General features: G+C 34.3%; 10 protein-coding genes and 2 long non-coding RNA genes across 16 annotated transcripts; 7 read left to right on the top strand and 5 right to left on the bottom strand.

Moving 5' to 3' along the window:
• Positions 1-26,977: 26,977 nt before the first annotated feature.
• Positions 26,978-117,305, top strand: LOC118183434 (sodium-coupled monocarboxylate transporter 1-like). Of its 2 annotated transcripts, XM_035352966.2 has the most exons (15): positions 26,980-27,681; positions 50,673-50,738; positions 57,334-57,385; positions 59,221-59,288; positions 63,820-63,974; positions 65,082-65,222; positions 81,649-81,778; positions 87,704-87,792; positions 97,243-97,358; positions 101,200-101,267; positions 102,027-102,113; positions 113,448-113,635; positions 115,554-115,654; positions 115,852-115,943; positions 116,335-117,305. In XM_035352966.2, the coding sequence occupies exons 1-15, from the start codon at positions 27,325-27,327 to the stop codon at positions 116,518-116,520; spliced, it is 1,896 nt and encodes a 631-aa protein (XP_035208857.1). In that variant the 5' UTR covers positions 26,980-27,324; the 3' UTR covers positions 116,521-117,305. The 2 variants fall into 2 exon arrangements, with proteins under 2 accessions (XP_035208858.1, XP_035208857.1); XM_035352967.2 differs by lacking the exon at positions 65,082-65,222 and having other exon boundaries at positions 26,978-27,681.
• Positions 117,306-135,516: 18,211 nt separating this feature from the next.
• LOC118183435 (uncharacterized) lies at positions 135,517-170,169 on the bottom strand. 2 transcript variants are annotated; one of them, XM_035352969.2, is made up of 6 exons: positions 169,785-170,169; positions 164,221-164,306; positions 158,430-158,591; positions 142,348-142,508; positions 137,137-137,293; positions 135,517-135,669 (listed from the first exon to the last, which is right to left on the bottom strand). In XM_035352969.2, exons 1-6 carry the CDS (start codon positions 169,835-169,837, stop codon positions 135,596-135,598), a joined length of 693 nt encoding a protein of 230 aa, XP_035208860.2. In that variant the 5' UTR covers positions 169,838-170,169; the 3' UTR covers positions 135,517-135,595. The 2 variants fall into 2 exon arrangements, with proteins under 2 accessions (XP_035208860.2, XP_035208859.2); XM_035352968.2 differs by lacking the exon at positions 169,785-170,169 and adding an exon at positions 168,876-169,124.
• A 19,820-nt stretch (positions 170,170-189,989) lies between these two features.
• On the top strand, positions 189,990-243,145 carry LOC118195278 (sodium-coupled monocarboxylate transporter 2-like). 3 transcript variants are annotated; one of them, XM_035366559.2, is made up of 16 exons: positions 189,991-190,283; positions 201,929-202,296; positions 208,469-208,534; positions 214,428-214,479; positions 214,574-214,641; positions 216,561-216,715; positions 218,468-218,608; positions 227,312-227,441; positions 227,542-227,630; positions 229,994-230,109; positions 230,308-230,378; positions 232,007-232,093; positions 233,164-233,345; positions 240,427-240,527; positions 241,259-241,341; positions 242,819-243,145. In XM_035366559.2, exons 2-16 carry the CDS (start codon positions 201,937-201,939, stop codon positions 242,978-242,980), a joined length of 1,863 nt encoding a protein of 620 aa, XP_035222450.1. In that variant the 5' UTR covers positions 189,991-190,283; positions 201,929-201,936; the 3' UTR covers positions 242,981-243,145. The 3 variants fall into 3 exon arrangements, with proteins under 3 accessions (XP_035222452.1, XP_035222450.1, XP_035222451.1); XM_035366560.2 differs by lacking the exon at positions 189,991-190,283 and adding an exon at positions 194,438-194,578; XM_035366561.2 differs by lacking the exon at positions 208,469-208,534 and having other exon boundaries at positions 189,990-190,283.
• Positions 243,146-244,869: 1,724 nt separating this feature from the next.
• Positions 244,870-259,078, bottom strand: LOC118195280 (uncharacterized). The gene is made up of 2 exons (XM_035366562.2): positions 258,941-259,078; positions 244,870-248,260 (listed from the first exon to the last, which is right to left on the bottom strand). Exon 2 carries the CDS (start codon positions 248,258-248,260, stop codon positions 247,046-247,048), a length of 1,215 nt encoding a protein of 404 aa, XP_035222453.2. The 5' UTR covers positions 258,941-259,078; the 3' UTR covers positions 244,870-247,045.
• A 30,305-nt stretch (positions 259,079-289,383) lies between these two features.
• Positions 289,384-370,437, bottom strand: LOC118195281 (uncharacterized). The gene is made up of 2 exons (XM_085807233.1): positions 370,298-370,437; positions 289,384-292,886 (listed from the first exon to the last, which is right to left on the bottom strand). Exon 2 carries the CDS (start codon positions 292,884-292,886, stop codon positions 291,672-291,674), a length of 1,215 nt encoding a protein of 404 aa, XP_085663359.1. The 5' UTR covers positions 370,298-370,437; the 3' UTR covers positions 289,384-291,671.
• A 32,872-nt stretch (positions 370,438-403,309) lies between these two features.
• LOC146993334 (uncharacterized) lies at positions 403,310-408,069 on the top strand. The gene is made up of 2 exons (XM_085807638.1): positions 403,310-403,362; positions 406,834-408,069. The coding sequence occupies exon 2, from the start codon at positions 407,009-407,011 to the stop codon at positions 407,420-407,422; it is 414 nt and encodes a 137-aa protein (XP_085663764.1). The 5' UTR covers positions 403,310-403,362; positions 406,834-407,008; the 3' UTR covers positions 407,423-408,069.
• A 12,200-nt stretch (positions 408,070-420,269) lies between these two features.
• LOC118194702 (uncharacterized) lies at positions 420,270-422,348 on the top strand. Its single transcript, XM_035365886.2, has 3 exons — positions 420,270-420,727; positions 420,781-421,420; positions 421,494-422,348. Exons 1-3 carry the CDS (start codon positions 420,270-420,272, stop codon positions 422,145-422,147), a joined length of 1,752 nt encoding a protein of 583 aa, XP_035221777.2. The 3' UTR covers positions 422,148-422,348.
• Positions 422,349-571,494: 149,146 nt separating this feature from the next.
• LOC118179687 (uncharacterized) lies at positions 571,495-572,766 on the bottom strand. The gene is made up of 3 exons (XR_004756499.2): positions 572,659-572,766; positions 571,852-571,889; positions 571,495-571,730 (listed from the first exon to the last, which is right to left on the bottom strand). It is a non-coding gene; the product is annotated as an uncharacterized LOC118179687 (long non-coding RNA).
• Positions 572,767-630,058: 57,292 nt separating this feature from the next.
• LOC118198446 (sodium-dependent dopamine transporter-like) lies at positions 630,059-1,089,076 on the top strand. The gene is made up of 15 exons (XM_085807121.1): positions 630,059-630,376; positions 897,294-897,561; positions 911,743-911,967; positions 935,084-935,215; positions 937,384-937,636; positions 969,727-969,865; positions 975,417-975,551; positions 1,027,624-1,027,727; positions 1,037,819-1,038,056; positions 1,052,223-1,052,363; positions 1,057,789-1,057,888; positions 1,064,102-1,064,202; positions 1,067,614-1,067,784; positions 1,079,437-1,079,508; positions 1,085,641-1,089,076. Exons 2-15 carry the CDS (start codon positions 897,330-897,332, stop codon positions 1,085,662-1,085,664), a joined length of 2,067 nt encoding a protein of 688 aa, XP_085663247.1. The 5' UTR covers positions 630,059-630,376; positions 897,294-897,329; the 3' UTR covers positions 1,085,665-1,089,076.
• LOC146993333 (uncharacterized) lies at positions 892,478-964,607 on the bottom strand. The gene is made up of 3 exons (XR_015038345.1): positions 964,554-964,607; positions 957,411-957,506; positions 892,478-892,798 (listed from the first exon to the last, which is right to left on the bottom strand). It is a non-coding gene; the product is annotated as an uncharacterized LOC146993333 (long non-coding RNA).
• Positions 1,089,077-1,118,897: 29,821 nt separating the features above from the next.
• On the top strand, positions 1,118,898-1,121,254 carry LOC146993332 (uncharacterized). Its single transcript, XM_085806936.1, has 2 exons — positions 1,118,898-1,119,373; positions 1,120,073-1,121,254. Exons 1-2 carry the CDS (start codon positions 1,119,218-1,119,220, stop codon positions 1,121,252-1,121,254), a joined length of 1,338 nt encoding a protein of 445 aa, XP_085663062.1. The 5' UTR covers positions 1,118,898-1,119,217.
• Positions 1,121,255-1,121,279: 25 nt separating this feature from the next.
• On the top strand, positions 1,121,280-1,126,919 carry LOC146993331 (uncharacterized). The gene is made up of 2 exons (XM_085806937.1): positions 1,121,280-1,121,932; positions 1,122,238-1,126,919. The coding sequence occupies exons 1-2, from the start codon at positions 1,121,280-1,121,282 to the stop codon at positions 1,123,046-1,123,048; spliced, it is 1,464 nt and encodes a 487-aa protein (XP_085663063.1). The 3' UTR covers positions 1,123,049-1,126,919.
• The last annotated feature ends 26,514 nt before the right edge of the window (positions 1,126,920-1,153,433 follow it).

Here is a 1,153,433-nt window from a genome sequence, read left to right as displayed (position 1 = left end):
TATTTTGATTTTTACAGGGTTATGGGTGTACGAAGCGAACTCGAAAATCATGGTAAGTGAATATTTGCTTTTGGTAGTGCTTAAATGTATAACATGTTTTTACTTTTTTATGTTATTATATTGTTTGGTTTAAAATGTATTTTATTGAGATTATGTATTTTTTGTTTGCCTGTATTGTAGAATTTGGTGCTCCTTTGACTTTTTAAGTGAAAATAGGTCGACGTGTACATGGATAAAGTTAAAAGAGTGCGCAATGCCATTTTTGTGCAATTCTGGGATTTTTTTTAAGTGAAAAATAGGTGGACGTGTACATGGATAAAGTCAAAGGAGTGCGCAATGCCATTTTTGTGCAATTCGAGGATTTTTTTTAAGTGAAAATAAGTCGATGTGTACATGGATACCGAGTTTGTGCAATTGTTTGTCTTGTTATTTTCTCTTTGTGTAGCCAAAAGTTTGCGCCAAAAATCGCCTTTTCGCAAGCCAAAATAACGAGTCAAAGAATTGCACAAAATCGGTATCCATGTACCGCCAAAAATCGCCAAGTTTCCCCAAGCTGTACCCTAAAATATTCAAAATAAAAATTACACTATTCATGCTTCTGATGAACCTACACATTATGGCTATAATAGTTCAACTATTGCCTTTTTTCTATTCAAAAATCTCAACTATAGTGGCAAATTTCTGCTGTTCTTGCTCTTTCATCGAGTCATAATCCCATATTCCTTGAATCAGCATTATTAGTTTCTTAGCTTCTTTAGGCCGAAGTATTAGTAGCACAGACTGGAAAAATACGCCAAAATTATTTCTGAAACTATTTTCGAAAATCCCAGCATCACCAACAAAGATGATCGTGACTCTGAAATTAACAGATTTACCACCAGTATCCAGCTAGCCACGAGTTCCGCTACTAACTAGTTCATCAGTTCTTAGCCATTTCCGTCTCCTCTTACTGACATCAGACGTAGAGTCAAATACCAAACTTTGTACTAGTAAAAATTGGCAATTACTAAGGGAACCAGGAATCAAAGCGCAGCTGGACGCTCTTCAACGGGATTTCAAGAAAGTTATTAGTGGCTTTAAGACTCTACGCTGGAGTAATTTTTCTCTAATCTCTTGCCACTGAAGACAGTTCTTTGTTTTATATAGCCCGAAAGTTCAAGAAACCCTTTAAATAAATTCCGTCTTTTCATGGAAGAATGGTTTTTCGGATGAAGATAAAACTAATATCTTTGCTGATATTTTAGAAGAGCCGTTTATTCTATTAATACCGCCCCATACGACAATAACCATCTTTCCAAGGTAAACGAAACAGTTGATACCTTATTAAGCATACCTGGTGTTTTACATTTCTCTTTCCTTGCTTCACCGAAGATTGTTTCAGATTTCATCAGCTTCTTAAAACCCAAGAAAGCTTCTGGTTCTGATGGCATTTCGACAAATAACGCTTAAAGATCTTACTAAAATTATCAATTCCCTCACCAAGCTTTTCTCCTTTCCCAATGTATGGAAACGTGGCATTATTGTGGTTTTCCCTAAACCTCATCAAAACTCTGTTTCCACAGAATTATCGTCTTATTTGCTTTCTCAGTCAACGTTCAGAATTTGCGGAAACATTATTTTTATCATTTCAACCAGATCTTTTATCAAAGTTCTGAAGAACATTTAGAATTTAGGCATCTTTACAGCACCAATCACCAGTCGCTACCTGCCATCAACTGCATCATTATAGATTCAATTGCAATTTCACAACCGGAGACATATTCCTTGATAATGCGTTTGGTTTTGGTTTTATTTAATTACGGCAAAGCACACTAGGACTATCTGCCTAAGGGGAAGGGATGCCTTCGTGGAGGACTTTCTAAGGGAAACTGGCTCGTATACGCGTTACACACGGGGAAAACCATGAAAACGCCCATGCAGCCAGCCCGTTCGCGGGATTCGAACCTCGGACCGAACTACCAGTGTTCAGCGACTTTACCGCTCGGCCGTTGGTGGGCCCCTTGATAATGCGAAAGCTTTTGATAGGGCATGTCACTGGAGACTCATCTAGAAGCTAATCAAGCTTAACTTCCCGGATCACTGCATTAAATTAATTGTTTTCTACCTCAACAATAGAATCTTTGCTGTCGAAATCGGGAACATTGTTTCTCTACTACCAGAAATATCTCCGCTGGTGGGCACCAGGGCTGTTCTTCAATCTCCTGGAAAACTGTCTCATGCTTTGGGGGATCGCGGTCAATACTGATAAATCTGAAACAATTAATTTTCATAAAGGACACTCGAACTTCAACTCCACCAAGACAAATACTATTTCATAAAGACATGAAATGAGTTGATAAAGTTAAATAGGTACTTTTCCGTTTTGCCGACGAAGGCGATAAAGTCGCCAATAATGGTACTACTGATGCCTAATGGAACTCGCTGGTAACCTTTTAAGCATCATTTTCAAAACAAATCGCAGCCATTTCTTATCAGATTGATTATTTCTTTCAATACTGGCATACAATTACATAGAATTTTTACCAGATAGTTCAGTTTTATGCCCCAAGGACATTCGCGGTAATTAAGTCAATTAGGATGCAATCACACCGCTCACCCGAAGGTGAAAATATAGAAAAGGGTTAAATTCATCAATTCTAATGAGAATGCACCAGCGAAGTAAAAAGCACTGCGGTTTTATATAACTTCTGAGTAAGCTATTAGTATAAATTGAAATAATTCCTGCATTCCAAATTAAGATTTAACTTGAAATTAATGTAGATAATTACTAAGAGAATTATATTTTTGCAGCGTAGTTTACGCGAGAGGAGATCACTTAGGATCACGTGATATGAACCAGCGAATCAGGATGTTGAACCATGAAAGCACAGTAAATTCTTAATGTCGTTTTACAAATTTATTGTCTTTTTTTTATTGGCTTTTTACAAAATTTTAAACATATTAAAATATTTATACCTTCAAAATAAAAAATTCTTAAAACTAACATTTTTTATGTGCATACTGTATGTTGTCGTCAATAAAGTCTGCTTGGCGAGATTTGCGCCGGCTAAACGGAAAAGTACCGTTAAGGTATCTAGGAGTTGTCCTGGATTTATACAAAAAAATAACTTTTCGCAAACATCTAAGAGAAACTGTTAAAAAATCAAGGAGTCACATGGCTATTGCTTAACTTACCTGGTATTAATATATTCTTCGACTTACTGTACTTTATACTAGCCCAATCTGGGGCTATGCTGCCAAAACCAACGAAAAAAAAAAAAAAATCCAAGTTACGCAAAACTACACGCTTAGAGAAATTATCAACGTTCCATGATTCATCCCCAATTCTTATATTCACAGAGACATTAAAATAGACACTATTTAAAATTAAAACTTCCCAGAAAGTTTTTCTATTCTGTTCTCACACATCCTAATAAATACATCAACTCCACTTGCTGCTCACCATTGCCCAGAGAGAAGCACGAACACCCCTCTAACATTCTAAATCATAAAATGTTTTACTCATATTTGATTCCTCTTATTCATTGTTATTTATCTTCCACCTGAATTTCACTTTTTCCTTTTTTCGTCGACTGATGGCGGCAACTTGAAAGAACGTTTTCGTTTTCGATTTGTACACACTCCTTTTATTTTTCTTATTGATAGTCATTCAACTGACACTGAGTAAAAGAAAGCTTTGCTCCCTGAAACTCTAATGTAACACATGTTCTTAGTAGTAATGAGTTATTGTTCGATCAAAGCACAACCTTGGCTGTGATTCTGCTAGAACACCTCGAATGCTCAAGACGGATGTTAACTAGTAAACCCCTTCGGTGAGGGGCAACAGAGGGATGCAGAAAGTGGTATTACCCTCTCGTGGATCGTACCTGTCCACCTTATTTTATAAATAAATCAATCCAAATGACGCATGCGTATTTACTTTCATGGTCGCTACTCTGGCGACCAGAGAACATATTCTGTTTTATGTTGTATAATTGTTCTCACATTCACTTCTAATGTCACGAAAAAACATACAAAATAAGTGCCGCATAACCTAAATTTGCTATTCAGCAATTTTTAACATCATACATCTTGGGCTCATAAATTCATTTATTTTAAATATTTAAGTTTAAATTAACTAATATTAATTTTAGGTTTCATGGTTAATTGTTGTTATCTTGTCCATATTACATGGAACAATGGTTGCCAGAGCCTACTCCGAAGAGAGGTTGGACTTCTATTTTTCATGGCTAATTTTTAACAGTATATGGGTGATAAACAAATATCCCGTTTAACACAAATCTCAATAAAATACTTTGCCTGCACACATTTTAAACAAAGAATATAATACAAGTAAGGTAAACAACAAAATACGCATAATAAAAGTAAGCGTTAGCTATCAAATGCATTTACCCTGCAATTAATTACCAATCGCAAACCAATCCTTATTGATTTATGAGGATTGTTTTGTTGTTTTAACTTATAGTTTTTTTCATATAATCCAACATATGCCTTCTTACATGCGGCCGCTGCGAGTAAATCAACTTGGGTCTGGTTTATTTTATTATGCATAGTACTCGACGGCTATCTGTCTAAAGGGACAGATGTTTTCGTGTTGGGCTGTCTGAGAGAAACTACCTCGTATTCTGTTTACACATAAAGAAAAACAAGAAAACGCCCATTCAGTTAACCCGTTTGCCGGGATTCGAACACTAGTCGAACTAGCTGCGTTCAACACTCGGCCACGTTTACGCCGATGGCTTTACACTCGGCCACTTATCCGCACGTTAATCGTATGTACATATTACAAAAATATTCGCTTTTATTCTTCGACATCTTCCATTCATACCCTCATTTATGATACATTTTACCGTCAGTAAAAGGATTATATCTATGAGCAGCCAGTTTAGAGTACTTTAACATTTTGAAAATTAATTTATTTCATTCTTTTTACTTTAACAATGTAAATCTGGGAATATTTATCACGAATTCTCTATCCCGTCGTGCAAGTATAAGGAGCTTACAGAAGCAGATAAATAGAAGCAGATGCTTTAAGCGATAAATAATAGCTAAAATAAGATACATGAATTTCGTACCAAAAACAACGTGTAAATGCTGAGAAAATACCCTAGCCGATGACGGAAAAATTTTCTTTTGCTCAGAAAAACGTCTTTTTTTTATTATAGTTACTCGTAAATACGTACCTTTGTTTTAGATGACACAAGATATCTGATAAATCATAATTTAAGTATAAATTCGAGATAAAATTAGCCTTGAACTACGGAAAACTTCAGAAGAGCGATCCTTGCATACAATGCATTCCATCTTTTACTTTTTTGCATCGGGTCTGCACGTCTAGAATATTGAATACTTTTCCATTCATGCGAGAGCTGTATAACATTACAGTTTTCCTCAACAGCATGAAAATTAACTTTGTTATGTTCTAACTTTTAGTTGTGGAAGCGCCTAATAATTGCTCTTATATAGGTATTGTTGGATCAAAGATCATACGAAGTCCATAAAAATGAATACAAATTAGTGACGCTTAACTGCTTAAGACAAGAAGCAAATTTATTGACTGGCAAGCGAAGAGATTAAACCTGGACTTGATATTTGCGAATGAGGAACTAATGACTGCCAACCCTATTTTTCTATTGAAGTTTTATTTTAGTTCCAGTTCTATTTAAGTTTGCCCATAAACCTTGGCCAGAATAAGAACCAACTGCGTTGAGATTAGTCTGATTTAAAATGAGCAATTTGAATATAATTAGTCTTCTGTAAGAAGTAATCAGCTTTCCTATTGTAAATACCATGTCAAACTGTATGCTTTATTACTATACTGGCGAGTTGTGGCCTTTATCTGAGATGTTTTAAATTTTCAAAATACAGTATGGCTTCAATAAATATAAGTTAGGTTATTTTGTCGGTCCTTACGTATTAACGCAACCACCTTGGAGCAATTGGGAGATATTTTACAGATGAAAATATAAAAGTTACTTATCAACAGATAAAAGTTACAAGTTGGAGGTTTCACCTGCGTTTTTTAGTAAGATTTCCAAACTATCAACATTTATCTAAGTCGGTAAACATTATCAACATATGAAAAGAAAATGTACTTTAGCAATTTAAAATACAAATTCGAATAATTAAACACGGATTACGTGATACGTTAAAAAGTAAAACACTTACCTGCTTCTTCAAATTTTTCTGAAATTTTTTGCTATAATCTTCTCCCGAAGTAACACAGCGATCTGATTTCGCATTAAAACACATCAGAGAATTGTGGAGATTCAGCTTCCTGCAATCCTTGGCAATAGAGGCTATAGACAAAACGCATTTCCTCATTATACATTTTAGAAAAATTACAGCAAAATTCTTCTTTTGCAAAATTTTCAACAATATCCTTGGAAACATTTTACCAAAGTTTCTTCCATTGCTAACAAATTTCACAAGCTCATATTTTCAAACTAAGTTTAGGGAGACAAATGTCACGATTTGTTTTAACCGTTGGAACTTGGCATACAACAAAAAACACATTCGAAAATGGCGGAATTGCTTGCCTGAAGGATTGTTATGAGCTTGGTTGCCGGGAGAATGGTTATGTGCATGGTTGTCAGAGTTTGGCATATTCTGAAAATTTGTCGGCTTCTACTAAGATGGTTGCTTTAATACGTAAGTACCATTTTGCCGTTGTGCGGCCATTTGAATTTTTGATCAGGACCTTAGTTTCGGTGACTTAGAATATGTAGTGAAAGACTGAAATTTAGTTAAGTGAAAATCAATCAAACCTTATAAAGTATAATTTTCAAAATACAGTCGAACCCCGCTGTAACCAGCCTCAAGCGACCGAAAACTTGGGCGCTATACCCGGTTGTTCGCTACCCTATTTGAAAGAATTCAATCGACTCATAAAATACACTGGTGTGCAAAAATGAAGGACGAGACGGTTTTTTCAATATAACTTTGTACAAAAGCTTTCCAAATCAACACATTTAATACCGTAAGATCCCCAATACGTAAGGACATGAGTAATGTAAGCAACACTTACTAAAAGAGAAAACAGAGGGATAAAAAGAAGCTTTATTGAAAAAGTAGCATGGAGCGCAATGCGACTGAAGGTCGAAACATCCCTGTGATGGGTGTCCAGCAAGAAACATCCGGTCTTTAATAGGGGATATGATCTCCCCTGACTGCTAGGCAGGTTTCACAGCGTCTGCCCATGCTGAGAATGAGGGTGTCAATGAGTTGTTGAGGCATTGCTGCCCATTCGTCTTGCAGCGCCAATCGAAGCTCCGGAATCGTTACTGGTGGTAAGGTACGAGCTGCCAAGCGTCTGCCTAGAAAATCCCATACATGCTCGATGGGATTGAGATCCGGAGATCGTGCCGGCCAATCCATACGTTCAATATCCTCATTCTCTAAGAGCTGTTCGGCAGCTACTGTGCGATGACATGGTGCATTGTCGTCCATGAAAAGGAACTGCGGACCCATAGCGCCTCTAAAAAGACGCACATATGGAAGAAGAATCTCGTTACAATAACGGGTCCCGTTGACTGAACCTGCGTCGAAGATGTGAAGGTCTGTACGACTACCAAGCATGATGCCTCCCCAAACGAAAACACCGCCACCTCCATACCTGTCCCTTTCATTGATGTTCGAGGGACGATTGCGGCTTCCCCGCTCTCTCCAGATGAGTATGCGATGAGAATCGCTACTCAGACTGAATCTGCTCTCATCTGCAAAGAGTACTCGTCCCCATTCATTGTCTTTCCAATTCCGGTGTTCCCGGCACCACAGAGAACGCCTTCTCCGATGGGCAGGCGTTAGAGGTACACACCGTACAGGGCGTCGTGCAAACAGACCACCACCGTGCAGTCTTCTGGCCCCGGTAAAACGCGATATCGGTCGTCCAGTCGCCCGTGTTGTGTGTCTAGCGATTTCTCCCGCTATCTGCCGCCTGTTTCTTTTGACCTGTAAGGCAATATACCGCTCATCTGCGGGTGTGGTTCGTCGTGGACGACCACTACTAAACCCCCGGATAGCTGTTCCTGTAGTTTGAAATTGTCTCCAAAGTCGTGAAACGATGCTGTGAGCAATTCCGAACTCTGCAGCCACACTTGTCACACTGCAGCCTTCCTCCAACTTCCCAATGATTCGACCTCGGGTAAAAGCATCCAGATGTCGTCTAACAAATTGATTATTCGCCATTTCTCGCTGAGGTAGCAACTCGGTGCGATTTGAACTGCTATACAGCGTGCAATCTCTTTGCCAGAAATACTGATCTTTGAAACTTTGGGGTTATACTGGCTTTCAGCAGGAAATTAAAGTCCTGCTCTTGCCAGTTCCTGATGTGATCCCATGTGGGGCCTGACAGAGTAGAAACCTGAAAGAAATTTTCTCTCGAGGTAGAAGTGTGCTGGAGAGAGAAAAAGAGAAAAAGAAGCACTTTGCTGCTATACTGCTACATCTTGGATGGAATCGCCAAGCAGGGGCCGGAGAAAGAAACTTCGGATGACCTGTGTAGAATAGCCCGAATCCTAACTGTTCATTCGTCGGAGCCAGTCACGTGGGAGGTCACCCTCCCAGAAACTGACCCCGATCGATGCTGCTTGAAAACCAGAAAACTGGAACTTAGAATTCTGAACTCAAGAGGTGGGCTGCAAATGGGCGGAGGTTTTTGTCTTCAGCCAGGATTTCGTAGATAAGAATGTCCGTGAAATTAGCGGGATTCACATTGATAATATTATTAAAAAAGTTGTTGTTTATTCTGCTGAGGTAGTCCTGAATAGTATCTATTTTCAAGTCGGAGTGGAGAGTCCTATTCCGAACATGGTAAGGAGCTTTTGTGATGATTCTTAGCACCTTATTTTGAAGCACTTGGAGTTTGCTAATTTCGTTTGCTTTGTAGTTTGCCCAGGCTGGGGAAGCATACGTGAGAATGGGTCGGATTACAGTTTCATAAATCCTCTTTTTCAGTCTGAGGGTGAGGTTTTCATTCTTTAGGAGAGGGAAAAGCCTGAAAATGATCCCGTGTGCTTTTCCGCTTACTCTAAGCATATGATCCTTCCAATTGTAGTTCTTGTTAAGGGTAACTCCCAGGTAATCAGCTTTATCAACTGTAGGGATGATTTTGCCAAAAAGTTTAACCTCAGTTCTGACCCGTTTCCTCTGTCTGCGATTTCGAATGAGTAGAATCTTGGACTTTTCTGGCTGAATGCACGTTTTCCAGCGACTGCACCACCCCTCAATAGCAGGGATTTTCGCCTGAACTCTTGACAAGGCATACTCTGGGTTTAGAGACTTGGTGGCTATCGCTGTATCATCAGCGTAGCTGGCTGCGAGAACATTTGTATCCTCTGAAAAGCAAGGGAAATCGTTGGTATAGATGATGTAAAAAAGCGGGCCTAAAATTGATCCTTGAGGAATACCTTCGTAAATATTTTTGACACATGAAGTTGCATTTCCAACTCCAACGGTGCAAGTTCTATTTTCAAGGAAGAACTTGATAATGAGTATCAGATTTCTGGGGAAACCGAGATGAATTAGCTTATAGATTAGCCCTGGATGCCAGACGCGGTCAAAAGCCTTTGCCACGTCTAGCATCAGGATAGCAACACTCATTCTGTTGTGCATAGCCGCGCCGATGAACTCCGTGAGCCTGACTAACTGCGTTGTGGTCGAAAGTCCTTTCCGGAAACCGTGCTGGTGATCAACGAGAAAGTCCAAGTTTTCTTGCATTCTGAGATAAATAATACGTTCCAGGATCTTGCTTATGGAGGACAGCAGGCTGATGGATCTAAAGTTTGCCGGGTAATCCTGTGTTTTCCCTGGCTTAAAATACTGATCTTACACCGACAACATGCTTTATACTACTCAGACACTCCCCCATTACGTCTACCTGCATATCTGCGCATGTGCTACCGTACATCACCTTACTTAATCTCCTGATTGATCTTTCTGTCCGCTCTGCCTCTTCGTTCAGCTGATATGCTAATTTTTCGACTTCGTCCTTAATTTTTGCACACCAGTGTAGTATAAAAGCTGACTTTTCAATCACATAAAAAGAACATTGTCCTATCTCCCAAAAGAAATTAATATGATTTTAAAATTTAGAGTTATTATGGGTAAATTATTAGTATTATAATGTTAGAATAACTAAATTTCTTTTTTTTTTCTTTCTGTTTCAGACGACATCAATAATTTTAAACGATAAATGACTTAATTTAATAGTCATGGTTTTTTACCGTCTTTCCAATTACAAAAGCCGTATTAATAATTATGAATAGTAATTTTATTCATAAAAATGTAAAAACACTAAAAATGGATAAAAGAAATTACGAATTTACCTTCAATTTGCATTATTTTCTAAGTATAAAAGTTATCTGTAATGTTACGCTGGCAAGATGCATACTTTAGAGAACTTTTATCTATGTATTTTGTCCAAAAAATTAAAAGGCTTTATTAATTATAGTTCAACAGTTCGTGTGAATAACAATTTATTAATAATACAAATAGTAGCTATCAATGTGTCCGCTTTCCATGCGTTAAATTTCTTCGTCTTTTCATCAACATAGGAGGAAGAATCTTTGACGTCAGCGTTTCTGTCAAATTGTAATGAGAATATCTGTAGCCTTTTGGACGTAATAAAACACTTTGAAACAAAAACTGTTAATATGAAGGGAAGTTATCAACGTAAAGATGATAGCTTCATTTCAGGATAACAGTAATGGTACTTCCTACTAAACAGTAAGCCAAAGGTTACATTAACTACTTTCTGTAATTGATAGAAATTCAATCAAAGTAACTAGTCGTATTATAACAGGCAGCATTACTTAAAAATGAATAATGACCGAAATTTTCAGTCTTCGTTTTGCTAAGTTTTAGTATAAAATAATGACAACATTATCCAATAACAATATTTAATTAATATGAAACGAAGTCAAACCGGGGAAGCTGTAGAAAATATCACTTTCATCAATTTATCATACTTATTTTTGCAGGATTATGAAAATTTTACGCTAACAAGCAATACAAAAAGTGAAAATATATAACTTTCGTGATGTGATTTTTAAATATTTAAAAAGTATTTTGAGATCATTAATTCTACCCTTTTTATTATTTCTAAATCATTCAGTGCGGGAGAAATTTTTTTCCTGGTTGTTTTTAATCCAATTATTATCAAAACTACAAAGGCCTCTTTATAGACTAAAAAAAGTAAATTTCGGTGCTTTCGATAAATTTTTTTTTAATTTTTAATATTGCCATTATGTGAAATAATCCACGAGATTTCATATTCAGCACATGATTGAAGCGTCATTCTAGCTACCGGAAGTATATTAGATAGACAACAGTTCCGGTATGTAAGAATGGTTTGGTTTGTTTGAATACAGCAAAACATGCAAGGGCTACCTGTCTAAGGGGGAAGGATGCCTTCGTGGAAGAATTTCGAAGGGAAATTTTGTCGTATAAACGTTACAGATGGAGAAAACCATGAAAAATCTGATGCAACCAATTCGTTCCCCGGGATTACGTTAAGTAAGAATTTGAGACCATTTTTATATAAAAGTAAATCTACATTGCTTGATGACTTTGAAATTACCAGAATTCTCAGCATAAAACGTGAGAGCGGAAGAACTTTTTGGAACACTTCTCCACAGTTTGCGTTTAATATCGGTAAAAAAGTGTAAATCTAAGAAGGAAAAGCTAAGTTTTGACTCAAAGGCTGTTTGATAATTTTGGAGTAGGGGGGTGGGTAACTATCGAATCAATTTTCAAAATTGCTTTTGTGCACTGATTTTCTACCGGACGTAATCTTTCACTTCAGACTTACTGGACTGTTAAATAAGGGGGAAATAACAAAGCCGCGGTATCATTATTCTGTTAAATATGTAGTAGAAAACAAAAACATACAATTTTAGAATTTCGAACTACATGTTTAATCATTTGGACATAGTGAAACGTGAAAAAAAATAGAGTAAGGACATGTTACTGAGTCACTTTATTGCATCAGATCCGCTATTTTCTGCTAAAGTAACTGTAGATAAAGAGCCGAAATCAAGGTTATTTAATCTTTTATATTTTGTTAACAAGCATCTAAATGCAGCTGTAATTAAGCCTGCTACGCTTAAATTTAAAAAAAGCAGTAACTGTAAAAAAAAAAAAAAAAAAAAAAAAAAAAACAAGAACAGAATTTTGAAAATAAGTTTCAGTTACATTAATCAGATACTCAGCAATTCTGGGTAATGAATTTATGAAGTGAAGGCGTAACGTAAGCCATTCAATGACCAAACAAAGTGCATGTGGCATCTGTGCATTAAAAATAAGCAAATATACGTTTATTTCTATATCTATTTGCAAACACAATGTACTTAATGATCATCTTAGCAAGTTGAAAGAAGGTCTTCAGAGTTGTAATGCAAGACACTAAATCTGCATACATAAGTGTAAATAATGTAAAATGACACCCCAAATACTAATATGATGCGAGATCAATCCGAGTATTGTAAAGTGGAAGAAAGAAAAATGACTTCAATTTTTTCAGTATTATTAATACATAGATCATTTAGTTCTTTCCGAAAATAGTCAGTTCATAAATTAGTTTTATGAAAACACTTAGGAACAAAAAATATTCTTTTGTTTAATGTCTTTTTAAGTCAGTTCTATAAAGACTCGATTAGGATTCATTTAGACTTCAGTTATGACTCCGGAAGGACTTTTTCGTCTGCGAATGGGCATGTTACTGGAATTTGTGCTTAGTTTCTCATTATTTCTGTTCAGATCTGCACTTCAGCGAATTCCTTCTTAAACTGAGCCCACCAGCGGCCGAGCGGTAAAGACGCTGAACACTGGTAGTTCGGTCTGAGGTTCGAATCCCGCGAACGGGCTGGCTGCATGGGCGTTTTCGTGGTTTTCCCCATGTGTAACGTGTATACGAGCCAGTTTCCCTTAGAAAGTCCTCCACGAAAGGCATCCCTCCCTTTAGGCAGATAGCCCTTGTGTGCTTTGCCATAATTAAATACACCACCTTCTTAAACTGCGCACCAGAGGCTGAGCGGTAAAGTCGATGAACACCGATATCTCGGTTCGGGTTGAATGCCGGGAAACAGGCTGGTTGTATGGGCATTTTAGTGATTTTCTTCATTTTAGTGATTTTCTTCATTTCATGTGCAACATGTATACAAACAAGTTTCCCTCAGAAAGCCTCCACGAAAGCCTACTTCTCCGTAGGCAGATAGTCCTCGAGAGCTTTGCGATGATTAAATAAACCAAACCAACTTTCGTTAAACCTAAACTGTGCGTTCATTTTATCGCATCTTGTGAGTCTTCCACAAGGTCATCTGTTATAACTGTTATTTGTTACCGTATAATTTTATAAACCTTGTCAAAGGAACAAAGCGTTAATAAATAAAAAATGCTCAGTATGAATGTTAAGTATTTGATAATATGCTGAGATTTTGTGTGTTTTGTTGACTGAGTTACAATGTAAAATTTATGATAATTATCTGCGCCAAACGCAAGCCCCATTCATAAAGTACTGTTCAGTTAACGACTAAAGTCACGTATTATGGCAAACAGATTCTAATTTTAAATAATTTTTATAATTCAGTTTTCTAAATAATTTTTTATTTTTTCAAGTATTATGAAAACAAAATTAAGCAAATATCGCATAAATTAAAAGAAACTATGTAGTTTGCCTATATTTCCCGAAAATGTGATAACATACAAACCTTTCCTTAATGCTTTTATTTACTAAGATAACAGACTGGATTCTTTTGCCGTTGGCGATTTATAACACATTCGGCGTTTATCAGGGGACAGGGTGATTAAATTTAAACACTTTAGGATTTTCGAATATAGGATTAATAAAGTTTAAACTCATCACTTACAGGTGGGGTGTCCGACTGTTCAACTAATCTTTTAAATTCATTAGCAGTCAAATACAGACTCAGAACTTTTAAAATTAAATTTAAATCAGGGAGGAAAATTTTCTCACAACTGCTTTTGAACACTGGTAATTTGACCCGGATTTGAATCCCGGGATAATGTGTTCGTTGCATAGTCGTTTTCCCAATGAGTAACGTGAATACCGCCCATTTCCAGCAAGGTATCTTTCTACCTAAGCAGGTAGCTCTCGCGTGCTTTGCCATTATCAAATAAACCAAACCAAACCAAACTTCTTTACAGATGCCCTAATAATGGGTGAGTGGTTAAAACGTACTGAAGACTCGCAGATCATTCTGGGTTCGAACACAGATGAATGGGCTGGCTGCATGGTTTTGTTCCCATGTGTAATGTGAATATGAGCCAGTTTCCTTGAGACGACATCCTTTCCCTTAGGCAGGTAATTCTGGTGTGCTTTGCCATATTCAAACAACCAACTTCTTTACAAGGCCGAGCAGAAAAGGAGGTATAAAGGATAACAATATTTGATACTTAATTTTAAAACTAAGCTATAGGCTTAGTTTTTAAAATTTGAAGCGGTAGAAGGCCAACAAGAAAGGTGAACAAAAATAAATAAGTAAAATAATACATACTTCGTGATTAAAATTAAATAAAATTCAAATATATAAAACAAAATTAATAAATTAATTATAAATCCTTAAATAATGTATTAAAATGACCAATCTCCTAATATTTGGGGCTCCAGCTGGAACTTACAATTTCGCTGAAAAATTCTGAAGCTTTGCTCCGGCTGAATGTAAACCTTCAACCAAGTCTTACGGAGTAAGGGCAGATTAAGAATAGGATAAAAGTGCTGAGTTAGATGTACCGGGAATTAAAATTTTATTAAGTCCCTAGACAAAAATTTTGAGGTCAGTAAATAAATAGGAACACTCTTTTATATATATATATAAACTTAAGATTTTATTTGTGAGAGATTTGTTAGGTTACGCACAAAATTTTTAAATGTAGGATAGCCTTTTTTAAATTTTTAAACAGCAGGCGATATTAGCCTAAATTTAAATATTTTTACTAAACATTTCTTGCAGGTATTTATTTTTACATGTGTTGTTGTTTAAAGTAGGTCGCCTAGCGTCTTCTTTATGATAAGCCGGATTAGAGCCATTTTTTGTCTTTTATCCTTGACACTGTATTGAATAGAACTTTTATCTCTTTGTATGTCGTCTGCCATCCGCTGACCCACACAAATAAAAAAATGGATTGCTTCTGCCCTGTTTTAACACGTGACGCTTACATTTCCCCTTACAATGCTGTATTTCAAAATTTGGTATTTTTTAGATTTTGAAGAAAAATATGAAAAATTTCATGATACATTACTTACGTTTTCTTTTTGAACTTAGTTTGTTTAGAACATTGAAATTCATGAAATCTGCGAGTTAATTTCAAATGCTAACATATATCATAACAGAATTCCATAATTTTATTTTGTAACTGTTTATTTATAGTGCTTTGATTTGTTTTTAGGAATTCTGAATTATTAAACTGAATGTTGTCGACTAATGGTGATTACCCTATTCGGTACTATTCCGTTTTGAGGACCGTAAAAAATCGCCAAACTATTGTTGATGCCCGTGCTGCCAAAAATAATTGCAGCAACCCTAACGCAACAAAGGAAGTATAATAGTAAATAACTATTTAAGATTATTGTTTTAATTTAAATGAAAAATTAATTTCATATAATACTTTTTTATTATTATAATTTATATAAAAAGGCTAAACATAACTGAATGGAAGCATAAGAGTAAATAACTATTTCAGATCATTATTATAATTTATATTAACTGAATGGATTCCTGCACCTCTGTTTCGCTACCAAGTTATCGCTGAAGCATGATTTGATCTCGTTGGTTGTTCAAACATAATTTTCTATAATGAATGATACCTATTCTTTAAAAAAATTATATTGCAGACTTTTCGTCACTGGGCAATTCCCAAATTGTTAAATCCATAGCGAATAGTTATCCAAAAATGATTTAAAAATTAAACTAGTATTTCAATGGCATCTTAAGAAATATATAATTATCTAAACTTACGCAATTTGAAATCAGCGCGTACGCTAGATTTGGCGCGCTGTTAAATAAGCACGTTTGCTAGATTTGTCGCTTTTGCGCATACATTTTCGCTGCAGATTTTTTACGGTTTTCGAAACGGAATAGTACCGATTATTCTTTTGTTCCAAGTACTTTTATTTTATCCTACTTCCATTCTTATCTGAATAATCATGTTTGATATGTAGAAATATGTATCTTTAAATTTTTCTCTATGTTTATTATTTCATTGTAAAGGAAACACGTGATTTCTTACGTTTTGTAGCAAATTAATTTGGAAAACTTCATATATTTATTTCGTTTCTCAGCATTTATAAAAATAAAGGAATAAGTAAATAAATTAATTAAATAACCAAAGGTGCTGGAATAGCGCTCGAAGTTTTCGTCTCGTGATCCACGCGTAACATGAATGCAAGTCGGTTTTACTTAAAAATATCCTCCAGGAATGCATGTCTTTACTTAGGCATATAGTCCAGCATAGTTTGCCATAAAATAAAATAAGATAATAATTTTGTCAAGGGATTTTGGCCAAATGGTGATCGTTTCATCAAAATATCTGAGGGGAGGGATGCGTTCGTGGAGGATTTTCTATGTGAAACTGGCTTGTATACACGTTACACATGGGGAAATCCATGAAAGCGCCTATGCAGCCAGCCCGTTCGCTGGGATTCACGCTCAGTATGACTGAAAAACTCAGTTTTTTTTTTTTTTTTTTTTTTTTAAATGAAAAGAGATGGGCTTTTTAATGCGATGATTCTCGTTTCTGTTGAATTTACAGCACAAAACTAAATTTAACCAGTTATTAAAATCCGACGCAATGTTTAACAAATCGGTACTTTTCCGTTTCGCCGGCGCAAATCTTGCCAAGCAGACTTTATTGGCGGCAACATTTTTTATATACACAAATAAAAAATGTTAAAGAATGTTAGTTCTAAGAATTTTTTATTTTGAAGGCATAAACATTTTAATAGCGTTTAAAACTTTGTAGAAAGCCAATAACTACGTTACAAAAATCTAATTCTCTGAATAATTATCTACATTAATTTCAAGTTATAGCTTAATTTGGAATATAAGTTTAAATGCAAGAATTATTTCAATTCGTACGAATAGCTTTAGACGTATAGCTTAGAAATTATGTAAAACCGCAGTCCTTTACTTCGTTAATGCATTCTCATTAGAATTGATGAATTTAACTCTTGACATTGCCTTTTCTATACTTTCGCCTTCGGGTGAGCGGTGTGATTGCATCTTAATTGACTTAATTACTGCGAATGGCCTTAGGGCGTAAAATTCAACTATCTGTTAAAAATTCTATGTAATTGTATGCCAATATTGAAAGAAACAGTCAATCTGATAAGAAATGGCTGCGACTTGTTTTGAAGAAGAGGTGTAAACATAACTGTATGGATTCCTGCACCTCTGTTTCGCTACCAAGTTATCGCTGAAGCATGATTTGATCTCGTTGGTTGTTCAAACATAATTTTCTATAATGAATGATACCTATTCTTTAAAAAAATTATATTGCAGACTTTTCGTCACTGGGCAATTCCCAAATTGTTAAATCCATAGCGAATAGTTATCAAAAAAGGATTTAAAAATTAAACTAGTATTTCAATGGCATCTTAAGAAATATATAATTATCTAAACTTACGCAATTTGAAATCAGCGCGTACGCGTAAAAGATTACCAGCGAGGATATTCTGTTTGCCATCAGTTGCATCATTTTTGGCGACTTTATCGTCTGCGCCGGCAAAATTGAAAAGTACCAACAAATCTTATTAAAATATATATTGTCCCTGAAACGTGTTCAAAATGCGCAGTGTTTTAGCATTGGGACTACTCTGATATGCGCCCTCAAATCGCCAAATATTTTTGGCGAGAAACTTCACGCTGCCATATTACTATCTAAATTTTTTGTTTACATTTTGAACTTTTAGCCTAAAATGTCTCCAAAAACGCGGTTTTCGCACATACAAAAACTACGTTTTGAACACACAATTTAGCTGAAAATCCGAAACAAAAACAAAAAATTTAGATAGCAAAAACGTAAAGTTTCTAACCAAAAATATTTGACAAGAATCCATGTACACAGCGACATGTTTTAACTTAAACGTAAACGTAAGTTAACAACGTAAGCCTCAACTGTATTTTAAAACTTAGACCCAGATAAAGGTAAGAAACGCACTGGATCTAAACAGGAAAAAAGGAAGTCCTGTCAGAAACACTTAATTTTGAGCTAATCTTTAGAATATGGTAACAGGTAGTTTGGCGGCATTTTGGTAAGGCGACAAAGGTTACTAGCTAGGACTTTAGCAATAATCTTAGAAGTACACAGTTCGAATCACAGATTATTTTGTCTTAGAGAAATGAGAGATCATGAAACATGTAATTGGATTTTTGTCAATTTTCTTTGACTTTTTAAGTGAAAATAGATCGATGTGTACATAGATAAAGTCAAGAGTGTGCGCAATGCCATTTTTGTGCAATTCTGGGATGTTTTTTTAAGGGAAAATAGGTCGACGTGTACATGGATACCGTGTATGTGCGATTCTTAAAAACGCGGGAAGCAGTTTGCGATTCTGCACTTTCTCCCAATTTCGCACCTAATCTTGGTCATGATTAAGCATTTTTGTTCCATAAAAGTTGTAGTATAAGCGTAATTCGGCTAGCAGATTGTTGGAAAAAATGTTGAGTAAAAAAAAAAGCCTTTACTTCGTGAAAACAAAATGGCGTCCAAAACAAAACTAGCAGGCTGCTGTAGCAGGGTTGGTCGCCAAATTTTCGCCAAAAAATCGCCAAGTTATCATAATGTAAAGATTCACCCAATTTTGTCCAATTTAATATCATCCTAGACTTGAAAATGAAAATATTTTCTTATTGTTTTCTTAATTAGTTGCGGAAAAGAACACAATGGATGTCTGTTGAAGGGAAGGGCTTTTGAAGCGAAACTGGCTGGCAGGAAATATTTTCTTAATTGTGTTTCATTTAGCAAATCTATGATCTCTAAAGGTTTTGCCTCCTAGCAGTTTACAGCACTGCTATAGAAAATAATATTGCTTGTAATACTTTTGTTTCCACATTGATAATTATTTAACCATGTGCATAAAATGCTGAATTATATGGAAGAAAGCAGCGCGTAAAATTGCGAAAATCAGAATGATTTTGGTATCTTCACAAAAAATAAAAGGAAGCAATGATGATGATATGAATCTAGTTGGCGAGTGAAAATTTTTTCTTTAACAAAAAATTTCCATTATGTCACTTTATATTAAATATTATATTTATATTATTAATAATTAATAAATATTATATTATAATATAATATATATAATATAAAAATATAATATTATAAATATATTATAATATAATATATATAATATAAAAATATAATATTATAAATATATTATAATATAATAAATACTATATTAATAAATATTATATTTATATATTAAATATTTAAGTCTTCATTTTTTGGAGATATTTAAATTGGAAGCTTACGCAAAATGCTATACATTTTAATCCTTGGTTTCACTGGTAGCTAACGCTGTCTAGTTTTTTTACCCGAAGTTTTCTGTGACTATCTGCATAAAAAAGTCCTGCATACAATATTTATTAACTGAAAATCAATTAGCTTAATTAAAAATATTAAAAATTACATATATACAGATTTTGCGTAAATATTTGATTTATAAAAGTATCGAGAATTTTCGAAGTCTCTGACCGGTTGTCATTCATTACACAATTTTCATATCTGATGTAGTGAAAACATCTAATAATGTTTATGTTAAAAGGGCAACATTTTCAAGGCTCTTGCTATCGGTCTTAGCTGTTACACGTGCATAGTCAGTCTTCCAAGAATACTGTAAATATCATCGATAACTACGTTGAAAAAAAATTTTACGGTTCTGATAAATCCTTGCTTGATGAAAAATGCTGCTTGTGCACTTTTCAGCGTGAATGGCATCTCACTGAAAAAGTTTTTTTCATTTTTAACGCTGAAATAAATGTAATCTTATTTTTTTCTTAGACTGGTATCATAGCTAACCTCGAATAAATCTGAAATGTTACATTAAGGTCTCAGCGTGTGTGGGCTTTTTCAGCATAATGACCTGACACTAAATAGGCTTTTAAGATGCCTAGTAAAAATAATTTAACTTCGTAGATTATGTAACCACTGCAGTAAAGATCTTTACTTCTGAACTTTCACACACGTTTCCTGCACCCCGACTGAATTTCGATCATTGACTTAACAAAATAATATTTATCTGCTATTCTTCAAGTTCGTATCATTTATTAAGCCTCTTATTATTTTACTGAAAGTTCTTTTAATGTAATTTAAACTTGTTTTTCTTTAGTTTATCTTTGGTGCGTCTTATTAATATTAATATACTAAACAGCTAGCGTTCAGTAAATTTATGCACTAAAATATCTCTTGTTTATACTTTTAATGATCTAATTAACTTATTGAACAGTATACCATGCCAATGTTTCTACACTAGGAATTTTTTTCTTTCTTTCTTTCTTTCTTTCTTTTTTTTTTTTCTTTTTTTTTTTTTTTTTGTTTATACATTTTATAATGTAATTCATATGAACAGTCGGCCCACCAGCGGCCGAGCGGTAAAGTCGCTGAACACAATGTCTTTCATGTTCATATTACTTTTTTTTTTGTCGTTTCTTCTTCATTTCACAAACATCTCTTGAAACACTATATTTTATCTTTTCCTTCCTTTGCTCGGTTTCTTCTCTTTTTCATCTCTCTCTCTTGTAAATATTTTTCACTATTTAATTCTTCACATAATTTTTACTTAAAACCGACTTCTTACTCCACCACGCCTCACAGCTTCTTACACTGGTCAAAAGAAAGTCCTCACTTCTTTCAAACCAGTTACAAGGACACAGCAATTTAAGTTATGCACCTCATTTCCTTATATCGTCCCAGGAAAGGACTACTAACTAATTTTGGTAAAACTGTTTGCACCTCGGGAAATCCAGTGCAACCGGCAAAAGTGTCTTGAAAAAATAATAGGCCCAGTAAATATACTGTTTGCAATTGATATCTTTATAGAGTCCAAGGTCATTTAAACAACAAAATGGCGCGCTGCTTAACTCTTTCACAGCGAAGTCGCCCGAAACGCCCATGCATTCAGATATCGGCACGTCTCCCGAATGCCTGCGTCTATTTTCCCACATCACGTTAATGCATGGCTCATTGGTTTTAAGAGTTGTTAAATGACACGTAAAGCATTCTTTTGAAACGACTAAACTAGCTTTTTATGTATGCATCGTTTCACTCTCCTTCTGTTTAGCTCAACGTTTAGCTATTGATGCTCGCAGTTACAATCCTGTCCTAAAGAGAAACTGCACACAGTGGGTGAAACCCCATAAAGATTTCAAAGATTTCCGAGAGAGAAGTAATCACTTCACTTAAGTTAACTTAAAATTTACCTCTGCCAAGTAAAATACTACATAGTTAACAATCGAAAGGTGGTTCTAATTCTAAATGAAGTGAAATACTTCAACAATCTACAAAAATAATTATTTTATTTACAAGGCAACTTGGATTGCATCGAAGGTTCACTGCTAACTAACTACGTCGCAAACTAAAATCTAACATTCTTTATCAGAAGCGAAGCGCCCTCTAACGGCGTTATATAAATCATTTGGGGGATTTTTCCACACTCCCCACCTGATAATTTTTGTAAAAATTATCACTATTTCAGCATACAAATAATAAAATATAAGAAAGCAACTTACATATCAAATACATTCAACTGATGTAAATATAAACTGCAAAAGGAAATTCTATAAAATAAACAAATATAGTTAACTGCATCAACTCAAATGTTACTCAATACGTAAATATTAATTCAAATTACAAACAGTAAATTATTAGTAATAACTAAACTAATTATCTAAAATTAATGTTAGTGAATATGAAATACAAGAAGTAAAATTAAAAGGTTACAAATTTAGTTCATCTTCAGTCTGATAGTTCAAGGGGGTAAATCAATTGTACAGGTCTCTTAAGGTCCCCTTTTTTAGTTTTTATCACACATGATCGTACAAGACCATCACGTCCTTTAAAGACTTGAATTACTCGACCCAAATCCCAGAGGAACTTAGATTTAGTTGTTCCTTCAAGTAAAACTATATCACCAATTTTAAGATTTTTCTTGGCTTCTGGTGTACCGAAGAAGTGAGCATTTCTCAACTCAAGAAGATACTGATTTTTCCATTTTTTCCAGAACTGTTTTATAAGTGTTGTCTGATATTCTTTTCGTTTTATTAGACTCTTTCTTGTTGGAGAGTTATTCAGGATCTCAGCAAAGTTGTATGGATATTCATCCTTATGTCCGATCAATAGAAAATCAGCCGGTGCAAGCGGTTCAGGTTCATGTAAATCGTTGTAAACGTAGGTCAAAGGACGTCTATTCACAATATTTTCGACCTCTGTCAACACAGTCATAAATTCTTCAAAATTCAGTTGAGCTCTGCCTAATATCTTTTTCAACGGTTCATTTATGGTTTTCATAAGGCGTTCATAAAAAGTTCCCCACCATGGAGCAAGCTCGACGATAAATTTCCAAGTCAAGCCTTCATTTGCTAGAAAATTTTGAAAGTCTGTACCTTTAATTATGCTGTAAAAATACTGCAAATCTTTGGCAGCATATTTGAAAGTTTTCGCGTTATCTGAATAAAAGGTGCGACAGTTTCCTCTTCAACTACATTGTTAACTATGTAGTATTTTACTTGGCAGAGGGGTGGGAACAAAATCCATTCCAACTGAAAATCGTATGTACTTGGAGTTTCAGATGTTTGAGAGGAAAAGATTTTGGCCTCTATCGATGTGAAAGAGCGAAAGTCAAAATTTTTTCATTCAAAAATTTTTTAGTCAAAATTTTTTTCTACCACTATCTCGCCTGTTACAATGAATATTGTTTATTATATATTTGCCTTTCCTTAATTTTAACTTCTAGACGTTCCAATAATTCGCGCGTAAAAGAAGCTTTTTCTTTCACGGAAACTTCCATTCCTTTGAGAGAATCTCACTCCCCGTTCGGAAATGATTTGATCGATAAGGCAATAAAAAGAATTCCTTCTCTGCTAAGGATACAGGAAAGCGAAAGGTTTCTTTACTCACAACCATTTTATTCATCTATTCGCCGGTGATTGCACCTTATCCACTCATACCTAAAATTACACATCTTTCCTGTTATGAAATCGAACAAACAGTTAGAGCTACCCCTGAAGCCAAATCATTTGAAATATCATTTTTAGTACGAGAATAGAAGTGCTATTTTTCCTATGAGGATAGGAAGTTCGACTTCATCAAACAGAATAGTGTTCGTATCTTTTGAAGAGGATAAAAATTTTACTCATAGATTTGCCACATAAACTTCGTGACTTGAAGTTTATTTAGCTATGTGGAAAATAAGAATATGCGTTATTATCCACGAACTCTTAAATCCTGGAGGAATTCGGAAGGAGGGGAATAATGGTTACTGTAACGATTATTAAACCTCGTTATTAGAAGTATGGGCACATCATAAAAATATAAAGCTCTGCTATGAAAAATGAATATATTCAAACATATTATCTGCAAAATTTCGAAACTTTTCTTTGATATATTTTCCATGACTTTGCCCAACGATTTACAGGATATCAACAAGCAGTGTGCATAATTATTCCTATGAGCTCAAGTCATAATCTTTATTTTAGCATTCAAATAAGCTTTCATTGCTGGTTAGTGTTTCAGTGCTGCGGTAAGTTCAGCTAATATTTGTCGAGATAATGCTGAAGAAATAATAAAGTATAAATTACTTTGCCCTTAGTTCTGGCTGATAATTGCTTTCTTAAATAATCTTGCGCATAACAGTCCTAAATTCTTATCTACATTTTCTGCACCTATGGTTGAGGACAGTGACCTCTGTTATCTTCCCCTATCTTTATCGACGCTTTTCTAATTCTGTAATGACGAACACGATTATTATCTCCATAAATATTTAGAAATGTCTCTTCTTTCTGTGTATTGCTATTCATGTAATAAAATATTGGGGAGTTCCAAAAATTCTGCATTTAGTTTCTTGAAACTCTGCATAATAACATTGCTGTAAAGCTTTAATGTTTCATAGGAACCCATCTCAGATATTAATAACTGCTTAGTTATAAAGCATCAGTTTATAAATTTTAGAAGAGACACAACTAAATTTTTCTTCACTTTCAGACAATACTGTGATAAAAAGCGTTCTTATATTTTTTGTAAAAAACATTTAATTATTCGATGAAAAGCCTTGTGTGTTGAAAAATTGTAGATAGATATATTAAACGTTGCATTTTGAAAAACAGTTGTTTATGTAAGATTTCTGACGTTAATACCTTAAAAAAAGCACTTTTAAAGAAGCTTTTAATGTTGACAAAAAGAAGCTCGGGTTTTTAGAGATGCTAAATTTTTCTAGCATTAAAATAGCGCTATGTTGGACTACAGAATTATCAAGAAGCTGTAATGTTTAAAACTAATGTTTGCTTTTAAACAAATTACAGAGTAACAAAAGCTTTTAGGGATTACTTTTCATGCATCATAACTTTTGAATTTTTGAAAACAAATTATGGACACTTCTCGCTGCCACTACGTTTGTCGTATTAGATTGTTCTACATTACTTTGCGCATAATTTAAATTCTGTAATATAAATTCTGGGGTATTTTCTTTGCCTCTCTTCCTTTATACTTTTAAGACATCTCAGAGCAGAAATGTTTCTTTTGTTTAGTTCCTTTTCAGGTATCTGTAAAAAAATAATACCATGCGACATATTCAGCACCCACAGACAAGAATATTAATTTATTTATATTTATGAATTTAACATTTTCATCCACGATGAACTTCAGAGTATGTTTTTCAGTGTAAAAGTGCAGAATTTTGATGAAAAAGTCCATCTCTCCAGGAGCACATTCTGGGTGTGCTTCAAAAGAAGTTTTGAAAATTGTTTGCATACATAATTTTGAAACGCTTTTAACCCCTAGTGAGATTTAATTACTCACATCTCAACTCACATCCAGACCATAACACTTTTGGGATGGATAACCAAAATTGATGACAAAGCAGACGAGGGCTATCTGATCAAAGGAAAGGATGCATTCACTGTGGATTGTTAAATGAAACTGGCTCGTAGTTAGGTTACACATGGTTGAAAAACACAAACAACAACCATGCAGAGCCAACCCGTTCACCTGGGTTCCAACTGCCAGCATTCTTAGAAACTTCATGTTTTCTCCGAGACAGACTCGTCGATTTGAAAAGGTCTTCAGTCGTCGGTAACGGCATACACTCGTCGGAGCTAAACGTGGCCTGGATCGTTACCGAGAGACACTCGTCGCTTCGTGTTTTCAGCCTTTCAGAATGCAGTGAAAATGAGGTGATTGGTGTTTTAATTGGTCACGCTCCTTTCCACATCAGGGTCATATGAGAATCATAAAAATGTGAGTTCATTTAAAAAGTCGGAAAATAAAAATGCACGTCCAGTATTTCAGTTGGCATTGCAATAGATTATTGCTAATTTTAAAGCTCGATTTTAAGCGATCGTCTTCATTAATTTTCAGATAAGAGACTAGGTGACAAAAATAATTTTTTCTTCTGGGTAGGGAAACAATATTCAACATCCTTGAGTATTACAAGTAGACGAATCTCTAAATAGGTTTTGAAAGCTGGTGAAAGAGGAAAAGAGACATTTCTTAGGCCAGTTTTAAACGCAGAATGTTCATCTTTGGAGAAAAACAAAAAAGCGAATATCTGAGTTTGGTAGGACGGTGAAGTGGTTAACTCCTTGATCGCTGTTGGAAACCTGATAGAATTAAGTCTTGTCTGTTTTGGCTACAACTGGTATACTGAAATACTGATGTTTGGCGATTATGCTGTTAAAGAAGCGAGTTTTTTAAGTATGGCACCAACGAAGAAAAATATGAGATTGGAATTTGCAATATAGGAAACTTTAAAGAAGAATATAAACGTTAAGAATGTAATTTGTTAATTAAATTTAGACGTTATAAGCAAATAATACGGATGTATGCGTCTGTAATTTACCCACAGCTTAAAATAAACCGGAGCCCAATGGTGTCCGGCTGTAGTGTTTCTATGTTTTTAGCGCAATTGCATTCCAGGCGGAGAGCACCGGCGATGTAACATGAGTTCTGGTACTTCATTGAACTGAATCGCAATGTAAGCAAAATATTCTGTTATTAATACAACATATCTTTTAGCATTTAATAATATTGACTTATTATCGTATACATACCCGAACTAGTTATCGGATACATACCTGAACTTTACTTAAGAAAATTTGAGCCTATGAGGTGAAAGTTTCCTCCATTTCGAAATCTTACCCCTTCAGGAATAGCGATGTTTATGAACTCTGCCTATCCGGACAACACGATTTGAAACGAAGTAAAAGTCAAAATAAGCAAGCAATTTTACCTCGCAATCAAGTATACTGTACAAAATCCTTTTACTGTCATAGATGAGCCATTCCTTGTTATCGCTAATTACACTTTGTCTCCTTTTTTATTTTATTTTCAGGATGCTTTAGTTCAATTTACTTTCTTTATTATTAATTTTCAAATGCTTTTATATATTTTTTACATTTTATTTAATTTTAACTAGCATTTATTCGTTTCTTTTCGCCACGTTCGACAGCCTTCCATACGACTCCAGCAATTATAATTTTAGAAATTAAGCCCTGGAGGTAGCGTAATTACTTGAAATATTTATAAATCTGTAGGAAGTCGACATTATTAAATTAATCATTTATGTTTCCATTTTATTGTCTGTTCTATAAATTTTTTGTAAGGCTTTATTTCAAGCCGTATTAACTGGAATAGTGGTGGTTATCTCATCCAGTTCATTTACTTCGCCAAAAAAGATAATATTTCGCCAAATCTAGAATAACAACTGGACAACCTGTTGCTCGTCCAACCGTAGTAATGCATTCACACGGTGAGCACCAAGGCTACTAACTCTGATCACGATATGAACCGCAGTGGAAACGGTTTCGTATCTTCACTGTCTGACATACTTACGCCAGTGTGACCTCACTTTCTCTCACCTCCCCTCCACCACTACCCCTCCCATTTTTACCGGCTTAACTAAGATTATTTTTCATTTAGATAATAAAATCAGTCTGCCTAGTATGAAACCGGCACTTTTCATCAGAAGAGAGCATGGGCATGAACTAACTTGGCACCTACTAGTATCTTAAAATTGTATACAAAGAAAATCGCTCTCTTAAGAGCACTCTGGATATTGCTCCTTACACAGATAGCCAGCGATCTGATCGAACTACAACAATGCACACCACAAGAGAGGAATTGCTATCTAGATTTACCATAGCGGACTATGTCATATTCATAGCCATGCTTGGAGTCTCGGCGGCTATTGGAATTTACTATGCTTGCACGGGAAGCAAGCAGAAAACTACAAAAGACTTTTTCATGGGGGGCAAAGAGATGGGAGTCTTTCCTGTTGCTATGTCTATCTTAGCTAGTTTCATGTCCGCTATTCCAATGCTTGGGATACCAGCAGAAACGTATCTCACTGGGACTCAGTTTTGGATGGTCGTAGCGGCCTACTGTTTCATGTTCCCTACCGTAGCTTATGTCTTCATGCCTGTGTTTTTCAAACTGGGTTTATCCAGCGTTTACGAGGTAAGCTATTTTAGCATTATATCGAACTCAAATATGTCGTCATCTTATATTAGCTAACTACTTTAATATGATTAATGATAATTTTATTTGGGTAGGAAACTACTAAGTATCGAACTTCCTTGATTTGTTATAATGTTAATAGAACACTTAAATGATTGCTGTTTACTTTTAATTTTTTTCTTATAATATTTTAAGACAAAATTAATTTTCCATACTAGCTATTATTTATATCTGAATTTTTTCTAAAAATTTGGCCCTAATATTTTTGTAAACGTTTTAACATTCTGTCATTATACCAATACCGAAAATAAGAAAAATCTTTAAAGAAATCTTTAAACAAGAAATGAATTAAATATTTTAGTAGCAATATTAATGCACATATTTGTGGACCCCTATTTCTTGTAACAACTTGGTTCAGAAAACAGTAATGCAAAAATATTTTTGCTACCAAATTTCAGTCACTAATCCATTTAGTTTTAAAAAATTCATTGCAAAGACTTCATTGCAAAGAATTTGCTTATTTAAGCAGTCTTTTTAATGTGCACTTGACTTCAAAAGAGCTTAAAGGTTCTTCATTAGTGTTTCAAATGCTTATTTCATGCCTATTTTTATTTATTTTGAAAGAAAACGTTTTAATAAAATTAAACAGAAACTAAATAAATTTTTTATACTATCATAAAAATTAAGTTTTATTTTCAATCAAATTTATTTTTGTTAAATTTCTCAAAACATAACCGCGTAATTGGAAGAAAACAATACACAATGAAAATAAAACAAAATGAAAAAGGGTAAATATGAGAGTGCAATTTTTGTACTATCATGAAAAAAGAACTAAAGTAAATTATTTTTGAAGTTAAAAATATGCTTACTATAGAAATAACAAAAATTGATATTTTTAAGTTGAATTTAATTTCTCTAGGAGGAAAATTTAATAATTTCGAAAATTATCATACTTCATAGATACACGCAATTTTTTGTTTTTTTGACGATTGTTAGGAAAATAAAGAGAAGTAAAGAAAAAAAATGGAGTTAAAAACTGTTTTCATTTTGCTTCGTATCAGATATGGCATTGTATGGCTGAGAAGACTTAAGTATGTGTGTGTGTCTGTGTGTGTGTGTGATTATGGCAAAGCCTCGAGGGCTATCTTTCTATGTGGAGGGATGCCTCCGTGGAGGATTTTCTAAGGGAAACTGGCTCGTATACACGTTACTCATGGGGTAAACCACGAAAACGCCCATACAGCCAGCTCGTTCGTGGGATTCGAACCTCGGACCGAACTACCAGCGTTCAGCGTGAGAAGGCTTAAGAAAATGTATGTTTAGGTGAAAGTTTAATGAAGGGAAAGGGAAATTAACTCATGTTTACGTCAGATATTAGAACAACCATAAATATATATACATAGTTAGCTTCTTTAGTCTTCAAGAACTGATGCTTACAAATCTTCGAGAACTGATTTGTATAATGCTAAGAACTGATTCCGAAATCAACTGATTTTGAGAGATCCGTGATTTACGGCTTTAGTCTCTCGGTCATCGTTCGATCATATAAGCGATACATCCCGTCTTGTCATTATGAACTGCTATTTTTTTTACTATGCCCATTTTAGCAAATTGTGCCTCTGATATTTTATAGTTTTCTCAGGCAAAAAGATCTTTACAAGCTTTTACAGTACTTGGCTTTATGTTTATGCATGAGCTATTCTTTAACATTTATGCATTCTTGACATTCAAACAAATGGATTTCCGTTAAAAGAATCTTGAGGATTCTTAAGTTTTTGTTATTTTTCTTGCTCGGAAAATTTCTTAATAAGTACTTTTTATTTATATGACTTTCTTTGAGAAAATATATTCTAAAATTTTCAAATATTCTTAATTTGATATAAAGGGGTTGATTATTGATATGATTAATTGGCTTATTTTTATGTTATGTTCAGATTTTAGGTCCATCTCTATACGTGCGACAAATCAAAGGCTGAGTGGTTTAAAACCTTGGAAGTTAATGCACAAGTTTTCTATCATTGTTAGAAAAACATGACAGGCAACGTACAGCTTAATCTCAAAAGGCTTGAATTTCATGCAGTTCTTCAATCATTATCAAATGTCTCTACCCTTTATTGTCGAAAACTTCTTATTCAGTTCACCGTTAGAGTGGCTAAGGCCCCGAAACACTGGTAAGCTCATCCCTGATTTTATTCCAAACGGCGGAACGAACTCGCAACATCCTGTTTTTCTTATCTTTAAAGCAAGTGAGAATCATTATCTCTTGAAAAGGCAAGACAACTGCTTGAACGTTCATTTCCTTGCGAGGTAGCTCTCACGTGTTTTCCCATAATAACATAGTCCAATATAATTCAATCATTTGCTTATGGAGTGATCTTTCATTAAAGACTCTTTATTACAAGTTAGAAAGTCCTCCACGAAGGCATTCCTTCCCTTAGGCCGATAGCCGTAGAGTGCTTTGACGTAACTATGATGCTATTAAATATGAATGCATGTTATTTGGCCATATAGTGAGTCTAATGACTTGTCTATAAATCCAGTGCCTCACTAGCCCCACCAGTGCCCAAGTGGTTAAAAACGTTGAATGCTGGGAGTTCGACCCTGCTTTGATCCAAGGTAAACGGGTTGGCTGCATGATTGCTTTTCGTGGTTTCTCCGTGTGAAATATGAATGCGAGCCAGTTTCCTTTAAAATTTCTTCGTAGGCAGATATCCTTTTCCATATTCGAATAAGCTAACCAGTGCTTCTACGTGCTTGTCTTAATTATTTTCTTTAAATATTTTTGCTGGCTCTTCTTGATTCGCTGCCTGAAGAATGACACTGTATAATAAAATATTACAGCTTTTATCGTTCTTAGAGTTTTCGGTCCATAGCTCTATTCTATCTTCCCCTATGTTTCCAAACCGTTCAGAATCAGAAATAATTTTGACAAAACTCGATGTTGTTACTTTTTCATTGACAGAATATTCCTAGTTTCAAGATCAAGAATCATTTATTCCTAGCCATGTACTGATATTAAATCTCAAAATTCGTTCTCCCCTTAGCAGAGAGATTCATTGCGTCAGAAGTTCCTCCTCAAAAGCTATCGTTTCTTAAATATCACTGCGAGAATGTTTCTTGAGGATTGATGCACGGGTGATCAGCGCATGATAATTGGATTACAGTTTAAATAAATGTTAGGATGTTGTGAATAGTAAATCCTAATGCACTACCAGAAAGATCTAGTCTTCATCAAATAGAAATAATTTAGAAATGTTTTTCCGATTCGTAAAGCTGTTCAGTCTGGCTCTTAAGAGTACAGCTGATGAACACATTCGTGTGAAACATATCTTTATCAGTGGATAAAATTAAATTGTGCCAGTTAAATGATACTGAATTACGTTAAATGGATCTGCTCCACGCCGTTCTTTCAACGAACTTATTCATATTTATAAACAATATATGTGCACACAAAAAGAAATATGTCTCACTGAAATTCTTCTTAATGCATATAGATCATTGGTAGTATGAAGAATATAAAGAGTAGAGGTGTTTTACTTAATACTTTAGAAAGGTCTAGGAGGAAAACCTCTGCTTATGATATTGTTTATGACATTTGAACTATAAACATGTTAATAATGTCATAACACTGTCACATTCTTCGGTTCTTTCACACTGAGAGCAATGTGAACATTGTTTGCTCGTATAGAACTGCAAGCTTTACTTATATCTCTAATAAAAAAAAATAAATTAGGCGCTTATGGTAAATTAGTCGTTTGTGTAACTCGGAATGAGTTGCGAAGTTTTATTGAGGTTTCGAACTTTATCTGGACTTAAAGCGCGTTTTGGTCAATTGTTAGTACTCACTAGCCTCTGATATTTCAAAGACGTAATCTAGCCATTGTTACGTGAATTCGAAGGGAAAAAAGTTTCTCTTTTGCATTTTTGGGTCAAGCGTCTAATTTACAGTTATCCGGTCGGTGATGGATCTAAGCGTTTCGGCACTCAGACATTGCAAGCAAAACATGATAATCTGACAATACAGCAGGTTTAACAATGCTTACCTGTTATTTTTTTCTGTGTCTTAAGTTGCAAGTGACGCTTGAAAGATTTAAAAACTACAGGAGTTTTTCATTCATTTTAAAGAAACAATTTCAAAATGAGAAATAAAATTGCAGTTCTTGTATCAGGAATTTGCATTTCAATCACAATAAGCTGTACCGAAGCGAACAGAAATTAAAAAAGTTAAAATAATAATTATGAATATTTGAATACATTTAAATGCAGAATTAAGCCGAAGAAGGACTTTCTACTGCATATCTAAAAAGATTTAAGCCGCTCGATGGCCTTTATGTACACTTTCAAAAGTAGAAGGAAAACTTACAATTTTCAGTTTAAGTCTATATGTAAAAGTTCCGGTACTGACTCAGTCAGACAGCCTTCGAGTTGCTTTGTCTTAATCAATTAACCCGACTTAACCAGTCTTAACTTATTAGTCAAAACGATGTTTTAGCAGATACTAACTTAGCTTATGGCGTATCTCTGCGTAATATATATGTTTAAATTCTGCAGTTATAACCTCCGTATAAATTATGAAAATATCAAAATTTATCGTGACTTTCGGTGACCCTTTAGAGTTCCGTTAAAATTAAAGTCCGCACACATACATTTCCCTATAAAATTCATATAAACTGTGGAAATAGTTAAGATTATATAAAGATAATTCAAGTGTTTAATTTGGAAAACACCTATTGTTATTATCAACCTTGCAGTACCTGTAAGGTCTAACCTGAAAATGAAGGCGATTTAACTATTGAGAAATACATATATTCACATGTTGTTAAACACATATTTTACATGCATTATGAAGTAACAAATTATGTGCTTTCTTAAAGCTAAGTATAATAAAAGTGCAGTTTTATTGAATGTTCAAAAAAGATATTAAAGTTTTCGAAGTAATGTTCCAAGTTTCACTTGGGTCTTCATCTACAATCTTTGCATATGTAACAGTAGAAACATCTGCTAGTATAACTAATAAAAAGAACACAATAAGCTAATTATTGCATAACCTTTCTGTAAAGTGTGTTTTTTTTTTCTTTATGCGTGACATAATAATGATTACCGGTATTTTTCATTGCGACATCCACGCAGATGTTCAGTACAATAGCTTAAGAAGTTTTACTTTCCCTCTTACCTGACCTTCTTTCAAGAATCTGCCCACTTTCCATTTAATTTGCCTAGCGCATTCTGGCAACGTCGTTAACTGCCAAAATGAGACCCACTTTGCTACTTAATCTGTGATTTAAAACAAGATGGTTGCCATATTCTTCGGTTTTACTGAATAATCCGCTAAAATCCTTTAATGCGCAATGATACATTTCGTTCCAATTAGATATGGCATTTCGGTTGCTTACTACTCGCATTTTGATGTAAACTTTAGATACGAAAATTATCATAAAGCATGCTTTCCATAAATAAAAGGAGGCAATTTTTTATTTTCTTTTTTTAACGTTTGCATTCCATTTATTTAGTTGCCAACGCAATGTGCATTAATCATCTTTGTCGCACACTTTCCGATGTCCACGTCAATAATAAAACTACTAAGCTTTGAATTTATGTTTCTTCAATACCTTTTATAATATTTGTTGCACAAAAGCACATACAGGTATAGACTACGTTTGATGTTCTCATAGACAAGATTTTTATGAGTCAGCTTGGCTGGCGCGTATACAGATTTTTAAAACAGTTTCATTTCGTTTAAAGATTTGCATGCTTTATATTTGAATTAGATGAATTAGAAACTGGGAATAAATCAGTTAAGCAAATTAAGCACAGAATTTTGAGAATGTGAATCAACAAGTTTCTGCTCGCTTTTGGCTGAGAAGGATCGAGGGAGATAAGATTCAATTTAGTCATTTAATATTCCTAATTTACTATTTATCAGAGTGTAAGTATTCCTCCCACCTTCCTAGCGTGCCTTCGCGGTGTAGTGGTTCTGAACGCTGGGCCGGTATTTCAGAGGTCCGTGGTTCGATTCCCGGCGAAGGCGATTGCTTATTTTTCATCTTGCCTGCTTCCAAAAAATACCTAGCGTCTCTACAAGGATGTCATATAATTTCAGTAAAATTCCCATAATAGTGAATGGATAAGAACACTCATCATTATTGGTGGCTCATCATGCTGGATCAAAAGGATTTCACCGAGCTTGCGCTGTTGTGAAGGTTCTGGCTGTATAGATTTTTTTGTTTATCGGTAGAGCAGGGATTAATTTCTTTTAGTAAGAATTTTCAAGAAACCGTCATTGTATGGCGAACAGCCTTTGTGTAATTTGTCAAAATAAATTACCAAGTCATTCATTTAAAAGAAAATCGGTTATTCCTAACCATTTAACTTTCATATCAATCGATTATTCTCTAGTCGGTAATTCTGAAATATTTTTATGGATAGTGAAACTCCAATTAGAAAGAAATTCTGCTGCTTCCTTAACATTATCTGCATGCTAATAAAGCTTTCGAAAGACGGCCAAAAAAAAAAAAAAAAAAAAATCGGCAGTCTGAGTCGATTCGTTCGTCAATTTTACGCTGCTCTGTGAGCTTAATTTTTTACCCCCTTATAGCCATATGGAATAACTTAGATGAGTTACTAGAATAATTAATCTTACGTCTTTTGTTTTAACTCAGTTCTTAATTCAGGTTAATATCGCTAAAAGTTGCTAAAAGTTAATGACATAAATTATTCAAAAGAAGATTAATTATGGGACTTCTAGAGACATAAATAAGTTAATATATATCTAGTTCATAATGCTAAGACTCTCGACCGAGTCACAGATATAATTTCTTTTCGAATTATTGGGTTTTACAGTAAGCAGTTTTGTGAAATGGTAAAGGCAACTGTTATGAATAAATTCAAAAGTTAATTTAGTTTTCTCTGTGACCTTGTTGAAGAAGAGGACAAGTTTCTTCGAAAACGCGCACAGAAATTTTATGCTGAAATCAAAGTCGGTTAAAATCTTGTTCTATAACTCGCTCTATATAATGCATCTTTTTTACCCTTTTTGATTAAAGCCATGGTTTGTTAAAGAGGCTAATGTTATTTTGCACTCTATGTTTAAATATAAACTTACATGAAAATATTCATAATCTAACAACGCTTTTTTAGCGTTCAATATATATTAACGTCATCATATTGAGTATAATCAGAGTGCTAAAAATATAAAGGGAAAGCCAACAAATTTTTGGTGAAATGTTTTCCATGTTTTCTTTTTGCGACATGATTCAGAGGTCGTCTTTACATCAAGGATTAATAAATTTACATGATTTAATAGAATGGCAAGCACATAACTTCGTGACCATTTCTAAACAACAGCGTGAGTGATTTAGGCGTTTTAAGAGAAAACAATAGGCTGTTTATTCTGTTTAAAACACTGCCCTTGAAATATGACAAAGTGCACTTGCATGGAATACCATGAACTTGTCACTATATCGGTTTTATGCCGTTGCATTCAAGTTTAGACAGCTACTTTAAGCTTAGGTTGACATATCTAGACGCAGATAAATTTGAAATGTTAAATTATTCAAAATTCAGTATCAGATTGACCCTGATTTTATACAAAACTGAGTATTTCGAAGGAGATTGAAACAGTATCTCTTATTCGAGAAACAGGAAAAAGACACAGTATGCAGTACTAGTTCAATTCACTAAATTCAGCTGTAGAGTAGTGTTTGTGATAAGAGAAGTATTATGGCAGTTCTAAAATGTATGACAAATCAAAGGATTTTCTTGAATTAACTTGATTAAAAATACGGATGTTAACATCATTAAGGTTAAAAGATTTACTAACTCTGAAGTCTAAGACTTTCATTTCAAGTTATAGTGACGTTTTAAAATTTAATACAAGAATTAGTATGCAGTAGTCTTTAAAAGTACGTGAGATAATTAAAATAGGATTGCCAAAAATTTTTCATTTGTTAGCAAACAGTAAGTACATTTTTACTTTGATTCCTTGTAGTTACAAGTGCATCACTGTAAAAATATAGCTACATTTATATTATAGTATAAGAAGAAGATACTCGAAAATATATTCCGATACCTGTTATCAACAGTTAATGGGACAAAGGAAAATCTAGATAGTCTACGAATTCATGTATTTATAAGTTAATGGAGAAAGACAATATCTGAAAATAAAAATGCAAAAAGCTGCCTTTGATGATGACATCTTTAATCTTTCATGCATTTGCAATTATAACTCAGAAACTTATCAATCGGTAATTAAAAAATCTTCCTTATTAAAGAGCAGACCTGTTCTAAAAGCATTTCTGCAATGTCAGTTTCAGTCCGTTAAATTATTTGCTGCTGCAGTAGCCTCAACTTCTCAATGCTTTCTTTGTTTCTGAACTATCTAAACCCTTTAATTAATGACTCGCATTACATATTTCAGTGATTTTCCCTTTTTATTTTTTGGAGCACATAATTACTGGATCGTGTTCTTAATAGCAGCTGGTGACTCATTTCTTTACAATTAACTTAGCGCTTTTTCTTTTAGCATGTGGAAATTTTCATCGTGCCTTAGGATATTTAGGGAGAAGTTTTAAAACAAATTAGCTCAGTATGTTCATGCAGAAAATATGAAATAAACAAATATCTCTTAAAATTAACTTGAAGTGAATAATGTAAAATAAAACATAGTTAAATTAAATAAAAACTTTATTAAATAAATCAAAATTAACTTAGGAAGAACAAGTTTAATGTTTCTTCAGCATTCATAATTTACATGAAATTATTTTGCACAACATTTGTTAAGCATTTGAGAATGTAAAATGGACTGCATATTGAATTTCGGAATCATTTTTACGAAATAATATTTTACGGTTTTTTTTAAAAATTTATCTCATTTAAATATCTGAAGATACTAACTTTGCCTGCAGTCAGGCAGTGAGTATGATTGATTGCAATAACTTGAGCATACCGCGATAAAATCATGCTTACTGAGTTTCTAAAAATCCCTGTCGAGATACTCAACCTTGACATTAGTACGCTCAATAACCACGAAGAGTTCTCAAACAGTTAAGCTTCTAAAAATCTTCATCTGCAAAGATTTCGCAATTAGCGTATGCAATTACCTTGAATTGTTCTAAAGCATTAAGTGAAATTTTTAGCGCCAAAGACCCAAAGAAATTGCAACAAGTTACCTACCAGACATAATTGGCAAATTTTTTTACCATGTGATGTTCAGACTCTAACTCCGATTCAGAGACTGCGGAATAAAATAAAGCACTAACATCCGATGCAGTCAGTAGTTACAACGCTTGAATTAAATCTACTCCCATGGCAAATTGATACTTTCGATATAATCTATTCTTACAATTCATAAACTTACAATGCATTTTGTGCGTTTTTTTTACAAAACTATTCTTTTTCATGATTTCCAAAGTTTTAAGAAAGGCTTAAAGCGCCTAATCGCAATCATATGATAAGGGAAGTAGATAAAATGGGTATGAGTAACTGGGTATCTGTTTTTTTATGCATATTTTAGCTTGATAAATATCGGGTAATCATGACAAGGTACTGTAAGAAGTAGTAAATTTAATATCATAAAAATGCAATTTTAAGTCTCATCAAGCCGAAGATTCTTTCGCGAGTTTGCTGGAGATCCATGGACACGTCCCCTGGGATGCTGTGCATCAAAACTGATCCGATTTTGGCAGACTAGTACTTTTGAAATCATCAAGATCTGCGATATAACATAAAATACACTGGTGTGCAAAAATTAAGGACGAAGTCTAAAAATTAGCATATCAGCTGAACGAAGAGGCAGAGCGGACAGAAAGACCAATCAGGAGATTAAGTAAGGTGATGTACTGTTGCACATGCGCAGATATGCAGGTAGACGTAATGGGGGAGTGTCTGAGTAGTATATAGCATGTTGTCGGTGTAAGATCAGTATTTCTGGCAAAGAGATTGCACGCCGTATAGCAGTTAAAATGACACCGATTTGCTGCCTCAGCGAGAAATGGCGAATAATCAATCTGTTAGACGACATGTGGATGCTTTTACCCGAGGTCGAATCATTGGGAAGTTGGAGGAAGGCCGCAGTGTGACAAGTGTGGCTGCAGAGTTCGGAATTGCTCACAGCATCGTTTCACGACTTTGGAGACAATTTCAAACTACAGGAACAGCTATCCGGGGGTTTAGTAGTGGCCGTCCACGAGGAACCACACCCGCAGATAACCGGTATATTGCCTTATAGGCCAGAAGAAACAGGCGGCAGACAGCGGGAGAAATCGCTAGACACACAACACGGGCGACTGGACGACCGATATCGCGTTTTACCGGGGCCAGAAGACTGCACGGTGGTGGTCTGTTTGCACGACGCCCTGTACGGTGTGTACCTCTAACGCCTGCCCATCGGAGAAGGCGTTCTCTGTGGTGCCGGGAACACCGGAATTGGAGACCCAATGAATGGAGACGAGTACTCTTTACAGATGAGAGCAGATTCAGTGTGAGTAGCGATTCTCATCTCATACTCATCTGGAGAGAGCGGGGAAGCCGCAATCATCCCTCGAACATCATTGAAAGGGACAGGTATGGAGGTGGCGGTGTTCTCGTTTGGGGAGGCATCATGCTTGGTAGTCGTACAGACCTTCACACCTTCGACGCAGGTTCAGTCAACGGGACCCGTTATTGTAACGAGATTCTTCTTCCATATGTGCGTCTTTTTAGAGGCGCTATGGGTCCGCAATTCCTTTTCATGGACGACAATGCACCATGTCATCGCACAGTAGCTGCCAAACAGCTCTTAGAGAGTGAGGATATTGAACGTATGGATTGGCCGGCGCGATCTCCGGATCTCAATCCCATCGAGCATGTATGGGATTTTCTAGGCAGACGCTTGGCAGCTCGTACCTTACCACCAGTAACGATTCCGGAGCTTCGATTGGCGCTGCAAGACGAATGGGCAGCAATGCCTCAACAACTCATTGACACCCTCATTCTCAGCATGGGCAGACGCTGTGAAACCTGCCTAGCAGTCAGGGAAGATCATATCCCCTATTAAAGACCGGATGTTTCTTGCTGGACACCCATCACAGGGATGTTTCGGCCTTCAGTCGCATTGCGCTCCATGCTACTTTTTCAATAAAGCTTCTTTTTATCCCTCTGATTTCTCTTTTAGTAAGTGTTGCTTACATTACTCATGTCCTTACGTATTGGGGATCTTACGGTATTAAATGTGTTGATTTGGAAAGCTTTTGTACAAAGTTATATTGAAAAAACCGTCTCGTCCTTAATTTTTGCACACCAGTGTAGTGTCCTCCAAAAACATTGCGGGTGGAAATGTTGCGGAGAAAACAACACAAGGGCGAAACATCGTTGTACAAGTAAATATGACTTACTAAAAGATGACATCATATGTGAAAAGATCACTTTTTGACGTGTGTTTGGTACCTGGAAATATTTATGTACTTTTAACTAACAGCAGAGTTCCGGACGGTCCTACTGTATCCCTAAAGTATATATTAATCACTTTAAAATTGCTGCCCCTTTTCTTTTCTTTGTATTATCCATACATAACGAACTGAGTTTATAACCTTCCCCGCACTAATACTTTCGTAGACGTAACGGGATAGAAATCGACATTTTTCATGGCAGATGATATGTTAGTCTTCTGTACGTTCCTTAAAAAAAGGTTTTGCAAATCGTAACTTTCAATACACTGCCATCAAAAACGACATAATAAAGCCAGCTGCTATAACTTGATATGTTGCTTATTTGATAAATTTGATGCATAAATATTTGAATTCATGCAATAAATTTCCATTGCTATTTACTCCAGAACAACTGCGCAAGTCAATTAGCGAGTGAATAAGACCATTGAACAATCAAGAGAGAAATGCAGAAAACTGAAAAAGAATAGCAGATCGACCCTGGTTCAAGCCTTGAAGAACAATCTTACTGAATGAGCTTCAACATGGCTTTCTCTATATTTGTGATTATGGAGCCAGTTTTCTGACAATCAGATATCCTCGCTTTCTTTTATATAACGGATTAAAAGAAACCAAAGCAGCTGCGAGAAATTTATAAGAGTGTTGAGTAGACTGTTGGAAAGTCACTGTAGATTGTAGGAAAGCCATTTACAGTTACGTTTTCTCCCTCTCATTACACGTTTTGAGATATTTAATTGGTGCGATGGCGATTGGATTACACGCGATGGCTTGTCGAAGAAATGCCAATAGATTAATATTTCTGAAAAGACTAGCTAACTTTTACATCTTCTTTCTGGTCAGGCAAATCGACTTACTTAGTTACGGGATTTATCGTTTTATTTTTACTTTCGATTACACTCCCGTAACTGTTTTTAATGCGTAGAGATCTACTTTGTACATAGTTTTATTAGATTCAAACAAACCAAGTATTTTATGCCATGTGCTAACTGCTTAATTATTTACAATGCCTCCTACTGTGAAGTGTATTTATTTTTGCTAGAGATCTGAAAGAAAATTATTTCAGAATTACAAGGAGCACAGTGAACAAGAATAAAGTGCATGAAGAGACAGAAATATATTTATTGAGGATATCTTTATACGTTTGAACATTCAGAGGTTCCCACCAAAAACATAGAGAATACGGGGAGCGCCGCCCGAAGAGTTGCTCCCAAATAAAGATACTAGATCTTGTAACTTGTTCCAGAATGCTGGAATTTTGTGTCATCTTTCTTGCTCTCTACAGTCGCATTATAGAGAGTATACGTATTATTCTTTGGACATTACTGAACCTACGGCTACCGATTCTATTTTCTGCTGCCCAGTGTGGTAAATCTGCAGTTTTTAAACGAATTATTAAAACAAAGAACAAAAGTCTTCTGGCACTCCTTTTACGTGAAACCTTTTCCCATTTGAAACAAATATCCATCTCATTGTTGCTACAAATTAATTGGCATTAAACTGAGATGCATTTGAGATTCTTCCTGACAAAGGAACCTGAAATTAATTTGAAGAAAGTGTGATAACAGAGGTATAACATGGGACTACTCTATTTAGTTCGCTACTGATTTCAAAAGTTACATTAGGTCTACTTTAATAATACATATATCTGTGGAAAAATCTCAATGCTTGCAAACATCCAAACAATAAGGGGACAACATTAGTTAGATTACCTCTGCAGAAGTTGTTACACTGTGTGCAAAATATATCAGTTTAATAGAGTTAGTTAAGAGAAATAACATGAATCTGTTGTACATAGTTGCATCGAAACGCTGACAATTTATTAGCCGAATCATATGGAAAAGACAGGGAAAATTGTAACAAAACATTCCCATTGCTATACAAATGGCTCATGTTCCAGCAATCTGTGGTAGATTCTGAAATATTTTTTTAAAAAAAATTGTTCATTTAACATGAGTTTTTACTTCATTTCTTCCCTTTACAGAGATTCAGTTTTAATTATCTGCTCATTTCATTTCGGTGTAAATTATTCAACTCCATAAACTTAATTAAATACTGCTGAAAAATTATGCATGATTTCATTTGCTTCGTTTGGAAAAGCGTTAAAATATTTTTCATATGTTCCGTCTAGGCCCACCAGCGGCCGAGAGGTAAAGACGCTGAACACTGGTAGTTCGGTTCGAGGTTCGAATCCCGCGAACAGGCTGGCTGCATGGGCGTTTTCGTGGTTTACCCAATGTTTAACGTGTATACGAGCCAGTCTCCCTTAGAAAGTCCTCCACGAAGGTATCCCTTCCCTTAGGCAGATAGCCCTCGAGGCTTTGCCATAATAACACATACACATATGTTCCGTCTGTCAGATTTTACTCACTCCTTTTAGTAAACGCATTTGAAAAAGAAATTCAAAAACCGTAGTATGGGCTTTGAATATTTTAACTATTAGATCCTTATATTTAATTGAATCATTAATCATGTTGTTGCCTTAATAAGTATGACAGTTACATATTTAAATTTCTTGAAAAGCATATTGATGTCAGGAAGACAGCATTAAGGTTTCCATTTTGAAAAATAAAATGTTATTTTCACAGATGAAATGCAAGATAGATAAGCTAAAAATATAAAAAACAACTTGCAAGGTTTCCTTAGTTTGCATAACAACTTCTTTTAAGTGTGGTACCTTTCCTGAACCTCTCATTTTCTTCTCGCATTTCCTTGCCAGGATGCAAATTTAAAGTCAAGCGAGTATAAAGACAGACGAAACGAGTAGTTTATTCAGAGCGCGATTTCGCTAGCCAGCGCATGCTACTACTTTGTCCTTCCTGTTGTTACGCGGAGTTGCTAATGCGCCTTGTGGTCATTTAATAAGTACATCGCCAGGTAGATTGTTGAGTCGGCCTAGTTAGCCTTAAACTAAATTGTTAGCCCAGCCCTACTATTTGTCTTTAAATTTATTGTTAAATTATTCTTAGGTTCCACCGCAAGTCGTCTGTGTTATTGTAAGCACGGAGTACGTGCATTTGCATTAAGAGTTTAACCAATAATAAATAAACTGTTTATTTTACCCTTCTTCTGTGCTGGTATTATTCACGCCTGTGCAAGAAGTCGCCAGGTTTACTAGTAAAATCATTTAAACTGTATGATAGTGAAGAGAACAAGATCTTACAAACTTTTATTTGCGCTATTAAATAAATTAAAAGGGATCTCGCAAAATAATTATAGCTAAAATTAAGATAAATTAAATAACGACGAACTACTAGCACAGTCACTGAGATAAGTCCTTTAACATACTGTTAATTTATTTATATTCATTTGATCTTCTGATATATCTTCTGTAACCGATTTAGAGTAATTTAAAGGAAGAGAACATAAGTAGAATGTTGTTTGTACAAAACGACAATTGAATGCAATTGACTTTAAAAAAGTACACTTTCAGTTTCTTCTGAAGTCCATTATTGTAAACCACAGTGAAAAGTAAGTGTAAGATAAAACTTGATCTGATAAAGTATGCTCAAATGGTAGGGTAATTTAAAAAAATTAATCATTAAACAATAATCTGAAACAGATGTTGTTCACAATTTAATTTAACTTAAATAAGTAACCATACCACGATTACTGTGGCGCAAGAGAAGAGAAAATTGATCACGGTATTAGCTGATAACGATCATAATTCATGTCCTCAATATTTAGAAAGGCGTAAAATTGCTCACTTTTATCTAGAAAATAATACTATTTCTTGATTATTTTTATAAATGATTCTGAAATTTAATAAATTTAGCCTGTATTTTAGTTTTCATTCTGATCACGTCGCATAAACCTGTAAGCCACTTTTAAACTTAATAAAGATAAAATTTGAGGTCAGAAAGTTGCTGAGTCTAAGCTAAGATCATATCTCCGCACCTAAATTAACTACCTTTAAAAGCATACAAAATATTTTTACAAGTCATATTCAAATGAATAAATTAGTTTTACAAGTTAATGAGCATTCAGTCTTCTGCGCTAGTTAACCTTCTGTCTCCTGCAGTAGTCAGAAATGCTATAAATGATAATCTATAATAAAGTTCCCTATAATAACATTTCTTTTGCTCAATATAAAAATGATGCCAATTCTGTCTGTAGTTAGACAGAGCTCACCATGATATAGTAGTCGTTTCATAAGTGTACATTGTAAACAATAAAACCAAGTTATACCTGAATGGAGCCATACGCTGAAGCATAGTTGGATCTCAGCATCGCAGCCGGGACTAGAGTGAGGCCAATGAGGTGCTTGACTCAAGTGAAGGGACAGCAGGGGACCAAATCAGCTGCGAAAGCTTAGGAAAACATTAAAAAAATAAATAACAGTTGCTAACATTCAGTTTTGAAAGGCATCAAGAAGCCCATTTTAAAATAGTATATTTAAAGTAATACAAAGGGGGAGACATTCTTGAGCATTTGCGTACTTGTTCTTAATCAACAAACTTAACCAAATCAACGACGTAATTAACTATGAATGATTTAATAGTTAAAATGAGGCAGAACAATTATTATCACGTATTTAGCTTTTGTGCAATATGTAGCTCGTTATATTTGCTTTGTAGTAGTATAAATGCATCAAATGATAAATCATTGCAATGAATTGAGACTAATAGCCTCTTCAAGCAGATCGATTGAAAATTGTATGCATTACTTCGTAGAAATTAACACCGGAAGAAACAGAAAAGCTAAGTAAAGCCTTGTAATCAAAAACTTTAATTATACACAAAGCCACACACTTGCTACAGGGTTTTTTAATCAAATATTAATTCCCGGAGAATGGGTCAGCTGAATGGATGTTTTTATGATTTTTACCATGTACAACGTAGATAAGAGAGAGTTTTTCTTAGAACTTGGTCTATGAAAACGTTCCTCTTCTCCAGCAAATATCTCCAGTATGCAAATCCACAAGATTTGTCAGAATTGAAAGATGCCATAAAACGAGAAGTTTTACAGATTCCTACTACGATATTACGTTTGTCAATATTGTCGACAATCTTACGCATGCAATGTGTTTTCATCTACGAAGGTGGGCACATTGAAATATAATTTTAACATTGTAATTCCAACAAAAGTTTTTTCTCTCTCTTCTCTTGTGCTGTCATTGGACTTGCGCTATCAGTTATGACTCTTGTAAAGTCATGTGGCGAAACTGAACAAATTGTTGCTGCTGCAATGTCAAAGCATTCGTCTAACACCTCATAATAGTTTGAAGACTGTGTCTTGTGAGGGGATTGCAAGCACGGATTTCTTACTTTTGTGTGATCTCCGCGAACTCATGCTACAGGCACGTGATCGTTGGTTTCGCCGTATTCAAATAATTAACCAATCAACCAGCGACAAGTACGTTCGATGGGATTCGAACTAACAGGTGCGCTTTCTGAATTTTGTGTTTTTCTTGACTTTTTGTCAAATTCTTATATTTTTACAGATAATTGATGAAATATTTAAAAACGTTTGGGTTTATTGTTATTCGCGTATTATTAACGATATTCTGAATTTGCTTATTAAATTATTAAAACTTTATGACTTTCAAAAGTTCTGAAATATCCAAATCATGTAAAAACGTACTATCAGTTAAATAGAGATAATCAATACATAGACACAAAGAAGTATTCATATTAAAATTAAGTCCAAATTTGCGTTTCTAAGACATCACTTAGCTTGAAAAATCAAGTGTTAAGTAAATGTTTACTGCTATAAAGTTAAATTTACTTTTAAGTGTAAAGTTATCAATTTTAAATTCGTTCCCTAATATATAAAAATTAAATTTTAGTAAAATTTAGGAATAGTTTTTTTTTAATGTAATGTTTTGATATCCTTAACTTAAAATAAAAACATGAAATGTAATGACAAGAGGAAAAAACTGATTGGTATACTGACTTAAACATTTAATTGCTGTTTAAATAATATTACTATTACTGGTGAAATTTGCTTTATCTCATTTTCTATTCTTTACTTCCGACGAAAGAATAGTCTTATTACTGTTTTAAAGATTTTGATATTAATAACCAGACATAATTAATTCATGTTTATCTTTCAAAATTTCGATTATACGAAATTTACAGCAGCAAATTTAAGCAAAATTTCCGAAGCGTGTTTTCATTTACATCTTTCTGGTCGTCACTAATTGTAGGGTTTGGCTTTCTAATACTCGTAATTGCATCTCCAGTTCACTCAGTTTTCCTGCACTTATCTCTTCTTTAAGCTGAGAGATACTAAGCCTAAAGCAAAAGTATTTTACCTTAGCAGATTTCACCTTGGTATCTCCATCTCGCCTCTGCAGTTAAAGAACAGGATAAATCCGGTTTAATGAGCTGAATACGGAAAAAGTTAACTATTTTTGGGACGGAAGTTTGAATAATTTGAATTCTTAGAGCGGAAGTTTGTAAAGTTTGAACTTGAGCAGAATACTGAAAAGGATAATCAGTCGTGGAGCGAAACTCCTCAGTAATAATTAAATATTTTGTCTGAACAGGAATAACGTTAGTACAGAAAGGCAGTCATAGAAGCAAGGTCAGCGCCTCTCAGTCCTTTTATTCTTGTGTAACCCTTATTAATAATAATAATCTTATAAAACTTTTACACAGTAACTAAAAAATAATTATTTATCACTAGTCCTCTTGAAAATCCTAGCAGTTTCTCGCGAAACATTTACAAGTATTTTATTGTTTACAAATATTTTATTTTTATCATCTCAAAATAACATCATAAATCCACTACTTTCTTGTATGTGAAATCCATCACTCATTTTTTCCCAAGCTCCTTACTGGAACTTAGAGTGAATCTAAGGTGATAAAATATTAAAACTGAAGTTTAAAAACTGAAGTTTTTTTTAGTTTGAAAAGCTCTTCTGAGAAATTAGAGATATATCCTAGTATAAGAAAATCATGATAGATTCAACATGATAATCAATCTTAATTTTTAAATGTCACGCATCGTCCTTTTGAATCTAAAATAGGCAACATAGCAAAAACATTTTAACAAATATATCTCATTAAATATGCAGCTAAAATTCGCTTAACAGATGTTGGGAATTTTGGGTGAATAATTGCTTTTTTAAGCATTTTTATCAGACAATATCTAAAATAGTCAAATAATATTAAAAAAATATGTTTTTTGCACACCAGTTACTTTTTGATTCAGACTTTTTTCTTATTAACCTTCTTAATGGCGAATGATTCATCCCATTTTTGTTTCGTAATCATTCGAGAGAATGAACCATGTTTCTAGAATTTCGTTTCTTTGAACTGAACATATAAGATTGTCAAATCTGAAATTTGATATTTGTAATTCATTTACATTCAATTTCAATTAAGTTCAAATCAACAATTATGCAGCTTCCCGTAGCAATATTAAAGTTTTTTTAGAAATGTTAATTTAATGTTTTTAAAATTATGCAAAACTGAAACTGATCGATTTGATATGCCTAATTTTAGTTTTGAACATTCGGAATTTTATATTCGAGTCTCAGAATTTTGTATTTTTGTGCAGCGATTTTTAATTCCTTAATTAAAGGGAAAAACTCGTGCATCAGTTACTTTTAACTTTATTTTTAGTGAGATATTTCCAAACTCGGGTCCTAGTATTTTGTATTTAATGTTAAGAGTTTTTAATTCTGGAGTTAAATGAAAACTCACAAACACTTATTTTCTGTAAAGAAAAAATTTAAACAAAGGTCATTTAAAAGTGTAACATACATTTCATAAAAAACTATTTAAAGGGTAAACAAATGTTACTTTGAATTATGCTGTGAAACATGCTGTTCTTATTATCTATGCTGTGAACATCTGAAATTTCTTCTTGAATGTTACTATATTCTAGAGTAAAATATTATATTGTAATTGAGTCACATATGAAAGAACTTGTTTTATACTCGCAAAATTTCAGATAGTTAATTAAAAGCCAAAACTTATGAGAATTTCATTTATAAAAAAACTCATTTAATAAAAAGAAATATTTAATCTTATATTTTGAAAATCTTTTACTAATTTTAAGTAGCTTCTGCCGATCTAAAATTTTTATGAAAAGAACTTAAAATTTCGAAACAGCTTGTTAAGTAAAACTTATTCTTTTTAATCTCTCAATTTTAAATGCTAAAAATGCTTTAAAAGTAACAAAATTTCTGCTACATTAGAAAACAGCAAAATTTATGTTTTTCCCCGAAATAGAATATGCAATAGAATTATTATTCTTTTTCATTTCCTTTAGGGTATTAAAAACAATTATCGAAATTGCGTGTATTATAAACAAATCGGAAATCATGTCTGGGTCATCTAAATATAAACACTGATTAGTTTTCTGGTGCAAGGTTCTTGCTTTGGCAGACGGATGCTCTTGACACGTTTCAGTATTTGAAAATAACTATAAAAGAATAACAACTGATTCTAAATATTGTCTACCTTGCAAAGCTTAAAATAAAAACAATAGCCTATAAAATAATCAAAATATTAGTTTTTAATTTTCAATTTTTTACTGAAATTGGAAACTAGGCAACGACATTTTTTGCATTGATAGCGACGCATTTTAATATTTTTTTATCATAAAATTCCTTTAATTTTTGGATTATAAATTCAAAGCTCTTAATTACAATTTTCGCATTTGCATCCCTGATAAAAAGTGCTGGATGTTTCTAATGTACGTATTTTAATCGTGTGTTATGATTATTAGATAAGAGACATCTTTTAATTAAATTAAATTAGAAATAAATGTGTTTTTTTAAACCTCTGTCTTCGGAAATAAGAATTTAAGTATATTTACTCCCAGAAAGCTATCCTCACAACTCAAGGGGGAAAAACAGCAGTTATTCTCACAACTGAACTACGAATGAAATAATATTTTTCTGTGCCGTGCATAATTAAATATTTAAGTTTAAAATTTAATTTTAACTAACAAAAGTATTCAGCTTAATTTAGTTTATCTGCATTTCAGAGTAGTATTGCAATATTCATTTGAAATTTTCTATTATCTTGTAAGAATTATTATTTTACAACAGTAGTTGCGCAACATTTGGTTCTCTTCCATCTCTGTATAATTTGTTAATTGAAAGCATATTCAAACTAAATCTGTATTTAATAGCGACACTTCACTGCTCATCGAGCAGCTGTATTTACAGTGTTGACGTGAGTCCGGATGATACGGTCGATTGCCAGTTATTAACTGATAAGTTGATTGACCGCAGCTCTACCACGCTGAACCTCAGGCTAATAGTGAAATTTTCCAAGGTTAATAAAACGTTTAATGATAATTGTTTTCGTAGATGACTATCAACGTAATTTTTTTTCTAAGCAGTACTGTAGAAAAGGATGATCAGTCGTCACCTAAGCATATATACTACCTCTAAAACAGAAATTTCAATTATACAGACGAAAGAATTTTCTAATATTCTAATGTACTAGCAATTCCTATTACACTGCTGGCCACCCAAATTGCAACACCAAGAAAGACAAGAGATATCACAACAAAATTTATTTAGTAGATAACATGTTGACCGAGTATCAAATGATTAAATTTATAGACTTCCGTGGAGTGTGGTTACTTCCAGAATCAGTAGCCAGAATAGCCGCCATTGTTGTAGTTCACCGCTGCCACATGCCTCGGCATTGATTCAAAGGGACTTTGGATGTGTTCTTGGGGTACAGCAGACCAAGAAGCTTCCACACGTTGCCAAAGTTGATTTGGTGTGGCAGCTTGGGATGTAATCTGGGTCAATCGTTCAGCAACCATGGACCACATGTTTTCTATCGTCGAAAGATCCGGACAGCGAGTCAGCCAGGGAAGCAATTCAACGTGGGGATTGACGAAGAACCCTTGTACAATGCGTGCCAGGTGTGGTCGCGCATTATCCTGTTGGAATATGGCTCTGGGCAAGCCCCGGAGGTAAGGAAGGACAACTGGTTCCAACACCTCGGAGATGTAGCGCTGGCTGTTTAAAGTACCGGCAATGCGTACTAGAGGAATGCGACAGTGATATCCATTACCGACCATACCATAATACCCGGTGCAGGACCAACGTGGCGGTTCATAACGCAGTTGTTCAGCATCCTCTCTCCACGGTGTCTCCAGACTCGAATCCGACCACCATGGTGTTGCAGACAGAAGCGTGACTCGTCAGTAAAGACAATTTCATTCCATTTTGCCATCCACATCCTTCTTTCATCGCATCATTGGCAGCGGAGACGTCTGTGGTTTTACGTCAAGGGTAGACGAAGCAATGTATGTCTTGCGGACAGACCACTCTGCTGTAAACGGCGTCGAATGGTACGCGCAGACACTGGATGATGCGTTACAGACTGAATGGGCTGTGCTATGGTTCGTGATGTGACTGAGCGATCCGTCACTGCCATGCGCACAATGTTCCTGTCATCACGTGAAGTGGTGCACTGAGGTGATGCGATCGAACACGTCGGTCCGTCGTACCCTCCTGCATCCAACGGTCACATATCCGCATTACAGTTGTTTGGTTTCGTCGAACACGACTACCGATTTCCCTGAAATCCACACTCTCGGTAAGCCACTATCCTTCCTCTGTCGAACTCGGACACTTGATCAAACGATGATCTCTGTTTACTACGAGGCATAATTGATTTTTTTTTTTTTTGAAAAAACCACAAGAAAAACACAATCGTCGAAAACTCCAAGCCTTAAATAGCGCTTTGAAGTGGCGCCACAGGCGCGCGTGATGTGCGTCTGCGGTGAAATTCTAATCATTTGCGTATCTCACCGACGCTAATGCATGTTGTAAATTTCATGTTATTTGCATGCTTCCTTCAGGGTGTTGCATTTACGGTGGCCAGCAGTGTGTCTTTCGCAGACTACTTCAGAAAAACTTTTCTGTGGCCTTAAGATTATTTATAATGAGAATGTTTCACTCAAAATTTTAAATGCTGATGTTCTTTCTCTCAAAAATTCTTGGTATAATCTTAAAGCAATGAAGGATTTTAAATATAGACAACACACTGGGTAAGTACGTCATTGTAGACTAATAACGTTGTTATATTATTCTTTTTTAGCTGAATATGACAGAACACACTAATATTTACCTAGCTAAAGTGGTGGATACTTTCGTGGAGGCTTTTTAGGTGAAAGTAATCCATATTTGTTTTACATATGGGGAAAACCAGATAAAAGTCCATGCATTTGGGCCGTTATCTGGGATTTGAAGCCAATCTAATTCGAATTGCCAGTGTTTCGAGAACTTATCCACTCGTTACCTGTTTTATTGTGCTTTCTTGTTTCCTTCTTCTCCTTTCTTACATTTGCTACTGTTGTGAATTTAATGAAATACGTTATTAGATACTACTATTACTTATCACGTGATAAGCAGAAGTAATTCAACTACTCTTCCTTCAGACTTTCTTCATACAATGCAATAACAAATATACTTAATTTGAGATATAAGTTACTTGAAAATTTTCTATTTTACGATAGTTTGAAAGTGTTAGTATTTTGTTTTATTACTGTACTTCTCCCAGCATAGTTTATGATTGGGATCTTGATTTCAGTGCAATGCATAGATTACTCGTATTTCTAATTATCTATTTAATTTGGTTATATTTTCAGTACCTGGAGCTTCGATTCAATCGAGCTGTACGAACGATATGCTCAACAATATTTACGCTTCAGATGGTAAGTTTTGACCTCAGTGTCTACTCATACAATGTTTAGCACTTTTAAGATAAGATATTATTATAGCATCAACAGATCTGTTTGATAAAATTAATTTATTTAATAAAATTTTATTTTATCTATTTAGTAAAGTAATGTTAATACAAACTTTGATAATACCCTGCACTTTAAATACACTACCCGACATTGAAAATGCAACACCAAGAAGAAATGGCCAGAAAGTGATGAAACTCAGCAGACAGAAAAAGACAGCAACGAACAATAAATGCTCTTTATTTCGAAATTATATACATAATACTGAGTATAAACAGTATCGGCTCAGTACGGTTATATTTTATATGTTTATATGCCACTGTGCAGGCTCCTGACCGAAGGTACGACCAAGCAGGTAAGAAAGTAGATTGTTATGTTATGTAGCAGTGAGGAGACCACCTAATATTTACCCTAAGTAAGTAGGTATTAACCCCATACACTAACTAGAAAACTAACAACATTCTGGCATCATTCCTCGAGTCGTGATGGAAATTGTGACTCCAGCGGGCACTACAAGTATTGGAACCGCCGGTGGCATCAACGGTACTCCTACCTTTCAGCGTTAAATTAGCTCAAATAAAAGGCATTAAATTATATGATATACATTGCGATATACATAGTTGAGCAGGTGCATTTTTCAAAATGTTATCTATTGTAGTGTGTACAGGCAACATGTTTCAGGACATTATATATTGCATTAGAAACAGGCGTGATGTTCCCACGTTACAAATCATTTTTGTAAACATGATCTGTTTACATCAGTGTTAAGTAAGAACTAAAAAATTGTTTACAAAGCTTACATTTAAGTACTGTTGTAAAGTTGTGCTGAAACTTTAGCAGCTCAATTTTGACGATTCATTATGTGCTGTAACGTATGTTTTTGTGTTAATTAATTTTCATAAATTACATTATTATATACAGTGTAATACGTCTAGGTACAGAGCCAATGAGACTACGGGATGGTATCTGGAGGAATGGCTGTCCATTCCTTGTCAACCATTTGCCACTGTTCGTCTTTTGAACGCGGTAATGGCAGGATCTGCAAATGGCATCCAATCACATCCCAAATGTATTTGATTGGTGAGAGATCAGGAGTTGACGGTGGCCAGGAAAGCATCTGTACACCTTGCAGAACATGTTGGCTGATGCGAGCAGTCTGTGGTCAGGCGTTATCCAGCTGATATAGAGATTCCTTTCTATTTTGGCGGATTTCATAAATTTATTTCTACAGTAATACATTTTAATTCATCATGCGAAAAAGTGAGATACAAAGAAGCTGCTTCAGAAGGAATAAAAAAATGGGTGAAATTTTCAATTTATGTTTATGGGATTTAAGACCATGCAGCTTTGATAAATTTTGCCACACAGTTACATCTAAAATTAAAGCTGAATTTCGTAAAAAAAAAAAAAATAAAATCTAGAGGAAAAGAAGAGGGTAAGAAAAATAACAACAGAGTTAGATAAAAGTCAATTTAAGAAACGTTGAGTTGTATAAAATTTCATTTTTTACATTTTCGAAAGTTTAGCTTTGATTGCCACCTTCTTGCACCAACTACTTTTAATAGAATGGTTTTCGTCATCGATCCACATACTTTTTTCTCTATAATATACAATATACAACATAATCATAAATAGTTGCACAAGAATTATTTAAAGATAGCAATTAGATAAACAGTCTGAACGAAAGATTTGGAAAATTGGTTTATTAGATTTATGTTTGATTATTTTTTGCTTTATTATTATTTTTAATAGTACAAATATAAACAAGTTTTCAAAATTAAAATTCCAGATTCTCTAATTGCACAAAGCCAGAATTTTTTTATTAATGTGATGGTGGCGCTTGAATGTGTTGACGCAGATTATTTTTCTTTGGCTCTTGAGTTTTACTTTTTCATATTTCCCTTATTGAATAAAAAATCCATACATTAAAAAATATTATTCATTTTCAAAATATATTAAATAATTTAGTATATTTTTACCTTACATATATTTTATGATTTTTTTCTCTTACTACCTAATGCAGTTTTATAACTAAACAATTATTAATTTTACTAATAATTTTTCTATCAATTCGATCTTTATTATGCCCATCAGTTATCAATTCATATTCGGCTTTCGACTCCCAGGCGACACCTTAATCACCCCCCCCTTTAAAATTTCATCGATTCCCAATTGGTTAATACCGACCCCGCTTGAGCTCTTTGTTTAACTGAATATGTTGCTGAAAATAAGGGGAACTTTTAGAAAGAGAAAATTCTTCTTCTTGTTGTTTTCTCCATGAATTTCATGGAAGAAGTGTTGCCAGAGCCTCAAGGAGGTTGGACTTCTATTGCTACTTCAATTTTGAGGAAGAGCAATCCGCGGGTGGTCCGAGGGTCCATCCCTCTTCCCTACCACCATTCTACACGAGAGGCCTTTCGGCTCGCCATATATCTTTGAGGCAGAGTGCCCCATGCTGCAAAGACCCTATACATTTATAATCATCCATGCCGTCTCCGAGATTCGAACCCGGGCACTTCGATACCACAGTGCACCTCCCTAAAAACAATATCGTCTGGACGGCAATTATTCTTGTTTTTGCGAAGAGTAAATATATTGCTGAGAGGTCAGCTTTCTTCTCTATCTGAGCAGGTAAAATGGAGCAGCTGTTTTTATATCATATATAGCTTGTGTCTTTTAAAACAGCAACTTAAAATGTAGTTATTCAATTACCTCAAAATTTATTTAGCTTGCTAGTTCTCGTAAGGCTTTCCTGTTTGGTAAAATAAAATTTTTGTAATAAATATTTTAAACTTTTTTTGGTATATTCAGTTTAGAAGACAAAGTGACAAAATTATTAAAATACTGTTTGTCTTTCTTTTGAGTTCATATCCTAATCAGCTTATTAATATCTGCATTACCTCGTTCAGGAACACTACATCTAATAATATAAAGGGATATTACTCTATTGTCTTGTCATGTGAAATTCTTTCTCAAATTTTATTGAAATAAACTGCGGGAATTCAACTTTACAAATTTCGGCTTCAGGATAACTATACAAACGGATAAAGGCAAATTTTTCATTATATTGAAGATAGAAACATATGTTTGAGCAATTTCCTCTGGGAAAAAACTGTGACATACTTCCTTCTCTCTCAAAATGTTTCCTCTTATTCAGTGTCTAAACTATTTGGTTCACACCTTAACGGCTGTACACCTGTGACAGAATGAGGTCAATAATTATTTCTCTAAAGTTATTCATTGTGTGCTTAAAGGTTTTATGAATTTGTGCCGGACATGTGACAATGGAAAAAGAAGCATGGAAGAACATCAAATGAAGCTTCTTTAAATCAAGCGTCCTAATAATTTTTTGAAGAAAGCAAAAACTTACTTTGCACCGTCTAAAGCATGTCTGAAGCTTTAACACGATTATACATCATGTCTGAACACGCAGGTCTTCTAATGTTTTCTTATTATTGTTGGCAAGCTGTTTAACTACTTTGTTAACTTTTATTGAAGAAAATGGAATCATATATTGGTGAAAAACAACAAAACAGTAAATGAGTGACATACAAGTAAATAATTAAATCAAAAAGTATTAAATATTTGCTTCCGAACAAACTATGTATGAATTATAAACTTAAGATCTTGAGTAATTAAAATAAGAACAATAATAAAAATGTGTGAAAATTATATAAGAAGACATGCGAAAATTTTATAGATATTAGATTAAAATTATTTATTTATAAAGAAAACGAATCTAATAATAAATAATATAATTAAAAACCTGGTATATTCTTAACGCATATGAGAGGAACAAAATTGTACATGGGAGTATTATAAAATATGTTATTTAGAAGAACATTTTTATGTATTTGTGTTCAAATGTCGATAATATTCACATTTAGAAAGATTATGCTAGAGAAATTTAGAGAAATCTTAAAATAACAGTAAATAAAATTAAATATTTTTATGTCAGAAATGATAATTATAAAACTTAATGCCCATATGCCTTAGTACCTAAATTTAATGCCCATATGCCTTAGTACTTTTTCTCTGAATAAATTTATTTTCCTCCCTAAAAAACTGCATTTGTCAAGTAATCGCTAAAACTGTTAAATAGTTCCATAATCTCTCTTCGTAATAGTACGTAATTTAGCAAAACCGTGGGATTGAGACTTTTCTGAAACAAAATGCACAAAACATGATTTATGATGGGTCTCTTGGAAGCTTTTCTCTTTTGATTTGCTTATCCTTTATCTGCAAAAGCGGAGATTATCAAATAAAATTGTCTTGAGTCTATTTGTTCTTTATAAAATCCTTCACGAAGGCATTCTTCCTCTTTGGCAAATAGTCCTCGAGTGCTTTGCTATAATTAAATCAAATAAATAAACCAACTCTATCTGAATGCTGAAGGACTAAAATATAACATTATCACTTTAAATTCGAGATATATCCAATAAACTGGTAACTATAAACTAAAAGTATAGTTACTAAACCGGCAACTGTACTACGTTTCATTAAATATGATAACATTCTAAAGAAGTAAATCAGCAACTTCATAATACCCGACCTTATGGGTAGATTTATTAAACGAGTAGTCTAGGCTGAATTCTACATTACCTTCATAGTATTTTCTTGTCATCTGATTTTAAAAAAATAACGAGTTCCCGCTATTTACTGACCTGGCCCATGAAGTTATAATTTTAAAATTCCGTAGAATATTTTTGGTGAAAAAATCCTTATCTGATAACGTTTGCAGTTTTTCGATAGTCAACACCATTTCGTGAATCTTGAGTCATTACGTTAGTGTGCATTATGCTATTTTATGAGACTGTATATACTTCGGAATTTTTTTGCGGTATTTGTAGCGATCTTAATTAATCAATGCCATTATTATAATGACAGAATATAAAAGAATATAAAAAAATATAAATTGAGGGTATTTTTGGCTTCCAGCTTAAACTATCTCTGATATAACTGCAATAAATTTAATAGAAGAGCCAAACTGAACGACATAAAATGATTTCCAGACTTTCAAGTCAAGTGAACAGCTTCCATTATACCCCAGTCACAAGGCATAATAAAATACAGTAGTCCTAAATGTTTACGAAAAAAGATTCTGTCTATGGTTTATTCAAAAATTATCATTGTGTAACATCCCGTATAGTAAAATTTTAGCGTGATGATTCGGCATTAACCTGTTACTCGCATCTTGTTCATAGATTCTCCATTTGGTAACTATATATGCTGAAACCGACGCCACAAAAGACATACAAGAGGAGAATATTGATAATTTAGCTATACAGTTTGTAAGGCATTGTGACATTCCTAGAAGAAACTGACGCTCTTTACTGTATGCTACTGTTCAGAACTGTGGAGCAAACACCCCTCACCCAACTGCCGTAATCTTTCTCTTACGCTCTTCACAGATTACTATAGTGCCAAAGGAATTAGAGCCATCATGGCTACAGTGAACACTTCATAACAAAAGTAGTAGCATAATGTAACAGCAATAGCAATTTTATACAGTTTGATAATAAAAATAGCAATTTTATACAGTTTGAGAGCCTGGCAAAGACGGAGAAGGCAGTGACCTACCAACATGTTCTATTAATTTAGAAATAGCTACTGGCATTTTATCTCATAGAGATAACTTTTTTTATAATCTGCGCCTCTGGGATTCGAGCCCCCCCTCCCCCCTCCGGAGGTGCTGTGTAACTGAATTATGCTGAACTCCCTATGAGAGCTTTGGAAGTCTTCGACTCCTTCCTAAAATGAAGAGTTTAAATTGCGAGCCGTGTAGTGCGGTTTTCAGGAAGATACCCAGAACAAGCATACATAATATTATTTTTATTATTCGCATCATGCCTTTTTGGTATAAAACTCAATACATTCAGCTAGTAACTGGAAAATCCGTGGTTTGATTACAGTACGATTGATTTTTCAAATTTTCTGTTCTGAAAGGCCTAACGAGCTTTATAAATTACCTTCAAATATTGCAAATTTAGTTTTGCTGCACATTGCCCAACAAATTCATTTTTCTTTGCATTACGAAATTGACTCTTAGCATCATAATTCGTTTATTGTTTTGTGTCCTGCCAGATCTCACAGTTAGCAATAATCAGTAAGTTTCTAAACTCAAGTTCAAAGCATTCAAGAAATGTATGTGATAAATAAGGGTTGAAAAGAAAAATTGTATTCATGTGTTTTTCTTAAGCACATTTATTCGTATGAAAGAGCTTGAGTATTTGACAGGTTAATACTTTCGAAACAAATGATGAGAATTACTACATTCTTTTAAGACGCTATTGACATGAACAAACATACGTCGCAAAAGTGTACATACTTTAATATATAGTATAACTTTAAAAGTAAAAGTGAGAATTAAAGATACGCGTATATTAATTTACAATCGTTTTAAATATTTTAAAAATGTCATTTGTACAAAACCCCTTTTAAATTATTAAAATCCATTTTAAGCAAAAAAAGTTGAACAATCCGATTTTTTGTTTTTTAAAACAATTTCTTTTGACAGCTTAGTAAGCTTTAAAAATTTAATCTGCATTTTTATTTCTTTCAGGTTTTATACATGGCCATTGTAATGTATGCTCCTTCGCTTGCTCTTTCTCAAGGTATGTTAATGGTTTTATAATTTTATTCACAGCAGATCGCTAAATTTACTTTTAACAGTTTTTATACATAACTTGCGATGAAAAATTGCTTCTTCATTGACAATTTATTTATTTTTAGTGGCAAAAGCATTTTACCCAACTGTTGATTGTCCTGAGGCATTTTTTGTTGCTCATTTATTTTTAAAAAAATAAATAATATTTGAGCTTTTTCCTTAAGTGCTTCACATTTAATGAAATATTTTCTCGTTTCTAGAAATATATATTCTAATGTAACTAGTTTACATACGAAATTAATTTATTACTCTTGAAATTTGTTTAGTTATAATTATTTTGCTACAAAATGTAGGGTGCATTTATCTGTTGTTTGTTTGTTTGTTTTTAATGGTTTGGTCAGTTTTCGGTAAGGACAGCAGTAATCCAGAACTTGAATTTTTTTTTGATAATTATTTTTCTTTTCTTTAATGTTGTAGCAACGAGCGTATCATAAGGACTATAATTAATTATTCAGCCTTTCTTTTATTCAGGCATCCCGATTTATATTGCGATACTGTTGGAAACTGTACTCAAATTGACTATGCAAAGATTACATTTTGGTTAAAAAATATTCAACTGAAACTTTCAGAACTCTCGTATTTTGTCCTTTTGGGTACTCCTACTCAAAACTGAGATATAGCTTAAGAAAATATCCCTTGTATGCCTTTCTCGTAACTAAATAAACCAATTCTGTTCTTTTTACAACGGTAGAATTTCATGGTATAAAAATCTCAGAAGTATGAATTGCAAGTCCAATTCTTTTATGAGAAATAGCAATTTTATACATTTTGTAAAACCTTCAGATGAATTAAAAAAGAATAAAGGCTAAATCTTCTGACAACGTTTCATAGCTTTTTTTGAAGGTAATTACTTTCAAAGCTCATAATGTTATATTTAATGCTTCCAAAACCATGACATTGTTGGAATTCTATTCAAAAGGAACTATAGATTTCACTTCAAATGAAACTCTATTGATTTCTAGAGCAATCAAACATAGCTCTCTCTATCTCTGTTTCAATAGTAAGGTTTTACTCCTAAGGAACAGAGGGGCCCACCAGCGGCCGAGCGGTAAAGTCGCTGAACACTGGTAGTTCGGTCCGAGGTTCGAATCCCGCGAACGGGCTGGCTGCATGGGCGTTTTCGTGGTTTTCCCCATGTGTAACGTGTATACGAGCCAGTTTCCCTTAGAAAGTCCTCCACGAAAGGCATCCCTCCCCTTAGGCAGATAGCCCTAGTGTGCTTTGCCATAACTGAATACACCACACCTAAGGAACAGAGACCTATGTCGGATCTCCCTTAATATCGATCAAGTTTAATTTAATCTATGCTACCAAATATTTAAAAGACAAAAGGAAATTCTTACGGCATTTAAAGCGTAAGGTCGTTGAAATATTTGGACATATATGAAATAAAGTACTTTTGTTTAAATAATAAGAAAAAAATTAATAGTTTGTGCAGATTTATAACGAGGTAATGAAATTCAATTACATCATCTACATTGCTGCGTTGATAAGAAAGAAATTTTAAATTGAAATCTTAATAATAGGGACATTTATTTTTTAACTTCCATTGTGCACTTTAAATTTATTAAATATTTGGTTTTCTATGTATAATATTATGTATAATATTATACTTATAATATTATACATAGAAATTACATACATTATTATTAAATACATACATTATTAAAATTATTAATATTTATTTGTATAATATTACAAAATAAATTCTGAAAACGTACTTTAAATTTAAATCTTCTTGTTCCATACTAAAATAATTGTTCTTAAACCTTTTCCTTACAGTGACTGGACTAAAAGTTTGGTTTTGCGTTCTATCTATAGGCATTGTTTGCACTTTTTATACTACTATAGTAAGTTTAGCTTTTTATTATATTGTTAGACCATGTGTCATGATTTTGAATTATTATTAAAATTTTACACTTTGCATTTAAAAGGGCTAATCATTAAATTTTTTGGAGTAGGATAATTATTGTTCGCATTCTAGAATGTTTCTAGAATCACTGTGTAAAGACATTTTGAAATTGAACTTGTTTTGAAAAAATCTGTTGCATTTAAATGAATTTGAGGGCAAAATTTTGTCTTATGAGATTAATAAATTACTACAAGCATTCAGATCTTATGATATCCTTTTGGATAGACTTTTAACTTTCACTCTATGAAAAATCAATTTTGCTACGTTGATAAGTATCGAGTTTGCTAATGTCTATATAATCAAGACAAATTTCTTTCCTTTTTCAGTGGCATCTTTGTTAATATTTTCTCATTACAATGAGATGCTAATTTTATTTTCAATGAAAGCAACAGTGATAGGTGAGGATTGCCATTTCTTACTGCTAAAAGAGTTCTGAAGATCTATTGAAAATAACACTGAAGATCTGAAATAAAAATCTACGAACCACTAACATCTTGATGAAACATATCAATACTTTGCACGTCGACCGTGAACGTTGTCACTGAACACTGATAGTTCGGTCCGAGGTTCGAATCCCGCGAACGGGATGGCTGCATGGGCGTTTATGTGGTTTTCCCCATGTGTAACGTATATACGAGCCAATTTCCCTTAGAAAGTCCTCCACGAATGCATCCCTCCCCTTAGGCAGATAGCCCTAATGTGCTTTGCCGTAATTAAATAAAGACCGTGAAAGTTGGCTACCATCAAACTAGGGAAGTTGGTAGAGATCCCACCAAAATTGTACCAATCGTTCATGTAGACTTTTAAGCCGCACTTATGTTTGCAGCTCTTAGAATAAAACGTCATCACGCTCTCTCTGCACAAACTACCAAACAGCTACCTCTGTGGAAGTATTGGACCTGCTTTTTAGTTTTGGGGTTTCGTAAAAGGGCTTTCGTAGATTTCTGTTATTTTCTTCTGAGCTCCGATTTTACCGAAAGTTCTGTTTAAAGCCCTATAAGAACAAACTTCCCCCAAGTTCCAATCCATTATTGTTTTTTTAGGGCACATCTGTTTCGTTTCCCTTTTCAATACATGTTAATTCATTCGACCAGCTGTAAATAAACCAGAGTTCGGTCACAAATGTGATTTTATCTCCCTCGAATTCATTTTGTTTCAAAACGCAAGGAAAAAGTACAGCAATAACAGTTAATTTATATCCTTGTTCATAAAAACAAAAGGTTGCTGGCTTACTGAGAATCAATCCAGGTTATATTAAACTGAAGCTCAGCTGCTGAGTGTTTTGTGACGTTACGCATATCCATAATCGGCGCTCCTTGGCGTCAGTTTCGCGGTCTCAAGATAGTATGTAAGTGCCGAAATTTCTAAAGAAACTGAATAATGAAGCATACATCAGGCATTTATTTAAAAATAATTAACACTCTGCTTTTTTTCACTCCGCAATTGTAAACTATTCTACTGTTATTCTATTCATTAGACGTAAAATATAATCATCATATATAGCTTAGCGGCAATGACGGATTAAAAGCCAAATAAGTATTTAGTGACTTTCATAAGGGGGCTGTATACCTTAGAAACCGAGATTTTGGTCAAAAAACTCCCTTTTTTTGTTCTTACTCTCGATGAAAGTATTATCTCTTATGTTTCCAAAACCGTTTGAATTTTGTTCCTATGTTAATTTAAATCGGAGTTATGATACTTTATTTGACACCTTGTCCTCGAAAAGCATACCGGAAGTGCACAAGACGTAAATATTAAAAAGGCCGAAGTGAATGTGTCAGAGTTGTTTACTTTTATTTTCAGGGCTTAAAATTTTATTTAATTGCATTTTTAAAGGCCAAAAAGTATTTCTATGATAGCAACTAAACAAAGTTCTAGCATATTTTCAAGCTGTGTGTTCACTAACTCACTTTCGCTTGTGTTTTGATTCTGTATTTACATTGCTGATTTATTTTTATTTATTACTGAGTAATATTCATTAATTTTTATAGGATTGCTATTTTTATTTATTACTGAGTAATATTCATTAATTTTTATAGGTATAGATATTGGTTACTACACTACAAACGAGTATGAAAGGTTTGATGTTAACCATATCGACCATGCAAAACAACAATCCCTGATTTGGCTTTAAAAAGCAGAAAAAAATTTTAAAAGCTGCGAGAAAGCAAAAAAATGTAAATTCTGAAAAACAAGAGGGCATTAGTTATAAATGAGTGGAATTTTAAGTTTACAAGCTGATTAAAAGTAGATAATCGAGTGTTTGAATTCTTTAAATACGTTTACCTCGGTTCATTTTTCGTGTTTTAATGCTAACAAGAAACATAATATCTTTAAAAATTATCATTGAAATCTTATGCAATTTGGTATACATGTTTAGAACACTTCAAGTAAGGAGGCAGATTATTTAATAATTGATAAATGCATTTTTTATAAAGTTATTATGCGTTAAACATGCATTTTAATGAGAAATTATGCTTCTTTGTTATATTACACATTCTAGCTTAAAACATTTTTAAATAACTTCCTAGCTTTAAAATAATAGTCTACCTACCTCCTTGAGAATATCATTATGATCAGTTTGCATTTTACAAAATGTGAAAATATATTATATTTTTTTAACACAGTGTTTCTAATTTAATGTAAACATTGCTGTTTTTTTTTTTTTTTTTTTTTTTTTTTGCTTGTTTTCTTACTTTACTCCAAAAATACAAAATTAATGGTCATTAAATAACTCAGCTTCTTCATTTTTTTCATCATTAATTACTTTAGAGCCAAAATTAAATGCACAATCTTAAAAATTAAAAAAAAAAGTGTTCGAAGGTATACAGCCCCCTTAAGAAGCTTAAAGCATTTTTGCTGTATCACATCAGAGGCGGAAAAGAAATTACAGTTATTCGTATATACTGTAATTTAATAGTTACGGTTAAATCATACATCGGAGGACAAAGGAAATTCAAATATAACTTTGAGCTAAGAATGCTTTCCTTGCGTCTATAACAACATTTTAATGTCCTTTTCAAGTAATTAATTATATTGTTGATGAAGTAAAATTATATAAATCAAATTTATTCAGTCTTAGTTTCACCATAGTGAAGAGAAGAAGCTCAAAATAGTTTAACTTGAAAGTATATTTAAATTACATGTAGCATTATTCCTAAGGCCCTGATTATTCAATGACAGTATATTATCGCCAGGATTCAATTAAGAAGAAAAATTATAAAATTCCATAGGAAATATGTTTACCTTCTGTAGAGTTTCTGTCTGCCATATTTTCCCGATTACTTTAGCCCTTCGCACTCGAGAGCTGACTCTCAACCATCATAAGGTTTGACGTGAAAATTCTAGTGGTCATGAGTGTATTCAACAATGTATGTTTACAAAACAACTGGCAGTCTTTAATTTTAAACACATTTTTTAGATTTATTTTTATGTATGTGTCTTTGACGTTAGTTCGAACTCGACAATCGTTACAATTGAAATATTATTTTCAAAGTTACGGAACCCAGGAATCTAATTGTAATATGATGAAGGAATCAGTTCAAGTGAAGACTACTTTGATTTTTCGTTGATGAAGAACGAAATTACGTCTATATGTATAGAGGAAAGCGGTGATAAAGATAGTGATTCCGCAGAAGAGACGAAATATTCAGAATGGATAACGCGCATAGGATCCGAAGAAACACCGCAAAGAATACCATTTGTATCTGGCGAATGAGGCACAGGAAAGTAAGTATCGTCAAACATTAGATTTTTTTAAATTGAGTGAATTAATTTTCAGTTAGCTGTAAGAAACTGATGAAGAAGTAGTATGCATATTCGAATGCAGGGCTTAACTCAGATGTGTGAATATTCGGATGTGGAATATCTTTTAATGTATCACTTCTGTGGCATTATCTTTGAATGGCAGACACAGAGACAATGGCCTCTATATTAGTTTTTCAAAAGAAAATTTTCTTCTGTAACTATATTCTTGCAACTTTCTCATAATTTACTGAAACTGATATAAACTGATATCCAGCGTTAAGGAAAGTTACTAGCAAAAGCTTGTGTTACGAATTTTATATTATTATTTGATATGTTGAAATATTATCTTAACTTTCCAAGACAATAAATTTTTAAAAGACTTCTCTCTCTGTACTGTTACGTACACTAGCGGTCGAGCGGTAAAATAGCTGAACACTAGTAGTTTGTCCGAGGTTCGAACCCCGGCGAACGGGATGACTTCATGGGTGTTTCACAGTTCTCCCCATGCGTAACGTGCAAAAAAGCCAGTTTCTCTTAGAAAATCCTCCATGAAGGCATTCCTTCCCTTAGGCAGATGGCCATCGAATGCTTTACCATAATTAAATAAACCAACCCAAACCAAAACTCTCCGTACCGTTGTAAATTACACAATTTTACATGAATAAGCTGACGCCCTCCCTTGATTGAGAAGTTACATTTATATGAAATTTGTTTCGTTTTAGGGAGGAATGAAAGCCGTTGTTTTAACAGACTTATTCCAAGTTTTTGTCATTTTTGGAGCAATGCTTGTTGTTGTCATTAAGGGATCAATGGATTTAGGAGGTATGAGTTACATATGGAATTTGAATAGAGAAGGGCAAAGGATCGAGTTTTTCAAGTAAGTAATATATTTCATCTTATTAGTTTAATTTAATAAATAATTAATGTATCGCTTCTAGTTCGAATATATGAAGTTAAGAAAATAAGCCATTTGGGACCTTTCCCATTATAGAATAACACGCGACAAACAATTTTTGGTACGTAACCACCCTGGCACAGTATGGGGACTTTTAGAGGACGACTTACAATTGCAAAAAGTTATTTTACTTATATATCTGATATTACCTTTATGTTTTATATTTTAATTAGATATTTATCCCCAAAATCAATCAGTAAACTTGTTTACAAGCGGTTTTTTTTCCTTTTGTCCTGATCAAAATTTGGAGATGATCACTTAAAAACTGATCGAAAATAATACTTCCCTTTAGTGATTTTGCAGCAAAATACTGCATTACTGCAGAAATTTTATTTCAGTTTCTTCCACTGAAGGTAGAAGGTAAAATTTAGTTTAGGACAAAATAATATTACGATTTATCTATCAAAAGAGGGAGAACTTAGCACATGAGAATGGCTATGCTGCTGGCAAAGGTATTATCAAATGTTCATTCATGGTTGCCCGAAAAATTATTATGTGCAAAATTGTCAGGGTTTGGCGCGATTTGAGAATTTGGCAAGTTCTGCTAAAGTAGTTACGGTAATTCTATAATTCTAGAAAGGAATATGCATTATTCAACTTTAAACGAGTAAACACGCTTTCGTCATCAGCTTATTTAGACTGAATTTCTAAACATAAGAGTTATATTATATCTCTTAAGTCAGTTATTTCAATAAAAATAAAAGAACAAAATAGAACGATATATTTTCAAACATTTTCATTGACAACACTTACTTTGAAAACAAGAGCATTGTTGGAAGAGACAAAAATGTTTAATCTTATGGTGGCCCATAGGCAATGTTGGCGCATATATCTTTCTGTTGAAAATTGTTTGGCTCTTGCTCACTTATAACGCAAAAGGTCCGCAAATAAAATTTCTGATAAAGCGGTTAGAAGAAATTTTATTCAAAATGTTTAATTGATATAATATCTAAAATTAATTATTGTATGATAAATTAGTAATAGGTATTTTTGTATCAGATATCATAATATTAATATTTCGTTTCGCAGCTTTGATTTCGACCCTACTGTTCGGCATACTGTTTGGAGTTTAACAATTGGTGGTTTTTTTACTTGGTTATCCATTTACGGAGTCAGTCAGCCAATGGTCCAGAGATACTTGACAGTATCCAGTATGAAAGGCGCAAGAATGTAAGTAAATTTGTTTCTATGCGTTTTCGCTGAAACTCTAGTGTCGTGCCTAGATATTTTTTCACTAGAGACAATTAGGTAAATACGCCTCTCTATATGCCATTTAACTAGCTATATTTGTACATTTTCTAATAAACAAAAACAACTATCTTAAATTAAGATATCATAATTCTTATAACATAATTACACTTTAGTAGTTTATTGTAGCTTTATGAATTTAGAAGAGCAATATGTATAATAATTAAATAGTGAAGCTTTTTAAATGCTTATAATTTAATTTTTCTTGCTTTTAACGAAGCAAAGTCAACAATTATGTTATTACTTAATTTCGGTTCAAAAAAAAAAAAAGTCGTGATAGAAAGTTTTTTTTTAAACCTAGGCAAGATTTTGCATATTTTTTATTAGTTAAGGTTTGCTGAAGATTATTTCACCCTAATAATAATAAAAAATGATAAGTTTAAAACTGTTATTAACGCAATTTTTGAATTTACACACGTTTCAACTATTCTGTAGTTTTGAATCGCAGAAAAAGTCTAATTTATTTATTTTAGTGACTAAAATTATTGCAACAGCGTAGTTTTTAAAACTAGATATTTATGAAGTTGAAGCACTTGCATATTTAAGTGTTGAAGTATAAGATGTTTTATTTTTTCAAACATTTAAATCCAATATCATTTAATTTAAATCATTTACAATTTAAGAACTGAAAGCTAACTAGTTTAGTTCTTCAGATCTGCATTTAAACTGCAAGATTAAAATAACTGTCACTTCTTTTAATTCTGCTACAAAAAGTATTTTTTAAAAAAATAATTTTATCAATTGATTATTGACAGTCTTATTCACTACTTTTTTAATTCTTTTCAAATGCTGCAGATGTATTGATCTTAAAGCTAAATTTTCCCATATCTCAAAAATATTTTCTCTTACTTTCTGTAAGGAATGCAGTAATCATTCTATTATATTTGTTTTAGTATGGCAAAGCATGCCAAGGTTATTTACCTAATGGAAGGCATGTTTTCGTAGAGGAACTTCTAAGGAAAATTTGGTTCGTATTCACGTTAAATGGAAAAAATTCAAGAAAATGTTCATTCACCCACACATTTGCCAGAATGTGAATCGTGTTTGAATTGTCAGTTTTTAGCGGTCAATGGTGGAACAAATAAGTCTTTGATTACAATTATTTCATAAGAACCTTAGTTATTGTAGGGTAATACTGACCTTTTTTGATAACTTTAAAAATAAATTTTTAAAGTTCTGTTTTGACAAAAACGTTTATAAAGAAAAATTCTTATTTTAATTTTTAGTACAGTTACCTCTTCACAACAATGCCTATTACTACTAATATTTACGATATTAGGGGTATTAATTTTTTTTTTGGGGGGGGAGAGGAAAAACTGTCCAGTATTGACAAAAGTTAGTGTTCTGGGTTCTCTAATAATATCAATTATCTTAAATTATCCGGAACGTTTTATGTTACTTCCTTCACAACAAAATTCAAAATACTAAACCCTTTTTTCTTTGATATTAAGCAATACAGGAAAACTCAAGAAAAGATGTATACTTTACTTAGCTCTTTACAATCCAATCTTGTAAATATTAAATTGAGGTATGTATTCGCTTAACCATTTGGTGGTAATTGTGGCAACAGTAAATGAAATCAACTGTGCAGTTCTGAGAGGATTTAAATATAGATATAATAGGCAAAAGAAAATCGAGCTATACATCTAATTTAATGCAAACTTCGTAGACAAAAATGGAAGAGTAAGATGCTAAATATATGGAGCAAGAATCTGGTAAAATGGTATGTTTCATTTTCAGACAACAGCAGCTTCTTATTCCAAGTTCAGTTCTTTTGTTTTCAATTCGTTCGTTTGGTTCCAAGTTCAGTTTGGAAAGCTTGCCGAAATATGGCGAAACTTAACCAATCTAAACTCAAATGGGATTTCTTAGAGTGGAAACTGCAGTTTAAATTACAATTTAAGCTTATGGGAGACAGTAGAAAATCACTTACTGGCGGCAAGGTGTTTTCTGGTCAAGCTCGATGTGTGCATTTCCATTACCATACATGTAAATCAATGTCAAACGCTAGTTCCAACGACAAAGTTTAAAAGCTGTATGTACACTTTTATGAAATCGCTGGTCTTCTAAGAATAAATTATTGTCATGAGTAATTTTGTTAATTCAACTGAATTATTTATAGTAAAAAAATATATATATATATATAAAAAAAAATATTTCTTAACTTCTTTCTTGGAGTTTGGTGGTGTGGTGTATTTAATTATGGCAAAGCACACTAGGGCTATCTGCCTAAGGGGAGATTCTTGGAGTTTGTAAAACCATGAGCTGAAAAGTATGCGTTAGAAAATATTGATTGCAGAAATGTATTATAAAATAAATCAGTTAATTCATATTTAAATAAAATTGCTGCATATTACGTTCACACTAAGGTGTGACAAACGTAAATCCAAAGAAGCCATCCTGATCGGAAAGATAGCTACGAACTATTAATAATGGGAACCAAAAAGCCAAACAATATAAAGCACGGACAATAAAAGAAAAATGGGAAAGTGGTTAGTGACTGCCGTACCGAAGGGCTCGGATATAAATGCAGGAGAAAACATGGATCTAAATTGTCTCTACCTTCATAGGAGGCAACATATTAAGTGCCTCCAAAATAAAGTGACCACCGTTGATGGCCTTAGTGGTGGCCGACGCATACAATTGCTACTGCCTGCCATTGAGGAGGCCAATGAAAGCGCTGTCAAGGATGTAGTGCTTTTAAATTATCAAAATTAGTGCCAACAAAGTTTTGTTATATTAAATATGTTTTGAAATTCTACGTTTAATGTGTTTCAAAGTTAATAATTATAATTCTTATTTTTAAAATGAGTTTTTATCATTCCATAGCTAATTTAGCGCCTCTTCTAGTTGTTCGCCTGAGGCAGGTGCTTCACTTGCCTCATCCTTGTCCTGGCTGTGGTTGATACCCAATGTCAAATATTCATATAGCTAAACAATAATCAGCTGTAATAAATAACAATAGTTACTGTAATACACTGGTAATGCTTGAAAGTTAAGAGGAATAAAGTTCTGCATTAAGAACCTAAGTTCATCTAAGCCATCAGCTCAAATATATACTGTGGGTAAAAAACGTAAAAAACTACATGTTTGTTTGCAATTCATAAAAAGAAGCATTGAGAAATAAAAAATTGTATTGCCAAATCAGAATAAGTTTAATCATCCAAAACAAACAGAAAAATTACAATAATATAAACAACAATGCTTTTTTGTAACAAAATTAAAATATCTCGTATCAAAAAAGTATTTGCACACCTGCATGAATACAAAAGAAATAAAATATATAAGCAAATTTCAAATAACTAATATTTAGTATGCATTCCTTTAGCATCTATTACTGCTTGTAATCTTGCTGGCATTGATTTAATTAAATTTTCTGTAACAGTAGGGTCAGGATTCGACCATTCTTCAATAAGGGCTTGTTTAAGGGCAGATTTTGTTGAAATCTTCCTTTTTCTTATTTTTAAATCCAAAGAATTCCACAAATTTTCCAAAGGAGTTAAGTCTGGTGATTGTGGTGGAGTGGCAAGTTTTCTGGGTACATTATAAAGCAACCACATACGTGTTATACCGGCAGTTTGCTTGGGATCGTTGTCTTGCTGAAAATAGTACGAATTACTGATACCCAATTTTATTGCACTTTGTGGCAAGTTATCTCGCAACACATCAATACAGGTTCGAGCTGTCATATTCCCATCAATGAAACACAAATTACCAACTCCTTTGCTAGCCATGCACCCCGAAATCATAACAGAACCTCCTCCATGTTTAACTGTAGGTAACACATTTTTGGTATGAAAAGCAGTACAAGGTTTTCTCCAAACTAATTTCCTGCCATCTGATTTAAAGATATTGAACTTACTCTCGTCGGAGAATATGACATTTTTCCAGAAATCAATTGGCATATTGATATATTCCTTAGCGAATTCAAGTCTCTTCAGTCTATTTCGTTCAGTTATGAGAGGTTTTTTCCTTGGAGATCTCCCATAAATGTGTGCATCGTTCAGGGCATTTCGAACACTTTGGGCAAAGATTTGAACTCCAGATGCTGAAGCAACATCATTGGCTAAAGTAATTGCACTAACAAATGGATTTTTCGATGCTTCTCTTATGATTTTTCGCTTTATTGGCAGTGAAAGTTTCTTTGGGCGTTCAGAGCGCAAGTTATTTGATGTAGATCCTCTTTCTTTATGACGCTTTATAATATACCGAACAGTAGAGAAGCAAACATTTACTTTTTTACCTATTTTTTGATAACTTAGGCCATTTTCACGTAGAGAAACAATTTTTTCTCGCTACGAAATTGGCAATTCAGATTTCTTAGGGGCCATTACAATTTGAAAACGATAATCAACTGATAACGTTTCGACACCTCCTTTTATAGTCGTCTTACGTATGTTATTTACTGCGGGATGACTGTCAAATAATAGCATAAAAATGCAAATTTGCTAAAGTTGAGTTGAGTGTGCAAATACTTTTTTGACATAAGCTATTTTAATATTGTTGCAAAAAATGTTTTTTATTAATATTATTGTATTTTTTGTAATTAATTTAAATGAATAAGCTTATTCTATTTTTTAAATGCCAATTTTTGTATTTCTTAACGCGTTTTCTTATAAATTGTGAACAAAAATATGTGTGCAAATACTTTTTGTACCCACTGTATTGTATTGTTACATTAAATTAAGCCGCCCAGATGGTATAGTGCGGAAGCCGATGGTATACCCTGTTCGAATCGTGGACTAGGCATGGGTGTTTGTAAATGTACAGTGTCTGCGCGGCATGGTGGGCACTCTAAATATGTAGCGAGCCAAAAGTCCTCTAGAGAGGTTGTTGTAGGGGAAGATGGATGGGGACACTCGGACTCATCCTCCACAGGGTGCTCTTCTTCAAAATTGGGGGCAAAACTGAGCAAAGTCGTACTGTCACCTGTATGGGGCTCAAGTCTCTTGCCAATGACAAGCGCAATCTTGCTCTCCTGCCCCGATGAATTTCGAGGGCTTGTTCTAATGTTAATGTCAGAAAAGTGAGATACTGAGTCACAACAACACATTAAATTAACTTAACTACAGCACTTTTCTGTCATAAATAGGGTAGCTATATACGTATCAAACATTTAGTTCATAAGAAAATTTTTTTTGCTATCGTTGTTTTCTGTTTAGTTTACTTAGAAAAAATTATATCTATTTATTTGATAATATTGCAGTTTATGGTTTTTATATATACACATATTATGGAAACTTATTTATTGGTAATTAGATTAGAAATAGTTATTAGTCTAATACATGTCGCAGAAGAATACAGAACTGAAATTCAAAGCCGATTATGTTCAATCTTGTCTTAGATTGGTCTTAGAGATAAGGTTTGCATATTAGAGTTTTGAAAATATCAAAATTTTTCAAAAAGTCCTCTAAAATCAACGGTCCGTGTATCAGAATGCGATTTGATAGCAAATGCTTATTACAGAGGCGTTTTTCTTTTAGCGTAAAAATTAATTTTAATTCAAATTTTCGTAGATTGATTGTGCTGTTAGTATCATATTATAAAAACAGAATGACAAAAATTAAGCTTATACAGTATTTATTCGTTTGCATTTGTGAATATATTGTTAATAATACAGCAGTCCACGATAAGTTCTCTTTTACATAACTTTTTTTTAAAATTTCCAGTGTACTCTTTTTGGGATAATAACAGTGCAGTGCCATCTAACGGTGAAAATCGGAACTAGAACGTACCGAATGCCAACCTTCCAAAAGAATCCGCCTCTCTAAGATGAGTCTTAGGATGCTAACCTCACTCTGACCCTTCAGTTTCTTGACTTAAAAAATACTTTTAAAGGTGCAGGTTTTTGGGACAGGTTGTATTTATACTGATAAAATATTGCAGATAATTATTTTCCTCATGTTGGAAAGAGAATTTTTTGGTTATTCTGACAGTTTCAGAGCTTTGATACAAAAACTGTCATGTGACATCAGTCTTTAAGTAAAACTAAAGTTTATCTTTCATTTTACTCAAAAAATTATAAAGTAGCAATTTTGGGCGTATGAATTTGAAATTGATTAAAGTTGGTAGATCTTGATCCTTAGGAAAGGCTGCAGAATATTTTTACTTTTAGAAGACATTTTCTCTAAACATAATGTCAAACTAGATCTAAAATTTTTTCCTTGTTTTAAAGCTGGTAATTATTTTGATTGAAATACTGCTGAAAGTTTAAATTTCTTGGGGCGAAATGCTGAAAACATAGAAATTAATTTCAGAAAACTGTAAAAATTACCAGTATCTTTCCCATGGTTAATTTCTAATAAGCATGAGATTAAAAGACCAGTGATCTCCCTCTTCTTCCAGTATGAATGTATAAATTAGGAAGTAATAAAATTTTAAAAAAATGACTCCGAATTCGGTAATTTCGGCTTTCAGTCAAATATGATTCTAAGTCATATACTATTCGAATCCTTGAAATTTGTCTGAAACGCTATTTGAATTGCATTCATTTGCATTTAAAATTTAAAATTTTATTTAGTAGTCATTAACTTGTCTCAATTTTTGAAAATAACAAAAAGTACCATTTGAATAATTCTTCACAACGACAGGCTTTGGATGATTGAAAATTATGAGTCTTATGCTGACAAAGGAGACACATAGATTGACATAAGTGAAGGCATGCTTTGCATTTTCTCAAAGAATTTTTTCAAAGAATGAGAGAAAATTGTAAAATTCGTTACTGTTATCAAAACATATATTATTTATATAATCTTCGGAATATTATAAAAATAAATACAAAATGTTAAATTAAAATTCAAATTAATAAACTTAAAAAAATAAAGAGCGAATCTGAGTGGAAAGTTAAAAACAGTCTGCGTCTACTTTGCCTGCGAGGACGTAAGGGCAGTCGCTAAACAAGCAGGAAACGAAGGACAGCTCAAATAATTTAGTATTCATTTAACGGATACTTACTTGACTTATTTTGGAATTTCTTACACCCATAGGGTATAATAAATAAGTAAATGAAAAAGTTGTTTCCCTCGAGCTTTATGAAAGAGATGTGGTATGCAAGGTTGTAGAAAACAAGCTTTAATATAACCATCTGAAATGAAGATATGGCTCGCTGTCGACCTTTCAACATCAGACCTACAGTTCAGTACCATATTCGTGACTGCATGCTTTAGAAGACAATTTAGCACAAAAAGGAATCTTTAGTGGATTAAAATAAAATTCGAATGCATAACAGTTAAAGGGATTCATAGACTTGTTCTCATTGAAAATTTCAGGTTCTTAGTGACGCAAACACCTTGGCGCAATTTGGCGATATTTTACAGATGAAAAAGAACGATGACACAAGTCATCGTTCAATTCAATTGTGGGAATTTACTTATTTCTAATAGGGTTTACATTTCAGTTAGGTATTTATAACAAAAATCATTCGGTAAACCTATTCACAATATGGTTTTTCTTTCTTTTATTCTTGTGGAAGTTCCATGGCGATCGCCGCTGTCTTATTTAACGATTTTGTAGCAAAATACTTTATCTCTACAGAAATTTTCCCACAGTTTCCTTCAATTGCTGGCAAATTCCACGAGAGCAAAATTTAAAATTTAGTTTAAGGCAAAAAAATATCACGATTTATCTACAAAAATTGTTGGAACTTCAAATAGAATAAAAAGAAGCAAGCGAAAATGGGCACATTGATTGACAGAAAAAATTATGGGTATGATTGGTTGAAGAATTAATATGCACATGGTTGCCAGACTTTGGCACATTCTGAAAATTTAGCAACTTTTAAAATGGTTGCTCTAATACGTAACAAATTTCATTGAAAAGCTTTCATTCAGGCTTTGAGAAGCAGGAAATACGGAAAATCACTTCACCGAGATTTCAAAGACGGATCTTGCACTTGCTTGATGTGCTAAGCCTTTATATTACAATAATACGCACGAGCGGATGCGATACTCCCTTCTTAATTATCGTCTATATTATTCCAAGTGTATTTCTATATTTGGAAAAATTAGTGAAAAAACATTTTCTCAGTTAGTTCATTTACATCTTTTACTGCATGAATTATTGTACAGAATCAACAGAAGTATTTTATTTTTTCCTTTTGAATTAAATTTTTGAGTTTTCTGAAAATAGCCCCCTGACCCAGGATTATCTTGCTTGCATTCCGTTCCATTTTGAACTAAGACGTTTTGACATTCTAAAACAACAGAGTAGTAATAAATTATTTATAATCTATGGTGGTCATTTTCACCTAAAGCATTGACACATAGCATAATTGTTACCCTTTGGTTAATTTTTGGTACTTTTCTGTTATCAGGATTGGATTCAGAAATGCATGTATATATACACTGGTGTGCAAAAATTAAGGACGAGACGGTTTTTTTAATATAACTTTGTACAAAAGCCTTTCAAATCAACACATTTAATACCGTAAGATCCCCAATACGTAAGGACATGATATAATGCAAGCAACATTTACTAAAAGAGAAATCAGAGGGATAAAAAGAAGCTTTATTGAAAAAGTAGCATGGAGCGCAATGCGACTGAAGGCCGAAACATCCCTGTGATGGGTGTCCAGCAAGAAACATCTGGTCTTTAATAGGGGATATGATCTCCCCTGACTGCTAGGCAGGTTTCACACCGTCTGCCCATGCTGAGAATGAGGGTGTCAATAAGTTGTTGAGGCATTGCTGCCCATTCGTCTTGCAGCGCCAATCGAAGCTCCGGAATCGTTACTGGTGGTAAGGTACGAGCTGCCAAGCGTCTGCCTAGAAAATCTCATACATGCTCGATAGGATTGAGATCCGGAGATCGTGCCGGCCAATCCATACGTTCAATATCCTCACTCTCTAAGAGCTGTTCGGCAGCTACAGTGCGATGACATGGTGCATTGTCGTCCATGAAAAGGAACTGCGGACCCATAGCGCCTCTAAAAAGACGCACATATGGAAGAAGAATCTCATTACAATAACGGGTCCCGTTGACTGAACCTGCGTCGAAGATGTGAAGGTCTGTACGACTACCAAGCATGATGCCTCCCCAAACGAGAACACCGCCACCTCCATACCTGTCCCTTTCAATGATGTTCGTGGGATGATTGCGGCTTCCCCGCTCTCTCCAGATGAGTATGCGATGAGAATCGCTACTCAGACTGAATCTGCTCTCATCTGTAAAGAGTACTCGTCCCCATTAATTGTCTCTCCAATTCCGGTGTCCCCGGCACCACAGAGAACGCCTTCTCCGATGGGCAGGCGTTAGAGGTATACACTGTACAGGGCGTCGTGCAAACAGACCACCACCGTACAGTCTTCTGGCCATGGTAAAACGCGATATCGGTCGTCCAGTCGCCTGTGAGTGTCTAGCGATTTCTCGCGCTGTCTGCCGCCTGTTTCTTCTGGCCTGTAAGGCAATATACCGGTCATCTGCGGGTGTAGTTCCTCGTGGACGACCACTACTAAACCCCCGGATAGCTGTTCCTGTAGTTTGAAATTGTCTTCGAAGTCGTGAAACGATGCTGTGAGCAATTCCGAACTCTGCTGCCAGACTTGTCACACTGCGGCCTTCCTCCAACTTCCCAATGATTCGACCTCGGGTAAAAGCATCCAGATGTCGTCTAACAGATTGATTATTCGCCATTTCTCGCTGAGGCAGCAACTCGGTGTGATTTTAACTGCTATACGGTGTGCAATCTCTTTGCCAGAAATACTGATCTTACACCGACAACATGCTTTATACTACTCAGACACTCCCCCATTACGTCTACCTGCATATCTGCGCTTGTACTACCGTACATCACCTTACTTAATCTCCTGATTGGTCTTTCTGTCCGCTCTGCCTCTTCGTTCAGCTGATATGCTAATTTTTCGACTTTGTCCTTAATTTTTGCACACCAGTGTACTTGTGAGCATGTATGTACATATGTGTTTATATGTGTGTATATACACACACATACATATTTTGTACGTAAGTATATATGTATATGCATACATGAATACATTCATCCATTCATACATACGTAAATTTCTAAATCCGGTCCTGATCATAGAAGAGTACCTAATTTTTATTTCAGTGCGAGTTAAACCGTTGAATGTTAGTAATTTAGTTGATTTGATACTATTTGATAATATAACTTTACTTTTTCTACATTTTTATTAGCAATGTTTAATCATATAAAATTATTTCTCTTTCTTAAAAATGTTTTAGATTTCAGTTTTATTGCAACATTCTTTGGATAGACCGCCAGCAGTCCCTTTATTAACGTTTAATTACAATTTTATATTTAATTATTAACCCACTGGAACGTTAGCCCAGAAGGGCTATTTGTCTCGAAACTGCATTTTGCGTCGGAATGAAGAATCTGCATGAATGTATGCATGTTTTCCTCACTGTGAAAAACAACGGTACCTAGAGCCATTAAATTTTGAAGAACGTAGTCCCCTCGATTAAGGACACCTAGAAGCCCAAATCTGGAATTTGTTTTATTGTCTATTTACTATTTCTTAAAACTTTAACGAATTTTCGATTAATAAACTCAACGATTTCAAAGCGAGCAATGGCAATACTGTATAGGAAAAAAATATTTTTTTGTCTCCAGCGCGCGAGATTGTCTATTGGAAATTCTAAGGATTTGCAGTTTTTAACTATTTTTAGCCCAAAGGGACATTAGCCCAAATACTCTCGACACGTGTATGTAAATAAAACAAATGCCTCTTTAATCGTAATATAAAATATGAAGGCTTCGGAATTTTTAAAAAATTGTTTTTTTCTTTTTCGGGCATCTTAATTTGAGGTAAATCACTTAAAATTTACCCAAATCTACATTTATTGAGTTGAACTCTTCGTAAGAAAGCTTAATTGTTATAATCTCAAAAGAAGAAATTAACTGCCCTCGCGCTATTTGAATATTTATCAAACTATTATACTTTGATTACTGCACAAACAGGAAATGGAAAATTAGTACAATAGTTCAGCAATGTAATTAGTCATTCAAAGTAATTATGACATAAATGTCATAAATTATGCTCAGGTCAAATAAGGATAAAATGAATATTTCAGAAATGTATAAAAATTAGTCTTTCGATAAAAAGTACATAACCTATTTGCAGACATATTTCTCAATTTGTATACTACTTGGAAATATTTTTGATTTACTCTGAAATTAAGACACTTGTTTGTAACGAATAAATGCTTTTGGTGATCCCGGTGCAGTTACAGAATGATCTTTTTGTACTAATACCAATGTTTATTTATCACCTCAGAAATACTGGTCACTTTTAGAGGTGACCATCTTCGGAAGGTGCGAAATTTCACTGTATATATTTCTGCTATCGAAGTCTAATTTTAGGACACACTAAAATATTTGCACTTAAAATTATAAGTGTCAGTTTGTTTAAAAGTTGTATGCATTAATGCAATTAACGCACATATATTAATTTTCTTTACCGCTAAACGTTTCTTTCACGAGGAGGATGTTTGTTGTACAGATTTTATTTTGAAATTTCCTCGGTTGTAATGTTAGTTTAATTTAGTTTATCTCTTTCTCTAAAAATTCTCCAGGAAGCCCTTCGTAAGCACACAGTATAGACCAGGAGTTCTCAACCACGGGAGAGTTTCCCCCTGAGGGAAGATTCCATAATTTCAGGGGAGGTGAGGTTAGTCTTTTATTTAGCTGTTAAATATCTAGTTTTAGTTTATAAATATAAAAACCTACTTTTATTCAAGGTTTTGTATTTATCAACATTTTCTACACTTTTTGTTGTTTAATTTACAAAAGACATTAAAAATTCATCTAAAGCTAGATAAATGCGCATATTTATCTTACGAGTTTTGGGGATGGAGGGGGGGATAAACTTTTAGCAAAGGTGAAAGAGGTGCATGAGGCAAAGTTTGAGAACCTCTTGGTATAGACTTATTGTTCCTCATACATTATCATGTAAGCGGCCTTAAGCCTTAATCATACCTATGAGCTTTGTTTTAGATCTCAATATTTCTTTAATTAAATAGCTCCACTAAGCTCTGTTAAGCCTCTAATGGCGGTACAGGAAACTCGACCAGTCATACCTATGAGCTTATCTGTATGGAAATAATGCCCTTGCTGAGATTGAATCGCTGATTAATGTACATCTTTAAATAATGTATCACTAAACAGTACAATATAAATAAGTTCACTAGGTCTTAAACTGAAGTATTTGGAAAGATGAAACGTGCCATAAACTGAAACCTATAAGTAAATACTGCGTACTGTAAAATGTATTATGGCGAAAGGACAAGGGCATTTAAATTTCACGAATTGTAAGCAACTGTTGTACAGTTACGTACTGAGATTGTTTCTAAGGTTTCAACACCGTCATAACGTTCCTTTCTAAGAATCCGTTTTCTTTGGTCTTTGATTTATTTGAAATATCATCTAAATTTTATGTAGTTTCCATATCAAATTTCACTGCTCTAGTAATAAAATATAGTTTCATATTTCAGCACGCAGAACACATTTTTGCTCTAACAAATAACCTGGTTAGAACAAATGCTTTACACGATCTTTGTTTAGACATTCTAATACCTGTTATCAAAACTCTACAGTCAGGAGAGAAACGTGTTTAAGTTCTTTACATTCTAGGTTACCTCTGTTCTCAATCAACGCCTTATTAATAATAAAACCTACTAACCCAGCTTTAATACCAGCGGCAGACAAGCGGTTGATCGACGTACAGTAGGCAAAAAGGAGGTAAATGTACAATGTTTAATTTTCTAAGAATAATATACTGGACTTTATTTAGTCTATACAAACACGGAAATCTGTTTCAGTTCGATGGTAAGTATGGAAGCGGAAACTTTCACAATTTATTGTGATCTCTTGGAAAAACTGCTCATGCATGGAAATTAATATATTTTGCGAAAGGGAAGCTATCGATTCTTTGACATATTACATCGATTAATTTATGCCAAAATATAAAAGTTTTCAATTGTTACTAAAGAAACCTGAGCTTTTTTTTTTTTTTGCTAATAAATTTCAGTGTTGAAATAAATTTCTAAATAAGTAAAATCTCAGCAATAATTTCGGATTGATTTTGTTTAATTTTCTTTTATTTCGAGCATAAGGGCTTAGGACTATGATACTCAGTTTGTCAAATATATATATAAAAAAAAAAGGTTTTTATGCAGGTAATAATTCTCTAATTAATTGATAATTGTTTTATTTAAATGGGAATGTAAAGGTCACTCTAGGAAAGATGCTCGTGGCAATGCTTAGATAAAATAATTAACATTCTAACGATAACAAACCTCTTCCTCCCTGGTATTTAACGAAAGAATATATAAATGCAGTTTTAATGTAAAAATGTAGTTTTTCAGATCAGATCTACATTGTTTTACGCAAGTGATTTATGAAAAACGCTAACAGATTCTCATATGGCTATATCCTATATTTTTTTTGTGTTCCAATATTTCGTCAAAGAGTGACAGGAGTTGTTATTATCATATTATAAATCTGAAATTCTATTGCTGTATATAAAAAAAATAGTGTTCTACGTGCTGCATCTTATAAACTTCATAGTATCCTCATGATTCGTCTAAAATCAGCAAATATTATTAAATGTGACAAAAATTACGTTTTAAATACAACTGATTATAATTTATTTTTTACGTGCTAATAATTTGTACAAAAATATTACTTTCAGTATAAATCTTTAATACCTTAACAGTAGAGACTACTAGACCATTCCGGAAAGAGAAAGGCGAAATATCAACTTTTCCGCCGCCTGGATTCGATATTTCTACTGCTAGCTCTATATGTTAGCCGCTTATGAAAGCACGCACGGGCCAGTACCATAATTCATATACATAATTGTTTCAAACATTTGGACTTTTATCGCATCTTTGCAAACTGGGAATATTCTAACAGATAGCTTTTCAACATATTTCAATACGGTTTGTCTCCATCCGTTAAGTAGAGCTTCTCGTAAATATTTCAGATCTAAAGGATTAAATTGAGGGTTTTCATAAAAACTTAGTAGCGTTTAAGACCGGATGCTGGGAAAGATACCGCATTATTTTAATTTCAAGATCTTCGAAATTTGAAGTTTATTTCAACATAATGGAGAAATATATTTTGAGGCTGTTTTATGTGGGGAATTCAGATTTATGTGGCGATTACTTGCAGTAATATTATCCTCCTACTTTTTTCAATGCGTTATTTCTATTTCAATTACCACCTGCATTGCATTCAAGACTTTCTTACATAAACATGAAATCATCTTCAAGCTCAACAGTGAGGATAGAAAAATCCCAAAGAAATTTTTTCGGCTTTGTTTGTTCTAATTTTCTTTTCCTTTTCGCCTCAAATTTCCCCTTCTACTATCAAGAGTTCTTAAAAATGATATTTCGACAGCTACATATCCTTCCGGTCAATGCTCTTAAAGTCTTCTTTTCCCGTTCTCTGGAGTATACCATATGACGCCGAGATCTGTTCGAGCTTAGAATGTTTAGAAGTTTAAGTAATGTTTAAAAGAGATTGCATTTGCTTGCGATGTTAAATGTTTAATACCTGAAATTATTTTTGGTTAATGAATACTATCTCCCTTCTCTGGTTTCATTAAAGTAGATACACACAATACTCACCAAAATGTTTTATTTTGTGACGTTTTAAAGAAATTTCGTCTTCCTCACTGAGTACTGTTGTGCTGTAGCTGGTAGCATTTTCGATTGGCAGTCGGAAATTTGAATCATGATGAAGGCATAGCTGATTTTACATTTTCCTGGCTCAAAAAATCTTTAAAAGTCTCTACAATGGCACCAAACTAAAAAATACGATAAGTAATAATTCATCAGCACTTTGAATAGACCGACTGGGATTTGTTGCCCCCTCTCCCCAACAGCTCTTTAATTAGGAGAGTACATATGGAATATTAGCCCTTCCTACTGCATGCTATTTCTATATTACCAGTTACATAGTTTGAATGTCCGACTAGCATTGGAAGATGTATGGTTCGAATTCTGGTGAGAGCATAGATGATTTTTATGTTACATATTTTTAAGAAACCTTAATATCTCTGCAGTGGGATATGCTAGATTTCCGTAGAGCTACTCTTGCGGCTTTCATATCTATAATGAATTTTTTATGGACTATCTGAAACAAATAGTGCTAACAGAAAAACCATTCAAAAAAGTAAACATTAAAAAGAAAACTACGATTTTAAACTGCTTTTCTAACTGACACCTTTATGATTTAACCAAGATCACATGCATACCTCTGATTTTTTTAATACTTAACTACATAGCCATTTCGTGTTATGTCATAAATACGCAGAATTCTTGCAGTTTTTGTTTTAGACAAGCACATACACCTCGCTAGAAAAGTAATTTAACATTTTTAGTAGGGAAGATTTAAAAAAACATTAAATCAAGAATGCAAAAATCCTCAATTAAAAAACTGCAGAATAATCTTAAAATTTATTGGAGGTAGTGCTTACAGTTTTTAAATAAAAATTTACAGTTTCGAAAATTTCAAGCTTGTGGTACATGGAATTCCGTCAGTAGACCCTGTACTGAAACAGGGGAAAAAGGCTTGATTTTTAAATCAATGGGAAAGAGTGGTTCTTAAAATTCCAGTCTTTGAAAAGATTCAACTCATCAGAATTCTTTTTTCTCCCATTAACATAAAAAAAAAATTAATAATGTGTCACTATTAGTCATACTGTGAAGGAAACGTTTATTTTAAAATTATATTCATGAAACAATCAAATTCTGTCAATGTTTTTTTATTAACTGCTCTCTTTTTTGATTTGCTATAGACCATTATTAAATTATTAAAAATTATTAAAATTAAACCAAATTTTAGGCTTTCTGCACAAAGTTTTTGGAAGAACATATTAAGTACGTTTTGGCAGTTCTTAGAAAATGGTCTCCCTTTTTTTTAAGCTTTGCATTGAAAGAGAACGGTTCTAATAAACAAAACAGCTTTCTCATCTTCATTTAACATTGTTGATATATGTGTAATTCTTTATCACAACTTGACGAACTTATAAAACTAAGTCTAAGAATTTATAAAACGACAAGATAAAACGTGCGGGACTTCATATTTGGAAATAAGTATTTCTTTACTTTACCAATTTGGTAATTTAATTTAATTACTTAAAAAAATTGAACCAAAGGAAAATAGGCATCTTAGAATTCTTCCAAATGCTTATCATCTTGACGAATATACAGTGTTAAAAATGTTTACAATGAATTTAAGGAATTAATTTATGAATTTAAATGCAGACTTTAATAAGAAACATACGTACTTATGTAATATTTAGTTTGACCATGTAAGTAAACATAATATCATTACATTACATATTTTATAATTTTGTTATTCTAGAGCTATATGGTTAAACCTACCAGGCCTAGGAACAATTGTTACAGTTACTACACTTGCTGGTTTACTAATATATGCTAAGTACCACGACTGCGATCCAATCAAAACAAAGCAAGTCAGTGCTCCCGATCAAGTAAGTATTTCATTTTAAAAATACAATTCAAGAACAATCATTTTGCTCAGTATCTTCTTATGCAATTATTAACCTTTTTGAAATAATAAGCACTTGGAAGGAAAACAAAAGTAGAGATTTTATTCAGGTAAGTTCAGATTCAGTCGCATGAAACCTTTTGCCGGTATGTTTGAAGGGCAGTATCGCAGAAAAATCAGACATAATTCTACACTTGAACTCTGCGTTGGTAAACATTGAGGAATTAAAAAAAAAAAAAAAAAAGAAGTCATCTTTTCTAGCAACTAAAAATTAGATAATTAATTTTTCTAAGAAATGGTATGGTTATATCCAGCGAGCTTCATAGGGGATATAAACTTCTGACTGATAATCTTTGGGATATAAACAACCGACTCTCAGGCTTATAAAACTAATGTCTCTTCAGAAAACGACATTTTAGATATTTCTTCCCGAAACGCAGCTCCAATGCGCCTGATAGAGCTTCGAAATCTAGCCTTTGGTTTTCTGGGAGAGTTTGAAGGATATCCGCTGCGTTTGCTCTCAGAGAAGCGGCGAGATGACAGGCCATAGCTTGTGAATTCCATCCGTTCGCTTCCGTCACTATTGAAAATTTTGAAAATTGTGATAGACACTTGCCCAGAGATCTTCCCATCATATGTGGATAACTTCTGGGAGGGACGAGCAGGCATGGGTAAAAATTTAAAACTATCAGAATTGCTCCCCGTCGTTGCTACGAATTTCTTTAAGGTATCAACTTATTTGGCTACTGCAGAAACCCTGTTCCTCAATTTGTTGTTCCCGGGCAGAAACTCTTTTCTATTTGTTCTTTTACAGAAGAAACGCTTTCTTCTACTTGTTCTGTTACAGAAGAAACTCTTTCTTCAATATGTCCTACTTTATTTTCAACAGCGTCAATTCTGCCTTCCATAGCCTCGAATTTGTTTTCTATTACGCAGATGAGCTTCAATCTTTTCTTGAACAGCCTTCATATCTCCTTTAACAGATTCCTGAACAGCTTTCAGTCTTCTTTAACAGATACTTGACCAGCTTCCATCTTATCCTTAGCGAATTCTTGACTCGCTTTCATTTCCCCTTTAACCGAATATAGCATCTCTTTTCTAAATGCAGCAAAGGTTGCCATGAACTGTCTTAATTGTTCCTCTATAGCTCTTGTCACTGGCATTCAATCCCACTAGTGACATCAGAAAGTATTGCGTCAGTACGGTTTCGTAATAGATTGAATGCAAAAGTAATAAAACTTACTCTTATCAAAAGAAATATAACAGAACGCTGGAATTTTCCTCAGATATATTTGTACAAGTTTTCACAATATCACGTATTAATAATCAGTAGTTATCCTTCAAACTACTAAAATGTTAAATAGAATGCAGTCCCCAGCGCATTTCAAAAGAAAGCTAATCCGGTCAACAATAACAACAGCAGATAACTAAACAACTACTGAGCTGTCTCTCTCCGGCTTTTTAAAGTTTTCAATCGGTCGCGAGAGAGTTCTAGTAATTTCTTTGCTTTTCGAGATTTATGGAAACCAACAAGAGGATGGAATTACGGTTACAGCTAACACAGTAGTCAATTACATTTATTCAATTTCAATACAAATAAAAGAGATATCCATTTATTGAATGTTAAATGCACGCACTCTTATATTTTTACTTTTTCGGCATAGCTTTCTCTTCAAATTCGTTTCGCGCTGCATTGCACGGGGAAATAAAACAATTTTAATTATAATTATACTAACATTCGCTATCTAAATACAAAATTCGTAACAATATATTATTGCATTACCTACAACAATGTTCTTTTCGTTTCTTTCACAAATCAAGTAAAGTCAATAAGTTTTCAAAGTAAATCACATTCTATTCCATTCAGTAACCTAAAAGATGTATTTCTTATGTTTAGAGAAATTTTACCACAGTTATATAATGAGCTGATATTTTTTCGCTGTTAAGTTTGAAATTTGTACCTGTACCTTTTTCAAAAAAAGGTTTTGCATGTGTTGCATTTTACTGGAAACGATATCCAATTTAGTTTCGTTTGAATTGATTATTTACTAAGAGTCCAATACATTTATTACATAACTACCAGTTCAGAATTGCTGCTGTATTTAAAAAATATCATAACCTATATGCATTTTTTATTGCAGTACCTATTTATTTGTTTAATCTTAGTTTAATACCTCTTTTTCAACCATTAAAGACTTGCAATAAAAGACACAAGTTGAATTAAATTATAAAAATTTTGCTTTTGTGCAAAAATTTAATGAAAATCAAACAATTAAATAAATAATCCCGAAACAGTCTTAAAAGTAATTTTTATACTGTTAAACACAGTGGTGAGCTATAGAAGGCTAGAGTGAACCCTTTGTTATATTTGTATTCAATTTGCAAGCTCCTAGTTCTTTGGCCCACAAACGGCCGAGCGGTAACGTCGCTGAACACTGGTAGTTCGGTCCGAGGTTCGAATCCCGCGAACGGGCTGGCTGCATGGGTGTTTTCGTGGTTTTCCCCATGTGTAACGCTTATTCACAAAGCCTACAGACCGTTTGTGCTGCTGTTTGCTCCGATTGGTTAAAACAGGAAACGTAGGGTTACAGAATCTAGTGCTTGGCTGGCGACTTTTGGTTCATCGCCTTTACAATTTGTATTTGAGCGTCGTGTACCAAAAAGTTGGCGTACTCCATCGGAGAAACCGCAGCTCAGCGGTAACGAGCTCGAGAAAAATTCTCAGGATTCTAGATCGCTGGTTCTATCCCCGCTCGTAGCTTTTATAAACTCTGCTTTGCACGGATTTATTTTTATTTTAACTCTATTTAATGACTTTGTCTTTTCGCCTTCGGGTGTGGTGTTAAAAATTAAACGCCTTTATTTTTTCTATTTTTGTTAATTTTAATTTTTCTTATTTTTATTTACTGGTTTGTACTCTTTGTAGTAGGTACCAGTACTAAGATTACTATCTAAGATCCCGAAAAGCATTTCAATAGAAATAGCGCATAATGGAATAAAATATAATTTTAGTTATACTTAGTCATAATTTAGGTAAAAAGAATAGGTATCCGACGCCCTTAAATGTTTACTGAATGTTTTCCTTTGGTTAATTTTTTAATATTCCTTTATTTATATAAATTAATGCGCTATGGAAATTTACACAACAGAAATGACGAAAAAGTGCATATGCTATCTCCCTGTAAACACCTGTTTCTTGTAAAACAATTAGGTACTTCTTAAAGTTTAAATTCAAATACAAATAAACTATTAATAAGATCAGTAGGTTATTTAAAATATATTCCACACAATTCCTCTAAGCTTTCATTCATAAACTAAAAAAATATCAAATGAAATAACGTTTGTTTTGCGTTAATTACCACGACTACAGGGCGATAACTCGCCATTCCAAATATTACCGCCAAGCAGATGTTTCCTCCAATGAGAGCAGCCCGTAGAGAAATAGTCTGTAGGCTTTGTGAATATGCATGTGTAACGTGTATACGAGCCAGTTTCCCTTAAAACGTCCTCCAAGAAGGCATCCCTCCCTTAAGGCAGATAGCCCTCGAGTGCTTTGCCGTAATCTAATAAACCAAACCAAACCACCAACGGCTGAGAGATAAAAGTTCGCTGAACACTAGTAGTGACTAGTCCGGAATTAGAAGGCCAGCGAACAGGCTGGCTGCACGGGCGTTCTCGTCTCTTGTGTCTCGTCTCCATGTGTAACGTGTATACAAGCCAATTATCCCTCTTCTGAGGCAGACAGTCCTCAGATGCCTTGCCTTGTTTAAATTAAACCCAACTCAAACCCCCTTATTCGTTTCCGCTTGTAGCTAGAAAATGCTGCTGCTGAATGCATACGTGCCTGTATAATAAATAATTCGAACTCGCGTGGATCTCCTAAAAACTATTTAAAAATCATTTAATTGAAATTTTTTCTGGAGTGTGATGTTGGGAAGAAAATTGGAAGTTGTAATCAAGCTTCTATTTCTTTTTAACATTTAATTTAGCACACCGCAGGTTATTGTTTTTAATCAACCTTACAATTAGAAAATTCAAAGGAAACATTGATGAAGTAAATCATTTTGAATCATTCATTATCCACCAAATCAGCAGGAATTAAATTACATTTGTAAAGATTTATGTGTCGAAATATTAATAATCAACCATGCCCTTGGACCATGATGGCCGCATGCAATTTACGAATGGCTCTTGCTGTCTAAAAAATGCTTGTTGTCTAAGAAAGCTAATTTACTTTCAGACGCCGCCTGTTCGTTTCTTAAGACCGGGTGTGTGCATCAGTTGCCGGATTAACAAAATTTGTGGAATGATTAACAGTCTGATGCGCCTAATACCCATGCCTGTCTAAGGATGAATATACTCGCCATTCATTAGTCATTATGGTTCATGTCTTTGCCACGTGCTTCTTAATCAGCAGCATCAGAATCGCCGCTCATCCGTTGTCTGCTGTAAATATATTTGGATGCAGCCGATAATCCTTTTGAGATGCACCGCTGCAGGCAAGCATCTGAGTCAGACAATTTCCTTAATTGAATGAAAATAATTTCAACTGTTCATAGTTAAAATATTCAGAAAAGATGGCTAGGAAATCAGACAAAATAATTATAAACAGCCAATGTAATATTTAAAAATCAACAGAATGGTTGCTACGTCCGAGCAAGTGAATCCGTTGGGTTACCAGGTTTGAACTAATATTGTCATTATTGGCCTTATTTACATTTCCAGGTTCTTTACGGAAGTGCTTCCTGTAAAAGTTTAAATTGAATAATAACTCTTACAAATGATTTTATATGCATTGATACTTCTAAATTCCCCATTAGTTTTTAATTACAATCCTTTTGTAATCATTTTCTTTTTTTTTGATAGCACGCGCGTACCTTCATAATTGAAAATTCTTAATTATTCATTTAACTAGAAATTTTATATTTTAGTTTTTCGCGATTAAACAAATTCTTTCAAACATACCAATGAAATGATACGCGATCATACCCAAGTTTTAGGGATTTTTTAGGGAAGGGTTAATTCCCCTTAATAAAGCCAACCTCTCACTAGAAAACAGCAATAATTTACTTGCGTTTTTAGTATCTACTGTTCTACCTTATTTCTATGGATGTGCTATTTTTCGTTTTTAAAAATGTATGATTTTAATGCATACCATTACGAATTTTGAACTTCTTTTCGGTTTTTTACAAGTTGTTAATAGTTTTAAAACAATCATCTGAAGTATTAACTTCTCCTAAATTCAGTTTGCAATAGCTTTACATTTCCTTTTCTAGGATATAATCATAAACAGAAAATTAATAATTAAATTTAAAATTTACACTTTTAGTCTTAGCAGTCCATTTTTAGTCCATTTATACCTTTAATTTATTTTACTGTACTCTTTCAGTTATACATTCTACGCAAAATTTATTCAATAAATGTTTAGAATTCTAATTTTTTATCTCTGTTTAATTTCATATATTTTTGGCAAGGAAAAATATTTACTCAAAATGTTAATATTTTCATACTATATCTCTGAAAACATTTTTATTTTTAACTACATTTGGTTCACCCTGAAACATTTGGTTCACCCTGAAACATTTGGTTCTTAAAGAACTTGCCTTTTATAGTAAGAATACTGTCATTTTAAGTCTAAAAGTCCTACGAAAGTGTTTGTTATGCAATGAAATCAAACAATGATGTAAATTAATACTATCACTTTATTTTATATTTTTTTTTTCAAATCTCAAATCCGTTTTTAAAATATTCTCACTTTTGTAAAATTGAATCATTTTGTTTGGTCTCTATATCGTAAAGTCTTATGCAGCCATTGTAGTTTAAAATCTTAAAAAAAAACTCTAATAATTAATAAATAAAAATGAAATAAAATAATTAAATAAATGTTTCTCATAATTTTCTTTATTAGCTTCTACCTCTTTTCGTGATGGATGCACTGGGAACAATGCCTTGTCTACCTGGTGTTTTTGTCGCTGGCATTTTCAGTGGAGCAATCAGGTAACTGATATAATAATAATAATGATAATAACAACAACCATTATAATAATAACAATAACAATAATAATAAGCATACTGAGAGCAGTAATTAATAATCACTGCTTTCAATACACTTAGCAAGTATTCGGCAATTCAGACGGTTCGTGCGCTGCGTGAGTTGTTATACAAACAATTCAAAATTAACGAAAAGTTGACTGTATATTGCTAATTTATTTTAGAATTATAATCGCATGCGAGCCATCTTTCCTAAGCGATGGCTTACTCATCCCACAATTTTAACAAAAAACTGAGCGAACGTTGCAGGTTTGCTGTAATGACAATACGCGCCATGCAAGGCTCCAAGAAGAGAAAACAAGAAGTAATTTTAAAGCTAAACAGTTCTCACAATTAAACACAGACTAGAAATTCTGTGTTTGAATTAAGAACGTGTTTAGATATTGAACACACGCTTGGTGAGACAATGATTTTATACTCATTTCTATACACTTATTTTAAAGTTATAAACTGCGCCAAAGAATTTAAGTATTTTAACAAAATTGAAATAAAAAGTTCGATTTTGCTAAATATAAATTTGTCTTTTTTATACACTGCTGGGGCCATTAAAATTACAGCACCAGGAAGAAATGATCTGACGAACATCAAACTCACATGAAAGGAAGAAGAAGTTGGGATATGCAAATGATTAGTATTTCACAGTGCTTAAATTGCGCCGGCTCCGGTACTTCTTAATATTTAAGATAAATTACAATTTTAGTCGGAGCGCACCGGAACCCTAAATAAGATGAACTACGGTAATTCTTTTTATAAAACTGAACCACAGTTTAAAGGGGAAAAAATTAGAATTCCTAACGTTTTAGTTTAACAAGCAGACCTTGAAGTACTCTATTTCCCTAGAAATACGAACTCATGAGAAAAGGAGACGTTCAAGTAAAGTCTCATATGCGGAAACCTTTTCCTTTAAGAAGGGCAATAAATTTGTAAAAAATTATAATGTAGGGAGTTTGTTTAGGAACGGTAAATTTCTCGCCATGCCATCGTATCTAGTGTATTGTTATCGATGCTTACAGTTAGTTATCGTCGCAGGAAGGAAAATTTGTGTTCTTAAATGTGCGTTAAGTGACAGCGAGTACAATAAGAGTGAAATACTGAGATAAACTGCTCGAGCATGTCCTATACATCGTCTTCCCACAGTATCCACTAATGGGGGGAGAGCGTAACCAGCAACTTTACATTCATCTTTAGGAGTCATATTCAGGACTCATTTTACCTTTGCCACACATTTGCTTGATGGCTATAATTATATCAACAGAGAGCCCCGGTCAAAGCGAACATTCTCTCTCACCAAGATTTCCCTCATTTTTTTGTTTCCACCCAGTCATACCCTCATTCTGTTTCGCCCTGGAATTTTCATCAGCTATACTTTAAGTATATTTAATTTTTGTGATGATAAAAGAACTTTCCCGGCTACGATCAGAGCTTAAATTGGGCCGGAGTCCACCGGATGTTGGCTCCGGTGCTTCTTAGTTTTTGTAATAAATAATAATTCTAGTCGGAACACACCGGAACTCTGAATCAGAAGGCTGCGGCACTTCTTTTATGTAATTGAATAACAATTTTAATAGAAATTTTATCTCGAAAATTTTATTTTAACAATAAAATTATATTAAAAATCGCTTATTAAATTTCAATTTATCTCTTTACATTTTATTTAATTTTAATTATTTAATTACTTTAATCGTTTCAATAAATAATAATTATCTAATTACCAATTAAATTGTAATTAATTATATAATAATTATTGATTAAATAACAATTAATAAACATTAATTAAATATCTAATCATTAATTTGATAATAATTAACTATTTAATTTTAAAATTATTAATGAGTTTCATAGTCATTTAATTTATTTATTTACTCTTGTTCCTCTTTGCTGACGGTCTTCCATAGGACTCCGGCACTTCTAATCTTAGAAATTAAGCCGTGGTATTTCAACGCATTTAGACGACGAGGAGGGAGAAAAGACATCAGAAGCACTGCATAAAAGAACATTTGTGTAGAGGATTTCTCATTCGGAAAGTGCTTTGTAAGGTTGGAGTTTGCTCAGAATATTGTGTTATGCCTCGAATAAGAAGAGGAAATGCTAACCAAAAAGTTTCGAAATTTGATGGAGGCAGGATCGTTGCCTATCAAAAGTATAGATTATCGTTCCGTGATATTGTCAGTCTCACTGGTCGGATCCAACCACTGTCATGCGAATATGGAATCAATGGATTGCTGAGGGTCGTACTGAGCGGCATGCCCTCCTATGACTGCGCCAAAGAGGACAGACATATTATGAGTCTGTCCCTGAGAAACCTCACGATCACATCATGAACCATTAGTCAGGAGATGGGCATGTTTGCAACACCCCCAAGTATCAGCTCGTAAGGTGCGTCGACGTTTGCAGCGGAGTGGACTTTTTAGCAGGGTGACCATTACTTCGGCTTCCCTTGATGATGCAGCATAGAGAGAAACGGCGACTCTGGTGAGGCAAACGACAAAGCTGGGTATAGGAGTGGCACAATGTTGCCTTTTCAAAGGAGTCCCGGTTCTACGTGAAGTATTCTGATGGTCGTATAGGTGTCTGGAGTGTTCGAACGTCGCCTGCTTGCACTTGATATGGGTATGTGGCACCTGCACCTGGTGTGATGGTTTGGTAAGCCATTGGGTACACGACACGCCCATCTCTAGTTCGGATCCACCGTAATTTGAACGCATCTGAGTACATTTCTGACATCTTACGTCCAGTAGTTGTGCCCTATCTTCGAGACCCCAAACGGCATATTCTAACAAGATAATGCATGTCCACATGTGTTTTGACATTTTCGATACACAGGATATTCAACTGCAACCCTGGCCTGCACGGTCTCCAGATCTGTCACCCATTGAAAATATTTGGTCATCGGTTGCTGAAAGTTCTATTCTTATTCTATTCTTATATTCCTTACCTGTACATTTAGAAATAAATATCCGAAACACTAGATAGTGTTGTTACCACTCGCATAAGAGACTAGTTTAAAATTAATTTTATTTATCTGGACTTCATAAGAAAATTTTTTGACTAATGTTATTTCATAACATAATGGTGATAAATAAAATACGTTGTATCGAAGGGAAATTTTGCTACTCTACTTCATTTGTGCACTGCCGTCTGCGTCCGAAAGAAAATCGAATGATGACAATGAAATTTCGTCGTAGCTCATAGATTACGATCTTCTGTCTATATTTCTTTTCTTAATTTTATCCACATTGTAATACACATTCCTAATCTTCTGATAGTTTTCCGTTTAGTTCAGAAAAGATACAGAAAAAGAAGTGGAGAATTCTGCAAGTGAAATTATGCTTTAGTTGAGTTTTAATTTTATTCAACAGAAAAAAAAAAAAAAACTTAATTTTATTAGTTGGCAACAGTAGCTACTATTTTTATTTACAAAGAGAAAAGAAATTCTTACTGGGTTTCTTTATATTTTTAATATTTTTATATATTTAATTTTTTTCCCTCAGTTTGGTGTTTCAAAACTTAATCTTGCGATTAAAATGCATCTATTTCGGTACCGTTTAAACTGTAGTTCTGTATTGTATTTAATAGCTGCAAAGGCCCTAAATGATGGAAAGGTAAATGTCAAAAAAGCTTAAAAAAGAAACAAACAAACAAAAAGCGAAAAGAAAAGCAAGACTGATGAGAAAAACTGCATTAAGATTTTAATTCGATTTAAATTCAGTTTATGTGCCTGTAACTTTCTTCTATTATTCGGCAAAATTAAAATTTTATGTTTAGTACTAAATCTGCGAAGTAAATTTATGCAAATAACAGTAAAATGCCATTTGGCTCCTGTATCTAAACTACTTATGCTCGCATCATTTATGCGACTTTTGTTAAATAACTCTGAAATGGATCTGAAACACTGAAATGGATAAAAGAAGAGAACTGAAAGTAGTAAAATAACTTTTCCTTTCCTCTATTTCAGACAGACTCTTGAGCATGAGTCTGTTGAATACCTGTTTTACATACTTTTGCTATAAAGCAGAGACAGCTTGGAATTTTAATTATTTTTCAGTTGTGTCTTAACTGTTCTATGACTTGTCTGCATAATTAATTCTACTCTGACTGTAAATCATATGTAATGCTTTCATTACGCAAAATATTGAAACTTCATTTTATAACAACATGTAATTTAATGTGCACCTGGTAACAGCCATTTCTTGTTCGAAGCTTTGAGTGTCAGGTCGGACGTAGTGAACCGACAATGCTGAATGATTAAAAAACCGTGAAACATTAGCTAAGAAAATTTATCAATTTCTTCTGACCTATTCTTTCAAAAGAAACAAAATGCATGTTAATATTTTGTATGATTCATGATTTTTCCTTTTAAATAGAGGAAAGGAAAAGTTACTTTACTACTTTCAGTTCTCTTCTTTTATCTGCGAAGAAGAAAGTAATGGCTTCCTTTTTTACAGGTAAGTGTGGAAAAGAATAGAAAGGAAGAGGAAAATGAAATGCAATTAACTTGAAATGAATGAAATTTTGACTAAAAGATAGCCGACTCTGAAGTCTGATTCGCCAAAATTTAAAAAAATATATATATATATATCAAAATCTCTGTGTGTTTAAACCTGTCTTCAGTGAGAAGAAGGTAATGTACTTGCAGGAAGAAATGAATTAGATAAAATATTGACATCGGGATATTCAGCTTCGTAGAATTTAATTTAAATATGTATATATATATATAATGGGAAGGTCTGAAGGTATTGATAAGAAATTTGGCAATACTGGTTTTGTTTGGTTAAATTGATTATGGCAAAGCACACTAGGGCTATCTGTCTAAGGGGAGGGATGCTTTCGTGGAGGACTTTCTAAAGGAAACTGATTCGTATACGCCTTACACATCGGAAAACCGCGAAAGCACTCACTCAGCCAGTTCATCTGGAATCGAACCCAGATCGGAACTACCAGTGTTCAGTGATCTCACTACACGGTCGCTGATGGGCCCTGGCAGTACTGACTGTTGTATTTTGAAACTATGAGTAATATATGAATAATCGGATTTCGGTTAGAATTATTACGCAGAAAATAAAATTTGAGAGTTGAGAAATTATCAGCAGGAGCTAAATACAACAAGGAAACTAAAACATTCAACATCGTTTATTAGTTTATGGAACAAGGAAAGAATAGAAAGTTTCTGTCTTGAAGAAAAAGAGGGAATAAACTATGCCGCTTTCTTTAATAGTGTAATGCTTGTGGAGAAATTGTAGCATTTCCAAAATTCACAACAGGATTCATAGTGTTGATATTTATATATGAAGTCGCTTTATAGCTTTCCTTACTGCGTTTAAAAGCAAAATGCAGTAGCTGGACTTCGTGAACTTATGCAGAAAATTGATTTTAAGTGTATCGAAAGACTTTGAAATTTGTTTGTGACCCCGCTTACCTTGACTTTCCACCCAATTTTGATTGCCTGATGAACTCAGTTTGTATCAGTACTTACCTTATTCAACAATTAGTAACTGTAGTCACAAAATACGACTCTAATAATTATAACAATTAGAATAGCGAACTACAAATGCAAGAAACAACATTTGATACTAGCTATACATCCACCACTGGCTGGTACTTGCGCAACTAGTTGCGCGTGCATATACCTGCATAGTAGTTTACGTACGTAAATTAGTTCACGTAAGTAGTGCAAAATCTCTCTAATATACTACTATCTCGATTAAATTCAATACATTTGACATGAACTTTTAAACCCTTATCACACACGATATTTGTTGCCGAAACAAAACGTTTGGTGGAACAGTTCTGAGAAAAGCTCTTTGGCGAAATAGGGTTACCATCTTCACTTGGTGAACAGGCTGAGAGCTAAACAAGAATCAGTTATCGCTCAGATTGGCGAAAGTGACGTTTCCTTTCAAGTGACGTTTGCTTCTTCCGTGTTGTTTTGTATCGCTCACACTCTTTTCGATTTAAACTTTATTGTTAGTAGTGGAAGATAATAGAAAGGTGATTGCTATCAAGTTAATCACTTTGATCTCCACTCTGGTACTTCAAGTAACAGATAAACACACTTCTGGTTATAGCAATCAATTACATCAGTAATAGCCAAATTCTGTATACACTAAGAATAGTTTAAAACGTGTGCTGGATATAAGTCTATTTATCAGACATTACTTATGTGTATTTTCTGTTGTCTGCTTTACAATGAAAATTTGATGGCTCACTTGAAAATTTGTGACCTGGTGAAAGCATTCTTGACTTACTTTATGGCTCATAATAACTGTTTTGTCCATTAAAAAAAAAAAAGACCTTTTATGACAAAAATCTATATGGCTCATATTTACATCCTCACAGCCAGCAGATACTATTCAGCAAAATGAAGATCAAATAAAGTATATGAATACGTGAGCAATCAAAACGTGTGCGAGTTGTTTACTGTCCCATAGAACGCTCGGTAATACATTTAAAACACATTAATTATACCAACTCTAGAAATTAGGTGGTGCACATCATGAGTTCTAACCTGAGACAGAACTACCAGTGTTCAACGACGCTTCGGCCACTAGTAGGCCCGCGCACTTAATTGGAAAGTACAATTCATTATTAAACACACATGAAGGTGATAATCAGTTGTGCACTGTTTTAAGTAATCAAATGTTAAAAATGCACAGCTGTTACATTTCTTATTATTTATTAGTCATGTTTATATTACGTAGATCATACATGCGATATAATTATGAATTAACCCAATAACAAAAATGTATGCACTCTTTAGTACTCAAATGCTTATCAATTATTTTTCAACTGATTATTATATATCCATAATAATTTGCAAAGAACTGATGACTACAGTTGCTGCCAATTACATGATCGTTATATGAATTAAAAGTAACTTCAAATAAACTTTTTGGCAATTTTCATTTTTGTATTGATACATATATATACACATCTAATAAGTCATATATTTACATACAGATAGAGAGATGCGATGGTTTAGAAGTTGTTAATATATATTTATTAGTATTAATGCAATGAATAAGATTTATATTAATGAATATATATACAGATGTTTTTCATCATACATAATAATAAATCCATAAATTTCCAATTTTTCAATATGTAGCATTTACAATAAAAGTATAGTTTCTAATGTATTTATAATTCAAAAAGTATTTCATTAATAACATGAAAATAATAGACAAATTTAATGAGTATTCTCATTATTACATAAGCTATGCTTTTCTTTTTTTATGAATCTTTCTTTTATGCTGTTTAAAATGTGTCACTGATTATGCAATAAAAAATTTAAAAAATAAGTAATTAGGAGAAAAGCCGCGCATATACAAACGGATTTAAAAAAAATATTCAACTTAAATTTAAGAAATAAAATGCTATTATATAACAGTGATAATGCACGATCAGCACGAAATACGACAAATTTGGCGACGAACAATTCGTAAGCAAATCAAGAACGTCGTAAAATACTGTCAACTCTGAAATTTCCGCGATTATATATTTAATGAATATATAAACATTTTTAAAATGACTCGGGCAGTTATATTACAACAAAACAGCAATAATTAAATCGGCCTCTATTTCCACCGTCTATGACTTCACAGTGAGAGCCATCGCCATATTGAAAGTTACCCGTGATCCTTCAGAAGCAGAACTTTCGTCTGATTGGTTGAACGTTCGAGGAACACGTCTCCAGCAGGAACATTTTCGGAAAAGTTTTAAAATGTTGCTCGTAGCCGGGACATGTTCCCCCTAGCTAGGCGAAACATTTTTGGAAGCCTCCCCAGAGTCGTAGCTAGGGTTTTCAGCGCCCAGGGACGACTGAAGATTTCGCGCCCCCTACTGCTTGCCAAGGATGGAAAACATTTAATTCTAAAATGTCGTAACATCAGTTTGGTGCCCCTTGGATTCTGCACCCGGGGACAAATGCCCCCCCTTGCCCCCCTCTGGCTACGCCCCTGAGCCTCCCGCTTAAAGCAGTGCTACTACAATCTCGTTTCTCGGAATTGTCCTGCGTAGCCGCGCGCGTCCGTAGAAGTGATAGCCTCTTTACGAGTATCAGTTTTCTATATTATAAAGTATAAACTAAACTCAGAGGCGCAAACAGCCCTAATGGGCCAAGGCCTGCAGTGCCCCGAAATCTGCTTTCTTGACCGTGAGCCCCGGGGTGCGTAAGCATATGCCCTGAACAAGTGGTCAGCTTGGGTCGCAGGACCCCCCTCCCAGTGTTTGGTCCTCAAGCGAACTTGGTACTCATTTTATCGACCCAAGGGATGGAAATCAAGTGATCAAAGGCTGAGTCGAACTTGCCCAGCCCGGGGTTAGAACCCAGGAACCGTGGTGCTGCTGTGCGATGCGCTAGGCACTGAGCCACAGGGCCTCATATTATAAAGTATATATTATATAATAATAAACACATTAATAAATCTCATCCTGCAATGCGAACTTAAAATAAATATACTTTTAATTATTTGAATAATTCATAATTTATCCATTATCGTTAAAAGCAATTTGCTTTAAATTTCGATTTTTTTTTTTTTTTTTTGTTCATTTTGATGGTAACGCAGGGCCCGATTGGACCCAATCGCCCTTTATCCGGCCCTGCCTGAAATTTATTAAACGGATATTGATTCAACTCCATCCGTTATTCGGTAGATGGGGGCCACTGTAGTGATTCGCTTTTAATCGTTCAACAAACTTAACAGGAATTTTTTTTTAAATAGAGGAAATAAAGTGCTTAACATTACTTAAATTGTTTACATGTTATGAATTTGTCATATTTAGGATATAATGACGCAGATTTATTTGTTTTAACTGTAATAAATTTTTGCCCCAGTATCTTTTTACAAGTTTTTTAGCATTAAACTCAGATCTTGAATTCCACTAGAGCCCGGTTCCGGCCCTTCTTAGTTTTTGGGATAAATCATAATTCTTGGCGGAGCGCACCGGAGCCCTAAATAAAAAGGCTCCGGCATTTCTTTTACGTAACTGAACAACAATTTCAGTAGGAATCTGATCACGAAAATTTTATTTTTTGCAATAAAATTGTATTAAAAATCACTTATTAAATTTTTGTTTATCTCTTTACATTTTATTGAATTTTAATCATTTAAATAAATAATTATAAATTAATTTCGTCTAATTAAATAATAATTAATAAATAGTAATTATTAATATTGATTAAATAATAATTGTTTAATTTTAAAATTATTAATAATTTTAATAGTCATTTTATTTATTTATGTACTTTTCTTCCTCATTGCTGACGGCCTTCCATAGGGCTCCGGCACTTCTAATTTTAGAAATTAAGCCCTGATTAAACTGCTAACGTAAAATTAAGAAATCATGTAAAAACTGTGTTTAAATACTGCCTCTAATTATTATTGTTTTTTCCCCCAGCACTGTATCTTCAGGAGTAAATTCTTTAGCTGCTGTTACACTAGAAGATATCGTGAAGTCCTATGTGAAACCAGATATATCTGAAAAGTGGGCAACGAGATTAGCGAAACTTTTAGGTCAGTTGAACTCTGAATGTTTCGGGGGAAAAAAATGAAGAAAAATATATTGTTTTGTGTCTTTTTATATTTCCTTTGGTTTATCTACAGCATTTAGAAATTATAAAAAGTAAATTTTGCTTTCTTTCTTTATTTTTTATTGTAGTGGTTAAATCAAAATGACAATTTATTTTTATTGTCGTATGTATATATGAAAATTTCTAAGTATAATCTTATTTTTATGTTTGTATTCAAGGAGGTTAGAATAAATCTAGAATGTTAGAATCTATTCTCATCTCCCCTTGTTTGTAACATTTTGCAATCTGAAGTGGTGTCGAGGTTACAATATTTTTTTTAGTAGATCAGAATGGCAACCAAAGGTGGAAAAAGGGAAAAGGAAAATTCGAAACATTCTAAACAAAATGTATAATTACTGATGTTTTTTCCCGAGAATGTTTCTTCAATCTTCACTATTGCGCTGCGTCGTTTTACTGGACTCACGCTGTCAACGGTCGATAAAGAAAATCAATACTTGTATAGGCCTTCCTACCTAGGCTCTGGTCTATACAAGTATTGATCTTCTTCCTCGACCGTTGACAGCGTGCAGTAAAATGGCGCGCAATAGGGAAGATTGAAGAAACATTCTCGGAAAAAAAGTTGAATGTTTCTTTTAACTAAATAAGAAGGTGAATAATTATTATTTTTGGAAGGCTGCTACCTGTAGCTATAAAACTGGTGCCCAGCGTAGTTTTATAATGAATGTTTGATAGAGGAAAGAAATAGAAATTCTGTTTTGAAAATGGAAAACTACGATTTAATCCTAGTATACGGCACACACGGGGATTTGAAAGGGTTTTCATCCGCAGAGAAACCGTTGGCGCCGTTGCATTTTTACTCGCCAAGAGGATGAGCCGAGTCGTAAACGTGATATTTTGTAAACGTCAATTTTAGTGCATGTAAATTCAAGTTAGCAGACAATGGTAATAAAAATTCACAGATAATAAGCATGTAGATGTAAAACTAACCGGTTAAACGTGATATACGAAAATAAATTTGTATTAAATTCAACTTAGCACAGAAAACAATATATTAAACATAACGGGAAGTAAAAATTCATTTAAAAAATAAAAATTAGTATTCTTATACTTACGTTTACATTATACTTATATGTATTTTCTTTAATTCATATAGAATACTAATATTTCTATTACAAGTGTCTTTTTTCAATTTTAAGTACTTTACCTGTTGATTGATGTATTTCGTTAAGAGCCATGTAATAAATTAATTAATGAATGCATTACCTTTAGTACATCCATTTTACATAGTTTTCAGTATTTATTTTCCAAGTTACTTGCATACAGCTTAAAGCATTTTATGTTGAAACAAATACCTGTCATAATATATTTCACAATACAAATAACCTTCAACAATAACCAAATTTTCTTTAGTAGCATTGTTAATAAAACTAGAACTTTATACGTTTTATTATTTTTCAAGATTCATTTGAACTGTACTCCTTACACCAGCAGTGGTTTGCTAATTTTGGTGACCATGGGATGCATCAAACTATTCTGTCATCTTAGATAATCTATAATAGTTTTTATTTCAATTTAATCAGCTATTTATGTCACACCTGCCATCCTCTGAAAGGTTATTGTTAGAAAAGCATTAACAATATAGTATCTTGTTAAAATTTTACGCCATAAAAATTGATCTATTCTCATAATTTTAAATGACAATAACCAATAATAAAAATAAAAGCATTCCTTAATTATTTAAATTGCACATTTTTGCGGCCTATGAAAACAAATTATTTTAGGGGTTGGAAACCTCATGGTTCTGCGTGCTTACAGCTGTTAATAATTATGAACACAACGTGAACAGCCGTGTTACAAATTAGCATTCACACCTCCCGCCATATTTTCTTCCTTTCATCCCGAACTGACGAGCTGAGAACCGGCATCATTCGACGAAAACTTCTTTAATTATACGAAAATATTTGTCTATTCGTTGTTAAAAAAATTAGAAAAAAAAAATAATAATAATAAGACAAGAATAATATAAATCTCCAAATGTGAACAACAACCTTCGAACAAGCGAATAGGATGAATCGGCTAGGTTACCAAGTTTGAACTATTATCGCTAAAGTTGGTGATATTTACATTTACCGGGTTCTCTGCGGAAGTGCTTCCATTTGAAGCAGTAAACGCGGTATTTATGATCAGTAGTATTGATCTATGTTGAAAATTATGGGGCGCAATGAATTGGAAGTTCATCTGTCAGCACTATCCTTATCTTCAGGGCAGATGTTTTTATTTTATTTGGCTTATAATTCCTTACTAAATGTAGTATTTCATCTCGATGTACTCAGTCTTTGATATGATTTAAATCAAATTCCTCGTCATTATAATTCGCTTCCGATAGTGAAGAAAGTGACACAGAGGTTATTGAAAACGAAAAAATTTCGATTGACAAATTAGTCTGTATTCTCGACACAGCAATTATAATTATTATCTCCAAATTTAAATTTTAAACCATATCTTCTTCCATATGGCAAAGTTTTATGGTGTAATACTTCAACATGTAATATTAGACTGTACATATCCTAAACTTACCGGATGAAAATAGTCACACAGAATCAACCCTTAAAGAATTTTAAGAAGATTCAGAAGAGTTCATATTGATCTTGTCAGCTCATTACTTGCACTGAATGGCTGTATTTATTACAAGTTAGATGGAAGTTATATTATTGAACAAACATCTTGGCAAACATTGTAGCTAAAGCTTTTTTCAATAATTAGATAACAAGATTCAGAACACCTGCTCAAGTAAACATTGACCGTGGAGCTCAATTTAATTCTGACACTTTTCAAGCCCTTTCTAGAATCTGTGGCATTTGGCTTCAACACACTATAGCCTACTACCCGCAGTGAAAAGACTTCACAGATCGATTAAAACAGCCTTAGAAGCTCATATAATAACATTAGAGCGGAACTTTACCGACAGTGCTTCTGGGTATTCGTATGACAGTACAAGAAGATAGTAACTACACAAGTGCCAAAATGAGTGCAGTGAAAATGTCAAGCTTCCAGATGAGATTTTTGATGAAAATTTCATTCACACCATATCTATACATATAACACAACCTTGCTGAAAATGTCATCCTTACCAACCTTCATGAATAAGGAGCAAAGTCAAATGCAGTCATTCAGACACAAAAATTTAGCATAAATCTACTCAGGAAATATTTGTACATAAGGATTTGCAGTCAATTCTCACGTTTTCCTTCGTATTAGCAGAGTTCGCAAACTGCTTGAACCACCTTATGTAAGTCCTAGGTTATCCACCAATCTGATAAATGCTTTAAAATTCAAATTAGAGGTAAAGAAGTCAGTATATTTATGGATAAGTTAGAACCTGCTTATATTATTTCAGAATGCTACAGGGTTATTTCTGAAACAACAATTAATGATCCATATAAACCAGTAACTACAGGTAACAATTTTGATTTGTCAGCACCAAGAACAACTCAATCCACCACAACTATGCCAGTTGTTGGGCAGTTTCAATCTGGTAGAACTAATAAACTTCTATGATTCAGAGACTGACAGAATTATTAAAAATAGCTTCACTCTATTATTATTTCCTCCCTTGGAAAATTGTCAATTTTTTCCTTACATACATATGCATATTTTTAAGTCTCTCTCTTTTTTTAAAGTTTGTAATACTTTTTTTGTAATTTTAACAGGTGTTGAGATTATTATAATTTTTTTTAGTAACTGAGAATGGCAAAGCGATTATTATTTTTGAAATGAAAATTTTATTTTATGTGATAATATTTAAAGGCTTAATTTTATTTCAGCATTATCATATGGGGTGGCTTGTATTGTGCTGGTTGCGGTTGTGGAACGATTAGGTGCCATACTTCAGGTAATTTTTAAAATAATTTTTTTGTATTGGGAGTCGTCAAGTAAATCTTCTTTAATAACAATAAACAATGATTCCGTCTAAGTGTAATCAGCTTTTTAATGTTAGTTTTTCCTTTTCATTTATAATTTTTTGCTATAACTGAACTGTCACTGCCTTTTGCACATTTCTGTAAACTAATCACCAATTATTTAATCACATTAAAGAACATCAGACTGTATTTTTGGCTGTAATTTTATAAAATCTATTTTAATGCACCTTTTTTACAGAAACTGCTGATTTTTATTTTTCATATGCTTCTTTTTTCAAACCATTCATTATTAATCAAATTAAATAATTTTGGTTGCAGTTAATTTTGTTTAAAGATAGTTCCAATACATTGCAGTTTTCATATATTTGTTGAACTTTTACACTGTAAGAGATTTTCAGATGACTAAAAGACACAAAATAGAACTTGCAAATTGTCTTGTAATACGTTGGGAATTCTTATTAATATTATGAGCATTAAGGCTTATCAATTAATATATAAATAAATTACTATAAGCAAGCATGTAAGAAAAAGTAATAAAATGAATGTCTTTTAAATGAGTCTGTATAGGAAACTTACAATCATATTTTAAAACACAACAAAAATTGCTTCTGAATTACTGGTTATATGTATCTAGCTTCTATAAATAACTAATATTTATGATACTTGAAAACTTAATTATTATTTACATACATTAATGCAGATTTGAATAATGTTAACTGATATAATTCCAGTTATCTTTGAGTGTATTTGGCGTAATTGGCGGACCTGTTCTTGGAGTATTTACTTTGGGTATATTTTTCCCTTGGGCAAATGTTAAGGTAAATTATCTTATGTATAATTATAGCAGACTGTATAATGTGTTTTTATGAATTCATAAGCTATGTTATGGTAATGATTATATACATTTTTACTATTGAAAACTTTCAGAGTATGAATCATTCAAAAGCTTTCACCAAATACTTTTCTTTTATGTTATTTGCATATAAAAATCATGTTTATGGATGATCTAAATTTACAAATTATATTGAAGTTTTAAGATGTATTGTGCATTGAAAGCACAAAAGTTTTGATTGCTCCAATATATATATATATATATATATATATATATATATATATATATATATATATATATATATATAAATTTCTGTTTTGCCTAGGATAAATGTTATAAAGTAATTGTAGGAAAAAATATCACCCGGAATATAAGAAACGGAAAGAAGAGCACTGAAAATTAGGAAACGGAAAATAAGTCACCATTTTTTTGGCAAACCGACAGTTCCATACAAATCGGAAAAGGGACACTTTCGCATGAAAGAAACATTCATAGTGTGATGGATAATAGCAATTTGTATAGTTTAGTGACATTTACGCAAAAATCACATCTTGGTTATTTTTCGATAACTAACAACAGCGATTTTGATTATGAATTTGTTTTATAAAATTATAAGCTGTTGCACTACAAAAATATAGATTTTAAGAAAAATGTTATGCTTAAAGAATGAAAAATACCTTACGGTACATTTAAAGTTGTATACGTCTTTCGGTACCTTTGATAGAGTATTCGCTACTTTTATTTTATGTTCCAAACGTCAAAATGTTTTAAATAAAACAAATTTTTTTCATGTCCATATATTATTGTAACATGTACCTTTTAAAATTTTTTAGAGGAGAGGCTTTACTGCTGCTCATTTTAAACCCATCGTTTTAATTTTATATATCTGAAAAATAATCACTTTGGGCTTACACGTTTTATAAATATAAAATTATGTATGTTAAAATATTTGTAATTAGGCACATAGGTTAGATTAAATTTTTATTAAATAGAGTAACGCATGCAAGGGCTATCTGCCTAAAGAGAGAGATGCCATCGTGGAGGAATTTTGAAAAAAAAACTGACCTTTGAGTGGCTATTAAAAATAATACTTATAATTTTCATTCAAATTATATTCATATATATTTTTTATGTAAAACTTTCGGGTGTATGCTAAATTAGTGTAAATTACTCTACACGAAAAATATAGTGAATGCACAGAAATTAAAGATTTGCACATGCCGGAAATGAAAAATAGGAAATATGTATGGTTATTTATGCATGTGCTTGCAAAAAGCATGTATCTGCCTTTGACAAAATACTTAAATATTCATTAAATTATTTATAAATGTATTTGAAATGAAGAATTTATTCACTTATAAACAACTGTGAAAGTACTGTGAAGAAATCTAATTATTAAATGTATCTAATTTATAATGATTATAAATGTTATCTAAATATATAATAACCTTAATATTGAATTGTAAACATAAATTGAAATCCTGTTGACAAATACGTTATAAAACTATTTAAGCAAGAATTGTTCGTATTGGAAAGCAATCTGTTAAAAGGTATTGTAAAGCAAATGCTATGAGATGCGCACTTAAGAACGTAATAAAGAGTTTTGGAATATGTATTGTTGAAATGAAGGGTAAAAAAAAATCTGATAAGTATAATTAAAAGAATTATTTCCCTTACATTTTATAATAACTCGGTTACAAGTTTTAAATAATACTTAACTTATTTTATTCCCTTTCAGAAATGTTCAGAGAAAGTCAAGTACTATTTAATACCTATTTAATTATTAGGAATTAGCGAAATACTTATTTAAAGTATTTCGCTAATTCCTAGTAATTCTCTAATTTAAAACGAACCAAATAGAGCATTAATTATAAATTGACTTACATTTTTCGATTTAAAAGATGCCTCAGAAGCCAAAAAATCATGTCATATTTAAGAAAGTATTTTAGGAAGAAGCTCTATAAATAGAAAAGAAATAATGCATAATTTTAATATTAATAATACAATAAACTTTGATCTTAATTTTTGTACCTTAACCGAATAAAATCGAATTACCTTAACTTTTTTTTCTAATGTAATTAACGAAAACTTGTGAAAATATTTCATTCAAACTAAACCATTCTGAGAAAACTGTCCTGTGAAAAGTATAGCATTTAATTCGGTTCAGAATGAAATGTTGTTTAAAAATATGTTGTTTTCATATACTTAGGACTCTGAAGTGTTGTAGAAAAAGATACATTTATATGTATATTTACGACGTAATAACAAAATATTTACATCCGAACGCGTCAAATCCCATTGAACTCAATGGTAAATGATCCAATGTTTTGGTCACCACGTAGGGATCGCCGGTGCTTCAGAGCAGGGTACGGGAGAAACTTGTTTAGGGCGACTCCATCTTACTTCCATAACTCCATGGTAAAAATAGAGGGCTGACCAGTCATTATCATTAGTGATTCCTCCCCTCATACCGCATGTAGTTATAGCCTTAAGCTGTGGTTTAAGGGTGAAACTTTGTCACATAATTGAATAAGATTTTATCCGAGCTTTAAAAGCAGTATTATAACAAACCGTTGTAGATGCAATTTAGTGACGTTTGCGATAAGCACATTACTTAATTCTTAGCTAATTAAGTGTCGCATAATTATTTTTTTATGATTTGATTTTAATTAAAAACAATGTATTTGCACTGGAAACAATTACTTAATTTTGCATTTAAGTCTGAATAGGAAAACAAGAAAAGTACAGTTATTAAAAATTAAGAGGTTTATTTCAAAATTATATTAAAAATTTAAAATCTAATTAAAGTGAATCCTATAGACACGAGATTGGGATTTAAACATTTAATATATAATGTGGTTCGTTGTGTATTAAATATTTAACTCCAAATCTTCCAAAAGTGACGAGTATTTCCTAGAGTAGAAATAAACACTTGTACTGAGCATTACATCTGTACGACGACCACCTCCACCGAAGACTAAAATAACTAGAAACGTGGATGATCGCCTTAGAGAGGATTTACTATATTTTACAATGAACCAGTGCGTGATCCACCCAGATCCGGACCATCTAGTAGCCCATACACGGTTAGCGACCACCTTCCTAAGACAACCACTTCCTAAAGTGACTAGCATTTCTAAAAGTGTAAGCAAACAGTTGCACTGAACATCATCTCTCTAAGATGATCCCCTCCACAGAATTCCAAAAATCAACTAGAAATATGGATGGATATCTTAGAAAGGATTTTTACTCATATAATAGTTACATTCATGACAATTATGTGTAAAGCTTAAGGAAAGTTATGAGCGGCTGAACGGTTAAATCGCTGAATACTGTTAGTTATACCGCTGAATATATAGACCTCGGTTCGATTCCGAGAAAATTCCCCATGTGTAACGTGTATACGAGCCAGTTTCCCTTAGAAAGTCCTCCACGAAAGGCATCCCTCCCCTTAGGCAGATAGCCCTAGTGTGCTTTGCCATAATTAAATACACACACACACGATTCCTAGAAAAGAGGCTGGCTGCATGGGCATTTTCATGGTTCTTCCCGCATATAACGTGGTTACGAACCAGTTTTCCTTAGAAAGCTCTCCACGAAGACAGCCCTTCTCTTAGGCAGATAGTCTTCGTGCTCTTTGTAATAATCAAATAAACCAAGCCAAATTAAGGAAACTTATTCATTTTACTCTCTAAATTGAGCTCCAAATAAATCATATGTGAGAGCTTTTCGTATGCAGAACCTAAAACGTATCAGAACGGAAAATTAAATAAATTTAACTATTTAACTTGGTTATGCAGAATTTCAATTTTTAGTTTATCCCTAGTTTCCAAAAATCTGAGCATGAACAATCATGAAATGAAACATAGACATTGAAATTAACTTTGAAATTCAGAGAATAACTTTGATGACCTTCGACCACTAGCAATGGCAGATAATCTTAGGGTACTTTGACATAACCTAAAAAATCTGATTTGATGATCATGCTAATCTACTTTCATACTGAGGCCTGTGTTGCTTTAATTATTGTTTTATTTATCATAAACTGTGTTAACTGCTTTAATTTAACCATTTCAACAACTTTTCTGTTAGATTTTCTTTTTAAAATTTTGACATCATTTCAAAAGCCTAAATATGCCTGATCGTTTTAGTAAGACATATTATTTGTAACTGTTTTACATGTAAGTACAGCGAATCTCATGACGACGAATTCTTAGAAGTGTTTCCTACAACATAAATAAACAGGCTTTTATACATTTGCCTCGCTAATGCATCCATCTATATAAGTGGCTCAAATCGCTTGAAGCCGCAGTGGTCGTATTAAAAAAATGTTGTTATATTTGCATTTTTGTGGCATTTAATGATTTCAGTTTATTTAACATGTCTGCCTCATAAATTATAAGAGGCCCACCAGCGGCCGAGCGGTAAAGTCGCTGAACACTGGTAGTTCGGTCCGAGGTTCGAATCCCACGAACGGGCTGGCTGCATGGGCGTTTTCGTGGTTTTCCCCATGTGTAACGTGTATACGAGTCAGTTTCCCTTAGAAAGTCCTCCACGAAGGCATCCCTCCCCTTAGGCAGATAGCCGTAGTGTGCTTTGCCATAATTAAATACACCACCACCATAAATTATAATATTGATTTTTCAAGATGTATAACAACTTTCAATATAAGTTAGAATAGTAATAATCTTTTATTATTGTATTCGTATGAAAGCGTTGAATCAATTGTTGATCATTATTTTGTACTTACTGCAAAAATCTTCCAATGCCAGTATAACACTTGGATGCATAAGACGATCCACCCGTGCTTCACTCTCGAGTCCGGCTGATTCCTCTCCGCGAATCGCTCCCTGTATCATCTCCTTGTGCAGCCTCTTACATGAAATGTATGTCGGCAAGCTCCACATTGGTGTAACGATACATGATGCTCAAGATGTGTGCGGAAAATGAAGAATCCAACTAGTTGCGCTAGCTTTTATACGCTGCACACATCAGTGCTCTCAACTGGTTCAACGCGGCATTCAGCACACAAATTCCTATAAATCTGTTTATTTAGTTCCCCTCTACCTGCCTTTACATTTTGACATAAAGTTTTGAACCACCCTGCATATCATTGTAGGAAACATTTTTCAGAATAACTCGAAATTTGATTAATTTTTTGATCTTCTACTTATAATTTCTAAGAATCAACATGTATTATTTAATACTTCTTGATTAATAATATTTTTGATTCATGAGCTCACGCGCACTTAGTTGTAAACTGTATCTTTAGTCAAATATTTATCTAATGCTAAAGGTATTTTCTCCCTCCTGCACGCCTTCTTTTTGTAACACGGTAAAACACTCGGCGCGTATTCGAGAGGTCTAGGTTCGAGTCCCGGCGAGAGTATTGCTCATTTTTCATGTCTCTTGCTTCATAAAACCCTAATGACTCTACAAAGAGACACAGTCGTATTTGATTCGCTTTGTATAAGAATGAGGTCAGTGCTACGAAATCTACTTGTTGGGATTTGTTTCAACGATCATTAAGAATTGACACGAATATATAACTGAAAATATTCTACCATAAATGCGTAAAATTTTAAAGCATGAAATATGACTAAACTATTTTTAGCTAAGTTTCGCATCATGAATCCTGACTTACCAGTTGACGTTATTAGTGATGCAATATATGTTATCAATAAAGCATATAATTCAATTATTTCATAGAATAACTAGGTATTTCATGAATTAACTAGTTAAGTCGATTAACGTGTATAATAGATTAATAAGCCACCCAACCGGGATAGTGGTTAGTAAAGCTAACTACCGTATCGAAGAGCCCACGTTCGAATTCCGGGGAAGGCATAGATGTTTGTAAATGTATAATGTCTGTGCGGCATGAGAGCACTTTAAATTTGCGGCAAACCGAAAGGCCTCTTGAGAGGTTGGTTGCAGAGGGGAAGCGGTGGGAGACCATCGGAAATGTCCCCCCTCAGGATGCCCTCCTTCAAAATTTAGGGCGGAACTGAGCAAAGTCGTACTGTCAACAGTATAGAGTGCGCAAGGCTCTTCCCAACGAGAGGCGCAGTCTTTTCGTGGGCTTGCTCTGATGTTACTGTGAGACATGGGAGATAAGTCATGACGAAAACAAAAACAACAACGGATTAATAATTTCACACTTTAGTAATTGTTCTATAAAATACCTAGTTATTCTGTAAATTAACTGAAGATAGATTGCTAAAGTAAAAAATAAACAATTTTGCTTTAAAACAAATACTTTGTTTTATAAAACAACTGATGATGAATCGCTAGTCTCTCAAAAAAAAAAAAAAAAAAAAAAAATACATTTCATACTATGGATAGATTAACTGATAAATAATAAAATAAAAAAGAATACATAAAAAGAAAGTCTGAATGGTTTCAGATTTTAAATTACGTCCAAAGGGGCGTTTTTTTAACATTTTGTGTGTTACCTTTATTTATTAAATATCATGTTCTTCGCACTTAAACCATAAAATTCAGTTCAAGAGCAATAGCGCAAAATAATTTTAAATTGAGCATACCATCAGAATTTCCGATACACAGTCTCACGCGCTGGAGATGATAAAAATGTTTTTTTTTCTGTACAACTTTGTCATTTCTCGCTTTGAAAGCCTTGAGCTTGTTAATCTAAAATTCGCTAAAGTTTTACAAAATATGAAATCGATAATAAAACAAATTCTAAATTTGGGCTTCCAGATGCCCATATTCGCAGTAGGATTACGTCATTCAAAATTGGATGGCTCTAGGTACTATTGTTTTATACATACATACACTTATGCAAATTTTTCAGTATTTAATTTCTTCAAATATAATACAGGACGATAATATTTGGTGGCAACAATTTGAAAAGTGAAACGGACATTCAGAGTGATTCAACGTAAAATCGCAAAACAAAAACAATACTCCCTCGGGAACAAAGTTTCTTTGAACTAATAATAAATATTGTTGCTAGATTAATTAAACAGCAGTATAAAATAACAGCCTTTACTGCACCAATAGTGCAGCTTTCACGTGCCATCTTTGCTAACGATCAGGCATTTTCTAATACAATAACGAAGGTATTTACTAATACTTTTTAACGATTAGGCCATCGTTATTCTATAAAATAACTAGTTATATCGCAGAATTCAATAATTTTATATACTTTAACTGATTCATTAAGGTAATTAATGATATATAGTTTTTTTATGAAACAGCGAATTCCAGGCAACATAAATAAGGGACTAAATCGAGCTGTGAACAAACTATTAGTTTTCAGTCAGGGACAGATGAAATCGTTTAGTTCCACAGACGGTAATCATTAATACATTAAAACAGAAAAATTGTATTCCCTTTCTTTTCTTCCGGGGAACCTACGCTGAAACTTGATCTCTTTCCAGAACGGTCCGAAACAAAACTGTTTTAGAATGAGTAGGGGAGAAATGAGATCTTCCCAGAGGCATCTTGAAAAATTCTCTTTTCGAGATGACCTTGGTAAGGTGCAGCTAGCTCAGCGCCTTACACTTAACAACTCCCTCAACACGACCCGCTATAACCCTCCTGGTTAAATGAGAATTTGGCTGTTTTCCCAAACTCTGTATGGGGATATTATTTGGGGAGATTTTAGAGTTCCTTTTTCCGTTCTTTATTTTCCGGGTGACATTTTTTCCGGTCCTAATTTTCCTGGGACATTCTTTCCGTTTCCCTTTTTTTGGGTGACTTTTTTTCCGCACACCTTATAAAGTTGATAGAGTAGATAGGAATAGATAAAATTTAGAGTTTTAAAAAGGATTGAATGAATAAATGTCTCTTTAACAGTTGATTATAGATTCATGGCTCTAGTTTAAAAAATAAATCAAATAAGGTAGATTTCCCGACGATGGAAATTTTAATTGCTTAACACATTTTGAAAGTTTCAATTAATAGTTTGTTCAGGTCATTCATTTTGCTACTTAAGATTATTTTCAAAAAAAGACCTGCCTCAGTGGTATATCTAGAAACATAAAATAGATATGGTATATATATGTGTGTATGTGTGCCATGTTGCAGACTTGATTGCATAGATATTGGCCTAGTGATCCATAATGAACAGCAAACATGGCAACTGAGGCATAAAGTATTAATTTTTATTGCAGTTGACATTTGCAGCCACTTCGCTAGGCACTCTAATCAAGCCCATTTCAAAACATTTACATTAATAGCTTTGCAGAAGAAGGGAAGCAGCAAGCAGTAACCTAGTTATGCCGAGGGCAGAAAGCAAGTTTTTAGTTATCCAGTAATAAATGAGCATCCAGTAATCCAGTATGAAAGCTTATTAAAAGAAAGGTTTCAGTTTAAAATCTGAAATAGCTACATAATCATCATTATGTAAAAAATCATAGGATAGGATTAATCTAGAAATGACATTGTCTCAAAAAAGATATTACTATTTTTAAAATAGAGTGGGGGAAGTCCTCAAATTAAAATGAGGAATTAAGAGTCTATTTCTAATTTAAATTATAATTTTGATTTATATATTTTTTATCTTACGTATTCCCTTCAAAGAGAAAAAAGTCTGGATGACAGAAAAGCCTGTTTAAGAGATAAATCACTAAAGCATTAACAAGTGATGAAACATAATTTGAAAACAAGTCATAAATTTTAACCAAAGCAATTATTTAAATAATTGAATAATAAAACTTTGATAACAGTTTTAGTCTTGTCAAAGTGTTCAGACTAGAAGTCTCTGTGTTTGAGTCCATGTAATCATATTTGTTCAAGGCAGGCTTTCCAAAACCTTTCACATAATATCATAAGTATAAAAATTTTATGCATCCATTTCTTATTTTGAATAATCACAACAAATTTCCAAACTTCATTAAATAAGTAATTTTCAGTAATATAACTTGCATTTTAATATCATTTGTAATAATAGTACTGAAATTATGTTTATTGTATCTCTAATTTTCTTATTTTACACAAACTGGAAAACCTCACAACTTTCTCCAGGTATAAAAGTTGAGCAAATCTACATTAACTGATATATTAATTCACCAATGGTTAAAGGGATGTTCTGGCAATTGTTTAAAAAAACATAAATAAAAATAATTCTATATTAAAAAATTACATTTTTCCATAAGGTGAGAGCCTTCAAAGTTCATATTGTATGAGGAGAGTAAAAGGATCACTTGTACTGAGGTAAAAACTGGCTTCTGTTTTTGAACCAGTACTCCTTAAACATACTCAATCTTTACATGCAATTATTTATTAATTATATGTTATATAATTATCAATTCATTATAGCATTTACTTATCCATAATATCAAGTTAATTTTACTTTTTAGTTAGATTAGTCATATAAACTATCACAATCCTTTAATTTATTAAATTTACATATTTCCATATTCATTATCAAAATATTAAATAATCTATATTATACTCAAAACTCACTTTATATTATACTCAAACTTTTATATCACTCTATTTATGCATATTCAAATTATTTTCTTCATTTTTCATATTCAGTTTATCCTCAAAATAATTAGAAAATACTTTCTAATTTTTAAAGATTAATCTTATTCTTAAAATAATTTTAAAATTCTTAATAATAAGTTTTTAAACAATAATTCAGAAATATATAATTATTAATACAACTTTAATAACCTTTCATAAATAAAATAATTACATATCTTTGAATTCAGTACTTAATTTTTTTAATATCTAAAAATAAATTACTAATAATGTAAAATTTCAATCAGTATGGTTTTCATAATACATTGCAGCATGTTAAAATTCAATATGACAAGAAAAAGGGCATTACTTACTCAACATTTAAAAATAGTAATGATTATCAATTTCTATATGACTATAATATACAAATTCTAGCTGCACTAATTAAAACCTTACTTTATAACACTTAGTGCAAAATTTTAAAATCCATAGTACTACTTCAGTTTTTTGCTTGCTGGACATATTATTAACGACAAAGAAAGAAAGTGAAAATAAATTTATCAAACAAAAATTTAAAATGCATTCTTGAAACAGAGATTAACAACCTTCAGAAGCACTGAGAATGCACAGTTGAAATGATTTGGAACATTCATGCCCTTAGTCCTTGAAAACACTCATTAAATCACTTTTAATATAAACACTATGCTGGATTAATTTTTGAAGCACTGATTTTTTTCACTTCAGAACATTGAATAAATCAAGAGTGATATTTCGTATGGATGCAGAATAAAATAATCAAATATTCAATAATCCTTTTCATACATTATGTCTAAGACTGAACTTTGTACATTAAGTCAATTATAAATTTCGTTTAGTTTTGCACAGCGATTTATTCTCTCACTTGTCTTAAATTCTGTAAAATGTGACAATGCTGATCAAGATACCTGACCACAAACAAATCAAGAGGGAATTTGCACTGAATCTAATTTTCTAATTAATTACTTCATTGTGTGACAATTTTGATAATGAAAAGTGGGTGTAATAAATAATAGTACTATATACAATTTCATGGTTTATTGCATATAAGGTGTATGAGTTTGTCTAAATTTCCTGTATCATAAGTCATTTATTTAAAATATTGAAACATAGACCTATGTTATATTTTATGGGTTTTCTTCATTCAATATATCAAGCTTACATTGTATGTTATTAGTAGTTATTTCAGTTATTGTAGTATAAATTATGTATGCATAATTGAATTTTTTATATCATGTATCATTATCATGAGATTAATATAGTTATTTTTACATTTGTACATTTTAAGTGAATAGTACTTATGAAATACACAGTGTTGTAATGATGAACTCTAGCTATGGTTATTACTATAATTACATTATAATTCAAGTATTATTGACTATGTTTTCTGAAATAATCAATGTAAATAAAATATAATAAATGTAGTTTCTACCATAAATTTAATATACATGGTAGATAGTTAAGAAAGTATTAATACTTTTCTAAATATCTATCATAAAAGGAAGAGGAGTATTATATAATAATGAAAAATAATTATATAAATTTGTATTAGCTCTAACAATTTCTTCATGTCTCACACCAATACAGAAATATTTAGCAATGGATTGATGTCTCTTTTAATGTGTGATCAGCTGAAATAAATACTACAAATTATAAATGGTATTTCAAAATTATGTTAAAAAATATAACTTAAATCTAACAACTGAATAATGTATGTTATCGAATAAAATCTAATGAATTTATAAAGTATAATGTTAAAAGTAATACTATTGGAGAACAGATTGAGCCATTATGCTTTCTATTCAAAAAATGGACATTTATATTGTATTTTTGAAAAAAACTTTCATTTTAGGGCGCATTAGTAGGCTTAATTACTGGCATCATAGCAGTTCTGTGGATAGCAGTGGGATCATTTCTGAGCAAAAATCCTAAGAATTTTGCTCCATTTTCTGTTGAAGGCTGCACAGATTTATACTTTAATACTACGGGAAACATGTGGAATGAAACTATAACTACAGGCATACAGTATTTTTCCAATAAGTAAGTAAAAACAGTTCAAGTAAAAAAGTAAAAGTTAAGTTCAAGTAAAAAATATTTGTAATAAATATTTTAAATAATTTTAAAACAAATTGCTGATTAATATTCTTTTATCATTGTAGCATTAGAACTTGTTTCATATCGTATGATGCAGAATAAATCATACGTCTTTTTTAGAATACCGATGACTTTATACTTCCTCTTATTTGTCTGTCATAATTCAGATTATTATAAAAGAACTTTTATTATAGTTATGCACATGTAACATAGGGCTCAAATTATTTTTAAGGCTAATTTTATTGATAACATGCTTGCCTAATTTTTAAAATGTAAATGCTTATGGATTTTTATGATTATGTACTGCTGTTTCAAAATTTGTAATTCTCATCATTATGCAGTTTAAGTTAATTAAACTTAAATGTTAATACAGATAAATACTTTACAAAAATTATAAAGTTGTTTTGAAATATAATATTAACTTTGTACCTTAAACTAAACCCCAATGCAAAGTCTTAGCTTCTGCAAGTGTTTGTGCTTTAGAGCAAGTACACAAAGTAGGTAGCCAATCTATCCTAAAATGTCATTGAATAGCCCTCTCTGCTGGGATTATTGTTGAATTTATACTCATATTCTTCTTCATCCACTGGATACTATACAGATTTTAGAGGGAAATTTAGTTTCCTTCTTGAATTGTGTTGCAAGTGATTGCATGAAATTCTAAATGACTAATTATGTAATTACGTTGCTCTTAAACAACAGTCATTACTAACTTTTATTGAGAAAGCTTCCTGTGTTTCAAAAATCAAATACATTCACTTATTTTACTATAGACTGCATTTGTTGAAAGGTACTAGTTATTATGTTTTATTGAATAATTGATTTTAACATGTAGTTAATTAGTTTCATTCACAAGGTTCTCAAAGCTCTCAAAATTGCAAAATATATGTTAGAAAATAGAAATGCTGAGTTTTTTCATGATAAGTTTCCATGAAGTTTTTTTTTATATGTAGTTTAAAAAAAAACTTTTGACCAGATTGGATTATTTAATTATGGCAAATCACCTGGGGCTATCTGCCAACTTAAATGTGTGCTTTGTACAACCAAGAACATAAATGTTATTGAAGCAAAATTTAACTACCCTGAAAAAGAAATAATTTAAAATATTCAGAAATCAACATGCATATTTTCAGATGAACGATTATTGCATGCCCATTTATTATATTTCTTATCTTCATGTCTTCATTAAAAAATTACAGTGAAAAAGCTGATTTCTAATTCTCCTCCTAGAGGAATAAACTTTGAGGCTTGGTTTATTAAAAAAAAAAAAAAAATCGGTGGTCATCAAAGAAAATGTTTTCTATGGTATTATATTATTGATAACTATGGCTAGTCCTATGTACAGCTGTTAAGAGCATCCAAACTACTCACTACTTTTATGGCTTTCTGTCATGAAAAAGCACTTTGCAGAATTTTTATAGGGCAAACTGAATTGCAACAATACGTTATGATGAAATATTATTGATATGTACTTATAAGCATGCAATATAATTGGATATTTTTGGTTTTATATTCACCATATAACTTGTGCCCTAAGACTTCTGCTAAGAACATGCATATACATAGTTGTGTTTTATGTTTGTATTGCAAATTGTGTAATGAAACTTTTATAGTCGAATATTTGTTAGCTACATAAAATGAACTTTGTGAAACTTCTTAATACCATAACAGACAATGTCATATCTGTTTATGTTGTTGAATATACCTGTATGTACTAGCACAATAGCTCATTAAACCCAAATTCTGCCATGTAAAATACCTAAAGCACAAATTAAACTGTGCTTAACTATTAAAAGTTCATTGTAATCTTATAAATTTTTGCTAGCATAACAGTTTACTAATTTATGATACTTATGTGTTGCAGGCAAGACATATTTTTCATCTATCGTTTGTCTTACATGTGGTACAGTGCAATTGGTTGTGCTCTGGTGATAATTATTGGCCTCATCATAAGTTTTCTAACAGGTAATTAACACACTACATGTAAAATTCACTATTACATTAAGTATAATATACTTGTTTGTAATTCAAATATGTATATTTATAGTACTTTCATTATACTTTATCTCTTATGACTGTTTATCAATTTTCTATATAGTCTAACAATGCTCTGTATTCATCTTATTTCATTCATAAAAGTATGTATTTAACTTTTGCTTTAGGTCCTTATGGCAAAGATGATGTGAAACAAGATCTTATTAGTCCTGTCACAAGGAAAGTTGTGGCATTATTTACAAAAGTACAACATAATAAAGTGAGTTGCAATAATAATGTTTCTCTAAATAATCTTTAATTAAATAAGTTAGTTTGTGTTAAATAATAACAGAAACTTTTGTATGATTGTGATTAAGATTATTCTGTTTTAACATTTTAAATTATGATTGAATAGATTTATTCTTAGTTGAGATTTTAAGATAGATTTTATTTGCATCAGATCTAATAACTATTTATATTTTATAATAGTTTACCCCTTTTTTTACTTAGTATTTCCAGATTTTGGTACTTTCACAAGTCATTTCTTTTGTTAAAGTTTCATGTTTAGAAATGTGTTGAAACATTAATGTTTTGTTATTTGCTAAAATTACATAGTAAGTAAATTCTAAAGTTAAGGTACTACACCTAATCATTGTCTCAATTTATTCCAGTCTGTGTTCCCAGTGGAAATGGTACCTAATAGCAACATTCATGATCCCCGTTTCAAGACTTTGAATGGTAACAAAAATATCCCCAATGATGGTGTCACCAATATTGCATACATCAGTGAAACAAATACACCTACACTGACAAAGGCAACAAAAACAGCTCCTAATATATATGCTGCAAGAATGTGAAAAACTAAGTGTTTCATCTTCAGTAATACTGCACAGACTTGGTAAAACTTTCTTAATAACCATGTCATGTTGACTAGTGACAGTTATAAAAAATACTTCATGCTGAAAATCTTTATTGATTTAATACAACATTTGTTCATGATTAATTTGAAAGATTTATTTATTGTACAGAAGTTTTTTTACCCATATATCAAATGCAAAATGTGTATACTGTTTGATGTTTTTATGTCTTGTATTAATTTTCTTCTTTCATTTGAAAGCAGGATATTTATAACGGAAATTTTAAACGAATTTGCATCCAATGAATAGAAAACAAATCTTTCAACTTAATGCTTAAGAGCTGTTGTTAATGGTTGTAGTTATATCACCTAATAGCAGTTATGTAGGCCAACAAAACTCAGAAGTGAGAATATTGAGTTTATAATATTTACAGCTTGATTTTTCCCTTCTTGCTACTTCAGGTCTAATAACCATTGTTTTTTTACTGTTGAGGTAGATATTGTCTTTGTATCTAACACATGGCTGTATTTTTGATATTACTACAATGAATATTCTATGACTAAGAGATTCTGAGCAAAATTTAAAGCTGCCAATTTATGAATTGTACAGTAATCACTTAGCAAGAGTAAAGATTTTATGTAAACTGGAGAAATGTAAAACTTTTGAATTGTTGTTGATGTGACAAGTAAAGAAAACATAATTACTGGACAAAATTGTTTTGCATTGTATTTTATCTATAAAATATTATTTAAAAATCAAAATTTGTAATTAAATATTTAAAAAGCCTTGGTGTTTTAGATTTCTGATTAAGATATATTATTGTATATTTATAAGCCAGGTAGAAATATTTCAATAAAACGAATTCATGAATTTTTAAGGCATTCTTCATGTCAACAGAACAAGAGACAGTTTAAAATATGGATTTAATTCTGATGACATTCTGTATCCTCTGAGTATGATGACAAGAAGTCAAGTATCTGATCAAATGTGGTGGCGATAGTATTAATTTAGAGAAATAGAGTTCTAATTGCATTTTAACTTTTTTAACCCATAGTTTCACACTATTTTATTTTTGATTTCATAAATCTTGCCATTACTGCCTAAATATATTTTCAGACAAATTTAAGTGCTGAGAGGTGTCAACCTCAAAATTTATCAATAATATCAAGAACTGATCATTACCTCAAATAAATAAAAAAATTTATTATAAAGTATGAAAATTGCTGAATATTGGTAGCTCTATCCTGTTTACATCTTGATAAAGGAGATTGCTGTATGAGGATTTTCATGGTTTTCCTTGTGTGCAATATGAACATAAGCAAGCCTTCATTAGAAAGGTCTTCCATGAAGACAACGCTTCACTTTGGCAGATTTCATTTGCTTTGCTGCACTCAAAACCATCTAATAGTATGACTAAAATATGGCTTTGATATGTAATTTGAAATAATTTCTGAATTCAATATATTTTTATACTTCTAACTTTTATATTTGTAGATCTGATTTAGTGAACTTAAATAGTTCATCTGTCCTTTTGTATAAACTCGTTCATTAGCCACAGGACCAATCTTACTTTAAGTATCTTTTTTATTTATTATGTGCTCCACCTATAGGCACTAAACGGAAAGGAGGCATACTCTGCAGAAGACTTTTAAGGGAAACTGGCTCCTATCTACATTATACATGGAGAAAACCACGAAAATGCCTATGCAGCCAGCCTATCGCTGGGATTTGAACTTTGGACTGAACTCCAAAGTTCAGTGGCTTTTACTACTCAGTTGCAGGTAGGCCACAATTAACCCTTAGCGCTCCGCACGTTTCTGTACTACCGCCTACCAGCAACTCCGGCACATTTTCGCAGCGGAACAAGTGTGAAGAAGGAGTCTTAATTTAAGTGTGAAGAAGGAGTCTTAATTTAAGTGAGAAGAAATACATATGCTTGTGAATGTTTTTGATTTTTTTTATTTTATACATATGCACTTTCTTCTTGTAAATGAAAAGTAAATTTTAAGTTTTGTCATTCACCATGGTGTGATATCTTTGGAAACAATCTCCTTTGTGCATTCTGGGTTTACTTGGGCAAGTGTCACAGTATTCACTTGTTTGACGTCTGCCATCCGTTTGTGTCCTTGTAGAGCACACAACACAGTCTCTCTTTGGACCTTTCCTCATTATGTGCAGTTTTCCGTTTAGTCTTATTTCAGAAGTTGATGTAGAAACTCTTGTTCTCTTCTGACGAAAATCTCCTATGAGTTGATCGACTAAAATTTTCCTGTACTTTAAATGCGTCAATGCTTTCTCATTTTTATTATGCTGTGCAGTTTTATACAAGATGTGTGAATTAATTATTGACACCTCCATTCCCCAAAAGAATAGTTTCCACCACCACTTAAGTGACATCCTCAAAAAGCAATAACTGGAGGCGTATTAATCAGCCCGATCAACACCACCCATCGACTTTGTGTACCCGACAACTACACTTGGCTTTTCGATCACTTCATTTGTACCACCTCGAATAAATCTATTAGTGGTTATCATTCCAGCATTATGCCAGTTGCTCAATAACGTTACCATTCTCTTATCCCTCCAAGGTAAGAACATTGTATTTCCTCGTTTGTATGCAACAGTTTTTTTTCTCTTAATTTTGGTTTCTTCAGACTTGTTTCAACACTTTTTCTGTTTATTTGTATGGTACCAGTCAAGTGGCATTTCATTTTTCATAATTCTTCAGCTAAGGTTATACTAGTGTAATACCTGTTGGTATGCATATAATATCCTTCTGCGGTAGGTACCCGATCTAATAATTGTTGGTACAGATGCAGGGTAATTCTGGTGCTGACCAGTAAATCTCGCCTTGGCAGTTTTTCGGAAGTGATACTTCCATAATACGGAAGAATGCTATACACATATCTAGTTTCGGAATCTGCTAAGAATGTATGTTCGAATGCCCCGCTTGGTGGGTTTATTGGGATTGTATGTGAGGAAGCTTATCTTTCCTTTGATTATAACTACAGATTCGTCAATGCATATGTTTTCTCCAGGTATAAAACAGTCTAAAAATCTGGGGTTTATATATTCAAAAAAATTAGATGCTCGTTGAATGCGTGTTCAAATGTCATTTTTTGCAGGATCCGGTGTTTTTAAATGCAGCATCCAGAGTATCTGCATAAATCTCTTTCTTGTAAATATTTTACCAAAGAAAGGGATGTGACTATTCTCCTTAACTGACCAATAATTCTGCATATTCGCCAGGGGTATCGTACCCATATTGATAATGACTCCAATAAAAGCCGGAAACTCATCCTCTTCCACCGCACGCCACATTTTCCAAATAGAATTACTAGATATTTTTTTATTCTTTAAAACATTTTATGCATAATTGTTGGTTTCTTTTATAATTTCATTTACCATTTCGTTTGTGAAAAACAATTTGAAATATTGTGTCGGCTGTACAATATTTGTAGGAATTTGTGGTCCAGTGACCTTTGGCGATACACTAAAATGTATTCTATCCGGAATATCTAATTCTTCCTTGACATCGCGCCATTCATCTAAGTCTTCCGGTGACTCTTCGCTTTCACTTTCAATAAGTACCATTCGTCGTCTCTTTAGTAGTATAATTTCGGAACCACTACTTGAAGTGTCAGAATTATAATCAACATTGTCTTCCACAATATCTTCTAACAATGAAAAATCAAACACATCTTCACTATCACTCAACTCTATATTCTCATTACAATAATTATTTTTCTCCATGTTGCTAACCATAAAATGGGTCAAATAATGTTTCACTCATAACAGTAGCGAGACTGAGCACGTTTTAACTACAGATAACAATTGCAAACGCCGACAATTCTGTAACGTCTTAAGCCTAATCATGCTAAAAACATTGGTCTCCGCAGCGGAGCCTACGGAGTTACGGAGCAAATGACGGACGACTCCGTAGCGGAGCCAACGGAGCGCTAAGGTTTAAGTATAATGGGAATTTTTCTCCAGAGAATTCAGTGGCTTAGCTGTGTTCTTTGGAATGCTATAAATTCTGTTCTTGTACATTTTTAGGCATAAAACTTGTTGATATGTTTAAAAAATTTTAAAACATGTTTTTTATAAGTATTGAGAACTCTGAATCAACTCCAGACGAAGAAAGATTGTGATTTTACCTTTTTTTAATTTACAGGTTTTTGAAGTAATATTTGATTTATTCAGAGCTCAGATAACCATGCTATAGATCAAACTTTGGAATAATTTGAGAAATAATAGAATATGTTTTAAAGTTAATTTCAATCTCTTACCTTAATTTCTTTTCCTACTTTATATAAATACAAGTATTATATTTCATGTATAAAGTGTAACTCTGCTTTTCAAAGTAATTTTGAGCTTTCACAAGTTTATGTCAGCAATCCAGGCAAGACTGTTTAATATCGGCATTGAAAACCCAGTGAACCTACTTTATACTGATAGAGCTGCTGAGGTTGCAAAAGCTGTCTCTGACAGCTTCGGAGCTATATAATTGCACTTTGTCATAGACACGACATCATCATCATTACAAGTTTATGTGTGAAAGGTAAATTTGATGTAACCAGCATTTGACCTGATTCTGTAACTGGGATGTACAAAATGAAATATTGGCGTAGATAACAGCTAACATATTGTATGAAATTAAATGAATTTGGGTTAATGAATCGGTAAAACCCTATATTCACTCTCAAAAGTAATTTTTTAAACATTTAAGCTGTTATACTTGAGGAATTATCTATTTATTTTTAACTAATAGTTAATTTTAAGTTGAAATTACTTTTTTGTCACTCTCTTTTCACCCAAACTTTTCATGCCGGAATGTAAATGAGATATCGAGCATTCATTCAGATTGAAGGGAAAGATGTGTTGTTTAAGTAAAGGTTTCACAAATGAATTTTAGAGCATGTTCTGCCTGTTTCAGGCTACGTTATGCTGTGACTTATTAGTGATTTGATTCAGTGGCATTGAGTGCTTCTAACGATTAAGCTTGTCTGACTGGTTTTCTACAAACCAGAGTCTTTCCTGCGTATTACTTTATCCTGTGAACTATTAGGCTAATTTATTACATTTGATTCAATTCAACATTACATGTTCAAGTTAAGCCAGAAGTGTTGGCTTGTTTGAACTTAAGTTGGATCATTCTTATTCTTTATGTTCAAATAAAAGGGTCTTATACAACCTTCTTCTGACTTTTGCTTTGTTCCCAAAGACTAGAAGAAAGTTCTTCAATAGTCTGCAATAATTTATGCTGTCCAAGAATACGAGACTTTACATATTAATACAAGGAAATTAGAGAAATATGTAGCTGTCTGGGTGATTTTAACAAATTTAGAAGGTAGAAAAATATAATTTATTTCTGAAAATTAAATAACATATTTAAAATAAACACTTGACTAAGCTTTATTATTTCGAATTATTTCTCCTTTTACAATACTAATATAATTTTAAAACTTTATGGTATAAATTTCTCGGATGAAGAAATTAGAACATGAAGTTTATTGCTTTTTACTATAATTCATCACTGATTATAAGCCCAGTGTGTAAGTTAAGGTTAAAATGATGAAATTATTGAAAACGGCATAGCAACAGCATCTTATGATTAATAAAAAGCCAAATTTTCAGACTCATATTTTCTCCAGCTTTTGGTATTTGATAAAAGACACTAAAATATTTCCATCTTTAAGGGAAATTCTACGATTTACATATATATATTTTAAAAATTGTATTCCAGGGAAACAGAGCCAGATTTAGCCTTGATAAGGCCCTAAGCTAGTTGAGATATGGGGCTCTTTATAAGTCTGTTATAATATACTATTTTAATACTATTTATACTATATTTTAATTTTTTGGGAGTCCTAAGCTATAGCTTGTGTAGCTTATACATAAATCTAGCCTTGTAGGGAAACAAGTTTGTAACTGCTATTTGTGGTAGAGAATAGGGTTGAATTAGTCCATCACTAATTATTCTGTTCAACGTGTATTTTACATACATGTAAAACACATGATCATGTATTTTACAAAAATATTTATGTAGAAGTTGAAAATTATGTTTCTGTATTTTTGTAATATTTATAAAAATACATACCTAAAATCATCAGTGAATATTGTATAGTAAATCCAGTCAGAAACATAATTGCTGCCAACATTCATTATTCAAGATCACAACACTTTCATAACACTTCAAAATATCATAAACGTTCCTTCAAAATATCTGAACAAGGAATTATGCATAAAAATGTTGATTAATACAGGAATTTTAACAAGTGATTTCAAAGAATGCTCTGAAATATGTTAGGCAAATAAAATTATACATTCGGATGGAAAACAATGAAGGCAGTCTGTCTGCATTATATTTCATTCACTCATAATCAAAATAAGCAACAGAATACTCTGTACATATTCCTCTAATTAATAACTCTTGTACATGTTAATAATTAATGTGTCTGTTTCGTCGAGAAATGTTTAAGCATATTATGAAATGTTTTCTGATAATATCTGAAAAATATTTTATCACTGAGTAATCAGATATTTTTGTTTAAAATTTAAAGGAATGTGAAAAAAGATCAAGCTTAAAAAACTAAAATTTTATATATTACACAGAAAGGAAACAAATACATTTTTAAGTTTCTCTTGATATTTTCTTTGATCTCCATTTTTCTGAATACTAAGCTTTTTTCAGTCGAACATACTTTTACTTTTTTTTTCCTCTGTACTTGGGGGTAATTTTTGAGTATATGTATTGTTCTTAAAATCCATTTCTGTTAAACAAAATAAAGCCAATACCAGGGAAATTATGTGATGATTAAACATTTCTCGACGAAACAGACACCTTAATTATGAACATGTACAAGAGTTATTAATTAGAGGAATATGTACAGAGTATTATGTTGCTTATTTTGATTATAAGTGAATGAAATATAATGGAGACAGACTGCCTTAATTGTTTTCCATCCGAATGTATACTTTTATTTGCCTAACATATTTCACAGCATTCTTTGAAATCACTTGTTAAAAGTCCTCTATTAATCAAAATTTTGATGCATAATTCCTTGTTCTGATATTTTGAAGGAACGTTTTTAGCAATTTCAACTTATCTTCATTCTCATTTTAGCATTTGGTATTGCTGTGGCCCAATATTATTACAACAGTGAGTAAATTATGAGTGTTTTACTCATCAAAGGCCTAACATGGTTTCAGCTTCATATTTAATAATTTCTGGCCTTTTTCTATATGAATCTGAAAACCTCATTGAGAAGTCGAACTACTTATTTCTCCACCAACTATTTATGTATATTATTGCTTCGCTTTAAAAATATGCTGCTTTCAGATTACTTCCTTGTTTGCGTTAAATAATATTATTATGCTTCTTTAGATTCATATTATATGTTTTATTTCAACAAATTATCCCCATGTATTTTGATAATTCTTTTGGTTAAGAAGTTCAATGATTGGATCAATCTTGTCAGCAATCTTGCAACTGATTGGAAAAGCTTATCTTTTTATACATTTAACTGTAGTGCACTTCTCGATGATATATACACTATTTCTCAGTTTCTGGCATTTCTGAATAATTTTTACACTTTCTGGCATTAAAACTAGTATGCTCTTGCTCTAAAGAAATATGCTGTTTAGAGAACTAATATGTTCTAGAAAGTTGTTGGTTTCTTAAAGGACCGTTTATCTATCTTATACAACCAATTGTAATGCATTTCTTCATGATATATGCACTGTTTGTCTGATTCTCGTATCTTTTAATAATTTATGAATCTTTTACCAATTTTTGGCGTTTTTGTATAGCATAAAACTAGTATGCAATCTCTCGGTTTCTTGAAGCATGGCAAGTATACACCGAAGAGACATTACATTATGACCACCATATTAATAACATGTAGGGCCACCTTTAGCCATCAAAACTGTCAACACCCGGCATGGCACGGACTTCACAAGGTGCTGATATGTAGTCTGAGGTATCTGGTACCAAGTGCTCACCAACTGGTCCCACAATTCCTGCACATTGTGGGTTTTCCAGGTCAGACCACAAATGCTCTGTTGGATTAATGTCAGGTGAATTTGGAGGCCAAGACATGACTTCAAAGTCACTGGAATGTTCCCTGAATTGCTCCCTGACGATCCGATCTTTATGACATGGTACATTATCCTGCTGGTAAACACCATCTCCCTTCTGGAAGTACTGCTGTCATGAATGGGTGAACCTGGTCTGCAATGATGTTCACGTAGCGCACATACTCAGAGATTGTTCTTTGGGGATTATGGATCCTAATGTGCTCCATATAAACATTGCACACACCATAATCTGGCTTGTCTTCGCCCAACTGTGCATCCGGGATCCAGGGTTTCGTTTGGAAATCGGCGTATTAGCACACACCCATCGATGTGATGGATCATAAAACGTTATTTGTCGGATCATGCAACTTTCTTCCATTCTTTTAAGTCCAATTCTGATGTTTCGGAAGTCGAAGCAGTAGCATCTACGCTTACCTCTCCTGAATACGAACTTACTGACTCTACGATTTGTACTTACGCAAGGCTCATGCATTGCTTATCTTTACCATTGCCATAAAGCGACATTCACTGGATCTTCACGAGGAAAATTTTTCCTCAGTCACGAACCCCGCCATGTTATGCCATTTGTACGTGTTCTACACAGGATGTGGCTGTCCCAGCCTAGGAGCCTGCTGAAGTGCCCAGTACCTGAGCCTTCCGATGTTTCTTGGCCCATTGCAGACGCAGCTGGCGATGACGTGCCGTTCAGTACGGGGAAATGCTTCGGCTTCTGGCTGCGTAGACCCATATGCAACAATGTACACTGCACAGTGTGTTGAGAAACATTGTGTGAGTTGCCGCTGTTGTAGCTGGTGGTGATTTCGGCTTTTCGAGCTCTTCGGTCATGGCAAACAATGCGTAGCAATCTCCGCTCTCCTCTGGAATCAATGCTCAGACCACGACACACTGCTGGCTGGCAAATTGCCATTTCACCATCTATACACCACTTTCGATATGTGCTCACAACAACTGCACGTGAACAGCCTACTAAATGCGCAGTTTCTGATATTGATGTTCCCAGTCGCTGAGCCATAACGATTTGACCTTTATCGAAGTCTGATAAATCAGCTGCTTTTACCATTATGTCACTAATCGCACTATGTTTGGAAAGAGAATGCATAGCCGTTTCATATACTCCAACATCAGCCCTGCACGCACAGTGGTTTTGTTCCTGGACGAGCCCATTGTTATAGATGAAGGGTGGTCATAATGTAATGGCTCTTCGGTGTATATGACTTTATCATAAAGATCCTTATTTAGTACAGTGTAGTAAGAAGATATGTAGCATTAGCAGTACAGATATCACCTGCATAAATTTTTGGAATTAATCTCGTAATTTCTTTGACTTTTCATTCTCTTGCATGTAAAACTTCAGTTTGTACCTTCTTGATCTCAATTAAATGTAATATCATGCAACGTTCTGGAAGTATTTCAGATTGAAAAATAGTTTGCCCAGAGGTATAAAGAATCGCAGCTTGCGAGAGAGAGAGAGAAAGTGTGTGTTTGTGTAAAGTTTATTAAGCAACTGCAACTGAGCAAGAAGGCAAAGTATTTTAGGCTGAAACTTTTGGTAGTTTAAATATGAAATAATTTTTTTCTCGAGTGCAAGCAGTAAGATCCAGCAGTAGCGAAAATGATGTGGTTATAAAAAATATTTTTAACAACCACTTCCAGTTTGCAGATTTTGAAACATAACTTTCTATGATTTTTCTATCATAAAAGTGATTTACCATTAGAAAATTATTTAGGAGATAATTTCTGTCCTGCTGGAATAGCTGTTTCATCACATTTGGTCAAAAGTACTTTTTAATCTGTGTGAACAAGATCTTCATATTAATTTCATAATTATTTGAGCAATTAATGCTCAGTATCTTGTGTCAGGCTTTCCTTTGGTCTGGCAAGTATCACATTATCAGCGAAGGAAGCTCTTCATATTTTGGATTAGGATATTTCTTTATGAACTTTCCTGAGTAAATGGCTGCCCGAATCAACGATTGGCTCTAAATGTGGAATTGACAAATACATTACAATAATTGCATTAATAAATTGTTTGCATAAGCTATGTAATGTAGCCATGGATGTATAACTATCCGTTGATAATTTATCAGTATTGATAAGCCTTTATTTTTTGTTGCTTATTTTAATGTCTCTAGTGAATATTTTAAATAACAAATGAATTTACTATGGTAAAAGCTTTTAAATTTTTGATGCATCGCATTTGATTTTGCAGTTTAATCTAAAATGTTTGTAAGAATTTTCAGCCTAAAGAATATTAAATATAAAAATTCAAGTGATTTCATTGCTAGTTAGCTGCTGCTGATTGCATAAATTTAGGCAAATATAATTGCTAAAATTTTGAAAGAATTGGCGAACTTCTTCTCTAACATCAACATGCTGTTATCGAGAAACACATCATGTTTCATATATCATTTCCTCTGCATTTATATATCACACCATCACTATACATTTTGTATTTTCAAATGTTTCATTATTTTCATTAATCTTTTTACTGTTTGCAATCACCTTGTAACTGTTTAAGCAAGCACTTAAGAAGTTTTGTAATTTAAAAATCTGAATTATCACACAGATACAGATCTTTAAATCTTCTTCAGATTTAATAAATGCCTATAATAATAGTATTAAATCATCTTAATTTTTTATGTATACAATATTCATTTCATAGGTATATTATATTAATTCTTTACAGGAAATTAGTAGAAATTTAAAAACTTATTTATGTAAATTTTTTTTTAAAAATCTAGTTATTTAAAACTGAATACTAATTTAAGTACAGCGTGATTGCTTAAACATTGTGATACATCATTTACTTTCATGCAGTGTGCAAGTTGAATTTCATTTGTATGTTTTATATCTTTTGTGCTGTATGCATACTTTACAGTTCCTTGTAATATGTTTCTGTTTATATTTTACAAGAAAAATATGTTTTAACTGTTGTAGAGATAGACAGTGTGCTATAATAGAATATGTTATATAATGTTGCGATTTTGTGTTTTGTTTTTATTAATTGAGTGTAATATGATATATTTACATGTTGGTACAGTTTATATTCTATCTGTTATGAAATATATATGTATTTTATACTGAAGATAAATAAAGTTTCTATAGTTTTTGAACGTTGGTTACATTTTTTATGTACATTTGAATATACAGAACTACTGAATGCCATAACATACATATATGAAAGCTAAACTTGGACTTTTATTTCTTCAAATACGAATAAAGGAAATTAAAAAATAAGTATTATACATGGTAGTTTATAAAGGTTTTATAAGGATAAATATCTCTTGAACGACAGGTTGTAAACTTATGGCTCTGTACTGAAATAATGAATCAAATACTATTGGATTTCAGGTATATAAATTTAGTTAGGTGATAAATTTAGTTGCATGACACCAATTAAAAAAAATATCTATGATACTTAAAAAAAATATGTGGTATTATCATTAATATTTTTCATGCTTGATTAATGAAAAAAGTATTTGAGCATTATATTTTACCTGAAATATTCATAAAATGCTTTGCAGGAAACGTACAAATGTTAATAAAAATACTTTATTAGGTTAAGTTATCATATGTTAATTTGTAAAGAATTTACGTCAAAATAGATTGATACAGAAGCCTGGAATTCTAATCCTCATGTTTTGGGAATAATAAAATTCAAAATTTTTCATCATTTTGTTTCCTAAATTGACGTTTTCATTCTTTGTGTCATGATAAAGTAATTTATCTCATAGTTTTGACAATGACACGAGAATGGCAGGCAACAGGGAATTAATTATTTACTATTCAAAAGTTTAAATTTAGGCCCTAGTGCCTCGCTGTGCTAATTGCATGACTACTGCTTGTAATTCAATCAAAGGAAAACTCGCCAGCGCTTAGAAATGTCATTCACATTAGACAGCAGCAGAGCAGCTATACTAGGGACGGTTGAGATTGCCCTCATTTTCTCTCTAAGTTAGGTTTTTGTTCTTTTATAATAACCCTTGTTCAGTACATATTCTTTGGAGTACATGACATACTAGGAGTATAGGACAGATTTCAATATAAGCTAAAACGTGTTACCTAAAGTAAACGTACAATTTGACACTGATTCCTAATATGGTACTTCATTTTAAGAAAGAAAATAGCTGTATCTCTCTAGTCATCAGAAATAATTCTAAAGACGTTTTGTCTCTTCAAGTTCTTAATACTACTATTCTAATTCAGACGTCAAACAACAAAATTCAGCGTTATATTTTCAAATTTTCACAGGTCTAGTTTCGATGGTTTTACCGAACCACCATCGTCAGCTGCAAAAGCGCATATGATCAGATAAGATAAGAGAGCCTGGACAGAAAATAAGCTAGTGGCGCTATCTGTTGATGAGACCCAGAACTAAAACAAAATTTCCTTAAAGGCCGAAGGCAAAGATGAATTGGAATTAGGATCGTTAACCAGAACAGAAATATTTTTTTTCAATGTGAAATGCCTCTAGAAAATCCAGTTCTCCAATGGAAGACGTTTTTTGAATAATTTTGGCAGCAGAAAAATTGAAAGTGTGATTTTCGGACCAACAATGTTGGGCAACAGAAGACTTCTGTGTTTCCTTTTTTCTGACGTATGCCTCATGTTCCTTGACGCGAAATTTTAAGGCTCTCTTAGTTTGGCCAATGTAAATTAAACCACGCTGGCAAGGAATCCTATAAATACTCCACTAATTCATATCCGGAATGGGGTCCTTGAGTATGGAACTCGGAATTTTATTGATGGGAGAATAAACGACCCGAAAGTTAAATTTCTGCAAAATATGTGTAACTTTATAGCTAATTGATGGAAAGAAGGGAATGACAACAGAATTTTTATGATCTCCTAAAACAAGAGTGTGCCTTTTAGTATGTTGAGATGAGAATTTTTTAACTGCTTGATTAATAATGTTGGGTGAAAATCCCCTGTCAATAGCTACTGCTTTTAAATAATTTAGTTCTTCATCAAGGGCTAGTTTGGAGGAGCAAACTTGAAGAGCACGGAAAACATAGGAATAAAATGAAGCTAACTTTTGTTTAGTCGGATGACATGATTTAAAGTGTTTTGGAAGGCAAACCGATGAAGGTTTACGGTAAACTGTAGTACTGAAGTTGGATGTGTTACGTGTGACCAGAATGTCGAGAAAATGAAGAGAATTGCAAGTTCAAAAGTGAACTGAATAACAGGATCAATAGAATTCATTGTTGAAAGAACTTTATTTAAATCATCTTTATTACTTTCAAACAGGGTAAAAGTATCGTCTACGTAGCGGAACCATACCGGGAAGTTTAAAGTTTCAAACAATTTTGATTCATAATAATGCACGTAGATATCAGCCAGGATGGGACTGAGAGGGCTTCCCATGGCTAATCCCTCAGTTTGCTTGTAATATTTATTTTGCAAAACAAAATGTGTTTGTTTCAAACAGAGTTGAGTGAGAGAAATTAGCTCATCAATTTCGATGCATGAGAAATGAAATTCGCGAAGTCTGGTTTCTAGACATCTTAATACACCCTCCACTGGAACATTGGTGAATAATGATTTTACATCAAAAGAAAGTATGTAAAATTCTAGGAGAAATGTTTTTAACCTTTTTTACAAACTCTATTGAATTTTTTTTTATGGTGTAAATGTCATTGTCTAATAGAGTTGAAAATCTAGAAGCTAAATATTTAGCTAATGGATACGAGGCAGTACCTAAATTTGATACAATAGGGCGGAAAGGAATACCACTGTTATAAATTTTGGGAAGAGCATATAATCTGGCACAATTCGCAACAGATGGGACAAGCGAATGTTTTAAATTGCTTGAAATGATTTGTGAAGATTTGATCGCAGTTTTTATTTTTGACAGGTCCGAAGGTGAAGGATCTTTAGAGATCGGATTATACTATGATCCTTCGTTTAAGAGTTTAGTGACACCATCGATGTAAGTGTTCTTCTCCATGACGACTATCTGGCCACCTTTGTCGGCCTTTGAAATGATAATATCCGGGTTAGAATGAATTTCGCGCATTGTAGCTCTTTCTCTCGCAGTTAGATTTGGTTTCAAAGGTTTATTATTGAATTTCACATTATGAGCGATAAGATGCCTAATCATTTCTTTCTGTAAATCTGAAACTTTACTGAACTTGAAAGCTTTTTCAATAGGAGCCAAAATCTTTGGAATCGAGGGTTTACAGGTTTGTGAGAAGTTAAAATTATATTTTAGAATTCTCTTTTGTTCTTCTGATAAACTAACATTAGAAATATTAACTATTGGCTTAATGTTTACAATGGGAAGATTTTTTGAGCTACTTGAACTGGAAGACTGTCAAAGAAGCTTTTCGAATTTAACTGCAAGGGTGTTTTTATGACGGTTAACTGCATTCTCCGTTCTAGACCAAGACTTTTGTTCAAGGGCAGTGAATTTTGGATATGAATTACCGAGTTCCAGATGAAGCGTATAGAGCTCATGTTCAATTTTGGACCATTGTTGACGTGTATCCCTCATGATGGACCGAAGTAAGGCACGCTTGCAGTTTAACATAATTCTTGAAACGCGACTGGAAGGTTTTTGATTAGATTTGATTTGAATGAAATTGGGTATCAATTTTTTACATTTACACTTAAGTAAAAAGTCAAGATGATTCAGGAATTTTTGCCGTTTCAGGCGTAATTTAGTGAAATGATCAACGGATGAAGGCATCATAAACGATGCAGAAAATCAAACTAAATTAACTAACCAATAATAAAGCAGGCACAAAATAACAGAAAAATCCCACACTGAAACGAACAGAAAACAAAACGTTTGCAACCAAAATGCGTGGATCAGACAAGCAGAGCACAATATCCAAATATACGAAACACAAAAAGAACTTCAAAATTGCAAAAACGTACTTATCGAAACCCATGCAATCACCTTCCACCACACTTTAAATTATGCCATCCGACTAAACAAAAGTTAGCTTCATTTTATTCGTACGTTTTCCGTGCTCTTCAAGTTTGCTCCTTCAAATTATCCCTTGATGAAGAACTAAATTATTTAAAAGCAGTAGCTATTGACAGGGGATTTTCACCCAACATTATTAATCAAGCAGTTAAAAAATTCTCATCTCAACACACTAAAAGGCACACTCTTGTTTTAGGAGATTATAAAAATTCTGTTGTCATTCCCTTCTTTCCATCAATTAGCTATAAAGTTACACATAATTTGCAGAAATTTAACTTTCGGGTCGTTTATTCTCCCATCAATAAAATTCCGAGTTCCATACTCAAGGACCCCATTCCGGATATGAATTAGTGGAGTATTTATAGGATTCCTTGCCAGCGTGGTTTAATTTACATTGGCCAAACTAAGAGAGCCTTAAAATTTCGCGTCAAGGAACATGAGGCATACGTCAGAAAAAAGGAAACACAGAAGTCTTCTGTTGCCCAACATTGTTGGTCCGAAAATCACACTTTCAATTTTTCTGCTTTCAAAATTATTGAAAAAACGTCTTCCTTTGGTCTGGTTAACGTCATTTCTGTTCTGGTTAACGATCCTAATTCCAATCCATCTTTGCCTTCGGCCTTTAAAGAAATTATGTTTTTGTTCTGGTTTCATCAACAGATGGCGCCACTATCTTATTTTCTGTCCAGGCTCTCTTATTTTATATGATCATTATATCTTATCTCGTTCATTTGCGCTTTTGCAGCTGACAATGGTGGCTCGGTAAAACCATCGAAACTAGTCCTGTGAAAATTTGAAAATATAACACTGATTTTTGTTGTTTGACTTCTGAATTAGTATTTGTTCGGCGTGTTATTGTGTGTTAATTACTATTTTTCTGTTGAATTCAAAGCGAATAAGTATTGAATTTTGTCACTTATAAATAAGCTGATTATGGCTGAACAGTGATATTTCTTTTTTTGGCTGCAGCTGCATAGTAAAAATATCATTTGGTTTCCATTGATATAGCAGTCACAATATATGTAAATTTAAATATGGCACAATTAACAAAAAAAGTTTCAAGAAAAAATGTTCACAAAGTATTTCATTTTTTTTTTTTTTTTTTTTTTTTTTTTTTTTTTTTTGTGTGTGTGTGTGTGTGTGTGTGTGTTTACCAAATTTCCTTTCCTTCGAAAAGATGCGAAGTCATTTAAGTGTTGGCAAACGCTTTTTATTAAACAAATTATCAGACTTGTTTTCAAAATAGCAAGTTTTTTAAAAAAAATAAATTAACTTCTTTTCAAATTATAACTTTTAGATAACTATTATGAACTTCATTTCTATCAATCCTACTAGAAGCCTGAAAGATGTCTTCAAAACCGATGCATATCAAACTCACAGAAGGCCACCTCGCATGCTGTATTAATTTGTAATTAGTTTTTCTTTTAATGTACTAATTTTGCTGTAAACATTAATTGGTTACTCTCAAATGTGCCGCGCGTATATTTTATTTTAGCATTTATGAGTTAATAACTTAGTTACCCGTTTATCTGCGAAATTTCAAGCATATAGAAATAAATCATAATGAGTTATACCTGTTAGATATGTTTGACTTTAGGAGAAGATTTGTTTAAAGATGATTTTTTTTTTTCGTACTAATATGTGGTACTTAATGAAGCTATTTTGTTTGATCGCTGATTTTAGTATAATTTGTCTATAAAATTATATCAACCATAATTTTTCTTGTAATAAATGGTTTAGTTTATTTGTTTATGTGTATTTGAGGATTATAAAGTATTTGAGGACTATATGTCTAAGAGGAGGGATGCCTTCGTGGCGAACTTTCTAAGGAAAACTGTCTCGTATCCACATTGCACATTGTAAGAAACGCGAAAGCTCCCATGTAGCCAGCTCTTTCGCCTGGAATCTAACAGATCGAACTACCAGTGTTCAACGACTTTGCTGCTGGTGGGCCTCTTTTAATAACTGATCTTTCTCAACTGATGGTATAGAGTCATCACCATTTATTTCGGAGCGGGAAACGTAGCTCGAACTGAAATGGAAAAGGAGCAATGCCCAAGCTGGGATTCAAACCGCGGACTTGTGGATTGCCAGCCGGATGTGTTTCCAGTTACACAACGAAGGCGCACAGTAAGGTGATAGAAAATTGCAAAACAGGGAAACCGCAACACATTATGTCAAAGAAGACAAATTAGACCTGTAAATATTAGAACAATATTTGAAAATAGTTGAGTAATATGTTAAGTACTCTAACATTAAATGAAACGTTAATGTACATTAGAATTTAATCTGGTTTTCTAAGACTGAAAATTTGAATTCTCGGAGGAAAATTTATGTATTTATTTATATGTCTTCGTTGATAATTAAAACTGAGCTTGAAAAAATCGTTGGAATGCAAGTAAATATTTGTTAGCAATCATTGGAGCCGTTACTGTAAATTAATAAACTTAACTGCTTGGTTTAAAAATAAACCTCTTAGTTTAACCCTCTGCGGAGCACTATGCCAAAAATGTATTTTTTTTAGGAGCGTTTATTTAAATGGGATTCTCCAAACCTACAAACATAATTTACAGCTAAAACAAAATTAAGATTGTAGGGAGATGGAAGGGCAGGTGTCATACCTGGGACTGACACCGCTCATCTAGGTATCATGCTTTGGATCTAATCTGCAAATATTGCGTTTTAAATCATAAAAAAATATGTAATAAACTTGTTTCTTATGTATGTATAATAAATATCTGTTACTTTGCTCCGGATCCGCGTTTTTTAAAATTTATTTATATTAATATTCAAACTTGCAATTTTTTCTAAATAATATAATATATACACATTTATGAATACAATTTCTTTATAATATTCTAATAATAAAAAACATGTAGTATGTTTCTTGACAATCATGGAGACATCACTGGCAAAAAATGCGCAATGTTTTCTTGATTAATACTTTAGATATAGAAATAATATTTCAAAAATCATTTAGAATGAAATACTGCAAAGGAAGTAGTGGGAAACACGCAGTCGTGTGGTGTCAGACTAAGTATGACACCTAAAACCTCCGCTAATTTTGAAAGCATTTTTTGTAAATAAAAACTGTTTTAAAGAAATCGTGATGGACATTAGCCAGAATAAGACCAAAAAATGTGCGCATTTCGACTGTAAAAACGATTGTTTATAGAAATAAATGAAAGATAATTTCCTTCAGAGTAGAATGAACATACGCCCGCCATCAATTTTTTCCTACCAATGCCTCTGAGTTGTTGTGCTGCTATCTGTTGATTCAGGAAAGAGTTACAGAGCAGTAAGAAATTTTATGCAGCTATTTAAAAGCGATTTTTTACTTTAAAAATATTTGTTAAAAGGTGACATATTGACACTGATACCGCCCTTGAAAGGGTTAAGAAGGTACTTAATTATAGACTTTACATTTATCTCTGGCATCTGAAGTTACAAAATATCATTTTATGACATGTAAAACAGAAGCAGAGCATTTACGCTGCCTCAAGTGTCTTGATGTAACTCAAAAGTATCTATAGAAACGGAGCAGCTTGTATAGTTTACATTTAGAGTGAACGTCATACTATTCGATGATTGCGAGAAGTAGCTTACAGGTTTCTGAGATGGTAAAACTAACATTAATGATAAACCGCTTCCGGGAACATCGGGGGGGGGAGGGGGAACTATGAGAGCAAACGAATTATAAAAACATCTTTAATAATGATATGGCTGTAATTCTATATTGACTGTCTATAGCTATAAACGAGTAAGTATTTTTTTTCTGTTATTTAAATAATTGCGTTTAAAAACAATTTTTTCAAGAGCCTATCAAATTTGTGTTTAGACATGAAAGATATAAGAAAGTGCATTTAAATATAAAGTATTAAATTTACTTTGTGACCGATGTGTTGTAATGAATATATGCAAAGATTATGTCTGATAAGATCCATATTAGTATGATGAGATCCTTATTCATATCAGAATAATAGTTTAGTTTCCTGAGCTAAATACAAAATAATAGCTGCTTTCTAATTTCTTCAATCTGTATTACCTTCCACTGCATTTTAAAAACCATAGCTCATTTCTGGAGTCGCTTGGGCTGTGAGGAATGTCATAAATTGCTAAAAGGGAAAAAAGAAATTTATAAAAATGTATCTCACAATGATTATAATTTACTTTCAAAATGAGGAAGTAAAGTTATGCGTATATAATTTTTGATATAAAATTAAACATAGCATTAAAAGTTATTTTGACTAAATTAATCATCAGAATAAAGAAAATTTAAGAGCATTAAGAAATAATAAAAGAAACTAAGAACATGTGTTTGTGAACTTTAAGTTCTCATCATTACAACAAAATGGCATTTTAGTGTATTGAGGTGATTCATTTTGACGCTTTATGGAAAGAAAGAACAATGATTATTAAATTTTAATGTTTCTTCATTAATAACAGAATAAAACAAATTTTGTGTAAGAAAATTCTGTAAATTTTATTTAAAATTGAAATTATATTATTTAGTATTATAAAAAACAGATTTATCTCTTCAAAATGAGTAATTTTTAATTACTCAAACTAGCCACTCGTTTAAAAATTTATAAATCATATCTAATTACGTATCTATATATTTAATAATTTGTAAAAATTATGTGCAAATTATGTTATTGACATTACTATACTATTCACTTAAAACCGTTACTTCTCTAAAAATATATATAAATGTGTGTGGATCTTCATTAGGTAAAATTAGTGAATTTATGTTGCAAAATAATAGTATCACTGAATTGTTTATTTTAGTATAACTGTTGATAGTAAAGTAAATAAAACATTTATAGTAAACTGTTGATAGGAAAAACTCATGTTTGTTGTAGAAAATATGTAATTAGTCAAAATTAATAATACATATGAAGCCTTTAAAATAGAAATTTAAATTATTTCTTTTGCTTATAGAGACAATGAAAGTATACATACCATACAAATGATTTATATCTCAGTGAAAGCAATTAATAAAATTCTAAGCTTTTCTGAAAATAGGTCCTGTAATGGTTGCAGTACATTGGTATTGGAGTAAATAAAATGTTATATGCAGGAATTAAAAATAGTGACTTTACAAAACTGTATTACAGTTTACGCAGACTTTGAAATTTGATAACTGGTTAGGTTAAATTATTCAGCAAGCCAATATATAACTTAAAAAATTCATGAAACATAAATTGTGGCTTCTTATTACAAATATTTTAAGTTTTCAGCAATCAGCAGGTCATAATATGTATTTTAAACATGCAGGAGTTAAAATATCGAAGGTAAGCTTAAGCTATTAAGCAGTATTTTTTTAGAAGTCTCAGAATTTGCCTTATTAAAAGATAAAGTTATCAAATTGTTTGGAAGGAAAATATATATTCATAATTACCAGTGAGCTACCAGGGAATTACCATAATTACCAGTGAATGTGATAATTTATTTATATGAAGGAGACTGAAATATATGTTAATTTAGATAAGTATTATGCATAACATTCCTTATTGTTTGATTAAGTTGTGCATTAAAGTATCAATCGCCATGAAGATATCTATTGAGGAAATGATTCTTACCTACATAAAACTTCATCTTTTTGTAGCATAATCTAAAAGAGTCTAAATTTCTCCTAAATAATTCAATTTCAGTAAGTAACACTTTTTCTATATTTCCTTCAAAAGTATGAACATAAATTTGAGAATTTTCCGGTATCTCCTGAAATTCAGCTAATATCTAAGAAATGGAAAGAAATAAAACATATTTCTTAATTTATAAGGAAAATTATAGTAGGTTGAATATAAAATATATTTAGTTATGTGTTTTCATTAAGTGTGAGGTGCATAATATTTATCAAAAGTTATATGCCATTATTATTCACTATTTAATGCCATTATTATTAAGATACAGCAATGGAACAGCATCGTTCATCATCTCAAATATGGCAAATGCGCATGCAGTCCACTAACTATTGTTAAGGAAAACCTTAAAATTATGCGAAGTGTTGCGGAAGCTCATTTGGTTATCAGAATACACTGGTGAGCAATTAAAAATATTTTGGGAAAATGGTGCTTAACTCTCAGCTGGCGGAGGACAATTTTATAATAGTAAGCGTGCATACCAATCTGAAACTACAAAAAATGAGAACGTATACCTAACCTTCTATTAGTGCACAGAATTTGAGATATGGCACTAGGCATGAATATTAAGGATTTCTAAACGCTGTAAATCTTAGTCGCCGGGGAAGCTAATGTCATCCAGATAATTACGCGCAGTTTTCCAAAAAATAACTGGGATGAATTTTCACCAATTATATAAGTAGTATCATACTTTACACTGCATATTTTAGACCTTTTCCACATTTTTCACACTAGCAATGATGTACCTTTATTATCGTTTCTGCCGTTGCTGGAAATATGGAATTCTTAATACAAAATCAAGACAACCTAAGTATTTTCCTGCACCTGATCCACATCTTTGAGTTGCTGTTCGAAAGCTTTCTTCATCCATAGAAATAAAAACAAATGTGTTAATAAAGAGAAGATCTGATGAGTAGCATGAGTGAGATACAAGCACACTCTTCTTCCCCAAGACTGTTGCATGCATGGATTTTCTTCAGAAAGCAGACGGGTAGTGATACTTTGCACTTTCTGAATATTTTCCTTAATTATGCTCGTCATTACATATCCAAGTCATAGTAGCCTTCATTTGATTTGTCGCCGTTTTTTAACATGGAAAAACACATGTATACTTGTGATTTACTCAAAGCATCGCGAAAGCATCATTAAAGGTTTTCAGGAGCATAAGAACCGGTCTCGGCTGCAGCTTTTCACAGCAACAACAAAAAATTCACGCTCTCTCTTTGTAATATTTGATAGCACATCACGAAAATCCTACAGCGCTTTGAGTAGCACAGATCAGCAGTATGGACGAGCTGTTCTGCTCAGATTCGAAGAACATCGACAATGTTTGCTTGCATTCCTTTTACTTTTAGGTACCTCTACCTATGTATTTATATTGACGAGAAAACTCTGTACACTTTACATCTGACCTAAATAGCCATTGCTACGTGATTAAATACGGCTACTGCAAACCTAAATCTGCAAGAAAGTTGTCTGGATGCAAGGAAAATCGGTCCTATCGTGTGTGTGTATTCCTCTTCTTATTGGAAGTATTTATAATAGTGTCTTCTGTAGTGGCAATGGAATTGCTCGCTTTGAGGAGCTCGCTTTCCTGAAGAACCACGGTTAATTTTAAATACTGGTTCTCAGCATATTTTTGCCTGGGAACATGAATTCAGTGACTTTTTAAGCGAACGTCTGTGAAAAATCCAATTTTCATGAATGTGATTTATTCATCTCAGGAACAATTAAGATACGACGTAATTACACCGGTTTGACCGTTTCCAGCAGAGGTTTTTATAATGGGTAATAGACAAACGAGTGAATTCCTGTGGGTTCATGTAAAGCCTTGTAGGGATCTTTGTCTAGAAAGTTTCTTTTAATATGGTAGTTAATTCTCGAGCTCATCCGTTCTGTCTGGTGGATGAATAACTTGAAGGTATTGCTCGAATGGATTGACCATAACTTAATCATTTTAATATGCTTGTAATGTCTTATGACGTCAGTCTGCAACACCTCATTGTCCTCTCATGAATCTTTAAGAGCTCAGGCTGGTTATTCTAAAAGAGTGGGTATAAATCCTACAGGATTTAATTTATATAATCTAATTAATTTCATAGAAACACATTATAATTATCGTACGCAAATTCGCAACGATTGCGCATCACTTTAACTATTTACAACCAGAATAAAAGATATGCCACGTTTTTATCTCCTTTTACAATGTATACTTTTTCTCCTACAAACTTTAGGAAGTAGTTATGTGTCATGTAAGTATGTTTCTATTGAAGTTTATATACGAATACGGAAAATTCATTTTCATACATCGTAAATAATGTTGAAATTTCAAAACTATTCTTCGTTTGGCTTTTCAAGCGTAATTTAGAACATATTTCGCAGGAAATAAGGTCAAAGAACAACACTTTTGGCTTACAGAAGCTGCAGTTTGCAATTTCAAATGCTAAAACATTTAGAAAACCGAAAATTGATTATAATACTTTTGCTCTTTGGTAATGATATAGCAACCTAAGAATATTCGTATAATAAAATAAAGCAATTTCTTATCGTACCTAATTTTTTGGCTTGATCTAAAGAATTTAATTTTAAGAGTATGATAAGTGAGGTTTTTAATGAAAGGAAAATTTTATATTTTAACAAAAAAACTTTATCTAAATTCACATATTTGGTATTCTTTCGAGCAACATGCAATGAAAGGAACATTGTTTGTAGCGTTTCTCAAACGTTTTCCAAATAAACATCATTTTTATAAATTAGAATATTCTGCGAACTACTTTTATTTTTGTATGTTTTGAAAGTAATTTTTCTGCATATGTTTCTACAAGTATGTTTTAAAAATACAATTAGTTAAAATTTATTTAATTTTGCGTTTATATTAAGTAATTAAGAGAAGAAAATTTATATTCTCTTTTAATAATCGGTATGTAACTGTATCATTTAAGAGTGGTATTAATTCAAAGTCATTAGATAATTTTTCACTAAACATTTTTTAATGTGTATCTTTTGTATCTCTGGACGTATTGAGGTCTCACCGATCGAATGGGTGTATCTCGATCTTTGCGATGTGAAAATTTGCAATATAGGAACTTTCTAAGGCCTTCTTTACTTGCAGAACTTACTTCAACACATCTATGGATTTTTCAACAGGTTTACGTTTTACGTTTGCGTATTTTGTCTTGTCTTTAGGTGCCGTTTCAATTTCGCGGGTGTCACACACAGGTTTGAAAGCACTGCGTAACAAAAACGCACTGAGGTTTTGCCATACCAAGTTAATCATAATAAATCTCGTCATATTTAAGAAAGTACTTTTCTTTGAAATGTTACGAGTACTACTAGATACTTCTTTAATGACACTAGAATCAGTAATATTAGTATCATAACAGCGCACAGATTCTGCATTATTTCAGCATTGCCTAAATGAAGTGCTCATCATTACGTTCTTTCTTTCTTTCCCCCCAAAGGTCCGGTTGGAAGCCAGTTTTTCATCATGTAAGTTAAGTACTATGTGACAGAACTATTAACGTCTGCCACATAAAAAGGATTTCAAACAACTACTAAACAACATGGAGCAAGAAGCATTCAGAGAATTAGCATAACATTTCTTTTAGGTTGTATCTAATTGGCTGCAAAAAACAGAAACAGGAAAATATTCTAATTTAAATTTCTGTAGCTGATTCGCTAGGTTTTTAAAACAGACTGAGTCTAAAATTTCTCCGAGTATCATCTAGGAAAAGGCAAATGAAAAAACTAATACAGGAACATCCGGGATTCTTAACAAGTAAAAGCACAGTTTATTGTATTCGTGACATTTCAGAGGCTTTCCAAAACTATTAAAATAGTAGTAAACACATAAAAAGAACGTCTGATACTTTAGTGCGTTGTGATCACCTGGGATTGTTACCTGCTAGGTTACAAGTACAGTGGCAGATACGTAACGTAAGGATGGCGAGAAGCTCAGTGGAAGATAGTCCTAGTGATACCTCTTTTGTTGCTAAGATTAGAATGGGAAGTCTATAGGTAGAGTAAGCGGCAAATTTTATAAAAAAATGTTAGTCTTAATGTTAGTAAAAGAAGGTAGAAGATTGTTATGTATAATTTCCAAACTCTGATATTTTCAGCTATGATGTGATATACGCATTTAATCTGAATTTTAGTTTTTGTCATTTTGGAAATCTAAGAGGACCATAAGATCAGGCTTAAAGCACTTCACAAATTTAACGCAGGAAATTTGTGAGTTCGAGTTTTATAGTAATCTTTTCAGAAACAGGAAAAACTATAGAAACTATGACATGCCATCATTCAAAATGCAATTACTCTCATAAGAATCCACGAAAAATAGTTTATTTTCATCTATAATCGAAAATAATAATAATATTTGTTTTTCCAATGGCAGATTGTGAACAGTTACAGTGTAACACAGTGCATTAATTTATACAAGGCCAGATCTGATGGTCTCTTTATTATGAAGACACCTAATAGGTGGGCCACCATCGCTTCCTATTAAGGGACGGACAGTTACAACCGTGCTTTCTCCGGGATTCAAACCCAGGCCCTTCGGTATCGCAGTCAGGCTTCCCTAACCACTATATTGTCTGGGCGGCGTAATAAGAATATTGATAATATAAAAGCGTGTGATTTTATTGAAATATTTTCATATTAATTTCCCAGTGAGAGAATGTTAATATAAAAATTATCAGAAAGAGATAATATATAACTTTCGCAATTTAGATTCTGATTTTATTCCTCTAATTATAAAATTAGGTAAGTGTGTAAGAAACTGTAACGCTGGCTTATATTAATATTCATATCCGAAAAATGTAATAATAATTAGCTGACATGCTGTAATCAAAAACGCAGTTATTTTTGTAAAAATGCAAACTAAAGATTTTGCTTTCATCTGGAAATGAGAGTAAAAATGTCAAAATAAAAATAAAGGATTTTATATTATTGCTTTAGTATTTATTTTCAATGATATAATAATATTTTATGGGTATACAGAAATTACCATAAACGTGATACATGAAAATCAATTACCAAACCTTCCTAGTTAAATAGCGTTCTCATTCCTTTAATAATAAATTTTGGCGAGTACAAAACTATTACATTATTGTTATTAAATTTTGCAGAAGTGTGCTAATTTTTTATAATTACCTTTGTTGGTGTCGCTATAATCCCCCAAAAATGAGGTATAAATAAATTTGCACTGTAACTCATCCGACACCAAGGGTTTTTGGATTTTGAACTCGTATGCTGGTCCACTTCGATCAAAAGCGGTTGAGTGTGAACATACATTTGTTCTCTGTTGTTGGCTCCTTAAAATAAACAATGAATCAGACACAATATGATAATTTTGAGTTACATTAATAACTCTTGTTTGATAGAGTAATGAAAACTGTCGAAATTTATTAACAAGTACACTCTTCCAATCAACATTTTAATTAATTCGATATTTTACTCAAATATTTACATTAAGAAATTTATATCAGGAAAAAATTGTATATGAACGCAAATTAAAAGCTAAATGAATATTAAGGAAAGAATTATATTATATTACTTATTCTTTTCTTAATGGTGCTTTACAATAGTGATTATATGAAGTTAAGATTTTGCAATAGTGCAACCACAGAATTAATATTGAAAAACATAAAATCTGTATGTACACTGTGTTAAAAAAAGGGGGGGCAGTTCTATATCTCCCGTTCTACAGGGCCGATTGAAGAAATATTCAACTTGCGTTTTTCATGTCTCTAAAGCGCGACTTAGGATATGTATTAGATTTATACATAGCATTGTTCTAATATAGGTATTTTGACATAAAATAGGACTTTTTCTGAAATGACATGCCAATGTTTTTCCATATTTCAATTCTACAACTCAAATTATGCCAAACTGCCAAGTTTTGTAAAAATCGCAGCAGTAGTTTTTAAAAAATTAGCTCTCAAAATTTTAACTCCTGAATGTTAATTGAATTTTATATATATTTATTAATATCTCTTTTTTATTAAACTTACTTGATTCTGTCTTCCAGAATTCAAAATATAGGCTTAATCCAAATATAATTCGCACATTTTTTATGATTTATTTTTAAAATTTGTATTTTTAAATATTTTTTATAAATTTTTCAAAAAAATTATATTATAACCTATAAAATTTTTAACATCATCTTAAAATACTAGATGTATTTCTAGGCACACCTGCAAAAAAACTAGAGTTTTTTATTCACAATTTCCTAAGATATACGTGAATTTACATATTGGCATGCTTTGAAATTTAGCATATTCGTTACAAGCGATAATAAGGCCAAATGTGGTTCATGCACTATGTTAAAAATTATTTGAAAGTAATTAGCGTGACCTTTTTTTCCGCTCGTTTACAGTGAAAAACAGGAAAATAGATTGCTATAAATTATGAAGTTCGCCGAGTAAATTATTCTTGGCGCAAACTGAAAAAATTTTCTCCAAGATAAATTTTTAAATTTATCCACAAATTTCACAGAAAATTTTACAAAATTTAATATATAGGCATAATGTGAATCGTAGAATCGAAACATGAAAAAAAAAACTGTCATGTCATTTGAAAACAAGGTTCTATTTTGTGTCAAAATACCTATAATAGAACAATGCTATATATAAATCTAACACATATCCTAAGTCGCGTTTTGAGACATGAGACATGAAAAACGTAAGTTGAATTTCGTCAATCGGCACAGTAGAACCGGAGAAATAGAACTATCCCCATTTCCCCCCCCTCCGCAGTGTACATGCATTATTTAAAACCGTAAACAGATATAAAGCCGTACCTTACCAGTTTAAATGAGGCACTTCAAGTAAAATTGGAAAAGCGATGTTAATTATCTGCATAAGCAAAACGGGTCAAAACTTCGAGTTTAATATGACATAGATTACCTTCTGTGGGCAGTAAAATTATATAATTCATGATTACATTATTACATTATCAAAATATAATGAACTAATAGCACGGTTACTATTGTAATATATACATTCGTATTGTAATACAGGATTTCATCTAGAGCGAAAGTAATCACTAAAGATATATTCCATTTCTAAGAAATACCTCAAGGATTGATAAAAAATTTGAGCGAAGTTTTTTAATGATGTTTTGACTAAATGATGTGACTAGCAGACTATTTTAGATGAATTAACTTAAGGTAAGAGCTTAACACAACAGTTGTTATTTGCATTACGATATTATTTAACGGATAGGGAAAATGCCATTTTATTAGTGAAGTATTATTAAAAACAGTCAAGAAAAAGAAAATGCTTGCAAATGATTAATAGGGAGAGATGAAATATGTAACAGAAATTTAGTATAACTAAATGTTATTGAAATATGCGTCACATATAGTGATCAAGCTGGCTAACATTATAACTAAGATAATGAAATAAAAGATTGCAAAATTACATTTACTGAATTCTTCACGAAATTTTTTACTATGCAAATTCTTGTGCCTTGAGGTTTAAAATTACTAGCAGAAGGATAGCGAAGTTTTTAATCTTGTATTTAGAGAAAAGTTCATCTTTTTATTTTGTTCCTTACACATTAGGAAACTACTCTCTAAAGTAGATGCTGAATCACTAAGAAAAACATCCGAGCTAATTTACACATTTCAACTGAAACAGCATATGAAAATATTCTACTGAAAGTCTTAGGGACAATAATAACTAGCATCCTAGAAACATACTAATATTTTTAGAGAAAAAATGGTATGGCATAGTGACAAATGACAAAATAGGACATTAAATATGGCAAAATTATATGATGATAAAAATGGCGTGATCTAGTCATTTTGTCACACACTCATGCTTGGAGAACTTAATTATTAATATGTTACATTTAATCCCGCTTACATCAAATTACGGAATTCTTTCCTAAATATCTACTATATGTTATAACTCGATAAATAATAAGATATTAATAACAAAATATCTATATATATACAAGGTGGTCATAAAAAATTCCTCGATATATGAACTCCTAGCGGCTTATCCTCTCAACAAATCGAAGCGAAATTTTAGAATAATGTTATTTGAAGGTATGTGCTCCAGATTGCGATGATTTAACATAATAAAGCTCTCAAGGTTATGGTTAGGACAAAAACATTGCGAAATTTTCGAATGGCAACACCCACTTTTCCCTGCGTAAATTGATTAGCGTACTGAAAAACCATAAACTGCTTTAAAACGATTCACGTATGACGAAAATTGCTAGTGTGAAACATTTGCAAAGAACAGTATTGCAAAGGACCAGTCACAAAAACTAGAGGAAAGGGGAGGAACTTTTATTGGAATTACAAAGTTTTCAACGTGTACAGCGTTTCATAATAAAATCATATCCCATAATTCTGCAGTTTCGTGGCCACCGCTATTCCCGAACTCAGTTTGAGGGATTTCTGCTACTGGTGTTATCTGAAATCTAAGGCTTACATCAAATCCACAAAATTTGTCAGTAATGAAAGAAAGATACCATAAAGCGTGATGTTATACAGGTTCCTCCTGCAATGTTACGTTCGCCATTGTTCTCAACGTATCCCGTATGCAATGCGTTATCATCTCTGAAGGTGGGCTAATTGGAAACTAATTCCAATAAAAGTCTCTTCATTGCATTGCCATAGGTCCTTTACAATACTCTTCTTTGCAAATGTTTTACGCTGGCAGTTTTCATCCTGCCTGTAGCGTTCCAACGCCGTTTACGGTTTTTTTCATACGCTGATCAATTTGCGCAGGAAAACAGTGGGTGTTGCCATTCGAAAATTTCAAAATGTTTTCACTGTAAACGTAATCATGAGAGCTCTACTGTTTTAAATCCCCCAAACCTGGAGCGCATAACTTCAAATAACAACATCTGAAATTTCATTTCGATTCGTTGAGCAGATAGGCCGCTAGGGGTTCATATATTGGGGAAGATTTTTTTATGACCACCCTTATATATATATATACATATATATATTGTTTCACAAGAAAATAGTAAAGTTAAATTAAATTTAAATAATTCTCTTGCGCCATTGCTGCAAGGAATGAAATTTGAATTTAACAAATATTCTCTATTCGTATAAAGCAAATATAAAATAACCTAGAATTATACAGAATATTTGTTAAATTCATATATATATATATACATATATATTATTACAAAACGTATTCATATACCATCTCCAATAAACGTAAATTCAATTAAAGCCACGAATTATTAAAAGAAAAAAATCAATGAGTTTTTGAATTAGTATTTTAAAAAAGTATTTCCTAGACCTTAAACAGAGCGTATCAGTACAGCGGTGACAAACTTTCAAGAGAGTTAAAGTACAACTAGACGATGGGAAATCAGCAATTGCATGGTTTGAAACGCTTTCCTGTCCCGGTAGTGACGACACAAATTACAAGATAGAAAGGACACGATCAGGGTGAGAAAACATATTTATTATGCTTAGTACAGCAGAAGCCACTAAATAAGAACAAAAACAGACAACAATCATCATCAAAGAAGGTGTTCGAAATTACGACCCCTCACCATGATGCAGGAACCGTATGTCATGCATCTTCCATGCATGGGAGTTGTGATGCATCACAGTTCGGGGTCGTAATTTCGAACACCTTCTTTGATGATGATTGTTGTCTTTTTTCCCCTTATTTCTTGGTTTTTTCTATACTTAGCATAATAAACTTGTTTCCTCACCTTGTTCGTATTCTTCCTTTCTTGTGATATGTGTCGTCACTACCGCGACAAGAAAGCGCTTCCGACCAATCATTGTTATGTGATTTCGCATCGTCTAGTGTACTCGACCTCTCCTGAAAGTTTGTCACCGCTGTACTGATACACCCTGTATATATAATGTAAAATTAATTAAAATAATTACATTTAAAATTCATCCCATATTCAGTTCAAAAGAAGCAATATGCAAAAAACCAGAGGCATAACGACAAAGTGCATTATAGGTGAAACAATGGCAAAACCAAAAATGGAAAGGAAAAAAAGAAATTTAGACCTTTCCCTGCATCTTCGTCAGGGGGTTGGTGGAGCTAAAGAAGTAAATACAGCAGCCTCTTTCTGTACTCACAAAGACACAAACTGAAGTTTAATACTAATTTTCATTTGTTATTTTTTCAAATGTTGGATTGCTTCTGTTTTCATGCCCCCTCCCTTTTTCGACTCTGTTCGCTTTAATAGGAAATAACTTTTATTATATTTTTAAGCCTTATTTACGATTTTTGATGCTATAAATTTGCCGAAGTTTTTTTATTCTGACCTGTATGATTGTTTGAATTTACATGTTTCTTTTTTGGACTCGCTGTGCTCAAAATAAAAAAATAAGCTTTCTTAAGCGCTTTTATGATTTTGATGCTATACTTTTTCAAATTTTTGTACTACTTACTACGGCCTATAAGATTCGGACTGATAAAGACATAGATTACTTTGATTAATTTTCTGAGATTATTTTAAGTATTAAACTTTAATTTTTCTCTCTGTTAGCTTAGAAATAGGCTCATATGTTTACTTCTTTCGTTGCACCAACCACCTGATGATGATGCAGTGAAAGATGTTAAGTTCTTTTTCCTTTTAATTTTTGGGTTTGCTATTTTTTGCACCTATCGCGTAATTTGCCATTCTGCTTTTTTTTTTTTTTTTTTTTTTTTTTTTTTTTTTGCGCATGTTTGTTTGGAACTGAATATGGGAGGATTTTAAAAGTATTTATTTTTATTTATTTTGCATTATTATCATCACTTGTTGCTGCTTTCAGGCACAAATGGATTAGGTTTTGAATTGCTTTTACTTTGTATTTATTCATTTATGCATACAGGGTGTCCCGCAAATGTTGCGACAAACTTCTGAAGGAGATAGGGCACATCATAAGGATTAAGAATTGCATAGGAACCCATGCTCAGAAACGTTATTGTACGCCGCCAGCGGCTGCTTCACAAGAGTGTGCTAATGGGGAGTGAGGATTGCCTCATTCGAGCCGTAAGCACCATACGAAGAGCATGGAACGTTACACAAACAGAGAACTTGCAGAGATGCATTTAGTGTATGGAATAGCTGAGGGTAATGGACGAACCAACTGCAGGCATTTATCGAGGACACTTCTCCGACAGACATCAACCACACCACAGTTTGTTTGCATGTCTGCATCAAAATTTGTGCGACTACGGGTCATTAAGAAGTGGCACGACAAGTGAGGGCAGGCCACTATCAACTCGTTCAGCCGTTAGAGAAGAAAGCGCGTTGGATACGGTGGAGAGTAATCCAAGGACCAGTATATGTGCCATTGCCTCTCAATTAATAATGACTCATACCAGTGTCCAGCGTGTCTTGAACGTCGAGTCCTTCCACTCTTTTCGTCTCCAAAGGGTTCAGTTACTGCTCCCCGATGACCATCCTGAACGTGTGCGTTTCGCACAGTGGTTTCTGCAAGAAAGTGCCCGCGATGTTAATTTCCCAGCTTATGTGTTGTTCACGGATGAGGCCACATTCATTAGGGATGGCGTATTCAATCACCACAATCAACATTTATGGGCTCAAGAAAAACCCCACGGTGTGCGGCACAACAACTCTTTAAAGCTAATGAGTGAGTTTGGTCAGTGACTGCTTAGTTGGGTCGTACCTTTTCCCATATAGGTTGAATGCCGCGAATTATCTGATCTTTCTGGAGCAGGTTCTTTCCGGCTTGCTTGACGATGTTCCAGCAATTGTGAGGCGTAACATGTGGTTCCAACATGATGCCTGCTCATTTTGGATTAGATGTTCGTAGAAATTTGAACAGATCATTCCCACATCGATGGATTGGGCTTGGTGGATCGGATCCCTGGCCGCACGCTCACCGGATTTATCAAACCTTGATTTCTTTTCGTGTGAAACCATCAAAAGTGTCGTGTATCACGATTTTGTTGTGTCTGAAATGGATCTTGTGGCAAGACTCGCCTGCTCAGTTGCTACAATCAAATAAACTCCCGGTGTGTTTGAACATGCCCGGCAGTCAATGGTCCGTAGGTATCAAGCATGTTTGGCGTCTGATAGTGCAGACTTCGAGCATCTGTTATAACATTCAAGCTGTTGTATACCATTTGTATTCGTGTTCAATAAATGTTTCAAATTAATCACTCTCTCGTTTCCTTTCCCATCTTCTACCTCTGCTACCACTTACCCCTGACATTTCTGGGCATGGGTTCCCATGCAATTCTTAATCCTTATGATGTGTCCTTCCTCCCCCAAAAGCTCGTCGCAATATTTACGGGAAACCCTCTATATGTACATTTCATCTTTAACAGAATATAGATAGAAAGTAGAAACATTTTCGAAGACGAATGAATATAATTTAAATTAGACGAAAAAGCAAACTTAATGTGGTTTAGATGTTGAATAATAAGTTTATCAGCTTCCATGGTGATGAGATAAAGGTACCTCATCCTCTAAGGACCAAAAGTGTTGACTGTGTTTTCAGTTCTTACCGCATATTGCATTTTTTTAAAAGTTTTGTTTTATATTTCGTATTTTATCAAAAATTTTAAATGTTTTCTTTTTCTTTAGAGCAGTATCATATATGTTACTTCCAGTGTATATGTTACTTCCGCTGTCAGTAGTGTTTTGAATTCTCATAGCCATTCTTATCTTCCACACTCTTGTCTTCATTTTCTCTTTTTATAATATCAGCGTCAAAACAGAATCGAGTTTCAGCTGAGTCGACAATAATCTAGTCGTAGAAGGATTTCCAGTTACACAGTTTTCAGTGCGTTTTTTCAGTGTTACACGAATACTACAAAATTTCAGTTAAATCACATTTGTGCGAGGTGTTAATTCATTTCAGATTCAATATTTCCATAAAATCCAGAGTGCTGAAAGCATTATTAAATTATACCCTCAGTTATATGTTCTCATGTTTTATTGGTGACACTTATACTGTTAAGTAAACTGATTTTAAGTTTGATAACCAGGCGTAAGTTTACTAGTGTATTATACAACCCGTTTCCGATGCCCACATTTAAACGCATATTTGATTCCATGAGTGTAGAAATGGTACTTGGAGAAAATAAATTCTGTTATTTCCCTATTAGCTGTGCAGAGCAGGTGTCCGAAAGCAAACACATTTTGTGCCTTTTTTTTATTGCAGTGATGAAGCCTGGATTTGAATAATTACCTTGTAATCCAGAAACCTTTCCTAAATGCATCTATGTTTGTCAAAAATAAGCATCGCTTGAATCATCGATGTTATTTATTTTTACTCATCACTAATAAGGATTGCACGCCAACCTTAAACTCGCAATATCTTTGAAGAAATTATACATAAATATGCTCATCGAAAAATACATAACAATAAAAAATTTAGTTGCAAAAACGCTACACATGAGTATATAAAAACAATGAATTTAAAAATATTTGGTAGTGTAATCAAAGGTTAGGCTATGAGCATTTGTTCAAGTTATCTAGAAAGGATATTCTATATCATTTCTTGTAGAAACATTAGGTATTTTTGAAAGCAGGACAGATGAAAAATGAGCAACGCTTTCACCGGGAATCGAACCGCGGACCTCTGGAATACGCGCCCCGCGTGTAGACCACCCAACCACGAAGGCATGCCGGCGGGAGAAATACCTTACATACTCCTCCTTTTAAAGGGCGACTGGGATTAGGGGACACAATCGCCAAATCCTGTTGATGAAGAATCATCATTCACCACCCTTTTAGTTTGGACGTCACTTTAGAGACATTAGGTATTTTTTAAAACAGGAGAGATAAAAAAATGAGCAACACCTTCACCGAGAATCGAGCCTCGGACCTCTGGAATACGCGTCCAGCGTGCAGGCCAACCCACCACGAAGATATGCCAAGAAGGCGGGAGAAATACCTTATATCCTGGAGAATTGGTCTATACGCAGAGATAAGAGGTCGTATGAATTTTGCTCTCACATTTTGCTTCACGGTGAACGGAATATTCAGCCTTACAAGAGATTTTTTTGTATCTGCAGTTACAGCAAAGCACTAGGACTTCAGTAGTGTAAGTTTCATCATTATTCAGTGATTATTTAATTAATTTTCTAAGTATTACTGTTCCGGCTTGTGTTCCTGACCGTTGTTACTTTAACACAGTAAAGCGGTTACCCGACCCTCCTTCCTTCTGCTGATAAGAAAAAGGAACTTTAGCATTCTCCCCTCCTCTCAGTCTCGGACACAGGCAGCGCAGGGGTGCGCTTGTAATCGAATACTACTCTAAATCCACCCCTTCCAAATTCGCTTTTTTTTTTTTTTTTTTTCCTTCAAAACAAGAAGGAAAAGATTGTCAACTGCCATCTTTGGCCACATAAGAGTAGTAATCATCTTACGACTGTCAGTGTATTTGATTTATTTTTTTTTTAGTACTACACATCATTCTTGCCAAGTGCGTGTTTGCATTCAGCTCAAGCAGTATTTTCCTCCATTAGTGCTACAGTGCAATTCCTCATCAAGTTCATATCTGTGAAAGTGTGTACATTGCTTAATGCAATTTCTCATCCAAGTTCATATCTGTGAAAGTGTGTGCATTGCTTATTTTGAAAGAAATTTTAACGCTTACGAAGTATTTACCTCTTACATACCCCAGTCTGAACTAGTGCTATAGCACATACTCAATATATGTAAAGAAGATTTTTGAAATTTCACCATACATCTCCTTATTCATTATTAATACCGGAAGTTTGTGCATCGTGTTCTCGCAGTACGGTACATACTTTATCGGCAGTGTATGCGATTTGATTGTACATCTCCTCATTCAAGTTTAATGCTACGAAGAGCTCCAGTATTAATCATATTATTCAGTGCTTTGATATAGTGCGTGTGAATATTATTCAGTACTTACTTAGTGCAGTGAAAAGTGCGTGTATTGTGCTCAAGTATTCATCTTTTCTTCATCAAGCGCGTAATTTTTATTCAGTGCTTACCGTGAGTGTGTGCATACGTTATTGCTCTTTTTTTTTTTTTTTTTTTTTTTTTAATCTTTTCTTTCATAGTGCTACAGCGCAAACTCAATATTTATGCAAGATAATTTATTTGTGAGATATCTTCATTCATCTCCTAATCAAATTTTCAGTGCTGTGAAAGTATAGTGTTTTTGCAGTTTTCTCATCTTATAGTGCTATAGTGCATACTTTACTGTCAGTTTATGTGATTTGATTGCGCATCTTCTCCTTCGAGTTTAGTCCTAGAAAGTGTGTGCATCGTGTTCTAATAGTCATTTTGTTATTATTCAGTGCTGTGTAATAGTGTGCGTGATTATCAGTCTGTGCTTACTTAGAACTGTTTAGTATATAAGGTTAAAATGTGTGCGTCACATTTTATATAAAACAAATATATATATATATATTTTCCTCTTATAGTGCTACAGCCCATACTCAATATACAAGAAAGTCTATGAGGTTTCATTATTCATTTCATTAGCTTATGAGGTTTCATTATACATCACCTCATCCACTTTAGTGCCGTGAAAGTGCACACATTGTGTTCTCGCAACTATCTAATCTATTATTGCTACGGTACATGCTTAGTACTCTAGCCCAAGTGCATGCGATCTGATCGTGCATCTCCTCATTCAAGTTTAGCGTCGTGAAGTGTGTTCATTGTGTTCCGCTACCTTTCCTTACACTGCTATCGCGTAAACTGAGTATTCCTGGAATATTGCAGGTGCATGTGTATCCATCATTCATCTCATCATTCGTTTTTTTATGCTCTGAAAGCATCTTCATTGTGTTCTCTTACTTACTATGCCTTCGGATACTCCCTCATCACCAGCCGGCACGGAGCATAAAATTCAACATTCTCTCCCTTCTGTTAAAGGTGCTGCTAGCACTACGACACCTAACTCCAGGTTGGAAGCAATCAACCACATCTGTAACCAACTCCAGTTATTCATCTTACAATCAAAGGAATCTCGCAGACTAAACGCTTCTGAAAGAAAGCAATTTACATCTTTTGTGAACACCGTTCGCATAACGTTAACGGAACAAGAGGTTTATCTCGCCCAGCTACAGGGACAAGTCTTGGCTCTGCAACAACAGCAACTCGCACACAGTTTACAGCCATCTCACGAGAATCCTCAACATTCCGAGTCTTTTCAAGCAGTGGAATCCTCAGCCCCAGAAGAACAGTCCACAAAAGAATATTCCTTCACTGAGGTGACACGAAAGAAGCGGAAAACTTCTCCACCTACAAGATCTTCTCCAGTTCAATCGGAGCACGTTCTATTATTAAGGTCAAAGAACTCCACACGGACACCCGAAGGGATTAAAGCTCAACTTTCGGCAGATTTGAAACCCTCCCAGCTAGGGATCACTTTAGTGCAGATTCGGCCGACAAGGTCCAGAGAGCTTCTCATCCGGTGTCGAGAAAAAGCTCACCTGCTACGCCTGAAACAGGCAATCGAGGACAGGCCAGCACTACTAGAGACACTTGAATTTCGGGAGCCCAAGCCAAGAAGGGAAAGTGTAATTATTTTTGGAGTACCTGAGAATCTAGGAAAAGAAGATCTAACAGCAGCACTTGTAGACCAACTGCCCAATTTCAATCCCAGTGCTTTTCAAATACGAGCAAGCCGTTCCGGGCAAAGCGGAAGGAAAAACTGGGTGATAGACATAGACCCTAAGTCAGCAGAACACCTAGTTAAGCTAGGCCGTCTTTTAGTGGGTTTTGAGTCTTGTCCTCTCCGTCCGTACATTAGGATCATACGCTGTTACAACTGCCAGGAGTTCGGTCACTATAGCAGGAACTGTAAAAACGCTCCAGTTTGCGCGAAGTGTGGTAACAGCCACCCGACGCAGGAGTGTAGCTCGGAAAAAGTGAGTTGCACTAATTGCTGCAGTAGTAATTCTGAAAAGGGGACCTCTTTCAGCACAGATCACCCAGCTACTTCAAGTTCCTGCCCAGTGTATGGAGCCCATTTCGAGAGTCTGAGAAGGACCACTGCAAAGAACTAAACCAAGATGACACTAAACAAACATATAGCAGGTCTTCGATTTTTACAGTGTAACTTGCAGAAGTGCTATGCAGCAACCATAAATACGCTGCAAGTAATGACACATACTGCTGCCAATGTCGGAATCTTCCAAGAGCCATACGTTTACAACGGAGTGATTCCTAGTGTTCCAACACACAGCAGAACGTTTCTCTCAAAGAATCAGCTAGCTGCGATTATTTACAGTGGCCCTCTCTCCCCTCTCCTAATGAAAATCACAGAGCATACAGTCTCCATCAGACTAGACACTAGTAATTGCAGCATTAATATTATTGCTGTGTATCTACCCCCGAGCGAAGATATTACCTCTCTATTAGAGGAACTTAATTCTAACCTTCTAACTGGGGCATCACACTGTATCATAGCAGGAGACTTTAACGCCACCAGTCAACTATGGGGTGCTGACTCGGAGAACCGAAGGGGAATTGCGGTACTCGAATTCTTGGACAGTAAGCATTTCATTGTCATCAACGCTCAGGACTCACCGCCTACCTTTGAAACATCTAGAGATCGAGGGTGGCCTGATCTAACAATATCAACTCCCAATACAACTCCGTACATACAAGATTGGACAGTGAGTGACCTGCCGTCACTCAGTGATCACAAAATTATTACTTACAGGCTGGATACTCCTATAGACTACATAATAAAGAAAAGATTCAAAACGGCATTTGGAGGACATTCCGTTTTACGGGAACACATTCGAGCGCACGTAGAGAAATTTATCAAAGATTTCAACAACTGCCAGGACAGAAACTCTTTAGATAATCTCTACGACTTACTAGTCACAAAAATAGTGCAAGCCGCCCACAAAGCATATCGTTTGAAATCTGTAAAGGTAAAACACTCGATATCCTGGTGGTCACCAGAGCTTAACACAGAGAGGAGCAGAGTTCGAGCACTTCGCAGAAAAGCACAATCCACGGTAGATCCATATCTACGGCAACTCAAAATGATAACATACAATAAAGCCAGAGCTTTATATAAAAGAAAAATTAAAGAGGCCAAGTTAATCTCATGGAGAACTTACTGTAGTAATGTCACTAAAGCCTTTGGACCTACTCAAAAGATAACATGTAACAAGGTGTTTCGTCCTACGACCCTTTCGCCTATGGTGAATAGCACTGCCTCATCCAACATCGAAGTAATCAGTGAGATCATAAATGCAGTTTTTCCTGATGATGATGAAAAGGATTTCTTAGAGGAGCAAGAGGAAGCGAGAAAAACCTACAGTATGAAATTTCGCCAAGTTACCAGAAGAGACGAACTCCCTCCTACGCAAATGGAAGTGGATAACATCATACGTACTCTGGCACCCAAAAAAGCTCCAGGTCCGGATGGAATTGATAATATCATCATTAGAGAGATACACCGGGAATTCCCAAAACTATTCCTAGCGGTCATTTCAGCTTGCTGGAAACATCAGTACTTTCCTAAAAATATGAAGTTGGCAGAAGTGGCGTTATTCCTAAAATCAGGCAAAACTCCGGCAGAACCTACATCTTACAGGCCAGTCTGTCTACTGCCAGCGCTCGGTAAGGTATTGGAAAGAGTAATTCTTTACAGATTGGACTTCTTCCTGCAAAGGAACAACGCTCTGCATCCCAACCAATATGGATTCCGAATGGGCAACTCAACTGAACATGCCATAAAAGACTTAATGGCCACTATCAAACAGAACAAGGATAACAATTTGCACTCACTGGCAATAGCCATTGACATCAAGGGAGCCTTTGACTCCCTTTGGTGGCCAGACGTAATAAATTTGCTGCACAACATAGCGTGCCCAACAGCCATTATTACCATCCTTCGCTCGTACCTTCAAGATCGAAGTGTACAAGTAACATCAGACAGCGGCATTTATGTCAAAAATGTCCTTAGAGGATGCCCACAGGGGTCATGCCTTGGACCAACACTGTGGAATATAGTGGCAAACTCGGCATTTCGTCAGTTTGAGAGCGTAGAATACGCTCGAATCATAGCCTATGCGGACGATTTTATGCTAGTTGTGGCAGGAAGGAGTAACCTCGAAATGAGATCTCAATACTGTCTTGATCTGTTCTCCCAATGGGCCAGAGCACATAAGCTTCAGATTTCGGCAGAGAAAACTAAAGCTTTGCTCATAGGACGCAGCAGGCAGCTAAGACGCAACCCAAGCATTAAACTCCATGGGATACCGGTAAAATGTTTCCCCCAATTGAAATATCTTGGGCTATTACTCGACAACAGACTTTCTTGGATGCCACATGTCAGGAATCTTAAGACTCGAATTAGCATCCTAAGCAACAACATGAGACGCATGACTTCACATAAATGGGGTATCTCATCTAAGCTACTAAAAATTTGGCATAGAACCATTACAGAAAGAGTAATAACTTATGGAGCAGCAATCTGGGGTGGCGAACTTACCTCTCATATGAAAAGATCCCTGCTCTCTATTCAGAGACAGCAGCTACTTCAAGTATGCAGGGCCTACCGTACCACGTCAACACTAGCCCTACAACAACTAGCAGGAATTCCTCCCCTAGATTTGATAGTAGAAAGGGAGGCAGCTATCGTAAGGGTTACCAGGCTGGGTCAAACTTCAACACTCTGGGGTCATAGTTATCACCACTCGGACTACGAGGAGCAAAACAACTGCAATAACTTTCATCCAGCAGCTTTTAATCTCTCTGACGGTATCAGTATAAACGACCAACCAATTCAGAGGTACAGTAATAACCTTTTCACAGATGGCTCCAAAACTGAGAACGGCACGGGCAGCGCCTTCTGTAGACTAGAAAATGGAGTTGTAACATTCGAGTGGAAAAGGAAATTAGGCTTGAACAACTCGGTATACCAAGCAGAGCTTCTAACTATCAGTGCTGCAATTAGATATGCGAACACATGTCAACAGGAGAAATTCTCCATACTCAGTGATTCTGCATCAAGTCTAACGGCTATCAAGTCAAAACAGCCGTAGTCCATTGGTATACAGAATTCAGAAACAGCTTCTGACAATGCCTATTTCGCAAAGACCCACTTTAAAATGGGTTCCCGCTCACACAGGGATTCAAGGCAATGAAGCCGCTGACCTACTGGCCAAGCAGGCAGCCAACTGTACGGATATATTAGAAAGACCAACTAAACTTCCTTGGTCTCATATTAAGCGAACAACTTTGACAAGTCTGCTACAAAATTGGCAAAGTAGATGGACAGAGGCAGAGGTAGGACGAAGGACATTTCGCTTACTGCCAAAAGTTAACATGGAAATAAAGACCCACTGTGCTAGCCTAAGACAGTTCTTGACAGGTCATGGACCATTCCCAGTATACCTGAACAGATTCAGACTTAGGGATACTCCTTTCTGCGAATGCGGAGAGGAAGGCGACACGGACCATTATTACTTCCATTGTGTACATACAAGAACCTGGCACTTGAAGAAACCAGCGGACTGTGCCTGGGCAATGTGGACGACTAACACACTCAAAAACAGAATAGCCCCTGATAAAATAGAGAAAATCTCAGAACACTGCCTAAGCAGAAACAACCGTGGATAATATTATAATGTTTCAAAAGTTCAGAACTTAAAGCAGATAACCAGAATAACGCTTAGTGCCTTGCAGTTAACAATATGTAAAAACTGTTATTAGTTTATAATATTCAACCTTGTTACTCTGGAGTCTTCCCCGCCGTGATGGTATATAATTCCGTTTGGTTCATGTCCGTGGTCGGAAGCCATCATAGCGGTGCACTCACTCACTCACTCACCTTATATCCTTTTACAGCATCTTTTCCCACTGGGATTTCCGTTTTTTTAAGGTTACTTTTGTACTAGAATATTGAAATACACTTGGCCCATTCAAAGTGCCTGGGCAATGAAAAAAATCTTAACTTTTTTCAAATTTTCAAATTCGTTCTTTGTAAATTGGTCAAATATAGCTGTTAAATGTAAATCGATGGGAATGCTTTCTGCTTATGCTATTCTGTTACTATTTTCAAGCAAATATTGCAAGTTCGATACACGTAATAGTTTGATATAACACGTAATAGTTTGAGGCATGATTGTAATTGAAATTCCTAAAATCAATCATTTCTATTTTTACAGAAAATTTTGCATTAATTTTTATTTTATTTGCAAGCAAAATAAGCTTAATCGGCGATTGAAATTATTCCATAGTGTAATAAGCAATACTCTGATTTTTTGGGGGGGGGGGAATTGGGTCATCAAGGTAAAGATACTAAGAGCAAAATCTTTGATACAAACCTTTAATGTATTTTTCCGCCCTGTCTATACCGTCTTCCAAAACCGATTTTAAGCTGCAAAGCCGAGGTGCTGTCAGCTTCAGAAATTTTGAAGATCTGTAGGAACGCTGCTGAATGAAATTTGGATGATCTTGAACAACTGAAAATTCAGGGCACGGCATACCTTAAAAAAAGTCAAAAGTTTAACATATGGTACATTTCCTAAATTGCTCTTTTTCTAAATGTATAGTTGTATAATAGTTCTTTCTTTATATGTAAGTTACATAAAAAATTAGTCAACTTATTTAAGGCAATAGGCTTTAGAAATATACAGAGCACGATTAATTATTAATTATTTTATTTTAATTATGGAATAGTATAACAAATCAGAAAACTCTTTGAAAGTTCCTCCATTGCTAAACTATATTTAAAAAGAACTGCTGTTCTTTTAAATGATTTTTGAATCATTGTAAATGAGTAAGATAATTTATTATAACAAAGAATGAAAGAATTTTATTATTAGATGTCCCTAATATCAGCCTACATGTCTTAGAAGTGTAATTTTTGTGGGCAAAAGAAACAGGATTGCATTTTCATCAAACAAAGAGAACACTCTTCTTTACATTTTTGAAAACGATATCGGTAAACAAGACATTTATTGCTGATTTTCACATATCCGAGCATAATACCATTCATGCATGGTGTCCTGAAAAATCATGGTTTGATTAGGTAGTGTACAGATCACTGTCAGGAGGTTTTGAGCAACAGTAGGGTCAGAACAAATTTTTGCCCAATGGCGCCCTAATTTTGAAAATAACGTCTGCGCGCCCATCTAACAGAGAAGAGTTCATTATTTTTCATGCCCAGCGATGAATTTGGTTTGCATTTCAGACGGGTTGTAAAAGGTAACTAATGTACTTCTAGATAAAAAATTTAGGGGCTCTTTAAAGTTGACTACAAATATTTTAGGAAAATTTCGAAGATTTCATCTACTGATTGTTCATGGTTACAAATTAATTATGAGCTTTTAGTTATGAGCCTGTTTTGCTACCTATGGTCTGCTACTCATTGATATCGAAAATCTTAAGTAATACTGATATGAAAGAAACCGTCTCCAAGGTCCTTCCAGTTTCCTGGATGACAATCTTTCTATTTCCTGTCTGCTGCATCCTGGAAATGAAAACCTTATACGAAACTGTTTATTCTGACGATATTCTTGAGAAGTATCAGACAATTTTCTTTCGTTGAAGGAAGCAAAATTAATAAGAAAACCTTTCTTTTGCTGTGTACGAAGCCAACTAGCGGTCGAGTGGTAAAGCCATTAAATACAGACAGTCAACCCAGGTTCAAATCCCGGCAAATGAGCGCATAGGAACTTTCATTGTTTTTTCCTTTGTAACGTGAATAAGAGCCTATTGCCATCAAAAGGTCCTCCACAAAGACATTTTTTTCCTTAGGCAAAAACTGCTCGAGTGTGTTGTCATGATCTACATCAGGGATGGGCCATCTACGGTCCGCGGGCCAACTCCGGACCGAATTTTCCGATCCGAGGCAAATTAAAAGAAATATATATTTATATATTATATATCCATCTCCTTTTCTACTTCATTTAAATATTATTTATTTTCTTTTTTTTTCCAAAGACCTGATGATCTTTTTACTTTATTTTTGTTATACAAAACATAAATAGACGGAAATAGCAAGCACAGGCAGCTTTCAATCGGTAAAGTGTTAAAAGCGGAAGTTCTTTGATAGTTATAGCTATAGATTGGCGCCAACAAGCGTTAACTCTTTCTTGGGGAGCAGACATATGAGAATCCAATATAGGTAAATTAGACCTCATATGTGGCAGACTGCGCATTTTTTAAGTTCCAGCCAGAGGCGTTTTCTTTTGGCGCGAGTTCTAATATTATTGACTGTGTATAGAAAGATTGCGGACGTATAGCATCGTTGTGAATAGTGATGAAATTATTAAAAGTATAGTGTAGCTAGTGTTTGTTTGAGTTATTCGTAAAATATTTCAACCCCAAAATGGCTACTAAGAAACGTAAAGTTAATTCAGAGTGCCGTGCTTTTAATGACGAATGGACTTGGAAATAATTTTTACAGTTGTAAAAATAAACCAGTGTGTCTCATCTGCAATGAAGCTGTAGCAGTCTTCAAAGAATAAAACATTTCACATCTAAGCATAAGAATTCCAATTATGAAGCAATGTCTGAATATGAAAGGAAACAAAATACTGAAAGTTTTTGTAAAAAATTATCAGGCCAACAAAATTTTTTCTAGAAGGTAAACAGTATCCAAGAAGCAGCTACATATGCAAGCTACATTGTAGCATACAATATTGCTAAAAATAATAAAGCTTGCAGTGATGGAGAATTCATTAAACAATGCATGCTCCAAGTTTGTAATGTTTTATGTTCAGACAAGAAAAGCAATGTTGAGACTGTAAGCTTATCTCGAGAAACGGTAACATCTAGAATCGAGGACATCGATAAAAATTTGACGTTAAAGTTAGAATCAAAGATTGGCCTGTATAAATTTTGCTCCATAGCTATGAATGAAAGCACTGACATAAATGATACTTAATATGCCAAGATGCAAGGGAAAAATCAATTTATCGACGATACCTGGGCCCATCTCAAAGCTTTTAAACTAAAACTTAATCTGCTTGCTTGGCAGCTAGCTAGCTAAGAACGACTTGTCTCATTTCCCAAGGTTAAATTCAATACCCCCCAGTAAATGAAGAGAAGTTAAGAATTATGACGATGGCTTGAAAAAAAACTGCATTTTGAGTTCGAACGCAGATTTCAAGATTTCAGTGCCATTCAAACAGAACTGGATATATTTACCATGCCTTTCAACGTAAATTGTGAAGCAGTGAGGTCAGATTTGCAGCTTGAATTAATTGAGTTGCAATCTAACAATCATCTCACGCAGTTGTTTCTAAATATGCCAAAGTTAGAACTTTACAAATCATTACCGAAAGTAAGTTTCCCAAAAAAATCAGTGCTATGTTTGCTTCATCTTATATATGTGAAGAAGTGTTTTCAACTATGAACCTTAGAAAGAATTATTTCAGAAGTATACTTAAAATGGCTGATGGTATACTTAAAATGGCTGATGAGCATTTAGCATCTTTCGTTAGAATCAGTATATCTCATTTCGAACCTCAATAAAAAACACTTTTAAAAACAAAATCGCAATTTCATCTCATTAACATATTTAAATTGTCATACTTATAATGTTTTTAAAATTTTAGAAAAATTTATCTTGGCCCGCCAAACAATTTTTCCTGATTTTTGGCCCGCGACCGAAATGGTTTGCCCATACCTGATCTACATAATCTTCATCTTTGCTGTGTAGGAAAGAGAATGAATGAGAATTTAAACAATAAGGATTTTTAAGTAATGTTCTGTCTTTCATCCTGGGTTCCTGTACTTAAAACTCTGTTAAGACTAGGCTTGTAAAATTTAGTATCGGCTTGAAGCTCATTCATAGGTAACGTCTTTCTTCACCATGGTTTACAACAGAACTTTAATATCTTAGAAAAGCAAAAGTTAATTATTAAATTTAAACACCTACGCAAGATATTATTATTATTGGGGTTAATTATCATAGATTCTTGAACACTGCGGGAATCTTATAAATGAGGAGACGGAAGTTCTGGCGTAGTTAACAGGTATTCTTGTTATTCGATTAAATATGCTTTTGTTGCTTCTTACTATAGCATTTAATAGGGAAAATGTTGTTTTTCATTGAAATAACGAATACCTGACATCAATAAAGGCACGATGAAAATCAGATTTACAATAAATTTTAAAACTAATTCAAGTTTGGGCTTGAGTAAATTAAAGGTAATTTTGAAAGTAACTTAAAGTGTTTTAAGTAATTTGTTTAAGTATTTTATGCCTTATTGAAAGTAAATTAGACTAGCTTCAAATAGTAGCAATTATAAATTGCTTTAATTAAGTTTCTCTAAACAATCTGTAATAGAGTGAAAACAGTGCTTGTCATATTCTTTTCAACCGTATTTGTCATCTTCAGCAGAGAAGATCTTTTAATCCATAAGCGTCTGTCTGCATCTTCATCACACATTTATTCTGACCTTTTAAAACTATTGTAAAATATTTGTTTGTAATTTAAATTATTTTGTCCTATTTTAGTTCTGTTAATAGGGAATTATATTTTTGTTTGCTATCTTAGCGCCGTAAACATTATCTCTGTCTCCTGATACACTACGCACAAGAACTAGAAAGTACAAATTACAGTTTAAAAAAACTGCTTTCTTGTACAAAAACGATAAAAATCATACGGTATTAACATACAGAGAAGAAATGCTTATATGCGCACACTTAAGATTTTTTTAAAGGCTAAGGATTCCAGTCGACTGTAGCTATTTTCACAGAACAATTGCATAGCAAATAAGCTTTACATATTTTATTTTCAAAAGGAAACTGTTGTCCTGAATGTGTTTCTAAATGCTCAAAAATTCTCATTCCGAATAGTATACATTGACAAGAAGATTTCTCTAAAATTTCTAAGGAAATGAAATAGAATTTTAATAATAAAATACTCAATGATAGCTATAATAAATAAAAAAACAAGAAATGAAAATTTACATAAATAATTATGCCTGCTGCATTATAAGAAAACGTTTTCCTTGTAGTATACTTTCAATAAAATAATAAAATTAGTTATAAAATACAATTAAATTTTAAGCGTTATTAAAATTAAGCAAAACGTTATGAGTACACTTTGCTTTTTCTGCGTGCAGGTTTTAATCATCTTATACTGGTTAACAGAGATTACATTATGTTTGTTAGCAATGATATCCTTGCAAACATTTAATTAGAAATGTGCCTTATCAGTAAATGCATGTGTCATCATAAGAGTATGAAAAAAAGACATTAAAAAAAGGCTTCGCGAAGCAAAAAGTATCCTTAACGTTTTCTGCTTTTGAATACTTATCGGACCATCCTTGGAGCTTTCTTTATCTACGTTATTTAGGGCATTAATCATTTCATATAATTCTCTTTTCCGGGTAACCGATGGGAGCTATTTTTGGCAATTACAGGAAGGAATAAATACGGAATATTATAAAGGAAATGTAGATATTACAATGCATTTACACGTCTATATTATTTAACATAAGGAATGGTATTTTTAGCTTTTCTTGGAGGGCTTATGAGCAGCCATGACGAACCACCAGTTTGATAAGAAGTAACTCCACCAATGGTCAAGGTGTTAACGACGACTGAATACTGTTGGTTCGTCCTGGGTTGGGGTATTGGCAAACGGGCTGGCTGCATGGTTGATTTTCATGTAACTTTTAAGGTATGTACAGTAAATACAAGTCAGTTTCCCTTAGAACACCCTCCTCGAAGGCATCTTTCTCCTTAGGCAGATAGCCCTCATGTGCTTTGCCATATTCAAATAACTTACAGTAACCTTAATAAAAAATGTGTAAAAATGATCTCCTCAACAGATTTCATAATTTGGAGCTCTTTTTTTAATATAATATGTAAATAATATTCTTCGTTATAAAATATTTTTATACCTTTAAAGAATGAAATAAAAGTTAATTTGAAAAAGGTAGGTTTCAGACTATTAACCAGAGAAAAATAATTCCAATGATCAATTCAGTGTTACTTTTCATCAGCTCGTGTTTCTGCTAAACGAAGTTCTGCTAAGCAACGGTTTACTATTCATAAGAAATAAAAATTATTGAAATACTGCATGACGGAACTGAATAACATTTATAAAAATGTGCTTAACTTTAACATTCGTTCTTATGTAAAATAATATCAGACCTTCACAGAGTACTTGACTTATAACTTGGAATTCTTGATTTGGCGATAAGTAAAATGTTCTTGGACGCATGCTTGAATATTTAAGCCTAAAGAAATAAAAGAATACAGTTACAAAAATGTCAAAATTTTACATCTCTTTTTGAACTGCATTGTACTATATAATATGTATGACCAAATATTAATCAGCATAGAAATGATTATAATTTCTTAGATTGCATTGAATACATACACATATTTGTTCTTCAATCATTAAATAACAACTTCACTGGAAACAGAATTTCCAGCTATTGATAACTATTGTCCATTATTTATTGTGTCACGATATAAATATTCTCTGTAGGTAGGCGCTGAATATGTACAATAAACTTAATTTCTGAGATTTTTCTAGAAATTATTAAGTAACACATAGATGTGTTTATTAAGTGAATATGAGTAGTAAGAAATATAGTTGGGAAATTATTTCTGTGTGTGCGAGAGGCACAGTTTGGAAACTTATATAAATTACATATAATACGTGAAAAGCAACGGAAGTAATAAATATTTAAACGATCATAAATACATTGCTGGTCACCGTAAATGCAACACCCTGAAGGAAGCATGCAAATAACATGAAATTTACAACATGCATTAGCGGAGGTGAGATGTGCAAATGATTAGAATTTCAGAGCAGACGCACATCACGCGCGCCTGGGGCGCCACTTCAAAGCGCTATTTAAGGCTTGGAGTTTTCGACGATTTAAAGTTCGGCAATTGTGTTTTTCTTGCGATTTTTTTCTTTAAAAAAAAAAAAAAAAAAAGATCAATTATGCCTCGTAGTAAACAGCAATCATCGTTTGATCAAGTATCCGAGTTCGACAGAGGAAGGATAGTGGCCTACCGAGAGTGTGGATTATCTTTCAGGGAAATCGGTAGTCGTGTTGGAAGAAACCAAACAACTGTAATGCGGATAGGTGACCGTTGGATGCAGGAGGGTACGACGGACCGACGTGTTCGATCGCATCCACCTCAGTGCACCACTTCACCTGATGACAGGAACATTGTGCGCATGGCAGTGACGGATCGCTCAGTCACATCACGAACCATAGCACAACACATTCAGTCTGTGACACATCATCCAGTGTCTGCGCGTACCATTTGACGCCGACTACAGCAAAGTAGTCTGTGCGCAAGACATCCATTGCTTCGTCTACCCTTGACGCAGAACCATAGACGTCTCCGCTGCCAATGATGCGATGAAAGAAGGATGTGGACGGAAGAATGGAATGAAATTGTCTTTACTGACGAGTCACGCTTCTGTTTGCAACACCACGGTGGTCGGATTCGAGTCTGGAGACACCGTGGAGAGAGGATGCTGAACAGCTGCGTTATGCACAGCCACACTGGTCCTACACCGGGTATTATGGTATGGAGCGGTATTGGATATCACTCTCGCATTCCTCTAGTACGCTTTGCCGGTACTTTAAACAGCCAGCGCTACACCTCTGAGGTGTCCACTTGTCCTTCCTTACCTTCAGAGCTTTTCCACAGCCATATTTCAACAGGATAATGCGCGACCACACGTGGCACGCATTGTCCAATGGTTCTTCGTCAATCCAGATTGAATTGCTTCCCTGGCTGGCTCGCTGTCCTTATCTTTTGTCGATAGAACACATGTGGTCCATGGTTGCTGACCGATTGACCCAGATTGCATCCCAAGCTGCCACACCAGATCAACTTTGGCAACGTGTGGAAGCTGCTTGGTCTGCTGTACCTCAAGAACACATCCAAAGTCTCTTTGAATGAATGCCGAGGCGTGTGGCAGCGGTGATCTCCAATAATGGCGGCTACTCTGGCTACTGATTATGGAAGGACCCATACTTCGCAGAAGTCTAAAAATTTAATCATTTGATACTTGATCAACATGTTATCTACTAAATAAATTTTGTTGTGATATCTCTTGTCTTTCTTGGTGTTGCAATTTGATTGGCCAGCAGTGTAACTAATTATGACATTTAAACGATGTCGTTTAAGTAAAAATATGTAAGCGATCATAAATAACTAATTATGACATTTCTTTAGAATAGAAACAAAACCTAAAAAAATTACGTTCTATACGTACGTTGGTCGTTTGCAAACCATTTGCTCCTTTGTTTGTTAGTCTACATTACGAATAGTTTCATGATCTGTCGCACGTATTTTTTTAAAAATTAATTTTGACTTACACGATTTGGTCTAATTTTTCTGACGTTATAGGTTTATTGTTTCCGACGCAAGACGGATCTTATAATAATAAACAAATCATAGGAAACTTACATAAATTAAATGTTTGCAAATTTAATTAAAATCTCTGTTTAACTTATATAAGTTACGGTCATAGATTTACTACAAAAACCAAATCAAAAGTCTCCAACTGCATGGAAGTTTTCCTTCTATAATGACGTGGATTAGTCACACAGTTAACCTTCTGTCCTTTGTGCAAATTTTACGATTCATTTTGCTTCCTACTTATGGTTTTAATTATTAAATTTTCTGAAATTCTGATATGGCTCTGAACCAAAAATCTGTTATCCCTATTGTATATTTTAATGATTTACATGGATGTTTTGTTTCTGCCCAGTAGTTATTTGCGAATTTATTTACTTCACTACTTACTGCTTAAATCATTTTCATATCCAAAACTTTCTTCAAATTCTGATATTCTGTTGAGTTTTATTTTATTTTATTTATTTTTTTTTTAATTTTTAGAATTGGAAATACTCTAAGAATTTATCGTACTTCCAAAAGGTTTTTTTCAGTTTTAATTTTAGGACTAGATACCAATATAAACTTGCAAATCTAACCCTTTATTCAGTCACAAAAGCAATTTGTTTTTGGAATTTTATTATTAATTATAAAGCCGCGCAGTATGCTGTGAAATTAATTAAATAATAAAGAGATAATAATTAAATCAATAATGATGCCAAGCTTGTCAATGTGAAGAATATAAACTAAAACAAAAAACAAAACTACATAATAAAATAACATCATATTATAATAATACAATAAAGCAAATTTTTAAAAATCCTTTGACCGTTTTGAAGGAGAAGTTGAATATACGCCATGTATATATATGTATGTGTGTGTGTGTTTAAGAACCAATTTTGAAAACGATCTTGTTTAAATCATCAGCATTCAGCAGGTTATGTTCGTTTATATTTAAAATTTAAAATTCTTAAGAAAACTCAACATGAAATTTTAACTTCATCAAGAATATATGAGCTTTTTATGTTCTCTAAAATTTAAAGAAAAGTTAGTGAAATCTGTTAATCTCATTTATCCGTTAAGTGGACATTATGCATAGAGACTATGGCATGCGTAAAATTTAAGAAAATACGTAGAGATTCTTAAATTATTACGATGGTAGCAACATTTCTTAACATTCAAATGCATTTTCTTAAAACTGGTAGTTTTGTTGAATATAGGCTTTATTAAAAAAATTATATCTTTTCTTTTCAGTATTTTTATGAATAAACCTTTTGTCAATATTTATTCATATTACATTATGCCCACCTAATTTTGGAAAACAATAAAACGGAAAATAAAATATATATTTTTTGCCAAATTTTTATCGTTTTCTTTAAAATTAATAAGCGTGATTCACACTGACTTCTAAACTGATATTAAAATCATGTAAACGTATAGAGAAGTTAAAATTCTTGCCTTTTTCGTGGCAGAGGTGTATAATGTTGTTCATGTTTAAGATTCGCGAATGCTTTTGCAAAAACCAGTAGTATAATAGTAATGATATGCAAAGGTATGAAACCAGATCTGTAAGAAATACTTCACATTTAGAGTTATATAGTTACTAATTAGAAGTCTCGTCAACGGAAATAATTAATGAAATAACAGCCAAAATTCTGATCAACAGTACTTCTCTCTTAAAATGATCTCTTAAAATGGTTTTAAGTTTCTTGAAAAAAAAAAAAAAAAAAACCTTCAAGCACATTACGAACAGCAATTAAAAGGGAATAAATTTAGATAACCATAATGCGAAGACACGTAAAGTAACTAGAAGTACCCATGCCTTAGTAACAAAAAAATCAAAAGTTCTAGATTCAAAAACTTACAATTATGAGGAAATAAAGTATAATAATCGATTTAAATTGCAATTATGAGAAACTGAAACACTGACCCAAATCGCAGATATCAGCAGAAAGTAAAACACAAAGAGAAAAGGAACCTAAAAGATAAAGCGGTGAAAGAACTTTATGTCACTAATAAGTGAACGTTAAGGGTTATATTCGCTAACAGTAAACAAATGAAAATAAAACAATGCATAACAATTATTGCAATAAATAAAATCATTTGAAAATATATATCCTTAAAAATATCCTCATCCTAAAATTAAAGCATCATATTAACTTAATTATTTTAAAAGCAAATAAAATCAAAATGCTAGTAATAACTTCATAGATGTATCACTAAAATAATACATTATAACAACTGATAATATTTAGTGATTTATTTAAAAAAACACTGTTTTTAAAAATATTTTTTTCTTTCAAATTGAATTGCAGCTTCATATTTCTTTTTCAGAGACGCTGTTTATATTTCACTCATGTACACGCAAAAAAGAAAAGAAATTGTAAGGGAAAAAACCAATGAAAAACTATTTAAAAAGTTATATTGGTACCTACTCTTGGAAAAGCACTTCTTGAAGTATAACATTGCTGACTTTCACCAGTAATACTAAAGCCAAAGATAAAAACATTTTACTAGATAGTTGAAAAAATTCAGCGGAAACTTTAAACTTGTAATTCAGAGATTGTTCAGTAACTGCGGTGTGACATGTGATCGCCTTTCATTGTATACTTCTGCTTTCCAAGCGATAACCGCAGTTTCCTCTTTTTCAGGATTTCCCATCGCCTAAACAAATGCGAGATACATTGCATAATTCTTAATGCTTACGTAAATAATTGTATCAATTCACAGACACGATCTGCATTAAAGGTGTATTTCCTTTTTTTTTTTTTTTTTTTTTTTTTTTTTTTGGTGCTCTCGAGTGACGTCAGAGCTTTACCTCGTTCATGGAAATCTCCCATGAATAAATAGTTGTACAAATTATAATGCGCAAGTAATCCAGAAAATAAATGAATCACAAGTAGACATTTAGAGATCATTTGGGGGTTATCCTTTACATGCATGAAGCACCTTCTGAAATTTAAGAAATTCAAGGAAATAAAATGTAATTCATATCTAAAATATGCTCATTTGTACAAACTAAGCTCGCATGTAATGAATATAAAAAACTTAAGTTCACATCCATCTGAATGAGCTGTATCATGTTAAGATGGAACCATTTTAATGAGAAATTTGTTAGCATAATTCGCAGATATTTTAGGCATACATGAACTTATCGAAGAAATACAAGATCACACGTCAGTAAAACAATGTGCAGCTCATTATTGAAATTTTGAATCGAGCTAAAGAATGATGAAAATGCTAAGATAATGTTATGAACTCATTTTTCTTCGCATTCGCTATTATTATTTTTTGTACGACTTGCCCGAAACTCCCCGTGCTCTGCGTGTTAAATAACCACTTACTTCGTTGCACTAATTCCAGCAACAGTTATCGAAAAACTGGTCTCCGCTGACATCTAGACACGCTTGCACAGACTTCTGTACGTCCAAAGGAGATGATGCAGTTGCCAAGTTATTGCATTCAGCGCATAGTGGCTTGGAGAGGAACAGAAACAGACTATACTTATTTCTGTAATAACCTCAGTTCACTGTTTGCATCTTGTTTTAAATATGTTTTTTACGTTTGTTAATGCATTTTTGCTGGTAGGATATCGTTATTATAAATAGTTCTATTTGCTGAGAACCTACTGCAAGCAGCATTAAATGAAGATCAAATCATGACTATCTTCATAATAAACTTGCTTCTTCATAACAAACTTTGCTAGTTAGCTGTTATCAGAAAATGCTCCATACTGCCTTTACAACTACTTATTAGTAGCAAACATTGACGAGGAATATTATTAAAGCGGTTCTCACATCGAATATAAGTGTTCATTTCCAACGCATTTTTGTTCCGGAAGAACAATCTAGGCCGGATACTTAATGTGTCACATGTCATTGACTTATTTAGTCTATTTTCCTTAGTAATTATTGAAAGCTGGTTCATACTTGTTTAACAAATCTTCATCTCTTTTATTCATATAACTGATGAGCTTTTTTTTACGATTCAATACAAAGACTGAGAGCAAAATATAAGCAATGTAAATGAAATAGTTTTACAATGAGAAAAATCATTGCAAAGTGCAGTCTGAACATTGTTCATAATTCAACTGAAGGCCACAAATAAATTTACTCAAGGAAAGAAATATATATTTAAAGTAGTTTGAAAGCTGATTTTTCTTTAAGCGTGAATTTTTAGTTATCGTTTTAGAATAAGAATTAATTCAACTTTCAGTATTTCTATAGAAATTTCGTATAATCATTTCCGAAAATTGTATATTTTCATTTATTTTATTCAATGAAAGCAGAAAATTAGTGGCAATGGATTGCCGTTATATTTGAGTCTTGTTTAAGCCTTAAAGCACAGGTTTTCCACTCAGACTTGATCCGAGCAAGCATAAAAACTACATGCAAGTATTTTAAAATGTAATAATACCATATCAAACATAATACCTGAACTAGATAGCAACAAATATGTAAGGAAAAACATTGAAAAGGAGGAAACGAATCCAAAACTTTCGCGTTTATAAAATAAATTAATTTGATCTTTCAAAATCTAGCAATATTTTGTAACAATAAGAAGTCAAATTTTTCGTCTCTGTAAAGATGCGTGAGGCCTTCAGTAGGCGCCCCATCAAGCCTAGAAAATAGGCTAATGGCCTCATAGTTTCTATACTGGCAACGAAATGAGGTGGCTTCGTGGACGTTTTTCATGATTAAGAAATTTCTTTTTAGACAGATAACAATTGGGTGTTTTTTCCCAATCATTTGCCAAAGCAACTAAGTAACCAAACGTAGAGAGCGAAACTAATTATTTAAAGGGTTCCCAAATTGAGGAATCTTTAGAAAATTACAAATTGCAGTCTCAATATTTGTGATAAAAATCACTCAAGTAAGTAATAGAAATTAAGCATTTATTAAGCAAAATTACACTTATACTTTCTATCAGGAATTCAATCATCTTTTGAGAGTTAAAATGCAAGCTTTATGAACTGAATTTCATGAAATGTTTCATACATTGGAAAAGTGCCCCTGAAAACAAAAAAAAACAAAAAAAAAAAAAAAAAAAAAAAAAAAAATCCCTGCTTTTACCGAACTGAAAGCGAAGCAAGAATTTTCACAGACTAAGAACTGGTAATTTTTCTGTTAAAACATAAGCGAAACCCCTTTGTGACAAAGCTTTCAGTCTCATTTTAAGGAGAAAGTTATAAGGCAGTACTATAAAAATTGGTTAAATGGCTCATTTTATCCCTTCTTTCACTGCGTTGACATACGTACATGCGAAGCTCTGTAATTAAGTATTTAAAGGAACATTTGCCCCCCCTACCCCATTCGCGATAGTGGTTAGAGACTCTGACTGCCGTACCGAAGGGCCCAGTCTCGACTCCCGAAGACATTGATGTTTGTAAATGCATAGTGTTTGTGCGGCATGGGCATGGAATAAATATGCACTGAGCAAAAGTCCTCTCGGGAAACTGAAAGTAGGGGAAGAGGAGTGGGATACTTTCGGACCCGTTCCCCCGGGTTGCTCTTCTTCAAAACTGAGAGCGGAATTGAGCAAAGTCGTACTATCACCTGTATGGTTGGTTCCCAAGGCTCTTGCCAACGACAGGCGCAACCTTGCCTCCTAGCCACGATGAATTTCGTAAGCTTGCTCTAATATCCGACAAGCGAGATCAGTGTCATAATAACAAGAAAAAGCGAGTTTGTTAACGCATTCTGCTAATCCCATCTTAAACGACTCAGTATCTTGTACCGTATAAAAAAACTCATGCACTGAACTCGATATTCAGGATATTCAGCTAGCATGAATAAGTGATGTGATAACTATTTCCCAGTTTAACGCTAATGAATTGTCAGTTAACTTGATTTTCTTGTACGTTGCGTGAAACCTGCTGCAATTTGTAATTGAGAATATACTAATAATTAAGTAACTTAAGGCACAGTAAGATTTTAGTGTGCAGTAAAAAGTAAATTCTTAAAAATGAATGAAACCTTGAAAAAAAAAATTCCCTTTCCTACCACTTCTTTCTCTCGTAACATTATGTCATTTAAACATCCGCGAGAAATTCTATTTATTACCTTTTCGGCCACTGTACCGTTTATTTCACTTCAGCGAGTTCGTTGTCAAATTACCGTGACTAAAACTCTAACATTCTGAGTATTGCCAGACGGAAATTTTTTGTCCTTTCTGTCAGGCGGTTTCATTTCATGGCCAAACAGACATCAGGTTGTTTACTTTTCAATTAAATAACTCTAAAATTTTAAGAGTTCAAGCTTTTCTCTTTGTTTTCGAGTACATCCTACGGATAATGTCTCTGAACCGGAACTTCAGAGACTGGAATTTGTTACAACAACGCACAGTTTCTAATAATTGAGTGAATTTCGTCTATCCATGAAATAGTCATTAAATCCAGATATCATACACAATCGAATTAATTTATAATAAGGTCCCGTCAGTGGCCGAATGGCTACTGACTAATAAATACTGATAGAGTATCTCGAATTCGAACCCAGGCGAACGGTATGGCTGTATGATTGGGTTTCTTGGATTTTCCCCTGTGTAACGTTAATAAGAGCTAGTTTACCTCAATAAGTCCCTTAGTCATTAAATCCAGGTATCATACACAGTCGAATCTGTGTATGATATCTGGTCCGAGAGTATTCCACCCCTCTTCCCTCGCGTGCTTTGCCATATTCAAATAAAATACCCTACTCGATTTAAAACATACTTTATGAAATGCATTAAAGGTCTTTTTTGAAAAGTATTTCTCTTACTAGAAAATTTTTTATTTTTCTGAAGTGTTCAGTTTCGTTACATCTGTTAATTAGAAACTTTTAACCTTAAAAGTTAAAATTTCTTAATTTTATTTTTATATCAGAGTCATATTCTTTTATTTTAATAAATGGAGATGGCACGACTTATAAATTTTTTATTATGAATTATTCTCATGAATTTTAAGATAAATATATACATATATTTAACCTCATCAGCTAGAAAATGTTACTTATTGATCAGTATTGATAAATACTAAACTGTAATTTCAAGTGTTAATTTGTCGTATATCGGAGGGACACTGTTAAAACTAATTTCAGCTAAAATAATGTATGTATGTATGTGTATGTATGTGCAAGATAAAATATGTGTATCTCAAAATTATAATTTAAACTAGACGTAACCCTTTATTCTCCTTTTCGATTCTAAAAATAATAATAACGTTTCTGGACTGAGTCATTTCTAGATCAATCTATGCCACATGGCTTGCATAACGCTGATGACGTAGCTAATTAGGAACCCGAACTCAAAATTTCGACATCTGAAACCTTTCTCCTTATAAGCAACCTAAACCTCCTGCTGGTGAGCCTCCATACTGGATTGTTGCGAACTTTAACATCTACCTTTCTTCCTATGAAGACGCTGTTTCGCTCTGCTCTCTTCCTACTGAAAGAAAATACTACAGTATCAAAAATGTAATATTTGTATATTAATGTAAAAATTTTTTGATACTACAATGTCAAAAGTGTAAATGTCCTTGAATAGGCACGATTGGAGTGCCAAGTGAATTATGGCCACAAATGTCAATTGAAATAAAAATGAAAGTTAATCCATCTCGGCTGCCAAGTTTCCTAGGCATTACGGATTCAACATTTTAGCATTCTACGCAAACAGATTTCTGCCTCTTCTGTCTGGATCTACGTTCTACGCGCAGCATTGTGAAGTTCTTTTTCATTACAATGAGTCTGATAGGATGTCTTAAGTGCGCGTGGAAAATCCATCTATGGAATTATAAAGCGCGTTAAACAAATAAATACTATTTATGCTACAAACCTCAGTGGAAAATATCTACAAAACTCACATAAATATACCTGCTTATCTGCAACTTCGAAAGTGGTAACGTCCAATGAAATGAAGTGCAGCATTACTACTTCAGTATCCAGGAAAAATGTGTGTTTTTAAATCATCGCTAGATTCAGCAGTGGTTAAACAGTGGGTTAAAGTTCGTCGATCTGGTTTTGATGTGCATCAAGTACGTGCAAAGAAAATTACTATTTGTATCTCCGCTTTTATTAATAGCATTATGTCTTTCGAAAACTCAAATTATTATCTTCGTGTGAACTTACTCAGATTCATTTTCCAATGCGACAAAATTATTAAATGTGCTGCGAACTTCATATATTATATCTAAATTTTGTTTAAAGTTTCTGCAATTTGATTGTGCTGTTTTTCAAAATTATGAAATTATTGTTCAAGAGAAGAAAACATCATAATAATTCAATATTTTTAAATGGTTTTAAATGCATGAATTTTGCGAATATTTTTAATGTTATTTCGTAATGTATTTTAAATGCTTTTTAATGTTGTTATAATAATTTACACTAAATATTTTTTTGTTCATGAAATAGATAATTTGATTATTCCTTAATGTAACTAAAAATGTTTTTATGGAATGGTAAACTAATACTAATATTTATTATTATTTCGAGATTTGAATACCTACCTTCTTCTATTGGATTAATTGCACAGCATTATTGAAAGGTTAAAAATTATATGGTATTAGAAACTTGATTTTACAAATTTGGTTTAACGAATTAAAGAGTTTTAAGATTTTTATTTAGGGAAGGTTATTAACTTCATTGATCTATTTTTTATCATTGTTTAAATATCTTTGAATTTATATTTTTAATTATTTTAACGGTGATATTATTCTTTAAACATTTGAATTCTAAGAATTTTCTGATTAAGATTGAAGTGAATATAAACTTCAAAGGCTCCCACTTTACAATTTTTTCCGTATATAATTATTAGTTTTATAATGGAGAGAAGTTTAATTTTTTTATATAACTTGAATGTTTTATTGCAATTCAGAAAGGGCCAGTTGTCTTTAAACGAGGAACCCGCGAGCATCCCTTAGCCATTAGATGAATATACACCAATTTCGTAAATGTGGATTCGCCTAATAGAAAGAAATGTTTGCAGTAAGAGAAAGCTCCAGGGTCTTCATGTTTTGTACAAAAATATGTAAATTAGAAATGTCGATAATAACAGAAAGCATAATTTTAGTAATAATATTTCAAATGATGTTTCGAATGAAAAATTAGTTACATTATAATATTTGAAATTTCTTGTCGTTTTGTGACGTAATTAATAGATGTATTTAAAATTTGTACGATTGAAAAGTTTTAAAAACAACAGATACAATTAGGAAGTTTATTTAGTTTCTTATGTTATAGTCACAAAATTATATGGTTCATATTATTATTGTAGGGCAGTGTCAAATTTTATTTTCAAAATTTAAAGGACCTAAATTGAGCATACATGTTAGTCGCTTTAAATTAAAATTTTGTGTATATGTAATAAAAAAGAGAAAAGGGCATAGCAAATGTTGATGGCGTAGAACGTAGATCCATATTGAAGAGCAAGAAATTTGATTGCTTAAAATACTATCCATAATAAATAGGAAAACTGGTATTCGAGGCAGATTAAATTCCATTTTTATTTAAATTCACATTTATTGCCACATTTTACTTGGCACTCTAATCGTGTCTATATTCCAGAACAATTATATTTTTGAATACTGCAGCGATAGGAAAAGAGCGAAGGAAATAGCGTCTAAGCAGCACAGAAGTTCAAGCTAAAAGTTCGCATTTATTCAATATTGCAATTTGTTAAGATAAAGGTTTTGGTTTAGATTAGAATGGTTTCATTCTCAGAGTTTTAGGGCCCGAAATAACTACGCCATGAGCGTTACGTAAGCTCAGTGCATAGATTAATCTGCAAATGGCGTAGTCCAGAAATGTTATTAATTTTTTTAGAATAAAGAGGAAATACCCAGATTAAAAAAAGAGGAATTAAAAGGCTATTATCAAATTAAATTATAAAGCAGATTTACATATTTTTTATGGTAATTTACCTCCAATTGCTTTCAATTCTAAAAAATTAAGGTCTTACGAGCAAAATTCTGCAATTACTGAACTAGAGTGTTTAGTCATTGTTGATGCCATAGATAAATTCTATTATTATTTACATGGTAATCATTTTACTGTACATACTGATCATGATGCCCTAGTTTGGCTTAAGAACACTAAACATCCTACAGGTAGATTATTCAGATGATCTCTAAAATTAACCTTGTATGACTTTGAAATAAAATATAAGAAAGGTTCTACCAATATTGAAGCTGATATGCTAACTAGAAATCCTATTTGTGAACATTTGAATTTGCAAGTCAATTTATTATCATTAGAAGAATTTAAAGAGTATCAAACTTTGGATAATGTATGTAATGCTAAGTATAAGAATATTAATTGCATTCTAGTAAGGAATACGGAAAGGAGAAGTTAATAGTAAAGACTGAATTCATATTAAACAGCTAATTTGAATTATAAACTTACAAATTGTAGTAATGAATGTTAAAAAAATTTCTAATTAAATATACCTATACACTTATCTACGGCTTTATGAAAGTTGATCTTTTCTTTCCGTGAGCAAATATATTTGTGACTATAAAATTAACTAGTTGTAAGGAAATGCATTTGAATTAATTGCTTATTATTAGACTTATATGCAAATTTAACTAAATACAGTTTAAAATTTGAACTGTATTTAGTTAAATTTGCATATAAGTCTAATAATAAGTTTTGAGTTAAAACTTTGAACAAGTTTTGCGAAAGAAGAACTTATAATTAGTAAGAATGAAATTTAATTAATTCAAGATTCGCGAAGTGTAAACATAATGAAAGTCAGTAACTAGTGGGTATAATTTCAATTTAATTGAAAATGATTTTACTTATATATTTAAATGTTAATTAGAATTTATTTCAACAAATAATAAAGTAACATTCCTGCCGTTATAAACGTTTATTATGGTATATTCCAAATATTCCTTTTAGTCTTACGTGAAATACTTGCAAACTGTGCTACTTTATATTATTTGTAAAGAATATATGAATGAACGACTAAAAACAAAATAGAGAAGCAAATCATTCTGGCGATTGTTCAACACGTAAAGCGGTAGTACCTTCGACGGAAATCTCGAGCTCATATCGTAGCTGAAATGTCACGCATTCCTTTCTGATTCCTTTAGGTTAATCAAGAGACAGAGAACGAAGGAAATTAAAAAAACTGATGAAAAATTATACTTTTATCTAGAGATAGTGTATTTGAATCCTCTGCTTTTACGAATCTTAAAAAGATCGAGATTCGAAAATTCGAAGCTTTCGAAAATTTCAAATCCTAATTTAATATGTTTTAACACAACACTTTGGAAAGATTAAGTTTACTGACGCCTTGATAGCAGCGTGTATTAAAACCAAACACCATTTTTATAATTTAAGTGAACATTGACCATCAATATTACATCCTAGAGTGTGGAAATGCCGCACTATAAATTTTCTGAAGAGAATAAAGTAGTATTTACCTTAATGTTTATCTGCCTTAATTCTGGCAATAATTTTCTTTTCTTTAGACTTGCTTCGATTTAAAAAGGCAGTGATAAAATGTAAAGCATTCGACACAAATGTTTTTTGTTAATTGAGAAAATAAGCTCGACAATCAGGAGATCTGATTCTATGCTTTACTTACTAAATTTCATACCTATCTTTGTATAGTCTAGGTTTGTCGAAGTAGAAGGCGTGAAAAGCGTGCAGTGCCACCGCCAGGATTCGAACTCCGGACCTTCCGATTGCTAGCTGGACGTGCTTTCCAATTACATAACAAAGGCATCTAGCAAGAAGGAAGAAAACTTCTTACGGTCTTCCCCACTTAAAAGGCGACAAGGAAGGAAGGGACCTAATCGCTAAATAATGGCGGTGACGAATTATCTTCCAACTCTTTTTTAGTTCGGAAGCCACTTGTAGAGTCTATTAAGTGTTTTCTATCTTTTATCTGAAGCAGGAAAGATGAGAAACTGAGCAATGTACTCCCCAGAATTTGAAATTTCTTGTCGTTTTGTGACGTAATTAATAGATGTATTTAAAATTTGTACGATTGAAAAGTTTTAAAAACAACAGATACAATTAGGAAGTTTATTTAGTTTCTTATGTTATAGTCACAAAATTATATGGTTCATATTATTATTGTAGGGCAGTGTCAAATTTTATTTTCAAAATTTAAAGGACCTAAATTGAGCATATATGTTAGTCGCTTTAAAGTAAAATTTTGTGTATATGTAATAAAAAAGAGAAAAGGGCATAGCAAATGTTGATGGCGTAGAACGTAGATCCATATTGAAGAGCAAGAAATTTGATTGCTTAAAATACTATCCATAATAAATAGGAAAACTGGCATTCGAGGCAGATTAAATTCCATTTTTATTTAAATTCACATTTATTGGCACATTTTACTTGGCACTCTAATCGTGTCTATATTCCAGAACAATTATATTTTTGAATACTGCAGCGATAGGAAAAGAGCGAAGGAAATAGCGTCTAAGCAGCACAGAAGTTCAAGCTAAAAGTTCGCATTTATTCAATATTGCAATTTGTTAAGATAAAGGTTTTGGTTTAGATTAGAATGATTTCATTCTCAGAATTTTAGGGCCCGAAATAACTACGCCATGAGCGTTACGTAAGCTCAGTGCATAGATTAATCTGCAAATGGCGTAGTCCAGAAATGTTATTAATTTTTTTAGAATAAAGAGGAAATACCCAGATTAAAAAAAGAGGAATTAAAAGGCTATTATCAAATTAAATTATAAAGCAGATTTACATATTTTTTATGGTAATTTACCTCCAATTGCTTTCAATTCTAAAAAATTAAGGTCTTACGAGCAAAATTCTGCAATTACTGAACAAGAGTGTTTAGTCATTGTTGATGCCATACACTGTAAAAAAAAAATCTGTAAGGTTACTAAGAAAACTCATGGAAACTGGGATGCCATGGGTTATTTGAGTAACAGCAACAGGTGTTTTCTTTGTAACTTTACAAGAGTTTTGTCTGTAATGGTTACAGATCTTTTTCTTGTAATATCACAGCATATAGATATGTAAGTAGAACATATTTTTCTCATGTAAAATCCCAAACGATATATCTGTAATGGTTACAGATTATTTGCGTGTAATATTACAGCAAATAATTATGTAAAAAGAACATGTTTTTCTCATGTAAAATCCCAAACGATATATCTGTAATGTTTGCAGATTATTTGCGTGTAATACTACATCAAATACTCGTAATTATGTAAAAAGAACATGTTTTTCTCATGCAAGATCTCAACAGATATATCTGTAACCGTTACAGGTTATTTGCTTGTATTATTACAGCACGTTATTATGTGAGTAGAAGATACTTTTCTTACGTAAAATTCCAATGGTTGTATCTGTAAAGGTTTCAGATTATTTCCTTCTAATATCTCATTAAGTAATTATATGTGTGCAGAATATATTTTTCATAGATGAAATACTAAAGGATATGTCTATAAAAGTAATAGATTTTTGGTCTAAAATAATGCTTATTATAATAAAATGCATATAAAGCAATGATATCTGTAGGTATATATATCATTTTGATTAATAATCGATTTGAGCTTAATTTGATAATTAAGTTCAAATTGATATGCTACTCCTTACATTAAATTACATGTATATCCTTTACATAAAATAATGGAAAGTCATCTGGAATTTATATTTGGCCTGTAAAATAGCTGAAAAAAAAAACAGTATGCTTTATTTGCATGTTTTAGTGTCAATTATTAAGATATGTTCTAGAACTTTCTTTTTAGTAATTTTAGCTAAAATAGACACATGTTCCTTTAGATTTAACTTATATGAGTAAACGTGTTGCATGTTGATATGATCATATTATTACAATAAAAGACATTTTGTGAAATATTTCTATGAAGAACTCAGAACAGCTGTTCTTCATGTTTCAAAAATATTATATTCTCTCCTTCTAAAAAATGACATTTTCAGTAAATTAAAGAATTCAACATAGCAATGAACTTTATTTTGTTACTACAAGGAATTCAAAATTTTGTTCATAAGCTTGAATTTCAACGTCCAACTAACCTTTTTATTCTTATCTGCACTCAGTGTTTGACAACAGTCTGCTATTGTGTGAAGTAATAGATGGCAACTGCATATCGTTTTTACCCTACCTTCAAATAATTTCCTTTGAATTAACAGATAGACGTCTTTCATTAAAAACCTAATATCATGCTTTTTGAATAAGCATAAAACTTCACCAACTGACCTTTATTTTTAAAGCCTTGCTTCCATTAAAATTCTTGATGCTTAATATAATTATGCCTTTAACAAATTTGTTTCAAAAATTAATACTTCAGTTTAGCTTAAAATTTAATGTATTTTAATTTTACCTATAATTTTTTACAAACGTGATATGTAATAAAACTTTAAGCTTAATAATTACCATTTAGAAAATGATACTAAAATGTATTCTTAGTTATTATAAATTTCGAGATTTGCATACAAAATTGTGAAATATACATGTGACAACAGAAAACAAACTTTATGCTCTCTCTATATATATATATTACAGCATGTTAATTAAGAAGTTTATTTAATTTATAATTTTATTGTGAAACATTATGAAGCAAATAATATGCTAATTAAAATACAGAAGTAAAAATAATTTATTACTCAATTCATAAACTTTACATAAAACCTTAAAAAAAGAATTAATTAAAAAATAACACAATATAACATTTCATAAAAATTCGCTTCGACTGCTTGGAAAAAATGAATGGTTTTTTCCCTTCTTTGTAAACCATGTCTCCTAAATAAAGAAAAAAACATTTCTTTTAAAATCATAATCATGCTCTTAAAAAGCTTATAAAAATTATTTTAATAGATGTTTTAAACATGTGCTTATATAACACTTTTAATCATATTTTTTTATAATATCTTAAGTAATCAGGAACAGCTCAAATACTTTAAAAAATTGCATTACAGTGAACCGTCTCATTACTACAAGCTACCTCAGTCAATCACTTTTTAAATTTAACCAGCATTCCTCATAAAATAACTAATTAGTAAACATAACTTCTCTAAGATGCCCAATATCATTAAAGATCAAAATTTTCAGGAATCACGCATAGCTAGCTTAGAGAAGGTTCATTGTACAAAAACAGCCAATATGCAAATCTTTCATAAATGAAGCCACCATAGTTATTAAATATAATATACAGTATATTTATATTCAGAATTCAGAATTCAGAACTTGAATAAATTTCTCGAACTGTTTTAGCACTCGAAAAATATTATATTTATTACTTTAAATTTCTAAAACAATATTACATATTGGTCCAAATGAATCACTGGGACTCGGACAACATTTTCCCCAAGCTTTCTTTTAGCAACAGGATTCTGAAATTGTTTTAATGATTTGGTTTGGTTTTGGTTTTATTAGATTACAGCAAAGCACTCGAGGGCTATCTGCCTTAAGGGAGGGATGCCTTCGTGGAGGACTTTCTAAGGGAAACTGGCTCGTATACACGTTACACATGGGGAAAACCACGAAAACGCCCATGCAGCCAGCCCGTTCGCGGGATTCGAACCTCGGACCGAACTACCAGTGTTCAGCGACGCTACCGCTCGGCCGCTGGTGGGCGTTTTAATGATTTAGGTAATGTTTGTCTTCCTTAAGGCGCTCACAAAACAAGTTACCCTAAATTTTTTCGTCTGCATAGTGGTCGTTTTCATCTTACTAACTGATTTGCTAGTGGATTTTGGTTGCATGGCCTATTATTTATGAAACAATAATAGTGAACAGCTTCAAGAAAATGGGGATATCTAATGCTCTTGATGCTATATTCCCACTTATTTTTACTAATTTTATCTTCCGAAAATTGAGAGGGAAAAATTAAACGAATAATTTAATTTCCAAAGGACACAGTCACAGCAGGAATATAACAAATGAAAAGTAATCATGTATAAACTACTACTATCACAATATTATTTCTTTAAAAGAAACCTCTATTTCAATAAGAATACACATAATTGCAACATCTAATAAGTTATCTCATTTCTTTATAATTTGAATTTCTCTCATTCTCATTGTTGTTCTTGCAATTCCTTAAGCCTCAGATCATACATAAATAATTAGAGAAGATGAATATGCAGCTGATATGGCAAAATTGCACAGTGAATGGCAGTTGGTATTTCCTTTCACTATCATAGATCATTTTTTGTATTAGGCTGACATAATATTCAACAGTTAGAAGAGGAAGATTCAACGGGGCCTTTAGTGTACAAAAGTTTGCCTTTGTTAGTATGACGAAAACAATCAGTATGTCGATAAATCCATTTTAAAATCTTGGGATATTCATTTTCTAAATGCATTAAAAGGGGGAAAATTATGCAAATATTTTTTTTTAATTTTCAAAATCTGGTTCTAAAGCTGGGTGGGATGGAATATGCAACGCAATACGGTAATTCTGAAGATCATTGCTCGTGGTAGTACAAACTGAGTGGTGATTACATGCTGTAGAAGACGGCACAAATTGCAGTTCCAGATGCATTAAATGCTTTGAGGTCTAGGGAATAGCATTGGGCAATAATAAGAATAAAATTCAAGGTATAGGGAAGTAGGAATAAAGATTATTATTATCAGATACTGAAATGTTAATGTTACTAAACATTCTTATTGGAATGTAGGTTTCTTTTATATAATAATACTATGATAATTACCAGTAGTTCATTCATGAATATTTTTGATTGGTTATGGTCTTACTGTAATCACATCCTTCAAAATTAAATTATTGCTTAGTTTCCCCCTTGATTTTCATACTATAATATTAGTAAAAAGGAGGAAAAAAGTCTGCAAGTAAACATAACTCCTCTCTATATATCATTATGTCGATAAATCCATTTTAAAATCTTGGGATATTCATTTCCTAAATGCATTAAAAGGGGGATAATTATGCAAATATTTTTTTGAAAATTTTCGTGGGCAACTAAGCAAAACAAATGTGATTTTTTCTTCTTTAAAAAATTTGTGTTAATAAATAGTATGAGAATTAAGTTCATTTTAAAGACTTATGACACATGAAATATACATGATCAAAATAAATTAGAAAATTAAGTTCAAATAAATTTTAAGCTAAATTACTTGTTTAAGTTGCAATACTTCAGTTTGATCTATAATCCGGACCTCAAAGCTACAAAATTTCTGCGCATGCGTCGCGTTGAGGCATGTGCGTAAGACCTTTACGGCTGCGAATATGCTTGTGCGCATGCGCATAATACGTTTACACATGTGCGTTTAATGTATAACGGACGGTATAAGCTAAGCTAAAATTATCTAATTCAGTTAATGTTACAGATTGCGTTGTTCCTTAATCTTCGAACTGGATCCGGCTTATTATTTTTTGAAGACTGTTAGAGCAATTTTATAAAAGTAAGCTTGAACTTTCAATTATGTCAAATAGAATTTCCGATATATATTTACTAATGTGTAAAGGATCTATAAAGCGAAAGTATGTTTCGAAGTCCATTAAGCAAAAAGTGGAATTGCTGCAAAAAAATGGATAAAGGCATAATCCTTTGTTTATCTAACCATTCAGAAATCTGCTGTTTATCAATTTCACGCTACTCTGCGGCGGGGAGGGGAAATGCCACGGCACGCAATGTATTGGATGTTCATCTGTCAGCAATCCTTATCTTCAGGGCAGATGTTTTTATTTTATTTGGCTTATAATTCCTTACTAAATGTAGTATTTCATCTCGATGTACTCCGTCTTGTTTATGATTTAAATCAAATTCCTCGTCAATATAATTCGCTTCTGATAGTGAAGAAAGTGATACAGAGGTTATTGAAAACGAAAAAATTTCGATTGACAAATTAGTCGGCATTCTCGACACAGCAATTATAGGACTTCAACAGCGGAACTTTGTAACTGAAGAAGAAATTATGGCTGTTTATAGAATTAAAGAGAAAGTATTATCACATAAAACGAAGCAACTTAAACAACTTACATTGAAAGAAATGTTTAATAAAGAAAAGAAATAAATATTAAGCTTTTTTTTTTGATACCCTTTAGATCATAATTGTTCTTTATTTCATAAATTACGGTTTCATATTCAGATTTAAACTGATGATCTGTAATCCGGAAAAATCGATAATTTGGAATCGCCGAAGTCCCGACGAGTCCGGATTAACGACTTTTGACTGTACTAAGAAAACCAAACATCATATTCCCATTCTGCACAGTATAAAAATTCTTCTGCAAAACTGCAAAAATTACCAACACTTTGGCTTATTTGATAACTTTCAAATTCACTTCTTTGTTTGCAATTAGAATTTATATCTTTAATTTTCCACAGAAATTTGTTTTTGATTTTAAAAAATTTCACTGACACAACTTCATTCACTTCAGCATATATTAATAGATGCAGAAGGTTTTTGTACCTTACATAATTTTAAATCTTATGTAACCTAACGTAATTAATAACAAAATCAAAACGTAGATCAGAAACTGCATAAAATTTAATAAATAATTTCTACTAGTGTCACACGAAATGCTATGAAATTAATCAATAAAATGAGATAAAATATATAGAATTAATATTCCACATGTGTGAAGCTGGAAGTTTTACGTTAAATACTTTTTTTTAATTAAGTATTTTTAAAAATGACCCCTTAGAGCATGGGACCTTTCGTAATTAGAACTTGCAAATCCACTTCGCTAGTCTTTCATAACATTGCTTTTCTTTTATTAACAAGAAATATTGCATTCAGTTATTTAATTTAAGATTTCCAAAAATAATGCTACTGAAAGGCATGAATACTTACTTAAATTTGAAATTAATTTAGTTGACTTAAAATAATATTTAAAAAAATAAATCTTCATATTTACTATGTCTAACAATCAGACCTTATTAATTCTCTTTTATTTGAACAATATCTGAATTCTGCATTAGTTTGGACTAGTAAATCATTGGACAATTAAATACCAAGCTATAAGAGAACTAATGTAGTATACAAATGCACTGAATTTTATTTCCTGCATTAACTTTTAAAGAAAGTAAAATTTTCTGCATATTTGCATCATTTGGATTGATAGAATATGACAAAGCATGCAAAGGCTATCAGTCTAAAGGGAAGTATATATTCATGAACGGCTTTGTAAAGAAAAGTAACTTGCATTTCCATTTATTCATGTGTGAGTATATATATATATTTACAATTGTTAATGCTAAAATCAATGCTTCATTAAAAATTTATTATTATTTTATTTTTAATACTAACATACAGATACAGAATTGTTTTAAATTCCAATACACAATCATAATTTATTTTTAAGAAAACTTATTTTATAATTTATATATTATATTACATGAATAAGAGAAACATTTGTCAAGAAATATATTAAACTTGTATTAGCAGATTCATGCTATCCTAGTAACAAGACTATCATACTTCAAAACTGTATTAAAATTGGGCAAAACAAAATCAACATAAATTCTACATTAAATGTTTAAAAACTTATAAGTATGCAATGGTAGTTATATATACAATATAATAAATTTTGTAATTTATAAAATAGTAATGGAATATTTTTGGAAATAATGTACAAAATTTAAGTTTTCTTTTATAACTAGTTTAACGAATTTTTAGAAAAATATTTTAGGTCATTTCCATCTTTTCCCTGTTGATATTGGTATATTAAAATATATGAAATAATTAAGTTGCATCTAGTTAGTAAACCAAAACATTACGAAAAGTATGATGCGACATATTTTTAATCAATATAATTACTTCATTTTGGAATTATAACATATTCGTAAGAAATTAATACCATTGAAAAAATAATATTATTACACTAAAGAATAAACGAGATTCTCGACCGCATTGTTCAAGTTTTTGTAATTTTACTTCATAACACACTCGTATATAAACATATTAGACTGAATTATAAACCAAGTATAATTAATTAGGTAATCCTAGAAAAAGAATAAACTAAACCTAGTAAGCAAAAAATATATACATTACATTCAGAATTCTAAATGTTTACATAAACTTTTGTCGCAAGGCCTGCCGGGAAAACGTTCTTTGGTCAGACGATTGCAAACGAACGCTAACATGATTAATTTTGTTTTCAACAACCACATTACCGTTTCAATTAAATACCACAACAGCGATTAAATTTTGGAATAATTAGTTATAAATAATACGGGCAATTTAAGGCGTAATTTATTGGATGCACAATGACAAAATACTACTATTAGATCTGCATTTGGAATAAATATTCTGCACTCTTTCAACTCATTAGACATTACGAACACTGATATTAATTAATCGCAAAGCTTAAACGTTTAAATACTTACTCACTACATGTAACAGTGCAAAGTGCATGAGAATAATCTGCATAAAATGAACAAAAAATATTTCAAACGTAATTGTAAACATTTTCTTACTTACCTGCGCTATACAACCAACATGCATTCAGCCATGTTTTTTTCTGCAATAGCTTTCAAACACTTTTCTTCTGATTGGCTGATTTCCAGTCAGTCACGTGATTCTTCCGCGCGGCTACTGAAACATTATCTGTAATGTTACAGACAAATTAGCTGTACCAGCCACAGTTTGCTTTCAACCTGTTACCATTACAGGAAATTCTTGTGTAACTTTTTGATTTCTGTAACTTTACAAAACTTTTGCCTGTAAAGAGCGAACTTTTCTTTTACAGTGTAGATAAATTCTATTATTATTTACATGGTAATCATTTTACTGTACATACTGATCATGATGCCCTAGTTTGGCTTAAGAACACTAAACATCCTACAGGTAGATTATTCAGATGTTCTCTAAAATTAACCTTGTATGACTTTGAAATAAAATATAAGAAAGGTTCTACCAATATTGAAGCTGATATGCTAACTAGAAATCCTATTTGTGAACATTTGAATTTGCAAGTCAATTTATTATCATTAGAACAATTTAAAGAGTATCAAACTTTGGATAATGTATGTAATGCTAAGTATAAGAATATTAATTGCATGCTAGTAAGGAATACGGAAAGGAGAAGTTAATAGTAAAGACTGAATTCATATTAAACAGCTAATTTGAATTATAAACTTACAAATTGTAGTAATGAATGTTAAATAAATTTCTAATTAAATATACCTATACACTTATCTACGGCTTTATGAAAGTTGATCTTTTCTTTCCGTGAGCAAATATATTTGTGACTATAAAATTAACTAGTTGTAAGGAAATGCATTTGAATTAATTGCTTATTATTAGACTTATATGCAAATTTAACTAAATACAGTTTAAATTTGAACTGTATTTAGTTAAATTTGCATATAAGTCTAATAATAAGTTTTGAGTTAAAACTTTGAACAAGTTTTGCGAAAGAAGAACTTATAATTAGTAAGAATGAAATTTAATTAATTCAAGATTCGCGAAGTGTAAACATAATGAAAGTCAGTAACTAGTGGGTATAATTTCAATTTAATTGAAAATGATTTTACTTATATATTTAAATGTTAATTAGAATTTATTTCAGCAAATAATAAAGTAACATTCCTGCCGTTATAAACGTTTGTTATGGTATATTCCAAATATTCCTTTTAGTCTTCCGTGAAATACTTGCAAACTCTGCTACTTTATATTATTTGTAAAGAATATATGAATGAACGACTAAAAACAAAATAGAGAAGCAAATCATTCTGGCAATTGTTCAACACGTAAAGCGGTAGTACCTTCGACGGAAATCTCGAGCTCATATCGTAGCTGAAATGTCACGCATTCCTTTCTGATTCCTTTAGGTTAATCAAGAGACAGAGAACGAAGGAAATTAAAAAAACTGATGAAAAATTATACTTTTATCTAGAGATAGTGTATTTGAATCCTCTGCTTTTACGAATCTTAAAAAGATCGAGATTCGAAAATTCGAAGCTTTCGAAAATTTCAAATCCTAATTTAATATGTTTTAACACAACACTTTGGAAAGATTAAGTTTACTGACGCCTTGATAGCAGCGTGTATTAAAACCAAACACCATTTTTATAATTTAAGTGAACATTGACCATCAATATTACATCCTAGAGTGTGGAAATGCCGCACTATAAATTTTCTGAAGAGAATAAAGTAGTATTTACCTTAATGTTTATCTGCCTTAATTCTGGCAATAATTTTCTTTTCTTTAGACTTGCTTCGATTTAAAAAGGCAGTGATAAAATGTAAAGCATTCGACACAAATGTTTTTTGTTAATTGAGAAAATAAGCTCGACAATCAGGAGATCTGATTCTATGCTTTACTTACTAAATTTCATACCTATCTTTGTATAGTCTAGGTTTGTCGAAGTAGAAGGCGTGAAAAGCGTGCAGTGCCACCGCCAGGATTCGAACTCCGGACCTTCCGATTGCTAGCTGGACGTGCTTTCCAATTACATAACAAAGGCATCTAGCAAGAAGGAAGAAAACTTCTTACGGTCTTCCCCACTTAAAAGGCGACAAGGAAGGAAGGGACCTAATCGCTAAATAATGGCGGTGACGAATTATCTTCCAACTCTTTTTTAGTTCGGAAGCCACTTGTAGAGTCTATTAAGTGTTTTCTATCTTTTATCTGAAGCAGGAAAGATGAGAAACTGAGCAATGTACTCCCCAGAATTTGAATTCTGAATCTTCAAATTCTAGCCGGACATCCTTTCCGATTATACCGCGAAGGCATGAGATACGGAGGGGGAAAAGAATGTTAAATCTTGTTTATGACGTAGGTATACTTTTAAAAATCATATTCTGAGATTCGTTTTTCATTAAACGCAAAATTTCAAATTTTGTTTTTGTTAAAAGCTTTATTATTAAATAGAATGTTTTTTCTATTTTTCAATTATTATTCTTATATACGAAATATTTGAGATATTCGAGAGCCTCTCAGGATTCGAGAAAATTTAGGATTCGTCCTATCTCTACTTTAATCAATATTATAATAATTTCGACCTTTTTATAGGAGTCTTCTGAGGGAAATTTTCGAAGTGCCGCAATATTAAATGTTAGTATGAAGGGTACGAATTGAGAAAAGTCCTAATACTTTCATATTTGGATAGCGATCTGTACATCCTTTCCGATTACATTATATTCAAGTTATAAACATTATATTCAAGTTATAAACATTTGTAGTTTTATGAAAAGTCTTTAAATTCAAGACTGTTGGCAGATTTGTAGAAACGTAATTGTTTGAAAAAGATTCTTAAATCGAAGGTCTTAAACTATGGGAATGAGAACTCAGTTGAGACTATTATCGTTTATGATGACAGCTCAAAATAGTGAACTCTGTCATACAAATAAATGGACCGACTATTGATATTATTAAAGCAATTTCGTAAACGTTTATTAAGTACCCGGAAGAAAATCGTATTAAATAATACTTTTGTTTATATTTGGTGCCGAATGAATGGCCCTCGGATATTTACTTTAACTTGTTTGGAATTCGAGTATCATATAAACACTTTTTGTTCACCACAGCCCATTTTTCATTTTATCTGATAGATACTAGGATTCAGGGCACTGACTACAGGTCCAGAAACGCTAATATGTAGACGCTTGAACAACGTCCATGATTATAAAAGAAAGTTAAATATCGCACGCATCTGTGTTATCGCAATACCACGCTTACTTTAAAAACCAGTTGCAGGCGAATGAATAGAGGCCACCGCGAACTACAAAATACGCGGTAGATGGTAGCCAGTGGCAGTGGGTCAAATTTTTACTTGTTTAGGGAGATGACTTTAACCTTTTGAAGTTGCAGTTAGAGCAGCTATACTGTTCTACGCGGAAATGAGTGAAAGTTTTGAAAGCGGATTAAAGATGAGATAAGTGAACAATATCAGCTTTTAAATTTTATCCTTTAAGAGGAACTATTTTTGTATTGAATCCTTTTGTGGCTTTCTTAATTTATGGTAAGTAATTTTGTAAACGTATGTTTTTATTTATCATTTTATTTTCAGTTTCTCTTTATTTCAGCAAAATGCCTGCAGGATGGGAATAGGATTGCACTTATGTTAGGCAATAAAGCTTTTATGAAAGGATTTATAATAATCCATTTGTAAGTGATCAACTCATATGTTTGAATGATTTCGGGAGTAATTAAAGAAAAATTGCGGTTGTTGGATAGAAATTTTTACTCGGAAGATAGTGCACAAAACAAAGAATGAGATGTAATTAATGCAAGCAGAAACAAAAAAAAATTAACCCCATAAGCATTTCATATTTTCCATAAAACTATTTAAAAAGTCATAGGATATTTTTAAAATTTATTGTTTTATTATTCTCAAATTCTGAACTGATTGGTACCTATAGCAACATTTTTTTTTACATTTAGTATTTTTAGCCATATTATCTAAAACTGATATAAAACTACAAATTATCTAAAACTGACACTTTTTTTAGTCCAAAGGGGCTTTATCCCTAAAGTACTATTGTTTTCGTTTTTCGATTTTGCGTTGAATCACTATAAATGTTTGTTTCACTTTTCAAACGGTTACCACCAAATGTTAGAGTCCTGCATTATAGTTGAAGAAATTAAATAATGAAAAATCTGCATAAATGTATGTATATTTCTCGCATTATGATAAAACAACGGTGCATCGAGCCATTGAATTTTGAATGACATAATCCTTCTACGAATATGGGCATGTGGAAGACCAAATTTGGAATTTGTTTTATTATCGATTTCATATTTTGTAAAACTTTAACGAATTTTTGATTAACAAACTCAAGGATTTGAAAGCGAGCAATGGAACACTCTACGGAAAAAAAAAGAAAAAAAAAAAAAAAAACACTTTTTATCTCCAGCGCGCGGAACTGTGTATCATTATATACTAAAGGTATACTCATTTTAAAATTATTTTGCTACATTGCTATTGAACTGAATTTTATGGTTTAGGTGCAAAGAATATGATATTTAATAAATAAAGGTAACACACAAAACGTTAAAAAAAGCCCCTTTAAAAATGTTTAAAATCTGAAACCTGCAGATATATTTTTCCTTATTTGTTTCTTTCTTCACGTACACAAGCGTGGCAAAAAAGCCTTAGTGCATGCATTTAACTTATAAAACTTCGTGTATGGTGTAAATAATTTATACTGTTGCCTTTTAAGATGATAACTTTAATCACACAAAACTACATACTGGCACGTCAATAATTAAGTTTTCAAAATTTAATAATTTTTCTGTATGTGACGAAAAGGAAGCGAAAAATCGCCTTCACAGTACACGTATTTATTTGCCTTGGATGTAAAGTTCAAGAATAAATAACGCTTCGCATAAAATAAAATTTGTCCGACTGGCAGCTGTCATCTATTGACTATAGCTGCAGTTAAAATATTAACAGGCTGACAAAAATGAACAGCGGAATACTTTTGGCCGATTCATTTTGTGGAGAGTAAAGCTCGGAAAATTAATTAGGAAAGACCTCTCGTTTGTGAGCCGGGCGCAAAGAGAACACATAAATAAATGCGTAGTTAAATTCTGACTTTTAAATGTAATTGTACAGGGTTTTACAGTTTTATAGTTTTAACAAAACTAGAAATTCTTTATTAAGCAGGTGTACCTCTTTAAGCTCAGGTTTGCTGGTCTGAATGTAGCAAGAACAGTTTATGAATGATAACGCCGTCTACAGCGAACTCTGGCCATTCAGCGAGTAAAGCACTACTTTTTGTCCCTAAATCCCATTGCAGTTATAAATTTGAAGATGAGTGTAATCTCAGTTTCATATTCAAGATTTAAATGTACCGCTTTCACTTCTGTTGAGTCTAAAGTGAAAATTATTTGGAATATTTTAACTATAAAAAGAGAAGTGCGCCAATAGAGAATTCAAAAGCAGGTAAAATTGAAACTTAGCCTTGATGTTGATTTCATAGAAAACTTCTTTGCATTTTGAAGAAAGTGTTGCGGGGTATTTTTTTTTTTTTTTTTTTTTTTGAAGTAGTAAAATATTCTGCATTTTCCAAATTCAAAGCGGCTTTAAGATGTAGTCTTATTGGAAAGTAAAGGATACTTGACTACTCGTTAAAGATGAGGTCTTCATTTAAATGCATGTAGTTTTCACATAAGAATATCTTTAGTCTAAGCTGAATTTTCATAAATTTTAGATGAAAAAAAATTTTTTTATTATGATTATAATTTTAAGTTAAAGAAATTTGCAAAAAGATGTGGAATTAAAAAAACCGTATTTATTTACTGTCTTATCTTAAAAAATATTATTGCAATTTCGGTCTAGGTTGAACCAAATGTTACAGATTATTTTGTTGACATTTATGGGTTATGCTGGTAAAAGCTTTAAAATAAAAATCTTAATGTTTAAAAGTTTAAAAAGTCACGATCTTTCGAATAGTTTGTATAATAGATATTTATTTCAGACATAAAGAAATGTCTGAAATTCTTAACATGAAAAGCAATATTAATCCGGAAAAAATCTATACTTCTTCATAGGAAACAGAAATATATCTACACAAATTTGTGAATGCAGGCTTTGAACAACTGTATGAGTGCAGACGGAATCGTGCTATGGGACTTCGAAGGGAAAATAGGATTAAGAAACATGCTGTAAGACTAAATGTTCTTGTTCCGAAAAAGACATTATGATTGTCCCATTTCTTCTTAAATACGATTGAATTTTTATGTTTATCTTTTTTATTTCTCTCTTCCCAAATTAGTATTCCCCCAAATTAAAAAATTTGATTACGAGCAGCAAGAATCTACGTCTAGAGAGTTATTTTGAAAGACTATAGTTTCGAAAGAAGGCAATGAATGATAAGAAATATATATATATTTCGTTTAACCTTCGTAATTGTAGTCCTGTAAATTTATTTTCCTTACTTTCATGTTGCTCATTATTAATTTGTTTTATATTCGTTCTTCGCTGTATTCTTTTTTCCTTATTATCGTTTCACAATTTTAATAAAGAGTGAATGTTTTGTAGAGTCATTAGGATATTTGGAAAAAGGAGACGTGGAAAATGTGTCATACCCTCTCCGGGACTCGAACCTGGATCCCTGGAATACGCGCCGAGTGTGCTACCGTTACACCACGAAGGCATGCTGGATGGAGGTATAAAATACCTTGTATACTACTCCTTTCAAAGGGCGACTGGGGAATAGGGGACCCAATCGCCAAATTATGGCGCTGACGAATTATTGTTCACCACCTTTTAATTTGGGCACCACTGTAGAGTCATTAGGTTATTTTGGAATCAGGAGACGTGTAAAATGTATCATACCTTCGTCGGGATTCGAACCGGGACCTCTCCAATACATGTTGGGTATGCTACTATTTACACAACGAAGGCATGCTGGAAGGAGAAAGAAAATGCCTTATAGTTTGACTCGAAATTTATTTTGATTACTCAATACTACTTTTATTGTTGCGTTCGTAAAAGTACATTTATAAGAACAAGGGCCAGCAGAAAATTTCAAGTACAGGAGTCTTTTAGCCATAGTTTGCTTTATCAAATCACCTAGACATAAGCATTTTATTTTTATGCAAAATATGTTATGAAACATACGCAAATTTAGCAAGTGTTTTATATTTAAAATTCAGAATGTTTTAGTCTTATTTGATGTAATTGGAAAGTCTCTTTCTATTTTCTGTGAATAGAATTTAGAAAATTTTACTCAAGATTTTAATTTTGTGCTAGTGAAATAAAAAGAATATTTCATCTCTTGTACTTATATTGGTCTACAACAAAATAATGAACAATTAAATAATTGAATAATTCCACTGCAGTAACATCATAACTTTTGCATTAAAGTGATGAGAGCCATAAGTGAATGAAATCGCAAAGCAAGCAACTGCTCAGTTTTGGAAAATATTTCAAGTGAATGAAATGCGGCTATATTTTTTGATGTTATGTGAAACGAAATGTATCACAGAAGGAATATTTTAAAGCTAAATGCGCGCAATTGATTAACGGGAACCGCTAGGTTGCTTTCTTTTTAATAAGCTGGCACCAATGTCAACAAATTATTACCTCTGCTTGTGAAAATTTTCGCATCGCTGAATTTGATTCATGGAACTGCGCTCGGAAAAGAATCACTGTCATTTGTTTCAGAAGCTAATATTACTAATTGCAGTCACAGCAACAAGTGCTGGAACAGTTCTCTGATCTCTGGTCTGCATTTGCCAAGAGCTATTTGCAAGCCAGTCCACTACTCTGGTTTTGGATTTTAAAGGCAGTTACGTATGACAGTAAAGGTAAGATAATTAGCTACAATTAAAACTGAAAAAGTTAACATTAAATAATTTTTAAAATATACTTTAAAATATCACGATGCTCAGAGAATGAAAACAATTTTTCTATTTCTTTAGTTCTTTCGTATTTTTGTATCATAATTTGTGGCTGATAATTGACATTAAGTGAAGTATAACTTCAGATTAGCATTTCAAATACAGTATCACAGAGTTGATAAATTGCTGTATTGTTATAAATTGCGGCTTACACAACATGCATATTATATTACTTGAGCAATTTATGTTTTTTTGTGCGTGATTGTATTATTAAGGGTTAAATGTCCTCCCATTTAATATTCAAATGTAAATATCATATATCAATGAAAAATATATAATAAATTAGCGAATGCTGACAAAATTTGCTTAGTGCTAATAATTATGAATTGAGTGTTTACCATAACGAATGTATTGTATATAAAATGAACGAAAAATTTAGCCGAATGCCATGATCCAGTTGTAGACTTGAATAAAAAAGACTGACATAAAAGACTGACAGACTTGAATTTATGTACCAGTTTGTAAATTGTGGTTTGAAACTCAAAATAGCTTCCAAGTTATTAAAATATTTTCCAATGTAATAACGTTATTGTAAAATGTTATGCGTGATGTAAATTAAAATGTGTCTAAAATTTTAGGAAGGAAAAAACGTTATTAAACTGAAAGACCTATGCCACAGTTTTATTCATAAGAAAATCTATATCTATCTTTTTCTTCTACTTTTCTCCTTTTTCTTTCTTCTTTTTTGTAGAAGAAGGGTGGTGTCTTCGGAAACACTACGCTTTTCTATCCATTCTTGGCTACAATGCTGTGAAAAATTACTAGGTTAATTGTTAAACATAGATAATGGCATTAATTCGAAGATAATGGCACTAATAGCTAAACTGCTAGTTGCCATTATCTACGAATCTTATGATAACCCATTTTCGTTTTTTTATAAAATCGTAACTAGTACTATACAATAAAATATGAATGAAATATGATTTATTTTAGATACGAATGTTTCACTGATATATTATTTTGAGATAGTTGGGAGTCTCCTCACCGTAATTCTCTAGGCATGTGTTTCCATATCAACAGAGAGAGCTTGATAGGAGCAATGAAACACTTTTCTCAAGTCTAGTTTCCTTTGAAGGCATTCGTTTATTGAATATTTAAATTGATTATACCCTGCGAAAGTTCCTGTACATAGAAAGCATTAAATTTGTGATTACGCAAGTGATAACTCAAATGGAGACTAAAGTAAGGTACTGCTTCAAGGCAAGATACTGTTTCAGTGTTTTGTTTAACACAACGGGCAGCAGTTAGAATGAAACCTTTCCTAATACGTGTCTTTCGCAGTATAAATTTTCAGAGCATTTAGAAACTATAGAAGCTTCACAAGTATAGCTTTGAACATGTCTTTGGGCATGTTCAATATCTAACTGTTTCAGAGTACTCCTTTCTCTGCTTGCGACTTGTGAGCGTGTTTTTTTTTTTTTTTTATAAGTTTTAGGGATATTGCATATCATTCTTCAAAGAACATTGTGTGCAGCTTCGTCTAAACTTTAACCGTGGCAGAAATTGTGTTTAGTTAATCCATTTGAACAAATAATTATTATTTACGGTAGGCATATTTGCTGACATAATTTTCTGCAATAAAAATTTCTTTAACCCTTTTGATTTAAATATAAAAGAGCTAGAGATCTTTCTTTTTCCTATTTAGCACGAGGAGGTATGAAAAGGAAACACACATAAAATTTTTTGTAAAAATAACGCTTTTTCCTTTTGCTATTTTCTAAAATTTAAAAGAACTTGAAATCGGAGATTAATTACATATTTTGACCTAAATTCTAAACGCATTTAAACTTGAATTAATAAAGGCTGATAAGTCACAATTTATCTCAGTTAAATATTGTTTAATATATATACTTTTTAATTTCTATTCCTGAGAATTCTTGATTTTACACAAAATTTGCCATGATTAAATTGTTGTTCAAACATTAATTTTGTATTTTTTCAAATAACATTTTATAATATATTTGGTAAATATGAAAAGTGCCACTAGTTTGAGAAATGATTGTAAGCCTTTGCCAACTCTTAAACATCTCATGATCAAAATTATGTCTTAGAATAAATGTCGAAAGTCATGGTATTTCTGTTGGTTATCCGTCGTGATTCTCTAGAGGGAATTCAAGAGCACTTCGCCTTTAAAAAATCTTTCAAAAATTTATATTTTCCTTTATAAATCTTTTACTTCTCTAGATTTCCCCAAAGTAGAAATTATTTTATTGGTTGCAGCCAACACCATCCGTAGTTACACACGTATAAAAAATGATTTCTGAATATTCTCATTTCTGACTAGTTATTCTGGCTTCGGTGATTCAGCAGTGTCATGCGCTTTTAAAGCTATTACTTGAAATGTTGCATAAGAGTGCGTACTGCTGAAACTTGTTTTTACTCCACACCTTAAAGCAATTGTCCTGTTTCTATACATCCGCCAGCCAGTATAAAATTCGATTTCGCAGAAGAAATTTCATTGTAAAATAACTAAGCCGAAAACAGAATAGAAGAATAAAATACAGCTTTAGAAAGTTATGTTAAATGTATCGTAGCCTGTTATTTACACAAAATGCAACAAATCTTTATTGCCAAGGTATACTACAATTGTTTAAACTGTATCATGTCGTATGTATGGCATAATATTTTCAGTGTAATTTACTGCAAACATTATTACTGTAATCTTCTGTAAACTACTGTATTTTTATCATACTGTACTGTATTTTTATCATCCTATACTGTATTTTTATCATACTGTACTGTATTTTTATCATACTATAATCTCTCTATAATTATATGTTTGACTTGTCTTTATCCTCGCGCTGTATCATGTATTAAGTATAATTATATATCACTTGTTAGAAGTCTTATGCAATAACACATATCACTTCTTAACTACATCGTATTAGGTTAAATGTATCGTAACCTGTTATTTAGACAAATGCACCAATTTTTACTGTGAAGGTATACTACAATCGTTTGTAATCAAGCATTCATTTTCAATTACGTACTCACATATTTGAATTAATGTTGTCTTAAGGGTTCTCCAGATCATGGAGGACGTGGTGCTATACTAAGTAACCGTTCAGTAGAGGCATACTGCCCAGATCCCCCCTTCCATATCCTTATCCTTTAGGAAGTACTATTCGCGCATCAAAGCCATAAAATAACTGTACTTATATATTTGAAATTTAATTTTGTTTCGAGGCAACAATATGTCCATGATTAAACCTCTATGATCATGAACGATAGTGTGGCGGCACCGATTAACAAGTTGTAGAGACATTAGGTTAATTAGAAAAGTCAGAGAGATGAAAAATAGCAAACGCCTTCGCCGGGAATCGAACCACGGAGCTCTGAAATACCGGCTCAGTGTGCTGACCACTACACCACGAAGGCACGCTAGGAAGGTGGGAGAAATACCTTATAAAGTCTTCATGATTTTTCTTGCAGCATATTGATAAAATCCAATGCATGTGATAAAATCTATACATGTGCTATAATTAGAATACAAAATAACATTTATCATGCATAATGAGTGCTATGTCAAATGATTTGTTAATATTTTAGCTACTGTAAAAATAATTATCATCTAAGCATAAAGTTTAGCTTTTAAACTTTTGTTTCTTCGCCTTAGTTTTAGCTTCTAAAAATTAGTTATGATACACGAAATCCAATGAGTTCTGCTAATTTGTAGAGAGAAATAGAGGTCCTGAGATACGGGAAATACTGTGACTGGTATTGTTTTTCTGAAACTGTGGAGGCCATTAGACATTTCACACAAGGAAACATGAAAATCGAGCGTACTTTGATAGTGGGATTTGAACCAGGATCTTCCAATTGCTAGCTGGACAGGTTGCCACGTGAATTAAGAGAGCACGCATGGAGGAAATGGGATACTTCCTTGTAAAACTTCTTCTTAATAGCATATGCCTATTATTCATTGGACTATTAGCTGCTATTACGTATATTATTATAATTACACTATTGTGTTTATTATAAACGTTTATCTCATAATAAAGCATTATTCACGAGCAGCGTTGTTTTAATGGATAAGCTGTTCAGTAAGTTGAAGAATATTTTCTGAGACAAAAATAAACTGCAGGATCAGAATGTCTGAAAAACCCTAGGTTATGAAATTCTTTTTCAGCGTGGGTTTAGCAAACGCTCTTTTTATGCATTTTGATGAAATTTGATTTAAACAAAACATTGCAAAATTTGAAGCTGTTTGTATTCTTTACAGTTTCTCCGAAGTTCTATGCTTCTGCAATTTTGTGAATCAAGCTCTTTTTAAACAACATTCTAGCTGCAGGTATCAGTTGCTTCTAATGGTTAAAATTATAAGTATAGGCCTTGAAATACAGGTGATCACTATAAGTGGTAGATGTCGAATGAATTGTTCAAAGTCCGGAAGTCATCACTGCTTAAGGACAATCTCATGAAAATGACGATAAAATTGATCGTTAGACTTGGGTTTCGGAACCCAGTACAGCTGATTCAAAAGTTTAGATATTGTCAATTGCTTTTGGCAATGAAATTGGAGAAAAGCCAACCTTCAGGGCTATAATGCCCTAATAACTTGAATAACAGTACCCTTGAAATTACCTGTTCGTATATAACCTTCTACAATCATTGATCTGACAAGAAAATTGTGAGCATTTTCGCAAACTGTCAACTCCTGATACGCTGATAAGAATGAATTAAGTCCAATGAAAATTTAACTTTGTTTATTGCAGAAAGGTGGAAAAATTGTTATAATAAACCTTAAGTACAATAACATCCTATCTATACCGAAAATACAAAAAGGGAAGAGAAAAGTCGTGAGACAACAGTAGTGGTAGCAGATGATATTGTAATAATTTAATAACTTAGTTTCTCCATTTATAATGATGTTTATTTTTTCATTATTCACTTTTTTATGGTGTGCCTTGAATGTTTAATTTTTGATATGAGATGAATATATTCTTCGGAATTCTTCTCCTTGAAAATACGGGAGTATACGTAAACTGCTAACAGAATTTTCTGTTAAATATATTATAACTCTTCGATATATTTTGTAAGGGCTCTATGATTAACTGTGAGTTAAAGTTGCACATTGCTTCAATATTATTCCAGTTAACTATATTACAGTACTATTTTTCTATAACTTATATAACTTTACAGAAACAAAATTATTCAGTGAAATATAAATACTGAAATTTATAACAGCTTAACTAATCATTTGTTAATAAATAGCGGCGTGAGTTGTATATGTAATGATTTATGAAATGGTTGTTAAATTTAAATCGCCTCAAACGTTTAGTAATAATAATAATTAGTTCAATATTTAAATTCTGAAATTAGCATATGTCTGTAGTTAAATTTTATATTTTATTAGCATTTTAATATCATATCTGGCCAAAAAAAATTTTTGTTCCATAATTCTTTCTCTGAATCATTTAAAAATATGTTTCCAGCATCTTATTAGAGGGGAAACATTCTAAGGGTTTCGCCCAGTGATTAAAGTATAAAATATTTGTCACACCTTTAAAACTTTTTTAACGTCCTGAAGAAGAGTTACTCGAAATCAATAGTGGTTTATTCAAAATCTATATCAAACTAAGGTTGCTTTTTTGCCTGATTTTAAACTGATGTATAACTGCTTTCAAATCCATTGTATTTCTTCGGGAAAAAAACGCATTCCATCCTTAATTTATTAAAAAGCAATGCTTTACGTGCATTTGAAGATGCCGCTTTATTAAAAAATGATTAAAAGATTATTACGAAAAAAACCTCCAAAAGCTTAATAAGGTTTGGCAGTTCTAATTTAGAATTTGTTTGAATTTATTTTGAAATCTTAGAATTTAAACCAAAGACCAATAACATCTCTTCATGAATTTCTATACTCTTTAAAATAATTTGTTCATATTTTCTACCCGATAAGAAGAGAGGAAGTTTCTTTATGGTACCATTTCATGTTGCTATCTTAAACTTCTTTAAATATAATGTGTTTTGAATCTGTAAATTTCAGTCACGTAGTATTCGGGTGGTTTGGTTTATTTGATTATGGCAAAGCATTCGAGGGCTATCTGCTTAAAGGGAGGGATGCCTTCGTAGAGGACCATCTAAGAGAAACTGGAAAAAGCTATCTTGAAGAAAATAGATTTGCATAGTTTAACAGAAAAAGAAATGAAGAAATTGAGCGAAATAATTATCACAAGCAAAACAAAGGAAATAAAAAATAAAAAAATCTTAAAGCTTTCAGATTTTACATTACGCCCAAAGGGGCGTTTTATTAACGTTTTGTATGTTACCTTTATTTATTAAATATTTCTTCGCACTTAAACCATAAAATTCAGTTCAACAGCAATATCGCAAAATAATTTTAAAATAAGCATAACTTTACAATTTCCTATACACGGTCTCGCGCGCTGGAGATAAAAAAAAAAATTGGTACGGTTTTGTCATTGCTCGCTTTGAAATCGTTGCGTCTGTTAATCAAAAATTGGTTAAAGTTTTACAAAATATGAAATAGATAATAAAACAAATTTCAAATTTGGGCTCCCAGATGTCCATATTCAGGTGGAAATGTACGTTATTCAAAATTTGATGGCTTTAGCCACCGTTGTTTTATCACAATGCGAGAAACATACATACATTCATGTAGATTCTTCATTATTTAATTTCTTTAAGTATAACCCAGGGCTGTAACATTTGGTGGCAACAATTTGAAAAGTAAACCAACAGTTATAGTGAACCAATGCAAAATGCCAAAACGAAATTAATAGCCCTTCTGGGCTAATAAGCAAAGCGCTATCCTCCCCTTTTTTCTTTTACCTCCTACCTTAAATAGGTATTGTGAAAGTAAATAAAATTTCCTTAAATATTTTCGAGATTAAGACATATATGAATATAAAAAACAGATTTTTAGTTTTCTTAAATTGTAAAAAAATAAAGGTTATTAATGTTCTGTATAATCATTATTTTCTAAATATTCTTTAATGTAAATGTCCTTGAATTTTGCTTAAATTGGATCTGTGTCTGGTGTACAAGGAACATCAAGTCTATTAAGCACGGATTTCAGGTTTCTTGTTCACATCCGGGAGAAAACAATGTAATCCAGATTTTTTTTATTGCTTGCGATAACAGAACCAAAGTACTACTTTTGAGTTTTTAATAGTTCTACAAATTTTAATTTAACGTTTGCATTTTGAGCTCTTGAAACAAACTAAGAATTTTAAAATTCAGCTTTGAAGAAATTGAATTCGAATCTTAATTTTTCTGCTTTTTCTCCTATAGATATCATAATGAATATCACTATCCCAAGCGAAATGAGTCGTCGTTTCGACTTAGCTGACTATGCCGTGTGCATAGCCATGCTAGCAATTTCGGCAGGCATTGGCGTGTTCTATGCTGTAACTGGGACAAAACAAAGTACGACGAAAGAGTTTTTATTCGGCGGAAAAACCATGAAAGTCCTACCAGTGGCTATGTCTGTTTTGGCAACATTTTTATCTGCTATTACGCTATTGGGAGTACCTGCTGAATCATATCAATTTGGTATTCAATACTGGATGGTCAATATTGCATACTGCTTCGTCATACCTGTCACAGCCCATATTTATGTACCACTTTTCTATAAACTTCAAGTATCTTCTGTAAATGAGGTAAGTAATAAAATTTAAGCTTTGCATGCACAAAAATTTTCTAACGTAGAGATTAAGTGTTTTATTTATTAAAATATACAAATTAAAATTACAGTCTAGTTTAAAAAAAAAAGAGAAAATGAAGGTGATTTCAACGAAATCTTCATTACTGTTTCGTCCTCACTAAGTTTTGTTAAATTTTGCTCTCTTTTAAATAAGTTAAATATCCTTGTTTAGATTAAGAAAGCTGTTTTTGCATATTTAATACAGCTGCAGTAGCACTAACTACAGTAGAAAGTTGAGAATGAGATAGATTATTTAAAAGTAAGTCGCAGCATCATTAGGTTTTGTTGAAGACATGAAAAATGTGCAGTGTCTTCGCTAGGACTCGAACTGCAGAATTTCCGATTGTTAGTCGGACGTGTTTTCCAGTTACGCTACGAACACTCCTGGTAAGGAAGGAGAAAAACCTTACAGCTTCTCCTACTCAGAGAACGACTGGAAAGGAGAGGAACCAGCCGCCAAATATTTGGTGTTGAAAAATTATCATCCACACCTTTTAGTTCGAACTCTACTTATAGAGTCTTTTAGAAACTCTTTGAAGACGGAAAACGTGAAGAATCTGAGATGCCCTCGCCGGGAGTTAAACTTTGGACCTTCCGACTGCTAGCTAGACGGGCTTTCTAGTTACACCACAAAGGCACGTGGCAAGGAGGAAGAAAAACCTTACAGATATAATTAGTCATTAATGAAGATATGAATAATTCATTGAGATTACTACTTAAATATGTGAAAATCTTAAACCATCTTCAAAGGTACACAAATAAAAACGACATGATATCATGTCCAGTTTCGTTTATGTTAAATATGATCTCAAACATTCAGTTCGGATTTCTAAACTCATTCTGAAATCTAAATATTAAATGGTTTACTACAGTACTAGAAATACAAACATTGATTCAAAATCGAGTAGTAGTAGTATTATATTAATTTAGAACTACTAATAATGCATATAATTTTACTACCGTTGAGAATAAATCTTGACTTGCAATTTATATTGCTTGTGAACTCAATAAAAAGATAATAAAATTTCGCAACCGGTTTGCAGAAATCTCTGATTTCATCTATTAGTGTTCTAGAATATAAGCCCTTTCTAAAGCGCCCAAAACTGGCATACCAATTCGTCCTACAGTTTGGAATTTAGAACTGCCTCCCATTCATTAGCTAAATATTTAATTACAAAATTTTATCCATATCTTCCTTACATCACTAAGTATTCCTTTGAATATGGCAACAAACTCAAGAATATTTACCCACGGCTCTACTCTTATATGCGCCCTTAGATCACCAAATGTGGCGGTATGTGTTCTGCGCTGGTTTTTGGCGCGATTGCGTGTGTTGTATGGCAACCTTTTTGACGATGAATACTCTTTTGCTGGAGTGTTTTAATTGCTCGTTGATTCGTGTGTCGTGCGTGTATTGAAATGGCCTATGTTGCAATGAGAGACGTGGTTGCAAGAGGGTCTGGGAGATTATTTTTAGTGGCTGTGCATGATAGAAGTAAGGAAACGCTGATGCAGTGTATTAAAGAGTGGATTGAGCCTTGTACAACTATTTGTTCGGATGGCTGGAAATCTTACAAGGATTTAGGAAAAGAAGGGGTTGATCTTTACAATATGGTAACTGGTAGTTTGGCGACATTTTGGAGGCGATAAAGGTTACTACCTGGGAATTTGGTAATAATGTGAGCAGTACTCAGTTCCGATTACGCATTATTTTGTGTGAGGGAAATGAGAGATCATGGGATATGTCATGTGATATTAATGGACGAATTACGGTTCTTTAATCGGAAAAGGGGGGAAATCGGGAAAAAATCTGGAAATTTTGTATTTGGCTTTTGAATTTTTGGATCCCATGGCCGTAACTAAAGTGAATTCGAAATGGGTATTTATATATGTATTAATTTAATGTATGTGCTCATTTATATTTTAAGTAATGTTTTTGAATTTAATTATATTTTAATTAAATGGTAGTTATTTTGTGAATTTTATGTTTGTAGGAATTTGGTATACGTTTTAGTTGAAGTAAACGTGCATGGAAATAATTTAAATATCTGACACTAAGTATTTCTAATGGTTGCGGTATGAATTCGTTGGTGACGTGTATAATGTAATAGATGATTTAGAGGTAAAAGTTTTTGGATATTTTATTTATTTTATATGTGGAAATGTTCATATTTGGAAAGGGTAAATACTTTTTCGCGATCAGGTAATTTCATATATGTTCTTTTTACCGGGTTTAAAGATTGAGAAAATTGTCATGTATTTTCGTGAAATTTTTCTAATTTATGAGAAAAAAGCAGTGTACATGGATATAGTGAAGAGTGTGCGCAATGCCATTTTTGTGCAATTCTGGGATGTTTTTTTAAGTAAAAATAAGTCGACGTGTACATGGTTTAGTGATATTTTAATTAAATGATAGTTATTTTGTGAATTTTATGTTTGTAGGAATTTGGTACACGTTTAAGTTGAAGTAAACGTGCATGGAAATAATTTAAATTTTTGATACTAAGTATTTGTAATGCTTGCGGTATGAATTCGTTGGTGACGTGTATAATGTAATAGATGATTTAGAGGTAAAAATTTTTGGATATTTTATTTATTTTATATGTGGAAATGTTCATATTTGGAAAGGGTAAATACTTTTTCGCGATCAGGTAATTTCATATATGTTCTTTTTACCGGGTTTAAAGATTGAGAAAATTGTCATGTATTTTCGTGAAATTTTTCTAATTTATGAGAAAAAAGCAGTGTACATGGATATAGTGAAGAGTGTGCGCAATGCCATTTTTGTGCAATTCTGGAATGTTTTTTTAAGTAAAAATAAGTCGGCGTGTACATGGTTTATGTGTATGTGTTATTTTGAAAAACGCGTAAGGAGTATGGTATTGTGCACTTTTTCCCAATTTTTCAGTGAATATTTGTCATGATTAAGCAGTTTTGTTAGATAAAATTTCTAGCATAAGTGTAATTCGGCTAGTAGATTGTTGGAAGAAGTGTTCAGTAGATAAAAAGAAAAGAAACATGTCTTTACTTCGTGAAGACAAAATGGCGGCGGGAAAAAAAAATAGAGGGTTGCTGTAGGAGAGTTGGTCGCCAAATTTTCGCCAAAAAAACGCCAAGTTACCATAATGTAAAGATCAACCAAAGAAGGTTTTGAACATTCATTTGTGAACCATAGTATGAATTTTCTGGATAGTGTGTCTGGCTGTTATATAAATACGATAGTGATTACGTGGCGGCATGTTAAAGGTGGCATGAAATTGGTATTTCTGCTGTTCGAAAAAGCATTCATTCATGGTAAGTGTATTTTATTTTATTCTTGTTCTTATTTTGTAGAACGTTATGTTCATTGTTTTTTTTTTTTTTTTCGTATGAATTTCTGTCGTCATTGCTGTTTTTTTTTAATTGTTTGAAATTTATTTTAGTTTATTTTGTTGATTAGTGCGTGGTGCCTAGATTGCGCAATTCGGGGATGTTTTTTAAAGTTGAAACAGAGCGCTGTGTACTTGGTATTCTTTGAAATTTATTCCTGTTATGTTAATTTATTAAAGCGAGGTGTGCGTAGTTCGTAGATTCTTTCGCAGCCTAGATTGGGCAATTCGTAGATTTTTTTTAAGTCAAAACATATCGCTGTGTACATGTATTCTTGTCAAATATTTTTGGTTAGAAACTTTACGTTTTCGCTATCTAAATTTTTTTGTTTTCGTTTCGGATTTTTAACTTAAATTGTGTGTTCAAAACGTGGTTTTTGCATGTGCGAAAACAGCGTTTTTGGAGACATTTTAGGCTTAAAGTTCGAAACGTAGACAAAATAGTTAGGTAGTAATATGGCACCGTGGAATTTCTCAGCAAAAATGTTTGGCGAGAAATTTGGCGGCCTGAGGGCGCATATAAGAGTAGTTCCTTACTCCCGAATGCAGCTGTGATTTCATCTGATATTAAATCACTATTTTCAAATATTTATTGTTACGATACTGAGCAAGCCTTGCAATTAAACTTGTTTCCTATTAAAAGTGAAGAATTAATCGATGTTACTAAAGATTAACTAAATTAGATTTAATGTGTTTCCCAAAGAAATTATTGGGTCTAAACTTAAGAATTTCTAATGGGAAACCTTTCTTAGGCCAGTAGCTGTTAATACTTACATCTTCTATTTTGCAACCAAATTGTTTCAAAAAGCTGACTGTTGATCCTACCTTTACGTGGTTGGATGGGAAGAAATTTAATTCAGCTAAAATATGCTTTTGAAATCGGATAAGTTTGGACTGTTGAATCCAGCCACCATGCGGCGAAGATTCACCCACACAAGCACATGTACTACATCTTTTGTCATTGGAAATAGTAGTCATCACATGCTTCCTGTTTAGAGCTGTACTAATGTCCCAAATATTTCTTTGAGAGCTGAGATTTCATAGTATAAAAGTCTAATGAAATGTGCATAATATTCTTCTGCGCAAATGGGTACCTATGTGAGTTTCTTCACATCACAGGGGCAATTAGGCACTTTTTATGACGTTTTAACTCACACTGAATCCATTGAGGTATAATAAATTAAGATGCGTTTTACTGTGATTGCTACGACATGCAGATTTTGTAAATTTAGCTAACCTTCCGGTTAGCAGGTATCCCTTCCTATAACAGTAATTCGTCTCATAATATTTGTTATTTTCGTCTTGAAATGATAAGTTCTAATTAGTATTTTATATGTACTATAAAAATCTGATGGGGGATAATCTGCAGTACAGTTCTTGAGTGATATGAAATAGGAGTATATAATGGTTAGAATTCGATCTCTCTACAGACACAGCAATTATTGCTCTGTTATATTTTTCCTCGCAGATACGTAAGGAAAGGGCCATGACCCTTCTTACGTATCTGCGATATCTGTGTATAGGTTGGTTCACTGATTCGCAAATATCCATGACTTTACCGGGATTCGAACCCAAATACAGCCACATAGAAAGTAGGCAACTTTTCAAATCACCATGCCCTCCAGGATGACCATTTTTGATACAGAATATCTCAAATCTTTTGTTTTTTGTCATTCTGAAAACCCATCATAAAAATGTTGAATCATTAAAGCTTTCTTTTGCGACTAGGTACCTTGAAAAATCAACACTAACCCATTGGGAATCGAAACAAAATCGAGGTTGCCTAGGTTTTAATTCGGGTGCTACTTAGGTCATTAGACTTTTTCGTTGTTGTTGGATGTGTGTATCAATGTCAAAAGGAATTTTAAAAAACGCCGTGTTTAAACGAAAGTTTCTAAACGGATAATTAGATATACTGACTGCACCGTAACTTCATATGAGAACAGTATCTGTGATTCCTTTTACAAACACAATTTAAGTGTTCCAGAATTGATGAGAAATATTTTTTCTGTTTCTTGTTTACCGTGCCATGTCAAAGTTTGGAAATTAGGCAGCAAAAATTCAATAATGCTTTTGAGAAGCATTCTTTTTATTATAAACAGAAGCCTCAAATTCGAAATTCCCAATCATGCATCTCATTTTTCCTCTTATTAGTGATAAAATTGCTCCTCCTTTTTTTAAATTCAATTTCGAGCTTATTTATTTGTTCTTAATGAAATTCATTATTCATCCTTTTATTCTGTAAAGTTAAGGTTTTAATTCCTGGAAAAATTTTAACATTCCTATTCAATTGTTTTTAATGTAAAACAATTTTTTAAAATTTGCTTTAAAGAAAAGGGGCTTATATCATTGGAAAATAATAATAAAAGTTTCATCATTAATCCTTGTTTGCCCTTTAATTGTTCAAATGAAACTACAAGCAGTTAAAATAAAGTTTTAAATGAATTTATTTACTTGCAAATCAAGCTGGGATTATTTTCCATGGAAAATATGACTTAAATAAAAAGTTTTCTCAATTACATTATAACTGAGAAAGGCGTGAGTAGCCGTAGTATATCTAGTCCAGTTCCCGTGAAGTTTAACAGTAGTCAAAATGATTCAGTTTTCCGCTCATTTGTCACGTTGAATACTGCTAGGTTTCAATTATTTAATATTTAATCTACGAAAATAGCTTTCATTTGCTAATTTCTGTACGAATGAGTTGACAGTTTTATATTTCCATTGATATATTCAGACGCATATTTCTTTTTTTTTATCTAGTACTTGGAGAAAAGGTATAGCAAACTCGTGAGGACAACATGCTTCGTTATTTCCACAATAGCTCAAGTAAGTGCTCGTTTATGAAAATAAAAACTAAAAGAGTCTGTAATTAAATTAATATTAAGTGTTGCAGATACCTAAATGATTTACTCGTTAACATATGGCTAAATTTTAATTCCTGAAAAAATATAAAAATATTGATAATTTTACTTGAGTAAATCATAAAGTATTACAGTAGAATCAAGATCTATCATTTCCGAAGCTATCGTTTTCTCACATGTATTGTTCGCTACGCCTGGTCTTGAATGAAGTTCTCGAAAAATAACGTTGTTTAGTCCAGCATCCATTGTTCATTTTACAGCATAAATCATTTCTAAATCACGTTCATGACACAGAATGTTTTCATGGTTCGTTTAAAAAGTATTAATTGGACGTGAAGCATGCGCTTTCGACGGTAAATTTGGCTGTATAATAAGGCAGTAAATAAACTTCAACTCATAATTGTCATTATTAACTATTATACTTCCGTCCACTGCACGTTGCAATATAAATTCATTTCTGATAGTTTTCATTAATTTATTCCTGTTAGTTTCTAGGGTTCAAGATGGCTTTTCAGCTTATGTCAGTATTGAGTATGATAAATGAAGATGAAGGTAAAAATGAGGAAAAGGAAATGATAAGCTTTATCGAGACTTACAAAGCTTTACAAAATTTGAAGCAACTTTCTTATGTGGGAAATGGTAGCTACCTGGAACATCAAAATATCTTAGGTCTCGAAAAGTCGTATTTGCCAATTGAAGGCAAATTTCGGCCAAGGAGCAAACATCTCTATACATGACCTTTTTTCTTTCTGTTAATTAAAAATTAGTTTTTTAATATAGTGTACTAATTAAGACACAATAACACGCCGAATAAATACTAATTCAGAAGTCAAACAACAAGAATCAGCGTTATAATCTTGTTCATTTGCGGTTTTGCAGCTGAGGATGGTGGTTCGGTAAAACCATCGAAACTAGTCCTGTGAAAATAGTGTACTAATGTTGAAGCTCGAAAAGTTATTTATTTGCAATATATTACTTATTCATAATGCGTAATAATTTCTTAGTTTAATCGTTTCTCGAACTGAACGTTTTTAAAAGCGATTAATGAAGCTGTACTAGATTTTAATTTCTCGGCAAACACCTTTTGTTTGTGCCAGTAACATATAGACACACATTTAAATAATATACATATGATACCTATGTATTATATGTACTTATACATATAATATAGTATAAGTACTTATACATTATATGTAAAAGTATATCTTAGTTCATATGTGTTAAGTTTTTAAAATCAAACCTTTTATTTTTCTTGAGCAAAGAAAGTTTTTTTCCTGTGGGACTGCAAAATCTCTCTTGGGACTGTAAGGTCTTGGATTTATGAATATCATATATTTTAGATTTTATTGATTCTTTTTATTTGGTATATTTTTAGCTTCCAAATGTCAAGATTAAATTTTACATTGAATTATCTATAATCTTTTTCATTTATAAGTTCTTTATTCGCATTTTTCACTTTTTTCATCACTTTTATTTGTCAATTGAATTTTCGGGTATCTAAAATCTATTGCAATAAATGCAGGTGACTCAGTAAGAAGCGATCGTAAAGACTTGAGAATTCTGGACCAAGATAAAACTTTGAAAAGAGGGCATTTTGGCCAGATATATATATGACTTTCGTATTACAAACTAGCAGATTTCTTATTTCAGATGGACAGACAGTTATTTTCTATTCTTTCTGTCAAATTACCGTGGAACCGAGACATGTACTATTCAAAAGGAATGTTCCAAACTCGATGTTATAGTCTGTTTAATGGTGAAGAACTACAACAGCCACATGAATGTTATTGACAAGAGTGATATGTTGATATCTTTGTTTAATAGAAATATAAAATCAACAAAATGGTGGCACCCCCTTTTTTTTTAATTTTGGAAGACACTTTTGTCATTTATATACAGTATATTGCGGAATGGTAAAGAAACTGCCATTGTCTCTATACTATTAAAATCTGTGCGCGTCTGTTTGTTTGTTTGTAACCTCATCTTCTCCGAAACGGCTGGGTGTAGAGCTTAGCGGAGAATACCGTTGGATTCAGGACGTCCGTAGCTCGCCATTTTGGCCATTCGCATCTTCGTGCGACTTTAATTAGCAAAGATGGTAATTAGCCCGAAAAATGCACAAAAATTCGGTATCTCCGGAACTTACCGGTCGATTTCTTTGAAATTTTGAATTTTAAACCCGCGAGATGATGAAACGACGGATGGAATTGATTCTGCACTGATTTGCGAATTAGGAGCCTAATTAACAGGGTAATTAAAGACGCCCTAATACCCCTTTTTCTTTCCTTCCAATATCTTTGTGGACAGGCTGGGATTCGAAGGCGACGGGTTTTGAGGGGTTGCAGCTGTATCCGTTTTCCAGCTGGAATCGTCAAGGCCATTAGCGGGGGACGAAATTAACGTAGTGGAGAATTTTTATTCATTATGCTAATTAATATTCTAATTTGCCAATCTCTCTAGAACAAAGAGCATCCTTCATTTGACTATCTATGAGTTGTAAATTTCTAAATTTGGAGCCGATCGCATTATTTGTTCCCAAGATATTAATTCTTCTTAATTAGAGAAATTGAGCCCAAAAATGCACAAAAACTCGGTAAATCTGGAACTTACCGGCCGATTTCTTTGAAATTTTGAATTTTAAACCCGCCAGGGGATAAAACGACTGATGGAATTGATTCCGCACTGATTTGCGAATTAGGAGCCTAATTAACGGGGTAATTAAAAACGCCCTAATACTCCTTTTTCTTTCCTTCCGATATCTTTGTGGACAGGCTGGGATTCGAAGGCGACGGGTTTTGAGGGGTTGCAGCTGTATCCGTTTTCCAGTTGGAATCGTCAAGGCCATTAGCGGGGGACGAAATTAACGTAGTGGAGAATTTTTATTCATTATGCTAATTAATCTTCTAATTTGCCAATCTCTCTGGAATAAAGACCAAACCTCTTTTCAAAATTTGGCAATTATAAGATTGTAAATTATGAGCCGATCGGACTGCCGGTTGCTGAGATACGTGTTTTTTGTGCATTTTTCTTAATTAGAGAAATTCAGCCGGAAAAATGCACAAAAATATGTAACTCTTGAAAGAATTAACCGAATTCGTTCAAATTTTGAATTTTGCACTTCCCGGATGCTCAAATAAAGGTTAGTGTTCGTTGTAAACTGTTTTGCTAATTAGGAGCCTAATTAGAAGATTCGTTAAAAAAGCGCTACTACCTTATCTCCCCTTCCTAACTCTTGGTTGACGGCCTTCGATTCGAAAGCGACGGGTGTCGGAGAGGGGGAGATGGTTTCCGCACGACTTTTGGAATCGTCAAGGCCTTTCGCCAGGGATGAAATTAAAGTAGTGGAGGATTTTTATTCATTATGGCTAATTAATCTTCTAATTTGCCAATCTGTCTGGAACAAAGACCAAACCTCTTTTCAAAATTTGGCAATTATAAGATTGTAAATTACGAGCCGATCGGACTGTCGGTTGCCGAGATACGTATTTTTTGTGCATTTTTCGAATAATTCGTGATTTTTGGATCTGAATAAGAAAAGCAACTTTGAGTAATACAAATTAATATGTCTAATAGCTTAAATCAGCGTGCTCATTTGTGTTACTGAGCTACGTAATCATTCACTGTTTTATATATTATATATTTGCATTAATATAATGTCTCTGTTCGCATAAAGCTAATATTAAATTAAATTTTAATTAAGAAATTTTATTTGCAAAAAAATAATAATTACACTATTTATTTAAATTCTGATTAAATTTTTTTCGTTCAGGGTTTTAAATTGAATTTCTGTTGCTCGGATATGGTATATGGAAAGTTTTCTTATTATAAATAATTATGATTGATTACTTACATTAATATATATATTGATGCACCTTTGTGTGCGATTATGTTAAAGTTTATCAAAAGGAATTTTAATAACGAATCTACTGTTTGAATATAATACCCGAAAATTTTTGCGATTACACTTGGCAAAAAGCCTGAGCTGTAAAATCGCTGAACACTGGTAGTTCAGTCCAATTTTCGAATCTCGGCGAACGGGCTGGCTCCATAGGTGCTTTCGTAATCTTCCGTATGTGTAACGTGTATGCAGTATATTGTGGATGCATACGTAAATAAAGCGGGCGCAGCCCGCGCAAACTGCTAAACACTGGTAGTTCGGTCCAGCTTTCGAATAAAGGCGATCGGGCTGGCTGCATGGGTGTTTTTATGATTTATCATGTATGCAGTATTTTCTGGACGTATACGCGAATAATGGGTGTTTTCGTGATTTTACACATGTGTATCCTGTATGCAGAATCTTCTGGAAGCCTACGTGAATAAAGCGGGCGCAGCCCGAGCAAAAGTGCTGAACTCTGGTAGTTCGATGTAACTTTCGAATACCCGCGAAAGGGCTGGCTGCGTGGGTGTTTTGTGATTTTAGGCATGTGTATTGTGTATGCAGTATCTAATGGACGAATACGTAAATAAAGCGGGCGCAGCCCGCTCAAATCCGCTGAACACTGGTAGTTCGGTCCATGTTTCGAATCCGAGAGAGTGGGCTGCCTGCATGGGTGTTTTCGTGATTTTCCGCATGTGTATCGTGTATGCAGTGTCTTCTGGATGCATATGTGAATAAAGCGGGCGCAGGCAGCACAAAACCGATGAACACTGGTAGTTCGGTCCAACTTTCGATCCCGGCGAACGGGCTGGCTCCATGGGTGTTTTCTTGCGTTTACGCATGTGTATCGTTTATGCAATATCTTCTCCATGCATAGGTGAACAAAGCGGACCAGACCGCTCAAAATTGCTGAACACTGGTAGTTCGGTCCAACTTTCGAATACCGGCGAAATTACAATGGAATCTCATGAACATTGAACAATGAAAAGTGGGCTTCAGCCCGCTCAGCTGGCGGGCTTGCCCGCTAGTTTCAATATAAAAGACGAGTGACACAAGGACTCACTACAGTGTCATCTACTGTTCCCGAGAAACGAGGAAGACCTAGTTCTTCCACTGAACCCTCTGAGATACCATCTGCAACGAAACCAATAACCAGGCGTTTTCGATATCTGGCGATATTAGAGAACAAAATAAAGGAATCGTTGATAGAGTTTTTGTATCCAGAAGCGCTGTGAAATATGTTCATGGAAACAAATTGAATCAAAGCTACATTCTCAGTGTTCCTTATGTAAAATTTTCCTCTGTGTAAATGGAAAAAAGAATTGTTTCTATGACACAATGAATACATTTTTATGTAAAAAGGATTATTCTGTTCTAAGAGATAGTATGTTTCTAATTAAAATTATTAAGTGGGTTAACTTTAAAAATTTTCACTTTTATTAAGCCTGTTCATTACTAGCACCATTTTATATGAATAAAATAATGTCCCAACGGGACTTTTAAATTAAAAAAATTAATTAAAACTTTTTTAAACAGTTTTAAATAAAAAAACGGAAAATTTGCATTATTTTCATAAATTTAATGTCAGAGGTTTCTCATCAATAAAGAAATATTATAAAAATGTTTCAAACACTTTTTCAAAAAATGAAGTAATTTGTGCCTCAAAAGGCCTTATAATTCTTAGATTTACATATAATTTGGGCCTTATAATTTTTAGATTTACATATTTTTTATGTTACATATTAAAATTTCGAATCAGCTACGTCATCAGCGTTATGCAAGTCATACGATAGATCTAGAAATGACGCCATCCAGAAAAAAGCATTACTATTTTTAGAACAGAGACGACGAACTAAGGGTTTAGAGTTAGTTTAAATTATAGTTTTTGAGATTTACATATTTTTTACTTACATATATACATATAATATACATATAAGCATATAATATACGTGTAATAAGTTGTTTCATTTCAATATTGCAGTTGTTGTATACAGCATTTGTAATCTACGCTCCATCACTTGTGCTGTCACAAGGTAAAGAAAAAATCACTGCTATTAATTGTTTGTATTTAATGTGTAAATTAATATTACTTTAATTTACAGCATAACTATTAATTTTCTTTTTTAGTGACTGGACTTCATTTATGGGTTTGCGTTTTGTCTATTGGATTGGTGTGTACATTCTACACAACAATAGTAAGATTATTGTTTTTAATCTTACATTTATTATAAAATTACTTGTTCGTGTTATTAAGTTACTTCATATCTGTATTTAGCCTTCAAGAAGTGCTTTAGCATTTCAGTTCTATGTGAAATGTTAAGTGTTCCACTTGAAATTTTTGAGGTTTCGCTTTTGAAAATATGATTTACTTCCATTTTCATTTAATAAGTTTTTTATTTACTAGTACTTGTTATTTGTATTATTTTAATATAGTATTTTTGGTAGAATATTTATTCATATATATTGCAACAGAGCTATATTCATATAATGATGTTAATCGAAAACGTAGGATCTAGTAATATTCTTTTAGATACTGGATTTTGGTTTAAAATAATTTAATTTGTATTTCTGGTGGAGTTGATCGAAAGTAGAATTGCTGAAAATATTTCATGTAATAAAATAGCTTCTTAATTAAACTAAACCTTGCAGTGTAATATTTATTTGCATACTGTTGAAATCGCATAGCTGTCTCTTAGTAGCAGCAAACGCGATCACGTGATAGTTTTATAACCAGAGTCTGTGAAATGAGGAAATCTGCTTAAAAATGAAATTATTACCAAACAAATAGAACGCTCTTCCATTATGTCAGGATGGTTTTGCAAACAGAACAAAACATACATCAAAATCAGAAATGCTAATGCATTTAGAATAACCCTGTTTTACTCTTATTACAGAAATTAAACACCAGATTTTAGTAAAATTATAAGCTTTTTCTTCCGCCTTCTTCTTAGCATGCCTTCGTGGTGTAGTGGTTATCACGCTCGGCGCGTATTCGAGAGGTCCGTGGTTCGAGTCCCGGCGAAGGCATTGCTCATTATTCATGACTCCTGCTTTGAAATAACATAATGTCTCTACAAAATTACTGAAACTTCTGCGTGATGCAATGGTTTATATAGAGAATAAAATCTTATTTTAGAAACACAGCATGAAGTCTTGAGCATGAAGTCTTATTTTGGATTATCTACCGTTGATAATTTCTCATTACGCAGTTTTATAAGATATAATAAAAGTTACAATATGTTCACAATGAAATTTCACATAACTCCATATTTCAAGTGTGAGTTGTCTGCAAGTGTTTACTGGGAAATTTATATTCCAGTAATGATTATGTTAGCTTGTAAACAACAAATCAGCTACATTTTAATCAATGGTACCTTGATTTTTCTCTAAATTTCCTTGAAACTGGATGGTTGTTCCATATATGACAACAGCAACAAAGAAAATAATTTTCCCAATAAAGATACGGAGCTTAGAGTACTAAATATTTATATTAAAGACCTCAAAACTTGCATCTTACAGCAGGCCTTTATGTAGATAACAGAATAATAAACATCTGTCCTCAAAATTTAATGTGATATTCAAACTGAAATCTTACCCTTTTTTTCTACGATCAAACATCCAATTATTGGTGAATTTAGTTAACAGCTGTTTTTTGAGTTAAACTCTATCCTGTCTTTCTTGGTTCATGTCGCAATTTCCGCTCAGACCAGAAAGCTGTGCAAATTGAAAGTCATGCGTCATAGTTTCAAATTAAATCTTTAAAATCTAAACTGCAGCCTACTGGAGCTTTCGCCGCTTCTTACTGAGAACTTGTTGCGGCTGAATCCATCCACAGAAGGCCAGAAAATAGACAGTATGTGTGCAGTTGGTGAGTCAATGGTTTAGTTGTAGTGCAGACAGAGAGGGTGTTTAGCTTTAAAATAGCACATTGTTTTGTAAATAATTGAAATATTTAAATTCAGCAAGACAAACCTAGGTGTAAATTGGTTACAAACTCATCATAGTTTTAACTGCGTATAAGATTTGAGCTTCGGAGAACTGTTAAAGTTACTATTTTTTATCAGAAAAACTCCATTACTTATGAATAATTTTTTCCCATTTTTATCTCTCTTAGGGAGGTATCAAAGCTGTTGTATGGACTGATGTCTTTCAGACTATAATAATCTTTGGCGCTCTTTTCACGGTAATAATCAAAGGTTCCATGGATGTCGGAGGTCTTCAAGAAGTATGGACTAAAGCCCAGAATTCTGAAAGAACTGGGATTTTAGAGTATGTAGTTCTTACTTTTGTGATGTTACACTGTACGTACTTTTGTTTTTTAGTATGTAATTTTACTCTAAAAACTTAGATTGTTGTAAGAACAAATTTGAAATATTCCAAAACGAAATATGTGATGGAAATTAAGATAATCGATTAAGTAATAATACCTGGATCGATGTTCTCAGTATCTTAGTGCTGAATAAATGAATGTACAACTTTTTGTGTTATGTAACTTTCATATAAGGTAAATTTAAAAAAAAAACATTTTCAAGCATTACATAAAAACATTTTATCTATAAAGACATTATTTTGATTATAATTCGGAATCTATTATTCAGCTCTTTAGTATTATTCATTGCATTCCCCAAGCATAATTCTTCAAAACTACATGAAGGACAGATAAAAATAAACAAATGTACTCAACTAGTATTTTCATAGCTTTGTGGTCATCCCATTTATTTATCACGAGAACTCTGCATTTCTATTGCCATTCTAAGAAATCTTAACTCTGAAATTTAAACAGATGATTTTTAATGTCTAAAATTAAGCACTCGATTTTTTATGCTGACTTTTACATAATTCAGTGTTTATGCAGCGACTCTTTTGATTGAATCGGACAATTCCGTCTATACTCCAGATTTGTCTCTTTGTGATTACATTCTATTATCAAAATTAAAATTGTTTTACGTACAAAAGTGATGTAAAGAATTGTAGTATCTGCTCTTAAAGTAAAACAAGAAACCTATCTCCCCACATATTTCCTTTCGTTATCTAATTTTGCCGCTGTTTGTATTACCGCAAGACAGTATTTAGAAAAATATATCAGTGTAAGTTCTATTATTTAGCTAGTCTAATATGTAGTTCTGTCGCCACTACTCAAGATGGTATACATAAAACTGCTTTTTTTTTCCTTTTCTTCTCTCTCACTCCTTTTTTTACTTTAGAAGTCTTGAATTTATCTTAAGAGCATCGGACATCTACGGCATGCTCACACATTGTCATTCAAAACTTAGTGCAGAAACAATAAATATGTTTTTTTTTTTTTTTTTTTTTTTTTTTTTTTTTTTGTGAAAATAATAAAAATCATCAGATAAAATTCAAAAGAAAACGTATTCTGGCACATATGCATTTGAAGTTACCAAGAAACTTCCATTAATGCTTAGATTTTAATTTGGTAATTTATTCCAATCTCCGAATTCAGTTGTGTAACCTGAAAAGATTCTCTTGTCTCTTAAATAATTGAAACAATCATTACCAATGTAAAAAACAAAAATAAAAAAGATAACACGAGGTTCTGAATAGTGCATTATTTATGATTTAGCCATAAATGGCAATGGGAATGGCAATCACAAATGGTCAACAAAGCCATTTATGATTGCATTCCTCTCTAAACCGACATTATGCCTGTCTTTTGCATTAACACCCACATAATATCAATTTTATGAAAGGTGAATGTCAGATTTTGTTAGATATTAATGCAATAAACAATATATTGCAACATGAATATTAAGGCTAATCTGTGTGACATAGACTTTGATTCCAATTTAAGTTATTATCGCTTAACATAGAAACTAGTTACCGATCTTGGTAACTTATCAATTATTCATAAAATTGTAATTTCTGTTCCATGTAAGCAAATTAGAATAATAAGGCAATCTATTAAAATTATTTATTTATACTAAAACTTTATATAAAATTTACATGAGAACTTTAGTAAAAGTCTTTTATATCAGCTGTATTAATATAAATTATTTCTTTCAGCATCAATCCTGATCCCACCGTTCGGCACACGATCTGGTCACTCACAATTGGTGGTTTCTTCACTTGGCTGAGTATCTACGCCGTAAGCCAAGCAATGATCCAAAGATCTTTAACAATTCCCACTCTTCTGCGTGCAAAGACGTATGTTTAAAATGTGTTTCATTTTGATTTAAAATAACATGCTGAATAATGATAACTGGGGTGGTAAAGCAACAAGAATTAGCATAATATTCATGAAAATTCGTAATATACATGCACCAGTATTGCAAAATGTTTGCACCCTTTCAGCTGAAGAACAGCTTTCTATATTTAAACCTTCGAAACTAAGCCTGCAAATTAAATATTACGTTGATTCTTGTTGCCTTACCACCTCCAATTATTGCAATTACTCTGCTTCATTTCTTTAAGTATTTCAAGCAAATTCCGTACCTTCTGAAAATTATTATGCTTTTATATACACTGCAAAACTATTGTACTGAGGAGGGCACGTAGTTAAAAGAGTTTGCTAAACTTTATAAGCAAAATAATTATCATATATTTTTTAATATAAGTCGATCATTGAATAAGATTGAAAGTAAGATGTGAGTCAAAAATTCCGCTAAAATTCAAAACCTGAGTATAAACTGAATTTAAAATTGCATTTTTATGTCAGCTGCATATATTGCCAAGTAAAAATCGTGCAATTTAATTAGGTCTATCGTACGAAGTAAACGTAAATGTCAAGCTACGTTTCGAAAAATAGGGTAAGGGTATTAGGTAATGATATAGGACATTTCTAGGGCTAATACTGATTGCTTGATTCTCTCAGATTTTGGCTATGAGCGGCCTTTAACGCTTTTGTCTGAGCGTGGCAAATTTTACTCGGCATTGCAGGAAACATCCCGAACAATCACAAATTGTTACCTCTCTCGCTCTTACGAATGAAATACAGTTTTTCATTTCTACCATAGAATGAATATGTCCGGCCGAATAATAAGTGCTATGAACAGTAGTGCGTGTGATATAATTTTCGAGGTGGATAACAACATTTTTAATGGTAAAATAGAAAAATATTTCGTTCAACCGGACTTGCCTCAAGCAGAGAAAGGCAAAGAAAAATTTGCAAATTTCGAGTCGAATCCGATGTAAGAAATATGACTAATGTATGTTAAGATTAATAAAATTAATAATATAATTAATAATATAATTAATAATATATTTTCAGTTATTTAATCTATGATATATTTTTTGTGATCAAATTATTCGTAAATCAAATTGAACATGTATATAAGCTCATCACCAAACTTTTGCTAAAACTTCCCCTTTGCCAAAAGATCTTAATTTACCCTAGGAAATATTCGGCAGTTAACGTTCATAATGAAAGTTTAAGAATTTCTCTCTGCTTCGCATAGTAAGAAACTGTTTAACTGATATTAAGTTTATCAACTGCGCGTGACATTGTGAAAGAAATATATTTAAACTTTTGGTCTGTTGTTCTTGAACACGCAGTACTTCCTGCTTCAGTTTCCTGATTCGCTTTCTTTTGACCTTTAATAACAAGTAAAATGCATTTTAATGCTTTTAGAAATATTAAAAGACTCGAAGAGAAAAGAAAACGAACTTTATTTATAATTCCATAAAATAGCTGAAATGCCATTCTGTATTCAACAAAACGCATTGAAAACCGTAAACTCCAAATTCCGTGATGAAATAGTACAAAGTTATAGTGCACTATTTAATCATAGAATTTAAGTTCATAAGTGTTTGGTTTTTCGTCATGCATTTCGAAGTGGGAATTAAGTTTAACCTTGATTTAAAAATGCACGTTTTTTAATTATCTGATAGACGATTTGTTGCTAGATAAAAATAACAGTTACTGCAATAAATTTTCAGTATTGATTTGTAGTATTTAAATTTACAAAAGCTACTTCTGGAATTACCAAGTGCATTGAATACATCCTGATACGATATTATTTTAATGCAGTGGCCAGACATCTACTTTTTAGGCATTTGTTGGGAATGGCCTCACCCATTGGTCATTTAGCCGGCTTGTCACGGAGAGCCCTGTCCATGGTGCACTATAGAAAGATTTTGCACTCGCGACAGTAGAGTAAAGAGCAATATATGTGTAGCCAAGCTTTACGCTGAAGAAGAACCTACGTTATTTTTGGGCTAGCAGTCAATCTTTACTAACTACTATATTGTCGAGAGCGGTCTTGGTAAGAAATTAAAGGGGTGCTTTTAAAAAATATCACGTCAACTTTATGAATGGAGAATACATAATCAAATAATCATCCTGTAATTAGAGCTTTGATTTTTGGATGATAGCTAATCATCACAAAAGGCGAGGTCCGACGAAAAAGCTAAGTCTGACAAAATCTAAATATGTTTAAGCCAAAAGCTTCCGAATGATGCTATCCTTGTGAAAATGTACATCACAGTGAAGATTAAATCATTTGACGTTTCTCGATAGTCTGACTTTCATGATGCATTCTTTGATCTAGAAGTTTTAAAGCATGAAAGTGTAATGCAGTAATAACACTTTATTCATTTGTCGCAAGTTTCCATACGCACAACTTCTTTGCTGACATGTAAGTCAAACAGGATTTTTCTGGTTTTTAATTTCTACTGACAGTTCTGTGCACGTCATGTTTTCGTAGATAATGCTCATTTTCATTTTACGCTTTGCAGTTGCAGTTTAGTTCACAATGGCAATGATTCAAAACGTATCGAAATTGGAGGAGGTAACTTAGTTTATGTTCGGTTTTAAGTAATTCATTCTAATAAATAGCTGTCTAGAAACATACTTTGACAACTAATGATTCGTAATGTTAAGAATGTAATTGATAGACAGCAGCACTACTTTACATCTGAAATATTCAGTTTCTGTTTTCATACACACACACATATATATACAGATATGACGCAATTTGATGTAATTGTTCTCAATATTGGATCAATTGAAGTACGGAGCACAACTTTGTGTTACGTTCTTGACCTTATAAGGTCTCTAAAATTTTATCTTTATAACCATTTTCTCCAAGGATTCTTCAAGAATACCGTAGAATAGCTTCGCCACTTATCACATTACTAGAATTTCTGCAGCGGAATTTCGTAGAAAGGCATTCCGTAATTGTTACGTCTTCAGAACATTGGTGGCACTCAACTTGCTATCATTTTTATTTATATTATCTTACAGTAGATGCACATGCAAAATATCTGGCGTAGTAGACTGTAAATTTTTCCCTAGCAGGTGATGCATGACACGTTTTGTATTGCTGAAAAGTAATAGTTTTGCTAGTAAGTAAAATCTGCTGGTTTTTTAAACAGCAGATTTTCTCTTGTTCTTTCTATATAATACATGCCTACAAAAAGCAAATAATACATAATCATCCCATGTATAAAAGTATAATAAAATAAAATAAACAAAATTATCCAAAACTAAAACGATATATATTTGTTTAACCTGTACTTCTATTTTTATTTGCACAACTTTCTACTACATATCCTATATTACATTCTATTTTTTGTTTACTCTACCAAATTTTCTTGCTTATTTTACACCTGAAGACATGTTATGAGATATTAACACATCATTTTATTTTTTGAATTCCTTTGCTTATTCTAATCTGCTATTTTTGGATTGAGGATTCATTTTTAACTCCCTCCTCTTCCGCCTTTACCTATCTGAAATTATTTTCTCTGAAAACATCACAAATCATGGTGGAGTGGTTGTTGCCCCCCACCCATCTCTGATACCTGGGCAGCAAGCCTGGTTGACTCTAACCCTTGAGTGTGATAGGTGCTCCCGAACTGCGCTCTCACGTATTGCCAGCGGTCACATTATGAGCCTCTCCTTCAAAGAGAGTTTGAAAATCTTTGCCACACGCACTAAGTGCCGAGAATATCAGGCGTCTGCCGAGCACATGTTAAGCTGCTTGGGCTTCTCTAAAAAAAAAGGGGGAGGATATTTATTCCAATCCCCTCCTTGTACTTTGGATTTCTTACAGTCTTTGGATCTTTCTTACAGGATTTCTTACAGTCTTTGTCTTTTGGATCTCATCTATCTTCGTCAAAAACTGGATCAAGGAAAAGCAACAACAACAAGGATTGAATTTTTTTTTGTGTGTGTGCTTTTTTTTTACTTTGACGTATCATGTTCTAGTTGTTCTGCAAAGATTATATATATGTATATACTGGTGTTATTCCCGTTAAATTTGTTGCAGGTTTTAACACGTTGATGGATTTGTTTGAGATTGTTTCAGTTATTAAATATACATATACATGACGATTAAAAAACTAAAATGAATTATTAATTTCAGATTTTATTGTCAGAATAGTTACAGTTTCCATCAGTAGATGGTACTTATGTTGTGTCAGAAGTTCATACAGTGGCGAAGCACAATTCTCAATGTAGGTAGAATTAAAGTTTTCAGTGTGAGGGCCCTTATTTATAAATATTCCCGACCTCTCTTTTCAAGGGGGAGATATGTAAGATATAACAAAATACAATAGCTGCTTTAAACAATTATTGGCGACCTCAAAATTAACATTCTCAATTTGGTGCTCTTCCTACCTTTCTTTTGAAGGGGAGACATGTAAGATATAACAAAATACAATAGCTGCTTTAAAAAAATAATTGGCGACCTCAAAATTAACATTCTAAATTTAGTGCTGTCTCCCTAAATTCATCTGTTCGCCCCAATTCGAGATCTTTCGACGTTTCGTAACGCTGCTAGAAAAGGATAACCAAAACTAATAACTAACCAATCATAGCTTATTTATAGAATCGCAACTACTCTGGTATAAAAACGCCTGACAGTTAATTATGTCACTTATGCTAGCTCCCACCTTGCTAATATCTCCTCGCTTTGCTTCCCCGTCTAAAGTGCCTGCATCTTAAATTTAAGAATCAATGTAAATAGCAATTTATCATATTTCATTATGACTGAATCACAGAAAAGTATCCGATTTCATTATGATTGGATAAACATCTAAGGAGATAATTTTATATGTGTGAGAATAAAGATTGGAAATTCTTCAAGACAACAAGGGACTAGACATTGTCTAGTTAATCAACTTTGTTTGAAGCTTCAAAACACTTTTCAATTAACAAATTCTGTTTGAAACTTTGTACGAATATCTCTGAGGAAATCTCAGCATTTTGTTTTATTTCTTGAGATAAGAATAAATTTATTAGATAGTAACCAGATGTCGCCCGACACTCTGCATAGCACCGAAGATGGTTCATCTGTCATTCTTGTCACATGATGACGAATAACTTCCTTCAATATGGGCAATAAAGTCGGCCCATCTCGGTACACATGTGAGTTCAAGTACCCGCTCCATAACAAAAAGTCACAAGGTCACGAGTCTGTAGTTATTGGTGGCCGTTTGAGTGGCAAAAAGCACTCGAACGTCGTCAAATATAGATCGCTGCTGGTGCTAAGCAGGACTTATGCGGATATGCTGCATTCTACCCGAATAGTAATTATGAAGCAGTTGTTTTTCTTGCAAAGAGGGAATGCTTTTGCCTTTAAAACGTGCTGCATAACTCTCGCTTGTGAAAGAAACAGTTCGAAATATACCTCTTTGAATCTCCTTAAAGTAAACGGGACTTGTAGTAAATGACACAGTGAACCCACACTATGCTTTTGACTCACGCAAAGGTATTTTTATAATCGAGTATGAGTTCTTTCTCCCTGATGGGGGAGTTGTATGCATTTATACTTCTGTTAAGGGAAACGTGTGCCTTCTCAGTCCAGACAACGCTTGGAAGCCAGTCCGTATTATTTTTCATCTGTTAAAAAGCCCAGTTTGCTCGTTTATGATGTCACTGGAAATCTGCTGGTTTCATTTCCTGCCCTTGCTGGATTTGCTGTAAGGGTGTATCTTGAGAATAACCATACAATACTGTACTGGATTCCAATTCTTGGGACGCATATAAGCAAACTGTGTATTGTTAAGACAACCACTCTCAATTAACCAGTGGAAGTGAAAATAAGCATTACCGTTAACATTGCCTACAATGAAGGTATCACATGGCTGGAAGTTTGTTTACATTCTGCTAATGTTTGAGTGGTTACCGAGATAGTGTTCTTACAATATGCGGTGTGTATCAACCGCATCCATATGCAGTATTCTTTTTTATTCTTCTTTATTATCTTTTCGAAGCTATATTTAATTCTGAATGCGAATCTTAGCTTACGTAGGCTTCGCCTCCAAGCAAAGTGACATCATTTCATGGTGAGCGGGGTTACAGTCTACGTTTACTTTGACTCTCATAGACTAATTTCAAGCGGTTGTCCTAGTAATGTACAATTTGCTTTATGCCTCCTGGGTCATCTTTAATAGAACGCCACCTTCTGGTGAAATAATACTATTCTGGCAATAAACGTTTTCATTAATAAAAAATATATCATGACTTTCTATGCATTTCTCATATATATATGTCAGATATAACAAAATACAACTAGCTGCTTCAAAAAAAATTGGCGACCTCAAAATTAACATTCTAAATTTGGTACTCTCCCGACCTTTCTTTTGAAGGGGAAGATATGTAAGATATAACAAAATACAATAGCTGCTTTAAAAAATTATTGGCGACCTCAAAATTAATATTCTCAATTTGGTGCTCTCCCTACCTTTCTTTTGAAGGGGGATAAGTAAGCTATAACAAAATACAATAGCTTCTTTAAAAAAATAATTGGCGACCTCAAAATTAACATTCTAAATTTAGTGCTGTCTTCCTAAATTCATCTGTTCGCCCAAATTCGAGATCTTTCGACGTTTCGTAACGCTGCTTGAAAAGGGTAACGCAAACTAATAACTAACCAATCATAGCCTATTTCTAGAATCGCAACTACTCTGGTATAAAAACGCCTGACAGTTAATTACGTCACTTATGCTAGCTCCCACCTTACTAATATCTCCTCGCTTTGCTTCCCCGTCTAAAGTGCCTGCATCTTAAATTTAAGAATCAATGTAAATAGCAATTTATCATATTTCATTATGACTGAATCACAGAAAAGTATCGGATTTCATTATGATTGGATAAACATCTAAGGAGATAATTTTATATGTGTGAGAATAAAGATTGGAAATTCTTCAAGACAACAAGGGACTAGACATTGCCTAGTTAATCAACTTTGTTTGAAGCTTCAAAACACTTTTCCCTTAACAAATTCTGTTTGAAACTTTGTACGAATATCTCTGAGGAAATCTCAGCATTTTGTTTTATTTCATGAGATAAGAATAAATTTTATTCACTTTTTATCGACTTATGCATTAAATCCATTAGGAACCCGTACGCACGCAACACTTTTTTGGTGGTTTCGCTCGAGATTGTACGCCCGGGACGTGCAGTCCTTGGGTAGGGGACAGTGTTAAGGTTTTTGTATTTAGTTTTCTGTTTATTTTTTAAGTAGAATTGTTTTTAAATTGTTTCATTTTCACGTGCTATGCTGAGCGAGACAAGTTTGAAGAGAAAGCTATGCCGGAAAATTAAAATACAGGAGCACGCGCATTTTCCATTTTAATAAATAGATGGAATGACAAAAATAACGTTTAACCTATGTTGGAAAGATTTGAAGATAATATTTTAAATACCTACCGATTGATGAGACGCAACAGTCATGACAGTTTTTTAATTTATTAATTCGATATTTAATTCAGTTTTTATGTTTTAAAATTTGCCTGTAATATTAATGCCTGTAGTTTGTAGATTATTAATACTTATTAATGACTTTATTAATAAACATTAATGGCTAAATCGAACTGAGTGGTAAACATTAATGAGTTTATTGATGAAATGCTGAATTTAGTTTGTAAAAATTACTAACATATTTTCCATCCTCAATATGTAAAAGTTTACTCCAGTAATAATATATTTTTCCGTTCTGACATGTATGGTTTTTTATGCTAGAAAAGGGAGAAAATAGCAGGAATTTAAACAGACATACTTTTGTGACATCACTTGCAATATAGAAGCGGTTTTAGTAAGTAATTTCACATAAAACATAGCTTTAAAAAAAAAAAAAAAAAAAAAAAAAAAAAAAAAAAAAAAAAACGCAACTTTTAAATTACATTGGCATGCATTGCATACACAATGTTGAATTTTTGCCGGTCGTTTACCCGGTTGTGAAATCGCAAAAGAGGACGCTGCAGAGTTCAAATAATTCACAAGCAGATTCTCCGCATTTTACTTTTGTTCTTCTAGCTTCCTGGTATTACTTTTGCAATATTTTCTTGGTAGTATTTTAAAAGGTTACCTCATTTTAAGTTGGACATGGTGTTTAAATTAGGTATGACGCTTAGATGTTTTAACTGAAGAAAAGCGATGAGAAAACACATTGCAGTGCGCTGTTTTTCTTTTTATTATGTTTTCAAATGAAAATATCAGTGAAAATCAAAAACATTTCGTTTCAGTTGTTTCTCTCAAATCCAGTTTTGATACTCTTAAATCTTATTTGATCGATTTTAATAAAGATTATCATTTCTTTTAATGGAAGTTTGATAATTTTATTTCCCTTTGGTTTAACATGTAGCTAAGGAAGAGAAGCTTTATAAGTTTCACTTTAATTTGTTACAATTAACATGACTATAACTTCACTAACATAGAAAAATTTATAATACTTTAAATTTACACTGGTGTTATTTTTGTATTTATTTTAGTTAACTAACACACCCAGACGATAATTCTCATAAGGTCTATGACTTCATAAAACTGCTGTCATCTTTTAAACCGAAATTATATAAGTTCACAGCTAGTCATTGCGAATGTAACTCAATAAAGCACATTAATTGTAAATTTATTTTAGTATTGTGCCAACTGGGGCAAAAACTAATGTAAAACATTTTCTTTAGTGTCATTTGGCTGAATCTTCCGGGTAATATCATTACTGTTACTATGACTATTCTAGTTGGTTTAATTATTTACGCTAACTATTCAACGTGTGATCCAATAAAAACCAAACAAGTCAGTTCACCAAATCAGGTATGTAGTTTTCAGATTTTCAAATTTGCAATGTGCGCTTTTTTATTATTTGACTTCATATTTTTTATCCTTACATATTCTTTTCTTACCACACTTCTAGATTTTTCCGTTGTTCGTAATGGATAATCTTGGATTTCTTCCTGGGCTGCCAGGATTATTTGTTTCCGGGATATTCAGTGGAGCATTAAGGTAAATAAAATTTTCATTCTGATAAATTTGTTTTAATTTCGATTAGTTTCAAAAGGAAATTTTATTTACATGTTAGATTCTATTAAGAATTAGAAATAATGTAGCTTAGATCATTTTAAAGATATTACATTTATTAACTTAAAGCATCTCTGTCCGTAAACAGCAGAGGCGGTGTAAATGAGGCCACGAAGTGCTCGAGCATTGGTTTCGGAAGTGAGCTTTTATTGTTTTGCCAATGTGGGATTTAAATAAGAATAAATCTTGCTCGAAAAAACTCCACGTAGCCATCTTTCCCAAGACAGCTAGGTCTTGGGAGCACTTTTACCATGATAAATGCCGTAGTTTATTTTAACCCCCTGAAACAGAATTTGTTACACACAATATATGCTCTCGTTTAGATTAAACAGGCTTATAAATGTTTTCATAACCAATTTTTTCTCCGTTCTTATAGCCATAGTATGATCTTTTGCGCATTTGCATGTTTCCTAATTAATTTTTAATGCTAAGTACATTAAAGTGTATAAGACGACATTAAGATTCATCAGATATGCATGCATAAACGTGCGTTGATTTGCAAGATTAGAATTTTAGTATGTTGGCTAAAACTGCAAGCACAACTCCAAATTAAAAGTTTAGATAATTTAAACTTCTGAAGTTTGATATATAATATAAAATATGACATTTTTTATGGAACTTTTATTTTGGTTTTGTGCGTATTGAAGAATAACTAATTGCATAATCTTGATGTTAAGTATAGTTAATTGAATTATGATAGAACATGAAAAGTACTTCTAGGGTAGATAACAAAATTTTCGATAATGATATATAGAAGGAAACACTCATTTTAACTGTATGTGGAAACGTTTTAAATATTAAATTTGTATTTATGACACTAAACTTTCATACGTTTTTAAATATACCTTTTTGACTTGATATTCCTCATGCGGGTTATATAGAAATTCAGTGTAACTATAATGCGATTTGTTAAAATTTCTAAGGACGTAAAAACAGAGATTCACATCCTAAGCACAGCTTTTTGAACAAATACGGAATACAGAGAAAATAGAGAGGTTTATTTTTGGTTTATGTTTGTTCTCAGTTTTTGAATGGATGGCTCTGTCAGTTTTAGAGTTTAAGGATATTTTTACCCTCATTTATATCATTTTGATTATATTCGTAATCAAAATAATATAAGTAAAATAAAAAAAATATTGTGCTGAGATAAAGAAGCTTTCAACTGTTATATAGAAAAAATACGTGAGACGGATTTTAATTTAAAATCTTGCATTAAATAAACTTAAGTTCTCTTTTACATAGTTAAGTTTATTTCTATACATATTACAGAAAAAACTGCATTATTTGAAAATGATGCATGTTGTATGCTAACAATATCTTTGATAAAGAAAGGGAAAATTAAAATTATGAAAGCATAATTGTTTAAGAGCACAAACAATTATCTAATAAAATGCATGAGCAAGACAATTTATAAGCTGTTGGTATACTTATACTCGTATGGTTTGTGACTCAAAAAATGGAGTTTATGCACATATAAGGACGGACTGCTTAGCATGTATTCTAAATTATTACGCATGCCAGTAATCGTTTCTTCTGGGAATATCTTATACTTTTTTAAGCCTGTTTCTAACTTTTTATATTGAATTGAGCTGAAACATCAGTACATATTTAATATAATATATATATATCTTAATTTCTATAACATTGCATTTCACAATCTATTTAAAAAGTAAATTTAGTGTTAATAGTTAAAACAGCAAAATTTAAATCAAAGAGGAAATTTCAAACAAATTTCCACCATTAAATGGACATGTAAAAGCTTACACTGAGATAAACTTAAGCAACAACAAAAAAGAAAAGAACAGAATACAGTAATTTATGCTTTAGTAAAGGAAAAAGACTTAGCATATATATTTTTCAAAGTTTTTGATTTTAATCATTGATTTTAATTTCAGCCCTTATAATTCATTTTCTTAAAGAGTAAACATTACTTTATTCTTTAAGAAAACTTTTCCATTAAGAGTTAACACTAAGCCTCTTTTGATGAATGACCAGTATTTAAATTTCTTTCGCTGTAATATTTCACATTTTTACTTTATATACAATTATTATACTAATTCTTTTACTTAAATAAATCGATGAAATCTGGTTACTGAATAATACCTTTAATTTTCTTTATATTAAATGTGCAAATGTAGTCAAAAACGATTTGTTAGTAGAGCCGAACTTAATACTGTTAAAATGTATACTAGCATGCAAAATTTGTGAAAAAAGTGAAAAATTATTTATTGGAGGAACTGAAATTAAAATTGATAATTAAAATGCATTAAAATTTTTAATAATTACAGCACTTTGTCTTCATCTTTAAACTCCCTCTCTGCAAACACATTGGAGGATTTAGTAAGGAGTTATATTGCGCCTAATATGACAGAACTGTGGGCAACAAGAACTGCAAAATTACTTGGTAAATAGTTTAGCTCATTTATGTATCTAATATTTCAAATTACAACAAAACGCAATTTTAGTCTTAATTGTGCTTTTAGAGCAAATGCATGGCAACACAAAGCTATTTATTTAAATAGAGTATTAAAGAAAGTTGACTTCTCAAAAGCGGTTTTTGAAACTGTTGTACCTTTCTATACCAAATTTCCTTCTTTTTTAGCTTTACTGTACGGTATCATTTCTATTATTCTTGTGGTTATTGTGGAAAATATGACAGGAACAGTTCTGCAAGTAAGTATTATACATTTGTTTTCATTCACAGTTTTTTTAGATGAAATAAAACAGGGCATTGCATTAAATATATTTTACTTATAAACTGCACATTGACGTCATTCTCAATATCAAACCGCAGCAAACCGTATGTGCTCTATCCTAAATTGAAATTATTCCATGCAAAACAATAGAAAGAATCAGATAAAAAGTGAATCTAATGGAAATGAGGATCAGGCTTACACTTCTTTAAAAGCGAAGGTAACAAATAATTTAAAGGTAGGTAGGTAGGTTACGGAGGAGCAGAACGCCTGGTGTGTAACAGAGGTAAACAGGCATGTGTTCCACGCCCTCCTCTAACTACGGCAAAAGCTTCCTGGAGCCACACGAGGCTGCACCAGGAGATTATTGAGGTTGTCAAAGGGAAGTACATGGCCTTACAAGGGCATTAGTAGGATTGTATTACAGATTGAAGAGGCAAGCTGTGGTGTCACAGATAGTAGGTAGTTAAACTAAAAATACTTGCATAATAAGACGTACGCATAAAAAGACATAAAAATACATAGGCAACAATACGCAAAGCACAATGCGTAAAATGCATAAACAGAGAGCACAAAAAACAGGTACATACACAAAATCCAGAATATTTTTGTCAATACATGCAAAATAACACTTTATTTTTTACATTAAATCTTTCCTTCACATTAAAATTTTCTGCCAGTGCAGCCAGAAAATACGAATTAAACTGGTTTAAATAATGCGAAAGAATCTAACTTAAAAGGCAGAGAGTATTAGCAACTCCATTCAGGAGCATTGCAACTCTCACATTCTTTTTGCCGTAGTGTTGTTCTGACTGCTGGCAGATATTGGCTTTTTGACTTTGTAGCTGTTATACGAGAAGAGACACTGGCATGCATACCGCGTTTCCAGACTTTAATTTTATATATGTTTTTTTTTAAATAAATAGTGCTGCATTACTAGTCTGAAATACGTGGATATTAAGTTTGTGCTGACTCTTTAATTTTGTAACTTTAGGCCAAAGTACAAAGAAATATTTCAGTTGATTTTATGATAACTGTTGTCTTTGTGTTACTGGATTTTAAGTAACAGAAGGGACGAGAGGTCGTCTGACAATCTAGCGAAGGCTATTGCAGTCCCATAATGATTTGCTATATTATCAGTTGTAAGGCATCTAATTATGCACTAATTAGTCGAATGATAGTCGAGGGAAAAATGGTTTTACGACTGGCATGTCTTCCTCCTAAATTTGCTCTAATCCGAGTTTGACTTCTGGTATCGTTAAATTCTTGTGTTAATCATACACCTATTATTTGTGCCTTTTTTTTATTATTATTATTATATTTTGAAAAAGGCCAGAACATGATCTTACAGTAAAGATATCATAAAATATCTTTTGTTTTCACGGAAGGATTTCAAAAGGTAAAAATGGAGTTATAAGTATATAACATACGTACAACATCATATTATGAGATGTAAGTAAAGGCTTCTGTGATGGAATAATTGAATAAGAAAAATTTTATATCTGTTGTAGATATTTATTCTAATTTTCTTCAGTGACATTTAATATTATTCTGGTTCTCTTACTTTTTTTATGCGCTAAATAATTTATAGAATTCATTCTTCTTCAGGCTGCCTTAAGTATCAGCGGTGCACTCGGTGGCCCTATATTGGGAATATATACTCTTGGAATGTTTTTTCCATGGCCGTCTTCATTTGTGAGTATTTTTTCAATTCACTGTTTATGTTTATCTACGAAATGTATAAATTTAGTTATCTAACTTTTAAGAGGTTAATAAACGCATAGTATAATTAAATCAGAAACAGTTCTTAAATGATTTTTCCTATTTTTATTAAGTTCTATCATATTTAGAGAATGAATCCAAGTTCTATAAAATGTTCCTGATTAATTATTAATTTTTTAAAAAAAATTTCAGTTAGCTAATGAATAATGAAGAATAACTGACAATGAAATAATTATTAACTAAAAAGCTAATAAATGTGGAATATTTTTGAAAAAAGAAGTACTTTCTATAAAAAGAGACAAGAAAATAACACAAAAGAAATGATTGATTTATGTAGTCTTAATCTCAGGAATTAGAAGTTATTATACAGATAATGTGCTTCAGATTTATTTTTAGAAAAATCTTGCTTTATATGAAAAATGACTTTTCTTTAGTTTTGTGTGTATGTGATTATGGCAAAGCCTCGAGGGCTATCTGCCTAAGGGGAGGGATGCCTTCGTGGAGGACTTTCTAAGGGAAACCGGCTCGTATACACGTTACACATGGGGAAAATTACGAAAACGCCCATGCAGCCGGCCCGTTCGCGGGATTCGAGCCTTGGGCCGAACTACCAGTGTTCAGCGACTTTACCGCTCGGCCACTGGTGAGTATCTGTAGTTTTGTAAATTTTCTTCTTCAGAAATAAGAAAGAAACCATTTTACTTTTACTTTCTGCATACATTAATATGTCGATAACTGTTGTCTGAGTTGGTGGGGTGTTTATATTAGGAAGTACATTTTCACTTTTCCCCTAATTTTCTTATTTGTAACACTTCATCTGTTATTTACAACTGAGTACGTATTTTAAAACCGATGCAAAATGTATTTATTTGATCATTATGAAGAACTGATGTTCAAGAGCGTATACGCTTATATTTTTTGTAATCATATAAAAATTGTTGATACTTAACTTAACATGCTTTTAAACTATTTTTTATTTCTTTTTTCTTTTTCTTTTTTCTTTTCTTTTTTTTTTTTTTTTTTTTTTTTTTTTTTGTGAACAGGCTGCTTTAGCCGGACTCTTCAGTGGCCTCGGAGTATGCATGTGGATTTGCGTCGGATCTATCATGTTTAAAAGGCCTCACCAAACTGCTCCACTATCCGTAGAAGCTTGTCAAGAGCTTTACTTCAATGTCACACAATCATTTCTAAATATGAATACTACAGCTTCTACTATATCTCCCAGGTAAAAATCAGTAAAGTTTTGGTAAAACTATATATACTTCCTTCTTTCCTGCAACCTCTTAATCCCACGTTATTAGCCATGGATTGATTCGGCATGTAACAATATCGCTTGAGAGTGGTATTAAATGAATGTTCTTAGATAATTTTTCACTAAACATTGTTTTAACTATACCCTTTACGTCTGAAAGTATTAAGGTTTCACATTATAGAATGGGGTGTTTCGCTCTTCACTATGTGAAGACTTGAAATATTAGAAAACTTCTAAGGCCTTTTCCGTGGCTGAACTTATATTAGAAGCATCTTTGATTGCTTCATTTAATTTTTCAAACCGTTGTTGAAAAATTCGACATGTTTACATTTACACTTGCGTGGTTCATCTCCGACTGCTGTTTCAGTTTCGCAGGTTTGATGCACTGGTTCGCAAGCACTTTTTTGTGAAGTGCGTAGATAGTGTAACCCATAATAAATTTCATAAAATATCAGTCTTGGAAAATATAAAGTGACATACGATTGTTATACGCAGCTAAGTTGATTTCTTTTTCCTGTTTTGGAAACCTAAGAGGACCACAAATTGAGAAACGCTGTCTTAAAATAATTTTAATATAATAGAATAATATATAATAGAACAGAAATAGATATTTTTGTTAGATTAAATATCTTCAATGAAGAAAAGAATAAGATTAGTAGTTATTTAAGGAGTGAAAATAGTTAGACTATGTGAAAAAAAATAGCATTAATTACTGTTAATTTAAATTAATATCCTTCATGAAAGTAATTGAAGTAGTTTTATTTAATCTCATTTTTGAGAAAGTCATTTCCCTGAGAAAGTGATACTGCCTTAAAGCCTTAAGGCATTCTTTGCTTAAGGTATAATATCTTTTGATTATTTGGCATTGTAGTTGGTATTTCCCTTTACTTTTGTGGCAGATCTGGAGTTAGCTCTTTCAGCTGCTGTCTCGTGGCGCCATCTATTAGTAAATATAGGAAATAAGACGCTATAGGTGCTGCAGCGCAAATAAGCTTTGCGCTCGACGGAGGCATTTTGTGAAGAAGCCAGACATCGTAACTACCAATGCAAAGGCATACTTGTGGTTTCCTTCCCGATACTTGGAACTATTTTCCGTTGCGATCTGTAATTAGTCTCCGAGATCGCCATACTTTGTTTGAATGATGATATGGAGGTTAAGAACGTATGTATGTTAAAAAGGTAATACTAGGGCAAAGGCTTGCAACGCTTTGTCTGTTGCATAGCTAAGGTATTTGTTAATAGATGCCTGAATGACATTCTCCTTTTCTGAAGATCCAAATTTTTTAGAAACTTTAGATCAGGAAGCATTGATAGCAAATCCGGAATTTAAGCGGACATCATCTATTAACAAGAAAAACAATGGCAAGTGTAATTATTGCCACCAGAGAGGACATTGGGTCAGAACATGCAAGAAATGGATAGCTGATGGAAAACCGCCGAAACCCAGTCCACATATAGGGCCAAACAAGGGAAGTAAAAACAGTGTTGCTGCAAATATGACACTTCTAGCTGTAGATGATACAATATTTTCTGCAGAAACGAATTCTGATTATTGGTTTATTGATAATGCGGCCTCGAAGCATGTCGTCAATAACAGGCACTACTTTATAGACTTCAAAAGATTTAAGCTTCCTCATAGCATCACTGTGGCAAATGGAAAGTCATTACCAGCAATTGGAAAAGGCACCATCAAGGTAATGACCATTGTAAATGGGATGAATCAAATCAAAAATCTTGAAAATGTCTGGTATGTTCCAGAAATAAGCAAAAATCTATTTTCTGTGTTAGCATCTCAAGATAGAAATCAAAACAGTGTGTTTGAATCAACATTTAAGGACTGCTTTTTAAAAATAGATGGTGAAATAGTTCTGCATGGAACAAGAAATGCTGGTGGTGGTCTATTCAAAGCCGTGATGAAGACCTTAGTTCCTGAAACTCACATTGACATCAACATGACTGAGAATAATGAATCAACTCTCCAACTTTATCATGAACGATGGGGTCACCAAGATAAAAAGCATGTAAAGGCCATTGTAGAGAAAGAGTTGAATATTAAGATTAAGTCTGATATGAGATTATGTGAAGCTTGTGTATACGGAAAAATCCCACCGTTTAAAGTTTGGAACCAGGAAAGCGGTTACAAAAGCTGGAGAACTGTTCTCGACAGATATTTGTGGGCCATTTGATCAGTCATTTAGGAAATACCGTTACTTTGCAATTTTCAAAGATGCCTACACCAAATTTCGATACTGTTTTTTCTTAAAGCACAAATCAGAAGTAAAAGATGTGCTTGAAAATTTCATAGATCACGCTAAGAACTTAGGGCATACGGTTAAAGAAATGCTCAGTGACAACGGTGGAGAATTTGACAACCAAGCCGTTCGCAAGATCTTGAACAAGCATGGAATCTCCCAGAGGCTCACAGTTCCATATACACCAGAACAAAATGGCAGTGCTGAACGAGAGAACAGAACAGTCCTAGAAATGGCCAGAACTTTCAAATACTCGAATGAGGAAGTGGGCTTTCCAGCTTTCCTATGGGCAGAGTTCGTCAGTACTTCAATTTATATATTGAATAGAACAGGCAAGTCTTCAGTTCCTAATTCAAGCCCTTATGAATTATGGATGGGAAAGAAACCCAGAATAAAACGCATGCGCATCATTGGATCGACTTGCTGTACTCATATCCCAGTTCAGAAGAGGAGAAAGATGGACAAAAGGGCAACTAAAGGCTATCTCCTTGGGTATGATGGAGATGAAAGGTACCGCATTTACATCAAAGAAACCAGTACAGTAATCTGTTCCCGAGATGTCATATTTGAAGAGAAACCTTCCATGACTGCAAACATTATAACATTGCACCCACAACAAGTTTCTGAAAGAAATTCATCTCAAGATGATGAAATTGAAAATAAAGTAATAGACGAAGGCCCTCAACAGGGAAAGAAGGAGGTGGAAGATATAATAGAAAAGAAGACTCGACCCAGAAGACAAATTTCAGCGCCTAAGTGGACAAAGGATTATATCATGGAAAATTCAGAGTTTTATGAAGAAAATCCTCCAGAAATAAATGGAATTACAAGTGGAATGCAGTGCAGCTGACAATCCGAGAAACAGAAATATGAAGGCTCAACACCCAAGAAAGCTTTCCAGAATGATCCTGAAACTTTAGAAGAGGCATTAACTAGTCCCGATGCAGAAAAATGGAAGTTAGCCATGGAAGAAGAGTTGGAAAATTTAAAACTAAATGGAACTTGGGACATAGTGCCTAGGCCAGAGGGAAGGAAAGTTGTGAAATGTAAGTGGGTCTTCAAGAGAAAACTTAACAAAGATGGACAAGTGGAAAGATATAAAGCTCGTTTAGTTGCTCGTGGCTACACCCAAGTCGAAGGAATTGACTACAAAGAGACGTTTTCTCCTGTAATAAAAACAAAATCAATTAGAACTTTATTAGCATTCTCAGTTGAGCAAGACTGGCAGGTTCATCAACTTGATATTATAGCAGCCTATTTAAATGGAAGACTGAGTGAGACAATTTTCATGGAACAGCCACCCGTGAGTCTGCATGAGAAAACACACAGAAAAGTTTGCTTGCTAAAGAGAAGCCTTTATGGACTTCATCAGTCTGGGAGAGAATAGAATATGTGCCTCGATAAATTTCTGAAATCAACGAGCCTAACAAGATCCAGAGCAGATCTTTGTGTTTACTTCAATAAAGAAAAGGAGTTAATTGTAGGTGTGTATGTGGATGATCTTCTTGTAATGTCCAGCAAAGAATTCATCATTCAGGAATTTAAGGATAATATTGCAGCTACATTTAAAATCAAGGACTTGGGAGAAATACATCACCTTCTTTCAATTAGGATAAGCAGAAGGGAAGATAGCTGTGTGACTCTTGACCAAAGTGTCTATGCTAGTGAACTCTTGGAAACAACCAATATGCAAGATGCTAAAGGAGCATCAACACCATTAGATCCAGGTATGAAATATACAACAGCCACTAAGGATAAGATGTTGAATGCTGAAGGAGCATTAAAATATAGGCAGGCTGTTGGAGGGCTCTTGTACCTAGCAGGAGGAACAAGGTTAGATTTAGCTTTTGCTACTACTTACATGAGCCAATTCAATAATTCCCCAAGCAAGGAACATTGGGCTGGTGTACAACATATCCTTCGTTACCTAAAACAGACCAAGGAATTAAAGCTGACTTTCCAAAAGACAGGAAAGAATTTGGAAGTGTTTTGTGATTCTGATTGGGCTGGTGATAAGATTGACCAGACGATCATTTAGTGGCTATGTGGTGCTACTAGCAGGTGGAGCTGTCTCATGGAGCAGTAAGAAACAACAGACGACTGCATTGCCAACAGTTGAAGCTGAGTACCTCTCAATGTGCCACGCAGCCAAGGAAGTACTGTGGTTCCAAATTTTTTTTAAAGAAATTGTGGGAGAACATTTTTTAAACTTTCCACAAAGCATATTTGTTGATAATCAGGGTGCCATTTCTTTAGCCAAAAACCATGTCACTTCACAGCGTAACAAACATATTGAACTCAGGCATTTTTTCTTGAGAGAAAAGGTTGAAGAGAAGTTGTTAAACTGTACGTATGTGCCTTCCAGTTCAAATGCAGCAGACATGTTCACAAAGAGTGTGCAAAAGAAAGCCTTGTTCAATCAAAGTTTCTGTGTAGGACTGAGGGAAATTTAATCAAGGTGGAGTGCTGCAAATAACTTTTATTTGTGATTATATTTCCCATTTGTATTTTACAACATGTGTGGCAACACTTTTTTTATATTTTTCTCTTGGCAACGTTTTATTTAGTTGTTGTCACTGTTTTACTTTACCATGTAGAATTTACTGTACTTGTGCCATTTTTGTATTTCAATATATGTTAATTTAGATGAATCTCTGCTTATTTATTTGTCTCCATTCCTAACGTTAGAATTCATCAAAAACTATATGAATAACTTTTTGAAGCAAAGTTATTTATTGTAATATGTTTAAATACCCAATTTAAAATAATAAGCGTTCTCTTGAAGTTTTTCTCGCAATGTGAGCAGGTATATCTCGCTGCCTTTTTATCAGCACCACACAGGAAAGTCATCTCTTACAATGAAATCTCATAGTTCATTGTTTTTTAAGTAACATATAACAAAATGACCTGCTTTCATTAAAAAATATGTATCGGCTTTTAAAGAATAAAGCAGTTATAAAAAGTTGATTTAAGAAAACTGAATACTACTGACTTTCGAACTCAATGATTTATTGCTTTTTCCTAACATTTTTGCGATTTTGCCAGGTTTCGGTTAACTGGGATTTGCTGTTACAGAAAATGATGATATTCAACCGTGTTGAACAAAGTTCGTGAATCTTAAAGTGTGCAGTTCCTTTTTTGAATATATTCATGCACGATTAAAAAAATAGCGAGCGAAATCCTATTAAATAACAGAAATAGGTTTTTATGATTTATTTGATTTGAGGTGGTACCTTCTAAATACCTGCTAATCACGTATTTTTAGTTAATGTAGTAAATAACTCTAATAACATGCTTTCGGAGCCTGAATGTAAGGTTTATGTTATTTGTTACATATTCAGACATGCTTTTTCTTACATTGACACTTTCCTCAATTTTTATTATTTCGTTTGTTCCACCAGAATGCATAACTGAAATGAAATTTAAACAAGAGCATAAACCTAAGTTTAAGAGAAGGGCCAGAAAATTTTAGCCTGCAGTGATAAAACTCCTCTGCTAATATAGTATGTCTTAATGTCGTTGCTGCAGGTTGTCGGATAGCTTTGATTGAAATTTAGTTTGCAGTTATATAATAACAGAGCCAAGCTGCTAGGTTGTTGGGCTTTAAACTTTGAATCACTATTAGTCCAGCCCACGAGAGGCGTAAGTTAATTTTATTAATGTTTAGTTCTATAATTTGAAACTGAAATTCAACAAATCCTTTAGTTGTTTTAAGTTGTTGTAATTGTTTAGTGTTCTGTTATTGAAGAGTAAGGAAAGGGTGATAATTTATTTTACAGTCTAAGAATTTATTCTAATATTTAGACTAAACCAAATTAAGTTTAACATTATAACATAATATTATTTGGGATTGCCTAAACAAAATAACTGCGTTATTAATTTTACCTGGCTATATGGACTCCTGATTTTTGTAAAATTCATCACATGGTTAAATTTCGTATAATAAAGTTATTTGCCTGTTATTCAAGTTTTTTAACAAACAGCAAAATTTCGATTACCTATAAATAGGAATAATTTAGTTAAGAACCTTAAGTAGTTAGTTTCCTAATTAACGGTTCAGATGTGAATTCTGGAACTTTCTTTTTAATAAGTCGTTAGTAACACAATTTTAGATCTAAAACTGAAGGTTTTATTGTATATATATATATATATATATATATATATATGATGATAAAGACATAGCAAAGTTGATGACGTAGAACGTAGATCCATATTGAAGAGGAAAATCGACAGCAGAGTAAGATTAAATACCCAGCTTTATTTCAACTGACATTAGCAGCCACAATTTGCTTGGCACTCTAATTGTGCCTATTCAAGAACATTTATTTATATTTTTGATACTGTTGCGATAAGAAGAGAACAGAGCGAAATAGCTTCTTAACAGGAAGTAAGGCGAAGTTAAAAGTGGGCAGTTATCGAGTATGAAGGTTCATCAACAGAAGGTTTGGGTTTAGGTGTCTTATTAAGAACAAGGTTTCAGCCGTTGAAATTTTGAATTCAGTTTCCGAATTAGCTACGTCATCAGAGTTATGCAAGCCATGTGACATAAACTAAAAACTAATCTATAAATGACGCAGTTCAGAAAAGTTATAACTATTTTTAGAATAGAGAGGCACTATCCAAATTAAAAATGAGGAATGAAGAGGCTGTTGCTAAATTAAAGTATAAAGCTGATTTACATATTTTTATCTTACACACAAAAAAGTAAGTATTTATGGCTTATATTCATTATGATTTACTAAGTTAAGAACTGTTTGTGGATGCATATTTTGGAATTAATACTACTTTTTATCTTTTTCTAGCGACGACGTTTTTCCTATATATAGACTCTCCTACCTTTGGTATAGTGGAATAGGATGCATTGTAGTTATAGTCGTAGGACTAATAGTTTCTTTAGTTATTGGTAAGCTTTCATAAAATTTATGTGTTAATTGATGTACATGTCTCATCAAAGGTCAACTTAAAGCTCATCTTTTATTCCTAAAGAGCTCATGATGAAAAGACTAAGAACTTTATTTAAAAATTTAAAATATTATTTTTTTGAATAAAGATATTTAAATTATAATTTCTTGACTTATTATAATATAATATTGCGATAATAATTCTTTTTTAATTGGAAAATAATTTTAATTAAGAGCATCGCTTTGCAACAGTATGATAAGATATATCGATTTAAAAAATCCTCAGTAATTATCGCTCTTTTGTTGGTGGTTTACTACTTTTTCGATTTCCTGTTGATTTCAAAGCACTTTTCTTAGCACATATGCAAGTTAATAGTCCACAGCAAAATTACCTCTTATGATATATTAAAGAATGAATACTTATGAATAAAGTATGTAGAAGTAGTAACGTAAAAATGTAATACGAAAGTAATGCAGAGTAAAAAAGGCATAAGATTTTGGTATTATACAGAAATTAAAGCAAGATGCTGAATTTTAATTATAAACAGCCCAGACTCTTTACTGTTATTGTAAAGACTGTTGTTAGTCATTATAATTTCAGAAACTATTTTTGGTTTTCTAAGTGGATTCTAAATCTGTGCTATTCATTGTATTTTCCCAAAAATCTTATCAATTTAGTATCTAAAATGAAATGCATTTACAACTGAACTTTTTCTATGGTTTTATATTACAGGTAGTAACAAGTATGACATAGAAAAGAATTTGATGACTCCTTTTTTTTATAATCTCTGGAAATGTGACCCAAAGATGAAAATTGTAAGCTATGTATTTTGCATTAATTTTTAATAGTTTGAACGAAATGTAATTTTTATGAAATTATACTTTAAATTCTATTCACTAAATTATTATAGAGAATTATGAACTAAAAAGAGCTAGTGCAGATTAATTTCGATGTTTTAATGCAAGTATGAAGAACATACTTAAAATCTCTAGTTTCCTAGCTTCTGCACGATATTTCAAATATTGAATTTGTATCTCTTCGTGTATAGGTTCCATACTTTTGCAGATTTTTGTTTTCCATAACGTAAGTGGAACGATTATGTGAAAAACACAATAATCGTCATCAGTTTTAAGTAATAGAAATGTACTGTTTTTGCTAAATTTAATATAATATTAAACGGCATACTCCAAAACACATGCAGTTTCTATTCACAAATTTAGTTACGAAATAATAATAAAGGTGTAACTGAAAACTGTGGTCTCATGTAGTGCGCTCAACTATTTTTGTACTGGCTAGTAATCTCGTCTTCTAAAGTATCTTCTTTTTTTATGTCTGTTCCGGCGATAACAACCAGTTATTTCAACTACAAGAGTACTTTAGAAGGTAAAATTTTAATCCAAGGTAACAACGGTATATGAAAGACGTATTGGTTCCATCTTTGGCAGAGAAGTTAGAATGCTCTAGCCTCCTTGAGCCACAAGATACAATTCTGCCTTAATTCTAAACATGTCGCAACATTTATTACTGAGGCTATACGCTGTGTGATATAATTTAAAATGATTTGTTATTATTATTCGTTATCAATACAGAAAGCAATGTAGATCATTTATTGAAAATCTGGAGACACAAAACATTGCAGCATGCTCTTTCCCCAAAAATGTTTGTAAATAATTGCTAATAATTGGTTTAAAATAATTGCTTTCTCCGAATTTTATAAGAAACATAAATGTATGATAAAGTGGCTAAAAATTAAACAAGTTCTCAGCTAGCAGAAGTTTAGAGTGCATATTACATTAAAAGTGTATTCAAACTCGTAAGTATTTTGAAGTTTTGCTTAAATTAGAAATAGCAAACAGCTCTTTTAGCTGAGAATCGTAGTACCATGAAAGTGCTAGTAGTATCAATCATCTAACCGCTGGTGACGTAGTTTTTTTTTTTAAAGGCATCTCTTGTAACTAAATACTTAAAGCATTTACACGCGATTAAACATGGAAACATTTATCGAAAATTACCAAATTAGAACATATGTTATAATTTTCATTATTTTTATCTTCCTCGTGTACTCTTTATCATCAAGTTTCTATTAAAAATCTATAAAAGGATTTTTATGTCTTTATGTCCGATAAAAGTTCGCAGTCCATTAGAAAACACTGAAACTCATAACTGATTACGCTAATAAAAAATTTGCGAATAAAGTAAGCTACATAGCTGCTTACCTAAAATTTTTGCTCAGGTAAAAATGTATTAACAGTAAATTTCATCTTCAATGAATAATTCTTTTATGTATTTCAGACTGAAAGAGAGACCAAAGCATCATCACTGCCACTAGTTAGATTATCGGAAATAAGGAGAAAAAGTGCACCTAGCCTTTTTAATAATAAAGAGAAAAACAATGAACTGTTTTCTACTATATCTTTGGATGGGGTGTATCGCCAAAACGTGAATAACTCTTGATTAAATGAAGGTTTCTTCATTCGGTAAGAAACCGGATATTTTTATTCTGAACCACATAAATTTGTGGGATAATAAAAATATTTAAGTGTATTTAACTGTGTATATAAAAAGCTGTCTGGAGTGAAAAAATGTTTTATAAATAAATGTTTTATTTCTTTAATTTCATCTCTCTGTGTTTTCTGTGATCAATGATTAAATTCAGTACTGGAAATGATGAACCGCACGTAACGTGTATCAAGGGAAAGAAACGTCCTTAAATTTGGAATATGTTTCCACTAAATAAATTGTAGCTTTTTGATTTTACAGGGATGTTATTCAGTGTTTATGCAGGGCTTTATATGTACACACGTACTCATTATGTGCATATATACGGTAAAACAAAAGATTTGTAAAATTCTATTACTAATAACTTTCTTAAGGCGAAGAATTTTTTCTTTTAAGGAATTCGACTTTTATGTGAGAGAATTTTAAATAAACTCAAAAGATGAATAAAGGAAATTATAGATTTTCAAACAAATACTATAAATGTTAAAAACTTTTCTGTAAAAATTCATAGACATCAAATGGCAACAACAACCACGCTAAAAAGGTCGAGGAGTAAAAGATTTGTAACTTGAATTTTAAAATAAGAAAGTAAAGAAGAGCCATGCCATATCAAGTTCAAAGTAATGAAAACGTCTATCGAAAAAAGAAATTTAATGTTGTAGAACTTCAGAATGTAGAACTATACAGCAATCAATAAAACTCAACGAGACTCTGTTTCTGATATTTAGACGTCTTTTTTATTTTTAACATGGTAATTTTCGGGTTTTTTTTATTTTTATTTTTATTTTATTTTATTTTATTTTATTTATATATATATATATATATGTGTGTGTCTGTTCGGAAAAACTTTTTGAACGAAAGCTGAAATTTTTATTCTAAATATCCATAACCGTTTTATTTATCAAAATTTCTAGCTTTGTTTTTCTCATTCTAAGTGTCAGAAAGTCATCTTCCTTAGATTTTAAAGCGGCACATCAGCAACCGAGCGCTGAACACTGGTAGTTTGCTCAGAGGTTCGAATCTTGCGAATGGGCTGGCTGAATGGGGATTTTTGCGGCTTTTCCCTTGTGTAACGTGTATACGAGCTCATTTCCCTTAAAAATCCACTACGAAGGCATCCCGCCCATCTAAGGGTAATCCTTGAGTGCTTTGTCATAATCAAATAAAACAAACCAAACCTTCGATTTTAGTGACTGTTATATAATTTGCTTAACCAAAGCCGAAGCTATTTGACCAATAAAATAACGTTATTTTTCGAGAAAACATTTCATTATTCAAAGCTTTTCTTAGACCTGGTCCCCTTCAGTTTTTTTAACTAGTTCCCTTAACTAGGACAGTACTCTCTTATTTATTTATTTTATTGCAGTTTGTAAATCTTTCTACATAATTACTTCATCATAAATAACACTGCCGAACTTTATGACAAACATTTCCAGTATTTCAGGGAATAGAAACCAAATTTCTCTTCAGCATATTCAGAATATCAGATTTCCTTTGTACACATTTCCTTTGTACACGATTTTTTGTGCAAATTAAAGGCGGATTATGTCAACGGTGTTTGTTTTAGTTATAAATTTCAAACATACGCCATAATAGAAAAGGAAATACGTAAACTCGAATGTGTAAAATGAAGTTTGATGAAAGCCGTATAATTTTGTTTATTTTGAAGGTCTGAGATTGTTCATTTTGAAGAACTGGAAGTAGCTGAGCCTGACTATCTTTTGCAAAAGGGTTTCAGTTCATAATAACAACAGGCTAGGTAGCGTCATAACTCTCAAGACTGACAGAGTAGCTTTTTCAAAGAAATGTTTTTTATGTTAATTTAAATTAAGAGAGGACGAACAAAACTTCAAGTTCTTTTAATTACATGACATATATAGAATTACAAAGCACTATATACACAGTGTGTCAATAAAGTTTTAGAACTAATTTTTAAACAAACACCAGCAAACCCACCAAACGGTAATTGGCAGTATATATTACATCTTAACTTGCTTTTCCTAAAATATTACTAGACTGTTAACAAAATTTGCAAAGGAATTAATCATTTGCTTTGCACCAGGGAAAATCCGTTGTCATATACTCGAAGATGAGAAAAGAAGCAATAACGTTTTGCAGTAAAGAAGAAGAAATGACAACTAATATGTTGAAAATTTTTTGTAAAGTATACGGGATCAAGCATTCACAGAATTCAGTATCTTTTCTTTGGTATGGACAAGAAGATATTGATGATAAACCTGGGAAAATAGCTGCCCTTCGGCATTCCGAAATGATGAGAGCACCAACAGGGTTCGACAACTAGGATAATTGTGGAAAGAAAAGGTTCTTGTTTTGACCCTTGCACAGTGACTGCAGAACAGAAAGAAGATCAAATTTCTACATTTTCTGATTTAATCCAAACGGCAGACATTAATCCTGATTTTTTTTTTTAACAAACTGTGACTGAAAATCAAATTTGGTGCTTTGCACATGAAGCTAAAGTAAAACGGCAATCGTATGAATGGGTTGTTTGGAGAAAGTTTACTACTACCACAAAAACGTCGGTTTTCAGCAATAATCGAGTAAACCCATGTTGATAACTGATGCGATTGGAAAGGAATAATTCCCAAGAAACTTGCTGCCGAGAGCTAGGCGGTGAACTCCATATTTTACGAAGACATAATGTACTGCCAGACAATCTCATTTCGTCAAGCAGTTTCTAGCAATGAAAATAGTGAGCTACCTCGATCAAAACCTTTATTCCCAAGATTTGTCTTTTAAAATCTACTTTACATACCCTAAACACACGCTTATCTCACAGGTCAATATTTCAATAGCACTGCAGAAATTCAGAAAACAGTAATCAGAGAATTACAGTATTATAAAAATGTGAGTTCTACGAGGGAATCAAGTAGTATTGTTCAGACTTGCATGGATTGCATACTGAAATAAAAATGTTTTTTTTCACTAGTCTTTGATTTTGCTCGAATTTTGTCCTAAAACTTTGTAGACGCACTTTGTATTTACATAGAAATCACGTCACTTACCGTATTTGACGGCATATAAGACGCACTGGCACATAAGACGCACTCTTATTTAGACAGCCACACACAAGGAAAAAAAGTTTCAATAACGTGGTTTCTTTTAGTTCTCACGTTTCGTAAAAGCCAAATAAACAATTATTGAATGCAATTACCTTCGCGTTTAAGACTGTGTCCTTCACGTATAAGACGCAGGTAACTTTTTTGAGACCAAATTTAGGAAAAAATGTGCGTCTTATATGCCGCCAAATACAGTATTAGTGAGTTACAGAAAAGTGAATACATAAATATATTTTTGGGAATGATTCCAAATGTATAAACACAATTCACGTACTTAAAATTCTTCCATTTTAAATGAGACTTGAGATATTTTGTTCAGTATCATAAATATAACTTTATTCAATGTCATATACATATCACTCAGTGCGAAAAAAACTTTATTTCAGATACTCTTAACATTAACTTATGAAAGAAAACATTATAGCAGAATATTAAAAATAAACATCGAAGTTATTATATAAGAAAACTGAGTCAATTTTTAACCCATTTCTTGTCCAAAATTCATGGATTTTGCAGTTTGAAAATATTTTCGTTTTTGGATATTTCTGAATCAAGAAACTTTAGACATGAAACGTTTCTGAAGCATCTTACGTAGATATACATATTGAGAGTGAATTTCAGATTTCGTGTAAACCATAAAGATTTATAATTACAGAATTACCACAAAGCTGTAATTTTATACACGTATTTATAAAACACTACCTGCGTGATTTATATGACATTTCAAATATTTTTAACAGTCCTGATATAATCGTACTGAAAATATTAATAAAACACATTTCATCTTAAATACAGACATAGACATATAAGCTCATTGCCTTCGTTAGCAGTAAAAATGGATATTTAGTGATGATAAAAACACTTTTTTACCTGTTTTAAGAGCACAAAAATAAGCACTAAATTTTACACACTTGAAACTTTCTATAAGTTTTAAGGTTATTCACGTTATGAAGTATCTTAGTGAAATAAAGAACAAAAGTAAATGCGTAAATAAATTTGTCACTGACGAGTTCAAGCTAAGTCCCTTTGATTTATAAACTGATGCTTTTTTAGATGGAAATTCTGCCTTATGTTGAACAGACTTTAATTCAAAATCTATGCATTTAATTGAGGTGTCATTAGTGTGAAAGGAAGTAATATCGTTCATAGACATGTCATCAATGCAATTTCTTTGCTGAAGAAGGACATCATCAACTGGAGAATATTCTGAAGACAATATCCAAAAATTAGCACAGTTGCAACACTGAAAACTATTGCAACAATCTTCTACATTTAAGTTCATCGATATGTTGCTTATTACACTCGGCAGAACTGCACAAGCATTTTCCATTTTGATCTTGTTATAAGTGAAAATAAGTTTTTCTGAAACTTCTAAGAATTCAAATGCTCCTCTTTCTAATCTATCTATGGAACAATTCTTAAAAATGAAAGTTTCTGCGTCATTAGTTACAACTGCTGAGTTGGATACGATTCCAAACTCACAGCTTTGAAATTTAATTGTGTTTATGTCAGACAGCGAAAAGCTCATTTGGTTAGTGTTTTTAAAATAGCAGTTTTCAAAAACTACTTCTTCTGAATTTATTATTTTAAAAGTGTTGTTTCTTAGTTCTTGAAATTTAGTATTAATAATTTTAAATGTAGAAACATTTGTGAGAACAAAAGAGAAATTACCCAAATGAGCAAAGCGAGAATTTTCAATGAGGAAATGTTGTATGTTAGATACGAAACCTAAAGAGTACGGCGATAGTTCTGGGGCTGTAATATTATTAAAGATTAGTTCATTGACGTTAAGCAATCCTATAAAACCATGTTCTTTCAAACTAAACTTAGTGACATCTGATATCCTAAAGAAATTAATTGCTTTAACTTCCATAAAAGCGAAGGGGTTAATAACCAGGATTTCGACATCTAAAACTTGAAATGTTTTCAACTGTAGATAATTCAGAGCACCGAATGGAACATCAACTGTGCCACAGCCTTTGACAGTTATATGTCTGATATCGAAGAGCAAGGAGGCGCTTAATGTGAAGCTTTCACGATTGTGGCAGATGCAGTTTAAATTTTCGTCTTCAACTATACACTCCTCGGAAACATCATAAAAAAATGAACAGGCAGCTCCAAACAGGACCATCACACAAAGTAAGAATGCTTTCATCTGTAAGGTTGAAAAACTTCAATTTCAAGCAAAGATTTACAAAAAAAGAAATACGCATGGGAAATAAACAGTAAAATTTATATACTGGGCCAAGACGGAAGAAACAAAATAACGCTTTTTATTTATCTGTTATACATGTGATATATTATAGAAGATTTACTATATCCATAATATAAAATTAAATAGATCAGGGTAATGAAAGAAACATGCTACTTTATGTTAACGTTGAGTCTAGATTGTAAACTTTCTCATCATTAGACTATGATTTAAAAATGCTCTGAGTAACGATATCCCAGGTACTTAAATACATATACCTAGGTTCAAGATCAGCAGACAAACAAGGCAATGCTCCTTCCAACTCTCGAGTCACTTGGAAGGAGAAACGGAAGGAGTGGGGAATAATTGCTTTTCTGCAGACTATAAGTCAATGACGTCACCTGTTCAAAGATTTCTGGTCGGGAAGAGCAGATCTTGTGGCCCCGTAACCTTAATTAATATTATACACGCATTTAATAGCTTGAATCTGCTGCTCTGGAAAACTTAATAAGTGCGTGGCTTAACGTAAAGATCAGAAACTTTAGAGCTGAAAAGTACGTTTTAAAGCCATTAAAGTCAGTAAAGCCATTAAAATGTTAACACCAATATCAAAACTTAAGGTATCCTCTAAAATACAACTAGAAATAAAAGAAATATTTCATACTCATAAGAGCTTTTATAGCTCTAGAAGTACTTTTTTAGTATTATGAACAATACTATACTGCTGATAGTACAATAAAGGTTTGATAATCTGGTAAGTTTCTGACACTAATAATGCCGAATAATCATATATACCGGATACTGCTACATATCAAGATATGTTGATAATCAAGATAATATGTAATTTAACTTATCGTAAGAATGTAAAACTTACAATTAATCTCTGTCTAGAATAACTCTATACAAATACTTTTAATGGCTGAAAGCGTATTAAAGCATAATCTACATACTACGCATAATAAATCATTCTTAACCAATTTATGTTCTGGAATATATTTTATTGCTGTTGCATGATAAGTTTTCATAGTTCGAAAATCTGCCTGTTTGACAAAATATCACTGAACAGACTTTAAAACTCGTAACTTCTTCATTGTTTATCCATTAAGAAAATTTCGTCTTCAAAGCGAATGACTAGAAATGTTTTCGAAGGAAAACTTTGGATTGAGTCCAGTAGTTCAGAGTGTATAATCAAAAGGACTGCCAATATATATATGAATAATATATTGCTTCGTCTTAGCCAGAATTTTGCCTCATAGCCTCATAACACTCAGCAAAATGATGCTACCCTGCATGAAATGGTTATAGGCGAAAACATAGGGAACGCAAACGTCGTAGAGGAAACAACGCAAGGCGAAAACGGCGTCGTATAACACATCGTGGGAGAAAAGAAAGCAAGGAGAAACATGGCAGTTCTAAAATATCGTGGTATAGAACACCGTCGTCAAAAATAAGATTGTTAAAAAATATCTCACTTTAAAACATCGTTGTCCAAAATATCATGATACAAAGTAAAGAACCTACAAATCTGCGCATAACGATAGCATCGCTGACATGTGTTTTTAAGGCCTTAAAATTTTTAAATGTATATTTAAATTTATGAGCGCAAAGGATTTCCTTTCACTGTTATCTGCATATTCTTTTAGTAAAAATTAAATCTTGTTTTATTTTAGTTTATTTGTCTTCTTAAAGGTTCATTAATTATTTTCATGTACAACGTGCAGGAAACCGTTTGAATGTTGATTCGTTAGTTATCACGAAACATGTCAGGTGGTAGCTACATTAGAAGATATGGATTTGTTTAATTATGGCAAAGTACACTAGGGCTGTCTGTTTAAGTGAAGGGATGCATTTTTGGAGCACTTTTTCAAAAACTAACTGGTATCCATATTACACATTAGAAAAACCACAAAAGGACTCATGCAGCTAGCTCGTTCACCGGGTCTAACTACCAGTGTTCAGCGATTTTACCGTTCGGGAACTAGTCAATTATTATTATTTTTTTTACATTAATGTTAGTCCTAAATGTCTAATGACCTAAATGTCCTAAATGTCTGCCGGTTGATCAGTTTTGTTTAATCTGTGCAGAGGTTTTGCATTTTGTCTAATTAATATTCGCATATTTATAGATATTATAATGAACTGAGTTTTATTGTAAAAGTCTCCAAAATTACGCTCATTACACCTGTTTTTGCACTGCATGCAAAATTTTCATTTTTTGCTGAACATAAAAGGTTATAGAATCATGAGTAAATTTCACTTAATTCTAATTCCTATATCGTAAAGATGCTTAATATATTTATAGAGACATTAAGCATTTTGGAAGTAGGAGAGATGAAAAATTAGCAATCGCCTTCGCCGGGAATCGAATCACGAACCTCTGGAATACCGGCCTAGTGTGCAGAACCACTACACGACGAAGACACGCCAAGAAGGTGGGAGAAATACCTTATATACTCCCCCTTTTAAAGGGTGACTGAGGTTTTTAGAGGACCCAATCGCCAAATCCTGGGGGAGGGAGAAATTATCATCCACCACCCTTTTAGTTCGGGCGCCACTGTAAAGACATTAGGAAGCAGGCAAGATGAAAAATTAGCAACGCCTTCTCCAGGAATCGAACCACGGACCTCTGGAAATACCGGCCCAGCGTGCAGAACCACTACACCAGGAAGGCATGCTAGGAAGGTGGGAGGAATACCTTATATATTGATGATATATATTAACAGAGTTAACGTATTTTCAATCTGAAATATGCACTAATACTTCTCAAACTTTTTTCATCCATGACCCATTTTTACAATCGAGTTTTTTTCGCAATCCCAAGTATTAAATACAGAACAAAGATATAAATACAAATATTTTCGCACTATAATTTATTTTTTGGTAAACAATACGCATATGAAAAATAATAGTTTTAGGATTTGTTTCAAGTATACAAAAATTAATGAAAGCAAATCAAGTTTTACTAAGAGAGACGTACTCGTTTTTTGCTGCATAACAAATTAAATCTTGGTGCGATATTTGGCGACGTTGCTTGACGCAAAGCATCATCAACATTTTTCAGCACTGAACGAATTTGGAATTTGATGAACGTTGAAGCTGAATAAGTCGTTTCACAAAAGTGCTGAATCTTTAAATGCTGAATGGCACAAGACCTTTCTTTCTTTTCGCCATCGACGGAACGGCTGGCCCTTTGGGTTAGGTACTTTTCAGCCTGTTGGATCCTGTCGATGGAATTAAATACATAAATAAATATAAATAAAGAGCTTAGTATTGTGTCCTCCGGGAATTGGCCACGCTAAACAAGGAACATTGAATAAGGACCAGAACATGGAAAGAAGGTGCATGGAGGGGACTGCTGAGACTAAGCGGAACACTTTTCACTATTATGGTACATGTTAGGCATAGAGTTATATTAAGGATGTGCTATAATAATCAGGTACAGATGGTGGCACAAGACCTGAAATGATAAATAATGGTCTATAAATGCTGAATGGCACAAGAACATTTAAGGTAATTTTAGAAATTGGGGGAAATTTAGTTCCCACAATCCGGAATTCAGCAAGCTCTCCGATCCAGAATTCAGTGAAGCATTTTGTGGAAACTCAGATTTTAAGTTTGAATCATTCAATAGCTCAGTTCCTTTTGGTCCTAACATGACAGATGATTAATCTCATTAATGTCAATTAGTTTAATTTCTTTAAATATCTCATTGATGTAATTTCTTTAAATTCGCATATCGGAATTAAGTTTATGCGACTCCATAGTTTGAGAAACGCTGCGCTAATATGTAGCAAGCATTAAAATATTTGTGTCACGGGATCACTATATATTCATGAATGTTACTAAAATGAATATATACCTATATACAACTTCTCACATATTCACATAATCGTCACATCTCTTTGCATAAAATTACGCTTAAGCAATAAAACGCTTAAGCAGCAATAAAATGAAGTAAAATTACGCTTAAGCAGCAATAAAATGAAGTAAAAGAAGAAATCTGAGCCCTCCAGTACTCCGAAAATGCATGTGACTCGAGTATATGCAACCATAAATGTATTACATGAACCTATAAGGTATTTTCTCCCTCCTTCCAGCATCACTTCCTGGTGTAACTGTAGCACACTCGGCGCCTATTGGAGAGGTTCAGGTTTGAGTCCCGAGGAGGGCATTGCTCATTTTTCACGTCTCTAGCATCAAAAAACCTAATAAGTAAACAAACCACAATCCAAAATTAATTAAGTCTTGCACGAATATTTATGAGAACACATATCGAAATGTGAAAAATGATATCTTTCATAACATTATAAATTTGTATGCAGTATTTTGTTCCATTTATTACATGCAGATGTGATAAATATTGCAGAATTTTTTTATGACGGGAGAGAGATAGAGAAGCCATTTTTTCCCAATGAAGTATAAGGTGACGAAAATATTTTGCAATGCAATTACTTCTGTGGGATAAAGATATAAGGTTTTTCTCCCGCCTTCTTAACATGCCTTCGGGGTGTAGTGGTCAGCACGCTCGACGCGTATTCAAGAGGTCCGGGGTTCAAGTCCTGGCTAGGGTATTGCTTATTTTTCATGTCTACTGCTTTTAAAAATTACCTAATGCCTCTACAGAGGTGCCTGAACAAAAAGGTGGTGGATGACGATTCTCCACCACCAGGATTTGGCGATTGAGTACCCTTATCCCCAGTCGCCCTTTAAAAGGGGAAATATATAAGGTATTTCTCCCGTCTCCTTAACATGCCTTTGTGGTGTAGTGGTTCGCACGCTCGACACATATTCGAGAGGAGCGTGGTTCTAGTCCCGGCGAGGGCACTGCTTATTTTATCATGTTTCCTACTTCAAAATAACCTAATGACTCTACAAAGGAATCATACAAGCGATCAGTGTTGTTAATAGTGGTGTAGTTTGATAGAAATCGTTTTCTGCCTTAAGTAATAATATAGCTCACAATTATTCACATAAGCGCATCTTTTTGCACTTGTTTATTATTATGAACTAAGAAATTAAAATTCTAGTCAACTACGGATAAAAAATGACAACCGCAGTTTTATAGAAAATTGATTTATTCGTAATTATTAATTACTTGAGTACTGTCTACCCAGAGGGGGATGGCCTTTTTCATAAATATAAGAAATCTAATTAAAGAAAGAAATTACATTGAAATATCTCTAAGACACTACCTACGGTTCCAGATGATTTGGATCACCTCTAGAGTTAGCAATCTTAGAGAGGCGACGTATAATATCGTTGCTTACAGGTGTTTTATATGATATATTTATAAATATGCTGATAATTTTCAGAAGATGCCGCCACAAATAAAAATATTCAAAAAATTAAATGTATTTTCTAAAGTAAGATAAAAACAATACCTAATTGGTAAAGTTAGGTAAAATGATCTAAATACAAAGTTAAATATAAAGAAATCTCTTTAAAGCGACCATTCAAGATTCCATACTGTTTTAATCTTCTGCGAATGTTGTCATTTTACATAAGTAATGCTTAATACCTACGTTTATTTATGTTCTCAGAAACTTTGGTCGTCATAGGGACATAGTCGCCAAGAGAATTCACTGCAATAACATATTATTTCTGAAAAAAATCTGCGTTTAAATTTTATGCACATTATTTTAAATTTGAATCATCACAGTGACTTATATAAAAACAAGCTATTTTCCGTTAATACTACCTACCGAGCGATAAAATTGCTAAACCCTGCTAGTTAGATCCGGTGAACGATCTGGCTGCATGAGATTTTTTTTTGTGGGTTTCCTAAAGTGTAATATGGAATGCGAGCCAATTCCTAGGAAAGGGCTCCAGAAATGCATACATCCCCTTGGGCAGACAGACCTAGTGCGCTTTGACATAACAGAATAAATCCAAATCTCCTACGGAAATATTCTGTAGCAGCTCTGCCATGTTTCGTCATAGCTAACGAATCAACATGTAAGCGGTTAACAGGGAGATGCTAATGACACGTTAAGAAAAAATAAACTGAAACAAAACAAGAGTTAATTTTTGCCAAAACAATATCCGACTAGCTAAGTGAATGAAAATATTTTTACAATTTGTTGATTAATTAAATAGTTTTAATATGGAAAACCTCATGCAATTACGGATCTTCTTCTTCTTCTTTTTTTTTTTTTTTTTTTTTTTCTTTTCTAGATTATATTATTCATGAAAAACTGCCAGTAGAATTTTATGAAAGATTAATTAAATAATGATTTTTAATAGCTAAGTACATAAATTTAAAACTCTGTTAGCTGCTTTACGTAGCATTAAATTCATACTCATTTTCAGTTTTTTAATGCATAAGATTCTTTCTTGCTTTTTTTTAGTAAAAAACTATTAATTAATTCGAAAATATGAAATATAGAGGCAAAAATATCCCTCATACCTTCTTGCGCTCACGAATCATTATGCGAATATACTACATTGGCAGCTTTTAAAGCCTGAACAAATATATCTGCGACGAAGATTTGTAGGTACTTTATTTTTTACCACGATATTCTCGAAGGCGATGTTTTCGGCGTACACCGAATGCGGAGTTTCCGATTACATCAAGATAACGTTGTTAGAAAGTACTTCTGTCGGATATACAAGAGTCTGATTACCTGGCGTGATTAACTAACGTGGATATACAAGAGTCTGATTACCTGGCTACCAAATTATCGGAAATTAACTGTACATTGAGTAATAAAGATTCGCTTGTTAAATTGCAGGGTTTATGATTATTAATGCATTATCTTACTGTTTTTATCTTTAATGTCACTTCTACTTTCGTGGGCTTCCTTTAAGAGAGAGATTAGTTCACAAGTATACAGATTTCTTGAAGATAGAGTAGAGCTTTTATTAGCTACGCTGACCATCTGACAACTATTTTTGCCTAATTTCTAGAATTACTCGAATCGGCTTTAGCCTCTTTTTGACGCGTTTGCTCGAGTGATTTGATGACCTGAGCCAAAAATTATAATATGACTTTGCCTTGCCAATTGCCTATTTGAATTACGAAATTTTGACTTTTATATTCTATTAATCCTGCAAGAAGCGGTAACTTGCTCTGTAATTAAACGAGCCGTATAAGCTGTTAAGTTCTGTTATTCACTAGAAAACTTAAGACGTAGTTGCCCGACTTTCTACAAGGAACCTGAATTTAGCGTTGAAGAAGTTAGGTTCCGCACGAAATATATAATCGCATGCACATTAATAAATATGTTTACTACAGTTATTTTTACTTACTTAACACTGAAGTCTCAGATATGCACTTTATTTCACCAAAAGGTAACCTGACCGGAACTAAAATATCTGTATTTAATAACTTAAGTTTTAAAAACACTTAAGCTTGAAATTTAATATTTCGTTTTGGGAGCTCCAGGAGAAAAACAAAAGATTTATAACTTCGAAAACTTATAAGGCTTATCGCTACAAACGCAAAATTATATTTTCCCATGTACCATTAATGTTGATGTCTATCTGAGATACGCAAAGTAATTTAAATATAATTAAGTAAAAAACAATTTGTGCAAAAATAACACTGTATAGATTATAAGCGTTTTTGAAGTGGGACGTATGAAAATCAATTAGGTTGTTGCTGAGAATCTAACTAGCGATCTTCTAGTTTCCAAATAAATGCAGAGCCCCATTATGACGCTCTAGGTGCAAAGATCCTTTTAGGGACTCCCAACCATAATTTTCCTAGGTTTCACAAGAAAAATCAATGTTAATGAGAAATTAAAGTTTGACTTAGTGGCTCTAAAACTCGAGCCTTGGCCTGGGTCTTATGGGTTTAGGAGATAATTAGACTCTGGCAAGATGTGGTAACCATTACGCCACAAGAGTTTCTTCTAATTTAATAGAGTACTGAATTTATATGCATTGTAAAACTATTTCTACTTAGCATTTTGATATTAAGACAAAAATATGCAAATTTTTGTTTCGTTATCTAGCAGAATTCAGTACAAACACCAAAACTGTATTTTATACCAATTTTTTTTTCGGAATAAAAAGTATCTAAATTAATTATTCTTGATACAGTACTATTGTCCTTGGCGTTTTATTAACTCATATAAAAGTAAGGATTAATGCATTTGATATGAATGTTTTCGGCGTTTTTACAATTATTTTGAATTCATATATATATATATATATATATATATATCTAAAAACTATTAAAGAGTGTAGTTTAAGGAGTGAATCCCTATTCCTAAGAAGTAAAAGCTGTGGTGCAATTTAGAACATGACAGAAAAAACAAAAAAGTGTAAAACAATTTATTTTTATTTTTATTTTTTTAAACCTTTTCAAGCTTTATCAAAGAACTCAAAGAATTTTTGAAACAGAAACTTTTTCAAAGAAATTTAGATTTTGAGCAAATGGAGCATTTATAAAAGTGCACAAGCTTTGTTAGTTGACCTAAGCTTTGTTAGTTAATAACGAGATTTACTATTCCATTCACAAAAATAAAAAGAAGCCACTAACTCAAGGCAACGACACTTTTGTCCCAATACTTTGAACACTTTCAGTTTCACATTCATTCATTATGTATTTATAAACACATGTCTGAAATTAGGAAGCGCTGAACAAGCAGTTGGTCTAAGCATCTGAGCAACACACCATAACTTACCCGACACTGCGTTATTTAACGTAATTTTGAACTGTAATTAGAATACCTACATCCTATTACTTAGTTATTGTTTGGATGAGAATAAGTTTGGATATTTGCTGAAACGTACAGAAATATTTGTGAAAATATTTTTGAATATATTTTTGGAGCTTTGATATTTGAACTAATTAGAACAAGCAGTTTCATTAAATCTAGTTAATGGTAGTTGCTTTGAAGAAATTAAAAGCATTTCTGTCTCGTGGGCTTCTGGTGTAAAAGTTAGCATACTAAGAGAATATTCAAAGGTTCGTGCTCGAATGCAGGCAAAGGTATTGCCTTATTTTCTACTTTCCTTTCCCTTAAAAACTTCTCTTTTCTGCGCAATGTTTAGTAAGCAATTAAATTTCTGATTTCATTTAACTTTGCTGTAAAATTCATTAACATTCTGCAAGCATTTTTATTGCTTCCTCTTACTTGCTATGATGCTTTTGTTCTAATGATGAACTGGAATATTAATACATGATGGCTTATTGCACTTTTTATAAAGGCACTAAATAGATAGATAAAATATTTTCTTGAAATTTGATCTTTACCTTTATTTTACTTGATATTAACTTTCCGTTTTAAAGCGGACTTCTATTTCAATCTAAATTTAAAAGATTACCTCAACGCGTATCAATAATTATCTTAAGATCTGTTTCCTAGGAAGAAACTTACTAAACTTCTCTTTTAACGGTACCAACATAATTGAAATTTTCAAATATACTCTATGTTTCCTGGAAGACTATATTCTGAAAATATTAAACAGGCTGAAAAAACTTAATTATTACATGAAGTTTATACCCTAATAAATATGTATAACAACATAATAAACATAATAAAAGCATTATCATATCAAAGCATAAGTATTTGAAACTCCTAGTACAAAAGACTTGAGAAATACTTACAAATCATAAGAAGAAATAAGCCTTTCTACTAGAATTAGAATTTATATTAAAGTTTTTCGATGATACTTCTTAACTTGATATTTTATTTCGGCGCGAAATTTCATATTATCTTTAATTTCTAAACAATGTGTGGGAACAAACCGATACATATTAACCCTTCATTTCGTGTACATATAGATATATACATATGGTCGGGCTGCGCCCACTACTGATACATATATACATACATATGTATATACATGAAAAATGAAGGATTAATATTTACGACTTTTTTGAGACTTATTTTAAGACTCTTATATATATATCTATAGATCTACATATCAAGTCGTAAAATTTGATCAAACTACTATAATCGTTTTAAAAACTCGCTGTGAAAGCGTTTACCATTTAATTATGTGGGCTACATGCAGCAAATACATTCAATAATTCCGTTGTATTGTAAAGAGCAAATGTGCATTTAAAAACAGTCATGCCAAGCATAAAATTTATACAATTATATGGAAAAAACAGAGGAATTCTTTTCAGTCAACAAGCTTTCAAAATTCTAATTTACGTACGTGTTCCAACTTAACTCTACAATACATAGAATTCAGTTCCGCTTGCGACGTTCAATGACCTGCATGTTGGTATTCTTTAATACTTTCAGGAAATTCTGTCAATTATTTCCAAAAAACATAAAATTAAGAAGCTCGTGTGTTTCAGATTCCCTAAAATCTGTTTTGTTTGTTTTATAATTATTGAGTTTTCACCTTAGACTTGGTTATACTAGCATTATTCAATAAAGCATTAAATCATTTTCAATTTCACTGAAGTACGGCTTTAAAGTAAAAAATTTAACGATTCTACCATTAACTGCTTTTGAATTTGCAAAACATTTAAATATAGATTTATGTAAAAAATAATCATCTTACATTGTTTTAGGTACATAATGCAAAATTGCCAATTGTACGACTTTAAAATAAGCTTGATTAATCAAGCAAAATTATAATTTATATATTTACATCCTCATTTAATCATTCTTCAGCTCAGCTTGACTTTACGAGCAAACGTTAAATACAAGCTTATATTTCACCTTTCATTGAAATTACCTCTCTAGATCCTTGTTACTCATCCACCGGCAAACTATGAGTGATAGAACTGCCACCGCAATGCAAATTATTTGAGTTCCGCAACTGTTCGCGTCTCTCAGCATGACTTTGGTCACGAATGTGAGGTACTGGCATGTATATATGATGTCCGATGACTAGTTTCCATCCGACTTCCTCTCCTCACCATGTTTTCGTCTGCGATTTACAGGAAGTAAACATCCTGATAATGACATTGGAATTTACGTTTTTAGTATGAATCACTGTTTCCGCTCAAATATTAATAAGTCTTTGCGCATACGTAGAGTCGGTCAATAATTGGTATATAGGTAAAAACCTGATGATGGTACGTTAGAGTTAAGAACATTTAACTCTTTCTACTGCTTCTTTTGTGTAGCTGGAGAATTTTCTTGGTCCACCTGATTTGGAGATTCCCCGATCCCATATATTTAAAATGTAAATAAGATATACTGAAATACTGAGTACAATAGTGAATCATCCCCACAAAATTGTTTTGTAAGGTTTTTGTTAACTAATTTATGTATTATCTTCTTATTGGGTCTATGCTATCACTTCAACTTTTCCTCATCTCTCACCAGGATACAAATTATATAGGTGCATATAAGAACAGAACTCTCGAAAGTTTAACAGGGAAGGTTTTGCCGCGAAGCTGACCTTTGCGCTATTTCCTAACCCAGGTTTGTAAGCTAATTTAGGCCGGTGTCAGACTTTGCTGACCGAATTACTCGCGCAATTAGATTAGGTGAGGCAGTACTTGATAGTCTTCTGCTCTGAAAATTTCCAGAGTTCATATACTTTAAACTTTATGTTTCATTTTATGCTACTCGAATTTCGCAAGCTGCGGACAATATTCAGTATGCAAAAGCCGTGCATTTGTTAAGTTCAAAGTTTTAAAACAGAAGTTTGTTTAAATCTTCTTCTTAGTTGATTTAGTAGCCGGAGCGATAAGCGGCTGATATTTTCACTAGAAACCAAGTTTAAATTAATTAATTAAGTGGTACCCTATAATTTTAATTTCCGTTTCATTTAAATAGGCATTAATATACCACTCGTCTCAAAAGTTTAAATACCGAAGAAAAATAAAATTAAAATTTAGCCTGAATCAAAGAAGTAGCATTTTCATAAAATGTTATTCCATAAAATGCTATCATAATCATTGATAAACGGAAAAATATTCATAAAATTTGTCCATTAAGATTTAGCTAAACTTCAGACATAAGTATCTTAAATTCTAGTTTCATGTTTATTTAAAGTGGTATAAACTTAAAATATATTTAGATGAAACAGTAGTGTGAAAGGAAGGCTGTTTTAAGGACATAAGATTTTACATCTAAATAAATAAACAACTTCTTGATAATTCAAAGTCTTTTCGTAACTGATTCATGAGCCCCAAACGTTTCAAGAAATTATTTTTATTTTATTAGGTTTACGATTTATGACAATACAATTTTGCATCGGCATAAGGAATAAACGAAATGAACAAGTATGATTTACTGGAGCTTAATAAATGCATTTAGCTTTGCCCTAAAAAATATTAAAATACAGAATATAGGATGCGACATTCAAAATAACATGTTACATGAAACTATTGAGCAATTTTCTGTCTTTTGTAATTAGATATATTACTACACGAGTTGTGGGGGTTGGTTTAGTCGATCGTGTCTCGGTAAAATAACCCAATAAAAGTATAGTTTTAAGGAGAAAATGACAGAGTCGGTTTGTTTATTTCGGATAGATTAGTTGGTACTCCTCTTACACGGAAACACCACTTTTACCTTTGCATTTAGCAGTACGATAATGCGAAGTTGGTAGAAGCAGCTTTCCGCGTAACAGAAGAGCACTGAAATGTAGAGAAAACAACGTAAGGCGAAAACGTCGTGGTACAAAACATCGTGGGAGAAAAGAAAGCAAAGAGAAAACGTCGCAGTTTTAAAACATTGTGGTACAAAATATCGTAGTCGAAAATAAAGCGGTTCAAAAACTTCGCAGTTTAAAAACATCGTCATAAAAAATAAAGTACCTACAAATGACCGCATGACGACAACATCGCACACATCCGTTTTTTAGGTTTTGAAAGTTCTAAATGCATTTTCGCATAATGATTTGGAAGCGCAAGAAGGAAAGAGGGAAAGAGAGGGAAAATGTTAATGACACTTTAAGAATAAAAGGGAAACAAAATAAGATATAATTTTTTACTAAAGTAATAACAGATTAACAAACGTGAAAGAAAATAATTTGATAATTAAAAAAGCAATTTGTTATATAGGTAACCACAGGCAGTTATTTATCTTCCTTTTTCTAAACACTTTTAGACTGTATTTTTCATGAAAAATTATCAGTAAAATTTTACAACAGCCTTTGTTAATTAACTATGTAAATTCAAAATTAAGTAATATAAGTTGCATTAATTTTCTTTTCATTTTTAATTTTCAATTGCTTAAGTTTCCTTCTTCCTTCTTCAGCTAAATGTTATTAGTTCATTCAAAAATATGAAATATAGAAGTAAAAATATCACTTTTTTCTTCTTGCGCTCCCAAATCATTATGCGAATATGCACTTATTTTTAAAACCTGAAAATCGCATGTGTGCGATGTTATCGTCATGCGATGGGTTGTAGGTACTTTATTTTTTACCATGATATTTTCTACGACGATGTTTTTAAACTGCTTTATTTTCTACCAATAAGGACGATATTTAGAGATGTTTTAGAGCAGCGATGTTTTCTCTTTGCTTTCTTTTCCCCCACGATGTTTTACACTACGATAATTCCTCCTTGCGTTGTTTTCTCCGCGACGTTTTTGTTCAAGATTTTTTGGCCGCGATGTTTTCGGCCGATACCCTAGTCACAGTTATCCAAATTATAAACGAAAGAGTTTGGTTCTTCTTCTATATTGATGCAAATGTCTCTTTTCCTAAGCTTTCAACAGCATAATTTCTTAAAATAAAAGTTTATAAGCCGTTATTTATGAAAGATGAAGTTGCACAACTTCGTAAACTTTCACATTTAAACAATTATATTTTCGAGAAAAGGCAGCAAAACCAGTGACGGCTTATGCTGATAAAGCACTAGTTTTCAATTATTGTTCCTTCAGGAAAGTGAATCACAAAAGAAATATTTCATATCATGTTTCGCCTATTCGGTATCGTTTTTTTTAAAAAAATTTAATCACGAGTTATAATACAGAAGAAAAAAATAACCCTTGTTTATGTTCCTAAATGACCTCCAATACATAACGGGCCTCCAATACATACTTCAATTAAATGTCTTAGACACTTTCATGCTACTGACTTCTCACTGCAAAGAGCACTTACAAATCTTTCGGAACAATATAACCAAATATGAAGGATTAAAGTGGTATCATGTACAGACTTTCGGTACTCGTACTTTCGGTTTATTCTCAGCTTATATTAATCCTCAGATTCAGAAGAATTCAAAATTTTGTTCACTGTCACATTCTGGTCGACATCTAGAGTTATATCAGTTGGGGGTCATAGTCAGAATGTATTGGGCTCTTCTCTGTTTCTTTTGTGCATGATATCTACACTGAAATTTTAAAAACTTTCTTCCACATTCTTCGTCATTTTAAAACATTGTGGTACAAAATATCGTAGTCGAAAATAAAGCGGTTCAAAAACTTCGCAGTTTAAAAACATCGTCATCGAAAATATTATCATCATCTTCCAATCGAAAATATCGTCATCTTACATACTGTGATACTCTTTCTAGAACTTTCTCTATTCTCTTTAGTAACGCTTTAGTCATTTTACTCTTTTCCTTACTATGTGACAAAAGAATTATCTTTATTTCTATCACTCCTTGAAACAGTGCATTATATTGTATATTCAGGGTTTAAATTCAGCTAGAGAACAAGTACAGTATTTCTTAGATTTTGATCGAAACTGCAATTAAGCCGGAGCCATAAATAAGACAAGATCCTGAATTTTACTTAACTGAGAGGCCCGGTGGCGCAGTGGCTAGCGTATAGCGCTGCAGCAGCCAGAGGTACGGGGTTCGATTTCCTGTTTGGGCAAGGTCGACTCAGTCTTAATTTCCATCACTTGGGTCGATGAAAATGAGTACCAAATTCGCTTGAGGACCTAACACTGGGGTCCCTGCGACAAGCCGATCACTTGTTCAGGGCCCCGAGGCCCACGGTCAAGAAAGCAGATTTCGGGCGCTGTAGGCCTTGGCCCATTGGGACTGTTACACCACTGAGCTTTTTTAGTTTAGTTTTATTTAATTACAATAACTTTATTATTTCAACAATTCGTTATTTTATTATTTCAACCATTATTTATTTTATTTATGTGCATTAGTTCCAGTGCTTCTAATTTTTGAAATTAAACCCTGATTCAGCTCTGTGCTTTTTATCCTGCTCAAATTCTGAGTTTTACTTTCAGAGTTTTCTTTCTAATTTTTCTGTGTAACTAAAGAATGGTTTTTTTTTTTTTTTTTTTTTTTTTAATCTTCTGTAATTTAGTTAAAGAAACTATTAAATTACGCTAGTTTGTTGGGTTGTTTTACTTATTTTTTGGCAGAATGTGACAATCATTTTTGCTTAATTTGATTTCAAAAACTCCCCTTTTGTTTTGGGCGTTTGCACTTGAAGTTATAATAGCAATTTACATTATCTTATAACAAAGAGAGCATATAAAAAGAAAAGCACAAATCTGTCACATCCTTATTCGAAGGTAATTGACTTATCTCAAATGGCGCCACATTTTAAAGCAAATTTCAGTGGCGCCATCTATTAGCAAAATGGTGTACGTGTGTAAAGATCCTAAATACGCAACTAAGCTCAGTGGTTCTCAACCTTTTCTTCCCAAACCTTTCACCATTGCTAGATGATCATTATCTTCCTTACTTTCCAAAAATCGGAAAAAAAAAAAAAAAAAAAAAAAAAAAAAAAAACGTGTATATATTTATTCAAATTTAGAATATTTTTTACAAATTAAACAAGGTAAAGTATAGAAAATGTTGAGAAATCACCAAACTTGAATAAAAGCATTATTTTATATCCATAAAATAAAACTAAATCGGTACCAGGCCAAAATTCGCATAAATCTCCAAATTTGGCGACCCTACTTACGGCAACCCTACGTGTTATACGTAGTTTACGTCGAAGAGTGCAATCAACATTTGGGTGTGAGAACCGGAAATTGGTTTAAAGGTAGCCGAATTTCATTTGTGACAGCGGTGCGCTTCATTTATTGTTGGTGTAAAGAGTTAACCTCAATTAAATTTTGTGCAGAAGAGATGGGAATTGCTGACGAAACTGTTATAGATTGTTAAAGCCGTCATCATCTTGACTCATAGCTTATCGAATTTATATGGCACCAAGCTCAAGCTGTTAATGGCGAAGACGGTTTTCAATCAGTGCTAAAAGCAATAGCCAAAAGATTTCAGCCGAAAAAATAATTCTGCAACTTATTCAAATTCGAAACCGGAAGGGTTTAATTACTATTTTATATTTTAAAACAAAATAATATAAAAACTGTATTAAAAATTATCTGTAATTAATAAATGTACATTTTCTTTCTATTCATACTTTTTTACTCAAACTTACAAATCGCGCCAACCTGGTTGCGATAATACGTAAGTACCACTAAATCTTTAATAGGTAAATAAAAGATTTATAAACTGACTTCATTTTCTCCCTGAAACTATGAAATTTTCCTTGGTTGAGAATCCATGCATTAAACCTTTCAAAACTGTTTTCACCCTTCCGATTTGAACACAACAGTCGGTGAAATCTATTGAGAAAATATTTTACTGAAGAAAACTCTAACACATTGTATTATTTTTTTATTAGCAACTAAAAATTGCTTCTCTAAAATATATTTAAGCTTTATTTTATTTCAGATTTTTAGTTCTGCTTTCTAAGTTTAGGATTAAACAGCTTGAAACTAGAAATTTATTACTCTACTACTTTACCTATTTTAATATTTTTACATTTTAAGTGAGACTATGTATGCAAAATCACAGATAAATTGGTTGACATGCATTGTCTCTCAAAACTTCTTTCAAAGCCTAGCATCTAGACTATTTTGCTCCCAGAACTTTTGTTATAATTGTTTTCTTAATATTTAATGCTAGTGATTTCATTACGGACGATACTGATGTTTATGGAACGTTCTCTCCAAAGGAATTTCTTTACTGATAATTCAACTACCTCAAAATTTGATTTCCATTTAAAGGATTGGCACTAAGCTGTTCACTGCTGTCTACCACAGATGATATACACTGGTATGCAAAATTAAGAAACTTTGCAAATTATACCTATTTTTACGAAAAGTACTAAACCAAAGGTACTAATTATGCTTCGAAGAAGTATGCAAATATTCAGAGCCGAACACGTAAGCGTACACGTGCGTGTCTGCTGAACTGTGATTCTTGAGGGGATATAAGCGCACGAGGATTTTCAGCGATTTGTGTGCTGGTACTCCTTCACGTCATTCGCCGTGTTTCTCACAAGACTTGGGTAAATTTTATAGCATGGTAAAATGAGTAGTGTCGAATGTATGGATGATGGAATGAGAGGGAGAACTGAGTTGCATCTGAGCTGTGACAGCAAACGTGAAGGACGTGTTTTTTGGTTACGCATATATTCTATCTGAACTGACTCAGTCCCGTAGGCGGTCAGTGATTAGATAGCCTCGATTCTACTTTCAGATTCATTTCTTTTAACACGAATCTCGATTTTGGCGAGAATTTTATTCTCTGATTTAGTTGCTAGCACATAAAAGGTTGCTTACCGGTCTTAAGTGACCAAAGAGTTGAAAAAGGTCTTAGTGCGTTTTACTGAATATCAAATGTATGGTAAGAAATTTCTTGATTCGGGATGTCGGCACCTTACTTAGGTTAGGGCTAATTTTTCGAAGTTAAGGAGTTATGGATAAAGTAGCAATGTTTTTTGATTTGAAATCAACTGAGAGCACTATTTGTCAGTTAGGAAATGATAAAGATTCTGCACGCGCACTTAAGCAACTGCTAGAGAAAAAGCACGCAAAGCTTTTTGCTATAATTGATAAAGATGAGGATACGATTGCTAGAATAAACGTTTTAGAAATTTCACTGCTTAAAATAAATACGCTGATAGCAAATGATAAGATGGAAAATTTAACTGTAAATTCTGATAAACCGTAAAAGCAAGTCACTAGAACTGCAAGCACTAAATCGCGGGAAAAAAAAATGAAACTGATGAGGAAGGCTATATTTCGCCGAGAATAACGCATAAGCGTACTCGGTCGAACACTGATTATGAAGCCCCAGCGCAAAAGAATAAGTTTGAAAATCTTAATCCATATGATCAAATGGACCAAGACAATGTAAGCACAAGTGATTTTGTTGAACCAAAAAAAAAAAAAAAAAAAAAAAACTGCAGGACATATTCCCCCTATAGAGATTTGATGGTTTGGATGATTTTAATGCAAACTGGGAAAAGCTCAAAGAGGAAATTGAGGCGAAAGGAATTAGAAAAGTTAAAGGTAATATGACCGGAGATACCCTCAAAATTAAAGTGTTCGATTCGGACGACTACAGAGCCGTCACGAAAATGCTAAAAGAATGTGGAATTCCTTTCCACACTTTTCAGATAAACTCCGAAAAGCCCATAAAGGCTCTTATCAGGAAGCTTCCCAGAAATACTAACACGGAATTTGTCCTAAATGAGATAAAGGTTCGAGGGATCCCTATTGAGAAAATTCGACAGCTCAAATGTTATAAAGACGGAAATGTGACTCCGTTTCCACTATTTGTGGCTGAATGCAAGAGAAACTCTCTAGGTAAACAGATTTACCAAATTAAAACTTTGAGAGGACTTGATGTACGTATTGAGACATACAAATCTAGACCGGGGCCCGTGCAGTGCCATAAGTGTCAGCGCTATGGTCACACACGGCCCCTGTGTAATTATAAAGCGCGCTGCTTGAAATGCGCTGAATTTCACGAAACGCATACATGTAAATTAACTAAAGAACAAAAGCCTGCGATTTGTGCCCTTTGCGGTGGACCGCACGTTTCTTCTTATAATGGGTGTTCTCAGCATCCAGAAAATATAAAGAAAAGCATTGAAAATCGTAAAAAAACTGAAGGAAGCTAAAGCGAAAGGTTTCGAGCTCAAAAATGATGAATTTCCCGCGAATGTTCCCCCTAATGCGAAAGTTTCGGTTTGGATCAAACAGTCTGAAGACCCTCCCACTTTTTTTGATAGGATTAAAACGCAAATCCAAAAAGCGAAGGAACTCTTTAATGAATTTAAAAAGACTAAAAATATATTAGCTAAATTGGAAGTAGGCATGAAAGCCTTCGAATATTTTACTAGTCTAGACTATGAATTTTAATACGTCACAAAATATAAGTACAGTGAACGCAGCCAACGCAGGCTTTATGAAAATTGCTTACTTCAATGCTAATGGCATAAAACGTCAACTCCATGAAATTGGAAACTTCCTTGATAAATTTCAAATTGATATTATACTCATCAATGAGACTAAACTCCGAGTTAATGACAAGATCAAACTTCCAGGATATGCTATCGCCAGAAATGAAAGAAGGCACAATAGTGGTGGCGATACCGCTATTTTAATCAGGAATCACATCAAGCATTCAGTTTTCCACCTCCCTGCTACTAGCTTTATTGAACATACAGCTGTTTTAGTGTATAGCACCAAAAATGAGGCCTATCTCTTCATAGCAGTTTACAACCCTCCCAATAGACTTCTTCAGGTACAGGATCTCAATATTTTGACGTCCACGAATCACCCAACGATCATTTCGGGTGATCTGAATGCTAAATTTCATACTTGGAACACTAGGAAGGATAACCCGAATGGAAGAATTCTAAATAATTATCTGCTTAGGAACGATGTGAGACTAGTTGCCCCTCACTTACCTACTCACATCCATAATAATGGAGTGGGAGATATCTTGGACATTGTCTTACTCAAGAACATTAGTACGACTCCACTACTTGAAGTGCACGAAGAATTGTTATCGGACTAGTTCCCGGTCACGTTTGATTTTTATGGAATTTATCCGCCTTTAAAAAAGATCTCCTATGAAGTAAATTGGAACTCCTTCACAGAGCAGCTCAGAGATTACCTCTATAATTGCAGCTTTAATATTAACCATTGTAGTGACATCGAAAATCAAATCTATCTTTTCACTCACAAAATGCAGAATGCCATTAAAAACGCTTCCTTACCGAGGAAATCTGTAAGTCATCTCGCCCTTCCGACAAGAATTAAGGACATTTTTAAGTGGAGAAATCGCATTGGAAAGCAGTGGCAATTACCCCGTAACCCCAGAGATAGAAGACTTGTTAATTATCTTAACAGGGAAATCAAACGCGAAATTCAGGATTTCCGCTCTGAAAAATGGAATTCTTTGCTGGAAAACATTGACTTGCAGCCAGGGACGGTCTGAAGAATCGCACACTCGCTTCGAACCACAAGGACCAATAGCATTACTCCAAATCATCACATGGATAACATACACCATTCTGAGACTGAAATTGCGAACTTAATGGCAGAAGAATTAAGTAAAGTTTTCCAGCCCCACCCAGAAGAGGATACCGAGCATGAAAGAGAAATTCAATACTCCGTTACCTCGCTTAAATGCAGTACTCCATCTGACTACTTCGATCTCACCACCCCCAGAGAATTTCGACAAATTATCAAAAACCTTAAAGTCCGCAAGGCCAGAGGTTTTGACAAAATCAGTAATCACACCCTCAAGGCCCTCCCAAGGAAGTGTATTGTGCTTCTCGTGAAAATCTTTAATGCCTGCATACGACTTAGATATTTTCCTCAGCAATGGAAGCACAGCATATCATTACAATTCCGAAGCCGGGTAAAGACCCGAAATTAATAACTAGTTACAGGCCGAATAGTCTGCTTCCTGCTTTGGGAAAAGTCTTTGAAAGAGTTCTAAAAATCAGACTTACCAATCACCTTGAGAGACTTGACCTCATCGACAGTTCGCAATTTGGATTTCGAAGCGGTCATTCCACTGCGCATCAAATTTTAAATCTGGTTGAATATATTGCAGGCAACTTTCAAAAAAAGAAGGCAGTCGCTGCGTGCTTCCTCGATTTGATTTCGAAAAGGCATTCGATCGAGTGTGGCACGTAGGACTTATCCATAAGCTCAGCCATTTCCTGCTCCCGGTCAGCTTTATTCAACTTATGATCTTGTATCTTTACCGTAGAACATTCCAAGTAAAGTGTGGAAATGCAATTTTTATGAAAAAGATAATTTACAGTGGTGTCCTGCAAGGAGCAGACCTCGCTCCCTGTCTTTTAAATATATTTATAAATGACCTCCCAAATCCCTTGGATTCCAAGATTCTAAAATATGCCGACGACACGGTCGTACTTACGAATTCTGTCAGCCCGCCTCTTTCAATGGAAAAACTGCAATTCAAAGTAAATATCTTTACGAAATGGTGCGAGAATTGGAAAATTAATTTAAATTCTAGTAAATGCTGTGTTGTGCTTTACAGACGCTACAGGCAGAATGTAATTGTTAATACGGATATCAAAATTAAAAACGATACAGTTCCGATGGCTGACTCCTATAAGTATTTAGGAGTTATCCTATAAGATATATCCTCCTATAAGATAGCAAGCTCACCTTTAAATACCATGTTACAGCCGTAGCGGAAAAAGCATGTGTTCTGTGCCTTTAACAGTTTGATTGGCAGGAAGTCTAACTTATCGATAAAAATCAAAAGAACACTGTATCTTTCCTTAATCAGACCGATTATGTTACACGCAGTGCCAGCATGGGCGACAGCCAACAAGACTGAGCGTGCTAAACTAGACATAATACAAAATAAAATACTTAGAGCGATTGTGAACTCACCGGGGTTTGTGAGGAACTCTCAAATTCAGGAGGATCTGAATGTGAAGGCCATGCATGAACAAACTTTGATCACTTCACATAATTTCTTTGAAAGCCTTAGAACCTCTTCCTACGCTTCTATTAGAAGCCTGTGCGATTATGACCCTACTGTTGAATGTATGGTCAAAAGGCCCCGCACCATACATCACAACCCGTCTTGGTAGTTGTATTTATGTAAATAATTTTCAGCTTTTTTCTGTGTTTTATAATTACGACTTTTGTTATTTTTGAATGAAACATTTGTCACCACGGCCAGGAATGCCAGACCCAAGCTCTGAAAGTTTCTACGCCTCCGGGTCACAGATGTACCTAAAGTACATCTCTTTTATTTTACTACCGTGATTGGCCTTTGGCAACTCTTAACTTTTGGTAATAACTCTGTGTAGTTGAAACCACGAAAGCAATTGGAATTGGATGGAGAACTGTCAGTAGATCGGACGCAGGCGAATCACAGGCGCGGGTGGCTACAGAGGTCACTGTAACGTTCAGTGTCCTTTGCAATTTATAGAAACAGTTTCAGAACGCTTGATACTGTATCCAAAACATCTGAACAAAGTCCATCAAGATCCACAACGACGAATGAGGATCATTATTTGGAAACTCCGGCATGGCGACACAGGACTGCTACAGATTGACAGCTCTCGCGTGAGCTGTATGCTGCCACTGGAACCCGTCTTTCACCGTCCACAATTGGCCGAAAACTGTTAAATAGCTGCTGCACCAATGTTCTATTTCTATACTTTGCCGTAAAAATCATGGGCACCAATGCAGTGTTACTACTTCCTCTTAGGGAGGAAACTAATGCAGAAACAGACAGGTGAAACCGTAACTAGCTAAATATCAACTGCGAAACTAAACTCTTAAGAGTTGGCTAATTACCAAACTTTTAGTGATCGTATAAGTGAATTTTTAATGCATTGCGTTGTGAAAATGCATCCGGGACCGCGCCGTGAGAGGATCGAATAAACAACATGTAAAATCAATATACATATAAGAAAAACACATAACAAATATAAAGAACACATAAGTAATAGGTTTCCAGATTAAATATCAGTTTATTCAAATTCCTCACAAAAAAATTAAATCTTATCCTCATCAGAGAGTCTAATTTCTTATTTGTGTTACCTTTTAATTTACTTATTTTAGACACAGGGGAATTCTTCACTTTGTCATTTACTTTTTGTTACATTTAAATTCATGATTTACAAATCTATTACATGACTCTTTTAATTTAACGGGTACCCAATCTATAATTTCTAAGAGGTTAAGGAAAACATATTATTTGCAATTCACATCTGTTCTAAGGAAGATTACACAAACAACTTAAATTATTGCATCCTAATTCATATAAAAACCTTAAGGTTTGTCTCGGTAATTTAGAAGGGGAAAAAGGAAGCAATTCATTTTCAGTAGACTGAATTTAAGATTCAATTTTAGGTAAAGTTCCAATTTCCAAAAGTTCTAAGGAAAATTGATAAAGCACTTATCTGTAATTTTGACGACTTGAAACGCACCCGGAAAGGTATTGGGCTGGCCTTGCATTCTGGGAGAAAATTCAAGGGGTTATAATTCCACCATAATATTTAAAAAATTCATTCCGTAAGGGGAACACAGGCGTCTACGGAGTCTCACGCTTTTCGGTGCCACTGGGGACAATTCCGGATAACCCCGACTCCATTCTTTTTCGGCAACACAATCCGCTCGCACAGCCCTGTAGAAAACAAGCCCTCGAACCAGCACCCGAGCAGAAACTTCAAGCTCGCAGTCAGGATGTCGAGTATAAAATCTCACATTGGCCGGGGTGGAACTTGGCCAATAATTTTGGAAATTAATACTCGCTGGATCATTTTTTTTTTCTTTTCGACAGCAAGGCGACGACCGGAATAGTGTCCGCCGTGATCCGCCTGACTCACCACTTATTCATCCACAGAAACTTAACAAATCCGTCAGCCTTGGAAGTCCGGCAAAAAGTCTTAATCCTGAAAGTCTTAAATCCTTCAACAAAACTAGTCCAAAGTCGGGCAAAAAGTAACGTCCAAAAGTAAGTTCAGCAAGCAAGTACGTCTCGCCAAGTCTTGCACGAGAAGTGTCACACGAAAAAAGTGATTCAAACTCGAATTTTCTTCCTCTCCTTCACAAACGCGGGCTCCCACTATGGCTTCAATTATCGCCCCCTTAATTTTGGCAAAATTTGCGTTTCAAACCCTGAATGTGGAAATAAGGGTGATCGCGCATGCGCGCCCTTCTTTACTTAGCCAACAACCGGACCCTCAATCGCCAAAAACCTGAAAGACTTACAACGAAAGTCAAGTGGCAACCTCTGACCCTTCTGTCACGTATTTCCTATCCTAAGGTCAACTGCACAATGAAATTCCTTCTAGAACTTTCTAAAGGACACAGCGCGCGAAATCATGACTTAGAAAAATTGCCTCCTATTCCCTGCTTCTTTTCACAATGAATCAAACCTTGTACAAAAATTGCAAATAAAAGAAAAATAAATAATATTCTTTTAAACTAATTAATATTCCCAGAAGCATCTGTTTTTCCCCAAAATTAAAGCATTAAAATAAATAATTCAGAATCAAATAAAATTAAGATTTCCATAAATCAGAAAATCATTTACCTAGTTTTTATAACGCTATCAGACAAATTCTCTACACAACAAAACTTCATGAGAACTTCAGTTGTATGTTAGAAGACCCGCTGTTTTCGTGTCGCTCATTGAAGCACACAAAAGAGCCTGTTTAGCAAGATGCAAACAATATGCGCTTTTGACCAGACTTCATAGGAGTACCGTGGTTTTTACAGATGAATCGAGATTCAGCCTGAACACACAGTCTTGACATACCTGTATTTGGAGCAGTATAGCCAGAAATTTTTCAACTAAAGTAGCAGGTCACAAAGTTGTAAATGACGTCAGAGATCTTGTGGCTTTGTGATATCATAGTTACTTATGTTCACACGCCCTCTGATTTCATCAAAAATTCACTTTCTATTCGTTCCGTAAGTTACATACTGTAATTCGATTCTTAGTCATTTTAATTGCATATCTTAGCTTTGACGAAGACTTTTGCTCATATTCCGTTTTTAAAATTGATTCTAATTTAATTTAGGTTATTATTTTTAATTTAATTTGTGAATGTCCATTCTTAATTGATTCTTCACATTTTAGATTGTTAGCGCTTTTGTGCTAACTGTTTTTTGAGTTCTCAGCTTTTTTTTTTAATTCATTGTTTTCATTTAATTGTGAACTGCCAATGTTATTCAGTGAACTTTCCTTTTTGCTTGATGGGCTTCTTTAACTGTATCAGATTCTGATTACTTATGAAAGCTTTGTTCTTTCATTGTTAAATTCCTTTGTATTATTGTTTAGAAAAATCCCATTGCTTTGATTTTTAAGCCCTTTCGATTGTTTAGTTCGTACCAATATTATAATCAGGAGAATCAATTTCATTTCTTTCTCTGTTTGAGCTCCCAATATATGGCGCGCAGGCAATAAATTCTTTTTTTCAATTCGTTACCACCACGGAATAGGGGGGGGACTTCAAAACAAAATTTGTATAACACTAAAATCATCAAAATTAGTATTAAGGTGCATAACATTCTATTTTGCATTTTTTTCAATATTTTTTCTTTTATTGCTACTGTTTATACGGAATTGGCCTATCAACAGTACAATACAATATTTGCTTCATGAGTTCAAGAAACAAATTTGCAAGCTGCAAATTTGCAGCAAATGTTGAACTGTTTTTCGGAATTTTAATAAGAAAAAGGCGTGTAAGGAATGTTGTATTGGAACTTTGTCGATACAATAAGATAATTATACCAATTATAAACAGACATTCATGTCTTAACTCTGCTTTGCTAAAGTTTAACTCTTCTTTGCTTAGACAGTATGTATCAGTTATTTCTTTTTAAAACTAATCAAATAGCAATTCAGAAGTCAAACAACAAAAATCAGCGTTATATTTACAAAATTTTCACAGGACTAGTTTCGATGGTTTTACCGAACCATCATCTTCAGCTGCAAAACCGAAAAAAAAATTTTTTTTTGCGGTTTTGCAGCTGAAGATGATGGTTCGGTAAAACCATCGAAACTAGTCCTGTGAAAATTTTGTAAATATAACGCTGATTTTTGTTGTTTGACTTCTGAATTAGTATTTATTCGGCGTGTTATTGTGTCTTAATTAATCAAATAGCTTTTGAAATAAAATATATTGTAAAACAAAACACATACTGTCTAAAACAACTACTCAGGATTCCAGAAAATTTTGCTTTTCAGGACAGGTAATCATTTCATAGAGCTAATGTTAATTATGTTCTTATAAATACAGATAATTTTCAGTGATTGCCTTGAAAGGATTTACTGTAATCATATTTCTGTGTACTGTGAAGGTATCTTATATAGTGTGAAAAAAATAAATTTTTCACAATGAATTATTCCACTTTGATCTGTATAATTAATATTAAAAAATGTTTCTTCATTTTGAAATAAATCCTCTGGAGCCTGAACTGAAATATAAATATATATATAACAGAACATATTATCATAACATACCTGATTAGTCAATTATTGATCAGAAGGAAAAATTCATATAAAATATGCATTTGTTACTTTATAGTTATTTAAAAGAAAACTGAATTCAGTAGCTCTTCATTGTCCTGTTCATTTTTTTGATCCGTTATCCTCGTTTCTTTCTTTCTTTCTTTCTTTCTTTCTTTTTCTTTTTCTTTTTTTTTTTTTTTTTTTTTTTTGTTTTTGTTTTTTGTAGATATCTGAGGCATAGGTAAGCATGGGTAATGAGGACACAAAGTCAATACATCAGATTTCTTTTTCCTTAAATGACATCTTTATTCGAAGTATGGAATCTAGGAGTTCCAAACACTGTTCCGATGTCTGATTTTGGTCGAATCAACTTTTGAAAATACCTTTTCTACAGTTGCATTTCTTATTGGCAAACTGTAAAATTTTAAAGCTAATGTAGCTATATCTTTTAAAAAGGTTTGCCAAGAGCAGCTTTAATTTTAAAAGCTTTGGTCCCAAATAATGAACCATTATTTGGAATCTCAGAAGGAAAAATAGCATTTTAGTCAATGTTCAGTAGTTGTCTCCACTGACTTTCAATTATATTTAATCTAAATTAATTTGCAAGTTCTATGGGAAGGTTAGAAAACAGAGGACCATTTTGACTGAGGCACTTACTATGTGAAAAGTTCTCAATTGTTTTTAATGCTGAGTAATTTGGGGGAATGTGTTTAAGAAGTTCTCTGCATACACGTTTTAAGAATTCTTTGAGATCTCTTACATATAATATTTCAAGATTCTGTTGAAGTTTCATTAGCTTTACTTACCATACGAGATAAAAAAAAAGAATAAACCTAAATCAACAATTTCTGTTGGTAAATAAATAGATGCATATGTCAAGTCAGCTGCAAGATTTATATGTTCAGATTAAATTATCCTTTTGAGCATAGAAAGTTCTTTAAGTTCTCGGATTAATTTCCAGTGATCAGCATAATCATTTTGAAAAAGTAAACTGACTCTTTCAATGTCTGATAAAATGGGAGCTACGAATGTCAAGTACAAATTGCTCATTTGTTGTATCCTTGTTTATCACATGTTGATGAAAGAACTTAAAATGAAGTTTCAAGGACTCCCACTGAGCAAGAACTCTTTTGATGCACTTGCTCCTTGCTAGCCCTGGCTGTAGTGGATCCTTTCCATCATTTTTTCGCTTTTATAAATCTATATAAGATTCCTTTCTTATAGCAGACCATTGAAAGCAAGTATAAGTTGCTCTAATTGTGTAATCTAGATTAGATGGTAATTCATCGAATGCATGCGAAATAGCCAAGTGCAGAGTTTGGAAGATGCATTTAATTAATACCAAGTTAGGCATAATCTTCCTTCATTAATATAAAAAGTGAATGTTTCATTCCAAAGAGATTAGATGCTTCATCAGTTACAAGGCCGAAACAATTTCTTAAATTAAAGCGAATTTTACGGAAAAAATCTTGCACATGCAAATGCAATGCATTAGCAGTAGTCTCTACAACTTCCACAAGCCCTAAAAACTGTGTTCGCTATTTTATTTTCCTTTTCATTAAAATAACGAACATATAAGCATACTAGCATACTAGATGCTTGCAACATGAAACATTTGTAGACTCATCCAATATAGGAGGAAATGAGGATTTGTTAATTTCCAGTTGCTGGTTCTTTGAGCAATTCAAGTGAAACTGCTTTTTTTATCAATGCTGTGCATTTTTTTCTGTGTAAATGAAAAGTCTCAAATGACGAATTTGATGAAGATTCTTTGTTAAAAATTTCCCTCAAATGGTCTTAGAAACCGTATGGATGCATGGCGAGCAACAAATACAGACAGTTTCAATTCTAACTCATTTATGCTGTTCTCTTTTTTCAAATGCAGCTTTAATACAACTCTGGGGAAGGATTTGTTGAGGGTTTTACTTGCGCTTTAAAGAAGTACCGTGCATCATTAAATCAACTTTGTGCACTCATTTCATATTTACACAACTTGCGAAAACCTTTAGACTTGGGCCGACCAGCGGCCGAGCGGTAAAGACACTGAATACTGGTAGTTCGGTCCGAGGTTCGAATTCCGGGAACGGGCTGGCTGCATGGACGTTTTCGTGGTTTTCCCCATGTGTAACGTGTATACGAGCCAGTTCCCCTTAGAAAGTCCTCCACGAAGGCATCCCTCCCTTTAGGCAGGTAGCCCTCGTGTGCTTTGCCATAATTGAGTAATCCAATCCAATCGTTTAGACTTGTCTGCTTCCATTCTTTCCAGCCAGTTTTTAAACATGGGTATATAAGCCAAGCATTGGAAAGGTGGGGTTGGATTTATCACGTCACTCATAGATCAGACTTTCTTTAGCACAGCAGCTGTAATCAGAGGTAAATTTTTCACGCCTACCCACAGGTCACCAAAAGATTAAACAAAGCAATCAATCAAACACTTGAAAACACCAGCGACCAGCACTGAAAACTGTTTGAAGCTGCTCTGCTTTTTCAGGATTGGCAAATGCCAACTTCTATTTAAGCCTAAATAAATTGTTCTTTTTAATATAATTTTTCTTTTTTAATATATATATATATTTTGATAGGTACATTATTTGAACATACATCCGTTTTACGATATATTGAAGAATATCTTTAAAGTCGCCAAAATTAGCGTGAGGAAATGATGAATTTGCACGAATCTCGCAAAATCGCAGGCACAAAAAGTTTAGTAGCACAGGTTTGTCTACAGCAGCAAATTTATGTAACATCGCACGCTCTGGCAACACTGCTGCAGAGAGTGAAAGAATTAAAAATGTGCCAAAAATATTCCCTTTTAGTAGGTCGTAATCATACACTTAATTTCATTGTGAGTAATCTAAATAAGGAACTCACTGCATCAAAATAAATGAGAATCATTTTGAGTGATCTCGCAGCAATAAATATTAAGGTTCGAAAAACTCATAGGTATGAAAGCTATGCTTTCTATCTATATTGGGTTCTCGTATGTGGGTAACGATTTTTATTTCTAATATAGCCTTAATAAATTAAATTTGAAGCTAGATCTAAGAATGAAAGTTTTAACTGGGTAACCAGATATTATAAGGTATTTCTCCCGCCTTCTTCGCATGCCTTCGTGGAGTAGTGGTCAGCACGCTCGACGCGTATCCTGTTATTCAGGCATAATATTCTTATTGAAAATTTCTGAACTCCGGAATTAAGATTAAAACTTTGATTATAAAAAATTAAAATTTATGTAGTGTCTCATACTCTCCTCCACTCTTACATTTCAGGGAGAAAATGTACTTAGCCAAATATGGCGACTTATAGCCGCAGAGAATCAGTTAAGATCTGGATAACGGACGATAGACTCAGGCGTACACTTACCAGCAACTGATAATGGGCCAAAGCTACTTTACAAAGCAGGAGTGCTCCTTAGTCTCTTAGCATTTCAAAATGTAAAACTCACATATGATATATAATTTTCTATTAGTATTTATGCCAGAATCAATTTATCATTTACGTTAAAATTCTTGTTAAAGTGCCTTGGTCTTCTCAGAATTATCAGAAAAAAAAATTACAATCTCATTTTTATTATTTTTTGAAGACTTTTCTACAGAACAACCTTTTTTTAAATCAGTCACCTAAAGCGTGAGCTGTAGGTGCATTTCGTTTAAAAAATAAAAATATTTCAAAAATAAAGATGTAGAGTCATTAGGTATTTTTCAAAGCAGAAGGGATGAAAACGAGCAATGCCCTAGCCGGGACTCGAACCACGGACCTCTCGAATACGTGCCGAGTGTGCTGACCACTCACCACGAAGGCATGCTAATAAAGTGGAAGAAATACCTTATATAGTCCCGCTTTTATAGGGCGACTGGGGATCAGAGGACCCAATCGCCAAATCCTGATGGTGGAGAAATCATCATCCACCATTTTTTTTTAGTTCGGACGCCACTGTAGAGACATGTGGTATTTTTTATACGGGAGACGCAAAAAATGAGCCCTCGCCAAAACTCAAACCTCGGACCTCTCAAATATGCGTCGAGCGTAGTAACAGCTTAGAGAGACGCAGCCAAAAGGAAAACGCCAAAAGGCTATTCAGAAACTCTGATTCGCTCTATCGAAGTCAGTGGAACTTTGACATAAATACTACTCCTTCTCATTTGCATTTAACGCGATTCTAAAAACTCATTCTAGTAAGGAATTGTAAGCTGAAGCTAGGCGTGATAGGAAAGGTGCATAAAAATAAAAATAACTGTTATAAACTTAGAATAAACCTTACAAAGGATTAAGAAAAATAAAGTGTTGAGAAAGAAAGAAGGAAAAACTTTTTGCATAGGGAGATATTTAATTGATTTACTGCAAACATTATTTATAACACATTTCATCAGACACACCAAGAAAGGAAATAATTAATTCTATTACAATAATTATTCATTTAAAGTTTATTTCCCAGAAATCTATCAAATGAAAATTGAAATTTTCAGTAAAATCTTGTTTGTCTCTGGCAACATTTGGCGCCCCTTACAAGTGCGCCCGGTGCATGATAGACCCCCTTGCCCCACTCTTGCTACGCCACTGCTACATACTAAATCTAGCTCTAATGATAACGAACACTGTCTGCTTGGCGTGCCAGTTAAAAGCAATTTGGAAATTGTTTAACATGAGTCTGCTAGCTTCTTCATCATGATAAAAATATAAACAATTTTGTTAATCATTCCTTTATTAAGAAAATGCAGTCTAAGCAAGCATGTTATTGGTTATTACATCTGAAGAAAGGTCAAATAATTATAAAAGTGAAACATCAACTAAACAAACTCAGGCACGTGTAAATTCTCAATTAAGGAGAAAAGTTGTTGTCCATAAATTTGACGAACACTATGGTATAACGAATTTCATTCTGATATATATCTCATAGGCTCTCCTAGCTAGATAAAACTATTTAATTTAGCCTCCTAAATGCAGTTAATATTGGAGAATGTAAAATAAATGTTATTTTGAAAATACACAGTTAAATATAATTTTTAAATCTTGCTTTATATACATATGATTACCAAAATAAAACGCACCGTTTCACAGAGAGAATGCCATGCCATGAATATATAAACGCTGTAGGATTCCCCACTGTGAAATTCTAAGTTACAGTTGAAAGTGAAGAATCTTAAGAACAAGTAAGCGAATAATCGCTTGAGTTCGTGTACAGGAAACAACAAGTAAGAAAGAAGGGTGAAATAACCCTTTATTATTCCAATTAAATTTTAACAAAACTCCGTACAATAAAGCCGACACTTGGGCTTGAACTTAAGAAACTAAGAATTAAACTAAACTAATCTTAACTAAAGAGATATAGCCGAAGCTATAAAGATTCCAAAAGAGTTGGCCCCTTAACGTTAATTGACTGTGAAGCTATCAAGGGCCTAAAGTACGGCCGAGCGTAATAATAGCTTACGAGAGAGTAGCCTAAAAAGGCGGACGCGTGCAGCCAGAATATCTGGTATCTTTCTCTAAGACTGTAGAACTTCGTGGTTATATACTGCTCTTCCTCATTAGCATTCAGACGTGATTCTAAAACTACGATCTGGCTGGAAGTGGTAAGTTGAAGTAAGAATTGATAGGAAAGGAAGTTTAACTCAAAATGTAACTGTTAATAAAATTAACATAAATCTTACAGCGAGATGCCATAGAATTTCTGTATGAGTCTCGTCATACAAAATGTGCAAACGATTGCATTTACAAGTCAATTAGGAAATTAACATGCGGGATGTAAGAATCCAAAAAACGTTCTAAGCCATTAGTTTTAACGTCTTCAGAGCTAAAATATTGTGAGTTTTTCTACCGTTTTCGATTCTGGTGAACGAATTCATCGTACTTAGTGTTAGCAAACTCACGAGTTCACAAAGAAGTATCAGAATTGGTCCTTTGCGCGCATTGCAGAGGAAACGCAAATTGATGCCACAACTGTTGGTCAATTTTGGCAACAACTGATTCTGGAAGAAAATGTGTAGCGTCATAAAGCGTTACAGAACAAGGAGACAAACGTCAGAGCGCAATAATAGCTGCATACGTCGTTACTCCGTATCTGTCCCGTGGTTCATGTCTGAAGACATTTTGCGAAGTGCAACAGATGTGCACTGTTCCTCTAAGGTGCCGAATAAACAGTGTATATTCAGCAAGGAATCTCTGCATTATAAAGGGGTGATCGGTATGTGTGGAGGTGACGAGACCACCGGGAGGGTACCTGTATTATATTCGAGGTATATGGGATGCCCCGTTCACAGCCGTTCATTTCTAGTACGCAATGCAGGCACATTAAAAGGACACCGCCATGTTGATGACGTTCTGCAACCTCATCTTTTTCTGCCTCTTCAGGATATCTTAAAAGCCATTTTTCAATAAGATAACGCAGAGACCCCTCAACCTTCTGAGGAGACGCACGCGTTTTTTATCGCTCCGCTTCTTGCCTGCTCATCTTGCGGAAATATTGTGCTAAAGCATACAAATTTCGCATTATCGTTAAGAGGAAGATCTAAGGATTACAAAGATACCAGATTTGTGATAGAGAGATTGAAAGAAAATGATTTATGAATTTTCAGATTGTTCAAAACTCTGAAACGGCAAAAGTATTGTAATTACGCAAGCTACAACTTTCCACCGTTCTATATGAGCCGCCGCTCATTGGATCTTTAAGTAACTTTTACCATCGGATGTGTAAGCTTTCCAGGAGCATTTTAAGACCAAGCTCAAGTCGTTCTATTAGTTAGGGAATTTAATATTATTAAATTTGTGATTTTACACACGGTGTGGAATGCTATTGTGAACTCTGACCTTGAGCAAAAGGCCGTTGCACTCGTCTCCCCCTCCCCAACGGAATTCGCTACGGAGTGACCGCAAAGAATGCTTCAAAAATAGAGAAGTGGGCGTTTTTATACACAGTGTTAATAGTAGAACTAATTAGTGTACCAAGAGAGGGTTAGCATCTTTGATCTCTGCTCATCGAGACGGATTCAAGTTTCTTTATCTGATGAAATTCTGACTAGTGGTTCGCAAATTACGACTTTTTTTTTTTTTTTTTTAAAAAGCTTAATTATTCATCTTAGTGTGTTACATCAGTTCTCACAGCGTAGTGTGTATCATGGTGAGTGTGTTGACATCATTTCTTACAGTGTAGTGCTCATTAGTGCGTTATAGTGATCTGTTCTAATTGTGTTGTGCCTTCGCTTTTGGATTACCTAATTCAACAGATGAAATACATAGAAGATAAACGATCAAGGATTTCCCAGCTGAAAAGAGCAATCCACATAGCAGTGTGACGTAGCAGTACGAATCAGGAACAAGACTCAGAATTTGGAAAAGTCCGCCGGATTGTACGTTTTCTATAACTTTTCTCGCTAGTTCCTTAAACTTCGGTTTTCTCAGCTGAAACCAACAATTAACGTAGTAGTGTGAGCTAATTAGTGATACAATGACAGTGTTGTGCGAATACAGTGTTCTACAGCGTGTGTGTGTAGCACTCAGCACTATTAGTGCTTAATAAATATTATTGTGTTTACTTCATAGAGAACAAAGGAAGCGCAGAAGAAGCCCTGCAATCAAGGTAGGATTGTTTTAATTATCCGGTAAACAAAATATCCGATAATCCTACGAGCAATAATTAAGATTGCATTACATTTACACAATAGCAGTCACCTAAATAGCATCAAGGTAATAATAGCTGTTTAAAACTTATGATTTTGTGCGTTCAATTAGGAGCTGGTAAATTAGCTGCGTATTCATTCCTTAATCCTGTATACCACCCTCCTAAATATTAGGAGTTTTGCAAGGATTCCTTTCAGTGATCGTATCTTGTATATTTTCCTGTTTTATACATTTAACTATACTTATATTTGTGAGTGTTTATATATCAGTAAGTGCTAGTATCTGGTGTAATATATTTCTAGCTTAAAAAATAATAATAATAATTAATTAATTAATTAAGTTTTTTTTTCCTTAATGTGCGTTGTATAATTATATACTTATGGCTTACAATAATTTAACTAATTAAGTATTTATGCTGATATTTTGTGTTATATACTTCTAGCTAATAATAATAATTTAATTGATTTAGTTTTTATACAGAGAATAGTTTCAGCGCTTGTATTCTGTGTGATATCATGTTCTATACCTTTATTATGCGGCCCATAGACTTATTCATTGATCTTTACTAATTAAGCAGTGTACAGCGCTACTGCTACTTTATTAATTGAGCAGTGTGTTACCTGTCATATTTGATTGAGCAGAGTATTTGTCATATTTAATTCAGTCATATTTGATTCAGTGATCGTATCTTGTATATTTTCCTGTTTTATACATTTAACCATACTTACATCTGTGAGTGTTTATATATCAGTAAGTGCTAGTATCTTGTGTAATGTATTTCTAGCTTACAAAAATTTAATTAATCAAGTTTTCCCCCTAATGTGTTGTATAATTATATAATTCTGGCTTACAATAATTTAGCTAATTAAGTATTTATGCTGATATTTTGTGTTATATACTTCTAGCTAATAATAATAGTTTGATTGATTTAATTTTTATACAGAGAAAAGTTTCAGTGCCTGTATTCTGTGTGATATGTTCTATACCTTTATTATACGGCTCATAGACTTTTAATTGATCTTTACTAATTAAGAAGTGTACAGCTCTACTGCTACTGTTTTAATTGAGCAGTGTGTTACCTGTCATATTTGATTGAGCAGAGTATTACTTGCATTACTTGTCACTTTCCCAGATTGAGCAGAGTATTCCCACTATCCTGATTGAGCAGTGTATGACCAGTGCTTATGTATATTCATACAACTTACATGCAACTTATCTAGCGGCATTTCTACACTGGTAAATACACCAAAATACCCCTTGATTGCTATACTCAACTTCATCATCACCCATATTCCTTCCAGCACAAACCAGCACTATGCCTGATGCAGAAGCGTCAGTGCGCCTTTGCAAATTCGACGCAGCAACAATCGTAGTAACTGAAAGTCTTAATTACGAACAAAAGATTAATACACTCTACGAGAAAGCCAATGACATTGGCACCAGTACAAAAAGTAACAAGTACCTGTTACCGACAGAGCAAAGAAAGAAACTATTGGCCATTTTAGAGGCCTTCCGGATTCTAGCCACCAGAGGACCTGCTGCCACTCCACCTCCAGCTAAAACCAACACATGTGTTAATACTGATTCAGGACTCTCCTACTCTCCACCTCAACCAACAATACATCCAGCAGCAGCTCCGGTTATCGATCGTTCCTACGCGCAAGTGGCATCACATTCTACGAAACACACACTTCTTATTTACCCAAAAGAAGACTCGAACGCCACAAGGAAAGTACTAAAGGAACACCTGAACGCCAAATTCCCTCTCCCATCACTAGGTGTAAAAATACACTCAGTTAGAAATATCCAGAAGGAGGGGATTGCTGTTGACTGCGCCACCAAAGAGGATCTCACCCACCTCACAAAGACACTAGAAAGCACGCAAGGCAAACAATTTGCCAAAACAAAACTGCCAGCAGTCAGACTACCTAGAGTCACAATCCACGACGTAAAACTAGACGTCACCAAGGAGGACATTGAACGGGCACTAGGCTCTGAATACAACCTTACCAGCAGCACTACAAAAATCTTATACCGGCTAAAAGATAAAGCAAATGGCGTCAAATGGGTGCTGGAATGTCAGCCATCAGCCTTCCACCGCATCATGCAATACCCCAGATTGTATCTTGGCTGGAGAGTGCACCGAATTGCTGAATTCTTGAACATCAGACGATGCTCTCAGTGCCAGGAATTCGGGCACACGCAGCAAGACTGCAAGAACAAAGTCTACTGTGCGTACTGCTCCGGAAGCCACAATGTCAAGAACTGCAAATCCGGGATGGTCACCTGCATCAACTGTGCAGACTATGACTAGAGAAGTAATAACAAAATATCCTGCGCCCACCCCGCCTATGACATCTCCTGTCCCACCTACAGCAGGTACGTTGAAAGAATCAAACGCAGCACAACCTATGAGTAATAGCACTGCGGACATCCATCAATCTATGCCTACAGACCACAACAACCAAGTAACATTTAGCCCCATAAAATGCGTCCAGATTAATCTACAAAGAGCGCAGGCAGCGACATCTCAAGCAGTCACTCATGCAACATCCCACGATGCAGATCTACTCCTGATACAGGAACCTTATTGTAGAGAGGGTCAAGTAGCAAGCCTTCCCATATCGTGGAAAGTCTATCAGCGTAAAGCAGAAACTAACGAACAATCCCCCAGAGCCGCAATAGCATGCACCAACCCATCCTGGTCTCCAATAGTCATCAAGCAAGAACGAGACTTCGTTGCCATCTTACTAGCATTCAATAACGCACAGTACATAATAGCTTCAATTTACCCTTCCCCAACGGACAGTATCACTGGCACCACCTCATACATTCTTGACACCATACAACGATGCCCTTCAACCCCTCTGCTTCTTAGTGGTGATTTAAATGCGCATAACACCATATGGGGATATGCAGATACTACGACGAAGGGACAGGAGCTTGAGGACTTTCTGGCAATAACATTCATCTATTAAATACACCCGATTCCCCACCTACATTTGATAATACCTATCATGTGGACTGGCCAGATCTCACCCTCTGTTCAAGCAGCATCGCAAACCTAGTGCAAGACTGGACCGTGGTCGATGATGAGAGCTGCTCCGATCACAAATACCTTCACTTTCTCATAAACTGTGACACGAAAATCACAGTCCTACGTAGGTACAGGCTTCCAGGCAACAAGATCCGCCCCCTCAGTCGCTCCTTCACACGCATCTTAAGTAATGAGGAAAACAACCTTGCGCTTCACAACAGCCCAGAAGGCATGGAGATTTTCACAGACCGACTACTTGAAAACCTTAAAGCAGCCTGTAGTGAACTACTCCCCACACGCGCAGCGAAGAAAATACAAGGAGTTAAATGGTGGACGAAAGAGCTCAGACAACAACGGCAAAAATGCAGAGCTATCAGACGCCGCATACGTTCCACCACCAATGAAAACAGGAAAATCCAATTATTGACGACATTCCGCAAAGAGCGAGTTTTTTACAAAAACAACATACTAGCGGCCAAAATTACCAGTTGGAGGAAATTTGGCACCGAAAACAGCAATCCGTATGGAATCCTCCACAAGCTAGCCTCAAGTAAAATATATCAGCCAGCTCAAATCTTCATGCAGCCACCAAATACAAGCAACGACAATCCAGTACAAAACACAGCCACCACAATCCTCAAAGAAGTCTTCCCCACAGACAACGCGGAGGAAGACACGCCAGCACAGAAAATTGTTCGCATGAATACCACCATCCCACCGACTCCACATGATATACCATTTAGTGACAAGGAAATCAAGCAAATTTTCCGACACCTACCCCTGAAAAAGGCCCCCGGTCCGGACTGCTTGGACTATAGCATCATCAAAGTTGCCTACAAAGCGCGCCCCTCCTTCTTCTACAAATTCTTTAACCAACTGTTTGACAACCAAATATTCCCGCAGGCATTCAAGAAAGGACAAGTTGTCCTATTCCTGAAAAAGAATAAAAGCCCGCAAGACCCGCGCTCTTTTCGCCCGATATGCCTTTTTCCAACCCTGGGCAAAATTTACGAGAAATTAATTGTTAACAGACTAAAATATCATCTCCATAGCAACAATCATCTCAGCCCCAGGCAGTATGGCTTTCGCACTGGTCTGTCCACTACGCATGCCCTCTGCAAAATTCGTGAAACAATTCAACGCAATAGCACCACAGGTTTCCATACAGCTTTCATATCCATTGACCTCCAGAGTACGTTTGACACACTCTGATGGCCAGCGATAAGACAGGCCCTCCGAGACGCACAGTGTCCATCCAACCTCTTCAGCGTTTTTTAGTAGTTATCTAGAGAATCGTAGTCTTCTCATAGCCATCAACAACGACACTACCTTCAAAGTGCAAGAAAGAGGATGTCCCCAAGGCTCTTGTGCTGGACCGATTCTCTGGAATTTAACATTCAACGCTGTACTGGATGCAAACTGGCCACGACATACAAGTGTCATCGCCTACGCAGACGACGCAGCTCTTCTTGTCAAAGGTCGCACTCGTGCGGAGCTCAAGAAAAACGGCACCGAAGTCTGCTCCCTCCTCGCCAATATCTGCAGCAACTTAAAGTTTACAATCTCTGCCGCAAAGTCATCAGCAATAATAATACCCAAAGCTGGCACGAATCCAACTCGCCGTCCCTGCATCAAACTACAAGGAGCCACCATAAAGATTGTCCAAACGCTAAAATACCTAGGTGTAATCTGGGATAAAAAACTAACCTGGATCCCTCACATCCAAGAACTAAAGAACAAAACATCAGCTATAGCCAGAAAGGCGCGCGCCTTCCAAGGTAAAAACTGGGGTCAGAATCATCATATTCAGAAGATCCTCTACCATGTGGTAGCTGAAAAAATAGTCTTGTATGCTGCTGCCGTATGGGCCCAACCGATGGGAGGACGAAAGATCAAACATCTTACATCTCTTCAACGACCATTCGCCCTGAGTCTCTGTAAAGCGTACCGCACCACAGCCACCAGCTCAGCGACAGTCCTTGCAGGGCTCATTCCACTCCACATACGGGCAGAACAAGAGGCAGTCTACACCACCCTCATATACCTCCGCAAAGATGCAACATTTGGCAACATAACACACAGCCCTCTGCAATTTCAAAGCCCAGGTTCACACTCATCCTGCACGTAAAGGCACAGGAATAAAAATTAACATCCCACGGATACAGCCACTGTCAATGACGCGAGTTTCAAGGGATACGCAAATATACACCGACGGCTCTAGGCAGGAAGACGGAGTAGGCAGCGCCTTTGCACACTATGACAAAGGAAGAATCATCCATGTATGGAAAGGACGCCTTGACTTAAACAACAGTGTGTTCCAGGAGAAGGTGCAAGCAATTATAACCGCGGTAGATTACATTTTCAATAATAATATAGAACGGGCGAAAATTTTCACTGACAGTATGTCAACGCTTCTAGCACTAGATAATCACAACCACACCTCGCCCTTGATCATCAAATTACAACAACTTTTACAGCGCAACCCGCAGAATATCTCTCCTTAACATGGATCAAGGCACATGCAGAAAATGAGGGGAATGAAGCAGCTGATAGCCTGGCCAAGCAAGCAGCCACTGATCCAGAAGCTGAAAAAATTACAATCCCAGCCCCTCCTTCCTACCTGAAAGGGCTATTACGGGGTCAAGGCCTAAATCTTTGGCAGGAAGACTGGACGCACTGCACAACTGGAAGACGTACATACAGCTACCTCCCGAAAGTCAGCACTGAACTCAACATTGCAATAGCTCCTCTTACGGCTTATATTACGGGACACGGCCCATTCCCGATCTACTTCAATAGACATGGCATAACAACCACGGACATATGCGCCTGCGGAGCGGAAGGCTCCCCAGACCACTATGTTTTTGAATGCCATCTGACAGCAGGAAATCACCTCCCTCTTCTCATCAACAATAGTGAAGCTTATCACCGCTTCCTTATGAAGCACAAACCGGCAGTAAATACAATTTGCAAAGTTGTTAACAAGCTCAAGAGAATGGGCCAAGATTTGTGCTCTTCTCATTAACCAAAACTCTCAAGGCATGATACAAGTCAGCATGCAGTTCCACATTCTCAGACACATAAGTCTATTCCTAAAACTTACATAAGTCCCTATTACAGACACCTTTCAAATAATGTACAATCAAATGTATTTAACATTTCCTCTTCTGTATATGCATAATACTTAATTTTTTATTTTTATTTATTTATTTATTTTATTTTATTTTTATTTTTTTTCCCTATGAGCCTGTATTTTGATCCTATTGTTTTGTAACTGTATTTTTGTATCTGTATATTTAATTTGTATTTTTATTAGAATTTTATTGTGAATGTGCAAAGTTACCATAGCAAATTGCAACAACAAATGTCAAAACGGTAAAACGAATGCAATCTGCCCTTGCATGGCCATGTAAATGCTCTTGTTAACATCCTAAAGAGCTCCCGAGGCGGCCTCTTGAGGCCCCAGGGAGTTGTTCCTGGTTAGTGGATGGCGCGGGACACATGCCTGTTTACCTCTGTTAGACATCAGGCGTCCCCGTCCTCCGTTACCAACCAACCAATAAGATAACGCCCGGCCACATATTACTTCTCTCACCTTGAATGCATGCAAGTAGCTCCTGGCCAGTCCTATACCTTCGATCTCTCATAAATAGAGCATTTGTAGAACATGTTTTAACAGCGGTTAAACACCTCTTCGTTTTTACGAAATGAAGACTGAGATCATATCAGTAATACATGGTACACGATACTACAGTACATTAGTCAGACACTCATTGGTTCGATTGAACGACGTGTTCAGGGCCGCAACATCTTACTGATTTCCTGAATATCAAACTGCCTTATCGTTGCATATCTGTAAAAGTTCAATCATTTATTGTCTTGTTGCCTACCTATGTACAAATTTCGGCCCGTTTCGAGTCATTCTTTTATGTTGTGGCATTTCGTTTATAAGGCAGCGTAATTCATTAATAGTTTGCCATTTATAAAAATGTGTTCCTCAATCTAAGTTGCTTAGATTGAAGAACTTATGCTTAATATATTTTTGAACAACTGAAGGTTTATTATCACAAATTTATCGGCAAACATACGTTAGATTTCTGAGTAAAACTTGTGTTTGTTAAGATTATCATAATTAACACGTGCGCTTAAAATTATTCTTTTATAGTATGGATATTAATTTTAAAAGCATACATATAGTTAGGAGGATTAAAAATTTTTCAAAAATAATTAATACTTGAATTTTCAACATCCAAAAGTAATAAAAAACATATGTACACTATTTTATACTCATAGTTTCATTAATAACAAAAATACTCAGTGAAATGGCTTTAACCAAAATGAAATATTTTAATAACAAAAAATGTTACGATAATACAAATAAAGTATACGATTACATATTTATGTATATTACATAAAATACAAAATTAAGCAAGTATATATAATGTATAAAATTAGGCAATAGATATATAAAATTAGACAAAAATCAGTCTAAGGTTAGTATTTAGATTAAGGATTCCAAAGAATAACAAGATACGTTTCTTTCACGGATCAAAAACAGTCTGCTCTTGAAGGAGCAAAGAAATTGGTTCCTCGTTTTTAAGCAGGAAACGTATTTTGATTTCAGGATCACTTTGCTGTTTAAAGAAATTGGAACCACGTTTCCTCAGTCCTCGAAATATGAAGATAGTCTGTGTCAATATGAACAATGATTTAAAGTTGGATCTTGCCTAATTTTACAATCGGCAGTACATGTGCCTCTACCATATGTACATGCGTATGTACAACAAATGGATGAAAGAATTATGTACATGGTGATCAAATATGAAGTTTAGAAATACATATCTTCTTTAAATAAACTTAAAATACTTTTGTTCGTTTCAAACCCGTATCAAATACCGTTTTAAATCCTATGCTATGTATCAGATCATAAAAATTATACGCATTTCGTTCTCTGATACACTGCTCGAAAATATGTATAAGAAAGAAATTTATGTGAAACAGATGAAGTGCAAATGAAATTCAGTTTGAAAATGCTAGGAGAAAAAATTAGTGGAATGGCAGAGTTCTAGTATTTCACTATACGTAGCTTTTTGAATTTATCCTTTCAATGCAGGGGAAAAGTTTATTCTTTCTTGTGCACATATTCAATAACTATTACTATTTAGCAATATATACCGTGTCCATAAATGTCCAGGCTTTAGTTTTGCAAGCCTAAGACGTAGACATATACGTACAGTTACAAAAATTCTTAAAATGAGGCGAGCTTTCATGTTTTATTATTTAAGCAAGTTTAAAAGTATCATTTTTCTAAAAAACTACGAAATCTAACCTTTTTATATGTTTCTTCCGGTTCCTATGCTTATATCTCGGAACGTTTTGCATTCATTATAAAAAATGAAATACAAGAAATGTGATTCCCGAAAATCAACACTTGACCAAGATATTTCATTTTAAATTTGGAGATTATATTCAGGAGCAGTTCACAAAAGGAAAAGCGAAGTGTTTACGTTTGTACGTAGCTAAAAATAAAATATTGGCTTAGAAAAAGTGCCGATGGTAATATATTAAGTGGCGATCATTTCTTCCCAGATTATCGTAAAAGGTATTAAGATAAGGTTTCCGAAAAGGAGATCTTACTAACGAAAGTTTACAGAATTCGCATTGTAGAAAACGCTTGCAGGCTTCAGTATTGACATAAAGCCAGCTAGTAACATTATATGCATAAATTAAAAATAGTGTAGTTTAAAGCTTAATAGCATTAAGTAGAATAAATTGGGTAGTTTAACAAATTTTTGTATGATTATTAACTAGATTATAATTCTAAAGTAATAAACCTTCACGAGAATATTAACAATATTATTTTTAGCATTTGAAAACTTAACAAGTAAATAACATAAAATAATTGTGTGAAAATTCTTTCGGCATAATATTTGAATAAAATTATAAATTAAAGAATGCTACACTTGTAAGTCACGAAAAAAATATTATTGAATGGTATTTAAAACAAAATATGAACCTCGAGTTTTTTCTAATTCATTTGTTAAGCCAAGGCAAGTGGGGAAAAGAACATCAATATCCCCAATTCTGAAATTAAATATTTCGGTAAGTTTCATCGCAAGGTAAACAAATCTTTTGCTTATTTACTTTTTTATAAAGAGTGTAAAATTTTCCTAAATGTAAGGAAAGAGAAAGATTGTAAACAGTTAAATTTCCTAAATTTGCAAAATTGATACCTGAAAATGTGAAAACATAAATATTTGCTTCATTTAAAATAGTTTTTAAACTGGAAATATGTGTCTAGGACCAATGGTTACGAAAATAAAAGCAGGTTAAGGACTTTTGTGAACAAGTGTATACCGGATTAAAATTCTGATTTTACATCATTCCTCTCTTAACTACCTTAAATTATATTCGATCTTTTTTTTTTTTTTTTTTTTTTTGTAAGACATCTGAAATTTGTGATTTATTCTTTATTTCATGATACGGAAAAGCACTCGTATCACGCATACGATACGAAAGGGGATATATTGTGAATATGCATTTGCTAGTTGTATACTATTAAATTTCGAAGTTCAAAATTTCCATCACCTAATAACTATAATTTGTATTATTCATATAACTTCTGCAGCATCATAAGTACTACTCACAAAATGAAAAATCCAGATTATATTCAAGAGCAGCATTCCGATTTGCAAACTCAGGGTTTGCCCTTTTGACTTATAAATTGCAGATTCTTTAGGCAGCTGAGGAGATTTCATTTCAAGCGTCATGCAGTTTCCTGAGGAATCCAGCACAGGGATCAGATCAGTAAGTTTTGTTGATGGATTGCCAATGCAAAAACTCTGATGCGAAAAGGAATCATATGGTCTTGAATCGTAATCTGAAGACAGCATCCAGAAAATGCTGCAATCACATGTAAAACTATTACAGCAGTTTTCTACTTTAAGCGGTTTTGTAAAATTGCTTACAATATTAGGAGTCATGGCATAGGCATCTACAATTTCTATATTGTTATGAGTAAATATAAGTTTTTCTGAAACATCTAAAGAGGCAAATGCATCTTTCTCCAAAGTTTCTATCGTGCAATTTTGCAAAACGAAAGTTTGTAATTCTGAACTTAAGAAAGACGAAGTAGCGAGTAGTCCAAATTTACAACTTTGAAAAGTGATATTATGAATGGAAGAGAGCGAAAAACTGTGTTGGCTGGTTTCCCCAAAGTAGCAGTTTTCAAAAACTATTTCATCAGAGATGTGAACTTCAAAAGAAGTATTTCGAAGTCCATGAAATTTCGTATTAAAAACTTTAAATGTGCTTATATTTGCTAAGAAAAATGCAGCATCCTCCACATGAAGGAAATTCGAATGTTCGATTAGGAAGTATTTTACGTTAGATACAAACCCGAAAGAATTGGTTGATAAATATGTGGCTGATACATTGCTGATGATTAGTCTGCTGACGTTGAATAATCCCACGAAACCGTGCGATTTCACGTTGAATTCAGAAACATTTGCTATTGTTAACGATTCAATTCCTTGAACACCCGCCAGAGCAAATGGTCTAATGTTCAGTTGCCTGATGTCCAAGAAGTCAATTGTTTCTAAACGTAGATGAGTCAGAGCACCAAGAGGCATAGTGACGGTTCCACAGCCTTTTACTAAAACATGCTTGATATCGAAGTCCATGGAAGCGCTTACTGTGATGTTCTCGCGATAGTTGCAGATGCAATTTAAATATTCTTCATCAGCAACGCAGTCTTCGGAATCATTGTAAGAAAAGGAGTAGGCAGTTCCAATCAGGATCAGCTCACATATGAGAAATAGTTTCATCTGCAAGGTGAAGAGCTTTTAGTTGTAAATATTTATTTTGAAAAATAACATTGTAATGCTCAAGAGAGACACTGTAAATGTAATCAATTTACTACGAAAATTTAGGAACATTTTAAAATTCTGCATATTAGATTAAAGTTATTATTTCTTTAAAAAAATAAAGTGTTGAAATAAGAAAAATAACTTTTGAGATTTATTAATGGGATTGTGCTTAACCTATATCTAAATGAAAAAAATAACAATAAGAAATATAAATTTTAAAATAAATTTAAACCATGGGAAGCAAATCAATTAGCTCAGACATTTGTCCCTATAAAAAGAGGATGTCGTGGTAATGCCTTTGGAATGCATTATCACGTCAGTAGTTTCCTTAATTCATGATCACGTCAAATAAATGCTTTCCCATGGGCATACTTACATTCTCATAGGTTTTGAAAGTAAGGCTCGTTATGCCTTCTCGACAGTAAAATTAATTTCTTAAAGAGAACGAATGATTTTCATTGTTTCATGAAAATTGTTAAGACATTTCAAGATTTCTCTGTTAGACAATATCAGGGCTCATGATAAGCCACCGAAACATAATACATTTTGTTGTGTAAATCACACTTTTATCTAATTGATACAGCATATAAAGGGGCTTTCAAAAATTACTATTTCCTGAGCATTAACAGATGTTTACCTTTTCAACGAAGTCTGATCATTCAAGATGATTCCCAGATCATTTATATTTTCCCTTCTATTTCTCAGATAAACCCCCTTTTAACTCGTAAAGACCTTATTTTATACTAATAAATTATTTTGTTATTTTAAGAAACTTTTCTCTCCTTTCTGCTTTCAGCTTCTTGCCAGAATGCAAATTTAAGTGTCGTATATGCAAATCCAAGTGAGTTCGGAAATACTATTTAAGTAGCAGCATTTTGGAGTTTGCGGTAGAAGAGTTATTTACGAGTTTAAGCCACGTGTTTGCAAGTAGCTCTGTTGCTGAATATTTTGTGTTAGCCACTTACTTTAATTCATATAGATATAGACTTGGATTTAGATTGAAGAAGGAGCCAGTAGTGTAGTTAAAATTTAATTCATTCTGACTGTATGTATTATTTTATTTTGCGGTTAGAGACAAGTGGAGGTTAAATTGTGATCACCGAGTGAGTGTTTACTTTAGTTAAAATAAAAATGTTATTATAAACTTTAGTTACTTTAGTTAAAATAACCTTTGTCGTCTGTCATCTGTTTTTTTCAAGACATAGCGAGAATTCCGTACTTCGTCTTCGTCAGGGTCTACATTTTATGCTCCCCAAAAAAACGAGAGTCTGCAAACTTGTTTTTCTAAAATTATTTGAATAATTTGTCTGGTTATGCGGATTATATAAAATCAGTTTTTGTTGTCGGTGAACCATCGAGTATGTTCTAGCTAATCCCATTTCGTATCTCCTTTCTATGCTGCCACTGTAGAAGACATTTGCTATTAGAATGTGTGCCATTTTCTTTAGAATGATACTAAGGTATTCAATGATGAATCATGAACTGTGTCTTTAGATGCATCCTTCTCTTGATTCGAAAAAAAGCAACACCCCTTTTGAAAAAAAGCAATAACCCTTTTAATTAACCTATTGACACTAGTTTAGTACGCGTCTCCCTGAAACGTCACACTCGCAAGTGGCTTTACTGTTCTTTTTTTTTTTTGTTTTTGTTTTATAATTTCCATGAATAATAATATAGATAAGATGTGATACATACCAAGCTTTGATTGTTTTTAGAGCTACGGTATATTTACCAGTGGTCCCATCTTCTAATTTGAACTCGTTTACTCTAAAAACTTTGTGAATTGCACAGAAATAGCCACTTTAACCTGCTAGCGAAAAAATCCCTCTACTTTTTTCTTCCAAAATTTTATTTAGCTTTGACCATTGAGTTATTTGCAATTTTCTACGAGGGCTATTTCTAAGGTCAGGCCCGGTGGCGCTGTGGCTAGCGCATCGCGCAGCAGCACCACAGGTCGGGGGGTTTACTCAGCCTTTCATCCCATGATTTCCATCACTTGGGTCAATAAAATGAGTACCAAGTTTGCTTGCGCACTAAACACTAGGGGTCCTGCACACAGCTGACCACTTGTTCAGGGCATATGCTTATGCACCCTGGGGCCCACGGTCAAGAAAGCAGATTACGGGCACTGTGCAGGCCTTGGCCCACTAGGGCTGTTAGGCCATTAAGTTTTTTTTTTTTTTTTTTTTCCCTAAGGTCACTTTTGCAATAAATTCCTGCAGAGTGATCACATAAAAAGTCTTGCCCAATAATTTCTCTATACTTGACAGCTGGCATCCGCAACTGAACAATTATTAAGATTAATATTTAATAACTTCATGGGCATAAAACACAAATTAAAATGATACGACAGAAATATTTACAAAATTTTAAATCCGAAAGATGAAATACAATAAAAATATCAAATAAATAAATAAATATAAATAAATAAAAGCCTAACCTCAAAGATAAAAGTAAATTGTATAAATTATTTACTCAAATCTAATTATAAATAAAAGCCAGGCCTCAGCGATAAAAGTAAATTGTATAAATTACCTACTCAAATCTAATTATATATCCACATGCAAGTGTTTCACAAATATTTAACTTTTTTTTTATACACTGGGCATCTTTTGAAGAACGTATCATAATTAGTATAATAATCTGTATGAAATGTTTCATTTGAAAATCGGCAACTAATACAACACAGTTTTTCTTCCGTACAGCGATGTTTTTCATATCTTATGCAGCTTTTTAGCAGAACATCTTATGCCTCTTTTTGCAGTATTTTTAGTCTGTCCGAATTTTATACATTTTAAACAGCGCTTGGGCTGAAGAAAAATCCTAACTGGGTAAGATTTAAATATAATGTTCAATGTGTTACTCTCCAAGATTTCCACTTGACAGTTTGCATTAATGTCTAAAACTCTGTGACTAGCATAATTTTCTCTACCTTTATTCGTATAAAATAGAAAATGAACACAATCACCAGAAAAGGTTGCATCCACTCTAAACTTTTCCAAAATTTCTTCATTTTTTATAAAATTAGAAACATTATACATAATAACTTTAGATGGGATAAATATCCTTCTTTTCATGTTATGTAGAGAAATTATCTGATAGCGTTATAAAAAATTAGGTGAATGATTTTATGATTTATGGAAATTTAAATTTTATTTTGATTCTGAATTATTTAATTTAAGGCTTTAATTTTGGGGAGAAACAGATGCTTCGGGAAATATTATTTAGTATAAATGAATATTATTTATTTTCTTTTATTTGCAAATCTTGTACAAACTTTTATTCATTGTGAAAGAAGCAGGGAAAGGGAGGCAATTTTCGCCAAGTCATGATTTCGCGCGCTTTAGAATGTTCGAGAAAGAATTTTCATTGTTAGTTGACCTTAAGAGAGGAAAGTACGTGACGGAAAGGTCAAAGGTTGCTACTTGTCTTTCAATGTAAGTCATTCAGGTTTTTGGCGATTGAGGGTCCGGTTGTTGGCTAAGTGAAGAAGGGCGCGCATGCGCGATCACCCTTATTTCCGCATTCTGGAGTTGAAAACGAAGATTTTGCCATAATTAAGGGGGCGATAAGTGAAGCCATAGTGGGAGCCCGTTTTGTGAAGGAGACGAAGGAAATTCGAGTTGGATACACACTTATTTTTTGGCTGACTCTCTGACTGACTCGCTGATTTTCGGGCTTGCTGGACAAAATGTAATTACGAAGCGGGATTTTTTCCGGCGGGGAGCGGCAAATATGCTCCCCGGCCGCGTTTGGTTAAGAGGCGAGACTCTCTTACACACTTACTCTGGACTCGCTTAGGCACTCACTGCTTGGATTCGCTGACTTTCGGGCTTGACGGACTTGTTGACGGAGACTGAGAAAAAACTTGTGGGTGTTGCGAAGGAGAAAGGAAAAGATTTAGTCGGCATCGAGCAGTGCTTCCGGCGGGGAGCGGCAATTATGCTCCCCGGCCGCGGGTTTTCTCAAAAATGCGAAGAAAAAAAAAACTGTTGAGCGAATAACAAAAAAATTAACAGAGACTTGGGTCTCTATCTGTATCGGCAAAAGTCAGGACGATGTCCTCTGAACTCCGGCTTGAAAACAGAAGGAATTATGTCACCTTAGACAACTGGAAGCCTGCGTTAGCCGTTCTCTAAAATGCCTAGCTTAATTGTCTACGTTTTCCTTGGTGGAGCTGAGAGTCTAGGCAGACAGCCGTGCGGTGTAAGCTGTTCTCTTGCTTCCAATAGGAATAATTTTCTTCTATGGAAACCAGTAGCAGGCGTAAGATTTGACGGTATAGCTGATGTAATTTATTGTCGTGCCGTTCGAGTTTCTGGCTTGCGGATTTGCCAAGTGGCGTAAGGATAGAGCTAAGATATGAGCTCTCCTCCACTTCAAGATGTCCACTCAAGATAAGTATTATTTTTTTTGGTGTGTTGGAACTTTAGGCAAGTTTTTTCAAAAACGTCCTTAGCAGTAAAAAAAAAAAAAAAAAAAAAAACAACGTCGAATCTAAAATTTAACTCTCAGGCCATAAATTGTTCCCTTTCCTTTCTTTTAAATCACCAGACAAACCTTAAGTTTTTTTATGAATTTAAATGAACAGACTCTCAGATGAGGTTAAGATTTTTCTTATTGTGTTGTAATTGAATAAACTGATATGTAATCTGGAACCTCTTACAGTATGTTTTCTTTATATATTTAATATGAACTTTTCCTTTATATCTTGTATATGTTTTATGTTTTCGATCCTCTCACGGCGCGGTCCCGGAATGCATTTTTTTCACAACGCAAAAATGCTGTACGCGTTTCACTATACGGTCACTACCTTTAACGGCAAGTAGTTTCATATTTAACATTTAACGTTATAGGAATTTAAGATATAACATTGGTCAAGATGTCTTTACCAGATAAGAAATTTTTTTTTGGATTGAATTCTCACGGTAATCTATATAACATTGGTACCCTGAAGTAAAGCTATTTAACAATGGTCTCGAAACTTTTTAACATAACATTGGTGCCGTGACCAGGATACCCGTGATTACCCGTGAAGCTTGCTCTTGGGATGAGTATGAACCGGCGAGCCGAAATTTCCTAGCAACAACGTTTCTGACCTGAGGCTGAAAAACCCTCTTCCTTGCGGCGTGCTGGTAAAGAGGCGAAATTTGAACGAGTTACCTGCGTGTTGACATAGGACTTTCAGGACCAAGCGGATAGCCGTCCTGGGCAGCAGTGCTCCTGTTTCTGTTCTACAGTAGTGAAGTGGAGTCTACATTTTTAGAACCAGTGTCAAGATGAGCCCGGCCGACATCAACGCGGGATAAGATAAGAGTCCTCCACTTCAAGATGTCCACCAACCAGATAAGTTATATATATATTTTTTTTTGTGTTTATTCGATCCTCTCACGACGAAACATTCTTCATAACACTGGTGCCGTGACCTCTGCTTAGTGAAGGATCGAATCAGTAATTGATTTTGAATTTACCTATTTTTTAGTAATTTACTGTTTTAATGAAGTTGTTAATACTAGAGGATAAATTTTGAGAATGTGTGTGAATTTCAGGAATTTTGGACTTTAACGTTAGGCAAACAGAATTGAACTTTAAAATTAGGAAAAATATATATTTTAATGTAGCAGAATAGGTACTGTACATTTTTACTGTTGAAAATCCTTGAGTGTTTTCTGGATGTATATTTTTGATTTTCGACGTACTGATTTATGATACAAGATGGAAAATGAATTATTTCACGATAATCCTATGCTATTTGTATATCCTTGTAACAAGTTTCGAGTGCTTGTCTTTAAAAACTGGACTCATTTTTTGAGCACTTCTAAGAGAAAGAGATTAAAGACTCTAATTATTTTACTGGATGAGACAAGCCATAGCTATGCGTAGCTAGAATTTTTTTTTTTTGTGTTTTTGCTACTTATTTAACCTAGAATCTTGTGTAATTGTGAGGGGTAACGCTAGAGAAATTTTGATTTTTTTGAATTAATTGAATAATATTTTGTGAAATGTATGTAATGTTTTCATGATTATCTAGTTTACCAAGTATCTTATTATTTTTTTGATTACATTGTTTTGATATGATTCCAGTATATTGTGTAATGTGTTAGAAAATTTAATTTAGTATTGAGCAATGAATTTTATAAGTTCTGAAGGCATAATGATACAAATGAATGAGTAAAAATTGTAGATTGTTTTTTAATTGCCAAATTCTGTTTTAAGGTTAACATGGGTTAGATTTGAATTTTTGCCTGAGATCAGCAATAGTGATGTTTGCATATTTAATTTTTTTTTGGATTGAATTCTTCAGCTTGAGTGAAGTTCTAATTAGTTAATGAGTCAGAGTAATTGAGATTAGTTATCTTCTGAGTTTAAGTTTGTGAAGAGTTGTCATGTGAGAATTGTTTAAACAGTAGAAATAGAGTTAGTCTTGTGAATTGTAGAAAGTGAATTTTAATGAGAATTTTGTGACAACGGGAATTTGTTTTGTGAAAATGTTTGAAATAAGTTTGAGAAGATTAGTTACTTATGCTCTGTACTCATGTGTGGGAATTTTCTGTTGATTACAAGTAGTTTGTCTTGAATTTGCTAGTGAATCGTAATAGATTTGATCTGAGTTATTGAATTTTCTTTCTTGGTTGGACTTGTTGCGGAATTTGGGGTCAATTCTTGTTTTGGTTTGACTTATTAGTATCAAGATAGTTGTATCAAGTTTGTATGTTGTTTTCTGGTGGTTTCTGCCAAGGTCCGTAAAATGTAAGTTCTCTGATGTTTAGTTTCTGTGGAAGAATTGAGATTTCTGTGGTCTTAGGAAAATAGAAGAATTTGAGTTATGGATTTCATTTGTGTGATTTTTAGGGATTTTTTGAATTATGAGTTATGAGTATTTTTTTTAGTTTAGCACTTTTGAGAACTTTGCATTTGTTGCTTGCAGTTAGGTCTTGCGTGAAGTTGTAATGTCCTGAAAGCTCGTTTTCTTGTAAATACTTGCACTTCATGGTGGCACTTGACCTCTTACACCGGGGGCAAACAGGAACTTGTTATCTGAGAAATCTATTGTTGTATCTCTTTCATTGTGTTGGTTCAGGATTGTAACGTTTCAGTCAGCGCACTTTTCTTTCCGAGATAAGAGATCTTATGTTGTTTTTCAACGTGTCTGGGGGTTTGCTTGATACGTAAAGTTTGAGTCTGTCATTTATAATACAGCGCTTTTCTCAGCTTACATGGACGCGGTAAAGAGTTACTTTGTTTCTTTTGTTTGGGTGGAAGTGTTTCTGAAGGCTGCTACTTAGGTTACTATACAACGTTTTGGAAGTCTGATGCAGAATGGATCTCAGTTTTTGCCTAAATTGGGGGGTTTGTTTTGAACACTTTGTTGATTTGTGATATTTTATTTAGTGTTCTAGTAACGTGCTTCAGTCCAGCTTTGATTGATTTCTTTGACTAGTTGAATTTTTTTTGTGGACTTAAGGGATTTTTTAGAATTACTGAATTTTTTTTTGGTGTTGTCTTACTAAGGGGACTTAAGTTTGGTGTTGTTACTCACTAGTGTTTACTTTGAGGTTTGAAATTTTTAGCGACACTTCACTTTTGCTGGTTGATTTTTTTTGGCTTGATTTGAATTACAGTGAAATATTTTTGACTTAATATGGTTTACTGCTTATGTGTGTATTTGTTTAGGTATTGCAGTTTAAAAATATTTTTTTTAGTATCGCTGATCTCATTGCTCATTTGAATTATGTACGAAATTTTTACAGTTTAATTGTATTTTCATTTTATGTCTATATGTGTATCTTGGTAGTATCTGTTTGTAATTATTGGTCAAACGTCATTTTGTATATACATTAGGTTGTATTATTACTATTATTTTTGTGTGTTTTGGATAAAATTCTAATTGGTATTTGCACAGCGTATTCGTTATGTTCATTCTCGGAATTGATTTTGGTTGGATTGAATTTTTGGACAATCACGTTTTCCTTCTTTCTGATCTTTGTGTGGGGTATTTTCGGCTGGTTCCGAGGTTCCTTGTGTTGTAACGTTCTTTTCTTTTCTAATGCTTGGCCCTGATCAGGCCGCTTCTGTTCTTAGACGTGACTGTTTGGGATTCAATCTTAGAAGTTATTCAATTTCGTAGTACTTAGGGGTCTTTACTCCTTATTTGAATACGTTCATGTGACATATTTTATTTGGAATTGTTTGAATTATTAGTGTGTTTATTTTCTCAGGAATGTATTTTATGTATCTGCGGCGCGTTAATTATCTTATTGATTGATCTTAGACATATTTTGTTTGTGATTAGCGCCTTATTTTTATTTTTATTTTTGTATGTGTTCTGAGTATTTCTAGGTTTAATTAAGTGATTTAATTGATGTTTTTGATTAATTATTTTTGATGATCTTCCTTGAGTATTTTAATTAGTAATTGCTTTGATTAATCTTGTTGTTTTACTTGCACATTTTGGACTTGAAATTTAATGTGTCAGTAACGTCACTGTTACCAAGGAGTCGTGTGAAATATTGTTACATTATGTTATCCTTTAGCCTTATTGCACAGTATGCGTCATGGTATTTCAAGAAGTGTCTGTCTGCTAAATTTTGGTAAACCAAAATTTAATTCCTTAGGGGAAAGGAATGTTATGTAGAGAAATTATCTGATAGCGTTATAAAAAATTAGGTGAATGATTTTATGATTTATGGAAATTTAAATTTTATTTTGATTCTGAATTATTTAATTTAAGGCTTTAATTTTGGGGAGAAACAGATGCTTCGGGAAATATTATTTAGTATAAATGAATATTATTTATTTTCTTTTATTTGCAAATCTTGTACAAACTTTTATTCATTGTGAAAGAAGCAGGGAAAGGGAGGCAATTTTCGCCAAGTCATGATTTCGCGCGCTTTAGAATGTTCGAGAAAGAATTTTCATTGTTAGTTGACCTTAAGAGAGGAAAGTACGTGACGGAAAGGTCAAAGGTTGCTACTTGTCTTTCAATGTAAGTCATTCAGGTTTTTGGCGATTGAGGGTCCGGTTGTTGGCTAAGTGAAGAAGGGCGCGCATGCGCGATCACCCTTATTTCCGCATTCTGGAGTTGAAAACGAAGATTTTGCCATAATTAAGGGGGCGATAAGTGAAGCCATAGTGGGAGCCCGTTTTGTGAAGGAGACGAAGGAAATTCGAGTTGGATACACACTTATTTTTTGGCTGACTCTCTGACTGACTCGCTGATTTTCGGGCTTGCTGGACAAAATGTAATTACGAAGCGGGATTTTTTCCGGCGGGGAGCGGCAAATATGCTCCCCGGCCGCGTTTGGTTAAGAGGCGAGACTCTCTTACACACTTACTCTGGACTCGCTGAGGCACTCACTGCTTGGATTCGCTGACTTTCGGGCTTGACGGACTTGTTGACGGAGACTGAGAAAAAACTTGTGGGTGTTGCGAAGGAGAAAGGAAAAGATTTAGTCGGCATCGAGCAGTGCTTCCGGCGGGGAGCGGCAATTATGCTCCCCGGCCGCGGGTTTTCTCAAAAATGCGAAGAAAAAAAACTGTTGAGCGAATAACAAAAAAATTAACAGAGACTTGGGTCTCTATCTGTATCGGCAAAAGTCAGGACGATGTCCTCTGAACTCCGGCTTGAAAACAGAAGGAATTATGTCACCTTAGACAACTGGAAGCCTGCGTTAGCCGTTCTCTAAAATGCCTAGCTTAATTGTCTACGTTTTCCTCGGTGGAGCTGAGAGTCTAGGCAGACAGCCGTGCGGTGTAAGCTGTTCTCTTGCTTCCAGTGGGAATAATTTTCTTCTATGGAAACCAGTAGCAGGCGTAAGATTTGACGGTATAGCTGATGTAATTTATTGTCGTGCCGTTCGAGTTTCTGGCTTGCGGATTTGCCAAGTGACGTAAGGATAGAGCTAAGATATGAGCTCTCCTCCACTTCAAGATGTCCACTCAAGATAAGTATTATTTTTTTTGGTGTGTTGGAACTTTAGGCAAGTTTTTTCAAAAACAACCTTAGCAGTAAAAAAAAAAAAACAACGTCGAATCTAAAATTTAACTCTCAGGCCATAAATTGTTCCCTTTCGTTTCTTTTAAATCACCAGACAAACCTTAAGTTTTTTTATGAATTTAAATGAACAGACTCTCAGATGAGGTTAAGATTTTTCTTATTGTGTTGTAATTGAATAAACTGATATGTAATCTGGAACCTCTTACAGTATGTTTTCTTTATATATTTAATATGAACTTTTCCTTTATATCTTGTATATGTTTTATGTTTTCGATCCTCTCACGGCGCGGTCCCGGAATGCATTTTTTTCACAACGCAACAATGCTGTACGCGTTTCACTATACGGTCACTACCTTTAACGGCAAGTAGTTTCATATTTAACATTTAACGTTATAGGAATTTAAGATATAACATTGGTCAAGATGTCTTTACCAGATAAGAAATTTTTTTTTTGGATTGAATTCTCACGGTAATCTATATAACATTGGTACCCTGAAGTAAAGCTATTTAACAATGGTCTCGAAACTTTTTAACATAACATACTGTATTGCTCAAACTTTGCTTTTCTTTAATAGCCTTGTAGAGACATTATGTTGTTTCGAATAACATAATGTCTCTACATTTCGAATAACATAATGTCTCTACAACATAATCTCTCTATCCTTATTGTTTCATAAGAATAAATTGAATTTAATTATAAAAAATTAAATTTAAATATAAATTTAATTAAATATTCTTTGCGCCATTGCTGCAAGGAATGAAATTAAATTTAAGCAAATTAAAATTTAATTTTTAACAAACACGTATAAAAGTAAAAAAGCAAATTTAAATCCTAAAAAAAAACTAAAATAATTTTTCAAAAAATTTTAAAAAAATGGGCAAACATATAAAAGATTTAATTCTCGAACTAATCTACAATATCATTTAAATTCAGAAGCATAAGCAAATCAAGTGCAAAATCAATCCATGAAAATAAATTCACTAATTTAGCAAATTAAAATTAAACTAAATAATTTTTTTAAAAATGCATAAGTGAATGACGTTGAGTAGGCAGGAGACAGACTTATCAAGGGGAAGTTGCTTCCAAATCTAACTCTTCAATCATTCAATTCGTGTTTCGTCATTCATGCAGGCAAGGGTAAAAGTCAAAACCAAAAGTAATACCAATAAAGGTGGTACCCTTAGAAATTAACATTTAAGAATTAACATTTAAGAATAAAGTTCTAAAAGGAAAATACTAATGAAGTCTTTTGAAAAACAAGCAAGTAAAGTCAAGAATTAAATTAAACTTTTTTTAAAAAAATTAAATTTTTTTTAAAATTAATTCCCTATAAAAAATCTAGAAACCAATGTATTTTAGAAACCCTTGTCTACAGAAACCTCCCCGAGACGAATATGCATATCAAAAAAAAGAAACTAAAAAAGAACTAGACATAAACCAATAAGAAACAAAAAGAACTAATTCACAATTTTTAAAAAAACAAATATATATTTAAAAATATAATTTCATATTTAGAAAATACTTAAATACTACATAAAAAATTTTAAGAAATACTTAAAGCAAGTAAATAGTAAGTTTTAATTCTAACTTACCTACTATAGGAGTGTTGGGGTCTGCAAAAGTGTTGTAAAAGAGAAGTAAGTGTGTTCTTCAAAATATATAGTTGGCGCTTATGTAGGTAAAGTTGAGTGTCAAGATGCTATCTTTGTTATAGTAAAAATTTTTTTGTAAACATTAATATTAAAAACTAAATTTAAAATTAAAAATCCTAAAGGTAGTAATTAAGTAACTGAGCCAATCAAGAGATGTAAGTTAGCTTGAAGGAAAATAAAGTTAAGTGGTATTGTGAATAAAAAATGTAAGCTGTTTGTAATGTGAAATGTGTGTTCTGTTGAAAAATTGTGTAAAAATTGTAAAAAAATTGTAAAAAACGTAAAGTGAAAAATTTTTTGTGTGAAAATGGCAAATTGAAGTAATTAAGAAAAACTGAAATATTTTAAAATTAAAGTTTTAAAGTAAAATTTCTCAAAATTTTTGAAACGAAGTATTAAAAAAACCTCTAAAAATCTTCAGAAATTTAAAAAATTCCCGAGGAAGATAATTAAAAGTTATATTTAATGAAAGAAAATATGAAAAGTTTAATGAACTTGATTTCAATTGGTATATCAAAACTTAACTAAATACTGGCTAAAGTATGGAAAATTAGAAGAAGAAGATTAAAATCTTACTCAATTCGGGCTATAATTGAGACTTTTGAAAAGATTTGGCCCTTTATTAGTAAAAGGAAAGAATCCAGTATTGATTAAATATACATATTTACAAAATATTTACAATAAAAATTTACAAGATAATTTCTCTACTCTTTTATATCCTTCATTACCCTCCAGCTAAGGTTTAAGGTAATGTTATCATATCCAAAAGAGCGAAAAAATTATAAAGTAAAGTTAAGGTCTGCCTTTTTAATATATAAATTAATAAATTTTGGTGGTACTTGGTTATCAACTTGAACATTAATTAGTTTTATTATTTCTTCTTTAAATCGTCTATTTCAGTAATTATATTTTTTATTCTGATTATTTGGCTATGAAACGTGTTTTCTATTACTTTTCTAGAGATATTAGAGTTCCAATTAATTAGTTTAATAGTATGAAAATGGAAATTCCTTCTTTTATCAAATAATTTAATTTTGCTGTGTTTAAAAATTTGTAGGTCTAGGAATTCAATAGTATATTGATTCCTATTCGTTTTATTAAGTGTTAAACTATTTGGGTAAATTTTGAATTGCTCAAAAGTAGAATTATTATTGAAAGTTATAATATCATCTATGTATCTAAAAGTATGAGCAAATAGCTTTAATTCAATTTTATTTAAACTTAGTTGGAATTTATATTCAAAAGTAAAAAGAAATAGGTTACAAATTTGTGTAGAACTGTTTGCTCCCATAGTAATTCCTCTAACATGCTGAAAGATCTTATTATTGAATTTAATGTATTAATGCACAATTCAGAAAACTATTTAATGTAAATTTCTAATTTAATGTAAATAATGCACAATTCAGATAAGTATTCCATCTTTCAATACAAAGGATGTCAAGTATGCCAGGAAAATGTTGTGGGAGTTGCATTAAACTAGTAAAATTTTCTTCTAATGGTAGAGAAGTATAAAGGTTTTCAAAGTCATAGCAGTTAATGTTCTTGATTGTTAAACTTTTAAAACTGCTGAGAACTGGAGCATTATTATAAATAATCCAACTATAATTGTGTTGTTTGTTAACGAGATGTTGGATTAAATTACAGATTTTTTAAGTATAATTGCAAATATGTAATCTATATTCTTTTTATAATTATTTGTTTCATTAGCAATAAATCTAAATTTGAGCGGTGATTTATGAAATTTTGGGAGAGCATATAGATTTGCTAATCTATTGTAGCTAGATGGTTGTGAAATTTGCAGTTTCTTATGAAATGCTTTTAGCTTTTTTGCAATAACATTTTCTTGAAGATTGGTGAGTTTGTAAGTAATGGTATTATTAAGTTCAGTTTTAATTAATGATACATAAAAAAATTTTCATATTATGCTAAAGTTATTATTATTAAAAGGTACCAAATTTAGACCAGTACTAAAAATTAACAAACATCACAGTTTTAAAAGTTTCGTAAAAAATATAGACGAATTTATAGTTAAAACTAGTTTCAAATTAAATATTCCAAATTCTACCTTTATGGCTTGGAAACATGCAGTATTAGAAGAACTCAAGCAAAAAATTCGAAGAATTGAATTTAATAGCAATTTACAGTGGAATATTCTCATTCCTCTTTTACAGGATTTAAAACAAAAGTTCATAATTACCAAAATTGACAAAGGCAATAGTAACTTTAGCATAATATGAAAATTTTTTGTCTCATTAATTAAAACTGAACTTAGTAATGCCATTACTTACAAACTCACCAATCTTCAAGAAAATGTTATTGCAAAAAAGCTAAAAGCATTTCATAAGAAACTGCAAATTTCACAACCATCTAGCTACAATAGATTAGCAAATCTATATGCTCTCCCAAAATTTCATAAATCACCACTCAAATTTAGATTTATTGCTAATGGTACAAATAATTATAAAAAGAATATAGATTACATATTTGCAATTATACTAAAGAAAATCTGTAATTTAATCCAACATCTCGTTAACAAACAACACAATTATAGTTGGATTATTTATAGTAATGCTCCAGTTCTCAGCAGTTTTAAAAGTTTAACAATCAAGAACATTAACTGCTATGACTTTGAAAACCTTTATACTTCTCTACCATTAGAAGAAATTTTTACTAGTTTAATGCAACTCCCACAACTTTTTCCTGACATACTTGACATCCTTTGTATTGAAAGATGGAATACTTATCTGAATTGTGCATTATTTAATAACTACATTAAATTCAATAATAAGATCTTTCAGCAAGTTAGAGGAATTCCTATGGGAGCAAACAGTTCTACACAAATTTGTAACCTATTTCTTTTTAATTTTGAATATAAATTCCAACTAAGTTTAAATAAAAATGAATTAAAGCTATTTGCTCATACTTTTAGATACATAGATGATATTATAACTTTCAATAATAATTCTAATTTTGAGCAATTCAAAATTTACCCAAATAGTTTAACACTTTTTCATACTATTAAACTAATTAATTGGAACTCTAATATCTCTAGAAAAGTAATAGAAAACACGTTTCATAGCCAAATAATCAGAATAAAAAATATAATTACTGAAATAGACGATTTAAAGGAAGAAATAATAAAACTAATTAATGTTCAAGTTGATAACCAAGTACCACCAAAATTTATTAATTTATATATTAAAAAGGCAGACCTTAACTTTACTTTATAATTTTTTCGCTCTTTTGGATATGATAACATTACCTTAAACCTTAGCTGGAGGGTAATGAAGGATATAAAAGAGTAGAGAAATTATCTTGTAAATTTTTATTGTAAATATTTTGTAAATATGTATATTTAATCAATACTGGATTCTTTCCTTTTACTAATAAAGGGCCAAATCTTTTCAAAAGTCTCAATTATAGCCCGAATTGAGTGAAGATTTTAATCTTCTTCTTCTAATTTTCCATACTTTAGCCAGTATTTAGTTAAGTTTTGTTATACCAATTGAAATCAAGTTCATTAAAATTTTCATATTTTCTTTCATTAAATATAACTTTTAATTATCTTCCTCAAGAATTTTTTAAATTTCTGAAGATTTTTTAGAGGTTTTTTTAATACTTCGTTTCAAAAATTTTGAGAAATGTTACTTTAAAACTTTAATTTTAAAATATTTCAGTTTTTCTTAATTACTTCAATTTGCCATTTTCACACAAAAAAATTTTCACTTTACGTTTTTTACAATTTTTTTACAATTTTTACACAATTTTTCAACAGAACACACATTTCACATTACAAACAGCTTACATTTTTTATTCACAATACCACTTTATTTTCCTTCAAGCAAACTTACATCTCTTGATTGGCTCAGTCACTTAATTACTACCTTTAGGATTTTTAATTTTAAATTTAGTTTTTAATATTAATGTTTACAAAAAAAATTTTTACTGTAACAAAGATAGCAGCTTGACACTCAACTTTACCTACATAAGCGCCAACTATATATTTTGAAGAACACACTTACTTCTCTTTTACAACACTTTTGCAGACCCCAACACTCCTATAGTAGGTAAGTTAGAATTAAAACTTACTATTTACTTGCTTTAAGTATTTATTAAAATTTTTTATGTAGTATTTAAGTATTTTCTAAATATGAAATTATATTTTTAAATATATATTTGTTTTTTAAAAATTGTGAATTAGTTCTTTTTGTTTCTTATTGGTTTATATGGATTATGTCTAGTTCTTTTTTAGTTTCTTTTTATTGATATGCATATTCGTGTCGGGGAGGTTTCTGTAGACAAGGGTTTCTAAAATACATTGGTTTCTAGATTTTTTATGGGGAAATAATTTTTAAAAAAAATTTAATTTTTTAACAAAAAGTTTCATTTAATTCTTGACTTTACTTGCTTGTTTTTCAAAAGACTTCATTAGTATTTTCCTTTTAGAACTTTATTCTTAAATTTAATTCTTAAATGTTAATTCTTAAATGTTAATTTCTAAGGGTACCACCTTTATTGGTATTACTTTTGGTTTTGACTTTTACCCTTGCCTGCATGAATGACGAAACACGAATTGAATGATTGGAGAGTTAGGTTTGGAGGCAACTTCCCCTTGACAAGTCTGTCTCCTGCCTACTCAACGTCATTCACTTATGCATTTTTTAAAAAAATTATTTAGTTTAATTTTAATTTGCTAAATTAGTGAATTTATTTTCATGGATTGATTTTGCACTTGATTTGCTTATGCTTCTGAATTTAAATGCTATTGTAGATTAGTTCGAGAATTAAATCTTTGATATGTTTGCACATTTTTTTAAAATTTTTTGAAAAATTATTTTAGTTTTTTTTTTTAGGATTTAAATTTGCTTTTCTACTTTTATACGTGTTTGTTAAAAATTAAATTTTAATTTGTTTAAATCTCTCTATCCTTATATACATCCCCTTTTTAAGGGGCGAATGTGGTTTAGGGGACCCAACCGCCAAATGCTGACGGTGGAGAATCATCATCCACCACCATTTTTAGTTTGGGCTCCACTGTAGAGATATTAGGTTATTTCGAAGCAGGAGACATGAAAAATAAGCAGTGCCCTCACCAGGACTTGAACCTCGGACTTCTCGAATACGCGCCGAGCGTGCTGACCATTACACCCCGAAGGTATGCTAAGAAGGCGGAGAAATACCTTATAGCCTTACAAAGTTTCTTTCTGTCATTCTTATCCTTAACCCTTATAACAAAATCTGCCTTTTTTATAACTGTTCAAACTTCGATATTCACACCATCTGGTTGTAAACAGGAAGATAATTCGTCAGACACATCAATATCAGTAGAAGTAGTTTTCAAGATCACTTCATTTCCTGTGTTTTCTAAACTATTTTTCTTTTTGTCATTTCTTTTCAAATTTAACATTTTATCTTCCATTTCCTTTATTTTTAAGTAGATCTTCAATTTCAGGCATATCTTTCCAATATTTTTCAGTTCATCATATCTACTTTTAATAATAACAGCTTTAATCATATTTGAGCTATGCATCATTTCAATATCAAAAATCCTATCAAGTGCTGCATTCATTCCATTCGAAATTTTTCTTATCACACCAGTGTTAAGATCGGCTATCCTCTGCACGTAATTATAAAGTGTCTTAACTACAGTCAAAATCCCATCAGAAGAACCAACAGTTTCTATTTTCAAGAGACTCGTTTCCAAGTCATCGTTTTTGCACTATTACATCTCTTTGGGGTATTACCTTATTCAAATCATTTTCATTTTTATATTACTATTAATATTGTTCTCATCCACCACCACTTGAAAAATTTCACCATTTTAGAACCCATTTTTTAATATTATTAACCACTTATTACATAAAATAATTTGTTCACATGGCTTAACAATAAAATCTAGCACATAGACTTTCAAAAACATATACATATCAGCAAAATGTTGACAACTACACAAAATCTATACACAAGTACAAAAATACAAAGTTCAGTGATCACGAGAAGTGTAAATAATTCAAAACACAAAAATTCAAGTCTGGAGTTAAATTTAACTGATTTTTAAAAATTTCACTCTGCGGGCAGATTACGCTGAAAACGCTTTCAAGGGAAAAAGTCAAATGCAAAACTCAATGACTAAATTCCCTTTCACTCCAACTTGCTTAATTGTAAACACTGTCATTATCGTTAACCCTAATTGCAGTTAGAATTTCAAAACTCTCGTACTTTTAAAAGCAGTGCATTCAAATACAAAACATTAATAAAAATACAAACCAGAGCACTTAAGCAACACAATAAATGCATTTAAAGCATGCAGTACAGTCTATTTACTAAAACCTAATTTACGCAATGTAAGCATTATCTGCCTCCCCAGACCCAATCACAGCTAGAAAATTTAAACACTCGTATCTTTAAAACAAAATGCACATAAATGCAAAACATTGATAAAAAATGCAAACCGGTGCAATTAAACAATACGATATGTGCAATTATGACATAAAATACAGTCCATTTAGGAAAATATAAGACTATATAATATAGAGTTTCCTCCAAAACCGATAGACCAAACGAAACACTCTTTCCCTGGTCAATGCACTGCCATACGGGAACTGGGTTCATCAATGCAATTACACGATTCGAGTCTTGTAGAGCAGTTATGCGGACATTTAGATCTAAAAAGATCGTGTATTCTATGTTACCAACATCTATCATCTATGAGATGATAGTTGTGGAAAGAATGCATTAAATTAAATAATGATCATCAAACCTTTGAAAACTGTCTACCTAAGAAGTTGGTTTACTTAGAAGCAATCGTCTAATTTCATGAAGGCACTAAGGCAGCCAACCCGTTTAACTGTAGAGAGTTAAAGATAAGGTTATAGGGTATTTCTCCCACCTTCTTGGCGTGCTTTCGTGGTGTAGTGGTCAGCACACTAAGCCGGCATTTCAGAGGTCCGTGGTTCGATTCCCGAAGAAGGCCGTTGCTAATTTTTCATCTCTCTGGCTTCCAAAAATTCCTAATGTCTCTACAAGGGGAACTGGCAGCCTTATGTTGCACTACTCTTTCAATCACTAATACACTAGTAGCCATACATGTAATTATAGTATGCTACTGAGTTATCGTAACAGTTCTTTGAGGTATTTCCAATAAACATGGAACATAAGTTTGCAAATTTATATATAATTTGGAAAATCGAAATATACATAGACTTTGGTTTTCCAGACGAATTCCAGGCCTTGCAAAAGATAATAATGCCTTTCCTCCCGGAGAAAAAGTGTTCTGCCTGTATAATCGCATATCTCTTAAAATATCCAATAGAGTACTTTTTCAGCAAAACGAAGAGCCATGTTGATCTCTCTCGAAATTATAGAATTTCCTACAAAATCGATAATGGCTAAACAAAACACTTTCCCTGGTCAGTGGATATGTGTTGCACTGCCATACAACAACTGGGTTCATCATTACAATCACACGATTCGAGTCTTGTAGAGCAGTTACGAGAAAAGGCTTTAAGCAAGGATTGCAGCGAAGGCAAAATTGTAAACGCATATTAAACAGACGCATGGAGTGATGTTTGCCCAGAGGAAACTTATTTGACGGTCATACTCATGACAAGGTAAATGAGTGTAAGTTATAAGGCCTAGGGCGGCTATTTTAACTATTAAAAGATAAGTTTACTAGTAAAGAAAAATCCTTCTGCATTTTCACAGTTTACTCAACTTTCACTCGCTCATTTTTACAGTCGTTAGTTATTTTCTGTTGATTATGTTATTATGATAAGTGAATTTCTTATAATGAAGGGTATGATACGGTTGGTTGTTACAGAACCAAAAATAAAACCTTAATTTGGGGGCTTTTGTAATTAAGAAATTTTCAATTACTTTGTATCTTTTAAAGAGACATCACTTTTTTATGTTTTAAAGAAAGCGGCGTAGTGTAGTAGGCCTCCGCGTAGTGCACCCTGGTAAGACTAAGTATGGCTAAATCTAATACTCTTCTAAACGCATCCTGGGTAACGCTAAATCTACAAAAATTCGCAGAGCACAAGCTCCATGGAGAATTCTGTATTATGTGTCCGGTACTGGAATGTAGGCAGCTTAAAAGAGTCTAAGAAAGCTGATCTTGAAATTAGAGTAAATCAGCTTGAAGTATGTCTCTTCATTATTATGCAAGTTCGAGTTTATGAGAAAGACAGTGAGATATTTAATTTTCAAAATTTTACAATGTTTAATCTGGAGAAGAGTATTTTGATTGGAATAAGAAATACGCCTAACTGGAAAATGTTCAGTTGTTTAGAAGATGGAGGAGGGAGGGGAAAAGTCTGAAATAGCAAAAATACAGTCATGTCCAAAATTATGTTTACATGCATAAATTCACGGATTTCTCAGAGACTATGACTTATAATTTAATGAATTTTCGTGGAATCATACATAACATGATGACACATAAATGCAAAAGAAAAAATTGAAGATCACCTCATATGATATAAAATTGTAGCATGAAACAATAAAAATGGTAATAAAGTGTGACAAAGAGAGTTAATTCTTTTTCTGAATCATTCCTTTTTTTCTTAAGTCTTACGAATTTAATATGGAATATGGTCTCCCCTGACTTGTACACACATATCACAACGTGTTTTAAGGCTGGGAATAACGTTGTTAACCACAGTTTGGGGAATTAATCTCCACTCTTCCAGCAATGCCGTCTTCAGAGCATTTACATCTCTAGGAGGAGGATGTATACGTGCAATTGCTCTTCCAAGGTAGTCCCATAAGTTCTCTATTGAGTTAAGGTCAGGAGAGTTTGGTGGCCAAGGTATTCGCTTAATGTCTTCACTTTCAAGGAATTCATCAACGAGGTTTGCTCGAAGTGGACGGGCATTATCATCCATAAATAAAACGTCAGATCCATATGCACCCCTGAAAAGTCTTACATAAGGATCTAAGACCTCATCTCGATATATCTGGCCTGTCACAGATCCGCTGCTGAACACGTGTAGGGGCGTACGTCTATCGATCATTATTCCACCCCATACCATCACACCTCCACTACCGAAACGGTCACGTTCCACAATGTTCGAGAGATCATTTCGTGTTCCTGACTCCCTCCAGATGTAAACACGTTTAGAATCACCAGTTAAACTAAACCGCGACTCATCAGTAAAGAGAACATGGGACCTTTGATGTTCGGTCCAGTTTTGATGTTCTTTACACCAATTAAAGAGATCCCTCTTTTTCTGTGAAGACAGTAAAACACATACCGTTGGCTTTATGGCATAAATGCCTTTTTCAGTAAGCCTTCTGTATATTGTTTGCCGTGATGCAACAGTTCCAGTGGCGGCTGCAAGCTCTGAACTTAACTGGCGAGCAGTAGCCTTTCTGTTAAGACGGGCAGTTAATGCCAGATACCGATCTTCAGAAGCAGTTGTCATTCGTTTCCGACCTTGTCCAGGCCTCCTTACAACACTTCCATCATTTTGAAACACTGTTTCCATAGCTTAGAGACTGTCTGTCTTGAAATATTCAGACATGGGGCTGTTTCCATGATTGACTGCCCTGCTTCTAAACGGCCGATAATTCGCCACCTTACAGATTCTTCCAAATGATACTTCGAAGCCATAACAAACCGCTTTGAGTCCCTACACACTGAAATCAAACGCTATGTTGCAGAAATTCACTCAAATATTCAATTTGCGCAAAGCGCTTGATTCACCCTTGGATGACGTAACGCCTAGATTTGCATATCACAAACCGTTTGATTACTTTTGATTGGATAATGCTAATTAGGCTTGGTTTTCACACATTCCCTGCAAATACGGATCACATTGATTCGATATTTCATTGAATATCATCATTTTTGGGTATGTAAAGATAATTTTGGACATGAGTGTAAATGTCTGGATAGCATTTTCAAGTGCTTTGCATGCACAGCACTCCAAGAAATGAACCTAATTTTGATATATTAGAAATTTCTAAAAAGACTATTCTGATGGGGATTTCAATATCCATTCATTTGAATGGGGGTACCATGATTATAACGTCGCAGGAAGATAAATGGAATATTTTATTAGCGCAAATCAGTTCCAGTTGATATTTAAGAATACAAACATCACCTCGTATCTTCATTAAAATGGTTCCTTTAGAAATCCAGATTTGGCTAAATTATTCATCTGATTTGGTACAAGATACGGAGAAACAAATGATAGAGAATCCAGGTTTCGGGCATCGCATGATTCTTTGCACTATAAATTCAAAAACAGTAAAAATGCTTGTAATCCTTGGAAGTCTAAGAAATCCTGTAAATTTAGAACGGCAAACTGAGGATTTTTTCCAACATGCTTGAAAACAGAGTTAGAAATATTGATCTAGCAAACTCTTCTACTGATGCGAAAATATGGAATTTTGTAATATGTTTTTGAAGGCGGCTAGAAAAACTATTCCAAACAGTAAAATTAAAAATGACAAACCTTTCGAAACGAGAAGTTGAAACTATTGAAGAAAAGACGGGATGCGGCAAGAATAACAGCTGAAATGACAGCTAATATAGAACAGCAGTCGCCAACCGGTGGTCCACGGACCACTGGTTGTCCGTGAAAGCCTTTTGATGGTCCGCAAAGAATTGTATCTAGCGACATTTAAAAGTGAGAGCTGGCATCCATGGATATGCTGCTGTTATCAATAATGGAATTCTCTTTCCTTTTGAAGTACAATCATATGCTATTGTGGTCGTTAATAATACAGTTCTTATCCGTGTCAGTAGGCATCCTGGTGGATTTTTATGAGAACCATCTGCATTCTTGTTTAGAAATGCATCACTGGAAGTTTCCTATTTTGTTTTGTCTAACTGTTGATTGATGGCGCCATTGCTGAGTGATTATTATGTTTACTATAATTAAAAATTGGCGGCATAACACTGTTAGTTTATTGATATTGTTTTGCGTTTGCCGGTTTGTTCTTGCTTTTGTGAAGTTTCTTTTCAGTAATATGGAAATGTGAAGCTTTTTGTACAAGAAGGTAAGATGTTTTGTACTTTTCATGTAATTTTTCAATGTGAACGAAATATGTGTAGTTTAATGATTATTATTGCAAAAATGTATTTACCTTTTTTTAAATTCATATTAGTGGTCCGCCAAATATAAAATTATAACTGTTGTCCCAAGTAGCACACGACGTTACAAACTGGTCCAAAAGGTTGCAAAGTGGTCGTGGTAACTTTTACGACGTCTTTACAACGTTGCGAAGACGCAAAATATTTCCAGTTGAATCTTGGCAATTTGTTGACATCGCTGAAACGTCATGATATGACCGCTTTTAGACGTGGTCGTTTTAGCATTTTTTTCATAGTTCATCAGCGTTACTTTTAGAATGACAAGAGACTAAATCTGCCCTTTTAATAATCTGAAGTCCGCATAAGATTTACTTTGCAATGTTTCATTACTTTATTTCACCTAAATATATTAATCTAAGGTAGATTCATCTAATGAAATATAAATACTTTTGATTTAATAAATTTAATTAGTACTAAAATATGTGGTAAATTATTGTTTAAAATGTTGTTAAAATAATTAATAATTAGAATATTTTTATAAATATTATAGGAAAATATTTAAAAAATGAAACTAATCTATAAAGTAAGTTATTATGTTGCGCATTTTATATGTTTTAAAAAGTCATATTTCCGAAATCAATGTAAATCACATGTTAGCAATTATTTCACTACTGAAACAGGACTTTTTTTATTATTTCTGAAGTAAGGATGAATTTATTTGAATTAATATGGGGACATAGTATGAAACATTTTACCGCATACAGTGCAAAAAGTACAATTTTCGCGAAGATATGATTGTGCGTGAAGATGTATTCACGGATAAAAATGGGGCGATTTTAAGAATTCGGAGAAAATGTCCAATGTTAAAAGACGATACATATCCATGCATATTTAACGGCTGTCCAATATATATGACGGAAAACTCACCGACAGTCAGGAGAAGCAGAACTGAAAAATTAATGGAAAAAGAGAAAGAAATATTAACACTTTTCATGGCAAACTGCAAAATTAATGGATTTGGTAAATTACTAATAAATGTTGACATAAAATTTAGAGAAACTGAGAAAAAAATACGAAATTTATTACCTATAAAAATTCTGATGAACTGTTTACTATGTTTTTACGTTTTTGTCCATCTCCATGTATTCAAAAATGCTTGGTTTTATCCTATACCGCACACTCGGTATTTGGTGACATTGACATTACAAATGTTTTAGCTAGCCCGATAAATATTTTTTTGTAAATATAACCTTAACATTGTTCGTAATTCTATTCAGTTGAAATAATTCTTCTAGACCATTTAAAAAAGATTCTATTAAATTATCAGAAGAACGTTGAAAGGTTTAATGCAGTCGTATAAATCGCTGAAAGTTATACTGCATTGCTCTTCAATCGATGACATTCCATGTACATTATTTACTGGATGCTTATGTAAATGAACATCTCGAGGTTTTGCGCGCTTTGGATAGCTGCCAAATTCGAAGTTGTTAACTGCGCAATTACTTGAGATTTCAGCAGTACTATTTACACTAAATCGGATAGAAATTATAATGAATTTAGAACAAAGACTCTTTTATTTGTGTGTCTCACAGTACGAAACATCTAGGCGTTACTTTTGATAAAAAGTTAACTTAACGAGAACATATAGAAGAGATCACAAGAAATATAAGAAAGAAATCGTGAGTTTTAAAAAAGACTAGCTGGACCTTAGTGGGGTTGTGGTAGAGAAACTCTTAATCTGACATTATGTCTTGACTTAGTGATCTGAAGCACTTATAACTTGTAGTAATAATCTAATGACAGATTTGGAGACTACTCAAAACCATGTTCTAAGATTAATTGCGGGAGTGGTTAAGACGTCCCCAATAAATGATCTACTGTTACTTACAAAGAATAAGCCTTTCGAAAAAGTTATACAGCAGAAAGCTTTGTGTTTATACTAAAAGTTAATCCGATTAATATTAAATTGTTTTTGGAGAAATTATAGTTACAATCAAAACAGAAGACTAAAAGCGCAAGAAGGTTTTATACAAAAAGGCATGAAAATTAAAAATGAAATTGGCATACCAGATAGCCCGGAAATTTTACTTCCCCCAATTATTCCTTTAATTTCCCTTGTGAAGGGTTGAATTGATCTTACTCAAGTGGTGCGGAGCGAAGATGTTCCTGATTCATTTTTAAATCTGTCTCTGTGGAAATTATAAATACCATATATCCTCGGCCTGAATAGCTACATGTGTATACTGACGGATCTCGTTAGACGAAAGGGAAAATGCAGGCGCTGGGATGTTTTCAGAAATGTTTGCATTCTATATAGCCGTATTGTCTTCTCCGTATTACATGGAACAATGATTCTCAGAACCTGCTCCAAAGAGAGCTTGGACTTCTATTTTCCATCCCCAATTTTGAGGGAGAGCATTGAGGAGGGTGGATCCGTGGGTCTCCCACACCTCTTCCCTTTCAACATTCCACACTTTTGACTTGCAGCATATTTAGAGTCCACTATGCCGTACCGACACTATACATTTACAAACATCCATATCTTCTCCGGGATTCAAACCTGGACTTTTCAGTACCGTAGTAGGCTCCCTAATCAGTATATCATCTAGGGGACAGTGGATAACTTCAAATTGCTTTTTTTTTTTTTTTTTTTTTTTTTTTTTTTGGAAATGAGATGACTGACCTTCTTGCAAAGAAAGGCACAGGTATTCGACTGAATCTTCTTGCAAAGAAAGACACAGGTATTCGACTGATCTTGCAAAGAAAGGAACAGGTATTCTGCAATTCACACAAAATGAAATCCCATAATCTTCAATAAATACTAGATTAATCAAAAATACTTTGAATAAGACTAAACTACTAGACAAAATTTTTGAACTTATTAGTGATAAAATTAGGGAAAAGACTCTTATAGAGATTCCGGATTATCCAAGAGGGCATGTTGTTGCTGCCTTCAGGCTAGAAAATGGCATGACTGCCTTGCTGGTTACCTGCACAGATTCGGGATACAGTCTACCCTAAACTGTATCTTATGCAGCAGTGACCATGTGATGGACGCTGAGCATATCGGAGTATGCCCAGCTGTCGCAGGAAATATTTACGATAGATATTGGAAGGCTAGAGAACAGTTACAAGCCTTACAGACTAATTGACTTTGTTATCGATATATTTGTTTGTTTAAGGTAGATTGTTTGATGTTTCTTCTTTCTTTTTGTTATGTTTTTGGTTAGTTGTTTCTCCTTGTGTGTTTGCGCTGAGTGTTTTTACTCTGGCGAATGATGTATAGCAAGTGCTACTGATATACCAGATGTTTTGAAAGTCTCGCATCATTATAGATTTCCCGAAGCATCATCAGCATGAAAAGAAGAATTACATGAGCTTTCCGTATTTCTTTTTACCGAAGGCAGAGCAGCCGATCGACTAGAGCAGTTAACTTATCAGCCATGTGGCCTCGCTGACGGTACTAACTTTGTTATAAAGGTTCCTGGATTGCAAACTCCCTGGGGCCATGTTTTGCGAAAGGGCAAGTAAACTGAGAAAGTCTGCAAAGTATTTATTTAAACTAACCAGTTATTTTATATTACTTAGCTTTACTTCATTTCTCCATTTCCGTTTTCCTGCCCGAAAGGCAAATTCGAGTTCGCGCTTCGTTAAATGAGGTAGCAAGAGATATTATTTAAAGAGAGTTTAATAGAGTTTTTTTAAATGAGACATAGAGAGAGTATTTAAAGGGAGGTTTCAGATTGTTTAGTAACAGCGCGTTCCACCTTCTGAAGGCCGCGTTACTAGTTGCATTTCTGCGTTAGCATTCTGTCTTCCCAGGCGTCGCTGTATTCCCGCCAATAGTGCTTGTCACGTCAGTGTAAGCTTCAGACAACTTGCGCGTTAATTATTTCTGCGTAGCCTTTGGCTAATCTAAGACTTAGCTTTTTGAAATTCTATCTTTTAAATTACGCCATAAATGCTGGCAGATTTTGTAAGTACAAGAAGTGCTTTTCTGTGTGATTGAATAGACATAACGATAATTCGCTGACAATTACAGTCTTGTCTCAATGTATGCTACTTAAAAGAATAAGACGCTACATGTCAAAGCCCACAAAGCACACTTTGGTGTATTTTACGCAATTTACAGTGCTGGAGGTGCAAGACGAATGCAGAACGAGTCAACGGTTGAGGAATGAAAGAAAGGTGGCATTTAGGTGAACAGAACAATTTCAGTTTCCACATGTGCACAACTAGAGATGGATAGATACAATTTAATACTGTTACTTGGCTTCCACAATGTCAACAATTAATCTGTTCTGTAGATAATTACATACAAGTAAAGGTATGACAGAATTACATGTATGTCCTTGGTACAATATGCTATCATTAATTAAATGTGACAATAAACAATTAACAGATTTACTGACACAAAAAGTTTTAAAAAAATACATCAAGTAAGTAAGGCATTATACACAATTATTCATGGTTAAATTAGAGTACGTGACATTAATTTAAAGGTTATATATATATATATATATATATACACATACATTAAATTAAAAAATAAAAATAAAAAGTCATAAAAAAGAAAGAATGCAAAAGACAATAAAAATAAATAGAAAACGTTTACTTAAATTAAATATATTAAACGCAAGTACAGAACATATAGAGGCTGCACTGACTACGAGGATGGCAGCTTAAAGTTATTCTCTTTGATAATATGCGCAATATTGACGCAATCACGCATACGTTTCAAAGCAGAGCGATTTTTCAAAGTAACTTTAGAGCATGCAATGAAATTCTCTGCTGCTAGCTGTCTAAAGTGATGTCCTGCTGTCTCTCTGTAAACTCGTAGTGATACGGACCTGTAGAGTCATTAGGTTATTTTGAAGCAGGAAACATGAAAAATGAGCAGAGTCCTCGTCGGGACTCGAACTTTGGACCTCTCGAATACGCGCTGAGTGTGCTGACCATTACACAACGAAGGCATGCTGAAAAGGCGGGAGAAATACCTTACAGACCTCCTGCCATCCCGCATGAGCACTGGCCTTTTCACCTCATCTGAGTACAGTGAGGCAAGCCACTTCATAGAAGCTCATTTAATTTTGGAAAAAATCTGTAGAGTTTTCTGCCAGTATTCTCTCTTTGCCTCTGATATTGCCATCCCATCAGTAATACACTTTCGATCAGCATCGCATCAGCTTTTAAGAACGAGCATGCGCATTATCAAGTTATAAGGTTTTTTCTCCCTGCTTCCAGCATGCCTTCCGTGACATACTCGACGCACTCGCTATTCAAGAGTTTCAGATTCGAGTCCCAGTGAGAGATATGCACATTTTTCACATGTCCTGCTTCAAAATAAAAATTAAAAAATAAATAAAAAAATAATCTAAGGACTGTACAAAGCGTATGTCGTGGGGATCAGCAGCAGCTCTCTTGGCTGTTGCATCTGCAGTTTCGTTACCCAGTATGGGTTACTCTGGTGTGGGCAGGCTTGCACTGGAGTTTGGGTCTAAGGGTATCTGGTATATTTATTAAGAGTTTTTGCATGATTCTGAAGAGTGAATTTTTAAAGTATGTGTCTTGGAGTGCTTGAAGACTGAGACAGAATCTGTATATATATATAGAAATAATTATTAGCCAATGTAGACAACTGCAGCTTTTAAAGCAAGCAATTCAGCCTGAAAAACTGAGTTGTGCTACCTAAGGTTCCTTTCCCAGGTCTTTATGATCTGGCTTCCATGTAGTATACAATATGCACTGCCGATGCCACATTACCTTTTTGACACATCAGTATAGATTGCAGTGGCTTTGAACCAGGCCGGGGACTTACAGTTGATTGAAATGTTAAATTCCTGCGGATGACAAGTTGGCTAAGGCTCATAAATTAAATAAGCCAGTATATACGTAAATTATATTCCACAAACTTGCCGTCTCTTTGAGTTGAAGCAACTCACTATTGCACTCTACATACATAAACGGTAGTTCTGAAATCACGTTTTGCGCATTAATAGGCGAGGTTTTGTACCTCGGCAAATTCTTTGGACGTGTGGTCTTTGTGCTGAACGTAGTGGATACTCCATTTTAATAGTAACAGTTATGCCCCACATAGAGGCTATATGGAGTGCAATTCGCTCTGTTGTGTACCACCTCCTAAGTATCCTCGAAGAAAATCTCCATGTTGATGTCCGAAGCTTAGAGTGAAAAAAATCTATGAAGTCGTCCTTTGATCTCCTTTAAATGTAGTGTGTCATCAATAATAACCCCAAAATATCTCATGTTTCTGAGTATTTTAATATACTTCCAATAAAGGCATATGCACAGTTTTCGTTGATGGTCCTTACCTGGGCAGATAAGCAAATCTTGGGTTTTTGAGATGGCAATAAATAGTTTTTGGTCATTGGGCCATTTGGCCATTTTACGCGTTGTTCATGTTCAGTTGCCACTGCGCCGCTGATAAACTTGACATTGCCTTGCTCTTTATGGGTCGAAGCTATTCACTCTGGACTTTTTATGAGATGCACAACTGACGCAGTACAGGGTATTTGCTTTGCATTTACCTTGGTTATGAGCTTTATCCACAGCGAGCGCATAGTTAATGATTTAGCCAGATAAAATGAAATTTCTCTAAAAAGTTATTACATTAAAGAAGTTACCTTTCTTAATTAATTTTTAATAATCTTTTTACAAAATTTTATATTGATATTTAAAAATACTTAGCTGATTTTAATATATTTGATTCTCTTATTTTATGTTGTATTCAATGCTTTGTTGAATAACACATTTTTAAAATGCAACAAGGGATTGAGATAGGTGCATATACATTAATAAACAATCTTTTATTAAATTTTAATTAAAAATTTCAATATTTCATTTTGTATCAATGGAAAATCATATATAGCGCTTTAATACTAATGTCATTTTTAAATCAAACAGTTTATATATTTGATATTTATTCAGCATCAAAGCTATAAGTTTCCAAATAAAAAGTTTTTTTTTGCTTCTATTGATATTATAAGGTACTTCTCCCGCCTTCTTGGCATGCCTTCATTTTATGATGGTCTGCACGCTGGGCGCGTATTCCAGAGGTCCGTGGTTCGATTCCCGGCGAAGGCGTTGCTCATTTTTCATCTCGCCTGCTTTGAAATAACCTAATGTCTCTACAATATAACTAGATTGTTTTTTGATCGAAAGGAAATCAACATTTTCTATATTTTAAACAATTTTCATTATTTAAATTAATTTATTATCTTATAATTATTTCTTAATTACGGCACTTAATTATTCAACTAATTATCGAGAAACGCATTTTTTAAATTATAAACAATGTCAGGTTTTAAGTGATGATGAATTAGTTTCCCGCATCGGTCAGAATAATCTTATCCGTCATATATATTTAGAGTAATTTTATGAAATATGATAATCTTTCATCTTTTGGTGAATTAAAAAAAGTAATCTGTCGGACCTGACACGGTCGAACGAAAATTCAGAATTGGGAATGAATATTGATTATTGCGCTTTCAATGCAGTATCTGAAATTCTAGCCTTGCTTGCGAAGAATATAAAAAAAACGTTACTTTTAATAGCGGGTGCTCGCTACTATTATAGAATAACATTGGATCGATTAAAGCGTTTTTAATTAACTCCTATGGTCATAGCAAATTTCTGAAACATAATTTTTACCGTTTATACCGTTTATAGAATTTCAAACAGCTGTGGGGTGTGTGACTGGCTTACTTATATTAAACGGGCTTTCAAAGGTAGATGTAATATTTAAAAACATTAAAGCCTCAAGAAACATCATTACAGATGATATACGCAGAGGCAAGACTTACCTAACGGATAAATATCTCGTTCAATTTCCGCTTTTTATTTTTTTTTTTAATTTTTTTTTTTTATTTAGGGGCCTTTTATAACCAAAGCGCTTTTAAAGTGTCTTACGGGGATTCTTTCCACTCTAAATCATTTCATCTCTTTTGTTCACCATCTTCAGGTAACGAAAATAACTATCGTAATCGGTATACTTACTTTCCTGAAACCTAAGTACCTTTTTATGATTTCCTTAGCTCCAAAATGCAGAATACTTTTTTTCCCACGTACATAATGGAATACATAATGGGATCCTTCCTACTATAAGAGTCATATTCTCGGCTCCTTATTTAAATTTCACCCTCTTTCAGTCGAGATGATATTTGTATTAACTGTGGGTTGCTGCGTCTGATAGAAAATTTTCTTGCAGATGGTCAAGTTTGCTTCTCGAAAAGAAAATTCCTAAACAAAGAAAAGGTGCACTATACTAAACTAAAACGTAACTAATGACTTCCTTGAACGCAAAAGCTAATTAAAGATGGTTCGAGGCTTTCACTTAGAGCGTTCATGTCTTATAATTTATTGCTGGGAATCTCTTTACTATATAAGGTATTTCTCCCGCCTTCTTAGCGTGACATCGTGGTGTAGTGATCTGCACGCTCAGCGCGTAATTGAGAGGTCCGCGGTTCGATTCCCGGCGAAGGCGTTGCCGATTTTTCATTTCTTCTGCTTTCAAAAGTACTTAATGTCACTACAGTGGTGCCCGAACTAAAAGGGTGTTAGATGATGATTCTCCTCATCCAGGATTTGGCGATTGGGTCCTCTAAGAAAACCCCAGTCGCCCTTTAAAAGGGGTGAGTATATAAGGTATTTCTCCTACCTTCTTAGCTTGTTTTCGTGGTTTAGTGGTCTGCACGCTCAGCGAATAATTGAGAGGTCCGCGGTTCGATTCCGGGCGAAAGCGTTGCTAATTTTTCAATTTATTTGCTTTCATAAATTCCTAATGTCTCTACAGCTATAACAATGCAATCAACATAAAACGACTACCACTTGCCTTTAATACGAAATAAGCTGATTCTTCATTTGAAATTTAAAACAATGTGGGCCATCAGTGTGGGCCAGATGACACAAAAGGCGAATGAGAGGCAAAAAATAGGGAGAAAAAGGAAAAATTAGTTATGTAAATTATTCTTCGAATACTTTATACAACTATCTTCATTTGTCGAGTTGTAATATGCAACCAACATGCTTGGACTAAAAGAACAGTGTTTCTTATGGTTGTCAGATTAATGTAGGTTTTATAGAAAACAGTGTATTTCAGGAAATGTCAAACAGTTTCCTTGTTCTTCGTGAAACAAAAATATGCTCTAGAATACTTTTAGAAGTGTATATAGGCAGAATACTATTGAGTCTTGAAGAATGGCTTCAGCATCTCTCGAAATGCGTTGGAACCTAAAGGAGAGAGTATGATTCTTGAATTAGACTAGCGATTACATCTAACTAAATGGCATTTTTTTCCCAGACAGAATGAAACACAATTTTAGACCAATGCGAAGAGTTTTTCCAAGCGTATTTCGGCTACGTTGCAGATTTCCCTAGTCAGATATTGCTAAAGCAATTGAACCAATTGCAGGTATTGCAAGTAGTCTTACCAAATGCTAGTTTTAAAATTAGTTTGGAAAAGGGTAAACTCCATACAATTGCAGAACTCATATTGTAAGGATCTTAAGTTTTACCAACGTTTATTTTATTTTAAATCTTTACTATCACTTCTTATTTTCTACTTCCGGCCAGAATTAAAAGCTTTAACTTATTTACGCAAATTTGTCTTGCGAACGCCAAGTACTTAATTTGTGGCTTTTTGCCAAGCAAGAGAGAGGAAGGAGGTATTAGAAGCAGGCCGCTTGCCATAGTAGTTTTACTCGGTTGCTGGTTGCCTTCAAGGCCAGAGGTTTAATCCTCTTGATAATTTTAAACGTATCGTAGTGTTAGCAGTTCTCTGTACTACATACGGCTTTTTGCTAATATACGGCCAATCTTGGAGTAGGCACTTGTTTGATAAATCCAAAGTTAATTTTAGTTAGAGTTTAGTTAATATTTTTATATTCTTACGTTCAGACCACAAGTGGTTGGTCTCTGTATTCCGAAGTCCGGATATCATTGTAAAGAGAGAAAAATAAAGGGTTTCGTATACCCTTCCTCTGTGTATTGTCTACTTCCCAAATTTATTGAACATAGCTTTAGTAAGCTCCCTGTTCCGAGTCAGGACATTTAATGTTCCCAAAGCAAGTAAGGAGGAACACAGAACCTGATAGTGGCGCCCGAAGAAGAAGAATAACCATGGCCGAGTTTCAAGAAGAACCTGTGCTGCCTGCAGAAGCGGCTCAGAATCCAGAAATGCCAGCTGCCCCCCTGGAAGGATTTGGTTACATCGTCCAGACCATGCGCGCATCGATGAAACCAGAAGCAACATTTAATGGAAACTCACCGGTAACCAGTTTTTTGGAAAAATTGGATAACCACTTCATGCTGTATCCAGTGCATGAGTTCCAGAAAGTCACCTTAGCTGCCATCGCTTTGAGGGGCCAAGCGCTTAATTGGTTCAAATGTATAGGCAGAAGCCTCTTGGGTCCAGCGGGAAGTCCCACCTATACTTACGAAAATTTTAAGACCGCCTTAGTAAAAGCCTTTCCTGTCGTAAGAGATCGTGCAAGATTAGAAACGGAACTTTTCAGCATATATCAGCAACGAATCGAAAATCTTTCCACCTTTATTTTAAGAAAAATTCACGTCTTTAAACTCTTGTATGTAAACCGTCCGGATCCTGAGATAATTCAAGTGATTTTGCCGAGGTTACTTCCCCTAGTACAAGACTTTATTGAATTAAGGAATCCAACTACATTGGAAACGTTATTTGAGCTAGCAATCCAGTTTGAAAGTAGAAGAACGGCGGACATTGAAAGAAGACGCCAGTATGAGCAACGAAGCCAATTTGGTGCGCCAAAACCACAGCAAAGTCAAGAACACGGCTACGCAAGCAAAGCGAATCAGTGGACAAGGAAACCCGAGTAACCAAAACAACCGGCGAACGTCGACAGTTCAATAGTAAGCCACAAAAAAGTCTGAAGGCCAGTGGAAAAAGAAGGAAGGCATGGAAAGGAAGAAACAAGATTTAAACTAAAACGGATTTCTGCTGACGGGAGGGTGTGGAAATCCGAAGGCCAAGAAAAACCCCTCTTCCTTCAAGTTAAATACAGTGATGGTGAAAAATTTGACGCTTCCAAAGATTGAAGTGTTGGTGTATAACATCCAAGCCACCGCACTCCTGGATACAGGCACGCAGTGTTCCTGTTCCTGTGTGGCAGAAGTTTTTTTTAGGAAGTATTTCCGTAAATACCGCATATATAATTCGGATAATACGACAGTGTTACCTGCGCAGGGAGAAAGATGCAAGTGCATAGGTAAATTACTGTTATACGTTCGTATCAAGGACGAGCAAGTAAAGATTATGTTTTTTATCGTAAAGAATTTGCAAGCACATGTTATCTTAGGGATAGACTTTCTTTCAGAGGCAGAAGCAACGCTGGATTTTAACGAAGCGTCCCTTAAGCTGACATTGAAACCAGTTCGAGAAGAAAAAACAGAACCACTAATGTTAAACCTTGACCACCTGCCTACGGAAGAGCAACAAAAAATTCTACAAGTGGTAAGTGAATTTGCTTGGTTATTTAGTGATATTCCAGGATTTACTCAAGTTACTAACCATAGTATCGACACCGGAGATTCACTGCCAGTTCGCCACAAACCATACCAATATGATAAGAATAAAGAAAAAATTATAGAGTGGCACATTAGAGATATGTTACGTAAAAAGATCATAACGCACATCTCAAGTAGTTATGCTAGCCCGGTTGTGTTATGTAAGAAAAATAATGACTATCCGGTAACACATCCAAAAAAGTGGCGTTTTGCAATTGACTATCTTAAATTAAACTCCATGACTAAATATCCGGTATATCCGTTACCTACTATCGAAGAAATTCTAAGGAACATAACTTCTACCAAATACATGACTACTTTAGACTTAACGACTGGTTATTTTCAAATAGGGGTCAGACAGGAAGATGTGCCTAAGACTGCTTTTATAACCAAGTCTGGCACTTATGCATTCCTGCGTATGCCGTTTGGCCTTTCAGGGGCACCGGCAAAATTTCAGCGATGTATGGACATTGTGCTAAGGCCTGTTCTTGGAAAGTCCACATTTATCTATTTAGACGATATCATTATTACTAGTGATAATCTGGACCAACATGTACAGGATTTAAGACAGGTGTTTTCATTATTAAATGAGGCCGGTCTAAAAGTTAATGTCGAAAAGTCAAATTTGTAGCCCCTGAATTAAAATACTTAGGTTACAAAATATCTCAGAAAGGAATCGAGACAGACGAATCAAAAATAATCGCTGTGCAAAAGTATCCTCCGCCAAATACGGCGAAGAAGCTCTCTTCTTTTCTAGGACTTTGTTCATATTATAGGTCCTTTATAAAAAATTTTGTAGCTATTGCTGAACCATTGTTCAAATTAAAAAGGAAAAAGGCAAGATTCTCGTGGACGGCCGAAGCCAATAGTGCTTTCGAAAAATTAAAGCAAGCATTAACGCAAGCCCCTGTTTTGAAATTTCCTGAAAATGATGAGAATTTAGAAATTTCAGCGGATGCTTGGGATTATGCGGTAGAGCGGTACTTTCGCAAAATCAGCAGCCCGTGGCATTTTTTAGTCGAACTTTAAATCAAACACAAAGAAATTATTCCGCGACTGAGAGAGAGGCACTTGCAGTTCTGTTAGCAGTGCAAAAGTTCCGAGTCTATTTTGGAAGGGCGTCAATAACAGTGTATTCTGATCATGCGGCGGTAACTAGATTGTACTCAGGGAAAAACTTATCCCCAAGGTTAATAAGATGGGCACTCAAGTTACAAGAGTATAATCTGGTAATCAAGCACACCCCCGGAAAGGAAAATATCGTAGCAGATGCCCTATCCAGAATAAAAATAGATGAAGAAGGTAATGCTGTAAAGGTGGCAATGCTCACAGCATGTACGAGAAATTCCCGAGAAACTGTAATAACCGAACTGGGTAAGGATCCTGAATTTAAAAACATTTATGAGTATTTAAAGGATCCTGAAAATTTTAGCCACCAAGATATTGTGGCGATAAGAAATAGGGCGGCCCATTACGAACTAATAGATGGTCTATTATTTTATACAAAAACTACAAATTCCAACAACGAATTTTGACCTGTTATCCCAGCTAGTCTTAGATTAAATATCCTGCAGGAGCTCCATGACAGCCCTTTAGCTTCTCATGCTGGTATTCGAAAAACCATCCAACGCGTACGCGAAGCAGTTTATTTTCCTGAACTGCAAAAGTTAACAAGGGCGTATGTCCAGTCCTGCCCAACATGTCAAGCAGTTAATTATATTAATTTCCGCCCGGCCGGGTTTCTAAATAGTATTAAATCCGAATTTCCAAATGAAATAATTGGCATCGATTTATTGGGCCCTTTCCCAAAAAGTCAGTTAAATAAAAGTCGCTATCTCCTTGTTATGGTTGATCATTTTAGTAAGTGGACCGAAATTGTTCCCTTAAAACGAGTCTCCGCGAAATTAGTTACTGATTCTATTTTAAATAAATATATTTTAAAATACGGGGCGCCCCTAAAAGTTATATCAGATAATGGTCCTCAATTTGTAAGTAATATATTTGAAGACATGTGCCAAAAACTGGGCATACGTCATTTAAAAATAGTCCCGTATCGGCCGCAATCAAATATAGCGGAACGGGTCAATAGAAATATAGTGAAAATTATCCGTAGTTATGTTAAAAATTTTCATAAAAGCTGGGATAACTATGTCAATGAATTTGCTTTCGCCCTTAGGACCACAAAACATGATACAACGGGCAAAACTCCTGCTGAGTTATTTTTAGGCAGAAAGATTATAACGCCGTTAGATAAATAATTTTATGTTCAACAAAACCCAGAATTTAAAATGGGCAATATAGAAAAATTAATTAAGGAAGCAAAAAAGAACACTGAAGTAGCACAGAGAAAACAGAAACTTTATTATGATATGAAACGACGGGGAGTAACTTATAAAGTAGGAGATGAAGTGTTAAAAATTAAGCATTCACTTTCTTCAGCACCAGAAGATAAAACTGCCAAATTTTTTCCACGATTTGAAGGACCATATGTCAGAAAAAATAACTCAGACTGTAGTGGTGTTAAAAGCCAGGACTGGTGAGACATGCTCCGCAAACATTGACCAGATAAAACCATTCTATAATCGTAATAAAATGCAAACGATTTGAAGGACCATATGTCATAGAAAAAATAACTCACGCTGTAGTAGTGTTAAAAGATAGAAATGGTGAAACCTGCTCCGCAAACATTGATCAAATCAAACCCTACTATGATCGTAATAAAATGCAAACATTTACAGATCTTTTGCAGGATCCGGCACGGCAGGCACTGCAGGCACAAGGTCCAGAGTTGGCGCAACGACAATCACAAGGGTAAGCCATTAGGAGGCAGGAGCAATTGAAAAGAAAGTTTCCCCGTTGGAAAATTGAAGGTAACAAGAAAAAGAAGCAGTTTCACCGACCAGAAAAGAGGGAGCACGACCACCCCCAGAATGAAGAAGGGAGAAGTACGACGAATGCAAAGAGAGCCAGGAGAAATGACGGCAACTATAACCCGGCTCGAAAGCGGAAGATCTACCCATCGGACAGGAGTCTACGCAGCAAATGTCGACGAATTGATGAAGGAACACCAGCTGCGGAGGCAAAGAAACAAGGAAAATTTGAACAGCCAGCAACGAGATCCAAGCAGGAACGAGAGAGAGTTGTCCCGGTTCCACCAAGACTAGCTGCCATCAAACGGCCGAGACCACAGGCAGAGGCTAAAAAGAAGGTCTTCAAGGGTGACCAAACTGGAAGGAAAAGAAAGCTCATGGAGAAAAAACTGAAGGGCGAACCCGCACAAGAAGGAAGATAAACCAAACCGTAATCTTCGCTACCTTCCAGGACTGGGCAGAAAAAAGGATGTCCCAATATCACAAAGATAAGTAAAACTTTACGTTACTTTGAAACCTTAAGTTAATCTTTCATTTTTACTGCAAGTGGCAGAATTCAAGACGTTTTACCTCATGTGCGGTCTACCTTTATCGCCAAAAAGGCGAGAAATGAGTTGTTACCTATTTTGGTATTATGTTTTTCAATTACTCGCGAGTAAAACTAAAATTAATGTATAATAGGAATGTGTAAATACTTGAATATTGTAAAAGTTATTGTATAAAATTTTATTTAAAAGATTCTGGCAAGAAAGAAGTTTTAGTCTGAAAGACTTTTGAAATGTAGTATTTCAATGTAGAAGAATTGGCACTTGCTTCGAAAAGAATAGAAGTTAACAATGTACTACTAATGTATGTTTTAAAATGCGTAAAATTAACGGCATGTTAATATGTTCTTATATACAATGTGAACTGTTATTTTAAATGTTAAGAAATACTGTGATATGGTAAAAGTGAAAGTAATGCCAAAAATTTGAAACTTATTCGTGTGACTGAAAAAAAAAAAAAAGAGAAAAGTATTGTGAATATGTGTTAAAGGTTGAATGAATGTAGTTAGGCTCTCTGACGCTACACTTCAGAGTTAGCCACTTTCAGAATAGTACCTCAGGGTTTAGAGATGAAGATAGGGTGTGTTACGAGGTCTTGTTATGTTGAATTTTAACACGTTAGTGTTTTGATTGTAGGAGGCAGTGTTGAACACGTATACATAAACACATTCGTGTTTGGTGTTTTCTTTTACAACACATGTCAGAGAGCACGGGGAAAGATAATTAAAATAAAGTCATGAATGAAATAAGAATGTTAAGAGAAATATAAATATTCCTGTTACTTGCCATTTCATTGTGTAACATTTCATTAAACTAGTTTTCCTTCCAGATCTCTGGAAGGAACCAGATTTGAACTAAAAGCTCCTGTTTTAGATGCAGTACAGATGAAAAGTGGTTGTCCATGGAGCTGATAATGTGAAAAACGATTTTTTTTTAAATTTCTAGTTTCTAGTGAGAAATGTTTGTAAAAGATTGGCCTCGCGTTAGATTCTAGAGCTAAAAGCTTTCAACAAGGTCGTTTTAGACCTCAGTTTCAAACTAATTAACTCTGGCGGGAAGTATGTAAGGATCTTAAGTTTTACTAACGTTTATTTTATTTTAAATCTTTACTATCACTTCTTATTTTCTACTTCCGGCCAGAATTAAAAGCTTTAACTTATTTACGCAAATTTGTCTTGCGAACGCCAAGTGCTTAAGTTGTGGCTTTTTGCCAAGCAAGAGAGAGGAAGGAGCTATTAGAAGCAGGCCGCATGCCATAGTAGTTTTAGTCGGTTGCTGGTTGCCTTCAAGGTCAGAGGTTTAATCCTCTTGATAATTTTAAACGTATCGTAGTGTTAGCAGTTCTCTGTACTACATACGGCTTTTTGCTAATATACGGCCAATCTTGGAGTAGGCACTTGTTTGATTAATCCAAAGTTAATTTTAGTTAGAGTTTAGTTAATATTTTTATATTCTTACGTTCAGACCACAAGTGGTTGGTCTCTGTATTCCGAAGTCCGGAAATCATTGTAAAGAGAAAAAAATAAAGGGTTTCGTATACCCTTCCTGTGTGTATTGTCTACTTCCCAAATTTATTGAACATAGCTTTAGTAAGCTCCCTGTTCCGAGTCAGGACATTTAATGTTCCCAAAGCAAGTAAGGAGGAACACAGAACCTGATAATATGTCACTGATATAGTTTCTATTACAGCTCCAGAAAGGGTGTATTGAGTGGGAAATGATATTTTCTAGATCTTATCTAAACTCCGAGAATATAACCAGCCACCGAATCTAAGATTTAAGTGAAAATTCTGACAAAGAGCTGATGGGGAAAAAAAAGGAATCGGAAGGATATGGCCTGTAGTTTTATGAAGTTACTAATAAAAACACGTGCTTATATTGTAGAGACATTAGGTATTTTCGAAGCAGAAGATCTGAAAAATGTGCAATGCCTTCGCCGGGACTCGAACCTGAACATCTCGAATACGCTGAGTGTGCTACCGTTACACCACGAAGGCATGCAGAAAAGAGGAAGAAAATACCTTGTAATGTAATCTGTTGTGTGCGAAGTCTTGATGATTCCACAATGTGGGTGTCCAACGCACATTGTGGAAATATTTATTTTAAAGCTATTGTCACAGAAATGACAAAAATTGCACGAATTTATTAAAAACTGTGGACTACTTTATGCCAACAGGAAAAAAACTGTGCTCATAGTGTTTGTGCGCGTACTGATGGTGCTCATCTAGTGTCAGGATATTATTGCAGCCTAATTTGTGTCAAGTTGTTACCTTGCCTCAATAAAACTGTTGAAAGTGGTTTGAACTCATTGCATTATCCCGTAAGGAAGCGTTAGATTTCCAGAATTTGAGCATCAACTTGAATGAAGTCCTGTAAACTATGGTAAATAACATAAACTTCATTAAAACTTGACATCAGAATGTGTAATTTTTTTTTGCTAATATGTATCAAAGTGTGATATTTCAATACACATCTATATTATACTACGAAAGCACCAGATATCTTTTCCGCGGAAATTAACTGCCTTATCCTTTTGAACTTTTGCAAGATTTATAGTAGTATGATGGCGAAGAAAACCGTACCAGTGTTAAGTGTTGCTTTGGATATACTGGGTCATCCGGAAAGTTCTGCGGTTTTTTTATGATAAATACAAATGAAGCAAATCAAAGCACACAAGAAACTTTCGTTGAAGAACATAAGCAATATTTTGTCTATAACATTTTGTCATCTCCCGATAGATGGAAAATTCCTTTTTTCAAAAAAGTTGTTAGATTTTTATTTCTGAAGAAATTATCAAGGTACTGTTTGACAATCTTTACAGAAGTGACCTCCAAGCCGTTCAAAGACTTTTTAAGTGATCTGTTGTTGTTGTTGTTGTTGTCTTGTCCAAGGCGTCAGTGCAGATGAGTCAAATGTCCAAGGCGTCAGTGCAGATGAATCAAATAGGGCCAGAAGTATCCCGAACGCCCGCAGCAACATCAATAACTTTTAAGTGATCTGATGAGATGAAATCCAACAGGGTCTGCTGAATATGAGAGGAGACACAAAATATTCCAACTAAATAAGTTTTTGTCTGACATTCATCGAAATGTGGGGTCTAACATTGTCATCCTGGATGAGATCACCACGAAAATTGATCAGCTCTGAGGGCTTTGCTGCGAAATATGCCTTTAAAATTGCCATTTGGAAACAGCATTTTTCCAAATTTATTGTCTAATTGGGTGGGAACAATTCTTAGTTTTCAGTTACTTCATACTCCAATCACACTCAATGCTATTTTGGGATACATTCGATTCTCACTGGTACTAAAGAAGAATCTCCTGGCTTACCCCACGATTTTTTCCTTGTAACGTTATTGTATAGTATCCATTTCTCCTCCGGCAACGAGCCGTTTCAAAACAGGAGCTTCTTTATTTTTTTAACGAGGAATCACATACCAAAATTCGAGCAAGCATATTCTGCTCTGTCAAAGTGAGGGGAACCCACATATCGTAGCAGCTTACACACCATATCTTCTTCAAACGATCATGTACTGTCCATTTTGGAATATTTAGTTTGTCTGGTATCTCCTGAACTGCATAACCTAGATTTTCAGCCGTTGCTCCTCTTGCTATGTCCTTGTTTACACTGGATCTCTATCCAGAACGGATATCGTTTTCAAAGCTGAAATTTTCACACTTAAACTTCAGAAACAGCACTTTATCCCATATTTATCGCAAATTTTACAAATAGTGTCATTTTCTCCTTTTTTGAAATAAAAGAGCATAACATCAGGGAAATGTCATTCTTTAGCAATACAGTGGGAAAACAATTAAGCAACAATACATGCAAGAATTATGCAGACCATATTTAAATATCCGCTTCAATGAAGATCACTTGCTATCAGCAGTAACAAAATAATTAGTTATCAAAAACCACGAAACTCTCCAGATAATCCAATAGATTTGAAATCTATTTAAATTTAACTTGAAGTTAAATGCTGCATATCACTACAGTTTGGAACATTAGAGCTTTGACAAAGAGGAACAACTTGCAAATATCAGAGATATGCCAAGTTGCTTGATAGAAATGAAACTCACTTAATTCAACTTACGGACAGTTGCAGTATTCAAAAAAAAATTTCTTCTTTGGAAGAGACAAATAATGAAAATGAAGGAATGGTCTAATTCTACAGGTCTGCAGCAGTTCGTTGTGAATAGTGAAATAAGTTTTACTGCTGATACTACTTCTGTAATTCGAGGACAATTAGGTGAACTCACTGTTTATCTTGGCACGTAATTTCCTCGAAAATATGACATATTTCAAGGGATTCAAAACCCATTCAGATTTCAAGTATTGCAGTTAAAAAGGAATTAAAGGAATTTCATTAAACTTGTAACTAAAAACAATTATCCATGGTATTGTCAAAAGTGTAAAATTCTTTAAATCAAGAATTTCCAAGCTTACGTGATACAAATAAATAATATTAATTTCTTCTGCATCCTTATTCTTGGACTAACCTGAGATTTCAGCAATGGCGCTCATAAAATCAAATACATGTTAAAATTTGAGTTGGGAGAAAGAAATGGAGGTTGGGAAGCTGTGTAATAATAAACAAGTTCAAGTTTCAGGCTAATAAAAGAAGTGCTGAGAGTGAAACTTTACTGTGTTTTATTAATCACCATTGTAGTATATCAATGACAGTTATTTGGACACAAATCTAAGATATTAAGAAAAAGTAATTTACTGCGTTGTTTTCTTTACGGGAAAGGATGTTTAAAAATGCACTTGCTTCCATTTTACCTTGTACGTCATAAATGTTTTACTGTTTCAATTTTTCTTTTTCCTCAATTTAGAAAAACGAGTTGAAAGACAACTATAATTATGTAAAATATTTTCCAGATCTTTAGTGTTAAAAATGCTGAGCAAAACATATAAGTGTGAAAGCAATGCTTTATCAAATATTACAGTGGAAAGTCACGAAAAGACTGTATTTGATCAAAGCAGCTGCGTTTTATTAAACGTTAAAAACGTCTGGTATATATATATTGGAATACATAAGTTTAGCCTACACATACTAAACAAGTTTCTTTTTAGAATTTTTTTTAATTCATATTTTATATATAATGGTCATTGCGTTCAATTCAACACAGTTTCAAAACCTAGTTTCATTAGAGTATTATTTTTGAACACAAGTAATTGCTCAGTATATATTGAAAAAGCATCGATTAATTTTTTAGCATCGAAGCAATATAATGCATTACTCAGAAATTTTGTAATGTATTTCTCAGGTTTATTTTTAAAAAAATTAAACTCGCTTCATCCCTAAAAAAAGTATTTTGTTTCTAAATTTACTGAGACCGAAATTAATAGTTGTTAAATTTCCGTATTTCGCCTCCTCTTTCTCCTCCTTTATTAGCGCCAAGTTCTAAAAATTCTAAAATTTTCCGCTTCCGCAGTGCGTTCAGAAAAAAAGCTCCTCTAAATTTTAAAATAGATTCGTCCACTTAATAAATGATTTCGTTTTACTAATAAAGATAAACCAACACCTTCTTAAACACAAGCCTCCCTATTGAAGGCTCGTAGTTTAGTGACGTCACAAACTGTTGGCCTTCTCAATGGGGTGCGAAAAATCGCCCCTAAACCAAGGCCATCTAGATGGCATTAGCAAGTTAGGGGAAATTCGTCCTTGGTCGTGAGAAAGCGCGTGAACTATGTCGCCTTAATTTGATATTGATATATTTTTTTCGATTTCAATCATGCCTTTAAAGTGCTGTGTGCCGTTATTCCGACAAAATTATTCTGACGGTTCTAAAGTATGAGTATATAGATTTCTCAAGCAACAAGGTGTATTACATAGATGATTAAAATCGATACCGCGAGAAAATTTTACCATTTCGAAGTATTTTCGGGTAAGTTAAGCCTAACTTGAAATTTAAATTTATTAAGGTATTTGCTTCTACATTTAAAAGAATGGATGCGTTAATATTAAGAAATTTCATTTTTATAGAATACATTGTGTATAATATTGTGTAATTACGTATCGATTAGTATAATTATGTATCGAATTGTATGGTTAATAATTATGTATCGAATTGCATGCTAAATATTCACTTACTTTTTAAAATGTCCAATTTTTTACTTTTTGATTAATTTTATAACTTGGAACTTTTAACTTCATACGTATATGGCAGCAAATGAAATTATTTAGCTTAATATTTAATATATTTTGGTTTTAAAAGTTTTTCTAAAGAAACTGTCAAGGCAATAAATATGCTTATGGTTTTTTAAATTGTAATATAAAGCGCACAGTTTTGCGTAAAACAAGAAATAATTTAAATTTCTAATGCATGAAAATTCAAATATTATTAAAACTTATGTCACTAAGAATCCTTCCCCCCCCTTCTCGAGTGGAAGACAAACACACATATGCTTGCTATTACCTGTTTTGTTAAAATATAAATTGCATTACTAGAAATCCTACTTTTATTACTTTAAAATTAGTAATTAGGTAATTACAGTAATCTGAGTGAGCTTTCATCATGTCTAAAAAATGTTAAGATACCTGATGATTTAACAGTTGTGATTAAAGAAAATAGTCTATTTTTTTCTCCAGATAAGTACAGAATTTGCTCCTTTTATATCTGTATCAATCATTATCCATAATGATCTGCCTGTGGAAGCATATTTTAGAGATATTCCATTAACAAAAATTAGTAACCATGAATTCCCTTTAAAAATTAATGATGTGTATAATCTCTGTTCATTGCTTAAAGAAGTTGCAAAAATTAAAGGTGATAATAATGAAAGCAGCTTTAAAATTTTATTATTCGTAACTCAAGGCCTTCGGGAATTAGAATAAAATGCCCCTGAACATAAAAAGAAAGTAGTTCAGTTTATATTTGAGCAGCTGACATTACTCGTTTTGCATAAAAATAATAATAGGTATAATTCTGATCTGTTAATATTATCAAGTTTGATGTTTTCAATTTCTCCACATTGCTAGAAATTTTTAAGAAATAGTGCATATGCTACTTTGCCACATCCTTCTACATTGAAACGATTGTATTCTGAATATAATGTTGATCCTAAAGTGGAGCAAACTCCTGAAAATTTTCTGAATTATGCTAAGGAAAAAATCCGCTTTTTAGACGAAAACGATAATATGTCACTTTAATGGTTGATGAAATTCACATTAAGCCATTCTTAGATTTCAAAGGTGAAAATATAATAGGAATGTAGCAAAATATAATTGTGAAAACGCTGCTAATTCTGCTTGTGTTTTTATGCTGCAGAGTATTAGATCTTCATATAAGGATGTTATAAGTATTGTCCCAGTAAAATCATTATCAGCGCAATTTTTGCATGGATATATTGTGAAAATAATAAAAGGTTTAGAAAATTTAGGTTTATCGTGTAATATGTGTGCTTATAAATCTACCCTGCTAAAATTTAAAAACTTCTAATATCCTTGAAAATATTTTCCACACATCCTTCTTATATATTTTTTATGCAGTTAAGTGACTTGAATATTATTAGTATAGAGGGAGATTCCAACATTACCTTACTGTTACTTACCAAATGTCAACCAGTACCTTAAAGCATCATTTTAACTGTAATATAAGATCATAGAAAAATTAATAATATATAATATGTTTTGTGCAAAGGAAAATGTTTCCAATATTATATCCGCGAATGAATTGAAAATATATATTTTCAATATATATAAAATAAAAAACGAAAAATAATATGTATCTATATCATTAGAAAATACTCTCCTGTTAGTAAAGCTTTAAAAACATATATACTTTAAAGGCAGAGAGTAGGTGACCAACGGCGATTGTCAGCCGCCAGTTTGTGACGTCACGATCTCGTAGTTGGGCTTCTGTTTAAGAAGGTGTTGGATAAACCCTCGCAAATTACATTCGAAGATCGTGCCGAGCCTTTTATTTCTAACGGTTCAACTTTATACACCCTTATACAAAAATAATTATTTATGGATCATTTGAAGGCCAAGAAGTAGAAGAGACAACAATAAGAACGGACGATATTGAAGTTAAAGGGAAGTAGAAATAAAAAAATCCTATTAGACATAAAATTGCAGGCATTATAATATCTTATTGATATTACCATGCAATCTCACTGGAATGTAAGTTTCTTTTAAAGAAATAATATTGTGGTAGCTACTTGTAGTTTATCCATAACTATTTTACATATGTTATGTTTTTACTATAACTGTGCCATTCGCAAATTAAACTATTTGCAAAATTTATAATTTTTAACTAACAAATTAATTTTTAAAAAAGAAATCATGATGCTTCCTGATGGCTTACATTCAAAAGTGCTTTAAAAACAATGCATAAAAGTATTTCCATACTTTTTAATTACAAAGTTTCATATAGAAAAACTTTGTGAATTATAAAATATAGAAATAGTTTTATTTAAATTTTTTAATAAAAAGGCTACTGATATTAATTAATTGCAAAACAAAAAACAACAAAAATTTTGAAAATATTATGCATTTGGACCTTGAACAACATGGATTAGGTTAGGTTAGGTTATTTAATTACGGCAAAGCCTCGAGGGCTATCTGCCTAAGGGGAGGGATGCCTTCGTGGAGGACTTTCTAAGGGAAACTGGCTCATATACACGTTACACATGAGGAAAACCACGAAAACACCCATGCAGTCAGCCCGTTCACGGGATTCGAACCTCGGACCGAACTACCAGTGTTCAGCGACTTTACCGCTCGGCCGCTGGTGGGCCTGAACAACATGGGAGTCGAAGGGCTTCGACTGATTGTGTTATCGAAAATCTTAATTTAACATTTGTCTTCTCAAATACGTGTGATATTAGTAGCCTGTTGTTGATCGGAAGTTGATCGGTTGTTTATAAATTTAAGAGTACATTACATGCATGCTTTGTATGCTATATACATTAGTTTTCTTTTAGAACAAAGTAAGGAATTGGACAGTACTGGAAAGAAAAACGCTTTTATGGAAATCAAATAGAAGAGAAAATACATACGGAACTCTGATGATCCCTATGCTCAGGCGTACAACCACAAGCATAAATACATGAATGCTCATGGGTGAGGCAAATGATCTCTGTCATTAATCATAAGCCTTGAGCGCCTGACTTGGTAACACTGCAACACTGAATAATTCCATTTCAATTTTGATCAACAACACCCTGGCGGACGGAATCCGTAGGTGTTGCAGGCGACTTTGCTTATCATTGACCTCTCCGGGGTACTTTCAACAAATGGATTTTAAATACTTTCCTTCCTCAAAGACATTATATATTTACGAATATCCATAGCTTCTCCAGGATCAGAACCATGGGGTAACGATATAGTAATCACCTCTTCTAACAACCTACAACCTACATGGAGGTACTGTAAATGCATTTATGAATATCTAAATTTACGGCTCCTCTGTTGGCAGTGTGAATCTTCCTCATGTAGTTATACACATCAGTATTGCCCCATATGCTACAAGACTGTTGATAATATTCATGTAGACTAAAACTAGCTATAAAAACGAACACGTTTTGCAAGATCTGTTTTAGGAAGCTTTCTATAGCAATTCTTAAAGTAGTTATTCATACATACATTATGCACATAGTAATATTTATATATATTTTTACATCTCAGGGGCTCACGTTTTACAAGTAGGGTATGATAATCTCGACGTACCTTAGCCCTTCAGGGAACATCTTCTTGTGAGACTGGTTACACGATCTTAGAGTCCCACTGATCTGTCCTCTTTGCTGGCTCCCCTACTCTTAGCTGTATTTTTTTCTTTCCCTTCTCCTTTGTGAGTTTCTTTTTTGGAGCTTGGAGCTTATCATGAGAAACTGGTACAGATCTTATGTCTAGTTTACGAGCGGCAAGAAAACTCTCCACTTGTTTGCCGTGAGTGGAGACCCATGTCGCTGGAAAGGAGGACACCCGTAGTTGAGGGGCGAGGTACTGTCTCCAACATATTGCTTTGGCTTCTGCTTCAGCTAAAGGCACTTAGTTGTCCTCACTAGTGTTAATAGGCTGGACTTAATATCGGCGGCTTGGGGATAAGCTTTCGGGAGTACCTGCTTTCGGAAAAGCCGACTGTGGGACTTCAATTTGCATATAGGTCTAGGTAGCCCTAACACATGTCTCTGTGATCACTTGTTGGGCTCTGTGGTGGGGAGGCGGTTGGACCTGAATTTTATTTATTTCAAATGCGGCTTCCACAAATATCAAAGTTATCACAGTGACAAACAAGCAGCACAACGAAATTCATAAAACAGATACTGAGAATGGCAATTCATGTAATATCAAGAGGATACACATCACTGCGAATGCTAGTGAACCTAACAATAGCTACTTTTTTGTGATATCTAGCTACTTCTCAATTTGCAATAAATAAACATATCCACGCACTGATTGGTGAGTCACGAAGTGTAAAACGCCTCAGTTCTGGAGATTTGCTAATCGATACAAAAAACATAAAACCCTAATTTTTATCAAGGAGTTATCTCGGAAAACAACCTTCTCTTTGCTTTTGAACAAGAGTTCCTTTTTGAGCTTGCCAATCAAAATGTCTTTGCTGCTAGGCGGATCAAGATGCGTAACGAAGGTCAGATGATCGACACAAAACACGTGATCTTCACCTTACACTCGCCTGATTTACCTAAGAATATTGAGGCTGGATATCTTAATTTTCGCGTAACACCATACATTCCAAACCCCATGCTATGCTTTCAGTTCAAGCGTTTTGATCATTCTCAAAACTTTTGCCGTAACAACCTGGCATGTGCGCGATGTTCGGTGTTTGGCCACGATAGTGAACCCTGAAGCCCTAGGTACTGTGTATAACATTTTCCCGCTCATGTCCAAAATAAAAATCAATAAAAGAAGTCCAAACTGCAAAAGTAACTAACAACATCTCATATGCAGAAGCAGAATCATACAGCTTCGACCCAACATCTCTTTTGCCAGTGCCGCAAATCAAGTAAGTCATTTACAACTGAAACTTCAGTCTGTTCCGAAACTCCACCTTCTATACATAAGCAACAACAAAAATGAAAAAACAATGCATTTGATAGAAAAAAAAAGAAATAGTAATTCAAAGCAAACCAAAAGATGTCAAAGATGTAATAAAAATGTAAAAAATGTCACTCAAGAAACTATTAATATAAATAGGAGTCCCAACAATATCTTGTTTGGCGGCATGATTTCTAAATGTAGGTTCTGCATGTAGGTTCAGATAGTATGGAAGTAAATGAGAGCCTGGAAGTTCCTAAATATTTACTTCCACGCAAGACCAAAAAGCTGTATATAAAAAACAAACATCATGCATAATGCGTCGTATAATGGAACTATCACTCTATCCACCGGAATTTGGCTGATATCAAAGGTGTGATCAATGCTCATCTTCTTGAGTACTTGGCAATACAGGAAACAAACCTGACGCTGGAACAACAAGCAAAACTTCGGAGGTTTCCTTTTGTCAGAAAAGATACCTTTGTAGAGAAGCGTGCTAGTGGAAGTGTAGGTCTTCTCACCTCATTGGAATATCCATCAAATGCACTTCCTTTGCCGAAATACCTCAAGTTATCGCTTTACAAGCAAATTTTCATATTGTGGTTTCAGTTGTTTTTTTTTATTTGCTTCCAAATGAGGACATTGATCAACAAGATTTAAATGACCTCATAGAGCAGCTGCCTGAATCCTTTATCACAGCAGAGGATTTTAGCGCCCATAGTCCGCTGTGGGGAAGTAAAGACACAAAGTCCTGAGAAAGACAAATTGAGCAGATAATCGAAGATCATTGCCTTTGCCTCCTAAATGATGGGCAGGACACATACTTCCATGAACCTTGAAGGATATATTTCACATTCTCGAGCTTGCCATCTATTCACGATCTCTGTTGCAGTTTTGAACTTTTAGTCTTGAGAATGATCTTTATAAGAGCATTCATTATTCCATTTTTGCATCTCTCGCACGAAAAAGACGAGATCCCCTCGGTGTATATTTGATAGAGCAGACTAGGAACTTTTCTATTCTGTTGCAGATCTCACAGAAGATGTGGTAGAAGATGTGCGTACAGATGATGCAGTAGAAGCAATTACTAATGCTATTATTCAAGAAGCTACGCTCTTTATTCCTAGAACATCAAGAAAATTTCTAAAATGTTCCAATGTATGGTGGAACAATTATTGTCAGGAAGCACTTAAAAAACAGAGAAAAGCTTCTGGAATTTTTCGTAGGTACCGAACTTTGCGAAACATTATAGCTTGTAAAAGAACCAAAGCAAATGCACGAAAAGTAAGACGGCAGTGCCAAAAGGATTCCTAGATTTCATATGTGTCATCAATAACGTACTTTACGCAAAGTAAGCGGGCTTGGAAGAGAGTTAGAAAAGCATGCTGAATATATAAATTCCACTCGCTTTCCTTTCTGAAAAAGATGGTTGAAAGATTAGCTACATAGAAGAAATTGTGAATGCTATCGGTGAGATAGAATTTGCTGCTATTTCTTTTAGCAAAATTATTCACCGCATTTCTTTCTATGAAGCAGCGCTCTGAGAGAAATATCATTGCATTCAACTCCTCCAACTCTGAGCTTTATAATATAGATTTTACTATGATTGAGTTAAAGAAAGCTTTGTTACCGCACATAGGTCTCGTTCGGGTCTTGATGACGTGAGTTACGAAATGCTGAAGCATCTGTGCTATAAATAACTGACTGACCTTCTCTCTCTTTACAATAATGTTTGGAACGAGATATTTTCCCCAGTGCATGGACGACAGCTGTTGTCGTTCCTATAGCTAAGCCAAGGAAAGACCCGAGGAATCTCTCGAAATATCCGCCAATTTCCCTTACTTTGAAAATTGTTTGAAAAAATGGTAAACAGCTGCCTAATCTGTTTCTTTGAAAAGAATAATAGCATATCACCTTATTAAAGCGGTTTTAGAAAGGAAAGGACAACCGTAGATAACATGCTCTTTTTGGAGATATCTATTCGTAAAGCTTTTGTTAAAAGAAACCATCTTGTCTCTATTTTATTCGGCACTGGGAAAACTTAAAGATAAGGCATGGAAATATGGTATGCTTCGTGATCTTCATGACAATCATTTTTCATTAGAATTTTTTGAATGCTAGAACTTTTCAAGTAAGGACTGGAGCTGTTTTGTCAAATTTCGAAGTCTCAGTGTAACCCTGTTAATCTTAAAAATAAACTCTATATTAAAAGAACTTCCTCCCACAATTTTAGGATCTTTATATGATGGTGATCTACAAATTAACTGTCGAGGAGCAGATATGAAACGTGTAGAGAGGCAATTACAGATTGCTTTGAACAGGATTCAAGAATGGTCAAACAAGCAAGGATTTGCGTTTTTGAAACAGAAGACAGTTTGCATGCACTTTCGTAGAAACCGAGGTCCCCATCCTAAGCTTGAGTTAAATCTTAATGGTTCCTTGTTTCCAGCTGCACCTGAAGTAAAATCTTTAGGGGTAATGTTCGACCGAGAACTGACTTTCCTTTCTCATGTTTAAATCTGAGAAAGAAGTGTATGAAAATACTAAATACGCTGGTTATCATAAATTAAGGAAAAATCACAAAAATAGCGATAACTCCCTCAAAATAAGCCAAACAGTGTAAAATTTGAATATGTTGCCAAGTAAGAGTAGCTGAGTGAAACTGCAATATGCAAATTAGTGTCGCTGCTTTCGGAATACGTCATTTGCTGTGACAGTGACATCAAAATTCTGAGATAGCCAATTCGTAACAATGACCTCCAGGCATCATTTGCCTGCAGAACTGCGATGGAGAACCATTGGGAGACTAGAGGCAGGACAAAGTCAAACAGAAGTGGTCAGATGGCTAAATGTGAGTCCTTCTGTGGTTCATAGACTTTGGAGGCAATTTTAAACCACAGATTCGGCATTTAGGTGGTTAAGCCAAGGACGGCCAACTGCTACGACGAGCGCCGATGACCGATATTTGACATTATGTGCACGCAGGAATAGAACCGCTACTCCGACTCTTCTTAGATCCTCCCTTGCTGCAGCTACCGGAAGGTTCGTGTCAATGTCAACTGTGCGTATAAGGCTTCACGAAGGTGGTCTGTATGAGAGGCGACCATCCATTTGCGTGCCGCTCACGTCACGCCATAGGATGGACCGTTTTCAGTGGGCACGACAACATGTCCAGTGGACGCCTGATCAATGGAGGGCTGTTCTCTTTACGGATGATTCCATGTTTACTCTAGAAAGCGATAGTAAGCGTCATTTGATATGGAGAGAACCTGGAACCCGTTATCATCCGTCAAACATCCGTGAAAGAGATGCATACGGAAGAGTCAGTGTCTGTGTTTGGGGTGGCATCTCTTCGGGTCGACGCACAGACCTCCATGTCGTTCCAAGGGGAACCGTGAATGCTCAGATTTATAGAGATGACATCCTTGATGTTTATGTGCGTCCATATGCCGGGGCAATAGGTGATGCTTTCCTGTTACAGGACGACAGTACAAGACCACACAGGGCTCGCATCGTATATGATTATCTTCAACAGGAGACAATTATGCGCATGGAGTGGCCAGCTCGATCCCCGGACTTGAATCTTATCGAGCACGTTTGGGATGCTTTAGGGAGACGTCTAGCTGCTCTCAATCCGGCCCCTCAGACCCTTGTTGCGCTTCCAACTGCTTTGCAAGAGCAATGGCTCTCGCTTCCTATGAAACTGATAGACCGCATAATTGAAAGTATCAGACATCGGTGAATAATTGAAATTAATATCATCGCATAATTGAAAGTATCACACATGTGCTGTATTGTTTCTAGAAGCGATCATATTCCATATTGAAGGTATTTTTCCTATAGCAAACTAACACCTTCGATTTGTTCATTTTAGACATGTGCTAATTTCTATGCCACCATATTTGTCTTGTAATTTCTTTTTACTTTATTTGATACCTTACTGTGTGTTGTATATTGTGGGTAAGTTTCATTAAATTCTACATGTAACTTTTTCAGTAATCGTGATTTTTCCTTAATTTATGATAACCAGTGTATTTTAAAAGTCTTGACGAACAATTTCTGGGGTGCAGAGCGCTGCTCTATGCTTTTCATTTTCCTTTGTCCTTTCTTGACTGGACTGTGGCTCACTTTTTTATGCATCTGCTCGGTCTTCAGTATTGTTAAAATAAGATCTTTTTTAGCTCTGCGGATTAGTTCTGGAGCTTTCAGGACATCTCCTACCCAGAGGCTTTATGTTGACTTTTATGAACCATCACTCCCTTTGAGGCGTGAGGAATTGTCTCTTTTGCAGTATTTTAATACATTATTTCAACCTGACAATCTTAATAACCTATGTTTGCTTGATAACATGTGTGACATTTTATTTCAAACATGTCCATTCCTGTGTGCCTTCATTTTCTTTAAGAATTCACCCTCTGATTGAGAAACTCTCCCTGCATGATATATCCTCCCAAAGAGTACAGCTTTTTAAATCCCACCTTGAGAAAATGCGGAAATCCATCTTCTTGATGTTTTCCACCACCACGTCAAAGCACACACTAACGAAATCGTCTACAGGCAAATTTTTGCAGAGCACAGACAAAGCTATTACATTTATATTTCCATATATACAGATGGATCCAAGTCAACTGGCCATGTTGGGATGCCATTTGTAATTGGTGACCACATGGCGGGCAGAGTTTGCACCATGCTTCTTCAGTTTTAATATCTGAACTAACTGCTATATATTATGCACTTTTGTACATATCAAACTTTGCCGTACAAATTTCATTGTTTATACAGACTGATAAAGTGCGTTAAAAGCTTCAAAAGCTTTTTCCAACACCCAGAACCCGGAGATAGTTCAGGTTCTCGAGTTAAACATAAACTTAACGAGTCATGGATAGGAACTTCTGTACTGTTGAGGTCCCGAGAATGCAGGATAAAAGGGTAATGAGCTGGCAGAGCGAAATCTGCAGCTCATTAATCTTACATAATATCAGAGCGAAATCTGCTGTTGAACTGTCCAATCGCTTCGTCTGTTTCAGAGACATTAGTAGTGTCATGAAACGGAAGATCCCCCAAAAATAGCAGTGATTTTAGGCCATTCAGCTTCATAGCAAGCTGATAACTGCAAAACCTACGGTAGAACTTCGAGATTCTACTAGAAATCGTAAGGAGGAAGCTCTTTTGACTCGCCTTAGAATTGGTCGAACTAGGGTGACACATAACTATCTTCTGAATGCTGAGAATGAGTTCGTTTGTTCAAATTGAAATGCTTGCAGATAAGCCCGTCACATTTTAATCGAGTGTCCATAATTTAATAGTCTTCATCAGAAGTATTTTAATAGCTGTGAGCTACCTCTTGTCTGTTTAATCTGAAGAGAGGTCAATTGTAATTTAGTTTGTTATTTATGAGAGTCTGGCTTTTATTACCTAATTTAATCTAAATTTATGGTTGTGTATTTTTGTGTTTTTATGCGATTTCTTTGGATTTCGTACATTTTTTCCATCTTCCTTTTTTATTCATCAGTAGTGCATACATCAAACACCAAACATACATAAACATCTTATTATTTATGAAGCATCAAATATCTTATAATTTAAGAAATTACACCATGCTTCCTCGTATTTGGCGCATTATAATCATCTGTGGTTTTGAACCAATAATTTATCTCACTCGTTCATTCACTTACATATCTTAAAATATTCATGATGTGCCAAACGTTTTCTAGTATTCCTTATACTTTTAGGGTAAGCGGGTTTTTCAGACCATTAAAACCTTTCTACCTTATTTATTGAAAAAGAAAGTCCGTCTATAAGTGGAGTCCCACATTTCAAACCCGTGTTGTTCAAAAGTCGTGTAGTACAGTATTTCAAATACATAAAAATATAATTTCTTTGCAACGCATTTACAAGCAGAAAAGTATGTTAAGATAATTATTTTAATTATTTTGTTAAATATATTGAAATTATGTTTAACATAATTTGGCTTGTGCCGTAAATAATTAATTTTGTGCGTAGGAAGCCTGATTAATACTTACTGCTTAATATGGATTCCAGCATCCGCTTCATCAAATCTCAAACCAAAGTCATTTGAATGAGAGAATAATGCTAACCTTTCACATCTGTTGGCTGGAAATAGATTTGAAAACAAGATAGATATGAGAAATTACTAAACTAAACTAAACACGGCGGCACAAACAGCCTCTAGAGAGCCATGGCCGGCAGTGCCCTGATATCTGCTTTCTAGACCGTGGGGTCCGGGGTGCTTGTTATCTTTGCCTGGACAAGAGATCAGCTTGTCGCAGGACCCCCGTTGGTAGTTATTTATCGACCCACTCCAGGGATGAAAGGCTGAGTCAACCTTGCCCAGCCCGGGGATCGAAACCCGGACTTATGTGCTGCTGCGCGATGCGCTAGCCACTGCGCCACCTGGCCTACATAAGAAATTACCAATCGATCAAATTTCTGCATCGGTCAAGAATTACATAGCGGTGTAATGAGAAATACAATTTAACTACTTTAATTAATAGTATTTGGGCTATTGGTAAGTTATGAAACGAAACTGAAAACAAAAACTGAAAACGATGTGTTTAAGTTCCGTTTTCAGAATAAACAAACGAGAGAGTCAAAGAAAAGCTTAAATATGGATAATTTTGTGTTGTAGCGAAGTTGTTTATGTTTAATTGCTAAACCAGATTTGAACCAGATTTCCCCTAGCTTTTCTCTTATTTGAATATGCGAAGCAGTATTGGCTATTTTATATTTTATTTCCTTTGAAGCCCTCTTGGATCCCAACAGCGGCCGAGCGGTAAGCATGCAGACCAATGGCAGTTTGACCTGGGTTCGAATCCCACCGAGTAAGCTGATCTGTAAGAAAATTTCCGTAAGTTTCCCCAGTGTTAAATATTTGCATAAGTCGCCTGTAGTAACGGCAACCGCCGGCAATAAAAGGAGGTGCTTTCCTTAGTGGCACCGCAGTTCCTTTTAGTTCGAGCCAGAAGAGACCTTCCCGGGGAGAAGCCAGGGAATGAGAGATTCCGGTTCCCGCCCTGTTCCGGTTCCCGTCTTGTTGCGGATCCAGTCCTGTTCCGGTTCCCGTCTTGTTCTAGTTCAGTTCCGGTCCTGATCCAGTACTATTCCAGTTCCAGCCTGGCTGTTTAAGTCCAAAACACGTAGGAGCGGATGTCTGAATTCAGCGAAATGGAGATATACGCCGAAAGGGCTAGATGGATTCTGTCTTTTAAGGGAAAGTGTTCTTCACCGTGCCGGCATAGCTGTTACTTTAAAGCACTTTGAAGTTTTTCCACCCAAGATGTTAAGTTTTCGTTTGTGATGTTAAGTTTTCATCAGTGTTGAAGTTCCAGTTAAATAAACCTTTAAGTTTTAGACAAGGTTTTTGTGTTCTTCAGAAAATTTTAGATTCGAAGTCAGATACAACACATAGGATTATTATCGGAAAAATCAACATTTGGCATCAAGCGACAGGATATTGTCTGCAAGGTAAGCGACTTTTTTATTTTTGAATTATGGAAGCTTTAAAATTAGCAAGAACTCAATATAGAAGACTATTCAGTAAAGCTTGTAATGAATTTGACAATGAAGAAACTAAATTTAATCAGGAAGAAAAATTAATTAAAATAAAAGTTATTTCCGAGAAAGCTAAAGTTTTGTTTGATACTGAAATGAAAATACGAGAATTAATGTTTAAAGAAATTACAGATGAGACTTTACTTATTAAGGAAATAGATGAATCTGAATTATATTTTGATAGGTGGAGACTTCTGGAAAGTAAAGTAAAAGATCTTACTTCTGGAACCCCGAATGTAACTTTAATTGATCCGTCCTTTGTTCAGAATAAAATGTTACATTATCCGAAGATTAAATTGCCTATCTTTGACGGCAACGTGAAGAAATGGCTAGGATTTTGGGGGCAATTCCAAAAGATTGATAAAGATCCTACATTAGATAATAATGATAAATTTGCTTATTTAGCACAGGCTATGGAGAAGAATTCTCCTGCAGAGGAAATAGTTAAAAGCTTTCCGCCAACTGGCGATAGTTACAAGAGCGCAATCGAAGCATTGCAGACGCGTTTTGGTAACAAAGAATTACTAACGGAGATTTATATTCGTGATTTGCTAACTCTTGTTATTCAAAAACAAGGTACACATTCTTTGCGGAAACTATACGATGAACTCGAATCTAATCTAAGAGCCTTGGAGATATTGGGAATAAATAGAGGCAAATATTGCGCGATATTATATCCATTGGTAGAATCAGCATTGCCGAATGAAGTCTTAAAAACGTGGGAGAGACTTAGGTTTTCGCGTAAAGGATCAGAAAGTTTAACCGGCGAAAACGCCGAGTTAAGAGAAAGGGAATCTGACCTTGAGCGCCTTTTATGTTTCTTGCGCGGTGAAGTTGAAAGTGAGGAAAGAATTTCTTTAGCAGCTAAATCTTTCAATGTTTTTGATCGATTGGCTCACGGTAATAAGAAAAAGAATTCGGGTTTAAAGATAAGAGAACCTCGCTTAAAACCTACGGCAGCTGAACTGTTTACTTCTTCTAATGAAGCTAGAAAAGGCTGCATATTTTGTTCCAGTATAAATCATGATTCTGCGGAATGTTTTCAGGCGCGTAACTTATCGTTGTCAGAAAGAGAAGTTTTGGTCCAAAGGACACGCTCTTGTTATCTGTGTCTGAAATCTGGACATTCTGTCAGGAGGTGTAGATTAAAAACAGTTTGTTTTACATGCGGCAAAAGGCATCATATTTTTCTATGTAAGGGCCATTCACAATTGAGTGAGACAAGAACGGAACAGCCTCCAAATCAGGCTGAAACACTCGCCAACATTTCTTCAAGGTCTCCTAAAGTTTTGCTGCAAACAATAAGAGTAATAATTAAAGGGGATAAAAAATCTCGTTCGGCTCGAGCTATAATTGATACTGGTTCTCAAAGGTCGTATATTCTGCAAAGCGCAGCTCAAGATATGGGTTATAGGTATACGGTAAAGGAATACCTTAACCACGCATTATTTGGCGGTACAACGACCAGTTTGTGTGAACATAAAGTTTACAAAATTCATTTATCTAATATGTCTGGCTCGTACAGTTGTAATTTTGATGCGTTAAGTCAGCCTGTTATTTGTAATAGTATACCTTCTATTGGACAAGGAATATGGCTTAAAGAGCTTGCTGACTGAGGAATAAGTTTAACAGATCGTTTAGAAGGACCCATAGAAATTTTAATAGGAGCCGATGTTGCAGGACGATTATTAACGGGGAATCATAAACAAATTTCAAACGGTCTTGTAGCTATTGAAACAAAGTTAGGATGGACGGTTTTGGGAAAAACCGGGGAGTTGAATAGTGAAGGTTCAACATTCTTAGTTACTTCAATGTTGAATAAAGAGGCTTGTATTTCTGATTTATGGGCCCTCGACTCGCTTGGTATTACGGACCCATCCGAACAAAAGACTAAATTGGAATTGCATGAGGCTACCAGGCAACATTTTCTTGATACTGTAAAAATAGAAGATGACCGCTTTGTAGTGTCTTTGCCTTGGTTGGAAGGGCACCCTCCCCTGTCGGATAATTTTGAGTTATCGCTTAAAAGGTTGCACGGTACGATTAGGCAACTTGAAATAGATAATCTTCGCCAAGAGTATGAAAATATATTCAAAGAATGGCTCAAAGAGGGCATAATAGAGGAAGTACCCGTAAATGAATTAGATTTACCCCATCATTATTTGCCACATAGACATGTTGTTAAGGAAAATAGTACTACGAAGTTACGGCCAGTATTTGACGCTTCGTCTAAAGTAAAGGGTTCTCCGAGTCTCAACGATTGTCTTGAAAAGGGATTAAACCTTATTTCATTTATTCCTACAATCTTAAATAGATTTCGCCAAGAAAAAATAGGGGTGATTTCTGATATTCGTAAGGCCTTTCTACAAATTGGCCTGAATTCTAGTGACAGAAACTTCCTCCGATTTCTTTGGATAAAGGGTGAAGATGGCTTGAAGCATTTTCGTCATTGTCGAGTCGTATTTGGTGTAACCAGTAGTCCATTTTTACTTGGAGCTGTTATTCAATATCACTTAAATTCAATTTTGGAGAAAAATGATGCAGATGTAAAATATTCTTCCAACATTATTGTTAAATTAACGAATAGTTTCTATGTTGATAACTGTGTAACAAATGTCGGAAGTGAAGATGAATTACAGCGCTTCATGAAAGTAGCTTCAGATGTTATGGCACAACGAAAATTTGAATTACGGGGTTGGGAATATACCGACTGTAGTTTAGAAACAGAAACTATTGCGAATGTATTAGGTTTGTTATGGGAAAGACAAGGCGATACTCTTCAAATAAATGTTGCTAATTTACAAAATCTTTGTTTCGAGAAAGTTACGAAAAGGAGTATTTTGGCAGTAGCCCATAAAGTATTTGATCCCATCGGTATAATATGTCCAGTCCTTATATTACCTAAGATGTTATTACAGCGTACATGGGAAACAAAAGTAAAATGGGACGAAGAAGTTAACACCGAAATTAAAAGTAAATTTTTGAAATGGGTAAAAGACATTTTTCATTTGAAAAACATTAAAATTCCAAGGTGGATACGATATCAGCCAAAACAGTGTTCAATCCATGTTTTTTGTGACGCCAGTCAAGCAGCGTATGCGGCAGTAGTTTTTATTCGTGTAGAAGAACCTGAATCAGTTAAAGTCCACTTGCTTCAGGCTAGGTCTAGAGTTTCCCCTTGTGGTAAAAAGGAAACTACTATTGTAAGATTAGAATTGTTAGCAGCAACTATTGCATCTCGTCTTGCTGCAGACGTTCTAAAAGACTTTGAGGCCAGAAGTATATTTTTCTGGACAGATTCAACTACTGTCCTTAAATGGATAAAAAGGGAAGAACAATGGGGGACATTTGTAGAAAATAGAGTACAGGAAATAAGGCTTTTGACACGTGTGGAGGATTGGAGGCATATACCTGGTCACCTTAACCCTGCAGATCTTCCAAGTAGAGGGTGTTCAGTTCGCCAACTCTCCCGGTCAAAATGATGGGAGGGTCCGAGCTGGCTTTTAAAATCGCAAGAAAATTGGCCGAGTGCCGAATTTATAACTGATGAAGCGGAAATAGCCAGCGAGAAAAAAAAGGCAGTGGTTTCATCTCTAGTGTCTACTGAAAGGTTTAGTTTGAGTGAGCGATTTTCTAGCTATCGAAAAACAGCTAGAGTTGTTTGTTGGATTCAACGATTTTTCTTTAATTGCAGAAATAAGCAAAAAAAGAAAGGTGAACTCACTGTTGATGAAATTGATTTTGCAGAAAAGGTTGTTATTCGCTTGATTCAATCGGAATCGTTTCAGGATATAGAAGACGCACGCTTACGAACTCTTAGTCCATTTTACGATGCGAGAATTCTAAGAATTAAAACTGGTGCGTTTCGAAGAGATGACACGTTAGAATTTAGAACACCTATAATATTACCAGGAGAACATCCATTAGTTAGGAATTTAATTATGGAAGAGCATAAAAAGAAAGGACATGTAGGTGTACAATATATACTGAATACCTTAAGGGAAAGGTTTTGGTTGTTATCTGGCAGAAGAACGGTGCGTTCTGTTTTGAGTAAATGCATTACTTGCAAGAGATATTCTGCTGCACCTGTTGACCACATATCAGCCCCACCGCCAATAGAGCGAGTAAATGATTCAGCAGTATTTCAAGTAACGGGTATAGACCTTTGTGGTCCTTTATTGTTGAGAAACAAAGAAAAGGCATGGATTTGTGTTTTTACATGCGCCGTTTATAGAGCGGTCCATTTGGAGTTGCTGACTTCTCTATCTACAGAAGTGTTTCTTCAGGCTTTTCATCGGTTCGTGTCACGAAGAGGTAAACCCACAACTGTGTACAGTGATAATGGAACTAATTTTGTAGGAGCTTCAAATGCATTTAAATTAATAGATTTTGAACAAATTAATCGGCAGGCAGCCAATGAGCGGATAACATGGAAATTTATTCCCCCTGGTGCTCCATGGTGGGGTGGTTGGTGGGAACGTCTGATCGGAATGATGAAGCAAGTCCTTAAAAAAGTTCTTAAACATGCTTGTTTAAATTATGAAGAAATGTACACGATACTGTGTGACTGTGAAGCGATTCTTAATGACCGACCGTTGACAGTAATTCCTTCCGATCCTGAATTTAAAGCTTTAACTCCTGCCGACTTTTTAAAAGAAATTAGAACTAGTAGTTTGCGGGATATAAAATACGGTATTAAATCAAGTAATTTACAAAGAAGATTTCAGTATATTCAAACTGTACGAGAAGCATTTAAAAATAGATTTCGTAAAGAATATTTGGGAATTCTCAAGGTTTCGCATAAAAGAGCTGAAAGGAAAGTTACTATTAAATTAGATGATATTGTTTTGATCGATAGTAGTGACAAAAGACGTTTTTGGCAACTTGGTCGTGTCATAGAACTACTTCCAGGACCTGATGGAATAAATCGGCTTGCAAGAGTAAAGACCCGAAATGGAATCTTGCTTAGAGCAGTTCGAACTTAACGAAGCGTTCCAGCAGAACGAAGCGAAGTTAGCGCAAAATGATGTACCCGTGAAGCTGCAGAATGAAAAACAAGATTCGTTGTCTGAACTTAAACTCAACTTAGATGATAAATCTGTCAGACCTGTAACACGATCTGGTAGAACTGTAACTCCGCCGGACAGACTGGCATATTAAGGCTCTTTGGCATTGTTTTACTTTGATGTGAAAGTTCACTTTTTTTTTTCTTTTTTTTTTTCCCTTAGGTGGAAGGATGTTAAATATTTGCATAAGTCGCCTGTAGTAACGGCAACCGCCGGCAATAAAAGGAGGTGCTTTCCTTAGTGGCACCGCAGTTCCTTTTAGTTCGAGCCAGAAGAGACCTGCCCGGGGAGAAGCCAGGGAATGAGAGATTCCGGTTCCCGCCCTGTTCCGGTTCCCGTCTTGTTGCGGATCCAGTCCTGTTCCGGTTCCCGTCTTGTTCCAGTTCAGTTCCGGTCCTGATCCAGTACTATTCCAGTTCCAGCCTGGCTGTTTAAGTCCAAAACACGTAGGAGCGGATGTCTGAATTCAGCGAAATGGAGATATACGCCGAAAGGGCTAGATGGATTCTGTCTTTTAAGGGAAAGTGTTCTTCACCGTGCCGGCATAGCTGTTACTTTAAAGCACTTTGAAGTTTTTCCACCCAAGATGTTAAGTTTTCGTTTGTGATGTTAAGTTTTCATCAGTGTTGAAGTTCCAGTTAAATAAACCTTTAAGTTTTAGACAAGGTTTTTGTGTTCTTCAGAAAATTTTAGATTCGAAGTCAGATACAACACATAGGATTATTATCGGAAAAGTCAACACCCAGCATATCGGTGGCTCAACAATTAGAGTGCTGAAAACTGATAATTCGAGCCGGCTTCAAATCTCACAAAACGGGTTCGCTACATAAGTATTTACGCAGATTTCTACATGTGTAACATAAATACGAGCCAATTTCTCTTAGAAAACTCTTTGCGAAGGCATTCTTTTCTTAAACAGATGGTCTTAGTGTGCTTTTTCATACTCAAATTAATACAGATCTTAGATTTTCCTTATGTGTAATTTGAATAAGAGCTAGTTTACTTTAAAATGTCTTCCATGAAGGCATCGGTCCTTTTAGGTGAGAAAAACCTCGTGTGCTTTATAATCTAAATAATAATCCACTGTTCAAGCCCTTGATTATTCTTCGAAAGTTATTACAAGTTAGACCAGAAGAGATTTTCTCGTTCTTTCTTTTGTTCTTAACCGTCAGCTATCAAAAATACAACCACATCCAGGATATTATTATTTCTTGACTCTACCATTTTCATTACAAACAAATTAAATTGGAATGCAAATAATGTGACGGAGAAAGTTCTTTTTAGCATATTCTCCAAAAGAAACGCCAGCAACTAGCTTGCATATATTGTTTCTGAGTGAATTTATACTCCACATTTGTAAATTTGATCTCATTATCTAAAATCAAAGCAACTGTTAATTATGCATTTTATATTTCAAATTTAATTACTCTAACTTTCTGGGGTTTCCGTGACAAAAAGTCTAACAGAAAGTGCTCAGAAATACCTATTCGGACTCTTATGTTATCAATAGTCTTCAAAAACATTTGCTTACTACAGACAGTGATATTTTGTTGTTTCTTTGCAATAAAGAAACAAAAAAAAAAAAAAAAAAAAAAAAAAAAAAAAAAATTAAAAAAAAAATTAAAACATAAAGTAAATTTAAGAAATTACACTTAGTTCATTTAGATGTTATAAATGAATTATTAATAAGAATTCCAAAAATAATTGATTTGTAATGTCAGTTCGACCTGGGTTCTGATCTCACTAATTCATTGTTAAATATTCATGTATTGCTGTATTGAGCTTCTAATGTTTTTCAGTTGTTTAAAAGTTGCTGAGTTAGTAGAAATTTTAGGCGTTTCGAGGTAGAGAACTCAAAAATCCAGCTATACCTTCACCGGAATTTGGACCACGGATCTTTCAGTTGTTAACTGGACGTGCTAACCTCTTACGTCACGTCAACACGCATAGGAGAATGTAAGTAATTATGAGAGTACAAGAATTCTTTACATTTTACTCGCATACTGAATAGCGACTAGCCAAAGGCACGAGACCCAGTAGCCTATATCCAGCCGAACGATTTATCGTCACCACTTTTTTGCTCAAGCGACAATCTACAGATAATAAGCTTTTCGGAGCAGATAAAGAAGAGTTTAGCTGTTTCATAACAGGAATCAACAACCACCAGCATTTCTATAATAGCATAACATTATTTACATAATAGGAATTTATATTTCAATTTATATATCAACATGCTAGCTACTGTCCTCCTGTTTCCGATTTTTATACAATAGTATGTACAATCACAGCATTATGATATTGCAGCAACCATGCAACGAACTTTTAAATTAAATGTTAACTTTGTTTTTTTCTTGTATAGCAGTGCTGCAACTATGTACTTTTCTCTCAAGTGAAGTGAACTGATTTGTTGTAGTTAGTTCTTCCTCGTGCTTGTGCCGTTATCGCTAGCGTGCATATACGCTGCATGATATGTTTTTGTAGAATGTTCTTTTTTTTTTCACTATGTAAATTAAAAATAAATGTGATTGATTGAATAAGTAGCTTATTTGTGAATACACAGAACGCAACCTTGCCGTAATTGGTGACCTATGGACGAAAAATAAGTTACGTTAATTGGTCACATGCTTCGCTAAGCCTTGCTGTGGTAAGCCTATCCCACTGTGGCATCTTCGCTTTCTAGATAATTACAAGTATTCTGTTTCTGCTCTTCGGGACTATTTCCACATACTAGCGATGCCTCCACCCGATCAGCAGAGCCAAGTAGCGAAAGTTGCACTTCGCATTCCACCTTTCTGGAAAGCTAATGTGCGGTTGTGGATCGCACAATGTGACAATGCCTTCATTTACAGCGGAATTACGAGTAATGGAACGAAATTTTCTGCTCTTATAGCGAATATAGATGCGGAAACTCTGTCGCACGTCTCGGATATCGTACTAAACCCTCCGGACTCGGACAAATATAAAAAACTGTCTGAGAGGCTCATCAGTGAATTTGAAGATTCTGAACACCAGAAAATTAAAAACTCCTCACTGAACTCCAGTTGGGGGATGAACGGCCTAGTCATCTCCTACGGAAAATGACAGAGCTTTCTGGGAAACAGCTTAATGATGACTTTTTGCAAAATTTATGGATGCAACGGATGCCAGCCCATATCCAAACATTTCTGTCTGCTTCTTCTGAAACACTTGATCAGCTAGCAATTATAGCTGATAAAGTCGCTGAGGTTGTTCAACCTAGTGCAATCTGTGCTACTTCTGGAGCTGGAACGTCCTTGGATCCCAATGCCATCACAACTGAAACCCTGGCCAGGCAGATCGAAGAACTTACACGCCAAGTTTCTGAACTTTCCCATGCTCGGAGGACAACTAGGTTCCGGAGTCGCTCAACCTCTCGCTCCAGAAAAAGTAATACTTCCAGTAATGTGTGTTTCTATCATAACCGTTTTGGTGATAAGGCACGCAAATGTGCTAAGCCTTGCGCGTACCAGCAGCAAAAAAAAACCTGTAAAGGCCCGCCCACACGAGTACGCTCGAAACGTAGCTGACGAACGCGCTTTTACGTTACCAGCGTTTAAGCGTCCAACCGAGTACGCTTGCGAAGAGTGCGTTTAACCAATAGAATTATTTTGCGCAAAAATCACGTGACGCTGTAATATAGCGTCAACAGAGCTATATCTTATTACTTCGCGTGCTTCTGTATGTTTGCGGCAAGTTGTCCGAATCAGATGATTTTTTTTAGTAGCTGAAATTTTACTATTAAGTGCAATTATTAAGCAGAGGCAAAACCGCAAAAAAATGGCAAGAATGGGTCCGAAAGATTTATTTATGTTCAAAGAGATTTTAGATTTTTTTTTTTTTACTGCCTCGTTTACGAAAGGAATATCCGGAATTATTAAATTCCTACTATTATCTCACACTCTCCCTATATCTTGTTTAAATTTTCAGTACATAAAATGCTTTTTATTCATCAAGTTCAAATACATTTAAACTTGTAGTGATTTAATAATTAATAAATGATAGTGATTTAATAATTAATAATTAGTAGTGATTTAATAATTAATAAATTTAAACTTGTAGTGAATGACACTTGATGTTAACACAGCTTTTTCACATATTAAAATTTTTTAAATTTTTAATTTAAAAAAATTCTGTTTGTATTTTTATTTATTTATTTGTATTTTTTTAATTTTTCTTTGTGGACCTAAGTAGGAATTGACTTATTTTTTTTTTTTAATATTACTTGTTTCTTAATTACTTCAGGATGAGTATCGACCAGCTTGACAGACTTGCAGATTCTATATTGTATGAAAATTAGGATTTATAAAATTGGTTTGGAATACAGTATATAAAGTACTTAATTCTCTTTATATACACCATCCACCATATAATAAAACCAACTTCATATTTTTTTAACTACCCCTCCCTTGGCCTTTTGTTTTTCTTTTTATTTATTTTTGAATTTAGAATGAGGTTCAAACTTTGTACAGTTTATGAGAAATTATGTGCATGATAAAATATGCAATAAAGTAAAAATAAAGAGAATTTATAGATGATATATGATAAAGAGATGCAGATATATTATTATATAAGGATTTCTATTTACAATGCACATTTTTAAACTAAATTAAAAACAATAATAATAATGAATAAAATAAGAAATGAAAACAATAATAATAGGTAAAATAAGAATTTAATGATTCATGATTAAATATGAGAAACACGTTTCAAAATGAGAAAAACTACTGAACCTTTCGCTCCGCAAAGCAGCGCGCTGACCACTCAGCTACCTGTGATAGCAGTACACGTGAACAATAATGTAACAAGTAGAAGTCGCTGCAAAGGTAATTTAATTAAATTTCAATAAATGATTGCTGTATGACACAAGTTGTAACTTTCCTCCAAAATTTCGTAATTGTATTTTATTGAATACTCTTTCACAGTCAACTGTTTTATTTTAGAAGATGTTATATTGCTGAAGTTAGTTTTTGGTGTATTTAATATTGGGATATTTATAGAGTTTTTTATTACACATGATATAGCCAATATTTATAATAATTAAGGATAATTTTGTAAGCCAGAAACTTTGATTTCGTAGAAACTGTAATTTATTTAGGTTCCTATTACTTACGGTGTTATAAATAGGTGAAGCATATACTGGTCGATCATTGCTTTATAAATATACAGTTTTTCCCTTTAATGAGAATTTTAAATTTATACCAATATATACGGTTTGAGAAATCTGAAGAAGGAGTGATTATTTTATTGCTGTATACACTTATGATATTTCTAAGCAAAAACTCATCTCTGTGTGGTTCTGACGCCATATTGAAACGGGTAAGCAAGAAGGTTTTCTGATTATGACACGTGATAAGAACTCGGTCGGCTATTGGACGAACGCGCGCGTCGCGGGCGAAAAAGCTGTACAGGAACGTACTCAGTTTTACGTCTTCTGCGTCATGCGAATTTACGCCGGCGTCAAAAAAGTTGCGTCAACTACGTCGGGAGCGTCCTCGTGTGGACGGGCCTTAACTCCCGTCATAGCTGGGATGACGGAAGTATCCAAAAAGCCCAGTCGATTATTTCTTCAAGACAGGAAGACTGGTCAAAAATTTTTGATCGATTCTGGTAGTGAGATCTCAGTGTTATCTCCTTCTCCTAAAGATAAGAGAAACTGTTGTGAAACATTTGCCCTTTTTGCTGCCAACAATTCTAAAATTCCTGCATATGGATTTGTGCGCAGACAAGTCGACTTGGGTCTCCGGAAGCCCTTCTCATGGACATTTGTGATTGCTGATGTAACTTCTCCTATCATCGGTGCAGATTTTTTGAAATATTTTAATCTTCTTGTTGATTTGAAACGGCAGTGTCTTATAAATCCTGAAACTTCACTGTTTACTTATGGCAATGTTGCTCACAAAAGCCAACCTTCTATTGTCACAGTTTCTGTTAATTCAGATTATGACTCCTTGCTTTCTGAGTTTCCAGATATAACAAATCCTACTCTAATTAAGCAGACTGTTCCTCATAACACAGTGCATCATATCTTGACTCGTGGACCACCTGTGACTTCAAAACCGAGACGACTCCATCCGAAGCTGCACGAAGCAGTGAAATCTGAGTTCGAATTCCTCCTGGATCAAGGGATAATCCGTCCTTCCAAGAGTCCATGGAGTTCACCATTGCATGTCGTCCCTAAGCAGGATTCTACAGTTCGTCCGGTTGGAGATTACCACAAGCTAAATTCTGTGACTGAATTTGATAGTTATCCTATTCCGTACCTTCAAGACTTTGCTCATCCACTCTATGGTAAATCCATTTTCTCAAAAGTAGACATCTTTAAAGCATTTCACCAAATTCCTATTGCAGACGCTGACATTCCTAAAACAGCAGTGACAACCCCATGGGGTCTCTACGAGTATACTCATCTGTGTTTTGGCTTAGTGAATGCACCCCAAACCTTCATGCGCTTTATGCACGAGGTCCTAAGGGGTCTCCCGTTTTGTTATGTTTATCTTGATGATATACTATGTTTTTCAAATGATGCAGTGGAGCATAAGAAGCACTTGCATGCTATATTTCAAAGACTGAGTACTTATGGTCTCAAGTTAAATGTTTCAAAATGTGTGTTTGGTGTCACTGAGTTGGAGTTTCTTGGTCACCATATAAGCCCAGAAGGGGTTAAACCCTTGCAAAATAAAGTCGAAGCAGTCCAAGATTTTAAGTTGCCTGAAACTATTGGTAATTTGCGTAAGTTTCTAGGCCTAATGAATTTCTATCGTAGGTTTTTGCCTCATGCAGCAGATAACCAAGCTTTGTTAAGTGACATCCTAAAGGGTTCTGGTAAGAAGAATTCGAAGAAACCAATTATTTGGACTTCGCTTGCAACAGAGGCTTTCGAAAAATGCAAACAAGCACTAGCTAATGCCACGTTACTTGCTCATCCTTCTCCAACTGCCCCACTTGCCTTGCATATAGATGCATCTGATCATGCTATTGGTGGTGCATTGCATCAGGTTGTGGACTCCAAATTGCAGCCCTTAGGTTTTTTCTCGAGGAAGCTCAGTACAGCAGAAACTCGGTACAGTGCTTATGACAGGGAGCTCCTTGCTGCTTATGCATCCATTCGCCATTTCAGACATATGTTGGAGGCTAGAGACTTTGTCCTCTATACTGATCATAAGCCTCTGATATATGCTTTCCGTCAAAAGAATGACAAGTGCTCTCCACGCCAGGTGAGGCATTTAGATTTCATCTCGCAATTCACAACTAACATACAGCACATTCCAGGGCCTGAGAATATTCCTGCAGATGTCATGTCCCGTATAGCTGCCTTAACTCTTCCTGCAGCAGTTGATTATTCTGAAATAGCTAAAGCACAAACATTGGATGATGAGTTGAAGTCCTTACTGTCATCAGACACATCCCTGCAGTTAAAAAAATTACTCTCCCGGAATCAAACATTGATCTATTCTGTGATGTATCGACTGGCAGAGTTCGTCCCTATGTCCCAACACAGTTTCGCCAGGATGCTTTTGCCTCATTACACAACATGGCTCACCCATGTGTACGCAGAACACAACACATTGTGCGGTCACGATTTGTTTGGCCTAAAATGTTATCGGATATAGCAGAATGGACCAAGTGTTGCATCCCATGTCAAAAGGCTAAAATTCATCGCCATTCAAAAGCACCTTTGGCAAGTTTTAAGGAGCCTTCTCAAAGATTTGACCATGTTCACTTGGAACTTATAGGCCCTCTCCCTCCCTCAAATGGTTATTCTTACTGCTTGACTTTAATTGATCGTTTCTCTCGATGGCCAGAAGCTCAACCACTCAAGGATATCTCTGCTCAAACTGTTGCAGAAGCATTTTTCACATGCTGGGTCTCCAGGTATGGAGTGCCCTCTACTGTGACAACTGACCAAGGACGCCAGTTTGAAGCTTCACTTTTTCGCTCTTTCACTCATCACCTGGGAATTCAGAGATCCAGGACGACTAGTTACCTCCCCCAGTCGAATGGGTTAATAGAGGAATCGCATCGACCTCTTAAGACTGCTATCAAGTGCCATGCCACTGAGCGGTGGACTGAAGTCCTTCCTGTGATTCTTCTTGGTTTTCGAGCTGCTTTGAAAGAAGATTTGGGTTGCACACCAGCAGATTTGGTTTTCGGCATCACCATTCGTCTGCCTGGGGATTTCCTGGTTCCTGTTCAACAACCGGTTGACACCACAGATTTTGTCAGCCACTTACGTGCACATATGCAAACACTTCGCCCCATACCACCCAAGAGACATGGTGATAGCAAAACCTTTATACACCGTGATTTAGCCACAGCTACCCATGTTTTTCTTCGTCATGATATGGTGAGACGCCCACTTCAACCTCCTTATGATGGACCATTTTTAGTTGTTCGTAGAACAGAGAAGATCTTTTACCTAGACATAAATGGCAAAACTGTACCTGTATCCATTGATCGTGTAAAGACAGCTTATGTTCTGAACAGGGATAAACCAATCGCTCCACCACCAACTTCACCTCACCATTTGCAGGGCACTCTGGTACATGATTTGCCACTTAACCCAGATACCCCATCAAATGAGTGTTCATCTGACATTACCACTTCAGCACAGCCTGCAACAAAGGTGCAACCTAAGACTACACGTTATGGGCGTCATGTTCATTTCCCTGTACGATATCCTTGACACTGGGAGGGGAGTATGCAGCAACAATGCAACGAACTTTTAAATTAAATGTTAACTTTGTTTTTTTCTTGTATAGCAGTGCTGCAACTATGTACTTTTCTCTCAAGTGAAGTGAACTGATTTGTTGTAGTTAGTTCTTCCTCGTGCTTGTGCCGTTATCGCTAGCGTGCATATACGCTGCATGATATGTTTTTGTAGAATGTCCTTTTTTTTTTTTTCACTATGTAAATTAAAAATAAATGTGATTGATTGAATAAGTAGCTTATTTGTGAATACACAGAACGCAACCTTGCCGTAATATTATATCACCTATGTAAAGCTGAAACCAGCATTATGTTATTCTATCACCTATGTAAAGCTGAAACCAGCATTATGTTATTCTACACCTATGTAAAGCTGAAACCAGCATTATGTTATTCTATCATCTACCCAGGCAGCACTTCTCCAAAAATATACGTTTAATTTTGGTGAAATAAGGGTATGGTATTTTTTACACGTTACTTTTATGAAATTTATACGAATAAAAGTAGCTGAAGATACTGTTGACTCTTTATCGTTATTTTTCACACGTTATTTTTACGAAAATTATACGAATCCGAATGTACTGAAAAAAACTACCGGCTTTATGGTATATTTCCTTCGTCACTTTTGCGGATATTTTACAAATTATAAAAAGATTGAAAATGAAGTTTATTAATTCAAAATATTTAGTCTATTTCTGGCATTTTACTTTGTTTTCCTTTTCTCACGAACATGGAAAAAAGGGTGTGCGAATATTTTTTTTCCAACAGCATTTTAATGTGCTATCAAAATTATTTTTGCGTTTTAGTCGTCTTTACGTTTAAAATTAATTTTCCTCTGGTTAAAAACTTCTACCGACTTTGAAAAAAATCTTGATATCTTATATAAATTTAAATTGCGTTAATGATTATTCTAACATTCATGTATGAGGCTAAAATTTTTCATTAAATTTTAACATGTGAGCTAAATTTTTGTATATATTTGCAAAAAAAAAAAAATATATTTTCTTGATTTAAAGATCTTCAAAATAACTTCAACATGAAATTTGTTACTTTTTTTCATATCAACATTTGCATTAACTTACACAATTTAATTTCTTTTATGAAAATCCCATTACCCATTTAACTGGAATAAGCTGTATATTAAGTTTGTGAATTTACTGCATTTGGTACAATATTCGCCTCATTTTATTAAGCAAATATTGGCAATTAAATTGGAACAAGACTTCAGCGAATCTTTCATGTCAAGGAATAAAATAATACAGAGCAGAAGATGCTTGAAAATGTTTAACTTCTTGAACAATAGTTTAATGTAGACCAAAGAGATATGCATCGAGATCATTAATCAAAGTTAATACCTGTTAGTTACATATGAAAGTAATCTTTTAACTCGAAGTTCCCACGTACTGTGACCTTGCTAAAAACAGCTTTTATCAAAGGACTCAAAGCTTTTATCAAAGATCTTTGGCTTTTACATTGTGGGGACAAATGCTCGCCTGCGGTCTCTTTGTTTACAACAAAACAAATGTTTCCCTGTCTTTTCCTGGAACCAGGAGAGTTCTTAATCGACTGCTAGCCATGGAGGTAAGAAAGGAAGGAGTGGCCAACCGGCACTAGAAGTGAAGCACTGCTTCGAAGCTTCGGTCACCAGATGGGGTGTTCTTTGTTTACATTCAGAAGCTCGCTTGACAGTGTTCTGATAGTATTTCGACACACGACAGTTCCATACAAATCGGAAAAGGGACACTTTCGCATGAAAGAAACATTCATAGTGTGATGGATAATAGCAATCTGTATAGTTTAGTGACATTTACGCAAAAATCACATCTTGGTTATTTTTCGGTAACTAACAACAGCGATTTTGATTATGAATTATTTTTATAAAATTCTACAAAAATATAAACTAAACTAAAAAAAAAAAAAAAAAAACTACAAAATATAAATTTTAACAAAAATGTTATGCTTAAAGAATGAAAAATACCTTACGGTACCTTTAAAATTGAATACGTCTTTCGATACCCTTCATAGAGAATTCGCTACTTTTATTTTATGCTCCAAACGCCAAAAGGTTTTAAATAAAATAAATTTTTTTCACATCCATATATTATTGTAACATGTACCTTTTAAAATTTTTTAGAGGCGAGGCTTTACTGCTATTCATTTTAAACTCATCATTTTAATTTTATATATCTGAAAAATAATCCCTTTGGGCTTACACGTTTTACTTATTTGGGTTAATTAAAATTAAAATATAGTGAATGCACAGAAATTAAAGATTTGCACATGCCGGAAATGAAAAATATGAAATATGTATGGGTATTTATGCATGTGCTTGCAAAAAGCATGTATCTGCCTTTAACAAATTACGCAAATATTCATTAAATTATTTATAAATGTACTTGAAATGAAGAATTTATTCATTTATAAACAACTGTGAAGAAATCTAATTATTAAATGTATCTAATTTATAATGATTATAAATGTTATATAAATATATAATAACCTTAATATTGAATTGTAAACATAAATTGAAATCCTTTTGACAAATATGTTATAAAACTATTTAAGCAAGGATTGTTCGTACTGAAAGCAATCTGTTAAAAGGCATTGTAAAGCAAATGCTATGAGATGCGCACTTAAGAAAGTAATAAAAAGTTTTGGAATATGTATTGTTGAAATCAATGGTAAAAAAAAATCTGATAAGTATAATTAAAAGAATTATTCCCCTTACATTTTATAATAACTCAGCTACAAGTTTTAAATAATACCTTAAAAAAATCCTTATTTTATTCCCTTTCAGAAATGTTCAGAGAAAGTTAAGTACTATTAAAAGTATTTCGCTAATTTCTAATAATTCTCTAATATAAAATGAGCTGAATAGAGCATTAATTATAAATTGACTTATATTTTTCGATTTAAAAGATGCCTCAGAAGCCAAAAAATCATGTCATATTTAAGAAAGTATTTTAGGAAGAAGCTCTATAAATAGAAAAGAAATAATGCATAATTTTAATATTAATAATACAATAAACTTTGATCTTAATTTTTGTACCTTAACCAAATAAAATCGAATTACTTAAATTTTTTTTTCTAATGTAATTAACGAAAACTTGTGAAAATATTTCATTCAAATTAAACCATTCTGAGAAAACTGTTCTGCGAAAAGTATAGCATTTAATTCTATTCAGAATGAAATGTTGTTTAAAAATATGTTGTTTTCATATACTTAGGACCCTGAAGTGTTGTAGAAAAAGAAAATATATACATTTATACGTATATTTACGACGTAATTACAAAATATTTACATCCGATCGCGTCAAAACCCATTGAACTTAATGGTAAATGACCCAATTTTTTGGTCACCACGTAGGGATCGCCAGTGGTTCAGAGCAGGGTACGGGAGAAACCTGTTTAGGGCTACTCCATCTTACTTCCTACCTCCATGCTGCTAGCAATAAGGTCGTCTAGAGCAAAGAATATCAGTTTCTCATTTTAACAGCGGATTTCATCCGTGCAAGATTTCTGCTGAATTTCAGTTGATCTGAAGTAAATGCACTTTCATACTTTCCTATAATTATACTTATTTAGGCAATTTATTATTATTATTTTTATTATTACATTAGAGCTCCAATTATCTGGATTGTATGAAACTTCACTGTTTTCGTCTAATGGTTGGTATTCGGTTTTAAAGAAAGAAAACTTTACACTTTATGATCTTTTGTGAAATAAAATAAGGATAAAAAAAATTTCTTCACTTACTGAAGAGTAAACGAATTTAGACAACACAAAAATGATTAAAAGCACTATTTGGATTTTGTTATAGTAAGGTTTTTGGCGTTAGTACGAATGCTTGTTCCAGTCTGTCCGAATATTCGGAATTCTAATACAGTTTCGTTAGTTTTTATTAAATAACAGTAAATGCAGTTTTCGAATACGTGTAAAATAAACCTAATTCTTAATTTAATTTCATCTGTATTTCTTTTGCAAGTATTACAGTTCATAAAACCTAAAAACAACTTGAAATTTGATACGTGTTAATTTATGTGGGATATGTTCATATTAATTTTATAATTTAAATAACTCATTGTCATCACATGAGCATAATCCAAAATGCACAAAGTTCACCTCTAAAAAAAAAGAAATGCTTTATCGAGACATTTCTAAAAAGTTCCTTTTTACAATGTAACTGATAATTTCATAAAAAAATTAATAGTTTCATAAAATTATGCAAATTCAAAATTATCTAAATATTTATTTTATCTTATATACAACATGGAATTTAAAAAAGTTAATTTGTTTATTAATAATTTGAAGTTTTTAAATATTTATTAGCATTTGACAATTAATAAAAAAATCAGCTGACTTCTAATTGCTTTCTATTATCCAACTGCATCCTTTTAAATCATTTAATACCATAAAGCTAAGACATGTAAAAAAATGGTATGTCCACATCAACATGTATATTTATAATTTATATGAAAACGTCACATGACATAAATATTTAAAAACTTCAAATTATTCCTAATCAAATTAACTTTTTTAAATTCCATGTTATATATAAGATAAAATAAAGAACATATTTAGATAATTTTGAATTTGCATAATTTTATGAAACTATTAATTTTTTTATGAAATTATCAGTTACATTGTAAAAAGGAACTTTTTAGAAATGTCTCGATAAAGCATTTCTTTTTTAGAGGTGAACTTTTAGCACTGATAAAATATATTTATAAGATTTAAAACTGAGAAAGATAACAATAATAGATTAAAATGCATTGCAAGATTGACCGACAAATGTAAAATGTTTGCATATCATAATTATGTCTGTAACTATATGCCGAAAATGTTTAAAACAAAAGTTACTCAATTAACTTGCAGATAATAATTAGTAATATTTTCTTCCACATGTTTTTGATAGATTTAATATTAACAAATGGAAATATATTTGCTTATTATCTGAAGATATGAATACAGTATTTGGGACATCAAACATTCATCTTCAATGAATGTAAACAAAAAAAATCAAGTTTGTAACTATAGGTAAAGCTAAGTTTTCTACAACATTCCTCCTGGTCTATATTTAACAATTTTAAAATTTAGCATGCTCATTAAAACAATCTAAATGTATGATGTTTCGTTTTGCGTTACAGTCGTTTACTGAATTCGGTAATTAACTGTATTGTAATTTAGTAAATAACTGTTTGCTGCAGTTATTTACTAAAATCAGTTTTTTTTTTTTTTTTTTTTTTTTTTTTTTTTTTTTTTTTTTTAAGCCCACCAGCGGCCGAGCGGTAAAGTCGCTGAACACTGGTAGTTCGGTCCGAGGTTCGAATCCCGCGAACGGGCTGGCTGCATGGGTGTTTTCGTGGTTTTCCCCATGTGTAACGTGTATACGAGCCAGTTTCCCTTAGAAAGTCCTCCACGAAGGCATTCCTCCCCTTAGGCAGATAGCCCTAGTGTGCTTTGCCATAATTAAATACACCAACACCAACCTTAAATCAGTTTTGCAAAATAACACTTTAAATAAATTATTTCTTTTTCCAAAGGACATTTTCTTATGCCATGTAAATGAACGGTAGCATTAATTGATTTAAAATATAGAATTCAAGTTTACGAAATTTACTGCATAATTTGTAGTCACTTTGAAATGTAATAAGAAACATTAAAATACTGTTGTGACACAAGTAAGAATAAAAAGAAAATAAAGGCGAAGGAATTAAAACACACGACATAACACTTTTTTGTCACATAATGATTACTTCCAAGAATATCATGCTTGTATGTACTAATTTAAGAGAAGGAAATGCGTGAGCTTCTGCAGTGATTTGTTTTATTGATATAAATTTTGATGGTGAACATGAGTAAAAATGCACATATTTTATAAATTTATACCCATTATGCATAATTTTCTACAATTCTTGTTTAAATAGGGTTAAAATTAAACCGAAAAATATACTTTTCTACAATTTTTTAAACTGTTAATTTTTTTTATTAATGGATCTTATTTAGTTTTAAATAAAATTAAATATGAAAGATATCATTTATATAAAAGTATTATAATTTATGTGAAACTGTTAAAAGTTGTATAAAACTTTTATAATTTATGTACATCATCATTTACGTAAATCTATTATAATTTATGTACATATAAGTACATGCATTGTTAAGCAAACATTTTTAATTAATTTGATTAATTGGTTATTTAAGTACTTCATATTTTCTAAATTAAAAGCAACATCAAAACTGAAATTACTAATAAATGATATTCAACAGCTTAATAAAAACATAACACCTTAATCATTATTCAGGGAATAATTAATATATCATGAACTCTAATAAGTAAATTGTCATTGTTTGAACAATTAAATAAGTATACAAATTGCCAACATACGCATACAGTAAATTAATGTAAAAGTAATTAACTTGGATTTGAATAGTGAAAAAAACTGACTAAAAATACTCATACATGGATTAACTTGATTTATAGTAAAGCCTTATATTTAATTTATCGCTTGAAAAGAACATAGCCAATACTGTTATTACGTTTTATTTTACACTATCTGTTTAATTCATTTCCCTGAAACATGCTAGCTTAACCAATATCTGAATTAATAAATAATAAACATTATTTTAATTAATGAACTAGTGCAATAATTTGTAACTGCTCTTTTCGGTTGTTTGCTCGATACGAAGATTAATGATATAATGTAAATATATAACCAGCCTTATCCGGAAATTAAACAAGAATTATTCCAGATCATTCATTTAATTCTCAGAAGTATTGATACTTGCAGGCAACATTTCTAGGAAAATAAAGAGGAAATTCTGTCATTATTACCATAACAATCTGCATGTGTATTTCCGATTCAACGAAGTTACATCTACTCTTAAATAAATACCTGTGTACTGAAATACTACACAAGTGTAAAAACAGCCTTCTTTTTAATTGACTCTTTGACAAGTAGATAAAGGAAGTTTGTATAATTTAAACAGTTATAATACCGTAAACAAATATTTTAAGCGATTAAAATTTTATATGTTACAGAATTACATTCGAAATTCTAAAAATACTTATTTTAATCTGAAAACGTTGTTTACCGCATTAAACGTGCTTTAAGTTTTAAGATCAGCGTCTGAACTTTATTGTAATTTCCAAGACAACACAGAGTATACTGGTTTTAATGATTAGTCGTTTTTACAGACAGCATAATAAATAGTAGATGTGTATCATTTGGAAGGGATTGACTTACAATTATGTGCAATAAGGAAAGCTTGTTTTATCACACATTGCGATAAAATTAAGAATCGATATTGCACTTGGTTGTGCTTTAGAAAAAGGTTAATTACCTTTCGTTCATGAGCAGTAATGAGACCAGCCGCTATGTGTGTTTTGCTATTCTTCCATACAACGCTAACTTGCAAAATAAACAGAGGAAGTGCTATTTCAAAGAACTTAGTAGCTGACGGAAATACTAGTGTAGCCTGCTTCCTGCGCTTATCTGGACTTTTAGGGCGTAATATATATATTCCATTTCCGTTCATTTCGCATGTAGCAAATTATCAAGTAAAGTAACTCACCTTATATGTATTATTAAGACCCTTCTTTGCATAATTATGTACAAAGGCGGTTCACTTTCCTGGCAGCCTGAGACAGCCAAATAATATTACACAGCTTCGCCGGGTTAGGTAATTTTAAATTATTGATAGACTGCTGATATAGTAGTAGGGATGAGTATCTTTTTTTAGACTACTTTGAGTTTCTTTCCAAACGCTGAGTTTCCTTTTTTTGTCTTACTTTGACTTTCTTTTCTTTTAATGCAGAAAGCTATTTGCATCACGAGACTAATTATTGAGTTTAACGTTGAATTTTCTTTTCTTGTCTTACTTTGACTTTTCTTTTAATACAGAAAGCTATTTGCATCATGAGGCTAATTATTACAGAAGCAATTGCTGATAATGCTTAAAACAATAAGCTTTGCATTTAACCTTTTCCATTGTAAAAAGCGAATAAATAATATATAGTAATTCCATGTGCATTGTATATTCTGCAGTTTAGCCAGTTAATTTTAATTAATGTAAAAAATATATGTAAAATATTGGAGTTTGAGGAAAGAAACATTAACAAAGCTCGCACAAACTGAGCAATCGTTAAGTTTTGCTGTGTTGTTGTGACTTATCTCACTTGTCTGACAGTAACATCAGAACAAGCACACAAATTCATCGTGGCAATGAGAGTAAGATTGCGCCTGTCATTGGCAAGAACCTTGAGCACCAGACAGCTGAGACAGTACGACTTTGCTCAGTTTCACCGGCCAGAGCATATGTGTTTGGAGACTAGCCCTAGACCTCACTAATTGAATATGTTTTACACTAGACAGCTCATCCTTAAGTCCATCTCAGACGCTCGGTAAATTGCTTAGCTAATTGGTGTATATCTGGCACATTCTACTGTAAGATACTATTCGTGATACGTACCGATTTTCCACATACCGAAATTCAACATATTTAGATGATTATGTCTGTTGCATCTTTTTCCCTCTTCTGCTTCTAGAGTAGAGTCATCAGATAGAAGCGTATTAAACATTTTCTTGTAATTTAAATGTTTGAATTTTGAATTTTGATATGAACCTCTTATAATACGAAGATTGACTATCAATAAATTAGGTTAACTGTTTTTTACTTACCTTCGTTTTCGTAATTTTATGGCAGATTAGTTTCATGTTTTTATTTCACTAAGTGTGAACGGAAAGCAGATTCAGATGCAAATTCATAAAGCAAATGGTCCCAAATGGGCAACTAAGTAGATGAGATGTTTCTGCTAACTTTAAGACACTCATTATTTATGCTTTTGTATAATTAATATAAACTCTTAATAAAATGCTGATTTCATGACTGAGTAAGAAGCTGATTTCATAATTGCTAGAACAAGTTTAGAAATGATAATATAAATTTAGAGTGAAAGGCAAAAATGAAAATTTTTTAATTCTCATTAAAACTAAATCTAAATTTTAACGTTTTGAAGTTTATCACTATTAAATGAACGTACGAATATGAACGAGAATTCTAGACAATGAAGGTAAGTTTGAAGTCGCAAAAAATGCTATAAACACAATATATTAATCCTCTGAGCGGCGTAACTCTTTGGATCTGCTTACCTATATTAAAGCAGCATTTATAATCGAAGTTTGTATAATACATTGTTTTACTCCATATTTTCACAAACTTTCATTTATCAAGATAACATTTAGCTCACTTAAGTAAATAAGAATAAAATAATTTAAACAATAAGGTAATATATTAAATGTCGAAAATTCTCATGACTGGATAATGGCAGCCATACTACTCTGGGAGTGAAGATTACATATGTTGTCTTTTTGCAAGAAGTCTGTGCCCAGTTTTATCCGTTTGAAGGTGTTCATGACCCCAAAGCATTGTTCATGACCCATTTTTGTAATGAAGCTTCTTTTATCATGATGAAATAATATTTTATTCCCTACTGATAGATAATAACTTAAAATAAGTTCAGCTAAAACAAATATTGTTTGTTGCACTTGAATGGATAAAGTGGATAAATTTAAGGAATGAAATAAATATGTATATTGTCATGTTTCCCAGACCAAATTAGATTAAATTTATCAGGAAAATTTCGTCTCATTCAATACTTAATACACATACGAGAAAAGTACAGAATAAATTTCATAGAAAAATAGCTGTCGCAGAGTTGTGAAAACAAAATAAAAAGGAAACTTAATATTTAACACAGAAATGAACGCGGATTGCTCAAACGCACGTGCACGTAGATGCACGTTAAGTGAAACGAGTACTTTTAAATGTATACACACTCAAAAAAGAAATGTGACATCTTTGCATTTTCAGAAATTAACTCTTGAATAAAAAATACCATATTTAGAAACGTTATATTTCATAACTATTCTGAGTACCTCCTGCGTCTTTTAGTAGCAAGACACTCAGTAGCCCCTGAAAATTAATCAAAATATTAAATTGTAAAATGTGAATAGATTTAACAATATTTGTTCCAAATTTATTAAAATTTATTAGCGGTCAATGCTCCTCAAATGAACATCAAGTTTAATGCAAATTATGCCCAAAATTATATATATATATATATATATATATATATAAAGAAACAATATGAGGCTAAAAATTAAAAACAAAATTTTTATACCTGCCCTGCGCTATAGCTTCAGGCTTGAAGTACAATAAACTTAAAACAGTTAAAATTAAAAGTAAATTGGAGTCAAAGCAAGGCAATTCCTCAAAAATATTAATAATTGCAACAGTGTATAAGAGGTTTAACACAATATCTAAACAAATCAAAATTAAAATAGGAATTCATAGTAGTACAATTTCTACAATTTCGATAAATAAAAATGCAAAAGGGAAAAAATGCATAAGATAATACAATTTAAAAATTAATCTCCTTTTACTGATACTCCAATTCAAAACTCATCAGGGAAAAATGAAAGTAATTAATTAAATTAATTAATTAATGAAAGTAATTAATTCATAAAAGTCGATTAATATGGCTCAAAAATATTTTTCGTTCTCCTGGTTCATTTGAGATCAAAAACCGAAAAAAGAATTAATTAAATTTTCGTCCAGAAAATCATCCGTAATCTCAAATGTACCAGGATTTTCCGTACACGCCTTCGATACATAGAGAAAAAAAGTAAAACATAACATTGTGTCAAATTGACTACTCAAAAAACCATAAAACTTTACATTATGTAAAATGACCATTCATAAAAACCAAATCGGTCTAAAATCATTAGATGCAGATCCAAAATTCGAAAGCAAATACAAACAAAGAACAGTACAAATAAACTTTAAACCAAATTGTCATTTAAACAACCCTCAAAAATTGGGTGGTCCTCGTGTATGTTAAACTAAACTTTTAATATATATATATATATAAATATATAAAACGAAAAACTTTTCGAAGATATTCCTTTAAACAATAAAATAAAATCTGAGCCTCAATCAGCTAAAAACGGAAAACCTATTAGAAACCAAAATTGAAATAAAACGCAAACTTACTGAAAGCTTAGGGCGACCTTTGAAATGAAAAATGACTGAAATTTTAGAAGACCAAACTCTGTTCCTAGCAGAATTCAAAGGAGAAGCTCTGCAGAAGCAAAAAATTTTAGTTCTTGGAAAGAGTATGCGATAAGGTTCAAAGCGTCCAATAGCAGAACTAAGTATTTAAAGATGTGTTCAAAATGTCCCACCCTATTAAACTTTGTATGCGGGGGTGCCAAGCGTTGGGTGCGGACTGTTGGGTGTGTACATGCGAGGAGGTTGATCGTGGACTCCAAAATGGCGGCGTAAGAAACTTCTAAAAGATGCTAACTTCTGCAAATTTTTAAAACGCGCAAGCAGTACTAGTTCAAAGTTGAGCAAAAGGAAAAATATATGCTATAAAGGATAATAAGTCTTCACGTAATCGGGGTACAATGCGTCTTTGAAACTAGGACCCCCCTTTTTTAGTAAAAGTAAAAGATTTGCCAGTTATTAAATTTACAAAATAGTAGAAAGATAGTATAAATAATTGAAAAGGAAGGGAAACAAATCTTTTTACATATTTACATCAATAAAAGCTAGAAGATTTGCCAGTTATAAAATTTACAATAGCAGAAAAATAGCATAAATAACTGAAAGGGAAGAGAAACAAATCTTTGTACATATTTACATTAAATATTTATGGACATTGTTGCAAATATTTTTTATTCTAAGGAGTTGAGTATGTGTGGCATTAAGTATTACTCTTTTAGAGATACTGGAATGTCAATGGATGAGTTTTATATTAAGGAAATTAAAATCTCTTCCTTTGTCGTAAATTTTGATATCTTTAAAATTGATAATTTGCAAATCTAAGTAATTAATATTTTCTTGTTGAAAGTTAGTTTTATTGAGTTTCAAACATGAAGGATAAATGTGATCGTACTCTATTTTATTGAAGTTGTCGATTGCAATAATATCATCCATGTATCTGTAAATGTTAGAGTAATGTGAACATTGTACTTGATATAACTGTTGATGGATTGTATTGTGTGTATTGAGAATACGGCAAAGCACACTAGGGCTATCTGCCTGAGGGAAGGGATGCCTTTCGTGGAGGACTTTCTAAGGGAAACTGGCTCGTATACACGTTACACATGGGGAAAACCACGAAAACGCCCATGCAGCCAGCCCGTTCGCGGGATTCGAACCTCGGACCGAACTACCAGTGTTCAGCGATTTTACGATGGTGGGCATCGACTGTTGATGGAAATTAAATTCCTTGGTGAAAAGGTGCAAATTACAGATCGCTGAACTTATGCTAGTTCCCATCCATAGTTTGATTTGTTTTAAAAAAAGCATTATTAAAGGCAATGTCGTTACTTAAAAGAACACTTTTTAAATATAGTTGCCCCTCTTCTTTGAAAATAACAGTAATAATTTGCGGGGGGGGGAAACTGGTAGAGTTAGAAGACTGTCAAAGACTTCTTGTAACGGAAGAGCCTTGCATAAATTCTCAAAGTCGTAACAGGAAATAGTTTTAATCTTTAAAGTGGGAAGCGCTCCTAATATCAGCACGTTATTACTTATAATCCAATATTATTGCCCTGTGTTGTATTTAAAGAAATTGAATTAATGAAGAATCTGCATAAATGCGAGTATCTTTGTCGCGTTGTGATAAAACAACAATACCTAGAGCCATCAAATTCCGAATAACGTAATCCTTCACCGAATATGGGAATCTGGAAGCACTAGTTTGAAATTTGCTTTATTATCGATTTCATATTTTGTAACACTTTAACTAATTTTTCATTAACAATCTCAATGGTTTCAAGGTGAGCAATGGCAAAACTCTACCGGAAAAAAAAAAAAAAAAAAAAAAAAAAAAAAAAAATCTCCATTGCGATATTACTGTTGAATTGAATTTTATGGTTTAAATGCGAAGAAAATGATATTTAATAAGTAAAGGTAACACACAAAATGTATTGGAAACGTCCCTTTGGGCGTAATGTAAAATCTGAAAGCTTTCAGAATTTTTCTTTTCCTTTAGTTGGTTAGTCAGCTTTACTTTGTGTTTCATTCTTTCCCACAGCAATTTTTTTAGGGAATTACATTGGGATCTGGAATTAAAGAATAATTCGTTAAATTATACCAAACTTTGGCACAAGAAAAAGGATCATTTAAAAATTGTACATAAACATGTTTAAAGACATCTTATATTGTCTGTAAGTTACGAGATTGCTGCTTCCGGAAGGAACTTTGGTTACCCCTTTGTACTTGTACACGTTACTACCATAGTATAAACATATGGCTAATAAGCATATTAAAATACATTATTTATTACTGTTTAGTATTTCTTCTTATTCGTTTACTATTAGCACCTCAGAAGGATGTTTCTGGAATTTGTTCCAATAAGGATACGGTTTGTTGGTGTAAGCAAAATCTATCATTAAATTTTTAGTGGGAATTTTGAATCATGCTGCATGCGTAAAACAAAACGTTCTCATGTAAATATGTTTAGCATTTATTGCTATAATATCCGCAATGGAAACTTTCTAAGGTTAAAATAAACTAATTAAAAAATGTCACTCAAAGTTTCAAAGAGTAATTTAATTTTCATAAAATTTAATTGTTTTCTTCATGCGGTAGTAGAAAGCGCAAAGTTCAGTGAAAGTCAAATTACACTGGTAATTATATAAGAATTTTGCTGCCCAAACCTTCCATGTAATCAGTTGCTCCTAAAATTTAAAACCTCTTTAATCTAAGTTGCAAACTGATGAAACAAAACTTATATAATTATGTTAATTTATTTAATTAAAAGAACACATTATTAATTGAAGTGACACCTTTCACTCATTTCATTTGATATTTCTTGGTAATTTTTGAAAAGCATTACAAGTTTTCGTCCGAAGCAAGTATGTAATATACTTACAAAAATCTTTGCAAATAAACTGCGTGACAATTTATAATATTAACCACAGCGAAGATTTGGGGTAAGATGCTTGTATTTTCATTCTTAACCTATATTTTCTAAATAAAATTTCTATTCTTATTTTATAGGAAATTATTAATAATGAACCCTTGAAATTTTAACATAATTCTGTAAATTATCAAGTAATGTAACTGAATACTTTTCTTAAAAATCTGTGAAAAGTACACATATTTCCGGAAATATTACTGATGATGTTTCCTATATGTGCTGCCATCTATTGCCATAAAACATAGTTACATTAGGAATATTGTTACGTTTATTACCTATGACTTTCTTTGGAAAGAAGAATAAACTGTATTAATGGAACTTTTAAAACATTAGTCTAAGTATTTCCTTTGAGCACATCTAATAAATTAAATTATCTACTACGATGCTGTGTGTCACATTTGTTAACTTTTGTCACTTTTATTAAACATTATAAAAGTTAACATTTTTTAACTTTAACCACTGATCAGGAAAACTGCATTTAAAATATGGTGAAAGTGCAAGCCATTATATTAAAACTTGAAAATAAAAACAATTTTTCTTTCTAAGTATCAAAAATTATTTTTAATGATTAAATTTTATTCGAATTAATTATTCAAAATTAATTTTAGTAATTAAATTTTACTCGAATTAATTATTAAAAAATTAATTTTAATAATCACATTTTACTTGAATTAATTTAATATTTTTCTCGCTCATTCATTAAATGAAGTATTGTACTCATTGCATTAAAAGATCGGGGTGGACGAGCTATTATGAAATACTCTTAAAAGTTTCGGATGCAGTTTTGAATTAAGCAGCAAGTTACTAAACAAAAAAAATGATGCAGAATGTAATTACATATTAAACTTATACTAAATAATATTAACATGAAGGTTATTAAGTTATTAGGTTTAACATGAAGTCCCGTAAACTTTTTTTGGAACAGAAGTCAAATTAATTCGGAAATTACGAAAAGGACCGAAAATATAATTTTCTTGTATGAACTTTTTTTCAAAAATTTTTATTCAAATCAAAGAGCAAATTTATGAGCAAAGGTACTTTACTTTTAATTGATTTAAGCCGTGATAGGACCCTAAGGAGACGACTGACGTCGATGAAATCTATAACGTGGGAGCAGTTCTGCCAGAAGAAGATGTCGGAGTTCCAATCATCGAAAACTCAAAGATAAGTTAAAATCTTCTATAATTTTTTTTTTTCTTTTGTTCCGAAATGTTATGCGTAAATACGAAGTTCTATGTTTTGACGGAAGTCAATTTGTCTCGGTTGAGACTTAGTTTTGTTTTACTTTATTTAGCTAAGGCAAAAGTATTATTTTCTTTAAGTATAAAATCTAAGAACAAGCAGTTTCTGTTGGTCGAAAGACTAATTCTGTTATGTTAAAGCCAAAATTTGGCCGAAGATAAAAATAACTTCGTATTCTTGTATTAATAAGAAATTTAGTTTCAGTGCCGCCAGCTTGGCGAAGAATGCGTAAAGTAAAAATTTATTTTTCTCTTATTCATTTTATGGTAAATTGTAAAAATCATATGTATTAGAATTTTGTAAATATACGTAAATACTTGAAAGTTATGTAAAAATAGAATTTAGTCTAGAAGCATAAAATTTTAGATGCTAAAAGTAAATGCTCAAAAGAAATGAATTCAAATTTAAGTATTAAACTGTAGATAAAATCATGCTTTACAGCGAAAGCCTGCATGTCTAAAGATGAATGAGGGGGAATTTAGAATGAATGTGTTTTGTAGGATTCTCCACCTACACTTGAATTTTAAGAATGTTAAAATAGCTCATCGAGTTTTAGAATGTCGAGTAAGGTGTGTCTATTTGGTCGTTGAATTCTAATAAATCATTGTGGTTAAGGGAAGTGTTGCAATACTAAAACTCGAATATTCCCGTTTGACACCGCACATGGTGGAGAGCCAGGGTAAAGTTAAATTCATGTTTGAATACTTGAATGAATGTGAATTAAGCAGTAACTAAGGAAAATAAATCGTTCAAAAACAAAAACTTATTCAGTGTCAAGAAAGTGTAAATTATAATGTATTTAGAAAGATACTGATACTTATTCCTTCCAGATGCTGGAAGGAAGAGAACAGATTGATTGCTGAAGTCCAGGAAAGGTTGCTGTAAGAAGAGAGGGTTAAATAAGTATCTACAGAAATTTATTCTACCTTTTGTGAGAAAACAGTTTTTTTATGTAAACGAGGCTCTTAAACTTTAGTTCAGAATTGTGGAAACTTTTCAACAGGTCGTTTCTAGGACCTGCTTCCAAGTTTACCAAATTCTGGCAGCGGCAAATGTAGGGTTTATATTTATTTTAACTAACATTTATTTTAAGTTTAAACTATCTTTCCTGTCAAGCCTTACTTTCCCCTGGAATTGCCAATGCCAGAGTATGTAAATTTTAGTAGAACGCGCAAAGTATTCAAAATTGTCAGCGGAAGTAATCTGAGTTAAATAGATGGGAAACGAGTTCGAAAGTGTGCTTTCTTGCTTCACGAGCGTGGAGGTGGCTAGTTAGAAACTGAAGAACCACGCGTTTCAGCGTGTGTGCTTGCCTCAGTAGATAGTTAAATCTTTCAACGTAATATTCAGAAGTTTGCTGAATTGTCAGCGGTATCTTAGAACTCGGTTAGGTTAGTTACGTTTTAGAGAGCCTCGTAGTTAGTCACTTGTTATTATTCTTTTTTTAGTTTCTTATTTTTATTTTACCGCCGGGTCGGCGTAGTTTGTGAGCGTCAAGAGCACGCATCTGTAATTTCTAAAAAGGGATTTAAACCCTTCTCAAGACTTTGTATACTTTCCAGTTGCAGTCACCACTATTGTTGCGTGCAGTTGGAAGCGCGCAACATTACATCTTCATCACAATAATCAAAATGAACGAATCTGGGCTTTATATATGTCTGGAATACCCTTTCTGCTGAATTCAAATAGAGAATCAAAGTTTTGCTATCACTCAAGGATGTTTTGCGACACATAATTAATATGATTAATTTATTCATATGAGTATCTGAGAAAGAAAACTATCTAAAAGGTGAAAGTACACGGGTTTATGTTGTACTTGGTCTGAGGAAAGCAGCTATTAAAGAGTAGTCTTGTTAATAAATTTGGGCCAGGGAACGTGATAAATAAATTTATTGTCTCATTAAAATACCGTCTTTAACTTTACTATCGCTTTTTGCTAGGAAATTTGTTTCTTAGGTATGTGAATCACAGCCTGCCCTCATCATAACAAAGGTCTTCGTGAGTCTTTAATTTAATGTGTCTTTGGGACAGAGGTGCCTTTTTATAGTATCCACAAATGCTCTTTTAGTGACATTAAACATTCCTTCATTTAGTGCGGCTCATTTAGATCAGGCGTTTTGTGTGCAGTAATTTCTCCCATCTTTGCTTCCAGCTAAAAGCAAAGTAACTAATAAATGTCTTTACCATAGAAAACATTCCACATAATTTTTGCTCTCTCCATCTTTTATACGGAGATTTTTCGAATTTTCATAGGTTTCTAACACATTAATAGAGTGATATTACGGTAAGTATATTATTACGGTAAGTATGTTAATGTGTAATGTAATTAATGTTAATATTAGTATGTAATGTTAAGTAACTTTCATCCTCTGAAAAGAGTTACAGGTTGATCTGCATTTCCAGTTACTTGGGAATTGGAAATAAAACATAAAATCTTAAACTAAAATATAAGGGGAGCCCACAATTAAAAATAGTTAAAACTTTCCTTGCAATTTCAACTTCTTTATACTTGCACGTGAAATTTGAACTTCTGTATAACCACAAGTTCTTAGGAAGCATCTACTATCTTTCATCTAGGTATGTGAATCACAGCCTGCCCTCATTCCCTGTAACAATTTTTTTGCATAGTGAACAGAAAATCTTTGAATAATATGCATAGTAATATGCTGAATATATTGCCTTCTCTTCGTTAAATATCATACAATCAAATTCTCCTTTTCTTCATTTATCACGAGTTTCTTGCTATCACAAATACGCACACTTGCTGTTTATTCATTAGTACATTAAAATCCACATTACTGAATATCGTCAAACCCAAATTTAATTGAAACATCTCAAGATGTTTGAATGTAGTATACCATTCATCCGCCGCCCAGCCGGTATAGTGGTTAGTCACTATTGCTGACTGCCGTGCCGAAGGGCCCAGGTTCCAATACCAGAGAAGGCATGGATGTTTGTAAATGTATAGTGTCGGTGCGGAATGGCGGCACTCTAAATATGCGGCGAGCCGAACGTCCTCTCGTGTGGTTTGGTGGAAGGAAAGAGGAATGGGAGACCTTCGGACCCAACCCCCCGGGGTGCTCTCCATCAAAATTTGGGATGGTACTGAGCTAAATCGCACTGTTACCTGTATAGTGCTCAAGGATGTTGCCAACGACAGGCGTAATACTACGCTCCTTGTCACGAGGAGATTCATGGGCTTGAGTTGATGTTACTGTCAGACAAGTGAGTATAAGTAACAACAACAACATACCATTCATCTTTCTTTCACTGCTTTTCTTGACTCCCGAGATTTTAGCCGTATATGTTGGACAGCCAGTGAATATGAATAGATATGAATCGTCTTTTAACATCAGCAGTTTTTATGCAATTCACAAAATCTTTTCATCTTTTGAAATCCACATCACCGAATATCATCAAACACAAATTTAATTGGAACGTTTCCTAAGATGTTTGAATGTAGCATACCATTCACTTTTCTGTTCTGCTTTTTCTACTCTGTCTACCGAGATTTTAGCCGTTTATGTTAGACAATCATTGAATGTGTATAGATATGAATCGTCTTTTAACATCGGTCGTTTTCCTGGGATTCACAAAATCTTTTCATTTTTATTCGTGAAGACATGTTTGCGTACAATCATGTTTCGCTAAAATGCTTTTCACAAATAATTTTTCTTTAGGTGGAACGAAATATGTTCGAGAAATCTTTCGGCACCATAACTGATTTTTTTAATCATCCTTTGAAAATCTGTATACATTCAACTAATTGTCTGTTCCAACATAGAGTTACACTTTTGCGCATCAATCATTGCTATCTTATATTCATAAAGTTAACACTAAACAAGAACGTTCTCAGCCCCTCATGTTTAGCTGCAAAACTGTCGAAAAACAATGAACAGAGAAGAGGATTCATCCTTAAGCTGTTTAGCAAGTGTCACAGTCTTCTCCTTTCACGATGGACACAGCTGGAGCCACCAAAAGAATGGTGAAAACGTCTACTGCATGTAGAAAACTTCATCAATCTAATCCGTACGTGAGAAGAGCAACCACTTAGTGCCATTCACTTGGCGTCACGGAATATAAAAATGATTGCTGTCTTCCCAGATGAGTTCAGGTTTAACCTCCAACACGTTAGCAAGTGCTATCTGGTTCAAAGCGGACCTAGAATTAATTATCATTCATCAAACATTCGTGAGAGAGTTGTATACAGATGGGTTTATGTTTGTATTTGAGGGCGTCTCTCTGGACGGACGCACAGACCCCCATGTCTTTCCAAGTGAAAACATGACTGCTGAAGACTAAAAGGACTGTCACTGAAGTAGGTGATAATTTCATCTTACAAGAAGACAGTACTAGACTACAGAAGGTTCGTACCGTGGAAGATTATATTCAGCAGCAAATCATTCAGGTCAGGCAGTGAATAGCTCGATGTCCTAACTTAAATGTGATTAAGCATGCTTGGGATGTTCTATTGGGACCTATTGCTGGTTCAGTTCACATATTCAGACAGCTGACACGCTTACAGATGTTTTACAATACGAAAGACTCCCATTTACTATTGATTTCAAAAGTCTGTATTACTGATAGCATCACTGATCGCTATATGTGCAGTATTCCTGCTCGGAGTGATCATTGCATGTTGAATGTAATTTTCTTGTACCAAACTATGTATTTAATTAGTCAGTCTAATACATGTGCTAATTTCTTACAAATCGAAATTGACTGGTAATTTGTTTTTTATGTTGTTTTACATCTTACTCTACCATGGCTCAGATTCACTAGAATCAACTCTAATTTTTCGAGTTATCACTACGTTTGAGATTTTTCCTTTTGGAAACTAGTGTATAAAATATGGAGTTTCCATATTTTCCTATTATTAAAATACGTAAGATGGATAGGAACATTGTAGGATTGTATTGTATATTCTGATGCTAACCGCGATTTTATTTCTGGGGTGAATGATATAATCTCCAATTTATTGACAGTGATTTTTATTTTTTAGACCATTAGCTTGAAACCTCCTTTTTTGATTAAATGTGTTCCCACAAGTCTTTAATGCTTTAATTATGTTTTAAAGACTTTAATTGAAGTATTTAACTAAATTTTAATTTAATTCTTTAATTAAACATGAAAGGTCCTATAATTAAGTAACTTAATCATCATGCTCCATCATGAATAATTAAACATACCTGCAACCAGCAGCTCAGGTTTTACTTTGAAAGAGTAAGAAGATTCTATTCTTGACTACAATATCCGCTTCTTAATTTTCTGTTGGATTAATTGTGCTTCTAAAGAGGACTACAAACTAGTGGTTTGTGGCCTAAAAATATTGTTTTTTAATCCTGCATTTTAAAATGCATATTTTTAACAAAATATTCCTCAAATACAATTTGTATTTCAGTAGTAGTAGTTCGCAAAAACTGGGGATCGAAAGTGAATGGTTTATTAAATTACGGCAAAGCACACTAGAGCTATCTGCGTAGGGGGAGGGATGCCTTCGTGGAGAACTTTCTAAGCGATATTTGTTGGAAATATGCTAGGTTATTTACAGTTTGGTAGGTAATTGACAGCGAAATATGGTAATTGAAAATGCATGCCATTAAAACTATTAATAGAGAAAACGCCAGAAAAACATGATGCTATGCAATATACATATATTGCTAATGCAGTTTTGATAAATATAAAGAAGTATAATGATTAAATCTGCGAGAATATGTTACTATGGCTTTAAAACCACGGTTTACCCATTAAAATATATGTGAAAATAGAATAGCAGTATATTCTTGTTGGATTGAAATGAAAGAAAACTGGATAACAAGGTGAGGGCATGCACCGAACTTGCTAAATGCAGAGTGGTAGAAAAATACAAGAGTCTTAAAAAAATATTTATATGCAAAATATAAATGAACAGCAAAATACTAATAATCTAAATGAGATAGCATTCACAGAGGTGTCTACAGAAGGTTAATTTTTAGAAAAATTTCGATCAAAAATTAAAAAAAAAAAAAAAAAAAAAAAATCAAATGTTTTGGAATAAAAATTTCTGGCAACAGCTTATTATTCGAAATGAGAAATAATGCCTGCTACTGTGAAATGCATGGTTCCAAAGTTCTGAAGTTCAATAATTCTGTGAAATGCATGGTATTAAAATTTCTAAGCGCAAAATGAACAACATTATTAACGGGAGAAGGCAAACTCGTCAATTATTACTTCTACATATAAAGAAGACTTCGAATGAGTATTCAAAAAGATAGTACAGTTTCTAATGTTTCTAAAGGTAAATCATTGACCACAAGAAAAAATCCGCCGACGCAGAAATCTACTGAAAAATCTTTAAATTTCTCTGTAGCAGCAATAAATAAACTAATAAACCAAGATTTACAAATGTAATGTTCCCCACCTTTTGCCAAGGTATGTGGCTGAACGTAGAACAGTTTGTAGAAGCCTGTTTGAAAACTATTTAGCAAGAGATTGAATGACAATATGTTGTAACCTTTCATAAATAATGGATTTACTTATAAGACTGCAACAAAAAAGGTATATTTATCATAGAAAACGAGGAGGAAAAAGTGTACAAACAAGGATTCTCTTACGATGGAAAATTAAAAATAAGAAGAGAAGAAAAATTTCTAAAATCAACTAAACTTACTATCAAAAGAAAGTTTTACGTCTGATATTTACAGAAGAAATTCTATTTCTTAATCCTAGTGTCTTTCAAGAAGTGAAACTTCATCAAGACCAACCAATAAGCCATAATTCGACAAGTACTATCGTATTCCTTGAAAAAATGAAGACTGATACAGCTGTTGCATGTATGCTTTTTAAACGTATTCCTTTGAAGTTCCCTAACGTTTCATCTGCTGACTACTGTGCTTTTGGTCTCTTGAAAAGATATCTTTCTACAGCCTCGAAATTGTTTAAAAATGTGCAATCACCTCCGTAGTGCATACGTTATGATATTACCGTTTTGGATGCATCCTGAACACATAATGAGGGAAAAATATTACAACGCAGTATATTAAATACTGTGATGAATAAAAATTTAACGAAGGTCGGTGTTCAGAGCCATACATTGATAATGCAGTATTAGATTGTAAATAATTAAATGAAATAAATAATAAAATTTGAGTACAAATTGATTGAGTACAGAATATACATTAGTACAAATGACACAAATTTGGATATATTTATGATATAATGTTCAACAGTAAAGCATAAGTAATAAAAGTTTAAATATATAAAAGAGCTCAGAGAAAACGTTTAGCTCTTATGAACAAAATTTAATTATTAGACCTAGGTAAGAAAATTTAGCTACAAGTAATTATTTAGAACAACACAGGCTAATTCAATCATAAAAAATTAAACGATATTAAAGTAGATAATTATTACATGGTAAACTTACATAAAACAAAATATTAAATAAAATAATATAAATACAGGGCGAACTGCTGACGCCAGCAGTTCGCCCTGTATGTATGAACTAAAATAATATTAGATGTAATGAATAAAAACGAGTATTAGTATCGCTAACATAAAATGAAAAAAGAAAAAATTTAAAGGAACTATACGCCTTTGTTTAAATAATATCTTTGCAAAGAAGAATGGAATCTCATTCCACAAGAAAATCTTCAAGACAATTCGTTGGTCAATTCTTATAGAGACACATTTGAAGTGAAAGAGAAGTAATTTGTCAGGTACTAAATGTTTTCAATATATCAGTCATAAAAGGATTTCATTTTAGAATTTAAAATTATTATAACGCAGCAACTTTGAGTCCAGTAAAACTTCCATATGTTATGCAATTACATCGATTGTGACTAAATATGGATCTCAAAATATTTCTAATTTTGATTTCTCGAAAGATAACGATACAGAAGATTTTCAGAATTTGTTATACTTAGTGTCGATCGTAGTATATCTGATGATCCAATGTAAATACAATTCGGGCGTCATTACATGTTATCTCTATATGCATTTTGCGTTAATAAACAATTTACTCACCGAATAAAATAGTATGACAATTTCAAAATTTAAAGACACCCTACCTCTTAAATAGATTTGAAAATTATAGAAAATGAGCAGCAAATGAAGGCACTTAGGGAACCTATCTCATGGGAAGTATGAATACATGTAAATAAGTAAAATACATACTGTTACGAATTTGGTATTTAAAAAGCTAATGTTAGTTCAATTATAAATTAAATGGTTTTATTTCTCGCGCAGTGCAGCGCATGACGAATATTAAAAGAAAGCTAAGCCGGAAAATTAAAAATACAACAGCGCGTGCGTTAAATAAATAAATATCTCTTTTTGATTTCGAGAAAGTGCTGGAAAATTCTAGCGCGTGATTTTAAAATCTTATAAAAGGAGGAAAACATCTCAGTTTGGAGGAGTTGCTTAGTTTGTTGTTGTTTAGAAAACTGCTCTTGTTGATTGTAGCGAATTCGCGGATTAGCGTTCTTTAGCTGTTTTGAATGACGTTCTATTGGACATTTGAGTAGTTAAAAGATAATACTGTGAGATATTGTAATACTGCATGATAATTTGAGAAAATTTAAGCATTTTTGTTGTGATAATAATAAATTTTTGTTCATTTTTCATCGGACTTGTGCATTCATTTCATAACGAACCCGTACGCACGCAATTTTTGGTGTCAGGAGTGGGGTTTGAATGCCAATAACAAGAGGGATGGAAGAACAATTGAGACAGCTCATTACTGCTTTTACTGCGTTCCAAGAAAAGATGGAAGCTGGCCAATCATCTTTTAAAGAAGAAATTAAGGAGAAAATGGATGCTGGTCAAAAATCCGTACAGGAAAAGATTGAAGCGGGACAGGAAGAAATGAAATTGGGCCAGGAATCCCTTAAGGAAGAAATGAAAACGGCACAGGAACAAATGAAATTGAGCCAAGAATCCGTTAAGGAAGAAATGAAGGCCATTCAAACTGGTCAATTAACTTTTAAAGACGAAATAAAAGTTGTTAAGGAATCTGTTAAAGAAGAAATAAAAGCTGTTCAAGTCAAGATTGAAGAAAGTCAATGCGAAATGAAAAGAGAAATTGCCTGCATAATAGAAACCAAATTCGATGCTATGGAAGGCAGAATAGATGTGGTTGAGAATAAAGTGGGACAAATTGAGGAAAATGTTTCTTCTGTTAAAGAAGAAATAGAAGAAAGAGTTTGTTCCGTTCAGAAACAAATCGAACAACAAATTGATGACCGTGTTTCTGAGGTTGCCAAAGAACTGGAAACTTTAAAGAAATTCGTAGCGACGGCTGGGAGTAAGAGGTGATGATTTTAAATTCTTACCGATGCCTGCTCGTCCATCTCTGAAGCTATCCACATATGATGGGAAGACATCCTGGCAAGTGTATAAGACCCAGTTTTCTATCGTGGCGGATGCGAATGGATGGGATTCCCAAGCTAAGGCCTGTCATCTCGCCGCTTCTCTGAGAGCAGACGCAGCGGATATCCTGCAGACGCTTCCCGAAAACAAAAGGTTAGATTTCGAAGCTCTGTCCGGCGCCTTGGAGTTGCGCTTTGGGGAGAAGTGTTTAAAAGACTACAGCAGACTCCAATTAAAATCTCGTCAACAGAAGCCTACCGAAACACTTCAGGAGCTCGCCGCGGATGTTGAAAGGCTGTCCCATCTCGCCTTTTCGGAATGCCCGACAGAAACAAGGGAAATCCTGTCCTTGCAATACTTTATCGACGGCATCCGAAATACTGAAATACAGAAAGCTCTACGAATGGCGGATGTAAAAGATTTAAAAAGTGCTCTAGTGTACGCCATGAAATTTGAGGCAGTCCAGCAAGCCACTCGTCGAGACCGCCACCCAGTCAGAGCTGCTCAAGTCCAGGAGCCAGGGGATCAAGTCACCGCTCGACTTGACGATTTAACTAGACAACTGAACGCCTTGAGACGGAATATTGGTGAGAAGAAACCGACCGTTAAGTGCTGGAACTGCGGTGCTGAAGGACACATACGACGAAACTGCAAAACACCCCAGGGTACGAAAATTGAGACAATTTCTGAGCAACAACGCAGGAAACAAATTAATGACCATATCAAGGAACGGAGGTTGCCAGATAATGAAAAACCCTGTTTTAAAGCGCTTAAGATCTCTATAGTGAGTGGCAACAATAACGGACTGTCCATCAATGGGAATATAGATGGAGTTCCTTGCAATATGATCATTGATACAGGAGCTAATGTTACCATCATTAGGAAAGATTTAGCTGAACAGTTTAAAGATAAACTTATTTGGACGCCATCCTGTGTTACCCTTCAGACTGCGTCTGGTGACAAGATCGAGATAGCTGGGAAGTTAAACGTGAACATCACGTTTGGAAGTGCCGCCTACCATCACACGGCTTATGTGGCGGATATCACAGATCCATGCATACTCGGATTGGACTTTTTAAGGAAATACAATTTTTCCCTAGACTTGAAAAACAACAAACTGCTTTCAGCATCTGATGGCATGACTATCCATCCTCAAAAGGGATCCTCACCTAGAAATGCCGACGCCTTGTCCGAAAGACCCAGCTCAGGAAGCTGCCGAAATCCTACTAGGGCCAAAAAGAAACGCAAGACTACCAGCTATTCTCCATCCCAGATGCTCTTCGGTCGAGACCTTCGTCTGCCTTGTGACCGCCTGTTTGATCGCCGTACGGATGCTCCTTCATCGCCTGAGGAACACATCCAAGATGTCCAGGCCCGTTTTGAAGTTATGCACCGTTCCGCACGAAAGCGAGTGAACTTGGCGACGGAGAAGGTGAAGACCACATACGACACGAGAGCTACTGGACATAAATTCAAACAAGGAGACAAGGTGTGGTTGTGGAACCCGATTCAACGAAGAGAACGCAGTTCTAAATTACAGTCACCTTCGGATGGTCCATATACAGTCCTGAAGAGACTGAATGACGTCATGATTCGTAACTCTTCGAACTCTAAACCTAAAGTCGTTCATTACGACAGGTTAGCTCATTACTATGGCCATAGTACGTAATGTAAATAATTGTAAATAGTATCAGACCATGGTCCTTTTTGTTTATAAATGTGTATTTGATTTGATTTGTATTTAGTATTTGATTTGCATTTAGTATTTGATTTGTATTTAGTATTTGTTTTGTATTTAGTATTTGATAGCATTTGATTTGTTTAAGTTAGTTATTGCATTTATTGTTTATATTGTTTGATATTGTAATGTAATGTTTATGCCTCAGTTGCATTTATGCCACAGTTGTAAGTTTAGCTTCCTGTCCAGGGATTGTACTGCCCGGGACGTGCAGTCCTTGGGAAGGGGGCAGTGTTACGAATTTGGTATTTAAAAAGCTAATGTTAGTTCAATTATAAATTAAATGGTTTTATTTCTCGCGCAGTGCAGCGCGTGACGAATATTAAAAGAAAGCTAAGCCGGAAAATTAAAAATACAACAGCGCGTGCGTTAAATAAATAAATATCTCTTTTTGATTTCGAGAAAGTGCTGGAAAATTCTAGCGCGTGATTTTAAAATCTTATAAAAGGAGGAAAACATCTCAGTTTGGAGGAGTTGCTTAGTTTGTTGTTGTTTAGAAAACTGCTCTTGTTGATTGTAGCGAATTCGCGGATTAGCGTTCTTTAGCTGTTTTGAATGACGTTCTATTGGACATTTGAGTAGTTAAAAGGTAACTACTGTGAGATATTGTAATACTGCATGATAATTTGTGAAAATTTAAGCATTTTTGTTGTGATAATAATAAATTTTTATTCATTTTTCATCGGACTTGTGCATTCATTTCATAACGAACCCGTACGCACGCAACAATACATTGCTTGATTATAATATGATTGAGTTAGAAAGTCCTCGACGAAGGCATTCATCTCCTTAGGCAGACAATACTAGCGTGTTTTTGTAGTAATCAAATCTATAGGATATAATTCCATGCTTAGCTTTATTTTGTATATTTTGTTTCCCCATTAGTCACTACACGTAAAGGGAAGACTTCCCGTGGAGGAATTTTTAAGGAAACTGGCTCGTACCCACGTTACCATGGGGAAAACCACGAAAACGCTCATGCAGTCAGACCGTTCGCCGGGAACTCGAACACCAGACCAAAATACCACTGCCCATATTAAGGCTTCCTATAGTGACTATAGAACACTTCGCAGACAAAGGAAGGAGAATAAAAGAAAGTACGGATTAGAATACAGTAGGGGTGGAAAACCTGCGGCTCTTTGAAGGATTATTTGTGGCTCTCGATAAATGTACCAGAGTTCCCTTTTCATTTTTGTGTTATTATATTTTAAAAACTTATTATTGTTCCGTATATGTTTCAAAATGTCTTTTAAATTACTGACAACAAATATGAAAGACTAAGGGCAAAGTTGTAACAAATTTCATTTCCGTTTAAGTTAACTCTTTCAAATCTAGAGAGGGCAAAATCGCTTTTCCCCAAACATCGAAAACGCTTGTGTCTACGAATTTCTCCTGGAATACTTTTCCTTCACCCTATGACAAATTGAGTACTACAGCACTAACAATAACCTACTTAGTAAAGCGGGAACTTCTTTCTTGGATGCTTTCACCCTTTGTGAACAGGGACTCTTGGGACAGGATTGCAGCTTCGGGCTAAAAACTAAACATTGACAGTAAACAAAGGAAAGAGAAGGTGCATTAAAATAACAGAACTACTTTAAGTCGCTTCAAAAGAATGATTGACATATCATTTAACAACACCTAAAAGCAATGAGCAATGCAGTAACGTGCATGGAGCTACCTCCATGGTAACGTGATGGGGGAAAGCTCTAGGTAGGGAATTATTCAGGCGTTTGGGGCGTCCAGCCGATGTCTGAATGCGATTCCAGACAGATTTTGAATTTGTAAACCTTCATTGCCACGGACAGCTGACATTGCACTCTGGAGGAAACAATTTGTATCACTCTTGCTACAGATATAATTTGCAGTCTGGAATTTTTGGTAAGTTAACTATAATTTGCTTCGTAGTACGTAACACGTGTTATTATTGTTTTAATAACAAAAAACTTGTATTTTCTAAATTTCTTTATTTATTTCCAGTTCCTTTAAAAATATGACAACAGAGAACGAAAATAAAAAAGAAAATAGAAGTTTTAATAATGAGTGGGAGGAGAAGTCATTTTTTATTTACAATAACGGAAAAGCATTATGTGTTATTTATAATTCTACGGTCAAAAATTATAAAGCTACCAATTTACGTCGACATTATGAAACCAATCATCCTCAGTTTTCTAATCAGTAACCACCAAATTCATAATTAAGATCAGATAAACTTGCTTCTTTAAAATCAAATTTAAATACATAACAGTCAACTTTGATGGCCTTCAGCAATCAAGCTAATACTATGGCTGAAGCCAGTTTCGTTATTGCCTGGAATATTGCTCGTGCAAAACGCTCGTATGGAGAGGGAGAGTTTATTAAAAAAATCTTGGAAGATGTACTTAAAGTTTTAGATCCAAATAATGCTGCATTGCACAAAGTTGTTTCGGCAATGCTGGGTAAAAAATCGGTCTAATTGGGCTTTTAAGAGATGATTCTCAAATGCCACAATTCATACCGATTCACTGTTTAATTCACCGAGAAGATCTCGTTACAAAATATTTAAAATATCCTGATGTTATGAAAAGTGTTACAAATTGTAAATTACTTTCGCACCAATGCAAAAATTCGTCGACATTTCAAAAATTTCCTTGAAGAATTAAAGGATGAAGAACTTCCAAATGACATTAATTTCTTTTGCATTGTTAGATGGTTATCTAGCTACGACGTATTAAATCGATTTGTAGATTTGTTTGATCCGATAACTGCATTTCTAAAAGAAAAGGAAACAACCTATTCAGAATTAGACGATCACGAGTGGTTACAAGACTTGATGTTTTTGACTGATGTCATGAAACATTTTAAAACACTGAATTTACAATTGCGGGGGAAAGATAAAATAATATCTGACCTCTCACAGTGTATATTTAGTTTTCAAACTAAATTACATCTTTTTCAAAAGGACATTAAAAATAAAACATTTTGTCATTTTCCTCGAATTAAAAAAATTTGTTCCAATATTAAACAAAAAAATCTCAATGAGTATGTAAAAAAACTGTAAGGAATATTGACGGAATTCCAAAATAGATTTCAAGACTTGAAATATTTTAAATCGTCTCTTGATTTTTTTCTGAGTCTATTTGTTTGAAAACCTAACCAAGAAGTAAATGACTTCATCATTGGCTGTTCTGCAGATGCAGTATTTTTCGGTTACAAATACTCCTTGAGTTTGTTTCAGAGAACAATTGCATTTATTCTGATTTTAAATCAAACGAAAGTTTCAACAAATCGGAAGGAAAGACCTTGTTCGTAAATAGACTTATCGATAGATTCTCGAGGTAAATACCTAATTGTAATTTAAATGTACATAATTATAATATGAGTGTAATAATGTTTTTAAATTGTACGTTATAGTTTTTCTCTAAACCGTCAAATTGCGCTTACGTGATTGATGCTACTACCTAAGTACCATATTTCGTTATGGTAAATATACTAGAAATAAGTTTCATAACTGAAACGTTCTAGCCAAACAGCCTTTCTACACAACTTAATGGATGAAATTTTGTGTAGGAAGTTCATTTTTCACTCCGTTAGTTTTATTCCAATGTTAATTTCCATTATTTGTCACATTGGCTATCTCCTTATTTTTTGTACTACTTTAAATAATTCACCTTACGTAAAGGTCTTATTATTAGTTTGATTCTTATGGCAGATATGCACTGGTAGAGAGAGTAATTCCAAACATGCAGGAAGGATCATTTTCGATTACTCATATTGAAAGTAATGTGCTCTGCGCTAGAGACAATATAACTCCAAGTGTTTTCTTTTCCGCTATACTTGCCCATTTATATACATGTTACGTAGACTTTGCTACTGTGTATAGTGTATGCATGCGTTTATTTTCCGACTTCATTCGCTTACTACACAACAGAGCGAAAAAAAATCTCGCGAATCTCTCGTATTTTAAAGCCCCAAATAGAGGAACAAAATAAGTGGGATTTTCTTGTGATAATAAACAATAAAATTCTAAATTTACGCATTTTAATAATAACATGGGATCTTAAAGAGCCTGTTTTTGACCAGTCGGAAAATTTTCAAATCCTCATGTAAAAATTAGCACTGAAATAAATATAAAGTCTCTTAGTAAAGAATTTGAAATAAATCTGGTACAAAATCAGCCTAGGGACAAATCCTTCTGGAGTCTTCTGGAGTCCGTTTATTCTTTACTATAATTTGGAAATGTTATTCTTATTTCATATTTGCAGGGATTTCGTATCGTATATAAGCAATATCAGTTTCGTCAAAAACGTTAGTTAAGAAAACTTCATAATTTGGCCACCTGTGTATTTATTCTGCCTTATTATAAACATTCTAATTTACTATATGTTGAGTAATATTATCCCAGGCGGCAATGCTTGTATTATAAGAATTACTTTAACGTAAAGTGAATATAAGTATTTAAATACAAGGTAAATGCCATTTAAGCTTTTATAAATGGTCGCTTTATGGCAGCCTTTCTTGCACACGAGTTTGAATAATTTGATTAACAAAATGCAGTTAATCAAATAACGAAACAGTTGCAATTTCTTTAGAAGTGCGACTTTATCTGCTGTCTGCTATGTCTTTTGATTTCTTGAAAATCCTTTGTTAAGTTCATATTGCATGGGGTTAATTTCCTTTATTTTTAATGAAACAGTTTTTTCGTCATTAAGATCACGAGTTTTGTTTTTAGTTAATTGAGTAGATAACATCGCTGAATGCTTTAGACATGGACGTTTGAAGTCTGGTGGAAGAGTTCGTCGAATAGGCCTTTTCGTGATTTGCAAAGTTAATACAAGCCAGTTAATTGCCTTAGAAAAAAAACACTTCATGAAAATATCCTTCCTGAAAGCAAACGGTCCTCGTGTACTTTGCTATATTTGATTTATTAATCGTATAAATTCAATGACATTTTGAGTTAGCTATGATGAGTAAGCATTTTAATTTGTGAAGTTGATTTACCACTCGCAACAGATTTTACAAAACTTCAGCTATATTACAAACTGAAATTTGGTAACATTTTTGAAAATATTTCTTTGATACTATTTCAGCTGAGAATTTGAAGCTTCTTTAATCTTTACAAAAATTTCGACAGTAAAAACACGAATTTATCCTTTCAACGCTTATAACACTGTGTCGCAATTTGTGGGACCAGGGCAAAAATATAAGTAAATGATGTGAAAGGGTGCTTTATCATACCTAGAGTTTGCGTAAGATTAGTGAATGTGTTCGTCACAATGCAATATTTTTTGCTTTGCAAGAGTCATGTTTTGAAAGCTCTTGTATAACTTCTGAATTTAGTTTTAATACGCTTTTGAAAATCTTTGTTTTTTAACCATTCACATTCAAAGGCGGTGTCCTATGGACGTGTATAAACATTCTTAGTCCACAGCAAAAGAATTTTTTTCGGCGCATATGCACTAATATGCGTATGCACCTTGACTAAGAATGATTTTGCTTAGTTAATATAGAAATTTATCCGGTAAAAGGATATTAATATTGAGGATGACTTTATTCATGGTAACTACTATGGTTTTTGAAAAGTATTGTTTTGGTGATAATTTCTGCATATATAAGAGTTCGCGTTTTGTTTAGTCATAATTGAAAACGCCCTGGAATAATCTTTATTTCAAAATAGTAATTACGGAAGAGACGTGCGAGTGTAAAATGTAAAACTAGTTGTGTTGGCGTAGATTTTGTATAAAATTGTAAATCTTTAAGGTTACTGACATAGCTTCAGAAGCAAAAGGCAAAATATTTTTTCTCTGAAGATGGTATGCGCCGCTCTCGAAATCTAAAGTTCGATCATGGGCAGAATAAATTCACTAGATCTGTTTTTTAAAATATTCTCAAGGACCCATAAAAATGGTCTTAAGGCGTAGATTCCTATTAAGTGAAACACGTCTCTCGGGTAAGAAATAAGAGGCAGTACAAAACTAATATGTAATTACAATTAACGTTAAATAATATCAAAATTTCAGTATTGAGTTTTATCTGTGCAGTTTTGCAATGATGATTAAAATAAACTGTCCGTACTTGAATATTCGAGCTCAATAACAATAAATTTTGACAGTTTAGCTGTGGATCCGCTGATTGTTTCTTATGAGGCCAGGTCTCCTTCATCCAGCCCGGTTACAGCCGAAAACATCGCGGCAAAAACATCGCAGACGAAAACGTCGCAGAGAAAACAACGCAAGGCGAAAACGTCGTGCTACAAAACATCGTGGGAGAAAACATCGCAAAGAGAAAACATCGCAGTTCTAAAACATCGCGGTACAAAATATCGTCGTCGAAAATAAAGCGGTTCAAAAACTTCGCAGTTTAAAAACATCGTCTTCGAAAATATCGTGGTAAAAAATAAAGTATCTACAAATCATCGCATGACGATAACTTCGCAAACATGCTAACTCTAAATGGATATTCCCGTAATGATTTGTGAGCACAAGATGGAAAGAAGGATAATTTGTTGTTCATATTTTATATTAACTATAAATTCTTGCTGAGAAAATAAGAAGAAAACTTAAGCATAGAAAATTAATGCAACTTATAGCACTTAATAGAATTTTAAACCGACGTAGTTAACTAACAAAGACCATTAATAAATCATTTTTTATAAAGTTTTTACAGGTAATTTTTCATAAAAAGTATAATCTATAAGTTGCATTTAATTTTCTTTGCTTAAATTTCCTTCTTAATTTTTCAGCAAAAATTTATTAATTAATAAAAAATGTGAAAGTAAAAATTATCCTTCTTTTCATCTTGCGCTCACAAATTATTATGGGAATATCCATTTACAGTTATTAAAGCCTGAAAAAAGCTTGTCTGCTATGTTATCGTCATGCGATGATTCGTAGATACTTTATTTTTTACCACGATATTTTCGACGACGATGTTTTTAAACTGCGAAGTTTTTGAACCGCTTTATTTTCGACGACGGTATTTTGTACCGCGATGTTTTAGAACTGCGATGTTTTCTCTTTGCGATGTTTTCTCCCACGATGTTTTGTAGCACGACGTTTTCGCCTTGCGTTAGTTTCTCCGCGACGTTTTCGTCCGCGATGTTATCGGCGGACACCATCCAGCCCTACCTTTGTAAGCAAGTCTGTTGGTCCACATCAACACCGTTTAATTCTGAGACTTCGACGGAGTTCGATCCCAGGCAGACAGGCTGGCTGCATGGTTGCTTTTCCCAATACTTATATTGAATATGTTCTAGTTTCTTTTACAACGTCCTCTACGAAAGCATCTCTTTCCTCAAACAGATAGCCTTCCAGCGCTTTGTGATATAAACCGAACCTGATGTCCACAAATGAACCTGTGTTCATTGGTATCTTTATATAAAGTATGCAGCCATAACTTAAATAATTTATTGAATCTAGTGTTATTTCAAACCGTAGGAGCATGCAAGACGCTTCTCATGAAATACGAGCAACTATGAATTGGTTTTATGCCTAAATAACTTTTGCGTAGATTTACCTTAGCGAAAAAATTAATTCTAACTTAAAAAACTATCAGAACACATAAACTTTGAACTTAGTTTGAGTAAGGAATAGCAATAAAATTGAACCCAATCAGTTGCATAAAATTTTCTTTTTGTTTTGTTCATTTGCTAGAAACTTTGTTTGGCCTAGTTAAGATGCATTAAAGAGGACTTTGGAAACATAGGAGTTCTATAATGAAATAGGCATATAGCGTTAAAAATATCTTCTTTTAACTAATGGGTCGCCAAAAGCCTATTTTGTTGATGTAAGCTATGATGGGATTAGTTTGATTATGGCATAGCGCACGAGGGTTATCTGCCTAAAGGAATGAATGCTTTTATAGAGGTTTTGAAAAAACTTAACTCACTCTTATTTGGTATACAAGGGGAAAGCTGCGAAAATTTCCATGCAGCCAACTCATTCGCCAGGATTTGAATCCGAATGACGTAAGTCATAAAGGATGCTGCAATGGCAAATCTCGTACGAAGGAAGTGTGGAAAAATACAATGTATAGAGACATTGAAATTGTCAAAATAACTTTGCGTTTAACGATTTAAATTGCAAAACGATCAAGGGAACATCAAATATTAATATACGAATGTGATAAAGGCGGTACCGAAATCGACAACTTGTCAAGCATACTAGAGAGCATGCATTTGAGGATGACATGTTACCTTAGGTTTCAGGAAGTCTGGGGTGGAGACAGAGTGAAAATCAGTTACATTGTGTACGTCTAAATTTTTTCCAAAGTTCTAGACTACGACATAAAAACTAACCCGCTTTCAATCATCCGCGAACTAGCAATAACATTATCAGTACACAGAATTCAACAGATAGAAGCAGGCGCTTGGATTCATTGCAAAGTTTTATTGGTGAATTCCATGTCACTTACTGTAACGCAAGGGGAGAAGCTAAATGGTACCTCTACTTGCTTTATTCCAAAAATTAATCGTTTTTGGAACGAATGTTAACAGAAAAGGAGTACTGTACCGTAACGTTAAATGTCAAAACTGTATGCGAGTTGCAAGCCCGAACAAAATTTAAGAACAGGTGGTATGCCAAGGCACAGATCTGATGAGATGACGAAACTAAACGATGTGTGGTATCCTGAACTGGTATCCAACATCTGACTTTTGTCAACCATAAAGTCAAAATTTTAATCATAATGGCCTGGCCTCATGCTGCTTTTGAGCATTCCGCAAAAATACCTAACCTTTGAGAAGTGTTATCCCATCCATCGTATTTCCACACCTCTGCAAAATATTGTTTTATTTCAATCATTATACAGCACCTTCGATGTCTAAATATTAAATGATGTACAGGATGTGAAAACATTTCTAGATATTTGTAACTTTAAAACAGGGGTTTTGTGATTGCGTTAAACCTACTGGACATCTGGCGATAGGTCATGCATAGTAAGAGGAATTATGTGAAATCATAAGAATTTTCTGAATAAATAACTATAATTGACACACACCTAATACCAAAAAACTAAATTTTCGTAAAAATGATCAGTTGGATATATTATGAAATAAATGTACGAGTTGTTCCTGTAGTAGAAATTATGTCAGTTGGGTATGTTATTAAACAAGATTTAAGTGTAATTTTATTGCTTTTAAATTGCTCAATTTAAGCAAATTAAGCTGATGAAATTTAAAAGAAACATCGAAGATGGTATGATTTGCTTCATGGTGATTCTCTGGGGAACTGTCTTTTCGAGATTGTGTGAAAAATAAGATCTTAGGTTTTATGCAGTGCCAACACTTATCAATTCACTCGGTTAGTAAAGACATGTTAACGTAAATTTTCAGTCCAGAATATTTGGAAAAATATTCCTTAGGACGTTCCTAATTCAAAAAAGTTCCTTTCATAAAAATTTCAAAAGAAAAAAATTTAGTTTTTTCAAATTAAGTTTTAAAGTCGGTTGCAGATAATTGTTCTAACTTCTTGATAGCGTCTCCAGCTAGACTAAAAAGTTTGCGCATTGTCTGAAAATGTTTGTTTTTGTAAATAATATTGATGCTATGCACAATGAAATGAACTATTGTGAGAAATTTAACAAGATGTTTATTTCAAAACTTGCAAAACACAGCAGGGCAATGGAGAAGTAAAAAATGAGTCATTTTCTAAGATAAGTTGAGAAGAATGGAACATCAAGGAATTAATTCATGTGGTAAAACCCCTCCCTTCCTCGGAATCTCGAATTGGTTCCAAGGTCCTTGATGCACCTTTGCTTTCGCATATCAATTCAATATTCAGTGATAAATAAATGTACATGCTTGAATGACTGTACAAGACGGTCAAATAAGATCGCTTTTCCGTGTTTAAAATGTAAACGAGTTCTTCGTTGCCTTTTCCTTTAATTAAAATGTGTCAGAATAAGCATGTCTTTATAGTCTGTATCAGAATAAGCATGCCTTTACAGTCTGTATCAGAATAAGCATGCCTTTACAGTCTGTATCAGAATAAGCATGCCTTTACAGTCTGTATCAGAATAAAACTAATGTCTTTACAACGAATATTCGTTCATAAATAAGGATTCACATATGGATTTGATTACACTGATGTGCAAAACTTAAGCAACAGCAGGGTTGTTTGCCATAACTCCACGAGAAATCAACTGAGAGACATGAAATGCAGAAATGAAGGAGAGTATTATGTACGTAAAGGATGACGAAAGCATCGGAGCTGAAAAAGGAATATAATGCATACGGTATGGAATCAAACAAACACAAGCTTTATTGAACGCATAGCGTCGACTCATGATTGTCTATCCAAGAGGAAGAAAAACAAGCAGATGTTCCTTACTATGCGATATGCCCTCCCCTCACTGCAATATTTGCTTCGCACCGTCTCCGCATACTAAGAATGAGCTGGTGCAACATTTCTTGCGGTAGGAGTGCCCATTCCTCAATCAGCATCTGTTTGAGTTGTTGGGTGCTCTCCGGAGGATGTAAGAGTGCTGCAATGCGTCTCCCCAAAGCATCCCACACATGTTCGATGGGATTTAAATCTGGGGAGTACGCTGGCCAATCCATTCGAGTGATATCTTCACTTTCCAGTAGCTCCTCAACAGCAAGAGTCCGATGTGTCCGTGCACTTTCATTCATAAAAATTAAGCGTGGGCCAATGGCACCTCGGAACAGACGCACATGGGGAAGGAGTACCTCCTCACAATAGCGATCCCTGGTTACAGACCCTCTGTCGAAAACGTGGAGCTCAGTTCGCCCGTTCAGCATAATGCCTCCCCAGACAAGAACTCCAGGACCACCGTTACGGTGTCTTTCCTTGATGTTACTGTGATAAAACCGGGTCCCGACCTATCTCCAAATCAAAACGCGTTGAGAATCGCTTCTGGTACTGAACCGACTCTGATCCGTAAAGGGGACACGACTCCAGTTTTTGTGCTCTCTGCACCACTGTAAACGGTGGCGTCGTTGGCCAACTTTCAACGGGAGGCAGCGTTCATAGCGGGGGGGGGCGAATAGGCCCCTTTGTGAAGGCGTCTGGCCACAGTAAACCGCGACACTTGTCGCCCCGTTTCTGTACAGAGTTGCTGAACAATGACTCTTGCTGACTGCTGTCGGCCTCTTTTCGCCTGCAGGACGATATGTCTGTCATCCCCTGCAGTTGTCGTCCTCGGGCAGCCACCACCAACCTTTCTAACAGTTGTATCTGTGGTTTGGAAAGCTTTCCAAGCGCGCGAAACGACAGTTTTGTTGATTCCGAACTCTGCAGCTACACTGGTGACAGTACACCCCTCCTCCAGCTTTCCGATCATTTTTCCACGTGTGAAGTCGTCCAGGTGATTTCTTCTAGCCATATTTCACGAACTGACTCACTGGCACTTGCAGCGAATATGTTGAATTGCGTCTCCGTCCTTCCTTTTATTTTACTGTTGAGCTGCGCGCGCCGACATCACGCGTTTTGTGTACGCTCACGTCGCCTCTGACGTTTCGTTCTTGATATTTGCATACGCATGACGTTTCTGACTTACGTGTTCATTGTATTGATCTCCAGACCTCCTTTTCTGCAATTTTATAGATATCTGCTAAATTTTTACATTGTTGCTTATGTTTTGCACACCAGTTTAATAATCACGCTACAATCCTACCAATAGCTGAATGGCTAACTTAAAGCGAACTGGCGGTTCGCTTGAAGTTCTGTAGTAGACTGCATGAGATGTTAGTTATTTGTTTTTTTTTTTTGTGTGTTTCGTGAGTACAAGTCAGTTTTCCAAAGGCACATGTCGTTTGCATTTTACCACTTCAATGTTTATAAGTTTTTAAATATCTTTCCTAAATATAAAGTCTACAATCCAGAGATACTGAGGGAAAATCATTTAGTGAATCTCTGAACAATTATTTTTAATACTGAGCACAACATCATGCACGAAAACCAAACGTTTCAGGCATCAAAGGCCTGTCACCAGAGATCTGTGAAATCGCTGAACATTGGGATTTCGACCAGGATTCGTATCCCGACAAACGGGCCGGCTTCATGGAATTTTTCCTGATTTCTCCATGCGTAACATCAGTACGAGCCAGTTTTACTAAGCTTTTCGAAAACACTCCTTCCCTTACACATATATTCTTCGTGTGCTTTGCTGTATTCAATCTCATCTAACGTTCAACCCATATCACACGACGTTTGTTTCACACGAACAACTGTTTCGGACAATTTTTCTGCCTGGTTTGCTATTGAAAGAAAGACGCGCAACTTTTTCCTTCCTTTCCAAAAAAATTGCAGGTTGTTCGCTTTCAACCAATCAGCTATCAGCTTCGAATGCTATCAGCTTGTTTGTAATGCGGAACCAGTTTCCCCTGCGTTAACCCCAAAGCGATCTGTGGTGATTGGCTATTGTGACAAAGCAGAAAAATTGTTCCAAACAGTTGTTCTTCCGAAACAAACCGACGTGTGATAGCAGCCTAAAACAATTTTGAATTTAATATCGTAAAAGCATTTTAGGTTAATCTTTGGATTATGGTAACTTGACGATTTTTTGCGAAAATTTGGCAACCAACCCTGCTACAGCAACCTTCTACTTTTTTTTTTCGGCGCCATTTTGTGTTCACGAAGTAAAGACAGGTTTCTTTTTTTTTTTTTTTATTTACTCAACATTTTTTACAACAATCTGCTAGCCGAATTACGCTTATGCTAGAAATTTTATGGAACAAAAGTGCTTAATCATGACGAATATTAACTGCAAAATTGGGAGAAAGTGCAGAATCGTAAACTCCTTGCAGCGTTGTTCAGAATGGCACGTACACGGTAACCATGTACACGTCGACCTATTTTTACTTAAAAAAAGTCCCAGAATTGCACAAAAATCGCATTGCGCACACTCTTGACTTTATCCATGTACACTGCTTTTTTCTCATAAATTAGAAAAATTTGCACGAAAATGCAGGAAAATTTTGTGAATCTTTAAAGTCGGTAAAAAGGACATATATGAAATTATCTGATCGCGAAAAAGTATATACCCTTTCCAAGGATGAACATTTGCACGTATAAAATAAATAAAATATCCAAAAACTTTTCCCTCTAAATTATCTATTATAAACGTCAATTGCGATTTTATAACGCAAACATTAAAAATGGTTGCAAATACTTAGTGTCAAATATTTAAATTTCCATGCACGTTTACTTCTACTGAAACGTATTCCAAAATGTACAAACATAATTCACAAAATAACTATCATTTAATTAAAATATAATTAAATTAAAAAACACTACTTAAAATATAAATAAACACATACATTAAATTAATAAAAATTAGCTTATAATCTTAATTACTTTAAACTAATTCATTGCTAATAAAAGTTTTCCAATAATAGCATATTAATTTATTTATTCCTTATATTTAGAACAATGCATAAAAATAATATCCTCAAATGATTAAAAATAGTAACTTATCTAACCTTCTACAGAATCTTGAGTGCATGGCGGATCACAAAATGTCCATTTTCACCAGATTTCTTGCACCGCCATTCAAACTTATCTGTAATATCCTTCCTTTCACACAACCTCATTTCATTCCCACGTGTTGGACATTCATACTTATCCGCAATTAATCCTACACTCATACACCATTCAAGCAATTCTTTTGGATTATCAGATAAACGCAATAAAAATTTCGAATTCACTTTAGATAGGGCCATGGGATCCAAAAATTAAGCAACACTGTTTCACACAACACAGAATGAAGAATACATAATGCTATAAAGTACTGCAGATATTTTTTCCAAATTTCCCCCTTTTCCGATTAAAGAGCTGTTATTCGTCTATAAATGTCACATGACATATCTCATGATCTCTCATTTCTCTCAGACAAAATAATCCGTAATTGGAACTGGGTACTTATCACATTATTGCCAAAGTCCTAGGTAGTAACCTTTATCGCCTACCAAAATGTAGCCAAACTGCCTGTTACCATATTCCAAAGATTAGCCGCAATTTATTTCCATAATTTTATATATGTATATACAATTTTGAGGGGAAAGAAATTATCTTTGATCAAATTATATTTAAATTACAGCTGAACCGAAGAAAGATGCGTCATTTCAAGCCATTAAACAGTGGATTCTTGGTAAGTTTTTTTCTTTTAACCCGTGCTCCCAGTTTTATACCTTGAATGCTTGGACAAAATTTAATTTTTGGTTAGCTTAGGCTTGAAATTTAAATCTTTTCTGTAATTCCTATTGACACAATAGATGATTTGCATGTAGAATATTAACAGTTAAGTTTAATATGCTTCGATGCACCAACTCTCAAAATTAAGCCAGAAACTAAATCTCGAGCAATTACTGAGCGTGAGCAATTTCTGAGCAGTTTCATGCAAAAATTATCCACATTGGACCATCCTTGTTTTAAATATCTAAATAAAGATTAATTTAAATAAAAAAAATCGAAATGCGGATACATGCATGATCTGAGTATTTAAAAAATTCCAGAAATTGATTTCGAGCGCAATATGTTTAAAAGTTGAAAGTCCTTCGAAATGCAAGCCTCGCCTTGGGCAGATATGCGCCTCGCATACTTTCTTGAGACTGTTTAAATAATATTTGGAAGGTGATGTGTCTTGAGTTTATTTCTAACTAATCATTCGTAAAAATTCCGTAACCATTACAATCAATGAGTTTCAGCCGATTTGTCATTTTTCTTGTGAGAGTCAAAGAAAGGACTTTGATTGCCTAATATATCCGATACATCACATTTCGGCTGTGGTTAATCGTCATCCATTATATGATTCAAAGACTGAATATTAACTTGACGTAGCACACCTAGAAGTATACATTTTTACAGAGACATGATTTCCTTTTGTCTATATTGTTTTAATAGCATAGTTCACAAGCCGTAGTAATGTGCTATAACCGCGAAAAGCTAAAGTTGACACCAGGTAATATATCGGATATCAATAATTTAAACTGCCCATTTCGCTCACATTGCAATGTTCCTGTTATTTTTAATGCTAATGATATCGGTTTATATTTTTCTTGTTAAACTTTTGTATGACTCCAGTTATTTAAATTTCGATTTTGATGGAAATGTCAAAATCTACAGTGTTAGACGTTTACAGAACTGAGGGAAGGCAGGGCTTGATTTACAAAACTGGAGGCCTGGGGTAAAACGTCTAATGCAGGCCCATCTTACCACAAATCTCTAATTTCTCAAATAACACTGATGCCAATTTTATGTATTTCGTGAAATAATCGAAATGCTTCATTCCTTCATGAAACGTTGTACAAGAAGTAAATTTCATCTTCGTATATTTTTACGTGATTTGTTTCTGTTGTACGAAATGCAAGCTTGTATGTTTTAAATCGGATTATTTTTTCTCTGTATTAACAAATCTGAAAGGGTTCGGATTTTCACGTTGTATCAGAGGGTTTATTAAAGATTTATTCCCTCTGAGCTTGCAAACTCATCCTTAGCAACTCAACTTTTTTCTGTCTTTATTATTAATCATCGCTTTCTTCGGACTTAACTACATAAAATTTAACTGCAAAGTAAGAATTTTTAAAAGCAGTATATATTTAGATTTCCTGATACAGTGTTATATGGCTCCAAAATTTTAGTCCATAAGAATTTTCACAGTAAGATTAACTTACATAACTTTTTTTACATCTTTGTATTATTAACTTTTAGCCTCTAACTTCATTTACTGAACATTTTTCTTCGGTCTTACGCCACATAAAATTCAATAGCAAAGTCTCTAAGTATCTAAAAACACCATATCTTTAGAATTACTGATAGTGTCAAATATTGCTATGTTTTTTATATTCTTAAAAAATAATAAAAGGCGATAACATATGGTAGCAACATCCTTTTATTTCTGTTGCCACTTTTTATATTTCCTACATTATTCTTTAAGAATAATACATGGTAAAGATATTTGGTGGGAGCATCCGTTTGAAAAGTGATTTGGGTAAAATTTGAGGACTGAGACTAGCATCCTTTGTGTTAAAAACCCCAAAAGGAAGTAAAAAAAAAAAAAAAAAAAAAAAATATTACAGACCTTAATTACTGCAGAGAAAATAATGCAATAGTCAATTTAGCAATAGCCGTAATACAAGGGATTAAGCTTATGATATTCAAAATACCCTCATATTCACGTGACAGAAGCTTCAACTGCAGTGGTTGCACGGCAGCAGAAAGAGGCTGAACAAGTTAGTGCTAGCTTACAAATCGGGGCTTCACTAAGCAATACCGGTTGCTCGTGAGACTGCAAGACAACAGTCCAATGCCTGACTTTTGAACAGACTTAAACTAAAAATGTGAAATCAAAAATTTTGCTCCAGCTTCTAATTTTAAATTTCTGAAACCTAGAATTAAAAATTTATTTAAAATTTATTTTGAATATTATATGATTAGAGGACCCTCTTTAAAAAGTGGAGGTTTATGGCACATTAGTTGCTTACTCTTGCATAAACAAGGCTCTGTAAAAGGGCCCACCAGTGGCCGAGTAGATAAGATGCTCATACTGGTAGTTCGATCTGGAATTGAATTTCAGGAAACTGACTCGCTAGATCGACTTTTATGCTGTTTTCCCTATATGCAGTGCGGCTGATACGGATCAGGTTTTCTTGGAAAATTCTCCGCAAAGGCAACATTCACCTTAAGACCATAGCCCTCTCATGCTTTGCCTTAAACAAACATATCGGAAGATGCTACGCTGTTGGTAATCAGAATGAAACGGCGGATTCTTACGAATTAAAAAAAAAGATCCCCTACCCCCTAAAAAGCATTTCAATTGCAATCAAACTCTGAAGTAATTTTGGAAAGTAAGAATCTCCAAAGTGCACTAAAATAGCTTCGTAATAATACACAAATTTCTTCTGTCATTAGAATCTCGGTTAAATTTACTGATTTTAAAAGCATTTAGAAAAACCTAACTGAACTAATATACCACTGTACTTGGCATTCGCGTGCTTTTCATGATCAATCACTCATATGGCCGAGCAACACTTGCATTCTAAGAGCACAAATTTTAAAGTATTCCAACTCTCACTCGGGCAAGTGGTTAATATTTTTTGTCTTCCCAGTCGTACGTTATATACACAATATCTTAGCTTTTATTCTCATTGTGTCTCGGTAACGTTAATGAATTTTTAGGGAGGAACGCGAACAAATATAAATGGTATTCATAGTAACACTGACTAATCTTCAATTTCTCAAAGAATCGAAGAAAGTCCTCCAGGAAGACTGAAGAAATTTACTCCTTGTCCTTAGGCAGATATCACTCTCGTACTTTACCGAATTCCAAATAATTCAAACATACGCGCTTAAGACTATATGCAAACCTGCGCGTTCTGAAATACCTCGCAATTTCTTTGAAAGTAAAAGCTTGGACCCGTCAGTGAGGTTTTTAAGATATTAAGTTTCACCAGCTCAAAAAAATTACCTTTTGATATTTATTCTAATGCACAAAATGAAGGAAAATTGCTACTCTTTAATGATTGTGTTCATTTTGATTTTTGAATGTAGAAATTTGTCAATATTTTTAGATGATTAGAAATAGTGATATGTTAATTATTACAGACCCTTTTTTCCCTTTCAGAGAATTACTTTGCGGTAGATGAAAACCGAATTACGAGGTCAATGAAAATTGCTGTTATGAAAGCTCTAGAGAATGATACGCTAATAAGACCTGCGACGTCAAAAAACTGTCATGGCGTAGCTGGATCTTTTGCTTTACCTCGTAAACAAAAGATCAAGAATTCAAAACAAACTTGATGAAGAAACGTCTTCCAAAAGTGCATGTCTCTGACCAAGAAATAACCGTTAATAAACCAAGAGCTAAAACAAAACGTTTAAATGTTTCCAATATCAAAATGGAAGTTTCTCTCAGGGTTGTTGAAAAAGCAAAGTTAAAAACTTCTGTGAATGCAAAACCAAAAGTTGTCAAAGCTTCCAAGAAAGATCTTGTTACCCTAACAGACAAGATGGCTGGAAAAACCAAAGCAGTTACGTCTGGTAAAGTAAAAGTGGAGAGTATCAAAGCCCCTAAGAAAGATCGGGCTAATGTGAAAGGCATGATAGTTCAAAAGCTCAAAACAGACAAAGTTGTAAAAGGTACAAAAACTCCTACAAAAAGTCTTGCAAATCTAAAAAGGAAAAGTCTAAAGCAGAAACGTCTGAAAAAGTAAAAATAGATATCAACGCTCCCTAGAAAAGTCCTCATTGCTTCAAATGGAAATCTACTGATGCAAGACTCTATTCTGATGCTAATTAAAAGGCAGTTTCTGGGAAAGTGAATAATATGAAGAAAGCTATGAAAAAACAAGAAATTAATTCCGGAAAGTAGCAACACAAATAAAGCAAAAGCTAAAATTCGAAAAGATATCTCAGATACTGAAATAGACGTAAAACTGAATTCTCGAAAATCTAGTTAGTCTTATTCTTATGATGAAGTAGTAGTGAAGAGAAAGGAGTCTCCTGAACAAAGAAATGTATTTACACAATAAGAATAGCGAAAAAAAAATCAGTACGCTTGCAGCTAGCGTCGATTTAAAAGCTTTCATCATCGAGGGGGGGGACAGTATATTGCTCTCGAGACGGGTAAAATTAATCTTCAGAACTGATAAGCTACCACTGATAATTTAAGATATAGTTTAATAATTTATTAAAATAATTAAACTGTACCTGAAGCCTTTCCTTTTAAAGAGATCTTTTAGCTGTTGTTGAAATATGAAAAAAGTCCTATTTATATTGTTTTAAGTACTTTCAGTTGCAGACTCGCATACAAATTCAAGAGTGTATTTGTGTAAAAGAAATACTGTAAAGAATAAAGAGATTTCAAAAGAATTGGTCAGCTAATTGAACTTTGCGTTACATATTTTAAAATTTGGGTTACTCGTTTTCAAGAGATGAGATTTTAAATTTACATTTCTCAAAATTTCGTTTCAGCTTGAGAGAAACAAATTAAAATGAAATATAACTTTTTAAACTTTCGAAAATCTTAAATTTTTACATTTGAATTTTAATAGCTGAAGCAAAAACTAAACATATATTCTGTGTAAAATCTCTACTTCATAGACATCCCTTTCATTAACTCAGACAGCCTTTACAGTTGTGAAGAATAATCAAACTCTGTATTTTGTAGTACTAAACTCTTTTTGAACATCTTAACTTGAATTTATTAATTTAAGTATTTGGAAATTATTGCGTATGAAATAAGTTATAAAGGGTTACTAACGTAAAAAGCTGTTTTAAGCTTAGCTTTGCTTTGAATGCTTTTATTTCGATATTTGAATTCTTAACCCGTTAAGGACTTCAGTTAATAATTCTTGAGTTGCGAGATCTTTCTATGTTTATATGCAAAGTGATTTAGTGTTCTAATATAAAATACTGCATCGCACATATAAAACATAACATATTAAAGCACTTTCCGTAAAACATTGTACATAACTGCATAAAGTAATCCAATTTTTATCATTTGCTATTGCATGGTACGCAAAACTTTCGTACAAGGAGTTCTGAATATTTATTCAAGTTTTTACTTATATAATTGTTTGCATATGGTTTTTGCTTTTACACTGCGAAGAATTTTATGTTATTCACAAAGCACAGGTAATTTTATTAACATGCGATTCGTTTGAAGACTAGTTATGCATTAAGCACGAGCAAACGAGATTTAGCTACTTACAGTAGTGTATCGTAGAAAGTGTACTAGGGACCGTAGAATAAGTCGAAGAATGGAAAGATCAAGGGAAATGTATACTGATGCATAATCAACAGAGTTAATTTGTGAATCTTGTGTAGTCGCCTACTATTATAGAATTAAAATATTGTCTGTTTTTCTTGAATGCGAATTATCTATATGGGCAGTTTCGGATAATATTTTTGAATATTTCAATACGATACAATATTTCAATATAGTACATGCTTTTAGCAAAGCGAGTTTACATGTGAACGTCGAGAAGATTTCATGCAGGAAACTGGGAAAAGGCTGCTGAACATGGATATTTTGTCCCAGGTTAGTTCCTTGTAAAGTAGCTAACTAGAATGATCATGGAAAACTTCAATGATATATGAACCGCTAGCTGTTTGTCCGCTCAACCAATCGAAATTTCAGATACTGTTTTTTGAATGTATAAGCTTGAGATTATGATTTAAAACGATAGAACTCTCACGGTTACAGTGCAACAACTTCGAAAATTTAGAATGGCAACACCCACGTATTTCTAGCTCATTGAGAAACCATAGATGACGTTGGAGCTATACGCGTATGACAACTGCCGGCGTAAAACGTTTCTAAAGAAAAGCATTATAACTAAGCAATTACAACACGAGAGAGGAGAGGGGGGGGGTCAAAACTTTTATTGGAATTGCCGTAATTTTGCAGTTTCGTGGCCACCGCGATCTCCCGTCCTCCCTCCAATGGATTTCTGGTTCTGGGGTTATCCGAAATCTAAGGTATAGACATCAAGTCCATGAGATTTGTCAGAATTGAAAAATACCATAAGCGAAGTTACAAAACAAAAGTTACAAAGTGCGATAAAACGAAGTTACACAGATTCGTCCTGCAATGTAACGCTCATCATTGTTAACGATCTTCTGCATGCATAGTCTTATCATCTGAGAAGGTGGGCAAGTTGAATATTTGCAATTTCAATATTTTTTTTTTTTTTTTTTTACTTCTCCTTTCTTCTGGTGCCAATGGTTCTTTACAATGCTCTTCTTTGCAGATGTTTCATGCCGGCAATTTTCGTCATAGTTTGTCGTTGCAGCGCCATTTATAGTTTTTCAATGCAATGATGAATTTGGGAAAGAAAAAGAAATGGGTGCTGCCATTCGAAAATTTCGAATATTTTCCACTGTATCTGTAACCGTGACAGCTGTATTGTTTTATCGATGTCCAGTGCATAATTTCAAATAACTATCTGAAATTTCATTGCGATAGGCTGAACGGACAGACCGCTAGGGTTTCTTAAATCGGGGGGGGGGAACTTTTATAACCACATTGAATATTACTATAATCTTGTTTGTCGGTTATGTTTTAAGACAAAATTGCTAATGTATAAGGTTAAGCTCTCAGGAATTAATAGTTTAGATTTAAATTTATTTAGATTTCATAAAGGGATCATAGTTGCGAAATTTTTATCAATGCATAAATCTTTCTGCCTAAAAGAAACAAATTCTTATTTTCACAATTGTCGATTTCTACAGTGATTTACAGCGATAACTTATATAACGGCCATAGTATTGTTCCAATACATGCAGACAGCAGATTCATGTAGAGTAACGATTCGTCTTTGAAGCAGATTATCTAAAATATGAATAAAAATTCTGTGCTTTACTATAAATATAGCATCTTTTTTTATATATATTCATTCTAAAAAGTTTAATTTTAACAATATAGCCTGTAATATCTGTAACAAGAAGAATGTCAATCGACTGTTTGTATAGTCAACAGAAATTCTAATTAAGTGTAATAAACAAATACAGTACGCAGAGTTCAGATTTATTAGCAGCCCTAAACCGAACATGTTTAGAAGATCAGGTACATATTTTCATCTACTACAAAATATTACTTTCATTATCGTTGCTGTTTGAAAGCAATGTTAGTGAAGTATAATTGAAAGAATTTAAAGTCTCTGTGCTTCGGCAACATGTTAATTTTCATTAGATATTTAAGAAAATATTTTGCTATACTTTTCACTCACCTTTACATCAATGAAACGAAATTGTCACTTGTTAACATATTGTAACTAAAATAATACCAGGAACTAATTTTAGACTCCAAGGCAGGGTCAAAATTTATCAACTATAAAATACTTTGAGTATCTTTGCTTTTAGTGTTATGCGTGTTTTTCTATTTTCAGCTCATGCGGACTAATTAGACAAGAATCTGCTGCTTAAAAAATTTCATGAGTTACTGGTCGTAATTTTGTCTTAATTGGCGATCGTAATCGATACATCCGGCTCGAAGAAAGAAATTTCACCAAGTGTAGTTTTAACTTCGGAGATAAGCTATATACCAGTCTTGTTAATTCTTTAAAGTAATTCCTGCCGTGATGAAGGGAATTAAATTTTTGAATATTAGATTCGGCTTGTATTTTTAGGGGATGAATCGTATTACTTACGTGTGTTGCTTATATAATGAATCTAGTTGATCGATTGACCAGAAAGTCACAGATCCATCATCTATTTATTCATAGGACTGACATCAAAATCTGTGATTACTTAGATAGGTCTATGATTGATCACTAAAATTTTTGGTTTAGAATATCAAAAACTACAAGCCTAATATCGCACATTTGAATTTAACAGTCAGTTTCAGACATGACTGGTTTGCGTCCCGTGTTTCCAATACTTTCAATATTTAAATCAAGTACAAATGAAGCTGATATTTTCTGAAGAGTTTGCTTTACAGGCAGAGTAAAAGAACAATTCTCTTTAATTTACAGCGCCCTTTTACAAGGCATTCCTTCCATAAACTGGAAATTTGGACACCATATATCCAAAAGAAGTTAACAAGCTGCTGGATCTAAGCATGTGTTCATAATCTGCTGCCATTCCTTTCTTTTGCACGTATTTTACCAAAATTTAACTTTCGGGTCGTTATTTTCATATCGATAAAATTCAGAGTTCCATACTTAAGAACTCCATTCCAGATATGAACTCCTGGAATATTTATACGATTCCTTGCCAGTGTGGTTTAATTTACTTTGGTCAAACTAAGCCTTACCATTTCGCGTTAAGGAACATGAGGCATATGTTAGGAAAAAGGAAACACAAAAGTCCTCTGTTGCCTAGCATTGTTGGTCTGAAAATCACGCTTTCTATTTTTCTTCAGCCAAAATTATTCGAAACGCATCTTCCATTGGTGAATTAGATTTTCTAGAGGCGTTTCATATTAAAAAAATCCTTCTGTTCTAGTTAACGACCCTAATTCCGATCCATCATTACCTTCAGCCTTTAAAGAAATTATGTTTTAGATTCCTTTTTTTATCAATAGATGGAACCAGTAGCTTAATTCCTGCCTAGCCATTCTTATCTTATCACTATATCTTGTATCATTCATTTGCACTTTAAAACAGCTGCGGAGGATAAAACCATCGAAACTAGACCTGTGAAAATTTGCAAATATAACGCTGATTTTTGTTGTTTGATTTCTAAGTTAATACAGTATCGATAATTTTATGACTAATTACAATGAGCAGTGCATTGATCACAACCAAAATAAGGGAAGTCGAGTGAGAAATAGAGGTAAACTTCCTATCTAGACCTAAAGATAACCTGGCTATCGAGACAAATTTCTTTTTGGTAAAGAATACTAAAGAAATGGCTATATACATGAGTAAATCCTTACAAGCACAAAACAATGTAATTAAATGATAAAAGCTATATAATTCAAAGAAATAACTTAAACACATAGTTGCAAATAAACCAATGCAGATAAATCAAAAGTAGGTTAGAAGTCACTTAATTCATTACAAAGCAATAAGACTCCGAAATTTGAGTTCCAAAATGTAGATTAATTTGAAATATGTCAAAAAGAGACCAATACGAAGTTAAATTCAAAACCCTTTAGATTTTGTTAAAATCCTCTTAATAAATTTTTAAATAAACTCCTCAGCGTTGTTACGACAAAGCACTCGAGGGCTAACTGCCTAATTTCAGAGATGCCTTTATGGAGGACTTTCTAAAAGAAACTGGCTCGTCTACATGTTGCACATGGGGCAAAAGCACGAAAACACCCATGCAACCTGCACGTTCGGCCGGTTTTCGAGCCCGCAAACCGAGCTAACAGTGTTCAGCGACTTTACCGCCCGACCGCTGATGAGCTGCTGACGAACGGACTAGCTGTAAAGGCGTTTTCGTGGTTTTCTCCAAGTATAACGTGAATATGAGACATTTTCCCAATAAGAAAAATCTTTTTACGAAAGCAAGCACTTACGCATATAGCCCTAACGAGCTTTGCCATTATCAAATGAACCAAACCCAGCCAATGGAAGCAGCTCTTCGCCTCTATCCAAACATACAAACGAGAAATAAATTACAGGGAAACATATTTATAGCTAAGCTAAAATTTTGCCAAAATAAAAAAGGAAGGTAAAATTTAAGATGGTAAATATTTCAACCGCAGCGATTGGTAACTATATATTACTATCAGAAAGAGTTGTGGAGGAACGTTTTTGACCACGTGATTCCTACTGTTAACTATAAATTTTGATTTGCAATGAGTAGTAGAAAAACATTTTTTCATATCTAAATTAAAATAAAAAAAAATAAATAAATAAACTGAAAGGTTTCAGATTTTAAATTACGGCCAAAGGGGCGTTTTTTAAACATTTTGTGTTACTAGACTAGAAGAGAAACACGCTAATGTGACAATCAAAATCGTAAAAACAACCTTGGCTAAATACAAGGTTGCTTTTACGATTTTGATTTTGTGTTATTTTTATTTATAAAATATCATGTTCTACGTACTCAAACCATAAAATGCAGTTCAACAACAGTATCGCAAAATAATTTTAAAATGAGCCTATCTTTAGAATTTCCGATACAGAGACTCGTGTGTCTCTTTCGTCTATCAGAAACCTCGTGCGAAATATTCCCGATCGGGATTCGTATTTCAAAATCCGCATTAATAAATTCTGAAAGCGTAAGCATCGGAAACAAATCTATGAAAAAGGATAAAAATGAACTTTACTTTTTCCAGTAAAGCACTACGAGCAAATATCTTTTGCTCATGGTGGATAAACAGCTTTTATTAGTTTGAAGACCCTTTTATTATAACTCATTTATCATCAAGAAAATTGCAATCTCTTTGATAAATGAGCATATTTCCTCTGCCACGGGTACTCTGATAGATAACAGTGAAACTTGTCTTTCATCTACTCGGTCCCCTTCAAACCTTTTATGATATTCCATATGCCCTCAGTTGAGTTTCTGTGAGCACCTGGTTTTGGATCCTTAGAAACAAAACTGCCATGTACGCGGAAGAGTACAAGTCCTTTATGGCTGAAACTATCGTACCACAGTCCGAAATAACAGGTTCTAGCAAAATAATTTCCTTTGTAATTTTTTTAAATCATTTCTCAACCACATGGAAAATGAATTTGCTTAATTCCCTCTCAGTACCCAAACATCCATTTACTTACGGCTATGTGCTTTCCATAATAATATTTACTTCTGGAAACTTACTTTCATCGAAATCGAACACACTTCAATTACGTCATTCGCTCTTAAGCGAAGCCTACCAGCAGCCGAACGGTAAAAATCTCGGAACCCTCGTAGTTTGGACTTGCGTTCGATTCCAGGCAAAGGGTTTGCTGCGTGGATGTTTTTGTGGTTTTCCCCATGTGTAACGTACGTACAAGCCAGTTTCCTTTAGTAAGTCCTTAACGAAAGCATTCGTTCCCTTACGCAAATAGCCCTAGTGTGCTTTGCCACAATCAACTGAAAAACAAAAAGAATTCTTAAGCTTTCTTCACATACATCTCTCTACAAAATATCTTCCAGTCTAGAACAGTGTGATCATTCACATGAAACTTGTTCATAATGAACTGATTTATACTTTTCGAAATTTTATTTTGTATAGCCCGATTTGATACTGAATAAGTAATTACCACTAATTATTTTATTTTGGAATTATATACAGCAGTTGTGAAACACATCTTGTATATTAAGAATTAAGAAAAATGATGCCAAATAAAATACAAGAGTAATAAAAAAAATCTTGTGACATTTTTCTTCCGCTAAATCGCCCTTATCACTGCTTCAAAAGAATTCTTTTAATTTTTTTTTATTTCTGCCTTTAGTATCAGTGAATTAACCAATATCCGCTTAATATATAAACATTCCCTAAACATATAACCAACTCACTTGCTTTTAGAATAGATTTTCAAAATGTATTTACCTGGCCTCTTCAATAACACATAGCATTTCATTTATAAATTTATAGCGTGATCTTTTTGAATTATTTTACTGAAATAAATAAGAATATTGCATCAGATTAGAAGACATAAATAAAATCTAAATGCTGCGATTTCTTTTAACAAGCTAGGTCAATCAAATGCTTTAGGCATTGAAACAGATAGGATCGCTTTTAAAATTTTCTTTGAGCATTTCCGAGACGTGTATTTTTAAGTTCCTACTCTAGAGATTTAATACTTTCAGTTCTCGTTTCCTATCTGATTTCACAAAGTGGTTTCAAGATTAATTGTACATGACTAGTCAGAATTTTTCAGTGCTTCATTGATGCAGAAAATAAAGTAAGCAATCTTTGGCTCACACACACACAAAATGTAGCACTTTACTTTTCTACCTTTGTTCTTCAAAACTGAAGAAGTTTACTAGATTCGGTTTGTGAGAATTTATTCCTGCAGTCATTTGCTTTCCCATACCATTACATTGTTTATTTACAGTAGCAATGTCATCTAAAATTTCGTTTAAGCATTTACTTAATTTGCTTTCCTGTCCTGATTCTTTTAAGTATCAACAGAATTTTCTCTTTACGCTTTAAACACCATATGGATAAAGTCTACATTTAACAACACACTATGCAGACGAAAACTACGTTAACCAGAAATCCATGATCGATAAATACTTCCATATGATCAGATAAATAATGTGGAATTTATGCCGTCCGGAATCCATTTCATATATTGCAAAAATATTCTAAAAAAAAAAAAAAAAAAAAAAAAAAAATCTGCAAGTAAACACTAATGCATCGTAACATCTGGTTGTGGAAAGGACTTCTAAATCCTCTATTTGTATACAATCTAACCTGAGAACACTATATATATTAGAAAGCATAGCGTCTTCGAAAGAATATAATTTCATCGTTTATATAGTAGTATTTTAGAAATTACGCAGTGAAATGGGAATGTTATCGAAAAAAAGTAGCTGAGCAGAAAAAGACTTTTAAGAATAGAATTTAAATTCTAAATTTCTAATTTGAAGAAAATAACGCCAATGTGAATTTTATTTATGGCGCGCACCAGCCATTTTAGGCCTTGGCTACTACTAAGGTCAGAAACGGTAATCATTTTATTATGGAGGCTACTAAGTGGCCACCGTTACCTCGTATGAAAAGACACATAATTTTACATCCATGATTTCACCAGGATTCGTGAAACCAACGTGAAATTTAAAATTATGTAAAAACAACCTCAGTTTTGTATAGATTTTGAATAAAGTTCTGTCGATTCCGAGGACGTTACTCCTGAAGAAGATGGATCTGTGTCAGGGTATCGATGGTTTTATTTAAAATATATTCCAAAGTAATGTTTTTTGCCCTAATTTTAAATTCTAACTTCATATTTTCAAACGTAATTGTTACATGTGAATCCTTTGATGGCCAGTCGGAAGGGATTCCGTTTGTGGCATATTTGATGATCCGAAAATTTCAGCAAATCCAAACCTTCCTCCATTCTTCCACAAAAAAGCAATTCAGTATTAGCGCATACCACCTGAAGAATGGCAAGCATATGTAATTGGGTTCTGCCCAACAGGGAATTACCAACAGCCTAACTGGTCAGGGCCCTAGTAACTGTTAATTAAAAAAAATTAAATATAGAAGTACACTTCCTGAGGAAGATTTACTTATCTTTATTAATATTTAAGTATTTTTTATTATATAGTAGTCCTCTAACTTTGTAATTCACCTTTCATTCCTCTCTCGAAGCAGGAATGCGAACTGTGGCCGGTTATACAGCGGGTAAAAAAAAACAAGTATTGGCAATTGCCTTTAATTGATCATATTAGCTATCAAAGGAAATGCTAGACAATTTTAAATAGACATAACGAACACAGGAGGGAATAAACACACAAATCTAATGAAACTTTCGGTTTAATGTACCTTTTACACAAAATATACAACAAAAACGTAGATTTCCATGTCAAAGTATTGGCAAGCTCATACAGAAAAATGTGGGAATAAAATTTAATACTTTATAATCAAACCTTTTGCATTTATAACAGCTTGCAATTTACACTGCCGTCTGAAAGTTAAGGAACAGCGTGTTTTTTGTGTCTAATTTGAGAACGAATCATTATAGAAACAAGAAATTTACAGGACATGTTCACTAAAGAGTTCTCTAATGAATGCGACAAAGAATGTTTCTAAAGTTCAGCACAAACGTGGATTATAACCAAAAATTGCACTCTTGGCAAAGAATCCAGTTTGGAAGAAACGGTATATCAGTTTTCTGTGAAAAAATGGGGTGGTAACATTACAAAAATGGGTTCTAATAAGGGAGGTTTCCAACCCTAGCAGGAATACATTAACAGGAGCGACGTTCCATGCTGTCAATTAAGTTGTTCATGAGTGAAATGGGAAGCCATGACCAGACACGGAGTAATCCTTTTTCAAGCTCATATAACAACCAAAGAATATCTAAGGAGAAGAAGTAAAGGTTCCCCGAGGCAAATGTGGCTCCGTCAGACCGAAGAGACACATTATGTATATCCCTGAAGCTTATTTTAAAGAGGAAATCCATCCACCCTCCGTACCTCACTGAGCATGTGCGAAATAACATCAGAAGGCAACACAACAGCATGCCGTCGGCCATATTAGCAATCTTTTACCGCGTTGTTCGAAAACTTTATTTGTTGTTGTAGTCAGAGATACTTTGTTCTAGTTATGTGAAATTCTTTAAAAGACTTTTTAAATGTAATGCTGTAAGTGAAATGGTTTTGGCTATTGGGTGCAAACTTTGCTCTTGGTTTTCATAATGGTCATTCCAAATAACTGCCTAAAAGTTTTCATGGTAATTTTTTTTTAAAGTTGTTGTCGGATAATTATAATGTATTTCACTGTTTTCAGTTTATTTAGGGGTGCTTTTAATTGTCTTTAATTATTTTTTCTGTTTCAGTTAGTTATATGCAAATTTTGCTTTTAAAATTTCACTGTAAAATTTTAACTATGGATTCATAAAAATTTATTACGCATTATATGGCATGTGTTTTTCCCCTTTTTAAGTTTACAGAACTATATGTACTCATTTGTTGAATAATTTTGGATTAAATAGATTTTTTTGCAAAATTAAAATTATTAAAAATCCAAGCAATTTTATACATACAGCAATTTTACAATTATTAGTTGTGCAGCGAAGGTGGAAATAGTCATTTTTGTAATTTTTATTTAAAAAAGTTTATTCCTAATTTTATAATTTGAAATAATTTTTGTCCCAATGGCTACAATATTTGTTTGATATAACAATATTTATTTGATTCAGTAAATTATTTACAAAATTTCTTCCCAGGTTATAATAATACCTATAGGTTTGATGTTCAAGTTAAGTATTTAATCTTATATTAATAAATTTAAGAAGTATTGCAAATTTTACGAAAAAAGAATGAAATCAGTTATTTTAATAATTTATGTGGAATTCTTTAAAAGACCTTTAAAGTGTAATTTTGTATTTGTTAATTTAAGTGATATACTTTTGGCTCTTGGCTGCAAACATTGCTCATGGTTTTCATAATGGTCATTCGAAATAATTGTCTAAAAAATTCCTTGGTATTTGTGAAGATGCTTAAAATTATTTTGCATACTATATTCTGAAACTTGAGAAATGTCAATAAATATCATAGTTTACTTAAAATGTGTTATTCTTTATTTTAATATTTAATAATATGCTTGATATGAAAAGAATTACAAAATAGCGTTATTTATGTAATTAGTTGCAGATTTGTTAGAAATTTAACATCACAGCCGTAGTTATTTTTGTTTTCTATTAAGTCTGATGTTAGTTATAAGTTATTACTGGATATTATATCAAATGAAAAACAATTATGTGGATTTACAGAAAGAAGGGTTAAGGGGCAAAAATAAAGCATATAAAAATAATAAAATTTATTAATTTTTTAAAAAAATTCTTTTGCAATTGAACTTTAGGATGTTCCATGCGAAACAATTAAGCTAAGAACATAAAAGATCAACTTCACAATTTATCTAAAACAAAAGTCTCGGAATCCTCTTAAGTATTGCGAAATTTATTTCATTTAAATTTTGTCTTCGTATGGCTCGCTGTTTAAATTGAAAGTAAAAATTGGACAGGATTTCTATAATTCGCCCAAAATTCCAACTAACATCATTTTGCTCATAAAACTCAAGAAATGTATGAAAATAAAACATTTTGTGTTATTTCAAAGTAATAAATTTACTATCTCCTCGAACTGCGCTATTTAAATTCCACCCTGCGCTGGTGTTTCACTGCATAGCCGTGGCTCTTCGGTACAGCAGCGCAGAGGTGAAACAGGTTTACGTTGCGTCTATGGAAGCTTTCATTCTCTTTGTAACAACCTTGGAGGAGGACTTAAGCAGCAACCTGTCTCTCATGGTAGTTCCCAAGATGCTCTATCAGATTAATGTCTGAGCTGGTCATTACATCCGCTCCCTACCGAGACCCTCATGATATCCTTCAGCAACCCGAGCTCGGCGAGGTCGCGCATTGTCCTTCATCAGAAAAAATCCAGGCCCCAATAGCAGCGGCATGTACTGATCAAGGATCTCGTCTCGATATCTCACACCCAAAGGTACTTAAGGGGACCGTGGACTTTGAAAAAGCTAAAAATCGACCAAAATATTGAATTTTTTTTTACTCTCGTTGTATTACATATACTTAACTGCATCGTATGTAAAAAACCGAATTTAAATATTCTAATTTTTAACGAAGTTACAAGCATTTAAAATGTGTAAACAACATAAACTTTGCCCTTTAAATTTTGGCGAAAATGTAAACAAATATGTTTCAACATTTATTTGCTGATATTTATATACTTATATATTTAATTCTTTATAAACCTGGCAATATAACGTTTTAACTGTAACTGCCATTTCACTGTTTACAGTTTAAAAGTGCTTTTCCTCGCTATTTTATTTAGTTCTTTTGCTAAAAGTGTTTTGCTGTGTTTTATACAACTACATTTTGCAGGACTGTTTATAACTGAGTTTCTTGGACTGGAAGAACTGCAGATTAATTTATAACCTCTTGCGTAAGAGTATATATATATATATATATTTATTTATTGTACATTATGCATGCCATAAGTCGTCGTTACCGTAAGCCTAAAGGGCGACCATCGAAGAAAAAACTTGCAGCTGTCAGCAAAATTGAAAAACGATGGGCAGCTCATTCGGAAAATGACGTGACATTGAACAGTGAAGAAGTTTCTTCCAAAAATAAACAAACAAATTTTTCTGAAAGTTCTATAGTTGAAGCGAGTACTTCAATATGTGCCAGTGTAAAGAAACTGAATGAAAGTTTATTACGAACGTCTGACTGTGGTGATAACCGAAATGATGATTCATATATTTTGATAAATCGTAAAATGTGGAATCCATTGCTATGTAATATAAAGTGTGACGAGTGCTCAACCAACTCTTTAGATATTGTTTCGAAAGGAATATATGGATATTCTACAAAACTTGAATTAGTTTGTAAAAACTGTGATAAAATATTTAGTTCAACATTTTCAAGTGAGCAGGTAAAACGGTCAAATACTTTTGATGTGAATACGAAACTTATCGAAGCATTTTTGAAAATAGGCAAAGGCCACGCCGCCTTAGAAGTGTTTCCATGATTATGGGAATTCATGCTATGGACAAAAAGACATTTGCTAAATGTTTACACAGTTTGTCTGAAGAAAAGGGGAAACTAAAAGGTGATTTCCTTCAGTTTTCTCGAAATATTGTTCGAAATAAGCATAAAAAATTAATTAATATAAATAATGATGAGTGTATAGATGTCACAGTGTCGTATGATGGCACATGGCAAAAACGTGGGCATACATCACTGTATGGAATAGATATCGTCGTAGATGTCTTGACTGGGTTAGTTATCGACTACGAAATTCTGTCAAAATATTGTCCTGAATGTGTATGCGCGAAAAGAGATATGGATGCTGACAGTGCGGAATTTCATATATGGTTTGAAAGCCACAAACCAGAGTGTTCCAAAAATTTTTCTGGTTCGTCTAATGCTATGGAAATGAAAGCCGCAGAAATTTTATGGAAACGGTCCATCAGTACATGTAATATGCGATATGTTGGGATACTTTCTGATGGGGATGCGAAAACATATCAACATTTATTAACTCTGAATCTTTATGGTAATGACGTAAAAATTAGTAAAGAAGAATGTATCAATCATGTGGCAAAACGTTTAGGGGCAGGATTGCGCAATAAAGTTAAAGAGTAAAGTTAAAGAGCTGCGTTCCAGAGGTATATGTATCGGTGGACGAAAAGAAGGTAATCTGAAGGAAACTACAATTTTAAAGTTAACAAACTATTACAGAAAGGCCATAAAAGATAACATACCGGATATAGACAAAATGAAATCTGCAATTTATGCAAGCTTACTACACTGTTCATCTACTGATGTCTCACCAAAACATTCGAAATGTCCTGCCGGTACGTTGTCATGGTGTTTTTATCAACGTGCAGTAGCAAATGAAGAGCAGCCGAAAGCACATAAAGCCATGAAAACTAAAGTATCTGAAAGTGTTCTTTCTCAAATATTGCCAATTTATCAAAGGCTAGCTAGCACAGAATTGCTGTCCAGATGCATTTCTGGTAAAACACAAAATGCTAATGAAAGTATCCATAGTTTAATTTGGAACAATTGCCCTAAAGAAGTGTTTATTTCTAAAAAAAGGCTAGAAATGTCAGTATTATCAACAATTAATGAATTTAACTTTGGTTGTGTAAATGCCATAAGCGTAGAACAGGAAGAAGTGAACTCGTTTTCCCTACTCATTGCAAAAAAGCGCGATCAGCGTCGCTTGAACCAAAGTAAAAAGAGAAGTTTACCTGCATGGAAAAAACACAGAAATAGTAAAAAATATTGTAAATCACTAAACGATAATGCAATTGTAGCAAATGAAGGTAAAACATATGGTGCTGGTGATTTTTAAAAATTTCATTGAGTATACGGCATAAATTGTTTTTACCTGTATAACTTCGAATCACTTAGCAATTTGTCATATGTTTATTTTTGTCATATTTAATATTATGAGATTAAAAATAGTTAAATCTTACAAAAATGTTATCGAATGTTTACAAATTTATATTCAAAGTTAATTTGCTGTTTCTCATGACCATGTATTAAAGGTAAGTTTGAAGGAAAACTTTTAAATTCATTTTTCTCAAAACAAATTTTTTCGCAATTTGTGTGTTTTGAAAATGCTCCATGCGTCACATTTTTAGTTAAAAATGGATGATATTTGGAAGAAACTATATTGTTATATGTTACAGTAGATCTGTGTATGCATTTTTAGATATGAGGTTATTAAGAAGTTTAAACTTGTGAAAACCTTTAACAAAAGGTGAAATTTTTTCGAAAATTGGGTTTAAGTTCACAAAAATAGCCTTTAAAAATTTCTTATCCATCATATTCAATAACGGATACACAAATACTTTTACCAAGCCTTTATAAGTAACATAAAGCAAACATTAGGAAAAAATATTAAAAATTGGAGCGCATGGAGCATTTTAAATTTTTAATTAAAATAATTAATTAATTGCTTTAAAAATTTTTAATTTAAAACAAATTGAAATTTTGAGCATATATTTTGTTTACTGATGCTATAAGATGTACATGTATAAAATTTCTTATTGAAAAAATGAAAACTTAAAAAAATAATTTTTAAAGTCCACCGTCCCCTTAATGGAGCACATGCAGGTCACTGTGACCACTGAGAGTGATCCCAGCCGAAACCACTATTCTACCATCTCTGTAACTGTGTGGGATTCGTTGTATCCGGTGCGTTGTTCCCTCCAGATCAGCTGACGATCTGAATCACTATCGTGCAGGCGTCTGCGCACTGTAGTAGCTGAGATTCTTGTTCCTGTTGCCACAAAATGATCTGCCATGAGCTGAAGCACAATAATGTTACACCTCCTTCGGGCCGAAAGAACTAAATAACGGTCTCCCTCAGGTGTTGTAACACTAGGTCTGCCTGAAACATGATTTTAGACACAGAATTCGGGGATTTAAACTAATTCCATAGTCGGTGGACCACACTGTGAGAGACATTGAGACGTCTAGAAGCATTGTGACATCCACATCTCCATCCATCCGATCGCCCGTCACTTCAACGAATCTACCAAACGACTTCTCCTGGATACCTTGTAAGGATCTTAAGTTTTACTAACGTTTATTTTATTTTAAATCTTTACTATCACTTCTTATTTTCTACTTCCGGCCAGAATTATAAGCGTTAATGTATTTATGCAAAGTTTGTCTGGCGAACGCCAAGGATTTAAGTTGTGGCATTTTGCCAAGCAAGAGAGAGGAAGCAGTTAGTCGAAGCAGGCCGCTCACCTTAGAAGTTCTACTCAGTTGCTGGTTGCCTTCCAGGCCAGAGGTTTTAATCCTCTTGATAACTTTAAACGTATTGTAGAGTTCACAGTTCTCTGTACTACATACGGCTTTCTGTTAATATAAGGCCAATCTTCCACGTTTATTATTTTAAAGTCAAACTAGAGTTTAGTTTTATTTTTATATTTTTACGTTTAGACCACAAGTAGTGGGTCTTTGTATTCCGAAGTACGGAAGTTATTGTAAATAGAGAAAAATAAAGGGTTTTGTATACCCTTCTTGTGTATCCTGTCTACTTCCCCAGTTATTGAACATAGCTTTAGTAAGCTCTCTGTTCCAAGTCAGGTCCTTGCATGTTCCCGAAGAAAGTAAGACGGAACATTGAACCTGATAGTGGCGCCCAACGAAGAAGAATAACCATGGCCGAGTTTCAAGAAGAACCTGTGCTGCCTTCAGAAGCGGCTCAGAATCCAGAAATGCCAGCTGCCGCCCTGGAAGGATTTGGTTACATCGTCCAGAACATGCGCGCTTCGATGAAACCAGAAGGAACATTTAATGGAAACTCACCGGTAACCAGTTTTTTGGAAAAATTGGACGACCACTTCATGCTCTACCCCGTGCACGAATTTCAAAAAGTTACCTTAGCTACCAGCGCTTTGAGGGGCCAAGCGCTTAACTGGTTCAAGTGTATAGGCAGAAGTCTCTTGGGTCAAGCAGGAAGTCCCACCTATACTTACGAAAATTTCAAGACTGCCCTACTAAAAGCCTTCCCTGTCGTAAGGGATTGTGGGAAATTAGAAACGGAACTTTTTAGTATATATCAGCAAAGAATCGAAAATCTCTCAAGCTTTATTTTAAGAAAAATTCACGTCTTCAAACTCTTGTATGGAAACCGTCCGGATCCTGAGATAATTCAAGTGATTTTGACGAGGTTACTGCCCCAAGTGCAAGACTTTATTGAATTAAGAAATCCGACTACACTGAAAAAGTTATTTGAGCTAGCAATCCAGTTTGAAAGTAGAAGAACGGCGGACGTTAAAAGAAGACGCCAATATCAACAGCGAAACCAATTTGGTGCGCCAAGACTACAGCAAACTCAAGCACACGGATACGGAAGCAAAGCGAATCAGTGGGCAAGGAAACCCGAGCATTCAAAAACAACCGGCGAACGTCGACAGTTCAATAGCAATCCAGGAAAAAAAGTCTCAAGGCCAGTGGAAAAAGAAGGAAAGCACGGAAATGAAAAATAATTTAAACTAAAACGGATTTCTGCTGACGGGAGGGTGCGGAAATCCGAAGGCCACGAAAACCCCTCTTCCTTCAAGTTAAATACAGTAATGGTGAAAAATTTGACTCTTCCGAAGATTGAAGTGTTGGTGAATAATATCCCAGCCACCGCACTCCTGGATACAGGCGCGCAGTGTTCCTGTGTGGCAGAAGATTTTTTTAGGAAGTATTTTCGGAAATACCGCATATATAATTCGGATAATACGACAGTGTTAGTGGCGCAAGGAGAAAAATGTAAGTGTATAGGTAAATTACCACTGTATGTCCGTATCAAGGACGAACAAGTAAAGGTTATGTTTTTTATAGTAAAGAATCTGCAAGCACATATAATCTTAGGAATAGATTTTCTTTCAGAGGCACAAGCAACGCTGGATTTTAATGAAGCGTCCCTTAAGCTGACAATGAAACCAGTTCGAGAAGAAAAGGCTGAACCGCCGATGTTAAATCTTGACCACCTGCCTAATGACGAGCAAGGAAGTATCCGACAAGTGGTAAGTGAATTTGCTTCGTTATTTAGTGATATTCCAGGATTTACTCAGGTTACTAACCATAGTATTGACACCGAAGATTCAATGCCAGTTCGCCACAAAGCATACCGGTATGATAAGAATAACGAAAAAATTATAGAATGGCATATCACCGATATGCTACGTAAAAAGATCATAACGCCCATCTCAAGTAGTTATGCTAGCCCGGTGGTTTTATGTAAGAAAATAATGACTATCCTTTGACACATCCAAAAAGGTGGAGATTCGCAATTGACTACCGTAAACTAAACTCCATAACTAAATATCCTGTATATCCGTTACCTATTATTGAAGAAATTCTAAGGAACATAACATCCACCAAATATATGACGACTTTAGACTTAACGACTGGTTATTTTCAAATAGGGGTTAGGCCTGAGGACGTGCCTAAGACTGCTTTTATAACCAAGTCTGGCACTTATACATTTTTGCGTATGCCGTTTGGCCTTTCAGGGGCGCCGGCAACATTTCAGCGATGTATGGACATTGTGTTAAGACCTGTTCTTGGAAAGTCCACATTTATCTATTTAGACGATATCATTATTACTAGTGATAATCTCGACCAACATGTACAGGATTTAAAACAGGTGTTTTCTTTATTAAATGAGGCCGGTCTAAAAGTTAATGTCGAAAAGTGCAAATTTGCAGCCCCTTAATTAAAATATTTAGGTTACAAAATATCTCAGAAAGGAATCGAGACAGACGAATCAAAATTAATCGCTGTACAAAAGTATCCGACTCCAAACACGGCGAAGAAGCTCTCTCCTTTTATAGGACTTTGTTCATATTATAGGTCCTTTATAAAAAATTTTGCAGCTATTGCTGAACCATTGTTAAAATTAAAAAGGAAAAAGGCAAGATTCTCGTGGACGGCTGAAGCCTATAGTGCTTTCGAAAAATTAAAACAAGCTTTAACGCAAGCCCCTGTGTTGAAATTTCCTGAAAAGGATGAGAATTTAGAAATTTCAGCGGATGCTTCGGATTATGCGGTAGGAGCGGTACTTTCGCAAAATGAACAGCCCGTGGCATTTTTTAGCCGAACTCTAAATCAAACACAAAGAAACTATTCCGCGACCGAGAGAGAGGCACTTGCAGTTCTGTTAGCAGAGCAAAAGTTCCGAGTCTATTTTGGAAAGGCGCCAATAACAGTGTACTCTGATCATGCGGCGGTAACTAAATTGTACTCAAGGAAAAACTTATCCCCAAGGTTAATAAGATGGGCACTCAAGCTACAAGAATATAATCTGGTAATCAAGCATACCCCCGGAAAGGAAAATATGGTAGCAGATGCCCTATCCAGAATTAAAATAGATGAAGAAGGTAATACCGTAAAGGTGGCAATGCTCACAGCATGCACAATAAATTCCCGAGAAACTGTAATAACCGAACTGGGTAAGGATCCTGAGTTTGGAAGCATTTATGAGTATTTAAAGGATCCTGAAAATTTTAGCCACCAAGATATTGTGGCGATAAGAAATAGGGCGGCCCATTACGAACTAATAGATGGTGTATTATTCTATACAAAAACTACGAATTCCATCAACGAATTTCGACCTGTTATCCCAGCTAGTCTTTGATTAAATATCCTGCAGGAGCTCCATGACAGCCCTTTAGCTTCTCATGCTGGTATTCGAAAAACTATCCAACGCGTACGCGAGGCAGTCTATTTTCCTGAACTGCAAAAGTTAACAAGGGCGTATGTCCAGTCCTGCCGAACATGTCAAGCAGTTAATTATATTAATTTCCGCCCGGCCGGGTTTCTAAATAGTATTAAATCCTAATTTCCAAATGAAATAATTGGCATCGATTTATTGGGCCCTTTCCCAAAAAGTCAGTTAAATAAAAGTCGCTATCTCCTTGTTATGGTTGATCATTTTAGTAGGTGGACCGAAATTGTTCCCTTAAAACGAGCCTCCGCGAAATTAGTTACTGATTCTATTTTAAATAAATATATTTTAAAATACGGGGCGCCCCTAAAAGTTATATCGGATAATGGTCCTCAATTTGTAAGTAATGTATTTGAAGACATGTGCCAAAACCTGGGCATACGTCATTTAAAAATGGTCCCGTATCGGCCGCAATCAAATATAGCGGAACGGGTCAATAGAAATATAGTAAAAATTATCCGTAGTTATGTTAAAAAGTTTCATAAAAGCTGGGATAACTATGTCAATGAATTTGCTTTCGCCCTTAGGACCGCAAAACATGATACAACGTGTAGAACTCCTGCTGAGTTATTTTTAGGCAGAAAGATTATAACGCCGTTAGATAAATTATTTTATGTTCAACAAAGAGCCCCAGAATTTAAAATGGGCGATATAGAAAAATTAATTAAAGAAGCAAAAAAGAACACTGAAATAGCACAAAGAAAACAGAAGTTCTGTTATGACATGAAACGACGGGGAGTAACTTATAAAGTAGAGGATGAAGTATTAAAAATTAAGCATTCACTTTCTTCAGCACCAGAAGATAAAACTGCCAAATTTTTTTCACGATTTGAAGGACCATATGTCATAGAAAATATAACTCACGCTGTAGTAGTGTTAAAAGGTAGAAATGGTGAAACCTGCTCCGCAAACATTGATCAAATCAAACCCTACTATGATCGTAATAAAATGCAAACATTTACAGATCTTTTGCAGGATCCGGCACGGCAGACACCGCAGGCACAAGCTCTAGAGGTGGAACAACGACAAGTACAAGGGCGAGCCATTAAGAGGCAGGAGCAAGTGAAAAGAAATTTTCCCCGCGGGAAAATTGAAGGTAACAAGAAAAAGAAGCCGTTCCACCGTCCAGAAAAGAGAGCTAACGAACAACCCCAGAATGAAGAAGGGAGAAGGACGACGTATGCAAAGAGAGCCAGGAGAAATGACGGCAACTATAACCCGGCTCTAAAACGCAAGATCTACTCATCCGACAGGACTCTCCGCAGCAAATGTCGCCGAACTGCGGAAGGGCCACCAGCGGCGGAGGAAAAGTTACAAGGAAAATTTGAACTGCCAGCAACGAGGTCCAAGCAGGAACACGAAAGAAGTTTCCCGGTTCCGCCAAGACCAGCTGCCATCAAACGGCCAAGACCACAGCCAGAGGCGAAAAAGAAGGTATTCAAGGGTGACCGAACTGGAAAAAAAAGAAAGCTTCTAGAGGAAGGCACTGAAGGGCGAGCCCGTACGAGAAGGAGGATAAATCAAACTACTATCTGCAGTACCTTTAAAGACTGGGCCCAGAAAAGGATGTCCGAATATTACAAAGATAAGTAAAATTTTATGTTACTTTGCAAACTTAAGTTAATCTTTCATTCTTACTGCAAGTGGCAGATTTCAAGAAGTTTTACCTCATGCGAGGTCTACCTTTATCGCCAAAAGTTGTTAGAGAAATGAGTTGTTACCGATTTTGGTATTTTGTTTTTCAATTACTCGCGTGTAAAACTAAAGTTGATGTATAATAGCGATGTGTAAAGACTTAAAGATTGTAAAAGTTATTGTATAAATTTTATTTAAAACATTCTGGCAAGAAAGAAGTTTTTGTCTGAAAGACTTTTGAAATGTATTGTTTCAATGTAGAAGAATTGGCACTTGCTTGGAAAAGAATAGAAGTTAACAATGTACTACTAATGTATGTTTTAAAATGCGTAAAATTAACGGCATGTTAATATGTTCTTATATACAATGTGAACTGTTATTTTAAATGTTAAGAAATACCGTGATATGGTAAAAGTGAAAGTAATGTTAAAATTTTTTTTATTCGTGTGACTGTAAAAAGACTAAATCATGGTGAATATGTGTTAAAGGTTGAATGAACGTAGTTAGGCTCTCTGACGCTACACTTCAGAGTTAGCCACTTTCAGAATAGTACCTCAGGGTTTAGAGTTGAAATTAGGGTGTGTTACGAGGTCTTGGTATGTTGAATTTTAACACGTTAGTGTTTTGATTGTAGGACGAAGTGTTGAACACGTAGACAGAAACACATTCGTGTTTGGTGTTCTTTTACAACACATGTCAGGGAGCACGGGGAGAGATAATTAAAATAGTCATGAATGAAATAAGAATGTTAAGAATAATATAATTATACATGTTACTTGCCATTTCATTGTGTAACATTTCATTAAACTAGTTTTCCTTCCAGATCTCTGGAAGGAACCAGATTTGAATAAAAGCTCCTATTTAGATGCAGTACAGATGAAATAATTGCGTATCCTGGGAGCTGCTATTGTAAAAACAAATTTCTTTCTTTTAAATTTCTAGTTTCTAGCGAAAAATATTTGTAAAAGATTGGCCTCGCGTTAGATTCTAGAGCTAAAAGTTTTCCACAAAGTCGTTTTAGACCTCAGTTTCAAACTAATTAACTCTGGCGGGAAGTATGTAAGGATCTTAAGTTTTACTAACGTTTATTTTATTTTAAATCTTTACTATCACTTCTTATTTTCTACTTCCGGCCAGAATTATAAGCGTTAATGTATTTATGCAAAGTTTGTCTGGCGAACGCCAAGTATTTAAGTTGTGGCTTTTTTCCAAGCGAGAGAGAGGAAGCAGTTAGTCGAAGCAGGCCGCTTACCTTAGAAGTTTTACTCAGTTGCTGGTTGCCTTCCAGGCCAGAGGTTTAATCCTCTTGATAACTTTAAACGTATTGTAGTGTTCACAGTTCTCTGTACTACATACGGCTTCTTGTTAATATAAGGCCAATCTTCCACGTTTATTATTTTAAAGTTAAACTAGAGTTTAGTTTTATTTTTATATTTTTACGTTTAGACCACAAGTAGTGGGTCTTTGTATTCCGAAGTACGGAAGTTATTGTAAATAGAGAAAAATAAAGGGTTTTGTATACCCTTCTTGTGTATCCTGTCTACTTCCCACAGTTATTGAACATAGCTTTAGTAAGCTCTCTGTTCCAAGTCAGGTCCTTGCATGTTCCCGAAGAAAGTAAGACGGAACATTGAACCTGATAACCTCGTATATAAGTATTCGTTTCTATAAAATAAAAGTGGCTTTAATATCACCCCTTTCTTCATCCCCCGTCTCATAAGGAAATAACTCCACCTTCTTGTATTTTGAACATTTATTGCACAAACACAAAACTAATACTAAACTACAATACTAATAACTGAATTATATAAAGTAATACAAGTTAATTTCGGTTTCATTAATGGCTCCCACGAGCCTTCCCTATGACCTCTCTGTCGGTCACCCTCTTGAAAACTAAACTTTTAGCGCCTCTCCGGACTGAGAGCCAGTGCCCTCTATACATCTTGTTGGTTGGCGTCACACATACATCACAGTGGTAGTTATTGTTTTGCATATATTTCCTTAAACTTCGCTACTGTCTTGCATATTAACTGTGAATTTAAACTTTACTGAAATTTTTGTAAAGGTGAGCTTTGAGAAACATGCTGTTCCTTAACTTTTGGAGGGGAATGTATTTCTCAGAGTATTTCAGTGTATTTCTCGTTGGTTGAACTATTGGGAATTTTGTGCCATTATTGTAGGAGTATAATATATTGTAGGAGTATAATTGTAGGAGTATAAGTTGATCTTTACACGAAAATTTTTATTTCCTGACTTCTAGGTTCAATTTGTGCCATAAATGTTTCAATTGGATTTATGTCAGGGGATTGAGATGGTCGAGGAACGTTTTAGAGTAACTGCTCCCGGGTGAGGTTCACTGTATCCTTAATGTCATTGTCCTGTTGAAGCACGAATGATGTTCCTAAGCGAAGGTTTTGGGCACTGAAATTAAAGTTATACCACAGTACGTCAGTGTACGTACGTGCTGTCATAATACCATCAATGAAGCACAGGTTACCAACTCCATTTGCTGCTATACAGCCCAAAACTACGACGCTTCCTCCACCATATTTCACAGTCGGTGTTAAATGTTGCTTTTTCAGTTCGGTGTTTGGTTTCTCCACACATATTGTCGTCCATCACTCCCGAAAATATTAAACTCGATTCGTAGGAGAAATTATCTGTGTTCCAAAATTCGTCTGATAAATGAACATGAGATTTTGCAAAATTTAATCTCTTTCTCCTGTTTATTTCTGAAATGAAAGATTCCGTTCTAGCTGCCCTTCCATAATAACTTCCTTCAGATATGGCATTCTGTATAGTCTGTACACTGAACTTTTTATGCGAAGTATTAGCAACACCGTTGGCTAACTGGAGTACACTTATTTTAGGGTATTTCCAAACCTCTTTGAAAATGCCCGTTTTCCCTCGCAGAAAATATTAAGAAGCCGTCCACTTGTAATGTTATTTTCCGTCAATCCTGTCTCGTTGAATATTTTTACAACGCTTCTAACAGTATATCAACTTATCTGTTGTATTCCTAGAGCACGATAAGTTAAACCCTCTTTTCTGGCAAGTAAAACTTCCCTTCCTTAATATAGGTTTTCCGGAAACCCATATATTTTCTGAAAGCCTATATTACAAGTAGAAAAACTGTAAAGTCTTATGAGCAGAGGGACAAGCGTTTAGAAGCTATAGAACGCATAAAGTATCACTGAATGCATAAAGTATCACTGTATAGATGGACATATTCCGCAATGATTTCTCTATTTCTTGTATGTTCATGCATTGTCTGCTTCCGAAGTACTTGATGGTAAAGTCCCACAAAAGGAACTAGTACCTGAAGGATTTACGGAAAAGATCCATCCTCTGGGTATTCAATTTTTCAGATACTACAACTCTTTTGTTTGTTACATAACAGACAAAATCATTATCGAGACAGAGTATCATGTTAAATGTTCCGCCTTACTTTCTTTGGGAACATGCAGAGAGCTGACTCGGAACAGGGAGCTTACTAAAGCTATGTCCAATAAATGTGGGAAGTAGACAAGATACACAGGAAGGGTATACGAAACCCTTTATTTTTCACTCTTTACAATAATTTCCGTACTTCGGAATACAGAGACCAACTACTTGTGGTCTGAACGTAAGAATATAAAAATATTAACTAAACTCTAACTTAAATTTGGAATAATCAACAAGGGTCTACGTGGAAGATTGGCCGTATATTAACAGGAAGCCGTATGTAGTACAGAGAACTGTTAACACTAGAATACGTTTAAAAATATCAAGAGGATTAAACCTCTGGCATGGAAGGCAACCAGCAATTGAGTAAAACTGCTTAGGCAAGCGGCCTGCTTCGACTAACTCCTTCCTCTCTTCTCGCTTGGCAAAAAGCCACAACTTAAGTACTTGGCGTTCGCCAGACAAATTTGCATAAATAAGTTAAAGCTTTTAATTCTGGCCGGAAGTAGAAAATAAAAAGTGATAGTAAAGATTTAAAATAAAATAAACGTTAGTAAAACTTAAGATCCTTACATACTTCCCGCCAGAGTTAATTAGTTTGAAACTGAGGTCTAAAACGACCTTGTTGAAAACTTTTAGCTCTAGAATCTAACGCGAGGCCAATCTTTCACAAACATTTCTCACTAGAAACTAGAAATTAAAAAAAAAAATTCTTTTTACATTATCAGCTCCATGGACAACCACTTTTCATCTGTACTGCATCTAAAACAGGAGCTCTTAGTTCAAATCTGGTTCCTTCCAGAGATCTGGAAGGAAAACTAGTTTAATGAAATGTTACACAATGAAATGGCAAGTAACAGGAATATTTATATTTCTCTTAACATTCTTATTTCATTCATGACTTTATTTTAATTATCTTTCCCCGTGCTCTCTGACATGTGTCGTAAAAGAAAACACCAAACACGAATGTGTTTATGTATACGTGTTCAACACTGCCTCCTACAATCAAAACACTAACGTGTTAAAATTCAACATAACAAGACCTCGTAACACACCCTATCTTCATCTCTAAACCCTGAGGTACTATTCTGAAAGTGGCTAACTCTGAAGTGTAGCGTCAGAGAGCCTAACTACATTCATTCAACCTTTAACACATATTCACAATACTTTTCTCTTTTTTTTTTCAGTCACACGAATAAGTTTAAAATTTTTGGCATTACTTACACTTTTACCATATCACAGTATTTCTTAACATTTAAAATAACAGTTCACATTGTATATAAGAACATATTAACATGCCGTTAATTTTACGCATTTTAAAACATATATTAGTAGTACATTGTTAACTTCTATTCTTTTCCAAGCAAGTGCCAATTCTTCTACATTGAAACAATACATTTCAAAAGTCTTTCAGACAAAAACTTCTTTCTTGCCAGAATGTTTTAAATAAAATTTATACAATAACTTTTACAATCTTTAAGTCTTTACACATCGCTATTATACATCAACTTTAGTTTTACACGCGAGTAATTGAAAAACAAAATACCAAAATCGGTAACAACTCATTTCTATAACAACTTTTGGCGATAAAGGTAGACCTCGCATGAGGTAAAACTTCTTGAAATCTGCCACTTGCAGTAAGAATGAAAGATTAACTTAAGTTTGCAAAGTAACATAAAATTTTACTTATCTTTGTGATATTAGGACATTCTTTTCTGAGCCCAGTCCTGGAAAGTAGCGTAGATTGTTGTTTGATTTATGCTCCTTCGTGTGCGGGCTCGCCCTTCAGTACCTTCCTCTAGAAGCTTTCTTTTCCCTCCAGTTCGGTCACGCTTGAATACCTTCTTTTTCGCCTCTGTGGTCCTGGCCGTTTGATGGCCGCTGGTCTTGGCGGAACCGGGACACTTCTCTCTCGTTCCTGCTTGGATCTCGTTGCTGGCCGTTCAAATTTTCCTTGTATCTTTTCCTCCGCCGGTGGTGGTCCTTCCGCAATTCGGCGACATTTGCTGCGTAGAGTCCTGTCCGATGAGTAGATCTTCCGTTTGGGAGCCGGGTTATAGTCGCCGTTATTTCTCCTGGCTCTCTTTGCATTCGTCGTACTCCTCCCTTCTTCATTCTGGGGGTGGTCGTGCTCTCTCTTTTCTGGTCGGTGGAACGGCTTCTTTTTCTTGTTACCTTCAATTTTCCAACGGGGAAACTTTCTTTTCAATTGCTCCTGCCTCCTAATGGCTTGTCCTTGTGCTTGACGTTGTTCCACCTCTGGAGCTTGTGCCTGCCGTGCCGGATCCTGCAAAAGATCTGTAAATATTTGCATTTTAATACGGTCATAGTACGGTTGTATTTCGTCAATGTTTGCGGAGCATGTTTCACTATTCCTGGCTTTTAACACCACTACAGCCTGAGTTATTTTTTCTGTGACATATGGTTCTTCAAATCGTGGAAAAAATTTGGCAGTTTTATCTTCTAGTGCTGAAGAAAGTGAATGCTTAATTTTTAATACTTCTTCTCCTACTTTATAAGTTACTCCCCGTCGTTTCATGTCATAATAGAACTTCTTTTTTCTTTGTGCTACTTCAGTGTTCTTTTTTGCTTCTTTAATTAATTTTTCTATATCACCCATTTTAAATTCTGGGGCTCTTTGTTGAACATAAAATAATTTATCTAATAGCGTTATAATCTTTCTGCCTAAAAATAACTCAGCAGGAGTTTTGCCCGTTGTATCATGTTTTGCGGTCCTTAGGGCGAAAGCAAATTCATTGACATAGTTATCCCAGCTTTTATGAAAATTTTTAACATAACTACGGATAATTTTCACTATATTTCTATTGACCCGTTCCGCTATATTTGATTGCGGCCGATACGGGACCATTTTTAAATGACGTATGCCCATGTTTTGGCACATGTCTTCAAATATATTACTTACAAATTGAGGACCATTATCCGGTATAACTTTTAGGGGCGCCCCGTATTTTAAAATATATTTATTTAAAATAGAATCAGTAACTAATTTCGCGGAGGCTCGTTTTAATGGAACAATTTCGGTCCACCTACTAAAATGATCAACCATAACAAGGAGATAACGACTTTTATTTAACTGACTTTTTGGGAAAGGGCCCAATAAATCGATGCCAATTATTTCATTTGGAAATTAGGATTTAATACAATTTAGAAACCCGGCCGGGCGGAAATTAATATAATTAACTGCTTGACATGTTGGGCAGGACTGGACATACGCCCTTCTTAACTTTTGCAGTTCAGGAAAATAGACTGCCTCGCGTACGCGTTGGATAGTTTTTTGAATACCAGCATGAGAAGCTAAAGGGCTGTCGTGTAACTCCTGCAGGATATTTAATCTAAGACTAGCTGGGATAACAGGTCGAAATTCGTTGTTGGAATTTGTAGTTTTTGTATAAAATAATAGACCATCTATTAGTTCGTAATGGGCCGGCCTATTTCTTATCGCCACAATAACTTGGTGGCTAAAATTTTCAGGATCCTTTAAATACTCATAAATGTTTCCAAACTCAGGATCCTTATCCAGTTCGGTTATTACAGTTTTTCGGGAATTTATTGTATATGCTGTGAGCATTGCCACCTTTACAGTATTACCTTCTTCATCTATTTTTATTCTGGTTAGGGCATCTGCTACGATATTTTCCTTTCCGGGGGTATGCTTGATTACCAGATTATATTCTTGTAGCTTGAGTGCCCATCTTATTAACCTTGGGGATAAATTTTTCCCTGAGTACAATCTAGTTACCGCCGCATGATCAGAGTACACTGTTATCGGCGCCTTTCCGAAATAGACTCGAAACTTTTGCACTGCTAACAGAACTGCAAGTGCCTCTCTCTCGGTCGCGGAATAGTTTCTTTGTGTTTGATTTAATGTTCGGCTAAAAAATGCCACGGGCTGCTGATTTTGCGAAAGTACCGCTCCTACCGGATACTCCGAAGCATCCGCTGAAATTTCTAAATTCTCATCCTTTTCAGGAAATTTCAACACAGGGGCTTGCGTTAATGCTTGTTTTAATTTTTCGAAAGCACTATTGGCTTCGGCCGTCCACGAGAATCTTGCCTTTTTCCTTTTTAATTTTAACAATGGTTCAGCAATAGCTGCAAAATCTTTTATAAAGGACCTATAATGTGAACAAAGTCCTAGAAAAGAAGAGAGCTTCTTAGCCGTATTTGGCGGCGGATACTTTTGCACAGCGATTATTTTTGATTCGTCTGTCTCTATTCCTTTCTGAGATATTTTGTAACCTAAATATTTTAATTCAGGGGCTGCAAATTTGCACTTTTCGACATTAACTTTTAGACCGGCCTCATTTAATAATGAAAACACCTGTCTTAAATCCTGTACATGTTGGTCCAGATTATCACTGGTAATGATGATATCGTCTAAATAGATAAATGTGGACTTTCCAAGAACAGGCCTTAACACAGTGTCCATACACCGCTGAAATGTTGCCGGTGCCCCTGAAACGCCAAACGGCATAAGCAGAAATGCATAAGTGCCAGACTTGGTTATAAAAGGAGTCTTAGGCACGTCCTCCGGTCTAACCCCTATTTCAAAATAACCAGTCGTTAAGTCTAAAGTCGTCATATATTTGGTAGACGTTATGTTTCTTAGAATTTCTTCAATAATAGGTAACGGATATACCGGATATTTAGTTATGGAGTTTAATTTACGATAGTCAATCGCGAAACGCCACCTTTTTGGATGTGTTAATGGATAGTCATTGTTTTTCTTACATAAAACCACCGGGCTAGCATAACTTCTTGAGATGGGCGTTATGATCTTTTTACGTAGCATATCGCCAATGTGCCATTCTATAATTTTTTCTTTATTCTTATCATACCGGTATGCTTTGTGGCGAACTGGTATTGAATCTCCGGCGTCAATACTATGGTTACTAACTTGAGTAAATCCTGGAATATCACTAAATAACGAAGCAAATTCACTTAACACTTGTCGGATTCTTTGTTGCTCTTCCTTAGGCAGGTAATCAAGGTTTAACATTGGCGGTTCCGATTTTTCTTCTCGAACTGGATTCATCGTCAGCTTAAGGGACGCTTCATTAAAATCCACCGTTGCTTCTGCCTCTGAAAGAAAATCTATTCCTAAGATAATACGTGCTTGCAGATTCTTTACTATAAAAACATAACCTTTACTTGTTCGTCCTTGATACGGACGTATAGCGGTAATTTACCTATGCAGTTACATCTTTCTCCTTGCGCAGCTAACGCTGTCGTATTATCCGAAATATATATGCGTCGTATTATCCGAATTATATATGCGATATTTACGAAAATACTTCCTAAAAAAATCTTCTGCCACACAGGAACACTGCGCGCCTGTATCCAGGAGTGCGGTGGCTGGGATATTATTCACCAACACTTCAATCTTTGGAAGAGTCAGATTTTTTACCATTACTGTATTTAACTTGTAGGAAGAGGGGTTTTCGTGGCCTTCGGATTTCCGCACCCTCTCGTCAGCAGAAATCCGTTTTAGTTTATATTATTTTTCATTTCCGTTCTTTCCTTCTTTTTCCCCTGGCCTTGAGACTTTTTTCCTGGATTGCTATTGAACTGTCGACGTTCGCCGGCTGTTTTTGGATGCTCGGGTTTCCTTGCCCACTGATTCGCTTTGCTTCCGTAGCCGTGTGCTTGAATTTGCTGTGGTCTTGGCGCACCAAATTGGTTTCGTTTTTCATACTGGCGTCTTCTTTCAATGTCCGCCGTTCTTCTACTTTCAAACTGGATTGCTAGCTCAAATAATTTTTCCAGTGTAGTCGGATTCCTTAATTCAATAAAGTCTTGTACTTGGGAAAGTAACCTCTCAAAATCACTTGAATTATCTCAGGATCCGGACGGTTTCCATACAAGAGTTTGAAGACGTGAATTTTTCTTAAAATAAAGCTTGAGAGATTTTCGATTCTTTGCTGATATATGCTGAAAAGTTCCGTTTCTAATTTCGCACGATCCCTTACGACAGGAAGACTTTTACTAGGGCAGTCTTGAAATTTTCGTAAGTATAGGTGGGACTTCCTGCTTGACCCAAGATACTTCTGCCTATACATTTCAACCAGTTAAGCGCTTGGCCCCTCAAAGCGCTGGTAGCTAAGGTAACTTTCTGGAACTCGTGCACGGGGTAGAGCATGAAGTGGTCATCTAGTTTTTCCAAAAAATTGGTAACCGGTGAGTTTCCATTAAATGTTGCTTCTGCTTTCATCGCTGCGCGCATGGTCTGGACGATGTAACCAAATCCTTCCAGGGCGGCAGCTGGCATTTCTGGATTCTGAGCCGCTTCTGCAGGCAGCACAGGTTCTTCTTGAAACACGGCCATGGTTATTCTTCTTCGTTGGGCGCCACTATCAGGTTCAATGTTCCGCCTTACTTTCTTTGGGAACATGCAGAGACCTGACTCGGAACAGGGAGCTTACTAAAGCTATGTCCAATAAATGTGGGAAGTAGACAAGATACACAGGAAGGGTATACGAAACCCTTTATTTTTCACTCTTTACAATAATTTCCGTACTTCGGAATACAGAGACCAACTACTTGTGGTCTGAACGTAAGAATATAAAAATATTAACTAAACTCTAACTTAAATTTGAATAATCAAGAAGGGTCTACGTGGAAGATTGGCCGTATATTAACAGGAAGCCGTATGTAGTACAGAGAACTGTTAACACTACAATACGTTTAAAGTTATCAAGAGGATTAAACCTCTGGCCTGGAAGGCAACCAGCAACCAAATAAAACTGCTAAGGCAAGCGGCCTGCTTCGACTAACTCCTTCCTCTCTTCTCGCTTGGCAAAAAGCCACAACTTAAGTACTTGGCGTTCGCCAGGCAAATTTGCATAAATAAGTTAAAGCTTTTAATTCTGGCCGGAAGTAGAAAATAAGAAGTGATAGTAAAGATTTAAAATAAAATAAACGTTAGTAAAACTTAAGATCCTTACAAGAGGAGCACAGTTTTCTGGTCCTGCAGTCCTGTTCACTGTATCAGTTCAGCGCTTCTCTTTTTAAGAACTTCATTAAGTATGCTTTTTATAAGGGCAGATACTTGGAAGAGGAACCTGGAATGTGGATCACGCCAATGGAGTACTGCTTCGATTCATTGACATATGATGAGTGTGCAAAGTACGAGGCTATCGCTTTTGTAAAATGTGCCCATTGTGAACTGTCTTTCTGCTCATCTCAGTGTTTACTTGATGAATTGCACATTGATTGTTTCTTATAATAGATTTTGTTTGAGATCAATAACAAGTCACATTTTCAACATCCCAACGTATAACGTTTCTTTTCAGCGAGTTGTTCCTTCCTTTATATCGAGATCCCCACCTTCCTACCACATTATTAGTTCATATACATACGCGAAACGAGCATTTTAGTGACATTGGGTGTCATGTTTCCAACACTTTTCTGATAATTTGCGGGCCCTATAGCTCCAAAACGCTTGTTCCTCTGACCCCAAGATTTCACAGTTTTTTTTTGCTTGTGACATAAACTTTCAGAAAATATATGGGTTCAAAGAAGAGAAGGTTTACTTGTGAACTCAATAATTATGTTCTTAACATTAACATCCAACTCCTTCGAGTTCGAAGCCATTTTATCACAGTTTAACAAAATAAAGTTTTAAAAGTTTTGAAGTAAGTCTGCAATCTTTATATTAATACGGTTTCTTTTCAGTCTAAACACGTGATCTCAACATAACAAAATTTGCATAGCAGTTAGAACTCTGCCAATACTTTTTTGATATGCAACAAAGTTATATTTTTGTTGAATATTTTGTGTAAAAGGCATATTAAAATGAATGTTTCATTAGGATTTGTGTATTTATTATTTCCTGTGTTCTTTATGCCCACCTAAAATTGTCAAGCTTATCCTTTGCTAGCTAATATGATCAATTACAGTGGTGGCCAAAATTGGGGACACTTTTGGAAATTTTTATGTTTTTGAACTTTGTATGCTTATAGAAAATGTTACGTTTCGCAAAATGCAAACTTGTATATATATCATTTTAAAGAGAATTTATTACTGAATTCAATACAAAACACAAAATTCAATTATTTGCAATACAAAAAAAAGTTATATGTACTTTAATATAAATAAAAAACACAGTTATGAAGTGGTTTGTAATGTCTAACTTTCCTGGCCAATCACTGTTCTTGTTCTGAGAACCAATCAAATGTTAGTAACTGCCAGTAGAAGCTGACATCATGTTTAGACTTGAAACAATTCATTATTTTGCTTTGTTCTGTAGAAGGAGGACCTGTTTCTTATACACTGCAATTACAAGTAGGAATTTTTGTAAAAAAATTTAATATTTAGTCAAGAAGCAATGACATCAAATAAAAGAGTAGACTGGACACCTAGAAAGAGATGTAATATTATTGTGTTACGAGAAAGTGGTCTTTCCTAAGCTGAAATTGCAAGACAGGTAGGTGGTTCAGTGACTACATCTGGAGTCCCAAAGCTATGTTTACGAAATCAGGAGACAAATTCAATAAAAAACAAAGAAGTAAAAGGCCGAAAAAGGTGCACCACATCTATTGATGACAGAAGAATAAAAAGACTATGTCTCAAAGATAGAAAAATGTCATCAGCGGCCATCAGAAGTGATCTGAATGATGCTGGTGTTTCTGTCAGTTCAAGAACAATCAGGAGAGGATTAACGGATGTTGGACTGAGAGGTGGAATTCCACGAAAAAAGCCTTATTTTAATTTTCAGCAACGAAATAAAAGACTACAGTGGGCAAAGGAACACATTAATTGGACAGATGATCAGTGGTCACAAGTTATATGGAGTGATGAAACTAAGATATCGTTATTCGGTAGTGATGAGCGATAATATGTAAGATGTAGAATAGGAGAAGAGCTACATCCTGACTGCATTCAAGCAACTGTGAAGAACCCAGTTAGAGTTATGATTTGGTCATGCATGTCAGCAGATGGTATTGGTCGCCTTCATGTCATCGATGGGACACTGAATGCCAGAAAATACATTGACACCATTCTAGAACCCAAACTTCTACCTTCCATCAGAGATCTCTTTTCCAACAATGCTTCGCTTATTTTTCAGCAGGATTCTGCTCCTTGCCACACGTCCAAGATATCGAAAAAGTGGTTTCGTACAAAGAGCATTAAATTGTTTTCATGGCCAGGAAACAGTCCTGACCTCAAACCTATCGAAAATTTGTGGCACCGTTTGAAAGCTCTTGTCTGAATGAGGTGCCCATCAAATAAAAGGGAACTAATTGAGGCTATAATTGTTTCCTGGCATCATGTAATAGCGAAAAACCAAGAAACTTTCCTTACACTCCTTTTGACGTTGTGCTTGGAAGTACCGAATACACGATGCCGCTATTCACACAAATCTATCATATCTCTTATTTCGACTAATTTCATACTATATTTACACTTAGGAAAGCCATGGACATTTAAAATCAACCCTTTCTTCATGCATCTTTCTATGATAAACCTTTCTTCCTTACCCTGCAACTTAATCAGATAAGCAAAATTCACACGTTCAATGCCTATTACGCTGCACACAGAGACATTAACGAGAGATACGGTTATAATAAAATAGATACGATGTAATAAAAAACTTGAGGTTAAATGAAAACTGCAAATAGTCTGGTTACATAGTATAAACAGAAACCCTAAATCTTTGAGAATAGGTTTCGACAAAAAGATGATGTCGCCAGATTTGGCAAATTTACACAGCTTGAGGACGCCGGCACATAATCTGCAGTCAAGTCAATCTGCAATTTTCTAACTTGTCTGTTTGTCTGCATTCCTAATCAACGATCTACTAATTTGAATTTCGCGTTTTTGAATCATTTATAACGCTGTAAAACATGATTCGATTCGAGAGAGCTCTAGTTTGAAAAAGTGAAGGACCTGTATTTCTCTCCGAATCTGAATAAAAGTGTCAATCTAAATTTTTTTCAATCAGTCGTCATATGTCCGCTTTCTTTATACTTAATTTGTTTTACCTCCTTTAGCTCCTGGTACAATTAATATAAAACTTTTCATCAAAATTAGAAAAGCGGCATTTGATACGGTAGAAGCATTTAGATAAATCGTAGTTTTAAAGCATTAAAGAATCGTAGTTTCATTTAAAAAATAATAGCAGAGGCAAAAACCACTATTTTTAAATAAATAATTGAGAATTTACTGATTATGTCTGAACGCTTATATATTAAGATACAAAAAATGTATATTAAAAAAACTGAAACTTACTTTAAAAAGAAGGACTTCATAACAATCGGAAATATTTTTGAATCATGCGGAGGGGAAAATAAAAAGAAAATAATTGCCAAAGCAAAAGCGTGATATCACGTTCGTTTCTTTAAAACAAATTTAAACTGAAAGAAACATTTCTAAATTACATGGATTATTTTATATTCTAAAAGTCCACTAAGTGAGCTTCACTGCATCTGAACTTTAGAGATCCCATTCGAGTCCTGTAATGATGCTCTTAAATAAGGTAGAATATCCTTGAAGGCTAATTTAACTATTACACAAGAATTCGAATGCAGGTGATGCGTGAAGTCGAAATCTAGCAACCACGAAACTTATATTCCGGAAAAAGGAATATTAGAGTGCATTATGCTCAAGTTTCTGCAGCCTTATTTTCTTAGTTCCTCCACTTCCCTGCACATTTTAGTTAATGATGCATTTCAGCCTTGTTTTCAGATAACGACTTAAAATACAAAAATAAGGAGTTATGTTGTTTGTATGGAGATGCAGTGATGGAATGCACCTATCATATGAGAAATATTTCTGAGCTATTTAAATATCTCGAGCAAGAAACTTGTAATTAAATTGAAAAAAAGGTGTAAATGATAATGTCACTGGTAATAAAATGTTAAAAAAATTGGATTTTCTGTTAAGGAAAATGCTAAGAATGTTCAGACTATGAATAAATCATTAACATTATAAATAACACTCGTTATTTGGTAAATCATTGAACTCATAAATTTTTGCAAGTGAAGCCAAATGTAAAGTCTGTGAAGTGTATTTTTATTTTATTTTCTTTCTCCGAAGTCCTAAGGATTTAAAATTGATTTTCTATAATCTTCTCCATTTCCCGAATCTCGTGATTAATCGTACCAAAAATAATTTGAGTACTTTTACACTTTTGTTTATTTTATAAAGACACTGAGTAGAGTTCTTACGCTCCGTTGCATACTTGTTAAACAATTACACAAATTGTACATTTTATTACTAATTTTAAAAGCTATCATATTTTCTTCTGTGAAAAAAATTTGACACATCTGAAATTGCCGAACTTCTTGGAGATCTTGTAGATCTGGATTCATTTAAAAAGATATTTTTCAAGAAATCAGCAGAATATTTTGTTTAATTATTTATGATAAAACACTGGAGGACAATTTGACTAAAGAGATACAATAATGTTCAATATTTCAAATAGTACTTTAAGCCCGAAAGAAATCCCGCATGCAAACGAAATTCGAAAAAAGGATTGAGAAATATACCTGCTTATTTCTTTTTGTTCTTTCTTTTCGCTCATTATTACTTATCTTGAGGGCAATATTACTTAGAATTCCATAAGATGTTAAATAAATGGAAAGTATGGAATTAAAGTTAAAAATGCAGTTTAGTACAAGGCAATTGATTCAAGGATACATACTTAATTGTATGAACTAGCCTTTCATATCAAAGCCGTATAGCTTAATTTAAAAAATGAAACTTCTTTAACGGAACATTAATGCATTAGCATGGAATATCATAAAGATGGAATTTGAACCCTGTGTTTTTATAGAGGCTTTTATTGTCAGCATGTTAGCCTCGGCCCCATTATATTAACTTTTGTAGGCTTTAAAATAATTTTCTTTTCACTTTCTAACACATTCATCATCATAAGTTTCTTCATCGGTAAAATCTTCATACGTTTTTTAGAAAACGCAGAAGACTCATGATACTCACTAAAATTACCGATATTCTTTATTCTGAAATTCATTTGCTACAGCTACCGAACAGATTGTGATCTCTGCGTCATTATAAAGACCTTCGTACGTTTTACGATAATATTGTTTTTACATCCTACTTCTTTCCTCCCCGAGATCTTTAAACACTTTTATAGTACAGCAAGAAATCTCATGCTAATCTGATTAAAATATCTAAGGTTTCTTTTCTCTGAAATTAATTTTCTTTAGCTGTCGAATAAGGGATGAAAAATACACGTTTAAAAAACAATTAAAATCAAAATTATATAGAAATGGTGCGTGAATTTCATCTGGAAGAAAATACAATAATAATGAAATGTTAATGAACATATATATATAATAAAATCCCGTTGATAATTACAATTTAATTGGTAATTATAGATAGATATATGTTATTAATAACACACAGAAGAAAAAGAGCGCTTCAAAGCAATTCGCGGCCCATAAAAATGGTCTCCTGACGCATGTTTCAGGAACCACTGGCTTATAATAAAGAATAGATGAGGGCTTTCTCCGCAGTTTCATTCTAGATTTTATTGAAAGCACCTCTGATAAAACTGTTGAAATAATTACCGTTCCAAAGCAATTAGGGATACTAATTAAGTATGGCAAAATACAAAAAGTTTCCTTGCATGAGAAGTATATTATTAACAGGAGAATTTTATTCACACATATTTTACGAAAACGTTACGAAGGTCTAGCCTTTTAGTCAAAATACAAACTTCAGCGAAACTACCGAAATAGGAAAAAGTTGATTTATTTTTTTATGGCGGGAACTAGCCCTTTTTAGACTTTCGCGACTACAAAGGGCGCAAGTCGTGGTCATTTAACAATGAATTTTGCCAGGCACCTGATAGGCGGCTATCGTTACCTTATCAGGGTCAATTGTTCCTTCTAACCTTCTTCGGGAACATGCAAAGACCTGACTCGGAACAGAGAGCTTACTAAAGCTATGTTCAAAACTGTGGGAAGTAAACAGGATACACAAGAAGGGTATACAAAACCCTTTATTTTTCTCTATTTACAATGACTTCCGTACTTCGGAATACACCGACCCGCTACTTGGGCAAAACGTAAAAGTATAAAAATGAAACTAAGCTCTAATTTAACTTTAGAATAATTTACTATATTTTAACTTTAGAAGATTGGCCTTATATTAACAGGAAGCGTATGTAGTACAGAGAACTGTGAACACTACAATACTTTTAAAATTTATCAAGAGGATTAAAACCTCTGGCCTGGAAGGCAACAAGCAACTGCGTAACTTCTAAGGTAAGCGGCCTGCTTCGACTCACTGCTTCCTCTCTCTCGCTTGGCAAAAAGCCACAACTTAAATACTTGGCGTTCGCGAGACAAACTTTGCATAAAAACCTTAACGCTTATAATTCTGACCGGAAGTAGAAAATAAGAAGTGATAGTAAAGATTTAAAATAAAATAAACGTTAGTAAAACTTAAGATCCTTACAACCTCCTATGAGGGTACAGACAATTAACATCCATGGCTTCTCCGAGATTCGAGCCTAGGCCCTTAGGTATCGCAATCGGCTCCTCTAACCACTATACCGTCTGGGCGGCGAAATTGAGTATAAGGATAAGTGTCGGTTAGTGATTATCGGAATAAGTCAAATAATTCTTGGGCTATTTGCCTAAGGAAAGAGATGGCTTCGGGGAGAAATTTCTAAAAGCAAATGGCTCGTATTCATTGTACACATGGGAAAAACCACGAAGCCAGCTCGTTCTGCTGGGATCGAACCTAGGTCAAATTCCCAATATTAAGTGGTTTTAATTAGTCTTCCACTGGCGAGGCTCCAAGGATAAGTGACAGAGTTTTATAATTTCTACAATTTAATGCAAAAACAGTAAGCCTTGCGATGCATGTGAGATAGGGTTATTTTCCTACGGAAATTAACTGATAACATATTGTTACGAATTTGGTATTTAAAAAGCTAATGTTAGTTCAATTATAAATTAAATGGTTTTATTTCTCGCGCAGTGCAGCGCGTGACGGAATATTAAAAGAAAGCTAAGCCGGAAAATTGAAAATACAAGAGCGCGTGCATTAAATAAATAAATATCTCTTTTTGATTTCGAGAAAGTACTGGAAAATTCTAGCGCGTGATTTTAAAATCTTATAAAAGGAGGAAAACATCTCAGTTTGTAGTAGTTGCTTAGTTTGTTGTTGTTTAGAAAACTACTATTGTTGATTGTAGCGAATTTGCGGATTAGCGTTCTTTAGCTGTTTTGAATTACGTTCTATTGGACATTTGAGTAGTTAAAAGATAACTACTGTGAGATATTGTAATACTGCATGATAATTTGTGAAAATTTAAGCATTTTTGTTGTGATAATAATAAATTTTTGTTCATTTTTCATCGGACTTGTGCATTCATTTCATAACGAACCCGTACGCACGCAACAATCTTTGGTGTCAGAAGTGGGATTTGAATGCCAATAACAAGAGCGATGGAAGAACAATTCAGGCAAATGATGACTGCATTTGCTGCTTTCCAAGAAAAGATGGAAGGGGCCGTCAACTCCGTTAAGGAAGAAATGAAATTGGGCCAGGAATCCGTTAAGGAAGAAATGAAATTGGGCCAGGAATCCGTTAATGAAGAAATGAAATTGGGCCAGGAATCCGTTAAGGAAGAAATGAAATTGGGCCAAGATTCCGTTAAAGGAGAGATGAGATCCGCTAAAAAGGAAATGGAAGCCGTTCACGAAAAGTTGGAAGCTGGTCAAGTAACTTTTAAAGAAGACATAAAAGCTGTACTAGAAAAGATTGAAGGAGGTCAAGACGAAATGAAAAGAGAAATAACCTGCGTAATAGAAAGTAAATTTGAGGCTATGGAAGACAGAATAGGAGCTGTCGAAAATAAAGTCGGGCAAATTGAAGAAAAGGTTTCTTCTGTCAAAGATGAAATAGAAGATAGAGTGTCGGCTGTGGAGCAACGAGTCGAAGGAAGAGTTTCGGCCTTCCAAAAACAAATTGAAGAAAGAGTTTCTGCCGTCGAACAACAAATTGATGATAGGGTTTCTGCTGCCGTCGCCAAAGAAGTTGACAGCCTAAAGAAGTGCATAGCGACGGTAGGAAACAATTCTGAAGGTTTCAAATTTTTATCGATGCCTGCTCGTTCCGTTCTGAAACTATCTACATATGATGGGCAGACCTCCTGGCAGGTGTATAGGACACAATTTTCTGTCGTTGCGGATGCGAATGGATGGGATTCCCAAGCTAAGGCCTGTCATCTCGCCGCTTCTCTGAGAGCAGACGCAGCGGATATCCTGCAGACGCTTCCCGAAAATCAAAGGCTAGATTTCGAAGCTCTATCCGGCGCTTTGGAGCTGCGCTTCGGCGAGAAATGTTTAAAAGACTACAGCAGGCTCCAATTAAAATCTCGTCAACAGAAGCTCAAAGAAACGCTTCAGGAGCTCGCCACGGATGTTGAAAGGCTGTCACATCACGCCTTTTCGGAGTGCCCGACAGAAACAAGGGAAATCCTGTCCCTGCAATATTTCATCGATGGCATCCGGGACCCTGAAATACAGAAAGCACTGCGAATGGCGGATGTTAAAGATCTGAAAAGCGCTTTAGTGTATGCCATGAAATTTGAGGCAGCCCAGCAAGCCACCCGTCGAGACCGCCATCCAGTCAGAGCTGCTCAAGTCCAGGAGCCAGGGGATCAAGTCACTGCTCGTCTAGACGATTTAACTAGACAACTGAACGCCTTGAGACAGAATATTGGTGACAAGAAACCGACCGTAAAGTGCTGGAACTGCGGTGCTGAAGGACACATACGACGAAATTGCAGAACATCCCAGGGCACGGATGCTAAGACCGCTCCTAACAAACAGCAGGGAAACTAATTAGTGGCCATCTCGCGGGGCGGAGGTTGCCAGATCATGAAAAGCCCCAGTTTAAAGCGCTTCAGATTTCTGCAGTGAGAGGCGGCAGTAATGGACTTTTCATAATAGGACATATTAATGGAGTTCCCTGCAATATGACGATAGATACAGGAGCCAACGTTACCATCATCCGAAAAGATTTGGCTCAACAACTGGGAAGCAAACTTATCTGGACGCCGCCCTGCGTTACCCTACAGACTGTGTCCGGTGAGAAGATCAACATCGATGGAAAAGTAAATGCTAACATCACGTTTGGAAGTGCCGCTTACCATCACACGGCATATTTAGCAGAGATCACTGATTCTTGCATACTCGGATTGGACTTTCTAAGGAAATACAATTTTTCCTTGGACTTTAAAAATAACGAATTGCATTCTACATCTGAGGACATAGCGTTATTTGGAGTCAATGATGAAGTTAAATCTGTCCTTAAAGAGTTACATAGCACCCCTACTGGAGGTCACTTTGGAATAACGAAGACCTTGCAGAGAGTTCGTGAGCGCTTTTACTGGAATAATGCAAAGGATGACGTGCAAAAGTGGTGCCGATCTTGCGATGCCTGTGCAGGTCGGAAAGGACCGAGGAGACGCAGCCAAGGCAAGCTGCAACGTTACAACGTAGGGGCGCCTTTTGAACGTATCGCCTTTGACATCCTGGGACCTCTGCCACGAACTGCTGATGGCAACAAATACATACTCGTTGTCATTGATTACTTCACCAAGTGGCCTGAAGCTTATCCTATTCCTGATCAAGAGGCTGTCACAGTAACTGAGGTAATGATACAGCACTGGATTTCCAGGTTAGGAGTGCCTCTTCAGTTACATTCCGATCAGGGAAGGAATTTTGCCTCGGCAGTAATCAAAGAACTATGCAAACTACTCGGCATTGACAAAACTCAAACGACGCCATTGCATCCCCAGTCGGACGGCATGGTAGAGAGGTTCAATCGAACCATCCTTAATAAACTCTCATTAGTGGTTTCCAGAAACCAACAGGACTGGGACAAGAAATTACCACTCTTTTTACTGGCTTACCGCAGTGCTATCCACGAGACTACCGGCTATTCTCCATCACAGATGCTCTTCGGTCGTGACCTTCGTCTGCCTTGTGATCTATTGTTTGGCCGCCCTCCGGATGCTCCTTCATCGTCTGAGGAATATATTCAAGATCTCCAGGCCCGGTTTGAAGTGATGCACAACTTTGCACGAAAGCGAGTCAACTTGGCGACGGAGAAGATGAAGACCCGTTACGACACAAGAGCTACTGAACGTCAGTTCCACGAAGGAGACAAGGTGTGGTTGTGGAATCCGACTCGACGGAAAGGACTTTGTCCGAAATTACAGTCCCTTGGGATGGCCCGTATACAGTCCTAAAAAGACTGAATGACGTCGTGGTTCGGATTCGTAAGTCTTCGAACTCTAAACCTAAAGTCGTTCATTACGACAGGTTAGATTCACGACAGTTCATTACGACTGTTCATTACGACATTACGACAGTTCATTACGACAGGTTAAAGTCGTTCATTACGACAATTATTTACATTACGTACTATGGCCATAGTACGTAATGTAAATAATTGTAAATAGTATCAGACCATGGTCCTTTTTGTTTATAAATGTGTATTTGATTTGATTTGTATTTAGTATTTGATTTGTATTTAGTATTTGATTTGCATTTAGTATTTGTTTTGTATTTAGTATTTGATAGCATTTGATTTGTTTAAGTTAGTTATTGCATTTATTGTTTATATTGTTTGATATTGTAATGTAATGTTTATGCCTCAGTTGCATTTATGCCACAGTTGTAAGTTTAGCTTCCTGTCCAGGGATTGTACTGCCCGGGACGTGCAGTCCTTGGGAAGGGGGCAGTGTTACGAATTTGGTATTTAAAAAGCTAATGTTAGTTCAATTATAAATTAAATGGTTTTATTTCTCGCGCAGTGCAGCGCGTGACGAATATTAAAAGAAAGCTAAGCCGGAAAATTGAAAATACAAGAGCGCGTGCATTAAATAAATAAATATCTCTTTTTGATTTCGAGAAAGTACTGGAAAATTCTAGCGCGTGATTTTAAAATCTTATAAAAGGAGGAAAACATCTCAGTTTGTAGTAGTTGCTTAGTTTGTTGTTGTTTAGAAAACTGCTGTTGTTGATTGTAGCGAATTCGCGGATTAGCGTTCTTTAGCTGTTTTGAATTACGTTCTATTGGACATTTGAGTAGTTAAAAGATAACTACTGTGAGATATTGTAATACTGCATGATAATTTGAGAAAATTTAAGCATTTTTGTTGTGATAATAATACATTTTTGTTCATTTTTCATCGGACTTGTGCATTCATTTCATAACGAACCCGTACGCACGCAACAATATATTTTAATGCTCATACAGTGACCAGTTAGTAGATGAATGACTGAAACCACGTAATTATGGTATTTTTACTCCCAAGTTGAAACTTAATTGAGTGAACAATTAACTCCGTGTATTTCCGTCGTCTGCCTAATATATAAATGAAAACGAAAATATAAGCCAAATTCTCTTAAGACGTCTGACAATAAAGTATCACTATTTAGCCTTTACGGAATTAAGAAATTGCAATTAATGTATTAACGTGCAGTTCTAAATTTATGTCCTTTTATTATAATAGGGGGACCGGAAAGTAATGTCGCTTTCTTACATTAAATTAAAACGAATAAATTTGTAATAAGTTTTTATTTTTAATCAATGATACAATAATCCTCGTTATCAGCAACCTTTTGCCATCTAGTATGCCGATTTCAATCCCAGACCGATAAAAATCAATTGGTTTTTGAGTAAAATATCTCGAAATGGCATTTTGGTCATCATCCAAATTTTCTAATTTTTTGTCACTAAGAAAATGTTGTAGGGATCGGAATAATTGGAAATCTGAGGGTGCGATATCGGGCGAATATGGTGGGTGAGGCAGTACCTCCCACCCCAATTCATTATATTTTTCCAGTGTTCGTCTTGCACAGTGCGGTCTTGCATTGTCATGTTGCAGAATGACGCCTTTTCCGTTGACAATTGCCAGATATTTTTCGATTAAAGATTGGTTCACTAGATCCAATTGTTCACGATAAAGGTCTACATTAACAGTTTTTCCAGGTTTCAGCAATTCAAAATGAACACTTCCGCAAATACTCCTTCAAACACCCAGAAGCGCCTTTTCGGGATATAAACCCTTTGGAACCCTTATTAAAACTGCCTTTCGAGTTTTGAATTATCATGTAGGACTTATTTTTTTTGTCTCCACTAATCAAGCGATCAAAAAACGGTCCTGTAGGGTGCCGTTGAAGCAATACGTTGCATATGATGAATAGATTGGCTTTGTTCTTTTCGGACAGATTATGCGGGGCTCAAACACCTGCTTTGCTTATTTTTCCATTCTGCTTTAAATGTTCTTGGATGGTCGACCAAGGTTGGTTAAGAGTGTTTGACATGGATTTGCTTCCAGTTCTGCTCTTAGCATGTTGTTGTCGACATGCGCAGAAACGAAATTACTTTCCGGTCCCCTATTACATTGAGTCATGACGAAAAATCCCTTTTGAAGATTTCACTCAGTAGATACCTGAAATAATTAATACGATTTTCTAATAGTGAATGAAATCCTTTTAGTTATTACTCCTAAGAAACCGATTTCACCATATGGTAGATGCTTGCTTTGAAGCAAAATTACATAAGGTTATTGATTCCTACTTTTGAAATGTATAATTGCAATTTTGTATTGTTAGTTTAAGTATTGTCTGATTTTCGGATATTAATAATAAATGATTTAACGAAAACGTAGGCTGTTATGTTAAACATTTCGATTAACTAAGAAAGTAAATGATGAAACTAATATTCATTTGGAAATATTTTACGTAAAAGTTTAAATATTAATTAATTTATTTATTTATGTTCTTGAATTATACTTCAAGATCTGTGCAGTTTGAATTAACCAGCTGCTCAAATAACAAAACTCAATCGAGCTGCAGATAATTGAGAGGCAATGAAATTTCCTCGAATTTTCGAAGCATATTGTGAAATCAAAAAATTGGTTATTTAAACAGACGAAGTGTATGGAAATATTTCTATGGCCTGAAATGATTCATTATATTGAGACTGATGACTCAATACTGATAGAATTTTACAGTTTCATTTATAGCATTTGTTTCATTTTATTATGCTATTTTATTAGGCTACAGTGTTTTTGTTTCCTTCTTCAAGTTTCCTGTACCTTCAAGGAAGCAATACTACAAATTTTTAACCTTAGCACAATATGTAACTAAACTGTAGGTTTTTGGTTATGAATCCGTACCCACCATACAGAGTCAACAATCAATCAGCGGCGATGAAATATATTTTACACGTCAGCAGATCTATTAAACATCGCTTTCCGTCAGCACACCAGCGGCTGAGCGGTAAAGTCTTTAAACATTGTTATTTCGACCTGGGTTCAATTCCAGGAGAACGTGCTGATTGCATGGGCCTTTCTGTGATTTTTCCCACGTGGAAAGGGGATCCGATCCATTTTCCTTTAGACAATTCTCGATGAAGATATCTCTTCCCATAGACAGATAGCCCTCGCACGCTTTGCTGTAATCACATAAAACCCAAAATATAAAACAACTTGATTGCTGGCGGATATTGTTCGACAATCGCATCAAACAGATTGTTACTCCGTAGTTTCTCCCTACCTCCATTAGAACTCTGCCAAACAAGAAGACAATTGAATTTCCTAGAATCAGTTCGCAGTTCTTATTTAAATTCTTTGTGTAGATTTTAATATTACATTTCCATCGTAGATCTTTCTTGTCGGACAGGTTCATCGTGTAGGAAATGGAACTTTCTCGGCAATGTTTGGCAAAATAACACATGCTTAAAAATAATGGATTCTGTTTGCTTCATTTGTACGGAAATCCAATAAATACATGATGCAAAATGCAGTAAAAGTTAACAAGTAATGAGTAAATGTTGTGTCGAGAATTTTACGCTGGAAAGGGGTCCACCTATAAATGGCAATACCTTTTATATGTTATTTTATTTTTAGACTTGTCCTAACAAGTCTGAAGTTGACATTAAAATAAAAGAATGTAGCTACCCCCCACTTCATCTTTCTCTAAGAAAAAGGGAGCGCATCTTTCCAGAATTCGGTACAACTTATATAGTTGCCGAAACTCTTGCAAGAAAGCAGTCGTGCGTGTTGCTATTGGCGCTGTATTCGCAGCTATTAGCTAATACCCAAGTACTAAACTATATCTGACTAATTATGCGAACTAAATATGAAAATTAGAAAAATAAGAATTAAAAAATTATAATTACAGTGAAGGAAAAACTGAAGTATTTGCGAATTATGTTGGAAAGAAAGGAATTCAAATTTCAAGCGTCTGCAAGTGGCCGATCGGCACGCCAAGTAGGATAAACACATACCCATCGATTGTTGGTATCTCGTCACGGGTTCAAATCATACTAGTAGCAGAAAAGGCTAATGGAAAATATTTCGCCTTTTTCTCACGAGTACAGGGAGTGTGAACTATTACTGTTTATCTGCGAAAGTGTTCAATGAAATAACCTTCTTAGAGTACAGAATTATCAAGCGCTTTAAACTAATAAGTTAAATTACTTAAGGCGTCATAGAATTTTGCTAAATATCATAAAGTTACAATCTAATTCCTTTTAATGCTTTGCCTGCCGCTTCGCCCGTAATCGGGTGACAGTTCTTTGAGTACTTACGAGGTAAAGTAGGTATTTGAAAAAAAAAAAAAAAATATTGTTGATTGCTGAAAGAAAGACAAGAAAATGGTTTTTTGCCGACAGCTGAATTCCTTCCGTTCTCTAAACTGAATTGTACTTTCTTCGCTACCAACTTTTCTTTCTTCCTAAATAACCAGTTCTTTTAAAATGTGGTCAGTAGTCTACACCATATTTATTATCACTGCATTTATCTGTGTTCGAATCAGAATCTAAAGATGCAATTTTGTTTATAATTTATTACCTTTCTAAAAATTCTCGATTGTTAATTAATGCTACTATTCAAATTTTTGTAAACCTCGCAACAAGTTTCTTCTTCGCTACTGTATGATTCACTTAAATCACATATTGTAGTATATGCATCTAGCTCACTACTTACGCAGTGTCAAAAGGCCAATTTTCGCGTTAATAGTCTCTGTGAAGCATTTAAGTTTAATTCTTATTTAGTTAAGTTAGTTATTAAGTAAATATTTCTTATTTTTTACGTTTTAGACCAAAAGTGTTGGTCTCTGTATCCCGAAGTGCGGTAGCATGTGAAATAAAAGGTACGCTGTGTGAAATAAAAGGTAAAGTTAACCCTTCTTAACTTGTTTGTCTATTCATCGTACACACGTGTTTGTCTATTCATCGTACATAGCTTGAGTAAGCTCCCGGTTCTCACTCAGGATTCTTACTGATGTTTCCCAAGTCAATTAGAAGGAACAGTAGTCCTGACAACTACAAGTTCAAATTTCATCATCACACCAGCCAGAAGCAAACAGGATCATTAGTAAGTGTCCAGGGCGGAGGTTGCCAAAGCTCTTGCTCTAAATTTAGACTCGAATCAGCTACATTTTCTGGTGTAGAAAATAGAAGAGTAGAAGAGAAGGAAAGATTCGCCATAAAATTACTTTAATTAAAATTAATTTTAGATTTTCTTTTTAAATAGTTCTCATGAATTTTTTTACAAGAATAAGAGGAATCTATATTTGTTCTTCCTTTTTTCTTTTGCTTTTACCTTTAGCTTACTAAATGAGGGGAAAAAACACTTCTCAAGGCAATTGTATATTTATTAAAGAATTTTTGAGTCTGAAATTAAAATCGCACTTCCTATATTGCTAATTTCACGGTACACTAGATACAATTTAAAACGTAAGTAAAAATCATTTTCTTTAGCGAGGCATGAAATACATATGGATATAAATAAATAGCGGAAGAATTTTGAGAATTTGAAACCATTTAATGAGCCAATAATTTAACGAGAAATATCAGTTTAAAAGATGCATTTAATTTCTGTAGTTGTTATTCATACCATGGTTGTTAATTTCGTTTCTTACGTTAATCCAGTAAAATGCAAAATATTTTATCACTTGTTTGATTTGTTTTTGGACGAACGGTTCGAAATGAAAATTAAACGATGAGTAATGCTATGAAGTATTTCCAAAACTCTGCTTTTGTAATCAGAAAATACCGGCAGTTCATTTTACGTGCAATGCAAACAAATAAAATTTAACGGGGTAGAAATATTTTTGAAGTATAATTTCAATAATATGGAGACCAAAGATGTGTTTCGATAATGAAAAATGGGAAAACTTTCGTTGGAGTAAAATACTTTCTTATCGAATTTCAGCATAAAATGACGCAACCCAGATTTTTATTCTTAGGTAAAATTTTCTCTAAGCTTTTAAATAATTTACAGTCATTCATTGGAAAATTCTAAATTCAAGACGATGAGCATCAGAACTTCATAACTCTACACATTCTTAAAATCTACAGTTTTCAGAATAAACAACACGTTTACAGAAAAGAATACATTTATGTAAAAATCAAAGATTTGAAAGCTATTTTTAGTATTGTTTGACCGTAAGTTATACTAGATCTTAAAATGAAACACAGGGATCTCTTATTTATGATTATCATTACATTTTATTAGTTATAAACTTATTGATTTGAATTTTTAGTATAATAAAGCATTTTATCTTTCAAAGACATCAGCACTGAATCTTCAGTCTTAACATTTCGATATCGAATTTTCTTTCACTGTTCTTCATCTTTCAACAGATTTAGTGATTAGGGAAAGACTAGGCATTGGCGAGAGAACAAAATTACGTGGAAATTGAATTTCATAGAAATTCAGCTCTTATGTTACTTTTCTCTTATCAATAAAATGCATAATTCTTTTCTCAAAGATGTTGTTTCTGACATGTAGTTCTTGGGAAATTTATCACGTTCTATGCCGTTTGATATATATTGGATAAATAAAATGAGCTTTAAAATTTCGCATCAAGAAACAGGAGTCATGTAAAAAATAATAATAATAATAAAAAAATAACAGATAAATCATTCCCGAGTATTATTGTTTCGCTGCAAACAAAAAATTCAGTTTTGGATCTGCCAAAATCATCGAAGAAACTTCCTCACTTTGTGATTTCCCCAATCATATGCGCTTAAAGCTTTGCATATTAATAATAATCTTTCCACATTAACAAAGACTTAGCTTCGAATCCTTTCTTCCCTCCATTAATCACATCATTTCTGATTTAATGATTTAATAGAGGCACCACTAGAGGGCACCACTTGCTTTGTTTCCTTCCGTTATTTGCCAGCTGTTAACAGGATCTCGAAAATTCTTCAATCCCTCCTTCGATTTGTGGAACTTGTTCCAAAGAATACGTATTACATTACGTCTATGGAGCCTTTCCTTTTTTATATAGACTTTCTTTGCTTGTCCTTCGCATTGTTGCAGCAAGGGCCGGTTTAAGAAATTTCAGGGCCTCCTGTAAGTTGGAATATGTGGGCACCTCCAAGGAATCATCTTTTAAAGTTGTATTTTCTATAGCAGGTTTCTTAGAGCTCTTGGACCCTAGTTATGCCATGCGTTACCAACGAAAAAAAAGTCTGTGCACTCAGTATTATTCTACGATTTACAACAATCTAAGGAAAAAGTAAAAAGTTTTCTTTGAATAACGATGATTTTTGTCAGGGCTGGATTAATTATTAAACAACATAAGCACCTGCTTACAGGGCTCTAAAGCGAAATGTAGCAGGAGATTTTTTTTTTTTTACTGAAAAAATTGTGAAGTCATAATTTCGCCTCCCTTTTCTTTTCTCCCCTCTGCATTTTTAGGTCACAGAAGGAGTAGAAAAGCATAGGGGAATGTAATATTTATTTACCTCACCCACGGTTTGTATAAGCAACAATTAAATAAATATACATCGAAAGGAACACGCAATGTTAAATACAGGGTAAAGAAGAAACATATAAAATATATAACTAAGGTGAGCAACTCTACATTGGCCCAAATTTCATATAAAACTGGAAATCTAAGGTTATTCTTATTATTATTCGTACCTAAAGTATTATTATTATTATTATTAATATTTACTATTTATAAAATGAATAACTGCTGGTCAAGTTACTGAGTAGCTGTCATACAGCGCAATAAGTGAACATACAAAAGGAAATTACGCTACAAATGTACCATGATTGATATAGTTAACAAATATATTAGAACAATACGAATTTTTCAAAAAATATAAATACCAATCCTTCCTATGAGATATATTGATAGCTTTAAAAGATATATTTATATGGGAAGCTTCTCGCCTAGACGGTACAGTGGTTAGGGGAGCCTACTACGATATCGAAGGCCCCGGGTTCGAACCCCGGAAAAGGCATGGATGTTTGTGAATGTATAGTGTCGGTGTGGCATGCAGCACTCCAAACATCATGTGGATTAATAGAAGGGGAGAGGAGTGGGAACCCCTGGATTCCCCCCGGGGTGTTCTCCCTTAAAATGATTGAGGTAGGACGTCTTTTTGGTGTGCTCCCGAAAAAGCGAGTTTTATCGCAGCAATTTTAATCCTACGAATATAATTCTTACATTAAATTGTGCTCGAAGTATCCCTGTACATTTGGATACCTCATATGTGTGTGTGTGTGCGATTTGAATTAGTTGAGTTACTAGTGTTTTTGCGCCATCAAAAACGGAAAACAGACAGCAGCAATTTTACGGTGAGTGTGCCAACCTACTAAGTCGACACTGCGATGGAAGGGTGCCGCGGAGCCACCACGTGGTTATCGTAGTAGGCATAAGAATCTAGTGATTTCCAGCAGTGCCACAAAGTGCTTAAAAGTTTAAAAATCAATATCTTGGAATATAATCATCGCAGGTATCCCATCTAAAGAAGATTAAGGTAGGGTTCTTATAATCTACCTCCTAAATACTTCAATAGCCTCTAACTGTGTAATCTCAAATTTTGATAATATGACATAGAATTCTTCGTTCAATTCAGCGGTAAATCTACCAGTTTTAAAATGTGTAATTCTTAATACATTCATATCTTGTTTAATAATTACAGTAGAATCCTCATCTAAATAAGTTTTACCTTGTTTTATGCTCCATCTGATTATGTGTTTATTTTAATTCTTTTTCATTATTCTGTGTTTTGTTTATTTAGTATACATGCAACGCTAATGCTATTGTTATACTGTATGATACTTTCAAAGTGCTAAAATTGCTTAAATACCTAAACCAATATCTCTGCTTAAAATAATCCTAGAATTTTCTTCTGCACAGATTTTAAATCAGTATCGTATTTTTATGTGTATATTATATATAGTCATATATTTCTTTTATGTGCATCTGTAATAGTTGTATGTCTTAATTCACTACAGTGCACTATCTAGATAAATTCTAAGTCCCCAACAGGACGGCCATATTGCCAACCCTGCCAAAATCTCAGCAGTAGCTGCTCAGGGTCCGTCCATGTAGTTCGGATATAACTTCTGCCTTGTATTTAATTGCTATTAACATTGAACTCTCATTGAAATTTTTTCTTTTATATACTGTGTCTGCCATCATGTGTTGTATAGTTTGCAACAGCATTTACAAAAATTTTTAAGTCCGGAGTCGGACAAATTCTGCATTGCACTTAATTGCTATTAACATTGATCTCACATTGAAATTTTTGCTTTTATATACTGTGTCTGCTATCATGTATTGTATAGTGTGCAACAGCATTTACAAAAATTTCTAAGTCCGGAGTCGGGCAAAGTAAATAGACAACTTTTGTTATAATTATCACCAGAGGTTCCTAAGCCTAAATCTCAACTTTTTACCCTAAGCCCCCTTTTTTAATTATAGTACTAGACACACCAAACTCTAATAAAAGATCCCCCTAATCTTCCCCTTTCAATAATAAATAACTTTCATTGAATCTCTCCTATTAGTTACCCCTCAAAAATACTTTTCATTAGCTTTAATTTCGTTTAATTTCACTTAATTTCTCCTATTTCTCAGCCCCTAACCCCCAGATACTCATCAAACCTAAAATGTCTTAATCCTCTCTTCCTCCTCTTTCCGAAAACCTATCACTCAATTGTTTCAAAATTACAAGCCCTCCCCTCAATTTTTAATATTAAAATCATATTAAATACCTTCCTTCATCTTTAACTCGAGTTCTAACAGACTTAGAAACTTTATTCTTGTTGCTACTCTAATCTCTTATCTAAAGCTTTAATATTACACCACTAAAAAATCTCCCTCTCTCCTTGTGTCATCTTTTTTTTTTATTTTTTTTTAAACCTTTTTATTTTTCGTTTTTCACTTTTTATTTCTCCTATATCTTCTCTCCTAATCCACTTAGTCTTGTAATTCTTTCAGTCTCTCTCTCTCAGCTTGCCCTCAGGTTTTCAACAATATTACACTTTAGAACCTCCCTTCAAATTTATTTTCTCCCTATTTTTAATCACTCCTTATTAGCATTTTATTTCTCTTCCAACTTCCCATCTAATAGTAGTAACTCCACCGTACCACTTCTATTTACCAACACAAACTCCCTACTTCATTCTACCACCATCCCCTCAAATCTATACTAATTAATATATTTTTCAATGAGTTTAATTAACCTCTTGTCTCTCATTTTCACTTCTAATTTCCACTAATCACCACTCGTAACAGTCTCAAAACTACACAACAGAACCCAGCTTTTCTCTTATACCCCTGCGCCCTCCTGACTTACCCTAAAACACATTAACTAATTATTCCGTAGATTCTCCTCCACCTTCCAATCTTAACGTAGGACTTGCGCATCAGTACTCCCCACCCTCATTTCCAAGCCTCTGGCGTATCTCTCGGGAATGTCAAGATATATACTGCTGCTTTTCTGTATTGAATTGATAAATACTGTTGTTATTCTACATTGAATTACCCATTTACCTATTATCATACTTGTAAAATTACATTCCTGCATACATTCAAAGTGCATTTTCTTATTTATTAACTTTGCTATCCTCACCACTTGATGTGTACTGTCCGATTCACTTACTTTAATGTCCTGTGGTATCACAAATTAAGCATATGACTGGTGGTGCCACACTGTGATATTAAGTGCTTACATCACTCATTCTCCCACCTTGCATACCTTAGTGTCCAACATAACAAGGGCCTTTTTAATCAGTGCATTTCAAGAATCAACGTATCCGCTCTGACATGTCGCGTCCCTCGTTTCAACCGACCGACACAGAGAATACCCAGTCACAAGGCATTTTAGATCCTGAAGCTTTATTGACATCGGACTTATCGCACGAAGAACGTGTAGCCGTCCTAACAGGAAACATTCGGCAGATCTCTGCAACGTTTCGAAGAAATAAATCCTATTAACCCAAGATTTAAGGGAGCAATTGGAAAAGTCCTTAGACGTCCTACAAGAATTAGCACTTGCAGGACCAGCATATGCACCAAAGCCAGTAATTGAAGAGACAGGCACTAATACTTCTACCTTTGTGTGCTGTCAAGCAGTTCACGCCTCCACACACCCTGTGCAACAGCCCAATAGCGAACCAGCTCTGACTTCGCAGTCCAATACCTCCATTCCGACGTTCGCTGAGGTATTGCGTAAATCCAGAATACCTAGCATCATAATCAAACCCATCACTAAGAAACCCACTGGAGAGCTAAGGAAAGAACTACAAGCAAATGTTCCCCTTACAAAGATCCCAGTCACAGTGGAAAAGATCCAACCTACGCCACAAGGAGGATTAGAGGTATTCTGCCAGACAGCAGAGGAACTTGACCAACTGCAACAGCATATACAAAAAGCCAACATAGATGTCGACGTCAAGAGACGCCAACGACGACGACCGAGGATTGCCATACACAACGTTCCTGAGAGCACCAAGCCGGAGGAGATCATCTCCGAGCTTAGTACAACAACGGGAACATCGTCTAACCTCTACAAGGCGCTATTCCGACTTAAAGAAAGGCGACCAAAGACAATCAAGTGGATTATCGAATGCGCAGCAGAAGGATTTGCCGCCGCAACCAAAGCCCGACGCATCTTCACTGCATGGCAATCCCATGGCATCTCTGAATTCATTGGCATCAGGCGATGCTATCGCTGCCAGCAGTTCGGGCACAGTCAAGACGCATGCAGGTCAAAGAAGGTCTTCTGCGGCTTCTGCTCCGGCCCGCATCCAACCAGATGTTGTACAGCTGAGCAGCCCTCATGTATTAACTGTGGGGACTCAAACTGTAGATGCACAAGGTACAACTTCTTTCACCCGACTTATGCTACCGAATGCCCAGTCTACCAGCGGGCAGTCGATACAATCCGCAGCAATACGGATTATTAATGACAGACCAGCTTGCACGACCTCGTTAGGTCAAAACAGTAAGCAGATGAAAGATCCATCAACGACAAAGAATGCACTTAACATAATGCAGTCGGAACGGCAATCAGAAACCAGGTGCCTTCAGATCAACCTACAGCATGCACGTGCAGCAACATCGCAGACAGCTCTCTAAGCTGCAGAGGAACGAATAGACCTAATCTTAGGTCAAGAACCATACTGCAGGAATGGTAAAGTAGTCGGCTTCCCCTTACAATGGAGCATTTATCAAAAAGAAGATATCGATCAACCACCAAGGGCATTTATAGCAAACTGCAACTCCAAATGGTCACCGTTAATGATAGCAGCCGAAAGGGACTTTGTAGCAATACTATTAGAGGTACTAAATCTAACAGTGGTTCTGGTTTCAATCTACTCTCCACCAACAGAAGAAGCAGATCCCACATTAGAATGCATACAACGATTGATGAGATCGCACCGTTAGCTAACATTCTATTTGCTGGAGATTTTAACGCACACAGCACCACCTGGGGCTATGCAAGCACAGCTCCTAAAGGCCGCATACTCGAGGACTTTGTTCACAGCAGTAACCTCGTAATTCACAATCGTTCGGATGCACCGCCTACATTCAATAGACTACACTCGCGCGGCTGGCCAGACCTTACCATCACCACCCAACAGATGGCACCCATACTGCAAGACTGGACAGTCGTCGAAAACCTTAGTATCTCCGACCATAATTATATACGGTTTAATCTAGCAAATAGCACAGCCACCTCTATTCTTAAACAGTACAATCTCCCTGGACGAAAAGTTCGAGCATTCACAGCCATCATTAGAGCCCGTCTGGCACCTTTTGCAACCGCAATAAGACAGGCCAACAGCAATGAGGCCCTCCAGAACCTCACCCAAGACATCTTAACCGCAATCCAGAAGGCATGTGATGAAAATCTCCCCCTGCGCACGGCCAAAAGAATCACAACGCTGAATTGGTGGAATGGCTCTTCGAAGTCAACAACAACAGTGTCGTGCTCTACGGCGACGCCTAAAGCAAGAGCTCAGACATAACCTAGAAACTTCCACCCTGCTCATTTACCAACGGGAGCGAGCACTCTATAAGCGAATGATTCTAGAAGCTAAGATAAGCAGCTGGAGAAAATGCTGCACAGAAACTACGACCACCTTTGGTATCCACCACAAAATCGCAGCTGGCAAACTCTTCAAACCGGCAACTCTCTACCTCCAGCCAACGCCAAATACTAATGACCATCTCACGGAGGCTACGTTATCAGAGATCTTAAGGACAGTCTTCACCAAGGACAACCCGACAGAAGACACAGCCTTTCATACCATTGTCCGAAACCAGCCTCTTGAAATAAATACCATGGATGACCTTGATATTACAACTGCAGAAATACTCCAGGTCCTGCGCCAGCTTCCGCAACGTAAAGCACCTGGACCAGATGGCATCGACAACCAGATAATAAAATTAATAGTGCAACATCTTCCAACTGCTAATCTTCCAACTGCTATTTAATCAGCTTCTTCGTACCGGGACATTTCCCAGGTGTTTCAAAATCTGTCATGTAGTTTTGTTCCTGAAGAAGAACAAAGATCCTACGAGACCAGAGTCATTCAGACCGATCTGCTTACTCTCTACCCTGGGTAAGGTTTTCGAAAAGATACTCATGACAAGGCTAAGACACCATCTGCACAGAACCCGGTTCCTGAGTCCAATTCAATTTGGCTTTAGCCCAGGTAAATCAACACTACATGCCCTGATGGAAGTCAAAAACCAAATACTGACTAACAGATCCTCAGGCTACCACACAGCGTTCATTTCAATAGATCTTAAGAGCGCTTTTGATACGCTGTGGTGGCCAGCAATATTACAAGCTCTACGAACCGCTAACTGCCCAAGCAATATTTACAACACCATCGTAAACTATTTAGCGGACCGCCGGCTGATCCTTCCACATAACAGCGGAATTATAGAACAAGATCAGACACAGGGATGCCCGCAAGGCTCATGCGCCGGACCGATCCTATGGAACATAACCTTCAACGGAGTCCTCAACAACCCATGGCCTGACCATACAAGGATCATCGCTTACGCAGACGATACAGCCCTAATCGTCAAAGGAAGGACCAGGAAACAGCTCCAGGCAATGCAATCGAATCCTGCTTCCTTTTTCAGGAAAGATGCACAGCCCTAAAACTTCAAATAGCAGAGGCCAAATCTCAAATTTTGCTCGTCCCAAAAAAAGGCGGATCACTGGCAAGACAGCCAAGGATAACTTTAAACGGACATCGCCTCCGCGTCACTCCAGTGCTGAAATATCTAGGAATCCTCTTCGACACCAAATTAAACTGGATCCCCCGTGTGCTGGAGCTGAAAAAGAAAACTGCAAGATTAGCCCAACAACTAAGATATATGCAGGGCTATAAATGGGGTCTCAATCCCTATATCCAGAAAACGCTTTACACAACAGTAGCCGAGAAGGTTATAAATTATGGAGCGGCTGTTTGGTCAACGCCTATGCAGGGCCGCAAAGTCAAGCATCTACTTAGCATACAAAGGCCTTTTCTCCTGAATGTCATCAAGGCCTTCCGAACATCCCCTACAAATGCGTTATGCGTACTAGCGGGATTGCTACCGCTCCATCTGAGCGTAGAAAAGGAAGCAGCCTATCAGGAGATCACTCAACTTGGCAATCTAACCACCTTCAGAGACGAGCTATACTCACCAGCCGAATTTGAACAAAAGATGATACGCCTTGCCGATCACCCCTCAACGCAGGGACAGGGAGTAAAGATTAGCATCAAGCAAAACACCAATGTAAAGGAAGATGATCTAGTCTATTATACCGACGGGTCAAAACTAGATGAAAATACAGGTTGCGCCTATGTTGCCCTCAGACAGCAAAGCACAATAGCACAATGGAAAGGTCACATGGACACAAACAACAGCGTGTTCCAGAGTGAAGTAATGGCCATCAAACAAGCTCTACTTACGATAATCCAACAGCGGCAAAGAGATAGCTTCATTATAACAGACAGCCTCTCCTCCCTGTATGCAATTGTGAACCCTGTGCACAGCTCCCCACTGATTGCAGAGATTCAGACACATCTACGCGACCACAGCCATTTTAACACCAGGATAGAATGGACCAAGGCCCACGTCGGCAACAGGGGGAACGAGCAAGCAGATCAACTTGCAAAGGAGGCTGCAAGAAACATTAATGCGGAATATATCACCATCCCTTGGCCAATTTCATATTTAAAGAAAAGTCTGAAATACAAGGCAAAATCCGTTTGGCAGGAGGAATGGATACTGGTGAGACAGGACGTCGTGCTCACTATCACGTCCCTACGGTAGACTCAGACCGTCTCATAGTGCATGCACAAATGGTCCGATACATTACCGGACACAGTCCTTTACCCGTGTACTATGAAAAACACGGGATCGCATAAAATGCACATTGTATATGTGGTGAGATGGGCAGCCCAGATCATTATGTTACCCAATGCCCGCTTACAGCAGATCTGCACCTGCCAATTCCAACTACAAACACGCAGGCTTTCTGCAGATTTATGGTTAAAGACAAACGTACTGTTAAAGACAAACGCCATTTACTATGTGCCATGTATCGTGTAAATTAAAAACCATGTCATACAAACTCCATGTATATATAACTATCGGCATGATGTGCTACGAGCAGCTTACAAACTAAAACTGTAAATATTGCAAATGAACTGAGTCAGTAATGAACATTACGCACTGAGGTCAGTTATCGTGCATATAACTATGCACTTTGCAGCGCGTATAACTGCCTTCAACAGAACAGCAATGTGTCAATACTGGCAAATTACGCAATGCAGGACAGTTCATGTACTACGCGTACTAATACCATCACATGCATATACCGCCACCTATTGTAAGGTGCGAAATGTACGTAATGGAGAAATGCACAGATGCAAAATTCTGCAGTAATATGCTAACTTTAAATGCAAAAGTAATCTATGTATATTAGGAATGCTAATGTAATCCATTATATGTTTTTGTACATGGTAAATATGTTAATGTAATGATTAAGCAATGTATTATAAGTGTAAAGAACTTCGATACAGAATAACATTGTAAAGCTTACCGGTTTAATTATAACGAGTAATGTAATATGCACTTTCGTATAAGTTAGTCAGTATAATTTATCCTGCATAATGTTTCACCTGTGCATAACAAATTTCCCTGCGTGTAACTTAACACGCATCATGTATATACCCTCTTCTGTGCATAATGTTTTTCCTACGTATCACTAATTTCCCTGTGTATAATTTAATGCGCATCCTGTGTTGAATGCGCAGGCAGTGCAAAACAACATTATTACAATCTGATGATAATGTATCTGTTACCAGTATACGGTATATTAGGAAAGAAAATTAATGTAATAAGTATTGGGAAGTTAATGTAATGTTAAGGTAAGGCGTTATTTTGTCTTGTCAATCTGATGTGTAGAATATAATGTAATGTGTAAACCATGTATCGCAATATAAAATATGTAGTGTAGTATGTACTGATAAACTATCTTGTTAATTTGATATGTAGTACATTATCTAATACGTAAGCCAAGTATCGTAATATGTAATGTAATCGTGTGTGTGTGTGTGATTATGGCAAAGCCTCGAGGGCTATCTGCCTAAGGGGAAGGATGCCTTCGTGGAGGACTTTCTAAGGGAAACTGGCTCGTATACACATTACACATGGGAAAAACCACGAAAACGCCCATGCAGCCAGCCTGTTCGCGGGATTCGAACCTCAGACCGAACTACCAGTGTTCAGCGACTTTACCGCTCGGCCGCTTGTGGGCTGTAATGTAATCGTAATAGTGTCATATGTATCATAATATATAATGTAATATGTAATGCAATCGTATTAGTGTCATATGTATCATAATAAATAATGTAATATGTAATATAATCGTAATAGTGTCATATGTATCATAATATATAATGTAATATGTAATGTAATCGTAATAGTGTCATATGTATCATAATATATAATGTAATATGTAATGTAATCGTAATATTGTCATATGTATCATACTATATAATGTAATATGTAATGTAGTCGTAATAGTGTTATATGTATCATAATATATAATGTACTATGTAATGTAATCGTAATAATGTGATATGTATCATAATATGCAATGTAATATGTAATGTAGTATGTACTGATTTATGAGCAACATGACACAGAATGAAAAGCCCAACTGAAACAATGTGAATGCAAACTTTATAATAGCATATAATGCATAACGATGTAGGCAGTGTATCGAGAAGCCTATCGTGTGAATAAGTTATCCTGTATAATGCAATACATGTGTATAACTAATTTGCTGTGAATAATCTAACGCGTATCGTGCTTATAACCCCCTATTGCGTATAATGTTCCTATGTATCATTAATTTCCCCGTATATAATGTAATGTGTACCCAGTGTATAATGATAATATAATGCGTATCCTGTGTCTAATGCGAATCCTGTGCAAAATAACCCTTTCATAATGTACCAATATAGGGTTTATTAGAAAAGAATTTTAATGTAATAAGTTGATGTGAAGTTAATGTAATGTTAGGATAAGGTATTAATTTGATATGTAGTATATAATGCAATGTGTAAATCATGTATCGTAATATATAATGTAATATGAAATAAGATAAAGGTGGACGTGGTGCCGTACTGATTAACCCAAATGGTAAAGGGACAGTGCCCACGTCCTCCGTCGCTTATCGCTTATCGCTCCCTCAAAATTGGGGGTGGAAAACTGAAGTCCAACATCTTTCTTTGGAGTAGGCTCTGGCAACCATTGTTCCATGTAATATGGACAAGACAACAACAACATATGGGAATCTTAAACAATAACCTTCAATTTCTATCGGTTTCTATTTCTTTTTTTTTTTCTATTGTCTTTAATATTTTTGATAATTAAAGTAATACTGTTGCTGACTAATGTGGCTGTTGAAACTAATGGCCAAAAATCACCATAAATAAAAAATATCTCCGTTTATTAAAATTTGCTTTCTTATTTCCATTTCTGAGAATTAAATTTTAATTTTTGGACATCTATTTTTTCAGCTTTGTGAAATTTAGTGCACAATAATGGCAAGACCCATTAAAGTTAAATATACTGCAGAACGAAATTAATAAGCATTTTTTATTAAGCTAATTTAGTTTATATACCAGTACTAGCATAACATCTGACGGCGAACAATTAAATTTCCTCAGTTCTAAAAATTCCTAGGTACGCCTTAGGTTTAATTTTAGGGGGGGGGAATTGACTGTACCACTGTTTGTTCTCTTCGTAAGGAGATGGTTTTTCCAAAAAACGTTTCACACAGAGAATTCTCTTTTAAATCAGATTGAGTATAAATTGTCAACTCGTTGGACAGTTTAGTCACGAGATCTGTCGAAGAAGTGAAAATTATTTTACTTTTTTTAAGTATAGTGAAGTGTGCTCGAAAAAGGATTCCACTAACTTATATCCTTGTATATAAACTCCAGATGTAATATGCATCCAGTTAAAAAATTTTCTAAAAAAAAATGTACTTAATTTTATGAAAACAACTTTTGCATAGTGAGTGGGATGGGTTGTGTAAGTAATGAAATATAACTTCTAATATAGCTCCGTTGAGTATAATATCCAGTTAGTAAAACATTTGTTATATTTTAATTAATATTTTCTTATCTTTTTCAGTTTCATAGCTTTACGTGCAAACTTCCCAAACTTAGAATATTACGTCTTATTCACTTAGTGTATCATACTACTGACTTAGAATCGAGAATCCGCCGAATTATTTGGTTTTAGAGGGATTCTTTCACCTTTTAATCACTTCTATTTTATCATCTAATGAGTTCAAATATGAACTTCTGTTTTATTATCTAATGAGTTCAAATATGAACTTCCGTTTTATCATCTAATGAGTTCAAATATAATAAGATAATAATAATAGATTATCCCTACAAGCGGCTTGAAAGGGGAATGAAAGTAGTCATGTTTCATTGTGTTTTGATATGAACCTAGATACTTTTTTAAAGAGGAACTTACATAATTCATGGTATAATAAGTTGGTGTTTTTAAATATATATTTGTTTCGTCAAAACCTTCAGAAACTCTGTAGACCACGAGCAGAGGGGTTGTTCCCTTTTGGCTTTTGCGTAGGGTTTGGTAGAGCTCGGTGATTTAAAGCTTGGTTAAGCTCGAGCTAGAGCTTGATTATTTTTTCGGGCTTTCGAGCATTTGAAGTTGACATACTTACATTATCAAAAGACTTGTAATGGGCTTATAATTAAAGTAATATTTTTTAGAAATTTAAAAGAACTTTTTCTTTACTTATACATTTATTTATGCATTTATATTAATGAAAACATATTTTAAAAACATCAGTGCATGTAGTGATTTATCTGATAGCTTCGACTTAATTTTGGTGCAAAAATTGTTGGCCACGGAAAATGCCCTCTCAGAATCAATCGACGTTGTTTTATACTGTAAATAGCTTCAATTAACCGCTTTAAATTTACTGTCAATTCACCATTACCTTTTGACAAAGTAAATTTTGACTTAATTTTTGAAAGCGATCACCTTCCGGCAGTTTGCTGGTTGGAACTTTTAATAGTACTCTAAGTTGTTCTTCAAGAGAAACACCAACTTTGGTAGTTGTTTCTGCTTCAGTGCTTGAATTTTTATTTGATGAATCTGGTGACGAATTTGGTGACGGAAATAAACGCTTCATCAAAGCAGCTGCTAGTTCTATAGAAGCTTTCGATGGCGTTTTGTTTAAATTGTTTAGTGAATTCATCAAATCTATGATGTTTTTGTTGATCCTGCTATTGATGTAAAAATCGATATTTTCAGAAAGAGAACTACTTATTTCAGATTCTTGTTCAGTTAACTTCTCTCGCATTAAGTTGATAGAAATATATGCTATTCGTAAAGTGGCTTGTTTTTCACCCATAGCGTTAAGTGCTACTTCAATTGGTTTTAACGCCAAAACTGTCGATTTTATTAATTCCAGGTTTAAATTTGTTAAAAGACGTTCAGATCCAAGTTCAATGAGTACATCCTTTGTAACGTCATACAATTTTACAAATGTTTCAAGCATTTTCAGCATTGAATTCCATCTGGTTTTACAATGCAGAGAGAGTTGTTGATCTATCTGTAATTTTTCTCTACATTTAGACTTGAACAAATCTGAACGCACAACAGAATTTTTTAAAAAATTTACGACTTGCCTCACAGTATTTTTGTTTTCCTTGAACGATTCATTCTGTAATTTAGTTTCATTAATGCTCAAACCATTATCAATATCATCAAAATTATCAATCTCTCCTGAATTTTCGTCTATACTTTCTTCTGTCCCTGATTTTGTTTTACAAAAAGTTTTTGTAACAGCCAAATGCAAGGCATGCGTAAGAAATATTTAATAAAAAGCAGGTGATTCTTTTCCGAACTTGGTCATAACACTTGCTTCATCCCCATTAGTGGATACAATATCGTGCTTAAATGATAGACCAAAAGATTCGAGGTGCTCTTCTACGAGATCCTGCATTTTTTTTTTTTTTTTTCATCGCAACTTCCAAAAATTCTTACCAGTCCAAGATTGATGCTTTTTTGACAGGCAGTATGCAGATTTATATTCAGCAATCTCCGGTTACCGATGCTGGTCCATTCATCCATGATAATGGAGAATTTCTTTGATTCGGCAATATCTTTTTTAATATCATTTTTGATTTTTTATTTCACAGTTTCCATATGGTTATGAACAAGAGCCATTACAGATTTTTCGTTGGCTGAAAGCTTCATACCCTTTAAGGCCAATGATTGTCGAATAAACTCTGACTGAGTGATTTGACGAATTGTTAAACCATCTACTGCAGCCATTTTTGCAACAATCTTTTCAATTGATGTTTTGATTACGAAATTATCCAAAGTTTTTGTTTTTTTAGCTGTCGTTTTTGCTTCTGCTTTGTCAACGTCAATGTTATGAACGCTGCTTAGATGACGACGTATTTCCATTTAAAATGAAATTTTTTTTTATTTCATTCATTGCAGCATGCATAATTTTGATCTGCCTTGGCGAAATGACTCCAAACGGTTGATCTTGTGTTTTTCAGCATGATTATTATTCTAGAATATGCTTGTATTCACGGCTGTAACTCCAACCATTTTTACCAAAATATTGCTAAATTTTCGACTAAATTTGTGTTGAGATATTAGTAATCGCACTCTTAGCAGTTAAAAGGAAGTATAGCTTTCTTTCACGTCCGATGCATTTAGCTTTCTATCAGGTCCGACGTATTCCGAAACTTAATCCCATTCTATTTATTTATGATTTGTTAAAACAGGATCTGCTTGTATCTCTGTTTGTATTTCTGCTTGTCTCTTTGCGTGTATTTCTCTGCATATTACTCTGTAATAAATGTTTGTTTTGCGAAACAAGACATTTTCAGTGTTCAACAATTTGTAATTTTTTTTTTTTACTGATACTAAGAAAATCATTATTTAATATTACATACACGTTGCTACTTAAAGTTAAAAGTATATTGTTTCTATCGGTAATGATTAAAATTCCTTGCCTTTCTATGTACTGTACTGTATGTACTGTAGGCGGCAACAATTTCATCTCTTTACCAAAACAAGTTTCTACACTGTTCAGGTAAAAGTACTGGTAAAAGTAAAAGCATTATTTTACTGCATATATTTATAATCCTTTTATTGTTTAACTTTACTTATCCGTAACACAATTGCAAAAGTTTTAGTTTTTATGTACTTAAAAAGGAGAAGTTTTATGGCACCAATAAAATGTCTTCTAGGATTCTTAAATATGTTGAAAAATAAATTAAAAATAACATGCAGAACGAAAAACATTTTGTATATACAGAGCTCGAAAGCCCGTCGAACTTTGATTCGAGTATCGAGTACTCGAAAATGACCAAAAATTATCGAGTATCAAGCTCGAGCCTAAGCTCGTTCCAAACTCTACTCCTGCGCCATGTTTTGTAATAGCCATCAGTGCTATCAAGAGGGTGCGACTCTGATCCTTATTATGGTCCCAATGCCATTACATTAATGAATAAATTTTTATAATTCTTTACAGTCCATTACTTTTTCGACGGATCTCACTCTCTAACAATATTATTATCACAAAAAAATGATTTTAAACTATTTGTCATTTGGTATCTGAAAGAGAATGGAGGGAAAAGTAGTAATAATAAATTACTTGCTTATAAATAAGTATTTGGATTATCTTGGCTTAACTTATGAAAATATAATGTTCTGCGATATATTTCTGTAAACTGCAATGGCAGCAATATTCAAGAGAATTAGTAATCCTTACCCAACTCATTCTTTTCGACCTAACTCAATATTCACAACAACAACAACAACAACAACAAAAGTGACATGTGATAACAGTACAAAATCATTTCCTAAAACTGTGAGTTCTGGGAATTTTATTGAACTACGTATGTAGGGGTACAGATCTCCCAAGCTTTCATTTTTCCACTTTGTCGCGTACTCTCCTCGAGAAATTCAGGAAGTTTTCTCACAATTAGACTGAGCTCCAACTTGTCGCTATTTATCATTAATGACATCATCAGTATTATATTTATGACATAAAAGTGTTCATCTGGTAGGAATCAAAGAAAAGTATGTAGTTTCTTATATTTGATTTCGCTTTCAAATACGATTTTGATGTACGTACATCAAACATTGATACAGCTCTTTCTGCGTATTTCCAAGGACTCACTGTCTGCATTATAAATATCTATTTTTTATAGAAAGCATTTTATTTTTAAAGATTAAGCATGCAAAATGTAGTTAACGGGACACCTAAAGGCCTGTACTCTAGCATACTTCGCATACGCTAATTTACTCTACTCGCAGTAACTTCGGTCCCAGTTTTGCTTTCTTAAAGAAAGACAGTTAATATTTAACGTATTCCATACGACAAGAAAAAACAGTAATTTGTCACTGAACGTCTATTCAACAGCGAATTGATAATAGCCAAGCTGTCATGGTCCTGGAAATTGGCAGTTTTGATTTCGAAAAGTTAAAGTAAATATGTATTGTTTTAGCGAAAAATTGCAGCTTTGTTTATCATTTTTTACTTATGTTTATTATAAAGCGGTCTTCGGCTGGCCATTCAAATGTGTATTGCGTAGATTTGTGGAAAATTCACGAACAATTATGTAGGGCGAAAAATCATGCCGGGCCCTTTCAGTAATGCCCTCTTGCAAATGTGGGTGTTGCAGTGCCCCTAAACCGCCGCTGGTTGCAGGGACGAAGACGAGACTATTGAATCGCTGAACGCTATTCTGTTAAAATAAAATCTCTGCCAATTATCTTTGACTTTGCTGGAATATGATTTAGTGATTATGAATGATCTAATAATAAAGAATCTTAGGGTTAAAATATCCTATTTCATAGAAATTTAGTTACTTCATTAATTGCCTATTAATAAAATAATCTAAACGTAAACAGTCTACAATGTAAACAACAACAGTCTAATTTTAATTTAAAGAATTGACAAGTTTGTACCTTGCATTATTAATAATTAAAAGGTTAAGTCCTTTTCAATAATCAGATAAAGAGAGTGAGGATAATATCAACTTTTACGGAAATACAAAAAAAAAAAAAAAAAAAAAAAAAAAAAAAAAAAAAAAAAGGCCTCAAGAACAGAATTATTTGCTTTTAATGGTGTGAGAGATTTCTATTCTACCTCTTAAAATATTTTCAGACTTTTAATTTGATTGACAATAACTCGAGGTAGCACTTTTACTGATTATATTTATAAACTAATAGTTAAAAAGAATATGCAAAGTCTGCTGTAAAGTAAACGAAACAGTCAAATTTAGACGAAAGTACTGAAATTTTACTACTTATCAGGGAAATGCTTCATAAATCAAAGCTATTGAAATTAATTTGCGTGAGTTCATTCATGAAATTTTCCATTTTAATGCAGTTCGTATTCTTTGGTCCTCCTTGGTGTAAAATAATGCATTGTGCTACCAACTCTAGACTGCAACAACTGTACCCAATGTTAATAATAAATAAAAAGAAGAAAATTGTTATTTCCTCATGTTGGACATGTTTGGTATGTTTGTCCCAGTTTGGGCATGTTGAAAATAAATTATAGCATTTGTGTTTCTTAGGTTTTTAAAGCTGTAGTTCAATACCTTTACTGCACATGTTTTGACTTTTTGTTACATGTTTACGAATTTTTGAGTGGCCGAAAAAAGGAAATATTAGCAGTTTATCCCGAATTCTAAAGGACTAAGTGCATGGTAGTTTGGTGATTTTATCCATGTGTAATTACGAGCTAATTTTGCTCAAAAGATCCGTTAGGAAGTTCTCTTAAACTGTTCTGCTGTGTTGTTCACTTAATTAATTAGTCCAGAACACTTTTGTATCAGTTGGGATAAACCTATATTCTGACTGATGATTTCAGTTGGGTCAGATAATTAATTCAGATTCAGAGTCAGATAATTAAGTCCATTTTAGAAGATTATAGCTAAAGAAATTATAGCTAACAATGCGTTGTATTCTTTTTCATCGAGTGAAAAAGGAACCATCTTTCTCAGATCAAAATACCATGCATGTTAATTTTAAAAATTTGGAGAGGCTATATGCATGTATTACAAAAACAACTTTGCCTATTAAGTTATAGGTCAACGCAGGTCTGTAAAAGATATTATTGTAAAAGAACAACGCTGTAAGTACAATTACAATGTACAATTACGCTGTAAGTAAACTTTAAAAAATCTTTAGTACAGGAGATTATTCCTAAGCGAAATAAAAGAGTTAACATTTCTAATGATAGTTCAGTCACAGTTTGTTCAATTTATGTTCAACTATATGTGTAAAAATGTTAAGATTTAATGAAGTAATTTAGTTTCAATGAATACCTTAAAATTCATATTTGATGTTCCATATTTCCTTTAATAGAATATTTGATTTCTGTCATTCTGGATAAAAGTAAAATTAAAGTTTTCTTTTTAATTTATCGTTGATGACAATTGCATAGGTAATACCTCCAAACAGACTGGTCGTAGACCTTCACTTTAAAATATAAACCAGACAAGATACAGGGGAATAATTTCATTCTACAAAAGTTTTGGTATGTGACACCTTTTTATCAAAATAAAAATACACAAAAATTTAAATTTTAAATGCACTCTCCACAGAAAAAGTTCTAATCCATAAGTTGTTTCTTTTCCTTGTGTTTAACAATATATTCCTGCTGCAGGCGAAATTGGCCCTAAAAACACTGCCATAATTGTATAACTTGAGCCCTTTTCATTTGATGAAAAGAAATGACAGAATAATTATTTCAAAGGACATACAAAAGCTAAATTATACAGGATTTACTTTCGCTTTTCTACAAATGAATAACTGAAACTATGCTTCTGTTTTGATGTTGTTCTGACGTCAATAATATCTTTTACAGACCTGCGTTGACCTATAACTTAATAGGCAAAGTTGTTTTTGTAATACATGCATATAGCCTCTCCAAATTTTTAAAATTAACATGCATGGTATTTTGATCTGAGAAAGATGGTTCCTTTTTCACTCGATGAAAAAGAATACAACGCATTGTTTCCTTATCTATGAAAAGCACTTTTATCATTGTCAGGTTTTATTACGTGAACCGTATCAAACTATTAGTTGTTACGGTATAATTAAAGGATTCACATGACCAAAAGTTCTTACAATCTGAAAGCCCAGATTATGTTTTTCTTAAATTGAAAATTTAAGTCTAGAGCTGGTCAAGAAGGACTTAGTCGAGAAATCTTTTGAAATAATCTGTTTAAATTTATATATATTCCTACGCAGTTTAACGAAATTTAAAAGTATCTGACAAGTAGTGTTTAAGAGGTAAACGTTTCAAACAGTAGAATGCTGAATCACCGATACTTATGCTATAGAATAACATAACGAGATTTCTGAGAGCAGGTCACGTATGAATTTCAAATTAGTAAATAATTATTTGATAAAAAAACAACAAGTTATGCACAATATTCATCCCCTTAAAAGTATCAGAAATTTAATTTAAGCAAACTAGCCATCTCCGCCCCCCCCAAAAAAAAAAGACATGCACATTGAATGATCACATTTTGTTGCCTTAATATACAATATAAACTGCATTAATATACATAAACTGCGGCAGTTTCAAAATACTCAAAAGTGGTGCAAGGCATATTTTGTACACATTCTTACAAAGTAAGAGCATATATTATATTTTAGAGTTTGCTTGAGATATTTTAGTAAGCAATAAATATATACTCAAGTATATTTTATTGCTTACCAAATGTATCTAAATGTTACTCTGTATCCCTTTTTATTACTCAGAGTATAAAAAAAGAAGTTATGCTCAATAGTTATTCCGTTAAAAATAACAGAAATCTAATTTAAGCAGGCTAGCCGACCCTCATTTCCCCCAAAGATATACATGTTAAATAATCATATTTTGATGGTTTCTCGTTCAATACATAATGATTTCTGAAGCAGAAAGTTAATTTTTAAAGTATATGTAACTTCAGCTTATTTTGTTAATTTAGTTCAGCTTATTTTGTTAAGTGTTAAATTTAGTTTATTTTAAACTCTGTAATATTTGCAATTTAAAATCTGTATTATGTACACTTATGTGTTATTATTTAAGAAAATATTAAGATTACTCTTTCGAATATTAGGCATTCGGAATTCTCCAATGTAGTAATATAATATGAAATATTGCGGCAGAGTATTTTCAAAATTTTAGCTTATTTCCAACATTATTTTATAAAATATTCTTAGTCATACAAATAATGCTAAAACTTTATAATGAAAAAATTAAAAAATCTAAAAATAAATCTTTCAGTTTGATTAAGTGCAAATGTCTGCTAGCTGTATTTATACTTTAAAAATAAATATTTTATACCTTTGTATGGCTTGCTTCAGTTATGTTGCACGCTCACGGTTTCGTTATTAAAACATATTAAATCTGTTGCAGTTTTAATCACTTTTTAATTATGTTGCCCTAAAAGATGGTAAAAAAATATTTTGATTTTTAATACATATAGTTAATAATGTATATTTTATAACTCGGGAACTGTTCTATATTGCATATTAAACTTTGAATAATTAACACTTCTACTACATGTAAAGTGTAAATTTCAAGTAACCATTTATTAAATTTAATAATAAATGCAAAATAATTTCTTTCTTTTCAATGATGCTGAAAAATGATGGTGGAGAATTCGTAATGAATATCATAGACTTGTCACTGGTGTATTGATACGAACTTGAAATTAGAGCTTTAAAATCTGAACGTTACTCCTCTTTACGTCAAGAATAATTGCTCTTCTCTTTCTTATAAGGATTATTCGAAGAAAATGAAAGAATGGAATACTTAAAAAACTCTAACCCGTATATATCTCTCTCTCCTTCCCTTTAATTAAACTAAACTTTCCAAAAACTTTAATTAAACCCTTTGAAGAAAAATAATTCCGTCAGGCTTGAATAAGACGAATTCAGAGATAATGGAGAATTTCCATCTAAAGAAAAGTTTAAACTTCCTTCAGAAAATATCAGAAAATAACTTAAGCAATTTTGTTTCAAACGCAATAAGCAAATCTTTCAGGGCTTTGAATTCGTTTCAAGAATGCGATAGTTTTATTTATGTCGATGTATGTTTATTTTCTTTACATTTTTATAGCAAATTTTTGTATAGAAGAAAATGTCAAATGACGTAACCATTTGTTCAGCTTTTGAGATAGATAAAATTTTAAATGATATGATCAGTTACTCAAGTATATATAAGGAAGATAACACATGTGCATTTGTCCGCTTTCGTTCAGTGGGGTTTTATACGGTACCTGTTAATTCAGTATACTTTTAAGATCACCAACGCTTATAACATCTTATACTAGATAGGTATTCCTACTGAATGGCTTTTAAAGTTGTACAGTTTATCTTAAGTTTATAACAGTTATTTTTAAGTTTATGCACATTTCCTATCTCTCCCAGCTTCAGCTAACAATTCCTTACCAGAACGAGTTTTACAACCGCATTTAATGCAAATGAGAAGGCCTAGTATATAAGTCGAAGTTCCACTGACTTCGAGAGAGAGAGATCAGAGTTTCTGAATAGCGTGTGTTTGCCTTTTGGCTACGTGTCTCTAAGCTGTTACTAGGCTCGGCCGTATTACGGGCCCTTGATAGCTTTGCTAGCTAATTTCATATTTAGGACCCAATTAGTTTAGATATGTGTTAGCTTCGGCTAAATCTCTTTAGTTAGTCATTAGTTAGTTCTTGTTTCTTACACTTTAGAGTTTAAGCCCAAGTGAAGGCTTTGCTGTACGCCCTGAGAAAGGGGTCGACTGTCTACCTTTATTTTGAGCAATAAAGGGTAATTAACCCTTTTGGAGTTTAATGAACTATTTCTGAACTTAAGCGATTATTCGCTTAGCTGTTCACTAGGTTCCTGAACACTGAGTTAATGAATAAAAGGGAGGAACACTGCAAAATCCATGAAGTTTAAGGTGTTTTTACAGATTTGGACTCGTATGTCATTTAAATGGAAATTTCAGTTAAAGTACTGAAGACAACTGGAAACCGTTATCTGGATCATCTACGGCACGAGGATTTTACTATGACTCATTATTAGATGGACATGAAGGAGATGACCTAGGTATTTTTAGTAATATATTTTGTTTCTTCTTACCTGTTCGAATAGACACCACTTAGTTTCATGGAGAGATCAAGGCTACTTATACTGCCCTTCAGAGCTGCACATTTGTCAACGTGAATTGACTAAAGCCGTGATCCTTTAAGATTTATCTCTCTTTAGACCATTTTTAATTAGTCTGCTTTTATACCTCAAATTTTGCAATTCAAGACTATCTTAAAGAAATTAACTGGTAAAGTAGTGGAACAGTGGCTCTCTGCCATGTCCGGAAAAATGGCTACCTATCTTCTTTAAAGACCTACGTCCTTTACGTTTTAAGTCCGCCAGCTTTCTTTCACGTAGAAAGACTGAATTCGCATCGAAGGGAATTCTCTCAATCGATTCCAGGTGAACGGGCTGTCTGCATGGACGTTTTTGCTGTTTTCCCTACCTGTAATATGGGTACATGGCAGTTTCCCTTAAAACGTCCTCCCCGATGTCATCTTTCCCCTTAAGCAGATAGCACCTCTATAGCTTTGCCATAAATAAATAACCAAGACCAAAAATGGTATTGTTTTGGACCGTCTTTGTTATGCAGCGGTAGCGTTAGTCTTATGACAGGACATTAATGACATTAATGTCTACCTGCTTAATTAATTTTGCCTCAGTTTAGTTGAATATCTTAGTGTTTTATATACGTCTGGACAAATATTTAATGCGGAACATTTAGACAAATGCATAGCACTTCAATTAAAGGGATATTGTTTTAAGGTATTTGAGAATCCGAGAGCTAATCTCATAATAGTAAAGAGTTTGGAATTTGCAAACCATTTCATAAATAATGTGTTTCGTGCAAAAACTTTAGGGACGCGTTTAGCCCACATTGTCGTTTCACGGACGAATTAAAATTTGATCAAAATTTATCATTTTTTTTAATCAAAATTTTATTTATTATCAGGATATCGATGACGTGAATCATATTTACTGTGTCATGTTAATATTATCTGTCGTTGTTAATCTTAGGTATCACTACAACCGAAAAATTTTCTGAAATTCTACATTTTTGTCTTACGGTTATTCCATATGACAAGATTTACCATATTCAGAGGAACTCTGCATGCTCTTAACTTTTTGTTCCACTGATGAATTAAATTAAAGATGTCATTGTCAATAAAATTGTATCGTCTACTGCATATAACAGAGAACGCCCGCGTGAGACCAAGAATCCTTTCAAGCAACCATCTAAGTAAGCGTTTCCTCAGTAAACAAAAACCACAACTGTTTAAAGGTCCGAAGATGAAATAATTACTTAGTGAAAGATACGAATGCCTTAGGGTAAGAAGCCATCATTTAAGAGCTACCAACCTGTGCTTTACATAGCATAAGGACAAAGATTGTCCTTATTTAAAATCATCAAATTCATTACAACATAAGTAGGCTGCAAATTTTTATAATAAATGAAAACTGCTTTTTTCTGTGATGTCGCAAAATGACATTAGTTATTTATTTTAGTTAATTTTAGAAACTGCAATGGTTTATGAAACTAACAACTTTCCGCAAAATAATGTTGAATAAAAATTTCCTACTATGATATTGTTGTAAATGTATGCAAATATTTATGTTTATTCGATTGAACTTTGGTCATTATTTAAGTTTGTGATGTTATGAATTGTTTTTATTCATTTATTTGGTTATTTGATAAACTTATGTAGTTTTGCGTAATTGAACTTGTGGCTACTTATAATGTTTAATTCGTGTATTATGCTGTTGAATTCATAATTCTGAATGATCGATATTTGAATTACGAAGATATCAAGTTTAGAATATGAGCAGAAGTGATCATGAGTTGGTTACAGTCGGAATTCCGTATCTTTTACTTTCTCAAATCCAGAATTTCTAGATTTGGGAAATATAGACTCAATAAACCTTTAATATAAAAATCATTTTAAAGTTTTGTTTTAGAATAAACATATCAATCAATCAATTATTACATAAACATAAAGCTTTTACATTTTGTAAAATTGAATGATAGAAATTCTTGACTGAGTAAACTAGTTTTGTCTTAAATATAAAAGTTATTTTCGCTGTAAAAAATGATATTGTAAAGATTTAGACCGAAGTGTTTAGAGGAAAATACTATCCAGTGTTGACAAGACTGGTTTAATCTGTTTAACTTACTTCTATGGACCCATTGTTGAATGTTCATTTAATTATATGAGTGATATTATGTCAGAAGCTCAGATGCTGCACAGACTGAAATTTATTCTTATTACCATCTCCAAGATCTCCTAATATGCAGATTGCAAGTTCTAATTTAATATTTAATTAGTAAGATAAAAGCCATAGTCCACATAAAAATATTTTGCTGATCACACTGAATTTCAATAGTTAAGAAAGAAAAATATAAACACAGCAACTTCCGGAGATAAACGTCCATCGCTCCCCAAAAAGCAAGCTGAATTTAGGAATTATTTTTTAAAAAATGTTGAAAAACAAATTGTTAAGCAACTGTGTGAAATGATGTAATGATACATAAACTAATTTTTAAAATTATACTCTTTTCTTTGCTAGTCAAATAGTTTGAAAATGTATGCGTATGCACGAAAGTAAGTGCTTCACTACAGTATTCAGAATTATTTGAAATTAGTTCAGATTTTTACTGCACATTATTTTTCATGATTTTTTAAATGGGATCGCAATCATTTCTGATAAGAGGCATGTGCAGACATGGAGAGACATGAATATGAGGTAAGGCAGTTTTCTGAAGGGCATTGGCCAGGTTTCACAATTTCTCCCCAAATTAGCGACCTTCTTTGAATTTCAGGAAAACACATTTTTTGCCGAAAAAGAGCGATTTTGATCGAAGCTAAGAAAAGTGCTAGGCAACCTTATAAATACGTCTGCTTTGAAGCCAAATGCCAGTTAGGATACTGAGCACAGTGATTCAGTTCAATTGTCCAACTGCAGTTGAGTGTCTTTGCTCTGAGAGAGATTTTGTGGATTTATCACATTCCTCGCCATTTAATGATAAAATTGCCTTGTTTGTGTCTTTCTTCTTGAGTTAGTTACATTTGTTTATTTTGTGTTACTTAATTTAGTAAAATTTAAATTTCTTTTTGCTAGTCTGGATAGTTAGTTATTAGTCAGTTATTAAGGAGATTCCTATGCATCCACAGATCACAACAATTCTGTTGAAAAATAGTTTATATGAACCGCTTTTTGAGGTAATATAAATAAACAATTTGTTTCGATATCATTACATTTTCTTTTTATTCTGTGCAAAAAGAAAAAAGTAATAACACCTATAGCAATGAATCAAAAAGTTCAAAAGGAAAAGCAAATGATTCCAGTTAGTTGGTCTTTTAACTTGTTAGTGCTCATCAGTGTTTTCTACTTTTGTCCCTGGTTTTGCACAAAAAGAAGAATCCTGAAACCTGACTATAAATTGTCTGAATTGGATCTCATATTGTCCCGTATGTCACTGAGTTTCTTCTCCGATGCTCCGAAAACACTGTTTTATGAGCAAAAGCTCCAAAAGAAAAAAAAAATATGAAAGAGACACGTTTGCGTGGACTGAGGAGGTACGAAAATACTCGCAACTCACCGAAGGAATGGTACGATCGAAGAAAATAAAGAGTTGATATAATCCCTTAGTTGCAAAAGCCAGACTTTGAACGCAGCCGTTGAAGCGTAGAGTTCTCAATTTTCTTGAAGGAAAATGCTTGCGAGTCAGTTTTGAACGTTTTACTTACCCGTTTTTCCTCTTTACGGTTTATTTCTGTGAGTAGATATGTCACCAATATTTTTTTTCCTTTATCCCCGCTATTTTTTTTTTCTAGTTTTTGAGTAGTCGAAGAAAATGTTTCACTCTGAGCAATAGGAACTCGAAAGGGGGATTAAGTTATTTGGTGCCATTAAAACTATTTTATACATAGGTAAGGAAGGTAATGTTTTCTTACTGAAAATTCGATAATGAGTTTTCGGTGAATAAGCACAAATTAGGATCATCACAAGACGTTTTTACTCTTTTTTTTAATGATGTCTGTTTGTATGTATGTGACGAATATGTAAAGATAACTCTGACATCAAATTTCCAAAAATACCTATTTTTCGTATTTAAGCGTTCTACATTCATATGAAGAGTTTATATTAGGTTTTTGAGTAAAACTGTACAACCGGAAGTGGCACTTTACTTGAAGCCCATAGCAGTCTTTAATGGACAGTACTTTACTTGAAGTCCATAACAGTTTTTAACGAAAAGTATATTAAAATATAATCCAAAATTTTTCATTTTTAATAGTTAGGACTTTTATATCAAGGGAATAACACATTAGATTTTGATTGATAAACTGCAAATCGTACTTTGCTTCAAGCTCTGAACGGACTTTTGTAAAAAAGTATATCGAGGAAATCCAAGACTTCTCAAATATGGTATTTAAAACAAATATGCGATTGAGAACAACATATTGCATTTTAAAGCATTAAATGTATTCTTGGAATTATGCTAAATGCAAGCAGAACATTATGAAATTTAAAAACTTAATTACAGACATTTAAAAAAAGTACATCTGGTGGTAATCGCTTGGATCTAAAATCGTAACCAGTTTTTATTTAAAAACTAAAGGAATATCCTAAGCGCGAGTATCAGTTTTTTATGAATCCAGTGTCATTTTACATGAAAATGTTTCATTTTATTATTGAATTCAACTAATAGTACGATATTCTAAGCTTGAGCTTTTGTATTAAAGCATCAAATTGATTAGCTTGATTAGGATGTTCTTTTAAAATGTGAGCTCTTCTATTAGATAGAGAAATTTATTATGTTAATATTAAAATATTCTATTTTGAAATTTGAGCTCTTGTACTACAGTGGCAGATTTATTACGCAATATTATAAGATTTCCGTTTGAAATTTGAACTTTTGCAAGTCCCAAATCAAGTTAAAGGCTTGGATTTTTTATTTACTTTAGTACTTTTTTAAGAGCCTGCTTAGCAGATATTTATTGAATGGGAAGCACATATTTTTATTGCATTGAGTGTTTGTTTTAAATACTTTGTGTCATATTTAAATTTCTAATTAAAAAAGTGCTAGATTGAGCAAGTTGATTTGAATTTTCGAATACTGGCTAAAAGCCTTTCAAACCTTTCAAAATTAAGTTTGATACTCTGTCCAAGAGTTTTCTGTTCCAAAAATGTCTTTTCTTGCCGAGAAAAGTAAACAAGATCTAATAGAAGTAGCTGAAGAATAAGAGGAGGAAGTGCCGCTCACAAGCAAGGTCCCAGAAATTAAAAAATAATCAATGGACGTCAATTTTAAAATGAGAAAGAAGTTTAATTAATTCTAAGCCAAGTCTTGAAGAAGGCAACTTGGACACAATATTTTCCCTTGCCAAACACCGAACAGTTAATATAAAAGTGCCATCTGCCAGATATATAACCGTTCTAGATCTCACTTGAGTTACTGACAGATCCCACTAACTAAAAGAGCTCAAACGCTTTCACCTACTGAACAGAAGTACAGTACAATTGAAAGGGAGTCTGCTGGCATTGTCTTTGCAGTATAAAAGTTTAAATTTTATCTAGATGGACCTCATAAGTTCATCATTTAGACTGATTATAACCCTGTAGTGTGGTTGGATAAAAACACTAGGACTAATGCTAGACTATTACAATGGGCTTTGATCTTACAACCGTTTAACTATGAAGTTGTGCATAGAAAAGGGAAGGACCTTCAAAATGTCAACAGTTTAAGTCGTTGTATCCTGACATTTCACAACTAAATATATATATACACCGAAGAGCCATCACATCATGACCACCCTCCATCTATAACAATTGGCACGCCCAGGAACAAAACCATTGTGCATGCACGGCTGATGTTGGAGTACATAAGGCGGCTATGTATTGTTCCAAACATAGCGCGATTAGCAACATAAAGGAAAAACCAGCTGATTTATCAAACTTCAAATAAAGGTCTGATCCTTATGGCTCAGCGACTGGGAAAATCAATAACAGAAACGGCGCATTTAGTGTCCTGTTGACGTGCAGTTGTTGTGAGCACATATCGAAAGTGGTGTATGGATGGTGAAACGACAAGTCGCTCGCCAGCAGTGTGTCGTCGACGGCGCATTGACTCCAGAGGAAAGCGGAGAACGCTACGGATTGTTTGTTGTGACCGAAGAGCTACAACAGCTGAAATCCCGACCAGGTACAACAGTGGCGATCCAGACAGTGTTTCTCAATACGCTGTGCAGCGTACATTGCTGCGCACATTGTTGCGCAGCCGGAGGCCGAAGCATGCCCCTGCACTGACGGCACGTCATCGCCAGCTGCGTCTGCAGTGGGCCAAGAAACATCGGAACTGGACATTAGAAGAATGAAAGAAAGTTGCATGGTCCGTCGAATCACGTTTCCTGGTCCATCACTTCGACAGGTGTGTGCTAATACTTCGATTTCTAAACGGAAACCTGACCTCTCGGATGCACAGTTGGACAGACACAAGCCGGTGGCGGGGGTATTATGGTGTCAGCAATGTTTTCATGGAGCAGATTAGGACCCATATTCCCCATAGAACAATCCCTGATGTCTGTGTGCTAAGTGAACATCGTTACAGACCAGGCTCACTCATTCATGACAACAGTATTTCCGGCGGTGGATGGTGTTTACCAACAGGATAATGCACCATCATAAGGGTCGAATCGTCAGGGAGTGGTTCGAGAAACATTCCAGTGATTTTCAAGTTATGTCTTGGCCTCCAAATTCACCCTACATTAATCCAATAGAGCATTTGTGGTCCCACCTGGAAAACCGAATTCGTGCTGCCACGCTACACCCTCGCAATGTGCAGAAATTGCAGGACCAATTGTGAGTGCTTGGTACTAGATATCTCAAACTACGTATGAGAACCTTGTGGAGTCAATGCTACCCCGGGTGCTGGCAGTTTTGAAGGCTGAAGGTGGTCTTATATGTTATTAACAAGGTGGTCGTAATGCAATGGCTCTTCGGTGTATATACTAGGAAGTTTAAACATCATTGTTTAAAATTTTCTAATATCAGAATATTAAATTTTTTATGTTTATTTAAAATGCTTGCTTGACTCTTATTGTCTGATATCTAGCCGTAATTGTTACAGGTATGCTTGAACATTTTGGTTTTGTAAATAGTTTTAATGTATTTGAACTGAAACTTTTGTCTTGAGAGGTCCACAGAATTGAAAGAAAAGATTTTCTTTGAAAAGTTCCCGTGAGTGAATGAGTTTAAGACTGTAATGTCTTTGCTATGATATTAGCATAATACCCAGTAAGAAATGTAAAGAAATCTCGCGCATTGAATATTCTCGCTTTAAGACGCCCGCGCTTTAAATGTCTTAATTTTTTTTTCTTTTGTAAGTTTGAATAAGAAAAGTTTGTTGTTTGATCAAATAAGTGAAATTTCTTTAAAAACTTCATTTCAATAGATAGCTAAAGACCTGCTTTACCAGCCATGTTTAGTTTGCTCTTTTACATTCCCAGGTAGCTAAGGGAAGGATGTGAAGAGTGAAAGGTTAACACAAACTCTCTCCAGATTGAAAGGAACGGAACTTTGAGTTTCTTGTCCTGATGTTTTCTATATTTAGCAAGCAATAATTTAAATGTGCGTTACTCTAAATATAAAATAGTATTTACGCATTCATTAGCCGAGTTATTTAATTATTCTGAAAAATGTTTGCTAGGAATTTTTTTCCCTGTAGAGGATAATTGTCTTAGAACGTGACAATGCAATTTAGGAAAGCATTGCAGGATAGGTAATACCAGTTTATAAATTGCTTATTAATCAGAACTAGAATGAGGTTAACAGAGGCATTTACAAATGCATTTCACATAAATCTAAATATAAAACTGTGAATTCACTTTCTCCTTTTCATTGTTTTCATCATTTAATTTACTTCTTCAATTTCTAATGTAGTCAACAGTTGTAATCTGAGAACTTCTACTCTTCGTAAAATATTACACCTTAAATTGTGATAAAAGTATGAAATTAAATGGTGTCGATAGATTTTCGGAAGAAGATGAAAACTGACTTCTTTTCCATAAATTATTTTTACATATATTTGATTTATAATCTTGTTTTTAAAACACGTATATTGTTTCCGATTTTTAAAAATACATTATTGTTGCAAACTTGAAAACAAAGTTAATAATGGTTGCTACTAAACGGCTTTGAAATTTAAAAATATAATCTCGGGAAGAACATTAGTTGTTATAATTACTACTAAAAACATTAGTTTGATATTATTCACTTTTATTGCCCCTCCTGTGAAATTATTATTTTTTTTTATGTTTATACACTAAATTGTTTTCTATCAACGAACAGTGGTCTAAACCTGTTTCATCCCATACACTTCTTTCACCATTGCTAGAAAATCATTCCCCTTTCCTTTCCAAACTTGAAAAATACATATATACATTTATTTAGATTTAGATTAATTTTTAATATGTTTTATAAACTAAACAACAAAAAGTATAAGAAATGTTGATAAATACCAATTCTTGAATAAAAGTAGTTGGATTTTTTCCTTCCTAACTGTAACAAACTCAAAAGTATGTCGTATTTTTGAGCTAGCTGTTAGCAAATTAGAACTGTAATGAAAGGATATTTAATTCGAAACTCACTATTTTTGTAAATTTTCATTGGACTAATAAAGATCAATAAATATTTAATAATTACTACTTTGGGGAATTTGCAGTGTGCAGAAAATGCATAAAATAGCTTTTAATTTTCTTCTTTTTATTAGGACTTTTTATGCATATTTTTAATTGCAATCATGTCCATCAAAATATGAAACCTATAACAGAATACGAAACACTTTTTAATAGATGCCGAATGGCACATCCATGAAGACACAGTGTGGCCTTGGAGATCTGACTCGTCGTTTCAAAGGCTACCTAGCAGTAGTACGCGGGCTGCAGTTTACAATAAGCCGTTACCACGCAAACTACGGTGCCATCCCACACCGAGGTGTGATCATCACACCGAGCTACTGTTCCTACTCCGTGACTTATGCCGACACACTCAGGCAGGCCAATAGAGTTAGTCCTGAGGTATCTTCTCCTGGACACGTGGAACCGCAAGTTCATGAATTTTATACCCCGTGGCCGAGACTGCCTATGTACAGATCCTATCCAGTAGCTTCGCAGAGTTCTCTACGTCGACCCCCGGGGGGAGGGAGGCGTTACGTGAAGTCAGATAAAATCTTTCAGCATTACCGTTGACGTTGGATAATCCCTCTGTACCTATGACTTCAGATAGTCCTGTAACTGAAAACGGCAGTGTTTCAGACTCCGAGATCTGGACGACCCTCCATACTGAATGCAAAGTCATATCACTCGATTTCTCTAAACATTGAACATAAATGCTGAAGCAGCATGATATGACGCTCTATGTTGCATAAACGCCACAAATTGGAATGTGTACAATTCTTCCAAAGAAGTAACACTATTCCTCAACAAATCAGAATAATGCGGCCTTTTAATAATTAGCAGCAAATAGTCAAAAGCAGAATCCTGATTCCGCCTTATGATGACGTCCAGTAGACTAAAATGAGTCTAGAAATATATATAACATTGTAAAATTTCAGTAGTTTTAGCTATTTCTGAGCTGGCTACATTACTTTATGATTTCAAATTTATTGGAGTCATATTTTTTTAAATATTTACTAGGTTTTTGTATCACTTTGTATTACAAATTCTTGCCAAAACCAACAAAGTTTGGATTATTAACGCGAATTCATCCTTTTATCTGAATAGTAGGTTAATGTACCTTTAATGCCGACACGTAGAGTAAGCTTAATAAGCAAACATTGTCTAGAAATGGCCTCAAAGGAAACAGAGCGGGCAGTCCAAAGCGGGGGAATATTTCCCATTTCAATGCAGAAATGCCTGAGACGCGAAGTGCTTAATATAGGAAGTAAACAAACCCCTTTACGAAATCGGTAATATACCTTAAGCCTAAACTCGTAAATGCGAAGCCGATCAACTCTGGAAACTACTCAACATATTTTATTGCTGTCCGTTCGCTCATTTATAAACCATAACCGTTTGAGAAATTTCGGACGCTCCGGCGTCAACCGCAATTGACCCGTTTCGGGGGGTGATATCATTCGCGTTAAATGAGTTCCCGAACTTTTTTCCGAAAAATATTAAATTTCTTTGATATACGAAAAAAAAAATAAACATACTAAAAGAGCTTAATACTTCCTCTCCTTTTACTTGTTCCTCCCTTTCCCAGCCTCTCCCGAACTTGGTGTTTTAAAGGCTAGAGCTCTTGATAGCTTTATTTTGCCTTTGATATGACCGTTTTTATAAATAAGGTCTTTCGGTGTGGTTTTCAATTATGCCATCAAGTGAGCAATTAGTTTCATCATTTTTCTTAGCGGAAATTGGCGTGTGAAAGTGATCAAGGAAATAAATTTAGCATAATGGAAGCATTTTCGTTAGCTTCAGCTGTAACTCTTTTTCGGTGTTGGATACGTATCAAATATCATGTAAAATCATTCTGTACGTAAAAAGCTTACATTCTAATTTCACTTAAACTAAACCGGATAACCTGTCTAGAATATATGGAGGAATAAATTTAGAATAATGGAATCATTATCATTAGCTTCCTTCGTAATTCTTTTCCAATGCTGGTACCAATGTACTAAACATTGTAATAATAATATCACGTAACATCATTCTGCACATATAAAGATAAGCTCTAATTATCTTTAAAATAAACCGAGGGACCTCACTAAGCTGTCAGATGACTTTTCATCTCGTCTTTAATTAGAATACTTCAACATATCTGATAACAACTAAAGTAAAAAAAAAATATATATGTATATGTAATCTGAAAGCATTCGTAGTTCATACTACGCCCAACGTAGTACGGGCGTTTTTCTCACTTGCACATACAAACACGTTTTGAGAGCGTTTGGGCTAACGCCATTTTGGACTAAAAATATTTAAAAATAGCATATCTTAAGAATTTCCGATATACAGTCTCGCATGTTGGAGATAAAAATGTTTTTTCTTTTCTTTTTTTATTTTTTTCGTACAGTGGTTCTTTGAAATCACTGAGATTAATAATAAAAATTCGTTAAATTTTTACAAAATATGAAATAGACAATAAAACAAATTTGGGCTTCCACGTGCTCATATTCAAGTGGAGGACTACGCTATTCAGAATTAGAAGGTTGGTTTTTCACAATTCGAGAAACACGCATACATTTATGCAGATTCACTATTTAATTTCTTGAAATATAATACAGGGCGATAATATTTGAGGGCAGCAATTTGAAAAGTGATATAACGCTTTTAGTGATTTAACGCAAAATGCCGTTAGAGTATCAAATTAAACGTCAGCTCTTTGCAGCGTTACTAATGCAGTAGTCGTCGTACAAATCAAAATGTTACAGTTTACAAGCCTGGATCCTGAGATAACATGTTTTTTCCAACAGGTAGTACATCAGCAGAAAGAAAGATTACTGCTTGCTGTGAGTATGTGCTTTCTCTAAACTTAGACTATCACCCGTTATGTAAAGTCACTTAATTTAAATTTTTTTGGCTGAGTAGACGATAAAAAGACGTGAAATAAAGATTCAACATAAAAATAATGTATTAGTTAAAGTAAACCTTATATACATTGTTTTCTTCTAAAAAATCTTATACATCCTACGTTGTCAGCTACTGCACCTTTTAGAAAATTTAGTGAGTGAATTGCCAATAAGTAAAAATTGATTAAGAAATTTAATTTTTAACACAATAAAACTTTATTTTCATAACAGAACCATACACTAAAAAGTTTAATTATCAAGCTCTGCTAGTTTTTCAGAATTAAAATAAAGAAGTTCCCACAAACAATAGCCTGCTTACCGTAAAAAATACAGAAAGGCTGCATAATTTAAAATTTTGTTTCAATATTTTCTAGAAAGGCTGTTCGGAAAATAAATCTTCAGCCAGAAAATATGTAATTAATACAGCAGTTAAATCAAATAATTAATAAAACAAATCGCTAATTAAGAAAAACCGCATGAGTATTGCCAAATATGTTTCCAAAAGTCGTGATGGAAAACAGGATTTCAGCACCCATAAAATAAAATAACAAAATTCACTTTTAATATCAGATTAAATATTAACAGATTCTTGAGACTAAGTTAGCTCAAAGAAATTAATGTAACTTGAAAATATATCGAACATATGCCCGATACCGATTGAGGAAATCGTAAGATTTTAGAAATGTCAAACGTTTCGGCTATTAAAAGTAGAAACAATTAATTGACTAGAGCATAGGTGGGGAACCTGCGGCCTCCACGAGGTTCTTGTGCGGCCCTTTGCCACCTAGTACAAAATGGTAGAGTTCGTTTCAAACAACTATTGTACATCAACGCCATGACAGTTGCGCGAAAAATCCCGCCAAAGACAGTCATATTGTAACATGACGTCAGAATGCTAGTCTGAAACGGACTCTAACACGCATGAGCGAGGCTCTGGCCCATAGCTAGCAGCGCAAACTACCTTGTCTAAGAAGTAAACAAAACTCGGTTTCAGATCTCCCATTTGAGTGTCACACCTTGCTTTGGCTTCTCTGACTCGCATCTCTCAACGCTTCCCTGTTGCGATCTTCAGCTAACTGTAGTTAACAGTGCGTGCTTATAACAGGTACACGGTTTTATTGTATTTCTAGAAAGTACACACTTTGTTAAAGATATTATTTGATATTCGTTTTTTTATCCCTCATGTCAAATAGTAAGAGAAGAAAATTAGGTGATGAAAACAGAACATTTAATGTAGAATGGGAGTTAGATTTTTTCTTTACTGCCGAGAAAGATAAAATGATGTGTTTGTTGTGCAATACAGTTTTAAATACTTTAAAAAAAGCGAATGCAAATAAAAACTATTTGACTCATAAAGAACATAAATATTTCGCTTTAGAAGGTTAATCATGAAAAGCTGCACTTCAAAAGTTGAAAAATGAGAAGCATCATCAGCAGGCATCTTTTAGTGCCTTTGTAAATCAAAATTCCGCTGCAGTTGCTGTTATGTATAAAATAGCACATATACTTGGAAAAAGGAGCAAACTATTTAGTGACATTGAAATAATTAAAGAATGTATTGTTGAAGTAGTGAGTATGTTAGATCCAAGAAATGTCGACAAATACAAACAATTACCTCTTTCAAGAAGAACTGTAACAGATCGACAGCACGAATTAGCACAAAATGTAACAGAGCAACTTCATGCAATTATACAAAATGAAGATGTTTATTTTTCAATTGCTTTAGATGAAAGCACTGATAAAACAGATTCGGCACAAGTTTTATATTTTATTCGTGCTATAACTAAAGATTTTCAATGTTACGAAGAACTACTTGCGTTGGGTACACTAACTGGAAGAACTCGCGGAGCCGATATTTTCGAAAACTTCAAAGAAGTATGTAATAAATTACAATTGAATGTCAGTAATTTAGTCAGTGTCTGCACCTATGGCGCACCTTCCATGAGAGGCAAAAAAGAAGGATTCGTTGCTTTGTTAAAAAAGGAAAACTTAAACTTGAAAAAATTGATATCATTTCACTGCATTTTGCATCAGCAAAATCTTTGCGCAAAATCTACCATTTTGCAAGACACCCTGGATAGAACCATTGCCATTGTCAACTATATTCGCGTAAATAGAATGCGTCATCGTGAATTTCGGCAGATGCTCTCTTTAGATGAGGAAACGTATAGTGTTGACCTGCCATACTACTGCAAGGTTCGCTGGCTATCAACAGGTCAGGTTTTGATAAAAGTTTTGTCTTTACGACGACAAATTTTAAACTTTTATAAAGAACAAGGAAAACAATGTGATCTATCAGATGAAGTATTTCTCAGAAACCTTGCATTTTTGTCTGATATGATGACAAAACAAAACAATTTAAATATTTGCCTGCAAGGTGAAACGAGGTATATTTATGAAATGTGGCAAAAGATCCAAGCGTTTAGAAAAAAAATATCATTTTTCAAAACATTGCTTTGTCGATCGGAAATATCTGCAAACACTTCCCGGAGCTAGCTAAACTGTTAAATGAGCAGAACTGTGAAAATAAAATATTCGATGAATATGTAGGTGTCTTGGATTGTTTAATAGAAGAGTATACTAATAGATTTTCTGATTTTGACGAGCACACTCCTGCTATGAAACTGGCATTTGAACCACATTTAATAGATATATCCGAGGCTCCTGCAGAACTACAAATGGAGTTAATTGATTTAGGGGAAGATAGTATCATCAAATCCCTTTTTAACGCTAAAAAGGATCCCATAGAAATCTGGAAAAATGCTGTTGAATATCCATACCTTCGAGAACATGCTCGCCGTTTACTTTCCTGCTTCGGAAGTACCTACTGTTGCGAGACAACATTTTCTCTCATGTCAAAAATAAAAACAAATTTAAGAACGCAAATTACAGATGCACATTTAGAGGATCAATTAAAGCTGTGTGTTACGAAGCTTGATCCAAATATACAATTACTGTCAAACAAAAAACAAAGCCAAATAAGTCACTAACTTAGTGAATAAAAAAATATTTTTTATTGTATTTTTATAATATTTTTATATTATTTTATATGTATATTATACTTAAAATTTTGTAGTATTATATTTTATTTTTTCTATATAATGCAATAAATTGTTAAATCTATAGAAAAACTATAATAATTTCACAAAAGTCACTTTCTTAGGTCAATCAGCTTATGCGGCCTATCTTATTGCTGCCTAATTTAAATGTGGCCTCTAATGGTAAAAAGGTTCCCCACCTCTGGACTAGAGTATATTCTAAGAAAATAAGGAGAAGGAATATAAAAAAATTTCCTTTTGAAAAATCCATAAAACTGTATCTGGGATAATTGTAAAGTATACAATTTGGAAAACTAGGAGCTAATAGGAAACACATATAATAATGGTAAACCAGAAGTTCAGAACGTTGGAAAATTTTTAATATAAACATAAGGCAGAAAAAGTCTGAGAATGTCATACAGCCATTTAATTTAATTTTTTCCGCTTTTGCCACTGAAGGCTGAATTGTGAAATAATATAATTTAACCAACAAGTTACTTTGGGAAATTTTACGTTGATAATAAAATATAGTAATTATGAATCAATTTAATTTTAAGTAATTAAGTTATATAGAAAATCAATTAATTATAGTATAAATACATTAGAGTTAAAAAATGCCCTCTGCGAGATTTGAACTGAACTGCGGATTTTTCAGATGCTAGCTGGATGCGCTACCAGTTACATCCCGAGAGCACGCCCTGGGAAATGTGATAATTATTTCTATTCTACTCCTTAAAAGGACGACTGGGGAGGGGAATGAAGCTCAGTCGATCAAACCTTAGTGGTGACGAATCCACCAAACTTTAAATCGGATGCCATTGCAGAGGCATTGGATTTCCTGAAACTGAGAAACGTGAGAAACCAGTTATCGCCTACCAAGATTTTCAAGTCTTGCCACCAATTTTCAAGATTTTAAGTCTTGCTAGTTTCAATCTTTCTACCTGGACGTGCTACCACTCTCACTTTGAAAGCACTTTACGGAAGGATTCGAACATTTCTTCTAACCTTGAGTACGACACTTTGATGTTGATCCGCTGATACGATCTACTCTAGTTGAGGTGTATCTACCTTCTTTGCGAGAAGGTTAGATTGATTTATTAAGCTCCATACATAACTTGTATTTCCGCTACATATAAGAGAGGAAAAAAAGAAAAAAAAAAAGGAAAACAGCTCTTTTTATTGATTGAACAGTTCTGAACATCGGCTTTATACATTCGATTACTGGTGGGTCCCAGTAGAAGAAATTAATATGGTAATATATACGGATATTAAAAGTTGGCAGCAATTAAATTTTTTAAAATATATATATATATATATATATATATATATATATTTTTTTTTTGGGTTAGAAATAATCATGGGTGAGCCCCAAAATCAGTCAGAATGATGATAAATTTATTTTGAAAATGTAGATACCTGAGCATGTTGTAACAAATAAGGGTAAGAGAAGACATGGAACTAGTGGAAGCAATTAGCAGAGTATTCGAATGTTTGCCTATCAGGCTACAATATTTGTTTAAAAAAAAAGAGAGGGAAGAAAATCTGAAATGTTTCAGATTTTAAATTACGTCCAAAGGGGCGTTTTTTTTTAACATTTATTTATTAAATATCCCATTCTTCGCCCTTAAACCATAAATAATTTCTGTACAACGTTGTCATTGCTCGCTTTGAAATCCTTGAGTTTCTTTAACAAACATTCGTTAAAGTTTTACAAAATATGAAATCGTTAATAAAAAAATACCAAATTTCAAATTTGGGCTTCCACATGCCCATATTCACAACAGGATTACGTCATTCAAACTTCGATGGCTCTATGTATCGTTGTTTCATCACAATGCGAGAAATATACATACATTTATACAGATTTTTCATTACTCAATTTCTTCAAATATAATGCAGGACTCTAACATTTGGTGGCAATAGTTTCAAAATTGAAACGGACATTTATAGTGAACCAACGCAAAATCGCAAATCGAAAAAAATAGTCCTTCAGGGACAAAGCCCCTTTTGACTAAAAATAGTTTTTTTTTTTTTTTTTTTTTTTTTTTTTTAAATAAACGAGTAGGTATACGTATAACTACTGAAAATGCAAACTATAAAAAAAATAAAAATAATATTTAAAAATTCAATAATCTGTTCCAAGAAGTTTTAGATTTTGCTAATAAGACCTATAACAAAAAAAAAAAGTAGAAATAATGTGAAAAGATAATGCTTTAATTTGAATAACTGGCGAGTAATGAAGATGATACGTTTGTAGAGACATTAGGTTATTTCGAAGCAGGAGAGATGAAAAATCAGCAATGCCCTCGCCGGGACTCGAACCATGGACCTCTCGAATACGCGTCGATTGTGATGACCATTACACCACGAATGCATGCGAAGAAGGCGGGAGAAATACCTTATACGGTTATTTCATTGTTAAGAAATGAATCAACAAGTGTACTTATTTCTTGTGACTTCCTTCATTTCGTAGAAGTGATTTTAATTTTTACGGTTTAGATTTAATTGTTATGGCTTCTGAAGTTTGTTTAGACTTTTTGAAGATACTGAATTTCCATTCGATTTGCTTTATTTAATTATGGAAAAGAATTTATTTAATTAGGCAGATGCCTAAGGGACGGATACCTTCGTGGAGGACGTTTTAAGGGAAACTGGCTCATATATCTGTTACACTTGGGGGAAACCATAAAAATGCCGATGAAAGTAACCCGTTTGCCGGAATTCGAAACTCAGACCAAACTACCAGTGTTCAACGATTTTACAGCTCGGCCGCTAGTGGGCCTAATGCCATTCGGAACAATCTATTTAAGTGAAAAACTTTTGTTAACTTATCTGACCATGAAAACAATGTGTAGAAACAAACTGAATCAGAATATGAAATGCAACTGCAGATAACATCAATAGAGTTAGACTTGGACAACTTGTGTAACAAAAAAGCACAAGCACAGCCATGTCACTTAATGTAATGCAAGGGTAGGCGACACCTGAAGTACAAGTTAATTAATGAGTAAGTTACATTAATTTATGTTAATTTTTTTAATAAAAATTAGGACGCTTTTCTTTAATTGTTTTTACATAAATACCTATAACATATTGATCTACTTTAAATATTATTTTAAGATATATTTTCAAATGGTAAGATGGGGTTCCTCGGGAAAAAAAAAAAAAAAAAAAACTTTATAGTTCTAAGTGTTCCGTGAGTCGACAAAGAACAGTATGATAAATAACATTATTCAAAGAATGAGAAAATGTATTTTCTTCTGATGTAGGAAGTTAAACAATTATCTGTTACGACTTGTTTTATGGTCAAATACAGAAAATTATAACATTTACTAGCATTAAAAATGAAATCAGAGTCAGAAATCTAATTTAGAGCTACGGAAATCCTTTTTATTTGAATGGCTCGATGAATATTAAAACCTGTCGCATTTTCTTTCAGAAAAATTCATAAGTTATCTAGAAAATCCATGTGTTTTTGGCTGGAGACAGAGTCTGATATGGATTCATTTCCAGGTCATTTGATCAATTAATTCATTCAATTATCCATGAAAAAGTTACTCCTAGTATGAATGACTCTAGCCCTTTGAAAGTGCTTCATGGCCATCGGCAATTATCATAACATGCTGCAGACGGCAGTATCTAGGCATAGCACTTTTACAAAAATTTGAATCTACACAAGCTGAATATTATATATAACAAAATTCTAGCACTTATTTTACCAGTTAGGGTGTTATTAATCATTTGTATCCTTCTAAAATACCACAGAGCCTCAATCCATGTTATTTGTAATTGTGGTCCACTAGAAGACGCTGTTTATTTTGAAGGAGTTACATCTTTAGTAAGATTGAAGGATTACATCTGACTGCATGTAAAAAGTATCACAGAAGATCACTTGCAGTCAGTAGTTAAATGCACTATTCATCGCCTTCAACGCAAATTCAGGATAGAAAATGCATAAAGCAAAAATTTTAGAATAACTGCTGTCTGCTAGTGTGGACCTGACTGATGACTGCAAGCATGTGTCAGTTAAATTGTGTTTTCCTAGCTTTTTGTTTTAAAGAGATATTTATTTCTTTGATTTCATTCGAAATGATAATCAATTTTTACAGTACTTTTTGTGGCTTTTGTTATTTATTTAATAAGTTTTTTTTTTTTTTTTTTTTTTTTTGGTATTTTAAGGTATAACTCCAGCCAACTATGGGTTTTTAACTATTCTTTCCTTAAAATTCTCTTTTAGAATGCTGTGAGTAGTGCATGCGTGAATTTTAATGTATCTTTATTAGCTGGTTGCATCTACAAAATACAAATTTTATACTAGCTACTTTGTTTCTCTTCAAATTAGAAATACGCAAATTGATATATAAATACCCAAGAAGTCACAAAAGAAACCTAAAGACCAAAATAAACTACTTTTTCTTTGAAAGTAAAATCAATTTTGAGCAAATTCAATTCATCTTTGATTCGAAAATTTTTCTTGTTAAGTGTATTTATTCTAGTTTTAAAAAAGTGACAATAAATAATAAATATGATCCAGAAAATAAAAAAAATATTTTAATTGAAAATATGTACTGCACTTTGTACATTAATATAAAGTACATATTCGACTTTCTTTTCCCTCGAATAATTACTTCTCTATGCATTCTTAATACATTCTTTTCTAAAAAGTTTCTGAGGATCCTGGGTTAATCAATCGCGTCGTTCAGGATGAAAAAGACTAGACTTTTTTCGAGAATGTTAAAAACGACCTCTTTTCAGTACGGAAACTAAAAAAAAATTATATTGAAGTTAAAGCCAATTAGACATTATTTATTCAGAGCATAAAATTGTGAGAATGCGTGGACTTTTTCTCTAATAAAGCTGTTTTATAATATCTAATTAATATTCCAAAATTGATATTTTCGACTTATTTCCAAACAGCTGTTAATTTTGAACTACAAAATGTTTTCCTAATTCAAATTAAAAGTTTAATAAATATTATAGCAATTAGTTTTAAATCTATCATTAGACGCTAATTTTGGTTATTTAAAGAAACTGAAAACATTTGAAATTAATTTCGATTTTAAGTTATTGCCTTCTAGTCAAAACTTAAGTAATCTTACAAATTACTCTCACATTCTGCAGTTGTACAAAATGTGATCTTGTTAACTTAAGATAAATTGCATTTTCGTTTAATTCTGATTTTTTTGTTTATTTTTATTTTATTTACATACTAATTTACTTATTTTAGAGCTTACATTAATGAGCGATCAAAGCTCGAATTTGAAATGGCCCTTAACTGAGCACGTTTTCCAATGCCTGTATTATAAATACTCATGTTAAAATCGTTAATCTTTCATAGAGTATTTTATGCAACAAAATAATTTTCGGTTTCTAAACAGATGTTTCTATGGTTGTCAACAAAATTCTGCGTGTCAAAGGAATGGATAAAAGAAGATTGTATTTAAGATTAAGATTTCAATGCGTTAAAAATAAAATCTAAAACTCACTTATTTTTAGATGCAATTACTGTGAAAATCTTTGTTGAACATTAGCATTAGAATTACGCGTATTATGCAGATTGCTTTTATGCAAGTAAATTAGCAATAAAATATAAATCATTATTTATTTCATTTACCGCCTTCATTCAGAAAATAATAGATATAATAATGCAAAACTTGGAACAAAAGTGGGAAATGGACTACACAAGTGGTAAAATATTTCAACGAAGTTTATAATTATGAAGAACTGATAATGTTAAATTTTAATGTATATTAATATAAAATGAATATACAGTAAAATCTCTCTTAACCGGCAGCAACCGGACCTCACCGATTTAGGATAAGAGATTTTTTGGGATAATTGAATATATATTTCTAGAACTTATCTGTGCATATTTTAGGATGCCATCTTATATAGTAATTGTAGTCTGTGAAGTCTATTGATTGTACTTTTCTATTTATCGGCCATGATCAAATAAATAATATCGAAAATGGCATAGATTACTTAAAATTAAAACACATGACAAGATTTTGTATTTCAGAAAAGAAAAAAAAAAAAAAAAAAAGAAAGAAAGAAAGAAAGAAGTACCATTTTAAAATTATCATATAAAAGTTATCTGTGTATGCAATGAATCTTCATCAGATTATGTACTGACATAGGTGAACTTTTTTTGGCAAATCCTATGAAAATCTGCAGTTGTTCTTCAGTTTCCTTCCACGTAACTCTCTTATTCTGGGAGTGGCCTCCATCTTCATCCTAATCCTCATCTTTCTCCTTTCACAGAACATGTCTGATTATTTCGTTGTCATCTTGAGAGAACGTGACGGGAACAGAATTGTCTACTTCCATCCAAGCCTGCACCTCCTCTTCACAAACATGAATGTTCTCCTAATATGTAAGTAAATGGAAGATGTCGGACACGGGCGCCGGACATAATTTAAAACCAAGAGAATTATTGTGACTGGACTCGTTATCTACAAACGTGATCATAGGCACCAATTTACATCAACAGCGAAGTAAAGTAACGTTTTTTACATTTTTCCAAGCAACAGCCAAAGTAAATATATAGGATACCTTTCAATATGATTTGCTTCCGAAAGTCATGGATACTATTTTCAAAGTTCCTACATCGACACTTAAGAAAGTTATCGGTAGTTAATTTTTATGTTACGAATAATTCTTTGGTTAAATAAGGCGTGTTACGGTGGACGGCAGAAACATAACACAAATATTTTCTCTATTTAAGACTTCAAATTGTTTTACCATGATATACTTTTTTTTATCTCAAAGACTAAATTTCAAATTTAAATTTAGCCCGTCGTTGTTTTGATATTGCCATTAAACTGGGTGCGTGTTACGAGGGATTTTTCAGTGATTATAATTGTTATTATTATAAATATAAATACGCCTAATTATATTTATTACAGTATATAATAAATATAATTGGGAGTTATATACTTTGTGTTGCAAATCATTTTGAAATTTATGTAGTTAAACTGTTGCTTTTCAATTACTTTTATATTAATTTAGTCCTATCTTTGTAGGATATATTCATCAACTACATAATAACAACAAAAATTCACTTAAATGAAGAAAGAAAGTGAGGGGAAAATATTTGCGTACTTTAATTTAACTTAAAAGGAGTATTAATTGTCTCTTTTTTCTTTATTTCCGATAATCCAAATTGTCACTGAATGTCTAGAAATAAAACAGATAGACCTCATGAGTGGTGGAAGAATATGAATAACATGATGACTTCAGTAACATTTTTAATGAGATCACAACCAAAAACTGTTGTTTAGTTTCTTTGTCATACTGAAAGAAAACAGATGCATGACTTAAAAAAAAAAAAAAAAAAAAAAAAAAAATTCCTGCCAACAGGAGGCTTATTCTAATTTCTTGAGAAGCCGATATTGAGAAATAGAATTTTATGTTCGAATCATCTTCACTCCACTTCAGCTTTGCGTACGTTTATTTGCGTTTAATGCTTGCAATAGAATTCTCTTTCACTATCATATCCGTTAATATCAAACGCGTATTACGTTGACGACTTTTTTCATAGAAGTAGTCAGAGCATCAATTTTTGCTGCAGTTTTCTAACATCCACTGCGATGATTATCACTCATTTTCCAATTTTAGTGATTTTTGTAATAACTTAGCTATAACACTATAGTAGTTTTAGCTGTGTTAAAGGAAAGCTACAAAACTTATCAGCAATAACGTAAGAGAACCTTTCAGCATTTGTAAGGACTATCTTAATACACTGCTGCACTGTCAGTATCATGTTAGAATCTGGAATGAATTCATTTCAGAGTTCATTTCGCTCAAAGCCAAGAAAAAAATCAACAATTTAATTGCATTACCATCTTATGTGAATATTCTAGCTAAACTTTATATAACCATGTGCCCCTTTTCCATGTGAACATTTCACGCGAGATTCAGAATGGCGGTCTTCAAGATGGCTGCCAAGATAATCGTGCTGTCCAACAGCTATATTTTTCTACATAAAATTCACATACAGCATTTAGCTTCGATTCATACAACGCTTAGCAGAACAACAGAACAAACAGAAATATGTTTCTGAACTTTAAAATGAGCAGACAATTTGAGTCATTTGTTTCAAGCAGCATGTTTTCAAATTCTTTATCATTATTGCTTTTAATCTTATGACAAGTTTCAACATCGGGAACCGTTTTATACTAGTTAATATGTATAACATAGCCTTCAATAACAAAACACATATTTTAAACAAGCTTAAAAGTTATTTAGTTTAAAGGTGATGTGCAAATTTTCGCTCCTTGTAATTTAAAAATATTTCCGAAAAATAAATGCAACTTATTTAAAATTAAAAGTTTTGAATAAATAAAAAAGAATGGTTTTATGTTTTACATATTAAACCTAAACTACAGGTTTTTTATGAAAGAAAAGAAGTATTACAAAACATAAATCGAATTTAATCAATATTAGTAAAATAAAATTTCGAATGTATTTTTTAGAAAAATGTATTGTTTTGAAAAGCAATTTTTACAGTATTTAATTTTTTTACACTTTTACAGCAACTTTTTACAGTACCTGGTATTTATGCATACATTTAAATTTAGAATCAAACTATTTTAAAAAATCATCATGTTATAAGGTATTTCTCCCGTGCTTTCTTAGCATGTCTTCGTGGTGTAATGGCCAGCACACTTGGCGCGTATTCGAGAGGTCCGAGATTCGAGTTCCGGCGAGGGCATTGCTCATTTTTCATGTCTCCTACTTCGAAATAACCTAATATCTCTATAGTAGAGTCTGAATTAAAAAAGGTGGTGGATGATGATTTTCCACCACCAGGATTTGGCTACTGGGTCTCCTAATCCCCAATCGCTCTTTAAAAGGGGAGCATATAAAGAATCTGATGAAGATCATGATCCTGAAATCTGCCACTATTTTCCAAAACACGAATGCTATACAAATCTATGAATAAGATATACATTTTGAGAAAACATTGACTACAGTTTGCATATGAATGCTCATCATTTCATCTGTTTATATCAGAAACGTTTTAATAAACTGGTATTTCATTTTCCTTTGCATGCAGTTTACACATTTTATTCTATTTACAAACTCTTCTATTTGGGTACTGCCATTGAATTTAAGAAAGCAACATCTGAAAGTTAAAAATTAAATATCTCGGTCAATTTTTGTTGTATGGAAATAAATTTTTTATTGAGAATTAACATTTGCTAAACATAACTATAGGGATAAATGGATCGTATAAAAAACTAGATTTCATTAATTTTACAAAATAGACTTTTATTTACAATAAAAATGCCAAGATATGAGTCATTTTCGTCACTTAAAATCTTTTTGTAACTGTGCGGTTAAGTATTGTGAATATAAAGGACTCATAAGGACTTAATGGAAAAAGAGTGTACCAGGAACTTAATAATATATAGTCAGCAATACAAGTCGCAACACGCATAGCTCAATTTCGCAATTTTGTAATCTATCTGTGATGAAATTTATAACTTGCATTATTATAACCTTCATTTATCATTAGTCGTCGTAACTTTTGGCTTATAGATACGTACTCGCGCAGGTAATCATACTTTTGAGAAACGCCGAAGAAAGATGGAACTTACCGTAGACTTTGCCGTAAGTTAGAATTCAATTTTGAAACTACCCGGATTTCGTGGCCAACCATGTGTGGGCGAGAGGATGACCCTCTTCAATACCCTCTGATTTTTACCAGTGAGTTTATGCTGTCTCCCACTGCATTGTCTTGTCAGCTGGTGTTTCATCGCCCCCTTTTCTACTTTATGATATTACCATAAATACTCTTTTAATAGACCATGAACTTAAAGAAATCCCATGATTTTGATGTATTAACGTCACTGAGCAATTTTGTGCTATACGAATAAAGTCAGTTTATTTTTAGTCACATTCATTATCATTTCAATGCAAAAGTGAACAAATAAGAAAGCAGTTCACACTATATTGATGGAAACGATTAGAAGTCTCTATTTCTGATGTATAGCTCAATATTTTGTTCAGGTACTATGTGAATGCATACTATGAAGGTATTGCTACTACTATATATAGCAGTTAGTAATTCATACAGTGTCTGGCACAACATTGAGATTATATACTTCATAAGTATTTTTTCTTTAAGGATGTTTTTAGTAAACTGTCTACTACAAAGTATACTTCGAGACAACTGTAAAAATGCTTCAGTTTAGACAGCACTTTCCACTGATATGAGATACCAGTGTTTTGTTACTTTGTTCATTAACCCATTGTAGAATCTTTTCTTAATACCGGTATGCTTGTTTGTCTATCTCTTCCCGTACAAATACTGGATGCGTGAAAGGTTTCAAGAAATTAAAAAAAGAAAATAAAGATGAGAGGAGAATTTGATTTTCTTTAACAGCTTTGTCGGAGGAATACTTTTGATAAGCGGAGAAATTCTCCAAGAGATAACATACAAATGAATTCATTTACTGGATTTTATCAAATTAATTTTAATATTAAAATATCTGACTTAGCTGATGAATATATGACTTCTTTCACTTTGATTCTCCACAAATAGGTATAATACACCAGCTACGTTACCCTTGCCAGATCAACTTTTTCTGATTTGTAAATGGAAACTGTTTTGCGAAAACTGTAAACTGAGAAAAATCTGAAAAGCGGAACAGGACATATCGCTTGTGTCTGCGTATTTGTCTGAAGATTCGAATATATGGATCTTTTTGGAGGGCCCTCAACAAAGCGGAAGTTCATCGTTACTAGAGTCTCATAATTTTGCGGTGAAATCCATATTCTGCGGTGAAATTGCATCTGAAGCTTCAACCGAGAGTAGCAGTTAGCAAAGTTCGTGAAGCTAGAATCATGTCTGCCATTCCAGAAGCATCGGTGAGACGATTTCTTCATGGTATTATACATCTCTTACACAAAATAGCTACTTCTGAGCATTCATAGGCGCATACTGCAGAAAAGGACGCAGCTTTCTGTTGGGCTGTAAGAAAATTCAAACAGGAATCGCGGCGTTTAAGGCCCGTTTCCACTGCTGCGTATGCGTTGCGGTGCGTAGGCATTTCTCCAATCAGCGAGCGAATTCACTTTGATTGACATCTGCAGTCCGGTCGGTGTGCGGTGACGGATGACATACGGATGGAGTTCAACAATGTTCAACTTCTATCCGTATAGTCTGCGGTTGCGTTGGGGTCACGTGGTAAAAAAGGAGCAATAATGTGTACTCACCAAAAATTAATGGCGGTAGAAGAGCGATGAACGCTCGCTTAGGAAAAGAACGTTTTGCTAAAAAATACTTATTTCTGAATTAACATTATAGCGAGAAATCTGCGTGCTGAAAAAGATAGCAATCAGCTGAATTTAGTTAAAAAAAGATAAGAAAAACAAGATAACTGCAACTACAGTACTTGTTCGTTCAAGAAAATCAGCGGCAAAAATTATAATTCCAAGTCCATGAAATAGGAAAATTTTTTCTGATAATCATTTCCTAGTTCTGCATACTCATTTAGCTTTAATGAAAATGAATATCTGACTATATCAAACTGATAGCAAATTAGATATGATTAAAAGATTTGCTATTTTTTTCTTTTGAAACAGGTAAAAACTAAAAACGTTAATTATAAATTAAATTTGATAGCCTTTTAAATACTCCAGTTCATTGAAGAGTACGTTAAATTTGTATTTCCCTTTATAAATATATCTTTTTGGCTAACATATATTTGTAAGCACATGAAATATATTTTTAGCAGCCCGTTTAACTTCAATCGGAACGCCACTTTAAAAGAAAATGTTTTTTGTAAAAAAATGTACTAGAAGCTGAAGAACAAACTCTGGTGAATTTTTCAGATGATAGCACACTGAAATAGGACCAAAAAACTTGAGTTTTAAAAATTGATTTACTTGATGATGTATATAAGCCACAATATACATGAGACTCATGTGAAATCTTAGCTTAGTGGTAAAGCTGATGGTAACAATGCTTACCCTTTTGGAGTCGTGAGTTCGAATCCCATACGCTTTTTGCACCCTGTCTGCAACTTTCTTAGCTTTTTATTCCAATTTGATCTATATTCGTGTTTTATAATTTATTTCTAATATTACATGCATCAAATATATTGTTTTATTTATTTAAATTTTTCCCGCAAAAAAGTTTGAAAATTATATAATACTAATTTAAGGCATATCCTGTACATATATATTTGAATTTAACAAACATTCTCTATTCGTAAAAAGAAAAATTTAAAGTTAATTAAATTTAAATGAAATTTAATGCAAACAAAGAAAGGATTAATTATTGCTGCGAACTAATCTACAATATCATTTAAATTCTGAGAGCATATGTAAATCAAGTGCAAGTGTCAAAATCCATGTATAAATATATAATTCCAAAAATTTATTAATCCTAAAAAATTTATAAAAATGCATAAGTGAATAATGGGATAGATTATTAATCCTAAAAAATTTATAAAAATGCATAAGTGAATAATGGGATGGATTATTAATCCTAAAAAATTTATAAAAATGCATAAGTGAATAATGGGATGGATTATTAATCCTAAAAAAATTATAAAAATGCATAAGTGAATAATAGGATAGATTATTAATCCTAAAAAAATTATAAAAATGCATAAGTGAATAATAGCATAAATAAATTTTTGGAATTATACATTTATTCATGGATTTTGATACTTGCACTTGATTTACATATGCTCTCAGAATTTAAATGTTATTGTATATTAGTTCGCAGCAATAATTAATCAATTATTTGTTTGCATTAAATTTCATTTAGATTTAATTAACTTTAAATTTGCTTTTCACGAATAGAAAATATTTGTTAAATTCAAATTTCATTCCTTGCAGCAATGCGTTAGAGAATTATTTAAATTTAATTTATTTTGAAACCCTGCAGATATATATATATTTTTTCGTTTCAATTTTATGTGGATGTATATACATGTGCTCAGACTTTGGGATGTTTACGACTCTAAACTTTCATTCTAATTAACATGAGACAGTATTAATGCCTTAAAAATTTGTTTATCAAAAAATTACTATAATAATTGCTTTTAAATTCAGCCCTCTCCAGCAGAAGCGCAGGAATGAATTAATTAAATATTTCCATTTTCTTTACCTAATGTGTGTATAGTATATAAAGAGAAAAATCTTATTTTTATAACTTCTTTTATAAAAAGAGATATGAATTAAAAATGTTTAAATTAAAAATATTTTATGGATTATGCATAAAATATAACTGCTCATAGTGCATTTTAAAACAAACGAGATTTCTAATAAATTATCGAGCTATGACCCTGAAGTCAGCGGTATAAAAGCATAGCAAATTTTGTGTAAATATTGTGAACCTTTCTTTACAGTTGCTCTGTACTTTTAAAGTACCAACTATTTTTTAATTCCCTTAACTTTTTTATTTTATTTATTTATTTGTTTACTTTTTCACTAACAGTACATTTTAGTTTTAATAATATATATATTATTTCATAATATTTAAGGCTTCTAGAAACGGAAAAAAAAATTAATTTACTTCAGCTTCTATGGAATTAGTGATGTTCATAATATGCATTATAACCTTACTTTTCTAAAAATTGCTAGCGTACGTTGCTTTCGCAGTTCATAAGCAGAAACAAAAATTTCCAATAACATGGAATTTAGTAAACAAAACTTTTCTGCGTTTTACGTCAGGATCCATATCAAATCTCAAATAAACAATACTCGCTTAAGCGGGAAAAATTCAGATGTTCAGAGTCGTAACTCGCGAACTGCTTGTTTGGCGCCAAAATATTACAGTGACACCTAGCGGCGGAAAATGAAAATATTTTACGGATACGCGGCAGTGGAAACGCTTGTACGGATGCCGCAGGCGTGTCGTCAATTGACGCAACGCGTTCGTACGCAGTAGTGGAAACGAGGCTTTATTTGACATTCGCTGGGCTGATGAAGCTCATTTTTCAGTAGCTGGAGATATGAATAAGTACAATAATAAATACGAGTAATTTTTTACCAACGCGGATAATACTCGACAAAGTCACTTAAGCAAATGTGATAATTTCCTATAGCTTTACAGGTTCTTACATTCTGGGATCAATTTTCTTTTAGGAGCGTTACTCATAAAGCGGTCGTAAAATTTTAATAGTGTATGCGCGGCGATACCTGACACTTTTGAATGAGCACGTCGTGTCTTTTTTATGTAAAAGAGCTGTGCTATTTGATGTAACATTCCTGCAGGCATATGCATTATAAGACATAAACGGGTGTGGTGTGCAGTCCCCTTATCTCAGGAAGAAGTTGAGGTGACTAACTTAACTTTTAGTATGAAAACTTGTAGCGTTTATGTCATAAAACTACCTTTAATGTGGAAAATCAGTTGTTCAACATATCATGGGTATATGAAATTCACAACTTCTACAAATAAGTTTTAATTTGTTATGGATATTCACATATGTGAAATTTTTGTTTTGCACTAATACAGCGGAGAACTTATTTACCATATTTTATAAAATACAGTCTTTTTACAAAATGTAGAAAACAGAGCATTACTGTGCTATGTGCATGAAGATGTTTAGCTTTTTAACATTTTAAGTATAAGAAGAAATCAAAGTGTTTACACCTTCGATTTAAAAAAGTTTTACACCTTTCGACTTTTCCCAATTTATCTATAATAGCGTATTCTAAAAAATTTGAATATTTATGGCAATCTTAAAATAATCGAAAAAATTCAGCGTTTTGTTTGGAATTGATTTTAAATGAAAGTCTTCATGTACCTCTATTTGCAACAAAATGAATCGTTTTTCTCCCACCGAAAATTATGCTGTCTATTATTTGCTCTTGTAAAAAGGAATTTATCTCGACGTTCAAGAATTTTCATTCATGGAACATGACTTAATCAGAAGAAAACGCCTAAAAAATGTTTCAATTCTACCAATCATTTGAATTGATATTCCGTATTTTATTAAAATATGGGTTACATCGATTGCTCTACACAAGAAAGGAAGCTGAGTATTTCCTTAGGGACTTACTATTAGTTTTGAATAAGCATACTTTTTATAAATTACTTAGGAATTTATCTCGACGTTCAAGAATTTTCATTCATGGAACATGACTTAATCAGAAGAAAACGCCTAAAAAATGTTTCAATTCTACCAATCATTTGAATTGATATTCCGTATTTTATTAAAATATGGGTTACATCGATTGCTCTACACAAGAAAGGAAGCTGAGTATTTCCTTAGGGACTTACTATTAGTTTTGAATAAGCATACTTTTTATAAATTACTTTTATATATTTGCAAATCATTTTCTTTCGAATAGATTCTGTACAGTTTCTAAGAATTAGTGTAAATCCTATCAGAGTTTACTACGGCAATTTTTTCAAAAGTATTCCATTAATATTATACACATATATACATATAAACATAACATTAACGAAAACCTTCAACATCAAACCGTTCATTGTATGCATTAAATGTATTAGCTAGTGATTAATTAAATTATATTATACAAAGGTTAGACATACAGATATAATAAATAGTACTTTTTTACACACATTTAAATAAATTTAAATAATTAATAACTTTACTGTTCGTCACTCGAATTGGCTCCATCCAGAATGTTAGCCATATGGAGTTAAGATGCCAAATAGTAGGAAGTAGAAACTAGTTAAATGACAGTAGGACACATTGATTTACAGAAGACCTTAGCACAAGCATCCCTTTGAGCAATCGGGAAAGGACAAAACTGTAACAGCGTTGTATGAACAAAATTAAATTGCAGCTAGTGTGTAACTTAATGTACAAGGGCATATCATCTAAGCATATAGGCAACTGATAAACAAATACTTAAATAAAAAATATACATATCAATGCAGAACTATGTACAAAGTTAAAGATAGGTAACTGTATTGATAATATTGTGTCGCTGTATCCTCCTACTGCTTTGGAGACTTTCGTTGTGGACCTGCTGGGACAGGCTGCATATGGCTTGATATGGCTGAGTGAGCAATGGTACAATATGTAACGAGTAAGTCAATTTTATTTTGTTGAGATCCGTTACTATGAGTGATTGTGTCGCACGCTGACAGGTTTGTAGAAGCTGTTTTCGTAAGGTGCTGCCTTGATGTCTGTGGGCAGTCAAATTCGTACTGTTAACTCTTCCTTCCCTACCGCACACAGAAAAATCTGTATCAATGCATCGGAAAAGATGCAAATGTGCTGGTAATGGACCCTATTAAGAGCAATACTGTGTCAGTCAAGAGTTGCTCCTGCATTACTACGTTGCCACCTTTGGAAAGAACAGGAACACCCTTCGACCCGCGCTGGCTCTGAGCCATCTCTCCTGCCAAACTTTTTGAGAATGTGCGTTTCAGTATTCTGCTTAAGATATGATGTCGGGTGGAGAGTTGAAATCATTTCATCATGGACGTTGTTTGCTGAGCCCAGATCGCCAATCAGCTCACTTCCGGTGACACACTTGTGTACTGGAATTCACCATAGAACAAGACAGTTAGAAGAAGGAATTCGGAACATTAGGTGACGAAAGGCATGTGTTAATGGGTTTCTGTTGCATGTGCCCAATATAGCCTGAAGGTTAGAGACGAGTCACTAAAAATATGGCATTCGGAGCATGTCCGATTGCATAGCAGATTGCAGCAGGCAGGGCAATTAGTTTAGCTTGGAAAACGGTATTGTTGAATCCGACATGCAGTACACTTGTACTGAACGCGTGTACAGTACAAATGAACACGCATGCTCAGTACAAGTGGAATTGAGCGAACGAACTTCATACTGAATGGCATTTTTCATTTCCAGTTATGCACGCATTACGCTTGTACTGAGCGATGTTATTCTGCAGATGACAAAAGCCACTACCAGAACTATTTTTCTTCTTGGATCTGTCCGTGCAGATGGCTGCGCTACCTCAATGCAAGCGAAGCACAGGCGAAGTGACCATATCAAATTTTGCTTCATATTTTGATACGTAGAGTGACAATGTATAAGAACCTTTCTATTTTTCATGGTTGGAATGTACATAAGCCCAGAGTTCTATGAAATCTGACGGCATTTTTAATACCAGCGTTCTTTTTAACAAATGTCTAAATAATAAACTAAGTAAAAATATTACACATTTGCCTTTAAATGTTTTCAAAAGAATAGTTTATATATTTACGAAAGAAAAATTAAATTTGTTAAATTATAAATAATATTTGTTAATTTGCTCCCAAATTATCACTTTCATGCATTTCATACTCTCATGCTATTGCATTTGCCATTCGTAATCTTTACAGTTCTATGCCTTAATAATGCAAAGATATTTTAAGATTATAACACAATACTCAACCTTTTTTTATTATTTTGCCAGTTAATTTTCTTCATGTTCTTCATGTTATCTTTTAGGAAAAGTTATATAAGATATACTACGTATCTTAAAACTTTCTAATTGTAATATATTTAGTGTTATTCAATAACACGTATTACTTTAAAATAATATTTTTTTTTTAGTTTTTCATGAAGCTATTTCATCTATTTCTGCAATTTTGCAAAGCTTTTCAACATTCTCAGGAAGAAAAACTTTCAGACTTAGGCTTTGAGAAATCTAACAAATTATCATACGATTCTGTTGAAATAAAAATTGAGTAATAAATGCTGCATTATTTAAGTTTTAAACAACAAAACTAGCTATTAAAATGAAAATTATAAGCTTGGCTACAGCATATAGAAATAAATTTTCTGAAACCTTCATCAACTTCTCAGGCTATGGTCAACGGTTCATCTTCGGAATACACCAAGTCAGGTTTAGGTTAGATTGGCAGATATGATTATGGCAGAGCACACGTGGGCTATATGCCTATGGGAGGGATGCCTAAGTGGAGGACTTTCTAAGGGAAAGTGGCTTGTATTCGTCTACCAAGTGAGTAAAAAAAGCCCAGCTAGGTTGGTTTACTTCCTTCAAAGTTTATGCATGCAGGATGGTGTAATACCTCACCTTAAAAACCCTATACAGAAATTTTTGCTCAATACCTTCGATGGGGGCACAATGATCTGCAGGTCTTTCAATATCTAGTATCCCCCTCCCGCACTCAGTTTCCTAATTTGACTCCAGTGGCTATTTAGTTGAAGTATACTTAAAGGCGAGAATATAAGAATAAAGACCTTTCTTACTGCCGGAATGGTGTTGGTTGGTGTATTTAATTATGGCAAAGCACACTAGGGCTATCTGCCTAAGGGGAGGGATGCCTTTTGTGGAGGACTTTCTAAGGGAAACTGGCTCGTATACACGTTACACATGAGGAAAACCACGAAAACGCCCATGCAGCCAGCCCGTTCGCGGGATTCGAACCTCGGACCGAACTACCAGTGTTCAGCGACTTTACCGCTCGGCCGCTGGTGGGCTAATACTGCCGGAATGGAAAAACTGCCATTCAGCAGGAAGTCCGTTAGCTCAGTTCTAACATGCTATATTGTTAGTTTTCACGGACATTGAAACTCAGCTGAAATATGTACCACACAGATTGTGGTAGGAATCATACAGTATACTTCTTACTAATAAAAAGTCTGAATGCAGTGTATTACTGTACTATATCTTCGAATGTTTGAAGTGCCAACTGTCGGAGAACTTTAATAATTTTATTTGTTCATATACCCCTTCTGGATAGAAATTGCTGTAACTGCAAACCGCTTTTTTCCTTTTCTCATTTGCTATTTCTTATAATTTCTTTAAACTTTCTACGAAGTTTTTATGCATCCTGTAGGTACGTAGGATTTCATGTTAATTCACCAGTTATTGTGATTTGACTTTAACTTGTTTTCTCTGTAGTCCCTATCAGAATGCAATTAATTTCATGTTTTTAAGCCGAAGGTTTGAATGCTTTATTGTTAGAGCTTCTGACAGCCTCGCCTTGTCGTTATGTACTATCGCTAGCTCTGCCAAAGATAGTCCGGCGTTAGGCATCTTGCTAGACGACGTTTAAAATACGTGCCGTTTATTTCTTGAGCCACCTTATTTAGTCTCATATAGCAGTAGTTAAATTTGAACTTAACTTCATGTTATGCTATTTTAAATGCCAGAAAGTAGTGGGGGTTCATCTGCAGCAAAAGCAGTGTCTTTTAAAGAGTTAAATTGTAGAGTAATTAGGTTATTTTGATGCTGTAGACGTGGAAATGAGCCACGCCCTAGCCGGGACTCGAACCTGGACCTCTCGAATACGAGCCGAATGTGCTACCGTTACACCACGAAAGCATGTAGACTGGAGGGAGAAAATACCTTATATGTTCCCCCCCCTTTAAAGAGCGACGAGGATTAGGAGACGCAAACGCCAATCCTGGTGGTGAAGAATCATCATCTACCACCTTTTGCTCCGGCGCCATTGTAAAGTCATTCAGATATTTTTGAGGCAGAACGCATGAAAAATGAACAATGCCTTCGCCAGGAGTCGAATCTGGATCTCTTGAATACGGGCCGAGTGTGCTACTGTTACACCACGAAAGCATGCAGAAAGGCGGGGGGGGAGAAAATACCTTATAAAATAAAAAGGTTATTTCAACCTTTTTTGTGACTTTGTCATTGGCTTCATACTAAAGCGATTACTCGCTTTATTCTCACAAGCAGTACCCTACAAATATATGTACAATATACAGAGTACAGGTATGGGTGTTCCTTAATTGCCTTCTGGGATTCCTCATTCCTCTTACACAAATTAAATCCGTACGCTGTCATAAATAATTAATTGATTTTACGTTGCTTGATTTTCTTGCTTATAATCTAAACTTCCGCAAAATAGCAATATTAGCTGTCTTATGCGTTCTTGCTGTCTTATTCATTGTTTTACCGGAACAGTGACTCTGGACTATATGTGATCATACACACACCCACACATGTATATATATATATATATATACAGTAACATCTGAAGAGATTGCGAAGTTTTGTATCATTTAGTTACCCTAAAATCCTTTCATATACAATAAAATAATTATAAATTTTAACCTTCAGACAAGAATGATGAAACAATTCCTATTTTTGCTTACGTCTGTTAAAGGAATGGTGCCTGGTAATTATTGAATTGTTGTCACTAAATAAAATACACTGAAGAAAACCAAAATACCTCGAATTTCACTATCGAAGAAAGCAGCGAAAATATTTATCGTAAAACCTGTAAATAGTAAACGAAATAAAGTATGTGAAGGAATGCAGCGGAATGGAAAACAAAGAGAAACATTTGTTTTAAATTATTCTTTCGGTTAAAAGAGTGAATAAATCACAGAATGGAATATTTTAAAACTCGAGTTGCTTTTGGAAATTCTATGCTTTGAACATAAAATGCTTATTGTTCTCTTGAAATAAAGTGAATATAACAACCTTATTATAGTTGCAGCTGTTGAAACATTTAAATAACCTTTCTTTTCGATTTTTAGAAAATATGCGTATCTCTAATATTTTAATGAACTGTTTTTGTCGTTATTTAGACAGAATTTGTGGAGTTCTTTCAAAGTATTAAAGCAATCGTTAATAGTATAAAAAGCTTTTAGCTATCTCTAACTATTGTTGTAAACTCTTTGTAAAACAAATAAGCTTAGAAATATTTGGCAGTAAATAAAATGTCATTACCTGAGAGTAAATTACATGAATCCTGTTTGATCATTAGGCAAGGCATGTAAAACTAGCAGTACTAATCATGATCAATTATTTTATTATTCCTTGAAAACTACTGTTTCATCAATCTTGATTAGTTATTTAATGAAGTTACTCTCTTTTTCTCAGGGTTAATATACATTTGCCTTTTTCATATCTTTTAATGTATTTTCTCGAAAGCTTACTTTTATTCCTGATTATTCTAATTCCCATCAAATATTGCTTTCTTATCGTATAATCCGATAATCTATTCTCAAAGGAATATATGTTTATTTTAGAACTACATTAATTATTCTTTTAACCATTAACTTTCATTAGTTTTTGTTTAAATGCTACTACTTGTATTTTATTTTCCTTTTTTCGGGGATGGGTAGGGGGAATACAGCCCTTTTGTACAATATTATCTCTGCAAGAGTTTAAGTTGCAAGATTTATTTTAGCTAACGTGTTATTTTCTTATGCTAAATCTTTCTTGCACTTCTACATTCTGTCAACTCCCACAAAAATGCGAAATGTTTGGTTTTAATAAGAAGTCAGAATCTAAGTTAAGTGACAGAGTATTAGAAATTAGATCAGGAGAATAGTGTTTTTATATACATTCCAGTGTACTATGCTGATTGCTGGTGAGTTTAACTTTCATCTGCAGTTAGTTAGAAAGCTCGTTAGCATAACAGCCAAATTTTTAGCCTTTGATTTAATCTTTAGTTTGAAAATAATGGAGCTACTTTTCTACCCTCAGAGCACAAAAAATGCATATTATGTTTCTGTGAACAATTTACGTTTTGAAATTTGAAGTTAAATTCCAAACTAACGTTGTAGCTGCAAAGTTAATTTTTGTATTCACTTTTGTGTTGTTTATTTCTACGTTAAAGCCGAGACGAGTTAAGGCCGATTTCTTCGGTCAGTCTAAGATTCTCAGTGGTTGAATTAAGGACAAGTAGAGGGTAACTTTATATTATGCTTCATTTAGGAAAAACAAATGTTAGCTTTATATTTACTATTAATTTTATTGGCCTATCAGGCTATCAGCAGAAGACTTTCTGCTCCTTCAGAATGCTTCTCTAGAATCGCATGCTTCTTTTGCTTCTAACTTATATTTTTCACTACATTAGGTTGTCCATAGGAAATTTATCTATTTTTAACTTATTTTATTTAAGTTATTCTCGGATTAAATTCTTCCCACTGGTCAGCAAGTATATATTTTAATAATTTGGTTATAACTGTTATATGGATCCACTTAAATATTCATTGCCTCTTTTAAAGTATTGTGTTCTACAACTTTTTTTAACCTGCTGATGGTTTTGAATGTTCTAGTATTAAATTCTAATTTTTAATGCATATTTCAGACCGTTGAGCCATTATGTTATTCTGAAGCAGAAGGCATGAAAAATGTGCAGTGCGCTCGCCAAGACTCAAACTTGGATCTCTCGAACACGCTCCCAGGGTGCTACCGTTACACCATGAAGGCACAATGGAAGGAGGGAGAAAATACCTTCTAAGACTTTTATTTGCGAAATTATTACTGCTCTCTTAATCATTTGAATGCTATTTCTCTGGTTGATAAGATACAGCCCTTACTGTCCTCTATAGTTTTGAATAAATAAAAGAAAATGCTTTTCTATCAGAAATTACAACTTTCACTGGGATAGTTTGAGTATGGCTTGTAAATAAAAGCTAAAGTAAAAGATTTGAGGATAATAGAAATCAAACACATGTTATTGGTGACCTTAGAAATTTTAGAATACCCAAAAATATTTATAGACTCTTTATTAGTTATTCTAACGAAAGGAAAGCTGTTTACAGATTTAATAAGTAAATTTGTATTGAAAGAATTGTTTACAAAGGATGCCCACAGGGTTCTGGCAGTGCTCCGATGCTCTGGAACATCGTAATGTATGAATTGTTAAAGAAAGAGTGCCCAAACGGTGTAAGAATGTTATGTTATCCTGATGACATTTTATATGTAATTCGTGAAAACGCTTTGGAGAAATTAGGGAAACTGTTTTCGTTTGCTACTGAGGAATTAAAAATGTGGATTGAAAAAGAAAGTTGAGATTAAATTTACAAAAAACTAATTTACTGTTTCACCCAAAGGATGGGGAAAAAAACCTAGACCACCACAACTGAAATATGAAGGTGTTTAGAATTAAATGCGTGGTAAGCTTAAAATATCTTGGTGCTTTTCGATTGTAAACTGAATTTTGAAGAACATTTTAATAATATTTACAAAGGAACTAAATCTATTCTGATGTATTGTTGCGTTTACCCCACTCCTGACACCAGTTGTTACGTACGGGGTTCGTAGATTTGGAGTGAATAACTACGATACTTGATGAAGTATCGAAACACACTTTATTTAGCCAATATTAATCAGGACAGCTCCAAAACCTCGTTTACAGTCGTCGAACTGTTATAAACACGATGACACGATCAGCGACACAGCTTTCAGGTTACCAAGCTATCACGGTGGAGACAGCTTCACTGCAAAGCACCAGAGTACAGCTCCCGACCCTGCTTGGTCGTTCTTGGAACTCCACGTACTCTCGAGACTCTCCACGCTACAACTCGCGATGCACTCGACGACACACAGAGTACAGCTCCCGACTCTTCGGTTCAGTCGTTCCCGGAGCTCAACACGCTCTCTCGACGATGCACTAACCGCGATACACTACGAGACTCTTTCGGTGCACTCGATGACCCACTCGGCACTCGTTGCCCGGCTGTCAACTCGATCGACTCCGCAGGGATTGACTCACTAGACGAGACACCAACTCGATACTAACTCGCACTCTGACGAGACACACTTTCTATCAGCTTGCTAGGCGAGGCACTCACTTTCGCCCTCTCGACGAGGCACACCCTCGATACTAACTGACTGCGGACCAGCAGGGTTTATATAGTGTTCGAGAACATTCTGGGCTAAACCGGTAAGAATTCGTTCCAGAAGGTTCTCCATCCGTCCATGGCTTACGCCAATTTTGTCGCCAAATGAGCGATTTCTCGCCAGATGTGACAATTATGCCGTACTTTGCCATTTCATGGGAACCCTAAAACTGCTTTGCGGGGAAGCCATCTTACCGCGCCTGTACATTTCGTAACAGTATTATAAAAGAAATTTCTCAGCTGAATCATTAGCACTGAAATGTAACATTATTAGATTACTTTACAAAACAGTTATTACTCCCGTTATATTATATGGTTTTGCGGCTTGAGATTCCAGGGCCGCAGACCTGCAACGAATCAGAAATCAATTAGATACAACACAACGACCCTGGCTGCAGCTTGTGACCAGATGCATAAAATAGTCTCGACGGAAGTTGTTTGCTTATAAGCAAGTATGCCGCCCCTCTAGGTATTTTATTCTTTTTATTACGATAAATTTAAATTACGTTCACAAAATGTTGATTTTATTACTTACGGAGGTTTTGTTGCATATAATACATCTTTTTCTGTCTTTAATATTAGCAGTATGCATCCTGCATTAAGAAACGCAGTGGAATATCGGAGAACAATTGAACCGTACAGTTCGGTTTTCAAGCCGAATTGGCTGCTATCATATTTGTTCCTAAATGGATTGAAGAAAACCTGACTGTAAAAACATATATTAATACGTATACATATCCATTATATCTGGATTATATATCATTATCTGTTTGGAAGCATTAGCAGATGTTGATAACACCAATATTTTGGTCTCGTATATAAAAGATCTTGTACAAGTCGAGAAAATACATGAAGTGAAAATAAGCTGAGTAAAAGGCCATATTTGTGCTATAGGCAGTGAGAGGGCCGACATGCGGGCCAAAGAGGCTACTATGTGTAATACCGGGGATGCGTTCGATATTCAAGCATCAAAAATAAATGTTATTGGCAAAATCAAGGATTTCTATTATGATTGCTGGAAAGAGAAATGGAACATTTCGGTTAAAAAAGAAAGATTATTTGCTGAATATTGAAATTTCTAAAAATATGAGAATAATATCCAATTTTGATTACAATCAACTAATTACTAGGCACGGGCGCTTCCCGGCGTACCTGAAAAGATTAATTTTCCAAATTAAGTCGTCTTCGCAGTTTTTGTAATGCTGAAGGCAATGCACGATATTTCGTCGAGACTGCGAATGTTAGGGAATTATTGCGGCATGTTAGGGAAAAACATGGTAATATAAAGATATTCTACTGCCGCAATAAAAAGGTCTAGATCTGTAAAGGATTTGATGAATTTTATAAATGGCAACAGAATAATACTGGGAATTTTGGTTTGATATTTTTAACTGTATTTCTGAGTTAATCTGGGTTTTAAGCTTTTGTTTTAATCTCTTAACTGTATTTTTGTTTGTTTATGTTGGTTTTGCTACGTTAACCATGAGGCCGATTATTATCGGGCAGTAGGATTACTCGTATATTAGTAGTACACTCGTATATTACTTTGCATTGCATTACCTATTGCTGCTTTTGAAAAGAATTCACAGATTTCTACTACCTGTGATTGTTTGTGATGCAATAATTAAAATATCAATTCAATGCGTCCAAGACTAAATCATTAAAGAAACAGTTTATTTTCAAATACAGGAAGTTCCAGTAGTGTACCCGAATCGAATACTTTCGCTACAATTAGTGTATACGTAAAATGAACATATGTGTAATATACATCGTGCTTTGGGGTTCAGTTTGTAGTTTAATATACTTTTTGGAACACTCTGCCTTTCTGACTCATAAGCTTTTACTGATCTTTATTTCTGAAGTCAGAGCTAAAAGGTAGGTCAGATAGTTTGCCATCAAAGTAGGGCTGGTCGACTGAAGATAGTTTTCCTTTCCCCAATTTTCCTCTTAGGTGGAAAATGTAGGAAACTGAGGCATTCCTTCTATGTGTTGTTGTAATATAACGGTTAGCATACTGGTACAGTCCACCAAAGATGTGAAACAAACTGTATTAACCAAACATGTGTTCCGACAAGAATACAGTTTGTTTCAAAGAATTTCTCGCTGTTGAGCTTTTTATATTTTCACTTCCTAAAAAAACATTTATAAATTAGCTCCCTCAGCTTGAAACTTTGCTCATCAAATTCTAATGCATTGTGTGATATTTCTGAATTATAATTTGTAATGTTAGCAATGGCTGAGTTCTCTACATTATTTTACTTCCATGGGAGCAACACAGTTTTTTTCTGTTGCTAATGTTGCATAAAGTTATAAAATTCATAAATCCTCAGTCATTTTTTGTAGCACTTATTGGAGCTGTACAGCACATTGCGTTATTTTATGCTTATATAAACCAACAATGAATTAATACCTTTATCTTTTGATCAAATATACAAATTGTGTTATCTCTTTCTGTAATGGTATGTCTGTTTGAATATAGTTTCATTATACACTGACTACCAATAAGTATTTGGACACCTATGAAAATGACGATATCTGCGGTCCTAAGGTATGTCACGGACTCCGTTGGTATATATCGTGTAGGAAACAGCATCGGCTTTAGTCGCATGCAAGATGCCTCGCAGTTCGGAGCTCTCTGATTTCGAGAAAGGTATAATTATCGGGTATCACAAATATGGCAGATCCTTAAGGGACATATCTAGCGATCTGAAGTACCCAAAATCGACAGTGGCCTATGTGATTAAGAAGTGGAAGGTGAGCGATGATTGTAGGAATGTGCCCCGAGTCGGCAGATCAACGAAACTGGGAGAGAGAGACTGACGAGTGCTATCCAGAGAAATTCGGAAGAACCGCACCCAACCGATGGCCCTCATCCGCGAGGAGTTTCAACAGGCATCCGGGAGTATTGTTTCAATGAATACCATCCGTAAGGAAGCACATCTGCTTGGGTTTCATGGTCATGCTGCTGCCCATAAGCCTTTCATCACAAAGTCCAACCGCGCTGCTCGGTTAATGCGGTGCAAAGCACATCGAAATCGGACCGTATATCAGTGGAAACGAGTTCTTTGGAGTGACAAATCAAGGTTCACCCTTTACCGTTCGGATGGCAGGGTCTGGGTCTGGCATCTACCTGGAGAACGTCTCCTGCCAGAATGCATTGTGCCAACAGTCAAGTTCGGCGGAGGTGGAATTATGGTCTGGGGGTGTTTCTCCTGGTATGGTCTGGGATCCTTGGTACCCATTCATGGTAAGCTCAACTCCGATGCCTACTGCACTATTTCGGATGACAATGTACTTCCTACGTTGTGGTAGTTTTATGGGTTAGACCCCTGTTACTTTCAGGACGACAATGCCAGTTGTCATGTTTCGACGTTAACCAAGGCTTGGTAAGGTGCCAATGGAGTTCATCGAATGGACTGGCCTGTCCAGAGTCCAGACCTGAACCCTATCGAGAACGTCTAGAACGAGTTGCATACCCGTGAATACCGGGTGCACTACCCGTGCAAAATCGGTGAAGGAACTTCTATGTCTTCTCCAAGCCGAGTGGAAAAAAATACCACTAGCTGTCATACAAAGACTTGTGGAAAGTATGCCCTGGAGGGTCCATACTGTAATTACCTCTCGTGGAGGCTCTACCAACTATTGATTTTGAATAAAGTTAGTTTTTCCTTTTCTATCACAGGTGTCCAAATACTTATTGGTAGTCAGTGTATTCATGTGTTACTGCTTCACTGTTTTATTTTATCTAACTACATTAAATATTTAATTCTAATAGCCCTAAGTATAGTCAAATATATACGAGTAAATAAATAACCATATAAAAATATTTCATGTGATAAGATTATAAGTGTAAATAAACTTATACACAGTGAGAGGAGAGAAGTAAAAGCTATTTTCCGTCTAATACACATCAGAAGAAAAATATTTAAAACATCAATACGAAGCTGAGTTTATGCTATACTTTTAGGTGAAAATAATAGCATTTATCTTTTTACATGAAAACACATACATGTTTCTTAATGTTCTGGAATGATTAACAAACGCGAAGTTATAAAACATCCCTTGCACATTTTCTTTATGGAAGTCTATGAAACATTTCGCATGCAAAGGCTGCATATATTTCTGTCAGTCTGCTGCAATGTTTAGAGCTTTTTTCTTTTATTATCGGGAAATTTCCTCGTCTTAGTTTATCTGCTTCTGTTGCATTTGCATGGTAAAGCTCAGTTGTTGTCTGCTTTTAGTAATGAAAATTCCACTTGCATGGAATTCTTCTTCATAGATGGATATCAAAAATGGTAAGATAACAGTTTCTCTGAAATTCCAGGAGTATTATTGTTTTCTTCCATACTATAAGCTATATGTTTTTTTTCCACTGCGCTTGTAGAGAAGTTTTTGTATTTTGTCAGAGTCAGGAAACATGAAAAATCAAATCTGCTGTCGTATTACTACGGATATTTGCCAGATGGACACTTACACTACAACAGCATACACGATGTAATGCAATTACTTCTTATATATTCGTTCACTTAAAAATCGACAGAGGAGAAACACCAGACCCATGTGGGGGGGGTGGACGAATTACCATCCACTTTAATTTAGTTCTTGCTCTGCTGTAGAGAAATATTTTTATATTTTAGATGTAAGTAAAAACAAAAAAGCAAACCTCGCCTTTATTATGATTTGAACTACATATTTCTTAAGGGGTAGTTGGACATGCTAACCACTTGCACCTTGAGAGCAAGAAAGAGGGCGAGATGGAATAATTATTTACAAATGTTTTCTATTTCTTTTTGTTTTGATTAGGTAAAGTTATTCAAAAGTGTGTTATCATTTAAAAGTGTGTTTCAATGAATTTCTTGCATATTGCACAGTTAGCTCAGGAATGCGTATAGCTGGAATTTTCTAAAGAAAATTTATTAGGTTCAATTTTTTAATTGCATTTATGGCCATCGTGTAACGTTGTACCTTGGAATACTGATTGTATAGCCCTTCTTCCAAACTACCAGTGCAAAAAATCAACATTATGCTGAGCTATTACAAAACAATATTATTCCTAAATGGAATAAAAGCAAGGACTGGATTTTGTGACAGTCATGTTAACTGGAGAGTCACTCCATTTTGCTTTTGTCTTCTTTTGGTGAAAATAAAGTAATAAACGTTTACTTGGAATACGAATGGTCACCCTGATCGATCCAGATCCATACTTCAGATCCTACGATTTTTCAGCATGGAATTACCAGAAGTCATGTTTAAACAGATATCACGCAACAGCACTAAAAGCTTCGAGCCACCTTGGAAAACAGCTGCAACGATTTGTATCGGTAATTCCCACAGTAATATTATATTTATAACTAGGTTTAAAGCAGAACTTAAACAGCAGATAGCTAAACCTTCAGAATTTATTATAAAGTATATTATTTTCTTTTATGGGTGAATAACATAACTGTTTAAAAACTTTTCATAATCAATTTGCTTAATAAAGTAACAAAATTATATCCACTTCTGTCTTCGTTATGTCGTTACATAGTAAAAATTCATTTAAATACAAATATTTAAAAGTTTCATGAGTTTGGGAACACACTGTATTTAAAATTCCCAGAAAAATCTTTATGCAGAGTTACAGCATAACACAATGCAACATCTTCAATCCCTATGACGACATATAAATTTCTAAATTTGGAGGAAGAATAACTACGGATATCAGAATACTTACTGTCACAGTCACATACCTTGTATAGACTTGATGAATTATTATCATTTATTTTTTATAATATACATGTGCCGATTCAACAGTTAAAAGTGATCTCGACACATGAAGAGATGTCTGAAGCAACTCATCCTTTAGCTATGCAAGTTACATTCATTTATTTTTTTACGTTTCGTGCTAAGGCTGCTGTTATTCAGTTTTTAATGCTTTAATGAAAAATATAGCAAAACGGATAAACACAATCTAATCGAAAGCTTCATTTCGTAAAAGCAAATCTAAATATTTTAAATTAGGATATCTCTTCGCAAAGATGTCAGGCTTTTCAGAGCCAGAAACATGAAAAATTCACTGCGCCCTCACTGGGATTCTAGCCAAGGATCTTTCATTTGCTAGCTGTATATACTGTTACTTACAGCAAGACGACACGCAGGCCGATGAGATAAATCCAAGTATCTCCCACACACACTTAAGAGAGTAATTGAGGAAAAACAGGTCAAATTATCATCCAACACTTTTTTGTTGGGAGGCTCCTGTAGAAGCATTGTGTTCTTCAGAGCAAGATACTTAAAATTTACACCATGCCCTATCCAGGATTCGAACCACAGATCTTTGAGTTGTTAACTGAACGTATTACCACTTGCACCAAGAGATTTCTATGGAGGAATAAGTAATTCCTTGTACTTTCAAGCTTTATCATGGGCTACAGCCAATATATATATATCCTTAAAATTGGAACTTAGAAGCAGCTATATTTATTAATAAAGCAAACAGCTATATTTGTCAATAAAACAGATGCAGGCATTTAAGTTAAAGAAGAATACCTTATTGAAGAACTCTCGAAAGAAAACGAACTCGCTTCTACGTTTCACGTAAGCGGGAAACGTAGGAGACTCAAGAATATATAAACTTATTTGAATTTAACTACTTATTTGTAATTTCAACCTCTACTATAACTTCTCCTTTCCGTTTCCTCATCGGAATGCAAACGAGATAGCCAGTATTTAAACTGAGGTGTTTCTGGCTTAGCGTGTTTACTATGTTTAATTCCTTCACCTCTGATAGTTATAATTTTTCGGCTTTAGGTTATGGCGCTGCTAACAGTCTGATTTCTGACGCTCCGGGTATAAGTACTGAGCCAGCTTCGTGTACTTCAAACTGTGCAGTCTTTGGCTACCGTTCTACTTTTAACTTGAATTTGGTTGTTTCTTTAACTGCATGACCATTAGCTGTGGCTGATATTGTATTCCTATAAGACATTACATTTATGTTCTAAAATGTTTTAAGTAAACAAATAAAAACACTCTCGAATTACAGCTACTTCAGGTAGAGCGATAATTCGCTTTACGTCTGATGGAGTTATTAGTTTCAAAAATCTGCAAATGTGCAATATAAATATACAAATAAAAATAAAATAAGTTGTGATGTTGAGAGGCCCCAACTTGTCAGCAATAGTAGTAGTGACTGCTATGAACTGGAAATTACACAGACTCTTAAGAAGGGTTTAACTCCCTTTTTATTTCACTTTAGAAGTCACAGTTGCGTTCACTCGACGCTCACAAACTACGCCGACCCGGCGGTTAAACAAAAATAGAAAAGTACAACTAAAAATGAATGACAAGATGAATAACTAACGAAGTCACTATCTACGAAGCTCTATAATTGTAACTATCTTAACCGCGTTCTAAGATACAGCTGAGATTCAGCAAACTTTCTGATTAAGAAGTAGAAAGATTCAACTAACTGCCGAAGTAGGCACACAGGCCGAAAGGCGCGGTTCTTAAATTTCTACCTAGCAACCTTCACGAAGAAGCACACTTACAAATCTCGTTTTCCTTCTATTTAACTCAAATTACTTCTGCTAAAAATTTGAATACTCTGCGCGTTCTACTAAAATTTACATACTCAGGCATTGGCAATTCCAGGGGAAAGTAAAGGCTTGACAGGAAAGATAGCTTAAAATAAATGTTAGTTAAAATAAATATAAACCCTACAAAGTAATTATGTTTTCTCTTTTAAATCAAAACTTTTCACGTAATTTATAATCTGTTTGATCTTAAGCATTCATATAAATATCCTTAAACTCTTATAACTCCAAATACTAAGTAACTAACACTGTAGGGTTTTCTTTATTTTGTATAAAAAATTTATTTTATGTTTGATACCTGTACTGAACTTCTCAACTTTCCCTTGTATTCGCTCGCCAGGACGTAAATTTAAAGTGAAATGAAGTGCATGATTAAACGGGTGAATCTCTGAGTTTATTCAGAACGTGTTTTCGTTAGCCAGCGGACGGACGTTACGTTGTTGTTTCGCTGTTACGCTAGTAAGCCTGTTGGCCATATCGGATTTATCATCACGCTTGTTAGGTTTTTGTGAGTCCACTTGTTACGCGTAACTTAAGTGCTATCTAGTACTATTTATTTATTTTAGGTTTGACTTAAATTATATTCTACGTTTTTAGTTTTCACCGCAAGTTTGAGGGTGCCTTTCTCTTAACTATTTTGAATTAATAAAGGGTTATTTTCACCTTTTTTCTGAGTTGGTAGTTTTTTCACGCCTGTGCGAAAATTCGCCAGGTCATTTTAGAATCTAATCTAGTTTATGTGGAACAAGAGAGAACGACCCTATAACACATGTGGTTAAAATTAAGGAAATTTATACAGTAAATCATTATGCTTTCTTTAACCTCAAACTGTTTTCTCATCAATGCTTAGTATACGTATTTTATAAACATATTTATGCACCAAATCTGATCATAAATCTGTCTTATCTGTCTGATCCTGTCTAATCTTGAGTATCGTATGCAAAACCTGTCTGATCTTAAGTAATCATATAAATATCGTTAAACTCTTATAACTCCACATACTAAGAAAACTCGTAGCTGACACTTTATTAAAATTAATGAAATTTATATAGTAAATCATTATACTTGCTTTAACCTCAAATTATTTTTTCATCAGTGCTTAATACACGTATTTTATTAACATATTTATGCACCAATTTATTAAGTTTATTCAAGCGTTATACGCGTTAACTTCTACTTTGCAGTCTTAAAAGTATAATTTAAAAAGCAAGCAAAAACTAATTGCATTTTAAAAACTTTTAAGGATAAGTTAACGGGACGCACAGACTAACTTTATCTCCTTGTTGTTATTCTGCAGAGACAAGAAATTTATTAAAGATGGAAATGTAAGTGGTTAATTTTACATTAAAATATCATTTCTTACCATTGCACATTTAACATATCAATCGAACTTTAATAAAATTACATTTTCAGTCATTAAATTAGATCAAAGTTTCAGATTTAGATCCACACTTTTAAAAGTTATTTACTACAAAATTAAAAGATAGTTATCTAGGAAAATTCTCATTTAAACCTATTTTTTATTCTTTATACACTTGGTATTCTTGCTGAAAAAGGAAATAAACTTCAAGATTCTTTCTAGTAATGCGGTAAAGTAATAATATTTGTAGTAATTTCTAGTAATGCTTTCTAGTAAATTTAAAAATTTTCTTTCAGAAAAGCATTATTAAGAAAAATTAGAAAAGCCTTTGGGGAATAACAAATTCACCTGTCTTCGACTGTATTGGAAAGAAGGGGAACCGTTCGATATTTTCTCTAACATAAGGAAAAGAAACAAAAGAAAGATTCTCTGGAAAAATGTCAAGTTTATGATTTATATATATAAAAGCATTTATTCCTTATTTTGAGCTTTAATTTGCTCAATTGAATAGTTACCGCTGCTCCTATATAACAATGCCGGATATATATTGTATATCATCACAAGATCTAATACAAAAATACAGACATTTTTAAGTAATGGGTGTCATGTAGTATCTATTGGTGGTATTTTTGGTTTGAGTAACATATTTTAATAAGTAACTTAAAGTTATTAACATATTATTAAATTTATAGGAACTCTTAAATTTATTTTAGTGTTCCAAATGTATTTTTATAAGCTTCATACTCAAACTCTAGATTATTAAATTTATTCATTAAATTCAAATTCATTCTACATTTTATAGGATCATTAAGGCCTTCTATATTTAAATAAAAATATAGTTTTAATCATTAATTATAATTTTAATCATTTAATCATTAGCTTTATTATACTTAGATGAAGCTTACATATACTACGAAAGTTTGTCCCAAATTCAAAATACATTCAAGAACTAGAAAGATGCAGAAATAGCATATAATAGAACCGATTATGCATTTTACTTTTGTGCGTAATCAGATGATGACGATATGGTATGCTTATACATCGCAATAATGTTTAATGAACGTCATCAAAATTAAGTTACATCTACTCTTGTACAGTTGAACTTCGGCACAGTCATCTCAACATTGAATTTATTTATTTAAGACAGTGTATTTCACAAGAAGTCATATTTTTCTGTGGGATTATGTAGCTGAAACGGTGGAAAATACTACGATAAGAAAATTCAGTTGTTTATAGCACTATTTCTGAAAGCAGAGTAAGTTTTGAAAACTATACAGAACGTTTCCAAAAGGCCGAACAATTGAATTTCTTTTAAACAGTTGGTCTTAGACCCATGGTTTCAAAATAAAAAATTAATAGAATGAGGTAGTTTTCCCAATATGATACTTTTTTAAAAACTCTGTTAAGTAATGAGCAAAATTATAACTCAAAAGAGGTGTCAGAAATTTCCGATTTATACATCTTTCATTCATTGGAAAGAATGCCGATTTAACAGAGGTATAAAATTGAATTTCATTAAACGCAAAATTAAGAATTTTAGCATTCTTAGGTATGGTAACATAAAAAAGCACTGGTATCACAGTAGGTTCTTAGAATGGTACTAGTATTTTTAATAGGTTCTAGTATAAAAGCTATATTTAGGAATTTGCATTAGACAGGAAAAACCCAAGCTGCTTAGCTATCTTTAGCAATATTTATATTTGGTTCCTCCATTTCATAATTTGAATCCTCTATCATAATTTGATAATATGAAGACGATTTATATAATTATTCATTTAATTTGCTTGTATGTGTGTACGGCGTTGTTTGACTAATTTCAAACAACGCCCGTACACAAACTGCGGCAAAGTACTTTTCTCACTAGCATATTTTCCCTGATGCACCCATATTAGTACATTATTACCAAAAGGCATTTTGTGACCCATATCGGCATAGTGGAAAGGTCTATGCCAATATAGACTGCATCATTTGTTTCATATCTTAAAAATGAACGACTGTTCAGAAGACAAAAGTTCAAGAGATATTTAGCCATGCGATATTTTTGGTACATACAGTGCACACATTTATAAAGACACTTCGCTTGATAATTTGACAGGAGCTCGTTTTCTTACGTTACGGAAATTAATTTCTTATCCTTATTCTAAGCTTTTTGTTTTTCCCGATTCACCTTACATGAAACGGAAGTGCGAGACAGTGTCCTTTAAAAACGTTATACAGGTGATCTTCACGGGATTTGCCATAATCGTTAAACCGATCTTTATTGAAGAAAATATTAAGCATTATGTTCTCCGAAATTTCATTGGCTGTGCTCTAAATCTTTATTGCATAAATGAGCATGTAAATTAAAAGTCAATATATAATAAATATCGTATTTAAAAAAAGAATCAATAATAATGAGAATGATTTTATGCGTCATAAATTTTGTGTTCGTTTCACATTTTAATCTCTTAGTTCGGTGCTTTAGTGTTGTTTCAGATTCTGTTCTATATGCATGTGTCTTTTATATATAGATTGCCTTTTATACGGAAATTAAATATTATATAAAATAAAACAATTAACTCCAATTACACAGTTTCATCAAATGTTTTCGATAAAGTTCAGTGCGGCACAAAAGAGCAAAGTGTTTTCTAACATCTCCTTTTCATCCTTTCAGAACTAAGCAGGTTTTCAAAAGGAAATCTGTTCATATTTTTCTTAGTAACTAAGTGATATTTTAGCTTTGCTGTAAAAAATGCAATTAAATTTTGTTGTTCGGCTAATTGGCTAACAGCAAATGTTTGTTTGATTAGAACTCAAACTATTTTCAGTCATACAAGTCTTTTCGAAAGGAAAATGATGGTGAATGGAATTCAGTTCAGTACAATGAATTCCATTTAATTTGAAGAAGTCAGTGTCCATTTTAGCAGAAATTTAGCCAATATGTCTGCTATCTCCTTTCATTGAACGCCACAGTGTGCAAAAACTAATTACAAGGTGAAGGGTTTGTTCTTTAATTTCAGAGTCTCTAGGGAGGTGATAAGAAACTAAATTGATGTCTTTTATATCTAGCTCATTTTTCAGTGTAGCGTTAATTTGTTACTAGTTTTATTCGAGTATGTTCCCTTAAATCCAAAATTTTAGTTTATAGTTTATTTGAGGTACAGGACTGAGTCTCTCTTAATGCAAGGCAAAATTATGTCTTGTAAGCGCGGGAAAGTGGTCGTTGAGTAAATTAGATACAACATGGTAGTCTTTCAAGCAGAATTTATAAGAAACTATAAATGTACTAGGCAGCTGGAGATTGATAAAGTGAGTCAAATATTTTATTCATCAAATTCGTATCTTCAGAATTAATCCCATTGATAACCACTTACGTAATGGAATTTTTAATCTCTATGCATCTAACTTGAACTTCTGGCATTGATGTCTTCCAGGACTGTAATTTTTTTTATCACTGGGATAAAAGAGTCAAGCTGCTCTGCTGTAATGCCTTAACCGTGGCTATAGACATTAATAAAAAAAGAGATTGTTAAAGCATAAGTTCATGGAAAGTCCATTAATAAGTATTTGACTGGATGTTTTTGAACAATATAAACAAAATAGACAAAAACGACAATTTTCTCAATTTTCAAATAAATTTTTGAAAATGGAACTGCTGGAAGTCTTCAGCTTGATAAAAATGCGCATTATTTCGAAAAGAGGATTTTTGAAAACATCGCTTTAGTCATGATTTCTGTCTGCTTTTCCAGCTAATGAGTCCTATCTTTCATTCACTTAACATTCTGTTGTGTGATTTCAAGAGAAGGGTCCTTTCAAGAATTTTAAGGAAGTCTGAATTATCCATGAAATTATCCCCTATGACAGCCCGCGGACCCAGCCAACGCTCGCAAATTCGAAAGAGGTGAATTACTTGAATTCGTCAGTGAAGAGTTCTGTTGAAACGATGTAGCGTCTTTCACCCATGAAACGGACATAAGTTCTATTCTCAAAGCCACGCAGTCTCAGAATCGTACTTCTAGTTCTCATCCATAGATGCCACCACGGGCAAAGCCGAAAGCACTTAATATCAATGGCACCGAACAGCCGAGAGCCATAAATCCAAGGGATATATGAAGTTTTAGTTATTTATATGGAGTTTTAGTTGTTTTATTTATTGTTGTTTAGGTTTAATTGTTATATCGAATTTAAAGACTTTTTAAGATTATAATTCTAAATGAACCTCAAATGTCATAGCATGTTAAATGTCTCACCTTTCATTATCTCATAACCAGCTATTTTTCAGAGGTGAGAAGTGATTTCTGATACCTCTAAAGCGGGTATCAGAAAGCTTTGTAGGAGATAACATGAAATATGTCCGGAAATCATCGATTATTGCGATGAAAACTATATCTAAGGGCTCTCACATAACTTCTTTTCACATTGCTTTTATGTCAAATAGAAGAGCTGAGTTCTATAGCACATTTTCTGCTTCTGTTTCAGACAAAGAATCAGCTCGAGAAGAGAAATACGGCAAAGTTAAAAACCCTGTGTTTGGCGAAAATTTTAATACAGTCAACATTTAAGCCAAATACAAAGTTGCTATTTTGCATAATTCTGAGAAAAATGAGCCATTCATGTCACCACATGAAAGAATCTACGTCACCTTCTTGATAGTGTACTTTGTTTGATATACAAAAGATCTTTCGCGTTTTTATTGCAGGTTAGAAACTCTTAATCTAAATATTTAAAAGTATACCAAATTATTTTTCAAAATTTTAAAAGTTTAAACGCACAATGTAAGCTGAAATAACTTTCTTTAAATTCTTCAACTAATCAGTTTACTTACAATCAAAATGTATCATAAAAATGGAATCTAATTTTGCATTATTAATGAAATCATTTATTTTTTAAATAGTTGAAGAAATTTGAGTACGAGATTATGGTTTCATTATTTGAGTACTAGTTACATCTCTTCATTACTATTCAATCATTTACTGTTAACAATTATTAACTTCTTGCTGTTAAGTACTAAGCAATATCAAATTAATCAAGTATTAATATTGTTAGGTACTACGAACATTATTAAGTGCAATTACATAATATTGTTTTTTGCTACTATACACAATGTCTTTTTTCTACGAAATTAATCTGTATTAAAATTTAAAAGCTATTTTTTACTATTAAACATTATTTTTAATACGTAAATACTATGTTTATACTATTGGAAGTACTTTTACGTAAAGCATGTATTTCTACAGTAAAATCACGGTCTTATTTCTCATAGATTGTCATATATTTTATGCTAGTCATTGTCATTTTTCATATTAGAAATGTTACGGTTCGAAAAACATTTCTTCGTATAGATGAGCCGGAAGAAGTAGGATTTACAAAAGAGTTTTCATTAAAATGCACCAAAACTTACTCAAAACGGTAATAAAAATTGATGAAAAACTGCTCATTTCTAAGGTTTCATACATCGTCTTTAGATATATAGTGATTTGGAACTATCAAAACACGGAAGAAATGATTTGGAAACAGAAAGCAATTTTTCATCACAGGTAGCTTTCTGACTTCCACTTGTAACGAGAATGAGGGAGGGGGGCAAAAGCTTTAAAAATTATTTTATAAACGCAAGTAATAGTTTATTTCAATGATAGTTTAGTTTACAATTTGTTTCCTCTGAACTTCAAGAAAATCAATAAGCCTGGTTTTGATGAAGTTTGCATCTCACTAGATACTAAAGGAATACTAACTTTATAGATATAATACGCTTATTTTACGTATCGCTATATTTACTTAAGTTTTCTGCATGCGAGTATAAGTGGTTTTTCAAACGCAAGACATTTTCAAAATTGCAATTTAGAATGTAGTGTTAATCTGATTTAGTCTAAAAATAATTTTCTTCTTGTATATTTTTTTGCTGAAATTTAATAACATGCATCTTAAGTAGACCATTTTATATGAAAGTAAATTCTTATTAATAATTACATTTGCCATTAAGTTTTAACATGTATTTAGCAACTCAGATTCAGCTCCTTTTTAATCTTTGAACATTTTCAATCAGTAATTTTACCATATCTTAAACACGCAATTTTAAAGATCTCTATCTAGAAAATGAGTGGCTTCATTTACCTCGTAGGAACATTCTAAAGCCAATAACGGCAATGTGTTTTTAACATTTATTAAGAAACTGATAACACAATGTCTTTTTTCTACGAAATTAATTTGTATTAAAATTTAAAAGCTATTTTTTACTATTAAACATTATTTTAATACGTAAATACTATGTTTATACTATTGGAAGTACTTTTACGTAAAGCATGTATTTCTACAGTAAAATCACGGTCTTATTTCTCATAGATTGTCATATATTTTATGCTAGTCATTGTCATTTTTCATATTAGAAATGTTACGGTTCAAAAAACGTTTCTTCGTATAGATGAGCCGGAAGAAGTAGGATTTACAAAAGAGTTTTCATTAAAATGCACCAAAAACTTATTCAAAACGGTAATAAAAATGATGAAAAACTGCTTAGTTCTAAGGTTTATTAACTTTCTTTTTCAAAAATTATTTGAAAAGAAAGACATGTATAAGCGAATTATTTATTATATATAAAGAATATTTCTAGTCAGTTTACCAGCATTGATAAAAGTCATATAATCACTCTGAGCGCAATATCCCTTTTTAAGTCACTTCATCATCATAAACGTTTCTAAGGATTCTCAACTCAGATGTAAAAGTTATTATATTGTGAACAATACGTCACTTCTTTCATTCTTGTTATCTTACTTAAAAATTATTGCGTTGTATTATCAGTCTGGCATTAATCAAATGAATAGTGACAAAAATACTCCTAAGAGTTATTTGTATTATCCTTTCACGTTAAATTTGAAAATTCGCCATTTTGCAATATTTATTTAAAGTTCAGAGTAATTCTCGTATTGATTAGGTGCGTTTTTAAACGATGTATACTTGACACAAAATTCGTTACTGCAGTCAATAAGTACAAACTTTTATTCACCTACCTACTTCAATATAATCAAAGTGTGTGATTAAATCATTCTTAAATAAATGATGGGAAAATGAAATCAGTTTTACTGATAATAGTAAATTAATACTAATGTGAAATGAATTATTATAAGATAATGCTTGCTTTTACCTTTGGCTACGTTTCTCTTGCCCATGTGAGTAATCGTAATCACAAGCTAACTTAACGTATGTACAGAAATTCAGTTAATACACAGAGATATAACTCAAACAAATATTTTTTCCTGTTATTTATAGGCTGACAACTAAATTTAAAATTTAACAAAGAATTCCCTCCTCTCTTTGCAAGGCTTTTAATTAATACAAAGTATTTAAGTCTATATGCATGGGCGGAAAAGTTTATATGCAATTGGCTTAAATAAAGTACTCGAGTGTTTAACTCCTTATCGTCTTTAAATATTTGCTGCAACCACATAGTAAAAATACATGTAGCTCCACATTCATATAGAGATCAAAATCAAAACGAAATACCAATGGAAAACGAAAATTTACGTCGGGAGAACGCTTTTGCCTACTGCTGAACAGTACCATGTACTACCTAAACACGCTACTCTAGCACACACATTTCATAACAAAATTTGCTCTTTTCGTTCTCCTCTACCTATCTTTACAATTTTGCCAAGTATTTTTTAATCAATTTGTTAAAAATAATTAGTATTGAGAGTAAAACATAAAAAAGAAATGTATTATTTTCAGATAAGTTTAAAGAAATATCAACAACAACTTCTGCTAATAAGTAATTAGTATTGTAAATAAAGGACAAAGAGAGATTTTTATAAAGTTGTAAGGTTTACCCGAAGTTTTTAACAGTTATCTTTAGTTAAAGTTACTTTCCTGTTCCTTCTAATTTCAGCTTACAAATTTCCTGCCAAAGTGTGTTTTTAGAATCGCGGTTAAGGCAACTGAAGGAAGAGCGGTACTGAAGTCGAAGTTCCACTAACTTCGTTAGAGAGCCAGAGATTCTGACTAGCGCGCGTTTGCCTTTTGGCTACACTCTCTGTAAGCTATTACTACGATCGGCCGTATTTCAGGCTCTTGATAGCTTTGCCGTTTAGTTAACATTTAGGAGCCAACTCCTGTAGAATATTGATAGCTTCGGCTATATCTTTTTTAGTGAAGCATTAGTTAAGTTTGGTTTTCTTAGTGCTTTTGAGTTCAAGCCCAAGTGGAGGCTTTTCTGGACGTCATGAGAAAAGGGCCAACTGTTAATTCTTACTTTGTGCAATAAAGGGTAATTAACCCTTCTTGAGTTTACATTTCTGTTTCCTGAGCTAAAGCGATTATTCACCTAACAATTCTCAAGGTTCCTCACACATAGCTGTAAAGCCAAGGTTGGAACCCTATGAAGTAACAAAGAGTTAATTAAAGCAAGCAACATAGGGGGATTTTTAGATCTCTAAGCTAAAATGTACTGAAATATTCACAAAACTAAATCTCTGCAAACTGTTTTCAATTTTGTATTTCAGGTCCTTTTGCCTCTTGCATTTAGTTTACTTTCTATACATTATGCTTACATATTTCTGCACAGAACAAATTTCAGAACTATATTGTTTTTGCTTTATGGAAATTATATTCTGTGATAGCTGGTTTACTATTCATTTTCTAAGGAATGTTTATTGTATAATAAAATAAATAAATAATCGTAATTTATTACATCTTAGTCTGTTATAATGCAATCTGTTGCAAACAGAATTTATTTATAATGAGATGAAAACTAGTATACCAGTCTCGGAAATCTTTTTTATAAATACACAGCAATACAGCCGTTATCGTGCCTATATATAAGAGCTTTGCGAAATCGGTCTTAGTTAGTTGAATACAGGAAAAGTTTACAGGATTTTCTAGCATTTAAATTCCTACTGTGACACTAAAATACACTTTGTGTCACAGTACGAATTTCTGACGCCTGAAATACTGCACTTTGAATTTTATAATAATCGGTCTACTAAAATGTTGTCACAATGCATTCATTAAAATTTTACTGAAATATATAACATAGGACTCCGTTTATTAACTCCCCCATTTATTTCACATTACTGTAACTTATGATTCATAGTTTGCATCGTGTTATCGTTGAAATCTCTTACAGGTAAAAATATGTTGCCATAATGTGGGACAAAATGCTTTCATATGCTGTAACAAAGATTTTTTTTTGGCCTGACAGCACCCCCAAATTTTCTTTCTTCTTTTTCCGTTCTCCAATTCGAATAATTTTGCAATTTGATTTCGCATGTGACAACCACCTGATAGTCGGATGATAAATATTTACGACAAGGAAATTCTAAGTCAGATGTCTACCTACTTAAGCGTTGTTGGCAGAGCCATGTCTTTAAGGAAGTAGCATATTTTTGGCAATATTTACACCAGTTCTCTTGCATGCTATTATCGAAAATGTTTTTCGAAGGGCCTGAAATCGATTTTCATTGGAATCACTTGATCGAAGCTGTCGACTATTCTCTTTGAGTAGACTCTTAAAAATAAACTATAAGTATGAATATTTTGGCGTTTTCTTATTCACATTCTACTCCGTAATTTCTCGAGAAGCGCAGCTTGTATTTAATCACAAATTGAAAATCGTTTTCTTCGGGAAAGAAAATATGTTTGCTTTTTCATTTTAAGACTAAAATTTTATAACCAGGATCACGGTTTTAAATGTTGATTTTCTTTAAGTAATATATCAAGTTTGAATTTTTGAAACGGTTTTTAACAATTTTACTTGCTATTTTCACTCACATCTGAAAAAATCAGTTAGTAGCCTACCAGAGAGAAGTCTGGTAGGCTACTAACTGATTTTTTTCTAAAGCTTTTTTCTAAAGACCAAACGCATATAGTTCAGTACTTCTATTTAATCAAATAGGCTTAAGCAAATATACTGTTCTTTATCATAGCAGTATCTTGAGAACAACATTCAAAGATAAATCAGCCAGCGACAATATAAATTTCGTGAAGGTTAGTAGACAGAATCTTGCTCTATTGAATAAAAATAGCTATAAAACTCATGTACGTGGAAACATATATATGAGAGTATACGTTATTCGTATCGCATTCAATAAATATAAAACAATAGTCAAAATTCTTCATCTGAAGAATCCACTTAAAAGGATAAACTTAGATTTTTTCTGATTAAGAGAGGAGCTTTTGCTTTATATTAATCTAAAGCCCATAAGTCATATGCATATACATTGTAAAACTCGTATATGTTAAATTACTTCAATGATTAATGCTTGTTATTATACACAGTAAGATAGTTTTTCTGCGCATTTGTTTTATTGTGATGTGTACTTTCTGTCATCTCTAGAAGGCATATTAAGAGTTGCAAATCGTTTTCCTTGACTAATTCTTTATACAATTTTAATTACAAAGCAGCTATTTGAAGATTCAGTGTCTTTGGCTCAGTGATTATGTATTCTGAAAACCAGAGAATGTGTAACTAATATGCATTAACTAAAGTTTACCTTTGAAATTACGTATCCACATCTGTAGGAAAGGGCAAGCTTTAATTTTCTAAGGACTAGTAACTTGACAAGTGACTTCAAAAACAATTTTACTGACACATTTAAAAGGCACCAACACGATTTCTGGCAATCTCGAAGTTTAATATTCTGCAGTGGTAAAATTTTTGGATCTGTTAGAAACATTTTATAGAATTGAGAGCTATTATAACCTATTATTATTATTATTTTATTGAATTGAGAGCCTAAGGTGAACTTTGAACATAAGCAAATGGTAACTCAAAGGTAGTAACTTTGAGTGACGAAACATGTATTTCTGTGACCAGGAAATACTGTATTTACTTGCGTAATTTCTCTTCTCGCGTAATTTTTCCCTCAGCATTCCAGCACAAGGCCTTCAGAAAGCGAGCTCACCTAAATTTTAAAATAGATTTGCCCAAGTAATGTTTGTTTACATTTTAGTTATTGATTTACTAGTGGATTTTTGTGTGCTTGGTCTCCGATTGATGAAGCAGCTATAGTGAAGATATCAAGAAAACGGGGATACATTATGTTCCTGGTGGTTCTGAAGATAATTCTACGTAGGAGTACAGACTGAATGGTGACAAACACGATAACAGTGAAGCTGGCGACAACTGAGAAGCTATATCAGACGACACAGACAGCAGTTCCAGCACCATTAAATGATTTGATGCCTAAGGAGAAGCAGTGGACAACAATAAGAGCGGGCGAGATTTATGATACAGGGAAGCAGAAATGAAGCTATCTTATTATATATGTATGCTTATTGGAATGTATATTTCTTTTAAATAAGTAATGTTGTGATTGTAACTGGTAGTTTATCCATGAATATTTTTCATTTGTCATGCTCTTAATTTAACCATGTCTCTTTTACTTATACCGCGTATTTCGGGAATTAAATTTTTCGCATAATTTTTCTCTCTTGGGTTTCGTACGATAAAATTAATGAAAAAAAAAGATGAAATACGTGAATAAATATGGTGATTATAGGCTGATAAATAAAACAAATGTATTAAGGGAATTAAAATATAATCTCTAAACAGACATTTTTCTTTTTTATTTTATTAACGATTAATTGTTATTTTGCATGATTTATTTAAAATACGGAATTCCAGTAACAGAACTCCCTTCAGAACTTAGTATGTAGAAGCTTAGTTTATGGGAAGGAAAGTTTTAAGATCGATAATTTAGAAATATTAAAAAATATGATTGATTCCTTACCATAATTAATTGAAGGGTTGCTACTGATTGCAATATTGAAAGTATTTAGGCCATGAAATCAGCAGCATATTCCACATGCTATGAAAAGATCTCTCCTTCAGATCCGAAATATCATTCTTTACCAATAAATTCTTCTAATTACGATAAACGAAGTATTTGGAGATACACTATCTTCAACAGTAAACTTATATTTACATGCTTAAAAGGAATTCTGTGATTGTACGTTGTCACTGGAACTGCAATGTTTGATTACTAACATAACTGTATCCCTACGCGCACAATGTTTCAAATATTAATTTGACAAAGTACTCTTATTCAACTTAATTTAATTCAACTTTTCTTCTGCATCATTTATCACTATATAGTCTTCTGGCAAGCTCGAAATTGAAATTTCTTAAACCTACATTGCACAATTCTTCATAACGGGAAACAAGATACGTGTATCTATTATTCTCCCAGTTGGAAAATATAAGTTATGTTCATGTTCTAATAAAGTAATGATGTTATAAATAGCTATCTAAATTTACGCTGACATGATGTAATAAAATAATTTAATTTTGGCGTAATGTAGGGTTAACTCTAAACTGAACACGTGTTTTTCCGCGAAAGGTAACTACCATCTGTAAGACTGTTCTTTTTAAAATATCTGAAAACTAAATATTAATAATTTAATATTTTTTTAATAAAATTTGTTAGAACTGGCCATCAAACATTTTCATTCTGCTTTATTCATACATTTTACTGATACATTTAATTTTTTCTGAAAGATAAATTCTATCTAGTATTAGTTCTATCCAAATTAGTATCTAGATAAAATCTGTATAAATTAGTATCTAAACTAACTTAGTTCGCATGTGATGCTTTCAGATCTTTTTTTCATTAGTTTACATACAAATTACAGATTTTACTTTTTATTTCTAGTAACATAAGTAAAGATTTTCGCTACCAAAAAATAGCTATGATCTTAAAACAACTACACACTGATAGCAACATCATTCTACTCTCATTTCTGTCTAACGCGAGTTGCCAAAAAGTGTTTTCGTGGTTTGCTGAAGGTGCGATTCAGTCACTTCGATAGCCGTCATAGATGCCTTTGGTATTCAGTAGCACAAATAAACTAAAGTGCGCTTTGCAAAATGTTATAAGAGCGAAAATATGTAACTTTATCCTAGCTCACCAGGAAGGCAAGTAGCTTTTCGACATAATACATTGGGTAAAGTATTATTATTACCTTGTAGGGTTTATATTTATTTTAACTAACATTTATTTTAAGTTTAAACTATCTTTCCTGTCAAGCCTTACTTTCCCCTGGAACTGCCAATGCCAGAATATGTAAATTTGAGTAGAACGCGCAAGGATTCAAATTATCAGCGGAAGTATTCTGATTTAAATAGAAGGAAACAAGTTCGGTGTGAGAGATTCTCTTACTTAGCGAGAATTGAAGAACCCCGCGTTGCGGCCTATGTGCTTGGCGGGAAGTAGTGGTCATCGTTCCAGTGAGCTTCAAGTCTGCTGAATTAGCAGCGGTATTGTAAAACGCGGTGAGTTAGTTATTTTAGAGAGCCTCGTAGTTAGAATCTTGTCTTTATTTTCTTTTCAGGTTATTATTTTTATTTGACTGCCAAGTTGGCACCGTCTGTAAGCGTCAAGAGAACGCAATTGTAATTTATTACGTTGAATAAAAAGGGACTTAAACCCTTCACAAGCTTCTATCTTTTATACAAGTTTTCACAGTCACCTCTTGGTTGCGTGCAAGTTGGAGGCGCGCAACGTTATATTGGCGCCCGAACACTTATCGAACTGAAATGGCCGAAAACTGGATGGAAGCCGCTGGACAACACCAAGAAATGACAACGCAGTTAGAAGGATTTGGATACCTGGTCCAGACTTTGAGAGCATCAATCAAGCCAAACGTCTATTTCGACGGAAAAAATTCGGTGTCCGTATTTTTAGAAGGTATAGAAAACCACTTTCAGCTCTACCCTGTGCCTGAAAGACAAAAAGTTGCCATCGTCACATCAGCACTAAGAGGACAGGCCGCGCTATGGTGGAAGAACATAGGCAAATTTCTATTAGGGGAATTTGGAAGCTCGACATATACATTTGAAAATTTCAAAAATCGTTAGTAAAGGCCTTCCCCATAGTGAAAGATCGCGCACGGCTGGAAGCCGAACTATATAGTTTCTATCAACGGGATACAGCACAATTGACGGACTTTATTTTACGAAAAATCAAGCTAACGGATATGCTGTATGGGAAAAAACCCGATGCGGAGATAATTGAAATAATATTACCAAGATTGTTACCCGCTGTCCAAGACTACTTTGAAATTAGAAACCCAAACACATTGCAGGAACTTTTCGAATTGGCGGTGAAGTTTCAAAATCGCAGAATAGCGGAAAAAGCGAGAGGGGAAACATATTCTCAACATACCCGAAGGAAGGAGGAAACCAGAAATGGAAATCGCTCATATGGGGGAAAGAACTATCAAGCTAACGCATCGAAACTCGAAGGTCAAGGCCCAAAAAGAAAATTTGAAAATAAGCATCCGCGTACCCAGAAGACACAGATTGAAAGGAAAGCTTTAAACGACTAGAGGGGCCTGTGAAAGGGAGGGTCCAGACCCCTGAAGTTTTAAAAAAAACCTCAAAAAGACGTTTAAATACAGTCATCGTAAAAAACTCACAGCTACCAATTATACAAGTCCTGGTTGGCGATGTACCAGTAGAAGCCCTCATCGATACAGGAGCAGAAGGAAATTTCATGAGTGAAAAGTTCTTCAAAAAGAATTTTTATAGAATACGACTCTTTAAAACCAGAAATACGGAAATTATAGCGGCGCAAGGAAAAACATGTCACTGCATCGGGAAAGTATCATTAAACGTACAGGTAAAAGAGGAAAATCTCAAAGTATTAATTTTTGTGGTGAAACACCTGCAACATCTCTTATTTTAGGTATGGACGTTTTAAGGGCCGCGAGGGCCAAATTGAATTTTCAAGATAGTTCCGTGGTGCTGGAGATGGACCAGAGGGTGGTGGAACCTGTGGAGACACCTGAATTGGACCTTAGCCATTTGAATGACCAGGAAAGTAAAGCAATACAGCAAGTGGTGAGTAATTTTTCTCATTTGTTTTCAGAAAAACCAGGAAACTGTCAAATCGTGACTCACAAGATTCAATTAAATGCCGAAAAACCTTGTAGGACTAAACCGTATCGCTATGATAAACAAAAAGACTTAATCATCGAAGAACATATTCAGGAGATGTTAAAGAATAAAATAATAACGCCCATAAATAGTGAGTACGCGAGTCCAGTCGTACTATGTAGGAAAAAGAACGAGTTTCCTCCTTCGGATAAAAGGGCTTGGAGGTTTGCTATCGATTACAGAAAACTAAATAGCATTACTAAATTTCCAGTTTACCCTTTGCCGGTTATAGACGAGATCATTAGACAGATCAAATCGACAAGATATATGTGTACTTTGGACTTAACTTCTGGCTACTATCAAATAGCTATGAGACCCGAAGATATACACAAAACCGCGTTTATAACAAAATCGGGCACTTATGCATTTTTACGCATGCCCTTTGGGTTGTGTGGGGCCCCATCAACATTCCAGAGAGCTATGGACATTGTTCTAAAGCCTGTCCTAGGAAAATCAACTTTAATTTATCTAGATGATATAATTATAACGAGTAGTACGTTGGAACAACACATTAATGACCTCGAACAAGTTTTTAAATTATTAAAAGAGGCCGGTCTTACAATTAACGCCTCAAAATGCAAGTTCGCAACTAAAGAACTTAAATATCTCGGATATAAAATTTCGCAAAAGGGTATAGAAACGCAAGATTCAAAATTAAAAGCTATTAAGAATTTCCCACCGCCCAACACCGCCAAGAAACTTTCGTCTTTCCCTGGATTATGTTCTTATTATCGATCTTTCATAAAAGATTTCGCTAATATTGTTGAACCACTCTTAGTAATCAAAAGAAAAAAGAGTAAATTTACGTGGACAGCGGAAGCTAACAGAGCTTTTGAAAGATTAAAAGAAGCGCTTATTAATGCCCCTGTTTTAAAATTCCCTGAGGGGGACGAAAACCTGGAAATTGCGGCAGATGCGTCAGACTATGCGGTGGGTGCGGTTCTTATGCAAAATAACCATCCGCTGGCATTTTTTAGTAAAACATTGAATCAGACACAAAGGAATTACACAGCTACAGAAAGAGAAACATTAGCCGTATTAATGGCTGTACACAAATTTCGAGTTTATTTCGGCAAATCGCCAGTAACAGTCTTTTCGGATCATGCGGCTGTTGGTAGACTTTACTCGGGAAAAAACCTAACGCCCAGGTTAATAAGATGGGCTTTAAAACTCCAAGAATATAATATCACAATAAAATATAAACCGGGTAAGGAAAACAATGTAGCTGACGCACTTTCTCGTATAAAACTGGACGACGAAGGAAATGAACTTAAATGCGCTGTGTTGACTTCAAAAATTTTAGATTCTAGAGATACGGTTATTACTGAACTGAAAGCTGATCCTGAATTTGGAAATATCTATGCTTATTTGAAAGACCCCGAAAGCTTCGAGCACACAGATATCGATGCGATAAGAAATAGAGCAAAAAACTATGAAATAATAGATAATTTATTATTCTATACGAAAACAACAAACGAAAATCTTGAGTATAAGCCAGTCATCCCAGCCTCGCTTCGATTAAGCATTTTGAGGGAGTTGCACGAAAAAAAAACAGCGGGCCACCTCGGGGTCAGAAAGACTATAAAAAGGGTACGCGAGGCGGTATATTTCCCGCAATTATACAAAATAGTAACGGCGTATGTCAGGTCCTGCAATCAATGTCAGTTAATAAATGATATTAATTACAGCCCGGCCGGGTACTTAAATAGCATTCGCGCTACATTTCCGAATGAAATTCTAGGAATAGATCTCCTTGGTCCCTTCCCCCAGAGCGAGTTAAATAAAAATCGTTTTCTTTTAGTAATAGTAGATCATTTTTCAAAATGGATAGAAATTGTTCCTCTTAAACGCGCGTCAGCCAAAACAGTCGCAGATGCATTCTTACACAGATACATTTTAAAATACGGTGCACCGATAAAAGTCATTAGCGATAACGGAAAACAATTCATTAGTCAAGTATTTGAAAGCATATGCAATGGACTTGGCATACGCCATATCAAAATGGTTCCGTATAGACCACAGGCTAACATAGCAGAAAGAGTTAATAAAAACATAGTAAAAATAATTCGCAGTTACGTGAGCACACATCACAAGCGCTGGGATGGCTACATAAATGAATTAGTTTATGCTTTAAGAACGGCACATCATGATACTACGGGAAAAACTCCAGCAGAATTATTTTTAGGCAGAAAGTTAATTACGCCTTTAGATAAATTATTCTTTGTGCAACAAAGAGAGCAGGAGTTTAAACAACAAGATGTGCAAAAGTTGATTGATCAGGCGCTTAAAACCTCGGATACGGAAAGAAATAGACAGAAGTTATATTATGATAGAAAACGCCGTGAAGCAGATTTTAAAGTTGGGGATAAAGTATTGAAGCGGAAATTTTCTTTATCAAGTGCCCCAGACAATTTTATGGCAAAGCTAGCTCCAAAGTTTGAAGGCCTCTATGTAATTCAGGAAATCAAAGGGGTAGTATTATATCTTAAGAACGACAGAGGGGAAATCTGTAAAGCAAGTCCCGACCAGGTGAAAAAATACTATAATCCAAATGATTTTGAAATCCTTAAAAGTTTCTTGCAGGACTCAAGTCTAAACGAAATAGAAGGGCCAGAGACTGCAACAACTATTCCACCACCCAAGAAACGGAGAACTGAAGAGAGACCTAGCACTTCTACAACCCGGACGTCGGTATCAAAAAGAAAAAATGAGTTTCAAACTCCGGCGTTTAAGAAAAACAAAAATACAGATGAACCGGGTAAAGAAACCGTGGTAAAGACGAAAACACCACCTACAAAAGATGGCAGGAGAAATTACACATCAAGGAGAACGCGCACACGGCCACAGAGTCAGGTGCCAGCAAGGCCGCCGTTCCGGAAACTGAAACGCCAACAGGAGGCACAGAAGTACGAGGAACAGAAGAAATTCAAGGACTCCAGACCGGAGGACGTCAAGACCAGCCGTTCCAGGCAGAAACGCAAAGGCCAACAACCAGACGATTACTCCGTCAAGAGGCCAGCATGTAGAGGACGCAAAAGAAAGATCAACGGGGACGACACGCGGAGATCAATAAGGAGAAGATTGACATCCATGACACCTCTAACTTGGGATAAATTTTGCCAAAAACGGATGACGGAGTTTCAAGCATCGAAAACTCAAAGATAAGTTAAAACCTTCTATAAATTTTTTTTCTCTTTTGTTCCGAAATGTTATGCATAAGTACGAAGTTCTATGTTTTGACGAAAGTCAATATGTCTCGGGTGAGACTTAGTTTTGTTTCACTTTATTTAGCTAAGGCAAAAGTATTATTTTCTTTAAGTTTAAAAGCTAAAAACAAGCATTTTCTGTTGGTCGAAAGACTAATTCTGTTATGTTAAAGCCAAAATTTGGCCGAAGATAAAAATAACTTCGTATTCTTGTATTAATAAGAATTTTACTTTCAGTGCCGCCAGCTTGGCGAAGAATGAGTAAAGTAAAAATTTATTTTCTCTTATTCATTTTATGGTAAATTGTAAAAAGCATATGTATAAAATTTTGTAAATGGATGTAAATACTTGAAGGTTATGTAAAAGTAGAATTTAGTCTAGAAGCATAAAATTGTAGATGCTAAAAGTGAATGCTTAAAAGCAATGAAGTCAAAATTTAAGTAGTAAATTGTAGATAAAGTCATGCTTTAGAGCGAAAGCCTGCATGTTTAAAGATGAATGAGGGGGAAGTTAGAATGAATGTGTTTTGTAGGGTTCTCCACCTACACTTGAATTTCTAAGAATGTTAAAGTAGCTCATCGAGTTGTAGAATGTCGAGTAAGGTTTGTCTATTTGGTCGTTGAATTCTAACAAATCATGGTGGTTAGGGGAAGTGTTGTAAGACTAAAACACGAATATTTCCGTTTGACACCACACACGGTGGAGAGCCAGGGTAAAGTTAAATTAATGCTTGAAAAATTGAATGAATGTGAAGTAAGCAATAACTAAGAAAAACGAATCGTTAAAAACAAAAATTTATTGTGTCAAGAAAGTGTAAATTATAATGTATGTAGAAAGATACTGATACTTATTCCTTCCAGATGCTGGAAGGAAAGACCAAGATTGATTGATGAAGTCCAGGAAAAGTTGCTGTAAGAAGAAAGCTTTGTAACGAGTAACAGAATTTTAATATATAATTGTTACATAAGATTTTTCTTTTTGTGTAAACGAGGTTCTCGCCAGTTAGTTCAGAATTAGATAAACTTACAACAGGTCGTTTGTAGGACCTGCTTCCAAGTTTTCCAAATTCTGGCAGCGGCAAATGTAGGGTTTATATTTATTTTAACTAACATTTATTTTAAGTTTAAACTATCTTTCCTGTCAAGCCTTACTTTCCCCTGGAACTGCCAATGCCAGAATATGTAAATTTGAGTAGAACGCGCAAGGATTCAAATTATCAGCGGAAGTATTCTGATTTAAATAGAAAGAAATAAGTTCGGTGTGAGAGATTCTCTTACTTAGCGAGAATTGAAGAACCCCGCGTTGCGGCCTATGTGCTTGGCGGGAAGTAGTGGTCATCGTTCCAGTGAGCTTCAAGTCTGCTGAATTAGCAGCGGTATTGTAAAACGCGGTGAGTTAGTTATTTTAGAGAGCCTCGTAGTTAGAATCTTGTCTTTATTTTCTTTTCAGGTTATTATTTTTATTTGACTGCCAAGTTGGCACCGTCTGTAAGCGTCAAGAGAACGCAATTGTAATTTATTACGTTGAATAAAAAGGGACTTAAACCCTTCACAAGCTTCTATCTTTTATACAAGTTTTCACAGTCACCTCTTGGTTGCGTGCAAGTTGGAGGCGCGCAACGTTATAACCTTGTTACTTCCTTTACCTTATTATATTACCAAACTTACTACTTCTATTTACCTTATAATATTGAAAACTTTACTATTTCTAATTTTGGAATCAGCTAATTGAAAAAAATCAGGATTCTTTCAAAATCTTTTGGAGGGTTAAAAAGAAAATTTTTGTACCTTTATATTTTACCAGAAGAACGAATTTCCCATTTTAATAAATATTTTCAATATTTTCTGTGACTGATTTTGAATTTTTGCACGATAAAATTTAAAATTTAGTTTGCCTGGAAGATGAAAAATATTAGCAATAACTTTTAGCATTGAAAACGCTATGGTATGTTATAGCTTTCAATCTGACAAACTCTAGTGTTGTAAGGATCTTAAGTTTTACTAACGTTTATTTTTATTTTAAATCTTTACTATCACTTCTTATTTTCTACTTCCGGCCAGAATTAAAAGCGTTAACTTATTTATGCAAAATTTGTCTGGCGAACGCCAAGTACTTAAGTTGTGGCCTTTTTGCCAAGCGAGAGAGAGGAAGGAGTTAGTCGAAGCAGGCCGCTTGCCTTAGAAGTTTTACTCGGTTGCTGGTTGCCTTCCAGGCCAGAGGTTTAATCCTCTTGATAATTTTAAACGTATTGTAGTGTTAACAGTTCTCTGTACTACATACGGCTTCCTGTTAATATAAGGCCAATCTTCCACGTAGGCCCTTGTTTATTATTCAAAGGTTAAGTTAGAGTTTAGTTAAATATTTTTATATTCTTACGTTCAGACCACAAGTAGTTGGTCTCTGTATTCCGAAATACGGAAATTATTGTAAAGAGTGAAAAATAAAGGGTTTCGTATACCCTTCCCGTGTATCTTGTCTACTTCCCACAATTATTGAACATAGCTTTAGTAAGCTCCCTGTTCCGAGTCAGGTCCTTGCATGTTCCCAAAGAAAGTAAGGCGGAACATTGAACCTGATAGTGTCTATTAGGCTTTTCGAGAGTTCGAAGCAGACGAAAGCAGCTATGTTCTGCCCGAGATTTGAAATCCGTTTACTAAACTGATATGCTGCCAATTACATTGTAGAGACATTAGGTATCTTTTGAAAGCAGGCAAGGTGAAAAACGAGCAAACGCCTTGCGTGCAGAACCACTACACCACGAAGCCACGCTAGGAAGGCGGGAGAAATACCTTATATACACTCCCTTTTAAAGGGCGATTGGGATTTTTAGGGGACCCAATCGCCAAATCCTGTTTGAGGATAATCATCATCCAACACCCTTTTAATTCGGGCGCCACTGTAGAGACATTAGGATATGTTTGGAAGCAGGCAATATGAAAAATGAGCAAACGCCTTCGCCGGGAATCGAAACACGGATCTCTGGATATCGGCCTAGCGTGCAGAACCACTACACCACGAAGGCACGCTAGGAAAGCCGGAGAAATACCTTCTAACATGATGGAAGTATGTAGCTTGGAAACTGAAAACTACTTACAAAACACTTTTACAAAATTTAAATTTCACTTTTTTAAATTTAATTTTACATTCCAGCACATAAATATACCAGTATTCTTATACAGGCATATGGATTAGGCAATTCACATATTTTTTAACAAGTACGACAAGTATTTACACACTTTTCTTAAATTATTTTATTCAAAAATTATTGAATCAATTTCTATAATAGGTCGGTCTACTAACAGTAGGGAATTCTCGTATAGAATTTTGATGTTCCATTGTTAGTACGTTCTCTTTTTTATTTTGAATCCAATATTTGGATGTTTTGTACACAATATATAACTGTAATAGCATAGCTTTTCTATAGATATTAATGTTTATACAAACTGAGAATATATTATTCAGCGGTTAAAATATGTCCTTCACATCAACACATTCAGTAATTAACTGAAGATATATATATCAAGACACGATGGCTGAAGTATTCGGCATTAGGAATGAATACTTCAGATTTGCTGCCATGTTAGTTGAATTCGAACTCTTAACCGAACCGCGCCTATTATGGGTGTGCACGGATATCTTCTTAATGTGAAAATTTACAGAGCGTTACAAGTCAACAAGATTTTAGAGCAAAATGGAAGATACACAGTTAGATTATTGGTTGATAAATCCGCGCTTTTGTTGTGGTTTTTATTAAATTTAAAAAGAGATGCTTTTCTATCAATTTCCCTAACTTGCTTATAAACACATAAATTAAAGTGTAGCAGCACAACTAATGAAAAAAACATTTTCAGATTTGTTGAGCGTCATGCGGAAAAAATGAGTAAACCTTTTCCTTAAAAAATCTGCCAATAACACATTTTTCAATTGTAAAGTAGACGATAAAATTGATAAGAAAACGAAAGCCTGGCCAAAAATTCAGATAATCCTATTTGTACTGCTCCTTCAAGCTGCTATTTTTAAAGAATGGATGCAAATTAAAGTCTTTTCAGAATTAAAAATGTTTTTAGAGTTTATTATGCATTTGAAGTAGGAAATGGAAAATTAGATGTCCTAATACGGGATTCCGACCACGGAGCTTCCATTTGCTAGCTTGTCGTGCTAACCATTTACACCACGAGAATATTAAAGGTAGAATAGTATAATTCCTTACACCTTGAACAAAATGAAACTATGTTGTCTCTCAAAATGTTTGGAGATTTATACTAATATTAACCGGAGTTCATGGCTAAATTTTTCTAGATTTACAGACACTGGTTACTTCAAATAACCCATTCTTTCAGAAAAAACTGTATGTTATAAAAATGATCTACATCAATGAAACATATCAATATTTTTAATGTATTAATGCACGCCTAAACTGAAATATGTTATTTTCTAAGTGCTAGCGGTAACTCAAGTGTTGCATTTGCTGCGCTCCTGAATGTTGCAAAATTCGACGTTTTCTGTTAGAGGCGTTAGCGTAATCTTTATAGTATATGAAGTGTATTTTCTAGAATAGTGTAACTCATGTTGCAATATGAATAAAGTTAAAACATCTTTCGAAATATTAACTCAATGCCGGAGGCAAAAACCATCTTGTTCACCAAATTGTTTCTTTTCCAACCCCCTATTCTCTTTTATCAACACAATGATATATACTTTTTCAGGCTATATAACCGAACAAAAATCATGAGACGACAAGTCTATGATGTATACCAAAAGAAGCATTCCTCTTAATACATCTAGAAACTTTAAGGAGCTGGAAAAGTTTATGCGTTCCGAAGAATAGATTTTTGAAGATAACTGAGTAATAGTGGAGATGTTTTTGCATTCCGACGAATACATCTTTGAAGATAACTGAGTAATATAATTTTACATTCTTAAAGAAAAATTACTTCATAAGTCTTTTCTGCGAATTTTTTAAGCATAAGCATGAATTTGGCAGAAGCCGAAAAGGAAGATAAAAAGTACATATCTAAAATTTTTAATACAACAATACAGCAGACGTTTTCTACTATTGAATAAAATGTTTCTTTTTACAGTATTTTTTTAGTCTTCTGTTGATCATGACAACGTTTCAAGGATTTTAACTGTTAGTGTAGTAGGATCGTGTTCATTTTGGCCACATAAACTCTACAAGATCCTACTAAGGAACTTGGCGACTTCTCGCACAGGGCGTCAGGGAAACAACGCAGAAGAAGGGTAGTAGGATCGTGTTCATTTTGGCCACATAAACTCTACAAGATCCTACTAAGGAACTTGGCGACTTCTCGCACAGGGCGTCAGTGAAACAACGCAGAAGAAGGGTAAAAATAACCTCTTATTATTATTCAAACTCTGGATAGAAAAAGGCACGTACTTCATGCTTACAATAACAGTGCTGGCCAAAAAGGCATGTCAGCAAATCTGCGTAACAGCAATGACAAACTCGCAAACATGCGCTGACTACTGAAAACGCGCTCTGAAAAACTCCAAGATTAACCTGCTTAAATACTTACTTTAAATTAATTTAACTTTAAATTTGCACCCTGACGAGGAAATGCGAGGGAAAGTTCAGGATCTCAGAAAATATAATAAAAATCTGAATAATTGATTAATTGAACTAAGGGAAACAGACAGTGTATCATAACAGGAGACACAGATGGAGATATTTCGGTTCTCTGCAAACTAAGTCAAAAAGTCTCTCTAATGAGATTAAGGGCTAAAATAATAAGTTTTTTTTTATTATAATATTCTTGAGGGAACTGTGTACATGGAAATAAAATTCACTATTTATATCTTATATTTCAAACAGAATGTAAAGAACTTTTGTGGAAGAAAAATAATTCCTATAGCTTTTGAACTTAAGAATACAATACAGTCATATAAAAATATAAAAGTGTATTGAAATATAAATAGTAATGTATAAATATAATGTAGTGTGTTATATAAATAAAAATATAAAATTATATTAAAAATAATTTTAAAAATTAAAATTAAAAATTTAATAAAATATATTAAAAAATGAAAAGCTTATTCTAATTTTTAAAACAAATATTAAATTTTAAAAAGGTCTTTACGAAGGAAAAGTTACCAAAATTTTCACTAACATTGATTTTCTTAGAATTAAATCCGTAATAAAAAATGACGGAAGTTTAATTATGTGAGAAAAGCGTCAATGATATTCTATTAATTTAAAATCAAAATGAAATTTAGTAGTTTATCTTAATTAAATATTTTTTGTAAATTTTTTAAATATGTCAACATAAAATAATAAAATTATAAAAAATATAAATTATAACTTAAAATATTTTAATACTTTTCACACATGGCGCAATTCGCGTAATCATAAGAAGGAAATATGCGAAGCTATAATATTTTGATTATTTATTACAAATTAACAGTTTTGATTCACTAGTTGACTCTTTTTATTAATGCATAAACCGTTGATACTACTCATTCATATGACGTAAACCTAAATTTGGCTAATGAAAAACCTATTACAGAATAATAATTCAAGCGTTCGCAGCAGAGTAAATTTATAAAGAGTAAAGAAATTATGCTTAAATAGTAGCATATTTTGTAAAGAGAACTATGCAAAATTAATAAGAGAATCTTTCTAAGAAAGATCGGAGCACTGGAACACTTTTCAGTTCATACAAGAAATGGAACAGTTCCCAATCTAACTTCCATTTATATCTTCAGAGGACCTTGTAGTAGCTAACAAAATTTACAAAAGAAAATAATTACCATGGAGTAGATTCCTTGTTTGACATTTGAGTAATTAACTAACTGTAGATTCAGACTGTGTTAAAACATATACGCAGGTTGCTCGAAGAAGAGAAACAATATTTCATTTTATAAGGTATTTTTCCCCCGCCTTCTTAGCATGCCTTCATGGTGCAGTGGTCAGCCCGCGCGGCGCGTACTCGAGAAGTCCGTGGTTCGAGTCCCGGTAAGGATAATGCTCATTTTTCATTTTTCCTTTTAAAAAATACCTAATGTCTCTACAGTGGCGCCCGAACTAAAAAAGGTAGTGGGAGATGATTCTCCACCACCGGGATTTGGCGACTGGTTCCCTTAATCCCCAGTCGCTTTTTAAAAGGTAGTATATAAGGTATTTTTCCAATCTTCTTAGCATATCTGCGTGGGGTAGTCGTCAGCACGCTCGGCGAGTATTCAAGAGGTCCGTGGTTCGAGCCCCGGCGAGGGCATTGCTCATTTTTCACGTCTTCCGCTTCCAAATTACCTAATGTCTCTACAGTTTCATTCAGCAAAAGTATTATTCAAAGCGATATACATAACAGAGTCAGTCTACAATTGTAAAAGATAACTTAAGCGTCACTGAAGCTATCGACTGGACGCTGTAAATACAAAAATCCCTATGTTTTGTTTATAATTATGTGCTATAGTTCAGGAATTCGTTCCCCTAAGAAATTAGTTGTAGTAGAGTATGGATGGATCACCCTATGTGATAAGTAAAAAATAAAAAGCCGTTGTCTTAACTTACACAGTCAATGAAACAATAAAAGGAATCGTTAAGTTTTTAAGAAAAAATTAATAAGAAGATGATACTTGATGGTTTTCAGCGTACTTTCAGTCTTCGGCTCTTACACTTTATCAGGAACGCTTATTCTTCCACGTTGAAGATCAGACAGTTACTATGGTACTTTGATCCCACTGCGTTTCACCAAATGCTCCGAATAAAAGCCAGGCAATTTTCACCAGGACTTTCAAGTAGTGTTGGCCGACCGGTTAGACACCTTATACGCAGCTCAGGTGTCTAAGGTATTGAAGAGTACTGCGACTTGAAGGTATGTGATGAGCCACTCTGCTTATGGATATGACTATTTAAATTATTAAGCTTCATGAAGTCAATTTCAGCTTTGTGACAAATAATAAAAATATCCAGCATTAATAATAAAATCTCAAGTTTCTATGGTTTGGTTTATGACAAAGCACATGAGGGCTTATCTGCCTAAGTAGATGGATGATTTTGTGGAGGACTTTATAAGGAAAATTGGCTTGTATACACATTACACATGGAGACAAACACGAAAACGCCCATCCCGTTCGCGAGAATTCGAAACCCGGACCGAACTACCAGTGTTCAGCGACTTCACAGCTCGGCCTCTATAAGACCAAATAAGAAAATCTCAACATCAAGCCCCCAGTTTGCAACAGAAAGGAAAAAAAAGGGGGGAAAGACTAACCCCGTTGGAGACGCTGTTATAAATATAATAGTTCTCTACATCAGATGGGATTTTATGATTTGCTGTCACGTAGTGGCAGATATATGACCACATTTTATAAAGTGTCTCCAGATGTATTTTTTAAGTTAACGAAATTTAATGGTTGATAAATTAGAGAGTAATTCAATAGAGTAAATTATGCGAGGGCAATATGTTTTAGGAAAGGATGCGTTCACCTCCACTAAGTTAACTGTTATGTATAAACTCACAATCCAGTATAAACTGACTAGTTATCATACTAACACGGAGAGAAACATGAAAATCTGACGCAGCCAGCTCAGAACGTAACCTAAAACACAGATTTTTCACAATACAAAGGAAACATATTACAATTTTTACTTAACTTTCAATCAATGTATAATTACACCTTTCTTCATATTGCTGAATTTCATTTTATGTCCCCGCACTTTTTATTTTTATCAGTTATTTTTTTTACCACAGGCCAATTAATGTCATTACTGGTAAGCTATTTAAGAACACTGTAATCTATCCAAGAATGGACTACGATTGTACTATTCAATACAGGCTCGCAAGAAATGCGCTTCCAAGGTCTGCCTCTGTAAAAGAAAATAGAGGTAGTTTTCCTTAGGAATTCCCCCCCCCCCCCATGGAGAGGCCTCATCCTTCTGTCACTTGTAATCCATATCTAATTTTTTGATATTTTACACTTTCTAATCCTAAAATTCTATTAAATTTAATTATCAATAGTTATTTTACTGAATTGTAGTGAGAATCTGTAATTTCTTTTCTTTCATATCAATTCAATGTGATTTTGATGTCATTAGCTTTTACAATTGCGTTCGAAGAAGGTTAAGTGAATACGAAACGTAGTTAGTCCTATACGAAAAGGTCTTTTTCTGTTGTCTCTGAAACTAGCTTAGTTTACTTAAGATTTAGCTAATATTTGCATTTAACCGCATTAATTTTCAGGCAAATATTTAATAAGTAAATTTACTTCTTTTCGCCTGATGAATTTTTTTTTTTTTTTTTTTTTTTTTTTTTTTTTTTTTTTTTGAAAACTAAGAAAAATGCCGAGAAAAGTTTTTGAATTTTACTCCATCATATTTCACGTTATTTAAATCTGCATTCAAGGTACTTCTGTTCATAGTTTCAAAAGCTTCGTAGCTTTTAAAGAAACATTAACTTAATTCACTCATTTAGATATAATAATTAATTTTAAATACCTAAGACCATTCATTAATATGTTTGAAAGCATCATTAGTAAAAAAAGTGTATTGCATGTAATTTTACTAAGGTTGTTTTTCCGAATTTTTCCCCTGAATGTGAGCGATTTAAATTACAAATTGTACAGTTACATAATTTAAAATATGAAAGCACTTTCAGCATCACAAAATCATTTTAACAAGTGATTAGAAATGGTACAAATGATTTGAGATCAAATATTTTATGCTTCATTTACCACTTTTCATTCTTATCATAAGTTTTCCAGCACTGTTCATTATCAGTCGCAAACATCATTTATGACCATTAAATACATTTCAGTGTTCAGGAAAACTCTGTACAATTACTACGAGAATAAATATAATGATCATTTTGAATCATTATTCCCGTAAAGCTTCACGTTTGTTGAAAATTTTCTTAACATTGTATAAAATATGGTTGCTCTCGTTCATTAAAAAGCTGTAAAATCATCATTTGCCCTTCAGTTGTTTTCCGAGTTTGATGCATCTTTAAATCTGATCGTTATGCAATTTTTAGTTCAAATATTCATAGTTATGTCGCTGAAGCAACGAGTGCAAACATCCAAGCATCTTTTGCAAAGCGACAGTAAATGAGGGGTTTTTTTTTTATTTTGTTTTTGTTATTTATTCTTGAAATGAGATCTTTCACGATACAGGAAAAACAAAAAAAAAACGTTTTTTCGCAGTTCAATAGCAAAATGAAAAATTTCTTTATATTACAGTTTAAATATTTAGATTGACAGGCATCTTAATGTTTTAAGTTTAACAGCTTTGTGATAGTTGCATACATAGTATTTAAATATTTTGTATTGGTAAGCTATCGCATAAGAAATGTAAATAAATGAAGGGATTAATGCCTTCATTGTGTAATGATTCAAAGAACTTTTATTTTATACCATCGCTGGTGGCTTCAAATCCAGATTAAGAGGGATGTGGTATTAATGGTGGTAATGAAAATAACATTAACGAATTTTCAGAGTTTGCTTTGAAAATGATCAATGGGTATATTTCTTCACACTTTAAAGCTTGGCATATTTACAGCTTTAATTTCGTGAGTACAACTGTCGTTTTGTATTACAAATCCTCGGGTCGTACTGACAAAAGGATATTATACAGTGGTCGCTGTACGAATGGATATTCGAAATGGATTTTACTTTCGAAAATGGAACTCCTGTTAATCTGGCACCCTTTCCTCCTATCTTTATAGTCGAATATTCTCTGTAATAGGCTGTCATTTATAGGCAGTGTCGACTGTATATAAGCCATTGATGCTAGTGTATATGTTACAGTGAAAGACCGAAATTGGAGAATGTTGACTTTCACCGGAGAATGTCAACATTCACCAAATACGTCGGTGAAAGATCGAGTATTGCATTATATTCTTGTACATTCGGACCCTCACCGGTGTATGTCGACAATCACAGATATGCTGTGGTATAAGTCGAAAAGAGAGGAGTATATGTACACACTGTCACTGCAAAAGGAAGTGTTCCACAAATAAATGCAGTTGTAAAAACAAGGACCTCTTGTGCAATTCGAAGTGTCGTAATAGTTTAAGTTGTTGCAATACATAAGATTTGAATCACATAATTTAGTAAGGTTTTAACTTCTATTATTTTCCTTTCTCATTTTGAATGTACTGTGTGTTTTAAGTTCTTATGTTCTCAAATTCTTATTTTAAGTCTCAAGTGCGTTTTTTCGCGACTGAATTACGGAGAAAAAAATAGAATATTCTTATATGTTCAACATTCACCATTAGTACATGGTGAATGTCGACATTTACCGGTGTAAGTCAGAAATAAGAGTATTTGGAAAATATTTCGGACATGCACCAAGCGACTATGTGAATGTTGACATTCACCGGTGAAAGTCGAAATTCTCCAGATTTCGGTGTTTCACCGTAACATATACATAGGAAATATGGTAGGCAAAGCAGCTAAAACTATATGGTCAACAAATGTATGGAGGTTCGTCGTTAACTAAGCATTATAATATCAACTATTTTGCACATTAAGGAACAAACTCTGAATACAGAGAATTTTTTTTCCCCGAAAAGAACACTCTATAAAAAATTGTAAATTTGCATAGGATGGAAAACCCACGAAGGTACAAATGCAGCAGTTGTCTTCGCTGTCTGGAAATAAGTGCAACTTTAGTCACTTGGTCACTCATGGGTCACAGTATATGCATATACTGTGATTCATGTACCGGTAAGGTAAAGATTTATCTGCAGTGTAACGTGTATACGAGCCAGTTTCCCTTAGAAAGTCCTCCACGAAGGCACCCCTCCCTTTAGGCAGATAGCCCTCGTGTGCTTTGCCATAATTGAATAATCCCAATCCCAATCCTTTTCTTGTAATGTAAAAGGCACTCTAACTATATATGTAAAGTTTTCAATTATTAACAATAATTGATATTAGACATCTGAGGGACAAAACATTAATGCCGGTTATGGTACACTTACACAGAAACATGTTTTTCTGCTGTATTAAAGTTTAAATAAAAATAAGATAAAATAAATGAGAGCTTTCTGCGAAGAAATCACCACCAGATGAAAACTGTGGGGCAAATGTACAGACCTTGCTACTTGCTATCGCATAGTCTACGTCCCTAGTTTTAATTCTTTCAGGAAATGGCTTTATTTTCCGAGACAAGTTTTACTTTTAAGAAGACGTGAGTGAAGAGCAACGTGAACAAGGAAATCGAACAGGAACCACATATGAAATGATCTATCACAGAAGGAGGAAAAAGGATTCGAAGACTTAAGAAAACTGGTCAAGAAATAATGACGAAAACACAATGAAGCTCTAAGAATACTGGAGTATGAAAGAGCTATGAAAGCAAATGCATAAGTAGACCAAAACAGGTAACTGGACTCAATGAAAATGTCATCACACTGCTGTCATTTACAGTAGAAGCAGAGATGAAAGCGGGATCAAACAATGCAGAAAATTAGTTGCGAGTAATGAAATTAAAATTATAATACTGCGGTAAATAGTGAAAAAAATATTCATAAATCTCTCGCTGAAACGATTTAAATACATTATTACGTGTGTCTAAAAACTTTGTTGTCCTGATTGTATAATATTTTTTTTTCTAAACAAGCCATATCTTGAAACGAGCTGAATGATATTAAATAAATCTATCAAACATCGCATAACGCTCATTATGATAATCAAGTACAGCAATCTTCAACTACCAATAACCAAGAAGTTAAAGCTGGCAGTTTTTTTTTTCCAAATTCTCTGTAAAATTTAGGTTTCTAGTTTTTTTTCCTTTTTTAAGTGTATAAAGCAAGCACGTATTATATTCCTTTCTGGAAATCCTTTAGTTTTGAACACAACAGGTAAATGTTTAAGTCATTTTTATATACATGTTTTATAAAACTGATACAAATTAACTCCTTCTTTATTGGAGAAGTTAAACAGCAAAAATCAGGGTAATAGTTGTGAAATTTATAGGACTAGTTTCGATCGTTTAAATAGAGACCCATCTTCCTGTTGTTTAACTTCTCCATTAATCGTTATTCGGCGTGTTGTTTTAATCTCACTCCTCCTTTTTATATGACATGCACTTTTCTAACCTATTTATATACAGAAGGCAAGGCTTGTATCTCTTAATTCGGTTCTCAAAATCCTAGTAAACATTTTGCGAATTGTTGAGTTCCACATTGTATAAAACTTCGAGCGGTTTGAAAGCAATGTACAAGATTTTTAATAAAATTATTAATGGTAATGATTTTAGTAACATATATACCATAGCACTTTTTTTGTATGCTGTATGTACGATTGGGGAATAGCCGACCCATAGTATGCTCTTTTTAATCCAACGTTTATCCAGGAATGCAGCAGGAAATACCTGCTATAATTATTGAAAAAAAATGGATTGTTTAGAATACGTAGACAGGATAAATCTAGCAAAATATTTATCTGATACTTTTGAGAAATGGCTTTTCACTTATAAACAATGCTTTGATATGAATATCCGATCTACTATAAACACAAGAACTTCGCAAAATTACTTAATTATACCGAGGTTTCTAATGTAAAACATAAGTATTGTCTCTCGACTCTGAAAGCGCAGACTAAAGGAAAAAAAGTAAAGCACAAAGTAACATTGCCAATAAATAATCAGACCTGTTAAGTCATCAAGAAAACTGCTATGATAACAATATAGAGGATTCATTTATCTATTTGGTTATGAAATCCATTTAAAAGGCCGTTGAAGTGGATGAATTAAAATGAAGACTATCATCATCTCTTAGACCTTACGCTGTAAAGAAGAAAATATTTCGTGTCCCCTTAAAATGAAAATTTTAAAAGTAGTTTCCATGGAGAGTCATTGAATACTAGCGAAACGAAAGAAAAAAGTTGCCTTCAGGGATGAAGCGGTAAAAACAGTCTTTTTCAAAAAGAATACATGAAATATCAATGGAATGGGTGTTCTAGACCCATGTTTAAAAAAATGAAAGAAATAAGGCAAGGTTTCAGAATAAGATCATTTTGATGATAAGGTACTATTCAGGAAACATTTACGAAGCTTAAATTTTTATACGTGTCCCCTAATAAATATGTAAGTGAGGAAAGCATTTTTTATTGCCAAATTAAACTCCGTCCTCTTCCAAAATAATTTCCGATTAATAAAGATACCCTCAGTCAAAACTTTCGGGGCCATATATAAATAATATTAAAGACAGATACATATTTAATTTCACGAATACAAATTTGATTTAAAGCATAAATATATAAGCAAAGTTACTAAATTTTGAGTTGTAGAAATGCTAAAATTCGGAAATGTTTTATGCAATGCAATTCAGTTTTATACTGTCTCTAAAACTGACGTTTCCGCTGGTATCAAAGTCGCATAAATTTTCGGCACCAGTTTTGCTTATTACAGAATCAAATTATTTTAATTGATCTTTAAAATGTTAAAAAATGCTCACTTATTAGAACATTCTTTGCAAAAGGTATAAAATTTTTTTAAGGAACGCTTTTACTAAAAATGTGTCTAAATTTTTTGTTATCATAAAAGGAGTCCTTTATAGGGGTCACAAAAGAGTTCTTTATACTGCAACAATAATACGAGGGCTATCCAGAAAGTAGATTACGTTTTGGAATAAAAAAATAAACAAAGTATAGGAAACAAATTTTATTATATACAGATGAAAGCCACACTCAAATACTACTTTTCTACATAGTCACCATACAAATTAAGGCATTTATCGTAGCGATGTACGAGCTTGGAAATTCCTTCGTCGAAAAATTCGGCCGCCTGCGCCTTCAACCACTTCGTTACCTCTTCTTGCCTTCCATCTTGCACAAAACTTGTGGTAACCAAGCTTTTCGCTGATGATTTCGTGCAACAAACTTCGCGAAATTTGTGGAAAACTCAAAGAAAGTTCCGTTATTGTGAAATTTCGATTTTCACGGACTTTAGCATCGACTTTTCCGAGAAGTTCGGCGGTCACTATGCTGGGTCTCCCACTTCGATCTTCGTCGTGAACATTGGTTCGGCCATTTTGAAATCTTATGACCCACTGACGCACTCAACCTTCAGTGATAATGTTGTCCCCATACACTTCACGAAGCTGCCGATAGATTTCTATCGGTTTACAGTTTTTTGCAGTCAGAAACCTTATTACTGAGCGCACCTCGCAGCTCGCGGGATTTTCAATTAACGCAGACATTTCAAACCGTCACAGTATCTGAACGGAGCACAGCACGAACCTCTCACTAGCACGGCTAGATGCAGACTGAGCTGCGCAACGCTCTGACCCCAAGATGGCCGCGCTAGCCCCGCCCCTAGCGGACACAGACGGAAACGTAATCTACTTCCTGGATGGCCCTCGTATATACTGTCAAAACTTTGAATAATACAAAAATATCATTAAACTATGCCTTAGAAACCCAGTACTCCGCTTAGCATGTAATTTTTCAAAATTGCAAAACAACTCTGTTACTTATTTGTATAACTTACACCGTTTTTCATGCCACTGTTCCTGATTTTGCTTAACGCGTCATTTTAAGACTTGTAATTTTATTTTCTTTTTGCTTTACTTTATAGAAAAACTCTTCAATTTAGAGAAATATATTCACTTGATGGGGGTTCGATAAGATTCGAGACAGTATCAGAATTTTAATTCTGCTATTTTCTTTTTACACAACTCTAGAAATTTGCGTTTAACAAAAATTATGTTTTCTTTCTCGAAGTTTTACCACTTCTTAGAATCCTTAATATCGAGTGTCAAGATTGTCCTTTTTTCATTGTCCAATTAGGAGTAAAGATCTCCCGGATGCGTATTGGCAAACCGCACATTGAGTTGAACAGTGTTAAGCGAATTTCGCTTACTGCGCATGCTTGATGGTGTACCTTTGGCGCGGAAAGAAATATTGGCGACTAAAAGCAACCCTACGCTAGCTTATTCGTGACAAAGAAACTCTAAGGTGGCTGTCGAGTGATGTTTACAACTTCAATGTTGTGGCACTTTGTTTATTAGTTATTTTAACGTTCATACCGATTGCACTTGCTTATTTTTCTAATATATGTTTCATTTTAATTTGTCTAACAGTGCATTTAATAATTGTTACCATATATTGTGCATAATAGTTCGTTTTTTAGATGTAATTTGTTTACATGTTATAATTCTCAGTAATGTAAACTTGATTTTCCCGCTTAGTTTGTTAACGTATATTCGCGCTTTTATTTCTTATTTAAAAGAATTAAATAAACAGCATTAAGGAATTGTAAAATTTCTTGAATGTTATTTGCAAACACTTGCTATATTTTTTACGTATGTCCGTGTTTCTTTACGTATGTACGAATGGAACGTATGGTAAATTCTGAATTGTTTTTATTCCTTAAAAGTGTAACGAATAAATATTCAACTAATATATCCTAAATTTCAGTCTTTTTCTGAGCGAAAATTCGTACAGTTCCAAAGTAAAGTGCAGAATTTCATAAGTATAACATCTTACATTTTGAATGCAAACACTGCTTCACATTATTTCGTAATAATTATTTACATCTCCATCTATGCCTGTATCAATTTTTTCATCGGGTTATTTATCAATAATTCCTGGTAGAATTAGAAATATATTATTAGAAAAGGTTTTTCCTGTATCATCTGCAAGGAACAGAAATTTAAAGCGATGAATTGTTGGAATGAATTTTAGTCAGCATTTGAAGTTATTTAGAATTCCACTGCAGTGGAAAATATGTTATTTAGATTTCTGTTGCATTAAAAATTATTTAAAAGCTGCATAGAAATATTATTTTGAAATGCAAACCTTTTAAGTACCAAAATTAAAATTATTTAAAAGGTAGCTATTGTCAATGATGATAGATTAATTGACTTGTCAAGGGAAACAAACCAAGACTTCAGTACATAAACAATATATTTTTTATTCTGGGGGGTGAACATTGTTATTAATGGTGATATAATCAAATAAATAACAAAGAATCTGCAAGTGAAACGTATTTTACCATTTCTTTGAATTTAGATATTTTTCCGAATATTCCAAGCATTTAAAAGAAACATATTTCACAATATTTTACATATTTTGTAACTGTGAATGTACTCGTAGTTCCGGAAGTTCTGAATATCTGCAGAAACACATATTTCGGTCTATGATTTAGCTGGCTTAGTAAGTTAATAAATAAATTTTTCTTTAATATTAACAAATGATTTTATATTAATAAGAAATTGATACATTTGTAATGCCCCCCAAAAATTCTTTAAGACTGGCAAATGCGTACATAAATTTGATTTCCCCCCAGTATGTGTGACGAGTACGTTCCATTAGACTTCGTGATTATTTTGTAACAGCTCTACTTATTGCCAAAATTGGGTCTTTATGCATATATATATATAATGCATACAACATACATGCAAAGTTATGATAGCTGTTAATATATCATAATTGACTAAACATTACGAATACTGTTTCTCTTTCAAGACATGTACTTTCAAATGTTTCCATAACAACTTCTGAATTTATTTAGAAAAAATTCTACTGATAAAATACTACACACAGAAATATTTTTTAAATGGTGTTTAAGAATGCTGTTGATTTTTCAGAGACACAGTAACAATTTAACTGGTTATAACCTTAACAGAGCAGAGATGTCAAACAGAAAAAGAAATGCCATTAGAAATGCTCAAATGCCAAATTAAAATATTTGATCATAAAACAAATGCAATTACAGTTAACTTATTTTCGAACTTGAAGATTGATTATCAAGTATAAGTTAATGTTTAATAAAAGAATTTCATGAAAACAACCTAAATTTGAAGTACAATGAAAATAGATTTTATTTTACCAAAATAGCTTAGTACAATGATTTTGTCAATGTATTCTTTATGTTTATTTATGGGAAATTAACAGAATGTAACCTATGTTATGAATATAAAGGTAATTTTTATTTTTAACTCTCGCTAATTAAATATAAAACATTTACAAAAGTTTGAATATTTGGTGTAAAATTCGATTTTTCATTATTAAGATTACATGCCCTTTCCACCGATTACTTTTCTTGATTTAATAAATCTCCTTTCGGTCTTTCTTACACCTTATACGAGTTTCACCCACTTTGGTAATATGTACTGTGTGAGAACTCTGGAAAACTTAAGCGACTTCTCGTTATGTTTTGGAAATTACAACAGAGGTTTGGAATAGGTGTAAAAAAACCTTTTTATAGACTCGGACAAATTAACAGAGTGCACAGCTTGTTCATACAGAATCAGCCAGCATTTATGGCATAAATCAAAAGTCATGAAATTAATTCAACTAAGTAAATTTAGTTAGTCTGAAGGCTACACAGAAAGAAACTGCACAAATTATCTCAGACCTAATATTGTAGTATGATATTCAAATAGATTCTACCACCTAAAACCTCTTCTTTTCAATACTACTGCTTTCTACCTCATACGAATACACTCAAAATTAGCATTCTGGCAGGAAAATGGAAAGGAAGAAAGAAAAGCATATTATCATAAAATAGCTGGTTAATAAAAATAAATGAGAACTCTACAACCTCAATTCACTATTTTAATTTAGCCATTTTCATTTTTATGCAGCCTTTATATCGAAGTATGCATTTGTTTTGGTGTCAATAAACTTAATTCTTTCATTTTTTACCCGATTACATAACATCACATGCAACAGCTGTAAATATGAAAAACACATGCATATATCCAGCAGCATGTTAATTTCTTTTGAATATATGGTGTCTGTCATCTACAAAAGAAAACTGTAAATTCAGAATATAAGATGTGAACATAGGTCTCCTGTTGGATAATATAAGAAAGTCACACTTTCTGGTATTACTATTATTTTTTATTATTTGTAGGACCTAAGGTCCTACAAATAATAAAAAATAATAATTAAAAATTAAACACTGTGTAGAGAGTAAAAAGCATAACACAGAAACTTAAAATTAACATGTATATCACTTTGCCCAAGTGTTATGGTCAGAATCCCATTCTGTATAATAATATATGCATTTGACATTATTAGGTATTGCTAATTAAATTAACATTTAAATACTTCAATGAAATATTAAGAAAATGAGAAAAATTATGAATATTACTTACTATTTGATATGAAATTTTTAAAAGTAAGCTAATTAATAAACAAAGAGCAAAATATATAGTTCCATATTCCTTACGCTGAAGTCTACTTCATGCTTATTATATCATCATTAGTTATGAGGGCAGAACATTTGTGGTCAAAAAATCATGAGGAACATTTTAATAACATAGGAAAATTTCATATAATGGCCAGTAGCTGAACTGAATGAAATGAGTATTTTAAATTCATTAGAAATTTAGGGTCGTGTAATGTTTAAATATTTCAAGTTTTGGAAGAAACTATTTAAAATGTCTTCTTTTTTGGGGGTGGGTTGCTTCAACTGCTTTTGGGCTACAGATTTCAGCCATATAATCTCATAAATAGCATTTAAAGATTAATTTTTTAACCCAGGCAGATCATATTTCCTCATATGAATTTATTGTTCAAAATTTATTCACTGCCTTACTTATTCATTACACACAATATATTCATATACTTATTAATCATATATTAATAAAATATTCAAATACTAATTATTAAATCCTTAAAAATATTCCTCTATTAAAAGAAAAAAACATTTTAAAATGTCCAATTGAGCAGTATTTGTTTTACCTCAAAATATGTTACTATTGTATTATTTTTCAAATTCATTATTAATACATGAATTAAGTAAACTCAAGCATTATTTAGAATCGAGGATCAGTGATATGGGATGTTTAGAATGTTCAGAGTTTTATGGAAAAGTACTACTGAATGGTAAAAAGGTTTATTAAAATTCAAATACAGTAATTCAATGATGTAATATACACATATAATTAATATGCACAACAAACGATTATTGTATGAAATGCATGACAGAGCAAGAATGAAAACATACATGAATTTACATAACATAAGCTGCAAAATAAACAGAATACAGGAAAACTCACATAAATTTACAATAATATGAAACAATTAAGTGTTATGAGTAATAATATTAGTCAGATTTTTCTTTATAGTTAAATCTTCATTTTCATTGCTCTTTTAATATCTTTTGTTGGTGGTTAGCCTGCACGCATTCTTTAAGGATAATCTCTGTAGCACTTCATCAAAACCTAAATTGTTGAAACAAACATTACCAAATGCTAACTTGTAATGACATTAATACATGCATCATAACAAATACACAATGAATATTAAGAAAATGTTAATGTACCAATATTTCTTGTTTCAGTAGTATAAATTCTTGAAATATCATAAAAGAGGAATTAGACATTTTTGATTAACCATTCAATTATACATCTATCAGTTTCAGTGTTATAGTGTGGCACCAGGGTAACTATGTGACACACTAATCCCCTCGAAGATTTCTGATTTACAAAATAATTTTGGCAGTAACTTGTAAAGGTTAAAAATATCAAAAATATACAATTCTTAAGTAATTACGTATATTTTGCAGAAATACTTCGGAACTGTTTGAGCTGGTATTCGTGAGAATCCTTGAGTAATTTTTTGAATGCAGAATAGTTTAACTGAGAAACAACAGAATTCAGCCAAATGATATCCCTAAGTATTATTTCATTTCACTTTCTAATGCATGCATAATAGCATTAATTAAGAATTTAATAAAAACATTAAAAATAATTACATGAATCAATATCTCTAAAATTTCAAAATTGCATATAATTAAAATCTAGTTTAATATCTGCAATACATTTTTAACTCATCATATTTTCATAAATTTAACTTTACAATCTAAGACTAATTACAATAAAGCATACTTTATGACACAAGAATATGAACTTCCAGATAATGTGTATCATTTAGTCTGAGATTAAAAACTATGCTAGGAAACATTCTGGAAAACCACATTTAATACGTTTTAAACTATTTTACTTTCCTAGATAATCTCATCAAAATTATTAAATATTCATCAATCTTTTGATCGTCAGTTTCTATTACGAGGTTTCTATTACGTGGTTTGCCCATGGTGCCAATATGATTTTTTTTATTATGCGATGTATATTATGTTGAAATATTATCTACGGAAGATAAAACGAGTTATATAAACGTGTTTAATGTATTTTTTGTGGTGGGGGTCACCGGTGACCCTTGAGGAGCTGTAAATAATTTTTGCGATTTATTATTTAAGTTTTTGTGATTTATTATTCTTCAAACCATTATAGTTACAATGGTTTTATTTAAAAATTTATCAGTATCAATATTTACTCCAATTATGTATTTTTACTATTAGTCGCATCGTCGGTCTTCGGTGGCCCCCACAGCACTGTAGTGAAGTCGAGTGCCGGCCACCGGTGACCCTCATGGCAGTCAACGTGTTAATACGTTTTAAACTATTTTACTTTCATAGATAAAGTTTCATCCATCTCATCAAAATTATTAAATATTCATCAATGTTTTGATCGTCAGTTTCTATTACCTGCTAGTGAGGCAGAATGTATTCACCAAGACACAAAGAATATGTATTACATACATGTAAAATATAGAAAATACAGTGGTTTTGCTCTGCGCGAGCATGCAACCTATAATTAACTTACTGCAGTTTCAGGATCTTACCCTAGACCAGTACTTTCGAGAACATTCTGGCATGTTATATAACTGCTAGTACACATACTGAATACATGCCATTTTTCGTCAGACTGCTTTTTTCTACCGCTGCTACAAGACCTTGCAGCTGCTCCTCCCATCTTGTTCTTTCGTTTGTTAACGCAGATATGACATAAAGTCTAAATTTAATCATTACTTTTATCTTACTTACTTTAAATCAATATTGAATATATAATTTTGAGAATTTCATCTAAAGGCAAAATGATCTGCTGGGAGAATTGAATAAAGATGTGGGATCTAAACAGCTAAATCCTTCTTTGTCGTCATTTTGCAACCTTCTATCCAGCCATAACAATGCCCGGCCTATGATGTAGTTATATTGTCAAGCTTTGATCATTCCTGTGCCTGCCAAAATATTACATATACACGTATGAAAATTATTAATATAAGCTACATAATGTAATATACTACAATTGTTTTGTCACAGTAATTAGAATAAAAGTCTGAAATATTGCCGTGTCTTGCAAAATATCAACTAAATCTGTATACAAGATACGAAATATCAACTAAATCTATACACAAGAATTTTCCATTAAAAATTTCTGTGCAGACCTGATAATCATTCTATATACTGCTCTTTGTATAATTTACTGAACTGTAAAGCTCCAGATATACAAAACATTTCAAGACACTCGATATTTATGCTGTTGCAGAAGCAGACTGTTCGATATATATATAATAATAAGCAAAGATGATACGTGACAAATCTTTCAGTTCTATAATTTTTATATCTAATATTCAGTGCACTATTATGCTAATAAACAATCGTTATTCTCAAATCCTTGCATTATATGTTGGTGATTATTGGTGGTCTATTATTCATCTGCTTTCTTATCCGTCATGGCGACTACACTAAGTCTGTTAATCAAAGCTCAAATGTATGCCTGTCTCCTGTAATTTTAAAGAAATATTTGAAGGAAAGATATGTTAAATTGCATAATAATTATACATACTTTGCCTGTGTGTTTACAGTCAGACATAATATTCAACAACTAATATGCTTGAAAACGCCCAAGTGGGATTTGAATGGCTTCAATAACATATACTGGAAAATTAAATAAAAGTATTATAAAATTATTTGGATGGCTTAAATAATAGTTGTGTAATAAAAGAACATTTTAGGTATGATATTAACTAATTAATTTTTTTTTATCTCTTTGACCTTTAAAATGAAGAGGTAATGTTTCTAGTTGATATTATGTGAAAACCTAAAATGCAAACAAAAACTATACTAAATATAAAAAATGTTTCCAAAGTTCATACATCTGCAAGAAACTAATAAAGTCAACAATGCCTGATTAACTGAATTTGTTGGCAGATGATGATTCAAATCTGAATATAGAAGACATGTAAACTGTATAAAAGCATACTAAATTTATATCAGTGTACGAGTCATCATATGTGTGAATGAGTGCTTACTATAAATTAAGTACAAGTCTTACTCTGAACTACTTAGTATGCTTATACACTAACTTTTGCATTTTCTTATTTGATATTTTTAATTAGCATTATTACAAAATTAAATAATATCTGTAATAATTGTAACTGAAACAATTGTATTTGAAATTTCACCTCTTTCATAATAACCACAATTTCCTAGTATATATTCATTAGCAAAGCATACAATTAAGTGCTTCACAGTATTATTAACAGTAAGGATGCTATCACACGTCGGTTTGTTTCGGAAGAACAACTGTTTGGAACAATTTTTCTGCTTTGTCACAACAGCCAATTATCATAGATCACTTTGGGGTTAAACTGGTTCTCCATTACAAACAAGCTGATATATGATTGATTGAAAACGAACAATTTGCAATTTTTTTAGAAAGGAAGGAAAAAGTCGCATGTCTTTCTTTCAATAGTAAACCAGGCAGAACAATTGTCCGAAACAAGTTGTTCATGTGAAACAAATGCTGTGTGATAAGGGTCTCAGACATCATTACTTACATCTAACATTTCACTTCCAGAAACAAGGGTCAACATTTTTCAGCTGCCATTCACTGTGCCAATGCCTGAAATTTAAAAAAAAAAAAAATTATAAAAATCTTTAAAAGGATGATTCAAGTATTGAAAAATCTTAGATCATAACTTGGTCATACACACAAAATATATTATTTTTTATACCAATAAAATAATATGTTGTTCAGTGCTGAATGAATTATTTAACAATAGGAGAAGGTCAATGGTTGTGAAATCACATCATAATAATAAGAGAATTTATAAAATATGAAATAAGGGGTTTTATCTTTATTTTATTTAAATTTTACTATTTAGTTAAGAATAATTATCCTACTAACTTTAATTCATATATTCAATTCTGAATTACACCTTCTACAACTTATCATTGGATACCATAGTATGTGTAGTCAGCTTGGCAGATACAGTCAGCAAATGATGATTGACAGATTGTTATCTTTTCTTCCTGGTATATGTTACATGTATGGTCCTGGTACACGTACATGTTTTCCTACAACTTGCATGATCGCATACATACTTTTTCACTGCAGAAATATACAATTTTATGAAGAACTAATTTGCAATAATATATAGCATACATGAAAACAATCCAAGCATACTTTATATTAAAGTGCAATGTTATGTAATCATTGATGAAAATTACATACATCAAAATATACTTTATTGTTGACTTTACTATTACTTTAGGATTATTAAAAATCATCATCAATGCCTACATGCTGTACAATCATCTGCCTTTTAAAAATAGAACTTGTTACATTTAATATTTCAACAGATTTTTCTATTTAATAGATATTTGATAATATAAGGAGTTAAGTAAATTTGAACTAATTATATTTTATTTTTACCAATTCTTTACAGTTATACCACAATTCATTACGTTATTTTATATCATATTAACTTCAACCAAAACATTTCAGCACATTTTGAGATAAAAGACTCAAGTACCTTGCATCAGTTTTAGCTGTAATAAAATTACGGTGTACATACTAATAACTCTCTTCTTGAAGTTTCTCGAAAATGATGTTTCTTTTCGAAAAAATTAAAACCGTAAGGAAACAAATTATTTCTTAAAACATCTTTCTTAATGCTACATTATATAGAAATTTAGGAAATGTTAAAAAATGTTAATGAACTGTATATGTGTTAAAATGCAATATATTACATATTGCACATGTAACATATCAAATTTACTGAAATGGGAAAATATATACATACCTGAAAGCAATCTTGCAATAGCATTTGGTTTGAAGCTCGCGCTATCCACTGGAGCATCTGCATTTACGCTGACTTCCTTTACCCATTTTTTGCACTCTTCAATCGAATTTAAACGTGATCGTATCGTTCAACTTTCCAGTTGTTGGAGCAGTACAGGAAAAAAATCTAATTTTACACAGTAATTACTTTACATTGCACATATACTCTACGAAGACTTAAACGCCGGATTTGTTTACAATCAGATGGCGGTATATCTACCACATACGGTATTTATCCTCTTTTCAAATCGCGCCAACATAATAATTACGCCAAATTTGTTTCTGGGCATGCGCAGTATGCGACATTCGTTTAACACTGTTCAACTCAATGTGCGGTCTGCCATTACGCCTCCCGGATCGCAGAAAATTCTGTTTGGGAAAGAGATTTAGTGGTATAAACTTGTACCACCAAATCTCTTAAGGAGTCTTTTAAGGGATTTGGTGGTACGTTGAGAAGATTATCTTCTTAATCTCTTAAGAAGTTTAAGAAGGAGTTTGGTAATTTTTATTTTTCTTTAGCTTGTTAATTTTGTAAGTAAGAATAAACTAAGTTAGGTTTTTTAGGCCTTTAATTCTTTTTGGTGGACCACACTTTGAATGTCTACCAAAATGCCCCACTTTGAATATATTACACATATTTATGTTTTACCATACTTATTACTTCGAAACAAAAAAGAATATTATGATTATACAGTTCTCGTGAACGTATTATGTGTAAACAAAAATCAAAGAATTTCTCAACCATTTTAAAATGGCATAATATTCTTAAAGGTATATGTATACTTTAAGAACACAGTTAAGTATTTTTACGTTTTCAACATTAAGAGTTCAAACACTGCAGAATATTAGTGTTTAAATGCAAAACAAATGATACAATTGATAACAGCTATTTGTTAACCTCGGAGGGGCAGAAAACAATATTCATACCTGACGGCCGAGGTATTTTACTCAAAGTTTTATCCGTTGGTAGCAGCTAGGTTATGCAACGAGTGTGGATGAAAGTTCTGGTTCTGAAAGAGAAACCGAGCAAAGGCCAAGCTAAAGTTCTTAAAATTAAACATTAACCTTGGGCGTCATTTGTAGGGGGGTCGTGTTGGATGGGGACATAAAAGAGTCCTTCATAGTGTAGCAATAATTTATTAACAAGTTACACGCGGACATCACATATAATTTTAAGAATGTTACTGCGCATCGAGTCTGATTTGAGTCCTAACAGGTTCATAATTGTGGCCTTTCTCTGGTTGAGAACTTACTCTGGTTACTCACCAGATGGGACCCTCGTTGCTAGAGTTAATCCAGCAGAATTTATATTAAAGGATTGGTTACGTTCTTCTATTTCTATATCGATTTTAATTTTTGTTAAACATTAAACAGATTTTAAAACACGTCGTTAATTCTTCAGTGCAAAGGAGAACGATGCCGACATATTTTTTCACCTAAGGGAAAGAATTAATTTCACTCTCCTATATATATTAAAAATTAGAGAACAAAAGATAACAGAAAAAAGTGATTTTTTTTAAATGAACGTAAATGCATTTCAACTATTCTGCGAAGTTAAAAAAAATTGTAATCCCCTGAACAATTAAAAAAATAATAACTTGCTTGAACTAAAAACGAACGAATTGGGGAGGATACTTTTTGTCAAATAACTGCTTCAACACCTCTGTAAAATCAAGCTATATATATATGTTGTTAACTCTAATTCGAACTCTTCATATTCTACACAGTATATCAAGACGCTTACAGATATATATAGCATATGTTATAGCATAAACAAAATCAATACACAAATGTACAGTCCAGTGATATTGGCCACATAATCACATAGTTAAACTCGAATAATTTGAATATCGAGGCCGTCTTGTTCTAAATTATAAAACTTATAAAAAGTGGACAATTCTTTAGTTAGTCTTAGTATTTACTAAGTAAAACTATTCTTATTGTTTTTATGAAATTGATAAAGTTTTCTTTAATAGTTACGAATTTTTTAAAAATTTATACAAGTATCTGATATTACTGATCGTTACATTGACACAAACAGAGCATGATTTTCATGCAAAAACCATTTGACGTTCCTAAATATACATACCCTAGGATTTTTCTATCGCGATTCATATTATTTTTAGTGCAATGAATTTTTGCAGTCTTCTTCTTTCTTTACCTTCAATACAGAACAGCAAATAATTCCTTTTAATAAGTTAAGTTAAATTTATAACTTTTATTTTTAAGAGATGTTCCTGATAATGAAATTTCTTCTTAGCAACTGTTAAATAATACGTTCTGTGCTCCTGGTTTTCTCATTAATGTTTTCGTTCCCACAGGTGGCCACATTGACAACTTGTGTTTTAAGGTCAAGATATTTAACATTTTTAGGACTTTTTCCATATGTAATTTGAATATTAAAAATTTCTTTTGATACAGTCTCCGCGAAAGTACCCCTTTTAAAGCAGGTAGCCTATGTTCTTTACCTTAAATGATTAAATAACGAGTTAGTTGTTAATATTATCAGACCTTTTATCAGTAAAATGTGTATTTATTGCAAGAAAGGTTATTTGAATTTAAACAGAACTTTAAGTCAGCTAACTGCAGTTTAATGATGTCCAATACATTGGCTGTCAAGTAATATTTTTATAGGCTTTCCTTTTTCCCGTTTTTTTTTTTATATTTAAAAATGCATTAATCTCTCAAGGAGATATAACCAACGTATCAGAAAGGGAAAAATCAATGCAATAACATTCTTTTCTCTAAATTAATAAATTAATGATTACTCGCAAAAATTATATGTATCGTAAAAGCTTATTTTTGTGTTCGTTTACAAATGGTTTTGAGGAAAATCATTTATGTGTCATTTATGAAAACTAATGTTTTGTCAGAAACATATGGACCATTCCAGTAAAACCAAACCAATTCTTTTCGTTGATCTTATGTTGTCATCTCAGTTTTCTCGTTTTCATGGTATCTAATGACTTTTTCATTTCCCTGTGTAAGGATTCTGAAATGTAGAGGAATTTATAAGTTTCTTGAACCTTATGATTCTTCTTGGGCTTAAAAAGAAGGAATTTGTTGAGAAGACATTCGTGAAGTAGAAAGAGCAAACATTTTAACATTTAATAGCAATAAAGGCTTGTTATAAAACTAGAACAGGATTACATTTGTCACCATTAAAAATACTGTTTACTTATTGGATTAAAAATTATGCGAAGGTTTTTTGCATGAGAGTGCAAGAAGTTAATAAAATTTTTATTGAGATAAATTGTAGTTATTTCATGAAAACGTAATCCTTCAAGTTGGTATAGACAGTGCTATACAACTTTTGTAAGATACACGTACACAGAATATAACTAATTTCTTTAATGATGAAATCAGTGATGATGACATCATAAACGGGCAATTATAGACAAGAGCATTTCCGGTACGCAATATATTGCCAGATATGTAAGATGAGAAGTGTATGTATTCCAATCCTCACTTTTCAGAAAAAGGAAATAATTCCACATATCTAATTGCTAAGGATTTCCGCCTATTCGTGAATCAAAGATGTATGGCAAGTATGAACTAAGCTTGATAAATCATAAGGCGATGATAATGCCAGGAATTTTCACGGGGTAGGTACAAAGTAATCTAAAAGGAAGAAAACATTTTTAAGCAGTGTGTTACAGAGAATTTGCAATGCGAAGTTATGCATTGAGCGCAAAATTATATAAAATTACAGTTTCATATTTTTAAAAAAATTATTACGCACATTTTAATCACAGTTATGGCCACCAGACAGCGAATGATCTGTAACAGAAAGAGTAAAATCAGAACTGAATGCAATAACTTAATTTACAGAGTTGAAACAATCTATAACTTGCTTATGCAGTTTAAATCTGAACTTACTAATGCCGTTTAGATAATTTTTCTTTACGAGTTATCATATCTTCATGAATTGATCAAAAGATCGAAAAACTCTTGTTATTTATTCCTAGGCAAATTTCAATAAGTTAATAAAATTTTATGAAGTGGCCTTTATGAAGTATTGATAAAATGTAGAATATTGTATTGAATTGTCCTCGCATTTCTAGTTTCTGATACATTTCTGACATTATTTCGGGTACAATACCGTCTGCTAGATAGACCTCTAGCTAAGTATTGTGCATTTCAAAATTCTTTAAAAATAATAATAAATAAACACTTCCGTAGTTTTAGGCATATTTTTGGTAATCACGTTGTTAAACATTTCAACAGCATGGAAATATGAATTATTTAAAATTTATACTATGTTTCATCACATGTATTTTCCAGCATGAATAAAGAAATATATATGAATTTTCAGTTGCATTTCTTTGGAAACTTTGTACATTAGTCTATCAAATATAGAAATTTTATTTTATCTCCATTTATCACAGAGTTAATAAATTCTGCGTACATAAGCTCATAACAAATGCAGTGAAGTCATTGACAGTGAAGTTAATGAATAGGTATCAGGAATACTTCCAGAGATGGACTTAGGTACGATATTTTAATTTTAGACATTATTAAAAGAAATTATCTTACAATCTGAACTTACCACAATTTAGGATTAAATATTCTCCTCCAGGCTTAAAAACTCAAAAAATCACCTAAAGTTAACCCAGCTTGTTAAGAAATATTTGCGATGCAACGAGGTTGACTGCCGCACATATTCTGGAGTGTAAAGTTTCCACATTAGTCACGGATGTAGCGTACATCTGCTCTTTAACAAACTTCCGCTGAAAAATATTTGGCTAAATGAAGAAGACTGTAGAAGCTGGTCTGTGAGTGCTGCCGAATAAAAATCGAATCTGTTTAGCTACATTTCTATAAATATAAAGTTTATTAAAAAAAAAAAAAGCGGAGAGTGAGAAATCCTAATGTTAACACTTGCAAAATCGTCTTCGTATTTAGTAATTTTTCGAAGTAAATATTGGTGGTGAAGGGTAAAAAAGTAACTGTATTTGATTTTGTTATTAAACATATTAAGAAAGAAAATTTTCGCGATTATAATCACCGTTCAGCTCGCCTGCTTTTCATGCGTCTTGAATAGCTGTGCAATGTTTAATGTGTGCAATGCCAAGGTGTGTCTAATGCGGAATATATACAATTATCTGATGTTTTAGTTTAAAAAACATCAGAAATTTGCCATTGCGCACATTAAATATTTTAGTTTATTTTTTCCACTATGTTATAGTTTAATGGGTCCAGCTTGTGTAATTTCATAGATTCAACTAATAATTAAAAATAATAGTGTTGAAGAAATGGGATTATTGCTTTTAAATCGCTTAGTTTGTTAATCAATAGCAAACAGATTAAATATCTTTAAATATAAATATCTTAAGTTTTGCCAATAGGCAACACATTGCTTTTAAATCGCCTTGATTGTTAATCAAAAATTCATTCAATTCTCACAGAGTTTGAAATAAATGAAATGCAAATTTGGTGTTGGTGTATTTAATTATGGCAAAGCACACTAGGACTATCTGCCTAAGGAAAGCAATGCCTTCGTGGAGGACTTTCTAAAGGAAACTGGCTCATATACACGTTATACATGGGGAAAACCATGAAAGCACCCATGCAGCCAGCCCGTTCGCGGGATTCGAACCTCGGACCGAACTACCAGTGTTCAGCGACTTTTACCGCTTTTTTTTAGGCCGTTGGTGGGCCGAAATCCAAATTTGAATTTCAAAATTCGGGATTGGAGGTGCACATGCTCGGGTAGAGAACTATATGTATGGAAAATTTGGTAGCTCAAAAAGGTGCCGCTATTTTTTCACAATGCGAAGAATACAGATACCTATAGATTCTTCATTATTTAATAATAGACATGACACTTTACGTATGGTTAGGATTGCCGCCATCCAGTAAGATATTTCAGGCCATGGTTTTTATTTGGCGCCTCGTTAACAAAAAAGTACTGAAAAGTCTATTGATCCAGAGATTTTGAAATTTGTGCAAGGTAATTGTATAAATAAATCGCATAAAAGAAGACGAAGCTTCAAAAACTATTCCCAGCATGCGGGATTAGAACTAGAAATTCAGATTTTAGCATCAGGCCTACAAAAGCTGCTTGCCCAGTTTAGCCCCTCAAGCGGGGAAGGTACTTTAACCAAAATTCAAAATTCAGCTAATTATAAAGTTAGTTCAAATGAAGCAAACTTATCATGCAAATATTGAATTTTTCTTGTTTAGCATAAGTAGAATAAGCTTAATACATGTCTATGTATAAAACGAATTATATTCCTGCGTGTTATTATTAAATATAATTAACTGTTAGTGATATCAAATGCTTATAGTTATTTGACACATTTTTAATTAAGAGGAATTTTGTTCATACAACTATTTGATATTTGATCTTAATTTAGTCTTCAGAATAGATAATTTATTTGGCATAAATCCAATAATAATGTATTTGAGATGACTTCTAAAATAATTGCATATTTTTTTTTACTTTGTACTTGGTTTAGGACATTTTTGTCATTACCTTTGAGCTTTTTCAGAAGCTTCTCCACATATTTCCTAGCTGACGTACATATTGCGAATAAATAATGTTTGAGCATTTCAGACCACGTAATAAATTATTAAAGTGCATTCGTAATATATACAAGCTCATTTTAAACATTTTCATTTATAAGCCCTTTTTTATCACCATAGTATTTTCGCGACCCCAGATATTAAAAATAAAAAAATATAAAAATAAATATTTTCCCATAAACAATTTATTTCTTTGCTAAATATATATATGAAAAGTAGTTTTTGGATTTCTTTCAGGTATACAAAAATTAATGAAAGAAAATAATACTATAATGAGACGGAAGTGCTGCTTTTTCACTGCATAACAAATTAAATCTCGGCACAATATTTGACGTTTCAGCATTGAAAGATATTTGGGTTTAATAAAAGTTAAAGCTGAAAAATTCGTTTCCTATGTCTGGTGCTAAATGATAGAACATTTAATGTCATTTCCAAAATTGTGAGAAATTCAATTCCACTTCCGATCCAGGATTCAGCGAATGATTTTTGTAGAAGCTCAAATTTAAGTTTCAATCACTCGATTGTTGAAAGAATTCCTCTTTGGGCTTTATACAGATTGTGATTAATCTCATTGATATCAATCAATATAGATTTTGAATCTAAGACAGCGTTTTGAAATGAATATCTGACATTAAATATCTGCAAGACCGCGTTTCCGTGGTTTATAAGTGATCTGTAACAATTTTTTAATCTTTTTTCAACTATAAAATTGTCTATAGTCGGACAGATTTTGAATTAATCATTTGATGATCAATCATCTCCAATGGCGTATGACGTATTTTTAGCAATCAGATATGAAACTTCGTATGAAGCGAATAAATATTTTTTGCTAGTACTCATACATTTCTCAAAATATTGTTTTTATTTATTTGGAGATTTTTTAATTGTCGTTTGAAATACTTATTTGATTTACTGACGTAAAAAAGATGCTTGGATTCAAAAATTTTTTTTTTTTTTTTTAATTTTATGGTTTCATACTTTCTATTGCCAAACCTTTACTGCAAATTAAACAAAGCGATTGTTCATTATCAGCCGTTATTACTTTCAATAGTTGAATATTAAACCAAACTGAAGAAATGTCTCATCCATATATCCGTTTTCACATTTTAGTTCCTCCTTCTTAGTACGAAATCCTGTTTGAAGGGAATTTGTAGCACGGACATGTCACTACCTTTGTTACTCAAGTTCAAACATTACTCCACATGTAAAACAATATTTTATCTTAAAATATAAATAAAATAACATCTCTCATATAAATTATTGATATAAATACTAAACTTGTTGAATAAAATGGTAAAATACAATACTGCATTATTCTTGAGACAATTGTGATGAAACAGAACAACTGAACTATGTTGAAAAAACGTTATCACTACATTAGTCGCAGCAGCCCTGACTTATTCTCGTCATGCTTGTGTGATGTAGAGTATTATGTAAGATGCCTTTGCGACAAACGTTGATTCTAAAAAACTTATATACTGAAAAATGTAATGCAGGCACTGTTATGATGCACTTAGTGATATTATTCAATATGTAAATAAAATTTACAACTCAACTTGGCGATAACAAATTACGATTTTATAATTATGGCGTGCAGAAAATGTAATATACTGAATTTTAAATATAATGAAGGGACTACGAATAAAGTTTTTTTAAAAAAAATTCATGTATCTGAATTAAATATTCGCGACCCCAATATTTTGATTTGCGATCCATTAGGGGTTGCGACCCACAGCTTAAGAAGTGCTGATACAGAGTGACTTAAAATATTTAACACACTTGCTTATAACACTTTGTTTCCGCTAACATTAATTACACTAAGAATTTTGTTAATTTTAGTTCTGAAAACAATACCTTAAGTATATGCGTTTTATATGATAATATGTAAATAACTCGTCTAAAATTTTATAATTTAAGGTTTAATAATCTGTTAAGACTTCTTGTCTTTATAGATATAAAAGGAAAATAAGTTTACTGTGTAAAATCATTACGTTTTTCTCAAAGCAGGAAACATAGAAAATCAGAAATTTCTTCGCTGGCATTCGAGCTCTGCATTTCCTTATTGGCAGATGGCCGTACTTCCAATTATACTGCGAAGACACGCAGTAAAAGGATGGAGGAGATACCCTACCTATCATCTAGACTTTAAGAAGGAAGAAGGAAGGGACCCAGTCTCCAAATCCTGGTGGTGATGAAGTATTGCCCACCACGTCTGAGTCCGAGCGCTACTTGTAGTTCTTTAGTTTATTTCCGAGTATGAAATGTGAAAAATCGGAAATGTCCGGGCCGGGCACGGAAAGAAAATATAGTTTCCAACTAGGACAAAAGAGGGATAATGCATTTAGCGTCATATTTTAAGGTAGTGTGAAAAATGACCTGTCTCCAAAGTCTTGATATTGCAATTAACAAGGCATTCGAAGACAATAAATTCCCACATGAAAATCTGTGACTGCACTGAAACTAGAATATAGAAAAATTAACGCGGAAACTTTGAAGCCTGTAAGAGAGAGAAACATTACTGCAAGAGGTCTTGACCTGCCTGAAGAATTTATTGGATAGAATTGCTGACAGTTGTCTTGCCAATTTAATAAGAGCAGTCTATAAGGACCAGAAATGTTCATTTAAGGATAGCTATTACTAGACATGAAATTTTATGGCCACTTAGTCCGTAGGAAATGCAGTCATCAGCAGTTTACGGGCCTGGTTAGCTTAGGGGTCTGAACGTTATATGACGGTGCTATGGTAGAACATGACTGTACATGAATATATGTATGTACACTTCATTCTAAATAAATAAATGAATGCATGTCGATCCTAAAATATATGAATACTGTAGATTGCTGTAAAAGAATAAATGCTATTTTCTTTGCGCAAAAAAGGTAGTATACGTTGAAAATAAACAATAATGTGTGTTTTAGGGCAAAACTTAATTTAAGACCGGTGTTATTTTAGGGGAAAAACAGTATATAACAAGCAAATAACCAACACAGGAATTAGCCTTGTTGCCTGTTTCCCAAAAATGTACCTAAAAGGGCAAGGGAAAAAATTAAGTTTTATTGAATAATTGATATCTGCATAGAATCTATGCAATCAAAGAGTGAATTAGGTACTGAAATTATCTAAATGTAATTCTGAAACATGCTAAATTAATATTTAAAATTGTCATTTCTCCTAATGGATGCTAGCTTTAGAATTTTCAAGTTAAATACTTCAAAAAATACTAGAATTACGTTTCTCTTTTATCATAGCACAGTACCCAGTAGTAAAAATTATTTTCGTCATAAAAGAATAACATAAAATGTTCCTTTTCGATTAAAAGGTTTTGTGCAGATACGACTGGTAAATACGCCGAATCTTACCCAACATACGTGAACATTATTACTGCAAAAGCAGAAATCTTCAGTGAATGTTAATTGCCATTTCATTATAAAAAAAAGGATAGATATAACTTAGAATATATTGCCTAAAAAGTTAACTACGATAGCAGTTCTTGGTCAATCAATACAATGACAATTACGAATCAATATGATATCGACCTTTCGAAAACTGGAATGATATAATAAGCAGTGAACAGTATCTTAAAAAATGACGAACTTCTTTTTCCTTTATAGATCAGCACTTTTAGGATGTTAGAGTTTAGTAGCAAGCATTTTGTATTGTTTAAATTATCTAATGCTTTTAGGAAGCTGATGACAAAGAATCTACGCAGTTACAAACAGACTATTTTTCATGTTGAATACATATCATGATAGCTCATTCACCAAATGAAGTTGTGTTTTATTACAGACATAATGCATTAAAAATAGCCAAAATACAGACTAGTTCAGAGACAAAGGATATATTTAAAAAAACGGTATAAACATATCTGAAAAAATATTTCATCGATTTGTATTACGAAACTGGTGGGTCGGAATTTCATGGTAACAGCACCTGCAACGAAAAACATCAAAATGTCAGCCTTGTTAGAAAAACGATGAGTAGAAAATTGCTTAATAAGAGATAATTTACTAATTAGATTCTCCTAAAGTGACAAAAACTGTGGATATCGAATGAAAGCTATATGTGTTTCGAAAAACATTTTAAAAATAAAGTAAGGTATAAAATTACAGAAATGAAATTTCTAAATAAATGAAAGGTTTTTATCGACTTAAAGTTCAAAAGAAAAAATCAGTTCATTGGAGACAAACATTTAAAATTTCACAAAAGCGAGACCATGAACAATTAGTATTTATTAGATAAGTTTTTTAATGATTGAGCTGGTATGGGAAGACACTTTATAAGCTCAGTGTGATTCCTGATACAGACTTATTGCATAAGAGGTTAAAAAAGCATTTCATCTGCCATTCTATTCTATTACGGCCGCAGTTAATCATTACGTTTCAGTTCTTATAATAAAATATTTTGTTGCTGAATTTCTATTTGTATTACATCATAACGCATATGAAAATTTAGAGAATTTTTATATTAAACAAATTCCTGAAATAATTATTTAAAATCTAGCAAAACCTCTTCTTTAGAGCTGCCGGCTCTAAAGAAGCTACATTAAAAGCTAGAAAAGGGCTACATATTGTAGAAGACCTTTTTAAGATCTATGCTGTACTAGTAATAAGCAAGAGGATTATTTGGTAAAACCTGTAGCGTCATTTTGACCCAAATAGCTTTGTAGTACCTATGCCTATGTGGGTTAAACAATAGATCTTTTAATATGTTACTGAAAGAAAATATAACCCGATTTTATTCCCTAAGCCATCACTTTGAAAGACTTTTGTATTTTGTGTACATTATCTAGCATTCTAGTTTGCTAATTACAGGCAGGACTTTTCTGCTATTGGCAAACTCTTGTCATGCGCAGAATTACCTAACTGAAAGCATAAGTTCATCATTTTTGTGTCGTTTTATTTTGCTTAGAGCTGTCGGAAAGGAAACGCATAACAAAAAACTCTGGATTATGTGTCAGACAAAGCTAAGAATGTCAATAGATACGAAAAATTTATATAAATTTCTGAAACAATGGATGATTTATAGGTGGGAAAATAATGATCACTTACCTTTAAATAACTTTATACAATTTAAGCACAGCCGCCTTCTAAATATCTGACTGAATTCATTTATTCAGATAATATGAAATGCCTTTTTGTAGCCCTTTTTCAATGCTAAAACGTGGTAAATGTTTATCAAAGCATCATTAAAGTTTACTTTTCTCTTCTTCATTTGAAAGGAAAGGTACGGAAAATGAGGCTTATGGAAATTCCGTTTATTTGAACTATATTATACAGTTATGCACATACGAGTCTACTAAATGTATTGTATTCCAAAAATTTGGGTATTTAAAAATAATCATTTAAAATTACCATATTAGTGTATTAGAGTTCGGTTTGCATCTTGACAGTTATCATCGTGATGAATTCTCTCTTGACTGTAAGATTTTATTTCAAAATCGACTGATGAATTCAAAAACTGACTGAATTGAAAAGGAATATAAGGAATTTTCCCCTTCCTCATCGCATGCCTTTGCGGTGTAATTTAGAAGCCCTTCAGGGTAGCAGTTGGAGGTCAGGAGTTTGCGAAATATATGTTTATAATATGCGCAACGGCCGCCTACTATCTTTATCATATCTGATGAAAGGAGGTATTTCCTTTCGAAATGTTAACCATAGCAGTAAGAGTTCTATTGTTTTAAATCATAATATCGAGTGCATAACTTTCAATATCAATATCTGAAATTTCATTTCGATTGGTTGAGCGAATAGGCTACTGGTGGTTCGAATATCGCAGAAGTGTTTTTATGACCATCCTGTACATGGTTATATGTACATATGAGTGTATGTTTAAGCATTACACACACATATATATATATATATACACTCGTGTGTAAAATCAAGAGAATTTGCAAATTATGTCGATTTTCTAAAAAACTAATGGAGAGATTTTTAATGAAATTTAGTATGAATATGCATTTATAACAGATAAAGCGATGTAATATTCAAACATCATTTTAGATAAGCGTGATTATCAGTAAAGTTCATAGGGCATGGATGTCCCACAACCACGTTGTGTTATGGAACTGAAAATGGATTTAATATGGGGTATAGTACCCTCTCACAGCAAAACATATAGCTCAGTGTGACGCCATATTGGACAGGGGAAGGTTGAGGATTTTCTGCAGCAGTCGATTGCACTCATGCAACAAGGCAATTTTAAATTTCAGGATGGTTCTAGGAGGGGGATGGCGAGATGAAATTGCCTTCTAAAAAAGCATTCCAGGCATTCTCTATATGGTTAACGTCGGCCAATCCATGCTGAAAATATCCTTAGTTTTCAAGTAATCGTCGACCAGCTGAGCCATATATGGACGAGCTTTGTTGTCCATTAACATGAACCCAGGGCCAATTACGACCCAAAGTCAAAACGAAGTCAAACATAGGGCTCTAAGATCTCCTCCCTATACCTCATAGCAGCCAGGAAACCTTTGTCAAACACATGCAGGGGCGTGCAGCAGTCCAACATAATGCCTATCCAAGCCTCCACGACCGTAATGTTCTTTTTCTGTGATATATGAGAGAGGGATGGTATCGTATTACAGGCTCACTCAAGATATAGGTACACAGAGAATGTGTTTCTGAATTCTTCTATTCTATTCTTCTATTCTGAATTTCTTCTTATCTTAGGCGCATGCTGCCTGCACCATGCTAAAAGTGCTTTTTTGTGTATTGCAGTGAGCAGGATGCACGCAGGGGTCTTCTCGCATACAGTCCTATCTCCTGAAGATTTCTGGCAACTGTAGACCATGAATCTCGGACTCCAGTGGCAGCATACAGATCACGTGAGAGCTATGAAGCTGTAGTAATTCTGCGTGGCCAAGCTGAAATGCCGAATGAAGATACTTATTCGTCGTTGTAGATCTTGGTTTTCTCGATACAGATACAGAGTCCCGAAGCTGTTTCCGAAAATTGCAGACGATCCTATGCATTACACTGAACTGTACAGCCACCTGCGCTAGTGATTGTCCTACCTCCTATTTACGTTTTCACATCTCATTCCATCATCCTTACATTCTTGGCTACTCATTTTACCTGATACTTACAGACTAGGGGCTGTCCACAGAGATCATGCGCTGGTCCTGTCCTATGGAACGTGACGTTCAATTTGATCTTGTGCACTCAGTGGCCGGAAGGGGCAAAAGTATTTGCATTTGCAGAAGATACTACATTCATCGTCAAAGGACACAGCAGGGACGTTCTTGAAGCCCGCTTCAATGACGTTATCTCGCAGTTTGACATGCTCTGCAACCAAAAGAAGCTACGAATCTCGGAGCTCAAGTGGAAATATATAATATTCCACAAACCTGGCCAGACACTCCTTCGCAATCCATGTATTAACCTTAGACAAAAGACAGTAAAACGAGTGAAAGAACTAAAGCTTCTCGGCTTATTAATTGATGAAAAACTCTCCTGACTCCCTCATCTGCGAGCTCAACGCATTAAAGCCCATAGAATAGCCTCTCGAATAAAGAGCATGCGAGCCTCAGACTGGGGGCTCCGGCTTCACATTCTAAAGATAATATACAGCACACTGGTCGAAAAAATACTTATCTATGAGGCGGCCATATGGGCACTTCCAATGACTACGAGGAAACAACAAATTTTGAACAGCGTTCAACGCCCATTTGTTTTGGCCATCAGGAGGGCCTACAGGACCACGGCGACTGCAGCAGCCACAGTGCTGGCTGAACTTATTCCACTGCACATACGGGCCCAAATGGAAGCGGTCATCGCGAAAGTCACTCTCCTTAAGCAACCTGCCCAATACCAGAACCTCCATTTCTCACCGGAGGACTTTGAGAACAATCTTCAAGTTTTGGAAGTACACCCGGCCCTTTTCTGCAAGAATGTCCATGCTTATACAATGATGCTTGAAGACAACAACGATCACTCTAATGTCCTTAAGATTTATACAGATGGCTCCCAGGTGAATGGAACGACAGGCTGTAGCTATACCATCAAACGAAATAGAAGCACCTTAAGGCCTTGGAAAAGCTTTCTGGGCGCAGGCAACTCAGTCTTTCAGGCGGAAGCCGAAGCCATACGCCAGGCAATCCTAGCAGCGAGTCAATTTACCTACTCCACCACACAAATACACACCGACAGCCTGTCAGCAATTTATGCAATTCGAAATCCTTTTCACGGGTCGCCGATCATAGGGCGCATTCAGCAAACCCTGCACCAGTACGAAGGACGCATCCTCATCTTCTGGATTAAAGCACACGCTGGATACCAGGGGAATGAGGACGCAGATTTCCTAGCCAAAGAAGCCGCGAGCAATCTCGATGCGGAACAACTGGCAATAAAGTTACCAAAATCCTATGAAAGAAGGCTGTTCTAAACGCCGCACTCAAGCAATGGCAGGAAGAGTGGAATTCTATTACGCAAGGAAGAAGGACTTATGAATTCGATCACAAATTCAGCCTTGACAAACAAATATCTCAGCCACACATCACCAGATTTATAACGGGTCATGGTCCATTCCCGGAATATTTTCTAGAACGAAGAATAACAAACACCAACATCTGTGTGTGTGGCCAGCCAGATCAGGTAGCCCGGACCATTATGTCACTTCCTTCCCACTAACACGAGAGTGGCACATGCCGTTTTACAACACAGATCCAGCCTATAAAAATTCTTTATTCGCCAACCAGTAGTACTTAAAAAATTCAGAAGTATTATGAGCAGACTGCAAGCATTAGGCCAGAACTTGTGTGATTCGGCTTAACTACAACTCTATCCTTTCCACATAACCAACCTTTATATCCGATGTATCTATGGCAATGTGCTTATGTATCGTGCCTTCATTAATTGTCACTTATTCTTACCTATGTCATTAATTGTCATTCATTATTTCATTAATCACCAGTGCATCATCAATAATTGTTGCATACCATTACTTTAGTTTTAAATATCTAGATCAACGCACTTTTGTATCCAACGCACATCATTCGTTTAAGTGTACCATCCCTGTCTATGTATGTAAAGCCATGTAGAATAACACAGGATTATGTGTTATCACTAATCGTCATATATCGTTTTACTGTACAAGTACCATTTTCAGTGCATCTTCTGTAGTAATGTAGTGTTTAAGCGTATCATTTCTACTAATGTCTATATTGCCATGTACGATAACACACGAGTATGTATAATTATTAATTGTCATTTTTAGCATTAATACACAATTCAGTGTATCAGTTTTATTAATGTATAGGTGCTAAAGGTTTCATTTCTAACAATGTATACATAGCCATGTAGGAAAATTTATGTTCATGTATTTTTATTAATCGTCATCTTTCATATTTATCCACAAGTATCATCTTCAGTGTGTCGTTTCTAGTATTAATGTTATTAAGTGTAGCACTTCTACTAATGTATGTATAGCCACGTAGGACGCTACACGATTATGTGTATATATTAATTGTCATCTCTCGCAATGATGCATAAGCATTACACTCAGTGCAACGTTTCTGTCAACTTACATGGTTTAAAATGTCTTATTTCTATTCATGTACGCATAGCGCAGTAGGATAATACATGATTCTGTGTTATCATTAATTGTCATCTTTCGTATTAATGTGAAAATTTCATTGTCAGTGTACCATTTCTATTAATGTATAAATGCATCATTTACCCATGTTATAAATGTATATTAATGTATAAGTGTAGCATTTCTATTACTGTATGTATAGTCACTTAGGATGATACACGATTACGTGTTACCATTATTCTTCATCTATCGTATAATGTACAAGTGCCATTTTCAGTATTTCATTTCCATTAATGTTTAAGTGTTTAAGTGTAACATTTGTACTAATATATAGGTACAGCCAAGTAAGATAATACACGAATACGTGTAACCATTAATTGTCATCGTTCACACGGATACACAATTTTCATTCTCAGTGTATCATTTCTGTCAACGTATAGGTGTGTATGTATCATTTTTCTTGATGTGTGCATAGCCCAGTAGAATAATGCATGATTATGTGTTTTCATTTATCGCCATCATTCGTATGTGTTTATGCATATCATTTCTAGTAGTTTATGTATAATCATACAGGATGACACACGATTACGTGTATTCATTAATTGTCATCTTCTGCATTAATGCGCCAGTTGCATTATCAGTGTTTCATTTCTTTTAATGTATAAGTGTTTATTGTTTGCCTATATCATTAACCACTTAGACCAATGTACATATGTATCCAATGTACCTATACCACCAATGTACCTGTGTATGAAACTTTTTATTAATTGTATACTGAAGCATATCTATGCACACGCCCTTGTTTGGCCACGTCAGTACCTCACATTCTCCATTAATATATTCCCGGTGCAGCCCTCTCAGTAAGTCGCCAGGGTTGTGTTGTTCTAAATAGGTGCGGGTACCGGACGACACCTGATTTGTCATATTAAGCCGTCCGGGTGTCCGGGCCCTGCATTCACCTGTCACCTGATACCTTTTAATATGCACCCGATTGTTACTAGAAATACGGCGAATGTCATGTAGGAGTACGAGCACACAAAACACCGAAAACCCCTAGTGCGCTTATATCCCCTCTACCATGACAACTTGGCAGGACACGCAGGTGTTTGCTTAAGTATTCGACTAGAAAATTAAAGGAATATTTTCATAGATCTTCGATGGCATAATTAGACCTTTGGTTCAATACATTTCGTTAAAATGGACGTATTTCGCAAATTCTCTTAATTGTGTACACGAGTTTATATAAAGACCTAATGAATAACGCGAGTCAAAGTATAAACTAGAAACAACAATATATCACTATGTAACACTCAAATAAAACCATTAAAATTATCTGGAGACAGCTAAAATTTGTTTTTTGACCATTCCTTACACACTGTAAAATGCGTGGCGCTGAACTGAAGTATAATCCAAGGAGCTACACGTTACACACTCATTAATGTATATATTATGAGAAACCGTTTCATTACTTTATATTATAAGAGTTCAAAACACAGATAGTATTATTAGTTTTCAACTTCATTGTGTTTCGAAGCTTTAATACCTTTTCAAAGTAATAAATCGATTACTCTATACAAATTACGGTCAAAAATTTATGAAGACGACAATTGTAAGAGAATAAATGAATGCATACATGCTGCGATTGGCATTAAATCGATTCATTCCTTTCCGTATATAAAAAACGTCGCTTTCAATTCTCTTCAGAAAACAATTTCCTGACGTATTTTCGCAGTTTCTTTTCGGCACTCGCCCTTAAATTCGGCATCATGTCACGGACCAAAAACTCCGTTGCACCTATGGCAGTGCCTGTTGACAGCATAACTTAACCAAACTGACACATGACACTCGTTGTCTTCGAATTGCTTCCTGTGTGAGGTTCGGGATGGGAGGGTGATTCGTTGCAGCCAGAGTGAAAAGGAAACCAACTGGATATGTCGATGAGAAGAAATTGGTTTGCTTTCTCATTAGCTAGAATCACTAAGATTTCATTTGGAATGATTCCCTCACAAAAAGCGCACATGTCTACTTCTTGAGGTGAAAGAAAAATACTCATCTTTTAGGCGAATATTTTATGCATGTAATATGCAAATAATTTAAGACCAAAGGACGGATCAAACTCTGTATTTAAGAGGTAGTTTTACCAACAAAATATATATCTGGTATAAACATAATACATTTCCTTTAAAACTACTGATTGTTCAGTGAACTATAATTGTATGTTCATTAAATTTTAAAATGCTGTCTCAGTCTCTCAATCTTCAGACATAGCATTTATTATTATTGGATAATTTCAGTGATGTTGTATGTGTGTAAATCATACAGGCATTTTGTGATGTCTCCCAAACAGCATTTGCTAAATCATAATTTATAATCGTAATTATTTATGCCGCATTAAATTGCATGAGTATAGCCTATTTTAAAAGTCAGGTACAACGTTTTAATATAGTTTTTAAACATTAAAGCATGATTTTTCTTTAAACCTATTTTGATATTTGCTTCACCAAAAGCTATATGTATTAAATAACTGAAAAATTCTCCTCTTAGTGTCTTACATGCGATTCACGTATTTCTTAAATTCAGTGCACATGGTAATAAAGGCAAAATAAAGTAGTAATGAGAATTAGTAACAGAAATTGTTAGTGCAATGTAAAAAAAAGTTAATACTTTAGTGAATGATACATTTTAGTACATTATAAGCACATATTTTTATTATTGTTGGGCTTTATACAAGCCTCAAAACTATTAGAGGATATTATGACTTTGAATATAAATGATTTCTGTGATCCAAAATATTCCTCGCTTATTAATTATTAAGAAGAATTGCGCCTCACGTCAGTTTTCATTCTTGGGCTATTTCTAACAGTTTATTGTCCTATCAGATGCCGAGTTGTTTAGACCGCTGAAAACTAGGAGTTCGAGCCGATTCGCTCCCAGACGAAGGGGCTGGCTCACGATGCGTTTTCATGATTTTCCCCATGTGTAACGTGAATACGAACTAGCTTTCCTTAGAACGACTTCCTCCACGAAAGCATCCCTTCCCATCAGCAGATAATTCTCGTATGCTTTGCCCTGTTTACATAACCTAACATATCTTGCATGAAGTAGCTTTTCTCCATAAAGTTTTAAATTTTCCGGTTCCTCATCTCCCTAATTAAAGGAGATTTCTATTAGTTTACATATAACTTAACAATGCATTACGTGTATTACTATTTTATTTTTCAAGCAGTTTGAATCTCAGAAATTCTTTTCAATACAGTACAGCAGTGCAATGAAATGATCAAAAAATTTCGAAACTCACATAAATAGGAGACATTTATTTTATGTCTACGTTTGGTAATAAAATCACTAAAATATACCTTAATGCATAATCTGGCAGGTTATTACATTTTTCATGTGATAAAAATGCTTAAAACTACGTTCTCTAATAAAAAATAATATCTTTTTATATATCACTTGCGATTGATATTCAGAGATCTACGAAATTTATTAAAAAGTATTTTGGTCTGAAAACAATCTACAGAGGGAAAAGAAGAGAAATTTTCTTCACAAAGGCGACTTTTCAGTTGACAAATTTGTAATCTTCTTAAATTTAATAGAGGGAATTATACTGTTTTCTAAAAATTAAGGAAATATCACAGAAATAGCGACAATCCGTTGTAGAGACATTAGGGACTCGAACCACGGACCTTTCGAATACGCGCCGAGCATGCTGACTATTATACCACGAAGGCATGCTAAGAAGACGGAAGGATTATCTTATACCGTTCAAAAATAAGTCAATAAGTATAAAATTTGAATATGATGTCAAATACGAATTGTTGAGTGAAACTATAGTATGTAAATTAGTGGCGCTGCAATTAAAAAAAAAAAAAAATTATCTTCGAGAAGCGTAAAATTTCAAGTTTCTGAGCAAGCCTTCAAATTTCGCTCTGATACTGAGATAAAAAATCTGTAGCCAATTTGTAACAATGACCTGCAGGCGCCATTTACCCGAAGAATTGCGATGGAGAGCTATTGGGAGACCAAAGGCAGGACAAAGTGGCCAGATGGTTAAATGTGAGTCCTTCGGTCATTCATGGACTTTGGCAACATTTTCTAACCGCAGATTCGGCATCCAGGAGGTTCAGCCAAGGATGGACAACTGCAATGATGAGCGCTGATGACCGATATTTATTGTTATGCTCCCGAAGGAATATAACAAGGATGGACAAACTTCAAGACGATGGGAACCGCTTGATAGATTTTATGAACGTTCGGGAGCCGTAAGTCCAAATTTATTCGTTTAAAAATTAATGAGACAGGACTTGAATATAAAGAAAATTTTGAAGTAAATTAATGAATATGTGATTATAGCTAAACTATCATTAACTAAACGAGACTTAGCCGAATCTAGACACAATTATTTAACGTAATTGGCCCTTAAATTAAACTAGCCAGCGAATATCAATAGCCACGTATAATACGGCCAAACGTGACAGCTGCAAGAGTGACTTAACCAGAAGGCAAACACCCGCTACTAAGGACTCCTAGCACTCTCTAGCGAAGTTAGTTGAACCCTTCTTAAACACTTCTTCTATCTCATTTGCATTCAACGCAATTCTAAAACCTCATTTTGGTAGGGACTTGTAAGTGGAAACAAGAATTGATACGAAAGAATTTCAAAATTAAAATAACTGTTGTAAAATTAAAATATACCTTATAAACTAATAAAAAAATATCGACGCCTAACACCGAATCATCGCCTAACACCGAAACATGTTTCTCAGCGTAACACTATGTGCAATCTGCTGGATGAAATTTATTTGGCAGGTGAAAAATGGAAATATATAATTACAGTTGATGTGGTTTGTATATAGTACATATCTGATTTCAATAGAAAAAGATCGATTTGCAACCAAAAAAAGAGGAGAAAAAGACTTAATAAGTTTGTTAAGAGAAAACAAGGAAAGCTTTAATAAACATTTTATGGTTATTACTGTATTCACTTATAACAGGAAACTTAAATAAGTAAAGCAGAAAAAATGTCAAAATTAATTCGGATTACTATCAGAAATGTGTTTTAACCCTTATTTTTAAAGAAGAAATTCCATCTCTTTATCAAAACAATATTCACTGTGTTAAGTTCTATCAGGATAGGGCTCCAAACCACACCTCTAAACCTACTGCTCTATGTTTGGAAAAAATGAGAAATGAAACTGGAATTGAAGTTATACCCTTCAAATGCATCTTACCCAAGCCCCCCTGGTATGTCTCCTATGGATTACTGAGCATATGAACTTTCAAAATAAGCTCTCTATAAGCGGCATTCCAAACCATTGGATGAACTCTGGAAGATTGTGAAGGAGGAGTGGAATAAAATCAACCTTGATGTTTTGAGAAAAGGACTTTTTTCTGAAAATCAAGATGTAACCCGATAATTCGACAAGAAGGCTATTAGACCGAACATATTAAAAAATAAATTTCTAAGGTTTGTTTATAAATAAATCTTTGCAAAATCGTTACAAAAACGTGTGAACACCTTTGTAAACGTTTACGGGAGCAAAATTTTACATTATTACCTAAAATTTGTGGACACCAAGCAGTGGATTATTGTACAACTTTTCGTTTGGCTACTAAGCATTCATGCAGAACGTGTCAGATGTACATGATTATCGAAAATTAGGAAGACAATAAATATCAACTGATTAACTCTTTCAGGCACGCTACCTTTTAAAGTTGGATTTTGATTAAAAAAAAGTAGGTAGTCTAATTAGGCCTAGAGGAGTACACAAGTAAAATTTTGTGAAGATAGCACTTATCTTTTATTTCTGAGGGTGTGCCCAAACTGGGCACACTGAGTGAATAGAGCTTCGAAAAGAGTGCTGAAACGAGCATTGTTGTCAATGAACTGACCGATGAGATGCGGAGAAACAAAGAATACAGACTCTCAGTTGTTCTAGATTATCGGTGAGCCCGGTCTGGGCACACTTAGAGTTTGCCGTTTGATTTTAAGCAAGATTTCAAGGTAAAAATTTAAAACTAATATAGAATAAGGAAATTAGTATACAGCCAAAAAACAACATAGAAACTAACTTCTTTTCAAACAATTCCTTGTACACCCTAAAAAAATCTGGAAGATTTTTTTCAAAAATGAGGGTCTTAAAAAAACTAAACATGGCTAAAATGTATGGACTGGTTTGTGTTGAGCTGCCATCTACTTACTATAAATAAATAAGGTTAAGAGTAACATATAGTAACCTATAAATCCTTTTTCATTCAATTTTTCTGTGCGTACAGAAGGAAATTTTTAGGTGTGTCCAGAATGGACACTGTGCCGCAAATGGTTAAAAGAAATGTAATGCTCTCATCAGAGCCGAGGCAACCGATGCAACTGCAGAGAGGCAGTACTAAGGGGTAAAAAATTTTAGATATTCCGGGAAGCAAAATGCATATAACCTAGTGCGATATTTACTGGCGACTCTAACTTAATGCAGCAAAATGCCTCTAACCTAGTGCAAGGTAAGGTCATCAAACAAAAAATTGAAAAATACGAGAAAATATCACAGGCTAAAGACATTTCGCCAATATCAATATGCCGAATTTCACCGAAACTTTTGAGAAGAAAACGTTTGTGTTCTGTTGATCCCTCATTGCTTGATTCAACTTTATTAATATTACGATTTGATGATTAAGGTGAAAGATTTCTATCTGGAATAACAATAAATAATGAAATGGGATTTAAACGTTTTCTCTAAAATTTAAATCGTTCTCAAACCACTAATTCTTCCCATGGCTCCAAATATTTCAGCATACACAACCATTGGTAAAATAAATTATGATTACCAAGGAATTGTTACGAAACATAGAGTTTCATGTGGGAAGAGTATTCATTAAGCATATTATTGTGAATGGTTGCAAAATCTGTAAAGCAATTGCATAAAACTGCCTGACGTGTTTTGGGATAGGAAATTAATTTTGAAGGAGCTCCGCAGAAAATTGAGATAAGTCTCATAACCAAGTAAAAGGCTGAAGGTTCACTCCACCTAAAATAAAATCCTCGTAAAATCCTTCCACAGATTAAAAGAGCTCTATAGGGTTTGAAAGGCGAAATATATTTCTTCAACAGTTACTCACGCCATTCAAGGACTGAGTAAAAGTTGTACGCTATAGCGAATAGCAAATCTTCAAGGTATATCACAACTGTTATGAACAATGGGATCACACATGAATGTAAGCAGGTACTGCATGAAGTAAAATTAACTTGAGAGAAAAAATATTAGGGAGAATAACTAAATAAAAATATTAGCATTGCCTTTTAGATTAACTTCGTATTATTGTATTCATTATCTGCTCAAAAAGTAATATAACCAGAACAGTAATTACCAGAAGTAAAATTATTTGTAATTTTACATATTTGTTGCTCTGACGATAAGCTAGCTGTGGACAATTTGAAATTTATAAAATTTATACGTACATAATATGAGAAAATAAATTAGCGATTTACAAAGAAACGTGGCACTGCATGATTTCTATTTCAAATTCCATTCGTATTAAAACATTAAACTACATTTATTTAAAACAAGTCGCATTTGAGATGGCAAAAGATCGTAAGTAGTTCACGAGCCGCAGTTAAGGTGTCGGAGAACCGCAATTTGGCCCTGTCTAGGATATAACCTCATTTCAGATCCTCCCTTGCTGCAGCCACTGGAAGGTTGATGTCAACGTCAACCCTGCGTAGAAGGCTTCATGAAAGAGGTCTGAATGCTATACGACCAGCCCACTTGCGTGCCGCTCACGTCACGTCATAGAAGGGAATGTTTGAGGCGGGCCCGTCAACTCGTTCACTGAATAGCTCATCAATGGAGGACTGTTGTCTTTACGGATGAGTCCAGATTTAGCCTCCCAAAGCGATAGCAGGATTCATCTGATTTGGGCAAAATCTGGAACGCGTTATCATCCATCAAACATCCGTAAAAGAGACGCATACATAGTGCCTGTGTTTGGAGTTGTATGTCTATGGGTGGACGCTCAAATTTCCATGTTTTACCGCATGGAACCATAAATGCAGACGCCTATAGCAATGACATCCTTGATGTTTATGTGCGCCGTTATGCTGGGGCAATAGGTGATAATTTCCTGCTACTGGACGACAAATCTAGACCGCACTGGGCTCTCTCATCGTGGATGATTATATTCAGCAGCTAATAATTCAGCGCAGGGAGTCGCCATCTCGATCACCGGACCTGAATCTTATCGGGTATATTTGGGATGCTTTAGGAAGATGCATAGCTGCTCTCAATCCTCTTCCTTAGATCTTTACCATACTTGCAACTGCTTTGCAAGAGCAATGGCTCTTACTTCCTACAGTATTGATAGACTGCATAATTGACAGCATCGCACATCGCCGTGTGTAATGTATTGCCTCTAGGGGAGATCGTACTCCATATTGAAGGTAATTTTTCTATACCAAACTAGCACATCCGTTTGTTCATTTTATACATATGCTAATTTCTAGAACATCATAATTGTCTGGTCATTTCTTTCATGATATTTCATACCTTACTATGTGTTGCTTACTGAGGGTCAGTTTCATTAAATTGTGCTTGTAACTTTTTGAGTAATCGTCATTTTTGTGATTTTCCTAAATTAATGATAACCAGTTTATTTTATAAAATTAGTCAGAACTCAGAGTTTTGCAATTTTGACTCATACTAAAGGAGGTAAACATGCATAAATTCACATGCCTTCATCCAATTTGCTCATAAAGGCATAAAAAGAAAAAGAAAAGCAGCTGTTTCTTACGGTAACAAAACGCACGTCTTTAACAAAGTTAAGATTTTTTCAGAAGTTTAGAACTGTACCTTAACAGGAGCCATGTATTTACAATAAGAAAATAACATAGAAGAAAAGACGAAAATAAGATAGAAGATAAATAAACATAGAAGAAAAGACAGCTCATTGTAAGAACAATACATATAGTTCATAAATGTTTCAGTTATTTCGGTTCGCTTTAACCTGTTTTTCATCAGGTCGTTGATAATTAGATTAGAATGCAGCAGGTTTAAAATAAATATAGTCATCAGTGGAAGAGTTTTTCTCATTTGTCACAGCATGTTTTTTCCTAGTGCGTAGAAAATCCATTTAACTGTCATATTGAGTGTAGTCTACAATGCGGATAATAACATGCGAATTCATTATTTCAAACAATTAAGTGTGAGACACTGCATTAAATTTAGGTCTCTTGAACCTTATCGTGTCACTTATTTCTGTAAGACTTAGTTATACCTACATTTTTACTATGTCACAATTAATAAAGTTTTCCACATTTCCATTGATATTTTTACTATAAAATGAGCAACTGACTTGATGAGTCTGCAGTTAAATACAATACCTGCTTTTAACTGATTGTGTAAAAATTAATTAATCTTTTTCTATGGAGCAAATATTATTTTCTTTCTCGTTGGAATTGTATAGGAAATATTTAATTGGACAATTAATGAAAAATCCGCCGAATCTTTGCATTTGAAATCAATGTCAACGCCTGTTGTTACTAACCCTCATGGACATACATTCACTAAATAAGACACGATACAACTTCGAATTTTCAACTAATTTTGTGTTTTTTTCGCATAAATTGTTTTTTGTAAATTAACAATGGGTTTTAGGAAAGTTAATAAGAAGGATTAAATAAAAGAAATTTATCGGGTTCACCATAGAGGGGGAAAATTGTTGAAAAGCATGAAGATAACATGCATATCAAGGACTTGGCTATTGCGTTCCGTATGCCAAGTATGATGGTATCTACGATTGTAAAAAAAAAAAAAAAAAGATGCTATTAAGTCGGCTAACATTGCAAAGGGAAGAGAATCAATTGCTTAGCAAAGATCAGAGACGTTAGGGTTTGTTGAAAAACTCTTTTTGATCTGGGTAGCAGACAAACATTTATATATAGTATGATGTGCAGTGCTTCATTTAGACACAGTATACATTTCATTCACTATATCGTTATTTTAGTATTAAACAATATAATAATAATATAATTTTTAATAAGAACGGATTAATTATTTTCACTTATATTTCTTCTTGGAAAAGCTTTTTTGGTAGGCGTTGAAGGATCTAGAACCGATTAATGACATATACCGAGGTACCATATTATATAACATGTGAATTAAATCAATAGAATGACTTTATAACATTTTGTTCAGTATGATCTAATTTCTTATTAGAAAATAAACCTGATATTCCATGGAAATTTCATAAGTAATGTTGGAAAGTGATCACATTGTTTCGGGCATTCCGAAAAGGCGAGGTGAAATAGCCTTTCTACATCCGTGGCAAGTTCCTGCAACGTTTCCGTGGGGTTCTGTTGACGCGATTTTAATTGAAGCCTGCTGTAGTCTTTTAAACACTTCTCCCCAAAGCGCAGCTCTAACTCGCCGGACAGAGCGAAATCTAGCCTAAGTTTTCGGGAAGAGTCTGAAGGATATCCGCTGCGTCTGCTCTCAGAGAAGCGACGAGATCACAGGCCTTAGCTTGGGAATCCCATCCATTCGCTTTCGTCACTACAAAAAATTGTGTCTTATACACTTGCCAGGAGGTTTTCCCATCATATGTGGATAGCTTCAGAGACAGACGAGCAAGCCTGGATAAAAATTTAAAACCCTCAGAATTGCTTCCTTCTGTCGCTATGTACTTCTTTAATGTGTCAACTTCTTTGGCGACAGCAACAGAAACTCTTTCATCAGTTTATTGCTGAACGGCAGAAACTCTCTTCAATTTGTCAAAATCTTCAATTTTGCTCCACCGCAGAAACTCGTTCTTGAATTTCTCCAACTCTATCTTCAACTGTATCCATTCTTCCTTCCATAGCCTCGAACTTGTTTTCTATTATGCGTGTAATTTCTTTTTCATTTCCTCTTGAACCACTTCATCTCTTCTTTAACGGAATTCTTGACAAGATTCATCTCTTCGTTAAAGGAATCTTCGATCTCTTCTTTAAATACAGGAAAGGCTATCATGAGCTGTCTCAACTGCTCCTCCATCGCTTTTGTTATTTGCATTCAAATCCCACTTCTGACACCAAAACGTGTTGCGTGCGTACGGGTTCGTAATAGATTGAATGCGGAAGTCGAATATTTCCTCAGAGATATTTGGACAACATCGCAGTATTACGCAATATAATCAGTAGCTATATTTTAAACTACTAAAACATTAAATAGAACGCAATCCAAAGCGCGGAGAAAGCTAATCCGATCTCACCGCGAATTCACTAAAATCAACAAACAACAGTTATCTAAACAACTGAACTGAGATGTTTTTCTCCGGCATTTTAAAGCGTTTTAATCGTGCACGAGAATGTTCTGGTAATTTCTGTTTTCTCGAGGTTTTTGGAAATCAAAAGAGTAGAATTACGAGATATCTATTTATTAAATGCGCGTGCTCTTGTATTTTTACTTTTTTGGCGTAGCATTTTCTTAAACTTCGTACCGCGCTGCATTGCACGGGCAATTTGTAGCATATTCCAGAGAGTCTTATTGATGCTGAAATAACGAAATTAGGTAGGATGTGAAAGCTGTCTTTAATAAAGCTCAGAAAGGAAGGTCAAGCTCTTTTTCTATATTTTTTAAACAATTCTTCTTCAAGGTTTAACGTGAATTGGTGCATTTTATCAAAACAGAAGGCATATTCTTTGGGAACGAAGTTTCAACAGCTGAATTGAACTTCACATAAAACCATAACGATGATTGTTACGTTTTATGAGAAGTATTGGAAGTAGCGCAAGGTAAGTTATAGCATCATTAAGATAGAGGATATCTGATTCAGGTTTTTAACTAACCTTTCCAACCAAGATTTCGAAGATACTTAGAGCAGTGGTTGTCCATTAATAATTCATGACAGTGAAATCAATTCAAGAAGACACGATGTTCTCAGAAACTTACAAGATACTGCGTTACAAATCGTCATCAGTTCAGTTTCATTCTTAACTGTGAACGAGAGAAAGTCCGGATCATGTGCTTCTGAAAGAGTTCTCTACGCATAAACTCTTCGAGAAATGGGGAAGGCACTAGAAGTGGATTAATTGTTGAACACTACACAATTTGCACTCTTTCCTATCCATGTTTTGCTCCCTTTAGAACATTGAAACCATCGTTTAGCATGAGGGCTGGTTATTAATAGTTTGACTATACTTGCTTGAACTTGAGTATTTCCCATGTGAAGAGAACTTTAAGTTCTGACATAATTTCGTTTTGTATTTTTAGCTACAATTATTTTTAATATTTTAAAATAATTTTCAGAAAACGTTCTCTTACCTCGTGAACTACTCAAACTAAGTTCTTCGTTTTTTAGGTAAAGTAAAATATCTAGTAACCCAGACCCAGTTAAAAGGTAATATACAAATAACGGCAGTTTTGAAGATTTAAATTTAATTCTAAAATTTAGGCATATTACATTTGTGTTATGTTTTTGCCACCCAGAGTAATTAGCCTTTTACATCTAATAAATTAAAGAATAATCCAGAGTATAAAGATAAATTAACGATCTCTTTTTTATGCGTTAATGTGTGAATTTTGAAGATAATGTCATGATTTTGAGAAGCAATATACACTGAAAGACACCATATTTACTTTGTCTCTTGGAAGAAAAATGTAAAGAACATTATTTAGGTCATTGTCGACATAAATTGTGGTATTTGACTATGTTTGTAGATAATGAATTGAGCGACAAAAATTCTCTTCATTTTAAAAAATGGCCGGCACCCGTGGCCATCATGGATTTAGTTACATAATCGGAGAAGAAATAATAAATGAAGGCGAGGTGGAAGCTTAAGCACACAGAGACAATTCTATTCCCGTCACAATCTCTCAAGCTGACGACGAAATAACCTGACATGTCCTGAGAAACGAGAAGGATGATTAGGAGAAAGGGAAGAAGGATGAAAAGGAAGACGACAAGCAAAGAAGAAGAAATGTTACGCGAAAGTAAGCTGACAAAGGATTGAAGACTTCCATAATGTTTCGCCGAGAAAAGCTTGAGGTACGCGCGAGTAACACGTCCCTACAAAAGTATAGATAACATTACTTAGAAAAGCAGCAATCGTTATTGAGATAAGCATATACCATTAAGAATGAAATTTAATAAGGAGAAGTAACATAGATACATAATAATGGCTTAAGAAAGAGTACAGTCCCAACACAGACACGGATGCCAAAGTTTACATATAACGTTAAAGGCACAAGACTAGACTGATCTTGGCGATAAATCAAACAATAATTTCGCCATAATACAAGGGTTACCTTAAAGTCTACTCTACCCCCGTGATTGTTTAAAACTTTCAACTATAGATACAATTTGAAACGCCATGCATATAAATGTCTTACATAAATTTATAAATTTCTTTGAAACGTCATGCATATAAATTCATATCTGATTGTGTTGTGAGTGATATGGTTCATTGTGCAAATGATTTTAGTATAGCTGAGAGTGATTTTGTTTGCTGTGATTGTTTAAAACTTTCAACTATAGATACAATTTGAAACGCCATGCATATAATTCTGTACAATAATACTACATTAATTGAGTCTCTGAAAACTAAGTTCTAATAGTATGGTTGATTGTGCAAATAATTTTAGTGTGGCTGAGAGTAATTTTGTATGTTCTGATTGCTTAAAAACGTACCAAAATAAATGCAATTTGAAACGCCATACCAACACATTACACTCTAATAATACTACATTAATGATTCTTTAAAAAGTGGTCGATCACCAAGCTACAAATGTGAGGACTGCCATCTGAAATTTAGTGACTTAAAAAATTGGAAATATCACCAAAATAAAATTCATACTTCTAACAGGTAATTATGTGTCTCCTGTATGTTATGCTAATTTTGAAAAGCGAGAAATAATATTTCATTTCAATAATGTTCATGATGTTGATTTGAATCATACTGGACTAGAATTTAATTCATTTAATGATTTTGGCATGGAAGGCAGAAATTGAAAATAATACGAAGTCAAAATTTCTTATGGAGTAAGCATATTTAATATACATGGTTCAGGAAATTTTATATCAGAAGGTAAAGGTTTTCACTTAAAAATACTTGGTAGCAATAAAATAAATACATATTGCGCAGCTGCATTAAAAGTAACAGAACATACAGATGGCAAATGTGTAGTGTCATATCAGAAAATACATACTGGGCATCGGAATGATTTAGGTCACTTATTTTTAACAACATATGAAATAAAAAATATTGCATCAAAGACAGCAGCAAAAATTTCTCTGGATAATATTTTAGATGAAATTAGAAATTCTCTATGAGATGCTGGGCTTGAGAGGTTTCATTTACTTACAAAACAAGGTTTACATAACATCAAAAAATCTTTCAATTTGTCTTCTAATTCTGTTAAACATGAAAATGATTGGGTTTGTGTAGATACGTGGGTACCTGAAATGCAAAATTCTGAACATCCATGCATTTCATTTTATAAAACACAGGGATCAACATAGCATGAGTGAATATTGTACACAATATTAATTTCTAAAAGGAAATAAGTTTGTTTTGATAATGATGACAGAAGCACAAAGATAGATACTGAAAAAATTTAGTTCTGACTCGTATATGTATTGATGGTACATGGGGTTAATGCATACAGATTTGAACTCATAACTTTACTTACAATAGATAATTTGTGCCAAGGATTCCCGTGTGCATTTTTAATTTCTAATCGATGTGACCAACCTGTGCTATAATTTTTTTTTTTACATGTATTAAAGAAAAAGTTGGGCAAATACAACCACACATATTTATGTCTGATATGGCTGAATCTTTTTTTAATGCTTGGAAGTCTGAAATGGGTTTACTACAGAATCATCTTTTTTGGGCATGGCATATTGATAGAACCTGGAGAAACAATTTTAAAAAAAATCAATGGTGTTGAAAAACAGGCAAAAACATATAAAATTATTAGGTCTCACTTAGAAGAACAAGACATTCATACTTTTCATACACTGACAGAAGCAGCTATAAAATTACTTAAAGAAGATTCGGATTTTATTGGCTTTGCAAATTACTTTGAAACATGTTATTTACAAAATAAATCTAGCTGGGCATACTGTTATAGACTTCACAGTGGTGTTAACACAAACATGCACATCGAACGAATGCACCGAACATTAAAATATATTTATCTTCATGGAAAAAATGTTAAGAGATTGGATAACACTATACATGGTATTATGAGATTTGTAAGAGATAAAATGATTAATCGCTTAATTACAGCAAATAAAGGTAAATTAATAAGTAAAATTTGGAATTTAAGAATCAAACATAAAACAAATGAAACACTATGTTTATAAGTAGTAGAGAATGAGAATGGGTGGACTGTTTCATCAACACATAATACAGAAATATACACTATACATGAAAGTAACAAAACTTGTACATCTCACATACAGTGCACTGATATGCATTCATTGATATATATACAGTTGTATTGATTCATCAGTTTGTAGAGACATTAGGTATTTTTTTGGAAGCAGGCAAGATGAAAAATATGCAATGCCTTTGCCGGGAATCAAACCACGGACCTCTGGATGCACATCACACCATGTAGCTATGCCGAGAAGGTGGGAGAAATACTTTATATACTCCCCCTTTTAAAGGGCGACTGAGGTTTTAAGGGACCTAATCAGCAAATCCTGGGTGTGGAGAACAATCATCTAACACCCTTTTAGTTCGGGCGCCACTGTACAGACATTAGAATTTTACATTGGAAGCAAGAGAGATTAAAAAATTAGCAATGCCTTCGCCAGGAATCGAACTGCGGACCTCTGGAATATGCGCCCAGTGTGCAGATCACCACACCAAGAAGGCGGGAGAAATACCTTATAAGTTAGGTAGAGTATGTGCAAGCACACTAGAAATACTGCTACTTGTTAAATACATTACTGACATCAGCACACTAGAAGTACTGCTACTTATACTACAACTGCAATACATAATGAATTATCCACTTATTATAGATGATGAAAATGAATTTTGAATTAAGTAGCCAAAAAAAAAAAAAAAAAAAAAATCACAGACCCTCTCACTGGAACACAGAAAGAATGAACATGTTAGAAACATGTTTAGAATTAGTAGATTCATTAAAATCTGACAAACAATGCGATTTGTTAGACAGGATTCTAAAATCAGCACCACTACAGCTAGAAGCTGCTGATATGTTAAATGTACAAGAAATACATTTCCCAACTGCTAATAAAGATATTCCACCTAATAAAAATATAATACCCAAAAGATTCTCAAATACAAAACGAAAAGGAAACTGACAAAAACTTCACAGAATGAAGACAATAATACAATTCTAAAAATTATTTTGGATCACAAAAATTTTACACATAATTCCACTGAAGAAACTTAACACATCTAGTGAAAAATATGTATTTTAACAATAGTCATTAGTACCTATTCACAATTCCTTTTGTCCATTTTTATCATCTAAAACATCTTCTTTCAACTGCCTGTAAGTGTTTTATATGTGTCAGATGACATTTTTTTCTTATTTATATAATACTATCTCTCTCATTCTTCAGACCTTGTATATAATTCCAACTCTGATCCTTAAAATGATCAGGAACAGATGTAGAAAGTCAGAACAGGGTTTTGAACCTTTATCTCAGGTCCTCGTGATAGGCTCATGTATTCTGTGATTAATGAGTAAGTCTATTTTTGTTCATCCTCCTTGCATTACTGTCTTCCTCCCCCCAAGTCCAACAATACCAAATATCAATCATTCATTGTCTTTTATACTGTTCAGTCAATAGATTATTACCAAACATTTTAAAATAGATAAATATATTTTGGTGAAACTGAGTCAATCCCAAATTTGAACATTAAGCAATATTTTCTACTATTCAATACTTGCTATTTAATATTTGTCAAGTATTTTATTTTCTAATTATTCAACCCCATGTACATTCACATGTTGTGCACTGGCCATTTCATTATGTGTAGAATTGTTTAAAACTAACTGAACATGGTAACAAACTCATCACAGTTTTGTGAATTGCCACGTGCTGCTATATTTTTATTTTGGGGTTTTAATTATTAATAACATTAAATAATAGAAACCTTAAGGTTTTTTATACTAACTAGCTTTACATATCTGGTGTGCACCTTTAATAAGGCTTACTTGTACATTATGTAAACTTGTATTTTATGCCAATCAGTCCCCCTCCCCACACATGTTGATGTCAGCATTTATTTGTATTCCTTACATTTTACAGCAATAATTCATAAGTTTGTCTTATGGATATCTGAGGTATGAAGGAATATGTGAAGAACACGTCCCCCCCTTCGGGGCCGAATTTTGAAAACGTTTGAAATTGGTTTTTAGGTATTCATATTCCATGCATTTTAAAGCAAGAATCTTATGTACATCTGTTTCTTCTTTATATGAAAAAACATAAAAACATGTTTTGCCCGCCGAATCTTAAAAAATCGCTTCTTAAATGACATCTTGGGTACAAAAGGAATAAGCTCCTAAGTTTTGATATCTGTATCTTTAATAGCTTTGGGCGATGATCTGTAGGTGAATTAAATGAATAAATCAGGAATTTTTCCTTTATGTATAGATTTTTAATAAAACATCTGAACAAATAAATATGTATACCAATTAAAAAGAAAACTATTTCAGAAAAACTAATAAAAGAAATGAATTTACATTCAGTAATGCGCACCAAGTTCGTAACGTTTTAAACGCGTGGCGTTTTAAAAAATTCGGCTGTGACCACGCCGAGCTCCTTGGAGTAAACACGCTGCGCGTGAATCTGCGCAAACAATCAGAGAGGAATCAGGAGGAAACTAGCATCTGAGGGGCTAGACCCGTGTTTCCCAACCTGGGGCCCACGCCCCACTAGGGGGCAATGCGACTGTTAAGGGGGGCAATTCGAAAATAGACTCGTCCAGAGTTTAAGGGGACAAAGGGCGTTCTAAATATGTTTCATGAAGTCAAAATTTTTCGAAATTTCATTTTTTATTCCCTGAAATAAGGGAAAATGTAAGTGATGTATACGTAAAAAAGTTTTTAAATTGCGGTGCATTTTAAATATTTTATAAAGAATTCTCGCTGTAGATATGGACATTTAAATGCTTTTAAAGGCATTTAAATAACTGACACATTATGCTTTCCAGACGTTTCTCGCACATTTCAGCCAACGAATTTATTTTATTTTTTACTATAGGAAAAGGCAACCGGTATATTATTCTTTCCTTGAATGGCAACAGTAGCTTCTTTCAGCTTTGTTTATATTGATCTTATATTTATTTCTTTCAGCCCTTAGTGAAATGAGGGGTGCAAGCAAGAAAAAATGTCCGTCAGTATTCGGAGGCATATTTAAAATTTGATGTCATACCCGGTCCATAAACTGTCAACTTTTGTCCTTTTATGCCAATAATGCCTGACCAACAAATCAATGAAACTAGGTCGTATTGAAGCACATTTGAAGGCGAAACATAATCAGAGTCGTAGCTAGGATTTTCAGCGCCCAGAGACAACTGAAGATTTCGTGCCCCCTACTGCTTGCCAAGGATGGAAAACATTTAATTCTAAAATGTCGTAACATCAGTTTGGCGCCCCTTGGATTCTGCGCCCGGGGACAGATTCCCCCCTTGACCCCTCTAGCTATGCCCCTGATAATGCTGATATTAGTTCAGATTTGAATTATTTTCACACTTTAAGGAAAATTTTTGAAAAACGAGTAAATTTTGAATAACGAGTAATAATCTATTTACTGCTCATAATGCAACTGTTAATCGTTCTCTTGAGGCTATTTATCAAATTTCATTACTCATCGCTTAATCTGGGAAAAGCCGTACTATAGGGAAGAATTTAATCAAACCATCAATATCAGCATTTAAAACTGTTCTAGAAAAGATGACAAAGACGTTAAAGCTATGCCACTAAATAATAATATTGTTTGCAGAAGAAAGATTAAATGAGTGAGGATATTGAAATACAACTTGTTGAAAAGCTGAAAACAAGAAAATTTGCAAAATTTGGTGCAAATGGATGAACCAACTTTGAGAGACAGTGAAGCCGTACTTGTAACTTGTGTAAAATATATTGATAAAGGGTATTTTGCCGAAAAAATGTTCCCTGAATCATTAGACTGCCTCCAAAGATATTTATAGTAATCTAAAACATTGCTTAGATATAAAAAATATACCAATAAAAAATATAATACATCTTGTACTGCAGATGGTGCTCCTGATATGATGGTGGAAAAATAAAATAAAGGACGGAATAAGAAAAAGGGTTGCTTAAAATTGATAAAAGATGAGAATCCAGAAATGCTTCTTGTGCATTGCGTTATTCATAGAGAAAACCTGGTAGCTAAAAACAATTCGCCTGTTCTAAATGAAGTACTAAATTCAGTTATAAAGTGTATCAATGCTATTAAAGCTAGGGCCGAATGTGAACGTCTTTTCAAGTTATTTTATGAAGAACAAAATGAAGACTATATGAGACTTGTATTTCACACTGAAGAAGGCTGTCGAAAGGGAACTGCTTGGAAAGATTTATGGAACTATTTGATACTTTTAGTTATTTTTTAAGCGATAAGCCTGAAATGAAAAATCCGTTAACGGATGATAACAAGGCAATTATGAGTTATTTAGCCGATATCTTTGAAAATTAAATATATTAAATAAACAACTTCAAGGAGCAAATTAAACTTATGATGCAAAAGGAAGATATTTGGTTTGATTATCTTTGTTGAATTATGTCAGGCATATGCTATTTACCACAAAAATTTTGAAAAGTCTTATTGGCTCCAAAAAATGTGACGTGACTACCACTATACTTGTTATTGTCGATCATCTGAAATTGTTATCGTCTGATTTAAAAGATTTTGTAACTTAAAACAAATTGATTTTCCAACTTGGATGATGCAACCAATGCTAGTGGATTTGGCTGATATTTTAAATATGTAGTAAAAAGAAGAACTCGCAGAAATGCAAAATGATGAGTCAATTAAAACTTTATTTAATATAAAAGGAGCGATGACATAGCTTTGTGAGGAAACCAGAATCAGGTATCCAAATGCAACAAAATTTGCAAGAGAATTATTGTTACCGTTTCCATCCTCATATCTTGCTGAATGCGGATTTAGTGCCATAAATGATTTGCTGCTAAAAAAATCGGTTGTATATAATGAAACCGGGAGACTTGAGACTCAAGTTATCTAAATTGGAATCTGACATAAAATTTCTTTGCAGTAAGTATCAAGCGCAAGAACTAGCTAAATTTAAATAATAAAAATCACTAATCCTTAAAATAAAAAACCAGGACTTAGAAGAGAAGGGCTAGCTCATAGAGCTTTTTCCCCTGAAGCAGAAAGTGAGAAGTGATGACGTAGCCATGATGACACTGAGCGCGCCAATATAATTCACAGCTTGGAAATTAACGCTTTTGAACCAGCGTTTAAAATGACCTGTGTGTGAAAATATAATAGCTATAATTTGGAAGAGGCAATGTTACTGCTTTATGCATTTTAGACTGAACCATTAAAAAATTTAATAATACTTACTCAATTTTAAAATAATAGATAAAATGTGCTACTCTTTTAACATAATGTTCCGTGGTTTTTTTTTATTTTTATTTGCAGGTTTTTTTATTTAATGCACGTTTATTTCTAATCATTTCTTTACTTGCATGCTAACTGAGAGAATTTTTATACTGCTTCTAAGATAACTATAATAGCAGCTATTTAAATTTACTCAAAAAACAACTTTACATTGACATAGGTTTAAACATATATGACATATATGGCAACATTTCTGCTAACCTACGTTTGATTTTTTGCCTAATTGTAAATTTTACATTGTTATAATTCTCTTCAGATTCAATATAATAGGTATTTTTTTAAATAATTTTGTAATTTATACTTATATCTATATTACAATTAAATAAATGTATATAAGATTGTTACCTTAATTTTGACAAAATAGCTTTATTCAGAGTACCTAAAACAGCTATTTAATTTTTCAAAAGTGCGAGTAAAGGAAGCAGGTCTTTTTATGCCAATTACTTTGATGTTTTATACTATTATATTTTATCTAGAATGCTAATCTAGCACAAAATCTAATCAATAATTAGTTACAAAGGATACAATAAGAATAACTTTAACAAGTACTTAACAAAATTAGTTTGTTAAATACTTGTTATTCTTGTTGGTACTATTTTGGTACTATTTATTCATAATACCGAAGATATTATCAATTAACTCATAGAAGTCAGATGCTTTCTGATTTTCTGTGGGTTAGTGTATACCTTTTGCGGTACATTTTGAAAATAATGTTTTCTCTGGAGCGACTTTTTGTCTCTCGTTTCCCTTGACCATTAAATAATTTAGTTTTAGGTTGTGACACAATTTGATTTCTTCTCAATCTCTATTTAAAACCTCTTTAATAATATCAAAATTTAAAACAGTTACATCTTCTAAAACAAATCCTCTATCTAAAACGCGGTTTCTCATTAATTTGAGGCAGAGCGCGAAATGAGACCTCTGATTAAAACAAACTGCACATTTTGAAAAAAACCAACTTAGTTTAGAGTCATAGCAGAGTTTTCAATCTACGTATATGCATTTCGTCGAAACTGAGAACGCATATTTTTTTTACAGAATACAAATATTCGCCTTTTTCCTTCTTTAGAGTAAGAACATTACTTTGAATTCTTGGACTACACTAAAATTTAGAAAACACTATAAAAAATAAAATAAACACCATTTCTTTAATTTGATAATACTAGGTAAAGATATTCCAATTTTTTTCTTAATTATTTTTCTTTCCGAAAATCATAGCTTTAAGATGACAGAGCTCTAATAACAATGGAACGTGAAATATTTTCACTAGTCCACCTGATTTTTTTCTTCTTTTTCAGTAATGCATTAATCTGCGTCTTTATAAAAATAGGCTTTAGACATTTTTTTCAAATTCTCCTATTTGTGCTCCCCCCCCCCAAATTTCGCTATTTGAGATTTTAATTTCTGATACCAATTTCTGTCTAGATGTCGTCCACCTTCTTTGTCGCTGAACAAACATTCTAAAATTTTTCTTTTCTCTATTTTTCAATACTTTAATACAATTTAATACAATTTTCTAAGGATATTATTTTGTTCTTCAAATTATCAATGCATTCTTGTTTATCCTTAAACATTCAGGATGATCTACATTTTCATTTGTGAGTTTTATTTTAAAATCATTAAAATTTGATTTATTATTGTCATCATCAATTTCGATTTATTATTGTCATCATAATTTACTTTCGGCACAGCATTCCATTTCAACAGTTTCTTTTTGTGGCTATCCAAACAAGCGATTTTTCATATCATCTTCATAAATACTGCATAGAAAATGTTCGCTGCAGATTTTTCCGCTCTTCACATTAATAGAATCTTCTCTTTGACATTTGTGTATCCATTCTTTCGTCAAAAGCAAACTCTCATTTGGATCCTTTGGTCCCATGAAATAAAATATCTCTTCCTTTCATACTTCTGTAAGTGCTACGGCACGTTACTGCAGCGCAAAAAGCCATATTACGTAAACGATACTTTACAATATAGAATTTAAAACAAAAACTGACTAAAATTACATATATATAAATTATTTTAAATATATACATTATTAGAAAACAGATATATATATTATTAAAATTTTTTTAAATATATACATTATTAGAAAACAGATATATATATTATTAAAATTAATTTGGGATATGTAACCTCTAGAAAATCGTCTCGCAGCTCAATGAAACTACTGTTTTAAACGCGGGAAATCAGGACAGGTGGCATCACAGTGACGTCAGATTATTGCCTGTTACGTCCCCCCCCCCATTAGGCTCGCGTCGGCGAGGAGTCGAACAAAGAAATGAGCTAGCCCTTCTATTTATCCCTGATAAAAAACTTTCACGGAAATGATTTTTTTCTTGAATTTCAGTTCTCCATGTTTTGAAAGTTCACTTACTGTGTTTGCTCACAAAATTTCGTAGTCATTTCTTCCTAAAAGCTATCCTTCAAGTTTCTTTCGTGAAAATTTCAATTTTTACATATTAAAAATTATATATATGGTAGGGAGAGCTTAAAAATTGTAGAGAGGATTAGGTGGGGCATAGCACAAAAAAGGTTGGGAAACACTGGGCTAGACGCTTGTGTCTATCCGTGGCCTTCGAGAAAAGGCTGTAAAGAAAAATCGGGTTCTTGTAAAATGCTCTTTTTATTCATAGTTTTCATTTTTATCTATAAATGAAAAATAATGTGCAGTATTTTCATTTCGAAAGCATAACATTTTTGCGTTATAGCGTTTAAGTGTTGAAAAGTTTATCCAAACTATAGAAAGTAAAATGGGATTGAAATAAATAATTATTTATCACCCAGGTAAAAATTTTTATCAAGCGTTAAGAAAAATAAGCTCAGATACCTGAAGTCTTAAAGCATGATATTTAATAAATGCTAAGATAGTATAACTTATTTAATAATTTCCTGTTTACTTTACATCGGAATAACATAAAATTAGCTTTTACTAATAAATAAGCGCGCTGTGGAATCGCTCGCTTTCAGTGGAGAAGAAAGGTTTCTTCGGACTCCATACGGTGACGTCACGAGAGAGCTGGACGGCCTTGTTTCTCGAAGGCCACGGTCTATCTCCGTCAGCCCGTAGGGTTGCCAAAGAGTTTTACAGTCTTTGTTTGTTGTTTCGCCAATTGGCGGTTTTCTCTAGAATTTTTGAGTCTGTATCATCTGTTTGGCGCTGCCGCTGCAAGCTCATCTGTGTCATTATAGCATATTTTGAAGCTTCCTTGTATACACAGCGAATTTTTTAAACTACTGACACAATCTTGTAAGTAGGCAGATTTTCGATGTCAACTGCACTCGGAAACTCGTAAATTTCGTGTGATAATATATACGGTAATCTTAAAATGCTACTTAATTTCGTTTCCTGAAATGTAAAATCATGTGCATGTCTTTTAATCTTAAATAATTTCAACGGGTTTCGATGTTATTTATTTAACTGTGGCTGGTAGATTAAAAAAAAAAAAAAAAAAAAAAAAAAAAGACCAACGGACTTGCATGCTGCAAACATAAAACAGGTTAAGTTCTAAAAATATATACTTGAATTATCCGGCAAAATCTCTTATCCAAAATCGGTGAGGTCCCGTTCTCGGCGGTTAAGACAGATTCTACTTTATAAAGACATGGACTTTATACACAGATCAGGAACAGGTAGAAGTGGACGAGACAACAGAATTTCACCACTGGTTTTATAACTATGGTCCCATCGCCTTAATGTGCAGTTCGATATATAAAAAATATTTTATTCTTTGATTCGTCACATTGATTGATTAATTATGTGTCAGATTGAGAAAAGTGGGATTGTGAATTTATTATTTAATTATTTATACATTTGTATTAATAACAGTAGTATTTGTAATGTTGGAGGAAGAGGTTGTTAGTGTAAGTGATATTAGTAACACTAAAAATAAGTGGATGTTTACTATATTTGGAATATTAAAATGTAGGTGGAATACCTCCTTTATTAGGAATCTTTCTGTAGGGGTGAACATTAATGGATTTTATGGACTGTGATTTAATAGTATTAATACACGTAATTTTATTGTCTGTAGTAATATCTTATATTTATCTTCCGCTGCTGTATGATGTACTAATACAAATATAAGATTGAGGGAAAGTGGGTGAGAAGAAATTATTATTATTATGTAAAGGTTGATAGACTATCAGTAACAGGAACGTTATTAGGGTTATTTAGAGGAGTATTTTTAAAATTAGTTTAGAATAGGGAAGGACCTTAAAGATTAGTTTCCTGAGTTGGTAAAAGATGCGGTAGCCAGACTAGGATCAATAATCCTGTCTTCTTTTGAGCTCCAGTTTATTTTCCATTTTATGACCTACAATTTTTATTATTCAGCCAGTACTTCTGATAAAAAGGAAAATATGAATTTCACATTCTGTTATCGAAATCATTCCGGATTCCTTATTGAAATTACATACGCTAGCTTGAAACTTACAGTGCCTATATTTATTAAGTGTAATAATTTCATTGTTCAACTCTTGTATACAGTCATCTTAATGGTCTTTATCTATACGTTCATTTACCAAAAAAAAAAAAAAAAAAAAAAAAAATGGCCCACCAGCGGCCGAGCGGTAAAGTCGCTGAACACTGGTAGTTCGGTCCGAGGTTCGAATCCCGCGAACGGGCTGGCTGCATGGGCGTTTTCGTGGTTTTCCCCATGTGTAACGTGTATACGAGCCAGTTTCCCTTAGAAGTTCTCCACGAAAGGCATCCCTCCCCTTAGGCAGATAGCCCTAGTGTGCTTTGCCATAATTAAATACACCACACCACACCACACCATTTACAAAATAGTCATTCCCACAGATTTCTGTTCGTTGTGATTATTCAGCCTATAGTTCATGTTTGAAAACTATTGATACACATTGTACGTAGCATCCATATGCAGTTTGTTGTCCATTGATATTCTATTCCATATCACCGTTACTCGCAACCTTTTGCGTATTACGAGCGTCGCTGCTTTTTGAGAAGTTATTTGTAGTAAATTCGTATCTTGGGCTTTTCAAGGTCGTTAGTTCTAACTTATGCGTAAGCAGAAAAAAATTACTTCTTAGTTCAACAAATCATCAAACAAGAGGGAAAATGTAAACGAATGGCTTAATAATAAGTATGAAAAGAAATCATGATACTCGCGATGAAAATAGCTCTTTGAATTTCTTTATTCGTTATGAAAATAACGTTTTAAATTTCTTATGGAAAAATCAATTACGCTCTCAAGACAACAGAGAAACCTAATTATCACCCCTTCAAACATAGGAAACCGTATATTGATATCTAACTTACTAAAATCAAGAATTCTTAGATAACTTTTTGTCTTAGATAACTATGTCGTCTTAACGAATTCTACACATCCTGCATGCAATAGACAAGCGCAAGATAAGTCGTAACATTTATCACCCGTGAGGATAATAGAATCAAAAGCCAATAATCATTCACATCAGTTATTTTGATCGCTTTCCAAGGGAACCTACTGCGCATTTGATTGCCACTTAGGAAAACCCGCTGCGCTTTTGACGTAGATCAATGAAAGTTATGGTTTTATGTGAAATATTGAAAGTAACGCAAGGGATGTAATAACATCAGCTAGGATGAGGTTATCTGTTTCAGTTATCTAACTAATCTTTTCATCCAAGATTTAGAAGCTACGTAGAATAGTGACTGTGCTTACTGATTTTTTCTGAACTGTCAGAAGGAAAGAAATTAATAATCATTATAGATAGGTAATCAAAATAAATTCATAAAGCAAACAAATAATTTAATAATTTGCTCACATCAGTAAATAAATTGCAAACCATGCGATTTCATTGTATCCGGTTTGTTTAATAAGATTCATGAACAGGTTGTATTGGGTACATTTAATAAGAGATTTGAAGACGATTTCAGATATATATTACTAATTGTTTTGTGGATTATGCTAAAAGCTATCTTCAGTTTTCCTATGGATTCTTTTGCACTGCTTGAAAGAATTATTCTACTTAATTTTCCTCTTCGTGTATTTTTCAGTGTTTTAGACAAAACATTATTTTCAAAAATATTAAGTAACAGAGATAAACTCATTCAGAAGGCGTTAAGAGACCATTTTTCATCAATGTCAAAACGCAACCTCGCAAATTTAAAATTCTCATGATAGAAGTTAACGCAATGAATGTTAAAATTGACGAATGCTATATGTGCCGTGCTCGGTAATATGGCTCATCAAACATCAAGTGAATAAAACTATTCACTGTAGAAGTTCTCCTCTTTTAGTTTGCCAGCTGTGGAGCAAGCTGGCTGCATGGTGGTTTTCTTGGCTCACCAATGAATAATGAAAAAATGAAACGTTTGTTATCCTTGGGAAATCATCACATCAACATATATCAATGTTTGGTATTATGAAGTTTTTACAGTGATTCGTCGAGGCCAGTCACGTGGGAGGTCACCCTCCCAAGTACTGACCCCGAGAGCTGCTGGAAAAGAGAAATTTTTTGCTGAGTTAAGCAAAATGAGATAAAAGTCGTATGTTATCTGTCTTAAAAAAGCTTGCAAGATTTTCTAAGGGAAACTGAGTAGTGTTTATCTTACCAATTTTCAGAGATTTGAAACTAACTATTATAATTTCACCAGTAAACAATGTAAATGTAGAAATATTGAATTTGTGCAAATAACTCTGTACATTTGCTTTGTTGCAAATGTGTACATATGAAAGTTATCTATTTAAGTGTGCAATCTTCTTTTCGTGTTTTGATGAAAATGTTTTAGTTCACAATTTCTTCAAAGTTTGATAAAACTCTGAACAATTAGAAATGACAGATTTCGGAATCAGCAGCTATTTGGTTGATTGACAAAGCAAGCGTATGTTATCTGTCTTAAAAAAGCTTGCAAAATTTTCTAAGGGAAACTGAGTAGTGTTTATGTTATATCAAGTAAAGGCCTCGAAATTCTGTATATTGTTACGAAATGTACAGGCGCAGTGAGATGGCTTCCCCGCAAAGCAGTTTTAGGGTTGTCATAAAATGGCAAGGGAAGGCAGGGTTGCCACATTTTGCGAGAAATCGCCCATTTGGCGACAAAATTGGCGATATACCATGGACGGTTGGAGAACCTTCTGGAACGAATTCTTACCGGTTTAGCCCAGAATGTTCTCGAACACAAGCCGAAAGCTATATAAACCCTGCTGGTCCGCAGTCAGTGAGTATAAACGAAGCAATGCTATGGTTACAGGAAAGTAAAATCCAAGATTTCATAAGCAACATTATTAAGCATATGGAAACAATCAGGAAGGCGAAAAGTACAAGCGAAAAACTTGCAGCCAGTTTCCGCCCTGCAGTGTATATCATGAAGGTTGCTGAGGAAGAAAATTAGTCGGGAATTTTATGAAATGAAGAAAATATAGGACTTTTATCTCATTTTGCTTAACTCAGCAAAAAATTTCTCTTTTCCAGCAGCTCTCGGGGTCAGTACTTGGGAGGGTGACCTCCCACGTGACTGGCCTTGACGAATCACTGTAAAAACTTCAAGTGAGGAGGAACCTAAGCTTCTGATGATGAAAAACAGCTTGACCTCGAGGCTTTCGCCACCAGACCATCCTTCGTCTTCGGACGCTATGCACCTTTGATTTATTTAAAATTCATGAGCGGCCAATGGCCTACCTGATTTATTGGTAGAAACTCTTTTGTAGTTGGGACCATTAATTGAAACTGAGGATTCAAAATTCAGTCAGTGAGTGTGCCTCGTCGAGAGGGCGAGAGTGTGTGCCTCGCATAGAGTACGAGATAGTTAGTATCGAGTTGGTGTCTCGTCTAGCGAGTCAATCCCTGCGGAGACGATCGAGTTGACAGTGCCGAGTGGGTCGTCGAGTGCACCGAAAGAGTCTCGTAGTGTATCGCGGTTAGTTCATCGTCGAGTGAGCGTGTTGAGCTCCGGGAGCGACTGAACCGAAGAGTCGGGAGCTGTGTTCTGAGTGTCGTCGAGTGCATCTCAAGTTGTAGCGTAGAGAGTCTCGAGAGTACGTGGAGTTCCGAGAACGACCAAGCAGAGTCGGAAGCTGTACTCTAGTGCTTTCCCGTGAAGCTGTCTCCACCGTGATAGCCTGATAACTTGGAGGCTGTGTCTCTGATCGTGTCAGCGTGTTTAAAGTAATTCATCGACGACTGTAAAACGTGTTTTGGAGCTGTCCTGACAATACTGGCTAATAACGTGTGTTTCGATATTTCATCAAGTAGTGTCGTCATTATTCACTCCAAATCCTCACAAACCCCGTACGAAAGTGAAGGAAGAAAATAACGTAACAACTGGTGTCAAAAAAAAAAAAAGCAACAATATAAGAGTTCATTCTCTAGAATTCACAAATCTCAGGATATTTGTAAAATGCTGCCAAATTCTGTGGCTTTTCGAGACTTAATATTTATGAAAACGCTTCTGCAGTTAACATGGATGTTTCTAGACGCCCAATTTTCCCCAGGTTTACCTTTCGTAAGGACTCATCACGGAGCACACTTTGTTGAGATCACCCTAGCTCACTAAAAGAGCTTATTCATTTCTGTGTGATTTAATGCCGTGTTTGTAGGTCAAAAACTGAAAGTTTTTAACATATGTTTCATAATGTCTTCGCTCTTATTTCCCTTGACTTATAGTCCCTATCCGATTACAGAAATTTTTAAGCTTCTTTCACAGAAAATTTCCGATTGCATCTTAAAGAATGCTAAAGCTCTTTCCCTCCATTAAGTGTTTATCATATTGTATGCGTTGATTTAAAACGGAATAAAGATCGCATTTTTGCTACCATCCTATTATTAACTGAGCAGATTTTAAAACAAACCCAAGAAAGTGCAATACAGTATCCGCCGCTTATTGAACTCACTGGTTAATAAACTCAGCCACTTATTACGTTCAAATTTCCAGTAACCGAAACAAATACATACTAATCAATAGAAAAAAACTCCGTTTATTAAACTCATCTTCGCCGCTTATAAAACTCAAGCTGGCAAAAGACTGGTTCTTGAGATGCAGAACAAACTGCTTACAGCTGATAAAAAGCTGTTTGTAGCTCATTCATTTAACTTCCAGTTATGTAGCACTTCAAGAAAACAAATTTAATATAAATTTCGACTAGTTTAAGCCAAGACCATCCCTAGTCCCTGTCAGACACGATTTGTAAATTTAATTTCTTTGTCCGGACTAGAGCTGACAGCGACAGAACAGCTTTATACTATGGTTAACAAAGCAGCCTCCAGACGCATTGGAAACAAGTTATTTGATTGCAAATGGGTGAGTGTTTCCCTGGATTAAAGAAAAGGTGGTGCTAAAGGGAGCAATGTTTCCCTGTCTAGAACACCAGCTGGTAGAGGATGGAAGTGCATACACACATTAAGTTTCAATAGTGTTCTCAGAAAACATCATGAAATGCTTCCTTGCACTAGCACACATTATCAATCTTTGATTGGAAAATGACATGGTCGCTGTAGACTAAATAAAAGAAAGCATTGATTACGCCTATAATATCCATGAAGTGACAGGTCGAGAGACAAAGTGCAATCTTCCAGCTGTTTAGAAACGTGAATTTTGGATTTGAACAAATTACTTGAAGAAGCGTTTTTTATTTGCTTTGCTGCGCGCGTGACTTGTAACGTATTGAAAATACTTCATCCAGAGGATTTAAAACCATAAGAAAAGGATAAATTTCTAAAAGATTTTGATACGTTTGGTAAATACAGCAAAAAAGAAACAACTTTTAAAATGGGGATTTATCAAACAGCAGTTGCAGTTTACTTAAACAAAGAAATAAAACTAATTAAGAACTAGTCAAAAATGCAAATGTCTCAAGGACTCGCAGAAAAGATGAAAATCGAGAGGCGTTGAAACCGCTCTTCTAAAACAGTCTCAAGTTATGAGACTAAAGAATGATCCAATTTTTAGAGCTCATTTGACCACAAAAGCTCTAGAATTCGCTAAAATGCTAGGAGAAAATTTTGTATCAACTGACGGATGGCTCATAAGATGGAAAAAAAAGAAATAACACAGTTTGCCCGAAGCTACATGGTAAGAAACAAGAGCAAATCATAATTCGGCTGAAAACTGGATAAAAGACGTTTTAACCGGGATTCCAACAGAATACAAGTCACACGAAATTTATGATATGTATGAAACTGGTCTGTTCTACATAGCATTACCGGAGGACACAGTAATGTTTAAAACAGAACCAGCAATTGATTTTAAGAAACTAGAAGAAAAGAATGAATTACTGTGTAATTAACGTGCATTATAGATGCAATAATTAGGAAGGCACCATTTGTTATTTTCAGAAATAGATAACGTCGCTATTTAAAAGGAGTCAAGAATTTAACTTACTCATGGATGACAAAAGATGTATTTCAGTATTTTCACTGATTTCCTTTTGAAATGGGACAGAGAACTGAAAAACAAAAAAATAGCTTTACTGTTGATAAGTGTGCAGCACACCCCTCTGATATCGTTCTGAGAAACATTAAATTAGTATTTCTTCCTGAAAAAAAGACTTCTATCATCCAGTCTTTAGAGCAAAATATTATAGAATCTTTCAAATGTTATTACAGAAAAGGTGTTTAAAAAAATAAACACATTGAATCTTGGGAAAATGCAGGCACTTCGAAGGAGATAACTAAGTATATAATATGCTATAATATGCTATGCATATTATAGTCAATACATGGGAAGCAGTCTTCTAAAACACACAAATTTCATTAGAAAATGTGGACTTTATTTAGAAGAAGCCACAGCAAAGAATTTCTAATATTTCTTACATCAGTCAGAGAAATTATGAAGATTAATTTTTAGAATACATTGCAGTTGATGGTAATATTGAAACAGCATGTGAAAACACCGACTACAATATTCCAGAACTGCAGAAACTGAAACTGACAGTGAAAGTGATACGGAATAAAAGACCACATGCCAACCTCAGCTGAATAGAGAAAATCACTGCAAACTGTAAGAACTCTTTATCAGGAAAAGCTATGAATAGTTTTACGAACTTGAAAATACAAACGAAAGACTGTTGACGAACAATAAGAAACAAATGCGGGTAGAGCTGTTCTTTGTAATAGTTTATAATTTCTTCAAGTATATAATTCTATTTTTTTTATATAAAAAATTAATTTACAAATTTTGCAAGTAGTTTAATATTAGCAATTATTTCTAATTAATAATTTAGGTATTAATTATTAGATTAATTGTTGGTTGATGTCCTACTGTTGCGGAGACGGTGGCCAAACTTCATGGCAAAAGTTAAGTTTAACATAGTATAAGCTATCGTCTCCACGAATACTTACTTAAAGTGAACTGAATGTGCCCAACAAGCAAATGCATTGTAGAGACATTAGGTTAATTGGAAGCAGAAAAGATTAAAAATATGCAACCGCCTTCGCTGGGAATCGAACCAAGGATTTCTGGAATACCGGCCCAGCGTGCTACCGTTACACCACGAAGGCACGCTAAGGAAGTGGGAGAAATACCTTATATACTCCCCTTTTTAAAGGGCGATTTGGGTTTTAGTCGACCTAGTCGCCAAATCCTGGGTGCGGAGAATCATCATCCAAAACCCTTTTAGTTCGGGCGCCACTTGTAAAGACATTAGGTTAATTGGAAGCAGAAAAGATGAAAAATAAGCAACCGCCTTCGCCGGGATTCGAACCACGGACCTCTGGAATACCGGCCCAGCGTGCTGATCCACTACACCACGAAGGACGCTAGGAAAGTGGGAGAAATACCTTATAGCATTTCTACTAGAAGTAAATAGCAAATACGTTGTGAAAGCAATAATCCAATTTTTAGAGTACCCCAATTATCGACTCTAGCTTTTAATATTATTAAAACATGTTACCTTACCTGTACAGTGCCTTTTTTCCCTCAAGGACACGCAAGAAACATACTTTGCACATTTTGTTAGTTTTATTCATAAGTAGTTACTCTTTCAGTTTACTGATTTCTTGAATATTATATACATCATTTTATGGTTACACAGAAATTATCGCTTGTAAGCGAAAGAATACACACACGCCTCTTGCTTGTATTCATGGCCTCGATTCACAAGTCTGGAAGTGCACACTAGCATATCTTGAATCATTTTCATTAATTAATTAAGAAAACACAAAAATATGTTGACACATCGATATCAAGTATTTTCTCCCTCCTTTCCACTCTTCAAATCACTAGTAGTATTTTTAGCATGTACGAAGCATTATTTAGGCATTACAAAAAAGCTGATTACTCAGAGCACGTAGTAAACGACAGATGAAACTGGCCAAATACGTCGTTACAAAATCATCTCATTTTAATGAAAATAAAGTTCTGAAGAATCAGCTGTAGTTCGGTATATTCGTTTACTTATTCATACATGATGCGTTTGTAGAAAAATTGGAATTTGAAGAAGATATCGACGAGCACTGCATTCAACGTGCGCAAAGCGATGACGGTTATTTTATCGAAGTGGCAGTGTAAAATCTTGCTTTTACACCTACAAAATACATTCAAATATTGATACCATAATTTGCAACAATGAAAACGCCGTTTATTAAACTCAGAGACTTAATAAACTCAAATATGTTTGAAAATATGTTATATTAATAACCCCTGGGACACGTGGACTCAAAAGTCCTTACGCGGCATTTATTTTCGAAACCGTTGGTCGTAGACACATACTTCCAACTACAGAAATTTTTCAAATGACTCAAGGATTCGTGTTTTCGTACTTTTAAATTAAATAATATAATTTTGTATAAAATACGAGATATAACTTTTTATACATTTCTCTGTTCTCTACATTTATATTTAGGAAAATTTTGTACTGGTTATAAAATATAAAACACAGAAGTTTTGATTACCGTCCGGCAATAGCTGGTGTAGTCATTTGGTATTATAAAGTCAAGAATCATATTTAGAGGCCGTACACAAATTGAAGACCGAAACATTTCTAAGTGTATGTAACAAAACATGAAATATCAGTTTAGAGAAAGGTTTCTGATATTAAGCGATAAACTGACGAGCATTTCTATGCAGATTATTGCAAAAAGTATTGATAAATATTTTTTTAAAATTGAAATCTTATTCACAGAACCTTATGGAATTCCTGTTTTAGAAAACACTAACAGGCTTGAGTACTGGTACGCAGCCAACTCGTAATATTATCTGCATTAATTAAAAATGGAAAAAAATATATCAACTATTATGAATTTTTGGAACGATTACCCGATTATGTTTCAAAAGCAATAAAACTTCATGAGTATATAAACAATGTATTTTTAGACTTTTGAAACTAATAAATTACTTGCGTGACAATTCTTTCGGCATACCAAATATAACAAAATGACAACTTAAACAACAACACTAGTATATCACAAAACAGTACCACTGAATGGTATTTAAGGAGTAAAAATCAAACTCATATTATTATAATGTATTTATTAACCAATTCCTCAAGGAAAATTAAATATGACGGTCAGAAACCGCATATTTTGAAATTAAATATCTCAACTTTTTTCTTACGGAGGCTCACTTTTTGTGCTTTGTTTTTTATAACGAGTAAAATATTTTCCTAAATGTAAGTATAAGGACCAGAGGAACGAGTAAAAATGTTAGTTTTCATAATTTTTACAAAAATGATGCTTTTAAATTTAAAAATGCCAAAACATAAATATTTGCGATATTTAAAGCACTTTTGTAACTGAAAACACATGTCTGCGTCCAACGATTGCGAAAACAAAGATCTGGTAATTACTTTTGTGGACATGGTTTATATATATAAACCGTGTCTATATACATATTAACCGTACATACATATGTTTTGGGTTATTCCACATGTTTTCCTTTTCCTTCTTGAATTTTCCGTAGCAGTTTTATTATGCGCTGATGGTTTGTGTTGGTAATTTTTGTCATTCTACACTATACAAACTTAGTTTCTTTAATACTGAGCCCAGTTAATCCTTTAACCCACAGCCCAGTATTTTGCCTTCTGTTAATCTGGAACTGATTTTATTTTTAATTCATCATCTTTATTTAACAGCTTTTATGAACACTGGCATGATCATATAGAAAATTTCAGGTTGTTATCCTAACATACTCGGATGACAGAATGATTACAACAAAAACACGCCAACTGCGTTTCATCCATTTCATGTGCTATTAATAAATTTATTATTTCGATAACACTGTAATAAACTACTTTATTTCCCCTTTGCTTACTCCCAAAAGCATATTCGTAAACTCTCATGTTGTATCTCGTAAGCATAAAAAGCATAATCTAGCATGGTTTGAATCATGATGAAAACACAGTTGATTTTTCATGTTTCCTGATGCAAAATCTCAGTACAGTGGCGCCCGAACTAAAATGTGGTCGAGGGAAATTCTTTCCAAAGTGGAACTGGTAGACTACGTGTTGCACGTTTCCTCATTCATCCGTTAAGTGGTGAAAAATATAAGGAAATATCTCAGTCCCCCCGAATTTGCTGTTATAATGTAAATGGTTAGTATACCCAGCAAGTGTTTAGAATCCCATAAAATCCCTAGGTCTACTTTGTCGCCACCAGGATTTGGTAAGCTGAGCTTCCTTCATCTTCACAAGTGTCTTGTAAATGCGGAAGAATGTAAGGAATTACCGCATAATCACTCGCGTGATTTCATGGTGTAAGCGGTCAGCACGTCTTCTGGCAAATGGGTGAGAGATGGCTTGAATCCGGAAAAGGATACAGTTGATTTTCCAAATTTCTCACTTTAGAAAGTCTAAAAGCAATCTATGAATCAGTATCAGAGGTAAAAATAATAGCACTTATAATTTCTAGTCGTTTCAAGATGCAGTTCTCCTTATTTTTCGTTTTCATCTGAATTGTAATTCTTTACGCTTCAAATTTAAACCAACAACCGCACGCTTATCATTAATTTGTTAATGTCCACCAATTAATTGGCTTTATTCAGTTAATTCTGAAGTAAAGAAAATAAATGAGACTTAGATTGCCACTTCTGCCCTTTTTATTTGAAAGTTCATGTTTTATTAGCTATGAACGATAACATTATCAAAGAAAATCGACCACAGTTTTTCAGCTTGTGAATGCGTTAGAGTTACCGAAACCCTACATTAGTCAAATGTGTATGAAATGTAAGCTTAGTTCTGTTTTGCTTACTCCTTTGTATGATACTCTAGTAAGATTTCATTTAATCAGGTACAGGATATTCAGTTTATGAGCATTATCTGTTGCATGTTTTTTCATGTGTAAACACTTGTTTAAACTTTTATTTCTTCACCTTGTTCTATACTTAGTTTTTTATTTCTTGTTGATCTGCTTTAAATTATCCGTCAAAGATACAGCAATTTTTGAAATTTATTTTAATCTTCAAAACTTTCCCAGCAATGTCATGGGCATGAAAACTGAAATGCTCAAATTATGGGTATCAGAAGACACTACCATAATTGTTAGAGGGGAAATGTAGTTCGCTCTGTAATGAAAACCGAGGCTCTTAGATTTAGTTATCAGAAAGCATTGTTGTACTCTATAGAAAAGAAATGTATGCAATGATATTATCGGGAATAATGCAATTCGCAATGTAAAGAAACCAAAGCTAAAGCATTTTTTTGATCATTCAGGATCAATTAAAGCATTTCGATCGTCCATTTTGAGGAAAAGAAATCTGCGAAAAGAAGTTGAGGCTTTCACTTACAGTTTAGAGATGGATCAGTCTTCAGATGGAAGCTTACCAACATTTCTGAGACAAAAGGAACATGACTTAATAAAAGCAAATACTTTATGTATTATTTTCTGTGGCAAACTGAAAATCAACCATATCTGAATTTATACCAACAAGGTGTTCATTGCCAGTGCCGTGTATAACATACAGATGCGATTGCGCAAAGAAATGGAGGGGGGAAGACGCGAAGAATGAAGGACCAAATAAATTCTACTCCAGATAAATGATTCCAGTTACGTGATTACATTAGATGACGAATTCTTAGAAAGGAGACAAATTCCCTTCATACCACAATCATCTTTTTACCAGATTTCACTTTCTGAGTTTTAGCTGTTCTCTCTTAAGTAATGGTATCAGGGTCAATGTTCCTTCTAACCTTCTTCGGGAACATACAAGGACCTGACTCGGAACAGAGAGCTTACTAAAGCTATGTTCACTAATTGTGGTAAGTAGACAGGATACAGACGAAGGGTATACAAAACCCTTTATTTTTCTCTATATACAATAACTTCCGTACTTCGGAATACACCGACCCGCTACTCGGGGTCTAACGTAAAAGTATAAAAATAAAACTAAACTCTAATTTAACTTTAGAATAATAAACGTGGAAGATTGGACTTATATTAATAGGAAGGCGTATGTAGTACAGATAACTGAGAACACTACAATACGTTTAAATTTATCAAGATGATTAAAACCTCTGGCCTGGAAGGCAAACAGCAACTGCGTAACTTCTAAGGTAAGCGGCCTGCTTTGACTCAACTGCTTCCTCTCTCTCGCTTGGCAAAAGGCCACAACTTAAGTACTTGGCGTTCGCCAGGCAAACTTTGCATAAAAACCTTCACGCTTATAATTCTCGCCGGAAGTAGAAAATAAGAAGTGATAGTAAAGATTTAAAATAAAATAAACGTTAGTAAAACTTAAGATCCTTACATACTTCCCGCCAGAGTTAATTAGTTTGAAACTGAGGTCCAAAACGACCTTGTTGAAAACTTTTAGCTCTAGAATCTAACGCGAGGCCAATCTTTTACAAACATAACTTCGCTAGAAACTAGAAATTTAAAAGAAAGAAATTTGTTACAATAGCAGCTCCCAGGATATACAACAATTGTTTTTCATCTGTACTGCATCTAAACAGGAGCTTTTATTCAATTCTGGTTCCATCCAGAGATCTGGAAGGAAAACTAGTTTAATGAAATGTTACACAATGAAATGGCAAGTAACATATACAATTATACTTCTCTTAACATTCTTATTTCATTCATGACTATTTTAATTATCTCTCCCCGTGCTCTCTGACATGTGTTGTAAAAGAACACCAAACACGAATGTGTTTCTGTCTACGTGTGCCACACTTCCTCCTACAATCAAAACACTAACGTGTTAAAATTCAACATAACGAGTCCTCTTAACACACCCTAATTTCAACTCTAAACCCTGAGGTACTATTCTAAAAGTGGCTAACTCTAAAGTGTAGCGTCAGAGAGCCTAACTACATCATTCAACCTTTAACACATATTCGCCATGATTTAGTCTTTACAGTCACACGAATAACAAATTTTTAACATTACTTTCACTTTTACCATATCACGGTATTTCTTAACATTTAAAATAACAGTTCACATGTATATAAGAACATATCAACATGCCGTTAATTTTACACATTTGAAAACATACATTAGTAGTACATTGTTAACTTCTATTCTTTTCAAAGCAAGTGCCAATTCTTTCTACATTGAAATAATACATTTCAAAAAGTCTTTCAGACTAAAACTTCCTTCTTGCTAGAATGTTTTAAATAAAATTTATACAATAACTTTTTACAATATTTAAGTTTTTACACAACGCTATTATACATCAACTTTAGTTTTACGCGCGAGTAATTGAAAAACATAATACCAAAATCGGTAACAACTCATTTCTCGCCCTTTTGGCGATAAAGGTAGACATCGCATGAGGTAAAACTTCTTGAAATCTGCCACTTGCAGTAAGAATGAAAGATTAACTTAAGTTTGCAAAGTAACATAAAATTTTACTTATCTTTGTAATATTCGGACATCCTTTTCTGGGCCCAGTCTTTAAAGGTACTGCAGATAGTAGTTTGATTTATCCTCCTTCTCGTACGGGCTCGCCCTTCAGTGCTTTCCTTTGGAAGTTTCCTTTTTTCACCAGTTCGGCCATCCTTGAATATCTTCTTTTTCTCCTCTGCTTGTGGTCTTGGCCGTTTGATGGCAGTTGGTCTTGGCGGAACCGGGAAACTTCTGTCGTGTTCCTGCTTGGACCTCGTTGCTGGCCGTTCAAATTTTCCTTGTAACTTTTCCTCCGCCGCTGATGGCCCTTCCGCAGTTCGGGGACTTTTGCTGCGGAGAGTTCTGTCGGATGAGTCCGTTTTAAGGCCGGGTTATAGTTGCCGTCATTTCTCCTGGTTCTCTTCACATACGTCGTCCTTCTCCCTTCTTCATTCTGGGGGTGTTCGTGAACTCTCTTTTCTGGACGGTGGAACGGCTTCTTTTTCTTGTTACCTTCAATTTTTCCGCGGGGCAATTTTCTTTTCACTTGCTTCTGTCTCTCATTGGCTTGCCCTTGTACTTGTCGTTTTTCCACCTCTGGAGATTGTACCTGCGGTGTCTGCCGTGCCGGATCCTGCAAAAGATCTGAAAAGATTTGCATTTTATTACGATCGAAGTAGGGCTTGATTTGATCAATGTTTGCGGAACAGGTTTCACCATTTCTGGCTTTTAACACTACAACAGCGTGAGTTATTTTTTCTATAACATATGGTCCTTGAAATCGTGGAAAAAATTTGGCAGTTTTATCTTCTGGTGCTGAAGAAAGTGAATGCTTAATTTTTAAAACTTCATCCCCTACTTTATAAGTTACTCCCCGTCGTTTCAAATCATAACAGACCTTCTGTTTTCTTTGTGCTACTTCCGTATTCTTTTTTGCTTCTTTTATTAGTTTTTCTATATCACCCATTTTAAATTCTGGGGCTCTTTGTTGCACATAAAATAATTTATCTAACGTTGTTATAATCTTTCTGCCTAGAAATAACTCAGCAGGAGTTTTGCCCGTTGTATCATGTCTTGCGGTCCTAAGGGCGAAAGCAAATTCATTGATATAGTTATCCCAGCTTTTATGAAAATTTTTAACATAACTACGGATAATTTTCACTATATTTCTATTGACCCGTTCCGCTATATTTGATTGCGGCCGATACGGGACCATTTTTAAATGACGTATGCCCAGTTTTTGGCACATGTCTTCAAATATATTACTTACAAATTGAGGACCATTATCCGATATAACTTTTAAGGGCGCCCCGTATTTTAAAATACATTTATTTAAAATAGAATCAGTAACTAATTTCACGGAGGCTCGTTTTAAGGGAACAATTTCGGTCCATTCACTAAAATGATCAACCATAACAAGGAGATAGCGACTTTTATTTAACTGACATTTTGGGAAAGGGCCCAATAAATCGATGCCAATTATTTCATTTGGAAATTCGGATTTAATACTATTTAGAAACCCGGCCGGGCGGAAATTAATATAATTAACTGCTTGACATGTTGGGCAGGAGTGGACATACGCCCTTGTTAACTTTTGCAGTTCATGAAAGTAGACTGCCTCGCGTACGCTTTGGATAGTTTTTCGAATACCAGCATGAGAAGCTAAAGGGCTGTCATGGAGCTCCTGCAGGATATTTAATCTAAGACTAGCTGGGATAACAGGTCGAAATTCGTTGTTGGAATTCGTAGTTTTTGTATAAAATAATAGACCATCTATTAGTTCGTAATGGGCCGGCCCTATTTCTTATCGCCACAATATCTTGGTGGCTAAAATTTTCAGGATCCTTCAAATACTCATAAATGCTTCCAAACTCAGGATCCTTACCCAGTTCCGTTATTACAGTTTCTCGGGAATTTATTGTACATGCTGTGAGCATTGCCACCTTTACGGTATTCCCTTGTTCATCTATTTTAATTCTTGATAGGGCATCTGCTAGGATATTTTCCTTTCCGGGGGTATGCTTGATTACCAGATTATATTCTTGCAGCTTGAGTGCCCATCTTATTAACCTTGGGGATAAATTTTTTCCTGAGTACAATCTAGTTACCGCCGCATGATCAGGGTACACTGTTATCGGCGCCTTTCCAAAATAGACTCGGAACTTTTGCACTGCTAACAGAACTGCAAGTGCCTCTCTCTCGGTCGCGGAATAGTTTCTTTGTGTTTGATTTAAAGTTCGACTAAAAAATGCGACGGGCTGCTGATTTTGCGAAAGTACCGCTCCTACCGCATAATCCGAAGCATCCGCTGAAATTTCTAAATTCTCATCCTTTTCAGGAAATTTCAACACAGGGGCTTGCGTTAATGCTTGTTTTAATTTTTCGAAAGCACTATTGGCTTCGGCCGTCCACGAGAATCTTGCCTTTTTCCTTTTTAATTTTAACAATGGTTCAGCGTTTTCAGTACGAACTGGTTTCATTGTCAGCTTAAGGGACGCTTCATTAAAATCCAGCGTAGCTTGTGCTTCTGAAAGAAAATCTATTCCTAAAATTAAATGTGCTTGCAGATTCTTTACTATAAAAAACATCACCTTTATTTGTTCGTCCTTGATACGGATATACAAAGGTACTTTACCTACGCACTTACATTTTTCTCCTTGCGCCGCTAACACTGTCGTATTATCCGCATTATATATGCGGTATTTGCGAAAATACTTCCTAAAAAACTCTTCTGCCACACAGGAACACTGCGCGCCGGTATCCAGGAGTGCGGTGGCTGGGATATTATTCACCAAGACTTCAATCTTCGGAAGAGTCAGATTTTTTACCATTACTGTATTTAACTTGTAGGAAGAGGGGTTTTCGTGGCCTTCGGATTTCCGCACCCTCTCGTCAGCACAAATCCGTTTTAGTTTATATTATTTTTCATTTCCGTTCTTTCCTTCTTTTTCCCCTGGCCTTGAGACTTTTTTCCTGGATTGCTATTGAACTGTCGACGTTCGCCGGCTGTTTTTGAATGCTCGGGTTTCCTTGCCCACTGATTCGCTTTTTCTCCGTAGCCGTGTTCTTGAGTTTGCTGTAGTCTTGGCGTACCAAATTGGTTTCGCTGTTGATATTGGCGTCTTCTTTCGACGTCCGCCGTTCTTCTACTTTCAAACTGGATTTCTAGCTCAAATAACTTTTCCAGTGTAGTCGGATTTCTTAATTGAATAAAGTCTTGCACTTGGGGTAGTAACCTCGGCAAAATCACTTGAATTATTTCAGGATCCGGACGGTTTCCATACAAGAGTTTGAAAACGTGAATTTTTCTTAAAATAAAGCTCCAGAGGTTTTCAATTCTTTGTTGATATATACTGAAAAGTTCCGTTTCTAATTTCGCACGATCCCTTACAACACTGAAGGCTTTTAGTAGGGCAGTCTTGAAATTTTCGTAAGTATAGGTGGGACTTCCTGCTTGACCCAAGAGACTTCTGCCTATACATTTGAACCAGTTAAGCGCTTGGCCCCTCAAAGCGCTGGTAGCTAAGGTAACTTTTTGAAATTCGTGCACGGGGTAGAGCATGAAGTGATCATCCAATTTTTCCAAAAACCTGGTTACCGGTGAGTTTCCATTAAATGTTGCTTCTGGTTTCATCGAAGCGCGCATGGTCTGGACGATGTAACCAAATCCTTCCAGGGCGGCAGCTGGCATTTCTGGATTCTGAGCCGTTTCTGCAGGCAGCACAGGTTCTTCTTGAAACTCGGCCATGGTTATTCTTCTTCGTTGGGCGCCACTATCAGGGTCAATGTTCCTTCTAACCTTCTTCGGGAACATACAAGGTCCTGACTCGGAACAGAGAGCTTACTAAAGCTATGTTCACTAATTGTGGTAAGTAGACAGGATACAGACGAAGGGTATACAAAACCCTTTATTTTTCTCTATATACAATAACTTCCGTACTTCGGAATACACCGACCCGCTACTCGGGGTCTAACGTAAAAGTATAAAAATAAAACTAAACTTTAATTTAACTTTAGAATAATAAACGTGGAAGATTGGCCTTATATTAACAGGAAGGCGTATGTAGTACAGATAACTGAGAACACTACAATACGTTTAAATTTATCAAGAGGATTAAAACCTCTGGCCTGGAAGGCAAACAGCAACTGCGTAACTTCTAAGGTAAGCGGCCTGCTTTGACTCAACTGCTTCCTCTCTCTCGCTTGGCAAAAGGCCACAACTTAAGTACTTGGCGTTCGCCAGACAAACTTTGCATAAAAACCTTCACGCTTATAATTCTGGCCGGAAGTAGAAAATAAGAAGTGATAGTAAAGATTTAAAATAAAATAAACGTTAGTAAAACTTAAGATCCTTACAATGGCTTTGAGACAAATCTAACTATTCCAAATAATGCCATGGCCAATCTACGTGACATACTAAAAGAAGCATTCTCCCACTGTGTCCAGGAATGGCAAGAGAGCTGGAATAGTTGCATGAGATCACACTGATGTTACTTTCGAACTTTTTTAGCATAGAGTTATTCTTAGACTTTAAGTTTTTTAATAATATGTCTAAATGATCTCGAACTAATTTACATTCTTATTAATTTTATATACTACTAAAAGAGGAAAAATTGCATTCAGTTTTTCATCTAATTTTTCACATTATCAATATTTTATTGCTTTTTATAAGGAAGTTTGGGCTTCATATTTCATATAATTATACACTGAAAAGTACTAAACGATACGTTTCCCAAAACTGTCAACTTTTCATGCATGCGTAATTAAAATATTATTTTTAAGAAAGGTTTGGTTTATTTAATTATGGCAAAGCACACTTGAGCTATCTGCCTAAGGGGAGGGATGCTTTCGTGGAGGACTTTCTAAGGGAAACTGGCTCGTATGCACGTTATACACGGGGAAAACCACGAAAACGCCCATGCAGCCAGCCCCGTTCGCGGGAGTCGAACCTCGGACCGAGCTACCAGTGTTCAGCGACTTTACCCCTCAGCCGCTGGTGGGCCATTACTAAGAAAGCTTTTATATTTTAATACGTATATTAAAGTATGAATATAATAGTTTAATACCTGTATTTAAGTAAAGTACCTATATTAAACTGAATATATATGAAACTGAATGCATATTTTAATGAATTAAAATGCAATTTTTGATGAACTTTATTTAAATATTTATGATTCAGGATTTAGATTCTGTGTAAGTAAATAATTCTTTGCCTCATTTCTTTTTTTCATTAATCTTTTTTAACTTTTCAAAGCAAATTGTATGTTTTTTTTCATTTTATGTCTTTGCGTCTTACCATTTACTCTATTGTTGAATGGTAAAAAGTGTTTGAGTACTTTAGCACAAGGATATGAAATTTTCTTACTGAAAGTGTGTTTCTTGAACTTTGTTTTACTTCTGAACTGCAATATTAAAAATTTTTCGTGAAGGTTATATTTAAAAACAAATAATGTATATTATGCTCATTTAAAATGATAAATCTGTTTTGATATGCTAGCTCTAAAGGAAATGCAACATTTTAAAGTCAGGTAAATCTATAAAATAAAACTATAAACCAAGTAAATAAATATAATATATATATATATATTTACACTATAGGTTTCTAGTTAACTTTAAGTTACTTTGGAGCTAGAACTTACTAGAACTGTGAAGCGACTATTTGCTAAGTACTCATGTGTCAGATACAACACAAGAAGAGGGTAAAAAGACCGTTTTATTCACTTAAGAATAGTTTCACAGACGGCATTTCTCGTGCGTATAGTATCACGCCAACTCTTTGGCGGCAACTCAAATTGGAATGTAACATTAAAACCAGTCCTAAGTTGAATAATCAGCCAAAGTTGCATAGAGATATAACGCGTAGCTGGCTCTTGGCTAATACCACCGACAGAGATTAACTGGCAATTGATATGCACGGCCGTAAAATAGCAAGCTTCAACTAGTAGCGAAACAACGTGGCCAAAAGGCAAAATACGCTCTGACTGAAGTAACTAAGACCTCAGCTTAAATAGTAGCTTCCTATCCTACTTTGCATAAAGAGCGAAATCTTATTCTGGCAAGAAAGTGTGGGTTGAAAATGAGAGTTTAAAGAAAAGGTTGCTTCCAAAATAACATTAACTGTTAAGAAAATAAAACAAAACCCGAAAACCCTCACTCTGGGAATCTATAATCCCTTCAAGATTACAGATTAAAACCGGAATCTTGTAGAAATGCATATATTACGTAATCTGTCATATGTTTAGAATTCCATTAATAATTTATTAAAATTAGTTAACTTCGAAACTTAACAGAAATGTATCAAATTCCCATTAAGCAAGCAAAATAGGGTAATCTATAATAGTACAAATAAATAGTTTGGGGAAATGTTAGTGATTATGACTCTCAATATACTACTTATTTTAAAATAAGGAACAGTAGTTTAGATATTTGAAAGAGACGTAGATTTTACACAAATAAGTTCTGGAAAATTTGCTTTCTAGTTTCGTTCTATGATTAATTAAAGGAGCTAATTTCAGAAGACACATCGAACTTTAGATTCGTTTATAATTATTATGAAAATAACACGAGAAATATACAAGCAGATCAAGCTTTTCCCTCCTTGTTCTTGAAGTTCTAACTTCCTAGACACGCCCTCCTTTCTACATGTCTTCTTGGTGTAATTGGAAGCATACTCGATGCGTATTCAGGAGGTCCGGAGATCGAATCCCGGCGAGGGCATTGTTCATTTTTCACGTCTCCTATTTTAAAAAAACCAAATGATTCTACGACATTACTAGATGTTCCCTCTTTCATTTCTCTAGCAGGTGTATATGGTTAAAGCCGTAGAAAGCTGGTAGATGTATGCTAGAGTGATTCGGCTCCCAGCTACGAAATGGTTTGCCTGAACGAGCTTCTCCGCAGTTTTCTACATGAAAACCACAGGACAAGCAAAAAATTCTTCCAAAATCCTGGTAACCTCTCAGGTATTGTAAGCTAGATATCTCTGATGCAAATTTTTTTTCTTTCGACATCTTTTCAATGTTCCTGATATTTATAACCGATATTTATTAGTCAATCAATGGTAAAATTTGAAAGAAATTTTTATTAACAATTATCTAAACACGATGGTGATACACTCCTTTCTTCCCTGTAGCTTATATTGCAAAAGCATTTGTTAGAATTACAACCTGAAATTATATTCAGAAGCTTAATTTTATTAAGGAATTTCTGAGACCAATATTTAAAAATGCAAAGTGCGAAACAAAAGTCTTAACCGCTTTAGACAGTTTTTTTTTTTTTTTTTTACAGTTTAAATGAAAATAAATAAGCGACCAGAACAAATTATCAAGGAAACACCTGTGAAGTTTAAGAGGAATATAAAAAGAAAGTTTAGGAACAGAACCCAACTCGAAGAATAAAAAAAAAAAAAAAAAAAAAAAAAAAAAAAAAAGTGTATTAAAAGGTAAGAAATAAATTCTGTATTTCTTCTTTTATTATGGTACTGAGGGAAACCACAATTTTCTTAGAAGAGGGAAAATAATTTAAACAAACCCGACAAAAAAAAAAAAAAAAAAAATAACCTGACAAATAAGTAAAAAGAAATCCCGCTCGCTTCTGATTGGACGAGGCAGACCCACGTGACCGCCAGGATCGTCCACAGGGTACCGGTGTTACAAACTTGCTAGAAGAGTGAAGCCGAGAGAGCTTTATAGTAAACTTGGTCGCTCATCGGGTCGAAGCGTTCGGGACTTAACAGAGCGCGAATTTTATTTTTTCCACTTCTCTCTGCTGGAAAGTTCTCCCTTACGTTTTCCGTACAGTTCGGCACAAAATACTTTCCCCCCCCCCCGACGCTTCTGCAATCATTTTTTGCATCTATGGAACTACTGATATAGAGTTCCGAGGTAAGTGAAGAATTATTTTTAGTTTTAGCATTGGGATGTTTGGAATTTGCAAGTTTTAACAATGCATGCTTCGGAAAAAAGAGTTTTGGAAGTTTAGTAAATTACTATTGAAGGAATGTAACATTATTAATCATCCTTTCAATAAAAATATTTTCAAAAAATGTTAATTCTTACCTAATATGCATTTCATTCCTAATAATAATTTCATTATCGTTTCACTCATTATAAAAATATAAACCTTTTAAATATCTTTCCTTAAAGTATCAGAATTTCAAATCCCACAAGTTTTAGAAATAATACAATGCCATATTCCTGTAAAATCTTCATACTTGTTGTTTTTTAACAAATGATGTAATTTAAATGTTACTGCGAATGTAATGGTAATCAGTAAAATATTACGTTTCTTTGATCACAGGCAGTTTAATTGCTGGAAAGAAAACCCTTCTTGTAGAGAATACGGTTCATTGCAATATTAAAATTTGTTAGTAATTAGATATTAACTTGCACTTTTAAAAATGCGCGCAAATTGGGAAACTTTTCGCATTATCATTTTAATTGCGTGCTTTAATAAATGAAGAGTAATGAAATAAGAACTTGGCTTTATTTGGCACTTACGAATAAATTTCAAATTGCATTTTCGGGTATATATAGTACAACTTTTCTCTTGTTTAAAAAGGAGAACTATTACTAAAAAAATAATAATAATAATAATAATAATAATAATAATAATAATAAAAAAATAATAAATTCGGAATTCAAATAATTATCTCATAACCGATTGAGATAAAATAATGAATTTCAGCGTATGCAAATTTTCGGTTACAATACAAGAATAGGAAAAAAATTCGTAAATTTCGCAATTTAATTTTCTTATAAAGCCTTTACTATTATAACATTTATTATTTTACTGTTATTTCCATTAGTTCTTTCTTAGTATGGACTCTCTTCTTTTTTTACATTTCTTATTGAGTATAGTTTTTTTTAATTAGATATCAAATTTCGTTCTTAATTCAGTTAGCCGATACTGCTGTTTCATTTTTTTTTATTATTTGACTTCCATACAATATATCGAATGCGATATGAAGAGATTGCTGCATATTTTACGCATTTTATCTCACGATATTTTGCCTCCTAAAACTGAAAAAGAAATGAATGATATAAAATTAAAATCAAACGTGATTAGTTTTTCTGTAAGAAGATTTGACGTGGTTAAACTGTAAATTAATAGTGGTATGCTATTAAATCTTCCAAATTTAAAAATGCATAACTTCTAACGTACGAAATATAAAAGGAATATTGTAAGATTTTATCGTATTGGTTAAAATAATGTCAAAATATCTCATTTATCTCTGTTTAGTTGTATAAGTGTATCTAGTCAGTTTGACTTATTAATATCGTAGTTCAGTGAGAGCGATTCATTACAACAGAGGTATAGAAAAACAGTTTAAAAACTTTAAGTCAGAATAAATGTGCTTAAGGGTATGTTATATATTTTTGTCCGTGATATAATTTGCTCACATGTTAGTTTTAAAGAGTGCAACGGCATAAAAACTGTTTTCTGGAAAAAGTATCCTCGGGAGAACAACTCTAATAAATTACCTTCATAATGAAGTAATCGATAACATTAATTTTCTTGAAATTTTGTGTTAAAAATTTATGTAACCTTTGCATTCGAAAACTAATTTGTTAAATTATCATTTAGTTAGTCCTGGATTAGTAAGATAATAAAAAAGGAAAGCATGAGGTATTCAGTTTTACCATGGTAATGCACTTTTCTCGAATAATAATTTTTTTAAATGTTAAAATACGATATTACTATATTTATAGTAATGAATTTCTGATTTATTACGTTGAGAAACAAAATAAATTTTAAGCACTTAAAGTTTACACGTATAGCGAATAAAGATATGACAGAATATTAATACTGCAGAAACGCATTTTAATATCTTAAAAGAAAACATAAAGAAAATAATTAATTTTTATAAGGAAATTCATTTTTCGAATAAATTAATTTACTAACTGTAATTTATGCTTTTGCTTGATAATTACATTTTATGTGACAGGTCTCACACTGAGAGAATATTTAAAAATTATTAAATTACTTGCTAGGTTGATTTTTAATGCTCAGGAATGTCAAAACTATGCAAGAATTTTATAACAGCGGGAACAATTTTAGAAAATAAAATTAGTTTTATGATTGTTTGCTGTTATGGATGGATTTAAAAGCAGCATATTTCCAAAGTGCAACAAAAAGACGTCAGCACGTACATTTCCTAAAGGCATTTACGTATAAATTGTTGTTTGTAAAAGAAAATACTGCTCCATAGTGTAATTATTGAATGCTAAATGTGTTTAGAAAAAGACTTTAATTCTTGTCTTCTAAAAATTCCTTTGTGCAGACGAATAATTTTATAGCATGTTTCGTCTTTGCATTGACAAGCAATGAAATCATTACGTTAGATAAAGCTGTGTGTCAAAAATGTTTTTCGCATATTAATAACTTTAAGCGTATGTGGTAGTATATGCAGTACGAATAAAATGATTAATGAGTTACATATATGTCTCTATATATTTATTGCTGAAAGCTATCTCTCTTAAATTAAATGCATTGCTGAATTTGTTTTTCTGTGCACAATATTGTGTTTTGCATAAATATAAAGCATTTCTAACGCTTTAGAGTAATCAACAATGTATTTAATGAATAATGTTCAAGAAAAACTCATGGAAAGTTTGAAAAAAATGAAATATTTCTCTAAATCCCACAAAATTCGCGAAACGTATTATTACAGATGTTTAATATGTTCCCACGCACTGAATACAAACATTATTAGAGATGCTTACAATTATGCAGTTAATAGAGTTAACATACAAATAAAAAGAGTGAATAAATTTTCCGGTTTTCGATATTAGATAGGAGCTCTCATGCAAAATTATGCTCTGTATTTATCACTAATCTTATAAAGACATATCTGGGAATAAAAAAATAGAAAAATTATTCTATCTTTCTCAGACGTATTTTATTTACTATGCACATATGTATATAATTTTACTCGGCTGCTTTGCGGGCGCTGTTATATTGAAACTCATGTAGGTTTTTGACAGTTTTAACGACAAAAGAATTCTTTTTTTCAGTTATTCAGTAGTATTTCAATAAACATTTTCGTTCAGTTATATGAGTAAATCCCAAGCAATATTTGAAACGTTTAGCTTCATAACAGTATTATAAGCCATTTATTTTGTAAACTCTCTTTCTCCATAAAGGGATATGGAACAGAAACCTTCACAAGATTTGAATTCTTCGGTTCACTGCATATTAAATTCCTTGGAAGTAATCGAGAATGTATTTTATGAATTTTTAAATCAGATATTACTTGTAGACTTTAAACCTTTACAGCATTAACTTTCAGTTGTTGTTATTAAAAGAAAAACTGCTTATGAAAACCGCATTCCCGAAGGTATATTTTTCGAAACTGACATAAAAAAATTGAAGGTAATTGATCCAATGCCTCACGAATAGAGAAGAAAATCAAGAGCGTGGTTCCGGCAGATGAATAGTTAGAGCAACCGAATATCATCAATAAGCGACATGTTCTTGGTTAAATTTCCAGTGATATCAGATAATCACAAATCATCTTACATCTTTAGTCAAACGGTCATGTTAAAGGTAATAATGCAAATAGCTTTATTTTAAGTAACAGATTTGAATAATTTAACTTTGCGGTCATCGTTCTTAATGTAATATTAAGGAACAAGTTTCCAAATTTAATTGCACACATTTTAAATTTACGACCTTCTAATAAATTTTACAAAGCTGATTCTGTTGAATAAATTTGCACGAGGTATACCGTATTCATATATAATATAATAAATCAGCATATTATTGTGAAGGAACGGTGACAACTATTTTACATTTACATTCATTATAACTAATCAAATGAAAGGCGCAGATAGTAGAAACCAAGTAACGGTTAAGAAATGTATTAAAGTAATTATTAAAGTAACTTCACTTTCACTCATACAAGTAATACTTCTATTTTAGTGGAACAATTTTAAAAAAAAATTAATTCAAGTAACAGTTTAGTTTAGTTTTATATCATATGGAATTTTAAAGAGATTTTTATTGTTGATTTTAAATAGAAATGAAGTAGTAAGATTTCAATTAAATTTATAGGATAACCATAAGTTATTCTAATTGTACATTACACTGTAGTGCAAAAATTAAGGACGAAGTCGAAAAATTAGCATATCAGCTGAACGAAGAGGCAGAGCGGACAGAAAAACCAATCAAGAGATTAAGTAAGGTGATGTACGGTAGCACATGCGCAGATATGAAGGTAGACGTACGTAATGGGGGAGTGTCTGAGTAGTATAAAGCATGTTGTCGGTGTAAGATCAGTATTTCTGGCAAAGAGATTGCACGCCGTATAGCAGTTAAAATCACACCGAGTTGCTGCCTCAGTGAGAAATGGCGAATAATCAATCTGTTAGATGACATCTTGATGCTTTTACCCGAGGTCGAATCATTGGGAAGTTGGAGGAAGGCCGCAGTGTGACAAGTGTGGCTGCAGACTTCGGAATTGCTCACAGCTTCGTTTCACGACTTTGGAGACAATTTCAAACTACAGGAACAGCTATCCGGGGGTTTAGTAGTGGTCGTCTACGAGGAATCACACCCGCAAATGACCGGTATATTGCCTTACAGGCCAGAAGAAACAGGCGGCAGACAGCGGGAGAAATCGCTAGACACACGACACTGGCGACTGGACGACCGATATCGCGTTTTACCGTGGCCAGAAGACTGCACGGTGGTGGTCTGTTTGCACGACGCCCTGTACGGTGTGTACCTCTAACGCCTGCCCATCGGAGAAGGCGTTCTCTGTGGTGCCGGGAACACCGGAATTGGAGAGACAATGAATGGGGACGAGTACTATTTACAGATGAGAGCAGATTCAGTCTGAGTAGCGATTCTCATCGCATACTCATCTGGAGAGAGCGGGGAAACCGCTATCATCCCTCGAACATCATTGAAAGGGACAGGTATGGAGGTGGCGGTGTTTTCGTTTGGAGAGGCATCATGCTTGGTAGTCGTACAGACCTTCACATCTTCGACGCAGGTTCAGTCAACGAGACCCGTTATTGTAACGAGATTCTTCTTCCATATGTGCGTCTTTTTAGAGGCGCTATGGGTCCGCAGTTCCTTTTCATGGACGACAATGCACCATGTCATCGCACAGTAGCTGCCGAACATCTCTTAGAGAGTGAGGATATTGAACTTATGGATTGGCCGGCACGATCTCCGGATCTCAATCCCATCGAGCATGTATGGTATTTTCTAGGCAGACGCTTGTCAGCTTGTACCTTACCACCAGTAACGATTCCGGAGCTTCGATTGGCGCTGCAAGACGAATGGGCAGCAATACCTCAACAACTCATTGACACCCTCATTCTCAGCATGGGCAGACGCTGTGAAACCTGCCTAGCGGTAAGGGGAGATCATATCCCCTATTAAAGACCGGATGTTTCTTGCTGGACACCCATCACAGGGATGTTTCGGCCTTCAGTCGCATTGCGCTCCATGCTACGTTTTCAATAAAGCTTCTTTTTATCCCTCTGATTTCTCTTTTAGTAAGTGTTGCTTACATTACTCATGTCCTTACGTATTGGGGATCTTACGGTATTAAATATGTTGATTTGGAAAGCTTTTGTACAAAGTTATATTGAAAAAACCGTCTCGTCCTTAATTTTTGCACACCAGTGTATATGAGCATCCTTACGCTACTTCAAATGAGCAGTTTTCATGGTGCAGGAGATTCATATCGATCAATAGAATTCCTTTTTAACTTTTTGGCAACAGACTAAAAATTTCACTTTCTATTTTTAATTGACTACGGCATAAGGTAGCCTTTCCTCCTGTACTAATTTTCCAGTTAATAATGCGTTTATCCTGCACGAAACTGATGCTGGTGCAAAATGCAATCACATATAATAACATTCACTTACCGAATTCCTCCGCTCTTGAACAGTGAAATAGCAAATGTTAGCTTTAGATTGTAAGTTAATTCAATATTTCATTTTGCTGAACATTTATTGGTCTCATTCTGAGATTTTTCTATGAATGAAAATAAGCTCATGATAAGGTTATTATTTTTCAAGGCAACTAATAACTAACTGCCTTTTCAGTAGCTTCAAATAAAGGCATAAACCTGCAGGTAGTCTTCAAATGTTTTCTTAATTTTCCATTAGAAAAAGCGTGCCAAAGACTAATAATATAAATGTGCGATCTGAAGGTTTTTTTAAGGGGGAGGGAATTCTTCTAAAACGTATTGCAGCCTTATTGTATATTGAGGACTTTACAGCCGTACCTTTTATCGAACACTTAGGCCTAATGTTTACTTTATTTGCTCCAGATTAAATTTTACAGCAATCAAATACTATGTGCAATTAATATGAAACCTTCCAGTTTTATGAGGAATTAAAATATGTGTTTTCACATCTATTACAAAACGTTTTGCATGTAACTTAGAAAAATAAAGCAGATTTTAAACATATAAGATACATACTTTTTATCTAAAGAGGTAAAAGTGCAAAACTTTCAGTAAAAAATCTTTCTACCCTCTTCATAATTTTAGAAAACATTTCAAAATTTTTACATGACCGGAACAATAAATTCCATAATTTAATACTAAACTCTGTATCTTAAAGACTGGAAAAATCTAAGAAAGAAATGTATCTTAAATTTTAGAAAAAATTTTTTCATTAAAAAAAAATTTCAGAAAATAACGCGGTAATGATGTTTCGCCAGCTGATGCCCGTACGATGAAATGATAATTAGTGAGAAAATGTTAAGCAAAGAAAATAAAGCTGAGAAATAAATTCTCTCTCTATTGGTTAATTGTACTGTAAACACAATAGATCAATTATGAATACACTTACTAAATTTTTGATCAAAAGGAGATTTAATTTTTATTTTAGTGGTTTCAAAATTATTAAATCATAACGCAAGGTGTTTCATTGCAAGGTTTAAACAAATTCTCTTAAATTGCTTTGCTAAATTAATCAAATGGCTTTGCTAAATTAATCAAATTTCATGTTTTGACAGCGGATAATGTGAATATGAGACAATTTTTCTTAGGAAAGGAGAGAAAGGCCATCCTTTTTTTTTTTTAGAAAAGGCTTTTCCTGTACGAAGTCATTCCTTCTAAGGCAAACAGCCCTTGAGCATTTTGATTTAATTAATAAACAATATGACCGAGCATAAGCCGCGTAGTCAAAGATCATCTACTCAGTTGATGCACAGCATGTAGCCAACGTCAAAATAAAAACTTGCTTGTCTAATTAACCTTGAATAAACGAATATAATAATATTAATACATTTATGTGGAAAACGTGAAACAACCATTTTCTATTATTTGGCAAAAGAATATTTAAGACATTCAGTATAAAAGACTAATTATTTATTTAACCAAATTTTACACTTTTAACTTGGTTTGGCGTATTCAATTACGGCAAAGCACGCAAAAGCTATCTGCCTAAAAGGAGGGATGCCTTCGGGGAGAAATTTCTAAGAGAAATTGGCTGGTATACAGGTTTCACATGGGGAAAACCACGAAAGCGCCCATGCTGCCAACACGTTCTCCGGGATTCGAACTTAGAAACGAACTACCACATTTCACCGGCTTAACCGCTCGGCCGCTTTTGAGCCACTTTTAACTTGGCAGTGTCATATTTCAAAGATTTCAAAAATTGTTTCTAATTGCTCAGTTTATTAGATAGAGTGCCTCTGCAAGTCTTTGGTTTTAATTATTTCATCCTGATGCATAAACTGCAATTCAATGTACTTTTTTTAAATAAAACTGTTAACATTAATTGATAAACATATGCCTGTGATGTTATGCAGTGGCATTATTTTAGAAAATTTTATACTCCTGTTCAATCTTTGAGTAAATGAGTATGTTTGTTTAGCTGTTCAGAATAAATATAAAATTTGGAAGCTATAAAGAGTATTACGATTATAAAATTAACTTTAATTAAGTCCTTAGATGCTTAGATAGGATACAATAAGCTTGTGGAAATCATAATTAAAAAGTTCTGTTGTTATATCTAAACTGATTAATAATACTGTAGGCAAGTTTTATTGAGTATATTTATTTAATTTTGTTGTCTGCTTAATATTTTCTTAACCTTCCCTTACTTTTAGTTACAAAAAATATTTCACCTCTAGTAAATTAGACAACGTATTAAAAATAATTACTGAAATCGTTTTGAGTACTCAGTGAATCTGTATGTTTAATATTAGTCATAAATATTTGCTTTTAAATCTGAACATTGCCTTATATGCTTTTATCTGTTACTCAAACTATTAAAAGTACTATTCGCCATTTTTACATACTCAACGCAAAAGTGACCCAGTTAATTTAAATTTTCTACGAACGTCATATGCTTGCGACAGACATAAGGAGTTTTAATAATACTTAGCTGCGTATTTTACTTTATTAAATTATGAAGAAAACTGAAAGCAATACGTTGCGCTCTAAGCCTTTCGACGGTTTTTGCTCTTAAGTTAATATACGTGCTTGGTTTCTTTTGCCGAGAAATTAAAATTTTCGAGGAGGAAAGTTTTCATTGTATGTTAGAGATTAGTATATAAATAAAATAATTATCTTACTAGATATCTAAATAGGAAACAGATTAATAAAGCAAAATATTATTATTGCTTATTTGGTATGTAACTTGAAATTTGAAGTCCTTATTGTTACTGTATTATTCCATGACGACGTAGAGTATCTTCTAGTTTACAACTGCTTAATGCAAGCAAGAGTATCATTTATGAATCCAAAAGTACATGGAATAAATGTATTTTTACAGAAGGATAAAATAGCTCTTTTCATTAAAAAAATCACTTTACATATTACTTTAATTATTCAATTTTTAGGTATAACATTAAAAATTCTCTAGGTTATTACATTTAAAGTACGGTGGGCGTAATAATAATATACATGCAAATGTATATACCAGAGTATATAAAAAATTTACAAACAATTCCCTGATTTTTTTATTCTTTTCATTAGATGCTATAACCATTTTTTAAAAAAATTAATTATTATTCTGAATTATAAAAATTAATTTATAGTTCATCCTGTAAACAGTCGGGCTTTATTCTAATTAGCTTGTAATGAAACCAAGTAGAAGAAAATCTAGATTACCACTAAAAGCATTAAATCTAAATATTAGAATTTAGATTTATGATATAGTAAAAGTCAGAAACCAAAATATTTATTACAACCTGAGACTGGAAAATTATGCGCCCGTCTAGCAAACTGCGAAGGTTTCGGAATTTTTCAGGAGTATCATTGTCAATGGTTATCTGACGCTTTTCCGGCGTAATCGCCCTCATTAAGTCCTTCACCTTATGAGGAGCAATTTTTAAACGAGGTGAAACTGTTGACCGAGTAAAATTTAAAAAAAAAACGAAAAAATTCCCAAACTTTTACCAGAAGTGAACCAGAGATTTTTCTTCTTTTGAATAAAAGTAACTCTTCTTATTATAAATACATAACTGACTACCCAATGCAATGTAGAACAAATAAGGATATATTCCACTGTTGTAAGGTATGAGAACACTAGCATATAATATCATACTTAACAAAAAAACTAGTGACAGAAAATTAAAAATGTCTTGAGGCGCCTTCTCTTTCCATCTTCATTTCGATACAAAAGCTAAAAAGCCATAAAAACTTCTTGTAAGAAATAAAGTTTAAAAATATAAAAATGTATCTCATATAATGCAATTTAATTTATTTTAGATATAAGTATCTATATAAATAATTGTTGAATAGTTTGCAATATTTTTCAAATTTGCAATAAAGTAGATTAACACAGAATTTGAAATCTTGTGATGTAGATAGATTTCCTCAACTTTTTCGCATTTCGCATCAATAGAGGCCCGAATATGTTCCTTTCAAACATCTAAAACGCCCGTGTATATAAATTTTTGTTTGAATAGAGATTTTCTGGCAAGTAGAATGCTACAGCTTTAATAATAATCTACTTAAGTGAAGGGATTATTTCTCTCTTGGGGATCTTTGTGCGGTTTCATCCACTGTGTGCAGTTTTCCCTTAGGACAGGATTGCAAGAGCAAGCATCACTAACTAAACTTTGACGCTAAATAAAGGAGAGGGGAAGTCGCTTCAAAAGAATGATTGGCATATCATTTAACAACTCCCGAAATCAATGAGCCATGCACCAACGTAATGGAGAAACATACCATGTAGAAAATAGATGTAAGTATTCGGCCGCCCCGTCGAATGGTTGAATGCATGGGCGATACTGCCGACTTCGCTGTGAAAGAGTTAAACAAGTCGAGAAGGTATTCATATAGAAATATTTTCCCCCTTTTAGTGCAAAAGTCTATTAACATTTCTTGTCTTTTTAATTCTTTGAAGGGCTATTTTGTCGAAATGTAAATCCAATTTTAAAACGTTTTCATATTCCAGATTTCATGTAATTATTTCAAAATGTATTCGCTCATATTGGAAAAAAAGTTTGAGTCTAGGCGCTAATTCCAAGGGGATATTTACACTCTGTGTTTAAAAAAAATTTTTTCCCCCGCAACCTATTGGCCAGTAATAAATGGCGAATGCATTTCAAAGGCAGATCAGATGCGTCCGTATTCACGAAGTACTTTTAACATAAGCTAAAACAAACTTACGTAATACAGTAATAATGACGTTAGTAATATTGTATACATAGTAATAATCAAGCAATTACATTGCATAGTTTGTCATACAGGTAAATTTTAATCATACATGATTAGCTGCAACATTTCATTAAACGATTTATACTTACGAAACAATGCTAATTGACGTAGCTTTTAATTTAGTAGAAGTGGTTTTAGTCATTCAACACTATTAGCCTAGTAAGATGTCCATCCCGCCCTCTAATAACTAACCGCGATGCCATTTATAAGCGTCAGATACTAGATTAAGTTCTCAAAAATTCGTCAATCGCTTTTCTGCATGCGGTAGTTTTTTTTCATTTAACTTCAGTTGAAGAATATAATGTTGAATCGCTGGGAGCACTTATGCTAAAATCAAATCTATATCAATCTCCCCCTCCCCTCGGTATATTCTGAAGGACTACATTTTTGTACAATCTTTCATTGAATTTGTTAAGTTTTATATTTGGGTATATATTCTAATCGCAACTTTACTTTACTATACGAAATTTTAAAGGAATAGAAAAGAACTAAAGTTATATGGAGTAATTAATTATGCCTCAAGTGTAGAAATACGAAAATGCGCATTAAATGACAAAAGTAAACATGTGAAAGTACAGGTCAGAAACATTACGCACAATAAATATAATAAGTCATCTTACTTCTTAGCATAGCGGGAAATATATGATACACAATTTCTGTCCATCAGATCAAAGGGAGAACTAAGGTAAACTGAATATTTTAAAAAACCCTGAATTGTTTCTTTTTAAATCTCTCTGCTTCACTTTTTAATGTTCATTGTATCAAGTTATTTCATCACCGACAGATACGATTTCTTTTTTCGCTTTCAGAGAAAAGATTCAGTTAACTTTTTATTTCAGTCGCATAACAGACCGAAGACTAAGAGGGAAACTGCCAAAACTAAAAATACATTTCGTCGGTCATTTTATAACTTGTAGACAATTCGAGCAAATGGAAAAACGCCATTTCTTGACCAGACTGACATGTTATGGAAATAGTCGGTAAGGATTCACATCTCGCTTTCGTAGCTGCTTTTATTATTTTTATTATTATTATTGTAATGATTTGTTAAGTGGATTCAATAAGAAGTTTATAAAATAAGAAGCATTTCTGCTTTCAGAATTTTTACGTCAGGAAAATGTAGCAATTTTCTTTCTTGAAAGTTCTTTCAACTGAGCATTTCCCACCTTAAAAGAAAATAAACTAAACAACTTACTCGAAGCTATTCATAAATTGGGTCCGTGGCACTTACGTCTTTCGTTAATAGCATTGTCTGTTTAAAAGTTAAGCTTATTTTAATAAAGATTTTTAATTATTAATTTTTTTCAGTAGTGACGATAGTGTTAACTATAATTATTGTTTATAATTTAGCAATCATCAGTATTGTCTTTGCACCAACAACAAGATCAAATAATAGTAGTTAAAATAAATCTCATAGATGAAATATATAGGTTTAACGTAAATTTTATTCAAAGCTGATGTGTATGTATTAAGAGTGCGAGTGCGCACCCTTAAGTTGGACGATGCTGTAATCAGATTACAGCTCAATTGCCTACACAAGGTGAAAGAAAATGTGTAATAACAATAATTACGGTTTTATAAAATTAGTAAACCGTAGTTTCAAAATTGAATTATTTGCATAATATGTAGAAGCCAAACAACTTTTCATGTTCATAGTGTACCTCATAATAGGAAAGAATGGCATACCAAGGAAAGATTGGTAAAAGAAAAACAACATTGATTGATGTAGATTTTATTTTAGCCGAAGCGCTTTGAGCGACTCAACTGTAAATCGTTTTTAGACAACAACCATTTTTTAATGCTTGTTTTGCAACTAAAACACATTGTTTTTAATTTCGAATGCTGAAACGCTTTTAGCGAATCAATGCTATCGATTTCCTCAGCTACAACTTAGTTACAGCTCATCCTTAGTGGCTTACTCTCTGTAAGTACGGGTGTGACGATGCCGAGTTAGCCTAGTCCTCCAGGGAATCATCGTCTTGGTAAGACGGGTGTCGCGATCCTGGATCCCCAGTGATCTTTTCTTTTCCCCCTCCTCTTTGTCTACTACTTTCAACTTTGCCATCTCGCTTGTAGGTTTCCTCTTCAAATGCTGGGGCTCATCATGAAATGCTATTACAGCCCTTGTATTTAGCTTCGAGTGGTGAGAAAATTGTCCCGTGTTTGCCATTTGTGGAGATCCGGCACTTAGTTGTCCTCATTAGTGTATATCGACTGGCTTCCCGACCTTCTTATCGGCGACTTGGTGATAAGCTTTCGGGAAATCTGAACTGTGGGGCTTCAGTTAACTATAGGTCCGGCTAGCCCGATTACAGGAATCTCTGTTCCTGTGTTGAGCTTCGTCGTGAGCAGGGTGGTCGATTCCGAATTTTGGACTGTCTGACTATCTTTAACAAACAAAGTTAAAACAATCAATCAGTATCGATTAATCTAAAGTGAACCTTGTTTTATCGTTGTTACCAACTCTACTGAGCATATATCACCATTTCTTATTCAAAAATGTATACAATCATATCCAGGAGAACACCCCCCCCCAAAGAAAACATAAAATTGCTTCTGGTGACCTTTTAGTTGAAGCTATTTTTTCTAGCCAATCTTTAGTTCTACTTGGTTTAACCAAATTTGAGAATGTGGTAGTTCCTGTCTCAGCGCATAAAACGCTGAATTACTGCCGGGGAATGTTTTCAAAGATCTACCTTTATTCTGTTTTGGAAGAGAAATATTTGTCTGAGCTCTCACATTAAAATGGGAGTGCTACCAAGTGAATAAGGATGCGTAAAGGTCATCCTGACCTTTAACACGTCTAATTTGCTAAAGAATATAAAGGCCGGTTACTTATTGTGCTCTCTAAGACTCTACATTCCAAACTCATTTCGATGCTACCAGTGCCAGCATTTTGGCCATTCGAAATTATCTGTCGTGGAAGCCCTACATGTGCTCGATGCTCTTTTGTGGGCCATGACAGTGAAACATTCATTACTGCCACTGTGTGCAAGCTGCAATGTAGCCATAAGGTATTTTCTAGATTTTGCCTTAAATGGAAATCTGAGAAACATGCTCAGGTCATCAAGGTAACGCAAAAAAGTATTTTATTCAGGAGCTAGAAGAACAATATCAAGTACTCAGCCGCAACAAAATATACCATATGCCAAAGCTGTTAAAAGCACTAAATCAATAGCAACCCAAACAGACAATAGTAAGCAGGAAAAAGTAGCTCTTGCAGAAATACAAAAAATTAAGTTCATTTACAAAAGCACAAGAGATAAATCAAAAGAAACAAAAAATAAGAAAACAGCACAAAATACGAAAAAATCTGATTGAAATACCATCCAAGCAGAGCATCAACTCTTCTTAAAACCTGATAGCCATAAATCCTAAGATGGATGGAGAGGAAAAAGAAGAAAAAGCAGTACGGATGAAGTAAGCAGTCATAATGGCTACCATTATCTCTTGGAATTGTCGTGGTTTCAATAAAACTCTTGTTCATATAAAAGATCTAATTAGCGCACATCATCCTGTTTGCTTTGCAGCTCAAGAAACCTTACCGAAACCTAAAACACAGCTGAAGCTTCGGAGATATTTTCTTGTCAGAAAAGATAAGACATTTAGGGAATGTGTCAGAGGAGTATAGGTCTTCTCACCTCGCTCGACTATTCTTTAAGCATTTTCCCTTTTTCACCCTACTTCCAAGCTGTTGCTGTACAAGCTGATATGAGTGTGTTCTACCTCTCTGTCTCAAAATGATCACATTGAGCAGTAGGATTTAAATAATTTAATTAAAGATCTGCCTGTTGCGTTCATACTTATGGGTGATTGCAACGTCACAATCCTCTTTGGGGAAGTAAAGATAAAAACTCGCGTAATAGGCAATTTGAGCAAATGATCAGTGACTATTCGCTTTTTCTCTCTTATAGCGGTGGGCAAATTTACTTCCACAGCTTGCGAGGACTTTTCACAGCACTGACTTCGCTATCTGCACACCATCTCTGCTTCCATTTTCCAAATTTAATGTTGGAAAGGATCTGCATGACAGGGATCATTTTCCTATTTTTATTACTTTTTCAGATAAAGGGGATTTTTTTATCTAGAATTTTATCCAAAGCTCACTGAAGAAATGGTGAGTGTGTAGAGACATTAGGTATTTTGGAAGCAAGAAAGATGAAAAATTTGCACCGCCTTCACCGGGAATCGAACCACGGACCTCTGGAATACGCTCCCAGCATGTAGACCACCACACCACAAAGGCATGCCAAGAATGCGGGAGAAATACCCTATAAGCGAAGTGCCTATAGATAATGCAGTGAGAGCCGTTACGGAGGTTATTATTCAGGCAGCTAACTTCTTTATTCCTCTATCATCAACAACATTACAAAGATATTCCAAAGCACAGTGGAACTGACAGTTCCGAGAGGTTCAAAGACTGCAACGGAAAGCTTGGGAAAAGTTTCTCTGGTACCGTACATTGTCCAATCTAATAGCCTTTAAAAGAGTCAAAGCAAATGCATGAAGAGTTCGATCACAGAACTAAAGGGACTCTTGGATTTCCTAGACTCTTCCTATCGTGTTCAACTCTCTCAACTAGGAGTCTTATAATGCTGATTTCATCCTGAGTGAGCGAAAATTAGCGTTCTTGAAGACACATAGATCTAACCCAGGTCCTGATGCAGTTAGTTATGATATTACAAGTTATTTTTCCTATAAGTCGTTGAATGTCCTTTTTACTCTGTTCAACAGAATGTGGAAAGAGAACATTTTCTCCGTTACATGGCAGAATGTTATCATTATCTCTATCGCTAGGCCAGGTCAGCATCCAAGAAATCCCTCGAACTAGCACTTACTAAGTGCATTTGCAAACTGTTTGAAAGAATGGTAAATTGCCGCCTTTTCCACTACCTGGAGAGAAACAGTATAATCTCCACCTATTAGAATTGTTTCCGTAAGGGCAAGTCAACCGTAGATAACATGCTTCAATTAGAAACATCTATCCATCAAGCCTTCGTAAAAAGAAACCACTTGGTTTCAATATTATCTGATATGGATAAGGCATATCACAGGACCTGGAGATTTTGTGGAATTCTATGGGCTCTTTATGATTACGGCTTGCGCGGTAAGCATGCCAGTTTTTATCTAGAATTTTTGGAATGCTAGGATTTTCTAAGTTTGGTTCTGTGTCAAGCGAGATTTGGTTCTGTGTTGTCCAGTGTCTTTTATCAGGAAGAGGGTGAGCCTCAGGAGAGTGTCTTATGCGTAACGTTATTCAGTCTAAAAATAATATCTGTTTTAAAAGAACGTCTTTCTTCTGTTTCTGGTACAGTGTATACTGATGACCCCCAAATAAGTTTTCAAGGAATGGACGTGCTTGAGATATATAAAGCGACAACTGCAGTTTGAAATTAATAGATCCTGAACTGCTCGAATCAGCATGGATTCAGATTTTAGAGGCAGAAGCTTACATTACCGTTTGCGTACATTTTTTCAGAAAACGAAACCGCTATCTTGAGCCTGAACCGCATATTCATGGGTCATTGATTCTTATTAATTCTGAAGTGAAATTCCTAGTAGTAGTATTCTACCGAAAACTGACCTTTCTTCCACACGTACTGTACTAAAGGAAGAAATGCTTTAAAACATTAAACATTCTTAAAGTCTTGGCAAATACCTCCGGAGTGCATATCGTTGCGCAGTGCTGCATGTTTACAGGAGTATAGGATGTTCTACACTGGACTATGGATCAGCGGTTTATGGTTCAGCACGACTTTCTCTGTTATTGAAACTATATCCTATTTATTATCAGGCGTTGAGGACATGTTCTTGAGCATTTATAACGTTTCCTATCGAAAGTCTGTATGTGGATAGTTTTGAACCATCTCTCCGTTTAAACCCTTTGACTACTAACGGGCATATATGTCCCACTAAAAGTTTAAAAATTACTGCTGGGTTAAAAAGTACTTCGAAACTCACTTGCGTATCCCAGTCATAGAATCAAACCAGTTGTGCATGTTTCATTTTTTGTTACCCAGTTGGTCTTAAATATTTTCCCGCAAAATGTCATTGTTTTGCCCTCCAAATGCCATTTCAATTTTATTTTTAAATTCGCAGGTAAAAGAGTTAAGACGCGAGCAGTTGTCCCTCTCTTTATTTCATTATATATTATATAATCACAACCGGGACATCCTGGTAAGATCACTTTGCATGATGACAGGTTTGATCCTTTGTTTGAAACAAGGTCACCTTGTTTGAAACAAGGCCATTTTCACCTACAAGTGTCCGATCAATGATTGATGATTTTGGGTTATCTGATGTAAATGCGCAGCCTGTAAAGCACTCTAAATTCCTGCCTTGAGTGAATGCACAGATATAACTCCTTGATCTTTTCCACCAATTCAGTAAAGGACATACTAATGATATAATCTTACAATGAGCTTTTTCTTGAGTACAAGCTAAAATGCAGCAGTTATAGTCCAATGTATACAGATGGTTCAAAAGCAGCAGCCAACGTCAGAGCTTCCCTTGTGACAAGAAATCATGCGGAGGATAAGTATTTACATAAGGATTCTTCAGTACTGACTTCTGAATTAGCTGATTTGTATTATGCCCTTTCATACATATTTAACCTATGTCAGAAAAAGTTCATAATTTACACCCACTCGTATAGAGCTCTGAAAGCTTTAGAAAAATAACCCGATGCTTCCAACCCTGTAATTGTGGAAGTTCTGAAGCTAAATTTAAATTTGTAGTGGCGTGGATGCGTAACGGGATATGTAGAGATGTAAAGAAACGAGCTGGCAGAAGTCACAGCTAAGTCCGCTGTTGATATGTGCCGCCAGCTTGATACATTTAGAGATATTTGCAAGGTCATCAAGAGGAAAGTCCTAAATAAGTGGCAGATACTATGGAATGCACAGGTCAACAAGCTTAAATTTATAAAACTCCTTGTGAAATACTAGGACACAACTAGAAGTCGGAGGGTTCGTTTTAACTAGTCTTAGAATAGGTCACTGTCGACCTACACATAGTTACCTTCTGAAAGCCATTCACATAGTTACCAGCTGAGTAAGGTCATAATGTTGAATCTGTGATTGCGCTTCTGCTAAAATAAAATGTTAACATAATTTTCCTTACGCTCAGTAGGCCAACCAGCGGCCGAACGGCAAAATCGTTGAACACTGGTAGTTTGGTCCGGGGTCGAACAGGCTGGCTGCATTGTCATTTTCGTGGTTTTTTCCCCATGTTTAATCTGTACACGAGCCAGTTTCTATTAGAAATCTCTCCACGAAGGCATCTCTTCCCTTAGGTAGATAGCCCTCACGTGTTTTACCGTAATCAAATAAGCAAAACCATATCTTACGCTCAGTTCAGTGTTTTAAACTACTTACTTGACAGTATGAACGGAAACTATATCTGCTTGGGTTTTAAAAGTCTACGCTTTTAAGGTGGGGATATACTTTCTATATTCTTGTACTTATTAAGCGCATATTACCGAGACAGTTAAAAAAATATTTATGCATTTGGATAACAGCTAAATAATGGCAGAAGTACATTTCGAATGCTTGAATTTGATATGAAGAAAGTTAAAATTATCCTCTTCGTCTTAATTCTAAATGTAATGTGAGTAATCATCGATGACTAGTCACACCAATGCATGAAAAACGATAACCAAGCTCCACCTAAAAACAATTATACATTTAATTTCAGCAGGAACAGATAATTCGGAAGTTTTCATTGTTGATATCTTTTAGTCTTAACTTTCCGCTGAGTTTGAATGCCGAACAGAATTCAAAATTGTGAAACTCATTGTTAATTAACAGCTCACATTTTACAATTTAATAGCTTTATTATATGATTCAAAGTATAACCTTCAAATTCTGCATTTAGTATATATAATATTTTTAAGTCTAATGTATCTGTTGAATAACAGAGAGCATAATGAATCTATTCTAATACATTTTAAGAATATGTATAGCATATTTCCCTTTAAATATTTAGAAAATTTTAAATAAACAAATTTAAAATAAACAAATATTTAGAAAAGAATCTAAAAGTAACATCTTGTTATTTCTAAAGTATTTTTCTATAGTCAAGTTACCAAACAAGTATTAGAGAGATGGCAATTTCATATATATTAAAATCTTGCAAATTTTAATTAATTCTTAAACTAATGCGCGCTACATGAAGCGATTAGTTAATTTATAAACTAATACGTATTAAGCGAATATAGCAGCTAATATTAATAATTGTAATTCATCCGTCGGTAAGAGAGACTTTATAACCTATATTACTAGATAAAATTAGCAAAATCAAAAGTCATTTTCCTAAATTTTGTTTAGTAACTAAACGTTTGATAGAGCTAGTTTTCGCAAAAAAAATTAAGATGTGTGAATAACGCTTCACTTGTTCCTGCCATGTAACTTGCGACCAACTGGACTTCGCTCTATCAAGATTTCGGAGGACCTTCAAATTTCTTTCCATATCAGGCCCAGCAATCAATAAAATTTTCATCGCATGCTAAATGTGACTGAAAATTATTTGTAACTAGCTTTTTAGTTTCTTATCTAGTTTCAAGTATTGGGTTTTGGTCTAATTTCAGGTTTCAGGTTTGAAACTTATAGATCAGATAATAGAGGGTCTCATGTTTTTTGACACAGTTTGTTTTTAAAAGGAGTGGAGACAGAAAATTCTATAATTTGTTAAAATTTTATGAAACTTTTCATTAGTCTTATTAATAAAATACATTAGTCTCTAAAACCTGGTTTTCAGAATTGGTAATGTTTAATTGCCATTAAAATTGCAACACCTGGTAGGAATGATCTGACGGAAGTCAAAATCACATAAAAGAAAGAAGAGGTTGGGATATGCAAATGATTAGTATTTCAACAAATTTAGACGATGCAGGGAAGGTGAAACAACATCAATATTGGCATAAAGCCAAAGTTGTGTAGTGGATTTCTAATTAGGAAAGCGCTTTGTATGATCGAAGCTTCCTCAGAATATGCTATTATGTTTGGAATAATAACAAGAAATGCTTACCAGCAAGTTTAGGCATTCGATAGATGCAGAATCATTGCCTATCGAAAGAGTGTATGATCGTTCCGTGATATCGCCCGTCGCACTGGTCTACAACCAAACACTGGCATACGGATATGAAATCAATGGGTTGCTGAAAGTCATACTGAACGACATGTAGAATCTCAACGCCCTCCCATGACTAACGCCAGAGAGGACAGCCATATTGTGAGATCAGCCCTGAAAAACAGTATAAACATATCACGGATAATTAATTATGTTTGGCATATTTATGAAATGGGCATGTTTTAGCACGCCCAGTATCCTCTCGTACAGAGTGTCGACGTTTGCAGCAGCGTGGACTATCAGCACGACGACCATAACTTCAGCTTCCCTTGACAATGCAGCATAGATAGAGATGGCGAATCTAGTGCGCCGAACTGCAAAGCTGGATACAAGAGTGGAATAATGTCGTATTATCAGACGAGTCCTGGTTCTTCGTGCAGTAATCTGATCGCCGTATACGTGTTTGCAGGCTCCGAGGAGCCCGCACATTTTCTGCTTGCATTCGATATCCTCATAGGGGCCCTGCATCTGGTGTGATGATTTGGGCAGTCATTGGATCATTGGGCGAGCAGCTCTAGTTCGGATCGATGGTAATTTGAACGTAAATTGGTACATTCCTTACATTTGACATCCAGTGGTTGTGTCCTATCTTCGAGGCCTGCCAAACGCCATCTTTCAACTCATCATGCAAGACCACATGTTTCACGTCTTGTTCTGACCTTTCTCGATATACAGGGTATTCGAGTGCCTCCCTGGCCTACACAATCTCCAGATCTGTCACTCACTGGGAACATCTGACCATTGGTTACTGAGAGAGTGGCCCTCAACCCTTCTAACACGGTTGATGAAGTGTGGCATAGATTTGAAGCAGTATGGAATAAACTGCCCGTTTCTGTCATCCAAGTCCAGTTCGACTGAATGCCTAACTGGGTAAGGGCCGTTTTTCCTGCAGGTGGCAGCTGTTTCTATTAATTTGGCACCCTTGTAAACCCCCAAACTGCTTGCTAATTTAATCATTTTGTCTTCATGCTACATTGTTTACGTAAAATAACTATCTTTTTTTGTATTTGCTTCCTTTTATGGTGTTGCAATTTTAATGGCTAGTAGTGTATTTTATTGAACGATTTCATTTAATATATCAGGAATGTCACAGCTTTTATAATGTTTCTTTAACTGAACAGTTCTTTTTCTCACTGTGTCAACAGTGTTATCTGGTTTAAAGTAAATTTATAACTACAGAATATCAGCAAAAAATTCCGCATGACGCCTAAAAATCACGTTAGTTAGTTAATGATTCGCATAAAACTGCAAGTTTCATTTCAGTCAGCTACACTAATTGATTTTGGCTTGTATTCGAAGCCGATTGAAATAAGTGTTCCTGCACAGTTCATTCAACTTTATATACAAATGCCGATACACGAATAAAATTTCAAACTTGAGAAATACATATAATAATGATTTGAAAAGTAATGAAAAATATTCATCAAAACTAAAAAGCGTTCCAGGGAGGTACAAGAATTATTTCAACTAGTAGCAGAAGTTGAAAGGTTAACTAATTTTTCTCATTAGTATAAAACCTAACTCTAGTTTGCTTAATTGAATGCACTAATGAACATGGGGGCGATGTACCTAAGGGAAGAGGTATCGCCGGAGAGGAAATTTTTAGGAAAAGTGATATTCGTATTTATATTCCCTTTATATTTAATTATTATGTTATATTTAATCTAGTTCTTTTTATAATTCTAGTTCTTTATAATTTTTAATTCGTTATTTTTTTTATAATTCATTTGAATTGATTTAAAAAAATTTAATTGATTTTACTTTAAGTACTGTTATTATGGAACAAATTAAATTCATCAACCGCTATTATTATTATGGGGCAGAGAGAATAGATTTTAGACAGAATATGAACGCTTCATATATTTTTCACTTAACAGAAAGTTGCATTAACTGTTCAAAAATAAACATAGGTATTTAAGAGCATTTATTTATTTTCCAAGAGATTTTGCATACCATTCTTTAATTCGATATCAGATTTAAATTGAGAGTAAACTGTAATTATCTGAGATGATATTTAGCTTATTTAATTTTAAATATGTGCGCAACGTAAAAATAAAATTTGAAAGTATTTTCTACTATATCATACGCATCAAATGAAAAATTAAAGACTACGGTTGCCTAAAGGGAAAAGTTTTTCCTTAACAGTGGAAGAATGGGCTTTAATCTATATTGGAATAAACATGATAAATAAACGTGATAAACGTGATAAATATAGGGTTGAATAAAAAATAGTGGCAAGATTTCGATAATTAACTTCAATACTTCATTACCATAAGTACAACAACTTACAGTCCCACAATATAGTCGTCTACTATGTTAATGACTTTCAGCTGAATTACTGGAAGACATTGTACAAAATCATCATGTACACCTGCTTATAACTTAACTGCATTAAATAATATTTCGTATTTAAATGATTCAGATTAATGTCTAATCATTCAGCTCGACTGCATAGTGTTCCTCTAGTTAAGCGTTTAATGACTCACTTTTCAGGTATTTTCACATTTTGCATTAATATATATACCTATTAAATCTTCCACCTATAGCTTCTTCAACATTTCGTTTTCAGCAAGATCATGTCAATCTACGAACTCTGATAGTTTCGGCATGGCTTTTACTGCATTTTACGTAAATGACAGTTAGATAAAGTTTTCCTAATATTTTGGATGTGTAACAGAAGTATGAAATACACTTGTACTCAAAAAAATGAGCAACAAACGCTTAAAAAAGGTACGAGTGTTAAAAGGGGAATCAGAATGTATATTTTACATATGAGGTAGCGGTTGCATTGCCGAATGTCAACAAGCAACCAAAATCAGCATAAACCACAATTCCGCAGTCACACCACAACACCTTAAGGGGCATACTGGTCCAATGCATCAGTTCAAAAGCAGCAATGGCTCCGTATAATCTGAGATAGTCAAAGCGGAAAGATGAGCCAAAGGCACCAATTGCGTGATGAAATGCTCGAGATAAATATGATTTTTTTCTTAATATGGAAACTAATATGAGGTATATAAATCTGAACTGTACATTGTAAATGTCACAGACTTGATAGTAATTATCGGTAGCATTATATGCTTATATTCACTCCGAGTTTTCTACATTTAATACTTAGTTGTTATTTTTGTAATATTTCACACTTCAGCAACCTAATAAATAAAATTTCTGATTATTATTGTTTCGAAAATGGAGAAGAAGGACATCCCAAATAAAGCAAAGTGCAAGAAAGCACAGGATTGATTGACGCAGCTTGTATTTTAGCAGAAACGCTTTCACCGATGCAAACATGATCGCCTTTTACAGTTGTAACTAGCTGACTAGAAAAGCTGAAAGCGCTTCAGCTAAATAAAAATCTCTACTTCAATCAATGTTGTACTTTCTTAATTCAACACTTTAATTGCATTAGAGGTTAGTTTCACAGTTAAACAGACTATTTACGAGAGTATTTTCAAAATTCTCTTTGTGTGGGAACTGAGTGTGGGTTAACTTCTCCAAAAATTCTCAACAAAGAATTTACCGTCAAGATGGATACCATTTGCACACATTTTTGCAATCCTAATTTTTAGTATGTCTATCATGCTTCCACAGTGAGTTTTATTATGCGAACTCTTATACTTCAGTATTCTTATTGGTATAAACTGTAAAAGTTGATGAAAAAAAATAGCATACATCTAATTATTATGTTTCAGTTTTTGTAATTGTTAATCAACAGGTAAATTTCTAAAAGAAAAAAAACGCAGATAAATTTGAAATATTAAGTTCTCTACTACGGAAACAAAATAGCACAAATGCATTTGCTCGGCCACCTTCTGATTCAAGAAATCGAACCCGTGTCGTTCAGGAGCTTATCCACTCTAACACTGGCTGGTTATTTAAATCTCAGTGGAAGAAGAGAAAATCGTTTTCGAAATACATGCAACTATTTCAAAACTTTCATCATTCTTAACTGTTGAAGGAGCTCAGTCTTCGTGAATACAGTTGTGGCAATCCCAAGATGCCCTAGATCTTCAAAGGATCACCCTCTTGGTGAGATGGGGGTCACGATCCTGGAACCCTAGTGATCTTTCCTTCTTTCTTTTTCATTTCATCTTATCTGTATTTTTCCTTTTCTTCCTCCCTTGTGTTTTCTCTTTTTGGAGGTTAGTGCTCAAATTGGGTTACTGTTACATCCCTTTGCTTCTATTTTCTCATGGAGAGAAAACATCCTGGGCGTCTGCTGTGCGTTGTGACCCCTAATGCTGGTATTTGAGGGGCGAGGTGCTGTCTCCAACACCCAGGTTTGACCTCTGCTTCGGATTGAAACGTAAACCACTTACTTAGCTCTGCCCGCTAGTGTCAGTCGGCTGGTCACTAGTCCTTGTTGTTAGGTCCGAATCGTTATTTGTTTCTACAATGGCTAATTTATATCAAACCGGCGAATCTGAAATTTCTACTTTCTGCGGACATGTTCCGGATCTTTTGCAACTTCTTCTGTTCTGAGTATGTACTTTGATTGTAACTAGCCAGTTCAGTTGAGGCGTGAGCAACTCTCTCTTCATCATTATTTCAATATACTATCGCAGCAAGACCATCCATGTAAGCTGCTTTTGCTTGAAGACTTGTGTAAGCGTCTGTCTGAAGCACTGCCATGTTGTGCGCTTTCTTACTGTTTGCTCACCCATTGATTTAAGAACATGGTATGACTTATGAGTATAGACAGACAGTACAGCATTTTGAAATTACACTTTGGGAACAAGCGGAAATCCAGCTTCTTGATGTTTTTCAACATTTTCACAAAAGAAATACTAACAAGTTCTTATACAGACAACTCTTTCTTAAACATAGACAAAACATACAGCAGGTATATTCCTATATATACATATAAGGTAAAATGAACTAATCACGTTGATTCATCTTATGTAATTGACAATCACATGAAAAGCGTCTGTTTGCATGATATTTGCTCAGTACTGAACTCTGAATTATCTGCTCTATATTATACACTTTCCTTCCTTTCTAAACTACATTTAGAGCCTAAAAAGAAGAGTTTAAAAAGAGTTACTGACACTCAGAATTAAGTAGCTTGTGTGATAAAACTAAAATTTAAACTTGAGAAAATGTGTTTATCAAATAGTACTTTACTACTAGTTTCCCGGACATGTGGGAATAAAAGCAGAGAGCTGGTAGACATCACAACTAAGTCTGCCATTGAATTGGCCAGTCTCCTTTTTTCTTCTAAAGGTATGAGCACTGTCATCAACCAGAATATCATCAATAAATGGCAGCGAATCTGGGATTTTTAATTTCACAACAAACTGAGAAGCGTAAAATCTAGAATTAAACACTTGGAAACTAATAGAACCCGGAAGGAGGAACACTTTTTTGACTCGACTGATAATTGATTACTTTCGTTTCACATATAATTAACTTCTAAAAACCGAGAGTGAGCCTATTTGCTTTAAGTGTAATGCCACTCTATTGATCTGCCACATTCTAGTAGAATGTGCATGTTTTAAGAGTATTTGTTTAAAATAAACTCTGACCGTTTAATGGAGAAACAGGTCAGTTTTAATCTATTTCAGTATTTGAAAGAAACTGGTTTTTATGATTTATTTGAATGGTTTTAAATAGCTTAATTTATTTTTATGTGTTATTTGCATTGAAATTTTATCCGGTTTTATAAATAAATTTTTCATGTAAATTTAATGTAGCTGTATTTAAATTCTTGTAATTGGACCATGTGTTTGGCGCATTAGAACTTTTTAGGTTATGCGCCAAGAAGCCCATCAGTCATCACCACCATCACCCTTAATATTAGAAACACATCGATGGCTGTACAGATTTTATCCACTTTTTCAAAAATATATTAATTTATATTTGTTAAATTCCCGGCGAACATAAAGCAAAACAAGCTTCGCGCTATGACTATACTTCAATGCCTCCTGTAGAGTGAGAGATCTCATAAATATTCATTCTTAAGTGATCTGGTGGTATGTTGTTACCTTCTTAAATTGAAATTGTTTAATAACGAATTCGAGAAGTAATGGTCTCAGAGGGAAAATACAAAAAATGACAGGTTTTAACATAAGGAGCAATAAATTAAACTTATCTTTTTGAATAAAGACTTTAAAAAAAGTATTTGTTATTCTGTTAAAGCGGAATAAAATATTGAAAAATTACGTCACTCGTTTTTACTTTCTCTATGATTGCATTGATTACCATTCTCAGATGTAGCAAAAATTAGTAAATTATTTAACCCTTTGCGACACAGTGTGTCCGGTCTGGATACACCTAAAAATTCCCTTCTGTACGCACAGAAAAATTGAAGGAAAAAGGATTTATAGGTTACTCTGAACCTTCTTTTTTTATAGTCGATAACAGCTCAACACAAAGCGGTCCATATATTTTAGCCATGTTTAGTTTTTTTAAGACCCTCATTTTTCAAAGAAATCTTTCAGATTTTTTTAGGGTATAAAAGAAGTTGTTTGAAAAGAAATTTCTATGTTATTTTTTTGGCGGTATGCTAATCTCCTAGTTCTATATTAGCTTTAAATTTTTACCTTGAAATCTAGCCTAAAATCAAACGGTGAACTCTAGGTGTGCTCAGACCGGGCTCACCGATAATCTAGGACAACTGAGAGTCTGTATTCTTTGTTTCTCCGCATCTCAACGATCAGTTCATTGACAACAATGCTCGTTTCAGCACTCTTTTCGAAGCTCTATTCAATCAGTGTGCCACTTTGGGCACACCCACAGAATTAAAACGATAAGTGTTATCTTCACAAAATTTTACTTGTGTACTCCTCTAGACCTAATTAGACTGCCTACCTTTTCTTTTTTTAATCAAACCTCCGACTTTAAACGGTAGCGTGCCGGAAAGGGTTAATTCGAAAGCTATTACAAGAATAATTTCTTTCGTCCAGATATTTCTTCGTGGATTAAAGAATATATTCAGGGTATTTCAGATCAACGGAGCTGCTTGTTTTGTCAAAAAATAGTAGTACATCTGTTACCTTTGGGCTGCAAATTTTAAATGTTTGTGAGTAAATATTGCAATTACGTACTGAGAGTTTTAGATACCTCTAAAATGCCTATAAATAATTTAAGATTATTCGCTAAAGACACAAGTAGTACATTCGCACGGGTAGGTGTTCTAAAACGGAAATGTTACTGAAGAATAGAAATAAGTAAAAACAATTAAAAATTTTCCTTTCAGTGGTCTTAATTTATATTCTACCGCATGATCTTGCACAAGAGAGTTCTTCATTTCTGTACTTATATTTTATTTTTCAAGTTAATATGCAAAATTTCGATACGAATGTTTGACTGCAATGTACATTTTAAGCAGTATTTGTTTAAGAACAATATTTGAGCAGTATCTGGGCGAGTTCCAGAAGTGATGCAATAATTCGAAAAGGTATGTTAGGGAACTGGGAAAAATTGATATACATTCGAATATATTCAATGTATATAATCGTTTATGTTTTTAGTATTTACACTGAAAGCTAGGATGGCTTTTGTATACATTGCACGTGAAAATATCTGCCAGCATTTAATGTATCCGATTTCGGGTTTGTAAGGTATTTCTCCCGCCTTCCTAGCGTGCCTTCGTGGTGTAGTGGCTCTGCACGCTGGGCCGGTATTCCAGAGTCCGTGTTTCGATTCCTGGCGAAGGCGGCTGATAATTTTTCATCTCTCCGGCTTTTCCAATCAACCTAATGTCTCTCCAGTACATTGGTAGGAATGGAATCAAGGTACAGAATGAGAGAGTCATTTTAAAGTATAATCAAGAAAATACAATTTATTCAAGACATTTTGGAACTTTGAAATTTGAGGACTAACTCAGTAACGCTCGGAGGGTTAACTTTACTTCCCATTCAAACTTGGCTTACTTGGGAAAACAAAAACTGAGGTTCAAACTCCAAAAACCAATCATGTAAATACCTTGAAACAATAAATTAATACAGCTATAGAAAGAACACTGAGAAAAGTTTGCTAGGCTCTGTAAAATATTTTATCAGAGGGCTTGAGTTTTATTCTCTCTGTCATTTACTGCAGAGAGAGACTATATAAACTGAATTTTGGGCGCAACTACATTTTTCCTATGATAGTTTAGTCTGTTGTAAATAACTCTTCATAAATACAAGTAATGTACATGTTATTATACGACTGTTAAATACAGTTATTTTAGCTTATTTTGTAACCGAAGAGAAGTATTAATGATCTTAATGTTTGTTTATTTGTATGCACTAACCTTAACTGCTAAGTTATACTTATACGTAGATATATTAATATCAAATGCTGTGCATGTATGTATACTAGGGTCACTAATTAGAACGCAGAAATGTGATTAGAAATTTCCCTTTCTTCTACAATTTTGTCACCAGATCAATTGAAGAGCGAAAAAAAGTTTAAAAACGTAGACTTATAAGATTTTTCAGTTGAAATCGGAAGATTATTTGTAGCTTAGTTACAGAAATGTCTAAGCGAAAATTCCCCTTTGAATGTAAGAACAAGTTATTTCTAAGTGCAAATCTTTGCTACAAAATACTAACTTATTCATCTTATTTATTAAACCGAACTCTGTGATTTTAAACTAAACATTAATTAATGTTCGCGACGGAATGAAAAGGCAAACAAAGATATTTACTGATTAAGTTATATCTTTTTTTAAACTACATTTAGTACTTTTAACGATTAACTGCGAAGTGCTTCCTCGAAACTCATGGAAAAGGATGAATTCTTATTATATTATTAAAAGATTTAAATTTTTAATTGCAAATTTTAAATGAATTTCACTTAATAAATAATCTTGAAGAAAATAATCTTGAAGAAAAGGACTTAAATACATTTCAGTTTAATACGATCCCGATTAAAATCTTGTCAGAAATTTTTATGCTGCACAAAATAATTTAATTTTTATACGTAAGATGACTTTGGCTGCTAGCATAAATTTGTTAGTCTTCAAATGTACTAGTTTAAGTTCAGTAATTGCAAGCTTGAATAATATGTCAGCTAATTTAGGTGCTGAAAAATATCTAGATGAAATTTGTATTCTCTGCGCTTCAACAAAGTCGCCTGAAAATATTAAAAAAAGAAAAAAAAAAAAAAAAAAAAAAAGATTATTCTAAACAGCATTAGCAAATGCTCGAGAAATAATAGCATAAATATCTTTACAGAGTGAAAATGCTTTGTACAAACAGCAAAAAGATTATTTTTTTGAAGAATTTTCCTTTTTTTTTTAACTTCTCTATTTATGTAAAGAAATAGGAATTCGATAAGGGCAAGTAAATAATTTGTTTCGGATTCTATTCTTCGGATCCCGAGGCTATAAGATGTATTTTCAAATTCCACATCTATTACATTCTATTCGCGATTGTTGTATTTTATACTTCTGTGAAATTCTTCAGATGCATTTGCAAATAGAAAATAAATTAAATTTGAGGGAATGTTATCGATGTATTTTTTATTTATTTAGAGAAGAAGCTACTTGCAAAATCTTTCGAAGGTGAACTGAATGAAAAGTAAATTGCAATGCGTAAAATATCTGATAAAACGCACGTATTGTATATATATTTCATATGATATTTAACAGATCTGCTGGAAACTATTCAAAACTACCTTGCCCACTTAATTTCAAAAACTTCATCCCCCCTCCGTTCTGCATGTAGCTGGAATTCTCTTTACTTCTGCTTTCTTTAATTCTGAATTTCAAAATCGAGTCATGGTTAGTAAGCAGCAGGATGCGTTTAATGAGACTTATCAACAACGTATTAAATCAACAGTATATTATCATACTAAAATTTTTCCTATAAATATGTTTCAAAATATTCCAAAAGCAATATCATTAGGATACACCTTAACAAACGTAATGGGACAATTTTTATACACAGTCAAGTCTATGTCAACAGAGGGAAAATTAATCCGGATCTATCTAGGTATCACAAGCAATCAACATGAAACAAAACTATCTACAGAAAATACAAAACAGAAAAGAAAATTATGTGGGATAATATCAGTGATAGCAGACCTAATATCTCGTAGCTGTTTTTAATTATAACAATACGCAATTTAATTGCACATTATCTGGAATATATAAACATAGGACCATTTATAAATGTTTTAATCTACGTTTTCATGCGAATTTGAATTCAATTGACATTGTTCACATCCTCTAGTAAATATCGTTCTTTAATGCCCTTTATAACTTAATTTCTTCATTTATAATGATATTTGTTAGTTTCTTCTGTGTTAGTGTCTTTTTTTTTAGTACTGATCCAAATTCTCTAAATTAAATAGCTTGAAAATAGAGGTGAACTATTAACAATATTTCTTCTGTTCATTATGATATGGGTTATTCTTTTTTCTTGTGCACGTTTAGCAATTTTTTGATTAATCGTGATACTGAATGAACCATGGACATCGTACCCTCTAGTACTGCGGCAAATGGGAAGTTGACTGTGAAAGGTTTTATTTCAATTAAACCCTTTATCTTATTCTTTTAGCTTTACTGTAATTTCTGCTTCCAGCAACTTCCATCAAAATGCAAATTAGTTAAAATATGAATAAGCTTCGAGTTGCTAAATATTTCACGGACCTTCGGCGCTATAGTTTGACTCAGTTGTAGGCTTCTTCCTATTGAGATTTATAGTTACAAGCACAAGTTTCTTTCTAGCCACGACATCTTTGAGAGCATGTAGCCAGGGTAAATCAAGATTTAGGCTCAGCTTATTTAATTTGTAACTTTGCATTTGATACAATTTAAATATGTGTTTTGTTTATTCGCACCTCATCTGAATTTTGTTTCTGCGTATATTTCACTTTCTGGAACAGTCAGGTCAACATATTAAGAAATAGTTTAACTTTATACTTTTACTTTGGCTGTGACACTTCTATTTAGCAGTTAGACGGAAAAAATGTCTCCCACCTGCTTTCTAACGTTACTCAGAGGTAAGCAGGGATATTGAAATAATGTGTAACTGTTTGATTGTGTTTAGAATTAAATCGACATTTCTCTGCATCAATTGCTACTTATAACTTAACAAATTTATATCTTCCATATATCGCAAAACGCATCAATATAGGTACTTTTGTCAATTGACGAAATCAATTTTGACAATTCGAAATTACCTTTTGTCCGGAAAGTTATGCTAAATTTCATGCATTAAACATTATCACTCCTTTGCTTTATACAAAACTTAGTGAAGGGTAGAGTAAATTAAAATAATAATAATAGAAAACAAGAAGAAAATAATTAATTCATTAATTCACGAGAATCAGAGAGAAATAGCAAGAAATAATACATTCTTTAAAAATAATAAATATTCTGAAAATCCGTAAAGATTTCCCAAATTTATAAAAGAATAAATAAAAACAGAATACCGGGAAGGTTCCATGAAAGTAAATCATAAGGAAGCAACTATTTTAGTTTTAACATTTCGAAGGTGTGCTGTTGTTTTCACTCTTGAAAATAGAAAATCACATTCTGAAAAAATAAAATCCGTATCGATGGATCATGCTCCGGAAACTTACAGATGAAAAACGATATCTAGAAGCCATCCAATTTTTTTTTACTATCTGAATTTTTTGTTCTGGCAAAACAGAAATCGCTGTCACTTCAGTTGTGGGAAATAATATTTGCAAGCCCTAAACGCAAGAAAGATTTGGAAAAAAAAATATTGTTGAGAATTTTGAACATATGTAAATAATTTTAATGAAATTTTGAGTAAATTGTAGTCTCTGTTGTAAACTGTAACGTGAAAGAACTCAAATTGCGAAGCATGGCCGGATAAAAGAGTTACAGGGGCAAGTCCATTGTGGTAAATGGCTACGAAAAACTGGCGATGGTTTTGGAGACTAATTTTCCCCCCTCCAATGGCAGATTGTGAACAATTACAAATGTAACCTAGTCCATTAATCTATACAAGGCCGGATGTGGTGGACTCTTTATTATGGAGGCACCTAATAGGTGGGCCACCATCGCCTTTCCTATGAAGGGACGGACAGTTACAAGCATGCCTTCTCCAGGATTCAAACTCAGGCCCTTCGGCATCGCAGTCAGCTTCCCTGACCACTATACCGACTGGGCAGCTTGAAGACTAATTTTGGTCACCAAATTTGGCAAGAAATCTCCTAAAGTCGCTAAACTTGACGACCATTTGGCGACATTTTGGTCCGATTTCAGTGTAACTGTAACTGGTCTGATTCGTATGTAACTGTAACTGTACATTCCAGTAATTTCGAGAATTGGAAGTTTCGGTAAAGTTCTCGCACGGAAGAAAACTTTGATCGGAGAAAGCATCATTTTAATTAGTTTTAGCTCAGAGTTTTGAGAGATAACCGTGCGAGCTTTCGCTTTGCATTGCCTTATGTTAAACGTTCTTAATAGTTTGAACTGTAATTCCTGATTGTGCTCTATCGTAGTGAGATGAGCTGTACTTTTTTGTGAAAAGTTAAGGAACTGTAAAGGGTTTCTTTTTGCGAAAATAAATTTCATCAAGATATCATGGGTTCTGTGTGCATTCATTTAATTACAAAGCCATACGAACGTAAGAAATTTTGATGTCAAGAGCGGGGTGTTTCACTAATTGCCGTGTAAAGCGGGCAGTACACAACGCCACCTGAGAGTTACTATTGAACAGCCTGGGATTTGTTTTCTATTTTAGCAGTAATTTCTCCTTTCATTTTCTCTTGACCTGCTTCAATCTTTACTTAAAGTGACTTTACCGCCTCTTCGACATTTGCTTGTACCACATGCAACTCCTCTTTAAAGGACTTGACGGCCCCTTTCAACTTTCTTTGGCCGCTTCCATGTCTTCTTAGAATGCAACAGAGGCTATAATCAGCTGTCTTGGTAGCTCATTCATCACCTTTGTCATGAGCTCATTCATCACCTTTGTCATGAGCATTCTCTTGTAAAATGTAACAATTCTATAATAAATCTCTTGGATAATGTAACAATATGTAAACTACGTCTTGAATAATTAAGTCTATTTATTATTAAAGGAGTACAAAAGTCTACACGTGACATTAATTTATAATTTAGTTATAACTTATCAAAATTTCTTTCCGTTAATTTTCTGGCTTTATTAATTTTCCGTTGACAGTCTGAAAACTTTTTGGTAGTTAGTGGCAGTACCGACTAACCGTCTCCTAGTTGGTATTATCAATTAACTGCGTGGATTTATTAGTTTTCTGGATGATTGATTAAAGCCAAGTAAATAAGAATTACCTGCTTAGAAATAAATATGGCTTCTAGGGAGGCCAAAGTGAAACTGTCTCTATTACGTTATGTATGGATTACTTCATGCAGCTAGTTCGTTCGCAGGAATCTCAAACTCTCTAAATTGCCAATAATCGGCTGTTTTATCAACTCGGCCACAGGTGGGACAAATGACGTGAACTAAGTATCATTTTGTGAAAGATGCCATCTTGGAGGCTACGCAGGTCACCGTAGGCAGCCCATCAATACCTTTTCCATAAGATCAGTATGTTCATTTCGCTAACCTGAAGCAATAGAAATTGTTACTGCTTAGTATCTCTAAGAGAAAACTCTAAAGTAAAGTTGCTGTTTCTATTAACTGTTATGTCACAAAAATACATTATTTCGAGCAGCGATATTGGTGTAGCTATAAAAAAGCAAAACTAGCTTGGTAACTTATCAAAACGAATCCTTTTTTACTTCCAAAAGTACTATTTTCATTTGTAAATATTTAACCTTTGAGATAATAGCAGTCTTTCGCTCCTTTCTCGAACGACGAAAAATAATATTATTTGAACGTTTCGTATAGGATTACAACAGAAAAAAAATCACCTTTTTTTTTTTTGATTGCTCGTGTGAAATGTTCCACGAAAGAACTTCATGTGTGTTTCGTTAACGAGTTTCATTCTTTTCTTTCAAATTCATGCTGGTATTTAAGTTAATTTCTTTTCCTTAATCATTTAAATTTTACACCATACCCTTTTGTGACATGTTATGATGCATGAATGGCTTTTTTATTCAGATATATAACTTCCTTTTCTGATGCATAAGGAGCTGAACTTGTGCTGAGGTCACACTCGTAAAGAAATCAATAGTTAATTCTCCTTTTAATTCTCAATGATGATAATTTTGCAATGACTTAATTAAAAAAAATCAAAACATAGAGAGAATTCTTTGCCACTTAAAATTAACTTTTAAAACAAAGGAACTTTTAATCGAGTTGCATATGCACCTTTCGGAAATATTTGAGTATAAAGAAGCATTAATATAGTTCAATAAATAAATATTTAAGTGCAAAGCAATTAATGTTAATTTACTCTGCTTTAAAGTTTCCACATGTGATGTCTTTGTGAGATATGCAAAGCATTTGATGTTTTCAAAGAACACGTATCATAACATCGACATTTCTAAAGCATATCTATAGAAAATCAGTATTAGCATTTGTATAAAAGTTACAAAATTGTTCTACTGCAACAGCTTCCCTACAATAGCTTATTACAGTTTCCTTAAATTACTGTATATTACATATTTGATTCTAATTTAAACACAAACAGGTCTAGAGAAACATTTAATATGCATTTTCAGTTTTTATTTTAATCCGTAATTTATACGTAATACATTTTCTGCCTAAGTTTCGAGATCTTTAAATATGAAACATTTTAAAGCACAGGTCTGCTTACTGCTAAAACGTCTTTTGTTAATTATGTTAAAGGTTTAACTATAAATAATATTATTTTGTTATTTATAAATCGCTTATTTTGCTAGTAGAAATGCCATTGTATTTGAAACATAAGTTGAAAATTCTATGCTGCGTACTCCGAGCTGAGAAATTACAAGGCATATGACTTATTAATACAGCTGAAGGAGATCTAAGTGCACAAAAGGAAAAGACTAGACTACAGATATTTCTAATTCAAAATTTCCTTATTATTGCTTTAATGCAAAATTGGGGAAACGAGAGAGTATAGGTTGGGGTAATTAGGGAACGAGGAAGTGTTGAAAAATCCAAAGTCAAATAAGGAACCTTCAAACTGCCGGTTAGGTTAAGTCATATGGATATGGTGAGGAACACAAGGGCTGCCGCCCAACCGGGATAGTTGCTAGCGAAGCTGAGTGCCGTACTGAAGGGCCCGGGTTCGAATCTCGGAGAAGGCATGGACGTTTGTAAATGTATAATGCTTGTGCGGCATGAGGGCACTCTAAATATGCGGCGAGTCGAAAGTTCTCTCGAAAGGTTAGTGATAGGGGAAGAGCGTTCGGAGACTCTCGGACTCGTCCCCACCCGGAGTGCTCTCCATCGAAATTGAGTTTTAGAAATGAGCAAAGTCGTACTGCCTGTATGGTGCTTTAGGCTATTTCCAAAGGCAGGCTTAATCTTGCACTTCTTACTACGATGAATTTCGTAGACTTGTTCTGATGTTACTGTAAGACAAGTGAGATAAATCACAACAACAACACAAGAGCTATCTGCCTAATGGGGTGATGCCTTTCCGGGAGACTTTCTATTTAGAAGTGGTTCGCATTCACGTTACACATGGGAAAAAACGCAAAAAACCAGCCATGCAACCAATCCAGTCGTCTGGAATCGAAAGCGGGTCGAGCTAACATTGATGTGCTGACCATTGTTCTGCAAAAACCGATAACTATAATCAATCCCTTGAATTCCTGGTCCGCCATACTTCCATCACCTAATTGAAATTTTCAGGTACTAAATAAAATAAAGAATATTTAATGTTGCTCACACGTTTATGATCGTAAAATAAAAAACGAAGACTTAAAGAATCAGAAATACATCAGTGGGACTGACAAAGCAGCATTCTCGTAAATGAGGAACTAAGTATAGGAAGCAAGAGCAAAAGCTTAAAAAGAAAAAAAAAATCTTCTTTCCTCAAAGTATGAAGAAAAGATATAGGTTACAGCTTATTAGCTTGTTGCAGCTAAACAGATATGAGTCTCCAGCCATACCATTGACTTACCATCCTGCAAAGTATTGTAATTTAATAATCAATACGTACGCATCAGCAATCAATAGTCAAGAATGTCTAAGAGCATTTAAAGACGGCTCTAAAATTCATGGAGAAGTGGGCGCAGCGTCAATAATCTGTTCTTCTTCCTCTATTCCAACAATATGGCAAGGAAAATTATCTCCAGAAAATTCTGTTTATCAAGCTGAGCTGTCAGCAATTCAGTCTGCAGCACATAAAGCCATATCAAATGATTTCAGGACAATGGCAATATATTCAGCTAGCCAATCTGCATTATATGCCCTGAAGGACAGAAACAATAAGAACCAACTAGTTCACGATATTCAAAATAAAATAAGCGCTCACCCAGAAATCCAGTTTTCCTCAATTGGGTGAAAGCCCACCACAGGAACGACGGCAACGAGGCGGCTGATCTCCTTGCAAAGGATGCAACGACTAACATCAACAGTGAGGTGAAACCTTAAGGCCAAAATCAGAGACGTTTTTATACATATCCAAAGACTCGGACTGGATATTTGTTATATCTATTGCTTATTCAGTTCCGTATATTACTAAAATATATTTATTTAAATTTTTTTAAATTTATTTTTCCAACAATTTCATTTTTCTACGCAATGCTGATGACTCCAAAGACTTGCTTAATACACCTTCTGCCTTAGAAAGGACATTTGTTCATACATTTAGACTTTTGGAAGCAACAGTTGTTGAACATTTCAAGGACAGTCTTTTCTCAGTATGATTTGTGTAGTCTATTAATACCAGAAATAATATATCTCAGAATGCCCTCTCAAGGGAATGATGGTAAAAAAGAGGGGCAGGAGATCCTCGGACCACCTCCCCCCCCCCGGGTTGTTCTCTCTCAAAATTGGGCTGGAAGTTTAACAGTTAGCTAGGTTCAGCAATACCTCCATTACCTGTGGTACTACGGAGGTGCTGGCCAATTCTTCATGAAGGAGTTCTCAAAAACAGGAAAGAAAATTCGAGGATAAAAATGCAAAATTATCGTCTCGCTAGCATGCAAGGTTAAACTTGTGTTGATAGATAAAGTTGTAGACTCATTAGGATTTTTGAAATAGGAAACACGAAAAATGTCTCGAATATGCACCGAGTATGCTAACGTTTCACCGCGAAGGCACGCAGAAAGGAGGGAGAAAATACCTTATAGAGTTACAAATAAAGATGTCAGTTTTAACCCATTTAAAATATTATTTACATTTCGCAAAAACTCACCTCAACTTGAACTCTGTTTAATGAGTTATCAAACAGTGTGCGTGATCTTACAACATGTAGCTTTTATTATGAACTTTATATTGCAAAGTTAATTTTTTAACTTTTTGTATCACATTCTCAAAAATTAATATGAAATAAGGTAAGCAAAATGTATGTAGAACATTTTACATTAAATCAGCTATGAATGAACCTGTCGTAAATATGAATATTCAGTTTTAATGGTACATGAAAAGATTTCTGTGTGAACCACATCTTTAGAGTATGTATTCACGAGAAGCAATAAACTACGAGCATTTTCAATAGTTGAATAATACAGCATGTATGTAGAATAAACGTTTTTTAATGTTTGAACACACCGCTGATAATGAATAAAAGCAATTTGACAAAATTAGATACCTTTAAAGCATGTATTTTGCAAGTCATTAGGTTTTTTTATATGTTGGGGACGTGAAATATGTGCAGTACCCTCGCTGAGATTCAAACTTCAAACCTTCCGAATACGCGTCGAGTGTGCTTCCAGTTACACCACGAAGGCATGCTTAAAGGACGAAGAAAATACCTTAAAAGTTAGATAATAATAATAAAGAAGTAGTAAAAAAATAAACGCTAGCTAGAAAAATATTTCAGCTACACATTTGTATCTGTTTTCCTCATAACACTGGATCTTCCCATTCTCTCCAAAAGATGAAAATTAAAACTTATAATAAAAAGAAGAGAAAGATTTGTGGAAGCATTATTCAATTTTGTATTTTTCATTTCACCTTTTGTATTTTTCATTAGTGTTACTTTTGATCTCTTCTTGAGTTTTATTTAAAGTGCATGTTGTTTAATTGATTAATGCAAAGTACGCGAGGTCTATCTAATAAATGGAAAACGTGCCTTCATTGAGGATTTTTAAGGGAAACAGTTTTGCATTTGCATTGTACAAGAAGAAAATTATGAAAACACCAAGCAGTCATCAAGTCCGCTGGAAATCAGATCAGGGCCAAACTACCGATTTTCAGTGTTCTTACCCCTTTGTCATTGGTGGAATTAGTAAAGATAAAAACTCGCCTGAGGCATACTAAGTTTACAAGAAAGCGACTTGTAAACAGGGCTGGAGGTTTAGACATCGCTTAGTAGTAAAAAATATACTATAATAATAGGTACATATCTTAATACTTTTACAAAAATAAAATCATAATTAAAATTTGAAGCAACTATTTACCCTAATTCTTTTTAAACTATAATCATATCTTATAATAGAAATGAGTTTTATCAATTAAAATACGATTTATGTGAAAGGTCCTTCTAGAGTAAGGAACATATACATTTGTTTAGCACTGCAGTTTTTGCAGTAGAGTGTCCAAAAATTAAGTTTCATTCTTCTCTTATTTATTTTTATGTAGTACACTTTAGACGCTTGATAAGCGAGTTTTAAGATTCATTCTCATTCTAGACGAGAAAAGGCACTCATAAATAAAATTTTACTTTGTTGTTAGAGACAAATTTTCATGAAAACATTTAAGTGGAGCAGCCTTTTGTTAAAAATGATGCTGAACAGAATCTCTGAATATACACGAAATTAAATAACGGAACTCGCGTTAAGTAAAAATAACATTACTATACCCTGTAGAATATAAAACGCCCTCAAACTTTAGAATGCCTAAGTTCTTCAGCAGAAAGGTCTTTGCCCTGCAACATCTTTCGTTTAAATGATTGAAATTAAATTTTGAAACATGCATAGCTAAGCTAAAAATAGCACCATAAGTTTCCCTTTTCTTAAACACTGATTTTGAATAAATTGCAAGCAGTGAATAAGCTAAATCATTTTAATAAAAATGATTACAAAACTTTACTTTTTAATGCTTAAGAAGAGTTGTTGCTTAATAGAATAGTCAGAGCTGAAGGAAAAATTTTCGTCATCCGTTTGTTTAAGACACATAAAATGCTAATTATTCCTTGAATGTGAAGAGCAAGTTAACTGATTTCTGAAATAAAAGTATAGAGTTGTTTGCCTTAGAACAAATGCCTTTCTCGACGAATTTATGAGAGAAATTGACTAGTATTCGCATTACACAGAAATTTATTTCAGCATCAGAAACTGAAGTTCTGCTGGAAACTGAGCCCTAGATCAATTGATCAGTACTCAATAATGTTATCTACTCGACAAAAAAAAAAAAAAAAAAAAAAAAAAGGTGGGCACTAATCTTTTAGTATTACATTCTAATGCAGGACGATTTTCAGCATCTGTGGCAAATAAATTACGATATTATTATGCAAAGCATTCCAGTTCTACCTTCTTTAGAAGAGAAGTGATCGTAATGTTTTTCAGTTTTTCTTGTTCCTCCTCTCCTCAATATATTACCACCCCCCAGGAGATCCTCAATATATTAACACTCCCAGGAGACAGATATGTAGAAAAAGGAATGAGTATCTTCATAAAGGACTCTCTAAGTGAAACACTTTCGTATTCACATTAACAAGGAAAAAAACTCATATTGAGCCAGTCTGTTTGTAACAATCCGGGATCAGACTATTACTGCTCAGATCATCCACTCGGCTACTAATGGGCATCTTCATGAAGGAGCTCATAAAAGAACCGGCACCAGTTCAAGTTACATAAAGGTAACAATGCATACACAGATATGAATGACACGCTTCCAAATGAAGCAAAAGATGCAAATTAGGATTTTTCGAAATCGTAGTTGAATTTGAATGGATGAAAATTGCGGTAGATGCAGATCGCGAAAATCGTATGTTACAGCCAATCACAATTGACTATCCAAATATATGCTGATTAGGTAGTCACTAAAGACGCCAGCATTCTTAAAGGTTTGAGGAGACTCATTTAAGTGCTAATACAAAGTTTTAACATTAGAGCACATACGCAGAGGAACTTTCACAGCCAACCAAGCACCATTTAGCACAAACAGAGAATGATTTACAACCAACCGCTCAGTTTGTTTTCCACGGGAATTTGCTTTTTAATTTCCTCACAGAGGGCTATGGTCATTTAAATTACAATAAGAATGAATGGCTCAGATAGATAAACTATCAAGTCATTCAACAGTGAATGATCATAAACTTTATTTGGTTGCAAATATAGGCAACAGACTGTGATTAACCTTACAACAGAACCATCCCACTGATTACCAAACAAAACCCTTATATTATATTGTCACTTCTTAAAGACTAGTGTTTAAAGGAAAGATAGATAATGATTTGATGTAAATATTAATACACCACCGCAGACATGTTCAATAGTAATATGATCTTTCCTAACAACAGCATATCTACTAATCCTGATTAAATCTTTCAGTTTCAGAATAATTTCATTTATCGCGAAACATACAGCGTAGTGGGTACCAATCAAGCATGTAATGCCCAAAAGACTCTGATCCACAAACCACGACAATCCCCTGATATAAACGTGACTATCAAGATCGTTTACTCTCCGCCTCTCGTTTTTGGGGAAAGAGGTGTTGAGGGATAGACATATCTTCTTTAGTATGCATTTCATTTGACTCTCAAAGGTCTTAGATCCTTTTCTATGGTGAACTGGAACTTTTATTTCCTGTTTTACGTGTGCATTTATGTTTTCTTTTAAGTTAAATGCTCTACTACTATTTTCTGCAAATTTTCTATACATTTTGAGGTGTAAGGCATTTGGGGTATTACAACATGGGGAAATATTCAAGGTAAACTATTAGGATTTGATATAGCACTAAAGTTGGTCTGTGTAGATATTTATTTAACTGATTTTATCGCTGCTGGATAAGATATATTGGAATGTTGAGTATCTTTTTCTTTCTGCAAGTGAGTCAAAAGCGCCTATGTGTTCAATAATCCCTTTTGCAAGTCACGCAGACAGAAAGAGCAGTGCAGCTGTAACTTTTCATTTTTTGTATTTTGCACATTTGGGCCTACTACGATAGCTGTCTTTGTATTCCCAAACATTTTACACTGAAAGAAGCGAGTAGTGTTTTGCTCACATGACCGACCAGCCCGTAAGTTCTCGTAATCGTAATAACCCGTATCATAACTGGGTATCTTAAATGCCTCAGGTATACTGCGAAGTATATAATAAAGCGAAGTGTATAATTCTTACGAAATATATAATAATATACTTCGTAGGAAAATGTTGGCCATCTTTTCTATACTTTATTCTTTTAGCACTGCACGTACTTTGGTGTTCAGCCTCTGTTACAATTTCCACCTCAGATACGGATATAAGGTCTGGCTCTGAGATTATTTTTGGCGAAAAGTTTAGAGATTTATGGGCTGAAACTATAACTTGCCCTACTGATATTACCTTCAGCAGATTCGCGGTTTGCAGGATCCTAGTAGTCTCAATACGAAAGTCTGGATTTAAGTCGTTCGAAGTTCTTAGATTCACTTGCTATATATAAAATGCATTTTATTGATCAGGAAGGGTAACGTTTTCCTTAACTTACTTTCTGAATTACTTATAGCTAAGAAACATAAGGATCGGTGATTGCACAAAACATTGGCATTTGCTTCAGTGCGATGCTTTTTATTAGCGTTAGATATTTCAGGACTTTAAGGTTCCAAAATAAAAGAATGAAAATTCAGGTCTCAATTCCCTGCCCACCATGGAGTTCAACGAGAGAACAGAGATTGCTGTGCTTTGGCTATATACAAAATGAAGCCCCACAATCCGCTTTCCCGAAAGTTGTTAATCCCTAAAGCTTATCTATAAGACACTGACACAAAGACTAATGACCAACCGACTGATACTACCGGGGATAGGTAAGTGCTATGTTTGGACTGGAGCAGAAATCAAAACAGCGTGATGGGGACAGTACCTCGCCCCTGAACTTGTATAGTCTTTCCATCCATACGGGTCTCCACGTACGGTAAACGGTTAAGCAGTTTTTTATGTTGGTAAAAATTGTCATCGAGACAATAAAAGCTGAGACAAAAGCTTTGTAACAGCATCCCAGAATGAGCCCCATCCTCCGAAAAGCAAACCACAAGGAGAAAAGAAGGAAAACGTAATACCTAAGAGGGAAAAGGAAAGAGGAAAGATCAGTAGGGCTTCATGATCGGGACACCTGTCTCACCAAGAAGATAATCCCCCGAAGGATTATAAAAGATGCATCAGGATTACTACCCTCGTGCTCGCAAAGAGTGAGCACCTGAGGGCTAATAAAGTTAAAAAAAAACTTGACTACAACTTTCCTTTTCTGGATTACGGCGACACACACACACACAAAGGTATCCTTCAAGAACAGAGATGCCTTCAAAGAAGATTTTTTAAAAGAAATTGTTTCGTTTTCAGGTTGCACATGAAGGAAAACACGAAAAATCCCATGCAGCCTTTCAGTCTGTTGGGATTTAGTCGTGGGCCGACGTACGAGTGCTCGGCAACTTTACCGCTCATGATGATCTGTTTGATAATAATTAACTTCAAAGGGAAGATTTCAGTATTTTTAAAGGAGAAATTAGAGTGTATATTTTCTTCATTTACTCTATCGAAAAGGTTTCTTAAATCCTGGCGTATTCTGATGAAACGTTTACCTTTGGCAACAAAAATCAGTATTTTTTTGTCTTTAATTATTAGTTTCTTTCGTCATTTTCATCGATGTGAATTTAGTAATTAATTTAATTTACTGGCTTTCTTTTTGAAGGTGCAGAAGCAACTGCATTTTCTCCTCCCGAATCAGTTTAAAACTGAAATAAGGGCAGATTAAAATAAAACATTGAAATTATTGGAAATAATGGAAGAAGTAGAAAAGAAAAAATGAGTTTGCTCATTCAAAAGTATAAGATATTTATAAACATTGTCTGGCAAATTTATGAAAATAAAAAATTGAAAGTATACAAATGTAACTATAGTATTCGGAGATGCAGGGTTATGTTAGAAATTATAAAAAATTTTAAAGTTATGTCAAAATTTGTCCGAAAGTTTCCCATTGGAGATCAAAAGTCCATATTTAATAATTTTGTTGGATTATTTATAGAACATTAGCAGATATCTTTTCACTATTATGCATTTCTAAATGAGTAGCTTTACATATAATTACTTATTTATTTATTTGTAAGCTTTTATTTAGCTCACTTGTTGTATTTATCGCTATGAACAAAAGCTTGTCATCGAGTTTTAAACAATTCCATGACAAGCTATTGAACTATAATTTTGTTCAAACATGATTTGTTGATGACAGTATGATGAGAGGAAGCCATATTTTCAAAATTTGACATATTTTTTTTTTAATTTAATGTTGAAATGTTTTGTCTGTATCTTTAAGGAACAAACTAAAATTTCTCAGAACTTTACTGTTTCCTTCTTCGAATAGAGCAGTGTAGAGACATTACGTATTTTGCAAGCAGGAAAGATGAAAAATTAACAACGCCTCCGCCGGGAATCGAACCGCGGACCTCTGGAATAGCGGCCCAGTGTGCAGACCACCACACCATGAAGGCACACCAAGAAGGTGGCAGGAATACCTTATAGCAGAAACGTCTTTTAAATGAAATTTGTATGCAAATTGTAATGTAACTTCTAGTAAATTCTTCTTAGTAAGTTTTTGAAACTCGCTCCATATTGTCAACTGCTTGAAATTCATTATTTCAATATTTCAACATCTAAATATGTTCTGCTCTAAAGTTTTGAAATTTTTACTGATTATGAAACAAACTTTTCATCTTCATTTAAACCAGGAATAATTAAAAGATAATAATTGTTGATTTTGTGTAGTATTTAAATATGCTTTAACAATGCAGAAAATGCGAAACAAAGATCCATTTCAACTTCTAATAAAAGAAATTGCACTTCTATTTAAGATCATGGTTTTGCATGCTTATGTGAAACTATGATCTTAAGCAGAATTGGAAGCTGTGGTTACTCCCTGGGTCTCAGGCGATTCGCTTGGAAGTATCATTTCAAAGGTGCATGCCATAACACATTAGCTTTTTTTCTTATAGATTTAACTTCCTTATAGATTTCTCTAATATTGATTAAAATATTAGAGCTTTAAAATAAGCTTTTTATTTTAGTCTAAATTGAATATAAAGGCACAACTTGTGCCACAGACAAAATCATCACTAGCAGCTATTTAAATTAAGCAATAACAGAAAATTAAATCAAACGTTGCTAATGTAGTCTAAGGCTACTTATTCAGTAGAATAAGCTGGCTCAAAGCATTTTACCTAAGCGCAATTTAAAGCATCGGTTAGTGAGAATGCTAAAGCCAGACTATCAATTTTAGGTAGAGCTGGCGAAAATAGATTAACAATAAATGCGGCTGCCAGAAGCTCTCTCTTCTATGATTAAAAATCCTCAGCTTAAATACACTCAAGGCCAGTTTGTATTCTTGTGAAGAATACAGAAGAAGAAGTTGTAGCAAAGATCAAAATCATAAAAGCTGGTTAGTTAACGTAAGATACTCTACAAAGAAAGCCCTTTCTGTGAACATTTCTGCAAGAATTAAACAAAGATTAATTATATTATACTTATAAATCATTGAGAGCTTTGGAAAGATTTTAGATTTTAAATTCAAAATTGCAGCTATAATTTGAAAATACAAACTTGAAGAGATCTTTCCGCTAATGTCAAAGTTGAACTTACGATATTTTATGTGTTAGCAATGTGGCTATCCGTTCATATCTTATTATCTTTTATATTAAACTGAATTGTCAGATTGACAGTAATTAAATATAATTCATTAAACCTTAACAGAGTAAAAATGAAATTCAGACTAACATTCTAGAATATTAAGCCACGATTTGATTCACTATATAAAAAATAAACATATACACCCATTCCACCTTTGGAAACGTTATTTCGTTCAATTCTTTTTCTTTTTAGGTAAATTTTATGTGACTTTTATTTATTACTTTTAGAATGCCTTTAATAAAAAGTTATCCTTTAAAGCTTTTTCTCATAAGTTGCTCTAGCCTTCATTTGCTCATTTGATTAATGCTTGTTCGATGATAGATGGCATCTCGAAAAAACAAAAATTCTACCTTCCTAATCATTTAACAAAAGGTATTCTTTTCCAAGATAGGTAGCAAATCATAAATAACTTATCTAAGATAAAATAATTATAGCATTATAAGCATCCTAAAGAATTTGTCGATCATAATGGCTTCAAAATGGCATTTAATAACTTAATGCTAAATTCAGAACCCGATTCCTACTTCCATCAACCGGATGCTTCTGTTTGGCCCGGTAAGTCTGTTCAAACACCATTTTATACAACTTCTAAATTCTCACTCTACCGTGCTATGTAGAGAGTAGAGTGAGGTGTTAGACTTCGAAAAGGAATTGAAGCGGCAAGAGTAAGATCCTCTGCCTTATACGGGGACGCTCCATACTGTCTTTAAATAGACGGAGTGAAATTACATTAGCATGTTATATCTACAAGGTGTTTCAGCACAGCGTTACAAACTTTCAGGAGAGACAGAGTACACCTAGACTAGGGAAAATCACGTAGCAACGCATGGTCGGAAACTCTTTCCTGGTGCGGTAGTGATGACACACAACGGAAGAAAGGAAAGGCACTAACAGGATGAGAAAATATGTTTATTATGCTTAATACAAGTAAAATATTGGGAATGTTCAATTTTAGCATACATTAGCAGCCTTAATATGCGTCTCCATCTGAATGCAAAGTATCCTCAACATTCGATTGGCAAAGATGGTTCGACGCATTAGTCAGCAAGATCTCCAGACCTCACTTGCATTAACTACTTCCTCTGGAGGGGGGGGTACGTGTAAGAAACTCCGTTGACAATGCCGTGGAACTTGTTCCACGCATCGTGGCAGCTGATGAGAAAGTCCGGGACATGCCCGGTATTTTACAAAGCATCAAATCTTCCCTGCGCCGGAGATGTGAGGTCTGCATCACGGTCCGGGGCCATACTTTCAAACACCATCTCTGACGACAATCGTTGTCTGTTTTTGTTCTTATTTCTTAGTTTCTGCTGTACTAAGCATAATAAGCATATTTTTTTCACCCTATTGGTGTCCTTCTTTTCTTGTGTTTTGTGCTGTTCTACGCCAGGAAAGCTTCTCAGACCATGCATTGCTATGTGATTTTCCATCGTGTAGGTGCACTCTATCTCTTCTGAAAGTTTATAACTGCTGTGCTGGAAAACCCTGCTTATATCTCAATATATATAGGGAGTGTACCCTGTCAAAATTTCGTATGCGCTGCAGGGCGAGATTCTCCGATCGGAGTACATAAGAAATGATCGAAAAATCACTCCTCTACAACTCATAGTTTTCAACAAAAATGCGGAAGGAAAAGTTCGATTTTTTATCCGGTGTACAGGAACAGGAAGTCAGCTCATACGTAGTTTACATTTATCTCATAAATTTCATAATGAACTGTCTTTCTCCATAACATGCCTTTATTAGTGCTATGTTTTTTACAATTCCAACGTGATATAGCGCAGGCATATTTCATCTCTCCTGTCCTAACTGGTGTGATAAAGAATACTCATGATCTTGGATTGGACATGGGGCTCGACTGTCTGGCCGGCGTGATCGCTAGATCTCTGGAACTTCTTGATTTCTTTCTGTGCAGCTCTGTAGAAGAGTTGATGTAACGAACCCGAATTACTACAGAAAGGAATCGAAATGTTTGTCTTAATGCTGTGTTTATTTTTGCAGAAATGACGCAGATACATTATGTTTAGTCAGCTTTTCTACAGCATTAGCAGGCATACCTCGTCACGCGCATGGGCCATTTTAATCATCTTCTCGTATCAATTTAAAGTGATAATTTTCATCGTTTTAGTAATGTTTATTTTTCAAATACTGGATGCAGAATCATACATTTTATTTCGAGGTCTGTAATAAACTTTGGGTTTTAAATGCATAGTCATCTGCCAAACAACCAACCGTTGACTTACCGATAACATAAGCAATAGATAAACTTATAATATGTGTGTTTGTGTGGTGCAGTATTACAATAAAATAAGCTAGAGAAAGAAGAATTTTCTTTAAAGAGGGAAGCACAAGGAAACAATATGCATCTTTAGGGTGGCAATGCATTTACGCATTTTATATATAAATTCGTAACCCTTTTTTTGATTTTTAAAGCTAATTGACTGTCTGTCTATACCTGTATTAATATTTCACCATGAATAACGAAACAATGTAGGTGTTATACGTATTAATAACACAAGGAGGCTCCACCAGTGGCCGAGAGGTTAAGACCATTATATTTTGGTAGTTCCACTTAGTTTGGGTTCGAACCCTGTCTGCATGGTCAGTTTTGCATGGTTTTCCCCATGTGCAACGTAACTACGAACCAGTTTAACTCAGAAAATCCTCCGCGAAGCTGCATCTCTTGTTAGGAGATTTGCAGCTTCGCGGCCTCGTGACTTTGCTGTATTCGGATATCCTAACTTAACTAATACAAGCCACCACAAATTAAAAGTTTTGTGACCATTCAAATGTTTGAAAAATCTGAATTACATAAAGCAATTCACCAATTTCTTCAAATAATGCTTCTTGAGAAGTGCCACTATAGCTAGATTTCCATCGTATGGAATAACAGCTGTATTTAAAGTTTGCTGTGTCAGGTAAGGTTTATCAAAAATATAATAAATGTGATGACCGAGAACTGTGGAAGATCGCGACCGGCTGCAATGGCTTAGTTTAATGAATTAACTAAGTATTCATGCGGAGAAGACTGGAAGATTATAGTTTTAAACAAACAGAAACAACACCTAAGTTCACCCTGGCACTACCAGGTCACGACAGGATAAAATAGGCAAGCCAGAATTTCATCAAAAGTTTTTATAGGTATAATCTCTTTTCTCAAGCTATACAGTTCCGCCCCAGTTTTGATGGAGAACTCAGATGGATTCGAAGATTTCCCATTGATTTCCCTCTGCCAAAAAACCATTAAACAGGTCTTTTAACTTGCCCGTATTTTAAGTTTTCCTATACTACACAGACACTATACAGGTGATAGGTGACGGAGGACGGGGACGCCTGATGTTTAACAGAAGTAAACAGGCATATGTCCCGCGCCCTTCCCTATCTAGTGGCAGCAACTCCCAGGAGCCTCATGAGGCCACCTCGGGAGTTTATTGAAGAATTTTACGTAATTGTACATGGCCATACAGAGGCGTCTTAAGAATACACTAGTTTTGATCGATAGGCGAATGATTTGTTACATCTTGGTTTGTTAGACACTAATTACAGCATATACATACACATACAAGTACATACACTTACACTTGCACATATAAAGATACATACAAAACACTTGTAAAACACATATAAACATATAAAACATGTAAGCACATTACAGAATAATAGAAATTAGATACTAGTTTGCACACAGTTATACAAGTAAAACACATACTTATAATGAAACATAATTAAGCTAATATATAGTATACACTTACACTAAAGACACATATAGATCACATGTAAAATGCGCATATAAACATACATAAAGCATGCAGGCACACTGTAGAATATTAAATTTTGTTATTAGATTGTATAGTAATTACAGATGAAACTTTACTCTGTAGAATACATTATGCAATACATTATATCAGGTACACAATACTTATTTAATTTGAATAGTTATGCAGCGCTTTTTATATACATAATGCTTACAGAATTGATACACAATGTAAAAACAGATACACTATGCTTGTAAAGCATTAGATATTAGAAATTATACTGCGCACAATTGTACAAACGAAATAACACGTGTGAAGTATGCCATGTGAAGTATGCGTATATTTGTGTGCTAATATATTGCCGAATTTTTAATTATTATAACAGATTTGTGTATGTTTAATCATAATAAAAGGTAAAATAGACTAGAATTTTTTTTCGTTTTAGTCACTTGTGCGAACCTATTATAAATATTTTTACCATGTTTGTATATTTCATCATTTGTCTGCTAGTTTTGCCCTTTTTGTTTCCTTTTTTTTTTTTTTTTTTTTTTTTTTTTTTTTTTTTTTTTCAAATTACATGATTATAAATCTCTAAACCATTTTTCAATATATTTAGTGAAAAATCACCAGCATTTAAGAGAAACTACGAAATTATACTACCGTAATTAAAGTGTAGTTATCAGCTAAGCATATAAAAATTTCTAAGACAGGTATATTGCACAAATACAAATTGGAATCGGATAGCAGTGCAGGATCGGAAACGTTATCATCATATGTGAGTGTACAGAATGGACGAGAAATCAGAGAGCATCACATAAGAGGCGAAAATGCTTTTTGTTGCTCATTAGACATTTACGAAATGCGCCTTGGACTGCAAGACAACGTTGGTGCATGGAATCACGTATATTTTGAAACGTTCTTGGCATGTCTTGGACTTCCGAAGCAGCTATAGTGATGTCTATTACAAAGTCCTTATCGCTTTCAACTGGATGTCGAGAACCAGTCTTTTGATGTTACCACAGAAGAAGTAACTTTAGTGTGTTAAGCGCCGCGATCTTGCAGGTCAACGGATAAAACACATCCCAGATTTATTGATGCCCGCATGTCTTGTTTGAGTCATGACAAACGTATGAAGATGCAGTTTCCCACTGTATAATGGGGCTTCAAATTTGTTAATTACGATAAAGTACTTAATAACTATCTAGCTAGCATTAGAGATGTCTTTCCTCTGCGTATACATATAAATCTACTAAAAGCAATTGACATTACAGATGTTAGGCTGCCACGAAAATTTTTAATACCACTTTCGAGATTATCCTTTTCTGACAATAGGAATTGAATTTATTTTCTTTTTATCTTTATTACTTTGAGGGGATCGAAAAATATTCCGACATCTGCTTTCAAGAAGTATCGTAAAATGATCCAACAATACTGTTCTAAAATTTCTTTTTCACATTATTTTTCTGTGATTGAAATTATGAATCCTTTCCTTCTCATATCTTATCCAAACCCTATAGATAACCAATTGCCATGACATTATGATATCATATCTGCAGATGTAAATTGAAGCAATTGTTGCATTGAACTTTTCTGATGAAGCTATTTCGTATTCACAGAAACTCAAATATATTAGCTGCTGCGCAAGACCACATAGTTGATCTCTCATCACACTTGTGACTGCACAACTTTCCAAATATACTGCAGCACTCTTTCACCCTAATTTTATTTATTAACTGTCACTGCCATCTCAGAAACTATTAAAACCTATATAGTTTTATGCTGCAGACTCCAACAATAATATTTATGAATACTGACGTTTTATAGTACAAATTCCTTGCAATTGTTACAGGCATCGAGAAAATTAAACATCAGTAAATTTAGTTAAACATTTTATGCACTTTTTCATTCATTTCTCCATTGAAATATAATAACACAATACAATATTCAAAACGTGTGTGTCTGTAAAACATGTCTAACATAATGCAGTTAAAAAAGAGCATGCGAATGAAGCGTGCAAAGTTTAAAGCTGATTGTTTTGAAAATTTGAGAAAAGGCTACTTCAATACGTACATCTTCTTGATTTAAATATTTATTAAATGAGTAAAGAGAAAATAACTAATTTAAATAATTATGGTTGCATATCTAGAAAAATGATTGAAAGAAATGCGAGTTATCTCAGGGATTTTCCTTTTAATCTTTTATTCATATTTCCAAAACTGAAATTAATAGCTGTTACAAAACTTTCTCCTGTGGTTTGTATTAATGAGATTGCGGGTCATTTATTCCCTCATGTTTACGCAGTATTTTATCAATTCATTATTTCCTTTACCTTTAGCTTCCTGCTGTGAAATAAGTTGAACCTATTTTCAAAATTTGCTTTCTAGGTGATTGATTTACCATGATTAGAAATGATTGCGCTTATAGGAAGTAATATATCTTTGTGAGTGTATTAAGTATAAGATTGTAATCACATTGGTATAGTAATCTATTCATTGGTACAATAAATGTAAGCAAAGAAACATTGTATATGTATATGTTAATATATTAAACGTTCCTTGTATTATTAATACAATATAACATTATATTGGAATTAATCATATGTACTCTGGAGAACTGAATAAAAAGCAATTAAACCATTTCGATGAGGCTCTTCTTTAAGTATTTTCAGACAGAATAACGCAATGGATAAATATTTGTAAATATAATTCTGCAATGCATTTAGAAAAACTTAATAACGCGTTATCACTTGCATCTATTACAGCACAGGTACCCTGTTCGAATACATTTGAGTATGAATGCATAATACTTCTTTTTAGTTTACTTGCTTATAGTATTTAAAAAAAGCGAAATTCTAAAAGAAAGAAATGTGTTCTTTTATTCCGAAAGAAAGGAGAAAGCTTTCTTTATTGTTTCAGAATATTTTTGTGGTACTTTTTCATAAAAAGCGCCTTTTTTCTCATAATTTAAGACCAAAGCCAGCAGAATTTTTATATTTTATTATGAATTTTTTATTCTTGGTTAGTTTTTTTCATTGATTTCTTCCGGATTTTACTCACTTTTTTCTACTTACCTGTTGGTTACATATGGCATCTTGTTATATCTTCAAAAAACTTAGTGCTCTTCTTTTCGTACTTGATTTCACTTTTTTGCAATAAATTACTACCTCAAACATCTTTTTCACTTCATGTTTGCACGTAACGTTATTTTTATCTAACTATTTTGTCTTGCAGATTTTCTTACCTATACTATATACCTTACTTACACTTTATTTGTAGCGCTCAACGAATTTTAATTTTTTAACACTTACATTCGTAAGCGCATAGACATGAAAATGAATAGAAATTTTTCATGTTCAGGGCTTTTGTGACAATTAAATTTATTTTAAAAAACGACAATTTCACTTTCTTTGTTTAGGAGTGTAACGTTTCATGAAAATCTTATAATTTAACATAATTTAAATTTGAACACAATTGAGCAGTATTTAGTAAGGTTATTCTAATCACATTAAATCTAAGTATTGGGTTAGCCTTCCTAGAATACGAGGGGAATTTTTGTTTCTTCTTTAACTCAGAATCCGTAAAACAAAGCGATTACAACAATCGTAAAACTAGCTAAAATATTTATCTGTATACCTTGAGGTTACAAAACTAGCTCGTAACAGAAATTTAATACCTGTTTTATGCGGACTGTTAATGTAAAAGTATTTCATTTATATTTATTACAAGACTGTGGCTCATATTCTGACCTGTAAATACTAGTATGCCCAAAAGCCAAAACTCAGCAACAGTCAGCACAACAATACTAGGGCAACTAGAATATGAGAAATACAGAACACTTCGCTGAAGTTGGTAATTAGCAAAACAATAATAAACCAATCAACAAACTGACATTGATATAAAATACCTCTAAAGAAAATAAATTGACTGAAATTTAAAAATAAGTTACCAAAATAATAATAGAGACTTGGCAAAGTAATTGTTTTCTACTTTTAATCAGTTTATTTTCTTTTGTTGTATTTCACGATTTATTTTTACAATTTATGTATTTTTTTTTTCTGTACAATTTTAGTCGGGTCTGTAAAACGGGCTAGTTTTTTTTAAGGGTAATGACGCTTGTAAGGGTTGAAAGACCTTAACGAACAATTAGTTAGATTATATTCAGACTTATAGAAATTTCTTGTTTGGAATTTAATTTTATTTTTGTCATTATTGCCTTGTACATTATGCTGTTCAGATACATTAACTATCATAGTACATTATCTCGTGGCACCATCTTCAGAAGAGACGTTAAAAGATCTGTAACATTTTGCTTTATTTTTAATCAATTAATGTTTTCTCTTATATTCTGCAGTACTCACTTCTTGATTTTTAATTTTCTTTGATTTTTCTGTTCTCTTAAACTTTAATAAATCGACTTTGGCCAGTCTGGAAAGACTATGCAAAATTACTCTCGATTTTGTATTAAGAACCTTGATTAGATAAGCAGTAGTACTAAATATTAATATATACAGGTATTCATGCATATGCACAAAGGTGGGCTAAAAAGAATACTTTTTTTGTTATTTTTCTATTGCCATACCCCGGGAAAGTTATTTATAGTCTAGCTCAGCAAAATGTTTCGTATAAAAGAAACATATCTTAGATTCCGTGTATCATACTCAGAATTTTGAAAAATAGCGAAGTTTTGCTATTTTTCGTCAATTTTGTATAATTACTAAACTTACTCCTGTCGAAATGCAATTCTTCATGATGTGAATTTTATTGCATGAGGGAACACGAAAAACGTTTATAACCTGTAATTTCAAATTATTTATTACTTGTGCAAAAAACTCAAAAGACACAATTTTTCGTAAAAATAGATATATTTCGTAATTTCCGATAATTTTAATTTTTCATTTTTAATAAGCAAGCGATGAATATTTTTATCATTTTAAATTTCTTTTATTCATAAGAGTGCAACTTTTGAATTAAAAAAAATGAAAAGTTTACTTTAGTAAGCTTGGAAAGGGAAATACTAGCATAATTGGTCTTGATAGGAGCGTCGTCTTAATCAAGCCGTCATTTGCATCAGCGGCACGTACCTTTTTAGATGGGACCACCAGCGGCCGAGCGGTGAGTCGCTGAACACTAGTAGATCGGTTCGGGGGCTCAAATCTCGGGGATCGGGCTAGCTACATGAGCGTTTTCGTGGTTTTCCGCATGTGTAACGTGTATATGAACCAGTTTGCCTTAGAAAGTTCTCCACGAAGGCATTCTTACCCTTAGACAAATAGCCCGAATGTTTTGCTATAACTAAATAAGCCAAGCCAAACCATTTTGCATGCTTCGTTCACTAGTTTCACAACCTGGGAGTAACAAGGAAAGCTTCGGAAAACCAGGCTTTAATAGATTTTTAATGGCCTCATCAGTAATGCTTGTTAATAGCGGAAAGATATTGCAACTTGATGTAATCTGGTGCTTCGAAGTTGAGTTTTGAAATGATGAAGTATCATGCAGTCTTTTTCTTGGAAAAAGATCGAACTTTCAAAATTGGCCCAGCCCTAAATTAGAAAGCATTTCGCTGAATTAATGGGTTGATAACTTGCACTAAATATAGATTGATGAGATATTATCTTTGGAACACCTGAAAAACTTTTGGTGATTTATATTTTAAACCAGAGACATGTGTAACTATTCAAAATAAGGTGCATTAAGTACCTAATTTCATCAATATATTTTTCTAAACTCACATAAAGTCTGAGAACTCGATTTACTGTCCTCTTAAATGTGAAAGCGGACCATGATCATGAACCGCTAAATCTTCTAAAGTTTTATCTGACTGTATATCAGCAGAAATATGAAGTAAGCATAAATGATCCTTACTCAACAATTTTCTGTCAACTAGAGAAATGCAGAATTCAACACGCCCAAAGCGCCCAGTGGACGCTTTCACATTCAGCGAGTTTTATCTCAATCGGTCCACTGAACAGCATTTCATTAAAATGTAGGAGACATGCAGCTTACTGCAATGGCCTCTCAAAGTGCAATTTGATTTGGTGGGTAACACCATTTTTCAAACCAGTATTAATCCTAATTCCACTGGTCACTAACACATTCTTTAAAGGAAATATCATGTCAAAGGAAATATCAGCTGTATCTTTAGCAAGTCCTTTGTAGGGAGAGAAACATGGCGGATATATTCTGATTCTATTCGAGAGAATCATGTTTCTCATTTTCAGGTCTTTGCGAACGTTTTTAATTAAACACATCCCGTAGTGGTTCCTTAAGACTGTTTCTACAAATAGTTTCTGTTATTACGAGATTTTTCTCTTCTTACATAGTTTCCGTCAACGACATAAGAATTGACTGAATCAGTTATCACATACATAGTTACGTAATGCTTACAATTACACAATGTAGTTGCATAATATAGTCTCCGTTTAAATTATGAAAAAGTGTTATTTTTATGACAAAATTATGTTTTTTGAGTTTTTTGCGTAAACAATAAATAATTTTAAATTACAGGTTGTAAACTTTTTTCGTGTTTTTCATGTTCCAAAATTCAGCTTAGGAACTGAAACGTTTCGATAGTAGTGAGTTTAGTAATTATAAAAATTGACGAAAAACATAACAAAATTTAACAATGTTTCAAAACTTTGAGTGCAGCGCACGAACGAAACATATATTTTTTTGGGGGGGGGGAACTTTCCTTATTTTGCTCAGCTAGGCAATAGGAAACTTTTCAGGGGTATGGCAATAAAAAATAAAAAGTGTGTTTTTTGGGCCCACCCTAAAGTACATAAGTGCTATCTAGCGATCTGGCTTTAGGGATGATTCTAAATGCTTGTTTCGATTCCATAACTAGAAATGCGAGTAATTTTGAATATGGCGGTGGATAAACTGAAGGCGCATGTGAATAACTAAACAAATGTATCAAAATAAAAAAATCCTTTCCTTTTCTGTTTCCATAGTGCAATATTTCCTGTCGAGCTAATGAGCCTGCCGTTTCAGAGACGTGAGAGGTTCGACAAAAGAAAAGGACTTAGCTTTGAAAGAAAATACTTCTTTTTGTGCTTGATTGTCGAAACAACTAGGCTTCACTTTGTGTACATCGCCATTTTATTGTTTAAATGTCTGTTGGACTGGTAAAGAAATAAACTGAAGACATATTGCCTACGAGGAGTGTTAGGTTTTAAGAGACGTTTCTTCGGTTGCACTAGGTTTCCCGCTATGCTAAAAATCTAAATAATACATTGGCTGCCGTTTCTTAGGGCAATCGGAGGAAAATTTTGGTGCGTAATTTTAACTGCTAGGTGCTTGTCATTATTTTGGAAAAGTGATGTGAGATATTCGTGGACCAGTGTAAGACCTCATTGGTCCAGTCAGATACAGTCGGGTCTTTTGAGCCGGGGTATCGTTAGAGGCCGATTTTAATTAATAGCTAGTTCAAGAGTTAAATGATGAAAAATGATGTCGATAAAAAGGAGAAAGAACAAAGTGGTAAGGAGGAAGGAAAGAGAAGAGATATGAGAGGAAGGGAAAAGTTAAGTGAAGTGTTCTGAGCAATTTCGCGAAATGAAGAAGTAAACAAACACAATAAGGTGACAATTGAGAAAAAGGAGTTGGGAATGAATAGAGGACAGAGACAGGAGTAGTGGTGTGATGAGCCTCAAGAATGGGCGAGATGGAGGAAAATTTACTGAAGATGCATGGGCCTAGTTAATCATGATCAGCGGAATTGAATTGTTAGTTATTCTACTTGAATTTATGTAGAAATACTGTTGAAACCTGCTACTTAGTGTATGCTGAAATGCTATTCGAAACTGTTATTTTGTATGTTATGACCGGAAAAGGACGTTTCTGTACTTAAAGCATATATGTACGGTTTCCAACTGTAATGGTGTGCAACTATTAGCGTAGTAGTGTTCCTATCAATAACGTGACGGAAGCAACGAAATACTGACTTTATGACACATTGAATGATGATCAACAGATTCCAATCAGCACAGTGAGACTGTTATTTAATGGGTGATGACGAAGAAGAACGTGAACCTGTAAATTCTAGTCTTAGAAAAGAAGGATTATTGACTTACGACTGTAAGGAAGCAAGAAGATTTGAGTGTAATGATGCTTATGTTACCTGTATTTCTCTCTTTAGTCTACCTACCAATCTTTCTATATATACTGTACAGAATAATTCGAAAAGGATACGGTTACATTTCAAATATGTTTACATCAACATATGACCAAAAAAGTTTGAAAGTTTTACCTACGGCCGGAGCACTTGAACTCACTGAGTCACTCATACTCAGTATAATTTTATTCGATCTTAAATTGAATATTTAAGTTAAAGCATTGTTACAGTTTCTGAGAATTAAATAGCCTCTCTCAGAAATAAATAGCTGAATTGAGACTAAATTCCTAGCTAATATGCAAAGAACGAACTGACAACTGCCATTTTCAGGATCCCTTCCGGTTCGCATATTTCACAAGTGCACATCAGCGCAACCACTGAGGGAGGGGTTTCGAAAATGGACCAATGATCTGCTATTGCTCTTGTCTATCATTTTTCCTTATTAAGTAGTATTTCACATCGCTATTTTTGCGAAGTATCCAACATGTGTTTGTATTTATTTCAACCAGGTAGTGAAATCTTCATAATTGCCTATATTTGATCTAACTTCGCAATGAAAAGTTTCAGAAGCAATCGAAGATCCTTTAATTATTTTTTACAGAAATTGCGTGGCAGAATATTTTCAACCATCTTGCTTAAATCTCAAAGCACGCGAAAGGTCATGTGACATGGCAGAAATATTACTGGATGCTCATTGGTCTATCCTAGAAGCCACTCCCTCGGTGGCTACACAGATGTGCACTTGTGAAATATGCTTCCGGTTCTGGCAAGTGGCTGAACTTAAGTAATACGTAGAGATAAAAAAATAGATAAGATAAAACACTAACATTAATTTATAAAAGCCTTCTTAAGTCTCCTTTTTAATATGATTATGCTCTTTCTGTTATAAAAAATAACAACTACTTATGGCAAATCTTTTTAAACAGCGTCATTTCAAAAATAATCTTTCTCACGTGAGTCTTACATAGCTCTAATTATGTAGGCTTTTGCGTACTTCTTCAGCCAATTATAACATTAAAATTTCCAAAGTGAAATTTAAAATAAGCAATAGGGATAAAATGAAGGCATAACTGAATAATTTTTAGTGTAAATTTTAAAGTATCACGTCATATTTCTTCTCTCATTTCTCTGCATTGCCAGATAGCTATCACCGCTTTTCTTGCTTACTTCGAAAATCTGAAAATTCATTGGCTCTTAATTGATGAACAACATAGCCACAGTTTTAAAAAATTTACTTATCATTCTATTTCTTTATCTATAATTAAAGGACCACTATTTAGCACACTTTTATTAAAGCTTGATTTAATTAATTCAATCTTCTCTTATTTATTCTTATATGCTACATATTTCAGAGACAGAAAGTTAGACAACTAGATATTTAATATTAATTAAGGTTAACCCGATTAATTAAAAACGTATTAACCGAGTTGTGTCTTAAAAATGTAAAGTTTGTTTATAGCTGAAACAGGAAAAAATTAGTATCACTAACCATCAGCGTGAAACAAAACTATCTATAGAAAATACAAAAAGGAAAAGAAAAGTACTTGGATAACAGTACTGACAGTAGGTGATGGCTGCCAGTTGAAACTCTGCCCCCCCCAAATGTTCTAACTAACTTTATTTATGCGAATTTGAATACTCAAGTTTCTTTGTGAATACTGTTCTTAATTTATATCTTCGTTTTCTTCATTTCTAATGATATTTATTATTCTACTTGTAGTAAGTTCTTTTGATGCTATTTACAATGTGTTCTTTTCACTTGATACTGATTTAGTTTACGTAACTAAATGAATTTATTATTTGCATTAAATTGCTTTAAAATGACACTAAATAGTGAATAGTCTTTTTTTAATTATAATACAGGTTATCTTTCTTTTTCATATTTTTAACTGCCCTCTAATTAACAGTGATTCTGAGTTAAGCATTAACGTCATTCTCGGTATCGTTTTAGTTGATCGGGAATTGACTGAATATTTGAACCAGGTTGTAAAACTTTTAGGTTCTTCGAAGAACTCGTCAGAGCTACGAATCTTCTCGTCTAACTTTACGCCTTGTCGCCAACTTGACGTACTAATAATTACACCACAACACATAAGCGAAGTAAAGGGCAATAATTCCTTGTAAGATGACCAAAATAATTCAACTGAATTTATAATTAGGGTTTTTTCCCCAAACTATGAAGTCTAAACTCATTTTTAAGGCACACCAGCGGCCGAGCGGTTGAAGCCGCTGAACACTGGTAGTTCGGTCCAGCGTTCGAGTCCCGGCGAACGGGCTGGCTGCATGAGCGTTTTCATGTTTTTTCCCATGTGTAACGTGTTTACAAGCCAGTTTCCCTTAAAAAACCTCCACGGGGCATCCTCCCTTTCTGTGTAGTGCTTAAGGGCGGAGCACTTAATAAGCCCCCCCCAAAAAAAAACTCTTTTTTCAAGAAATAAGATTTGGCAGATTCGCGATTTTGGCGTGGTGCTACCTATTTAGAGATATTGACGCATATCCTGTTAAGTATTGCAAGTAATGTGATTATAAAAACGTGAGTGAAATTGCTATGATTTATGATCTAAACCATTTAAGATTATATTTCAAAATTTGATACGGAAACGCCTAGAATGATATCTTTAATGAGTTTTCAGAGAAGCTTCTGTCATATATTCAAAAAGGCTCTTTTACTTTCCGTAGTTGACGGATAGGGTTTTAATGATTTATGGAAGGCATTTAAAGCAATTAAATGTTCGGGGTGTTTCCCGAGCCTCTCAGGCATTTCGATTTTGAATTGTGGGAGGGGAGAGAAAAAGAGTTTTTATTACCATAAAAACCTTTATCGCGCCATCTGCTATTGATTACTTTTGTCGAGTTTTCCTAGCAGTCGTACGCTTGGTAGAAAAAAATCCTGAGCATTTTTAATAAACAATAAATTTAGAATATTCATTGCTTTCAAGTTAATATGAAGAGGAAACAAATAGTTTGGCAAATAAAAACTAAAGTATTGCTATCAATTAAGTTTTTTTTTTCCTACTATATCAGTGCTGATTTCTTGCTACTTTCTAACGTTAATGTATGAAACCAAGAAACGCCTTTGAATGAAACTTCTTATTCTCGTTTATGTTAGCTGATAATAATTTCGCCAACGAAAACAACAAGAATTGGTCTTTTTGTTCGCTTTACTTTCTGACAAGCCAATTACTATTTTCTAACCAGTAACTAAAATAAAAATGTAAGACTACTAGTTTCTACAACGTTCCTTAGAATTCACTAAGACACAAAGTAGTACTTGCATGTATATTCAGTTTTAACATTTTCTAGGTTTTTAAACGCTCATGATATAAGAAATTGAAATAAAGATTGATAAAAAAATTTTTATTTGAGTTGAATACATAGTGTAATATCGAAACATTCTTTCTTTCTTCTACAGAGAAAAGATCCATTCGTGATTGAAGCACTGTTTTACAAATTTAATATTTTTCATTCTGATGTTTTCCTAAAATTTATTACTACTATCTCATTTATATATCAGTATAACTTATCTTTCTTCTTTTTTTGGCACATACTTGTGTTGCAGGAAGATAGTGGCTCACTAGTGACCGTGGTACACTGTCAGTTCGTCTCGGACATAATTCCGGGCAGCTGAATGCACTGCCTGCATATAATTGCCATAACCTTTTCCTGTTACAACGCAAATATGACTCAATTTCCTTAGGTGCTCTTCCGAACATTTCCATGATTAATGAACTTGACTGACACTAATCCAGATATTTGTGCTGTCCTGTAATGCTCTAGTGAATTTCTGTTAGAAGATGTATTAAAGTTCAGTTATTTATTTGCTTGAAATATTTAAACCTCCGTGTTAAGGAAGGAGTTTAGATTATAGATACACTTGATTAATTACATTTATTTCTGAAAGTTTGTTACTGAAAGACGCGAACAATATTGACGAAAACATAATTTTGTTTTACTTTCTTCAGAAAAATATATTTTTCGCGTATTTACTCTATTCTTTCATAAAATTGATCTTCTGTCTGTACACTAAATACATAATGTTCGTAATTTTCCCCTTCGGTCACAAAGGAAAAATGAAAACACTGAGCAGCTGATACTTTAAGCACTCAATGAAGTTAGGATATTAATTGTGCTGAAAATTATTAACGCGTTCAGTACTGATATTATTTCCACAAATTCCAGCTCCATTTTATTTGAAAGTAAAATTATTGCACCGTTTATATATCTAGCGACTTACAAAAATCTCTAAAATAAAACGTTTAAATCTGTCGATATATTAAACTTAAGTATTTAAGAATCTATAGTTTCTGAAAGGAATGTTTACTCTTACTTTTATTTGTTCATTTTTAGTGTTTTTTATTTGTAGGGAATGAAAGGATGTCCTACTGAATTTTAAGTAATCTTTTTTCTTTCTCTTTTATGCCACGGTAGAAGTCTTTATGTAATGAAATTGTATAAATTTATTATTTTACAGTTGTTTTACAAATATTCTAAAAAGAATGCCCATGCTATACTACATCTACTCATATAACTAGAATAAAATAGGCTTTCCCGATTTTTTGATGATCCACTTTTTTGACTCTTTCCATTGATGAAATCCCTTTTTGACTCATGTCTTATCTTATAGTAATTAAGAATAGGTTCCAGCTCATTACTCTACTCAGTACTCTACTTTTGCGTATATACATACAGGTTGTTTAAAAAGACATGCTCCACTAAACACTTAAATTACCGATATTAAATACTGGTCGCTGTAATTTTAAAAAAGTATCAAATAAAAAAGACATGCAGATTACGATAATTTTAATCACGTGATTCTATTTACATAAAAGTGCACCAAATTAAAATTTTAAATGGGCTCCTGCACAGGAAGCTCCAAATAGTAGTTTGCTCTTGCCTTACTACAGTTAGAAATAAGAAGAAAATCGGGAAAATTGTAAAATGAAAACGTGCAAAACTGTATGACTGAGAAACACTCTTTCACCAAAATGGAAAAACAAATTATAGGGCTTATATAATTTGTAATTTCTTTACAATTTACAGTTTATTTTAATTAACATCTCTACACATAAAAACTTGAAATTCATGCTTGAATACTAATTTCTTTACCCTTTGACGCAAAAAGTATCTTTGCACTCGTAAGTTTCACTTCGCAAAGCTATTTTCAGCGACATTTGTGTACGGGCCTCCTGTTTTCTAATTGACATTATTTTGTATAATTTTGGTGTATAATATGTGAAATAATTTGGCTGATTATTGTTCTCGTTGTCATTTCTTTCTTGCGGTGTCAGTGTATTAATTGCCGTATGTTTTACAAAAAAGTGTTACATGATCAAAATTTTTGCAATCTGAAAGAATACCTTATTCTACTCAATAGTAAACTGATACTACAGACCTACGATCAGTCGGTCAAAAGACATTTAGTTGTGCAGTCTTAAATAACATAATTATAATATAACAATAAACAATTAAAAATAAGAAGTTCAACGTTTTATTTTAAATTAAATTTGTTTATTTTCACTTACTTTTGAGTTATTTATTCATTTGTTTTTGTAATCATCCAAATATAATTCAGAAACACGCCTCTGTTGAAAATTTACAAAAAACAAACAAAAGAGGTGAAAAAGAAAACTTATAATGTTTTCATTGTTAGGAATATGCAAATTTTGTCTGTGACGTCTAAAACTAAGCATTTTAAATAAGGAGTGAAAAGCGACCTGCAGAATTTCTTCTGTAGGAGGAGATTCCTAACAAATGAAACTCATTGAATATTTTGTAATAGTGAATACAATGTCTCAGTAAGATGACTTAGCTGAATTGGTAGCCTAGAAGGCCATTTGTCGTTTAGAGGCAGGTAAAATAGCAAGTAGCGGAAGCGTTAGGAGTTTCTCAAAAGTCTTGTTTCCAGACTATGGAATTGGCTTTTGGAAAGTGGAAATGTTTGCCAAAGATCTGGACAAGGTCATATGTCTGCAACAACACAAAATGATGATCGATATTTAACACTAACTACCAGAAGAAAACATGCTACGAGCGCCTCTTTCTTGCAACAGTACCTTTAGAGGGCTACTGGTACTAGAGTTTGAAACGTTCGAAACCGAGTCCAGTTTTATGCTCATGTTCGTTTCGTTGACACAGGACCACAGTGGCTCAGGAGCATCTCAGATGGGGACGAGATGAGTGGAGCAGCGTGCTCTTCACAGACGATTCTCGATTTAGTGTAAAACCTGAAAATAGGCGGATTCGTATCTGGGGAAAACCTGAAATGAAATGTGCATGAAAGTGTCCGATTTGGCAGAGGAGAAGTGATGGTCTGAGCCGGTACTTCTATCAATAGTCGTACAGACTTACACGTTGTCAGGAATGGAGCAATAACAGCTCAGTGATATAGGGATGACATCCTCAGACCTTTTGAGGTCCTTTACGTTGCAACAGTCGAGAACGAATTCTCCTTCAGGGATAATAACGCGAGACCTCAGCTAGTGCGTAATTTTCTTTTCGACATTTTTCATCTGTGCTACAGTTGATCATTGCTAAATTGTTATTTCTATTCCTGCATATAGTTCTTCATTTAGAAGTCTTAGTTTTCCAGTGGCACTATTTTAAGTCTCCATAGCCATAATAATGTAATCATACAGTGCAATCAAGTGCGTAATCGTATTTCTCACTTAGCCTTGTAAGATCCTAGCTAATTTAAAGTTACTTGGAGGGCTAGATCTTAACCTGAACTATGAAGCGACTATTCGCTAAGTTCAACTGTATCAGTAATAAGACCTAAGGGATTGAAAAGAGCCTTTTATTCAACTTACGAACAACATGTACATATGGCACACCTGGTGCTTACAGGGCCTTGTTAATACTTTTGGCGGCTACTCAAAATAGAAAACGTAAAATTAAAACGAATCCTAAGTTGAATAAATCAGCCGAAGCTGCGCAAAGATACTTTAACGCGTGGTTGGCTCTTGGGCTAATACCACCGACGTAGACTAACCGGAAGTTAATATGCACAGCCGTAAAATAGCAAGCTAAAGTAACAAAGAAACAACGTGGCCGAAAGGCAGACAAATTCTGTGCAAGCTCTGTCTGAAGTTACAGGTTCCGATAGTCGCCGCGATTAACATGCTAAGGAGCCCACCAGGGGCCGAGCAGTAAAGTCGCTGAACACTGGTAGTTCGGTCCGAGGTTCGAATCCCGCGAACGGGCTGGCTGCATGGGCGTTTTCGTGGTTTTCCCCATGTGTAACGTGTATACGAGCCAGTTTCCCTTAGAAAGTCCTCCACGAAGGCATCCCTCCTCTTAGGCAGATAGCCCTCGAGGCTTTGCCATAATCACACACACACACATAACATGCTAAGGGTTCGCATGTTAATCAAAGTTACAGGTCCCGATAGTTTCACTGAGAATGAAGGCTGCATGGGGGCCAAGATATCTATCTTCGTTGATCATTTCGTAATGAAAAGTTCGAAAAGAGTTCATTTGGTCACAATATTGAGCACTCTCGAAGAATTTCTTGTTAGCTTTCCTGAGAAACTTATTGAATGTATCCGCTTTGAAGTCAGCATGTAGTTTTTTTCAAACAAAATAGTGTGCATTAGTGCTGATCCTTAAAAATCTGTTTTACACAACTTGAAGCTTGTGTATATCCGAAAGGAGCAGCAGTAGTCCGAGCTGGCGAAGTATAAGTCATCAAGAGTCTAATACTTGAAGTGTAGATGAGTGTTTTTCTTTGAAATATCAAGCTTTGAGTATTTCCCTTTGATGGGAAGTAGGCACTTCATGACTTTGATTGCTTTGCTTCTCACGTGATCAGTGTGATGTGACCATGCGAGTTTGTCATTAATGGTGATTCCTAGGTAATTAGCCTTTGTAACAATGGGTACCGACTCATTGATAAGGAAGATATTTTTCTTCGTCTTTAAATTCCGCTTTTTCTCTGTTTGAAGTAATTCAGACAGCGGTTTAAATAGTAGCTTTTAACCCTATTTTGCATAATGCGCGAAACTAAGATCTCGTTCTGGCAAGAAAGCATTTGTTGAAAAATAAGAGATATGGAAGAGGCTGCTTCCAAAATAAAATTAAATAAAACCCCACAGCTTATTTCTGTAGATTTGCTAGGTAGCTAGCAACTTGAAGCTTATATTTACGGATTAAAACTTAGTAAAATTGTACATTTGGTTGTATAAGTTGCAATGCATCTTTAAAAAAGCATCCAAACTTAAATCGTCAGTGAGTTGTGTTGAATGTAATTATCGTAATGTTTTTGATGAGGTATAAAAAGTTCGAAACATTTCTTTCTGCAAACAAATGCAATGCAGAAAAGAAACAGAATAAACTTTAAATGAAAACGAAAATATATTGACCATTATACTGTTTATCCTTTGTTAGTGAACAATTTTATTACCTAAAACTGTATTTTCCTTCAGAAATTGAAACCTTAAAGCATTTGACCAAAGATTTATATTACTTCCTGAGACCGTTGTCGGCAAACATGTAAAAGATAACTGCATAATAAATTAATGCATAAAAGATAATTTAAGTAAATATTATTGCGTTCTCTTAATTACTTCGTAAATAGTATTTTCCAAATACTGAACAATTGAGTAATAATAAAGGATGGAAATTAATCGGATTAATATTTATTTCCATCTGAATAATTTTATCGATGTCATTCACCTTATTAAGTAACTATCAATCCTTTTCCAGAGTGAATCCTTCCACAGATAATTTACATCTTTCTACATCAGCATTAAACGTATAAAAATGAAACAGATTTGTGACTAAATTTATCTGAAACTGGTTGACAGAATAAAAATTATAATAATTTTAAATAGTACCTAAAATCCAAGAGGAATTAGCCAGTTTTGTTAACTATCGTCAAAATCCGTTCCGTTCGTAATGGCAAGTTGTAGTTTATAGTAAATGTGCGTTATACAGCCAACTTCCGATTAACCAAGGGCAGATTAACTGGATGGTGGATTAACCGTGCCTTATCTGGAAAATATTAAATTTATATATTACAGAACGATGCAAAAAGTATTATCACAAACCATCAGCGTAAAACAAAACTGCATATGGAAAAATACAAAAAGGAAAAGAAAATGCTTGGGATAAAAGCAGTGATAGCAGTTGATGTCTGCTACATGAAATCTGATCATAATAATATGTATCGTTACTGTCTAGTTGGTTTATTACATTACGGTAAAGCACGCTAAGGACTATCTGCCTAAATAGAGGAATGTCTTCATAGAGGAATTTCGAAGAAAAATCGCTCGTATATACGTTACAAATGGCGAAAACCACAAAAACACCCATGCAGCCAGCCCGTTCGCCGGGATTCGGGATTCAAACCCCGGACTGAACTATCAGAGTGCAGGGACGTTCCCGCTCGGCTGCTGATGGGGTATTTTATCGTCACAAACTTATATTACATTTACTTAATCAATGTATTATTTCAAACAGCAAACCTTTAATGAACTATAAACAATCATGTGATAATTTTGGCTACGCACTCATTAGCTATCTCGTTTTCAGTAAGCTGTAAATGTGTGCAATTCCGGTAAAAAAGAAATGTCGTCCCAACATTTTAAACGCATGTGTAAATTATTATTTGCACTCAGATTTTGGCTCATTTATTGTTTTAAACTCAACCTATGTATGACGCTAGTAAAAGTAACATTAAAGAATGAGAAACATTTTTACTCTAATTTTGGAGTATCATGGACAAATTTTGTACAAATTCATATGGGGTGTATTGTAACATTTTTCAAGGTTTTGTTTACATTTCAGTCCAAAGTAGAGTTTGAATTTTTCTATAAATGGTGTAATTCGTGAAACTTTGAGAAACAGAATGAAACATCGTATTAAATGTTAAAGAAAATAATAAAAAACAACAGCAATAACTTGAGTAATTTTACAGGACTGTGGTTTCAAAGTTTGAATAGCACCTTCCGCTTCAGCTGCTAGAGTGAAAAGAGCAAAAAGGGAACATGTGGCTATTGGGGGGGGGAGAGAAAAAATTCAGAAGTCACTGGCTTTATTTATGAATTGGAAATTGAAGGAAAGGCAGTTTAGAAAACAATTGCTGAAAAGCTGACAAAAGAAGGATTATAATTGGTATCATCACCAAATGCATATGAAAGCCTCCTGAAAACCTAATTTGCCAACGGAAGCAGTTTTTGAACAATTCTGGCTACAGAGAAAAGGAAAATGTAATTTTTATTTTTTGATTATCAATAAGGGATAATGAAGTGTCTATGAATTTATTTTTTCAGAACATATATCTCGTGTTCTTTAATGAGAAATTTCAAGAGAGTCCGTGTTTGACAAATGTATATTAACCACACTGGCAAGGACTACTATAGACAACTCAGGAATTCATGCCCGGAATGGGGTCTTTAACTACCGAACTGCGAATTTTATTAAAACCATAAAACCAGAAAAAGCATTACGAAAGTTAAACTTATGTAAAAATACATGCAGTTTTAGAATTATCAATTGAAAAAAGGAAAAACTACTGTTGTTGTTGACTAATGCTCACTTGTCTAGTCAGCCCAAGTCCACGACAATCCTCGTGGCAAGGAGAGCAAGATTACGCCTGTCGTTGTCAAAAGCCTTGAGCACCTCACAGGTGACTGTGCGATTTAGTTCAGTTCCGCCCCCAGTTTGGATGGACAGAAACCTGAGGGGGGACGGGTACGAGGGTCTCCCACCCCTCTTCCCCGACCACCAGCCTCTCGGGAGGACTTTCGGCTAGCCGCATATTTAGAGTGCACCGACACTATACATTTACAAACACCCATGCCTTCTCCGGAATTCGAACCTGGGATCTTCGGCAAGGCAGTCAGCGACGCTAACCACTACACCGGCTGGGTTGCGAAAAACTACTGAAAATTATAATCGTTCAAAGCGAAAGAATATTTCTGTCGGTGCTTTCATATAAAGTTCTATAAAGGTTCTGCGGAGAAGGAAGATTTTCTCTCGCTGAGAATGAAGGCTTTGGAGAGAAATGTTCTATTTAACCTTCGAAACTATAGCCCTGCAAATTTATTAGCTTTACACCGATTCCTGTTGTTATCTATTACTTTCTTCAAACCTTAGTTATTCGACGAGCTGTTTTCTTACATGATTGTTAAGATTAATATTTGTATCCTTCTATGTAGCCGTGCCACTTTCGTTTCTTTGAATAAAAATATTCTTTTACAAAAATATCAAATTCCTTACTTTTGTTTAATCATCCTAGGCTATAATAAAGGTACATGCCAAAATATTAAATTGGCAAGCGCTGTGAGGCACTGCGACCACTGCTGGTAACCGTGTAGCAATCTGAATGTGATTCCAGGGTGAGATTGAGCCTACCAGCGGCCGAGCGGTAAAGTCGCTGAACACTGGTAGTTCGGTCCGAGGTTCGAATCCCGCGAACAGGCTGGCTGCATGGGCGTTTTCGTGGTTTTCCCCATGTGTAACGTGTATACGAGCCAGTTTCCCTTAGAAAGTCCTCCAGAGAAGGCATCCCTTCCCTTAGGCAGATAGCCCTAGTGTGCTTTGCCGTAATTAAATACACCAACACCAGGTTGAGATTGAAGTTCTTTACAAAGCCCATTAATTCTTATGTATTTTACCTAATTCACTTTATTTCATTTTAGTATAAAACATCCGTTTAGTATTTATTATTTGCAAAATTATTTTGATATATTCAACGAAAGTTTGATACTATTACGCTTCAAGTAAATAACTATAAAAGTTTTAACCATTTTGTTTAACCACCATTTTTTGTTGCTTTGTTTAATTTTGTTGAAGTTTAAACCTTCTAAGGTTTTTAAAACAAAACAGTAAAATAATATGCATTCAATGTTTAAACGTTTGAGGCTTCTTCCATTCGACTGATATTATAACAATAATAATGCATAGTATATAATAAAATACGTACGTATAATTCAATAGGATCAGTTCTGTACGATTACATTGACTATAGTAGGATATGAAATATAGGCAGCCTAAAATTGTAGCTACGTGCATTGTGTCTCAAATATTTATGTTAGACATATATTTCCAGTCACAAAGATCTTTTAAATAGCTGTAGAATTGTATAAAAGCAATCTGAATTAAATGAAAAATCGAATCTCAGACCGCAACATCTAAATTCATATATAAATTAGATCAGAAAATGATGCTTAGCTAAAAGTATTTTTAAGCATATTTTTTTGCTAAGAATAGCTTTCAGCATGTTTTAATTCATTATGCTACATTCTTCCAAAATTCTTGTAAAATCATCAAATGTTATTTCAAATATTTTACATTTCACTTTAAGTCGCCCAGACGGTATAGTGGTAGGGTCGCCTGTCTGCGATACCGAAGGGCCCGGGCTCAAATTCTGGAGAAGACATGGATGCAAAATTGCGTTACCACCAAGCAGTGGCCGCCTCCACAACAAAATGACTACCGTTTCTGACTAAGGTCAGAAACGGTGGTCATTTTGTTTGTTTCCTATAATGGTCAATGCCATTATAGCAAAGTGCCAAAAAAAAAAAAAAAAAAGAAAAAAAAAATCAGTTTGAAGTTTTCAGCATCATTATAGCATGATTATCAAAGTTATTGTTTTTGGTAAGTCATCACCAACAATCTGAGATATAAGTGCATAATATAATGGAAAAGAAATGCAATAAATACATTTATTTAGTATCATAAATTGTAGTTTCAAATCTCCCTAGCTACAGTCTCAACATAAATAATTAAATTCTATGTAACAGACTATGGAACTTAAAGAAAACAAATAAAATAAAATAAACAGCATAGAAATAAATAAATAAAAAATTAAATAAAATATTAAAATAAGTAAATAAAAACACGTATTTGCAATAATTCGGATTAAATATATGCTGTGACAATTGCTTTAAATAATTATCAATTACTGTGATGCGTTGGATAGAATAACATGGTAAATAGCGTATAGGATTTGCATCGCTCTGTGTAGCTGCTGTTTCCCATATTATCAAGCAAAAGAAAAATATATAAACTTCGGTAACTTACTCATTTTAATTAATTTATTTCCAATTCGTTTTTATCAATATAATTTTAAAATATAATTATTACACAGAAATTAAAATGTAACAAAACAATCCGAGTTCGAACTCATCACACTCCTTTTTGAGTGCTTCCCCTGTGTTTGCATAGATTAATTACATTTAACTAACTTTTCCTCAATAAGTTAAAATTTTGATATTTTGCGTAAGCAAATTGCAATTCAAGTCAAATCTTGATTTTTTAATTTTTTATTCCTATTTGCCCCCTCCTTCCCAGTGGACAAGTTATTAAAAAGTGCTAATACTGGTAGCTCATTCCGGGTTTGAACCCGAAGGAACTGAATGGCAGCATGGTTGATTTCAGTGAATTTCTCCATGTGCAGTGTGAACATAAGCCAGGTTTCTTTAGAAAGACCTCCGCCAATGCATTCCACTCCTTAGCCAGATAACTCTGATGTATTTTGCTATATTCAGATAGCCTTTACGTATTTTTAAGTAACTTTTAATGTTTTTGTTCTGTTCACGATTAGAATAAATTACTTTCAACTTAAAATGCATCCTTGCTGAGACCATGTAGCTGTTATTTATACTACTACAGCTAACATGATTTCTAGTCTACAAAATGTTCTATCTTAAGCCCCCAGAATGGCCAACTGGTTTAGACTACTAACAAGTGAAAGTTCGATCTAGATCTGAAACCCTGCAAGTAGGTAGATGCTTTCGCGTTTCCCCTTGCGTAGTTTAAATATTAGTCATTTTACCTTACCAAACTACTCCATAAGGCATCTCTTTCCTTATATATATAGTTTCCTTGCGCTTTGCTGTATTCAAACAAACTTTTATTCAGTTTATATCATTATGAAATATGTGAGAAAATATAACGATAGATATAAAATTCAGACACTAAAAAGTAGTATCAACGTTTTTATTTTCAATGGACCGGAAAGGTTTTTAAGCTTTGCTTTATCATTTGCTTCATGTGAGTTTAGTTATTGATTCAATGGTAGCAGATAAATGTACCTTTAGTGGAGCAATAATTTTCAGGGTTAAAAGGTAAGATTCAGAGTCATACTTAGTGACATTAATGAAATATCTGATTGACTGACACCTATACCTATTATATTATAAAAGAACAATTTTAATAGCCTGTTAATTTATGATCTAGAAGCATATTTTCCAGAAGTATTCAGACAAAGTTATTTTCTAGCTCATTTTTATTGTTTCCGTTAACAGGAAAGTCTTTATTCAATATTTTGTCCTCTAAAATATATACAGGCATATAAACTTATATATATATATCCTTTTTTACTAAAGTGTCATATTTCTATTTAATCCCACTCTTAATATTTTATATATTATACTTAAAGGGCAAACATATATATTTCACTAATTTGGATGGGATGTCTACTCTTATCCAAATTAGAGAAATCATTAATTTAATACCATTAATTTAATATTGGAACAATTACAAATATATATTATTTTTAATTACAATATTTTATGTTTAATTTGTGTTCCAGTAAGTTTTCTATATAATTCATTCAGCTTTATGATGACCAGAACCAGAAAAAAACTTGGTATTGATTTACTATAACCTGGTACTAACACACCAATGGCCCACTACTAGGGCAGCCAAGATTTAGACTTGTGTTTGTTACATATTGTTGTAAGATAAAGAATGAAAGAAAGGAGAAAAATTACATCGAAGAAGAATTAAAAAAGAGTATTGATGGAAGGTGAGGAAAATAATGATGTTAGTTCAGTAGCTGAGCAACAAAATATTATCATAACCATTTTCCCAAAAACGTTAAAAGCAGCAAAAGTAGCTGCACAATGGTCCATGTGTATTGTTTCCCAAACATCAAGAAAGTAGCATTGTTCTGTGGATCAAAATTATATCAAATGTTAGGTTTCATGTTTCGAAAGAAATACTTCTGTCAAAAGAAAATATGCTACCTTCTAAAGAAGAAGATAATATTCCAGTAAGAATTTCATTGTTAATTTCATTGTTCTTTTAATAGCCTAGCTGTAGAATTTGCACCACGAAATCTGGATTATAACTAAATTGGCTTAAAACTCTGCAGATCTTTATCAGTAGGCTTGAATTTTTAAATATGCTCTAAGTCTATATTTCTTCAATGAAGTGTCAACTGAGCCCGTTGAGTAAAAGGATAAAGAAAATGTTACTGAATTTTTTTAGATAAATCTCATTAAGGACAAGTTTATACTGTTGGAAATTCAGTGCATCAATACCATCGAATATTGCCACTGCTAGTTCATTCAACAATATACCATCTTCTTTTCCAAGAAAGCGTTTTTCTGACTATAATTGGAAGCTGATAAGATAAAGAAAAATTGTAAGCGAGAGAAAATTTTTGCAGTTAAAACTTCTTCTCAAATGCTTCACTGTGATAACAAAGAACGTATGAAAATATTGAAATTGCCGAAAAGAAGAAGAAAAACTGAAGAAAAAAGAAGAAAATGGAAAAAATTGCCAAGAAAGAAAGTGAGAAAATTTTCGTACGAAGCTTTCTCTTCTCCTATCTCGCATTCAAAGCTTCTACTTTCCGAAGATTGCCCACCAGCGGCTGAGCGATAAAGTCGCTGAACACTGGTAGTTCGGTTCGAGGTTCGAATCCCGCGAACGGGCTGGCTGCATGTGCGTTTTCGTGGTTTTCCCCAGGTGTAACGTGTATACGAGCCAGTTTCCCTTAGCAAATCCTGCACGAAGGCATCCCTCCTCTTAGGCAGATAGCCCTAGAGTGCTTTGCCATAATTAATAAACGAAACCTTTCGAAGATAGGGACGGTTCGTTTCATTTAATAATGAATGTGATGAGACAGAGTCATCTAGCATAAAAAAACACTCGAGATGAACAAAGGCACTTTGTGTCACTTTTAGGACGGAAAAGGAAAGCTCAGAAATATAATATGTGATTCAAGAATTAAAGACAATAAAATGCGTGCCCAGAAACTTAAAGAACAAAACGTAATGATTTTTTTGCCATGGAAAATGTTTTTTTCCCCCTATATAACTAGTTTAGAAATTGTTTCAGAGTATTACAACTAATGTACACTTTTTATATAAAAAAGTACATTGGTTGTACAAAAAACGATATGTACAAAAACTGTCAGTACAAAAACGGTCTTTGTATTCGGTAGGGCAAGCAATGTACACTTTTTATAAAAAGTTGGCTTTAAAAAATTTTTTAGATGAAATCAAATTGCAACTTAAGCATTTCTAAATATATGTTTCGTAATGAATTTTGCTGTATAGCTAATCTGGCATTTTATTATTTTGCATATACTTTAGAAAATATATTAATGACAATATCTATGGAGAAATGTAACGTTTACCTTTCCAAATCTTATAGATTGGAGTGACCCATATCAGGCGGCAAATTTGCCCATGACCGGAACATAAAAAGTTAAAATAATTTTTAATTTTTTATATACGTCTGAGCTGTTTATTTGATATTTGCTACCCTAATTTAAAAACTAAGGTTTAGACCAGCGATTCTCAACCGGTGGAACGCGTACCACTGGTGGTACGCAAAGAAACAAAAGATTTTTAACTATTAAATTCAAAAATTAAATACCCCAACACCCTGTTTAATTTGTTTCCCTAATATTCGGAAAATTATGCGTTCCGAGCTTTGTTCAAGATCAATAGCCGCTCATAGACTTAATAAAATAATCCGTTTTTATTTTCACAAATATTCATTTAGCAATAGAAGTAACAAATTTTGTTATAAATAATGCGTTTAAAACGAATAATAGAATAGATGTTGTATTTAATAAGAAATAAAAAAGGTCTTATAAAAAGATAACAGTATCTCATTAATTCTTTTAGAGTTGACCGATTTATTACTATACCTGCACGCCACCATTTCCAATCTCATATTGCTCTTCAATTAGGTGTGTGTGTGTGATTATGGCAAAGCCTCGAGGGCTATCTGCCTAAGAGGAGGGAGGCCTTCGTGGAGGACTTTCTAAGGGAAACTGGCTCGTATACACGTTACACATGGGGAAAACCACGAAAACGCCCATGCAGCCAGCCTGTTCGCGGGATTCGAACCTCGGACCGAACTACCAGTGTTCAGCGACTTTACCGCTCGGCCGCTGGTGGGCCATACTCTTCAATTAGAATTATTCTTTTACGTCAATTTGCTGTCTCTAACAGCAGATATTTTGAATTTTTGTTGCTTTGTATTCCTTACTTTTTCACGTGATTTGAGAATAATCATCGTTTGTTTTTGAGTAACTTGATATATATTGTGCATTTTAACATTTGTGAAAAAATAGTAAAACAAAGATAAATTTTAAAATTGGAAAAAGGGCTAGGATTGACTAAGCGGAAAAGTGATGATTCACATGAGATGAGACCAGAACAATCTACTAGCACTAAGAATATTGAAAATAAAAATAAAAATTGCTTATAGAAAATATAATGAAAGTTATTTATCGCTTGGATTTACTTGGAATAGAGATGAAATGGACTCTCAACCTCTAAGTGTTGTTTGCGGTGAACTGTTATCCAATCAAAGTATGAAACTATCGTTTTTAAAAAGACATCTTGAATCTAAGCATACCAGTTTTAAGGATGAATCTGAAGAGTATTTTAAGTGGAAATCATAGAATACAAATATAGTAAACAATTAATGAAAGGTTTTGTTACTTCAAGTGAAAACGCTTTGGGAACTAGTTACCTAGTAAACGTAAGAATTGCCAAGACTAGGCAGGCTCACACTTTTGAGGAAAATATTATATTACAAGCAGCTAAAGATATCGTTTTAACATAATTCAACGAAAAAGCGAATAATGAGCTTAATAATATTCAGTTAGAAAATGATATAGTAAATCGACGAATGCATGAAATGGCAAATTCTATAAAAGAGACACTTATTTCAAAAAATAAAGTACAGTGTACTCACTGTATTTTATTTTATTATTTCGAATTGCAGTTGGATGAAGTACTGATATAACGAACTTGGTTCAATTATTAGTTTACATACGTTTCGAAGAAAAACGAATTTCCGAAGTGTAGTTATTTTTTTGAATCCCTTCATAATACAGCAACAGCAAATGAAATTTTCAGATTAATTAGTAATTTCATGCCTGAGCATGATATTCCTTGGAATAAGTGCATTGCCGTATGCAGTGACGGTGTATTTAATGGTGTATTTAATTATGGCAAAGCACACTAGGACTATCTGCCTAAGGGGAGCAATGCCTTCGTGGGGGACTTTCTAAGGGAAACTGGCTCGTATACACGTATGCAGTGATGGAACTCGGGTTTTAACAGAAAAAATTCCGTGTTATTTCTCAAATAAAGAAAGGTCACACCTGAAACTAAATTTACTCACTGTTTCCTTCATCCTGAAGCTTTAGTAGCCAAAAGAATCTTTGGAAACCTGAAAATCATTTTGAATCAAGCTTGTGAAAATTGTTAATTTTATTAAAAGCTGAGGAGCTTTGAATTCATGAATATTTGAGATTTTATGCCAACAGACGGACAGTGAACATGAAACGCTTTTGTTACATTCCGAAGTAGAATGGTTGTCCAAGGCAAAGTTTTAAATAGTCTTTTTGAACTTCTATCAGAAATTCCAATTTTCCTCTGTGATTCAAATTTTGAATTGCAAAACGTCTATTCAGTGAATTATGTTTGGAGCGTTTAGCATATTTAGCTGATATTTTTGGAAAGTTAAATGAATTAAATTTAGGATTACAAGAAAAAGTGTTACTCTGTTTGCCATTAGAGATAAAATAAATGCAATGATAAAAATACTTGAACTAATTGGAACCAAAGAATTGGATAATAATATTTTACGCTTTTTAACACTTTTAGAAAGTTTTCTAACCGAAAATAATTTGGAAAAAAAAGAAGAATTAGCATGCAAGATTAAAAATCATTGTTTTTCATTCATATATAATTTAAACATATATTTTTCCGAGGATTACGAAAACGAAAATTGGATTAGAAATCCACTTTGTTCAAATGTACATGAAAATTTATCTGGTGAAAAATAAGAACAATTGATAAAAATTTCCTGTGGTTGATCTCTTACGGAAGATTTAAAAAATAAAAACACTTGTTAACTTTTGGCTGAACCAAACAAAATAATTTTAAGGCATTTCAAATAAAGCTATTAAATTTTTATTGCCTTTTTGCACAACCTATTTGTGTAAATAAGAATTTTGTTCCATGTCATATTTGAAAAATAAATATAGAAAAAATTCAAAGTGGATGCTAATTTACGGTTAAAATTAAGTGAAATAAGACCAGACATAAAGAAATTTATCTCTCTCAAACAGGCTCAAATTAAGCATTAAATTTTAGGTTTAAAGTATTATAACTTAAATTTTGATAATTAAAATGGTAACCAATTTTTTATTCTAATATTTTTATGTGCATATTTAATACAAATAGCCAATAGGTTGTGAAAATGGCAAACTTTTTTTTTTTTTTTTTTTTTTTTTTTTTTTAAAAATATTTCTATTGAGAAACTGAATAACCATTGCAAAATGTAGTGGTGGTATTAAAGTTTTCCAGTTTTTGATTAAATGGTACACGTTAGTCAAAAGGCTGAGAACCGCTGGTTTAGAATATGACAAAAAATATGCTAGAATTCTCTAAAAATTCAATCATAACTGACTGAATGTCCTTAAGTGGCCCTCTACTGGTACAATTACCTTTATTATATTTTCTGTTGGAGAAAGCTTACTATAACTAAATTTTATGTTACTAGAATTATGTGAGAAATTTAGTATTTGTAGTAATAGTATTTGTTTATAAACAATGCATGTCACGTTAATCATGAAGTCTGATTATTTAGAAATTCTTAAATAATGTACCAAATAAAGGGTGATATACAGACATGTCACTACTATATCAGTTTTCAGTCACACTTTTGTTTTCTTGACCTTGATGCTTTTTTCTAATTAAGAACTATAGTTAAACTTCCGACGGTATACTCCCTGATTCTTTCGCAATAATAAGAGAATTATTTTGGAATGAAAAGAACTGTCATTCAAACAGTCACGATACATCTTGGCATGAATTTTTTTTTTTCCGTTGCTCCGATCATTATGCCAGTAAAGTTAATTTCCCATTCTACTGCTGTGATAATACATTTATATTCGAAAGCAAGCTCACTAAACAGATAATGAAAACTAAAAAATACACTTTAGGAAATCTGGAACTCTAAATTATAAGATTCAGTCCATATAAAAACTTTTTGTTTGAAGGCAACGATCACATCAATAGAATTTTTTTTTTTAAATGCATGCTGTTATGCGTGATTTGAACAGACCACTGATACCTGTCTGTACTAAACATCACATTTACTACAACATTCCCGATTGAAATAAACATTACATACTCTTTCAAGACAAGAACTTAGAAGAGCAAGCAACCCTTCCAATTTAATGAATATATCCGTGCATCATTTAATTTGGATATTTTGTTTATTCTCCTTTCAAGTTCCAAATATCAGATTAATATCCTTTGAATTAAGTACGGAATCTCCACATTTAGGCCGCCCAGTCGGTATGATGGTCAGAGAAGCTGAGTGCGATGCCAAAGGGCCTGGGTTCGAATCCCGGAGAAGGCATGGTTGTAACTGTCCGTCCCTTCAATAGGAAAGGCGATGGTGGCCCACCTATTAGGTGCCTCCATAATAAAGAGTCCACCACATCCGGCCTTGTATAGATTAATGGACTGGGTTACATTTGTAATTGTTTACAATCTGCCACTGTAAAAAAAAAACCTACATTCAGAAGTAGAAGAGTCCACCTCGCCTTCCATTCACCTATTCATGTTCTTTTAACTGCAGAGACAGCCAGAAGATCGCCAGGTTCTTATTATAGCCTCTTCAAAGAAACATACCAATTTATAATAAGTTTGGAGGGCATATTGGCTAAGAAAATAAGCGATAGTCTGAGAACATCATGAATGTATTTTTTACCCTTCACACACAGTACACGATACACTTTCAATACACACGATACGCTTCCATTCTGTAGTCCAAAGGAGCAAATGACAATACGTTTCTCAATATCAGTCCTTGCGATTTTTTTAGTGTGAAGTAAGTTAAAGATATTGTTTTTATGCTACAATTACCATTGAACCATACTAACCTCAAACTACACATTATCCATGTAGTCACATCGTTCCCATTGATATAATTTAATGTCATTCAATAGAAATGGAATATGGGCTAGATATATGTCGAGTGACAAAAAATATCTCGCATATCTTTGCATTTATAATGAGCGATTCGAGATCGCATATCTTTGCATTTATAACAAGCAATCGGCGCGTATTCGAGAGGTCCAGGGTTCCAGTCCCGGCAAGAGTATTGCAAATGTTTCACGTCTTCCGTATCAAAAAACTCCTAATGTCACTACAGTGACGCCCGAACTAAAAAAGGAGGTGAATGATGATTCTCCACCACAAGGATTTGGCCCTTAATTCCCACCAACTTTTTAAAAGGGGCGTATATAAGGTATTTCTCCCCCTTCTTAGCATGCCTTCATGGTGTAGTGATCAGCACACTCGGCGCGTATTCGAGAGATCCTTGATTCGAGTCCCGGGGAGGGCACTGCTCATTTTTCTCAACTCCTACTATCAGGACATGTGTTCCTCTTGGCTTTCTTTGGAAACATGAACTGTCCTGACTCGGAACAGGGAGCTTACTCAAGCTATGTTCAATAAATTGTGAAGTAGACAATACACACAGGAAGGGTATACGAAACCCTTTATTTTTCTATCTTTACAGGTATTTCCGGAACTTCGGAATACAGAGACCAACCACTTGTGGTCTGAACGTAAGAATATAAAACTACTAACTAAAACTAACTTTGAATTAGTATACAAGTGCCTAGCAATAAGATTGGCCGTTATTTAACAAAGTCCGTATGTAGTACGGAGAGCTGCTAAAACTACGATACGTTTGAAATTATCAAGAGGACTAAACCTCTGGCCTTGAAGGCAACCAGCAACCGAGTAAAACTACTATGGCAAGTGGCTTGCTTCCAATAACTCCTTCCTCTATCTTGCTTGGCAAAAAAAAACAACTTAAGTACTTGGCGTTAGCAAGACAAATTTGCATAAATAAGTTAAAGCTTTTAATTCTGGCAGGAAGTAGAAAATAAAAAGTGATAGTAAAGATTTAAAATAAAATAAACGTTAGTAAAACTTAGGATCCTTACATACTTCCCGCCAGAGTTAATTAGTTTGAAACTGAGGTCTAAAAGGACCTTGTTGAAAACTTTTAGCTCTAGAATCTAACGCGAGGCCAATCTTTTACAAACATTTCTCACTAGAAATTATCTAATCTAGAAATTAAAAAGTCGTTTTTATATTATCAACTCCATGGACAAATAATTTTCATCTGTACTGCATCTATAAACCGGAGTTTCTTAGTTGAATCTGGTTCCTTCCAGAGATCTGGAAGGAAAACTAGTTTAATGAAATGTTACACAATCAAATGGCAAGTAACATGAATACTTATATTTCTCTTTTAAAATTCTTATTTCATTCATGACGTTATTTAATTATCTCCCCGTGCTCTCTGACATGTGTTGTAAAGAAAACCACCAAACACGTGCGTGTCTATGTACAAGTGTTCAACACTACCGCCTGTAATCAAAACACTAACGTGTTAAAATTAACCATAACAAGACCTCAGAACACACCTTATGTTCATCTCTGAACCCTGAGGTACTATTCTGAAAAGTGGCTAACTCTGAAGTGTAGCGTCAGAGAGCCTAACTACATTCATTCAACCTTTAACACATATTCACAATAATTTGCTCTTTTTACAGTCATACGAATAAGTTAAAATTTTTGGGCATTACTCTAATATTTTCACTTTTAACATATCACAGTATTTCTTAACTTTTAAGATAACAGTTCACATTGTACATAAGGACATAGTATTAACATGCCGTTAATTTTACGCATTTTAAAACATACATTAGTAGTACATTGTTTGTTAACTTCTATTCTTTTCCAAGCAAGTGCCAATTCTTCTACATTGAAATACTACATTTCAAAAGTCTTTCAGACTAAAACTTCTTTCTTGCCAGAATCTTTTAAATAAAATTTTATACAATAATTTTTACAATTTTCTTAAAGTACCTTTCTCAAAGATTATCAATGCTTTTACAATATTCAAGTATTTACACATTCCTATTATACATTAATTTTAGTTTTACTCGCGAGTAATTGAAAAACATAATACCAAAACAGGTAACAACTCATTTCTCGCCTTTTTGGCGATAAAGGTAGGCCTCACATGAGGTAAAATTTCTTGAATTCTGCCACTTGCAGTAAGAATGAAAAATTAACTTAAGGTTTCAAAGTAACATAAAGTTTTACTTATCTTTGTGATATTCAGACATCCTTTTTGCTACCGAGTCCTGGAAAGCGGCGAAGACTACCGTCTGGTTTATCTTCCTTCTTGCGCGGGTTCGCCCTTCGGTTCCTTCATCCATGAGCTTTCTTTTTCTTCCAGTTCGGTCACCCTTGAAGACCTTTTAGCATCTGCTTGTGGTCTCGGCCGTTTGATGGCAGCTGGTCTTGGCGGAACCGGGGCAACTCTCTCTCGTTGTTGCCTGGATTTCGTTGCTGGCTGTTCAAACTTTTCTTGCTTCTTTGCATCTGCAGCTGGTTTTCCTTCATCAATTCGTTGACATTTGCTGCGTAGACTCCTATCCGATGGGTAGATCTTCCGTTTTGGAGCCGTGTTATAGTTGCTGCCATTTCTCCTGGCTCTCTTTGCATTAGTCGAACTTCTCCCTTCTTCATTCTAGGGGTGGTCGTGCCCTTTCTTTTCTGGTCGGTGGAACGGCTTCTTTTTCTTGTTACCTTCAGTTTTCCAACGGGGGAACTTTCTTTTCAATTGCTCCTGTCTACTCATGGCTTGCGCCTATGATTGTCGTTGTTCCACCTCTGGAGATAGTGCCTGCCGTGCCGGATCCTGCAAAAGATCTTGAAATATTGGCATTTTATTACGATTATAAAATGGTTTTATCTGGTCAACGTTTGAGGTGCAGGTTTCACCATTCCTGGCTTTTTCACCACTACAGGCTGAGTTACTTTTTCTATGACATATGGTCCTTCAAATGGTGGATAGAATTTGGCAGTTTTATCTTCTGGTGCTGAAGAAAGTGAATGCTTAATTTTTAACACTTCATCCCCTACTTTATAAGTTACTCCCCGTCGTTTCATGTCATGCTTCTTTAATTAATTTTTCTATATCGCCCATTTTAAATTCTGGGGCTCTTTGTTGAACATAAAATAATTTATCTAACGGCGTTATAATATTTCTGCCTAAAAATAACTCAGCAGGAGTTTTGCCCGTCGTATCATGTTTTGCGGTGCTAAGGGCGAAAGCTAATTCATTGACATAGTTATCCCAGCTTTTATGAAAATTTTTAACATAACTACGGATAATTTTCACTATATTTCTATTGACCCGTTCCGCTATATTTGATTGCGGCCGATACGGGACCATTTTTAAATGACGTATGCCCAGTTTTTGGCACATGTCTTCAAATATATTACTTACAAATTGAGGACCATTATCCGATATAACTTTTAGGGGCACCCCGTATTTAAAAATATATTTATTTAAAATAGAATCAGTAACTAATTTCACGGAGGCTCGTCTTAAGGAAACAATCTCGGTCCACTTACTAAAATGATGAACCATAACAAAGAGATACCGACTTTTATTTAACTGACTTTTCGGGAAAGGGCCCAATAAATCGATGCCAATTATTTCATTTGGAAATTCCGATTTAATGCTATTTAGAAACCCGGCCGGGCGGAAATTAATATAATTAACTGCTTGACATGTTGGGCAGGACTGGACATACGCCCTTGTTAACTTTTGCAGCTCAGGAAAATAAACTGCTTCGCGTACGCGTTGGATGGTTTTTCGAATACCACCATGAGAAGCTAAAGGGGAGTCGTGCAACTCCAGCAGTATATTTAATCTAAGACTAGCTGGGATAACAGGTCGAAATTCGTAGTTTTTGTATAAAATAATAGACCATCTATTAGTTCGTAATGGGCCGCCCTATTTCTTATCGCCACAATATCTTGGTGGCTAAAATTTTCAGGATCTTTTAAATAATCATAAATATTTTTAAATTCCAGATCCTTACCCAGTTCGGTTATTACAGTTTCTCAGGAATGTATCGTACATGCTGTGAGCATTGCCACCTTTACAGTATTACCTTCTTCATCTATTTTTATTCTGGATAGGGCATCTGCTACGATATTTTCCTTTCCGGCGGTGTGCTTAATTACCAAATTATACTCTTGTAACTTGAGTGACCATCTTATTAACCTCGGGGATAAGTTTTTTCCTGAGTACAATCTAGTTACCGCCGCATGATCAGAATACACTGTTACTGGCGCCCTTCCAAAATAGACTCGGAACTTTTGCACTGCTAACAGAACTGCAAGTGCCTCTCTCTCAGTCGCGGAATAATTTCTTTGTGTTTCATTTAAAGTTCTACTAAAAAATGCCGCGGGCTGATGATTTTGCGAAAGTACAGCTCCTACCGCATAATCCGAAGCATCCGCTGAAATTTCTAAATTCTCATCGTTCTCAGGAAATTTCAAAACAGGGGCTTGCGTTAATGCTTGCTTTAATTTTTCAAAAGCACTATTGGCTTCAGCCTTCCACGAGAATCTTGCCTTTTTCCTTTTTAATTTTAACAATGGTTCAGCAATAGCTGAAAAATCTTTTATAAAGGACCTATAACATGAACAAAGTCCTAGAAAAGAAGACAGCTTCTTCGCCGTATTTGGCGGTGGATACTTTTGCACAGAGATTATTTTTGATTCGTCCGTCTCGATTCTTTTCTGAGATATTTTGTAACCTAAGTATTTTAATTCAGGGGCTGCAAATTTGCACTTTTCGACATTAACTTTTAGACCGGCCTCATTTAATAATGAAAACACCTCTCTTAAATCCTGTACATGTTGGTCCAGATTATCACTAGTAATAATGATATCGTCTAAATAGATAAATGTGGTCTTTCCTAGAACAGGCCTTAGCACAATGTCCATACATCGCTGAAATGTTGCCGGTGCCCCTGAAAGGCCAAACGGCATACGCAAGAATGCATAAGTGCCAGACTTGTTTATAAAAGCAGTCTTAGGCACATCTTCTGGTTTAACACCTATTTGAAAATAACCAGTCGTTAAGTCTAACGTAGTCATGTATATCGTAGAAGTTATGTTCCTTAAAATTTCTTCAATAATAGGTAACGGATATAGTGGATATTTAGTCATGGAGTTTAATTTACGATAGTCAATTGCAAAACGCCACCTTTTCGGATGTGTTACTGGATAGTCATTATTTTTCTTACATAACACAACCGGGCTAGCATAACGATTTGAGATGGGCGTTATGATCTTTTTACGTAACATATCTCGAATGTGCCACTCTATAATTTTTTCTTTATTCTTATCGTACCGATACGGCTTGTGGCGAAATGGCAGTGAATCTCCTATGTCGATACTATGGTTAGTAACTTGAGTAAATCCGGGAATATCACAAAATAACGAAGCAAATTGACTTACCACTTGGCGAATTTTTTGTTGCTCTCCCGTAGGCAGGTGGTTGAGATTTAACGTGGGTGGTTCTCTTTTTTCTTCCAGAACTGGTTGCATGGTCAGCTTAAGGAACGCTTGGTTGAAATCCAGCGTTGCTTCTGCCTCTGAAAGAAAATCTATCCCTAGAATTGCATGTGCTTGTAGATTTTTTACGATAAAAAACATGATCTTTACTTGCTCGTCCTTAATGCGAATATAAAGTGGTAGTTTACCTATGCATTTGCATCTTTCTTCCTGCGCAGCTAACACTGTCGTATTATCCGAATTATATATTCTGTATCTACGCAAGTACTTCCTAAAAAAATCTTCTGTCACACAGGAACACTGCGCGCCTGTATCCAGGAGTGCGGTGGCTGGGATATTGTTTACCAAAACTTCAATCTTTGGAAGAATCAAATTTTTCACAATAACTGTATTTAACTTGAAGGAAGAGGGTTTTTCTTGGCCTTCGGATTTCCGCACCCTCCTGTCAGCAGAAATCCGTTTTAGTTTAAATTTTCTTTCTTCCTTTCCATGCCTTCCTTCTTTTTCCGCTGGCCTTCAGACTTTTTTTCAGACTTACTATTGAACTGTCGACGTTCGCCGGTTGTTTTTGGATACTCAGGTTTCCTTGCCCACTGATTCGATTTGCTTCCGTAGCCGTGTTCTTGCCTTTGCTGTGGTCTTGGCGCACCAAATTGGCTTCTTTGCTCATACTGGCGTCTTCTTTCAATGTCCGCCGTTCTTCTACTTTCAAACTGGATTGCTAGCTCAAATAACTTTTCCAATGTAGTCGGATTCCTTAATTCAATAAAGTCTTGTACTTGGGTAAGTAACCTATGCAAAATTACTTAGATTATCTCAGGATCCGGACGGCTTCCATACAAGAGTTTAAAGACGTGAATTTTTCTTAAAATAAAGTGGAAAGATTTTCGATTCGTTGCTGATATATGCTAAAAAGTTCCGTTTCTAATCTTGCACTGTCTCTTACGACAGGGAAGGCTTTTACTAAGGCGGTCTTAAAATTTTCGTAAGTATAGGTGGGACTTCCCGCTTGACCCAAGAGGTTTCTGCCTATACATTTGAACCAATTAAGCGCTTGGCCCCTCAGAAAACGCTGGTAGCTAAAGTGACTTTCTGGAACTCATGGACTGGATACAGCATAAGTGGTCATCCAATTTTTCCAAAAAACTTGTTACCGGTGAGTTTCCATTAAATGTTGCTTCTAGTTTCATCGATCCGCGCATGGTCTGGACGATGTACCCAAATCCTTCCAGGGCGGTAGCTGGCATTTCTGGATTCTGAGCCGCTTCTGCAGGCACCACATGTTCTTCTTGAAACTCGGCCATGGTTATTCTTCTTCGTCGGGCGCCACTATCAGGACTTGTGTTCCTCTTGGCTTTCTTTGGAAACATGAACTGTCCTGACTCGGAACAGGGAGCTTACTCAAGCTATTTTCAATAAATTGTGAAGTAGACAATACACACAGGAAGGGTATACGAAACCCTTTATTTTTCTATCTTTACAGGCATTTCCGGAACTTCGGAATACAGAGACCAACCACTTGTGGTCTGAACGTAAGAATATAAAACTACTAACTAAAACTAACTTTGAATTAGTATACAAGTGCCTAGCAATAAGATTGGCCGTTATTTAACAAAGTCCGTATGTAGTACGGAGAGCTGCTAAAACTACGATAAGTTTGAAATTATCATGAGGACTAAACCTCTGGCCTTGAAGGCAACTAGCAACCGGCTTGCTTCCAATAACTCCTTCCTCTATCTTGCTTGGCAAAAAACCACAACTTAAGTACTTGGCGTTAGCAAGACAAATTTGCATAAATAAGTTAAATCTTTTATTTCTGGCCGGAAGTAGAAAATAAGAAGTGATAGTAAAGATTTAATATAAAATAAACGTTAGTAAAACTTAGTATCCTTACACTACTTCCAAATAACCTAATGTCTCTGTAATCTTAACATTAGGTTATAAGATATCTAGTAGAATACAATACCACACAGTTTCCTTCTTTAAAGAGTAATATAATGTTCATATAACACGTAAGAGGAAAGTTCTAAACGTGCAGTAAACACTTTTGTAATAACTCTTAGAAATGAAGAACGCATTTAAACAATCATAAACTGATTGCAAATTATTATTAATGTTTACGATCGGTTAGATACTCCATATTTACAGTAAGAATAAATTCAATTTTTGCTGAAAATTTCGAAATTCAGAATTGGAGATTTTCTTCCGATAACTTTATAAGTTAATTTGCATTCAATTATAATTTTAATCTATGCTCTTTCAGTTAATTAGTTTGCAGAGTATTAGAGCTTTAAGTCTTGATTAATATGGTAAATCAGCAATTCTTGCTAGCAGCAATTTATAAAAACTCCCTGGAGTATTAGAATGAGATGCAGAAATGCCCAATAAAATTATTTGCAGTGCTGTATGGGTGCTTAAGTTTATTCCGTACGAAAACAATCATTACATTTAATTTAACAGCAAAGCTGATTTTTAATAGAAGAATTTATATAGAAGAAGGTTACAATAAGATTTATCTTAATATAGGAAAACAGGCACAACTTGTGCTCAGACGAAAATTCCACCACTTGTGAAACTTCAAATTATCATTACAGACAATTCAAATTCAACTTTGATAACATAGTTTGCACATCAAATAAGCTACAAATAAGCTGGATCAAAATATTTTACAGGTGCGCATTTAAAACATTGGCCAGAGAAAATGCTAAAGTCGAAATATCACTTTTAAGCAGAGCTGACGTAAAATACTAACAACAAGACACGACTGCCAGAAGCTCTTATCTAAAGATTCAAAACTCTCATCTTAAATACATACACAGCTAATTTTCATTCTCGTGAAGAATATTGAAATGAGAAATTAAAATAAAAACTTAAACCATAATACCTGGTCAATTAACATAAGATACATGTGTTTACTATTCAAACATACGATTAAGAGTATAATGAGTGTAAATAAGTCCTAAAATAAAAAATATCCACCAATATTCAGTCATCTCCCCTTCCTTTCCCAAACTCGAAAAATACATATACACTTATTTAAATTTAGGTTATTGTTTAATGTATTTCAGAAATTAAACAACATTAAGTGTAGAAAATGTTGATAGGTACCAAAATTTGAATAATAAAAGTAATTTTTCATATTTGTAAACTAAATCTAAATACTTAACACGTAAATAAAAAGCTGACCGCATTTACCCCCTGAAGGTATGAAATTCCCTCATAGATGGCAATTCCCTCTTCCTTGAGATCCCTTAATATAAGCCTTTGTCCACTTTCAAATAAGGCTTTAAACAACCGAAATACACTGACGAGCAAAACATTAAGAACCACCGAAATACACCTGACGAGCAAAACATTACGACTATATCCACATTTTTCAATGTACACATCTGAATGACCGGGATTGCACGTTATTAAGTGGGAACTGTAATTAACTGCTGTGGATAAAGTAAGGAATCATTCTTGCACTTATTTTTGCTAGTGATGGGAAATGCTGCGGAGCTAAGCGAATTTGATAGAGAGTAGATTGTAATGGCCCAAAGACTCAGAACGAGTATCTCCTAAACTACACGACTGGTAGGTTGTCCACGATCTGCCGTTCTTAGTATTTATCCAAAGTGGATAAATGGCAGTGAAACCATCAGTAGACGCGAACGTATTGGACGTCCATACGTCATCAAAGAAAAAGGACGTTGGACAATGTCCCGTTTGGTACAGCAAAATCCGCACATAAAGTAGTTAAGCTGACAGCCCAATACAATGTAGTTTCAAGTACAAGTGTTTCGGAATACACAATTCAGCCAACACTGTTGGATATGGGACTGCTCAACAGATGTCTCACTCATCTATTTCTGTTGACCAAGCGTTATTGTCAACTACACCTAGAGTGGGCTCGGGAACATCGAGACTGAATCATGGGTAAGTAAAAGACAATTGCCCGGTAAGATGAAACGCGATTTCTCATTAATCATGTCGATGGTCGTGTCAAGGTACGCCGTCTTCTAGGCGAATAGTTGCTCCCCTCCCCCCCCCCTTGTACAGTAGGTCATACACACGCTGGTGGTGACGGGGTATGTTCTCATGGACGGCTGTGGGATCTTTAGTTTGTGGTAGAACAGGCAATGAAAGCATCTATCTGAGCATAACTATCTGAGCATAACTGCGGATCAATCGCCCCCTTAGACGTCGTTTGTCTTCCCAACTGGAAATGGAATCTTACAACAAGATATCATGTTACATGTTACAACATTCCCCATGTCACAAGGCTCGAACTGTATTGGAGTGGTTCGAGGAGATAAGGATGAATTACAGTTAATGTCCTGGCCTCATAACTCGCCGCATCTTAACCCTGTCGAGAACATTTGTGATATCATGGAGCGGCAGCTTAGAGCTCAAACACCACCATGTCGGAATATCTTGACTTTGCGTGACCGCTGCTGAGACATTTGGTACAACCTGTCTCCAGTCATCTGGCAAGAGCTTGCGGCCTCCATAACAAGGCGAGTTGCAGCTATTTTGGAAGTCAAAGGTCGCGCAACGCATTATTGTGGTGGCCATAATATTTTGGTCTCTTCGGTGTACATGCCTCTCAGAAGCAGACAGTTACGTATGCATACGTGATGATTTGGGCCTGAAATACCATAAAAATATAAGAAAAACTTTCTTAAATTAATATATGATTTGATTAATAATGTCAATCACTATGCATGCATATTTCGATATTTTTAGTTTACTTGCTGTATTTCTCCAAATTATGATTGGGCAGGGAATTTAATAAGTAGTATTTTATTAGAAAGCTGATGATTATTAAAAATCGGATATTTTCTGTTGGCATCTTATCCGATGTTTGTGAATATTTCTCTGATTATGTATAAACAGATCCACACGTGTGGTATTAAATAATACTTGTACACAATGCTCCAAAAGTACAGATATATATAATCCGAGTAGGAAGATATTTGAACTTAATTTTTAATATTAAATTTAATTATTTTGAACAAAAACAAAAATGATACGCATGAAATGATCGTAAGTTGCCTACTGTACCTGATAACTTAATATGCAAACAAGCATAACATGAAAGAAACACTTCGTGTGCCACTTAGCTTATCCATGATTCAAAATCATTTCCGAATTTGATTCGAATGCGCTGTTAAGTGTCCAATTAATGAACAGAAGCATGCAAACAGAGAAGCGTAGCAATCTGTTTACAACTTCGAAGCTGCTGACAGCTTGTCAACGGATGAACAATTGACCCTTTCGCGTTATTATGAACGTGATGTCCTTGACTTTACAGAGTGGCGATTTGATTGTCCTTTTTGATGACTATCGAAGCGTACTGGCAACTATGTTATCTAGGTAGAATAACGAGCTCTTTATTAAGAATACATGAGATTCACAAATACTTTCCTTGGCATTCTGGTCCATCTGTCAGTAACTTCAATATTTGACATAATTTTACAATTCACCTACGTACCTCAGCTAAATTTAAAAGCTACAAAAAGTGCGCATTTAAAAATATTTTTACCCTTAAGTTTAGGGTAAATTAATGTATCTTCTACACATTTAGGATTCTATTGAAAAAGAGCACATATTAAGTATTTAATAATAGCAAAGTCTATGACATTAGTTTTAGTTAATACAAAGATAGTCACTAAATTTTGTTATAATTTTCCTAATATTTCTGTAACTGCATTATCTTAATAATCCGTAGATTTTAATTTCATACTTACAGAAATATTAAGATAATCAGTGCAAAAGTCTTTCGCTTAGAGTTCATATTTTTAAATTACTAAAACTGATATCTTGTTAATGTTACCAAATAGCATAAATTTAAATATCTATAATCAGTCATATTTAATCGTGTTTCACTGAAATACTAAGAATGTAAATAAATACGAGCTATTAAAATTTCCGATAGTAAGTTTTCGTCAATGTTTGCTACTTTAAAATGTTTAACTAATAAAAAAATTAATTCATTCTGTTTTAAATACTCATTAGATTTCAAAATTTGAGCTTTATATTGAACCTAATTATTTTTATTCAGTACTATAAACTTTCATCTAACAATTTTTGTGGGAAATGTCTTTTAATAAGGAATATTTCTACAAGAAAATATGCGGTAAAATTTGTCTTGAAGGTACAGTCTTCTCTATGCTAAAGAAAACTTTCTTTATATATTTAACTTTATTATTTCTGCCCCAAAAGAAAGAGAAATAATATATTTGCATTTTAGTTTTACCGCTCCATTTAAGTATTGTTTATTTTATTCTAGGAGGGAGTAAGAGGACTCGAACAACATTATTTTCTTATGTAATTTTTCACCGAGCAAGGGAATTTTTATTTTTACTATTCTTACAACGGAATTAATGAATGTTAAACGAATATTTTTATGATGTACTTAAAAACGTTCTTTCAGTTTTCAATCTTTCACAATATTACCAATTCAAGATAGTTTTTAAATCAGATATTTTTAATAAGAATCAGAAATTCGTTTGCTTCTAAGTTTTAAATACTCTGTACTTTGGCTTGTAGTGAAATTAGGTATCTTTGGAAGCAGGCAAGATGAAAAATTACCAGCGCCTTCACCGGGAATCGAACCGCGGACCTCTCAATTACATATTAATTATATTAGTATTATTTCATATAGTGCTGAGCGTGCAGACCACTACACCAAGAAGGCTCGCTAAGAAGGCTTAAGAAATACGTAATTAGAAAGACGTGCCTGCATATTATAGTGCTGATTATAAAACCATTCAGCTACAGTGCAAAAGATGTGCATTTTATTTAGTACTAGCTTAATAAAAGTCAAAACGGCCAAAAAACGCACACGTTTATTTTCTATTAAGCATTTTGCATAACTAATCTGTGTTTGAATCACGAGTTAACTGAACTTTCATTGTACTTAAAATATGAGTAAGACAAACGGTTAAAGTAAGACATTAGGTTGATTTTCTTCTTAAAATTCCTTTTGTAAATTTAGTGCGGATGTATATTAAAATTCATAAGAAGTTACTCCTACATTCCCAATCTTCCCATTTAAATTAAATCTGTTCGCGAAAATAGTAATGAAACATGAAAAATTAAAATATATAGAGTTTAAAAGGCATTAAGGAGGACAGGATAGGATTTAATGTCATAAACCAAACACATTAAATTTTTGTGAATGTGAAACCTTCACTTCAATCCTTAACTGAAGAAGCTTCTTGATAATTTTCGCAAACCCACAGAATTGTGATTAAAATTTCCTGTGTTAATTAGCTATCGAAGATTTGTTGTTTTCTCCTTTTCGGGGATAAGATTCGTGTTCCTTGTACATTTTCGTTGTTGATTTTAACTTTTTTTGAATTTGACCAATATATCTCAAACCACACTCACAATATATGCTATAAATTCCCTAAAAACTAAAAGTTAAAAATGGAATCTTTAATAATCGAACAGCGGATTTACCGGTAGAAGAGAAAATGACCTGAATTTTAAACTTCTAGAGAATACGCGCGATTTTATAACTAATAGAAGAATGAAATGGAAAAACGACAAGGTCACTAATATTATTTCTAACAGCGAAATATCTTCTTCGAATCTGCAATCTGCAAATATCTGCAAAACGAAGATTTTTAAAAGGCTTTGTCAATGACCAAGGGGAAAAAATCCTCTGTTAATGGCAACTGATTTCAAATAATTGAGCTCATTAGAAAGCAAAGATTCTGAGGAACGAACCTGGAGATATTTACATAAGAGTAAAATATGCATAAGAGTAAAAATGAAACCACTGTTTTTCCCATTCAGAAGGATTTAGGATGAGGAGACAAAGAAACACAAAAAAGTTTACGGTACATAATAGTGCTGAAATCAAATTCATTAAGGAATATTAGAATATCAATGAAAGATAGGGAATTGCCAGACTGAATTTCAAAAGTTAATTAGATGGTTAAAGCAATCGAATTTACAACAGATAAAATCTGGGAAAAATCTTCGTTATTAAAATCATAAAGCTCGAAAGTGTCATCTACGTAGCGAACCCAGAGCCAAAAATATAGTTTTTCACATAACTTTGCAGAGACATTAGGTTATTTTGAAGCAGGAGAGAGGGAAAATTAGCAAACGCCTTCCCCGGGAATCGAACCACGGACCTCAGGAATACTGTCCCGGCGTGCAGACCACCACACCACGAAGGCATACTAGGAAAGCGGAAGAAATACCTTATAACTTGACATAAAAATAGTGTATGTAAATGTAAGTAATTACTGATTGGATTAACCTTAGCTTAGCGCCATTCCTATTCAACCGCAAGTAATCGAATTCGAGATGCTGTTACCAGTGTTTAAAGACTTTATTACCTCGATACTTTCATTAAAGAATATTAGAATATGACCACTTGTTGACCAGTGGAAAGTAATTCACTAACTAAATTTATCTTAATATTATGCTTTAATAATACAATATTGGAAAATTAATTTATAAGAGCTTATATAATCAATGTTGGTACATAATCAGCTATAAAACAATCGGCAACTAATTAAAAGTAAAGATTTGTGTGGAAAAATTACCTCAGATATATGCTGTCCTAATCTTTTTAACAATTAATCCTCTCTCATGCATTACACAAAGCAGCAATTTTTGTATATTATTTTTAATAGTGTTTTTTTTTAAAATCTTCTCAAATGACTACTGTCACGGTATTCTCAGCTGAACAATTAACGTTGAAGAAATAATACCTCGCAGAAGGAAATTGAGGTATTACATACACAAAGAAATTATCCATCATATCTCAGAGGTTGACACTTAATTGAAACTTGAATTTTCCTCGTTTTCAAACAATGTTTCTTATTCAAAGATAAATCTATTTTGTTTTTATTCTATCTTAATTTTAGATAGAAAAATAGAGATTCAGAGAATTGAATTTCGGGATAAATTAGCAGTTTGATAACATCCCACGGCAGCAATGATGTCGAATTAAAAAAAGAATACAATTAATGTTACGTAACACCAGACGAAAAGAACAATTATGTTTTCCTATTTGTTATTTGTCTAGATTTACGTCTGTATGAACTATTTTTATGGTTACAAAATTGTTTAGCGCCCTGAAGTGAAAAAGAAATTCGATTCTGAGTGTATTCATTTTTTAAAACATACCATTTACTGATTTCATACAATAAAATAACATTTCTAACTCATTGATGTAAGACTGATAATATTTTATGATCTGTTTTGCAAAAACCTTGCTGAATTTTATATTTTGCCTGGAAAAGAAAAACTTTAAAGCATTTATAAATCCATTTCTATTAAGCTATAACATTGAATATACTCTTAAAAGTTTGTATACGGATATGGGTTTTAAAATGTTCAGCATGCACTTGTTTTAACTTTTTTCATTATTATTTAAATTTTCAGTCTTTGTTTAATGTGACCATAAAGTAAAACTGAAATAATAAGTCTGTAGATTAAAATTGAATTGAGAAAATAGAACAAAAGGCTAATAATGATGAAACTTACAAATTTAAACAAGAATCTACTGCAAAACCAAAAGTGTTTCCTTCCCTCATAAACTGAAAATGAAGTAAACTTTTGAACAAAGCAGGTTTGAACTCCACCTATTACCATATGTGAGAATTTATCTCAATAACTATTATGTAAATGCAGTTGAAGATCTGTTGTAGCTACAGAAATACTCTCAGGTGGCCTGATAACCTAGAAATACCGGTAAAAAATTGATAAAGTAAAAAGAAAATTCGAAAAAGATCACAAAATATTGTAAATACTAGATATTGTAAAAGAAGTGTACAGTCCCAGTAATTCAAAAGAGCCATAATGAAAAATATTGACATAAACCTTGAAGAGATATATGCGCGCAAATATGAAAAAAATTTTTCAACTATTCTGAGCGGTGTCTTGGCCAATTTTGATGGGTCGCATTGTAGAGTCACTAGGATTTTCGAAGTAGGAAACACTGAAAATGAGCAATGCGCCCTCGACGGGACTCGAACCTTCATCTCTCGAATACGCACCGAGTGTGCTATCGTTACACCACGCAAGCATGCAGAAAGGAGGAAGCAAATACTGCAATTATATACTCCCCCTTTTAAAAGGCAACTGGGGATTAGTTTTGGAGTGTGTTATGCGTAGTTTTTTGACAGCTTGTCTCCACCCCCCCCCCAAGCATGTGCCCTAATCTTTCGTTTTCAAAAATAAACTGTACTTCGGTTGTACTCTTTCCTTTCTGGTGTTATCAAATTTTTTTTTCAGTACTGTGTTTAGAGACTCTTAATTTGAAACTGAAAGCAGGTTATTATCCATTATTTATCGTTTCAGAAGAAATTTGATGTGTTCTATTGTAATGCTCAATCAAGCAAAGGAGATAAAAAGTGTAACTGACTTATAACAGACGGTAATAATTTCTCTTAAATGAAAAAGGGTATGTTGGTTTCATGGCTGGCCAAACTGTTCCTCAAATATTAGCAAACTCAAATGATAACTGTTTCCGGTGATGTACTCTGTCTACCTTTCTCCTTCTGAGAAAAGCAACCTTGAGTGAGTTAAAAACATGGTTTTATAAATGTATTGCAGTGATTAAAGTACTAATTTTCCTACTTCTGAAGAAATTTTAACATTATTTTTAACAATGAAATATTTTCTTAAAATATTTCTTTTGTAATTTTAATGCATAAGGGTTATGCAGCTAGAAAAAAATTTTAATTTCGAGCTTTTTGTGAGATAGTAATAACGATATATTTTGTGCTACATTCCTTGTCACTTGATAACGTTCCTTATACTACAAGCATCGAAAACTCGAAATAACAATTAATAGTAAATGCTTCTAATACTATGATTATATTCACCACTTACCTTCAAGTGGTGAATTTTTGATGATTAGGAAAACAGCGAGAGATTACGTAGTTTACAGTTAGTGTTGTGTTAAAAGGTTATTTACACTATATATGCTTCGTTAAATATTAATTGCGTTCTCCTGCATAAATAAAAACTAACCTTAACACTTACAAATTACTAAAGTCATTACAAATTACCAAAGTTTTGATCCACGAAACATAAAAAATCAATTATGCCTCCCCAAGATACGAACCATATGATGGAGGAATGTGATAATCCTTACAAAGTTCTTTTCGTAAACCATAGCACAAATAATCTTCAAAGCTAGAAGACAAAATACTTGCCAAATGTTTAAGAAACTAATATTTCGCAGTATTATTCTAACCTTTTGAAAGCTTTTGCTGCGTTATCAAATCACGTCTCTAAGCCGAGCAAAGAAGAAATGCATCATAAAAGCTTTTTTCTACTCCTAGTACCCTCAAATATTCGAACGTATCAGAATCTTCTGAATTGAAAAAATTGCCTAATAAAGCTGAATATTTTGAACACTTTATATTGTTGAGTATTTTATTATTTATTCGCATTTTCGAGTGCATTTTAAATGAACAACATGCTTAAAATTCACATAAGAACAAGAGTTAATTTCAATAAAAAGTGATACTGTACAATATATGAGGATTTTCTCTTCAGTGAGAAAGCAATTAAATGCAAAATACACAGGTTTGCCAGGTTTACAGAAACAGGATTCTTGAGATAAACATTCCTACAATGCCATTTATAGATAATGCATTTTAGCTCCCATTTTAAATTGAATTTACACTTACGAATTCAGAAGAAAGGTATTTATTAAGACATGACAATGCGTTATATATTATAAAAAGAAGTTCGAATTTCAATGAAAATACCTTTGAATAACAGCCATCTCTATTGTCCATTGAATGCTTTTGTAGATAAGAATTAATCCGCAGGAAGTGTTATTCCATTACTGGTTTCAGTACTCGGAAGTACGAAGAGATTTTCTTCTCCATATGACACCTTACGTTAAAGACAGTTTCGAAACTCCTCGTTGCATTTAATAGAAATGTAAAAGCTTTTGGCTTTCGAAATACTTTATTTCGATGCAATTTTCATTTCTTGAACATTTCTGATTGCGATTTTATTACTGTAAACCAGAAAGATTTGTCATACAAATAACTGCAAGCATTAAAGCTACCAGGTTAGCGTTTAAAGAAATATTGAGGTAATACATAGCAACAATACGTAATATTTTTTATTTACTTCTTTTAATATATTTTCGGAATGTAAAAATAGAAAAACATATTTCTTTTGCAAAAATATATAAATGTGATTCTGTGCATTTATAAAATAGTTCTGCAGCAGATGTAGACCAAAAACTTTTGAATAGGAGAGTCTTCTGAGAACTTACACAGCTATCACATTTAACATTATTCATGGCTTTTATCCAGTAATATCCATGACATCTATAATAATTCTGTTCGTAAACGTTTCAGCGTCACTTGAATGACAACAATGTTTAAAAGATAATCTCTGATTTCGCAAAGATGAAAGGCAAATGGATTACGTTTTTGTTATTTATAATCTGTTTTTGTTAAGCTGAAATATTTTAAATGTATTTAAATCTAAATCTAACAAGGAATTTTATTCACGCTTCTTACAGTAAGTGAACGACTTTTCAGTCAGACTAAGTTTCAAATGTATCATTGCATCGCAGTTTGATGTGTGTATGCGTAATCACTCAATTAAAAATAATTATTACTTTGCATGGATACATAATTTTTTGTTAGTTAAATCAAACTGTCTATCTATAATGAAACATGAGTGTAGATTTTGTACATTACATTAAATTTTCAGCATACAGTGAAGTTACTTTCCTTGAATTAAATGCTATCTTTCAGCATTAAAACGATTTCCCTTCCCATACAACATGAAATTATCTCAAGTTACAATTTTCAAATTAACCAATTTAAATACATTATAATCTGATAATCGGCAAAAGGGAAATTTCCTATCTAGGCTATAATATTTTTCGCAGTTAATATGCAGGTTCTTTAAGTAACAGCTGCTGTTTAGTTTTTCACTTTGAGCGAAAAGCCACCCATACCCCAGAAATTTAATTTACTTTTGTAGAACAGCGTTCTTTAATTTTTACATAATTCTAGATTTTTACTTTTAAATTTCTCTGATAAAATAGAATTGGTTTTTCAACTTTTAGGAGAAGTATGTTAAATTAATGCAAATTTCAAGGTCAATCTAATTAGAGCTCATTGACATTGTTTGACTAATGGGGCTTAAAACAAGCTGAAGCCTAACACTTTAATTAACTTCCTTTGAAAGCGCAGCCCTCAACTGAGATTAAATAATTTAATCTCTCATTACGATGGCTTCTAGAAACCTGGTTCAATTATCGTCCTATGCATTATATCGTACTAGATGATTAATATCCATCTTCATATAGAGCCTTAACTGTGTTGATCCTTCAAAGTAAGGTTTCTCCAATCTTCTCTGTGGAGAATTCAGTGTTCTTGAGAACTACCTTTGACAGTTACTGATGAATCACATTATCCATCCCCATTTATAAGCGATTACTTATATTCAATCCTGTTAAAATTACTAGTTATGATTATCCAACAATTTTGCAGGAAACATCTTTTAGACGAATGATTGCAAGCCCATAGTTCCAGTTAAAGAGACGAATTTAATATAATAGGCTTTCGAACTACCGCAGTTTTTAATCACATAACACATTTTAATAAATGCGTAAACATTTTAATTTTATACGACTTCTTTACAGAGAAAAATCAGGTTAATGAGTTGTAGCATATAGTAATTCTTGAAGATGGGAAATTTTTGAAAATTCAAAATAATTGCTAAAAAATTTTATACAGTCTTCCAAATTTTAATTCGTGATAACTAGGATAATTTTCATCTCACGAGCTTTTTAGTCCAAAGGGGCAGTTTGCCCCGAAGGACAATTATTTTCGTTTTGGCATTTTACGTTGGTTTACTATAAATGTCCGATTCACTTTTCAAATTTTGCTACCAAATATTATCGCCCTGTATTATATTTAAAGAAATTAAATAATGAAGAATCTGCATAAATGTATGTATATTTCTCGTATTGTGATAAAACAACGGTACCTAGAGCCATCCAATTTTGAATAATGTACGTTTCCACCCGAATATGGGCATTTGGAAGCCCAAATCCAGAATTTGGAATTTGTTTTATTATCTATTTCGTATTTTGTAAAACTTTAAAGAATTTTAACAAACTCAAAGATTTCAAAGTGAGCAATGGCAACGTTGTACAGAAAAAACATTTTTATCTTCAGCGCGTGAGACTGCGTATCAGAAATTTTAAAGATAGGCTCAATTTAAAACTATTTTGCGATATTTCTGTTAAACTGAATTTTATAGTTTAAGTGCGAAGAACATGATATTTAATAAATAAAGACATCGCGTGAGACTGCGTATCGGAAATTTTAAAGATAGGCTCAATTTAAAACTATTTTGCGATATTTCTGTTAAACTGAATTTTATAGTTTAAGTGCGAAGAACATGATATTTAATAAATAAAGGTAACACACAAAACGTTAATAAAACGCCATTTTGGACATAATTTAAAATCTGAAACCTTTCAGACTTTTTTTTTTCTTCTTAATATATTTTTTCCTGCGAATGCAGAAGAATGTAAGCTTCCTCTACTTTTACTAAAATAGTATATCAATTGATAACAATTGTTGCAGTCTCAAAGTCAACTTTATTTTAGTCCTGTCTTGAATGGGAATTGCGTATTTAGCAAGGGTTCTCAACCAGGGGGAACTACACATTTTCAGGAGAGAATGTTGACGGCCTTTTAGTTAGCGGTTAAGTTTTTAGGTTTAGTTTATGATTATAAAAAACTACTTTTATTAAAGTTTTGTTATTTATCATCAATTTCTATAATTTTTGTTGTTTCATTTATAAAACATGTTAGAAAATAATCAAAATCTAAATAAATGTATATATGTTTTTTGTTTTTGTTTTAAGTTTTGGAAAAGAGAATGGGAATGATCTTCTAGGAAAGGAGGAATGATGATGTCACATTAGAAAATAACCAAAACCTGAATAAATGTGTATAATGTATTTTCAAGGTTTGGAAAGGAGGAAAGGAAGGATAGCAACTGTAAATGGGGTGCATGGGGCAAAAAATTTCAGAACCACTGGATATACAGGCTAGTTATAATTAAAGTTCCATTTTTTAAATTGTCATAAAAGGAAAACTACTGGACCAAATGTTATCACACTTGGTTATGTTATAAAGGAAGTAATGGGAATTTATTTTCCTCGGAAAAAGAAAAGTTCAAAAACTCATCACCATGGGGTAAATGGCACTGTATGCAGTATTGCTAAACGAAATCAGACGTGAAGACATCGGTTTAAAATGTGTTAAATCGTTTCTGAAACGTGTTACAAAGCATGTTCAATGTGGCGTCCACCATTTTCCGAAAGCAAGTTAAATCGTATTACTGCATTCTGAACAGTAGCTGTTAGCATATGAGGAGGAATTTTACGGACATGTCGGTGTATCGTATCTTTCAATAACGCCAAATTGGATACTTTTCTATTTTGCCAGCGCAGGCGGTAAAGTCGCCAAAAATGGTAGAACCGACGCCAAACGGAATATCCTCGCTGGAAGCATTTCACGCCTCATTTTCAAATCAAGTCGCAGCCATTTCTCATCAGATTGATTGTCTCTTTCAATACTCGCATACAATTACAAAGAATTTTTACCAGATAATTCAATTTTGCCATTCGCGGTGATTAAAACAATTAGGATGCAACGACACCACTCAACCGACGGCAAAAGTATACAAAAGGGCAAAGTCAAGGTTTAAAGTCATCAATTCTAATGAGAATGCACTAGCGAAGTAGCTTTACTGCGGTTTTACATAATTTCCGTGTTAGCTATTCGTACGAATTGAAATAATTCTTGCATTTAAACTTGTATTCTAAATTAAGATTTAACTTGGAATTAATGTAGATAATTACTAAGACATTTGGATTTTTGTAACTTAGTTTAGAGATGAGATCAATTGGGGTCACGTGATTGAACCGGCAAATCAAGTTGTACCATGAATGTTGTACTATGAAAGCATTGTAAATTCTTAAATTAATGTCTTTTTACAAATTTATTGTCTTTTTACAAAATTTTAAGCGATATTAAAATGTTTACGCCTTCAAATAACAAATTCTTAGAACTAACATTTTATAAACATTTTTTATGTGTATACTGTGTGTTGTCGCCAATAAAATCTTCGCGAGATTTGCGCCGGCGAAATGGAAGAGTAACCCAAATTGTTTAGATTATTTGCATAAATCATTTGCTTCTTCATTCCGTAAGCCAATAACAAGCCACAGCGGTTTTGCCTCACCCCACAAACAACTTCGTTTTCGAAACGATTAAAAACTTTTAAACCGAATCTTCAGGTCTTAGGTCCGAATTCAGGCTTAAAAAATCACAAATTTGAAATCTGTAAGAAAACACGAAGATTGCTTTGCAAATTTCCGGAATGCGCACACTTTTGCGAGTGATTTCCGATCTCACATTTTCTAATCGCTAATTTTTGGTTTTCACAGACGAAGTTCTCCGTTACACGGATGGCGCACTATACTTTTATCGCCTTTAAACGGTAATCTTGTTTAGGTCACTGTTTCTTAAGGGTATACAACATGTTAAACCCATGTAACAAAAGGGTTAAGTTAGATTCCGATCCTTATTTCGTTTAACAATATTGCATACCGCGCCATTTCCCCCCTTGTGATGAGTTTCTGAACATTTTTTTTTTCCTCGGCAAATAAATTCCCATGGCCTCCTTCACTCGATTACCAAGTTTGACAACATTTGGTCCAGTAGTTTTCCTTTTATGACCATTTGAAAGTGAAACTTTAATTATAACCACCCTGTATATTGTATTTGGTACATGTTGATACTGCAATGAAAATAAATGCCTTACGCGCTGTATTTTCATGTAAAATATAGTGGACAAAATAATTAATTGTTACTGCAGGTTTAAAATATCTCATTTAAATTGCAACAGTCTATTTTACACAAGCTGTGCGTTAAAGTGCTAAATAAAAGTGCCATTTTTATCACAATGTATATTAAATCATTAGAGCTACTGTCTAGTCTGAATATTACAAAATTCTTCTCACGTACTTCTGCCCACTAATCCAGAATTTTGCTGTCAAGTGACTGAACTTCTTAAGATCAATAAGCGGAGTCATATTTAAGATTTTACGCTATTGTGAACATTTTAAAAATGACTCGGAATAGCTTATAACTTTTATTATAATAATCGGAATAGCTTATAACTTTTTCCTATACTTCGCACGTAATGCAAATAGTTAACTAGGATTTAAACAGATTTCAGAGCAATTGCAATTTCAAGAACTAATAACATTATAGCATCACTTACTACTGTTACATACTTCCAAATATTTAAAGTATGTTACTTGAAAAAGGGAATAAAATCGTTAGCTTCTTTATCTATTTAATTCTAAAGTAATTTAAACCACAATGTTTAAATTAAACTTAAAAGTGATGACTAAATATTTTCGTGTTGCGCAGCGTCTTCAAAGTCTATCTGCTGAAAAAATGGTTTTGAAATGTTCACTTAGCGTTTAAAGCGTATTGTTTTTCCTAATTGCCTTAGAAAGTCTTCCATGAAGGCATCCTTCCCCCTTAGGCAGATAGTGTGCAGGCAGACGAGTGCTTTACAAATTTCAAATAACCAGAATTTTAAATTGCCATGTGTAATGCGCTCATAAGGTGCCATCATAAAGTAGAGTATGTATTATACATTGATTTCCATCCTTTCTCAAGAATCTCCTGACGGTGAAAAGCATTTTCCAACAACAGCGAATACAGTGCTGATATCACTTAGAATATTAGCTAATGCTTGGGACGGAAAACGCTTTGCTGTTAAGTGATCTTTTAAGTAATTATGCGGGCGGTTCAATAAGTTTTTAGCCTATACCATTGTACAAGATAATTGTCCAAAGCTACTTTCGCAGTTTCCTACACCACATTTGTCTTCAGCTTCAGTGCACTTAGCATGTCTATCATTAAGAGAGGAAAAGTGTTTTATCAGATCCTTCAAAATATCATCGTCGCTGTGACATGAATCACACAAATCCTTCTTGAGTAGCTTGTAGGGAGGGGGCCCTTGGTCTAGTGAATACGAGTGGATAAGGGAGAAGCAGATATTAGAGCTGGACAAAACCGATATGTTATGGAACGGATCAGAACTGTTATCTCATTGACATGAATTGGTTCTTTTTTATGGCTCACCATTTACCAAAGATCTGGAATGAGTGAACTGAGAACGGTTAGCGAGGATGAAGCGAAGAGCGAAATAATTGAGCGAGCAGTGGGATAGGGCCAGTTAGCGTGGTTGGAGCAATGAGTGAAAAGAATCGAACGAGGAGTGGAATCGGAAGAATCGACTCGGTCAAAGACTAACTCCTTGAATTTACTTATTTCAACTATAGTTTTGAGATTTCCTAAAACTCGCTTTTTACACAGCGATAACAATGAAATTCTAGAATAGGAAATTTCCAAAATGTTGGGAAATGATAAAAATTAAATTTCCTTTTAATATGGAGGAATAAACATTCTTTCTCCCTAAAATGGGAATTGAATTTTTTTGGCACTCTTCCAACAACGGCTTTGCTTATTTTTCATCAATCAGGCGTTCGCTTGCTCAGCAAAATAAATCGCTTCGTAAACGAATAGCAAATTTCTATTATTTGCACGCTTCCAACAAGAGCTTTCCATCAACTGTAAAAGACTACAACTTCATTTTCCGGTAGAATCGGAAAAACTCGCTCAGTAAAGTGAATCGGTTTCTGTATCGGAGCGGATTTTCCAATTATAACTGAAATAGGTCGGTTTAAATGGCAGTCTAAAATATTTAAGCTTTGTGCGCTAGCAAAAGTAACACATTTTGAGAACAGTTCCTGGTTTTGGCGGGAAGAATGGCGTCTAATTTAAGCACAAAACTAATGCATAAAATCTTCCAGTCAGATTTATGGATATTTAATGTATTATTACCGTCTCACTCAATCTAATGAAAGACACAATAGGGCATTCTCTTATAAGGTAGGGGATGTGAAATGCTCCAATGAGTGTTACTTCCCACCAAGGAAAGGCTTTTAATTCGGCCCGAAGCCTGGCCACCTAAACACCTTTTAGCAAAGGAGCTCACTCTATTCTCTGCACTCCACGCACGTTGTGGAACCAAAGTAGTAAAAGGCTGGCTTGCCACGCAACGTGCTTAGATAATGGAACTAGGATCCTCGTTCGTGCATGCTATAACCCCTGAGTTAAGATTGAGTACATATCTCTGCTAATACAATAGATGACTCCTATGACAAACGTCATGACTTATCTTAAGTACAAACTGATGGCTGGGATCTTCCAGCCAGATATTTGATTTCTGAATTTGTAGGGGTTAGGAACATCCATTTTGTTTTCACACCATACTCAGTTATTTTTTGGGGTTATAATGATGAAGCTATGTTCCACATTTTGTCAGAATGAAAAAAAACATTTTTTTTTTTTCTTTTTTTTTTTTTTTTTTTTTTTTTTTTTGAAGAGCAGTTTTCAAGAACAAGTGACCCACGGTTTTTTTTTTTAAATTTCTGACGTCGAAATTCTGAGTATCCATCCAGACTCGATAACTTCAGCTTTTCATGAAGGATTTTTTCCATTAATCCAACAGTGATGCCCGTTTTCATAGCAACTGAGAAATAATCACTTGCCTTTTTTCAAGTCGCCTTTTTTAGTTTCAGCTCATATTCCTTCAGTGATCTTCGGCCTGATGTGGGATGATTTTCGAAGGACTTTTTTCTGTTTAAACAACGTAGCCGATGTTTTAACGGTGGATGGGATCGTGCTGTATTACTACAGACTAAAACTATGCATTCTAGAATATTTATCCGTGACATACCTTCTGCTAACATGAACTCAATCACCGAATAATATTTAATATTTTCAGTATTAACAGTACTGTGTCTCCTCTTTTACTTACATGTCTGCTTTTTTATCGCTATATAAGGGATTCTGATAGACGCTTTCTACATTTAAAATAAAATAGTCAACAGAAATCACAAGCTGACAATGTTTAAGTCTCTAACAAATCAAATAATATCACCGGGTCTGTGTACTTTGCATTTTACATTTCCAGAGGAGGATGCAATCATTTAACCCATGTAATCAGTACATGCAATCATTAGTGATAGCTACACAGACAGTGACTTAATGGAAAGTGAGTAGTTAGGTTAGCTTAGGTTATTTAAATATGACAAAGCTCAATGGGACTTTTCGTAACAGAAGGGATGCCTTCGTGGATAACTTTCTAGGAAAACTCGTAATCAGGTTACACATCGAGCAAACCACGAAAACTACCCATGCACCCAACCCATTCCCTTGGGTTCGAACCTGGGTAGAGATACCAGTATTCCGTGGTCTTAACCCTGCTTCTGGTGCAGCCGAAAGTGAGTGGACGAATATCACGAAAATAGATTAGGGAAATTAAACATACTATCGCAAATATGGGTAGCATCACCACCGGGATGTTTTATAGTACTTTTCGTGGTATTTTCGATTGCGCACTGTTTGCCCTTCTTTTACCATAGTAGCTTAGGTTAATGCATATTTTTTAGCATACAAAATGCATCCCCTTCTGCATACCTGTAACATTGATTTCTTAAGTCACAGGTTAATATTAAGTCGTTAATATTGGGAAGTTAGATTAATTTATTTTATACATACGTGTTATATATACACGTATATACAATATATATATGACTTTATACATGAGAACGATTGAAAATCTTAAAAGTTTTTCGTGTTCTGCATCATGTAGAATATTTTCTTGTTTTCACTGAGATACTATAAATCTTAAATTCAAACTAGACTTTCTATGCTTTATTGTATCAAATATGTAAGATGTCAACAAAAAAAAATCAGATTTATAAAATTTATTTTATACTCTGAAAAAAAATGAAAATTTCTTGAGTTCTTCTAAATCTTTTGAAGTTTATGCATTCACGTTTTCTTGTTATTCAGAAATATTATTTATACCGCCTTTTACGCTTTTCTCGATCTAAAATTTGTTAATATATGGTATGATAATGTACTCCCTGCTAAAAATGCCCCGCAGAAACCCATAAAAATTTTTTACGGGGAATTGGCCTATGGGTACCCATACAGCTCTGCGGGTACCCGTAGGCCAAATCCCCGTAAAAACCCATAGAAAGAAGCCCGTACGTTTGTACGGGTACCCGTAGGCCAAATACCCGCAAAAATAAATAAAAAGAAACCCGTACGCTTGTACGGGTACTCGTAGGCCAAATACCCGTAAAACCCCATAAAAAGAAACTCGTATGGTTGTACGGGTACCCATAGACCAAATACCCGTAAAACCCCATAGAAAGAAACCTGCACGGCTGTACGGGTAGCTGTAGGCCAAATACCCGTAAAAAACCTGTAAACAGAAACCCTTACGACTGTACGGATACGAGTAGGCCAAATCTTTGTAGAAACCTGTAGATCTGTGCGCACTAAAAACAAAATCCCAGTAAAAACCCATAGCCAAAAATCAGAACTTTATATGCATATCCATTGGTCAAATTTCCATTAAAAAATGGATATTCCGTAGGTCTATGCCTTGTAAAAACCAGTAGACAAAAGCATGTACACCTACAAGGCACCCATATACCAAATCCTGTAAAAACCACTACACAAAAATCCACAGACCGATAAAGGTACCTCTTGGACAAATCGCTGAACAAAACAGTAAACAAAAACCCATATACAGAACCAATAGCATTATACCATAGTGGAGTATCCATACATAGAATCGTACATAGAACGGGTATCCATATACAGAATCCCTATAAAAAACAATACACAAAAATAGAACTGTAAATCAAATTTCCATAAAAACATAAACCAGCAGAAGTACATAATTAGCAATGATGAAATGTACAGAACTAAATGGCGGAGAAAGCATGTAAAGTAATTTTAAATAAAATTCAATGCGAATAAAAAAAAATTTTTAAATATCTAGAAGCCTACGAGCCTCTGTCCTTCTTAATGCACGTCAATATCTATAAACATATTACAAAGTATTTGTATAAATTCTCTTTACAAAATTTTAGACTACCTTTATATAATTTTGAAAATAAAATGAATAGAAAGATAATAACCAAAGTCATGATTCACAACCATCGAATAATATATGTACACTGCTCAAAAAAAAAAAAATGGGACAGTGCTATATCTCCCGTTCTACTGGGCCGATTGACAAAATTCAAACTGCGTTTTTCATGTCTCGAATGCGCGACTTAGGATATATATTAGATATATATATAGCGCTACTCTAACATAGGTATTTTGACACAAAATCGGACTTTTTCTGAAATAACATACCAATTTTTTTCCATATTTCGATTCTACGACTCAAATTATACCAGAATACCAAGATTTGTAAAAATCGTACGAGTAGTTTTTAAAACATAAGCTCTCAAAATTTTAGCTCCTCAATGTTAATTGAATTTCGCAAATATTTATTAATATCTCTTTTTTTATTAAACGTTTTTGATTTTTTCTCTCACATTTCGAAATTTAGGATCATTCCAAATAAAATTTACCCATTTTTTGTGTTTTATTTTTTAAATTTCTATTTTTAAATAATTTTTATAAATTTTTCGAAAAAAATTTTGAATTATAACCTATAAAATTTTTATCATCATCTTAAAGTAGGTGTATTTTTAAGCATATCTGCAAAAAATTAGACTTTTTTATTCAGAATTTTCTAAGATATACACGAATTTACATATTTTCGCGTTTTGAAATTTGGCATCTTTTTTTTGAGCGATAATAATGCCAAATGTGGTCTATGTATTTTTGTTACAGTGAATTGCCACAGCTATTTTTAACCTTAAATTTCAAGTAAAATTTTACGGAGAATTAATTATATAACATTTTTTCCCTCAATGATGCGTAATAAATATTTATTAATAATATATGAAAAGCTATTTTTTTTAATTATAGATGATATTATTCAAATTTTTAACTATTTTTTTTTAATTTCTCTCTATCTTTAAAAAAAAAAAAAAAAAAAAAAAAAAAATAAGAGTAAATTTTTGTAAGAGTAAATTTTTACCTTCGGCTTTTTATCATCTGCTACCTCACTTCGTTTAAATCAAATTGTCTAAAACTCAGAATTTTCGTTTGATGTTTATTTGAATTTTATGACATTAACTGCATAACTCATTTCTAAACAAACTGTTGCTTTTGAAGTGGCTGAAAGAGAGGCTGATACTAGCATCCATATTTTTAAAGCGCAGTATATTTTTATAAAAACATAAGATTTAGAATAATCATTTTTATAAAAGTCAAATTATGATATAAACATGCAACCCTCTAGAGACTCAATTAATGGAAGTTCAATGGCTATGCAGAAATGATCTGCAGCTACTTAATGGCTGGATAAGTCAGCAGATGCTTTGGACAAGTAAGAATAATTATATAAACGACACCCAACATTCTGGATTCAATTAATAACGAGGATACGATGTTTATTAATTGAATTTAAGAAGTTTTAAAACATAAAAAATCAACTCATTTTTTTTATCCTAAAATGTATTTTTGTGCGTAGCGTATTTTCATTATATCCTTAAAATTCTAATTTAGAATGTAATTGTCAAGATCTGAATCCTAATCATCAGTAATATAATATATATTTATAACGGTTATTAATAAATCCTTCTTATAAAGTAATTGCAAATATTTCAAAAAACTTTCTGTCTGAATGCAAATACTTTTCTGTTCAAATATTTTTAATTTTATATTAATCAAGATTGCACACGATATTATTTATTTGCACTTCAATTCTTACCGTCAGTTCTAGTAGAAGTTACAAATCAATTATATTTAATTAAGGATTGGATTCGATTATTTAATTATGGCAAAGCACACGAGGGCTATCTGCTTAAAGGGATAGCCTTCGTGGAGGACTTTCTAAGGGAACCTGACTCGTATACACGTTACACATCGGGAAAACCACGAAAACACCCATGCAACCAGCCCGTTCGCGGGATTCGAACCTCGGACCGAACTACCAGTGATCAGCGTCTTTACCGCTCGGCCGTTTGTGGGCCTTTATGAAATTGAAGGCGATAACTTTATTTAAAATGATAGTCAGAAATACCAAAATGTTTCGAAAAGTTGGATACTTTTTAATATACTTTCAGAATGCTTAAAGAAAAAGAGAAGAAAAATACATTTTTTCGTAAAATTTAGTATTTGTATTTTTTTTTAATTTAAAACTTTTCAATCTTATGATATTTGATTCTTGCGATTTCAAAAATAAAATATTTGACTAAAATATGAATAACATTTTAAGAAACCAAATGTAGGATAAAATTGTGTAAAGCAATGGGCACAATGATAAAACTGTTTAAAGCAGTGTATGCAAGTCATCCTAAGTTAAAATGTCGGTTATACATCTCTCTTATTTATATATATCTTTTCTGAACGGAACATTGAAAGGCGTGTAAAACTGTGCTTTACTGTATTTTGTCTTTTAATATAGTATGCAGTTTTCAAACTCATCGTAGTCTGGGTTACAAAGTATTCTTCCGAAAGAAACGCAGTTCAAATAAATAAAATCAAATTCTGGAAAATTGATATTAATAAGTATATTTAAAATGCTCAGTTCGAAGGAATAAATAGAAAATTTTAAAACAATTATCTGAAGAGACAATGCAACACAAACAATTAAAATAAAAGTATAAAAATTTAAAAATTACCTAAAATAATAACTATGACGAAAAATATATATGTATAAATAAAACTATTTGAAAAAAAAATAAACGCTGCACCTTTATTTACGCAGTTCGAATAGGTAAATAGAAATTTTTAAAACAGTTATTCGAAATAAAAAAACGTGCAACTTAAACAATTAAAATGAAATTCGAAAAAGAAAAAATTACTTAAAATAATAAGTTATAATTAAAAATATAATATAAAGAATATTATTTGGAAAAAAGGAACGATGGTGACTTTTTTTCCTCTCACGGGAAAGGAAACTAGGTTGCCATATATTAAGAAGTTCGCCAAGTGAAATATTCTTGGCGCAAACTGACAAAAAAGTGCCAACATAAATTTGTGAATTTCTCCGTAAATTTCGCTCCAAATTTTACAAAATTTCATATTTAGGCGTGATTTGAGTCGTAGAATCGAAATATGTAAAAACATTGGTATGTTATTTCAGAAAAAGTCCGATTTTGTGTCAAAATACCTATGTTAGAATAGTGCTATATATAAATCTAATATATATCCTAAGTCGCGCTTTCGAGACATGAAGAACGCAATTTGAATTTTGTCAATCGGCCCAGTAGATCGGGAGATATAGGACTGTCCCATTTTTTTTTTTTTTTTTTTTTTTTTTTTTTTTTTTTTTTTTTTGAGCAGTGTACATAGTTGTAAGAAAATTAAGGAATATGCAAAAGATTAAATTAGCAGCGTAAAATTAATTTTCCTTCTCTATTCTAAAAAGAGTAATCTTTCTACACTGCATCATTTCGAGATTAATTCATGTCATATGACTCTTACATAATTTGATGCTGTAAAAGGAACTAAAACTCAAACAGTCAATAGTAATTTTACAGCAGTTTTAACTATTAAATACGAGTAAAAATGCATCGAGAACCAAAATTAACTCGGTCTGAATTAAGATTTCACCCTTAACATAACGCATCTGCTTTTTACGCTTTGGCCTAGCTGGATTGCAGTCTGTCTGCTCCTTGTTTCTTATATATATATATATATATATATATATATATATATATCATTTCATTTGATGGTTGCGAATCATTACTTTGACTGTATATATATTATTGATTTCATTATAAATATATACATATCGTACTGTATCTCACTGCATATATTTGTATTTCAGTTCTTTAATTGGGAAATTAAACAATTGTATTTAATCACATCAGCTTGTTTAACAATTTGATACCTAATGAGAATGTATTGCCAAAGGATGGTACTTTCTAAAATCTGCTTAAATTTTAAGTTACCTACAATGCACTAAACCAAATTAAAAAACAAAACTAGAAGAAACCCAAATTTTCAGGAAGAGAAACATTATTAACAAGCAAGCAAAAAGAATACGGGACTTGCAAATTAGAAACTTAACATAGAGTTCAAATTTAGCATACTTGCTATCCCCTTAAAGCTCGCTTACCACTGGTAGTAACACCCTTCAGCTTATTATAACACGCATACACATAGATGTTTTGCGTGGAAGAAAGGATGAATCCTAGAATATAATGTAGTGAAGAAATAATAATATACAAACACTGTGTCGACCCCTTATTACAATACTTTGAATGTTACCTGTATCTCTCAAAAGATAAATGAAACATGAAGATAACATATAATAAACGTAATAATACCCAAAATACAATAAATTATATTGTAACAAAACGAATTTTAAAAAATTTACAAGTCTCAACAAATACCAATTCTCGACGCACAGTTCGGGAATTAAGGAAATATCTCATAGGGTATAATGTTTTATTCCGTATCTCACTTTTAGTGCTATATAATCTTCCACTGATTTTATATAAATAAAATCTATAACATAATGGGTATTTATACTATATGTAGTTCTTGATGTAAAAAAGGTCAACTTTTGTACTGTAAAAATTCCATCTATGTGAATAAGTATGAATATACTCATATACACATAATTATACTAAATAACTAATTTAATGAAACTAAATTCCTATAGAAAAATTGGGAAAGTGTAGAATCGCCCACTGCTTGGCGTGTTTTTAAGAATTGCACGTACTCGGTATCCATGTACACATCGACCTATTTTCACTTAAAATGTCAAAAGAAAATTGACAAAAATCCAATTCTTTTTACTTTTGTTAAAAGTGCCAAATAAATAAGTGGGCGATTCTGCACTTTACTCGAAAAAATATATAAAAATACCATTTACCTATATATATTAATAATTTATTATTACACAAGGTTTTTCATATATCATCTCAAAGGAACATAAATTTAATTAAAGCGATGCATTATTGGAATAAATTTGAGTCAGTGTTTTAGGTGTAATTTATTTAGATTTCTATAGTGGAAAGAATACTTTAGAAAAATGTATAGAAATATTATTTTGAACCATAAAAATTCTAAATAGTAAAATTTAAAGTACTGAAAATGTAGCTATTGTTTTTGACAGTAGATTATATAATATAAAAATACCTCATGCTGAGCATTTTCTGAAATTACAATGCTAAATGAAATTTATATAGTGCAGTATTTAGCAATAATAATTTTTTGTAAACAAATGTAGCTATATTCGCTTAATTGTAATGACAGTAATTTTAACTGCATTTGTATAAGGCTGTACAGAAGATTTATTTATATGGGTTTTCATTCGCAGAGAACAACCGGATTCTCTGTGAAAGTGCTTCCGAAAATAATGTTTAAATATTACTCTAACTATATTTGAAAGCAATGCTATAACAGTGCCCTTATAAGACTCGTGATCCGAAAAGCTTTGTTTTAATTGTCTCGTAAAAACTTTCAATTACTTCTGCAAAATTCATACCCACGTAAAAATTACTACACCGAAGTCAATTGATTATACAGCAAAATGTTCCTAAAACAATCAACTTCACAATTCGAGATAATGCCAGTTTCCTGTAGCCTGACAAAACTATGAGTGATTTTTTAAGTCCTATTATTTAATTATTGTCTTGACAAATGTGCCATTATCAGAGGTGGTCATTTAAGAAAATAACCACTATATGAGGTTTCAACTTAATGCAAAAACTATATTGTAGTGTAAATGTAATTTTTTTTTTAAATAAATAATTCACTTTTTATACTCCCAAGACTAGTACATTTAATATTACATAAATCTTATTAACAAATCTATTTCTATTTCAAAAGCAATTTATGAAAAACACATTTGAAATTTTTTTCATCAAACTAATAATAATGAAAATTAAAGTATGCATAAAAATGATTATACACTCACGTTTGTGAAAATTGCAACACCGAGAAGGAATCGTCATAATTGAATGCAATTTAATACACAGTTGAGTGGTAGTGGTACAAATAAATGATTAAATGTTCAAAGCAAACAAACAAGAACAAGAGATCAGAATCAGTATTTTGTGTGGCCACCACGCGCCGCAATAAGTGCTGCTACACGACGTGGCATGGAGTCAAACAAAGTTTGAATGTGACTGAGGAAGAGCATTCCATATCGTTTGTACGCGTACCCAAAGTTCGTCTGCAGACGCAACAGGACGAGGATCACGAGCAAGACGCCGACCAATGACATCCCACACATGTTCAATTGGCGACATATCCGGGGAACACGCAGGCCAAGGAAGAAGCTGTACCTGCTGCGCTGCAAAGAAGGATTTAACAATCCGAGCAGTATGAGGGCGGGCATTGTCCTGTTGAAATACAGCGCCTGGCAAGCTTTGAAGGAAGGGAACAGCTTCGGGCTGTAGAACTTCACGGATATACCGGTTGCTGTTCAGATTGCTCACAATTCGTAGCAATTGAGATCGTCTATGATATGCTATGGCGCCCCAGACCATAACTCCGGGTGTTCGTCCACTGTGGCGTTCGATAATGCACTCCGGAAGGTGGCGTTCACCGGCATAGCGTCTGACACGAATGCGGCCATCATGGTACCACAAATTAAAGCGGGATTCGTCAGAAAACACGACATGCTGCCAATCAGCACGCCAGTCTCTATGCTGATTGGCCCATTGTAGCCGCAGGCGGCGATGGTCGTGCGTTAGGGGGATCCTGTATAAAGGAGTCCGTGCGCGCAGTCCACACTGCAGCAGACGTCTACGAATTGATGAAGCACACAATGAAACACCTGTAGCTATTGACCACAGTGCTGCCAATTGCCTAGAGGAAGCTGTACGGTCCGTCCGCGCCATGCGGACCAGGTGTCTATCATCGCGAGCTGACGTCACATTTCGGGGTCCACTCCCGAATTTCCGAGTTGTCCGACACTCGTCCGTCCACTGCTTCCAAACGCGCATCACTGTGCTGCTGTTACGCTGCACACGAGAGGCTACTGCACGATACGACAATCCAGCTTCACGAAGGCCAATGATTCTCCCTCGTTCAAACTCTGTAAGTTGTTCAAATCTCGCTCTCTTTCGTCGACGAGGCATAAGTACAGATTGAGTTAACGTTTACCACTAGCAGATAACCACCGATAAACATACACGCCTCGCTACAGCCGTCTATTTATTCGGATCCATCAGCCGTTCAGAGGGCGCTGCTCAGCATACGCATGCGCTACGGATTTGCAATTCTAATCATTTGCATATCATGCGCTACTTTGCATTTCCTGAAAATTTCAGCTCACTCACGTAAGTCCTTCATGGTGTTGCAATTTTCACAAACGTGAGTGTATGTGTTTTAAATAGCACAAAATATTTAATGTAAAAATGTGGTTCTAGTCTCATACTTGTAAAGAAAAATAGAACAAATAGACCAAAAAGGAAAAAACAATGTAAGCTACTATGATCATCTAATTTTCACATAATTTTAGTAGTGGAAAAAAAGATTCCTTAAGCTTGTATGTCTTGTCTATCCCATTCAATAAGTAATAAACACATTAAATGTTTCAATGTTTATTTCATTAATAAAACTTACCTTTTTTGCTCGCGAAATATAATTAGTACATTTTTGAAAACATAAAAAAACATTCTTGTTGCTCGGCCACATCACATTAGTCGAAAAATTGAAAATTGAATCATGCAAGATCATTTTTAAGTAAGGTATGCTCAAATTTATTAGTACATAATATTCAAATGATAAAGCATCTACATGAACAAGCTTTAAAAAAGTATTTCTAAACTGTAATCAAAAAAATAAATTTTCCAAAATACAGTTTCAGTAGAATGCAAAAACTATATTTCTGCATCTGATCACATCTGCATCTGCACACTGAACCAAATTATCAAGTCTGAAATTATCACTTTTCAGTCTTTAAGCACATTGTTTTTCAGGATAAGAGTAAAGATGGAAAATCAATTTCACGCACAGAAACTTCATTTCACAACTAGTCAGTTATCAGCAACGTTCTCTCAAACATTAGAGACGATTACACGTGCATGGCTTTAGTGGTATATTCATAGTCAGTGCTGGTATTTTATTATTTATTACTAATTTTTAAACAGTAAAACATAGTAAAATTTGTAATACAGTAAATCATAGTAAATAATATATTGCATTACTACAACCACGAAGAAAATAACACCACCATCGCACAACAATAACTAGAGCGGCGCCATATGGCTTGTTTGGGAAACTTCTGAGAGTGGGGGAGGGAGGGGTAGTTTTTTTCCTCACGTCAGCGTTAACAGGGAGAAAAGTTTTGCGATTGTGAATGAACTTGTTCTCGTTAAAGAAATGTTGGTTGATACCGGTGTTTATTTGTAATATCAGAAATGTAAGTGTTTATGTGTGTGTATTCAGAGAACCAACTCGTAGCAAAAACCACCTCCCTAAGACGACCGCCTCTGACAGAGACCAGTATTTCTGAAAACATAAGTATATTTTGGTATTGAATATTCCCTCTGTAAGGCAACCATTCACAAAGAAAATTCTGCAAGTGTGGCTGGTCGCCTTAGAGAGATTCATTCCGTAGATGCACTCTCCCTAAGACGACCACCTCTAAAAGATAAACGTATCTCTGATAACGTGAGTATATATTTGTATTGAGGATCACCTCTCTAAGGCGACCACTTGCAAAGATGAATTTTTATTTGTGGCTGGTCGCCTTAGAGAGACCTCGTTGTGTGTGGTGTATATGATTACTGTTATTGTTTCCGAGAAAAAATTTTTAAATCAAATAAATAAGCATATTTAGTAAAAACCCTCTCTAAAACGACCATCTGCGTTTCCAGGTTACTCTGATGGTCTTAAAGAGATCATATTTTCATTCTGTTAATTTTATTGTTTACAAGAAGTCTATTAACGTCAGATAAAAAATAGCATAAACCCATATAAACCAACAGAAGATTTATTGTTATATTGATACCAGCAAGAAAAACAGTAAAAGTCAATATAAACCTATACAAACCAGTACAAAGTTCTGCCATTGAGAAAAAAAAGAGAAGAGAGAGAGAGAGAGAAAAGAAAAGAAATGTTGGTTGTATGGGTGTCAATTGATACCAGTAAGAAAAACCCACAGAGATCAATAGATACCAGTAAAAGTTAGTAGAGACCATCAAAAATTCTATAGGTACCAGTAGAAAGTTTTACTGGTTTCTATTTTATCGCTTATCTAATTTCTGAAAACGGTTTAACGGATTTTAGGTACTTAGGTATTATCCCTTCGACCGTTGGCGGAAATGTGGGCAACGTTGGATGGCCAGTCGTTACTGCGGAATTCTAAAGGTGTGTGTGTGTGTGGTTATGGCACAGCCTCGAGGGCTATCTGCCTAAGGGGAGGAATGCCTTCGTGGAGGACTTTCTAAGGGAAATTGGCTCGTATATACGTTACACATGGGGAAAACCACGAAAACGCCCATGCAGCCAACCCGTTCGCGGGATTCGAACCTCGGACCGAACTACCAGTGTTCAGCGACTTTACCGCTCGGCCACTGGTGGGCCGAAATTCTAAAGGAAACTGTCATCCATAATTGGCGCTAATTCGGGCTAGTTATCCGGTCGGCGGAATTACGAGTGAAGTACCAGATTTTAAAAAGTTATGTCTTTGTGAAAGGTACAACCAAAAAAGTACAACCATTAAAGTAATTTTTTGTAATTCAGAATGTCAAACATACTTTGATGCTTAGTTAAAATAGAATTTTATTTCATTTAGAAAAATTACATTTCAGATTTATCAAATAAATTTAGTCTCAAATATGGAGATGAATCAACTGAAGTCCGCTAGTACCTGAGTAGTAAGATCATTAAACATTGGTTGTTCGACCCTGATTCATATCCTGGTGAACGAGTTGGCTGCTAGGACTTTTCATATTTTTTCCCATGCGTAATGAGAATATGATCCAATTCTCCTTAAAAAGCGTTCCACTATGGATCCCTTCCCATAGGCAGATTAACCTCGAGTTAATCAAATAATCTAATCCCCAGCAACCCAAAATGAAGTATTTTAGAGAACTAGCTTAGAGGCTTTTTAATACAGCTTAGAGGCGCATAAAAATGTAAGTTGAAAAGTACTCAAATCATGCAAATCGTTAATTGTCGAATAGCCAAATCAAAATTCATTTGACTTAAAAAGATCTTATAAATTAAAATATTTAGTTTCTAAAGAAAGTGCAAATGCTTCTGCTCATTTAGTAACCTAAAATCTTAAAAATCAGATGATGAATTGCTATACCTAAGCAAATATAAACGCTTCACAATTAATGTACTTAAAGGCATTCGGCGATGCAGAGCTATTTTTCAGTTTCACAGAGTTTCAAAATGCTGCTTCTTGAGGCTCCAAATGATAGATTTAAAGAACATAAACATCAAATATTTAACAAATAGCTAAAATGCATATTATATGCATTCTTTATATCATTGCATACTGATTTACATTAATACATTTAAGAATGCAGGAAACTCTGTAAATTCTTTTGCTGTAAGCAGAAGCTTCGGTCATGATCAAGTAATACAAACAATACGCAGGTCACTACACAACTAGTGCAACGATTAAGGGTTGACTCCCTAAAAGTGGATGAAGTCAGGTTAATAGGTTAGGTTAATTTATGAAAGCAAAGCAACACGAGGGCTATCTGCCTATGGAAGGGGATGCTTTCGTAAATGACATTTTAAAGGAAAATGGCTCCTATCCGCATTACACATGAGAAAACCACGAAGTCTTCTGTGCAGCTGGCCCGTTCACCGCGGTTCGAGCCGCGTTGAAGTATCAGCGTTTAGCGACTTTACTAGTTGGTTTTCATGCAAGACATATACGCCATAAAATCCAAGAGTCAGAGAATCGGGTTCGCAGAGTAGTGCGAGTGACAGATCCTCTCTTATTGCAAGCTAATGTATTGTGTTGAAAAAAAGATAAAGTATGTTTATATCAGGAGGTCTTTCCAGTACATCTGACTATTCAGGACTGCATTGATAAAAAAGAACAAAGGATCATCTTCTTTTCGTAATAGTATGCTCATCTAATGTGTAAAATTTAATTAAAATGGGCTGAATACGAATCTAGTTACATCTAGTGAATCTACGAATCTAGACATCAGACGTAAATTATGCTACGCAAAACAACATCAGTGATGTCAACATTCGTAATTATCGGAATTCGAGAAATATATATATATATCGCATAATATTAGATTTAACTGCGTTCGTTTCGCAAAAACGAGCAATGTCTCAACGTCATAATTTAATAGAATCAATGACTTCGCAAGCAGTTGGTCGCATGGAAAACTTGAATCAGAAAGGCAGATAACTATTTTCTCTGGCGTCTCCTAAAGTTCAATTTTACAGCTTTCAAATCAATTACATTCTATTAAGGATGTTCATACAGGTCAGGGCAACATCGCTACCAGATGTTGGTATTAACGAAAAACGTGTTAACTTTAACTGTAAGAAATATAATGTTTGTATGCAGTTAGGTCTGTATTTTGTGTTTGTTTAACTGCAAAACATGTTAATGTTTAAAGGAACTAGGCAGAATATCACCACAACTAGAGTAGTAACACTGGCGTCAAGTTTTGATCACAAGCGACTAAAAGCTCTGCTTGGAACTAGTGCAATAGTCGGAAATGATTATGCTCATGTGATCACGAAATATTGGCCTTAAGCACGAAATATTGGCTTAATAAGCTAATTCAGCTAATGCTTCATAGGTGCATCACATGAACAAACAATGAGTTGAAATTCCCTATTGGGAAAACAAGAGACAAGTAGGAAGGAAGACACCGTTGTTTGAGAGCCAGGCAGCTATCAGAATAGTTAAAAGAAATCAGAGTACGTTTCCTGGAATAATTAACTCAGACTGAGTAACGAAATTACACACTGCAAATACCCAGATGTTAAAATCTTATGAGACGATCTCATAGTTTAAAGATGCGCAGACATTGCCCAGGAGATATAGTATTCCTTTAATGAAGAATTTCTCATTGCAGTTCTGCATGTAGTCAACTACATTGCCAATTTTTAAATCATTGTGCAAGTTCTGATATATTAATATGCCAAGTAATATTTTTTAATCCAGTGGCGGACCGTCAGCTGACTTCGGCTTGGCCACTACTTAAAGCCAGAAGTGGAGGTCACTTTATTATGGAGGCACCTAATAGGTGGGCCACCTTTGCCTCCTATGAAGGGACGGACACTTAGAAACTTGCCTTCTCCGGGATTTGAACTCGGGCCCTTTGGTATCACAGATATGCCCAATAGTTGCCCTCTAAGGATCTTGTTTTGACAATCTGGAGCCTTTTCAAATCAGTGTGTGTGACGGCAGACCAGTCCAGAGACGCATAACACATAATAGGCCGTATAATAGAGAAATAAATGTGGCGTTTCCTCTAAGGTTAAGCCCCCCAATTATTTCTTTGCAGTTGCCCGTCAACTTTAGCACTAGTTTTATCTGCAGCATGTTTTATAAGTGTTTCCCAAGTAAGCCTCTAACTTAAACAAACTACCAGATAAAGGATAGTTGCTATTCTTCGCACTTATACTCCGAAACGATGTAAAGGCTAAATATTTATGATCTTTGACCTTTTGCTGTTAAACAACAGGAACTTTTTGAGAAGCTGATAAAACTTACTTAGAGCCGTACCTTTGTAGAAATTATTATCTAGTCGAAGGACTAGAATTATATTACCTTTATATGGAGAGAAGGTAACACAAAACATAATCCCAATTCTATGACTAAAAGCTCAAAACGTCAAAGGACTAGAATTATTGTTTTGGGCAAGGATAATAACAGATGAACGCATGGACATGCCATTGCCCGAAATTACAGTTTGAGGGGCAGAAAGTACACAGATGAAATCCTTGAACTTCTGCTCTTGCCGAGTGCTAGAGCCATAAATTTCGTTACATTCCTTTTAATAGGCAATAATACTCGTTGTCACAGAGGTCGTTTCGTGAAAGACTGGCTTTGGGGGGGGAATGGAGCAGCCAACATGAAAGGGACACTCTAAGGAGACTTGTCACCAAGACCTAATCCACCCAAGACCTAGACAGATGCATCGAGAGCTATGTTATTTTAAGTTATTTTGATACGGTAAAGTGCTCGGGAATTATCTGCCTAAGCAGAATGATGCCTTCGAGGAGGACGTTTTTAGAGGAACTGGCACATTACACCTAGAGAAACCTATGAAACATTCCCTGCAACCAATCCATTCACTGACATTTGACCACCGGTTAGAAATACCAGTGTTCTGCTATTTTACCCCTCTCGTGCTGCTGGAGAGCTAGAGATTGCCTTTGTAGAGGCTAATTAACTGTTGCTAACGAGACATATAAATTGCAATTTTTCTCTAAAAGATGGCTGAAGCATGTGCATTTCTTCAAACAAGCGACTGATCCTTTAATTTTTTTTTTATTATCGTAGGTGTTTTAATTTTTCTTTTAATGCCATAAACAGCATTTGTTAAACAACATGTAAATAAAAATTTCTGTGCACTTAAAGCAAACATCCAACGAAAACCTACGAAGTGTTGACAGATTTTGTAGCGATAACATTCTGTTCCGGAAAGGCGTCAAAATTTCTGGTAGTTTCGGATATGATTCTGCAAACATAATGGGCAACTAACAATATGATATTCAACGCATCTACTCTGTTTCATTGGCTCAGATCCGAAAAGACAGTCACATGATTTATTGTTTTGTCTTGTACTTTTACGTAAAATAACTCCAACGCAGAAGAAAGTTTAAAATAAACATTTTCATTCAATCATCAGCCTGTTCGTTACACAACCTGTGTAATGATAGAAAATAATCTCCTCAGCTTGCAAAAGAACAGTTAAAGTAAAGTTCATATATTAAGTTTGTAGAGACATTCGGTATTGCTTGGAAGCAGGCAAGATGAAAAAATATGCAACGCCTTCGACGGGAATCGAACCATGGACCTCTGGAACACCGGCCCAGTATGCAGACCACCACACCACGAAGGCACGCTAGGAAAGCGGGAGAAATACCTTATAAGTTACAGAGTAAAGTGTTCCTACAAGCCTTGGCTCAGGCCCGTAAACTATCACAAGCAATTACAGTTAGCAAAGCTAAAACCGAAAAACGTTAATTCAGTAGCTGGAAGAAAGAATAACGAGAATGTCAACAATATCTGTCAAAAGCTCTTTCTTAAAAATTCTGGGATTGATTACATTAACTAATTTACTAATTTAGATCCTTGGAAGAGCTGATGGAACTAGAAGGAAAAGCAAAGTGATAAAATAACTGGTTAATTAACATACAACTTTATAAAATGAAGAAAAAAATTTATATGTTTTGCCACTGCACAAGCTAACAGACAAAAAACTATTAAAAAATATTGCTGTAGTAAGGATATCTGAGATATAAATCAATAGATATTTACGTCAAGTTTGAAGTTCAATAAGTATGTCAACTTAAGTAAATCTCTCCTAAGTATGTTAACGACTGATGACAAGTTAATTGTGCAGTTGGCGAGACAAGCGATCTCAAACTGCTGCCAGAAATGCCATTATTTGCTCATAAAAATCATAATGGTTAAATTCTGTTTTCAGTCCGCTTAACAACTGAGTATCAGCTATATGAAGTCGCAAATTCTATAATGATCGCAGCAAAGACAATGCAACAGGTGCTTTTCGAATAAAGGTTACTGTTCGCCTTGAGTCTCAGCTTCGGATCGATAAGTCATAGATGTTAGTTACTACACACTACCGGTTCCGCTTACAAATTGCTCCTAGTTTCCAAATTTCTGGTCAGACCGGGAAATCTTGTCCTTCGATATACTCGTTCTTATCACTTGATTTTGTAACATGCGACATCTCATATGTTTCTTGAGCTAGAACTTCGAGTTAATGATAGCCGGTATTTCAGAGTAAAGACTTTAAAACTGCAATTATAGTTAAGTTGAAAGGCATATCGAGGAATAGTTTACAAAAAGGTTTTAATAACCTGTACAATCGCTTGCATTACTGTGAAAGGGTTATATCTTTGAAGATTTTAACGTTATAAATGGAAATAAGTATGAATTATGGGCTCAGTCCCTAATCTTTCGAATTTTACTAAGCGTAAGTAATTAAGGAGTAATCACGAGTGTATTAAAGCATAATTAATTTGATTATAATTTAGCCATTGCAGTGCGGTTTCAAATATTGCAACGCTTTCTTATTTGGTACAAACTTTATGTAACAACGAATTTAGTCCTTCTTACTCGTAGTTTCAGCATCAGTCAGAGCAGAAACAATATAACAAGGTTATTTGTAGAAATTAAAAGGTTTCAGCTATCTAATCTCTAAATTATTTACCAAAAACATTTTGTTGCAGTCTAAGTGACGTCGCCAGGTCATTTTCTAAACTTTCGAATCCACTCTTTTAAAATGAATGCTAAAGTGCGATGAGGAAAATTAGGACTTTAGTAACAGTATTCTGAGCAAAACTCTCACATTTCTGACAGCCAAATCAGCGAGATTTACGTATGTTTGCAAAAATAAAGGAAATTGAAAATTATGAAATAAACTGGCTTTGTATAACTTACCTATGAAAAAGCAGGTGTGCTAATTTTTAATTTCTATACGTAATAATGCAATATGTTGCTCAGTATTCTCAAATGTGCTGTTTAGGAACTAAAATTGCAAATCTAAGGTAAGGGCTGTCGTTACACTTTCTATATTCTTCCTTGATTGCTGAATGATGGCCGTTTCAACTTGTTTCATATATTGTTGTTTATGGACTAATGATTTGTATTCCCACCTAAATAAAGCGTTAGGTTGTCCAACTTCTCAAAATGATGAGTCAAGGGTCGTTCTGACTGAGATGTCATAAAACTAATTCCTCGAATTTGTGAACCATCATCATCGCTAAAGTAAAGTAACTGCGATCTCACTCTTTAGATCTTAATACGTCATAAGTAAGCCATTATCAAGTAAAAGCACTGCAAAGTTCGATGTTAAATGTCTACCATTTCATTATGTTATACTAGTTTTCATGCACTTTATATGATACAAACACCAGCTCTCAGCAAATTCTTCTGTCTAACGGTAAGTTTTGAAGATAGATCAGTATTTCTTCGATTCTAAAACGCCGTCATTTGTAAGAAGTATCTCTTAATTTCAGTCATATCAACTGAGAAAAAGGTTCTATTAATAAGCTTTACAGATTATTAGATTAAAGATTAATTTATTAAAACAAGAGTACTAATATATGAATTACTAATTTGAAAAAAAATTAGTATTTGGAAATAAGTAGTAATTTGAAAGAACCTACGATTCTGAGGTGCCCCCTGTTTTAGTGACATTCAGACAGAAAATAAAAAGTGTGTCAATATTTTTAAGACATATTCTTTATACAGTAAATCATAAAAGCATCTGACCACCTTACAAATAGCTCAGTTTGAGCCACTTAAAATATTAAGTACAATAAAAATGAAAAAAATATTATCTGGAGCTCTGTTCTAATATTTTAATACCGTACATGAAAATTAAAATAAACCATTTCAAAATGCAATATTACTATACTTATAAACAAAAGCAAGAACTAAATTAACCACACAAAAGTATTAAGCAGTCTTCTGTAAAAAAAAAGAAAAGAAAAGAAAATTTGAATCACTAGTACCTTTTTCCATTACCTCTTGTACATATCAGTAATTTGAGTCTTAAAAGCATTTCTGTCAAGATTTTGTATCAAACTCCTGCCAGCTTTATTCTGTTCTGCCTGAAGATGCAGTTTCAATCCACTTTCCTTTTTAACAGAAATTTTATTTAAGGATTTCTTTAACTTTCCGATAAATATCCAATGAATCTCAAATCTCACGATTGAGATGCAGTTTCAAGACGTTTAGGAACATAAAATTACTAACGCAACAACCTTGAGCTTGGCGTGAATTTAAGTCAAGATCTCAATTGCTTTCGAAGGCAAACAGATAAAGGTCCCTCTTCATCAAGAGCAAGGAAATCTGCAAGACGTTTAGGAACGTTACATATAAGCCATACCTTGTATGCAGAGCCAACGTTAATTATCCTATTAGAAAAAGAACTTTAATTTATCGGACACTTTTTTCAATTTTCTTTTCAAATGTTTTCCTATATGTGCGTGTTGATCCATAACATAGCCAATAAATTTCAGCGTAACCATCTCGCTCGTATCCTCAAACTTTTACCCAGCTCCCTCTGTACTTAACAGTAACAGAGAGATAGCATTGATAAGCTCTGATGTGAGATTTCACCTTGTAATAGTCTTCTTGCTTCTGTTAAATAATTTAAACTTTGATTCATCCCTGAAATGGCCCATCAGCGGCCGAGCGGCAAAAGGCAGATAGCCTTGGAGGCTTTGCCGTAATCATATAAACCAAACCCAGACCTTTGAGATGTAATTAACTAGTATATTAGCATTGATATCTAGTATCCGTGACAATTATAAAATTAAGTAACATCCTTCTGCTATAATCTAGGCATGTTATTTTAGATATTAGCTATCAGGTTTTAATAACTCATCAAACTAATAAAAGTTTTATTATAATTAACTTAAATATTGTTTTAAATTTATTGCATATGAAAGAATGTTTCAGATAGATTGATTTCTAACGAATGAGCATTTAACTGATTTAATCTGAAGGTATTATTTTTAATTCGCAGCTAAATCTATGACGTTATAGGACAGGTAACGTTTATCTGCATCTTCAAATACGCCGTTACGAACCCTACCAGAATTAACTCCTCTTCAAATCATTGACGAAAGTTAAACAAATCTGAATAAACTCCTAGCTTCCAAGACCAACAGTTTATTTAACAAGAGACTTGAATTTGCAATGTCTCTATACATATGCGTCACTCAGCAATAGCATCAAATATCAATTTCAAATAAAATAACGGCACCGAAACAAAAATATATTCGTAGTGCATGCACAAAGGGAGCAAATAATGTTGAAAGTAGAGATGAAACCTGATTGTAAAATTAAAAACATAAAGCATTAAAATATATGCCTGATTGAGAAAAAATAATACTACAAGGCGGAAACTTTTTTTAATAAGTTGGTATTTTACAGTAATATTCCTAATCAAAATAATATAAATGTCAGACTGGTGTCACACTGGTGAATCAAAATAATATAAATGTCAGACAGGTGTGCCAGGTATGAGATAAGTGTTAGAAGTGTTTATTAGTGAGTAAATAAGGGTGAGAAGAAAGCATAAATAGATGCTTTAAGTAAGGTAGTGCAAGTAAGGTTTTATTAACTCTTACAATTAAGTAGTTAAATTGTCCAAATCGAAATACTAAATAAGACTCCATGTAATATAACTAGATATTTCAAGTATGATGTAACTCTTCAAAATATGACAATAAATAAATAAAGAAGATTTTTATGTAAAATTTATATGCAGTTGTACGTAACTGTACTTTTAAGAATCTAAATTAGCGATCTAGTTGATTTATGGTGAAGCGTCAGTGTGTGTGTTGTTTTCCTGTTTTATCTCTATGTGTCCATAGTTTCTAGTGCCAGCTGGTTTCGAAAATTCGGTTACAGGCGAAAACATCGCGGATGAAAACGTCGCCGAGAAAGTAACGCAAGAGGGAAGAGTTCTCGTACAGAATATTATGTGGGGATAGGAAGTAAGGAGAAAATATCGTGGTACAAAACATCGTCATAACTCTCATAATAATTTGTGAGTGCAAAAAGATATGCAGAACATTTTTACCTCTATATTCCATATTTTTAATTAACTAATAAATTTTTACTGAAAAAGCAAGAAAGATTGGATTGGATTATTCAATTATGGCAAAGTACACGAGGGCTATCTGCCTAAAGGGAGAAATGCCTTCGTGGAGGACTTTCTAAGGGAATCAGCTCATATACACGTTACACATGGGGAAAACCACAAAAACACCCATGCAGACAGCCCGTTCGCGGGATTCGAGCTTCGGACCGAACTACCAGTGTTCAGCGTCTTTACCGCTCGGCCGCTGGAGAAAGCAAGAAGAAAACTTAAGCATTCACAAACTGAAAATAAGTACGAAATTAATGCTATGTATAGCAGTTAATAGTATTTTAAACTTAAGAAATTAAATATTAAAGGTCACAGTTTAATTAATCTCTTTTATAATGTCAGATTAGTAATGTGAATATGTACGCAAAACAATTTAATTTAAAAACGCATATCTGCAATAATTTATAGTGCCTTTATTTTTTAATCCCGATATTTTCTACGACAATGTTTTAAAAATGAAAACTTTTGAACCGCTTTATTTTATACGGCAATATTTTATACCAAGATGCTTTCTTCTTGCTTTTTTACCTGCTACGATGTTTTGTATGATGATGATTTCCCTTTGTTCTGTTCCTCTGTTAGAGTCCGTGATGTTTTCGCAGCAATGTTTTCGCGAATACCGAAAATTCTATTACTCATACGTCTTTTTAGTCCTCTTTCTGAATTTTTTTCTCGATTTCATTAGATTACAAAACTTCTCTGACAATTTTATTTCACTGCTAAAGGAAGAAGTATTAGAGGATCTTGTTATTTACATGTGGTTTTAACAACACTTGCATAATATCTAAAACAGTAGTACATTCAGCAGCGTTGTAAAAGTTAATTACTGTAAATGTACAATGTATACTACAGCTTCCTCTGTTTTGCTGGTGATCACCAAATAAGATAAACGTTCTTTCCTTCGAACTATTTGATTTGTGTAATGAGTGCAGTCATAATTATTCATCGACCAACTTCTGACACTTGCATAATATTTTACAACAACGAAAATTTTGTGCATAGTCATTATTCAAGTATCTCTTAATTCTGACTGTATTTCATACATCATTCTAATGGACAGTATTGTTTCTTAATTTAAACTAAATGTCGTTTTCTCTGGAGGATCTAAAAGGAACTTCACATAATAATAAAGAAAACAAAAAAAAAAAAAAAACTCATTTGTAAAAACTGATGCTATTTTCTTTTTCAACTTGCTACACAAAAAGTTATTGTTTCCTTTTTTTGTGATGTAAATCTTTTGTAAGATGTGAGGAGAGACATTTTTCTCTTTTTTGCATTGTCAGCAGTCATGCTTACCTCCGTCTTCTATTTTTAACTGTTCTGTCCACAGATGTGGGAAGCCGCCTTTATTGGTTAGTATTCTTTCGTGCCCCTACCGATTCTCATCATATTATTTCTTCAATGCTTAGCAATAGGAAATAGAACACAAATAAAAATTGTTACAAATTTTTACAATTTGTTAAGTCTAAAAATGCGCACTTCGAAGAAGACTAAAATTTTTTTTTGAATCAAATGGCAAAAAGTCACTAAATACAAAGTCTTAGAAATTTAAAGTAATCGAAATTATGAAACGCGTTGTAAAAGAAAACAAAGAAAAATGTCTAGGACTTTGCTTTTTTTAAATAGCATTTTACCACCTTTAAAAATACTATCAGGTTCAATGTTTCTTCTTACCTTCTTCGGGAACATGCAAGGACCTGACTCGGAACAGAGAGCTTACTAAAGCTATGTTCAAAACTGTGGGAAGTAAACAGGATACACAAGAAGGGTATACAAAACCCTTTATTTTCTCTATTTACAAAAACTTACGTACTTCGGAATACACAGACCCGCTACTTGGGGTCAAAACGTAAAAGTATAAAAATAAAACTAAACTCTAATTTAACTTTAGAATAATAAACGTGGAAGATTGGCCTTATAATAACAGGAAGCGTATGTAGTACAGAGAACTGTGAACACCACAATACGTTTAAAAATTATCAAGAGGATTAAAACCTCTGGCCTAGACGGCAACCAGCAACTGCCTAACTTCTAAGGTAAGCGGCCTGCTTCGACTCACTGCTTCCTCTCTCCCGCTTGGCAAAAAGCCACAACTTAAATACTTGGCGTTCGGCAGACAAACTTTGCATAAAAACCTTAACGCTTATAATTCTGGCCGGAAGTAGAAAATAAGAAGTGATAGTAAAGATTTAAAATAAAATAAACATTAGTAAAACTTAAGATCCTTACATACTTCCCGCCAGAGTTAATTAGTTTGAAACTGAGGTCTAAAACGACCTTGTTGAAAACTTTTAGCTCTAGAATCTAACGCGAGGCCAATCTTTTACAAATATTTTTCGCTAGAAACTAGAAATTTAAAAAGAAAGAAATTTGTTTTTACAATAGCAGCTCCCAGGATACACAATTTTTTTTCATCTGTACTGCATCCAAACAGGAGCTCTTATTCAAATCTGGTTCCTTCCAGAGATCTGGAAGGAAAACTAGTTTAATGAAATGTTACACAATGAAATGGCAAGTAACATGTATAATTATATTTCTCTTAACATTCTTATTTCATTCATGACTATTTTAATTATCTCTCCCCGTGCTCTCTGACATGTGTTGTAAAAGAACACCAAACACGAATGTGTTTCTGTCTACGTGTTCCACACTTCCTCCTACAAACAAAACACTAACGTGTTAAAATTCAACATGCCAAGACCTCGTAACACACCCTAATTTCAACTCTAAACCCTGAGGTACTATTCTGAAAGTGTCTAACTCTGAAGTGTAGCGTCAGAGAGCCTAACTACATCATTCAACCTTTAACACATATTCACCATGATTTAGTCTTTTTACAGTCACACGAATAAAAAAAATTTTTAACATTCACTTTTACCATATCACGGTATTTCTTAACATTTAAAATAACAGTTCACATTGTATATAAGAACATATCAACATGCCGTTAATTTTACACATTTGAAAACATACGTTAGTAGTACATTGTTAACTTCTATTCTTTTCAAAGCAAGTGCCAATTCTTTCTACATTGAAATACTACATTTCAAAAAGTCTTGCAGACTAAAACTTCTTTCTTGCTAGAATGTTTTAAATAAAATTTATACGATAACTTTTTACAATATTTAAGTCTTTACACAACGCTATTATACATCAACTTTAGTTTTACGCGCGAGTAATTGAAAAACATAATACCAAAATCGGTAACAACTCATTTCTCGCCCTTTTGGCGATAAAGGTAGACCTCGCATGAGGTAAAACTTCTTGAAATCTGCCACTTGCAGTAAGAATGAAAGATTAACTTAAGTTTGTAAAGTAACATAAAATTTTACTTATCTTTGTAATATTCAGACATCCTTTTCTGGGCCCAGTCTTTAAAGGTATAGCTGATAGTAGCTTGGTTGATCCTCCTTCTTGTACGGGCTCGCCCTTCAGTGCCTTCCTCTGGAAGCTTCCTTTTTTCACCAGTTCGGTCACCCTTGAATACCTTCTTCTTCTCCTCTGCTTGTGGTCTTGGCCGTTTGATGGCAGCTGGTCTTGGCGGAACTGGGAAACTTCTTTCGTGTTCCTGCTTGGACCTCGTTGCTGGCCGTTCAAATTTTCCTTGTAACATTTCCTCCGCGCTGATGGCCCTTCCGCAGTTCGGCGACATTTGCTGCGGAGAGTCCTGTCGGATGAGTAGATCTTCCGTTTTAGGGCCGGGTTACAGTTGCCGTCATTTCTCCTGGTTCTCTTCACATCCGACGTCCTTCTCCCTTCTTCATTCTGGGAGGTGTTCGTGAACTGTCTTTTCTGGACGGTGGAACGGCTTCTTTTTCTTGCTACCTTCAATTTTTCCGCGGGGAAATTTTCTTTTCACTTGCTCCTGCCTCTTAATGGCTTGCCCTTGTACTTGTCGTTTTCCCACCTCTGGAGCTTGTGCCTGCGGTGTCTGCCGTGCCGGATCCTGCAAAGATCTGAAAATATTTGTATTTTATTACGATCGAAGTAGGGTTTGATTTGATCAATGTTTGCGGAGCAGGTTTCACCATTTCTGGCTTTTAACACCACTACAGCGTGAGTTATTTATTCTATAACATATGGTCCTTCAAATTGTGGAAAAAATTTGGCAGTCTTATCTTCTGGTGCTGAAGAAAGTGAATGCTTAATTTTTAAAACTTCATCCCCTACTTTCTAAGTTACTCTCCGTCGTTTCAAGTCGTAATATAATTTCTGTTTTCTCTGTGCTACTTCAGTATTCTTCTTTGCTTCCTTAATTAGTTTTTCTATATCACCCATTTTAAATTCTGGGGCTCTTTGTTGCACATAAAATAATTTATCTAACGGCGTTATAATCTTCCTGCCTAGAAATAACTCAGCAGGAGTTTTGCCCGTTGTATCATGTTTTGCGGTCCTAAGGGCGAAAGCAAATTCATTGACATAGTTATCCCAGCTTTTATGAAAATTTTTAACATAACTACGGATAATTTTCACTATATTTCTATTGACACGTTCCGCTATATTTGATTGCGGCCGATACGGGACCATTTTTAAATGACGTATGCCCAGTTTTTGGCACATGTCTTCAAATATATTACTTACAAATTGAGGACTATTATCCGATATAACTTTTAGGGGCGCCCCGTATTTTAAAATATATTTATTTAAAATAGAATCAGTAACTAATTTCGCGGAGGCTCGTTTTAAGGGAACAATTTCGGTCCATTTACTAAAATGATCAACCATAACAAGGATATAGCGACTTTTATTTAACTGACTTTTTGGGAAAGGGCCCAATAAATCGATGCCAATTATTTCATTTGGAAATTCGGATTTAATACTATTTAGAAACCCGGCCGGGCGGAAATTAATATAATTAACTGCTTGACATGTTGGGCAGGACTGGACATACGCCCTTGTTAACTTTTGCAGTTCAGGAAAGTAGACTGCCTCGCGTACGCGTTGGATAGTTTTTCGAATACCAGCATGAGAAGCTAAAGGGCTGTCACGGAGCTTCTTCAGGATATTTAATCTAGGACTAGCTGGGATAACAGGTCGAAATTCGTTGTTGGAATTCGTAGTTTTTGTATAGAATAATAGACCATCTATTAGTTCGTAATGGGCCGCCCTATTTCTTATCGCTACAATATCTTGGTGGCTAAAATTTTCAGGATCCTTTAAATACTCATAAATGCTTCTAAACTCAGGATCCTTACCCAGTTCGGTTATTACAGTTTCTCGGAAATTTATTGTACATGCTGTGAGCATTGCCACCTTTACGGTATTACCTTGTTCGTCTATTTTAATTCTTGATAGGGCATCTGCTACGATATTTTCCTTTCCGGGGGTATGCTTGATTACCAGATTATATTCTTGCAGCTTGAGTGCCCATCTTATTAACCTTGGGGATAAATTTTTCCCTGAGTACAATCTAGTTACCGCCGCATGATCAGAGTACACTGTTATTGGCGCCTTTCCAAAATAGACTCGGAACTTTTGCACTGCTAACAGAACTGCAAGTGCCTCTCTCTCGGTCGCGGAATAGTTTCTTTGTGTTTGATTTAAAGTTCGGCTAAAAAATGCCACGGGCTGCTGATTTTGCGAAAGTACCGCTCCTACTGCATAATCCGAAGCATCCGCTGAAATTTCTAAATTCTCATCCTTTTCAGGAAATTTCAGCACAGGGGCTTGCGTTAATGCTTGTTTTAATTTTTCGAAAGCACTATTGGCTTCGGCCGTCTACGAGAATCTTGCCTTTTTCCTTTTTAATTTTAACAATGGCTCAGCGATAGCTGCAAAATCTTTTATAAAGGACCTATAATATGAACAAAGTCCTAGAAAAGAAGAGAGCTTCTTTGCCGTGTTTGGAGTCAGATACTTTTGTACAGCGATTATTTTTGATTCGTCTGTCTCTATTCCTTTCTGAGATATCTTGTAACCTAAATATTTTAATTCAGGGGCTGCAAATTTGCATTTTTCGACATTAACTTTTAGACCGGCCTCATTTAATAAAGAAAACACCTGTCTTAAATCCTGTACATGTTGGTCGAGATTATCACTAGTAATAATGATATCGTCTAAATAGATAAATGTGGACTTTCCAAGAACAGGTCTTAACACGATGTCCATGCATCGCTGAAATGTTGCCGGGGCCCCGGAAAGGCCAAACGGCATACGCAAAAATGCATAAGTGCCAGACTTGGTTATAAAAGCAGTCTTAGGCACGTCCTCAGTCCTAACCCCTATTTGAAATTAACCAGTCGTTAAGTCTAAAGTCGTCATAAATTTGGTTGATTTTATGTTCCTTAGAATTTCTTCAATGATCGGTAACGGATATACCGGATATTTAGTTATGGAGTTTAATTTACGGTAATCAATAGCGAATCTCCACCTTTTTGGATGCGTCAAAGAATAGTCATTATTTTTCTTACATAAAACCACCGGGCTAGCATAACTACTTGAGATGGCGTTATGATCTTTTTACGTAGCATATCGGTAATATGCCATTCTATAATTTTTTCCTTATTCTTATCATACCGGTATGGTTTTTGACGAACTGGCATTGAATCTCCGGTGTCAATACTATGGTTAGTAACCTGAGTAAATCCTGGAATATCACTAAATAAGGAAGCAAATTCACTTACCACTTGTCGGATTCTATCTTGCTCGTCATTAGGCAGGTGGTCAAGATTTAACCTTGGCGGTTCAACCTTTTCTACACGCACTGGTTTCATCGTCAGCTTAAGGGACGCTGCATTAAAATCCAGTGTAGCTTGTGCGTCTGAAAGAAAGTCTATTCCTAGGATTAAATTTGCTTGCAAATTCTTTACTATAAAAAACATCACCTTTACTTGTTCGTCCTTGATACGGATGTATAGTGGTAATTTACCTATGCACTTACATCTTTCTCCTTGCGCCGCTAACACTGTCGTATTATCCGAATTATATATGCGATATTTACGAAAATACTTCCTAAAAAAATCTTCTGCCACACAGGAACACTGCGCGCCTGTATTCAGGAGGGCGGTGGCTGGGATATTATTCACCAACACTTCAATCTTCGGAAGAGTCAAATTTTTCACCATTACTGTATTTAACTTGTAGGAAGAGGGGATTTCGTGACCTTCGGATTTCCGCACCCTCCCGTCAGCAGAAATCCGTTTTAGTTTAAATCCTTTTTTGTTTCCATGCTTTCCTTCTTTTTTCACTGGCCTTGAGACTTTTTTCCTGGGTTGCTATTGAACTGTCGACGTTCGCCGGCTGTTTTTGAATGCTCGGGTTTCCTTGCCCACTGATTCGCTTTGCCTCCGTAGCCGTGTGCTTGAGTTTGCTGTAGTCTTGGCGTACCAAATTGGTTTCGCTGTTGATATTGGCGTCTTCTTTCGACGTCCGCCGTTCTTCTACTTTCAAACTGGATTGCTAGCTCAAATACCTTTTCCAGTGTAGTCGGATTTCTTAATTCAATAAAGTCTTGCACTTGGGGCAGTAACCTCGGCAAAATCACTTGAATTATTTCAGGATCCGGACGGTTTCCATACAAGAGTTTGAAGACCTGAATTTTTCTTAAAATAAAGCTTGAGAGATTTTCGATTCTTTGCTGATATATACTGAAAAGTTCAGTTTCTAATTTTGCACGATCCCTTACAACAGGGAAGGCTTTTAGTAGGGCAGTCTTGAAATTCTCGTAAGTATAGGTGGGACTTCCTGCTTGACCCAAGAGACTTCTGCCTATACATTTCAACCAGTTAAGCGCTTGGCCCCTCAAAGCGCTGGTAGCTAAGGTAACTTTTTGAAATTCGTGCACCGGGTAGAGCATGAAGTGATCATCCAATTTTTCCAAAAACCTGGTTACCGGTGAGTTTCCATTAAATGTTGCTTCTGGTTTCATCGAAGCGCGCATGGTCTGGACGATGTAACCAAATCCTTCCAGGGCGGCAGCTGGCATTTCTGGATTCTGAGCCGTTTCTGCAGGCAGCACAGGTTCTTCTTGAAACTCGGCCATGGTTATTCTTCTTCGTTGGGCGCCACTATCAGGGTCAATGTTCCTTCTTACCTTCTTCTGGAACATGCAAGGACCTGACTCGGAACAGAGAGCTTACTAAAGCTATGTTCAAAACTGTGGGAAGTAAACAGGATACACAAGAAGGGTATACAAAACCCTTTATTTTCTCTATTTACAAAAACTTACGTACTTCGGAATACACAGACCCGCTACTTGGGGTCAAAACGTAAAAGTATAAAAATAAAACTAAACTCTAATTTAACTTTAGAATAATAAACGTGGAAGATTGGCCTTATAATAACAGGAAGCGTATGTAGTACAGAGAACTGTGAACACCACAATACGTTTAAAAATTATCAAGAGGATTAAAACCTCTGGCCTAGACGGCAACCAGCAACTGCCTAACTTCTAAGGTAAGCGGCCTGCTTCGACTCACTGCTTCCTCTCTCCCGCTTGGCAAAAAGCCACAACTTAAATACTTGGCGTTCGGCAGACAAACTTTGCATAAAAACCTTAACGCTTATAATTCTGGCCGGAAGTAGAAAATAAGAAGTGATAGTAAAGATTTAAAATAAAATAAACGTTAGTAAAACTTAAGATCCTTACAATACATGCTATTTCTCAAATGAGCTGAAAATTAAGGAAATCAACAATAATCTGAAAGACCAGCATTATTAATCAAATGTTAAAATTATTCGCGGAGTTTGGTAAATAATGTTGCTTTCTCACGAAGTAAAAATTTTTTCCAAGTTCATACGAATTATAGAAAATAAATAATTTGAAATTTTTTTTAAAAAAGATTTAGATTTAATGCACATGAGAGCTATCTGCCATGGAGGTTTACTGATATTGTACTCGTAAATACGAAAAGGACAATGTACACACAGCCATGTCTTACGCGGTAATTAAACACATAGATTTCTTTTCAAGATGCATCAGCCCACGAGCGGCCGAGTAAATCCGCTGAACGCTGGTAGTTTGGTCCGAGGTTCGAATCCCGCGAACGGGCATGGTTGCATGGGCGTTTTCGTGGTTTTCCCCATGTGTAACGTGTATACGAGCCAGTTTCTCTTAGAAAGTCCTCCACGAAGGCATTTCTCCCCTTAGGCAGATGGCCCTAGAGGCTTTGCCATAATCACATACACACACTCAAGATGCAGCAACTTCCACTAACCACTACGTGGTTGAGAACCGCCAATAAAAACGCATGAAGAGAGATTTCTGACCACGCTGAATTATCAAGAATACATAATATAAATCGCCTCTAGTAAAATGTAGTAGTTTCGAGAAGACAATTTGAGACATTATTTTGCAGTTTACAAACTAATATTTGTTCATTTAAAATTTACTGCAGCTTTAGAGCTAAATACAAGAAAACGTTACCATTAAAAAATTCTATACATATTTTATATGGAATTATAGCTAAATTAAGTTATTCCTATACATGATATTTAAACATAAAAAAAATTACTAACGTGCGATAGAGTTCCGAAAATTTTTTGTTTTGCTATGAAACTCATATATATCTCCTTATAAGTAAAAACTTTATCTTGACGGAGAAGAAATGATGGATGATTGTCATAAATTAAAACTAAACAAAAGATAATGCGAAACTTTTTTCATGACATATAGAGATTAATTTATTCAAATTTTAATACTTTTTACGCTAGAGAAAGGTTGCAGAAAATCAATAAAACGAGCTAGCACAAGCTTGTAGTTTAACATTTTATCCATTTTAAAATAAAGTTTCTTCAACGACTGTTTTCCTTCTAGATTGTTCAAGTAGGGAAAAAAGCATAAAATATAGAGTCTTCAAAAAAAGTCTTTTTACTCCATTAGTTCAGAAAATTTTATTTTCAATTTTTATGTAGAATCTCTTTTTAGAAACGAATAAATAGTTTATAACGACAAAACTACATTGCAACTATGTAGTAAAAAGTTTCGACCAAGAACTCATTTTCTTTCCGTTCTCAGTTTTGGAAGAAACGGTATTGAATTTATTTCATTTCATCGAGGTATTTGACGGTTGGTAATTAACTTTGGTATGTAGTAATTAACTCTCATTTTCTTTTGCTTAAAATGAAGCGAAATGTCGCGTTTTTTTTTAAAGAAAAAAATCGCAGAGCTGATTTATTCCTATAATTTAATCACTTTGGAGATCTTTGAGCTTTTATAGCTAAATCTAGATCATGTTTTCTGCAATTTAAGGGTAAAATTAAAGCATCATAGTAAAATAACTTGTTCATAATGCTTTAAAATGCAGGGGTAGTTAAATCTTTACTTTAATAATATTTTAATATATTTCGTTCTATATTTTATAGTATTTTTATGTGTAACATACTGAGTTAGAAGACTGCTTTTAAAATCAATAGCTTCTATAGCAGCGTAAATTTATTCATTTAAAATTTTGTTTTTCATCTTAATTTATGTTTGTTTCGGAAAGTGTTTCACTTTAGACTATATATTTACTATGTGCTATACCATTAGCAACTACATTAAAAGTGAGGGATGTCACTGGAGGACTTTTAAAGGAAAACTAGCTCGTATCGACGTTACACATGGGGAAAACCACGAAACCACCCATGCAGCCAGCTCGTTTGCTGTAACTCGAACCCCGAACCGGACTACTACTGTTCAGCGAAATTCACCATTCGCTTTTTTTGGAGGGCATCTGGTAGTATTACGTCAAATACGTTTAGCTGCATTTTTTCCGTTAATTCAACTGAAAGACGGCTCAAGAGTGCCTTCACAATTGCACTCGTGTGAAAAATTAAGAACATTTGCACATTATGTCGAATTTTTGAAAAACTAATGGACAGATTTGAATGAAATTTGAAATGAATACGCATTTTTAACAGAAAAAGAAATGTACCATTCAAATGATTATCAGTAAAGTTCATAGTGAAGGGATGCCCAAAATCCCCGTTCTGATATCGAACTGGAAAATAGTCTAATATGGGGTATGGTCCCAACTCACAGTCAGACAGATCGTGCAACGTGAGGGCAATACTGGACAGAAGGCAATTGAGGAGTCCCTTTGGTAGTCAATTTCACTCCTGCAGCAAGACAGTTTTCAACTCCGGGATGGTTCTCGGGGGGAGATGATAAGATGAAATTGCCTTCCCAAGGGTGACTCAGACATACTCTATAGGGTTAAGGTCAGGATGTCTGGCTGGACAATCCTTGCCTCGAATATCTTAACTTTCCAGGTAATCTTCGACCAGCTAAACCTTGCGTGGAGGAGTGTTGTCTTCTATTAAGCAGAACCTAGGATCACCTGCGCCCTTGAAAAGTCGAACATAGTGAAAGATCTTATCTTTGTACCTCACAGCAGTCAGGGAGCCTTTGTCAAACATACAGGTTCCTGCGGCTGTCCAGTGTAATACCAGCCTAAACCATTACACCTCCACCACCGTAATAACACTTTTCCCTGATGAGGGAGGGATGATATCGTGTTTCATGCTCTCACCAGTTACAGGTACGCCAAGGATCAGTATTCTGGCTCAATACGCACGGGGGGAGGGCTCCACTGAAGTCGGGTCCGAGGTGCATGTTGTCTGCACCCTGCTGAACGCTCTCCTTTGTGTACTGCAGAGAGCAGGACGCTAGTAGCGCGTCTTCTGGCATGTAGCCCTATGTCATAAAGCCTTCGGGCAGCTTCAGACTATGAAACTCGACTTCCAGTGGTAGCAGACAGCTCGCGTGAGAGCTGTGAAGCTGTAATAGTCTGCGTCGTCACGTTGAAAATGCCCAAAATAAACGCTACTCGTTTGCCGTTGTGGATCACGATGAATCTTGTCCCGGTCTTCTCGATATGGATCCAGTATAATATAGAGCTCAATACAGTGTACTACAGAGCTCAGTGTAACGCAAAGTGTTGTCTGAATTTGTTTTCACAAATTGCGGACAACACTTTGCGTTGAGCTTTGTAGCCGCTTACGCGTGTGATTGGCCTGCGTCCAATCTTCTGACAATTGACTATCTCATTGCATCATCCGTAAGTTCGTGGCTGCTCGTTTTACCTTATAAAATTTACCCGACTCTTGCAAGAAACACGGCGAATGTTGTGAAAGGGTACGAGCACACAAATGCCCGAAAATCCCTTGTGCGCTTATTCCCTCCACATCACAGCTCCGCAGACACGCACGTGTACGCTTATGCATTCGACGAATATTTGCATGATTCTTTAGCGACATAATTAGTACCTTTGCTTCAATACTTTTCTTAAAAATTGATGTAATTTGCAAATTCTCTTAATTTTGCCCCCATGTATACTGCCTCCATTGGTATTTAAAAAAAATCTCAGTTCTTCCTTTAGATGAGTTTCAAAAGATGTAAAGAAGTATCATTATTTTCTGCATAAAATTCTATCTGTGTAATCTTCTTTAACACATGATACTCGAAATAGGTCATGTTTGAAGTAGAATACAAATCGCTTATGCAAGATTTACGAATGATATAAATTTTGAATTTAGAAAAAATGAATGGGCTTTTATTTTCTTCCAGATTATATGTTTAGACTGCTTAAGCTTACACATCAACATCTAGATTTGAATTTGTTTACAGTACGTAACAAAATCCTTGTCTTGAGAATCAAACCTATTTCATTTAAACTAATTGAAATCAAAATAGAGAACTTCACAGGATGTCGTTGTAGCACAGCAGAATTTTAGTGACTATTTTCTCTGAGTACCTGAGCAAATGCTAAATTTTAAAGCCCGGATTTTTGATATTGTACAGTTAATTGTATAACACATAGCTAATTAATACGAGCTCATTTTGAAACTCAGGCTCTTGATGAAACTTTATAAAACCTTAATAGTCTATTCGGTGTTCATAATATATTTTATTTATATAATTTTAACAACTATTACTTAGGTAAGCTACTTAGATTCAGTTAATCCTAAATAACTTTCATTGAAACATTTTAAATAGAGAAACTCTTTAGCTCCTTACATAATTATAACTTTTACCTTTTAAGAAATAATTTTTCTATCCCTGAAAATCTGCTTTATATGTATTAAAAACATGTTCTTACTTAATTGAAAAGTGTCATAGCAGATCAACGTATGTTGAAGAAAATTGTATTTTTAGTGAACAAAAATGAAGTTGAAAAAATATTTAAATTGAAGAAAATGATAAAACGGTGCGTCTTAATGCTCCATGGTATTTATTTTATTTTTTCATGTTTTTAAATTTCACATGCACTTTCAAAAGCAAAAAAGGTGAATACTAAATTATAAACTCAGTTGTGTTTGCACTGCATCACAGATGAAGCAAACAATGGATTATTTGTGCTAATCTTCATGTGAGGAATGTTAACTCGATTACACATGACATACACCAAATGTTGATTCCAAAATGTTTCCAAAAGTATAGAGTCATAAATATAATACAGAATTGTCAAGAAATATATACTCAAAAAAGCTTCAAATACGTTACTCATCTTCGTTAACTGAATAAAATATAATAGAACAGTACTAAAATAAAATAATATAATCAAATTATGTTGAATTTTTCATTTAAAACAATGGTATCCAAAGTCTGTAAAGCCTAATTGTTTAGTATAAGCAGTGAAGTGTTTGTAATAAGTGGTATCACGAATATTTATCAGAGAAAGACTAACAAAATTAAGTTTCTAGAAATAATTATACCTTTATTCTGAAGTTAAGCCTTCATTAGAACAGCATGTTGCTTAATTTTCGATCTCAACTCGTGAATGAATAATTATTTTGATGAAAAATTATACACAGGACAGTACAAATAATTTGGATTTCAAAAGGTTAACACGATTAGCAAGATGACAGATGTATGATGGCAACGCAAATGATTCGGACTTAGATCTAACAGTCCACCAGTGAATATAATGATAAATAACTATTTAAACACCGTTCTCATTTACGAAGAAGACCATTAATTAATAAGGTAATTATTGTAAGCGCTCATAATGAATAAGGATTAGCGTAAGTGAAATATGGAGGTATGTTTGCGCTATACACCATGAATAATTAATATACCAATGCCCAAAATCGAAGTAACAAATAAAAATTTAATAATAGCTCAAAATGAAATTAATAAATATGAAACAAATTTACTACAGTGATACCTCATGCCATGAGACATCAATAAAGAAAGGCAAAATAAAAAACTGAAAAAGCTATCTTCGATAATCGAAAATTAGCTGTCTTCGATACATAAATTTCGAAGGAGATACATAAAACGTGGTGTAGGGGATGTTCCTTGAAACTTCAGGTAAACAAGGAGTATCTCCATCTTTAGAAGCCGCTTAATTCGAGTAGGATGTCATCATGCTACTGATGTTGAGAAGTTTTAACATTGATAAATTCAAATCTTCCATAAAACTCGCGAAGAACCAGATGGGGCTGATGTGCTTAGGAGGCTTGGCTTGGATCATTCCACACTTGCTCTGTGGAATTGAGAGTTTGAGAACTAGCTGGCAACCAATCAGCAACTATTTGCCTCCCCGAAGGAATTCAGGATCTGTTCAACTTTGCATCAATAGTTCTTAGTCCATCAGAATAAAATGAAATTCTATGACACCCTGGAATGCATATAGTACAATGATATAATTCCTGTAAGGTTATAAAATCAGACGTCCTCCATCAACGAAATCGAACACCAACCGGAATCGAAGCTATTCAACTTGATGCCACTCCACATTTAGATGACTGCTTCAAAATAATGGTAGCTTTTCTATGTGTTTGCAGGCCTAATGACTTTATAAGCTTGTATACAGCATCTGTACTCATCAAGGAACAGCATAGGCGTATGCTTTTATTGTATCCAAGAAAAGTGTTCACAGAACCATAAAAAACAGACTGGGTTGTGAAAAAGTGGAATGGGATGTACTTCTGCATCAGTAGTCAGTGTGCTCAAAACATCGTTTCTGCTATAAATGTGGTTATGCACATTTTCCTCAATACCTTTGCAGCTAGCTCAATAGACAACTTTTTAGTTATTAACTATCTACAGTGTCTTGTAGTTAATGCCACATCACAGTCTCTATGAAATTTCAGTACTCTGGAAGTTCTATTGTTTTTGCAATATTATTGGTTTCTTGAAATAATTTCCATTCCATAGAACTAAAACTAAAAACTCAGTAACGTAACAGCCCTAATGGGCCAAGGCCTGCAGTGCCCGTAATCTGCTTTCTTGACCGTAGTCCCCGAGGTGCGTAAGCACATACCCTGAACAAGTGGTCAGCTTGTCGCCGGACCCCCAGTGTTTAGTCCCCAAGCGAACTTGGTACTCATTTTATCCACCCAAGTGATGGAAATTAAGGTATGAAAGGCTGGGTCGACCCTCCCCAACCCGGGGATCGAACCCCGGACCTGTGGTGCTGCTGCGCGATGTGCTAGCCGCTGCGCCACCGGGCCTTTAAATTGCATAGAGTTGTACGTAAACTGTGAAACATTGGGCTACCTTTGTTGCAAACCGGTTTTTCCATTGGCTCTGCATAACAATTCGTCATCTCAAAGAAAGTGAGAACTCAATTTATCGATTTTTGATTTATCTAATTTCATTCATTATCCCATATAAGAAAAACAAAGATTCGTGAAAAATAGTTTTTCACAATCTATAAACTTCTAGCTGCTACCTTTTCTACATAAAATCGATACTTCTTCCGTGCAAAATAACGCACATTTTGTAGTTTTCAAGTTATTTACTGATAGACATTCAGATATATTTCATAAAATTTCTTTTTATATTAATTTTGACAGCAGTACTAACATATGACTGAGCCTTTCGTATTACATTTTGCTCATTATACTATCAGTATAATATTGTAGTAGTGATGATTCTCAAACATTGAAATGGCGAAAGCGATTAATATCTTCAAGAAACGGCAACATGTAGAAGACATTTTAGTTCCTATCTGCCATACTGTGTTAGATGTGATGCTATATCGAAAGAAGTTATGGCATTCCTATTTGCGTGCTGCCATGGAAGCCTGATAGCCCTTCCAACTAAAAACCGCAGTATCCCAAGTTCGAATCTTAGCTAGAGCATAGCTGTTTTTTCACGTTTCTGCCCTTGGAAAACCTAATTTCACTGCATGTTGACTTGTTTTAGTTTTGAATGATACATTGCAGTATATGTAAACTGTGCTGAATTGATGACATCAATTTGTAATTAAATCATTTCTGGTGAATACAAGTATCAAAGTAAATAATAAAATGTTGAAAATACAAGCAATATCTGCATAAAAAAGCATTGCTTTTTTATGCAGATACAAGTAGCAATTTATCGGAAAACAGAAGAGACATAATTTAAATTTTAAGTTATTCATGTCCAGCACAGATAAAGTTACAGGCGATTCTTTTAATCTAAGGAATTGTTATTTAGTTATTGCGAAAATAGCCTTTTGTGTAAGTAAGTAGGTTGCAAAGCTTTCCTTTTGTTAACCAATACATCTTCATTATGTTCTGTGCCTTTTTAGGAAAGACACTAATACAATAATTAAATTTTCCTCTCTACCTAATTATTGCCGAAATATTGCGTTGTGTTTTAATCGTAAATACCCTAATCTGTAGACTGGTGAATGTATGGAGAAAGATAAAATAAAACATACAATTAATTAATCCAAAGTATAACATACATTTATTAAACCAAAGTAGTTTTTCATCAAATTAGTTTTAGATCTTAAATCAATATATGGCTATTACTTTCGTAAAAAAAAATCACAAATTATAAAGAATGGAGTCCTTTTCGGCAACGTGTAGCCTGTGTAAACTTGGATGAAGAAGAATGAAGCTTAATGGTATCATTCGAAACAAGTATTCAGCTAAGTAAAGAAAGGTAGAGTTTTTTTTTAATGCAATCCATGTGAAGTAACACTTCGGCCACTATTACCAATAAAATCATAAATCTATACAGTTATCAACTATAAAACTCCAACGACAAACTCTCTGAGAGGGCACCTGAGGTACGTTGCTTTTCATACCTACAAGACTTCAAATAGTTGAGAACTCCCTTCCAAAAAATACGATTTATTAATTTCATGCAGCTTTCCTTCAAAATTCGCAGAAGGAAGTTACGTTGCTTCTGAAAATTCCGAGAATGGATGTGAAAACTTATAAAATCAATTATACGCGTGTATACACTCGAATGTTAGAGGACTTACATTTGACCGAAAAGTAAGAACTAGGATGCTCTACTCTTTTACATTTTGCAACAACTAATATCAACACATGTTTAAAAGGAAGAGGTAAATTATATCACACCGTTTCGACGTAGCATTCATTGCAGTACCAGTAAGTATAAAAATGCCTTTCTTAATACAGTCACTCTTCGTAATTGGGTCTAAATGAAATCGAGATAGATAGTCCTAGCGTACTTTCTCATAATCAAATAAACCATATCAAATAAAATCCATCTTTGGAATCGCAGCAAACCTACGATATTGATTATGGCAAGGAGTGAAATGCGCCTGTCTTTGGCAAGAACCTTGAAAACTATATAGGTGACAGCCCGACTTTGTCTTATTTCAGCTAAGAAAGAGCAATCGAGGGAATGAATCCTCCCACCACCTCTTCCCTTACCACAACCTCTCGAGAACAATTTCGGCTCGCCGCATATTTTGAATGCCCCATGCTGCAAGGATACCATATATTTACAAACATCCATGCCTTCTCCGGGTTTCCGACCCTGGCTCTTCACGATAGTCAGAATCACTAACCACAACACTCCCGGTTGTGCGGCTGCTTTCCCATGTTCGCTACATAACCCTTACAGTAATAGGCTGCTACATTTTATGGTGGCTCAAATACGCCCTTAAAGCTAAGGCGTTATTCAACGCAGATGAATTGAATAAGGCTGTCCCATTTCTTCGGTTCAAAGCCAGCTCAGTTCTTCATAGATGGAATTAGTAATCTTCCTGAACGTTAGCAGAAGAGCATCTTTGAGAATGTTCCTGAAGTTTTCACAAAGATGGACTTTTGGCTTTCTTCAAAATAAACATTTATGACAAATTCCTAAAGAGGCCAGAACTTTCCCAGCAACCCAATGCCTTTGAAATTTCAAATCATTCTTTTTTTTTTTTCCTTATACCTTGAAAATTTTTGAAGATAATTGTCATAACGAATTAAAACTTATTTAATATAAGTAATCTAAAATTATCATCTGGAATTAATAACCAATAATTATTGTTGTACTAACGGGCATGTTAGGATTAAGAAATTAAAAAAGAGTCAACAACTTTCATTAATAAAGCATTCTGTTGAGGAGAGAAATCAAAAATTTCGAACTCGGTTCTTTTGTCGAAACGAGAGATATTTAAAACCACTGTACTGCTTGTTGATAAATAATTGGAAAACGTAAGTTTTAGTTTTCGAGTAACAAAAGTATCACTTAAATAAATATATATATACCTCTCATTATTATTTATGATAAAGCTATTAGTAAAGTTTTTCTTCTACACCGAGCTATACTAGTCGTTTAATTTTGTTTTACTAATTTCGAATTCAACCGCAGTGAATATTTAAATTAGTAGAAAAAATTGTAGTTAAAAAGCGAACTTCAGAATTCTCGATATTTGATTCCTTCATTAAACTCAAAATTTTCTGAGCTTCAAGACTTTTCGAAATTTTCTATTCCTGTAAAGGGAATATTCGTGAGTTGAAAGCTTTGCATTTTAGCACTAGCTTGCTCTTTGCAGCATTAGTTGCTCTACGTGTACTGAACGAAAAACATAAAGAAGGCATAATATAATGCAGATTTATCTTAAGCATAATATGGAAATCTCTAATTAAAGAAATGTGAGAAAGATCTATTTCTTTATTTCAAAAAATAACTAAGTCCTGGCTCAAGCAGATGGAATTTTAGTTTCTGGCAGTGCAAATCTTTCTTCTTGTTCTCTGGTAACATGTCTTTGTGAAATGACAACAAAGTATTCAGAAAATATGCGTAAAAGGAACTTGCAAACACAGTGAATAACGGGAAAAGAAGGTTTTTTTTAATTTTATCTGAGATATTTTTTCCCTTCTCTAAAACCTTTTCTACCATTATCGTTAAAAATATGAGAATTAACCCTTCGTTCTGTTTTTTATGCCGTACATAAATATATGTGTGCATATAGCTTATTTAGTTGTACTTTGAGAATATTATTCTGAAAAGCTATTTTAACGGCGTATTTTTTTGTAGAAACAGTGTTAGCTACATTCATAAATAAATAGCGTTGAAGGGGGGAAAAGAGTTGAATACATAAACTTTTAGTACAGAAGATTTTGTATAATCCTTCCAATGAAGACGAAAGCCGCCTATTTACATAATTAAAGAAAATGTATTCCTGGTTCTTCATATGTAATATTGCTGCATACTAAACATTGTTATGCAATCTATAAAAGAGAGAAATGTTTTTCTGCGATGGAAAAAAAAGGGTGTCCCGACATTAATTTCCTTAGTTTCGCTCAGCTAGAAAAAGATGAAGAATACATTCTGATATTCAAAATTTCCTTCGTCACTTTAGAAACATTTCAGTAGAGTGATATTTTTCATTTTAATTTGAAGAAATTAATTCACTGCTTTTATTATTACATTTCCCCCCTAACCCTCAGCCTGTATATTTTTTCCAATAACGAGAGCAGATCTTCGGAATTTTCCTGTAATGAATCCTGTTCATCATAATAGAAATATGCAATAGACGTCTTCATAACTGTAATTCAATGACACCTCAGTTTACATCATAAAACCAGTTTTAGAACCGTTATGATGAAGCGTGGCGATGTCGAAATCCGGGACAGACAAGGTTATGCTCTTTCAAGGTATAAGGTATTTCTCCCGCCTTATTAGCATGCCTTCGTGGTATAGTGGTCAGCACGTTCGGCGCGTATTCGAGAGGTCAGAGGTTCGAGTCCCGACGAGGTCGCTGCTCATTTTTCATTTCTCCTGCTTTTAAAAGATATCTAATGTAGAACAAAGGTTAGACCCTTTTTCTTTCTGTCACTCTCGAGACAGTAACCTATCTTATCTTTCTGCTAAGTGTGTAAGGATTATGTTAATTTTATTAACAGTTAAATTTTGAATTAAACTTCTTTTCTGTCAAATTCTTAACTTCAACTTACTACATCCGGCCAGAACGTAGTTTTAGAATCACGTCTGAATATATAATGAGGAGGAGCGGTATTTAAACCCCGAAGTTCTTCGGTCTTAGCGAGAGAGTTACTAGGTATTCTGTCTGCACGCATCCGCCTTTTTAGGCTTCTCTCTCGTAAGCTATTATTACGCTCGGCCATACTTATGCGCTTGATAGCTTCGCAGTCAATTAGCGTTAAGGGGACAACTCGGTTAGAATCGTGATAGCTTCGGCATTATCTCTTTAGTTTAGAATAGTTTTAGTTTACTTCTTAGATTCTTAAGTTCAAGCCCAAGTGTCGGCTTTTATTGTACACTCCAAGACGGAGTTCTGTTAAACCTTATTTGAATAATAAAGGGTTATTTTAGTCTTCCATCTTGTTGTTTCTTGTCACACAAACTCAAGCGTTTATTCGCTGATCGGTTCTTAAGGTTCTTCACGTTCAACAGTAACGTAGCATTTACAAAGTGGGGAACACTAGAAATGGAGTCACTTTACTTATAGAAATTGGAAAAAATCTTGCTTTGTGCAAAATGTCGATGTGATCACGCTGGTTGATCTTGGCAGAGAAGAGCAACTTTTGTGGTGCAGTAACTTTGGCGTAGTAACCTATTATTGTAAAAGTTATGTAGTAACCTATTATTATCATAACTTTTGACACGCGCACAACAATGATGTCACTGCAGACAGAAGCGAATTAATCTAAGAAGACAATAACATAACAATCGATCTCCCATTCCCAATGTTTCTGGGCACCAATTACAGTGTATAGTCAATGGTAGCTATGCAGTGTATAATCAATGGTAGCTGAAATATCAGGAAAGCTGCAAAAAATCCCTGACAGCTGCAGATAACGTTGTAGAGAGTTTAGGTTTTTAGTGGAGCAGGGAACATGTAAAATGAGCAATGCTGCAGCCAGGATTCGAGCTCCGGAACTCTCGACTGCCAGCGAAATTTGCTTCTAATTATACCATGACGGCATAAAGTAAGGAAAGAAAAACGTCCCTTACAAAATTCATCCGCATTTGACATCTCCGCGTTGACTTATAACATTTACTAAAAAACATACCGTAATTCTTCATCTAGAGTTTAAAATGTGCCCGTACTATTACTATTAAATGTGTGTACAATTCGGCGGCTTGATGGAACTGTTGGAATACTTTAAGGTAGTGAGTTCTACGTTTCCCCTAGAAGAACGGACTATGGAAACAAAAATTCCATATTCGCATCACAGTTTCCCCATTTCAATTGACACAAACATCTTTTTCTTGGAAGAATAATGCAAAGTTACGTTATGTTACAGCTCTTCTGCAGTCTCTTCCATATCCTTCGACGAGGCATAACATCAACCATCTATGGAAATAAATGGTGTATAAACATTATTAATATCCTTAACAGAGACTCGTTTTTTCCTCTCTTCTCTTCTATAGTTTACGAGAGGGAACATTACTCGCGATCAAGATTTGTCTCTACATTGCTAATCTTCTGTAAGAGTTTCTATTGCCATGAAACTTTCTTGTCTATCAGATGCGTGCAACTGGAAATATATCCTCAACTGCTGTCTATTGATCAATTTGATTCAAACTATGTTAGCTTTCATTTACACTAAAATAAAAATTTTGTTGTTCATTTGAATAGTCATGTAGAAAACATATCAGAACACCTCTAATATAGTTCCTTCTAAAGTCGTGTAAAATTCTTATTCTTCCAATTCTTTATTCTAGTATTCCAAATACTTATGCACATTTACTTTAAATATTTGTCTCTTTTTTTTGCCATGAAGCTACTGCCTCCAATCACTGAACTCTTTTAAAAGGAAATGGTTTCTGAGTTATACATCCTGAATGAGAAAAATTCTTTTGCATTAAATTCTTTAAGAAATGTGAAGAAATACTGCATTCAAAAGTACTTTTGAGTTTTCTTCACTCTCTTCCCCATTTTTTACCACCTTTCTAATATTCTTCTGTTGGCCTGATGCATATTTTCTTTTTAAAACTTCTTTTTCTTTTTTAAAAATTTTTATGGAATACTTTAGATACATGACTGTCCTTACTTTTGTGATCTCGGTGTCATCGGGACATGTTCAGGTCAGAAAAGTTTTAATTTGCAGAATACCTATGACAAATAGGAGAGAACTTGCGCATAAGATGAGATATTGCTAGTGAATAGAGTAATAATTCGAGAAGATGGATGCGTACTTAGTTTCAATTTCTAAGCCTTAAAAACATGAATTCATCACAAAAACAAAGTAGTCGTAAATTCTAATTCAGAAGACAAACAACAAAACTCAGCGTTATATTTACAAAATTTTTCACAGGACTAGTTTCGATGGTTTTACCGAACCACCATCCTCATCTGCAAAACCGCAAATGAACAAGATAGGAAAAATATGATTAGATGAGATAAGATAGCCTGGACAAGAATAAGCAAGTGGCGCCATCTGTTGGTGAAACCAGAACTAAAACATAATTTCTTTAAAGGCCGAAGGCAAATTTGGATTGGAATTAGGATCGTTAACTAGAACAGAAAGATTTTTATGAATGTGAAATGTCTCTAGAAAATCCAGTTCTCCAATGGAAGATGTTTTTTGAATAATTTTGGCAGCAAAAAAATTGAAAGTGTGATTTTCGGACCAACAATGTTGCGCAACAGAAGACTTCTGTGTTTCCTTTTTCCTAACATATGCCTCATGTTCCTTGACGCGAAATTTTAAGGCTCTCTTAGTTTGGCCAATGTAAATTAAACCACACTGGCAAGGAATCCTATAAATACCCCAGGAATTCATATCCGGAATGGGTTCCTTAAGTATGGAACTCGGAATTTTATTGATGGGAGAATAAACAACCCGAAAGTTAAATTTCTGCAAAATATGTGCAACTTTATAGCTAATTGATGGAAAGAAGGGAATGACAACATAATTTTTATAATCTCCTAAAACAAGACTGTGCCTTTTAGTGTGTTGAGAGGAGAATTTTTTAACTGCTTGATTAATAATGTTGGGTGAAAATCCCCTGTCAATAGCTATTGCTTTTAAATAATTTAGTTCTTCATTAAGGGCTAGTTTGGAGGAGCAAACTTGAAGAGCACGGAAAACATAGGAATAAAATGAAGCTAACTTTTGGTTAGTCGGATGACATGATTTAAAGTGTGGTGGAAGGCAAACCGATGAAGGTTTACGGTAAACTGTAGTACTGAAGTTGGATGTGTTACGTGTGACCAGAATGTCGAGAAACAGAAGAGAATTGCAAGTCTCAAGTTCAAAAGTGAACTGAATAGCAGGATCAATAGAATTCATTGTTGAAAGAACTTTATTTAAATCATCTTTATTCCCTTCAAACAGGGTAAAAGTATCGTCTACGTAGCGGAACCATGCCGGGAAGTTTAAAGTTTCAAACAATTTTGATTCATAATAATGCATGTAGATATCAGCCAGGATGGGACTGAGGGGGCTTCCCATGGCTAATCCCTCAGTTTGCTTGTAATATTTATTTTGGAAAACAAAATGTGTTTGTTTCAAACAGAGTTGAGTGAGAGAAATTAGCTCATCAATTTCGATGCAAGAGAAATGAAATTCGCGAAGTCTGGTTTCTAGACATCTTAATGCACCCTCCACCGGGACATTGGTGAATAATGATTTTACATCAAAAGAAACCATGAGTAAATTACTAGGAGAAATGTTTTTAACCTTTTTTTACAAACTCTGTTGAATTTTTTATGGTGTAAATGTTATTGTCTAAGAGAGTGGAAAATCTAGAAACCAAATATTTAGCTAATGGATACGAGGCAGTACCTAAATTTGATACAATAGGGCGGAAAGGAATACCACTTTTATGAATTTTGGGAAGAGCATATAATCTGGCACAATTCGCAACAGATGGGATAAGCGAATGTTTTAAGTTGCTTGAAATGATTTGCGAAGATTTGATCGCAGTTTTTATTTTTGACAAGTCGGAAGGTGAAGGATCTTTAGGGATCGGATTATATGGTCCTTCGTTTAAGAGTTTAGTGACACCATCGATGTAAGTGTTCTTATCCATGACGACTATCTGGCCACCTTTGTCGGCCTTTGAAATGATAATATCCGGGTTAGAATGAATTTCGCGCATTGTAGCTCTTTCTCTCGCAGTTAGATTTGGTTTCAAAGGTTTATTATTGAATTTCACATTATGAGCGATAAGATGCCTAATCATTTCTTTCTGTGAATCTGAAACTTTACTGAACTTGAAAGCTTTTTCGATAGGAGCCAAAATCTTTGGAATCGAGGGTTTACAGGTTTGTGAGAAGTTAAAATTATATTTTAGAATTCTCTTTTGTTCTTCTGAAAGACTAACATTAGAAATATCACCTATTGGTTTGAAGTTTACAATGGGAAGATTTTTTTAACTACTTGAACTGGAAGACTGTAAAAGGAGTTTTTCGAATTTAACTGCAAGGGTGTTTTTATGACGGTTAACTGCATTCTCCGTTCTAGACCAAGACTTTTGTTCAAGGGCAGTGAATTTTGGATATGATTTAGCGAGTTCCAGATGAAGCTTATAGAGTTCATGTTCAATTTTGGACAATTGTTGACGTGTATCCCTTATGACGGACCGAAGTAAGGCAAGCTTGCAATTTAACAGAATTCTTGAAACGCGACTCGAAGGTTTTTGATTAGATTTGATTTGAATAAAATTGGGGATCAATTTTTTACATTTACATTTAAGTAAACAGTCAAGATGATTCAGGAATTTTTGCCGTTTCAGGCGTAATTTAGTGAAACGATTAACGGATGAGGGCATGATAAACAATGCAGAAAATCAAACTAAATTAACTAAGCAATAATAAAGCACACACAAAACAGCAGAAAAATCCCTCACTGAAATGAATAGAAAACAAAACGTTTGTAAGCATAATGCATGAAATCATACAAGCAAAGCACAATATCCAAATATACAAAACATAAACATAACTTGAAAATTGCAAAAAAGTACTTACCGAAACTCATGCAATCACAAAATGGCGGCCACACCACGTGCAAAAAAGAAAGCAAAAAGTAAGCCTGTTTGGGGCCTTCTATAATTAAGACACAATAACACGCCGAATAAATACTAATTCAGAAGACAAACAACAAAAATCAGCGTTATATTTACAAAATTTTTCACAGGACTAGTTTCGATGGTTTTACCGAACCACCATCCTCAGCTGCAAAACCGCCTGCTTATTCTCCCATCAATAAAATTCCGAGTTCCATACATAAGGACCCCATTCCGGATATGAATTCCTGGGGTATTTATAGGATTCCTTGCCAGTGTGGTTTAATTTACATTGGCCAAACTAAGAGAGCCTTAAAATTTCGCGTCAAGGAACATGAGGCATATGTTAGGAAAAAGGAAACACAGAAGTCTTCTGTTGCGCAACATTGTTGGTCCGAAAATCAAACTTTCATTTTTTCTGCTGCCAAAATTATTCAAAAAACATCTTCCATTGGAGAACTGGATTTTCTAGAGGCATTTCACATTCATAAAAATCTTTCTGTTCTAGTTAACGATCCTAATTCCAATCCAAATTTGCCTTCGGCCTTTAAAGAAATTATGTTTTAGTTCTGGTTTCACCAACAGATGGCACCACTTGCTTATTCTTGTCCAGGCTATCTTATCTTATCTAATCATTTTTTTCCTATCTTGTTCATTTGCGGTTTTGCAGCTGAGGATGGTGGTTCGGTAAAACCATCGAAACTAGTCCTGTGAAAAATTTTGTAAATATAACGCTGATTTTTGTTGTTTGTCTTTTGAATTAGTATTTATTCGGCGTGTTATTGTGTCTTAATTAGTCGCAAATTGTTTACTGCAGATCTAATTGTCCAAATATAGAGATGAAGGACAAAATAATGCGAACACCTGTGAAAAAGTATGACGTATTTCACACCTGCAGTACAACCGCACCACCTGCAACAAAAGTCTGCCACCTAGTGAGCGTGAAGAGGAAGGTATCAGTCTCTCAACAGCAGTCACCTGCGTTGCATGCTTCGATCGAACTGTCTGTGAGAAGTTGAAATGTCAGACCTGTCAGAGTTCCAAAGATGAATGATAGTTGGGGCGCGTTTAAGTAGAGCACCAGTTACGGAAACAGCAAATCTTGTGGGGTGTGCAAGGAGTATGGTATCAGCCGTTATGACAGTGTACACGAAAGAGGGTAACACGACGTCTTCAAAGCACAACAGTAACTTAAAGTCAAAGCTGGCTGATAGGAATAGACGAGTCTTGAAGCGCACGCATAGTAGCCCGCAAGCACAAGCAATCGTTATCCGAGATAACATCCAAAATGAACAGTCATCTCCAGGACGCCATTTCAACAAATCTGTCAAAAGGGAACTTCATGCTGCGAACATTTATGGCAGAGTGGCAATTCGTAAACCCTTGGTGACAGCAACTAATGCTTTCAAGCGATGTCAATGGTGCAGAAATCACAAAGACTGTCTCCCACAGCAGTGGCAAGAGGTAATATGGTCAGACGAATCGTCATTCACTCTCAGACGACCGAACGCGTTTATGTCTGTAGAACGTCCAAAGAAGCGTTTCATCCTGACTGCCTCTTGCCAACTGTGAAGCATGGGATGGCGCCATTATGGTATGGGGTGCGATATCTTGGCGCGGTCTTGGGCCACTTGTTATTCTGCATGGGAGGATCACATCCAATTACTATCTAACCATTCTAGAGGATCGTGTCCATCCTTTTGTCCAGACTGTATTCCTATTCCGTGGGTAGCGACCGCTTTTTCAAGACGACAACGCCTCTATCCACACTGCTAGGTGTATTCAAGAATGGTTCAAAGAGCATGACGATGCAATTGAATATCTCTCTTGGCCCCCTCAGTCTACGGGCTTGAATATTATTGAACATTTATGGGCATATTTGGAGTCCAAACTTTGTTCCCGATTTCTAGCTCCATCCGGACTTTGGGAATTAGAGACCGCTCCGCAAGAGGAATGGCTTAATATTCCTTTAAATATTGTCCATGACCTTTATGCATCTATCCCATGTCGCATTCAATCTGTACTTCAGTCAAGGGGTGGTTCAACCCCCTATTAATAAAGATTTTCCATTATTTCACAGGTGTGTCGTATTATTTTGTCCTCCATTTGTATATCATAACTATGGCGATAAAAATACTTGTTATCTCCCAGATTTCACAGATGTTAATGTATTTATTTTCGAGACTTCTGACTATGGCAATAAGAAGAATAGTTCTGTTTGACTATCTTTACTGTGCTGTTATATATATTTTATAGGTATAGCAACATCAATAGTTCAATTTCCAATTATCACGAAAGATTTTAATTGAAATAAACTACTGAATTTCAAGCTTATTGTAATGAGCTTTTATAAAATTGCCTTCAATTTTTTTTATCGTTTTGAAGTAATTTTTAGCCTTTTCTGTACCATCTACACTTTAGAAGCAAATCACTAACAGAGGAAATATTATATGATTCATAAAAATATTATTAATAAAGTAATAAAATAATGCATACATTATACTTTCAATTATCATTTGTCCATCACATAATAATTTACACACGCACAATTAATCTTATATCAATCATTCAAATAAATATATATAATTTTAATCAGTCATCAAGCATAAAAATAAGATCTTTACTTTCCTTTCAAGAATTTTGTCTGTATATGTTTGGGCAATTAGATTTTTGTTGTGGATTATATATTTGCTGAGGTAATTGCCTCACTTTATCAGGTTCAATGTTTCTTCTTACCTTCTTCGGAAACATACAATGACCTGACTAGAACAGAGAGCTTACTAAAGCTATGTTCACTAATTGTAGTAAGTAGACAGGATACAGACGAAGGGTATACAAAACCCTTTATTTTTCTTTATATACAATGACTTCCGTACTTCGGAATACAATGACCCTCCACTCAGGGTCTAACGTAAAAGATATCAAAATAAAACTAAACTCTAATTTAACTTTAGAATAAGATTGGCCTTATAATAACAGGAAGCGTATGTAGCACAGAGACTGTGAACACTACAATACGTTTAATTTATCAAGAGGATTAAAACCTCTGGCCTGGAAGGCAAATAGCAACTGCGTAACTTCTAAGGTAAGCGGCCTGCTTCGAACTCATTGCTTCCTCTCTTCTGCTTGGCAAAAAGGCCACACTTAAATACTTGGCGTTCGCCAGACAACTTTGCATAAACTCCTTCACGCTTATAATTCTGGCCGGAAGTAGAAAATAAGAAGTGATAGTAAAGATTTAAAATAAAATAAACGTTAGTAAAACTTAAAATCCCTACATACTTCCCGCCAGAGTTAATTTGTTTGAAACTGAGGTCTAAAACGACCTTGTTGAAAACTTTTAACTCTAAAAACTAACGCGAGGCCAACCTTTTACAATCATAACTTAGCTAGAAACTAGAAAATTTAAAAGAAAGAAATTTGTTACAATAGCAGCTCCCGGGATATACAACAATCTTTTTTTTTTCTTTTTCATCTGTACTGCATCTAAACAGGAGCTTTATTCAATTCTGGTTCCTTCCAGAGATCTGGAAGGAAAACTAGTTTAATGAAATGTTACAGAATGACATTGCAAATAACATATAGAATATACTTTTCTTAACATTCTTATTTCATTCATGACTATTTTAATTATCTCTCCCCGTGCTCTCTGACATGTGTTGTAAAAGAACACCAACCACGAATGTGTTTCTGTCTACGTGTGCCACACTTCCTCCTACAATCAAAACACTAACGTGTTAAAATTCAACATACGAGACCTCTTAACACACCCTAATTTCAACTCTAGACCCTGAGGTACTATTCTGAAAGTGGCTAACTCTAAAGTGTAGCGTCAGAGAGCCTAACTACATCATTCAACCTTTAACATATATTCGTCATGATTTAATCTTTACAGTCACACGAATAACAAATTTTTAACATTACTTTCACTTTTACCATATCACGGTATTTCTTTAACATTCAAAATAACAGTTCACATGTATACAAGAACATATCAACATGCCGTTAATTTTACACATTTGAAAACATACATTAGTAGTACATTGTTAACTTCTATTCTTTTCAAAGCAAGTGCCAATTCTTTCTACATTGAAATAATACTACATTTCAAAAAGTCTTTCAGACTAAAACTTCTTTCTTGCTAGAATGTTTTAAATAAAATTTATACAATAACTTTTTACAATATTTAAGTCTTTACACAACACTATTATACATCAACTTTAGTTTTACGAGCGAGTAATTGAAAAACATAATAAGAAAATCGGTCACAACTCATTTCTCGCCCTTTTGGCGATAAAGGTAGACCTCGCATGAGGTAAAACTTCTTGAAATCTGCCACTTGCAGTAAGAATGAAAGATTAACTTAAGTTTGTAAAGTAACATAAAATTTTACTTATCTTTGTAATATTCAGACATCCTTTTCTGGGCCCAGTCTTTAAAGGTATAGCTGATAGTAGCTTGGTTGATCCTCCTTCTTGTACGGGCTCGCCCTTCAGTGCTTTCCTCTGGAAGCTTCCGTTTTTCACCACTACGACCACCCTTGAACATCTTCCTTCTGTCCTCTACTTGTGGTCTTGGCCGTTTGAAGGCAGCTGGACTTGGTGGAACCGGGAAACTTCTGTCGTGATCCTGCTTGGACCTCGTTGTTGGCCGTTCAAATTTTTCTTGTACTTTTTCCTCCGCCGCTGATGGCCCTTCCGCAGTTCGGCGACTTTTGCTGCGGAGAGTTCTGTCGGATGAGTCAATCTTCCGTTTCACAGCCGGGTTATAGTTGCCGTCCTTTCTCCCGGTCCTTTCCACATACGTCGTCCTTCTCCCTTCTTCATTCTGGGGATGTTCGTGAACTCTGTTTTCTGGACGGTGGAACGGCTTCTTTTTCTTTTTACCTTCAGTTTTTCCGCGGGGCAATTTTCTTTTCACTTGCTTCTGTCTCTCATTGGCTTGCCCTTGTACTTGTCGTTTTCCCACCTCTGGACCTTGTACCTGCGGTGTCTGCCGTACCGGATCCTGCAAAAGATCTGAAAAGATTTTCATTTTATTACGATCGAAGTAGGGATTAATTTGATCCATATTTGCGGAACAGGTTTCACCATTTCTTGCCTTTAACACTACAACAGCGTGAGTTATTTTTTCTATAACATATGGTCCTTCAAAGCGTGGAAAAAATTTGGCAGTTTTATCTTCTGGTGCTGAAGAAAGTGAATGCTTAATTTTTAAAACTTCATCCCCTACTTTATAAGTTACTCCCCGTCGTTTCAGATCATAGTATAACTTCTGTTTTCTTTGTGCTACTTCCGTATTCTTTTTTGCTTCTTTTATTAGTTTTTCTATATCACCCATTTTAAATTCTGGGGCTGTTTGTTGCACATAAAATAGTTTATCTAACAGTGTTATAACCTTTCTGCCTAGAAATAACTCAGCAGGAGTTTTGCCCGTTGTATCATGTTTTGCGGTCCTAAGGGCGAAAGCAAATTCATTGACATAGTTATCCCAGCTTTTATGAAAATTTTTAACATAACTACGGATAATTTTCACTATATTTCTGTTGACCCGTTCCGCTATATTTGATTGCGGCCGATACGGGACCATTTTTAAATGACGTATGCCCAGTTTTTGACACATGTCTTCAAATATATTACTTACAAATTGAGGACCATTATCCGATATAACTTTTAGGGGCGCCCCGTATTTTAAAATATATTTATTTAAAATAGAATCAGTAACTAATTTCGCGGAGGCTCGTTTTAAGGGAACAATTTCGGTCCATTTACTAAAATGATCAACCATAACAAGGAGATAGCGATTTTTATTTAACTGACATTTTGGGAAAGGGCCCAATAAATCGATGCCGATTATTTCATTTGGAAATTCGGATTTAATACTATTTAGAAACCCGGCCGGGCGGAAATTAATATAATTAACGGCTTGACATGTTGGGCAGGACTGGACATACGCCCTTGTTAACTTTTGCAGTTCAGGAATGTAGACTGCCTCGCGTACGCGTTGGATAGTTTTTCGAATACCAGCATGAGAAGCTAAAGGGCTGTCATGGAGCTCCTGCAGGATATTTAATCTAAGACTAGCTGGGATAACAGGTCGAAATTCGTTGTTGGAATTCGTAGTTTTTGTGTAGAATAATAGACCATCTATTAGTTCGTAATGGGCCGCCCTATTTCTTATCGCCACAATATCTTGGTGGCTAAAATTTTCAGGATCCTTCAAATACTCATAAATACTTCCAAACTCAGGATCCTTACCCAGTTCGGTTATTACAGTTTCTCGGGAATTTATTGTACACGCTGTCAGCATTGCAACTTTTACGGTATTACCCTGTTCGTCTAATTTAATTCGTGATAGGGCATCTGCTACGATATTTTCCTTTCCGGGGGTATGCTTGATTACCAGATTATTTTCTTGCAGCTTTAGTGCCCATCTTATTAACCTTGGGGATAAATTTTTCCCTGAGTACAATCTCGTTACCGCCGCATGATCAGAATATACTGTTATCGGCGCCTTTCCAAAATAGACTCGGAACTTTTGCACTGCTAACAGAACTGCAAGTGCCTCTCTCTCGGTCGCGGAATAGTTTCTTTGTGTTTGATTTAAAGTTCGGCTAAAAAATGCCACGGGCTGCTGATTTTGCGAAAGTACCGCTCCTACCGCATAATCCGAAGCATCCGCTGAAATTTCTAAATTTTCATCCTTTTCAGGAAATTTCAACACAGGGGCTTGCGTTAATGCTTGTTTTAATTTTTCGAAAGCACTATTGGCTTCGGCAGTCCACGAGAATCTTGCCTTTTTCCTTTTTAATTTTAACAATGGCTCAGCGATAGCCGCAAAATCTTTTATAAAGGACCTATAATATGAACAAAGTCCTAGAAAAGAAGAGAGCTTCTTTGCCGTGTTTGGAGTCGGATACTTTTGTACAGCGATTATTTTTGATTCATCTGTCTCGATCCCTTTTTGCGATATTTTGTAACCTAAATATTTTAATTCAGGGGCTGCAAATTTGCACTTTTGGACATTAACTTTTAGACCGGCCTCATTTAATAAAGAAAACACCTGTCTTAAATCCTGTATATGTTGGTCGAGATTACCACTAGTAATAATGATATCATCTAAATAGATAAATGTGGACTTTCCAAGAACAGGTCTTAACACAATGTCCATGCATCGCTGAAATGTTGCTGGGGCGCCTGAAAGGCCAAACGGCATACGCAAAAATGCATAAGTGCCAGACTTGGTTATAAAAGCAGTCTTAGGCACGTCCTCAGGCCTGACCCCTTTTTGAAAATAACCATTCGTTAAGTCTAAAGTCGTCATAAATTTGGTTGATTTTATGTTCCTTAGAATTTCTTCAATGATCGGTAACGGATATACCGGATATTTCGTTATGGAATTTAATTTACGGTAATCAATAGCGAATCTCCACCTTTTTGGATGCTCCAAAGGATAATCATTATTTTTCTTACATAAAACCACCGGACTAGCATAACTACTTGAGATAGGTGTTATGATCTTTTTACGTAGCATATCGGTAATATGCCATTCTATAATTTTCCTTATTCTTATCATACCGGTATGGTTTTTGACGAACCGGCAATGCATCTCCGGTGTCAATACTATGGTTAGTAACCTGAGTAAATCCTGGAATATCACTAAATAAGGAAGCAAATTCACTTACCACTTGTCGGATTCTATCTTGCTCGTCATTAGGCAGGTGGTCAAGATTTAACCTTGGCGGTTCAACCTTTTCTACACGCACTGGTTTCATCGTCAGCTTAAGGGACGCTGCATTAAAATCCAGTGTAGCTTGTGCGTCTGAAAGAAAGTCTATTCCTAGGATTAAATTTGCTTGCAAATTCTTTACTATAAAAAACATCACCTTTACTTGTTCGTCCTTGATACGGATGTACAAAGGTACTTTACCTACGCACTTACATTGTTCTCCTTGCGCCGCTAATACTGTTGTATTATCCGCATTATATATGCGGTATTTGCGAAAATACTTTCTAAAAAAGACTTCTGCCACACAGGAACACTGCGCGCCGGTATCCAGGAGTGCGGTGGCCGGGATATTATTTACCAAGACTTCAATCTTCGGAAGAGTTAAATTTTTCACCATTACTGTATTTAACTTGTAGGAAGAGGGGTTTTCGTGGCCTTCGGATTTCCGCACCCTCTCGTCAGCAGAAATCCGTTTTAGTTTAAATTATTTTTCCTTTCGGTGCTTTCCTTCTTTCTCCACTGGCCTTGAGACTTTTTTCCTGGGTTGCTATTGAACTGTCGACGTTCGCCGGCTGTTTTTGAATGCTCGGGTTTCCTTGCCCACTGATTCGCTTTTTCTCCGTAGCCATGTGCTTGAGTTTGCTGTAGTCTTGGCGTACCAAATTGGTTTCGCTGTTGATATTGGCGTCTTCTTTCGACGTCCGCCGTTCTTCTACTTTCAAACTGCATTGCTAGCTCAAATAACTTTTCCAATGTAGTCGAATTTCGTAATTCAATAAAGTCTTGCACTTGGGGTAGTAACCTCGGCAAAATCACTTGAATTATTTCAGGATCCGGACGGTTTCCATACAAGAGCTTGAAAACGTGAATTTTTCTTAAAATAAAGCTCGAGAGGTTTTCCATTCTTTGTTGATATATACTGAAAAGTTCTGTTTCTAATTTCGCACGATCCCTTACAACAGGGAAGGCTTTTAGTAGGGCAGTCTTGAAATTTTCGTAAGTATAGGTGGGACTTCCTGCTTGACCCAAGAGACTTCTGCCGATACATTTGAACCAGTTAAGCGCTTGGCCCCTCAAAGCGCTGGTAGCTAAGGTAACTTTTTGAAACTCGTGCACGGGGTAGAGCATGAAGTGGTCATCCAATTTTTCCAAAAAACTGGTTACCTGTGAGTTTCCATTAAACGTTGCTTCTGGTTTCATCGAAGCGCGCATGGTCTGGACGATGTACCCAAATCCTTCCAGGGCGGCAGCTGGCATTTCTGGATTCTGAGCCGTTTCTGCAGGCAGCACAGGTTCTTCCTGAAACTCGGCCATGGTTATTCTTCGTCGGGCGCCACTATCAGGTTCAATGTTTCTTCTTACCTTCTTCGGAAACATACAATGACCTGACTAGAACAGAGAGCTTACTAAAGTTATGTTCACTAATTGTAGTAAGTAGACAGGATACAGACGAAGGGTATACAAAACCCTTTATTTTTCTTTATATACAATGACTTCCGTACTTCGGAATACAATGACCCTCCACTCAGGGTCTAACGTAAAAGATATCAAAATAAAACTAAACTCTAATTTAACTTTAGAATAAGATTGGCCTTATAATAACAGGAAGCGTATGTAGCACAGAGACTGTGAACACTACAATACGTTTAATTTATCAAGAGGATTAAAACCTCTGGCCTGGAAGGCAAATAGCAACTGCGTAACTTCTAAGGTAAGCGGCCTGCTTCGAACTCACTGCTTCCTCTCTTCTGCTTGGCAAAAAGGCCACACTTAAATACTTGGCGTTCGCCAGACAACTTTGCATAAACTCCTTCACGCTTATAATTCTGGCCGGAAGTAGAAAATAAGAAGTGATAGTAAAGATTTAAAATAAAATAAACGTTAGTAAAACTTAAGATCCCTACAACTTAACCTTCTCAGATTTTTATCCCATAACGCAAAGTTGGCTGAGCAAAATCTGGCCAATGTAAATTAGCATACCGCTTTCCCTCAGCTAGATAATATAGAATATAAAGGCAATAATGTATTAATTTCAAAGCTATATAATAAAGGTGCCCCACAGGGTTCTGCTCTAGGGCCGACTCTTTGGAACATTGTTGCTGATTCGACATTGTAACTTGAATTTTGAGTAGTAGTTCTATTACAAGCTTCTGCAGATGACTTTGCATTGGTTGTTTCAAGAAGCAATAGATCAGTGGTTGATGAAAAAGCTAAAGTAGCATTGGATAAAATGTATCAATGGTGTAAAACTCAATAAAATAGACATTAGTCAAGAGAAGATTTCTATGTTAACATTTTCAAAGGTCTTTAACATGAGCAGACCACCTGTACTCGCATGGAATAGAGTAAGGATTAAGAGTGAAAAAACACTAAATAGTTAGGTGTTATCTTAGATGTGAATATAAGTTAGTTGCCTCATTTGGCAAAACTTAAGAGACAGATATTTAAAGTTGTAAATAAATTAAATAGGCTTATAAATAAAGATTATTTTAATAGCATTCTAACTGTATTATATAAAAGAGGAATAGAATGCATAATACTAAGCGCTAAATTTGGTGTACAGGTTCTGAAAAGATAAGAATCAATTATTACAAATTCAGAAAACTGCTCTGCTTTCGATTATGGGTTGTTACAGAACCGTTTTGACAACACGTTTATAAGTTTTGGCTGGTGTGGCACAGATAAATGTGATTGCTTATGTCTAAACGCAGACATGCAAAGCTTTACATATGGGAAAAGATATTCTTTATGGTGAAAAAAATATCTTAAATAATGAAATACATAAAAACAAAGAAAAGTAGTAACACCAAGTTTACAACACCAAGAAAACAGTTACACTAAGCAGGCATATGCAGAAAAGAGAGATAAAACACCTTATAATAGAAGCTAGGATTGCTTGTTAACTAAGGATTGATTATTTTGCAAAATTATTCAGTAAGTTTTGTATATATGTATGGACTGGATTACTTTTGTAATATAGAATGAGCTTTTTATATAGACAGAAAAATTCTGTAAATATCATTTGTCATATAATATGTTAGTAAATATGATTTATATTGTTATTAATGGAATAAATTGTGAAGTTATAGTTCATTTGACTTGTTAAGTAACTTTAAGTAAAAAGGAAAAATGAAAATTAATCTTGTTTAATATGTATAAACTAATAAATTTGTCATAATGAACATATAAATATAAATACTGTATTGAATATATTGTGTGAAATATTGTAAAATGAGTCAGAAGTATAGCTACGTGTTTGATCGATTCTTGTTATCAGAGTGCTATGGCTGGTGGAAATGAGGCATGCCATTGAAAGGTCGTCTTCAAACTGAAAAACAAGGTATACTAAAAGAAAACAGATCCATGATTTTCATTTCAAACCTATCACCGTTTCGAACGCTTCCAGTCCTTACTGATGTTGCTGCATCAGTGCAAATGCGACAATTTCATTAGATTTCCTTTTCTGCAAGCTTCCTACAAAAGCAGACGTTTTCTCCACTTTCCCATAGACCTTATCAAAAATGCTTCATTAATATCGCGTTTTTCAAATCTCATGGCATAACGATCATTCTGGGCAATGGCCAGTTTTAGCCAGTTCAATGCCAAGAATGATTTAGAAGATCTTGTGTTTGAAATTGCATGGCTGTTTGCAAGAAAAGACTTCCATGTCGTAAGTGTGACTTGCTGCTTCACATTCAGTACTATCTCAGCTAACGGTATGAGCTAGAACATATAATTCTCATTTGAAATGGGAAAAAGAAGAGTTTTAGATTTAATATATCATCCACCATTTTGTTTACAGGGCGGGATAAAACACTGCATTTATCACCTTTTTTTTAATCACGCAAGTTTTATACAGGAAATGCATTTATAAAATTATATATTCTATATGTAAAAATATTCTATATATAAAAATATTTCTTCCTTTCTTTACATATGAATAATAATTTCTGCTTTTCATTGCTGAGTAATAATTGCTGCTAAATACATTTATTAATGAGTAAAATATCCAACCTACTTAATTTTATCCAATTTGAGTGTAATAAACATATCTTGCTATTAAAAACAGAATTCTGTTCAGCAATTTTTATTTCGTCGTTGCTAAAATTACAATATAAGAAACATTGATTTTCATATCTATAAACTTAATACTGATGATAAACGCTACTGCCCCCAAAACGCATGAATTATAATTTTAAAAACATTTTGTTTAACAATAATGTAATTCATAGTTAATAATGAACCTAGTACAATTATGACTTAGAACCACTTTAAATTCAAGATACAACTGATATAGTACAAATAACATGCACTCCAGTTGAAGTACAATTATACATTGATCTTCATGTATGTTTCTTCTCCCTGTCTGCAAAATAAGCTTTTTTTCTATTCTTTCAATAATATTTTTTTAACCAATGGCCGGCCCGCAGCCGACTTCGGCTTGGCAACTACTAAGGCCAGAAGTGGTAGTCACCTGATAGGTTGCCCACTTTTGCCTCCCATAAGGGACAGACTCAACCATGCCTTTTTCGGGATTCAAACCCAAGCCCTTTGGTATCGTATTCGACTCCCCTAACCTCTATACCGTCTGGACGGCTCTTTGCATAATATATGACTATAAATAATATAAATTCGCATATTTATAATATGTGAACGGAAGTGGAAAAAATAAATTATTTTGGATAAAGTGGGTTACATTTCGGAATTTTAGTCTTCGTAATATCTGTTTTCGGTTTACGAGCTATAACGCTTGAAATATGCGCGTAATGTGGTTTTTAACAAATTGTTTAAAAAGAAAATTATCTACTTGTTTTTTCATTTCTTTTAGGACTGAAAATTTTTTAGTCCTGAAAGTTTTGTTACTTTAGTTCCTATCGTTGGCTTTCAACATTTTGAAAATTTTCTTTTTTATTTCCCGCAGTGTAAAAAAAAACCGGTTTTAAAAAAGTTGACTGCTGAAAATGCGTGTCGCGCACTCTTCTTTATGTTCACAGACAAAACTTTCACTCTTAATCCTTCCCTCTTCGAATCGATAACGTCAATATTGGTCCAAGAATCCATGCGCATGTGGTTATCGATTACGTGCCTGTTTCCTTGCTTACGCGAAATGACGAAAATTACGATTTTGCGCTCGTTGCTCAGGTTGAAAAATTTCAACGCATCTGTAAACACACGTACGCGTCATCTGGTAAATCATTTCTGATCAGGAAACGCAGAAACGGCGAGCAGGTCTGCCCCGTTTAGGCATTAAAAGATATTTTTTGGTTTCCTCTGAGTTATTGATTTCAAATTAGAGAAACAGGGATTTCCTCTTTGCTTTCTCACGTGCTGTAATGGAGCAAAGCAGACAATTGTTATCACTTCATGTGTGAATAGTTGCTGATATGCAGTAGTTACACAAGTACGCGCACCTTGAGTTTATTCTAATGTAATTTTTTTACTATCACATTTAATCGAAATTAAAATTGAGGGAGTGAAAAACTTTTTTTTTTTGTTTTGTTTCTTTTTCGGACGTTTTAAATTTTAATGAGTGTAAGTATTTATTACATTTGTAAGTACTTGCATAATGACGTAGAAGAAAAATGAAATAAAATTATGCATTTTACATAGTAGAAAATAAATTCATATATTCGTGGAAATTATTTGCATAGTAATGCGGAAAGTTATTGAAAGAAAAGAAGACTATTTTGTAACTAGAGAAAAAAATTTTCACATAGCGTGTGAATTATTTAAAATAAATTCATGACTGAAGGAAGCCTTCATGGAGTGCTTTCTTTCTGAAAATTGCTCCTATTAGCATTACACTAGAGAAACAGCAAACCGCCAGATGGCCAGTCCTTCTAGCCTCCAAGAATTGAAGATAACTACTATTTTGGAACTTCAGCCACTCGACTATTGGAGTCCGTATCAAACAGAGAATCGAGCTAAGCGTTTATTTTTTTTATGAAGGAATAAAAGGCGCATCTGATTTCGTTATTATTTGTTATAATTAATTCTAAAATGATAGAGTTTCTCCTCAAGTTATAATTGATAAAAAAAGGTTAAGTTTTTTCACATTAAATCGTGAGAAGATGTTACACGGAAGTTATCGCACAATTTTATATGCATAAATTTGTATTTTAAATGTAAATTTATTATTCTGACAACTGAAGGTTGTAGAGACATTAGGTTAATTGGAAAAGCCGGAGAGATGAAAAATTAGCAACCGGCTTTCCCGGAAATCGAGCCACGAACCTCTGGAGCACCGGCCCAGCGTGCAGAACCACTACACCACGAAGGCACGCTAGGAAAGCGGGAGAAATACCTTATAAGGCAATAATTATGCATTGTTGTGGATGGGCAAGTGCCCGCCATTTGTAAAAAATAAATAAATAAATAAATAAAAATTAGGAAACAAAATGCAAATACTATATACAAATATTATACAATACAGTAAAATATAAATATTATAAATAACAATGCAAAATAAAATACAAAATACAATACAATACAAATACTATACTATATAATACAATAAAATGCTATAAAAATTAATTGCTAAAATTAGAACTGCCGGAGCCCTATCGAAGATCATCGTGAAGACAAGCTAAAATAATAATGAAATAAAAAATAAACAGTCAATAATTAAAATTAAATAGAATGTAAAAAATATGGAGTATTAATAAATTTAGTTAACATAATGATAAATAAATGAATGATGAATGACAAGTTGATGTAATGCATCCTAGAATTTAATGAAATAATAAAACAAATGAAAAGTGACTAAACTAATGGCTACGAGACGTGGAACTGATGATAAAATTAACGTAAATCGTTTGAACAAAGTTCTTCTCGGTCATATAATTCGCTTCTTTAGTTTGGTTTTAACTTATTTGAAGTGTTCCTTACCGATTAGGCATAGCCTATAAATTTTCTTCTTCCTGAAGTGATGGTGTTGAATCCAGAATTTCTTGCTTTCTGCCATGTAAATATGCCTTACTTGATGTTACTGATGTTAAATATGCCTTACTTTCGACAAAAAGTAAGGCATATTTAACATCAGTATCGGTTTTATCAAATGTGCAAAGAAATATTGCATTAACCACATACTAATTTTCTGCTAATATTAGGATTCAGTTACAAAACAATGTGCCTAAGCTCATCTATTTAGTGTGTAGGGTTTATATTTATTTTAACTAACATTTATTTCAAGTTTAAACTATCTTTCCTGTCAAGCCTTACTTTGCCCTGGAACTGCCAATGCCAGAGTATGTAAATTTTAGTAGAACGCGCAAGGATTCAAATTATCAGCGGAAGTATTCTGAGTTAAATAGAAAGGAAACGAGTTCGAGATGTGCTTTCTTACTTCACGAGCGCGGAGGTAGTTAGTCAGAAATTGAAAAACCCCGCGTTTCGGCCTGTGTGCTTGCCTTGGAGAATTGTTAATCGTTCAACGTGATATTCAAAGTTTGCTGAATTAGCAGCGGTATTGTAAAACGCGGTGAGGTTAGTTACGTTTAGAGAGCCTCGTAGTTAGAGTCTTGTTATTATTTCTTTTCAGGTTCTTATTTTTATTTTACCGCCGGGTCGGCGTAGTTTGTGAGCGTCAAGAGCACACAATTGTAATTTCTTAAGTTGAATAAAAAGGGACTTAAACCCTTCGCAAGACTCTGTCTAATTTCCAGTTTCAGCAGTCACCACTTTGTTGCGTGCAGGTTGGAGGCGCGCAACTGTACAAGTGGTTAAAGCTGAAATTACGATTTCATTTAAAAAGTGGAGGAGTATCAAAGCCGAACTCTTCTGGCTTCCAACCGACTTTAAATCTTGACTATAGGCCGTAAAATTCAGATTTCAGTACGCCATTTCCAGTTAGTAGACTGGACTATCTCAGCCTTTTTCAATCATTAGTGTATTCTTTAAAAAGTGAACAAAATTTGACATTATTAAGTAATTTTAAGAATTGTTTAATAAAATCTTCTACGTATATAAAACAAGAATCACTGTCCCATACGTGTATCGCTTAATACAACATCACATAACATGCGCTTTCCAGCTCGACCAAACACATAAAATCTTTTTCGTATTTGCACTAAAAATACTAGTTATCTAGCTTTTAGCATTTTCCTTTGAAAGACTTTATACTCCATAGGTAGTACAACAGCAAGATCTGTCTCGCTCACTGTTTAATCTACTTAATAAGATTCATTCATGATGGGGAGATTGTGTAGAAATTAAAATATACTTAGAACACTTGTGTCATAAAAACTGTAATGGGAAACATCGTGTTTCAGTTTCTATCAAAAAACAAATAAAAATCGTGTAGTCCTTTACGTTCTATTTGAATCCAAAATCAAGGCTTAGTAACCTTAACTTTTTTATTTATTTTTGAATAATAAAGGAAATAGGAAATACATTGAAATTTGGTTACCTTAATTAACTACTAGTGACATTTAAATTTTCCATTACATTTTGTGGGACGGAACTGCCGATTGACTTTCCCTTTCAGAAAAAAATTATTTGCGCGAACGCAGTTTTTTATTCTGCTGAAATGAAATATTTGTAATAGCCTTAAATGAGCGAACCAAGAAGAAAAAATACCTTAAAGAAAATCTGATTTATTATATAAAGTTCTGAAACTCTCTTTCACAAAATAAAATTAGACAAAAGGCAGCTTAAATTGCCGTAGATTTTGAATAATAATACATGATATCGACAGCAATCACACAGACGTTCTTCTTCTTAAGAGCAGAAAACAGCAAGCAAATTATGCTTCTGAAGAAGAGAGATCTATGCCTTATCGTTTTTTAAATTATAGAGTTTTTTTCAAAATCTACACCAAACTAAGATTTTTTTTTTTTTTTTTTTTTTTGCCTAATTTTAAATTCTACATTGGCGTTAGGCTCTTCCAGTTAGGGCTCACAAGCGGCCGAGCGGTAAAAGGGCTGAAGACTCGTAATTCGGACCTGGGTTCGATTCAGGTAAACGGGCTGGCTGCATGAGGGTTTTCGTGGTTTACCTCAACGTGTATACCAGCCAAGTTGTCTTAAAAAGTCGTCCACGAAATCACCCCTCTGCTTACGTAGATAACCCTCACATACTTTGCCACAATTAAATAAACCAGACTCTTCCGGTTAGAATTTTATGCGAAAAGGCTTAAAATCCTATGTATTTTTAAAGTTGACAGCATCACTCTTTCTTTGTGTGTGTGCATATATATACATATATTTGAATACTCTTTCGAATATGTTGAATGAACGACGTCAAGGAAATCTAACTCAAACAGTCTTTTCAATAGTTTTTAAAACAGGAAAAGAGCGTTTGGTTTAGTTTAGTTTATCATGGCAAAGTCCAGTACGGCTATCTTCTTATGGGGACGGATGCCTTCGTGGAGGAAGTTCTAAGGGAAAGTGACTTGTATTCACGTTACACGTTGGGTAAATCACGAAAACGCTCCTGCATCCAGCTCGTTCGCCTGGGTTAGAACGCAGGTCAAAATACCAATGTTCAGAGATTTTACCGCTCCGCCGCTGGTGAGCCTCCAATAAATAGGGAAGATAAACTGGAAATATGCTTTCTAGTATTGATTACTAGGATCATTTTTAATGAAAACACATCTGTCTATTACGGCACAAATACTATATACAAAAACATGTTTAGACCAAGTGCTCTGGCCTGCACCAAAATCAAAATTGTATATATACAGAATGTATAAACATTAAAATCTGCTGTGATTAGGAATAATATTATGAAGATCAAAAGATTTTTTAATTAATTATTTAAAACGTATATCTGTAGTTAGCTAGGTTCAGTGACTTAGAGAGGGAAATTAATAAACATGTAAGGATCCTAAGTTTTACTAACGTTTATTTTGTTTTAAATCTTTACTATCACTTCTTATTTTCTACTTCCGGCCAGAATTAAAAGCTTTAACTTATTTATGCAAATTTGTCTTGCGAACGCCAAGTACTTAAGTTGTGGCTTTTTGCCAAGCAAGAGAGAGGAAGGAGTTAGTAGAAGCAGGCCGCTTGCCATAGTAATTTTACTCTGTTGCTGGTTGCCTTCAAGGCCAAAGGTTTAATCCTCTCTATAATTTTAAACGTATCGTAGTGTTAGCAGTTCTCTGTACTACATACGGCTTTTTGTTAATATACGGCCAATCTTGGAGTTAGGCACTTGTTTGATTAATCCAAAGTTAGTTTAGTTATTGTTAATATTTTTATATTCTTACGTTCAGACCACAAGTGGTTGGTCTCTGTATTCCGAAGTCCGGAAATCATTGTAAAGAGAGAAAAATAAAGGGTTTCGTATACCCTTCCTGTGTGTATTGTCTACTTCCCAAAATTATTGAACATAGCTTTAGTAAGCTCCCTGTTCCGAGTCAGGACAGTTCATGTTCCCTAAGCAAGTAAGGAGGAACACAGAGCCTGATAAACAAATATAGGTTTATTGCAGATTTCAAACTTAATGTGCAGACAGAGCCTGGAAAGAAATGCTTAAGACCGTAGTCTACCATCCTTGGAGGTATTCAATCTAAACAGAACGGTGGCTTCATTGCGTGATGTTAGCAATAAAACAGAATTTCTCTTTAAAAGAGAAGCATAAATCGAGCAAAGACATTCTTTTCTTTTAGAAAGAAAATTACAAATGTAAGAAATAAATTCCTTCCAGAGAGATAAAAATGTATGCTACAAAAATATATTTACCTTAGAGAATAAAAGTATAAATACTAAAATATATTTCCCTTAAAGCGAAAAGCATTAATAATTTATTACATACTATAGTTGAACAAAATTATGCTGTGAGAATTTTTTTAATTTTTACAAAATCATGACCTATTACAGTTTTTTTAAGCTTAGAATTAGTCTTTATTTTTAGAAAACTGAAAAAATCTTGATAAAATACTCAAATTTAATTGAAATTAAATGACTTAAAGGAAATTGTTTTATCTCCAATATGAAGCAGAGAGAGAAAATTACAATATAAAATACATGAATTTTAAGTAAGTTATTGCTTTTTTTACGTTCTGATCTTTCATTGCTTGCTTGGCTTAAAGAACAAAGCAATACATTTTTAGAGAAAACCATGAAAATCTATATAAGTATGCGAACAAAAATATGCAAATTCTTTTTTTAATGTTTTATGAATGAAACCTTTGCATCAGACTTTTCTACTTTCCTATAAAATCACAACACAATCCTATACACAGAGAAAATAACGCTTCTAAAATATCACACAAAAACAAACAACGCCTCATTACAGAATTTAAAATGTAGAAATTTTAAGTCGACATCAGGAAACTTGAAATTACGCGTATAAAAAATAAAGCCTTTTTTTTTTTAATTATTACTTCAGCTAACAGGAGAGTTTTTATCGTACTAAAAACTTAATTTATTTTTTTAACGTTTAAGAGAAAAATAAAGCTCAGGCATATTGTAAATGTGTGCTACATTCCTTTTTTTTTTCTAAATTACGCAAGTCTATTTTTTCCTTTTTAACATTTTAATTAGATTATATTCAGAACTAAAATCCCCGTATGTGTTACAACTAATATATATGCATATTAGTAATTTCAGTGTAGTGAAAATATTTTTTCTCGTCAAATTTCTCGTCACAGGTGTTTAAAAAATGGGCAAATTATTGTATTAGACATGAGAAACTTGTTTTACCGTAATGTTATTTATTAGCAAGTGCTTGCGAAAACCTTGGCCGTTGCATATACTTGCCTAGTTTCTTCCACTGTTCTTCAGCCTTTGGTATCGAATTCTTTTGAACCTGTTTTATGAAGGCTTGAATTCAGAATCTGACACTGACAGGTTACAGATATTAGGTTGATATAGAAAATGAATTCCCTTTTCCACATAAAATGGTCTAGAATTAAAAATAAATGGTATTTATTCACAGTTACAGGACACAGAATATTTTAATTTTCAATAAGTTTAAAATTAATGAATATTTAATAATCCTAAAATAGAAATACAAAATTTTATTAACGAAGGCATAGCTTATAATTTACGGCCAGTGCTCTATATGTCCAAAGAATACAAATATAATTTTAAAATAGAAGAGGTGGATTAAGAAATAGAAATGTAAAGATTTGTGTGGCTCTTCCACGGTCAGTTTTGATATGATTTTAAAATGCTTGTATCAGGAACGACTGCATTATTTGATTACAGCAAAGCGATTTCGCGAAGAACTGACTCTCAATAAGCAGAAAAAGGCTTATACTCAAGCCAGCACATTCATCGCAATTCGAACCAAAGTTGAGCTCCGAATATTCAGGTGTGGTGTAATGGTGTATTTAATTATGGCAAAGCACACTAGGGCTATCTGCCTAAGGGAAGGGATGCCTTTCGTGTAGGACTTTCTAAGGGAAACTGGCTCGTATACACGTTATACATGGGGAAAACCACGAAAACGCCCATGCAGCCAGCTCGTTCGCGGGATTCGAATCTCGGACCGAACTACCAGTGTTCAGCGACTTTACCGCTCGGCCGCTGGTGGGCTCCCGAATATTCAGGGATTTTATTCTTTTGGCCATATTTTATTGCATCAGTAATGAAATCCGTACTATTAGGCTTAAGTTTCATTTTTAAGAAGCCTGAGCATTTGTTACGTTTTCCAAATAAGGACCAATTACTTAGAAAACATTTTAAATAAATGAGTATTTGCGGTCATTTGGTTTGGTTTATATAATTACGGCAAAGCCTCAAAGGCTATCTGCCGAAGGGGAATGGCTTCGTGGGGAACTTTCTAAGGGTGTTGGTGTTCGTGTTGGTGTATTTAATTATGGCAAAGCACACGAGGGCTATCTGCCTAAGAGGAGGGATGCCTTCGTGGAGGACTTTCTAAGGGAAACTGGCTCGTATACACGTTACACATGGGGAAAACCACGAAAACGCCCATGCAGCCAGCCCGTTCGCGGGATTCGAACCTCTAACGTTCTAAGGGAAATTGACTTGTATACACGTTTCACACGGTAAACCGCTAAAACGCCCATGCAGCCAGCCATTTGCGGCATTCGAGGCTCGGACCAAACAACCAGTATCAGCAACTTTACGGCTTGGTCGCTGGTGGGCAATATTTTGTGTGGAATCAGCAATAAATCTCGTATTTTTACGAAATACATGAAAACCTATTTGCGTTTTAAAGCAGACACTGAAAGACACTGAAAATCCATTCTGCTATCCACAATATTAACTAAGTTTTTATATGTGATATCCAAAGTTAGTGAATTTGATTTGGTAACATAATATGAGTGGTTTTAGTATTTTTCTTCTACAATACAGAATAGCAATTAATGTATTTGAAACATACATGAAATATATCAGCATACGGAATTTCTCATATATAAACTCCGCACATTGCTCTTAGCCTTAGAAAGTTAGAGAAGACATCCAATACTTTTTAAGAGAATATTATTTAAAATTTTCATGAGTTCCACATAAGCCATCGGAAAAACAGTAATATCAAAAGAAATTGCTAAAATTTTGACGCATCCTATTATAAGTATTGATGATCATAAAACTTAGTGATTAATAACTTCCTTTAGAAATAATGCAAGGCATGCTTTGAAGGACTTCGAATTGCCCACTTATATTTATAACTGTGAATCGAACTACGTGCGAATTATGATCATTATACTACCGAAGCTGTAACAACTCTCCTTTAACTTCCATTAGGTACTTCAGAGAATCTCCCCCCCCCCGAGTGCCTATAAAACATCTACAAGATGTCCGTCAAGAAAGCGTAAATTATGCAGCATGAGATTATTTACACTGCCTACGTAACCCGAGAACCAAGCATATATCTACGAAATATAGTTTTCTAGAGACGTGTAAAAGCAAAATATGATGTCACAACCGGGACTTAGAACGCTGGATGCATGAACAAGCATGATACAAGCATATAGCATAAAGTTTACATGAAATGATGCTCAAAATGATCATCGCTCATCGAGTAAAGTTTACGCGCGTTGTGGTTTCGCTGAATATGACCCAGCCACGCAGCACTCACAAAAGTTAACGTTAACACAGCATGGAAATAACTTAGTTTCTTTCTGTAGCAAGGGGTGTTTAACGCTCCGTTCATATGATGGTTTTTCTGTCATAAGATGTGTTGGCCGAGCTTCATTGCTAAGCAATCAGACCTTCGCTACGTCACAAAAAGTGGTTAAAGGATTTTGCCTAAATTGCCTGGAGTTTTAACTTTTCAAATTTATCCTAGCTTGGTATAAAAGCCGAAAAATCACAGTGAAGCAAACATGAACTGACATTTGACAGACGGCTTCGATGAGTAAACAACACATCTACGCATGCGCGACTTTGCCTTGCCTGATTAGCTATGGATTAAACATTTTGACACAGATGTGGACGTACTTTATGCTTTAAATCACAAATCCTTATGATGGGAATGCCTTGGTCTGAACGAAGCCTAATTCACCAATTCCTTCAGATAGCCCTACAGAAAGAAATCTAAAGGTGTTAGGTCCAGCGATCATGATCAGTCACTCTACTGGACCAAACACATCCGATTCAGCACCACAATACTCCCCCCTCATCCAACTATTAACGTATAGAAGAGCTGAAATATGGGGGTGCTCCGTCATGATGGAACAGTAGGCTACATAATACCGATAAGGCTTCGGCATCGAGAAAGACAATTAGTACGTCACGGAGCTTATAATATACACTCTAAGCTACACATAAGCTAATTATCCGTGCATTTGATGTTATATCATATTTACACTTTGTATTTTTCTGGAAGACTATGAGTCTCTGAGGTATGGTTCATTGTTCATTCTTTATATACACAGAGGCGAGGAATCTGGCCCTGTAGAACGTATATGTTGTTGACGAACATCGTGTATGTATGTGTGTGTGTGTATGTACTAATATAAATGTGAATGACGCAGAGCTTGATGAGGGAGTGACATGATGTGGATGCACAAAAATGCAGCAGTAGTCAAATTCTCTTGAGTACCTTCTTTTATTGCTGATAAAACAACTTCCTGATTTAAACACAGCTAAATCGGCTCAAAACCTGCACCTGTTTTTTATCAAATTTTCGCATTTTTTATGTAAACTTGAAAGAGAGAAGCGGAAACGAAGATGGGTCCAATACGAAGGAGGCAGTTAGCTTTAGCGTGCTTTGCCGTAATCAAATAAACCAAACCAATACAAAGGTCAAGACTAATTCAGATTAAGTTCGATTTCTTCTTAATCGGTTTTTTAAGTTTCAGCTCACAAATTTTAATATTATGAATGGCTAAAGAGTTTATATAGCATTATATATTTAAGCATTATATAAGCATCATATGACATAAACTATCTCTGAAGGCACGCAGTATATAGAAATTTATTATAAGGTGTTACTATTTCTGTTACAGAAAGGAAACGTAACCAAGTTAAAAAGGAGAGTTAAGCGTCTACTGTAATTTAAAGTTATTTATTTTATCTTACTTATTGTTATCTTATTTAAATGTTTGTGATACATATTAAAGTATAATATATATTATTGGGTTCTATGAATTCCTTAAATCAAGCAGCATTAAATTATTAAGATTTTCTTAAACGGAACTGGCAATAAATACATAGGATATGCATACTGAACTAATTTTACAAAAGGCTGTATGATAATTTTAGCTTCTTAAGCTATAAAGTTCCACACATTGAAGTCATCAGTTTATTTCCTTATCCTTTTTTTTTATTTTATCATAATATTTTTAAATTTGTCCAATTTTCAAATAAATCTTCACAAAAATTGTAGATCCCATAATAGAGGCTTTTATCATGCTTACAATAAACTTTCTAATATCCAAATAAAGTAAAAGACACAATCCTAAAAGACTGAAACTTTTCTCTCTGAAATGAAGAACAGGTCAATATTCTCCTCACAGACGGGGAATCCTTAATTCGCTTCGCAACAAGGATCAATTAAAACTCTCTCTCTCTCTCTCTAATTGCAAGCACTAATAAGTTTTAAATTAGAGCGCTAGAAATCTGGGACTTCCAAATATCTTTTAAGAAAAAGGAAAGAAGTTTAAATAATTGATCCATGCTTTTTTCATTGAAACTATTTGGAAGTGTCTTAAAGTTGTTTGACTAGGAAACTATGAAAAAAGTCGCTCTTATGTGAATACTGTAATTTTTATTTTTGAGTAAGTTATTAGGTGAAGTAATTTGTTTCGGTGAGGCACTCGAAAATTTTAAGCTTTAAGAGGAATGCTTATGCTTTAATCATTCTAAAATAAATATGACTTGTATTCACATTATATGTGAAAAAGTAATCATGAAATCAACATGCAGCCAGCCCATTCATCAGCCAGAAACTGAGCGCGGGATGAAATACCAACACTGAGCAGTCTCATCTGCTCCTCAACTAAATATGCGCATTCATTTATTTATTGGAGTACGTAAATGGCAATGATTTTACTGATAGATGTCAGAGAGATTGAATAGCGACAGATCTGACCGCCAATCTTACCACAGCGAGTTTTGTTTAACGGTGAATGCTGAGTGGTTGACATTTTCTAAGTCAACCAATTCTAACCATTTCTAAGCATCCCTTAATTTAGATTCAAACTGGCTGCGTGTAGAGAGTGTACGCCTTAAAGACTATCAAGACACCTCTGAAGTATTTATATTGTGAGTAAACAGTTTTATACTAGATTTAATATCTCTCTGAAGTATGATATCACAAATGAAAAAGGAAATGTAATAATAATAGGAAATGCACACGTAAACTGATTTTATATTTGTAAGCATATCTATTATTTTGTATTGTTGAATAAATCACTATTAATCTATCAGATGGATATATGAAATTGATTTTAAAATTGCATTATTAAAGGTTAACTGGTTTATCAAAATGCTTGAACTATAACTACATGGGATTTTCGAAAATGGTGGTTACCAGGTTCTTTTAAATATTGATTTAATCATCTAATTACAAAACTTCTGTTGTAAAAGACAAGAGTTATATAAAAGAAAATTAACATCACATAGAGTTTGAAAATAAAAAAGCACTTCACAATAAATGTTATTATTAATAAAATAATAATTGTGCTTGGAATGATTATGAATATTAAGTGCCGCCATCATCTGTCTAGTGGTTAGTGCTCCTGGTAATCGTTAACTTTACTGAAATTTCTTTACTAAACTTTACTAACAAAAATATAGAAGACAGCTACAAAATATAATGATGAGGGCAGCTCTTTTTTCTCCAGAAAACTATTAAACGACAATGCGAGCAGTGTTCAGTTTTAAAGCTGCTGATACTTTTTTAAACATCCATAATTTAAATTTGTGAATGTTTCACAAAAATGACGTCAACTGGTAAACTCGTTCAAGAATATATCCTTGAATTTTCTAAGAGTACAAAATTTTATGGTTTTAAGATGAAAAACACAACATTTGTTTTATTAAATGTAAATTTTATTGCATGAGAATTAATTGTATTGAATTATTTTTCCTCTCAGCAGAATTATTTCCAAACAATCCAACACACCTGCTTAGTACAGTCAAGTTTGAAGAAATATGTAAGACTGCAGAATTATAAAAGAGTCTGATCTCTCTCTCTCTCTCTCTCTCTCAGTATAGATCTGATATGAATAATTAATAGAAAAGTACAACTGATTTGTTGTCGTTGTTGCCAAGAGAACTGTTTTACATGTTATACATTACAAATTCTATTTCAATTTCTTGGTATAAAACTACATTTCTTATAGCACGTATACAACCTAGAAAAATGGAGAACTTCGTATAGCCAACAAAATCTGAAATTTCAATCTACAGTCAGATTCAAAAATAAATATTAAATTACATCTAGTAAAATGCAGATACGTGCAATATAAATGCAAAAGAGCGTCTGTAGACCAGTGTGTTATAAAATTATTTGCCTTGGAGAAATCATAGTTTGCTTGAAAGTATCAAATTGCAAATTTTAAATAACATGAAGCTAGGCTTCTAAATCAAGAATAAAAATTTTGAAGACTGTAAAGAAATCCACTTAGATTGGAACAAACAATTGTATAGTTCAATATTTCAGTTGCTAACCTACACTTCTAGAGGTCGCTACAATCTTCCTTTGGCAGAAGAGACATTTTTTAATTTTTTTTTACTTCTCAGAGAGTGTAAAATAACTTTTCTCTAACATTTACATGGCTACGAGCACCATTTACACTTCTTTGTTTTACAATCAGAATACCATTAACCACTTGTCAAGATTGTTAAGTGTAAGTATTGTTCGTGAAGTTCGCCTAAATACTTAATGAAGGAAATTAACTATACGTAATTGAAAGACTAATGAATACGTTTTCTAAGCGTTTCATATAACTAAATTATGCATTAGCATTGATTTATCCACACTATAGCCAACAGATAAAACTGGTATATCGGAGATTGGCTTTTAGCTATATTATAAGAATTTCTTGTATCCTTAAATGACCAGTTACAGAGGCCAGCAATAATTAAGAGCGTGAAATCTTTTTATATATACAATATGTTTGTAGAAAAAAATAATTGTTTACGTAAGGAAATGTTTTAATCAAAACCCTTACCCTGTTTTTGTCTTTTATTAGTTAAAGCTAAATTTGCTGTTTTTCTGTTACATATTATTACTGAATTCTCCCTATCCAGTAGAAATCTGAAATTATGTTAGCAATTCAGTGATCCCGGTACCATTTTTATTTCCTAGTACGAAGTAAAGGAATTATTGTAATGGCAAAAAAATTTCGGGTGTCATATTTCAACGAAAATATCCCTTCTGACTGTTCCCGAATCCATCTGGACGATTTTGTTTTGCTCTACGTACATTTGACATCTCTACGTACGCGCAGAAGAAAGGATTTTTTTTTTACCCAAAATGAATTGTAAAAGAGATTTAAAATAGATTCAAATGGGAATTCTTTGTGATGTCTGTACGTACGACGTACATACTATGTATGTAGCTCACATAACCCAAAACGAATAGCCACAGAACGTTGAAATTTTGTATATAGGACTGATATAACGTCTAGCTGTGCACCTCCCATTTTTATTTCAATCTACTGAAACAATATATATATATATATATATATATATATGTATAAATTAAAAAGGAAATGCCGGAGCAAAATTGAAAAATTATATTTTCTTTTTTATTATTTATTCTTTGTCTTAACCAATTTCTTCTTCAGGAAAGGAATTTTCAAATTCAGTACAATTAAATTTAATGAATCTTTAAAAACGTAAGCTAAACGAAAAATAATACAAAATGAAACAAAAGAACATATATTAATCTCTTCTGTTTAACGCTTATATATATATATATGCCCCTACCTCCTTACCCGGCTTAAAAGTCCGTGTCCGACATTTATTTTCTTAATCGTTGACTTTGTTGATTGTAGTCATGACTAAACGAAATCTAACTTTTAATGATGTCTTCCGGTTCCTGAACTTATGTCTTAGGAAAATTCTATACTTGCTGTAAAAAAGTAAAATTATAAAAAGTTTGACTCCCTTACACCCAGAACTGTATTTAATTTAAAATTTGAAATTTTTCTGTCATTTTCAACTTGCCTTGAGGGATCGGTTATTCAAAGGAAGTCATTTAGTGTCCACATCAGACCTTTGTGTTTGCTGTAGTACCTTAGTTGAAATACTTTTCTTATTTTGGCTTACTGTTCTAACGTTTACCATGAGGAAAACATCTAGGTAGGAACTTAGGAAGTGAAATTTTATATTCAATGAGCTGTGAGCCTGAAGATCTAAGTTTTTAATACATCTTTAACTGTGGCTGCATAATCAGAGTCCTTAGTTTTGCCCCCAAATTAACTACATTAAGCTCAATTATTTAGAATTAAACCCTAACCTAACCTTGTATACTGCTATATCATCATTACCTGTCAATATCCAGAAAACTGAGTAAATTCAACGTTACATAACTAAGGTTTTTATTTTGACTTCAGCTCGAAGTACACAAATAACACAATTAGCAAAATTCCGTTTCTTTGGAGAGTGACTGAAGAAAGTTATTTAATTACAAGTCACAAGCCTAAATCCTGGCAACCTGGTTCTGCTATTCCAACACTATTAATATAATTTTCTTGAGACAGAAAATTCACCAGCTGGTAGCAATAAAGCTAACAAAGGACAATCACAGAGGAGTTTCACTACAGTTGCCAAACTTACCTCGAAATTTTAGATTTTCATAAACTTAGCTCTTAAGTTAAGACGGGTAGTTTTATATTTTTATTAATTTTAAGAAATTCTAAGAAAAAACTCAGAGCATGTATTTAAAAACAGACAAAATATTATCCCTACAGGTTTTTCAATACATTTATTTTATTAAAAAATAAATATGACTTTCCGCAATGAGTGATTTTAAAACTTTTGATATGTTTCAAAAGAGTTATGCACCGGTTGATGTCTGGGTTTGGATAATTTAGATTATGGGAGAGACTTGAATTCCCGTGTACCCACTATGTTTGTCAGGATTTGAAATGGATCGGATTATCTGTGTTCGATGATTTCTTCGCCCGATCTCTGTTGGGTCAGACTCAGGCCGTTAAATTGGATTGGATTATTTGATTTAGGCAAAACGCACGAAGTTATTTGTCTAAACGTCATCTTAATTTTGTCCTAAAGCATCCGATAATCCGTGTAACCCTACTCTTAAGGAAACTCCATGATCACCAGATTTTAAGTCTGCTATTCAAACGCAACAACTGTTAAAAAAGCTAATGTAATATATTGGCTTTATGCCATATGCAGTGCGGTCTTCGTCAACTATCATAGCGTCTGGTCATTGCTGTCGTAGTAAATTGTAGGAATTAAAAATTTAAAACTTGGAAAATTCTTCTCAATTTATAATTATGTGCTTTTCACTATCATTCGCTGAAATCAGTTATTAATTTTTTAATCTTAAAACTAGAGTTTTAATTCACTTACGTAGTCACGACATATTATTTGACGTTCTCTGTAAAATCAATAATATTTTCTGTAGCTTTATTGTTAACTATTAATTATAAACATAGTGAGCAAAGTTTCAACAAAGTAACCTTCCGATAATTTTGTAACTCGTTACCAAACATTGATTCTGTGGGCAAAAATGTTACCCAATTATGATCGAGGATAACAATTTGGGCGCATGCTTGTTACTTTATTCATTACTCTGGTTGTAATTAGCAAATTATCATGAAAGATAAAGCATGTTAATTGGCTCAACAGGGAGGGAGAGAGAAACTTAACGAACGAGCGGGAGTTTCCGTTTCAGATATCGAAGTTTTCGGCTTAAAATTGATGGTTTCTCTGTCATGGATATCCGCAGTGGTCATTGTGATTTCCGAAAATGATTATAACAGAGGCTCTGAATTTTAAAAGATTGATTTTTCAAACCCTACTCTTACTATCCTTCTTTGTTGACCAAGTTAAATGTAGGATAACCTTTATCTAAACTGCTTTTAATGAGCTAATATCACAAATTTTTTATGGGTATACAACTGAATGCATATCACATATGATATGCAAGCAACACCTTATGAATATCGTTAATATATATAGCTAATTTAATATATAGTCAATTATAATAGCTTATTTTAAAGAAATAAATAATCCGTACGTTTTATTAACATTTAGCCTACATTTCCTATTCTTATTAATATTTTACTGAATGCAACTTAAACGTAATTATTAACATTTTACTAAATGTAGCCTGAACGTAATTAAGATTTCGCAATATATTTTCTGAACTTTAGCAGTGTTTATTTCATGAAGTAAACGGAAAGCATATTATTTCTATAACTTTACTTTTTTTAACTTTAAAATATGCTGTTGTTAGCTTTAAAATATTTGCTTTCTCTTCGTTACTGATAAAATATAAAAACATAATTAAAAAACATGAAAATCAGTTTTGCTTGCCTTTCCTCGCAACTTACATTCGCAATTCGATTTACAGAGATAAAATTTTCCGGAGAAATTTAATACATGAAATTTCTTTGTAGAGTGACTGCTTTTGTTTGTTTTCAAATGATAAATTAGCGCAACCTTCAGAAGAAAATTTTCCATAGGAACAGAAATGGAGTTTGCATTCCACATTTCTAACTCAACAGTAAACAGAATATTAGTTTACAGTATGCATACATGCATAGTAACGTAGGTATGTTTCCTTAGAACTTGAATAGCTTTTTCTTTCAGTTCATCTTGCTTATAAAAGAAGCGTTTGTAATCTGAGTTTGTGAATAAAGGGTATATCCCTAAAAGAATAAAAACATTTTATTGTTTGCATGCATGAAATGAAACATTAAATTATTCATATTTTATGCTATACAAAATGACAATCATTTCTGTATTCCGGAGCTTATTAAATTGTTATGCAGATTATGCAGTCATATTACTTCTTTTGGCCCAATTTCGTATATAGGCAAGTTTACTAATATAAAGTAAGCAAAATTTAATCAAATAACAGGTTTAGCAATAGAATTACATTTTTGCCGTTAAAGTTTGTGGCGTAATGTATTAGATATTAAATATTTTTAGATAAAAATCGTTCAATACTTGCGCTCCATGTAACATACATAAAGATAATATTGTTATAATTAATTAAATGTTTTGCAAATTAATCACCAAAACACAAGTGACCCTCTTTAACTGAAAAGAGAAGTAGCAGGCCGTGATGTTTTTCTACACAGCTGTAAAATGAATACTAAATTTGTAGTCAAGATAATATACGTAGTATGACACTCCTATTGTACGGTGCCCAGCGAAAATTTATATTTACAAGCATTCTGTGAATTTTTTATAACAAGAAAAAAATAAAAAGGAGGGACTTTATAGATTTCCAAACTGCCGATTATTTATTACTGTTGCCAGTCAAAACGGAATTTATACAACTGTTATGATGAGACGTTTGCTGCACGATAAAAAAATTTTTAAAAATCTGGAAAAGAACAGCCAGTACTAATCTATTCTAATCTATTCGTTAAACAATTTCTCACATTCACATATCCAGTTCTTGAAACAGAATTTGTCTGCTGCTTTTCTTAAATAGGATAGTGCATATATTAAACTTTTCTCTTGTTTTAGCACTTTAATACTTCCATAAGAAGAAATTCATAAAAATTTGTCAGTTTTGCATCTATTGCTTATACTTAAATATTTTTAAGAAAGCTAAGAAACTATTAAGCTGCAATGACCGCAGAGTAAAATGAAAATACAAATAAATTTTAAAATAATATCACTTGAAGTAGAAAAAATGTCGTTCATTATATAACTTTAAAACCTTGTAACCTGAAGTAAGGAAAACATTGTTTCACCCAGTTTTTAGTCATCACAAGAAGGGAGGAGCGTGGAGGTGAATAGAAACATTTTTTACAATAATAGCTTACTAAAACATTTTAAATATTGCAGACTTTATGTACTATGATATTGAAAAAAAGTTTTAAAAAGTATTTATACTATGTTATTAAGCAAAAATTAAAATGAAAAATATGGTGGTATTAAAGAAAAATTAAATTAAATAGCATTCGGATATCGAATAAAAATTAAATAGAAACTCATTTGTGAGCTAATGGATGTTTTTAAATTTGTCTCGAATGCATATCATATATATACAATTCGGTGAAGCAGACAAGATAATGTATAATTTTTGTTCCAATTTCTCTCAGTAAAAACCTAGGTTGTATTGGATAAATACGAAGAACAGGATGTCTGTCTGCTTTTGGAGAGTGTTGAATTTGTGGAGTACTTTTTTGTGGAAATTGGCTCGTATTTACGTTACTATAGGGGAAGCATTGAAAACTCTACTGCAACTACAATGATTTGAACCACTATATTAGTCCAGCGATTTTAACCCGTTGGCCGCAGGAGAGTCAGTTAGACATAGAAGTGACTGGCTAAAAGAAATAGAAATAGCAAATAGGCTATAGCATTAAAAAACTAAAATGCATAAAAATTAATTTTTCCCCCAATAGGAGCACTTGCTTATTCAGCAGTGACCACTTCTAAAGCCAGAAGTGGTGGCCACTTTATTGTGGAGACAGCTAATAGGCGGCCACCGTGGCCTCCTATGAAGGACAGTTACAAGCATGTCCTCTCTGGCTTTCGAACTCGAGTCCTTCGATACCCCAATAGGCTCGCCTAACCGTTATACCGTCTTTACGGCCAATTTTTAAAATGTTTGAGGCATTTAATACCTTTTTTTTATTTCTGATAATATTCCTCTTAACGTTTCGAAAGCTATTCTTAATATTGATTATGGAAAAAATATTCCTTCTATTAAAAATTCAATTTTTCCCCCTTTTTTTTTTTTTTTTTTTTTTTTTTTTTTCAGTAACAGCAATTTTTTCGGTAATGCTGTCTTATTAACATGAGTGCTGTTAGAGTGGACTTTTTACTTGTATGATGACTTTACTCTATAGAATAAAACTATAACTTCTAATTTCATTAATTTTTTTCAAAATATCGCCGTCTCTGTTTAATTTGAGTAAATGTTTTATCTGAGTGAGTGCTTGTGTTCTTTTATTTGAACGTAAAGCGACTTTTTTAAGGCATTTTTTTCCGTAAATGTACAAGAGATCTTAACAAACTTACGTATATCTGCTAAAGGAAAATAATTTCCCCTTGAAAAGACAGTTCATCTTTGGCAAATAAACAATAATTTAATTATAATTTCTTTCATTTTGTTTCTATAGTAATTTTTTTTACATTTTTGTTTACTTTGTATACTTTTAAAGTATCTCTGTATAATTTTAAAGTAGTTTTACGCAAATTTTAATGTCATTTTTAATGGTTACTATACATCAATCTAATTTAACTTTTATATATCACACTTCTAAGTTAGTTTAGTTGCACATTAATTTAATTTTCTTTATTTAAGTTACAATAATATTGAAATACTCTTCCTAGGAGGTAATAATTAAATTCTAATATTAACTATATATATGTATGTAATGGAACGATTCGAAAAAAGCTGCAATTTATTTAGTTGCCTGTGTATGACGCAATAGTAAATTTTCAGTTAAAGTTCGAAAACGTTACGATTACTATATGTGATGAGAACAGTTATTAGTTATACAATTTATTGCACTTGTGATGCCAGCACAATTTATTTTCCATTATACTTTCTGTCATTATACTGCAATAACGAAGCGCCTACGGACCACATGGCTTCTGTAGCGCCTTTCAAGTGTGCTTTTACTGCTGGCATCTCAAAACATGCACCATCACTTTTAGTTATCACTTGCATGTATAATCTTTATTTTGAAAAAAATATGCATATTTAAAAACAGAGTTTCTTCCTTTATTTATTATTATACACTCGTGATAAGAAAACTAAACCCGCAATTTATTTTTTTAAATTGAACTATTTGCCTTCGATAGCTTTTAAAATTACTTTTGCTTTCTTACTAACAACAAAAGTTGCCAATCTGTGTAATGCAGTGAAATATCAGTAACACTTTCAGAAGCATTTTGTTACTAGTGTTTATAAATGCAACATGTTTTTTCTGAGAAGGCAACGAAGCTATAAGGAACTTACGTCTTCTCCAATGTGTGCCTTCATGGTGTAGATGGTAGCACGCTGGCTATCAAGCTGAAGATCCGGTATTTAGAGGGCTGCTTTTTCGTATTTCCTGCTCTGGGGGGGGACTTCTTCAATGGCCCTCCTAAAATGTGGTAGATGGAAATTCATCACCAACGAGATTTGACTATGGGTCTCTAGAACTACCCTATACAAAGAATTTTCGCCTTCACCGCAACGCAACGGGAAGGCAAAGTGGCAGGACGTTGGGTTAGCAAGCGGTAGATCTTGAATCTTGGCGAAGGCACTACTGGTTGTTTTCTTCAAATAAATTACTAATAGCTCTAATAAATTACAAATAAAAATTTTAAAAACTTGCCTAATGTTTTATTTCCACGTATTTAATATTTAATTGGATTTCTCAGTTTAAGCGTCTTTCACAAGTGACAACATTTGAAATAAGAATAAGTTTTCACAAAGACTCATCAAACCAATTTCGAATTTTATGGGTTATGTAAAATTCAAAGCATAAATCTAAAAGTTGTATTTTTTGTATAAACCTTTTTTACTTTACTAAAACAAATAAGTGCTTTTCTATATACTTGTATTTTTGAGATTTTCTGGACTGCTTCTTTTTAAACCATGTGGACAATATTTTATTCATAACCATCTAGTACATGCATTTGTGCATCACTTCCTCTAATAACAGCCGTCATACGTCTTGTTAACGACTCGATGAAGTGCAGGAAAGGAAAAGGCAGTAATGTATACAAAGCCATGTCGGATGTTGCAAACTCATTTAAATGCCCCTCTAGCCTATTTATTATTACTCTCTGAACGATACAGAGTATTCATTATCTGATAGCTGATTGGTTGAAAACGAACAACTTGCAATTTTTTTTTAAAGGAAGGAAAAGGTCGCTCTTCTTTTTTTCAATAGTAAACCAGGCAGAAAAATTGTCCGAAACAGTTGTTCGAGTGAAACAAACGCCGTGTGATATGAGCCTAAGAGGAGAAGGACTTTCTGAGAGACAGTGGCTTATATTCACGTTATACATGATGAAAAGCACGTGAATCAACCATGCAGCTAGCCCGTTCGCCTAGGATAGAACCCAAACCAGATCGAATTGTCACTATTCAGAGGTCTTAATCATTCAGCCACTGGCTCTACCCTCTTTCAAAGTGATAGAGTCGAAATTGGAACTTTATTTCATGTTTCAAGTTCTTCAAGGCTCATTTACGATAGAATTTTTCAGCGTAAGAATTAAACTTCCTTTATCTTTAGGATAATAAGGGAACTCAATGTGGGAATTAACTGTCATAACCTGTTTTTGGCGTGGTAGCTCTTTCTCAATGTCGGCTATTAGACAAGACCTCCTTAGATTCCGCTCTGAAACTTTTGTAAGTGATTGCTTGATTCTCTGAAGGTCATGGTTAGGTTACATGAATACGGCAAAGCACGCGAGAGCTATCTATCTAAGGGAAGGAATACCTTCATGAAATCTTTCTAAGGAAAACTGGCTCGTGTTCTAATTACATATGGGAAGAACCACGAAACAGCCAATACGTTCGTCCATTTATGCAGCCAGCCCGTTCGCTGGGGTTCGTACTCAAATCGAACTATCAGTATTCAAAGATCTTTAACTACTTAGCCACTGTTGGAGTAATGATATTGGATAATCTGTGCATACGTCAGGACTTTTGAATATTTATAATGATTTGTTTATTTTTACTGATTACTTATTAGTTATCTCTTTACGAGTTTAGTCACAAGCCCTATGAATGACCTATCCGATCAGTCTGCTTAAATAGATGTGCTAATGTCACCCGGTTATGGCTTCGAAATTAAATCATCCTAGACTATAGCATTAAGTAAGAATCATGTGAGCTGACTGCTTGTCCCATATTATATGTTTCTAAATCAAGTGTTCGAAAACCACAGTAAACCTGTGTTTTTACAATGCAATTATTTAAAACCAGTTCCAGTTATTTAAAATGAGTAGTCTACATATATACATCGTTTTTTAGACCAAATCGAATATTTAGCCTTTTCTGAAAATGTGGTGGCATTCCATATGGCTGGACACTCGACAACTTAATGCATTCGTCGAGAATGGTAATACCTATGAGTCATTTAGCCGTCTCATCACCAAGAACATTGTCCATGTCCACCGATTTTACACCTGAGAGAACGGAAAGTTCCTTCATAATGTTGATGAAGAACACCCCCAAAGAACTGATCCGAAGCTCTCCTACTCCTATTTTCCTAACCCCCGAAATTCCTGAGAAGATTTTAGGCTAGCCGATATTTTTGCCCCCAATGCCGTACAAGCACTGTACACTTACAATCATCTAAGTCTTGTTCAGGATTCGAACCCGGGCTTAGCGATGCGGTAGCCAGCAGCGCTAACCACTGTTGATTAGAGCAGTACTTTAAAATATAAAGTTAGAAAAATGAAACTTTGCTTTTTCAAATTAAAAGAATTATTTCATTTTCAGTCGCAGTAATTTTAGCGTCTATTAAAATTAAGTAATTTTAATAGATTTTACAGTACTATATAACAGTAATTTTAGCGTCTATTATTTTAGCATCTATTATCTTTACTGTAGAAACAGTAACTTTAGCGTCTATTATCACTTAATTACTTTAATTAAGTGAAAAATATTCACAGTAATAAAAAGCATCAGCTACATTCTAAGATAAAATTTTCCTGTATTTTATTCAATAAACGTGATATTAAATGGGCTGTAAAGTGTATTCTTGGTCAGTAAACAGTGGAAAATTCCGATGAGATCTAATAATTATTTTTACCCAATTTTCTTACGTGAATTTCGCGAATTTACAGAAATCCGTGACTTTTCATTTCTTTCGATTTCATCAGGATTTTCAAAGTAGGCTTTTTGCATATTTATCATAAACGTTTAAAATATGAAATGTGACTAAAGATATTTGAAATAAAAAAGTGATTGAACACTGATTGTTAAAAAATTATTTTCTAATATAAATCATATTTTATATACGTTAAAAAAGCAGCACAGATATTTTACATTGATAAGCAACAAAATTCCACTGAATGGAAAAAGGGGTAAATGCAGAAAACACTCTGCATTTCTTTCTTAGGATTTGATGCTCAGTAGTATAAAGTATAACTGTACATAAAAGAGTCTTATTGTTACCAACTGCGAAAACAATTGCCTTCAAAGCTAATTTTGCTTTTCCTTCCTCAGGATTCACTTGGAAGTTACAAAAATATTACAATATGTAAATCTGCTGCGTTTTATGTGCCTACTCTTTTTCCGCTAGGGATGTTTTATTGCATTCTTCAAGAAAAGTGTTGAACATCTGCTCGTTTATTTCAGATCTCTTGCTTAAGTATGGCACGTCTAGTGTCGCGTGTTTTTGCTTAAGATAAATAAATACAGTTTCCGACACTAACAAATTTACCGAAAATATATACTAACCTATAAAGAGTAGTATCAACCACATAAATTATTTATAATGTAAATGAATATAGCTTATGAGCTTCAAACGTTGTTAAGAATAATATTAGTTTTCTTTTCATTTATTTACAAATTTATTTTACAACAGTAAACGTAATTTTATCTGCCTGGAATCTTTCCTCAAATGAATTAGGAACACTCACTAATTTCTCAGACGGAATTTTATTTAGTGTGATCCTCCGCAGTTAAAAACACTACCAAAGGACTTGCAGAATAGCTGATTGGTGATCAATTGAATTTTCCATTAAGTCAAGCTTACTTGGTGCTATACGATTCAAAAACTTTTACATGTGGTAATAATGCTCTTGGTATGAAAGTTTTGTAATACCAAACGAGGACTTTATTTTAGAAGTTACTCTTTTAAAACGTCAAGAAATATGGTCTGGCCCCTACAAATGGATCGAATGCTTAGCATCACCTTTTGGATCTCAGTGTAGCTCTGAATATTTTGAGAAGAAGCATGGCTTCATTTGGTTTGTCACAAGATTTACAGCATCTTAATCATTATTCGAGCTAACAATATACCTCTGGTACAGTATGCATCAGCGCTTTATAGCAAAGAGTTAGAAGAAGCTCCATGTGCTATTGAGAAATACATATCAGGTAACAGATAAATTTCCCCATTAAAATTTGGTGTCTAATTTTGTACGACCGTATCATCAACAAGCGTTTATGCATCGATGCCTTCTGCCAGCTATCTTGAACCTTATCAGATGAAAGAGAAAAAGTAAAGTTAATGGTCATAGCATATAAGGCTCTGAAAATGCACACCAATGACCTTGTTTATTTTGCAACATTACATTGCACGTTCAAGCAGTTTTGAGACTTTTATGCATCTTAATCAGTGGTTCTCAAACATTTTTACTCCATGCAACACTTTCTTCATTGCTAGACGATCATTCAACCTTCCTCCCCTGTTCAAAATTCGAAAAATGCATATACGTTTACTTAAATACAGGTAAATTTTGGATGTGTTTTTTAAACTAAATCAGAAAAAATTATAGAAAATATTGATAAATACCAAAACTTGGCATAAAAATTTTCAGCACAGTATTTTTTAAATTATGTGACGTACTCGAAACTTTACTATAAAGCACTTATTGGATTCATCTATTTTGTCTAACTATAATCTGTTAGATAATGAAAGGGTTTAATATAGGCTAGGCTACAGGATTTTGATATGGTGGTTATTTAGATGCATTTCGTCTTAAAGATAAGGCTCTTGCGATAGTACGTTTAAAAGCACGTGAATATTTAAAGTAAAATAATGATTTCAAGACCTTTTCTAAAATCCTTAGGTGACATGGCGATTAAAAAGAGGTGTTTATCCTGTACTTATTAGTAATGTAAATCATGAATAGAAGTTACGACGGAAAAGCTTATAGGTAAGAATGCTGGGGCTTATATCTAAATTATATGTAATTTAATGCTTTGCATTTGCGATCAGATGCTCGATATTTATATCTAAAGACACATCCTAGCAATCTAAACGTCTTCTGTTTAATGTAACAATTCTAGTGAAAGTATACACAAAGTAAGTAAAAAATCTTTCAAAAACAGAATTCTAGTTACGAAAAGAAAAGAAATTTCTGTAATGTTGACCAAACGGAAGTTCCTAGGTTTGACTTGTGTCTTACAGAGTTAATTGAACTCAAAACTGTTTATATAGAAACATTCGGTGACTTTTGTTAACAATAGAAAGAAAGATATATTCTGAAAAATAGTTACTACCTTTGGTGATTGTATTTTCTAATGTCTGGAAGCACGCCTGAACAGTTTGCTTTGATTTCGTAGAAAAACATTTGAGATTTAGCAAAACAACGATTAGGTGTAATCAACTGATTCTGCCTTCACTGTTCGTAATTCAGCTTTTAGTAAAGTATTTTATTATTTTCGAATGCTCTGTCTATTACTTAGGTAATGAAAATCCGCAGGAATGGTAGAGAATCTTAATGATTTTTGAAACAGATGTTTTCTGTATAATTTTTGTATTATGGACAGCGAGTCAAGAGATACTTTGTAGAAAATTCGAAGTAAGAAAGATCAAGCGTATGTTTCCAACTTCGAACGTCAAGATCGTGGATAAAATTTCATCAGAAGATATTGCTCTAATGCAGTTCAGTTGCCAGATTTTTTTTCTTTGTTCATTTATAATGTAAGCAGCAGTTACTTGTATTTTCGAAAATAAATATTTTTATACCTTGTTAAGGATTAGGGAAACTATTAGGGATCTCAAAGTAATGATCGATTTTAAACCTGATAGTTTTTAAATGTCATATATATGTACATACTATATATGTATGATTGTATCTAATTAAGTATGCATCCGCTATGTATGTCTGCAAGTATATACATAATGATTACAATCGTTGAACTTGTTTAACGTTTTACTTCAGTATTACCCCAGTAGTGAAAACAATAATGATCTTTAATGGCCTACCAACAGCCGTCGCTGAACACTGGTATTTCGACTTGACTTTGGTTTCGATTCCCAGAAAACCGGCTGGCTACGTGCGAGTTTTAGTGATTTTTCCCCCGTGTGTAATGTGGATACGAGCCAGTTTCCTTTAGAAAATCTTCCACAACTGATTCTGCCTTCACTTCCATCCGCCACTCAAGCATCCTGACACTCGGTCAGATAGTCATAGCGTGCTTTAACATAATCAAATAAACCAAATAATCACGTGATTGTTAATAGTTAAATTCTTCTGTTATTACATGGTAAAAATGCACATGCTGATTATTTTAGTCGAGGCTATTTCTTTACTACTTCAACTACGAAAAGAAAGGATTTCATGATATATATTTATATACATATTCAATGCGTTCCAATTTCGAAGAAGAATCCCCCGGGGGGGTAGGGTCAAAGGTATTCCAACGCTTAGCACCAAGCCACTCGACAGACTTTCTACTCATTATGTACTTTTACTGTCCCTATGCCGTTACCGCTAAGACACTATATATTTACAAACATCCAATCCTTCTCTGGAATTCGAACGAAGACTCAGAGATACGGCAGACAGCAACACTAACCTCTATATCTGTCAGGGCGGCTGAAATATGTATAGGAGTGGGTGTTAAGTATATGTCTTTCTGCGATTACCGTGATAACATCTAACTAAATGCATCTTGAGAAATGGTCAGACGTCACCGAAAGATAATGCCAGCTAGAGTACTTAGCCTAATGAATTATTACTACGCCGCCCAGACGGTATAGTGGTTAGGGGAGCCTGACTGCGATACCGAAGAGCCCGGGTCTCGGAGAAGGCATGAATGTCCCTTCACAGGAGGCGAAGGTGGCGCACCTATTAGGTGCCTCCATAATAAAGAGACCACCGAATCTGGCGGATGCCGGCATAGGCAAGTGCCCGCCGTTGGAAAAAAATTATTATTTCAAAATCTCGCCACTAGTTATTCAAAGAAACCTATAAGTTGACATATGGAAGTGTAATGCGTGTGAAAACGGATATTGTGAGGAAGCAAGAAATTTAGTTGAAAATGAAATTGTGATGCTCCAGAATTAAAATAAAAATTTATCTTAATAATTATTATAATTAAATTCGATTATTCATAAATCATATTTCCATAGTCTTTGGTTACTAAACGAATTTGCACCTATTAGTTAGCTGAGAGACTGGGTATTACTTGTGCTGTCAGTTCCCTATTTTGCGGCAAAGTAGTACGTAGATACCTTTTTTTTTTTTTTTTTTTTTTTTTTGTTACTTTCTATAGTTATTTAGATATTAGCAATAACAATGTAAAGGAAAATGCATCTCAGAGGATAAGTTTGTGAGGTTAACCACTGTGTAATTGCAGTCAAAAGTGAGTAACCTTAAGAACTAAAGAACTAGTTAGCGAATAATCGCTTAAGTTCGTGGGAAAAGAAACAACAAGATGCAAGAGTAACTAACCTTTTATTATTACAATAATTTAATTAATTACTTTTTATATTTATTATTACATTGAAGTAAATATATATTATGAATGGAATAACTGAAAATTTAATTCACTTCTCGGATATCTAATTTTCATTTTAATTGTTGAACGGTATAAATATTAAGTAATCTTGCTGGGCTGTAGCAACACCAAAAGCAGCAGGAGATCGTAACATCAAAGAAAATTTACCATAAGCTCTGTCGTAAGCCTTGGATTAATTTTTTTAAAATACAGTTTCATTTTCAACCTTTACACAGAATGCAACCGATAAGCACTTCAATAAAATATCCTATCTCCCCTAAACTAGCAACTCCATCGATTACTGTTTCCAGTATACCTTTATAGCTCCGTAAAGGTTAACCAGCAGACATTATTTAGAGTTGTTTTTCCCCTATGGGCTAATACGAAATCTTTTGCAAGCTAGGCTTATCTTGGTCCATGAAAGTATGCATTGTTTACTAACCATTAGAAAACTGTCCGAAAGATGTACCTAAAGCTTTCGGATAAGAGCTTTACTGAGCTTAGGAAATCCCGTGGTGATTTAAGCTTTCATTGAAACTGTATGTTGGCAGATTGGTTTGCTTGAGCTTGGTACAAAGCCTGAACCTCGTTAATGATAAATGCGTATAGTGGTTAATCGTTTAGTGCACAGCCAGCCGAATACTTTTTATGACTCAGGAAGCAAAATTTTTCTGCTTATATAAGGTTGGAAATATTTAACATTAGAAACATTCATTTTGACGCATACAAAGAAGTATCAGATAAAGTAAAATGTTCTTATTTGTTTCTAAATTTCCTTTTCAGGCTATTATCATTTTTTGCTCATATATACACTTTTCGGATGAAAAGAAAAATCTTGAATTAGGTTGGACTTTTAAAAATATCTCACTTAAAATGTCGATTATTCAAAAAGAAAAGAAAATGTAAATGTTAAAGTAAAACTTTACTAATACATCGTATATTTATGTTGAAACCGATGGTTAACTGAAACAGCTTAACAGTGAAATGCATTTATCTGTAACAATGAAATATCATTAAGCATATGAAATAAAACAGTTAAATGCTATTTAATATATAAATTTGAAAAGTGAGATATTATGTATCTATGCCGCTATTTAAATAAATTAAACGTTTCACCTATAAATACTGAAACCGATTTATTTTTAATTCATGAAGTTTAATTGATCCTGTTAGCATAATTAATTCCTATTATTTTATGGCCTAAAATGCATAAGTATTGATACTGATTCAAATATGTATTTTCGACAAGTATGTTACAAGATCTGCTTAAACAGGCGCAGCGCAATAAATATCTGTTCATAAATTTCATGCTGAAGAAATTCAGCATTGCAAAATAGTTCTGCTAATCAGTTTGTAAGAATATAAGAAAAATATTACTGTATAAACATCTCGTTCTGGCCGTCAAAAATATTACTGTTTAGACTTAATTCTTTTCATGTTGCGTTACCAACGTCCGTCCATAGTCCTTACCATACCGCATTAAACATACACACTGCTTGAGATATTGCAGTTTCTAGGAGCAATATCCAAGTCATAGTGCATAAGACATTTGATTTATCTTTGAAGTTAAAACAATATATTGCTTATCATTGTAACAAGTTTGACGATTAAAAAACAGAATTCGATATTAATAATTCTATTGACATTGATTTAATAATTTTAAAAAGCATTCCTAATACTAATGTGATTTTGGAATTCTGCTGTAGGCATTTTTAACAAGTTTATATTAAAAATTTCTTATTTACTTTCAAAGATGTTCCATCATTAGGAGATGTTAAGTCATTAAGACTATTTAACTGTAAGATTACGTCATTTTTTCTCTTCTTGGCGCCTTGCATGGCGCAGATGTTCATTACAGTAACCCTGTAAACGCTTACTCAGTTTTATTTTTTATTGCTGTTGTTGTTAGTAGTAAGTCATCGCTTGAAAGATGGCACGCATTTGATTAAAGTTGTCGAATAAAATATTTAGTACAGTCCACTTCTAGTTAATTTGAAATTGTTGTATAACAACGCACGCATCGCATGAACACTTTATGGTCCGTCGAGCCGGAGGTAAAAGACATCGTTGCTAAAATTAATCTTTTAGAACATTTGGAATACTTTCGTTTGGTTGTATTACGGATAACTTCATATAAGAGTGTTTGGAATGCTTTCGTTTTCGTGTGGATTACGCAATTAAGATTGGATACTGTGTCATCGTTCATTTCCGGTGTTGCTGTTGAGAAATCTGCAATCACGGTAAGTGATAAATTATTTATTTGTTCATGATGAGTGAATTGAAAGCGATTAAAGCTAACAAAAAAAGTTTAAAATGCAATATCAGAAAGTTTGAAAATAAGGTAAATTCTACAGTGGATGAAGCAGATATTTCCTTATTGGAGTTATACGAATCAAAAATATAAGAATTTAAAAAGGAATTAAGTAACATTTTCGATTCTTTATTTGCACACTGTGAAGAAAAGGACACTGACGAATTCATTAAGGAAAAGGAAAATGTAGTAGATAATCTCGATGAAATTCATTTGAAAATTAAAAGAAAAATTTCTGAGATCCGTTCTCAAAGGAATAGCTGCTCAAATGAAAACGGTTCGAGTAAAGACATAATTGTTTCGGATATAAAATTGCCTAAATTGTCTCTTCCAATATTTAGTGGGAAAATCGAAGAATGGATTGAATTTGAGGATTTATTTTCCGCAGCTGTGCATAAAAATAGCAAATTAACTAATGCGCAAAAATTGTAATATTTAAGGAGTTCGTGTAAGGCAGACGCTTTAAATATTATTCAGTCCATTCCAATTTCAGATTCGAATTATGACATAGCATGGAATCTGTTGGTTGATCGCTATTGCAACAAAAACGATTTGATCAATTCTATCATAAAGAAATTAATTTCTATACCTCAAACGAGTGATTCTACTTCGTCACTTTTAAAATTTATCGATAAGGTGCATGAATGTTTACGATCCTTGGAAGCATTGGAGCAAAAGGTGGAAGATTTTCAGACACGTTAATTGTTTATTTATTAGTTGAAAAGTTGGATAGAAATACTCGGTGTTGGTGGGAAAGGTCACTTAAAAAAGACGAGATAGGAACGGTTAAACAACTGACATGTTTTTTGAAGGAACACGCTCGCACCCTATCACATTACAAACCTCCGCATGGGGAATCGAAACGTTCATTTAATACCAAAGCTCTTACATCACTTTCGGAAAATTCAAAAAGTTGTCCTTATTGTAAAGCTGATCATTTATTGTTGAAATGTGCGCAATTCTTAAATCTAACAGTCAAGAAACGATTGGAATTTGTAAAGACAAAAAAACTATGTTTCAATTGTTTATCTTCGGTCCACACAATCAAGGACTGTAAAAGTTCTAATACATGCAGAAAATGTCAGAAATTTCACAATTCGCTCTTACATTTTGATCGAAATGAAGAAAATTTCGATAAAGCAAATGGCTCATCGAATCAAATCACAAACAAGACTAATAAATTAAGCAGTAATCTTTCTCCAAATGCTGATGCATTTACTCCAATGGCAAGCAGCCAAAAGGTTAGTGACACTAATGAAACCAACCAAGCAAAGTCCATTAACGGTACTGCGTTGAATATTTGCAGTTCTCTTAATAAACAAGTTCTACTTTCAACTGCAATTATTTTCGTTAAGGGTAATGATGGAAAATTTATCTCGCTGAGAGCCTTGCTGGATTCCGGTTCTCAAAATAATTTCATTACTAAAGAAGGTGCTGAGTTATTGAATTTGAAGAAAAGAAAAATAAACTCTTCTATTTCAGGTATCAATGGTACAGTTATGGGTGTTAAGGAAAAGGCTATAGCAACCATCGCTAACGCTACTAGAGATTTTATTCCTACCTTACAATTTTTTGTTGTTCCAAAAATAACTCGCGTAACGCCTGCTAGATATATAAACATTCCTGATGTTAAGCAGTTGCAACTCATTGGTTTAGCTGATCCAGAGTTTTATAAACCTGGTCAAATACATGTTTTATTATCTAACGAAATATTTTTTGATTTACTGGGAACAAATAGAATAAATATGCAAGACCTGATTCTCCATCAGTCAGTTTTTGGATACATCGTTAGCGGGTCAGTGCGCATGCCGCAGCAAGGCAGTGTTGATAATTTTTGTGGGTTTGTGGAAAATGGGGATAATTTATCTGACAACATGAGAAGGTTTTGGGAGATTGAAGGTATTAATGAAGCAAAAAAAGTGAAAAGTCAGGAAGAGGAATTTTGTGAACAGCACTTTCTTCGTACACACACGAGGCAAGATGATGGCAGATATGTAGTGGAAATGCCAATTAAGGAGGAAGGACTTAGCCTTTTAGGGGAATCGAGAGAAAACGCTAGCAAAAGACTGAATTATCTACTTAAACGCTTCACTCGCAATCCCGCAATGAAACACTTATACGAAGATTTCATTAAGGAATATAATGAATTAGGCCATTCCGAAGAAATTGGTGAAGGGGATAGCTCTAGTTTCTCATATTATCTTCCTCACCATGGGGTTTTCAGGCCCGAGAAACCTAGCACTAAACTTAGGGTAGTGTTCGATGCCACTGCTCCTACGACTACTGGAATTTCGTTAAACGATATTCTGCTGAATGGAGGGTTAGTTCAAGACGAACTATTTGATATTATTTGCAGATTTCGAGCGCATAAAATTGCCTTCACAGCAGACATTGTAAAAATGTATCGTCAGATTTTGATTAAAGAACATCAAAGAGATTTATTACGCATCTTATGGAAGAGTAGTGAAGAAGAACCAGTTAAGGTCTATAGACTGAAGACTATAACTTACGGTACTTCCAACGCACCATATCTAGCAACACGCACACTTAATCAATTAGCAGAAGACGAGAAAAACAATTTTTCGTTAGCAGTGCCAATAGTACAAAGGGATTTTTATGTCGATGACGTACTCACAGGAGCCCATACTCTAATAGAGGCTAAAGAATTACAGTCGCAATTGATTAACCTATTATCACGTGGAGGAATGCGTCTGCACAGATGGTGTGCTAATCATCCTGATCTTTTGCAGTTTCCGGATGGACAAGAGGAATACTCTTTCAGTAATTTCGATGACGATCAGAGCATCAAAACTTTAGGATTATTATGGAATCCAAGGATAGATTGTTTTTCGTACAAATCAACGATCAAGAAACCAACTACTTACACAAAGAGAACAGTGTTGTCTGATATTGCTGGCATTTATGATCCATTAGGACTGCTTGGTCCAGGGATAACAAAAGTAAAAATCTTCATCCAAAGACTTTAGTTATTGAAGCTTGATTGGAACGATCCGCTACCCGAAAGGATAATTAAGGATTGGCAACTTTTTATTGATTCAATGCAATCTATCAATAATTTGAAAGTCAGTAGATATGTTTTACAGGATAGTTTTTCTGATATACAAATTCATGGATTTTCAGATGCATCAGAACACGCATACGGAGTAGCCATCTATTTACGCTGTAGAAGTGACAATAATTTATCTTCACATTTGCTTTGCAGCAAGTCCAGAGTAGCTCCACTAAAACCGCTGACAGTACCTCGACTGGAACTCTGCGCAGCTGTACTGCTAGCACAGCTTGTTGCAAAGGTGGTGCCTTTATTGAAATTGGACATCAGTAAAATATGTCTGTGGTGTGACTCAACCATAGTGTTAGCATGGCTTCAGAATGCCCCGCATGTACTAAAAACTTTTGTTGCTAATCGAGTGTTGCAGATCGAAGAGCTAACACATACATGCCAGTGGAATTATGTGCGTTCAGAGGAGAACCCAGCAGACCTTATTTCCCGAGGACTGAATTTTGACAAGCTGCATGATGCTGATATGTGGTGGAAAGGTCCTCCATTCTTGAGTGAGGGTGTCATACCTAACAAGAACATTGACTTTGAACAATTAGAAAAAAACAGAGACATTTTCTAATGAACTGAGAAAAAGAACTGACATTGCTTGTTTATGCACTTTGCCTTCAAAATTTATTGATAATGTCCTAGATATCACTAACAATTATTTTAAATTATTACGTATTGTTAGTTATATTTTCAGGTTCATTTGGAACTCTAGGTGTGCAAAACAGAAAGGAGCACAGAGAAGAACAGGAGGAGTAAGTTCAAAGGAGTTAAATGAGGCAGAATCCTTTTTAGTAAGAGAGGTTCAAAAATGTAGTTTTTATTCAGAATACAACTCCCTCGCACAAGGTAAACCCATTAATAATAAAAGTAATTTACTTTCTTTGAACCCTTTTTTGGATGCAAATAATGTAATGAGAGTAGGAGGCCGATTACAAGGGGCCAATGTAATGTTTTCACAAAAACATCAAATAATTTTGCCTGTTAAATGCAAACTAACTAAGCTGATTGCTGAGCATTATCATCAGAAACATTTACACGTAGGTTCGCAAGCATTATTGTGTTTTATGAGACAGAAATTTTGGCCATTACAAGGTAGGAATTTAACTAGAAAGATTACCCATGAATGTATAATTTGTAGTAAAAATAAACCAGTCACTATCGAACAAATTATGGGGTCATTACCTGCAGAGCGCGTAAATCCAAGCTCACCCTTTAATCATGTCGGCACCGATTTTTGCGGTCCATTTTTTATTAGGTACAAGGGACAGAGGAAAGGAACTCTTCATAAGGTATATTTAGCTCTTTTCATTTGCCTTATAACAAAGGCAGTGCATCTCGAACTAGTGGGTGATCTCACCACTGACGCATTTATTGCCACCTTAAAGAGATTTATTGCTAGGCGCGGAAAATGCTCAATCATTTTCTCAGACAACGCAAAAAACTTCGTTGGCTCAAATGCCGAATTGCAAAGAATTTACAATTTAATTAGAAATCCTGACAAAAAATTAGCAGATTATTTAGGTGAAGAAGGAATAGTATGGAAGTTTATTCCCCCACGGACACCTAATTTTGGTGGACTATGGGAATCTGGAATAAAATCCGTGAAATATCACTTAAAGCGTATTGTAGGTAATGCAAGGTTGACTTTCGAGGAGTTATTAACTGTAGTAACTCAGATAGAGTCTGTTTTAAATTCTCGCCCCATTACTCCCTTATCTTCCGATGTAAATGATTTAGAGGCATTAACACCAGGTCATTTTCTAATTGGAAGATCCTTGAATGCTATAGTAGAACCCGAATTAATTGATATACCTGAAAACAGACTCTCAAGATGGAAACGAACTACCAGATTTGTCCAGTTGATATGGAATCGTTGGCATAAGGAATATTTAAACACACTACAACAGCGTTCAAAATGGAAGGTAGAACAAACGAATATTAAAATAGGTATGCTAGTACTAGTTAAGGAGGATGAGCTTCCTGTTTGTAGATGGGTGTTAGGGCGCATTACAAGAATTTTTCCTGGAGTTGACGGTAAGGTTAGAGTAGTAGAAATACAGACAGAAAAGGGCATCATTAAGCGTGGAATTACAAAAATTGCAATTTTACCCCAAGAAGTAGCTTCCAAAGTTAGTTAAGTGTTAGCTTATTATTATAAAACTTGTATTGTACATTGTATTGTGTATAAAAATTTTTATTGAAAATTGAATATTATTATATTGAATTAAGAGATATTATTCGTATTGCATTATTGTATAAGGTAGTAATTGTACAATTTTGTGGGTTATTATGAGTATTATCGCACGAAATTATTGAAGTAACCCTTCAATGCCGGGGGGGTATGTTAAGTCATTAAGACTATTTAACTGTAAGATTACGTCATTTTTTCTCTTCTTGGCGCCTTGCATGGCGCAGATGTTCATTACAGTAACCCTGTAAACGCTTACTCAGTTTTATTTTTTATTGCTGTTGTTGTTAGTAGTAAGTCATCGCTTGAAAGATGGCACGCATTTGATTAAAGTTGTCGAATAAAATATTTAGTACAGTCCACTTCTAGTTAATTTGAAATTGTTGTATAACAACGCACGCATCGCATGAACAGGAGATAAAATCATTTTACTTAAAATATCAGTAAATTGATATAAAATATTGATTGTCATTTACTACTTCTTTGAACATGGTAACTAAATTTCATTAAAGCAATTTACTATTTTCTGTAAAGTAATTTTTTCTGTACTTTTTTCTATAAGTCATTGCACTGGTAATGAAGGTATAAATTCAACGGTGTAAAATATACTGCTTGACAAGAGAGAATGCAACACCATGAAAGTGTGAGTAGAATGTGAGAAAATCTGACAAGAAGAAAGAGAGTACTCATGAAATTAAAATATTTCAAAACGATACGATCAAATATGCAGGTAGATACTTGGTAGCTGGACCACTTCTTGTGGCGATATAAAAAGGAACTATTCGATATACAAGTGAAATCACTGTGCGGTTAATGTCTTGAGAGAAGGATGAGCGTATGCTTTCAACCATCCTCCAGAGTTCATTCTCCGATTGCAGCTGAGGAAATCAAGCAAATGGTGGCTAATCACATCTCACAAATATTCGCTTTGTGTGAAACCTGGATAACTCTTTGCCTAATGAAGTATCTTCATACCATGCACAGACTGCTTTGTGTGGTCGTGAGTTATCATTATGGAAAACTGCATTTTGCAACTTCTAAAGGTAGAGCAGCGAAACCGTGTGCAGCACTTCACCCAAGTATTGTTGCGCCGCATTGTACCTCTGATACGAACCACAAGCGTACGGCTGTCCATGACTTAGAGGCACCCCAAACGATGATGCTGTGTTTACGAGAAGTATGGCGTTCAAAGGACGCAGCAGGATTGGCTTGTTTCCACGTCTTTTCTAAACTCTTACTCAGTGACTGTCACTGGTGAAATAGAAGAGAGGTTTCTCGCTGTATACTGTTCTGTATCATTCAATGCTCCAACGGGCTTTGTCTGAACACCTAACACTAACACTGCCAGAAACCACCACTAACTCTAGGACATTGTCAGTCTCATGGTGTATATACACTGCTTCATCAGAAGCCATTTATTATTGGCATGAAATGGATGAAACCTGTAGCCAGATGGCTATCATTTATCTAACCTTTAAGATAATTTTCAGAGTCTTATACTGTTAAATTACATAAATGTTGCAAAATAATACTCCGACTACCACAAGAATCTTTGAAGTTGCAATTCTCAGCATCGGTGACTTTGCTTCAATGGCAGTCTTTGTAAAGGCCGGCAAGACTGCAAGCAGCTTTCGACCAAATTGTTCTTGCTGATATTGGAGCATCTAAAGCTCCCTGCTCATTCTGCTGACGTTATTCTCTACCATAGGTTCCTAACGGGGCGGTACCAACCCCTAGTGAGCGCTGGATACTTACTTGAGGGCGATAGTGGGTCCAGAGGCAAATGGGGTCGTTAAGATAATCAGGAGTGGCGGCCGTGGAGTACCTACCTATTTAGGAAATCAATATAATAAAATGTTTTGAAAATACCTACTGTTTTCATGAATAAACATTTTGTTTAGCAATCTAAAATTTTTATCTTATTGTTATCGAGTAAATAAGCATTAAAATTTTAATTAACATTATATATTCATATACCTAATTCAGTTTAGTATTGTCGGTGACAAGTCTTTGCAGACTTGTAACGACTCTTTTATAGAGCAAGTGCACAGGCATCGCAAACACACAGAGGCATATAGGTTGACATATGCACTAAATCAGATCTATAAAAGGCAGGGACAGCTCTAGGAATGTCTTACCTATGCAGCTCAGGCAGCCACGAAAAGTCCAGTTAACCGCCGATTATGTTGCACCAATTAACTAGCTTCTACAAATATCCGGATTGGCTTTTTAGATCACGTGATCACTTCAGTTCAGATCTCCATGCCTAATGAACAGCATCTACTCCTTAGACGGTAAGCAATTCAATGCAACAACGAAAGAGGTCTTTTCACCATTTAAGAACTCCTGCGAGGAACACATTTCTTGTACCCTTCATTCTAAGGCTCCGTAAGGAACTCTGTAATTGTTCTGGGTATATTCATATTATCTGTACTTTCTAAACGTTTAGGCAGTAGAGCCCCAGAATAACATTGCAGTATCGCAACCATTTCTCTCATGGAACCTAGACGCAAGTGACAAACGATCACCCCCTTTTGCTACTTCTCCTCCACTGCAACCGCTCCTACAGAGACTCCACGCTAGAATAATATGTGACATATCTCACCAGAGCTGGTAAAATCGCGCGATAATTCAGCTGTATGTACAACATCGGTTTCGGTATTATTTTTTAGTGCTTAGTATTATAATGAATTCGATCACTTTAGATTCACTTAGAATTCGATCGATTTAGTGCTTTAGTATTATAATGAATTCGATCACTTTTACTCTTGAATAATCCATATTCAAGAGTAAAAGTGATCGAATTCATTATAGCCATTATTTTTATAACTATCTATAAACCTTTTGAAAATTTCATTTATTTAAACTGTGTCAAATTTTGTATTTCAAAATGTCAGAATCTAAGATGGAATGCTGGCAGTACATTACGAGTATTTTAAATATGGATTTACAGACACTCCTAGAAAACAATCATTACCTACGTGTTTAAATTTGAAGAACGTTTTTTCAGCTGAAGCCTTCAAGGCTACAAGAGCATTTGTGTAGATATAATGAGAGACAATCTTCTTTTAATACTTGGAAAAATTAACTATTTGGGAACTATTAGGGGGCATTGGAATTTTTTTCCTTATAAAGGTGGGGTGGTCCAATAAAGGTTGGGAACCTCTGGTCTAGACGCACCAGCACCCATAGCACGATTCGCATTCCCTTGTTTAATCCATCTTCTCGAAATTCTTTGCATAGCGTGTACAGCATTCTCTCTGTCTTTCTTCACTGCGGGCTTTCGTGGTGTAATTGAAAGCACGTGCGACGAGCATCATGATGTCCGGAATTTGAATCCCGGTAAAGCATTGCTGATTCTTCATGTTTTTCAGCTTTTAAAAATTCTAAATGACACTAAAATTGAAAGCCCGTAGTTGTATTTCAACAGAGATACAACAAAAGGTCCAACCAGTCATTCGTAGGTCTAAAACAAAACATTTTTTGAAAATGTCTGATTGCCGAAACTGACTTCGGCGTCGCTGCAAGACTCAACTACACGTGTCTCCCAAGACGAAAAACAGCCCTCTAAGTTTCCCACAGTCAGACTGAGTACCAACTATTGATTCATTCGAAATTTCTTTTCTTTTCATCTAACTAAATTATCACTTGATAAACTTGCATTTCATATCATTTGCATAAATCGTTTCAACTGTTATTCCTAGCAATTTTCATATTGGCACAACCAGTTCTTCATTGTGTTGCATTTTCTGTGTCAGATAGTCTACAGAAACCTACTAGCTAACGGTTATCAACAAAAATTACCTAAATACTTGGCGAGTTACTATCAGTAATACTGTTTAATTATGAACACAACATACAAACTGTAATGTAAAATTAAACAGAAATTTATTAGTCACTCATGGTAGGTTTTACAGAACTTAGAATTGTAACGTATACCAAAATTAATCTTTCGTTTCAAAATTATAATGTAGGCTATTTGCCATGATGCTGAGAAAATTATTAAAACAATAACCTAATCCTAAAATCTAAAACACCTCGGTAGAATCTGATGTATTATTTCTTAGCATTCTACCAAGCATAACCAATGTCTCTCGAAATAATTTTTGCATTTACTGCAAGTTATTTATACTGGCCAGATGGTGGCTACGCGGCGCCAGCACCACCAGGGTCACGATCAAGAATAATCCTACTTTTAAACTATGGCGCTTAGCATTTACTTCGTACAATTTTCTGGTCTGAGCGAATACCGCGACGAACAAAGAAGTATTTATTGACTAATAAATCACCTTCGTCTAAACTGGCAGTGAATTAATTTGTTTAATTTGGAATTAATATTTTAGTCGACACTGTAGATGAGTGCTATGAATCAAACTGAAGCTTAAAATCATCAAATGCATGTCATTTATTCAATGAACATTAAATGGACTGCATTGCTGTAAATGAATAATGGGTAAAAGTCTGTCTGGAATACTCTATTTGTAAGAAATTATTAAGTAACACAAAGTTCAAGACGTATTAAATCATCATTTATCTTAAGTTCAGGCAGTAAATGGACAGTAAAATATCCGTGTGTATGTGTTTGATCAGAATACATGAACTTTGAGAACGAATTATATGCCTAAAACGTGACTAAAAGGGAAGTAAAAGTTTCAACTTTATTGATACTCCAAGTTACGTAAAACATTTAAAATTAGATTTACATTACCAGACTTCAGCAGTAATAGGAATGCTATGGATATAGTAATGGAAACAGGAATCATATAAATTGGTGGCTTGTGAAATGACGAATTCTCGTGAGTATGACAAATCAAAATAAGTGCATACACTTTTCTAATGATTACAACATATAGCAAAAATAGCTACACTAAGGATTTGTATATACAATCTTATACAATGTTGAAGTTCTGTATTTTTTGCGAGGAAAGCAGACCTATTTAACGTTCATTACCACGACAATTAAATGCTCAATTTATCACTTCTGACAAGTAGCATGTCAGAAACTTCATCAATCACAGTGTGAGACAGTTACAAATCAGATAGGTTCGCCTGATCTGTCATCAACTCGCTACTATTTACTCTTACATCTTGGCATTTTAACGAAAGAGAAAAAAGATTCAGTAAATAGTACAGCAATGAAAATAATATCGTAGGATTTCTTTCTTCCCTGACCGTGTAATTTTTGTTACAGCTGTATATCTTAATCAGATTAAGTGTACTGAAACTACTAGATTTGTTTGATTTATACGCATAATTTTTATAAATTTATTCTTGAAACTTTATTTCACAATTTTAACAAACCCTTTATCCGAGCAAATTCCATAATTTTAATTCAGAGATTAATTTAAAATGTCCATGTGTTTCGAAACTTATGTCCGGTTGCGCCCTTAGATACTGACTAGTTATATTTCTTACAACAAAGTTATCAATAAAGATGGGTTTAATTTTAAATTGCTATATTGTACTTTATCGCAAATCAGTCTTCTTAGTTTATATATCACATAATTGGAAAGTGTGCAGATTTTTCTCCGTAGGAATGGGCAAAATAAGCTTGACATTTCCAGACGTTTTGCTAAATAGTAATGACACTACCGCTCTCAACAAGCCAGTTCACATGGAGATGACAACCTTGCAACAGAAAGCTCAATGAATATTGTCGAGGTTTCAGCTTGACAATATTCATTATTATTCATATCGCAGTTTTAGCTAAATTATTGGGCTTGTATTCCAATCATACAAACGTCATCCAGTGCATGTGGTTGGAAATAGAATATTGTTTAATCTATGCAGGACAATTAACGGAACTAATGGTGAAATTTACTAATTATGGGAGCTGAGCAAATTAAACTTCCATAATTACTCAGTAATATAAATTGTCAAGCTACCTCTACGTTTTAAACAAAACTGTTTAAAATTACGTGCATCACTTTCGATAACTGTGTATTAAACGAGAATTAATACCAACTATGAATGGTGCTCAATCGTATGATATTCTACTAAACATATTCCATTAACTCTAAATCCGGAATGCAAGAGGCTTGAAATATGGTAATGATAGTCTCTGAAAGTAATATTTATGTGTACATTTTTTTTTAGAATCATCAGGTACAAATTTAATAAGTCTTACTTTATGGCTCCAGATTTTTTACTTTATTTTTCATCATTTCATACTGTCTTGAACCATATTAATTCCTCCTGTTTAAAGTCAAAAAAAAAGCATTGAATGAGGCCGAAACTGTACAGTTTATTAAAGAATTTAAAAAGAACAAAAAAACAGGCCCTTTAGTTGTCCGATACTTCCATTAAATCGAAGAATGATTTCTCTCGGGCAAATTCTCCTTCATTCAGTATGCTTTATTTTGTGGTAAACCGTAATTATTATCTCTCGTTTGAAATTGTTCTGAGAAACCATCGTGTTCATGACTTCAACAACTAATCTTTATTTGATTTCACTGCCCGTTACGAATTCAACTTGATATCAAATCATAATTTTCACCCCAATAAAATCATATTATTTAGGAATACTCATTACTTTTACTTTCGAAAGATTGAATTACTTGATTATAACAAAGCACACATGTGTACATAATAAGGCTATCTATCTCAATAAGCGCAGAAATACCTTCGGAGAAAACTTTCTAAGAAAAATTGTCTGGTCATGAAATCGTTCATACAGACAGCCAGTTTGCCACAAACTGAACCCCGTTCGTACTAATAGTATTCAAAAATTTTATCCACTTAGCCACTCCACTTTGGTAGAAATGTATTCTTGCTAATTTCTTTTTACGTAATAGGTTAAATTACTAAGTTTCTAATGGAGCTTTGAACTTCATCCTAATCCAGCTAAAACTGCTTATGATCATAATTCAACAATTTAAGTGCAGAAATAGAAAAGCCTTCATTTGTTATCTTAAAAGGATTTCCCTTACAAATCAAAAGCAGTCATTCCATTTTGCCTTTGAGATAGTTCTGTCTAAAAGTTGAAACATATATATAATCTACCACAAATCCCAAGTTCTTTGATTACTATCTTTGATTTCCTTTAATTTCTCCATTATGATGAAATATGCACTATCGTTTCGATTACGGTTTTTTCCCTTACCAAATCATTTACCAGCTTCTGTCAGTAAGTGAATGGTGATAGCCAAAGTCTTGATGTTAGACAATAACTAATTTTATCATTCGAATTTCTGGCATAGCAACTTTCGTTAGCATACTTTAAAGTTTCTGAAAATTGCTTGCTAGATTAGTTCGATTTTCACTTACGCCTAAATTTCTATCGTATTGATGAAAAACTTAATGAGAGATTTATCTTAGGGTTTAAATAGTTTATTGCATAGTAAAGGAACTTCATTCTTTTAAAAAGTATTTCTCAGAAACAGGAAAACCAAGTTCATTCCTGACGATATCAGAATCGCATGCCTGTAAACAACAGATCTTTTTCACTGCCATGCATACAACAATCACTGTTTCAGGATAAAAATAAATAAAAATATTATTTCCGGTGATGTATTCTTTTTCAAATGATCCTTCTTTGAGCTCTTTAGTTACTTCCCATAATTGAAAGATATTTGACATCTTGTAAGTAATTTACCAATAAGAAAATCCTTAATACTATTAGTGTCAGATTTCGTTCTAACTCAACTTAACTCTCATCACACGCTCAACGACCGTAAATGTCCTAAACAATATCCTTTTATGTATTGATACATTAGTGAATACTCTTTGTTTGGGAAACAGTGCATCAGAAAAATAAGTTTTACCACCTTTAAAATACAAAATTTTTGCCAAAAGACACAAATTTTTATTTAAAAGTTTGAACTGCAGAAAGGGATTTTTGTCACTGTTAAGGGCAGAAGAAATAATTTAATGCTCATGCATGTGAGTTATTTAGTCATAGTATTCTTTCAATGTTTTATGTTTACGTAGAACGATTTAAAAGTCGAGAAACACCTGTTTAGATTGCAAAAGACAGCAGGAACCAAAACTAAATAGTGTTTTTTTGAGATGAGCGAAAATCGTTACCACAAAGGATGCATGAATTTGATTTAACATATTATAAATGGCTGGTTATTTCTCTAAATCAGGTGCCCCAGCATGGCATCGACTATTGAAGGAAGAACAGAGTCTTTATGAGTTTATTTCATGAATTTTTATGAGTAGGAAAATAAGTCTTAATCATAATTTTTGCGTTACTAAAAGTTAGGGGAGAATCTGGACATAATGAATTTAAAGCAAGACATAATCTCTTGTTTTGTTTCTTATCATCACCCTTCATAGATAAAGCATCCTGTCAGTGATCTTAATTCTTCGTTAGGAACATAAAATTCATGTGAATTCCTGTGGAGCTCATACTACGAACTGGAGCCTGATATTGGTGGTCACTTTCATTGAATGGGCAGGCAGCCCTCATATACCTTGCCATAATCCAAATAAACAGAACAAAACCAAATCAAACTTCATTTAACTTTACTAAGTTTAGCCTAATAAGAACACCATTTGTTTGTATGTACTCTTGTTTGTTCTTGGCTCGTCAGTGCCATGCATTGGATTTTCTGAAATGAACTAATAATAGGCCATTCACATCAACTCACAGGTCATTACCACTTTAACAAAAGCAAATGTAAGGGTAAAAATAATTGCGCTATAATGGTTTTGAGAATATTCTAGCTTAAACTCGTGTATCATAGATTTCCTTCTCCATTTAAAAATGTTTAACAAGCTTCAAGATGGCATTCTTCAAAACAGCAGCCATTGACAGTCATATCGCCCAACAGAGAACCCTGGTTACTTATCCCTTAACTCCAGCAGTTAGTTTCAAGTATTACAGTAAGGAATAGAAATGTATTCCTATTTCTAGACTTCTGAAACGCCCTGCATGAAGGACTGTTTTATATATTTCTGTAATATATCATCTATGTATTATTTCAGATGAGAAGACCAAATCGCCCAAGAGATAAAATTTTATATTCATGACTCACTCTAAACATTTAACTTCACCTCCTAAAATGGTTTCGTAAAACAGAAAGTGTTTAGAACCTTTTTCAATCTCTATTTCTTCTCTATATGAGCTGAACAGTGAACGAGTGGCTATAACCACGAAATCCTTGTAATTTGTTTGTTGTTCTAATCCTAGTTGTTAAATAGACTGATTGCATGAAAGTTTCGACGTTTTTCTCATGTGTAGCATAAATAGACTAATTTCTGACAGCAAATCCTCATACAAAGCATTGTCCATTATAGCAGTGCAGCCCTAGAATGCTCTTCCCTGGAATGCTTTAGAATTAAATAATCTAGTATAATTGTTCTCAACATGCCATTCTTATGAGAAGCTTCATGAGTTATTACAGTTTTGCAATAAAAGCATTCTATAAGTTATCCAAAGAAGAAAACTAAAAAAAATTATCAATAGAACGGAGTCGGATTGTCTTCGTAGAACCCATCTGTCTGCAAAGGGGGTCGCTCATATTATAAAAGAATCTGCACCCCACTTACGTAATTGGGTACTTACTCAAAATTCACTTTGCGTGAACACATATAATGCTCCCGTTTGGTAGGTGGTTGATGGTTGTTTGCACGAGAAATGGGTGGTTACACGGAGCTCATCTTACTTGTACATTATAAAAAATATCCATAGAATTCATGATGTCTAAGCCACTGAATATTCATGGTAATTAGTTTGGATTTGGTTTGTTTTATGTGATTATGGCAAAGTCTGGAGGGCTATCTACCTGAGGAGAGGGATGCCTTCGTGGAGAATTTTCTAAAGGAAACTGACTCGTATATACGTTACACATTGGGAAAACCATGAAAAAGCCCATATAGGCAACCCGTTCGCGGGATTCGAACCTCGGACTGAACTACCAGTGTTCAGCGACTTTACTATTCGGCCGCTGGTGGGCCCATGGTAATTAGTCATTATGAAGAAATGTCCTGTTGAACTATAGAAAAACACGATTACAAAGTCTTCTCAATGCATTTCGCTTTAGCAAACTGAATATAATTTCTGCTTACAACGTTGGGTTCTACAGTTAGTGATCTTCCAATAGCCAACAATAAGGTAAGGCCACTGGACACATGTAATTTGGCCTGGGATCTGTTCCTTGCAAGAAAGCTGCCTGCAATGGCTTTCCGTATTCCCTTCCTTTATGTCTTACATGTCTCCCATGATTAAGGCTCAGTTTACCTCCGGAAGTTCTCTACAAAGGTACCTTTACCTTAAGTGCATAACTCTAATTTGCTTTGCAATAATTGATTAAGGGAATAACAAGATGAAAAAGTGTGCCTGTTCCGCATCAAAGTTGTTGCTCCTACAGCTTTATAGCAATGATTTGCAAAAGTAAGTTTCAAGTACGTATGCTATATTTATATTCTACACACACTGGCCAATGAATAAGAAACCTTTGAGATTTTCATTTGAATGCGTGCTAGGGATGAAGACTGAAATTTTTTATGACGTAGGTTACACTTGGTTAGAATGCTATTATAAGTAGGGTGTAAGAGTTCTTTTCACGATGAATGAAGTAAAATGGGAAAAACGACAGATCTTTCACCATTTGAAAAAGGGCTTATTGTTGGTGCCTGTGTACCAGGGGCCTTGATTTCAATGACAGAAAATCTCACTGGATTCTCGAAAGCAGCCATATCAAAGGTTTTCAAAACCTGGCATTAGAATCCACAGTTCTTCTCTAGAAGACGTAACTGCGGTTCGAGCACAGTTTTCCAAGGAAGTGATAGGCAGCGTCTCCGACTAATTGTACGGCAGAACAGACTCTCCTGTGCTTCAACTGACGCAGATCATCAATCAAGGATCTTCCCAACAGATTTCAGCTCGAACCATGCGCAGATAATTTCAGAGGTTAGGAATGCATAGTCGGATGCCTGTGAGAAAACCACTCATTTCTGCCTGACATGCAAGAATTCGTTTGCAGTGGTATCAGGAAAGAACATCAGAGGATTGGAAACGGGTAATGTGGTAGGATGAATCACACTGCCTCTTATTTTTCATTGATGAAAGATGTCGAATTTGGAGAGAACCCCCAAGAAGCCATGAATCCATCTTGCCTTACTCGCAATGTGCAAGGGTCTGGTAGGATTATCATGATATGGGGGCATGTTCTGCTAGCATGAAAGTGGTGCTTTAGTGTTCCTCGAGGATAAACAGCCATGAGATACCTAGCTATACTGGCAGATCAAGTGCACCCTGCAATGTTGCATTCTTATCCTGATGGCGACGGATACTTTATGGACGATAATGCAACTATACATCTTGCCAGAAGTGTTCAAAATTGGTTCGTTGAACATCAGTATGACTTCCAACACCTTCCCTGGCCACAATGTAGCCCGGATCTTAACCCCATAGAAAATGTGGGGGAAATGGTGGAAAGACGCATCCGACAGCATTCTCCTCTTCTATCTAATTTACAAGATCTAAAAAGCTACATAGCCAATGCACGGTATTCTGTGGGCGTAAATGCATTCCAGAAGCATGCAGACGCGATGCCCAAACGAATCAGAGCAGTTATCCGTTCAAAAGGTAGAGCAATAAAATATTGATCTTGGGTTTCTTATTCATTGGCTAGTGTGTGTATTATTGGTTAATGCTTACTCAAATTTTCATGAGCATGATTTACGTTTCTTTTTCTGCAGATAGCATAGCGATCCCCTCGTTTGCCGCAAAAATATAAAATAATAATCTAATAGTGTAATAGGTAGATAGTTCACAATACACTGAGAAACATGAAGTGATCGTCTGATAGCTTATAAACGTTGTTTTGAGAAGCTCCAATGTTAAACGAATAATGTCTACTCTATGAAGTTATAATATTTGAAGAGAATATACTGGGGATGCGTTTTCATATATAATTGTTTGGCTTTGATAATTCAGTCTATAGCAAGAGTTATGCCCCTTATTAAAATAGCATGAATCATGATCTGCCAATGTAAAATTAGCAAATCAACTTCTATTATTGGAATTGTGATTTCAACTTCGCAATCTGTGCAATAAAAAAAAACGAGATTAATTCATTTTTGGCTTCTATCTAAAGCAGCCATAACATTTAAAAGTGCACTTAATCTACTCCTATATTCTAACATTTAGAATTAGGGTGCAGATGCAAAAAGACATTTCAAGCAACTCTTGGCCATCTGGCTTGGTTTGGGTTTTTGGTTTTATTACATTACGGCAAAGTACTCAAGGGCTATCATCCTTAAGGGAGGGATAGCCTTCGTGGAGGACTTTCTAAGGGAAACTGGCTCGTATACACGTTACACATGGTGAAAACCACGAAAACGCCCATGCAGCCAGCCCGTTCGCGGGATTCGAATCTCGGACCGAACAACCAGTGTTCAGCGACATTACCGCTCGGTCGCTGGTGGACCCATGGCTATCTAAAAATTATGTAGTAAATTGCTGAAATTCATGCATACTAAGTGGAAACGCGATTTTTTATCATATTTTACGCAGTCTAGCAAGTACCTTATTGTTGATTAAATTAAACTTTCGGCAGTTTTGTTCGGTTTTTTTTTATGTTTTTGTAATTGTATGACGATATAATGATTTTGTATGCATTAAATTCCTTTTTGCACATATATTTCACAAGTAAATCTGTTTACGCATAGAGGATCATTTCCAAAATCTATGTTATTGCTGCTCTGAAATTCCGTGCTCCGACTGAGGCAAGGTACATTCTTAGCTAAACGTTTTTAAAGATTTACTTGCTGATTGCTTCCTGACTTTCGTCAAACAGAAAAGTTAAGCAGAGACTATTTTCAGAACGAGCGAATGATGTTTTCTTTCCTTCTTCAATTCTATTCTAAAGCTGCTCTGATTTCAGAAAACTGAAACTAAAGTTCGCTAGAGCATTCAATGCAATTCTGCAAGTGCATTCCACCCCTTTTTGCCTTTTTTATTACTTTCGTGCATCCTAGATAAAATTCATTGCTAAGAAATGTGCAGTATCACCAGCTCAGAAAATGTTACAATTTTGTTTTATATCCAAATAAACTATGAAAATACACTTGAACTTGATTTTTACTGGAAATGTTTCATCCAGGCATGTGAGATTGATTTATTAAATGTAACAACAATATCGATTGTTTCGCAGCGCAAACAATTGCCGCGGAAGGACCTGGGAAGACGAACGGCAGACAAATTTATTGACTGTATCAACAAAGAGCGCGGACGTTTATTTCTGGAAATAAAATTGAAGAGCATTTTACCGTAAGACGAGAAATAAAGATAGTAAAAGAAAAAATACTTTTGAGATAAACAAGACAATGAGGATTTTGCTCTGGATTCGGAAGCGCGCTACTTCAGTTTCAGCCCGTTACTGGATTCTTTAAAAAAGAAGAAGTCACCTTAAAGTAAAAGTAGAAACATTGTTTAAATACTGCATTCAGATATAAAGAAATGATGGTATGCGAATCTAAAAGCTCTAACGTTTATCTTAAAGTTATTTTAAAGTGCATATTATGTAAAAGAAATGTATACAGTTCAGTATCCCTTAATAACCATCGTAGTAAAGAATCAGAAGCAGGAATTTTCGACAGTCATCGATAAACTACATAGTAAATTATGCCACTAAATGCACCGATTATACCACACTAGTTTCATGTATGTCATTTTCAATGCTAATGCGATATACTTATACCATTCTAGGCCTTTGACGTATCTATCAATGAAATTAAATTTCAGTACAAGTCGTTATTTGCCTGGCTGAAATTAATTAACAGTATTAAATTTTAAGGCAAACACCTAAAAATTAGGCAAAACTGCAAGCTCATTTTGTCACAGAATACGATTCTTTATGCTCCTGAAGACGAGAAACCTCCGTCTGCCCACACTTGAAATCGATAGAGTTTTGTTTAAAGTCTAATTTTGAGCTAATTAACAACAGATTAAGTATTTACACAAAAGACAAAAAAGGTGTAACAATTTTGTCAAACAAATTGCAAAAATTTACTGTAACCATATTAGTACAAGAAATTATTACAATACGTTTCGAGTAAATAGGATAAATAATAAGCGATCGCATCAGTCATATGAAAATAACCAACCATCAGCTATGTAAGTCCTTGTATGCTAGCAAAAAATAGGCTGACTAAAGTAAAAGAATTCTTTCTCAAATAGGCTCACCAATGGCTGTGGTAAGATCGTTGGGACACTGGTAGTTTGAGTCAAATTTAAATCTCGGCGAACGAACTCGTTCGCCGTGATTTCGTATTTTTCCCATATTTTACGTGAGCACAAGCTAGTTTCCCTCTCAAAATGTCCTCCACGAAAACACCTTTCTCTATAGGCAGATAGGGCTCCTTATAGCTCTGGAGTTGCTTCACTTTAATCTACTAATCTAATCTAACCTTCGCAAGTGAAAGACTGCTTATCTGATACTGATCTGAAGACATATAGTTTTCGACCTTTAAAACGGTAATGGACGACCATTTTCTCTATACTCCGGCAAGCTCTTCATTTAACGAAACAACAAAGTAAGACTTTTTAAAATGGAACTTGAAAACCGTCTTTTGCTACGCACAATACATAGCAATTCCTGTTGTTTTCTTTATCGAGTTTTATGCACGTTATATATGTTTCGAAATTTTTTGAAGATAACTCAATCAAATTTTAAAGCTATTTCTATTTCCATTTACAATGATCAACCATCGGTAGTTTTACATCCTTGCAATAAAAGAGACCAGTTTCCTTTACATTGTTTAGGTTACTTGTACATGGCAAAGCACTCAATTGCTATCAGCCTGGAAGGTCGAATGCCATCATGAAAGACATTCTAAAGGAACAGCCCGTTCTCCTGGGATTGAATTCAAGTCAAATTCTCAGTACTCTCCGGTCTCAACCACTAGGTTACAAACAAGGCTTTAGGCTGGTTTTAGAAAGTTCTCCACAAAACTGTTCTTTCCTAGGCAGACAGCTCATCGGTGGCCTAACGGCAAAATCGCTGAACACTGGTAGCTCCGACCTGGGTTCGATAAGAAATCGATAGAGTTTTGTTTCCAGGCGAACGAGCTAGCTGCATGGGCGTTTCGCGGTTTTTCCCCATGTGCAACGTGTATACTAGCCAGTTTCCCCTAAGAAAAACCTCCACGAAGACATTCCTCCCCTTAGGCAGATAGCCCTAGTGTGCTTTGCCATAAACTACCAAAGCAAACCAAACCTAGGTAGACAATTCACGTATTCTTGCCCTAGTCAGTTGACCAGAGGCTGAATCGCTAACTACTCCTAACTGGACTAACGGGCTGGCTACAAGTTTGGTTTTCGTGGTTTTTCTCATATATAACATGAATACTAACCAATCTGTCTTAGAGAGTCTTCCCTACAGGCTTCCCTTCCCTTAAGCAGGTTTTAACCTTAAGATCATGCAAGGTAAAGTTAAAAGGCAAAAAATTTTATTTAGAATCCAAATAATATCATTTTTCTTCTCTTGATAATTGAAATATATTATTATTATGATTATTACCGTGCTCTAGGCTGCTGACTACCCACAACTCTTAAACTTAAGCTTCTACGTTTTGACAGTAGAATAATCTATGGCTCAATCTTTTCAGTATTTTTTTCGCATTATGTAGTATTATGTAGTATTACACTATCAGATTCCTAAACTTTCGTTTAAAATAAAATAAGAAAATGGCAAATTTACAGTTCTGTCAGTTTTTTTTTTTTTTTTTACCTTTCAGGTACGGGTTCAGAATAGATTGAATGCATGCAATTTCGATGATAAGTTAATAAAATTTATTTTTAACAAATGAAACATTTTAAAGTTCTGGAATTTTCCACAGAAATACTCATACAGTTGTTCACAGTATCACAGTGTGGAATCAGAAGTTACACTTCAAACTACTAAGAGCACTAAACACAAGGCAATGTAAAACGTACCTAAAGAGAAAGCTAACCCGGAGATATCTCAGTTCACGCTGAACTAACGACTTGCACCAACAATAACCGAGAGCAGATGCTCTCTCCGGCTTTATACCGTTTCTTCAACCTGCCGCCGAGATATTTCTAATACTTTCTGCTTCTCGAAATTACTGGAAAACAATATGAGGATCGAATTAAAGTTGATGCTAATGCAGTCATCAATTACATTTATTCAATTACAATACCTATTACGCTGAGGATGGGGAGCACACCAGCAATCTTACCTATTACGCTGATATAGGTGACAGGTGACGGAGGACAGGGACGCCTGGTGTTTAACAGAGGTAAACAGGCATATGTCCCGCGTCCTCCCCTATTTGCCGTGAGTTTATTGAGATCTTAAGAGAAGTATTACATTGCTATGCAGGGGCAGATGTGAGATACATTGGCTATTTATGTTGTATTACAGATTTTCAGAGACCGGACCAAAATGTCGCCAAATGGTCGCCAAGTTTGGTAACTGTTAGCGATTTCTCGCCAAATGTGGCGACAAAATAAGTCGCCAAAACCGTTGTCAGCTTGGCGATATCTCGCCAAATTACCTAGATGCCCATTTACTCAAAGATAATGGACTTGACCCTGTGTTCTTACTTTTCCGGCATATCTTGCCTCTTTAGATTTTTCATGTTACATTACGCAGCAAAATACTACAACAATTTCACAAATGATTGTACTAAGTTATCGATCTATGCGCAAAATTCGTAACACGTATTGTATTACACTCTCATATTCTTGTCCTTTCTTTTAAAATACTGTAAGCAAATGGCAAACTTTCAGTTCTGTTAGTTTTTTCCCCCTTCGATTGCTTTCTGCATACGACCTGACCAAATTTGTTCTCTTCATGTTGCCGTTTTGTAAGGTATAAAGGTTTTCAATTTATCTTTCAACATGTAACACTACATTGTTTTTAGTAAACAAGCAAAATTTTGAAAGCTACATGCGCGCCTTTTACTTACATTATCACCGTCATTGGCAAAATTCATAATAATTCATTGGAACCCGCTAGCAGCAGAGTGATAAAGTCACTGAACGCTGGTAGTTCGATTCGAGGCTGGAATCCCTGCGAATGGGCTTGCTGCATGGACATTTTCGTGCCTTTCCTCGTGTGTAACAAGCCAGTTTCCCTTAGAATGTTCTGCCCTTGAGCATCCCTCCCCTTGGGCAGATAGCCCTGGAGTGATTTGCCATAAACAAACCAGACCAAAAAGCCAGTTTAATGGTTAAAGTTCTTGTTCTTTGATATTCTCCTCTAGTGCATGCTTACATAATTTTCTTTTATCTGAAGTCCAACAGAAGTCGAATGTAGTGTTTCATTTTCCTTTATAGTATGCTTTCACTGAAACATATACCTAATGGAAGCATTTTCCATGTTTATCAAAGGCGCCGTTCCTAAGGACTGTTAGAAGAAATCGGGGTTTCAACAAAAATGAACGTCAAGCGATATAAAAATCCTACATCACTGCTGCTTTTAGAATTTTCCTGTAATTAGTTGTCTTTGGTTTTCTACTTGTCGGCTTCCCAAGATGTAAATCTTCAAATTTTTAAATGATTACTTCAATTTCAGGATTATTCATTAGTTTCTTAATTTGAAAGACTAACAAAAACCACCCTTCCTTGTTTTGTCTTCAGAAATTTTAGGGAGCACTGTAAGATACATTTGATGTACTTTGACATTTATTTGACGTAAACCTTCATTTTATCTAGTAGGGTTAGAAAAGTCAAGAATTGTGAACATATTAGGGAAAAGGTTTGGAAGTTCAAGAAGGCTAGTATAAATATCTTCTAATGGTAGCCAAGAATATGAATTCTCGAAGTCATAGCAGTTGATATTTAGTACTTTAATATTTTGTATAGTCTTAATTACTGGAGTGGTGTTATTGATAACCCAGCAGAAGTTATGTTTTGTATTATAAGAAGTAAAAATTAACTTCCAAATTTTTTAAGCTACAGTGCAAAAAAATAGTCAATATTTTTCTTGAAATTATTAGTGCTGTTCGCCATTAATCTGAATTTAGGAGTTTTTTGGAACTTCGGAAAAACGTATTAGGAAGAACATAAAAATTGGCAAATTTGTTGTAGTAGGGATCTATGTAAATTTTGAGCCCTTTATGAATTGCTTGAATTTTGTTGACAATTGACGTTTCTGTAGTATTAGTAAAGACACTCATGTCCAGAAATTAAGGATAATGCCAGCTCCGCCAAATAAAGGTTCAGAAAGAAACAAACGTCTCTTTTTCATAAAGCCCATTTATTAAAAATAAGATAAAGAACAAAAAAGTGGTGTATGTATGATACAAATTTATAAAAACTACTATGTTTGCTCTCAGGAGCAATTACAAAAATATATCCCTTAGAAAAACTTAAGATTACGTCGGTATGATGGTTGATACATTGTATGCCTCCCAGCCGATGAAATACAACGTACAATGTCTAGGCATGCTGTGTATCAAAGTATCGAGCTGATCTTGGGAGGACTACTCCGCTCAGCAAGCAGTGCTTTCCGATGTTCCAGTACACGTGTAAGAAGTGCTTTATGAGCTATAATTCGTCGTCCAAGCATGTTCCACACATGCTCTATCGGATTCAAGTCAGCTGAGAATGCTGGCCATTCTATACGAGTGATATCCTCAGATTGAAAGCATTCTTTTACAATGCTTGCACAGTGAAGACGGACATTGTTGTCCATAAACATAAATTCTGCGCCCATGGCACCCCTAAACAAATCTACATGTTGCTTTAGAATGATATCCCGATAAATTTGGCCTGTCGTGGTTCCGATCTGAATATGCAGATCTGTTCTGGAGCCCAGTACTTAATTCCTTTTCAAACGAGCAATCCTATACCACCGTAACGGTGTCGTTCAATGATGTTGTCTTGGTGGTAGCGGATAACTGGAGTTTTCCATATCAAATGCCGACGGGAATCAGACTGCAAGCTAAACCTGGATTCATCGGGAAACATCACACAAGCCCACTGTGACTTGTCCCACTTGTCCACATTACATGTTCTCTACTCTAGGCTAACCATTGGCGACAATGAGTAGCCGTGATCTGAACACATCTGACAGGCCTGAGAGCATACAGATCAGTCTGTCCCAAACGTATGTACACGGTTTGCCTTGAAAGTGTCGTACCCGTAGCTGAAGATAGCTGACGAAACAGGTCTGATGCTGTGCTCCTTCTGCTTCTTTTGGCAGTTACTGCCAAATACCGGTCGTCATTCGGCATTGTAACTCAGGGGCGAACTGTACTGTAACGTCTACTGATGATATTTCCGTCATTTTGGAATTGTTGCCAAAGCCTAGAAATGAGATTTTGGGGTATTCCAAGTTCCTCGGATACTTCCATCTGAGTACGCCCACATTCCAGGCAGCCGATATGAGATTTTGGGCTATTCCAAGTTCCTCGGATACTTCCATCTGAGTACGCCCACATTCCAGGCAGCCGATAATTCTGCCATTACTGTCAAATCTAATTCTATTAATTTTACTATTAAAATGTGCTTACGCATCTCAGTTTTCCACTTCGCAAAGGTACTAAGAGGTAAATTAAGTTTCAAGCTAGCTTTAACTATAAATTCATTGACGTTATTTTCAAATTCTTTAATACAAAAGTTTTTGTTGTATTAAATTAATTAAAATTAAATAAAATCCTATTTGTATCTTACTGGTCTAAACTTAGTGCCAAAATTCATGAATTTTTTAAGCTGTGGATCTTGAATGATGTACAACTTACTAGTAATTGTGTATTTAGAGTGAGAATCTACGTAAGGAAAAAACTGTGGCAATTTGCAAAGGTATTCTGCAGAACATCTAGCTCGTTTGATTGGTCAGCAAGCTGTTTAAGTTTTTTGAAATATAGATGCAACAACTGGTCTTGTGCTATTCGCTGGGAATTAAAAAAAAATTACTTCACTAATATTTAAGATTACATTTTCTCTTTCTCTTCCTAGGAGATAATTTTATTATTTTTCTTATCGTATATATATATATACATATGCATCCGTTGACTTCACAAAGTATTTCATCAAACTTAATTTGATATAAAGAAACTTTTTGAAGACGTAATGAGCACTTAGAATATATATTTTTAATAGCTGGTATTTTATTTTTAGGCCTAAAATAATAATTCCCTTTATGGCTACTATCCCACTCACAGAAAAGTCAAATATATTTTGTTCATCCAAGTTGTATTACATGAACTATTATTATGAGATTTCCCTAGCTATGCCATGAATGGTTTTCTTGTTGTTCTTGTAGCCAATTTCGCTTGTCTGATATCCGAGCAATCCCACGAGAGTCATCGTAGCAAGGAGACAACATTGCGCCTGTCGTTGGCAAGAGCCTTGACCACCATAAAGCTAACAGTTCGACTTTTCTCAGTTCCGCCCCCAGTTTGAAAGGAAAGCACCGCGGGTTGACGGGTCCGAGGGTCTCCCACCTTCTCTTTCCCTACCAATGACCTCTCGAGAGGACTTTCGGCTCGCCACCTATTCAGAGCCCCTCATACTGCACAGACACTATACATTTACAAGCATCCATGCTTTCTTCAGAATTCGAACCCGAACCCTTCGGTGCGGCAGTCAGATTCATCAATCACTATCCCGGTTGGGCAAGATGAATTGTTTTTGGTAATTTATACTTTTGAGTAATATTTTCATATTTTCGTATGGTTATTTCATGCGTGCAACATAAGAAGTGACAGAGTGGTTGGTTGGTTGGTAACGGAGGACGGGGACGCCTGATGTCTAACAGAGGTAAACAGGCATGTGTCCCGCGCCCTCCACTAACCAGGAACAACTCCCTGGGGACTCAAGAGGCCACCTCTGGAGCTTTTTAGGATATTAACAAGAGCATTTACATGGCCATACAAGGGCAGATTGCATTCGTTTTACCGTTTTGACATTTGTTGTTGTAATTTGCTATGGTAATTTTGCACATTCACAATAAAATTCTAATAAAAATACAAATTAAATATACAAATACAAAAATACAGTTACAAAATAATAGGATCAAAATACAGGCTCATAGGGAAAAAAATAAAAATAAAATAAAATAAAATAAAATAAATTAAAAAAAATTAAGTATTATGCATATACAGAAGAGGAAATGTTAAATACATTTAATTGTACATTATTTGAAAGGTGTCTGTAATAGGGACTTATGTAAATATTAGGAGTAGACTTATGTGTCTGAGAATGTGGAACTGCATGCTGACTTAGTTAGTGTATCATGTCTTGAGAGTTTTGGTTAATGAGGAGAGCACAAATCTTGGCCCATTCTCTTGAGCTTGTTAACAACTTTGCAAATTGTATTTACTGCCGGTTTGTGCTTTATAAAGAAGCGGTGATAAGCTTCACTATTGTTGATAGGAAGAGGGAGGTGATTTCCTGCTGTCAGATGGCATTCAAAAACATAGTGGTCTGGGGAGCCTTCCGCTCCGCAGGCGCATATGTCCGTGGTTGTTATGCCATGTCTATTGAAGTAGGTCGGGAATGGGCCGTGTCCCGTAATATAAGCCGTAAGAGGAGCTATTGCAATGTTGCGTTCAGTGTTGACTTTCGGGAGGTAGCTGTATGTACGTCTTCCAGTTGTGCAGTGCGTCCAGTCTTCCTGCCAAAGATTTAGGCCTTGACCCCGTACTAGCCCTTCGAGGTAGGAAGGAGGGGCTGGGATTGTGATTTTTTCAGCTTCTGGATCAGTGGCTGCTTGCTTGGCCAGGCTATCAGCTGCTCCATTCCCCTCATTTTCTGCATGTGCCTTGATCCATGTTAAGGAGAGATGTTTCTGCGGGTTGCGCTGTAAAAGTTGTTGTAATTTGATGATCAAGGGCGAGGTGTAGTTGTGATTATCTAGTGCTAGAAGCGTTGACATACTGTCAGTGAAAATTTTCGCCCGTTCTATATTATTATTGAAAATGTAATCTACCGCGGTTATAATTGCTTGCACCTCCGCCTGGAACACACTGTTGTTTAAGTCAAGGCGTCCTTTCCATACATGGATGATTCTTCCTTTGTCATAGTGTGCAAAGGCGCTGCCTACTCCATCTTCCTGCTTAGAGCCGTCAGTGTATATTTGCGTATCCCTTGAAACTCGCGTCATTGACAGTGGCTGTTTCCGTGAGATGTTAATTCTTATTCCTGTGCCTTTACGTGCAGGATGAGTGTGAAGAGTGTTACCTGGGCTTTGAAATTGCAGAGGGCTGTATGTTATGTTGCCAAATGTTGCATCTTTGCGGAGGTATATGAGGGTGGTGTACACTACCTCTTGTTCTGCCCGTATGTGGAGTGGAATGAGCCCTGCAAGGACTGTCGTTGAGCTGGTGGCTGTGGTGCGGTACGCTTTACAGAGACTCAGGGCGAATGGTCGTTGAAGAGACGTAAGATGTTTGATCTTTCGTCCTCCCATCGGTTGGGCCCATACGGCAGCAGCATACAAGACTATTTTTTCAGCTACCACATGGTAGAGGATCTTCTGAATATGATGATTCTGACCCCAGTTTTTACCTTGGAAGGCGCGGGCCTTTCTGGCTATAGCTGATGTTTTGTTCTTTAGTTCTTGGATGTGAGGGATCCAGGTTAGTTTTTTATCCCAGATTACACCTAGGTATTTTAGCGTTTGGACAATCTTTATGGTGGCTCCTTGTAGTTTGATGCAGGGACGGCGAGTTGGATTCGTGCCAGCTTTGGGTATTATTATTGCTGATGACTTTTCGGTAGAGATTGTAAGCTTTAAGTTGCTGCAGATATTGGCGAGGAGCGAGCAGACTTCGGTGCCGTTTTTCTCGAGCTCCGCACGAGTGCGACCTTTGACAAGAAGAGCTGCGTCGTCTGCGTAGGCGATGACACTTGTATGTCGTGGCCAGTTTGCATCCAGTACAGAGTTGAATGTTAAATTCCAGAGAATCGGTCCAGCACAAGAGCCTTGGGGACATCCTCTTTCTTGCACTTTGAAGGTAGTGTCGTTGTTGATGGCTATGAGAAGATTACGATTCTCTAGATAACTACTAAAAACGCTGAAGAGGTTGGATGGACACTGTGCGTCTCGGAGGGCCCGTCTTATCGCTGGCCACCAGAGTGTGTCAAACGCACTCTGGAGGTCAATGGATATGAAAGCTGTATGGAAACCTGTGGTGCTATTGCGTTGAATTGTTTCACGAATTTTGCAGAGGGCATGTGTAGTGGACAGACTAGTGCGAAAGCCATACTGCCTGGGCCTGAGATGATTGTTGCTATGGAGATGATATTTTAATCTGTTAACAATTAATTTCTCGTAAATTTTGCCCAGGGTTGGCAAAAGGCATATCGGGCGAAAAAACGCGGGTCTTGCGGGCTTTTATTCTTTTTCAGGAATAGGACAACTTGTCCTTTCTTGAATGCCTGCGGGAATATTTGGTTGTTCCCGCAGGCATTCAAGAATTTGTAGAAGAAGGAGGGACGTGCTTTGTAGGCAACTTTGATGATGCTATAGTCCAAGCCGTCTGGACCGGGGGCCTTTTTCAGGGGTAGGTTTTGGAAAATTTGCTTGACTTCCTTGTCACTAAATGGTATATCATGTGGAGTCGGTGGGATGGTGGTATTCATGCGAACAATTTTCTGTGCTGGCGTATCTTCCTCCGCGTTGTCTGTGGGGAAGACTTCGTTGAGGATTCTGGTGGCTGTATTTTGTACTGGATTGTCGTTGCTTGTATTTGGTGGCTGCATGAAGATTTGAGCTGGCTGATATATTTTACTTGAGGCTAGCTTGTGGAGGATACCATACGGATTGCTGTTTTCGGTGCAAAATTTCCTCCAACTGGTAATTTCGGCCGCTAGTATGTTGTTTTTGTAAAGAGCTCGCTCCTTGCGGAATGTCGCCAATAGTTGGATTTTCCTGTCTTCATTGGTGGTGGAACGTATGCGGCGTCTGATAGCTCTGCATTTTTGCCGTTGTTGGCTGAGCTCTTTCGTCCACCACTTAACTCCTTGTATTTTCTTCGCTGCGCGTGTGGGGAGTAGTTCACTACAAGCTGCTTTAAGGTTTTCAAGTAGTCGGTCTGTGAAAATCTCCATGCCTTCTGGGCTGTTGTGAAGCGCAAGGTTGTTTTTCTCATTATTTAAGATGCGTGTGAAGGAGCGACTGAGAGGGCGGATCTTGTTGCCTGGAAGCTTGTACCTACGTAGGACTGTGATTTTCGTGTCACAGTTTATGAGAAAGTGAAGGTATTTGTGATCGGAGCAGCTCTCATCATCGACCACAGTCCAGTCTTGCACTTGGTTTGCGATGCTGCTTGAACAGAGGGTGAGATCTGGCCAGCCCACATGATAGGTATTATCAAATGTAGGTGGGGAATCGGATGTATTTAATAGATGAATGTTATTGGCTGCCAGAAAGTCCTCAAGCTCCTGTCCCTTCGTCGTAGTATCTGCATATCAACATATGGTGTTATGCGCATTAAAATCACCACTAAGAAGCAGAGGGGTTGAAGGGCATCGTTGTATGGTGTCAAGAATGTATGAGGTGGTGCCAGTGATACTGTCCGTTGGGGAAAAGTAAATTGAAGCTATTATGTACTGTGCGTTATTGAATGCTAGTAAGATGGCAACGAAGTCTCGTTCTTGCTTGATGACTATTGGAGACCAGGATGGGTTGGTGCATGCTATTGCGGCTCTGGGGGATTTTTCGTTAGTTTCTGCTTTACGCTGATAGACTTTCCACGATATGGGAAGGCTTGCTACTTGACCCTCTCTACAATAAGGTTCCTGTATCAGGAGTAGATCTGCATCGTAGAATGTTGCATGAGTGACTGCTTGAGATGTCGCTGCCTGCGCTCTTTGTAGATTAATCTGGACGCATTTTATGGGGCTAAATGTTACTTGGTTGTTGTGGTCTGTAGGCGTAGATTGATGGATGTCTGCAGTGCTATTACTCATAGGTTGTGCTGCGTTTGATTCTTTCAACGTATCTGCTGTAGGTGGGACAGGAGATGTCATAGGCGGGGTGGGCGCAGGATATTTTGTTATTACTTCTGTAGTTATAGTCTGCACAGTTGATGCAGGTGGCCATCCCGGATTTGCAGTTCTTGACGTTGTGGCTTCCGGAGCAGTACGCACAGTAGACTTTGTTCTTGCAGTCTTGCTGCGTGTGCACGAATTCCTGGCACTGGAAGCATCGTCTGTTGTTGAAGAATTCAGCAATTCGGTGCACTCTCCAGCCAAGATACAATCTGGGGTATTGCATGATGCGGTGGAAGGCTGATGGCTGACATTCCAGCACCCATTTGACGCCATTTGCTTTATCTTTTAGCCGGTATAAGACTTTTGTAGTGCTGCTGGTAAGGTTGTGTTCACAGCCTAGTGCCCGTTCAATGTCCTCCTTGGTGACGTCTAGTTTTACGTCGTGGATTGCGACTCTAGGTAGTCTGACTGCTGGCAGTTTTGTTTTGGCAAATTGTTTGCCTTGCGTGCTTTCTAGTGTCTTTGTGAGGTGGGTGAGATCCTCTTTGGTAGCGCAGTCAACAGCAATCCCCTCCTTCTGGATATTTCTACCTGAGTGTATTTTTACACCTAGTGATGGGAGAGGGAATTTGGCGTTCAGGTGTTCCTTTAGTACTTTCCTTGTGGCGTTCGAGTCTTCTTTTGGGTAAATAAGAAGTGTGTGTTTCGTAGAATGTGATGCCACTTGCGCGTAGGAACGCTCGATCACCGGAGCTGCTGCTGGGTGTATTGTTGGTTGAGGTGGAGAGTAGGAGAGTCCTGAATCAGTATTAACACCTGTGTTGGTTTTAGCTGGAAGTGGAGTGGCAGCAGGTCCTCTGGTGGCTAGAGTCCGGAAGGCCTCTAAAATGGCCAATAGTTTCTTTCTTTGCTCTGTCGGTAACAGGTACTTGTTACTTTTTGTACTGGTGCCAATGTCTTTGGCTTTCTCGTAGAGTGTATTAATCTTTTGTTCGTAATTAAGACTTTCAGTTAATACGATTGTTGCTGCGTCGAATTTGCAAAGGCGCACTGACGCTTCTGCATCAGGCATAGTGCTGGTTTGTGCTGGAAGGAATATGGGTGATGATGAAGTTGAGTATAGCAATCAAGGGGTATTTTGGTGTATTTACCAGTGTAGAAATGCCTCTAGATAAGTTGCATGTAAGTTGTATGAGTATACATAAGCACTGGTCATACACTGCTCAATCAGGATAGTGGGAATACTCTGCTCAATTTGGGAAAGTGACAAGTAATGCAAGTAATACTCTGCTCAATCAAATATGACAGGTAACACACTGCTCAATTAAAGCAGTAGCAGTAGAGCTGTACATTTCTTAATTAGTAAAGATCAATTAAAAGTCTTTGGGCCGTATAATAAAGGTATAGAACATGATATCACACAGAATACAAGCACTGAAACTATTCTCTGTATAAAAATTAAATCAATCAAATTATTATTATTAGCTAGAAGTATATAACACAAAATATCAGCATAAATACTTAATTAGCTAAATTATTGTAAGCCAGAATTATATAATTATACAACACATTAGGGGGAAAACTTGATTAATTAAATTTTTGTAAGCTAGAAATACATTACACAAGATACTAGCACTTACTGATATATAAACACTCACAGATATAAGTATGGTAAAATGTATAAAACAGGAAAATATACAAGATACGATCACTGAATCAAATATGACTGAATTAAATATGACAAATACTCTGCTCAATCAAATATGACAGGTAACACACTGCTCAATTAATAAAGTAGCAGTAGCGCTGTACACTGCTTAATTAGTAAAGATCAATGAATAAGTCTATGGGCCGCATAATAAAGGTATAGAACATGATATTATCAGGTTCAATGTTTCTTCTTACCTTCTTCGGAAACATACAATGACCTGACTAGAACAGAGAGCTTACTAAAGCTATGTTCACTAATTGTAGTAAGTAGACAGGATACAGACGAAGGGTATACAAAACCCTTTATTTTTTCTTTATATACAATGACTTCCGTACTTCGGAATACAATGACCCTCCACTCGGGGTCTAACTTAAAAGATATCAAAATAAAACTAAACTCTAATTTAACTTTAGAATAAGATTGGCCTTATAATAACAGGAAGCGTATGTAGCACAGAGACTGTGAACACTACAATACGTTTAATTTATCAAGAGGATTAAAACCTCTGGCCTGGAAGGCAAAGTAGCGTGTGTGTGTGTGAGTATGGCAAAGCCTCGAGGGCTATCTGCCTAAGAGGAGGGATGCCTTCGTGGAGGACTTTCTAAGGGAAACTGGCTCGTATACACGTTACACATGGGGAAAACCACGAAAACGCCCATGCAGCCAGCCCGTTCGCGGGACTCGAAACTCGGACCGAACTACCAGTGTTCAGCGACTTTACAGCTCGGCCGCTGGTGGGCCCAGGAAGGCAAAGTAGCAACTGCGTAACTTCTAAGGTAAGCGGCCTGCTTCGAACTCACGGCTTCCTCTCCTCTGCTTGGCAAAAAGGCCACACTTAAATACTTGGCGTTCGCCAGACAACTTTGCATAAACTCCTTCACGCTTATAATTCTGGCCGGAAGTAGAAAATAAGAAGTGATAGTAAAGATTTAAAATAAAATAAACGTTAGTAAAACTTAAGATCCTTACATACTTCCCGCCAGAGTTAATTAGTTTGAAACTGAGGTCTAAAACGACCTTGTTGAAAACTTTTAGCTCTAGAAACTAACGCGAGGCCAAACTTTTACAAACATAACTTAGCTAGAAACTAGAAAATTTTAAAAGAAAGAAATTTGTTACAATAGCAGCTCCCGGAATATACAACAATCTTTTTTCTTTTTCATCTGTACTGCATCAAAACAGGAGCTTTATTCAATTCTGGTTCCTTCCAGAGATCTGGAAGGAAAACTAGTTTAATGAAATGTTAAAAAATGACATTGCAAATAACATATAGAATATACTTTTCTTAACATTCTTATTTCATTCATGACTATTTTAATTATCTCTCCCCGTGCTCTCTGACATGTGTTGTAAAAACACCAAACACGAATGTGTTTCTGTCTATGTGTTCAACACTTCCTCCTACAATCAAAACACTAACGTGTTAAAATTCAACATACGAGACCTCTTAACACACCCTAATTTCAACTCTAGACCCTGAGGTACTATTCTGAAAGTGGCTAACTCTAAAGTGTAGCGTCAGAGAGCCTAACTACATCATTCAACCTTTAACACATATTCACCATGATTTAATCTTTACAGTCACACGAATAACAAATTTTTTAACATTACTTTCACTTTTACCATATCACGTTATTTCTAAACATTCAAAATAACAGTTCACATGTATACAAGAACATATCAAGATGCCGTTAATTTTACACATTTGAAAACATACATTAGTAGTACATTGTTAACTTCTATTCTTTTCAAAGCAAGTGCCAATTCTTTCTACATTGAAATAATACTACATTTCAAAAAGTCTTTCAGACTAAAACTTCTTTCTTGTTAGAATGTTTTAAATAAAATTTATACAATAACTTTTTACAATATTTAAGTCTTTATACAACGCTATTATACATCAACTTTAGTTTTACGCGCGAGTAATTGAAAAACATAATAAGAAAATCGGTCACAACTCATTTCTCGCCCTTTTGGCGATAAAGGTAGACCTCGCATGAGGTAAAACTTCTTCAAATCTGCCACTTGCAGTAAGAATGAAAGATTAACTTAAGTTTGTAAAGTAACACAAAATTTTACTTATCTTTGTAATATTCAGACATCCTTTTCTGGGCCCAGTCTTTAAAGGTGCTGCAGACCGTAGCTTGGTTGATCCTCCTTCTTGTACGGGCTCGCCCTTCAGTGCTTTCCTCTGGAAGCTTCCGTTTTTCACCACTACGGCCACCCTTGAACATCTTCCTTCTGTCCTCTGCTTGTGGTCTTGGCCGTTTGAAGGCAGCTGGTCTTGGTGGAACCGGGAAACTTCTGTCGTGATCCTGCTTGGACCTCGTTGTTGGCCGTTCAAATTTTTCTTGTACTTTTTCCTCCGCCGCTGATGGCCCTTCCGCAGTTCGGCGACTTTTGCTGCGGAGAGTTCTGTCGGATGAGTCAATCTTCCGTTTCACAGCCGGGTTATAGTTGCCGTCCTTTCTCCCGGTCTTTTCCACATACGTCGTCCATCTCCCTTCTTCATTCTGGGGGTGTTCGTGAACTCTGTTTTTTGGACGGTAGAACGGCTTCTTTTTCTTTGTACCTTCAATTTTTCCGCGGGGCAATTTTCTTTTCACTTGCTTCTGTCTCTCATTGGCTTGCCCTTGTACTTGTCGTTTTCCCACCTCTGGAACTTGTACCTGCGGTGTCTGCCGTACCGGATCCTGCAAAAGATCTGAAAAGATTTGCATTTTATTACGGTCATAGAATGGTTTTATCTGGTCAATGTTTGCGGAACAGGTTTCACCATTTCTTGCCTTTAATACTACAACAGCGTGAGTTATTTTTTCTATAACATATGGTCCTTCAAAGCGTGGGAAAAATTTGGCAGTTTTATCTTCTGGTGCTGAAGAAAGTGAATGCTTAATTTTTAGTACTTCATCCCCTACTTTATAAGTTACTCCCCGTCGTTTCAAGTCATAATACAATTTTTGTTTTCTTTGTGCTACTTCTGTATTCTTTTTTGCTTCTTTTATTAGTTTTTCTATATCACCCATTTTAAATTCTGGGGCTCTTTGTTGCACATAAAATAGTTTATCTAACGGTGTTATAATCTTTCTGCCTAGAAATAACTCAGCAGGAGTTTTTCCCGTTGTATCATGTTTTGCGGTCCTAAGGGCGAAAGCAAATTCATTGACATAGTTATCCCAGCTTTTATGAAAATTTTTAACATAACTACGGATAATTTTCACTATATTTCTGTTGACCCGTTCCGCTATATTTGATTGCGGCCGATACGGGACCATTTTTAAATGACGTATGCCCAGTTTTTGGCACATGTCTTCAAATATATTACTTACAAATTGAGGACCATTATCCGATATAACTTTTAGGGGCGCCCCGTATTTTAAAATATATTTATTTAAAATAGAATCGGTAACTAATTTCGCGGAGGCTCGTTTTAAGGGAACAATTTCGGTCCATTTACTAAAATGATCAACTATAACAAGGAGATAGCGACTTTTGTTTAACTGACTTTTTGGGAAAGGGCCCAATAAATCGATGCCGATTATTTCATTTGGAAATTCGGATTTAATACTATTTAGAAACCCGGCCGGGCGGAAATTAATATAATTAACGGCTTGACATGTTGGGCAGGACTGGACATACGCCCTTGTTAACTTTTGCAGTTCAGGAAAGTAGACTGCCTCGCGTACGCGTTGAGTAGTTTTTCGAATACCAGCATGAGAAGCTAAAGGGCTGTCATGGAGCTCTTGCAGGATATTTAATCTAAGACTAGCTGGGATAACAGGTCGAAATTCGTTGTTGGAATTCGTAGTTTTTGTATAAAATAATAGACCATCTATTAGTTCGTAATGGGCCGCCCTATTTCTTATCGCCACAATATCTTGGTGGCTAAAATTTTCAGGATCCTTCAAATACTCATAAATACTTCCAAACTCAGGATCCTTACCCAGTTCGGTTATTACAGTTTCTCGGGAATTTATTGTACACGCTGTCAGCATTGCAACTTTGACGGTATTACCCTGTTCGTCTAATTTAATTCGTGACAGGGCATCTGCTACGATATTTTCCTTTCCGGGGGTATGCTTGATTACCAGATTATATTCTTGCAGCTTGAGTGCCCATCTTATTAACCTTGGGGATAAATTTTTTTCCAGAGTACAATCTAGTTACCGCCGCATGATCAGAATATACTGTTATCGGCGCCTTTCCAAAATAGACTCGGAACTTTTGCACTGCTAACAGAACTGCAAGTGCCTCTCTCTCGGTCGCGGAATAGTTTCTTTGTGTTTGATTTAAAGTTCGGCTAAAAAATGCTACTGGCTGCTGATTTTGCGAAAGTACCGCTCCTACCGCATAATCCGAAGCATCCGCTGAAATTTCTAAATTTTCATCCTTTTCAGGAAATTTCAACACAGGGGCTTGCGTTAATGCTTGTTTTAATTTTTCGAAAGCACTATTGGCTTCGGCCGTCCACGAGAATCTTGCCTTTTTCCTTTTTAATTTTAACAATGGCTCAGCGATAGCCGCAAAATCTTTTATAAAGGACCTATAATATGAACAAAGTCCTAGAAAAGAAGAGAGCTTCTTTGCCGTGTTTGGAGTCGGATACTTTTGTACCGCGATTATTTTTGATTCATCTGTCTCGATCCCTTTTTGCGATATTTTGTAACCTAAATATTTTAATTCAGGGGCTGCAAATTTGCATTTTTCGACATTAACTTTTAGACCGGCCTCATTTAATAAAGAAAACACCTGTCTTAAATCCTGTACATGTTGGTCGAGATTATCACTAGTAATAATGATATCGTCTAAATAGATAAATGTGGACTTTCCGAGAACAGGTCTTAACACAATGTCCATGCATCGCTGAAATGTTGCTGGGGCGCCTGAAAGGCCAAACGGCATTCGCAAAAATGCATAAGTGCCAGACTTGGTTATAAAAGCAGTCTTAGGCACGTCCTCAGGCCTGATCCCTATTTGAAAATAACCATTCGTTAAGTCTAAAGTTGTCATAAATTTGGTTGATTTTATGTTCCTTAAAATTTCTTCTATAATCGGTAACGGATATACCGGATATTTCGTTATTGAATTTAATTTACGGTAATCAATAGCGAATCTCCACCTTTTTGGATGCTCCAAAGGATAATCATTATTTTTCTTACATAAAACCACCGGACTAGCATAACTACTTGAGATAGGCGTTACGATCTTTTTACGTAGCATATCGGTAATATGCCATTCTATAATTTTTTCCTTATTCTTATCATACCGGTATGGTTTTTGACGAACCGGCAATGCATCTCCGGTGTCAATACTATGGTTAGTAACCTGGGTAAATCCTGGAATATCACTAAATAAGGAAGCAAATTCACTTACCACTTGTCGGATTCTATCTTGCTCGTCATTAGGCAGGTGGTCGAGATTTACCCTTGGCGGTTCAACCTTTTCTACACGCACTGGTTTCATCGTCAGCTTAAGAGACGCTTCATTAAAATCCAGTGTAGCTTGTGCGTCTGAAAGAAAGTCTATTCCTAGTATTAAGTGTGCTTGCAAATTCTTTACTATAAAAAACATCACCTTTACTTGTTCGTCCTTGATACGGATGTACAAAGGTACTTTACCTACGCACTTACATTGTTCTCCTTGCGCCGCTAATACTGTTGTATTATCCGCATTATATATGCGGTATTTGCGAAAATACTTTCTAAAAAAGACTTCTGCCACACAGGAACACTGCGCGCCGGTATCCAGGAGTGCGGTGGCCGGGATATTATTTACCAAGACTTCAATCTTCGGAAGAGTTAAATTTTTCACCATTACTGTATTTAACTTGTAGGAAGAGGGGTTTTCGTGGCCTTCGGATTTCCGCACCCTCTCGTCAGCAGAAATCCGTTTTAGTTTAAATTATTTTTTCTTTCGGTGCTTTCCTTCTTTCTCCACTGGCCTTGAGACTTTTTTTCTGGGTTGCTATTGAACTGTCGACGTTCGCCGGCTGTTTTTGAATGCTCGGGTTTCCTTGCCCACTGATTCGCTTTTTCTCCGTAGCCATGTGCTTGAGTTTGCTGTAGTCTTGGCGTACCAAATTGGTTTCGCTGTTGATATTGGCGTCTTCTTTCGACGTCCGCCGTTCTTCTACTTTCAAACTGGATTGCTAGCTCAAATAATTTTTCCAGTGTAGTCGGATTTCTCAATTCAATAAAGTCTTGCACTTGGGGTAGTAACCTCGGCAAAATCACTTGAATTATTTCAGGATCCGGACGGTTTCCATACAAGAGCTTGAAAACGTGAATTTTTCTTAAAATAAAGCTCGAGAGGTTTTCGATTCTTTGTTGATATATACTGAAAAGTTCTGTTTCTAATTTCGCACGATCCCTTACAACAGGGAAGGCTTTTAGTAGGGCAGTCTTGAAATTTTCGTAGGTATAGGTGGGACTTCCTGCTTGACCCAAGAGACTTCTGCCGATACATTTGAACCAGTTAAGCGCTTGGCCCCTCAAAGCGCTGGTAGCTAAGGTAACTTTTTGAAACTCGTGCACGGGGTAGAGCATGAAGTGGTCATCCAATTTTTCCAAAAAACTGGTTACCTGTGAGTTTCCATTAAATGTTGCTTCTGGTTTCATCGAAGCGCGCATGGTCTGGACAATATACCCAAATCCTTCCAGGGCGGCAGCTGGCATTTCTGGATTCTGAGCTGTTTCTGCAGGCAGCACAGGTTCTTCTTGAAACTCGGCCATGGTTATTCTTCGTCGGGCGCCACTATCAGGTTCAATGTTTCTTCTTACCTTCTTCGGAAACATACAATGACCTGACTAGAACAGAGAGCTTACTAAAGCTATGTTCACTAATTGTAGTAAGTAGACAGGATACAGACGAAGGGTATACAAAACCCTTTATTTTTTCTTTATATACAATGACTTCCGTACTTCGGAATACAATGACCCTCCACTCGGGGTCTAACTTAAAAGATATCAAAATAAAACTAAACTCTAATTTAACTTTAGAATAAGATTGGCCTTATAATAACAGGAAGCGTATGTAGCACAGAGACTGTGAACACTACAATACGTTTAATTTATCAAGAGGATTAAAACCTCTGGCCTGGAAGGCAAAGTAGCAACTGCGTAACTTCTAAGGTAAGCGGCCTGCTTCGAACTCACGGCTTCCTCTCCTCTGCTTGGCAAAAAGGCCACACTTAAATACTTGGCGTTCGCCAGACAACTTTGCATAAACTCCTTCACGCTTATAATTCTGGCCGGAAGTAGAAAATAAGAAGTGATAGTAAAGATTTAAAATAAAATAAACGTTAGTAAAACTTAAGATCCTTACAATATCACATAGAATATAAGCGCTGAAACTATTCTCTGTTTAAAAACTAAATCAATTAAATTATTATTATTAGCTAGAAGTATATAACACAAAATATCAGCATAAATACTTAATTAGTTAAATTATTGTAAGCCATAATTATATAACGCACATCAAGGGAAAAAAAACTTAATTAATTAATTGTTATTATTATTTTTTTTAAGCTAGAAATATAATACACCAGATACTAGCACTTACTGATGTATAAACACTCACAAATATAAGTATAGTTAAATGTATAAAACAGGAAAATATACAAGATACGATCACTGAAACGAATCCTTGCAAAACTGCTAATATTTAGGAGGGTGGTATACAGGATTAAGGAATGAATACGCAGCTAATTTACCAGCTCCTAATTGAACGCACAAAATCATAAGTTTTAAACAGCTATTATTACCCTGATGCTATTTAGGTGACTGCTATTGTGTAAATGTAATGCAATCTTAATTATTGCTAGTAGGATTATCGGATATTTTGTTTACCGGATAATTAAAACAATCCTACCTTGATTGCAGGACTTCTTCTGCGCTTCCTTTGTTCTCTATGAAGTAAACACAATAATATTTATTAAGCACTAATAGTGCTGAGTACTACACACACATGCTGTAGAACACTGTATTCGCACAACACTATCATTGTATCTCTAATTAGCTCACACTACTACTTTAATTGTTGGTTTCAGCTGAGAAAACCGAAGTTTCTGATTCGTACTGCTACGTCACACTGCTATGTGAATTGTTCTTTTCAGCTGGGAAGTCCTTGGTCGTTTATCTTCTATGTATTTCATCTGTTGAATTAGGTAATCCAAAAGCGAAGGCACAACACAATTAGAACAGATCACTATAACGCACTAATGAGCACTACACTGTAAGAACTGATGTCAACACACTCGCCATGATACACACTACGCTGTGAGAACTGATGTAACACACTAAGATGAATAATTAAGCTTTTTTTTAAAAAAAAAAAAAAAAGAGTCGTAATTAGCGAACCACTAGTCAGAATATCATCAGATAAAGAAACTTGGATCCGTCTCGATGAGCAGAGATCAAAGATGCTAACCCTCTTTTAGTGACAGAGTGGTAGAGAATTTTATAACACAGCTCAAGCGCTTCTAGTTTTTTTCAAAGGGTCTGTGACCTATTCTTTAAGACTGAGCGCACCAGCGGCCGAGCAGTAACGTCGCTGAAGACTGGTAGTTCGGTCCGAGGTTCGAATCCCGCGAACGGGCTGGCTGCATGGGCGTTTTCATGGTTTTCCCCGTGTGTAACGCGTATACGAGTCAGTTTCCCTTAGAAAGTCCTCCACGAAGGCATCCCTCCCCTTAGGAAGATAGCCCTAGTGTGCTTTGCCGTAATTAAATAAACCAAATGAAACCTTAAGACTGTGTTGGCGTCTCAAAACCTCAAGTAATTATTACATCATTTCACTGTCACATCATTTGACTTTAAAAAATACGTAATTTTTAAAATCATCATTGACTTTAAAAAATAAGTAATTTTAAATTTCTTGTTTCCAATGATAAAAGCTACCCAATTTTGTGCCTTCTTTTAAAGATTTCATTCATTTATGCACGATACATAGGTCTGATTTTTTTAAGATTTCGAGGCAGAAAATTTAAGTTAGATTGATTTCAGATAATATATATCGAGATTAAGCCTAACTGGTTTCTGATTTAAAGTAACAGTTTCAGTAGGATATTGTGTTACAAAAATTTAGAACTCAATCGAGAAATTACAGCTTCATAATCGATATGAGCACAACGGAATTCATAAGAATCACTGAGATATTCCTCTGGAATAAAGTCATTGTGGCTCAGAGTAACATGACTGTGAAAATACTATAAATATGTTGTTACACTTATTTCAATTATATATTTACGTTAATTTTATTTTATATGTATAATAAATAAAAATAATGAGTCAAATAATTTAATTAGCTCAATGAAAATTTTAATGTCCTATAGCATGACGTTCTCATTTGAATTTTTTATATCACATGCTAGGAAATATATCTGAACGCCGCTGGGATTTTAACTCAAGAATCCTTTGAAAAATTTAATCCTCTAATGAGAAAGATGAGATTAAAATATATTGAGCCAGAACACATTTTGTTTTTATTTTTTATACTGTAATGTTTAAGCTGGACTGTGAGGTTTTTTAATTATAGTATAAAATAAGAGTAAAGTTGCATCATTCTAGAAAATGTACTACTGTTATCCTTTCACATTTTTCTATTATTTTGAAGAAACACATGCAGACTTTATTTTAAATTTGCCATAAAAGAAAAAAAGATAAACAAATAGACAAGGAAATTAATATAAGAGTTATTTGTCTAAAAGCTATATTTCGCTTTTTTAGAAGTTTCTTGAAAGGTCCCAAAGCAAAACATAAATTCTGAAAACTTTTATTTCCTTCCTTCTTGCTGCTGAAGAATTCCGTGGCACGCAATCGTTCAATAATTTGATTAAAAGAAAACATTTATACTCTGTTTAAATCTCTTGTATTTCTATAATTTTGTCCATATTTATTTTCTTCAGGTAATAAGTTTTATGAAAGGGGAAGCAAAGAATTATTCTGAAATAACTGAAAATAAGTTACTGAAAGCTAAAAATTTTCTTTAATGAACTCATAATAAAATTGAATAGTGGATTTAAAATAATCTGTATACCTTGCAATTTCATTTGGCTTAAATTTTTAAAATATTTCTTCAATGAGCCATTAAAAACTGATAAGCTCTTCCAAATGACTGAGTATTATGTTTCCCGTTTTAATTTTGAAAATCTTTTCTCCTCATTTTGACAAATTCCAGAACTACGAAAACATTTAACTGTACCTTTCCACCAAATTAAAATCCCTGTACCTTATACACTGTAAGAATATCATCTGAAAGTGATATGATTGCTTGCTTTGGTCATAATTTCACTATATTCCTTTTTTATCATATAATATAACTAAACATTGGGGTAGCATTACTCTGGGGGATAGATCCGAATTTCTCTTACCCCTTCTTAATCTACCACTAATCTCACGAGAGTTTTTTCGTCTCGGCTGTATTTCAAAAGCCCCCGGGCAACAAAAACACTATAAACTTATAACAATCCATGTGCCCTCCTTCCCGGGCCCAACGCTATGACAGCGAACTTCTCTACCACCATACAAATATGGCGTCTGCAGACCTTTTCTTGAGTGGTAACAAGACTGTAGGAAAATAATTTCTTCGCATTTCTTTGAAGAAAGAATTCTCCCAATGAATAGTGTTCCGACGTCTTATAAATTTTTATTTTATTCGTTCTTTCATCCACAGATGCGAATTTTAGGCCATATATGCATTAAATATAATATCCGATATTCTCCTCTCGGAACTAAAACTCAATTCAATAAGATTCGGTTCCTTTTGAAATGAATTTCTTGAAGAATATTTAGTGTAGTATTAAAGCAGAGAAATATTCATAATCTAGTTATCGAATTTTGAATATTCAGTTATTATGGTTCTAAAAAGGTTTCAAAAGAAGCCATTCACATTTCAGAAACATCTGTTATTTCTAAAGAAACCATTTCGAAATCAGGGATGACTGTATTATGAAGACGCCTACAGTGCAATGCGAGTTCAAATGCGAGCATTATAAAATGGAACAGAAAATAGAGAAGACGAAAACATGCGGATGAAATCTCAAAGACCAACAAAACTGCGAAATAATTCGCTTTTACATTAGTAAATTTCTATTTTTACTTTTCTTTTCATTCGTTTATTCAATGGCATTCATGCGCTTAAAAGAAAAACATTTATGAACCTTTCACATTGTCAAAGCATTTTCTTTGAAAATAAATGATAAATTATTTGTCGGCTGCATGGTATGAAATATACCTATTTCCGTATTAACTGTCCGCTTTACGAAAATATTTGCTAGTATATTGAATTACAGAGTAAATTAAACGTACTAGTACTCTTTGGAAATAGGGCTTTAAATACTCTTGTAGCTAACTTCCTTAATTAATTTTCCTCAGCATATTTGGATCTGGTTTATTGGTTTGACTGACTTGCATTAGTGTAGCTAAAGCTTTTTACTCCTGTAGGCAATCATTGCAATTTTCTCACCAACAAAGATATCCAACGCTTTATTGAGATTTTAAATTTTAAGCATTTGTGAAAAGCCTAGAATAATTTCATTTTTTCCCTTTTTAATTGGTAATATCATGTTGTGTTGCCAATGCGTGTCGTTAAGACAGACAGGTATTTCAGGCAGGCTATGTGTGTTCGGAGATGATAGATTAGGTTATAATAAATAAAAAGTCTTTTCCAAATGGATTTTGAAAGCCCACATGCAGCGGAGCAGTAAAAACCGCTGAACACTGGTAATTCGGTTCAGGGCTTGAGTCTCGTAGAACGAGCTGTCTGCATGGTCGTGTTCATGATTTTCCCCATAGGTAAACGTGGATAGTTTGATACTTTGGGTGATATACTGCTGTTCAACAGATATGACTTTTCCTGCTATTACCAGTTCACTGAGGGAGTCCCATAAAGGACCTGACTTTTGAAGAAAACCTAATGGAAATTCCCCATGTGACAAGAAACATAGTCTGAGAAAGAAGAGAAAGCAATTTGCTTTCGGAGAGACGAAGTGAAAATCCTTGCGATAGCGTAGGCGAGTCGATAGGTTCTGAGCTGCGAAGCAAGAAGCCATCCTAGAAGCGTCGTTGGGCTGCATTACGTAGTGTGCACATTGCTTCATCATACGTGGAAAGGGGAAAACTAATATTCCTTTGTATCAAACATTTCCAATAGCAAGAGAGCTAATTTCAGTTTCTGTGAGGGGAACTTCAGAGTCCTAAAATTAAGCAAATTTTTTTGTATGAAATCTCCTAAATCCTTTTCAGCAAAAACGTTCTTTGCACGGAACAAAGAGGATAATTTCTGCGGCGGTGCGTTAAATCTGTGCGGTCTGCGGCGGTCTGTGCTTTCCTATTATTTTTAACAGCGCAAGTTTCTTCAGCCTTAGTGAGACCTAGTTTCTTCGAAGATGAAGAATTTCGCATTTTTGGAAAAAAAACGCAGTCTTTGGAGAAAGTTATGTGTTGCGATTTTCATCTCACACAAGACGACTTCGTGTCACGTGCAGAAATAGTGAAATCTAACTCCGCGTCTTGAAGTTTGTGAGCACTGACCCTTTCAGCGCTAAATGTGCTTTGCATATTAGCAACATTATTCAGTGCGGTATGTAAATACCTTAAATTACCATTTTCATCAAAATTCCATCGGAGTAAAACTTTTCTTGCATGAGCAACATTAATTGGAAAATACTTTTACAAAGTGACCCCTCCGATGATATCAAACGATGCCTGTAACTTGGGCATGAGCCAGTTTCCCTTAAAAAGACCTCCACGGGACATCCATCTCTTTCTATGTACATGCCTAAGGGCGAAGCATGTAATAAGTATAATTTTTTTTGAAATAAAGCCAAATAAAACTACGCTGCTCGAACAGATTAAGAGATCAGTCGCTTTTTTTGTAGAAATACATATGTTTCAATCATCTTTTTGAGAAAACTTGACATGAATTTGTCTATGAAGTCCTAAACGCCATGACAACTATTTAGATTAAAATATTTTACTCAAGTTGAAAGAAAAAATCTCAAGCACATACTGAATTTTCAAAAGTTTCTAAATTAGAAACTTAAACAAATTCTTTTCAGGGTATTTCATGCGGTATTAATAGGGTGTGTAGCGTGCCTAACTGCCTAAACGACTAACATCGTGTGCTATGGAATTTGCAAGTGATTCAGCATACTGTGAGACAGAAATTTCCACTCGCCCACTGATGGGACACTGATGGGGCCCTAGAGCATTTAGCTCTAGGGCCCCATCAGTGTCTGAGTGGTTAAGACTGCTGAATACTGGAAATTCGAACTGAGTTCAATCATAGGCAAACTAGGAGGCTTCATGGTTTGTTTTCGTGGTTTCCTGCATGTGTAAAGCCAGTTTCGCTTAGAAAATTCTTCACAAAGACATCCCTTCCCTTGGACAGATATCGCTCACGTCCTTTTCCATATTCGTAAAACTTATTATATAAACTTCAAACAAGTGTCCCATTTGAATTAGGTCGAGGGATCATGTCAGCCACTCCAGAAGCTTAATTCCTTACTCAAAAATCTTTCCTCAAAATGAGCTCTGTGATATTGAATATTATCGTCCATAAAGCGAAACATATTGATGATAACTTCATCAGATGGTAAGAATTAGGGTTCAACGAACTCATTCTTATACTTTCTGCTGGTCAGAAAGCCATATGTACAAGTCCGTAAGCCGCCTATGTTTACTCCTCCCCAAATCATCAATATCCACGGTGATTTGGGAACCTCCGTGCACAGAATTGGGTTTATTTCTTATGCTGCTTTCTGGCCATATGAAAGCACGGCAGTATCCTGTAACACCTACTGTGGTAACTTAGCGATCTAATAACTTATCGATATCTATTACCATAAAAATAAGATGCTACGTTTAATATATGCGGTGAATTCTCACTCCTCGAATATACAGTGTAATTCAGCAAATCGTTTACTAATTTTTAGGAGAGATAGCGCACCTAGGTGATGGAAAAGCACATAGCAATGCATGGTCTGAAAAGTTTTCTTGTTAGTCTTGTTTTTTGTTCCAAAATACAAAAAAGGAAGAGCACGAGCAGGGTGAAAATATGTTTATTATGCTTAGTGCAGCGGAAACCAAGAAATAAGAACAAAACAGATAATCGTCTTGAAAGAAGAATTACGACTGGACCGTGATGCAGGAACCGTGCGTTATTCATCTTCCGTGCTATCTTCCATGCTTAATGCAGATGTACCATGCTCCGGGGATGTAAGGCCTTCATCACGGTCCAGGCTCGTAATTTCGAAAACCTTCATTAAAGACGATCGTTTGTTGGTTTCTACTCTACTAAACATAATAAAACATGTTTTTCCATACTGTTCGTGTCTTTTCTTTTTTGTGTTTTGTGTCGTCACTACTGTTATGTCGAGAATTTCAATTATTAATATGTGTTTCAAGTTATTATTATTCTAATAGGAATATGTTATGTCGAGAATTTTAATTATTAATATGTGTTTTAAGTTATTATTATTCTAATATTTTTATATGTATTCATGTGTATTTTAATCTGGAAAAAAAAGTATTCTTAAGCTCTTAAGGTTTTATTTAACTCATTATTCTTGAGTAGGAATTGTAACAAAGGCGAGAGACGGTTGCAAGGAAACACATCTGGTTTATTGGTTATAGCTTTTTCCTACTAACAATGAAGGCAGTAGGGTCTTTTCAGCTAATGCGTGGGAAACGGAAATCGCTTTGTTTAAAGTTTGAAGTTTTCTTACTTCAAGACAGTGGGGGTGGCTGGTAATTGGATACTCGTAAAAGCTAGTTTCGCTTGTTAGTTGGGGGGTCTATTTCTTTTCTCACGTTATGAGTGCAGATGTTTTCCGGATTGCATTGTCAGATTTTCTGGTGTTTGATTCGTCATGGGTGTGTCATTTTCTCAATTTAGATAACTTAAAATTCCGGGATTGGTAAGATTTAATTTTATGATTTTTTTTGAAAGCCTATGAACTCACAGAGGCGGAGAAACCGAGTTTTCCTGGGTGCTTGCACCAGGCTAGAGATCATTCTGATTCAGATTTCTGAGCGAAAAGGAAAGGAGAAGCAGAAAGTTTTGCGGGGCTCCCTCCTTGCGGGGCGAGCGGCTTGTACAAGCGGGCTGCGGTGATGTTGTAGCGGAGTTTGATTTGAGTGAATTTTGAGCAGCCGCGATGTGAAAGAGAAAGAAAGATCGTGGGGCGCTTTGTTCTGCTGCGGGCTTCCTGTGCAAGAGGGACTGGGTACCGTTTTCTTTTCTGCGGGATATTTAAAAGTTTTGTGCGAGATGCAAGGAACATTTTCCTGCGTGATGTATGGAGAACTGTGTGAGAGCTGCAAAGAGCATTTCTACTGAGAGCTGATTGAGAAGTATAGAGAAAAATCTACCAAGAAAATTTAGCACAGGTTTTCGCTCTTCACCTGAATCGCCGGTTAATCTCCAAGAGCCTTTTTCCGAAACATTCAGCATAATGTCGATGATGCACGTGATTGTGCTAAAACTGGTGTATATTCAGCTACCTGTTATTGAATTGAAAAAAGATCCTTCTAAATTGGACTATTGGTTCCCACCTAATGGACAGATAAAAGATCCTTCTAAATTGGACTATTGGTTCCCACCTAATGGACAGTAAAGAAATATGGGCTTGGCTCATTTCCATGTGGATTGGACACTAAGGATCCGGCTAATCAGGAAAAACTGTTTTCCATCTGTGAGTGAAATTTTTTTTAGGTATATATTCTCTCTCTCTCTCTCTTTCTTAGTTTTCCCGAATGCAGAACAGTTAATAGTGATTTATCTACCAGCATATTGTTATTACTTATATAAATTAAATATTACAGTTAGAATAATTGAGAAGTTATATGTAATTTCAAGTGAATGCCAGTTTTGGGAGGATTAAAATTTGTTTCACCTACTGAATTTTGTGAGCTAGAAAAACGTTAATAAGAACCTGTTATTTGGAGGATTAAATTTTGTTACACCTACTTAATTTTAAAAAAAAATAATGTTAATCTTATTTAATGTAAGCTGTAATTTGGTGTAGTATTATGTGTTATTTTGACTTAGAAAATATGTGGTAGGATACTGATCAGTTATCCATTATTTAATTATATAAAATAGTCAAGAATTTAATAAATGTGTGTTTAAAATTTAATGGCATTTGTGTATTTATGCTGTGTATATTTTACTGTGGTCTGTCATGTCCCTCCATTTGTTGGAGCCGGGAGGCTTTTAAGAAACATGGAGTTTAATTGAATTTGGAGTTATTGATTTTTCCTTTGCATAGGTTACTCACAACGCAAACCTAAAAAGTTAAATTGTACTATACCACTATACGATTGATTGATAGATATGATATACGATTGATCGATGGATATGATATACGATTGATTGATAGATATGATATACGATTGATTGATAGATATGATATACGATTGATTGATAGATATGATATACGATTGATTGATAGATATGACATACGATTGATTGATAGATTTACTATACGAATATTTTTAAGAATGTCGAAATGATATATGAATATTATGAATTAGATTTTGAATGTTTTGAATTATTTGATATTTGATTTTTGATTTTTTTTTTTTTTTTTTTTTTTTTTTTTTTTTTTTTTTTTTTGTTAATTTTGTCCGGCACCTTGCAGCAAAGTTTAAAGTTTAAAGGTATTTAAACACCAAATAAAAATTTTCTATATAACACTACCGCGCCAAGAAAGCATTCTCCACCATGCATTGCTATGTGATTTTCCATCGTGTAGGAATGCACGATGCTACAATTCACGATTTTCCATCGTGTATTGTAGGTATACTCTATCTGTCCCGAAAGCTTGTAACCGATTTTCTGAAACACCCTGTATAATATTCAAATAAACAGATGCAAAATTAAAATGCTTCAAGTTTATTCTACCTCCCCAACTGCAAGTGTTTAAATTAAAATATGAAAACATAAAACTACCAGCCAACCTGGACTGTTAAAAACTCAAGGCCTTCTTTAACAAAGGATATAAATTCAACAATTTAAATCTTACCTAGGCAGAAGACTATAAGCGGTATTTACATATTAACGCAATCCCCTTGGAGCAATTTGGAGATTTTTTACAGATGAAAAGGTAGAAGTTACTTATTGGGTGCAAGTTAGTAGTTATCCAGCTTTAATTTTAGAAAGATTCCCAAACTATAGACGTTTATAGTATACTGGTAAACATTTCTCAACATATGAAAAGAAAACATACTTTTAGCAATTTGAAATACAAAGTTTAATTACCCAGTAAGAATTACGTGATATATTAAAAAAACACATAATTATTCAAAAATTTCTGTAATTTTTTTTGCGCTATTCTTTTCCGAAATACACAGCGATCTCTTTTCGTTTAAAAATGTATCATAGAATTGCGGAGACTCGGCTTCACGCAAACCTCGAAAGCAGCGGCTACCTGTGAAGTGCACTTCCGCTTTTTTCTGTTTAAAAAATTTTCAGCAAAATTCTGTAATCCTGCTCAAAAATCTAATTTTCCACAAAATGAGCAGAATTTTTACCGCGGTTTCTTTCATTGCTGGAAAATTCGACAGCCTCATATTTTAACACTAAGTTTAACGCCAAAAATATCGCGATTTGTCTAAAACTGTTGGACTACAACAAAAAGAACGCATACGAAGTAGTGACATTACTTGAGTTAAGGATTGTTATGAGCATGGTTGTCGGAAGAATGGTTATGCGCATGGTTGTCAGAATTTAGCACATTATGGAAATTTGGCGACTTCTAAGGTGGTTGCTTTAATATGTAAGTACCCTATAAACTTATCTATACCGCTACGGAATTTTGCATACACATACTCACCAAATATAAGCTAACCTCAGTTTAAACTATTCCCAGTAAGAGGAGTAGGGCAGCGGAAACAAGCCAGACTCTCACACGCCTGTTCGTTAAATTCCTCTTCACAGGCAAATTATTTGCCACTAAAAATTTATATAAATTCTAGAATGAGCAAGCCTCTTGGCAAAAAAAGGCAGAAGGAAAGAATTAAATTAAATAACATTTCGTTTGTAAAATTTAAACATAAAAGCCACAATCCAGTTGAAAACGTAATCTTGAGTCGTCTGTGAAAGGAACATGATGATTATTCACATTATAACGTTTTTTTGAGTAGTTCCTCCAAGCCCTACGTCGTCTTATGTTTAAGGGGGCATAAAGTCTATTTGCTTACAAACCTAGCTAATGAAATTGATATCGTAGAGTTTGTGTCGAAGCATTTCGTCCTATAGCCAGAAAAGTCTCCCTTTACAGGAAAGAGGCATTTCTTCTGCTTTGACAACATGTTATAGGCCAGAAATGATCGTCGGCTTTTGCTCTTGCATGATGCTGACATTGACCTAAACTTCTAAGAACATCCCCAGAAATTTGGAATTGTGGTTCTGAAGTTGAGAAATTATACTTGAGACATGCCAAATAAATTAGCTATTTGCCTTTCTGATTCATCTGTTTCCAGGTGAGCTCGCCAAACCATTGATTCTTGTGCATCATAATGCTGAAACATTGCTCCAATTCTTTCTAGAGGATGAATGACATAAAATCTGACATTGAGTGACACAAACTGCATTATGCCCACCAGCGACTGAGAGGTAAAGTTGCTGAAATCTGTTCGGCCCGGGGTTTGAATGCCAACGAACAGTCTGGCTGCATGAGGGTTTTCATGGTTTTCCCCATGTGTAATGTGTATACGGATCCGTTTTCCTTAGAATGTCTTCCGTGAAGGCATTCCTTCCCTTAAGCTAGATACTCCTAAAGTGCTTGCTCATAATCAAAATAAACTAAATCAAACTGCATTAATACGAGATTTCTGGTCCACCGTCGTATTAAGAATTTTGATAATTCCGCATTTTAAAGCAACTGATGCTATTTTTTCGTAAGAAATTTTCCACGTTTGATGTCTCTGAAACAGAAGATTCGTATTCAGCAGATTTTTATTAGATTTTACATATTAGGCGAGCATTAATATACGAAAACAGAATGATCCTTTTCAGCAATATGTAATCAATAAAAGCAGTACAAATAACAGTAAATAAAAACCTTTATATCTGGTTTATTTGTACTAAGATACCCTATTGCAGTAGAATTTCGAATGCATCCCTTTTAATAATCAGTGTACTTAGTTTCTCGCATAAACTGCTAACTTCTAAGAGTTTTTACACTTTTTAGTGTGAACAAAAGCAGCTGAAACACTAATTCCTCTCTCATCACTACTTTTTTCACGTATATTTTGCTTTCCATCCCAACCCATACGCAAAATCCAGACCTGTAAGCTCGAGTTGATCGTGATGGCAATGGAATGGGGGACCACTGTAGCTGATGCAAAGCTAAGGATTATATTTCATCACTTATGAGTTGTATGTAGAAGGGCTTATCGCGTTGAAATTGTATGCTAATTTGTATTGATAAGGTGTTGGTGTATTGAATTATGGCAAAGCACACGAGGGCTATCTGCCTAAGGGGAGGGATGCCTTTCGTGGAGGACTTTCTAAGGGAAACTGGCTCGTATACACGTTACACATGGGGAAAACCACGAAAACACCCATGCAGCCAGCCCGTTCGCGGGACGTATTGATAAGGAAATGGCTTTCAAGTGTTCTGGCCACCCAGGAAATCCAGGTAAAGTGCCACAATTTTCCAAAATTACAGATCGACAAAGTTGTTATCTATGATACTGCGATATACATAATTAAAACACCTATGCGTAAAATTAGTGTTCATGTCAGCCTGATTATTGTCATACAGTCAGTTGTATATTTGGAAGGTTTTAATTAAGCTGTAAGCATATATCGATTAATTGGTGATAGCATACAGGAAAGCAATCGATCATAAGGAAGTACCCTTCCACTCATTTGTCAGGATGTCACATATAAGATTTTTTCTTGCTGGTGATCACGCACATATGCAGACTTTATTGATATACCGAGTTATATACCCTACTAGTGTAGAATATACAGAAGTGCGTCAAATATTCCGGAGCTTGCTTGGGATTGCGTTAACCATTTCAAAAATGCATTTCTTTTCTTTTTCTATTGTATTTCTTTTTCTATTTTATTCATTTACACAGTTTCCCGACACAAGCGATACCGCTCGCACGTAAACACTCAGGAGATCGGCGATCATTTGTTGATCTTAAGGGATATAAGTAGGTGTTCAGATGTTGCAGCGGGGAACGTCTGCTCCCAAAGTGTGCTATCCAGCGTCATACCACACAAACGCCTGGCATCATAGTATGGGGAGCTATTGTGTATAATCGAATATGTAGCCCATTGAGCATGTTTGGAACAACTAACTTGTACAGCTGGTGGGGTACGCACTAAGACTTAACTTTGCCGTTAAGTCGAAGACATATCAAATGCTATTCCCCAGAATTACACTCAGAAATTGTATGATTCAATGTTACGACGTGTATAGGCTGCCATTGCTCAGCGTGGCGGGCACACATAGTATTGATTTCCAAAGTTCGCTTTTTTGTCTTGTAAATTTGATACCATTATCAGTAATGTATGGAATAAATTTCAATCATTTCCGACCACTCCATCTTGGTTCTTGTATTTTTCGCAAACATTAGTGTAAATATTTAATACTTGCGTACTATCCCGTCGATTGTTGGAGGAAATTTCACTAATGGCCGCCAACGTCAGTTGTTACTGCGAAATCATGAAGGACACGTTCATCTATGATTGGCACCAAATCACGCTACTTGGCCTATCGATGAGGTAATAGCTAAGTGCCAAATATTTTTACTTAAGTCTTAAAAGGAATTGTTCAGTGATAAAAATACAACTATTGGTGTTCTTGGGAAGTCCAATGGCTGCTATCGAAATTCAAGAGTAATGAAAAACAAAAACAAACAGTATGAGCATCGGGATGTGAGAAAGATTGCCGGTGACAGCAAGAACGAGAGAAAAAACTTTGAAAGCTGGTTTAATTTAGGTTGCTAAAGAAATTTTTTCTCCGTATTAAAGTGCTTGAAAACACAAGTAAATTTAAGTCTTTTAGGGTTAATTATGAAATGGGTTATTTTTCTTTCCTTTTTTTTAACTGCTATTAGTTTAATCGCAATTTTTAACTAACCGTGGATTTCGTATCTGGTATTCTCTATATGCTAAAACTAAAAAAAATACAAATACAAATATTAGTTTTTAAGTTTTGTTAAAGTAAACCACTAACAGTACGGTTAGGGTAATAAGTTCCAATGAAAGGTGTGTTCGTTATCATTGCAACTACTTTAGCCCCATACTTATTCTCGCATAATGCTTTACAAATGCTATGAGAGCGTTAACTACAGCCGATAATCGTGAGTATGAAAATTATTTAATGACTTTAGTTGGTTGTGGCTGTGATAGAATCCTAGAATAATAATAATAAAAAACTATAAACAGTAATAAAAAGTATTTTATAATTCTATTTCTTTCTCACTTTTATATCTCTGTAAAATACATAAAAGCGAAATACCCATTACTGCAACGGTTTCTACGTGGGGGTATGCTCATGTACATGAATTTTATGCAATACGGCAGTTCCTCGTAGTTTTGTATTTTGAGGGAAAACAAAAACAAAAGTATTTCAAACGGAGGAAAAACGGTTGGCAAAATTTTCAGCCGCTTCTAATAATATTAATTTAATATTTAAAAAATTAATTAATATTTTCGACTGTAACTAAGCTCTGTTCTTAGATCTTGTTCATATAGAGTAAGAGTTTGAGTGCAGCTCACAGAAGTGAAACCCTAGCTTGCGTCTTATGCGCCTTACGCTAAGTTTACGCTATTTATTCTTTCCTGAAGAACCCCACCAGCACCTGAGCCTTAAAACCATTGAAAACTGGCAGTTCGACCCAAGTTCAAATCCCAGCAAACATACTGATTGGGTGGGAGGTTTCAAATTTTTCACTATGTATAACGCAAATAAGCTAATTTCCTTTAAAAGTCTTCCACGAAGGCATCTGTCTTCTTAGGCAAATGACCCTCGAGTGCTTTGTCATAATTCAAATAATTCTAATTCTAATCGATTCTTTAAGAAAGATGAAAAATAGCAACAGAACGGCATTCAGTTAATGCTGCCTTTTGTAGCAATGTTGAATTTGAAAGCAGTAAATTCAGAATTTATTTTCTTGCGCGACAAATTTCACATGAGCTTTCGTAAAGAAGCGGGAGATGTCTTTGGGCCCCAAAAGTGAATTACGAGTTTAGAGGTAGGGCATGATATGTGAAAGGCAGAGACAAATTGTGAGAGTGAATCATTTGAATTGTAAATGCTGAAATGCATCGTCCCTGCACTTTCACGGTCGTAGAGCAATACACTGTTTTCCTCTTCCAGTAATACAAAATATAAAAATAATATGCGAGCATGAAAAGATCAAATGTAATGTAAATGGAGGTCGTTTAAAACACCGGAAACTTCTATACAGCAAGCTTAATACAGTTATTTTCTTGCTGCCCTGCTTGCTCCATTCCTAAATCTTCTTCCTTTCTTACTTCAGCGCAGAGTGCTTCTCGTCTATTGTAAATCAATTTTATTACCATCGAGAGCGAAGTTAAGCGTAAATCTTGTGAAATTCTGCGCACAGAAGCACTAAAGCGCGCCTCATATTGTAAGGAAGACTTGTTCTGATTTATACTGAAATCAATCTACCAAAACCACGCATATTATTTATAAAAGCATTCTATCCGAATAACTGGTTGGAAGTTTAGATAGAAGAAAGTTTTATGTAAAGAATAACGGAAGTGCCGTGGGGAATAAAAAGAAGGTTACTTTTTTTTTACGTGACTAGGCCTCGGATAAAATTTGTGTACGAAACGGTTTGTGATTTCTTTTTAAAATGTAGCGTTTTATTTCAAAAAATTAGCATTCTTTCTTTTTAGTGCGATACATATAACTAACGCTTGATAAAAGAGGTATTTAAAAATTTAATCAAAAAAACCCAAAAAGTAGCGAAACATTTAAAACGTTTTAGCCATAACCCGGTATACGAGATAAAAAACCAGCAACAAACTAAGAATATTGCAAGGTTTAAGGATAAATAATCTAGCTGTTTCCTACGATTTTACTATCTACCTGTCTTAATCTGCGTAATCTTATCTAATTCCTGTGAATTATCGCCGTTGCAACTTTCTAGTGTCTAATTTAATTCCATTATCACTCAAAAGGTAAAACTTAATGTTTATTAGTTACAACTCGTGTTTGTTATAAATTAAAAATTTAACAAAACTATCCACCGCTACTTGCGAGGTTTCAAAGTAGAGGAAGTATTTAAAATGATAAGAACAATATTTCGCATAACAAATTTTGGCTCCAGAAGTGGATTCCTCCAACTAATCCTAGTCATTAACACAATGGAAAAGTCACTCTGCGATATTGCACAGTGATAAATAGCGTTATGGCTTTAATGATAAACAGCTGAACTGGGGTGTTGCCAGAGTAAGCTGTACAACATACCGCTTTCAGTCTTTATTTAAACTTCATTTGCAGGTAAACTTTAAAAGAAATAAAATGTGCAGGAAAGAATTAAAATAAAATAATCTTTTAGATAAAATAAACCTTATAACGTTATACTTTATAAATTTCTGGTGTTTACTTGTGCAGGTGAGCATAAGGGAATGCTCAGTTTAATGCGGATTTGCCACAAAACACAACAGCCTAACTCATTATTACCCTCCCGGTTTGGAAGCTGGTAAAAGGGAGGATGAATATTATGTGCTTGCAGAGCATTGCTAAGTAAGTTAAAAGGGACAAAAGGCTGTGTAGGCCATCTTGCGGAGAGAATTAAAGATTAAAATGATGAACTGAGGAAAGAAGTGGGAAAAGCTACCAATAATTAATAAATCTAATTAATCCTCTGTAGTAAAATTCAATAATCATCGCTATTATTGCAATACATCGCATGTTAAAAAGAACAACCTTTTTAAGAGACAAAACAGAGTATGTTTGTAAACTATCTGCCCGGTAGATACTAGCGCACCGTTCCCCTTTCCAATCAAATACAACTTACATATTACGGGAACCTGAATGTCATTATGCTGCCCTGCTGCATGATGGTTGGGAAGCCGACTGCTCTATCCTTGGATCCGAGTTCGAATCCCAAATGTTTGTAAATTTATAGTGTCTATGCGAACATGGGGGCGCTTAAAATATTGTGGAATCGAAATCGAGAGGTTTGTGGCAGCGGAAGAGAAAAAGAGATTTGTGGATCCATCTTCAACGCGTTCTCCACAAAAAGCTGTGTAAATTCGTACAGTTACCTATAAGGGGGGCCAAAGTCTCAGCCAAGGACAGTCGCAACCCTTCCCAGGACCTGATCTAGACTATTCAGATCGAGAGGATTCGTCACAGCTGCAGGTATAGGCTGAAACAAGGCAGTCGTCTCCCATAGGTATATATTACGTGTCCCAGGCCTTGCTAGCTTTCAAGCTTCCGCCCCAGTTTTGAGAAAGAACATCCCGAGAAGCGGCTGGAGAGATTCTCACCCCTCTCTCCCTATCACCAACCTCTCGAGAGGAGTTCGACTGGCCGTGTATTTTGAGCTTTCCCTTGCCGCACGCACGCACGTACACTAGCGCTTACAAACATACATGCCTTCTCTGGCATTAAAACCAGGATCCATCGTAACGGCAGTCAGCGTCACTAACCACTATACCGGCTGGGCGGCAATCACAATAGTAGATTTCGTTGTTCTCTACTGAGCAGCACTTTCAGTGTAAGTATGGGTAACATTTTGGTATATGAACGACCGTAGCAACAGTTGCCGCCCTAAATGGTATAGTGATTAGCGAGCCTAGGTGCCGTATAGTTGGACCCAGGTTCGAATACCGGAGAAAGCTTGAATGTAACTGAGTAGCGTCTGAGCGGCGTGGGAGCGCTTAAAGTGCTATCTGGTCAAAAGTCCTCTCAAAAGACTTAATCATAGGTGAAGAGGAGTAGGAGACTCTCAGATCCGTCGCCTGGAGTGTTCTGTATTACGAATGGGACGCAGCTGTTCACTTAATACGGTGGACACTATACCTGAAAAACCATTAATTAAGTTCTAGCATACCGCCGTTTCTTTTTGTCCGTTGCAACAGTTTTTTGACGTACAGTATTATAGTAATATACTAGTATAAATATCTACTTTCGCATTTTATGAATAAGTTTTCCTTTACGATTAATTAACAGTTATTTAATTATACTTGTCTAAGCGGATAGAAAATCTTCTTCAATTTAATGACCAAATCGATGATTCATTGCTGTCAATACAGAAATGTATTAAGGAAAACATTTTGAATAAATATGGCTTTCAAATAACTTCATTATTAACGCAATTTTATGAGTTCTTAGACTATACCTATTGTTTGATTCATTATGTAATTTAATTACTTAGCATACGTTGTATTCAAAATACTTCTTCTATTGTCAAACGAAATGTAAATATTAATTAGTTTAACTACCCAACCTAGAAATAGAAACGATAATAATATTTTGCATTATTAAAGTCCTTAAATTCAATTTATCCTCAATTTCAATTTAGTCTCGGGATTTCGATACAACTCATAATAATCAAAGTTTTAGTAAGAAAGGTATAAGTTAATTAAAACTGCTCAAGGCCGTTGTATTGTTTTTATTCTATTTAATTTAACAATTTGCTGCGCTGTACGAGAAGTCTGCTACTTTAAAATCTGCGAATTTCATCTTAAGTATGATTTAAACAGCTGGACGTAAATTACTTTTCAAATAAATACGCATTTCATTATTATGTGTAAAAGCACCATATTTTAAAGCCTTTTGTGTCTGATTTTAGAAACTTATTCAAGTAAATTTAATTCAGCATATTTAGTAAATTGGGCAGAAATCACTGCGCGGTTAATAGCTTTAGTAAGATTAATTTTTTAATGCAAAGCAACGTTAGGCCTCTCCGCCTACTGGCAGGGATTCCTTCGTGAAGGACTTTTTAGGGGAAATTTGCTCATTTCCACGTTACACGCGGGAGGGGGATACGAAAAACAACCATGAAGCCAGCTCGTTCTCCGATGTTTGATCCCAGGCCGAACTACCAGCGTTCAGCGACTTACGGCTCGGCCTCTGATGAGCCTCTGCGGAGTTTATTAAGCGTTGTAAATCGCATAGTTTCATCACATAACTGTATTCATTTCACATAATTGACCTATAATCAAGGTAGCGGCGTAAATGTCCCACCTGCCTAAGGCCAAACATAAAACGGGACAACTGCTAACACAACCAGTGGTGGCAGAGCTTGCGATGTCGGTTGCAGCAAACAACAGTAGCACTTCGGCAACAAAACGGCACCGTGGGCTTCAGGAAGGCGACGTTAATGTGGATAGACAGTGTAAGGTACGTTTACCTATTTACTCAGGGTAAATAATAGGTGGCCTTTGCACTTTTACTTAAACTAAACTGCAAGTAGCCGAGCGGTAAAATCTCCGAACATTGGTAGTTCGGTCCGGGTTCAAATCCCAGCAAAAGTGCTAATTTCATTGGCGTTTTCGTGTTTTTCCCCTCTTGGAATGTATATACAATGCAGTTTCCCTTTATAAAGTCTTCCACGAAGGCATCTCTCCTTTCAGCAGATATCCCTCAAGTGCTTTGCCATAATCAAATAAACCAAACTAAACGTTTTAAGGAACCTGTATTTTATTAAAATCCTTGTCGTTATAATTTAAAACAACTGAAAAAAAATAGAGTGAAATTTTAAAGAATGCATGGACTATTACTGCAATATTTTCCTGTGAAGATATTGTCAGATAGGTATATCTGAAATTGCTGCTCGAAAAGTGGAAATAAATACTCAGCAATGAAAAAGGGTCAATCATTGTGTAAGCACTGTTGCCTGCCTTAAGAAATTTAAGTGACTAAAGTTTGCCCTAGTTAGTAAATTCATGAGGAATTATCACATACTTCTCCACGTGTTCTCTTGGCATAAGTGGTAACACGTACAGCTAGCAAATGGAAGATTGGTGGTTTCAATCTCGGCATTTAGTCGATTTTTCATTTTTCTCGCTCCAAAAAACCTAAATGTCTCTCCAAATTAATACTACTGCAATATACGATCATAAGGTCGAATACTTTTTATCAGACCTCATACATTCTTTGTGTGTGAGTGTGCAAGTGCAATGAGTAATGTAAATAAGCAATAAGATGAATACGTGTAAATTACAAATAATATGAATTATGCATAATTAACGTGCATTTTATAGTATAAAAGAACATTTCAATTTCTGTATGCTGTCTAAAGCACATAAATAAACGTTTCTCGTTAAATTCATTTATGTGTAAAGTAAAATTTGTAAATATCAGTATAAATTTACCACGTTTGTGTAAACATATTGTTTACATGGTAGTCTTAGAAACTAAATTAACTAAAATAAAAATACCTATAATTCAAAGGAGAATTAAGCTGTTAAAAACAAAGAAAATTAAGCTTTTAAAAATGATTTAAATCTCTAATCATTGAATACATATTAAAGATTAATTTACGCATAATGATTTGCAGTTGTGTGCAAAATATATATATAGTAATATAAACCTCCAGTTCACATTAAAACTAAACATAATCACATGTTCCTTGCTTGAGGATATTTCAGTGTTTTGAGATTATTAATAGAGAAACACAGAATGTTTGCGTGCGGTATTTATAAGGCATTTTTAAAGGAAATATGCTTGAAAATGCGGCACATCACTAGTTATTTGACACAAAACAAATCATAAATGCGAGCTCCCATTTCCAAGAGCCTGCGACAGGAATTCTCTGTTTGTATAACTGCTCATGTTTTGACAAGAAGAATAAGCGGACAATAACATCGTAATAAATTAAGAGCTTTAGCCTGACAATACTGCGTGTTGGCAGCTCAGCTCAGTAACCGACCACATAATAGAAAGCAGCAATTAATACTTTCTTTCACATCTGTCTAGAAACACGATAAATCTCCACATCGACTAAAGAACGCTGAGAGCAAGCCCTTTAACACAAAATAATTAAATTAGTCTTTCCATCGTTTTGAAAAGAAAATGAAGTAATTCTCTGGTATTTCGTTTAACCTATATCACTATTTCTTTGAATGTTACTTAAGAGAATTATTAAATGCAAATTCTGGTCATTTCTGACTGCTCTAAGAATTAAAATTTCATTGTAGGTTATTATTGCATACTGTTTCGTGCATAAATATCTATGTTTATTGATTTTTTAATGTCTATAAAACTACATAATTCGGAAAGATTTTTTTTCCTTCTTTCATTAACTACACTCATGTCCATAAATTAAGGATAATGCAAAATCAGGCAAAGGAAGAGTTAGAAGCAAACCAAATTTGACTTATTTGTAAAGCTTATTTATTAAACAAAAGGTAAAGAGCAAAAAAAGATGCTATATGTTTGATATTATTAAAAAAATTAGGGATTTTTTCTCCATGGAGCAAATTACAAAAAAAAAAAACTATTTACAAAAAACCAATATTACATGGTTGGTATGATTGTTAATACATCCTTAATTTATGGACTGATGAACTATCCTTAATTTATGGACATGAGTGTATTTCCTCTACCACCTGATAGGAGTTATCAAAGGTGTATATATATCACACATTTGCTCAAAATGCTTACAAACTTGTTATTAGACATTTTGGATTTGAAAATAAACAATAACTACATTACTATGTAAAATATTATAACAAAGGTTTCATAATATAAATGACGCAATGGAACAGATATGAAAATATTTTCATCAACCTAATCTCTTCTATCCTGCTATTTTCGTTTATTGTGGTATTAATTTATCCTTATGCCATGTCTTCAGTACTTCCATCATCTCTCTTTTCAACAAGAAAATTTGAGACTGCATATCAACACGCTGTTCTAGTTTCGCTCAAACACATGTACGGGGTTCGACTCTTGCCTTGGCTGGCACATTCTTTAGATCTCTCACAGACTGAAAACTACTAGTCAATGGTTGAAATTAATGATCTAAGTAACTCGGATGTCATTTCCCTATAGGCCGAGCTTACCATGATTTAGCAATAACATACGCGCGTTTAACGCAAAAGCCCTAAGCTCCGCAGCATGTAACTAATTTAAATGTCTTCAAATAAATAACTCGAAAACGAAATTATTTTTGTCTGACATAAAGAATAGAATGGAACAGAATTCTTTCCTTATTCTCTTCCTTCATACCAACCCTTCGATAAGCATCAAGTCAAAATTTTATCAAAAAATATGAAACTATTTCTTTTGGTGATTGACAGCCTTATGAGAAGGTGCCTCCAATATTTACTCCATAATACGTGAGTACACTACTTTTTTAAACAAATACTGAAATGTACATAGAAACATCAGAAAAGCAAAAGGTGTTTATGAGTATAAACTATGTGTTTCCTTGTGAAATCTTAAGAGCAATTTTAAAGAAGTTTTAATATGTTATAATCCATTTGATGAACATAAATGCCGAAATTTACTCCTGATCAAAAAGTAAACAACAAAAACAAAACACTGAATAAAACAAATATATGCCAGAAATTGATCAAAAAGGTTGGTGTGGCATTACTAGACCACACAGCAAACAATAAAGTTAAGACATAAATAAAAAACACATGTATTACGACCATCACATTCCGAAATACCAAAAATGTCAAACCAATGTGAATGGAAATATCACGCTAATAACGGGTATCATACCTTCTAGCTGAAATGCATGCTTGACAACGACGAGGCAAGATGGCAGTAGTGTAGTTGAACAATTTCTGTAACAGTAGCGCCCATTCCTGTAATGCATGTCGAAGCTCGTGGAGGGTGCCTGGCGGCACACTGTAACCCGCTATCCGTCGTCCCAACATGTCCACACATGCTGTATGGGATTCACGTCCGGCAATCTAGCAAGCCACGGTGGCATGGAGTGGTTCATTCTCCAGATAAGTCCGTACCACTCGAGCTGTATGTGGGCGAGTGTTATCGTCCATAAATATCTCAGCGATGCACATTGCAGCGATAAAATTACGCACAAGAGAGTGTAGAATTTCTTCGTGATATCAGACGGCTGTGACGGAACCATCAGGAATCACGTACAGGTCGGTGCAGCCGTTCGTTGCTATCCCAGGCCTTACTCTTAAGGATTAATCTCTTAAGGATAATTCATTACTCAATCTATTGATGTCTAGTTTATACTCGCTAAGAATACTAAACGTTACAGAGAGGACTGAATTCCTGTGGCTTAGATATCTGCAAAAGGCATCAAAACTCAGCATAAATCAAATAAAATGCCCCACTTAATATAATTCTATACATAAACACGCTCTTCATTTATATCAAAACGAATGTATTTGAATTCCATACATTGCTTTATAAAAAAAGAACGTTATTTTATAGTGTTTCGGATATGAGACTTGTTATACGAGCTTTTTGTTTGCATGAGCATAAATAAATCCTTACAATTAAAAAAAATGCACGGATTAAAAAAAAAGTTTAAAAAATGTGCATATATCCGTGCATAATTTTAAGCGTATGAACTTTTCTCCATATCGACTTTTCCGTATTCATAACTTCCCGTACTGGTATTTTTTCATGTGAAATTCATAACACTGTGCGGATTTTTATCCCCAATGTGAAACACAAAAATAATATCAGTATAAAAATTGTCCTAATAGCTTAAACAGAAGAAAGATAGATAGAAAATGCTAAATGGATCCCGATAGATATAAAAAATATATAACTATGCTTAAAATAGCACTGAATATAAAAGAAATTCAGATTTTTCTGAGATAAATGTACATTTTACTTCTCACAAATATTGTACTGTTTCAAATCCACTAAAGTTTAATACAAATACAAATCAATTTTCTTTAGAAAATCTTTCATGTGTGCTATGCATACCAAGACAGCTAGGCGTAATGCCATATCATATCCTCATAACAATATACAAAGTTATGAATAAATAATAGTATGAAATACACTGTAGTGAAAAAAATATGAGACTTGCTGGGAGAGGAAGGATGGTATTAAAAAATTATCATTATTTCAGAGAAGAAACTCCATTGAAAAAACTTGGCTATTAACTCATTTTGTATCATTAATACATTTTGTATGTATTAACTCATTTTGAATTGAGTTTTGAAGCGGACAGTGAAATGGAAATTGCATAAGCAAAATATTTGCAGTACAGCTGCTACTGCAGAATTTCTTATGTTGCAGACAAATTCAGAATAGAGACATCAGTAGTGCTAGAAACAGGAATCATAGAAAACAGAACAAAGAAAAATTGTTCTGCTATCCTCTAAGTCAACATTGAAATTATTTCCTTGGAGTCGTTGTATGTATCTTCAGAATGCATTTTACTTATGAAAAACACCAGCAGAAGCTTGCAACCGTTGCTGTCCTTGCTGAAGGTTTCGTTAGGCTTAGGATGATTATATTAGGGGTTTCAACATAACGACTAGGAGTGATATCTGCGACAATCTGTTGCATTTATACTGTCTGTCATTACAATATTTTAACGCGAAATCATCACTAAATAGATTTTGATGTATAGAAATGGGTTTTTTTCTTCATATAACTATTTAAGTATGAAAAGGTCGATGGAATTTAACTTTGAAACTGCTCATTCTTTTCATTTTCCCATTTCTGAATATTTATTGTGTATTGGAAGACCAGCTAAACATGAAACAGGTAAAAGTTACACTTAAGAAACTTCTTTTTTTTTCCTACTTTAACAGTCGTCGCTAAAAGCGTTACTTATATGGACTATTAGATTAATAGCTTAGTTTTATTGACTTTAAATGTTTAGTAAGGAACTGAAAGAAATTTCAGCTTCTTAAAAAAATCAACTGTTTTTCAAACGCATAATCGTAAGTAAATGAATTACATTCACAACGCCAAACAATTCTCATTATTTTTCTGACAATTAGAATACTTATAAAGTGTTTGAAGTTTTTCCCATTCTTGAAAAATCGATGTTTAATCCTGCTAGCTATATCTTTTGACAACTTATCTTACAGAAAGTTTTAATGGTGGAAGAAGGTGTTAAATATCTGGAAAAATTCCGCAGCCAAGTTGATTGCTTTATTGATTGTTCCAGAAATATGATGACATTATCGAAGTCCATATCGATTCTGCTTAGGGAATCGGAAGGAAAACGTGGTTACATTTTATTCGCTGTCTGATTACTTGTAATACATAGCTTTGATGGCTGGATGTCTCAGTGATCACTGAAGCATGATTTGCTGAGTACTTGCACAAACAGGGAATAGATCTTTCTACATGACAAGCTGTCTAATCTTTCCCATAGAAGTCAATAAGAATAATAATCAAATCAAATAATGATACCAGATATAGTTTATCTTATTACCAATAATTCTATTACCAAGATACTGTTTGTTTTATTAAATTAGTGCAAGAGGTTGCGTGTAACTTCTTTTTTAACACTTCAAATAATACTGCAATACGAATACTTAATTCAATATTTAAACGCAATTCACAGTTAATTTGAATTCATTTTGATTTTGGTGTATTACTAAGTATTTTAATTATTTCTAGTAGTTAAAGGTATAGTATTCCTGAATTTTCTTTTGCCACGTTCGTCAATGGATCATCGGGTGAAATCACACTCCTAACTCAAGCAGAAATAATCAAATCGAATTTCAGTCATGTATTACAATGATACATAAATTGTTTACTTTACGCATTGATAGTGGTTTTTTGCAGACTGGTTATACTGGGCCTGAGATCTCAGTTAAAAGCCAGAATTTATGTAAGTTAAGCAAGAATTTTTGAATTAGCAAATTTTAGGAAATTTTACATTGTCTGTTTTAAACGTTAGCAGGAGCAGGATCTTCGTCTCAAAATAAATTATGCACCATCTCGTATATCTAAACCTTAAATCAGGGCTTGAACTCAGAATGTATTTTAATTGGGTAAATGCTAACGAGAAAAAAACTGATCCATTTATAATGAATGACTACAGAAAAACCTTTTCCATATTTTGAGAATATCTATATTATGTATATTTAAGTGAAGACACAAACATCGCATGTATTTACTCTTTTATGCGCTTTTTCTCTGTAGTTCAATAGTAACCATTAATTTCAAGCAGGATTTAAATTTCATCTGATATTATAATTATTAATTTCAAATTAAGTTTAGCAGATTATCCTGAATATGATTCAACATACATTAAATGTGAATTGATCTGATGTCTTTTCCATAAATGTGTTTGTTTTGATAAATAAATCTCACTTGTTTTGATAATATTCACTAAGTCAAGACTTCTATCTAGACGTGTGCGACTTATCGCTACTAAATAAGCAAACAGAAACGCAAAACGTACTAAGGTTGTAAACGACCCTTTTATTAGGAACTTGAGTAAGTTGATCAAAAGGCACTCCCGGTGCAAAAGCCAGCATTTATGGCGTGAACTCAAAAGTAGAATTTTAAATTAAAACTAAATCTTAGTTCGCCAGAGGTTACGCAGATATATTTAACGCGCAAGTTGGCGCTTACTCTACACCGGTGTGACAGCGTATTGGCACTAATAAAGCAACGCCGTAAACAGGACTGTTTTTCGTAAAATACAATTAATAACATGGCCTTCAGTAGACAGAACACACTCTGACTAAAACAATCTCAAACCCTCACTTAAATACATGTGAGTATATTTGCATTCTGGCAGGAAACGAAAGGAGGGAAGGGAAAGTATAGATTTGTAACATAAATACCTTACAAATATTAGATTTATTTATTTATTTATTTGCATCGGTTAGATATTTTAAAATGTTTAACAAAATATTTATCCTCAAAAAATTATAGTAAGCAAAAACTAATTGAACGCTTTACTACTTTTAAAATTCCGGCGCAATACTTGAGACATTTCTATAAAATATCGTACGCTAAATACTCTTGGTATAATTTCTTTTGTTTGCTTTTACATATCCTTTCTTTCAAACATCTTCTCATATCATTTCTTTCAGTTTAAGAAAGGCGCAATCAAAATGCAGAGAAATAGATGCATAAGTGAGTTTTTAAGTTGAATCAAATCATTTGGATAGATGAAGTCTTATTTAAAGCTTTCTGTTGACCTACAAGTTATGATTATAATTAAATAAAATTTACATTACTTCTTTATTTGTTTAATATTAAAGAGTACTTTTACTAGTAATGATTTACTGAACAGTTAATTGGACCATTTGCATCCAAACTTTGAGCATTAGAAAACTTTTTAGGCAATCTGTTTACTAGCCATATAATTTTGAAGAAATTTTAATAGTTTTTTAATTTTCAAACTGATAAAATATTTTATAATAACTTGCAATGCAAAAGAGAAGTAAACAAGAGGTAAGATAATTTCTTGCAAAAAGCATTAGCTGCCTTAGGAATGGTGCAATTGAGGAGAAATTTCTAGGAGATTCAGATTCCTGTTGTTTGCATTATACTTGAGAAGCTTGGTATGGCTTGGTTTGGTTTGGTTTATTTAATTACGGCAAAGCACACGAGGGCTATCTGCCTAAGGGAGGGATGCCTTCGTGGAGGACTTTCTAAGGGAAAGTGGCTCGTATACACGTTGCACATCCAGTGTGTAATGAACTTGCTCGCTGTAGTAACGGTGAAAGGCACATCACTTTGGCAACTGAATCTTAAACCGAAGATGATTTTTAGTTAAGTTTATAATGTCGTACGCATTTCGCACACCAGTTATACTCATTGAGTATTTAATTAAGATCAGCGGCAATCTAAGTTTGGATTTTGCGTTACTTCAGGCTATTAGTTAAATTGCCGCCCAACCGGTCTAATGGCTAATGACGCTGGTACCGAAGGGTCGGAATTCGAATCCCTGAGAAAGCATGGATGTTTGTAAATGCATAATGTCTCTGAGGCATGAGGGTACTCAAAGTATATGCGGCGAGCCGGCTTGGACTTGTCCACCCCCCTCCCGAGGTGCTTTCCTTCAAAACTGGGAGCGGAACTGAGCCAAGTGTTGCTGTCACCTATATGGTGCTCAAGGCTCTTGCCAACGACAGGCGCAATCTTGACTTACCACCATGAATTTCGGAATCTTGTTCTGATTTCAGACAAGTTAGATTAGTCACAACATCAAATAGTTAAATTAAAATAATTTAAACAAAATTTGACCGAGTAATTGGAATTTAGATAAAACAATTACAAAAACAAATCTGAAAGGTTTCAGATTTTAAATTACGCCCAAAGAGGCATTTTTTTAACCTTTTGTGTGTTGCCTTTATTTATTAAATATCATGTTCTTTGCATTTAAACCATAAAATTCAGTTCAATAGCAATGTCGCAAAATAATTTTAAAATGAGCCTATCTTTAGAATTTCCGATACACAGTTCCGCGCACTGGAGATAAAATGGTCCCCCCCCCCCCCCGTAGACTGTTGCCATTGCTCGCTTTGAAATCCTTGAGTTTGTTAATCAAAAATTCGTTAAAATTTTACAAAATATGAAATCGATAATAAAACAAATTCCAAATTTCAAATTTGGTCTTCCACATGCCCATATTCGTAGGAGGATTACGTTATTCAAAATTCGATGGCTCTATGTACTGTTGTTTTATCACAATGCGAGAAATATACATACATTTATGCAGATTTTTCATTATTTAATTTCTTCAAATGTAATTCAGGACTCTAACATTTGGTGGCAACAGTTTGAAATGTGAAACGGACATTTATAGTAATTCAACGCAAAATCGCAAAACGAAAACAATAGTCCTTCAGGGACAAAGCCCCTTTGGACTAATAATCATGTAAAGCCTAACTAAACATGGACACTAAAACTACTGTTTAAACAGAATATTTTGTCAGGGTGACGAAACATATCTATCTGAAGGAGCTTTTAATAGTCTTCTCCGTTATTTTAAGTATTCATATATTAATGCTACTATGACATTTTGGTTAAAAGCAACAAAAAGTTTGGTACTTTCGTTAAAAAAACTTTTCTTCATTGGTTGTTGTTTAGAGTAAACCACACCGAGGTTAACCTTGGAAATCCTTATTTAATCTAATCAGCATCAGCAATTTAATGAAGGTAATTGACATTTAGTTTAATAGAATTGCTACAAAGATTCACAGTTTCCTACAACTTTCCTAAAAATAGCGATATTATACTGCTTCATAAGTTCCAACATTCAAAATCAATATTAACGTAACAGGAAAATAAAAACATAAATGAAAAAAAAATCTGTGTAACATCAGGGATGCTTTAAAAAAGACAATATTAAACAATGAGCAGAATGAAAGAAACTTTATCAAACGAATGTTTCCGTACAAATGGCAAATCCCAAAACTGCCCACCTGCGGTCGAGTGGTTGACCTTTTCAAGTCAACTGCTCTGCCGCAGATACAGCATTATTAAAACATCCTGAAAGTGTCCTTGGATGTTTGATGACGTTCCAAGGATTTTGAAGAACTTGAACAATAGCCTTTGGATATCCTGAGAGTGTTAAGTAAAATGAAGAAATAAGTTACCTTTGCACAACTTAAATGCAAATGAATATGGTTTGCATGCCCTCAGGACCTCTCTAAGAGATTCTAAACGACTAAATACATATATATTAAACCATTACTTAAATAATAAATATTTAGATAATAAATTTTTTCCAAATCCTTGTAATTTACGATTGTACATGAATTCTCTGGACTTACAATTATGGGAATGTGTGTATTGTAATCATTTACTCGATTCTGGAATCCTACTAAAGACTGCATTTTTCGATTCAATGGCAATAACGTTACTGAGAGGCAATGTCTCATGTAGTTAATCAACGTGATTTTTCCACGATTCCATACAGGATGTATAATGAAAGGGTTTGCCGTGAATTTTTTTATTCTATTTCAAATTCTCGCTGTGGTTAAATTACTTTTAAGTAGCTACAGAGTGATATTTAATATCATGGTTTGCCATTAAAAGTAGTTTCCAATGATAATTATCTGAAATTTTATATCAATTCAGTCTTCAAACCCTGTGACATATGTTTAACATGCTCGAAGTTTGACTTCTTTCAGTAAACACATTCTGTATATTTGTGAACAACTATATAAAATTTTGTCATAGATCTTAAATTTTTATATAGTTTCGTATATAACATAAATTTTGCATATTTACATGTAATCCTGTATATGTGTTTTACTTGCAACCAAATAAAAATGTGCATATTATTGCTTTATGTATGTGTTTTAAATATATTTTTGATATATTCATTGATCATAGGTATATATGTAAAATTTTGCTTACAATCATATGAATGTGCTTATCCAGTTCATAAGCTAAGTATGTTCATCAAATACAGTTTAAATGATTTCTTGAATCATATGTATGTGTGTAAAATTTTGATGTAACCGTATAAAAGTTCATGTATTTTTCATATTTTAATTATGTTCTTTAATTCTAGGCTCGATGTAGATATACTAAATCATATACAAAAAATGTATGCATATTTTAAGCATATAACAATAATTTTAAATGTATAGAATTATCCGTATTTGAATATGAGATTTTTAAAAACATTTCACTAATAGAAGGTGCGCTACATTTTAAATTGTATTATTTATTATCATTTTCGTTTGGTTACTTATCAGTATTTCGCATATTGGCTCTGTTTATTTACAAACAACTCACAGCTTGCTCTTTAGCATACAGCGTATATTTGCTGAGAAAACTGATTGCAGTTCTTGTTAAAATATTTTTTAAAGTTTACTAATTAGTGTTGGCAACAGATAACTTCCTTTCTCCTTTCTTTTTGAAACAAAAGTTGTGCACTTTACACACTAATTAGCTCAGATATTAAGAATTAACATATTCATGAGACAGGTGTTGTTAATTGATTAATACCAGCGGAGAGAAAGTATTTTAGAAAGAACTAAATAATAAGCTCTTAAAAACTCAACGAGTTTAGTTCATTCGTAGCGTATAATCAATAAAGACTCGTATTAAAATCATTGCAATAAATCTCTCTTTATTTTTCAAATCGAAGAAAACTATAAAATTTAATACTACTCAAAAGAAAGGAAAAATATTCCTTATTGTTTATCTTAATCTTTTTTAATAAAAAAAATCATATTTGTATTGTTCTGTTCGACTAATCGAAAGTCTAAATAGATTAAATATTAGCTGGATTTTGCAATCTAAGTAAGCAAATGAACATTAAAAAGTATTCGTCAATAAATAACGAAATTTTCTTTGAATATTTTATCAATTTTAAGAAATATGCGTTTTCAATTTAAAAACAAATATCTTTTAAATAAATAAGTAAATTTTTTAATTTTATTGTAAACTATTGACCTGAAGTCTTTGGTTTCATAGTAATATGAATAAAATGTTCGAATTTAAAATCAAGCAAAATAATAGTCTTCGATCTGATTTTATTTATAGTTCATATTCCTTTTCCAGTCTTGAATTTATTTCCAGTTAAAGCATTTTTCTTGGTTTCACGAATTATGCGAAGCTGTAAAAAGTGAAAAAACAAAGAATGTATAAGTTATCTTAGTATTAAAAATAAATATTAATACATATAAATACTAATCCTTATAATAAAATAACTGAAATTAAAGTAATCCTTATAATAAAATAACTGAAATTTCACTTGAGAATATTTTACGTTTTTTGTTTCCTTTCTTTATAAATTGTAACCTATGAAAAAAGGATTAAAAGGTTTGGTTTATTTAATTACGGCAAAGCACACTAGGGCCATTTGCTTAAGGGAAGGGGATGCCTTCGTGGAGGACTTTCTAAGGGAAACTGGCTCGTATACACGTTACACCTGTGGAAAACCACGAAAACGCCCATGCAGCCAGCCCGTTCGCGGTATTCGAACCTCGGACCGAACTACAAGTGTTCAGCGACTTTACCGCTCGGGGGTATGATTAAAAGGAGAATGATTATTAACATAATGATTTATATTATTTCTCTTAAAGTCTCAAAGATTTAACAAAAAATATTAAGAGTATTTTCAGGAATTTGTTAATTGCTTCAGTGGGAGATTATTAAAGTATTATATTATTCAAAATAATTATATTATTTAAATTTGTAGGAATTTTGGATTACTACGTGATCACGCTTTTGAAAAAGTATTCAATTTCTCAACAATATTTGCATTGCATCTGCTTTTAAAACTGTGTATAAACCATTTTTTAATTCCTTTGAAAGTCACAGACATTGTATGTCTAGTGTCAGAGTTATTTATCATCATTATGCAATAATATTTCCTAATGAAAATTAAGAAGAAATTCTTCTCAAACACCAAATGAATTTTTAAAAAAATCAATTCCATTCAAAAATAAGGAAAACTCATTTATTTTATTATAAAAAAAAATTGAAATTTTGGGTATGTCTAGGATTCATGCAAAAAAGTTTTCATCGCTTCTATTAAAAAAAATTATAGTCATTATGTATGAGAGATTACTCATTTTAATGAACTTAAATCTTATGCCGTTCATCACATAGTGGTTGGAAATCTTCATCTTATTTAAATTAATTGATGACAGAGTATACTAATATCAATACATTTTTAGTTTTATTATGTTTCGGAATTAAAAAAACTTGACCTACTTCAACCTCTTCACTTAAATAAACATATGAAGGTATTCCTTTCTGTGCAAAGATTTTATGTAATGAGCAAGACAGAAGACGAAAGAAGCCAATAATTAGCAACAGGAATTGTTGTAATGTAAGTGTACATTTGCAATATTATACTTTCGATGGTCAAACAGAATCTTCTTTAGTTGTGAATAAGATAATGAGAAGGAAGGAAACATATTCACAAAAAAAATTTTTATAATATTTGTGTAAGAAACGAAGTTCATTTCAAATCTTATTCTGCTGGGCAAACAATTAGCTTCATCTTATTTTTTAATTTCTCCGTGCACTAACAGTTTGCCCTTCAAAGTTCTGGTTCAGGAACTCATTTATAAGGGCTAATTGAAACCCTTCGAAATTGCATCTGTTTCTCTTTTTCGAAATTAGATGTGGCAGCCCTGTGGTGGGTTTTGCAAAGGTTTTCAATGTGTTTTAACATGCAGTTTGATAGCCATGGTCTTCGGGATTTGATTACAGGGATCGGAAATATCTAATACGTTCTGTAGCGGCGGGTGAGGAATATGTCTTTATGACTGGGTATGGAAGAGATGTGGTTGAAATTTGTATTAGACTAAGGAAAAGCCATAACGAAACACTTAAAATATTACCATGGTGATAAAGCACTTGGCCGTGCTTTAGTATCTCAGTGATGGAGGTAAAGGCGGTAACACGCGAGTTGATTCGACAAAGCACGTCTGACAGGTTGTCAGCTGCTATTACGGATATATCAATACTGCGCACCCACGGACAGACGTTGAACAGTGACTATTGTATAAACGACTTGCAAATCACTAGCTTGGAGCTATGAAGAAGAAAGACTGTATTTTCCCAATAAACAGTGGTTTCTCTTCTGGACAAAGCCGAATGCATGTTGCTGCTGTGGCATTTGCTGCTCTGTCTGACATTAATCTGCCAACACCATAACGTCAGCATTGATGTCACAAAACAATCTATTTCATGTTTTTGATAGCTTATTAAATGCTGCTAAAATTATAATTCAATGTAAAGAACTCAAATTTGAAAAAGAAAAAAATTCATGCAAGTAGAGTGATCTAATTTTGAATAAGACCAAAGCTTTTCACTCAAGTCATTTAACAGAGATTATAATTGATTGGAGTTTATTTTCATTATTACTGACCGAATGGTAAAAAAATTTTACTCCTTTCTTTTGCTTTGACCCTCATAAGAATTTTATAGTCATATCTTTCTTTCAATCAATTAATTATAAAATTACATTTATTTCACATAGGTTTAATCTTCGCGTTATTTTTCTTCTGCTAATAAAATTCTTATATCAGTACATAAAGCTGCTGTTCTATATGGGAATTTTATTTCACTTTGTGGTTAAAAGACTGCTTTCGAGCATAAGCTAGAAAATTCTCAAAATTTCTTTTCTGTTCTTTCGTAAGCATATGATTTTTATCTTCTCATTTTCTCTTACGCAGCTAAAAGTGAAATTTCTATTTTATCTTCGAAGTTATAGTACAGCAAATTTATGTGCATTATGACAGTTTCTGTTGTTAGTTATAGTTGTACTACCTTGTATTTTGAGAAAGATTAGTTTGAGGGCTGTATGATTACTTGTATAATCACATTTATTACCGAAATCCTGTTGCTTTACAAAATTTATTGCTCGAAAGAATTAACATCTCTTGAAAGCAGAAGAAAACAGCTATTATCACAAAACAGTAATAGATTGGGGCAATCAACTGCAGGAAGTTTGCATTCAAAGCGTCCTATACAGAGCTTTAGGTAAATTCTGAGGGCCTAACAAAATAATAGAAATCGGCGAAATCCTTTTTACGAAACGTGTCGAATGCTTCCGTAGCAGTGGCTGTTTGGCGGATTGTTCAGAGAAACTGACTATGTTTTATTTAAGAGCTGCACACAGAAGTGCGTCTCAGAATTCCGCAGCAACAATTAGAGCAAGGTGGTAGGCATCTCCGTCACCTTGTTGCAATCTTTCGCTTCCAATACTTATTTGAATTGCTTTCAATAATTATTTGAAGGTAGCGAGCTCATAGTCTGAAGCTAGTCAATTTGAATTTCTAGATAGTTTTGTACACATAATATTTAGTGCATTTTTATGAAGAATATTAATCACTTCACAATCCTACAAAATTCAAATATTTGCTCTTTTAACGCCCTTCAAAGATAAAATTTCTGTAAGACCTATTTAGAAAACCGCCTGTTTGTTACACTCAGTTATACTGAATATTGTCTGCGTTCCCAGGAGAAATACTCTTTAGTATTCTTTAGTCTTTTACCTGAAAATTAACAAAGGCGATCCCTTAAAGGCACGCTTTCAAATCAGTAGTTCAAAACCACTGGAATGCAGTTAAAAGGAGGCCGTGAGTGAATTTCTATTTCCCGTCTTTTTAAGTGAAATTTCTTTTGCGTTATCATTGTACAACTTTGCTGTGTAGAAAGTGTCACCAATTGAGCCATCAGTCACCTCTTTTCAGTTTCGCTGCATTCTGCGGGTTGGAAAACAAAACGAAGAGTGTTTCTTGGAGGTAACGATCCAAGCCACATTTAACCCCGACGAGTGTGTGCCGTTACTGATGCCTGAAGACACTTTTCAAATCGATGAGCCTATTTCGGAGAAACGGTCACGTGATTAATAAAGATAGAGGTAGATTAATTCTTTTCCATCTTTACGGCAATCCGATTTAACCTGCTAGTTTATGACACTATGTTTACCATTACAAACTAAATCTCCACAGTTTAGTAAGTACTTCGTCCTCTTCGTCCGCAGTCAAGGTACATTTTAACTTTTTGTTTCATTTTTCAGCTGTACAGTTAGTGAAAAAGTGTTCTGAGGGTAGGTTATATAGACCAAAGTATGAAGATAGTCCCAGATTTCAGGGAAAATATTGATATTTTAGTATATAAAAACTTGAATTATACATTAAATTTTTGAAGTTACCGACCTTGAAAGCATGCATGCGGGGTCAAAATTTCGCCTTTTTTTTTTTTTCATGAGGTACATATTATGCTGTAACCAAAGTTACTATACTACAAGATTTGCTATTCCCTTCCTCGTGGGTGTAATATCGGTCATCGGCTGCAGTGCATGCTAGGCAAAGCTCTTGCAGATAAGATGAAAACATTTTCTAGGACTCGATTATTTCTGACTAATAGTAGAAGCAAAGTAGGGAGCAGTCATTAAAAGAAACACAGGATTAAATTTGATTTCAATCAGTTTTGACGAAGCTTCAAACTAACAAATTGAAGGGAATATTTAAAAAGGAAATTGAGTTTATTTATTCCTTATTGCATGTCATATTATTAGAGTTCATTGTTTTTTGCAAATATTATTTACCAGTAAAATATTCTAATAGTTTTTCTTTTTTTTTCCTTAGTTTCAATAGACCTGTTACCGAAGTTCTGAAGAAAAGATGTCTGAGTCGTCGCCGCCAGAAATTCTGGCGACAAAGAAGGATGATCCCACAAAGGAAGCTACTGTTGAAGAAACAGAGAAAATAGACAATGCTATATCTAATATCGTATCCTCACTTGCGAAAAATGGAAGTCCTTCCGCGAGCGAAAAAGACAAAAAGAAAAGCCCTTGGACAGCAGGAGCATGTGATGACGGTTATAGCTCTTATACGAGTACTCCTAAGTCATTGGGTAAGCAATAAATAAGTTACTATTTTCACAACTGAAAACAAACACAATTAGTAATAAATCCTCACAAGTATAAAATGAAAATATTCAATGCAACTTATTTTCAGAAAGTCTTTTAAAAGGTGCGCAAAATACTATACCTTTCAAGTAGCATTTGATTAAAAAAAATAAAGTAAATAGTCGAACAAAACATTTTATTCATGTCTGTCTCGAGGTTGTAAATACGCTGTAGATATACCGAAAACGAAATATTCCCACCAAGAAATAAAGGGGAAACCCTTTATTCCTTTTCTTATACTAACATCCAGAATATGTGTTACGATTGCTCATATGAAAAATATCTTACTGCGTAAGTTATATTAAAGTAATTTAAACATATCTTTATTCAGACATTTCGTAAACGCAGTTGCATGACGGCTGGAATAGTTAACTATAAATTCACATTTAAATTGCGCTTTTCACAGCATTGTAAAAGACTTCTGTGCATATCAACGAAAGAGATGAAAAGTACACACATCAGTATACATCATTTAAGGTTAGGTTATTCAATGATGGCAAAGCATACGATGGCTCTCTGCCTAAAGAGAGGATTGTGTTCGTGTAAGACTTTCTATAGGAAGCTGACTAGTGTTCACATTACATATGAGAAAAACCACGTAAACCAACCATGTCAGCCCGTTCAGTTGGGTTTGAACCCGTTTTGAACTGCCAATACTTAGTAGTCTTAAACACTCGGGCAGTGGTAAGGCCGTCTAGATCACTTAACAGCATTCAAATAATTATTATCGAAACTTTAGAGAATTATAATATAAATATATTTTAACAGTGAAACAATATAAATAACAGTATGTTTTAACCAACGCATCAAAATGAAACAAAGGTCAAATTTACATACTTTTTGTTTGTTTTTTTGTGTACAACTAATGTGCGTATTAAATTACCATCTTGCAGAGGATTCATCTGAAATGGGCATAACATATCATCATATGTAGTGCAATTAATATTATTGCTAAAATATGTATACGTCATTATAAAATGTTGAATTTGTTATAAAATAAAGTATTTAAAAAACCAGTGTATAGAATGTTATTTCTTACAATTTTTTAAAGCCAATTTTTACGGAAAATAAAACATGGCAATTTTTTATCCCGAATAGTAGTTGCAGTATTTGTGCAACAATCTCTAAAATAGTTATATAAAAAAGATTACTTTCCGTTATAATAAAGTCATTATTTTTGTTCTCTTCAGTTCTAAGACACCTTATATTTTCTTTCATTTCTTAAATCATTTGACATCTTTTTGTGCATTCCTTTTTCCCTCTTTACATATCAACAAGAATCACACAAGTACAGATTAGCCTTCTGCTTCATCTTCTTCTGTGATAAATTCCCCTGCCTCATTTGTTCTACCACCAAATGGGTGCCCTGTAGCGGCACGCAATAAAAGCACCACACATTTGTATTTCCGATGGATGCGAGCGAATTTCTTCCACAAAGACATCCCTTCCCTTGTGCTTTGTCGTAATCAAACAAACCAGGTTAAACCAAATCAAACCACTGATAGTTCTACCTAGCTTTAAAAAAAAAAAAAAAAAAAAAAAAAAGAGGGAGGGTCTTTCTGCATACAAATTTCTCTATTTATTTCCATGTTTAACGTAAATACAACCAGTTTCCCTTAAAAAGATATCCTTCCATTTAGGCAGAGAGATATCGTAAGCCGCCTGTCGGCAGAGAGCCGCTTTGTCGCAATCCAAATAATAATCCATCTCCAAATGAAACAAATCGGCTCACAGAAGCTTTAAATGAAAGAAAGTTGGAAGTCTTGGATGAAGCTCTGTTGGCAGTATTTTCCTTCTCATCTGGTATGCTTTTCTTTCTTTTCCTTTTCGGTTTTATTTCTCCGCTTTCATACCTTCTTTTTTCGTTTTAATTAAAATTTTTAATTAAAAATTAAATTAAAATTTTCGTTTTAATTCGTTTTAATTAAAGTCTTCTCTCTTTTTCTGAAGCTTTATTATTTTGATTACCTCCTTTCTTTTTATAAATCTAGCATTTTTTGATGAAACGTCTCAATCGTAGGAAGTTACTTTCTCTTTTTCTTTACCTTGTCACTTCTCAACTCTGATGCTTTTCAGACGAGATGGTATAGTTTGCCGATTTACTAACGATGACAGTACCCAATGTTACTAGATGCACTGAGTTCCCAACAGAATGAAATTGGCGTTTTTAACTACTGAGATCTGCTTCAACAAATTCAGTAGCAACCTCCTTATCCTGTTGCTCAACAGGTTCTGTTGACTCTTCACTGCAAAACTGTAGACTAAGAACAAATTTAAAAACCTGAATTTACTGAACTATATCTGCATAATTTTAAGCCTAACTAATGATAACCAATTTTAAAAGTTGACGGTATAATAAATAAGTACCTATACTCTTAACATTAATTAATAAATAAAATATAAACGAATGACACTCGCTCAAGAATAAAAGCATGAAAATTAGAATCCTACATATATTTATTCATTTATTATTTTATATTTTCGTTTTGTGAATCGAACATCTGAAGACTCTGTAAATAGTATTTTGAAATTCCGGAAAATCACTAAATAGCTCTATATCAGCTTATGCAAGCAGTTTTGCGTATATAGGAAAACTCGCCGATTCCTAAAATACAAGATAAGCGAAAAGATTCGATAAGGTGAACAAAAAAGAAAGTAAAACGTTCTTCGATATGTTCCCATTCTTGTATTAAAAAACAGAGATCTCACTTTTAGAAAGTTAAAATTATTTCGTGTAGTTTATTACGGCAAAGCAGACTAGGGCTATCTGCCTAGAAGGAAGGAATGCTTTCTCCGAGGACTTTCTAAGCGAAATTGGCTTGTATACACGTTACATATGGGGAAAACAACGAAAACGCTCATGCAGCCAGCCTGTTCGCCTGGATACGAACCCAGGCTTTAAATATCAGTGTTCAGAGATCACTCGGCCGCTGCTTGGCCGTTAAAATTATTACTTAATTATTATTAAAATTATTAAAATCGCCTTACTTCTCTTCTCAGTTTGGATTTCTTAGCTTTTTCAGCGTAGCAGTGTCGTTTTCCACTCCATTCCTGTCAGAGGAGTGGAAAAAAATCCTCTTTTGAGTCTCGTATCTCTTCTTTTGACTAAGCACTTCAAATTCCAGTTCAAGTTCTATACTTCTAAGGTATTCACCACCATAACAACGATGCTTTGATGATATTGGAGTAAGTTCCAACGAAGCTGCAGTCAGAGATGAAAACTTTCACTTATTACTTTATTCATAATCATTACACGAAACGTTAACTGCGTAACGAGTTGAATGGCTCATTTTTTTTTTTTTTTTTTTTTTTTTTTTTTCATTTTCCGTTTGATGACATTTTTTTAGCTTAATTTCTAAAATTCTAATTTCTTCTCTGTCTATTTGTAATATACTGTAAAACTAATATTTTACGAAGGCTGACAACTAGTCAGGAAGGCAAAGTTAAAATAAACAAAGGCAAAGTTTAAAAGCGGTAACTCGGGTTTTCTAACATTTCATGTTTATAATTAAAACAAAGTTAAAGAAGCTTGAATAGCAACAGTAGGTTTTTCTGATTGAAATCAATCACACTGCAACTTTGCCTTGCATCTGTACAGACTTTAAGAAATCCAATTATTTTCAGGTCTAAAGAAAATTAAATGAAACTTCCAGCTTCTTCCAGCAACAAAAGTCATTCTTTCTGAATACTAACTTTAATCATTAGCACACAAGTAATGACACATTTAAATAACAGTAGACTTAAGCTTTCTACAAACGATAAAGTTATTCTGCTAGAGGAAGACAAGGAAAAAAAAAGGTAGGATCACCATGCGGTCGAGCGGTAAAGTTTCTCAGCGCTGGGCATTTTGGCACAGCTTCGAATTCTGGCGAACAAGCTGGCTGCATAGTTGTCATGGTTTTCCCAGTGTATAACATGTATACGAGTCAGTTTGCCGTAGAAAGCTCTCCGCAAAGCCATTCTTTACCTAAGGCAGAGAGCCCTCGAGTGCTTTGCTGTAATCAACGGAACAAAAATACTAAGCTTTAGTTAACCAAACTAAAGACCAAAAGTTAAAGACCAAAGTTTAAAGTTAGAAAGACCAAAGTTTTTTCAATAAAATTACTTTTGTGAATATCCATAGCTTTTTCTGAGCAACGGAACGTATTTCTAAATTTCACGTATACTTATATGGATCAGTTGTTATGTTGAAATGCCTTGTTCAAACTAATATCAGATATTTTCTTTTTGTAATGATAATAAAACCTTCTAGACCACTTTTCTTTTTTCCACTTTCCTTGCAACAAAGTATAATTATTTCATGAATCAAGTCAATATAATTTGAGAGGTGCTGTTTTAGTTCTCAACGTATTTCCTTTACCGTAAAAACTATTCTATTTCTTTTCTTTCTTTTTCATTTCCAATTATGTTTCATCCCTCAGCGCATTCCTGAGCGCAGTTTGCTAATCGTACGCGTCCTTGGGCTCGAAAAGCATTCATGGTGGATGACTCGATTTGGAGATGGATACTAGCTGTGGAACTTATTGAAGCGAACCGTATCAGTGGAATAAAAATTCAAATGTTAACCACCACCAAAGGTTTATGCACGTTTTCGTTTCGTCTTTTTTTATTACTTTGCGTTCCGTGCTGTTGCTAAAACTCTTAAACTCCCGAGCATAACATTTCTACGATTAAAAATTATCCCTTGATTCGCATTATTGACGAGTCGTTTCACAGAATTCAGCTTTCTGAGTCGAAAAGTGGGAGGGTAAAAAAATTTTGGTATCAAGATATCGAAAGTTTGTCACTAGTTTTGTTGCTATTCAAGGAAGAAAGGTATTCGAAATTCACATTAAAAGATTTTTGAAGAACTAGATGGTTATCGCTGTTTTAAAAAAAAATATGCTACAAGTACCATAATCTCGGTTGTAGAAGTAAATCATTGTGTAGATCTAATCTTTTTAGCTATCATAAAATATGACTAAATCTACCTAAGTGTTAATCCTTACGAATTCTCGTACAGGTTTGAAGATGAATATAACTAGGGGAAGGGTGTAAAAGACCGTTTTATTGAGCATACAATAATTTACAAACGGAGCGCATTTGCGTGCTTGCAAACACCGACCACTTGGGTGAGAACTTAAAAAACACGTAAAACTAATTTTAAAAGTAGGAGTAGTACAGGACTACACAATTCAATTTTGAGCTAACAGGTTGACTCGTAAACCAAACCGCGGTAAAATAGTAATTCGGTGGCACGAATGCGTAGCCGATATTTAAGTTTAACAGCTGGAAGAATTAGCAATGTGCGGTCATAATAGCGAAATCACGCTCTGGTAAACGTTTCGCTCCAACAATAAATACTCTCGTTCACCCTAACTCACTTATATCCTGGTGTGGAAATACGAGGGGTAAGAGAAAACAGAAAAAGCTCACAAATAAAAGTAACTATTAGTAAAAATAAATAAAACCCTACAAATATAAATATGACATCAAATTTGTGATTTTCTTACTTTGTTCTGGTTATAGACATTCAATATAATTACGAAAAAAATAAAGATCTAATTGAACATTCTACTAGCTTCCTGAAATCAAATATTATTTCCTAGACCTGACGCTAATAAATGTTCATACATGTATATAAGATAAAGAATATATAAAATTAAATTTTTACTTATAATATATCCTTAAGTCACCTTTTAAATTTAGTTATACATCCTTTCTATCCTAAAATGTGTTACATACTTGTAGTAGATCTTTTTGAACTGCATCATTTCAGAGTCAATCCTTATGATTCCGATATAACTCTCATTACACATGTATTTACATAATGGTAAAATGCCTTATATTCAAGAGCAATGTTAAATTTTGCAAACAAAAACTTATAGTAGTTTTGGCTTGCAAAACTTAATTAATTTATCTAATAGAAGTAGAATGGAATTATTCTTCTCTAACATCTACATCGTAATCCGAAAATCTCTTGCTTACTTTTGCGCCGCTAAAGACGTGTCTGCTACTTCCGTTCTCTCTTCAGTTCCATTTCTATAAAAAATGGAAAATATGTGCATGTATTGTTTTGTTCTGAGAGAACTATGCTTCAGTAAAGAAGATCTGTGAAAACTTCATCATGCATTCACTTCTTCATGCAAGAAAGTTTCTTAATCTAAAATTGTTTTTCGATATTTACGCATTATACTGTCGGTCGGCCAAGTAGCGTTATTTAGCGCAATTACGAATGACCATGACCTTTAGAATTCCGCAGCAACGATTAGCGACAGATGCCGAAATTTCCGTCAACCGACAGGATAATACATAAGTACTTATTTTTCATTATATGTGTGTGCTCAGAGATAACTATTAGTATTACTCAATATTACAAATAAGCTTTAATTTTTTAGCGTTCTAAAACGATTTATGAGCAATTCCATACAACGAAGATCACTTAGTTTGTTAATAAATTCTCACTCAAAATTTATATAGGTTGCACTGCGTGTAGAATAAATAGGGCTTTTTTCTATGCATTTGTGCATGTTGATTTTAAATATGAATTGAAACTTTTATATTACTCACAGTTGTTAACTGATGCCACTTGTTCACATCTGCTGGTGGCATGCATATGCTTTCTTAGAATATATGAGTACATAAAGTTCAAGCAATATATATAAGTTTACTGAAATTAAATTATATTATATGATTTTATTTAATTTAAGCCGTCTTTTATTCTTTACTTCTTTGTGTTATTCTTTTCACATTACCATTTCGTTTAATTTATGTGTTATTGCGCCGCGCAACCGAATAGTGGTTAGCGACGCTGACTGCCGTACCGAAGCGCCTGAGTTCGAATTCTCGAGAAGGCACAGATATTTGTAAATCTGTAGTGTCTGTGAGGTATGGGGGCACTCTAAATATGTGGCGAGCCTAGAGTCCTCTGGAGCGAGAGAAAGGGGGGAAGACCCTCGGACCCTTTCCTCTAGGCTGCTCTCCATCAAAATTGGAGGCGGGACTGAGCAAAGTCGTACTCTCACCTGTATGGTGCTCAAGACTGTTGCCAATGACAGGCGCAATCTTGCACTCTTTGCCACAATGAATTTTGTGGGCTTGTTCTGATGTTACTGTCAGTCAAATGAGATAAATCACAACAACAACTTGTATTATTTCTTACTGTAAAAGCCGCAGAATGCTTTGGAAGTGTGCCAGTCTTACTAATCCTTTCTACTACATTTGTAATAAGTTAACATTTAGAAGTCAGAAGTCCTGCCATAGCTAAAATAATATCTTTGAAAGTTTCGAAATCCTCAATAAAAGCCTGAGCAAGAAAATTACGAACGGTCGATTTGCGTGGATTTAAATTAATTGCTATTCTTATTCCACTTCATTTGGATTACCTAGAATATTGTGATTTCCTTAGCAGATGAGATGACAAAGACATGAAAAATAGTTACACATCCAAAATCATTGGTCAAATCGAACATTGTTAATTTCAAGAAAGTTTAATATGATCAGCTAATTACTTTCGGATAATTAAGGATCCCTAAAATACGTACCTTTCGCCGCTGTACATTAAAAGCTAAGATTTGTGATGGACTTTATTAATGGTTACAAACGCAGGCTAGGATTCCATACCTGAGAAATTAATGTTCTAACATAAATGATAATGAAATCAAACATGCCACTTTTGTGGGACCAATATTTTGAAATTATTTCTGGACCAGGCATTTGATCAGCAATTAGATTCATTTAAATAGCCTGCATGGCACTTTTTCAAAAAGGCTTCCGGAAATTATGTGGAAAGATTTCTACTTGAATATTATGAAAAATAATTTATAGATTTTGAAATTCAAAGAAGGCATGATATGCAGATGCTCATCAACAAATTTCCTTTCCCCAAATGAATTCCAGTATAATATGGATTCATAATACAAATGTTTCTTAATCCAAGAACAGCTGAAAAAGTAGTATATTTCTACATTTCAAATTATGTATGTCCACGATACATATATAAATTTACATCTACTCATATATTTTAGGTTTGGGAGACATACAGCTAAAATTTATATGTATCACAAAAAGCGCTAAGAAAATTTTGATTACATTTTTGAATTCAACTACAGAACTACAATATTTTAATTCGTGATACAAACGAAACATGCTAATGCTGCTCAAAGTTATCTATACGAAGGATCAGTTTGTCATGTTGTAATGAATTAATGACTTCTTCTGGTTTTCCTTAAGAAGTAGAGTTCAATACATCTAGGTAGCATCTTGGTTTAAATTTCTGGTGAAGGAGTGGCTGATTTTTCGAAATTCACTGACTGATTGATGGATAATAAATCGTCAATGCTTTGATTTGATTGACTAGGTCTCGTCCTCTCCGCCAGTCGCTTTCTAAGTGAGAGAGGATGAGGTTAAGGTAACTCATGCTTTTTAATGATGTTATAAGGTATTTCGTCCCTCCTTCCAGCATGCCGTCGTGATGTAACGGTAGCATACTCGAGATGTCCGGGGTTCGAGTCCCAGCGAGGGCATTGCACATTTTTCATATATGCTGCTTCATAAAACCCTAATGAGTCTACAGGGTAATGGTCAGCACACCGAGCTAGCAATTCAGAAATCTCGGATTCGGTGAGAACTCGAATCTATTTTTCAAGATTCGTGTTCGTTAAAAGCGCCTATTGATTCTACAGAGTTATCCAAGAATTAAATTTCAAATCATTCATTGACAATAAATACATGGTAGTCATCGATTAAATATATTCAACCAATGATATTAAATATGTTTCTCATTCAAGAGATCAAAAGAGAAACTTTTCATTTTAAATGAATGTTCTCTCTCGTCACTTCTTCGCAAAGACTGTTTTCATTACTTTTTAATTTTTTCTCACGCATAGATAATTGCATTTCATTAAGTATAATATTACTTTAAACGTTATAATTCTGCGAGATTGTCCTTCAGTTAAACATCATTGTATATTCCTCTGTAATTTTCGAAGAAGTTTCTTTTCAGACATACACGAAGACAAAAAAGGGGCCTTTAAATTTCAAATGATAAAACATTTGTGTCGGTGAGATTATTATCTTTTCTTAGAACTCCACCTTGATGTTCAACGTTTTTCCTTTATACTTCTTAAGTAATGTAATCTTTTTCTATCGCTTTTCTATCTGAGCTATTGAAATTTAGAAAAAATGTTTCATCTCCATAACCTAAATTACAAACTTGAGAAAATAATAACAATGCATTTCTTCTAAAAAGTAAAGAAAAATTTAAAACTAAAATGTAAATAAACAATAATAAAGTAACATAATACATAAAACTTTAGTAATGGGGAAAACATTTTTCATATCTTCTTACTGGATCGAAATTAAGGCAACGAGAATGAAAGTTACGTATAGTTGTGACAAGCTTTCCTTAAGCATATGTAAATATGTGAATTTGAATATGAAAGGCTATATATTCCTGAGAAGTTTGAAGTATCTAGGGTTTTCAGTGGTAAAAAGGATAAGTTCTTGTTTCTGGGGTATAGTGCACTCAGCATTCAAAACATCCAGCAGTGCCTATACCAGATTTTCATTCTATATTTTATTGTATTAGTTTCATGCAATATGCACTTAGGCAGAACAAAACTTTCCAGCCTCACGTCTAAAACATTGCTTCACAGTTATTTCCTCTCGCAGCAGTGCTATATTAATAAATTTTAAAATTCTATTAAAGAAAATGCTTGCATTGTTTTGTCACTACAGAAAAATGCTTGCATTGTTGTGTCACTATTTACTAAACGAAGTAATGCAGGGAAATATTGATGTGAACAACCAATGCTCAATTGAGATAAAAACAATTTAGAATATCAAAGCTAGAAACAATTATAAACAGATAACAACATAAGCACACATATATATATACATATATATATATATATCAGAAATTATCCATTTTTAATATTTCCTTAGGTTTTGCGTTAAACATTTGATACGATGAAAAATCATTGGAATATTAAGTCCAAAGTGCGCCATACAAATAATGAGGGAGTTTGCTTGCGATTCGTGATAGACTTTCATGAATATAAAAAGGAACTGACCTTACGAATCGCAAATATAAAAAGAAATTGAAATTCCACGACTATAAAAATGAATTGACCTAGATAGAATTAAATGAGAGTTCTTCCATAACAATTACGTATTCATTACCCCCCGCAGAGGAAGTGAAAAGTAGGCAAGGCTTCTCATTAAATTCTTGGGTTAAAGTTAGTAGTCCCTACTGAGAAATAGTCTTGATCTGTAACATACGAATTCAAGGCACTAACTGGAGGGGTACTTTAATCCCGCGCACCAACATCATCAGCCCCGACAGCGGTCAGAATGGTCATCCCTTGATACAGCAACGTACGGAAGACTCTCAGAAAACAATTTCTGAATAATACATCCTAGATTGGAACATTACCCACAGACCGTCCCTCTTACAATCCAGATTTAGCCCCCCAAGCGATTATCGTCTGTTCTCCAACTGAAATCTTATTTTTCTGGAAGTATATTTAATGATGATGATGGCATGAAAAGAGCAGTTATGGGGCATTTAGACAAACAAATTTTCAGATTAATTTTGCAGGGCATAAAGTGGCTCTTTAAATGATAGGAAAAGTGTATTGAGATACAAGGATATCATATTGTAAAATGAATAATTAAAAATTTCTTTATTTCTTTCGGAAGTATATCAGGAACTTTGAGATCTACCTACATATTATATTTGTTTTCAAAAATAAATCTTAAAAATCCATCTAAAATTTCAAGGTCTTTATATTATCCCTTTATCAAAAGAAAAAGGTAACTTCTCATGATTGTAAAAAATCTCCACTTCGTTTTGAAAAATTTGGTTCGCATCACCACATCCCGCCGTAATGTTGAAAATATTCTTATAGTCAAATATTCATTATTCAGGTGAGAAGGAGTAGCAAGCAAGCGGAAGAAGAAAAATTATCTTTTGTTTCTTTCGAGGAATATAAGTTTTAATCCTGAGCACATATCTCCCCTTCACTATCGTCGGTCTTCTTGTTCTCGCCAGCTGGTTTGTCGAAAAATCGCAATCTGCTTCTTCCTGTTTCCATAGCAACCGATGAAAAGTTCTTTGTCTCTTCCATACTAATGAAGGATAAGATTCTGTTTTATTTATAACTAGTTTCCGAGAGAAAGATTTACCGTTTTATTGAAAAAGACTGAAATTTCTTTAACCAAATATCTGAGCATTCTTCATCACTTGCTAGCTCTTTCGGAATTAACAAAGGAAATTTAACAGAACAGTATTCAATCTCATAGAATATTTTATTGAGGTTTTCCTGTTTATTGTTTTGACTATTAAACTAATTCTTTATAGTTTGGTTTGGTTTGTTTTATTTAATTATGGCAAAGCACACTAGGGCTATCTGCCTAACGGGAGGGATGCCTTCTTGGAGGACTTTCTAAGGGAAACTGGCTCGTAAACACTTTACACATGAGGAAAACCACGAAAACACCCATGCAGCCAGCCCGTTCACGGGATTCGAACCTAACTACCAGTGTTCAGTGACTTTACCGCTCGGCCGCTGGTGGGCCCTAATTCTTTATAGAATATATTTACTGCTTGTATGTTTTATTACGCGTTGAAGATCATAAAGGATATAGTATTATGAGTTTTGCATTAATAATACTATAATGCATTAATTTACAGCTTATTAATTTTATTTACATTTGAGTTGCTGAGCTAATACCTGGTGCATAATATATTACAGAAAATGCTGAATATGCAGCTCATTGAATACGCATGAGGTTAAGTTTCTTTAAAAGAAACTTGTCATTCATTTGCTCAGTGTTATAATATTAGAAATAAATGTGTAAGAATTTAATTTTACCCAATGTTAAGCAAAGAAATTACTTACTCTCCAATAATGAAGAAAACAAGAGTGTTGAAATTTTTTGCGAAATTAATAATCGTCGACTGAAGTTTCATTTACTTATTTATTATTCTTTCAACTGCTCTAATATATCGTTCTGAAGTATTTTGAACCCACTTTATTCAGATTAATCCACCTCAAAATAAGGAAGAACGTGATTTTGTGGCTAGCTGTGTTACATCTCATCCTGCAAGCAGAAAACACTAATCGTACATAAGACAGATAACCTAATCTTACATATATACAGATAAATGCTAATGAACTCATAACGCTTAAATCACAGAATGGAATGGAAAACAGAATTTTCAAAGAGCTCCGTTGTTCTTTCATGCCTATCATGATTTCATTTCCTGAAACCTTTGTTTAGAGCAGGGTTTCTTAATTTGTGGGTCGCGGGACCTGCAGCAGGGGGTCGCCAAAATTTTAGCAGTTTCGATATTTCTTTAACTTATTATAATAATTTTACAATTACCAAATATTTTTACACAATGTGTCTGAAAATAGGTAAAGATAAGACAATACAGATAAAGAAACAAAAGAAAACGTTTCAACGCATTCTTTTTATAACATAAACGTTCATTTTCCTTGCTTTACACGTGACGCTGTCATTTCGTCTGTTAGTTATTTAAAATTTTCACATTGTTCTATGTCTTAAATTTAGAAATTAAAGTTAATGACCTAAAACTGCAATAGTATATTACAGTACACGTGAAAATATTGACAGTTTCACTCACCCGTGTGTCGGATTTGCGCAATACTTATGGGGCAATACTTACGTTGCATTTCAGGACTTAACTTACTTTAGATACCTTACACTACTCTTTAGAGACTTTTAGACCACAAAATTTTTGTAAATATTATGGGGTCCTAGGGGGTTGCGAAAAATGTCTGTGATAAAACGGGGTTGAAACTGGTTTAAGAAACCCTGGCTTAAAGCAATGTTTCAGTAGCGTCATTTACTGAAATAGAAAGTGTCATTTTACTTACTTGTAAAATTCTTATTCTGACAATAAAAGAATTTACCACACGTCGTCTATAAGAAGACAAGAGAGTTTGTCCATAGCAGGTATCTTTACGTGCAGCTGCCATCAAATGACATGTATCAAAGCTATGATCAGTCTCCTGCCAAAATACACATATAACTACTCTGCAGCAAGGCAATGAACAGCTGCAGTAATGGTTTGCCGAACTTCATACGATATAGTGAGTGGCGAGTGCCCTTTTTATTTTTTGGACTTAACCACAATAGAAAAAATGCATAAGAATCAGACCTAAAGATCCAATCTGAACGCACTGTCATATTGTGAACTTTCACCGATTAAAAAAAAATTAGGTACAGATAGCAAACATGTTGAAGGCAAATGATTACGAAAGCATACCCATTTTAGCCTTTTTTATATCAGGTAGTGTGTGTGTAAATGGAGGCAAATCAGATAGAAACGATATTGTAATAAAAACTCTTAAAATTTCACAATGCTTCATTTCATGAACCTGACATCAAATCAAAGACATGCTAAATACTTGAAGATTTCTTTGTCAAGCACAAGCAGCGAGAAAAGGTCGTCATCTGTTATTTCAGTCTATCAAATAAAACAGCGAAACATTACTTCACTTATTTACGCAACAGCTTTTTGTGGCAATGAAATGCTCAGTGTTAATTCAAACTGTTTTCAATCATCTCATCACGTTATAATAAAACATTTTGATAAAAGCTATAAGATTAAAAGAATGTAAGTACTACTTTTTGCATTTTTCAAACATCCGCTTACAGCACTGTGCCTTAAATCTTTCGTGTTTTCTAGTCCGATTTTCCTTTCTCGAATTATACAGTCATTACTTCCCAATCAGTCAAAGAGTTTTGTTGTTCTGGGATGTTTTTACTCATACTCACAGGAAAATTATGAGCCTATTTAAAAACCTTTCATTGTTATATGCCTCAAAAGTATTATTTTTAATTTTAGTCATAATAAAAGTTAAAATTCCGCCACTTTCCGATTATGTTCCTGCAAATCATCACCTAACATAAATATTGGCATGAAATAGCAATAGCAATCCTAAGTACCCTGTTCTCTTGAGAAAGTCATAAGTGTCTTTAATTTTTTTAATACTCTGAAGAAAGAATAGCTCATACTAGTATTAATTTATCGTTTTTAAAATATTAAAGAATATTTTTCATTAAAATATTTATTTATCCACGTGTACAATTATTTTAATTGTTTTCTATTCCAGACCACAAGAACTGTAGCGAAGGGCAACCGGAAAAGGCATCTCAGTTGCCCGATGGTGCTATAATCATCGCCTTGTCACAGGACCAGGTTACGGCAGGAAGCGAAAATCCGGAAGAAAGACCGACGTGGAGCAAGAAAGCCGATTTCCTCCTTTCCATTATCGGATTTGCTGTCGATTTGGCGAACGTTTGGAGGTTCCCTTACCTCTGTTACCGAAACGGTGGCGGTAAGTGGTGAAAGAAACTAAATAAGATGTCTCTCGACGAATGGGAGAGGCCTTTTATCGCTAATACGGAAAGGAAACGCTTAGATAGGATCCCATAATATCATGTTCGAAGCCTATAACTTCAGTGACACTCTCATTCTTGCTTCAGATAGAATAACTCTCCACGTTGCATTTCAGGACTTAACTTACTTTAGATATCTTACACTACTCTTTAGAGACTTTTAGTCTCCAATTTTTGCATGGCGATTACAATGCAAGTAAAAAATGCAATCTTCTGCAGATGCCAATTTTTACCCCAGTATTCAGCAATTTAGTTGAGTTTCTTGAATAGTAACTCCTTTTTTGAAGATAATAAAATAGATTCGAACATTGATTTTAGCAGCGAATAATGTTTTACTCTTGTTGAAAAGGTACCTGCGCTCTTCCTCGAAAAGCGTAAAATCTGGTTTCATTGAAATGAACTGCAGAAGAGGTTGAATTTTACCCCTTGTTTCAAGTTGGCATATACCCCTTGTGCTTATTTAGTCTTTTTTTTATATATATATATTATTGTGATTTCCGTTAATAACTAACAATAATAAGGAACTTTGGAAATATCTTTTTCTAGGAATTATGTACCGTATCGGTGTTGCCATTTGGTAGCATGCATACCCAGCAAACCTGTTTAAACACGCCCACCTGTTTCATGCAATATCCAGCAAAACGTAAAATGAGGGCCCACTAAAAAATTGCTTGATCTTGGATGGAAATATGTATTGCATCAGACTAAGGGGGCCTTTTAAAATCTTTTTTTTTTCCGAATGTTCTATAGCTTTCTCAGGGGTGACTCAGAACGTGTAGAACAAATCATTTCCACATATCTGAGCAAAGATTTAAAAAGTTCAGTATCAGTAGCATATGTCAGTAACCTAAGAAGCGAATCAATGATAGGAAATGTTAGATTATCGAACAATTAAACTAATTCCTCGAAATAAAGTATAACTTTTTTAACAATCCAAAATATATTTACACCGATGTAATAGAAACTGTATTAATTTACGGCCAAGATGCATTGAATTTCTCTGTTGTATAAAATCGTGGCGGTGATATTAATTAAAATTGTTCATTTTAAATTTTAGTTCCCCTTTCAATAAAGGAAACAGAATACAAAATTATTCCGATTAATTCTGTTTAATTGATCCAGAAATTTAAAAGACGTTATTACTTTGTTATTTCTGTATAGTAAGTAGATATTTATCTGTACTTACTTCTGTAGTAGTACAGATATTTGTAGCCTAATAATGCATCTGAAAATGTTCAAATTAATGGATATCAAAAATAAAACTTATGTATACCCAACAACTATTAAAAGTTAATAAATTTGGCCAGTGCGTATGAGGAAAAACAGCATCTAAATTTTCTTCTACATCAACTGGAAACCTGCGGTGGGGATAAACAAAGGAAGTAGAACTCATGTGATTACGAAGTAGAAAGCACTATGTTGACAAAAAAATGTATTTCTAAAGGGTAATGAACATTATCAAAATGCACACACCATTTATTATCAAATAACTCTAACACGGACCTATAGATATTAATCATGTTTGGCGATAGCTAACACTTGAGACATATAGTTAGGAAAGTAGGCAAAGCCACAAATGATTAACTACTGGCGTAATATTAAAACTACTGTACAGAGTGAAAGACAAAACCAAAAAATGGAAAAATATTTTACTTTATCTTGTTGCTAATGTCGCCCCATTATAAAGTTATTCCTCTCTAAAGGTCTCTAGGTTAAAATAGATGTCTTGTCTGAAGCTCCAGGATATTTCAGCAGTTGTGAATACTTTGCTTTGTCTACATTGGATCATTAGGAATTTCCTAATATATTTAGTATCACTTTTCACGTGATCTTAAATACAGTATTACGAGTTTTGTAAAACTTCGCGTAAGAAGGTAGAAGATAAACTTGTAGAGACATTAGGTTATTTTGAAGCAGAGGAGCTGAAAAATGAACAATGTCCTCGCCGGGACTTGAACCACGGGCCTCTCGAATACGCCCCGAGTGTGCTGACCACTACACCACTAAGCAATGCTAAGAAGGCAAGAGAAATATCTTATATACTCCCCCCTTTTAAAGAGCGACTGACGATTAATTAACCCAATCGCCAAATCCTGGTGGTGGAAAATCATCATCCACAACCCTTTTTTAATTCGGGTGCCACTCTAGAGACATTAGCTTTTTTTGATGCTGAGAGCCTTGAAAAATGAGCAATGCCTTTGTGGGACTCGTACCACGAACCTCTCGAATACGCACCGAGCGTACTGACTGCTACATCACGAAGGCATGCTAAGAATAGTTTCTAAGGCATGCCTTACAAACTATTCTTACTTATGTGACAAAAATGTATCAAGATTGTACGTTCTACCCTGCAGTTTAATAGCTATACAAAATTCGAGATAAATATAGGAAATGGCAAGGAAAGAAGAAACAGCTTAAATTGTAACAAATACAATTTTAGTAAAATATTCCGTGAATAGTGTAAAACTTTCTTTCTTTTCATTTATACTATTTTTCACATAAAGTCGATCTAAAACCATTTATCGCAATGCTACGGATATACTCTCGAACACAGGATGTTTGCGGATCCCCTGCTCCAGATAATTCATGTGCAAGGGCTGTACCTAATTTCACCTACCGCATTGAGTTGGTGCCTTACACGCTTGTCCCTATTCTGTCCTGCTTCGGATATAGTTTGATGTACTGCAATTAGCGTAATCCTTGCTTAGAAGCAAATATATTTTACATTAATTAAATCGTATTGCACAGGGGTTTTCAAACGGGGGAAACTCCTCCCAAGAATGAATTTCATAGTTTCAGGGAGAAATGCAGTCTGCTTTTTATTTAGCTGTTAGACATTTAGTTTTAGTTCATGAATGTAAAAAACTATTTTTATTCGTGTATTGATATTTATCTACATTTTCTGTTTTGTTTAATTTATAAAACACGTTAAAAAGTAATCTAAATATAAAAAATGCATATATGTATATTTCGAGTTTGGGAAATTAGGCGGTATTATCTAGCAATGGTGAAAGGGGTGCATGAGGCAAAAAAAGGTTGAGGTCCGATGATATAGCACATATCTTCTTTATTCTGTAGTTCAAGTGTTCTGTTCTGTTGACCTTTAATTTGTCTTATTCTTTCTGAATTCAGTCTCCGTCTTTAATTGCATTTTTTTTTTTACCTTTTTAAACTATTTTAAAGTGCTTATGCAAACTTTAACCTGGCTGAAGTTAAAAATATACACTTTCTGAAATGATATTAGATATGCTACCATGATTACTTTACCAGTAACACCTGTCGCTTCTATCTCACAGCAGAATCTGAGAACATAAAATACGTTCTTGCTATATTTCTCATTTTCGGCTTCATTTGAAAATAATGTAGATATGTCGGTAAAATATACAGTTCATATTTATGACTCACGTTGTAATGAATACCTTGTGGTGTTGCGTGGCCCCAACTTGCCCGCAATAGTAGTAGTGACTGCTATGAACTGGAAATTACACAAACTCTTAAGAAGGGTTTAACTCCCTTTTTATTCCACTTTAGAAGTTACAGATGCGTTCGCCTGACGCTCACAAACTACGCCGACCCGACGGTTAAATAAAAATAAGAAAGTACAACTAAAAATGAATAAATAACAAGTCACTACCTAAGAGGCTCTATAAACGTGACTAACGTAACCGCGTTCTAAGATACAGCTGAGATTTCAGCAAACTTTCTGAATAAGAAGTTGAAAGATTCAACTAACTGCCGAAGCAAGCACACAGGCCGAAACGCGCGGTTCTTAAATTTCTACCTAGCAACCTTCATGCTCGTGAATCAAAAAAGCACACTTACAAACTCGCTTCCCTTCTATTTAACTCAAATTACTTCTGCTAAAATTTACATACTCTGCGCGTTCTACTAAAATTTTTATACTCTGGCATTGGCAATTCCAGGGGAAAGTAAAGGCTTGACAGGAAAGATAGCTTAAACTTAAAGTAAATGTTAGTTAAAATAAATATAAACCCTACAACCTTACATATTTATTTTAATGTGTCCAAGTGCACAGATGAGTGAACAACGGTAATTCCATCTCGGTTTCACTACCGAGGTAAGTCTTGCCCAGGGATAAATAGAAGGGCTAGGTCATTCCTTTGTTCGACTCCTCGCCGACGCGAGTCTCATAGAGGGGGGGGAACCGGAAGTAATCTGACGTATCTTTGTTGCACCTGCTCTGATTTCGCGCCTTTAAAACTGTAGTTTCATTCAGTTGCGAGACGATTTTCTGGAGATCGCATATCCCAAATTAATTTTAATCATACATATTTGTTTTCTAATAATGCAAATATTTAAAATAATTTCTGTATATATAGTTTTAGTCAGTTTTCCTATCCTTTATGTAATATGGCTTCTTGTGCTGTTGCAACGTGCCGTAACACTTATAGAAATACGAAAGGAAGAGATATTGTATTTCATGCTAATTGAAGCTGACAATAATAAATCAAATGTGGATCATTTTGAAATAAAACTCACAAGTGACAATGCCCTATGTGACAATATCCCTGAGTGCCCTAAGTGTAAAGATAAACAAGAATATATTGATAATTTGAACAACAAAATAATATCCTTAGAAAATTGTAATAAAATATTGAAAAATAGAGAAAAGAAAGATTTTAGAATGTTTGCTCAGCGACAAAGAAGGTGGACGACATCTAGAAAGAAATTTGTATCGGAAATTCTGAAATTAAAATCCCAAACAGCGAAATTTAGGAAAAAACAGAACACATCGGAGAATTTGGAAAAACGTCTAAAGCATATTTTTACAAAGACGCAGATTAACGCATTGCTAGAAAAGAAGGAAAAAATCCGGTGGACTAGTGAAGATATTTCACGTTGCATTGTCATAAGAGCTCTGTCATCTAAAAGCTACGATTTTTGGAAAGAAAAAATGGGAATTCCTTTACCTAGCACTAGCACATTAAAGAGATGGTTCGCTAAATTTTCATGTAGTCCAGGAATTCAGAGTGATGTTCTTGCTGTAATGAAGGAAAGATGCCAATATTTGAATTCTGTAGAAAAAATATGCGTTCTCAGTTTCGACGAAATGCACATAGATTCTAAACTTTGCTATGAATCTAAACTGGACCAAAATCAGTCCTTTTCAAAAAGTGCAGTTTGTTTTAATCAGAGGTCTCATTTCGCAGTGGAAACAACCAATATTTTTTTATTTTAACACTCCAATGAAGAAAGAACTTCTTTTTTCACTCATAAGACATATTCAATCATCTAGAGTAGAAGTGAAAGCAATAGTGTCTGATTTAGGAGGATCTACTACTTTGTGGAAAGAGTTACAGATTTCGATTAATAGTTCTCATTTTCCAAATCCAGTATTCCAAACGAAAAAAATATGGGTTTTTGCAGATTTAGCGCACTGCCTCAAATTACTGAGTGTTGGTGTATTTAATTATGACAAAGCACACTAGGGCTATCTGCCTAAGGGGAGGGATGCCTTCGTGGAGGGCTTTCTAAGGGAAACTGGCTCGTATACACGTTACATATGGGGAAAACCACGAAAACGCCCATGCAGCCAGCCCGTTGGCGGGATTCGAACCTCGGACCGAACTACCAGTGTTCAGCGACTTTACCGCTCGGCCTCTGGTGAGCTCAAATTACTGAGAAACCACTTTTTAGATAAAGGATTTGTTTTAGAAGATGGAACTGTTTTAAATGTTGATATTATTAAAGAGAATTAAATTGTGTCACAAACTAAAACCAAATTATTTAATGGTCAAGGGAAACGAGAGACAAAAAGTAAGTATATATAATATGTTTTGATTTGAAATATTTCTAGATTGCATTTTAGAAGTTAATAGCGTAAAGCATATTTTAAATGAGAACTAATTCTGTTAAGTTATTTTTATTGTATCCTCTGTTATTATTGATTCGATTTTGTGCCAGCTTAGCATTCTAGATAAAATATATATAAAGTATAATATTAAAGTAATTGGCATAAGAAGACCTGCCCCCTTAACCCCCACTTTTGAAAAATTAAATAATTATTTTAGGTACTGTGAGTAAAGTTGTTTTGTCTAAATTAAGATAACAATCTTACATGTATTTATTTAAATGAAATATTGATGTAAGCCTAAGTTACAAAATTATTTAAAAAAAAATATATGTTATTATAATGAATCGGGAGAAAAATATGCTAATGTAAAATTTACAATTAGGCTGAAACTCAAACTTAGATTAGCAGAAATTTTGCCATATATAACCATACACGTTTAAAACTATGCAATTTAAGGTTGTTTTTTTGATTAATTTTAAATAGCTGTTATTATAGTTATCTTAGCAGTAGTACAGTTCTCTTAGTTAACATGCAGATAAAGAAATGATTAGAAACAAACAGGCATTTAAAGAAAAAAAAAATTCCTGCAAATAAAAAAAGGAACTTTATGCTAAGAGTAGCGCATTTTATCTATTATTTTAAAATTGAGTAAGTACTATTAAATTTTGTAATGTTCAGTGTAACATGCATACTGCAGTAACATTGTCTCTTCCAAATTATAGCTATCTTTCACACACAGCTCATTTTAAACGCTGATTCTTCAAATTTAAAACGCTAATTTCTATGTTGTCAATTGCATCTCCGCGCTCAGTGGCATCATTGCTACGTCATCACTCCTCACTGCCTGTTTCAGGGGGAAACGCTCTATGAGCTAGCCCTTCTCTTTAGTCCTGAGTCTTGCCAACACAGCACAGTTCCAATCCTTTTTTTCTTTTTCAAGTGCAAAGCGTAAGGGAGACCTGATCACTTGAAATTTCTTCTGAAAGAAAAGAATTCCTCTAGTGGAAAACTCTTGCTTTCTTTGCAAAATTAAAACAGAATAGTCTGGTTATTGTAAAATTCCAGCAAAAACTAATTAAGAGGAGTTGCATTCAAATAAAAAATCACATTATCATGAACCTAAGTTGTCAAAATATGTAGAAACAGACAGTTTACTTAAAACGATTAAAACTGCTCTTCAAAATGTAGTACCATATTTCATTTTTATAGAATAATACAGCAATTATATTTGATTTTTTTATTCGTTTTTCCATTTTTTATTAACTATTTCATTTCATTTTCAAAGCAAGGATTTTCTTTCTATAAAAGTATGACTTACTGTTTTTATTTAAACAAAGACAATTGGTTAAATTTAATTTTAACAAATTTACTGACATTTAAGTAAATTTTGAATGAGCATGATTAATAAAGAGGATAATCAACAATTTCCCATTGACTTTCGCCTTTTGTTTAGACCGTTTTGTTGAACCGTGAATCTAAATCGTAATTCTTAAGACTCCATTATAATTTTCTGAAAAATAGATAGTGAAAAATGTCTCTACTAGTCTATGTACCTAAAGGAAAATAAATGACTTTTATATTTTTCGACAGCTGCCAATTTAGTTTTCTTCTCCTGGAGATAAAAGATTTACTGAAAGTGTTGTTGATTGTGACGGTTATAAATGTAAATAGTTTGGAAACTGTGAAGCAGTATTATATTGTTTACTTCTGTGTTTTGTGACTTTAAAAACGCGCAAAGGCTACACATGTGAAAGCTATTTCCTGATAAATAATGCTACTTTCTCTCTTCCTCTGTTTGTTTTCCTTTCTTGACAGTTCAAGTTCTTTCTTGTTTTATTCTGTCAGTATTCTTTTTTATTTTTTCTTACCTTAAGTTTCAATTTTAAATATGTGTTTTCGTGGGTTTGCTTAAGTTTTCATTTTTCAATCTTCTTTTAACCTTTTCACCGGAAGTTTTCTTTTGCCCGTGAAATATGCATTTCATTTTCAATTGTGAAATAATGGGATCTTTTAACTTACTAACTAGCAGACACCTCATTTATAACATTTATTTGCTTTCATTTCCCCGATTTCTCTTTCGGATCAATGCAGCCATCTGACTATAATTAGAAGAGAAAACTATATACACAGTGATAGTGATATACATGTAGCTAAAATGATTAGAATTGGTCTTCTCCTATCATCGTTTCTTTAAAATGATTATGCTGAATATACTTCAGTAATTCAATAATTTTAGATAATAGACACAATAATCCGTGACAAAATTTTCTGCGGTATTCACTATTTGTTTAAACCTACCTTCATTGAATTTAAGATAGTAAAAGTTAGAAAAAACTAAACATTTCTTTCAATTTACCCAAGCATTATTGCTCAGTTTAAAGGTTATTATTTTTGCTCTTAAAAATAAAAAAGGTAAGGGATTCACTAATTAGGGATTGAAATTAAAGTGTTTTTTTAAAAAAAATTTTCTCAACAGTCGCAACTGCCGAAATATAGAGAACTTGGTGTAAAGTATTTTCGCCAATAGTCCTAAATGCTGAAATATACAAAATCTTAATTAAAAGTACTCTTCCCAATAGTATCAACTGCAAGAATATACAAAACACGGCTCTTTGAGAATATGCAAAACTATACCTTTCTCCTTTTAAAATCCAAAAGACGATACCGTATACTTTCACGTAACGTCCGCACTTCTTTTACTCTAATTGCATCACTAAAATGCAGGCGCAGACATTACGCGGGTCGTTCAAATGTCGCCCTTTTTCCCGTGAGTAATTTTGGGTGTAAATTTCATTTCAAACAGCCAAGTTAAGTTCTAAGTGGAAGAAAATGCATAAGTAATAAAAGTATCAAATTTAAAGTTGTTTAATAGCTACCTAAAATTTACAAACTCACTTTATCCCATCCACATATATAATATGGTGACCAGACAAAAGCCCACTGGACGAAAGCGCACGCGACAAAAGCCCACAAAAAAGACCCCACTGCGATAATTGCCCACACGACTATTACCCACACCGATGAAAACGCGCATTGATAAAAGCCCACACTGATAAAAGCCCACATTGATAAAGCCCACATAGATATAAGCGCACGCTGATAAAAGCCCACACTGACAAAAGCCCACACCGATATATATGCTACGTTAAAATTAATATTTTTCCCTTTTTTCTTCAGCTTCACAAAGCAGATTCATGAATAAAGATAAAATAAAAAATAAATTAAATTAAAAACAAATAATTGAACAATAAATTTAAATAGCGGAACACATTTCATTTTGGGCTCCGGCTGAATTAAAATCCTATATGTATATAGAACAGAGAGTCAATCAAAATAATACAATTAAAAACACATACATGTACGTATAACTTTGTGTAATTTCTCTACTTAATTTATTACCTTTATATGTTATTATTAGTTGTGCTGATACTTTAGCAACTCAATATTTTGTTGATTGAGTTGTTAAAATATCAACACAACAATTTAAGTATTGTTGTATGGTTATACTGATACTTTAGCAACTGATTCCTCAATACTGAGAAGCTAAAGTATCAGCACATCTATACAACAATATTTAAATGTAAGCAGTAATCATAAATATGCAGAATGAGTAAGCATTGTAAACAATTTTATAGTGCTAACTTAATTTTGATAGTAAACACTGATGTGAACAGATCATGTGTGCAAACACGCCCTGAAAGAACACCATCTACATCACGCCTTTATCTACTGCAATATGTAATGTCTTGAAACATGATGCCTGTACCCATTTCAATAAATAACACCATAAAACATGCACCTGTACAACTATGTATCGCTATATTTCGCACTAAATGAATTTAAGATCATACAACATTATATATATATATCATGTAATGTAATGCATTTTACTTGATCTAATTTAACCCCCGGCGGTGGCAGAACTCGCAGTGTTGGCTGGAGTCACAATTTCATCATGACTCGAAGACGCCGGAAGGTTGTTGTTTTTCTGGTCCGTGTGTAGAGCTTTTGTCTACTTACTTCAGGTAAATATTATGTAGCCCCCTTCACTTCTACTTAATATAACACCACAAGCAGTGGTCTATATGTTAAGCACAAGGTGGACTCTTGTAAATAGTTAAAAAATAAAGGATAAAAGGTTTCAACCTTATCCTTATTCTGTTGTTACTGAACATCAAGTTGATTAGTGAGTTTGGTTTGGTTTGGTTTGGTGTATGTGAGCACGGCAAAGCCTCGAGGGCTATGTGCCGGGGGAGAGGGATGCCATCGTGGAAGACTTTCTAAGAGAAACTGACCCGTATATATGTTACACATGGGAAAACCATTTGCGGGACTCGTACCTCAGACCGAAGTACCAGTGTTTAGTGATTAACTATTTTTAAGGTAATATGGCTGAGATTATGGTATTTTTAAGGTAATATGGCCGTCAATAGATATAATTCACTGTAATTATCTTCTGATGGATAATGGAATTAATTTAATCTAATGCCAATTAGAAAACGGCTATTTACAATAGGGAGATTTAAAAGCACTATAACTGTAATTAAGAGCACTGTAATTTTTCTTTCACAATCAGCTGTTATGTAAAATTAGCTGCTTTCTGTGTATTTTTCATGTTATATATTTGGTGTGTATTGGTGTATTTAATTATGGCAAAGCACACTAGGGCTATCTGCCTAAGGGGAGGGATGCCTTCGTGGAGGGCTTTCTAAGGGGAACTGGCTCGTATACACGTTACACATGGGGAAAACCACGAAAACACCCACGCAGCCAGCCCGTTCGCGGGATTCGAACCTCGGACCGAACTACCAGTGTTCAGCGACTTTACCGCTCGGCCGCTGGTGGGCCTCATGTTATATAACTGATATCCATACGTCTTGAACAAATATACAGCAAATGCAAGACAAATTATTAAAAATTACAATTTGAAACATTAATACTAATTTTCTATTACTATACATAATACTATTAATGAATGATGAATTTATACTATAATATGCATACTTAGAATCTAAAGACGATAAACTTTGAATCTGATGACTCTGTAAATAAATATTTATGTAGTTACAAAATTTTATTAGATGTTATTTATATGCATAGTTCTTCGTAATCTTTACAATCTCTAATATAATGCTACATATTTATTACTATAGTTTGAGATGATTGTACTTAAATTTGTAGATATGTTGACTTCTAAGAGTTGTTCCATTCCCCCCCCCAAAAAAAAATAAATAAATAAATAAAATGAAAATTAAAAACACTATTCCAAATTGCTGTAGTTGAAAGATTAAGAGGTTACATTTGGAATTCATTTTCTGACAGGGTGTCAGCTGACAGTTTTAATTTATTCAGAAATCTAAATGCAAATATGTCTAGAAAATCGCCAAGTTATAATTGTTACATTCAAAAAAGCTTTCAATGAGAAACATGTTTAAACTTTGATAATAAGCTCACTCTAAAGTAAAGAATAAAATATCTCTTTGCCAAGTTTTCATTAAGCTTAACTGTTTTAATATTCCTAAACTAAAAAGGAACTAAAAGAAAAATTAAAAAGAAATAAAATAAAATTCAAGTGTTTTTAGTTAAAAAGTTAATAGTTTTAATAATGAAACATAATTATATTTAATCTCAGCCATATTACCTTAACAATAGCATGTGAGAAACTCCACAATAATATTTTTCATTTTCACATACACATACCAAAGTTAAATAAGTAAATAAATAATAAAATGCAATTTCAGATTTATCATCGAAACGTTACAGCTAATCACTTAATCAGAGAGTAGAAAGTTTGCTTTCAACCTAGTAAATTAAACAAATAAAGTAGTGATAAAATATACAAATAGACATAAATCTGAGATATTAAAATTCAGTTTTGAATACTCCATTTATTATAATTAAAATTATAAATACACGGATTAGTAATAAAAAAACCATAAGTCCCTTTTGATTATGTGCGCTTTTATCAGTGTGGGATTTCATCAGCGTGGGCTTATATCTATGTGGGCTTTTAGCAATGTGGGCTTTTATCTGTGTGGGCTTTTATCAATATGCGCTTTCATCGCTGTGGGCTTTTATCAATGTGCGCTTTCATCGCTGTGGGTATTTGTCGCGTGGGCAATTATCGTAGTGGGCTTTTTTCTGTGGGCTTTTGTCGCGTGCGCTTTCGTCCAGTGGCCTTTTGTCTGAGAACCATATAATATAAATTACCCTGTTTACGAACACTTGCAATTTTAATATTTACTTTTACACAAATTAAATAAACGTTGGTTCTTTTAATATCTTGCACAAATGGTTGTTTAAAAAAAAATCTGTTCTGTCGCACTGTATGAAAATCCATTTCGTTTCATTATTCACCGCAACCAGCCTTCACTCGCCTTGAATTGCGATGTAGAAATGTTTTCTTCTCGTGCCGTAGCAAGCGCTCTTATTTGGCAGATTTCCCGTGTTACATTTCTGTTATGTAACCTTGAGCACGCATATCACGAACATATGCAACTACTTTTTTTTCTAAGTTTGGAAACTTAACAAAGCCCAAAATATGCATTCTGCTCTACTATGCCTAGACCTCAGAAAGGCCTTCGACTCATTCTGGTGGCCTGAGGTATTAGGCACACTTAAAGAAATCAAATGCCCGAAGAATCTATTTAAAGTATTCCAGAACTATTTTTCCAATAGAAAGAGCATAATAATAACTAACAGCAGAACCATCGAGAGAAACCAAAAAAGAGGCTGTCCACAAGGCTCTTGTCTTAGCGCTGATTTTTGGAATTTAGCATTTAACAAAGTAGTACAACATCAATGGCCAGACCACACAAAGTGCATTGCATTTGCTGATGATGCAGCCTTTGTAATCAGTGGAAGTTCTAGACAAGTACTGGAGGCCAATGTTAATACCACTCTGGAAAAATTCAACGAACTTTGCAAGCACCAAAAACTAACAATATCACAGGAAAAATCTCAAGCCATGATATTTCATAAGCCTTCTCAAAACATAACCAGATTACCGAAATTCCACATTGACAACAAAATCAAAATAGCCAAATCCTATCTTGAAATTACAATAAATAACAAACTTAACTTCATTGAGCACCTACAGCAAATTAAGAAAAACCTCCAATATAGCTAACAACCTGAAAAGAATGCAAGGTGTCGGATGGGTCTTAAACTCCCAGATACAAAAGCTGTTGTATAACACTATTATAGAAAAGATAGCACTGTATGGTGCAGCGATATGGGCGTCACCAATGACGGTGAGAAAACAAAAGCAACTTCAATCCATCCAAAGGCCCTTTCTTTTAATTTATTCCCGAGTTTACAAAACAATCTCAAATGCTGCACTGTTTCAGCTCACCAACAGCATGCCCCTATTCTTAGTTGCAGAGCAGGAACATGCAAAGGCTTCAGTTCTTCAGCTAAGAAAAGACTACAAAATTAAAAATGAGATAATAGCTGCCAGCTCCTACACCTCACCGACTCATCCATATGAAAGACACCCAGCTAACCGAAATAATATGACACTATGCATAAGGCAGAATAGATACCAAGCATTATATCCAAAGATCTACACTGACGGTTCTGGCATAAGCAGCGGAAAAGGATGTGCTATAAAAATATATGTCAGTGACCATGAAACAAAAGACTTCAAGTTGACAAAGAGAATAGTAATTCCATTACAAAGTATTTCAGTGTGGTGAAAACCAGTGTGGTGAAAACCTGTTTGTATTGCCTTCATTTATTATCGCGTCTGCCGAGTGGATTGCTGGAGCCGATATTATGACTGAATAACAGCTGCACCAGAATGCAAGGAAATTCTCTGCTTTGTATCCTGGCGCCAACCAAAGACAAAACAAATGTAAATTCTTTCTTTAGAGATGTTTATTGACTAACGTTATTGATTAAAGGGGAAAAGGCGGTGTTAAAATAGATATATCTTAAAGTAAGAAATTCTTTAGTTTTTGGGGTGCGGATCTTGTGCGGATCACTTTTTTTTACATAAATTTTATCTGTAAAGTTGGGGTGCAGGCATTACATGAGCGCCGACATTACACAAACGTATACGGTATTGTGCTATACTTATGAGATGCAAGTTAGTTGAGTAATCAATTGTTGCTCCCAAACGCAAGAGTAACTTTCGAAACAATAAATAAAATTTTCAGCATAATCGCCTGTACCAGGAAACCATAACACGACGCTTTTTATATATTACTTTCTTAAGGTCACATTTAGTGTAAATAGATAAGGTCCTATTTCTTAAAAGAACTTTATTTGATTTAATAAATTCGAGATTTTTTATAACTTAAATAATTAAATATGCCTATCATCTATTACAAAATTGTTTTATTTTCATATCGTAACTTCCTATATTTAAGAATAATTTTAAAATACCTAGATATTCATTGATAATTTCAGACCCAACCCTTATTTAATCCGCAGAAGTCATAGTTACAGAATAATTCCGAAAACTAATGTTAGATTAAATATAAAACAAATGTTTTAAAATCACTGATGTACAAGAACTGATTGAAAAGTTTTAGGATTACCCTTATTTCTTTCTCTTAGTATTAGATATGACGGCTTTGTTCTGAATTTTGTAAAACGTCATGCATCGCTGTGTCCGAATCTCCAGTTAGACAAATATAGCTTTCAGCATTCAAGTACAGCAACCAGAAGCACCTAGTAACTTGTAAAGTTATGGTTGAAAAAGATGTCTGTATAAGAATACGGCTATGGTGTGACTGAAGTTTTGGTTAAACTAGGATAGAGGATAATGAAAAATTTGAAATGTTATTGGTGGTCTGCGAGTAAGATACATTTTAATGTAACAAAATCCTCTGCAGTTAAGGCTGGCAACCCAAGTGCAGACACGGAACGGTGACTATTATGTAAACATTCTCAAAACCCATTTGCATGGAGCCATAATAGAGATAAGACTGGATTTGCTCAAAAAAAAACAGATCTCATATAGCCAGATGATCTCTTGGCTTCTCATAACTGGAAAGATAACTGCTCGTATAAAAGTCTTCGTAGATTTAGAAAAATGATTAAATACTGAAACCAGTCATCAGTTTACTAAAAATACAGCACAGACTTGATCATTCTTAAATAACTATTTTTAAAAGGAAATTGATATAGAAAAGATATAAAAAGAAAAGAAATCGAATAAGAAAACTAAATCAATGTATGGTGATGGTGTCATATCCATGGGACAAAAGTGACCACAAAGGACCATGTCTTGACAAAACGCAGCCATCTATCTCATTGATGTGCACAGAATAGAGCCTTTCGAGATCAAAATTATATTCTTCAGGAAGAATCAGGGACCTTATAATCGGGGGACAGTCAAAAGTAGGACGTAATGCTATTTGGTCACAGTTATTGCAGGGACGGTAGGATCTTGTGCCATCTCTTTCTATCTTCATTTCCCAAAAGGGATGGGTTCTGAGTCAAGTTATAATTTTATGATGTTTCGATTAGCATTAATGTCACAAAGCTGGCAATCCTTTTTGATGGCATTTCATCTAAGTCGAAACCTTGTGATGGCATTTGCATTGTCTAGAGTAAAGCACGACTATCTGTCATGATCTAAACTAATCACCTTACAGTATATTGTTTAGATGTAAAGGCCTCATGCCAATAGGCACTTTAAAATTTCTCAAATCGTTATTCAGGATAGAGAATATAGAGTGCAACTCAAAGAAATCATTAAAAACAAATTCATTTAATAAGCATCAGATTCATATATTGATCTGCCTAAAGAAACTATAGATTATTTCGAACATCTAGCTAAAGCTCTTTTTCCGGTAGCTTTTAATAATATACATTGCATATGTGCAATGTTTACTTTATTAGCTTCAAGTAATTATTATTTATGATTAATTTTTAAACAGTTTCAATTTCCATCATAAGAGAAAATTCTCAAAGTTGTTTACAGCTTGGTCTTAAGATATTGTTGTTTCTGTTTTAAAGTACCACAACAAGTATATGAGTTTCGTCTCCTTTTTAATATCCTATAAACCCCCATAAAGTTTAAGGTTTTCTTAAATCTGGGCTTAATGCCAATGAAGAGGAAATTAACTTTTAACAAATTCGTGCTGTAGCAATGGTAACTATCGGAAACCGTCAACCAGTGATCTTTGGCTCCATGTTCTTACAGATGGCTCATTATTAGATAGAGATGATGGAATTAGTGCAAGTACTTTTAGTGATTTGTTTCCTTCATATATTTTTGCTGGAATGCACACTCCTTATATTTGACGGCAAGATCGATGCTATTTTATTGCCTTTCAGCGGTTACATACCAGTCAGTTCGAATTCACGAACTGCCTTTCAGCAGTTGCACGCTAGTCAGCCCAAATTGCACGCTAGTCAGAAAAGCCGTAATCTCTTAGACTGAAGATCAACTCACGAAGTCATTTTAACGAAGTCCACTTTTATCCCAACAGTTTTGCTCTACAAGACTGTTTCAAAGCAATTAAAGGATGTAACTGCATTACAGTGCCTCTCTCCTCGTATAATGTGATACGTAAGCAAATGAAATGGTAGATTTTCTTTGCACAAAGGGCTACCACCGTTCTTCAAAAATCTGTTAGTCCTCTATGTGTTATTTCTGCCAGACTTCTTACTCTTTGGAAAGTGAATAATATGGAAAGAGGGAGCCTTTTGCTTCTGTTGAGTGGAAGAAATGAAGGCTATGCCCTCAAAGAAAGGAATTATTCTGGACATTTTCGTTCTACAGCGGCAGCTTATTTCAGACTTTTTAGAGGGTATTCCTTATCTACTTGTTCATTTATTTATTTTAACCAGTCTGATTTTCCTCTTTCCGTTTTATATACTCCTGAACAAATTTTAATGCTGAACTTTTAAGTAGGTGCCTTGCATTTCAGAACTATAGTGAATTTGCTAAAATGCTTTGGAAAGTCAAAGTTAATGACAAAATTGTATGAAGCTCCGCATTTTTAAACGATATATTTCAATTTTTATATGAATATTTTATTAAAAAGTTTTAATCATTTAAAATTGCTTATATGCTTCAAAATTATGAATTCCATTTCGAAGTGGGGAATATAAAAAGGAAGCAACTTTATAGAACAATGTAAATGAAATCATTTGAAAACATTTCTTTTTAACTACACTTTTTAACATAAAATTGACATTCAGAAATAAAGGTGCATGTAAACTCGTAATTCTGTTCTGTTTACCATTTCTGTTAACCAGCTTCACGAATGAAATGCACTTAACTTTTTACCATACTAAGTATCTTATTATTTCTGCAAGAAAAGTCAAAATTTTAAGAGAGCAGAAGATTTAAAAGTAATAAAAAAACAAATTATTTCAGTCGGTAGATTTCACTGTCAATCCGCTTCCTTTCATTCTGACAGCAAATATCGGAAGTTTCGGCTAATAAGAAAAAAGATGAAATTTTTGCTTTTTTCGATATGCCAACTGACCTTCATTTTATGATTGGATTGATGCGTGAACGGCATTTTATACGGAATTATAAGTTTCATAAGTCTAGAATCTTGACAGTTTGTGGTCGTCCATATTTATCTGGTTTCCTATAAAAGTACCATACATTACTTTTTATTTAACATCCGTAAAACCTCAAAATAATGAAAATTGATGCAGAGCTTAGGTCAATTTTCGTTCAAAATTTATAAAGTATAAAACAAGCAAAAATTGATGCTTCAAAAATATTTTATATTTCTTTATTTTAAGACAGTTGAGTATAAAAATCTTAGCAATTTCCCCATCTTTGTTGTTACAGTTGAGTATAAAACTCTTAGCAATTTCCCCATCTTTGTTGTTACAGTTGAGTATAAAACTCTTAGCAATTTCCCCATCTTTGTTGTTTTTCGCATTCAGTCTGGAAGATTATCCAGTACCTTCAGATTTTGAAAAGACGCAGTTTATTGGAAATGTAATTAAACTTTAAATTTGGTCTTAATTTCAATAATGTTTATGCATTTAAATAGCATCAGGAATTAGATGATCAGAAGAAAAACGATTGTGGTTACGTTAAAAACTCAAACAATTACATTTACCTAAAGTTGCACGAGATAAAACCACAGTACCTCACTTTGCACCTTGAGTTATGTATTGCAGTTGTAAAAAATCGTATTCTAAGCTTTATAATTAGAAACATATGTAAAACATTAAAATGATTAAAAATGACCCAAGACTCATGTTGAAGTGATTGGTAATGGGTTTAACAATGCTATTAAGAAACTAGATTTGTTAAACTAATGATTAAACTAATGATTACCAATTTCTAAGATTAATTTTGAAACTATAGTTAACTAAGCCATTTGAAGTACGCTTATAGAAACAAATTCCAACACTAAATCTATTTATGCAATTATTTTTATTCAGCTTAGAGTTTTACCTCTAAAAACGGCAGAAAAAAATAAATAACAGAGAAAGTGAAAATGTAAACAACGCAGAAGACTATAATTAATTATCCTGCCTTCGAATGACTATTTTGAGTAATAGTTATTTCAGATAGCTTAAATATTTCACATCACAATAATTTTAATTTGAGATTACTTATTGCTGGTTTTTATTTTAAAAATGTGTTATTGTTGTCGTTGTTAATTAGTGTTAAATTTATGTTATTGTTACATATTATTGTTGTTACACTATTGCTATTGGCCAACAGACTGTCAGTGGTTTGATATAACTATGCATAATATTCTCAAGGCATTTCTCATTACCGGACGCACAAGACATCAAGAAAAGTTACACTTTGCTCTCGTAGTCTACTGCAACGTCACATTGTGCTGTAAAATCACTTTTGCTAAAGATGATGACTTTTTTAAGTTGATGTGTGCAATTACTTTGAAACGATTGAAATTAGTAAGCCTGTTCGTAAAATAATGCAAAAACCTAGCTCTTATTTACTTTGAAATATTAATGCCTAGTCTTTCTTTCTTAATCTTTATTTAAGTATGTTCTAAATTAAGTGCTAATGTTTGTTGAGAAAAATGAATGTTGTCGCTCGTTGCAATGAGAATGTTCCTCCATACACTCTTCTGTGATTTAACTCTCTGAGAAGCCAGGGTTTCCGCTAAGAAAGCACAAATTTCCCAGAACTACTATGAGAACAAATTATTTTTTTGATTTTAATGTAAAAACTCTGCTGGTATTACATACTTGAATTTGTGTACTTTTGCTATATTGCCTTAATTTCTTTGACATATTTTAATATGCACGTATATGTACGTTTTTACAGATATCACAAAAAATACTCTAGGCTAAAAGGTATTCTATCCTCTAAAAGCTAAAATCCTCTAAGCGGCAAGGCCGTATATATACGGCCTTGCCGCTTAGAGGATTTTAATTGAAAATTTCCGATAATTTATTGATTCCAATATTCTGGTGGTATTTATTATGGAAGTAAGGAGTTTGGGGAATAATTTCTAGGAAAAACAGCTCATGTTTACCTTATACATGAGAAAACCCATGAAAACATGTATGCACTCAGCACATTCTTTTCATGATAACTAAATATATGATTCAACTGCCAACATTCATTGGTTTTTATCCAACAAACCCCTGTTAGGCTATTATGTAATTCAAGTAACTCAGTCTTCGAGAGTAAACATCGAAAAGAACGTCTGAAAAATTATTTGAATTACACAAATGGTTGAAATTTAAAGCATTAATCATTCTTTGAATAAAAAAGGATTTACTTTTATGGGAATAAAATAATCTCAGAACATCCTAATAAATATAGTAATAAAAAATATTCTGTTGAGAAATTTGAGCTTTTCAAAATATCATTCCATAAACAATTATTAGCACAATTAAGGCAAAAATGTTATCGCTGACCGCAGTATCGTTGGATCTTAGTTCAACATCATTACAGCGCTGTTGTTGTAGTAATAACAACGCTTTAAGGTTGTAAGTAGCGATAAATGTTTTATATTTGAGTCAGTTCTGTTGAACTTCATTCATTTATTACCATAACAGCATAACTATCATCTTCTAAACAACTATAAGAGTATTAGATAGCAGCATATGAAGTAGAGAAAAATTTATAAAAGACAGAAAAACTAATTAAAGAAACTAAATTTCACCTTAAGAATTAAAGAGCTAAAATATTTAGTAGTTATAATGATTATGACGGCAATAAATGTGGTTAGAATAAGCAGTAATTTGCAATGAAATATGATAAGTTAGGAAAGATATGTCTAAGCAAATGATATATCCAAATGATATGATTGAGCCAAAAACACTGAATCTCCCTTTTGCTCCTATTAACAATAATAGAAATTTAAAAATTCAAAACAAAAATAATATTTTCTATCTACGCAGAGAGTTAAAAGCTGAAAAATATTAGAAGTTGCAATAACGTAAAAATACTTAATTGAGTCATTCTTTTTAAGGATTTGAAATTTGTGCATAGCTTTGAATTAAGTTCAGATAATTTGTATTTCTTTTTTGACTACAAGAGCAAACTTAACAGTTTTCTCCCTTTCCTCCACTTGTGCATGCTTTTGTTGCTTTCTGTTTTCGAGATTTCATGCTTTCGTTTTAGAATTCTCAGCCTTTAAATTTTACAGTTTTCCTCTTAAATTTGAATTAGGAATACTATTTTTTGTTTTCAATCCATGATTGTATTTCTACTTCTGTAACATTTTTTGCTTCATTTCCTAAAGTCGCTGAACACTGGTAGTTCGGTCTGAGGTTCGAAACCCGCGAGCAGGCGGGCTGCATGTGCGTTTTCGTGGTTTTCCCCATGTGTAACGTGTATACGAGTCAGTTTACCTTAGAAAGTCCTCCACGAAGGCATTCCTCCCCTTAGGCAGATAGCCATAATCATAGGCTTTGCCATAATCACACACTCATTTCCTAAAACTTTAAATTGAACTTTTTTATTGGCTTGTCTTTACACAAATATAAAGGTTGATCAAAATGTAACGCACAGTCCCTTGTAGCTCAATAATAGTAAGCAGTAGAGAAGTGAAATTTTTAGATGGAAATACTGCTCCTTTGGTCCTCTGAAAGTATCTCTAAGTATATGATAAATTTTCTTTACCGCAATGCAGCCAACTTTGTTTCCATTATATGAATGCATGCCTATTGCCTCGGCCGCCTTTCGTTCTCCGGATCAAAATGAAACAACCAGGTTTCGCAACACTTGATCACTCTATGTAAGCATTCTAGACAATCGCGAGAGAAACTTTACAGAAAATTATCATAGATATTCTTCCTATTTTCATCATCTTCCTCGTAAACAGACGTGAAACCCAGAGAACACACATTTTTCTGCATTCCAGCTGTGGCACTAGCGTTAATACAGATCATTTTCACATACCTGTGGGCTCCATGATGCGTCCCGTGGTGATGCGTCTCTTATTTCGGATACGTTCCTCAATGACTGATGCTTTTTTATTGGTTGTGAATGTTGATGGTCTATCTGGCCGTGTGTTTGCACTTCTTGACAGTGTGTTAACTGTTTCTGTGTGTTGCACTTCCAACACCGAAACCTCTGAAGCCATTTGATACACATTACACAATGATTTATTGTATTGTCTTCATGGACCGTGAATCGATATTGAGTTATTTGAGGATTTCTAGAATTCAATCACTGAAAGTTAGCGCAGTAGGGTCTCACACTGACCATCCATAGTGACTTATTTGTAGGAACAAGAAGTAAAAATTAGGTATCGGTTAAATCGTAAAGGACAAATGCTTTTACCAACAAATTTTCCTTAATTTAGTGCTCGCCATTATCAGATTGTAGTTGATTGTACCTTATGTTTTTGACAGACCTTTGTACAGATATATGCGTGTAATAAAGGTTTTTATGTGTTCCTAGATGACGTAGAACATAATACGGCCGGTGCATAAATATGTGATTGTAGTCATAGCCGGTTCCACACTTCTTTTATTCTTGACAAAACTTGAACAAGAAAAAGACGTAAACCTGTTCTTTAAAAATTACATTTGTACTTCTCAATTACGATATACTAGATTATGAATGCTGAATCTATGGTTCTGCTTTATGACTATTAGTTAATTAAGGTTTGGGTTCTCAAATTTTAACAATATTATTGGTTTAAAGATCTTGTGCTTTATGTTCATATATGCATTATGAACATTACATGAGAATCATATGCCACGAAATAATTTTGAAATGACACAGTTCACATGCACAGAGATTTATTACAAGCTTGTTCCCGTTTTTAAGATACAAAGAGGAAATACGCAAAACTAAATACAATTAAAGGACTAATCCAAATTAAATTTAGAATTTTATCTTACTTGTTCATCATCTTATGTATATATATATATCCTGCAACTATAAAGCTAATTTAAAAGATTTCTTTTTTATTTTGTCTTAAAAATATCATATTAAGCAAAAAGCAAATCACTGAAATTAACAACCACAAAAACCAAATATCGAATAAAATACACGATAGCCAGAAGAACAAATATTATTAAAACTTAAGTGTTTTATAAAATGATGTCGAAATTAATGAGAAACAGGTTTTACTCTGAATAGCTTATAAGGTATTTTCGCCCTTCTTCAAGCAAGCTTTCGTGGTGTAACGGTAGCGCACTCGACGGTCCACATTCGAATACCGGCAAGGGCTCTGCAAATTTTTACGTCTCTTGCTTCAAAATAACCTAATGACTCTACAAGTGGCACCCGAACTAAAAGGTGGTGGAGACAATTCATCCTTCGTGGTGTAACGGTAGCACACTCGGCACGTATTCGAGAGGTCCAAGTTTGAATTCCGGTGAGGGCATTGCACATTTTTCATATCTCCTGCTTCAAAATAACCTAATGACTCTACACGCTTCCAAATACAAATAAATACTAAACGCTATTGCTCAACAACTACCATAAAAGCATACATCCAAAAAGCTAGGAAGGGGAAAGAAGCGTTTAATATTTTAGGAAAATGAATTAAACTTTTCTAGATTTTCCCTAGAACTCTCTGAATTAAAATGACTATTAATACCATTTCCTTCGGTAAATTTCATCTTATATATCGAAATAACAAATGCCCAACTTACAATCGAAAAACCTTTTTGTAGTATAGTATCCCTAATTCATTCAATGATCTCCTATGAGCAAATTCATGAAGATGTATGAAATCTTTCGATCGTATCACTGCACATTTCGTGTCAGTTCTATTTTATTTAGAATTTTTCCCCCCCTTTTTTTTTAAATTGTGTAAATTTACTAAAATACTTAAGTTTTAATTAAATATAACGATTACTTTTAGGTGTTTTCCTGATTCCTTATCTTCTAATGTTATTTTTCGGAGCTATGCCCTTATTCTACATGGAACTTGTGTTGGGGCAGTACCATAGACAAGGACCAATTAGTGTGTGGAAATTTTGCCCATTATTTAAAGGTACGTAATTTTCTTAGGCCTTTCAGAGTATATTTTCTGCATAATTTAGAACAAACAGCTCCATACTTGGATTCTGTACGTGATTCCGTCGTTAAAAAGATTTATAAAGATTAATCCTGTGAAGTTCTTCGAGATAACTACTAACGATCTCAAATGATTTTCGTTTGCAGTGGATGTGCTTGAATTAAAGAGGTGATTTTCAGTGTTTATATTAATTTATGACCTCAGATACATCGGTCATTTTCAGAGTGATTTGTCTATGGAAAAAATGTCAATGAGAAGTTTCATTGTTGTTTGAAAAATAAAAATACAAAAGCCATTGTAAACTAAACCTGATTTTTCATGCTGATAAATACAATTACAAATTAAATTTAAGAAAGGAAATGCTCCAGAAATCGGTAACATCTTATATGTAGCTATTAAGAAATAGTGATTAAAGTTGAAATATTAAGGTATTAGAATACTCAAAGCTTGAATAAATTGTACTTGAATAATAAATTGCACTTAAATTACTTTCGTTAATTAAAAAAAGCTATATTTTTATCAATGAGTAAAAGGAAGAAAGGAAATCCTAGCCACCAACTGAAGAAGCTTTGTACGAGTAATGATTTTCACAGAAAAAAAAGGTCATAACTGTGATTAAATACCCAACTATTAATAGCTATGCAAGATTTATTTATTTCTTCTTTCCAATAAAAAATTTGTACTCCTGGTCGCGAAATTTTAATTGTCTTTCAGTTTGGCCGGTATATGTCAAGCCACACTGACAAAATATGCTTTATATTCCCCGTGAATTAAAGTCATAAAAGGAATCTTTAAGAATCGAAGAATGAATTTTGTTTATAGTTGAGAAATGAAAGCGACAAAACGAAACTGATGGAAAAACTGAACTTTTAGGAACGGTGAAAGGGTGAATGAAATGATGACAAACTTAATATGGTTATTTCTGATAGAGGAATGTCTTTTTAATGACAACAAAATAAAACTTTATAGTGAAACTTTATCAGTGATCGTGGAAAAAAATGCTCTACGAATGGCTATAAAAAAGGACATTTCAAATTAACAAAATTATTCTGTGAATGTACAGTGGTTCATATGCAACCTTCTTTACGTCGTCAACTAAAACGGTTTCTTTATGTACAGAAGAACTCCTTCTTGAGGCACATCAAAATTAGCTTACAGGGATTTCTTAACAACAACAACCATATTCAAGTAACTGATTTCATAAGAAAGTAATTCTTCGATATTTCTTTTCTTATTTTAATTCTTGCAGAATTTATAACATATCTTGTTGTCAATGTGGTTCGACAAACGCCGACCAAAATAAAAGAGCATTAAAATCTCGTGTCAAAGAACACGAATCTTGTGTTCGAAAAGGAGAGCTAAACAAAGCTTCCATACATTATTATGTCTGGGCACTCAATTAGAATTTCGACTTTTGTTCCGCAAAAATTGTCCAGAATGCTTCTTCAGTTAATGAGTGGATTTCCTTCAAGCTTTTCATATTCATAAAAATTTATCTTCTTCAAGTAATAAAAGTAAATCTGATTCTGTTCTTAATGCTTTCAGCATTTTAATATCATAAGTTTCAGGCTTCATAACTATTTTTCTCGACAGCTGGCACTATGTTCGTTTTTACTTTGTTCCGCCCGTGTCTTTCCATATAAAATGGTATAACTCCTCCCACGTCCTCAAAAAAACTGAAGAAGAGGGGCCTGCGTATAATCGCCTCAGAAATCAATAGAGTTTTATTCAACATCTAAGCCATTTTTTATTCCTAATTTTAAATTTTACATTTGCATGTTTCTTCTCCAGTGTGAAAACACATTCTGTGTCTATTACGTACGTATTAGACATCGAATTTGCCTGATTTGATTGGCAGTCAAAAACACACATTGCTGTTAGTAAAATTTTTTTTGTCATTATCACTACTAAGTCATTATTATTATTCGATTCTACCGAAACGACTCTCCTGTAATTTACGCAAAGTTAATGTAGACGAAACATAAATTAAGCATGAATATGTATTCAATATGCATGAATTTGAGTTATCATAATTCAAGAAGTTTTAATTACACTTTGTCAATACTTTATTTCGCTAATTTCTTTAAGTAAATGGATTGTTAAATTTATATTGTAAATGTTTCTAACAACTTTCGTGTTTTCAGGAGTTGGGTACTGTTGTGTCTTGGTATCATGGTATGTATCCTTCTACTACAACGTCATCATCGCTTGGACGTTGTATTACATGTTCATATCCTTCTCTGCCGAGCTGCCATGGATACGTTGCAACAATCCTTGGAATACCGAACGTTGCTGGGAAAGTCGAAATGGCAGTGGATATATTATTGATGCTGCCTCTGCTCTTAACACGTCCGCATTCAGAGCTAACAGGACTTCTCCAGCGTTGGAATTTTTTGAGTAAGTTTATTTCAGATCATTTTATTAGTTTAAACAGTATTTAATCCATAACTTCTGTGAGCTATTTCATTTTATTTATAACTGACAAAGGCATTTTAATGCCTCAGGCAACATACTTTATTTAGGTAGAAAATATTTATTTAACCCACAAATGCTACGAGCAATTCCATTTTATATATAACTGACAAGGGCGTTTTAATGCCTTAGGAAACATATTATTTAGACAAAAAAAATTTTTTAATCTTGTTTCAGTGATTCACTTCCGTTTAATAATTAAATATAATGCAAATTAACTTCAGAAAAATCTTTTGTTTGATACACGAGTTTCACTGATGCCGCTGATATCCGTCGGCGATGACCGTGCAAATAGACCAGATATAAATTGTATATCTCACTCCTCCTTATATCCAAGGTTTGCGTTTGCGTGACGTTACTGACTCAATGTCTTCTCTAAAGAAACTAGTGCAATACAACTCTCTTTGTATCTTCGTTAATATCAGTGCTTAGATGTCTAAATATGATTGTCTATGACCTGGGTTACAACCAAAGAACGTCACCCAGACGGTATAGTGGTTAAGGGAGCCTACTATGTTACCAAAGGGCTCGGGTTCGAATCCCGGAGAAGACATGGATGTTTGTAAATGTACAGTGTCGGTGCGACATGGCGACACTCAAAATATGCGACGAGCCGAAAATCCTCTCGTGTGATTGTTAGAAAGGGAGAGGGTGAGAGACCTTCGAATAACCCCCCCCCGGGGTGCTTTCCCTCGAAATTGGAGATGGAAAATAGAAATCCAAACTCTCTTCGGGGTAGGCTCTGGCAACCATTGGCCATGTAATATGGACAAGACAACAACAACCAAAGAACGCGCATGTAAAGAAAAAGGTTTGATTTATTTCCGGCAAAGCATTCAAGGATTATTTGGCTAAGAAGAAAGGCTTCCACAGACGCAACGTTTGCGGAAGTTTTTTACTACTGCGTCGTTACCAGTTTATTGCTCCATTGCTAAGTAGTGGAGGGACAAATTCTCGTGGCCCGATTGGCCAGATGTACAGGAAATTGAGAAATACGGAACAAAACCAAGTCATTTATAGAACAACTTCTTTGACAATATTTTTTGTGATAATTTAAACTCTGATTTTCTTAGGCTTTTTTCACTCAAAATGAATAATCTATTTGCGCGGATCACTGATTTGATTTACATAGATACGGAGGGGCAATGGTGTCACTGAAGTCTGAACTCTTGATAAATGTGACCTTTGACCTTCGACACCTACTCGACAGCTATTTCGCGCATGCACGAAAAGGCATTAAGGCTGGATTGATAATTCTTGTAAAGTAAACTTTGTGTATAATTTTCTTTCTTCGGTCTGACGGAGCCACTTTTGCTTTGGCGAAGCTTCCTTTCTTAATCCTAGAAGTTCTTTGGTTAAAATCATCTACAACCGTAACCATTTTTCCGCTAACAAAGAGTTCAATGTTGTTCTGTTTGTTTTGACATGTTCCCTGTTCGTAGTTTTGTAAAAAAAATTTCATAACGCTTTCTTCCTTCTTCTCAATTACGGGTTTCTGAGATTTACAAAGAAATAAAATAGAAGATGTTTCTCTTTATAAGATTACGTTGTAATGATTAATAATTTCAGATGTACCAGTTTCAATGCAATTAAATTTTTACATCACTAACTGCTAATATTGATGTGAACTTAGCATAAAAAAAGAGAAAGAAAAACTGGTTTAAAAAGAAGTTGGATTACATTTATTGGATTAAGATTTATTTACCGTTTACTGCTAAGGCATAACGTCATGCTTTAATAGAATGTTGGGAGGAGAATGAAAAATTAAAAATAAGCAAAACCAGAGAGCATCTTAGAAATTAACGATAATTTTTTAGTGAGAAGTAAAGCTGGCTAACCCACTACAATATTTCCAGTGCCAGGCAGCGGTATCAGTGGTTAATCTTTGGATTATGGTAATTTGGCGACCAACCCTGCTACAGCAATCTGCTAGTTCTTGTTTGGACGCCATTTTGTTTTCACGAAGTAAAGGCATTTTTTTTTTTTAACTCAACATTTTTTTTTCCAACAATTTGCTAGCCAAATTACGCTTATGCTAGAACTTTTATGGAACAAAAGTGCTTAATCATGACGAAGATTAGGTGCGAAATTGGGAGACAGTGCAGAATCGTAAACTGCTAGCCGCGTTTTTAAGAATTGCACATACACGGTATCCATGTACACGTCGACCTATTTTCACTTAAAAAAGCATCCCAGAATTGCACAAAAATGGCATTGCGCAAACTCTTGACTTTATCCATGTACACTGCTAAAGTCCTAGCTAGTAATCTTTATCGCCTTACCAAAATGTCGCCAAACTACCTGTTACCATATTCCAAACATTAGCCATATCAGTTAATATGTAAGTATTCTTATCTGTTATTCACGAAAAAATATCACATCAATCAATTACATTCAAATAAGTATCCTGACTTCCCAAATATTCGTTAATTAGGGAATACCTTATGAATGAAATAAATTGTTCGAATGAAAAATTTATTGCGAATTTCAATAAAAACTATATTATTGTTTAAAATTAATATATCTTAGGTTTCGCAAAATGATCTCAGTTAACATAATTATAAATTTTTGTAACGATAAATTGTCTAAATACTGTTAATTAAATTAACGATTATTGTAATATGCCTTCCAATCGTTAGGAGTTGCCCATAATCAAATATAACGCAATGTATTCTCTATAAAGCAAAGTATTTTGTAAACACTATTAAGAGGGTTTTTTGTTTTTTTTTTTTCCATATGTAAAATAAAATACATCTACTCTCATTTCTGTTTCAAGATATTTAAAATTTATCTTATTTCAGATTATGCAGGATAATTTTCATCTAAAATCCGTGAATTTTTTTATATAGACAAGTCATATCCCCTTTTTTACCATTACAGCCTCATTCAATAATACAGTTTATAAGTTAATAATGTTTCTTAATTTGCAAATGGTTGGTTTTAGAAAGTTTATCTTGTCTCAGAAAAGTTAAGACTCTAATGATACAAAAACGTTTTTCTGCTGAGTTAATTATGTATTACTCCTGATAATCAATCGAGCACACCAGCGGCGGAGCGGTAAAGTTACTGAACACTGGTAGTTCGGTCCGAGGTTCGAATCGCGCGAACGGGCTGTCTGCATGGGCGTTTTCGTGGTTTTCCCCATGTGTAACGTGTATATGAGCCAGTTTCCCTTAGAAAGTCCTCCACAAAGGCATCCCTCCCCTTAGGCAGATAGCCCTAGTGTGCTTTGCCATAATTAAATAAACCAAACCAAAACCTGATAATCAATAATCGATTGTACTACTTACTGTACTACTTAGTAAAATGGCAAAAAACTACGCATTATATATATGTTTTAATAAATAATTTTTGTGTTCCTTCTAGAATTACACAAATTGCACAATCTAATTGAAAGCAAAATTATTTTTGTTCCTGAAGAAGAGAGAGGTGTGTCTGACAGCCCTTGAAATTTATGATCGCGCTTGAAATCTATAATTCAAAATCTACGCCAATGTAGATTGCATTTTTGCCTAATTTGAAAAATTATTACATTTTTTGTGATACACTGCCCTCTAAAAGCTAAAGAACAAACAGTTTTCTTACATAGCATTCAAAAAAGAGCAAGAAGAATAAGAATTACAGTTAGTAGAAAGGTAACTGTATAACGAATCTTAGTATAATGTAATAATACGAAGCAAGAAAAGCATTTATATGATTTCATGCTATTATGTAAATGAGGTAGAAACCATTATTTAAGTTGAAGCCTCCGTCACTTTACTAGAAGAGCTTAGAATAGATTAGTAGAGGCTTAGGAGAGCATGCTCTGCCTTCTGACCATGTTGTTGCTAAAAATCTAATCTCACTATGATTCGCCTGTATTCATAAACAAGTGCCATCTCTGTTATCTGTGCACCTTCGGCTGGTTTTAGTTTAGTTTCTTATTTTCTGTCTTGAGTTAAAGCCCAAGTGGAGGCTTACTCTGAGCCCGAAAAGGGGCTATCCATGAATCATTCTTGAGTTGGAATAAAAAGCAAATTTAACCCTTCTTTGGACTTGAGATTTAAGTAAGAACTCAGCAACTATTCGCTACACAGTTCTTAAGTACTCTAGCTTTCAAGGATTACAAATTTAACTAGAATATTGCACACTAATAAGACAAAAAATAGGCTAGATGAAAAGAAGATGTCTCGGTGAAAAATGATAAAATTGTTAAATATTAGAAGCAGAGTTGTCAATAGGTTATGCAATCAGTGCCTTACGAGTTTATAGTTTCTAGAAGACCGGTAACTCTTACATAACTTGCTGTCCCTTCTGATGATTTCTTTCTACTCTTTTCGCGCATAAAGAGAAAAACCACAGTTGCATTTCAGCTTGCTGTGGACAATTTTTCAGGAACCAGAAGACGGATATCTGCTTCAACTGTAAGAAGACAACTTCACAGAATAGAACTTAGAAGATGCTTTTGTGTGTGTGTGTTTTCCACTCAATTGTTTATACAGCACAGCTCTAGTATATTAAAGCAAACAATTATATTACCTGAAACTGTATTTTTCCTAGATATCCAAGTGCTTTCCTAAACTTGCTTCGAGGTATCATCTGAAGTAGGTAACCAAGGTGATGCAATTAGTCCACCGCTCTGGAAAGGCAGGTTGAGTTTCTGTACCTTGCTCTGGGTGCCCCTCTTAGACCCATTGACTGAAAATTATTATAAGCATTGGATCTCGACCAGCATGAGCAGCAGTTGTTAAGTGCTTAATCGGCGGTCAGAGAATATTAAGATTCTTTCTCAATCGAACTTGAAGACGTACTAGGCTAAGTTCCTTCTTTTTACATGAGGAATAACATGACCTCTAACACACAAAAAAGAAGTAATCGCGATTTCCGAATGAAATGTGCGCATGTCCTAAAAATGATAAATTAAATATACCAGCGTGATCTACCTTTCATGATTTCATAAGTTGCTTATGTGCTTTTTTCATATTATAGTAATTTTAATAGTCAGAAATGCAGTTTTCATATCCTTACAAATTGGCTGGCAAATCCTTCTGCGCCTAACTTACAAATTGGCGCTTTCGTGGTTTTCCTCGTGAATGAGCTGGGCAACTTGTCAGAAGGTTCTGCATGAAATCTTCTTTTCGTAAGCGGACTGTCCTCGCGCACTTGTCCACTAAACAGAGGAACTTAAACGTAATTTTCAGCTCTTTTACCCTTAATTCCCCTCTTTTGTGTGTATATATATATATATATATATATATATATATATATAAATTAAACATATTAATAAAAGCAAATCACACATATACGAAGCGAAGTATTTAAAAGGAAGTAATTTAATTTTCTTTATTAATTTAGAATAAATTAAACAGTATTAAAATGGCAGTAAGAAATTGAATTTAGAAATGAAAAAATTTTTCATTGAAATTCATCATCAAGATATAACTTTCTCTGATGTTACTCGAAATTAATTATAAAATATTAAAAAAAAATACGCAATATAAAAAAATACGCAAAAAATTTTTCATTGAAATTCATCATCAAGATATAACTTTCTCTGAAGTTACTCGAAATTAATTATAAAATATAAAAACATATGCAATATAAAATAAAGATTCGAGATTTTTTATAACTTGAAAAGCTATATGGCAAATTCATAAGACATCAACAAATGCGAAATTCAAAAAACTAGAAAAAGCAAAATCGCCCCATTTCAGTAAAAGACGAATTTTTAAATCCTAAATTGAAGGATTTTTTAATTTTCGTTTTAATTGGATGAGTTAACAGTCAAAAATAGCCAAATAATATATAAAAACATAGAAGGGGAATTAAATATTTTAATGTAAGTTTGAAGTAATACAGAACAAAAGCAATTGAAATTTAAGTCAAAATTTCTGGAAATGAAACAACACTATGAACCTTGTAGAGTATCTCACTCTTTTTGTCTAAAGTAAACGTCAAGAAATCTAGTGAACTGTTAGCGACTTATCGCTGAGTTCAAATAACTAAAGATATAGACTCAAGAAGGGTTAAAATCCTCTTTATTTCACTCAAAATAAGATGAACAGTTGGCTATTTTCTTGGGCTAAACAATAGTGCCTCCACTCGGGCTTAAAATCAGAATAAGAAATAAGAACTAAATTATAACTAACTGAAAGAGACTTAGTCGAAGCTAACACAAGGTATCTAACGTAGCTGGCCCTTAACTAGCCGGCGAATATCGAAAGGCACGTAATAATACGGCCGAGCGTAACACCTTTAAGAGAGACTTAGCCCGAAGGCAAGCACGCCCTACTCAGCATTCCTAGCTGTCTCACTCGAAGTAAGTTGAACTTTCTTAAATACTACGTCTAACTCATTTGCATTCAACGCGATTCTAAAACCTGATTCTGGTAGGGAGTTGTAAGTGGAAACAAGAATTGATAGGAAAGTGATTTTAAAATTAAAATAACTGTTATAAAATTAAAATATACCGTATGCCTTACAGTTATGGAAAGTAAGTAACTTATAATATCCATTTTACATAATTTGAAAGTTTCCAAACTTAGTAAATGACATAATTTGAAAAACAAAAGGAAATGCAGAAAAAGAAACAAAAGAAAAGCCGAAATAGGTAAAATGGAATTAAAATATAAACAAGAATGATAAAAGAATCCAAAAATTTAAATATATAAATGTAATTAAAAAGTTAAATGACAAATTGAAGATATAAAATAAAATGAAAAACCTGTATACTAATAATACTTGAAGATTCCTTAGTGTAAAGTATCCGCATGCAAGACGCAAAACGAAAGTTCACTGAAATGGGAAAAAGCAAGTTGACTGGTATGAGTGTTGCTTGGCAAAATGGAAACTAAAACTACAAGAAACGAGTTGAGTATTGCAAAGTATAAAGTTAAAAAAAAATATATCTGTGATCGACCGTAATGTAAGAATAGTAGATAAGAAATGTAATTGCTACTAAAATTTTACTTTTTAAAAATGAGTGAAAATAAGCAATTAAATTGTTTTAAAATATAAAAAAGGAAGGTATTGTAAATATTCAAAATAATTTTAAAAGATTAATAACAAATGTTCAGGAATACTGTGTGAGGAATTTTTTATATTTAATTTTTAATGGGGCAGATAGTAAATAGAAAGGAATATCACGTTAAGAATTCAATTTTTATTTTGGATAGAACTAAAAGTTTACTAATATTAAATTGTAAATTGGCATATTTAGGGGAGAAGAAGAGAGTTGTGAAAGGCTTCACTTATTTAGCGTATAATAGGTCTGGAATAGAAATGGCCATTTATTAGTAACTGAGATAGAGGGACTAATTACAATTTGATATTTACAATTATTACGCATCCAGTAAATACATCCAAAGCAGGTTTAAGTATTCCTAACACATGTAACAAGAAAAAATGAAAACGAGGTCAAAGCTTTCAGATTTTTAAGCAATTTTTTTAATAACATTTTTACCATTTTTATTATTAGATTGCGAAGCCACACTAAAAAAAAATTATTAGTTTATAAAACCGAACTGATCTTTAAAATCCTTGAAAATCGTCATCTGAAGTTTCTTCTTCTTCTTCTTAATCGTCATCATATATAAGGTGGTCTTCACTGCCATTAAAAGCGTAACTTATGACGCACCTCAAAGATTTAACAATAATATCTTCTCTCACTACATGACTTTTTTATCCATTGACGGACTTGTTTGATTGTAGGTTGTTTTAAAGCTCCCTTCGGCGTAAATTCACCGTTGCGTTTCACCATCATCCATTTGTTCCATCCCTCTCTCATATACATTTTAAATGTTTTATTTATCGAAACATCAAGAAATTGCGATTGTGAGAAGTAAGTCCTCTCGGAATAACAGCAAGTTCTGAATTTCCCTGTCTCAGTTTCTCTTTCACAGAATTTTTCAAATAACTACTAAATCTTACTACTTAATCTACTTATCTAGCACAATGAGAGAACTCTTCTTCATTAAAGCACCTTTCCTTCTCTCCCACACTCTGTTAATCCCTAATTTCATACCAACCTGGTCCAAGCAACCCTTGTCATGTACGTGAAGAACAACACCTGACCTGTTTTAGAAGGTTTGGGCTTGAAAATAATCATTGTATTAAGTTTAGTATCGTTAGCACAACATGAAAGGACAACGGTGTCCACTTTTTTCAATAGTTTTCTATAGTTTTTTTTTTTTTTTTTTTTTTTTTTTTTTTTTTTCCCGTCAGGTGCTTTTTTTTCTATAGTTACAGTTTTATCACCTTTCACGGCAACAGTTCTGTTACTCGGCACATCAAATGTTTCGTCCATATTCGCTATTGGGCTTAGTTCCACATTAGTTTTCTTTCGATGCTGAATAATAAAGCGATGGAAAGATAATATTTTCTCTTCATATTCTTGCAGACTTTTCTGAGATATTTTGGTTTTGGTAAGTCCATGATGCTTCATAAAACTGTAGCACTAACTAACTCCCCCATTAAATTCTGTTAAGTTCCACTGTAGTGTTAGCTTACGAGCGTGTATTTGAATCATTTTTGTATTAATTCCAATACCATTTTGACTGTGACCTTGAATCCACTTCAATACATTATCTTCTAGTTTTGGCCCTTTTGCATTCAGCCCTCTATTTACACATTTACTTTTTCTCATTTTTTTTTCAGGTCTGCTTTACTAGCCCGATAATCGAAATAGTTTTTTCTGTTGGTGGAGGCCCAAAATGCCGCTAAGATGCTCTGTTTCCATGTTCTTCTGCATATGCTATTACTTTCAATTTATATTCCGCATCATATGAATACCTTTTTTTTTTTTTTTTTTTTTTTTTTTTTTTCATTGCGAAATTAGCTACTAAAAAAAATATTGTACTGTTACCGATAACACAAGTCACTTTCAATTCAAGTTCACAGGCACCATAGATTGCAATGACAAATTATAGGCTAGACAGTGTTCTGGGTTTGTGATGGCGGGGCGAGAGGGAGACAGTGTTGCCAGTTGCTGCCAGTTGAATCCAGTGTTGCCAGGTGCAGATAGGTTTCCCGCGGCATCGAATATATGACCATTTTTAAGACTGGCGGAAATTTTAATTCAAACACTGGACATTTTATATTAATGTTGAGTATAAGACGCATCTGAATTTTGGAGGTAATTTTTTTGAAGAAAAAAGTGCATCTTATAGTCTGTAAAATACGGTAGTTCTTCTTCAATGATTTCATGACAGAATTTTTTAAATGATGCTAAAATTATTATTTGCTTTATCTATAGACGTAAGGATGAATTGATGTTTTAATACTTAGATGGACATTAGAAATTTCTGGCATTTATTGTGAAAGGATGGAACTTTAATTATGAACATTTCATTTTTCCTCATGTTCATTAATCATTTAGTTCATTTTTTCATTCTAAAAAGGTACTAATGGTTAGACCAAATTTATTATTTGCGTTAACAGTCTATTGGTTGAAAGTGTAGACAATGTGATCAAAGCATTTTTTATTATTGATCTTAATAGTAAGATAGAATTGCAAAAGATATTTAAGTTTAAATTTTTAATAACTTCTAAGTTTCCGTCAATAATGTGCTTACGATTATTGTCAATTTTTTTTCCTAAATTAGTTTCTTGACAAAATCGAATGTCATAATCATGATCTTGATCATGTTTTTTAATAATGGCTCGAAGTTTTTAGCATATTGAAAGAAATATAAGTATATATATACTTGTTACTTGCTTAATATTTGCTTAAAAGTTTGTTATCAAAGCAAAATTCCATTTTGAAGTAGAATTCCGAACTGAGTTCTCTTGAACAGTTTAACAGATGACAAATGATCTGGCAAATCAACTGTCAAAATATTCAGATGTAAATTTCTTATTTCTTTATGTAATGAATGAGATTACGCTGAATACTGGCAATCGGTCCCGAGTTTGAATCTCGGCGAATAGACTGGGATGAACTGACGTTAGCTAGATAACTGTTGAGTGCTTTATATTCATGAAAATAAGTCAATCAGCGAAAGAAAGAAAACAGACCTTTAGTAATTTGTATTACTATTTCTTGCACTCAGGAAATAAAAAGATTGTATGAACTATATCTAAAATTAGAAAATGTTGAATTTCATAGGTTTCCAGATGAATTCATAATATTTTTACCGTGGTGCGAGAAATAAGTAAAAATGCAAGCAGTGTCAGTTCTGAACATTCTAATAATTGAATAACTTTTAGCAGCGCTGAAGAAGTGTGTTTTTAATTTCTAACATATTTTAGATCAAAATAATACTTTACTACAGAACTTCAGAACACTTTACTACTTCAATAAAGAAGTTATTTTTAATATGTAAATACATTTATTAAAAAGCACATCATAAACTCTTAGTTTTCAAGCATAAAAGTGCAAAATTGAATTTCTGTGCTAACGAATTATTTTTGTATTTGACAAAATGTTAAACAAGATGTTTAGGTTATTTCTTGACAAGAATTTTAACTTTTCGATAAAATAAGTATTTTAAGTTTTAGCTAATTTGTAATGAAAAAGCTCATTTTTCCAGATTAACGCGTACCTTTTATATAATCCTCACATGCTCTGTTGATCAATTTAAACAAGAGAATAGTACGAGAATATACGAGTACCTTCTGTTGGTTGTCTCTGTGAGATTTGACTGGACTGTATGACTAAATATCTCACAACATATTGTTACGAAAAGCCTAGCCGCGGTAAGATAGCTTTCCCGCAATGCGGGTTTAGGGTTGCCAGAAAACGGAAGGGGAAGGCGGGTATGCCATATTTGGCGGGAAATCGTCCATTTGGCGACAAAATTGGCGATATGCCATAGACGGAAGGAGAACCTTCTAGAACGAGTTCTTACCGGTTTGGCCCAGACTGTTCTCGAGCGCAGGCCAAAAGCTATATACACCCTGCCTGTACGCGGAGTAGGGATGTGTCTCGTCAGTCTCTTAGTCGGCGAGTCTCTCGAGTATACCGTAGTGCATCGCGAAAGTATATTGAAGAGCATCATCGAGTTAATCTTGAGTGTCCGTCAGTGTATTGAGAGTGTGCATCGTTGAGTCTATCGAATTGACCGTCAGTCTAGTGTCTAGTTGGTCTTCGCGATTCGCGAGTTGGTGCATCGAGAGTGTGCATCATTGAGGCTATCGAGTGTATCGTAAGTTGTAGCTTGGAGAGTCTCGAGAGTACGTTGAGTTCCAAGAACGACCGAACCGAGTAGGGAGCTGTACTCCCTACTCGGTTAGTGCTTTGCCGTAAAGCTGTCTTCACGTTATAGCCTGATAGCCTGGCCACTGTGTTGTTAATTGTTTCAGCATGTTTCTCGTAATTTTCGACTATTGTAAACGTGTTTTAGGAGCTGTCCTGAGAAATATTGGCTAATAAACTGTGTTTTCATTCTTCATCAAATGCTGTTAATCACTCCAAATCCACGAACCCGTACAGAACGCAACAATAGTAAGGTATTTACTTTCAGGAGGAATGTCTTCGAAGCGGATGTTTTAGGGAAACTACGCAGTGCTTATTTTATAAAGGAAAATCCCGAAACCTGCATGTAGCAAGACTTTCAACCTTTGTATGCCGAATTCGGTGCAAACTACCAGGGTCCCGCAGCTTGATTGACTCAAACTTATTAGCATGTCAGTTTACAACAAGAAAATTTGCAGAGGTTAGGTTATTTGAATACAAGGAAACATATGAGATTCCGTTAGAGAGATACCGCTAGATTATATCTCCCTAAAAGAATGGATGCCTACGGAGAGGACTTTCTGAAAGAAATTGGCTCGTATCCACATTACACAGGATAAAACCTACAAAAACACCCGTGTTGCCAGCCCGTTTAGCGAGAATCAGGCTGCATGTGTTTAGCAATCTTAACCACTCGACCACTGATGAACTCTACTTTGTACAGACCATTAGACATTTCGGCCCAGGAAACATGCAAAAAATCAATTATGCCCTTCCAGAATCACGGAGCTTCTACTTAACAACTGGATGTTTCAACCACATACACCATGACAGCACGTAAGGGAGAGAGGATAATACTTTACAGCTTTTACGAAAGCCTCCTAAAGTCAGAAAACTAAAAATCAATCATATTTTGCTTTTTATGTAAAAAGAATTTTATTTAAGTTGTTTTTCTAAGTTAAAAATATTCGGCTTAGCAGTAGCCGAGAGGAAAAAAACCGTTAGATTTTGGTTAATTCGTTACAAGCCTTGTTCGTCACAGGCAAACGTATTGTTTGCATGGAGTTTTATAATTTTCTTTATCTCTTGTTATATGTTATGTGAACAGAAGTTAGTTTCTAGCAAAGTTTTCTACATGTAAGCATCTTAGCAGTAAGCAGATATGCCTTGCGTGCTTTCCCATAAAAACTAACCAACTGATATAAATTTTGTTATGCAGTGAAATAAAAAATTCAGAGATTTTATGGGTATTTTTTTTTCTTCTTCTGATTGGCTAAATCTGCTGTTTGATACTTCAGCTGTTACTTGATCAGGGATTGGTAGTGCTCGCTTCGTTTCATACAATGCATATTTTATGAATAAGGCAATCATTCGGACCTTGCCCATTTTAATGTTTTCAGTTACTACTAGTTCTCTTTAAGTTGTCCAATTTTGTTTTCTCTCTAATATATATGTGTGTGTGTGTGTGTGTGTGTGTGTGTGTACACATACATACCTTTTGTTTCTGTTATGTTACATTTTTACACTTAATAATACCAGCTGCTGCTAGTCTTGAACTAAACTACCTAAAATATGCTTTAGCAATACTCATTGTCTATAAGGCAATGTAGCACGTTGACTTATTTATAAAAAGAATGAAGTTTATTCTTTTTAGAAGGAAAGCGAAGATCATTAATGTGCTATACATTCTATGGTAGGTTGAGAATGACTACTGCAAAGTCAAACTTGCGAACAGGAAGAGCCTAATAATAATGGATAATTAAAAATTAGGGTTTGAAACTTCTAATCTCATTTGGAAAGCACTGATTCTGGCATTCAATAGGCTTTTATGGGCTTTCTAGGAAAAAGAAAAAAAAGGGCGAAGATTGCGATAAGAAACTACCTGCTGAGTTGTCTTTAGTTATGATGAATTCAATTGACCAAAACGAAGTCCTTTAGGAAATAAGTACGATCTGCGTTATTGTGCACTGACAGTTTAATGAAAGAAAAATACGCTTTTTTTATTGAATGTGCTATATTTCTAACGCTGGCATTTATAGATTATGTCAAAATCTCTTTAATCTGTTCTGTCAACATACTTCTTTCAGAAATCTCCATTGTCTAACAATTCGTTAGAAGTAAAGAGAGAAAAATATAAAAAATAGAAGCTTCTTTGAAGATTACATCTTTCTTCTGCAGGAGACTGAAATAAATGTGCGAAATTTTGCCTTAGAGGGTATTTAATCCTTAATGGGCGTAATACCATTTTCAAACGCATTGCAAAGTATGTAAAATACTTTTCAAACAGAAATAAAATGCCAGCGTCTGCAAGTGAACTATAGTTTTACAGATATGTATATATCTGTTTATTAATTTGTATGTATATATCTGTTTATTAATTTGTATGTATATATCTGTTTATTATTTACAGATATGTATATATGTATATATAGTTTTACAGATATGTATATATCTGTAAAACTAATACGTGCAAAATAATTCCTAGGGAATATGGACTACACTGAAATTAGGACTTGAGTTGAAATGAACAAGAATATAAATTAAATAACTGTCAGAAATGCTGAAAATCCTTTTAGTTTTAAAATTTTTCTGGAAAGAAGCAAAATGAAAGAGTTAAAGCATTTTGTTTCGAAATAATTTAAACCACCGCTGAGTATGCATAAAAGAATGGCAACTAATTGCAATTAAGCTTTATAGCGTTCTGAATTATTGGAAGAAAACTGTAAATTTGGGTACTGCTAATTGTTTAAATCATGACCAAATTCAAGACAGGAATCCCTTAAGTCGCATTATAATGTAGAAAATACTTAAATCACTTGTTGGCTTCGAATAACTCTCTAAGTAAAATGCAGCCTGATAACTCGAAAAAAGATATATCCTGGAGTCAGATCTCAGCCGAAATCTAAGTCTTGGCATGCCGGCCCGTTGTTAAGGTATTTAAAGGAATAAAAACCATTCTGACATGAGGACAGATATACACTGGTTATCATAAATTAAGGAAAAATCACAAAAAAGACGATTATTCAAAAAAAATGCATGCAGAATTTAATGAAGCTAACCCACCGTATACAACACATGGTAAGGTATAAAATAACATGAAAAGAAATTACCAGATAATTATGATATTATAGAAATTAGCATATGTATGAAATGAACAAATCGGATGTATCAGTTTGGTATAGGAAAATTATCTTCAATATGGAGGATGATCTCCCTAGAAGAAATACAACACATGCAGCGATGTGTGATGCTGCCAATTATGCAGTCTATCAGTTCCGTAGGAAGTGAGAGCCATCGCTCTTGCAAAGCTGTTGCAAACGCGGCAAGGGTCTGAAAATAAGGACTGAGATCACGTCTTCCTAAAGCATCCCAAACATGCTCGATAGGATTCGGGTCCGGTGATCGAGCTGGCCACTCCATGATCTGAAGTTTTTGATGCTGAAGATGCCAGCCCTGTGCGGGTCGTTGTCGTCCTGTAGCGGGAATTTATCACCTAGCATTTCTTGATTCATTTCTATTGCCCCCAGCATTTCTTGACTAGGAGGTTGTATTTCCCAAAAGAAAATTCCTTCTTAAAGTGGTATATTTCATGTTCTACAAAAAACAATATACATGACTTCTGAAAATAATTCATTGGGTTAGGTCAAAACTTTCCATCAAGTATTAGATTTTCATTGCCCTTTTGCACAATGCAATTATCATTAACTTTTCATTGCAAGGGAGAACGTGTCTTTTATTAACTACTTTCGTTTCACTTAGGCCATCTTTCAGAACTCTTCCTGTTGCTGAAAATAAAATCTTACGTTAAAAGGCACAATTTTGATAGTATTTCTAAATATCACAAAGGCGTAGAAAAGGGTTTGCCTGTTTACTTGAGGTAAAGCACATTAGGGCTACGTATTTAAGGCAATGGATGCCTTCGCTGAGGATTTCTAACAGAAACTGACTCATATTTACGTTTCACATAGGAAAAATTACGAAAAAACCTATACAACAGCCCCTTCTTGGAGACCAAAATTTCTGTGAACATACCAATATGTATATGGTGTGAAAAAGAACTTTCATTTAAGGCTAAGCAGTAATTAAAATGCTTTCTACAAGATTTGCTCTTAATATATTAGGCCAGGCATGTTATTAGAAACTACCAAACGATACGCATAACAATTCTTTAAATTCAATAAGTCATTTTCATATGCATTTTTTTCTGTCATTCTTTTGCCAAATTTCAACGATTTTTTTAAATGACTCACGATGCTTTTGTCTTAAACACAATTTTAAAATGTGCGCACTTGGAATTTGCCTGCAATTAAAATTTTAAAGTAAGGTGCAGTTTTTTTTTCAGAAGTCCAATATTTAACTGCAAATTGCTAAACAGAAGAACTGATATAAATCTATTTTTAAGCTCACCAGAATAAAAGGACGAAAACCTATCCGTAAGTAGATTTAATTGATTGATTTTCGAAATAAATATCTAGCTAACTAAAGCTTAACATATATGCGTAATATATAATTGTTTTTCAATATGTCATAATTTTTTCTTCTGTAAAAAACGTCTCGAAAGTACGTTAAGTTACATTATTTTAATTATGTCAAAGCATATGAGAGAAGAAAAATGCTTAAAGGAAAGAAGGCCATCGAACTTTTCACGATTGTTTAAGAAAAAATGTCTTGCATTTCACATTTTACAGGAGAAAATGACGAAGCCTTTTAAAGTCGCTGACCGCTGGTAGTCTTCTTCGCGGTGGTTAGAGTTGAATCAGAAGAGGAAAAAAATTAATTAAATTCCAAACTTAAAGTAAAAGCGCTGTGTGGAGCTATGTTAATATAAATGAAAATCAGAACTTCACAGTCTGTGACCTTAGAGTCTAAGGCGCAAAATTTATGACAAGCCTAGATTACTGAAGCAACATGAATGAAGTATGACATGAAAAATGAATTCACATTTTTTATTACAGATGGCGAGCATGATTTAACTTAATTGCAGATTTTTGAAATAAAGCAGTTGGAAGGCTTGGACAACGTGTTTACAACAATATATTAACTCTGAGAAGATTCTTTGGAGGAAAATAAAATAGAGGCTACAAATATACGTGCAAATCATGTTTTCCTTCCAACTTTAAGCAAATGAAATTTAGAATTATCATTTTAAATTCAACTGTTATTAACAACAGGCTGTTCCTTAAGAATTATTTGAATACCATTTATTGTTCTACTGTGATAAAAAAATAACTGTAATAATTCATTTGAAATACGCATGTGCAAGCGTTAGTTTGAAGGTGCACATCGCGTCTCACTGTACATGCGAAAGTAATAGGTTGCAAAAATTTTTCGCAAGTTGTACGACTTTCGTCGCCATCTGGTGACAATCCATATTTCATTTACTGTAACTGAACATACAATATACATTAAATTTTGTTTCTGGGATGGAATTTCTACTGTAAATCGTTTGAAATGCTGCAAATCCTTTATGACAACTCGACTTCACCAAATTGGTAACACGTCCATCCACTCGAATTAAGTGATTGACATTCACTTATTAAAGGTATTGATGAACAGTTCTTATATTATTTGTATTCTGCCAATGAATTTTGAAAGATCACTTAGCTTGCGGCGCGTTTCTTCTCGAGTTGTTCCCAAATTTTGAATTTTCCCGAAAAATAATAAATTGTTCAAATGACCCAGAGTATGTTTTCTCAAGGCGAGTCGTCGAAACTTATCTAGTACCAGTGATAAAACATACATCGACGATTCTGATGCATAAACAGCTCAACCATCAAGTGAAAGATACTCGAAGGTGAAGCATAACTGAAAAAAACCGTGTCAAAAATCAAAGTTTTGTCGACTATTTTCTTGCATTTCCTTGATGTTGTGCATGACGGATTTCCGCCAATTATTGGTCAAATTCTTAATAAAAAAGTTTTTGAATACTATTTTGCCTTTGCCTAGAGCAGTTTGAAAAAAAAAAAAAAAAAAAAAAAACACTGACTCGAAATAATTCAAGGATATCGCACCATGATGATGTACCTGCTTACAGTGCTCTTATAACTCCGAAATTCAATTGAATTTAAATTGAATTTTTGCTCCGGAATTCAACAAATATTGGTTCGCAACTCTGCATTCATTTTTATGGCACCTTGCCGGTGCGATCAATAAAGCATTTCCCCGCAAGCAACTTTTAAGTTTTAAAATGCTAGAAATAGCTTCTTATTAATATTCACACGCAGTTATATTATTTTGAAACACAGTCTAATAGGCATATAAAAATGTTTTATCGGACTAGAAATATTTTCCATTTTTAAATTTGTGCAAATAATGCTACCAGTTGGCTATGTTATCAGTACTTGAAATCTGCCACTTTGTTCTAGAATACGAATTCAGTAAGATTCTATAATTGAGGTCTCTTGTTTAAAAACATTTCCATTCATCAAAACTTTTCACTGCAGACTGTATATCAGTGAAGTTTCAGTGTATTAACATCTGAGTTAAATGTTTTATTCCAAAAGTTTTCTCATGCTAACGTGTTAGCAATAGAAACCTTTTCGTAGACTGATATTTTATTTTTAATTGCATACAAATTGAAATACTTGTCTCTTCAATTTGTGTACAGTCCTTGAATTTTTCGTAAAAAATGTTTAATTTTACTACTTTTTCGTATGGGAAGGAACACCAAAGGACCTATGAAAAGTTAGAATTCTCAATTTTAAAAAACTGAATTTTAAATTTTAAAATTTCTAGAACATGTATCTCTGTCTTATTTAAAAGAATTCGCAATTTGGACATTCATGTCTAACGTTAACGGTTGTGAAAATAAAGGCTGCCTAAGGAAGGACTTTTATGAACATTATGCAGAGTGCTAATGAAAAGCGACATTTTAAAGAATCTTTAGCTCATTCATACTTTCATTATTTAAACAGACTGCCACCAGAGGGGATAGTGGTTAGTGTCACTGAATGCCATATCGAAAGGCGCACGTATGAATCCCGAAGGCGGTATGGTTGCTCTAAGAGTATAGTATCTGGGAAGTAAGTGGTTCTCAAAATACACGGCGACCCGACATCCTCTCGAGAGGCTGGTGGTAGGAGAAGGAGACCACGGACCGACCCCGGGATGTTCTTCCTCGGAATTCCATCCGGGATAGAAGCTTAGTGTTTACCAATGCCCGACGATAACTAATATGCTTAACCAGCTTACCAATCCCTTCTGCATAAAATTCAGCCGCCTGCGGCTTCAACCAATTTGTCGCAGCAGTCTGAAGTTCCTCATCGTCAGCGAAGTGCTGTTCCCCAAGCAAATTCTTCATTGCAGGAAATAGACGGTAATCAGAAGGAAACAAGTCAGGTTGTACGGGGGTATGTTGAAACACGTTCCATTTGAACTGTCGCAAAAGATCTTGTGTTCGCTGAGCATTGTAGGGCGAGCGTTATTGTGCAGGAACAAAACATTAGGTGTCAGCAGGTCGCTACGTTTCTTCTGGGTGCCTCTTTTCAGTTTTCTAAAAGTGTTACAGTACACTTCAGAACTGATTGTAGCATCACGTTACATTAAATCGACAAGCAGATTCAATTAGCACCCCAAAATACGGTGACCATAACCTCATTCGTTAACAAAAGTTTGACGAGCTTTCCTCAGCCGGCTTGGAAAACCGGTGTGACCCATGCCATTGACTGCTGTTTCATCTCAGCAATCACATACGCTACCCAAGTCTCGTTGACAGGCACTATTCAGTTCAAACCCTCCTCTCCTTTCATGTATTACCGGAAAAGAAAGCTTAAGGCAGAGCCCATTTGATTGTTTTTGGGGGTGGACGCGAGAATTTTTGGCACCCATCGATAAAACAGTCCGAAAAATGTTCGGAAATTGTTGTGAAAGTTCCGAGATTGTGAAACGACGGATTTTGTCTGATGAGATCGTCACTCACTACATACGGCCTCCTACTTCTTGATTCTAAATGAATCTATGTTCTTCCTTCTTTGAAGAATTTCACCCACTGATGCACTGCACCTTCACTCATAATGTTTGACCGGTATGCGACACACAGCTCACGATGAATGTCTGGCGGTGACAAATTTTTCCCCAAAGAAATCGTATTACTCCTCTTACCTCGCATTTGGCGGGATTTTCAATAGCAGCGAACATTTTGTGACGTTATAACCAACGCACATGCGGCAGTACGACACTCTCACTATCACAACAGGAAGCTTACTAAATGGGAGGTTGCTTGATGTAACGATGGTTGCCCTCCGCCCTCTACTTCAAGTGCCACGCCACAACGGAGGTTAAATCCAGAATTCCCTCGTTTATATATATATATATAATATACATATAATATATTTACTCATATTTTGATATTTTGTTAAAAAAATTCCGGCCTCTCAGTTGCTTTCAGATCGTGCAATTTGAGTCTGAGACCATCAATATAAACAATCCCTTTCAAATATCCTGGTAGCAACAAACACTTATTACCAGCCATATTGAGAAGCACTACTGTATTTACATAAGACCTGGCAGGTTACAAGTAAGAGTCACGCAAAAGCTAAGTGTACTTACAGTAGAATAAGAGTAGATCCCCTGAAAGTGCACAAAGTAGAAAGTAAAAGTCACGCAAAATCCAAATGTACACATAGCAGAATAAGAGTAGATCCTCTGAAAAAAAATAATATTAAAGTGTATATTAAAATAATATTAAAGTAAATATTAAAGTGTATAAAGTACAAAATATAAAGCGCGTATCTGTATTAAAAATCTTAAAAGTTTTCTTTAATAGAATAACAGAAAGAAGGACAAAAGCAATGCTACCAATTCTACTACGAGGAATGCAACTGACACAAAGTGTCAGTTGCAAAAGCATTACATGTCAGCTGCCGGCTCTTGCTACTAATGATGCAGTCAGTCCCTGTGAAGAGCTGCATGACTTTTCTTTTGCCCTTTGAGCATTTTTATGTAGTTCGTTTTGGTTACATTGGAAGAGGGAAAATTCTGGACTGGGTCCATGCAATAAAGGTATTAGATGATTTCGGAACTTTAAATGTTAATATGACAATAAAACTTCCTTTGATTGTAAAATACGAAATTCTCTAAAACAATGATTATGTTAGAATGCAAATAATTTGAAAGAATATCAGTCGGTTGTCAATAACGCATTTAGAATGGATTTACGCTGAATTTCTATTTAATTCCTTGGGAGGAAAATAATGGTTCATTCCATTAATGAAAAAAAATGTATCTTTTATTTCTTGCATTTTGTTTCATTATTTTCATAATTCCAGGTTTCTGAGTCCATTTGAAACATATTATTGAAATATGCATGTTTTACCACAAACTGCATCTTTCATTTTGACATTACTAAAATGCGGATTATCTAAAATTTGATTTATTTGCAAACAAAGAAATCAACTCGGTTATTTGCAAAATTGGAAGCGTGGTGTATTTGTTCAAATATCTCTTGAATACTTGTACGATTATAATTTAAATAATTTTAATAACTCATTTTGAAGTCTATCTGCTTCGTCTTGAGTCTTTTACACTGTGCATTAAACTATCGGGTATGAATTTTTATTTGAGACTTATCGCCTTCGTGTGTTTAAAATGAATATAAATCTGATCTATGCATAAACATAGGAGGAAAATGAACTAAATATAGCAAAATCAGAATCAGCCATAACATTTTACAAATTTCTAAACAAATATTTAAATCTCACATCATTATCTATGATGCACTTAATTAACTTTTAATGAATATCACTAAATAAGCTTATAAAGTATCAGTTTCAAAAATCTTAAAAAATAACCTCTGATGAATAAAACACAATCTTTTCATGTTAATCTTTCTAGAATTAAGGTTTTCGTAGACTATGATTCAAAAATAATTAAACCTAAAAAATCTTTAGCCTTTTTTCATTCACATTTCGTATTTCGTATTTCATATTCACATTTCATACTTCTGTCACACGCTTGTAATATTTCTGAAGCTTCACAAAATGCTCCGAACTCGACGTTTCGCAATTTTGAAATATATTATTTTTTGACATTTTTATTGAGCTCTAAAATGGGTGTTTAAAGCTAAAATATATGCATGTTTTTCGTAAGATACAACTTCAAATCTCGACAGATGCCATTAGCCACAAAATCATACTTCAAAAGTCACGAAAATGGGCCTCCATTCTTGAAATACATTTTTAGTGTCAAAACATCCTTGAATCCACAGATATCGATCAAGTCATTAATTGCACTTTTAATCTCGTGATTTCAATGTGACTTCAATTACATAACAGTTTTGGATTTTTAATGAGACAACGAATCTTAAATTAGAGCTGGAATTCCAAATAACTTTTACTTCAAATTAAACTTCTGATAAAATTAAAACACGTTGTACCATAAAATACCTCCATTTTTAGGTTTTAAAATTACAAATATATATCTGTTTTGAAATCTGTTCAAATTATATAATATTTCCTCAGCCACAGATATTTTCTTGGCCGAAGGAAAATTATATCGGAGTTTTTAAGATATCATTCATAAGAAACTATCCGAGTATTCTTTTTTTTTAGTCTAAAATAAACAGTTCATTGTTATTAAAGAAGCCATGTAAATATTGTGAAGAAATAAGTGAAAATGCATATTGGGAACATTCTGGAAAGTAAGTGACACCAGATTATACTGATATACTTCGTGACAGAAAAAAAATCTAATCATTTAACTAATCACTAATTACTAATCACTACTGAAATGCATAAAGGAATTCAATTAATTGCAACGAAATTCATCCCTGATTAGAACTGAAATAAATAAAAAACAGAAGTACGTTAGACGTGCATTTACTTGTAAAAGATCCATTATTAAGAAATAACAGTTAATACATTGGTTTCTACACAAATATTTTCTCTGTGATAAATTTTACAAAAAATTCCATCCACAGCTGATACATTAGTTTCTATGCAAATATTTTATCCATGATATATTTTTTTAGAAAATTATATCTACACTAGCTTCTGCGCAAGTGCTGTTGGAGTATTTTAGTTTCTCTACAAAAATTTTCGCTACATTAGTTTATGTATAAAAGTTCAGCATTTCTGTAATAATAAAATAATTCTTCTGTGAAGAATTACCATAAAGTATAACATTTAGGTAATGTATTCATGCTACTCTCCTATCAGTACTGTCTTATTAAATTTTGTAAGTTTAGAAAGTACGTAAATAATTTGATAATTTTTAATAACGAGTCTTGTTCAAAATATATTTTTCATTGCACAAATTAAGGTGAAACATTTATTTACGGAAATCACATCAGAATTTTCTGTGCCCGAAATACCGGCTTTAGTTGCCGCATATGTTTTCATTTCAAATCTTGACTTTGACAACATTTTAAATTCAAACGAGACATTTAACGCTCCTCTTAGCACAAACACAATTTAATTACTCGCTTGGTTAGGCATAAATAAAGTATTCGAAGAAAGAGGCAGATTGAACAACCCTTATTATTAGCCAAGAGAATTGTTTAGCGTAATGTGTGATTCGAGAGCTCACGCGTTTCGTCATACCATTTTGCATGTATTTTTCAATTTCCTATTCAATCTAATGTGCGAAAACATTAATTTCCTTTACTAACGCTCTGAAAGCCCATCTTTCACTACTAAGAGATTTCCCTTCTCTACTTCGTTTTTCTTTTGCCTAATCCCTTGGAAATGGAAATTTCTTAGCAGGTATCAAACAAAGTATGCGACATCTAATTTGTTTTCTATGAAAAGTATGGTATTTAAAAATAAATAATAAATATGTTGTAGATTCAGATTTGCTATTATATGAATTTTCAACTTTGCTGAAGTTTTTGCGTAACGCAAATGACTTACAAGTTATGACGTGAAACTCTCTAAAACATTAAGTGAATTTTGCTTTTTGAAGATCTTTAAACCTCTCTGTGAGATTTTTAAAGTTACATTATTTAATCTTGCGATAAAAACGGTTTAATGAGGAGGTGTATCTTCGTTTGATAGAGTCACTGGCCTCGTACGGATTTAATTCAAAGTAATTGTTAACAACAGATGTAGAGTCCTGATTAAGGTATAGGACAAATGTAGATGTAGTGCATTATGTTAAAATTTCTGCAATCGCCTCTCCAGCATTTTGGGGGCTTTAGGAGATCAATACAGCTGGCATTCAGTATAAATTTAACATATTAATATCAAACCATATGTAAACTCCTTTTATTTAGTTAATAAAAACATGTTTAATAGTTTTTATAATAATCATGTTAATAAATGCAAGCTATTTTAGACCTGGGTGGCGTTCGTAAAGTATACTTGTCGATCATTTCATCATATTGTAACTGAGCACTGTCATTTTCTGCAGATAAAAAAACTTAAGCGAATTCAACTTTTCTTGATTTACACGCGATATCAAACACGTTTTATCAGTTATCCTTTACTATTAAACTCCTTTTCGCTTAGTACTGATACTATAATTCTCAAAACATTCCTAGGACAATATATACTTTATGTTGATATCGATTTGTTTTATTTTAATATGATAAAATAAACAAGGGCTATCTGCCTAAGGGAAGGGACCGCTTCTTGGACGTCTTCCTAAGGGAAACTGGATCGCATCCATGTTACGCATACATAAAATCATGAAAACGCCCATGCAGCTAACCCGTTCACCTGGAATAGAGACTCAGGTCGAACTACCAATGTTCAGCTGATTTACTACTCAGCCGCTGGTCGGCTCCCCATGCTTTAGGATACGTATCTTGTAAACACAGCGTATATATAGAAAAACGGTTTTCTTTGTGTTGGGGATAGCTGATTCGGAAATGAGGTCCTGTAAGCCATATGGTCATCATTAATATCAATTAACTGCTACTTTCTATATTCTCAGTTGTTGTATGGGTTAAGCAAATAGTAAATTTTTCCAGTTTTCACTAATCAGCTGATTCTTTTAAAATAATAAAGAAATGGACAATGTACGCTCACTGTGTTGAATTGCTCAAATGTTGCTTCACTGAAAGATGTGTACGATAGATCTACTGAACCTCTGTCAGAATATTCATAATTGAACATTAATTTATTTCATCGAATTTTCATGAATCTGAATATAAGTTGAATATTTAATAATTCAGCTTAATCTCGAGCGGGAACCGTAGTGCTTGTAAGTCTATTTTTCCTATTATACATAATCAAGGTCGTATGTGCTATGAAAAAAAATCTTCGTTAAAAGTTTTAAACAAAAAATAGCAAATTTTAATTGCCAACATATTTATCTACTTTTTAATATTTTCTACATTTTATGAAATTGTACTTTCATTGCTTGTATTACAAATTTGTGCACATCTTTCTATTTCTCATGAGCTAAATCCTTGGCTATACATCTCAATGAAGTCTTTTGAACTAAGAGCGTTTTGAAACGTATAAAACTTAAGTTCCGTAACTTAAGCTTACGTAACTAAGTTAACGTATAAACTTAAGCTTAAGTAAGTAGAATTATTCCCGTTGTACTTCACCTTGTCTGATCAATTATTTTCTTTCATAGAAAAGCATTGATGGAATCGAAATAAGCATTTATTGATGAAATTTAAAAGCGTAATTTAAATATATTTTTTCTGTGTAGCTACTTAGATATCATTAAATTCCCTTAATCTTAACTTTGATAGCAATACGTTTATTATTTCTATAACTTGTATTAAGAAACAACCGCTTCTTTCAAATTTTGCATTCTATTCATACAAGAAAATCATTCATAATGATCTGTGTTTTCTGCATATTTCCATATACTTAAATGTTTTTAAAAGTTAGAATTCTCTTTAAAGAAATAATACCAAAAATTTTCGGGCACAACACGATATTCACATGTTTATTTTGTTAGCCATTTTATTCTATTGCCGTTGTATTTTAAGAGAGAACAATGATAAAACACATTTGAACATTTTATGCTGTCACCATTATGAAATTTTATAATTTAATCTAGAATTTATGAATTAATCTGTGAAATTTTAGGATAAAAGTTCATTAAGAATTTAATCTAGAATTTAGGAATTAATTTATAAAATTTTAGGATAACAATTCATTATTAGGATATAAGAAGATGTTAGCTGCCTAAATATAAAAGTACGTTTTAGTTATATCTTTATAGTGCATGACTTAAAATATTAATACCTCCGATAATTAATATTTCCAGGTTTTTACTTTTCAATTATTACTCTATCTTTGTGAAATTAAATTATTACTCTATCTTTGTTTGTTATTTTCTCTTCCTAAAATTCTGATCAATTTATAAGAGAACGCAAGGGAGTAGGATTGAACAATGTTTAAGCGAACATACAACTCGTAAAAAATTTAGCAAGCTAAATTTTTTATTTACTTTTTACTAAAACTTTCCTAACACTTTGGTACAAATTAAAGTTTAAATGATAAACCTTCGTGCAAATTTGACATGAAAATTCATTGTCAATTCATTGTCTAGTAATTACAAACTTTATGAAAAATCAAGGCAAATTGTAATTCAGAAAACGAAATTACCCTAAAAATTTCTTTAACATAAGAATGTTTAAATCATATAAATATTTATAAAGACCTATAAGAATAAAAAGGAAATAAAACATTTGTTTAGTTTCTTTTCGGAATAAATAATACACTTTTGATTTGTACTTTATTTCAACAGAGTTCAAAATTAAGATAATGGAATGTATATTTTTTATAATAAGTTGTTTGTTTTAGAAAATTCTTCCTTTGTTTAATAATTAGTTATTTGATACATATAACAAAGACGTTTATAAACAAATAACAAAGTATCTTTCTCCTGTTCTACGTTACTTTCAATAATATTTTTATCCTGGCTATTTTATGCAGTTTCAAATAATTCTATTCACCTAAACAACTTCCTGTCTTTCAGTTCTTTCTACGCAATGAATTATGGCCCCAATAAATAAATGAAATGAAGGCCAGATGTAAGCACGAACCAGTTTCTCTTAGAATATCCTCTACGAAATCATCGTTTCTCTTAGGCAGTAGCTCTCATGTGCTTAGCCAAATTCGATTAAACAATTTTTGAACACTGCTATCTATATGCAAAACTCGCTTGCTAGATGGTTGCATGATATGTTTCATGTGTTTTCTTCATGTGTATCGTAAATTTAATCTAGTTTTAATTATAATCTCCTCCAGGAAGACACACCACTTAAAACAGGTAAAAGCCTGTTTAAGGCTTCACAATACCTATTTATCAACGAACTTATTTATTAAGTGAATTAATATGATAAAAGTATATGTTATTACTTCAGATTTAATAGTTACAGCCCAAAAATATATTAACAACATTAAAGCTAACAGTAAGTCGAATAAATAAAACGTATTTAAAAATATGATGAGAATAGATTACTCTACGTCCTTATGAAGGCACGAACAGCTTAAAAAATCATTTTATGTTAGATGTTTTCAAAGGAACTTCATTTATCTCTTTGAATTTTAAACTTTTCTGGCTGTGCTATTGGTTTAAATCCAGGTTCAAGAAATCCTTTCCTGGGCTAGTTTGATTCAGCTTCTTCCCATATCTGGCTTATCATTCGACTCGCATTTAAAGCAAAATTTCTTCTCAAATCTGCCGCTGGTAAAAATGCTTTTAAACACATTATCTTTTCCTAATTCTTAGGTTCTTAATTTTAAGACAAAATGCTTTTAAAAGTTTAGCTAAAAGGATTCTTACTTGCAGTGATCCAGAGATTCTGTAAAAGAAAATACGAGTCAAACTTCTTATCTGTTTACCAGTTTAAATGTGAACTAAATATATGTATGTAAAAAGATGCTTTATAGCTTTACAGATAACACATTCCTTAAGCATGTTGAAAGCTTGTGAAAGGGTTGCAAATGTAATATATAATGCATAAGGCAGTAGCAATTTAAATTTTGACAATATCTTACAGACAGCAATAAAATTTATCAAAATTAGTAATATATCACAAAAAAGTATTAAGAAAAAGATTTGTTTGGTAATCAATGTAATGATGCATAAATAGCAGTAAAAGAACAATAAAAAATGTAAAATAGAATAATAGAAATTTCAAATTTTCTATTTTTCAGATTTGTTGGTCATCATTGACTGCAGTTTTTTTAGATTAGAAATCTCAAATTTTCTATATATCTGCTTCTTCACTACCGTACATAAGCCGACCAGAGGCTGGGCGGTAAATTCGCTGAATAATAATAGAACTAATAATAGAACTACATTTTGGGTGATGCAAATAATATATAAAAATCATTCTTCAGTACGTTTTCATTAAAACTAGATAGATTTTTTATAAACCTGTACTAAGTACTACATGGAAGTAGAAAAATTTGATTTGAAATTCATATATCTTTATTTTTCTCGGTTTTTAATAAACGAATATTGATTCCATTCCATATGTTGAGCTTTTGTATGCGATGTATTTATTGCTAACGAAGCTTCATTCTAAATATACGGACAGTATATTACATCCGCATTTATATATAATACCAAACCCTCATTGCTACATTTTAAAATCATGCAAATATTAAGGCTCGTAATAGAATAAAACGCAGTATTTATACACGAATATTCTCAATTTAGCTTGCATGCGGTTTGTTTAAGTAACTGTTCAAACGTGGCAAATATTATATTATCTTCGCTGTAAACTTCGTTCATTTCATAATCAGTACTTCAAAGAAGTTTTATTACAGGTCGCATTTAACAGAAATCTTTCATGATGTAGGCTCATGAGAGTTAACGAGGATAAGCAGAACCTAAAGAAAGTTCGGCAACATTTTTACGGAAGCTTAACGAAACGAAAACACCTCTCTGGGTTTTCGTTCAGGTCCTTTAACTTTATTTCCTGCATTAAAGAGGGAATAATAAAGAATAAAAATATGGTTAAATGCAAGTTCTGATACTCCTCATGCTGCCAATGATTCTGCACTCTTAAGGCAAACATTAAAGTTACAGTTTTATAGCTTTTAAAACTTAGAAAAGCTTGAAAATCATAAACGCATTAAAAAATAAAAGTAATAAATTTAAGAAGGTTCTGAAAACGTATTCAATATTTTTATCATGAAAGTCATCAATATATACAAACTAGTCGCTTAGTAGTATATAACCGATTGATCTTTCTGCATAATGAAGATATTAGAAAGAAAAACACGAGGACTAACTTTAAATTACACATAAGCATTTATTTATGAAATGCTGTAGAATTATTAAGCCTGATGACTTAAGGAAGAACATTTTCAGTCTCAAATTGTTTTAAAGTCTAAAAGACAAATATTTCTTAATATAATGCATTTATAAAAACTGTATAGTTCTTTATTTCTTTTTGAATGTCCTAAATTTGTAAATGAAACTTTTATTTTGTCTAAGTTGTATTCATATCTTTGATTATGCTAAAATGTTTAACTAATTACTAATCTTGAAAAGTTTTATAAATATAATCAGTACCTTTTATTACGTAAGCTTTAACAGACATTTTTGAGACGTATGTTTTACAAAGAAATTTATTGTAATTATAATGAAAGGTGGGAACTTTAAATGGGCTTTTAGGTTAAAGCTTTAACTGAATTTGCATATCTCATAATACCATCACCAATGATTTTCAGTTATTCCAAAGCTTTATATGTATGATGCATCTCCATATTCCTGCAGTCAAGGATTAAAATTAAGTAAAATTCAAAAAAGTTTTTCCTTTTCCCTATCCTTATGAAAGAATCATCTAAAACGTGTGCCTTGACATAATACATTTTAACTAAAAATTTCTTAAGTATACACATGTTAACATATAAATTAAATACTGTACGTTATGCGCAATATTTGTAAACGGTTATTGAAGTATTTAATTGACAGCACTTAAGGCACTACCGACTAATCTATTCGTGTCAAAACATTACTAGCTAATTTATACAGATTACAGATGATTTCAATAATTTCCTCGGACATATTTAATTTTCATAAACGTATAATTTTTTATTAAAAAATATTCTAAAAATTAATTTTAATATGAAATAGGAAAAAAAATGAACTGTAAATCAATAAACTTTTTTATTTAAAACTAACGACATAAATTTATAACTTTTAAAGTTCGAATCTTATTTTGATTTTTTTGCGCTAGAGAGGAACATGTCATTCTTTTACTTATTACGTGCTTTTACTTATTACGTCATTCCTTAGGCACTACACGGAAAGGGAGGGATGCCCCATGGAGATCTTTTTAAGGGAAACTGGCTCGTATGCACGTTACACATGGGGAAAACCACGAAAACGCCCATGCAGCCAGCCCTTTCGCCGGGATTCGAACCCCGGACCGAACTACGAGTGTTCAGCGGCTTTTACCGTTCGGCCGCTGGTGGAACGAACATGTCATTCATACACTGTTTTTAAAATTTTTAATTTTATAAAACTGTAAATCGGAACTTCAGCCTCCTTCGTTAACGGTCACAAGCTACTGAATTAGTAGTCAATTTATTTAAATTTTACTGAGTTACCCAAATCTTCCCTAAATGAGAACTTTATTTGATTTAATCGACTCCACCTTATGAGGTTATATACTGTAATAATTGATTAATTCGAAATATGAGACTTGAGACCTATGCAAATGTGCAATTTTCAGCCTACATATTTACTAAAATATTCAGCATGATTTTAAAATACAGCAGTCATCTTACGCATTAAAATGTCTCCTTACCAAACCCTTAAATTTTACATTTATGATCGATTTAACGCATGTCATATTTATAACTAATGATATTTTCATATCATAAGTTAATGTAATAACTGCAGAAGCGGTATTCCAGTATCAAGATTTAAAATGTCTTGAATAAGAAGTAAATCTTTTAAAAAGCACTTTTCTTTAGAAACATCCAGAAAAATGTTTCTCCTCGAAACAATCTCATTATAAGGATAACATAGAAACATGTCATTTTTCATTATATTTACTTATCTTAATGCAACAAAAAAATGTTGAGAATTATTTGTTTTATGTAAGTATGGCAGCATTTAAACAGCATATCTGAACTGCTTTAAATAAATTGTTCGCTTTTCTTAAATTCCAAGTGCTATTAAAAAGCACCTTGCATGCCGAAAATGCTTTGTTTACTCTCGTTTACATAAAATATTAAAAATCTCAACCAAAGGCAGGTAAGTTCGTTTGTATTTCTAAAGTGTTTAGTACAAAAAATCTATTTGTAAGTAATGCTCAAGATATTTCTAAAAGTATTCACTACTAATTGTTTCTCAGGTGGTTAGTTGTAGGCCCATAGCTTCAGTTTAAGAAATGAATCATGTGTAATAGGTTTTTCAGACTGCTTTAAATTTTAATAAGTGATACATTTTAATAAAAATGAAAGAACTTCAAATGCGTATACGGTTTCTCTATGAAAAATACTCCACTTAGTAAATTTGTTCCTTATCCTATAAAAATTCGTATAGAAATCTGGTCTGATAAGTGAAAAACTGTATTTGAAAAAACTGTCAAATTTATGTGATTTAAACTACCTTCAACTATAAAGGAAAAAGTCAGTAGTATCAAATTAAATTACAGTAAATAGAAAGTTTGGAGTTTTAATCGTTCAATAAATGGTAATTTAGAGGACATTTTTCTACATTAGTAGCTTTTTGATGTAAAAGGTAACTTTTAGAAATTCACATTCGTAAACGTAACATCCTTGCCTGTCTGTAATAACATCTGTGTCTGGCTCTCAAACATTTTAAGAAATGATATCTCCTGTAGTTTAGACCATATGAAAACTAACTTCCTTTTCAACTTAATTGGGTCTTCAAATCATTGTACTATTGTTATTTTTCTAAGAAAACCCGTATAAAATTTTTAATTTTGTATATTATTTTTAAAAATGTATGATGTAATTCAAACTGTTGAAAGCTAAAATGCTCTTATATTTGATTCATTTCTTAAACTGGAGCAACGCTTCTACTACTACCCATTCAAGAGATACTAAATCATTTATCCTTTCTCTTCTAAGAAAAACCTTGTATTTAGCTACGTAATTGTAATTCTAAAAATATTATAAATACTTTTTCAGTTTCAAAATAAATCTCAAAAAGATAAATCGACACAAAAGTTAATTTTCAATAAAATTATTTGCGTTTTAAATTATTTGTAATATAGTTTGCAATATAAGAAAATTTGTAACTCAAAAACAAAAATAATTGTGTTTTGTATTACTGCATCTTCCTTCTTGAGAATTTCAGTAAAATAAATGCAGTTAATTGTTACACTAAACGCAAGATTCAGTTGGAAAAAATATATTGTATAATAATAATTTGAGTTTCAGTCTACTAAAATGGGTTGTTTGAATGTTTATTCTTAATGTGTTAATTCTTAATGTGTTAATGCTACTTATGTATAAAACTGTATATGATGCAATAAAAAATTTAATAGATTTCCAAAGAATTATTTTAAAAGTGATCATTGTTAAACACTGAAATAAATTTTTCAAAGCTATATTAATAGTACAAATTTAAAGAGTTCTAAAGTTTAAAATTGTTCGATTATGCTACCTAAATGTAGGAAATAAATACTTCTTAATGTATGGTTACAGTATACTAACTCGATATTACAGTTACCAAGCAAACATAATCTAAATATCTGATTCGAAGATCATGAAGTACGTTAACTTTTATGAAATATTAATATTTAGATCCTGAAAGGCCTTAAAAAAGACATTTTTCTAAGATTACGAGCTAGAATTTACTGACGAGGGAATATATTTGAACTGTAAACCCTCGAGAGTAATCAAATTGAACTCAGAACCGTTAATTGGATCTTTTCAACAGATTCATTAAAACTTTTAATGAATGAATAGTATTGGTGAAGTTCTCCTAAAAGTAAGTAGTCTCTCCTTTCTTAATCTTCTAGTCGTGCAGTCTTGGAAATCCACCAGAGCAACGGCATGGGGGATTTGGGGGCTCCGAAATGGCAACTGGTCGTCTGTGTGCTGGTGGCTTTTGTAATCCTCTACATTGCTCTATTCAGAGGCGTTAAGTCACTTGGAAAAGTAAGTTAAGCATGCTGCTTCTATTTACATTAACTTTTTGCGCACTTTTATGCTCCATTTTAGTGTTCTAGAATTTGAAATGTTTCGCATGATTAAATTTATTTGAATTTAGTATCATTTAGCGTTGCTTAAAGATGAACTCATGAATGCCATTTCAATTCATAAATTGTAAATACTTCTCTATAAAAACTAAATTCAAACCAAGGTACGTAATACATAACGACAGAAACATCTTTTATTAATAATAATAAAGTTGCAGATGTTCGTAAAAATAAATTATAAATTAAGTGTAGTTTAATTTGTAGAAATTTCATAAACTTTTCAATAGAAGCTTAATAATATTTTTTTTTACTTTTAAATGAATTTACTTAATCAATTAAAGGTTGACGGTATCTGAAAGATCGTTTACCTTCTGTATTCCATTACTGCTGTATCTTACACTAGCAGTGTACATACTCTCCGATTCTAGTCTGATGATTGAATTGAATTTACTGTTTCATAATAAGTAATTTCTGTTAGTTTGTTCTCATATATATTGTAAAGCAATTTTAACTGTGTACTCCCCGTTCGTAATCCATTCCTTATACCCCGTCCCCTCTGCTGAGGTAACAAACTCGTAAAATTTTCCGTAACTTCACAAAATAACTAACGAGCTTTCATTCTAATAAGACATGTAAAATTTTATTGAGTACACGAGAATAGCGTAACCTCTATGTTACGAAATCTCAAAATATTGAATGGGATAAAAAGGAGAAATAAAATCTATAAACAATTTAGCATACTCCGATGTGCCAAGCAGGACTTGGAAAACAATGAAAAATACACATTCCTTTTTATCTTTTTAGATAAAAAGGTACTGACTGCGCTACTATTTTTTCTCTGAAAAATACTAACTACTTTCTTCCAACAACTTCTGCGTTATTTTCGGCCTACAAATTCAGTAATCATTCATTTCAGTTATATGTCTAATAACCAGCTTAGAAGAATCACGTTATAAATTTTATTGACGATATAAATCTTAAAACATATTTTTGAGCTTAAATTAAATCCCCCAAAGTCTGTATGGTAAATGTTATTCACATTGTTAAATGTTTCTTAGGTGTAACATCATGTTTGTAACGACTGTTAAACTGGCGACGCAGAAATATTCGGTTACCTGGTTACTTTTTTAATGTTAGAGTTAATCAGATTCACAAAGTTAAATTACTAAGTATAATGTATTGTTATTTTCAGGTCCAATATTTTATTTGCATATATACGGACTATTTAAATTTAATTCATAAAGACTTAATTTGTTAAATTTATTTAATGAAGACTTAAGTTGACTTAAGAAGACTTAATATATATATATATATATAATTCTGTACCTAGGCACTTAATGTAAGCTCACAGACATTTTGTCAGTTACAATAATGTTGCAAGTATTTATAAAAATTATCAGTTGCATATATTGCGAACTAAAAAGTACTTTAATTTGTTTTAATTTAAAATATATAATAAAGAATTAGATTTTTAAGTATTGCTTTTATTTTGTTCAAATTCACTCAATCTGTTAAGAAATTACATATTGGTTAATTTGAAAGACAGATTAAAGACTGTATACTTTGCTGAACTCCAATATTCTAGGAAATTGCTATTTTATGAGCCGCACGCGAAAAAAAAATAAATGTTTTATGTTTTGCTGAATGATAATACTTGTCCAGTTGCGCGATTAATACATGCATGGTAGAATTACGTAACATTAAAGAACCAGTGATCCAGATATTTTGGAAAAACTGAAGGCAATCTCAATATAACAGAGGTGTAGATAATACAGTAATATATACTGTTTCGCAGCCTTCCCGTTGCAAATAATTCAGTGGTAATGGAACTGGATACACTGAGGCAGCACGCGAAACAATATAGATAATAGTATAATCAGTGGGTCAGTTTGTTGGCTGAATTGCGTGATCTTCAATATACCGGTCTCACTAGTGGCAGAGTGGCTAAAATCTTTGAATACTGGTATGTGGACCTGTTTTCGAACACAGAATGAATAGACTGGATGCAGGGGTATTTTGTAGATTTTCATATGTGTAGCGTGGATAAGTGCCAGTTTCCTTTAAATGAAGGAAGCAGATAACTCTCATATTCTTTGCCCTATAAACTAACCTAACCTTCAACGTACCGATTGATTATCTTGATTAGTAGTGGTTCGGTGTGACAATACATTGAAACAAATGAATCATCTATTGTGACAGCGAATATTCTCACATGCTGCAAATATTCTCACATTCTAAGCTCGGGCAACTGTAGATCAAAAATTCTTGAATCTATTTATTGTTACTGTTTGACAAAAATGTCATTATATTATTATCCAAGTAAGCGCAGAGCAGAAATTTTTTTCTTATTGCAAATCACTAGTACTTCAACCTGCGTTGGAATCCAGGCGAATGGGCTGGCTGCATAGCCGTTTTTATTGTTTTCTCCATGAGTAACACTATTAAGAGCCAGTTTCATTTAGAAGTGCTCCGCGATGGCATCCCTTCCGTTGGGGAGATAGCCCTCGAATGATTTGCCATAATTAAATAAGCCAAACCAATAGTATTGCAATTTCTGTAATGTCGCATCTTGTATATGTATGCAATTAATAGCAAGTTGCTCTAAAAACATCGGGATATAAAAGTTTTGTCTAATTTTCCGATCAACAGCTCTCACTTTGCAATGAAAATGCATTTTAATATATATAAATATAAAGTGTTTACTAAGTCCTTACCCAACCCTTACTTTAAAACCGTTGGTCTTAGATCTGTTAGTTTCAAAATGTTTTAGCGGGCGCAAATATACAAGTTTTGGTATTTTTTAAATTCAGAAACATCAGTTTTGTAAGACTTAAAAATTCTATCATTTTATACATTCCCTCCGTACCCAATACTGATGCTTAAGAATTTTTTATACTCATTATAAAAAGTAAAATGCAAAACATTTAACTTTGTTATGACAAAAATTAAACTAAATATTACATTTCAGATTTGCTGATCATATTCAGGCGCCTGGCACAAATTGAAAAGTAAAATGCTTACGTCTGTACGCAACTAAAAAATGATATAATAGTTTAGAGGGAAAAAATGTGTTTAATATACTAACTGATGAGCATTTGTACTCAAATTGTCGGGAAAAGTTTTGAACAAAGCAATGCTTTTCACAAAAAAAGGGGCGCGTTCTTATTCACAAAAACATAGAATTCGTGTTGCAGAAAAATCAACGGCAGATAACGAACTGGTAACATTATTTGCATGAATTAAAAATTAAACACACACCTAATTTAATAGATATTTTGTCTTATTATTAGACAATGATTCTAAAGGAATAAAACTTCATGAATGTAAATAACATATTTTTAGACACTGAAAATTTATAAATTATTTATGTGAAAATTCTTTCGGCACTCCAGTTCTTATAAAATTATAAATTAAATAATATTTGCATATTAGTAAATAACAAAAGAATATCACCGAATGGCATTTAAGAGGAAAAACATCAGTCTCGATTTATTCTAATTTATTCGTTTGCCAGCCCTTTAAGGCGAGATGGAAACGACGTCAAACCTCTCAAATTTTGAAATTAAATATCTCGGTCAGTTTGTATCTTACAGGAGTCAAGCTTTTTGCCCTTTATTTTTTATAATGAGTAGAAATCTTTTTCAAATACAAGTATACAAACTGGAGAACTATATAAAAAGTTAGATTTTGTCATTTTTGTAAACCTGACTTTTATAAATTAAATTATTTTTCAAATTTAATTCGTAAATTTTGAATTTCACCCCAAAGCATAAATATTTACATCTTTTAAAACACATCTGTTCTATGATCGCCTGCAACCAATGGTTGTCCGACGAACGTCATACCACGCCTATAACCAACGGATCCGAAACCAAAGGGCTAATAAAGGCCTTTTTTGACATTGTGTGTATGTGTATATATATATATATATATATAGATATAGATATAGATATATATATATATATATAATGTTGTATATATATATATATATATATATATATATAATGTTGTATATATATATATATATATATATATATATAATGTTGTATATATATATATATGTATACCGTATTTGATGGCATATAAGACGCACCCTTATTTAGAAGGCCCACAATAACTTAAAAGGTGGTTTCTTTTAGTTCTCACGTTTAGTAAAAGCCAAATAAACAATCATTGAATGCAATTACCAAACATATTTTTATTAAGGAAAACTAACAAACGGCAAGCTATTTTGAACTTGATATCTAAATTTCAATAATGAATAAATGAATAAACGGCAAGCAACCAAACATAATACAAAATAAAGCAGAAACAACAAAAAATACAGATTCAAGGAAAACATTTCCTATCATGAAATTAGACTTTAATCACTTTCAAATCCATAAAAATCCTTTTCACTATCATCATCATCGAAAACGAGAATATCGTCATCACTACTCTTTCCGCCATCGCTAGTATCACCTTCTTCGAATAATGGTTGGATGGTACATCAAATGTGAGTGGAATTTCCTCCATATTTCCTATTTGACCGAGCTCAAAAGAAGTTTTCTTGCGTGCATTTATAAAAAACCTATGAAATGCTAGTATTTTTTCTTCATAATCTGCTGGCATTTTCTGTGCAATAGTTGTTTTTGTGCTCATTGATAAGCCTTGCCTTTTCATGAACCTGTAGCACCAGCCCTCAGACACTGAAAAGTTCTGATTCCCATGTTTTTCTGCAAATCCTTTGGCCTCATTGATTATCATTTTAGTTGAAACACTTATCCTAGATTTCCTCTTACCTATCACCCACATTTTTACGGCATTTTCAAGTTCAGGCCAAGATGGAGCTGGGCATCGAAGGTTATGTTTTTGTTTTTCAGCAGTCTTCAGTTGATCTTCCTGCAGTCGCCAAGTATGTATCATTTTTTTCGGTAGGTGGTGGACCGAAATGCCTTGCTGCTGCTCTGTTTCCATGCACTTTGGCGTAGTTTAACACTCCTAGTTTATACTGAATTGTATAGCTTAATCTCTTCTTTCCTGTAGTCATATTTTCCAGGGTCTTTTTTTAAAACAAATAGTGTTAAGCGCCGATACCGACACGTTTATACAGAGTAGCACCGATACCGACACGTGTGTCGGCTGAGTCAAAGAAAGTCTATGTAAAAAAGGAAAGGCTCCATAGACGTAATGTGACCGTCAACCCTGTTCGAACTTCGACATCAGCTTCGAGCTTTGGCGCTTTTTGGCAACAGATATTTCACGCATTCGAAAAATAATTATGGCAGATGTAGAAAAAGTTATGTGTGTCTAGACCTTTATCCGGGCTAAAAATAGCATTCAGTATTGAAAGTTAACCTGTCTCCTTCACGTATAAGACGCAGGTAACTTTTTTGAGACTAAATTTAGGAAAAAAAGTGCGCCTTATATGCCGTCAAATACGATATATATGTAAGTAAATAAAATAATTCTTAGTAATATATAAATCAATATGATTACACTATGAATAAATAATTATTTAATATTTCTAGGTAGTATGGTTTACAGCTATAGCTCCCTATGTCATATTAACGATACTTCTCATACGAGGCTTGTTACTTCCCGGAGCAGGACAAGGTGTCCAGTACTATTTACGTCCGGATCTTCACAAACTTTTAGACACTCAGGTAAATTTCCAGATTTATGTCTCATTGCAAGTAATCTTATTTATAAGTAGTATAGTATTTATAATGTTACGAATTTTGTATAATGTAACATGAACTAAGTTAAGAAAGTGAAGCTTTGCCGGAAAAATAAGATTGCGAGAGGAAATCTATTTAACATTAAGGTAAATGGTTATCTCGCTATATTGGCATGCTATAGCCAAGCTTTCGATGGTTTTGGCGAAACGTTTCGATAGTTTTAGCCAAAAGTCGCCAAACTTGGGGACCATTAGCAGACATTTTTGTCAGTTCCCTATATAACTGTAATTGAATAACTGTAATGTATCCCTATATGTAACTGTAACCGTATCCGACCCTTATATGTAACTTTAACTGCATATGCCCTCCAGCTACTTCAAGAAATCGAATGTACAGGGAATTCTCCTGCTGCTGGTAGAAAACTGTATAAGAACGCAGAAGGCAGCAGTTCTCAATTTTTAGTTCATTGACTTCGGAGTACTGAGAAATTTTCGTGCGAGCTTCGCTCTTTACATGTGCTTTGCATTTTTTGTATTTAACGTTCTTATTAGTTAAAAATGATAACTACTGATTGTGATCTGTTTTACTGAGAACTGTAAGAGTACTTTTGTGGAAAGTTCCAGAACTGTATTCTTTTATTCCTTTAGAAAAATAAATTTTATCAAGCTTTTATCGGTTCTGTGTACATTCAATCCAAAAAGAACCTATACGCACGTAACAGTACCTTCTACGAAACGATTTATCATGGATTTATCACTGGTATAAACTACTACTAAAGGAAGACGCATGTGCTTCATAAATTGACACTTATTAAAAAAAGGCACGTATTAAATTATCTTTATTAAAATGCTTAAGAATCCGTTCTCGAAATCCAAAATCTATATTAAATAAGAAAAGATTTTAAACAATTAACAGGATGTTCATTTATTTTGATTTTTATGCAAAATACTAGAAAATAAGGTAGTATTACCTATTGGCTGATTTCTTGATCGTGTTATCAGGAAAATTCTAATTGAAAAGTGAATCAAATTAAAGTATTTGGTAATTCTGAAATCGACTTTATTTCTTGATAGGTAATTATATGGAAGAGCATTAGGTGATTAATTAAATTATCTCGTTACGGTGTACAGTCTCTCAGTAATTTGTCTATAATTACAATTCAAAGAATTGGTGAAGCATTAATAATCAAATAACGCCTGAGTGATTATTCTCCGGCTGTGTGAAGGTCAATTACTGCTTAGAAGAGTTGAGAATTTCATTTATTTAGATTTTCTAAGAGGAAAAAAGAACCATCCTTACAACTGCTCCGGAATGAAAAAAGTTTTATTTGTAGCCTATAGAAGAAAGTTACAAATCTTTTGAAAAGCATTAATTAACTGGTAGGCTGATTTTTTTCCCTCAGTACGGTGGAATTTCCTAATATTATTTTTCGCTAGTGTATAAACTGAGCTCTCGGTTAACAAATCAGTTATATTTCTAGCTATAGTTCAATATGCTGTTGTCTCCGTTAGACATGAGTTCACAACTTATATCAAATAAAAATAGAAACACTAACAGATCAGTTTTGTATTTTAAGATCTAAACAAATCATTGAAACCATGTTGACAAAGGATTTAAAGAAAAAAGAATGAATGCTATTTAATGATCCTGAGATTACGGATTTAGAATGAACTGCTAATTCTCTTTAATATGAACATGAAACGAAATATGTATAGTACGTATAGCATACGTTAAATGTCATATACAAGGTGGTCATAAAAAAAATTCTCCACTTATATGAACACTTAGCTGCCTATTCACTCAACCAATTGAAATGAAATTTCAAATACTGTCATTTGAAGGTACGTGCTCGAGATTGCCATGATTTAAAACAACATAGCTCTCACGGTCACGATTACAGTGATAATATTTTGAAATTTTCGAATGGCAACACTCGCTTTTTTTTTTTTTTTTTTTTTTTTTTTTAAATATAGTCTATAATCACTCCTACTCTACTCACTCGTAGCTTAAAACAACGCAAGAGACATTTATTTAAACATGCAGATGGTTTTAACTAAAGAAACTCCCTCTTTCACATCCCAAACACGAATGTTAACCTTTTTTCAATTGAAGGTCTTGCATATTCTTGCTCCAATATGTACTACATATGTGTCAACTGGATAAATTTACTTTCGTTTGCTGAGCCAGTTTGAGGAATTTTATGCATATAATAAATTTTACATTAAACATCACCTGTATAAGTATTATCACGAAATAAAAGAATGATTTTCTGTAAGAAATGTTATTTTAGTTTTAAACTAACCAGTTTTGTTCAGTTACTTAGCTTTTCTGTCTCACCCCATTTCCATTTCTTCCAAAATGATATTTCAGTTTCACGTTATTTGCAAAGTTGGATAGAATGACACTTTTTAAGCTGGTATCTGAGTTACTTCAGATAGAGCGCGTTCTGCCGTTTGACAACGTTGTTTCTTTGATTTACGTTTGCTATTTTACGGCCTCTCATATTTATTGCCGATTTGTGTACGTCGGTGGTAGAACTAAGAGCCAACTCGCGTTAATTATCTCTTTGCAGCTTCGGCTCATTATTATACTGCTTCGGCTGAATTGATTAGACTTGGTTTTAATTTTGTGTTTCTGTTTTGAGTTGCAGCCAAGGGAATTGGCTAAGTTTGTAAGCACCAAGAGTGATGTCTTTAAATTACTTCTTGAATTGAATAAAAGGGCCTTTTCACCTTTCCCACATCTTGCATTGATACAGTTTGAACTTATCGAATCATCATTTCACAGTGCAAGTAAATATCTAGCCAGCAAAGTAATTTTAATTCAGGTAGAATCTTACATTTCTTTTAAGAAAATTTTAAAAATGGCAGTAAATAATGTCCTGTAAGACTGTATGCGGCCTGCTCAAGAATCAGAGATTTATTTCTGTTCTCATAGTATTCACCAAATCTTGATTAATAACGAACAAGTGGCTGAACTGCTAAAATCACCGAAAATTGGAAATTCAATTCGGATTTAAGCACCGGCAAACAAGTCGGATTTTTGACTGTTTTCTTTATTTTCCCGATGTGTAAAACATTTTGTTATTATCCCTTGGCTTGCTTCCTATAGGCAAATATCCCTAGCTTTCTTTGTCATAAAAGATTAAATAAACTTCATAATGTACCTTCAATTCAACAATATATGCTTTCAATAAGACCTCTAAATACTTGAAATTTATGGTATGATATTGATGAACTAATAGGTTAAATTTAAATGTCAAAATTAAAAGTAATTGCGTTGAAGTTTGGTATAATGTTTTTCGTTTACAAAGCTCCAAACGAATGCTGACTGCTGGGCTGTTTTGCGTGGTTTTCCCCATGTGTAATGTGAATGCGTGCCAGCTTCCCTTAGAGTCCTTCCCGAAGGTATCCCTTCCTTTAGTCAGATAGTCCTTGCGTGCTTTTCCATATTCAAATAACCTGACCTTTCTTTTATAAAGAAATGGAAAAGACACGCTCAGAAATTCAAAATATAATAAAAAAATTTGAATTAAATGCAGTAAATGTAATATAAGGATGTATTCTAGATGTAACTTCTTTCCACTGTAATGAAATACTGTGTATAAAATGAGACGAGTTTTATAACCTCATGAAAAGTGTATTTTTATCAAAAATGTTTCTCAAGACAAAAGCTTCGAATTTTGGCTATATTAATCCAAAATCAATTAAAATCACCAATTTCCTCATTATAATTTTTATCTCGAAATATTTTCATTTGTATCTAAATTAAACACAAAGATTTTATCTAGTTTCCAAAATTCCTTTTGGTTTTGAAGATTATGAAAATGTACCCCATATTTCTTTTCTCATATCCCATTCTGTAAATTAAAAAAGATCCTGAAAAAAGGAAAGTCCCTGAACCGGAGCCGACTGACCAAGCTTTACCAAGAAAATTGACAAAGATTACTGACCAAGAAAAGGCAGATGAGCTTTGTTCCTTGATAAGAATCCTGGCTAGCCGATACTGTACTGCAAAGAATCAAAAAACGACCGAAGTTAGGCGATGTCTACTCCCCAAATGCCCTCAACAGACGAGGAAACTCCTACACAAGGAAAAGGACCCATATTTACTGATGGCAGATGGAAATTTCCGAAAAATCCTGCGAATGTTCCAGAAAAACCGCTATCGATGGATCTCACTAATGAAACCTGTTTTGAAACACTGAATAAACAAGAAGAAATGAAAACGAATGAAGAAATAGTTCAGGACAAAAACTTTCCGATCGTCTTTTCCCAGCCATCCGCTAATTAGATGAAATTAGGTGAAATTTTCCTGAAAATTTGTACAGAAGACATTAATTCACTATGAAGAAAAGAAACATCTAGGTCTACGTAAAAGCTCATCAGATTTCAAAAATGTGATCAAGGCTGAGAAATGGATGAGAAAAAGATCCCTTTTCATACATTCCAGTTATCTAGCGAAAAGAACATAATAAAGGAAAACCTACCGGCATCTGTTAAAGAGAAAGTGATCTTTACCGACCTCGAACGAAGAAAGTTCCCTATTTTAAATGTGAAGCAATTCTCCTGTGCAAGAAAAGGAAATACAGAGAAACTCCCAATATTTTTCCTGGAACTCAGCAGAAATAAAGATGGAAATGTGAATTTTCACCTGAACATTATGTTCAGTTTCAATGTTAAAATAGAGGTATTTTCTCCTAGGAAGACACCCACCCAATGTTTCCTTTCTCAGGCTTACAGACATACCCAGCACCTATGTAATAATCAAGAAAGGTGCTGCAAATGCGGAAAGACGCACAGAAGCAATGTTCGCCCGAAAATCCCTTCTGCATTTTCTGCGGTGAAGAGCATGTGAGCAGCTACAGAGGATGTAAAGCTTACAAAGAAAAATTGGAGAAAAAGAAAATACAGAAAGAAACGGCCCCACCCGAAGACTGAGATAAGAACTTTACCAGACTTCAAAATTCTAAAGAAAAACGAGCAGAAGAAACGAAAAAGGCGCTATACATAGAAAAAGTTAAAGAGAATTTTAAACCAACACCGAAAACCGTAGATGATGTGGTCAGCTAAATATTCCATGAAAATATTCGAAAGCTACTAGAAACCATGATACAGCAAATCATGAAAATTCAAGAAGCTCAATCCCGTATGAAAAAATTAAGAGCCGGATTCCAGGCAGCCAAGATTATCATAGAATCTTGATTTCATCATAATTTGCTGAGAGCACAAGCTAGTTCCATGAGATAAAAGACTTTACCTTTTAGCACAAACTAGTTCCATAAGATAAAAGACTTTGCCTTTTAGCACAAACTAGTTCCATGAGATAAAAGACTTTACCTTTTAGCACAAACTAGTTCCATGAGATAAAAGACTATACCTTTTAGCAGATACCAAGAAAGAAACCGCAACTCAGCGGTCCGGAGCACGGAAGGATTTTTTCTGACCCCTGGATCACGGGTTCTATTCCCGCTATATAATTTAAATGCATGACTATGTCAGTTTTAAACTTTTTGTCTTCGGGTGAGGTTTTAAAATGTTAACACTTTTAATTTTTACTTTTTCGTTATTGGCCTAGTGCAAAAAATTTAATTTACTGGTTTATACTCTCCGTAGTAGGTACCAGAAGCAAGATTACGATCCACGAACCAGCAACTCTAAGTGACGAATCATATTGAGGGAGGTTTGTATACGTACCAAAGATATCAAACATTGCTAAAAAAACACCCCAGACCACGACTGAGCCGCTATGGCCTTGTACAGTTCCAACCTGGAATGTAGAATCCATGGCTTCCTGAGCCTGACGCCATATTCTCAGCCTTTTGTCGAAATAGAGACTCATCACTTCATGCTTATTTGTATCCAGTCCTCTGGAGTCTGTTCTCTGTTTCTCTTCCCCAGGCACGAAGTGCAGCTCAATGACATGAATTCAGCAATGGTACTCTCGTGGGTCTATAGCTACCGAAGCTCATATGGTTAAGCGAGCATGCACGATCCATTTGCGGACTGTACGACTGGCGCTCTGATTCAGCTGGATAGTAAGTTTTCCCCACCATCTCGGTATACCTTTGACACTGTCGACCTTGAAAACCCTAGCCCTGTGATGGTTTCGGAAATTGAGTGGCCCATGCGTCGAGTGCCTACTATCTATCCGCAATCGAAGGTGTCTAAATCAGAAGTGTTACCTATATTGGCAACTGATTAACAACAATTATAGTACGAGACCTATATGCAGTTACTACAACACTTTCATGTGAGTATAAATGCGACGCAGCGTTATAAATGTGCAAAATTTGCATAATTATATCTATCCTTAATTCAGTGGTTCTTCAGTGTATCTTTTTATTTTCAGAAAACTATGATTGAACACAAAAGCAATTATACAAACTTTTACTGAATGCTTAAAGTTCGTAAAAATTAAATTAGAAGATAACGTGTAGGGTTTATATTTATTTTAACTAACATTTATTTTAAGTTTAAACTATCTTTTCTGTCAAGACTTACTTTCCCCTGGAACTGCCAATGCCAGAGTATGTAGATTTTAGTAGAACGCGCAAGGATTCAAATTATCAGCGGAAGTATTCTGAGTTAAATAGAAAGGAAACGAGTTCGAGGTGTGCTGTTCTTACTTCACGAGCGCGGAGGTAGTTAGCCAGAAATTGAAGTTAGCTCGGAGAATTGTTATTCGTTCAACGTAATATTCAAAGTTTGCTGAATTAGCAGCGGTATTGTAAAACGCGGTGAGGTTAGTTACTTTTAGAGAGCCTCGTAGTTAGAGTCTTGTTATTATTTTCTTTTCAGGTTCTTATTTTTATTTTACCGCCGGGTCGGCGTAGTTTGTGAGCGTCAAGAGCACGCAATTGTAATTTTTTAAGTTGAATAAAAAGGGACTTAAACCCTTAGCAAGACTCTGTCTGTTTTCCAGTTTCAACAGTCACCTCTTAATTGCGTGCAAGTTGGAGGCGCGCAACTCTACATTGGCAACCGAACTCTTATCGAACTGAAATGGCCGAAAATCGGATGGAAGCCGCGGGACAACATCAAGAAATGGCAAGCCAATTGGAAGGATTTGGCCCTTCTGTTAAAGGTGCTGCTAGCACATCGACACCTAACTCCAGGTTGGAAGCAATTAACCACATCTGTAACCAACTCCAGTTATTCATCTTACAAGCAAAGGAATCTCGCAGACTAAACGCTTCTGAAAGAAAGCAATTTACATCTTTTGTGAACACCGTTCGCATAACGTTAACGGAACAAGAGGTTTATCTCGCCCAGCTACAGGGACAAGTCTTGGCTCTGCAACAACAGCAACTCGCACACAGTTTACAGCCATCTCACGAGAATCCTCAACATTCCGAGTCTTATCAAGCAGTGGAATCCTCAGCCCCAGAAGAACAGTCCACAAAAGAATATTCCTTCACTGAGGCGACACGAAAGAAGCGGAAAACTTCTCCACCTTCAAGATCTTCTCCAGTTCTATCGGAGCACGTTCTATTATTAAGGTCAAAGAACTCCACACGGACACCCGAAGGGATTAAAGCTCAACTTTCGGCAGATTTGAAACCCTCCCAGCTAGGGATCACTTTAGTGCATATTCGGCCGACAAGGTCCAGAGAGCTTCTCATCCGGTGTCGAGAAAAAGCTCACCTGCTACGCCTGAAACAGGCAATCGAGGACAGGCCAGCACTACTAGAGACACTTGAATTTCGGGAGCCCAAGCCAAGAAGGGAAAGTGTAATTATTTTTGGAGTACCTGAGAATCTAGGAAAAGAAGATCTAACAGCAGCACTTGTAGACCAACTGCCCAATTTCAATCCCAGTGCTTTTCAAATACGAGCAAGCCGTTCCGGGCAAAGCGGAAGGAAAAACTGGGTGATAGACATAGATCCTAAGTCAGCAGAACATCTAGTTAAGCTAGGCCGTCTTTTAGTGGGTTTTGAGTCTTGCCCTCTCCGTCCGTACATTAGGATCATACGCTGTTACAACTGCCAGGAGTTCGGTCACTATAGCAGGAACTGTAAAAACGCTCCAGTTTGCGCGAAGTGTGGTAACAGCCACCCGACGCAGGAGTGTAGCTCGGAAAAAGTGAGTTGCACTAATTGCTGCAGTAGTAATTCTGAAAAGGGGACCTCTTTCAGCACAGATCACCCAGCTACTTCAAGTTCCTGCCCAGTGTATGGAGCCCATTTCGAGAGTCTGAGAAGGACCACTGCAAAGAACTAAACCAAGATGACACTAAACAAACATATAGCAGGTCTTCGATTTTTACAGTGTAACTTGCAGAAGTGCTATGCAGCAACCATAAATACGCTGCAAGTAATGACACTGCCAATGTAATCAGTGAGATCATAAATGCAGTTTTTCCTGATGATGATGAAGAGGATTTCTTAGAGGAGCAAGAGGAAGCGAGAAAAACCTACAGTATGAAATTTCGCCAAGTTACCAGAAGAGACGAACTCCCTCCTACGCAAATGGAAGTGGATAACATCATACGTGCTCTGGCACCCAAAAAAGCTCCAGGTCCGGATGGAATTGATAATATCATCATTAGAGAGATACACCGGGAATTCCCAAAACTATTCCTTGCGGTCATTTCAGCTTGCTGGAAACATCAGTACTTTCCTAAAAATATGAAGTTGGCAGAAGTGGCGTTATTCCTAAAATCAGGCAAAACTCCGGCAGAACCTACATCTTACAGGCCAGTCTGTCTACTGCCAGCGCTCGGTAAGGTATTGGAAAGAGTAATTCTTTACAGATTGGACTTCTTCCTGCAAAGGAACAACGCCCTGCATCCCAACCAATATGGATTCCGAATGGGCAACTCTACTGAACATGCCATAAAAGACTTAATGGCCACTATCAAACAGAACAAGGATAACAATTTGCACTCACTGGCAATAGCCATTGACATCAAGGAAGCCTTTGACTCCCTTTGGTGGCCAGACGTAATAAATTTGCTGTACAACATGGCCTGCCCAACAGGCATTATTACCATCCTTCGCTCGTACCTTCAAGATCGAAGTGTACAAGTAACATCAGACAGCGGCATTTATGTCAAAAATGTCTTTAGAGGATGCCCACAGGGGTCATGCCTTGGACCAACACTGTGGAATATAGTGGCAAACTCGGCATTTCGTCAGTTTGAGAGCGTAGAATACGCTCGAATCATAGCCTATGCGGACGATTTTATGCTAGTTGTGGCAGGAAGGAGTAACCTCGAAACGAGATCTCAATACTGTCTTGATCTGTTCTCCCAATGGGCCAGAGCACATAAGCTTCAGATTTCGGCAGAGAAACCTAAAGCTTTGCTCATAGGACGTAGCAGGCAGCTAAGACGTAACCCAAGCATTAAACTCCATGGGATACGGGTAAAATGTTTCCCCCAATTGAAATATCTTGGGCTATTACTCGACAACAGACTTTCTTGGATGCCACATGTCAGGAATCTTAAGACTCGAATTAGCATCCTAAGCAACAACATGAGACGCATGACTTCACATAAATGGGGTATCTCATCTAAGCTACTAAAAATTTGGCATAGAACCATTACAGAAAGAGTAATAGCTTATGGAGCAGCAATCTGGGGTGGCGAACTTACCTCTCATATGAAAAGATCCCTGCTCTCTATTCAAAGACAGCAGCTACTTCAAGTATGCAGGGCCTACCGTACCACATCAACACTAGCCCTACAACAACTAGCAGGAATTCCTCCCCTAGATTTGATAGTAGAAAGGGAGGCAGCTATCGTAAGGGTTACCAGGCTGGGTCAAACTTCAACACTCTGGGGTCATAGTTATCACCACTCGGACTACGAGGAGCAAAACAACTGCAATAACTTTCATCCAGCAGCTTTTAATCTCTCTGACGGTATCAGTATAAACGACCAACCAATTCAGAGGTACAGTAATAACCTTTTCACAGATGGCTCCAAAACTGAGAACGGCACGGGCAGCGCCTTTTGTAGACTAGAAAATGGAGTTGTAACATTCGAGTGGAAAAGGAAATTAGGCTCGAACAACTCGGTATACCAAGCAGAGCTTCTAGCTATCAGTGCTGCAATTAGATATGCGAACACATGTCAACAGGAGAAAACTCAGTGATTCGGCATCAAGTCTGGCGTCTATCGCAAGTCAAAACAGCCGGAGTCCATTGGTATACAGAATTCAGAAACAGCTTCTGACAATGCCTATTTCGCAAAGACCCACTTTAAAATGGGTTCCCGCTCACACAGGGATTCAAGGCAATGAAGCCGCTGACCTACTGGCCAAGCAGGCAGCCAATTTCACGGATATATTAGAAAGACCAACTAAACTTCCTTGGTCTCATATTAAGCGAACAACTTTGACAAGTCTGCTACAAAATTGGCAAAGTAGATGGACAGAGGCAGAGGTAGGACGAAGGACATTTCGCTTACTGCCAAAAGTTAACATGGAAATAAAGACCCACTGTGCTAGCCTAAGACAGTTCTTGACAGGTCATGGACCATTCCCAGTATACCTGAACAGATTCAGACTTAGGGATACTCCTTTCTGCGAATGCGGAGAGGAAGGCGACACGGACCATTATTACTTCCATTGTGTACATACAAGAACCTGGCACTTGAAGAAACCAGCGGACTGTGCCTGGGCAATGTGGACGACTAACACACTCAAAAACAGAATAGCCCTTGATAAAATAGAGAAAATCTCAGGACACTGCCTAAGCAGAAACAACCGTGGATAATATTATAATGTTTCAAAAGTTCAGAACTTAAAGCAGATAACCAGAATAACGCTTAGTGCCTTGCAGTTAACAATATGTAAAAACTGTTATTAGTTTATAATATTCAACCTTGTAACTCTGGAGTCTTCCCCGCCGTGATGATATATAATTCCGTTTGGTTCATGTCCGTGGTCGGAAGCCATCATAGCGGTGCACTCACTCACTCACTCACCTGGTCCAGACTTTTAGAGCGTCAATCAAGCCAAACGTCAATTTCGACGGAAAAACTTCGGTAGCGATATTTCTAGAAGGCCTAGAAAATCACTTTCAGCTCTACCCTGTGCGCCTGAAAGACAAAACGTTGCCATCGCCACATCTGCACTAAGAGGACAGGCCGCGCTATGGTGGAAGAATATAGGCAAATTTTTATTAGGGGAATTTGGAAGCCAGACATATACATTTGAAAATTTCAAAAAATCGTTAGTAAAGGCCTTCCCCATAGTGAAAGATCAAGCAAGGCTGGAAGCCGAACTATATAGTTTCTATCAACGGGATATAGAAGAGTTGACGGACTTTATTTTGCGAAAAATTAAGCTGACGGATATGCTGTATGGGAAGAAACCCGACGCGGAGGTTATTGAAATAATCTTACCAAGATTGTTACATGCTGTTCAAGACTACTTCGAAATTAGAAACCCAAGCACATTGCAGGAGCTCTTCGAATTGGCGGTGAAATTTCAAAATCGCAGAATAGCGGAAAAAGCTAGAGGGGCATCGTATTCTCAAAGTACCTGAAGGAAATCTTCAAATGAGCAAACCAGAAATGAAAACCGCTCTTATGGGGGAAAGAGCTATCAAGCTAACTCATCGAACCTCGAAAATCAAGGCCCAAAACGAAAATTCGAAAACAAACATCCGTACCCAGAAGGCAGAACTTGAAAGGAAACCTTTAAACGAGTAGAAGGGCCTATGAAAGCGAGGGTCCAGACCCCGGAAGTTTTAAAAAACCCTCAAAAAGACATTTAAATACGGTCATTGTAAAAAACTCACATCTACCAATTATACAAGTCCTGGTTGACGATGTACCAGTAGAAGCCGTCATCGATACAGGAACAAAAAGAAATTTTATGAGCGAAACATTCTTCAAAAAGAATTTTTATAGGGTACGATTATTTAAAACCAAAAATACCGAAATTATAGCGGCGCAAGGAAAAACCTGTCACTGCATCTGGAAATTGCCATTAAACATACAGGTAAAAGAGGAAAGCCTCAAAGTATTAATTTTTGTAGTCAAGAATCTGCAAAATCCTCTTATTTTAGGTATGGAGTTTTTAAGGGCCGCGAGGGCCAAATTGAATTTTCAAGACAGTTCTGCGGTGCTGGAGATGGACCAGAGGGTGGTGGAACCTGTGGAGCAACCGCAAGTTGACCTTAGCCATCTGAATGACCATGAAAGTCAAGCCATCCAGCAAGTGGTGAGTAATTTTTCTAACTTGTTTTCAGAAAAGCCTGGTAGTTGTCAAATAGTTACGCATCAGATACAATTAAATGCCGAAAAACCTTGTAGGACTAAACCGTATCGCTATGATAAACAAAAAGACGTAATCATCGAAGAACATATTCAGGAGATGTTAAAGAATAAAATAATAACGCCCATAAATAGTGAGTACGCGAGTCCAGTCGTACTATGTAGGAAAAAGAACGAGTTTCCTCCTTCGGATAAAAGGGCTTGGAGGTTTGCTATCGATTACAGAAAACTAAATAGTATTACTAAATTCCCAGTTTACCCTTTGCCGGTTATAGAGGAAATTATTAGAAAGATCAAATCTACAAGATACATGTCTACTTTGGACTTAACGTCTAGCTACTATCAAATAGCTATGAGACCCGAAGACATACATAAAACCGCGTTTATAACAAAATCGGGCACTTATGCATTTTTACGCATGCCCTTTGGGTTGTGTGGGGCCCCATCAACATTCCAGAGAGCTATGGACATTTTTCTAAAGCCTGTCCTAGGAAAATCGACTTTAATCTATCTAGATGATATAATTATAACGAGTAGTACGTTGGAACAACACATTAAAGATCTAGAAGAAGTTTTTAAATTATTAAAAGAGGCCGGTCTTACAATTAACGCCTCAAAATGCAAGTTCGCAACTAAAGAACTTAAATATCTCGGTTATAAAATTTCGCAAAAGGGTATAGAAACGCAAGATTCAAAAATAAAAGCAATCAAGAATTTCCCACCGCCCAACACCGCCAAGAAACTTTCTTCTTTCCTTGGGTTATGTTCTTACTATCGGTCTTTCATAAAAGATTTCGCTAATATTGTTGAACCGCTCTTAGTAATTAAAAGAAAGAGAAGTAAATTTACGTGGACAGCGCAAGCAAATACAGCATTTGAAAGATTAAAAGAAGCGCTCATCAATGCCCCTGTCTTGAAATTCCCAGAGGGGGACGAAAACCTGGAAATTGCAGCAGATGCGTCGGTCGGACTATGCGGTGGGTGCGGTTCTTATGCAAAATAGCCATCCTCTGGCATTTCTTAGTAAAACATTGAATCAGACACAAAGGAATTATACAGCTACAGACAGAGAAACATTAGCCGTATTAATGGCTGTACACAAATTTCGAGTTTATTTCGGCAAAGCGCCAGTAACAGTCTTTTCGGATCATGCGGCTGTTGGTAGACTTTACTCGGGGAAAAACCTAACGCCCAGGTTAATAAGATGGGCTTTAAAACTCCAAGAATATAATCTAATAATAAAATATAAAGCGCGTAAGGAAAACAATGTAGCTGACGCACCTTCTCATATAAAACTGGACGATGAAGGAAATGAACTTAAATGCGCTGTGTTGACTTCAAAAATTTTAGATTCTAGAGATACGATTATCACTGAACTGAAAGCTGATCCTGAATTTGGAAATATCTATGCATATTTGAAAGACCCCGAAAGCTTTCAGCACACAGATATCGATGCGATAAGAAATAGAGCAGAAAACTATGAAATAATAGATAATTTATTATTTTATACGAAAACAACAAACGAAAATCTCGAGTACAAACCAGTCATCCCAGCCTCGCTTCGATTAAGCATTTTGAAGGAATTACACGACACGAAAACAGCGGGTCATTTAGGGGTCAGAAAGACTTTAAAAAGGGTACGCGAGGCGGTATATTTCCCGCAATTATACAAAATAGTAACTGCGTATGTCAGGTCCTGCAATCAATGTCAGTTAATAAATGATATTAATTACAGCCCGGCCGGGTACTTAAATAGCATTCGCGCTACATTTCCGAATGAAATTTTAGGCATAGATCTTCTTGGTCCCTTGCCCCAGAGTGAGTTAAATAAAAATCGTTTTCTTTTAGTAATAGTAGATCATTTTTCAAAATGGACAGAAATTGTTCCACTTAAACGCGCGTCAGCCAAAACAGTCGCAGATGCATTCTTACACAGATACATTTTAAAATACGGTGCACCGATAAAAGTCATTAGCGATAACGGAAAACAATTCATTAGTCAAATATTTGAAAACATATGCACTGGACTTGGCATACGCCATATCAAAATGGTTCCCTATAGACCACAGGCAAACATAGCAGAAAGAGTGAATAAAAACATCGTAAAAATAATTCGCAATTACGTTAGCACACATCACAAGCGCTGGGATGGCTACATAAATGAATTAGCTTATGCTTTAAGAACGGCAAATCACGATACTACGGGAAAAACTCCAGCAGAATTATTTTTAGGCCGAAAGTTAATTACGCCTTTAGATAAATTATTCTTTGTGCAACAAAGAGAGCAAGAGTTTAAACAGAAAGATGTGCAAAAACTTATTGATCAGGCGCTCAAAAGCTCGGATACGGCAAGAAATAAGCAAAACGTGTATTACGATAGAAAACGCCATGAAGCAGATTTTAAAGTTGGGGATAATGTATTGAAGCGGAAATTTTCTTTATCAAGTGCCCCAGACAATTTTACTGCAAAGTTAGCTCCAAAATTTGAAGGCCCCTATGTAATTCAGGAAATCAAAGGAGTCGTATTGTACCTTAAGAACGAGAGAGGGGAAATCTGTAAAGCAAGTCCCGACCAGGTGAAAAAATACTATAATCCAAATGATTTTAAAATCCTTAAAAGTTTCTTGCAGGACTCAAGTCTAAAAGAAGTAGTAGGTCCAGAAATAACGACAACTGTTCCACCACCCAAGAAGCAGAGAACTGAAGAGAGACCTAGCCCTTCTACAACACAGACGACGGTAGCAAAAAGAAAAAATGAAAACTTTCAAACTCCAGCATTTAAGAAAAGCAAGAATACAAAGCCACCGCGTAAAGAAACCTTGGTAAAGAGGAAAACACCACCTACAACGTATCGCAGTAGAAATTATACATCAAGGAGAACGCTCCCAGGGCCAGAGACTCAGGTGCAAGCAAGGCCGCCGTTCCGGAAACTGAAAAGACAGCAGGAGGAACGAAAATACCAGGAACAACAGAAGAAATTCAAGGACTCCAGACCGGAGGACGTCAAGACCAGCGGTCCAATGGAAAAACGGAAAAGACAGCAACCCCACAATTACTCCGCCAAGAGGCCAGCATGCAGAGGACGCAAAAGAAAAACTAATGTGGACGACACTCGGAGGTCAGAAAGGAGAAGATTGACGTCCATAAAACCTATAACGTGGGAACAATTTTGCCAGAAAAGAATGACGGAGTTTCAATCATCGAAAACTCAAAGTTAAGTTAAAATCTTCTATAATTTTTTTTTTCTTTTGTTCCGAAATGTTATGCATAAGTACGAAGTTCTATGTTTTGACGAAAGTCAATATGTCTCGGTTGAGACTTAGTTTTGTTTTACTTTATTTAGCTAAGGCAAAAGTATTATTTTCTTTGTGTACAAATCTAGGAACAAGTATTTTCTGTTGGTCGAAAGACTGATTCTGTTACGTTAAAGCCAAAATTTGGCCGAAGATAAAAATAACTTCGTATTCTTGTATTAATATGAATTTTAGTTTCAGTGCCGCCAGCTTGGCGAAGAATGAGTAAAGTAAAAATTTATTTTCTCTTATCCATTTTATGGTAAATTGTAAAAATCATATGTATTAAAATTTTGTAAATATACGTAAATACTTGAAAGTTATGTAAAAGTAGAATTTAGTCTAGAAGCATAAAATTTTAGATGCTAAAAGTAAATGCTCAAAAGAAATGAATTCAAATTTAAGTATTAAACTGTAGATAAAATCATGCTTTACAGCGAAAGCCTGCATGTCTAAAGATGAATGAGGGGGAATTTAGAATGAATGTGTTTTGTAGGATTCTCCACCTACACTTGAATTTCTAAGAATGTTAAAGTAGCTCATCGAGTTGTAGAATGTCGAGTAAGGTTTGTCTATTTGGTTGTTGAATTCTAACAAATCATGGTGGTTAGGGGAAGTGTTGTAAGACTAAAACACGAATATTCCCGTTTGACACCACACATGGTGGAGAGCCAGGGTAAAGTTATCAGATTCAATGTTCCGTCTTACTTTCTTCGGGAACATGCAAGGACCTGACTCGGAACAGAGAGCTTACTAAAGCTATGTTCAATAACTGTGGGAAGTAGACAGGATACACAAGAAGGGTATACAAAACCCTTTATTTTTCTCTATTTACAATAACTTCCGTACTTCGGAATACAAAGACCCACTACTTGTGGTCTAAACGTAAAAATATAAAAATAAAACTAAACTCTAATTTAACTTTAAAAAAATAAACGTGGAAGATTGGCCTTATATTAACAGGAAGCCGTATGTAGTACAGAGAACTGTGAACACTACAATACGTTTAAAGTTATCAAGAGGATTAAACCTCTGGCCTGGAAGGCAACCAGCAACTGAGTAAAACTTCTAAGGTAAGCGGCCTGCTTCGACTAACTGCTTCCTCTCTCTCGCTTGGCAAAAAGCCACAACTTAAATACTTGGCGTTCGCCAGACAAACTTTGCATAAATACGTTAACGCTTATAATTCTGGCCGGAAGTAGAAAATAAGAAGTGATAGTAAAGATTTAAAATAAAATAAACGTTAGTAAAACTTAAGATCCTTACATACTTCCCGCCAGAGTTAATTAGTTTGAAACTGAGGTCTAAAACGACCTTGTTGAAATCTTTTAGCTCTAGAATCTAACGCGAGGCCAATCTTTTACAAACATTTTTCGCTAGAAACTAGAAATTTAAAAGAAAGAAATTTGTTTTTACATTTGTTTTACAACAGCTCCCAGGACACGCAATTTTTTCATCTGTACTGCATCTAAACAGGAGCTTTTATTCAAATCTAGTTCCTTCCAGAGATCTGGAAGGAAAACTAGTTTAATGAAATGTTACACAATGAAATGGCAAGTAACATGTATAATTATATTTCTCTTAACATTCTTATTTCATTCATGACTATTTTAATTATCTCTCCCCGTGCTCTCTGACATGTGTTGTAAAAGAACACCAAACACGAATGTGTTTATGTCTATGTGTTCAACACTTCCTCCTACAATCAAAGCACTAACGTGTTAAAATTCAACATACCAAGACCTCGTAACACACCCTAACTTCAACTCTAAACCCTGAGGTACTATTCTGAAAGTGGCTAACACTGAAGTGTAGCGTCAGAGAGCCTAACTACATTCATTCAACCTTTAACACATATTCACCATGATTTAGTCTTTTTACAGTCACACGAATAAAAAAAAAATTTTAACATTACTTTCACTTTTACCATATCACGGTATTTCTTAACATTTGAAATAACAGTTCACATTGTATATAAGAACATATTAACATGCCGTTAATTTTACGCATTTGACAACATACATTAGTAGTACATTGTTAACTTCTATTCTTTTCAAAGCAAGTGCCAATTTTTCTACATTGAAATACTACATTTCAAAAAGTCTTTCAGACTAAAACTTCTTTCTTGCCAGAATGTTTTAAATAAAATTTATACAATAACTTTTACAATATTTAAGTCTTTACACATCGCTATTATACATCAACTTTAGTTTTACACGCGAGTAATTGAAAAACATAATCCAAAATCGGTAACAACTCATTTGTCGCCCTTTTGGCGATAAAGTTAGACCTCGCATGAGGTAAAACTTCTTGAAATCTGCCACTTGCAGTAAAAATAAAAGATTAACTTAAGTTTGCAAAGTAACATAAAATTTTACTTATCTTTGTGATATTCCGACATTCTTTTCTGGGCCCAGTCCTTAAAGGTAGTGCAGATAGTTGTTTGATTTATCCTCCTTCTTGTACGGGCTCGCCCTTCAGTGCCTTCCTCTAGAAGCTTTCTTTTTTTTCCAGTTCGGTCACCCTTGAATACCTTCTTTTTCGCCTCTGCCTGTGGTCTTGGCCGTTTGATGGCAGTTGGTCTTGGCGGAACCGGGAAACTTCTTTCGTGTTCCTGCTTGGACCTCGTTGCTGGCCGTTCAAATTTTCCTTGTAACTTTTCCTCCGCCGCTGGTGGCCCTTCCGCAGTTCGGCGACATTTGCTACGGAGAGTCCTGTCGGATGAGTAGATCTTCCGTTTTAGAGCCGGGTTATAGTTGCCGTCATTTCTCCTGGCTCTCTTTGCATACGTCGTCCTTCTCCCTTCTTCATTCTGGGGGTGTTCGTGAGCTCTCTTTTCTGGACGGTGGAACGGCTTCTTTTTCTTGCTACCTTCAATTTTCCCGCGGGGAAACTTTCTTTTCACTTGCTCCTGCCTCTTAATGGCTTGCCCTTGTACTTGTCGTTGTTCCACCTCTGGAGCTTGTGCCTGCGGTGTCTGCCGTGCCGGATCCTGCAAAAGATCTTTGAAAATTTGCATTTTATTACGATCATAGTAGGGTTTGGTTTGCTCAATGTTTGCGGAGCAGGTTTCACCATTTCTGGCTTTTAACACTACTACAGCGTGAGTTATTTTTTCTATGACATATGGTCCTTCAAATCGTGGAAAACATTTGGCAGTTTTATCTTCTGGTGCTGAAGAAAGTGAATGCTTAATTTTTAATACTTCATCCCCTACTTTATAAGTTACTCCCCGTCGTTTCAAGTCGTAATACAGCTTTTGTTTTCTCTGTGCTACTTCCGTATTCTTTTTTGCTTCTTTAATTAGTTTTTCTATATCACCCATTTTAAATTCTGCGGCTCTTTGTTGCACATAAAATAATTTATCTAACGGCGTTATAATCTTTCTGCCTAAAAATAACTCAGCAGGAGTTTTGCCCGTTGTATCATGTTTTGCGGTCCTAAGGGCGAAAGCAAATTCATTGACATAGTTATCCCAGCTTTTATGAAAATTTTTAACATAACTACGGATAATTTTCACTATATTTCTATTGACCCGTTCCGCTATATTTGATTGCGGCCGATACGGGACCATTTTTAAATGACGTATGCCCAGTTTTTGGCACATGTCTTCAAATACATTACTTACAAATTGAGGACCATTATCCGATATAACTTTTAGGGGCGCCCCGTATTTTAAAATATATTTATTTAAAATAGAATCAGTAACTAATTTCGCGGAGGCTCGTTTTAAGGGAACAATTTCGGTCCACTTACTAAAATGATCAACCATAACAAGGAGATAGCGACTTTTATTTAACTGACTTTTTGGGAAAGGGCCCAATAAATCGATGCCAATTATTTCATTTGGAAATTCGGATTTAATACTATTTAGAAACCCGGCCGGGCGGAAATTAACATAATTAACTGCTTGACATGTTGGGCAGGACTGGACATACGCCCTTGTTAACTTTTGCAGTTCAGGAAAATAGACTGCCTCGCGTACGCGTTGGATAGTTTTTCGAATACCAGCATGAGAAGCTAAAGGGCTGTCATGGAACTCCTGCAGGATATTTAATCTAAGACTAGCTGGGATAACAGGTCGAAATTCGTTGTTGGAATTCGTAGTTTTTGTATAAAATAATAGACCATCTATTAGTTCGTAGTGGGCCGCCCTATTTCTTATCGCCACAATATCTTGGTGGCTAAAATTTTCAGGATCCTTTAAATACTCATAAATGCTTCCAAACTCAGGATCCTTACCCAGTTCGGTTATTACAGTTTCTCGGGAATTTATTGTACAGGCTGTGAGCATTGTCACCTTTACGGTATTACCTTCTTCATCTATTTTAATTCTAGATAGGGCATCTGCTACGATATTTTCCTTTCCGGGGGTATGCTTGATTACCAGATTATATTCTTGTAGCTTGAGTGCCCATCTTATTAACCTTGGGGATAAGTTTTTCCCTGAGTACAATCTAGTTACCGCCGCATGATCAGAGTACACTGTTATTGGCGCCTTTCCAAAATAGACTCGGAACTTTTGCACTGCTAACAGAACTGCAAGTGCCTCTCTCTCGGTCGCGGAATAGTTTCTTTGTGTTTGATTTAAAGTTAGGCTAAAAAATGCCACGGGCTGCTGATTTTTCGAAAGTACCGCTCCTACTGCATAATCCGAAGCATCCGCTGAAATTTCTAAATTCTCATCCTTTTCAGGAAATTTCAGCACAGGGGCTTGCGTTAATGCTTGTTTTAATTTTTCGAAAGCACTATTGGCTTCGGCCGTCTACGAGAATCTTGCCTTTTTCCTTTTTAATTTTAACAATGGCTCGGCAATAGCTGCAAAATCTTTTATAAAGGACCTATAATATGAACAAAGTCCTAGAAAAGAAGAGAACTTCTTCGCCGTGTTTGGAGTCGGATACTTTTGTACAGCGATTATTTTTGATTCGTCTGTCTCGATTCCTTTCTGAGATATTTTGTAACCTAAATATTTTAATTCAGGGGCTGCAAATTTGCACTTTTCGACATTAACTTTTAGACCGGCCTCATTTAATAAAGAAAACACCTGTCTTAAATCCTGTACATGTTGGTTGAGATTATCACTAGTAATAATGATATCGTCTAAATAGATAAATGTGGACTTTCCAAGAACAGGCCTTAACACAATGTCCGTACATCGCTGAAATGTTGCCGGTGCCCCTGAAAGGCCAAACGGCATACGCAAAAATGCATAAGTGCCAGACTTGGTTATAAAAGCAGTCTTAAGCACGTCCTCAGGCCTAACCCCTATTTGAAAATAACCAGTCGTTAAGTCTAAAGTCGTCATATATTTGGTGGATGTTATGTTCCTTAGAATTTCTTCAATAATAGGTAACGGATATACCGGATATTTAGTTATGGAGTTTAATTTACGGTAGTCAATTGCGAATCTCCACCTTTTTGGATGTGTCAAAGGATAGTCATTATTTTTCTTACATAAAACCACCGGGCTAGCATAACTACTTGAGATGGGCGTTATGATCTTTTTACGTAGCATATCGGTGATATGCCATTCTATAATTTTTTCCTTATTCTTATCATACCGGTATGCTTTGTGGCGAACTGGCATTGAATCTCCGGTGTCAATACTATGGTTAGTAACCTGAGTAAATCCTGGAATATCACTAAATAACGAAGCAAATTCACTTACCACTTGTCGGATTCTTCGCTGTTCTTCATTAGGCAGGTGGTCAAGATTTAACATCGGCGGTTCAGCCTTTTCTCCACGAACTGGTTTCATCGTCAGCTTAAGGGACGCTTCATTAAAATCCAGCGTTGCTTGTGCCTCTGAAAGAAAATCTATTCCTAAAATAATATGTGCTTGCAGATTCTTTACTATGAAAAACATCACCTTTACTTGTTCGTCCTTGATACGGACATACAGCGGTAATTTACCTATACACTTACATTTTTCTCCTTGCGCCGCTAACACTGTCGTATTATCCGAATTATATATGCGGTATTTCCGAAAATACTTCCTAAAAAAATCTTCTGCCACACAGGAACACTGCGCGCCTGTATCCAAGAGTGCGGTGGCTGGGATATTATTCATAACACTTCAATCTTCGGAAGAGTCAAATTTTTCACCATTACTGTATTTAACTTGAAGGAAGAGGGGTTTTCTTGGCCTTCGGATTTCCGCACCCTCCCGTCAGCAGAAATCCGTTTTAGTTTAAATTATTTTTCATTTCCGTGCTTTCCTTCTTTTTCCACTGGCCTTGAGACTTTTTTCCTGGATTGCTATTGAACTGTCGACGTTCGCCGGCTGTTTTTGAATGCTCGGGTTTCCTTGCCCACTGATTCGCTTTGCTTCCGTAGCCATGTGCTTGAGTTTGCTGTAGTCTTGGAGCACCAAATTGGTTTCGCTGTTGATATTGGCGTCTTCTTTCAATGTCCGCCGTTCTTCTACTTTCAAACTGGATTGCTAGCTCAAATAACTTTTCCAGTGCAGTCGGATTTCTTAATTCAATAAAGTCTTGCACTTGGGGCAGTAACCTCGGCAAAATCGCTTAAATTATCTCAGGATCCGGACGGTTTCCATACAAGAGTTTGAAGACGTGAATTTTTCTTAAAATAAAGCTTGAGAGGTTTTCGATTCTTTGCTGATATATACTGAAAAGTTCCGTTTCTAATTTCGCACGATCCCTTACAACAGGGAAGGCTTTTACTAGGGCAGTCTTGAAATTCTCGTAAGTATAGGTGGGACTTCCTGCTTGACCCAAGAGACTTCTGCCTATACACTTGAACCAGTTAAGCGCTTGGCCCCTCAAAGCGCTGGTAGCTAAGGTAACTTTTTGAAATTCGTGCACGGGGTAGAGCATGAAGTGGTCATCCAATTTTTCCAAAAAACTGGTTACCGGTGAGTTTCCATTAAATGTTGCTTCTGGTTTCATCGAAGCGCGCATGGTCTGGACGATGTAACCAAATCCTTCCAGGGCGGCAGCTGGCATTTCTGGATTCTGAGCCGCTTCTGCAGGCAGCACAGGTTCTTCTTGAAACTCGGCCATGGTTATTCTTCTTCGTTGGGCGCCACTATCAGGTTCAATGTTCCGTCTTACTTTCTCTGGGAACATGCAAGGACCTGACTCGGAACAGAGAGCTTACTAAAGCTATGTTCAATAACTGTGGGAAGTAGACAGGATACACAAGAAGGGTATACAAAACCCTTTATTTTTCTCTATTTACAATAACTTCCTTACTTCGGAATACAAAGACCCACTACTTGTGGTCTAAACGTAAAAATATAAAAATAAGGTAAAACTTGAAATCTGCCAATTGCAGTAAAAATAAAAGATTAACTTAAGTTTGCAAAGTAACATAAAATTTTACTTCTCTTTGTGATATTCCGACATTCTTTTCTGGGCCCAGTCCTTAAAGATAGTGCAGATAGTTGTTTGATTTATCCTCCTTCTTGTACGGGCTCGCCCTTCAGTGCCTTCCGCTAGAAGCTTTCTTTTTTTTTCAGTTCGGTCACCCTTGAATACCTTCTTTTTCGCCTCTGCCTGTGGTCTTGGCCGTTTGATGGCAGCTGGTCTTGGCGGAACCGGGAAACTTCTTTCGTGTTCCTGCTTGGACCTCGTTGCTGGCCGTTCAAATTTTCCTTGTAACTTTTCCTCCGCCGCTGGTGGCCCTTCCGCAGTTCGGCGACATTTGCTGCGGAGAGTCCTGTCGGATGAGTAGATCTTCCGTTTTAGAGCCGGGTTATAGTTGCCGTCATTTCTCCTGGCTCTCTTTGCATACGTCGTCCTTCTCCCTTCTTCATTCTGGGGGTGTTCGTGAGCTCTCTTTTCTGGACGGTGGAACGGCTTCTTTTTCTTGCTACCTTCAATTTTCCCGCGGGGAAACTTTCTTTTCACTTGCTCCTGCCTCTTAATGGCTTGCCCTTGTACTTGTCGTTGTTCCACCTCTGGAGCTTGTGCCTGCGGTGTCTGCCGTGCCGGATCCTGCAAAAGATCTTTGAAAATTTGCATTTTATTACGATCATAGTAGGGTTTGATTTGATCAATGTTTGCGGAGCAGGTTTCACCATTTCTGGCTTTTAACACTACTACAGCGTGAGCTATTTTTTCTATGACATATGGTCCTTCAAATCGTGGAAAACATTTGGCAGTTTTATCTTCTGGTGCTGAAGAAAGTGAATGCTTAATTTTTAATACTTCATCCCCTACTTTATAAGTTACTCCCCGTCGTTTCAAGTCGTAATACAGCTTTTGTTTTCTCTGTGCTACTTCCGTATTCTTTTTTGCTTCTTTAATTAGTTTTTCTATATCACCCATTTTAAATTCTGCGGCTCTTTGTTGCACATAAAATAATTTATCTAACGGCGTTATAATCTTTCTGCCTAAAAATAACTCAGCAGGAGTTTTGCCCGTTGTATCATGTTTTGCGGTCCTAAGGGCGAAAGCAAATTCATTGACATAGTTATCCCAGCTTTTATGAAAATTTTTAACATAACTACGGATAATTTTCACTATATTTCTATTGACCCGTTCCGCTATATTTGATTGCGGCCGATACGGGACCATTTTTAAATGACGTATGCCCAGTTTTTGGCACATGTCTTCAAATACATTACTTACAAATTGAGGACCATTATCCGATATAACTTTTAGGGGCGCCCCGTATTTTAAAATATATTTATTTAAAATAGAATCAGTAACTAATTTCGCGGAGGCTCGTTTTAAGGGAACAATTTCGGTCCACTTACTAAAATGATCAACCATAACAAGGAGATAGCGACTTTTATTTAACTGACTTTTTGGGAAAGGGCCCAATAAATCGATGCCAATTATTTCATTTGGAAATTCGGATTTAATACTATTTAGAAACCCGGCCGGGCGGAAATTAACATAATTAACTGCTTGACATGTTGGGCAGGACTGGACATACGCCCTTGTTAACTTTTGCAGTTCAGGAAAATAGACTGCCTCGCGTACGCGTTGGATAGTTTTTCGAATACCAGCATGAGAAGCTAAAGGGCTGTCATGGAACTCCTGCAGGATATTTAATCTAAGACTAGCTGGGATAACAGGTCGAAATTCGTTGTTGGAATTCGTAGTTTTTGTATAAAATAATAGACCATCTATTAGTTCGTAGTGGGCCGCCCTATTTCTTATCGCCACAATATCTTGGTGGCTAAAATTTTCAGGATCCTTTAAATACTCATAAATGCTTCCAAACTCAGGATCCTTACCCAGTTCGGTTATTACAGTTTCTCGGGAATTTATTGTACAGGCTGTGAGCATTGTCACCTTTACGGTATTACCTTCTTCATCTATTTTAATTCTAGATAGGGCATCTGCTACGATATTTTCCTTTCCGGGGGTATGCTTGATTACCAGATTATATTCTTGTAGCTTGAGTGCCCATCTTATTAACCTTGGGGATAAGTTTTTCCCTGAGTACAATCTAGTTACCGCCGCATGATCAGAGTACACTGTTATTGGCGCCTTTCCAAAATAGACTCGGAACTTTTGCACTGCTAACAGAACTGCAAGTGCCTCTCTCTCGGTCGCGGAATAGTTTCTTTGTGTTTGATTTAAAGTTAGGCTAAAAAATGCCACGGGCTGCTGATTTTTCGAAAGTACCGCTCCTACTGCATAATCCGAAGCATCCGCTGAAATTTCTAAATTCTCATCCTTTTCAGGAAATTTCAGCACAGGGGCTTGCGTTAATGCTTGTTTTAATTTTTCGAAAGCACTATTGGCTTCGGCCGTCTACGAGAATCTTGCCTTTTTCCTTTTTAATTTTAACAATGGCTCGGCAATAGCTGCAAAATCTTTTATAAAGGACCTATAATATGAACAAAGTCCTAGAAAAGAAGAGAACTTCTTCGCCGTGTTTGGAGTCGGATACTTTTGTACAGCGATTATTTTTGATTCGTCTGTCTCGATTCCTTTCTGAGATATTTTGTAACCTAAATATTTTAATTCAGGGGCTGCAAATTTGCACTTTTCGACATTAACTTTTAGACCGGCCTCATTTAATAAAGAAAACACCTGTCTTAAATCCTGTACATGTTGGTTGAGATTATCACTAGTAATAATGATATCGTCTAAATAGATAAATGTGGACTTTCCAAGAACAGGCCTTAACACAATGTCCGTACATCGCTGAAATGTTGCCGGTGCCCCTGAAAGGCCAAACGGCATACGCAAAAATGCATAAGTGCCAGACTTGGTTATAAAAGCAGTCTTAAGCACGTCCTCAGGCCTAACCCCTATTTGAAAATAACCAGTCGTTAAGTCTAAAGTCGTCATATATTTGGTGGATGTTATGTTCCTTAGAATTTCTTCAATAATAGGTAACGGATATACCGGATATTTAGTTATGGAGTTTAATTTACGGTAGTCAATTGCGAATCTCCACCTTTTTGGATGTGTCAAAGGATAGTCATTATTTTTCTTACATAAAACCACCGGGCTAGCATAACTACTTGAGATGGGCGTTATGATCTTTTTACGTAGCATATCGGTGATATGCCATTCTATAATTTTTTCCTTATTCTTATCATACCGGTATGCTTTGTGGCGAACTGGCATTGAATCTCCGGTGTCAATACTATGGTTAGTAACCTGAGTAAATCCTGGAATATCACTAAATAACGAAGCAAATTCACTTACCACTTGTCGGATTCTTCGCTGTTCTTCATTAGGCAGGTGGTCAAGATTTAACATCGGCGGTTCAGCCTTTTCTCCACGAACTGGTTTCATCGTCAGCTTAAGGGACGCTTCATTAAAATCCAGCGTTGCTTGTGCCTCTGAAAGAAAATCTATTCCTAAAATAATATGTGCTTGCAGATTCTTTACTATGAAAAACATCACCTTTACTTGTTCGTCCTTGATACGGACATACAGCGGTAATTTACCTATACACTTACATTTTTCTCCTTGCGCCGCTAACACTGTCGTATTATCCGAATTATATATGCGGTATTTCCGAAAATACTTCCTAAAAAAATCTTCTGCCACACAGGAACACTGCGCGCCTGTATCCAAGAGTGCGGTGGCTGGGATATTATTCATAACACTTCAATCTTCGGAAGAGTCAAATTTTTCACCATTACTGTATTTAACTTGAAGGAAGAGGGGTTTTCTTGGCCTTCGGATTTCCGCACCCTCCCGTCAGCAGAAATCCGTTTTAGTTTAAATTATTTTTCATTTCCGTGCTTTCCTTCTTTTTCCACTGGCCTTGAGACTTTTTTCCTGGATTGCTATTGAACTGTCGACGTTCGCCGGCTGTTTTTGAATGCTCGGGTTTCCTTGCCCACTGATTCGCTTTGCTTCCGTAGCCATGTGCTTGAGTTTGCTGTAGTCTTGGAGCACCAAATTGGTTTCGCTGTTGATATTGGCGTCTTCTTTCAATGTCCGCCGTTCTTCTACTTTCAAACTGGATTGCTAGCTCAAATAACTTTTCCAGTGCAGTCGGATTTCTTAATTCAATAAAGTCTTGCACTTGGGGCAGTAACCTCGGCAAAATCGCTTAAATTATCTCAGGATCCGGACGGTTTCCATACAAGAGTTTGAAGACGTGAATTTTTCTTAAAATAAAGCTTGAGAGGTTTTCGATTCTTTGCTGATATATACTGAAAAGTTCCGTTTCTAATTTCGCACGATCCCTTACAACAGGGAAGGCTTTTACTAGGGCAGTCTTGAAATTCTCGTAAGTATAGGTGGGACTTCCTGCTTGACCCAAGAGACTTCTGCCTATACACTTGAACCAGTTAAGCGCTTGGCCCCTCAAAGCGCTGGTAGCTAAGGTAACTTTTTGAAATTCGTGCACGGGGTAGAGCATGAAGTGGTCATCCAATTTTTCCAAAAAACTGGTTACCGGTGAGTTTCCATTAAATGTTGCTTCTGGTTTCATCGAAGCGCGCATGGTCTGGACGATGTAACCAAATCCTTCCAGGGCGGCAGCTGGCATTTCTGGATTCTGAGCCGCTTCTGCAGGCAGCACAGGTTCTTCTTGAAACTCGGCCATGGTTATTCTTCTTCGTTGGGCGCCACTATCAGGTTCAATGTTCCGTCTTACTTTCTCTGGGAACATGCAAGGACCTGACTCGGAACAGAGAGCTTACTAAAGCTATGTTCAATAACTGTGGGAAGTAGACAGGATACACAAGAAGGGTATACAAAACCCTTTATTTTTCTCTATTTACAATAACTTCCTTACTTCGGAATACAAAGACCCACTACTTGTGGTCTAAACGTAAAAATATAAAAATAAGGTAAAACTTGAAATCTGCCAATTGCAGTAAAAATAAAAGATTAACTTAAGTTTGCAAAGTAACATAAAATTTTACTTCTCTTTGTGATATTCCGACATTCTTTTCTGGGCCCAGTCCTTAAAGATAGTGCAGATAGTTGTTTGATTTATCCTCCTTCTTGTACGGGCTCGCCCTTCAGTGCCTTCCGCTAGAAGATTTCTTTTTTTTTCAGTTCGGTCACCCTTGAATACCTTCTTTTTCGCCTCTGCCTGTGGTCTTGGCCGTTTGATGGCAGCTGGTCTTGGCGGAACCGGGAAACTTCTTTCGTGTTCCTGCTTGGACCTCGTTGCTGGCCGTTCAAATTTTCCTTGTAACTTTTCCTCCGCCGCTGGTGGCCCTTCCGCAGTTCGGCGACATTTGCTGCGGAGAGTCCTGTCGGATGAGTAGATCTTCCGTTTTAGAGCCGGGTTATAGTTGCCGTCATTTCTCCTGGCTCTCTTTGCATACGTCGTCCTTCTCCCTTCTTCATTCTGGGGGTGTTCGTGAGCTCTCTTTTCTGGACGGTGGAACGGCTTCTTTTTCTTGCTACCTTCAATTTTCCCGCGGGGAAACTTTCTTTTCACTTGCTCCTGCCTCTTAATGGCTTGCCCTTGTACTTGTCGTTGTTCCACCTCTGGAGCTTGTGCCTGCGGTGTCTGCCGTGCCGGATCCTGCAAAAGATCTTTGAAAATTTGCATTTTATTACGATCATAGTAGGGTTTGATTTGCTCAATGTTTGCGGAGCAGGTTTCACCATTTCTGGCTTTTAACACTACTACAGCGTGAGCTATTTTTTCTATGACATATGGTCCTTCAAATCGTGGAAAACATTTGGCAGTTTTATCTTCTGGTGCTGAAGAAAGTGAATGCTTAATTTTTAATACTTCATCCCCTACTTTATAAGTTACTCCCCGTCGTTTCAAGTCGTAATACAGCTTTTGTTTTCTCTGTGCTACTTCCGTATTCTTTTTTGCTTCTTTAATTAGTTTTTCTATATCACCCATTTTAAATTCTGGGGCTCTTTGTTGCACATAAAATAATTTATCTAACGGCGTTATAATCTTTCTGCCTAAAAATAACTCAGCAGGAATTTTGCCCGTTGTATCATGTTTTGCGGTCCTAAGGGCGAAAGCAAATTCATTGACATAGTTATCCCAGCTTTTATGAAAATTTTTAACATAACTACGGATAATTTTCACTATATTTCTATTGACCCGTTCCGCTATATTTGATTGCGGCCGATACGGGACCATTTTTAAATGACGTATGCCCAGTTTTTGGCACATGTCTTCAAATACATTACTTACAAATTGAGGACCATTATCCGATATAACTTTTAGGGGCGCCCCGTATTTTAAAATATATTTATTTAAAATAGAATCAGTAACTAATTTCGCGGAGGCTCGTTTTAAGGGAACAATTTCGGTCCACTTACTAAAAGGATCAACCATAACAAGGAGATAGCGACTTTTATTTAACTGACTTTTTGGGAAAGGGCCCAATAAATCGATGCCAATTATTTCATTTGGAAATTCGGATTTAATACTATTTAGAAACCCGGCCGGGCGGAAATTAATATAATTAACTGCATGACATGTTGGGCAGGACTGGACATACGCCCTTGTTAACTTTTGCAGTTCAGGAAAATAGACTGCCTCGCGTACGCGTTGGATAGTTTTTCGAATACCAGCATGAGAAGCTAAAGGGCTGTCATGGAGCTCCTGCAGGATATTTAATCTAAGACTAGCTGGGATAACAGGTCGAAATTCGTTGTTGGAATTCGTAGTTTTTGTATAAAATAATAGACCATCTATTAGTTCGTAGTGGGCCGCCCTATTTCTTATCGCCACAATATCTTGGTGGCTAAAATTTTCAGGATCCTTTAAATACTCATAAATGCTTCCAAACTCAGGATCCTTACCCAGTTCGGTTATTACAGTTTCTCGGGAATTTATTGTACAGGCTGTGAGCATTGCCACCTTTACGGTATTACCTTCTTCATCTATTTTAATTCTGGATAGGGCATCTGCTACGATATTTTCCTTTCCGGGGTATGCTTGATTACCAGATTATATGCTTGTAGCTTGAGTGCCCATCTTATTAACCTTGGGGATAAGTTTTTCCCTGAGTACAATCTAGTTACCGCCGCATGATCAGAGTACACTGTTATTGGCGCCTTTCCAAAATAGACTCGGAACTTTTGCACTGCTAACAGAACTGCAAGTGCCTCTCTCTCGGTCGCAGAATAGTTTCTTTGTGTTTGATTTAAAGTTAGGCTAAAAAATGCCACGGGCTGCTGATTTTGCGAAAGTACCGCTCCTACTGCATAATCCGAAGCATCCGCTGAAATTTCTAAATTCTCATCCTTTTCAGGAAATTTCAGCACAGGGGCTTGCGTTAATGCTTGTTTTAATTTTTCGAAAGCACTATTGGCTTCGGCCGTCCACGAGAATCTTGCCTTTTTCCTTTTTAATTTTAACAATGGCTCGGCAATAGCTGCAAAATCTTTTATAAAGGACCTATAATATGAACAAAGTCCTAGAAAAGAAGAGAACTTCTTCGCCGTGTTTGGAGTCGGATACTTTTGTACAGCGATTATTTTTGATTCGTCTGTCTCGATTCCTTTCTGAGATATTTTGTAACCTAAATATTTTAATTCAGGGGCTGCAAATTTGCACTTTTCGACATTAACTTTTAGACCGGCCTCATTTAATAAAGAAAACACCTGTCTTAAATCCTGTACATGTTGGTTGAGATTATCACTAGTAATAATGATATCGTCTAAATAGATAAATCTGGACTTTCCAAGAACAGGCCTTAACACAATGTCCATACATCGCTGAAATGTTGCCGGTGCCCCTGAAAGGCCAAACGGCATACGCAAAAATGCATAAGTGCCAGACTTGGTTATAAAAGCAGTCTTAAGCACGTCCTCAGGCCTAACCCCTATTTGAAAATAACCAGTCGTTAAGTCTAAAGTCGTCATATATTTGGTGGATGTTATGTTCCTTAGAATTTCTTCAATAATAGGTAACGGATATACCGGATATTTAGTTATGGAGTTTAATTTACGGTAGTCAATTGCGAATCTCCACCTTTTTGGATGTGTCAAAGGATAGTAATAATTTTTCTTACATAAAACCACCGGGCTAGCATAACTACTTGAGATGGGCGTTATGATCTTTTTACGTAGCATATCGGTGATATGCCATTCTATAATTTTTTCCTTATTCTTATCATACCGGTATGCTTTGTGGCGAACTGGCATTGAATCTCCGGTGTCAATACTATGGTTAGTAACCTGAGTAAATCCTGGAATATCACTAAATAACGAAGCAAATTCACTTACCACTTGTCGGATTCTTCGCTGTTCTTCATTAGGCAGGTGGTCAAGATTTAACATCGGCGGTTCAGCCTTTTCTCCACGAACTGGTTTCATCGTCAGCTTAAGGGACGCTTCATTAAAATCCAGCGTTGCTTGTGCCTCTGAAAGAAAATCTATTCCTAAAATAATATGTGCTTGCAGATTCTTTACTATGAAAAACATCACCTTTACTTGTTCGTCCTTGATACGGACATACAGCGGTAATTTACCTATACACTTACATTTTTCTCCTTGCGCCGCTAACACTGTCGTATTATCCGAATTATATATGCGGTATTTCCGAAAATACTTCCTAAAAAAATCTTCTGCCACACAGGAACACTGCGCGCCTGTATCCAAGAGTGCGGTGGCTGGGATATTATTCATAACACTTCAATCTTCGGAAGAGTCAAATTTTTCACCATTACTGTATTTAACTTGAAGGAAGAGGGGTTTTCTTGGCCTTCGGATTTCCGCACCCTCCCGTCAGCAGAAATCCGTTTTAGTTTAAATTATTTTTCATTTCCGTGCTTTCCTTCTTTTTCCACTGGCCTTGAGACTTTTTTCCTGGATTGCTATTGAACTGTCGACGTTCGCCGGCTGTTTTTGAATGCTCGGGTTTCCTTGCCCACTGATTCGCTTTGCTTCCGTAGCCATGTGCTTGAGTTTGCTGTAGTCTTGGAGCACCAAATTGGTTTCGCTGTTGATATTGGCGTCTTCTTTCAATGTCCGCCGTTCTTCTACTTTCAAACTGGATTGCTAGCTCAAATAACTTTTCCAGTGCAGTCGGATTTCTTAATTCAATAAAGTCTTGCACTTGGGGCAGTAACCTCGGCAAAATCGCTTAAATTATCTCAGGATCCGGACGGTTTCCATACAAGAGTTTGAAGACGTGAATTTTTCTTAAAATAAAGCTTGAGAGGTTTTCGATTCTTTGCTGATATATACTGAAAAGTTCCGTTTCTAATTTCGCACGATCCCTTACAACAGGGAAGGCTTTTACTAGGGCAGTCTTGAAATTCTCGTAAGTATAGGTGGGACTTCCTGCTTGACCCAAGAGACTTCTGCCTATACACTTGAACCAGTTAAGCGCTTGGCCCCTCAAAGCGCTGGTAGCTAAGGTAACTTTTTGAAATTCGTGCACGGGGTAGAGCATGAAGTGGTCATCCAATTTTTCCAAAAAACTGGTTACCGGTGAGTTTCCATTAAATGTTGCTTCTGGTTTCATCGAAGCGCGCATGGTCTGGACGATGTAACCAAATCCTTCCAGGGCGGCAGCTGGCATTTCTGGATTCTGAGCCGCTTCTGCAGGCAGCACAGGTTCTTCTTGAAACTCGGCCATGGTTATTCTTCTTCGTTGGGCGCCACTATCAGGTTCAATGTTCCGTCTTACTTTCTTCGGGAACATGCAAGGACCTGACTCGGAACAGAGAGCTTACTAAAGCTATGTTCAATAACTGTGGGAAGTAGACAGGATACACAAGAAGGGTATACAAAACCCTTTATTTTTCTCTATTTACAATAACTTCCGTACTTCGGAATACAAAGACCCACTACTTGTGGTCTAAACGTAAAAATATAAAAATAAGGTAAAATTTGAAATCTGCCAATTGCAGTAAAAATAAAAGATTAACTTAAGTTTGCAAAGTAACATAAAATTTTACTTATCTTTGTGATATTCCGACATTCTTTTCTGGGCCCAGTCCTTAAAGGTAGTGCAGATAGTTGTTTGATTTATCCTCCTTCTTGTACGGGCTCGCCCTTCAGTGCCTTCCTCTAGAAGCTTTCTTTTTTTTCCAGTTCGGTCACCCTTGAATACCTTCTTTTTCGCCTCTGCCTGTGGTCTTGGCCGTTTGATGGCAGCTGGTCTTGGCGGAACCGGGAAACTTCTTTCGTGTTCCTGCTTGGACCTCGTTGCTGGCCGTTCAAATTTTCCTTGTAACTTTTCCTCCGCCGCTGGTGGCCCTTCCGCAGTTCGGCGACATTTGCTGCGGAGAATCCTGTCGGATGAGTAGATCTTCCGTTTTAGAGCCGGGTTATAGTTGCCGTCATTTCTCCTGGCTCTCTTTGCATACGTCGTCCTTCTCCCTTCTTCATTCTGGGGGTGTTCGTGAGCTCTCTTTTCTGGACGGTGGAACGGCTTCTTTTTCTTGCTACCTTCAATTTTCCCGCGGGGAAACTTTCTTTTCACTTGCTCCTGCCTCTTAATGGCTTGCCCTTGTACTTGTCGTTGTTCCACCTCTGGAGCTTGTGCCTGCGGTGTCTGCCGTGCCGGATCCTGCAAAAGATCTTTGAAAATTTGCATTTTATTACGATCATAGTAGGGTTTGGTTTGATCAATGTTTGCGGAGCAGGTTTCACCATTTCTGGCTTTTAACACTACTACAGCGTGAGTTATTTTTTCTATGACATATGGTCCTTCAAATCGTGGAAAAAATTTGGCAGTTTTATCTTCTGGTGCTGAAGAAAGTGAATGCTTAATTTTTAATACTTCATCCCCTACTTTATAAGTTACTCCCCGTCGTTTCAAGTCGTAATACAGCTTTTGTTTTCTCTGTGCTACTTCCGTATTCTTTTTTGCTCCTTTAATTAGTTTTTCTATATCACCCATTTTAAATTCTGGGGCTCTTTGTTGCACATAAAATAATTTATCTAACGGCGTTATAATCTTTCTGCCTAAAAATAACTCAGCAGGAGTTTTGCCCGTTGTATCATGTTTTGCGGTCCTAAGGGCGAAAGCAAATTCATTGACATAGTTATCCCAGCTTTTATGAAAATTTTTAACATAACTACGGATAATTTTCACTATATTTCTATTGACCCGTTCCGCTATATTTGATTGCGGCCGATACGGGACCATTTTTAAATGACGTATGCCCAGTTTTTGGCACATGTCTTCAAATACATTACTTACAAATTGAGGACCATTATCCGATATAACTTTTAGGGGCGCCCCGTATTTTAAAATATATTTATTTAAAATAGAATCAGTAACTAATTTCGCGGAGGCTCGTTTTAAGGGAACAATTTCGGTCCACTTACTAAAAGGATCAACCATAACAAGGAGATAGCGACTTTTATTTAACTGACTTTTTGGGAAAGGGCCCAATAAATCGATGCCAATTATTTCATTTGGAAATTCGGATTTAATACTATTTAGAAACCCGGCCGGGCGGAAATTAATATAATTAACTGCATGACATGTTGGGCAGGACTGGACATACGCCCTTGTTAACTTTTGCAGTTCAGGAAAATAGACTGCCTCGCGTACGCGTTGGATAGTTTTTCGAATACCAGCATGAGAAGCTAAAGGGCTGTCATGGAGCTCCTGCAGGATATTTAATCAAAGACTAGCTGGGATAACAGGTCGAAATTCGTTGATGGAATTCGTAGTTTTTGTATAGAATGATACACCATCTATTAGTTCGTAATGGGCCGCCCTATTTCTTATCGCCACAATATCTTGGTGGCTAAAATTTTCAGGATCCTTTAAATACTCATAAATGCTTCCAAACTCAGGATCCTTACCCAGTTCGGTTATTACAGTTTCTCGGGAATTTATTGTGCATGCTGTGAGCATTGCCACCTTTACGGTATTACCTTCTTCATCTATTTTAATTCTGGATAGGGCATCTGCTACGATATTTTCCTTTCCGGGGGTATGCTTGATTACCAGATTATATTCTTGTAGCTTGAGTGCCCATCTTATTAACCTTGGGGATAAGTTTTTCCCTGAGTACCATGTAGTTACCGCTGCATGATCAGAGTACACTGTTATTGGCGCCTTTCCAAAATAGACTCGGAACTTTTGCACTGCTAACAGAACTGCAAGTGCCTCTCTCTCGGTCGCGGAATAGTTTCTTTGTGTTTGATTTAAAGTTCGGCTAAAAAATGCCACGGGCTGCTGATTTTGCGAAAGTACCGCTCCTACTGCATAATCCGAAGCATCCGCTGAAATTTCTAAATTCTCATCCTTTTCAGGAAATTTCAGCACAGGGGCTTGCGTTAATGCTTGTTTTAATTTTTCGAAAGCACTATTGGCTTCGGCCGTCCACGAGAATCTTGCCTTTTTCCTTTTTAATTTTAACAATGGCTCGGCAATAGCTGCAAAATCTTTTATAAAGGACCTATAATATGAACAAAGTCCTAGAAAAGAAGAGAACTTCTTCGCCGTGTTTGGAGTCGGATACTTTTGTACAGCGATTATTTTTGATTCGTCTGTCTCGATTCCTTTCTGAGATATTTTGTAACCTAAATATTTTAATTCAGGGGCTGCAAATTTGCACTTTTCGACATTAACTTTTAGACCGGCCTCATTTAATAAAGAAAACACCTGTCTTAAATCCTGTACATGTTGGTTGAGATTATCACTAGTAATAATGATATCGTCTAAATAGATAAATCTGGACTTTCCAAGAACAGGCCTTAACACAATGTCCATACATCGCTGAAATGTTGCCGGTGCCCCTGAAAGGCCAAACGGCATACGCAAAAATGCATAAGTGCCAGACTTGGTTATAAAAGCAGTCTTAAGCACGTCCTCAGGCCTAACCCCTATTTGAAAATAACCAGTCGTTAAGTCTAAAGTCGTCATATATTTGGTGGATGTTATGTTCCTTAGAATTTCTTCAATAATAGGTAACGGATATACCGGATATTTAGTTATGGAGTTTAATTTACGGTAGTCAATTGCGAATCTCCACCTTTTTGGATGTGTCAAAGGATAGTAATAATTTTTCTTACATAAAACCACCGGGCTAGCATAACTACTTGAGATGGGCGTTATGATCTTTTTACGTAGCATATCGGTGATATGCCATTCTATAATTTTTTCCTTATTCTTATCATACCGGTATGCTTTGTGGCGAACTGGCATTGAATCTCCGGTGTCAATACTATGGTTAGTAACCTGAGTAAATCCTGGAATATCACTAAATAACGAAGCAAATTCACTTACCACTTGTCGGATTCTTCGCTGTTCTTCATTAGGCAGGTGGTCAAGATTTAACATCGGCGGTTCAGCCTTTTCTCCACGAACTGGTTTCATCGTCAGCTTAAGGGACGCTTCATTAAAATCCAGCGTTGCTTGTGCCTCTGAAAGAAAATCTATTCCTAAAATAATATGTGCTTGCAGATTCTTTACTATGAAAAACATCACCTTTACTTGTTCGTCCTTGATACGGACATACAGCGGTAATTTACCTATACACTTACATTTTTCTCCTTGCGCCGCTAACACTGTCGTATTATCCGAATTATATATGCGGTATTTCCGAAAATACTTCCTAAAAAAATCTTCTGCCACACAGGAACACTGCGCGCCTGTATCCAAGAGTGCGGTGGCTGGGATATTATTCATAACACTTCAATCTTCGGAAGAGTCAAATTTTTCACCATTACTGTATTTAACTTGAAGGAAGAGGGGTTTTCTTGGCCTTCGGATTTCCGCACCCTCCCGTCAGCAGAAATCCGTTTTAGTTTAAATTATTTTTCATTTCCGTGCTTTCCTTCTTTTTCCACTGGCCTTGAGACTTTTTTCCTGGATTGCTATTGAACTGTCGACGTTCGCCGGCTGTTTTTGAATGCTCGGGTTTCCTTGCCCACTGATTCGCTTTGCTTCCGTAGCCATGTGCTTGAGTTTGCTGTAGTCTTGGAGCACCAAATTGGTTTCGCTGTTGATATTGGCGTCTTCTTTCAATGTCCGCCGTTCTTCTACTTTCAAACTGGATTGCTAGCTCAAATAACTTTTCCAGTGCAGTCGGATTTCTTAATTCAATAAAGTCTTGCACTTGGGGCAGTAACCTCGGCAAAATCGCTTAAATTATCTCAGGATCCGGACGGTTTCCATACAAGAGTTTGAAGACGTGAATTTTTCTTAAAATAAAGCTTGAGAGGTTTTCGATTCTTTGCTGATATATACTGAAAAGTTCCGTTTCTAATTTCGCACGATCCCTTACAACAGGGAAGGCTTTTACTAGGGCAGTCTTGAAATTCTCGTAAGTATAGGTGGGACTTCCTGCTTGACCCAAGAGACTTCTGCCTATACACTTGAACCAGTTAAGCGCTTGGCCCCTCAAAGCGCTGGTAGCTAAGGTAACTTTTTGAAATTCGTGCACGGGGTAGAGCATGAAGTGGTCATCCAATTTTTCCAAAAAACTGGTTACCGGTGAGTTTCCATTAAATGTTGCTTCTGGTTTCATCGAAGCGCGCATGGTCTGGACGATGTAACCAAATCCTTCCAGGGCGGCAGCTGGCATTTCTGGATTCTGAGCCGCTTCTGCAGGCAGCACAGGTTCTTCTTGAAACTCGGCCATGGTTATTCTTCTTCGTTGGGCGCCACTATCAGGTTCAATGTTCCGTCTTACTTTCTTCGGGAACATGCAAGGACCTGACTCGGAACAGAGAGCTTACTAAAGCTATGTTCAATAACTGTGGGAAGTAGACAGGATACACAAGAAGGGTATACAAAACCCTTTATTTTTCTCTATTTACAATAACTTCCGTACTTCGGAATACAAAGACCCACTACTTGTGGTCTAAACGTAAAAATATAAAAATAAGGTAAAATTTGAAATCTGCCAATTGCAGTAAAAATAAAAGATTAACTTAAGTTTGCAAAGTAACATAAAATTTTACTTATCTTTGTGATATTCCGACATTCTTTTCTGGGCCCAGTCCTTAAAGGTAGTGCAGATAGTTGTTTGATTTATCCTCCTTCTTGTACGGGCTCGCCCTTCAGTGCCTTCCTCTAGAAGCTTTCTTTTTTTTCCAGTTCGGTCACCCTTGAATACCTTCTTTTTCGCCTCTGCCTGTGGTCTTGGCCGTTTGATGGCAGCTGGTCTTGGCGGAACCGGGAAACTTCTTTCGTGTTCCTGCTTGGACCTCGTTGCTGGCCGTTCAAATTTTCCTTGTAACTTTTCCTCCGCCGCTGGTGGCCCTTCCGCAGTTCGGCGACATTTGCTGCGGAGAATCCTGTCGGATGAGTAGATCTTCCGTTTTAGAGCCGGGTTATAGTTGCCGTCATTTCTCCTGGCTCTCTTTGCATACGTCGTCCTTCTCCCTTCTTCATTCTGGGGGTGTTCGTGAGCTCTCTTTTCTGGACGGTGGAACGGCTTCTTTTTCTTGCTACCTTCAATTTTCCCGCGGGGAAACTTTCTTTTCACTTGCTCCTGCCTCTTAATGGCTTGCCCTTGTACTTGTCGTTGTTCCACCTCTGGAGCTTGTGCCTGCGGTGTCTGCCGTGCCGGATCCTGCAAAAGATCTTTGAAAATTTGCATTTTATTACGATCATAGTAGGGTTTGGTTTGATCAATGTTTGCGGAGCAGGTTTCACCATTTCTGGCTTTTAACACTACTACAGCGTGAGTTATTTTTTCTATGACATATGGTCCTTCAAATCGTGGAAAAAATTTGGCAGTTTTATCTTCTGGTGCTGAAGAAAGTGAATGCTTAATTTTTAATACTTCATCCCCTACTTTATAAGTTACTCCCCGTCGTTTCAAGTCGTAATACAGCTTTTGTTTTCTCTGTGCTACTTCCGTATTCTTTTTTGCTCCTTTAATTAGTTTTTCTATATCACCCATTTTAAATTCTGGGGCTCTTTGTTGCACATAAAATAATTTATCTAACGGCGTTATAATCTTTCTGCCTAAAAATAACTCAGCAGGAGTTTTGCCCGTTGTATCATGTTTTGCGGTCCTAAGGGCGAAAGCAAATTCATTGACATAGTTATCCCAGCTTTTATGAAAATTTTTAACATAACTACGGATAATTTTCACTATATTTCTATTGACCCGTTCCGCTATATTTGATTGCGGCCGATACGGGACCATTTTTAAATGACGTATGCCCAGTTTTTGGCACATGTCTTCAAATACATTACTTACAAATTGAGGACCATTATCCGATATAACTTTTAGGGGCGCCCCGTATTTTAAAATATATTTATTTAAAATAGAATCAGTAACTAATTTCGCGGAGGCTCGTTTTAAGGGAACAATTTCGATCCACTTACTAAAAGGATCAAGCATAACAAGGAGATAGCGACTTTTATTTAACTGACTTTTTGGGAAAGGGCCCAATAAATCGATGCCAATTATTTCATTTGGAAATTCGGATTTAATACTATTTAGAGACCCGGCCGGGCGGAAATTAATATAATTAACTGCTTGACATGTTGGGCAGGACTGGACATACGCCCTTGTTAACTTTTGCAGTTCAGGAAAATAGACTGCCTCGCGTACGCGTTGGATAGTTTTTCGAATACCAGCATGAGAAGCTAAAGGGCTGTCATGGAGCTCCTGCAGGATATTTAATCTAAGACTAGCTGGGATAACAGGTCGAAATTCGTTGTTGGAATTCGTAGTTTTTGTATAAAATAATAGACCATCTATTAGTTCGTAGTGGCCCGCCCTATTTCTTATCGCCACAATATCTTGGTGGCTAAAATTTTCAGGATCCTTTAAATACTCATAAATGCTTTCAAACTCAGGATCCTTACCCAGTTCGGTTATTACAGTTTCTCGGGAATTTATTGTACAGGCTGTGAGCATTGCCACCTTTACGGTATTACCTTCTTCATCTATTTTAATTCTGGATAGGGCATCTGCTACGATATTTTCCTTTCCGGGGGTATGCTTGATTACCAGATTATATTCTTGTAGCTTGAGTGCCCATCTTATTAACCTTGGGGATAAGTTTTTCCCTGAGTACCATGTAGTTACCGCTGCATGATCAGAGTACACTGTTATTGGCGCCTTTCCAAAATAGACTCGGAACTTTTGCACTGCTAACAGAACTGCAAGTGCCTCTCTCTCGGTCGCGGAATAGTTTCTTTGTGTTTGATTTAAAGTTCGGCTAAAAAATGCCACGGGCTGCTGATTTTGCGAAAGTACCGCTCCTACTGCATAATCCGAAGCATCCGCTGAAATTTCTAAATTCTCATCCTTTTCAGGAAATTTCAGCACAGGGGCTTGCGTTAATGCTTGTTTTAATTTTTCGAAAGCACTATTGGCTTCGGCCGTCCACGAGAATCTTGCCTTTTTCCTTTTTAATTTTAACAATGGCTCGGCAATAGCTGCAAAATCTTTTATAAAGGACCTATAATATGAACAAAGTCCTAGAAAAGAAGAGAACTTCTTCGCCGTGTTTGGAGTCGGATACTTTTGTACAGCGATTATTTTTGATTCGTCTGTCTCGATTCCTTTCTGAGATATTTTGTAACCTAAATATTTTAATTCAGGGGCTGCAAATTTGCACTTTTCGACATTAACTTTTAGACCGGCCTCATTTAATAAAGAAAACACCTGTCTTAAATCCTGTACATGTTGGTTGAGATTATCACTAGTAATAATGATATCGTCTAAATAGATAAATCTGGACTTTCCAAGAACAGGCCTTAACACAATGTCCATACATCGCTGAAATGTTGCCGGTGCCCCTGAAAGGCCAAACGGCATACGCAAAAATGCATAAGTGCCAGACTTGGTTATAAAAGCAGTCTTAAGCACGTCCTCAGGCCTAACCCCTATTTGAAAATAACCAGTCGTTAAGTCTAAAGTCGTCATATATTTGGTGCATGTTATGTTCCTTAGAATTTCTTCAATAATAGGTAACGGATATACCGGATATTTAGTTATGGAGTTTAATTTACGGTAGTCAATTGCGAATCTCCACCTTTTTGGATGTGTCAAAGGATAGTAATAATTTTTCTTACATAAAACCACCGGGCTAGCATAACTACTTGAGATGGGCGTTATGATCTTTTTACGTAGCATATCGGTGATATGCCATTCTATAATTTTTTCCTTATTCTTATCATACCGGTATGCTTTGTGGCGAACTGGCATTGAATCTCCGGTGTCAATACTATGGTTAGTAACCTGAGTAAATCCTGGAATATCACTAAATAACGAAGCAAATTCACTTACCACTTGTCGGATTCTTCGCTGTTCTTCATTAGGCAGGTGGTCAAGATTTAACATCGGCGGTTCAGCCTTTTCTCCACGAACTGGTTTCATCGTCAGCTTAAGGGACGCTTCATTAAAATCCAGCGTTGCTTGTGCCTCTGAAAGAAAATCTATTCCTAAAATAATATGTGCTTGCAGATTCTTTACTATGAAAAACATCACCTTTACTTGTTCGTCCTTGATACGGACATACAGCGGTAATTTACCTATACACTTACATTTTTCTCCTTGCGCCGCTAACACTGTCGTATTATCCGAATTATATATGCGGTATTTCCGAAAATACTTCCTAAAAAAATCTTCTGCCACACAGGAACACTGCGCGCCTGTATCCAAGAGTGCGGTGGCTGGGATATTATTCATAACACTTCAATCTTCGGAAGAGTCAAATTTTTCACCATTACTGTATTTAACTTGAAGGAAGAGGGGTTTTCTTGGCCTTCGGATTTCCGCACCCTCCCGTCAGCAGAAATCCGTTTTAGTTTAAATTATTTTTCATTTCCGTGCTTTCCTTCTTTTTCCACTGGCCTTGAGACTTTTTTCCTGGATTGCTATTGAACTGTCGACGTTCGCCGGCTGTTTTTGAATGCTCGGGTTTCCTTGCCCACTGATTCGCTTTGCTTCCGTAGCCATGTGCTTGAGTTTGCTGTAGTCTTGGAGCACCAAATTGGTTTCGCTGTTGATATTGGCGTCTTCTTTCAATGTCCGCCGTTCTTCTACTTTCAAACTGGATTGCTAGCTCAAATAACTTTTCCAGTGCAGTCGGATTTCTTCATTCAATAAAGTCTTGCACTTGGGGCAGTAACCTCGGCAAAATCGCTTAAATTATCTCAGGATCCGGACGGTTTCCATACAAGAGTTTGAAGACGTGAATTTTTCTTAAAATAAAGCTTGAGAGGTTTTTGATTCTTTGCTGATATATACTGAAAAGTTCCGTTTCTAATTTCGCACGATCCCTTACAACAGGGAAGGCTTTTACTAGGGCAGTCTTGAAATTCTCGTAAGTATAGGTGGGACTTCCTGCTTGACCCAAGAGACTTCTGCCTATACACTTGAACCAGTTAAGCGCTTGGCCCCTCAAAGCGCTGGTAGCTAAGGTAACTTTTTGAAATTCGTGCACGGGGTAGAGCATGAAGTGGTCATCCAATTTTTCCAAAAAACTGGTTACCGGTGAGTTTCCATTAAATGTTGCTTCTGGTTTCATCGAAGCGCGCATGGTCTGGACGATGTAACCAAATCCTTCCAGGGCGGCAGCTGGCATTTCTGGATTCTGAGCCGCTTCTGCAGGCAGCACAGGTTCTTCTTGAAACTCGGCCATGGTTATTCTTCTTCGTTGGGCGCCACTATCAGGTTCAATGTTCCGTCTTACTTTCTTCGGGAACATGCAAGGACCTGACTCGGAACAGAGAGCTTACTAAAGCTATGTTCAATAACTGTGGTAAGTACACAAGAAGGGTATACAAAACCCTTTATTTTTCTCTATTTACAATAACTTCCGTACTTGGGAATACAAAGACCCACTACTTGTGGTCTAAACGTAAAAATATAAAAATAAAACTAAACTCTAATTTAACTTTAAAATAATAAACGTGGAAGATTGGCCTTATATTAACAGGAAGCCTTATGTAGTACAGAGAACTGTGAACACTACAATACGTTTAAAGTTATCAAGAGGATTAAACCTCTGGCCTGGAAGGCAACCAGCAACTGAGTAAAACTTCTAAGGTAAGCGGCCTGCTTCGACTAACTGCTTCCTCTCTCTCGCTTGGCAAAAAGCCACAACTTAAATACTTGGCGTTCGACAGACAAACTTTGCATAAATACGTTAACGCTTATAATTCTGGCCGGAAGTAGAAAATAAGAAGTGATAGTAAAGATTAAAATAAAATAAACGTTAGTAAAACTTAAGATCCTTACAAAGTTAAATTAATGTTTGAATAATTGAATGAATGTGAATTAAGCAGTAACTAAGGAAAACGAATCGTTTAAAAACAAAAATTTATTCAGTGTCAAGAAAGTGTAAATTATAATGTATTTAGAACGATACTGATATTTATTCCTTCCAGATGCTGGAAGGAAAAGAACAAGATTGATTGATGAAGTCCAGGAAAAGTTGCTGTAAGAGGAGAGATTTATATAAGTATCGACAGAAATTTAGTATACATTTTGTTACATAAGTTTTTTTTTTTTTTTTTTTTTTGTTTTTTTTTTTTTTTTTTTTTTGTTTTGTTTTGTTTAAACGAGGCTCTTGAGAGTTAGTTCAGAATTATAGAAACTTTACAACAGGTCGTTTGTAGAACCTGCTTCCAAGTTTTCCAAATTCTGGCAGCGGCAAATGTAGGGTTTATACGTTTTTTCGTATTTATTTTAACTAACATTTATTTTAAGTTTAAACTATCTTTTCTGTCAAGCCTTACTTTCCATTGGAACTGCCAGTGCCAGAGTATGTAAATTTTAGTAGAACGCGCAAGGATTCAAATTATCAGCGGAAGTATTCTGAGTTAAATAGAAAGGAAACGAGCTCGAGATGTGCTGTTCTTACTTCACGAGCGCGGAGGTAGTTAGCCAGAAATTGAAGAACCCCGCGTTTCGGCCTGTGTGCTTGCCTCGGAGAATTGTTATTCGTTCAACGTGATGTTCAAAGTTTGCTGAATTAGCAGCGGTATTGTAAAACGCGGTGAGGTTAGTTACTTTTAGAGAGCCTCGTAGTTAGAGTCTTGTTATTATTTTCTTTTCAGGTTCTTATTTTTATTTTACCGCCGGGTCGGCGTAGTTTGTGAGCGTCAAGAGCACGCAATTGTAATTTCTTAAGTTGAATAAAAAGGGACTTAAACCCTTAGCAAGACTCTATTTTCCAGTTTCAACAGTCACCTCTTGGTTGCGTGCAAGTTGGAGGCGCGCAACTCTACAAACGTACATTGATTGATTAAAAATTATTGGACAATGTAAGATGTCAACATCTTAAATTTTTTTAAAGCATTTCTCTTCTCCTTTCTTCTTTCTTTCGTACGTGTTATTAAGTTTTAAAATTAGATAATGCTTAGCCACTTTTTATTATTATATATTGGAGAGCTTATTTTCGTAAAAATAATTAAAAAAATCAAAGAATGTTTTCGAATTCATATACTGCAGGTTTGTATAAAGGTTTTTGCTAAGAAAAACCATGAATTTTAAGAAAAACATCCCAGCAGTTTTCAAATCTCAATGTGGTTAAAGCTGCAGTTTTGACTAGAATTTGGTTCCAACAGAATAAGTTGGCTGCATGTTTGCCTTTGCTTTTCTCATACAGAGCTCCCCGCCTCAATGGCGGGCTCTAGCCGTTTACAAGCGGTAGCCACTACGTCTCCTAAGAACAGACCGACAAACTACATCCGTGTCTTCTCGGGGATAACAACCCGGGCCGTTCCGGATGGTAGTCAGAGTCACTAACCACTTTCGGGTCTGAGTCGCTCATCGATAATAAAATAGAAACATTTTTAGAAAGTCCTCTACTTAGACAATTAGCAGCTTCACTCTTTGAGGAAATTTTATTTACAATAAATAAAAGGTAATATACTTGTTTGCTACTTTTTTTGTTTATAAGATGAATGCAAAGCTTATGCATTCAATTATATAATAATTGTTATAATTGTCATAACTGTTAGATGACAGATACAAGAAGTGCACATAATCTAAAAATTAATTTCTACATCCAGAATTTAACAACGAACTACAACAAATATTTTCCTCTGATGTTCTTTAAGGAAAATAAAGTGCGTCATAGTAATATTTTGATGAATCATAAAAGTAGTCGGCATCGGCATAAATTACCAGTTAGCTATTTTAATGTTTAAGAGTGTGATGTATTAATTCAGGCAAATATAGTAGTTAGAAATAGTGAGTAGCAATGACATCATTCTGAAACTGCCACTGTATACTATAGGTTTCGAAAATTATATTTCTTAAGTTTTTATACCGAAGAAAATAGTTAAGAAATGCTTTAATTTTCATTTTCAGCCTTAAGAAAATATGTCATTCTTGTGCTCTGAAAAGCAAACTTTTATGTACGTTAATGTTAATTACCTATAAAGTTTGAAAGAAACACTTCCCAATTACGTTAATAACATAATATTTACTTCTTTAAAAATAAGCTCGTGAATGTTTTTCTCAAACAGACCTTCAAACCTGAATCAAGGGCAAAAATTAAAAATAAAGCATTTCTTCTTTCCAGTTAGCTTTGTTCATTCAAATCATTCCTTTCATTCAAAGTACTATTTACAGAACATTACAAACTAGAAACGTTGTTACTTTTATTTATTTGTGAAGCTTTGCGTGCTTCCGTTGCATTTTCTGCTCGAATTAACACAGAGTTTCTCTTGACTTTATCTGTTCTTTGTCATTTGTAAATTAAAGAGCTGGCGTCATTTTAAATACTTCTGTTCAAAGTTTGGGAATCACGCCAGATCTGGCCGTAGATTAAATCCCAATTTTTGGAGAAGGATACAAGCAAAAGTATTACCGATGTTAATTGATGTCGAAGTAGTGTAAATTCTACTTGAATAAAAGGCAATGTCGAAGTAAATAAATTTGAAGCAAGTATATGGTGTAAGGCCTGTCTTTCCTAATCAAAGGTAATGTGTTTCAAACATTTAAATAGCCATTTAGTTTATTCATGAAACTTCTTAGGATTTGATAATAAATTATTCGTTGAGTATATTTCGAGGATTTCTGAGAGAATGGCAGTAGAAAACTCAGAGATGTTCTTTCCTAATTTTATTGATTATAAATGAGAGTTTTATATTATGAATAATCTCAGTAGTGTAATCGAAAAGCTGTGAAAGAATAATAAACAAATTTAGTCAAATAAATACAAAAAGTAATTAAATATGACTTTTAACAGTGTTAATATGGAAGCTTGTAATAGTCTTGCTCTCTTTCTTTTTTTCTATCTGTGTACGGCCCACCAGTGGCCGAACGGCAAAGTCACTGAATACTGGTAGTTCGGTTTGAGGTTCGAATCTCGCGAACGGGCTAGCTGCATAAGTGGATGGGTTTTCATGGTTTTCCCCCTGTGTAACGTGTATAGGACCCAGTTTTCATTACAACGCCCTCCACTAAGCCACTCTTCACTTAGGTAGATAGCACTCGAGGCTTTGAATTAATCAAATTACCAACCAATATGTCTGCATACATTACTTTAAAAAGAGACACTTTTGATCATATTCAAGCAAATAAATATTTTTTAACAAAGTATTGCAGATTTATATACAAAATGTTGTCTGTATATGCCTTATTATTTGAAATCTTTGGATTTTTTCTGTTTATTTGCTTGTTTGTGGAGAGCAGACCACCCACCTGACCTTAATTAGGCTGTCTGAGTCATCGATACAAACATAGTACACTCGTTAATATAAAATTCTCAGAAATCATCGATTATTATTGATATAATTCAAAATCTCTTGACAGGCTTCTCACCCTATTAATATGGGATGAAATCCATTCCATGTTATAAGTTCCTATGTGTTTTTCAAAAAAGGCAAATCTGCACAAAGTGTTTAGCATCTCCAATTTCATTGCTTGCTAAATGCTTTGTTTAAGGTTCCGCTAGTGGCCGCGATTAACATGCTAAATGCATGTTGTTTTTCTGCTGTATTGAAGTGGTTGAAGTAGAGTGATTACTTGGTCGATGGGTCCAGGAGGATAGCTAGGATGTATGAAGGGGCACTGTGGTGGGTTGAGTTAAACTATGAAAATAAAATACATCTGCAAAAATTAGTGTATTGCAGGTTTATATAACAAGAACAAGAACTTTTCATAATTGGGAAAGACTTGGCTTTTCACTGAGGCTGAAGCCTGCATGGGGGCGAAGATCTATCTTCGTTGAGCATTTCGCAGTGAAAAGTTCATTTGTTCACAAAATTCAGCACTCTCGAAGAATTTTTTGTTAGATTTCCAGCAGTTATCAATGTAATATAGTAAGTTATCAGTGTATCTAGTTTAAAGTCAGCATGTAGAAGTTTATTTCGAACAAAATAGTGTGCATTAGTGCTAATCCTTAAAAATCTGTTTTGCACAACTTGAAGCTTATGTATATCCTAAGTAGTATCATGTATATCCTAGTATCAGAATCCCAAGCTGGCGAAGCATAAAGGGTTTAATACTTGAAATGTAGATGAGGTTTTTCATTGAAAAGTCAAGTTTTGAGTGTTACTTTTTAATGCTGAGAAATATGCACTTCATGAATTTGATTGCTTTGCTTCTCATGCGTTCAATGTGATACGACCATGTGAATTAGTCAATAATGATTATTCCTAGGTATTTAGCCTTTGGAAAGTTGAAAAGGAAGAGATTTTTCTTTGGCTTTAAATTCCGCTTTTTCCGTCTAACAAACAGGAGCTGTGACTTTTGGCCGTTAATACATACACTGGTGTGCAAAACTTAAGCAACAGCAGGGCTTTTTGACATAACTCCACGAGAAATCAACTGAGAGACATGAAATGCAGAAATGAAAGAGAGTATTATGTACGTAAAGGATGACGAAAGCATCGGAGCTGAAAAAGGAAATAAACAGAAAAAAAATGCAAATAAACAGAAAAAAAATGCATACGGTATGGAATCAAACAAAAACAAGCTTTATTGAACGCATAAGTATCGTGACTCATGATTGTCTATCCAAGAGGAAGAACAACAAGCAGATGTTCCTTAATATGGGATATGTCCTCCCCTCAGTGCAATGGTTGCTTCACACCGTCTCCGCATACTCAGAACCAGCTGATGCAACATTTCTTGCGGTAGGAGTGCCCATTTCTCAATCAGCATCTGTTTGAGTTGTTGGGTGTTCTCCGGAGGATTTAAGTGTGCTGCAATGCGTCTCCCCAAAGCATCCCACTCATGTTCGATGGAATTTAAATCTGGGGAGTACGCTGGCCAATTCATTCGAGTGATATCTTCACTTTCCAGTAGCTCCTCAACAGTAAGAATCCGATGTGGTCGTGCATTGTCATCCATAAAAATTAAGTCTGGGCCAATGGCACCTCGGAACAGACGCACATGGGGAAGGAGTACCTCCTCACAATAGCGATCCCCGGTTACAGACCCTCTGTCGAAAACGTGGAGCTCAGTTCGCCCGTTCAGCATAATGCCTCCCCAGACAAGAACTCAGGACCACCGTTACGGTGTCTTTCCTTGATGTTACTGGGATAAAACAGGGTCCCGACCTCTCTCCAAATCAAAACGCGGTGAGAAACGCTTCTGGTACTGAACCGACTCTCATCCGTAAAGAGGACACGACTCCATTGATTAGTTGTCCAGTTTTTGTGCTCTCTGCGCCACTGTAAACGGTGGCGTCGGTGACCAACTTTCAACGGGAGACAGCGTTCAGGACGGCGGGCGAATAGGCCCCCTTTGTGAAGATGTCTGGCCACAGTAAACCGCGACACTTGTCGCCTCGTTGCTGTACAGAGTTGCTGAGCAATGGCGCTTGCTAACTGTTGTCGGCCTCTTTTCGCCTGCAGGACAACATATCGGTCATCCCCTGCAGTTGTCGTACTCGGGCGGCCAACACCAACCTTTCTAACAGCTGTCCCTGTGGTTTGGAAAGCTTTCCAAGCGCGCGAAATGACACTTTTATTGATTCCGAACTCTGCAGCTACACTGGTGACAGTACGCCCCTCCTCCAGCTTTCCGAACATTCATCCACGTGTGAAGTCGTCCAGGTGATTTCTTCTAGCCATATTTCACGAACTGACTCACTGGCACTTGCAGCGAATATGTTGAATTGCGTCTCCGTCCTTCCTTTTATTCTACTGTTGAGCTGCGCGCGCTGACATCACGCGTTTTGTGTACGCTCACGTCGCCTCTGACTTTTCGTTCCTGATATTTGCATACGCATGACGTTTCTACTGACTTACGTGTTCATTGTACTGATCTCCAGACCTCCTCTTCTGCAATTTCATGATTATCTGCTAAATTTTTACATTGTTGCTTAAGTTTTGCACACCAGTTTATTTCCCAGTAGCTGTTCAATACTAAGCATTTTAATGTGCATTGTTGTTAAGTCGCACCCTAGGAAAGTCTGCTACATAGAACAGATAGAGTACGGGGCCAATTATTGAACCCTGGGGCACTTAAGATTTTTCTAGAAGAAGAAAAACCGTCTCCCAAGAAAGATCTGAAGGTTCTATTCGATATGAATGAAAGGATGACCGGGATAAGTTCTCGATCTAGTTGGAGATTGATGAGCTTAGCAATGAGTCCCGAATGCCAGACGCGGTCGAATGTTTTCGCCAAGTCTAGCTGAAGGTTTTGTGCAAAAGAAGGAGTTTTTAAGATCTTTAAAAGTACTCCATTAAAATCTGACTTCATGGCTCGTTGAAATTTGATTTAAATCTGTATCGCTATATGTTTTTTCTTTTTCTTACTGTTACCAGCCTCAGATAGTCTTTATTTGTATTAGAAATTTCCCATTTTTCTTTCCATAATTTGTAGGTAAAATTTTTAAGTACTTTAACCTTCAGCTATTCTGTTATAGCATTATACATACCAAGCAATTTTTCCTTAAAAATATATGGTGTTGGTGTATTTAATTATGGCAAAGCACACGAGGGCTATCTGCCTAAAGGGAGGGGTGCCTTTCGTGGAGGACTTTCTAAGGGAAACTGGCTCGTATACACGTTACACATGGGCCAGCCCGTTCGCGGGATTCGAACCTCAGACCGAACTACCAGTGTTCAGCGTCTTTACCGCTCGGCCGCTGGTGGGCCTTAAAAATATATGAACCAGCTTAATAAAACCTAACACTTGATATCTAGGCTATGCATGAGAAAATATATAATATGTACTCACTCGCTTACTGATTTAAAAGCTTCAGACTTTCTTCTGGTGTCGGGGGGGGGGTGTAGCCCAATGGTACAGCGTTCGTTTTGCATACGAAAGGTCTAATGTTCGGTTCCCCGTCCTTCAAGTCTGCATTCTTGGATGAGTTACTATGATGTTACGTGTTTAAACTTTAAAATTTTATTATAATCAATATTAAGTTAGTCGAGATACAGTTTCGAAGCTTTGTATTTTTCGATTCGGGATAGGGTTCGCTCAGGTACCCGGGTGTCTTATTCATCTATTCCTGAACATACAGTTGAATTCTCATCAAAAGTATTATTTTACGTGTTTTATAATTTTACATAAAAAGAAAGACTCTGTTTACCACACGTTCAACATATTATGACCCTGTGAGGTTAACTGATCCATTAAATCCGTAATGCATCCATCCACCCATGCACTTCTTGTACTTAAGAGATTCGAATACGTTTGAAATACTTTTTAAGTGCAATATACAAATGCATTAATCACATTTTAGCTTTAAGTTTCATAAAAAATTAAAAATAAGTTATCAATATTTAAAAAATCATTATTATTTTACAAAAAAAAATATTTTATGTATAGAAAATACTAGAAATATTTCAAAAATTTGAAAAATCCACTTGAAAAACATTTAAACTTATTTGAAAAATATAGTATTATAATAAACTATATGTTTCCTTCTAGTGCTTGCACTATTATTTAAGAGATAGTGCCATAACCAAAAATTTTTAAATGATCGAAGAATAATTTTCCACCGATTAATTTTTGAGCATATTTATCATGTTATAACTTAAAAAAGAAGCCATTATTAGAAAAATACTTACACAATGAAATTTCTTTTAGTCCACACACTAGAAAACAATATAAAAGAAAAATATGCAGAGTTTTATGAGAAATGTAATAATAATATTTTGTGCTATAATTTTTGGAATGAAGAAATTATGAGTAAATATTAGTTTTGAGAAAAACACATATTTTCAGATTATTGTATTTATACTAAACAAGACGTACTAACATACCTAAAACTCAGCACATTTAAAAGTTTTACCTTCCTCCTTGATCACATTTAACTCATTCTTTTCTTTTACGAAATCTTTCTTTTCTGACAATTATTTCCTTATGCAATGAAGCGTGCCCGGATTCTCTAATTCATTCTTTTTCCACTCTGAAAAATCCTTTGAATGCATTAAGCACCAAAATGAATATCAGCAGCTTCTAAAACGTCCAATGTAAGCAATTCAGTAATAAATTTTGATAACGCAGTTTCATAAACACATGTTTAACTATAATCATTATTTTTTGGTCTCCTTTAAACACTCCTGCATTTTGTTGCAGTTGTTATAGCTTGTTGAAATTTGCACTAGCTTTCGTGGGCTGACAGGGCGGTGCACCAGAGAGAAGGGGCTCCCAGACCTGGCTCATTAAATGCTTACACGGTAAACGCCTCAACACCTAGAGGCGATCCAAGGAGGCATAACATCCCCCCCGGTCAACGCAGAAGGACATTTTTTAAACACACAGTTTATGATTAATAACACAACTCAATGGTGGACGGCAAGCATCCGCCAGCAAAGAGAACATAGTAAAGTCGTCGATTGTCCACCAATGTTGACCATGGTGAACCAAACTTCCAAATACAACCTTCGAAATCTATCCACGTAACATTCCCACAGCCAAGGAGCAGACAAGACTTTACCAGTACGGTTCCTACTGAGCCTGAACCTACCACCGAATAAACGATGGCTCTAGTCACTGTGGAGACTGGTTATTTACTCAGAAGTCAAGTCTATTTAGGTACAGGTCCGAGCCAGAACACCGCTAGTTGCCCCCCCCAGTCGACGCCCGGTGGGACAGGAGGGCTGACAGGACAGCAAAATGATGTGTGTGTACATTGTTTGTATGATACACGTGCAAATCCCTTAGTGAGGAGTAGGATTCATAAATGAAAATTTTGTGCGTAAATTCTCCTACGTTTATTTTCATTATCTAATAGTTTTTTGATTGATTATTCATCGTATATTTCTTATTCTTGCAGTGTATCATGCAAATGTGTTAACGATATCTGGTCATTTATTTGTATGTGTTTATTTTCGTTTTTTAGGTTTGGGTTGATGCAGCTGTGCAAGTATTTTATTCAGTTGGCGTTGGCTTTGGAGTCCATTTAACATATGCATCTTATAACAACTTTCACAATAACTGTTACAGGTAAGTGCACTATTTCATAAAAAAATGCGGTATTTCTTCCTTTATAGCAAACGTGCGAAACAGTTTTCTATGAAAAGATATCTACTCCAACTCGATGGTTCTGGCGAGAAAACATACTTTCATTAATAGCACATTTCAGCTGTAGTAGAAATTTCTAAATATAAAGATTTCTAAACATAATTGTTTAGATTACTTATTTCAGTAAATAAAGAAAGAAATAGATGGCACAATTAAAAAACTTTTTATTATCATATTTACTCTGAAACAAGAATACTGTCATAAGAAATAAAAACAACACACTACAACACACTAAAAACAACACACAAACAAGACAATAGGCAATGTTGACACCTATACGATCTGTAAAAAATTTTTTTCTGTGTTATCCTGTAATGGAAAAGGTCCAAAATCTGTTTGGTAGCACTAATAATCATCTGATAAAGTGTTAACTAATAATGTAATAAAAAATTATTTACATACTAAAGAAGATATGTTTGCAATCTTAAAGCAAAATCAGCAAAGTTTTATGCATTTGTTCTGTTATCCTAGGTTTTAGGAGGTACTCCTTTACAACAGACATGCCCATGTTGCCAAATTCAGTATCTACTAAATTCCAAAGTTATTGGACTACAGGACTTGCTCCCATGGATCTTATAAGAGTATTACCCTCTCTTATAAAGTCCATGCTTGCTCCTGTATGACGTCAAGGATTCCCATTCTGCTCAAAAGTAATTTTTTCCCTACTCCCTTTGTGTCTTTTTTGCTCACATTTATGTAAGTAAGATGATATCAGCGTTGGGAAGACTTTTTTTGTCTACTGACTTTGTAACAACCTACACTCAAGTTAGGTGAGTTGCTTTCTGTTACTGAAGGTACTTTTGGATGTTTAAGATTCGTCCAATCTTGATGTACTTTCAGTTGGTCTATAAAAATACATTTCTCATACGAACAACATTATCTTCGGCTTAAAAATGTTCCTGATGAATTTTTTTCAAGTCTCATAACGTTAAATCTTAGCTTTAAAATTGATGAACTAAGATCTTACATAATAAACAGTTCCTTCGTTAAATTTCAGGAAGTTAAAAAGTTCTGAATTTGACAAAGTTAAGAACTTGGAGATTCTTAACTTCCTGAATTTAGAAGAAACCATGTGTTCCTAAGTTTTTCGTAAAATTTAATGCTATTACCTAATTCCGGCAGCAGGGGATTTTTATGAACGGAACGATTGCATACGTCCGTACATTTTTCATCTGCTTCTACTGATGCTCACTTGTCTGACGTGGTCAGACGTAGTGCGATTTGGCTCAGTTCCGCCCAAATTTTGATGGAGAGCACCCCGGGGGATACGGGGTCCGAAGGTCTCCCCCGCCTCTCCTCTTCCGCCAGACCACAGGAGAAGATTTTCGGCTCGCCGCATATTTAGAGAGCCGCCATGACGCACCGACAGTATTCATTTGCAAACATCCATATCTTCTCCGGGATTCGAACCCCGACAGTTCTGCACAGCAGTCAGCGACGCTATACCGTTTGGCCGGTTCGTTTTCCTTCTTTTAATCTGAAACACGTTCTTACGGTGATATTGTTCTTCGAAGAACTTTATATTTTTAGTATTTGAATGTGTTCAACATTAAAATATTGTTTTCTAAAATATTACACTTTTTTATAGTTGAAAAGCCCTTTGAAATACCTTTGTATTTATGATCTCATCTTTCCTAATATTTTAATTTTCTAAGTATCCATTACAGAATGGAATATAAAGAATTAAGAATAGCCCTTCCAACTTTTCTTCGTGATATAGTGGTCAGCACATTTAGCCGGCAGACGGGAGATCGTGGCTTCGATTTCGGTCTAAGAGATTGGTGACTTTTTAAGATTCCCGCTCAAAAAAAAACTTATGCAATATTATAACGAAATAACTAGTAACATTACATTCTATCTTTATTTATGATTTTAATTCGTTACACTTCAAAATTAGTAGTCGTGAATCCCATTACTTTTTTAAATAAAGGTTTGGGTGGAAATATGAAACTGTAATTATTTGGCAAACTGAAGGAAACAAATTCGTTTTATATTCACTAACACATATGTACTTGTTTTAAAAAATTATGAAGGAACTGCAGAAATTACTTTTTAAAGTTTTATGGGTATACTCATGAAAATATATGGGGTATAATGCCGTAATAATAATGTATAGAAATTACTAATATTTTATGTGTACATTCATGAAATTTAAAAAAGTTACAAAACAGATAGTAATGTATAAAATGAATAAAGTTGATACAAATACTAGATTCAAGAAAATTTTATATTTTCCAAATCAACACATAAACGTAAATCATGAATTTTGAGTGACGGGTATGGATCAGAGAAAGTGTCTTTAGGTTTAAATACTCCGAACAGCAATACAACAGCTATAACGAAAATTGATGTTGTCAATATCGGTGTTTATAAGCTCAGTAGAGAGCGATGTCCATTATCCTCTCAAGACTTCCATTATCCATCCAAGTACGAAAAGGTTTGTGGAGAATGACTGGGTACAGTAGATTTTCATAAGACGTTCCAGACATGCAGAATAGGTTTCAAGTTCGGAGGCCGAGATGGCTATTCCATTCCCATTGTTTCCTGCAGAAAATAAGTACACATCCCTCTCACAAGTTCTGTGTGGTACAACGTTTTCGTCTCTGAGAACAAAGTTCTCTTTGACTGCAAACTATATAATGGCGTACATAAATGCCAAGGGTGTCATATACGCACGATGTCCAAAAACGTCCTTATATTTATGTGTCTAAAGGGAGGGATGCCGTATGTGATTTATTTTCGAAGCTGTTAGTAGCCAACCTGCGGCCGAGCGGTAAAGACGTTGAACACTGGTAGTTCGGTCTGAGGTTCGAATCCCGTGAACGGGCTGGCTGCATGGGCGTTTTCGTGGTTTTCTCCATGTGTAACGTGTATACGAGCCAGTTGGCCTTAGAAAGTCCTCCACGAAGGCATCCCTTCCCTTAGGCAGATAGCCCTCGAGGCTTTGCCATAATCACACATACACACACACATACATGCAGCTGTTAGTCATAAATATATGTGTCTATGTATATATATATATATATATATTAAGGTACAAAAAAAATGTTTTAATAAGAAAGCCATTCATTCTGTGGCATTTTTAAGCTAAAAAATCAATTTTGTAAAAATTGCGATATGTAAAATTTTAAACAATTTCCAGGACCTTATAATTATATTTTGTAAAAATGTAGACTCTTCATAAAAAACACATTACGTTTTGACTCCAATGTGGAAAACAAATTGATAAAAATATTTAACCCTTTGCACTCGGGGCCTCTTTCGTGCGGCGCACCAGCAAGTCAAGCAGTCTTTTTGACGCATTTCTTACCAGTAACTTAAAATCATTACGCACACAAATTAATTACAATAATAGTGGTTTGATGCCTTTTCCGAATTCATTTCTCTGAGAACAGACTTTGTGATAGATAAGATTTCAGATAAGAAAATCTTATCTCCATTTAAAGAGGTATCATTTTACACTTCATAAGATTATACAGAAAGAGCGTAGGAACACGCTTCGAAGAAACTAAACGTAAACAGTTTTATTGCTGCGCATCGAGTTCCCGCATCAAACTAAGTGGTGAGCCATAGTCACCTCTCGAGTTGTGGCATCAAATCACATGGTGAGTGAGAGTCACTTCCCGAGTTGCGGCATTAAACCACATGGTGAGTGAGAGTCACCTCCCGACTGCAAAGGGTTGATTACAAAATTTGAAATTTTTAGCATCCTTTTCAGCTCTCCTTGAGGTTAAAGAAAAATTGGAATAATTCAAGGTTAATTTTTTTGCTCTTTAATATCATTTAGTTACCTTCTTTTATGGTTTACTAGCGTGTAATACTTTTTAATTTATAATTTTTTTCACAGATAATATGTCGAAACGCAAAAATTCTCATGTTTTCGTATGCTAAAAATACGCTATTGTAATTTTTATGAGATTTTTATTTTTTTAGCATCATAAAGATAATAATTATGTAGAAAAATTCATTAAACTAGAAATATTTCTCCTTTTTAATTTACTCAAATAAGTTAAGATTTGGCTGCACGCCGTTATTGAAGACCACAGTTATTTGCTAGAACACACATTCTGTTATTCTGTGAATAAGATAGTTTTTTTTAAAACATTTAAATTGATCAATACTTTTATAGAGCATCCTCTTTCATTGCTTAAGCTATAAATTTCAAAAATTTATTCTTAATTGAAATTTTACTTTCAGTTACGTACAGACGTAAACAAATTTTGTTCTTCAATATGCATTTGATACCTGAACTGAATCTCAAACTTTAAAATTATCAGTAAATATATCAGTCAATTTTTACTGTAATATCAAACCATGTTTTTTCAATTTTTAGAACTAGATACAACTATAGGAACCGGGAGCAGTATAAAAAGCTAGGTTTCGTAATTTTTACAATCTTTTTTAATTTAAAACACGTCATAATATCAAAGTTTTCCTCAATTTGTAACTGAAAGTATTTATCTACAACCTACGATTGCGAAAATAAAGGCCGTAAAATGAAATTTTGGGACTTGATATCAAATATATATATGTGATGTACCAGCTTTAGTCGCAGCTTAAATTATCAGACGATAAGTTTAAAAGAAAATAGCATCCATTTATTATTATTCAGTAGAAATAGCAGTTACAAAATCAGATATCCGGAGTAAATAAAAAGAATTACTAATAACTTTTTGTATGAAATTTACTGCATCTTGACATTTAAGAAAAAGCCCCGATATTCTTTTGCGAGTCCTTTTATAGCCTCTGGAAAGGCGGAGCTTCCAAGAAATGACGTCAGCCTCGTCAGCCAATCCAGTTCGCTTTAAATATTTCCAGAACATTCTATAACTGTACGTGTAGAAAAGGCGGGAAAAACAACTTGACTACGGGGCTGTGGATTTAATTCCACGTACTTTCAAATAAGAGAACGTCGCCATTAAAAATGAAAAGAACATACAGTTAGAATTTTAAGTGTATTCTTGACTATGGAATTTTATTATTACATATATATATATATATATATATATATATATATATATATGAGATGTCATATTTCCATCTTAGAAGCACACAGAATACTATACAGCCACGTAAAGAGATCTCGTTCCAAGCACAGAGACTGCTTATTCCGAAAAATTATTTTTTAAGTATATGTGATTGATGGTAACGGGTCAAGATTATTTATTTCTATATTAAAGAATGCTCGCTATCACTCTGTAAACTAAATCTAAAGCCATTCTTGAAATTTATATTCCTCTGTTGATTTGTAGTATAGTTGGGAATTAGACAGCTCAATCGCAAAATGCTTTAAGCTTCGTCCGTTTAGTAACAAGAGAGAAGTATGCAAAGGGCCTTCTTTATGAAGCTGTCTATGGATGATAGATGATGATATCTTGGTTTCCATTGTTGCAACGATGGAAGACTTGAATTGTAATGAGGTTGAGATCTTCTGTCATTGAGCACATAACTACAGATACTGGCCTTCAGTTTTTGTCATGGATCATGAGCTTCCTCTGCTGAAGCTTCTGAAGAATGAATCTGTGCTTAGAAATGTTGCCAAAGTTGACAAACTACAGAAGGTTAGATTATTTGAATATGGCAAAGCACACGAGGACTATCTACCTAAAGGAAGAGGCATCTTTGTGAAGGACGTTTTAAAGGAAACTAGTTCGTATTCGCGTTATACATGAAGAAAACTACGAAAACTAACCATGAAGCCAGCCTTTTAGTCTGAGTTAGTATTCAGCGGTCTTAACTACTCGGCCACCGGTGAAGCGGACCAAAGACGGACTCCCATTTAAGCGATTCGACCACCTCTACATCACTCTGCCCTGCTTCCAGGTACCGCAAATTAAAGCCTAACTGAAATGCGCGTTTTAAACCATTGTCTCATGACACAAATTGATCACACCATTAGCATTTTGCATACTGCAGCTTTTTTCAGTATATTTCTTTAGGAATATATCGAAATTTTGTGACTATTTTATTTTCTCCCTTGATTAGTTTCTCCCCCTGAGTTATTGCCTTTTTTGTGACTTTTCTTTAATTTTTGAAAATCAGTAAAGTTTCGAAATCATCTGTTTCTCATAACGGTGTCACTTTTTTCTAAAAGATACGAAAGCCATACAAATATACTAATTTCCAATTTAAAGAATACCTGATTTCTATTTAAAGAATTCAATAGCTGTAATTAATGCTCTTTATTCTTTAGGAATTTTCAAGCAAAATTTTAGATTTATGAATCTTTAATCCTTTTAACTTTTCTTTAAGCTGAAGCATTCAAAGCCTATGAATAACTTCAGTAATACAGCCAGTGAATTGTTATAAAAATCATATCTTATTCCTGCTATATAGCTTTACTTGTTTCTGAAACTATTTAAAAGTTATTTTAAGGATTTTCCAAGTGTCTTAAAATTGCAGTAGAAATTCAGGTGCCTTTTTCGTCAGTCAGTTTTATTGCATTTTATTTTTTTATAATAAGCATGAATTCTCTCTCAATATAACAATAGATAGACTAGAAGAGAAACACGCTGATGTGACAATCAAAATCGTAAAAACAACCTTGTACTTAGCGTAAGTATATTGAAACACTCAATCGATTTCGAGGGCAGCTAAAGGTCCCTCCTCATCAGGTGAAAGAAATACCTGGAAAGAAGAAAATAAAGGGGAAGGAGTCTCAGAAACACGTGGTCCTTATCAGCACTGCACGTGGTTATAACTGGATTTTTAATCAGAGTTGCACTGGCTGCCTACTTTTACTGAGCCAGGCTATCTGATCAAGCATAAAGGACAAGAAAAATTAGCGAAGTTAAAAATAGGGAGCGAGGGGCATATGAACCTTCACGCTCAAAATCTGAACTTCAAATAATGGAAAGTAACCACAGAACGGAATTTTATACCCCCTGGTAGTACCAAAAGCGAATAGGTAACGCTATCTATCGGCAAAAATAACTGAATTAAGATAGTAGAATTTTAAAGGCATTAGGAAGGACTGGATTGGACTTCAAATGATTAACTAAACCTGCTAAATCTTTGTGAATATGAAAAGCCTCAAGAAAATCCAATTCACCTATGGAAGAAGCCTTTTGGATAATTTTTGCAGACCCAAAGTCAAAATTATGGTTAAATGTCCAACTATGATACGCTATTGAAGACTTGTTAATTTCGCCTTTTCTGACATAAGATTCATGTTCCTTGATACGAAACTTCAATGCTCTTTTTGTTTGGCCAATATATCTTAAAGCACACTGACACGATATACTATAAATTCCCCAAGAATTCAAGACAGAAACGCAATTTTTTAGAATCGAAGGGTGAATTTTATTAATAGGGGAGAAACCGACTTGAAAATTGAATTTCTCGAGAATCCGTGCAATTTTATAGCTAACAGAAGGATAAAATGGAAGCACGACAATGTCATTGATATTATTTCTAACAGTGGAATGTCTTCTTTGATGGGAATCTGAAAATTTTTTTTAACGGCTTTATCAATAATCACGGGAGAAAATCCACGGTCAATCGCAACTGCTCTCAAATAATTAAGTTCATTGGTAAGCAAAGATTCAGAGGAACAGACTTTAAGCGCGCGGAATACATAATAGTAAAAAGAAGCCATTTTTTGCTTAACAGGGTGGCATGACATGGCATGGGGTGGTAAACAAACTGCAAAGGGTTTACGGTACACAGTGGTGCTAAAATCAGTTTCATTGCGGATTATAAGAATATCAAGGAAGGGGAGGAAATTGTTGGATTCAATTTCAAGTGAGTCTCTAAACTGATAAATGAAGGCCCATACTGCTCGATCCCTAAAGATCCTTCAACTTCGGACCTCACGAAAGTTAAAAGTGCTATCAAATCTTCTCACATTCTACCAACTCAGTTGAAGAAATCACTTATTCCACCTGTTACTAATTGCGCTAGGCTTTATGCTCTTCCAAAAGTCCACAAAACTGGTATTCCTTTTCGGCCAATTGTTTCCAACATAGGTACTGCTTCATATCTTTTGGCCAAATATTTAGTTTCCAGATTTTCTCCTCTACTTGCTAACAATATTCACACTGTAAAAAATTCTGTTGAAGTATTAACTTAAAAATATTTCTCCACTTCGTTCCATTATGGTTTCATTTTATGTCAAATCACTGTTTGCTAATGTTCCGGTCGAAGGAGTACTAAATTGTCTTGAAACTAGGCTTCGGGAATTTCACTTCACACATACTGAAATTAATGAGTTGGTTTCGCTTACTAAAGTTTCTCTGAGTCAAACCCACTTTGTTTTTCAAAATGCATATTTTCGTCAAGTTGAAGGATTGGCTATGGGTAATCCTCTCAGTCCGGTACTTGCTGACATTTATATGCACTATTTTGAGATGAAATTATTTGATAAACTATCTTTTCGTCTTTGGAATCGGCATGTTGACAACACTCTCGCACTTTTTGACGGTTATAAAGAGGATTTATCCGAGATTCTATCTATTATGAATTCAATTGATCCAGCCATCCAATTCACTCTTGAAATTGAATCCAACAATTCCCTCCCCTTTATTGATATTCTTATAATCCGCAATGAAACTGATTTTAGCACCACTGTGTACCGTAAACCCTTTGCAGTTTGTTTACCACCCCATGCCATGTCATGCCACCCTGTTAAGCCAAAAATGGCTTCTTTTTACTATTATGTATTCCGCGCGCTTAAAGTTTGTTCCTCTGAATCTTTGCTTACCAATGAACTTAATTATTTGAAAGCAGTTGCGATTGACGGCGGATTTTCTCCCGTGATTATTGATAAAGCCGTTAAAAATGTTCAGGTTCCCATCAAAGAAGACATTCCACTGTTAGAAATAATATCAATGACCTTGTCGTGCTTCCATTTTACCCTTCTGTTAGCTATAAAATTGCACGGATTCTCGAGAAATTCAATTTTCAAGTCGGTTTCTCCCCTATTAATAAAATTCACCCTTCGATTCTAAAAGATTGTGTTTCTGTCTGGAATTCTTGGGGAATTTATAGTATATCGTGTCAGTGTGCTTTAAGATATATTGGCCAAACAAAAAGAGCATTGAAGTTTCGTATCAAGGAACATGAATCTTATGTCAGAAAAGGCGAAATTAACAAGTCTTCAATAGCGTATCATAGTTGGACATTTAACCATAATTTTGACTTTGAGTCTGCAAAAATTATCCCAAAGGCTTCTTCCATAGGTGAATTGGATTTTCTTGAGGCTTTTCACATTCACAAAGATTTAGCAGGTTTAGTTAATGATTTGAAGTCCAATCCAGTCCTTCCTAATGCCTTTAAAATTCTACTATCTTAATTCAGTTATTTTTGCCGATAGATGGTGTTACCTCCTCGCGTTTGGTACTACCAGGGGGTATAAAAATCCGTTCAGTCGTTGCTTTCCATTATTTGAAGTTCAGATTTTGAGCGTGAAGGTGCATATGCCCCTCGCTCCCTATTTTTAACTTCGCTAATTTTTCTTGTCCTTCATGCTTGATCAGATAGCTTGGCTCAGTAAAAGTAGGCAGCCAGTGCAACTCTGATTAAAAATCCAGTTATAACCACGTGCAGTGCTGATAAGGACCACGTGTTTCTGAGACTCCTTCCCCTTTATTTTCTTCTTTCCAGGTATTTCTTTCTCCTGATGAGGAGGGACCTTTAGCTGCCCTCGAAATCGATTAAGTGTTTCAATATACTTACGCTAAATACAAGGTTGTTTTTACGATTTTGATTATAACAATAGATGTAAAAAAGTTAACTTCGAAATTTTTACATTGATTTTTTTTAATTTAAAAGAATCAAAATATGAATATTTGCGTGATTTAAACATTTTTGCACTAGGTTGTATGTGTATGACAAAAGGTAACAGTTTTGAAAATAACGATCACATAAGAACTTTTACGAACATGGTGTATATTTCGCAACAATAGTTTTTCTATCTTAGATCCTCCAGTAAATTTTTGGTAACAAGAGAGTTAGTTCTAAGTGTACATTGTGTGAGAAATGTAGTTTTTTTATGTAACATTTTTCTTTTTCAGAGATTGTCTCTTCACTGTGGCGGTAAACAGTTTCACCAGTTTTTACAGTGGTTTCGTGATTTTTGCTTATTTGGGTTATATGGCCAACAAAGAGAGTCTCCCAATCTCTGAAGTCGCAACTGAAGGTCATGGTCTCGTCTTTCAAGTGTACCCTGAAGCAATAGCCACTCTACCAGGAGGACCGTTTTGGGCTGTTTTGTTTTTCACCATGCTTCTTACTCTTGGGCTTGACAGTGCGGTAAGTTCAGTCAAAATAATTAACTAATAGATTCATTTCCGAGAATTAACTTCATTTCTCCGAAGATTCATAGATATCGTAAACCATAAACCGAGTGAAACAACTATCAATTACTTATTTTCAAGCTTTTTTAATTTCAATCCTGTTTACCGAGTATTCTTACTTTATTCCAAAATAAACTTCATCTGCATACGTTTTACTTACTTGTCATCTAATTAGCAACATCCACTACTAAAAGAAGCTCTAGTAAGAAAGGGTATTAAATCTAAATTACAGTACATGCTCTGAAAATTTTAAACAGTGTAATATAATGGGCCGCAGATGAATTTTTTATTCTTATACTCAATTTTGTTCAAAAACAATGAAAAGATAAAGGGGGAAAAGATTCTAAAACTATAATAAGAACGCTTTAATAATTTAATTAGAGCTAAAATTTAAAATGTAATATTTTGTAATTTATCTAAAGTATCAAAATGTGGTTAACAATTTTGATCCTTTTAAAAGACAATGATCGGCAGCATTGTTAACACCACTGGTAGTTCGCCCGCGGAATCCAGTGAAAGAACTAGTTGTGAGTGCTGGCTATGTAAAATATTTTTGGCTTTCCTCCTGCAAGACACGAATATAAATCTTTTTCCCGTAGAAATCTCTCCACGGAATCTCTTAAGATATATATAACTTTCCTAATAGATTCCGTATTTGTTTAGAATTTTGTTTTCCTTTTCTTGGGCTATTTCTTAGCTAATGTGCAGAGTTTTAGGAACTGGAAAAAGGTATCAATATACATAGTAAAAAAATAACAAGCTCATCAATGACCGAACGGATAGGGCAGCTGAATACTGACAGCTTGACCCAAATATTCATAGTAAAGAAAAAAAATTGCATTAATGGAAAATTCATAAAAAGTAATGGGGGCTGGAAAGCGGAAGCAAAGCCAGAATTGAGAAACTCTAAAACAAGCTGTAAAATTTGCCTAATGGACAAATTTAAAGTTTACTGAGACTATGCGAATAGCTTAAGAGCCTAACGTAAGCAAATGAAATCAACTTAAGTGTGTAAATCCCAGAAGAACTGAAACAAACCGAGAACAAGAAAAACCCTCAACTGAAGAAGAAAAAACATGTAGACGACAAAACCAGACAGGTTGGAATGGAGAAATACGTACGAATTAAAAATAAGGACAGTAAAATTCTGAAATCGGCAAGCGGCCATTCAAGTAGCTGGCATGAAATTTAAACGTGTTCTAATGTTCAAGGGAAATAAATTAGTTTCAATTGCCTCATTATGGTATAAGGTTTCAAAAGAGTCATATTCTGGGAAAAGCTACAAGGAACGTTCAGGAAACCAGAAATATCGAAGTCACCTTTTCTCAAGGTAATTTAGGGTTCAGGTTTGGGGAATTTTTACCCTTGTTCGTCTTCTAGCCAGCATATTGCTTGAGCCCACCAGCGGCCGAGCATTAAAATCGCTGAACACTGATAGTTACTACCTGAGTAGGCATTTTCGTGGTTTTCCCCATGTGTAACGTGTATATGATCCAGTTTCCTTTAAAGTCCTCCAAGAAAGCATCCCTCTCCTTAGGCAGATAGCCCTAGTGTGCTTTGCCATAATCTACCAAACTAGAAGCAAAACTTTCTAAATCAACTGTGTATCATAGTGGTGTCCCTTCTTTCTACAAGATACGGGAACCGTAAAGATATGCAGCCTAACTAGACATTGTACTTCAGTTTATTCTGTGGATGGTAATCAAGTTTTTTGGGAGAAAATGAAATTTGTAAAGAAGACTTCCTCTACTTTTAAACGGAGCCAAGAAAACGCTCTGAGATTATATCAGAACGTTTTACCTCCTGCAAATGTTAACTATTTCAGGTCCGTTTTAATTTCTAAAAGCTATGTTAGAATGCTTTGCATTTTTTAACTTTTTTAGTTGACATACAAGATAAATATTGACTTTCACCATATCAATAGTTTACGTGAATCTCTAAGTTTAACTTTTTAAGTACTACTTTAATAGCGTACCTGATAAATTATAATCACAATGTAACTACATTTGCATACACGTCCCATCCTCATTTCGCTGATATATTTTTAGGACCAAAATGCTGTTAAAACATCAGCTCAAGAACCCGTAAATCTGAATTTTTAATAATAGTGAAGTTTATTAAACATATTAGAAATTATCGCACCTCCGTTTCGTGCTTTGTTTTGTGAATTATATTTAATCTTATAATTCTAATAACATCCTGACTTCTAACATTTTACTCAGACCTAAATAAAAAAAATTCTGCAAGATTATATCCTGAACACTATAAAATAGTTGAAAACGTATTGTTGTGAATTTTTACGTATCTAAATCATTTTAGTCAAATTATATGTAAAATTGTAGTAGCTTTTGCATAATGTAACATAAAATGTCTCAAGAGACAAAGCTTTACCGGAAAAATAAGGTTATAAGGGCAAGTTTTTTTAACATGGAGGTAAATGGTTATCTCGCTAAACTGGCCAGATATCGCCAAGCTGCGACAGTTTTGGCGACTAATTTTTGTCACCACAGTTGGCGAAAAATTGCCAAAAGTCACCAAACTTCGCAAACATCTGCTGACATTTTTGGCCCGGTCCCTGTATAACTGTAATTGATATTGCAATTGAATAACTATAACTAATTCTTATATGTAACTGTAAGCGTATCCGGCACTTATATGTAACTTTAATCATATATGTTTTCCAGTAGTTTCGAGAAATTGAAAGTGATAGCAATTTCTCCGCGAGCGGACAAAAACTAGGTAAGACCGGAGAGAGCATCAGTTCTCAGTTTTTCAGTTCGGAGTAGATATTGCGGGTAATGGAAGATCTCCGTGCGAGCTTCGCTCTTTAGATGCACTTTGCTTTGCGTTGTGTTTAACGTTCTTAGTAATTTGAATTAGTAACTACTGACTGCGTTCTGTTTGACTGAAAATAAATGTACGAGTACCTTTCTGAAAAGTTCCAGAACTGTAAAGTGTTTTTTATGGGAAAATAAATGTTATCAAGCTGTCATCAGTTCTGTGTGCTTTCAATACATAATACATTAAGAACCAGTACTTACACAAGATTATTGTTCTCTTTCACATAAACTTTCCATGTGTGTCAAAGGCAAGGTGAATTTTTGGTTTATTACTTAGTTACTATTCAAAATTTAGTCATAATCTCGCATTATTCATTGCAAAATATTATTCAGAATGATCTGAAACGTATTTCAAGAAGAATGAGTAAGTTTGCAAAAAATAAATACATACAATTTTATGCAGTTTTAGCATACAGTTAAATTCCTTACGGAAATAATTCAAAACTATACCGAGCCGTAACTGTTAAATACATTACTGGCAGATTTCTAAGCTACAAACCTAAAATTTAATTTTTTATTAAATACGCATTCAAGATGCCCCTTTACCAATGTAACCTAGAATAATAAAGAGTGAGATTAGTGTCATATAAAAAATTAACCGTCTGTTTCACCATTTAACACCTCAGAGAACTTTACTGCAACTAATATGCTGGTCATATCGTCCTAGATAAATGACTCCGTAGTAAATTAAGGCAATTAAAATTTTCAAATTACGCCTGCAATTCGATGATAAATTTCCATCTTAATATATAGTGAAAGTGAGCTTTATCGTGTTGAGATTCATATTTTATGCTTAACTTCAAGAGCGATCGCGCAATTCTTCCACTTAAAGATTTGCATTTAGATGACTCGTTAATTTGCATGAGTTAAAGTAATGTAAGCACAAAAATTGGAACTTCGCTAAAAGGTTCACTTCCTTCCCTTTCTTCGAAGCTCTTATAAATTTCTTACTCTCTTTAAGATATGTAAGTGCTATTTCACATAGAATTTTCAATAGCCTTTCTAACTGCGCATTTGAGAATATTATACTAATTACACGTTGAGTATGGCATTTGAATAACAAAGCTTCGTAATCTACTGCTCGTTACATTACATACTACACCAATTTCTATAAATTAGAAAGCAAACAGATAAACTGTAATAACTCATTAAGGGTTATTAATTCATTTTTAGATAAAATTTGTATCATTGAGCACAAAAAATATTCGTAAAAGTATTTATTAAAAGAATTATTTCTCGTAAAATTTAGGTATTAAATGAAGAAGTACATTCGAAAGCTAGAGAGCCTAAATCTCTCGTGTATGGATTACAACAGGCTTGCACTACATACAGAATGCAAAACACTTCAATTTCTTGCGGCCTGCTGCTTAATTATAATTAATTATACGAGTAATATATTCTGAAAGTAATTTGGGTGGGGCGAATTAACGTTAATGTACATTTATTCCAAATGATGTTGACGCGAATCTTTACGTTAATTGTACCTTTGACTGAATATTAAGCTTCAATTATTAATTTATGTACCACATAACCTTTCGTTTGTGTTCAGAATTTTCAACTGCAGAAAAACATACCTTTCCTAAACGATACATCTTTTGAAGGATTAAAAATTCCTAAAGCTTAAAATTAATCCCGAAAAATTCACATATTTATTACTGAATCGAGAAATGTATTTTTTCATTATATAGGGTAGAGTTGTGTCTTGTTTACTGGATATGATAAGAAATGTATTTTTTCATTATATAGGGCAAAGAGTTGTGGCTTGTTTACTGGATATGTCTTGCTGTGCTCAAGCTGTTGCTCTGCATACAACCTGAAGCGTTATTTTTGAATGAAAGTATCCTAACCTTAGCAGATTATATCATGTGGACCTTCGTGGAGAATTTTTTAAGGAAAACTGTTACACCTTACAAATGCAGAAAAATACCAAAGCGCCTATGCAGCCAAAGTCGAACTACCAGTACTCGGTGATTTCACCGTTCCACCAGCGGCCGAGCGGTAAAGTTCCTGAACACTGGTACTTCGGTCCGAGGTTCGAATTCCGCGATCGGGCTGGCTGCTTGGGAGTTTGCGTGGTTTTCACCATGTGTAACGTATTAATACAAACCAGTTTCCCTTCCTCCACGATAGCATCCCTTCCCTCCGTGTACTGCCTAACCGCTGAACACATAAATAATAACGATGACCGCTGGTAGTGTAAAGGTGATAAGAAAAACTAAAGAGTTTTGTTCACCGGGAAGACTAGCGCGGACTGAAGTTAAGCCCTTTTGATTTCTTTCTCGGGACTTGATTCCTTTTGCTTTCTTCTGGGAAGGTTGTAAAGGAAAGTGTGTATTGAACATCTGTTGCCGATGTTGCAAATTTTGAGGAATATCACTTAGACATAACCCGAGTTACAAATGGTGCACAGAGGTGTACTAAACATTTCTGAGTAACTATTTTTAGCTATGTAAACCACAGTTCACTAAACATTTTGATTACAGATATAGATGTCGTTCTTTTGTATCACTTCTTTCCTGAACACCCAGCGTAACATAGACAGTTATCTTTTGACAAGCATCTAGTCTTTTGAAAACTGAGCCTGAATTTTTTCGATAGGCAGTGTTTCGAAGTCAAACACTTTATCATGACTATCTCAAATTTTTACGTCCACGGTGAATTTTTGATGTAGACAGATCGCATATACTGAAAAAATATAGTTCATTCCCGTATAGCCTGCTAACTCAACATTAAATATTTTTTTCAGAGTATACATGATTTCTTTAAGTAGTGAAATGAATAATGCTAAAATTTTTTCGGGTATTTAAGTATGATCGAGTGGACTGATCAGAGTAGCGCGATTTAGCGTCAATAATGGATACCGCAGCAAATACTGGTGACCGTTCCCAAAATTTCCGCCAATGGTCGACGAGATAATACATGAGTACCATTTTTTTTTTTTTTAAGCTAACCTATTTTTGTATTATTAAAGCAAAGAATGACCAGTCCACATCGAGTAACTGAAAAGTAAGCGAAGCTGTGAGCCATGTGATATTAGAATTTGAAAATATAAATTAGTTGAAGAATGTTGAGTAGATACGCCTGTTTAGTTAAATGAACTGAACCATGTATGCGTAAGATAAGAGGTACTAACAGATGATACCCCCACTGCACCGACTGAGCTGCAAGTCGCAGAATACTGGTCTTTTCCATGGTCCAGGACTTGAAGCTTTCGTCCAGATCTCGAATCCCGGCGAACGAGCTGGCTGCATGGGCGCTTTCGTGGTTTTCCTCGTGTGTAACCGTGGACACAAACAAGTTTCCCTTAGAATATCCTCCACGAAGACATCCCTAACCTTAGGCAGATAGCCCTTGAGTGCTTTGTCATAGTTAAGTAAACCAACCAAACCAGAAGTTTTATAAGAAAGGTTTCAGAATTTTAGGAGATAAAAGTTGAATTTTATTATATTTGCCTTCTCTGCTCACAGGTGATATCAGACTTATTCGTGAACTTGCAAATATAGTGAATATATAATAATATTGGCAATTAAAATCTTTACACTTAATATTTTTTTGGTTTATCTCATTATGGTAAAAGCAAGCGAGTTCTGTCTGCCTAGGAACAGGGATGCCTTTGTGGAGAATTTTCTTGTAGAAACCGAGTCATATGTACATTGCACGTAGGGAAAAAGGCCCATGGAGCCAGCCCGTTCTCCAAGAAGTGAATTCGAGTCAAGCTATCAGTGTTCAGTGATTTTACAACTCGGTAACCGATGGGTTAATAGTTTGGGGATTTAACTATAAAATGTTAGTAGCTATTTTTGCTATTATGCATTTCTAGATGGGTAGATTACCATACATGTTTTTAGAAAATTTAATAGTTCAAGGTTGAAAAATCTTCCTTGTAAGAGGAAGTCTTTTTTAGAAGTTGTAATTATTCTACTTTTATAAGTTTGACGCATTCAAAATGAGAAGACTTTCCACAATATCAAAGAGCCACCACCCGGTGAACAGAATCAGCTTAGTAGGATAGATTCATGTTACTTTTAACCTTCTAAGTTTCACTAACGTATCCACTCGTGAGCTTTGTGCAGCAGGAAATAGGGTTTCTTTAGAAACTCAACAGTCCTACTGTTCACGTGGTTAATTTTTATATTCTGCGCACAGGACAGTCTGGGGCGACTAGTGAGAGGATGTTAGCTTCCGCAATCTAGATTCCGTAGCAGGAGCCATACCATCTTCTGGCTGATTGGGACGGTTTCATAGCTCCGTGATATCAGCTTCCTACTTCTGTCAACTCGCCTAAGCAAAAATTGTATTCACCTGACTACACGACTTAATGCCATTCTGAAAATTCCAAATTTGGTTCTTTCAATATCAGGGCATACTGCACTTTCCAAATGCACTCAATAGCATTGGTGCAAATGCAGGATTCATTTTCTGTTGACTATAGTCAGTACCGCATGCCACCTTTAGGTTAGTTTAGTTAATTACGGCAAAGCCTCAAGGGCTATCTGCCTAAGGGAAGGGATGCATTCGTGGAGGACTTTCTAAGGAAAACTGTCTCGTATACACGTTAGACATGGGGAGAACCACGAAAACACCCATGCAGCCAGCCCGTTCGCGGGATTCGAACCTCGGACGGAACTACCAGTGTTCAGCGATTTTACCGCTCGGCCGCTGGTGGGCGACACCTTTAGGACCTGTGTTTAAACTATGGACACCTTTAAATCTCATGCAGTCCGAAAATGACGCCTCAATCAGTTACCAGTGGTTTCATCCAGGAGACAAAAACAATGGCTACAGAAGCGTAGTTTGATAAAACATTAATGTGATGCATATGGTAAGATGTGCTCGGCCCATTTTTGCGTATCGCCCTCTATTATGTCTAAGCGAGAGTCATGGTTAAGCCGCTGGGTTTGGAGGCCAAAAGTTATGGGTCTCTTTTACACATCCCAGGTATTACGGACTTCATTGGAATTGCGACTGGTGATTTAGCTGGAGATAGCACTCTGGAGAAATCAAAGGAAGTAACTCCGCTTTGATTTGAGTTAAAACTTGGACAGTATGTTTCCAAATATGTGCGTATATTTTTAGCTTCATAAACATGTTACATGTTTTCCTCAATGGGCATTGTCGGAGCTATCTTTAATTGGATTTATCTAGTATTTATGCTCAGAAACGTAGCTATCTTTTAAGCTGGTAACTTGCCACATCAGCTGTAGTCATCAGCACTTATCAGAAATCGAGATATTACCACACCCGCTATATAACTCGTAACTTTCTTCTGCGAAGTATTACAATCCTGATCTGTGACCTAATTTCACACTAGCAGACGACTCACGATTTCATTAATATGCGGGATGTGTAAAATAGTCATAGTTTTGGTCTCCAAAACCAGCGATTTAAACATCATTCTTGCTTAGAGAAAACAGAGGGCGATATACAAAAATGGTTTTCATAACATTGAACAATATCAGTGTGTAAAGCACACATGCACGCTTAAACTATCTTATCACAAACAGCATGGACCTTTCATCGAAGATTTCAAGTTAACATCGAAATCTATTAATTTCCCTCCTTCAACTACGGAAATTCAGGGCGAAATGAATTCAGATGAAATTTAATCTTTGCAATAGATTTTTGAAGCTGCTCGATTTGTATGAAAAATTTCTGGCTTAATTTATGACTTAACTTTCATTTTCTTTTGTTAACAAATTGCCGACTTATTCCGTTGCTTCACGACTTGTATTCAAAATATTTCTGTGTAACAATGGTGTTATGGCCAGCATAAAATGGCTTCTAAAGGTTCTTCTAATTTCTATGAGCTTAGGCGTTCACACACAACTGTATGTCTGAATCCTGAATCCTGTTGTCGATAATCATTTTTTTCCTTTTATTTGTGTAGACGTTTTGCTTAGTTTGCATTTAGTTTGCTTAATATTTGCATGGCTCCTTTTGTGATGTGTAACTATCATAGTTTGCCACATTCAGTATGCTTATTCGCTATGAAAACATGCGTTCTCTATTAAGTCATTATTAATTCGCCTTGTTGCATTTGTGTGTGTATATATGTATGTGTGTGGATTTATGTATTTTTAAAAGTTTTTATTTCCTTTTTTTTTTTTTTTTTTTAATTTTTAAAACTTAGGAAATCAAAATATCATGGAAATACGTTAAGTGAATATACATGATTCGATCAATAATTTTCTTAATATAATTCCTTATTATTTCTTTAATCTATATTGTATTGCTCAGTTTTTAGCTTTTTTCTTTTAGATATACTGACTCTGTTTAATAGAATGTTTCAAGAAAAATGAATGCTGTCATTAATTTCAAATTAGTAGACTTCTAAGTGTTTTTATGACTAACTTAAATCTTCATAGACCTTTCTAACTTTCTATAAAAACTAAATCAATAAATTATTGTGCTTCAGAAATATTGCATATGTCTGTGTGTTAGTTTATATGCATATAATATTGAAAATAGTTATTGATTTCTTATGAATTAACCAAGTAAACAAATATTTCAAAACACATATAAATAGTTTATCAGATAAAATTAACTATAAAAGATAACTAAAGTATGATAAATATCAAAGTTACTAATAATTAAATAACAAATGTATAAATTCAAAATTAAAGGATGAATATAAGATTCATTCAGCCATGTTCTTTCTCAAGAGAATAGATTTAGCTGTATAAGGGACATTTTCTGACATTGTAACCAAATGAATTTGAACCGTAATTTGAAAATCATTAATGTAAATAGTTAATTCTTGAGAAATTAAGAATTGAAACTCATATGATTCAATGCTATTTCCAAAGTGATCTTTTCGTTTGCAAACAAAATACAATGAAATAAAAATTTTAAAAAAATTTTTAAGTGATCTTACTTACTGCTAGTTTTTAATTTTTCATGAAAATACCAAGTTTTCTGAAAAAAAAACTTTTACTGATTTTCAAAACCAAGAAATTAAGCCATCACAAAAACAAAAACGAAGACTGTGAAAATATTAATAAAAGTAATAAAACCCACTAAATAATTTGTAGTCAAATGTTACAATTTATTAACGGCATGAAAAGGCAATGCGTAAAATTAAAGTAAAATTAAATAAAGAATATATAGATAGAAAAAATGTTAACGCTCACAAAATCATTAGTTTAAATGGTACTTATGTACTATCACAACCATCTTTGCGCAATATGGCAAATTTTTACGGATGAAAATGTAAAAGTTACTTAGCATGTGCAAGATAGTGGCTTTCGTATGTCTGTATGATTATGGCAAAGCCTCGAGGGCTATCTGCCTAAGGGGAGGGATGCCTTCGTGGAGGACTTTCTAAGGGAAACTGGCTCGTATAAATGTTACACATGGGAAAAACCACGAAAACGCCCATGCAGCCAGCCCGTTCGCGGGATTCGAACCTCGGACCAAACTACCAGTGTTCAGCGACTTTACCGCTCGGCCGCTGGTGGGCGATAGTGGCTTTCGAGTCTTCCTTTTTAGATATCTTCCCAATCTATCGATATTATAGTAAGTTTGGTAAACAGTATCAACATCGGAAAAGAAAACACACTTTAGTAATTTAAAATACAAATCTGAATTATTAAATAAGAATTATGTCGTGCGTTAAAAAGTAAAACACTCGCATTCTTCTTCGAATCTTTCAGTAATTTTCTTTATTTTAATTATTTTTTCGGTACTATTCGGTTTTGAGGGCCGTAAAAAATCGCCAAACTATTGTTGATGCCAGTGCTGCCAAAAATAATTGCTGCAACCCTAACGCAAGAAAGGAAATATAATAGTAAATAACTATTTAAGATTGATGTTTTAATTTAGATGAAAATTTAACTTCATATAATACTTTTTTTTTATTATAATTTATATAAAAAAGGCTAAACATGACTGAATGGAAGCATAAGAGTAAATAACTATTTCAGATCATTATTATAATTTATATAAAAATTGCTAAACATAACTGAATGGATGCCTGCATCGCTATTTCGCTACTGAGTTATCCCTAAAGCATAATTTCATCACGTTGGTTGTTCAAACATAATTTTCTGTAATGAATTATGCCTTTTCTTTGAAAAACATTCTCGGTTAAAGTGCAGAATCGCCTACTTATTTGTTTGCCGCTTTTTACAAGGGTAAAAACAACTGGATTTTTGTCAATTTTCTTTTACTTTCTAAGTGAAAATAGGTCGATGTGTACATAGTAGTCAAGGGTGTGCGCAGTGCTATTTTTGTTAAATTCTGGGATTTTTTTTTACGTGAAAATGGGTCGATGTGTACATGGATACCGAGTATGTGCTATTCTTAAAAATACGTCAAGCAGTGGGTGATTCTGCACTTTACCCAAAATTCTATTGCCCACTCTTCGTCATGGGCAATTTCCAAATTGTTAAATCCATAGGATATCAAAAAAGAATTTAAAATCAAAAAAGGATTTAAAAGTTAAACTAGTATTTCAATGGCGTCTTAAGAAATATAGAACTACATAAACTTACGCAAATTGAAATCAGCGCGTACGCCTGATTTGGCGCGCTGTTAAATGGGCCCTTTGCTAGATTTGGCGCTTTTCCGCATACATCTTCGCTGAAGTTTAAGGCAAAAAAATATCACGATTTGTGTGTAAAAACCGTTGGAACACAATAAAATAGAATACTTACGAAAATGGCTGCGTTGCTTGACTAAAGTGATTGTTATTGAGCATGGTTGCCAGAAGAATGGTTATGCGTGTGGTTACCAGATTTTGGTAATTTCTGAAAATTTAGCTACTTCTACTAAGATGGTTGCGCTAGTGCGTAAGTACCGTTTAAAGTCGTTACAGTGTCAGGAAAATGGTTCTTAAGATTAATTCGGTTGCCTATCTGTATGAGAAGATCTTAGCTCAATGAGTCTTATTCATATCTTATTTTTGGTTTGGTTTAGTTTATGATGGCAAATCACACTAGGACTATCTGCCTAAGGGAGGGATGCCTTTCCGGAGGATTTTCTAAGGGAGCCTGATTCGTTTACATGTTACACACGGGAAAAACCGCGAAAGCTCTCATGCAACCAACGTTCGCCTGGATTCGAACCCAGGTCGGAACTACCAGTGTTCAGCGATTTTACTACTCGGCCGCTGGTGTATCTATTTATGGATTTACATTTGCTACTTAATTATTAGCAACTTTAATTTTTATTGTACTTTATTTACTTTTCATAGTTAATTTAATTGATTAATTATTTAAACGTATTTTGTAATACTTGTTTAATTAATGAGGAATTAAAAAAATAATCAGGATATTTTTATATTGAAATCGAGGTTGAATGAAGTGTTGCGATATCTGTGCAAAATTAAAACATTTGTGTAACAAATTTTACGATAACTTTTATTTACCTTTTGCACATATAAAATTAAAGAATTTGTTTCAAAATAATATAGTAAAGTTAAAATTAATTTAAATAATTTTCTTGCGCCATTGCTGCAAGGAATGAAATTTGAATTTAATAAACATTCTCTATTTGTAAAAAGCAAATTTAAAGTTAATTAAATTTTAAATGAAATTGAATTACAAATAAATGATTAATTATTGCTGCGAACTAATCTACAATATCATTTAAATTCAGAGAACATATGTACATCAAGTGCAAGTATCTATGAATGTATAATAAATGTATAAAATATATAATTCCAAAAAATTTTTAATCCTAAATATTTATAAAAATGCATAAGTGAATAATTGTTGAGCAGGCAGGAGACAGACTTTAAATTTGCTTTTTAGAGAGAATGTTTGTTAAATTAAAATTAAAGAATGGTAGTCTAAAAGGGCCTAAAGCAAATTTAAAATTGCGCGCTAAAGCTGCTTAAGATTTTATTTAACAAAATTTTAATAATTTCTCTTTTTAAACTCAGTTTAAACAATTTTTCCGGGATATAAACTAAAAATTCATGTTTAAATTTTCGCTGGGTGTGTAATCTCTAACCATTTCCTTTTATATCTTTTAATTGGCTGAACACCAGCGATGTCGACGATTTATGAGCTAGACAGAGAACTAATTAAAATTCGGCAAGCAACAGAACTTGAATTAATAAAATTTGATAAAGAAAACAAACAATAAAAAAACAGATACAGCTTTCATTGTCAGTCCACAATTCATATTTTTTTAAGTAAATTAAAATGCAATTTGAATTCCCCTGGTTCTGGCAGGGATTAGAAGGCTGTATACAATTTTGATACAGGAAATAAAAGCTTAAGTATATGTTTAGAGTATAATCTCTGTAACTTTGACTATAGCTGTAACCATTTTGGTAGCTTCAGCAATAAATTAATTACTCTTAACTGTACTAGTCAAGATTTAACCTTTATATCTTATACTACGTACAAAACAAAAATTCTCAAACTCCAAATCTTACGCTATAACCAAATGGTGAACATTTAGATAACGACGGTCATGAGCGATCTAGGGGTCCACAAGTTCACATTTCTGGCTGCTGCTGTTTCCATCAACTCAGTTGTCTTAAACATTCGTTAATTTGTACGTTCTGAAACACACTGCAATAGAAATGAGAAACAAAAAATAGAACAAAAGCAAAATAAAATTATTTGTTTTTCAGAGTCTGTTAGATTTTGTGCTCAGGAAAACTAAAAAATTAGTTGCGCCCTTTCTAGCATTCCTGACCTTCTACTTAGAAACTCTTCACATTCCTCTACGTAAAGAGTTACTAGAGTAAGCGATACCCAGCCGACCAAATCAAGTTGGGGAAGAACTGAAGTTTTTTTGTGCCGCGCAGACAGGAAAGTGGTTAGTGACTCTGATTGCCGTACTAAAGGGCCCAGGTTTGAATCCCGAAGAAAGCATGAATGTAAATTATCCGTCGCTTCCTAGGAGATAACGGTGGGTGCCCGCTATGGGCCTGCATAATAAAATGAATCCCGCCTCTGCCCTTAGTAGTGGCGAAAGCCTAAAATGGCTAGTGTCCGGCATTAAAAAAGTGAAGTTTTCTTTTGTAAGTTTTCAGTTTCACTTTTCGGATTTCAGTAATTAGCTGAGTAGAAGTTTTATATTTTTAGGATATATATTATAATACATATTTATGAATTTGTCAAGGGGAATTTTCTAAAATTATGTTCCCAGTTAGAAATTAGGAACTAATTTTAGTTTCTCAAAATGCTCAGTAGTCTAAATTCGTAGGTTAAAATATTTAATTAGCAATTCTTACGATATTTCTATTAAAGAAGCAAACTTTTTGCTACTTTTAATCTTTCTGCTTAAAAATTTTTTAACCCAAAATTGTGTCTTGTGTTTTACAGATGGGCGGTTTGGAATCTGTTATAACAGGAATCTTGGATGAATGCAGCGTTCATTTCACAAAATGGAGTCTGAATAGAGAAATATTCACAGCTCTTGTTCTAGCCTCGTCATTTTGCGTTTCGTTAGTCAACGTAACCAGAGTAAGTTTCTTATTCTATTTCTTTGCTTTATCAGTCTTATTTGTTGCTTTCAATAGACTGTTAATTATTTACATCTTAAACGCCAAGTTTACAAAATAAATAAGTATACTTTCTTGATTTTTACTTATACAAGATAATGGCGTTTTTTCATAAAAGCCATCTGTAAATATCCATTGAATAATATAAATTCTTTAGAAATTATAATTTCGTATGTTGTGAATAAAAGCATTAAATTTTAGTTATTCTGTACGTTATATTATTATTAGTTAATATTTCGAATTTTTTTGTATTGTAACAATGCATTCTTAAAAGTACTTCCCTTTCAATCTTATGAACAGCTGGCAGATCCTAAACGATCAAAAAGACACATCTATATAATAACATATAACATAACAATAGGGCGCTTCCTTCTTATGAAAAGAAGGAAAGGAGTTTAGGCAAAATTGCCCATTACTCTTCCGCCATTTGATCATTTAAGTTAAGGGATTTAAATGGTAACTCCCGTAAAAGGTAAATAATAAATAGAAAAGATCTCAAACCGACACCAAATCTATCAGCAAAAGATCCCATCTCTAAGTTCAAGGTGTCGGCTGGATCGTAAAAACTTCCCTATTGGATGGAAAACCGATTCAATCCCTCCCAAACCACCAAACGCAATTCTTGACCAAACAAGAGTGCGATGGAGAGTCAAATAAATAAATAAATAAGGAGGGCAGAGGTGCATTCTCAAGCCAAATGGCCAGGTAGTGTATAAAGATTTGATATCATTATATTCCAAAACACAGCTATGAGAGGGAAATCCCTGCATAGTTTCTTTTCAAAAAAAAAAAAAAAAAAAAAGAACTCACAGGGCGTCTCAAAGCTTGTTTCTTGTGGTTCCATATTCACCTTACCTGTAGGTGTTTAGTATACATCAGAAACCCTATTATGCCAGAGAGCCCTTTGTATAAAAGGGCTTGATCAAAGGTAATATAGGGAAACCCAAGGAATTTGTTTCTAGGGACAGAGAACACCGGACATCGTCCCAAAAAGTGAAAAGATGTTTCCTCTTCTTCTCCACAAGCTGGGCAGAGAGGAGATTCAACAAGACCACATTTGTGGAGATGCTTAGCTAAATAAGCATGTCCAGTAACAATTTGAATTACCTGGCGTAAGTTAGTTCTACTGAGGTGTATGAGTTTACCTGAAAAGTTAAGTGTACTGAGCACCAATTTAGAATGAGCACAGTCTGGAAGTTTAGACCATATATCATCATGTTTGTTCTTTATCCAGCTTCTTACTTCTTTTTTAACCGTTTGATATGAAACTGGGTAAAATGGTTCTGGGCCAGACATGGGGAGTTACGAAGCATCTTTAGCTACTTTATCAGCTAGTTCATTTCCAGCAAAATCACAATGACCTGGGACCCAGACTAAACTAATGGTATTATGGGCCTGAGCCAGAGAATTGAGATCTTGAGTACAGTTCAAAACACAGTTTTGTAACTTGACACGATTAGCCAGGGCAAGGATGGCTGATTGGCTGTCAGAGAGAATATATATATACTTATTAACTGTATTTCTAGCTAAGAGCTCCTTGGCGACCATATTGATCGCCAGAACCTCGGCTTGGAAAACAGTTGTAAATTTACCAAGGTATAGATGAAATCTAATGAAATCTTCTTCAGATCCCTTGGTCCTTATAATAGCTCCAGCTCCAGTGAAGTTGGACTTTGATCCATCTGTGTAACATTCAATTGAGCCTGTTGGAATTAGGTCAGTTAGAGATTCTATCTCATTCCTTTTTGGTATATGAGTTGAAAATAGTTTATCTGGAACTATTGTTTTAGTAATTGCATCTTTGGGCATATAGATTATAGGGATCTCATTGCCCAAGTCCAGGCATATGTCAATGTGGCTTTTCAGGTGGCTTTTATGACCAAAACCTGTCCTTTGGCACCATGTGCCATTTTAATTCAATCTATACATGGCTTTAATTGCTTCTCCGCTCAAGAATAATTTCAAGGGTGGAATTTGCAGTAAAAATTCTAATGCAGCAGTAGGGGTACTATTTAAAGCCCCACTAATGCTTAGGCAAGCAAGTCTTTGCACCTTTTGTAAAATATTTAAATACGAGCTTTTGTTAATAACATTAATCCAGACCACGCATCCGTAAGAAAGCATTGGCCGGACAATGGCAGTATAAATCCATAGAGTAGATTTTGGGTTAAAAGACACATCTATAAGTGCATGTCAAAAATGACGCGCCAATGCTTCCCAGCTCCTAATAGCAACTATTCTTTTTGTTTGAGTTCAGCTCATTTTTTGTATTATATAAGCGATAATTGACTTCAGGTAACAATTACCATAGTCCGGAGAAGCTTTTGTTAATATAATAAAGTCGTAAGGTCGGAAGTTCGTAACCCGGTGTGGCCGAAGTTGATTTTATCACATTCCATAGCATTGAAAAGAATCAAATTCTCAAGAATAGCATTCGATTAAAATGTGATGGACGATAATTGGTCACTGCATTGTTATTTGTTTAACTAGGTGTCCTTCATTTTTTCCTAGTTGTCTTTAAAGCGTTAAAGGAATTGTCGTCTTTTCCCCCCGTGCACGTCTTCGGGGCTTAACGGGTAGACAACCGCCTAGCATCCTTAAGATCCAGAGTTCTAGAGAGTGCGGATCTAATTTTTCACGTTTCCGAAAAGAATATAGGGAAATGTCGCATGCATGCCTTTGTAGCGTAATTGGTAACACATCCCGCTATCAACCGTAAGATCCAGAGCTTGAATCCCGGAGAACGTAGAGTTAATTTTTCATGTTTCCAGCTTAAATAGGAGGAAAAAAATAATTAAATAGTAATTAATAGCTTAAATAGAAGGAAGGAAAACCTAATAGCTCTATAGAAGCAACAGACTTAGATGTGGTGGATGACAATTTTTCACCACTTAGAACTAGGCCTATTGGATCTCTTTTCCCTATTACCAGATGCTTTTTATGTGGGAAAGAATGTAAAGAATTATTGCTTTCCCCCCCCGTGCGTGCCTTCGTAGTGTAACTGAAGCACGTCTGGCTATCAGTCAAAAGGTCCGAAGGCATATAAGCATTCCGTACCGCGCCACGTGTGCATAGAGAAAAATACTTCCTCATGATAGGACATGGCTTCAGATGACATGAGTTTCTCTACGCTGTTAGGAACACGTTTACTTTGCTTGGGCTCAGGAGTACACCTCCATACGGTTTGAAAGAAGTATCGAAAGGACTATTACTGTTAATGATGTGCGTTGTATTTTTGTTATTATGAGATTACACTTCTTACAGTACTGTAGTGTGATGAATTTAATATAAGAAAAAAAATGTAGCGATTTCCCTCCCCCTAGAGAAAAAAATATTATTTCTTTCAGTATGCTAACTCCATAAATCTTATATTGATAAATATATGTAATAATATGAGCACAAGGAAATGCCGAAGCACTGTCGAATGCGTGCTTAGATCCATATTAAAGAAGAATTTTGATTGCGTAGTATCTAAAGAACTTGGCAGTCGAGGCAGTTTTAATTCCATTTTTATTTCCAATTGATATTTGTGGCCACAATCACTTGGCACTCTACTCGTGCCTACAAAAGAACATTTTCAATTTTGATATTATTCCGATAGAAGCGAAAGTAGCAGCGCACACATAATTTCAGAAAGACGTCTAGCCAAGAGGAGAGCACAAGCAAAAAGTTAGAGAAGTATTGCGAGGCCTTCCATATTGGTAAAATCAAGAATTTTAAATGAAAAACAATAACGGTGAAACCATAATTTCTGAAACTTTTACTCCTATTACATTTATGGTGTTAAAATATTATTTATCAGTATGGAAATTAGTATCATAAATATTTATGTGCATTACATTTAATTATAAGTAATGATTATGTAAAAGTTTATTTTGTGATATTCTGTGATAACAACAACCTTCCCTGAAGAATTGCGATTATGTGAACTCTCAAACAAAAAGACCTGTGGACTGAAATGCTGAAAAATTTAATAGGACTCTAAAAATAAAAAGTTTATTTTAAAAAATTGATATTTATAAATTATACTTTACAGGGTTAAAATTTTATAATTTATGTTTTTTTTATTATTATTATTCGCTAGTGCTTTAACGCTTTTCTTTAAAAAAGCTTCTCTGTCGCTACGCCTTTTTCTTCTTGAAGGGGGGGGGGGGAATATGTAAGAAAAATAAATAATATGTAAAAGATTAAATTAGCAACGTAAATTTCCCTTCTCAATTCTAAAAATAGTAACCTCTCTCTGCACTGCGTCATTTCAAGAAAAATCTATGTCATATGATTCTTACGTAATTATGATGATGTAAATGAAACTAAAACCCAAGCAGCCAATAGTAATTTTACAGCAATATTAACTATCCAATCAAAATGCTTTGAGAACCAGAACTAACTCAGTCTGACTTCAGATTTCATTCTGAATATTACGCACTTGCTTTCCAGACTTTGGCCTAGCTACACCGCTGTCTGTCTGCTGCTGTTTTCTGGCTAAAAAGTTATAAAAAATGTAAGCGTTTTGGAACAGGCACATTTAATGTGCCGACTAGTAACATGTTGCTAAAAATAAAAATGAAGATTTAATCTGCATTCGTCTCCAATTTCCTGGTCATTGCTTCTGAGTTTGAATATATTACAACTGAGTCTGCGCAATCAAAATTCCTGCTCCATGTATACATGTATATATCAGTAATCTCTCTACACCATCTGTTATTGAAATAAATTTCTCATGACTCAATTCTTAAAATAATTTATACTTTAGAAGAATTTATACCGCTTTCATTCAAATGGTCTCCGCTCAGACATCTCCACTGATTCGAATAATGGAAACTTGTTATTTGTTTATAAACCAAATTCCAAGTACAGCATTTTTTACAGCGCTTGCTTTGCTTTTAATTTTACAAAATCCGAGCGTTCTATGAGATGAAAATGGAAATTTTGCGGTCAGACCCACAGCCATAATTCTGATGTTACGCTTTAAGTTTGCTTCTCTTTATTTTTAAATTCTTTGCTGAATTCTTGCTTTTAAGTAATATTACACATGCAAAGGTTTCTGCTTACAAATCATTCAGTCGCTCATAATAAAACTGAAACACGACTAGAATTGAGCATTGTAAATATTGCATTTCAGGTAGTGCATACATCCTTCAAAGTCTTCTCCTTCAGCTTTAAAAGAGACGAAATAAAAATCCCCGCTTTTCCTTCCGAAAGTTACTTTTCGACCATTTCTGTCAACGGTTCAGAAACAAATTTATAGCTGCTAGCAGCTGCTGCAAATCTTAAGTATAGATTACATTTTGGAGACGTATATATTGCACTGCCCCCTGGATTCAAGGTATTTTACTTTTTCCCCTCCGGGAGCCCTTTCAAATATTCCTTTTCTTCTTCCTTTTCAGGGCGGTGGTTACATGATGTATTGGTTTGATACCTATTCGGCTGGGATTTCGTTGTTATGTGCTGCTCTTTTCGAAGCTATTGGTGTTGCCTGGATATATGGTAAGATGCTTTTATTACTGTACTATACGTTGTTTAAAAAGGCAACATCATGTAAACATTCTAGCGCAGCTTAAGCTACATTTTTTAATTAAACTATGATATTATCAAGGGTAAATAGTATATGATACTCATTTTTGAAATCCAGTAGTCCCTAACAGTTTAAATGGAATTAATACCAAAAAGTTAGGAGGTTAATTGTTAAGTGTCCGTTATGCATAAATACTCAAGTATCAGATGTTAAACCCCTTACCGCATTTAAAAACCTTAAGTTGGTTTGATACATTTCTCCTAGCCGGGAACTTTATTTTCTTTATTTCTATCCTTAATTTTACTGGTTTTTATGTTGGCTATCTTAGCCTTTACTTCCTTGTTTTATATTTTGTTTTACACTTTACCTCGAATAATTTGCTGAACTGTAGCATTTATGCAGATGAAGCTCAATTTCCTTTTTATTTAGCTTATAAATATGGTAAAATAAAAGTAATATTCCTTTTTTAAGTAACTTCCTTTTTTCTCACCTTCGGAGAAATACAATCGTGAACCTCTCGGCATCTCTTTAATTCTGTGTTAAAACTTCATACAGGGAATACGTACATAGATATTATATGCAGATGGAATTTTTCCAGTCGAAGAATCTGCTGAAAATACAAAACTTGCATCTGTAACATTCCGTAGGAAAGTCTCTCGTATCCTACACTTTTTATAATAATTATACAAAATATATTTACAATTAATGATCTACAAATGTTTCTCTATCTAAATGTAGCCCAATAGCCTAATAACATAAAGAATAAATCTGTATATCAAGGAAATTATATCACACGCATATCAACAAAATGAGTAATGAATTTTGAAGCTAATTTTTCATGGCATGTACAAAAGTCTGTAGATCTTACAAAATTGCTTTTAAAATTAAACAAATAAATTTAACAGGGACTCTTAAAATTGCTTTACCATGAAGGTGGCACGTAGCAAACGTCAAATTTGCGTGAAAATTACTACATGCTGCAATATGCAAATGATTAGCCTTCCATCGCGTGCACACAAAGCACATATGATTAACTCCATCTGCATTGTGTATAAATGAGAAGATATTACAGTGAATACCTCTTACAAGAAGGAGAAAGTCATATCGTACTGCAGTTTGTCGTTCTGAGACACAGCTGCCCGTGTTGGTCGGCATTCCATGACTGTCTGCAGCCGCCCCAGGCCACTAATGCGACTTTGCGTGATCTTACAGCTACGTCACATACCGACTTGGCTTGTGCGTAGTACGACAAGTTCCCGCACAGATAGTACGACGACGTCTGCTGCACCACGGACTTTCAGCACAGAGACCATTGTTGCGGCTTCCTTTGAAGCCCCAGCAGAGACAGACGCGCATACCATGGTGCGACGAAAGATGATACTAGACAGAGGAGTCTCACCTCGTAATCGTTTCAGACGAATCCTGTTCTGCGTGCAGCAAAATGATGGCCTTATTTATGTGTGGAGGTACCAAGGAGAATGAACGCCGCCAGCTTCATAATGGGCCCGTCACCTGTAGTGCTGGTAAGAGGTGCCATGAGGTACAATGTCCGCTCACTTCTTGTTCGCTTAGTCGATAACGTGGACAGCCGCCATTACATTTCTGGAGTGATAAGTGCTGTACCCTATCTTCGAGGCCTGCGTGACACCTTCTTTCAACAAGATAATTCCCTACCGTATATTGTCCATGCTGTCCTGACCTTCCTCGATATAGAGGGTGGTCAACTGTTACTCTGGCCAGCCCATTATCCACATCTCTCAGCTACAGAGAACATTTGGTCATAGATAACTGAGAGGCTGGCTTGCCACCAGTCGCCAGACACTATGATTGATGAACTCTGGCACATAGGCGAAGATGCATGAAATGAAGTAGTCGTATCTTTCATCCAGGTTCAATTCCTCAATGCCCAGCCGGGTTATACCGTTGTTTCTGCCAGAAGTAACTCTATGTACTAAATTCTGCACACTGTGTACCCCAAAACACTTGCAAACGTAATTATGTCTTCCTCCCATTATATTTGATATATTATACCCGTGCCTCTATTATACTATATCTATTATTTTCGACATCTAACAACTTTCTTAGCATGTGTTCCTTCGCCCTGAGGAGAAGAACCTAAAAGTTGTGATAAGAAATCTTGCCATTGATGCGGAACCCATGGACATTCAAAAGGAGCTCCGTGAAAAAGATTTCACTGCACTCAAAGTGGAGCAACTTATGAATGGCACAAGAGAAGATAGGGCTAAAATGCTCCTATTTCTGGTCACTCTTCCTAAGACTCCTAGAAACTCTGAGATATACCATCTAAAATATCTAATGCACTTGCACATTAAAGTCGAAAGACGTCATGGTCGACGTGGGCCGAAACCATGCTTTCGATGCCAAAGCTACCATCACGCGCAGGCGGCGTGTCATCACCCGCCCCGCTGTTGTAAATGTGCAGGCCCCCCATGACAGCCGGTATGTCCCGGAACCTAAAGATTCTGAGCCGAAATGTTGTAACTGTCTCGGAAATCATACCAGCAACTGGAGGGGTTGTGAGGCCTTCCCAAAGCAGAAACCCAATGCCCCAAGTTTGAAGAAAGAATGAGTATCAATAAATTTTATGTTCAGGCTGTAAAATCTGATGTTTTCGCTGGGAAAATTCAAAAAGCTGTAGCGGACACTCAGCAGGTCATGAAGAATATCTCTGATCATATGACGCTTTTACACAATACAACTACCATAGCTGAAAAGCAAAAGTAAAAACACAATGAGGCCCGAAACTGAGATAAATTATGGATCGTAGGTCCTTATTAAAATGGCCCCCGTGACGATCATGAAGTGGAAATGAGCAAAACATTACCACCAAAATTAGTGAACTGCAAGATTTTCTCCCACACTACAGCATTGACATTGCAGTAATCACTGAGACACACGCTACGCCAGCACAGTTCCTGCGTATTGCTAACTACCGCAGTTATTGCTGTGATAGGATCAGACATAGAGGGGCCTTAATCTATGTCAAAGGGAGTCTGGACTCCTACGCTTCTGACAGTACTCATGGATTTTGAAGAAGTCAAGGTAGTCGCACGTATCTCTAATTGTGGAAATATGATTGTATGCGTTCTTTATAATATTTCAGATCTCAGGCTGCAAGATCAACACTTACGTAATTTACTAAATAACCCCTTTCCCACCATAATTGGAGATGATCTTAATGCTAACCACGTTAGCTGGGGATACCGCAAAACAAATAAAAAACGGTGAAATCTTTCAAGACTTCCTGCTCAATTACCCACACTACATTTGCCCCTCCCCAAAAAATTTTACTTTCCGGCCTACTCACCCAAGACAATATCCAGACATTCTGGATCTTTTCCTCACGTCTGATAACTTGCCGATCACTACGGAAGTAATCAATGATCTTTCTTCAGATCACATGCCAGTACTGGCACACCTAGATGTTAGCAGGCCTCAATCCAATCCCACATACAAAATTATTAATTGGGACAAATTCAAATCTGAAATCAAAACAGGACTACTTTAAAAAACACATGATATCGACTAGGCCATCACAAACATCACCATCTGCATTGATAAGGCATTACAAAATTCTACTACAGAAATTATTAATAAAAAACATCTCTTCAGACTTCCTCAAGAAATTAAATAAAGTAGCGAATCCCGAAATAGACTCCGCAAGATCTTCGCCCACTCACGTGACCCGGCAATTAAATCGCAAATCAATAAAAGCAATCGCAATATTAAAAGCTTAACTGACTCCCACCGGACTAAACTTTGGAATTAAATGCGGAACACAGAGAATTCTGGAAGTCCCTCCATTTAGTTAAGTCGACAAATACAAGCAACAAATCTCTACAGAATGACGCTGGATTCAAATACAGCAACGAAGACAAAGCAAAAGCTTTTCCAATCCACTTCGCCAAGCAGTTCACTCCAGATGAGACCCCTTCAGGCCAAAATTTCATTAATCACATTAACAAGTTTCCTGTTTTCACCTCTCCCACAAACGTTATCTCCATTATAGCTAAATTTTATAATAGAAAAGCACCTGGGTAGGACAAACTCTCTAATTAAATGATTAAACTTCTGTCTGGTAATTTCATTAACGAACTCTAGCATTTACAACGCCTGCCTGTACCTGTGCTATTCCCTAGCTAAATGGAAACAAGCGGTTATCATCTTAATTCCCAAACCCGTGAAAGATAATACAAGAGTGGATGGGTTTCACCCATTCAGATTGCTTCCTGCACCTAGGAAAGATCCTAGAGAAGATTATCTACAGAAGACTACAACCAGCCCTAAACGCGCTTACAAACCAGTAGTTTGGATTCCGTAAAGGGCTGTCTATTACCACGCAGTTTGTTAGAATCGTGGAATTTATAAGCGCAGCTATTCATAAGCAATGGGCAACTACCTTCCTTACGCTGGATGTGGCAAAAGCCTTTGACCCCATCTGGCATAACGGACTTACCTACAAGCTTTCTTCTCTCAATCTTCCCAGGGAAAACTATTCTGATTCTTCACTCCTTTCTAAGTGATAGATCCTTCTATCCTTCTGGGTCAGGGAAGGCGATGTTTATTTTGAAAACACATTAATTAAAGCCAGCGTCCGCCAGGGAAGCATTCTTGGGCCTAATCTCTATCTTATATAGGTTAAGGACTTTCCTATGGTTGAAAATCCAAACTGCATCACCGCCTGCTACGCGAAAGATACCACTATTCTTTCCAGTTCACTTAATCCACGGCGTGCCATGACCAGAATACAAAACACATACGAGAGAGAGGAATGTTGTTGCAAATGGAGGACGTCCATTAATGCCACAAAATCCAAATTATTACTCATAGCACGGCACAGAAGAAAAAACGTTGATGGGGATCTGACCCCCTTTAATGAAACAGCATATAAAGTCAGACAGGCTACATACCTGGGAGTTCGTTTTAACGGTTCTCTTACATGGGATCCTCACATTTCTATGGCCATCGGGAATGACTCTAGGGAAGTCTCTAGGGACATCGGGAGTCTCTAGGGAAGCTCCGAAACTTTCTTGACACCTCCTCACAATTGGATCTTGCTCGCAAGAAGCACATTTACACATCATTATTAAGACCCATAATTACATATGCCTCCCCTGCATGGTGCTCTGTTCTCACCTCTGGATTAAATAAATTGCAGGTTTTCCAAAACAACTACTTACAAAAAATCACAGGAGCTCCCTGGTTCGTTCGCAATGAACAGCTACACAGAGACTTTAAACTCCAAAGTCTGGCATCATTCACCAATAAATTAAACAATAACTTTTTCAACAAAGCTATCACCAACACGGAGGTAAATTATTCAGACAATTTTAAGTACGAGCTCCTAGAAACAGACATCAATGTAAGGCCCTATGGCAACCTACACTTATCGGAATCCCCCGTAAATATTTTTAATTTCTTCCACACGAGCAGCATTTCAAGCAGCATTTCGGGTTCAGCACTTGGGTAGCTGATCACCAGCGTGACTGATGCCCGCGAATCAGTACATTTACAGCAAGCTTCTCTAACTACTAATTTGCTCTCTGTTGAACAACAGATTTCAACTACACATAAATTATTTGCCCTCCCGTTCATGGCATTTTCATTTACACTGGCCTGGGCCACATCTGTACAATCTTCCTGCAGTTCCTTATCAAGGTATTCTTGCGAAGCACTGTTATGTTATATCTCCCCTAACCGGGGTTATTTGAGGTGCCTGTAATAGCAGGATATAATTCCTGCTGAAACAGGCATAGTAAAAGTATCAAAATGTCTATTATACTGTATATGTACAATAAATAAGATTCCGATATTTGCTTTTCTTCCTGGTGTAGCAATTTTAATGGCCAGCAGTGTAAACCTCTGCTAAAGTAATCAGCTTGCTTGTGATTTAGTCTTTAGAAAAACTGTTAAGCCTTTTTGTTATATTTTCATAAATTTTTGACTGATATTTTCACTACCCTGCTTACATATTCTTAAAGGTAAGATTCTTAATTTACCACACATATTTTCATAAAGGGCTTGGATTGCAAATGTACTGCGTTGCGTTAAACTATATGCGCAACTAATGCTTGCGGACTCGTATAAATGTTTCTCCGATAATTGTATGCAACTCTTATTATGGGCTAGTATTTAAGAGATTTACTTAACCATTTCTCTTTTAGGTTTGGATAGGTTTTGCGACAATATACAAGAAATGATGGGATTTATTCCTGGTTTGTTTTGGAGATTATGTTGGAAAGTAATCAGTCCATTTTTCTTAGTTGTAAGTATGTTTCTACTTTAGAATCTGTTTGCTAATAGGAACTGAAGCTCTTTTTTCCACTGCATCTCTGTTTGCATTTCTCAAATAATCATTCTAATAAAATTTAAATTAGATGGGAAAATAATAAAACTCACAACTTTATTGACAACGTAACAATTTTTCTACTTAAATGCTAAGAACTGCCTATTGTAATGCATTCAATGGATAAAGATGGTTACGAAGGTTGTGTCTTTTGAGGAAATGTCTTAAGATATGTCCATTAAATTGCGCTTTCGGAGTACTGTATATTGCTTTCTTCACGCGGAAAGAATGCTATGGTGGTACTGAACATAAAAACATTCTTATGCTGCGATGATTTTCTTTCCACTAATTTGAGAATAAACAGCGCATCTAAATTTTTAGCTTTGGCTAAAGTTATCGAATAATTTGTAGTTCTGCATTAAACCTGAAGAAAATGACGTTAATCAAACTGGACAGTTTTCGTCTAATTTATAACGGCACACATTAATGGATGGAATAGATGGATTAATATGGAATCAGTCTCGACACTGTGGGTTCAGAAAGTACTCTAAAACACTTAACTTGGCCTTGTTGAGTAAAAATCCGAATGAGCAAAATTTTTAAATGAAAATAGAAAGTTCTTCCTTTCGAGCAGATACTCCACAGCAAATTTACTGAATTAGATCATTCTCCAGTGCGTACTACAATCTTAAATTCAAGATTTTCAGAACAAATTTAAAAAGAAACTGCAAAACAAAAGGGGCTTCGGTTCGCTGATTTCCTTTTGTATAAAACAGCATTCATCTTTAGAATTGTAGCTGGTCCTTTTATTTTTGTGACCTTTATTAAGGATTGTTTCCATTAGTTAGATATTATGTGTTTTATAAAATTGCAATAATCATACGTAGCGTATTCGGGAGGTAAAAAGAAGTAAAATGCCATTGGGATGGTTTTGTTACGTCAGGTAAAATGCACCTAAAAGTCTGTGACGTTACTTCCGCTTGAGAGAATGAAAGAACACTGACTAATTACCTGTAATATTCTCTTTGTCTGCAAAATGCCCGAATTGAAACCCTCAAATTTCTTACGAAACGTTGTGAGCGCTATTGTATGCGAGGGGTTCTTGAACACTGGAAACGAGCTAATTCAGTTATCCTTCAAGAACATTTGGATGAAACCAGGCATCTTTGAACGTGTCAGACAGTCTATAATCCAACGATGCAATATTGCTCGCACTGACATCAAAGGTTAGCTATTTGGGCACTTGCTATAAAGTACATCCTGCTGGGACACAGCATGCGACATCCGTCTATCTATACAAAGAAATATGTATTGTAACAAAGTAATATATATTACATATTTCACTGTGTGGTATGACGACCTATTGTGTGATATGTGTACACCTTTAGTTAAACTTTTACTAGCAAGAGTCCTTCAGTTCCGCTATCACCAGGCCGTGCTTTCACATGCCAGCCATACTTATTCTCAGATAAGAGTGACTTTCCCGGATAGACCTTACTTTAGCCCGTTTGTTTTCGGTTATCCTGTATCCATGCGGTTTTCTGCACTCATTAAATACTACTGACATTCGCAAGCGTTCATCCGAAATGTAGATCTGTAAATATGTTCCTCATATTTCACACGCTCGACAACATCACGGGAATCCCTTCATTCGCATGCCTAAAGTAACATCGCAGGATTTGAAGTCCCAAAAGTCTCCTGAAAGAAAGTGCATTATGAAACCATTCCAAAGGCATTTTGTTTCGCTTAATCTGCCATGTATGCTACTATCTCATTTTTTTTCGAGATACTTTGTATATATACGGGTATGTATTATTATGTGAATGCAAAAAAACACGGAAAAACATTTTGCCAGGGTGTTATTTCTACATAAGTATATAATTGTATGCGTATGTCCATACATATATACCACGATATATGTGTAGAATGTCCCATCAAGACCACCGAGACTCTCCACAGGCAGAATCCCTGCTTAGAATACATAAAAAGTGGCCATATATTTGTACTTGTACGACCCATAGTTTTCGAGATGAGTGAGAAAGAAAAGTATGATGGCATATGCAGTACAAGGACAACAAGACTTTATTAGAAACAAGGAACATCAATATTTGCATATGTTTACATAGGAAGATGTTCAAAATGTCCACCGCGCATATCGAGGTATGCATACGCATGCCGTGGAATGATGTCAAGCAATCGTTTGAATCGTATTTAAGCTACCGGTAATCTTCGCATGGTGATAATGTGTTCCGCTCGTGAGTACTGCACCATGTACTTTGTCTTCGGCTAATGCCTTATGAACTGCTAAGGAGTATGACCGTCACTTTCATTACACCAATTCTCCTGATGCTAAAGCCACTCACAGATTGGATGACAGACTGAAAAATACTAGAAACGCCCACCCGACACATAATTTACACAATGTTGGTGAAAGAACGCACGGCAGGCTTAGACCAGCACAGGAAGATGCATTACTTCGGAGGATGGAAAAAAACTGCAGAGTTGAGTACACACACACTAGCCAGAGAACTGAATAGGAGTAACAGTTCTGTGCACATACTGTTAATGTCACACTGGCTATACTTATTTCGCTATACGACTATGCAAGCTCTATATCCAGGTAACCTTTCAGCCACGCATTGACATTTGTGAATGGCTATTTCAACAACATGAAGTTGATAATGCCTTCATTGCGCATATCTTGTGAACAGATGAAGCATGTTTCACACATATTAGGCAATCGCGTGAATGAACCATATCTCCTGCCTGAACGGCTTAGTTCAGTTCTCGAAATTTGAAGTTCAGGTTCTGAATTAGCGTTACGCAAGCCGTGCAAATGGATTGATTTAGAAATGATGCAGTTCAGAAAAGTTATTATAATTTTTAGAATAGAAAGGAATTAAGAGCTTACCGCTAGTTTAAATTATAATTTTGATTTACATATTTTATCTTATCTGTTTATATCAATGCATAAGTGAAAATACAAGTCGAAAATAATGTCAAATATCCCAGATTTTGAAATTAAATACTTGCAGAAATTTCTGTTGTACGAGAGTCCAACTTGTTATGTTTTGTTTTTTATAATCAGTATAAACTTTTCCTAAATATAACTGTAGGAATTGTATAAATAGTTAGTTTTCGTAAGATTTAGAAAAGTGAATTTTTTTAAATAAAAATTGCCAAATTATGAATATTTGTGTCATTTGAAATATTTTGGTAACTGGAAGTGTAAGTCTACGATCAACGCTTGAGAAAATAAAGGCCGGATAAGAACTTTTATGGGCACTGTGAATGTCTGTTACTTTGCAGTAATGTCTTCTCCATATCGCTGTTATTTATAAAATAATATGCATTAATAATAGTTTTTAATATTCCTTGCTTTAATTTCAGGCTGTAATTGTATCTGCCATCATCAGCAACACTACACTTCAGTACCAAGATTACGTTTATCCTCCTTGGGCAGTGGGATTAGGTTGGGGTTTTGCTCTCTCTTCTGTAGCTATGGTTCCCATTGTTGCAATCTACAAACTCTCAAAAGCGCCCGGAAACACTTGTTCAGAGGTAAAACATAAAGCAATTTCGCTAGTAAATTAAAATCTAATAAACTAGAATAAGACTTTATTGCAATTAGAATAAAAATTGTCACAAACAAGCAAAAAATAAGCGATAATTTCTTCCTTGTTTGCGTTAATTTTTACACTGAACTACCCTATTTGTTTAGTATTAAATTATATGAAGTTATTTTTCTATAGTGTTTATAGATTTATTAATGAAGATTTGTGTATGTCACTTATTTCGTGCTTATCTCACAGACTGTGATAATTTTGATAACTATGCTCCCGAATGTTTTTAACAGAAGGTCAGACGCGGATTTGTGAGATCGCAACGGTAAATTTTCGCAAAAATCGCCTTCCAAGTTTAAGCTAATAACTTTTTAAACAATGTCTTAAAATGAGAACACAAGAAGTTCAAGTCGGGTGGGCCACCAATATCATGAATTTGCCGCAGCAGTAAGGAGTCGTACGGGGAAAAACGTTTAACACAAAAACATAAAATTAAGAGAGTAAACAGTAGTTAGTTACTGAAGATAAACTATTTCAACTACCAAAAAAACGTGAAGTGCCCAAATCTGAATACCGTATAATATTTTAAATTGACAATTAAATTTAAAGGAGGCAACCTTTAAATTTAGCGCTTTTCTCTCTCTCTCTTTTCTTGTTTTTTAACTTGTTCGCAATTAATTTACAGCAGAGGCCCACCAGCGGCCGAGCGGTAAAGTCGCTGAACACTGGTAGTTCGGTCCGAGGTTCGAATCCCGCGAACGGGCTGGCTGCATGGGTGTTTTCGTGGTTTTCCCCATGTGTAACGTGTATACGAGCCAGTTTCCCTTAGAAAGTCCTCCACGAAAGGCATCCCTCCCCTTAGGCAGATAGCCCTAGTGTGCTTTGCCGTAATTAAAATACAAATACACAATTTACAGCAGAAGAAAGGAAGAAAGTAAAGGTACAGTTTCAACGCTCCTTATAAAATCACTTCGTATTTATATCTATAGTGTATTCTTTGAGGTAGATAATATTTGCCGTGTCTTCTTTGAGGTAGTTAAGTGGAAGAAGAGAGGATTCTAAGAAACAATTTCAACACTCCCCATTTACAGATTTTAACCCAAAAGAGGCTATAAATCTTGAAGTATGATTTTGCGTCAGTACACTCTAAGCGGCCCATTACTTTTCAAATTGTTGCCACCAAATATTATCGCCCAGTATTATTTTTAAAGAAATTAAATAATGAAGGGAATATGTATGCTCCTCGCATTGTGAATAGTGAAGTGAATGTGTATGTTCCTCGCACTGTGAAAAAATGATGGTACCTAGAGCCATCAAATTCTGAATAACGTAATCCTCCATGCGAATATGTATGTGCGTCTGGATGCACAAATTTTGAATTCATTTTGTTGCTTATTTCTTATTTTGTAAAACTTTAATGATTTTTTTTTATTAACAAACTCAACGATTTAAAAGCGAGCAGTGGCAACTTTGTTCGAAATATAACATTTTTATCTCCAGCACGCAAGATTGTTACCATTCAAAAATACGCAAAAATATATATCTTTCAATTTTAACTAACAAACTCGGCTCTATGAAAGCAACGTATTGCCGCGACCGGAAATAAAATACTTTTATTTTTCACCCGCCAGCGTGTTGCCATTCAGTTAAGCCTCAGATAATTCCAAAATTAATCTGGAAAGTTATTGAGTAATAATAAATTAAGCAATTTAGAAGCAATAAACATAGTTCTTAAGAATATTTTTTTTTTTTACTTTTAAATGTGATTCATTTAAATAAAGGTGTATTAAAATCATGAGATGCCTAATTAGAAATATTCAATATATATATGAAATTCATTCACTCATTGAAATCATTATATATGTATATTGTTACGAATTTGGTATTTAAAAAGCTAATGTTAGTTCAATTATAAATTAAATGGTTTTATTTCCCGAGCAGTGCAGCGTGTGACGAATATTAAAAGAAAGCTAAGCCGGAAAATTGAAAATACAAGAGCGCGTGCATTAAACATTTAATAAATATCTCTTTTTGATTTTGAGAAAGTACTAGAAAATTCTCGCGCGCGATTTTAAAATCTTATAAAAGGAGGAAAACCTCTCAGTTCGTAGTAGTTACTTAGTTTGTTGTTGTTTAGAAAACTGCTCTTGTTGACTGTAGCGAATTCGCGGATTAGCTTTCTTTAGCTGTTTTGAATTAAGTTCTAATGAACGTTTGAGTAGTAAGAAGAAAACTGCTGTGATATATTGTGATACTGCACGATTATATCAGGACATTTAATCATATGTGTTGTGATAATAATAAATTTTCTTCATTTTTCATCGGACGTGTGCATTCATTTCGTAACGAACCCGTACGCACCCAACAATATACATTGCTTTTTTATGATGCAGCTAGTATGTATGGCAAACTCTTAACACTCTTTCTGGAATTCTAAAGATATATGCCATCGGGAATTATACACGTGGGCTGTTATACTGTCTTTAAAAATTTTATGATTTGCAGTTGAACTGTATGTAGTGTAAGTGCGAATTAAACTATGGTTAATAGCAAAGCTAGAAAAACAAAAAAGAGAGAAAGTGGGTTATCAAGACGTGAGTGCAAGAGCAAACTGGTAGCCTGCGAGCTTAGCGAGAACGTAAAATACCTTTACAAACTTTTTCGGGCAACTATAAAAATCTGAAACCTTTAAGAATATTTTTTTAAGTTTCGGATAAGATCATGAAGGTCACATAAACTTCTTCTCAAAGTACATTTTAATTCACCTGCTTCTTTTGTTCTGGAATATAGAGACTTGCATGATTGCCGACCTGCCAAGCTACTCGCAGCAAGGAAATGGAATTGGAGTTGGGGGGAGGAATCCGTTATTTATTTATATTCAGCAAAAGAAAGCAGAATCTTCTCGTGTATCTATACAAAGAATGAATTTGGTGAACCTAGTTAGACTTGAATAATTAGCCAGATTATCGAGAAATAAAGGATCTGTTCCCTTTAGCTGCCCTGTGAAACAATCGGGCATTGAGGTGAAGCCACGGGCTAACACTCCTTATAAATGTATTAAATTAAATGAGGAGATGTGTAAAGTGTTAGTCATAGAAAATTAGATTAAATATCTTGCAGAATGTTTCAGGAAGATTACATCTTCGAATATTTTTAAACAATTACTTGCATAATAATGGCTTTATTTTAAGAAATGTATCAAATAAAACAGGTCTTCAAACTAAACCAGTCTGAGTTACTTGGCATCTTTTAGTGAAAAGAAAATTTTTAATTTTCAAATAAGCCTTTCACGTATAAGGTTATAAATTCTACATTGTTCGTTACATTACTAAAGATCTAAAAATTTACCACTTTTGTAGTATATAAAATCGTCCTTGAGAAAACTGTCATATTTATATGGCTTCTGTTGCTTTCAGCCACCGTAAAGGACACAAGGTCGATCTTAAGAATATAGTAAATGATGAGTTTTAATAAATAAAAAAAAATCGAAATTTCGCATTTAAATAAAGGGAAGTTGGTAAATATTTGTAATAACGGGATATTTCTCCAGGAACAAAGCATTCTTCAGAAAAATAAACCGTTCAAAAACTTGGATACGTAACTGTCATTAGCAACAACCGTATACCGCCCCCAACTACCCACCGGGATCTTAATTGTAGCTGATACTGTAATTGGTAATTTGGAAATGAGTAATTTATATACACTCTATAACAAAAAAAAATTCGATGCGCCAAGAAGGAGTTGTCCGATGGAGACAAAACTTGGTGGATAGGTAGATTATGTACAGAATGGAAAATGATTAAATTTTCAGAACAATTGAGTGATTTATTTCAGAGTTACATAGTTACAAAGTAACGAGCTCAGTAAGATGTTGGCCCACCTCTAGCCTGGATGCTAGCTGCCAAACGGCGTGGCATAGATTGATAAAGCTCAAGGATGGTCTTCTGCGCTTTTTCTTGCCGAATTTGCTCCAATTTCCGGCTAAGTTCATTAACATTACCTGGTAAATGCAGTCGCCTTCCCATCATATCCCAGACATTCTCGATGGGAGTGAGATCTGGCGATCTGGCTGGCCAAGGAAGTGTTTGGCAAGCTGTAAGACATTTCATAGCAACACGTGCGGTATGTGGTTTGACATTATCTTGCTGAAAAATAAGGCCAGGGTACTGCAAAAAGAACGGTAGCAAGACAGGTCTCAGAATGTCGTCGACGTACCGCTGTGCTGTAAGTGTGTCTCTAATGCCGATCCGGCTATCAAGGGAAATGGCACCCCAGACCATAACTCCTGGTTGAGGGCCTGTGTGGCGCGCGCTAGTGAAGCAGAATCGGCACGCTGCTCTGGGCGTCTCCAGACACGTCTTCGATGTTCGTCATGACGCAGTTGGAAGCGGCATTCGTCGCTAAAGACTATACGTCCCCCGTCAGCATCATTCCAACCTGGTCGAGCCAAGCACCACTATAATCGGGCTCGAGAGGGCGCAGGCGTGAGTGGCAGGTGGTGTAACTGTCGGTACGAGCGTAGATTTCGTTCTATCAGCCGTCTGTAAATGGTCGTGGTGGACACTCGTGTGCGAGTCCCACGTCTGATGGTTGATAGAGGTGAATCAGGCGCTGTGACACTTTTGACATTTGACAATCACTCTGTCCTCTCGATCTGTTGTGACCCTACGTCGACTGCTACCATCATGACGCTGAAATCTGTAATTGTCCGCCCGTTCTTGCCAGCATCTTCTAATCGCCTTCGACTCATATGACGAGCGATTCTCCGAATTGCCCAACCTGCCTCTTTCAATCCAATGATTAGACCTCTTTCACACTCTGACAGTTGCTCGTAATGAGCTCGAATCCTGCGGCGAGACATTTTTTCAGTCGTTGAAGGGTATCCTAAATCGCATTGCAATAGAACTTATATACATCTGCTGGATGCGTAGTTTAAATGCGCTGGAGATCGCACTATTCATTCACTGGACACCAAATTTCAATCATTTGCATAGTTGTTCAAAAAATTTATGCATACAAAATTTCAAAGCAATCGGATGATTCCTTCTTGGAGCGTGGTTTTTTTTTATAGTGTATTATTATACATAGTATTCATTAGTAATGAGTAGTTTTGATCATAAGATACTTTTTCTTCTTAACTCGACTATGGAAAACTTTCTTCTTATCGAAATTTTTCCCTACGTGGTATATGAAAAATTTCTAATTTTATGATTTTTTAGTAAATAATATCACACTGTAAGAAATTAAAGACAGTCTTCTTAGGCGTTTTTGTGGAATAGCGCTCTAGCTAGAAATTAAATGACTTACCGCTCAATTCCCGGTGCTGGCATTGTTGATATTTCATGATTCCCGCTCACAAAGCCTAATTATTCTACAACTTAGGTAAAATTGTCATAGCTTGAAATTCAATCTTATTTGATTCAATTCTTAAAAGGGAACCATGCATCTACAACCAGCTGTTCACAAGAATTTAGTGATGCAATTTCTGTGGAGGGGAAAAAAAACCTGTTCAACGTAATACTGTCTGTTATCTCAAAGGTATTTATAAATTTTGTAATAAACGGTTTAGTATATATAATTGTTTTAAGCTTTTTGCAGTATTAATGATCAGTTATTTAAAATCAAAGCAATTAAATGTACCTTGTAGGGAAACCATTTCTTATTCTGAGTGTTATCTATCTGCAGGAAAAACATTCTTCTTTGTAATGTTATCTAACTAAATATACATCATTTCTTATTCTGAGTGTTTTCCTTCCCCCCCCAGAAAAGTTTTAAATATATTCAAAAATGTTTAGACAACAATATCACTTTTATTTAAAAAGTCAAACAGTCTTATCAAAAGTCAACAGAAAGCATTTATGGCGAAAGTTCTCATCGCAGTGAGTGGCATCATTCATCTTTGCTGCGCAGTATGTATATGTGCTCGCCATTGCGCGAGGATAAAAACTTGAATTTTTTCGACGAGACTTACTTACTACTTACTTCTCGCCTTTTTTTACTTTTTCGTTGCCGATGTTTGGCGTCGGTTCGTGTTTGTTAATGTTTAAATATTTAACCTCTTGCGAGAAGTGCTTTCCTTTTTTAAATGTTAAACAAAGTTGGTTTTAAACTGTTAGCTGAAGTTTGTTATTCTTAGACCTTTCTGATAACTTTCTGATGGAGTCTAATGGCGATAAAACATCATAGTACTATGGCGAGCACATACGCATATTGTGCATCAAAGATGCATGTTACGACTCACTGCGATGATGATTTCCGCCATAGTACACCATCAGAATATTATGTGTTCGAATCACATCCGCGTCACCAAATATGGCGATAAAACATCGCCATTAGACTCCAGCGTCAGTTTCTGTTCCAGAGCACACTTTTACAGTAAATCGGGTACCACGGTTCAAATACCTGTGCCGTCCACGCAAACACCACCAACGTATACTAGTCGTTCTGGCAAAAGAGTCAGATTTAACCTGAGATATCTCTGGCCCCTTGTACTTCTGGCACATGAAGGGGGGAATACCTCACAGTGAGTGGCAACATTCATCTTGCTTACGCAATATGCATATGTGCTCCCCATAATGCAAGGATAAAAGCTTGAACTTTTTCGCCGCGACTTACTACTTACGTCTCACCTTTTTCTGCCTGTTCGTTGCCAATGTTTCGCATCGGCTGGTGTGGGTTAATGTTTAAATATTTAGCCCCCTGCGAGGCGTGCTTTCTTTTTTAAAATGTTAAAAAGTTAGTTTTAACTGATAGTGTAAAGTTTCTGTGATTCTTAGGCCTCTTTGATGACCTTCTGATGAAGTCTAAATGGCGATAAAACATCGCCATACGTTTAACATGACTGAAGAGCTGAAAGATCTATAGCGATTCAAAACTTTCATCTTTTTCTAAAGACATACTGAAATCTTTACGCCCTAACAAAACAAAACAAAACTAAATACCAAATGCACATTCCAAATTTCATATGATAATACATGAAAGCATGGATTAGAAATAAAAGAGTTCGAATCTGACAAAAAATACTTCTAGTGCTCTTCAGGAACTGTGAAAAAAATTACTTTTTAAAGGGAATAATTTAAATTTATTTATTACAGTAATATGCTAGACATTTAAAAACTACAAACGTCAAATAAAATTTTCTATTTAATGAATGTTATGTTAACCGAGTACATATTAAGTACAGATTTTCTAAAATTTTAATAAAACATATAAAGGTATCTTATTCAGGATGAAAAGGGCTCTTGATTGCTCTTTTCGCAAACTATTCTTTATGCCTGTTAAGAGATTTTTTTAAATGTGATTCTTGAAATTTCTTATTTTATCATTTGCTCCCAAATTCTGAACTTTTCTCGAATTTGCTTTAATATTACGTTAAATTATCGTGACTTTCTCCAATCCACTGATTTCTTCTCTCATTTCCTATAAAATAAATACGTAATTTAATACGTAACAGTTAGAAAAAATTTTAATATTCCTGAAAAACATTTTCAGTTTTCTTTCTTTTTTAAATTAATCGAAACCTGCGTATGTATTATTTTACTTGATTATTCGTTTCTTCAATTTTAAAACTAAATTACTTCAAGCTCGTATCCAAGAAAACTGGATTCTGTAGCCAAAATACACAGTTTTGCACGAGGGTAAATTTCCTTTATTAATTATACTGATCATATACGTGTTAATAAAACTTAGTGATGAAAAAAGTTTTTAAATGTTATTAAAAAGAATATACTGTTTCTATTTCTCTATTTCGTTACATTATTGATTACTAGTGCAGTAGCAATTCGGGGGACTAATGGTAACTGTATAGATGATTTATACAGTAAAGTGAATAATAACGGACGATACTGACTCGAAAAATGGGAATTCTAGGCCACAGGCTGCTTTTATTTTTATATTTTAAAGCTTATTTCGGTATGCTTTATGCTTTGGGATGAAGTAAACAGGCTCGCAGTCCCATAATCAAACGTTAAAAAAACGCGCAGTACAGCCGTTTGTCATTTAAACGCAGTTAACTGGCGATTAAGCAAATATTAAAATAGCATCGAAGTTTCATACCTCATTAAGGAATAATCCAAGCTGCGAACACGATAAATAAAATCAAAGGTGGAAACACTTTTATTATTAATTGTAAGAGGAAAAAAACAACTCGCGGTGGTACAAGCACTATCGACTATCCATCTGCGGAGTGTAGTAAGTTGCTATATAAGGGAGCGTTTCTATAAGCTCAAATCTATGTTTCAGCTGAAGGAGGATGAAGGTAACGTCGGATGGACAGTTTTATCCCTTCCATTTCCAGTAGCTATATAAGGTATTTCTCCCGCCTTCTTAACATACCTTTGTAGTGTAATGGTCACCACGCTGGGCCAGTATTCCAGAGGTCCGTTGTTCAATTCCCGGCGAAGGCGTTGCTCACTTTTCATCTTTCTTGCTTTCAAAAGATACCTAATGTCTCTACAGCTATTCTACAGATGTCTCGCAACTCTATTTTTAATTCGCTCGTTCATTTTTACAATTACAAAAGCCGTGTATTATTTATATACTCAATCGTCAAATAATACATTCCATAGTTTTCTTTTCTCTGGCTCAAAATTTCTCTTTTTTTCTTCTTCTTCAGCTTCAGAAAGGTCACTTTTGGCGGCACTTGCAAGTTATTGAGAATTTGCAAAACTTTTTTTTTTTTTTTTTTTTTTTTTGATTCTGGTTACGCTTTTGACCATTAAAACATTTTGCATGTACTCATTCACTAACTTTAATGACTGCATACGAAACGAAATGGAAGCTTAAATGAACACTTTAGGGCTATCCAGTGTTCTGTCTAGTAAAAGATTTCTGTATGGGCATTACAAGTTGTCGCTCAATGATAGGCAAGAACTGAAGAAACGAAGGTCGAAAAGAGCATCTCATATATTTTCATCTGTATGCGTATGATCTAGAACGCAGAGTGACAGAAACATGTCAAATGATATGTGACATATATATATATACCAATAATGCTGAGTCAGATCGCACATGCCAGTATTGATTCTGAAGCTTGTGATGGTGAAGCAGCTAGAAAACGGAATCGGTCAGGAAGACTTTTGAATTGAAAGACGAAATCCTGTTGAAAGCGTGTCAGTGTGACGACAAGATTATTGTGGCAGTGCTGGGGGAGGTGTTTACAGGGAAGACATTGCAGAAGCAGATTAACAATTTGGAAATTGAGATAAATGTGGACTTTCGTTACCAGATGATTTATCGAAAAGAGACAGAATGTATCCGGAACTTTGCCTCAACTAATAACTGGAACATGAGTTTTGTACAAAAGTCGAATAACATCAGATTGTTGTGGGACAGGTTAATCTCCAGGATCCTTCTCTAAACAACGATTACATCCACAAATTATTTTTTAACAACTGAGAATAGTTCATTTAACTATAAACTTTGTTTATGTTAATACTGAAGTCGGAATTTCTGATACTGCCATGGGCACTGTTGGCCTGTTTCTAGAACCACCGTTGACTTACGCTTATTATTCGATCCTCGTGTACTGCATCAATATGTCTCTTAATAATTTAATAATTATTTAATTGTAAGATTCTAACCTGTGTACTTTTAAGTTTCAATTAAAGTTGAAGAATCTTAAGAACTGGTAAGCGACTAATCGCTTGATTTCGTGAGACAGAAAATAAACTTGGGAAGGGTTAAATAACCTTTATTATTCCAAATTAATTTCACAGAACTCTTTGGAACTTTAGAATAAAGCCTCCACTCGGACTGGAGCTCAGGTACTAAGAAAATAAACTTAACTAATCCTAACGAAAAAGATGTAGCCGAAGCTATCAATATTCTAACAGAATTGACCCCTTAACGCTAATTAACGGCGAGGTTATCAAGAGCCTAGAGTACGGCTGTGCGTAATAATAGCTTAAGAGAGAGTAGCCTAAAAAGGCGAACGCGCGCTAGTCAGAATCACTGGTTCTCTCTAACGAAGTCAGTAGAACTTCAGAGTTAATCATCATTTGCATTCAAACGCGATTCTAAAAATACGTTCTGGCCGGAAGTTGTAAGCTTGAAATTAAGAAGCAATGGGAAAGTTATTTTAACTCAAAATTTAACTGCTAGATAAATTAACATAATTCTTACAAACTCATAAAACAAAATATGTCAAATATGCGCCTTTGTCAATTCCGTTTAGCTTTGGAAAAACAACTGTTAAAATAGAACTGTACTCATCGAAACTTGCACTAATAATAAGCGCAAGGTAAAATTACTACCTGTTTTTGTTGTTGTTGCTAATAGTCAAGTCCAGCTTCTGCTAGACGAGATCCACGAAGTTATTCACCTTCAAGAAGTCGTAGACTAGCATAGGAAACTTAACCAGGTCGTCGTAGGACAAACCCAGACACCTAAGAATATGTGCCGGAGAAGCCTGGCCTTTTTTTGACCTCTCTGGAAGGCAAGGCTTTGTACTAACAGAGGCTGCCTTTTGTCCTCCGTCTATGAGTTATGTCACCTATTTTTACATCATGCTGATGCAGGTAGTTTATTCCGTCCACTTCTGGCTTTCAACTCAACTAAAAAAACTGCATTATTTCTGAAATGATTCGGTATTTGACGGGGATTTCAGAGAAGTGATTTTTTGAGCTTCTACTATCGAAGCAAATATTAAATGGGAAGTGTAGTTGCCTATAGCTGGACCTTCTTTCAATGATCTGAGAGAAAAGAAGCCGTCACTGATAAATCCTAGGTTTGTGATAGTCCGTCAGGATAATACAAGATCCCAAATGACTGCGCGTAATCAGAAAAAGTAACAAGAGGCTAGGTATGAGCTCATATTGTTTAGTGTATGTTGTTGCAACAGAGTATCGTATCTTTAGGTAACTGCACAGTTTTCTTTAAGGACAACAATATGACAATGCAGAGAATTTTCGCCGTGGACTCCAAAACTTCTCCTACAGTAGAAAAGAGCAGGAAAGAGATGGAAGAGTTTAAAAATCTTTAATATATAATAATGGAGGATATATTGCAGACTAAGAGCCAATAGATATGCTGTATATCAAAACAGAATTCTTTCATTGGAAAAACCTAAGAAATTTTGCTCACTAAATTATCAATATATGATACGCTTTTCAATTAAAAGCAATTTAAGTACGCTAAATCTGAGTAATACTAATTCTTAAAAATCTTTCAAAATCTTAAAATACTTAGGAAGTTATAAATTTTAATTCAATGTGCATATTGTCGAAACTAAGATTCATAAGCGCAATCTCGCCGATACTTCCTGGGCCGAAAGAAGCGACGTACTATTTTTGGAAAGTTATGTGACCTATTTTTTATTAGTTAGAAATGGTCTCTTAAACTGATATTTCTGCGAGGACCTAATTGGTTTAAAAAGGGGGAGAATTTTTGAAAGTAATTGTATGTTCAATATAGTATAAGGCTGCGATATTCTTTCAAAGAAATAATAGATAATAATTCAGCTCATCGTCTCAACACTTTGCCAGATGATATATTTTATAAAATGTTTTGAAGAGAACAAAGCTGATTTATCTAGAAACCAGAGCAGCATCCTTTACCCTATTCAAAACCAAAAAGCAATACTCGATTGAATTTTAGTAGTGTCTTTTGAATTTTTATAATTTTATGAATAATTGGAAATGATTTTTTGCAGAAACTGGCCTACACAATTACGCCTGAAGAAGAAAGGGATGTGCTGGAAGACGGTGATGTGAAACGTTTCAAAGTACGTTTATTAGATATGATACAATTTTCAAATGCATAGACGTATTTTTCTCACCCGGGTCTTAATTTTACTTACTATTTTTACTCATATAAACCATTGAAATGTGGTAAGTATTACGACTGCTCATTGATTCATAATGTGATGATTTGTCCATTACGATTTACTCACTAATTTCTGTTTCCTTCCTTCCTAAGCATGAAAAGAAAACGTGCTTAGCACACATATTATGAAACAGATTTTCTTTCCTTTATTTGCTTACTTATAGGAAGAACAGAACATCTGTATCAACGGATCTATACTCTAATGGAAATTCCAGTAAAGTAATTTTCAATACGTAAAATGATAGCGCTATATATTCATATATTGAGTGTTTACTGAAAGCGACGACCTGTATAATGTGTCCAACTGTTGCTATGAAAAAAAAAGGTGAACATGCTTTGGCATTTACTATAGAGAATAATGAATGGTATCAGGATGAATCTAGAGCTATGTGTTAACCAAGGCCGTCCACAACAAGCTACAGAGGTTAGCGCCTATTCCATTATTGCTGGAGTTACTTCATAAACTATTGACCAAGTTACGATCAACAGCATTTGGGCGACAATAATATTTGTTGTATTCTACTGGATTCTTCTGCCAACCGTTTTAACGAAATGTACTCTTTTCGGTTGCACCTTTCATTATCATTAATACAAAGTAGTGAAATACATAAGATCTCCCATACATATGATACATACATATGTCACATACATATAATACATATGACGCGGCCTAAACGGAAAGTCTAGTGTCAGCCACATGTGGCTGACGTGGCGCTCAACGTGTTAAATCACTGATCGATCTTTAAACACAAAGGTTTTGACTTAAGCCAGCAATGCAGTGCTTAATTAGTTAACCAACCAACTGTGCCAGCAATACATTCTCCAGCCCATACAATCGCTTCCATTAGCAAACAGTTCTCAGTATCCGCATGGCAACCATTTCATCACATTATTTATTGGTATACTATCACCATCTTAACACTATAAGCTTCTACCTATCAAGACCAACGTAAGCCTACCCTTTTATTGACTGGATGCAATTTGACTTCTGTTCCACTACTCCAGGAATAACATAGTTATGCTTAACCTATTGCGACAACTTTGAGAAACCTGTTGTACTAGAATTTATAATTTAAAATTCGCTAAAGGGCTAAATGAAGAGTGAAAAATTCTTATGCCCTCTCTTTAGGTGTATGGTGTATTTAATTATGGCAAAGCTCACTAGGGCTATCTGCTTAAGGGGAGGGATGCCTTCGTGGAGGACTTTCTAAGGGAAACTGACTCGTATACACGTTACACATGGGGAAAACCACGAAAACGCCCATGCAGCCAGCCCGTTCGCGGGATTCGAACCCCGGACCGAACTACCAGTGTTCAGCGACTTTACTGCTCGGCCGCTGGTGGGCCCTCTCTTTAGGAGATCCTCATTATAGCTGCTTTTCTACTCCAGACTGAGCATTTTTAGTTGTATGTAACTGGGTTCACTTGTCATACATTTCGCAGTTGTAGGACTGAACTCAAGTCACTTACACTGAAGTCGCAATTCAATGAAACCTCACTATTATGTGCGTATTTTTAATCATGCAATTCGCGATTATTTTATTGCTAGCCATAAAAACTGATGTAACAGTTTGTGTACATTTTTGAGTTTATAGCTGACATAGATCAGAATATGCACAATATCATTTCCTGCAGGAACTTCAGGCAAAGTGAACCATGAACATTACCGTCTTATGCGGGCCTGAGGCTTCTGAGAAGGCTTGATTTGGGGAAACTCCTATTGAAATTCAAAGCATAGTACACAGCATGCTTAGATTTTTGTGAAAATAAATACCAATTTGAACCTTAGCACAGTTATACCTTTCTGTTGCTTAAAATGAAATGCTTTTCTCCTTACATTTTGCTCTTTAATTAATTAACAATAAACTACAAAAGCACTAAAAGTCAAATTGCATCTTATATCTCGTAATTACAACATAAAATGGGATACTTTATGTTAATTATTAATTTTTTTAAATAATACTTTACCAACTAGTTAAGAATTTAGTGTTCTATATATGAACGAATTAGAGTGAAACTAGATTATGAATTGTGATCTTTTACATTCCCTTTCACATTGTTTGGAATAAATATTATACAAAAAGAAATTTAAAGAAAAAGCTTTTGAAGGAAATATTTCAATTTTTATGCTGAAAATTTAACATACGACAGGAAACGAATAAAATTCTTCATTTTTCCACTGCTTTTTGTTTAGCCAATGAATAATAAAAAATGTACGCATTTCCAGAAGCTTTATATTTATGTTTATTCTTCCTCTGCCCATCAACTGACATGTGAATAAAACCATTGAAGATTTTTGTGATTTCTATAGTGCAGTTTCGATACGAATCAATTTCCCTTAGGAGGTCATTTAGAAACATCCCCTTTAAGATGTAAAACCTTCCAGTGTTTAGTAAGTAATGAGCAGCTTAACTTATTCATATTTCTAACAGAATTTTTTAATAATAAAATTATAACGTCATGTCCATGCTTATTTCAAAACGTATTTAGGAGAATGTCATGCATATGCTTTAGAAATTTCTCCCAATAAAAGCTTAATTTTTGAATCTATAACCTACTTTGATGCTTTATAACTACAGTTTTTTTTTAAATTATTATTATTTTTTTAAATCACTAATACCAGCTATTCCCTAAATAAAGGATATCACTATAAGTAATAATAGGTCTGCTATGTAAAGAAATTCTTTTTTTATAATTTTCTTAACATGAGCCCTAACAATGCAGGAAGCCTTGCTTTAAGGCCAAAAATGCATTCCTTGATCAAATGACATAAAAACAAAAAATGAAAACAAAAATTGTCATGCAAATTAAAATGATTGTCGTTTAATTTAAGAGAAGTCAGTGACATGCTCTTCTGTCGCTTAACAAATTATAGTTATTACAATGACTTTGCATATATAACTTTCAAATAATAGGAGTGTGATAAAATAAATTATATTTTGTGAACTTATGTCTGGCAGTGGCTAAATGAAGCGGTTTAATCTCTGATTCAAGATTGACAGTTTTAAGAAAAACTTTCTTTCATGATTTCTGTCAAGATTTCTTAATAAAGCTTCATACAAGTCAGCTCAACTCTTTTCCCCAACTCTTCTCTGCTACGGCACTCAGCTCGCAGTCGAGGTGCATGTTACAGATCTCAGCCCGTGGATCTCACCACTGAGTTTACCGGTGTCCGAAAGAAAGCTTTGAAGACTGCTTTCTTTCAATTTCAGTCATTTCTAGTAAGCCTTTTCTAAAAGTATTCCAAGAATAGTCAGTCTTCCAAGTAGCCATTTCGTAGCTACTAATTTGATCAGCGATCAGCGTAGATTCTCATGGTTTTTGACCTGATCAATATCATGATGCTTCCGTTGAAGATGGATGATCTTCACTGATGAATCATGTTCACTGTGAGAGCCGATCACTATTACAAATGTGTCTGAAGATTATTACTAATTACTTAATTAATAATTATTATTAACAATTAACTTATTGTCATAATATAATTGAGTAACAAAAATTTCAAACATATATTCTAAACAATTTAATTTTTATACACCAATTATTTTAAAAACCTTAGATTAAATGTATTATATTACATTTATGTTCAAAATTAAGAGAATAAATACGTCTTTCAAAATTTCTCAAAATGCAGCATGAGAATCATGAGAATTTAATGAAGTTCGTAATGCATACAGAGTAATATAAGGCAATAGTTTACACCATATAAAAGTAAAAATATTAAATCATTAAACGTGAACAATGTTCACGAGCGCAAAAATGTCCAAGATTGACAAGATGGCGCCTGAAATGTAGCTGGTATGGGTGTGGTTACTTCTAACAGACGCACATGGCGCACAACAAGTCATCTTCGTGTTCACGAGATAGTTAATAAATCCCAGTGGAAGCCGCACCAACTTCTGTACAAAAGCAGTTCTTAGTTCAGATAAGAACTAAGATTCAGCAGATGATGATTCTCGAAGACGATTGACAAATTGCAGCTGCCTTCTCAAATGCATCCCAGACAGGTTCAGCCAAGCTCAGGTCTGGATATTTGGTTGACCAATCCGTCCGTGGAATAGCTTCGCTTTGAATACATTCGCTCACGTTAAGTCCTATGCGAAGTAAAGTCATCGGCCATGAAAAGAGAGTGAAAACCAATTGCATGCCTAAAACGTTGTGCATGAGCTCTGAAATACTCTCTGTGTACCTATGAACAGTCTGGAAATTTCTATCGGAAACTTGGAGTGGTATGGGACCACACAGCTTGATGCATTGCCAGAGATCGCCGCTTCTTCAGTAGTTTGTTTCCTCATACTGGAGGAAGATACTTGGTCCTGGGTTCTTTTCTGATGAAAGGATATGTAGAATCAATTTCCAGGCTGATGATGCTCGAAATCAGTAACTGAGGTGTAACCTGGTAAGTGTTCTTTCCTCTTTTTCGATTTCAGCTCTAAGGTGTGACTTGACATAGGTACAATCCTAGAGTAGAGCTCTTTTGGTGTATTTTCATGATTTGTGGATATAGATGGCGGTGAGATATCACCAGTCTTTTGAAGTTAAGGTCTAGATTGGTGGGTTTCCGGATGTGCAAATCACTTGTAAGAGGGCAGAAGAATAGGTAATGGCTTGCATCTCCTTTGTCTCCACAGATGCAATCGTGGCTAATAAGAGAGGTTCCTTTTAAGAAATAATCTGGACATGGGTCATGACCGGTGACGTAATATGTTAGGAAAAATTTGGAGCTTCCAATTTTTGTGCTAAGTTTTGGTGGGTGCGCCGGTGCCTTTATTCGACTCTTCTTGCCACTCGTGAGTTAGACGTTTGTTTAGGATTTGTCGTATCTGCGATTTTCGGAAGCCTGACGTTAAGGAACTCGCCTTCTTGGGAAAGAGCAACTTCTTTTGCAAGATCGCGAACGTTGCCACTGCGCGCTTTGATCCAAATTATGGTTATTTCAGTACTGATATCTTCAGAGATTTGAATGATTTGATAGACCAGGTGAGAAAGGTTGTCAGGATTTTGGATAAAAAATATGGCTGCTTGGCTTTTAGAGTTAATGGATATTTGTTGTTTATTGACGTAATGTTGATGTCAAGTTTTATGGCTGAGAGTACCGCTTGGTGTACGCTATGGGAGATGTACGCTATTTAGTAAACTAGTATGGGAGATGTAAGCTATTTAATAAACTAGTATGGGAGATGTACGCTATTTAGTAAACTAGTATGGGAGATGTACGCTATTTAGTAAACTTTCACAAGAAACACATGATTTTCGTCGATGTGAAAGAAAAACGTTGGATAAAAATAACAAACGGCAGATTTTTAAAACTGCTGCCGCATTATTTGTCTATGAGGGTATGATTACGTAGTCGACACCAACAGCATTGTTACTTGAAGGCGTATTTGCTAGTTTTTGTTCAGTACTTTTTGAAAAATTTGAGGGAACGTGTCTGTTATTTTAATTTTAAATACCAGTGTATTAATCATCACAAAAGCATCCAAAACCTGTGTAAATTCTGTCTTGTTTATTGTAAACTTAAGAATCTAACACATTAATACATAAGTATACTTGTGTCAGTAAAAATCGCAATTAAAATTACAAATTTTCACTACATACTTAATATAAAGCAGAGAAACTATGGCGCAGTTAAGGGATCGTAGTTAAGGGATTATGGGTTTAAAACGGTGGTATTAACAGAATATTAGTTGAAATTGTGGTAGACCCTAAATCCATGAAAACAGTAGTTTAAAAGGGTGTTAATGCGATGCTAGAAACATTCTTGGCGGTAGAAGCAAGAAATAGGTAAATAAATAAATGTAAATAAAAATGCGAAGATCCGAAAAGCATTTACGCTCTTTCGAAAAATAATAGAAATGTAAATTTTACAAATTACATCCGGTTTACACGAAAAGATTCAAATTTAAATTCCCATTCTAACTTTTTCTCACATAAAATATTTAAAATTATCAGAACTGTAATGTGATATTCAATTTCTGTAACATATTGTATTATTGTATTAATTACAAGGCTTATGCATGTTTGCTTTCAGTGGAAGCACTGGGTTTATGTGTGAATTTACAGAGACTGCTGGGGAAGATTAATTGCTTTCATCGGAAGTCATATGGAAGCAACTTCTTCAGAAGGAACCAAAAGGCTTCAACTTGATGAAGAAACATTGCGATATTTTCTGCGGAGAAGACTATTACTGCAATGCATGCATAAAGATATATTTAAAACATTACCTTTTGAAAAACTCTTGGCATCTCACGGAGTTTATAGTCACATCAATGATGCCCTTAACAAGAGGACCCGAATTTCGAAATGGAGGGCGTATAATATATAAATAAATCTGAGTAGAGAAAACCGGTTCTTTGTTGCTGTCATCCATGTCAACTATAGCCGTGAATAATTTGACTTCGGCACATGTAGAAAAGCTTTGTACCAAGTTCAACAAATAATCAAATGAATCTTTTCGGTTAGTCGTGCTTTTATGCTTTACTGCCCGGAAATAAGAAATGGAATGTAAATCCAATATTTTTTTGTTCTTTATTAAGCAGTTAAAATGCACCCTCAGAACTATATAATTAAGCTTCTTATTTTTGAGAGGTCAGTCTCATAAATGATACACAAATGTTTAAAATTGTCTTTTTCTCAAACTGTTGATGGAACTCATGAACTACACTTTTTAAGTCACACTTAAAATGTAAAACTCCTAAAGAAATGTGAATATAGTCAGTAAGTTTATGCCGGCATATAGAAAGTCTTTTTAAGCAAGTACTTTTTCCGTTTCCTTTTCAACTTAAAAGTCTTAACGTTTTCCATTTATTTAGTCTAATCAATCACTAATACTACTGCATTTTCTATTTAGAATAATTATTTGCCTCCGAGTTGTGTACCTAAAATATGATTTTAACTGGGTTTTTTTCAACGCACTTTTCTTTAAAAAAAAATAACAATGCCTGAAATAAATCTGATGTTTCAAATTTCGCCGTTTAATAATTTAGAATGGTAAAATATTATCTTTCAGAGCAAAGAATTCTAGTTTTTTAGAACAAATATCTTTTATACTTTTAATGGCCAGTAACTGAATATCCATTTCTATATCTTAATAATTTCCAATTAAAAATTACTGGTGAAAAAAAATTACATATAGTATAAAAAATTTACACTCATCAAATTTGAAAACAGACTTAAATTAATCATACAAGGTTAATTTATATTATTATTCTAATACAGATTTAACATGCATTAGGTTGTAGAGAGAATTTCATGTTTCTTATATTTTCTTAGGTTTCATTGCTTAATATGTGTGTAAGTGTTTCTCTCGAAAAAAAATTCAAAGTAGATTTGTATAAATTTGTAAGCATGTTTTAAAAATTTTAGTAATTTCACGCTTGTCAGGGCTAGGATTAATATTAATGAGGTAACGTATGCTTCTGTAAACTAATTTTACACAAAATTAGAAATCCTTTTATAGATTTTTCAAACTTAATTACTTTACGAATACAGTCGAATTTACGCGTGAGAAAATTAAGAAATATTTGTCATTTTTTACCACCTTTGTAAAACGATAAAACTCCAAGACTTTTTTTTTTTTTTTTTTTTTTTTTTTTCCCATGAAGGAAACGTTTAAATTATTAGCTCAGTTTTTAGTTTCCTAGCTTTCTTTTAACAAGTACTTCTAATTATTTTCTTAGAAGTAACTAGTCATTCATTAATATTTGTCACAGACATCCTTAATCACTTTTAAGACCCCCTTAATATATACAACATACTTCAAGTACGCAGTGAATACTTTTTGGAAGTAGTAAATATTTTAAAATAAAATTAAGTTTCAAGGGTTTCTTTATATATGACGTTTTTTAAAAAGTGTACGTATAAAGTTCTTTTAACATTTCTGATTTCTACTCATTGAATTTTCTCGTCGTTAATTAAACTTGCCTTTCTTTCATGGCTAATTGTAGATTTATGCTATTACATTCTTCTTCTTTTATTTAATACTGCATGCATCTATTTTACATAAATTAACAACAAGTACTTTAAAAAAAACATCAGATGTTTATTAAACGCTATTTATTCTTGCTTTACAAAAGAGGGTTTCAGGTGCTTTACTTAATTTTATTCCATTTGCCTCTGTATCAATATTATATTTCATAACTTAAGAAATAAGGCCAATTTCCATTCAATGACTCAATATTTTATATTCAATGTTAAATGCAAAACATTTTTAAAAATGTGTGCACTTCTTAGTTATATTAATGTCGCAGTTTCGTTGAAAATTCTGTGCACTAAATTTTAGCATGCACTCTCAAGCTTTTAAATTCATTTCAGTATAATTTGTGTTATATAAACGAGACAGAAGGCAGTAACAGAACAAAACAAAATTTTCAGAATTTAGTTTTGTTTGTTTGATTGAATTTTTCAAAATTGCAATCTTCATTATTTCTGCCAAATTTCAACATGTTTTTCAGTTGTAAAATTGAATTTAACTCTATAAAAATATGAAAATTATTAATCGGTAAAATTTTATTTTATAAAAAGTTTAAATACTAAATCATCTCAGCTTTTAGGTTATAAAATTTGACTATTACTAAATGATCAAATGGCTTTATGAATTTTAATAACATATGTCTACCGTATTTTTTTTTTTTTTTTTTTTTTTTTTTTTTTTTTTGTTATCATGGAAGAACGTCGAAACATAAAAAAAGCATGTTAGCATGTTCTTACTGTCAACAGTATAAAATGTGTTAATTCCTATAAAATGTTACAAATTTTGAAGTAATATTTTAAATTTTGTTGAATTCGATGGATTAGCGTGCTTCATTAAATATGTCACCAGTGTAACAAGATATTAGTAGCAGAAACTGCGTACATAAACTAACAATGGTGGTTGTTTGTAATGGAATTATGTGCTTAGAATTTGTGACGGAAAACGATTTTTGAGGTTTCAAAATTTCTATTCGTTAGTGGTGCCATCTTTTGATGCTTTATACACTTAAACCGTCTCTGTTCTCGTAAATATAGTGGATCGCTACTGCTGATTTGGGGGAAGGAAAAAGTTTGTTCTAAGATTTCATACACAAACTAAATTTGTCAGCTACTTTACATATTTGCTTTGTTTTACAATAAACTGGAGAACTTGTATGTATTAGAATGTATTACAAACTGTGGCTGTATCATAACAATTGTTGTATTTGCTTGCATCTGTTTGTAGTAAAATATATTTGTATGTAAATGTGTTTACTGTATTTTGATAGTTGTTATATTAAAAACTTCTCGTCAAAATGTTATCACTATGCGAGTGACATTGCTATTCTGTGTTATTTTGTTGTAAATTCCGAAGTTCATAAAAGCTGGTCTTGATGTTATGTCAAAGCTTTTTATGTATTTACGTATAATATAAAACGACAGCGTGAAATATTGGTGCATATTTATGTTGTACAAAACGCTAAATATATGTAATAAATATTAATTTAACATTTACAGTTTTCAGTTTGCAATTTTTTTAATATATGTAATAAAAGTTTCAAAATAACGTACAATGACCGCAATTTTTATAAAATTTTAAACACAAAAATCATTTTTCTACGACAAGACCCAAAACATGCAAAATATCTAGTTTGACAACTTATATCAATATTAAGTTTCTAAATTTATTATATTTCAGCAAAATTATCCTGGAAATACAAGCAGCATTTCATAACTTTGCAATATATGTAAGTAAAATTCTTTAAACATAATTGTAACTGAAGTACTTTTAAGCGGAGTTAAGATCTTTTCGACAAGAAAAAACGTGAACATTTTCCTCATTAATTTTCAGACTTTTTTCTATATAATACTCATTTCATAATCAAAATATTTTTTATATAAACTATGCATTATTATTATTTTGTTAAAGTTTAATTTTGTACTCAATATTAGATTTTTGGTAAGAAATCTTAAAACTTCCTTAAAATAATCGATTTCAGATGCATGTTCACAACTAGGTACACATGAAAAATACTCTTATCTATAGAGTTCGAATTTACAGAAATAGTTAAATTTATTCAGAAATTTAAGTGGATCTATTTCTCTTCTCACATGTAGAGCTAATTTTTTTTTAATTTAAGAAAATTCGAATTTTTAAAAAATGTACTACATTTTTAAACGAAATCAGCGTCTCAATAGTTCATTTCTTCTTTTAAAAAAATTAAATCAATCCATTCAGTACATGTAGTAAAGTAACATTCTAAAGCAAAATTTAAGGTTTCTTTGATGGATAGAATTTTAAATATCTTAAAAAATTAGTTTTGATAAAAGAACGAAACAAATCGCTCTATCTACTGCGTTTGTAAAATGTTTTAACTTTCTTGGCCACAATCATGTTGTAATAACTGCTCTGCAGCAAGTTTCTTTTTATTTTGTCTTTTAAAAATTCTTGCTTCCTGGGTGATTTTTATTAATCATCATTTCAACTTTGAAGAATGGACATGTATATTATATTAATCCTTGAAATTTTCAACCCTTCAGTTCAACAAAAATAGCTTCTTTAAAACATATAACTACACTGGTGTAAGAAATTAAGAGAAATTTCATATAATATAAACAAAATAAACATTCAGTTATAATAGACACAGATGTTCGTGTGCAACACTCATGGAAGTCGGAAGGTCTGAAACAGCGACTGCAGAAGACACAAAAGAAATGGGTTAATAGGTGGTATGATCCCCTCTTACAGCCATATAGGCCTCACAGCGCGATGTCATACTAAAAATAAAGCAGTTTATTACTGCCTGTGGCAATTGGTCCCATTCATTCAGCAACGCTGTTTTCAGTTCCTGGATGGTTCTCGGAGGGGATCGCTAGTTGCAGTTACCCTTCCCAGAGCCTCCCAAACATGTTGTATAGGGTTCAGGTCTGGAGACCGGGCTGGCCAATCCATCCGGCGAATACTCTCATGATCATGATGATCTCCATCCATCATGATACTTGCCCAGACCATTACACCACCACCGCCATAATTGTTGATTTCGCGGAGATTGGAGAGTAGGTAGCGGGTCCCTGGCTCTCTCCATATCAAAGTACGGCGAGAATCGTTGTTTAGGCTAAAACGGGACTCATCGGTGAACAGAACGGTCGCCCATTGCTCCGTACTCCAATCACTATGTTGCCTGCACCATGCTAATCGGACTCTCCTGTTCGTAGACGTGAGCGGGACGCAAACAGCCGGTCTGCTGGCAAACAACCCTCTCTCGTTCAGTCTTTTGGAAACAGTCACCCTTGTTACACAGATTCTCGTGGCTACATGCAGGTCCCGAGAGAGCTGAGAAGCTATAGCCTCTCTGTTACGCCTCGCTAAAATGGACAAATAGCGATTTTCTCTGGCCGTCGTGGCTCTTGGACGACCTTGCCCAGACTTTCTCTCGATGGATCCAGTATCCTGGAATTGTTTCCATAGGTTGCACACGACGCTGGGCGTTAACTTAAACTCTCTCCATATATGGACTTGCAAATGGCCTGCCTCTAGTCTTCCCACAATTCGCCACCACATCCCATCATCTAAACGTTGGTGGTTACTCATTCTTACTGTTCCGATGTGAAATTAACCGATTGCTGCATGATGACACCAAGAAATTTGGCGAAGTGTGCTAGCGAACGCAATTCGTCTTACCCTCCACGCGCTTATGAAGCCTGTTTTTCTGCTGGCTCTGGCTACACACACGTGTACGCTTAGGTATTAGCCGTACATGATTTGCATTTTTATCTAGAAGGAGTGGTTTTTCCTTCAATTCAGTTCTTTTCATGCAATTCGATAAAATATGCAAATTCTCTTAATTTATTTCGCCAGTGTATATCCCTTCTCCAATATTCAATGATTTTACACCAACAAACCTATTTTTAGAAGATTCGTTCTATACATTGATGTGCTGAAGTAAATCCTCCTTCGAATCCAAATCGCCGAAAAGTTCTACTTTTGTCTTCAACAGTCGTAATTCTAAAGAGAAGTGCTTAGGCATGGTATCTTTGACACAAACTGAGCATAATAATTAGAAAAAATATTCATAAGACTCAGTTGAAACTATTTAAAAGCTGCATCTTGAAAACTGTTTCTTTAAAAAATAGGCATGTCTGTGTTAATTTACATCTTTTAACTTAATCTTCTAGCGCTTACTAAAATGTTATGTAATGTATTACGAAATGTAATGTAATTACTATATTTTTTGAATCAACAATGTTCACTTAAAATCAAAATTGAAAAACTGATATTTGTAAGGTTAATTTGGTTTGGCTCCCCTTGAAGAAATTCTTATATAAATTCGTTCTACAGCAACTCACGCCTATCACGATGTTAAACCATAATATTTGTTTATTACCATTGCTACTTATAATAGAAGCATGTTTTTCCACATTTTGACTGACCGTGCCCTTTAAGACATAATGAAATAAAATTTATGAGGATAAGAAAAAATTTGGGTTTAGTATCCCTTTAGCAAATTACTGTTATAATTTAGTATGTTTCATTAATAGTTTGGCTCATCATTATTGATTTTAACGGCCTTTCTTCCTTACTTTTCTAATCATTTGAAATTTCGAACTTACTCCTCACACAAAGTAATTAGTAAATGTAAATATTTTAATTTGCTTAAATGTAGGGCACTCAAGATACGCGTAACTTCAAACGTCAAGTGGGGAAGTAAAGTGCGAGGGAAATATATTTGAAAGAAATAAACTTAGAATGAAAATAAAAAAAATTACAAAATAATTCTGTTACTTATCTAGCAGGAGGATAAGCAACCACAATACTTCATTTAAGCGAACTATAAACACATTGGTTTCTTATATGTACATACTAATGGTTTCATAATACTATTAAATTTGGAAGTTTCTTACTAAGGCTAATAGGGGACTAATGAAAATATTAATGATTTCATATATAATTTTAATTGTATTTAATACAGCATAATGACATTTAACGAAATTTTTTAATATATTAGATAATCATTCCTTTTTTAAGATTTTAAAATTATGCACAGAAGCAATTGAGTTGAGTTCTGAAGGATGATGTTATCTTCGATTGCTTATGACGTGTTTTACGCATCTGTCGAAGACTAATGAAGTACAGATTTTTGGTGAGCTCTCAGGATTCATTATCATGATCATTTGCTTCAGAATGGCAACCATTTTTTTTTTTTTTTTTTTTTTTTTTTTCCCCCTAATATATCGTCATTTCTTTAATCTTAATATATTAACGAATCATTATAGCAAAAGACTTCAAACAAACCCCATTTACCATTTTTCATTCATAAATTTATAAACAGGTTTTTCTTTGAATGACGGAACATCTTTCCCGAATGACAAATATTCTTGAAAATTCAGTTTTTAAAAGCATTTAGTTAATTTTGCAGGAATTTCAATAGTGAACAGATCATACGCATCAATTCCAATATTTTTAAGAAATAGCTTGGAGCATCTTTTATGTTACTATTACCGATTACTATAACTTTTATTAGTTACGATAAAGTAAGCGATAAAGTACAAGTTATTTACGATAAAGCAGATTCAAAATGTTAATGATACCAGAATCTATGGTTGAAACTTTGCTTGAATGATTAGGAGACAAAGTTAAGTCTAAAACTTTCCAGTACTAAAAATCAATGAAATGATATAATGATCTTCAATGGCTGATTACTCTCCTCTTTACCCCTTTTCACTTTATTCATTAATTTGCGCAAAAAAACTTTCGAAAATGGAAAACTACTGAAACATCAAACTATACATATGAACCTGAAAGTACATAAGTACAATGGTATGGAAAAATCATATCTTCACTAATCATTTAAGCAGTAAAATGAAAATAGATGCAAAAAAAGTATGATTCCAGGCTCGAAGTTATTTAAATGTAGGTTTATTTTAGCGCTTTGAAAGAGTTCAAATTTGGATCCTTCGGACATTTTAGCCTTATAATTCTTTTATTACCCAGATAAAAAAATCTTTCTTTTAATTATAATATTTATCAATCATAATCATGCGTCTTCTATAAAAAAGATGTTCCTTCGTCCAGAATTCTAGAACAAGCGATCACGCCAAAAAAAAATCGAAGCAAGGAATGACCTTAATACTGCGGGATCAGTCAAGCCGGTCCAGTTGTATTCGTGGGCAGGGCCAGCGCCAAAGCCGGTGCAAGCGGTGCGGCCACATCGGGGCTGTAGAACTTAGGGGCAATAATGTTTTTAGAATTTTAAGGAAGCGCAGAGCAGGCAAATTTAGGGATGGTAAACTTTTTAGAATTGGGGAAAGGCACTGCGTAACATGATATAGGACCGGCAAAACTTCTAAAATTTAGAGAGGCGCCGGGCAGTAGTATTTAAGACCCATAAAGGTTGCATCGGGTGGCAAAATGCCTAAGAGCGGTTCAAATAATTTTTGTTTTTCAATTGCGGTAGGAAATGAATGCATCCTCAGGAACAAATTAGATGAGCACTTTATGCACTTGCGGCAATCTCACTAATGCACTTGACAGAACAATACTAAAGGGCTATACTTCGCATATTAAAATTAAGGGAAGAAGCCACAGCATGGAATACCTCATTTGCTTTTATAGGCTATGAGCGGACTTTACCCAGACTTCCATGCCATCCAGCCAAATCTGATATAAATATCCTCTGCAGCCTTCTAACCACAATGTCAAGGGAATTTATACTGAATGTCAGGGCAATTTATACTGGATGTAAGGGCAATTTGTACTGGTGGATCTAAAGGACAACAAGGTAGCTGGTAGTGGTTACTGTGTTATGGATGGTGATACAATGAATAGTGTATCATGAATAGTCATCAACATCAGGAACTCTTTCTTTCCGACTGAACTTTTCCTGAACTCTTTCTTTTCGTCTGAACAATCCTCAAAGTCGCATTACTTTCTCATCATTTAATAGCCATTTATACAAACTCTGCTTCTAGGCTGTAATATCATTTATACAAACTTTCCTTCTAGGCTGTAGGTCTTTGTTGTGAAGACAGTGAAACACAGATCCTTGGCTTTCTGGCATAAGGGCCTTTTTTATTAAGCCTTCTGTATACAGTTTGCTGTGATACAGCACTTTCGGTAGCACATTTTCCCTGAGAAGCAATTGTTATTCGTTTACTGCCTTGTTCAGGCCTCCTAACAACAGTTTCAGATTTCTGAAATTGGTTCCATAGCGTGCAGATCTCTTTTGAAATTCCCTGGGGAGCGACTGGGAGCAACCTCCGGCGTTCTGGCTAAGACCTGTACTTAGCCTCATCTTCTGAGGTACATAATCAGTCTTTACAGTGACTGGAACCATTAAGAATTTAGTGGTCTGTTCATGCGCGGCAAGGACCGCAACGGTACTGTCAAATCTGTCTCGGGCTGCATGATCTCTACATGGTAGATAAGGGTTGCCCAAGGGGGGGTCGCCTCCGTTTATCGGATCGGAGGGACTAAGGTTGTCAAAAATTGTCTTTGTTTTTTTTTTTTTTTTTTTTTGGTGATCAGCTACTGTCTGGTTGTCTTGTCTTGCGTTCATATCCCTGACCTTGTATATTGCAGCCCGGGGTTGACCACTGGGGACTTACGCTGCTCGCCGTGGATCGAAGTTTTAGTCTTCTCTCTGTCTTAAGGGCTTTACATAGCCTAGCTCAGGAATTCTTTACCTTCTAGTGTACTGTCTCTTTTGAAATATTCACATAACATTCTGCTCCTATGATTGTCTGCCTTGCAGAAATGTGGCTAGAAAGGAGAACAATATACACTCTTTTTCAAAAAACATCGAAGCACCATGAAGGAAGTGGTTGTTTTTGATAAAACTGAATATGTGTATAGCTCATGCACAGGTAAAAAAAATTATTAAAAAATCAAGGTCATAGTACCTGTTCACGGCTCACAATCGCCAATTGAGTGTTGAAATTAGTAGTTGGTCGAACCGCCCTTGGCAAGAATGTATTCTTGAATTCGTCGAGGCAAGGAGTGATAGAGCTCCTTAATGTCATCCTGCAACACATTCTGCCAGGCATTCATCAGTTGTCGCTCCAGATCTGCGATATTTTGTGGTGCCCGAATCTGGCGGCCTACCATGTTCCAGATATGCTCGATTGGTGAAAGGTCTGGTGACCTTGCTGGCCAAGGAAGAGTATCAACCGCACGGAGACAATAGAGAGATAGGCGAGCGGTATGTGACCTGGCTTTATCTTGTTGGAAAATGGCCCCAGAATGACGTGCCATGAAGGGAAATGCAACCGACCACAGAATGGTATCAACATATTATTGAGCTGTTAAAGATGTACGGAGGATGACTAAAGATGACCTGCTGATGAGAAATAGCGCCCTACACATCACACTATGGGTTATGGCTGCATGCCTTGGTAAACAAAGGCTGATTGGGACCGCTGGCCCCCGTCCTCTCGGTGGTCATCTGCTTCAAGAGTGAAGTGGGATTCATCGCTGAACACTATACGATGCTACTCTGATGGTAGCCACGATGATCGGCTGCGACACCACTCCAGACGATTCCGCCGATGTTGTGGGGTCAAAGGCAAATGTCTTAAAGGCCTCTGTGAGCGTAGCCCCGCCTCAGACAAGAGCCGTGAGATGGTGGACGGTACCACGGGAGGTACAGACGTCGCAGTGTGCGTTGAATAGTCGACAATGATACCGTTGGGGCGTTTCGGGCCTGGAGAACAATCATCCTATCTTGCCTCGCTTTTGTGCTGCCTGGCCTTTCAGAGCCTTCATTTCGCTTGCAATTTCCTTGTAACAATCATTGCTGCCAACATTTTTGCACAGAAGTGTCTGTAGCTGCAGGTGGTGGCCTATTGCTCGGTATGACTACCCAGGTTCATGCAACTCGTTCGAACAATGCGACCACATTCGAAGTCGTTTTGTTGTCTGTAAGGTCTTCGATATCGTCGTAATGGCATCTTTAGTTGCTTCTTTACGGAATTGCAATGGCAGCAACAGAAAAAGATAAATTTGCCGCCTCTGTTACTTGTATAATACTTTGCGAATTGCGCACTAGAAATGCGCGCTATGATCGCAATTCCTCTTCATTTGCCTTGAAACTTTGATCATTTGCATTTTCAATCAAGATGTTTTCGCATACCAAATTTCGTCACGATCGCAAAAGTCCTTCTTTGTGCTTCGATTTTTTTGCAAAAGAGTGTATTTCGAAAAGCCTAGTGCTAAGTGCAAGAATTATAAATAAAACTCGTGTGATGTACATATATGATATGTACAACTGGCTTCATGACGGAAGAAAGTATTTTTGCTACATTACTGAACACTAAAAGGCTGTAGAATGGGGAATAATTGAGACTCTTTATTTAGAACTATTATTATACAGTAACTATTTTCTGCTTCTAGTTTTGCAATATGAGATAAGCAAATAAGAAAGATCCAGAGATAACTCATTGGCATATCAGTCAGTCTAATGCCGAAATATTAGTGGGTTCCAGTTGAAAATAAAAATGCGAACATCATCGCGGAAAAAGCAGCCATCCCAGAAGACCATACTGAAGGAAAAACTCGCCATACCGCAGCAGCGTTTTTGGAAAACAACTTATTGGTGGCTCTTCATTCGTTACCTAGTATTTAATCGGTTCATAGTCCATTTATGAGCTACTTGCGTCGGTTCGGATGAAATGATAACGATCAGTGTGCTTGTGGAATAGTCCCTAATCCTGGCCATATTTCTTAATTTGCCCAAATATCCAGACATCATCTCTACAAACTTGCAGTTGCAAATGTAAGATCATGGGCGATTAATACATTTAAAAATACTCTTACTCTCAAATTCATATGAGAATATGTAAACATAGCCAGTTCTACACTCATGTCCGTAAATTAAGGATAATTCGGAGTCACGCAGAAATCGAACTCTAAAATAAATATATCACCTGTAAAATCACTACACGCATCTTCAAGAATCATATGCAAATTTCAGGAAGTAACTAGATGACACCGATGGTACGTCACAATGACGAGAGTGTAAGAGAGTGATATATAAGGAATACAGGCAAAGAAGTAAAATTATTCGCAGGTGCTTTATAAGCATTTCAGTGCAATAACCGAATAGTTATGACACAAAGGACGCATTTGGATGATTTTTTGCGTGGTAGAATTATTGGCCGTCTGAAATGTGGGCGTTCCCAACTGGAAGTATCAGTCGAACTTGGAATTGCCCAGAGTGTCATCTCCAGGCTTTGGCAACGATTCCAAGATGATGGTAATGTGAGTAGACGTTACAGCACAGGTCGCCTCAGAGTTACAACGCCGAATGAGGACCAGTATTTGGCAGTTACTGCCAAAAGAAACAGGCGGAGCACAGCCTCAGACCTGTCTCGTCAGCTCTCTTCAGCCACTGGTACGACAATTTCAAGGCAGACTGTGTACAGACGCTTAGGGCAGATTGGTCTATATGCTCGTTGACCTGTCAGATGAGTTCCACTTACTGCAACTCACTGTCACCTGCGGCTGGCCTGGAGTAGAGACTATGCATTGTGGACACCGCAACAGTGGGCTTGTGTGATGTTTTCCGACGAGTCCAGGTTTAGCTTGCAGTGTGATTCTCGCCGGACTTTCATATGGAGAGCTTCAGGTACCCGTTACCACCAAGAAAACATCATTGAACGACACCGTTACGGTGGTGCAGGAGTGCTCGTTTGGGGTGGAATTATTCTGGGTTCCAGAACTGACCTGCGTGTTCAAATTGGAACCATGACAAGCCAAATCTATCGGGACGTCATTCTGGAACAACATGTACGTTTGTTTTGGGGCGCCATGGGCACACAATTTGTGTTTATGGATGACAACGCCCGTCCTCACCGTTCAAACATCGTAAGCGAATGCCTTCAATCGGAGGATATCACCCGTATGGACTGACCAGCATTCTCCCCGGACTTGAATCCAGTAGAGCACGTGTGGGACATGCTTGGCCGACGAGTTGCAGCCCGTCAACCTCCTCCTACATGTCTACCGGAACTTCGAAGAACATTGCTTTTTGAGTGGTGTAATATCCCCCAAGATCAGATCGATAATTTGATACTCAGCATGCCTAGGCGTTGGACAGACTGTATTGCATCATCTGGGAGACATACAATGTATTAACAATCATACCAACCATGTAATATTGGTTTTTTGTAAATAGTTTTTTTTTTTTTTTTTTTTTTTTTTTTTTTTTAATTTGCTCCAGGGAGAAAAAATTGCTAATTTTTTTAGTAATATCAACCATATAGCATCTTGTTTTGCTCCTTACCTTTTGTTTAATAAATAAGCTTTACAAATAAGTCAAATTTGTTTTGCTTCTAACTCTTCCTTTGCCTAATTTTGCATTATCGTTAATTTATGGGCATGAGTGTATTTCCAAAATTATGAATTAAATTACTTCCTGCAGACAATCATTGGCAATACCACTCTCTTACACACTTTTCTTTTTGGTCGATTTGTCAATTTTGTTGATATTTATTTGATCATTAACCATTTACTGTGTAATATCCATTAGGTTCCACTATTATAATTTTATTTTGTGTTGTTTAATGAAATATTAAATAATGTAATTTATTATATTCTCTCTGCCATTCTTTTTTTAATTGTTATATGTATTTTGCAATTCACTGCTCCCTTATTTGCATTACGTCATTAATTAAACATCATGTGTAAGATATTTTACCACTTCGATTTTGTTATTTTCTGTGTTTTATTTCTGCTTTTTGTTATTTACGTATTATGTATTAGATGTATTGAGAATACGGCAAAGCACACGAGGTCTATCTGCCTAAGGGGAGGGGTGCCTTCGTGGAGGACTTTCTAAGGAAAACTGGCTCATATATACGTTACACATGGGGAAAACCACGAAAACGCCCATGCAGCCAGCCCGTTCGCGGGATTCGAACCTCGGACCGAACTACCAGTGTTCAGCGATTTTACCGCTCGGCCGCTGGTGGGCTATTTTCGTATTATGAAAGCGAATTATGTTGTACATATACATTTGTGAACATTATTCTATTTCATTATTCTATTATCTATTTCACTATTTCATTATTAACATATCTACGTTTATTCTATTTCATTAAGGTCGCCACCTAATTAATTTTTGTTGTAACTTTCTGAATCAAAATGTCTTCTCTGTATATTATCTGCCATGTTTATTATATAATCACTGCTCTTTTTTTTAATACGTTTTGTTGAATTGCTAGCAATATGACAATCTCACTACCGTATTTTTATATAACGACATTGATGTATGTACACATTCATTCATTTTATGCAACTGAATTACTTATTTTTTATTTTATTAGCCCAAAGGGGCAATTTACCCAGAAGGGCTATTAATTTCGTTTTGGCATTTTGCGTTGATTCACTATAAACGGCGGATCACTTTTTAAATTGTTTCCAACAAATATTAGAGCCCTGTATTATATTTAAAGAAATTAAATAATGAAGCATCTGCATAAATGTATGTATGATTCTTGCACTGCGTTAAAACAACGGTACCTAAAGCCATCAAATTTTGAATATCGTGTGTCTCCACCCGAATTTGGAAGCCCAAATTTGGAATTTGAGAACTTTTTTTTATCTATTTTATAATTTGTAAAGCATTTATGAGTTTTTGATTGAGAAACTCAACGATTTCAAAGCGAGCAATGGCAAAACTGTACAAAAAAAAAAAAAAAAAAATTATCTCCAGCGCGCGAGACTGTGTATCGGAAATTTTAAAATAACATGATATTTAATAAATAAAGGTAACACACAAAATGTTTAAAAAAAAACCTTTGGGCGTAATATAAAATCTGAAACCTTTTTATTTATTCTATTTCTATTTATTTATTTATGTGTGTGTGTGTGTATTTAATTATGGCAAAGCCCACTAGGGCTATCTGCCTATAGGAGGGATGCCTTCGCGGAGGACTTTCTAAGGGAAACTGGCTCGTTTACACGTTCCACATGGGGAAAACCACGAAAACACCCATGCAGCCAGCCCGTTCGCGGGATTCGAACCTCGGACCGAACTACCAGTGTTCAGCGACTTTACCGCTCGGCCGCTGGTGGGCTTATTTATTTATTTATGTAAAATAAATAAGTAAATTATTATTGCATTTATGTCTTTGCATTTATTGCATTTATTTTCTTAATGATTCATGTATTTATTTATTTATTTATGTTGTATTTGCTCCTCCGCCCCTTCGACCATTACTTGTTAGAAATTTGTCACAATCTTGTTCAGTCGTTTGACAGCTGAAGTATATATGTATTCGTCAAAAACTGTATTCTAAGCTTGTACATCCCAGGCGTTGTGTTATAAATAATAACAAACGTTAGGAGTAGGGATTTTCGGCCGCGGCCGATATGTTAACACCCAGTGAATCGGCCGTCCTTCCGTTTGCGGGGGAAAAAAAAGAAAAAAAAAAAAAAAAGAAAGAAAGAAAGAAAGAAAGATGAGGTCTTTAATTCCATTCTTGGAAATTAGTACAGCCATTTGGTCTGATTCTGGAGCCACGCTGACCTGAATAACAGTCTAAAGATAATGAATTACCTTAGTTTGTAGAGACATTAGAATTTTTTTTTTAAAGCAGGAGTGATGAAAAATGAGCAACGCCCTGACCGGGAATCGAACCACGGACCTCTCGAATCGTGACCTTCGAGAAACAAGGCCGTCCAGCTCTCTCGTGACGTCACGATGAGGAGTGCGAAGAAATCTCTCTCCTGCATTCGAAGCGAGTGAACCCACAGTGCGCTAATTTATCAGAGAAGCTAATTTTATGTTATTCAAATGTAAAGTAAATAGGAGATTATTAAATAAATGATACTGTCTTAACATTTAATTATACACCATGCTTTAAGACTTCAGATATCTGAGCTTATTTTTCTTAATATTTGATAAAAATTTTCACCTGGATGATCAATAATTATTTACATTAGTCTCATTTTATTTTCCATAGATTGGATAACCTTTCCAACACTTTATAACGCGAAAATGTTAAGCTTTCGAACTGCAAACGAAACATTGCATATTATTTTTCATTCATATGTAAACATGAAAAATATGAATAAAAAAAGAGCATTTTACAAGAACCAACCTTTTTCTTACAAACATTTTTAAATAATATTTAATTTTCTTCAGTATGGCGATAAAATGAAAGAATTAGCATTTTCGGTTATTACATTAATTTTTAAGCAAATTTTAGTGCAGAAGATCTTTTATAATAAACTAAATATTAAAAAGGAATATTTCATCATTTATTTATCGATATAAATATATTAAGATTTATTTTAATGATAATGCTTAACGTCAACATTGTTTTAAACTGTGAAATGGTGCTATTGTTATTATTAAAATAATTATTAAACTTGCAGTGATCCAGATTCTTACAGAATAAAAACCGAAGATCTATTTTTAATCTGTCACAGAAAATCATTCTACTTTAATTTTGCCGACTGTCTTTATTAAACACTTTTTTAATTGCGATATGAATTCGTACTATTCTAGAATTACTCTTTAGCGAAATCTTGATATGTCCTCGTTAGAGTTTATGATCATAATAGTTAATTTCGTAGCTCTCTAGATCGAAAGTTGTGTCTGCAGCTATGTGTGAGTTTTGATTTTTTGGATCACTTATGCGTATCGGTAAGGAATTGTAAAGGGAAAAAAAAATAATAATTCTCTGAAAATTTAACAGACAACATTTTGAAAGGAACACACTGCAGAATTATGTTTTAAATTTTAAAATATGCAAGGCAGTTAGCCGAGGTTCCCACATCTCGTTACCGAAGCGCACGTGGTAGAGCCTATATCAGATCAGGAATGTGCAATGATAATATAGGATACCGGACGTCCCTTGCAAAAGCACTTCCTTCTCCCAGTATATTTAATCTTTTTTAATTGTTTATTCAATTGTATCCATTTAAAACATCATATACTCTATAGGGTTCAAAAATGTTGCATTTTGCTAATGTATGAAGTTTAATTTAAAAAACGTAACAGCGAAATTTTAGGGTAAAAAAATTCTAAGCTTTATAAGCAACTGGTGCAACAATATTGTTTTCAAGTTTTGTTTATATATTTTTAAAAATATAATTTTAATTACAATTTTCCCAATAATTTTGAAAAATGACCAAAAAAAGTTTAAAGAAAGGGTAATGTGAAAAACACAAATTTGAATTTTTAGATGAAAAACATTATTACTTTAAAATCTTTAAATTTATAATGACAAGTACATTAAAAATAAAACTGAAATAAATTAGATATTACAAATCATTTAATGCTATATGATTAATATATAATCATAATGCACAGCGTTTCAGCAATACATGAAACAAAATTTACTATACATTAAAAAATCCTGTAGTATTATGGACTTAATTAATTTATTGTTTACTTTTACATTTTACACTAGTTATTGTTAACTGTTTTAATATTGTACAATAGTTTATCAGTAGAAATCATTTTAGCTTTAAAAACAGACACATTAGACGCATCGAATATTTAATGTAGTTTTCTTTAAATATCAATAAAATCATAGTAATGAAACCTCACCCTTCTGTTTTTAGTCTGAATGAAGTCCTTCCATTTTATTGCACGTATCCACTTTCACATCTGCATCAACAGGAAAAGCGAAAATATGTATTGTAATTTCCGTTACATAGCGGCACTGAACACATGTACATGTAAGACATTATATTGTTTCTGGAACAACCCACAAATCGCAAAAAACTCAAATTTAAAGTGCCCGACTACAAAAAAAGCACGGTATATACAAAGATTTTAGGTCAATAATTGCAGTTCAACTACTTCTCTCGTAGCAATGGCGACTAACAATAACCTTTGACCCAACGCTGCCCTCAAACCCAAAGAAGGATGCACTCTCATGGCCGACTCTCTAGAGTTGGCTGTGGCACTCTCTGTACTGACTTCACGCGCTCTACGTCACTGAGCTGTAAGGCCTTGTTCTCGAAAGCCACGCTCGAATACGTGTTGAGCGTGCTGACGACTACACTAGGAAGGCATGCTAAGAAGGCGGGAGAAATATCTTATAAGTTATGCTTAGGATGTTTGTGAATAGGTTAGCTTATGGATTAGTAGAAGTGATATACTAATCTATATTTTTAATAAGTACTACATGCGGGCTGTACGGTGGGATTGCACGATGTGTCATAATAGGTAACTCTAGATCCTTTGGAAAGCTTCAATTGGTCATTTCCTCAACCTTTCTTTGTAAACTCTTATAAAGCTTGCAATTTTATTTTATTATTTTAAGTAAGTATGGGAAGGCATTACCAAGTTGACCCACGGTACATCCCTGGTGTCCCCCATACTTTTAGCCGTGCGGTGAGGAATTCATTGCGGCAGTTTATAACCCTTCCAGAAAACAAACTGACTTGCAGCATTTTCTCAACTATCATTCCAGATATATCTCCCATTATCGTCGGGAAAGACTTAAGTGCTAAACACTCTGATTGGACTTGCAAAAGCAAGGATCAAGGATCAAGGAAGTTCGTGTTACGGAGTTCTTAGGCATAAACGCCTTTACCTCCACATCATCTGAAGAATAAAATGTCATCATCAAAAGAGGGAATTTTCTAATACGGTAAAAATTTTGTTAAGCCGAAAAAAGCTTTTAAGAATAAGTGCCTTCACACTGAAAACAAATATAAAAACTCAGAAGGTCTAATTTTGCGCCAAAATAAGGGCCAGAATAAATTAGATAGGGGCAGTCATCTTAGACAAAATTTTTGCTAAAGACTAGAAAATAAAAGCATATGTTTCCTTGATACTTGATCTTTCTTTGCGAACGTCAACTTCGCGGAGGGGAAAGGACGGGGGGACGCTCTTACGTGTCGAAAACGTTGCTGTGTCAGTTGGTCAGCTGACGGAGGGAGCAGTTTCGTTTCCGCCCGCTATTCAGTGCGGTCTTTAAGGGCAAATGATTGACACCTCTTAAGGGGGTGCTAAAAGCAAGTAAAAGGCCCTTTTAGAAGGGCTGAAAGAGCTATTTTGAAGTAGAGAAATAGTCAATTGACTTTAGATTTAAAAAATTAGGTTCAGTCGCCTGCGACTGTAAAGCTTCTCCTTAAAGAAGCAGGAGGGGTTCCTCCGGTCAATGACTTAAGCATTCAAGACTCGAGAGGCGGGAAGGGAAAGGAACGAGAACTAATTATTCACATGCATGTCAGTGTGAGCATACCTTGCCCGTTTAAATGGGTTTGCAGCATAATCCGGGTTGAGAACCGATCTCGGTCTCTTCCTAGATGAGGCGACTGCAGAATCATATAGAGGTAGCATATGCAGCACAGGATTTTGCAACATGTTGAATATTTTTGAAAAAGGTTTCCGAAAGTCGCTGTATAAAGCGATTAATGGGCATAATTTTGAGATCATTATGAATCTCTTCGTTCCTTATATACCACGGAGCTTTGAGTATTTGCCGAAGCAATTTAGATTGAAAAGTTTGGACATGTTTTCTGTTAATCAGTGCTGATGGGCCCCAAATGGGGCATGCATAAGTCAGAACAGGCCTTATGATAGACTTGTAGAGCAAAATCTTGTTGTCAATTGACAGGTCGCTATTTAAAGCGAACAAGGGGCGCAGATTGGATTTGACAGCCGTCGCATTCGCAATGATTTTTTTAATGAGAGGTTGCCAAGTTAATTTTGAATCAAGTAATACACCAAGATATTTATATGAAGAAACCCAGGGAATAGGTTCACCGAAGACAATTAAGTTATCTAAACGGAGGATATTTCTTCGGATGAACAGAGTAGCAGCACATTTTGCGACATTGATTTTGATTTTATACAAACCGAGCCAGAGTTCTAACGCTGAAAGGTAACTCTGTAATGTAGAGATTACCGTGAAGGTGTTGGAATGTTGTGCGATGATGGCTGTATCGTCCGCATATAAAGCAAGATCGATACTAGGGGCCTTAGGAATGTCATTTACGTAGAGGTTGAAAACTGAAGGCCCGACGAGACTGCCCTGTGGACAGCCGGCATAGATTGGGCGGGGAGTGGAGAATTCGTGGTTAACTCGCACACGGAAACTTCGTCCGGTCAAGTACGAGTTAATAATTTTAATGAAATGAGCCGAGAAACCAAGCCGCATGAGCTTGTAGATAAGTCCGTCATGCCAAACCCTATCAAAGGCTTTGGCTACGTCAAGATAGACGATACCAGTTTTCTCTCGCTTGCGAAAGCCTTCATGAATGAATTTCACTACACGTAATAACTGGTGTACAGTGGAGTGTTTAGGTCGGAAGCCGAATTGTTCCGGGATGATCAAATTTTGATCTCGACAGAATTCATTCAGGCGATTAAGCAAGACATACTCGTAGATTTTTGAGAGAGACGAGAGCAGACTAATTGGTCTGTAATTGACGGGTAAGTTTAAATTTTGTCCCGGTTTTGGAATGGGCACGACTGCTGCAGTTTTCCAACAGTCGGAAAAATAGCTTCTCCTGAGCATTAAATTAATAAGGACCGTAATCCAGACAATAAACATTACGGGGAAGTTTTTGATCACGCGATTCGAAATTGAATCTATGCCAGGGGCCTTGTCAGGTTTAATTTTATCAATGTAAACCATGACTTCAGTTGGATCAGTTGGCCTGAGGTCAGGCGTGAAAGGTTGTGATAGAAAGTCTTCAACCCGTGAATGAATGTGCCCCTGTGTAACCGGGCGGTTACAGTAGGAGTCGTTGTTTGGTGTGAATTGAGTAGCAAGGTTGTCTGCAATAGCTTCGGCCTTTTCTGAGCCTGTGTAGGCCATCTGTGCGCCATCGGCCGTTTCAAGGGGCGGAATGAGCTTGTAATGTTTGCGTAATCGGGTGGCTGCACGCCAAATCGATTTGTTTTCAGTCGTTAGGGACTCAATATAATTTTTCCACTCCGCTTGTTTTAATAAGCGGGTTTCAGTCCTTATCTCGTTTTGTATCTTGCGAAATTGGACGCGGATACTGGGATCGCGCGACCTTTGCCAGATTCTTCGCAAGTAGTTCCGCTGCTTAATTTTGAATTTAGTCTCAGGTGGGAGTCTAGCACCAGGGTGCTGAATAGGTTTTGAAGCCGCAGCTCTCGCTTCTTTAAGTAAAGACTCCAGATTTTTAATCTGCCTGTCAAAGTCCGCATTGCTGGAAATTTGTATGGGAGGGAGTGCTGTGTTTTCCAAAATAAATCGAAAATCGTCCCAATTTGTTGAGACTCGCTCCTGTAATTTTGAGTAACGATTTTGAACATCTAAGGTTATCAAAATAGGATAGTGATCAGAGTCTAAATCTTGTATCACTTCAATTTCATGCCTAAAGAAAATATTATAGAAAGCAGCCAGATCGATTACTGCAGGGACCCTCTTACAGAGTAGTAAGTCGGGAGGGTAGGAGCTATGATCTGTACATGGTTACTCTGGCACCATGAATTTAGACTAATGCCATACCTGTTCCTGTTAGGACAAAACCATGCGGTATAACGTGAATTTAGATCGCCAGCAATGATCAGTTGATTTGAAATATTCAAAAGTTTGTCAAAATCACTGACAGGGAAAGAAGGCCTTCCACGTGCAGTTGATTGTGGAGGTAAGTAAGCTGAAACAATTGTGAGTGGGGGAGAATTTTGAAGGAAAATTTGGATAATAGTCGCTTCCAAAATATTTAAATCAGGGGACGGTATTATGTGATGTTTGATCGAATGTTTCACATAAATACAAGTGCCACCACTCGGATTTCTGCCTTGTGACACCCTGTACGTGGAGTAAATGTCATAATTCCCAATTTTGGGAGTATTCCCTGAGTTTAGATGAGTCTCTTGGACTAAAAACACGTCAAGATCGTGTTCTACCACAAAGTCTCTTACTTCATGGATCTTGTTTTGAAGTCCATTGGCATTCCAGGAGCCAATGGTTAGTTCAGAGTTGGTAAATGAACTTTTTCTGACACAATTGAATGTTAGGCCGTTTAAAAAGATTCCTGGCTGAAAAACAGAAGACATGGGTCTAATGAAGGTCGAAATTAATTTGAAAGCTCGATACAGCTTTCATATAAGTAAAAGGCCTTCATCAGAGCGTCTGCCTGCCTAAGCTTTGGCATAGCTCTTTTGAAGGCTTGGAGCAGAATATGCTTGTCTACCGTAGGGTCTTCAATCAAGCATTTTAGTGTGGATGCGAAGACATCTTCGGAATCATTTGCACACTCTGCTGAGGTTAATACTGCTGGGGCTACAGGTTTTTCTGTGGCCGGCAGTCTTGGATTCTGAGCTCTGAATCCGTGCCCGGTGGCGTTCTTCACCGCCGTTGCATACGACGGTGAGTTGACGTCGTTAGGGGGAGCAGGCATGGGACGTGCTTTAGTAGCTTGTGCTTGGGGCTTAGAAGAACCTTGAGGGGGGCTGTCTGAGCAGCTGCCCTATTTTTAAGCGTGGTTTTCTTTCCACGAGACCGCTTATTAGCTGGGTGTCGAGGACAAGATTTATATGAGGCTTGATGACTTCCACCACAGTTGCAGCAAGTTGCAGGTACATCAAGCCCCTTGGTGCACTCACGTGCCCAGTGGGGTCCAGAGCATCTCACACAACGGATTGGCAAAGTGCAGAGTTCCGAAGAATGGAAAAATCCCTGGCACCTAAAGCATTGAGTAGGGCCCTTTCGGCCGCGATAACGCTCAATGCTGACCTCTGTGCCCCACATGTCAGTGACGGCAAACAGTTGGTCGAGGAAAGAGTGTGGGATGACTTGTACATAAACAAGTGGCATAGGATGTCTGGAGCCGAGCTGGTAAAGCCGAACGCAGCGATGCACTTTAAATCCCAGTGACTCGATTTCCTCTTTGACGTCCTCGACATCAGTTTCCACAGGGAGGCCTCTGACTACAATTTTGACTGGCCGGTCCTGTTTAAGATCAAAAGTTTTGAATTGGATGCCGGCTTGCTTCATCCAACGTGTAACCTCCCTGAACTCCAGTTCAGTCTGTACAAAAATTTTTAAATATGGTCCAGTCAGAGTACTCTTAAGGTTTGGGGCAATTTCTGTTAAGAAAGACACCTGGGTCTTCCAGTTCTTGCTACTCCTCATATGAATAGCCGGGATTTGATTTTGAGGCTGTGGTAGAGGAAGGGAACGCTCCGTGCCTGCTCGGAACTGGTTTCTCCCTCGGGGGTTTGCTCCTTGACGGGGTCACCGACGTTGATGAGCCATTCTTTAATAGCTTCATACTTGTTTTTACTGTTTTTTCTAGCAATATTAGTACTAGCTAAGTGAGAATTTGAAATAGAAGTATTTGAATTTTGAACAGTAGTTTGGTTACTGTTATTATCCACAGTTAAATCAATTATGGGAGGTTTTTCCCATTTTTCTAGTGGCGGGAGTAATAAACCCCTCAGAGTCCACTGTTTGCGTCTTGCGCTTACGGGCAGAAACAGGTTTTCCTCGGATCTCGTGGGGCATGTTCCTAAAACGTACTCGCTGTACCTCCTGCTGTGAGAGCTGCTTCGCTGCTATTGGTTAGAAGAATTTAGACGTAACATAGAGCTTTCGACGTCATTTGTTTTGTCACGTGGTAAAGCTTCTCGTACTCCAGCCATACTTGTTCGGATTAGAGCAGTTATGTTTTAATCCTTTAAAAAAATCAGTTAAGTCAGGGTGATTTTATGTACAACTGAATTAATTCATATGTTAATATATATTTTCACTTTATGCAATACACACTTGAGAAATACCGGATCATTACAAAGGAAGGAAAATGGGTTATTTGCTTGAGAGGGTTATATCCATATAGCATTTTGCTAATGGAATGTTGGAAAAACAATATTTAACATAGTTTATTAATCTTTTATCGTGATACAACCACATTTTTAAGAACAAGATTACAAAGTTTACAATTATACACCTAAATTTATCTCAGTTTTCACTCTGAGATGGAATCCCAGGAAAAATATTGTTAATGATGGACAAGATCAAAGTAGTCATATAGAGAAAGCACACGTGGTATCTTTGCCTTTACTGAATAACATTTGCCAGTCAATTTACAGCAAAATATATATGCCTACATTGCCTACTGTCCATTAAATTAAATATAACCTTTGAATCGCTCTTAATATTCTTGTTTTAAAAGTAACTTGTCAGTTAATTTTATCAGTAACTTTTAGTATGCATTAGGTAGTAAGGAATATACTTTTTAGACACATAAACATTGCTTGGATTATCCTAAATTTTCATTTATATTTTAAAATACACAGTGTCATTTCCATTATCTATTTCTACTTCATTACTTTTTTTTTTTTTTTTTTTTTTTTTTTTTAAGATGGGGATGATCTAGTGTGACAAATTGCATTTTGAATGTATTTTAAATTTGCCATTAATATTTTAAACTACATTTTGCACCAATATTTATGTTTGCTCTCCCATTAAGGGAAACAAATATAATAATATAAGTTATTAAATTAAAATTCCTGTGTTTAATTCCATCTTTAACAACAGCCATAAAATATATGGAATTTACATTCTTACCACAGCTCATTGGTAACTTTGAAGAGCATTTGCAAACTTGTTGGTGAGTTAGGAGAGGGATGTTTGTTTGCATATCTTTAAATTTATTTCAACAATGCATCCACCCCCACCTATTGTTTTACATTTTTCTTCTTCAATACAAGACACGCACAATTCTAGGCTTTTTTTCACCGTTGTTTTTCCCTATAAATCTTTTTAATAAAAAAAAAACAGAAAATTGCAAAATTTTGGCACCAGAATCCTAAAATGAGAAAGGAAAGAGAGGCATGTGATGCCTTTTATGTTGTATGCATGCAGAAAGCAACATCGCCAAAGATTTTACCAGAGACAACAGAAACTGTGGTATATGGTCCACCTGAATGCTGAAGTACTGAAATTCCCATAGGAGGGATCATAATCTGCAACCACACTGGTGAAAATATCTGGAGAAGTGCTGTCTGGGAGAATGCTATGTGTATACTTGGGTTGCCATATAAATGATTTTTAGTGACATGTGTAGCCACATAAATTTTTCTTCGCATCATGGTTTAGACCATCAATACTTTTTCACAGCATTCTGGTGAGGTTCAGAAAATTAGAAAGTACCAAAATTCATCATTTTAGAATTATTTTGAGTAAGTTATACACTTTGTGAACTGTGATGAACAAAAATTAATAAGCTGTGCTTCCCTCAAACCAATTTCCTTTCTTCCACATAATGATTTATTTGCATATATCAGAACTTTACTATTGCAATATGTTTTTGGAATGATTATTATTTCAATCTATGAGATTTTTATTTTACCACCAAAGAAAACACACAGACATCATTGCTGGGAAATAACTACCTCTAAAAATCTGACATGTATTAATAATAAATACATACCTTTGTCACAATTTGAATTATCATTTTTAAAGCACATATGCTTTATATTTAATTATGTTAAAAAAAAAAAAAAAAAGCACTATCCTACTTGATCTGGTTTTCCTACCTGAGCTGGTGAATGAACTCACTAGTTTGACTCATTGATTAAGATAACATAATCTGTATGTATGGCTGTTACAGTTATATTATTCTTCAGTTCAGAACTAAGTAAGTGCTACATAGCAAAACGTTAAAGTAGTTTTTTTTTTAAGTGACCATTGTTTCAGCTAACTTTGGTAGAAAAAATAAGCAGCCCTTAGATGCTTTGCCATGTTCAAGTAACCTAACCAAACCCTTGTTAGAACATTATAAGTGACTACAGCTATAGTTGTGCATAGAACTTTGCAAATAGAAGGATAAATAATATAAATGAATTTTTTCCAGATGAATCTTAATACATCAACACCATCAAGGATCACATCCATGGTCTGCATCAAAAAAATGCCACGTTATGTCATGCATTATGCATCCCCATACAGGTCTAAAACCAAGTGTAATCGTATGGTCAATTACATTCCAGTTGCCTTCACGTTTAATGCTTGCAGTTGCTTCACGTTTAATGCTAATTTCACGTTAAATGCATTATGTCAATCATTATGCATCCCCATACAGGTCTGAAACCAAGTGTAATTGTATGGTCCATTACATTCCAGTTGCCTTCACATTTAATGCTCGTTGGTGGCCATTGCAACCTGTATGAGTGCAATGGGCAGCAAGACATAGGAGCGTCAAAATTTTTAGAATTTTGGCAGGAACTGGAAGGCATAATTTGCAAGCAGCAGTTATTCTACTATTTAGGTGATAAAATATCTAGCTCTGGCTTCGCTAGCAACCAAGCAGTAAAGCAGTTGAATACTGATAATTCGACCTGGGTTTACATTCTAGCGAGCAGGTTGGCTGCACGTGTGTTTTCATAGTTTTCTGCATATATGAAATATGTATAAGCTAACTTCTCTTTGAAAGTACCTCTACCCTTAGCCAAGTTACTATACTGTAATCAAATAAATTAAACACACCCCCAAAAAAACAGCCTCCATGTTTAATGTGCAGTTGAACAGGTGCCATTGTTTAGGGCTACTGTAAATGATTTATCAGATTTAAAAATTCTAATATCGAAAATATTATGCATATTATAATGATTGAATCCAAGTAAAGAATGAGAAATTATCCAAATTTTCTTTACGTACAACAAATGTTTTGCTGTGTATGTTATGTGAGCACTAGCTACATTATGTACAAAAATACCATGTGAGCACCAGGTGTATTTTGTACATAATGTATTAACAGTACATTGTGTACAAAAATGCACTCCTTAATATTTGCCCAATCGAAGACTTCAAATGTGATAGATGATGCAGTATGGAAACTCGTACAAAAAATGTGAAATCAATAGCCATTTGGAAGTGTGCTATGTGATCAATGTTCATAAAATGTATGTAGCATGCGAGGTAATTTTTTAGTTTCTAGTTCATTTCCAAAAATTGATTATTGTATGTATACCATTTATGAAAAGGCAGTGTTTTTAAAATCTGATGAATCATTTATTATTACTCTGAGGTTTTGGAAGCTCACTGCTGTCTATCTTTAGAGGTTGTCTAGAACTAGTGATCAACAAGGAATGTATGGTACATAACAGAAAACAAATCCTAAATTCCCACCATTTTTTTTATTGATCTATTAATCCCTTGATCTATGATTTCATCAGATCTGTTATCTACTGAATATATCAGGCCTATGATTATAAAAAAACTAACGTACCACAGTCTACCGATGGCTACATCAGCTGAAAACTGGTAATAACTGAAATCTACTTTTCTCACATATTCTAGATGCATATCCAGTATCTGTTTATCTTCATGCAATGGCTGTACGAGGTGGTATACTCCAAGTTTAACTGTTTTTTAAACCATGTACTTTAAGTCTAACTGATTTGCTTACACATGTACAGTTAAACCATGTATTAAAATTTATTTGTATAATAAATATGGCTTTATCTCCCGTCTTCAATAATGTTATGCTTTTAAGGGCCATCAGTGTTTTAAGATTACAACAGTTATTTATATTAATGTTAACCCCCCAAAATATTAAATCATTGTGGAAATCTACAAATTAGACAAACTGCAATTATCATTTTCTTCTAATATTTAATCTAAAGCAACGGTTCTCAACCTTTTGACTAACGCGTACCATCTAAACAAAAATTGAAAACCTTTAATATCACCACCACTCCTGAACAAAGCTCAAATCACATAAATTTATGAGTGTTAGAAAAAAAACTCAATCAGGATGTTGGGTTTTAATTTTTTAATTTAATAGTTAAAAATACTTTGCTTCTTTGTATACCATGGTTGAAAACCCCTGATCTAAAGAAATGTTCCTATGTTGTTTAGATTCATCCACACTCATTCTGCAAATAAATTGAGGAAATTTTTATATTTTTGTCTATTAACAGTCAAATGGTAACTGCGTTAAGTGATAATGTCAGTAGAACATATTCGCTGTACTGATGATTTTCATACTCTTTCTCAAATGTACACATAACTACTAATAATTTAGGTACAACTCTGATATATGGCCTAATTTCACCAAATGTGGCGATATGTGTTCTGCACTGGTTTTTGGCACGATTGCGTGTTGTATGGCAACCCTGTTGACGTTGAAAAGTCTTTCGCTGGAGTTCGTTGGTTCCCGTCATGCTTTGTGTCTGAGAAGCTAAGGGGGAAAGATTTAATGGTGAAAGTTGTTCAATTGAAGTTCGGCATAAGGAAATATCGTCGTGGTCATCCTGTTGAGGGGCAATGGGTATTTGGAGGTGTGGAAAGAAGGTATGGGAGATTATTTTTAGTGGTTGTGCGTGATAGAAGTAGGGATTTGTGATTATTTGTTATTTTATTTATTTGTGAACCATAGTATGAATTTTCTGGATAGTGTGTCTGGCTGTCATATAAATACGATACTAGTGATTACGTGGCGGCATGTTAAAGGCGATATGAAATTGGTATATCTGCTCTTCGAAAAAGCATTAATGGTAAGTGCATTTTATTTTATTCTTGTTCTTATTTTGTAGAATGTAATGTTCATTGTTTTTTTTTTTTTTAGTATGAATTTCTGTCGTTATTGTTGTTTTTTTGAATTGTTTGAAATTTATTTTAGTTATTTTGTTGATTAGTGCGTACCATCTGAATTCTGCAATTCGTAGATGTTTTTTAAAGTTGAAACAGAACGCTGTGTACATGGTATTCTTTGAAATTTATTGTTGTTATGTTAATTTATTAAAGTGAGGTGCGCGTAGTTCGTAAATTCGTTTGTTGCCTAAATTGTGCAATTCGTAGATGTTTTTTTAAGATGAAACAGGATGCTGTGTAAATGGTATTCTTTGAAATTTATTGTTATGTTAATTTATTAAAGCGAGGTGTGCGTAGTTCGTAAATTCGTTCGTTGCCTAGATTGTGCCATTCGTAGATGTTTTTTTTAATTAAAACATATCGCTGTGTACATGGACTCTTGTAAAATAATTTTGGTTAGAAACTTCACAGTTTTGCTATCTAAATTTTTTGTTTTTGTTTCGGATTTTTAGCTTAAATTGTGTGTTCAAAACGTGGTTTTTGCATTTGCGAAAACCGTGTTTTTGGAGACATTTTAGGCTTAAAGTTCGAAATGTAGACAAAAAATTTAGATAGCAATATGGCAGCGTGGAGTTTCTCGCCAAAATTAGTTCCATAATTTATTCATAGTAAATCATTAATAGAAGATTTTACTCTTTGATGCAACACATTTTACTTAACTTATCTTTTATGCACTTTTGTAACATACATGTTAAACGTCAGTTTACGTATTTTCTAATTAATATTTCTTTCACTTAAATCATCATTTCCTAGAAACCGGTATTGCTGTTTGTTATTAATTTTTCATTAAAATGCTTTCAGAAGTTTTTTTTTTCCTTCTCAGAATTTTACTTCATGTGATGAATAAGCATTATTTCCATTAAGTTGGAAAATTTGGATCTAGGAAAATATACAGTTTGTCCAGTTTTGTCTGACATCATTCGAAATCTCAAAACAAATCTATAGCACATTACTTTAGAGACAATTTTGATTAAAAAATCTGTGCAAAATAATATTAACAAGAGAAGTTATCCTAGCTGTATCTAAGCAAATGTTCTGAGATACATATTTATGTAGGTATAATATATTTATGATATATTTTATTATAAAGATTAAGAGTTTTACTAAACATACATCACTTAACCTAGCTTCATATTTAAAGACACAAAACATTTATACACTGATCTCAGGCAGGTCATGGCTGGCTTGGTCTTTCATGTATTTTCTAATCAGAAAAGCAGGTATGAGACAAATATCATTTAGTAGCTTCCATGAGAGCATCTCTCAAGCAAAATACTTGTCAAAATTAATTAATTAGCTTTTAAAGGTACATTAAAAGCATGATGTTATGAAGAAGAGAAAAGTTTCACAAAGCAGAAAAAAAATCTAAATTATAAATTAGCAGGAAATCCAGCCTTAGTCCTACGAAGCTTTATTATAGCACTATTATATTTATTGTTTTAAACTCTAATTCATTTACTCAGAAAAACCATTCTATTAAGAAATTTTATATAACCATCATTAAGAAAAATATATTGTTTTTATATGACTACTTCATTTTAGACAACATATTACTTTATGAAGCCAAATAATAGATATACAAGACTTAGTTGAATATCAATTGTGTAGATCTTTTGAAATTTTAATATATAATTAGGTGCTTTATTAGTGTTGGAAACATGATTTTGTAAGTAATTATTTTCTTCTCAGAAGACATGCTGTATTTTTGTCTTAAATCTGGCTGGTATTTTCTAGGGAAGATAATCTTTTAGAAGACTTTTGCTTACATTTTTGTTTGATTTATCCCTTAGAAAATTTCATGAATATCATGATGTTGACTGAGCAGTGCTACTAAGGCATTAGTTTTATATCATTATGCACAATGGCAAACGGTATGCAAGCGACTAAATGGCTAGTCAATAAGACAGTGATTATTTCTGGTGTTTTTTATTAAACACGATCTGTAGCTTTCATAAGTATAATAAAATCTGAGATAGAGTTAGTAATTCCTCATGAATCAACTTGACTGCTTTATGTAATCTTAAACAATGCCTAAGACCTATCGAAAAGCCACTTTAATAAGGGAGTTTACCAAGTGTCTTTCTAAATTTACAGCTGATATCACTCGAAACAGTTTTTGTATCTTATCATGCACATAAATTATGTCATGATGCAAAATATTTTCCCAACATGATGATAATGTAAGTCAAGCCTCCAGCAATGCACACTTCACATTATCAGATATACCCCATTAAATAGAGAGTTCCTGATTTCAAAGCAGAGAACCACTGTACACATATATAGCAATCCTGTAACTGTCTAGTAGTGGGTGGTTTTACTTACTTTACCTTGTTGTAATGATGCTATTAATTATATCTTCAAAGATATCCCTAATTAATATATATTCAAATATTAATTTGATCCAAGACACTCTGATATTTATTAGTAACAAAGTGTCATGCACATACTATGTGAATATAATTATTTTGGCTTTGTATATATTGTTAATGTTTACTTCAGGACAGTTTGGCTATGTTGTAATTGTAAGTCACTTTGTTTTTTATTTGCAATCTACTGGTGGTTGGGAAAAGTATAAAAGAAAATCATCTAATATGAATGTGTTGTCAACTCCATTGATGGCTGCATGAAGTCTTTAGGCGCTATCTATCCTGCATCAATAATTTTTTATACAGAAATATGCAATAGTTTTATAAACTATGTAAAGTACTTATTCTTGAAGTCTCTTAGATAACTGTTAATCAATAATACACTAATAGCCATTAAAATTACTATAGCATGAAGGAAAGCAAATAAAAAAAATATTTGTTGTGCATAAATAGTATGGCATGAAGACAAAATGATTAAATTTGTAAGCAGCTTGGGGGTTTACAAGGGTGCGAAATCAGTCGAAACAACTGCTCCACCTGGCAGCTAAAAACGGCCCTTATCCAGTTAGGCACTGAGTAGAATTTCACTTGAATGACAGAAATCGGCATCTCATTCCATTCTGATTCAAGTCCATGCCACACTTCATCAATCGTATGAGATGGAGAGGGTTGCTAGGCCAGTCCTCAGCAAACCACGAGCAGGTATTTTCAATGGGTGACAGATCTGGAGACCGTACAGGCCAGGGCAGCAATCAAATGCACTGCATACCGAGGAAGGTCAGAACACAATGTGCAACATGTGGTCTTGAATTATCCTGTTGGAAGATTGCATTTGGCAGGCCTCAAAGATAGGGCACAACTCCTGGATGTAAGATGTCACAAATGTACTGATCTGGCATTCAAATTACCATCGATCCGAACTAAAGATGTGTGTGCCATGTGCTCAGTGGCTGCCTATACCATCACATTAGGGTTCCTATGCTGATACTGAATGCAACGAGGCGATGTGTGGTCTCCTTGGAGCCTCTAGACACTTATACGACCATCAGAATAATGCACACAGAAACGGGACTCGTCTGAAAAGACAACATTGTACCCCTCCTATATCCAGCTTTGTTGTTGGACACACCACAGTAGCCATCTTTCTCTGTGCTGCATTGTTAAGGAAAGCTAAAGTAATGGACACTGTGCTGACAGTCCATGCTGATGCAAACGTTGACACACCGTACGAGCAGATACTGGGCATGCTGCAAATATGCCCGTTTTCTGACTAATGGTTTGTGATGTGGTTGTAAATTTGGAGGGCTGACCTCACAATATGCCTGTCCTTTCGGGTATTAATCATGGAATGGCAATGAGATCCTGCATGCCGTTCAGTATAATCCTCAGCATTCCATACATGCCATATTCGCTTAACAGTGGTTGGATGTCGACTAGTGCAACAGGCGATATCACAGAATGATAATCCACACACTCTATAGGCAACAATCCTGGCTCTATTGAATTCTGACCCTTGCTGGTAAGCATTTCTTCTTATTATTCAAGGCATACCATGATATTCTGAGCACATTCTAACCTTGCAAAGTGCTTTCCGAATGACAAATCCACTACACAACTTTTTGAAATTATTAATTCACCATGCCAAACTTTGCCTAGAAATACCATAATGACTGTTTCCAAGTTTTTGAATGCTTTTTTTTTTTTCCTGTGATTCACATAAATTAGCATGCAACTGAATACCCACATCCAAAACTGAAACAATGTTTTTTGATACATTACTTGTGACAATGACAAAGTAGTGTTCTAGTTTACAAAGTAGTGTTCTAGTTTGCCTTTTTGTACCTTTTTAAAAGACAGACATCATCAGAAGTTGCTCTATATTTTTAAATAATCGAAAACAATATTCTTTTTCAGAATATCGGTTATTACTGCAAATATTAACAGTCCTCCATTTTTTAATTTTAGTTCCAGAAAATATTAACATACCAATGAAATATTAAAAGATTAAACTGTTCTTCTGTCAAAAATTTTCAAAAATACAAAACCAATCTTGTTTTCTTGAAAAAAAAAAAAAAAAATTCCTTCATGCCAAGCTCCAACTCCCTCAAAATTGAATCCCTAATGTTAAATCAAAATTCTCTTACATTATATCACAACCTCTGATATTTGAAAATCTAAAGTACAATAATAAATACTTTTATGCTCCGGTAACGAAATTTCTTTTGCATAATTATATATTTTGTTTGCCGAAATTTGTCTTCCTAGTAAACATATCTTATGCCGTCCAAATAAAATACTTCAAGCGTTATGTCTGAAAAGGTTTGTGTTCTATATTCTTTACCAGCTGTACCTTTTAGCGGTTTATTATTAATTCAGAATTGTATATGCATACAAAATTTATTACGTCTTATACAGCAAACTACAATTTACACTTTCACAACAGTTCAGAATCCATGCAATCGGCTTGTCACGTGACCAAACAAGTGACGTTTTTTACGTAGCAAGTCGGTCAGCCAATAGTGATTCAGCATTGTCACAGCAGGGGGTACGGCCAACACCTCCTTATAGAAGGAAGCCGGGACACTGAAGCGAGGGGAAGCTCTGACGTCACAGGTAGTCGTCTCTGACTCACCTCCCTCCTTCAAACAAAATCAAAGCCCCGCAGTTGAGCCAAGAGCGACGAACGTGGAGCGGTTATTTGCGTTAGCGACAGAGTTTTTATATTGTCTCGTGCTTTTATAATTTCATACGATGCCTCATAAATGTGCTGTAGCCACATGTCGTGGTAATTATAAAAACGGACCAAAAGTGGCTGTATTCAAGTTTCCAAATGAGACTGAACTCCGGATGAAATGGATAAGGAGTCTACGAAGAAAAGATGGCTTTCAACCTACTAAACATACCAGAGTAAGTTCAATTTTACTGCATTTTTTATGTTTTGTATCTTTACATTTTTTTTATTACTTTTATTGATAGGTATGTGATGTTTATGCTTACGATATTAGATTTTGATCTGTGGGTAAGAAGTTTTATGTTTGAAAGATTTTAATCTTGCCTGTTTTAATCATTTCAAAAAAAATATTTTCCTTCAAAGTTTTATGAATGAAATAAAGTTCCATATAACAGGAATAATTCTAAATTTAGTAGTTACATAAATGCCAATAATTTGTAAATGCTTTCTAGTATACTGTGCAGGCAGATTCTGTAGTTATTCCAAATTTATAATTTATATGACAAGGAACTACTTAGTAATCATAATAGGTTTCATTTTAAAATTTTTGTAATGATATATGAAAGTTTGGTATGATGTATTCAAGGTAATTATTTGTATTTGGTAACCAGTGTTTGTTGTAAACAATTATCTCAAATATATAATTTTCTTTAAATGTAAATAAAGCTGTAATCATTATGATGAGCATTCCAGATTTTACAAATTACTTAAATTATACACGTAATTGAAATGATATTACTGGTTTTTTAATTCGTATTTATGTATCAAATTATTTATTTAAATCATAGGGCTTATTGACTTCTGTTACTAAATATTAACATGCATCTAACTTTTGTACTTACAACAAGTTGATTTTTGAATATTTTCTTTTATAGGTATGTGAATTACATTTTCGATCAGATGAAATAATACGAGAAATCGAAATGTATGATGAGAAATCAGCGAAGTTAATTAAAGCCCCAATTTCTAGGCCACGTTTGAAAAAAGGATGCATACCTTCTCAGTTCCCTGATGGCCCATCCTACATGTCATCAAATTCTGTATCGAGAATGTCACCAGAAAAGAAGAAAGCTCGTTTAGAAGAGAAATACCTGGAGAAAGCGATAGAAGAAAGTTTGAAAATGAAAGAACGGTATGATAATGAACGATCATTTGAAAGTTTAATTGAATTCAATAATTGCCTAGAACATCAGATTTTAGAAACATTTTGGACAACTGTACATACTGAAAATTCAACTATGTTACTTGATATTTTAAGTGACCCAGCTCCAGAAATTCAGAAATCGGTAGTAATAAATGAGGATTTAACAGTATGTGTTTATATTAAAAACATCACTATAAAATCTATTGGTAAATTTGTTTTCCCTCTAAAAATTAGTAATGTAAATATGTTTCTAGAAGTACTAAAGGAAGTTGAAAGTCTGTCTCATAACTTACAAAATGAAGAATATATTAAGAATTCTATACAAATTGTGGATGATATGCTTTCAGAATTGAAAAGAGTGTTACCTGAAAAAGAAACTGAACTGAACTTCCTTTCAGAGCAAGTAAATAAACTAAATGTAAAGAAAGAGAAGTATCGATATACTCCAGATTTACTTATTTTTTGCAGTTTGTTAAACTCGATCTCACCGCATGCATACAAGTTTTTACGACATTCAGGTTACATTTCTATTCCCCATCCACGTACTATTCGTAGAATTTGTTCAATGTTTTCTCTTAATCCTATTACTGAGCAATTTAATGATGACTTTTTAGGATATGTTAAACAAAGATGCAAGGATTTAGAAGAAAATGATAAAACTGTAATTATTATGATGGATGAAGTGCATTTAAATTCATGTTTCGATTTTAAAGGAGGAAATTTGTGTGGCATGGCCTACAACTGTGAAAAAGCTGCTACAAGTGCTTATGTTTTTATGATACGTAGCTTATTATCACCTTTCAAGGATGTGGCACATATATTACCAGTTAAATCATTAAATGCTGAGGATCTGTATCAATATCTTAAGAAAATTATAATTGGTTTAGAAAATATAGGTGGCAGTTGTCTCTGACAATAATTCAATAAATAAAAAAGCCATGTCATTATTTTGTATGCCTCCAAAAATTAGTATTGTGTATAAAAACCCTGCAGACTTATCTCGGCCGCTATTTTTTGTTATTGACTCAGTGCACATCTTGAAGTGTGTCAGGAACAACTGGATAAATCAAAAAACTTCTGGGCAATGTTTATTTTATCCAAATTTTGAAAATTTTTCCAATGTCGAAACAGCGGCATTTGCATGCATAAAAAGTCTCCATTCATTAGAGGCAGGCAGAATTGTAAAATATAGTTATGGTTTGACTCTGAAAGCTCTGTATCCAACCAATTTGGAAAGACAAAATGTCAAGCTAGCATTACAAATATTTGACAGTCGTCTTGCAGAGGCAATAATGGTTATTGGTAAAGAAAATAGTATTTTAAATTACGAAACAACAGCTGAATTTATTAAAATTATATCTACATGGTGGTCAATAGTCAATGTCAAAAGTATCTTTAAAGGACACCATAAGATGAATGAGTATCAAAAGCCGTTAACTGTGCAAAATGATGATGTTAGATATATTTATTTAAATAAGTTACTTGAGTGGTTAGATCAGTGGAAACTTTTAGGCTGTTCTAGTGGTGGACTAACTAAGGAAACACATTTTGCATTAACACATACTAGCTATTCGTTGCTCGAAATGGCAAGGTATTGCATTGAGGAGCTAAAATTTACTTACTTTTTACCAGGAAAAGTTCAGACAGATCTCCTAGAGAATAGATTCGGAAAATATAGACAGCTGGCTGGTTCACAACATAATATCCAAATATCCATAATATCCAAATTGCACAGCTGTTAACTGTGCAAAATGATGATGTTAGATATATTTATTTAAATAAGTTACTTGAGTGGTTAGATCAGTGGAAACTTTTAGGCTGTTCTAGTGGTGGACTAACTAAGGAAACACATTTTGCATTAACACATACTAGCTATTCGTTGCTCGAAATGGCAAGGTATTGCATTGAGGAGCTAAAATTTACTTACTTTTTACCAGGAAAAGTTCAGACAGATCTCCTAGAGAATAGATTCGGAAAATATAGACAGCTGGCTGGTTCACAACATAATATTTCTATAAGGCAAGTATATGAAACTGAAGCAAAATTACGATTACAAAGTCTTCTGCCAACTGTTATTAAATCATCAAAGTATGGAGGAATTCCTATTTATCTAAATTGTAAAAACCTGTGTATTGAATCTCTGGAGCAAGAAAATATTGGATGCACTTTCTCAGGAAGAATAACTATTACAAATGAAGATATACAAAATGTTCAAAATGACATACCAATTTTAATGTATATAGCTGGTTACTGTAGTTATAAAGTTGTGAAACTATTAAGCTGTGATATTTGTAAAGGCAATCTAACTATTGATAAAGAATTAATTGTAGAAAATGAAGGACAGTCTTGGATAAAAAGATTTGATAGAGGACTTCTATATCCTCATCCTGATGTACTAAATTCAGTAATATATAATTATGTTGTTATTCAAAAACTTGTATCTGAAGAATTTGAGAATGAATTTTTATTTTCTGCAAATCAGAGGGATATAGCATGTAACTTAACTCTAGACATACTGATAGAAAATGACATTTTTTTAAATCTAGATGATTGCCCTAAAGCTCATGAGTCACAGAAAGTGTTAAAGCAGATTCTTTGGTCATCAACGAACACATTTTTAAATAATTATTGCAAATTAAAGAATGATACACTAAACCAGAAAAGCATTGCAAAAGAGCGCAAATTGAAAACTTTAAAGCATAAATAAAAATATAATGGGTGTTTAGCAATTAAACATTTAAAAAATGTAGGTTTTAATTCAAATGATGCTGTATTTCATAGACTAGTAACTTTAATGCATGTAACAAGACACAAAAAATTAATTGAGCAAAGCCTAGTGATGTTAGTTCAGATTTATTTCTGTTGAAAAAATATTTTCGCATCTAACAGTTACTGTTACACATTATTGTGAATTCCTTATTATTTTTTTTTCTACTCATGTATGCTGTCTGTTTAACCTTGAGATCACTTGAAAAGTAATAGTAACGAAAAATTCATTTCTATGCATCTATGTAAATAAGTGTCTGGGTTGTATTTTAAGTGGTCCTTATTATTAATGTGGATATCAAATTAGTGTTAACATATGGTAAGATTCATTATCATTATAATTGACTTGAAATATTGAAAAATTCATTTCCTTGCCCTTAATTTGTTGTGTAAAAAAGTGTCTGCGTTATGTTTTTATGTGGCCACTACTTTTATCATTTGGGTATAATTTTGGTGTTAACATGATAAAATACTTTATCAAATTAACAGTTATATGTTTCAAAATGCTTACAAAATGTTATGTATATAATAACTGCCACTGTTATACTGGTAATGGGTCATTATACTTTTGATGATATGGACAGATATTGACTGTTTTACATTCAGATGACTTGAAATATTGAAGAAGGCATGTCCTTTTTTTAATTTCTCATCGCGTAAAAAAGTGTCTCGGTTTGTGTTTTAGTGCGGCCACTACTTTTATCATTTGGATATAAGTTTGGTGTTAACATATGGTAAAATGCTTTCTCCTGATAAAAGTGATATGTTTCAGCTTGGGTACAAAATGATATGTATATAATAACTGCCACTGTTATACTGGTAATGGGTCATTATACTTTTGTTGATATGGACAGATACTGACTGTTTAACATTCAGATGACTTGAAATATTGAAGAAGGCATTTCCTTGCCTTTAAATTGTCATTGCGTAAAAAGGTGTCTCGGTTTGTGTTTTAGCGCAGCCACTACTTTTATCATTTGGGTATAAGTTTGGTGTTGACATATGGTAAAATGCTTTCTCTTGATAAAAGTTATGTTTCAGCATGCTTACCGAATGATATGTATATAATAACTGCCACTGTTATACTGGTAATGGGTCATTATAATTTTGTTGATATGAACATATACTGACTGTTTTATATTTAGATGACTTGAAATATTGAAGAAGGCATGTCCTTTTTTTAATTTGTCATCGCGTAAAAAAGTATCTCGGTTTGTGTTTTAGTGCGGCCACTACTTTTATCATTTGGGTATAAGTTTGGTGTTGACATATGGTAAAATGCTTTCTCCTGATAAAAGTGATATGTTTCAGCATGGGTACAAAATGATATGTATATAATAACTGCCACTGTTATACTGGTAATGGGTCATTATACTTTTGTTGATATGGACAGATACTGACTGTTTAACATTCAGATGACTTGAAATATTGAAGAAGGCATTTCCTTGTCTTTAAATTGTCATTGCGTAAAAAGGTGTCTCGGTTTGTGTTTTAGCGCAGCCACTACTTTTATCATTTGGGTATAAGTTTGGTGTTGACATATGGTAAAATGCTTTCTCCTGATAAAAGTTATGTTTCAGCATGCTTACCGAATGATATGTATATAATAACTGCCACTGTTATACTGGTAATGGGTCATTATAATTTTGTTGATATGAACATATACTGACTGTTTTATATTTAGATGACTTGAAATATTGAAGAAGGCATGTCCTTTTTACTTCCTTGTACGAAGTAAAAAGGAAGTATTGTAATCGCGAAAAGTTTCAGACAGCATATTTCACCGAAAATATCCATTTTGACCGCTATCGAATGCAATTTAACGATGTTTTTGCACCATATCTGTACGTAAGGACAGAATAAAATACTCTTTTCCTTCAAAAAAATTATAAAACTGCTTAAAAAAACTGAAACTAAAATTAATTCTGAAGAGAATTTTTCGTGGCTTCTGTATGTACGTACGTTCGTGCGTACGTACATATCTCACATAACTCAAAAACGAGTAGCCTCAGAACGTTGAAATTTTGTATATAGGACTGCTATAACATGTATATGTGCACCTCGTATTTTGGTTGCAATCGGCCACACCAAACGTATATAAATATATTTATATATATATCCACTCTATGACTTGAAATATTGAAGAAAGAATTTCCTTGCCTTTAATTTGTCATCGCATAAAAATGTGTGTGGGTTATGTTTTAAGTGGCCACTACTCTTATCATTTTGATATAATTTTTGTGTTAACATATGGTAAAATGTTTTATCGAGGTAACAGTTATATGTTTCCAGCATGATTAGAAAATTGTATGTTTATAATAGCTGCTGCTATTATACTGGGAATGGGTCATTATAATTTTGTTCATATGGACATGCACTGACTGTTTTATATTCAGAGCACTTGAAAGATGATAATATTGAAAAATTCATTTTCGTGCTGTTGAGTGTTTGCTGCATAAAATGGTATCTGGGTTGCATTTAAATGGCTACCACTTAATGTTTAGTAAGTGGTTATCATTTGGTGTTAACATACTGTAAAATGCTTTCTCATGATAAAAGTTGTGTTTCAGCATGCTTACAAGATGACAAGTTTATGGTAACTGCTGCTTTTATACTGAGAATGGGTCATTATAATTTATATTTTTTATATGGGCATGTACTGACTGTTTTACACTTAAAAATATTGAAAAATTCATTTCCTTGTCTTTAATTTGTTGTTGTGTAAAAAAGGGTCTATGTTGTGTCTTTAAGTGGCCATTACTTATATCATTTGAGTATAATTTTCATGTTACCATATGATAAATTACTTTATCAAGATAACAGTTATGTGTTTCAGCATGGCGACAAAATAACAGGTTTGTAATAACTCCTACTATTATTCTGGGAATTGGCTGAATAAAGGGTGTCTCTGATTAGGAGCACTCATTTCACTAACCTGTGATTTTCATGTGCATTTTGAAATTACCGGTGTCCCATAATTAAGACTGGTGGCTTTCTGGACAAATCATTTTGATATATTCTTTGCTTAAATTAAACAAGCCTGATAGCGAGTAACTTAGAAGATCACGATTTTAGCTTGGAAAAATTACAACAAAATTGTGTTGCATGTAGTGACCAGATACTTTCAAATTGGATACTGGTGCATAGGTAAAACATTTTTATTATTTTCTATATTTGAAACATTAACTGATAATCACTTCCTTTACACAACATCAATAAATGTTTTTACATATACTGGTGATGCTGACATCCATTTGCTGTTGAATGTATCTTTATATGCTTCATAAATAATAATAGCCATCGTATAAAATTTAATATCATTTGTGCACCTGAAGTGTTTTAAATGGTAATGGACGGTCTTCTCAAGTGTTTGCCCGATATTTATCCATATTATGGCAGTATCGTAATACATTTTGAAACTATTAATTGGCTGTTGTAAAAAGTTAATAACGGTGTTTGTAATTGCCAGACAAAATGGGTTGAAATTTAACGAATAGAAACTTGAACTTGCAGTATCAAAATTTAAATATTAAGGTCACATAGTCTCATCTTATTGTTTCTGATGAGACCCAATTAATGTAGAAGCAGTTTTGAAATTTTCACACCTGTTAATAAATAAGAATTGATGAGATTTCTTAGTATGGCAATATGCTTAATGAGATTTTTGCTTCAATTTTTACAAGAAAGTTTGAATAATTTATTGATAAAAAGAGATCAGCTGGTTTTAACTTATTTGTATGTTATAACTTAGGTGTTGTGTTGTTATGCTGACTGCTTGCATAAAATTGTAAATAAAATTTTTTTATTTTTCACTTGCGAATCTTTATTTTCAAGTTCAGCTATATAACTAACACAATACAGTTAAGTACATATACAACTAATATTATTGGTTCTACAGATTTAAGCAATAATTTTAAATTGCACATTGAATTATTTGCTAAGCAAACCTCTGATATACTAATTTATTTGAAACTTGCAAGACACATAGCATATTATAGACAAAATTTAGTGCATTTTTATACCATTTTCTTTTAAAGACAAATTACTGATTGGAAGAAAAATGAAATGATAAGTAATAGTTTGTATGCAGATAATTTGGGTTTTTTTCATAAATATTAGAAAAATATAAAGCAATATTAAATTATGAGGGAAAAGTCAGAAATTCCTTTTTTGAGTTAGTATGGCTGATTTTTAACTTTTTAAATGCTGCTGTGAAACCTACAAGGAAGTATAATTCATTAAAGTCAAGAAATAAGAAACAAAAAATTCTTAAATTTATGTCAAATTTTATTGTGTTAAATTTTGAAATAATTAAATTATTCATTATATATAATTGAATCTCTGAATAAAATCCCACCCAAGTATCTATATCAAATAGTGAAATCAACGTTAAGTACGGCACTAGCGCGCAGCCTGTTTTGTTTCGTTGCTCTCTCGGGGTTTCGACATAGACGACTACGCGTGACGTCACAATCCAGTGCCCGGCTTCCTTCTATAAGGAGGTGTTGGTACGGCGAGTACGTTTTAGGAACATGCTCTCGTGGGTCGTTTTCGCCTCCGTTTGGGGAGGGAGAGGATTTTCAACGGCTGTAGCGGCCATTTTGGCTAGTCGCTCAGTCTCTATGATTTTTAGAAATTCATCTCTGGTCGGAGGCAAGTGAAAGATAGGAACTTCTAACACGTTCGCTATCTCGTTGATATTATGAAAAAGTACTTTACCAGCATTGTCAAGCTGATTGTAGCTGGCAGTATCCACAGGAGTCGGTGTTCGTCTCATGAAGTTTTTCTGCTTCTGAATTGATTCGAACTGATGTTTGAGTTCGTAAAACTGGTTGACAAGTCTTCCCCGTTCATCATCCGATGCAGGGGTGATTTACTCTGGTTGCGAACTGCTCACTGTAGTACACAATTGCACAGGCGAAGTATCAAATTTGGTATTTTGCACATTTTGCTGTGAAGAATCACAAAATTCCATAGTTCAAGGCTGTGTCGGCGGGAGCTCGCAAAGCGAGCGACCGTCCTCGTCCGCGTCCATACTCGGAATGACTTGCAAAAGCGCTAGTTCGTCCTCAAATGTCCAATAAGTACCTCCGTATTACCTAAGAAGAATGGTTGACGTTCTTGAGATCGTACTCACGAAGGCTAGGTCTATTGAAACAGTTGATGCACTGTTTCACTATCAAACTAACCATGTCTTCACTATTACGACGTTAAGAACTGCTAAGAGCAACAATCCTAAACTCAGAGCTTACACCGTCTGGCTGTAGTATCATAACATCCTTCGGAGGAATCCTCCAAAGTATAAAAGATACAATACCCAGTCTGGGTAGATAATTACATTGAAGAAGTATCTTTCTGAATGTATCATATTTACCAAAAGGCACTGTAATTGTTTCACTTAAAGACACACAGTGGGTAAACTCTTGGGGAAAATTAAAGATATCAACCGCTGTCGAAAATAGGTGCGAAGAACTTATCAATTGTTTTGTCATCCTAAATTCAGGTTGGATCTAAATAAAATTAGCAAGCAAATAAAGGAGCAAATCAACCAATTTCGCACAAAGAGTATAAAAAAATTACGGATCTAGAGTGAAACTCAAATTGAAATTCATTAAAATTCTTAAAGCAATCCCAAATGCAACGAGCCGGTCACTACGGGAAATAGCCTCGTCTGTGTTAACACCTATAAGCCTCGTCTGCAAATTTATATGTATATATTGAGAGAAAAGTAGTTCATTCCTCTAAAAACACACGCATTAGGCAGATAGCCCTAGTGTGCTTTGCCATAATTAAATACACACGCACAAGCATGGGAGCAAACGTAACTCCTGCTGATCTAGTATTTATCAAATGAAAAATAAGATGTAAACTAAATTATAGATTCTTTCATTTGGGAGGAAATGAAACATTACACGCTTTTTATCTTTATCCTTTGTTTCATCGTAGATTTTACTTCTCATTCATTTTAGTAGTCCAATTCACCTATTACTAGGCCTTAGTTCTTATTACTATTTCGAGAGTCACTTTTTCTATGAAAATAAATTTATGCAGTCTTCAATACATTTAATTAATTAATTTACATTTAATTAAAGTTAATAATTTTGATGTGTTTTGCAGATTTCAAAATTTGCCATTTATTTTCTTTGGAAATTTTAATTTAAAATTATTTAGTTTAAATTATGCCCATAACTGTTTCAAAACAATTGCTTATTAGTTGAAAACTCTGAATGCTAAATTCGGTAAGATGAGCGGTAAAATGGATTTAATTTTAAAAAAATATCTCTGCAACACGGATCTAGCAAATCATTTCTAAATATGCATAATTAACATTCAGTAGGAATAAATAATAATTGCATTGAATCAATATCCTCATTGTTTGTGAGATCAGTTTTTCTATCATAAAAGTAATTGCTTTAAAAACACATAAAAATGTTCAGTTAAACTACAATGTAATCCTGACTGAATTCTTTCCTTTACTCTTTACTGATATTAACATGAGGTTTAGAGAGCTTTAGAATTGAGTAGAACGTTAAAATATTTTATGATTAATTCGAGAAGTCATTTTAAATAATGGGAGAAATATTTGAACAAGTATAGAAATGATGATTTTTAGTACTTTCATTAACTCCGAGAACTCATTCATTTTAACGATCAAACTAAAACTGCGGAATGCTAACAGTAAGCTAATTCGAAGCAGTATAAAATGGTTTGCCCACAGATTTCATTTGGCAATCTAAATGAAATAAGCCTAGTAATTTACATAATTGTTCAAAATAAATATTTGTTTCTGCGAGCAGAAAGAGTAAAGGATTTGTGCGATCGCTCTAGATGGCATTTTTTAATGTTAGTAATATTATTTTCATCTGAGTTCAGGATATAACGTTGCGCGCCTCCAACTTGCACGCAACCAAGAGGTGACTGTGAAAACTTGTATAAAAGATTGAAGCTTGTGAAGGGTTTAAGTCCCTTTTTATTCAACGTAATGAATTACAATTGCGTTCTCTTGACGCTTACAAACGGTGCCAACTCGGCAGTCAAATAAAAATAATAACCTGAAAAGAAAGTAAAGACAAGATTCTAACTACGAGGCTCTCTAAAATAACTAACTCACCGCGTTTTACAATACCGCTGCTAATTCAGCAGACTTGAAGCTCACTGGAACAATTGCCACTACTTCCCGCCAAGCACATAGGCCGCAACGCGGGGTTCTTCAATTCTCGCTAACTACCTCCGCGCTCGCTAAGTAAGAATCTCACACACCGAACTTGTTTCCTTCTATTTAAATCAGAATACTTCCGCTGATAATTTGAATCCTTGCGCGTTCTACTCAAATTTACATATTCTGGCATTGGCAGTTCCAGGGGAAAGTAAGGCTTGACAGGAAAGATAGTTTAAACTTAAAATAAATGTTAGTTAAAATAAATATAAACCCTACATTTGCCGCTGCCAGAATTTGGAAAACTTGGAAGCAGGTCCTACAAACGACCTGTTGTAAGTTTATCTAATTCTGAACTAACTGGCGAAAGCCTCGTTTACACAAAAAAAATCTTATGTAACAATTATATACTAAAATTCTTTTGCTCGTTACAAAGCTTTCTTCTTACAGCAACTTTTCCTGGACTTCATCAATCAATCTTGGTCTTTCCTTCCAGCATCTGGAAGGAATAAGTATCAGTATCTTTCTACATACATTATAATTTACACTTTCTTGACACAATAAATTTTTGTTTTTAAACGATTCGTTTTTCTTAGTTATTGCTCACTTCACATTGATTCAATTTTTCAAGCATTAATTTAACTTTACCCTGGCTCTCCACCGTGTGTGGTGTCAAACGGGAATATTCGTGTTTTAGTCTTACAACACTTCCCCTAACCACCATGATTTGTTAGAATTCAACAACCAAATAGACACACCTTACTCGACATTCTACAACTCAATGAGCTACTTTAATAGTCTTAAAAATTCAAATGTAGGTGGAGAACCCTACAAAACACATTCATTCTAACTTCCCCCTCATTCATCTTTAAACATGCAGGCTTTCGCTCTAAAGCATGACTTTATCTACAATTTACTACTTAAATTTTGACTTCATTGCTTTTAAGCATTCACTTTTAGCATCTACAATTTTATGCTTCTAGACTAAATTCTACTTTTACATAACCTTCAAGTATTTACATACATTTACAAATTTTTAATACATATGCTTTTTACAATTTACCATAAAATGAATAAGAGAAAATAAATTTTTACTTTACTCATTCTTCGCCAAGCTGGCGGCATTGTAACTAAAATTCTTATTAATACAAGAATACGAAGTTATTTTTATCTTCGGCCAAATTTTGGCTTTAACATAACAGAATTAGTCTTTCGACCAACAGAAAATGCTTGTTTTTAGCTTTTACACTTAAAGAAAATAATACTTTTGCCTTAGCTAAATAAAGTAAAACAAAACTAAGTCTCAACCGAGACATATTGACTTTCGTCAAAACATAGAACTTCGTACTTATGCATAACATTTCGGAACAAAACAGAAAGAAAAATTTATAGAAGGTTTTAACTTATCTTTGAGTTTTCGATGCTTGAAATTCTGTCATCCGTTTTTGGCAAAATTGATCCCAAGTTAGAGGTTTCATGGATGTCAATCTTCTCCTTATTGATCTCCGAGTGTCGTCCCCGTTGCTTTTTCTTTTGCGTCCTCTACATGCTGGCCTCTTGACGGAGTAATCGTCTGGTTGTTGGCCTTTGCGTTTCTGCCTGGGACGGCTGGTGTTGACGTCCTCCGGTCTGGAGTCCTTCTTGAATTTCTTCTGTTCGTCGTATTTTTGTGCCTCCTGTTGTCGTTTCAGTTTCCGGAACGGCGGCCTTGCTGGCACCTGACTCTGTGGCCGTGTGCGCGTTCTCCTTGATGTGTAATTTCTCCTGCCATCCTTTGTAGGTGGTGTTTTCGTCTTTACCACGGTTTCTTTACCCGGTTCATCTGTATTTTTGTTTTTCTTAAACGCCGGAGTTTGAAAATCATTTTTTCTTTTTGATACCGACGTCCGGGTTGTAGAAGTGCTAGGTCTCTCTTCAGTTCTCCGTTTCTTGGGTGGTGGAATAGTTGTTGCAGTCTCTGGCCCTTCTGTTTCGTTTAGACTTGAGTCCTGCAAGAAACTTTTAAGGATTTCAAAATCATTTGGATTATAGTATTTTTTCACCTGGTCGGGACTTGCTTTACAGATTTCCCCTCTGTCGTTCTTAAGATATAATACTACCCCTTTGATTTCCTGAATTACATAGGGGCCTTCAAACTTTGGAGCTAGCTTTGCCATAAAATTGTCTGGGGCACTTGATAAAGAAAATTTCCGCTTCAATACTTTATCCCCAACTTTAAAATCTGCTTCACGGCGTTTTCTATCATAATAAATTTTCTGCCTATTTCTTGCCGTATCCGAGGTTTTAAGCGCCTGATCAATTAGCTTTTGCACGTCCTTTTGTTTAAACTCCTGCTCTCTTTGTTGCACAAAGAATAATTTATCTAAAGGCGTAATTAACTTTCTGCCTAAAAATAATTCTGCTGGAGTTTTTCCCGTAGTATCATGATGTGCCGTTCTTAAAGCATAAGCTAATTCATTTATGTAGCCATCCCAGCGCTTGTGATGTGTGCTAACGTAACTGCGAATTATTTTTACAATGTTTTTATTAACTCTTTCTGCTATGTTAGCCTGTGGTCTATACGGAACCATTTTGATATGGCGTATGCCAAGTCCATTGCATATGTTTTCAAATATTTGACTAATGAACTGTTTTCCGTTATCGCTAATGACTTTTATCGGTGCACCGTATTTTAAAATGTATCTGTGTAAGAATGCATCTGCGACTGTTTTGGCTGACGCGCGTTTAAGTGGAACAATTTCTATCCATTTTGAAAAATGATCTACTATTACTAAAAGAAAACGATTTTTATTTAACTCGCTCTGGGGTAAGGGACCAAAGAGATCTATGCCTAAAATTTCATTCGGAAATGTAGCGCGAATGCTATTTAAGTACCCGGCCGGGCTGTAATTAATATCATTTATTAACTGACATTGATTGCAGGACCTGACATACGCCGTTACTATTTTGTATAATTGCGGGAAATATACCGCCTCGCGTACCCTTTTTATAGTCTTTCTGACCCCGAGGTGGCCCGCTGTTTTTTTTTCGTGCAACTCCCTCAAAATGCTTAATCGAAGCGAGGCTGGGATGACTGGCTTATACTCAAGATTTTCGTTTGTTGTTTTCGTATAGAATAATAAATTATCTATTATTTCATAGTTTTTTGCTCTATTTCTTATCGCATCGATATCTGTGTGCTCAAAGCTTTCGGAGTCTTTCAAATAAGCATAGATATTTCCAAATTCAGGATCAGCTTTCAGTTCAGTAATAACCGTATCTCTAGAATCTAAAATTTTTGAAGTCAACACAGCGCATTTAAGTTCATTTCCTTCATCGTCCAGTTTTATACGAGAAAGTGCGTCAGCTACATTGTTTTCCTTACCCGGTTTATATTTTATTGTGATATTATATTCTTGGAGTTTTAAAGCCCATCTTATTAACCTGGGCGTTAGATTTTTCCCCGAGTAAAGTCTACCAACAGCCGCATGATCCGAAAAGACTGTTACTGGCGATTTGCCGAAATAAACTCGAAATTTGTGTACAGCCATTAATACGGCTAATGTTTCTCTTTCTGTAGCTGTATAATTCCTTTGTGTCTGATTCAATGTTTTACTAAAAAATGCCAGCGGATGGTTATTTTGCATAAGAACCGCACCCACCGCATAGTCTGACGCATCTGCCGCAATTTCCAGGTTTTCGTCCCCCTCAGGGAATTTTAAAACAGGGGCATTAATAAGCGCTTCTTTTAATCTTTCAAAAGCTGTGTTAGCTTCCGCTGTCCACGTAAATTTACTCTTTTTTCTTTTGATTACTAAGAGTGGTTCAACAATATTAGCGAAATCTTTTATGAAAGATCGATAGTAAGAACATAATCCAAGGAAAGACGAAAGTTTCTTGGCGGTGTTGGGCGGTTGGAAATTCTTAATAGCTTTTATTTTTGAATCTTGCGTTTCTATACCCTTTTGCGAAATTTTATAACCGAGATATTTAAGTTCTTTAGTTGCGAACTTGCATTTTGCGGCGTTAATTGTAAGACCGGCCTCTTTTAATAATTTAAAAACTTGTTCGAGGTCATTAATGTGTTGTTCCAACGTACTACTCGTTATAATTATATCATCTAGATAAATTAAAGTTGATTTTCCTAGGACAGGCTTTAGAACAATGTCCATAGCTCTCTGGAAAGTTGATGGGGCCCCACACAACCCAAAGGGCATGCGTAAAAATGCATAAGTGCCCGATTTTGTTATAAACGCGGTTTTGTGTATATCTTCGGGTCTCATAGCTATTTGATAGTAGCCAGACGTTAAGTCCAAAGTAGACATATATCTTGTCGATTTGATCTGTCTAATGATCTCGTCTATAACCGGCAAAGGGTAAACTGGAAATTTAGTGATACTATTTAGTTTTCTATAATCGATAGCAAACCTCCAAGCCCTTTTATCTGAAGGAGGAAACTCGTTCTTTTTCCTACATAGTACGACTGGACTCGCGTACTCACTATTTATGGGCGTTATTATTTTATTCTTTAACATCTCCTGAATATGTTCTTCGATGATTAAGTCTTTTTGTTTATCATAGCGATACGGTTTAGTCCTACAAGGTTTTTCGGCATTTAATTGAATCTTGTGAGTCACGATCTGACAGTTTCCTGGTTTTTCTGAAAACAAATGAGAAAAATTACTCACCACTTGCTGTATTGCTTTACTTTCCTGGTCATTCAAATGGCTAAGGTCCAATTCAGGTGTCTCCACAGGTTCCACCACCCTCTGGTCCATCTCCAACACCACGGAACTATCTTGAAAATTTAATTTGGCCCTCGCGGCCCTTAAAAAGTCCATACCTAAAATAAGAGAGTGTTGCAGGTGTTTCACCACAAAAATTAATACTTTGAGATTTTCCTCTTTTACCTGTACGTTTAATGATACTTTCCCGATGCAGTGACATGTTTTTCCTTGCGCCGCTATAATTTCCGAATTTCTGGTTTTAAAGAGTCGTATCCTAAAAAAATTCTCTTTGAAGAACTTTTTACTCATGAAATTTCCTTCTGCTCCTGTATCGATGAGGGCTTCTACTGGTACATCGCCAACCAGGACTTGTATAATTGGTAGCTGTGAGTTTTTTACGATGACTGTATTTAAATGTCTATTTGAGGGTTTTTTTAAAACTTCCGGGGTCTGGACCCTCCCTTTCACAGGCCCCTCTAGTCGTTTAAAGCTTTCCTTTCAATCTGTGTCTTCTGGGTACGCGGATGCTTATTTTCAAATTTTCTTTTTGGGCCTTGACCTTCGAGTTTCGATGCGTTAGCTTGATAGTTCTTTCCCCCATATGAGCGATTTCCATTTCTGGTTTCCTCCTTCCTTCGGGTACTTTGAGAATATGTTTCCCCTCTCGCTCTTTCCGCGATTCTGCGATTTTGAAACTTCACCGCCAATTCGAAGAGTTCCTGCAATGTTCTTGGGTTTCTAATTTCAAAGTAGTCTTGGACAGTGGGTAACAATCTTGGTAATATTATTTCAATTATCTCCGCATCGGATTTTTTCCCATACAGCATATCTGTTAGCTTGATTTTTCGTAAAATAAAGTCCGTCAATTCTGCTGTATCCCGTTGATAGAAACTATATAGCTCGGCTTCCAGCCGTGCGCGATCTTTCACTATGGGGAAGGCCTTTACTAACGATTTTTTGAAATTTTCAAATGTATATGTCGGGCTTCCAAATTCCCCTAATAGAAATTTGCCTATGTTCTTCCACCATAGCGCGGCCTGTCCTCTTAGTGCTGATGTGACGATGGCAACTTTTTGTCTTTCAGGCACAGGGTAGAGCTGAAAGTGGTTTTCTATACCTTCTAAAAATACGGACACCGAATTTTTTCCGTCGAAATAGACGTTTGGCTTGATTGATGCTCTCAAAGTCTGGACCAGGTATCCAAATCCTTCTAACTGAGTTGTCATTTCTTGGTGTTGTCCAGCGGCTTCCATCCAGTTTTCGGCCATTTCAGTTCGATAAGTGTTCGGGCGCCAATATAACGTTGCGCGCCTCCAACTTGCACGCAACCAAGAGGTGACTGTGAAAACTTGTATAAAAGATTGAAGCTTGTGAAGGGTTTAAGTCCCTTTTTATTCAACGTAATGAATTACAATTGCGTTCTCTTGACGCTTACAAACGGTGCCAACTCGGCAGTCAAATAAAAATAATAACCTGAAAAGAAAGTAAAGACAAGATTCTAACTACGAGGCTCTCTAAAATAACTAACTCACCGCGTTTTACAATACCGCTGCTAATTCAGCAGACTTGAAGCTCACTGGAACAATTGCCACTACTTCCCGCCAAGCACATAGGCCGCAACGCGGGGTTCTTCAATTCTCGCTAACTACCTCCGCGCTCGCTAAGTAAGAATCTCACACACCGAACTTGTTTCCTTCTATTTAAATCAGAATACTTCCGCTGATAATTTGAATCCTTGCGCGTTCTACTCAAATTTACATATTCTGGCATTGGCAGTTCAAGGGAAAGTAAGGCTTGACAGGAAAGATAGTTTAAACTTAAAATAAATGTTAGTTAAAATAAATATAAACCCTACAAGGAGGATAGCCAAAACGTTATTTATAGTAAATTTAAATATTTAAAAATTTAAAAGGGAAAGACATGACATTTTTTTCAATATTCCCTTTTTATTTTGAGTTCAAAATTATGTGTATAATTTCCTCTTTGGACAAAATAATCAATATTTTATGTAGTACATACACTGTTGCAGGCATCAACTTTAGTCTTTTAAGTTAAAAAATACTATGGCCTGGCTAACGCATATTGAAAATAATAATATCGCTTTCCATCTGGATATATAAGGATTTTTCACTTTCCCCATGCAAGTTTTCTTGGTGTAAATGGCAGCATGTGCGGCTAGCAGTCGGAAGATACGGAGTTCATGTTCTTGAGCACTGCTGCTTTCTTTTCTACTCCGAAGTTTCCTACTCCGAAACGGCCCGCCTGTGTCCTAGCAGTAAAGTCGCTGAACACACGTAGTTAGATCCGAGGTTCGAATCTCGACGAAGAAGCTGGCTGCACTGTATTTTTCCCCATGTGTAACGTGTATACGAACCAGTTTCCCTTAGAAAGTCCTCCATGGAGGCATACCTCTCCTTAGCAGATAGTCCTTGACTGCTTTGCCATAAAGAAAAAAATAAACCAAACAAACCAAACTTACTCTGAAAATTCTAATATTCTGTACAGATTGAGGTTTTAAAATCCCCCCCCCCAGAGTCGCGTATAATTTACTCAGAAGCAATTATTGTAGTTAAATTTAATAATATATAGCATTTAAATCCAAGTCTCACTTTCCCATGTACATAAGTTCCTGATATAGTGTAACGCACTTATATTTTATTCTAACCTCCATTTTTTTCCATGAATGATCAATGAAAATTTTAAAGCAATTGATAAGTGAACATGATTTCTAGACGTAATTTGCCCGAAATTACATTTAGATGGCATCTGTTTTTTTTCGAAGGTAGGATTATAAATGACATGAAATGATAAAATTCAATAAAGACAGTAACTACGAAACTTTAATGATGAATACTGTTTGACTTGAATGTATATGACATGTACTCCATTGGCTAAAATGTTAGACAAATATGAAGTTTATAAACATTAATGAAGAAGCAAGTACCTGATTGTATGTGTTCGTTTACTATTGTTTGTTTATTCTGTGAGTCATTATTCAACCGAAATAAGTGCTCCATTCCTAAAAGTATGGTGATGATTTTATGCCAGTTTTTTTCTTATTCAAAGAACTCTTGCGTAATAACATACGGCTATACATACATAGTCAATTACATTTTTCTAACTTTTGTTGCTATATTGGGATACTTACGCACTTATCGAACGACCATGAAAGAGATCTTGGCAAACTTTCACCAGTCATTTCGATGGATGTTTCAAGATATAAATCATTTTTCATTTAGTTGTATAATTAACAATAAACGTTACTCTCGGCGTAAATAACGCTGTCGAATGGATATTTGTTCCCATATCGCGATAGTTAAAGCGCACTTTTTTTATGTGAGATCCCGTAATTTTGAAAAATACACCGCTACATGTTGTTCTGTGTAAGACAGAACCCAAATTTTAATCATTACTTCAAAATGCGATAGCAAAACAGGTTAAAAAATTAATTAAAATGACAAAAAAAGGTTTCAGATTTTAAATTACGTCCAAAGGGGCGTTTTTTTAGCGTTTTGTGTGTTACCTTTATTTATTAAATATCATGTTCTACGTACTCAAACTATAAAATTCAGTTCAACAAGAATATCGCAAATTAATTTTAAAATGAGCATATCTTTAGAATTTACTATACAGAGTCTCGCGCGCTGAAGATAAAAATGTTTTTTCTTCGTGCAGTGTTGCCATTGCTCGCTTTGAAATCGTTTAGTTTTTTTAATCAAAAATTCGTTGAAGTGTTACAAAATCTGAAATCAATAATAAAACAAATTTCAGATTCAAATAGGGCTTCCACATGCCCATATTCTATGGAAGATTACGTTATTCAAATTTTGATGGTTCTAAGTACCTTTGTTTTATCACAATGCGAGAAACATATATACATTTATGCAGATTCTTCATTATTTAATTTCTTTAAATATAAGACATCGCGATAATATATGGTGGCGACGATTTGAAAAATGATACAGCCTTTTAAAGTTTTCGACGCAAAATGCCAAAACGTTAATTAATAGTCCTTCAGGGCAAATTGCAAAATGTCAAACAAAATTAATAGTCCTTCAGGGCAAATTGCCTCTTTGAACGAAAAATGTTTTAATATAGAAACTTAGAAACTCATAACTATAAATTTCGGGGATGATGTTATAACAAGTGAAAATGGGAAAAGCAACTCTGAAGAAATGAAAGGAATAATAGAAATAAACTATTTGAATCTAATGCAAAACTAGAACACCTACAACTTCTTGAAAGTGATAGTATCTTCATTTGTATTCATTATTCTTCAACGGTAGAAATACTGAAAGCATTAATCCAAACAAAGTAGTAAAAAGTACTTTTCTAATTAAGTTTTCATTGTTTCAAATCCTGGAATAAAAGTATGAAATCTCAAATAGCTGATATTCGCCTTATTCCAAACAAAATTATAGACAGACAAAATGCATCTGTACAATAAATTAAAATTTCAATTAAAATGCATTTTTAAATATTGGAAAATGAAATAATGCATTTGCTTTTGACAGTGACTGAATGATTCAAAGCCTCCCGAAAAGTATAAATTGTTTCGCGCATTTTTATTTGCAACAAAGAAGACATGGGAATAGTTTTTGACCTCGATTTCTCGCGAAAGAAAAGTACAGAAAATAATTTCAGTTTCGTTCGCAAAAACTCGACTTTCTCGAGTTAAAAAACTCGTCTTATCAAGAAATGTTCATATTAATTTAAAATACTTTCCATCATTGAAAAGAAAAAGTTAAGTTTTCTCAAAAATTTTCATAAGTAGTATTTGATAAGTATTGGAAGTTCGACAGAAATTGATGCGCAATGGAAGAGTTTAACTACTTTCTCATCATTGTTCTTGTTTCTTGCATTTAGAGTCACCAGTTACAACATCAGACAATTAACAAAGGGACTAACTATAATGAAACAAAGTCAATTTAAATTTATTTTTACTTCAACTTGAGTTTTAGAAACTAAAAAGAAAAATGTTACAGGATTTTGCAATCAGAGACATAAATGAACAGCTCATCGAACTCATCTGAATACACAACAAAAGCTTTTCTTAACACCTGGAGATGTGTAATGTAAATACAAGGCACAGATTACTCTACCAGATGCACACAAAGCGCAGTAGCAAAGTCTCCGCGCAATGTAAATAAATGGATAAGTATATTGAAAAATATGATGTAAAGTGTTGAGTTTCATTACCTCTAGGGCCGAGTATATTGCTTTCAAAATAGGTAACCGAAAATGCTCCACCCCGTTTATACCAGAGGAAATGGCCTGACCAGCAGCTTAAATTGCCGCCATGCTGGCACATTAATGAGGGAACCTTGACGTATCGTAGCTTTGGGTCAAAGTCCGAATCCCAGAAGAGATAGATTCTGAATCGATCTTCTAGAGAGCCCTACCACCAGCCTGAATCGATCTCTTAGACAGGGGACTCGCCATCAAAAACTGTACCAGACCAAATCCAGCAGTAGGACTCAATAAACCGCATGCCAAAAACTTCAGTTAATCAACTGAACATTACTTGCCCTGTCATTAGTGGAAAAATAAAAAAATAAAAAGTGGCTAAAGACACGAATAGCTTTCCCTTGGGTTCTATTTTGGAAGCTGGAACAGGCTGCTTGCATGAGGTGTCTGTAAATTTTATGGTGTAAATTATGCATGGGTCAGTTTTACTCAGAAACTCTTTACAAAAATATTCTGTTTTGCCATTCTCAAAATAATCCGATTTAATTAGTTCTGATCCTACAGTAACTGGTCCAGTGTGATATTTAAAATTTGCTGAATATTTCTCATCAAAAATTTTATCTACACATCTAATATTTTTAAAAGGCCATTTAAAAAACAGGCATTCCACACAGTACCTTTCAGCGAATGATTGAAAAGTTATAGGTTTCTCATATTAATCATGAATTTTGAAATTTTTAGCATACTACGTGTAAAGTTTTTTTTTTTTTTTTTTTTTTTTTTTTTTTTTTTTTTTAATAAAACAGGAAGGTCATTTATTATGACTATTTCCATAAAGCTTACCACAGGTGACTTAGGTATTGTCGAATCTAACGAACTCTTACTTCCCCTACCCAGAGCCTCTTGTAACGACTTTCGGCTAGCCCTATATTTTGGCGTTCCTCTTGCCGCATAAAAGCTATTCTCTTACAAACATCCATCCCTTCTCCGGAATTCGAACCCGAGTCCATTGGTACGGTAGTCAACGTTACTAACTGCTATACCGACTGCACGATAAAAAGCTGATCGCAGTAGGAATGCCTTTATGATGGACTCTCCAAGGACATCTAGACTTTATATAGGTAACATGGGGAAAAACCATGAAACTTTCAAGCAGCCAATCCATTTATCTGCCTGGTAGGGAACTCGGGACAAAATATCAGTGTTAGTGTTACTAACTTTAGGCCCTCGACCCATGAGCCTTTCTGTCTAGTAAATAAAATATTACAAAAGAAATGTGCAGCTGATTTACCTATAAATTTATAAAACCTAATGTAGCTTGTTGAATACAAAATGAAAAAAATAGTAATGTTAATCTCTTGCTAACCAGGCATACCCATTTTGTAATTAAAAAAATCTGTTGTGGACCCGACTTATTAAGTATCCATTTTAGAACGACAATAAACTGGTACAGTTAGATATTACTTACAGCAATAAAATGATATTAAATACTGTTACATATTTATTGTTAGACTAACTAGATATGTAAATTGTTATTACAAATGTCGCTAGATATCGTTATCTGTCGGATTTTTTTTTTTTTTTTTTTTTTTTTTTTTAAATTTTTATTTGACATAGTCAAATCATGACAATTTTCTTAGTTTAAAACACTTCTGTAATTTTAAGTATATGACTACGACCAACAATTGTGAAAATAAAGGCCGGATAAGGATTCTTATACCGGATAAGGTAATAGGAATATAAATATATATAAGATTTAAGTAAGCAAGTTAATTATTCATATTGGTTTGCTTTGTACTTGCCCTAAAACTGCCTGCCGATTTCAATTTAAAAAAAGGACATGCACTACTAAATGTTATAGCAGTCAGTCTCATTTGCAAAATTTCAATGTTCTACGGCTAATCGTTTTTGAGTTGCACGAGATACATATATACATATATATATGTACGTGCGCATGTATTTACAGACTTCACAAAACATTCATTTTACAATCCGTTTTGGGAAAAGAGTCCTTTATTCTGTCGCTAGGTACATATGCCAAACAAAAAAAAACGTCCAAATGGATTCGGGAAAGGTCAAAATAGATATTTCCATTGAAATATGATACTGGAAATTATTCGCGATTACAATACTTTCTTTACTTCGTACGCAGAAGTAAAAAAGTGTAAAAGACCATGGTAAGGATATTACAGAACTTATGCCCTGATATGATATCTTTCTGCTATGGGTCCGTATGTGGGACAATAGCAAAAGGTAATTATACCTTTAAATGTAAAAGTTTTACTCGCCTAACAGCTTTCATCATTTTTTAAATTTCTTTCTTTTAATATTGTTGCGTGCATACGGGTTCGTTATGAAATGAATGCACAAGCCCGATGGAAAATGGACACAATTTTATTATTATCACAACAAAAATGCTTAAATTAAATCAGGTATTCTTTCAGTATTACTATATCTCACAGTAGTTATCTTTTAACTACTCAAACGTTCAACAGAAGTTAATTCAAAACAGTTAAAGAAAGCTAATCCGCAAATTCGCTACAGTCAACAAGAGCAGTTTTCTAAACAAACTTTTGGGTGTCTACATATATTCAAAAATAATTTTTTGTGCTTATTTCGATATCCAGTTCCCCTTTTTTTTCACTTAATTTACCAAATCATAATTTTCCCTACTAAATATCAGATGAGTGAATTTGCAGTTTATTTGTATTCAACTGCGTTATAAATAGTTGAATACAAGTAAACTGAAATAGACCAGTATAACTTAACAAAATTACAGGTTTGATTAATGAATTAATCTAATATAGTCATGAACATGTTTAATAATTAAATATGCTCATATTCGATGCGCTGCCTTCTGTTTGCCAAAATGCAATAGGGAACATAATTTTGGTGCCCCATGGATGCTGCCCCCAGAGACAGATGTCTCCTCTTCCTCTACAGCTACGGCCCTGCATGAAGTAGCATTGATGCACTGACAAAGAAGAACAGAAGATTCATAAAACAGGAAAGATTTATGAAGATGAATTATTAAAAAAAAATGATAAAATTTATTACTGATAATGATCTGAGCCCAGAAAATACATAATACTATACAAAGAAATATTTTCAAAGTTATCTGAAATTTAATAGATCGTAAACAAATAAAATCAGTTCGTAGTTTTAAATTGAAGTGCAGCGAAATAAAAGTGTAGTTTTGGGTCGTTTCTGTCTGCATCTATTAAAACTTATAATAAACATTCTCCAATTAAGAAAGAGAATTCTTCTTATGACAATAATTAACGTATGTTCTCTCATCTTTTCAGTTATTATGATCTCAAAAATGATACAGATCTAACCCTACAATTCTCAACAACAATTTTAGTATATAAGGAATTAATTTTGAAGTAAGAACAGGGGACTCGATGAGGAAGGAGACATTGAAAAAGGAAGAGAGAAAGTGAAAACAAAAGAAAATGTACTACAGATCAAGTGTCCAACTATTAGCGGATTGAATAAAGCCACCGAGCATCAGTAGATCATCCCAGGTTAGATTATTGGTGAATAATCTGGATGTATGGGTATTTTCATCTTTTTCCTCTGTGTAAATATGAATATAAAATATCTGGAACAGTCCTTCATGAAGGCATCATCCCTCTTAGGCATATAACCCCCAGGTGCTTTACTGTAAACTGACTACACAAACATAATTTCATAAAATGAGTAATGAGGGATGTATGACGAAAATAATAATCAATAATCTTTTATAACCTTTACTTGCTATTTTTAAGAGATTCGAGATAATAATAATTTTTTTTTTTTTTTTTTTTTTTTTTTTTTTTTTTTTAGGGGGAGGGAGGATGGCTTTTATAACTATTATAATGAAGCTTGAATGAGTTTTAGAGGAAATTGAGCAGCATTAAATTCTAGTAATATATACTGAATGCTTGAAATTCTTTGATTGTTCTAATTTTAAAATATTCAAACTAATTCAATTTTTATTTAAATTCCTAGCAAATAAATTTCAACTTTAAGTTACGTACACTGTTAATATGTACCACTGTAAATGTATTTGTTTGCAACAACTATTTTAATTGCAGTAATCGGCTTTATAGGATCTGCTTTTTGCTTCTGTTTGTTAATGGAAAATATACTCCAAAGTCCTCAGATAAGATAAACAAATGATAGATATCTATGTATTAAATATGTAAATGTATGCAATATTGGAAAATTTCTGATAGTGATTTCACAGTTACTGACAGTTAATGAAAATAACTAAATTTTGAGGAAACCACTAACTCTCATTAACTCGTGCAATAAATGAAAAGAACCTCAGTAAAAAGTGTGGTTATATGTAATAAGTTAAAATTTTGTGATAATATACGAATACCAAAGTATGTAAATTATAGAGAGGATGTTTATTTGTACAGTTAATGTGAACAAAATCAAATGCATGAAATATAAAACTGGGAAAAGGAGAAATGCGTTGTAGTTTGTTCATTCCTTCCCATTTATATGATAGCTTTTCAATAACAGAGTGGTACCCACCAATAGTGGTAGTTCAATCTAAACTGTTCGTGGCTTCCGATATATATAACATGGATATAAGCCAGTTTTCTTTAGAATGTTCTCCGCTAAGCCACCCGTACCCATCGCCACATAGTTCTTGTGTGCTGTTTTAGAATATACTCTAGTAAATCCAATACAATCACAAACTGAATGCTTAAACAATGTCTGGAAAAAATTAAATCAGCTTTAATTATGAGAGCCAGAGTTGTTAAGTTAAACAAACGTGGCGAGTAATGTAAAATTATATATTTTAATTTATTAATGACAATTATTTAATATCATTAATATAATAGCTGAATCAAGAAGTAAACTACAGTAGCAGAACAAATATCAAAAGTTATTGCAAGAAATCGCAAGCGATATATTAGAGATCATTGTTTCATTTGAAGTGCGAAAACAACATGCAGCATAGCATCATGTTCGGGAAAACTACATCATGGACTGTAAGCATGTATTTACGTAAATTAGGTTATTAAATAAGAAACAAATTGATAGGACTAGAATTTTAGAAAGTTTGGATTATTCATTGAAAATTAAATTCTTTTGATCAAATGGCCACAAAACTATTTTGAAATAAGATCTTTTCCCTTCCCCCTAATTTGAAACACAGCAATGCATATTATGGTTTGAGGCTGTATATCCTAGAGTGAAAACAGTAATTTAAATGTAATTGAAAAAAACATGAATAGTAATTTAGCTACATTTCATTGAATGCTGACAACTATGAGATCATAACGTAGAATATATCAAATTTAGAAATGTAATAAGACTAGGATAGAAAATGTATGGTTAAAAAAAAAATCCCAAACACTGAGTGAATGAAAAAATTTAAAAAATTCCTTGCTGGATCGAGAACCTGCGGACATTGTCTTTGGCGCAGATTTTAATAAATTTCAGAAATTTAAAAAAAAAATATTCAAAATATTTTATGTAATAAAATTTAAAAATTTTTGCTAAGATTTAATAATAAATTATTAGACAACACTAACAAGCTTATAGAAAATAATAGGCTTTCATTGAAATGTTATATCACTTTTTCTGATAAATACCCCTCCTCAGTAATTTGCATAGATTAGTGTGATTATATACTGTCAAGAACTACTTAGGCTTAATTTTTCTTTTTTGCTTTTTACATAAGAAATAATAATTTTGTTAAAAACAAGTAAATACCAAACCAATAAATTTTCTATGACGCAAAATGTTGTTCAATACTCTTAATTGCTATTTTTTCACCGCTATATATTCCACATAACCGTGCATGTAGATGTCAGTCATATATACTACAAGCTTTAGAGACGTATTTTGAATTAGTTTTGCTTGGAGTAATTTCACATGTAATCACATGTCACGCAGTAATTTCAGAGAATCATATAGAAAGATATGTTTGCAATATATGGCTCTTATTTGTTAAGTTCAAAATTCACAGTCTAAAAGAAATTGAAATACTGTAGCTTTATGACATACACCAATCACAATGTTTACGGATGACGGTTAGGTAATTTAATGCTTATTTGTTTCAACTACCCAATCAGTGAAATGAGTTGTTTGCTCTGGCATTCAGCTACCTATCTAGCTCTTACCAGAAACCTCAGTGAACCCCATTTTGGGCCTGACGTACACGTGAGTAAAAGTTCATAAGGCGATCTTCTAAGGAGTAATATGGGGTAGTAAAAGAAAATAAAAAAAAAAGAGTCTCAAAAATATGACTTATATCGGAGGGGAAAAAAATGCATCTGATTTGGTTATTAAGTGGGGCCATCTGTGGGTCATGAAGACAACTAATCTGCGGTGCTAAGAAATTTTCGTCATCGTAAACGAAAATGTGATGTTGGCCAATGAATTATTTTTCAAGCAAGTGAAAATTAATTTTGGTCCTCGTTTTCAAATAATTTCTCAAGTTCAAAGGCGATTTTCAATTTCTGTACGGCAGCCTTTGCTTTCCTGCACTTCGTCATTACTTCGAAGATTTTGTACAGGAGTCCTCGAAACTGGCCAATAGTAGAAAATGTTGTTTCCGACCAGACTGCCCGGCTGTTAACAACACAAGACTTCCTGTAGCTGAAATCTCCACTAGCGTAGCTATAGCTTTTGCCGTCCCGAGCGGTCGCGGATTTTGCCGCCTTTATTGGTGCATAAACAAATAACTAAAAAATATCAAAATGATATATAGGGAAATAAATTTAAACTCTGTTTATTCATACAGTTACTCAAAGCAACAACCTTATCTTTGGTGTAGATCTATTGATTTCGAGGTGAACAGGTACAGGTCCTTCTTCATCAGGAGCAAACAAATTCTGCTTCTGATGAAGAGGGATCTGCACTGGTTCACCCTCGAAATCGATAAAATCTTGGTTAAAGCCTTTGCCAAACACAAGGTTGTTGCTTTGCCTAATAGTATATTTTACTTTGGCGTGTTTTTTTCCTCTCTCTAAGCTTATTTCTGAAGAAAAATTTATTTTTCAAAATTTTAAAATTTCTTATTTTTCTTAGACGTGTAATTAATTGCTCCAGTAAAGAAATGAGCAAGTATAGAAATATTTCTTAATGCAAAATAAACAATTATAGTTCTAAAGTACTGTTGCGTGCGTACTGGTTCATAATAGATTCAATGCAAAGTCTGATGAAAAGTTACTGAAATTTACTCTTATCACAAGAAATTAGGCAAAATGCTGAAATTTTTTCCTCGCAGATATTCGTACAATATCACACAGATATATTTTAAACTACTAAAACGTTGAATAAAACACAATTCAAAGCGCGAAGCTAACCCGTTCAATAAAATTTGCCGCAGATAAGTAAACAACTAATAAACAACTTAGTCGCAACAATTGAATTGAAATGTTTTTTTCCGGCTTTTATAAGCTTTTTAATCCGTCACGAGAACCTTCTGGTATTGTGTCGAGGTTTCTGGAAAATAAAAGATTAGAATTACGAGATATATATTTATTAAATGCGCGAGATCCTGAATTTTTACTGTTCCGGTGTAGCTTTCTCTCAAAATAAGTCTCGTGCTGCATTGCACTGGGATATAAAATAATTTAATTATAATTCTAATAAAAATAGCAAATTAAATACAAAATCCGTAACAGTGCCCTCTTCCCAAGGACTGCACGTCTCGGGCAGTACAATCCCTGGATAGGAAACCAAACTTACAACTAAGGCATTAATAAAAAAAATAATATAAATTACATTACAATAACAAACAACATAAGCAATTGTTGCAATAAGTTGTTGAGACATTAGGTAATTGGAAAAGACGGAGAGATGAAAAATGAGCAACCGCCTTCGCCGTGAATCGAACCACACACCTCTGGAATACGCGCCCAGGTTGCAGAACCACTACACCACGAAGGCACGCTAGGAAAGTGGGAGAAATACCTTACAAAGTAACTTAAAGCAAATCAAATACTATCAAATACTAAATACAAATCAATTACTATCAAATACTAAATACAAATCAAATACTATCAAATACTAAATGCAAATCAAATACAAGTTTAGAATCAAAACAGACCAGCTTATATTATTTACATTATATACCCTACGTACTATGGCCATAGTAATGAGCTAACCTGTCATAATGAACGACTTTAGGTTTAGAGTTCGATGACTTGCGGATCCGATGTCCTTCCTTTTTACCTTTCTATTATTTGGCCCATACTTACATATGCCTCTCCAACATGGACAAATGCCAGCGGAAAGGATATCCAGTCTCTGCAGATAATACAGATTAAGATTCTCAGGATTATTACTGGAATCCGTACTACGTACGAAATAAAAATCTTCAGGTCATCTCCGAGTTTCTGCACAGGCTAAACTCAAAATTTTAATACAAGAACATCAGAAATACGTACAGCCTGCCTTTCGGACATTTTTGCCTATGAAATACTCGACGAGGATAGAAATATCAGGCCCTACACAGCATTTCTTCATGAAAATCAGAAAATGCAGAGCCATGATATCAGCACCAGACAGCGTTCCGCCCAGTCCGCATACTAGGAGTATTTCACTTAACTCTATTGAAAAGCATACTCAGGACTTTACTACTTTTGACGTTTGCATAGGAGGATTCAAATGACTATTTTCTCGCTCCTGATTGGACTTCAGCTCATCATACTTTTACCGCCAGTGAGTCTGCAGCGACAACGTGTCTCATTTTACTAATCTCAAGTCTTCTCATCTTTATGGTGAAACAATCATGAAGAGCCGTTATGTGTGAGGCCCCTAGTGAGATTCCGTAATAAGCTCTATTGTGCTTATTACGGAAAGCACTTGCATATTGTGCTTATTACTGCCAAGCACTTTGCGTATCGAGGGTACTGCAATAGTCATTTACAGCGCTATTAATGAAGAATTCTTATTCATTGCCGTTTATAGTCCCTCTGGAAGAAAATTGCAGGTGACCTTAACGCCAAACACGAGTTTTGGAACTGCAGGACCACAAATGAGAAAGGAAGAGACCTCTACAACTAACAACTTAATAATGACATCAGAATTGTTGCCCCTAGCAACTCCACATTATATAATCCCAACGGCACAGCACATATCGACATTCTCCTACTCAAGCATCTTACGCAGACTAAGTATTTTGATGTTAAAGAGGAACTTTCTTCTGATCACCCACCAGTAAATTTTGATTTCTATGGTTTCTATCCTACACCTAAAAAGACGTGTGTGAAAATTAATTGGATTAAATTTCCCGAACAACTAGCTACCATGCCCTGCAATGTTAAAATTCAACACTGCTGAGAAGCTGAAGATGAAATCTATAGACTATATACTAAAATTAAGGATGCTCTAAACAATCGCTACTACTACTACTCAAATTAATCACTGTCTTAAACTACCTACTTATATCACCGACCCCTCTCAAGACCTACAGACTGGCTCATCGTGGCGAGGGGGCACCACTGGACGGAGTGGGCAAAGTACGTCGGGAGTGTATTCTCGTAGGGCCACCCAAGGCGTGAAGGCCACTCCATTATGTCCAGCTAAAGTCTGTAGGCGCCGGAGCTGGGTCAGTCTTCTGCCGCTGGTGCTCCAGGTCTCTCTCCAGGTCATAGAAGCTGCCCCTTATACCATCCATGAATAGTCCACTGTGTGCCATGCTGCCTCGATCGTCGCGCAGTCAAAAAAGGATCGCGCTCCTGGCTTAGGTGAAGGGCCAGGTTCAAAAAATAAGTTACAGTCTCCAAAATATTTAAGATCATTAAAACTACTCCGGATCAATATAAACGGTATCACTTCTACTACCGCCAGAGTTAAATTAGATGAAGTACCTGGCTGATTGTACCTGGCTGAAAGACATGAGGTGCAAATTATAGTTCTGCAAGAGACAAAGTTGAGGACTGATACTTACCTCAAGGTGAAGAGCTATGATATCTATCGGACAGATAGACAAAATAAGAGTTTGTGGATGCCTAATATTCCTCATCAGAGACATCAAATATCAAAGTATAAATGTTAGTCACAATATCACTGATAATTCTAGTCTAGAGATTCAAGGTATAAGAATCAACTGGAGAAGTAAATACCTTAATATACTTAATATGTATCAGCCCCCTGATCTCAATAAAATACCTACTGACCTGCAAAATCTTTTCCTACCAAATACTACTGGTCTGGCCGATCTTAATGCCAAACATCATATGTAGAGCTCTTCTGGTATTAATTCTAGAGGAAACGATTTGCTGAACATGGTCGATGATAAGGGTTTTATGTTCTTAAATGATAGAACTCCCACTACAACTCCACTATAGCTACAATTCTAAAGAAGCTCTGGATGTTACCATAGTTAGCCCCGACCTCAGCCGCACCTGTAGTTGGAGAGTCCTTGAGAATATAGGAAGTGATCATCTTCCAATTCTCTTTGAACTGAATAGGAGGCAATCTGCTTATAAGTTCAGTAATAGACGTTGGAACTTCAAAGGTACCGAGTGGCAAGCTTTCACTGGTCGAACTGAAAGTTTAGTGTGTGCGAGACCCCTTACTAATAACACAGAGACTAACTGGCTGTCCTTCAAGCAGATCGTTTACAGAGTTGTTGGCCAGTCCATTCCTAGGGGCAAATTTAAAAGGAAAAGGCCTTACTTAACCAGTAAAATGCCTCTTCTCCAGCCCCTGATTGCAGAGATACTGAGTGATCTGGATTCTGACCACAGTGGCACTAACAGAATCAAACTAAATAGAAAATGCACAGTTAAAAAAGTGCACGCGAGTTAAGTGGAATGAACTTTGTGCCGGTCTGAATTCAAGATCATCTAACAGTAAATTGTGGAAGCTGGGGAAGGGCATTAGTAAAGAACAGCCCCAATTTGAAAAATGCAACACTATTTATTCTAGGAGTGGAGTCTTGTCTCAGATTGATGAACAGGCTTAATAACATTTTAGGGGAATATTACCAATTAATGAGTAGTCTGAATTTCACTAACAACAACAAGTATGTCAAGACCATGGTGAGCAATGTTCTTGATGGTTGTCGTAGTAATCCTCATGTGGGACCGGCTATTTTCAGTAGAGCCTTCTCAGCTCAGGAGCTTGATACAGCGATCTCAGGTTCGAAATTAAATTCTTCACTTGTGCCAGATGGTATTCACGGTCAAATGATATTTCATTTGGGTCCACATGGAAAACAGAGACTTTTAGACATCATGAACGACTCCTGGAGACTGGGTCGTCTTCCTCGTGATTGGAAAAAGGCAGTTGTGGTATCTATTAGAAAACCTGGTAGGGACATTGCTTCTGCTGAAAGTTTCAGACCCATTGCTTTGACTTACATTTCATGTAAAATTATAGATAAAATGATTTTAAAGGGACTCGCTTTTATTTAGATTCCCACAACTTTCTGCCGATGGAGCAATATGGTTTTAGAGAAGAACACAGCACAATTGAGTCAAAGAGTCTTTGCCAGATCTCCTGGAACAGGCACTTGAAACGGATAGTAAAAGGAGTCACAAGACCCAATGGGTCGAAGATTCTTCCAGCAGCCATTATTAGAAACCGTTTGGTGTTCCTTTTCTGTTCGAGAAATTCCAGCAAACTATTAATTTCTAAGGACAGGTAATCATTACATGGATCCCATAAGAGACTAAGAACTCTGTGTAATTTATCTTTTAAATTTTCTGGACATAACTGCTTAAATCCCACAGCTTTCCACTCCTTTATTAACCTTTCAGAATTTGAAATCTACTTCCTTAAGGGCATCTCAGCGTCTCTCATTATTTTTTCGGCACTCTTAGAAACTTCAAAGGAAGATGGAATGTCATCATTACCTGTGATAAGGTCATCTACATAAAAACAGATATCAAACGTTTGTACTGTAGCAGGAAAGTCCTTTCTGTACTTCTATATATGGTTTTTAATAGTTACTGCCAATAAAAAGGGACTTGCGTTTACTCAAAAATTATCCTTTTGAATTTATATACACATACATTATTCATATTGTCAATGAAAAGAAATCTCACTGCGTCTCTGTCTCTTTCACGTAAAGAAATTTGCAAGAAAGCCTTCTCTATATCTGCCAAGAAGGTGATCTTGTTCAAGCGAAAGAATATCAATAAATGAAATATATTTGGGTTTAAATTAACTCCTTGATATAAACAATCATTTACAGATAATTGTCCTGGCTCATGGGAGCTTCCATCAAAAACAATCCTTACCTTAGTAGTTAAGGTCTCTTGTCTTACAACTGCATGGTGGGGTAAGTACTATAGAGGTTTATTAACTTCCTTAACTGGGCTCATCACTTTCTCAATAATTCCCTCACTCAAATAATTATTCAAGATATCACAATACTCTAAATATAGGGAATCATGACCTTTCATTCTCTTAACAAGGTTTGGTTTGGTTTGGTTTATTTAATAAGGAAAAGCACACTAGGGCTATCTGCCTAAGGGGAGGGATGCCTTCGTGGAGGACTTTCTAAGGGAAACTGACTCGTATACAAGTTACACATGGGGAAAACCAGGAAAAACGCCCATGCAGCCAGCCCGTTCTCGGGATTTGAACCTCGGACAGAACTACCAGAATTTAGCTACTTTACCGCTCGGCCGCTGGTGGGCCTCTCTTAAAAAGGTTTGTAAGTCGATTGCGACATCATAATTGCCTTTAAGTTCCTCCCAATTTCTCTTCCAAGGTAACTCAAACTCATATCGTCCTTTTAAAACAAACTGTTTCATTGAACATCTCTAGTGCCTTATCTTCCTCATTTCTCAATTCGATATCTTTTATACCAAGAGATTCTAACTCCCAGAATTTTATTAATTGATTATCTAAATCTTCGAAATTGTTTACTAATCCGCAGTGATAAATCTTTTGTTGACTTAAATTCATAGACCCACTTACTACCCAACCAATCACTGTCTCTTGTAATACGATTCCTCTTGTAATTTTATTTGATTTGGTTTGAATAGCAAGTAAAATATATCAGCTCCCAGAAGAGCATCAATCTTCGTTGGTCTATAAAAATTTGGGTCAGCGTAACAAATATTTGTTGGAAAACAAATATTCTTAACATCCAATTGTTTCGAAAGAGTAAGATCAGTAATATTATCTACAATTAAAAATTCAACATTTCTTCTAAATTTCCATTCGAATTTTCCACTGATGTTAATTGCTTACTTTTAATATTTAGAATCGAATTATTCAGGGCAGATATAGGAGCATTTATTGCTTGTTTTTTTAGTTGTAACATATCCGCCATTTCCTTTCGAATTAGGCTGACTTGACTG

The sequence above is a fragment of the Stegodyphus dumicola genome, chromosome X1, assembly GCF_044657685.1.
Source record: "Stegodyphus dumicola isolate Sdum_Otavi_A_Nest chromosome X1, ASM4465768v1".
In the NCBI taxonomy this organism is placed as follows: Eukaryota; Metazoa; Arthropoda; class Arachnida; order Araneae; family Eresidae; genus Stegodyphus; species Stegodyphus dumicola.
The sequence above is the reverse complement of the archived record's forward strand: the minus strand, read 5'-3'. Positions and strand labels throughout refer to the sequence as shown.

Bases quoted from the DNA above. Each gene is read 5' to 3' on its own strand.
- LOC118194702 (XM_035365886.2), top strand. From the start codon at position 420,270: ATGCATGCCATAAGTCGTCGTTACCGTAAGCCTAAAGGGCGACCATCG. The intron at 420,728-420,780 runs GTCAAATACTTT...TTTTGAAAATAG, and splicing joins TCAAGTGAGCAGGTAAAACG to GCAAAGGCCACGCCGCCTTA. The intron at 421,421-421,493 runs GTTAAAGAGTAA...GGTAATCTGAAG, and splicing joins GGGCAGGATTGCGCAATAAA to GAAACTACAATTTTAAAGTT.
- LOC118195280 (XM_035366562.2), bottom strand. From the start codon at position 248,260: ATGAAAGCATTCTTACTTTGTGTGATGGTCCTGTTTGGAGCTGCCTGT.
- LOC118195278 (XM_035366559.2), top strand. From the start codon at position 201,937: ATGAATATCACTATCCCAAGCGAAATGAGTCGTCGTTTCGACTTAGCT. The intron at 202,297-208,468 runs GTAAGTAATAAA...TTTTTTATCTAG, and splicing joins AAGTATCTTCTGTAAATGAG to TACTTGGAGAAAAGGTATAG. The intron at 240,528-241,258 runs GTAAGCTTTCAT...TTTATATTACAG, and splicing joins AATAGTTTCTTTAGTTATTG to GTAGTAACAAGTATGACATA.
- LOC146993331 (XM_085806937.1), top strand. From the start codon at position 1,121,280: ATGTCATTATTTTGTATGCCTCCAAAAATTAGTATTGTGTATAAAAAC. The intron at 1,121,933-1,122,237 runs GTATTGCATTGA...CGAAATGGCAAG, and splicing joins TCGTTGCTCGAAATGGCAAG to GTATTGCATTGAGGAGCTAA.
- LOC146993332 (XM_085806936.1), top strand. From the start codon at position 1,119,218: ATGCCTCATAAATGTGCTGTAGCCACATGTCGTGGTAATTATAAAAAC. The intron at 1,119,374-1,120,072 runs GTAAGTTCAATT...TTTCTTTTATAG, and splicing joins AACCTACTAAACATACCAGA to GTATGTGAATTACATTTTCG.
- LOC118198446 (XM_085807121.1), top strand. From the start codon at position 897,330: ATGTCTGAGTCGTCGCCGCCAGAAATTCTGGCGACAAAGAAGGATGAT. The intron at 1,027,728-1,037,818 runs GTAAGTGCACTA...TTTCTTTTTCAG, and splicing joins TTTCACAATAACTGTTACAG to AGATTGTCTCTTCACTGTGG. The intron at 1,079,509-1,085,640 runs GTACGTTTATTA...GTTTGCTTTCAG, and splicing joins GTGATGTGAAACGTTTCAAA to TGGAAGCACTGGGTTTATGT.
- LOC118183435 (XM_035352968.2), bottom strand. From the start codon at position 168,949: ATGTTTTTATCTTTGGCTTTAGTATTACTGGTGAAAGTCAGCAATGTT. The intron at 142,509-158,429 runs GTTTGTATCAAA...GTTTATTTTAAG, and splicing joins GGCGGAAAAATACATTAAAG to GAGCCAACAACAGAGAACAA. The intron at 137,294-142,347 runs GTAATTATAAAA...TCCATTTCTTAG, and splicing joins TTATAGCGACACCAACAAAG to ATATTAGCTGAATTTCAGGA.
- LOC118183434 (XM_035352966.2), top strand. From the start codon at position 27,325: ATGCACACCACAAGAGAGGAATTGCTATCTAGATTTACCATAGCGGAC. The intron at 102,114-113,447 runs GTAAATTATCTT...CTTTCATTTTAG, and splicing joins TCCCTTGGGCAAATGTTAAG to GGCGCATTAGTAGGCTTAAT. The intron at 115,655-115,851 runs GTAATTAACACA...CTTTTGCTTTAG, and splicing joins CATCATAAGTTTTCTAACAG to GTCCTTATGGCAAAGATGAT.
- LOC118195281 (XM_085807233.1), bottom strand. From the start codon at position 292,886: ATGAAACTATTTCTCATATGTGAGCTGATCCTGATTGGAACTGCCTAC.
- LOC146993334 (XM_085807638.1), top strand. From the start codon at position 407,009: ATGAAGAAACGTCTTCCAAAAGTGCATGTCTCTGACCAAGAAATAACC.